The sequence below is a fragment of the Mustela lutreola genome, chromosome 10 (assembly GCF_030435805.1).
Source record: "Mustela lutreola isolate mMusLut2 chromosome 10, mMusLut2.pri, whole genome shotgun sequence".
In the NCBI taxonomy this organism is placed as follows: Eukaryota; Metazoa; Chordata; class Mammalia; order Carnivora; family Mustelidae; genus Mustela; species Mustela lutreola.
This window is the reverse complement of record NC_081299.1, coordinates 53,546,751-54,548,391: the sequence shown is the minus strand read 5'-3', so window position 1 is coordinate 54,548,391 and position 1,001,641 is coordinate 53,546,751. Positions and strand designations below refer to the sequence as shown.

The following is a 1,001,641-nucleotide window of genomic DNA, read 5'->3' as shown; positions in this document are numbered from 1 at the left end:
CTCTAATGCTATTATTAATCTGTCATGTTATAGTTATATCCACAAACTTTTAATATTGCTTAGCCCATGACATAGTCTAATTCTTTCTACGAGGTATTGCTGGCTAAAAACTAGGAAAGAAAATACAACTCAAAAAGCTGACTGAAGATGGGACCAGGGAGGGAGACAAACCTGAAGAGACTCTTAATCTCAGGAAACAAACTGAGGGCTGCTGGGGGTTGAGGGGGAATAGGGCCGTTGGGTGATGGACATCCGGGAGGGTATGTGCTATGGTGAGTGCTGTGAACTGTGTAAGCCTGATGAATCACAGACCTGTATCCCTGAAGCAAATAATACATTATATGTTAGTTTAAAAAATAATAATAAATTAAAAAAAAAAAAAAAGCTGACTGAAGAGCCTACTAACAGTTACACAAACAAAACCCCCAAAACTCAGTTCCTTAGCAACTTACAAGTTTTGAAAAACTCTTATTCTCCCTGAGGACACGTATTTCAGTGGCCTCGAAATTTCACAATGACACTCTCCAGGGAGGTACAAATGCTTGTGCCTTTTTCCTTATATCTATGAGGCAGCTGAATTTTAAAAGAGAATAGAATTTCAAAGTAAAACCTGTGTTGAGTACAACTTACACTGTTCTGAAACCTGCAGAAACGATTTTCATGAGTGTGTGTGTGTGTGTGTTTAGCCAAATTTTCTATAGTGGTTAAAAACATGAATAACTATTGGCATCAAACAGACTGAGTTCAATTCTATCCCTGCCACTTAATGAACTCTGTGGTCCTGGACAAGTTATGTAATTCTCTGTGCCTCACAATTTCCTTATCTGTAAAGTGGAGATAAAAATAGTACCAAGTTCATAGGGCTATAAAAAGTAGCAATAACAAAACTTTATTAATAACTTACTATATGCCAGGCAGTATTCTAAATGCTTGGCCAGTAAATTACTTAGCATTAGACCAAGGGTTACAACCCAAGGTGGAACAAGTTGGAGCGTTCTGAGGCTCCAAGGGACAGGTGAGTAGAAGAGAGATTTGAAACAAAGGGGAGTAGTCACTTTCAGAGATGGAATTTTAGAGTTAAAAAAAAAAAGGAATGGACTTGGAGTGGTTATTCTAAATCAAATAGAGAATTTGAAAAAGAAAAATGGCTCAGATAAAACCTGGAGGTAAGTGCAAACATGGAGATGTGGAGATGAGAATTTTTGTCAAAGATGTAAGGGGGCAAGAGAACCAGAGAAATCCAAACTGCCTGTCTTCCCACACTCAGTGTACATTTAACAGTGTATTAGGGAAAATTTTCAGAGAGACTTAGTGTGGACACAGATTTGTTTTAAACATGCAGCAAGCCAGCTAGTTAGAAATTAAGATAGTTCAAAGATTTTTTTTCCATCAGTGGGATGTTTATAGGAAAATGAAGTGTCTGGATATGATTGTCAGAGGACCGAGAAAGGGATGTGTCATTAAAGGTGGTAAGGCTAGTCAGAAGACTCATTAAACTTTGTGAAACTTGATTACCAACTGTAATTACCAATTGCTAATTGCCAACTGTAAGAACACCTGAAGAGCAAAGTTCTGCTTCAGATAAAAAATTGCTCAAGTGTGTTATCAGAACAGATTAAGCATCGTAATTTTATCTTCTCGTAGGTTTTTGAGAACAAAAAAGAGAAGTTTTTCTCAAGAACAAAGATAATGCATTATTATATGGCTCAAATTTCATTATTTCCTAGTACAATTTTTGCTTACCATCAAGTGAAAAGGGGGAACTTTTAGCTGCTAAAATAATGGAATTTTTTTTTTTTTTTGCAAATTTTAAATGGAAGTCAAAGAAAAAGATTGTTTAAATTACTATCTTGCATCAAAGTGCAAAGACTGCATAGGGATTTAGTCCAGGATGGTGAGCATGTATCCAGATCATATCAGGCTCTCAGTGCCTGAAACTAGTCCAAGACCAAAAACTCAATTGCTGACATCACTACATATGGAATTTGTTTTTTCTGAAATAACATTTGTATGGTAGTGATACCCTGTTACACATGTTTCTTGGAATCAAATCCCATTGTATTCTTACTATAAAATGTTGAACTTCTTCACAATTTCCCGATTTTAGTGTGAGGAAAAATCTGTTCATAGTTCACAAAGAGAAAGAAATTCATGAGAACTGAGGCAGTTCTCAAGGAAGGGAAGAAAATTAAAATAGAGGCAATGTTTAATAAATGTATTTACAGGGATATAGATAGACATATAGATAAACAAATATATTTCCAAGATAGTGATCTTAGCATGGCATTTGATTCTGTCCCTCTTGCTGTCCCTGATGAGAAAATATTGTCCAATCCCTGGAAATCAGCAAGGTCAGACTCAAAGAGTTAGATTTCCTTGGGATGAAATAGGTGAAATAATATATATTATTTGGTTTGGATATATATGTGTGTGTGTGTATCATAGTTAGATAGATAGATAGATAGATAGATAGATAGATAACTCTATGAGCTACCCAAATAAAAACCCCTTTGACTATGTCAGTTAGAATAAAGAATGCCAGCTGGAACCAACATGGCCAAAGGGGGTTTTATTTGGATGGCTCACAGAGTTATATGAAGGACTTCATTGAAAGCAAGAACTAGAACACTCCAGGAAATTTTGTTACCAAAATCAAGTACTCACAACTCTGTTTCTCTCAGCATGTCTGCTGGTTTTCTCTTACTGATTTTTCTCCTTGTGATCTGAGAGCTGGCCATTTAAATCCTTTAAGCTCACATTTCAGAGCCTGACTATTCAAGGTCTACTTCAAAAAACTTCTGGAGAAGGGCTCTGATTGAACTGGCTTGGCTCATTGTTCATCCTTTGGACCAATCAATGGGACCAGGTTGACAAGGTATCATAATAGGACTTAATTTAAACCAAAACTCACATTTAACTTAGTCACATGCCTACCACTGTGACTATATATGGGAAGGAGAGAGACAAATTTCTGTGACAAACAACCCTTAATACTGTGAATCCCCTATATTACTGGAGGAGTAGAAAAGGCATTGTCAAAAGAAAGAAGGAGCCCTATTACCAGAGTAAATGTGGGGAGAGAAACTGTGAAACAAAAGCTGTTTGCCATGGACATTACTCATTTCACCTAAGATAAAACTTACACAAGGATTCATGATCCAGAGGGACAGAAAATGCTGCTCTAATCCTATCAAGCGTACTTGAGAGGTTATTCGTATGTTCTCACTTACCACATCCTGAGAAAAAGTGCAGACGCCATAGTCATCTTCCTCCTCACTGTGGGAGGGGTGGGGTAGGAGGAAGCTGACCGTACTTCTTGGCTCACCTATCCCAAATACAAGGCATGCCCTGGTATGCTCCCCACCCATTGCTATATCCCTGCCCAGACCTACTTGAATATTGAGGAATGTGTATCAGCTAGGAGTCCTGCTTAATCTAGATGTACATGGATAAAGCTAAGCAATAAAGACTGAGTATATGAGAAAAGTCAGCAGCTTCAACAGAGGAAGAAAATAAACAATTACTGCTCACTAAAGCAGAGGAAACACTCTCATTGAAAGCAGAGGAAATGTAGAAAACAGGAAAGGCATTTAAAACATCTATTTCTTGGGGCACCTGGGTGGCTCAGTGAGTTAAGGCCTCTGCCTTTGGCTCATGTCGTGATCCCAGGGTCCTGGGATCGAGCCCCACATGGGGATCTTTGCTCAACAGGGAGCCTGCTTCCTCCTCTCTCTCTGCCTGCCTCTCTGCCTGCCTCTCTGCCTGCCTCTCTGCCTGCTTGTGATCTCTCTGTCAAATAAATAAACAAAATCTAAAAAAAAAAAAAATCTATTTCTTACTTTTGATATAATCTTAGGGTTATAGCAACAATAAATAAGATCAGAGTGCTATGACAAAAGAGTAGGGGGCCCCCAGGTGGCTTAGTCAGTTAAGTGTCCAACTCTTGATTTAGGGTCAGGTCATGATCTCAGGGTCGTGAGATTGAGCCCCATGTGGGGCTCTGTGCTAAGGGTGGAGCCTGTTCAAGAATCTCTCTCTCCTTCTCCCTCTGCCTCTCCTCACCCCCACCCCTCCCCTCCTGCCCGGTCTCTTAAACAAAACAAAACAAACAGACTAAGGACCAGAAGGAGTGTATGAAAGTGGTAAAAGCATTCTTTTTTTTTTTTTTTTTAAGATTTTATTTATTTATTTGACAAACAGAGATCACAAGTAGGCAGAGAGGTAGGCGAGCGGGGGGTGGGGAGCAGGCTCCCCCCTGAGTGGAGAGCCCGATGTGGGGCTTGATCCCAGGACCCTGAGATCACAATCTGAGCTGAAGGCAGAGGCTTTAACCCACTGAGCCACGCAGGTGCCCCTGATAAGAGCATTCATATTGAAATGTTGATATGGTAAGGGCACCTGGGTGGTTCAGTCAGTTAAGCATCAGGTTCTTGGTTTTGACTCAGGTTATGATCTCATGGGTAGTGGGATCCAGCCCTGCATTGGGCTCTGTGCTCAGTAAGGAGTGTGCTTGAAAGATTCTCTCCCTCTGCCCTCCCCTCACTTTCTCTCTCTCTCTCCCTCAATTGTATAAATCTTTAAAACATGTTTAAACGTTATAGGTGCAATCAATGATGTAGTGAATATGCCAAGAAGAAACGTGGATAGGCCCAGCGTAAAATGCTGAAAGCACAGACCCAAAGCACCAGTAACTGTGCCAGGCCCAGTGGAATTCTTTGTCTCTTTGAGGAATAAGTCAACACGGATGCAACTTTAATAGTTCAAGAAACTAGACAAAGAGAAAAAGTTCCAAAATTCATTTTATGAATTACAAACCCTGGTAAAAATCATTTTGAAAAAAGAGACTATAGTTAAATCTCATTCCTGAATATCATGCAAAAATTTTAAACAAAATAACAGCAAACAAAATCCAGCTTTTCAAAAATATTACACATATACATGTATATGCATATCATGTTAGACTATTCCAGGAGTAAGAAAAAGTAGTTCAACACTAAAAAAAATCTATAAATAAAATTCACAACATTAAGCCACTAAAAAGAAAATTCTATCATCTACACCGCTGCTGAAAATATATCTGATAAATTTCAACTTATATCCCTCATTAAATAAAACACTTATTAACAAAAAAGAGATAAAAACTTCCTAAGGATGATAAAATACACAAATCTCTTCCCCAAATCCATCCTCTGTTAAATGGAGACAACAATTTAAAAAAAAAAACACCTTATTAAAATTTGGAGTTAAGACTTAAGTGTTTTTTATCATCATTGTTACATAGTATTTAATACTGCTCTATGGATGCTGGCCAAAAAATTAGGGAGAAAAAAAGATATAAAATTGTATCAGAAACAGTGATATGTGTTTCTCACTCTATTTCTCTATTGGGATACGCAAGAAGACTGTATTTGTTGGCCTTTCTTGCATCCTGGTGAAGTTATATGAAGTAAATTAAATTACTGAAGTAAATTAAAGCAATGGAATTTTCCATCTCAGGCCTTTGCAAACATCCTACACGAACTTTTTGCCTCTGTATCCTTCTCAAATGGTAGACAGCTATCTGATCTACATTAGACTTGGAATGTGCAAGAAATAAACCTTCAGTATATTAATCGCTATATAATTTATACATTTTAATTTTTTATATATTATATATCTATTTTATGTATTTTATATATAATTTATATATAGTGTGCAATATTTACATATGTTTACGCACTATATGTGTATATAGTCTTTTATTGATGATATACAAAATACATATTTTTTAGAAGATTTAGAAGAAGAGTCAATAGAGGAAAGTGTAGAGGCCATCAAAAGAGAAAGAACTAGGTATGTTCTAGAATCTAGACCTGCACCTTCTAGTCACTAACTGCATTACTATACTAGCTACATACTAGCTAGTCACTAGCTACAAGTGGCTACTTTGGGATGAAATAGGTGGATTTGGCTTGGATATATATATGTGTGTGTGTGTGTGTGTGTGTGTGTGTGTGTGTGTGTGCCTAGTCTGGTTTGAGATGTGACTAAGCTTCAAAATGCACACCAGCCTTGGACAAGGGTACAAAACAAAAAGAATCTAAATATCTCATTAACAATTTTTAGTTGATCATATGTTGAAATGGTAGTATTTTATATATTTGATTAAAATGTTTAATTTTAATGTGGTACATGCAGTAGGAGTTAAGATAATGAAAGTAGGAGTTGGCAAGTTTAAATTATACATGTGGTTTATATTTGGGGCTCACATATTTCTACTGGATGATGCTGTTCTAGAGACTGACAGAAAACTAACCCAATAAACACTGTGGACAAGGGGGAAGGGTTACATTACAGGATTATGTGCTAATGGTGTATATCACCACCACATTCACATTCATTAATTTCTTCATCCAACAAAGATAGGTTAAGAATTATCTATGTTCAGGAACTTTCAGGCTTTGGGACACCAAGATGAAAAAGTCATAAACCTTTTGAAAAGCTTATTGCACAAGTGGGGGAGGCAGATGAGCAAACCGAGAATTAAACACAGACTTATAAGTGTTCTGAGCTAAAAGCAACACTGAGGAGGAGCAGTTGTAGTAAAGAGGAGGCCAAGGAAGCCTGTGTATATACAATGAACTGGAGGCCATCTCCCTTTCCCATGTCCCATCCTCAACCCCAACTCACTAGATGAAGAGCAGTGGTTGGTATTTTCTTAGTTCTTCATTTCAGCCTCTGTGTCAATCATTTGCTGCCATCACCAAAATATCTCCCAGGATCCATCCTGCTTACTTTCTCTCCTTTTAGTTGTTTCTCTTTTTACCAACCCCAGACCAACTTCAGGTTAAACTTTTCTCTATGACTTCAGCAACTGTATCATAGTCCTCTTTATCTTACCACCTGTCCTCATTATTCATGACTTCAGCCTCCCTTCCATGATCTGACATACCTATCTCACAGTCACTTGACTTTCTCAATTACAATGACCTTCATTTCCACTGAGTCTTAGGCACTAAAAGTATAGCCACATTTTGGACCTCATCTTTCTTTATCTCCAATATTTCACACTGTAGATTTCCTTGTACTCTCAACTATTTATCTGCCCTTTATCACCCTCCACATACCATATGTATGCCTTAACATATCGTGAATCTACATTTGCTTTTTACTGTGATTACTGAGGGTGCTGATCTTCCCTGTTTACTTCTCAGAGCCTCGAGAGGAAAATCTGTGTTTATGTGTGGTAAGGTGGGAGGGGGAAATCCTTGAGAACAATCCCTCCTTCAAAACCCAACAATACTTGCTCCATTCTGCTCTAGCCATTTTTTTATTGCACTTACCTAACCTGAGATGCCTACTTTTATCTTTACAAATGTCATGCTTTTTTCAAGGTCAACCTCAAATCCTCTCAAGAAAACTGAGCACATGGATCTTTCATTATCTTAACTCCTACTGCATGTACCACATCTGCTTCTGATTATACAGCTTGTAGTCTCCTAATTATTTTGTGTAGAAGAGTTAGAAGAAGAGTCAAAGTGTAGAGGCCATCAAAAGAGAAAGAACTAGATATGTTCTAGAATCTAGACCTGCACCTTCTAGTCACTAACTGCATTACTTATTACCCCAACAGAAGTCTAGAAGAAAGGGACCATACCTTTCATTTCTTTGACATTTCCTATGATAGATAACACAATGCGGGAGGCATATTTGGAGTTCAAGAATTATTTGATAAACAAATATATCATTTTTTTATGAGACAGATCTACAAAGATCCCACTAGGACTATAAACCCAGAAAATCATCTTTTAGACGGGATCCAAAAGCCAAATCTGGTTAGTGAGGTTGTTATTAGAGCAACCCAAAACAAAACCCAAAGGGCATTGTGATAATATCTGAGTTTATTAAGCACTTCATAGCATTCTTTATTTTATTAAGCATCCTATAGGTAGTCTGTTAAGTAATTTATGACCATTATTTCAAGTATTCCCTCAACCCAGGATTTAGGTATTCTAGTCCAGTTTTACGGATGAGAAATAGAGACTCCGAAGTAGTAAATAACTTGTCCAAGAAAACAGAAAGTATCAGAGGTGGGATTTGAACTCACATGGCCTGATTCTAAAGGCCATGACTTTACCTTGAAATTACAGGATTATAAATTTGTCTTGAGAATATTAATTGTTATCTTGGGGGTTCAATATTCCTCCTTTGCTCTGGTAACACCATTCCCCTTTTGGGGAGGAGAAATTCCTTTCTTCTTCCCACTACACTCCATCATGAAGAAGAAATGGTTTCTTTCATCTCCCAACATGGCTATACCTCCTTATCCACAATCCTTTCAAGGGAGAGATACCTTGCTCAAGATGAACGAATAATTCCTTATTTCCCATGTTATAAATCAAGCCAGCCCAATTAGAATTCTTTCCTGAAGTTCAAGAAACTAAACCTATGAGTGAGGGACCTTTTTCTATGAGGTACTCAAGCTGTAAGAATGTAGGCCTGAAGCCATGACAACCATGTCAGCCATTTTCTTCCCCTGGGAAAAGCCTGTGTGTAAGGAATGGACCTGACCAGGAGAGAGAGGAAGAGAGAGCCAGATCCATTGGTCTGTGAGCACCTCCACCTCTATTTTCTCCTATTACTTCTCATCTTCCTACAGTTAGAAGAACGAATACTTTCTCATTTTGCTCAAACAAATTCAAGTTGGTTATTTGTCACCTGCAAGAGAGTCCTAAATGAAGCTCGTTTCTTTTTAAAGTTCATTAGTCAAAATAAGAATCAGTAGGTCAATTTAGTTCAAAGACATGGATGAATAAGACCAATATATTTCTTAAGAATCAAGCCTAACTGGGGCCGCCTGGATGGCTCAGTGGGTTAGCCCTCTGCCTTTGGCTCAGGTCATGATCTCAGGGTCCTGGGATTGAGTCCTGCATCAGGCTCTCTTCTCAGCAGGGAGCCTGCTCCCCCCTCCTTCTCTTCCTGCCTCTCTTTCTATCTCCCTGCCTACTTGCGATCTCTCTCTCTCTCTGTCAAATAAATAAATCGTAAAAAAAAAAAAAAAAAAAAAAAAAAAAATCAAGACCAAATGAAGCCACCTCCATCTTAAAATGGTGTTTCTCACTGGTGTTCACAACCTCCTTTTTAATGACCACTACAAACTAAAAAAAAATCATGTGCCAGACCTAAGGAAGGAAATAAGGACATTTGGGTATGTTTTATGTCATATTAACCAAGAAACTAAAGTGATAGAGAATTTATTCACAGAAGACAAATAGCCTTGGCTCTTGGTAGACTTAATTTCACCAGGATGATGTGTTGAGGTTTAGGTTAGGCTGGAATCAATCTTTGGCAGTAAATCAGAGAGGCATACTCACCACTAATTATTTGACTATGAAAAAGAAGCTTTCTCATTCTGTATTTTCCTTTTGAAAATATAATTGCATGATCTTAATTTCCTAACTGGGTTTAACTGGGAATCCATGTCAAGCAGGAAGCTCTCAAATGTAAATAATTCATTGGTTTACCTTGTGATTTCCATAGCTACCAAGGACTTTAGAACCCTGACCTCTGGGAGAGAGGGGTGAAGGCTTGAACTGAAGCTTTATTTAGCAAATCCTTTTCACTCAAAACCCATAAGCTCCTTGTCCCTGTCAGCAAGTGTTTAGAAGGTGCCTTGTCAACAGGCCCCATCTGAGGGGAGCATGGCTGGCCGCTGACAAACGTGGGGGGAGCCTTGGTGGCTTCGGCTGCAATTAGGCTTGTCACTTGCAGTAAATTGAAAACTGCTCTGATTTTCTAGCTGGAAGTAAATAACACGTGTCTGACCCGCATATGCACATATGGGTGTGTGGTATGTGTGGTATGTACATGTGCATGCACACATGTAAGTGTGTTTATCAACTGAAATCGGGCAGTGTTTCCACGCAGTCCATAGTCCAGTAAAAAGTGTTGCATCTCAAGTTGCTTCTTGTGGGTTCTGTAATTACGGTCCAGTCCAGCTCATGGCAGAATCTACCATCAGTACAGTCAAGGATATGATCAAAAATGTTTGAAGTCTGCTCATTTGGATCAATGTGTGCCCAAGCTATAATATTAACCACTCATTTTTCTCTGAAAGCTTTAAAGTTTGGGAGTGGCTTAGAATATACACACAAAAAAATCAGTGTTGCTTATGCAATTTTTTTTTCCTTTGAGAAAAAAACTGTCCCCTCTTTAGTCACTTCACTGGAACTAGGCCATGGTATAATGTTTCTATGTAAAAAGGACAAATTAAATTCTCTAAATCTTATCACTTTTAAAGGTGACAATTTAACCAAATTATTATAATCCATGAAATGGAATAAGAAAAGGGGCTTGCCAAATAAATCATTTCAGTTTTGGGGTTATTTGATAAATAGTAATAGGAATATAAATTCTAGTAAATGAGATAGAAAACTATGCACTCTAAATTAAATACATGAGTGGACCTGAAAAATGGATTTGAGATGAGAAATATATTTGTTTTGTCAAAAATAAGTAATGTAGTTGCTGTTAATTTCATTAAGGTATTAGCTGATAATAATTCAGCATGTTAACTAATATTGTGCATGATAAGCTTTGCCCTAGTTTTAGTTCTGATCTATAATGACCCTGGTTGTATTTGTAGCCCCACTTTCAGACCATGCCTTTTTCAGTCCCATTGAAAGAGCATCTTTGATATCTTTCATCTGCGGTTTCAACTGCACTTCTTGTGAATCTTCTCTGACAAATGCTGGAAAGAATGTTAGTAATTGCACTCATTCCTACCAGCAGGTGAAGCTTATAATTATTTATGTTTACAGTGTGGTATCAGTGTGCTTTGGGTGATCTCTGAATGCCTGAATGCTCTCCACCATTTTATTTTGGTCCATATACCTCATCTTTCCCTAGTTTTCCTGCTTGCTTTTCATAGGACCTGCTTGTCGGGGATTCTGGCACTTTTTCTAGTCTTACCAAACAGAACTGATAACCATTTTCCACTTGCAGTCTTACATCACTGAACATCACTGTCACAGAGGCCACGAGCTGAATAAAAACAGCGAGAGATGATCTCTCCCTGCCTCAGTCTGAGTTTTTTCAAGATAGGTGAAATGCTACAAGGGCATAATTGGGTTTAATAACAAAGATGGGGCTTATTGCACAAATGTGGAAAGAGCTGGGGGACTATCAGTCTTGATGACCAAGGTTGGAGAATTAAGAAACAGTCACACATGTCAGACGGAAGCAAAGGAGCAGGGAAGAGAAGTTTTCAAACTTCTGTAATTGCTAGCTGAGGAAGACATCTGGGAGCTGGCCATGTGGGGTTGCAGTGACTTTCCAAAAATTCATTTGCTTCACGTCTACTTCTAAATCTCAAGAAAGTCATTCTCTTCGGAAAATTCTAATCCAGAACCATACAGGGAAGGAGATTTGGGGAAACATATTTTCCGGGTTTACAAGGTAGGACTGACAATGATCTAGCAGCCTCTACTCCTTTGGAAATTTGACATCTCTGCCCATTTCTTTTTACCACATTTAACTCCCCAATACGGAATAAAACAACATCATGCTCTTAATTGGCACAGTGCAACCATCTTTTAATAACCAAAGACCAACAAGCAATCTTCCCGAAAAGGAGATTCAAGTCCCAAATATCATGTTGATGCTCCCTAGATTATATCTAATCCTTTCAAGCTGAGTTACATTTACCTCTTCGAAATCCTATAATTTAATATTGAAATAAACAAATAACCATTACTAAAGTAACAAATATTAGTATAAGAAAGAAGAAACAAATATTTTATTAATTTATAGAAGTATAAATAAAGGCAATAAAGAAAATGTGTATAATTGCTACAATTATTGTTTCTACAAGTAATAATTCATTCATAATTGGTACTAAACTTCCCTTAGCCTCTTTTTCTTCAGGAAGTAGCTCAGCTGGTTGTGATTCTTTGCCTACTGGAGTTACCAAAATCATCCTGGAAGATGTCTATCATTAGCAGACCTGTCTATATTGGGTTTCTATAGATTCCCATTATCTTTTGCCACAGAACACATGAGTACTAAGAAATCCTCTAGAATATTCTGGGTTCTAGTCATACCCAATTTACTCCCATTTTATACTGGCAACTTACTCCCCCCTTTATAATTGGAACAAATTACCCCAACCATGATAACAATGGCCTACTTTGTTGTTGATTCCATGGCATGAGGTGCCTCCATAATGGCCAGATGGCAGTTACAGTTTCTAGTTCATAATAATTATCATGTGTTCCCTGATTCCAGGAATTCAGATCTTAAAAGCAGCAAGCCCAAGTGGTAATAATGAAAATGGAAAATTTTGCTACTAGATCATTAGAGGTAATAATGAGAGGAGCCATTTCTTCTGTGTGGTTCTTAAATCCACACATTCTGGCTATGGGTGAAATAACATTATACATTGGTTGCTGATTCAGAGCATATAACTATCCTGAGGACATTTCCCTAGACTTACAAAGTTTGCCAAGCACTTATAGGATTACATCTTCAAATGGCAATGCCACTGTTTTATTAGGTCAGCTGCTTCAGCGTGATGGGGGACATGACAAGACAGTGAATTCTGGATTCTGAGGACATGAACTTAGAGTTACATAGCATTTACTGTAGAGTCACTTCCTTGGCTAAGAGCAATACCTGTGTAGAATAACCCCAACAGTGAATAAGGCATTCTATAACTCTACAGGTAGTAGGCTTAGCAGAAGCATTGCAGACAGAGAAAGCAAATCTCTATCCAGAATAAATGTTTGTTTCAGTAGGGACATCCTGCCACAATGCAGCTGGCTGGCTCTCCCAAGGAATGGCTACATACAGAGGGAATCAGTATTGATCTTTGTTTTGGCGGCTTGGGTACTCTACAGAGGCCATAGCCACTACCCTTGATGAGTGCAAGTCTTCATCTCATTTTGATCATAAACACACTGGTCAACTGAAGATGTGGCTGGAGAGAGACTGACATTTGCACATGGAATTATATTGTCCCTCTGCTACTGAAAGTCCCCTCTATTGTGGTAGTCCTCTGGTGAGCATTTATATGGGGCACATAAATCCTTATATACTATGCCAATTTGGAGATTCCATTCACTTATCTCTTCTCCAGACCACCTTGTAAACAATTTTGCAATTCAATTCTATGACCATCTAACTAAACTGTTAGCCACTGCCCATAAAACAGTAAAGATGCATATCTCTGCCCATAGTTCTGTCCAAGAAAAAGGAATAATAAAGCACATTGCTCAACGTTCTTTGTACTGGGAAGATTTCCCTTCACCAGCGTTCTTTAGGGTCACTCCTGAGTGATGCTGTGTTGTTGCAGCTGCCCGATTATACCCACTAGGATATAATGGAGATCATCTGTGAACAAGCTTTGGTTTTGTCAATGAACTGTTAATAGGGGACTCACCCTTAAGCTAGAGGTGCTGACTGAAAAGAGGTCTGCCAATAGGAGGAACTGTAAGAGCCTTAGTAATTTCCTGTGCAAATGGCTTGTGCTTTCAAGACCTGCTTCAGCCTTGGAGGGAGGAGCAAGATGGCAGGGGAGTAGGAGACCTGTATTTTATGTGGTCCTGGGAATTCAGCTAGATAGTTATCAAACCATTCTGAACAGCTACAAACCCAACAGGAGATCAAAGAGAAGAAGAACAACAATTCTAGGAACAAAAGAGAGACCACCTTCCAGAAGGTAAGACATGTGGAGTAGTGAATCTGAGGCAACAAATGGGAAGATAGAGTGCGAGGGAGGGGCCAGATCCCAGCAAGCGGTGGAGCAACAGACCACAAATTCAGAACTTTTAGAAGTGTGCTCCACTGAGGGACATTGCTCTAGAGGCTAAGCAGGGGATTGGGGGGAGCACTCATGGGGACAGTGTGGTCTCAGGACCTGTGAGATCACAAAAAGACCAGGGGTGTCTGAGTGTGGCAGAGCTCGAAGGTATCAGAGCAGGGAAGCTGGCTGCAGAGACAGAGCTGAGGAGACTCTCAGCTTGGAGTTACCTTAAACCATGATCCAAGTCACAGTCAGACCACTCCTCTTCAAGCAGGGACCCCACAAATGGCAGATCAGGGGAGACTCTCCCCTTCCTTTACAGGGAGGAGTGGTGTGGGAGTGTGCTGCAGGAATCTGCTGGGTTTGGAGACTCCAAATGGGACCACGTGCCAGAGATAGAAATGCTCGGTTACAGGCTGGGTGAGCATGGAGTGCGGCCAGAGACCAGGGAGACAGGAGGGATTGACGGCTTTTCTCTGAGGGTGCACTGAGGAGTGGGGCTCCAAGTTTTCAGCTCCTCTGAGAGATTGAGGCCGCCATTTTCATTCCAGTTCTCCAAAACTCTGTGGAAAGCAATCAGGAAACAAAAGCAACTGAGAGCAAAACTGAGCAGATTACTTAGCCTGGCCTCTGGCAAGAGCAGTGCAATTCTGCCTCGGGCAAAGACATTTGAGAATCACTGCAACAGGCCCTTCCCCAAGATTAGCAATCATGAGCTAATCATGATTGCTAATCATGTTCAGCAATCAATGAGAAGAACTGCAGAACTCCAGAGACTCCAGAGCTAGGGAAAAGCAACACATGGAATTCATGGATTTTTTTCCATTATTTTTTAGTCTTTCAAAGTTAAATTTTTTAAATTTTATTTTTTTAATTCTTTTTTTAGTTTTCCTCTTTCCTATTTTAACCTATTTTAATTATTTTATTTCTATCAATACCTTTTTAAAAAACGTTTTCAATATCCATTGTTATATTCTATCCCTTCATTGTATTTAAACTTATTTTTTGTATACATGCAAGTTTTTCTTTATTTAAAATTTTTGGATACAGTTTATTCTAACCAAAATATTCCCTAAATCTAGCATATGGCTTTATTCTAGTGTCCACCATGATCACATATTCTCCTTTTTTTTTTTCCTTTTTCAACTACCTTCTTATCAATTCCTTTTAAAAAATCTTTAATATTCATCTTTACAGCTATATTCCATCCCTTCATCATGTTTACCCTTATTTTTGTATGAACATAAATTTTTCTTTCTTTAAAATTTGGGAGGCAGTTTCTTCTAACAGAACAAAGTACACCCAAAATCAAGTAATCAAGTGTGGCTCTGTTCTATTCACCAGTCTATACATATATATACATATATATGTATAGACTGGTGAATAGGGAGGGGGGGGAAATATATATGTATATATTCCCCCCCCCCCTTTCCTTCTCCTGGTTTCAGGTCTTTTCTGATTTGGTTAGTGTATCTTTTTCTGGGGTCATTGTTACTCTTTTAGCATTTTGCACTCTCATTCATCTATTCTTCTCTGGATAAAATGACAAGGCAAAAAAACTACCTGAAAAAAAAAAAAGAACAAGAGGCAGTACTGACTGCTGGGGACCTAATCAGTACAGACATTAATAAGATGTTCAGAGACCAGGGAAACAGGAGGGATTGACGGCTTTTCAGAGTGACGATTATAAAGATGCTAACTGCTAACTGCTAACTGCTAACTGCTAACTGGGCTTGAAAAAAAGCATAGAAGATACCAGAGAATCCCTTTCTGGAGAAATAAAAGAACTAAAATCTAACCAAGTTGAAAAAAAATTAATGAGGTGCAATAAAAAATGTAGGCTCTTACTGCTAGGAAAATTGAAGCAGAAGAGAGAATTAGTGATATAGAAGACCAAATGATGGAGAATAAAGAAGCTGAGAAAAAGAGAGATAAACAACTACTGGACCACGAAGGGAGAATTCAAGAGATAAGTGATACCATAAGATGAAACAATAGTAGAATAATTGGGATGCCAGCAAAAGAAGAAAGAGAGAGGCAGAAGGTATATTGGAGCAAATTATAGCAGGTAACTTTCCTAATTTGGGGAAGGATACAAGCATCAAAATCCAGGAGGCACAGAATCCCCTCAAAATCAATAAAAATGGGTCAATACCCCATCATCAAATAGTAAAACTTTCAAATCTCAGAGACAAAGAGAAAATCCTGAAAGCAGCTCAGGACAAAGGTATGTAACATACAATAGTAGAAATATTAGATTGGGAGCAGACCTATCCACAGAGACCTGGCAGGCCAGAAAAGACAGGCATGATATATTCAGAGCACTAAATGAGAAATATATGCAGCCAACAATACTGTATCCAGCTAGGCTGTCATTGAAAATAGAAGGAGAAATATAAAGCTTCCAGGACAAAGAAAAAATAAAAGAATTTGCAAACACCAAACCAGCCCTACAGGAAATATTGAAAGGGGTCCTCTAAGCAAAAAGACAGCCTAAAAGTAGCAGACCAGAAAGGAACAAAGACAATATACAGTAACAGCCACCTTACAGGCAATACAATGGCACTAAATGTATATCTTTCAATAGTTACCCTGAATGTAAATGGGTTAAATATCCCAATCAAAAGACACAGTGTATCAGAATGGGGGGGGGGGACCCATTGATATGCTATCTGCAAGAAAGTGATTTTAACTCGACACCTCCAGGTTTAAACTGAGGGGGTGATAAACTATTTACCATGCTAGTGGACATCAAAAGAAAGCTGGGGTGGCAATCCTTATATCAGATCAATTAGATTTTAAGCCAAAGACTATAATAAGAGATGAGGAAGGACACTATATCATACTCAAAGGGTCTGTCCAACAAGAAGATCTAACAATTTTAAATATCTATGCCCCTAACATGGGAGCAGCCAATTATATAAACCAATTAATAACAAAATCAAAGAAACACATTGACAATAATAGTAGGGGACTTTAACACCCCCCTAACTGAAATGGACAGATCATCTAAGCAAAAGATCAACAAGGAAATAAAGGCCTTAAATGACGCACTGGACCAGATGGACATCACAGTTATATTCAAAACATTCTATCCCCAAGCAACAGAATACCCATTATTCTCTAGTGTGCATGGAACATTCTCCAGAATAGATCACATCCAGAGTAAACACTCACATGAAAAAGTGCTCAACATGACTCATCATGAGGGAAATACAAATCAAAACCACAAAGAGATACTACCTCACACCAGTCAGAATGGCTGAAATTAACCAGTCAGGAAACCACACATGTTGGCAAGGATGCAGAGAAAGGGGAATGCTCCTACACTGTTGGTGGGAATGAAAACTGGTGCATCTATTCTGGAAAAGAATATGGAGGTTCCTCAAAAAGTTGAAAATATAACTACCCTACAACCCAGCAATTGCACTACTGGGTATTTATCCTAAAGATACAAATGTAGTGATCCGAAGGGGCACATGCTCCCAGACGTTTATAGCAGCAATGTCCACAATAGCCAAACTATGGAAAGAGCCTATATGCCCTTCAACAGATGAATGGATAAAGAAGATGTGATATATATATATATATATATATATATATATATATATATATATATATACAATGGAATACTATGCAGCCATCAAAAGAAATGAAAGCTTGCCACTTGCAATGATGTGGATGGAACTAGAAGGTATTATGTTGAGAGGAAATAAGTCAACCAGAGAAAGACAATTATCATATGATCTCACTGATATGAGGAATTTGAGAAACAAGACAGAGGATCATAGGGGAAGGGTTGGAAAAATGAAACAAGAGGAACCAGGGAGGGATACAAACCATAAGGGACTCTTAATATCAGGAAACAAACTGAGGGTTGTTGGAGGAGAGGAGGTGGGAGGAATGGGAAGACTAGGGGATGGACACTGGGGAAGTATGTGCTATGGCGAGTGCTGTGAATTGTGTGAGACTGATGAATCACAGACCTGCACCAGGGAAAATAATACATTATTTTAAAAAAAGACATGCTTCAGCCTTATCTTGTATATACAGCTTCTACCTGATGATGAAGCAATGCTGAACTTACCTAAATTTATAACTTGGTGAGCCAGACAACACACATTTTGTGAGAAAAACTCATTTTATGAGAAGGTGCATGTATCTTGTTGGGTGACACATCTCTGCCCCCATCTTTGCTAACTGGATGAAATGCACAAATATCTGAATAAAGCAACAGGCTGTACCTTATTAAGAAAGGACCTGCAATTGTCTATTACATAGATGCTATTGATCGTTGTTTTGTGTGAGTTCCCCTCACATAAAGGCCTGTCCTTTCTGGCCTGGCCCAGGTCCATCTGGAGGAGGCAGGTGTGAGTGCCAAATACACTTTCCTCACTCACCAACATCCACAGAGCTGCATCCTACCCTCAGACTTCTCAGACAGCTGCTTCTGAAAGGTGGGGTTCTATAGGGCTGAGAATCTGTAGACTCTGAACCCAGAGCCAGTGGGTCCAGTCCAGTTTTCTAGGTGCGAAAAGTCTGTTCCAGGACCTAGGAGCAAGCCAAAAGTTATTTCTCAAAAGGAGAATAGTGATCTTCAGAAGACAGCATAAATTTACTCCAAAATTCAGAAGTTCTGCATTGTTATTTATCTACAAGGACCTACTGAAGACTCTGTATTGCCTTTGTATCTATTACAGACACTCCACCACCCTTGACTATGCAGGGTTATATGGCTTATGTGGCGTAGCAGCTTGGACAGGAAGAACCCTAGAACTGTCCCATAGCTTTCCATTGCTCTGTTTCCTACTGAAGACTGTCAGCATTAAGAGATTAATATTCAGTAAAAGGATGAATCAAAGCATAATTCCTAAACAATGTATAGATTGCCTCAAAATCCAAAAAGGCATCCTAGGCATTACACCTTTTTCTTAGTGGTTGGACCCCCTTGTTCTTCATTTTGTAGGTATCATATCAATATAACCCAGACAACAAAAAATTCCTAGAAATTTCAATGAGTTTGCAGTCTCTGAATTGTATGGACCTCCCTCCTGGCACATATAGGTCTTATTAAGGTATTCAAAGATATTAGCTACTTCCTGCTTAGCAGTTCCAGTGAGCCTGACATCACCAAAGCAGTAGACCAGAATAATGTTCTCTGGAGTAGCTAGACAATCAAGGTCCTTGACAACTGAAGTATTATACAGGTGTGAGGTGAGGTAACCTAGTGAAGGTGTATTGCTCCTCCCTTCATGTAAAAGAAGACTTTATTCTGGTTGCATTTACTAACAAGTATAGAAAAAAAAAATACTTCCATTAGATTCTTAGATGTATACCAGATTATCAAGAGCTATGTCAATTTGCTCCAGCAAAATTGCACATGAGATCAGTAGCTTCAACTCAAGTTACCATCTGATTAAGTTTATGGTAATCCACTGTCATTTCCAAGATTTATCTTTTCTCTACACTGGTCAAGTAGGTAGGTCGAATGGGTAAAGTGGTAGAAACCAATGTCCCTTTGTATTTCAAGTTTTGGATATAGCATTATTTTTTACTTACTATTTTAGGAGACAGAGGCCTTTCTTACCATAATCTGTTACTCCTCAGATAAAGGTACTAATATAAGAGGTCTGAATATGTCTATCTGAGCTATGTATTCAGAACTAGGTAAACAGTTAGAGGCATGGAGATCTAATGGCCTTATAGATAGGTATGAGCTGAAACTTCATTAACCAACCACCTGACCTCCTTAAGTCCTTACTTTGACTACTGGACACCATGGCACCTGGGTCTATAGGAATGAACATCAGTTCAGAATTAGTTTCTTTTAATCCCTGGAAAGTGTGGCTATTTCCATTTCTTCAGTGTGTAGCCATCCTGGTAAATGGACCCATGTCCCTTTGGGAAAGGTTGGGAGACAGATTTACAGACAAATTTTATAAGTATACAGACCCTTTACTTAAAGTGACCTAGTGTGTTATTAATTTCTTATGGCTGCTATAGTAAATTACCATAAATGTAATGAGTTAAAACAATACAATATAAATTTATTTACTTGCAGTTTGGGAGGTTAGAAGTTCAAAAGTGGGTCCCATTGGCCTAAAATTAAGTTTTTTTGGAAGGTTATATTCCTTTCTAGAAGCTCTAGGGGACAATCTACTTTCTTGCCTTTTCCTGATTTTACTTGTCTTTTGCAGAAGCTACTTGCATTGGCTCATGACCCCCTTATATCTTCAAAACCAGCAGTGATCAGTAGACTTTCTCCCAATGTCACCTCTTTAGTTCTGACTCTTCTTCTTCCATCTGTCATCTTTTAAGGACCTTGTGATTACACTGGTTTCACTCAGCTAATCTAGGATAATCTCTTTATTTTAAGGTCAGGTAATTAGAAACCTTAATTCTATCTACAACCTTGGTTTCTCTTTTGCTACATAATATGACATATCCAAATGTTCTAGATATTATGATATGTCATCTTTGGGGAGACCTTACTCTCCTTAGCTAATCTGTGATTTGGAATTTGGTGGAGAAACATGTCCAACTATTGTATTGATTCATGTCAGGTCTCTGTCATCCAATCAAGTTTGGGTTTTCTTTCTTTTGCTTAAATGAATGAAGTAGGTAGTTCATTGTTGTCCTAGGGTCCCCATGATAAATTAGCCACTACCAAAGATTTTTACAGGCCAAATCATTCCGATTACTTCTTGGATCCTATAACTCAGGGATTTCATCACCCATTGAATTCAGAGCCTATGTCCACAGTAGCATCTCTTTACTTTATTTGCAGACAACTGCCACCACAGAATCTTTCAAGGATACTGATAATGCCTTAACCAATTTATTTCTCAAAGCCTTGTTGAAGGGCCTCACCTTCCCAGGTGACATAACTAGCAGGTTGTTAAGCAGGCCATTCATAATAAATACACTCCAGCATTTATAGTTCCATAAGCATCTGGATACCTTCCTCCATAGCACTGATTCTCAACTGGAGCCAATTTCAATCTCTCAGGGTACATTTGACAATATCTAGAGACATTTTTCATTGACTTCAACTGGGGGAGATACTACTGGCATCAAACTGGTAATAGTTAGAAATACTGCTAAACATTCTACAATCTGCGCCCAAACCCCAACAAAGAATTATTTAACTCCAAATGTGAACAATGCTAAAATTGAAAAAACCTGCTCTATAGTATACCAAGGAAGTTTTGATATCTTAATTTAATTACTTATAGACCACTACGGGGTCTAGATTTGGACCAACCCATCTAGAAACTCTTAGAGGCATTCTCAGCTGGTTGAGCTAGTACACTGAATTCAGAATCTTTAGTTGATGCATTTATTTTAATAAATTCAATCTGATTCAATATTATATTTCTCCCATCCTGGTCTAATGCCCTTCAAATCCATTCTTAAAAAATAATTATTTGTATCCTTTTACCAAGTTCTCCCTATTTCCCCCACATTCTAGTCCTTGGAAACTGCTTTCGTATTCTGTGATTCTAGAGGTTTGACTTTTAAAAAAAAGATTCCACATATAAGTGATACAATTTGGTTATTTGTCTTTCTCTGTCTTTTTTCACTTAGCATAATGCTCTCAAGATACATCCATGTTGTAGCAAATGGTAGAATTTTTTATTTTCTCATGGCTTAATAATATTCCATTGTACATATATACCACATCTTCTTTATCCATTCACCTGTTGGTGGACACTTAAGATGTACTCATGTCTTGGCTATTGTGAATAATGTTGCAGTAACATGTGTGCAAAGATATCCTATTGATCTCCTATTTTCATTTCTTTTGGATATATACCCAGAAGTGAGAATCTTGGATCAAATAGTAGTTCTATTTTTAATTTTGGAGGGGAAACTACATACTGTTTTCCATAGTTGCTGCACCAATTTACATTCTCACCAATAGTGCACAAGGGTTTTCTTTTCTCCACATCCTCAACAACACTTTCTATTTCTTGTCTTTTTAATAATAGCTATTCTAACAGGTGTGAGGTGATATCTCATTGTGACTTTGCATTACTATTATGACTAACTACATGTGACTTTGCATGTAGTTCTGATGATTAGTGATACTGAACACCTTTTCACATACCTGTAGGCCATTATTTGTATGCCTTTTTGGAAAAGGTATCTATTGATATCTTTTGCTCATTTTTAAGTTGTATTTGTTTTTGTTTTTATTTTTTGTCCTTGAGTTATATGATTCTTTATATTTCTGGATATTAACTGTTTATCAGATGTATGATTTGAGAATATTTTCTCCCACTTCATAGGTTACATTTTCGTTTTGTTGATAATTTCCTTTGCTATGTAGAAATTTTTTAGTTTGTTGTGTTCCCATTTATTATTTTTTTGCTTTTGTTGCCTTTCTTAAGGTCTCTTCTCATCTGTATTTCTCAAGTCTCTGCTGATAGAATCTGTAAAACCTTACACACAATGCCTGTTAATCTGGATTATATGAGTACTAAGTTGTATTACAGGTCTAACATCAATAGAGGTGATGGAGGTTGGTCTTAAGGATCAGTATTTATCTAAAAGGAAACTCTCTCTGGAGTGGCCATTACAGGTTCTGTGGGCAAGAACAGCCTAACCCTTTTACTCAGGAATGAAAGCCTGTTTCTACTGACAAGACAGACCCAGGAGAATTTGGAACTTCCAGGTCCTCCACTTAATTAAAATCTGACAGATATTCTCAGCCCAATTTTTAGGGTCCTGCTCTTTCCCAATCAGTATCCTAAATTTAACATGAGGGGAAAAAAAAAACCTTTGGATTTGGTTGTCAGAAACTTTAACTTTGAGACTTTAGATAGGGTTCCTTTCAGGGCAGTCCTGGAAGTCACCTGATTATTTACATAGCCTTAAGCAGGAATTTTAGAGCCTTAAGTATCTTAAATTCCCCCATTACTTTAGAAGCAACCAACCCATCCAACAGTTACTATGCACTTGTTTCCATTATAATGTTCTACTGCAGAAGCTTCCAGCCTTGATTTCTATAGGTACTTGACGCCAGGTAACTACAGTGATAATTTAAGTGACTTCTTTCCTTACCACCAGCTGTAAACTACCATTGATTCACTACCACTAAAAATGAAAGTTATTAATCCTTGTAAATCTAATCAGGTCAGAGAAGCAATGCAACCTTCCCATCCACAAGTTTCTGTGTCCCTGAGACTACTTTTAACCCAAAATTTGCATTAGTTTTGGTTTAGTCAGAAAAACAGAGCTATGACAAGTATAATGAAAATTATTACTTTAATATAGAAATTAGAGCTTACAAATTAGAAGGATCTGGGGGATCTAGGATATCTGCTATTCTGAGGCTAGCTGATGGAAGAAAAATTCACTGTGACATCAGCAAAAGCTATAGAACAGAGAAGAAAAACTGTCACTTCGGAGAAAAAGTAGGAACTTTGGAAGAAGTTTGGAAACCTGCCACGTGTGACTGCCATGATATTACAAGCATAATAGTTTCCACTTCACTTCTGCTTTTCAAATCTCATGCAATTTCTTCCATCTGCGAATTCAAACCCAGAAACTTACAGATGAGAAATTCTGGGTAAGGTAGTTCTTCGCCTCAAAAGGGACTGATGGTAATACTATCAAGTTGACCACAAATGCAGCATTCTAGCCAATTTTACAACTACTCATGAATTTCCATTGTCCAGCTTTGCCACCTATAATAACCCTGGTGTTTCAATTCTTGTTTGTTTGACTTCAGTCTGCTTTTGAATACCCTCCCTGCATGTTCCAGGAGGACAGAGACCATGACTGTCTTGTTTACCACTACACCCTTTTCTTTACCATTATATCGCAGTGTCTGATACATAATAGGTGCTCACTTAATATTTGATGAATGTATCATTTGATAGCACCATGCCCTCCCTTGCAAAGGGGACAATAGACCATCAAAAGAATTCTGTTCTAGTTCTTTCTCACTTGCTACCTTGTCAGGTGACCTTGGGCAGGTGACTTAAGCTTCCTGAGTTTTAGTTTATTCATCTGAGGAGTGAAGCAGTTGAACTGGAGGAGAGGTCCACTTCACTTCTGAGTCTATAACTTATTTGGATGACTGAACCTCTTACATAGACTTTTCTTAAAATAAGAAGTACTATTAAACACCTACATTGAATATGGGGGATGTGGAAGATGAGGGATACAGCCATGACTCCCAAATTTTTAGCTTGGGTGACTGGTATTATTTACATAAATACTATGAATCACTGTCCATAGCATGAGGCAAGAATCTTTTTTTGCAATCAAGAGTAATGATATCTTCCTTATTTTTACTCATTTTCATTAATTTTCGTCATTCTCATTGGACTGCACTCACACTACCACTTTTACTGGAAGGTAGCAATATGGTTTAAGTGGCAAATGCATGGGCCTGGGAATCACATAAACCTAGTTTTTAATCCTCATTCATTTGCTGATCATCTGATTTTGATGAACAGTTCTCAGTATCTAAAAGGACATTGAGCACTTTGGTTTCTATTCCTTTAATCTTTAAGGTTAATTTTGGAACTGCACTGAGCATGATGAACAGCATATTTCCACTATTAGACTCTCAAAAGTTAATTTCAAAGTACAACACAATTTTTTAATTAACCAAAATGCTAAGAGAAGAGCAGAATTTTAGTTAACTGCAAAAGAAGGCCAAAACACGATTCTTCCATCCATGTACTTGAATGCCTTTCAAGGACAAGTTTTAAAAATTTCTAGCCATAATCTATAAAATATGTACATTCTTGGGAATTTTTTTGTTGTGTTAGAATCTAATGTTACCTGTGCAATCAATTATCAATGATTCATTTTTCTAAGTGCTCACTTTAACAGATACTAGGAATACAAAGACAAAGGATATCATTTCTTTCCTCAAGATTCTTAGTCTAATGTTATGAAAAGACCTGCAAGAAATGACAAAACATAACTCAAAAGTGAATGTTTTTGCCATCACTGAAGTTACTTAATTTTAAAATCTTTCCTTTTAAAAATATAAAGCAGGTTAGGCTTCAAAGGCTATTTCTGAATCCATTTGTTTATAACTTTAAAGTGTTGGAAGGACGTTTCATGTGTATTTCCTTGATGCACTTCTAACGAAATTGAAGTGTGATTTGTTCCTTCACAGGTTTAAAGCCAAGGTCGAATTTTCCCAGGTTTGAATTGGTGAATGTTGTCTCAGAGAACTTTTTCCAAAAAAGATCAGTTTCATTAACATTAAAAATTAGCACTGGTAGTTAAGCACCTGCCCATCCCCCAGCACACACACACAGGAACACACACACACACACACACTGATGCTCTTCAGGGCTGCCACAGAACATCCCAGTGCTTCTGTGCCTCCTCATCACTGCTTTGATGTTCACAGAGTCCAATAAACATTGAACCATGCATTGAACAAAGCATGTTCAAGAGCTGCACTAGAACTTTTTTACAGCATTTTCACCTTGCTTGTCTTTAGACCTTCAACAAATCCTGAACCTCTTCTTGAATGAATATCAGACTAGTGCACTTCCAGCATGGATGCTAATTCCCTAGCCATGCACTTAGAAGGTTATCCATTTTGCTTATAACCTTTTTTCATATCTTTCTACATGGCCCGCAACAAGTAGAGAAAGATAGGAGGACAATGGTCTAGCAGCATTAAGGACCTACTGGAGGTTCTTGGTGTGCAATTTAAGGTGACTTCTGGCAGCAGAACTGAATGTTTTCCCCATTGCTTCTTGGCCTTTTGGCTAAGATCAAGTGAATAGTTTTTCCTGAGGCACCTCCAGCTGAGATGCACTGTGAAATACTGGATTGCCAGGATTGTGGTTTTGCCTGCAGGTAAGATAAAGTGAGCAATGGGCAAGGGATTTGGTATGTGCAAGCAAGTGACTATAAATACTGACTTGGGAATTTTAAGCCAGATAGAAAGGAAAAGAGGATATTGACATATGAGGAACTGTGAAAAGGTAGAATGATCAACTGATTAGTGGTGCCTTGAAGAGTCAAAATATCATTGGAACCAGCAGTCAGGTAGAATAATGCGGAAAGATGAAAGGTGCTGATCAGAGTGGAATATGGTGTGGTTGCAGATGACAATCTTGACAAGGTCTATAGTTTGACTTGGGGAGTAAGGAGGCTAAGGTAGAGTGAGTGCAAGAACAGTGAGAGAAAAACGGTAAGCAGACAAGCAGCCAGGCCAGGAAAGCACTGTATATACATATACGGAAATCACTGAGAGTTAAATTTAAGTGGGTGGAGAGTACATGAGCCAGGAGCTGAGATCACCAAAAGAAATGTAAAGGTGGGGTGATAACCAGAAGGCAGTAGATTATGGTCACAATTCTCCTGGCACAAAAGTAATATTACTAAAAACCTTAAAACTGAGCGTAAAGACCAATAAACACAATTTAGCTCAGAAGTCTTAGGCCAACAAAGCACTAGAACCATAAATTAAATCAAGCCCTTTGATATTTTTACCTAGCAAACAATACACTTTAAAAAAAAAAAAAAAAAGATTTGGATTAGTTGACAAAAAATAAAAACCAGAATTAATCTCATAAAAGTCCAGATTTCCATCTTCTCCTAATAAATAAAAAGCTTTGTCAATATTGGGCTCACTGGCACACAGGATTAATAAACTAGAGGGGCCTGGTGACTGTCCAATTAGACAAAACACACGCTCCAATTTGTCACAGTCCCCACCACTCCCTTGTGTCCTACAGACATCTTTTATCCAGTTATCTATGTCTCACCCAAAGGCATTTGAATTTTTAAATCTGTGTTTACAGGTGAATATTTTGACCAAGTTACTGTGTAAATTTCAAAAACTATTTTTAAGGGGGGTGGGAGGTTGGGGTACCAGGTGGTGGGTATTATAGAGGGCAGAGATTGCGTGGAGCACTGGGTGTGGTGCAAAAATAATGAATACTGTTATGCTGAAAATAAATAAATTTAATTTAAAAAAAACTATTTTTAAAAGTGAAGATCAGAGAAGAAAAATATCCAGGTATCTGAGAGATCTTTTCAATTGGATGTTAAGATTTTTTATCACATTGCCCCATCAGTTCACAATCAATTAAACTAATTGAATCCACATTCCTAAATTATAACTCATTTCAAATTATATTCTATGTGTATTTTTGTTTCATAGAAGCAAAAATTAATGGCCCCCAAATTACCTTAAATATTATACATTCAACCTTCTTAATTCATAAGAAGAGGATGGAAACACAGGGAGTTAAAGTAACATGTTCAAGGTTATCCAACCATACCGTATGAAATTTAAATTATTGTCTTAACTCCCCAAAATTAAATTTAAGGATTATAATCTCTTTGGTTAGGTTCTTTGGAAATACTTGTATTGTAAAATGTAGCAAACCCAGAAGTTCAGAGAGTTTAATATATTAGTATATGTGTACTTACTACCCAGCTTCACTGAAATTTAAGTGTCTTTATATTTGGCAATGAAATATAGAATTGAAGCACTTCCCCCACATTCTCTAAAATCTCATCACTTCTTTCCTTCCTCAGAGATAATCATTATGTCAAACTTGGTATTTTTCATTAGGACAACCTCCAAATATAATTACATTTATGGAGAATTTTTATTCCTATTAATATGTGTGAACATACAATGCTAAGAGGAGAATACGAATAGGGTTGATTTATACATCAAAATCACTGTATGAAGGGAAACTCGTGTCCCAAGTAGGCCTCCAAGAGAAGTCCCAAGTTGAAACTCAAGATCATACATAAGAAATTCATTGGTTTCAATAATAAAAAACAAATCCTGTTTCCCCAAGAGTAAAAGCAGAGAGATGCTTCTAGGCAGGGCCAGCTCCCTGGACAGGCAACCTGTGCAATCTCACAGAGCCCCCTAGCTCAACGGGTCCAGGCTTGATTTAATGCTCTACTATTGCTTTCTTGAAGTTCTGGTTAATTTTAAACAAGAGGCCCCACTTTTCCATTCTGTCCTAAGCCCTGACAATTAAGTAGCTGATTCTAGTCCCAAAGCAAGAGGCAGCTGAACTGAACCTTCCATCCCCAGCTTTCAGCCTGAGAATGTAGCGGTCTTCAAGGGACTGGAGCGGACCAGGACTGCCAAATTCACTTTGACCTCAGGGTGGCGCTGTTCCACCTTTAATACTCAGTCCTAGTCTTAGATGTTGACTTCTTGCCTTCATTCCCCAATGCACAGCTAAATATAAAACCAGGAATGTTCAAGTAGGATTTTAAATGATAAGTTTCTTCAAAAGTGATATGGACATGGAAATACAAAGATGAGAATTACAGCCATTTGTTGAGCTCACCATGTGCCAAATGCTATGCTAAGCACAGGAGATGCAGTATTTCTTTTATCTGCCCGTTATGATATGTTATTATCTCCACTTCATAGGTAACAAAATTGAAGACCAGAGAGTTACTTTCCCAAGGGCAAATAGCTAGTAAGAAAAAGAATTAGAACCTGAACCCCATTCTGCCTGCCTCCAGACACCATGAATGGAGGCTCTTGTTTATTTTAATCCAGGAGTAAAAAATTCCGGGGTGGGGCAGGGCAGGGGGAACCCTAGTAACATAGCTGTTTTTAAAGGATTTTTAAGTGGGCTGACTATGTTTTTAGATCATGCCATTCTAATAACACAAGAAGGATTTTCCATAGAGCATCATGTACTCTCTGAGCTCATCCTACTAACCAGATGCAAAGCTCTGCATTATTGTTCAGTTCTAATAATTACATATCTCAAATTTTACAGAATGCTGTCATCAGAACGTTTGTGCCTCCCCCCATTCATATGTCAAAATATAATCCCCAAATTGATGGTATTAGGAGATGGGATCTATGGGAGATCCCATTCCACCCTACTGAATGAAGCTAGTGAGTGCCTTTATAAAGCTGTTCTGGAAAGCTCTCTTGCATTTTCTGTTATGGGAGGACACTGAGAAGTTGGCTTTGAGGAGGAGGTAGGCTCACCCAACATGGAATCAACCAGTGCTTTGATATTGGCCATCCCAGCCTCCAGAACTGTGAGAAATAAGTTTGCTGACAAGAAGTCATCTAGTTTCAGGTATTTCTCAGAGCAGCCTGAAAAGCCTAAGATGTGGAAGAGTATGGATTTCACATATGCTGTTCCATTTTCTTCTGAAGTTTTCTTTTTTTCTTTAATTTAATTTAATTTAACTTAATTTTTTTCAGTGATCCATAATGCATTGTTTATGATTTTTCCCAGGCAATGAGTTTTGATTTGGGCTCTGAAAACATAATCATAAAATTGAGACATAACTGGTACCTTTTAACTAAACAAAATCATTAACAACTCACTTTATAAAGAGAACTTAGGGGTATTTCAAGCCATATATTCTTCTGAGCTACTTATAAATAACCTGACTGTAGGGTAGGAAAGTTAACTATTCATGGTAATTAAAAAATGCAGCTCACCACAGGGAAGGAGTAAAGATGACGAAAGAGTAACAGGCTGAGATGACATCGGGTTCCAGGAGTTCAGCTAGATAGTTATCAAACCATTTTGAACACCTACAAACCCAATAGGAGATCGAAGAGAAAAAGAACAGACAATTCTAGAAACAGAAAATTGACCACTTTCTGAAAGGTAGGACATGTGGAGAAGTAAATCTAAGGTGACTGGAAGATAGACCACAGGTGGGTGGGGGGCAGCTCCTGGAAAGCAGTGGAGCAATGGAGCACAAAATTTGAACTTTTTTTTTTTAAGATTTTATTTATTTGATAGACAGAGATCACAATTAGGCAGAGAGGCAGGCAGAGAGAGGAGGGGAAGCAGGCTCTCTGATGAGCAGAGAGCCCATTTCGTGGCTCGATCCCAGGACCCTGGGATCATGACCTGAGCCAAAGGCAGAGGCTTTAACCCACTGAGCCACCGAGGTGCCCCCCAAATTCGAACTTTTTAAAGTCTGTTCCACTGAAGGACATGGCACAAAGGCTAAGCGGGGGTAGGGCCCTTGCAAGGACAGTGTGGTCTCAGGTCCTGCGGGGTCACAGAAGGATTGGCAGATCTGGGGAGACCTGCCAGAAGAGCAGAGCAGCAGGAATATGCTGGGTTTGGAGACTCCAAATGGGGCTATGTGGCAGTGACAGAAACACTCGGTCACAGGCCAGGTGAGCTGGGAGCACAGATAGAGACCAGAGAGACAGAAGTGATTGACTGCTTTTCTCCAAGGGCACACTGAGGAGTGGGGCCCCGTGCTCTTCACTCCTCCAGGCTGGAGATTGGGAGGCTACCATTTTCATTCCCATCTTCCAGAGCTCCACAGAAAGTATTCAGGGAACAAAAGCTCCCAAGAGCAATCCTGAGCAGATTACTTAGCCTGGCCCCTGGAAAGGGTGGTGCAATTCTGCCTCAAGCAAACACATTTGAGAATCACTACAACAGGCCCCACCTCCAGAAGATCAGAAAAAACATCCAGCCAAGACCAAGCTCATTGATTAAGGAGAACAGCGGAATTCCATAGGAGGGGAAAGCAAAGCATGGAATTCATGACTTTCTCCCCATGATTCTTTAGTCTTGCAAAGTTAATTAATTTTTTTAAATTTTGTTTTTTCTTATTCTAGTTTTTTAACTTTTTCTCTTTCCTCTTTTAACACTTTTTAAAAAGTTTATCTTAACAATACCTTTCTTTAAAAAAATCTATTTACCTTCATTATTATAGTCATATTTTATTCTTTATTGTATCTAACTTTATTTTTTGCATACCTATAGGGTTTTTTCTTCTAAAATATTTTGGGATATGATTTCTTCTAATAGATCAAAATATACCCTAAATCTAGCACAGGGCTTTGTTCTAGTCTCCAGCCTGAGCAAATTCTCTCCACTTTCTTTTTGTCTTTTTCCAACCAACTTATCTTATCAATTCCTTTTTTCAAAATTTTGTAAAAATTTTTCATTTTTACAGTCATATCCCATCCCTTTATCATGTTAACCCTTATTTTCATATATATATATATTTCTTTCTTTAAAATTTTGGGAGATAGTTTCTTCTAAGAGACCAAAATACACCCAAAATCAAGGGGGTAGCTCTGTGCTATTCACCAGTCTAATATATACATGTATATATATTTTTTAACTTTTAAAAATTTTTTAAAACTTTTTTTTACCTCTTTTCTTCACCCCCAATTTGGGGTCTCCTCTGATTTGGTTGGCGTACATTTTTCTGAGGTCTCTGCCACTCTTTTAGTATTTTATTCTTTCATTCATATATTCTTATCTGGATAAAATGACAAGATGGAAAAACTCACTACAAAAAAAAGACCAAGAGGCAGTACCAAAGGCTAGGAACCTAATCAATATGGAGGTTAGTAATATGTCAGATCTAGAGTTCAGAATGATGATGCTCAAGGTGCTATCTGGGTTTGAATAAGCCATGGAAGATATTAGAAAAACCTTGTCTGGAGAAATAAAAGCCCTTTCTGTAGAAATAAAAGAACCAAAATCTAACCAAACTGAAATCAAAAAAGCTATTAATGAGGTGTAATAAGAGAAAAATGGAGGCTCTTACTGCTAGAATAAATGAGGCAGAAGAGAGAATTCGTGATATAGAAAACCAAATGATGGAGAATAAAGAAGCTGAGCAAAAGAGAGTCAAACAACTACTGGACCACGAGGGGAGAATTCAAGAGATAAGTGATATCATAAGATGAAACAATATTAGAATAATTGGGATTCCAGAAGAAGAAAGAAGGGGGCAGAAGGTATATTGGAGTGAATTATTAGTAGAGAATTTACCTAATATGGCAGGGAACAAACATTAAAATCCAGGAGGTACAGAGAACCCCCTCAAAATCAATAAAAATAGGTCCACACCCCATCATCTAATAGTAAAACTTAAAAGTCTTAGTGACAAAGAGAAAATCCTGAAAGCAGCCTGGGACAAGAAGTCTGTAACACACAATGGTAAAAATATTAGATTGGCAGCAGACTTATCCACAGAGACCTGGCAGGCCAGAAAGAACTGACATGATATATTCAGAGCACTAAATGAGAAAAACATGCAGCCAAAAATACTATATCCACCTAGGCTGTCATTGAAAATAGAAGGAGAAATAAAAAGCTTCCAGGATAAACAAAAGCTAAAAGGATTTGTAAACACCAAATCAGCCCTACAGGAAATATAGAAAGGGGTCCTCTAAGAAAAGAGAGAGCCTAAAAATAGTAGACCAGAAAGGAACAGAGACAATATACAGTAACAGCCACCTTACAGGCAATACAATAGCACTAAATGCGTATCTTTCAATAGTTTTCCTGAATGTAAGTGGGCTAAATGCCCCAATCAAAGACACAGGGTATCAGAATGGATAAAAAACACAAAATCCATCAATACGCTGTCTACAAGAAACTGATTTTAGACCCAAAGACACCTCCAGATTTAAACTGAGGGTGTGGAAAACTATTTACCATGCTAATGGACATCAAAAGAAAGCTGGGGTGGTGATCCTTATATCAGATCACTTAGATTTTAAGCCAAAGACTGTAATAAGAGATGAGGAAGGACACTATAACAAACTCAAAGAGTCTGCCCAATAAGAAGATCTAACAATTTCAAATATCTATGCCCTAACATGGGAGCAACAAACTATATAAACAAATTAATAACAAAATCAAAGAAACACATTGACAATAATACAATAATAGTAGGGGACTTTAACACTCCCCTCACTGAAATGAACACATCATCCAAGTAAATGATCAAAAAGGAAATAAAGGCCTTAAATGACACACTGGACCAGATGGACATCAAAGATATTCAGAACATTCTATCCCTAAGCAACAGAATACACATTATTCTCTAGTGTGCATTGAACATTCTCCAGAATAGATCACATTCTGGGTCACAAGTCAGGTTTCAACCAGTACCAAAAGATTGGGATCACTCCCTGCATATTTTCAGACCACAATGCTCTGAAGCTAGAACTCAATCACATGAGGAAAGTTGGAAAGAATCATAATACATGGTGGGTAAAGAGCATCCTAAGAATGAATGGGTTAACCAGGAAATTAAAGAAGAATTGAAAAAATAACCATGGATACAAATGATAATGAAAACACAACTGTTCAAAATCTGTGGGACAGAGCAAAGGCAGTCTGGAGAGGAAAGTATATAGTGATACAAGCCTTTCTCAAGAAACAAGAAAGGACTCAAATACACAACCTAACCCTACACCTAAAGAAATCCTCAACCCAGCAGGAGAAGAGAAATAATAAAGATCAGAGGAGAAATCAATAAAATAGAAACCAAAAAAAACCCAGTAGAACAAATCAACAAAACCAGGAGCTGGTTCTTTGAAAGAATTAATAAGATTGATAAAACCCTGTCCAGACTTATCAAGAAGAAAAGAGAAAGGACCCAAATAAATAAAATCATGAATGAAAAAGAGATCACAACCAATACCAAAGAAATACAAACAATTATAAGAACATATCATGAGCAACTATATGCCAGCAAACTTGACAGTCTGGAAGAAATGGATGCATTTCTAGAGGCATATAATTTACCAAAACTGAACCAGGAAGGAATACAAAATCTGAACAGACCCATAACCAGTAAAGAAATTGAAGCAGTCATCAAAAATCTCCCAACAAACAAGAGCCCAGGGCCAGATGGATTCCCAGGGGAATTCTACCAAGCATTCAAAGAAGAATTAATACCTATTCTCCCAAAATTGTTCCAAAAACTAGAAATGGAAGGAAAACTTCCAAACTCATTTTATGAGGCCAGCATCACCTTGATCCCAAAACCAGACAAAGACCCCATCAAAAAGGAGAATTACAGACCAATATCCTTGATGAACACAGATGCAAAAATTCTCACCAAAATACTAGCCAATAGGATTCAACAGTACATTAAAAGAATTATACACCACGACCAAGTGGGATTTATTCCAGGGTGCAAGTTTGGTTCAGCATCCACAAATCAATCAATGTGATATAATACATTAATAAAAGAAAGAACAAAAACCATATGATACTCTCAATAGACACTGAAAAAGCATCTGACAAAGTACAGCATCCATTCTTGATCAAAACTCTTCAAAGTGTAGGGATAGAGGGTACATACTTCAATATCATCAAAGCCATTTATGAAAAACCCACAGCGAATATCATTCTCAACAGAGAAAACTGAGAACTTTTCCACTAAGGTCAGGAACAAGGTCAGGGATGTCCATTATCACCACTGCTATTCAACATAGTACTAGAAGTACTAGCCTCAGAAATCAGACAACAAAAAGAAATCAAAGACCTCTGAATTGGCAAAGAAGGGTCAAACCTCTCACTCTTTGCAGATGGTATGATACTTTATGTGGAAAATGCAAAAGACTCCATTCCAAAACTACTAGAACTCATACAGGAATCAGGAAAGTGTCAGGATATAAAATCAATGCACAGAAATCAGTTGCATTTCTATACACCAACAACAAGATGGAAGAAAGAGAAATTAAGGAGTCAGTCCCATTTTTCAATTGCACCCAAAGCCATAAGATACCTAGGAATAAACCTAACCAAAGAGGCAAAGAATCTGTATTCAGAAAACTATAAAGTACTCATGAAAGAAATTGAGGAAGACACAAAGAAATGGAAAAATGTTCCATTCTCATGGATTGGAAGAACAATTATTGGGAAAATGTCTATGCTATCTAAAGCAATCTACACGTTTAATGCAAACCCTATCAAAATACCATCTTTTTTTTTTTTTTTTTTTTCAAAAAAGTGGAACAAATAATCCTAAAATTTATATGGAACCAGAAAAACCTCGAATAGCCAAAGGAATGTTGAAAAAGAAAGCCGAAGTTGGTGGCATCACAATTCCAGACTTCAAGCTCTATTACAAAGCTGTAATCATCAAGACAATATAGTACTAACATAAAAACAGATACATGGACCAATGGAAGAGAATAGAGAGCCCAGAAATAGACGCTCAATTCCATGGTCAACTAATCTTTGACAAAGCAGGAAAAAATGCCCAATGGAAAAAAGACAGTCTCTTCAACAAATGGTGTTGGGAAAATTGGACAGCCACACGCAGAGGAATGAAACTGGACCATTTCCTTACCACACACAAAAATAGACTCAAAATGGATGAAAGACCTCAATGTGAGAAAGAAATCCATCAAAATCCTTGAGGAGAACACAGGTGGTAACCTCTTCAACCTTAGCTGCAGAAATTTCTTCCTGGGAACATCGCCAAAGGCAAGGGAAGCAAGGGCAAAAATGAACTATTGGGACTTCATCAAGATCAAAAGCTTTTGCACAGCAAAGGAAATGGTCAACAAAACTAAAAGTCAACTGACAGAATGGGAGAAGATATTTGCAACCAACATATCAGATAAAGGGCTAGTATCCAAAGTCTATAAAGAATTTATCGAACTCAACACCCAAAAAACATTAATCCAATCAAAAAATGGGCAGAGGATATGAACAGATATTTCTACAAAGAAGACATCCATAAGGCCAACAGACACATGAAAAGTGCTCCACAGATCAAAACCACAGTGAGATACCACCTCACACCAGTCAGAATAGCTCAAATTAACAAGTCAGGAAACGAAAGATGCTGGCAAGGATGTGGAGAAAGGGGAACCCTCCTACAATGTTGGTGAGAATACAAGCTGGTGCAACCACTCTGGAAAATAGCATGGAGATTCCTCAAAAAATTGAAAATAGAGCTATCCTATGACATAGCAATCGCACTACCAGGTATTTATCCTAAAGATGCAAATGTAGTGATCCGAAGGGGCATATGCACCCTATGCAGCAATGTCCACAATAGCCAAACTATGGAAAGAACCTAGATTTCTATCAACAGATGAATGGATAAAGAAGATATATATATATATATAGATATATAGATATATATCTATATATATATATCGGATTACTATGCAGCCATCAAAAGAAATGAATTCTTGCCATTTGTAATGACGTGGATGGAACTAGAGAGTATTATGCTGAGCAAAATAAGTCAATCAGAGAAAGATAATTATCATATAATCTCCCTGATATGAAGAATTTGAGAGGCAAAGTGGGGGGGTTGGGGAATAGGGAATGAAAAAATGAAACAAGATGGGATTGGGAGGGAGATAAACCATAAGAGACTCTTAATCCCACAAAATAAACTGAGGGTTGCTGGGGGGAGGCAGATAGGGATAGGGTGCTTGAGTTATGGACATTGGGGAGGGTATGTGCTATGGTGAGAGCTGTGAAGTATGTAAGCCTGATGATTCACAGACCTGCACCCTTGGGGCTAATAATACATTAGATGTTAATTAAAATTTTAAAAAATGCATCTCAATAAACCTAACAACTGTGCAGAAGACACATATACATTTCCTAGTAGGGATTTATGTTTTTATAATATAAGGGGGCCCTTACTATAAAATGTAGCAATTACAGGTGCCACATTAAAATGATATTTTCTCATAAAGTTTAAAGAGATAATGTATATGAGATGAAGGAAATTTACTTTTGCTAGTTTACAAAGAATCATTGTTATGAATGGGTGTTGAATTTTATTGAATATACTTCCCATGTCTATGGAGATTTACGCACCTTTTTTCCTTCTTTTATAAAGAGCATAATGTGTCCAATTATATTAATTGGTTTTCTAACATTTCAAACTCTGAATAGCTGAGATAAATTCAACATAGATATTACATATTCATTTGGTTATTTATTATTGGATGTGGTTCGTTGAATCTCTCTATTGTGTTCCTGTTATTTATTTATCCATTTCTGCTCTTACTTTATAAGCTCTTTCATTCTATTTTCCTTGGGCTTATTCTCTTCAATTAAATTCTAATTTCTTAGGTACAATGCTTACTTGGCATATCTTAAGATTTCCTTCTTTTTCTTTTCCCCTTTTTTTTTTTTCTTTTTAGAGAGAGCACATGCAAGAGCATGTGAGCAGGTGTGGGGTGGGTAGAGGAAGAGGGAGAGAGAGACAGAGAGAATCCTAACTAGTGCTTAGACTCAGTGCCTGAGCCTAATGCAGGGCTTCATCTCATGACCCTGAGATCATGATCTGAGCCAAAATCAAGAGTCCAACACTTAAATAAGTCACCCAGGAGTCCCATTTACAGTATAAAATTCCTTTAAATATTTAAATACCATTAAATACCTTTAAATTTATATTTTAAATATAAAATTCCTTTAAATATGATATAACATTCCTCTAAAAACTGTAGAATGTTACAAGTTTTGATATGTTTAATTTGTTACATTCAGTTTTTTTAAAAGATTTTATTTATTTAACAGAGAGAGATCATAAGTAGACAGAGAGGCAGGCAGAGAGAGAGAGAGAGAGAGAGAGAGAAGCAGGCTCCCTGCTGAGCAGAGAGCCCGATGCAGGACTCAATCCCAGGACCCTGAAATCATGACCTGAGCGGAAGGCAGAGGCTTAACCCACTGAACCACCCAGGTACCCCGTGTTACATTCAGTTTTAAATAGTTCCCATTTTCCATGATAAGTTTTCCTTCAATCCCTAAATTATTTACAAGTGAATCTTCAAAATCAATAGCAAAAAGATGACTAAAAGTGAAATAATCTTCTATTATGCAATCTATGAAATTTCATTAGTTTCTAACTATCTTTAGCTCTGTCTTAATCTTCTGTTCAGTGTATCCATTGAGTTCTCACTTCAATTACTCTATTTTTCTCTTCTAAAAGTTCTTCCTGGTCCTACTCTGATACTCTTATTGGTTCTTTAAGTGTATTAAACATGCTTTTAAAATATCTGTTTGTTGGGGCACCTGGGTGGTTCAGTCGCTTAAGCATCTGCCTTTGGCTCAGGTCATGATTGAGCCCCGCATTGAGCCCAGCATCCATCGAAGCGAGCATCAGACTCCCTGCTCAGTGGGGAGCCTGCTTCTCCCTCTCCTACTCTCCCTATTGTGTGTGCTCTCTCTCGGTCTAATAAATAAATAAAATCATAAAAAATATATCTATTTGTTAATTTTTATATATGAAAATACTTATTGGGTCTAATTCTACTGCTTGTTTCTGTTGCATTTTGCTTCATACATTTTTGGTTTCTGGCTGGGAGCTCATGTGACTGAAAACTTAATCTATAACTTTTTTGTCTTAATACTGAATTTAATGTGATTTCCCCTAAAAAAGGATCTACTTGTGCTCTGTCAGGCACCTGTCCGACACTACCAATATAGGATTACTCTCAACTAAATTTTTTATTTCAAGTTCTCTCAGATCACAAAGAAGCATGAATTTTTGCCCAAGTTTATGTGTCTGTGAGCTTCGGTTGAGATTTCTCAGGGGAGAGTTTTGTTTTTGTTTTGTTTTGGTAACATTTTCACTCACAGTTAATGCTGAGAAGGCAAGTATGTTCACAGTTTCCCTCTGCAGGTTAATCCACCCTCCTCACCTAAACAGCCCTGGAGGACATCTCCCAGGTGCCCACGTGAAAAACTGGTTCTTGACCCCTTCGCACTTACTCAGGTGCCAGGAATGGTCTCTGGTGTCCCAGTTGAAGCATTAATGCCCAAACTCTTGGCCACCAAAATCAGACACTTTCAAGTCACTACTTCTCCAGAGCTACCTGACCTTGCTGGTTTCCCTCTTCCTTCTCTTTTCTGGCTGGTATTTTTAGATCTTACTTTGCTCTATCTCAATAGTACCTTTTAAATCCTTTTAAATGTTTTTAATCCAGCACTTTTTCATATTATATACCAAAAACTTCTTTCCAGACTACTTAACAATTTGTCAGAAATGGAAATCTAGGCATCAGCTTTAATAAAGAGGAAGCTATGACATGGGCACAACCACTTCATTTATTCAGGTACTTTTGTGTGTTAATAAAGAGACTTCAGTTTAAGGGCACCTGGGTGGCTCAGTAGGTTAAGCATCTGCCTTCAGCTCAGGTCACAATCCCAGGGTCCTGGGATCAAGCCCTGCTTCAGGCTCCCTGCTCAGCAGGGAGTCTACTTCTCCCTCCCCTTGCTCTTCTACTCTGTCTCTCTTTCTCTCTCCCTCTCAAATACATTTTTAAAAAAAATCTTAAAAAGAAACCTCGGTTTAATAACTGGTGAAGGAAACAAAGAGCATTGGTCAGTGAAATGCTCAACTGGGAATAGATTGGCCAGGACAGTCCCTCTTCATACTTCATCTTTTAGGTTAATTATTTCTCCATTTATTTTAATTTAGTATTTCTTTATGTCACTGTCAAAAGTGTTCCCGTTTGGTTGATGAATTCTGGTCATTCTTACTAAGGAAAATTTCTTTGGTCTCTCATGTGAGAGATTTATCTGTAGCATTTTCTTGTCATTCAATGTAGAGTTAAGAACAGACATTCGGTCAAATTTTTCTACAACACAGTCAACCTTTACCCATTTAAAATGTAAGCATCTATATTTTTATGGAAGTCAGCCTTCTGAGACAGAATAAAAAAAGGAGGTAATTATTGCTAATAAAGTTATCAATAATTTGTAACAGAGCTTACAATGAAATCACTGTTTTTATATAATGTGTTATAAAATATTTAAGATACATAGAAAGTATAAATTCAAGATATATAGAAGGTATAAATCTAGTATGGAAAGTTTAATTTTATTTCTTTTTTGTTTATTATTACCCAAAGTGTTGGTACTTCTGCGTTATCTCTCCCCCAGGCCATACCATTACTCATTCAGAAATACTATTCCAAATTTATCTTGATAATTGTGATTTCTTTTTCAAAAATATTTTTTTACTTCACATGTATATTCCCATTAACAATAGCTTTCATTTTAATTTGATATTAGTAGCATCTCTTTATATATATATATATATATTTTGTAACCTAATTTTTAAATCCAGTTATTATGACTGTGAAAAGTATCATTTTTATTTGTGATGCTCTTTAACATTTACTTTCATTGGTAAATAGAATCCACTGTGGTTATGTCATCATTTTTCTGGAGGTGAATATTTTAGCTTTATTCAATTATCTATCATTACAAAAAGCACTTCTCTGAGCGTTCTTGTGCATGTGTTTGTGTGCCCATTAAAATGTGTTCAAGGATCCCGCAGCTGCCAGAATGGTTTGGGGCACCTGGGTGGCTCAGTCAGCTAAGTGTCTGCCTGTCTGCAACTCAGCTCATGATCCCAGCGTTCTGGAATCAAGCCTCCCTAATGGAGTCCCCCACATGGAGCCCCTTTGCATTGAGCAACCTCTCTCAACCCCTCCCATTGCATCAAGCATTGCATCCAGCCCCCTAATGGGCTTGATGCTCTGCGGGGAGGGGAACCTGCTTCTCCTTCTGCTCCTTCCCTTGCTCCAGCTTTCTTTCTCTCAAATAAATAAATAAATAAAATCCTTTTAAAAAAATGTGCTGGGGAGAGGGGGTTTGGGAGAAGGGGGTGGGATTATGGACATTGGGGAGGGTATGTGCTTTGGTGAGTGCTGTGAAGTGTGTAAACCTGGTGATTCACAGACCTGTACCCCTGGGGATAAAAATATATGTTTATAAAAAATAAAAAATTAATAATTAAAAAAAATGTGTTCAAATGAACACATTCAAACGTCAAGAGTTGGAATACTGGATTATACGGTATGCTTATTTTCAATTTTCCCTAATAACCTCAATTTTAACTTAATTACTTCTTTAAAATCCCTGTCTCCAAACACCATTACAATCTGAGGTACTCAGTTTAGGACTTCAATATATGAAGTTTGGAGAGACATGAGCCCATATCATCAAATTACATGGAAAACCTTTTAAGATTTTATATTTTATTTCTTTAAATTTACAGAATAATGGGGGAGAATTGGACTCTTACAAGTTTTCCAATTCATGAGCATTTATTTCAGTCTTTAGAGTTTTTCAATAAAATTTTATCATTCTATCCATGAAAATCTTACACATATTTGTTAGACTCACTTCTTGTGTTCTCATATTTTTAGTGGCTATTACTAAATGTACCTTTCAAAAACCTATATTTCCTGTATCTTCTGATTTAAACATTTTGTGTGTCTGTATTTTTAAATTCTTTCCCCACCTAGATCCAAACTCCCTTCTCCTGTGAAATTGTACAAATCTCACAGTGATTTCTGGCATTTGGAAGAGCAGCTCCACTGGTTATCTTCCATCTCCTGTGGTTTAAATGTCTCGGCCAGTTTGTGAACCAAAAGCATGGCTTTCTGGATTACTGTACCAGGCAACCTTGTTTGCATACAAGCTATCGAACCACAGATCCATGAATAAAACATTTCCTGTTTGTACTTCAAAAATACCTGAAGTAAAAACAACAGGAGATTATGAGGCATGTGATGTGTGATGAGGTAGCCTCTCTCAGTCAACAGCTTTCTAAGCGTAGCAAATCATTCCTTAGGCCTTCATTCAAAGGAATGCTCCAGGATAATTTCCTCAGTTCGCTATTAAGAGGACTTGAGGCAGCTCACAAATGATCTAAATCATGAATAATTTGTGAGTGCTCAGACATTATGTTAATAGTAAGTGCTGACATTTGATGAGTGTTTGATATATTCTAGATATTGTTTTATGTATTTGAACACGTTATATTTTAAAGATTTATTTATTTATTTTAGAAAGAGAGAGAGAGCAAGAGCAGGAGGGGCAGAAGGGGAGGGAGATAATCCCAAGAGGACTCTGCCCTGAATGCAAAGCTGAAACAGGGCTCCATCTCATTACTCTGAGATCATGATCTGAGCAGAAACCAACAGTTGGAGGCTGAACCAACTTCACCACAAAGCCACCCCTGCATACATTATTTCTAATCCCCACAAACAGTCCTATACAGAGATACAATTACTATTGTCCCCATTTTTAAGATGAAGAAACTGAGGCCTACAAAGATTTTACATAATTGTCTCAGGAAAAAGAGTGAAGGTTGTGTTAATAAGTTAATTTACTCTGACATGCCTACTCTTTCCTCTACTCTCACTTTACCCTATATATAATGGGTGTGGTTGTATAAGAAGGAACTAAAATTTGAAAATTGGGTCATGGTGTGCTGTGAGTAGGATGTTTTTTAAGACCTGATTAAAGGAATATTCTTAAATATGCTTGAGCTGCTGCATTGCCAGTCTCTTGTTGGCTTTTTGGTGATCAACCAGATTAGTCTTCCCCTTATTTTAAGCCAATCTAAGATCTTAATGTGTTATGACCTCTGAAAGAGGAAGGGGCTTATGAATGCTAATAATGACATACCACGCAGAGAGCAACGTGTGTTTGCTCCTGGTAGAGCTCATAGGTACAAACCTGAATTCAGGCTCTCTTTTCAGGGTTCATTCTTGCTCAGTTCCAGGCCTGCTTCCTGTTGGCAAGAGGAGACTCTCCTCTGAAAATTTCATTGCTGATGGGAATACTCTAATTATCCTCAACATTTACATGGCTCAGAGTACACACAGTTACCAGCCAAACGGATAACATCTCCATCAATAAGAGAACGATGTTTTTCAAACAATTCAAAAGGCCACCATTTAAACCCTCCTAGAACTGACATCTTTCTAAGAAGGCTAACCCCAGGGAATAAATATTCCATTTGTGTGAAACTCTATTCCTATACAGAATAAACTTAAACTCTATTTATTCTTATGTGGTCTTGTCCAGAATTTTTTTTCCTTTTATTTGAGAGAGAGGAAGATAGTGACAGAGAGCAAGAGCAGGGAGGTGAGGGAGAAGCAGGGTCCCCGCCGAGCAGGGAACCTAACACAGGGCTCAATCCCAGCACCCTGGGATCATGACCTGAGCCAAAGGCAGATGCACAACTGACTGAGCCACCCAGGTGCCTCTCTGTTCAGAATTTTATCTGAATGACTTTTACTCATGAAAACATTTCACTGATCACTTCATAGTTCCCTAAAAGAAAAATATTTTAACACTTAAAATTTTTTCTGGAATTATAAATCTTTATTACATTTTTCTTGATTGAACTATCATTATAATTATTAGCTTAAGAGCAGTATCTTAATCCCTTACACCAAATGTTGAAAGTCAAAAGTTAATTTGAAACTTTACAAAACGAAAACATTTTTCTAAATTAGCAAAAAATATATTTGGCTAGTAAAATTGTCCAAACTTGATTTAGTACATGTATAGTCTGTCAAACATCAAAAATGTATTATACATTTTGATAAATGTTAAGAAAACATTAGGACTCCATTGGCACTGAATTTAATGGAAAGGATAGTGCTGTTTTAAAAAGTTAGTTTAAGGGGCGCCTGGGTGGCTCAGTGGGTTAAGCCGCTGCCTTCGGCTCAGGTCATGATCTCAGAGTACTGAGATTGAGTCCCACGTTGGGCTCTCTGCTCAGTGGGGAGCCTGCTTCCCTCTCTCTCTCTCTCTGCCTGCCTCTCTGCCTACTTGTGATCTCTCTGTCAAGTAAATAAATAAAACCTTAAAAAAAAGTTAGTTTAAATATCCATTATTAAATATTAATGTTTGCTCTAATGAGCCAAGGGAAGCATCAACTCTATTGTTTTGTTGTTGTTTTTTAAACATTTAGGTTCTGAGAAGTCTTTCATATAAACTAGTAGAAGAATGTGGAAGAAGTTTTGTTACAGAAATGTTACCAGGTTCTTAGAACTTTTATATGCCTAAAAAGTATATAATGATTTATTATCAAACTATGTTTAATTGCCAGCTTACAATTTAAATTCTCTTTCAATTTCTTTTTCTATCTTTGCAAAAATGGAATATGGAACTCACCAAACTTACAATAGTTTTTCTACCCACTCATGAAGGATAGTCACATTCTTTATAGCTACACTAATATTTCAAATTGTTCCCTTTTATGGTACCTTGAAGTTGTTTACAACCTAAGAAATTTCCTATCGCAATTTAGAATAAGTGTGAACTTTGGCTGTTTTTTGGAAAGTAGAGAAAGGGATTCTCTAGCCACAGGCCTTTTAAGGCATATCAACTGTAGGAAAGAATATGAATGGAGGTTAGGTATCTGGAAATCAGCTCTTTAAAAACTATACTTGACTTATGATTATCCACAGGAGTACATAAACCCTGTAGAACATTACTACAAGCAATGAGGAACCACTGACTATACTAATCAAGGTAGTGTTATGTGCAGATTTGAGTTTTAGAAAGATCACTCTGGCTTCGGAGAAGAGAGATTAATAGGCAGAGTAGCAAGCAGAGATCGGCACCAGTGGCCAAAGGAGTAAAACTTAGGCAACTGAGACCGTGAAGACCACAGAAGGAAATGGGAGTTTGGGATGGGGCTCTAAAATTCTGCAAGTAGTGGCTCAGAATTACTAACTGGTACTATTGACTCATGATTTCCTTGATGTGTTATATTTTCTTACACCCTGGAAATGATGTAGGAAGAACCCCAGGGAACAATGGAATAAACTTCGTGTATATATATCAAGTTACCTTGAGAGTTTGATCTTTCTGGAGTAGAGTTTTCAGTAATCTAAATTCAAAAACAAAATACCAAGAAATGATGAATCATTTCCTGGAGTTGTGTATGTTTTAGAAACTAATAAACTCAATCAACTTCTACTCCCATAAAGAAATTATTTTAGGTAAACTGGCCTGGCACTATGCTGTGAACTCACTCTACTTAAATGCTATGAATCTTTTAAAGATAATCTCATATCTGATCAGATTTCTGAAAACTCAAATGGAGCCAAAGATTGGCAAAAGTCAAAGACGGATTTAGCAACCCCCATTTTGTACTAAATTAGTTAAAATTAATTTCCATTACCCTGTATTTGTCTGTGTTTTTTTCCCCCAATTTTACCTTGAGATTTCTTTTAGGGGGTTTAATAGATTGCTACTAATTATAGACATTTGGTATTCAGTTTTACTAAGTGTGTATCTTGTACAACCTGTGAGACTGTAAGTTAGAAGTATCATGAGTTTCTGGAGATGGGACCTGAGTGTAAAGCTTCTCTGAGGCTTGCAGAGTGTCCAGTGTAGTGTCACACAGAGAAGATTCAATAAAGATTTGTGAACATGGGGCACCTGGGTGACTTAGTGGGTTAAGCCACTGACTTCGGCTCAGGTCATGATCTTGAGGTCCTGGGATCGAGTCCTGCACCAGGCTCTCTGCTCAGCAGGGAGCCTGCTTCCTCCCTCTCTCTCTCTGCCTGCCTCTCTGTCTACTTGTGATCTCTCTCTGTCAAGTAAATAAATAAAATCTTAAAAAAAAAAGTAAAAAAACAAAAATTTGTCAACAGATGAAATTACACCTCTTAGATGGCATCCTTATCCTTGTGACTTTTTTGAGAGGCGATAGCCTCTTTCTTCAAGTTGTTAAAAAAAAATTAGTTTTCATGTTTCATTAAAATAGTTGAATGATCAAGTAAACAAGAAGAGAAATGAAGGTGAGAGCCAGCTCTTCTTTACTATAAGGCTCATTTTTTAGGCACTTCCCTTCCATGCCATTAAAAACAGAGTTTCTGCACCACCCCAAACTTAACTCTTTGGTTTTAAGACTTGTCTGGAACCTAAATATCCAGGGATAAAAAAAAAAATACAGGAAAAGAACATTTATTGAACTCCTACAATGCAAGAGATGACTTACGTGTGCTGTCCTATCACATCAGTAATCTTTTGGGGAAGATCAGAGTGATAAAACACTAAGCATTAAATGTCTGTTCTCAGCAATCCTTGAGGACTCTTCCTAATCATTGGGACCTTTTAAGTTCCAGATATTGTCAAGAAACCCAGGCCATGGACACTCATCTAAGCTTTCATATGGAAACATTTTATGAAAACCTCCAGAATCAGATCCAGGTAGTTGACTACTTGCCCTACTTCCCCATAGATCAAAGTACTAAATTCTTTCCAGGAGCAGAAAGAAAGAAACAAGAATAGGAGCTCTGAAAACATCCAGCGGATGTCTTCTGTGTAGTTGAGATCTCAGGCCTGCTTCATAGAACAAAACCATACTAGCTTCCCAGTCTCTGGGGCCAGGGAAAATGGCTTTCCATATAGGTAGAATCTAGTAATTAATTGCAAAGTAAGTGTGGGACTGTATCTAGAGAAAGGTTGTACAAGTTTGAGACAACCTAGTTTTGGGCACTGATCATCTCTCTGTGTCAACTTGAGTCTTGGCTTTTTGAAATATAGCTGAGGGTACTCTTAGACCAAGATCTATACTGGTAGAGAAGCATGGGAAACATGGGGAGAGGGTAAGAATACTACTAAACATTTTTAGAAAGGTCAAATTTGAATCTTGATTTTGTGACATCGACTGTGAGTCAGGCACTTAAGCCCTCTGAATCTAACCATCCTTTTCTGCAGAAAAAGGAATAATGATCCCCATCCTGCTTGTACCAGAGAACCGTCATGAGGATCAAATTTACTGCAGCAATTTTAAGCAAATATTTACTACATATTCCCTATGAGTCAGGCACTCTGCTACATGCTGAGGGTAAACTGGTGAGCACAGATGTGTTTCTTGGCCTTATGTAGCTTTAATCTAACACAAGGCTCCTCAACCTCAACACTATTGATCTTTTGTATTGACTACTGCCTGGTTGTGGGGGTCTACCCTGTACGTACCTGCAGAAGCATCTTTACCCACTAAATGCTAGTAATGCCTCTGCTCCCTGCCATGACAACCAAAAATGTCTCCAGACATTGCCAAATTTCCCTGGGGAGGTATAATTATCCTCAGTTGAGAACCACTGGTCTGATGGAAAACAGGTGGCTTCCGAGAAGGGAAAGCAGTTCATTTTTTTTTCCTTTCTCCTACTGGATGTTAATTGGGAAGCATCTCCTGGTGACAGCTATCTTATGACCAAAAAGATGCTATAGGTGGCAGAATAGAAAGATAGAAATACCTTGGCACCCTGGTAATATAGTAGAGACTCAATTCCTGGAGTTGGCCCTCCCTCTGACCCTCTGGATTGGCTGTTAAGTGAGACAGTGCATTTCCATATCATTTTAGCAATTTTTTCTGCTGCTTGCAGCTGAAAGAATCCTAGCTCTAATGACCTGACCTCATCTCTTCTTGTTTATCATCTATAAAATAAGTATCATAATCCATTCTTTGTTTTGTAATAAGGATAAAGTGTTTGTAGAACATCTTGCCTATTGCTGGGCATATTGTGTGTATTGAGTGTAGTGAAGTAACCAGTATTATAATAATGCCTGTCACTGGCCTTTTACAAACCTCACCACCATTTATGTTATGTTTCTGGTTCAAGATGGTCCTTAATATGTGCTTCAGACACTAGTTTTGATTTATTTTTATTTATTTTTAAAGATTTTATTTATTTATTTGACACAGAAAGAGAGAGATCACAAGTAGGCAGAGAGGCAGGCAGAGAGAGAAAGGGGGAAGCAGGCGCCCCACTGAGCAGAGAGCCCGATGTGGGGCTCGATCCCAGGACCCTGAGACCATGACCCAAGTTGAAGGCAGAAGTTTAACCTGCTGAGCCACCCAGGTGCCCCTGACACTAATTTTTATCAGAGATTTCCTTGGAGAATATTCTTTTAGACATACTTTGCAACTTCCTGGTCACTGTTATTTGTTAACCTAATAAGCATATGTCCATCTATTTGAACCTATAGCATTCTTGGTGACCTCACTGTTCTCACCTCCCTCCATGTCTCACCTCTCTTCAAATTGCTTATATCTACTAAAAGTGAAAGGGTGTCTTATTTCACTCTTCTCCCTTGGATGTAAAGAGTTACTTCCTCAGGGAGGCATGAGATTAATGCTGGATCTCCAGTTAGGCAGGAACAGAAGTGTTCTGGCCCTCCCAGGAATGCAACTTAAACGTCCTTATCTACACAACAGTAGCGAGTCAGGGGGTTTGTGGTCTCCACACAAGCTGACTCATGCCCACATCACCTAGCTTTCCTTTCCTTCCTGAGCACAAAGGAACATGCCCTGGGCCCTTAGAGTCAGAGGAATCCATGTGACCAATTCTGGACAGTAGTCTGAGCAAAAGTGATGTGGGTCCTTCCTGCACAGCAACATTTGAGAGTGGGCATAAGCTCTGCAGGTTCTCTCTTTTGTAACTTTGAACGCGGCATTTTTCCAGATGGTGTAGCCACAAAATGGAGTGCCTTAGAGCTGATACTAAGATAAGGCAAACAAGTCCCATCATAACATCTTGATACATGAAACTTAACTTTTTAAAATGGGAAGGTTCAGGGAAGAGTCAAGATGGTGGAGAAGTAGCAGGCTGAGACGACTTCAGGTAGCAGGAGATCAGCTAGATAGCTTATCTAAAGATTGCAAACACCTACAAATCCAATGGGAAATTGAAGAGAAGAAGAACAGCAATTCTAGAAACAGAAAATCAACCACCTTCTGAAAGGTGGGACTGGCGGAGAAGTGAATCCAAAGCTTCAGGAAGATAGATTGCAGGGGGAGGGGCCAGCTCCCAGGAAGCAGCAGAGCAATGGAGCACAAAATCAGGACTTTAAAAAAAGTCTGTTCCGCTGAATGACATCGCTCCAGTGGCTGAACCGGGGTGAAGCCCATATGGGGTCAGCATGACCTCAGGTCCCGCAGGGTCACAGAAGGATCGGGGGGTTGCTGAGTGTCGCAGAGCTTGCAGGTATTAGAACGGGGAAGCCGGCTACAGAAACAGAGCCAAAGAGTGAGCTCACAGCTCGGGGTTACCTTGAACCGGTCCTAGGCTCAGTGAGCTTGGAGCGCGGCTGGAGGCCAGGCAGATGGGAGTAAATGGGGGCTGTTCTCTGAGGGCGCACTGAGGAGTGGGGCCCTGAGCTCTCGGCTCCTCTAGGCCAGAGACTGGGAGGCTGCCATTTTCATTCTCATCCTCCCGAACTCTATGGAAAGCGCTCAGGGAACAAAAGCTCCTGAAAGCAAACACAGCAGATTACTCAGCATGGGCCCTGGTATGGGCAGTGCAATTCCTCCTGGGGCAAAGACACTTGAGAATCACTACACAAGCCCCTCCCCCAGAAGATCAACAAGAAATCCAGGCAGGACCAAGTTCACCTACCAAGGAATGCAGTTTCAATACCAAGGAGAGCGGCAGAATTCCAGAGGAGGAGAAGCAAAGCAGGGAACTCATGGCTTTCTCCCCATGATTCTTTAGTCTTGCAGTTAATTTAATTTTTTTTTCAATTTTTTTCTCTCTTCTGCTAAATTTTTTTTAACTTTTACCTTTTTCTTCTTTTTAACGTTTTTTAACTGGTTTATCTAATATAATTATAATATATAACTTATATATAATATATAATATACTTATAATATATAATATACTTATAATATATAATATACTTATAATATATAACTATATTAGATAAACTAGTTAAAAAACTAGTTAAAATATAAATATATCTAATATTTTCTTTTTTATATTTTTTCTTTATTCATTTTCTTTTTTTAATTGTTTCTTTCCTTTCTTTTTTTTTTTTTTTCTGAACCTCTTTTTATCTCCTTTCTCCCCCCTCACGATTTGGGATCTCTTCTGATTTGGTTAAAGCATATTTTCCTGCTTGCCTTGCCACCTTTTTAGTATTTTACTTGCTTCTTCATATACTCTTATCTGGACAAAATGAAAAGACAGAAAAATCCACCACAAAAAAAGAACAAGAGGCAGTACCAAAGGCTAGGGACCTAATCAATACAGACATTGGTAATATGTCAGATCTAGAGTTTAGATTGACGATTCTCAAGGTTCTAGCCGGACTCGAAAAAGACATGGAAGATATTAGAGAAACCGTCTCGGGAGATATAAAAGCCCTTTCTGGAGAAATAAAAGAACTAAAATCTAACCAAACTGAAATTTTAAAAAAAGCTGTTAATGAGGTGCAATAAAAAATGGAGGCTCCGACTGCTAGGATAAATGAAGCAGAAGAAAGAATTAGCAATATAGAAGACCAAATGACAGAGAATAAAGAAGCTGAGGAAAAGAGGGACAAAGAGCTACTGGATCATGAGGGCAGAATTCGAGAGATAAGTGACACCATAAAACAAAACAACATTAGAATAATTGGGATTCCAGAAAAAGAAGAAAGAGAGAGGGGAGCAGAAGGTATATTGGAGAGAATTATTGGAGAGAATTTCCCCAATATGGCAAAGGAAATAAGCATCAAAATCCAGGAGGTGCAGAGAACCCCCCTCAAAATCAATAAGAATAGGTCCACACCCCATCACCTAATAGTAAAATTTACAAGTCTAAGTAACAAAGAGAAAGTCCTGAAAGCAGCCCAGGAAAAGAAGTCTGTAACATACAATGGTAAAAATATTAGATTGGCGGCAGACTTATCCACAGAGAACTGGCAGGCCAGAAAGAGCTGGTATGATATATTCAGAGCACTAAACAAGAAAGACATACAGCCAAGAATACTATATCCAGCTAGGCTATCATTGAAAATAGGATGAGAGATTAAAAGCTTCCAGGACAAACAAAAACTGAAAGAATTAGCAAACACCAAACCAGCTCTACAGGAAATATTGAAAGGGGTCCTCTAAGCAAAGAGAGAGCTTAAAAGTAGTAGATCAGAAAGGAACAGAGACAATATACAGTAACAGTCACCTTATAGGCAATACAATGACACTAAATTCATATCTCTCAATAGTTACCCTGAATGTCAATGGGCTAAATGCTCCAATCAAAAGACACAGGTTATCAGAATGGATAAAAAACAAAACCCATCCATATGTTGCCTACAAGAAACTCATTTTAAACCTGAAGACACATCCAGATTTAAAGTGAGGGGGTGGAAAACTATTTACCATGCTAATGGACATCAGAAGAAAGCAGGAGTGGCAATCCTTATATCAGATCAATTAGATTTTAAACCAAAGACTATAATAAGAGATGAGGAAGGACACTATATCATACTCAAAGGATCTGTCCAATAAGAAGATCTAACAATTTTAAATATCTATGTCCCTAATGTGGGAGCAGTCAACTATATAAACCAATTAATAACAAAATCAAAGAAACACATCAACAATAATACAATAATAGTAGGGGACTTTAACACTCCCCTCCCTGAAATGGACAGAACATCCAAGCAAAAGATCAACAAGGAAATAAAGACCTTAAATGACACACTGGACCAGATGGACATCACAGATATATTCAGAACATTTTATCCCAAAGCAACAGAATACACATTCTTCTCTAGTGCACAAGGAACATTCTCCAGAATAGATCGCATCCTCAGTCCTAAATCAGGTCTCAACCAGTATCAAAAGATTGGGACCATTCCCTGCATATTTTCAGACAACAATGCTCTGAAGCTAGAAATCAATCACAAGAGGAAATTTGGAAAGAACCCTAATACATGGAGACTAAACAGCATCCTTCTAAAGAATGAATGGGTCAAACAGGAAATTAAAGAAGAATTGTAAAAATTCATGGAAACAAACAATAATGGAAACACAATGGTTCAAAAATCTGTGGGACACAACAAAGGCAGTCCTGAGAGGAAAATATATAGCGGTACAAGCCTTTCTCAAGAAACAAGAAAGGTCTCAGGTACACAACCTAACCCTACACCTAAAGGAGCAGGAGAAAGAACAAGAAAGAAACCCTAAACCCAGCAGGAGAAGAGACATCATAAAGATCAGAGCAGAAATCAATGAAATAGAAACCAAAAAAACAATAGAACAAATCAACGAAACTAGGAGCTGGTTCTTTGAAAGAATTAATAAGATTGATAAACCCCTGGCCAGACTTATCAAAAAGAAAAGAGAAAGGACCCAAATAAATAAAATCATGAATGAAAGAGGAGAGATCACAACTAACACCAAAGAAATACAGACAATTATAAGAACATACTCTGTTCTTATAACTCTACACCAACAAATTTGAGAATTTGGAAGAAATGGATGCATTTCTAGAGACATATAAACTACCACAACTGAACCAGGAAGAAATAGAAAACCTGAACAGACCCATAACCAGTAAGGAGATTGAAACAGTCATCAAAAATCTCCAAACAAACAAAATCCCAGGGCCAGATGGCTTCCCAGGGGAATTCTACCAAACATTTAAAGAAGAACTCATTCCTATTCTCCTGAAACTGTTCCAAAAAATAGAAATGGAAGGGAAACTTCCAAACTCATTTTATGAGGCCAGCATCACCTTGATCCCAAAACCAGACAAGGATCCCATCCAAAAAGAGAATTACAGACCAATATCCTTGATGAATACAGATGCGAAAATTCTCACCAAAATACTAGCCAATAGGATCCAACAGTACACTAAAAGGATTATTCACCACGACCAAGTGGGATTTATTCCAGGGTTGCAAGGTTGGCTCAACATCCACAAGTCAATCAATGTGATACAACACATTAATAAAAGAAAGAACAAGAACCATATGATACTCTCAATAGATGCTGAAAAAGCATTTGATGAAGTACAGCATCCCTTCCTGATCAAAACTCTTCAAAGTGTAGGGATAGAGGGCACACACCCCAACATTATCAAAGCCATCTATGAAAAACCCACCACAAATATCATTCTCAATGGAGAAAAACTGAAAGCTTTTCTGCTAAGGTCAGGAACAGGGCAAGGATGTCCATTATCACCACTGCTATTCAACATAGTACTAGAAGGCCTAGCCTCAGCAATCAGACAACAAAAAGAAATTAAAGGCATCCAAATCGGCAAAGAAGTAGTCAAACTATCACTCTTCGCAGATGATATGATACTATATGTAGAAAACCCAAAAGACTCCACTCCAAAACTGCTAAAACTTGTACAGGAATTCAGTAAAGTGTTAGGATATAAAATCAATGCACAGAAATCAGTTGCATTTCTCTACACCAACAACAAGACAGAAGAAAGAGAAATTAAGGAGTCAATCCCATTTACAATTGCTCCCCAAACCATAAGATACCTAGGAATAAACCTAAGCAAAGAGGCTAAGAATCTATACTCAGAAAACTATAAAGTACTCATGAAAGAAATTGAGGAAGACACAAAGAAATGGAAAAATGTTTCGCGCTCCTGGATTGGAAGAATAAATATTGTGAAAATGTCTATGCTACCTAAAGCAATCTACACATTTAATGCAATTCCTATCAAGATACCATCCTTTTTTTTTTTTTTTCAAAGAAATGGAACAAATAATCCTAAAATTTATATGGAACCAGAAAAGCCCTCGAATAGCCAAAGGAATATTGAAAAAGAAAGCCAACGTTGGTGGCATCACAATTCCGGACTTCAAGCTCTATGACAAAGCTGTCATCATCAAGACAGTATGGTATTGGCACAAAAACAGACACAAAGATCAATGGAACAGAAAAGAGAGCCCAGAAATAGACCCTCCGCTCTATGGTCAACTAATCTTTGACAAAGCAGGATAGAATGTCCAATGGAAAAAAGACAGCCTCTTCAATAAATGGTGTTGGGAAAATTGGACAGCCACATGCAGAAAAATTAAATTGGACCATTTCCTTACACCACACATGAAAATAGACTCAAAATGGATGAAGGACCTCAATGTGAGAAAGGAATCCATCAAAATCCTTGAGGAGAACACAGGCAGCAACCTCTTCGACCTCAGTTGCAGCAACATCTTCCTAGGAATATCGCCAAAGGCCAGGGAAGCAAGGGCAAAAATGAACTATTGGGACTTCATCAAGATCAAAAGCTTTTGCACAGCAGAGGAAACAGTTAACAAAACCAAAAGACAACTGACAGAATGGGAGAAGATATTTGCAAACGACATATCAGATAAAGGGCTAGTGTCCAAAATCTATAAAGAACTTAGCAAACTCAACACCAAAGAACAAATAATCCAATCAAGAAATGGACAGAAGACATGAGCAGACATTTCTGCAAAGAAGACATCCAGATGGCCAACAGACACATGAAAAAGTGCTCCATATCACTCGGCATCAGGGAAATACAAATCAAAACCACAATGAGATATCACCTCACACCAATCAGAATGGCTTAAATTAACAAGTCAGGAAATGACAGATGCTGGCGAGGATGCAGAGAAAGGGGAACCCTCCTACACTGCTGGTGGGAATGCAAGCTGGTGCAACCACTCTGGAAAAGAGCAGGGAGGTTCCTCAAAATGTTGAAAATAGAACTGCCCTATAACCTAGCAATTGCACTACTGGGTATTTACCCTAAAGATACAAATGTAGTGATCCAAAGGGGCACATGCACCTGAATGTTTATAGCAGCAATGTCTACAATAGCCAAACTATGGAAAGAACCTAGATGTCCATCAACAGATGAATGGATAAAGAAGATGTGGTATATATACACAATGGAATACTATGCAGCCATCAAAAGAAATGAAATCTTGCCATTTGCGATGACCTGAATGGAACTAGAAGGTACCATGCTTAGCAAAATAAGTCAATCAGAGAAAGACAACTATCATATGATCTCCCTGATATGAGGAAGTGGCGATGCAACATGGGGGGTTAAAGGGGTAGGAGAAGAATAAATGAAACAAGATGGTATTGGGAGGGAGACAAACCATAAGTGACTTAATCTCACAAAGAAACTGAGGGCTGCTGGGGGGAGGGGGTTTGGGAGAAGGGAGGTGGGGTTATGGACATTGGGGAGGGTATGTGCTATGGTGAGTGCTGCGAAGTGTGCAAACCTGGCGATTCACAGACCTGTACCCCTGGGGATAAAAATATATGGTCATAAAAAATAAAATAAAATGGGAATGTTCCTTTTTATTTTAATAATTTTTCAATGACATATATTTTAACTGTGTTACATATTTTGCCTGTAAGTTTAAATTATTTCTGGGTAATTGAAGAGTTTTGTTATGCATAATTAGTTGTTATTTTCATGCCTAAAAAATTAATGCCTTTGGGGAATACAGATATGTGAAAAATGTACTTATTTCTATAACAAATGGGTCCAAAATGACTAGGCTTTAATAGTAATGTCACATGAAGAAACTAAAGAAATTGGAGGAATTTGATTGAAGAAAATAACATATATGAGAAACCTAAAATCATTCTTTAGGCATTTAAAGGGTTATCTTGTGGAAGAGGGATTAGAATTATTTTATATTGTCTTGGGGGCAGAATTAGAACCAATCTACATGGAATTTCAGCTCAACATGAGAATGAACTTTCTAATGAATAAAACTATGGCATTGAGTGGCTAGTCATTTACAAGAACCTATTTCTCGTTGTCCTGGGCACAAAATTAGACCCATTTCCCAGCCTTGTTTGCAGTTAGATATGGCCATGTGATCGAGTTCTGACCAATGGAATGTGACATTTGTTGCTTTCAGGCCTGCTCCAGAAATAACTCCTTTGCACAATCCTTCATGCACTTTCTCCTTCCACTGGCCTCAAGTTAGTGATTCTAGAAGCTTTGAAAGATACATGCCAGAGATGAAAAGAGATCAGGCCCTGAATGAGTGTCTGGAGGGGAGCCTGCTACCCATTAGGTAACCCATTTTGGACTCGACTTGACTAGATTTTTTTGACTAGATTATCTGTTACAGATAGGAGCCCTGCCCTAACTAGCATAAAAACCATTCTGGAAATGGAAAGGGCTCCATTGGGAAGTATTAAATTCTTTGTCCCTAAGGTATTCATTCTACAAAGATGCCTTAGAAGGAGTTAAACATTTGCACAAGGGTTGAATTGCATGTTCTCTGGGTTCCTCTCTAATCCTGAGCTTTTTATGATTTTATTCACTCAAAGATTTTTCTAACTTACTACACTCTCAGACATTCATCCGTGAGTTGAGAGTAAATTTTCCTGTAACGGTCCCTAAATCTCTCTTCTAATTTGCTGCTTCTAAAATGCTATGAATATCTTAGACAACTAAACTTGTTAGTGCTGGGCCTAAAATAACGATCAGTATGAAAAATTCAGGGTATGAATTACACGTAGAGAATGATTTTCATTTCTCAACCTATTTATATTCATATGCAAAGAAAAACAAGATTAGAATGAAATATACAAAATAGCAAAAGTGATTATTTTTGTGTACTGGCATTACTGTGGGTGTTTAGTTTTTGTCTTTAAACTTTTCTGTATTCTTTTTTAAGCCAAAAAAAAAAAAAAAAGAAAAAAAAGAAAAGGAAGGATAAAAAAAAAACACGCAATTTTCCCTTGAATAATCTTTTTAAAACCCCAAATAACTATTAAGTTTACTTTAAAAATTAAAAATAAATACATTGTAAGCTAGGACCTGGGAGGTTGATGTATGACATAGGGATGTGACTTTGACTTGTAGATTTTGTCAAATCCATTATTTTCAGACAATCAGACTCTATTATCAACAGCTCAGGTAACCAACCACATGCTCTCCAGCTAAGTGATGCTGCTTTACTGGGCACACATTTCAATTTCATTTATACCCATCACCCAGCCCCCATTCCTCATTGCTGTATGCAAAGGAAAACAAGAGAGAAATTAATATTAAAGGTGTTTATCTCATTCGTTATGGCTCATTTCATTAACTGATTGTTTATATATTTATATACCACCATTGTGACTCCATGGAAAACTTTAATTGGAATAATTATTTAAAACTGCAGGACTTAAATGAATGCCTTTTGTGATAGAGAACTTGATGAGTATTATTTCATATTCCTCAAAGAATTATAATAGGATAACTTTCATTATCGCTGTCCTTTATTTTATTATTCCTTGAGTCCCAATTTACCTTTCAATTACTTTTGAATTTGTTTTCCCCCTAAAATCTGAGCTATCATCTCACATAGTTGGTAAGAGAAGCAGCTTTCCCTGATGTACTTTGTTTCTGTACTTAGAATGACTCCCAAACTACCTTGCTTTCTTATACCTGGAATTGACCGCCATGAGATTATAGAAAATATATTTATTGGTCTCTGCCCCCAGTTCCTGCACAGGGCTCCTAAAACCCTTATAAATTCATAAATGATACCACTGAGAGCATCTTTCATTCTAATGAGGCAGCTCTGGGTGGGCTATTGGATGGCCCCTGGGTGGGTACTGATTCCCAGAAAGACCAAGCCAGGATTAGAAGCTTAGAATTTTCAGCCTCACCTCTCAGAGAGGGGAGAGGGGCTTCGGATGGAATTGATAATTGATTATGCCTTGGTAATGAAGCCTCCATAAAATCCCCATAGTACGGGGTTTGGAGAGCTTCTAGGCTGGTGAACACATCCACACTGGGAGGGTGATGCCCCAAATTCCACGTGGACAGAGGCTCCTGTGTTCAGGACACTCCCAGGCCTCACAATACATATGTCTTCATGTGGCTGTTCATGTGTGTCCTTTGTCATGTCATTTCATCAGTTGTTTAAAGGTAAGTAAGTGTTTGCCAGAGTTCTGTAAGCCACTCTAGCAAATTAATTAAAATTGAGAAGGGGGTTGAGGGCACTGATTCATAGCCAGTGGGTGATCATGTGGGTTTCGAACTGGCACCCAAAGTATATGTGGGAATGGGGCAATCTTAGCCTTATGGGACTGAACCCTTAACCCGTGTGATCTGACATTTTCTACAGAAGATAAATTGTAGACCACCCAGATGGTGTCACAGAGAATTGCTTGTTGTGGGGAAAAGCCTCTACACATTTTCTGTCAGAAGGGAAGTGTCCTGGGTGAGAAGTGAAAGCGACACAGGGATAGAGACCCATAGAAGGAAAGAACTGGGGTTTTTCCCTATACAGGAGGAAGAAAACTGAGGATTTTCCCTTTTCAACCTCTATTTGATCTAAGTGGAGATTATATGTGACTTGATTGTATGAATCAGATCTCCCAAGCTGCTTTGAGAAGTAGTTTTGAAAAATGGACCTTATGTGACAGGAAAGACAGAATGGTACAGTCGGAACCAAAAGGGGTAGGCTAGAAGGGGGCGGAGTCAAACTGCGAAGCTGGTTTTGAAGGGTTGATGTAGAAATAAAGCGACAGAGAAGCATGGCAGAAAGAAAGGGGGTTTAAAAATATATTCTGCTCTCGTGGGGCACTTGGGTGGCTTAGTGGGTTAAAGCCTCTGCCTTCGGCTCAGGTTGTGATCTCAGGGTCCTGGGATCTAGCCCCATGTCCAGCTCCCTGCTGAGCGGGGAGCCTGCTTCCTCCTATCTCTCTCTCTCTCTCTCTGCCTGCCTCTCTGCCTACTTGTGATCCATCAGTCAAATAAATAAATAAAAAGTCTTTAAAAATATATATATATATATATATATTGCTCTTGAAATATAAACTTGCATTTAATTGTCTTTTACTAGAAATTATTTTATTACTATTTGGGTTTGAATGTCAATATTTAAACACTACCACCAATTTTAGATTCTGTCATAGGAAATAACTGATTAATGCTTGGAAAAGTTTTCAAACTTTCATTTCAGACATTAATATTAGCCACTTCTATTTATCTCTTATCAGAAGCCACTTATGAAATGCTCTCATTATCTTTGTCTCCTTCAATTTGTTTATTGTTTTCTGTCTGTCTTCCTACTCTATACCCTCTTGAGTAAATAACTTTAAAATAACAGGTGTTTCCACTTTAAAATATTTAATTGTTATGTAATTTTTACCTTCTCTTATTTATATTTTTAAAAATTACAAATATTTTTTATTTGGTTATTATCTATTTTCTACCAAATGTAATAGTTACTACCATTCTCATCACAAAAATGAAAAGACTGAGGCTCAGAGAAGTTGAGTAACTTGATCATGGTCACATAGCTAACAGGTGGCAGACTAGGGCTAAGACAATGTCTGCGGGACTGCAGAACCTATTTTCCATTCTACCACCGTTCTCATTGAAAGGGGGATCCCAGAAAAGACAGGGTTCAGGGAAAGATATTCATGCAAGAAATATAATTTTTTCTCATTCTTTTTAAAAATTTTATAAATGCCAAACTTGGAATGGAGAGAGAAAAGGTGGTGGAATGTAATCATGAATCAGCCCTAGCTTCAGCCCTCAAGGGACTACCCATAGTCTAGTTGAAAGACCATCTATTTAATAGCTGTATTTTATGAGAAGGGAGAAAGTAAGAATGCCCGTCTTCTCAGAGGAAGTGATATCTAATCTCTGTCTTGAAAAATGAGTAGAAGTGGTAATGTAGCAGTTGCGGAGAGGAAGTTACCATCTCCAGAAGCCCGGAGTCCTGAGAAGGCTGGAGCCAATAGAGGAAGAACCATCCAGGGAGAGAAACTGGGCTTGTGAAGGCCACGAATCAGTCAGTGTATGAAGTGTATAAAGAATCCTGGATAGAAGGGGCAGGGACTTTGGGTTTTACCCTGGGGACAATTAGAAGTCCTTGGATGTTCTAAAGTTGCTGCCTTTGAGTGACTAGCTGAGCTACTGTGCATCTAGGAAAGGCACAGCAGGACTGGAATTAACAAACTTTGTTAAGAAACAGATATAATTGTTGTATCTCTACTCATGCTTTTTCTGTTTGTTTGTTAATTCTCTTCTGGTTAGTCAACTTATTCATACAGTTATCAATCCTCACAGGGGCTTTCAAGTTGAGGCATCCATCTTACAGCTGCAGTTTCCCCCCAGAGTAGCTAACTTTTCTGAGTTCTGGGTCCTTCTCAGGACTTAGAAATTTGGGCATCCTGATCTTTGACCTTGAGACCTTCTGAGTCTGCTGGCTTCTAAACATGGCAGGGGAATTGGAAAGAGAAGCCGAGCAACAAGTTCACAAATGTCACCTGAACAAAAACAGGCCAGTGAGTGAATCCTGGCCTCAGCTCTATTCATGTGGTCATCTGGGTGTCCCTGTTTGAAAACCAGAAAGGACATGAGAAGTGAGTTTTTTTTATTGCGAATGTTACTTCGTTTAGTCTTCATATTGATGTAGTTTTTTGGAATATTGTTTAGGTCCGGAGCCACCAGCCAAGAAAGAATTCTTGAGACATCTTTGGTGCAAAAGGTGATTTTATTAAAGCACAGGGACAGGACCCCATGGGCAGAATGTACTGCCACGCTAGGGTTGTGAGGAATGGCAGATTGGGAGTTGGGGGAGGTAAGGGAAAAGGGAGGTGTCCAAAAGGATTCTGAGATGCTAAAGAAGACTCTCAGGATACTGAAGGCTATTGCTATTGTCAAGCTAAGGTTATTTTTCCCTCTAGTAAAGCCTTAACATTAAGACAGTTGGGAGTTTGCTTGAGGAATGTTATACTCTTCCCAGTAAAAATCCTTGTCAATGGGCTGCAGGTCACAAAGAAATTTAATTTTGTTTACACTCCCTTCTGCCTCTGTTTCCCACTTCACTCATAGAGGGGAGGGTAATATTAGGGCTCCAGGATATTGAGTTATGGGCCTCTGGAGGTTAGGCTATTGATAAGAATGCTTTTTCCTTGTAAATCGCTAAGACATTTGAAAACTGATGGAGATTCCTGTCCTGTAGGACTGTGATCTCTATTAGTTAACCCTTTGTTTTTCCCTTCCCTTAGCTTAAGGCAGCTAGGAGTGCCTGAGGAATGTCACACAGATCACACATGCACATGGAGGTTTGGGGAAGGCACTGCAGGGGATATCAGCTTCTGTTTTGTCCTCACCTTGCCTTCTGCTCCCTCATCAATATTATCTATGAAATATAATTATTATCATTCTCACAATAAAAATGAGAAAACTGAGATTCAGTGAAAGCCCCTGGTCACCAGCTCATAAACAGCAAACTGGGCTCTGTTCACTTTTTTTTGCCAGCTCCAAATTCTTGAGAATCCCAAAGAACAAACATAATCTGAACTACATTTCACAGATTTGGTCTTTCTCTTCCTCTTCTCATTATGGTACAGTAGTTAATGGGATTCAGACCAAAAGGAAGTGAGAGAAAAAGGAAGGAGTCACAATGGAATCCATGCTTAAGCATTAACTCCAGTATTTTGAGAGAAGAGCAGGTACGTCGGAAATCTTAGACTAAAAGTCTGATTCTTTTGGGAACTTTAATGTCTCCAAAAATATTACTGATCCATCACTGAAATGTTACACAAAAGAACAGAAATACCCTTTGTGACTACCAAGTTTGAAATGCACTCATCTCTACTTGCCCAAGGTCAAGTATTTCATAAGCATATTATCAGTCAAACAGCGCAATTTTATTCCTTCACTTTGAAGAGGAAAAAAAATCAGAAACTTGAAAAGGCTGCAAATTTGGGTCAAGTTCATATTAGAGCAAGGCAGGCATAATTTAGTTAAGTTTCAGTTCACCTGGGCAAATACCCAAGGTCATAGCTTTCCCCTGTTCTACTTTCTCCTCCCACCCATCCTTCCTAACTCCCTATAGCATAAAACTCTGTAAACTTCTCAGTCTAAGAATAAATAATGTGCAATTCAGCCATGTTTTGCCCCTAATATAACTTTTCAACTGTAACTAAATACTCACTTTTATTCCACTCTGATGTAGTCAAATTGATTATTTTCTGAGCCTTGTACACCATGTGCATTTTTAGGTCTCCACATCTTTCCAAACCATGTTCCTTCCCCCTTGAAGCCCTTTCCAGGCCCTTCTCCAGTTTCTCCAGGCCCTTTGCTTCACAACTCAACTCAATGACCAGACATTTGAGAAGCTTTTCCAACCTGTAGCAAGTTGTTTTGTTTTGTTGCTTTGTTGTTGTTGTTTTCCTGTTTTAGGTCCCATGGTGGGCGCTATCTCTTATTATGTCTGTCCAGGATCCCTATCCTGAGACCTGGCTGCAACCACTTCTTGGTTTCTTCTCTAGCACCAATTCTGGTTTTTTTTTCAGTGGCAATTCCTATGTTCCTCATTATAGCTTGCTGGTCTAGATGGAGCTCCTATTTCCAGCTGGAAGTTTAGCTAGAGTCTTTCTTAAGACTTTTAAAACCAGACTTGAGAGAAAGGAGAACTAAGCTCCCTCCCTAAGTGACCAGTTATAAGGCACCAGTATTGGTGGCCTATAGCCCATGTTCCTGAAGAACAGGACTGCCCAAATCAATGAGCAGTGACAAGCACAAGTTAGAGAACAGAGAAGGAGTCTAGGCACTATGTAGGTCCTCTTTCCTCTGGTTTCTGAGTTAAACTTTCTTTGCATTCCATAGGTCAATTTACTACTTGTTTACCTGTTGTCTCTCAGCTCCCTCTTGCCTTTCTGTTTTCTGCAAACAGCATTTCCCAGAGCCCTCTGCCATCTGACTTGTTTTTGGCTTACAGGAGGGCACTGGAGGGAGAGAAGTAGACCCAAAGAGAAGAACAGGGATTTTCTTTCTGTTTTCTGACTGTTATCGTCAGCGTCTTCGCAGTGGTGGCAGTTGGCTTTCAGTTACTCACTTATCACAGGCCCTCAGAGAAACCAATAGTAGCTGGGGTAGAAGCTTTCCCTTTCTCAAAAGTCTGAGCAGTAGGTCTACAGAGCCACTTCTCTGAGCTCCATGGTTCTGGAAGCTTCCCCTTCTGTTCTGTGCCCCAGCTGGGGGAGGGAGCTTCTTTCTGCAGCTCCCATCTCTATGTTAGCACAGGGTTCCGTTTTGTCCTCTCAGCCTCCAACACCCATGAAACCACTTTGTATGTATGTTCCTCTCTGATTTTTTCGATTTCTGTTTTTTTCCAATCTACAAGAAAAACTCCCCTTTTGTTTAAGGTAGTTCGAAGTAGAGTTCTGTTTCTTGCTCTCAGATGACTCCTGACCAATGCAGGCATACCTCATTGTTATTGATTAGAAGAGCAGCCACCATGTACTGAATGCTTACTATATGCAAGGCCCTGTGTTGCTACTTTATGATCAGACCTTATTTAATATGCTCATCATCATAAAATAAACATATTGACAAAAGAAGTCCCTTTCAGCATTCATCTCTTACCCTCAGCTACTCCCTGCACACAGGCACACACGCTCAAACACTGTGTTCCCACAGGCCCCCACAGACCTGAAAGTCTTTTCTCTTCCTCTATCAGCACCAGGGAGACAAACTTCATGCTGGTTATCAAGGAACTGGTACATTCTTGCTATCAAAGGGAAAGGGGCCTCTACATGCCACCAGAATGAAATGCATCTGATACCTGAGTGATATTGCTGAAAATGCAGGACCAACCATGCAAGTACTCTCTGTGGTCCCTCCACCAGCCTGGGACTGTGCAAGGCAGACTTAGCACAAGGGGCACTAGGCTTTGAATTGATTGAGATCTTTGCTTTCCAGCAATTTATTTTTAAAACGAAGCCTTGCAAAAGAACTCGAGTCAGGGACAGAGGTCTTGATCTCTTCTAACCTGCAAAAGGCCCAACTCTTCCATCTGGATAACTTCTTAAGACAGGAGGTAACTAGAGCCCAAGAGTGACAACAAAATAGGTCCAGTATGGGGCCATTCTTCTGGGCACCAGATTCCTCATTCTCATAAAGTGAACTCACTTTTCTTTCTTTATTGTTCAATCCAGTGAAACTTACTTGGAGGAGGAGTGTGATTTATCCATAGTGTTTGGAGAAAATCTCCTGGGAGAGAGCACCAATAATGTGATGAAGGACCAAATCAATAGGTTTCATTGCACATCTGAAGAAACAGAAGCATAGTAAAGTTGGTTAACGTAAGACCACACGGCTAAGAACTGAGCTTTGAGATTATTTGACTAAAACCTCATTCGTTTAACCATTATATCTCACTATCTTATCTCCTTAGGAGTATGATCAATACATGATTTCTTTTTATCTCTTTTCTACTCTTCACTCTTGTCCTCAATTTATTGGGCAGTGTATTGTATTGACCAGAAACTCAAAGAAAGAATGTTGAATATCTTAAACACACACACACACACACACACACACACAATACCCTTGCCACCATCCGTGAATTTCATCTTTCTATTTCTTCCAAGGAGACTTGCTCCTAGCGCTATGAGGAAGGTCTAAGAACTTGTGAGCAGTCTCATCTTTGAGACCTCCAGCCCTCCTCATCCAAAATGGTTATTTTTTTTCTGTTTTATATGACATAATCTATTTTACAATCTAGTGGCTGAGAAAAGCGTTTCTGCTATCAAAACAACTTTGAAAAATTCCTGATATAAAAGACTTTCCAAGCTACCTAAATTAGTTCTTGCATATGTTTTTATTTCCTTTTACCCAGACTCATAAACAGTACTTAAAAACCTGAGCTAGTAAATCCATAGGGACAGGCCATTAGTATTAAAATAATGTTGGCTGTAGTAAGTGATGAAAATTGGTCATGACAAAGGTGGTAGAGTACATGTTGTGTTCTTGCTGCATCTTTGGAGGAAACAGGAGTCATATCCCCGGGTCTCAAAATGGCATTACTATTGAGAAAGGAGCCTCTGTGACTAGGGGGATAAGGGCTGATGGTATGTCACAGAGGACCCTGCCAGGCCTGCCCTCTGCTAGATTCACTGCCTCTTTTCATTCTGGTCTCTGTTGATCTGTCCCTTCCATAGAGAGTCCACCCCTGACATGCTGTCTCTAAAAGCATCTTCTCCCATTTATCTCCCAGCCCTTATTCTGCTACATTTTTTCCTAATTCCTTTTATCTCTACTTGAATTACAGTATATTTGCATATTTGTTGTTTGTCTCCTTGCACTAGAATGTAAGCTCCTTGAGAGCAGCCCCTTTATCTTTTGTACTCACTTCGGTCTCCCAGTGCTGTAGACACTCAATTCAATTTTTTTGTTGAATATATAGATAGAAATAATTTCATATCTTGAATTTCTCTTGGGCAAAGGTAAAGGTCTACAACTCTATACATTTCAAAAAGGATTTGGAACAGACCCCTGGTCTCAAGGTTTCTTTCTTTCTTTATTAAATTAAGCTAAAAATGACTTTTCTTATCAGGATTATTACATTTACACTGTACTTTCATGTTCACAACTGATGAGGAGATAGGAATCCTTAGTAACTGTGAAGTTAACTTTGACTTATATTTGTAAATCTCTTGGGAACCCCCCTGATATTCTCAGACACAGTAAAGTCTCATTTATTCAGATCCCACAGATTTGTGATGGTATGGGCAGAAATTGCACTGAACTATATTTTCTCCCTTATCTGGAGTAAGGTTTTGCCATGTCAGTTGATCGTCTGAACAGAACTACAGGGGAACTTCTTAACTACTTAACAAAATGAATTCTTATCCAAGTGTTTTTAGAGTAGTCTGCAGTACGAGTATACTCATATGTTCTAATGGTTTAAATGCCTTGTCTATAATACTCAGTAAAGCCTTCAATTGAAATGTTAACTCTGGGCTTTGTTGGATTCTTAAAACAATAAAACTTTGCCCAGACTGGGACATGAAAATTTCTGTACTCAATTTTTGGCAACAAAATAAGAAGGAATTAACTAAATAGATTCCTATCAAAGGTGGCCCCTTTGATGGCTTCTCCCTCTAAATTCCTCAGTTTCCTTGGCTTGCTCATCTAGAGCTCATGCCACCCCTGTCAGGCAAGCTCACCTAGTTCCTGCCCATCCTGGCTAGGGCCACCGGCAGATTAGCAACTTTTGCTCTCATCAGTAAAAAATAATTAAAATAATATATCGATCATTTGCTGAACACTGACATGAACATCCTGAACTACGAACTTAAATAGTATTTCCTTTACTCTTGTTGATAAGGCCCATGAGTTAGGCATTATCTTATACAAATGGGAAGGTGAGGTTCAAATATCTTAATTAATCTATGCCCCAAGACCTCATAGTTGGTAAACTGCAAAGCCAGGATTCAGAATCAATATTTTTAATCTCCAAGTCACTGTTCTTATTTAGCGCACCAAATGTAGATGGCCCTTGGTGCCATAGACTCAGCCTTGGTACACTGAATAAACCCTGAATGCCCTGGTATATCCCCCAAGTATTTCCCTTCAACACTCCTGTGGCTGTCCCAGTCTGTAGAACTCCAAGATGTTTTGTCTTCGTTCTCTGCCTAGTACTCTAGTTATGTCTAGTAACAGCCTACTGGCTAGGTCCAATATATTGGATCTGATATATATCAGATTTTGGGTCTTCCCCTTTCCTATGATAACTCCCAGGGACATACTCCACTCCACTGATAAGAAACCTTTGATTCTCATGTTTGTCAAAATCACATCCAAACTTGCTCAGTCCTTTAACATTGCACACTCTAGCCTTCTCCAGGCTCTGCAGATGACTTAGTTTTCCCTCCTCCTATCCTAATGACCATGCCTGGTTTCATCATATGGTGTGGTCTAATCCCCTTAAGAAATGATAACATCTTTCCATTGTTTAGCCCAAATGCTGCTTTGACAGAAGTTTTCTTGCACACATCATTATTTTCATTTCTCTCTTCTAGTGTTATGATTGAACTTGCTTATTAGTAATTGTTCTTCCAGGAACTTAGCAAAACAGTCATTGCTGATTGCAGTGCACCTGGAGATTCAGACTGGTGGTGCAATTCCAGTTCCAGGTGGACAATCTAATAAAGGTGAACTGGCTACCTGAAAGGATTGATAAGCTTCTAGGCAGACAGTCTAGGTAAATTAACTACTTCACTTTTTTTTTTTGTCTCCATCTTTTCTGCCCATTCTCCTTGCTCCTCCCTGGCAAATTTATTCAACATTTCCTTTGTGTCATCATCTTAATCCATCCTTGAACACCTCTTCCATCACACTGTTGGCCCAGAACAATTTAGTCCATTCATTTCTTATGTGATCATCTCCTGAATGTGATTGTCTCCTAAATTACCCACAGAACTCCATCTGACAAATTGAAAGAGAAGTAGCAATGATCTCTGAACTCTTTTTCTAAACAAACAATTAACCTCTTGCCTCCTGTCTACCTTACAAATAATTTGTCAGTTAACAGCAACAGTCAAGATTTTTTTAATGCACTGGGTTATGTCCCCAGTTACAAAATAATAGGAAGTTATAAAGATAAAGCATATTTTAATAAAAATATCACAAGTAGAATTAATTTGATTTATAATCAGTTTTAGATTTCAGTGATTAGAGCCCATGGAGACCTTAAGAGTTTGGCAGTTGGTAATTAACATTTTCTTGGGTGACCAAAGATCAGAACTGGATATAGAGAGGACTGAATTTCAATTTTATCTCTTTTACTAGTTCTGTATTATGGTGGACAATTCTTTTAATATTTTTGGATTCCCTGAAAATACAGAAAATTGGACCACATGGTATTCTAGGTTCTGGAATGTTTCATGGTTATATCATTTATAAGCTCAATTTAATATTTTAGTAAGAAACAGATGTTAACTTACTTAGGTTTCTTTTATCTCATTGTAATCTACCAGATAATTTATTTCTTTACCACTCAAAATTTCACAAAAAAAAAAAAAAGCTCTTTAAACTGGACTTATGAAGCTCCTACAACTCTGTGTTTATTTCCCCCTTTATTATCCACGAGTCTGTAATTAAGTTTTATTTGGATAGTCAAGTTCTGCCTCATCTGGAATAAGAGATATTAAGAGAGAGGTCCAGTGTCCCTGCTTGGACAAGAGTATGAAGAGGGTGTAGGCCACATGGAGATATCAGAGACAATGAGTGATAGACCCTGAAGGGAAAGATCAGACATAGGCTGATTCACCAGCCTTCCCTCACCCTTGAAAATTCTCCTCCTGGTTCCAACCTGGAAGACTGTGGGATTTTTACTGAGAAAGGAAGCTTTTCGTTTATGTATTTAACCTTCATTTGTTTAAATAGAGAAGTTACTACAGGCTGGTCATCAAGCTAGAAATAGGAGATGCACGAGGGAGCAGGGCAAAGGACCTCAGTGTGTAGAAAAAGCATTAGCTCAATAATCAAATAACAAATACAATTACACAATGTAAATGCTATCATAGCTCTGGTGTAACAGGTTCCCTCACACACACCACCCCCCTCCTTTCTTTCCTGTAATGCTCCTTACTCTGCTATGTGGTAGAGGGCGTGTGTGTGTGTGTGTGTGTGTGTGTGTGTGTGTATGAAGATCTACACTTGAAAACAAGGCCCCAGTTCTTTACCTTAGCTAATATCTTTGCCTGGACATGAAAGGACTTTCTTAGCCCAGGTTTTGATATCTTACAAATGGTAAGGTATGATGTCTCATTCTCTGAGTGAGAAAGACCGTGCATTCTCTGCTTTCACATTATTCTCTATATCAAAAAGATCTGATTACATCACAAATTACCTAAGAGGAAGCACTCTTCACTGAAATAAATATTATTTTCTTCTAAGATAATTTATATCTCTTACAAATTACAAGGATAACACATTTGTCCTATTACTGTAACTTTTTATCTTATTTCTTACAAAATAATAATCCTGTCAGGATACTGTTAAAAACATCTGACCTCTTCCTAAACCTATTCATAACATAAGGCCTATTTTATTAACTTGGAAAGTCTGTGTCTGGACCAGATGGAAAATAATCTTTTTGATCATATCATCTCTCCCAAGATAGAAGAATAAAACCACATGTGTGGAGGACCTAAGGTCATTCATTTATCCAACTAAATTATGAAAGAACATAAAATTGAGGAATCAGACTTTGTCTTAGGGCGCTGGCTATCGGCATTACTAATCAACAATGACATCAAAAATCTAAAGGCCAGCTCACTGAAGGAGGCCATAAAGACCTCACCAGGAAAACACTCAAACCTAATGATTCAAGCCAATGTCAACCATTTGTATTGATTCATTCAGTTATTCATGCAAATGTGTACGGCATTATCTGCCATGTCTGCAACATGATGCTAAAGACAGAAATGCTCTTACGCTGTTTACAATCTAGCTGAGCCTTTTATCTATTTTGCAAGCATACTGTTAACAGTATTGGTTAGCTGTGACATCCAAAAGATGTATTTTTCTTCATATAACACATCGCTTCTGCACTAACTGTATAAAAGATGTGTGACACTAGTGTAAATTGAAAATTTCTTTGACTATCCTGTTTCTTTCTTGATTATCGAGGACAGAGAAAAATGATTTTTCTAGGTTGCTGCTGACTCTCTCTTGTGTTGGAGAGAAGGGTCCAACAGGTGACCTGGGAACCCATTAAGGTAAAAAGCAGTCTTAAAATGTGCAGTCAGAAAAAGAAACTACATTTCTTAACATATGGTGACCCAGTCTGGAATTTGTGGTTCTATTATTCATATGGCCTGGTTTCAGTAACTGGGGTGTTCATAGAAATGACATCAGATGAAGGCCAATGCACATCTCAACACAGATGCTGGCAAAAGTTCTACCAAGTATAACTCCGCTCCATGATTAATTGAACAAAAGTAATGCAGGGCTGAGTAGCTTGTAATTTCCTGTAAAAGTCTTTAATGTTGGGACTTGAGATCCAATTCAGCTGCATATGACTGCATGTTAAGAGTGTTTCCTTTTAATGGGATGCATCTTAAGTGTTTTTGGCTTAGTTTTGGAGAGTTCCTTGAGTGTCCTCAAGCCTTGTAAAGGGTGCTCAGAAAATCTGTCCTTAGTGTGCTGGGATCCTGATGAAAAGCTAATAAACTTTGACTGCATTCATTGAAAGGTAATACCCCTGTAACAAGTTGAAAACAGACTACAAGTGGGGTATTGTGTCCTGTTCTGGGAGTTGTGCTTCAACAGTGACACTGGCAGTTATAAAATACAAGGTGCAAGAAGCACCACCTGGGAAGTAGCTCATGAGGAAGGTTTTACAGAGAATAGTTAAGAGAGTACTGGATATTTTCTCTAAAGAAATGAAGGCTCAGGGTTGGGGAAAATAACAGGAGTTGGGGAAAAGTAGAGTTACAAAGAATTAGCTCGTTTAGGTTTTCTTTAAAAAGCTGCAGAAAGACTCAGTGGAAGTTTCTGGTAAGCAAATCTGGGGGTCAAAAATTACAAAGAAAACTCAAAGCTAGTCAAATAGAGAAGAGGTGCCTCTCAGAACAGAATCCACTCCAGACTATGTTGTTCTGGATGAAGATAGGGACATAACTCCCTATAATATGTACAAGAGAATCCTGTAATTGGAGGAAATAAATCTGATTTAGATATAAAAGTTTAAAGTCTTAGAGCTGGGCACACTTGTGTTTGTAGATCAGCTCTCTAGCTTCTTGACCTTAAATTTGAGTAACGAATTTACCTGATCTCAACCCAAGTTCCGCCATCTTAAAAACAGAGGTTTTTAAGAAAAAACAGAGATTTTTTTCAACATTATTTATTTTGTAATGAATAAATAAGACTTTGTATGTCGATGGCCTGTGGAAATGCTTGACACATAGAAGGCACTTCTCCGAGTAGCTTGTAGGGTCCCTTCCAGTTTTAAGAATCCCAAATTCTAAGGATGGTGCAGGGAATATATAACATTTTTTGCTAGTTACCTTGTCCTGTGTTAACCTTATCTTTTCTGACATGCGTGATCCTGCCTAAACATGTCATGTATTGGCTTGGAGTATCCTGAGCTCAAAGCTATGACCAGAGGTTCTGAAGTCAATGTGAGATTACTCAGCTGTTGCTTAGTAATTTTGTCATAGAATTATGAGTGGGTTCAATTTAAGATGGTGTGTTTCATTTTGCCAATAGTACTGGGTGGGGGGGAGGGAATACCTACCACACCTTACTGTCTATTGGGATACCAGGCTCGTGTTTTGGCTTTACTATAAAGCAGTTCTGTAAATCTGAAGAAGTAATTTCACCTCTGGTGACCTCAGATTCCTAATCACTGAAACAAGCATGTTGATTAGATAATCTTTAAACAACCCTCCTATCTATAAAAGTAACAGGATTTCATTATACAGGCAGCTCTTGTCAACATTTTTTTAGAGTAGAAGGTGTGGATAACACCTTGGAGAATGCAGTTTGAATTCCAAATAACTTTATTACAACAGAGCAGTAGGAAGTAAGCAGTGGGAACATGTTCACTGCAAATAAATACAGAGGAAAGTAAATGGTACTAATTTAAGGTAAGAAAAATACCAAATTTAGATTACACAAGAGGTCCCGAGTATACATGAGTCAGGAAGTAAATAAAGATTAATGGAAAGAGATGCACAGGGTATCCAGGAAGACTCAAATCTTGTAAGAGACCGTCAAGAAAGCTTTGAAAAATCTCTTCTTAATAGCAGAGTAGGAGTTTTCCAGACGGACCAGGAGAGAAGGCCTTAGGGCTCAGGCCCAGGTGAGTGTGAGAGGACACAGAGTACGTCAGGAGCAGCAAGTGGGTCCAGGACACCAAGCGTTCTACGTGTATATGAAGGAGTATCAGGACTTGAAGTGAAAGACATAGGAAAGGGGTCAGAGCCTGAAAATGAGTGTTTCTAAGCTATAGTGTCGTAAAGAAGAGTAATAGGAGCTTGGGCATATCATCTTGATCATCCTCCTTTTCCTCAAAAACTGTGTGTGTGTGTGTGTGTGTGTGTGTGTGTGTGTGTGATTATGCAGGAGGCATGGTACTGCCCCAAGAGAACTCACCAACTCACGTTTTCCTTTCCTGCTCTCCTTCTGAAAACATTCACTATTTCATCTGCATTCGGGCAGCCCCGTGCGACATGCAGAAGTTCACGTCCTCACTCCGGACAGCAGGACATCTCTTGTCTACACAGCTCCATGATTTGGGAAACCCGGCCTTTGTTCCACTTACCCATTCCCCCAGGCCTCCCCAAAGGTACTCCATCCTGCTTGGGCTCCCTGATTCAGCAGACAACCCAGGTTAAGCCCACAAACCTTTCTTGGTGCTATGCACAGGGATCTCAGGTATCCACAGGGCAGACAGCTTCACTCTGGCCCCCTTCTCAGCCCCGCGGTGTTGTAGTTAGTTCTCGACTCCTCTGTTCATGCTGATAAAGGGACAGATTAATAAACCACCAGCCATGCAGATTTATAATTGGGGAATAAATTCAGGTCTCCCCTCATGGCAGGCACCCCCAGTCTTTATGAACTAGTCTACCAGAGGCCCCTGAGCTCTGAAGCAACTGGCTACCCCTCCACCAATGGTGAAAGTGAGGAAAGAAACAGCCACTCTTTTCAAACTATGTACCTTCCAAAAGGTTCACTCAGTACCTTCTCCTCTTCTTGGCTCTTTTTATAACAACTAGAGTTCGGGCAGTTTGGGTGTCTCCCCTGAGTCCTTCAGGTAAGCTTCCAAAGTTTCATTGTTCTTAAAATGTATCATACATTGTCATGTCTTTTGTCCTGAACTTTGGGCCTTAACTGCCCACTTGACTTCTTATATTGTTTTAAAAACGACATGATGCCCGGACCTGTGGCTTATCTTTTAGACATTGAAGTTTAGAAAATTAGGACAATTTAAAGGACATGTCTCCAAACCCTTAATTGTTCAATGGAAGAACTAAGTCCCAAAGACAGAAAAGGGTGGACCCAAGATCATATAATTGTTACTAAATACGAAAACTGTATGAATTCAGATGTTCCTGTTTAGGGGTGCCTGGGTGGCACAGTTGGTTAACTGTCTGTCCAACTCTTGATTTAGGCTCAGGTCATGATTTTAGGGTTGTGAGAATAAGCCCTGCATTAGGCTTACATACTGGGTCTGGAGCCTGCTTAAGATTCTCTCTCCCTCTGCTCTCTCACTTCCTCTCCTCGCCTCTCAAAAAAAAAAAAAAAAAAAAAAAAATCCTCCTGGTTATAAAAAACCTTGACTCTAAATTCTAAGATGTGTTAAACAACCATAAGATGAAAAAACAAAAAACAAAAAACAAAAAACTGTAGGATGCATTACATTAAGTAATAAAAAGCCCAGCAGTGGGACAGTCTACAAGCAAGACACAGTCAAGGGCTCTGACTCTATTACTATGTTCTTCTCTCTGTTCTGCTCTTCTCCAAGGTGTCAGTTTTGGGTTGGGCTTGCATCAAACCTGTTTGTTCACCATAATTGTGGCAAAAAGAATTCTTGTTCTTGTCTAATTCTAAAAATTTCTTTAAAAATCTAAAAAATTCTAAAAGAATTCTAAAAAAGAATTCTCGTTCTTATCTGGTTCTTGTCTAACCAGTGAAAGAGCTTCTTTCCTCCAAACCTGGAATGAAAATTCTTCTTTGTAATCTGACTGAGCCAAATTGATCATATGCTTAATTCTGTACCAGTACAGTCTCAGGGAAATGCCTGTGCACTCATTCGCTTAAACCTGGGTCCCTGAATAAAATCAATTGCTATGGGGTAGAATTACCATACTTGGTTTAGTTATTGGGAACCATTTCTGGAGTACAGATAAGTTAAGCTATTCTAAAGTCACAAATCTGACTTTCAGGGAGTGGAGAGTGGAGAGGAGTGATTACATAAACAAGATTAAGAAGGAGGAAGGAAGGAATGGATGCTTTGTAATTAACAAACAGGATCAACTGCAGAAACCCTAGATTCCAGGGCCACCCTATATTCCAGTCCTGCTTTGACTGACTGACATGAAGGAAGCGAGATGATGGACCCTAGAACAATCTACTACTTAAAAGAATACCACATTCGAAATAGACATTGCGTGATCCCTCCTATGAATAATGATGCTGACACAGTCCAGAAAAAATAGCTAAAATTGTTAAGGAGAGAACAACCATCTCATTCTGCTGCCAAGACAAGGCCGTCTGGTATGACATCACAGGTAGATACAACAGCACATTTTGTCTTGTGAAGTTGCCAAGGCAACATAGTCTGACCCTGACAGTAGGTTAAGGTGGCAGCACAGAAAATGGTATTTTAAACACACATTTATTTTTTATTGTGAAAAACAATTCAGATGAAAACACAACTTATTGTTAGTGAACATTTGAGATTCTCAGAGGTGGGTTAGCCAGAGAAAAGGCAATTAATTACTGTAGATCAATATTTTTTGGAAATTCTTTCATGACTTAAAATGGTCAATAAATTCCTGTGGTTGGAATCTTAGAAGATTCACAGATGTTGGGTCTCAGTTGCTTTGTTTAACTTGTTCTTTGTCTATTTCTTTTCTAATTTTTAAAAAATTTTATCAATAAGGCACATGTGTGTGCAGATCTGGGTTTTTTTTTTTCCTCTTGATTTACTTCTCTATCAACTTCCATCCAGTTCTGCTGTAGCTATTTGATTGAAACTGCTTCCGATACTTTTTTTCACCTGCATTCTACAGTGGCTAGTATAAAGTTAAACAAATAGAAGGTTTCTAATTATACTTCTTATTGAATTACCCTTTCCTCATGCTTCCTTTAAAATTTTTATTGCACCACTTATTTTCTAAGCTGATTTCCCTTATTTGCTTCTTTTTTGTTGTAATTTGCCCCAAACAAATAATGGGTTGAAAATGAAGTTTATAAGATGGGCCTGGGTGGCTCAGTGGGTTAAAGCCTCTGCCTTCGGCTCAGGTCATGATCTCAGGGTGCTGAGATCAAGTTCCGAATTGGGCTCCCTGCTCAGCCAGGGAGCCTGCTCCCCACCCCCTCTCTCTGCCTGCCTCTTTGCCTACTTGTGATCTCTGTCTGTCGAATAAATAAATAAAATCTTTTTATAAATAAATAAATAAAATCTTAAAAAAAAAAAAGAAGATGAAGCTTATAAAGCAGCATGAATCTCAGTTAAAGAAAAACAACTACACTGTTTACCAGCCTGAGATATAATTTGTAATTTTAATTTTATCTTTTTAATTAATGACTAAAACGCTCATATAATCTTACAAACAGCAGAAAGTCCAGTGTCTCCCTGAAGCTTCAAAATTAATTGTATAAGAAACACAGGACTTTCTCAGTCATTAATTTATTCATAGAAAAAAATATGGAGTGACCATTATGTTCCAGGCACTGTTCCAGGCGCTAGAAATACAACAGAGAAACTGTTTTACTTTCAGATACATTTAGTTAGAACTAGGAAATGTATGTCCTCGAGCACTGGTACTTTGATCATTTCCATATGGTTCACTACTGAACACTCATTCCATACCATTAGATTGAAACATGTCCATCATGAGGTGGTACTTTTTTTTTTTTATAAAGATTTTTATTTATTTATTTGACAGAGAGAGATCACAAGTAGGCAGAGAGGCAGGCAGAGAGAGGGGAAGGGAAGCAGGCTCCCTGCTCAGCAGAGAGCCCGATGTGGGGCTCGATCCCAGGACTCTGGGACCATGACCTGAGCCGAAGGCAGAGGCTTAACCCACTGAGCCACCCAGGCACCCAGGTGGTACGTTTTTATGTCCAGATTCTTACCCAGTGTTGCATTAGCACCTTACCCTGAGGTCCAGGGTTATTATACTTTAATTCCAATTTATAGCCATTTTCTCCAAAGCTTATAATTGAGCCAAGAAAATGAATCTTGAGGGCGTTGTATTTGTGTGGAATTATTTCTAATGAACTTACTTTTTTTTTAAATGGCTGAAACTGGGGTGCCTGGGTGACTCAGTTGGTTAGGCAACTGTCTTCAGCTCAGATCATGATCTCAGGGTCCTAGGATCAAAACCCCATGTCGGGCTCCTTGCTTGGCGGGGAGCCTGCTTCTCCCTCTCCCTCTGTCTGCTGCTCCACCTGCTTGTGCTCTCTCTCACTCTCTGTCAAATAAATAAATAAAATTTAAAATAAAATAAAATGGCTGAAACTTTTAGTATTGATCATGTGTCAAATTTGTAAGCAAAGAAACAAAAGAACAATAAAAAATGATATATCTGGAGACATACTGGTTTCCATCTGGGATGTAGATAAGCTGAAAATAGTGTTGTTCTTACCTTACAACAGAAGATTCCAAAAAATCCAACAAAACCCTAAGTTTTCTTGAGAGCCTGGATAGGGGAGAAGACACTGCTATGGAAAAAGCAAAAAATCCTGTCCAGATCCTGTCTTCCAAGTAATGAATATTTAAACTGTCAATGGAAGGGCAGCAAACCCTCTCGCCATGGCATGTAGGTGAAGATCCATTTCAGCTGGGGGAAGGGAAAAAGAAAAAACTCTGTGACTAGAGGATGGTTAGAAAACTGTTTTAGGCCCAAACAATCTAGGTTACCTACTTTGGGGGAAAGGCAAGACTGCCAAGAAAGCTCCAACTCTGAGACCCTTTAATGTAGGACCTGCCTAATAATGAGGCAGAAACAGGGCAACGTGGGGTGCCTGGGTGGCTCAGTGGGCTGAGCCTCTGCCTTCAGTTCAGGTCATGGTCGCAGGGTCCTGGGATCGAGCCCTGCATCGGGCTCTCTGCTCAGCAGGGAGCCTGCTTCCCCCTCTGTCTCTGCCTGCCTCTCTGCCTACTTGTGACCTCTCTCTCTCTCTCTCTGTCAAATAAATAAATAAAATCTTAAAAAAAAAAAAGAAAGAAAGAAAGAAAGGAAAAGGGCAACAAAGAGTATCCCCCACACCCCTCCACCACTACTATCCCAGAAACCATCAAATAACAAGCAGTCACCGTTTACTGCTGAGTGAAAGGCAAGAGTTTTGGAGAGACAACTTCCCTGGTATGTAGGTACAAAAGGAAGGCTGAGAGCTGAGGGTAGAGCAGTAACATTGATAAAGATCATCTGGCAAACCAGCCTCCACCTTAAGCACAAGGTATTATCAGAATTAAACTGGTGAGGTCCAGAAGTAAGAACAAAATTGAAACCAGCTGAATATCTGAACATATTGACTCAAACACCAGCAAAAGATGAGGTATTGCTATTTGCAGGTCTAAATAATACTGGCCTCACTCTCTAGTGTTCTACATACTACATCCTGCATGCAAAAAAATACAAATGCCAAGGGAGAAGGCAATTAAAAGAACCAGACCCAGAGATTCCCCGGGTATTGAAATTATCTGGCATCAGTTTAAATTAGCAATGATTAATACATTAAAGACTCTGGGAGAAAAGATGGCCAACATACATGAGTAGATGGGGATTGTCATCAACCCCGAGAATTGAAACTGAAAAGAGATGCCAAATAGAAATGCTTGAAAAAAAGATGGGTGATAAAGATGAAAAACAAATTTAATGGAAGCATTGAGAGAATCAATACAGCTGAAGAAAGAATTAGTAAACAAAAACAAAGATAATTCTATTTAGCAGACTTGTACTATAAGAAATGCTAAAGACAACTCTTCAGGTAAAAGGCAGTTGCCATCAGAGAGAAACTTTGAGGTACACAAGAATGAACATCTTTGGGAATGGTGAAACTAAAAATAAATATAAAAGTTTCCTTTTATATTTAATCACTCTAAAAAAATAATTGGCTGTCCAAAGTGAAATTAATAGTGATGCATCATGGCACACATAAAAGGAAAATGAATGACAGCAACAGGATCAAATATGGGAGAGAGGAATTGGGAGCATGTGCTATGAGGTTCTTAAATAATACTCAAAGTAGTAGAATATTATTTTAGGGAAACATGCTTTCTTAATGATAAATATTGTAAACCTTGGGACAAGCATTAAAAATAAAATTGTTTAAAAAGATTTGTGAATGGGGACGCCTGGGTGGCTCAGTTGGTTGGGCGGCTGCCTTTGGCTGAGGTCATGATCCTGGAGTCCTGGGATCAAGTCCCACATCAGGTCCCTTACTCGGCGGGGAGCCTGCTTCTCCCTCTGCCTCTGCCTGCCATTCTGTCTGCCTGTGCTTGTTCTCTCTCTTTCTCTGACAAATAAATAAATAAAATCTTAAAAAAAAAAAAAAAGATTTGTGAATAATAGACCCAAAGTGAAGATAATATTGAAAGTGAAAATACATTCAATCCAACACAAGTGGGATAAAAGAGGAGCAAACAATGCATAGAACAAGTTAGAAAACAACAAACAAAATGGTAGGTTTTACTTAAACATATCATAATCATTATGTTAGACATAAGTAGTCTAAACATATCCACTAAAAGAGTTTGTCAGATTAGATAAGTGAGCAGTTCAACTTTATGTTATCTATAAAAAACTAATTTTAAACACAGGTTAAAAATTAAAAAATAAAAAATAGATTTATTATAAGAATATTAATCCAGAGAAAGATGGAGAATATCAGACAAAGTAGAATCAGGCAAAGTAGACTTGAGAACAAGAAATATTACCAGAGATAGTGACAGATGTTATTACACAATGATAAAGAGGTCAATTTATCAAGAAGACATAACAAACCTAAATGTATATGAACCTAAGAACGGGACTTTTGAGGTACCAGAAGCAAAAATTGATCAAAAAAGAATATATTGATGAGTCCACAATTATAGTTGGTAACTTCCTTACTTCTGTTTCAGTAATTGATAAAAACAAACAGATTTTAAATACCAGCAAGAATAGAGAAGATACAAATAGCACGACACTATCAATAAACCTGACCTGACTGACATTAACAGAACACTCCTTCTAACAAGAGTAGGATACACATTATTTTCAAGTGCAGGAGGAAGAGGATCATAATAGATCATAATATTTTCTATAAAATTGTGTATCCATAAAACAAACTTGAATTTTATTTTACTTTTTTAAAGATTGTTGAAATTTATTGAGAGAGAGGGGCAGAAGGAGAGGGAGAGGCAGACACCCCACTGAGCAGGAAGCCTGGCAGGGGGCTCGGGGCTCCTTCCATCATGACCTGAGCTGAAGGTAGACTCTTAACCTGAGCCACTCAGGTGCCCACAGACTTGAATTTTAATGACTTTAAAAATATTTGAAATCACACAAAACATTGAAAGTGTTTTTTTTCTTAAATTATTAAAAATAATCGAAATCACACAAAACAACTAGAAATTGAACTATTAATGAACAGAAAAATACCTAGAAGAGCCTGAAAATTTTGGAAGTTAAACAACACAGTTCTAAGTAACCCATGCCTCAAAGGGCAAGACTCAGTGGAAAATAGAAGATATTTTTAGATGAATGAAAATAAAACACAACGTGTAAAATGTGTGTAACATAGCTAGAACAGCACTTGATATTGCTAGAAATTAATGTTTAGTAGACAAGAAGAATCTCTAATCAAGAAACTAAGCTTCCATCTTAAATTAGAAAAAGAAAGTATTAAACCAACAAGGAAAGAAGGAAGGAATCAAGATCTGTACAAAAACTAATGAAATATAAAATAGAATAACAGGAGAGAAAATCAATAAAATCACAAGCTGATTGTTTTAGATCAGTAAAACTGGTGCATCTCCAGTACATCTGATGAGAAAGGGAGGTCACAAATTACCGGTACTGGGAATGGGAACAGTGACATCTCTACACATTCTACAGATATTAAGAGATACAAAGGGACTATATGAATAATTTCATGTCCGTAAAGTAGTTGCCATGAGCTGAATGTTTAGGGAAGAGTGTGGCTGGTGTTCTAAGGACCTGACTCTGAAGTGACAGAATAAAGAAATTCTTGGGGCTGCTGGAGCTGTTCTATACCTTGGTTGCTATGGTTGCACAATTCGATGTGTTTCCCCCAGGACTGCCTGATAAGAGTTGAATTTTATTCAGCGTAAAGGCATTAGTGTCTTCAATTTGAGATACTTCATCATTTTTTTTCTCATTCTCGACATATATAATAACCATATCTAACTTCTGGGCTTTTGATCCTTTTGTTTTTAATTTATATAGATTAGAAAACTTACATCAAAAATTTCAGGGGCACATGGGTGGCTCAGTTGGTTTAGCATCTGTCTTCAGCTCAGGTCATGATCCTGCTGTCCTGGGATCGAGCTCCACGTCAGGCTTCCTGCTCAGTGGGCGGTCGGCTTCTCCCTCTCCCTTTGCCTCTCCCCCCTGCTTGTGCTCTCTCTCTCTTTCTCTCCTGTTCTTTCTCTCTCAAATAAGTAAATAAAATATTTAGAAGATTTTTCAGTTATTTAAAATTCTTGTCACGGAGATTGGAGAGGACTACGTAGACATGACTACATGTAATGTATGATCTTGTATTGGATCTGGGAAAGAAAAGGGCATTATTGGGAAAACTGGTGAAAACTATAAAATAGAAAAAGAGTCTCAAACACAGGATTTTCAATTTAAATATATTTCTTAAACTAACAAATGCATGTAATCAAAATGAGAACAAGATTAAAAATTTAAAAAAAAAAAGAAGACTTCTTTGTGTTGGTGCAGCTGAAGAAAGTCCCAGCAACACTCACCATTGGCCATCTCCCAAGTGGAGTTGTTTACTGAGCCAAAGGACCTAAGACAGGAATGATGTGCTGCTCGTGAATGCTTGCAGCTGCCCTTGTCTCTCCTAGCTCTTGATTCTGGGATATGTGAAATTTGCTTTTCATTAAGAAGGGAACTACTCCAGGCAATGAAGAAGATGAGAAGTCCACGCCTCAGCTAAGCCTTGTCACAGACATCTTAATGAAGCGTGTGTGCCAATCACAAAAAATCCAAAATTAAGAAATCCATGATTTGGGGGAGGAGTCAAGATGGCGGAGAAGTAGCAAGCTGAGACTGCTTCAGCTAGCCGGAGATCAGCTAGATAGCTTATCTAAAGATTGCAAACACCTGAAAATCCATCGGCAGATCGAAGAGAAGAAGAACAGCAATTCTGGAAACAGAAAAACAACCACTTTCTGAAAGGTAGGACCGGCGGAGAAGTGAATCCAAAGCGACGGGAAGATAGACCCCGGGGGGAGGGGCCGGCTCCCGGCAAGCGGCGGAGCAACCGCGCACAAAATCAGGACTTTTAAAAGTCTGTTCCGCGGAGGGACATCGCTCCAGAGGCTAAACCGGAGCGAAGCCCACGCGGGGTCAGCGTGGCCTCAGGTCCCGCAGGGTCACAGAAGGATCGGGGGTGTCTGAGTGTCGCAGAGCTTGCGGGTATTGGAACGGGAAAGCCGGCTACAGAGACAGAGCCGACAGTAAGCTCGCAGCTCCGTGTTACCTTGAACCGGTCGCAGGCTCGGTGAGCTCGGAGCGCGGCCGGAGGTCAGGCAGACGGGAGTAACTGGGCGCTGTTCTCTGAGGGCGCACTGAGGAGTGGGGCCCTGGGCTCTCGGCTCCTCCGGGCCGGAGACCAGGAGGCCGCCATTTGTATTCCCGTCCTCTGGAACTCTACGGAAAGCGCTCAGGGAACAAAAGCTCCTGAAAGCAAACCCGAGCGGATTACTCACCCCGGCCCCGGGTAAGGGCGGTGTAATTCCGCCTGGGGCAAAGACACTTGAAAATCACTACAACAGGCCCCTCCCCCAGAAGATCAACAAGAAATCCAGCCTAGACCAAGCTCACCTACCAAGGAGTGCGGTTTCAATACCAAGGAGAGCAGCAGAATTCCAGAGGAGGAGAAAGCCAAGCACGGAACTCATGGCTTCTTTCCTGTGATTTTTTTTAGTCTTGCAGTTAATTTAATTTTTTCTTTTTCATTTTTTTTTTTTTTTTCTCGCCTTCGGGTAAAATTTTTTTTTTTTTTTAACTGTTACCTTTTTCTTTTTTAACGATTTTTTACTAGTTTATCTAATATATATATATATTTTTTTACATTTTTCTTAGGTGTTTTCTTTTTTAAAAAAAAAATTCTTTTCTTTTTTTTTTTTTTTTTTTTTTTTTTTCTTTTTTCTTTCTTCCTTTTTGAACCTCTTTTTATCCCCTTTCTCCCCACTCACGATTTTGGATCTCTTCTAATTTGGCTAAAGCATATTTTCCTGGGGTTGTTGCCACCCTTTTAGTATTTTACTTGCCCCTTCATTTACTCTTATCTGGACAAAATGACAAGACGTAAAAATTCACCACAAAAAAAAGAACAAGAGGCAGTACCGAAGGCTAGGGACCTAATCAATACAGACATCGGTAATATGTCAGATCTAGAGTTCAGAATGACAATTCTCAAGGTTCTAGCCGGGCTCGAAAAAGGCATGGAAGATATTAGAGAAACCCTCTCGAGAGATATAAAAGCCCTTTCTGGAGAAATAAAAGAACTAAAATCTAACCAAGTTGAAATCAAAAAAGCTATTAATGAGGTGCAATCAAAAATGGAGGCTCTCACTGCTAGGATAAATGAGGCAGAAGAAAGAATTAGTGATATAGAAGACCAAATGACAGAGAATAAAGAAGCTGATCAAAAGAGGGACAAACAGCTACTGGACCACGAGGGGAGAATTCGAGAAATAAGTGACACCATAAGACGAAACAACATTAGAATAATTGGGATTCCAGAAGAAGAAGAAAGTGAGAGGGGAGCAGAAGGTATACTGGAGAGAATTATTGGGGAGAATTTCCCCAATATGGCAAAGGGAACAAGCATCAAAATTCAGGAGGTTCAGAGAATGCCCCTCAAAATAAATAAGAATAGGCCCACACCCCGTCACATAATAGTAAAATTTACAAGTCTCAATGACAAAGAGAAAATCCTGAAAGCAGCCCGGGAAAAGAAGTCTGTAACATACAATGGTAAAAATATTAGATTGGCAGCTGACTTATCCACAGAGACCTGGCAGGCCAGAAAGAGCTGGCATGATATTTTCAGAGCACTAAACGAGAAAAACATGCAGCCAAGAATACTATATCCAGCTAGGCTATCATTGAAAATAGAAGGAGAGATTAAAAGCTTCCAGGACAAACAACAACTGAAAGAATTTGCAAATACCAAACCAGCTCTACAGGAAATATTGAAAGGGGTCCTCTAAGCAAAGAGAGAGCCTACAAGTGGTAGATCAGAAAGGAACAGAGACCATATACAGTAACAGTCACCTTACAGGCAATACAATGGCACTAAATTCATATCTCTCAATAGTTACCCTGAATGTGAATGGGCTAAATGCCCCTGTCAAAAGACACAGGGTATCAGAATGGATAAAAAAACAAAACCCATCTATATGTTGCCTCCAAGAAACACATTTTAAGCCCGAAGACACCTCCAGATTTAAAGTGAGGGGGTGGAAAAGAATTTACCATGCTAATGGACATCAGAAGAAAGCAGGAGTGGCAATCCTTATATCAGATCAATTAGATGTTAAGCCAAAGACTGTAATAAGAGATGAGGAAGGACACTATATCATACTCAAAGGGTCTGTCCAACAAGAAGATTTAACAATTTTAAATATCTATGCCCCCAACGTGGGAGCAGCCAACTATATAAACCAATTAATAACAAAATCAAAGAAACACATAAACAACAATACAATAATAGTAGGGGACTTTAATATTCCCCTCACTGAAATGGACAGGTCATCCAAGCAAAAGATCAGCAAGGAAATAAAGGCCTTAAATGACACACTGGACCAGATGGACATCACAGATATATTCAGAATATTTCATCCCAAAGCAACAGAATACACATTCTTCTCTAGTGCACATGGTACATTCTCCAGAATAGATCACATCCTCGGTCCTAAATCAGGACTCAACCGGTATCAAAAGATTGGGATCATTCCCTGCATATTTTCAGACCACAATGCTCTAAAGCTAGAACTCAACCACAAAAGGAAGTTTGGAAAGAACCCAAATACATGGAGACTAAAGAGTATCCTTCTAAAGAATGAATGGGTCAACCGGGAAATTAAAGAAGAATTGAAAAAAATCATGGAAACAAATGATAATGAAAATACAACGGTTCAAAATCTGTGGGACACAACAAAGGCAGTCCTGAGAGGAAAATATATAGCGGTACCAGCCTTTCTCAAGAAACAAGAAAGGTCTCAGGTACACAACCTAACCCTACACCTAAAGGAGCTGGAGAAGGAACAAGAAAGAAACCCTAAGCCCAGCAGGAGAAGAGAAATCATAAAGATCAGAGCAGAAATCAATGAAATAGAAACCAAAAAAACAATAGAACAAATCAACGAAACTAGGAGCTGGTTCTTTGAAAGAATTAATAAAATTGATAAACCCCTGGCCCGACTTATCAAAAAGAAAAGAGAAAGGACCCAAATAAATAAAATCATGAATGAAAGAGGAGAGATCACAACTAACACCAAGGAAATACAAACTATTATAAGAACATACTATGAGCAACTCTACGGCAATAAATTTGACAATCTGGAAGAAATGGATGCATTCCTAGAAACATATAAACTACCACAACTGAACCATGAAGAAATAGAAAGCCTGAACAGACCCATAACCAGTAAGGAGATTGAAACAGTCATTAAAAATCTCCAAACAAACAAAAGCCCAGGGCCAGACGGCTTCCCGGGGGAATTCTACCAAACATTTAAAGAAGAACTAATTCCTATTCTCCTGAAACTGTTCCAAAAAATAGAAATGGAAGGAAAACTTCCAAACTCATTTTATGAGGCCAGCATCACCTTGATCCCAAAACCAGACAAGGATCCCACCAAAAAAGAGAGCTATAGACCGATATCCTTGATGAACACAGATGCGAAAATACTCAACAAAATACTAGCCAATCGGATTCAACAGTACATTAAAAAGATTATTCACCACGACCAAGTGGGATTTATTCCAGGGCTGCAAGGTTGGTTCAACATCCGCAAATCAGTCAATGTGATACAACACATCAATAAAAGTAAGAACAAGAACCATATGATACTCTCAATAGATGCTGAAAAAGCATTTGACAAAGTACAACATCCCTTCCTGATCAAAACTCTTCAAAGTGTAGGGATAGAGGGCACATACCTCAATATCATCAAAGCCATCTATGAAAAACCCACCGCAAATATCATTCTCAATGGAGAAAAACTGAAAGCTTTTCCGCTAAGGTCAGGAACACGGCAGGGATGTCCATTATCACCACTGCTATTCAACATCGTACTAGAGGTCCTAGCCTCAGCAATCAGACAACAAAAGGAAATTAAAGGCATCCAAATCGGCAAAGAAGAAGTCAAATTATCACTCTTCGCAGATGATATGATACTATATGTGGAAAACCCAAAAGACTCCACTCCAAAACTGCTAGAACTTATACAGGAATTCAGTAAAGTGTCAGGATATAAAATCAATGCACAGAAATCAGTTGCATTTCTCTACACCAACAGCAAGACAGAAGAAAGAGATATTAAGGAGTCAATCCCATTTACAATTGCATCCAAAACCATAAGATACCTAGGAATAAACCTAACCAAAGAGACACAGAATCTATACTCAGAAAACTATAAAGTACTCATGAAAGAAATTGAGGAAGACACAAAGAAATGGAAAAATGTTCCATGCTCCTGGATTGGAAGAATAAATATTGTGAAAATGTCTATGCTACCTAAAGCAATCTACACATTTAATGCAATTCCTATCAAAGTACCATCCATCTTTTTCAAAGAAATGGAACAAATAATTCTAAAATTTATATGGAACCAGAAAAGACCTCGAATAGCCAAAGGGATATTGAAAAAGAAAGCCAACATTGGTGGCATCACAATTCCGGACTTCAAGCTCTATTACAAAGCTGTCATCATCAAGACAGCATGGTACTGGCACAAAAACAGACACATAGATCAATGGAACAGAATAGAGAGCCCAGAAATAGACCCTCAACTCTATGGTCAACTAATCTTCGACAAAGCAGGAAAGAATGTCCAATGGAAAAAAGACAGCCTTTTCAATAAATGGTGCTGGGAAAATTGGACAGCCACATGCAGAAAAATTAAATTGGACCATTTCCTTACACCACACACAAAAATAGACTCAAAATGGATGAAGGACCTCAATGTACGAAAGGAATCCATCAAAATCCTTGAGGAGAACACGGGCAGCAACCTCTTCGACCTCTGCCGCAGCAACATCTTCCTAGGAACAACGCAAAAGGCAAGGGAAGCAAGGGAAAAAATGAACTACTGGGATTTCATCAAGATCAAAAGCTTTTGCACAGCAAAGGAAACAGTTAACAAAATCAAAAGACAACTGACAGAATGGGAGAAGATATTTGCAAACGACATATCAGATAAAGGACTAGTGTCCAGAATCTATAAAGAACTTAGCAAACTCAACACCCAAAGAACAAATAATCCAATCAAGAAATGGGCAGAAGACATGAACAGACATTTCTGCAAAGAAGACATCCAGATGGCCAACAGACACATGAAAAAGTGCTCCATATCACTTGGCATCAGGGAAATACAAATCAAAACCACAATGAGATATCACCTCACACCAGTCAGAATGGCTAAAATCAACAAGTCAGGAAATGACAGATGCTGGCGAGGATGCGGAGAAAGGGGAACCCTCCTACACTGTTGGTGGGAATGCAAGCTGGTGCAGCCACTCTGGAAAACAGCATGGAGGTTCCTCAAAATGTTGAAAATAGAACTGCCCTATGACCCAGCAATTGCACTATTGGGTATTTACCCTAAAGATACAAATGTAGTGATCCAAAGGGACACATGCACCCGAATGTTTATAGCAGCAATGTCCACAATAGCCAAACTATGGAAAGAACCTAGATGTCCATCAACAGATGAATGGATCAAGAAGATGTGGTATATATACACAATGGAATACTATGCAGCCATCAAAAGAAATGAAATCTTGCCATTTGCAACAACATGGATGGAACTAGAGCGTATCATGCTTAGCGAAATAAGTCAAGCAGAGAAAGACAACTATCATATGATCTCCCTGATATGAGGAAGTGGTGATGCAACATGGAGGCTTAAGTGGGTAGAAGAATAAATGAAACAAGATGGGATTGGGAGGGAGACAAACCATAAGTGACTCTTAATCTCACAAAACAAACTGAGGGTTGCCGGGGGGAGGGGGTTGGGGAGAAGGGGGTGGGATTATGGACATTGGGGAGGGTATGTGATTTGGTGAGTGCTGTGAAGTGTGTAAACCTGGTGATTCACAGACCTGGGGATAAAAATATATGTATATAAAAAATATATGTTTATAAAAAATAAAAAATAAAAAAAAAATAAAAAAAAAAAAAAAAAAAAAGAAATCCATGATTTATAAAATTTTTCTTTTAAGTTTTGCTTACGATAACTCTTTATTGTGAAGGAAATGTTTTTCATGACATAACCATCCGTGACTTCCTGGGCAGCTCCAAACTTGCTCATGAATTTCAAGGATTAACTCCCACGCTCTATTTGCAATCCTCTTGTGTTCCTCACACAATTCGGCATCATCTCCTTTCTTTACATACAATATTTGAGCTTTTCTTTCTGAAGATTATCCCACAAAATTTTCTCTCATCTATTTATCTCTATGTCCTTGGAGCCCCTCAATCTTCTGCTGGAATTTCTATATAGTTGGATACAGTTCATACTTTTTTTTTTTTTTTTTTTAAGGAAAACAAGTTTCCCTGAGTATTTCTTTAGTATGTCAATGAATCCATGGTAGAACAGAGTGGCTGGCATCCCCCAGGCTCCAAATGAACACAATAAAAAGTATGTGCCTCACTGAATTGCAGAAATTTATCCTAGAATCTTTCCTTTGGAAGTAAGGTAAGCATTCAAAAGAACCTAATACTGTTTTTTAATGATTTTGATAAACCCTTGTCTATATTCCTCTACAAAAGTTAGTTCAAAATAAAGAAAATTCCTTGGTAGTTGAACAAATTTTTCTTCACATTATGGATTTAGGGGACACTATCCTCCTTCATAATTCCTCCAAATTAATGGCTTTCTTAAAGACATATGCATATGCAGGCAAGTATTCCCAAGCCATATCCCTAGAACTATCTTTCTTCCTCTTAGAACTGAACATGGATTCTTCCTTAAGCCCTTACTCCATCAAGAAATTTTGCTTATGACAAAAGCTCCCCTGCTTTCTCGGACAAATAAATAAATAAAATCTTAAAAAAGAAGAAGAAGAAGAAGATGATGATGATGATGATATAAAGGTGCCTGGGTGGCTCAGTCTGTTAAGTGTCTGCTTTTGGCTCAGGTTGTAATGCCGGGGTCCTGGGATCCAGTCCTGCCTCAGGCTCCCTGCTCCACGGGAGCCTGTTTCCCCTATGTCTCTGCCTTTCTCTTTGTTTCTCATGAATAAGTAAATAAAATTAAAAAAAAAAAAAGAAAACAAGTGAAATAACTTACTTAATGCATTTCTAAAACGTATTTACATTTGGAGACTGTCTATTCTCAGTAATTTTTGAGAGTGCTTTGCTTGAGTTTCCAGTTCCAAGCCACTGACTCCTATTCTCCAGTTTTGATACCAGAGTTTCTTGGAATCTTACTGTAAGGTGAGATTATAATCTATAATCTACTGTCATAGAATGTTTTCCAACAATCAGGGTTCAAGTTGCTTCCCAAAGTGGTCTTTAATAGCTTGTGGCCTGAAACATGGAGCAATTGCAAGTATCTTGTCACGGCACCTGGAAGAGCAACAGTCTTAACCGATGACCAAGCAATGACCTTCTCAGGAGTCCTGCATGGACATCAGTAGGGGTAAACCCCATTCATTGTAAGAACATCTTGATTCTGAGATCTTAAAACAGGAAAGACAACAAGGTCTTAGAATTGGTGATATACAGGTAAACTATTTAGTCCTCACAACACTCTGAAGCAACTATTGTTAGTATCTCTGTTTCACAGAGAAAGGAACTTGTCTCGGTCATTTCAGAATGCTATGACAAATTACCAAAGACTGGTAGTTTCTAAAGAAGAAATTGATTTCTCACAGTTCTAGAAGCTAGAAATCTGATATTGGAGGCCAGCATGGTCAGGTGCTGGTGAGAGCCTTCCTCCATGTTGCAGGCTGCCAACATGTCCTTGTGTTGTCACATGGTAGGAAGAGCTAGAAAACTGCTTGTGGTCTCCTTTATATGAACACTAATCCCATGTACAAGGCCTTCACACTCATAACCTAATTACCGCCCAAAAGTCTCACCTCCTAATAGCAGCCCTTTGAGAGTAAGGATTCCAACATGTGAATTTGGAATGGACACAAACATTGAGTCCATAAGAAAACCCAAGATACAGAAAATTCCAGAAACTTTCACAAGGTCACACAGAATCAAGCAGTCTGGCTCTGGATCTCCTCACTAAATGGTTCACTCCCTTACTTCCTCATGTCTGTGCTCAAGGGTGTCCTCCCCAGAGAGTTCTTTCCTAACCACCTGAACTAAAGTAGCCTTCACATCATTTTGTGTCCTCTCACTCCACTTTGTCCACAGTCCAAACCATAACCAGATATTATAGTAGGTGGTCACCAGTTTGTTTATTATCAAGATTGTAAATTCTTCCTTTCTAGGTTGTAAATTCCATCCAAGCAGGAAACCTCACTGTTGTACCCCAATTATCTATAGCAGTGCCTGGCACATAGTAGACATTCAGTAATTATGTGTTGAGTAAACGGAAAAAAAATTTTTTAATTTAAAAGAGATCTCAACCACACATCTTTCTTTTCTACAAGATACAGTGCGTTTTTAAAATGGTGGACTATGTGTCATGGTAAACAGGAATAAGTTCGGTGTTCGGTGGTGTTCTCTCTGATTAGGGATCATGTAGAGGTAGTACAATGTAGTGGTGAAGACCACAGATTAAAACAGTTTGCCCAGACTTGAATTCTGGCTCTAGTGATTACTAGCTATGTGATCCTGGGCAAGTTATTGAATGTCTTTATACTTCAATTTCATAACCTTTAAATTGTCAATAATAAGAGTATTTACCTCATAGGGTTGTATAAGGATTAGGCGAGTTAACAGATTTAAAATGCTTTTGACAAAAAAATTTTTTTTAATTAAAAAATAAAATGTTTTTTGGTATCTAGCACATTTAAATGTGATACAGATGTCATTTATTATTACTATCACCACTTTCTTGGGCCCACTGTGCTCTTGTTAGAGAAAACTGGAATAAGTTTTGGATGTTCTTTTAAAATATTTTAATGTTGGTAATTATTTATTAACATATTTACTTTATGAGTGATATGACCCCTAAGAGCCAGAGTACTACTTTGTCTATTTCTACAGATTTTGGAGGAAGGACAGGACTGGTAAGAGTGCCCAGGGCATATATAGGCATATATGGACTCAAGTGACCTGAACAGGGATTTACCTTTATTTGTTATGATCATTATGTTAATTATTCAGTTTGCAAAACAAAAAGAAAAACAATATAAAGCCATTCTAGGGAATCAGGCCATTCAAAATGCACTAATCACATAATGAATTTGGGAAGGATTTCTTGGATGTGACCCCAAAAGCTCAGGAAAAAAAAAATAGATAAATTGCACTTCATCAAAATGAAAAATTATTGTGTGTCAAAAGATGCTATTAATAGTACAAGCAACATAGAGAATGTGGGAAAACACTTGTAAGTCAAATATTTGATAAAGGGTTAACACCCAGATATTGTAAGGAACTCCTACAGTGCAACAACAAAAAAAACAGCCTAATTCAAAAGTGGGCAAAAGACTTGAATAGACATTTCTCCAAAGAAGATACGCAAAAAGTCAATAGACACATGAAAAAATGCCTGGGGAAAGGCAAATCATAACTGCACTTCATACCCATTATGAATAACCAAGGTTTGAAAAAACGTGGAGAAATTGAATTGGAACCCTCATGCATTGCTGCGGGGAATGTAAAATGGTACAGCTGCTAAAGAAGACAGTATGATATTTCCTCAAAAAGTTAAACCTAGTGTCATGGTATGACCACTTCTAGGTGTATCTTCAAAAGGACAGAAAGCAGGGACTCGAGTAAATACTTGCACACCAATATTCAGAGCAGCATTATTCACAATAGCCAAAAGGTAGAAGCAACCTTTAGAAGAAAAGTCTATTTTTCTTTATTTTCCAAAACTTCTGACACCAGATAGTGGTGGTGGTGTTGGGCAGGGGGTGGTGCAGATTTTCCCACATCAAGGACTTCTCCAGTACTCAGAAGACACTGACTAGGTGTTCTACAAATGTAACTTAGTTCTGACACCATATACCTGAAGACAGCACTGGATCCCACAGTTCAAGGGCTCAGTCTCATAAGACTCCCCTTACTTCAGACATTAATCAAAAGCTGAGGTTGCCAGCTGTATGTCTGACTTACCAGCTCTAAACTGAGGTTCCCACAACCTCCCCCTTGGGTTCAATAATTTGGTAGAATGACTCACAGAACTTATGGAAACATTCATTTATGTTTACAGATTTTCTATAAGGGCATACAACTCAGGAACAGCCAGATGGAAGAGATGCACAGGACAAGAACAGAAGGAGGGGTGCAGAACTTCTGTGCTCTCTCTGAACTCATGCCCCACCCCCCCACCCAACACCTTGATGTGTTCACTAACCTAGCAGTCCTTCAAATATCATTGTCCAAGAGTTATTGTAGGGCTATAATGTCCATGCCGCTTTACCAGTGATGAATGGGTGGGGCTGAAAGTTTCAAACTTCTGATCATCTGTTTTTCTGGTCACCAGGCCCATCCTGATGCTGTCTAGGGTCCCCAGCTGAAATCATCATATTAACATAAACCTAGGTGTGCTCGAAAGGGGCTCTTTTTTTTTCTTTTCTTTTCAGCATAACAGTATTCATTGTTTTTGCACCACACCCAGTGCTCCATGCAATCCGTGTGCTCCCCAATACCCACCATCTGGTTCCCCCAACCTCCCACCCCCCCCCTCAAAACCCTCAGGTTGTTTTTCAGAGTCCATAGTCTCTCATGGTTCACCTCCCCTTCCAATTTCCCTCAACTCCCTTCTCCTCTCCATCTCCCCATGTCCTCCATGTTATTTGTTGTGCTCCACAAATAAGTGAAAGGGGCTCTTTATGAATAACAAAGACAGCCCACTCACTCAGGAAATCCCAAGGGATTTAGGAGCCCTATGCCCAGGAATACCACAAACCCAAATGTCCATTGATAGGTGAATGAATAAGAAAAATCCAATACACACATGCAATAGAATTTATTCCTCCTTACAAAGGAATGAAATTCTTATATATACTATAAACTGGATGAACCTTAAACATTTATGTTAGGTAAGCCAGGCACAAAAGGGCCTATGATATGATTCCACTTACTTGAGGTACCCAGAATTTGACTAACTTTATAGAGACCAAGAGTAGAACAGTGGTTATCAGGGACTGGGAGTAGGGAGGGAAGAATGGAGAAGTTTTGTTTAATGATTACAAAGTTCCAGTTTGGAATGATGAAAAATTTCTGGAGACGATGGTGGTAATGGTGTACAACAGTGCTAACGTACTTAATGCCACTGAATTGTACATTTAAAAGTAACCAAAATGGTAAATTTTATGTTATTCTTATTTTATCCCAATTTAAAAAAAAAATACATGTATACACACACCCCCGACACACACACAAATGCACTGATACCTATGTCTCCCGAATGGCTGATCCTCTCCTTAAATCTTAAATCTGTCATTCTTTTTTGAGGGGCCCTTATGTCCAGTCTCCCAAGGAGAATAAAGTAGATGTTTGGATAAGCTTCATCTTGTGATCAGACCCAATCAGTTCTGTACAGTTCAGTTTATTCACTTTAGATGCACAGCACAGTCCACTGCAGGCTGAATTCTGTCCTTTGGTTCAATATATGAACCAAAATTTATATATAGAAATCCTAACTGCCATGTTAGGCTTTTAGGCTATTCTGTTCTTTATCTGAATGTGACTGAATTTGGAGACAAGGTGTTTACAGAGCTAATTAAGTTAAATGAGATCATTAGGGTAGATCCTAATCCAGTATGTCTGGTGTCCCTTTGAGGAGGCTGAGACACTTCGTAAACAGAGGGATGGCTGAGTACAGACAGAGAAGATAGCCATCTACAGGTGTCTGAGGCCATGGAGAGAGGTCTCAGAAAAAAACCAACCCCACTGATATCCTGATCCTGTTCTTTTAGCTTCCAGAATCATGAGAAAATGAATTTCTGGTGTTTAAGCCACTCTGGCGTTTGTTACAACAGCCCTAAAAACTTACTACACAATCTTTGAGGGAAGCCTTTATTTGCTAACAGACTGAAGCAAAACAACTTCTTGGATAAAAACTGTTATTTGACTAAACATTTCTCCCCGAAGAAAAAGCTAGCTTTTGCCCATATAATTTGTATTCCAAATAAAAACATAACACATTGTATGCTCTATTTTTTTCTTTTTATTTTGATAGAAGTAAAAGACACTGTGAGTTCCTACTCATGGAAATGTATCTTGTCTCTTAGCCTATTCCGTTCTTTATACCAGATGCTGCCATTTTTTTACACGTGGCTATAATGTATAACTTCCATTTCTAGACATCAGTTTGTTATTTTTAAATTTTTATATAGTCTTTCACTTGTTATAGATTGAGCAGGAAATGATTAGCGTGATCTTGGTCATGAGTTCAAAGGAAGCCTTCCTGTAGTGGTGACCCATTCTTCCAAAGGAAAACTTAAAATAAGGATCTGAAGAACAAATAGAGTTACCACATCTTCATGTCTTTAGCTGAAAAAAAATTGAATCATTGGGCAGGATTTTTTAAAAACATTTTGTGTTGTACATTGTACATGTAATAATTAGTTCAAGACTTACAACACGATAGGGACTTTTCTTATCCCTACTTAACAGTCATGATGAGCTTATCTTACTCATCCCACATCATGAAGCTGGGAAAGGGAAGAGTTGGATTTTGGGTTCAGGAAGTGAGGGCCACGGCCCACCCTCTTAATCGGTACCCTTCAATGCCGCCTCCCATTCAGGCACCAATTTTTACTTCCATACTTCAGGGAGTTGTGTTAGGCTTTGCTTTCCTTGATCTATATGTCTCTGGATCTTCTATTCATGTTATCATCTCTTTCTCTCTCTGGATCTCATTATAAGTAATTCCTTCAAATCACATTTCCCAAATCATTGTCTCATCAGGTCTCTTCCACTCAGACCCTGGGATATGTGTGTGTACTTGAAATTTACAAGTCGTATTTAGCTCTTTCTAAAACCTCACCTATCATTTTTTTTTAAATCCTAGTTTTCCTTTACTGTTTTTATTTCTCCTTTTATTTCCTTTAACGTTTTACTGGGATTATCACACATTTTCATCAGCTCACACCAATACCCTAGGACTTTGGGGAGGAGGTCTAAGTCTTCCGTTTATTGTTGCTATTGTCTCTAACTTATTCCTTGTGCCTTTTGTGGGCTTTTTAAAATTGTGGACTATATTCACTGAGTGAAATCTGGGAGAATCCCAAGAGTCTAAAAGGAACATGTTGACTGCAATGATGTGAACATTGACTTCCAGGCAACCCATCCTATAGCTTCTCCTCCGCTCACTTACTTCCTACTCCCTGCTCAGGCTTTAGTTCACTGTTACTGTTTGTTTAATTCTTAGACCCTCAGGAAATTCCCTTCATTCTGGTAAGCCCAACAATGCACTGAATTTTGTTTACTGTGTTTGCCTGATCCAAAGGCAAATCTTACGAAAGGCCCTTTAGAGTAACAAGTTGGCCAAACTGGTAGAAATTAAAATCCAAGTCTTTTTTTTTGTTAAGTTAAATTTTCAGGTCAGGCTCAGAGTTTGGATTTTGTCTGAAGCTCTAAAGTAATTTTCATACGTTCTCCAGGAAGATAACATACCTTCCAATTATCCATGTCCAATCATTCCAGACTTTATTTTTCTAACAAAATAAATGAAGGTAAGAGGGATCAAATGACTTGTCTAAGTTAGTTCTGCAACTGAAAAACAAACCAAAAAAAAAAAAAAGAATCGATACCGATCCCTGGAAACCAAAAAACATTTCAGGCTTATCCAATGGTCTGTGGATTAGACTCAGAAAAAAATGAAAAGAAAATGATGAAGTAAGAGCTCAGTTAGCAACAGAACATTTGACCTATACAAGTCACCCTGGATGCCCAGCAAAGACACCTCCCCTCATGTGGCGCACAAAGCCTAGCTCTTTCCAACTCAAGTCTGATCCGCACTCACAAGGTGGAGTCATGAGAAGCTAGAAGGAAGAAAAATTTGCCAATTGATCAGATACTTTTTGAGTCCCGGACACATAGATTGCCTCTTTTCAATCCATGGGAATGAACCGAATCTAAATGTCTTACACTTTGGGGCACATGGGTGGTTCAGTTGGTTAAGCAGCTGCCTTCAGCTCAGGTCTTGATCCTGGAGTCTCAGGATAGAGTCCCTCATCAGGCTCCCTGCTTGGCAGGGAGTCTGCTTCTCCTTCTGACTTCTCCCCTCTCATTCTCGCATTCTCTCTAACGAAAAAAAAATCTTAAAAAAAAAAAAAGTCTCACGCTCTAAAACTCAAGAAAGTGTATACATCTGTATTCCCAGACTAATAACTGGGTGGTAGTATTCTAGGGGAGATTTCATTTATTTATTTGACCGAGAGAGACACAGTGAGAGAGGAAACAGAAGCAGGGGGAGTGAGAGAGGGAGAGGCAGGCTTCCTGCCAAGGAGGGAGCCTGATATAGGGCTCGATTCCAGGACCCCGGGATCATGACCGGAGCCGAAGGCAGACGCTTAATGACTGAGCCACACAGGGGAGATTTTGCAAAAATCTTGCTTCCTCAGAAATGGCTACATCAGGAGCTTGGGGTTTAAAAGGTCTGTATTTTCTAGGCTCTGAGCAGACTGATGGCACTTTGGACCATAGATGAAAGAGTGAGAAAGATCTGTCATAGACACCTGTCTTAGAGGCATGGACTCACATTTTTAGTAGTGAAGATAGCAAATTAGCGATGACTGGAAGAGCAATATCTACAGATCTTACTGAAATCATTGTACAGATTTTTATAACAACACTTGCTATGTTCCCAGCTTGATATATCATAGACTTTCAAATTAAAACTTGGGAATTGATTTAAAAAAAAAAAAAAAAAAAAAGACTGTGAACCTTGTTTTTGAGTTTAGTGGCAGTACTGCTTTGTGCCACTGGATGGTGCTATTAAACCACTCTCACATGAACATACTCAACAAATTGAGCTAGAAAGCTAGATGCTTTCTAGAGTTTCAAGCAGAGGGTACCTCTCTCACTTCTCAGCTTTCCAAGCCATCTCAATCTGGACATCATGCAGCCTTTTCTTTTTTTCCCTGAAAAAAAAAAAAAAAACCTGGAAACATTTCTGAATCATTCTTTTTTTTTCCTGAGAGACTGTATTTTTTAGAGCAGTTTTAGTTTTAGAGCAAAATTAGGAGGAAGATAGAGATTTCCCATATACTCTTTGCTCCCACACAAGCATTCCCCCACACCCCATTATCAATGCCACCCACCAGAGTGGTCCATTTGTTATAATGGGTGAATCCGCATGTCCTTATTGCCCCAAGTCCATAGTTTATGGTAGGATTCATTCTTGGTGTTATACATTCTACAGATTTGGTTAAATGTACAGTAATATGTATTCATTTTTAGAGATTGTACAGAATATTTTCACTGCCCGAAAAACCCTCTGTGTTCTGTCTATTCATCTCTGCATCTGATTCATTCTTGAAAACAGTGATTATTCCAGTAACGCTTCTACTAAAAGTGGATCCTATGGCTCGGACATGCAGAAGGCAGACATATTGTGGAATATTTTGTTGGTTTTGTCAGGCATGGCAGTGTCGGTTAGTTAGTAGAGAGAAAGGAAACCCAGGACGCTCTTGCTCCTCAGTGACTACAAGATTCTTCAGAGATGCCTCCAGCTGCAAAGGGTCTGTGTGTGTGTATGTGTTTGTGTACACATCTGGTTGCTGCAGTGTGTGCAAAAGAGGAATGAGAACTGGACTGTCTCTTCCAACCTCATCAACCACAACAGCTCCATGTTGGGGGATAGGAAATACATGTTTTCATTTTGTTTTTTGTTGTTTTGTGTTTTTACAAAATACAAAATTTGAACAAATTACAAGGCTCAATTATCTCAGTGGCCCTTCTAGTCCTAACATGCTACGTTTTAAGTTCTTCAGTTTTCTTGGTTGACTATTTCATCTTGGTCTACCCGCATGAAGACCAAGAGGATGTGGGGCTCCGGACTGGCCTGAAATAGAAGATCTGAAGTCACCCCCAGAGTCTCCTGTCACTGCTCTCTCCTTACTGTCACCCCGAGCTCTGGCTGCCTGGTTCAAACAAGTCACCACTCTGGAGGAGGTATTTGGAAAAGGCTGAGAGAGGCACAGTACTCTTAAAAACTTCTTTTTTTTTTTAAATTTTATTTATTTATTTGAGAGAGAGAGACAGAGTGAGAGAGCATGAGAGGGGAGGTCAGAGGGAGAAGCAGACTCCCCATGGAGCTGGGAGCCTGATGTGGGACTCGATCCCAGGACTCCAGGATCATGACCTGAGCTGAAGGCAGTTGCCTAACCAACTGAGCCACCCAGGCGCCCTCTTAACAACTTCTTAGAGTGAGCTCGACAGAATACATAGGTAGAAATTGAATGCCAGGCTCTCGAACAAGAATGCATCAACCCAGGGCAGACTGTACAAGAGGTGGGAACAGCTCAGAGATGGGCCGGTGATAAGACAATGTAAACCAGTTCAGCAAGGGTGTTTTGAGCTTCTGCACTGGGCCAGGTTCTAAGGATACAGAAATGAAGGGAAGGAGGTATTCAGAGGTTGGAAGCTGATACATAAATGTAGAACTATTGGGCCATATTTAAGTGTCTTGAGAGTGAATGGAACCGGGTGCTAGGCCAGTTCAGAGAAAGGCACTAAACCAGAGGAGGTGATGCCCAAACGGACTCTCCATTGGTGCCCAGGGCACCATCTTTAAAATTATTCTTGATTAAAGGGTTTTTATTCCGTTTGTTGTTGTTGTTACTGTTTTTAAATCACTTCCATGTATCTTTGATGGTTGCCGTCATGTAATTATATAGTATCAATAGCTATTCTTCGTTAAGTTCAAAGCATAGTGCTAAGCATTTTACATATAATTCCACATCTAATCCTCACAAGAATCCTGGGAGATAGGCAGGCATTCGGACCCTTATGTTGAAAACATTTTGTGGAAACTTTCAAGCCCACAGAAAAGTTTTGTTTTGGTTTTAGGTACAATTAGCTGTACTGTACCCATCATCCAGCATGAACAGTTATCAACTTGTGGCCAACGGTGTTTCATCTATACCCCCACACGTTTCCTGACGTCAGGAGTGCACTGAAGGAAATTTCAGATATCATGTCATTTCTGAACGTAGCTCAGTACGTTAATCTAAAAGATAAGGAGACTTCAAAAAACTGTCACCGCAAGCTTGCTTCTAGCTAAGATGAAGTAACAGAGACTAGATTTACCTTCTTGCCTGACTTAACAGAAATGAAAGAAAGAGAGAAGGAGAAAGGAAGAAAAAGGGAGAGAGGGAGGAAGAGAGGAAAGAAGGAAGAAATGGAAAGAGAAGGGAAAGGAAAGGAAGGAGGAAGGGCGGAGGGAGAGAGGAAGAAAAACCATGTGTGAAATGATGTTTTCCAAGACACTGGATATTAGGCGTGAAGGGCAGTGAAAATCAGTTGAGTCGCCCCCTCTCCTGACTTATTCCCTTGAGAGGGTTCAGCGTAGCACAGGGAGGAGGAACACACAGAAGCCAGATGGACAGCCTGAGCAGGCTTTATGTAGAAGTGACAGTTTAGTCGTGAAGTTCAAGTGGAAATGCAAATGATCTAGAACGCCAAAACAACTTTGAAAAAGAACGAGGATGAAGGAGTAGTACCATGTGATTTTAATACCTACGGCAAAGTTACAGTAATGCAAACAGTGTCACTGGCATCGAGATAGGCAAACAGGATCAGAATAGAGGTCCAGAAAGAGATTTTATACACACGCACACACACACACACACACACACGAGCGTGTGTGTGTGTGGGTGTGTATACATGATGACTGATTTTTGACAAAGGTACAATTGGAATCAGTAGAGGACAATCTTTTCAGCAAACAGCACAGGAACAATTGAATATCTGTATAAAAAATGAAGTTTGATACGTACCTTGCACAATATATTAAAAAAAACCTCAAAAATGGATCATAGATCTAAATTTAAAATCTAAAACTTCATTATGTCTAAACCCCTAAAATACAGGGGACTTTTAGTGACCTTGAGTTAGGCAAAAGTTTCTAGACATGACATAAAAAGCAAAATCCACTAAATTAAAAATTGACAATTTGGACTTGAACAAATTTTGAAACATGAACTCTTTTCTACAAATTCTGTCAAGAGAGTGAAAAGACAAGCTACAGCCTAACAGAAGATGTTTGCAGGTCATGTCTGATAAAGGACGTGATTTTTTTTATATACAATTGATTGATTTTATATGAATATACATATATATTCAAGCTTTTGATTTTGTGTATATATATATGGAAAATAAGAACCATTAGGGAAATGTAAATTAAAACCAAGTGTGATACCATTTCCAATCTATTATACTGGTTAAAAATAGAAAGGCTGGACAAACCAAATTTTGGCAAGGATATAGAGCTTTAACCAGTATGGAACCTGGAGGCAGTTCTCTAAACACTTTTGCAATTGCTTTGCTTTGCCAACACTATCTGAGCATTTGGCTATACATCTACATACCTAATTAGGGAAACAAAGTCTGGGATGAATGCAGTAAAATGAGGCCTGGGAATGTCTTCCAAGTTGGGAACACTGAACACTTGGGGACCCTAGAAGACTTGAGAGCCTTGGGGGTTGTCATGCGCCCTGAGGTTCAATGGACTCCAAACATGGACCAGGAATTAGGGGTTTACTAATTCAACCACCCTGAGGCCTCCTTATGAAAGAGGGTAGGAAGGGAGGCCGCTAATCTGGAAGGTGCATCCGCAGGACACGTTTTCTTTGCTGGCCTGTCAGCCTCCTCAGTTCTAATACCCACCACGACCTGAAGTTTGATGTTGCAACTCAGCTATCCGCTAGGAATCAGAAGGAAATTAAAGCAGGGGTGGTGGTTATCGCATTGTGGCGAAATAGGTCGACCATCTGGCGAGTGACCTAGCAGTGTGAGGGGAAAACTCTAGAAGTGTTTCTAAACAAGCAGGACAGTAAGGGAAGTCTCACCAACAAATAACATTAACTTATGCTCTTGCTTTTGGCCTATAATGTGACACCTCGCATGAAGGCGGTAAACAATGACTATTCGACTTCAGTGGTCGCAGTTTTGGTCATAGAAGCAAACCTTCAGGATTTAAATTATGGAACTGAGAATGGGGACTTTTTAAGCATTTTGGACATAGCCTCTCCTGCCCTGCTGCCCTTCCCCTTCCTCCTGTGGGGGCTGTCTCGAATGTTCCGTTTAGCCATCGGGTCCTTAATTTTCTCATCTGCAAAACAGAGATAAATATTATGGTACTCAGAGAAAGAGCATAAAGGGAGACCTACTATGGATCCCTTAAGAGAATGAAAGGATTGGTTTCTCCAACACCTAAGTGCTATGATGGGTAGCATCAGCGACCATAGCCTTCCAGGGACTGGAACCCTAACAGAGGACGTAAGCGATTTCCTGACTCCAACTGTAAAAACCAACTTCCTCATTTCAGTAGAAATGACACCATGAGCAGTGAGTCAATACCATAAAGCGTGTATGTCCTAATACTGATATATTTGTCAAATTTTCAGTGCTTTTTCTTTTGTTTGACGTTGGAAAGAATTTAAGCAGCCTTCCAGCTGCTACTACCCTTTTGCAGAGATGACAAGTAGAGCCCCCAGTCACTGACCGGTTTGCTTGCATTTACCTGGCACAGACCCTGGGCCTATTGATCTTTCCTCCATCCAAGAGCAAGTATTGGTAGAATTATCCACTTTCAGTTAAATTCCAGGATAAATGAAAGAATCTAATGCCCCATTGAACCTGTTCTCGGTACTAGGTGGCAGATGTGAATGGGTTGTAAAAACTGACTGACGGCATGGTGATCGAGGAGTGTGGCTGTCCCGATAGGTGCAATCCTTTCTCACTTGAATCATTGCTAAAGCAGTGAAGACTACACAGGGAGGGGGCAACAAAGAGGGAAGATGTGGAGGTTTGTGTAGTCCTGGAGGTAGGGCATTCATGCCAAAACACAGGAGGCCTTCGACTCCCAAAGAAATCGCAGAAATCGCAGGTGGGAGCAGAAGGGATTGGGGTGGCCTGAAAAACTGTTCAGTGCAAATCTCTGTCTTTCAGAGATGCATCTCAGCCACGCTAGTCCCAGTGAGGCCTGGAGTATGGAGGGGAGAGCTGCTGACAAGTAAGATAGGCCATAGTCCAATGGAATAAAAAAGCTAATTCCAGAATACGGACCTTGAAAACGAGTGATGGGGGAGGAAGGGAAGATGCTCATCTAGGGGTGCTGAGGTTGTGTCTGTGGAAGTCACACATCTGCTGCTTGGAAATGCCTACCATTTCAAGCAAATACCTACAGCTTCATTCCAGCAAGCGTACAGGAAGCCCAGCCCCGTGTTTTACCCGCCAGCTGGGTCCACTGTTATAAATGCACTTAGGAGGTTAGAACTGGCCCTTCCTAGCCACCCATTATTACCAGTCACATTATCAGCTCAATAAGAACAATCATAATTCAGAATCATAGAACTTTAGAGTGAGAGGGACCCTAGAACAGGGTTTCTGTCTTTGGCACTATTGTCATTTTGGGTCCAATAACTCTGTCTGTGGGGGACCATGCTGTGTACTGTAGGACGTTAAGCAACATCGCTGCCATTTCACTGGATGGCAGTAAGTAGCTCCACTGCGGTGACAAGCAAAAATGTCTCCAGACATTGTCAGAAACTATGATGAAAAATTACCCCCAGTTGAAAACTACTACCCTAGACAACTCTACCCAACCTTTCTCACCTCTTACACCCATAGAGAGGGAAAATATTTGAATAGAACAAGGAGTAAATGAGATGGAATCTGAAATAGCTATCCAAAGCTTGGTTAAAAAATGTATGATGCCTTATTTATTTATAGGAAATATAAAATACAAAATCTTTAGGAAAATAATGCCTATTAAATTTATATAAAAATTCTAAATAAAATTAATTTAAAAACTTAAATGAGACATCTGAACTTCCTTTCACTGATATATCTTTTTACCAATAGATTATGTTCAAAAGGCTACATGCAACTCTGATCAAAACCTTTTAATGATGATCACTCCAAGCCCTTAGCGATGTCTATCAATAAGAGACTTCATTTGTATGAGTAGATGATAAAAATTTTAAAACCATTGTCCACAGTCACTTGAGGCTTTGCAACTTTTAAAATTTAAAAATCCTACTAGTTTATTCTTTTCTTATACTGACATACCACTGTATAAATGTCTTATGATAAAACAAAAGTATTTCAAATTCAAACTTCTACATATCTTGTATTTCAAAATAACAATGAAAGGCTAATTAAATACATTGCAAAGGCATTATACAAACAGTTATCCTGCAGCTAGCATGGAAATCCTCATGTGGGTTTCTTGTCCATCAGCTGCACGAGATCAGAAGAAAGATTCTGGGCCACTGTTTATTGCTGGGTAGACCAGAAAGCCCCACCATATCTCCCCAGTGATCCGTCCCCAAGTGTCTGCATCTCGGGCTGAGCTCCAATCCCTGGGCACCTGGAAACTTACTCTGTACTGGTCCTCAGACTTTATCTAGGATGGATCGTGGTGTGCCCTGAAGCTGGCAACTGAGACACCCAGGCTATGAAGCAACTTATGGCTGCACTCAGGGCATCAGAAAGATCTATGTAAGGTAAATACAGCTCATTGTGTCTTCCCTGGGAACTATGAGGGTGGCCCTTGGACTTCTGCCCTGCTCAGATCACTCCCTCAAGAAACTATGATGACACTTCTCTTGGTTAGAGATACCCAGCCCCAGGCCTCGGCCACTCCACATCCCACAGGACGTTCTGAATGTTAAGAGACTCACTAATTCAAAGCATGCTTAGACTCCATTTGTGGTACACGGTTGTGATATGGCCCATGGGTTGGGAAGCTCTGCCTTGGAGAATCCTGCCTGGTCCTGGTGGAGTACTCTGTAGCCCAGAGAAGAGGTGTGACTCATCCCAGGTCCCCCACTAAGTTAATGACAGAGCAGGGACCGGACGGAACTTTACTCTACAGGCTCCTGGCACCACAACTAGGCAGATCCTTCATTTCTTGTCCTTATTTTTCTCCCCTTTTCTTCCTTCCTCCCACTGACTCATTCACCACAAATTCCTCATGTGCCTAGCCTGCTAGTCATAAACATGGGCTTGTACCACAGGGAGGGCAGTGTTTCTTAGGCTTTGGTGTGCATAAGAATAAAACTTTAAGAATGGGTATATTTTGCTGCTATATCTTTGTGAAGAAAGTTGAAACAAGAAGAGAGAAGGGTGAAGATTCGCAGTAGGAAGCATGAGGCAGTATTTCCATTATATTCCATATAAGTTCTTTGGTTGAGTCTTGTGCTAAACACTAGATCGTGGTGACCTAGTAGTGATCCAAAGGCTACTACCAATAGGTAAGAGTTAGAAATAACAAATTAGTTTACTTGCAGAAAGTCCAAATATCTGCTAAGGCTTCCCTTGTTTTGGACAACCTGATTTGACCCACTTGTGCTAGACCTCTATTCTCTGTCCTCAGAAGAGGTCAGGTGGTCGGACATAGCGTGCTCATGGCTGCCTTCTGAACGTAGGGTGCAGAGGGGTTGGAGCATTTCTCACCAGTTACAGTAGAAGTGTTGGCCTAGGAAACCACATGATAGCATCCATAAGGTCACCCCATAAGATCGTTACGGCGTCATAAACACGTTTTCACCCTGAGATAACCCTTTATCCTTTTCTTCTCAAAGATCTTTTACATGAGTCTTATGTGTGTCTGTGTGTGTGTCATATTATAACATGTGTTATAGTGAGTGTGTGTGTGTGTGTGCGCACGTGTGTGAATGATTGCTACCAATTTACAATGTGCAGTCAAATGCTCTACCCCTGAGCTATACCCCCCCAATTTACAATGTGGAAAGAAAAAATTAAGAGTGCCTGGCATTCACATCAAATACTGTGAGGTATTTTTATATTTGATCCTCATAAAAGCTTAATGAGCAATGTAGTGTTGATTTTTTAAAAATATTTGTCTATTTATTTTTATTTGAGTATAGTTGAGACACAACATTACATTAGTTTTAGGTGTACAACTTTGTGGTTTAACAAGTTCATACATTATGCTATTTTCATCACAAGTGTAACTACCTGCTATCTTGATACATCACTATTAAAATCATTGACTACTTTCTCTATGCTGTACCTTTTATTCCCATGACTTATTCATTCTATAACTGGAAGCCTGTATCTCCCACTGCCTGTCAGCCATTTTGCTCATCCCCCCCAACTTCCCTTCTGGAAACTATTAGTTTGTTCTCTGTATTTATAGATCTACTTCTATTTTTTTTTAATTTATTCATTTTTAAGGATTCCACTTAGGAATGTGTTTGTGTTTCTCAATTTAACTTATTTCACTTAGCATAATATCCTTTAGGTCCATCCATGTTGTTTCAAATAGCAGGAATTCACCTTCTTATTACTGCATAATATTCCTGTGTGTGTGTGTGTGTGTGTGTGTGTGTACACACGTGTATACTACATCTTCCATATTCATCATCTATTGATAGACATTTTAAGAAAATGCAGATTAAGAGAATGAATTTATTGTGTAACTTTGAACAAATTATTTTTTTCTCCTGAGCTTCTGAGTTTTTTTTTTTTTAAACCTATAAAATAGGGGGATTGGCCTTTTCAGTCTCATAGTAACAATATGTCATAATTGGCCCAAATTACACAGCTGGGAAAGGACTTTAACCCAGATCTTCTTTCTCCAAATTCAATACAAGTGTTCCAAATAACATGGCTTATCAAAGAGGATGACACTCAGAGCAGGTAACCGAAGTCCTATAAATCTTGCTACATCTGGGGAAATAAGTCAAGAAATATTCCTACACTACTCTCCCTCTGAGAGCCAGGATTGGCTGTGTGGACCCATCTCCCCCAGATGATCATGTGTTAGAACCACTCTGAGGAGGTCCTCAGGACCTGGGTAGTCCCTTGAGCCCATGTGGCTCAGAGTTTGAGAGTCAAGCCACGGTGAGAGCATGGCCAACAGCAACAGCCTCCGTGGGGGATGGTCCTGTGGGCCATAGCAGGTCAACATGAGCTTGCTGGAATTTCAAACCAACCACATCTGCATCCACTAGATTTTAGTTCCAGTTTTTCTGCCTCACTACTTTGAAAGTGAGCAAACAGTGCCTTCCTTGCAACACCCAACCATCAGATATCAATCTCACAGGGCATGGCAGAACAAGTCAAGCCTGTGAGTTAGAGGCCCTCATCCTAGTTCCAGATAGCTGTGTGACCTTGCGAAAGTTATGTGACCTCTTTGAACCCTTGTTTCCCATCTTGAAAACAAATGCAGTTGGTCAAATAATCTCTAAGGCAGGTAGTCTCAAACTTGTAACAGGCATTAAGAATTGCTTGGGGGAGCTTATTAAAATGCATGTTTGTAAGGCTCCTGGTCCCCATGATTCTTATGTAGTAGGTTGAAATAAGACACAGGAATTTTTAACAAGCAGCCTAAGTGATTCTGCTAGAGGTTGTCTATCGACAACACTTTCAGAAATACTATAGGGCTGAGGGTCCCTCAAGCTCGTGCTGTGTGGATCCTTCATCCCCCCATTGTAGCTAGCTAATCACTAAGTGCTGGTGATTATTCAGGCCAAATGCCTGCTTCATTCACCTTTTCCTTTCAATCCCACAGCAACGCCAATTTTAGGTCAGGATGCTGGCAGTGACTTCTGATTTGAGTTTCTGCCTCTGGTATTCTATCCTTTGCGCTCTCCTGTAACAGTCTGCTTACATTCCTAAACTCTTCTCATCAAAACCATGCAATGGCTGTTAGTTGTCTGTAGGGTGAACTCCAAACTCCTTGATCTAGCAATTGTCCCCAAATCCTTCTCTTCTCTAAATCCCTCCTAAGAACTTTCTGCAGCAGAGAAAGCAGAGAAAACAGCAGAGTCTGGCCTTTTGAGGCCTCCTGCATGAGCATGTGTCTTTACCACTACGCCCTTTGTTGCTAGCTTGTCTGCTTTCTGATCCTCCTCCCTTGACCCTTCCATACCCACTGTCTAAATTCTATACATTTTTGAAGCCCAGCTTTAAAATTTACCTCCTTTATGATGTCTTCTTGGACCAGCCCTCTGGACTGTGAGCTCTTCTTTATTCCTGTAACTCTAGCTCAATACCACAAAATGACCACTCTAAGTTTTCTGCCTACACTGTGTGTTTCTTTATTTCAGTAGCTTCACCTCGAGCACCGCGGTGTCTGTTAGTGGTTGCGCGTTTCTGGGGTTTCTGAAAGCCTTCGCCCAGAGTGGGTACCCAATCAGATTTACTGCCCAGTCTTCCCTCGCAGAAAGCCTTCGCTCCTTAAGCAATGCAACGAATACACACTTGAAGGAGTTAATTAACTTCTGACATTTTTCTCTGCTTGCAAAATAGAAGAACCAAAACAGGATACTCCTCATCCCAGGATGTTATAAGAAACCATTTTTTAAAATGAAGAATTGTTGACTAAGAAACAGCCTGAATAGGTGCACCTGCCTGCTCCGATTAAGAATGCTTCCTTTAAGTAATAAGCCTGTTTCCCTCTGTGAAGGATTTCCTGACATCCTCAGACATGCTTGTTATTGTTTGTAATAATGGCATGTATTAAACCTTTCAAAGAATCAGACAATCTTTGGGACTGCACAGATGAGTTTTATGTGATTTTCACATCCACCCTATTAGTAATGATGAACTTTATTTTATGGGTGAGGACATTGAAGCATCAGAGATGAAATACTTTCTCAAAAGTCACCAGTGAGTGTCAGAACAGGAATTTGCACCTAGGTCAGTCTGATCCCAAAGCTGAGGCACGCAGCCATTGCATTCTCCTGTTAACCTAACATCCTGCTGACCTAACATCCCAGAGCCTCTCAGTTGTTGCTTGCAGGCTCATCATCTGGAGAGACTGCAAATTCTTTGGAAGTGAGCCGTGTCCTTAGTGTCGGACGCATTATAGGCACTCGGTGAAAGCTGAATGAATGCAGACTGGAAGGGAAGATAAGAATGAGACACAGACTGTAATATGTCCCAGGCCAGGTGATGATGACAAGGGTTAATAAGCAGCATCAACCATGTGGGAGGCCGGGGAGGGAGGGAGCCCCTCCAGCTGCCATCGGGAAAGGCTGTGTGGAGATGTGGCCTTTGAGGTAGTAATGATCCCTTACCCTAGGGTCCCTTCCTTGATACTTTTGACCTGAATAAGCCCTTGATCAACAATCAATATGATAGGCACAGCACTTAATTCAGATGATCTATAGGTCACTTGGGTTCTTAGTGGCAAACACAGAACTCACCCTAACTAATTTAAGCAGAAAAGGAATTTATTAAGGATCTTAAGGAACTCACAGAATCTGCAAGGAGAGCCAGGGAATCTGGGTTAGAGGCTATTCAACTAGAAACAACATCCCAGACCCTTTGTGGATGAGGTATTCCCACCGCTGCCACTACTGGAAACAAATACCTTGGCTCACATCGATGATGCCAGCCTGAGAATGTCTGACTCTCAGCCAATACTGTCCCTCAAAGTGGGACACTCCGGACACCCTTTTCATTAAAAGATGATGTTAATGGGGTGCCTGCACCAACACCTTGCTCTGTCTCTAATCAGAGAGCTTGAAATTGCGGTTGGGAAACACAACTTTAAGTTCTTACCTCCAGGCTTCACAAAAGGCTAGGAAAGAGACTTTGCCCTTCTAACTCGGCACAGCAGAATTCAAAGTGTAAACCATCCTCCCAAATGTAGGAAGGTAGTTCAAAAGATGTTGAGGGGTTCCATGAAGAACAGTTGTTACTATAACAGCAATAATAGCTGAAACCTAACTGAGCATTTACTATGTGCCAGGCATTTTACATGCATCCCCTTTCTTCCTTGCAAAAAACACACAATCGATAATACTAAATCTGAAAATACCTTTGCACATGGACAGACTCTAGGCCCTGGAGAGGTTAGCTTTTAAGGCCATGCATCGAAGGTCTTAAATTCTATAGCAGATTGTATTAGAGGTCTCTGTTACTTCCCTGAACTTTCTCTATCATAACACTCTTCTTATTTTATTGTTCTTAAATATAATGACTGCCTTTTTGGCTAAAAGCCATGAACATACAGACCTGCCAGTCTTATGCCCTGTTGTGTTGCCAGCACCTGTTATGTTAATTCATTCAGTTAATAGACACTCCAGGTCCACTATGTGTCTGGCACATTCGAGCTTTCAGTCAACAACAGTGCTTTGAATTTGTCTAAGGTGCCAAGCACCATCTCTAGGTGCCCAGGGTACCGTGGGAACAAGGCAGGCAAGACGGCCTCCGGCAATTCACAGTCTGCCTAAGGAATCAGACATTCAACAAATAAACAAGCATATAAAGTAACTCCATACAGTAAGAGCTGTGCAGAAAAAGAAAGCAAAGGAGGGGATAGAGAGTAATGGGGCAGGGTGACGAGGAAGACCTCTTTGAAGGGATGGTATTTGACACACCAAAATGAAGGAGAGGATGACCCTTAAGAAGATCTGGGGGACCACGCACAGGTGGTGGGAATAGCCAGTGCAAAGTCCCTCCATGGGAATCAGCTTGGCCTGTTCTGGGAGCAATAAGGCCAGTAAGGCTAGAGCACAATGTCTAAGGGGAAAGTGCTTAATGATGAGTTCAGAGAAAGTCAAGGCCAGTTCGACCATGAACCCACTCCCTCATAGGAAATTTAGGTTTTATTCAAGACAGGGCAGCATTGGAGAGTTTTGAGCAAGAAAGTGCCAGGATCTGATTTAGTTGTAACTAAATTACTGCAGAGGCTGTGTGGAGATCAGCCTGTGAGCAGGGCTAGATTCAAAACAGGGAAATTGTGTAGGGTTTTTTAGCAGTAGAACAGAGGAGAGAGAACTGCCCTGGGCTGATGGTATGGGGATGGAAAAAGTGGCTGGGTTTGGGGGGCTGCCTCCAAGCTAGAGCAGAAAATTTTCATAATGTCTTCAGTTGGAGCAGGAAAAGAAAACTGACTTGAGTAGCTGGGTAAATGGAGATCCATTTCCTGCAATGCAGGAGATTGGGGCAGAAGAAGTTTTGGAAGAAAAACCTAGACTTCATGGAACTTTGGACATGGACGCTTTGAGAGGTTTATCAGACATTTGAGTGGGGATGGATGTTTGGAGACATTGGATACACAAGTTGGGATGCCAGGAGAGAGGTCAGGATCAGATATGTGAGCTTGAGAGACGTGGGTATACAGGTGATGTTTCAAGTCTTGTTTTTGTTTTGGGTTTTTTTTTTTTTTAAGATTTTATTTATTTATTTAATTGACAGAGAGAGAGCGAGATAGGGAACACAAGGAGGGGGAGGGGGAGTGAGACAGAGAGAAGCAGGCTTCCCACTGAGCAGGGAGCCCACTGCGGGGCTCAATCCCAGGACTCTGGGATCATGACCTGAGCAGAAGTCAGACGCTTAACGACTGAGCCACCCAGGTGCCCCTAAAGTCTTGAGACAAGATTGGATCACCTAAGATAGAGTTCAAGAAACACTTGCTAAATATTGAATAGATGTTTGGGGATAGAGATGAGGCTGAAACAGAGGTCTGGTTCAAAGTCCTTGGACAATGTTTTTTCTGAGCTTTAGGACAGGAAGAGGAAACAACTTGACTGAAGGGGAGAGAGAGGGGCTGACAGAGGGATAGAGCCGCGAGAAAAAAGGAGTAGAAAGAGGAGTGCCAGAGCAAAACACAGGAAAGGGAAAGGCCAGCAGGGGAGTGAGGAAACCGTTCTGGCGGGGACTCCTTTCATTCCCCATTTCTGTACTTAGAATCACCCTCTGCCCGTTGGATGCTTTCTTGGGTTTTGTGGACTGCATTTTCTAAAATTATTCATGGAACTCATTTTATCCATCCACTTGGGAGCAATTTATTTTTATTTGGTATCAAAAATAGCTATCTTTTCTTGAGAAACTTAAAATGAATCCTGAGAAATCTAGGAATCCCATAACTGATCAGGCTTCTTTTTATGTGTCTTTACTGGGAAGCGTAGAGCCTCGTGAGTGGTATTTTTGTATGACCCTCATTCCAAGTCTATTTTATGCCTCAGTCATGTTTGTCTTTTTTATTTATATGTGCTTCTTGTTTAAGTTTCTTTGCTGTTTTTAAATATCCCTGACAGCCATATTAACTGCTATACGGAGTAAGGCAGGAAATAACAAACAAATTCAGCATCTTAATAAATGTTCATTTCAAATCATCTGTTCTATTACCCTTATAAACTCACTTGTCAGACATGCGTCTCAACTTCTGGTAGAGAAATTATGTCACTTAGATCCATCAAGGGACTGTGCCCCATGTTTCTACTTTTTCTTCCTTTTCCCAGAGGAGGGAGAAAATGAGCTCAATTCTCCTCCTTCCGGGCATCTGATGAATGAGGAGTAGAATTAGTTTAACTATACCAGAAATAAAAGCAAACCAAATGTTGCCAGCATACTTATCATCACCAGATCATCAAATCTGGACAAATTCCACTTTATCTGGAAAAAAGGCCAATGCAGTTGCTTGCTTTAGCTTTGTAGCAGAGATCCCATCTTGATAGTTTCAGTTGTACTTATCCTAGGATACAGTTCCAAACACATATGGAAAGCAGGTGGTTTGGCCTCAAAATGGCATATCCACATGAATTAATACCACCAGAGCCAAAGTCAGCTTGCATCTGGAATGGAGAGGTCACCAGGCTCCAGCAGGGAAGTCATGTCACGGAGTCTTGTTGGCATTGGCCATGACAGAAGACATCACTGCTACAAGGCTTAATGAGAAAAGAGGACAATGGTAGCCAAGAGTGCTGCTGAAGGTGGCCACTTCTAGGGACTCCCAAAATGAGCAAAGAGGCATTGGAGGTGGCCAGAATTATTGCCGTGGCAGGTGGGAGAAGAGCCCAAGAAATGCTGGGGTTGTTTTGTTTTGGGGTTTTTTTTTTTTTTTTTTTGAAGATTTTATCTATTTATTTGACAGAGAGAGAGAGAGAGACCGTGAGAGAGGGAACATGAGCACAGGGAGTAAGAGAGGGAGAAGCAGGCTTCCCTCAGATCAGGGAGCCCAATGAGGGGCTCAATCCCAGGATCCTGGGATCATGATCTGAGCCAAAGGCAGACACTTAATGACTGAGCCACCCAGGCACCCCGAAATGCTTTTCTGATACAGAGTTGTTGAGACCCAAGCTGATTTAGCCTGGAGAAATTCGAGTTAAAGGTTATTTTTAGGGTGGAACTATTAATGGCTTAAAGAATGTTTATCTAAATCTACTTCTGTTGGCTTCCGTGAATACTAGAGTAAATTTCCTTCTAATGCAAAAGAAGCCCTTATGAACTCACTGTTGGGAATGATTAAGTGTATACAGGAGAAGGGAGATGTTATTTCCAGTCATTGATCAGTCATTTGTGAACATTTATTAAGAACTGATTACAACTTCCACTATGCTTGGGGCAGATCTGCTTACTGAGAAAAAGGTGGTTGTCATGGAAACTGCAGATAGCTACAGTCCTCTTTGGACCCAAATGAAGAGCTAAAGTCCTCTGACCAAATTATTGTCCCTATCCAAAAAGCCTAGAGACTTCAAGACTATTCTAATACTAGACTTCTGGTTTTATGCATAAATCTCCCACTCTAGTTCTGAAATGTGCTGTGAAGTCAGGCCCTTCTGATAAAGAGAAAGATCATGACTGAAACAGGTGACGCAGCCTTTAAGGTCTGTGAGGCCTTTTTGGAGCATGCAAATCTACTCTTGTCTTTGCATTTGCCTTAGCCCAGCATCTACAACAGAGAAAGCAAGGACATAAGGGTAGAAACATCTGATACATCAGATGGACTAGGGTGAATTGATCATGTAATACCTCTTTTTTGGTTTGCACTAGTCATTTAACCAGGTCTCAAAGACAGATGGCACAGACTAAGGAAAATAGGCTTATGTTCCCTAAAGTTCCTGCCCTCTCAAATTTCAGAGCTACCACTAGGTGATTCTTTGACATTAAGCAAATCCCTCAAGCCTGCAGAGCCTCAGATGGCCTCCTATGTTAAATGGGAATATCAGTTATTTGATCACAGAGTTATCTGAAGAACAAACGAGAAACTGCATGTGAAAAGTTTTTTTTTTTTTTCCCCCCTTTGGAATATTAGGAATTAATGCTACCTTTATTTAGTTTCATGGAAAGAGATTAGTTCGGGGCTGTGTTGCATGTTCAGAGTTTCATGTGTTCTGATTCTGACATAGTGCCTGGTTTACTGGAGAGATTTAGCAAATGTTTGTTGTTGAAGTAATGAGAAAAGATTGCAGTTGCTTTGCCTGCAATCTCTTTGATATTTAATTCCAAGAATTGGAAGCGAAGGTTTGAGGTCATCTTGTTCATGCTTCTGCCTCAGGCCATACAGGAGAGGCAGTTTGGTATAGAATGAAATCTGTTCCGAGAATACAGGTGTCTGCTCTACAGGGCTGGGGGTAGATGCTCTAACAGGACACAAAACAGAGCAGACTTGGCCCATCTGTAGACAAAGCAGGCTGTTTTAAATTGCATAGACACTATCATGTCCGTTCCCTGTGAAGTTAATTCCACTATTCTTATTGTTGGTTTGTGGGACAATGTCTCTAAAAGACTTCTACTAAAAATATAAATATACTTTCAAAGAAAGGTAGCTTACAAAGTCATTGATAAATTCTTAAACGGACAGGCAGTAGGGCTATGGAACAGTAGGCTCTCAGGGGCAGGAGGTAGAGGGATTGAGGGTGGAGATTTGGTGTTATTTCTCTAGGAGCATGAATAAGTTGGTGAGTCCCAGACAAACTGGGGACAACACAAAAGCACTGGGGAGAGGAGGACTCCGAAAGTTTGGGACGGGGTATGAGAAAAATAGATAAAAGAGACTAAGAGATCCACATTTCCAGTTATACAATGAGTAAGTCATGGACATGAAAAGCAGAACATGGGAAATATAGTCAATAATATTGTAATAACGTTGTGGTGACATATGTTGACCACACTTACCATGGTGAGCTGCATAACACACAGAATTGTTGAACCAATATGTTGTAAACCTGAAATAAATATCATATTGTATATCAATACAAATGTCATATGTATGTCACTTAAAAAAAAGAGAACCAATGAATGTGATAGGCATCTAAGGCACATATGGCAAATATTGCCATGTTAACTGATCTTTAAGGTAATTAAAAATTTTAAAGCATGGATACCTTAATCTTTTCATGTAACTCTCATGACAGTTGAGGTCGTCAAAGAGGATCGTGGTCATCATGTCGCAGTTTCAGGTGAAGAAAACAAGGCCCAGAGCAGTCAACTGGTATCTTGAACAGATCTTACGTACCAAGCGTGGTGCTGGAGTTTACTTTTTTTGACTCCTAATTGGGTACTCTATTTATTAGATTCTGCTGCCTCTTAGACTTGGACAACCTGCCAAACAACACAATGACAATAAAATAAAGATCATGCCGGCAGTCTTCTTGTATGGTGCCCTCGCCATGCAGTAAGAGCATTGTTACTGAATGACACTGTGGCATTGTGCTAAATAACAGAAACATTTTGTCCCTTATTATCACTTGTAGTCTACAGATGTGGGCAAGGGGTGGTTGAGGGGGTAGATTATCCTCCCGTACTCCTGCACACATGCAGCATGGACTCCAGTCCCGATTTGTCTGCTATCAGTCTGGGCGTGCTCAGAACTCTTTCACTAAAGATTCTCTGGGTTGGAAGGATCTTAAAAGTAGTTTGGCATACCCATCCATTTAATCCTTCTCCCATGTGCCCCTAAATGGCTCTCTATCTGTTTGGTTTACAAAAAGAAATCAATCACCCTATTTCCAAGGGCAGCCTGCTCCATTTTAGGGCAGTTGTCATGGTTATATCACCAAAGGGAGAGATTTTTATTCTTTCAGCAATAGATACAAGAACATTTGCACAGGAAAGCACGTTGATAGCCTCACTTGAGGCCAATCTAAGCCTCTCGAGTTCTGGGAGTTGTCTGGGGCCACTTTGGTGAAGAGGACCAGGAGATTGCGTAAGAGGAGATGAGAGTTTCAAAAAGGGGGAAAGGAGGGAGGGAGGATAAGTCAAATGGTGGCATGCTGTGTGCTTCATCACACATTCTCTCCTTATCCACACCTTCCCACCTTCCCCTTCCCCAACACTCTGCAAAGTCTATTAAACCCTAAAACACGTGTTTGGATTTTTATGGAAACCTTTGAAATGTTGGCCGGGGGTACTGACTCCCAAAGGAATAGAGACAGTTTTTACACTCAGGGGAACTGGCAAATGACTGGGAGTAAGGCTCTCCTAGATGGTCAAGTGAGAGGCTATGCGATCTCTACCTAGATCTCAAAATCCAGGGAGGCCTCCGCTAATGCTTGTGTCACAGTTAGAAGACTTCTCCAGATCATTGCACTCATGACTTTTCTTTCAGCTGGATTGTTCCAAGTAGAGATGAGGCAAGTTGGTCTCCTGACATGCAAGGGAGATACTTTCTGAGACTTTCTCAAGTCCTCATCTTCATGACTATTACCATAGCTCATGATCTCTTATATAATGATCTCTAAGGTGAGTATAATGCTATCTCCTCAACAGGGCTTTTTGTGAGGATTATGTGAAATTATGTATTAAAACTCCACAGAGAACCTGATAACTTGCTTTTCATAGTGTTATCCAAATTTGTGCCTCAATGAAATTTTAAAATGGTGGCATAACTTGGTCTTTGGAGGGTAGCTTGAAAATAACTGAAATGTCACATATGAACGTTTCTAGGGCCAAGATTCACCTGTGTCAAGCAACTTATTCCAAGTATCTTCCATAGTCCCTGGGTTTTAAACCCTCAGGTCTTGGCATGTCAGCCATCAGCTTCACATTTAAAAAGATGAACGATCCAGGATAATGGTGCCATTTTTTTTCCTGCCAGCTTTTTCTTCCAGCTAATAATGATGTCATCTCTGGAGCCAAATTCCCCCTCTTACTCATTACTATTCAGGAGCAGGTGGTAACCATGAGTACGTCCCCACTCCTTGAGTTTGTTGTCATCTGCAGAGCTAAAAAGGGATGTCTAAGGGCACCTGGGTGGGCCAGTTATTAAGCATCTGCCTTTGGCTCAGGTGATGATCCCAGGGTCCTGGGTTCAAGCCCTTCATCTGGCTCCCTGCTCAGTGGGAAGCCTGCTTTTCCACTCCCTCTGTCTGTATTTCCTCTCTCGCTGTGCCTCTCTGTCAAATAAGTAAATAAAATCTTTTAAAAAATTAAATAAAAATTAAAATAAAAAGGGATGGCTAACTGTTGCTGCAATCGTGTTGAGGACCATAGGAAGAGCTTGGGATAAGAGATCATATCTTGGCTTGATGCCAGGTTTGTGAACAACGATCATCTTGTTTTTGCCTCCGGGGGTATTTGTCAGAGGTAAGAACTTCTCTTATTCGATCAGAGAACAAGAATCTTAACAGTAGAGAGAATAAGTGAGATTAGGATCACAAATAATTTGGGGGAACGACAAGGTGGTCACAATCACATTGTAAGCATCCAAGGGTGAGCCGGAACTTTGAGTCTGCCCGTTTATACCATCTACGTGAGCCCCTGACCTCCCAGACTCTCCTTGGAAAGTGACCAGCTCAAGTCCCCTAGCTCTCTGAAGATAAGACAGGGGAAGTGATGACAAGAGGGGAGAGGCTGAGAAATTGCATTCCCAGGATGATCAGAGAGGATTAGACGAATGGCTTGGGAATGTTATTTCTTGCAGGAAAGATGTGGCATTATCTCAGAACCATCTGGTGGCAGCAGGAACGAGAAGGGGGAAGAAGGCTCTGAGCAGTCGTCACGTAGCCATGTCTTACTACTTACAGACGCCCACAATCAGGCTATTTCCTGACAGAAGTTGGTCAGCTAATAGCCTTGGCTCAGGAAAGAATGGAGCTTCAAAGTATAAGAGAGAGCGGCTCTGCAGAGCCTGTAGGATTCCTCTAGCAAGAAAACTTAGAGACACTCCTCGAAGCTTCCTGGAGCATGGGCCAGGGCTCCAGACCTGGAGAGAGTGTAATGTGCTCTTGACCTTGCAGTGTGAGACTGATCTGGACTCAGGTGGGCGGACTGTCTGGGAACCTCAGTGTAAGATGGCATTCGTGGTAAGCCAGGTTTCAATCTGGCCTGCATAGGCCTTTTGTTTGCCCCACAGTAATGATTACAGAATGTTTGGATTAGTTCCCAAGTCTCAAATAGCAAGGTATTTCATATAAGATGCAGATTGCTGGCTGCTCTTGGAGAATGGGAAATCTGGCAGCTCTGGGTCCACGTTTTCACCTAGCAATATTTGGCTGGAGTTGTGTAGCCACTGGCCGCAGAAACCTGGGAGTCCCCCTCCACTCCCACATAGTCTCCAAGTATTCACTTACTCCAAGCCCCTGCTAGACATTTCTATTTTTCATTCCTGCTCTAGAATGTAACGCCAGTGAAGACAAGGAATGGGAGCATTCGTCCCTTTTAGAACTCTGCACAGTGCTGGGCAATGCACAGGGATTTGATACATATTTATTTACTAACAGTGAAGAGTAAAGCCGTGTGGAAACCAAGCAGATCTGCATTTAAATCCAGGCTGTGTTGTCTTGGGTGAGTGATTGAAATTTCTGAGTCTGTGTTTTTCTCATTTATGAATTACAGATAAAAACACTGACCTCATTGGGCAGTTTGAAAGAAAATCTGAAAGGCTTAGCGTGATGCCAGCACATGGTGAGCACCCACCAAATATTTGCTAAATGGCTGAAACGATGTTTAGTCACAGGGTTTGACCCATGGGCCTCCTTTGTTGGGTAACATAGAAATTCATTTCATTAAGCATGCATGGGAATTGCGATGGGCAAGAATCTCAAATGATGACCAAAATAGCAGTTCCAGTGGGGTGAGGGATTGCTGTGCAGGAAAGATAACTTGTTCCTCAGTTTCTTTGTTAGAGGCAATGTGATTTGCAGCCCTACAGAGGATGCTACTGGCTGAATTATAGGGATGGAGGTGGGGGTTGAGAGTATAGGCTTTGAAGACTGACAACCGTGTCACACATGCCAGGCGCTTGGCTAGGCTACTACGTATGTTTAAGACCTCGGTTTCCTCCATTAGAAAATGAAGGTAGTAATACCCCCAGTACGGGGTTTGATCTCAATTGTTAGTGTAAGATTCCATATAACATGCGTAACATATTGGCTGGCACAAGAAAGATGGTCAGCAAATGATAATATTTATTGGTATGAAAGAGAAAACACTTTGAGGCTGGTAGTGCCAAGTACTGTATTTATTCCGTCACCTTCCTGTGTGACCCAGGGCCACCTACCTTCCTTCCCTAGGACTCTGTTTCAAGCAGTATGAGAAGCTAGTCTGTGTAGCAGATGCCGTGGAGTACCACCCAAAGACCCCCTCAGAAGAAAGGCTCTCAGTACCCGCCTCCAGTGGCTTCGAGTGATAGCCACACACGGACAGCCCATGACTGACTCCGTCTTGGAGAACTGCTCTCAATCAGAGGTAACCGCCTCATCCGAACTCATACCTCACCCTTCTGGGGAGCAGGGCCGTGCAGAGAGGCTAATTTAGGACCTCTCTGGAAGGCCAGCCCAGCTTCAGCACTCTCACGTGGGCTCCGCCGGACCCTCTGTTTCTCTGTAATTCAACCTCTCCCCGTGCGTGGTTCCATTTCCCTCATTCCCTCACGGACATTGATCTGAGAGTACTCTCCAAGAAACATCTGGGTACAAATCTACCTCATGGAGGCTGTTTTCAGGTGACCTGAACAATGGCAGTTTGGCTGATCTCAGTCCATTTCTCTGAGCTCAGCACTTTCTTGGCTTGCCGTATTTGGGTTCGGTGAGAAGAAACAAGGAATTATTTTATAGAAGGAGATCAAGGTTATCATGAAATCTTCCATATAGACTCTAGAGAATTCTCTGTGAGGATCTTACAGATAATGTGGAGTATGGCAAATACTTTCTAGAAGGACATGAGGATTCAAGCAAGTGGCCGACATCCTCTCTTGCAGCTGATGTGAGATTTGGGAACTTCGGGCACCCATGGTAGGTATGTCTCTATCAGATACGCCTCTCAAGGGCCTACATAGAGACAAGGAAGAAAATTCCTGCCTCAAGCCTAGAGGATTGAGTAAGCGTTCTTCCCCCAAAATGCTCTGTGTTGGTTCTGCTAAGACTGTACCATCTTGCCGGCAGGAGGTACAGGCTTTGGCGGGTGCTGCCTCCATTCCAGAGAGAGAAGATGGTGAGAATCATCTGGATGGGAGAGCCAGCCCAGTCCAGCTTCACTACTCCTTGCTGTCAGCTTTCTCCCTAATGTCAGGCACTTTACACCGGCAGTGGTGGGGGAAGCCCATTTCTTTCTGCAGAGGAATAGGCATCTTGACCTATGCAGGATGACCCCCAGATGTCATTTAGTACCCCAAAGGGGAGCGTGTGCTCAGCCCCTCTGAGAACAGTGTATGCAAAAGGAGCCACAGATGTGTCTGGTATTTACGCATACTGTCCCTAGGGACCCCGTGCTCAGAGTCATGAGTCCTTTCTGCGCTGCCAAAACCCAGGTGCGGAACCAGGAAGCTGAATTCATCCTTCACAAAGACTCCCAGGAGAGGAAAAATACCCTGACTCAAGTTCTGGGCAGCCAGGGGATGGGGGTGGTTTTCGAGTCAGAGCAAATGAACGGAGGAGGAGGCCCTTCCGGCAGGACTGGGTACAGGGTGTCTGCCATAGATTCCCGAGGTGATCGAAGGAGTTAAGGATGGGTCTTGGAATCAGAAAACTGACTCTTCCTTGGGCATGCTCTTTAACTCCTTGGAAGGTTTCTTTCCCTTTCTGTGAGATTGGGACAATAGTAAGAGTTTTGGCCTCACAGGTTGCTGGGCAGCCTAAGCGTGGTCATATCTCTAGAGGATTTAGCTGAGGCCCTGACCCTAAGCCTGCACCCTCTACGCAACTGCGATCTTTAGCACCATTCTCCCAGCTGGCTGGAGCTGAGAGGGGCAGGTGGAGGAGTCTGGGCTCTCAGGGCTTTCAGGTCAAGCGTCCTCCAGGAGTCAGCTGAGGACCCCTGTGACATGCAGCAACTTGCCCCCGGGATGGCTCTGGCATCCCGACTGGCTCATCCTCCTGCATTTATAGTCTAAATTACCATCATCGATGGAAAAGAACTATATTTCGCTTTCAATATTCCAAACTAGACTCTATGGTCCCTCTTGATTCCTGTGGGCATCTGGGTTACATAGGCAAAAGAAATCAGCAGAGTTGCTTTTCTCCAATGTTGATGCTAATATTACAATACTTTTATTTGTTGGGAGCTTGCTGTGTATCATCTCATTGTTTTGTGTCTTTTTTTAAGTCAGTTCTGTGCTCAGCGTAGGGCTTGAATCAGGACCCTGAGATCTAGAGTTGCACAATCTCCCAAGATAGCCAACCAGGCATCCCTGTTTCATTTTTTTAAACATAAAATACAAATACAAAATGCAAACCATGATAAATATTAGAAAATCCTTCTGAATGATATCTTTTTCAAAGATCTGTGTTTTATTATAAAACACCTTCTATTCCTTCTCCATGTCTCTGGTCCAGGATTTCCCCTGCCAATGAAAACAAACTTCAACTCCTGCCACTTACACGCTCCTTGATGTGGGAGCTCACCTCTTTAACTGAACCTTCTAGTCTCAGTACAGGGCTGTGAAGAAACAGAATCTGCCCCTTAGGGCGGTCTCAGGATGACAGCAAAAAACCCAGCATTGCCTATGAATCCAGAAGGACTTCTTTGTGAGCATTTCTCAGACAATTCCTTGGGGCTTTCAGGAGCCAGAACTCCCTACTAATGCTTTCATCTCTGTGGGTAAGTCAGGACCTTCTCGGATTTCTCTTGCTCTGGAGAGGGCCCTAAATATAGGAATTATCTGTTTGTCTGCCTTTCTTCATTTCCTTTTTCCCTTTTGCCCCTTTTCCCCTCCCCCTCTTGTCTTCCTCTTCCCCCTCCTCCTCCTTCTCCTTCTTCTCCTAACACGCTTACCTCTAAGTCCTGGCTTTATCCCTCCCGACGTACCCTTGGGCAGATTAACCTCTCTGAACCTTAGAAAGTTTCCCTTTCTAAAAAATTTGTGGAGTGATTTCTAGCACCCCTTTAAAGGCCTAAAATCAAATTTAACCCTAATAAGTGCCTGAGCATTGGAGTTAGTAGCCCTGGGTTTGAATCTCATTTGCCTCTGACTTCATGACTTTGGGCTGAAAAAATGTGCTTTCTTTGGGCCTTGGTCTTTCCAGCATGGAGACAGTATTGACCTTATAGGTAGGAGGATTGGATGTGATAGCTTTCCTGAGCATACCAACCATGTGTCCGATTCTGCTGTAAGCACTTTACATGTGTTAACTGCGAATCCACACAGTATCTCTGTAACAAGACATTTTATTTTCTTGGTGTCTTCGCTCATTTTTCTAACTTACTAAAGGTTTTCATTTGCCTATTTTAAACTAAATTCTGTTATTTCCGATTTCTGACTTACCGACAGCTGCGACACAGGTGGCTTCTCTGTCTTCATTCAATATATTCCTTAAAAGTATATTGTAAAGGCTATGGCCAAAAATAGAACACCAACAGTGCTGAATCTTCATACATTAGAACACGAGGGAGACTTTGAAATATACAAATGACAGATGTCCACTCCAGAGAAATGAAATCGGAATCTCTGAGGGTAGAGCCAGATTCTGATGTGTTTTAAACATTCCCCTGTTTATTCTAACAGTTGCCCAGGACTGAGAACCACAGCCCTACGTCATGAGTCTAGTGATACTTGTCTAGACTAATAAGCCCTGAATGACAGTGAGTAAGGTGGTTATCAGCTATGACCCTGTCTTATCATTGTACCCACCCTCCTGCAATTAACTCAGATGTCAAATCTCCCTCTAAGTTCGGTAAACATTATTTTTAACATGTTTCTGATCAAGCTACTTCAATAACCCTATCAGACAAGTTCTGGTTGCCAGTGAGGACTGTTTTCATGCCAGAATGTTTAGAAATAGGCTCTAGGGCTTTGCTCATATTAATGGCAATGGTTTATCATTTTTGAAATTCAGCTTATGAAAATGAGAAATGTTTCCTCTTTTTCAGTTTTCTAGACCCCTAGTCCTTTCTTGTTAGGGATTATTTTTAAAAATAAAATACTCATGGGGCGCCTGGGTGGCTCAGTGGGTTAAAGCCTCTGCCTTTGGCTCAGGTCGTGATCCCACGCTTCTGGGATCGAGCCCCACATCGGGCTCTCTGCTCAGCAGGGGGCCTGCTTACTCCTCACTCTGCCTACTCGTGATCTTTGTCTGTCAAATAAATAAATAAAATCTTTTAAATAAATAAAATAAAATACTCAGTGCACCTGGGTGGCTCAGTGGGTTAAGTCTCTGCCTTCAGCTCAGGTCATGATCTCACAGTCCTGGGATAGAGCCCTACATCGGGCTCTCTGCTCAGCAGGGAGCCTGCTCCCCCCCACACACATCTCTGCCTGCCTCTCTGCCTACTTGTGATCTCTGTCTGTCAAATGAGTAAACAAAATCTTTAAAAAAAAAAAAAATACTCCCTCAACATACCTGTGATCCTTCCCAACCCTGTGGGTTATAATTAATATGTATTTGGGGGCTCAAGATTCATTAAAGAATCTTTATGCTCCTTTCCTATTCCATGTCTTTTCCAGGTTATATTCGTGTGTCCTAAGTTATCCGTTCTATACATTCTTTTTCTTTTTTTTAAAGATTTTATTTATTTGGCAGAGAAAGAGATAGTGAGAGAGGGAATGCAAAAGGGGGGAGTGGGAGAGGGAGAATCAGAGTTCCTGCTGAGCAGAGAGCCCGATTCAGGACTCGATCCCAGGACCCTGGAATCATGACCTAAGCCAAAGACAGACGCTTAACCACTGAGCCACCCAGGTGCCCTGTTCTCTGCCTCTTCTATAAATTCTTATTGAATATAAGTTCTGGGCCTGGCCCGGCCAGTAATGCCATAGCCTACACTAACCTCAGGGGTCGCTGGCGCAGAAAGCCCACTCAGCTCTCTCTGAAGAAATCCTCCCTTCCTCTTCAACATGGCAACCCCCTTACCCTCTCGGTGCGTTTGAGTCGTCCCCCATCAGTTCCTGATTACTGCCCTTTTGCAGGCCTCCTGGGTGGACACTGCGGGGTCTAATGTCTGTCATTTCAGTCTTGCCTCAGTTTACATCTCGCCCTACTGAGGTGAACGGGAGGCTAGCCCGTATATCAAACATGGTAAATGAATGCAGAACACACACCAGCCCCCTCGGGCACTTCCATAAAAGGCTACTGCACGGTATTCATTCCCAAAGCCAACTTGTCTTCTCCAAAACACTGTTCTGTGCCCTGGAAGTGTGATTCAACAGAGCCTACGTGTGAGCTGTCAGCTCCCCACGCTGCATTTGAAAAGGACACAGAAAACAGGTCACAAATCTGTCATGAAAAGGTGAAATTGGCCTTTCTATTGTTTCCTTTTTATTTACTTTAAGGTAAATTTCAATTTTTGTCATTCCACAAGTATGCTTCCAAATTTCCTTCCAAATAGGCTAAGGAAGTTTATTATTTTGGAGTTATTTATTATTTGGGTTGTTTACCTTTGTAATTCCTAGAATCCTCACAAACCCCTTTAGGAAGATACCGTTATGTCTATTTAACAGCTTCAGAAGCTGAGATTCTGAGTTATTAAATAAACTGCCGAAGTTCTGAGAGAAAGAAAGTTGGGATCCAAACCCGGGTGAGTCTGTGCTCTCTGTGGCCTCCGCTGGAACAGCTCACTCTGGCCCATCCTAGGCCTACGTCACTAATGGATAATGATACTTATTCCCCCTGGATCTAGATACACCCACAAAGTCCTCAGCACCTTATTCCCATGGCCACTAATTACCCTTCAGAGTTGGCAGGCGCGTTGACTATGTGTCATCTCTTCGTGATATGATGGATCCTGTTGTAGTAACCACATCCTAAACAGAATTCTTACAGCATCTATCAAAACTCTCAATTCTGAAAACTAAATCCCTTTCCATTCTCTTAGAACAAAGACAGATGCGATGCACTCATGGTGTTTAATATATGCTGGTTTCTTCCTTTCTTTACAACTTCAGTGTGAGTCATTTTCTCCCTCTTTTTCTGTCCTCTAGACACACTGGGAACCTTTTTGTTCCTTAAATTGTCAATTTTCCCTTCTCCCTCAGGGCCTTTGCACAGGCTGTTCCTTCTCTCTGCAATATTTATCCCCTTCTTCCTTACCTGGTTAACTTCCCTTCTTCCTATAGACCTCCGCATGCTGTCTCTTAAGCCCCAGTTAGGTCAGGTCAGACCCTCATCTATCCCTTTTGGCATTATAGAACTTTCTTTCATGGAGCTTATCATGGTTTGGGAATATGCATTCATTGTGTCAATACTTAATCAATTCTATCACATCTCCACTTACTTCCATAGCCCCCGAGTGTGGCACAATGTGGGCAGACAAATAAATAACCAAATAAGTACAGATCGATGTCTTGAAGTTTCAAATCAGTACAGGAATGGCCTGAAAGCTTCCCTTCGTGCTTTGTGTGTTTAAAATATAAAATTTAAAATAGTAACCATAAGAAACGTGCAGAGGCCCTGTCAGGAAATAATGCCTTTGTGAAATGAGGCAACACTAGTCAGACAGCATCTCCCCCTCCCTGACTTGCCCCATATCACATGCGTGCATACACATGCTCTCTTGCTGGGCTGCTCCATTTCCACTCAAAGGTGGTGGGCGGAGTGATAAAGGAGGAGGTGAAGCGCTGGAGCCAGTCTGGGGCTTGAATCGCAGCCCCAGTAGTCTGTTGCTGTGCAACGTTTGTCATGTGGCTTAACTTCTCTGTTCCTCAGTGTCCTCTTCTGTAAAATCCCTCACTCATAGCATTGCTGTGGGGATACAGGAGGATACATGAATCTGAGGTACCTGCCTAGCACAGAAACCAACTCGTTGTATAGGAATTCTTCCTTCCCCCCAGAGTACAGTACATACTTGGTAAAAAATAACTGTATTTCTTCAATCAAGTGATATGATTAAAATAGCTGACATTATGTCATGACACATGGTTCTAAACATTCCTCCCATACGAACCCATTTAAACTCGCAAGAGCCCTATAAAGCAAGTTCTAGGACTGTCAGCCTCATTTTACTTACAAGGAAACAGAGTTTCAGAGAGATCAAGTAACTTCCCGCAAGGAACACAGCTCATCCTTCCTGGGCCAGGGCTTAAACCCAAACAGTTGCTTTAAGCATTTAGACCATACATGATACCATCTCTTGGGCAGAGAATTAGCAAGAAATCATAGGCAGTGAAAAGATCTTGGGCTTTGAAGAGGAAAAGAGTCTCCCAGTTTCACTCTTTGCTGGGTGACGTTGGCCAATTCAGTTCTTCCTTGTCTGAAATGGGGATAACCCCCCTCCCCCGCCTCCGGGGTGAGAGCCAAGACAGATTAAAAAAAAACCTGCACACACTGAGCGTAATCAATGTTGGCTCTTTCCTTTCATGACAATCAGGCTGGGCAATTTCTCTTTCTTTTATAAAAGTGAAACCTTTGAGTTTTCTCGTCAGCAACCTGGGCACCGTAAAGAGGACTTTGGCGCTTGAGCTCTCTTGAGTTTCTCGGACAAAACTTGTTGACATTGAACCCACACAAAGCTGGAAACTCCCAGAGGGATAACTGCATAGGCTCTGACCTGGCACAGATTTCCCCTGAATTCTACAGAGTTTCAACACAGCTGAGGCTCTTAGAGAGCAAAGCTCAGCTCCCGGAAAGACAGAGCCCTGCGCAGGGGAGGGGAGCTCTGTTCCTTGAATGGGAGGGAGTCTTAGTGATTGAGCTGAAAGACTATAGAGCTCCAGCCACACTGCCCCTGCCCTTCAGAACCATCATTAATGTCTCTTTGGGAACCTCCTCATACAGCACCTTCCAAGTGATGGCTTCCACAAGGAGAATAAATTCTGACATTGGCCGTTTGATGGTCAGAGTCTGCTCGCTCCGGAAGGAGAAGGATCGGCCCAGGGTGGCCTCAGCACAGAGGCTAAGTCCTCCGAGCCCTAACAGATGGGGTTTGGGTCTGCAGAGTGCATCCGTCTCATCCGTGAGAAAAAAGGAAGACCGGCTGCCATCTCCTGGGATGGTTCTGAGGGTGCAGTGGGATGGTGACTGTTTAGCGCTTAGGACAGGGCCCTGTCCTTTGTCAGCACTCAGTCAGTGTGAGCTGAGCTGGGTTAGTCCACCAGCTACAGCCATCTGCCAGATCTACACCACCAGATCTAAGCCATTTGCCTTAGATCACTTAGCAACTGAAATGGGAACTAAGATCTCAGAGCATCGCAAGCCCAGCTCTTTCTCTTGTATCTGGCATGTGTGAGCCTCGCTTTCCTACTCTGTAGAGTAAAAAGGTGGCGCCATATCAGAGTGTGGTAGGAGGTGTTGGGCGAAGTAGCCTCCCCCGGATTCCACCCCAGCATTCACTCCACCCACGTGATTTGACCTCATTAAAATCGTCCCCAGCCCCTCATCCTTCTGGGTTCTTTGTACCCTGACAGTCTTCCTCAAGCCCCAGAAAATCCTGACGTGACAGACTCACACATGGACTTTTTGGATCAGCGTTTTCCCCTGAGTGGTCATGTCTTGCTGGGCGGGGACTCCAGGCGTTAGGATCTGCCTAAAAGGTGCCCATGACCCACAGCAATCCTGAGCGCAGGGACAGCACATCTGGCTGTGGCCTGGCCTAGGTCACCATGGCCAGTAAAACAAGGGCCATGTTCTGGGTCTGCACTGACAGGGGGTGGGTGGGGAGCCCTGTTTCCATGGCGGCATGTGTGTAGGGGAGGGAAACACTGAGCTTCTAGAGATGGGAGCCAGGGAAGGGAGCACAGGCTGGAGGGAGAGACAGGAATTTTGGAGGCGAACAGAATTCTTTTTCGGTCTCAAGTTAGTTTAGCATCTCACACAACTGACTTAACGTCTCTGAGTTACAGTATTGCCCTCCTGGGGGACCTGGGGAAAAGTAGGAGGGTAATTAGTGCAAAGCATGAAGCGGAGACCCACTAAGCAGCCTTTACTTACCCTTTTCCTCACTCTTTTCTTATAAATGCAAATAATGGATGTGGGTCCCAGGTAGATGAAAAGAGAAGGAAGAATTTATAATAATTCATAAATATTTGTGCTCTTTGCAATATATCCTTTTATCTTCTCCATAACCCCATGAGGTAGGCATGGGTCATCCCCATTTTACATGTGAGAAAACAGAGTCTTGGCGAGGATAAGGAACTTTCCTGTGACCACCAGGAGGTGGTGGAGTGGGATGTGGACCCAAGCCTGGTCTCCTAAGCTCTCCAACACCAAGGCGGGGTCTGTCATCCATGAACTGAGCTGGGAGCCCTCAGCCCAGCAGCTGTGGACCAGGCCTCCTTCAGCATTTCTGGAAAACTTCTCACAGCCGAAGTCTCATCTCAATAAGGTTCTGCTACTTCCTCTCTAGAGTTAGCTTCAGCTCAGCCTCAGCCTCACACTTTTCATTTGAAACCACAGACCTGTCCACTTTCAGTCACGTGACAGGAAATGTACAGCCAGGACAAGAATATGGTCCCAGCAATCCAGACACTCCCACTGAGGACGTCCAGGCAGGCCTGGGCCTGGGGCTGGAGGCAGTGGAGGAATCTGGCTGTGGTCCCTTCCAAGGCATGCTTCGAATTCTCTGAGGGGCCAGTTTTCCCCACTCTTGGTTATTACTCATCCTCTGTCAGAGGCTAGGCCCTGCTCCACTTGGTTCCTACTCCTTCCTTCCCACTGCCCACTCCACTCTCAACATCCCACAGCCCTCCTCTGCACTGTCCAGCCCCGCTGGATGCCATCTCACCCACCCCCAGGCATCCCATGCTGCCGGACTTCTCATAGTGCACGTCAGAACTCCAGGCCTTTCCACGAACTTCCCTGTTTGTCAAGCCTTCCCATTTCTGCCCTCTTTAAATGGCACACTCCACATAGACCAAGACCACAGCCACCACACGGCACAACTCCGCTGTCCCCGTGGTAGTCTACAGAAATGACACCATCACTTCCACCCACAACACATACTTTTGGATAAAAGGGACCTGGCTATCAGGGCAGAAGTGGAGAGCCATGGTATATTTGGATGTGAGATGGGTAGAATTTCTAGGTTCCCTCAGTTCCTTCAATTCTCAAATATATAGGGAGCCTTCCAGGTCCTGGGCAGAGGAATTCAGAATCTGCTTAAGGGTCTGGGTCGGGGAGGGTTGTTGTCTGAGCCGCATAACCTCAGCGCTCTAGTGTTGAGCAGAAATGGCCAGAACTTAAAATGAGTCGGAGAACTACCACTGGCCTTCCAAGTCCCCAACAGCACCACAGGCTAGTGGCTCCTCCTTTTTCATGATTGCAAAGGGATCCTCTGAGATAGTCTGGGGTTTGGAGACACATCTACAGGGCTTACAAATAACACATGACCACTCCAAAGGCGAGGCTTCTGGGGTTTTGGGTTTTTTTAATAGGAATTGGGTCAGGTTCCCACTTCAAGCTCTTTCGAGTGCTGACATCCTATAAGCTGGGGATGAAGTCTCTTAAGCATATTTTTTATTCGTTTTTCTTTTCTGATAATAAAATAATGTATTCAATAGGCGGAGTATGTAGGAAAGTGCGAAACACAAGCCAGTCAAAACTTAAGCCTCAGAAAATCCTAGTAATAATGTGTTGGTGTTAATTATTCTTTTTCTTGTGGTATGCATTTTTGTGTTTATGTGCTTGCTTGTTTTACATATTTATTAGAGTTTCCAATAAATATACCAAAATATACCAGCATATATAACTAAATATTATTCAAAAAGCTATTTTATTTATTTATTTATTTATTTTTATTTTTCAAGATTTTTATTTATTCATTTGACAGAGAGAAATCACAAGTAGATGGAGAGGCAGGCAGAGAGAGAGAGGGAAGCAGGCTCCCTGCTGAGCAGAGAGCCCGATGCGGGACTCGATCCCAGGACCCTGAGATCATGACCTGAGCCGAAGGCAGCGGCTTAACCCACTGAGCCACCCAGGCGCCCTCAAAAAGCTATTTTAATGGCATCATAAAATCCTACCGTTTGCCTTTTTGTTGGACATTGAGATTGTTTTAAGCTTTTATGCCAATATAAGTTATACTATAGTGACTATCTTCTCTATAAACCTACTACATGTATACTTAAATTATTTCCTTCTTCAATTTCAATTAAAATAGAATTACTAAATTAAAGAATTAGAATTATTTTTAGGCTTTTGCTTTCAGAAGAGTTGTATTGGTTGATACCTCTCCCAGAAATGAGTATGTGAGAATGTGAATGGGAATTTCAAGGGAGTATTACGTTTGATCTTTTAAAATAATTTTGTCCACCTGAGAAATGGTTTCTTGCTGTTACTTTAACTTGCATTTCTTTTGTTAGGCTAATATTTTTCACATAATAATTGGTCACTTAATTTTTTTTTAAATGAATTCTCTACATATGAGCTTCACTCATTTTTTTGACTACCCATCTTTTCTCTTTCTTATTGATTTTTGAGAACTTTTGTTAATTTTGAGAAGCCTATCATAGAAGGTCTTTTATTCCTGACTTTTCATATATGTGGCTCATATTTTCTACATTTACTGTTTCTTTTACCTTTATGGTTTATGGTGAGTTTTAACACACATATTTTAATATTTATGGAGAAAAACTGATCTATCTTTTCTTTGAAGTTTCTTTCTTTGTTTTTATGCTTAGAAAACCCATCTTTACCTAGAGATATGGTACTCTCATATAACTTCATATAACCAATTTAAATTTAATTCATATATAATATCAAATGACAACCTATTTTTCTCTAATAAAAAATACCTCTAGGTTTGAACAATATTAATCAAGACATCTTTTTTAATAATGACTTGGGGGCGCCTGGGTGGCTCAGGGGGTTAAAGCCTTTGCCTTCAGTTCGGGTCATGGTCCTGGGGTCCTGGGATCAAGCCCTGCATTGGGCTCTCTGCTCGGCAGGGAGCCTGCTTCCTCCTCTCTCTCTCTCTCTCTCTGCCTGCCTCTCTGCCTACTTGTGATCTCTGTCTGACCAATAAATAAATAAATAAATAAATAAATAAATAAATCTTTTAGATAAATGAATAAATATGATTTGATATGGTATATATGACACCACATATTAAAGACCCATATATAGGTAGTTCAGTTTCTAGGCTTTCTGTCTGTTAAATCTGTCCATCTTTTTATCCTATAACACTGTCCTGTGCCTTACTTACTATATTTTACAACTAATTTTAATTACCTGGAAGTTCATGTTATCCGTAATTTGTTCTTTCAAAAGATCTTCAACTGTTCTCACTTCTTTCTTTCTTTCTTTCTTTCTTTCTTTCTTTCTTCCTTCCTTTCTTTCTTTCTTTATCTTTTTTTTTAAAAGATTTATTTATTCTTTTAGAGATGCTATTTATTCATTTGAGAGGGAGAGAGAGAGAGAGCCAGAGTGAGGAGCAGAGGGAGAGGGACAAGCAGATTCTGCACTGAGCGTCAAGTCTGAAGTGGGCTTCAAACCCAGGACCCTAAGATCGTGACCTGAACTGAAACCAAGAGTCGGTCACTCAATTGCCTGAGCCACCCAGGTGGCCCTGCTTTGATCTTTTAGATGAATTTAAAAATCAGTTTGTTAAGCTCCCCACCAAAACAACCATTGATTCTTTTTTGAAATTACATTAAGTTCCTATGCAAATTTGAGGTTCATTTATATCATTAGGCTATTGAGCCCAGAGTATAGTGCCACTTGGGAAATTCTATCTTTATGCTGTTAAGCCTCTGTTTTTCTTGTAGTTCCTGCCTGTTTTGTCTTGTCTGCTTCCATGCTTTAAAAAAAATTTTTTGCTATATATTTTAAAATATTTTGCAATGTGATTGTATTTTTTAATATATTATTTATTTATTTGACAGATTTCAAGTAGGCAGAGAGGCAGACAGAGTGGGGAGGGAAGCAGGCTCCTCGCTGAACAGAGAGCCCAATGCGGGGCTCGATCCCAGGACCCTGGGATCATGACCTGAGCTGGAGGCAAAGGCCTAACCCATTAAGCCACCCAGGTGCCCCGTGATTGTATTTTTTATTACACTTTCTCACTGGTTATTATTTCATACTAATTACTTAGCATTAAACAATTAGTCAATGGTATTGATTCAGTGCTTGGGGATAGCAGACAAATCAAGGGTATATAGCATTTCTTTTTTAGTGGTGCTAGGAAGCAAGAAATACGCTTTTATTTTTGTTCCTAGACCACATCCACTCAGCATGCAACACCACTCGTTCCTATACTTACTGAATACCTCCTGTTTGCTCCACGCTGTGCTTGGCCGTAGGGCTCAGGAACTTTCACCTCACACTCACCTTTCAGAGTTTGTCCTTCAGAGTCCTCTGACCCCCTTCCGCCACAGTGAGAGGTTGGTTGTGTGTATTAATAACACTTTCTGGCAGCCTCATGATGCTTACTTGGAGGCTTCCCAGAACTGGCAGCATGGGCTTCCATTTTAATTAGCTTCTCAGGAGGTGTTTGCATAATTCCTAAGACAAATAAGCCTGCTTTGGAAGCATGAAGCCTCCCTCTCCTGAGTGAAGCTCCCTAGAGCAATGTTTCTGGGAAGGGTGATTGAAATTGTGACTGGGGAAATGGTGGATTTGGCTCAGCTCATCCCTACTGTGGCTCTGAGGCGTGGGCTATGGCTGGAAAGGACTGACATGCTAAGCCATATTAGAAACCTAAAAGGAAAAAAATCGATACCCCTGATTCTATTTTATTTGAAATTTCCTATTTTTAAAGCGTTTACTTTCTGCATTAATTTTCACTTTTTGAAATATTTGATTAAAATATTTATTTTTATTATGTATTTAGTATTATGAATTTGCTATTTATTTATAGTACTAGGGATTTTTCAGCACTCCCTTCAACTTTGCCTCTGAGTCCGCCTCACTCTCCTCACCTTATTCCTGATCCTGCTGGAGATGTCTCTGTCGCGAATTGAACTCTGGCCCACCAGAAGATAGGCCCACCTTCTTGTACTCAGAATCAGTGGGTGTGCCTTTACTTGGAAAAAGTAAAGAATCTTTAGAGATATCATTAAGGATCTCAAGATGAGGGTCTATCGGGGAGGACCCTAAATCTACTGGCAGATATTCTTAGACAGAGAGGAGATGGCACAGATGCACAGAAGAGACAGTCTCGTGAAGACCGAAGGAGAGAAGAAGTTAGGCAGCAACAAGCCAAGTACTGACTGGAAGCTGGAAGAAGCAAGAAGGATCCTTCCTTAGAGCCTTTGGAAGGAACACAGCCCTGCCGACTGCTTGACTTTAGAAGCCTGGCATCCATGCTGTGAAAGAATATGTTTCTGTTGTTATAGGGATCTTAACCTTGCAATCTCTTGTTCTGGTAGCCTTTGGAAACTGTTAGAGCCCCCAAGGCACATGTGTTGGTGGAAAGATTGTAAGCCAGACTTAGGAGAAACCTCCACCCTCGAGTCCCACCTGGAGACGCTGCAGGTGTTCCAAAGTGTGGAGAGAGAAATACAGGCACAAAATAAAAAGTCAAAGGCAGTCCCTGGTGGGTTAAATGTGTGTGTGTGTGTGTGTCTCTGTGTGTGTGTGTGTGTTTGTGTGTGTACGTGTTTGTGTAAATTTTTGTTGATTTATCGAGTATTTGAGTACTCTCCATTGGCCAACCCCTTGTGTTAGGCAGTGTGGGGCTAGCATGGGCAAGCATGGGCCAAGCACAGACGTGATGATTTAAATCAAATATTAGAAGACAGAACTAAATTGTGACGCAACCGCAGAATTCTAATCACCTTTTCCCAGAATTCTCACCATATTTCTCCCATCAAAGAAACCTAGCAGAAGCTCTCTGTGATTTCATAATACCTTCCGTTTTCTGCCAGCATGGTACTTTCCCCACTGGGTGGTAACGACACATTCTTTTTTTTTTTTTTTTTTTTTTTTAAGATTTATTTATTTATTTTAGAGAGGGAGAGCATGGGGGTGGGGTAATGGCAGAGGGAAAGGGACAGAAAGTCTGAAGCAGACTCTGGACTGAGTGCAGAGCCCGACACAGGGCTCAATCTCATGGTCCTGAAATCCAGACCGGAGCGGAAGCCAAGAATTGAATGCTTAACTGACTGAGCCACCCAGTGCCCTGCTCATTACATTCTTACCTGCCTCTTCCCCCCCATTAACTGTGGACTCTGTAAAGTCAAAGATTGTATTTACAAATCTCTATTTCTCCAGGACTTTCTCTTCCAATCTCTCTCTTAGTCTCTCTCTCTCCCTTCCTCTCCCTCTCTATGTCTCTATCTCTATATAGCTGTTTGTTAGAACAGACCCCAAATGATTTTTTGAGGAAAACAATCAAGGCACCCATTCTTGGATATGCCCAGTGAAGCCACAAAAATTTTAACTTAGAAGATTTTAAGAAGCAGAAATTCTCAGAAAACAGAAATAAAACCAAGTAAACAAAAAGGTCAGTGTGTACAGTCACGAAGCTTGCAGATTCTCAATGTTCTTTTGTTAAAAGGCCTGAACTCCTGGGTTTGTGTCCTGTCTCTATTTTGTGTTAGCTTGTCCCCTAGCTCTTTCTTCTATAAAATCAGGCTCATAGAAGACCTGCTTCAATGGACTGTGGTAGGTCTTGGATGGGTTATTAGGTGGGTTACTATATGTAAAGCTTCAATACATTTTAGTTATTATTATTATTTATTGACTATAAAGCTTTGAGCAATGTAGTATCCTCATGCCTTCTCCAAAATATATTGGTAACAAAATGTACTTCCGGGAAAAGGTGTTGAAATGATATAAATGATAAAAGTCGTTAGCTTTAAGCTGGATAAATATTAAAGGTTTGCCACCCAAAATGATGACATTGGTTTTATATGAATTGATCTGAAGATTTTTTTATACACACATATAACAAAAAGTCATATAAAAATACATTTCCATTTCCTCACCTTCAACATTTGTACTATAGTTACCATTCATTTTGCTTTTACAATATTTTATAAGCTCCATGCTAGATTATTTTCCGTTTTGCTTAAAAAGAGTATATTATCTTTTAAAAAGATTTTTTTAATAAGAAAAAAAGCATATGTTTAATGGTATAATTACCATTCCTTGTGTTCCTCATTTCTTGCTCTAGATCCAAGTTTCCATCTGGTTTCTTTTCTCTTTTGCTGGAGGGCTTCCTTTAACATTTCTTATAGTGAGAGTCCATTGGCCATACATTCTGTCGCCTTTTGTACGTCTGTAAAGCTTTGGTTTCCCCTCCATTTTTGGAATGTATTTTTACTTGGTACAGAAATCTTGGTTAACAGTTTTTTTCCTTTCAGTACTTTAACAATGTTGTTCCACTGCCTTCTTCCATTATTTCTGACAATAAATCTGTTGCCATGTTTCATCTTTGTTCTGTACATAACAAGATTCCCTGCCCTGTCCATCACTCCCTTGGCTGCTTTTAAGATTTGTTTTTTTTTAATCACTGGCTTTAAGCAATTTGATTGTGATGCCATTTGATGTAGTTTTCTTCAAGTTTCTTTTTCTTGAGCTTCATCGAGTTGCTTAAAATCGGGTTTTTTTGTGGGTTTATAGTTTTGATCAAGCTTGGAAATTTTCCAGCATTTATTTTTAAAAAGGTTTTAATAAATACCCCTCCCCCTCCCTCAGGGACACTCACTACACGTAATTGGCTCCCTTGAGTTTGTCTCAAAGGACAATGATGACTCGTTCATTTCTTCTTCTTCTTTTTTATTCTTCTCTCTTTGTGTTTCATTTTGAATACTTTCCATCAATATATCTTTAAGTTGACTAATCTTTTATTTTATAATGTGTAATTTGTTATCAATCCTACTTCCTATATTTTTATATCTTCCTTATTTTTCTTTCCAGTTCTAACATTTGGAATATAGCTGCAACAGTATTCCTGTCTCCTAATTCTAACATTTCTGTCAGGTCGGAGTCAATTTTACTTGACTGATTTTTCTTCTAATTATGGGTCATATTCTCTTAATTATTTCCATGTCTGGTAAATTAGATGCCATACATTTTGAATTTTACCTTGTTTGGTGCTGGATAATTTGTATTCCTAGAAATATATCCAAGCTTTATTCTGTGATGCAGTTAACTTAGTCGGAAACAGTTTGACCCTTTTGGTCTTGCTTTCAAGATTTATTAGATAAGACTGTAGCAATGCTCACTCGGTCTGGGCTAATTATTCCTTACCTGAGGCACTGCTTCCTGAATATTCTAATACGCCATGAATCATAAGGTTTTCTAGTCTGTATGGCAGGTCTAGGCACACTTTCTAGCTCTATGTGCGCACAAGACACTATCATCTCATCCATTCTAGTACTTATTACCCTTGCCTTGGATTGTTTTCTCATAGGTATATGCTGATCAATACTCTGCCACATACTTGATGGGGGCTTTTGTGGACCTCTGGAGTTTTCTCTTTGTGCTGCTTCCTCCTTTCTGGTGCTCTGTCCTGAGAACTCTAGTTACCTTGTTCTCCTCTGACTCTCAGCTCTTTCTCTTCAACACAGGGAGTCAGCTGGGCTCTGCTTGGGTTACTATTCTCTATGCCATAGCTTAGAAATTCTCTCAGGGAAGTTTTTTGGGTTCACCTCACTTGTTTCCTGTTTCTCAGAAATCACTTTCCTTGGTTGACTAATGTCTAGGGTCTTGGAAACCATTGTATCCTAATTGGTCAGATTTTATTATTTTTTTTTTCTTTTGGTTCTTTTAGGCAGGATGGTAAACCCAGTTCCTATTTTTTCATATTAACTGGAAGTCTGAGACTGCATTTTCAATTTTCATATATCCCAGCCCCTGCTAAAATCTGATTCAGAATCTGTATTTTGGAAAAGCACGAAGTTCTGATGTATACCTGTAAACCAGAAGACTACATCTTTGCTATTCACAGTGTAGCCCGTGTATTAGCAGCATGAACACCATCTGGGAGCTTGCTAAAATCGTAGAATTTCAGATCTCATTCAAGACCTAGTAATTCAGAAGCTACCTCTTATTAAAATGTTTGATAAGATCCCTAGTTGATTTGTACGTAAAAGTTTGAGAAGTGTCAGACTGACTAATTTCAAAGTTCCTTTCTCACTCTAAAGTCCTATGTGCCTTTGAAATGTGTTAGATGGTTTCTAAGAGAGCAAGGTATATCGTGGAAAAGTTGTAGTATGTTAAAGACGTAGGGTAGGTTTGTCATATTAACTACAAGAAATCTAATAAAGGAAGAAACAAAAGTCTTAACAAAGGGCAAAAAAAGGACAAATACTGAACTTACATTTATTTTTACAATTATTTGATTAATTTCTCTTTAAATGGTTTATATATTTCTTTTTTACTAACCTATACTAAGAGCCTAGACAGTGCTTGGCATATGTCAAGCATTCCATAGTTTTTGACTGACTGACTGACCAGCAGACTGAGAGGTTAGATGCACTGTCAAAGTGGGTATTTATATGCCTCTGAGGACAATTTAGACACAGAGAGCTCAAAAGGGGAAGAATAATTTGACTCAGATGAGATGGCTCAGACTACCTAAGAAACATTAGAATTCATGCGAATTTGGAAAAGGAGGGTCTCAGAAAGTTCAGTTGGTAATTCATTAACTTTCTTTATAATTGGGGAAGCAGCTAAAGGAACTGCAATTCCACATAATTACAACCAAAGAGGAAGAGCATGTTGAGGAAATAACAGGTGATTTTGGAGAAAGTGAGTATGCCAACTCCAAATTTACAATAGCTGAGGATTGGAGTCTTGGTGAAGCAGCTTTACATATAAAAAGAGCCTAAATGTTAGGATTGTGCAGATCTCAATTGAAGCCTCCGCTTTTAGACTGTGCAGTGGAATGACTTGAGGCATTTTCCTAGTCTTCTCTGGACCTCTATCTTTAAAACAGGGTTGGAGATGATTACGATGGTGATTATGGGTGGTGATGTTGCTGTTGGAGCTGGTGGACACAGAACTGGCATCTCAATGAGTATTCGTGAAAATCAAATGCCGTGATGACTACAAATGGATGCTATAGCATCCAAACAGTGTTACACAAGTGACCATTACTCCTGGATCTTAGGAAGGAAATGAGAAAAACTCATGGGACTGCACAGTGATGTTCTCTGAAAAGCTCAGGTAATAAAATAATAGGTGTAAAAATGGTAGGCAGAGGAATGACTTCCCAGAGTGAATACAAAATTTTGAGACCATTAAAAAAAAGAGGCAGGAAGGCCACTTGATGAATGTGAGTATATGCTTAGTAAGAAAACAATAAAAATAAGGTAGGTGAAAAACTGCTGAGGACAATAGAGGGGGTAATTGAAGCTCTGATGGAAATCAAGTCAAAACCAGGTGGTGGGTATAGGAGAGGGCACGGATTGCATGGAGCACTGAGTGTGGTGCAAAAACAATGAATACCGTTATGCTGAAAGGAAATAAAAAATTAAACACACGCGCGCGCGTGCGCAGACACACACAAGCACAAAAAAGAAAATATCAAGGAGGGACAGGAAAGTCTTACAGCCAATACTTTAGAGCCAATAGTGTAACAATAGAAGTAACAATTCACAGGAAAACTCTACCCATAATTCTCACTTCCTATCATCTCTTTCTTTCCTATCTTTCCATCTTCCTATATTTTCAGGGAGAATAAAGTTCAAGATGAAGAGAAGGAAAACAAAGGAGAGAAAAATAGTCATCTAGAACTCCCAACATCCAGCCTCCCATCTTATGCTTGAATCTCCCCCTTTATAGCTGCCCAACAAGCCAAAGTTTTAAACAAATTCTAGTTTCTGAGGATTCACCACATCTTTAATCAGATCGTTTCATTTTGCATAGCAAGAATAGTTAGAAAATCTAGTCTGTGTAAATGCTGAGTCCAAACAAGTCTTCCCACACCTTCCATCAGCCTGGGTCCCACCTTAGTGTAATTAGGAACAAATTAACTTCCTCTTTATGTAAAAATTACTTCCATATTCAAAGATTGCTACCATTTCCTTCTCCAAGTAGAGCTCTCACTTCTTCAGGCTTAGCTCTCTTCTTTTCCTGTAACAGCTGGATCGTTGAATTTCTTTAGCATCCTCTGAAAATGTTTTCACTTGATTTTAACCAAATGTTCTTCCTAGTTAAAAGAAATGGTGAGTGACAAAGGGCAATTGTTCTTTCGTTAAAAGAGAATTAAGTGTCAGAAGGAATTCTTTGAAATTCCCTCTACTGAATCCACTTGAACCTGTTCCCCACCTTTTCTAGTATCTTGAGAAAGTGATCTCCTAAGAAGAGTTCCTCTACCAAGACTCTGCACCGCACCACATCTGCCCCCCTAGGCAGACATTGTCAGAGATCCCTCAGTCTTCCTTCTCCCAATCTCTCTCAACTCTCCTGTTCATAGCTGAGCTTCTCCTCTGTTCTTACTGCCTCCATTTTTTCACCTCCCCTTACTCTTTATTCTCTGAAAACTGGCTCTTAGGCCATCATTTTACTGGAAATGATCTAAGTTCACCAGGAATATCCATATTTCTAACTAAAGTAAGTATTTTTTTCATTCTAATTTTACTTCATCTCTCAGCAGAATTCAATATTATAGAACACTTCTTTCTTAAAATATGTTCTTTCTTTAGCCTTTTTAGACACCAGATTCTCTTAGTACACTCCTAGTTCCTTCACTTTGTCTTTCTTTCTTTTTTTTTTTTAAGATTTTTTATTTATTTTTTTGACACAGAGAGAGAGAGAGATCACAAGTAGGCAGAGATGCAGGCAGAGGGGGAGGGGGAAGCAGGCTCCATGCTGAGCAGAGAGCCTGATGTGGGGCTTGATCTCAGGACCCCGATATTATGACCTGAGCCGAAGGCAGAAGTTTAACCCACTGAGTCCCCCCCCAGATGCCCCCACTTCGTCTTTCTTAATCTTCATAAGCCCAACCTTTTTATATTTCCTCATTAAATAACAGAGATCCCCAAGGGTTAGTCCTATACCTAACCCTCTTTTCTCACTATATAGTTAGACATGCCTTGCATTAAGTACCATGTGTATGATCTACGGATACCTCCCAGACCAGGCTTCTTTGCTTTCCAGACTATCATACTCAGTTGTCTCTTTCACATCTGCTTGAATGTCACAAAACACCTAAAAATCAGCATACTCCAAATTGGAATCATTCCCCTGCCCCTTCACCAACTAGTAGCTCCCTGGTATTCCTTCCCCCGCCCCCCTCCAGGAACTTACTTCACCACTTCCCACTTGTGTGAGCCAAAAACTTGGAATTTATTCTTTAGTCTTGTCTTCCTTTTTTCTTCTTTTAATCATCCATCCCCAGAATCTGTAAGTGTAACACCTACGTAATTCCGCATCCATGCATTTCTCTCCGTCTTCACGGTCCCACCTCAGTTCGTATCGTTTTGGCTGGACTATTTCAATCATGCACTAACTTGTCTTTCACAGTTTTTATCATTCTCTCAGGATCTGTCCTCCACACCATAATTAGAAAGATCTCTCTAAAATTCAAGTCTGATCTTATCACTTCCCTGTTAAAATGTTTGGGGGATTCTCATTGTGTCAGTAAGAGCAGAATTCTTTAAATTTCCTGGGAGAGATAGCCTTTGCCTGCCTCACCAGGTTCGTTTCTTATTATTCCATCATCTCTAGTCAAACTGGCCCTCTCTCTGTCCCTCCTAGGTGCTTTGCTCCTTCCCGCTATAGGACTTTGGCAAATGTTGTTTTTATAGTCACAAAGTGCTTCCTTCTCTCTTTCCTCATAAATTGTCTGAGGTGATTTGTTCTAATTATTCTCATGGAACTATAATTTCCATCCTTTAGAGAAGTTCTATCAGTACTGAATAACACATTCACTTTTTAAAAGTTTAACATCTGTCTCTAACTGCAACTTTATTCAGTGACAGTAGAGCTTTTCTGTTTGCACACCTCCATATCCCCGAGTCTAGTAGGATCCCTGGCCCACAGTATGTACCAGTAAATACTTGTGGAATACATGAGTATATGGATGGGCCTCAACATTACCCTTTCACAGCTGCCGTATTCTTTTCACGTGTTCTTCTTTCCTCCTGGAATACAGCCCTTCCTGCCCTTCCTCTCCTCATGCACTTGGTCTGTGGACTGCTCTTTTATCATTGAAGACTCACCCTTGAATATTCAACCTTGTCTTTCTAAGAGAAGTGAGTCTGTTTTTCCCCTCCAAGAAAAGAGCGAGGTGCTCCAGGCTTTGTGTTCTTGATGTGCATCTCTACTTTAGCCCTTCTTACAGTGCTTGAGTATTTTATGTGCTTATCTGTTTTCCTATATCCTCCAGTACATAAGGAGCAAGAACTATGTCTTAGGACGTTGTTTGCGGGGCACCTGGATGATTCAGGGGATTAACCCTCTGCCTTTAGCTCGGGTCATGATCTCAGGGTTCTAGGATCAAGCCCGGCAATCAGGCTTTCTGCTCAGCAGGGAGCCTGCTTTTCCCCCTTCCCTCCTGCCTGTTTCTTTGCCTACTTGTGATCTCTCTTTCTCTGTCAAATAAATAACTAAAATCTTAAAAAAAAAAAAAAAAAAAAAAAAGAATGGTGTCTGCAAAATATTAGGGACTCATTACAAGTTTATTGAATTAAGCAATGGTGGTGCTAAAGAATCATTATTTGAAATAGTAGATTGGCCCCCTCTCCTCCTTCACTGCTCTATTGACGTACTTTCTGAAATTGTGTGTTTATGTGAAAAAGGGCAGTTTTCTTTAGCTAGAAAGAGATAAGCCCTTAACCAAGAGTACACAAGTACCATGCTGTTCTTCTAGACTTGCCAAATAAAGCAAAGAAGTGTTAGGAGAGCATCTCTGTTCTTTAAGTCATTTCATGTTTCTAGGTGCATTATTTGCCAGTGTATTGGAAAGACTTACCCATGTGGTTTTGACTCATAATTGCTGATCTTTGAGAAATCAGAGAGAACACAAACTATGTCATAAATCTGGGTGTGTGTGATAGGCAAATATGACCCCAATCATTAGAAAGAAAGATGGAATCTAGTACAGATTGTCAATTATGACATCAATTGTCTGAGAAATTCTAAAACAGATTATTAAGATATGGTTTGTAGGTCGTTTGGCAGAGGAGTTCTCTAAGATCGAGTCATGCTATAATGGTTTCTTTTCTCAGTCAGAGTTAATAGATTGTACCAAGGAGGCAAGTGCTTTAGACATGATATGTCTCAATTTCACGAAAGCTTTTGATCACATTTTTCCTGATATATTGGTGCACACTAGTGAATTTATAGTGGACTCACCGTCATTGCCCATGGAACACTGACTAATGGACTGATGCTGATCTAGAAGGCTGCTGATGACTTAATACATCTCCATTCCTTGTCTTGTCCCAGTTAACATTTTACTAGCAGTGTAAATGAAAATATAGAATTCATATAATCAAAGGTTTAGGTAACAGATCCTGGGGGGTGGTGGGGGTCAAAGCTAATGAATTATTGGAATCATAATTTAAAATTATTTTTAAACTAAACACAATGTATGTTTTAGAATTAAAATGAAAAATATAAAGATTTTTCCCATATGTGTATTGTCTCACTTAATCATTATATATAGGAGGACAGCCTTTACTAGCCTTTTTTTGCATGCTTGAATGTGCTAGACCCTTTGCATAAATTGTGTCACTTAGTCTTTCTAAATAATCATTTAATATAGGTATCATTCCTCCATTTTACAGAAAAGAAAACTGAAAATCAAACCAGTTAAGCGCTTTCTCCAAAAGTCTCAAAAGTGGGGTTACAGCTGGTATGTACACACAGGTCAGTCTGACACCCTAGCTAGAAATGCTCTTTCCTATACTCCATTGGGTTTCAAATGAAATGTATCAGTAAAGTGTAAATGCTACACTTAGTTGAAGAAACCCAATGCTGTGAGTGCAGAACGGAGGAGATGTGGTTTCACAGTGGTTCGTGCGAAAAGGTGTGAGGGTTTGTTTGCCTGTAAGCACCTTATGAATCATCAGAGTGAGTCACTGACTTCTCCCCAAATGAATAAAATCTTGGGCTATGGACCAGTGCTCAGAACAAAGAAGGGTAAGAATCATACTGTGCTCTACCATGACTGAAATACGGTGCTTGCTTCTGGGACACTCATCCTAAGAAAGCACTGTTAGTGTGAGCAAGTCCAGAATGATTTGACCAGAATGATACATTTAAGCCCCATGAAATATGGCTGAAGGAACAACAGTGCAGCAAGCATGCTACCTCTAGCTCTGTAGAGCTAACATTTGCTAATGGGTACTTTGGGCAAACACCAATCTAGAAGCTTTCAGCCATAATTCATTTAATCCTCACAATAATTTTTGGCATAGGCTTTGTTGTTATCACTTCTGTTTTACAGATAAAGAAACTGAGGCACAGAGTGGTTGTGAGTGGTTGTCTCACACTTCCCGGGGTCACAGCGTCGCAAACTCTGAAAGTGTGACTCCTATCTTTAACTGGAACAAGAAATTAGAAGAATTATATACAGTATTTGGCTACAGAAGAAAAAAGGTAAACCAGAAAGAATGCTCTAGAGGACCACAATTAGAATCTGTCTCAAAAAGAATATTGCTTTATAATATCTCAAGAGAATGTTGCTGAGTTTTCTGTCAGTACAAGCTTTCAGTCAGGCATATTTTTGAGGGATTTGCTGCATTGGAGCAGTATAGGCTGATATGACCTACGTGTTTCCTTCTGTTTCCTTGAGCTCAGTGTCAGCATGACCCCATATTGGTGGAGTGGAATGGGAGCACTTATCCCCTTGGAATCTTACGGTCTGTGTAGAAAAATCTAGATTAACTGAAGCTAAATTTACAGAACCCTAAATTAATCAAAATATACTCTGCATTATGCTTTTCAAAGACAGAGGTGATTTTTAAAAAAGATTTTATTTATTTATTTGACAGAGAGAGACAACAAACAGGGGGAGGGGCAGGCATAGGCAGAGGGAGAAACAGACTCCTTGCTGAGCAGGGAGCCTGATGTGGGAGTCGATCCCAGGCCCCTGAGATCATGACCTGAGTCGAAGGCAGACGTTTAACCAACTGAGCCACCCAGGTGCCCTGACAGAGGTGATGTTTTTTAAAAATATTTTCATATTCATTTATCCTTTCATCTGTAAGAACATACATCCAGACTGTAGAGTCCCTCCCATATGTGACACTATATCTGATCCCATCTTTAGTTGTCTACTGCTCATTCCATTTAATTATAAGAAAATTTAGGCTCAGAAAATTTAAGTGATGCCCAAATTCCCACAACTAGGAAGGGGCAGAACAAGGCCTGTAACATGGATTTATCAAACCTTGCTTCCTCCAGCATACTCTATTCCTTCCTTAAGAAAATCGAGTAGGTGGATATAGTTCACAAATAACTTCAAGAACAAGGCTTTTTTCTTCCTTGTTTCTTTAGTCATTCCCTCAACAAACATCACTGGCCACTCCTTTCACTTAGGGCCAACATAGTGTCGTTGGTGGAGAGGAACACAAAGATTAAAAAAGAAACAAAATGAAAAACATCATCCTAGCTTGGAGGGGCTCAGTGTTGAGAGACAGATCTGGAAACAGTTCTCAGCGATCCAGTGAGAGAAACGAAGAGTTAGCTTGCCTGGAATGTACATTCATCTCATCTTCCTATTAACTGGGGCCTTCCTGTAATCAACATCCAGGTTTATTCAACAAATGTGTAAGCTTAACTCTGTTCCAGCCATGGTGCTAGGCATCCTGGAAACAGAGAAAAAAGCACCGGACCTCACAGAGGTTATAGCTGCTTGGTTTCGGGCATTCTGGCCAGGCTCTTGAGATTCCCATGTAAGAAGTTAGAGAACATGAAGATCCATGTTACTTGAAAGTTAGGTTAGAAATCAATAAAAAAGACAAAAATGGAATACAAACAAAATTACTATTGAAAATAGCTATACTGGACATAGCATACCATATCTCCAAACATCCCCAATGGCACCTTTTGTTCTTTCCACCTGTGTTGCAACAAACCAATTTTTATTTATTTTTATTTGTGTGTCTCCACTCACGCTCACTCCAGAGCCTACACTCAGGACACTGAGCTACAGAGAGATGTGAGAGCTGCATAGAGTAAAGCTGGAGATACAAAGGGCATTCTCAAGCAACAAAAGGGCTAGGTAGAATTGTTCTATCAAAGACATGGAGAGCAGTTCATGCCCTTGAAGTGATAGAGTGAAGTTTGAGGGGAAGGCCAAAAGAACAGAAGATAAGATCATTACCTGAGAGCCCAAGCCCTAACCAATGAGCAGAGCCAGGGGGCAGTGCTCAAACACCAGGGCAATTCTGGCAAAGAGCATGGGCAGTGTGGGACCATGAGGTAGGGAAGGCTTGTGAGCCATAAGGAAACCCTTGGTCTTTGCCTGTCCTCACTTACCTCTCAGAAAGTTTGTGAGTTCAACCTCCCATTTTTATTGGGGGCAAGATAGAATAAGATGGAGAAAGATTCTTCTATCTCTTTTGGATTCTTATATCCCTCTCTTGGGAGAGCAATGTTTATAATTGCACAAAGAACATATTAAGGAGTTCTGTGGTTTTGAAAGGAGATTTCTCCAAATCATACCCCATCAACAAAAGATGAATGTTAAATGTGGTGCAAAAGCTAGGAAAAATAACTGGTTTTGCTCCTGAGAGGATGGTTCAGTTGGTCCAAGGACAGAATGAAGGGAAAAGAAGGAAGGAGGCAGCCGTGCCGTCCAGAGAGCTGCATCGTGTTGAAAGCAACCTTCCCAGACCCAATGGCTGCTTCCATAAAATTCTATAAAATCACAAAATGCTTGGTGTGGGCAGATCTCTTGAGGAACTTCCTGAAGAGGCCACATTTTGGGTCAGGGATGATTTGGGGTAAAAGAGAGTCCACATGGACGAGTAGATAGGGAGCCTACTTGCTGATAAGTTTAGGATTTTTGTGACCTCTACCTGACCTTCAGACTCATACACCTCACTGCCTCCACAACATCTCCACTTGGATGACCAAAAAGCACCCCCATCCCCACCAAAATCTGTTCCCCTCCAAATGCTCCCCATCAGAGGAAACATTCCTACCATCCAGTGGGCTGCCCAGGCCACACTCTTGGGATCTTTCTCACTCCTTTTCCTGTGCTTCGATTTTCAAACACATCAGCAAGTCCTCTCGGCCCCACCTTGAAAATAGACCTCAAATCTTCCAATTCTCAACCTCTTCTCCCACTGCTAATCTTACCAAGTTCTTGTCACTTCAGAGGATGACAGCGGCAGTCTCCTAACTGGTTTCACCAAGTCTGTGTTTGCCTCAGTATAGTTGATTCTCTTCACAGCGTAATCTTCTAGAAATGCAGGTCTGATCACGTCAATCCTGGGCTCGAACCCATCTAATGACTTGCAAAGTCCTTACAAAAGCCTAACAGCTCTCTGTGATCTGGCCGCCAGCTTCATTTCCTCCTCCTCTCCCTTACCTGGCCTTCCTCCAGCTCTTTGGAGTTGATGGGCACACCTTGTGTTGCTGCAGCCGGTCTGCACCATTAGCAGGGTGTGAGTCTGGGATTCCAACCTGGGCTGGGGGACTCCAGAGCCATTGCTCTTAAACCACTGTCGCTTGCCAACCCCGTAGCACCTATCACACTACCCAATAATGTAGTATTTATCTTCTTGTTTCCTTGGGGCCTGTCTCCCCCACTATGAAATATAAATTTCATAAGTGCAAGGACTTTGTGTGTTTTGCTTATCACACAGTGCCTGGCACAGGGCATTTTATAAATATTCGTGGAAGAAGTGAAGCCTTAGCTGATTTCCATATATAATGGCTGACATTGAGGCACGTTTTATGCATTGTTCACTAGTCCTTACAGCAACTTCATTACTGGGTTACTATTCATAGGGTTACTATTATGTTCCTCATTTTAATGAGGAGGGAACTGTGGCTTGAGGAGGTTAACTCTATGCCCCCCGTTACACAGCTAAGAAGTAGAAAAGCAGGGATTTGAACTGGGATCTGTTCACCTTCGGAACCTAAGCTGTTGACCCCTGGGCTGTGTTTTTCCTACTACCCTAAGGTTCTTTATTCTCTTCTCCATGTGGCACCAACCTACACCAAGGAAATAATAATTAAATAACTAATATGTTTGAAGAGCTCAGAAAGAAATTAAGAAAATAAAAATGTCTTAGTGGAAAGCATTAAACTTTTTATAACTGGGTAGTACTTGTTCAGACATATAGTCTCTTCCTCTATTTTAGAGAGAACTTTGAGGTACAGAGAGGTTGAACGAGTGTCTAAGGCCCCGAAACTCCATGATGTTGAGAAAGGACACCAGAGTAGGGAACTGGAAACTCTTTTGGTAACTGTGCATTATGGGTTGAATTATATCCTGCCAGATTTATACATTGAAGTCCTAACCTCCAGTATCTCAGAATGTGACTTTATTTGGAAATAGACATAATTAGCTAATTTGATGTAATTAGTTAAAATGAGGTCATACTGGAGTAGGGTGGGCCCTTAACCTAATATGACTGGTGTCTTTATAAAACGGGGAAGTTTGGAGGCATACAAACACAGAGAACGCCACACAAATATGAAGGCAGAGATTAGGGTGTTGCATCTACATGCCAAGAATGTCAAAGATTGACTCAAATTATCAGAAGTTAGGGGAGAGTCATGAACAGATTCTTATGGACCTCAGAGGGAACTGTCCCTGACACCACCATGACCTTTGGACTTCTAGCCCCCAGACTGTGAGATAGTAAATTTCCACTGTGTAACCCAACAAACCCCTACCCCTCTCACCCCTCTGGTTTGCAGTACGTTTTTATGGCGGTTCTACAATGCTAATACACTGTATGATCTCAAACGGGTCACTGACCATCTCTGAGCCTTAGTTCCTTTATTTATAAAAATAAAGGGGTAGACCAGATGATCTCTGTGGCATGTTTGGTTCTAAAATTACATTCCTCATTCCAGGACTCAGAGATCAATACCTTTTTTAAAAAACTTATTTATTTATTAATTTATTTATTTGAGAGAGAGGAAATTTCAGACTGGGCACATAGCCTGATTCAGGGCTCAATCTCATGATCTTGAGATCGTGACCTGAGCCAAAATCAAGAGTCAGACTCTCAACTAACTGAGCCACCCAGGGTACCCCTGCCAACATTATTTATTTTTTTTTTGTTTTTGTTTGAAAAACTTTAGACATGGGTTTCCATTTTACTCTAGTATAAAACCACTGGATTCAGTTCAGTTTGACAAATGTATATATGTTCCAGATATTGGATTGGGCATTGGAAATTCAGCAGGCAATAAGATCCAAGTTCTGGCTTCAATGAATTATAGTCTTTTGGAAAAGACAGAAACGCAACTTCAACATATAGCACATGTTAGTAATTATAATATTTTACAGAACCTTATGTATATCAATTCATGTAATTCTTGCATAACCTGCTATAATCTAGGTATTATTATAATTATCTTTATTCTACAGATGATAGAGCTGAGGCACAGGAGAGTTAAGTCACTTGCCCAAGGTTACACAGCTAATTACATAGGTAAAGCTCAGCATATTCTAGGAGCTTTAAGGAAGAGTCCTTATCCCAACCTTGGGAATCAGGGAAATTTCCTATAGAAGGACACCTGACCGAATCTTGAGGAATGTGAGAGAGAACCAGCTTGGAGAATTCTTCACAAGAGTTACAGGACCCATAAAGTGTGGGTTTATAAAGGGAATTTGCCAGCTTTCCTGCCTCACCTGGGTTCCACAGGTTTTAAATCTCATGATCACTGATTTAATCAAGCTCTAAGACACAGACTCCAAAAAATGGCAATGGAATGGTAGAAAAGGCCTGGGATTATTACCTCCCCCTAACAAATTAATAATCCCCATGTGGCTATAGCCCAGAGAGTAGGTGACTTGCCTAAAGTTGTCACCTGACAAATTAATCCCCATGTTGCTACAGCCCAGAGAGCAGATGACTCATCTAAAGCTATATGGTTAGTAAATAGAGGAGACAGGATCGAAATCCAGGCCACTTGACTCTAGAAACCATGCAATAAACCCCCCTCCTTCACTTGAACTCCATTAGGCTTTGTTCAGTGGACAAGAACTTCCATGACTTCCAACTCCTGTCAAAATAAGCCTGTGGGAAAAGGTCAAGGGAAGGCCATCCTGTGGATTTCTGACAGTTCCTGACTCTGTAAGTCAGCCTTAGTCTCCCACACATTGTGTTAAGTACTAAGCTATCACCCTTGGCCTTGGCAAAGACGCCATAGTCATTTCTGCTTCCGCAGTAGCTCCCTGCCATTACGAACGCTGAAATGCCATCAGAGATAAGGGAATGGGTACACTTATGGCCTCTGCTCTAGAACCAGATGATTAACTTTCTTTTAGATTTATCTTCCTTGTGGTTTTCCTGAGAACACAATTATGATTTTGTGGTCTGCAGGGTAGATGGTGAGCAGCTCGGCAGACTGCAAGCTCCCGGCCTCTAGAGCTCCATCTCACTCGTGTTTGGGCCCGGTCCCATTTCTGTACCCAAACCAGCACCTGTCCATGGTGGGCGCACAATATCTGAAGACGGTCGTTGCACAAGAAAGCTGCTATGGCCTGAATGTTTGTGCAACCCCCGCTTCTGAAATTTATCTGTTGAAATTCCAACTCCCAAAGATGGTATTAGGAAGTGAGGCCTTTGGGAGCTGCTTAAGTCGTGAGGGTGGGGGCTTCATAAATGGGATTAGTGTCTTCCCATAAAGGGGTCCAGAGAGATCTCTAGCCTTTTCCACCGAGCAAGGAGCCTATTTCCGGCAGCTATGATCTGGGAAGTGGGCCCTCACCAGAACTCCAGTAGGCTGGTAACTTAATTTTGGACTTCGCAGCCTCTGGAACTCTGAAAAATAAACTGTTGTTTTTAAGCTGCCTAGTCTGTGGTACTTTATTATATAATATAATTTATAATATTATAAATTTATTATAATAATATAATATTATATTATAATATATAATGTGGTACTTTATTATATAATAGCCTGAATGGACTGACAAAAGCCTTCGCTCCAAGCACAACTCTGCAGGAGCAGGAGCTCTCCACTCAGATCGCATGCAGAATTACCTGGGGAAGATTTTAAAAATCTGGTCACCAGGGCTCTTGGGAATTCAGAAAGAATCTAGGAGTGTGGGTGGAACCCAAACCTTAATATTAAAATATATATATATATATATATATATATTTAGGGGCGCCTGGGTGGCTCAGTGGTTAAGCATCTGCCTTCGACTCGGGTCATGATCCCAGGGTCCTTGGATCCAGCCCCATATCGGGCTCCCTGCTCTCCAGGAAGCCTGCTTCCCCCTCTCCCACTTCTGCTTGTGTTCCCTCTCTCGCTATGTCTCTCTCTGTCAGATAAATAAATAAAATCTTTAAAAAAAATTATTCTTCAGGTGACTCTAATTTGCAGCAAGGATTAAAAACCATTTCTCTATTGGAAACATACTTGCACATGTTTATAAATATTTACAGCTGGAGACATTATAAAAGTCACACCTGTGACAACGCTGACCAACTCACTTTTGTCAGTCTGTAAGAGCTCAGAGATGGTAGGTGTGGAATCAGAAGTCAAGGATGGTAGCTAAGTGCTGTAAACATTAGCTCTGGAACCCGCAGGCTGACTGGATGTGTGGTATTGGTTCATCTCACCTTTGTAAAGAAATTCAGTTAATTTTAGTTTATTGAGTGGAATTCTAGAGCAGACCCACTAACTAGTTCACAAACAGTTCCCTGTGGCTAAAGTAGTACATGTTATCCATTGACTCATTTGCAGCCTTCCTCACCACACACACACACACACACACACACGCGCACATATGTACTTCTTAGCCTAACATTTTTTAAAGCTGATTTTAAAATTTCAACAAAGCATTGAAGTATTCTGTCTATGAAATTTACAAAGCTCTTTCCAGAAAGTAAAGCATAACTATATGATCAATAGGAGACTCTGTGAATCATGGAAAAGACCACGAGAGTCAACCAATGGTCTGTGAATGGTGCTTGAAGAGGTCTCTTCGGACCTCAGCATCTTCGTGTGTCAAATGGATCAGTGGGACCGTCTGACTACATGAAGCTAATGTTCTGCGATTCTGTGATTCCTTTTTCTGGAGGACCCAGCCAAGTGGGAGAGTCCCTGAGTTTATCTAGTGATTTAAGCTTTTTCAGATTCCTTAAAGCCGTTCTGTTTGCTTCTCTGTAACCACCTCCTGCATCACTGAGCTGTGCGGCTCTTTGCTAAGAACATGTGAAACGTTCTAAGCTCAGGGACTCTTTGGACACGGATTCTGAAACTTCAGTTGACAGGCTGGCCAGGCAAAGTGGTTGGTTTTCTTTGTGGGGCATGGTAGGAGAGAAGAGAAAGATCTGCTTTTGATAGATCAGAACTAACCACCAAATAATGGGGCCTACAGTCTAATCTAATCATGCTTTTGTTTATTCACTTCATATAAAAGTCTCTTACGAATGCATCTGAGCACAATATATAATAATAATACTATAACATACATTGTGAGAAACTTTTGAAAACAATAAGATGTCCACCTGAAACAATGCAGTGTTCATAGACATACAGCCCATTGGTCATGCACATTTGTGCCATTTCTTTAACTAGTGAGTTACAATGCTGAACTGAACGCGTGGGATATATTTTACAGATGGAGACTGAAGCCAATAAGAGGCCTAACAAGTGTTATCAGAAGCTTCACATTTGCATAATTTACTACATCAGTTCACATTTTATTATAAAATTCACATTGTTTTATTGTTGTTGGGTTTTTTGTTTTTTGTAATTAATTGGAACATGACATTCCTGCTTTAAGGGCAGGCAGGAGGCTTTAGCTTTAAAGTCAGTAGTTTGGGAACACTCAGAAGAACCATCTGTGAGCGAATGTAGTGTTGCTGTTTAAACCAAAGCCACGACGGTAGGAGAACCCAGTTAGGACCCAACTCATGTGGACACGGATTTGGATAGAACGTGGGTGAAAACGACATCCCCTTGCCCCCTACCCCTATCAAACTATACAAAAGTAAAAGCTTAGTATAAACCATTTTAGTATCGAATGTGAGAATCCTATTTCCAAAACCGGTTCGCAAAGGGGTTGTGCAGTATGAGCAACTCAGGGAAAAGAGCCGACCATCTGAATAAAAGCCCACAGATGTCCTCACCAGGGAGGGGGGTCGTATGTCTCTCTTAAGCGATGTTCAGGTTATATAATACACAATACAAAACGTTACAAGAAAGGTCGCAACTCTTAGGCAGAGTTTTCTACACAAATGTAACACCACCATTGGCAGGCAATGTTAGATATATAAATTAATAACTTACAAAACATTACATTATATACATGGAGTAATAAATATACTGTTATAAACAGAAATGGAGGTGTTAGCGCAGAAGGCAGTGCAAGAGAAAGACGGCAGCGTCAAATTGGAAACGGTGTGTCACTGGGTAGAGAGCAATGGAGGGGAGGGGACAGGATGGGGGGCGCCGTTCAGAGCCCAGTGGCTCAGGGCTTCGGGACACAACATGGCGCACGGCCTCACTGAGGGGAATTTTACACAGACTGTTATTGGGAATGACATGACAAACCCTTCCTACCTCTTAGTTTGTTCACTTTTATTCTGTTTGCAGCACAAAAAGTGAAATTCTAAGAGGAGAAAAATATACTGCTCTAAGCGGGCAGACAGAAGTTACACGAACAACTGTGAAGCTGGATGGGACCAGTGGGGAAGGAAATAGAATGTGGTTAGAAGTATATCCTTTCTATTTGCAAAAGTAACTGTAGTAAAGTGAAAGATATTGCCCAAGAAAGAAGGAAGACCGTTTTCTTTCCTTTTTTCCCCCCCAGAAAGAGTCAAAAAAGTTTATGTCAACTTTGAACGCTTCTCTGTGTAGAAGTTGATACTAAACTCTAGGTATTCAACAGGCATTTTAAAGACGTGAAAATGTTTTACAAAAAAGGCACACAGGTTGGCAGACAAGGGGACAGGTGAGCAGATTTATAAATGAAGTTATTAATCAGTCAGTTCAGTCACTAGAGGGACAGACTCCCAAAACGTAGTGCAGAAAAATCTCTCAGTTTTGTGTCTTCCATTTTCAAGCCATTTACTCAGGATCTGATCTTGGCCTTTAGTACCAGATAAAGCTTCAGTTCTCCACTAAGCTTGCATATAAGGCAAGTCAACCGTGGCATTTTCTGAACTGCTGTTTGCTTCATGGTCTCGCATTCTGGCTCCAAACTCAAGTAACTGGAAAGGCCACGTGGCCCTTGTCCCGTGCAGGCCTACGCCCCCACGATGGGCTGGCCCTACCATCCAGCTGGCATGCTTGTCAAAGGTGGAATGTTCATCTCCACATGGAGAAGGTGATTATGTGTCGATCGGGGACTTGTCTTCTGCCCCAGTGTCTCCATCAGTCTCTCCTAGCGAATCCCTATGGTCAGGGTCGATCACACAAAGTGTCTTTGTGCTGCTGAAATAATTATGACCTTCTCCCTCTTTGTCAGGGCCTTCGGAATCCTCCTCTTCAAGGGTCAGTTCAAACTGAAACTTCTCCATCAGACCCTGGCAGTCTCTGTTCTGCTCATCCAGTGGTGGGGAGGGACTCTGGGGTATCATGCTCTGATACCAGTTCCTGTTATCTTCTAAAGTATCCAGAATGTCCTGGGCGTCAGGCTGCACTAGATCTGCCCAGGTCTCCCACAGTGGGTGTACGATGTAGTCGATGAAACCGACCTGGAAAAAAGGAAGGTTACGCATCGATTATTACGACAGACTCCTGAAAACCAAACAAGCTCTCCTGGTTTCTAAGCAAAGAAAGAGGCACAAAAATTCAAGAGAGATCAAGAATGATAGATTCTTCTATTTGAGCATATACTATACAGTACACCCTATATATTGGGTGTACTATATACACTATTGCTATATAGTACACCCTATATATTGGATGTACTATATACACTATGGCTTTTACGTCCGCAAAGTATTGTTACCCACACTTTACAAAGGAGGAAACTGGGACCCACTGAGATGAAGTATCTTGTCAAAGATCACAGAGCCAGTAACTGGTAGAGCTGGGACTTGGACCCAGCTCCGTCTGGTTCCAAAGCTTCTGTTTGCCTCACTCTAACTGACTACTTTTCCTCTTCTGTCTGCCAGAGAAGAAGTCTGGATGTAACCCTGGCCGGGAATGACTTTGTCACTGCTTGGATTCTGTGAGTCATTCTCCAAAGAAGGAAGCTCCAGGTCTAATGAGTTCTGACTCAAGATTCTTTCCCTGATAAATTTAAAATATGCCGCCACTCCAAAATGAAAAGAAGACAGCCCCTGACGACTCTGAAATTTCTCGAGTTCCGTGGAATGTTTTTGTTTGCAGATGACTTTGGTAAAACATCTGAAGATACTTCCAGCGCCTACACAAACAAACATCCCCTCTGTGGACACGTCTGCAATTGTCTTAGATCCACAGGGTATGGTCACTTCCATCAGGAGAAAGGAGGGAAAATAAAAACAATCAAGCAGTTCCTTTGCTAGTGTTCCTGGGAATAAATACAAGGCTTATGGCTCTGTGACGGTTTACACAGGGGGCGTGCATCCTGCATGAGCTCCTCTGTGGCCTCATGCTGACCTCCCCATTGTCGGACAAACAGGAAACATGGGGGGTGGGGGCAGGTTGTGAAAAAGAACAGGCACTAGTTGAGTGAGGGACTGGAATTCCCCTGTCCTGGTCTGGGGGCTGGAGAGATGCTGGGTCTGGATTCGGAGGTAAATGAGCAAAAGCAATGTATATGCTTCCATGGGACGTGATCCTGCTCTCTTTCCACACTATGGGGAAGCTTTTCTCTTTTTTTTTTTTTTTTTTTTTTAAGGTTTTATTTATTTATCTGACTGAGAGACAGAGTTCACAAGTGGGCAGAGAGGCAGGCAGAGAGAGGGGTTCCGGAAGCAGGCTCCCCACCGAGCAGAGAGCCCGATGGCAGGGCTCGATCCCAGAACCCGGATATCATGATCTTAGCTGAAGGCAGAGGCTTTAACCCACTGAGCCACCCAAGTGCCCCGGGAAACCTTTCCTTTAACAACATTCTCGTTTTTGCCAAGTCATGTGATATATCAAAATTCAGATGTGACTCTTTTATATCTCTATCTACCCACATCTGTATATTTGTATGTATTATCTATTTATCATCCATCTATCTATCTATCTCTCATTACCTTTCACCTATCGACCTTTCTATCATCTCTCTTCTCCCTCCTGCTGCTTCCCTAGTCTTAACGTAACTCACACCAAAGTCAGGGACAACTCTGATCTGCATATCAGAGACCTGCAGTGAATCTGACTGCAGATATTCTAATATTTCTCTTGCTTCCACCCACTCCCTTTTCCTTCTTCATGTGTATTTAATGGATTTTTGAGACTATTTTCAAGGTGTTTTCCAGGGACCTGAAAAAACAAGCTCAAGGCATTGGAGAAAATGGAATTGGCTGAACGCTGTGCAGTCACTTCCTTTCTTCATTTATTTTGCTTCTGCTAAATGCTCAGCACTTTTTTGAATGGTTGCCTTTAGTTGCTTATTTGCTGGGCCCCGGGAGGAGAGAGCTCTACACATCCTAAGAGCACCTAGTCAAGGGCTTTATTGCCAGACAACTCAGACAATGCTTGCTGGAGCCCATCTGCGGAAAACACCAGAGTGTACCATGATGTCATGGCAACAGGGAGACCTGCCTACAGTGATGGGAGAGTGAAGAGCTCTGGGCAGAGGGCAGCTGGGTCGATCAGGAGCTGGTAAAACAAACCAGCCTCTCCACCTGATGCACTGGGAAAGCAGCTCCTGTGTCCATCTCACAAAGCTGTGTGGGGGTTCAAATAGGACGAGGTCTGCAAAAGTGTGTGGAAAAACCACACAGAACACCATATAAATATAAACCATCACAGTCGATAATAAATGGGAATTATTCTAGTTAATGAATTAACTAACTAATTGTTTGAATTAAGGCCTTGGGGGATTTGAATGGGCCCTGACAAGTGAATGTGAGGATGCATTTTTATAGCATATTAGAATTTTAGAGGACTTTCACAGATTGTAAACTCATTTCCCTGGGACTCTTTTAAAAAAAGCAATAAAATAATAACTGCAAGGGAACTTTGCATCGATATCACAAGTATATGTAAGTTTGGGGGTAGCAGGTAATGGGAAAAGAGGGTAAAACTAACAAAAGCACTCCTCATGCTTTTGTGCTAAAGACTTGGGCATAGTCTGTAGACCCATTCTTAATCAGGACTATCCAGCTCAGGCCATTTGTTGCCCTGAAAAAAATAACATTTCAGCATGCCCTGAAGCCTTTGTAAGGATACTGATACTTTCTAGTATCAGCCAGAGGTATCTGAGGCATTTCTGCATCCCCCTGCCTTCGGGGACTCTTTTGTCCCCAGTCCTTGGCGCACAGGGGATTTGTAGCTTTGGACACAATCCAAAGATGTCAGCGTGTTCTCAGAGGTAGAGAAGCAACCTTGGAAGGGGACACAGGACGGGGCATTGACTGTGAGGTAGAAGAGGTACAGGAATGGGATTCACTCTTGGCAGTGCACTTGATTATGGAGAGACAACAGGCACAGGGCAAAGAAAGCAAGGATGAAGAGTTAAGTACCTGGATAAGGACAGGGATAAGAGAAATCTGGAGGGATGGGGAGGAGGAAACAGCTCTGAGTTCAGGCAGCTGGATTTGCTAAGGTCACAGATAGCTCTCTAAACTGCTAGAAAATACACAAACCAAACTTTGATGAGTTTCCGAGGGCGGCTTTCCCTCCACCCTATGAAACTGAGTGTAATGGAGAAGGCAAATGAGTTACAAATAGAATGGAACTAAATGGGTTGTTGCTTCCGTCTAACCTCAGGAGTTAGATCGAACCCTCCAGTTCGACAATCAGCAGAGCTCACAGAAACTTTGAAAATTTCGTATTACATACCTGGGATTTTTCCACGGAAGCCGTATGCTTGTCGCACATGGGGCTAATCTCCATTCCCCTCTCCCTCTCTTTGTCTCCCTGCTGGAAAAATTCCTCCATGATGCGGTCTGTCCATTGCCGATACAATTCCAAGGACTTGGTGGGGTTGCTCAGGTCTGCACAGTGTACCATGTTGCGAAGGACCTGGAATCATCAAGTTTTGAAAAATCCCATAAAATACAGTGCAAATACTACCAGAACATCTCATGTCTCTTGTACTAGTACATTTGGTACCAAACCCGAGAACGTTTTAGTTGCATTATAATCGTGGTGTGTGGACCAAAAAATCCTATTACAGTGACGCTGGCCAGACTTGGTTATTTACCATTATAGGAGTCCTGAAAAGGAAAACGTGTGTCTTCTCAGATTGACAGTCATTGAATGTAAAAATTGGAAGGGACATTAGAGGTCAAATGCTGCCATCACTTCCCCAGTTTGGAAAAAATGCAAAGAATTACTCAAAGTAGATGTCTTCATATTTTCCACTTGTGGAAAGAGACCAGCTGATGGCAGTTTGTATAATCAAAACAGACCTAACAATCTTCAAGTCGATGGGATTTATATCCAAAAGCGAGCTTTTGGGACCCACAGTCACGTAACCACTATTACAAGTGAATTTTGCCATTTATCTTTAGAACTTAGCCCAATTCAATAAATAGGGTTATGTTTTTCTTCATAAATTTGAGGATAAACTTGAATGTCCATTTTCCTTAGCTTGTTCTGAAAATAAGGCCAAGTTGTAATAATAACCAGATACGCGGCTAACTGAACCAATGTTTGTTTTCATTTTCCAACTGTTGTTTGGTTTAGTTTTGCAGTAAATCAAAGGTTCTCATCAAATACCTGTATACGATCCGTGTAGTTGTCCAGGAGAAGAACCCCAGAACTTGTAACTTTCTTTGTTTCTACCATTGTCTTCAGGTCTGCCAGCAGGCTCATATGTTTGGACATATCAGTTGCTAACACCTAGGGTAAAAGGAAAATGAAACTCTCAGGAGACTTATCAGAGAGAACAGTGTTTCTCCTCCTGGGAAGGGAAAGGTAAGTGAAGGATGTAGAAAGGAAGTCTTACCATGTCGATTACCATTTTCCTGAGCGTCTGGCGCTGCTTCTTGGTGAGATTCTGGAAGATGTCACAGTGCTCTTCCTGCAGCAGTTTGAAACCCACAGCAAGGTGATGGTTTTCCAACACAGATTCATCATTATACATCAAAGCGAGTTCTGAATCTAATAAACAAGGGAAAATGATGACTTAATAAGAAAGGGATACAATTCTAACGCTGGCATAACTTCAGTGTGAAATCAGATCCAGTTCTCTCCAAATGATGTCAGGAACCAAGACCCACATGTCATTTCTCATCAGAGAAAGTTTCCCTTTTCAAGGGGAAGTAGTCCTTTCCCAAGCCAAACATGCTTATCGTAGATATTGGTGCATAAGCTTTCTCTTTGACTAAAATTCATGGTATTTTAAAATCCTTTTTCTCCTTCTTCATTTCATTTGAAGAATTTAACATTAAGTAAGTGTACCTCCGAGCAACTAAACCCTATTTTTATCTCAGTTTGTAATTTCCTTTATGTCTTCACACATTTTGTGCTTTAGAAAGGAATAAACTAAAAATGCCACTAAACTTTATTATATGTATTGGGATTTTCAAACCATTTCACTTTTTTATAGATTCCGCAGTCCTGTCCCTTTTGACTTTTTGATTTTTCAAAGATGATAATAGTGTCAGTGTGAAATTTTTGTTTTGTCCAAATAATTTAGCTCTTTGGAGTTTTCTACAAATATGGTGACAAAACACTAATAATTTTTTAGAATAATCTTTTTTTTTTTTTTTAAGATTTTATTTATTTATTTGACAGACAGAGATCACAAGTAGGCAGAGAGGCAGGCAGAGAGAGAGGAAGGGAAGCAGGCTCCCTGCTGAGCGGAGAGCCTGATGCGGGGCTCGATCTCAGGACCCTGAGATCATGACCTGAGCCGAAGGCAGAGGCCTTAACCCTCTGAGCCACCCAGGTGCCCCTAGAATAATCTTGACATCAGAGTTTCTGTCCTCTGACCCTGTATGTCAGAAATAGCAACATCTGGAAACCTAAACGACAGCTTCCAGCCTGCCATTCACACGGAAGAAGCACAGACATCTTTTGTTAGGCAGAGCCATGGTCTGCACTGGACAATACGGTCAACAAATTCTGGAGGGAACATTTTTCTCTTAAGAAAGAATAATAGCCAAGTGATGGTGACAGGTTACTCATTGCAAATGTTGTCACTCATACCATTGCTTTAACTGTGTTCTTCGTGTTACATCCTCAGAATACGTGGTAGGATATATGAAGACACTTCAGCACTCCTGCCCCGTTCACCCTGTGATCAGTCCCAGATCTGCAAACTAGATTTCTGAGTTCTAGTGCTGTCGGTGGCTGCAGCAGAAAGACCATTTTCTCTGTGTGAAGCTACTGGCCGTTATATGGATCGATTTGTGACATACAATATGCCCACTGATATAATCCAATAGCCAAGTAGTTGTCCGAAGTTTATACTCTTTCAGTAGAAGAACAAGGTTAAAAATGAATCTACCCCACATCTAGATTATGCAGATATTTTGATGTAGGATAGGGACTCTTTTATAGTAAGGAGCTCAAACATTTCTATAAAACCATCAGCACTTGAAATTAATGATGACCACAACTGGATAGCCAATATTCTCAGAAGAAAAACGTACTGAGATTTTTAGCCTTTAGAAATAGTGCACTAACTGAGAAAATTCATGGACTTTCATTAGCATGGATACTAAACATTTTCAGCATGACAAAATCACTGAGTATAGCTTGGGATCCTAAGGCTGGACCAGCACTCAGGTCATCTTCCGTAGTATAGACCAAGCATTCCAGTGCTTTCTTTGGAATCTTACTTCTCTGGAGATTCCATGCTCATTTGGGCCTGTTTCCTTAGTAGAGAGGGACACCAGTGGGTCACCAGTGGGTCACACAAACCATGTTCTGTGTGAGAGTCCTGCCTAACACTGAAAATCATTATTGCGTTACCCCCAACCTTTCCTTGTCCTCACTGAATAATTCCACATTGGTTACTCTTTCCTCATGTATTGTATTTTCCAACTGTTGAATACTTTTTATGGCTCCCCTCTGACCCTTTCCAAGTTCTCCATGCCGCTAGCTCAAAAATAATGTTGCCAGACTGGACACATTATCCAGGAAAGGTCTGACCAGCCTGAGTGCAATGGAAGGATTACCTCATTATTATCCTTATTATCATCCATAATGAAAACATCAGGGGGGGGAAAAGTGAAACAATGAATCATACAATTATCTAGTAGTGAACTCACTCGTGTTGATGAGAAATTGGTTGGAGACTCCAGGGTGATCAACGTCATGGATAGCAGCTGCAAAAATGGCGGCCAGAATTTCCAAATCGGTGAAGACAGCCTGTCGAGCAAAACAAGCTCATTTAACTCCATGTCCCATTGGCCTATCCCGTGTGTTCAGCTTCACATTAAAGTATCCCATTTCAGGGGCGCCTAGGTGGCTCAGTGGGTTAAAGCCTCTGCCTTCGGCTCAGGTCGTGATCCCAGGGTCCTGGGATTGAGCCCTGCATCAGGCTCTCTGCTTAGCAGAGAGCCCGCTTCCTCCTCTCTCTCTGCCTGCCTCTCTGCCTACTTGTGATCTCTGTCTGTCAAATAAATAAATAAAATCTTAAAAAAAAAAAAAAGTATCCCATTTCATTCTTGTGGGGAGAAGGACTGTTTGCTGATGTACATAATGTTTCAATGCACTGACTGAATGGAGATTCTATCCATCATCATAAGGTCTAACGTGAAAGGGATGATGGCGGAAGCCCATGCGCACATCAGGCTTATGGGAAGGCATTCGCACCGTGCTTGCAATGAGTGGCCAGGTGGAGCCTGATGTTTGTTTCTTGGGTAAGTGGTGTGGCAGAACGGTGCTTATGTAACACAAGCACATACAAGTCAAAAAAGCAAGTTAGACTGGCTCTTCCCTGAGATATAACAACATTCATGTTTCCAGGCTGAGTAACTTAGAGAAGAAAGGCTAAATTCCAAACTCGTAAGACTGGCAATAAATTATTTTCCAAGGCTTTTAGCTTCAGAAATAATTTATTATGCAGGGTGGACAGAAGCTTTCAGGCATTCATTCATTCATTCATTCATCCATTCCTCCAATTCCTACCCACTGAATGTTTACTATGGGCAAGATCTGAGAACATCCCTAAGAAGTGGAACTTGTGCCCCACTGCTCCAACTCCCTCATGCCATGCCGTGAAGCTCTTCTGCACCCCCTTGTCTACCAACACTTAAACCTAGTATTTGTGTAGGTATATATTCCTTCTGACTAAAAGGTCTTTCTCTGACTTGAATGGCTTTCTTCATCCTCTGTGATTACTTAAATCTTCTGATCCTTCAAGTGCCAGGTTAGTGTCCCCTCTCCCGTGAAGGGTAACTGCTCAAGGACACGTTAAGCTCTCCCTCCTCTAAACACGTGTGGCCCCCGGTGGTCCATTTCTGGCTCCACGATAGGTATTCAATCAGTAACAGCAGGTAGTTGATGAACAGTGTTGGCCCACTCTATAATCCTTAGAACATACAAATAACACTGTTTCTCTCCTTCAGGGGATAAAACAGCCTCAGCTCCATCTCACTTTCCCATCTTCTTGGATTTCTTTTTTCAGGAAATATGGAGCCCAGACAACAGTGCTCTGGCCAGTTTAATCTTTCTTCACCTTACCAATCTGGTGGGGCTGGATAGGGGTTGACAAGCCCCCTTCTAAAGTAAGCGTACACATTTTGGAAGGACCTGACTCCTGCTACTGTATGTCAAAGATACGGCTACTAATATCGGTGCATGAAAATGCATTAATCTACTCAGGAAGGAGTCACAGCCACCTTCTAGCAAGATGTCTAGCAAAACGGAACATGGTTTCCCTCTGCTTCAGCATTATTAATTCTAGATATTCAGTTACTTTTTCAACCCACAGAATCAGTTTTATGAATTCTTAGGAGAATAAGCCTATGAATGTTTATTCTCAATAGGAACCATACAGGAGATCTTATATTTCTCTGCTATGCAACACAGTGTTTGGGATGGTGTAGGCAATTCAGATCAGTATATCATACTGAAAATAAACTACATACTACATGCTGAACTCGACACTTAATAGATACTGGAGACACAATGAAAAATAAAGCACCCTGGGGGCACCTGGGTGGCTTATTTGGTTAAGTGTCTGACTCTTGATTTCGGCTCAGATCATGATCTCAGGATCCCAAGACTGAGCCCTGGGTCAGGCTCTGCACTCAACAGGCAGTCTGCTTGAGATTTTCTCTCTCCCTCCCCCTCTGTCCCTTCCCCCACTTGTACACACACACAAACTCTCTCTCTCTCAAATAAATAAATCTTAAAAAAAAAAGCACCCTGTTAATTGCTTGATAATGAAACACTTTCGAATGTTAAGAGACATATAATGTAAGAGAGAGTTGCTCTGATATTCAAAAGCAGCCTAAGTAAAAATGTCGGTCATTTTTATTAGCAACCCAATGGATGGATGCCACGCATCATGAAGAACTGGTTCAAGCACGAGCCATTATTTCTGTAAATACAGTACATGTGGTACATAGCACTTTTCAGAAGAGGATGGGCAGGTATGCAAAACAGATCATAACTACTCACATCTAATGCTGGCGTAGAAAGGAGAACATGGGTTGACTGGGCTACATCAGCAGCATGTAGGCTGTTATGATATGCCACATCAGAATGGTAATGGTCTTCTAAAGTCATCATGTAGGTTACAAATGTATCAGATGAGATTTTGAATGTCTTGAGGAGATCTCTTTCCTATGCAGCAAAATGGATTAGAAAACAAATAAGTGGATGTCCAAAAATGAGGAAAAAGCCAAATCAGGAAAATAAACTGGGATGGGGAAAAATAAATCAAAAGAGCCATCAAATTCAATAGGCAGTCTCTCTCCTTTTTACTCACCTGAAATATGGCATACATGATGCAGGTGAGGGGCCTGTTGTGGGAATAGCCAGCCACATTGAAGATGTTAAGGCCCCATTTGTTCAGGTCTTCCAGCTCCTGTCACCAAAATTAGAGGAATTTAGGAACAAGGCCAGTTTTGTTAGCATGCCTCCTTATTTTTATTGAGTTTTTGGAGAATGGTTATCTAAGTCATTGGAGTGTCTATATAGAGTGTTCTAGTTGCATGAAAATTTGAAAATGGAATGGCCTAGGAGGTTGGGGGTCCTCTTCATTTTAGTTGTAAGTTTCTGTATATTTTGTCAGAAAAGGGAGAGTGTATGTCTAATACATAGATCTACTTGCTGACCTTTTTATTCTACACATCAGTCTTCAACCAAGTTGCTTTCCAAGATAGCTCAAGTGGCTGCGGGTCCCTCCAGCTTCATTTCCCTGACTCTCCTCTTCCCTGATCACTGGTCCATTAGTAACAGCTAGAAAACCATCTTGGGAGAACTCCTTTGCCCTTTGGTTATGATCACAAAGGGCCAGGTCGGGGAGACTCAGTTGCTAGAATGTGTGGAAGTCAACCTTAATTTAATGTAAAAGGCCATGAAGAATACCAGCCGTGGATTATTCTATCTTAGAGCTCTTGGGCCACAGACAGACCTGGGAGAAACATTATCCAGTCCTGTGTTCTAGGATTATTCCAGGATTATCTGATTAAAGGAATAATTTATTCCATTCTGAATTCTTGCCCGGAACAAAGGCAAGAATTCTTGCCCCTTGTTCTAATGGCATCTCTCAGAAAGCCTCACTGAATGTCCAAAGTTTGCTCACAGCGAGCTCATTTCCTATTGACACAAGGCTGCAAGGACCTCAGTGGTCACCTTAGGCGGACCCCTAGGGGACGTGTGAATTTTTTCTGTGCCTCCCTCCACTGGTGGGGTTTGGGCTGTGAGTCAGTGCTGTCAACCTCTCTCCTTTCTTCTCTAGCTCGGCCAGTCAGTGCAGATTTTCCAACTAGTCCTTGGCATCTAGTCCCGGATCTGTTCTCTATGACAATTCATTCCTGTCTCCTGGACGTCCTGTGACTTTTCCCAGTGGGCCTTCGGTAGGAATCTCATTCTCGAGGAACTCCCATTTACAAATCCAAATCCGAATAAAAAAATACAGGTCTTTTGTTGTAGGAAAAGGGTTCGAATTTGGTGCCCAGCAAATGGACAAAGGGACCACACCAGCCCTTCTCACCATATACTCTAATCGTAAAGCTACAGTGATTGCTGCTATTTTCTAGCAGATAGTTTCAGGCAGCCGCTTGCCATAGAGCAGAGAGCTGCGTGCACACGCACCACCCCCCCCTCCCCGCTCAGACATACCTTGGCCAGATGATCTTCGTTTTCCGTGTTGACGCCAAAGCGTGAGATGCTTGTATTGTTCAAGCTCGAACTATGCATCAGTTTTTTCACGCCGCTTATCTGGGTCATGAGCTGTTGCTTTTTCTTTTTCTCTCGGTCCTTCTGGGTAGGAGATGGAATCTCCACATCATTCTGCTTGTCTGCAACAAGCGGAAACATTTTTCAGCCCCCACATGCCAATGAGAACCCACTGCAGTGTCCAAAACAACATCTAATGTCCTGTAATGGATTTTACATCTGATAAAGGACTGTCCTACATTGTCTCACTTGACCTCCAGGATTATCCCGTGAGGTTGATGGGAGAAATGGGACAATTTTTTTCACTTCACTTTACAGCTAAACAACCTGAGGCCCAAAGGAGTGAAATAAGTTGTCCAAGCAGGACAGGTAGGACTCAAACCTCCACATTCTATCTGTTGTGTAATTTAGAATTATGCTTCTATATTTTCCACGTAGGGCAACGATATGTATATGTAGATTTTTTTACTTGAATAACTTATATGTCTGTGTAATAGAAAAGGTTTGTGCAGCCAGGCCCAGGTTAATAAAAAAAGGCTTTATGTTCTGCTTTTTTTAAAAAATATATATTTTTATATTTGTATTTTTTTAATTAAAAAAAATCCCAACAACTTTAACTGGTTATAACTTGTCATTTACATGACAAGTTTAGATGCGCAGTCTGTACATTAGAGAAATAAATGGTTTACAATCTTCAAATAATAACGTTAAGCCTTGGCTTATTACCACCACTTGAGGTTCAGAGGAAAAGTATATCAGTTTTACTTCATGCCTTATTTTTATTCATTCTACTAATTAATAATAAATAGTGCCTTTTGTTTGTCACAGGCATTAAATTTATTAAAATATTTATGCTTATTAAATATGTATGCTTATGTCATTTCATCATTAAAAAAATTCTGCTACAGGGGTGCCTGGGTGGCTCAGTCGGTTAAGCGGCTGCCTTTGGCTCAGGTCAGATCCCAGGGTTCTGGGATCGAGCCCCACATCAGGCTCCCTGCTCAGCGGCAAACAGCCTGCTTCTCCCTCTCATCTGCCTGCCACTCTGCCTACTTGTGCTCTCTCTCTCTCTCTCTGACAAATAAATAAAATCTTTAAAAAAAAAAAAAAAACCTCTGCTACAACAAGGTAACAGCAGAACTACGATTAGCGACGAAAACCTCTATCTTCTCATAGAAGCTCTTCCCTCTGTATCAGGCTATTAAAAGTATCAGTAGCCAAATATCCCATTTCATTTCACAGGGGCCTTTATCATGAGCCCCTGCACTGAAAAGTGCATTCACTTTTTCCAGCCACAGGGATGCCTCTGAGTTCCCAGAGGCAATCACTTACTAAACTGCTTTAACAGCTACTTCACTGAACTAAATCACACCCTGTGGCTGAAAGAGTTAATGCAGTTCCCGGAAGTTCTACGCATATCTCTGCTTGTTAGAGTAAAAATTAGGACAAAGACAACTTCTCCATTAGAAAATGACATGTTTCCGGATGGCATGCTGGGACCTGGACTATTTGCTTTCTACTCTTGCAAGATGATGGCACAGGTCTCATGTTTTCCACAGGGTCTGCTCCTAGGACCCTGTGGACAAAGCATCAAAGCCAAACAAACACAGAGAGACCGGAGCAGGGGCCTGGACACCTCAGCACCTGGAGCAAGGCTAGTCTCTATCCCTAGCATCCCTGTGTTCTCTGTAGGTATCCACAAGCTCCGAGCCTCATCAGTTTATGACTTTTGCCTAGGGAGGAATTTTAGTGGTCATTTCCATTGGTTTAGGGGTTTCCAACCTGCTTCAGCATCAGAAGCACCCAGGGAACTTTAGAAGAAGACAGATTGATGAGCCCTACCCAGTCCTACTGAATCAGTACATTTCGGAAAGCTTCCTAAATGTCTCTGATGATCAAAGCCAGGTTTGGGAACCAATAATAATTCCACACTCTCACTTTTTGGATGAAGTCAGCAATTTGTTCAAGCTCAAAGGGCAATTTATTCAACAGATATTTATTTTGCAATTACTCAGCTCCAGACACAGTGACTTAATAGCAGAGAAACCAAGCCTTAAGCTTCCTGTTAAAAATTTCTTTCTGGTCTCACAATCTCTGTCAAAAAACACTATGTATTTTATTGTTTCTAACATTACTTTTCCCTCTGTTGCTTCACTTGTAATAATTGTAATTTTCTGCTAAAACGAAAGGTCATAGTATCCCTTGTCTTTCCCAACCCTGTTCTTTACCATTCCTCACCTCTGGTTATCTAAGAGGCTGTCAGATTCCCCTAGGCCACTGTAGATAGAGAAACCGCTAGTGGGCCTACCAGCTTTCCTCCGTGTTAACTAACGATTCTTTGCAACAGCCGGTAATTGAGCTGAACCACTACCGTGTCTGGAACATTACAGTAAAGAAGAAAGCCATTATTCACAGACAGCACCAATTTGACATTAATGGGTGTTTCCCTATACACGCAGGTGCTGGAACCACTGATGGGTTTCCTTATTCTGAATTTCCTGTTAAAAGCGTACCAGTGCATTGCGGAAATAACCTGAAACACGTACTCAAAGAATCACCATGAACACTTAGCGAATTGACATTCCCAGGATGGTTAGAATACAGTGGGGAAACAGTGAGATGGCGTAAGGCAAAGAAACAAACAAACAAAAAACAAATGCAAAATATGGTCATGTCAAAACTCTGTTAATGGCCTAATTTGAAGTGTTTTTCTTACTAGGGCTCAGCGTTTAATCCTGCAAAATTTCTAAATTCTTTTCCTTGAATCTTTGAAATTCTGTGTTTTAGCTTTTGAGATGTAGTCGGGGATTTACAAGAATGAGTCTTCTCTGTTTGTGAAAATACTTACTAAATTATAATATCGTATCTAAAAATCTTGCTTCGGCTGTGCTCCCTGCCTGCAGATCCTGCTTTACTTCCTCCTGGGCTAGCAACCTGGAGCTCATTATCATGTAAGAGCATCAGTAAGTACCTACTTTGGTAAATGGACTCCTGCCTGCCTTTCAACTTGTCCATCTAGACACCATTCTCTTAGATGGAAATAGCAAAAGTTTCCCAGATCTTTGGAGTAAGGGATTCCCCTCCTTCCCAGATGACACATTTTAACATTCAATGACTCTTAGTGCAAAAATGCTCTTTAATTTTAACTTAAACACTGAGGTTTTTCCCATTTTTTGCTCACTGAGATGGCTGCCATGACAAAACTCTGACAAAATTCTTTTATATTACTGGGAAAGGCTAAAAACATATTTTATGTTTAGGTTCAACAATCATGGTTCCTTAAAGATATCGCTTCAGAAGACTATAGCTATTACTTAAATGCCCTTTAATGTGATTCTTTTATATGGTCTGAGTTCCTAACAACCTTCTTTTCTAATTAAGGAAGTGACAGAGTGTTTAGGTCTCGGAATTCAGAGAGCAAAGCCTTACTTCTGGCTCAGGGACAGGGTAGTTAAGTAATCTTGATTAGGTTACTTTGCCCTTCTGGGCCTGTTTTCTCTCCCATAAAATGAGGAAATTGGACTACAAGGTCATTAAGGTCCCTTGCAGATTGGATAGTTTATAAAGAAGGCTTCATTCATGCTTCTCCAGGACTATTCCTCCAGGAATATTCACCCCACAAGATAGGATTAAGAGTTCCATGTCCCACATTTGTAGTTTGGAAGCAAGGTTGGTTGGTTGGCTGGTTTGCTTTTCAGGATTATCCAACTGCAACCCTACAGTCCGTTACAGGGAATTCGTACCGCCAGGTATGTTTTAGCAAAACTGATCAACTCAGTCATATCAGAGTCAGAGAATATTGGAGCTGGAAGTGATCCGAGACGCCACAGATTCCAATTGCCTCATTGTACAGATGAGGCAACCGATGTTATCTTTTGTTGGTATGAGGGATTATTTTTCCTCCCTGCATTTCCCAAGAATATTTAAAATTTTATTCTGTCTAGTCTGTTTGGTCAGAACTACCTTGCGCACGCACGCCCACACAAACACACACACACTCCTAAGGCTGAGTCTCTAAGGATTGAGATTCTAACACCTTCCCCAACAACCTATTTTTGATCAAGTAATTTTGGGAATAACAAGAAGCCAAAAGACTGGTTTTCCTCAAGAGATGTGCCAAATGGCAAATGAAACATTCAAGAGAGCGTTGATGTTTGCCTGTTCCACACAGTGTGGACCCTGAGAGCTCATCCTTACTCTCTTATCAGCTTTCTCATTTAATAGCTTATGATGATAAGAGAGAGATCAGTCTGCTAAACTATTCTTGCCGTCCTTGGTGAGCAGCTGGTGAAACCTGCTCCAAGTGCACAGAGCTGTGTCCGTGAAGTCTTAGACGACAGAGGGCTCCTGCAGCCTTCTTCCAGTCCCGAGAGTGTCTCCTGAGACGACAGACAAGCCCTGGCATTTTAAAACGCAATGTTTGTGAGAACAAAAATAAATTCTTACACTACTCGATTTCTTCTTCTCCCCCCTAGTCATTAACCTGGAAAATGTTAGACTTCCAGTTCATGAAAAATTCCTGGGTGTTGCACAGAGCAGAGTACATCTAAAAGGGACAGTGGAAAGGGTGCCCGGGTGGCTCAGTCATGACGTGTCTGCCTTCAGCTCAGGTCTTGATTTCAGGATCGTAGGACCGAGCCCTGCAACAGGCTCCCTGCTCAGCAGGAAGCCTGCTTCTCTCTCTCTCCCACTCCCCCTGCTTGTGTTCCCTCTCTCTGTGTGTATCTCTTTGTCAAATAAATAAATAAAATCTTTAAAAAATAAAAAAAAAAGGGGGACAGTGGAAGATGCTTGTGTTCAAAGGAACGAAGTGGGGGGGTGGACTGATGGGAGAAGAAAAGGATTGGTCTGTGACACCTGCTGTTCAATTAGATTCCAGCTGCCTCTCAGAACTAAGCTATAGGAAAATTCTTCTCCTTTGTTCCTTGACAAAGGTGTTGTAACTGCCACTGGAGCAAACCAGGTGCGGAAGGCACCACAGAGAAAACAGCTGGAAAGGCACTTGTTAATCGCGCCCAGCCCACCTGCTGCCGGTTGGGGCTCTGCACTAGGCTGATCAAAGATTGATCTGCTGATAGCAGAAACGGCTTTGGAATTAGATAAACAGGATTGATTTTTAAAAATAAAACCAGAAGAGGTGTGTGTTGCCCTAAGGCCCCAAGGCACATGGTCATGGACTTGAAGATGTGTCTCGATGCCAAAAACAAAGGGAGGTGTGATGTTCAGCTGTAAGAACGGGTTGGTTCCCTGAGTAGTGGAGTTCTGTGTACGGGCATAATTCAGCGATATTTGAAAGTCAACAGAATCAGCATCTAAATGTTACCTATTTATTTTAAAGTACCCTTATTAAAGAAAAATACCATCCAAATAGCTTCACGATACAGTAGAATGGCTTTAAACACATGAGCTCAGAGATCCCAACTAATCAGACAAGATGCCTGACAGGGGTTGAGGATCTCCGATGCAAACCTGTTCTGACAGCATCATGTGTTAAATACCAGCAATGTGACAACACAGCACAACAGATAAAAAGCATCAGATTGGGAAGATAATGATGCAGCCTGCAGAAAGCCCAATCTTTCAGAGACAGAAGATTCTTCTCTTCCCATTGATCTTTAAGAAATAACTTAGCAAGGCAATAGTCAAATTACTTCCAAAGCTTGTTCCCATGGGCCAAATCATCACACTGTTATTCTCCAACCATATCTCTTACAAACCACCTAAGAGGAAATATTCTGCTCCAGGTCCAGTTATTGGGAGGATGTAAAGAATACCATGTCAGAAGAGCCAATAGTCTGGTCCTTCAGGTTTGGATGACTGGACCCCCAACCCCAGCCCCTTCAGAGGTCTCGGCCAAGATGAAAGTGGGTAGGTGGATAAGGGTGACCTGAGGTACACAGAAATACAATCAGCCTATAATAATCTTCTCTCCCTGATGGCATTCTTTTTTCTTGAAAACATCTTTCTGCTTATTTTTTTTTTTTAACCTTAAATGTTCTCCTTAGTTCTTATTCGAAATGGCTTTTTCTGTGACTTAACCCCATTCCAAGCTGATGGGTTGCAGAGATTCATATGGAAAAATCTCAATTATGGAACAGGTTTCCCAGTTAATATCTTACCTAAGAAGGTATTTGAAATATATTCAGAAACCTGGTTCCCTGATCGGCTCATCTCTGAGAGGTGTGTCAGCTCCCGGTTCAGCATTCTTTTGAACTGTGTATGAAGAAGAAAAATATATTATTCACCTAAAAATTAGCAAATGATCACTTAAGATGTTTTCAACTTTACTGAGAACCAAGAGATTGGAGGAGCAGATACAATTAAATAAATGATACTGCGTCTACAAAACACCCCCTTAATGCAAAATCATTCCAATGTCACCCTAGGGAGAAATAGAGGTTTTCTTAAGATTTCTTAGAATTAACATTTGATTTCTTCTGAAGATGCGAACATAGAAAAAAGAATTTCAATAGAGGTCAAGACAATTTCACTTGAAAAATGTAACAACTTTTAAAACCCATTTATTAGAAATCATCTCGAAAATATTACTTGAGAGATTATATGTGAAAAGTTGAAGAGAACACTAAAGGGAAAAAGAAGCATCCTTTAAAAATCAAGCTGCAGAGAAAGAATCGGGTTAAAATACAACACAGTCTACTCGAATACGATGTAATATAACATCCCCTTATTATACAATAAGCAGCCTCTGCGAGCTAAGGGACAACACAAATTAAATCGTTACAGATGTTTTTCTACTTCACAGAAAGCATACAGATGTAAATGTTTCACATTCTATCAAAGACACATAACAGAATCAAATGAACCCACCTTGATGTAACCCCAAGATACAGATAACAAATAGTTTGCCTCAGGCATTTTGGAATGCTCTCCTTGCCACAATCCACAAATCCCTTTGAAAGAATTCACTGTTCTGAGAGAACAACCCCGAAAAGGACTGGGAAAGCCGGGAAAGCCGAGCAGATTCAGTGGTAAAATCATCAAAACTTATAAAAGACAGAGTCTCCAAAATTTAGGGCATTTCCTAATCCAAACAAAGCCCATCTTCGCACTCCATTCTTACAAGAAGCTTATGCTCCCTGCTTCTTTCCTGGCAGAGAGAGTCATGCAATCAGGAATTGCACGAAGGAACGAGAGTCTGTCTAAATGTATTCAGCTGGCTGGTTTGCAGCACTTATGAATTATGAATAGTCCTGGTGGCCGAAGGGGTTTCCACTCTAGATTAGTCCTGCTCAGCTGAACTCTGCAAGGAAGGAGCGATTCTTCTTTCCTGAGGGGTTGCCAGACTGGGAAACACAGCCATCTTTTAAAAAGGAGAAGATTAAAATGGAGGAAGCCCCATGAATATTTAAGTAAATCTGAAGTCAGTACCCTCCCCCATTTCAACTAGGTGTTCTTAACCCTCTCTCCACTGCACAGACCGTCCTCCACACAGTCACGCTAATGGTTTCAGAGGGATGGTGCATTTGAGTCATTTACTTTCTCAACGTTTAAAAAAAAAAAAACTGAGAACAGGTAAGAACTGTGCCTGTCTTCACACTAGGCTTTCAGAATACAAAGATTTTTTTTTTTTTAAAGCTAGCTTTTGGGAGGAGTTTTTGCACACTGATGGTGTGTGACAGTGCCTTCAGCCACCCTTTCCAATGAAACAAGTGGGAACAGAATGAACTTATTTCACTTAAAAACTACTTCATTTGTGGGGTGCCTGGGTGGCTCAGTCGTTAAGCATCTGCCTTGGGCTCCGGTCATGATCCCGGGGTCCTGGGATCAAGCCCTCTATAGGGCTCCCTGCTCTGGGGGAAGCCTGTTTCTCCCTCTCCCACTCCCCCTGCTCTCGCTGTCTCTCTGTCAAATAAATAAATAAAATCTTTTTTTTTTAAAAGCACTTCATTTGCAGAATGCCGTCTTCTCCATTCCATCAGCTCATTAATATGCATACTAGATTGCATTCGACAAATGAATCAAACCCCTTAGACCTTTACATCCAGGATCCAGAACGTGCTGGGAAACATAAGCTATCCTTTGCTGCATGAAGGGTGAATTACTTGGGTTATGAAGGACTACACTTTTGGTATTTGAGTATTAAACATCTTTTAATTCTTGTTAGAAATATTTAGGAGTTACACTAAATTTTATTTCATTTTAGCAATCTAGGGCATGTTGAGAAAGTCATTCCCTTCCTGTAGACGCGAGCTCGCTCTCCCTCCCTCCTGCTCTCCTCCCTCCACCCCCCCTTTCCTCGTCAGCCTTAGACAGCAGGGGCTGGAGGAAAGGCAAAGAGGAGAGTCCCACTGCAGTGAGCTTCCCAAGCCCATCCCACTCCCCTCCTTCTCCCTCCTCTCCGTTACCCCACCCTTGGACTCTCCGAAGTTCAAGTACAGCATGCTAAAGCAAGAGCGAAGCACCATGGCAACAGCCCCTACATGCAATTGGCTCTCTTTCCTGTGAGGCTTTCTCCTTTCAAATGAGCATCCTGCACCAACAATGACTTCACTTCAAGCATCCAAGCCCCCGTCATACCACTGCCTGTGCCCAGGAGACCAGGGCCTTTCTAGCTGAAGGCAACGCAAATTAGTATTGTTGCCTGCTGGCTCACTGCACTATGCATTGTTCTCCAAGAGGTTCTGGGGGAACCCTGCTTGCGTATGTGTGTTTTCCCGTGATACAATATGTAGTTAGCAGTCGCCAGGGATGTCCGGATCAATTGTCTCGGCTGTTGTGTTTTACTGATGGAACCTCTAGGCAGCTTTGAACTCCAGGTGAATCGTGTAAGTTCCAAATTATTTATTTTTCAAGACAACTTGCTTGGTCATAGTGGCCTCTCATTTTTACTTCTCAAAAGTCAGGCCCCTATGCTCAAGACTTGGAAGCCAGAAAAGACAGGTTTGTATGCTCTGACTGATCAGCTAAATTTTGGAAAAGAGGGAAACTATACTTGGAGCACTGCTAAAATGTCTTGGAAAAAAGCCGAGACAGATAATTTCTTAAACTATGTCTCTGCATAAGACTTAACCGCAGGTAACATTCAAACACTCCATCCTCATTTGGTTTCTTCGGTTGCTAAAATATTTAGGAAGATTTTGGAGTCAATCAGGTTAGTACTAGTTCTAATAAAACCATTTTATCATGTATTTGATAAATACATTTTGAATATCTAAAATATGCCAGGAAAAGCATTAAAGATAGAGAAGTGAAAAACAAACAAAAAAACCCAAGAAAACAAATAAAAACAAAAAACAAAACTAAACTAAAAAACACCCTTTTAATCAGCTTTCACCCTAGTAGGAATAGTCAGATACATTGGGGCATGTTGACCCCAACAGTTAACCATCTGGAGAGAGTGGGGCCAGTTCTTAACTAGCTCTGTATAGAAGCAGGGAGAAATTCAATAATAAAAGGCAAGGAAAGGAAAGACTTTTCTCCTTCCTTTCTTTCTATGACCTCCCATGGCTACAAAAACCCTTGAGATACACTGTTATTCTGTCCCAACATGGGAGCCGGGGAAATGGCTCTCAGCTACAGGGCAGAGAAGGAGCCAAACTCCTCACTTTTCCTGCATTGATTATAGAAAGAATAAGCTGTGTAACTAATGACAGATGAATACTATCTCTTCCTTCCCTATCACAGCTAAATTGCTCTCCCATGAGTCTTTTGCTACGGGCATGGCAATGCCACCAAAATTCAAGTCATCCTAAGGTAATCCTAAAGCACATAACGTGATGAAATACACCTATGGAGGTCATTCAGGGTTAGAAACTGACCCAATCCTAAAATGCTGCTTAGCAACAACCATTGGTTTCCCTCCTCCGTGAGGGAGGGCCCAACCACACTGGCTAAGGCCATCAAGGCTCTCATCAAAAAGGATTCATGAAGGGCCCACTTGTGTTGGGCTCTGTATAAACCACGGAAGGTAGCAGACGGGAGCATGTTTTCCATTCTAGCAAACGTAGAGGACAATCAGGCTGGTTAGCACTGACCGTGCGATGTAACAGACTAAGGGGTGGAACAGACGGGAACTGTGTTTGAGGTTAAGGCTGAGGAGACAGTTGGACAATCTGGCTTGGCTTAGTTGGGTTTTCAGGGTCAGACCCCCATATGAGAGTGTTTCTGTTGAGCCAGAGATAGCCACAACGCAGTAGACAAATCCTGACTGTCACTGTCAGCTCTGACCAACAGTCCTGTGAAGTCACTTCACCTCTCATATTGAAATGAAAATGATGCATGGTTTTCGGTTCTAGGCCTTCCAACCTGAGACTGTCATGATGCTAGGACAAGTTCCATTGCATCTCCTATAGACTGGACACAACACTAACAAGCGACGATATTTCCCAGAAAGCAAAGTTCTCTCAAAACTACTGAGAAAAATAACCCAAATTGGAAATGCTTCAGTAGGCAAGAATAAGTCCCCAACGATGGGGGAAACAAAAAAGCATTTCTAATGCCTTCAGAGTTTGATATTCTAAGACTCATGCAGTCTCCCTGTCTACTTATCAGGTTGGGTGTCCAGTCTGGATAGGAAGGTAGAAGAGTTCCTGAGCAAAACTGTGTCACAAGCACTTACAGGGTTGAAAGGGAATGGGCGTTATTTATTTTATCAAATGCAGCAGAGAAATCCACAAACAGGAGCACACTATTTCAAAGATAAATGCGTCTTTACTACCTAACGTACACAGATCCGATTTTTCTGTTAAGAATCTGCCTTCACAAGAAAACCCTGTTAGAGCCTACCTAGAAATAATGTCCCTAGAGGAAATGGCCAAAGCCCCTTTTGAGCACAGACAGCAAAGTTTGTGAATGGACCCTTAGTAACACAAATTCCTCCAATGCTTCCTTAAGCTTACGCCTGCCACTGGATACGCGAACACTGTTAGAAATTGTCGTTCTTTTTTGAAAATGGAAAAAGATATCATTCTCTATAAATGCTTTAATCTTGCTTGCCTCGAATATATTTGCTCTATCAAATCACACGGGAATGTTTTGGGATAGGCTACCTTTAATAGTGGGAAGTTATTTAAAATATATAGTAGCAAATCTGAAAATCAATTATGATATGAACGTTTTGTTTTATGGCCTCAATTTTTCTTTACCTTCAATGCTACATACAGAGATTACTTTCTTCCTAGCCAGTTTGTGTGTATGTGTGTGTGAAACGATGAAACCACTCTATCGTTTTTCTAGATTTCTCATGAGAGGACCGGTTTGAGCTTTGTGCAAAGACCCACAAGCAACCTAGGAGCTCTCTTGGTAAGGAGGTCTTAGCTACACTAACTGCACAGGAGGCGAGGAGCAGAAGGATCTCAGAGATTCGTCCCAGTTCTAAAACTTGGGGGTTTTACATTTCTAAGAATAAAACAATTTAGAAGAGTAATCATACGAGGGGCTAGTATCAAGCACATAGAAGAGCTACTTTTAAGACTCATTTTGGATTGTGAGGGGGTGACCTGGATGTCACCAAGGAGAGAACCTTTAGTGACCCACTCTATCTTCAGCCGATCAAAAACTAGACAAACAGGCACCTTCCTCGCATTGGTAACCTCACGCTGAAGTCAGTAGGTAAAAACTGTGTGGAGAAAAAAAAAAAAAAAAGAAAGGAAAAAAAAAAAAAAAGAGCCAACGAGAGGAAGACCGCTCCAGCAGTTACCCCTGTGGGTGGCCGTCTACGCAGGAGCCCATCTGTGAGACAGGCGCCTTATTGTGTGGGACCTTCCTGTTTTTGCAGTATGAAACCACTGCCCAAGTCATTAAAGTCACAATGACTTTATTAGGGACTGCATTTTGACTCATATTTTACACTTTGTTAGTCACAACTTAATCAGAATTCCTGGGCATCGGGAAAGCAAAGGGGCTGAAAATTCCTCCTCAGAATGCTAGCGGTGGTAGCGGGAGTCACAACAGCTCAGGGCAACCCACACGTCAGGAGGGCTGGTCTCTGTCTCAGTTCTGGCACAAACTCCCTGTGTGATCTTGGGTTAAGACAAACTGACTTCTGGGGGTTCGGGTTGTTTTTAGCGATGGGCATGGCTTCTTTTGTTATAAAATGGCTAATTTCAAATGTTCTTTCTGATTCCGAAGCACTGCTTCTTCATACCCTTTTTTTCCCATGGAAAGAAGACACAAAGAAGTGAAGAACTCTAATTACTAAGTACCTACCCTTTTTTTTTTTTTTGCAAAATCTGATGTAAACAAAAAAACAGGGGTTTACTGTATTTTCTCTAGAACCCTTTATCAAACTCACGATTTCCACAATTCTTAACATTTGAGATCATCTGGCAGCGAGTGTTCCGTCTCTTGTCTCCTTTTGCTCTTTCCCTATCATCTGTTTGAAACTCGATGTCACTGTTTAGCATATTTGAGAGGGAAATTAAGTTGAATTGAGTGAGTTGGTAACAGGATTTGGGATGGAAGAATATGCCACTAGTTGTCCACTAACATCTCTCCACTAGAAACCATAGTCCCATGATGGGCCATACCAGAAAACAAGCCCTGGTGTGTGAGTATCTGGAGCACACTGCTGGTACACGAGGGAATAAAGTGAGGTCATTTTAACTGTCCATGTGCCACATCAGAACGAAATTCATCTAAGCACACCAGAATTGAGTGATTCTCTTCTTAACTGTCCAGAGATGTAGTAATCCACAACAAATAAAGATTGAAAAAGAAGCACAAACATCTCTGGCATATTCTGCGACAAAACATTGGCATTTATGATGAAGCTAAAATTGAATAAACTCCATTTGCTGCTTAAAGGACAAGATCTGCTCGGGTGACATTTTAAAAGTCCAAAGAGGGACAGACCCATTAGTATTTTCTACACAGAACTGAAAAACAAAAAGCAAAGCAAAGCAAAACAAAACAAAAGACCCTCAAAAGAATTTAAATACAACACTCCACAACTTGACAGTAGGTCTTAAACAGCCCTCAAAATTAGTAGGTGTTTCTTCCTACCTATTTATTTATCCTCTTTGCTGCTGTCCATTTTTCTTAGAATTTCTGAAACTTTTCAAGAGGAGATATGGCACAGAGTATTGGGACACTCAGAAATGGACCTCTCCTACACCCAAACTAATTCCCTTAGAAATGTTCAGAGAAACTTCCCATGACTTAACATTCCCTTAATTCCAAAAGTTGTTGCAATGATATAATTAAATAGACAAAAGACACTTTATTTATACCCAAAGACGTGTTGAAATTTTAGGTAAACAGTAATTTTTTCTTAGTATTAAGTGTGTTCTAGATAGTTCATGTCCCAAATATCCCATAAAGAGACTGGATTTAAAAATCATACACTCATATCTTGTTAGGTTTAGAGGTATTGTGTATTTTAAAATAATTGAAAATTTTCAAACTTGTTCTTTTTGACAGAGGTCTTTCCTTCTGGTGAGAAACACACCACCACTGTCTCTGTTACTAGAGCTTCACAGTTTCATTTTATGTAGTTGAGACACTTCTTTTATCTGGCTGTTAATAGAAATAGCATCCCCTCCCCTAAAAAATGAGAGATAATTTGGCAAATCTGGGGTGCTGGCCTGACAAAGATAGCAAAGGCCTTTCTACAGCAGATATCATAAATCATTGCAGCCAGTGACAAAAAGCAAGGGATCAAGGTACACTATTTAGTTACCCTTTTGTTTCTGCATTTAAGCCATCTATCCTTTTTCTGTGCATAATGGCTAATATTTAACCTCAAGCTTCTAAAGCCAGTTCTAAGGCCATGGGTATTAATGTGATTCCAAAGCAGATGACTAAGGTTTCTGTCGAACCATTTCATGGCCAGAAGTCCTACAACTTACTTTTTTTTTTTTTAGAATTTTTAATTTTTTTACTAACATATAATGTATTATTAGCCCCAGGGGTACAGGTCTGTGAATCGCCATCTTACTATATTTTTAAAATTAGAAATCTTACCATGGACTAGACCCATACCCATCCAGTAGCGTCCTCTACTGACCAGCAGAAAACAAGATCTATGCCTCAAGACCTTCACATCTGACTTGAAAGTCATTGATGCAGAACCCCCAATCAGGTTGAGTCCCCAAACAGGTGCTTTCTTTTCATAACCCCATAACTATTAGTCTTGACTCTCTTTACGAACTGATTTCCAATTTTAGTTTATAATGTCTCCTGGTTTGTTTAAAATTCTGCACTAAGTATTACCTTAATAGAATCCTCAATATTTTTGCAGCCACAAATACCTACCATAGCTTGTTTTTGAGAATATTCTACCCTTTTAAATACATCATGTGACATGTATTGTGTTTAATATTAATTATATTGATTTCTATTAACTATGTTATGTTCATATCCCCTTTGAGATAAGAGACAATGTGATGCTTCAAAGCCTGCCAGGGGAATCATTACTTCTGTTTTCACAGTTTCCCAGCACTGGAAATTTGTAAGATCAACTCTAGGGACCATCTAATGAATAAAGGAAACCTATGGGCTACGTAGACTTAGCATTTTATTCCCTGAAAACATGTAAGTGATCTGCTCTGGCATTTTGGTAATCCCTACACTGGACTATGCACTTGCAAATTGAGAAGAATCTGCCACTTGGTGGAGGGTAGAATGTATTTTTAAACTATAAAGGATGAAAACAATGGTCTCATCTAATTTTATTCTATAAAAAATTCTATTGTGCATTTCATTTTCTTTTTTTTAAGATTTTATTTATTTTTTGAGAGAGAAATAGAGCATGAGCATGAGCAGAGGGAGGAAGACAGAGGGAGAAGCAGACTACCCACTGAGCAGAGAACCCAATGCAGGACTCGATCCCAGCACCCTGGGATCAGGACCTGAGCCGAAGGCAGACGCTTAACTGACTGAGCCATCCAGGTGCTCTGCATTTCACTTTCTTATTAGCTACCATAATTTAAAATAGATGGATGAATGCTCTGCACAACACTGAACCCCAAGATGTATAGTTTGTTGGTTCATGGAAGGCTAATAAAGGTAGTATCAGAGCTGGAAGTATAGGTCACACATGAAGTAGAGGGGGTTCTGGTTATAGTTGGCCTTCCCAGACAGTTCCAACAGCATAAAGGGGACTCTAACAGCAAACTCAACATCATACTAACATGCCATCGGGTCAGGTGAGCATCCAGCTGAGTCTGCCAATAAAATTCAAGTCTGAGAAACTTGGCAAGTCACTGAGTCTCTCAGAGACTAAGTTTTTCCAACTTTAAGACTTTAAAATGGGTTAGAAATAATATATGTATGACTGGCAAAGTGTAGCACTTGTCCTTTATCTCACAGGATTTATACTTGAAGCTGATGCTTTATTTCTCAGTTTTGTCTCTGAATTTAATTTGATTTAATTTAAGAGGCGGGGAGGAGAAGAGGGAGAGAGAGAGAATCTCAAGCAGGTTCCATGCTCAGTGTGGAGTCGTCGCAGGGCTCGATCTCATGACCCTGAGATTATGACCTTGAGATTATGACCCTGAGATTATGACCTGAGCCGAAATCAAGGGTCAGATGCTCAACCAACTGAGCCACCCAGGAGTCCCAGTTTTGTCTCTGAATGTTGAAAGAATTTGAGCTTATCGTAGGGTCTTCACGTGGGCTTGCTTTTGGGTGGAGCTTTCAGCTGGCTCAATGATATCCAAACTCATCTTGTTGACACTAGCTGGTAGAATTCTAACTACAGAATTCCCACAATATGCTACCGTAGGTGTGACGCAACACTATATCATTTTGATTACATGACACACGAGTTACTCATAGAAGTTCTGGCTCTCTGGTTGACATTTAGATTATTCACCAGTCTAAGGAGTGTAAACCAGAATGGCCAGAAACGTAAATGAAGCCCATCCAATGAAACCATAACTCAAAATGGCCTGGGGTTAGAACTGTATCATTAAAAAAAAAAAAAAAAAAAAAGCCTATTCTGAGACGTCTCGCTGTTGCTAACTCTGTCCATTCATGATTCCATGACTTAGCCAAATTCCTCAAATAAAGAGACTTTAGAACTCTTTGTGTATGAACAAAAGCCACGAATGGCCACCAGTTGCCTGAAATAAGGATAAGTGCACCCAATATTCATCTTGCTTAGACTGCCAAAGTTGAGGTCAGTCCAGTAACACATCCAAATTAATTGAATATGTGCCTGGGAGAGCAGTGAGAGGAGTATCAGCAACATGTCAGGAACAAAAAATACAGCCAGACAATGACAGAATGACTAAATGGCTACACTCCAGACACAACAGATATGTAGAGTGGCTGGGTTTCAGACACAACACGTGTTCATAAACATGTTCCCAGCTGAGTGTGCATCGCCAGGCTCCAAAGGGCTCAGATCCTTGGTCACAGGATGCAGACTTTCCAAGAGAAAGGTTAACCAAATGCTCCAATGCTGAACCAAACAACAGCCCCAATGTGCTTCACATTGCTATTCACAAGAAAAGAGCATTTGATCCTGATGATTTTGTTCTCTATTACCAGACCCTGAATTTGGGAGAAGGTTCAGGAGCAAGCTTTTGCACTTTCTGAGGGTAGTTTGAAGAGTCATTGTACACCAGATGGGAGTTTCTCACTCAACTGAACAATGAGAAAAACAAATTGGGCGTGGCAAGCACCTGCACAGGGCACCGGTGTAGTAGTACAACAGAAACAGGATTCCTGGGTTCTAATGGATTTGCTGTTAACAACGTCGTTGCTTCTGGACAAATTAGATTCCATTTCTGAGACTCATGCAAGGGATATTTATCTGAATGTCTACCATGTGTCTAGAGTTATTTGAAATTCTGGGACTACTCTAGCAAAAGAGTTCATGTTCCCAATAACCTCATAGTCTAAACGGAAGAGATGAGTAAAAACCAAGTTTCATGACAGAAAAATCAAGATCATAAATTTGTGACAGCCAATTGTAAAAACCCACAAGGTACTGGGTTAGGATAATTAGAGAAGTTCTCTCCAAAGAGGTAAAATCAGAACTGAGGCCTGAAAAATAAGAAGGGACCTGGACTGAGCTCTAGTTTTCAAAGTCTATGATTACATGTTTTGTTACCAAGTTGTATAAGAATATAACAAATTACCTTGTGGATTTCCCTTTAACTTTTATTTTTAAATCATTTGACTTTGGGGCAAAAAAGAACAAGATTTCATTCTAGGGCATCAGCAGTGAGTAGCTGAAAGGCTTGGACAAATCAGTGATGTCTCTTGCATCCTGTTTCACACGGAAAAGGGGGATACAGTAATGCCTTCCTCCTCGTAAGCATCAGAATGAGATCACACAGGGAGAGCTCTGTGTAAGCAGGAAAGCCCTCTTCAGGTATGTTTCCTTACCTTGCTACCTTGGATCCGGCAACACAAAAATAACAAACAGCAGCGCATTTAGAGAAAGTGGCCCTTTATTTAATGCTCTATCCCAGGACCATAGGGAACTTCGAGAGCAAATAAGCTTTAAAGTGAAGAAAGGGGCCTTAAAAATCCCCACATCGCTCTACAACTAATATTCCCTTGGGCAGAATCAGAGTTCTCTGGGAAATACAGTCCTGGATCACAGGGCTAGATTTGAAAAGCAGAGCTCAAGACAGAAAAATCTTTCCTGAATTCTTCCTCACTAATATTTGCTCCTCTTTTCTTACCTTTATGAAAAACGGCTCATATTTTACTTGTTTTAACCCAACATATTCTCTTGCTTCAAAGAAAGACCATTCCTGTCCAGAGATTCATGTTTTTATTTATTTTTTTGCAAAACTCTCTTATTTTAGGATTTACTAAGGGCCCTTAAGGTTGTTTCTTGAAAAGCAAAGTATGGCCTTTCTTAGTTTGAAAATGCTCTATGCCCCATCTACAATGCGGCATTAGACAATGACCTTATCCTGTGAACATAAAGGAGGAGAGTATTAACAAAAGAGTATTTTTAATTAGTGTAATCAACATTAGATAATTTTTTTGAGATTAAATTATACTGATTTAAAAATATTTTAAAAATCATACTGGTAAAACCTGATGAGATTTCAGGGAACCTTCTGTGCAATGGGTAAGAAAGATGCAAATAAATTTCATGCAACTAGATCCTGAGTGTGTTAAAATACAGCAGGGAAAAATTCAGTGACCGCTCACCCTGTCCCCAACATAAATGAGTTACTGGACTTGGTCAAGTAAATGCAGATATATTTAAATCATTCTGACTTGGTTACAGAATGGAACTGGCAATAGCAATCAAACAGATAAGGGGCTGAGGCAGGGAGAACACTGTGCCCTCTCAGCTGGGTAGATGGGTAGCATCCGGCTGGCTACATATGTGTCTGAGCAATGAGCAGGACATCTAGAGCATGTGTTGGGAGACCTTTCATTAGTGATCTGTCAGAGTCCCTAGCTTCTCACAGTCAAATGGGTGTGCAAGAGCATACCAAAAATTCATATTACCACTGGATAGTCTAAGCATGTTCCATGAAATTTTTGAAAATACTAAAAAATATTTCCATCTTTAATATCATGCTGTGCCCAGCAGCAAGGTCATTACCTGACCTAGAATCCATCCAAAGCCCTCAGGTCAACACATTTCTTAAATCACCCAATCAAGAAGAATTTCAGAGAAATTTTTTTAATAAGATAAAGCCCAAATCAACCACCACCAACTGACAAAAGCCTTCATCTGTTTTTCGCTTTTCTCTTGACTCTTACACAGAAATAAAGCTATGACTCTTTGAGACTTTTTAGTCCTACCACTGAGCTTACACGGAGTCTCAAAAAAGTCAAGACACCATTGCAGGCCTCAAGAGCTTACAATCTGGAATAGACTTACATAAAACCTCAGAGAACTAAAATACTAGTTATGATACTAACCAGTAAGCTAGGTAAGAGAATGGTTTATGGAAATCTGGTCAAAGTCAGAGTACCTAAGTCAAGGTTTCAAAAAAAGAAAGCCAAGAAACCTGGCACTAGGAGTAGGTTCATAGTATGGGCTCGATGGTGCATTTGAGTCAAAGGGAAGTCTTTAAGGCAATGGAATGCCAAGAGAGAAGTAAAGGTCTATATTTCTTCATTCTCAAGTTATCATAAAACTCTTACTTATATTCTTAAGCCAGGTTTTCTTACTTTCTTTCTTTCTTTTTTTTTTTAAAGCCAGGTTTCAATAGATTTTCTGACATCAAGGAAAGAGAAGAAGTTGGAAGTCCATGGTTTGGCCAGTAGGAGCTACTAAAACTTAGTATCATTTCGATTACGTGAAGATAAAAATGTTAATCCTGGCTGCCTTTGCAAAATGAGATTTTCTTTTCTGATAGTATGCATACATAGTATATTTTGATGATATATACATATATTTTAATTCAGAAATTAAAACAGCAAAATGTGAAGAAAAAAAAAAACCAGCAATGCCAAAGGCATTTAAAGTAACTCATTCCAACTATTTCCTTCCAGATTTTGAGCACACAGTTTTCAGGAATACTAAATTAGTTCTCTTTACTTGAAGTCATTAGGACGTGGATAGCTTTTACTCAAGAAAGGTAATGAGGACAATGAGAAGGTTAAAATCAATGCAACTGATAGTGGGACCATCCCATGTCTTTAAGTATAATCAGCCTTTTGCTGAAGATGAACAGCAAAGTGGATTTGTAATCGGACCAGTATTTCACTACCTTAATCTTCTGCTAATTAACCTTGTGACTCTGCAGAAGTCATATCATAATGAAATTATATTTTATTTAGATTGTGTTTTATATTTTACAATGATCTTCAGAGTACATTAGATATTTAATCCTCAGTTTCTATCATCCTCATCTATAAAATACAAGGACTTCAAATCAATGATATCTAAGGTTCCCTATTGGGTTTGAAGTTCTAGGATTTTGTTTAAGGCAGCCATGGGAGACTATAACTGGAAAAAATATATTTTGATCTTTTTCTGGCTTGGTTTATCACCTTTCACCATCCGTACTGACCAAAGACATTACATAGTCGCCAAATGACCATTTCACTTTGCCCTGTCTGATTAGCTTTAGCTCATAGCCTATATGGTTGAGTTGGAAAGGTATTTTTATTTAATAACAACTTCTCTTTTTACTGTTTTCTTTTCCAAAGTGCGTAACTAAAATTTACCTTTTCAGATAGCAAATGACAAAAACTCTTGTCATATATCTACACCTTCTAAAATTGGTTTAATCATTTTTATGACCGATATCTGTACTCAAATTTCAGTTGCACAATTGCTGAAGGTTATAACCTCGTACACTATGCTGCTAACAGTAAAAGGAACTTGGCCATTTAAAGTTTTTAAGAACAATTTTAAGACTGCCATACTTTGAACAGCTAAAAAATATAAGTGAAACTGAGCTGCGAAGATGAAACTTATTTTCAATAAATTCGCTGAACTTCAATTTCTGAAGGCTTTAGGTTTCAAAGGTGGTACATTTCTAAACTGCAACTAATTATCAGAAAGAAACACGGGACTGATGAGCAGAAATCCATGATTTATAGCCTTTAAAACGCAGCTCCATAAAAAGAAAAAGACCATCAGGAACTTCTTAAAGAGAAGAAGATTATCAGGCACTTCCCAAAACAGAAACAAAAGAAACAGAAGTTTACTGTCTTCTTCATTTCTAAATAACTTAACAGCCCTTTCTTTGTGGAAACACTTGGCTACTTTAAAGTAAATCAAACAAAGGAAGTTACAGTAAAATATCCAGGAGACTAAACAGTTTGGCACCAGTGGAGGGAAACATCACGTACAATTGGGCAAGACAGAGAGGGCTGGCAGGTCCCTGAAAAATGCTAAAGTGGAGGATGTGCTGGGACGCACATCCACTGTTGGCACAGAGCCTTCCAGAGTGTGAAATCTATTGACTGTGGCACAAGTCTGCCCTCGCAGCTTCGGTTTGGTGAGTCCTGGCTTCCAGAAAGCTGATGTCTCTCCACTTGCTGAGCATACTTTTACGCAGAAGGCAAACTGTGGGAAGATCAGCCCAAGACTAGGGTTCATCCTTGGCTCTTCTTTCATAGAGAACAATGGTACCAATTTGGGAAGACTTTTAGATGAGGACGCATTCGAAAAAAAAAATTAAAGACAAGAAAGAAGTAGGAAAAAAATGTGAAACAGACGTTTATTCCATTAAATCACTGTAATTCCATTTTTTACAACTAGCATTCTGGATTTATATTTGATACTCCAAACATAGTTGTCTGATTTTCCCCCCCATAGGGACAGAAAGGCTCCCCTTAAAATGACTTATTTATCAGATTTTGATAATGTAATCTTGTCTTACCAGCTAACCAGGGGTGCAGCAATCAAAGGTAAAGTGGCCTGACTTCACTTCTATTTCATTTGTAGAGATTTAATCAGTTTTTTTGCTAGTTTTCAAGTGAAACTAGCAAAAAGATGTGTGTGGGGGGTGGCTGGTAAATGGATTAGACCTCAATGAAGGAAACAGTTCTGTAAATATCAATGAAGAAGTATTTAAATTAACCAAAGGAGATTGAAAATCAAAGTTACTAAAAAGCACTAAACTTTCAAAATCTTTGATTTGTTAAATTTTCAAAGAGCAGAACTTAGAACACTGGATTACACAAGAGCCCTGTACTGGGCTCCGTGCTTGGCTGGAAGCCTGCTTCTCCCTCTCCTGCTCCCCCTGCTTGTGTTCCCTCTCTCTTTCTGTGTCTCTCTCTGTCAAATAAATAAATAAAATCTTTACACTCGCAATAATACAACTTATTTTGTCATAGAAAGTAACTGAGATAATGCCAGATAAAAAAACAGCTTACTCTTCTCTTTCTTCTTTGTTGGAAGACAAAATGTAATGCAGACAGTCTATATCTTACCTCTAGGAAACCTCCCTGTATTAATTATTGCTACTGAAGCACTGCTCCTCTGTTTCATGGTCTTGGGACATGTGTTAGAAAGGATGTAATATATGATGAAATTGCCCCAACTTTTTGGATGATAATTTTCAAAAAAAAGAATAGCCTCTCCCCATTTTTTTTAAATGTTGGGGAAGGGGTATAAAAAGGGGATTTGGGGGTTGGTTGTCTTTTAAACAAAACTTCATTGTTTTCTCTTAGACCATGTTAGAGAAATGGGGAGAACAAATAGATACTGAATTGAGCAAACCTGTCCACAAGCGGCAGCAGATTCGTTTAACACTGTTATTTACCTTTTTGATGAGTGCTTTACAGCCATCTTCTGTAACTATGGTTATTCTCCTCCTTATTATCTGTTAACAGACACTGCTTCCCAGCCAGGGAGACTGAATTTAAGGTTATTAATGGCTGGTGTGGAGGCCCAGAATATGGTCATTGCAGACCAGGATTCTGAACCAGACCTAAACAAGCAATGATGGCCAGAGTTCCAAGAATAAGACCTCCCAGAAATGACAAAATTTCCTTGTAAGCGTTACTAAATACCTTTCTGTTTCGATATTTATCTGTCCCACCGGGATCAGTGACGGTGAGTCAGGTGGCCCTGGGTGTGAATCCCGCTCTCTTCTTCACCTTAGGCAATGTAATTCAACTCTTTAAACCTCACTTTACTATAAAATGGAGACAAGAATAAATAGTATATATTTCCGAGGGTTGCTGAGAGTATTACTGACAATGTAGGTAAAGGGACTCAGCACCACGTCTGCACAGATAACAGAAAGCTGTAAAATTAGTTTGGCTGTCGACACTGACTGTCCCAACCATAAATGCAAGAGCTGCAAGACTCCATGGAAACAGTCTTCTCCAACTATTTCGTTTTGTAGATAAAGAAAAGCAAAGATTCCTAATGAATTAACTGTTTACGGGAATATTCCTAAATGGAGGCAAAGCTAGACTTCAAACTCATGGCTTCAACCTAGGTTCCTTTCCCTTTGATGCCTCCAGTTCTATAGAAGTCTGAGAGAAAAGAGAGAAAACTTGGATCGAAAATGTTCAAGTGTCCCAGCTGGCTGTCAGAACTGATTTTCCTTCTATTCTTCCCTCGAATCGAGGTCATTTCTAACATGTGCAGGGCCACATAAATAGGTCTGAATAAAGACAGAAATCAAGCTACCTCCAATGCTCTTCCTACCTCAACAGACATCCCTTCCTAGCAGCTGGGAAGGTCAACTTGAAGTACACATTCTTGAATTTCCTGGTTATGGCCGTGCAGGGGGACCTAGCTCCAGGACCGTGCCCTGTCCCATTTCTTCCCCCAAAGAACACACCTTCCCACACCCTTCTGGCACCACCTGCCCGTACAAGCTCCTCCCACACACTTCTTTCAAGCTCAACTGCTGCTTCTTGGCTACTCTTTGGGCCCAAGTGAGTTCCTGCAGCATCTCTAGGAAAGAGACCTGCACAGGCCCTGGAACAGGTTTCAGAACCATTGGGCAGAGAATGCAGGGGCCCAGTGGATGCAACGTGGTCCTGGGCAGACACCACAGCTGCCCCTGGGCCCTGCCGGCTTCTCACCTCCTGCAGCAAAGCGCAGCCAGTGGACAAGCCCAGGCTCTCCTAGAGCAAAGGATCCAGGAAAAGGACCCCTCGTGCCCTAAGGGTGGGAATGCTCTGTTTGTATCTTTTAACTTTGGGCAAAAGTAGAAGTAATCCCCTCCAGTGATTGGTCACCTGCCTATTATCTTCCTGACATAGCTCTGAGAGGAACCTGTTGACCAAGAAGATCTATTCCCTTCTTGGTTCTGCTGGATCTGACATTTCCCATACTTATTGATTATTCAGTTAGAAAGAAAATGACTCGCCCAAGTGTGGGGCAAACAGACTATCAGAGTCACATTCCAGTATCCTGTGGCTTGAGTCCCGAGGGGCTCTAGGCTGATAGAACTATATGAGTTTATTCCTTTCCACCCAAGAGCACAGGCAATTATCTGTCTTTACTTTCAATACTCTCTCGTGCAGACACACCTGAAGAACCGGAAAAATAAACCTGCGTGGCCAGAAGGACTCACTTCCCCTTTGATGGTATCTGCCGCTGACTTCAGGATACCTTCAAAGGAAAAGGACCTTCTATCTCCCTGTCTTATCTTACAGATTTCCTTAGCAAACCTGGACTGAAGGGCTAGGTCCTGAGGCTTCATTCTGAAGACTCTACTGATAATATGCAGGACTGCTCTTCTCAACAATGAAACTTGCATTTTCACCGAGAGAGGGACCAAAACCTTTGTCCTACACATAAAAACAGCCCCAGGACAAAGCTGGTCAAGAAAGAACAGGAGAACCGGAGAGTGTTTTTGGGGAAGTCAGGCTAGTGACAAGCTGCTTGAACAGAGCTCCTCGCTGAATACCACAGCATGTTCATCTTTTGAAAAACCTTCAACATGCTGGGTATAAATGACCCCTTTGATACTTTCCCCTGAAAAGTTGAGGCGACAGACTCTGCTCCTGAGTAAAACTCCCTGTCCTTGCCAGTCCCAACTACGCCTCACTGGGATTGTTTTGTGCTGGGCCTTCCTCAGCCACTGTTGTTGCAACTCTGTACTTTTCTGACGGAGTCTGTCAGGAAGGAGACAGGAAATTCTAGTCACCCGCACAGCAGCTGCGCCATTCCTCCTATCCTCCTCCAATGACGTCGGTTGGCTTTGGTGACACGAGGTCAGGAACTGAGCCACAGCGAAGGTCAGGAAGATAGGTCAGTGTTTATGCCGTTGTTGGGCTGGGGATCCTGCTGGGGCTATTTGCTTTCTTCCTTGCTATACTGTTTCTCTTTCCGTTCCTCTTTTTATAATGCAGAGCCAAAGCATCCTGTTTTGAAAACATCTGACTGTTTTGTCACCGAGGAACTCATGCTCTGATGCGCTTAGGCTGAAGTGTAAGACAATTCTTCTAATTCAGGAGGCGATAAAAGTTGAAACAAAAATTAATGAACAAGTCTAAGAAGCCAAATTGTCGTTACAGAAAACAGTTAAAACAGTTCTAACACGTCTAACTGAACTTGGGCTGCTGGCAGAAGGTTCACTTGACATCCTTTTCATCTTGCAAAACAATGTCATTGCCTCATAAAACTGCTGAATTTATTTCATCTTTGGGGAAAAACAACCTATAATATTAACCCGGCTGGCTGCATCTTTCTCTATAATCCTGTAATTCCATCTGGCCTGTGGCCAGCATTAGGAGAAATGAAGGAAATTGGGGTCTAGAGGGAGACTATGTTTCTAGAGGTCACAGAAACAGTTCCTTACCTCTCAGACTCTGAAATGCACTTGGGAAAACCAGTTATCAACTTTGAGTCACAATTTTCTTCAAAATATAAAAGGGCTGAGAAAAACAATAAACACACAACCCTACCCAGACGGGGTAAATATGAAAGACTGCTTGTTTTTCCTGCACTGGGCATGGTCAACTCTCTACCATTTGCACATTCCCAAACATCCCCCATGCAAAGAACTGGCTTTCCCATCACCTCTGCTGAGTAGGTAAAAACTCAGTAACTCACTTAGCTGATCAAAACTAAGGGCATATAATTTTTGCAAAGATGTAGTGGCTGCTATTAAGAAGTCTTCATTTATTGAATTTTTACTACCCAGCAGGTGCCTTGCGAGTGTTTCAGATGCATTATCTCATATAATCTTCACGGTGACTCAGTAAGGTAGGTACCACTTTTATCCCTGTCTTACAGATGAAAAAAATTAAGACTCAGAACAGTTAGGTAAGTTAGCCAAGGTCAAGTAGCTAATAAATAATAGACATAGGATTTGAACCATGATCTTTTGACTCCAAAGGCCATGCTTCTCACATACTTCCTGTACAGAATATCTTCACACTCCCTTCCACATCTATAACTCAGAGATTTGCCATGGCTCCTTCGTTCAGTGAGGGGAAGCAAAAGATGATCAGATACAATTACATAGTGATGATGATGATGATGATGATATTTTTAAACAGTGACTTGGATGGAATGTTCAAATAATTTCAACCACATTCAAAATTAAATGTGGGACTTTATTTTTACCACAAGTAATTAAGTCCCCCCCACCTTGCCCAAAACTGATATAGATCAATTTCTTTTTGGTGGCCACAAAAATATTCTTATTATATTATGTTATACGTGCCATAGATTAAACTTTACCTGAAACAATTATATGGATAATCAGGATTTGTTGGGGTGGGGGGGAGATGGTTGCTAAGTAACAAGAGAAAGAGATCTTTTTCAAATAAAAATGACAGCTGTCAGTTGAACCTATTCCTCCTCTGTATAATTGCTTTGCCCTGCAACCTTTCCACTGTAGCTGCAGAAAGTAGGTGTGCACGCCTTCTCCTTAAGCTAACTGTGTCTGCATGAAGGGTTAGCTCTCTCTTTAGGGTTAGCTCTATTCAACTTTCATTGCTTCCTGCATAGGACACCATAAAGGAGGAGCGGAAGCCTTGAGTGATTGGAATTCTCACCAGGACTTACACAGTCCTTGGTCTCGGAGCCTTATTGACCACTACACTGAATATGGGAAGTTTTTAAAACAAATTTGCAAAACAGATGATGTTTAATTTCAGCACTCCAGACAGAAACCGGATCAGAATCTACAAGGCATTAACACTCAAAATGAAAAATAATGACAATCTGCAGCTTCTCAATGAGAATTCTTTTTCTCTCCTGGAGTTAGTTGGCTACTTTATCTTAGCAACTCAAGAAGAAAGTTCAGCATGTCTTTTATAGCAAAACCTGCTGAAAAACTACCCTTAAATATTGAATCTACATCTCAAATGTGTATCAATGCTCACAACATGCAGTAGAGAATCTGTTCATGTTCCAAAGTAGGCTAAAGCATGTGTAAAAATCTTTTCACTTGGAATCTAGCGTGGTTTGGAGAAGTTACGCAGTTAAGCCCTCCTCATGGGGAAGCAGTTGGTTGAGATTTACAACAGTCTGGAAAATCCCAGAATTTTGTTTTCCACTTGAGAGCTTCAGAAAAAAGTCAGCAAATAGTTAAATTTCAAAACTTTTCTTATTTTTTCCAACTTGAACCTAAACTAAAATTTGAGAGACTTATTTCATTTTCTGTCCTTTTGTTAACGAAGAAACAAGAGTAAAAGGAGTCCGTTCCTCCACCCATAGCCCCCTTCAAGATCTCCTAAGGACGCAAAGCTCCCTCTGCTCAGATCCTGTGAGCAAGAACCAATAAGCCTTGATAGGAAGGTGATACTTTTTTTTTTTTTTTAAAGATTTTATTTATTTATTTGACAGAGAGAGATCACAAGTAGGCAGAGACACAGGCAGAGAGAGAGAGAGGAGGAAGCAGGCTCCCTGCTGAGCAGAGAGCCCGATGCGGGACTCGATCCCAGGACCCTGAGATCATGACCTGAGCCGAAGGCAGCGGCTTAACCCACTGAGCCACCCAGGCGCCCCAGGAAGGTGATACTTTTAATCCCAGGAAAAAGAGAAGAGGGACACACATTCCCTAGTAAACCTCGGGGCTGGAAAGGGCATGTTGGCAGGTGTGGAGCAAAAGCTCTTCCCGGCCCCAGAACCATAGGACAGTAAGACAATACCTCAGGCTATGATGATTGGGGATTCTTAAAATGTGTACTTATAAGGGTAGAGAGTTAAGGTTTTCCATTAAAAACAAAGCAGTCAGTATATACATAAATGCACACACATCATATATATTTATAAAATTAACATTCTCGGTGGGGGGGGCACAAACAAAAGTAGCAACTCTAACTGCATAAATTAGCACTCTAAACCCAGGCGTTAATTAAACAAATGATATAATGATAGATAATTAGAACTCTTCTACACTAAGTTTTGTCTGGGGATTGTAAACAAAACTATTTCTTTGCAGTACGGGTGGAACTTAATTTCAAATAATTCTACTTTGAAAAGCAGCAAACTTTTAGGAAATAACTTTCTTTTTTGGAGATAAAGTATATTGTTTCCTTTCTTCTTCTTCTTCTTCTTCTTTTTTTTTTTTTTTTATCTTAGGTTATGCCAGCATCACAAAAGAAATGTCAGAAAATCCCAGAATGTCCTTCTGAGAATAATTTTGGAATTTATAAAACTTCAGGGCGAACCATTTCTCCACTGATATACGGAGGTCACATTATTTTCTTGTCCAAAAAACATGTCTAACACCTGATTGCAATGTCAAGTGTTATCCAGTTTACCATACAAATTCACTCCGATGTTACATTCCTGACCATTGTTTTTTTAAAAAAGGGGGGTTTCATTTGTTCACGAGTAAGCTTTATAAGCACCCTCTCCCCTTAAACATACACCCAACTACATCAATAACAAAGAAGTATGGTTTCTGGGAATTCAAGCACACGGAGGACTTTTTAACTTTTGCCGTAGCATGCAGACACTCGCCAAGGGTGGCACTTGGGGACAGAATCTTCCGAGGCAGCTCAGCAAACTCATTCTGACCGCCGGTGTCCTCGGATGCACCGCGGCCGCAGGCAGAGGCCAGGGGAGCCCAGGGGAGCGAGTGGGGGAGCTTTCAGGAACACGCTGTCATCTCTTACCTTGTTCGAAGCCATCTCACTGACAGAGCGGTAGGTCTGGATGGTCTCCAGCTGGTCTAAGCACCAGTCCAATTCCTCCAGCGTCTCCATCGCTAGTTTTTGATAAGATTCTTCTGCAAACAAACACACAGGCATGTAGTCAGGCTGCAGCGGCTGCAGGCTGTCCATAGCCGAGTCCCCGCCGCCGCCGCCGATCCCGGAGCTACTGAAGGTGGCCCCGTGCTCCTTCATTATTTGCGCGCCGACTCCTTCCTTCCAGCTCTCTCCACCGGGAGAACAAATCACCGCGGTGCTCTGCCCGGGACGGCTGGTGCCAAGTTTTCACCACCGCCCCCCGCCGCCCCCCGCCCCGCGCCTCCCCCCCCCGCCCCCCCGCGGGGATGAGGTGTCCGCGATCTACCAAGAAACTTCCTCTGAGGCAGGAGGCGGGGAACCATCTCTTAGCTGCTCATCTGCATACATGCGTCCTAAAACTAAAGGCAGAAGCAGTGAGTTTTCTCAGGCTCTCGCTGCCTTAGTCATCCTGGGGCTCTTTAGGGTGCGTGATGTCATTTCTGAGTGTTTGCAGTCTGGAGGAGAAATGAGGAAAGCCTTTTCTCATTCTGCTTTTCTTCTAAACGAAACACACACCGTCGACCACATGGGAGAGGCGGGGGGACCCAGAGTTGCGTTGGAAGGCTACAGAGTCATTCATTCCCGGGCATGTGTACATGTTGGAGGAACTTTTAACTCGGCAAGCACTGACCCACGCAAGCGAGAGGTGTAGGCTCTTCCTCCCCAATTCTGAATCCCTCCTTTAAGGAAAGGCAAGATGAGGTTTCCCTGATAGGAGAGGGTCTGAGAGAAACTGGAGTTTTACAGGAATTTACTGGAGTTTACTGGCCCCAGTAGGCAGCTCTTGTTATACTAAACAAAGCTTAAAACTTCTCTTCTGCAACTGCCAGGGTCACAGGGAAATTCTGAACCGGACTTTCAGGTGGAGCCTGATGTGAACACTGCAGATTTTCACTTGGATCAAAGTCCCCGGGGCGGGGGGGGGGGGGGGGTGCTCTGATTTGTGGTTGTGGGACTCAGGACTTTCTGGAAATACTTCTTGGTGGTCCATTCAAAGAATATTATTTTTAAGATCAAATGTGTTACTGGATAATAAAGCTCTTTCTGAATGGTCACAACATGTCACTCCATACCCAAACGTTTGTGAGTCTAAACTAAATACTCAAAAGACTATTGACTTAAGAACTCTATGTTAATAAACACTGAATTAACTTTATGAATGCTGGATGAATGAACGAGGAGGCTACAGACAGTGATAAAAGTCAGTCAGACTCTCCTGCATCCGTGCCTGATTTTGAGGGGAACAACAGTTACTCATTCCATCAAGCTTTCTGCCATGCAAACACACAGTAGGCACTAATAAAATTAAAAATCTTGTATGGCATTCTATTACAGAGATGATGGCATACATTCCTGTCAAATTTAGAATACATATTTCCTATGTTCACACAGAAATCTAAGGGAGACCACATACCCTTTTATTATTATTTGACATTTTCTGTGTGTGACGCTCACATTTCAAGCAGAACAGAGAATTAGCACAAGAGAGACCCCAGGGGACTGGGATTGCTTGTCCACAGATGCACACTTCTGAGAACAGATGTTTTATTTATCCCTCAAATATGCATACACCTCAGGATAATGTGGGGTTAATATTCAATATCCTGTATGTCATACTTAAAAAGCCACAAAACCACTGGAGGTGACTTCCTCCATTTTTTTTCACACTCCTCAAAAATGTGCAGACGAGAATTGAAGTGTTTTCAGTAAAACTCATCTGAAGCCAGACTTACACATAACCTTCTTCTCCTTCCCTCCTCAGTCTTGCTGGGCTGCTTCAACGTGCAGAATCTCATGGCTTACTCTGTAGTGCGTTCCAACTGCCCCGCCCCCAGTTCCTTCCAGAGAGCACTTCTTCCCAGGAAGCTTTTCCTCAACTACCAGAACTCTCTCATCCCATCCCCAGCCTCTCATCAAAGGAAAAGTCCAAGTACTTCTCAATTACTTGGGCTTTACTACCTTGGTGTCTTCTGCATCACAATCCCCGATTTTTAGTACCTAAGATGCTCTGAGACTTTTGAATGGACTTTTGAATGGACAATGACCTTTTGAACGCAAAAGGACTGTAAGATGATCTACCCCATTTCCCTTCATGGAGAAGGAAAAAAGGGATCCAATTTCCACTCAGGGTTGACAATGGAATTATAATAATTATAGCAGCAGAAGCACTAGGAAGGAGGAGGACATTTCAAAGATCCACCAATGCACAGCTCACCCACTGTCTGTGACCCAGCACAAGCACAGGTGAGCTCCCAGAACTGGTACAGTAGTGACATGCCCGTGACCAGCCAATGCATGTGACAGGCCCTTACCCTACTGCCCTTTCTTATTGTGGTCAGCTACAGTATTTTTTTTTTTACATTTTTTTTTAACCTTTGATTTTTTTTAATCTTTATTTTTTTATTTTTTATTTTTTTATGAACATATAATGTATTTTTATCCCCGGGGTACAGGTCTCTGAATCGTCAGGTTTACATACTTCACAGCACTCCCCATAGCACATACCCACCCCAATATCTATAACCCCCACCTCCTGATCCCCTGGCCCCCAGCAACCCTCAGTTCGTTTTGTAGCTACAGTATTTTTTAAGGGAAAGTTTTTTGAAGTTAGTGTGGAAGTTATTGAGGATTTGCTCCTTTTTAGATTCTTTTATTTTTTTCTTAAAGATTTTATTTATGAATGACAGAGAGAGACCACAAGAGAGGGAACACAAGCAGGGGGAGGAGAGGGAGAAGCAGACTACCCCACCCCCACCCCCACCCCCACCCCCAAGCAGGGAGCCCAAAATGGGGGTCGATCCTAGGACCCTGGGATCATGACCTGAGCTGAAGGCAGATATTTAGTGACTGAGCCCCCCAGATGCCCCTCCTTTTTAGATTCTTAATATATAGTCAAGACTCTGTGTCCCATTTTAGACCCTACCGCCTACCAGATACTCGGTAAATATTCAGAGGAACAGAGACCAAAGTGCCTGCCTGAGCAGCCTGCAAATACTTGGCTACCCAGAGACTGAATGGGGAATCTGTAGACTGTGGAGAGAGCACCAGCTTTGGAGTGAGACTCATGTATTTTGAGTTTCTCTTCTACCGTTGACAGTGCGATCCTGGAGCTCAGTTTCCTACATCTTAAAATAAAGATAAGAATACTTATTTCATGAAGTTATAAAGGGATTAGAGACAGAGTATATAAAGCTTCTGGTAACGGTAGCCAGCTCTCAGTAGATGAGCAATACATAGGAGTGTAACTATTAGTGCTAATCCAGTAACCCAGAGGCCTGGCATTTGGGAGTGGGGAGGAACAGGAAGGGAGAGAGAGGACTTGTGCACCCCAAGAAGGGGTTTACAGGCCCAATCAGCTATGTAATTTGCAGGGTCCAGTGCACAATGAAAATGGGGAGAGCTCCTTGTTCAAACAGCAAGAAAAGTGCTGCTGAATGTCGGAAAGTATGAAGCTCTTTTTCTTTCTTCTGGAGTCTCTCTCTCACCTTGTCATGGTGGTCTTTTGTTTGTGTGTTTTTGTTTAAATAAACTTTTTATTTTAGAATAACTCTAGATTTGCAGAAAAGTTGCAAAGCAAATACAGAGAGTTCACAGATAACCCACCCTGAGGTTTCCCTATTGTTGACATCTTACATTATTATGGCACATTCAGCACAATTAATGCGTGGTCTGCTGTCTTTTATTTTCTCTCTGATACTGTGTTCCCTCGGGCATAAGGATACCATGAGAAGAGTGCAGAACTTCACAGGACCCCGGGCCCTGTATCTGGTGACTAGGGCAACAGACAGTTCACAAGTTATGGAGGTACCCCTAACCACCAGCTGCCAGACTGATGCTCTGGGGAAGTCGGACATTTCTCTTGCCCACAGTACTGACGCCTCACTCCACAGCAGCTAGTCAGTTCCTAAGGATGCTACAAGCTCTGCATTGAGGCATACTAGATACCTAGGTCAGGGTAGGACAAGAGGCTCCCTCCCACCAAGACATAGCCCATCTCCTCTGGTACAGATGCCAGCCCAGTCCAGGATGGCTGCTACCATGCCCCATCTGAGACTTGGCAAGTCACACATGCCCAACTCAGACCCTCTCTGCACCTGCACCCAGGGCCCCTCTGTGAGCGGATGGCAAGGATAAGGGACGCTGGATGAATTTAGGGGTGCCAGGGAATCCGGGAAACAGGTAGCTGAGAACATGTCCAGGGGAGGCAGGCAAGTGGCTGAAAAAGGGTACGAGAGCATATGAGCCAAGGCTCCAAGCCACTGGGTATACTCTATTTTCCCCTCAGACTTCACTTCCAAACCCAAGATTAAAGACCAAATTATTATAAAATTCAAGACAGCAGCGAATGGCCCGGCTGGATGTGGGGCTCTCTGCACCTTGCACAGACTGCCTGCCCGTGAAACTGGTCATTTCCTGTCTTGCAAAGATGGCTCTGAGAAGGAACAATGCTTAATGCCACAGAAGCAAGTCTCAAGGGGCTAAGAGCAGGTGATGGGACCACGTAGAGTCATGGGGTTGACTCTACATGGTCCTATCACCTGCTCTCAATGCAGAGCTTGTGGCCCTATTTGTCACAAATTTCCAAAGGCACAAGGAGAACCAACCTCCTATGTGTCCTTCCCTCTAAGAAAGTGGAAAAGGAACATTTACTTCCTCTTGTAAGTCTGGTAGGTATTGCATTTGACCCTGAGAAACAGGAAGAGAAGATGGGTAAATAATTATAGTTAATATTAATCTGGTAATAATATGTGGCATTCATAAAGCCCTCTTCCCAAAGGAGCGCCAAGCACACTACTCATTTATCCTTGCAACATCTCTGTGATAGCCACCAAAGAGGTATGATTATCTCGAATTTACCTTAAGGCACAAGCCAAGAAGTCAGAGGTTGAATTATTTAGAGCAAGATTCCTGGCAAGACCGTATCTTGGTCTATGAACTAAAGGATTCAGCTCTGCACTAAAAATGCACAAATCTCTGAAAATGCTGATTTAAAGTGGTGTCTTACCCTTGGGTATTTTCTATTTAAAACTGTGTAACTGCTTTCTTAAATGTTGTCACCTTCTTGAGTCTCCTCTTCCGTTTTCTGCTGTATCTAACGCAGTCAGTAGCACAGGAAGGCTGTGCAGTATTTACTCTGAAGACCTGGTGTGGTTCTGGTCCTTCATCTTGCTTCAGTGGCTGACCTAAGGCAAGTTACCTAAGTGTGCTAGGACTAAATTTCGTTATCTTGAAAATGAGGGTTAAGAAGAAGACTTACCTTATTATCACACGGAAGGTACAATAGGAGAATGCACACAAAACTGTTGACATTTAAGTATTGTGCATGTTATGTCAATAGCACAGTTATTATTACAGATGGGATATAGGTACCTTAGAGAGAATTAGAGAGAAGCAAAAATTTGAAATGATAAAAATGTAAAAAGTCACATATTTACTAAGATCTCCATTATTAAGGAGCATGTCTGTTCATATATGCACATGGAGATCATATGATACAAACTGTTGAGTTCTATTCTTTTCCTCGGTCAATGAGAGCCCCTTTTCTGTTTTAATACTTTTCCAATTCAGCTAATAGTTACCCCACATTCCAATTTCCCCAGTTTTTTCCCCCACACAAAGCCAGTAGAAGAGTGTGTGTGTGTGTGTGTGTGTGTGTGTAGAGAGAGAGAGAGAGAGTTGTTGGAAAGGACATACCCAGAGATGGGATGGGAAAGGGTAATGAGAAACCTCAGCCTGGTTACAAAGAGCTAACTCCTCATAGCCGGAAAACATGGAAATAGATTTTAGCAGTAATGAAGTTAGTGGCCCAGCTAATATCAGACCTCAAGTGCCCTAAGAGTTGGCCCCTCACTCAGGGTAGGTAAGTGCAATTTTCCCACTGATCTCTGGGAAAAGTGGAGACAGAGGCCCCTTCCACACCTGTATCATTTAAACTTTGAAACCCTAAGTGTCATAATTCTAATGCAGATGAGAATTCAGCAAGTGCGAGCATCACATTATAGCCCAAATACAATTTTTTTACACAATAACTCAATGCATTTTTTATTGCATATGATTGACATACAAAAGAGTGGTGCATGTTTAATATGTATATCTTGATGAGTCTGAAGATAAGCATACACCTGTGAAGCTGTCATCATAAACAATGACATAAACTTAACCAACACCTCTAAAAACTTTCTCCCTCCCTCTGTGTGTGTGCATGTGTTATGAGAATAGTTAACATAGGATCTACCCTCTTAACCAATTTTTAAGTATATGATGCATTATTGTTAACTATATGCACCACACTATACAGTAATCTTTAGGACTTAACTCACTTCCATATCTGAAACTATGGACCTTTTGATCAACACCTTCCCAAGCCCCTTTCCCCCAAACCTTGGCAACTACCGTTCTACTCTCAGTTTTCATCTGTTTTATTATTTTAGATTCCTGATACTAGGGATCATTCTAAATGCAATTTTAAGATAGCTCTGTATATATCAAAAACCTATCAATCTAGTCATTCCACTTTCTACCCAAAGATAGCACACAACAAAGAAATGTAAATAACCTCTTATTTAGCTGCCTCACATAACCCAACTAACTCTTCCCAGTAGCAAAGCTGGTAGTTATTTGCAAGGTTGTGTAGTAGTTAAATTAGTCAGAACAACTCCACATGCAAAAAAGGATGACTCTAATAAATATAAATATCAAGCAAGAGAAACCAGATATTGCAAAGTGCATAAAAATGGGATTCGACATACGAAGTTCAAAAGAGGCAAAAATGAATCTACAATATCAGAAGTCAAGATACTAGTGACTGTGGAGGGCTAGTAACTGGAAGGGACTTAGCAGGGGTGGGAGGGCTTCTACAGGGACTGGTAATGGTCCATTTCTTCCTCTGATGACTAGTTACATGAATGTGTTCATTTTATGAAAACTCAATGCCTCCTAACACTTGTGATTTGCGCACTGTTCTCCATCTTTCTGATTTTCCAAGCATGCTTTCAACAGATAGTCCCATCTAGGGAAGCCCACTTGAAAAAACAAAGAACAGGATTTCTTTAAAAAAACACCCATTTCCTTTCCTTTTGTTGAACTATAGCAATGGATATCAACAGAATTCGAATAAATCCAGCACAGCTGAGAAACACCTCCTCCAAATGTTAGTTTATATTGCATAGACCAGCATACTCCTATGAACTCAAAATTCACATGGCAGTCTGACCCAGACGTTCATAAATCCTGAGGGTGCCATTCCTTTATGAGCAGTGTAACCTCAGACAAGGTATCCTGGCTACGCCCCTTTCTTTACCTGTAAAACAGGAAGACGGCATAAACAGCTATGAGAATGAAGGGAAGCAACCCATGCCAGTGTTTGATACAGTGCTAGCATGTGTCAGGAAATTTTTGTTGCCCTGACCCCCTCTCCCCTATCCCCAGCCCTCTCCCTGTTTCTGGTTACTTTCCTGCAGATAGATTGCCACATATCTGATAGCTGAGTTGGGTGGAGTTTTGGCCTGGTCCTAGGGAGAGGAGCATGTGTAAGTGGCCATGAAATCCTGAAGTGTCCCTCCCACTGTCTGACCTCAGACAGACCTGCCTCTTGGTAGGGTTAGAGTTTGTTGGTGTTCACTTCTAAAATATAGATCTGGCCTGATATATCATTCTGCTTTCACTGAATCCTGACTGATAACACCAGACCAGTCAGTGGACCTTCAGCTGTAGAGAACTGTACAAGAGAGCTGATTATTTATTCACTCCACAAAATACACTGAGTATTTAGTATATGCCAAGGCTGATGTTAGGGGCTGGGTGTTACAGCGACGAACAAAACATGGTCCATTGCATTGAGTGATTATATAAGAAATGCCTTTCCCATTCTCCAGAATGGTCCATCTGTTGAAACTGGGTGCCTTAGCAGCTTCCTCCCCACCCCTGCCCCTGTCCCAAATGCATACATTGCCTTGGTGAAAATTAGAAAAATGTGCCCTCTCTTGGCAGACACAGCATTTGGGCAGAAAGCTTGGGAAGTGACGCATGGGCTGAATTTCAACTCTCCCCATCACCTGGCTGAGTACCTTTGATCAGTATCCAAACTACACCATGACCTTACGCAATGGCCCAAAGACACATGGGTTGGGGTCAAAGCAGCATGGAGCTTTCCCCCACATGACCGGGAGTGCTCTGTGAAGGCGGAACACGGAACACAGAGTTACAGAAAATCCACACTTTTAAACCCCAAAATAAAGGAAACCCTTGACATTGAAAGGAAAAGTATCCCAAGATCTTCCCTAGCTCTTAATTTTGAATACCATAATAACTGAAATAGCATTAAATAGGCTCTAGAAAATAGCTTAAAATTTGAATTTGATAGACTAATTATTACCCTTAAATAGTTTTTGTTTTTGTAGACAAAACTTCTAAAGCAAGGATTCCACAGCAGGGAAAAAAATATTAAAGAAGACCTTTATCAGGGAAACTAAGAAACCACTCTTCTGATCCTTGGAAGTGAGAAGCGTGTATTAATTGGATTCTCTGTATTCAGCTTATGACTCTAGCTTTAGCCACAAGCTTCTAACCCTATAAATGTCTTCTCTAGGTTCTTTGTGCCTTGAAGTTAGCAGGCTTATTTCATTCCTCCGTTGCTCCTCACAGCGCAATATTTGTTAAAATGCAAAACAGTTTCATACATATGGAAATCAGCCTCTTTATTTCAAGGTGTTAAGTTGTGGCTATTGGCCTATTTATTTAGTGGTCTTGGATAAGACCTTTTCCCTTTTACTAGCAATACTTTTCTTTTCATTTTAAGTTCTTATGTCCAAAGGTATTTCTTTTCTTCTGATGAATATGTGATAAATGAAATCCACCTGGGTTGGAGTGCAACATTTCGAGAAAGCATGTTGCATAAACCTTGAGTAAACTATTCTTAGAACAAATCACAGAAACTGGAAGACATTTATACATTCTGTAACACAGTTCTTCCAAAGGCAGCTTGTAAGCCCTATGCGGCCTTTCTCTAGGCAGGACTTTGTCAATGTGTCTTTATAAATATGGAACTTTGCAATTGCATATGACAGGGATTTCACTGTGGGTGGATTCGTAGAAGAGGAGGTTCACAGCCCTCAAGAGAAATAACAGTGAAAAGTAGGTCATTTTGATGCCAGTTTCTTTAGCAAACTCCTCTAAGACTACAAGTTCAAAAAAAACCCTCCAGTCACAACTAGCTTTTGCACATATAACTTGACAGTTTACCAAGTACTTTCACAGGCAAATCTTAGTTTTTCCTTGAAAAATAAATCCCATGAGATAGAAATTATTTTTTGTCATAATTAGAAATTTAATATATGCACAAGTGATATATTTCCATTCCTTCCCCAATCAAAAATATCAATGATCATTCATCAGAAGATACTTTTAAGGGACTGAAAAGAAGAGATAGAAATTTTTATTATGCATTATTAAAATCTTCCATTGTGCATGTGAGGAAGTTGAGGCTTGTTGGTGTTTAATGATTTGCTCAATCATCCAATGAGAGAGAGAGATGATTTGAGAAATAGAGAGGAAGGATGGAGGGAGGAAGGGAACCTAACTTCTCTGATTTTAATTAAATTCCATGGTAATTTTTACTAAGCCATGGGGCCTGTTATAAACAAATGGTCCAACTTTTTCTTTCACCCAGGTGGGCTTAGGGCAAAATTGTTGTTTGGATGCACCAGCCTCAACCTCTGTTGCCTTCTGCCCTACCTCCCCCTCTTCCAATGTCCTTCCCCTTATGGATGCCTGCTCTTCAGAAGGACTCTGACTTTGGCATTTGCTTACTAATGGGAATCTGTACTCATCTAGGCAATAACATGCATCATCAATGGGAAAAAGTGCTCAAGGAACTTCACTGTCTGCCTATGTTAGTGTTAAAGACCAGCGACACAAGAAATTGATCAAAGTTGAAGGTAAGTTGCTATCCAAATATTTTTCTAATACATTAAATATATGCAAGAGATATTTAGGAAGAATATATAATAGTGGTTAAAAGCTTGATCTCTGGAACCAGACTGCCAGGGCTCATATTCCAATATCACCACTTAATGTTACCTAACAGTAAAGAAGTTACTTAACTTCTCTATGCCTTAGTTTCCTCCCCCCTGTGATGAGAATAAAAACAGTAACTCTATAATAGATTGTAGTATTTAATTAGTAAATAAATGTAAAATGCTTAGGACAGCATGTACTGGATAAATATTGACTATTTCTTGTTTGTTGGACATGACATAATAAAAAAAAATGTTTTGAGTAGATTTGACACACAATTAGTTTTAGGTGCACAACACAGTGATTCAACTTCTCTAAAGCTTATGCTATGCTCACCACAAATGCAACTATCATCTGTCAGCATAAACACAATTACAGTATCATCCGTCACATTCCTTATGCTGTGCCTTTTGTTCCTGTGATTTACTCATTCCATAACTGGAAGCCTGTGTCTCCTATTCCCCTTCACCCATTTTGCCCCTCCTCCTAACTGCCATCTCCTGAAACCATTTTATTCCCTATTATTTACAGGTTTGATTCTGGGTTTTGTTTGTTTATTAATTTGTTCTTTTAGATCCCGATATTTGTCTTTCTAAATCTGACTTATTTCACTTAGCATAATACACTCTAGGAACATCGATGTCATTGCAAATGGTAACGCATCTTTTTTTATGGCTGTGTAATGTATATGTCTATATATTATGTAATATATATGTATATGTCTGTATATACACACATATACACACATACACAATATATGCTATATACGCTATTATAAATGTCCACCTATATACATATATATATATACACACAAACATATATGCACATACCAACATATATACACACCATATTAATGAATAGATTTTTTGAGTGCCTATTATATCTTAGGCTCAGCAGGAAACTCTGAGGATATAGCGGTAAATTTTACAGACATTGTTTTTGCTTATTTTAAACCTATATTCTAGCAGAAATAGACAATTACACAAGAACTTACTTAATTAAAATTGAGAAAGGAGCTAGTAAGAAGTGTAGATTGTCCTAAGAATTTGCCACAGGGATAACAGGGGACCCAAAAATCTGAGGAGCGGGGATGTGACAGAGGGAGTTCAGGGTAGTTGTGCCTTGGAAGGTTATGAGATTCAAAGGAGTAAGAATTGGGTACAGGGGCATCTGGGTGGCTCAGTCGGTTGCACGTCCGACTCTTGGGTTTCAGCTCAGGTTGTGATCTTGGGGTCTCGGGATTGAGTGCTCTGTAGGTGAGGAGTCTGCTTCAGATTCTCTCCCTCTGTCCTTCCCCCAGCTCTGTCTCTCTCTCTCTCTCATTCAGTCATAAATAAATAAATATCTTAAAACAAAACAAAACAAAACCCCCTTGGGTACAAATAGGAAAGAACATTCTAGACAGGGATAACAGCAGGGTAAGCTTACTGAACTGAGAGCAGTACCTGGCAGGAACACAGAGAGAAAAAGAATAGTATGGGAAGTTTAGATCAGGTTGTACACAGCCAAGGAAGGCCATGGAGAGGACTTTGGACTTCATTCTGAAATCAATGGGAAACCTTTTTGGAGCTTTATCAAAGGAGTGGCCTAGCCAAATTTGCATTTTAAAAAGATCCGTCCACTTGCAATTTGAAGAATAAACTTGAAGGCAGGAAAGGAGGCCAGCTAAATTGTACTTAAAAACCCAGGGTCTGGAGGAAGACAAATAGGAGTTTGATTTCTGGCCCTGCCATTTGTTTTATTAGCAGTGTGAACCTGGACAAGTTACTTCATTTCTTTAAGCCTTAATTTCCTCATCCTTCCCACAGCTTTGTATATCTTTCCCACCAAGTTGTATGTGGAGTAAATGAAATATCCACATCAAAACACGTAGCATAGTACCCAGCACCTAGTAAAGTATTCATGCCAGTTGCTAGTAGCATTATTATTTATTTTATTGCAGAAACCTATGCAGGAGCTGCTGTGCCTAGAGTTACAGAGCCATGGAGAAGGAGTCAGGTAAATAGGCTTGAGATGCTCACAAGCCGAAACCAGACAGCCTCTAGGAGGATGGTATTTGGCTGGTGACCAAAACTCCCAGTCACTTCGGCTTTACAGGTCCTGAATGTGATTTTTGTCAGTGTGATTTGACTTTGTTCTGTTTATATTAGTCCAATTCACAAGAAATTGAGAAGAGACCAAACAATTTAGAGAGAGTAATAATTTGGGGGAGTTTTTCATGTCATCTAGTCATTCCACATTCCTTGACATGGGAGACCAATGTCTATTCATAAGATTGCTTGGTAAGCACAAAATCAGTGCGGGGAGGTGGGGGGATGTGAATTGGATGATTATGTCACTTTCCTCAAGTCTGAAGTATTCAACTCTACTACTGAGGTAGACTGCAGTTTTTTCTACTCTCTCTGAAGTGCCCTTCCCAGCTTTATTCACCTGGCTAATTTTTACTTCTCTTTTAGGATTCAGTCCAGAGATATCGCTTACAAGTTTTTCTAAATATTTTGAGGTTGGATTAAGTTCCCTTCCCTTTATTTCCAACTGACCATATTTCATTTAAATTATTTCTCTTGGTTTATCACACCCACTCGATAACCTTCTTGAGAGAAGGGAACATATCTTTTTGCCTGATCTTTTATGCAGGACAGCATCTATCATCTAGTAAAAGCTCAAAAAATATTGTTTGCCCTGTTGACTTGCCCAACATACCAATAGATGAAATATCGATTAACCCAAAGGAATGGGGCCTCTGTTATTGAACAGTGTCAGAGAAACAATGTCAGGAATTGTTGTTCTTGGTATACTTTCTTTTTTATTAGTCATCAAACGAACCACCCTTTTTACTGATTTATTCCAAGTTACCACAATTAATGGGCTCTACATTTCTTTTGCATTCATATCTTGATTAGATGTCTAGGTTGGTTAAGTTTTTGTTTTTTGTTTTTTTAAAGTAGGCTCCAAGCCCAACATGGTGCTTGAACTCATGACTCTGAGATTAAGAGTCACATGTTCTACCAACTGAACCAGCTAGGTGTCCCTTGGCTGGCTAGTTTTAATATGGGGGACATCTAAGGAGACTTCTGCAAAATCACATGAAGAACTTGTTATTTGACTCTCACTGCAGAGCTGTGAGAGCTCCTTACTGAAGGTCTCTGCATCAAGCGATACTAGAATTCCAAATATTTTGACAACTGTCATAAGAAAGATACAAGTAAGTTTAGAGGCAGCACAGAAAGATCTTAAAGACATAGGAGAAAGGGAGATCAAGAGAGATTTGGCTGGGTAAAAAAAGAATGAATGGAATTTTGAGAGAGGAAAAAATGAGGTAAAGCAATGAACAATATGAATAAAGGTTTAAAATTAGAAATGCACTACACCATTTTGTTCTGTATGGGGAGATAAAATACAACAGTCCTATTTGGTTAGAACATTGGGTTTTTAGTAAGGGAGCAGAGTGGAATACATTTGTAAAAGTAGGGTGGTCAAGGCAATCTTGAAGAACTTTTTATGCTAGACTAAGGTATCTGACTTTACTTGTCAGGGAATGAAGAGTTATTGAAAATTGTTCAACAGAAGAATGGCACACACAAAGTAGTTTATAAATATCTTAATACTGTTTTACAGTTGTGCAATGCTGTGCAGTTATAGATTCCTTTCATATGTATACTCTCTTTCAATCTTCACCACAGCTTATGAGAGATGCATTATTCTCTCTATTTTATAGAGGAAGAGACTGATGTCTAGGGAGATTTAGTGTCTCACTCCAAATCCAGAATGCAGAACCTAGAGACTTGAATCTAGGCTTTCTGACTCTAAGTTCAGTGTTCTTGCTATTACAAGGATGCCTATATGAAAATGAATTATTGATCTGATAGCAGTAAATTGTAAGGGCTATAGGATAGAATAAAGAATAAGCACTTGATAAATTATTAATATCAGGAAAAGTTAGGACTTAAGAAGAAATGGGGTCCCAAACTAGGGTGTTATCAGAGGGAGTGGAAGGGTTATTTATACCTTAACCCTGTTTTTGGCTGGAGTATGAAGGTTGTCAAAGGAATTTCAAGAATAGGGAGTAGAAGAGTAGAAGCAAAGGTTTTTGCCATTAGGAGTAAATATGGTAGGTGGAGAATGAAAGAGGGCTAGAAATTTTCCTGGCTCTCAGGACGTTATTAGCCAAATTTCTTCCAGCTATCTATAGGAAAGCTCCATTCACCTGGTGCTCTCCTGGGTGATTTCTCACCCAGGACTTGGGGAACTTCACCGAGTGAGGATGCATTGCATTTGACAGTCAAGTGTTGTAGAGAGCAGAAAGACTCCATATAGTCTTTCTAGTTGACAAAGCACTTTCAATTTTGCTCATTTTTTTCCACAAACAAAGCCATGAAAGTCATCTCCATATTTACAAATGAAATCATTGAGGCTCATCAAGGCAAAGGGACTTGCTTTAGAATCTGGAATTTCTGTCTTGTCCAACATGGAAGTTACTAGCCATGTGGGGCTGCTGAGCACTAACACTTGGCTCGTCCGATGTGATATGATGTAACTAGTCAGTGTGCATGGGTAATATACACACTGGATTACACGGACTTCGGGTGAAAAAAAATTGATGCAAAATAGCTCAGTAAATTTTCATATTTGGTTATATGTAGAAATTACAATATTGTAGATCTTATTAAGTAAAGAACATTATTAAAGCTAATTGCATCTGTTTCTTTTTATGCATTCAGTAGAAAATTTAAACCTATCTATGTGACTGGCGCTATATTTCTGTTGGACAGCACTGTTACAGATCACAGCCTATAGCTAGGACTTGAACACACCATTCATAACCCCACAGATGCTTGTCTTAAGAGAGGTAGTAATAATGTTATAGTTAACATTCATTGAGTACCAGCTGCATTTTCTAAGCACTTTACATTCATGAACTGATTTTATCTTCATCAAAATTTCATGACCTGAGTCTTATTTTATATGTAATAGATCATTTTATTTTACAGATAAAAACACACTACACACTACACTACAGCAATTCAGTAACTTTCCCAGGGTCACAGATTTAGTAGAGTCCAAATTCAAACTTAGGCAGTCTACCTCCAGTGCCATTAGGAATGCCTCCGTGACTGCCTCTGTTTGCTAAATTCCTGGGAGACATTGGGATGGGCTTCATTTTATTTTAATCTGAGAGACTTTGTATATTATCTCATTTAATTTTTGCAATAACCCCATTAAGTAGTTATTATTCCCATTTTATAGGTGAGCAAACTGAGGCCTTAGGGTTTACACAGTCTGCCCAAAGTTATACTGGATCCATGATGGAACTCAGTTTCTAATCCAGCCTCAATCTAACGTTGCTACTTGACCATGATTCGGGTCTCCTGGGGGTGATCCCCAGGCTAAACCTTGAAGTACTGACACAGTCTCTCTCCAGGGTAGCCATTGGCAGTTTATACCGTTTAGAATTGGTCCAGATGACCCCCATTCTCAGCCAAGTTTGGTAATAACCACCCTATCTGAGTCTCATTTGCAGTAATTTTTTTTTCCCTATAAGTTCTTCCACCTCAAACTCTCCTGGGATCTGATGAGAAACATTTTTTTTTAAAAAGTGGAGGAAGGAAGGGAGGGAGGGAGGGGGAAAGAAAGCAAAGAAAAGCAAAGAAAGAGAAAGAGACCAAACAAAACCAAAGGAAACTAAACGAAACACATAAAAACAGTATTCCCCTCAGGCAGTCACCAGTAGAGGTGACTGTTGATTTCAGCAGGGTTCCTGCTTCTTCCAAATCTCATCATCATCTACCCCCAGATGCGGGCCCAGTGATTTAATTAAACAGAGATAATCACAGATTTCAGAGATAAAACAGCTGGTCCTCTTGATGACACTCTTAGAAGCATCTAAGCAGCCCAGGGCTGTGTCTGAAATGAGACAGGTGGGAATGTGGAGAGTGCAGGTGTGGTGGGGGTGGGAGGAAGAAACAGAGACCGAGTCTTGCAGGCTCTCCAGGTGATTTATGGAGTTCTGGATGTGAAGGAAGACACAGAATGAATAAACTCAAGCAGTTCCATTGAGGATGGGGTCTGTGCATGGTGTGTGTGGGAAGAAAGATGAATAGCATGATTTTCGCAGCCTTGTTTGCAGGTAGACGAGCTGTTGTTTTCTGTGACAGGTTCAGAACTTCCAACTAGCATGCCTCAAAATACAAAATCAGGTCGCAGGTTTCATGGCAACCCAACTTGACACAGCAGCAAACAAAAACGGAGAATATAGAAGAAGTCAACCCCGTATGGCACAGGCAGCTCGGCTTCCTTTGGCTGGTTTCTCCTGATTTAGCAGTACTTCCGCTCTTGCCCTAATTTCCCCTGGTTTGTGAACTACGTCACTTCACTGAACTCAACTCCAGACTGCAGAAAAACAAAATTTTGTATTTCAGCAATGGTTTTCTTGGCATCTCTACCGAAGAGTCTCACTTAATTCTAACGTTCCCTTTCTATCTTTGAAGGATAGTAGCTATAAGCTGGGCTGACTCTCTCTGCTTCTCCCTTTCCAACGCAGTGTCTAGTACAGTATAATGCAGTGTCTGTTAAACCGTGATTAAAGATTTCAGTGTTTGGTTTAAACCAATATTTACCAGTGAAATCCCGCCAACATAAATGTGCAGGCGAGGTAAAAAATATTGGCTTAAATCAATCTCCCCCCTGAACACACACATACAGACAAGGACTGTAAATGTTTTATGTGTCACTTCTGACATTCTGGTCTCTTTTCTCTAGCTTCACACATGTATCCATTTAACGCAGATTCAGAGCAGCATAACCTAGATAATAGGTTCCGATAGTGATTTTTTTTTTTTTTAAGATTTTATTTATTTATTTGACAGAGAGAAATTACAAGTAGATGGAGAGGCAGGCAGAGAGAGAGGGAAGCAGGCTCTCTGCTGAGCAGAGAGCCCGATGCGGGACTCGATCCCAGGACTCTGAGATCATGACCTGAGCTGAAGGCAGCGGCTTAACCCACTGAGCCACCCAGGCGCCCAGCCGATAGTGATTTTTTTTTAAAGTTGCTTTTCTAGCCAAGGTTTGTTGTTGTTTAATTTGTTTTGTTTTGTTTTGTTTTTGGTATGGTGGTTCTTCTGGCACTTACCACCCATCACTGTGTCATCTCGTTTAAAAAGTTTCCTTGAATTATGAGACTTCGTATTATTCGAAATAAGAGCAAACGAGGGAATGATGATCTTTTCCAACGTAGCTTACACTACCCAAGCTTACTGTGGAACCATACAACAGGCATTTTGAGATTAAGTCAGTCTAGTTGAGGGATTACTTTAATTTAGCTAACATTTACTGGATCAAACTTACTGACTGATTGAATTTACTGAATGAATGAATGACTGCTACACTTTGAATGAATTTCAAATCGTTGTAGCTTGGATTAGAAGTTATTTTTCTGAAACTGAATAACCCAGGCAGCCAGCAGACAGAAGGCCCCAGCTGGCACCTGGTGGCCTCAGGAGAACTGGGGAGGGTGGAGTGCAAGGGAGTTTTACATGGCCAAGGCTCAGGACCAAGCCCTCAGTGAAAACTTTGAATTGCAGTTCCCATACCACACTTCCTCTTAGGGAGGGAGGGCCGGGTCTGAGATGAGGAAGGCGGAATGACTCATCTACAAAAAAGGCCACTGAAATTTACTAATGGCAAACCCTGAACAGTACCTGGCACACAACAGGCACTTAATAAATACTAGCCTTATATATAGGCAAAATCAAATGCAATAACCACCATCACATGGGTGCAGTTGAGGGTGGAATGTTCCAGTCAGGATATAGGGGCAAGAGCAATCCTATGTCTAGTAGTGATAAAAATCCCTTTGGTTTTTAACTCCAGATGCTCACGAGCCTGCACGCCAAAAACCAAAGGACCATGGGAAGGACAGATAAGACAGATGTTGTTAATGATAGCAGTAATCAATTGAGAATCGGCCTGAAGAGAATATTCTAATCTTCCAAAGAACATTATGAAGTAGATTGCATTATCATTAATGTATAGAAGACAGAACAGGCCAGAACGGAGATGGGAAATGAGGCTGGAAAGGTGGCCTGGGCATATGGACTTAATGGCGGGCCCCAGTGGGGAATACACAGAAGTACAAGACATAGTCATTGCCATCCTCAGGGTATGTGTGGGAGGGGAGCAGGGAGACACAGACACAGAAGGAAAACATCAAGGGCACACCATGGGCTGGGGATTGGACCAGTGGAGAAGAACTGGGAGCGGCAAAGGTGGGCTGTACTATGAACAGAACAGTGGTTAATAAATATTGGTGGCAGTGCACTGAACTTCATTAAGAGCCAGGTAAAGGTCATCATAGAAGGAAATACATGGGGTCCATGCTGAAATGCAAAGCAATGGGGAGACATGTCTTACCGAGAAGGCGGGTGTTGAAGAAAAATGGCTCGAGAGTCAGAGTGGGTCTAATTATGAAGCAAAGCCGAGGAGTCTGGACTCCTGAAGATTCTTGAGCAGAGGAAACGCATGAGGAAAGTGGGGATTTAGGACAATTAGGCCAACAATTAGGCCAACCAATCAGATGGTTCTCAATGGGACGAAGCTCAAGTTAGGGACCCCAGGAAGACCCTAGGACAGGGATTTAAGTTTAAAACAATGCAAGCTAGAATAGAAGGTGACAACAGGAGGGAAGAAAAGAGTTAAATTCTAAGTAATGCCTGGAAGAAAACAGATGTATCTTCATAAGAGATGGTATATAGGAGACTAGGGAGAAGAAGGTGTCCAAAATGGTCACCAAGGTTTCTCATCTTATAATGAGACATTAAGAACAGAACCATGAACAAATGTGAGGGATCTGGAGGAGGGGGAGGGAGAAACATTAAGACCACTCTGAGTTTGGTGTGATTCCCATATGGCTACCAGGATTTGGGATGGGTCTCTAGTGAATGGTCAGAGCTTCAGGTATGGATTACGACAAGGATTACAGGTTAGGGACTGTGAGAACATACTACCTGGACATGGCTCTTGAGGGCATGTGTCTATCTTCTAATTGGTTCCTGGAGAAAGGTTAATATCAAATTCATAATTCCCCCAGATTATCTCACCAACTCCTTATTTTCCTCCACTCCCTCCTACCCATTTCCTTAGTACCCAGTTGCCACACAGTCAAAGCAATGCCACGTGTGATACACGTCTTGGGTGATTTCCAGCTCTGCAGGACACAAACTTAAGGCAGGGGATTTCTTTATCCCTAGCATCAGCAAGGAACTAGGCCAAATTTTCCATAGTGGAGAGAACCCTTATAGCTGGAAGGATCTTAGAGACCCAGCTCCATGGTTATAGGCAAAGAGACAAAGGCTAGGAGAAGAGAACTGACATCTCCAAGATCATCCAGTCTCCATGTAACATTGGAGACCAATTCTGAATTTTTATAGAATGTGTTGTTATTGCCACTATATTGTGCCTCACCTCTGACTAGCAATATTTAAAGTACTATTCAATTAGACCAATATTTATTGGATACATAATACATCAGCCTCTATGCTAGGCACAGGGACTACCAAGAAGGATAAATAGAGCAGTCATTGCCACCAAGGCACTAATAATCTCCAAACACTATTTTGAGAATAGGTATAATTACTTCTCCTTGGGTAGGGGTATTGAGGAAGGCTTCTTGGAGGTAATTATGCCTTGAGAGGGTTTTAAAGGATGAATAGGAGCTTGCCTGGCAGGAGATAGAAAAAGAAGGTAAATGCATTCTAAGCAAAGGGATCAGTATGTATCAAAGCCAAGAGACAACACAGAATAGTGCTTGGAATTACCCTAAGGGTTCAGTAGTTTTGTGGCATTGAGGGGAAGAAGAACAGGAGAGGCAGGCTAGGGGAGGTAGGTACACGAGTGGAAAACAGGAAGAAGATATCCAGAAGTTCCCTGAGTGATGTTCTATAGAGGTATAGTCAAATCAGAGATAGATGCGATGCTACAGAGAAAAGTCAGTAAACTTTTAAAAAGGCCAGAGAGCAATCCTTTTAGGTCCCTAGGCCATCTGGTCTCCATGGCAAATATTCAAGCTGCCCTTTAAGCATGAAAGCAGCCACAGACAATGCATAAATAAATGCACGTGGCTGGGTTCCAATGAATGGATAAAGAAGATGTGGTATATTTACACAATGGAATACTATGCAGCCATCAAAAGAAATGAAATCTTGCCATTTGCGACAACATGGATGGAACTAGAGCATATCATGCTTAGTGAAATAAGTCAAGCAGAGAAAGACAACTATCATATGATCTCCCTGATATGAGGAAGTGGTGATGCAACATGGGGGCTTAAGTGTGTAGGAGAAGAATCAATGAAACAAGATGGGATTGGGAGGGAGACAAACCATAAGTGACTCTTAATCTTACAAAACAAACTGAGGGTTGCTGGGGGGAGGGGGATTGAGAGAAGGGGGGTGGGGTTATGGACATTGGGGAGGGTATGTGCTTTGGTGAGTGCTGTGAAGTGTGTAAACCTGGCGATTCACAGACCTGTACCTCTGGGGATATAAATACATGTTTATAAAAAATAAAAAATTAAAAAAAAAAACAACTTTATTTACAAAAACAAGTGGCTGGCCATGGGCCATATTTGCCAAACACTGCTACACAGACGTCCTGAGATCTTGACGTCACTCTCAATACTTGTGGTAGACAGAACAATGGCCTCTCAAAGACGGGTTCCTGATAACCCTTGCAACCTGTGAATATGTTATCTCCCGTGGCAAAGGAGAATTAAGGTAGCAGAGAATTAAGGTTGCTTATGAGCTAATATCAAAATAAGGAGATTGCTCTGGATTATCCCCAAAGACCCAGTGTATAAAGGTCTTTGTGGAAGAGGGAAGCAGGTGTGTCAGTGTCAGAGTGATGGAATGTGAGAAAGTCAACCAGCCATTGTTGGCTTTGAATATGGAATAGGGCCAAGAGCCAAGGAATGTAGGCAGCCTCTGGAAGCTGGAAGAAGGCAAGAAAATGGATTTTCCTCTAGAACCTCCAGAAAGGAACGGCCTTGCCAAAACCTTGATTTGTATTGTTTTAAGCCACGAAGTTTGTGCAATTAGTTAAAACAGCAATAGAAGACATTCTGACTGAAAAAAAAAAAAAAAAAAAAAAACAGCAATAGAAGACTAATACAATACCCACGTGAGCTAAACCTTCTAAACACTGTGGAGAAAGCCGAGCCTCCAGAGTTAAGAATGCAGGCTTAACATCCATTTAAGCGCTTCATTTAGATGAAAAAGGTAAGTTAAAAAAGTCTGCATTTGGATGTGGGGAAATTAGGCAATGCTTTCAGGGAGTGTCTATAATAAGGAGCTGCTTTCACATGAAAAAGGCTTTATGGCTCCCTGATGGAGTATAAAAGGCACTGAAACAAAATTTCTCTTTATTTGTGTTTCTCCAGAGACTCTCAGACCTACACACTTGGGGATTTATACCTAAGGAAAGAGATGGTCTGGGCATGGGAGGGGGGAGATGAAAGTCCCAGAGCAGGTCCCCATCTGCGGCGCTCAGAGTGGGGAAGTGAGCTGTCAGAAATCAGCCCCCTGACTTTCTATTCTGCTGGCATCAGGCCACCCTCTGCCCGGCTGCTGTGCCACTGTACCATTTACGTCACGGGGAATACAGCTTGCTGCTTTAAAATGTGTGTTATGAGGGAAATGAGAACATGACGCTGGTGACATTTCACAAAGGAGGCAGCATTCCAAAGACGAGCTCGGGCAAGCCGGGCATGCATGTGCTGTTAGGGGTCACCTCAGAAACCACAGCCGCTGGGCACTCACTGAGGTAGGTCGATCGAGGTCAAGGGCCCCTGCCCAAAAGATCTCTTGGACTACCTTTCATGGCGGGGGGCGGAAGTCATGGGTCCTGACCTCCCTTCCATGCTGTAAACATCTTGAAGGCGGAGACCTCCTTGCAGCCCCGCTGACACAGTGCCTTCTACTCCATATTCCGGCATCACCGCACAGTGGCTAACTAATTATTAGGTAAAATCAACAGGACAGAGAAGGCAGATCTTGTCATAACAATGTGATACTCGTAACAAATTCAGAAAGTCCATTTCAATTTATAAAACATTCCCACGTGTAGTCTCAAATTACCCTCCTAAGGATGCTGTGAAGCGAATATTAGGAGACCCGTTTCTCTGATAAAGAGAATGAGTTTCACACACCTTGAGTGGCTAGTTCAACACTCCACTGCTAGCAACTGGGAAGTAGGGCCTGAAGCCAGGTCTTTGGTTTCTTGGGTTGGAGCTCAGCCGCATCCCACAAGGGTTCCTGGTTCCTCCCTCCCTCCTCCCTTCCCTTTTCTTTCCTCCTCCCTTCTGGAAACACTGAGTATCCATCATGTACCAAACAACACTTTCCAGGGCCCCACAGAAACAAAACCAACCAAGACAAGGTTCTGGACCTGAAGAAGGTCATAATTAAGCAAGGGAGGCAGACACATGACTGTGTGAATGGAGATACAATGAAGGAACTGACAGAGCTCTACGCGCCAGGCCCTGTTCTAAGGGCTTCACACCCTGCCAACGTGAACACCTTATGAGGCACGCATCATCTTTCCCGTTTTATGGATAAGGAAACGTAGATTTACAGTCACTGAGCATCTTGTAAGTTGCAGACATGATCTTTATTCTCTGCTGATTCCAGATCTCACGCTCAGCCTCTCTTCTGTGCTATGTCAACAGAAGCCCTGGCACAGGGCTCTGCACTGGGGCAGTGGGAGAGCCGGAGAAACATGGACGGGCTGCCCGGCAGAATTAGAGAAGGAAGCTTTCCATCAGAAGTGTGCATTCGCGTCTACTGAAGCGTAGAGAAATGAACCAGGTCATTTAAAGATGATCTCTAAGCTGATCCCCAGTTCCAAAAACTGAAAAAGAGAATTAAGCATCCTAGAATTTGTATTCCACTTAAAAATGTTTTTCAGGGTTGTCCAGCATTGGACAACCAAAGCATTGTCCAGGGAATTCTGTGCAGATTCAAGGCCGGCTCTTAAGGAGATAATCCCGCATTTGCACTGAGACAGTCAGGGTGAAACTATCTCCCAAGAGCAAAGATTCTGAACCGAAAGTGGAAGATTTGGGTTCTCGTTCCAGGTTTATCATCCGTTCACCCTAGACAAGCCCCTCAGCCTCTCTAAGCTCCATTTCTTCAGATGTGAAAAGCATGTGTTGGAAGAGATGATGTCTTAGGGTCTCTTTTAGCTCTGATGTTCTATTATTCTAAGACTCATCAACAAAGTACAGGGAAAGGCTTACCTAGGACAGTGGCATGGGAAGGGAAAGAATAGCTCACCTCCTCAGAAGCCCTCTTAACTGAGATGCCTTTGGCACCTGAGTCTCACACGTGCCCAGCGGCCAGTGACTCGAGCTGCCAGGCTCCCAGGTCCGCTCTCTGTTCTCAGCCTGGCAAGAGTTCCCCTAAATAATGAAACCATAAAACAGGTACTCAAGAGGCCCATGTTTTCCAAATGCCTTGCACATCAGCAGTACTAAGTGGCTGCTGGATGCTTTGATACAATTACTGTTGTTATTAGAGAATTCCAGTAACAAACACCATTCACAGGGAGCCTTCTATGGACAAGGTGCCACGAGGAGTGCTTTCTTACAATCATCTCTTTCTCTTGGCAAATGTACTGACTGTTCTTATCTCTACTCTACAGATGAATCTGTGGCTCAAGAAGGTTAAATACCTTGTCCGAAGCCATAAAGCCCCAGTATGTTCTACCCTCCCCGTCTGATTTCAAAGACACAGTTGTTCATCCTCCTGCTACACTTTGTACACCTGTGAGGCTTCCAATCTAGGTCATCATCATTCACTTTCACCTGCAATGAGCAACTGAAAAGGACATACGTCCACTAAGCACTGTATCATATTTACCTTACAACTTGCAAAATGCCTTCTCATATGTCCCATCATCAGATTCTCATAGATGCTGGAGAGCTAGAAGGAGCATTGTCTTTATTGTATAGAAGAAGAAGAAGAAACTAAGTCTCAAGGGAGGTTGAGTAATTTGGAGGTTTCTTAAACCCACTCGCCATACCAATTGCATACTTGTCTACATTTCTAACCACTCTGCTACACCGTTTTTCAGAACATTATGTCTTGGGTCTTAAAGTGCCTCCTTCCCAGAGAAATATTACCAAATGACAGTTGGTTCTACCAGGCCTAAGTGTATATCATTGCCAAATAACTAAGAATAGTTCAGTGACTCCAAAAGTTTCAAACCCTCATAATGATAAATTTTCTTCTTCCAAACTACCGGTACATTCATCAAACCTCATTCTCTTTACTGAATTGACAGTGTCTATGTAAGCTACACAGAGTATTTGAAACCTCTTTTCTACACATAAGAGTGTATGTTGTGCTATAAGGTCATGAAGAACTTCCTTAGCAAACCTTCTACAAACTGTACCTAAATGCAACTTTAACAGAGTTTCATATATACCAGAAACGTATCGGTCAAGTATCCCCCGCTTTCTACCCAAGGAAAGCATATAGAAATGTATATAAGCTTTTGTTTATCTACCTCACATAATCAGACTTTCTTCCCACTAGAGAAAGGGCGTAGCTATGCATTTGCAAGGTTGTGTGGTGGTTAAATCAATCAAAACAATTGCCATGGACAACAGGGACGAATCTCAGAAATGTAAACGTGACTTTTGCCCTTAATTCCTCCCCACATTTCCTGGTCTGCTTGGTCCTTTATCCACCATGAATCCCATCAACAGTGATATTAAAACAGCGACACTCACCACTGCCTGGGAACTCCTGGGAAACCCCCATGGGCCCTATTTCCTCTTCTGCTGCCACAGCTGAAAGCATCAAGGCTAAGTTCCTTACATCCACCCCACATGCCCAACATTAACCCCAGCCAGGCCCTAAGTGCAGTTTTATCATCTCGATACAGATTCCCAACAGGTGTTATACTAAAACATCCTCTCTTCTGTCTTCTCACTTTTACTCTAGATGCAATTTCCTGCCTCACTGACAAGATAAAGGCCAAGTTGAACTTCATCACCTGCACCCCTTCATGCCTGCTGAGGCCCCTTTCTGTCCCCCTTTACCCATCTATTTTACTTCACTCCTCATTTTATGCTCCTGCATTGCCTCTAGTACTCTGATTTTGGAAACTGGCTCCTCTACTAATGTGCTGAGTGACCGTAGGCAAGTCACTTGCTCTCACCAGATTTTCTTCTACACGAAGCAAAGGGACTGGGCGTAATCATGGCTTTTATAGCTATAAAATTCCAAAATGCTGCATTTAAAAAGATAAAGCCATTATCTTCTTCTGACCTATAATTCGCCCTTTTCCCAGACCTCCATATTTTTATGAATGGTACCACCATTCTCCTAGTCATCTAAACTTCAAATCTCAGCTTTCTCTTCATGCCTCTATCTTTTCTCAATTCTACAACCCCCCAGTTAGCAGGCTCAGTGGGTCCTATGTCAGAAATCTCCCTTGCATCCAGTCCCTCTTTTTCTCACTGTCCATTAGAGTACAGCCCTCACTTAACTAGCCAGGACATTCACAGTCACTTTCTCCTGGGTCTCCATGTTCTGCCCCACCAAAAGACTGATTTGCTTCACATGTGGCTCTTCTTGCTTTGAGTGCCAACTCAAAAACTTCCTTACTGACTCCCATGACGTCTGAAGACTGTGATTTGGTGTTCACCGTTCTACATAAACCAGGTTCAAAGTCACACGTTCTTCTCCTCGACTTCTCTGCTACGACCACAGAGATGGATTTTCTCCCCAGACAAGTCTTGTTATGTTCACCACCTGCTCCTAGTATGTGCTGTTTTCTCTGCCTAGACAATGATGCCTATCCTCTTCATTGAAATCCTTCCCATCAGTCAAAACTGTGTCAGAGGTTAACTTTCACTCGACGGCTTCCTCAGTTACCACCTGGAGGCCACCTCTCCCTTTGAGAAATACCAATGCCACCGCATTCTGCTGCAGTGACCCACTGTCACGTTCTAAGTTGACTTCAAATGACTTAGGGATGTCATTTTCCCTATTATCTGGATGGCAGAGGCCATGTCCTCAGAATAGTACTTCTATTGCAGGCTTGCAATAAAAAGGGGATACAAGAATGAGTTAAATATTAATATATTTAGTGTATGACAAAATAAAATAAATAAATAAGGCTCACAGAAAACATGCCTTTGAGGATTACTACCCACTGAGCCAATTAGAAAGCAATATAGGATTTTCTAAAATATCAACACCAAATTGAACGGCTTCTGTTTTAGATTCAGATTTTATTCTAGCTCAGCACCTAGTAGCTGGATGATGTTAGACACAAACTGCCCTGGGTCACTTTTTCCTATGGGTAAAATGTAGAGTTGTCAGATTTGGCAAGAAACAAAGATTCCAATTAAATTTAAATTTCAGATACATAATATGCATATATTTAGTTCTTATAATTAGTTCCTGCACTAGAAAAAGTTGTTATGTATCTGAAATTCATATTTGAATGAACATCCCATATTTTATCTGGCAATCCTAAATGAGGGAATTGCTCTTAATCATCTCCTAGGCTTTCTACTACAACATTGTATGTTCAGTGGCATTTTCAGAGAAAACAATGATAAATGTGCTATTCCCTTGGCTCATAATTATTTTCCCCTGGACCTCTGCACTCAGGTTTTAGCTCAATGATAGAGTCCCTAAGCCCTTCCTGATTCTCCTAAACAAAGAAGCACCTTTTTATCCTTCCATCTTCCCTCTCCAGTCACTCCTTATCCCACTAGCTTGTTTTGTTTTCATTATCTGAAATGATCTTTTTCACTCTCATGGGCATGTGTTTAGTGTCTGTCTCTCTTGTAACTAGAATGTCATCTGCAGAGGGAAGGCCCTTTGCTGTCCTGTTCATTGCTGTCTCCCCAGCACCTAGAGCAATGCCAGGGCACATGAAACACTTAAATAACAAAAAAAAAAAAAATCATAGGTGCTAAAAATGAATTTTTTTGACCAATGAGGGGTTAAGGGAGTCCAAAGAAAGAGAATGGAGTATGGGAAGGCTTCTCAGAGGAAGTGGGATTTTAGTAGTTCTATAAAGCAGTGGTTTGAGGGGAAAATGGGAGTTGACTGAATAAGCTTAGCAACGTTTTCAAGACATACCTGTCCCTAGCCCCACCTCCACCCTCCCCCATTATCAGAATTTAGGGTGGGAGATGAGCACTGTTAATGCCAAAGGCTTCCCAGATGACTCTGATATGACCCCTCTATCCCCATTTGGGAATATCTACCATAAAGAATGGGTGGAATTTGGTTAAGCAGAAAGCATGAAGAATGTTATCAATGGTACAGAACAATGTGAGTTGAGCACAGAGAAGAAAAAGTATCAGGAGGTATGATAGCACTGGCCAGATCAGAGCAGAATTGAGGACATGATGCTTCAGTCTGCAGGCAACAGAGAACAAAAGAGGGATTTTTCAGGAGGAAACGAAATCGTAAAAATGAGACTGAATAGTTACAATTTACACCTGTGTCAGAAAACTATGGTGTACCATACACAGCCTGCTGCCCATTTTGGTAAATAATGCTTTACTGGAATGCAGCCATGCCCATCTGTTTGCTGTTGCCTATGACTGCTTTTGCTAGAAGTACAGTGCCTGTAGAGTCCCTTGCCAAGCTCTGCATGTTCTTTAAGATTCTGCCACTGCAGGAATGGCTTCACTGCCAAGGTTTGACTAATTCATTTCTTATGATGATTACATTCATACATTCATGAATTCCTAAATACTTCAAAGGATTTTGTGTACGTAGGTACTAGTTTAAGTGCTGGGTTTCATAGTTAGAGGACTTGTGAGTCCTAAGCCTCCCTTTTTATCTACCATTATTTATCATATTCTATCTACATGTGGTTCTGATCACACATCAGTGGTATTGTGGGGTCTTCGAACCTGGCACAAACTAGGAAGATAAAGTTATAAATAACCACATAGCAAGTTCAAGTCCTTTTCTGGAAGCTGGTATCTGACAAGAAGACTGGCATGAAGCTTGGTTCCCAGCAATAGCACCAAACACATGAGCAGTCTGGGTGTCATGGCTAAGTTTTCCAGGAACTCCAAAAATATCTGCTCTTACCTCTTTCCCCATATAGCTACACAAACACTAACTTCCATACTTATCACACTTCTCATCCTCTTTCAACTCTAAGGCTTCTGGGAATGACCTAACATTTCAAGCAAAAGGCTGGAGTTTCATTTCCTAAGAGCTTCCTTCTGGAAACAGTACTGTTGTAGATGGTTTTTTTTGTTTTGTTTTTGTTTTTAAGATTTTACTTATTTATTTATTTGACAGACAGAGATCACAAGTAGGCAGAGAGGCAGGCAGAGAGAGAGGAAGGGAAGCAGGCTCCCCGCTGAGCAGAGAGCCTGATGCAGGGCTCAATCCCAGGACCCTGGGATCATGACCTGAGCCAAAGGCAGAGTTTTTAACCCACTGAGCCGCCCAGGCGTCCCTATTGTTGTAGGTGGTTTTAAAAGGGCTTTCGATCTCCTCTGACTAGTGCGGATAGTAATATGGAAGCAAGATTCCCAATTGGCTATAGTAGATCATGCAATGTTCATTTGGGAAATATTTATCCAGACAGTTTATCGTGCTAGATGTTGGGTCACGATGGTGAAGCAGTTATTCACAAGTCAATAACTAACCTTAGTGACAAGGTAGCATTCTATTTCAATTTGGCAATTCAATTACAGTGGTAAGAACAGAGAAGTGATAATCACTGGGAGTCAAGAGAACCTACAGGATGGTCACCTAACAAAGTCTTGGGGACTTCTTGAAGGATGCGGTGTCTGAGTGATAAAATGAAGGAATTTCTAGATGAAGAGGAGGTTGGGGGGCGTCTGGGTGGCTCAGTGGGTTAAAGCCTCTGCCTTGGGCTCAGGTCGTGATCCCAGCGTCTTGGGATTGAGCCCCATATGGCATCATGCTCTCTGCTCAGCAGGGAGCCTGCTTCCCTTCCTCTCTCCCTGCCTGCCTCTCTGCCTACTTGGGATCTCTTTCTGTCAAATAAATAAATAAAATCTTAAAAAAAAAATAGTTGTAAAAAGAGAGAGAGAGAGAGAGAGAGAGGAGGAGGAGGAGGAGGTTGGGGGAGGGGAGGCGAAGGCAAAGTTCTAAAGGCCCAGAAGGAGAATGACATCGGAGTCCCGTGTTAACAGTATGCTATAATCAGTTGCTGATTATCTGAGTATAGCTAAAATGCTTTATGGTAGATTCTAATCACTCTCTGGTGTGTTGCAAAAGGAAGCAGGGGCTTGGCTTTTATTCTACTTTTTATATTACCATTAGCATTTTTGGTGAATTCTGGCCATTACTTCACCTTTTAGCATATCAATTTTCTGATTTGTCCAATGGGGCAAAAAAACACCACCTGCCCTCTCAGGACTTTGCAGGGATCCAATGGCACAATGTGTGGGAAAGTGCTTTGCATTCTCTAAAATGCAAAGGGATTATTATTCTAACTCCTGCCGCCACCCAGGCCACTCCCTGTTTCCACCTTCCACTGCCCATCCAGATTTGCTCAGCAAGTGCAAGCCCATTTCAATGTCATCTGCTGACAATAAATCAAATAAGATGATCAAGAGCCAAAAAACAGTTTTTAGATTCTCCCACACTACACAACACAAGAGCGCATGTTGTGGTCACAGATAACAGTAGGATGGACCATCAGGGAAACTTAGCCAACTGAGTAATCTGGAATTCTTTTTGTTTTTCTTGCTCATTTGACAAATGTGGAAACTGGTGCAGGGGACGGTCTCATGGATGTCACCCAGCTAGGGAGTGGTGCTAAACAGGGTCTGGTTCGTTTCTATCACCTCCTTTCTCCAAAGCCCCTTGGTCCCTTCTTTTCTGGTCCTTCTCAAAAGCTCTAGAAACCAGTATAGAAACAGGGCAGTACTATGAGCAAGCAGGGTAGTTTCCCCATTTTCACTCGGTGAAGCTGTGTTCTAATCCCTCTCTGCTTCTAGGCTCACTGTAACTGACTAGTGCAAACCTCTGTGGTTTAGGAGGCTAATGGCCACCTTCCAGCAAAGTTGATCAGCTGGAAGAACAGCAGGCTCCAGGCTTCAGCGGAAGTTTTCTCTACAGTTGTAAAAGTCTAGTGGACCTGTTACTTGTATTTCTCCCCTCACAGGTCATTCCTTAGAAGTTCAGCAGGAATCCTTGAGAGGAAAAGGTCCTTGTAATGCACATGGATGGAAAAACCAAACCTGTCATTTGAGAAACAAGCTCCCAATGATGCCCCAGGGGAAAGGAGGAATTACCGAAGAGATTCGCGACCTAGTTGCAGGTAGTATTTAAAATGAACTTTAACATTTTTATTTCATACTTGTATCATGAGGTCACACGAGTTTGCAAACATTTCTCTAATCTCTGCTTTGTTTTTAAAAAATAAGGGCAGGCAATCTGGTATAGATAAAAACAAAACAAAATAAGACACAAACCAAAAAGAGCACTGTCCTAGTGGCAAGAAGAATGGGGATCCAGTCCCGGTTTTATTAGTCACTAGTGTTGAGGGTCTTGGCATGTCACTAAACCTCTCTGGGACTCAGCTTCCTTCCCCGTGACATAGAGATAATATTATGAGTTCTTTTACTTTGGGATCAACTGGAGCAAAGAATGACAGCCCCAAGAAGAATGTAAAAGTGGCTTGAGGATCATGATCTCTGACTCAGTCTCCCATAGCCCAAAGGTCTTACGGGACTGGGAACGCAGCAAGCCCTCAGGAAATACTCATCTGCCAAATGGAGAAGTTCTATGATGGGTTCTTAAAATAAAGGAAGAGAGTGTTCTTAAATTCTTAAAATTACCAATTGACAAAAATTCTGCTTATTCAGTCAATATTGGTAGACTGATGAGTGTTGCAGCCAAGTGAGGTCAAGAATATATTCGGAGTTTCTACTATGGTTCATTCATGAACAAACAAACGCTTTTCTTCTGTTTCAAAGAACCACACCCCATGCACACGTATGCACACATACACACTCGAGCATATATGCATCTGGACTGACTCTCTTTTACTAGGGAGGAAATGGAGTCTATTGGTAGTATTACTAGCTTGACCTTAAGAGTTCATCCATTTAAATACTATTTATGAGTATTTATTAGTACTATTTATCAGTATTTATCAATACTGTCATGTTTGGTTGAGGCACCCGATCAGAAAGTTAGAAGATCAAAGAATATACCACTTATGAAAAAGATATTTGGATACTAGAAACGAAGCTGTACGTGACCGACTGTGATAGTCTAATCCATCCAAGGTAGAGAGATTGCCCTGGCATTGAGTCTTTTTCTGAATAGAATTCAGACCCTCAGGGAAGTCAAAGACACAAAGCAGGGTAAAGGCCTTGAGCGCAGGGTCTGGGTCATAATTCACCTTTGAAGTCCCAGCTACTCACAAGCTGTCAGCATCCAATAAATGTTTGATGCATGTATTAATAAGTGAGTGACTGGGCAATGGAAGGAGTTCTGGACTCAAATCAGGGGATGTGGATTCTAACCCACACTCTATCATCAGCACTGTGAGCATAAGGAAGTCATTCCAAGTCTACCCCTCACCTGTGAAATGAGGGGGGGGGAATAAATAACAGCTCACAATCAATAAAGTGCAGTGAATTAGCTGATCTCTTAGCTGGGGGATGGTGTTACAGTCTCCTCTCCACCACAATGTCATTTTCAGGCTGCTGGTGGGCAAGGAGAAGTGAGGTTCCAGGCTGCAGCCAGCAGGGCAGTCTGAGTGCTGACCAGGCTCCCAGAACTACACTGATAATATTCCCTTCTACAGTCAGTATCTCAGGAAGTCTCACGACGAGGGGAACTAAAATCACCAGAAAATAAACTTATTCAAGAAAAATACTGGCTTTGACCAGCCACTCTGCTAACTGTAGGATAAGCCTGTCAACTCTGAGAATGAAACAGGACCCTTGAAAGTCTTCTCACATGGAGATAGAACCAAAAACCCTATAGAGAAATATCTGTCTGGATGCCCGTGTTTGTGCAATGGAGCAAATGGCCCTAATATGTATTTAGTAGGATTTTAATATTCATGCATTTATGAGTTTATATCATAGTATGTTATTTTCCTCGTAACATTTTCACTCTGCAATCAAATTTATTATTATTAAAAATGTACTACAGGAATGGCTACCATGAACACAGTGCTTTCTGCTTCACTAAATGTTTTCAGATCCATATAAGGCAAGCAACCATAGTGGCTCAAAATTGGGATCATTTAACACTGCTACTTACAATATTCTGCAGCAAATATTATCAAGTGGATTTTGACTAAATGCATGAAGAAGTGAAGGCTAGGGAGTACGTGCTTATGAGAATTCTTCTCTTTCTCTCTGTCTGGATGGATTGTAAAAATGAAGTGCATCGTTTTATTTGTCCTGGTTTGTGGAAGAGTTTGAGAATTGCTTTTTTAAAGTTTGTTTTTTTGTTTTGCTTCCTGGTAGGAATGAGAGATGTCTGTAACCTGATGACATTCGGAAATCCTTAAAACAATACCTTTACTACGTGGCACAAGAAGTGACTTATAAAAGTACTGAAAATGGGAAAGGCCTAAAATGAGTCCTTGGAATACAAATATCCATTCATGAAATGGGAAACAGTGAAGGACATAAGGTAATAATGGATTTTCCATCCTTATGGATCTCACACAAAATCTGTGCAGAGGAAGGGAGGGAAACAAGTCTAGGAACACTGAGACAAGCAGTCATTTCCCCCAAGACCCTGAATCAGAATCTGCGTGAGTCTAACTAACATATAGTGAATGATGACATGGCTCACAGATGTATAAGTAGAAGAGAGAGACAAGGAATGAAGCAAGAATCAAACACCCATATATGTGGCAACTTAAAAACAGAATCGACGAACTTGCACAAAATCAACTTTGAAATGGCTAACTTATTCTAGCTTAAAAACATGAAATAGGACATTCTTCAGGAAGACCAATGTTTCTACATGCATCTTGAGTCCCTGAACGTCAGGGTTTTGGAAGTATCACCTCATGGGTAGGAGCCTAACTTCTGATTAAAGAATTTATAAGAAATTATTATGCACATCATGTATCTTCTAAGAAATCCTGTATAGAACTTGATGAGAAATTCACATGAATCAGAGCTGCTAGAAAGTACTGAGGGCCTATGAGGAGCAAAATATTCACTGATACAACAAGTATGTGCTAGGCAGTCTTCTAAATCCATGACAATGAACCAGAGTGACAAATATTGCTACCTTCATGGGGCTTACATCCCGTTATTTAACATCTACACAATTCTAAGAACAGCCATAGATGTTATTATTCCTATTCTGCAGATGGGAAAACAGAGAGTTTAAAGAACTGAGTAACATACCTACAGTCACAGAGCTAGTAACTTGTGCCAGAATTCACATGCAGCTCTGTGCGGCTTCAAAGCCCAAGTTTTTACCTACTTTACTACACTATCTTCTATTAGCAACAGAAAATGGATTCTACTGAGCACCCAAACACCTATTGCAACTCAAATGAGTATTCTCAATAAAAAAATTAATTCTTATTTTTAAAAAGATTTTATTTATTTGAAAGAGGGAGCATGAGCAGGGAGAGGAGCAGAGGCAGAGGGAGAAGCAGACTCCCTGCTGAGCAGAGAGCCTGATGTGGGGCTTGATCCCAGGACCCTGAGATCATGACCTGAGCTGAAGGCAGTTGCTTAACCAACTGAGCCACCCAGGCAACCACCACCCCCCCCCCCCCGCCACAAACTTAATTCCTATTTGCAGTAAACAGACTACAACTTACAAGGAGGCAGCTACTCGGTACCAAGTGCCCACTGTTGGCAGGCTCTCATTCAACCAAAATGTATTAATCGGGTATGGTATCAAATCTTAGGCCACTTCTTAGGGATAAAAATAAGGCAAGTCTAGAGGGGAAGAACAAATAAATTGAGCATCATAACACAGCATGATATGGTTGAGATAAAGAAAAGCCCAGAATCCTGAGCAGAGTATGAAAACAGGTCACTATAGACTGAAGGGAAGGAGTGTTGACCTCTGCATGGAGTCTCAGCCAGCAGGAGTGAGCTTGATGAAGAAAGGGGAGGTAGAGTGAGAAAATGCTAAAGTGCTTTGAGTAGAGAGGGAGAATGACATGAGCAGTGATGTGAAAGACAGCAAAGTGTTCAAGAAAATGCAAGCATTTCAGCATAAGGGTGAGGTGAGAGAGATGTTCCTGAAAACTGGATGTAGTATATTTTAGCAATGTGTGTGTTTGGCAAAGGACGCAGATAGGATAGAAACTGGGGGGCACACACCTAGAAATCTAATAGTGAGTTACGGAATCTACTTCATGGATCTTGGCCAGTATTTTCTTAAAACAACAGAGGAATAGAATAGAATAAAAAATATCAAGTGTAACATATGTATTAAGTTTTATTTCATAAAACATACACTATGTTGGGACTGAGTCTTGATATTTAATATATGTCTTACTGTCATGATCCAAAAAGCTTGAAAAGCATTGATCTAGTCTGTACCTTCCAACAGGCAGACTGTCCCCTTTGAACTTACTCAACAGGGCTCCCCTGGGGGGACCGACTATCTATCTATTCCTGTCAGGAGAAAAGAGAGGTCGCTTGGAACAAACCTGTCCCAGTTTCTTAAAGACTCTCCATATTCCAAAGTCCATGATCTAATTCTAAATCTCACGTGGCTATACAGATAAACTCCAATGACCAGGGCTATTTCTGAAAAGCAATTAATATTTCCATTTTGCAGAAGAGAGACAAAACAGACACACAAAATGAAGCTTTGAATGACTCTAAGAAAGTGTGAGGCCAGTAGAAAGTTCTCTGTTCCAGCTATGTTCTCCACCAAATGAATCACCCAGGTATGGAGCCAATGCATATGAATCATGAAACACACCCTATGTCGTATCTCTCTCTTCTTTTCCTTTACACTGGAATCTTCCCTAAAAATTCTTTTAAGATTTTATTCCTCACTTTCTTTTTTTCTAAGTCCGGTCAATTTCTTGCCAGTTCCTTTGCTCTTTGATGTTTTCCTTTTTTGTGGTGTTTAAATTGTTTCTCTTCTCTTTTTGTCTGACCATCCTGAATTCACAAAAAAGTTCATGTACAAGAAAATCCATATAAATCACGGCTTTAAAAGGAAAAGACTTAAGAGATTGTTGTTTCCTTTAAATTTAATACTTAAACTGGTGACAAAGCACAAGAGTCAAAGAGAAAGTTTAACAGAAGTGGTTTAATAAATACCTCTTAACTAAATTATCTAGCTAATGTAGGCCATTAAGATAGCGGAATTGGCCTACATTGGCTAATGTAGGCCAATTGATAGCGGAATTCAAAAATTGAATTTGGGCCTAAATTAATTAGACTATTGGTCAATATCAGAATCACACATTTGAACCAACAATCAGAAGTCAGCATAGGAAATGACAGATCACCTTTCACGCCCTAATTATTTACACTTCTCTAAGACTCTATCTCTTCTCTGAGCTGTAAAAGCACCAATTTTTATTGGGAGGAGCTTTTGTAGGATCACAGACTTCTTGAACTTGAAAACAATCTTAGGAGATTATCTGGTCCAGAGTTTCTCAATCAATTTTATGAGGTTGAGAACATAAAAAATATCACATGCCTGGTCTTCATGCAGATTCAAATGGCCCTTTGGTTGGGAGTCTATGCTTTTTATACCGGCTAAGAAGTGTTTGTCAATCTCTATTTCTTGTGGTTCCTGAAAATATTTTTCCTATGTTTCTTAAATGAAAATGTAGTGTTGAATTTGCTTTATTAAACTATGTATAAAACTCAGGGCTTACTGATGCAGTCCAGTTCTCCATTTTACAGACCCGGAGAAGGCATCCCAAAGACGGTAAATAATTTTACACCATTCTCCATTCTCCACAGACCTGGTGCAGTATGTACAAAGCACATGGCAAGGCCTGATAAATATTCTATTCAACCATTTTTAAAATGGCCATACAGGAGAAGAGTGAGCAAGGAAATGAATGATAAGAAATAATTCACTGCTTTACAATCTCGTGGCGAACATTTCCTGGGGAGTGTGATTTTCCAGCAGACTGCAGAATTTGTCCTTAATTTCGGTCACATTTTAGTCACTCTGCCAAGAGCCCCACAGCAAATAGCTGCTGCACGTGAGGGGACACATGTCTAAGCAAGTGGTGTGAAAACAAATGTTGCTTTGTTTAGAGCAACTCAGTGTCTTCCCTGCCTCCCTGCTGAACCTCAAGGACCTTGGAAAAGGTCATTTTATGAAGTTCTGGTGTGTATATGAGTAAACTTGAATCATCATATGTCATAATCGGAACCACGAAGCCAAATGCCATGAACCAGATTACCATGTCATCCCCAAATAGGTTATTATGGCAGGGCTGCTGGGTCACCAGGATCCTCTGGCTGGTCTTGTTTTTCATCTTACCTCCAGGGAGCTCTGGACCATTGCTAACATCTACAGCTAAAGCCATTGGAAAAATATCTTGAATTCATCAGAAAGGACAAAAGGACAAAAGAAATACTTATTTCACTTTTTAAATTCCATAAAATTAAGGTATCTGGGAGAGTCTCAGGCAAACATGCCCTCTAAGAAATTAGAAGGAAGGCGGATGCAGAGTTGATTAGTTGAGTAATTTAGGTACTTAATAAGGAGAGAAGAGTGTATTACATATGGGGCAGATATTTGAATTATAAATGTTCACTGATTACAGGGATCAAAATATGGGATACTTGTTAAGTTTCCAGCTCATTCCATTTACTAACCATAGCTACTATTTAATGAGTATCCGAATCCTGGCAGGCATACACCATACACTTGGTGCTTTATGTGCATTTTTCTCTCGTTCCTGCAAGAACCATGCAAGACCATTTACTTCATCTTTCAAACTGGTAAGTAGTAAAGCTATAATTCATATCCATGGTTATCTGCCTCCAGATGATGGCTTGGGTTTAAAAGACTCTAGTATCCTTCTAAAATCCTCATTTTGCCTTTTAGTAGTTATGTGATGTTGGGCTAGTTACTTAATTCGTTTCATCTCATTTTCTTTATCTTCAAAATAGTGTTGTTAATGATAGTGTCTGCCTAAGAGTTCGTTATATGTGAAAAAGGCACATGAAGCACTTAGTTGGCATAGATTAAGCATTTAACCAGCTTCTGGCTTTTTTCATCATTGTAATGATAGCTTATTATCAGTAGATCCACAAATAACCTGGACAGTTGAGATGCCCAGATACCGAGACTAAACTTTTCTTACTGACCTCAATTATCTGGGAATTTGTGGTAAAGATCAAATCTCAATTCATAATTACATGGTGGGAAAAGATCAGGTCATCAGTGCTTACGGTCCAAGGAGCTCAGCTTATGCTGTGTCACATGTGTCAACACGTTTGACTGCAGGAAAACTATCTTAACGTAGGTCAATAGGCTTGCAAGAACCAACAACTATAAACCCTTCTTGTCAACAGGCTGGTCACTCTGAAGAGAAGAAATCTGAAGAAAATCCCCAAGTTCTGTAGTCACTCCCAGTAAATTAGTCCTTTATTTTGAGAACATGGGGGAGTAGAAACCAGTCTCAATCTAGTTGAAAACAAAGCTTGTGTGTTTTCTGAGGAAAATTTATAGAATGACAGCAACATTGATAACATATTGATACACACATTAGTTTTATCTGGCCTGGTTGCTCACTGATTCGTTACTGTAATGTACTTGTTAAAAGAGTCTGGATTCTGGAGTTAGACTTCTGGAATCAACTCTTGGCTTCTCAGCTTGTTAACTTCCAGGTCTTAGTAAAACTACTTAATCTCCCTAAAGTTCAGTTTTCTTATGTGAAATATAAACTTTATAACAATATCTACCTCACTGTGTTGTTTAAAGAATTAGGGGAGATATTGCATAAAAAAGGCACTTAGCCCAGAGCCTGATCAAAGAATAAGAGCTTAATAAAATGTTAGCTATTGCTATTTGTTGTCAATCTAAAGCTTTCGGGTCAAGTAAAGGTTTTGAAACCCTTGTCCATTCATGAGATCTTGGCAATGGGAAAAGCTAATGGTGATTTCTTTGACAGAAACCTGGCAAGCTGTGAGGTACAGCAAGACAGAGAATTGAGCTTGGACCTCTGATACTTATAACGCTCAAACTTGGCCAATTTCTCTCATGATTCTGATGGGCTACTGTAGTTCACTCTATATAACATTCTTTTGCGGAGTCTATATTTTCTCCCTCTGCACTAGGGTTTGGGAGATAGCAGGTAAGAGGAGCACTCCTTGTGGTCACAATTCCAAAGAAGCTTCAGAAACATTCATCAAGGGCTGGGTTGCTAGTAGGGGATATTGGTTTGTTTTATCACTCCTGGCATCAGAAATTACTCCTGCTTCCAAGTTAAGAATCAAGGCAGGCTACTCAAGTAGGATTGGCTGAATGCTGTAGAAAACCCATTTGGATTTTGTGTTAGAGTCGCTTTTTATTCATGATTTCAAATCTCAAATAAAGTCTCGACACAGCCTGGAAGTCCCACTGAGAACTTTCTGTGACACTACGTACTACCTGCTCCCTTTTCAAATACCCCTCTCCTACCACAACTTAAATCATCGGATGAGAAAGAACTCTCTCAGTTCTGATCATGTGTACAAACCCATCTCATAAGGCTGTTGTAAGGATTAAATGAGTTAATACATGAAAATTATGTAGAGCATTACTTGTCACAGAGCTTACTCTGGAAATACTACCAGAGTATTAAGTAAGTATATACTTACTCAGGAAATGCTACCTATAACAATGACTATTATTACTTGTGCCTAAATCCATCTGTTCCTTCTTCCACCTGAAAAGGTGTCCCTGCTCCTGACAAATGCCAAGCCCTCACCTTGCTTTCTGGGACCCACTGTCCTTTACATCCTCTAGAATTTTCCTTTGATTATTTCCCCTCTTTCTTCATCAGTAATTTCTCCTTCTCTCTAGATTTTTTCCATCAACATAAAAACATGCTTTACTATACTCAACTATTCAACCCGCTCTGAATCTGGCTTCTCTCCTTTAAGTCCTACAAATCTGCTCTTCTCAAGATCATCAGGGAATTCTGTTGTCGAAACTGGTAGTCACTTTCTATCCTCAACTTACTCCAACACAGCTGATGGCTATGTTTCTCCACCCAGTGCCCTGTCTCAGGTTCCACACTTTGGGGTTTCCTCTTAACTCTCTAATCATTCTATCTCAATCTTTTTCCCAATCTTGTCCTTCTCTACTGAGTATCTAAATGCTGTCACTTTCCATGAACATGGGCCTAGACTTGTACTCTCCCTCTACATCCCCTCTCATGCCCATAGATTTATCCAAAACATGTGTGCTCAAAACTCCAAGTTCATATCTCTAGCCTAAGCTGTTTTATACCTACATCGTATCTCCTCTAGGATTCAAAACAACACTCAAAATTAATAGCTCAGACCAAACTCTTGGTTTCTTTCTCACTCCACCAGCCAAAATTTCTTCTAATCTTACCCATCTTAGTCAGGGGCACCTGGATCCAGGCAGTGGCTTAAGCCAGAAGCCTGGATTTCATTCTTGATTCTTGCTTTTCTGAATGTTTCTACCCTTACCCCTTACCATTTACTCCATTAGCAAGTTTCAGCTATTGCATAGCCAACATATGTACCTGATGTCCACTTCTCTCTATGCCTGCTTCTCTACCATTGTAAACTAAACAAGCATCATCCCTTACCTAGTCTGCTTCAATGTTCCCCTCACTTCCACTTTTCTAATCCAATTTATTATCCACATTGATGTCTGAGTGAGCTTTAAGAAGTTATATAACATTTTATTCATTTTGGGGGGGCTTTCTAATTTGCTTAAATATCATCTTAACTCTTTCCTAAAGCCTACAGGGCCCTATAAGATCCAGCCCCTGACCCTTTCTCGCTCCATTTGGTACTGTTCTCCCCCACTCCTGCCCTGAAGTTCACCTCACTTTAGCTACCCTGGCCTTCCTCACACACACCAACTTCAATACATTCTGTTTTAAGCATTCCGCTTCTCTACCTGGAATAGCCCTCTTTTTCCTTCTCAGCTTTCTGTCTACAGGTGAAATGTCACCTCCCTGGGGAGACATTTTCTTTTTCCCAAGTCAACAATTTCCTTTCCCTCCCATTATTTTCTATCACTGTGCCTTCTAAATATCCTTCAAAGAACTTACCCAAATTTGTTTATCTTCTTGTTTACAGTTGGTATCTCCCTCCTGATCCAAAAGAGAAAAGGTCCATTTCTATTTTACTCACCACAACTTAAGAAAATGCTTGATACAAAGTGGAATCTACATAATACTTGCTCAATAAATGAGTGAATAAACAAGCTATCATTCAAATATTCATCTAAGCAGTTGCGACCATAGAACTGAAACAGAGCTTTGGCCAACTCACTTAAAGAGCTGGACCATGTCAAATTACTCCCCCAGAGAGCGGTGCCAAGTCCTGTTGATAATGGAGCATCTGATGACTGTGACTGGATCTTTCCTTCCTCAAGCTTATGCAAATTATATGCCTCCTCTGTGAACTCCTGACCCCTATTTAATTACTAACCAAGATCCAAATTGAACTCTCTGTCCTTGATGAACCCCCTCCCCCTATGTCTAGTCTTCACGATCCTCAGAAAAAACTACACTACAAACTTTATATTTATTTTATATTTTTATTATAAAAATATTTTGTGCATTTTTTATGAGCCAAAGCACTGGCTCAGGAAATGAGGATCAAACATTTCTATGAGGATCGAACAGTGTTCATTGTTCTATGAACTAACATTTATTCAGCATCTTTTGTCATGCTAAGTATTTTATATGAGTTAGCACTCATTATAATTACCTAATTATAATATCATTAGTACTCATTGTTCTCACTACAAACCCATTTTCAATTTATTTTTATTGAGCAAATATTTTCATAACACATACTACGTACCAGGTCTTAGTTTAAGAACGTTACAAATATTCATCCACTTAATCTTCATAGCAAACCTAAAGGATAGGTAGTATTAGGATACTTTGGGAAACTGAGGCAAAGACAAGTTATTTACCCAGAGCCATAGAACTAATAAATGGCAGGCCAGAATTTGGGCCCAGGCATGGAGCTCCAGAATCTCCATTCTCAACCATCATTCTATGCCACCTTGCAACTCCTATCAGGTAAGTATGATTACTCTTCTTTCTAGGAAGTACTCGAGACCCTCAGGTTAGCCTTGCTAGGGTTACACAGTTAATTCATGTATTCAACACCAAATACTCACAGAGTGCCCTCTAAATGTTAGGCACTATGCAAAATTCACATATGTGTATCAAAGATATATGATAGCTGGGGTGCCTGGCCTGGATAGCTCAGTGGGTTAAAGCCTCTGCCTTTGGCTCAGGTCATGATCCCAGAGTCCTAGGATTGAGCCCGGAATCCAGTTCTTTGCTCAGCAGGGAGCCTGCTTCCTCTTTCTCTCTGCCTGCCTCTCTGCCTACTTGTGATCTTTGTCAAATGAATAAATAAAATCTTAAAAAAAAAAAGATACATGATATCTGAAGAGACTTGTCCTCAGGAGTTTATAATACAGCTGATATGTGGACAGTGTGGGATTTAGATTTAAGGGTTAAGAAGGCTTCTTAGAATCCTTAGAACACTTCTAAGAAACCCTTCTCAACCCTTAAAGCCAAGACTTGTGACCTTTCCATGACTCTATCCTTATAGAATTCGGTGAAATTGTTGGGTCTGGGGCACCCGGGTGGCTCAGTGGGTTAAGCCTCTGCCTTCGGCTCAGGTCATGATCTCAGGGTCCTGGGATCAAGCCCCACATCAGACTCTCTGCTCAGCGGGAGCTTGCTTCCCTCTCCCCCCACCGCCTGCCTGCCTGCCTCTCTGCCTACTTGTGATCTCTCCCTCTGTCAAATAAATAAATAAAATATTTTTTAAAAAATTGTTGGGTCCGAAGAGGACCCCTCAAAGAACAGGTCGTGGAGCTGGGACAGCTCTGAAAAGCTTCCCTGAGGAGGAGGGCAACGCTCATCACTTAGTGTTATTTAAATGCTTAAATGTTTCATATTTGTCCTCACTGCAGTCGCCTTGAGGACGAGGACTCTAACCTAATATTGCTCCCAGTGTCTGGAACTGTGCTGCACACACACCGTCCAATAAAGGCATCTTGAATGAGTTGTGACTGGCTGAGTCCTTACAACAGGGAACAAAGCTGGCAGTCTTCGGTTTTGCTATGTGTAAGATTTCTTCAAGCTTCTTCAAACTTAGACACTTAATTACTATGGCAGACATACACTAGGTTTTCCTGGCTCTCTGGGGACTGTCACTCGAAGAGTGAATGCAATAAAACCTGGAGGTGTTCTGAATTTTCTCTTCACCACATGGCCTAGGTCCTCTGCACTTCCAGATTCAATACTGTTCTCCCTAAAGAGGGAGGGGAACCTCACAGCCCCCGTCCACTGCCACCAAGGCCTCTGGAACCAGGAGTCCTGCCTCTGTGACCACAAATGCTCTTGTGTTTACGTTGCCAAAATAGGCAAACTGAATTCCCACATTTTTTTCCCTAGTGCAATGGGAAGCACCAGGGCCTTGGTCCTAGGAAAGGATGAAAACCCCACCCAGATGTATACAGAGCAAACACTGCTGTTTGCCATACTGCCTTGTTTGTTTTGGAGAAAAGTAGATTTATTAATAATAAAGTTTCACCATGGGGCAGGCACTTCTGAGTTACAAAGTATCAGTCATAGAAAGTAACTCCGGAAAAACCCCATTAAGTCACCTAGTCCTGCATGTGCCAAGGCTGTAGGCTATGTTTCTGCCTTATGAGCTTTACTGGCATTTCAGAATAAACGATGAGACGTTAAGAGCGATGGCTCACCTGTGATTCCAAATTACCATTAACGAGAGAACTCACGATGGGCAAACGGAAAAGAAAACACACACACAAAATCTCAACTCCTCAAAGTTTCAATTCATAACCCTGCGTAGGCTGCTGCCCCAAAATGACACAGAGAGAAAACTGAGGAGTAGACGTCAAGTCACAGAAGCACGTGGCATCTTCTGTGGAGACTCATGGGCAGGGGAGAAAACAAAACAAAACAAAACAAAACAAAAACCCTACATTTATTTATTTAACACTTATTTATTTAACCTCCTGGCTGGGTTGGGTTGTTGGATTTGGTTTTACATCCTGAATTACAAAATTTATCATGGGAACGTGTGTCAGCTCTTCGCTGAGGGAAAGAAAGACTTCTGTTCCTTGTCTTCTCTCATAATAGAGCCAAGTGTCCCACATGGTTGTTTGGAGAAGTTCAAATGTGAAGACTGAGAGCATAACCCTAGCAGGGCTTCCTTCTCTACCTCTTCTGTTCTCTCTTCCTGACAGTGTGCTGCCTGTGCACGATCCTGGTGCCTCCTGCCTGGACTGCTGTTTAGCTTTTACTCTGACTCAAACCATCTGGCCAACAGCTGCCAAAATCAGTATCAGCTAAGATTTACTGAGAGTCAATCACATGCCCACTCTGTGCATACTGTGATCATATATATATATCCTTTACTTAATTTATTTGTCACAACCACTTCGTTTTTGTTGTTGTTGTTGTTTGTTTTGACTTTTTTTTTAGATTTTATTTATTTGGCAGAGAGAGAAATCAAGAACAGGAACACAAGCACGGGGAGTGGGAGAGGGAGAAGCAAGCTTTCCACTGAGCATGGATCCTGATTCGGGGCTCCGTCCCAGACCGTGAGATCATGACCTAAACTGAAGGCAGATGCTTAATGACTGAGCCACCCAGGCGCCCTTTGTCACAACCACTTTGTAACATAAGGAAGGGGACAGTGTGGACAGTAGCCAAGGCCATGGGCTCAAAATCAGGCAGGAAGAATTTTCAATCCTAGCTCTACTATTACCCCCCCCCCCCCCACTGAGCTTTACTGAGCTATAATTGACCTATAACCATGTCTAAGTTAAAGGTATACAATGTGATGATTTGATACATGGATATATTGTGAAATGATTACCACAGTAAGCTTAGTTAACATACCCATTGCTCCACTTTTTTTTTTTTTTGAGAAAGAGAGAAGGGAGGGACAGCATGTGTGGTGGAGAGAGGGGCACAAGGAGAGGGAGAGAGGGAGAATCTGCTCCATGCCTAGCACAGAGCCCGACAGCATCTCACAACCCTGAGATCATGATCTGAGCTGCAATAAGAGTGAGATGCTGAACCAACTGAACCACCCAGGGGCCCCTCCACTACTTTTTAATGGAGGTTTTGGAAAAGTCAGTATCTTCATCTATAAAGTGTGAATAAGAACAGAACCCATGTCACAGAGTTATTTTTGTCTTAAAAATAACTTTATTGAGGCTTCTTTTACATAAATACACCTTGTTTTCTCAAGTGAAGAATTCAATATTTTTAGTAGATTTACTAAGTCGTGCAACCTTCATCACAAATCAGCTTTAGAACATTTATATCACTCCTCATGCACCTTTACGATCAATCCTGCCTCCTGCTCCTTCCCCACTTTTTGTCTTTATCTCTTTGCTTTTTCTGGATAGTATTTCATGTAAATAAAACACAATTGATGGCATCATAACATATACGGCATCTCATATCTGGCTTCTTTCCCTGAGAAGAATATCAGCCATATCATATATAGCAGGTCTCCTCAGTCTGTTCCTTTTCACTGCTGAATAGTATTTCATTCTCTGAATATAGTTTCTTTTGTCTATCCGTTTACTGGGCAATAGACCTAATCAGGTTGTTTCCACTCCTTGGTTATTATAGATAATGTTGCTAACAAGACTTGCATTTAGGCTGGGGGGAGGGGGTTTGGGAGAAAGGGGTGGGATTATGGACATTGGGGAGGGTATGGGCTTTGGTGAGAGCTGTGAAGTGTGTAAACCTGGTGATTCACAGACCTGTACCCCGGGGGGATAAAAATATATGTTTATAAAAAATAAAAAATTAATTAAAAATTAAAAAAAAAAAAAGACTTGCATTTAGGACTTTGTGTTGGATGTATGTCTTTGGTTTTCTTGTGTAGACACCAAGGAGTGGAAGTGGTGGGCCATACAGTACACTTATATTTGACATGTTAACTCACGGAATTGTCCGACGCTTAAACATTACATAGAAATGGCCTCACCCAAAACCACGGGGAATACTGATCAATGAAAGTTGCTCTTGTGGTTGTTGCTGCTACTTTTTGGAGGGATGTTTCCACTGTGTAGATTAGGAGGTTAAAATAAAGCTCAGAGAGGGTTACCAACTTACTCAAGACCACACAGCTAATCGATGGACAAACTGGAATTCTCTTTCCTGTTTTCTGACTCCAAGCCTGGCATCGTCTTCTGCCATCACAGCCAATACCACACTAAGCATCCTGGGGAACACAGCTCTGCTAATAAAGTTCCCTGCTGAACAAATACCGCGGGCGCCTCACTGCACAAGAAATAAAATCTCGATTTGTGTGCTAGGCATACAAAGCCTCCTCCCATTTTCGCACTGATCTTTCCTGCCTACTTTCCCACTGCACACTCTACCCTATCCTCCTTTCACGAATCCCCCAGGATGACTTTCATTCCCAAAACTCAGCCAAAACTCTTTGGGCCACACCACAATATCCTTGTTGGAGCATGATCTGAGCTCTGGAATAAGATTTCTCACTTTTACCTTATGAAGTCTTACCCAACTTTTAAGGCAGAGTTCAAGTCATACCTCCTATACTTTCTTACTTCCTCATCCTGGTGACTCTGATTAAAATTAACTTGTATTTTCCTAATGCACTTAGTTATATAACAGATACTCATGAACACACTGACTTGAGCTGAAATGACTGGGGGGGGGGGGGAAGAAAAAATAAATACTCAGCTGTGTAATGAATGACCTAGCTATGAGAAGTAGTAATTTTTAAGAATGCAACAAAAATCATTTGTAAAATTTCCAGGTATAGCAACACAGTGTTACTCGTTACAGAGTACCTAGGGTTGAATCCTGTTCCTCACTACCCATCTTCCTCTGTGTATCTAGAGCACTTTATTTGTGCTTTAGGCAACTTCTTCGCACACTGTATTGTATATCCATTTAAATTTGTCTGTCCCTCAAGACTTTGAGCTCCTCCAGAGAAGAAACTGTGTCTTATTCATTTCTGTGTAACTACTGCCCAGCACAACACCCTGTTCACGTAATAAGTAATGGTGAATATTCACTCAATGCTGAATATATGAATGAGAGGGTTAGTAAATGACAGAAAGAGCTGCTCTCTCTGTCTGACACAGATCACTCACTAAAGTAGGTAGAACTCTCTTGCCTGACATCAGAGTTCTACAAGAGGTTTTTTCCTTTAAAAAAAGATTCTAATCTTCCCATTGGCTTATTGTTAATTCCACTTCCTCTAAATCTGAGTACATCAGTAAGTATATATGTAGAATATTTTCTTCCCAGTTCCTTCCTTTAACTCTTTCTAAACAAGGGCCACAAAAAAAAAAAAAAAAAAAAAAAAAAAAAAGGAATAATTAAAGAGAACAATTCTGCAAAATTTTGTAAGCTCTAAAACACAGTGACTTTTCCTTTTTCCTAAGTAGGTTGTCAGATTCTAAGAAGGATCCAGCAGAGGCTTTGCACATAGTACCGGCATTGTAAATAGCTGCTAAATAATTGGATCCAATGAACATTTATTAAATGCAATGAACAAGACCCTGTTGCAACATTCTAAGACTCCTAGCACAAGGGAGCGAACCAACATATATAGTTGTAACAGAATCAACAACTATGTATTCATTCAGTCAGTCATTGTTCTACGACTGGCACCATTTCAAGTGTTTTATATGAAATAACTCATTTAATTTCCATAACTCTAAGAGGAAAGTATTAAAGATGAGAAGAGGAGGATGAAGAATCTGAGGTTTACAGAAGTTTTCAGAAGTAATTAGTGTAATAAGCGGTGGAACTGGGACCCAGGCAGTCTGGCTCCAGAAACTCCCCATGAGAATGCTTCTAAGCTTAGGTGAGAGGCCACGTTCTCTCCATTTCTGTTTCCCCAGCACTTATAACCACTCAATGACCATTTGCTATTAAACTGTGCCAACCACAAGGCTGACAGGGATTAGGAAAAGAATACAGATACACTGTGTTACGCAACAATAATATGGTCTAATGTCAGGGTTGCAAGGAGTGGAAGAAGCCCAGGTTTGGGAGCCAGACCAGAGACCTGGGCTTGAACTCCAGATTCACCAGTAACTAGCTTCAGGGCTATTTATTCTCTGGAAAAAAATAAAATAAAATAAAATAAAAAATTATCCACCTCAACACCCACACACTACCATTTCTGGTCCAAAAGCCATTTTGGAAATTTGAAGGCTCTGTAAGATTGGACTCTACCCTCAAAGACTCAAAACTAATTGAAAATAAAGATGACTAAGTCTGAGGTTAAAAGATTTACCTCAGGTCACACACCTGGTTGGTACTGGTACTAAAATTTAGTTTCCTGAGTTCCAGCTCAGTGCTCTTTCATTTAAGTCACAGAGTTTCACTTGAGGTAAAGAATTTGAACAAAACACCACCAGAAGCAAATTATTCAAAATGGGACTTTCCAGAGCCAGTCTGGAATTGGACAGCTGCCTCCTTGTGTTCAAGAGAGGCACACCCCAGTTTCACTACAGATCTGAAATCTCTCTTTCCTTGTGATGTCAGAGGCTGGGGACATCTTCTAAGTAGTGAGTAATGCTCTGGAGTTAAGTCTCCCCCTGCTCTGCTATATCCTAAAAAGACTCCCTTGCCTTCTTCCCCTGTTGGGATGTCCTACTCAATACCAAAAATACCTTTCAGTGAAGGGGACTTACTCCTGGAAGAGAGAAAGACACTATCACCTCCCTGCCAGCTCAGTTCTTTCCTTGAAGGGCATGAAGTACATTTTCTTTTTAAATTCTATCTGGAGAAAAGAGCAGGTTAAATGTAGCACAGGAAAAGGAGGGTACTGTCCAGAGAACACTGAGTATGAGTGGAGCAACAGGAGTAAACATCCCCTCAAGGGTGGATATACCTTGAAGAGAGATACCTGTGTGGGCATCGCCCACAGCACTTTACATACCTAACAACACAGAGGACTAGTGCCAAGTACCTTTGGAGCCAAAGAGCCAGGGCTCAAGTCTTAGCTCTTTCACTTACTAGCTGAGTGTCTTCATATTAGAAGCTGCCCTCACAGGAGCACAGTTTTAATGGCTAAAGAAAGTGAGATAATAATGACTTCATAAAGGGTGGATGATGAGGAAAAGATCTCATTGTAGTTCCTAATAGCAAATCTTACACTTAGCAGGGGTTTAATACTATGGTAACACTTCTCACCGTGTTTTGTAGCTGAACCAAATGTTTTAGAGTGGATTCTTTGGAAGGCAGCTATGCTCACCACTATACCACCAATGCCCGCTAGAGTGGATTCTTTGGAAACAAAGAAAACACTCTGTGGCTAGTATAGCACTGAAAAATTTTGTCTAACTGCTGTTCCATCACATCAGTTCATAATGCAGGGAAAATCTTGGAATTGGCTGAGTCTGCCCTTCTTCTGAATAAGAGAATCTCATGTTAAACTTTCTGCATCTATCTAGATGTGCTCTTCCAGCGGGGCACACAAAATGAACCACCTCCCAGGGAAACACATTCTGTTTTCTGCCAAATCTCTAGTGGGCTAAAGGGTTCACTGAGCCAAAAATTGTCTCTGCTACAAATTCTACCCAGCATAACCTGCCTTTGTGCTTCACCCTGGTGACACAAATGGTGAAAATGGAATGTTTCCCCAACACTGTCCCCTGCTAAAAATCAGAGTGATTCTCCTGCACAGAAACCAGAGGAGTAGGAGGTAGTAAGTAATGCCACCAAGAAAATCAGAAAATGAAGTAGAAGGAGCACATTCCATTGATGCAGAAAAAGAGGAGGTAAAGATAAGTGTTTCTACAACTTGAGTAAAACCACTGACTCAAGACCAGGAGAAAAGTCAGGACTTGGGGAAAAGGAACCAGCAGAGATGTCAATTGCTTGAACACCAGAAAGCAGCCATAGTAGGTTCAGTTTAGTAATTTGTCAAGAGCTGCTCTTTTTTCAAAATGTAAATGAGGTGAGGAGGAAACTGCACCCTGAAGGCAGGATCCTAGGTCTGAGGTGTTCCAGATAGAGGTGGTTATGGGAGCCACCTGGCTCACGGTTAAAGTACTCAGAGAGCCCCCCCCCCCCCGAGATGCAGACAGCTGAGGTGAGGGCAGAAGCTGGGCGCTGTGGTGAACATGAGGCTATGTGCTCTGGAAAGGGGCTAGAGGCGTCACCTAGGATGTGTGCATTCTTAGTGGCAGCAACACAAGATGCAGAGGGAGCAATGGTGTGAGGAGGTTTTGGAGTCCATGCTTGAGAAAGAAAGGGTCTCATGGATGACCTAGAGAATGGGGCTGACATCAAATTTTCTCAAGAGGATATGAATGTTCCAGACCCCCTTCTGGGTAAACAAGTACTGTATGTAAAGAGGACGCTTGCCACACTCCAAGATATTTCTGGCCAAATTAACCTCTTTTTGAGGTATTTTCCCCCACTGAGTTTGCAGTGATAAGTTGTGGTCTTCAGACAAAGGGCCCAGAATGACTGGCATTCTTGTAGAGCTGAAGTCCAAGATTCTCTTTTCTCTCACAGCTGCTCAGTAGAGAGAATGGTGAGAATTTGGGGCCTCTGTGGTGTCACGAACATTTAGTAGGTGTGTCGCCACTGCTAGGGACGGTTGGGGTGTTCAAAATACAAACACGTTTCCCTTGTGGTCTTTCAAACCATCACATGCTTTTCAAAACAATTCTGTGAGCTGGGGAGAATGGCTATTTGACCATGTTTTGGAGTAAAGTTTCCATTAGTCAGAAGGCATATAAAGATTTTTATTCTCCTGGGTCTTATATATGTGTTTTTTTATTTGTGTAGAGCTGTGTATAATTCTTGTCTGATACCCAGGACAGGCTTATTTATTTGTTGGCTGGTCCTTTCGAAGATATATGTGTCAACTTGGCTAGGTAATAGTACCTGGCTATTTAATCACTATCGATCTAGGTGTTGTGACGATATTTTGTAGATAATCAATGGATCTTAAGTAAAAGAGATTACTTTAGATATTATTGGTGGGCCTCACCCATCAGTTGAAGGTCTAGGAGCAAAAATAAGTTTCTTGGAAGGGAACAGATTCTGCCTCAACGCTGCAGCATTAACTCCTACCTGAGTTTCCAGAAATTCAAACTTGCCAGTCCCCACAATCCCATGAGCCAAATCCTTAAAGTAAATCATAAATATATGTATATATGTATTCTCACACTGGTTGTTTCTTTGGAGAATCCTGACTGATACGGTCTACATCTTCAGGAAGCTTTTACTCTACACTTTTATTTCAGATGATGCAAACTCGAGATCAGTTTCTGAGTCTTATTCAAGTTAGCACTTCCCTTCCCCCCTCCATGGTAGCAGGCCATCATAAACATCTCTTGTTTACGGAACACACAAAAACCAAAATGGATGAACAATGCCAATGGCATAAAGAACAATTATGTTTAAAAAAAAAAAAATCAAGGGAGGACATGTATACTCTAAGACCATATATAAAGAGTGGGCCATAAGCAAGACTAATCGTAGGAGGCTTTCCATAGGTAAGTCTTTGAGTCAGATTAAGAGGCCTGGAGGAAAGGTGGTTTGGCAGTGTGCAAGGCATGGAGAAAACAGCAAATCAGAGGGCAGCCTAGAAATGATCTGCAGGTAAAGAGAGACAGACTGGTTAAATGTGCAATGAGAGGGGAAGAAATAATAGGAAAACAGGTCAGTGAGGACAGAGGTCTATTGTGTTGACTAAAAAAACTTTTTGAAGAGCCCTTATTTTCCCCTGGGATTAAAAAAAAAAAAAAAAAAAGGAAAAAGGTAACCAGCCAGCATGCATGCCTAACATGGCACAGAGCTGGCACAGGCAAGAGCTGAGGGACTCATTGTCAGGGCAGGTCCTCTGCACGGAGAGGAAGAACAGTTAGTCGCCACTGACCTCCCAAGACTCCTACTACACAAAGCCAGGCTTACGCATCACACTGAAGGAGTGGGTTTACTTCACAGAACTGAGCCTCTGCGGGCAATGTGGCGTTGAACAGGAAGTCACAGGGCTCTGCTCTTCGGAGGTAGGACTGTCCTACAAACTCAGAGAATGGAGAGCTCTGGAGGTTTCACCTTCGCCTTCCAGACAGTCAGGTAGCCCCAGGGCATGCAGCAATTCTTGAAGGAGCCCAATTTTCTTTTTGTGCAGATGGCAATCCAGATTGGCGACATAGATCTTGAGACATATTTTTGTCTCATGGACATTGTTTCAAGTTCCCCAAAGCTGGAGCAACCAGGCAGCTGCAAAGTCATTCAGTTTCTCTGTCCCCCAAAACCAATTTCCCCTCATCAGAATCTACCCCTGACTTAAGGATGTCCATTTTTCCATGAGTAGGTCAGCAATCTTTTTCTCCTTTTATCTACAATCCATTTCACTACTTGTCTTTCACTGTTCGTTCTTTTAGATGATTTTTTTTTTTAAGATTTTATTTATTTGAGATAGAGAGACAGAATACAAGTGGGAAAGGGACAGAGGGAAAGAGATAAGCAGATTCCCCACTGACCAGGGAGCCCAACGATGACGTGGGGCTCTATCTGGGGACCCTGGGATGATGACCTGAACCCAAGGCAGACGCTTAACTGACTGAGGCACCCAGGCACCCCTCAGTGAGGTTTTTCAATAAATATTTTTTGAGCATCTGCCCTGTGCTAGGCACACAGTCTAGAGGTATAAGGAATTGAGAAAACAGGCAGTTATAATACATTAAAATTATTAACATTGATTTAGCGCTTTCTTTGTGTGTCATGGTGCTAAACCCTTTGCACACATTAAGCTAGTTCTCACAAGGATTCTCTGCGGAAGGTCCTACTGTTATCCTCGTTCTACAAAGGAGGAAATGAAAGTCCAGAGGCATGGAATTACTTGCCTTTAGTCCTACAGAAAGAAAGATACAACCAGGACTAAACTCAGCCAGTGTGGATCCAGAGCTTGTCTGCTTAGCCACAAAGGTGGAAGGAAAGGCAGGCGCTGAGGTTGCATGAGAGAAAGCACAAGTCCCTGTCCCTGACCCCAGGAGCCCAAAGGCGGGTCCAGCAGCTCAACTGAAGGCTCAGGGAGAAGTAGAAATTCAAATCAGATCACGTCAATCTTCTCAAAATACCTCAGTGGCTTCCCATGTTCTTTAACCCCCAAAGACTAAAATTTGCACATTTCACCCATGGCCTACAAATGCCCTGGCTTTTCTCAGCCTCCTTGGTCTTGTGCTTCACTGCCACCCTATTGATCCTGATCTCAGGCTGGAGCACCTGGAAGGTGTTACTTAACATCTCTACCCACCCAGCTCCTACTCAGTGTTTAGGTCGCAAACTCAAGGTCATTTACAAAGGCCTTTCCTGTCCCCTAATCTACATTAATCTCAATAATAACTAAAGATAATAATAATTAGAGCAAATGCTAAATAATACTGGATGGCAGGCACTATCCTAAATGCTTTATGTCTAACAGCTTACTTAAATATTACAACAATCCTAAGAGTAAGTACTAGCATTATTCTCATTTTTACAGGTGAGTCAATGTTATAGTATTCTGTACTTTTCTTCATTATAATGATCAAATGTGTAATCATGTATTTATTTTCTTAATATTTCCTGAGCTATAAGGTCCACGAGGTCAGGCTCTAAATTCTTTCTCTTCACTAGTATACCTCCACCTCCACTGTCTAACAGTGTCTCATATACAGTAAGCATCTAATAAACATTGATGGACATGGACGTGTAATAGCCATTTCTTTTAAGATTTACACATTTTTATCACTCGCAATAAAATGGCTAGATAACAAAGGAATTAACCGGAAATTATACAGTAATTACTAAGGCTGTAGGTAATTCAGTATGTTTGTTTGTTCTCCTGTTGTGAAATGTTCACCATCCCCCTTTCTGTCAGTTAAAACTTCCGAGGTTTACGATGGGGGTGGGGCAGGGACAGTGTGGTCTAGACTAGAGGAAAGAGCATGTGTTTTCAAGAAATGCAGACCTAGGTTTCAGTTCTGACTTTGTCACTGACTATGTGGTCTTGAGTAGACCCCATGTGTTCCCTGAGCCTCTTTTTCAAAATCTGTGAAATCAGGACAACAACCTGCGGGACAGATCAGCGTTGAGAACTATGTGAGATAACGCACGCAGAGGGCCTAGCCCAGTGCCTGACATATATCAGGAGTTGAGTAACTGCTAGGTCCTCTCCTCACCTGCACCCAGAGGCAGGCAGGTGGACTTTCAAAATCCTATGCTTTGCTAGGCAAGCAGCACTAGCCAGACTATATCCCCAAAATGTGAAGTCAAAGTACAAGTGAGGGGCAGGGGGCACAGACTGCGTTACTGCCTCCACGGATCAAACCGGCTGGATCATTGCCGTGGCCCCACCTCACACCATGGACACAGCCACAGAGCGGGTAGGAAAGTATACAAAACTCTGAGGCATGACGTTGGGTACTTGTCAACAGCTCTGGCTGGGAGTAAGTCAAGACAATAAATGAAGAAAAAGATCCAGTGAGTCCTGTTGCCTGTTCTCTATTTCAAGGGGACAGTCCCTGCTTTGTTTCTCTTCTCTCGGGTGAAAAACTGTTCCCTGAAATGCTCCTGGCTTCCGAGAACAGCTCGAAAGGCAACTCCAGGGAGTGCTGGCCAGGAGCTGATCAGAAGCAAGCAAGCAGAATTCACCCTGCCCCCCCAGGATCATGTGGTTTTGGGGATGCAGGCAGGAGAAAACAGGGAACTTCGAAGGTTCTCTTCCTTCCTCCTCCATTTCCCAACATCCATGTTCGTTCTTCTCTAGGCCGACCCTGACCTTCTTTTCTCCCTCCCTCTCAGCGAGTAAAGGGAAGAGAAAGAGGCAGATGGGTTAAAGGGGGTCTCTTCCCATTCTCAGAAGTAATGGAGAGACAGCAAAAGACGTCAAAGCCCTCCCCTAAGCTGGACTCTGCTGGTGGGCTTTGTTTTCTCTCCAAAGGGAAGCTCTGTATCAGCTCCCACTGTTCATCTCTGCTGAGCTCCCCGAGTTGAAAAGCCCATGTCTGTGCAGGTATGTACCAAGCCCCGAACACTGTATTTAATCACAACTGTATTGAGTGGCAGAGCTGCAATTACTCTATCCTATTAAGTGAAGTCCTCTCACGCGTAGGCAAGAGAAAGCTCTCAGTTAACTACGATCCAGTTTATCAGAGTCTACCCTGAGCATTTTCTGCAATCTGTCTTTAAGAGAAAGAGCCACGCTTGTATGGTGTCAGTACCTTCCCCTCCACATAATCAGATTTGTACGGTTTCAGGGGAAACAAATCTTAAACTTCAAAGACACCTTGTCTTCTAGATTGTATTCTTACAGAAGGGAAGTAGATCAGAACATTGTAGACAGATCCGAACAGGACTTTCTGTTTTGATTCCCAACTTCTGCCAGCAGGCCTGGGCTCTTAGCTTTCACACACTGACCACCTGCTATGTGCTGGGAGCTATGGGAAACATTTTGCATAGGATGATTAATAACATGATACTAATACTGACATTTTTCTAAGTGTCAGGAACTATTCTAAGTGCTTTTTGTATGTTTACACAGTTAATCCTTACAACCAATATATGAGGTATGTAAAATGTCCACCCCAATTTTGGAGATGAGGAGATTGGGACATGAGAGGTTAAGCAATTTGTCCCAAGGTCACATACTAATGGAGCTGGGATTTGAAACGGGCAGTCTGGCTCCAGAGTCTTTACTTTTAACAACTATATGCATAGATAGCTTTTCTTATTCAACCCTCCCAGCAATCTTACACCATAGAATATCAAAACACCTACTTTCTAGACAAAACAAAGCTGAGTTTCTGAGAAGTAACTTGTCTAAGGTATTGGCCCAGGGATTCCCAGCCCAATTTAATCCAATATACTACTTTGTTCAGGCACTGTACTAGGCACTTAGCGATAATACAGAGTAATAAGTTAGTCACATTTAGTAATTTTTTTTACTGTATCTATTTTAACACTGTCACTTTTATGGTATTTATTTTAATACCACCTGAAGTAATGGATGATAAAGAGCTTACTTCAAGTGAAAAAAAGTTACGTGTAGCCAAGATCAGCCAGGTATGTCAGCACTGTATACACGACTGAGAGCTAGAAGATATTTAGACCAGCCAACTATAAACTCTCTAATCTTTTCTGATTCAGGCATGGGTATACACTCATTTGTATTTGTTCAGTCCATAAACATTTATTGAGCATCTACTATATTCCAGGTCATGATTTATAAATTGGGGATGTTAAAAAAAAATTAGTATTTGAATTTGAGGCAGTCTTAGTTTAAAAGGGAATAGAATTAAATAAATAAGTACAGCATAATATGGCAAGTGCAATAATTGAGATTTGGAGATAATTAACAATTGAGAGTAATTTTGGATGAGTTGCAAGGAGCACATACAGAAGATGGCACATATGCTTAGTCTTAAAGGATAAGAAATGTACTTTTAAAATGAGGATGAGTAAAGGAATTAGCATTTATGAAGCAGGTGCTGTGTATCAGGCTCTGGACTGAGGCTGTGTATTTAGCTGAATCCTGACTCAGAATCTAAGAATCAGTGAGTGGAAAGAGCTGGTTCACTTGACAATGTAAGAACATCCCTGAGCTGAATATGGGAGTGATATTCATGAGAAAAGGCAGCCCAGACAGAGGGAACCTCATATACAAAGGCAGAAAAGCAAGAAGAGCCTGGCATATTGAAGGGACAGTATGTTCAGGGCATCTCAGCCATCAGCTGTGCATGGGGCTTAGAGTGAAAGATGAGAACAAAGAAGGAATTAGAAGCAGAATTCTGAAGGGATTTGTAAAAAGTGTTGGAGGTAGATGATAGCCAACTAAGGAAATAACTACAACTGGGTTTTAGAAGAATAATTCTAGTACCACAATGGAGGTGGGGGGGCGGTTCCAATGGGGAAGGATTGAGGACAACACACCCAGTGGCAGGACCAACATAATGGTTTGGGCATGGGAGGATGAATCACTGAACTAAGAAAGAAGGGGTGAGGAAGAAAAGGAAAGGGGTTGATTAGAGAAAAGGCTACAAGGATTGGCTGTTGGAGGTGAAGAGAGAGATAAAGGACCGACTCTGAAGCCACTACTCAAAGCCAGGAATATAGGGGAAGGAGCAATGGTGGATGAACCCAAAGGGGTCAGCAACAGTGGTCAGATGTCTGGTATTTAAGTGCATACTAACTAAAAAAAGAAAAACAAACATATACATAAAATGTGTACACACACACACACACACACACACACACACACACACTAACTAATAAGCAAATGGGGCAGTGCAGGAGTAGGGCAGCGCAGTTTAGAAAGGGAGCTGAGAGCAGAAACCAACATGGCGGGTTCAGATGACCAGATCTGAAGAAAGCTGTCTGCTCAAGATGGCTCTCTACCTCTGAGCCTGGAAGGGGGGGCGGGGGAGAGGAGTCCAGGTGTGAGATGAATCTTTGGCTCTGACTCCTGGGGCTGCCCAGGTAAATAGAGCTTCAGAAATACCCAGAAGGAGCCAGCTGTTTCCTGCAGGGCTCTCTCCCACATGCCTGGGAGCTGCATGACCAGGCTTGAGGTAGGCAGCAGCTAGGCTTTGGGAGGACACAGGCACGTGGGCAGCCTCCTGCCTCCTGCGGCAGTGCCGCAGATGAGGCGGCTGAGAGAAGTGCATCTTTCTTTCTAGCCTCCTCCTTCATCTTTTGCCTCAGAGCTCCGGTGCCGCAGCACCCTGCAAGCCTCTTTCACAGATGAAGGGCTGCGGCCACGAGCGGACAGAAATGGCAGAAAGGACAGAGCTGCGCGTGTTTGTTCAGAAGAAACTGTTTATCTGGGGAACTATATGTCAAACACAGCCTTACTGGCCGACCATAGTGGTTTGCCCAGATAATTTATGCCACCAAATAAACATCAATCTGGGCTGTGTAGAGCTAGAGGTGAGACGTGTTTTCAGAAGTGGGGAGCCACCCCTCACGGTCTCAATGACAGGAGATGCTTTCGCACACAAAACACTCAGGCAACAATATCTGGGCATCGCCTGAGCCTACTGTAACCAAAGAGAAAGAAAGGCCGGAACTAGAATGCAAAAGAAAAAAATAAACTGTGTTTGGAGATAGGTCTGCTACAATATAAACTTTTCCCTTTCTCTGGCTTACTGCTATAGCAAAACCTGATGGTTGTCTTTGTAAAAAACGTGTCTGTATCTAGGTCCCTGGCAGTGATTTGCCTCTGGGAGGGCCAGCAATCTATTTAATGACTCCATTGACGTCAATAGCATAACTGAAATACTTACTAACATGCATGATTCCAACTTTGGGGTGGGGGGTGGGTGGATGGTGTTTCTCAGCAGCGCAAAAACGTGGAGTGGAGCCAACCCGGAACGGACTCAAGTCTTTCGGCAGCAAGTGAGAAATTAGATGCTGAAGGTTTCACTGGGGTCCACTGAACAGGAAGCAGCATTCACACTAAATTTAGAAATTAATTTTGAACTGGTGGAATAGCCATTAATGAGCAGGGCTTTATTTCTGGCAGTGTTTGCTCCAGGGTAACGTTTTAACTGTTCACACTTTAGTTGACTTGTCAATGTTTTTGCAACTATCCACACTTAATTTTAGACATATATGAAATAATTGCAGATCAGTATAAATAGCTTGATGTTGATGCTCTGGGGTAAACTTTCAGAAGAAGGCTATTTTAGACAAAAGCAGTTCTTATAAAACAACCATTTGGGGACTTATTCCCAGAATTACTGGGACTTTCCTCGTGCATTTGCCCTATCATTTTGTATGCAGCCTGCTAAAACACTTGAGGAGAATCATTAGGACAATTAGCCCAATAATTCAGGTCACAGAACCATCACAACACTAATGAAAAACTTCTCGGAGATTTCTAGTGTTTTCTCTTGTTCCTTTCCGTTCTTTCTTCTTCTCCTGCCACCACCCCACCCTTCTTTTTTTGGTTATCCCTCCCTCCCCCAGTCTCTCCTTTGCCGTGCATGGCCATGGCCTTTGGCAACAGGATTGATTTTATTCGTATTTGTCCATAAGTGTTGTAATCCCACCTCAGAGCTCTTGCTTAATGTAGAAACCAAGCAAACGTCGTGCTTATGCCAGGCTTCGTTTCCAGTCATCTGACACAGGCCACTGATGTGGTTCTCAGAGAGCCCTTTACTAGTGAACACATACAGTCCATCTCTCATCCCAGGCCCTGGCAGCTCTGGCAAGGAATGAGAACTCGGTCAGTGTCATGACTTCCTGAAATTCTTAGAATCCAAGACAACTCTCTGAGACCCTTGTCGGCTCCTCGAACAGTCCTTGTATCTGGCACACCCCCATGAGCTTTCAAAGGGATATTCATAATCAAGTAAAGATATGGGAGGAACTCATACTGAGAAATAGGCTTCTTAGCAGAAAGCCCCTTCTTCTGTTTTATCAACTAGTAAAAGCATCATTTCCTCCCCACAGAATGGCCTGGACACATAATAGAAGGGATTCCCATGAGCACTGATTATTTGAGTCTGCTTCTCACTTAGGCCAGTGTATTTCAGACACACTGGAAAGTCCTCTGTTATCACATTTTATTTCTCCATATACAGGCTTTTCTTGAAAAATGTCGAATGGACTGGTGTTGAAAATCACCAAGGCTTTGGAGACCCAGGCTGGGAGAGACTCTGGGTCTGCGGCAGTCCAGCCCGAAGTCCTCAGGCAATTCTCCAATCATCTTCGTGGCATGGTTTTGCTGTCATTTCCAGTGACCCATAGACTTGGGAGTTGTTCTTTATGTCATCTGACATGTTATATTGGTGATGTTCTTGCTCAATATGTTTATTGTTAAATTTTAGAATGGGAAGATTAATATAGACTCTCCCAGCTTAGACAACAATTCGACTGCCGAAACACTGTATATACAATATATATTATCAATCAAGTCATATTTATGGGAATCAGAGGTGTTGGCCATTAAAAGGAATACTTCTCTCACCCTTTTGTAAAGCAAAGAGTCATTTTATAAAGGCTGTGAACCCTTGATGATTTATCTTTTTAGGAAATTCTTGCTTACCATGACATATCTGTACTCTCTATTGAAATGCATACAAAGGCAAGGGATAGAATGGGTGGGAAAGCGAGGCAATTACCCTACACACACGTATATATACACACACAGTCACCCACCCACTTGTGTGTACACACACACACACACACACACATACATTGATTTTCCTCAATAGTCTGTTTTCTTTTTTTTCTGTTGAAAATAGTTTGAGGCCTGAAATCCTAAAAATGACTTTTAGTTTCCATGTTGAATGTGTACAGATGATAGAAGCCTGCCTTGTTTTTGGAGTGTTCTTTCTTCTATTTTGTTCCCTTTTTGACGCAGCATGTAGAAAAGGCCTGGAATTCCTGCTTGTGAAAAGGCAAAATGTGATAAAAATCGAGATGTTCCCCACACTCCACATCATTAGCATTTCAATACTCCCAGGAGGATTTAGTGTATCTTTCTCCTTAAAGCAGGAACATATCATTTCCATGCTGTTATACTTTCTGCATTTTAAATACTCAATTACTTTACTCTGGCTTTGCTATTCAAAGTGCAAAAATGCCAACTTTTTGCATTTAACTCTTTTTGTCCAAAACCCACAGGACCGCACAATTATATATCTATATATGCTATTAACAGAGTGTGTTTCAAACCTCTTTTCATTTCAATGCAGTAAATTATTTTTTTTCATAGCAAAAAAGCCACAGTTGAATTTTTTTCATACCTACAGAGATAAAAATATTGACTCATTATTAAAATTTAATTTATGAACATTTTTCTTCAGATAAACTCTGCAAACATTATGCAGTTCTGATCAAATCAAGATTTACTGTTTTCCTACTCCGTGAAAATAGCTCTGCCAATGAATTTTGAATGATAAAGAGATGAATAAGGTACAGCTCCTGTTGTCAAGGTGCTGCAAAGCAGGAGACACATTAGCCATGAATTACAATATAACCTAGAATGGGATTGTTGCCATAGCACACAAAATGGAGCAATTACACTGATTCAAAAAAAAAAAATATTGGGATTCTTTGCAGAGGAGGGAAACTCATGCTGTACCTCCAGAGCTGAAAAGAGCAGTAACCTTGGTTAAAACGGTGACAATAAAGGTACTGAAGACTAAGCAATTTGCTTTTATTTCCCCCATGAATTACTTCAGTTAGTGATCCACTTGTAGGAGCAAATGTACCAATTTAACCAGGGGTTCTGACAAGTAGCTCTTAAAATGAATTGCCTTCTCTTCATTTAGATGAATGGGGAAAAAAGCATTTAAAAAATATTTGGCTTTTCCCTTTCTCTCTCTGTCTCTCTTATACTTGTTTTTTATCCAAGAAGAGTTACAGCCGAAGTCAGTCAGGCTTTCCTACCAAACTGGATTGTTGCTAAATGTGTTTAAATGATCATGGAATTCTTGTATCTTCTATCTTGGATTTCAACTGAAATGCATGGGTTCAACTTAGTGATAATAGATGAAAAACTGATCTTATTATCATGAAAAATCATCTTTTAAAAGCAGCACCCCAGCATTCAATTCTGTTTGCTCTGAGCTACTTTTCATTCCCTTTTAAAGTTTCTATTTAAACACACCTCTTTGTCACATGCTGATAAATATTAAAATACCAGGAAAAATCTGCCTGACTTATTTAAGCTGATAATAAGAACAAAACACAGGATGTGTGTGTCCTCCTTCCTTTTCTGGCTGTGGTTAAGCGTTAAGGAGATTTTGAAACCTATAATTACGTAATAATTGGTATCGCTACATTCTCTTCCCGATGAAAAGCCAGAAATTTTGTAGTTTGCCACAAAGACAGACGAAAACAAATTGCCTAAGTGGTATTGTCATTTCTTTGCTCCATTGTTTTAAAAGAATTTAGCAAAAGAATCCCTAGTTGCCAAGCGGTAGTTACTGTGCCAATAATCACAAAATGATCTTTCCAACAACATCTCCGGCTAATGAGCTAATTTATAGAGCCGTAAATATCACATATTCTCCCAATGTTTGTCAGTATTTATTAGAAGAAAAAGAAAACAGTTTAAATATTCAAATTGATGTCAAAATCTTCTTAGCACATTTGCCTAACAGAAATGTGAGCGATGATGTCTCACTGGTGAGCTAAGATGATGAAATGATAGGAGTTTCAAAACCAACTCCTTTGATCTTCAACTATGTAACACCAGTTATATGTTCAAACAGTCTATTTTGTTTCCTTTTATCAAACTTCTAAAGGAAATAGGACATCAGCACACCAGGTTTTTGAAGCCTGGGGACGGAGTACTATTTTCTTCTCTCTGTTTCATATCATTGGGCTCTAGAGGCAAACTTACCTTTACTTAGTATCTTCCTTTCACCTTGAGTCTCGTTCTCAATCTTTTTTCTAACAAAAATATTTTTAAAAGTGTGTACCATAAATACTTCTGAAGCCAATGAGCCAATGGAACCTAAGTTTTTGTTCCTTTGTTTTTAGGAGTTGGGCTTTTATATTATTTCCGTTATCCTCATGGCTGTGATGCCAGGGGGAGAACACAACTTGCAAGAAAGGAAGATCGTTAAGGATAAAGCAAGGGGAAATAGCATAGCCGGAAAGAGAGAAGTGTTCGAGGCAGTGCTATTTGGTGTTAGGCCATCTCAACAGAGCTCATCTGACTTGTTTCTCCTGTGGTTTTACTCAGGCCCACCATCACACTACTGGGGACAGAGTCAAGGTGGGAAATGCCATTTTGGACTTGTAACTGGTTGCATCTTATGTCACGTAGAATTGCTGTCTACGAGGGGTTCCTTCTGCATAGCCCAACTCTCCACTCTGCATGGAAAGCATATGCACAGCACTGAAAGATGAGACGTTGGGTTTCTTAAAACATACACACACACACACACACACACACACACACACACTTGAGGAACAAAGTTGGATGACCTCCAAGGGAAATGATCTGTGACCTGGAAGAGACTTTGGTTTCACACCTGGAAAGGATGTGGATTCAAGTGGGACCTAGAGCTGACGCTTGGAGGAAAACCACTAGCACACCCTGTGGGATGCTCAGGCCAACCTGGGGGCCCCTCAGGGCCTTTGAAGTCAGCTGTTTTGGAGTTTATGGGGGCCCAGCAAGCTGAGGTGAAGTTGCACTATCAGTACATCTCCACCTCCTGCCTCCCTTCTGGGAAGCCCCATTACCACACATCCATCACAGCCTGAAAGCCCAGGTGCACGTATGACCGGAAAATTATTCAATACTGTTTTTCATTGGGTTTTATGTGGAATGAAGGAAAGCTCCACTATGCCTTTGAGAATAGTCACCAAGAGATTTTATTTTAGAGGGCCATGATATGCAAACAAGTGCAATGATCCTTAAAAAGTTTCCACACAAATGACACATGGATTATTTTGACACACAGTGTGATGCGGCTTACCTTGCGGGTTGACTCTGGAGACAGGTGGCTGACTAGCAGCAGCTGGGGACCTCCTGTGGAGATCGAGAGGAAAGAAGGCCTGAGTCTTTGTGTGAATATCACCTTCACGTCTCCCTACCTCTGTCCCCCACCCCGAGATCACTGAAGAGTTTTCCAGGTCATAATGAGTTATCAGATGACATAATGCTATCTCCGGAAGGCCGTCTCCCATAACACTGGTAGATGACTGCAATCCCCTCACAGCCAGATGGCCTGGAATTTCCCTAGGCTCCAACTCTTCAGGAAGGAAGTCATTTACTCCAGGTCCCTAACCAGCCCCTCTGTTTCAGGTTTCACTGTTCCAGGGGGGCCCTCAGACAATACGCTTGCTCAGGAATAACACCGAATGTCAGAGTGGATCCCGATTCCTTTGGCAGCGCTGCAGAAAGTCATGCCAGAGGAGTCCTAAGAGACCAATCAGTCTGGGCCTCCCTTTTGCACCTCAGGAAACTGAGACCCAGAGAGATGAAGTCAGCTGCCAAAAGTCACACAGGAACAGGAATCTGGCTTCCTTAACCTCTGGAGTGGTCTCTTCGCAGAGGAACTGGGCATTATTCTACATTGCAATGAGCCTGCTGATGTCAAGAGACCAATGAAGCAAGCAAACAAACGCAAGCTCCGCAAATACTGGGCTCCACCTTTTGGTTTCTGTTTTTCTTTTTTTCTTCATTTCCCAATCCCGCCCCTCTCGCCCCCACCCCCTCCCCTTTTGCTGCTCTCACCAACCTTTTCATGCTTTGTAGAACTTCTGCCCAGTGCATTACAGGGGAGCCTCCCCGAAATAGTCTAGAGCAGTGGCCTCAAACTCTGGGATCATCAGAATCACCTAGAAGGCTTTGCTAACACGCACTGCTAGACACAGTTCCCAGGGCGTTTGACAGAACAGGCATGGGGCGGGGGGGTGGGGGGTGGGGAAGGGAGCCTAAGAAGATGTATTTCTAAAAGTGCCCGGTGGTACTAATACTGCTGGTCTGGGAGCCCATTTTCAGAGCCACTGGAACAGAGGGCTGTCTGCCCCAGTACAAAGCAATAGGATATTAGCAACAAGTGAGAGAGGGAGATGCGAGGCCAGTCTGTGGTTCTCAAGTATGGATGAGTGTCTTACTCACTTGGCGAACCATTAAAACTATGATTCCCTTCCCCATCCCCGGAGAGGCTATTGCAGTATCTGGGAATCTGTATTTTTCACATAGATCTGTGAATTCTGATACACTACCACGTTTTAGGAAGGAAGCCATGTTCTAAATGACAGAGAATGGCCTACAAGGATATTGTGGAGAAAGGGTCTCGCTACAGGGATGGCCACAAATTCTTTTCCCAGATCCATCAGGGGCCATCTAGCTTCTAGGTAGCACACCTGATAGCTGCAGGCTCTGACGGACAGGGACCACACGTACAGAACATTTCCTAGCTAGGTCATCCTAGGCAAAGTGCCTTTAAACCCTCCGTGGCCTGACACGATCTTGTGTAGCAGGGGAAGAACAATCGCCCTCCAACGATTACTTTTCTTTTCTGCTAAACATCATGCTAGGTCCTTCTTAGCTTCCACTGGAATATAATCATTTCATTTTAAGAAGAAGGAAACCGAAGCACAGGTGAAGAGGTTAAGAAACACGCTGAGGCACACGTGGCTTGTAACTGGCGTGGCTGAGATTCAAAGCTGAGTCTTCCTGAACCCAAAGTGCATTCTCTTTCCACTATTCCATCTGCTGATAACACCTGCAGTCATACCGAGGGCTGTTTTTCAGGAAAAGTTAAGAGATTAAATTCCAAACTCCTTAGCTTAGCATTCAAAGTCCTCCGCTCTTTGGCCCCAACATACTTTTTCCAGCTTATCGGTTGGAATTCCTGACATTTCATCTCAAACCATTGACTGGCTGTTTGATCTCAAGTATCTTGTGCTTCTTCATAATAGCACTTTACAATTGTGATTAAAATGGGCCTTAAGTAGTGTTCAATATAGAACTCCGTAGTTTAAATATAAAATTTATGCAGACAGGAACGACTTGGTTACTACTGGATCCCTGGGACCCAGGATGGTCCTTCATATGCCAAGAACTCAGTGAATGCTTAATGAATGACATGAATGGGAGGAAGGAAGAAAGGAAAGAAGGAAGGACGGACGGACTAACTCATATTTGCGTAGGCCAAACTTGATCACTTATGTTTCTGTGAACATGTGCTATCCCTCTCCTGATACCACTCAGGCTATTCCTCTGGAAGGGCAGCTCTCCCCCTGCAAATCCACACATGTCAGTATCACCTGCCTTTCTGTGATGTTGTGATTTAGAAGAAGAAATGTATATTTGATCTCTGTCTTCATCCCTACCACAGAGGTCCTCAAACTCTTGGAAAGTTGAAGAGAGTTATAAAAAGTGTCCTTTGCTATGTTAATGAGATTTATGGAAAGCCTCTAGGTAATCTAAAGATGGGGGCTGACTGCCAGGGGAACCAGCCACCTGACTAGAGGACTGGCATTTTCAGCCCCACCTCAGGCCTCTGGAGAGACAACAGGAGCTGGAGATTGAGTTCGGTCATCAGTGGCCAATGATTTGATCAATCACGACTATGGAACAAAGCCTCCATAAAACCCCAAAAGGACTGGGTTTGGAGTGTCTCCAGGACAGTGAATGCCAGGAGAATGCGTCTCTTTCATTTGGCTGTTACTGAATTAATTATATCCTTTTATAATAAACCAGTATTCTAGTTAGTAAAATATTTCTGAGTTCTGTGAGCCACTCTAGGAAATTAATAAAACCTAGGACGGGTGGGGTGGGGTGGGGCGTGGGTCATGGGAGCCTCTGATCTACAGTCAGTGGGTCACAAGCACTGGTAACAAACTGGACTTGCACCTGGTGGCTGAAGTGGGGAGAGTTTTGCAGGACTGAGCCCTTAATCTGTGGGATCTGATGCTATCTCCAGGTGGACAGTGTCAGACCTAAGTTGAATGGTAGGGTACTCAGCTGGCAGTAAGGGAAAATTGCTTGGATGTGTAGGGAAAAAATCCACACACTGTAATTGGTGTCAGAATGGTACCTTCAAAATGAAATGCCACCTTTTGCAAAAGATGTCATCATGTTAGCTAAAATGGACCCCTCTTCTAATATCCCATGGTGCTTTGTATCTTTGTGGATTATTTCCTCCTGTTATAACTCGTATGTGTGCACATTACCCCCACCACTAGTCTGTGACCCCACTGATGGGAGGGGGATCCAGTGCTAACTCCTTTCCATATATCCTCTGTAGGATAACCTGCCCCACAAATAGTGGGCACTCCATAGATGTTGGTGAACTGTTGGTTGAATGAACCCTTGATGTGACAATCATTTGAGGAGCCAAATACCACATGAATGTTTTATCTGGTTTCCTTTTCCTCTACAGTCTCAGTTCTACATACCACTCACTATTCCCACAAACCCAGCATGTGCTCACGTTACTGGGCCTTTGCATATGTTTCACTTTGCTCACTCTTTTCCCCCTTTGTAAGGGGCAGACTCCTTCCCTGTACAAGGATTCCCCTCAGCCATCACTTCTTCAGCTGTGTCTTCCCCACTGTGAGTAGTCCCCCTCGGTGCTACTTGTGGCTGGCTGCCTTTGCCCGGTCCTAGCACTGCTCAGACTGTCTTGCAGTTCCTATAGTTCCTATTTTCTTGTCTGTCTCCTCAATTCACCTGCGAGAAATTTAAGCAAAGACTGGACTTCGTTCATCTCAGTAACCTTGGAATTGACCTTTATATATTTGCTACGATAGAGGTATTCAATATGTATTCATTGGATTAATAACATGTCATGAATAATTTTACTTTCCCTGTCTTCCTGAGGTCCAAAGAGGCTTTTGTGCAGGAGACATGGAACAAGGGGACCTTAAAATGTTTGGGCATCTCGACTTTCTTCATCTACTCGCAGCACCCGTTTCTCGCAATGACTTCTTGAAAATGACACAAATTACATAAATCCCTTTGTCCCAGGAGTTAATTTGGAAAATCTAGCTCTTATTTCAAGTTGTTAATTCAGATAAGCATCGGTGTGGGTAAGCTTTGCAAAGGCAAGAACCACTTATTCCCAAGACCTGGTGCAAAGAGGCTCAACACACCTTAAATGAATGAATGACTTCTGGAAGCTGCATTATTGCTTACAGGGCATGAAGAGTGCCAGTGAGAAAGTGTCATGAGTGCCAGAAGAAAATGGCATTGGTTGCCCAGTGGTCCCTAACTTATACAAGAATCATAAGAAGTTATATGCCCGGATTAAAGATGGTGATATTAAAATGAAGGATAATTTGGCCATAGCAGTTAATTTTTTACAGCCTTGAAAAGCACAGTGGAGAAAGAACTGGACTATGAATAAGAAGACAGGAATCCTAATCCTGGCTCTGGCACGTTCCAACTGCATAGCCCGCGGCAACTCACTGAACCTTTCGGTTTCTTCCTCACTTGGGGAAAGCAGGCGGCAACTAACATTTACTGCTAATTTACAATGTGCCAGCTCCTGTGTGAGCACTTGTACATATATTTCCTCACTTACTCTGAGGAAATTTGGCTGTGTTCTTTCCCCTCTGAGTGCTCAAGATTTTATTATTCTCAGCTAATTTAAATCCCATGCCAAAGGACATAAAGCAATGAAAGATATACATTGAAAACAAAATTAAGTGGTTATTAATTCTTTCTCAAAGATTATATGCATGTTGATTAAATTATGCCTCGGAAGAATGTTGATACAGAGATGTTACATGACTTTCTGATAGCCACTGGTAATTTCTGTGATGTTAGAGGCACAGTTGAATGATGGGGGACACCTCTTTGCTCCCAGCTGCTCTATTCCCTGCTGATCAGACTGAAGAATGGTGGGTGTTCTTACTTGTAAGTGATTTCTCCATCAGCTGAAGCCAGTAAATGCTTTAGGGATGCTTATCTGAATTAACAGCTCTAAATGAAAGCCGTATTTTCAAAATTAACTTCTGGGACTAAAGAAATAATAGGTTTTAATTTGAAGCCAAGAAATACAGGCCCAATCAAGCATCTCTCAATGGAACATTTCATGGAAGTGCAAGGAAATCACCTCAACAGAAACTGAGATTTTTCACCCTTTGGGTGGTAAAGCTCAGGCAGACAATGAACTATTTTTGTGCAGAGCAAAGAGCCAAAAGATAAAGGAAATCTTGACTTATGAGAAGTATAGTTCTATGTGGGAGTCCTTTTCATAAAATAAACCACACTATCCAGATGTCTCAAGAAAACCATTCCAAGGACAGAATTATGGCTTAAATGTTACATTTAGGGCAAGGAGTGGCACCCCTGGAACCCAAGTCAAATACCCCAGAAAGCAACTTGTGAGCTCCACGAATCTTACAGTTTCAGTTGTTAAGACAAATGAATACGTGGGGGAAATGCTCTCAGTATGGTGGACCCATTTTTCTTGTCCTCGGTTTTTTTCTTTCTCTCTCTGAGGATACTGACTAGGAATAGGATGGAATGCATTAAATGAACACTCAGTTTTCCAATTTGCCCCTGCTAGGCTGCTTCACTTGTAACTGAAGCCCATCATTCAGTTCTCAGCCTGAGTTAGACAGGCAAGCTCAACACCAGGTGAACTCTAGTAGTACATGTGCCCTGACTTGAACTTGGGTTAGGTGGTGTTGGTTTCAAGAACTTGGAATCAATAAGAGGATCAACTCTGTAGAAATATGGGGTTGGATTGGAGAAAGATCACCAGATACAATAACCCTACTGCTGGAGATCTAGTCTGTTTGGTGAGTATGGTTTGGTGTAGACTAAAGGCAATGTAAAGGGCCATGATTTGGAGAGTGGTCCTCAGCCACAGTGTGAAAATGGACTCAGAGTCAGCTCTGTATGTGACAACTGTGGTCTTAGGGTACTCTAGCTCCTGAGGGTTTATGTGACTCAAAACCCTCAAAGCTGTGGAAAGACCTGATTCTCGAGAAAGTAGCTTGAACTGACATAGCCTATTATTCAACATGGTTAGGCTGAATGCCCCCATAGTTACAGAAAAAGAATATTCAAGTTCTTGCAACACAAAGTAACTGAAAACATCCCCTATCCTTGCCTTGGGGCTGTGCAGTACAATGACCTTGAGTTCTGCTAGACCAAAGGAGCCTTTGAAATGTATCTTTATTAATCTTTCCTCCCTAGTTCCCACCTCCATCATCTCTTGGTCCAGGGCTTTGCTCCAAATATTTTAACATTTAAAAAAAATTAGTTATTTATTTATTTTGAGAGAAAGAGTGGGGGGAGACACAGAGGCAAAGAGAGAGAAAGAGAGAGTCTCAAGCAGGCTCCACGTTCGGTGAGGAGCCTGAAGCAGGGCTCTATTCCAGGACCCTGAGATCATGACCTGAGCCGAAATCAAGCGTGAGGTGCTTAACTAACTGAGCCACACAAGTGCCCCATTCACTCCTAATACTTAAATTCCTGAAAACACTCTCCTAGCCTATGTCTCTGCCTTTGGGTTCTCTAACCTTCATCTATTCCATAAGTTCTTCCTAAACAACTCTGTTAAAAAAACCTTTGGAGCTTTCTTCCCATAACCAAAAAGATGTAATGGGTATAAGAAATGCAAAGATGTGAGGTAACAGAAATAGAATATATTGGTCTCTGCCCCCAATTCCTGGCACTGAGCTCCTAAAACTCTTGTAACTTCCTAAGTGGTAAGAGCACTGGGAGCATCTTTTGTTCTAATGAGGCAACTCTGGGTAGGCTTCAGGGAGGGGCTGGTCAGCCCTACCTCTCATCCTCCAGAGAGGGGAGAGGGGCTAAAAACAAGAGTTAATAATCGATCGCGTCTATGTGATGAAGCCTCCATAAAATCCCAATAGTATGGGGTTCTGAGAGCTTCGAGGCTGGTGTACAAACATACCTATTCTAGGAGGGTGGTCCCCCCCACCCCGTTCCATGCAGACAGAAGCTCCCGTGTTCAGGACCCTCCCAGCTTCATTCTAGGTAGCTCTTCGTCTGGCTGTGCATGTGTGTCTTTATCATGTCCTTTAGTCCCCTGGTAAAGATAAATGTTTCTCTGAGTTCTGTGAGCCACTCTGGCACATTAATTGAACCTGAGGAGGGGTCTGCGGCAGCTGCGATATGTATGCCATAGGTGAGTAGCACAGGTGATAACCTGAGGGGTGACTGACATCTGAGTGAGACGCAGTCCTGTGGGATGGAGCCTTTAATCTAGGATCTGATGGCATCTCCAGGTAGACAGTGTCAGAACCAAGTTAAATTGTAGGACACCTAGCTGGTGTCCGAGACTTGCTTGTTATTGCAAGAATAGGGGACCTCCACACATTTGGTGACCAGAGTGTCAGAAGTGAAGTGTTTTCTGTTACTCAGGGAGACTCCCAGGGAAGAAAAACACAGGAAGAACTGGGTTTTCCCCTACACAGGAAGAAAACAACCATTTTTCTTTACAAAGTACACTGCAGTGAGAGTCAGGATATCAGGCTTCAGGTCTGATTCTGCCCGTCATCAGCAGTGGTGTGTTCCTGTGGGAGTCATTTAATCTCCCTAGGCTTTGTCTCTTCATCCACAGAGTGGGGGCAACAGCATTTGCCATTTATGGTGATTCTAACTGAGATAATGGATGTGAAAACTCCAAAGTGTCACACTGTCCAGACTCAGGAAGACTGATTAACTATCAGTTACAATAGCTCACACTTATGGAGCACCTACAATGGGCTAGATGCTGCTATAAGTGCTCTACAAATATCAACTCAGTTCAACCTTACAGCAACCCATTTTACGGATTAGGAAGCTGAGACGTAGAGAAGTTGTACCCAAGTCACTAACTGTCAAGTGGTTGGACTGGTTTATGCAATCAATAGGTAGGGCCCCAGAGGCCTTAGTTTGTAAAGAAAAAAAGGAATCTCTTCTGAAAAAATAATTTTCCCAGTCACTGGGGGTCTTTCTCCAACAATTATTTGTTCAAAAATTTCTATGTGTGATGCATATTCATGCGGCATATGCTACGCTTCAGGCATTTTGCTACATCTTGGAAATTCGAGGAGGGTAAATGTAATTCTAAAGGGGCCTCTCAAAGGACGTGAGGTCTACTGGTGGGCAGAAAGCCATAAACGGTGTGATGAGGTTGGGAGAGTGCTCTGGGGCCATGGAGGGGCACTCAGCCAGGCTCGGTGGGGTCCGGGGAAGCATACCAGTGAAGGTGATACCGGAGATGAGCTGTAAGAGACCAGCTGTAAGATACCAGAGATGAGCAGTAAGAGACCAGCTGTAAGATACCAGAGATGAGCAGTAAGAGACCAGCAGGATTTAGCCAGACCATCACAGGCAGGTGGAGAGAGACAGTTTAGGAAGAGAGAACAGTGTCCACAATTAGGATGGGAAATAGAACATGCAAGAAAAAATCAGACCATAGTTGTTAGAATGTGATCCCATGTGGCCAGAGACCTGGGCTGATCATTCACCACCATATGCTCTGGAACTTCCTACTTGAATGCAAGCTTTGAAAGGGCAGAAAACTTGTCTGTTTCAGTCACTATTACATTACCAGTTTCCGGTAAAAGGCAGTGCTGAACAAATATTTGTCAAAAACATACATGAATGTATGGATGACAAGTATATACTAAATAAATACTTGGGCGAATCATTTAATAAATGAACAAACAGGGCGCATCACTATCAAAGAGGCTGGGCAAGTCTCTAGCTTTGTGTCTCCAGCATCAGATATAAACCCAATCAACCATCCATCGCACTAACTTGAGTTGGATCATGAGGTGCCTTGGGTGCCATTCTGAGGTCATTGATACGAGGACCTTCTGAGTCCTGTGATGACCTTTTAAAATGCTGGATAATGAACTGCACAGCACTTAGACTCACAGATGGAAATGATTTTGGAAGAGAAAGTTGTGCGGGAATATCGAGTTCAAACTTTTCATTATAAAGATGAGGAGACCAAGGTTCAGCAATATTCATTGAAATGACCAAGGTTATATGGTTATTTGGGGGCAGAGAAGAAGATAACTTCACTCTTATTCACCAAATTATATGAACCTGTTTATATAGTATCAAAAAAAGGCAACTTGGACTTGAACTTTTTGCTACCTTTAATCTTGCATTTGAATCTCTGAGTTCATTAACAGCTATTCCAAAAGGATTTTAGTAGAATTTATGGCTGTTACTGCTAAGTATTCATATTTTCCAAAGTAGTAAATGTCAATGTCAACAAAAATCCTCGGCTCATTCTTCCATTCGTTGAACTCTTTACTGTCTACTAAGTGTTAAGGATGCAAAGATTCACAAGATTCAGACTAATTTCTAACGTCTTACCAGTTCTAAAATACTACGGTGCTCTATCCTATTTTCAAATTTCATCTCGTGTCCTAACTCAGTTTGCAGGACAAATTTTCATGCGATAGTTTTCGTTGTTGTTGTTGTTGTTCTTTTTAATGTGGCTCAATGTTGTTGCCTTTATGGAAGGGATTCGTTACTCCACAAAACGTCCATACTTACTTGCTGGATGTTCCATGAAGGTTTGTCAGTACAGTAAAGTTGTTTCTCACACTTCGCAAGCTGGCGAGGACCTGGAAGGACAAGGATCCGGATGATTAGGAACAAAGGGAGATGAAGGGCAGGTTCAGAGGCCACACTTAGAAACTGCGCCCAGGGCAGAGGGAGAGAGAGCAAGCCAGGGTCAGCCGAATACATACCTGGGCAAAAGGTGTTACAATCAAGTCATCGCCATGTCTGGTGAAAAGAAAGAAAAGAAACACATAAAAATGAATTTGAATTATAACCAGGAGATATAAGCTGTAATACTAAACCGTATCAGTGTCATCAACACAAATGTTCCACAAGTTCTTCTACCTGGATATAGGGCAGGACTGATCTGGGCATAAACGGGAACCTTAGGAATTTGAAAGAACAAAATACCAGGTTCATGGCTCCTGGGCTTACAGTGACACAGAAAAGCACTTGCAAGTAAGCCTATAACCTCAGGGTACAATCCCATTAAACAGCAGACCTGGTATACTGTAATTCAAAGCGACTTGGTTGCCAGAGCCAGGAAATTCAAAGGGAAAGCTACTCACAAGCACACAGAGTTGGAAAAAATGGCCTAACAGTCTGGATAAAGGTTAACTTTGGATTTCCTGGCTTTTGTTGATTTGAACCACAGCCTTAATGCCATTTAAACACAGATCTCTGTCTGGGAATCCCATTACTTTTTGTTTTTAATATAACTTTTTTTTCTTAAAGTACCCGAGGAAAAGCTTTCAATGGGAGTGTACAGACTGAGCCTACTATTACCATCTCTCTCTTGCTCATTTTGTCCCAAAGATCTGATTAAGCCGTACGTAGTGTTATGCAAATCTGTACTTAGGAATAGTCAAAAGGATGCTTTCAGAAATGCACTCTTTCTCAGGCACATTCTTCAATAAATCTACCTAAGCCCACGTTCAGCAAGCTGTCCATAAAGTCCTTAGAAGACACAGTGTCCTTAGCCGCAGTCACAAAATCAGGCCAACTTACTATCTGTGAGTCAAGACCGCTGCACAGAAGTTGGTTGACAATGAGCTTCCTTCACTGTCTGATCTTCTCTGTCCTCACGATCACCATACATAAATGGTGTCTTATTGGTTAATAATGTGAGCACAACAAATGATTATTAGGCACCTGCCCTGTATCATCATATGGGATGCAGAGATGCAGTGCTGAACAATACTTCTGTCCATGTAGGCCTCTTCCCTAACACAGGCTTTTACTTTGGGGTCTTATTTAATGTAATACTTTGCCTTCTATCTTGGTCTTTAGCTAGAAGTTCCCCTCTAATGCACTCTAGTCAAGTTCTTGTGCAACTACATTGTACAGTGACTACAAAAAGAACACTGATGAACATTCTTTGGATGATGACCCTATGTCAGGCCCCATACTAGCACTTTATGCATATTATCTCATTTAATTCTTGTAACAAGGCTTAAGGCAAGTACCTTTACTATTACCATTTTAAAGATGACATCAAGGCTTGGAGAAGTTAAGCCACTACTTAACTAGCACATGATAAGTAGAAGAGCTAAGATTGTTTGAGTCCAAAAATCCGTGTTTTTAACCACTATATTACCTATTTTATGATGACCCTGCATAGGTGGCAGATTGAATTATACAGAACCCATGACCCACCTCTTCACTGCCCCCCCCAACTGCAGCATTCTAGGGGAGACAGAAAAAATATTCAAAACACTGCAACAGATACAGAATGAGAAATACAAACACTTAATGGGGAAATTTAATGGGGTATAAAGGAGAGGTAATAATTACAAATTAGAGGAAGTAGGGCAAGCTTGACTGAATGACTGGTTTTGAGATGAAACTTGAAGGGCAGGCTCTAAAAAACAGGGATGCGAGATGCCACCAATGAGAGAGAAACAGCAAGAACAAAGGCACTGAAATGGGAAAATATGGAATATGCTCCCTGAGATGCTTGGTGGCTCTTTGGGAAGAGCTGAACCCATTAACTGGAGATGTTTCTAGAGGATAAGATTGGAAGGTCCCCCCCCCACGGGTAAAATTGGAAGGTCCCCCACACTCATCTTAAGGGTGGTATGGACCACGGTCGTGGAAGTGGTGCTTCCACACTCCTTAACTCACACACTTCCTTAACTCACCTGGAAGAAAGGAACTAGTGAAGGTTTTGAGTGAGACAGGCAAGCAGAAAAGTGCTTTAGAAAGTAAAATGCCATGGACACCAAGAGACTGGAGAGAGAACAGAACGAAGAAGAATGGTTAGGGGGAGAAAGCCGTCATTCAGATGAGAAGAAATCGGTGAGGCACAGGAAGAAACAGGAAAAGACAATGTGAAGAGACCTTAAAGGGTCTTGCCAAGGACTCAGCATTTAATTGGCTCAGAGATCATAGAGAAATACTACTTCAGTTTAAAAAAAGGGGTGTGTGGGAAAAGAGTGAAGTCATGAGCAAAAACAAGAAAGTAAGGAGAACATGGGGGAGGAGATGTGTCTCTTTCCCACAAGCTGAATTTTAAAATCTTCTCTCATATCCCAGTGGAGACATCAAGCAGGAAGACTGAAATATGGGAACTGGAGTTATACATTTCAGAGCTACCTACAACAGTGGGGGAAAGTTAAAGCAATGGCAGGGAGTGGCTTCTGGAGGTGGGGGAATATAGAGAAAGGGAGCCCAAGAAAGAGCCTCAGGGTTCCTGGAGAAAAGCCAAAGGAGAGACAGAAGAAGGTGCTGAGAGGAGCAGTTGTGATAAATGCAGGGTGTGAACTGTACGGTCAGCTGCTCCTTCCCAAGCCATTTTCTTGAGATGGACTTTACATGGCTGAACAGCTTGCTATTTGTTCAGATTTTGCCTATGAAGTTCACACTGTTCATAAGACATTGCGGTGAGGTGGGGACATAAGGTAATAGAATTAAGAGTTAACAGGTCATCTAAAGCTCCTGGATGTTGGGAGTCTAAATAGCCAATAAAAGCTCAAAACATAAACAGGTCTTATGTATTTGTAGTAGCTGAAGCTGATGAACTGTTGCATGAACGGGGAGTTACTAAAATGGTACAAAGTAATGATTAAAGGGAAGTAAACACTAAGAGGGTACCATCTCAGCACGACTTCATCATCATGGAAATTCCAGAGTGTAGGAAAGCAGAATATTCAGAAGCAAGAGATGGACTTGTGGGTCCCCAACGTTGGTTCCCTTAAAGGATCTGAATGGCAAAAGCTCATGCTGTACATCAGGTAGTAGCTGCTAGAGGAAAGGCTCTGACTATTTATAGGTAATTTATACCCAGTAGAGGAAAGAAACAAAACAAAATTCCTATCTGAGTGCAGCCAGATTATTTATGAAACTATTTAAAAAATTTTAATCATAATTTGATATATTGATGATTAGAGTAACATAACATGGAAATAACAAAATTAATTATGATTAATTGTGAAAACTGATGTCCTTTATTTCCCAGACCACTAGAGAGGGCAACGCGGGATGTTCAGAACCAGGGCACGTGCGACATCTAGTGACAGAACCAGCACATTACAAGAACTTCAAGTGAGGGTAGGTCTGCACTGAACAGTGAAATGGTTTTCTGGAAAGCAAAAAGGCTACTTCCTTCAGCTCTACCCTCTGGGTTCCATTAATTTGGTCTTTCCTTGTGTCATACCTACACACGGAATTTTCCTTAGACATTGGTTTTAGTCTCTCTTACAGAGAGACATACACTCCTGTAAACAAGAACAGAGATTTTGGAGTCCAGAGAACATTAGTTTGTTCCTATTGCACAATTACTAGCTATGGGACATTAGGCAACCTCTCTAGGCCTCAATTTCTTTATCTGTAAACTGGGGTGTTGTAAGAATTAAATGAGTTATTATATATGTACAACTCCTACAACAATGCTTGGCACATAAAGGCATTTACTCATTTGTTATAGTTATTCTTATTAGTAGTAGGTATCGTTATTATGATAATTAAAGAATTGCATGTCTATCTTCCCCACTGGTGAGAATTTTTAGGGGAGAGTCATATCTGCCCCTTATTGCAGTCAAGAGAATGAATAATGTACCTTATAGTTTACAAAGCATTTTCACATTCATTATTTCATGGGATAAGAGAATGTTCTTTTTTTTTTTTTTTTAAAGATTTTATTTATTTACTTGACAGACAGAGATCACAAGTAGGCAGAGAGGCAGGCAGAGAGGAAGGGAAGCAGGCTCCCCACTGAGCAGAGAGCCCGATTCCAGGACTCTGGGATTATGACCTGAGCCGAAAGCAGAGGCTTTAAACCACTGAGACACCCAGGCGCCCCAAGAGAATGTTCCTGACCCTAAAATGTGGCACAACCAGTTATTTTGTTGGTCAAGCCTGAAACCTCCCCCCACAGTCAGCCACCAGACCCTGCTTATGCTAACTTGCAAATATTTATTAATTTTTAATAATCTCACTGGATCTGCTCTAATATAGTTCCCTACCCTCTATTATTTGGATTACCAAAGCAGTCTTCCACTTGGCTCTTGGGCACCAGTCTTAAGGCTTGTCCACTGTACAAGCCACTCTTCACTGTAATTAGAACTATCTTCCAGAAACATTTACCAGATTATGTATTTTCCTGCTTAAAAACCTTTAGTAGTTTCCCACTGATTTCCTTCAGCAGAAAGACCAACTCCTTTGGAGAGGCGCTTCCTGACGAGGTGCCTGCTCACTCCTTCAGCCTTGCCTACCACCACCTCATCATCCACTCACGTTCTCTGCCTCAGCTGCACTGAGCTGAGCTTTCCCACAACTAGAAAGTAGTGAGCACATGGCCCTTCTGCCTGCATAAGCCTCCGCCTGGCTAGCTCTTCCAGCTTAGCTCTAACTGTTCAAAGTGGTCTATCGCTTGCCTGGCCAGACCTTTCAAAGTCCTCTGCAACCCTTCTGTGACTGCCCTTCTTCAAAGATATCAAAATTGCCTATAGAAAAAAAAATGCCTATGGAGACTAATCTTTTAGCTCCCCTGTAGACACAGGAAAAGTTTTATTTGTTAGCACGTCCTTAAATTTAAATTTGAAAGTCTTTGTTAAAAGAAAGAATGAATATGATCCTCATAACAGCTGCAAAGGTAGGTAGAACAGAGATTAGTATCATTATTTTTATTTTTCATCTTCATTTTGAGTCTGTATTTATACTAAATATCCATATGATTTAATCATCCACACTCCCTGGATTGAAGCCTTGGTTACCCATTTATTAGGCATGTTACTTAACTTCTGTAAGCATCAATGTCTTTGTTTTTAAGACACGAAAATTATAGTACCAACTAAAGTAACATTATGAGAATTAAATGAGTTAACAGATGTAAAGTACTTTAAATAGTACCTAGCACAGAGGAAATGCACTTTTATTTTATGTGCACTTTTATTTACAGATAATTTAGACACTGTAAAAGACATTCAATGCCACTGTCATGACATTAGTAAGTGTGATGGCTGTAGGTATAACTCAAGTCTTAAACACCACATTGTACTTTTTTGGTACCCCATTAATAAACTGGTCTTAAATTTAAATAAGCAGTTATTAATGCTTTTCTTCTTCATCCTTAGGTCTTATCTCCCTTGGGTGCTCTCTCTGGAGACGACTTAGTTCTCACACAAATGGTGGCTTTAAACAGCTCTCTGTCTATACAGGGCTTTGCAAATGGGGTGACCAAACGAAGGAAATACGGCTCTTCCTTCCACGTGGATTTGCAGATGGATTGTCAAAACTCCACAGTTTTAAGTAACATAACTGGTCTCACCAGTTTCCAGTACTTTATGTTCCCATTGGGAAATCTGTACCTCAGTGTACAAAGGCATTACGTTAGAGATGACTACAACACAGGAACAAAAAAGAAATCAGCAGAGTATTGCCACATCTAGGAAAGCGTCCGAAATTTCCTCAGGGGACCCAATGATGATCTTGTTTTCATTACTAGAAAGCCTTATTTCAATATCTCTCTTGTCGTTAAAAATTAAAGCCAATTTTCTATTCACATTTTTACTCCTAATATCTTCTCACTCATTCTCCCTGCCTATGTTTCCTCTTACTCTTCTGAAAGTGTTCAGATGAGAAATGTGGAAAAGCCAGTGTTGTCCCTACCACTGGGGTTTACTACAGACAGAGGAATTAGGCAAGCTTTCCTGCATAAATCCGTGAGGGCGCCATGTTGAACATGAGGAGCTCCTGGGCAGGGAGCATCTCGTAGCCCCCACCCAATGGCCTTCATGTCAAGACTCGACCTATCATTGTCCTTCTTTTCCTTGGCTCCATAGGTAGAAGGCAGGAAAAGCAGGGAGAGGCTTGGGGGTTGCTGTTCTTCTATTCATTTCAATTCACTCTGAAGAGTAATAATCAGGTGAAATATTTTAGACAGCATTACTTCAGTTAAGTTCAAGCTACTTTTATGAAACTGGACTTTCCAACATGGTCCCGATAAAATGAAATACCGGAAAAATCTGGATATTATTCAAACTCCTCTTCTTGTTGTATTGAGAAATATAAATTTCTAAACTGACAAATATGTAAAAGTTTTACGTAATGCTGAAACATTTGCAAAATAAAAAATCATGCCATTTTTATTCCCTCAAAGATTTTGATAGATTCTATGATCAGTATCTTTAATAGGGTGATTTTACATCACCCACTGTGTTTTTTGGGAAGGGCTGTCCTTTAATTAATTTAAATGATACTAGATAACTTACACATACAATCCTTACTTGCCTAAATTTAAAGTTGGCAACACTACGTAGGTTCTAAGTTAGAGGGAAATTTTTGCTGGTTGGTTAAACTGAAAAAAGGATAAACGGTGACTGCTAGGGACCCTACCTGCAGAGTCATTTAGAATTAGATCTCTCTTTTTAGACCTATAGAATAAGCTGGACTGTCATCTCTAAGGTCTCTTCAGGTTCAAAATTCGTCATAACTTTTGGTTCTTTAAAAAAAAAATCTTCAGAGTTTAATCTGAAATTCAGTTGGAATCTTCTGGAAAGCCTCAGAATGCCTCCGAGACTCATTATGCTGTTTGGCAAGAGTCCAGGGGAACTGTGAGCTGCCTTCCAAAGCCAGTCTTTGAGCTGTCAGACGCTATGTGAACGGAGCTCTAATGACCGTCAGCTCATCCCACCTTCATGCTCTCCACCTATGACGTCTAAAGAGGTGCTTCTGGGCAAAAGAGGAAATTCCAGGTAGACTCCACCAAGACCCCATGCCAACCTTGGTCAGAAACATCCTCGGTTCTCCGGGATCTGCAGCAAAGTGGTTACCTCTCCTCCCACCTCAGACACTTTGACTCTGAACTCATCTGTTTTCTACCAGCTGGTAGAGATTCTACTTCATGGTTTGAAGAACACAGGCAAATCAAATCGAAAAGGTTCACCTATGGTCTGACTCTGCTACATCAAGGGATACAGCATATGGCACAGAGTCATGGGATGGGGGCAGTTTTGTCAGTCTCTCAGAGGCTCTCTTTCATGACCTGTATAGTGGAGATAATGGTGGGACCCACCTGACAGGACTGTTGTGAAGATGAAAAGAAATAACACACATGTCAGGGCCACCGGCCCTGGGGTAAGCGCTCATTCAGTGTTTCCTTCCACTCTGTAGTAGAGTTACATGGGTGTTCCTCTTATATTTCTTATTAACTGTAACATCCCTGAGAGCATGCAACCTTTCTGAGAATATCTGTTTTTAACTCCTCTGCGATCTTTCTACTGTTTTGTTAGTCTTTCATCCCCAGAGTGTGGCACATAGGAAAGATTCAGGAAGTATTTGCCAAATGAAGGAAGAACACATGAATTTTGGCCCACCCGATGATTGAGGTATTTTAGTCCAGGGGTACATCTGTTAGAATTTATTGGTAGAAATGCCCTGGGGAACCTTTCTCACTGGTAGCTTTAAAATGTCCCCTGCTCCTTTCATAATAGGGTGACCCTGTTTAGCTTCTTTTCCAACAGCACAAGGGAGCCCAGTGGAAATTTCCAGGCCGGAGACTTTAGGGAGCTACCAATATTTTTATAACATACAATGTTAAAAACAATTGTACGTCTGCCCAGAAACCTTTTAAGGCATGCATTCCAGGATCCAACTTTATTTGGTTTCAGAAATTTGATAAATGAGTAATACAACCCCATCATTGTTCTTTTAAAAATGAGAGATCTATAATTAATAGCAGCAAAACAAAACCATCAGCTGTGTTTCACAGGGCATGGAGTGTGTTGTGTCTCACCAAGGAGCCGGCAACAAGTGGGCATTGAGTTAAGGTTCCAGAGAAGGGATGCAGACACATGGCTGGATGACAGCTTATTAAATGTATAATGTGTCTCACCAAGCAAAGACCCCTGAGAAAGGGGGCCTGTCCCCAGCTACTGTTTTTCTTTCTCACCATAGCCTCATGCAAACGGCACATACTGTGGAAAATTCAAGTAGGATTTGCAAAAGGTGTTAAGGTTCTCAACCCATAAATGATTCAACAGGTCAGGAAATGAGGCTGAATGACAATTAAAAAAAATATATATTGGTAACAGATGAAAAAGTGTACACTGTGCCTGAGACTTGTATGCCCTTGGGGACCCCAGCTACATATTTCTCCTGCTGTCGAGCACTAATTTCTTGAAGGATCATCAGTGTCTTCTCTGCTCAAGTTAATTTGTCTCCTCCTGCCTTCCCACGGGTGAGAGGGGAACAGCTGTTGCTGCCGCTGGGACGGGTTAAAGATGAGGTAAGCGTGAGACAGGAGGCCACCCAGGGCTCATACTTACTGCTCACTTGGAAGTGAAGAGTTTCTTGACATCGCCTTTGGTGACAAGTCATAATCGCTGTCTGATCTGTAGAGAAACGACTCTCTGCGCTGGCTGTGCCCGGGAAAGGTGGCATGGAGCACCAACCCAGAGGAAGAGCTGGCCTGGGGGTCCAGAGGGCTCCGTCCTGGGGAAGGGCCATTTTCCACATCAAAGCTTAAGAGAAACCAAAAAAATGCTGGTCACATAACCATGGAGGAGGACATCTGACACACATACCTGGAGAACCAACGTGTGCCGGGCATCTTACATAAAACTTTCATACTCGACGCAACATTGTAACCTTCCAGACAGCTGTGAGTTGTAGTCATTATTATTTACATTTTGTACCAAGGAAACAGTCCCACAGAAGTCCAGTCATTAGTGAACAGTGGAGGCAGGATTTGAACCCTGGAGCAAAGCCCCATGGCCTTTCAGGGGCAGGAGCAACTTGGACTTACTCAGAATACGAGCCAAACTTAAAATCATTTGGTGCTAATAAGCAACTTTGGAGACAGCATCCAACACAGCTCTAGGTGTCAGACGCTGAGCTATCACTTAAATGAGTCTTGGTAGCTGGGAGGGCTCTTCCTGCCATAAATAAACATCACGATCTCATTAAAGATACAATATGCATATTTCTCAATGTTTCAGGAACAAAGTGCTATCCGGAACACATTCACTGGCTGATTAGATGCGAGGCCCAGTCCGAGACTTGATATTCATACACAAGTTTAACCACAGAAAATGACTTAATTAATTTGATGATGTCAAATTACCCTGCAGGTATAGAGAGCTTTATCTCTGGAGGAGGGTATAGCTACTGGCTCTAGCACAGGGGAGCCATTAGGATTTCTAGTCGGTCTGTTCACCCTAGGAAGGCACCTTCAAGCCCAGGTTAGTTGAACACACTCCAATCAATGAACACAATGATGGGAGCATTGGAGATCGCATCTCTTTTCTTCTCTCCCTATCCTGGTTTCACATTTAGGCACTGTGTCCCTCCCATGCTCTCCATCATCTCCTATGCATTTTCCTCCTGTGCACCTTTGCTTTAAACTGCCAGGAACCCTCTTGCCTAACATCTCTCTAAACCATTCAGTGGTTTCCAGCTACAGCTCAGCAGAGAGGTCCTGAAGAAGGTATGAACTTGGGAATGTTCTCTCCTCCAAGCTAGACCACAACAGTGGGCTTCCCTCATACTCCTCCAGCGGCCATCATTCATTTCTGCACTCACGGTCTTTTCTTTCACTAGTTTTTACAACCTGCTCTTTTGGGGGTAAATTTTGCTTATAATTTTCCTAGTATACAAATTGCTTTCTGATCTATGATTCCACTTACCCCTCATAACAATGCTATAAATTGTACAGTATGACCACACTCTACATTTGAGGAAGATTAGAGAGATTTTAGATCACTTGTTCGAGGTTACATGCTTGTCCCTTGTCGGTTGAGTACTGGAAGACCCAAGTCTTCCAACTCATTGCTCTACAACCCCAGACTTCTCTAATCACAACATATCAGAATGGCTTGCTGGCTACCTGAGCGCAGTTTTTCTTCTGAGTTCAAAAGCAATTTGTGTTTGGTAACGTAGAGAATCAGTAAGATTATGAGCAACCTTGACTGTTATCTTGAATGAAGACAGGAGAAGCAGCAGATTACCCTGAAGCTATAGGCTTCTTTGAAACGGGAAATAAGAAATAACAGAATGTAGGGTTATAATGCTTCCCCGGAGACCATTTTGAGAAGCTGCTTTTCAGCCAACCTACAAACACCAGGTGTCTAATAAGAAGCAGCGGGTGAGACTCTCTGGTTAAAAGGACCGGGAAGAGCCACAACAATCCAATACGTATTTGGGCTTTCAGGGCCCCCGTGCATGGATTTTCACAGCAGGCTGATGGTCTGGGATGGCGCTGCCTTTCAAAGACGGCAGGCAAGCAGGCAGGTGGGCAATCACTCACACGCACCAGCTTGTATCTCTGCTTGCCTGGAGGTAGAGCTACGCTGTAAGCCAACTACATTGCGGCGAGTGAAAATATCACAAAAGCTGACTTGCAAACTTTCCTTGGGGGAGATCTCTACTAGTTGTTGAGCGAAATAAAGAGCTCCTTTGTGAATAAGGGCTCCTTTGTGCCACCCAGATCTTATAGAACTGGTAGGTCCTGACGCTGGTTCTGAACTCTTCTTAAGGACAAAGAGGAAAGTTCTTAAAAGGGGAACATGGCCCTATATAAAGCTTAAGAGTGGGCATGAGCTTTGAAGTTTCATGTGCACTCAAGTTTTCACATTTGGGATGGATCTGTTTGGCCTTGATGGATATTACAACACTGAAATACTTTTGTAACCCTTGGCAGCCAGCCGTTGCTCCAGGCCCTCCAAAATTTGCTGGTCTCCCCCGTGAGGTCTAAAGGGTTCGTGCCTGGAACAGCAGGGGCCTCTAGATTTAGTTGTATGGCCTGAGTTCATTTAATTGGTCTGTGCCCATGCAGTAGCGGTCATTAAACATTATGAATGTGTGTTCCTGTGCTAAAACATTAGCAGGGACCAAGTGGGTATGCCGAACAAAGTCTCAGAACTTTTTCCACTGAGAGTTTCCACCAGGCCTCACTCTGCCCCATGTTCTTCTAGAGTCATTCCTAGTGGGCAGAAAGTTTAAATCCACAAGGCATTCCCCTTAAAGTGGATGTCCTAAAGGATTCTGTCCCCAGGGTTGGTATATAAGAAGCTTGTCCTACCGGGTAGGCAGGGACTAGACCCAGACACCAAAACTCTCTCCCTGCTGTTCTCCTTTGTTTTTGTTTTTGTTTTGTTTTTCTTTATTCTTTGCCGTGCCTAAACTCTAAACCCCTAAAGAGCTTGCTGGAATTCAGAAGAAGCCAGTGAAGAATTCGGGTGCAAAGACGCCGTCTCCGTGAGACAAACGGCCTTTCATATTCCCTGGGGCACTGTTTCAAAGCAACCAACACAGATGTACAACTTAGGAACAAACATGAATCACCAACCAGACACCAGCCCCAGTCCCAGCAAAATTAGCGGGCAGACATCACAATACATCCCGCAGATCCAGGGTGGGAGGAGGGGCGTGGGCAAGGGGAAGACGGAGGACAGACTTAACAAGCAAAATGAATAGACCACACAAACTGAAACACAATTAGGGAGAAAATGGAATCTGAAATATCAGAAACAAACACATAAATGGCGATAATTCATTTAGGATGAATTCTGTAGGGTGAGTTTTTTGCGCCTGCCTTGATCAGGACACACATTTCACCTTTTGGCGTTTTTGTATTAAAAATTCATTATAACGGTTTTCTATATTATATAAAACACAGACAATAGGGAAAAAAATACTACTTTTATTAGTTTAGTATGTTGTTTCCTTCTGGATATTTTCCCTCTAGGCTTGGATTATGATATTTTTTGTACAAGTATTTTCACGTACCGCGGTTTCCGAAATTATCATTTTCCATGCCCTGGCATCTAATGGTTCACCCGGATGCTGTATTGTACTTTCTTTTTTTTTTTTTTTTAACTTTCATTTATTTTTTGAAATTTCTTTTCAGCATGCCATACTTTCTTAAGCATTTTCCTTACTGTTGGCATCACACTTAGGATCTTAAAGAACACTGTAGTTGAGATCTTTGAGCCTATAGTTACTGTTATAATTAGAAGAGGTCACTCAGAAGTTTCAGATAGACCAAGAGAGGATGTCACTTGTGAGTTTCTGAATATCTCACTGTACTTTTCTGGAAGGGTTTGTCCATATCTAGCAGGTGGACAGAAACAGTACTGCCTTTCTTCTAGGTTCAGAGAAAGTCCCAGAATGGCTGTCTCCTGTCCAGGATTCCTCACACACCCCCCTCCCCCAACAATGATTCCACCTGCCTCTCCCTGTGTTGGCCCAACAACCTGGGCTGAATCAGTTGCTCCTTGTCTAAGACTGAATATTTCTCCTGCTTTGTATACAGAGTCTCACTTCTCAAGGCAGTGGTGGTAGCAGGTGACACGAAGAGTAAGAAGCAGTGCTCCTGGAAACACGAATGCCCTTCTCGTCAGTCTCCACTAAGTCACTATCTTCTAACTTCTGCTCGGGGCCCCTCCTCCAGGAGGTTTTCTCTGACAGTGCAGCCCGAATTTGATGTAGACAGATGTTCCTCCTCTGGGCTCCCCTCCGCTCCTTGACTGCAATACCGACCACAGCATGTGCCTCTCTCTACTTAATTCTCTATTTGACTTATCCCCACTGGACTCTTACATCCCAGAAAGAAGGGACCCGATATTGACTCACTTTTGTATCCCAGGCATCTGGGTCAGAGCTTTGTAAATAACAACAACAACAACAACAACAACAAAAATTCAGCCACACCGATTAAAGAATACTGTGATTTACCGTGAATTTTTTCTCCTTTCCCTTCCTTCTTCCTGTCTGCTTACTCTCATCTCTGTTTCCACTACCATGGGTTGCTGCTGTTTCTTTTAAATGAGTCTATAGAGATATGGCAGTAACTTATTTGATCAGCCTTATAAGGTGATGGTGTAAGAACACAAGGAAAATGAAACAGAACAAAACCAAAGAAAGTAAACTAAAACACACAGCTGTGTTCTCCCTGAATGAAATTGATCTTGCGTAGAAAAATCACTGCCTTAGATATTCATTTGAGCGGTGACATCTTTACACAAACCCCATCACGAGAAAAGCCCTTGTATGCCACCGTGGTAGCCCTCTTCAAATCTCCTTCTTTTTTAAATAAAAGCAAGAACCTTCTCTGCCCCACACTTTCTCTGCTTGTGGTTTCCATTCTCTAAGAATCCATGCAAAGGCAGCTGTGAAGAGGGAGCCAGCAGATGGCAGAAGACAGCTACCGCTTCCTCCCGAGGCACCTCCCAGCCTCCCGTCGGAGCAGGTGGGGCTGCGTGCCAGTCTCAGAGGGAGAAATGTGACTGAGGCCTTATTCATAAGCCTAGGAGGAAAAATCAGGGATAAAGAACAGAACCGCAAGGTATACATGAAACCTTTTATTAAACTAAGAGAAGCTCTACTTCCAAGAATTCAAGCTAAGCCAGGTGATTGCAGAATTGCCTGCAATTGTTCCCAGGGCGGCTGTTTCCTGACCCCCAATTACCCGCACACACCCCAATTTCTGCAACAAAAACACACAAGGCAACCTCCTAGGGATAATTCGTTTCTGAATCAGAGGAGACTTTTCTGTTTCAACTCAGCCCTTCTCGAGGTGAGTCTCTGGTTTATTCTGAGGGATAGCAGCACCATAAAAATTGTGAACTCTCCAGAAGAGGTTTAAACTCACAGGCCTGCGTTGTGGCTCACCACCGTTCGGGGAAGGGGCCCTGCTGTCTCAACTTTGCTTCTCTTTCCTAAAAATTTATTCACTCGAGTATCGCCTACATCCCTCCATTTTTACAACTCAGGATGGCTAATTCTCTTCAAAGTTCCCACTTCGAAGAGGAAAAAACAGGGTCTCCAAAATGTGACACTTCATTTGAAAAATTCTGAAGTGTGATCTCCTTTAATGACACCATGCAGTCTGGGCCCAGGGAGCTCTCCTCCACGTCCCCCGACCCTTCTTGACCCAGAGTCTGCCACGCCGGACTGTACTCCTCTGTTTACTCATCTTTCACTCCACTAAACTTGGACCTTGAAGCAGGGACTGAGCCTAATCTATTTTGTATTCCTGGGGCCTAGATCTGAGTCTCACACCAGAAGGCTTAGACCCAGTATTTGTTAAACGAATGAGAGGCAATGAGAGGCGCTCACAGTTTACATTTCTCATCTGGCAAAAAGCTTCTTCTATTTAGATTCAAACCTCTGGCAGGTGAAGGCTTCTGAGAAGTCCCTCGGTGGAGGTGATAGGATCCTCTTCCCTCATTCTTTCCCACCTCCCTGCAGTTCCTGGCGACAGCATCCTGGGAGTTCCGGCTTCCGAGAACTTCTGGGTCTCTGTCTAGAATGGGCGTACGTGGATGGCGGTGGTACATTTGTGAGAAAATGCCATGTTTCTTTAAAGTTCTGTGGGGAAGTATTTCCCTCAATTGGATTCAGAGACTAACATCTTCAAAGGCTTGCTTACGGTTTTGATCAAAATACTTAGATTGGTCATCAACTCAGTGTGCTATCTGGTCCCTGCAGATGGGGAAGCTGCACAGGGGTGACCCACCTTTATATAATTAATGGCGGCAGGCTGCTGCCAATCCTAATTTTTAATGAAGGACTCAGCTGTGCAAAATCACAGCCAGCTTGATGTGGAGCCCATGTCCTCGCGGCAGGTAGGCAGCTTTCCTCTGACCATAGTTACAGCCGAATATTGCAGGTCTGCCCTAAGAATTCAGTTCCAAAGTCTGCGACTTCCCTCCCAGAGACGAAGAAGGAGAACGATGATGTTGGGCTCATCTGAATTCTAGAAGCGGCTTCCCACTGTTTTCTTTTCTTCCTAGGGGCTTTGAAAATTACATTCCTGGCAATAATCCAAAATTGCTTTCCTCATAGAGAGGTTTAACCAGAGGTAGCCGAGTAATGCTAAAGAGTTCTGGGATTCTGAAAATCTGGCTTCTAGTTCCCGCTCTGTGAGGAAATAGCTGGCATGGAACAGAAGACTCCCCGTTCCCTGACTCACACACCTTAGTCTCCCCCACCCCGAAATAAATGAAGAAAAGAAAGAGTGGAAGATCTCTGAGGCAACTGAGATTAGACATCTGACAGACATTTTGGAGATGGAAGGACTGGTTCTTAGGTGCGGCCTGCTGTGATTTGATATTGTGAATGATCATTCACTCAACTCATTCATTAAGTGCCCACTGTAAAATAAGGCATTGTTTTAGGCCTGAGAACACGGCAATGTGAAAGACAGACAAGGTCTTTTTGGGGAGGGATGGACAATCGATCGATCAAATAAAGTAATATCACATAGTGATAACTACTTTGAGGAAAATAAAACCTAACAGTGTGCGAAAGACAGGTATGGAGAAGAAAGTTTCTTTAGTTTGGGTGGTCAGCAGACCCACTCTATAAACCCCAGGGTGGTCTCCTGGTCTACACCAGGACACCATCTCCCCCATAATCTTTCCCAGATGATGTACTGGGATTAGGATCTGATAGAGGTAATGGAAAGTCTGTCCCTGGATTCTTTCTGATTTCCATTTCTGCTCCCTTTGTAACCAAAGAATTTGGTGAGATGATACTTGTGTGTGAACTCAGTGCCATCTATTAAGTTAGCTACTTAATTTTCCTCATCCCTGCTCCCTTTCTGGGCTGAGTCAGTTGCTCCACTGTCTCACACAGCTATACATGTACTGATATCTATGCATATGTACCACAGCACTTGTCCAGCATGATTGGTAGTGTCCCAGTCTGCCCCCCAAACTGCTGTGTTCCTCAAGGACACAGACCATCTTTTTTCACATTATTTTTACCTCACTACTAATGGCCATGTCTGTCAGAATATGGGTACTTAATAAGTGTCTGATGGATATACCGATGAAAGCAATGAATGATTTGGAACCAAGGAATTTTACCAGCTCCCCTTGATACGCATCATAGCACAGATGTACTTCTCCAACAAGAAGGAATGTGAATGGTGTGGAGACACCAAGCTATCTTCTGCCCTCTTCTCTAACTGATCTCTAAAAGCTAGCACCATAAAGAAGAACCTGGGGTTTGCTATCAAATATCACCATGGAGAGGGCTGGAATACCATCCATAGGGTGCCCAAGGAGAAGGCAAATGGTCCTCCTTGGTAGCAGTCATTCTCATCCCTTGGATGGAAGTACCACGAATGTTCCTCTTAATGTTCCTTTGGTAGAACATTTCAATATTGCTGAAGAATTTATGTTGTAACTTCTTTCTTTTACTTGTTGTTTGAGATCCTTTCTTGGGTTGTAAACATTTCACGAAAGAAAAGCATCAACAAAAATGTAATACCAATACTTCGTTTTTCTAATGAGATAATATGACTGTCATTTTTAAAAAGCGTTTCTCTTCAAGTGCTAAGGAGGTTATTTTAATGTGATCCTTTAATAACTTCACACTATGGGGCGCCTGGGTGGCTCAGTGGGTTAAGCCGCTGCCTTCGGCTCAGGTCATGATCTCAGGGTCCTGGGATCGAGTCCCACATCGGGCTCTCTGCTCAGCAGGGGGCCTGCTTCCCTTCCTCTCTCTCTGCCTGCCTCTCTGCCTACTTGTGATCTCTGTCAAATAAATAAATAAAATCTTTAAAAAAAAATAACTTCACACTATGTTGTATGATTTGATACACAATGAAAACAGGACCAAATGCAAACAATCCTACCTCGTAATGATAAGAACATTATTTCTAACAAGTTTACAGAGTGCTCTGTCAGTCTATTTCCAGGTAAAAAATGATTTTCAGAAATATGAATGTTATAAGGTAAGTATACGTTTCTTTATGTGTTCTAATTCTCAAACCTACTTTCAGACTTTGATCCACTTAACCCTCGTAAGGGTTAGGATGACTCTTAACAGTAATGGTCACTTTCTGTAGCTCCTTGAGTCTCAGGAAAGGTAGGGGACCCCCAGATGATAATAATTTTGGGTGGAATGTGTGGACTTTGTAAAGCATGGGGGAGGGACGAGAACCAAGATCGAGAACTTACTACTCTGTGGTGCTGTGGCTCTAAGCTGTACTGTGGGTATACAAATTCCCTATTAGCTCAATAGTTTCCAGCCTACATTTTCCATCTTTTCTAAAGATTGTCATAGAAGTTATTCAAACAGTCTCTTAACAGGATATAAGTATTCCCATTTATATGTTTGTAGTCCTGCCAAAAAGAAAACTTATTAATTAAATAAAATATTTATTTAAAAATGTTGTGTCAGCTTCCAGTAGCTTGAAGGCAAGTGAAATTCCCTTCAAGAGAAATGATCCTGATCTGGGAAAACCAGTTCTTACTCAACCAGTGATGGCTTCCAGGAATTGTTGCTTTCTTTTGTAAGTCTTCAGATACCATCTAGAAATCAGTTCTAGAAATTCTGCTTGATCCATAGTTAAAATATTAACGATAGGTGGTCACTTAGCTTGTTGGTATATGCTCCAGGGATGGAGAACACTTTAATCCCATGAGATAGAAATTTCACTTTCAGATTGATTTCATTGTTTATGACTTAGGCCAGCAAACTTGAATTAACTTTAGTCTTTAGTCCAAACCTCCCCCACCTTCATCCACTTACTCAACCAGTCTCCCTCACTGTGGTAAATGGTGCTGCAGTGGCTCATTTGAATCATCCATGATTGACCCCCTTCCTCAAATTCCCTTCCTCTTCTTCAGTTGGCCAAGAAGTTCTAATTGTCCTGCATCATAATTATACATCTCATTTTTGCAGCCACCGTGATTTCAGTGCATTAAAACCTAACTTGAACTAGAATAGCCACTCTACGAATTTCCCTGCTGCCACTTTCCCTCATCCTCCATACTCTTCTCCATTTAGCAGCAAGAACAGTATCTCAACATAAAAATCAAATCATGTCATAGCATTTTGAATAAAATCCAACCTCCTCACCATGGATTACAAATCTTTATATAATGCAGTCCCTGTTACCACCCCTCTAACCTCATTTATACCACACACCCCCTCTGCTCAGCCTCAGGGGCTTCCTTTCTGTTCCAGGAACTTGCCAAATCCTTTCCAACCTCAGCAGTTTGCATGTGTGTGTTTTGTTCGCTAGTATATTTTATTTGCTCTGAACACTCCCTGGCTCACAGAAAGTACTAAATATATATTTGTTAAATTAATAAATAAATGCTGGTTTCTCTGCTTGTTCTCTCCTCTACTCTTAGCATGGCTGCCTTCTCATTCTTTAAGCCTTGGATTAAGTTAGCTACTTAAAAAAAAAAAATTCTTTTCCCAATCCATTATTTGTGGAGGACCCTTTATCTTCATAGCACCTATTTCTATGTTGTGCTATATCTACTTGTAAGTTCATTATTTTTTAATCATCTTCATCTCTCCTAAAACTCTAAGTGCCATGAGGCTCATCTATTGTACGTACCAGGGCATTGACTAGTGCCTAGTACTGGGGCTGGGACATACTCTTAGTTCTGAACTAATGTCTGTTCAGTAGATTAAACTGAGTATATAAGTGTATTAAACACTAACAATCACCTCAGTGATTCCTAGCAGATCCATTTTATTGCTATTTGAAAATATATATTTCTTTATTAGGAGAAGAGCTCTTTTACTGACTTCCTGTCATTGAGACAGCACCCAAACTAATCCTAAGGAAACTGAGATTTAAAATATCAGTTTGATTTAAAGGCCTGCTATAGCATTTTTTGGTGATGATTACTTGGGCTCATTTCAGATGAGACTAGTTTTCAGATCAAATTTCACAAGCCATTGACCTTTCAGAGAGAGCTGCACGGAGGTGTTGAGGTCTACGTGGAGGTTGCATCCCCAGTTCTAGGTGTGTGCAATGCCATTACATAATATTTCAGGAACTTCATATTTTTACAAATTTTTAAAAAAATATTTTATTTATTTATTTGACAGAGAGAGGTCACAAGCAGGCAGAGAGGCAGGCAGAGGGCAGAGGGGGAAGCATGCTCCCCACTGAGCAGAGAACCCAATGTGGGGCTTAATCCCAGGACCCCGAGATCATGACCCGAGCCAAAGGCAGAGGCCCAACCCACTGAGCCACCCAGGTACCCCAAGAACTTCATATTTTTTAAAAACAATTTATATTCTCTTGAGAATGAATAGGCTACATATCTTTTTGGTGGAGGTAGGGGGCTGGGAGGAGTGGCAGACTGGTTTGCTATAAATTCAAATAATAATCATAAAATTGGAAATCATTGCCTCAGCCTCCGGTCTACTGAGCACTTAATAGTGTTTACATCAGTTAACATCTGGCCTCCAAATGTTACCAGTCTTAAAGACTGCACCTGCAGACAGCCTGGCATTTGAGCTTTAAATGTGTTCTTTTGGGAAGGAAGGAGGGGGGAGAAAGGGGGATATGAGAAAGAACAGGTGGAGAAATGAGATCCCAGAATCTTTTCTCCTTGACTCAGGCAGTAAAGCTAAGAAAAGTTACACATTTTTTTTTTCCTCACAAGTGCAGAGCACTTACAATGTGCCAGGCCATGTATTCAGTGTTTGGTATATATTCAGCATTTCGTTTCATTGCTATAGTCACTCTGTGGGGCAGTTGTTCATTTGATTCTATGGATTAAACCCAAGTTCAAAGGGTTTAAATAATTGCTGGAGATCACTCAGCTTTTAAATGGTGGATCTTCGATTCAAGCCTGGAAACCCAGTTTGATTGTATCTATTAACAGATCAATCAACTCACCCACATCAGTAAACATCTGCTCAGTCTTCTCTCTTGTGACTTTTGATAAATTTTCATGATTGTGTCTGAAGCCAGGTCTTCTGTTCCGAATCCTGCCCTTTCTCCCCTCCCCCCGCATTCTCTCCTACTGCACCATCCTTTTCCATTTTGCACATCAGCAAATAATCTAACTGTAAAAATTTATATCTAAAACAAACCAACACACAAACAAAAAATAACCACCCAAAAGACTTCCACTAGACATAGGAAAGTTGAAAGAATTCATCACCAGCAGACCTGAAGTTTCAGAAATGTTAAAGGAAATCCTTCAGGCAGAAGGAAAACGATGCCAGATAGAAATCAGTATCTACACAAAGGAATGAAGTTTTTGAATCCTTTTAAAAATCTCTTCAAAATACAACTGATTGACAAGAAGAAACAGAAATAATAACTATGTATTGTAAGATTTGTAATGTATACAGAAGTAAATTAGATGACAGACAATAAGAACACAATGGCAAAGAAGGGTGAAATGGATGTGGGAAGGTCATTACACTATATTTGAAGTGGTATAATAGTGCCTGAAGGTAGACTGGGATAAGATAAAGAGTTACCTGAAAACAAAAACACCAAAGTAACCATTAAAATTTAAAGAATGAAGAGCTTTACCTACGGAGATAAAAAAGGAAGCATAAAACACTTAATTATCCAAAACAGTAGAAAAAGAGGAAAAAGCATATAATGGATAGATAGGGTAAATAGAAAACAAATAGCAATATGGTAAATATAAACCTGACCCTATTAATAATCCCTTTAAATGTAAACAGCCCAAACAACACAATTAAAAGGCAGACATTTTCAAGATGGATAAAAGAGTATGAGTCAACATTATGCTGCCTGTAACAAGCCACTTTAAGTATAAAAATGCAAGTTAAAGGAAAAAGAGTAGAAATATATATATATATATATATATATATATATATATATATATATAATACTCATCAAAAGAAATCCAGAATGACTATATTAAAATAAGAACAAAAAAATTTTAAAACAGAGAGTATTATTAGGAACAGAAGGTCATTTCATAATGGTAAAGAAGACCATCTGTAAAGAGGATAACAATTCTGACAATTCATGCACCAATTTATGAAACAGTTTCAAAGTACATGAAAACAAGAAAAGCAAAAAAGGACTAATAGAAAAATCAAGAAATATAGTCTCAGTAATTGATAGAACTAATAGAAACCCAATAAGGATATAGAATACTTGAACAATGTTATCAATTTCACCTGGCATTGCTAGAACACTATACCTAATCGCAGCTGAAGATACATTCTTTTCAAGTGTACATGGTTCCATGTACACGCACCGAAACAGGCAATATTCTAGGCCATAAAATAAGTCTCAATAAGTTTAAAAAAAATCCAAGCCATACAGAGTATGTTCTCTGATCAGAGTGGGATTAAATCAGGAGTCAATAAGAGAAATATTTCTAGTAAAGCTCCAAGTATTTGGAATTGAACATTCTAAATAACTCGTGGGTCAAAGACAAAATCAAAAGAGAAATTTGAAAGCATCTTGACTGACTAAAAATGAAAACATTCCATGTCAAAATCTGTGGGATGCAGCTAAAGCTGAACTTATAGGTAAATCTATGGCACTAAGTGCCTTTATTAGAAAAGAATAAAATAAATGACCTCAGTTTCTAGCTCAAATTTGAGAAATAATAGCAAATATACTTACTAAAGTAAGCATGAGGGGGGAAAAAAGGTAACAACGGAAATAAAATAGAGGGGGAGAGAGAGAGAGAGAGACCGAGAAAGAGAATCAATGAAGACAAAACAGTTTCTTCACGTAAACACCCAAACTGACAAACTTCTAGTCAGATTTACCAGGAAAAAAAGAGAAGATGCAAATTAAGGATATCAGGAATGAAAGAGTAGACATCAGTACAGATTCTAAAGATATAAGAAAGACAATAAGGAACCATTACGAGCAACTTTATGACAATAAATCCTACAACTTAAATGAATTGTCTAAATTCCTTGAAAAACACAAACTACCAAAGCTCACCGAAGAAGAAAGAGATAACATGCATAGGCCTATATACCTATTATAGAGATTGCATTTTTAAAAAATTCACATCGTTCTCACAAAGAAAACTGCAAACCCAGATGACTTTTCTGGTGAATACTGCCAAAATTTTAAAGAAGAAATAATACTAATTCTACACAAACCTTCAGAAAGTTGAAAAGGAGGGAATACTTCCCAACTAATTATTTAAAGTCAGCATTTCTCTGAAAAGAAAACGTACAGATCATTTTCCCCATAAACATACCTGAAAAAATTTTTTAAATTATAGTAAATCTAACCCAATAATATATAAAAAGGTTGACACATTATGATCAAGTGGGGTTTATCCAAGGAATATAAGGTTGTATAGCACTCAAAAAACCATCAATGCAATTCACCATATCAGTATTTTAAAAACTATGATCATCTTAGTAGATGTAGAGAAAAACATCTGACAAAATTCAATATCCATTTCTGGCAAAAACTTCCAGAAAACTCGAAATAGAAGGGAAATTTCTCAGCCAGGTAAAGAGCATCTATGAAAAAGCTACATCTAACATCATACTTCAGAGTGAAACACTGAGTTATTGCCCCCTGAAATTAGGAAGAGTAAGTATGTCTGTTCTCACCACTTCTACTGAAGATTTTACTAGAAACTGTAATCAGTGTAGCAAGGGAAAAAATAGATAGAATCTACCTTAGAAATGAAAAAGTAAAACTTTCTCTATTCATAGATGATATGCTTGTGTATACAGAATATTCATTGCAGCTTTGTTATAGTAAAAAACTGAAAATAACCCAAATGTTAACAGGTGAATACATAAACAAATTGTAGTGTTTTCATATAATGGAATACCACTTAGTGATAAAAAGGAGCAAACTATCAGTTCCTGCAACGATATGGACTAAACTCAAACTAATTTTTCTTGCGTAAAAGAAGGTAGATCAAAAGAGTACATCCTGTATGTTTCCATTTATCTAAAATACTAGAAAATTAAACTACAGGGACAGCACATTAGTGACTTTTGGGAGGTAGAGAGGCGGTAACAAGGAGGGTGGGAGGAATTGCAAAGGGAAATTTTGGGGTTTGATGGACATGAATTGCCTTGGATGTAGCAATGATTTCATGAGTATACATTTCCAAACCGCACACTTTAAAAAGTAAACTTCGACATGTCATTTGTTCCTAGATAAAGATTTTCTTTCTTTCTTTTTTTTTTTTAAAGATTTGTGATTACTCCATGCTATCCTCAACTATTGTCTCATTTCTTTCTTTCTTTTCTTTTTTTTTTTAATTTCTTTGCACTCTTTTAAAAGCAAAATTCTTCAAGAAGTTGTCTTTACTTGTGGTCTTCCCCAACATCTCTGTTCTTCTCAGCACTCTATACTCAGGGTTTGGTCCACAGCACTTTAGGAAATCCATCTTGTTTTATAATATCAGGGCCCTATGTCTTGCCCAAACTAACAGTCGATTCTCAGTCACCATCTTCTTAAAGTGTCAGGAGCATCTGACACATTTATCCTTCTCTTATTTTGATTTTCAAGATATTACCTTCTGCTGTTTATCTCCCTATTACATTGGCCTTCCTAGGGCTTTCAACTCCCCCAGATTCTACATGTTGGAGCATCGGGACTTAGCCCTGTTTTCTTTATCTATACTCATTTCCTAGGTGACTGTATCATTGCATTTATCATGGTGTAAAATATTCTCTGTTCACCAATGACTCCCTAATGTGTTTAAAACGATGACAACTACAGAAAGAATATGATGAATGGTCCACAGGCTCGGAATGGGACTAGACAGAGCTGGAAATATCAAGAACAGTTAAGGCAATTTAAAGGGTAAAGGCCTGAAAATGTGGGATGGATGCCAGGTACTGGTGCAGAGGCTCCTAGTCTGTGCTTTCCAGGGCATTCAAAACACTGTCTGCACAGCCTTTGTGCATCACTGTCCTCAGCTCTGGTGGTAATTTTATGTAAAATTCATCCTATTTCTATAAAACTACTTAGCATTGATTTTGCATCTGAAGAGTTTCAGAAACGTCAACATTCCAAAAATAAATGGTATCATGATTCTATTAGAGCTCAAGCAAAGTCTCTAGGCTTCACTGTTCTTTGCCATTATTTTTAGAAATTAAATCTTCCTGTAATCTAAGTCGAATGCCTCTGAGCTGATCACAGCTGGCCCTTCATCAGGGTAGGCAGCCCTCCTTTTCATTCCCTAAAGGTAGGACTGGTCAATCTTGGGGGATGACCTCACCATTACAGGACCTTTGGGGAACTATGAGGATCCTTGACCTCACACTTGGCCTTCATGGAGTATGAAAGCCGTAAATCACCATGGCAGACTTCAGCTTCTCTATCCACAGCAGCCCTTTCAGAAGAGGTACATAGCATCAGTGCTTTGAATTGAACAGGGAAGTCCTTTGTAACCAATCTGAATTCATTTTCTTCTTCAGATATCAATTCCCATTCATGATTTGTGATTTTGGAAAGAGCATTGTTCCTTAACAAATCCATCTTTTCAATAACAGAAACAATGATTGCCTCGAAATATAACTAGTTGAGGAAACCCCCTTGCAAAGTACTCTTTTCCTTTCTGCTGCTTTTCCTATAATCTTGTCTTTGAACCGACTCACTCACAGTTAAACCAGTTACTTGAAGGGCTGATTTATCTGCGAGAGATGTCCCCTGAAGAGTTCGTCTGAGCTCTGTCCATAATGCCATTTCCTCATTTTATCCTTTCACAACTAATTCTCTCAACATGGATTCCCTCTTTATTACTCAATTACATTAACTTACTGGTAAATTACCCAGTCTAACCAAAACATCAGTTTCAATAACCTAAAGGACAGAGAGGGCTCTTCACAAGGTGTTTCTGAATCACATATTTCTGACTCATGGATGGATGTACTATGTTCTGTGGCACCTCAGTAATGTGGCATTACTTGGACAAATAAAAAACACTACCTTATGCAGCTAGCGGTTTCTTACATGCTTTCTTCACAATTTTATAAATGAGTCACTTCTTCCAATAGTTTTCAAATGATTTTTTTAAAAATTCTACTCAGATGTGTGACCATTCTACTCTAAACAAGGAAGCCATAAAACTCATTCCATTTTCCACACGGGTTTTATAATTTTTCAAATTTGTAATTTTGTAATTTTATAATTTTTCAAATTTGCAATTTCCATGCAGGTTTAACTAATTTAACATAGAATTAAGAGATGCTTAAGGTCATTCCTTACTGAATATTTTGTAATTTTTCAATTTTGTAATTTTTCAAATTTGCAATTTCCATGCAGGTTTAACTAATTTAACATAGAATTAAGAGATGCTTAAGGTCATTCCTTACTGAATATAAACTGCTGTTTATATTCTATTGGGAAACTTGAGTTTGGGAATAGTTGATTTTTTTCTTTTGCCTATTTCCAGATGAACATTTCTCATGTATCAACTTACCAACCTCACTGCTATTTTGGGGGAAAAAAAAACAACATAAATGGATACAAAACTCTCAAATCTCCCTTAATAATTCCTGCACTAGTAGTATCATGTCTGCTTAGTACTCAAGGAACTTTTCAAACTTCTCTCTCCCTCTCTCTTTTTTTAAAATTTGCAACACAAAACACAAAGTATAATCTGACTCTCCTGTGGCAAAACCTCTAATGCATCAATACTGCAGAAAGAAAAAAAAAAAAAAATGACAGACTGACTCTGTCTGATAGTCAAGGTCCTAACGGTGTGATGTGAACTTGACCTTCTAAGCATATGTGCTAGGATCTCTGATATATACTCTAACCAAGCTAAAATACACTCTTTCCCAGAGTTATACTTACTTCACTTTTGTTTATGCTTGTCCTATTTCCTCTAGAATATCCTTTCTGACATTTCCACAAGTCTAAATCCATGTGTGAGCAAGGGACAAGGTGGGGGGGTGGAAAACACTAGAATTAGGGAAAACTCAGGAGCTCTAATGGGGGAGCAACTGCCTAGACACTGTTAAGCTGCCCTATGGGGTCAGCCTCATTAAGAAATACTGAGAGTGACTCAAAGGCTCCTACACAGAGAAGGAAATGATTGCCCTGGGAAAGATCTGCTTTTGAAGGAGTTTAATCATCAGGTCAGGCAAAAGCTCTGGAATGAGGCATATCAGAAGCTCCACCATTTGCCAACTAAAGGGCTTTGGATTTAACTTCCCTGAGCCTTAGTTTCCGCATGTGTAAAACACTGATAGAAAAGAAAGCTAAACACTTGCTATGAGGAGGAAATTAAACACTGTGTGAAGATGTAGATGTTCGGCTCTCCAATTCACTAGTCCTGCCAGTGCAGGACAAACACAATGGAACAGAAATGGCAGTATGGTTTATTTCAACAGAGAGCCAGAGATTTTTACCTGCCCCTATTCTGGAAATGGAATTTCCCAAAATCTGTAGATATCACAGAGCAGACCCCAAAGTTCTTGTGTGGCCTGGGAAGCCGCTGAAGTGTGGAGTAGGAATTCCTCTAGGTGTGCGCGGGAGAGCGGGTTCCCCTGTAACAGAGGCTCTCGGGAGGACACTCCAAAGCCAGGAGGCTGAATTGAGTCTTGAAGATAAACAACTCAGGAAGAGCCGAATCATATAGGGAAGGCACTGAGCTGGCTGTCCCAGAGGCCCCCACAATCTTTGCCTCTGACTGTTCTGAAGATAAGAGTGTCCAATTGACACCGTTTGGGCCAATGACATGTCAGCGGAAGTCTCTGGGGAAGGTGTTCCTTCCCAAACCTTAGGTCAGACACATGAACTTTACATTTTTGTAGGTTAAAAATAGTCGGAAGTCAGATATTTCAACCCAGAGAACACAAGACTCATTTCCTAAGAGAAGTTTATCCTTTGCTCCTTCACCATTCCTCTTTATTTTTCTGCGTGGAGCAGGAGACTCAATAACAATGGGTATCAATCTAATGCCTTTGCAGATAAGTACCACGGCGGCAGAAAAAGAAGATAGAAGGATCCTGAATCTCAGGATAGCAGTGAGTGACATGGGGCCCTGGACTCCCAACCCCTGCAATTCTTGCTGTACAAGACAAACACTGCCCTGACTGCTTGGCCCCTGTGGTAGGGTGTCTCATGTGCATCTGGAAACAATGTTAATTGATGCCACCGTACTGAGGTAGCAAGCAGAGGATGGCTGGACCTTCCCAGAGTGGAAGAACAGACTCCAGGGTTCAGGCAGTAGAGCTTCTCTGGGGATGACCAGCATATCTGGAGTAGAAGAAACCTTATGTTGCCTTAGAGGCAACATAGTAGGAAGCCTTTCCTGGAAAAGTCAAGAAGGGAAAAAGCAAGGAAGGGGAAGACAGGGAAGGGAGAGAAAGTTAAAGGGGAGAAGGAACATAGTACTAGGGAAGCTGCAATTTTAAACAGATGGTCAGGTTAGCAGGGTAGGTATCTGAGGGAATTTCTGGGGTATTTGACTGTCAAGGAAACAGGAAATGAAAAGGTCCTAAAGGCAAGAACATGCTTGTGTATTTGAATATTAGCAAATAGGTTAGCATGGTTGGAGCCCCATGAGTGAGGGAGAGAGAAGGAGAGGATATGAGGTCAGGGGACCATTGCTTAGAACGCTTTCATAAAGCCTGTGTGAGAAAGACAGGGACCAATGAGGACAGCAAGACTTTATACTTCAGCAATTAGAATGTGTGAGATGCCATCATCAGTGATGAGGAAGTCAACAGAAAGATCAGATTCTGGGCCTGGGGGTAAAGATTAAATCATGTTGGGTGAGATGACAGAGATCAAAGAGATGTCACAGAGCAGCTGAATATACAAATCTAGATGTAAGAATCTGGCAAGAGACACATTTCAGGTTCATATGCATGTTTCCTTGATTGATAAGTCAGGGGTGGTCTGTGCAGATGTGCACATTTTTCAAAACTTGAAAAGCAAATCTGTGTTTTCATCTGTCTGTTCTCAGTCTCCATCCTGTATACTGATATTTAACCAGTATGGTTGATGTGAGGTGTTAGGGGAGGAACAGGTGAAATAATGTATACAAAGGGCATATCTCAGTATAGATATTCAATAAATAATACCTAATATATATTGTGTACTTATATTTTTCCAGAGATTTTCCAGAGTACTATGCATAAATCAACTTATTTAATCTTTACAATCAACTGATAAAGTATGTAATATTTTAAACTCATTTTATAAAGGATGATACCATGGTTCAGACAACTTTAAGAACCCTGTTCCAGGTCACAGAGCTGGTAAGCAGAAAAACCTGGATTCATACAAAGATCTTTTTACTCCTAAACCCCTGTTCTTAACCTACATGCACTATAATAGAGTTACAAACTCAGAAGACCTCAGGGGTGATATATAGTTATGCGGTGACTCCTCTATCCAATGCCTACTCATAATTTATACAGGAGTGTCTAATAAGCATCTTAGACTCTACATGGCCAAAACAGAATCCTTTATTTTTCCAAGTAAATATGTTCCTCCTTCAGTCCTTCAGTTTCCCATATCAGTTAATGACATTGTTCATCTGCTAGTTGCTTAAGCCAAAAACCTAGGAACTGGCCTTGATATCTCTCTCTCTCTCTCTCTCTCTCATCTGATACATCCAACTCATCAGCAAGGCCTGATGGCTCTATTTGTAATATTTATCCCATATTTGTATACTTTTTTTCATATTCATAGTTCCAAATGTCATTTCAAACTACCATTATCTATTGTCTGGACTTTTTCAGTAGTCACTGGTTTTCTTATTTCCAATCTTGGCTCCTAGAACTTATATTACCCACAGAAACCAGAATAAACTTAAAAAAAAAAAAAAAACCAACAAAACAGACTATGCTTTAAAATCTATGGCTGTTCATCACATTTACATAAAATCCAACATCCTTACTAGAGCCCTAAGATTCTCCCTAATCTGCTCTCTGCTACCTCATTTTAAACTAGTCTCCCTCTTACTCATTATATTTTTAAAGGCTTTATTTATTTATTTATGAGAGAGAGAGTGAGAGAACAGGGGGAGGGACTGAGGGACAGAATCTCAACCAGACTCCACACTGAGTGCAGAGCCCGACACAGGGCTTGGTCTCACAAACCTGAGATCATGACCCGAGCTGAAATCAAGAGTTGGACGCTTAACTGATGGAGCCACCCAGGTATCCCTCCTTTATTTTGGTTGCGCTGACCTTCCTTTTCCTTGAACAAAGCAAACTCTTCCTGTCATGGGGCTTGTACTTGCCGTTGGTTTTGCTTACCATCCTCTGTCCCTGGTTCATCATATCACTGAGGCCTCAGAGCAAATATCATCTCAGGAAGGCCTTCCTGGTCCACTCAAGCTATAATAGTACCCCTCCTGCAAACACTACACACCACATCATCTTATTCTGTTTTCTTATTTACTTGTCGTTATTTGAAATTTCTTTATTAATTTGTTTGCTCATTTTGTAAAGAAAGACTTTTTTCCCCCTAAATTCAATTAGCCAACATTTAACAGATCATTAGTTTCAGATGTAGTGTTTAATGGTTCATCAGTTGAGTCGTATAACACTCAGTGCCTATCAGTCTTTCTCCCCTAGAATGTAGGCCTCATGAGATCTGAGATCTTGCCATCTCTTTTTCTCCGCTGCATCTCCAGGGCCCAGAATGGTGCCTAATACACAGAAGAGCACCAATGAGGATTTGTTAAATAAAATTGGTTGAATAGAAGATAATGGGGAGTAACTGTTGAGGTCTTCGTGAACTGGAGGCATCGTGTGCTTAAAGAAATTTAAATCTAAATTTCTTTAGAATACTTTGTTGGCCAAATCAAAAGGTCTGTTAGAATTTATAATCCCTGCACTTCACCACTCTACCCCCTGACCTACCCTCACTAATTCCGTAAGGTTGAAGACCTGAAAATTCACAAACAGAATGACACTGAATTTCAGTATGCAAATGAGCAACTTCTTCTCAGCAAAATATTTTTTTCCCCTAGATCTGCAGTGGTTTCCCCAAGAGAAGAAATCATTCAGCCACCTAGTTTTTCTTTAAACATGACACATACAGTGAATGAATTACTTCTCCTTCGTGGGAAATTTATTGATGGGAAATGTTACAAATCTATGAAAAATAAATTTTTTCAAATGAGAATAAGAGCCTAAAACCTCCAATCACCAGGAAAATGGGGTGAAACTGGAGACTCAAAAACAGTAAGAATTTATGTAAGTTAAACAGAGGGTGATTTTTAAAAGATTTCATAGCTAGGTCAAGCATCAAATAGACCTTTTTTTCTGGTCGCCAGGCCCAAATACTCAGCTTATAGTTTTTTAAAACCCAGCTTATAGTTTTTTAAAACCCAAGTCTAGATGAATCCTGGCTGGAGCTGTACAAGTCTTGCTCCAAAGCCCATCAGAAGTGATGCCATGCCCAAGGAGAGACAGGCCTTCTTCACTTAATTCACTTCAAATCCACTTGATGACTGTAAAGGAACTCATTTCACTCAGGGTTTCCCATTAAAAAAATGTGAGAGTGGAAAGATAAAGCTATAAAGATAAAGCTAACATTAAGAAAGCAGTAGTTCTTAGAAAACTTATGTACTGAGTAGAGTAAGATGAGGGTTGATAATGTACTATAAGTTTGGAAAAAGGGAGAATACAGATGATGTGCTTTCTATTTGAGAGTAGTTTGCTAAAGCCTGCTTGAAGTGGTCTGAGGTGAGAATCGGAGTTGAGAAAATAAAGACAAAGTTTTAAAGAGTTCTGTTGTAAAGGGGAGGGAAGATGTGAAACAGCCATCAGCAGGGGCCTATGGAGTCCACTTGGCTTCTTTACTGTCATGTTCAAGTGTTTGAGAGATGGAAGAAATGATGATCAAGGTAAGGGAGGAGAAAGACAGGGCAAAGTCCTGGAGGATGGGCTCCAGGGTGCAGGGGAGAGGCTAGAGTTTGGAAAGGTCTATGAATCAGCTCTCCTGTGATTTCTTCTATTGTCTCAATGAGAGTGAGACAGATGACCTTGGTTTGTTAGGTTTTAGGACAGGTGACCTGGCATGAAATAGTTTTTTTAAGAGAACAGGAGAGTGAAATGACCTGAAACACACAGTAAACTTGCTGAGTAATACTGACAACTCATCTGAGATTTTCAGTCATTAAATGCAGAATGAGCTCAAGGAGCATGGTTGAGTATTTTTCTCCAATCATGTCCAGCTACTCTTGTACTGAGGCTGAGTCAGTTAAGAGTCGGTCTAACTGGTTCTGAAATGCGGCAGGTGAGTAGGGCAGGCACCTAAGGGTATTTATCATGGAGTGGTTTTCATGTAAGCCCTGAAATCTAAACTAGATAAGGAAAGACATAGGGGAATAATTGTAAGAGTTGAGGGGAGGAAGGGACAGTGAGAAGATGATGGTAGGGTCAGTGAATTGGAAGACATCACAGGGTACAAATCTAAGCAGTGAGAAACAGAAAGAAAAGCTGGAAGGATGGATAGTAAGAGTCTCACAGTTAAGATGCTTAACATCAAGATTTCGGAGATAGTTCAGTCATAGCTAACGAAAAGATCCAGGATAAACATGGGAGAGAAGACGGTTAGTTGGCATAGAACAAAAGATTATTCAAAGTGATACCAAATAACCACAAAGTATTGAATAGATCGTCTATATGGATGTGGAAGTGATCCCAAATGATGACATAGTTTCTTAGTAGAGAGAAAGAGTGAGTCAGATATTGCAGTATTCAGTGAATTAGAAAAAGTGACCCAGAGGTGGATGGATGAATGACTACACCCAGGAGGGAGAGTGGGAGGTATAGTCCGATGGCATGTACGTTAAAGGAGATGGGCTTTTGTAAAAGAAGGGTAAAAAAATGGTCCCTAAGCAACAAAGAAAAGTAAGGACAACACTTCCACTACCTTAGGTCCTACAGTGCATAGAATATGGGAGAAAGAAAGGGTAGCTATCTCTTGAGAACAATGCAAGTGTACCTCTGTGGCCAAGGGAGAACCAAGTGTCAGTTATAGCAAAGAGAGCTGAACAATCAGCTGAGAGACAGAGAATGCAGGAAATCTCGATTCCCAAACCATCTCGATTCCAGCATCATGGAAAGGAGATTAGTTTATAGTAGGGGATGTGTTGGGCCATTTGGAGCTAAATGTCAGAGTGGTTATGGGAGGTTTGGGCTACTAATGGTAACTGAAGGAAACAGGAATGTAAGAAAGGAGCAAAATGGGAGGGTCATAGGGAGGAAAGTAGACAAGATTTTGAACCATAAATTCCTCAAGGATCTTATCAGTTTTGACTATCAAATCGCAGAATAGGAGAGATAAGGAGGAAAGAACATAACATATATAATCAGCAGACAGTACTACATATGATTCTTTCACTTAACTGCTAGATGACTTGAGAGAATTTATATAATACATTTAATTCTAAATTACTTAATCTATAAAATAGTTATCATACTGCTTATCAGGGTGCTGAGGCAAAGATTAACTGGATAATATGTTTTACATTTTTTATAAGAAAAATAAAATGCAATGGATTTATTTATTTGTTTGCCAAGTAGGCAGTTCTCATTTTTAACAATATCTTAGTGTGCCATTAAAGCAATTTTGTCTTCCCCATTAGAAAAAGTCAGGTGACATAACAAGCAATCAGAGACCCTACCTAAACCAAACAAGGATCCAGAGTATAATCCTGGCTGTGCTATACAAGATGCCCCATCCTTAGACTTTAAATTCCCCCTACAGGGAGAAAGAAGTTAAAAATGGCCGGAGTTCCTTTACTTCCTAGTGGGGTGGTCTTTATCAGATGGTTCTGGTTGGGGGGCCTTTCTGGAGGATCCTGCTCCTTTTTTCCAGAGCTGCCTTCATTTTTGCCTATTTCTGGGGCTGGATCCCCAGGCTTCCACAAGTTTAGGAGCTCCTGACATCTTTTCAATAAATTCCCATTTGTTTTAGTCAAAATCAATATCTTTTGTAAGAAACCATTATATAATGCATATTATATAAATATTGTCACCGCTACTGCTAATACTTAGAGCAATGAAAACAATGTACCTGTTTACCACTTCAGACAGAAATAGCCAAGGCTTAACTGGAAAAATATATGAAGATACCAACTTCGTGCCATTCCCTGGAGCCCTGGAAATATATCCAACCTATTCTCCTTCAAGGGACTATCAATTCCAATTGATGTTATTACCCATCCCCAGAAAGCTCACGGCAACAATTTTAAGGCACCTTTCTACAGCTCTAAATTTGCCAAACCAGGCACAGTAAATCCAAATCTATCCCATTAAATAATTGTAACACCGGGAAAGGCAGTTTAAGACTGTGAGTGGGGAAGGATAAATCACAGATAAAAAGATAAATTAGCTACTCGAAAGACCGATGACTCAAGAAAGGAGCACGCATTCGAATTTATAATGCAAAAGGCTCCACTGTCATCATCCATCTCGGCCTGCACACAGCCCACAAGGCTACTTTGCAATTTCAGTAATCAGTTTCGATAACTAATATCCACATTAAAAGCCCCTCAACTTCATACTGCGTTAAGAGGATGCTAATGTGTCAGGCTCCTGAATGTCTCCCACTTTATCCTCTGGAATTCATGAAGAGACAATTTGGAAACTTTAAATGCTTTTTCTCCCTAATGGAAGGGAGATGAGGCTAAGAGAAAAGTACCTGAACAAAGAAGTACTGAATATTAATCTAGAGCTCATGCTTTGAAGTTAGAAGGGGATCAAAGAACATTCTTGTTATCAGCTACTCTGTGCTTTTATTCCTGCGGTAAGTAAAACATCCAATCTTGTGAGTTTTTAAGCTGCTTAGCCCCAGACTACCTCCAAGACTCCAGACATTCCTGATCACCTACTTCCTTCCTTTTACTTAGTTTGTCCGGTGGTCATTAAGTAAATTTTGCCATACCTTGGAATTTTTCTTCTTGAGTCTGGCTTGGAATATATAGCTTTCTCAGCCCTGTGTTAATTGGGAAGATAAGTAGGCAGGCCTTTCTAGTTTTAAAAGTTTCTTTCTTTTTTTTTTTTTAAGATTTTATTTATTTATTTGACAGAGAGTGATCGCAAGTAGGCAGAGAGGCAGGTAGAGGGAGAGAGAAAAACCGGCTCCCTGCTGAGCAGAGAGCCCAATGCCAAGCTCGATCCCAGGACCCTGAGATCATGACCTGAGCCAAGGCAGAGGCCCATCTAGTTTTAAGAGTTTTGATGCTACTCACTACAGAGAAACTGTCAAAGAATCCAAAAATAACAAATGAGAGAAATAATAAAGGTTTCTAAAATTATATGAAGTCTGTAGTCTCTGGTCTTTCATTTGTACTTCCCCTGCAGACATGGTAACTGGAAGTCCCTCTGTGTTCCTGCTCTCTGATTTTGTCATTAAGGATGAGGCTCATCTCCATCCCCATCCTTTCCCTGATCCTGTCTCTCCGCAAAGTTATGAGGAGTACTTCTGCAATAATAATCTTGTCAGTGCTTGACCTACAGATGCCAACTGTAATTTTTGAGAGTGTAATTTTTACCTAATGGAAATGAGATCATTGAGGAGTTTGATTTGGATAATTTGATCTCTATATTGCAACGCCAGATGAAGTAACACCTCTTCAAATGTCATTGCCCAGCCCAGAAATCATTAAAACACCTTTCCGCATAAAAATGGGGTACAGAAACCAAAGGTAAACCAGGGACAAAGGAAGGTTTAATACTGTGCTTTGTGTTTCTCTGGATTTCAATTTTCCCCAAAGACTTGGTCGTCACCGTCACAGGATGAATAGAAATAGGACATTTTGTGCCCACAACTGAAACCACAGCTTGGGAAAACAATGTTACATGTGAAATGGTTTATGTCAACTATAAAATCTCTATGACAGTTTGCTAATCAGTTTTGACCTCTGTGAAACTTCTTTGGCACCAGGGCAAAGCAATGGATTCTCAGTAGCAGCCAAGAGAGCTGGGTGAGAAACATGTCACTTATAATATGATATATTATGTGTCTGCCGGTACCAACTACCGGTGGTTGCCATTATGCTGCCATTGCCTCTGGGCCAAATTCCAAGGGAAACAACATTAGAGGAAGAATCTTCTAGTGACTTATCTTTCATACACTTATATTTAAGAGAGGTCAGACATGACTAACTTCGGTGCTTGTGAGAATTGGGGTCCTACCTACTGGCATCCCCTGACTGAGAGGTAATTTGACTTTATTTACTCAATCTGAGGAGACAGAAATACTGATGCTGTTAAATGCTGTTCCCAGAAATTATGAGCATTAGTAAAAGTAATGAGAGCATGACTTTTCTATAAGAAAAATACAACTGAACCCCATACTTAAACCCCCCCCCAAACAGATTTTTTAAAAGATGCCTACTAATAGTCTTGTAATTCCAGGTAATTAATCAACCAAAATTTCTCCAATTCTATCAAATGCCAGGACTTATGCTAGGTGTTAAGAGTGCTGCTAACATGAATAAATAGCACCCCTGTTTTTAAGAACGTTGTAGTCTAGTGGTGGAATAACCTATACATAAGGATCTGACAGAAGATTTCCTCCAAGATCCCAACATTTCTAGAGAGTAGGGAAGAGGTCCCACAGCAGTCATGGAAATACTAAAATTTGGTGCACTGGAGGTAGGGTGCTAAGAACTGACATTAAAAAGGACTGATTGCCTAGAAGTATCACAACTTTTGGCAAAGGGAAATATGACCATTAAAGAGAAGAAACAGCAGTAATCACTCAGCAAAAAGTTGGCTAATGAGTGTATCTCTTTGCCTTCCTCCTTTGCCCTTTCCAGACAGTTGAGAAAGAGATAAAGAGACTTTGGGTTTGTTCCACAATGGAAGGCCCAGGACCACTCCCAAATCCCACTCATGGGAGCCAGGAAATTCCTCTCTTGATGACTGTATCATTGGCTTTTGTCCATATTTTCTCTCTCATTGCATTTGAGAGCTCAGCTGACCTGACTGGGAGTATCCTAGTTTCCTCCTTGTCCTCCATCTGGTGGTTAGGAGCTACTATTTTGGAAGCACACGTACATTTCCCATGCACCAGATAGTATATCACTATCTAGTTGCACCCAATAGCCTTACAGAACGTTTGGCAGGTTGTTACTGAGCGATTGTGCTTCCTTCAGTGTTCTCCCTGTCCTTAATTTCTCCTCCATCAATGCATCTGATAAAATGCTGTCAGTTTAATCTTTCTCTAACCCATTTCTAACTTTGATGTCTTCCCATTGCCTATCAAAATCCTCACCAACCAATAAAAGTTCTCTATGATATAGCTTCAAACTACTTTTCCACCTATACTTTTTTCAGCAATGACATAGAACTTCTCTAGTCCCATGTGTACAATTCAGTATCCTGCCTCTGGATTTTGCCTGTGATTCCACTGCTTGAAAAGAAGTTTTTCTCTCTCACTCTTCAATACCAGCCATTATGCAAGGCTTTTTTTCAAATGCGGCCTCCAGAAAGTTATACTCATAATACCTCAAGTATATTCTATGATTTCATATGCCTAGTGACCTCTGAATTAGTTTAAGGATATTTCTAATTGTACTCAGCAAATAAGATTGCTCTTCCTACTTGATTTCGGGCACACACAAGCTGTATTTTTCAGAAGTTCAAATGCAATTTCCCCCTTAACTTTTTTTCTTATCTAGGTCACAGTAGATGCAATATAATCCATTTTCTGTCTGAAGTTGGAAAAACAGCTTCAATTTTATAGCCTCATCATTGGTTACATCTTGGGGAAAAAAATGTACCACTAAAGTATGAGGATAAGGGTATAATTTGGAAATAGAAGAGAAATAAAATAGAATCATACAGAATAGACTCTCATAAATTTAGGTTTAAGAAAGTCCAGTGATTTCACAAGTTAGTTGATAATCCATTAATCTAGAAGTTACCAAGATCATCTTTTCCTTATCTTCTAGAAATTATACTTAGTATGTTGCCATTAATTGCTACTGAAAATGTGGCCAGAACCTCTCACCCTGTTCTTGTGTGTACATTGTGTAGGGAGAACAATCACAGACTCAAACAATTTTAGAGAGTTGGACTGGATCTTAGAAGTCAGCAGTGACCCAGTTGTTGTCTACCTGCACTCCTTGGGGATCTCCGAGGGTGAACCTAGGTAGGGTTGGGATCTTGAAATATACTTAACAGGAGTCTGGGAGTCTTCTCTTCAGGCTTCATCCCGAGAATGGCAATTTCACTAATACTGTTTTAAGTTCCTAAGTAGAATCTTATTTTTTTAAGGTTACTATGGTTAAACCAGTAATTCTGAAACCACTAAACTAGCCCATTTCTTTTACTGTCCCATGAAAGTACCGAAGCTCAGATAGTTAATGGGTCTTGCTCAAGGTCACACAAAAGATGAGTCAGAAAAGTACTCAACAACTTAATGTCCATTCCCTCATTTTAAATACTCCCCAAACAATTTAATGTCTATTTCCTCATTTTAAAATACTCTCTAAAGAGAAAATTAATGGACAGAGAGGTGGTTGGATGCATGGATATAGGGAAAGATACATGAATGATTTGGATAAATGGATGCATGTTATGACCATTTGATCCAGATGCCTCCATACTGAATACATCTACAGTGCATGGTAAGGAAACAGATTGGTCATCAGAGGTCTTGGCTGCAAATCTAAGCTCTGCCATTTATTAGTTATGAGAACTTGGGAAAATTTACAAAATGGGGTTAAAATATATTTCCATTATGGTTATAGTAAGGAGTCAATGACATATTGTTCAGAAAATCCAAGGTACAGTTTCAGTACCAGAAATGTTAGTAGATCATAAGTAATAACTGCATGAGAAAACCCAGGGTCTTGAAAGAGAAGCAAAAATTTTTAACTAAATAGGATTTTAATAGGAAGTGCAAAACTAAAAAAAAAAAAAAATTTAAATCAAACCCGTTAAGTACCCCAAATAGCAAACAGATTATTCTACATTTCTTTCCTCTAGTCCATTCTCACCCTACTCTGATCTAGGGGGCTGACCCCTAGGATTCTTGCCCTCTAACTTTGATTGAATTCAGCCAATAGGAGACACTGGAAGAGGACAAAAAGGCAGGAGGACAAAGATGTCTGTGCATTTCTTTTCTTGGTCTTTCCTGCATGGTACTTCAGTTCTGGTGGTGACTGCATATTATATTTTACCAACCCAGCTTCCTCCTCTTGGACCTTTAGGGGTCTTAGGTTACCAGCACAAGCAACCATTTCCCACTGTTGTGAATGTTGGGGAACTCAACATTCTTTATGTTTGGTTTTCTTCACTTTGTCTATATTTCTGTAAATAAAACTTTATCAAATTTCATTTAGAGGGGCACCTGGGTGGCTCAGTGGGTTAAATCCTCTGCCTTCGGCTCAGGTCATGATCCCGGGGTCCGGGGATCGAGCCCCGCGTCGGGCTCTCTTCTCAGCAGGGAGCCTGCTTCCTTTCCTCTCTCTCTGCCTCTCTGCCTCCCTGTGACTTCTATCTGTCAAAATAAATAAAATCTTTAAAAAAAAAAAAAGAAAAAAAATTTCATTTAGAAAAATTTTCATTCAGAGTTCCAGCTGGATAGGCCTTATAGTCCCTGCCAAGACCCACTGTTGGGGTAAACATCTGATGATGAAATTAAATAGCCTCACAAGGCCTTCAAAAATGAGTAAAGTTGAACTGATCCAGCGGATTAAATGTAGGTGCCAATGGCACACACGGGCAAGAATCTGGAGAGGGTAAATGGAGACCTTTGCAAACCACTGTATTCCTCCTCTTCAACTTAATGACCTGCCTTATTTTTCATGTTGAAAGAATAAACCTGAAGCAAATGAAGCAGGTGGGATTGCATTGGAAAAAAAAAAAAGTAATTTGAGTTCAAAGCTTTACTCAATCTCAAGTGTGAAGGAATTTGTAAGCTGCGGCTGGATCTGGGGCCATGACTTGTCCTCAATTCATCTTGCCATGCAGAGGTAATGAAGCTGAGGTTAAGGACATGTTATGCAGAGTCACAGTCAAGTCTGAAAAGAACTGGGCAAATTAACGACTATGCTATCTTCAAGACCAGCTTCTGCTCCACACAGCCTCCTCTTTCCTATGGCTAAAATGAGTTGTTTTAGTATCCCTTTTCCTTTCTTCCTGTGAACATCATAAACTAACTAGTAGGGAAATGAACATGTCACATTCTGTCCCTGGTTAACCGCTGACGATGCTTTCAGACATTTTTCATGGATGTCTTAAGAAAGCAAGCTTATAGTTAAGCTGCATTGCCTTCTTTAATAATCTAGAACATGCTCTTGTTAAAAGTAATATATTGCATTCAAGACTAATGTATATATATTACATTCAAAGTACATTCGCTAGATGTACTATAACTAAATCCATGAAATAATGTTCGAGATTCAGCCACTTAGCTGAATATTCGCAGATGAATACCATGGTACCTATAGCACTAGTGTAACCAATGTCAACTCCACTGTGGATAAACCAAGAATTTTTTTTTCTAATTAGTTTCTTCCAATACACTCTTTTGAATTTCCCTTTGCTATGATACTTTAATAACATTCTGGATAAACCTAACGGCTTTGCAGTTTTAAGAGTACCATCCATGCTGGTTTAAAACTCCACTCTCATATCCTCTGTCATCCTTTCTACTCGCTCATCACTGGCTTAGGCCTTTAGCCTCTGCTCTTTCACCCCTCCTCCCAGTTCACACCTTATAAGCTGGGATATAGTATCTGGTTCTATGTCAACTCTTCACCTTTCTTTTAAAGACCTACTTCCTCTGGGGTCAGGGGCAATGATAGAAAAAATAGCAGAGGCAGAAATATTCTTAGGTAACTGGTCACTTATTGGTTCAGGGGCGCTCTCGCTGGTCTCTTTCTGGCTCATGCTGCTGAGTTGGTCCACATGTGGTTGGGCTCTATGTTTTTCCTGGGATACATTCAGCTTCAATCCAATCTCCTGTCTGGATTAAAGCCATTAGAAATAAATATAAATATATAAATATATATAGTAAGTATATAATATATATACTCTATATATAAAATATATAGTAAGTAATGTATACTATATATAAATAAATATAAATAAAAGCCATTATATTGCTCTCTGGCTCCAAAAAGAACCTATGCGGCTTTAGGTAGAATAATCTGTCACTTGTCCAACAGCAACCCGGCTAGCTTACTGCTCCTGCCACTTTTTATGCTCCTTCTTCACGTGGCAACATAGAGCTCCTGGGGTGCTCTTCTTTCTCTTTCTAGTAGAGCTGGGCTAGAAACTAGAACTAACACTCAGCCCAAAGTTCTTTACGTGTCACTGCTAGTTCTCTCATCTCCTTAGCATCTCCCAGCCCCAGGATTTTGTCCCATGTACTATCCTAGAAAAACCAGGTTCTTCAGTGATTGTCAGGACTATTTCCTCTAGAGTGAACTATACCCTTCCCATGGACATGGTTCCCATGACCTGAAATATGTTGAGAGAGATCTCTGAGGCCTTTTGTCTGCATCTTTATATACTGCCTGTGCTGAGCTTTCTCCCTCCTGAGCTCTGTCTACCTGTCAAAATATCCCATCATCTCTTACTAAACTTCCCTCACCCTCCCACAGCAGGTTTCTGTTGCCTATCACCAGAGTCTAGACTTTCTGCTTTCATTCTTATCTACTGCTGCTCTCATTTTTTAACCTCTACCCCGTGACAGTACCTGTTCTATTCTGGGAGGTGTGCCTATTTCCTCCTCCTGACCTTCCCATTCACTCCTTGATCTGAAAGAGGATCACTTTCAGCTTCATTTAGTTTGCACTGAACTGCCCCAGCCAGTTGACTAGGATCCTGAATTTGTCATAATGAATCATAGGTATTTATCATAATTTAAAGTAATATCTTCTAATTTGTTAACAGGTTTTGGAACTATTCCAGACGTGAGCTAGAATTCTGGTTCTACTTGTGACTTGGAGTGAATAATATCTCTAATTATAGATTCTGGATCTTCAAAACATAATGAAAGTGATGCTCTGATTAAGCAAGCATATTTCATGGGTTCTAAGATACTGTTAAAAAGTTGAAGGCATATTTTGGACTATTAAAATTTAAGAGAAATGCACAAACTAGAATTGATGCAGTAACATATGTTCAATGCCTCAGCCCAATACCTGCACGAGAGTAAGTGCCCAGAAGATGGGTGTTCACTTTCCCTCCCTTGTCTTTGTGACTTTCCCTCAATCTACTGTCTCTGTCCTCTTCAAAAATCAAAGTTACAAAACAAAACCAGAAAGGAAAGTAGGGGATGAATAAAAAGATTTCTTTTTGCCTAAACAGAGGCTTTTTGTCACTTAAAGTCTAAACATAGTAGTGATCCCAGAAATATCATTTTCTGGAGAAAATGGTTGTTCTGCTTTTAGAGCTAGGGAACATTTCATGGGCCAAGAATAAAAGAAAGTTTTTCACTTAAGAAATAAGGGATGCTGCTTAACTTTCATCATATTATGTCCAAGATCATAATATATCTCTTGCCACACCTATGTTTAGGGTGACATTTCATTTTTTTAAATGCAGAAATAATATTTTTGCATAAGTAGGCACCTATATGGCTGGCTGAAAGGTCTGTAAAGATAATCTGGACCAGATTACAGGGAAACTTTTGATCAACTTTTCCCTTGGAAGTGATGGGGGGCATGGAACAATTTTATGTAGAGATGAATAATGAGATCATCATATTTGCATTTCCAAAGAAATTGTTCAGGCCAATGTGATGACGAACTGAATGAATGATAACAGATATACTCGAAATCTACACGGGAGCTCAAACCACAAAGGGTCTTGGATTTCCAAGTCACAGGAAGTGCATGGCGGAGGAGCAACAGAGCAAAAGCAAACAAACACAGGGAAGCCCAGTGCACGTGTATTCCCCACCAAGCAGGAAGATGAAAAAAAAAAACAAAAACTGACTTTGTTTTATATAGTTCTTATTGCTTAAAAATTCAGGTTTCAAAGAAAAGATCCAACAGGACAAAAAGCATTAACTACATTAGGTCAGATTGAGATACTCAATGAAACATATGATTTTGCAATAATAATGTTTACAGTGCTTAAAGTTGCTATAAAAACAGAAACTCCACAGGTACTTATAGCAAGGATCTAGGGACTAAGATTGCCCAAGGAACACCTGGATATCAAGCCCATGTACCAAGAGTCTTATTTGCAGACTTACAAGGTACTTTAGAGGAAATATCAAAAGCAATTTTAGGACAAATGATTTCTATCTGGAAGAACAGACCTGGGAAGGTACTTCCTGGAAGGGAATTATCTAAATCACTCCAAATAGGAAGAAAGTCGGGGTATTTTGGCCCTCTCTTGGGTCACTTATTTATGTTTGGTGGACAAGATTGTGCCATTGAATGTCATCTAGTTCAATATCAAGGAACTTTCTACAGCTATCTTGGAAAGATTTCCTTTAGAGAGTTTGTGATGTACACTGAGAGAGTGTCCATGAAATACAGACTAATTAGTTATAGAGTCTCTAGGGCTAAAATAAATCATCAGAACAAATTAAGAACCTTTCTGATTTGATTTTTAAAAAATCCACGTCTGGAAACTAAAGCTTGATTGCCATATCTTCAGGGTCCTCCATTGGCTTTGGAAGCAATATAAACCATATTATTGTGTTTGGTCTAGAGTCATTGAAAGCTTCTAGCTTTAACCAGGGTCCGGAGCAAGAGAAGGCCTTTCTGCAGTGCTATGCCATAGTATATACTGCTCTGCCAGTTTCTCCTTATTGAACTTATCCAGTGATGCTCTAAGTGTTGGTGTAGGTTAGGAAGCTATATGGAATCTACAGCATGACTTAGAAAGCATAGCATGACGAAGGTCTCCAGGATTTGGATCAACTCAACAAATACTAGGAACCTAATATGGGCGAGGAACTGTTCTAGGTGCTTGCAATATGTCAGGGAACATCAAAGAGATAACATCAAAGAGTTTACATTCCATTGGAGAGAGAAGATAATAAAAAATAAAAACAATAAATAACTAAATTTTATAGTACATTAGAAAGTGGTAAGTGCTATAGAAAAGAGTAAATAAAGTAGAACAAGATGATGAGGATAGGAGGTGGGGTGGGGGGTAGCTGAGAATGTGAGATGGAAGCAAAGACTTGAGGAAGGTGAGGCAGTTAGCTATGTGGATAAAGAGATGGGGAGATTTCAGACAAAGGTAGCAGTAGAAGAGGTTTTGAGGCAGGAGTATACATATATGCTGTTTGAAGAATAAGACAAAAACCCATTTGGCTAAAAAAAAAAAAAAAAAAAAAAAAAAGAGGGAGAAGGAAAGTAGAAATTAGAGAAGAAGTAGAGTTCAGAGAATGTAATAGAGAGCCAGATCAAATAGGGCTTTTACTTGGATTATGAGAGAAAGGATTCTGTGGTGGCTCCCTAGAACCATCTTCAAGCAGATCCTGACATGAATTTTGAGGGAATCCAGGAAATTTTCTGCAGTACTTTCTGATACCCATGTCCAGTGGTAGATGGCAAGAAAAGTTTCTGTCATATTCAGGACCTCAAGGATTAGATCCATTAAGAATGAAGGTTTGAGGGGCGCCTGGGTGGCTCAGTGGGTTAAGCCTCTGCCTTCGGCTCAGGTCATGATCTCAGGGTCCTGGGATCAAGCCCCACACTGGGCTCTCCGCTCAGTGGGGAGCCTGCTTCCCCCCACCTCTCTCTCTCTGCCTGCTTGTGATCTCTGTCTGTCAAATAAATAAATAAAATCTTAGAAAAAAAAAGAAGAATGAAGGCTTGAGTTCCCCCTTGGGGTAAAAATATCAATGATCTGAGATACAGGATTAAGGATTATCAGGTAATTTGGTACAACCTGTTGAAAAAGACTACTATCTTCTGCCATGCACTAAGGAACATCACAAAATTATGATGATATCTTCTGAAGCTGTCTTAAAGTTAAGCTCCTATATACCAATGGTGGAATCTTGAACATGTTACTTAGCTCCCCGAAGCTGTGGATTTCTTTTTTTAATAAATCAAGGTTAATTAAAGTACCTACTTGAAAAGGTTGATGAGAGTATTAAATGAGATGATGCATGGCATAAGACTTAGTGGAATCTGATTTTATTATTAATAAACCAATATCATTTATTCCAAGAGACAGCATTACTTTTTCATTGGTCTCAGACAGAAGCATGGATAATTCATCTACAGGCAGGAGGATAGAGTATTTGAGTGCAGATGCTAGTAACAGGGAATCTGTGAGGCTTTTCTCATTGCTTCCATTTACTCAGTGAATTGAAAGGCTCATCAGCTGAGAGTGGGAATGGGTGAAGCTAAGAGTGGGGAGGGTTTGAGGAGAGGTGAATGTGTGAAATACTCATCTGCAATTTTAGGAGAGGGAATGGACTGGAATGTACAGTGTGACTGCCTGGAGAAAAGTCATGTCTTTTATACAAGTAAAAAGTTGCATCTGACTAGTGTCTGAATCTGAGAAGAAACTGAATCTATAGAGCATGTAATGTCATATTTACACCACATGGGATTCGGGTGATGAAGAGGCCCAGGATGTCTATCGAGAATGGTGTATCTAATCTTCCTAGTTTAACATCAGACATGCCCTGCCCTGCTGTGCTCTGTTATGAGTAGAAACTGATCAAGCAAGTCTTGATGTCTCAATTGGAAGGCAGGGGCTTTGGGTCCACACCTCTAGGGTGCCTGCTACTGCCCTCCACTCCTCCACAACCCATATCAATGGCCTCATTCAGAGTTTCTTAGGGCAAGCCTTCTGAAAGCAACCAGGAAATGGAATAACTAATTATGGTTTTATATCAGGAGTGGAAATGGAGAGTCTAGTGTCAGCAGCTGTGACAGCAGTGTCACCAACAGACTGTGATCTTAATTGTGGTCCTGGCAACTGCCTAGCTTTCCTTGGTCTGCCTGTTTGCCAAACCTTGTTTTGTAGATTCCTGGTGATTACATGAACTAGCTTATATCCTTTCCATAAATTCGTCCACTTTTTATGAGAGCTTACTTGCATGAAGTGAAAAGATCACCAACCTTAAAAGCAACTTAATCAATCAGAAAGACATACTGCAATGCAAATGGAAGTTAGTGTAGATGCATCATTAAATACCTCAGAGAAAAACACTTACAATGAGCACGGGTTTCAGAAATTGGCTGGAGTACACATTATGTTCCATGAGATCAGGCTTGTGTGAAGAACAATTAGAGCCTCCTTCAAGACAAATGTAGAGTTCAAGAAATGAAGGCCATGAGCTAATAAACCTGGGATGTGAGTGTTCTTAGCAGCTTGATTCATAATAGCCTCAAACTAGAAACAACCACATATCCATCAGCAGACAAATGGAAAAACAAATACAATATAACAATATAATAGAATACTATTCAGTAACACAAAAGAATAAACTACTGATATTGGCAACCTCGTGTGAATCTCAGAAAACATATCAACTGAAAAAAGCAGACTCAAAAGAGCGTATACTGTATAATTCCTTTTATATGACATTCTAGAACTGGTAAAACTAATTGGTACTGATAGCAATCACATCCATGGTAACTTGAGGCAAAAGTGGTGGTGGAAGACTGAAGAAGGGCATAAAGCAATTTACTAGATGGGTATGTTGCATAGCTTGAGATTAACGGTGGTCACCTCAAGTATCATTAAAAACATTACACTTATGGGGTGCCTGGGTGGCTCAGTGGATTAGTTAGTCTGACTCTGGATTTCAGCTCAGGTCATGATCTCAGGGTTGTGAGACTGAGCCCCATGTTGGGCTCTGCACTGGGCAAGGAGTCTGCTTGAGATTATCAGTCTCCCTGTCCCTGTCCTGCTGCCGGCGCCCCCCACCCCGTGCGCACTCTCTCTCTTTTTTCCTCTCTAAAAAAAGAAAAAAAACATCACACTTAAGAATGTGCATTTCATTGTATGTAAATTATATCTCCACAAAGTTGGTTTAAAAAAATTACATGTGACTAGGTATAAACGTATGGTAACATGAGCTCTGACTTAACAATTGGCATAATCTGGTATACACTTGGAAATCAAACAGTGAGTCTGAATCCAAGACAACCAATTCATCTATTACCTATGTAATCTTGAATAATTTACTACAGATTTTAGAAAACTGATATCCTTATGTATTTTTACAGTGAGGATTATAGGAGAAACAGCCTAACATGTAGTAGAAACTCAAGAGGTAATGGTCTCAATAAACAACTGAATTGAATTCATGGTGCTTTGAGTAACCCTACACACAAACTTCTGAGCAGAACAGATGTTAGCAACTCCTTTCTTGGAGAAAAGAAAAGTTCTTTCTTTCTTTTTTTAAAGAGATTTTTTATATATTTATTTGACAGAGAGAAAGAGATTACAAGTAGGCAGAGAGGCATGCAGAGAGAGAGAGAGAGGGAAACAGGCTCCCCACTGAGCAGAGAGCCTGATGCAGGGCTCGATCCCAGAACCCTGAGACCATAACCCGAGCCAAAAGCAGAGGCTTAACTCACTGAGCCATCCAGGTGCCCCCAAGAAAAGTTCTTTCTTGGCTATGGGACAAGAAATCATCATGAGATGGAATTTCCACTACCTATAAAACACACATGGAAAGAAGTCGAAAGCTTATGAGGTGGTCTGACACGAGGCTAAGGATTCATATCAGACATACCTATTAAGCACAACATAAACCTGGTGGAAGATTCCAAAATGGAAATGCATGGTTGGAGCATTTCCTTTGGACTCAAGACAGTCCTGGTCTGCTGCTATTTATTAGTTAAGAACTTTGGGCATGCAAGTTCCTTTCCTGAGCTTCAGATTTTCATCTATAAATGGGAGTATATAAAATAACTCAAAGGGTTGCTATGAGAATTAAATGAGATAATACAAGGCATTTATGCAGTATTATTTTGTAATTACTAGGTCAGTATCTTGTCCACACTTATTTAACTGACTTTCCATTATGGTACAGTTATTATTTCTAGTAGGTTTCCTCTAAACAACATATAGAGAAAGTCTTGCTTTCTAATATTTTAATGATTTTGGAGGAGCAAGAAAGTATGTTGTAGGAAATTAATAGTTTTATTGTATGGCTCCAGTCATAAAAATAAGCTTAGGAAGTTAAAGCATATTTTAGGCTACAACTACAAAGAAATGGGAATCTTCTGAAGAGGAAGATGATCAGAGCTTCTACTGACAATTATCTTGGGAATCAGCCCAGAAGAATCTTCAAGGTGCTAAGCACTTACTAACAACTTGCATTTCTACCTCTGTCTCTGGAACTGGCAGGTGCTGGCTATAACAGCTTGCCAGAAGTGGATGTAACCTAGACCATAAATTCTTTCAGGTTTAATTCATCTCTCTCTCCCTAGACCTGACACACAGTATATACTCAACAGTTGTTAGTTGGGCTGGATGGGGCAGGGAGAGGAAAAACAAACGGCACTAACAAGAGCTTATATGAGAGAAGTTGTGCTTGTCCTCAAGGCCCCTTTCAGAGAAAATTATGGGAATGATTAGTAACCATTTACGAAATGGTTAGGGACCAAAATGACAGGAAATATTGAAAGGAGCACACCTAGAGAGCATGAACATCAGCACCATAGGCTACTTAATTTATACAGGAAACAGTTATAATTAGTGGGAAAATATGCTGGGTGATTGTGAAAATAAAAGTCTTCCCCTAGGATTTCTATAAAATTGGTCTAGGTAACTGAACCATGCGAAAGGTAAAGAGATCACATTTTAACACTTAAGAAGCTACACTATTAATTGGTAAAATCGAATATGAAGAGGATAAATAAGCTGAGACCAGACCTATTGTTCTTTTTGTAATTCTGAAGACTTAATTTCAGGATACAAAAGTACTAAAAGAGTATTTTGTAATTACAAACCAATAAGAAAATCCATCCAGGAGGAATAATTATATAATTTCTGCATGGCTTCATTGTGTGAGGCTTAGAGAACGGGAATAAATAGATTCCTCTATCATTATGACTGCTGTAGGCAATGACTCACCATTACAAGTGGGACCACATCCTAGAATAGTTTCTTGTCCCTCTGTGTATTGTATAAGAAATTAAGCAGACTGTATTTCCCAATTACTTAAAAAATTTTTAGAAACCCCAAAACCTAATTCAGTTTTGGGGATTTTTGCCAGCAACAACATCAGCAATAGAGTGAAGCTATTATTAAAAATTCAAGAACTTTTTGTTTTTAAATGTTTTTTGTCTGCCTTAAATTGTTGGTTCTCACTGGTGGGCAATTAATTTATATCTTTAGTGACCTGTAGTTTCATAAATATTTATAGTAGCAAAATGCCATCTGTGTGAATAATTGGGGTTTAGTTTCTAAATTTTTGAGACCAACACTATAAATCGCATTAAGAAACATTTCACTTGCTCTACTCCTGCTGAGTTTTAATCAATGAATATTATAACGACCTCATTATAATCTGCATATTAATAAATGATGGCACTGAGAGACCACAAATTTAACAGATAACAAAGAAGCAACATGATTATAAACAAGTTACTCTAAAAACAAAAATAAGAACCCTTAATCTTTTAACTCTCAATCTATCTCCATATGAATTGAATCTGTAAATCTCTGCATGACAAATTATGTTTATTTAGGCAGTTCCATTAATATTTCTAGCAAAGCTTGAGGCTGGAGGAAAAAAGAAAAGGTAGGGTTTCCTTTTAGTAGAGCCTTGGTAATTTTTCACCAAAGAGCAGGCTCAGCCTTCAGTGTTTTGCCTGAGGAAGACAAATAAGAGAACAGAAAAGGGCAGCAGTAGAGGGGTGAGTGGCAATATAATCAGGCTGTCTCGTTAAGCCAGGCTGCAATGCAGAATCTTGCTCATGTTTACCCAACAACCCACCTTCAGTTTCACGCACATGCTCTAAATTCACACGCTAGGAATTCCAAGACAAATGGAACCAGGCCCTGGGGTGGAGGACCACACAGTCTCTGAAATTCCACACATGATTATCTGAGGTTGGGAATCTGCCATATGGGAAAATGGCGACCCATGAAGATGCTACGTATACTTGGACTACCTGGTCAGATCCCAGTTCTGACTCTTTGCCTGTGACAGATTCCTAACAAGTGTATTCCTAACAATAAGCCAGATCCTGGCAACATGAGTGAAGGTCATTATAACGGGTGATCTACATCTCAGGTTATCATTTATTATTATCCCAACCTAAAGGATTTTTGTTAAGAGGAAGGGATTATAGAATCCTTGGTATACCTAGAATGCCTATCTTCTACTTCTTGCTGCTTCCTCCATCTTCCTTTCCAGGGTTACTAGAACGCCTCCATTTCTTTCATTACCAGCTATACCTGGAAGGAGATGCTGGAGGGTAGGGCTGGGCTGCCTCATCCCCTAGAGTTTTTGTTTGTGCTCCAGACCAAGATGCCTCCTGATGTTGGCCATTCAGGCCAACAGAAATAGAAGTCCTCTGAAAGATCAGTGGAACCCACCCCATACCTGGATTTCATTCCTACAGTGCATATTACAAATTTCCCTGAAGGAAACTGGGTTGGAAGGAGAAACAAAATGAGGCTCCTGACAGAAAATACCCATGTATGAGGATGCCTGACAGTGTGAGCCATAGTGAGGAGTAGCAGAGGTTCTGGGGGAAAAACAATTATGCCTAACTATTTGGAAGCCATACAACTGCTCCCAACTTCACCAGTGTTCCTGGATGAGTTTACAAACTCCTGACGCCTGGCATGCTGCTTCCACTCTCTTCCTCATCTTTTCCCTTTACCCCTATAATCACTTAAGTGTCTAGAGACACCCACCAGGAGGACAGATACTATTGTGTAAAGGACCACCTTGAAGAACAACTCAACAGAATCAGTCTATCTGTGCAGAGAAATACCAGAAAAGGCAGTAGGGCATGGACACAAGGGAATATGATTTGAGATCTGAGACAAAGGACCACTTACTAGGTGTATGATTTTCTGTTCCCTTTTTTTATATGTAAAGTAGGAAAATTAATAATGATACCATGCTTCACAACAGCTGTGATGATCAAATGGAATATCTATGAAAGTATATTATAACCAGTGGCACATTGTAAACACATTAATAAATATTATTTCACAGTGAGAGTAAGATTATATAAAGATCTTAACAATAATATAGCAGTAGATACACGCTATCTACTATGGCTGTTATTTTGTGGTTACTATTAATAAAAACAAACCATGAATGAGTACTAATGATGAAATATTAATTGGAAAAACTAAGATTAAAAATCTAACAGAAAGATTTTAATAACATTAAAACAGTACATAAGCTTAGGGGGAAGCCAGAAGAAAATCTACCAAAATGTTATCAGTAATTATCTCTAGGTGGAGGAATTGTAGTTTAAAAGGGAGATTTACTGCAATGTTTGCTCAGAATCTTTTTTTTTTTTTTTTTTTTTTTTAAGGAAATCTGCCCCCATACCCTGGTCTATTTAGGTGCAGTAGAAGCAACCATGTTCTGTCCTCATACTCCCTCATCCCATTGGGCCATACACGATTGGGCCAAGGATGGGCTACGGAAGTTGAGTCTGTGAGTCTCTTTCTAAAGAGACTCCATTTCTAGGTATGGAAAGGAGAGAGAGTTGATAAGTAAGCTCTCTGTATAACTAAGGCATAAATTCTAAAATTTGGGAGCTTTGTGCCCATGCTTTCTGCTAAGAGGGCTGAAAAAAGACTGGATTACCAAAGACTGCTAAAAACACAGCAGGAGTGCAGAGAGAGGCCACATTAAGTCATAATGGTCTTTGAAACTTTGAAAACACCTGCATTCCTCTCAGTTTCTCCAAGCTATCTCATTATCTCTAATACACGTGCCTTTTGGCTTTATCTAGCTTGACTATGGTTTCTGAATGTTTTCCCAAATACAAAGAGATTTTTAAAAAATACTTTTTGTTAAGTATTTTTTTAAAAATACTTTTTGTTATTTTTATACATTTCCCATATTGGGCATAAACTCCCTTTATAACCAGAAAAGCCATATTTCAAAAATAGCTGTGTTCATGATAAATGCATGTAAAGACAAAGATGCTTTAATGCCAACAAAGAACGCCAACTATTTTGCAATCATTCAGGAGAGTGCATTTTAAAATCAGGCTTCATAAATGACCTCCACATCCAGGACTTGATAGGAAGGGGACCTGGGGCTCACTGGAGAATGTTAGTCACTTGGTTTGCTCCTAAGTCTCCAGATCCAAATTAACATTAGTAACATTACTAGTGTATTAATACAAAGCTTCAGCCTACTTGATCTCCACTTAAATTCTTCTTGCAACTGAGTACTTACTTGTAGCGGTCGTGATCTTGGTCCAAAAAAGCTCTTTGCAAAGAAAGTACTAAAAGCAGTATGATTTCTTTGGCTTGCTCTCTTTATTCCATTCAAGCACACTAACTTGCCAACTCAACAGAAATCTGTTTCTTCCTATTGCACTGAAACAGCAGTAAATTTTGAACAGAAATATACAGCAGTAGGGTCTTCCTTTTCTGTCTTACATTATATACTAATGCACTTCAAATGCCCTGAGAATAAATCCCAGGTTGTTAGGGACTCTAAGTTTTATCATATATTTCTTGTTTGTTTTTGCCCTACATTTTAAATTAGATTATTTTTTATTTTGATCTGTTGAGAGAAAAAATGAATTTATACAAAATATGGATTCAAGTCCCAGACAGGGGATTCTGAAGAAACCAATGCTCTTTGGGTTTCATATTCTCCCCTAACAGCACATAGGAAAATATTAAAGGAGGCTCTTTCTTGTTGTTTCAATGGCATATCCCTAGACTATCTCAATTTAGTTCCGTGTGAAATGCCATTCCTGAATATTCTACTTAATAAAACAATACATATGATGTGTGTTTCTGGGTGATATTTTTACTCTAATAACTGGAAAGACTGCTGCTAGCTATAAGATATTAACATCTAAAAGTTATTTTGTTTCTTAGTTTGGAGAAGTGAGTTGATTTATCATCTGTTATGGCCAAGATTATGGCTCTAGGCCAAGCATACAAATAGACATAGTCCCTTTCTAAGTGCAGAAAATATGGAGAAAAAAATAAAAATACAAGTTCTTCAAATATATTTTTTATTCCAAATAAAGAGATCTAATTTGGGCCATAAGTGGAAGAATCACAATTATCTAAACTTGCCAGCTCCATGATAATTAGATTACTAAGAGTGATATTCTTATTTGGTAAATTCAACAGAAACAGCAGTTCCACAAACAGATCCAGATGCCAATCTCTGAAATCTGATTTAGCAAAATAAATCACTTGTATGATTTCAGATTTCTATGGTTTTTATTCCCGTTTTGTTGTTTTCTTTATCTTGAACATCTGCATAGTGTTCTTTTGTTATTGCTATTCTTTTCACTTTTCCATTTAGGTGACAAACGTTCTCACCAATCAGGACAGCATGATCTTCATCTTTTAGGGGGCAAAGTGCCTCTAGAATCTTCTTGTGTGCATTATGAGGCAGTTGATATTTTCCCTACAGAGATATACTGTCCTGAGGTCTATATCACCATGCAGAAGTCCTTCAAGGCTGAAGTTTTGTTTTGTTTTGTTTTGTTTTTAAAGATTTTATTTATTTATTTGACAGACAGAGATCACAAGTTGGCAGAAAGGCAGGCATTGAAAGAGGAAGGGAAGCAGGCTCCCCACTGAGCAGAGAGTCCTATGCAGCCCTGGATCCCAGGACCCTAGGATCATGACCTGAGCTGAAGGCAGAGGCTTTAACCCATTGAGCCAAACAGGTGCCCCCAAGGCTGAAGTTTCGATGGCAAAACAAGACAGGGGCCTCAACTCTTCAGGATTCCAGGTAGTATCTCTTTGAGGGAACAGCACTGTCTGAATCTCAGTGTTGTAGACTGTAAATACAGGAAGGCTTTGGATATTCCCTCATTTTAAAGATGAAGCAGTTAAGGGGCAGAAAAGAAAAGTAACTTGCCTGAGGTTATCTAATTTGTAAAAGAGCTAGCTCCAAACCTAGGACTCCTGATTCTTAGTCCAGATTTTTTCTCATGTTATTTGGCTTTAGCAAACTGTCATCAGTTTTCAATTTTTAAAGATACAGTTTTTTAAAACATAGTTCCCCAAAAAGAAATACATTCTCAGAGGTTTATAGCTTTGTGTCACTATCAAGTGATCAATATCACTCTTGGAAAGAAATTCAACAAAATTTTATCAGAGTTTCAGCCACTTCTTGCAGGGGTCTCTTAAGACCATTGCACACACTAATTTTGTAAATCATATTATTAGCCATTTCTTACTAATGAGATGGGCAAAGGAGAACTGAAAGTGGAGGAGGTAATAAAATTACCAAGGGCCCAATAGTTCCAGGAGTCTTAGGAGCTATGTAACATATTCCCGTTTTACAGAAAAGAAAACTAAGGATAGAGGGGCTGAGTAACTCTCCAAAGGATCTACTTGTATGACGGACCTAAGATCTCTGAATCACTTTGATTCCAAAGCTCATGTTCCTTGAGCCAAATATTTGTAAATCAATTACAAAGACAGGGAAAACTGTTCTTTAGAAAGATCAACATATTACTTACAGATACTCTTTTTTATATCCTTGACATAAAAATATTCCCTATATTAGTCCTCTGGCCCTTTGGCAATGTTCCCCAAGGAAGAAGGTCAAGTACTTAAAAAGACTCCTTTTAGTCATGTTGTTAATAAATAAAGCAATGTTATTTGAACCTCTGTGTGCTTTTGTCAGTCAAAGATATCACTAGTTTTCTCTCCCACATAGGGAAATGTACACAAGGTCATGGAAGTCTTGGAAAAATATAAATTTTCCAGAGTAGCGCTGCTCTCCTGGTGCCAGGGTGACTTTTGATGGTCTCTGAAAGGTCACCTTAGTCACATTTAAGTTAATTTGTCATTCTCAGCTTGCTCATCAGAAAAAACAAGGAATTAAGCTCCAAGCATTAAGTTTTATACCACTGATTATTCATTTTAGGAACCTAAAACTTTCAGAAAAAAAAAATTTTTTTTTACAAGATATGCAACAAATGGGTAACAGAAATGTTCCTGGGAAGATGAGTGCAAATCAAAATTCAGTTTAATTTTTTTTTAATCCAGTATTAATATTGACTCTTTACAAATTTTTTTTTTTTTTTTTTTTTAAAGATTTTATTTATTCATTTGTCAGAGACAGAGGGAGAGAGAGCAAGCGAGCACAGGCAGACAAAGAGGCAGGCAGAGGCAGAGGGAGAAGCAGGCTCCCTGCCGAGCAAGGAGCCCGATGTGGGACTCGATCCCAGGACCCTGGGATCATGACCTGAGCCGAAGGCAGCTGCTTAACCAACTGAGCCACCCAGGCGTCCCGACTCTTTACAAATTAATAGTAATGACTCACAGTTATATAGAATTCGATCATTGACTAAACATTTTCAGATATATACTCTCGTTCAATTCTTACAAGCAACCATAAAATTCAAACATTAAGTGAGTGTAATCTATGTTATGAGTTGGGCTAGGCTCTGGAGGTCCCAAAATAAATAAGAATGGTTCTTTCTTATCTTCAAGCAATTTGTCATTTTTATTATCATCCCTATGTAAAAAGTAAATCTCATAAAGAAGATAGTTGCCCACTGAGTCCAGTTACAGCCAGGACTGCCGCTGAAATTGTTCCAATACAAAAACTTATTCTAGTCTTACTACATCAAGCTTCTGCTCAGAGTTAGAGTAGAAATTTAGAGGCAAGTAACCAGTTTTTTTTTTTTTTCTTTAAATCATCTCCCTTAATTTATTAGTTTTTAGTTACTGACTTTTGTAAATTCAGGATTTTTGAAACAATGTGCCCTCTTATAGTCACTCATTTGGCTAACAAAATGCTTCCCATTCATATTGTTAAAAAGAAAAGTTTTCACCATATGTTTGCTTAAAGAGAAACAGAGTCTAAGTTGTCATGTTCATGCAATTCACTGGGTACAATAGCTAACTAAGTATGTATGCTATATTTATTACCCTGGGAATCACGAGCTGAGAAGATGAAAACTTGAGGAAAGTTCAGGTGTGCAAAAGGAAGGTGATTAAAGGGTTGGGCAAAAAGAAATTACAAAGAAAGATTTAAAGAATTTGGCTTTAGGATGTGAGCTGAGTAACATCTTGATAAGAATCTTCATGTACAAGAGGAGTTATTATGCCAGCTGTTTTTTACCTCTGAGGATAGAAGAAAATAAATTCAAACTGCAGCCCTAGGGGTTTGACGTTAGCTATGAAAAATGATTTGCTGACAGGTAAGATTGTGGGTTACTAGCATAAGATACCACAGGAAACTGTGGAATCTCCCTTAAAAAACAACAACAACAGCAAATTTCTAATCTCTATAGTTCAAACAAGATATGGCTCCAGGCAGAAAGGTGGACTAGGTAACTTCCCAGGGTTCCTTTCAGTTCAAAGACTCTATCACTCTGATGATCTCAGCCACCAAAATTATCTTGCCATGGTGAAAGCCAGCTTGATGCTAAAATTCATAGTACCTAAAGTTTCCTTTTTACTTTGCTAACAGTTTCGTATAATAATTTAGAAATAACAAAGTTAATTTACGGTTTCTCTCCAAATATCAGCGAGAATCAATTTAAAGGTGACTTGATCAATGTTCCTAAAGGTTAAAAGGCCAAATGTAGGACATTGTTAACATTTCAAGAACTGTTACCCTTCTCACTTTTTAACTTTCATTTTAATCCCAAACCATGTAGAACCCAGTAAAATTATCACTATAAAGCTCTGAGATGATAATATCCCTCTACAAGTACCCCCAAAAGCTTTCTCTCACCAGATTAAGTTGATTTGAGATTTCAGAGGTTGCTCAGAAGCAAATCAAACATAGCAGAAGGATAAGAATAATGCTGAACCTCAGATATCATTCCATCTAGCTTATTTACTTGACAACCAAGAAATAGGTTTATGATATTTAAGGAATTATGCAGGATCATACAAATTAGTAAAATACAAAATTGAGAACAAAATTCAAGTGTTTTGGATCCCTATACAGTAGTGACAGTTCTATAAAACAATCTTTCATGTCAAAAAAAAAACCCTAAAAAACAATTAAAAAAATAATTTTCAAAATATATCCAAATGCTTAAAAGACTGGAAAAACAACCTGAAGTTCCTTTTTTGTGGAAACATCTGACTCTTCTCTCCACACTATAATGAAATCAAACATCTTCCTCCACTGACAGGCATGTATAAGAGTCATTCCACTACTATGTGGCTACCACATTCTACTAACATACACAAATGCATATCTTCTCTAATGGGTTATATACTAATGCTATATACTAATCGCCAATTTCCCATAACTGTAAAAAATAGGTGTTGGAGGCACACAAATGAGTTAACTTGATTTTACCAACTCTTTAATATCTAGGTGACTTTGGGAAAGTTACTTAACCTTTTTATTTCCCCATCTGCAAAGTGAAGGTAATATTATTTACTTAGATTGACTGAGATATGACTTTATGTTTAATACTTAGCACAGGACTGGCATACATAAATGCTCAGTAAACTATAAGTGCTGCTTCTGTATACTTATTATTATTATTATTATTATTATTACTCCCATAAAGTTATCCTTACCAGTGATGGGGATAAAGCATTTCTATTAGGCATAAAGGATAAAAAAAGCTCTTTCTTAGGAAAATACTACTTTCCCTCCAAAGCCATATTTACATTGTCAAAAGAAAATTCAGTTGAAGTGACACTTTCTGCATTTCCTGAGGAAATAAATAAATATAACAAATAAATATAATATGACATGATACAGAAAGCAGTAAAGACAGTATAGTGAGAGGATGGAGGAGAATGGGGAGGGCTCTAAGTGGAATTTGGAAATGCTTATCAGAAAATCTGATCAGGGGCTCCTGAGTGGCTCAGTGGGTTAAGCCTCTGCCTTCAGCTCAGGTCCTGATCTCAGGGCTCTGGTATTGAGCCCTGCATCGGGCTCTCTGCTCAGTGGGGGAACTGCTTCCCCTGTCTCGCCACTTACCTCTCTGCCTACTTGTAATCTCTCTCTCTGTGTCAAATAAATAAATAAAATCTTAAAAAAAAAAAAAAGAAAATCTGATAAGGTAAATGGAAGGGGGTTTAAGACAGCATTGTAGGAAGACTTTGATCAGGTAAATGGAAGGGGGTTTAAAAAAGCATTGTAGGTTTCTCTACACCAACAGCAAGACAGAAGAAAGAGATATTAAGGAGTCAATCCCATTTACAATTGCATCCAAAACCATAAGATACCTAGGAATAAACCTAACCAAAGAGACACAGAATCTATACTCAGAAAACTATAAAGTACTCATGAAAGAAATTGAGGAAGACACAAAGAAATGGAAAAATGTTCCATGCTCCTGGATTGGAAGAATAAATATTGTGAAAATGTCTATGCTACCTAAAGCAATCTACACATTTAATGCAATTCCTATCAAAGTACCATCCATCTTTTTCAAAGAAATGGAACAAATAATGCTAAAATTTATATGGAACCAGAAAAGACCTCGAATAGCCAAAGGGATATTGAAAAAGAAAGCCAACGTTGGTGGCATCAGAATTCCGGACTTCAGGCTCTATTACAAAGCTGTCATCATCAAGACAGCATGGTACTGGCACAAAAACAGACACATAGATCAATGGAACAGAATAGAGAGCCCAGAAATAGACCCTCAAATCTATGGTCAACTAATCTTCGACAAAGCAGGAAAGAATGTCCAATGGAAAAAAGACAGCCTTTTCAATAAATGGTGCTGGGAAAATTGGACAGCCACATGCAGAAAAATGAAATTGGACCATTCCCTTACACCACACACAAAAATAGACTCAAAATGGATGAAGGACCTCAATGTACGAAAGGAATCCATCAAAATCCTTGAGGAGAACACGGGCAGCAACCTCTTCGACCTCTGCCGCAGCAACATCTTCCTAGGAACAACGCAAAAGGCAAGGGAAGCAAGGGAAAAAATGAACTACTGGGATTTCATCAAGATCAAAAGCTTTTGCACAGCAAAGGAAACAGTTAACAAAATCAAAAGACAACTGACAGAATGGGAGAAGATATTTGCAAACGACATATCAGATAAAGGACTAGTGTCCAGAATCTATAAAGAACTTAGCAAACTCAACACCCAAAGAACAAATAATCCAATCAAGAAATGGGCAGAGGACATGAACAGACATTTCTGCAAAGAAGACATCCAGATGGCCAACAGACACATGAAAAAGTGCTCCATATCACTCGGCATCAGGGAAATACAAATCAAAACCACAATGCGATATCACCTCACACCAGTCAGAATGGCTAAAATCAACAAGTCAGGAAATGACAGATGCTGGCGAGGATGTGGAGAAAGGGGAACCCTCCTACACTGTTGGTGGGAATGCAAGCTGGTGCAGCCACTCTGGAAAACAGCATGGAGGTTCCTCAAAATGTTGAAAATAGAACTGCCCTATGACCCAGCAATTGCACTATTGGGTATTTACCCTAAAGATACAAATGTAGTGATCCAAAGGGGCACATGCACCCGAATGTTTATAGCAGCAATGTCCACAATAGCCAAACTATGGAAAGAACCTAGATGTCCATCAACAGATGAATGGATCAAGAAGATGTGGTATATATACACAATGGAATACTATGCAGCCATCAAAAGAAATGAAATCTTGCCATTTGCAACAACATGGATGGAACTAGAGCGTATCATGCTTAGCGAAATAAGTCAAGCAGAGAAAGACAACTATCATATGATCTCCCTGATATGAGGAAGTGGTGATGCAACATGGAGGCTTAAGTGGGTAGAAGAAGAATAAATGAAACAAGATGGGATTGGGAGGGAGACAAACCATAAGTGACTCTTAATCTCACAAAACAAACTGAGGGTTGCCGGGGGGGAGGGGGTTTGGGAGAAGGGGTTGGGATTATGGACATTGGGGAGGGCATGTGATTTGGTGAGTGCTGTGAAGTGTGTAAACCTGGTGATTCACAGACCTGTACCCCTGGGGATAAAAATATATGTTTATAAAAAATAAAAAAATTAAAAAAAAAAAAGAAAAAAAAAACAAGCATTGTAGGAAGACTATCAGCTCACCTTCTTCCATGAATACATAATTTACAGTTAATATGGAACGATTTTCCTCTAAAAAGGAGTCAATAACTATGCAAATAGTACAACAAAAGACAAAAGAAATGAGTTGAGAAGGGACAGGAGAGGCAGAGATGTAGTCTTGCTTTGAATCCCACCTCAAATGCAATGATTCCACAATTGGGAGAAATCTCCCAAATATGGAACTCTCCCTCAGGGAGTGAAGGCATTGTGCTCCACATCAGGCAACCCTGGGGGTTGGCACTGGAAAGATGTGCCAACCAAATGTCTCATTTTGAAAATCAATGGTAATTAAGAGAAGAACAATCATCGAACTACCAGGAAAGAAGACCATTACTTAAAATCTCATGGGTAAACCCATCACCTGAGATTCAATACAGAAGGAAGAGCTTGAAAGCATTTAGACCTTAAGTGAGGGACACACCAATTTTAAAGCAGCTATCAGACAGACAGGAACCTGCAGGGACTTTATCTGACAATAGAAGTGCTGGTAGACACCATCTTTGCAATCTCATTCTAACTTACTGGTGATGAAACTGATGGATGATATTTTCATGCCCTCCCTCTATCCTGCCAACACCAAAGTTTGCTCTGCCTACACTCCCTACTGACCACCCTCACCCAGACTAGGCTAGGCATGTGCCCCATACCCCAGCCACCCCACACAATACCCAAGCTACAACTGGGCCAGATGAGTGCCCTGAGCCTTGCCCAACATATGCAAAGATTGAACTGCAATGGGCCACACAAGTTCCTTGAACCCGACCCACAGCACTCAGAGACAAAGATGCAACTTGGAGGGACAAGCAGCTTGAACACTGCTCTGCCTTTGCAGTGGCCAAACTGCCACCAGCCAGAGGAGTGTCCCAAGCTCCACCTCTCCAGCAGCAGGCTTAGTCCTATCACACCCTGCAGCCACATCAACCCACATAAGGGATGCCCATAGAGTGCCTGGCTTTGATGGCCAGGTGAGATTGTGCTTCTGGGTCACACAAAACAGTTCCTACACAAGACCATTCTTCCAAGACTGAGGGAAGTAGTTGTTCTGCCTATTACAATAGACAAACACAGAGAGACAGGCAAAATGAGAAGACACAGGAACATGTTCTAAACCAAGGCAAATCCCCAGGAAAAAAGCCTTAATGAAATGGAGCTAACTCTGATAAGAATTATAAGTACTGGTCATAAAGATACTCACCAATCTTGGGAAAAGAATGGATGAACACAGCAAGAATTTCAACAAAGAGATAGGAAATATAAGAAAGAAAGTACCAAACAGAAGTTATAATTGAAGTGAAAAATACATTAGAGGAGTTCAACAACAGAATGGATGAAACAGAAGTATAAATAAATGAGCTGGAAGACAAAGCAATGGGAAACACCCAGACATTAACAGCAAAATAAAAAAAGAATTAAGCAGTGAGGATACCTTAAGTGACCTCTGTCTGAGACAATGTCAGTGGAATAACCCTTTCATTATAGGAGTCCCAAAAAGATGAGAGAGAGAAAAAGGGCCAGAAAAAATTTTTTGAAAAAATTAATGGTTGACAACTTCACTAATCTGGAAAAGGAAACAGGTATCCAAGCCCAGGAAGGACAGAGAGTTCCAATAAGATGAATTCAGAGAGAAATACACCTAGACACATTATAATAATTATAATTAAAATGGTAAATGTTATGGATACAGAAATAATCCTAAAAGTAGAATGAGAAGAATAGCATATTATGTATAAGTATGTATGTATTACATACATAATATGTAAGCATATTATGTGTACCCTATAAGGCTATCAGATTTTTTGGCAGACAGACCAGAAGGAAGTGGCATGACATATACAATATGTTAAAGGGAAAAACTGCCAACCAAGAATTCTCTACCTAGCAAGGTTAACATACAGCATTGAAAGACAGATTAAGAATTTTCCAAATAAATAAAAGCTAAATGAATTTGTCATCACTAAACCATCATTAAAAGAAATATTAAAGGGATGTCTCTAAGCTAAAAAGAAGAGGTACAAATTAATAATAAGAAAACATACATGTGAAAATATCACCAGAAAAGGTAAAAAAAAAAAAAAAATATAGGTAGTGGATTAACCACTTACAAAGTAAGCATAAAGAGTAAAAGACAAAAGGAGTAAAATTAATTTAAAATACTATAATTAGTTAAGGGGTACATAAAATAAAAAGATGTAAAATGTGTCATTGGAAATATAAAATATGTGTGGTGGATTAAAAATAAAGCTTTGGAATGTGTTCAAAATTAAGCTGCTATCAAGTTAAGGAAGCTATTATATATCTATAAAGGGTTATATAGGAACCTGACAATAACAAAGTAAAAACTTAAATACACAAAAGAAGAAGAGAAAGGAATCTAAATACAAGGAAGAAATCAATCACAGGGGAAGAGCAAAACAAAAGAAGAAAAAAGCAGAGAGGAACTATGAAAACAGCCAGAAAAGAATGAAACAGATAGTAATAAGTACATTCCTATAAAAAATTACTTCTAAATGTAAACAGATAAATGCTCTAGTCAAAGGACATAGGGAGGCTGAATGGATTAAAAAACAACACAAAAAAACCAACCAACCAAACAAACAAACAAAAACCAAGACCTTTCTATATGCTGCCTATAAGAGACTCACCTTAAACCTAAATATACTCACAGACTGAAAGTGAAAGGATTGAAAAAAAATATACCATAAAAGTGGAAACGAATAGAAACTGGGGTGGCAATACTTAAATCAGACAAAATAGACTTTAAAACAAAGATTCTAATAAAAGACAAAGAAAGCCATTACATAATAATAAAGGGGCTAATCCAACAAATGTCACAAATAACATTTGTAAACATCTACACATCCAGCATAGGAGCACCTAATATATAAAACAAATATTAACAGAAACAAAGGGAAAAAATAGACAGTTATATAACACTAGTAGGGGACTTTAATACCCCACTTACACGAATAGGTCAATCATCCAGACAGGAAATCAATAAGGAAATATTGGCCTTAACTCACACATCAGATCAGAAGGATTTAATAGATATACAAAACACTGAATTCCAAGGCAGCAGAAGAAACAGTCTTTTCAAATACACATAGAACATTCTTCAGGATAGATCATGTATTAGGTCACAAAACAAGTCTCAATACATTTAAGAAAATTGAAAATTATTTCAAGCATCTTTCTGACCACATGGTATGAAACTAGAAATCAATCCAAAAAAATATATAAAAAACACAAACACATGAAGACTAAACAGCATGTAACTAAACAACTAATGAGTCAATAAAAAAATCAAAGAGGAAATAAAAAAATACCTTGAGACAAATGAAAATGCAAAGAAAATAAACTAAAATCTTTGCAATGCAGCAAAAGCAATTCTAAGAGGGAAGCTCATAGCTATAATGGTCTACCTCAAGAAACAAGAAAAATGTAAATACACAATCTAACTTTACAGTTAAAGGAACTAGGAAAGAAGAACAAAGCCCAAAGTTAGTAAAAGGAAGGAAAAAATAGAGACTAGAGAGGATATAAATGAAATAAAAACAAAACAAAAAAAAAGATTGATGAAACTAAAACCTGGTTCTTTAAAAATCTAAACAAAATTGACAAAATCTTTAACTAGACTAAGAAAAAGAGAGACCAAATAAATAAAATTAGCAATGAAAGAGGAGAAATTACAACTGATACCGCAGAAATACAAAAGGATTGTAGAATAGTATGAGCAATTATATGCTACAAAATTAGATAACTTAGAACTAAAAAAAAAAAAAAAAAGGATAAATTCCTAAAACATGATCTTTCAGGATTGACTAAGGAAGACACAGAAAATTGGAACAGACTGATTACTAATAATGAAACTGAATTAATAAAAAACACAAACAAACAAACATATGAATATCTCAACAAATAGAAGTCCAGGTCCAGATGGCTTCACAGGTGAATTCTACCAAACATTTAAAAATAGTTAATATTTATCCTTCTCAAATTATTCCAAAAAAATTGGAGGAGCAAGGAATGATTTCCAAACTCATTTTGTGAGGCCAGCATTATTCTGATCCCAAAACTAGATAAAGACACTATGAAACAAAAAAGAAAGAAAGGAAATTACATGCCAATATCCTTGATGAACATGGATGCAAAAATCCTCAAAAAAATAAATTCAACAATATATTAATAGTATTATGCACCATAACCAATTCTAATTCATTCCAGGGATGCAGGGATGTTTTAACATCTACAAATCAATGTGATATGCCACATTAACAAAATGAAGAATAAAAATCACATGATGATCTCAATAGAAGCAGAAAAAGCATTTGACAAAATTCAACATCCACTGATAAAACTCTCAACAAAAATGGTATGAAGGAAACATACTTCAATATAATAAAAGCCATATATGATAAAGCCATAACTAACATTATACTCATTGGTAAAAAGATGAAAGCTTTTCCTCTAGGATCAGGAACAAAACAAGGATGCCCACTCTCACTACCTTTAATTCAACATAGTACTGGAAGTACTAGACACAGCAATTAGGCAAGAAAGAAGTAAAGATACCCAAATTAGAAAGGAAGGAGTAAAACTGTCACTATTTGCAGATGACATAATACTATATATAGAAAATCCTAAAGACTTCACCAAAAGACTATTAGACTAACAAATTCGGTAAAGTTGCAGGATACAAAATTAATATACAGAAATCTCTTGCATTTCTGCCTAGCAATAATGAAATATTAGAAAAATAAATTAAGAAAGCAATCTCACTGACCATCACATGAAAAAGTTTAATATACCTAGGAATAAATTTAACCAAGAAGATGAAAGACCTGTACTCAGAAAACTGTAAGACATTTATGAAAGAAATTGAAGAATACACAATTAAATGAGAAGATATAAAGTGCTCATGGATTGGAAGAATTAATATTATTAAAATGCCCATACTACCCAAAGCAATCTATACACTGAATGCAACCTCTATCAAAATACCAATGGCATTTTCACATAAATAGAATAATCCTAAAATTTGTATGGAAGGCAAAAGACCCTGCATAGCCAAAGCAATTTTAAGAAAGAACAGAGCTTAAGCTCCCTGATTTAAAACTACACCGCAAAGCTAGTAATTAAAACAGCATGGAACTGGCATAAAGATGGACATGGAGATCAATGGAACACAATGAGAGCCCCAAAATAAATTCTATATGTGTATGGTCAATCAATCTAGGACAAGGAAAGCAAGAACATAGATGGAGACTTAAAGACAGTCTCTTCAATAAAATGGTGCTGGGTACCATTGGCTACATGCAGAAGAATGAAACTGGACTACTTTCTTTCACCATACACAAAAATAAACTCAAAAAGGGAATTAAATTTCAGACCTGAAACCATAAAATTCCTAGAAAAAAACAGGCAGTAAGCTCTTTAATATCAGTCTTAGCATATTTTTTTGATATGTCTTCTCAGGCAAGGGCAACAAAAGCAAAATATACAAAGGAAGTGACATAGAACTAAAAAGCTTTTGTACCATGAAGGAAACTATCAGCAAAACAAAAAGGCAACCCACTGAATGGAAAAAGACACTTGCAAATGATATATCCAATAAGGGGTCGATATCCAAAATATATAAAGAAAATACCCATACAACTCAATAACGAATAAAACAAAAAAACTTTAAAAAAATAAACAACCTGCATAAAAAGCAGGCAGAAAACCTGAATAAACATTTTTCCAAAAAAGACAACCAGATTGGCAACAGACAGATAAAAAGATGCTCAATGCTATTCATCATCAGGGAAATGCAAATCAAAATCACAATGAGATACCGCTTTACATCTGTCAGAATGACTTATTCAAAAAGATGAGAAATAACAAGTTTGGTGAGGACGTGGAGGAAAGGGAATCCTCATGCACTGTTGTTGCGAATGTAAATCGTATCCACCGTGGAAAACAATATGGAGGTTCCTCAAAAAATTCAAAATAGAACTACTATATGATTCAGCAATTCCATTTCCAATTCCACAAAAACACTAATTTAAAAAGATGTATGTACCACTATGTTCATTGAAGTATTATTTATAATAGCCAGGATATAGAAACAACCTTAGTGTCCATCAATAGATGAATGGATAAAGAAGATGTGGGGGGGACATGTGTGGGTATAAAATGGAATATTACTCAGCCATAAGACGAATAAAATTTTGACTTTTGTGACGTCGATGGACCTAGAAGCTGTTAGATTAAGTGAAATAAATCAGAAAGAGAAAGACAAATAGTGCATGATTTCATTTATATGTAGAATCTAAAAAATCAAACAAATGATCAAACAAAACAAAACAGAAACAGATTCATGGTTTCAGAGAATAAACCAGTTGTTTTGAGAAGGGAGGAGGTTAGTGGGATAGGGAAAATACGTGAAGGGGATTAAGAAGTACAAACTCCCAGTCATAAAATAAATAAGTCACAGGGATATAATGTATAGCATAGGGAATATAGTCAATAATATTGTAGTAACTTTGATGACAGATAGTAAATAGACCTATTGTGGTGATCATTTTTTATAATGTATAAAAATGTTAATCACTGTTATATACCTAAAATAAATACAATATTATAAGTCAATTATAAGCCAATAAAAATAATAAAAATTTTAAAAGATAAAATACTTCATAAACTCAGGGAAAAAAAGAAAATTTGATTATTTCAGCTCAGTCTAAATTCTAAACAATTAGATGATAAACCTTTTTTTATTTGGTAAACCATTTTTTTAACTGAAATTTTATTGTTAAAAAGAGGTCACTGATCAAAATAGTCACTTATCTATCTCATTCTCATTCATCTGGGCAGGAAGGATGACAAAATAAGAGTTTTCAATAAAGAGAAAGAGAGAACCATTTTAGGCACCACCCAGGGCACTGGCACATACAGAGCAGTAGCTATTTGCTGAATAAGCCTTTTCAGTAAATCTGCATTTTACTGGGTGTAATTACCCATGTAAGAAGGTAACTTCATTATCATCTTATTTTTATTAACACACTCTTCCAAGATAATTATCCAGGTGATGTTCTCAGTTCTCCATTTCAGCTTTCCTACAGATTCTCATTCTTAACTTAACAAAAGGCAGAACCATTAAAGGGGTCATTATCAATATCCTCAGGGTTTCTATTGACTTGGTAATAATCTAATTATGTGGCTAACATTTGGATGTGTCACAAGATTCTTAATGTCTGCTAATTTTTAAATACACATGGTAACTTATTTATAATGCTGATTAGGGGACACATAGGAAATTCTGAGACTTATGGATACATAGGAAAACCCACCTATACTCTGAGTAATAAATCACATAAAAATAACCTCAGGGACAATGACTAGATGCTTAAACTGAAATGCCAATTGAATATTACCCCCACCTTAAAAGACCACCAGAGACGTGAGTCAAAGCCAATCAGCAAGGGTCGTTTATTGAAGGTTCGAACCTGGACCTCTGCGGCGCTCGTTGCCGATAACACCAAGAGGTCCAGAGCTGGGTTGGTGCAGGGTTTTTATAGACAGGTACAAACAAGTTTCGGGTGGGGCTGAGCTGATTGATTGACAGTTTGAACAGGCATACTTGGCGTCAGTGAATTGGGTCAGGGGACCCCGCGTGAAAGCAGTCAAAGCAATCTTACAGAAGCAGAACTGGCCGGTTAGCCCACGCATGCGGAAAAAAGCACTACCAGGATATTGAAGGCCTGGTTACTATCAAGTAAAGACAATTGGGAGTCTCCTGGTGGAATGTTACTACATTCCTGCTATCAAGCATCCTTGTTAATGAGATTTAGGTTTAAAAGAAATTTAACTTTATTTACTTTTCCTTCTACCTCCGCCTCCTTCCGTTTTTCATGGAGGGGAGGGTGACATTAGGGCTTGAGGAACTGAGTTCTGTGTCCCTGGAAATTGGGCTATTGATAAGGTAACTTCTTTGTTTGTAAATCTCAAGGACACTTGCAAACCAAGGGAGACTCCTGTCTTGCAGGATTGTGATCTCAGCAAGTTAACCATTTATCGTTTTATGGCAGTCAGGGGTGCCTGAGGAACGCCACACATATGGAGGGGAGCGGGTGAAGGGGGGGTGCAAGGTGCCAGCCTTTGCTTTGTCCTCAGCCAGCCTCCTGCTCCTTCAAAACTGTAAAATGCTTAAGATGACACAGCTCCCCAAACATTATCAATACACAAGCCCGGAACAAACCCTTCCCTGTGAGGAAACGTCATCCTAGACATTAGTTTCAGCAGATCCCTACATAATACCTAATATCATTTTTCATAATGTAACCACATTAGAATAGAAGCAGAAATCACAGAAACAGCAAGATCAAAAGAGGATGTGGCAAGATAAATTCCAAACAACATGGCTTCAAAATCACTTTCCTGAGATTATTTGAAAACACATAATGAATATAAGCATATTTAACTCTGCTTTAAAATGAGAAGTAAAATGGGAAACAATGCACCAGATTAAGCCCTCTGCAATAGCCATACTTTGTTAGAATAAAAATACACGAAAAATGCCACTCATGTTTCCGTACCTCATCAGATCTGAGCTAGATGGCATCCATGTGAAGTGTTATCACAGTGCCAGGAGAAGGCTAGCTTTGCAGAGCAGTGCACTTTTAGCTCACAGTCTTTGGAGCATGTTCTGTCAAGCACAGAAATTTCCAAGTCAGTACCAGCTCTTCTTCCATTCAGCATGACCTGTTACTAAATGCGATTAGTTCGAGCTCCACAGTACTTGGTGAATTTCTCCCCCTTTTCCATTTCCTCCTTTAGACAACGAAAGAACAATGAAGTGGGGAGTTTATCAATCTGCTACTGGTATATTCTCACACCCAGAACAGTGTCTGACAGGTAGAAATGCTCAACAAAAAATGTAAACAAATGAATTCCCATAGCCCCACATTATCCTATTTCCTCACAACTCCCCCCACCCCGACTTCTGTGGAACCTGCTAACTGGTATTATGAACAAGATTTTCTATTCTCCCATATACCTTACACATGGCTGCTTAACTGATTACACTAAGGCACAGATTTAATAGTGACACTCCTTAGAGTAAAGCATTTATGTTTCTTTTTATTATTACAAACTCCTCATCCTGGCACTTAAAAGTCTTCCACGATGGCCCTGACCTTTCAACAGATCCCAGCCTTCAGTTTCACCTGATCTTCGCCAAAAGGCCAAGAAGTGACCCCAGCCTTTAGTTTCAAAATAAGATCCTTTGTATTATTCCTGTCGCCCCTTGGACCATCTTGCTTATTTGGCTCTGTTCATGCAGGTTCCTTGGCCCACAATGGCTATAGCCACCATAATGACCTATTGAAACACCAAGAGTCCTTCAGTATTTATATGAAATGCTACTTCATTCAAGATGTACGAATCAGATGCCATCACTTTGTCTCATGCAACTCTCTTGTTCTTTTTTATAATAGTTACAGGTAGATCCATGTCTTTTCTTCAGTATTCTAAGTTCCCAAAGGTCAACAACTATGTCTTACACAGCTTTGACTATTAAGTACCTACCACATGTAGTAAATGGTAAACACAAATTTGCTAAGTTGAAGTGATTCTAAAAGGTAAGTTACAGGATCAAAAAATATCCACCTCCTTGAACCTATGGTGAAGAAGGTAGAGGATGGAAATTTGGGGTTGGAATCTGAGCTCTGCCTTTTACACGATTTTTATTTTTCCCCTTAGCCTGCCTGAAGCTCAGTTTCCTCATCTATAAAGTGATGGTATTTAAATGATGATCACTTTTAAACAAAGGTATAAAATGAAGCTCAGTTTCCTCATCTATAGAATGATGATACTTGTATTATCTACTGTACAGGGTTGTTGGTCAGACTGAAATGGAAAAAAAACTGAAGTGATGATGCTTTGTAAACTTTGAAGTGTTAAATTCAGTTTTGTTTTGTTGTTGTTGTTGTTGTTTCAAATTTTACACCATGGAGCTTGTTGGCTGAATAAGAAACGAAAGCTACTGTGAGTCTTTTCCTGCCATACCTGGTAAAGAGTGAGGAAGGGGTAGGACTAAAAAGAAGGGAGAAGGAGAACATTCTTCTGCCAGCAGTCCGATCACCCAGCATGAGGAAAATCAGCTTTTGAACATCATTTAACATTAATACTCAGCAAAGTCACTAAATTGCTATGTGATAGCATTTAGAAAAAAAAAATTCCATATGATAAATTATTTTGAAGTTTATAGTTTATCATACATGTAATGTAGTAAGCTGACAAAGCAGCTTTAAAAACATCATGAAGGGGGCGCCTGGGTGCTCAGTGGGTTAAGCCTCTGCCTTCGACTCAGGTCATGATCTCAGGGTTCTGGGATAGAGCCCCGCATTGGGCTTTCTGCTTGGTGGGGAGCCTGCTTCCTCCTCTCTCTCTCTCTCTGCCTGCCTTTCTGCCTATTTGTGATCTCTGTCTGTCAAATAAATAAATACAATCTTTTTTAAAAAAAAATCACGAAGGTTTTGCTTTCCTCCTCTGCTTCCTCCTGTGTATTTTCTCTTTATAAATTCATTTTTTAAAAAATGAGGGAAATACTTCCTTGGAAAATACTGTAATTCTACTCTGTAATCATATCCTTGTCTATGAATGCCCCTCATCTGAAATGCAACACAAAAGGCTGTGTGTGAAGAAAGAAGAGGAGGAAATGGTGCCAGGAGCTGGCCTGGGTGATTAGAATAGTCCTGCACTGCCCCCCCCCACCCACCCACCGCAACACACCCCAGGGAGAGCTGTTCCCCAGGCCATTTTCTGCTTCAGAGTGCCAGGATCTTAGAGACAAGCTGGATGCAGGTTATGCTATCTGAGAACCCTGGACAAATGTGGTTCATTGTGATGTAATCTGATTTTAGAAAGGCTTACGCAATTCACATTCCTTGTTAGAGGCTTTCCCACATTTCTGGATAGCTGATTCCATTTTAATAATTTTTTTTTTTTTTAAGTGCAGGAAAGGAGAAAACAGCCCATTATCTGAGAAAATATAACAGCTACCTCTTTGGAGTGAGGGCTGGGTTATGAATCAGTGTTTTTCTGTTTCTTCATTTCATTTATGTGCAGGTTTACTAGACACTCCGGACTGGTTTGAAACCTACCAATGACGTCAATGGGGCAGAGAAACTGGAGCAGCGGAGACAGCTGCAATGCACCAAGTCTACTGAGGTTTTATTCTTTTCTCCCAGGGTGACATCTGAGACAGATATTATCAATCAAGCCCTCTTGGCTCAGCATCAAATCAAAAGCACTTTATCATTCAAAGCAGTAAAAGCTGCAATTAGATGATCTGCTCAGTTTTTTCCCCAGGAATATCTTGTTCATGACAATTAATAATGCAAATAAAACTTAGATAAAAGAATGCTTACTAAAATATTTAATTTAAATATGGACATTATTTCCTTTACTGTTTAATTGTCACATTATTAAATATCACTCTCTACATATAGTTTGTATTAAAAAATCCAGAACAATATTGCTGCCTCTTTTGAAACACTAATAAGAAGCAAATGATAACTTCAACCAGTTTCCAAGAAATGTCCAAATACCCAGGAAAATAGATATACCTATATCTACAGCAAAGCTTTACTGTCATTTAGAAAACAACAAACAACAAAAACCCAGTCCAGTTTCTTCTTAACAGTTCTTCTTAACAACACCCAAAGCCGAAAAGAAGAAAGCAGAGCCTACTGCTTTTTTGTTTGTTAAGCACAATGTATTATTTACTGACTTTTCAAGCATCTCTTCTGAGGAATAGTCTTACCTGCCTGAGTATATAATAGCACATTGAAATCCAAAAACAAAACAAAACAAAACAAAACAAAAAACAAAACAGCCCTTAATCAAATTAAACAGTTTTAAAGAAAGGTCTCTGCTCTGTCTCTTCTCTTCCCTTCTCTTCTTTTTCTTTCCCTCTTTCTTTTCTTTTTTTAAAGGGGGAGACTTTAGATTTCTAAAAATCCCTATGACTAGTCATAACAAATCTAGTGAGTAAACACCCTTAAAATGCATTTTTGTTTTCAAACTTACCCAGGAGACCTAGGCATAGAACACTCTCACCAGAATAAAGAATATGTAGAATACTTTCTTACCTCTCCCTGCCTTCTAGAGTGTTTGTTGGCAAACAGTGCTGGTGATAAAATAAACATAAACTGGAAGAGAGAGAAATCTGCGGGTAAAAATGAAGGAGAAAATACCAACGTCAATCTCAAGGCTATGTGGCCAAACTGAATAGGAGCCAAAGCCATTTAGTCTAGAAAATCAAACTGGCCAAGAACAGGGAACAGAGAAAGCAATACTCTATAGCATTTGTCTATTATCCACAAAGCATCATCATCTACTCCATGTTATTACATCTTGTTGTAACTTAACAACATATTCCTAAAATAGGAAAAACAATGATGCAGGAGACTTACTTTTTCCATGAGAAAAAAATGAGAGAACTAAAGGTTTAAGTTAGCTAGAGTAACAGACATTTGACAAGCAGCCATGTTTACCCAAGGTAGGGTATCAAACATGCTCTTTATTATTTGGATTTAAACATTGAGTTTCTTTTATCTACCCTCTTTCATTCATTTAGCTGTGAAATAGACAATAAATCATAACTAAAGCTACAAATATCTAGTGCGTTCTTTTTTAAAAAGATTTTATTTATTTGAGAAAGAGAAAGTGAGAGTGAGCAAGAGCATGAGAGGGGAGAAGGTCAGAGGGAGAATCACACCCTCTGAGGAGCTGGGAGCCCGATATGGGACTCGATCCTGGGACTCCAGGATCATGACTTGAGCCAAAGGCAGTTGCTGAACCAACTGAACCACCCAGGAATCCTATCTTGTACTTTCTTTACAAAGCTGAACTTCCTAACTGATCCAATCCTAAAGTTTCTCCAACCACTGGATTCATCCTCTTTTTATCCATTCCCTTTGTTCCGTATAATAGTAATAATATGTTGTATCCCAGCTCCCAGAAAAAAATGGGTACATGTCTTTGCATGACTCTGAATCTGCAAAATGGTAATGAAATGAAATAACACATGAACAAACACCTCGAGGATGCTCTAAATATGATAGATTATATTTTAGATGTTTGCTTAAAAATGTGTATCATTGTGCTTTAGTGCAAAGTACTATGCTGCGCAGTGGTTAAACACACACCACACACACACACACACACACACACACACACACACACAGAGTAAACCATATGAAATCCACAGAGTAAACCAAGCCAGCAACTTGAGAATCATTCTTCCCCCCATGTCTAATCATCAAAGCAAAGTAAGGCACTTTTACAGCTGGAGGAAATCTATCTTATCAGTCAATGGTCAGTGGCCTGCCTAACCTTCCCATACTGGTCATAAAGTAACAGCTCTGGTAGTTACCCAGTCCAGAGGATTCTACCTCTTCTACCTTTCTTGAATTGGTTTCCTCATCATCTGGCCAGAGATGACCTAGTTTATGTCATCTTTGTCTCTTTCCTAGATTACTCCAACAGCCTCCTAACCAGTTCCCTTGCCTTGAGCTTAATCTGTTAAGATCACACTTTTTTTTCCCCCCCAACATATTTATTTGAGAGAGAGAGAGTTACTTCATGATAGGGAGAGCAGGGGAGGAGGAAGCAGACTCCCCACTGAACAGGGAGCCCTACAAGGGGCTCAGTCTCAGGACCCTGAGATCATGACCTGAGCCAAAACCAATAGTTGGATGCTTACCCGACTGAGCCACCCAGGCACACCAAGATTACACTTTTAAAGGATAAATCTGGCCATGCCATTCCCTACTTAAAAGTCTTCATGACTTTTCCAAGCTTTTATGAAACAAATCTCTTCTTCAGCATGTTGCAACAGATCCTGTATGGCACACAGTTTGACTTCCCATCTTCTTGATGCGCCCGCCAGTACCCACTCACGTTGCTCAGTTTCCCAAACTCACTGTACTATTCCACATTTTCATATATTTTCTGCTCTTCAGCTCCACCCAACACCCACTAACACAGGCTTTCACTGTGATGGACACAGAATCCTAGCTTATGTATCTATCATACACAGATCTGCTTCCTCCCTACTTGCGTGTGAGCTCCCAAAGAAGAATACTGACTACGTAGGGTTCATGTCTGTTTCCCTCGGCCAAGTCCACAATGGCATTCCATTTTTTTGAAAAATGACAAAAGAATCAATGAACATTACCACCTATGATTTCAGTTGATCTAACTTACCAAAGAGATTTTAGCATCTTTTTTGTGAAACAGGGATGGATCTTCGGAGGACCTCTTGGGCAGGTAGGCCCCATTTCCTTCTCCTCCTCCCCTAGATTTATTTAAACTGGGAATCAGGCCTGCATCCTCAAGTCATCAGAGAGGATACTAAAAGTTCAAGAATTAGGATGAGAAAGAGGCATTTAATATCCACATTTTGAGAGGGTTCCAAGTTCTTCTAAGGAGTGCACAGCTATCCATTTCAATCCAAAAACTGTGGTGAAGCCAGAGATAAGAGCCTGTATCAACTCATGTAGGAAGTCAATTAATCATTTATTGACAACTACACTTGTCCAAATGTCCTGAGCATCCTAAATTGTTTATTCATTCATTCAACAAATATTGATTGACAACTGTGTCATCCTAGACATTGCAAATTTAATGGTGAGCAAACAGGTTAGCTTGTACTTAGCTTTTTTTTTCCCCCCTCCTCTAATACACTTTTGGTACGTGAGCAGCCCATGGAGAAGGGCCCCTTTTGTCAAAAGGTAGAATTTCCTTCTCCATGCCATACTACATGGTCTTCTCCATATAATTCCTGTTTCTGTATGCAGTCTCTATCTATCATTAGTTATATTCTGTGTTCCAAATCTCCTCATATGGTCCCACTATCCACTGCAAGACAGACGGGGGAAAAATCACTTCTCTCTAAGCATGCACAGGCACCTAGATAGTCTAGCATTGGCTACTCACAATTTGATGGTGCTTTGATATTAACAAAGAAATATATGAGTGAGTTGCCCTGGTAAGGTTGGCAAACATGAATGATTTGTGGCTCTAAATTAATCAAAGCAGTGAAACGTGAAGGTGGATTTTCTTCTGACAGATGACTGACATGCAGAGACTAGATATTAAGCATATATGCTTCATTATTCAAATGTAATTTTAAAGCCCTTGAGGGTCTTTCCCTTCTTTACATAAGTTTCAGCACACACTGTAACTTATACAGTGCCTTCTTGCCCACAATATGTGTGCCATAAAAATTTGTGGACTGTTGGGGCGCCTGGGTGGCTCAGTGGGTTAAGGCTCTGCCTTCAGCTCAGGTCATGGTCTCAGGGTCCTGGGATCAAGCCCCACATCGGGCTCTCTGCTCAGCGGGGAGCCTGCTTCCCTTCTTCTCTCTCTCCACCTGCTTCTCTGCCTACTTGTGATCTCTGTCAAATAAATAAATAAAATCTTAAAAAAAAAATTGTGGATTGTTGCTTTTTTAAATGTGAACTATAATTCTGATTCCAGGACTTGTCCTTTGTATCTTAGAAAATGATTTTTGACTACGTGATTGAAATGCTTCTGTTTTACAGCAACATAATATCTACCCAAGCCTGTGATAGGTCTTCCAAATCTGTTTACTGAGCCATGATGGCACTCTACCTTTAAGAATGTCCACAGGGTGGGGCGCCTGGGTGGCTCAGCGGGTTAAGGCCTCTGCCTTCTGCTCAGGTCATGATCTCAGGGTCCTGGGATCGAGCCCCACATCGGGCTCTCTGCTCCGCAGGGAGCCTGCTTTCTCCTCTCTCTCTGCCTGCCTCTCTGCCTACTTGTGATCTCTGTCAAATAAATAAATAAAATATTAAAAAAAAAAAAAAGAATGTCCACAGGGTATTCTTCTTGCTTACTTGAAATCAACATGGAGGGTCTATACAAAATATTTTTGAATGGGGTTTCCTAAAATGTCACAGCCAAAATACTTACTATCTGGTTTCAACATGCAATGAACACCAGCCTAACTTTGGTTTATTCCTGCCTGCAGCTTGTGACACTTAGGCAAATTCTTGATAGCAAAATGTCTTTCAAGGTTTTTAAATCTTTGCTACTGTCAGAATAAAAGCTACATAGTGATCCTTAGTTTTAAATACCTGACCTTTAGGTCAGGTATTCTTAACAGGGCAAGAAGACCAAAGATCAAAGCTTGTCCAGTTCTCCCAAATCACTTGCATTCGTGGAGCAACCAAGTGCCAAGTCACATAACACACACATGCAGGGAAGTGCACATGCGCACACACACACAATGCATTCTTTTAAGCAGTATTTATTGGGCTTACTGTGTGCCAGACACTCTTAAAAGCATTTAGAATATAGCCATTGATGGAACAGACTAAATTTCCTGCCCTCATGGAGTTCACATTCCAGTCTTGGGGCAGGAAATAATTTGAAAGGAATGAGTTCAGAAAATAAACAATACACATAAGCCATAGTATAGAATTTCTCTCTCCCTGGACCAGCCATGACCAGTTCCGTTTCCATTCCTTTGCATTTAGTTTGTCTCTATCTGTAAGTCCTCCTTATTATCTTCATAGACTAAGGCAAATCTTCTTCTGTGCAGCCTGTACTAGCTCTTGGGATGTGAAGGAGCTTCTCCATTTCTCAAATTGTCTTCCAGTTGACATGCATCTGTCTCTTTCCCCAGAGGACTAGTACCTCCCAGGCAGGACCATAGCAAGGACTAATACTTAGTGATTATTGTATCACCAGGGCCATCCAATACAGAGCAGACTAGAGTAGTACCCTCAATGAATATTCAGTTAATTCTCAGTCCATCCATGTAGTCTCAAATGGCATAATATCACCGTTTTTATGTCTGTATTAATATTCTATTGTATTGATTTGTCACATCTTCTTTACCCATTCATCTACTGAGAGACACTTAAGTTGCTTTTAATATCTTGGCTATCTTAAATAATGCTGCAATAAAGATGGGGGTCTATGTATCTTTTCATACTAGTGTTTTTGTTTCCTTTGAGTAAACATCCAATAGTGGAATTATTGATTCATATGGCATTTCTACTTTTAATTTTCTTGAGGAAACTCAATACTGTTTTCCACCAATTTATATTCCCACCAACAGTGCATCAGGGTTCCTTTTTCTCCATATTCCCACCAATACTTAAAATTTCCTGTCCTTTTGATTTTAGGCATTCTAACAGGTGTAAGGTGATACCTCGTTGTGGGTTTGTTTTTGTCTCTTAAAAAAAATATATATATTTATTTATTTTTGAGGAGGGGGTTGGGGAGGGGCAGAGGGGACAGAATCTCCAGCAGATTCCCTGCTAAATGCGGAGCCTGACACAGGGCTCAGTCTTATGACTCCGAGATCACACCTGAGCCAAAACCAAGAGCTGGACGCTTAACTAACTGAGCCACCTCGGCGCCCCTCTTGTTCTGGTTTTGATTTGCATTTCCTTGATGATGAGGGATGTTGAGCATCTTTTCATGTATCTGTTGTCAATCTGTATGTCTTCTTTGGAAAAATGTCTATTGGGGTGTCAACTACACTCAAAAAAAAAAAAAGAATGCAGTTTTATTTTATCATAAGGAAAAAAAGATTAATTGTGAGGTTAGCTATGATTAGGATGTTTCTTTTTATACACCCACACCCAAGTTTGGATAATATACAAATTCAAGAAAAATTTTGCTAGACATAGAACTATTATGTGTGAAATACAATAGCATTGTTTTATTAAAAGTTAATTCAGTAGGCCTGGTAACTCAAAAGCTAGCTTTTAATTAGCTGATATAAATAGTCTTGATAGGATATTAATTTTATGACTTATCTTTTAAAATGCTTAATTTCATCTGTGTTAGAGTCATTTGGATAATTTGAGAAGTATAGTTATTTATTTTCTTCAATCTTCCAATTAACAGAAGAAGATTAAATTACCATGTTGCTATTAGAAGGAAGTCTTAGCCATCAGACTAACTTACTGTGAGTGGCACAACAGATCTTAATTTGGGGAGCTGCAATTTTGAGGTAATATTCCAAGAATGGAAGTTCCAGCAGCTTTTAGACAGTGTCTACACCCCACTGCAGGATGACATCTGTGGTTCTGGGTGTGGGGCCCTATCAGGTCATTACCCATCAGATTAGCTGTTGCTTCTTTGTCAGTGACCTCCAATCTTCAAATTTTTCTTCTGTCTGTCTTCAGTTTGGAAAACTTTGCCTTTGTTTCATTCAACTATGCAACAAAAGAAGAAGCTGCCTTTTTACAGAGAGGAAAGTCTTAGGAGCATGCTAACATCCCTTTTGCAATCAACTTGCAGGGTAATTAATTTCCGATCTTCTACAGATCTGATAGCCTGTACCATCTGTGCTTAACAAGCCTATATGACTACATACTATGTAGCTTCTAATACTGATTAAGGACATGTGTTCCTTCTTGGTCTTTTCTATCCTGGAAACAAACAAACAAACAAAATCTGCCTGACTTTTCAAGGAAACAATTTCAGGAGTAAAGGTTTATTCTTCTCTAAATTTGGGGCAAGCGCATTTACCCTTTTTTGCACACCTCTGACACCTAGTTTCCTTCTGAGCACAGCAAGTATGTGATGACTGATAGATTCCTCTGACTTAGAAGTGTGGGGCTGTGCAAGAGCAAGCTGTGTGCACTTCCTTCCAATAGCATAGGAAGGAAGATGTAATGCAATTCTTCAAATATTATATACCATTTTCTTCACCAAAGCATACGCAAGGGAGTCACTCATTCTGCTTCTTCTGTGGCTAAAATCTCAAGGGAAAGATACCTTCTACAGCACAGAAAAAACACAAATGCACTTTTGAAAGTTTGAGAGTTTTTATTCCAGCTAAATAAAATAGTCAATTGAAATGAGTTTTTTGTTTGTTTTGCTGTCTGTACCTATCACTGACAATCAGGAAAAGATAATGTAATTGAATTTTTGTGATATTCTAATTTTGCTTGTTTTTATCTTCATCACAGGGACCTGATCTCAGGCACATTTTTTTCTCATGTTGGCTTTGGTAATTTTAGTATGTGTGCTGCTAACGCAAGCACTGTTGGCTTTGGTAATTAATGCAAAGGGCCTTCTTGGAGTTAAAAGAAAGTATCCTTTACAACAGAATTACAGATAGGATTAGAACTTAATGGCTGGCAAAATTAGCTCTTCAACAGTTTGAAAATTAGCATGTACGAAGTGTTTAACAGTGGCAAATACACTCTATCAGGCTCTATACATTTTTTTACTAGTCTATAACTTAGCTTCTAGTATGACTGCCATGGAAGTCAACACAACTTCAGGTTAAGCCCATAATCCTACCTACCAAACATATTAAATGTAGGTATGCCCCACTTTAGGGAATCATGTAGTGTCATATATATAACACAAATAAATTGTGAAGTAATTTTACAATAAGAATAGTTCTTCTCATGGCTAAGATATCCACCAGGATTCCATAAATGTTTAGTGTTTCTACTGCACTTAAGTGATTGTTTACATATAATTAATTGACATCAGTGTAATTGAAAATGTGGAGAGCAATTTTATTTTCTCACCTGAATTTACTGTTAGCTATAAGAAAAATAAGCAAATAAGTATTTTTCAGTAAGAAAAATAGGTGTAGATAAATTAACATAAAAAATATGTAAGTCAGTGGGGTCAATTGGAAAAAAAGGTAATTTTGCACTTAACTCTTAAGGAGTTATATAAAAAAAGATAAATATCACATAGAAGGCTTACAAGGATACTCTAGGCAGGTTTCCAAGCTTTTAGCTGTTGAACCTTAAAACCATTTTACCGCTTAAAATTCAACAGTCGAATTGTGAAGTTCCATTTTAATCACTGCAAATTCCCATCTAAGAGTTGACTGAGCTGGGTTACCTCAAAAATTACAGATAAACGCAAATGGACTCTTCTGGGCTTAGTGGCACTTGTCTGAAATTTTTTCCTCCAAAAATAGAATATAACTCTACCTCTGTGGGAGTCCCCAATCTCTGCCTCCCTGGACTGGCCCCATCCAATGGCTTCTATCCTTCCGGCTTCAAGACTTTTAATGGTTGGTTTCTCACAGCTTTCAGGATAAATTTATAGCTACTATGAGGACTTATGCAGCCAGACTTGTTTGTCTTCAGTGCTTGTCTCAAGCAATCATCTCCCTTCTAAAGAATTTGAAACACCCACAGTTTTTTCCCAAAATGAGTCATGCTAAGCTATGTTATGCCTGGAAAGTCTTTCTTCTTATTCTCTGTCTCGTTATGGCCTACTAATCCATCCAAATTGTAGTTATGGGTCTCCTTCTTTATGACCCAATCTGATATAAATGTATCCAAAGCAGGCTGTGCCCAATATATTATTGCTTTAACATACTGATCTCTAATCCTTGATTTATTTCTGGTTTTACTCTGATGGATCCCAGAAGCCTCGCACAGTACCTAGCATGATAGTAAGTGCTGAATAAATATATTTTCAATTTTAAGAGGTAAGTGCCATTTTTCAAAAAGTTGATTTAAACAGCATGTCATTACCAAAAATCCCCTGGATTTTTAATGAAATGCTAACCAACTTATAAATAACCTTAAGGTGATGAGATGAGGAGTTAAAGAGGCTAATTTTATTGAGTTAATTATTTGGACCAGGCATTGTGTGAAGTACTTTTACATCTCATTTAAATATCACCATCAGACAAATAATGTCTATATAAGTTTTCATATTTCATGTTTAAAATAAACTAAGTATTTACTGAGTTTATTCGTATGTGCCAGGAACTTTGTTGGGTGATTCACATCACATCACTTAATTTTCACATTTCAAGAGAAGCATTACGATTTCATTTACAAACAAGAAAATTAACACTCAGACCTGACAAGGTCAGACAGCTGGTAAACAATGAAGCTGGGAATTTCACTCACAATGATCTTGTTCTCTAGGCAGTGTTTGCTTCATGGAAACAGCACATCACTCAAACTGTTTTCCAGAGATCCACAAAGATATTAATAGGTATTTTGCTCCCCCAGAGGGTTTATAGTTAGGTAAGTTTAAATTACTTTTTCCTTTTTAAAACATGTCCTCTTTTAGAAATGCACAATGACATTAGCAGTGTATCATAGCTCTGAAACCATCAGGAAATGTGTTTAACTGTCTAACCAAATGTTTCTCCAGTTTTAAGAAATCATCTCCTTTGTATTCTTTTACAAACCACTGAAGTTCTACTCCAGGACTGCCTCCAATTAAAGTTATATCAAAATGCAATAAAAGGGGTTCTTTTTTGACCCAATTCTCTCTTGAATTCCATTTTATTTACTAATTTATCTGACATACAGAGAGAGAGAGAGATGGCACAAGCAGGGAGAGCAGCAGGCAGAGTGAGAGGGTGAGGAAGAAGCAGGCTCCTGGATGACTGGGGAGCCCAACATTTGGCTAAATCCCAGGGCCCTGGGATCATGATCTGAGCTGAAGGCAGACACTTAACCAACTGAGCCACCCAGGCACTCTTTGAACTCCATTTTTATGGGACAGTAAAAATTCTAACTTCCTTTTCCCTCCATGTCCTTCCTATTATCAACTGATCCTAGAAAAAAAATGTAATCAGGAAAAATTGTGGTCTGATTCTTGAGAACTAATTATACTCAAAATTAAGAGGAAGAGTACTTTGCTTTTCTGATTTACTCATCAACACCCAAAGTATTTGTTGAATGAACTGTCAGAAGACTGTGCTATGCACTGTGCAAAAAAAAAAAAAAAAAAATTATGCCAGCCATAATTTCTGTCCTTTTGAAGCACAAGCATTCAGAGCAATTAGAAAGTTAAATAAACCTCAGACAAGCAATGTCTATGTTTAAGATGTATACTCATATTCCTGTTCTGATGCATATGTAAACCTGGGACTATGAGATGACACAAGGGTAAATCAGTGCAAAACCACACAAATTGTCGTTTGGTTCTAGTTTATGTTACCCGTTGTCACCCACCTACCCATAATTCTGTGTTCCTCAGTGTCTTAACTCTCAAAATGAAGACACAGTTCACAAGAGAAATACTGAAACAATGCAAAGTATTTCCATCTCTCACATAGCTCTAAAAAATAAGATTAAAAAAATATTCAACTCTTCACTAAGCACATAAAAACAGATATTCGAGAGTGGTTAAAAAACCTTTACAATTTATAGCAACTGCTCATTAGCTTAAATTCTTTTTGTAAGAGTCTGATATAGAAAAGCTTTTTAAAAATAGCCTTAATGCAAGCTAAGGAAAACTTCGAGTCAAGAAAAATAAGTATTATTCACAAATTTTACCCTTGCCTGAGGAATCAACTGATTCTTAAAGAAAAACTCCACTCAATTCATGATCTACTTCTAGAATTTGAAAAAAAGACAATTGAAAGAATTTTTAATATATGAATATATTCAAGTACTTTCCATTAAAAAAATCATATAATTTTACAAAGCAGAACATAGTCTTTTCACACATCTTGAATTTCTTACGATTCAGTGCTTTTGAATATGGAACCATGTCCCAGCCCTGTCCTTGAACTGACAGGTAAAGTTTGTTTTTTCAGAGCATTAACAACACCTACCATATCCACGAATGTCGCAGGGGAAGAAGTAAATCACTAACATGCAACATCCCGAAGAGCTGGTCTCTATCTCTATCCCATCACTCGGGAACTTCATTTATTTTCATTAATTTCCCTGTGTTAATGCTGCCACATAGTTGCTGCTTAGCTCTTTGTCCTTTTATTTTTCCTTCCGAAGGCATGCCACTTTCCACCGCAGAGTAGGTATCATTTTCAGGACGAATACAAATGACTTAGCAATCAACATGTAAGCATTCAACTGGAACATCATCAGTAGTTTCCTTTAGATACCAAATGAGAAAATCGATTTGCAGTCAAATCTGAGTGATAGCTTCCATGGTGTGTGTAGCATTTCTTCCAATTTACCTCAGAGAAGGAAAGAATTTGAGTCTCCAAAAGGGTTGGAAAATCTCCCTTTAAAAGTATTCTGTTTTCTCTCTCATTTTGCATTTTCTCCACCATGCCTGTTGATATGACAACATGTTTTCGGGTTTTCTTTGAACTGAAATAGTGATCAGATTAATCAAATAAAAGTCTGTCTCCTTCTACCTTCTGCATCCTGTCTGGAGCTATCAAACATCTTGTCTGACTCGTTCTGCATTGTTTAGTCCATTCAGAGCACGATGAAAGAACACCTAACACATGGGGTCAGGTTTCCTGAATGACATATGTTAGACCACAACAAAGGAGAAAACCCTGGAGAGATTATAAGCCCTTTTCATCACAGGAGATTACAGAGTACAGAAAATGGCTACGTTACACAAAGAAATAACAGTGGACTGGAATAATGAATTCAACTTCACCCAGCTTTGGGACCAATACCCCTGACTGCTCTGAGCATGCCAGTATGTGTTTAAACTTCCACCTCTGGCCCATGAAGACCAGCCTCTAAGCAGATACAATAGCCCCTGAAGGCCATTGAGATCATCATTAACACAGCACAGCAGTAACAGGTTCAAAGATCCTGAGATCCCTGAAGAACTAAAGGCATCTCCCAGCATGATAAATTATACCCCAGAGACATTCAACAGAGAGGACAAGGGTCTCAGCATTCTGAATCTCTGAGCAGAATGTAATCATTGCTCTGGCTCTCACTAACAAACACCAGCTTGTATCGAATGAGGACACATGTCTGAATGGCTTCCCCTTTGTCCCTTGTTTTAGGACTTCGTCTTATTTATCACCCTTCTGGATCCTGATCATCATGTATTTTAATTGGATCCATGCTCCTAAAGGGATACCTGGTTTCTGTATTTCAGATCTGCCTTCACATTTTGACCTTCAAAACCTCACAGTGTCTCAGAGAAGCCGACCCATTTTACACAATGGTAGTGACAGGTATTAAAAAAATTTTAAAAAGTATATAAACACACATACACACACACACACACACACACACACAGAGAGAGAGAGAGAGAAATCAAAACTTAGATATGAAAGCCAGCTTTTTAATTGGGCTTCTTCTTGTGTCATTGCCCCACTGCAGTCTATTTTCAAAATAGCAACCAGGGTAATTCTTTAAAAACCTAACTCGAGTCACATCATTCATTGGCTGAACACCTAATTGGTCCCCATTGCATTCATCGCAAGAGCCAAAGTCCTTAACAATAGTCTATGAGGCCCTAGACAGAATCTTCATCATCTCCCTGACCCCACAGCTCATTAGGTGCCCTTCCTCACTCTGTTTAAGCTGCAGTGGCCCTTTGCTGTTTCTAGAACATGCCCGGCGTGCTTCTGACTTTGGAATTTTTCAGTGGATATTCTCTCAACTTAAAATGCTCTTCCCCAGTTTGCTCTATGACTTTTTCCCACACTTAAGTCATGCTAAAATGTCCCCTTGAAATTGAGGGCTCCCTGATCACCCCTACACTACCCCAACATTCTCAAAAGAGCGCTCTGTTAGTCCTTGTTGCTGGCTTTGTTATTTTTGTACACAGCATTTATCACCTTTTAACATATACCATTTATGTATGGTGTGTATGAACTATACCCTCCCACTAGCCTATGACTCCATGAGAAAAACGATTCCTGCATTTTTTCCACTGTTTTACCATCAGTGCCTACTTTCATGCTGAGCGTAAAGTAGGTACTCAATAAATATTTATTGAAAAGTTAATTCATTGATCAATAAAAACAAACATCAGTCAGTCCACATGCTTACAGCTATAAGAAAGAAGATAGGTGTCCTATACTTTATAATTCAATAAGAGTACTTTTCATGAGAATATTGTAAGTCGGTGAATGTGTACGTACCTCTCCCATAAGGAAAGGCTTTATCTTCCCTTGCGGTTTAGAGAACAATACAAATGTTGAGAAGCACTAAACAGAAAAAAGGGGGGCATTAGTGGATTTGGTCCATTTAATCCAAGCAGGCAATATCATGCCTTTCGGGAAAGCTAATAAAGGATTGTTTTTAGATTATGAAGGAAATATAAAATTAGCAAAGGCTATCTGGGGAGACTTGATAAGAAGAATGGTTAAAGATGGCATGTGGCTAACTTACCACCACAACCACAGCAAGAAACTACGCATTTACTCTTAGAAAGAAAAAAGGAGGCACATTATGTTATTTTTCAATTCCATAGGATTATAGTAAGTTTCTTCTCTTTTCAGTAACAGCTTTATTGAGCTATAACTCATATGCTGTAAAATTCAACTTTATAAGTCAACCAATTCAATAATTTTTACTATACAGGCACTTGTGCAACTATCACTGCTACCCAATTTTCAAACATTTCCATAACCCCCAAAAGAAATTGCATCTTCAATCAATAACCTTCCCCTAGCCCATGGAAACCACTAATCTGCCCTCTGTTTCTATGGATTTGCCCAGTCTGATCATTTCATAGACACGAAATCATATGATACGGGGCTTCTTTCACCTGACATCAAGTTTTCAAGTTTCATCCATGTTACAGCATGGATCGGTGTTTCATTCCTTTCTATGCCAAGTAACATTCTCTTTCATGGATCTATCACATTTTGTTTTAGTTGATTGTCATCTGAGTGGCTTCCACTTTTTGGCTATTATACGATCAATGTCCCTATACAAATGTTTGTGTGAATGTGTTTTCATTTTTCCTGGATATATACATAGGAGTGAAATTGCTGGGTGATGTGGCAGCCCCATATTTTACATTTTGAGGAACTGCCAAACTGTTTCTAAAGTGGCTTCACCGTTTTGCGTCATCCGCAATGTGTGAGAGTTCCAATTTCTCTACATCATATCAAACATTTGTTACTGTCTGCCTTTTACATTATAGTCACCTTAGTAGGTATGAAGTGGTGTCTCATTGTAGTTTTGATTTTCATTTCCCAAATGGCTAATGGTGTTGAGCATATTTTCAGGTGGTTATTGGCCATTTGTATGTTTTCTTTGGAGAAATGTCTATTCAAGTTCTTTGCCCATTTTTTGACTGGATTATTTGGCTTTTTATTGTTAAATTGTAAGAGTTCTCAATATATTCTGAGAATAAAGTCCCTTACAAATGTTTTCTTTCATTCTAATGGCTGTCTTTTCACTTTTTACTGGTATCCATGGAAGCACAAAAGTTTTTGATCTTAATTAAACCCCAAAACACAGTCAATAAGATATAGTGGTAGAGCATGGATTCAAATTATAAGTTAAAGAAACTAAGTCTGAAAGATACAGCTTGCTTAATGTCACTCATCTAAAGATTCTAGAATAAGAGCCCAAACCTAAGTCTTCTGACTCTTTTATTTCATGTGTAGATTGTCCTACTGTCTATAACAAATATTGATGGTCTTTTCACAAGAGCCGAACTACTTATAGTAGAAATTCCTCCAGATGGGGAAAAAAGATTATACATATGGCATACATTACTCTAGGATAATGTCTAAAAAATGGACCTTTTTGGACTTCTATTAAAGCCTGTGTGGCTGATGGAGTGAATCCCAGCTTTCAACTGAGAAGGCTGGGCAACATCAGGAAATAAATGGAAGAAAAACAATGGCAGAGACTTACATACTTATAGGCACACATCTCAGGATTTGTGACTAAAGCTCATGAAGTGGAAAAGCAACAGGGAATAATTATTATCTCAGAGCACAAAGATACATAGGCTGTCAATCAACAGCTAACAGCATGAAAGACACCAAACAACTTCACCTGAGCAGTCTGTTTCATTGAGTGTTAAGTCACACACCAGTGCTGAGTAGAGACCTTCCACAGGCTGGCGCTGACTATCTGAAGTGTGATGGGCAGCTAGATAGCCTTGAAGTACTTAAACAGGGCAGCCCTTATTTTATTTCACTAATTTTTTTTAAAGATTTTATTTATTTATTTGACAGACAGAGATCACAAGTAGGCAGAGAGGCAGGCAGAGAGAGAGAGAAAGGGAAGCAGGCTCCCTGCGGAGCAGAGAGCCCGATGCGGGGCTTGATCCCAGGACGCTGAGATCATGACCTGAGCCGAAGGCAGCGGCCTAACCCACTGAGCCACCCAGGCGCCCCGTATTTCACTAATTTTTTTTTCTTCTTTTCTTCCAGTTTATTTTTAATATTTTTATTGAAGTTCAGTAATTTTTAAACTCACTAGATTTAAATGACATTAAGAAAGTTATTTTCCTCAAAACACTAACTCCAAAAGATAAATGCACCTCTCTGTTAACTGCAGCATATTTACAATCGCCAACTTATGGAAGCAGCCCAAGTGTCCATGAACAGATAAATGGATAAAGAAGATGAGATATAGATATATATATATATATATAGATAGATATATATCTATAGATATAGATATATATATGTATATAGATATCTACAGATATAAGAGTATCTAAGTTACATATTCATTCTAATAGACTATTATTCAGCCATAAAAAAGAATGAAATCTTGCCATTTGCAACAACACAGATGGAACTAAGCAAAGTAAGTCAGAGAAAGACAAATACTTTATGATTTCACTCATATGTGGAATTTAAGAAATGAAACAAAGGAATAAAAAAGACAAACCAAGAAGTAGATTCTTAACAATAGAGAACAAACTGATTACCAGAGAAAAGAGGGGTGGGGAGATGGGTGAAATAGGTAATGGGACTCAACAGTGCACTTAGGATGAACACTGGTAACGTACAGAATTGTGGAAACACTATATGGTACATTTAAAACTAATGTAACATTGTATGTTAACTATACTGGAACTGAAAAACAATACAAACAAAAGAAAGTAGAAACTATTTTGCTCAGGAACAATTTTACATGCTAACATGTGAACTTAGTGGTTAAAGTATAATAAATATGTCTCTGAATAAAATCTTCTGAGATGAAGAATTTGAACAGTTATTTCCAAGCCATTTCCTTACATAAGTATTTCTTAAATATAAAAAATCAGAATCTATACTTTTGACTTAGAAATAATAAAAACAGTAAAAATGATTAGTAAAAAGACATTACTCTTATTACCATTATTAATAATAGTTATAGTAGTAGCAATATATCAAAATAACAGTAATAGGAGATTAACAATAGCACTAATAATTTATTTTATATAGTACTTTGGAATTTCCAAAGTGCTTTCACATGTATCATTGCATTTAATCCCCATCACAATCTTCTGGCAAGAGTATCCTTATCTCCATTTTATAGATAAAGGAATTAAAGTCCAGATTCAGTCTCAACAATCATCAGTATATCAGATCCTATGCCAGATATTGCTTCCCATACAGTATTAGCTACCCCTCACAACACTTGTCAAGGAAAATACGGTTAATTCCATGATGCAGATCAGTCTCTGGGAGAATTACAAATTGCCCAATCCTATAGCTAGTAAGAAGCAGTAAATGATTTTGAGCATAGTTCTTTGCAGTCCAAGATAGTGCTCTTCTAATAAGAAACCATAGTTCCTGAGATAATGTTTATAAATGAAACTTTTGACAAAAAGTTTTCATGGTAGTTATATGGATAGGAAGTTGTATTTTGCTTCTGAGCTTCAATAAGGAAAACAACAATGATGAAAGAAATAGTTCACATTCACTGAATACTTACTATATCTCAAGCATTGAGTTAAGTAAGCACTTTGAACTTACTGTCATTTAATCCTATGCACAACCCTATATTATTATCTCAATGTAGAATATTGAAAACTAAAACTAAGAAAAGTTCAGTAAATTATCCATAACCATACTATGGCTGATTGAATTCAAATCACATTGAATTGGGTCTTCTCTTCTTTACAGAAACACAATAGATAATCCATCAATCCATTATCCTAATGAATCCTAATCCTTAACTCATTTTTCAGTTTATCTAAGGTCTGATACCACCTCATCCATACACAGTAACCAGAAACCAGCAGAGATTAGGCAACAAGGTAAGTCCATAGCCATGGAACAGAGAGAAGCTAGCTGGTTTATCCAAGATCTCATGCATACTTAAACCAAATTTACCAGCTCTTTTAGATGTGGAAAGAGCCAAGGTGCCCTTCAACAGATGAATGGATGAAGAAGATATGGTCCATATATACAATGGAGTATTATGCCTCCAGCAGAAAGGTTGAATACCCAACTTTTGTATCAACATGGACAGGACAGGAGGAGATTATGCTGAATGAAATAAGTTAAGCAGAGAGAGTCAATTATCATATGGCTTCACTTACTTGTGGAGCAAAAGGAATAACACAGAGAACGCTGGGAAGAGAGAAGCGAGTTGGGAGAAATCGGAGGGGGAGATAAACCATGAGAGACTGTGAACACTGAGAAACAAATTGAAGGTTTTGGAGGCGAGGGGAGTGGGGGGTTGGGTGAACCTGGTGGTGGGTATTAACGAGGGCACGTATTACATGGAGCACTGGGTGTGGCGCATAAACAATGAATCTTGGAACACTGAAAAAAATACAAAAAAAATTAAATAAATACAATAAATAAACAAACAAACAAAAGATACTAGTCCCAGATAACATGTCAGTAGACTATGAAACAGCCTCTCTCCCTTCCCTGGAAGCCATAGACTACTAGATTCTATGTGTTTGTGGGTCATGAGATTGGCAGAGCAAAGTTAGCAAGCCCATGAACCTTGTGAAGAACCAAAGTACCACCAAAGAACCTTGTGAAGGCATAGCTTATCCTGTGTATTAGTTTTCAGTTACAGTGAGAAGGCAGAAAATCCCTGGAGACAAAAGACACCTCAGCACTGACCACTTTGTACTACAAAAGTTTGGAACTTCTAAAGACCCCCATACATAAACACTGGACTGGACAGACCACTACTACTACTACTACTACTACTACTACTACTACTACTACTTCTTCTTCTTCTTCTTCTTCTTCTTCTTCTTCTTCTTCTTCTTCTTCTTCAATAGTCAAAGTCTTTTGGATTAAAACTAGAGCTATTTCTGCATGACAGCCATGCTATAGCCAGCTAGGTGAGCACTCTACCTGCCCCTATCCTGTGCTGTAATAGCAGCCGTGCCACAGCTGACAGGCCCATGCAACCCACACACGGGACCTACTTAAATGCCTGGTCATCTGATGGTCAGGGGGAATTCCACTTTTGGGCCCCATAGGTCATCTCCTACACAAAGCCACGCCTTTAAGACTGAAAAAGGTAGTAGTTTCACTTATTACATAAAAACAAACATAGAGAATCAGGAAAAGTGAGGAGAAGAGGAATATGTTCTAAACAAAAGAACAAGATAAAACCTCAGGAAAAAACCTTAATGAAACAGTCTGTCTGACCAAGAGTTCAAAGTAATGGGTCATTGAGTAATGCCCAACAGTAGTATGTTACTAAACTTATTCATCTTATCAAACTTGGGAGGAGAATGGAAAAACACAGTGAAAACTTCAACAAAGAGATAGAAATTATAATAAAGCACCAAACAGAAGTCACAGAGGTTAAGAATATAATAACTAAACCAAAAAATACACTGGAGGGCTTCAACAGTGAGATGGAAAAGGCAGAAAAATGGATCAGTAAACTGGAAGACAAAGCAATGGAACTCACTTAGATAAGCCAACAAAAAGAAAAAAAGTATTTTAAAAAGTAAATATACCTTAAGGGACACATAGGACAATATCAAGTGGAATAACACCCATATTATAGAAATCCCAGGAGAAGATAGAGTCCAGTAAATCCAGAAAGTTCTAAAACAGATGAATGCAAAGAAATCCACAGCAAGAAATACTACAATTAAAATGTCAAAAGTTAAAGAAAAAAGAGAGAATCTGAAAACAGCAAAAGAAAAACAATGTGCTGCCTATAGGGGAAATGCCGTAAGGCCATCAAATTTTAAAGGAGAAATGTTGGCAGGCCAGAAGAAAGTGTCATGACATAGTCAAAGTCACACTGAAGGCAAAAATTTCTAGTGAAGAATGCTGTACCTGGCCATGTTAGCATCCAGACTGGAAGGAGAGAAAGTTTTTCCAGACAAGCAAAAATTAAGAAGCTCATCATTACTAAACCAATCTTATAACAAATATTAAAGGGAATTCTTTAAGCTGAAGAGAAATGGCAGTAATTAAAAACAAACAAAACATATAAATTAAAATCTCACTGGAAAAGATGATACAAAGTCAGAGCTGTGGATTAATTGCTTTATGAAGGTAACAAAGACTAAAAGACCAAGGTAGGAAACTCAATTAAAATATAATAATTATTTAAGGGATAAATAAATTTAAAAAATGTAAAATGTGGCACCAAAACTTAAAACATAGGTGGAAGATAAAGATTAAGATTTTGGGAATGGGTTCAAACTAAAGTTGGTACCAAGTTAAAACAGACTGCTATATACATAGGACTATATATGAACAGCACAGTAATTGCAAAGTAGAAGCTTATAGCAAATACGCATAAGAAAATGAGAAAGAAATCTAAACATATCACTACAGAAAGTTATTAAACCAGAATGAAAGAGAAAAAAGAAGAAAGAAACAGAATAACCACAAAACAGCCAGAAAGCAATAAGAAAAATGGCAATACATACATACCTATCAATAATTACTTTAAATGTAAATGGACTAAATACTAATTAAAAGACACAGAATGGAGGTAAGAATTTAAAAACAACAACAAGACTCATCTATATTTTGCCTACAAGAGATTCACTTCAAAGAAGTAAGGACACAATGACTGAAAGTAAGGGGACAGAAAAAAATATTCCATGCAAATGGAAACAAAAAGAGACCTGATGTAGCTATACTCATATTAGACAAAATAGACTTTAAAATGTTGACTGTAATAAAAGATGAAGAAGGGCATTATACAATGATAAAATGATCAAGTCAGGAAAAAGATTTAACATTATAAACATACATGCACCTAACAAACAAGTACTAAAGTACATAACAGAAATATTCAGAGACCTAAAGGGAGACACTGACAGCAAAACAATAGTAGGAGACTTTAATACCCCTACTTACCTCAATGGATAGATCATCCAGACAGAAAATCAATAAGGGAAACTTGGCCTTAAATGACACAATACACCAGAGGGATTTCATAGATATATACAGAACCATCCATCCAAAAGTAGCATAATATACATTCCTCTCAAGTGCACCTAGAACATTCTCCAGGATAAATCACACAATAGGGCTTAATTCAAGAAGAGTGAAATAATATTAAGTATTTTTTCCAACCACAATGGTATAAAACTAGAAATCAATTATGAGAAAACTGAAAAAAAAAAAACAACTATAAAAATGTGGAGATTAGGGCGCCTGGGTGGCTCAGTGGGTTAAGCCGCTGCCTTCGGCTCAGGTCATGATCTCAGGGTCCTGGGATCGAGTCCCATATCGGGCTCCCTGCTCAGCAGGGAGCCTGCTTCCCTCTCTCTCTCTCTGCCTGCCTCTCCATCTACTTGTGATTTCCCTCTGTCAAATAAATAAATAAAATCTTTAAAAAAAAATGTGGAGATTAAACAACATGTTACTGAATAGTGAATAGCCATCAAATAATAAATGAGAAATCAAATCAGAAATCAAAACATACCCAGAGACAAATGAAAACAGGAACATGACATAACAAGTTCTATGGGATGCAGTAAAAGCAGTTTTAAGAGTATAGTAGAGAGCAATATAGGCATACCCCAAGAAACAAGAAAAATCTCAAACAACCTAACATTATATCTAGACAAGCCAGGAAAAAGAATAAGCAAAAGCCAAAGTTAGTAGAAGGAAGACAATAAAAAAAGATCAGAGCAGAAATAAATGAAATAGAGACTAAAAAGACAATAAAAAAGATCAATGAACCTAAAAGCTGGTTCCTTAAAAAGATAAACGATAATTACAAACTGTTAGCTAGACTTATCAAGAAAAAGAGGACTCAAGTAAAAATCAGAAACAAAAGAGAAGCTACAACTGACACCATAGAAATATAAAGGGCCATAAGAGAATGCTATGAACAATATACATGAAAAAATTAGATGACCTAAAGTAAATGGATAAATTCCAAGAAACATACAATCCTCCAAGACAGAATTATGAAAAAATAGAAAACCTCAATAGATCAATTACTACTAAGAAGATTAAGTCAGTAATCAAATACCACCCAACAAACAAAATTCCAGGACTAGACAGATTCACTGGTGAATTCTACCAAACTTTCAAAGATTTAATACTTATCCTTTTAAAACTCTTCCAAAAAATTGAAGAGGAGGGAATGCTTTCAAACTCATTTTACAAGGCCAGCATTACCATGATACCAAAACCAGACAAGGATACAACACACACAAAAAGAGAAAATTAAAACTAGAGCCATTTGATGAATACCTACTTGACACTGATAAGTACCCACACTGGAAGTGATGATTGTCAAGGGTTTTATATGGCTTTTTATTTAATACTCCTAAGAAGCTTGTAATTTTGAAACCCTTAACTCCATTGTAAAGATAATGGAACTAAATATCCAAGAGATTAAGTTACCTGCTCAAGGTCACAAAACTAGTGGGTGAACTTGGATTCCAGCCCAGATATGCTTGGCTCTGAAGTCCTTGTTCTTTGCACTATCCAAAACCTGAATAGACTATCAGTCCCACCACTAATTAGTCATGTGTCCCAGGATAAATCATTTATACCATGAAGCTCAGTATCTTCATCTTTAAAGGCAAACTGTAATAGAGCTGCAATAATAATAAAAGACAAATAGGTAAAATATAAATAGTAAAACTATTGACCTTATAGGTTGGTATGGTAACATAACTCAAATAGGTTATTTGCATAAAAACACCTGGTAAACAATAAAATACTACTTAAATATAAATTTAAAAATAATTAAAACTTCTGTAGAAAAGAGATTCCAAAAAGATGAACTAAAAAATAAAAAGATGAATTGATTATGTTATTCAAAGACTCAAGTGTTACAACAGAAATACATTCAGAGTAAGATTATCCTGGTCCTTTAGACTTGGGCAAGTGTCAAAAGGCTTCCATAGGGAGCAATTTCCCTGCACCCAGTCTAAGAACACGTTCCAAAAAAAACAAAGGCCAGTCTGTGTGTATGTGTGTGTGTTTCTGTTCGGGTTTGCATGCCTGTGCCTGTTTGTGCATGTCGGTGCTGAAAAGAGCTTCACTGTACGGATTTTATCTCTTAGTGTGATCATCTATAGAGCTCCAGATGTTCTGTAGGAGTTGTTGAGCACCTCATTTGAATGCCAAAAGAAAGGTGCTTGTAGCATATTTCCAAAATAATGTGTTTCCGTGATTTGGGAGTGTACACTATAATTTTCAAGGAAAAAAAAATAAGAACTGCCTTTTCATCTTTCAGAAGATGGTTGTTTCTGGGTATTTTTAAAATTCCTTCATGACAGTGCACACATGTCCTGCAGGATAGAACTCTGATCTGTAAATAATAACAGATTGATGTTCTGACAGTGCCGCTCTGGAGTTACTGTTACAGGGTTGGAAGCCAACTTGGAGGCTGATCATGAAATCTGACAGAGGTGCCTCCTCTTGATGGCTCTTTGTTTTTGTATTTGAATAAATCTTAGAGGCACCATCATATAATTAGATCTTTAGAGGCACTAAGTATCAATTCAACTTTAGAAAATTTTCCATGAAAACAAAAGGATCTTAGAGGTCACTGAGTCCAACTCGGTCATTTTATAAATACTTAAGCAGATGCTCCTGTGGGGTCGCTTGACTAGCTAGAATTTTTTTTTCTGTAAGTACATTAAATACTTGTCTCCATTAAAACACAAACAAATACAACAAGAACAAAAACAAAAGCCTAAGCAGATTTTGTCATGTTTAACTGCTTGCTGAGCGCTAACTTTTTTAGAGGGGTAGAAAAGAATGAGATAGAACAGTGGTGGTAGTTAGAAGCCACAGACCTGAAAATTCAAGTTTCACTGCCACTTAACAGGTAACAAGTAATTTAACTTCTCTCTACCTTGGAGTTTGTATGTATAAAATGGAGATAATATACTGTACTATTTAAGGCTCCTGTAATTCCAAGTCCCAAATATCCAATTAAAAGAGACATAAGTAAAAAAAGAGTAAAGTATTGGCTCATATAATGAAGCCACTGGAACAAGTAAAAGATTAGGAATAGTGCCAACTTCAAGGAAGACTAAATAGAAAGACTCAAATGCCTGTCTCTGTTGTGACTCTATTCTTTCTCTGTCAAGTAAATTCTCTAAATCCAGCTCCTCCTAGTGAGATGTGGTCATAAGCCATGACACATACAGCCTTACGATTAGAAGGAAAAACAACTTTCCTCTTTAGCACTCACTGTAAAACTCCTGCGTAAGAGTAATTGGGTCTCTTGTTTTTTGGGAGGTTTTTGATCACTGCTGCAATCTCGTTACTAGGTATCGGTCTATTCAGGTTGTCGATTTCTTCCTGGTTCAATTTTGGGAGTTTATAGTTTTCCAGGAATGCATCCATTTCATCAAGGTTGCTAAGCTTATTGGCATATAACTGTTGATAATAACTTCTGATGATTGTTTCTACTTCCTTGGTACCAGTTGTGATCTCTCCCTTTTCATTCATAATGTTATGAATTTGGGCTTTCTCTCTTTTCTTTTGGATTAGTGTGGCCAGTGGCTTATCGATCTTATTGATTCTTTCAAAAAATCAACTTCTAGTTTCATTGATACATTCTACTGTAAAAAAAAAAAAAAAAAAAAAAAGAATAATTGGGTCTTCCTTGGCCACACGATAACATCTCTGGCTAGCAGGTGGGAACTCTACGCAAAGATATTATTAAAACATCCAGTGTTTGATGAGAAGAGGTATTTTCCAGAAGAAGGAGTCTATTCAGGACAGACAGAATTATAAATGTCTGCTAAAAATGCCTGCCTTAGGAATGCAAAGATCACATAAGATAACAGACTTAAAATATTGGACACATAATGATTGCACAACAAATGGCACCTGCTCCATCCTGTTGTAAATCTTCTGGAACTAATTTTCCATGTCTTCTAGGCAAGGATGGGGAAAACAATGAACTCTTGGGTAACAATGGCATTTGGAAAAGTAAACCTTTTTAAAGTAATTCTGTAGAAGAAAAGAGAACACAACCCTAGTGTGCCAGGCCTGGGACAATCAGGCAGAACTTTCAAGATTACTTAAGTCTGTGTCTAAAATCCTATTACTCACGACACTTTATATAGAGATTACCCAAAGTGGTTTTAAAAAACTTGTTTTTCTTCTGCTCTTTGGTTTCACTGGGTCAAAACTTAAAAATCTATAAGTTCCTATTTTTTAGGGCAGTGTTCTTTTGCTACTCTTGGCTCTGTACCTAAATCTACACAATGGAGCATTAGTGTGAGAGAACTCTGAGCCAATGCAATGGTGTCCATGTCCCCATCATAAACCTGCACTGCAATTACCCAACTCAGACTGCAATTACCTAGTTGCTCTAATATGATACATATCTATTTATCTAGAAGAATCTGAAATTGAGATTCTCAAAATGCTTCTTCAGAATATTCTGGAGATCTAAAAAATATGGAAAGATGATCACTTTTAACTTTGCCTTCAGATCATGGAAAAGACCATTCAACCTCTAGTCAAAAAACTTATATTCACAATTCATCCTTTCATTCAACAAATATTTGTTGGACAATAATAATACAACACTCTTGAGCTTATATTCCAGTGAGGAAAAGGGGGACCATAAACAATGAAGCAAGTATATGATATACTGACAGGCAAGTAAATAAAGAAAAATAAAGTGGGTTAAGGTACAAAAAGATATAGGATGGTGGGAGAGGTTCCCTTTGAGTAGAATCAGAGGGAACTGAGGGAGTGAATCATGGGAAACATTGTAGAAGAATACTGGAGACAGGGCCAGTAAATGCAAATACCCTGTGGTAGAAATAAATTTGAACAGAAAGGTGAGATCTAGATCTCAAAGACCTTACAGGTTCCAGAAGAGACTTTACATTTTAATTAGAATAAGAAAAGAATCCCACTGGATAGTTTTACATTTAAAAGAACTACTTTGGTTGCTCCAAGGAAGCCAACTACAAAAGGGGAAAGAAAGGAAGCAGAGCCCAGACAGAAAGGTATTCCAGAAATTGAGGCTGGTGAGAATGTTGACTTTGCCTAGATTGGTAGAGGTAAAGATAGTAGTAAGTAGTCATATTCTATGTATATTTGGAAGGGAGAGTCAACAGGACTTACTGACTGATGAAATGCTGAGCCTGAAGAAAGAGTCATTAAGGATGGCATCTAGGTTTTTGGTGAGGTCACCTGGTTGAGTTTAGCACAGCTTTCCAGAAAGAATTAGAGCAGGATTTTCCAGAATTCTGATTTAGGAATTAAGCCTGAGATGCCTACCTAGAGAAAGTTAAGAGACACCTGGAGGGGCATCTGGGTGGCTCAGTGGGTTAAAGCCTCTGCCCCTTTGGCTCGGGTCATGATTCCAGGGTCCTGGGATCCAGCCCCACATCGGCTCTCTGCTCAGCAGGGAGCCTGTTTCCCCCTCTCTCTGTTTCTGCCTGCCTCTCTGCCTATTTGCAATCTCTGTCAAATAAGTAAACAAAATCTTTAAAAGAAAAAAAGATTTAAAAAAAATCTTCCTGATGAAATTATTCTTTAAAAAAAAAAAGAAGAAGAAGTCTCCTGGATATACAAGTTTGGAGCTTTAGGAAGAGAACTGGGTTGAAGATACAAATGTGGGAATCATCAATTTGCAGAAAGTATTGAAAAGCAGGGTCTGGCACCTTGGCAGTGAGTACACAAAGACAAGATAAGAGAAAAGAACTGAGCAGTGGGACACTTAGAAGTCTGGAGGAGGAGGAGCCAGACTGAAATAAGATAGTTGGAAAATTAGTGGAATATATCATGTCTGAAGCCAAATGGGGAAAAATGGCTGAAGGAGGGAGTTCCTAAGTACTTTTGATAAAATCAATTTCAGTGGAGTCGTGAGGATGAAAACCAGATCTGAGTTAGCTGAAGAAAGAACATCTGATGAAAAAGTAGAGATAGTGAACACAGGTTTGGGGTTTTGCTGTAAAAGAGAAGACACATAGGGTTTGTTCCTGATGGGGAACTGATGTCCTCAGAGGAAATCTTAAGGATGGAGAATTATAGTGTTTGCACATTGAAGATAATGGTCCAATGGAGACTGAGAATTAAAGTTTAAATAGGATAATCAGTGTGAATTTATTTTATAAATTAGAAAATGCTATACAAATTTCAAGTGTTTAATAATTTGATCTAAATGAACATTCACAATCTAACCTTTCATAACTAACATCTCACAGAAACATTGTACCATGTCCCTTTTATAAATATTTATGATGACATCATAAACACTCTCCTATTTCTTGTTTGTGTTCAACTCATAAGAGATGCTTTGTCAGTCAAAATAATAGCTACTGAGTTTGAAAAAAGATGAAATTGTTCATTTACCAATGAACTCACTCTTTAAATTTCCTTTCACTCACTCATTCCTACTGGATCTAAAACCAGATAAAACACAAAAATCATGTTTTAATCCATTCTAATAAGAACATATCGAATGCTTACTACATAGAGGTAATCATGGGTTTTCTAAAGTTTACACATTAGTAGATTTATGTAATTTAGATATTAAATCTTCTCAACCTGTCTCTTAAATTCATCTTCACTTCATCTCGTTCTTTGCATTTCTACTGATTCTGCTAGGTGAAAAGGCAAGGAAATTGAATAGAGCATAATGTATTTCATGAATTACATTGGTTTTATAGAAGCAAGAAGTACAAGAAACTGAGCAGGAATAGGAAATAAAGCTAAAGTAGGCTACAAATATCCTCATTCTAATTTGAAGAATAAGTGCTATTAATAATTTTAAGCAGGAAGTATCATGGCTTGATTTGTGTTTCAGAAAGATTTTTTTTTTTTTTTTGAAGATGAATTAGAAGAGGGTGAGTAAGAAGAAGATATCAGGAGCTTTATTTAACCATTCATTCACTATTTTGAGCATCTATAGGATGCCAGGAATTGTGCTGGATTCTGGGGATACCATCCAGGGAAGACATAAATAACGCTGCTCTAGTGGTAATAACTACATTACATATACATTATAAGTGTGTAAATGTAATATGTTATGACATAAATGTATATTATAATATAAATAAATAATCTACTGTTAAAAACTTATAGACAGGTACCTACAATATATGACCAACTCTTGGTTATATTAGGAAAAATTATCCAATCTGTGGATCAACCTGTGGATCCTGCTTAAAATTAAGTTGAAAAGTATATTTGTAGAAAAACTAAAATTAGTATGAACCAGAGGGTTTATATTTGAAGGCATATATTTTTGAATCTGAACAGTTATGCAGTATTGGGGGTCTAGGGTAGTCAAGGCAGGTCATGTGAAATTGTGAGAGTAGAAACTACAGGTAAGCAGAAGACATGAGAATAGAGAAGAGAGCTCTAGGGCAGGAAAACCAAGAGGAAAATGCAGCAACTCTACAGAAAGAGGAGACATCTCCAGAAAGGGAGTGCTAATGAGAAAAAAACAGGTAATAGTGGACTGAGAGGGCATCTTGGTTTCAGAGTTGATTTCAGCTTCATCTAGATGCATCTGGAAAACTCTAGCTCTATTACTTGAGAAAATTTGTCTAGGTCTGTATTCCTGCAGCCACAAGGACTTGGGAAAAACACTTTGCTGGCGGTCTCTACTAGCTTATTCTTTGAGCAAAGGCAAGGGATAGTGGATGAGAGAGATATAAGAGGTTTGTGCTTTCAGTTCTTGCAGAAATAAAAGATAGTGTGAAAGCATTTGTGCTTTTCTAAATGAATCATGTGTACTCACCTTTCTAGCACAAATGCTTCCAGAAAAACTCCTGGCAGCTGACAGTGCTTTAGGTTATGTACTATAGAACAAAAGAAAAGAGTGTTTAATTCACAAGGTATTTTATCCATGAATGAAACCAGAAAGTGGAAAAGAGCAAAGAGCAGGATCAAGGATGGCTCCAGGGACAAACTGGTTTCCCGAAGGCCCCTTTTCTGCCACTTCTCAAGCCTCTTCCCTTCAATTCCCTTTCATTAAGCCTGTCCCCTAGATGTGTATTCTACCAAAGGAACATCTAGTCATTCCAGGAGTCCTTAGGGGATATTCCACTATGACTCTGATATTGTGCTAGATGTTGGGGTCACAGATACTAAATAATAATAATAATAATAATAATAATAATAACCACACTTCATTCCCTTAAAAGCCCAGTCTACTAAGGACTTGGGTAAATAAAACAGACAAGTAAACGACAGAGAACAAAGTAATTATGTTGTAACAGGGAGACAGTGCAGTGGAGACCCACAGGAAATAACTCTAATTTCTCTATGTGATGGGAGTCTTACAAGGAGAGCAATTTAGCTGTCTTGAGGAGGAGATGGTACAGAAGTAAAGAAGGAAGGGAAAGGAATTTGAAAAAGATATCAGCATGTGTTTTTAAGTAATTCCTCCCAGGTACATTTGCAGATAAGATAATTCTTGAGTGGATTCCCAATAGTGGCATATCATATCAAACATTACAGCATCTTAGTAACAGAGATATTTTTGGATCAGCTGAACTCTCTGATGCCCTTCAGAATACACCACATACACTACTCCTTTACAGGTTTTATGAAGACAGAGCTTTCCAGCCCACTACAAGCTGACTACCCAATGTTTATATATAGTGGCATTAAGATGAGGAGGTACAGAAAGGAAAGTTCTACTTTTTTTTTTTTTAAGATTTTATTTATTTATTTGACAGACAGAGATCACAAGTAGGCAGAGAGGCAGGCAGAGAGAGAGGAGGAAGCAGGCTCCCCGACAAGCAGAAAGCCTGACGCAGGGCTCGATCCCAGGACCCCGAGATCATGACCCAAGCCTAAAGCAGAGGCTTTAACCCACTGAGCCACCCAGGCGCCCCAGGAAAGTTCTACTTTTAAGGCAGAAATAATTTAGTTTAACAAATCCTTATGGGCATCAAAATTTTACTTACTTGCCTCCCTCACTAGATTATTAACTCTCAGAGCACTAAACTTGTCTGATTAATCTTGACATTCCTCAGCAGCTAGCCTAAGGCCTGGCACCGAGTAAATATAAAGACTGGTGCATGAATGAAATCTTTATACTCTGTAGGGAACATAGAAATTAAAAACAAAACAAAACCAAACCCCAAAAAGCATGAAGTTCTTAACTTCCTCAAGCCACAGAGGAGGAGAGATGGTCACCATGAATACATTTTAGAATAATGGTGAAACTCAAGGGGACTATACTGCCAGGAAATCTGCTGGGGGGTCAAGAGAGGGAGGGATGATATCTAACTGGGAAAGCAGTCAAGATTTGGGAAGGCAAATGGCATTTGCTTAGGACCTATGGGAGAAGACAAGGAATTTGATGGCTGGGAAAGGAAGGAGAGAGACTCTACAGAGTGGGAATAGGGGAACTGGCAGAGGCACCCAATGGGAGGCATGTACAGAGCTCTTCAGAACATGATCAGCAGTCTAGTGTGGAGCAGGAGTAGGTAGGCAAGTTAAGAACTTATAGAGAGGGGCAGGTACTATGTGACAAAGGACCTTGTGATTATTAGTTTTATGTATCAAGTTGATTAGGCTACAGTACTTGATATTTAATCGAGTGCTAATCTGTGTGTCTCTCCAAAGGTGTTCTCTTAACTGAAGTCAACAATCAGTTGACTTTATAAATAAAGATTTCCTCAATAATGTGGGTGGGGCCTCATCCATTCAGTTGAAGGCCTTAAAAAACAGGTTTCCCAGAGAAATTGAAATTCTGCCTCAAGACTAACACCTGCTTAGGTTTTCAGCCTGCTATTTTAGACTCAAGGCTGTAATATCAGCTCCAGCCTGAGTTTCTAGCCTGTCAGCCTTCCCTACAAATTTTAGATTTGCTGGCCCCCTCAATCATGTGAGCAATTCCTTAAAATAAATCGTGTGTGTGTGTGTGTGTGTGTGTGTGTGTGGCGTTGTTTCTATGGAGAACTCTGACTGATGGAGACCTTGAATGTCTACATTAAAAAGCACAGGCCTTCCCTGGGTAGACTACCGTTACAGACAATGCTGTCACTCCACCTGCTCACCTTTGTCATGTGACAGCACAATATAAAAAACACGAAATGTGCTCCTCCCTTTGAGGGCCCCACAGTGCTACTGATTTTCCCATATTCCAAGGCATTTAAGTAAATGGCTCAGGGGATTGCTTCCAGATACAAAAAACAAAGCTTGTCATTGAAAAGCTTCTAAAATGGATTTCCCCTCCCTTGTATCAAACAGTGTTGTTATGATCACCAGAATCCCCAAACAGCTCTGTTACACCAGAAATCTTCAAGTGTAATTATGTTTCAAAACACAACAGAATTGTTTTGTATCTTCAAAAAGAAATGTCATCCAAACATATTTTTATCTCTATTTTTTTTACATCTACTTTGAGGCTTTTACGGTGCCTTTTTACTGAAGGGTTCAAAATGTGCGGCTGATATTATAATATTAATTTGTCATTCAGCTGAGTTAACTTCAATGAACATTTATCAATGTCACACCAGGTTCTGTGAGAAGCACAGAGAAGTATAATAACATCTCAGCAATACAGAATGCTGGGGGAAACTCATTCAGGCTATCTGGGCTTCGCTATTAATTCAACAAATATTATTGAGTGTCTACTGTGTGACAGGCACTTTGCTAGATTTGGCATAAAGAAATAAAAAATAGTTTCTGCCATCAAGGGATTTATAGTCCCCAAAAGAAGCAAATTAAGAAAAAATACCCATATTTGTTAGATTTTCTTCATTGATATTGTATTTCAGGACATAAAAAAAGTCTTTATTGTGAAAGAGACACTTAAATTTTTAACAATGAGTAGATGTTTATCAACTGCACAAAATTGAGGCAGTGAGGGAGAAGGGCTAAATAAAGGCGTAGTTTATTCTGGGGCGTGGAAGCTTCATGAACAAAGTTATAAAGTGAGAGGAATTTTATTTCTGGGAAACTGAACATAGTGGCTATTTGAGATTATGATATACACTTAACATGGGGCCTGGAAGAGAATAACTATTATCATTACTTCATCATAGATAATGCTTATAGTGTGACAGAAGCTATGGCTGGAGAGGTAAATCAAGTTCTACACTAGGAGGAATCAAAAACTAAACTAAGATTGATTGATTTATATTTGAGAAGAGCTGACATAATGATTATTGACACATTAGTTTCAGGTGTACAACATGGTGATTAGACAAGGTTATACATTATATCTATGCTCACCACAGGTTTAGCTACCATCTGTCCCCATACATCACTCTTAGAGTGTCAATGACTATATTTCCTATGCTACCTTTTATTCTATTGACTTATTCTATTCATTACATAACTGGAAACCTAAATCTTCCACTCCCACTCACCCATTTTTGCCCATTCCCCTGCCAACCTCCCCTCTAGCAGCCATCATTTTGTATTGTGTATTTATAGGTCTGATTCTGCTCTTTGGTTTTTGTTTTTTGTTGTTGTTGTTGTTGTTGTTTTGCTTTGTTTACTTGTTTGTTTTTTTAGATTCCACATATGAGTGAAAGTATATGGTATTTGTATTTCTCAGTCTGATTTATTTCACTTAGCAGAGTTCCCTCTTGGTCCATCCATGTTAGCTCAAATGGCACAATCTCATCCTTTATATGGCTATGCATGTGGGTACCATATCTTTCTTATCTTATCTATTGATGGATATTTAGGCTGCTTCCATATCCTGGCTATTGTAAATACTGCTTCAATAAACATAGGGGTGCATATATCTTTTTGAATTGGTATTACTTTTTTTCTTTGGGTAAATATCCAGTCATGGAATTATTGGATCATATGATATTTCTACTTTTAATTTTTTTGAGGAAACTTCATACTGTTTTCCATAGCGGCTGTACCAATTACATTCCCACCAATAGTGTATTATTATGGTTCCTTTTTCTCCATATCCTCAACAACACTTGTTATTTCTTATCATTTTGAGTTTAGCCATTCTTACAGGTGTAAGGAGACTATCTCCTTGTAGTTTTGATTTGCATTTCCCTGATGAGTGATGTTGGGCATCTTTTCATGTGTCTGTTGGTCATCTGAATGTCTTCTTTGGAAAAAAGTCTATTTAGGTCCTCTGCCCATTTTTAAATTGGATAATTTGTGGTGGGTTTTTTGGTGTTAAGTTCTTTATATATTTTGGATATTAACCCTATATCAGGTATATAATTTGTGAATATCTTCTTCCATTCAGTAAGTTGCCTTTTTTTGGTCAATGTTTTCATTTGCTTTGTGAATGCTTTTAGTTTTGATGTAGTGCCAACAGTTTACGTTTGCTTTTGTTTCCCTTGTCTTAGAAGATGTATGTAGAAAAATGTTATTAGGGCCAATGTCAGAAATTACTGCCTGTGTTCTCTTCTAGGACTTTTATGGTTTCAGGTCTCACATTTTAGTCTTCATTCCATTTGGAGTTTATTTTTATATGTGGTATTAAAAAGTGGTCCAGTTTTGTTCTAATACATGTAGACATCCAGCTTTTCTAGCACTTCTTTTTTTTTTTTTTTGAGATTAAATTTTAACATACAGACAATGGAGAGTCACTTCAGCTCCCGCTAGCTTGGCTTTCTAACTGTTTTTGAAAAACCAGTCAAATCCCATTACATTTTACAGTTTTCTCTGCCTATAAATCCCTTGACCCACAAAACATCCAATAAAGAAAAGTCCAGGACCTGTTGGCTTCATTAATAAATTCTACCAGACATTTAAAAAATTAACAAAAATCATTGCCAAACCTTTCCAGAGGAAGAAGCAGAAGGAGGAGGTATTGGAGGAGGAAGAAAATGAAGAAAAAACAGTTTCCAACTCATTCTAGGAAGTCAGTACTACCCTAATTCTAAAACCAACCAAACACTTCACAAGAAAAGAAAAATAAAAGCTAACATCCCTTACGGATAGACATGCAAAATTCCTCAACAAAATACTAGAAAATTGAATCTGGCAACATAGAAAAAGCACTAGACATCATGACCAAATGGAATTTAATCCAGGAATCCAAGGTAGGTTTAACATTAAAAAAATCAACTAGTATAATACATGATACTCAAAATGAAGGCTAAAACCCAAGTGATCACCTCAACAGAGACAGTAAAAGCATATGACAAATTCCAACACCCCTACATGATATAAGTACTCAACAAACTAGGTCTAGAAGGAAGAAGGAATATAGAAGGAAGTTCCCTCAATCTTTGAAAAACACACAGCTATTATGGTCATATTTAACAGTGAAAGGCCAAATGCTTTCCCCTTTATAATCAGAAAAAGATAAGAATGTGGGCTCTTACCAATTCTCTTCAAGATTATACTGAAAGCTCTAGCCAGTACACTTATGAACGAAAAAGAAATAAAAGGCATTATGATTGGAAAGAAGAATTATTTCTACCTAGTGATTACATAATCTTGTAAATAGAAGATCTTAAGGAGTCCTCTAGGAAACTATAGGAGCTAAAAAAGGAATTCAAAAAGGTTGCATGATATAAGACCAATACACAAAAATAATTGTATTTCTATGCCTTAGCAATAAACAACCTGAAAATTAAATTAAGAAAACAATTTCGTTTATAATGGCATCAAAAAGAACAATATATTTAAGAATAAATTTGACCATGTCCTGTGGCCTGAATGTCTGTGTACTCCGAAAATTCCTATGTTGAAATTCTAACCCGTAAAGGTAGTATCTTTCAGTAAATAAGTGTTTGGGGAGATGCTTAAGTCATGAGAGTAGAGCCCTCATGAATGAAGTTAGTGCCTTATTCAAGAAGCTGCTGAGAAACCTCTAGATTTTCCACCATGTGAGGACATGTTGAGAAGGTACATGCTATGAACCAGAAAGTGGGTCTTCACCAGAAGGTGACGATGCTGGTACCTTGAATTTGGACTTCCAAGCTGCCAGAACTATGAGCAACAAATTCCTCTTGTTAATAAACAGCTGGTGGGATTTTGTTATAGCAACCCAAATGGACAAAGTCACCAAGGAAACATAAGACTTCTACGCTAAAAACTACATTCCTGAAATGAAAAATAAAGAATTAAATAAATGGAGAGATATCCCATGTTTATTGATTGGAAGAGTTAATATTTTTTTTTTAAGATTTTATTTATTTATTTGACAGATCACAAGTAGGCTGAGAGGCAGGCAGAGAGAGAGGGGGAAACAGGCTCCCTGCTGAGCAGAGAATCTGATGCGGGGCTCAATGCTGGGCTTGATGCGGGGCTCGATTCCAGGACCCTGGGATCATGAATCGAGCCGAAGGCAGAGGCTTTAACCCACTGAGCCACCCAGGTGCCCCAAGAGTTAATATTGTTAAGATGATGATACTCCCGAAATGCTCTATAGATTCAATGCCATCCCTATCAAAACACCAATTACCTTCCTCTCCCCGCTTTGAACAGAAAAGAAGAGCTCATCCTTCAATTCATACAGGAGTCCAAGGGATTCCATGGGGAGGGTGGTGCAAATTCGTTTATGTGTGAATGTGTTCATTTAATGATATAGGGTATGATAGCCATCACCAAAAGATGAGAAAACATAGTTATTCTCATTTCCATTGTCTTTCTGCAAGACTTGGTAGGGTTATTTTGGTACACTACAAATAATTATAGCCTCACATGACAGAGTAATACCAAATCATCGGACACTTGTTCAGCAGAAGTCCTACTACAAGTCACGCTTTCTTCATTCTCGTTTCTCTTCCTGAATGATGTAAAGCATTTCCACATAGAACTCCAAGAAACAGAACAAAGTAGGTAAGAAATGCCCTCCTGGAAGCCCTCTATTACTGCCATCTAAAATTTGCTCATTCATCCTAAAGTATGAGTAAATCCAAGCTGACAGGAAGATTTACCGGATTTAGAAAATAGCTTTTACTCTGACCACGGCATTTGAACCAGAAAAGGCAATGTGTTATGTGTGGACTGTTTTGTCCCTTCCTTGAAACAGTTTGGTTATTGAGAGGAAAGTGTCAAGTGTGGGCATGTGGAAGCTATCTTTGTCACGGATGGTACTAAAGTTCCGTCTCCAAATTCTGTTATGAACTAACAATGTTATCTCAGGCAAGTCAATACTCAACCTCAATTCCACCCTCTGCAAAATGGCAGTATTCCCCAACTTAGAATTGGGAGGGTCAAATATGATAAATATGGTTGATTAACAAGAAATATTTACTGAGGATCTACTTTGGACTATGGCAATGAGATCATGAAGAATTTAAAGATGTCTTTGATTCAAAGAGGCTCACAGTCAAATTTGAGTGCACTTTCTAAAATATGAGGGACGCATGGGTGGCTCAGTGGGTTGGGCCTTTGCCTTTGGCTCAGGTCACGGTCTCAGGATCCTGGGATCGAGCCCCGCATCGAGCTCTCTGTTCCACAGGGAGCCTGCTTTCCCCTCCCTCTGACTGCCTCTCTGCCTACATGTGATCTCTGTCTGTAAAATAAATAAATAAAATCTTTTTAAAAAATGGCTGTCACAAGAATTGGAGGGTGCTCTCTTTATGTCTGCTAATATTTGCTTTGTGTATTCAAGTGTGTCTGTGTTAGGTTCATAGATATTTACAACTGTTATAATCTCTTGTTGGACTCAGCCTTTTATCATGGTCTCTGTCTTGACATCTATTTTATCTAATATAAGTATTGTTAGTCTAGGTTTGTTTTTTGTTTTGGGGGGGTTTAGTTTGTTTTCATTTTTGTGGGTTTTTTTTGCTTTCATTCACATGGGACATCTTTTTCCATTCCTTCACTTTCTCTCTGCATGTCTCCTTAGGTTTGAAGTGAGTCTCTATAGGCAGCAGATAGATAGGTCTTATTTATTTTTTTAGCCTTTTAGTGACCCCATGTCTTTTGATTTGAGCAGTTGCTTCATTTACATTTTTAAATTTTTAATATGTTTTATTTGGGTTTACCTGAAACACACTGTTTTATCAGTTTCAGGTGTACAACACAGTAATTCAACAGTTTATACATTATGCTGTGCTCACTACCAACAAAGCTACCATCTTTCACCATACAATGATATTACAATATCACTGAATACATTCCTCTTCTTTTCTTTAAGTTTTTATTTAAATTTTAGTTAAACATAGAGTGCAATATTAGTTTCAGGAGTATAATTCAGTAATTTGTCATTTACATACAACATCTAGTATTCATCACAACTGCCCTCCTTAATACACATCACTTGTCTAGCACACCAGCCACCTCCCTGCATCAAACCACAGTTCATTCTCTATCTCTGAGTCTCTTGTGATTTATTTCCCTCTCTCTCTCTTTCCCCCTACCATTTGTTCATTTTTTTTGTTCCTTAAATTCCACATGAGTGAAATACAGTATTTGTCTTTCTCTGGCTTATTTTGCTTAGCATAACACAATCTACCTCTATCCACATCATTATGAATGGCAAGATTCTATTCTTTTGATGGCTGAGTCCATTGTGTATAACCTTTTCTTTACCCATTCATTAATTGATGGACATTTGGGTTCTTTCTACAGTTTGGTTATTGTTCATAATACTGCCATGAACATCAGGCATGTACACCTTTAAATCAGTATTTTTGTATCCTTTGGGTAAATACCTAGTAGTACAATTGCTGGATTATAGGGTAGTTCTATCTTTAATATCTTGAGGAACATCCATACTGTTCTCCAGAGTACCTGCACCAGTTTGCATTCCCACCAGCAGTGCAAGAGGATTCCCTCTTTTCCACATCATTGTCAACACCTGTTGTTTCTTTTGTTAATTTTAACCATTCTAACAGGTGTGAGTGGTATCTCATTGTGGTTTTTATTTGTATTTCCCTGATGATGAGTGATGTTGAGCATCTTTTTCATGTGTCTGTTGCAATCTGGATGTCTCCTTTGTAGAAGTGTCTATTCATGTCTTCTGTGCATTTCTTAACTGGATTATAAACTGGATAAACTGAGCTTGATAAGTTCTTATAGACTTTGGATACTAACACTTTATTAGATATGTCATTTGCCAATATCTTCTCCCATTCCATAGATTGCCATTTCTGTTGATTGTCTCCTTCACTATGCAGAAGTCTTTATCTTGATGAAATCCCAACTGTTTTGCTTTTGTTTCCCTTGCCTTTAATGACATGTCTAGTAAGAAGTTGCTATGGCTGATGTTGAAGAGGTTACTGCCTGTGTTCTCCTCTTGGATTTTGATAGTTTCCTGTCTCACATGTAGGTCTTTCATTCATCTCAAATTTATTTTTGTGTATGGCATAAGAAAGTGGTCCAGTTTCATTCTGCATGTTGCTATCCAGTTTTCCCAACACCATTTGTTGAAGAGACTGCCTTTTTTTCCACTGGGTATTCTTGCTTGCTTTGTCAAAGATTAGTTCACCATATAGTTGTGGGTCCATTTCTGGGTTTTCTATTCTGTTCCACTGTTCTATGTGTCTGTTTTTGTACCAGTACTACACTGTCTTGATGACGACAGCTTTGTAATAGTACCTGAAGTTTGGAACTGTGATGACTTCAGCCTTGCTTTTCCTTTTCAGGATTACTTTGGTTATTTAGGGTCTTTTGTGGTTCAATACAAATTTTAGGATTGTTTATTCTAGCTCTGTGGAACATGATGGTAGTATTTTGAGAGGAACTGGATTAAATGTATAGCTTGCTTATAGACACTTCAACAATGTTTGTTTTTCCAATCCATAAGCATGTAATGTTTTCCAATTTCTTTGTGTCCTCTTCAATTTCCTTCACAAGTGTTCTATAGTTGACAGAATATAGGCATTTTACCTCTTCAGTTAGGTTTATTCCTAGGTATCTTACGGTTTGGGATGCAACTGTAAATGGGATCCCTGCCTCAATTTCTCTTTCTGCTGCTTCATTTTTGTTGCACAGAAATGTCAAAACTGCTGAATTCATGTACCAGTTCGAACAATGTTTTGGTGGAGTCTTCTGGGTTTTCCACATAGAGTATCATGTAGTCTGCAAATAGTCAAAGTTTGACTTTTTTGCCAATTTGAATGCCTTTTTATTTCTTTCTGTTGTCTGATTGCTGAGGCTAAAAAGATTTCTGGTGCTATGTTAAATAGTAATGGTGACAGTGGACATCCTCATCTTGTTCCTGACGGGAAAGGCTTTCAGTTTTTTCCCATTGAGGATGATATCAGCTGTGGGTCTTTCATATATGGCTTTCATGGTTTTGAGGTGTTTCCATCTAGCCCTACTTGTCAAGGGTTTTTATAAAGAAAGGATGCTGCATTTTGTCAAATGCTTTTTCTGCATCAATAGATTATATGGTTCTTATCCTTTCTTTTATAAATATGGTTTATCACATTGATTGATTTGTGAATACACTCCTGCAGCCCAGGAATAAATCTCACTTGATTGTGGTAAATAATTCTTTTAATGTACTGTGAATTCAACTTGCTAGTATCTTGTTGAGAATTTCAGCCTCCATATTCATCAGATATTTACCTGTAATTCTCCTTTTTAGTGGGATCTTTTCTAATTCTCCTTTTAGTGGGGTCTTTGTCTGGTTTTGGGATCAAGGTATTGCCAGTCTCAAGTTTTCCTTCCATTTCTATTTTTTGGAACAGTTTCAGAAGGATCCATACTAATTTTTTTTTTTTAAGCGTCTGGTAGAATTCCTCTGGGAAGACATTTGGCCCTAGATTTTTCACTTTTTGGGAAATTTTTGATTACTGATTCAATTTCTTTACTGGTCATGGGTCTGTTCATATTTTCTATTTCTTCCTGTTTCAATTTTGGTGGTTTATATGTTTCTAGGAATTTGTCCATTTCTTCCAGATTGCCAGTTTGTTGGAATATAATTGTTCATAATATTTTATTCTGTTATGATTACTTGTAATTCTGTGGTGTTCGTTGTGATCTCTCCTCTTTCATTTGTGATTTGATTCACTTGGGACCTTTCTCTTTTATTTTTGGTAAGTCTAGCTGTGGGTTTTTGTTTCATACTGCTTATTTCTACTCTAACCATCATTTCCCTTTCTGCTGGGTACAGGCTTTATTTGCTGTTCTTTTCTAGTTCCTTTAGGGTCTGTATTCCAATATGCTTCCCCCTTAGAAAGGCTTTTGCTTCATCACAAAGTTTTTGGACTGTCATGTTTTCATTTTCACTTGCTTCCAGACAATTTTTTACTTCTTTAATTTCCTGGTTAACCCATTCATTTATTAGTAGGATGTCCTTTAACCTCCACATATTTGTGGTCTTTTCAAATTTTTTCTTGTGTTTGATTCCAGGTTTCACAGCATTGTGGTCTGAAAATAAGCATAGTATGATATTGATCACTTTATACTTTTGGGGGGTTATTTTTGTGACCCAATATGTAATTTGTTCTGGAGAATGTTTCATGTACACTTGAAAAGAATGTATAATCTGCTGCTTTAGGATGAAACATCCTGAATATATCTGGTAAGTGCATCTGGTCCAGTATGTCGTTCAAAGTCATTATTTCCTTTTTGATTTTCTGCTTAGATGATTTGTCCATTGCTGTAAATGGTGTGTTAAAGTCTCTATTATTATTGTATTATTATCTATGAGGTTCTTTATGTTTATTATTAATGGATTTATATAGTTGGCTGCTACCAAGTTGCAGGCATAAATATTTATAATTGTAAGATCTTCCTGATGGATAGAATGCTTAATTATGATATAATGCCCTTCTTCATCTCTTATTACAGTTTTTGTTTTAAAATCCAGTTTGTCTTATGTAAGTATGACTACTCTTTCTTTTGACATCCATTAGCATGAAAGATGGTTCTCCATTCCCTCACCTTCAATCTGCAGGTGTCTTTAGGTCTAAAATGGGTCTCTTATTGGCAGCATATAGATGAGTCTTGTTGTTGGTTTTTTGTTTTTTTTTAATCCATTCTGATACCCTATGTCTTTGATTGGAGTATTTAGTCCATTTATATTTAGAGTGATTACTGAAAGATATGAATTTAGTGCCATTATGCTGCCTGTAGAATTGGTATTTCTGGTGATATACTCTGTTGCCTTCTGGTCTTTGTTGTTTTTGGGTCCCCCCTCCCCACTCCCACCCACTCAAAGAGTCTTGCGGGGCTGATTTAGTGATCATGAACTTGTTTACTTTTTTCTGGGCAACTGTGTATTTTTCCTTGTATTCTGAATGACAGCCTTGCTGTATAAAGTGTTCTTCACTGCATGTTTTTCCCATTCAGCACACTGAATATATCCTGCCAAATCTTCTGTGGACAGATTTGCTGTGAACCTCATCTGTCTTTGTAGGTTAAGAACTTCTTTTCCCTTGCTGCTTTCAGGATTCTTTACTTGTCTGTGTATTTTGTAAATTTGACTATTATATTCTTGGTGATGGCCAGTTTCTGCTGAATTTAATGTGAGTTCACTGTGCTTCTTGGATTTGGTATGTATCCTTCCCGATATTGGGCAGTTTTCAGCTATAATTTGCTCAAATAAACATTCTTCCCCTTTTCTTTCTCTACGTCTTCTGGGATTCCTATGATACAACATCCTTGAATGCACTAAGTCTACCTTTCTGATTTATTACCTTTCTCTCCTCTTTTCAGCTTCCTTATTTTTCATAATTTTATCTTCTGTATCACTGATTCATTCTTCTGCTTCATCCATCCTTGTTATGTATCCATTTGGGTTTGTGTCTCAGTTACAGCATTTTAAATTTTGGCCTGGCTAGATTTTAGTTCTTTTATCTCTGCAGTAAGGGATTCACCAGTGTCTTCTATGCTTTTTTTTTTCCACCCCAGCTAGTATCCTTATAATTGTTGTTTTAAATTCTAGTTTAGATATCTTATTTATATCTGTATTGATTAAAGCCCTAGCTATTGCTTCTCTTTTCTGTTCTTTCTTTTGGAGTGTATTCCTCTAACTTGTCATTTGTCCAGAAAAAAAAAACAAAAACAAAAACAAAAAAAAAAAACTAGGCCCTGGGTGTCTTTTGGTGTGCTTGCTAAAAGAAGCTAGATCAAAAAATTTTAAAATAAAATAAAATTAAAATTAAAAACATACATAAATAAAATCTTTTAAATAACAAAAAATTAAAAAGGAATTTTAAAAATTAAAATACTTAATGTCCATCAACAGATGAATGGATCAAGAAGATGTGGTATATATACACAATGGAATACTATGCAGGCATCAAAAGAAATGAAATCTTGCCATTTGCGACAACATGGATGGAACTAGAGCGTATCATGCTTAGCGAAATAAGTCAAGCAGAGAAAGACAACTATCATATGATCTCCCTGATATGAGGAAGTGGTGATGCAACATGGGGGCTTAAGTGGGTAGAAGAAGAATAAATGAAACAAGATGGGATTGGGAGGGAGACAAACCATAAGTGACTCTTAATCTCACAAAACAAACTGAGGGTTGGTGGGGGGAGGGGGTTTGGGAGAAGGGGGTGGGATTATGGACATTGGGGAGGGTATGTGCTTTGGTGAGTGCTGTGAAGTGTGTAAACCTGGTGATTCACACACCTGTACCCCTGGGGATAAAAATATATGTTTATAAAAAATAAAAAATTAATTAAAAAAAATTAAAATACTTAATAAAAAGGAAGCTAGGTACTATTTCCCCTAGAGCTGAAGCTTTGCAGCACTCTACAATCAGTAGACTTGGTGCATGTGAGGTGTTTTTTACTGGTTTTCTGGGGGAATGGGCCTGCTATGCCAGTTCTCAGGTGGCCTTGCCCTAGGGGAGGGGGCAGGGGGCAGGGGGGTCAGGGCTTGGTGTAAGGAGCTCTGGCCTCCACTAGGTGGCGTGGGGTTTTTTTTGTTTGTTTGTTTGTTTGTTGTTGCTGCTTTTGCCCCCCCCCCCACCCCAAGACTTTTAGCATAGATGGATAGGGTGAAAATGGCATCACCCTGTTCTCTAGCTTTGGAGCTGAGAGTTAGTGCCTGCCACTCTTCAGGAAGTCCTCACAGAAGAGCAAACAATCATTTCTCTGTGTCCCTGGCTTCAAACAGATACTTGACTTCACCCTCACAGCATCACAGCTGTTTTATCTCAGGCGCCCGACTGGGTTTCAAAACTCCAAATTTTAGGGACTCCCATGGTGCAGACCTGCACTTTTGTCTTTTGCTGGCCAGTTCCAGGAAAGCAGTGGTACAAGCACATAGCAGTTCAGAGTAAGGCAAAGCAGAGAGCTGGCACCCAGGCTCTCTACCCTCAGCTGGAGTCTCCAGTCCTATGCCTTGAAACAGTGCAAGCATATTGGTGCCACCCATTCGTTTTGTGCCCCAGGGGGGATCCTCAGACCACACTGTCCACTCCTGGGTCTCTGAGCACCTGAGCACCTTTAAGCCAGGCACAACCCTGGTGGTGGTGGACTTCCTAAAACTTCTGATCTTGTGCTCCACTGCTTATAATACCTTGCAGTTGTCTCCATAAGCAGGACTCCCTCCCCTCAGCAGCACCCACAGTTCTTATCTCCCCCCCAAATCTCCCCTCCACACCTCCTACCAGAAGGTGGTCACTTTTCTACTTATAGACTTGCTTTTTTGCTCTCTCAGTCCTCAGACTGATTTCTAGGGTGATCAGAATTTAATAATTATCTAGCTGTGTTTGAGGGATAAGGCAAGCTTAGGGTCCCCCACTCCCTCACCATCTAAATTCCTCCCCCATCAAGTCTCATTGGCTACATTTCTTATGCTGTACCCTTTTCTCCCATAAAGTATTCATTCTGTAAGTGTAAACACATTATCTCCCATTCCCCTTCACCCCTTTTGCCCATCCCCCTGGCAATCATCAATTTGTTCTCTGCATTTACAGGTTTGATCCTGCCCTTTGTTTATTTTTTGTTTCTATTTTTTAGTTTTTTAGATTCCACATAGGAAATGAATGCATATGGTACTTGTCTTTCTCCATCTGACTTACTTCACTTATCATAACACCCTCTAGGTCAACCTATGTTGTCGCAAATGACATTCATCTCATTCAGAATCAGCAATTTTAATATATTCATGTTATTTTGTTGTGAGTAAAAAAGAAGGATAAGAATATCTGACAGCAAATGTTAGAAGTTACTTCTAGAAATGGGAGGAACACTGATTGACCTGTCAAATGTTTTTCTACTCTTTCACTGGTGGTGGGAATGCAAGCTGGTGAAGCCATTCTGGAAAACAGTATGGAGGTTCCTCAAAAAGTTGAAAATAGAGCTACCCTAAGACCAGCAATTGCACTACTGGGTATTTACCCCAAAGATACAAATGTAGTGATCCAAAGGGGTACATGCACCCCAATGTTTATAGCAGCAATGTCCATAATAGCCAAACAATGGAAAGGGCCTAGATGTCCATTTACAGATGAATGGATAAAGAAGATGTGATATATATACATACAAAGGAAAATTATGCAGCCATCCAAAAAAATGAAATCTTGCCATTTACAACAACGTGGATGGGAGTAGCAGGTATTATGCTAAGCAAAATAAGTCAATCAGAGAAAGATAATTATCATATGATCTCACTGATATGAGAAATTCGAGAAACAAGACAGAGGATCATAGGGGAAAGAAAAATGAAACAAGATGAAACCAGAGAGGGAGACAAACCATTAAAGACTCTTAATCTCAGGAAACAAACTGGGGGTTGCTGGAGTGTAGTGGGTGGGAGGGATGGGGTGGCTGGGGGATGGACACTGGGGAGGGTATGTGCTACGGTGAGCGCTGTGAGCTGTGTAAGATTGATGAGTCACAGACCTACACCCCTGAAACAAATAATACATTATATGTTAATTTAAAAAATTTTAAAAATGTTTTTCTATCCTTGATGACTTTTGTGAAACAAAACAAACATTGCAATCATCCAGCAGTCACACAATTTCAAAACACACACACACAAAATCTTAACAATAGCGGGGATCATTACTCAACGTCACAGAACTAATGCTATCACTCTGCGGAAATAATTAGGAGAAAAACAATTTTCTGTATCTGTTTAGAAAAGCACAACAATCCACTGTGGGAAGCAAATTAGCAATGAAATGGCTGGAAAGGCACTGTCTACATCTTATCTCATCCCACATTTCTTAAAGGGCAAGCAACAATAAGGCATAAAAGCTTTTGTGGAAATCAACTGCCATCATCTGAAGACCACAGGACTACTACTTAAATGAAAGACTTGGAAACAACTTCCACAGGTCCCTAAGATTAAAGACTTCAAAAGACACTGCATTCATCACACAGAGGTGATAATGAGATGCCTTTCTTCCCATGAAAGTCTCAACTTTTGTCATACATGAGAACTAACACCACCTCAGGGTATGGTTATTCACCTGGGCTCTCTTATCCTATTTGTAGTAAGGTCCAAACACCAGGGCAGAGAAATAACAGCCTTCCTCATTGTACTGCTTGAATTATACTATACAAGATTCTCTTGGACTCTGATACCATTAAAACTGTTTGACTTCCTACTAATAAACCCTTCATGCCTTTCTGAAGCTCTTGCATGTATTTGCTCTGGAAACTGCTACCTGTCTGTTCCCTTTCCTATGAACGGGTTCCCGGAGCTTAAGGGCAACATGCTACTCTACTTTGTTTTCTCATCACCAATTGGTGTCAGGCACACAGTAGGTGATCAAAAATGTTTGCTGGATATCTGCAAAGGAACATATCAATGCTCAAATTAAGTGTTTATTTTAGGATCTAGCATTCAAGTTTGTAGATTGCTTTTTGTGGTCATCAGAACACTATCAGAGTATAAAGAGGTTATATTTCTTATATCAGTCCATTCTACTACCTTAGAAGTTAGATATTTGTTGGGCTACCATGGTTTTGAAAAGTAGAGATGGAAGCCTCTGGAAATTCACCAAAGCAGAGTAGCCATCCATGATAACTATTCTGGAATAACTGAAGACATTTATATATCTCCCAAGATGGCCTATCTTCAGCTATCTAATTTGTTTTCCTTTAAAAAGGCAATGACTGTGTATTACTTTAACTCAAAATCACCAGTGACAAAGTACCATGGCGTCTTTTCTTCTGTGTCACTTATACATTAGTGCCCAATTCAAATTCCAAATTGTTGGGGCAGCTGAAAAACAATAATTTATTCTATATTTGAATTTCAGAAATTTTTTAAAATCACATTTTTTCAAATTTGACCTATTTATGATGAACTCTGACACCCTCATTTTCATTCTATCATGTGCTTCCTAAGAGGCCACATCATATATATTTTTGTATCCCTGGAAACAACACAATGCCTGACACATAGCAGATGAACAACAAATATTTATTTGATTGAGTTATGGATGGATGTTCTAAGAAAGTACAATAATTCAATCAGTTAAAAAAGAGAGAGAGAGAGAGACAGCAAGAGAGAACCAGAACCCTTTGCAAAGTACTGACTTGAAAATATCAGGAAAGTTTCCTTTTTTCCATCATCACAATTCTTAGGACTTATAACTCCCAGTCAGAATCACTCTTGCTTATTTGGTCAACTATTTTTGCTTTTACTCACAAGCCATCTTTACCAATTAAGATTGAATTTAACTGCCTTAGTAGAAGGCTGGCCATAGTGTCTTAAGCAATTAAGTTTATTTTTTTCTCCTATAACAAAGAGCCTGGTGTAGGCAGGCCAGAGCTATTGCTTGAGAATTCGTCTCTTCTTCCTGCTCTGTCATTTTCAGTTTAAGACTTTGGTCATCCCGGTGATGAGATGGTTTTGCATCAAAGGGAGTTGAGTAGAAAGAAGGGCATGCAGCAATATGAAAAAGACAAATTTCAGCTGTGTCTGTCCCATTTTAAAGAGCCTTCTACAATGCCATCTGAGTGCTTCTGCTTGTATCTCAATGGCCCAAACTAAGTTACATCGCTATTCCTGGCTACAAAGGCATTCTGAGAAGGTTGTGATTTTATGTAGGTATTTTGCCTTCCAAATTAGAATTACGGCCCTGCTCATAAGGAGAATAGGAAGCATGGGTACCAGTTGGACACCTAGTAGGATCTGCTACTCTACCACCCATCCTTGAAGCATCCTGGCTAGCAGTCTTCTGATTGCACTGCCCCACTCCACTGTACCCCTCCTGTTAGTCTCACCTCCCTTCCTCACTCCTCAATGCTTTGATCATAGTAAGACTATTGTCCTGGATTCCAGTCTAACTACCTGATGTTGCCCTACTATTCCCATTTCCCCCTTCTCTGCCTGTTGATACCCTCCCTATTTGTTGAGCCTCCACTCAAAAGATATCTACTTGGTGAAACTTCCCTAATTCTCTTGATCAAACTCAATCAGTATTTTGGTGTACTAATGGCTTAAGAAATATTAGGATACAATTAATTATGGGTAGATCTGTTGTCCTCACTGGAAGGCAAACTCTTGAGCATAAAGGCTATGTCTTTTATTGTATCTCACTGTCTGGCAAAAAAGATAGGTCCTCAGTAAGTATCTTTTATACCAAGACATGCTCTTCTTGATTCTTCAAGCATCCTCTGTGGTTCTTATACTAATCCACTGTCCAGTTCTTGTATTGATATTCTCACACTGCTTACACTGCCTTTTATCAGTGCCTATGATAACACCAACTAAAAACACCGACATGAACTGAACTGTTCTCTCTGCTCAAGCTTATTCTCTATCTAATCCACCCATGCTGGGAGTAGACTTTCTTTAGAGATCTTTCCTGGTGTCGAGTGTGAGTACTGAAGGCAACCCTCAAATGTTCTTTCCTTCTAGCCCCTCTCCAAACTGAAGGCTATGTACACACAAAAATTACCAAATGCGGACAGATGTCAACAAAAGAGTGAAATACAGATGTTACAATATCATTAAATCAGAATATGATCCCAGAACTTCAAATGGAATATAAAGGTTGGCCTGCAATGCAAATGCTCTGTGTATAAATCTAACAGTAACTTCAGTGTATTTCTTTTTTGTTTATGAACTTTTCCACATACACACATACAAAAATTGGTCCAGAAATTTTTCCTTCTAAGAGTGGGAATAACTGCTTTATTTTTAAAGCAGGTGTTCTTGTCTATGAACTCTATTGTATTTGCTTTCTAATGCTGTTTCTTGTTTAAAAAAAAAGTTTGTACACACACAGACACACACACTGTCAGTGTGTTGGCATACTGCAACAAAATTCAAGTTCCTCCTATGGTTTTCTTTATTAGACAATATTTGCATACTGAACTCCTGGCAAAGGATTGCAGTTTTTCTAATTTTGAAGAGAGCCCAGGAAGACAACATGTGCACTGGCAGAGGCACCACACTTTACTGACCTTCTTAGAGGTTACTTACAAGATTTTTCCACTCTCCTGCTGTTTTCATGATGCCTCAGGTACATAATACAGTGTGATGCTTTCCTAGTTTAAGCAACAACTGACCTGGGGGTGGGGGAAGTCCACCAGCCACATGTAGCACCACCCAAGATGGGCTGGAAAATGTCGCCCTAAACATTACTGCTAGAGGAGTCCTTCAAGTCCTGCTTCTCACAGACCAGAAAGCCCAAGTGACTTCCCCTAGATGCAAGGAGATGATCCCCACTCCCTGCTCCTTAGAGATCCAGAGCTGGAAAAATCTGTTTTTCCAGAAAAATCTGGAAAAATTCTGTTTCTGGAAAACAGAAACCAGTAATGAAAGTTATATCCCAGGGCAGATCACAGACACAGCCTGAGATGCCTCCTCAATCTCTCTTCTTTTGTTTTCTAACTCATTTGCCTTTTTTTTTTTTTTATATCCCATCCTCCACTAAACTGGGGAATTCATCCAGTCTGAAAATATACCCCAAATACCAGAAACCTCAATAAACAAATTACTTCTAAAGACTCGTTCGCTAAAATAAAGTCCTCTCCAGGAATCCTTGCTCAATTCTTTCTGCCCTAGTTTAGAGTTTCTTTCCCATGTATTCCCAGAGCTCTTCACATGCATTAACCGGCTGCTAACACAGCATTTACCACAATATACTGTTCTGAGCTTTCCTCAACCAGAATTCTGAGAGCTCTTGAGACAAGATCCTGTGTCTTAATACCCTTAGCATTCTCAGTGTTCAGATCACTACAGGAAGCACAGGTGGAGCTCAATAAACATATAATATATAATAAATAAATGAAGGTACATTTCCTAAGCTATCCATAAATATACGCACCTAAAAGCGTAAGTACCTACATACTTACATACACACATACATATATATGTATTTAGCTATGATTAGATTGATATATTAGACGAAACACTAGTACAATTCTGGATCTGCCAAAGTACAGCATATGTGAAACCACTGTATCCAGACAGAGACCTAAAACGTTAATATGATGTTTTTAAATATATCTCACAAGCTTCAAAACAGAGCTCTAAAATGTAAGTGGGTGGCAGAAGTGGGGAAACCAACTGCCACAAAGCTAATTTTCAAGAGAGCAAAATGTATGTGAAGTTATATTTGAAGTAGTAGAGCACGAGCAGTCTGCGAGACACCTACTCCTCCCAATGAAAATGCCTCTTTCATACACATAAGACTTAACCACAACTTTAACAAGCACACATATCACATTTAAGCACTGTCATAAGATAAAAACCCTCTTGTACTCAAATATATCCACAGTCCCATAAGACAGATATTTTTAAAGTCGGACAAAATAAACATAAGGATTCCTATAAACACACCAAAAACATGACTGATTGCTGCATTTCTGCATTATAAAACAATGCTATTTTCCTTTTTTTTTTTTTGTATAGTACAAATTGAGATGTGAAAACAATTTTGCAATTTTTTTCTTACATGATTGAAGAAGCTTCAGGGCTTTTGACATTTAAATTATATTTCATGCTGCTTATGTAATGATGTGTCATTCTTTGCATTTAATTTGTAGTTGTAAAAGTTGCATTGCGTCCTTTGTTTCTTGGTGCTCTATTTTTAAATCTGAAAATCTTTGCTGACCTTTTTCTCAGTCCCTGGCCCTCTCTGAGGCAATTTCATCAAGTGGCTGGCCCTTCTGTGTTTGCAAGATTGGCACTGCATAGGGGGTGTGCCAGTTGGGGCAAATTGCATGTTAACAAACTGCTTTTCACCTTTCACATCATTTTTATCTGATTGAGGACTTTAAAATGAACATTAAGAACAGCCATCAAAAGGACCAGTTTCAAGGTGTTTATCCTTCCAGCTGTTCAATATATTTATCAATATACCTGTCATTTTTCCTAGGCAGAGCTATGTTTTATTTGCTTGGAACCTGCTTCAATTATTAGCATGGTGTCTTATGTTATATGTAGTAAGAGCGCTGTTGTGGTCACTATTCACAACAGCTGTACTTTACAAAGCACCCCACACGGGCCAAGACTGGTCCGATGCCTACTATATATACAGTGGAACCCCTGATGAAAAATTTTTTCTACAGATCATCTCCTACTCTTCTCTAACTGGAACTGGAGAGACAGCAGGAAGATATCTGTCCCTGAAGCAGATGTGTATACTTAGAGTCACTTCAGTTGCCCTAGCCCCATTGTCCTAGGAGGGAGAAAGTAGTAAGCACAAGGACCTCCCAAGATGTCCACATCCTAATCCTCCAAAATCTGTAAATGTGTTACATTAAATGGCAAAAGGGATTTTCTAGATATAATTAAGATTTTAGGTCTTAAGATAGGAAGATGATCTTGGATTATGCTGGCGGGTCCCATCTAATCCTGAGTCCTTAAATGTACAGAACATTTCTTCTGTTGGAGGCAGAAGAGAGATGAAGCATAAGGGGAAGTCAGAAGATCTGCAGTGTGTGAAAGATGAGGCTTTGCTCGTTTAAGGATGGAGGGGACGATGAAGCATTCGGGCAGCATTAAGGGGTGGAGAAGGGCTCCTGGCTGACTTTCAGAAAAATGAAACAAAACAAGGACCATGGTCCCCCAGCCACAAACTGAATTCTGTTAAGAATTTGAATGAACTTGGACGGAATTTCATTCCCAGAGCTTTCAGGAAGGGACAGCCATGCTCACACACAAAGTTTGACTTGTGAAACTCGGAGCGGCAGACCCACTTGAGCCATGATGCCCTCAGACTTCTGATTTATCAAACTCTGAGGTAATAAATAGGGGCTGTTCTAAGCCATTTAGCTTGCAGTAATTTGTTATGCCAGCAATCAAAAGCTAAGCCAGAGGTCATACCCAGACCTTTGGGTTCCATTATAAGCTATCCCTCCCAATACACCCTTGATAGGTGGATAAATGAGGGATAAAGCCAGTACATTTTTAATGTGTGCTAAAGAGCTTCCTTAGTAGTAAAAGGAATCAAGACCCTTACTCACTTACTTTTTAGCAGCTCCATGTTACTATAATTTATCACAATTTGTTGAGAAGGTTCTAACTTAGATTTGTTAGCAATAAAGTTCCCCAGGGGGAATACACCTGAAAGAAGGGAGTCTAGCCTGGTAATGTGGGTTATATATGCACATTAAAAAAAAAGGTCTACTTGAACTAAGGGACTGTTCTCTTTGATCAACCAAATTAAACAAACACCTCTTCATCCTAAATATTAGTAAAATGTGTGCCAATGTAGACACAGAGGTGAGTAAGGCATGGTCTGTAATTCTGGGAACTCTAGGATGAGATATATTGAGTGAAGAGGCAATGAGTATTTGCTAGATGGGGGGGTGGATGGATGGTTGGATGTGAATCCTCTGCTTTGTCTAAAACCTAGCTCTTGCTTTCTTCATTTCTTTTTATAAGTTTTTTTTTTTTTTAAGATTTTATTTATTTATTTGACCGAGATCCCAAGTAGGGAGAGAGGAAGGCAGAGGAGAGGGGGAAGCAGGCTCCCCACTGAGCAGAGAGCCTGATGCGGGGCCCGATCCCAAGACCCTGGGATCATGACCTGAACCGAAAGCAGAGGCTTAAACCAGAGCCACCCAGGCGCCCCTTTTCATTTCTTTTTAAATAAAATGTAGTACGGATATAATTTTGATGGATCCTCAGAGTGTTGCTGCTGATTTTCAAGCTCTGTCTTTTTGTACCTCTCTCGGATTTGTGAGTCAAACCATTCTAACCCCACCTGCCAGGCAACGGAGTCCATATGCTGAGCTCTTAGATCTCTAATTGCCTGGACCAGTCATTTTGCAATTCATCACGTCCTATTATTATTGCTTTTCTTGTACCATATATCTTCTTGCCATTGATCCCTTTGTTAAAGCCAACCTTGTTTTCCTTCTGCTTTCCCCCAAAACACAAGCCCCTCAAGAGCAGGAACTATGTACACTGTAATGGATAAAATTGGGTGCTGGAGCTATACTAGCCTAGCTTTGTCGTTTAATACATGAGTGATCCAGTGGAAGTTAGTTAACCCCACTAGACTTTGGTTTCCTCGGTGACAACATGGAAATAGTAATAGTTCTCCACTTTCATTGGGTTGTTGCGAGGATTATAGTCATTTATATGTATAAAGTACTTAGAATAGTTACTGGAACATAGTAAGTACTATTAAATATTAGCTGCATATTTGGTTTCCCAGCATAGCACCTATCATAAGATATGATAGAGGATAAAAGATACTCATTAAACAATGGTTCACGTGCAGCTATGAAGAGGAGAGAGGAAAGGTGGTAAGAGATTATTTTTTTCATTTCTATTTTTATGCCTTATCTTTTATGTTTACTTTGGTAAACACAAAACATACAAATCTTTTAAAGACTCTCAAGTGTCAACAGCCTAACAATCTGGAGACTCCTGATACAGTCCAGACTCTGACGCTGGCCACCTGGGTGACCTCAAGACAAGTCACTGAAGTATTCTGAGTCACTAGTTCCGCATCTCTGTGTTCGGCATAATAATACCCTCCACTCAGCTGAATTTTTCTAATTTCTAAATGAGTGGATTCGAATGAGTGACTCAGATCCTGATTCATCACATTCAGCAAAATAGTCTTACCCCCTACCATCAGTGAGAAAACGAAAGCCATCGTACGTAATCCCCTTCGACTTTCTGCCGCTATGAACAAACAATATCCAAAAGCATGCAGAGGTAGCTCCCCTCCTTTCTCAGAGAATGAGATATCATCCCTCCTTCATATTGGTACTAACCTCTTAGCTGTGCTCTTGAGTTCTTTCTTTCCCTATACCCCATGAGGTCACAAAAATGTCTATAGGAGGAATAATCAGCTTTAAACATCTGCCATCAGTCACCTTGTTTCCTGCATTATCTTTCCTTTTTTTTAAAAAAATATTTTATTTATTTACTTGACAGAGAAAGATCACAAGTAGGCAAAGAGAGACAGAGAGAGAGAGAGAGAAGCAGGCTCCCCTCTGAGCAAAGAGCCTGATGCGGGGCTTGATCCCTGGACCCTGAGATCATGACCTGAGCTGAAGGCAGCAACTTAACCCACTGAGCCACCCAGCGCCCCCGTCTCCTATATTTTCAAGTCATCCCTCACTAATGCCTGCTTTCTCTCCACCTGTGAACATGTGTCTGTTTTTCCCATCCCAAAATCTCCACCTGGACCCTCTATCTAACATCTGTACTCTCCTCTTTCATCCAGGCTCCTCAAAAGCCATCCTTGTTCCCCTTTCTTTAACTGGATCTGCTTGAGGAAATGACTGGTCTCCTAACTGCTAAATCTGATATTTCCTTATGCTAGCCTTTCTCTAACTACATACACTCAATACAGTGTTATGCCCTCCTTACAACTCTCTACTCCGTAATTTCAGTGACTCCTCACTCTTGCGGTTCTCCTTCTTCTTCTCTGCCTCGCTTCATTTTCTGCATGATGTTTTCCCCCAGAAATCTGTCCCTCTTCCACTTATCTTCCCTTGAGAGCATTCTTGAATGGGTGGACGGGGTATCATCATTTCCAATAAAACTTCTAATGAAATGATTCATATATCTTTGAAATAGGACCTTAAAAATGGGATTCATTCTACCTTGGTTTTGGTTGAGGCTCCAAGATAAAGGATGTCAAGTGGTCCATGCTCCAAATAAGGTGCTATAGCACCTGAGCAGAGCTTGAAGTGAGGAGCATATGTTAGATTAGAGTCAAACTAAAGCATTTTTACAAAGAGGTACTGGAGAGGTGAGGCTGAGGAGAGGCTAGAAGCTACTAGCCAAAGGAGACACACTACTGGCATGGAGGGATCTGTAGTCAGTACAGCTCAATATAGAATTCTTCAATGAGCCCACAAAAATGCCCATGAGAGAAAGAAACTACCTTGAAACATTTAAAACAACCAGAACAACTCAAAACCCTATTATATTGGTACCAGTCAAGAAAGATCTTTCCTAATCCTTGTACGCCCAAAGGGTGGGAGGGCAGAAACTTTAACTTAAAATGGCAATTTGGAATTTCAGCTACTACATGGGATGGAATATTTTAATTACTAAAATGAGACTATTTGGGTAACTAAAAGTGACCAAAAGGCTCTACAATCACTGTCTCTCAAGCTGCATCTATTAAGTATAATGAATACATCTATATTACTGGGACAAACTCTTCTCTGAGTTTCATATTCATATTCATCCAACCATACATCTTCGTCTGGAAGCCTTAAAATATATCTGGTCCAAACAAAACTCAAGGTTGCCTAAACTTCTTTCTACCTCTCTCTCTATATATTTTTTAATCATTGGCATCAACCATCATTGATTCCCATACTTAAGTCCCCATACATAATTAAGGGGATACTTAAGTCCCATACTTTATATATCCCAAGAGCCAAACCAGTCTCCAAGTACTGCTCTTTTCTTTACACTCTTCTTCATGCCATTGTGCTGATTCAGGTCTTTGTCTTTGCCATTTCTCCCCCTGGGACTACTGGTCTAACCTGTCACTCTGACTGTGGTCTTGAAATCTCAAATCTACTATTGAACCAGTGAAAACCCTTCACTGAGTTTATTTAAAATTAAAATCTAATGGTAAGAGATCCTTTAGTGATGTTGCACCACCCAAAGGATTAAGTCTGAACTCCTTTTCAGAGTAATCTGAACTTTAACTACCTCCTTATTTTCTTCTCTAGCTACATGTTGCTTTAAGTTGTATTAGTAAGGGGCACTGGGGTGGATTAGTCGGTTAAGCACCTGCCTTCCATTCAGGTCATGATTCCAGGGTCCAGGGATCGAGCCCCATGTTAGGCTCCCTACTCAGTGGGAAGCCTGCTCTCTCTCTTTCTCTGTCCCTCCCCCTTCTTGTGCTCTTCCTCTCTCTCAAATAAATAAGTAAATAAATAAAGTATTCAAAAGCATATAAATAAATTGTATTAATAATAGTAATTGTATTAATACTGCTCTAGCAGTATAGATTCTTTACTTCCACTAACACATACCAACACCTGGGTGTTTGCTACTTCACTGTCTTTTACAACGCTATTACTGATAGCTTGGAATGTCTTTCTCGCCTATCCTCCTCATACACCAAATTCTTCTTCATCCTTTAGGACTCAATGTAGGTATCAACTCATTCAGGAAACAATTCTAGCACCACCCTCCTATGTACAGACTATGCGGCTACCTCTCTTACGCACGATATGACATAGTTCTCTCTCTACAGATAGAGTTTTGCACTGTGCTTTTCTATTTATCTACCTTCTTGACTAGACTATACTGCTCAAAGGAAGTGGTTGTATTTTACTTATTTATATAGCTCCAAAGCAAAGTTTCTGGCGCATGTCAAACATGTAACAGACATTTTTGGGGAAAAAAGCTAGTAATTTACAAACCTGCTTCCATCATAGTATTTCATTTGAACCTCAGAAGAAAATTATGAAGTAGCTATTTTTATTTCTATTTTACAAATAGGGAAACTGAAACATAGAGAGCATAAGCAACACGCCAACCACCACCAAGTGAATTAAGTACAGCAAGGGATACGCATTTATGTCCTCTAGGACCAGGATCCATGTTTAGCTCACTGAAGCACACTGGTCACTTTGAATGCTGACCTAAATGTACCTGTGAAATAAGGCATGAGGTGTCCAGTAACATAACAGGAGCTTCCTCCAGCCCTGAAACCTCAAGAAAAAAAGAATCAAACGACAGGAAAAATAAAACAAAGGGCCAGAGCTGTTTGAGTGTGTACAGAAGAGGTAAAGAACCGTGTACCTTTGAGAGCTATGCTGTTTTATATACCACTTACATCTCAGTGCATCCCATCACTAAATAGAGAAGTTTTCTTTTTTTCTTTTTTTATAACTATATAATAAACTTTTTAAAATTTTTTTTATTTTTTATTATTTTTTTTATTTAAATTTTTTATTTTTTATAAACATATATTTTTATCCCCAGGGGTACAGGTCCATGAATCGCCAGGTCCACACACCCTACAGCACTCACCAAATAAATGTTGAAAATATAACTATATAATATACTTTTATCCCCAGGGGTACAGGTCTGTGAATCGCCAGGTTTACAGACTTCATAGCACTTACCGTAGCACATACCCTCCCCAATGTCCATAACCCCACCCCCCTTCTCCTAACCCCCCTCCCCCCAGCAACCCTCAGTTTGTTTTGTGAGATTAAGAGTCACTTATGGTTTGTCTCCCTCCCAATCCCATCATAGAGAAGTTTTCTAGAATACCGCATAACTGCATTGCTTATCCAGACTACCTCCACAGGGCCAACTCTGTAAGTCTCTGCCTAAGACATAGTGTTTCTCAGGGTGAATCAGATTATATTTTCTCAGGAAGCCAGCAGAGTTCTGGCATGACAAGAAAACTGTTCTTTTGGTTTCAACATACTCATTTGTATCTATACCTCAATTTTGAAAAGATTTCCACTCTTCAGCAGCAGATTTAGGAGTCTTTCCCCACCAAATTTTGTCTATATATTTGAGAAAACCTATGCTTTTCTCTCCCTGCCTTTTCCCTGTTCTCCTATCGCCCATTAAAGTAAAGAGGTAGGCTTTGAGTTCATTGCCCCAGTGGAGGAAGTGGGGAAAAGCAGAAAGCTTTTAGTGTGGCAGATAATGGGAACACAAAGAGGCCACAACATCATCTACCAACTCTCCTCAAGACTTCCTCCCCTGAGTTAGTTTCCTGAGAATAGATGTGTCCTGGGCTCTGCTCACCAATAATACCATCAGGAAGGTGGAAAGGCCCCAGAAGGGAGAAGGCTTCTTAGGGCTTCTAGGCAGATAGGATCAGAGGAAACCTTCGTTAAGATTACTGAGCCCCAAGCATGGCAAGGAAGCAACAGAAGGCTGCCAGACTTAAGTAAGCTATAAGAATAGGGATAGCAGGCTCCTTCTCCTTCTCATGGTCAAGTTAGCCTTAGGTCCTTCTAATGATCAGAGACAAGGCTGTCCTATGGTCATGCTGGGCAGTAAGACCAGGAGCTGTGAGTCACCGTTGAGGTTAAGAACTCAGGAAGACCTGAGCTTGAGTTTTCCACCAGTAAATAGAGTAACTGGTTGAGTTTTCAACCAGTAAATAGAGTCGATCTCAGAGACAGAAGTTAGGATGTGTTCGTAAAAGTGAAGGAAGTAGTATTTCTTGCATTTCCAAGCTTATGAACTGAGATTCATAATAAACAATAATAATAATACACAGTGGATGTCTCCAGATACTGAGAGTGATATCTAAGTTGACTCTACCATACAGGAGGTTGGTAGGATCACTTGGCCTTAGAATGTTGTGGGGCATAACACTGCAAAGGAAATGTGAACAGTCCCACAGAACAGAGGGACCCTCCCCACCTCTGTGTCAGAGTCCTTACTGCCAAGTTTCCTCCTGCTTCTACCAAGTTCTTCCTATTCACTTTAAAACAAAATCACAAGACTGCAACATCAGAAGAGCTTGCTAGGACCCTTTGCCTTTAAGGCCAACGTTCTAAGCAAGTAGCCTAGAGGTTAGTTGTGTCAATTCCTGTATCCAGCTGCTGCCCCAGAGGAATAGATTTTCCAAGCATATTTTCCACCATATGCTACTGTTGCCTCTGAGCTGTATCTGAAACTACCTAGTCCTAAAAAGCCTGTTAAAGGAGTTGGATGACCTTAGTCTTCTCCCCTGCTTTATTCTTGAATCACTGCTAAAGCAAAGAGTATAAAATACAAATGCATACACTCCATAAATGTACTGGATCATCCCAGACTGCTATCTAAGGTTGCCCTATGTAATCTGAAGACAACACAAACAGTCGGCCTGGGATATGGGATTTCAAGGCATCAAGAAAATAGGGGGAGAAATAAGAAACATTCCAATCTTACAGGTGCAGCAGCTTTTCACTTCCAACTCCTTTAAAGCTAAAGAGCCAATAAAACAATTCTTTTTCTCTTTAAGAAAGGTTGGAGTTTATTTCTAGGCCTTTCTAGCACCAATGAAAGTAAGAACAGAGAAAAACCAGCATATTGCATGGCTATCCATTCAGTCCAATCCTCTACATTTGTCTCTATCACAAATATGGAGCCCCGCCCCATGTCGGGCACTGCATGTGAGCCATCCAATCCTGGAGACAGTCCTGCAAACTAAGTCTTTTTACAAATAAGGTGCCTGGGACTCCGAGGATAGAAAAGAACAGCTGGAATTTGAACTGAGATCTGTCTGAAACATGGCCCCTTAGCACCTGACACTAACTGATGCTGGAGTGGCTACTGAATATACCATTTTTCAGGGCCACTTGGAGTCAGAACAATCTTATAAAAAATACAAATAAGGTCATGTCATTCCATTGCTTAAGAGATGCTAATGAATTCTCATCATATTCAGAACAGTATGGAAATTCTCAATAACGACCTGGCCTTCGACTAACTTTAAAGCCACTTCTACCCTCTCCCCATCCACTCCAACCATCCTGTCCTTTTTCTTGTTTTTCAAAGTTCCCTTCCTTTTTCTAGAGGGTTCTGTGTTGGTCTGTTGCCTGAAGGTTCTTTCCACAGATTCTTAATTGGATGATGCTTCACTCTTCAGCTGTCAGCTCAAAGAGTGGTGTTTTTGACATCTTTGTTAATTTACTTGTTGACTGCGTAGCCCCAATATAAGGTAAGGTAATGCGGGAGGGACCACATAGCTATCATTCACTATTCTAGCCCCATTACTTAGAACAATGTCTGGTATACACAGTAGTAGCTGTGTATATTTTTATTAAAAGATTTAAATCTGTCATTCCTAGAAAAAATAGCAATGTTAAATGACCATCCTTTCACTGCTTAATATATAATTGGCATTCACAAAATATAGATGGATAACATTGGCATGAAATCTGATTTTGTCATTTTGATAGGCAACATAAAAGGCGTTTAATATAAACACAAACCTTCTCTCACATTCCCGGCTCTTCTAGACTCAAAATCTGTTTTCTGTTTCTAATAGGTGTTTTTTTTTTTTTTTTAACACGATTTCCCATAAATATTTTAGGTTCTTTATAGTTCTTTATTTTGATTGTCAATTTTTTTAGTTACTTATTGAAAAGAATGAGATTAGGGGTGCCTGGATGGCTCAGTGGGTTAAGCCTCTGCCTTTGGCTCAGGTCATGATCTCAGGGTCCTGGAATCGAGCCCCATATGGGGCTCTGTGCTCATCGGGGAGCCTGCTTCCCCCTCCCTCTCTGCCTGCCTCTCTGCCTAGTGCTCTCTCTCTCTCTGTGTCAAATAAATAAAATCTTTAAAAAAAAGAAAAAAAGAAAAAAAGAATGAGGATAAAAAATATCTGCTAAGTGGAATTGACTTCTTAACAAGATCCCAATAAAACAAATGATGTACATGTCCTCTGCCCATTTCTTGATTGGATTATTTGTTCTTTGGGTGTTGACTTTGCTAAGTTCTTTATAGATTCTGGACACTAGTCCTTTATCTGATATGTCGTTTGCAAATATCTTCTCCCATTCTGTCAGTTGTCTTTTGGTTTTGTTAACTGTTTCCTTTGCTGTGCAAAAGCTTTTGATCTTGGGGGCGCCTGGGTGGCTCAGTGGGTTAAGCCGCTGCCTTCGGCTCAGGTCATGATCTCAGGGTCCTGGGATCGAGTCCCACATCGGGCTCTCTGCTTGGCGGGGAGCCTGCTTCCCTTCCTCTCTCTCTGCCTGCCTCTCTGTCTACTTGTGATCTATCTCTGTCAAATAAATAAATCTTTAAAAAAAAAAAAAAAAAAAAAAAAAAGCTTTTGATCTTGATGAAATCCCAATAGTTCATTTTTGCCCTTGCTTCCCTTGCCTTTGGCGTTGTTCCTAGGAAGATGTTGCTGCAGCTGAGGTCGAAGAGGTTGCTGCCTGTGTTCTCCTCAAGGATTTTGATGGATTCCTTTCGCACATTGAGGTCCTTCATCCATTTTGAGTCTATTTTTGTGTGTGGTGTAAGGAAATGGTCCAATTTCATTTTTCTGCATGTGGCTGTCCAATTTTCCCAGCACCATTTATTGAAGAGGCTGTCTTTTTTCCATTGGACATTCTTTCCTGCTTTGTCGAAGATTAGTTGACCATAGAGTTGAGGGTCTATTTCTGGGCTCTCTATTCTGTTCCATTGATCTATGTGTCTGTTTTTGTGCCAGTACCATGCTGTCTTGATGATGACAGCTTTGTAATAGAGCTTGAAGTCCGGAATTGTGATGCCACCAACGTTGGCTTTCTTTTTCAATATCCCTTTGGCTATTCGAGGTCTTTTCTGGTTCCATATAAATTTTAGCATTATTTGTTCCATTTCTTTGAAAAAGATGGATGGTACTTTGATAGGAATTGCATTAAATGTGTAGATTGCTTTAGGTAGCATAGACATTTTCACAATATTTATTCTTCCAATCCAGGAGCATGGAACATTTTTCCATTTCTTTGTGTCTTCCTCAATTTCTTTCATGAGTACTTTATAGTTTTCTGAGTATAGATTCTGTGTCTCTTTGGTTAGGTTTATTCCTAGGTATCTTATGGTTTTGGATGCAATTGTAAATGGGATTGACTCCTTAATATCTCTTTCTTCTGTCTTGCTGTTGGTGTAGAGAAATGCAACTGATTTCTAGACATTTCTGCAAAGAAGACATCCAGATGGCCAACAGACACATGAAAAAGTGCTCCATATCACTCGGCATCAGGGAAATACAAATCAAAACCACAATGAGATATCACCTCACACCAGTCAGAATGGCTAAAATCAACAAGTCAGGAAATGACAGATGCTAGCGAGGATGCAGAGAAAGGGGAACCCTCCTACACTGTTGGTGGGAATGCAAGCTGGTGCAGCCACTCTGGAAAACAGCATGGAGGTTCCTCAAAATGTTGAAAATAGAACTGCCCTATGACCCAGCAATTGCACTATTGGGTATTTACCCTAAAGATACAAACGTAGTGATCCAAAGGGGCACGTGCACCCGAATGTTTATAGCAGCAATGTCCACAATAGCCAAACTATGGAAAGAACCTAGATGTCCATCAACAGATGAATGGATCAAGAAGATGTGGTATATATACACAATGCAATACTATGCAGCCATCAAAAGAAATGAAATCTTGCCATTTGCGACAACATGGATGGAACTAGAGCGTATCATGCTTAGCGAAATAAGTCAAGCAGAGAAAGACAACTATCATATGATCTCCCTGATATGAGGAAGTGGTGATGCAACATGGAGGCTTAAGTGGGTAGGAGAAGAATAAATGAAACAAGATGGGATTGGGAGGGAGACAAACCATAAGTGACTCTTAATCTCACAAAACAAACTGAGGGTTGGTGGGGGGAGGGGATTTGGGAGAAGGGGGTGGGATTATGGACATTGGGGAGGGTATGTGCTTTGGTGAGTGCTGTGAAGTGTGTAAACCTGGTGATTCACACACCTGTACCCCTGGGGATAAAAATATATGTTTATAAAAAATAAAAAATTAATTAAAAAAATAAAATAAAATAACAACATAAAAAAAATGATGTAAATGTATGTTTCCTCTTGGTAACACTTTAAGTTTCATCCGTTCACTAGCTCCCACTCACTTCTTGTTAATGGTGACATTTTGACATATCTATCGTGCCCTTCGAATTAGCTCTGCACAACCCTTTTGACCAATTCTGAGAGCATCAGACCACCAGTCTGGGGCTGAGAAATTAAAGTGACCTTGCAGAGGCTTATTTCTGACCTTAAACCTATTTCTAATTGCTGGATTTTACAGTATCATGACATTTGGACATGAGATCTTGACTCCACCACATATGGTCATGTTGGCTTGTGTGACATTAAAAAAAAAAACAAAACCCTCCTTTAACCTCAGATTCCTCATTCATAAAATAGATCTTCAGGAAATAGACTCTGAGTCTTCAAGATTTGTGTGCAGGAGGTTTAGTCAGCCAGTGCTTTTGCAAACATCACCTCTCTGAGGGGTAAAGGGAACAGGATTGGACAGAGCAGGTGAACTGTGATACTCCTCCAACAGGGGCCTCAGCCAAACCTACTTATGCTCTGGAGCTGTGGTGGCCCTTCAGTGATGTCCCCAGTGGAGATGAGCTGTTGAGCTTTTATAACCCATGTCATCAGTCCCTAGATGCAAGAAGGTGTAGGACACTGAGCAAGGCGGCTCTCTTTGGTTGAGAGCAATTTTTGATAGGGAGTCGCGCAAGAGCCTTCCACTGCCAACATCTGGGGGCAGCTGAGAGTGAGTGCTTACTTATTAAGAGGGGTCTGAGTAGCACCCCTTAGCAGCCATTACATGGAGTTAATCATATTTCTTTCCCAAATGTCACGTGTTATCAAATGAGAGCATGTGTGTTGAAAGCATCTAGCCTAGGCCCTGGCATTTAGATGGCCCACCATAAAAATCTTCCTCACATGAATGAATGAAAAAAAAAATGAGTAAATGTTTCATTGATGCCACATCTTGTTGTCAGTATCTGCTATTTCCTGTGTGCCACTGTCTGTCATGTGAGTTTCTTTCACAAAGTATGTGACTATACGGACTAAAATTTTAGAGTGACTCTGCTGGGTCCACTGGGTCTCCATTTCACAGATCAATTTTCCCATCTTCTTTGGTTGGCTGACTATACTTTTGAGTTATGGAAAAGACCAGACTAAGTGGGTTGCCTTAGAAAGTACATATTGGATCTTTGGAGACAAAATTTGGGGGATTTGCAGTATCAGGGTTAGGGGGACTGGAGTCTAATCTATCAGAGAATTAAAAAAAAAATCACTTCTATCTTTTAGAGTCTAAGACTAGCCCAGCAAAGTGATATTTTTTAATTATTTCATATTAGCTGGCTTATATTGGAGATTTGCAGTAGATCAAGGCAAATGTAATGACTCTTAAATCAGAGAAAGACATATCATGTGGTTACTGCTTTTACAAAATTTTTACAAATTTTTACAAATTCTTTTACAAAGAATTCATAATCCTGTTTATGGAATATGTTCATATTTTAAAGAAATTCTTTCAATAAATATACTGTTTACACATATTAATTAACAACCTTATGAGATAGAAAGATTTCTTTCCCCATTTATAGAGAGGTTTAAGTGAGCTGCTGAGCTGCAGAATATAAGGGACAGAGTCATAGCTTCTAATTTTGACTATTATACCATCTCTCCTCCCTCCCACCCCCAGAATACCACAACGATTTTGTTTTCCACTTCAAAAATGTGTATTCTTACTATATAATTATTCCATTCCATCATCAAAGATTTTGTACTTATTATATCCCAGGTCCAGGCTGCAAGATGAATAAAACGGTGTCTCTAAATGCAAGCTTGCAGAAGGGGAAGATCAACTATTACAGGAGATATATCCAACAAGAGATATATCAGAACGAACAAAGCCTCAGACTTTTGTGAGCTGAATCTACTTCCTGCAGTTTCCTTATTTGTTATTCAGTTTCAATCACTAGAATATGTAAAGCCAGGCTATTTATATGGTTTTCAAATTTCTTAAAAAGAAGCAGTCACTTCCAACTTCAAATAAATGCCAATAAAGAGTGAAGTTCTTTTTCAGCCCCCAGGGTGACAAATACCGTCCTTGGAACAAGCTGTTTCTTCTCAAGTGAACATCCTGAATACATGTTATTTAGACTCCAATATAAACATGACTTAATGGTCAGAGGAAAATCACGTTCTCCTGGAATTGTACATTTTATAACCTTACTAAGGTGATGACAACGGTTCTGTTGTTAATTTTTTTGAAATCCAATACAATCACAATTACACTAATGCAGGATGATTTTAGAGGGAACAAAAAGAAAATAAAGTGTTCCTTTGGAAAAATCTCCAATGAGAGCTATCTTATGACACGGTATCTCCCTGGAGACTGGTTATGGAATTTTCTTGCAGAAAACATTTTATGTGATGAAAATGGAGTGCATTTGTTTCCTTGGAAACAAACCCTTTCACCTTTATTGCACAGAATTTTGAGCAAAGAAAATTTAGTAATTAGACCTAGAATCTACCCATTTTAAACTGGTGGAATTTTCAAACACATGATATTATTAGAAATAACGTGCAATAAAACCCACTTAGCTCACTTATGGTCAAACAAATAAACCTTTACATGACTTACAAGTGTAGACATCTGGCATTCTAAACACAGAAACAGGATTACCTATAAACTTTGACACTTCAATAGCTTAGAAAATCCCTGAACTAAAATCATCAGCTGACTAAAATAATCCCAGTCACAAAAAAAGCAAAGAAAATCCTAAATTGAGTAATAAAAATATTAGTTATTAGAAAGCTGCATAATGTGAAAGTCAATCCTGTGCCTCCTGGCCAGTAGTTTCAAGCTAATAACATCTTCTGGGATAGAAAATATTTTCTATAGGGAAACAGATTCTGTTTTTTTTTTGTTTGTTTGTTTTGTTTTGTTTTGTTTTGTTTTTGCTACAGAGGTATCTCACAGCCCTCTGCTTTTTGACATCCCAGAATCAACCTCTTGGACAGACTTGAGAAGTCACATGCTTTCTTCTTTGGTATTACACATGGTAGCCCCCCTTATCCCTGGTTTCTCTTTCCACAAGCAGCTTCATTTACCCAAGGTCAACTCTTCTCCAGAAGTGACGCCAGAAGGCCAACAGTAGCCTTGAATAGCTAGGTAACCATGCCTACATTATCACCTCACCTCATCTCATCCTTTAGGCATCTTATCATCTCACATCATTATAAGAAAAAGGGTCAGGACAGTACAAGATATTTTGAGAGGAGAGACGGTGAATACATAGTTTTTACTGCAGTGTAATTGTTATAATTGTCCTATTTTATTATTATTTATTCTTGTTAATCTCTTACTGTGCCTAATTTATAAACTCAATTTTATCATAGATGTGTATGTAGAGGAAAAAATAGTATATATAGATTTTGGTATTATCTGTGGTTTCAGACATCCACAGGGTGGCTTGGCACTATCTCTTGGAGATAAGATGGGGCTAATCTACTCTGCAGCATAAAGATCAAAACATTGGTGGGGCAGGTTAAGACAGGTTGACTACTTCTGACATTTTACAGGATCAAAGTTACTTTGATAAAAGCAATCATATACTTCAATTAAATTCCATACTTTAACTTCTATACTTCATTTAAACGCTAGAAGAAAGATGTTACAGAAATGCATCCAATTTTTCCTGTATCAAAATTTTCTTTAATGAATAATTTGGATAAGCTTTGAACATTTTACCCTGTCTTTGAAGTTGAAATCACTTCTAAGTGTCCCTAATATATCAAGAGAATTATCTTTAAAATTTTTTTTTACCTTGAAATAATTTTAAACTTATAGGAAAGTGGAAGAAAGAGTAGAGTATTGTTGTATACTTTTTACTCTTCACTCAGTTTCCCTAAAGTTAACATATTGTGTAACTATAGTGCATTTACCAAAACTAAGACATTAACATGGTATTATTAACTATTAACTAAACTGTAGTCCCGATTCATATTTTATTAGTTTTTCCACTTCTGCCCAGTTTTATATTCCATGATCTAATCCAGTATCTCACATTACATTTAGCTTTAAAATTTCCCTATGCATCTTCAACCTACAATGGTTCCTCCCTCTTTATCTTCCATGACCTTGATACATTGAAAGAGTACCCATCAATTATGTTGTAAAATATCCCTCAGAAGTGATGAGCTCTTTGAGTGTATCCTATAAAAGGATACATGGTTTTGATATATCTTATTACCAATCATATTAAACTTGATCATTGGTTGGGGCGCCTGGGTGGCTCAGTGGGTTAAAGCCTTTGCCATTGGCTCAGGTCATGATCCCAGAGTTCTGGGATCAAGCCCCACATCAGGCTCTCTGCTCAGTGGGGAGCCTGCTTCCTCCTCTCTCTCTCTCTCTCTCTCTCTCTGCCTGCCTCTCTGCCTACTTGTGATCTCTGTCTATCAAATAAAAAAATTTTAAAAAAATCTTTAAACTTGATCATTGGTTGTTACTGAATTTGCTGGGTTTCTCCACTATAAAATTACTATCTTTGTCTCTGTAATAAGGATGTTACAGGGGGTAGATACTTTGAGACTATAGAAATACATGTTCTCACACCCAGTAGTTTTAGTGCCCATGGGTGGATCTTGCCTGCAAGTCTTACTGCTATATTCTAACGGTGACTTTCTGTTTCTATCATTCCTTCTACATTTATTTTTTTAAAGACTTATTATTTGAGAGAGAGAGCATGAACAGTGGAGGGGCAGAGGGAGAGGGAGAGAAAGAATCTCAAGTAGATTCTGCACCAAGGACAGAGCCTGACACGGGGCTCCCACATGACCTGAGCTGAAACCAAGAGTCAGATGCTTAACTGACTGAGCCACCCAGGTCCCTCTTTCTGCACTTATTAACTGGAATTCTTCTGTAAGGAGGAGTTATAAGGACAGTTTTTTTGTTTTGTTTCTTCAGTTTGAAAATAATGATCACTTTACTGCTTTGTCCTATGTCTTTTAAAACATTTCTAAGCTTTAGAAGAGCAAACCTGTTATATTAATTAGGTAGGGCAGAGATAAAGGAATGTCCTCATGTGCCAAGGAAGTTAAAGTGAAAGAAGGAAAGGAAGAGAAAGGAAGGGAGGAAGGAAGGAGGGAGGAGGAACGGAGGATAAGAAGAAAGGAGGGAGGGAAGGAAGGAAGAAAAGGAGGAAGGAGGAAGGAAGTGAGTACCATAAAGCAAATACCACAGGGAAAAATTCTACCGCTGAAACTATTTGTATTTGATATTAGTAACAAGAGTTATATTAGAATGTTACCAAGTCTTGATTATTCAGTTATATATGAATTCCTGACATTTTGCTAGGTGAGGAAGTGACCTTTATTCATGATTCAACTCAAACACCTCTTGTCAAAACACTTCTTTGACTTACTCTGCAAAGTAATTATTCGCCCCTTTTACTGTCTGCAAGTAGGTACCTCTGATATCTGCTACATTTTTAAATTACAGATGTTTTCTCTTTCTCTTTCCCCTCCCCTCTAACACTCTGTGACATCAGCCACCGCATCCCATTCACTCTTATATCTCCATCACTTAACACAGTGTTAATACATATGAATCTTTAAATCAATGTTTAATAAATTCTTGACACATTCATGGATGGATGGATGGATGGATGGATAGATGGATGGATAAGTCAAAGTACCCGCCTTCAGGGAGCATAGTTTAGTGAGGATTTGTCTTTTTGTTTTAAAGATTTTATTTATTAGAGAGAGAGAGAGAGAGGGGAGGTAGGAGGATTAAAGGAAGAAGCAGACTCTCAGCTAAGCAGCAAACCTGAATATGGGACTCTACGTGGGACCCCAGGATCATGACCTGAGCTGAAGGCAGTCACTTAACCAACTGAGTCACCCAGGCACCACTTTAGTGAAGATTTGAATTATTATAGTCAAAATATGAGGAGCAATATATAGAAAGACTCTGGCTCAGCTATTATAAAAATCATGTGGCAAAATCATTTTGCCCTTCTGGGTTTCAGTTTCCCCATCAAAATAACAGATTAGTTGATTCCTGAAGTTGTTTTCAACAATACTATAGTCCATCATTCTAACACCTACTTGCATATTGCTGAAATATGAGCACCCCTTTCTAAGGGTCCAATTGAATAAAATTTATAAGCAAGTACATGTATTCTAACACCTGAACTCCTATGTTTTATCTAAATTGCATCAGTGCAAAATTAGATCCTTTTTCACATTACTGTCAATCTGCTAGCTCTTTAGAATTAACCAAAGAGAATGATCATCTTCCATTTTAAGCTATGGCAAAGCAAGCACATTTTCTGGTGCCTACCCAGCTCCCCTAGAACTACATTTATGCATTATGCTAGTCCTGCTTCACACAGCCTGATGCTGTTAAGAACATCACTTCTCATGGGATGAATCCATAATTTGAAAAATAAAATTAAACTCTTAATGGCACCACACAGACTTCAGTTTTCTTTAAACTTGCTACTGAAAACAGTACCTTGTATTTGCTTTGCATTTTATATTCTGAAGCGCTTTCATACACCTCACCTTATATAAGGAAATATTTTGTAAACTTTCATGCACTGAATAGAAGTTAAAGGTTATTATCATTACTGTGATTTCACTATTTGCATATATTAATGCGTGAATAACACTCAAGAACCCCATCAGATGAGGTAGACAGGAAGGGCAAGAATCATTATCCAAGTGTACAAGTTAACAATGTTACAGACAGGACAAAGGATCTCCCATGATCACAAGCACTGTGACTTCTGGGTACTTTAAAAGGATATTTTGCTCTTGCCCTAAAGGTATTCACTATCTAATAGACTGTATATAAAGACAACTAATTTGTTTTCGTTTGATAAATTAACAGTGAGAGGAGGACACAAGTGTATGATGATTATTTAATTGCAACATTCATCAATTTAAAAGAATCAGGATGATATTAAAGGCTTTGAAAAAAAGAAAAAGAAGGGATAATGGCGGGAAGGAAGGAGTGGGAGGGAAGAAGAGAGGGTCCCCTCCCACTTAATATTCCACCTCTTCACTTGAAAACTCAAGTTGAAATCATAATTCAAATATCTCAAAATGCTGGTGAACATAAATGTCTTAGGAAGCAAGTTACATAGGTAGACTAAGGTACTATGGAGGAAGAGCTTTCAAAATGGTGCTGAGAAAGATACGTTTGTACACTTTCTTGTCAAACCTGTTAGGATCTCAGTTACCATACCTGTTGGAATCGTAGTTATCAGAACAGATTTAAATTCTGCTATTTTCTCTTGTTAAAGCCACCATCCTAACAAAAAGGTACCAGGAATTCTTTGACCTATTTCAAAGAGAATATGCTTACTTATGTGTGGAAATATACTGACCTTTTCAAAGGTATGGCACACTGGATGTTCCCAATAAAGGAAAAAAGAAAAGAAAATTAGATAACTGGTCAAAACATGAAAAAATTCCTTGATTTTTAAAAATCCTTTAAAAATCAAGACCCCCTCAGCTCTTACATATAAAGTATGTCATATCCCAGATAAGTTTCTCTATTTCAAAAAGAGAATATAACAAGTATCTTTAATATGGAGAGATTTTTCTAAAAGTAAAAGAGATTTTCTAAAACTAAAGGGTTATATTTTTAAAATATAACCACTTACCATTTGCCACCCAAATGCCCAGTTTTCTTCAATGTTTGACCAAGTCCTACGTTTCTCTATGTTTTCTACTAAAATGCCTTCCCCAAGTGGTGGTGGTGGTCCCACTCAGAAGTGTTCTTTCCTTCCTCTGAATTCTTATCTAACTACAAAAATTCAATGTCTTCATTACATGGAGCTAGGCTGTAAGTTCTACATGTTATTTCATAATAATATTTGTTTTCAATATCAAGTAAATCTCTAAGCTCTAACATGAAACAGAATGATTTATTTCTCTCCATATTTGCAAAAAAGCCCATCCTCAATGAGGACGGTAATAGTTAAAATAACAGCTAATATTTACTGAGTACTTAACATGGGCCAACCACTGATCTAGGTGTTCTGCATGTATTAATGCCTGAATATGCTAAAGAACCCTATCAAGTGAGTATTATTATCCCATTTTGTAAATGAGAACACTCAGGATCAAAGAAAGTAGGTGATTATCTCAGGGTTTCACAACCAATCATTAGTAGCACCAAGATTACAACACAGGACATGGGACTCCAAAGCCATCGCTCTTCACCTCTATGTTAACTTACACAGGTAAGGAAGGGAGCAGGGAGGGAGAAAGGAGGAAGAGAGGATGGGAAGACAAAGGGTGGGGAAAAAAGGGGTTGGGATCAGAAAAGCGAGACAGAAAAGGAATGTGAAAGGAAAGAATTACTTAACTTTTGTTTCAAAATGGCAGATTACTTTTCTCTATGGCCCGCTATGATGCTCAGCTCATATGACTTGAGACTACTTTTGTGAAAGTAAAGCATGCAAACTCACTCACATTAGATAATTGGGGGAAGGGAAGCAGTAGCAGAGATAAGAGATGCTGTATTGCTTCTTTAGAACTGCCTACCAAGAACTGGCTTGACCCACTTTCCCTGAAAACTCCTACTAATTAGGGAACATAAATGGGAATTTTTCCACCATGAAACTTAACCAGATGCAAACATTAAGTGGCCATTTTTCCCTTTTGAGAATAGAGGCTAAGGCACAGCTTCCTTGTCTAATTCTTAGTTAAAACCAAAGCATAAAGGTAGCTCCTTTTAAAAAACTCATAACTCGCTGCTGCCTAATCTCTTTAAGCCTGACTTTCATGTTCATGTTACATTAGATGGTTCAAAATGACCCTCTCTAACTTATTCCACAAACTGAATTACTTGCTATTTCTCAAAGGACCAGATGTTTGCCACCCAAATGCCCAGTTTTCTTCATGTTTGACCAAATCCTATGTTTTTCTAAGTCCCCACTAAAATGCCTCCCTCGAGTAAAAAATTTCCCCCTGGTGGTCCCAGTCAGAAGTACTCTTTCCTTCCTCTGAATTCTTCCCTAATTCTGCATTTGTCTTGAGACTTGCCATTTTATTCTTGAATCTCTTACATGCATGATTCAGTATCTTACTTCCTCAAGGTAGACTGTAACTCTCTTGATGCAGCACCATTTTCTGGTCTATCTCTGTGACCTCATGGTACTTAAAAGATTGATTTATAGACAATGGACAAAGAGATTTTTTTAAAAGATTTTATTTATTTATCTACTTATTTATTTATTTTAGAAAGAGAGTGAGAGAGAGCACGGGTGGTGGGGGAGCAAAAGGTGAGGGGCAGGGAAAGAATCTCAAGCAGACTTGACTGGGCAGGGGGACCGAGGCAGGGCTCAATCTCACAACGCCAAGACCATGACCAAGAGTGTGACGCTCAACCGACCGAGCCATCCAGGTGTCCCTGGGCAAAGGGATTTTTAAGTGAATATTTATTTAATTTCTGCAATATACTTTGCACTATTGGAGCATACATAAAATCATTACAAGACGTATACACGTGTAGATATATAACATGTAGCATATGAGGCATCTATAATGACTTAATCTAAATTCCATACTTCCAGAAAAAATAACAACAAAAAAAAGAGTTCTCATAATACCATCCATGGATGCCCCAAACTCAAATGCCTGTAGGGATCATGGAGATAGCATTCATGAGAGAAGCCAGAAGAGGACCTAGTGTAGGAATAAGAGAGAAGATAGAGAAAGCGGTGTGTGGAAAATGTGTACCCCTTCCCTTTCATTGAAAGTGAGGTGGAAATAACTCATTACTGTGTGGGGATGCCTACTGTGCCAGAAATTCAGATTTGGGTGTGAAATCTTAAAATGTTTATATCCTTGTAACAAACCCTTATGATTATGTTGTGGTTTTTAAAAAAGATTTTATTTATTTACTTTAGAGAGAGAGGGAGAGAGAGTGTGCATGAGGGCGGGGAAGGGCTGAGGGAAGACAGAGAGAATTTCAAGCAGACTATGTGCTGAGCGCAGAGTCTGACCTGGACTTGATCTCACAAACCTGAGATCACGACCTGAGCAGATATCAAGAGTCAGATGCTTAACTGGCTGAGCCACCCAAGGGACCCTTTGTGTTTTTAATTTTAATAAATCATTGTATAGGCAATAAAACCCATTTATGTGCTGAATCCAGGGTTAGGATATCAGACCTGAACTTTTCAGATAGGTGTGATAGAAAGAATGAAGGCCAGAGATCTATGACTTTTATATGAGACACACTTTTCTCTAATTCTTGCCATCACTCCTAAGGTAAGGGGAAGAAGTATTTAAAGTTAATTTCTCCAGAACAGTGAAGAAGGGTGAGATGCCCCCAACCATGGCATTCTGGGTGGTTTAAATGCAGAAATTTATGTCTCAATTATAGAGATCAGAAATTCAAAATCAAGGTGTTAGCTTCTGAGGACTATGTAGGAGAATCTGTTCTATGTCTCTCTCCTAGCTTCTGATAGCCTCAGATGTTTCCTGGCTTATAGACAGCATCCTCACTAGGTGTTCCTGTTTTTCTGCTTCTGTGCATCTGTCTCTGTGCCCAAATTTCCCCTTTTCATAGGATACAGTCATCCACAATTAGAAGCCACTCTAATGACCTCATCTTAACTGAATCATCTGCAAAGATCCTATTTCCAAATTGAAAATGTACTGGGAATCAAAACTTCAACATCTTCTAGCAGAACACAGTTCAACCCATAACTAGGTTGTCCACAACCCAGTGCTTCTTGCGTAGCTCTCTCTGATCCTTGGAAATGCCAGCAGAAAATTACAGTAAGAATTGTGGCAGTAACATCAGTTTAAGGGCAGCGACCTGCAACACGGAACTGCTTTTCTACTCTGGTTGATGGAGAATGACAGAAGCAGTATTATTTACCTGAGAAATAAGTAAATATAATTCCTGCCCCTCTATAATCTAAGGATACAGTTAGCTCACCTCACATGTTGTTAAATGCACAAGCAGCTGTTCTCTGTGTCCCACTCTAGACTAGAGGCATTACAGCGTCAGGTCCTACTTGATTTTACAAGAATAAATGTACCAGTTTCCTTTGCACAGAGTGACACACTAGCCAAAGTCACAGTAGAAAACATACTACTGAGCTTCTGCAAATACATGAACTACATGGTAAGGAGGTCTTCTAAATGTTAAGGAGCATCTTCTACAATGAACTCCTGATCTCTCTGCCCCCCTATTTTCTTCTCAAACACCTTTGGAATTCAACCACAATAGTAATTATTCAGAACTCAGCTAGGCTACCCGGCCAGTCACAGAGAGATGACATGTAGCTTGAATGAGACTCCTCTGTCTCTCTGAGGCCCTTAGTGACGTGAAACCTTGAAAACCCCAATTCATCTCTCTGGGTGAACTATGCTACTTATAAAAAGAAGTTGAAGAAGGTGGCATATATAAAGATGAAGATGGTGATGTGTATCACATAGAGGAAATAACATAATGCTGTAACCGTGAGACTTTAGGAAGGCTTTACAAAAACGTGACATTTGAACAGGTTCTGAAAAAATTGGTAAGGAATCCACCAAGAAACAGGGAATGGACATCCCAGGCAAAGAAAAAAGCATGTGCAAAAGGAAAGAGGCAAGAAAAGTACAGCACACTAGAAACAAGTGAGGAATGTATCTATTCAAATCTTCAATGCCACCAACTCTAATAGAATTACCAATGTAACAGATTTAACAATAGTGTTGTTGTATTTTTGTTAGAAAGAGCACTAACACATATCAATTTTCATATACATCCTCTTTTCAACAATGATTATATGTGAAGAAGAAAAATGTCCCAGAATCAAGGAAAAACCAGATGATCTGAAAATTCTTTCCAGCTTTCCTATTTTATAAGCTGGTGGGCTGCCAGGGTCTCAGAAACTAACTCAGTTCATCAGCTGAAAACTGAGCACATATTCCCAATGGATAAAACTCTATAGTGAGTGCTATGGGGGAAATACAGAAATAATTTAGAAATAGCTGCTGCCTTGGAAACCTTTTAAAAGAAAACTTAAAAAATTCCACAAGTGTTAATATCACCTATCTTCCAGTATGTATACTTAATCTGCTAATTTTTCTGCACTGAAGTACAATCATGTATCTACCAGTATTAAATGTTACCTTGCCAGATATTTCATAATAATAGATTGTGAAGATACTCTACGCTTCTGGGTTTTCTACTGAAATTGTTTTAAGTCAGGATTCTAACACAGTAGTTATTCACAAACAGTTGTCAAGAGGCTCAAAAGGAATTTCTCATTATCACTCAAGTATCAGGATCCATGAATTTAAGAAGTTCAGGAAATCTTTTACTATCATCAGTTTTTTGTTTGTTTTTAATTAGTGAGAGCTTTCCTGAGCAGACAAAGAGATGGAATGCAGCTATGTATATAATCCACATTTAATTATCTATGCGGCAGCCCATATTCAACAATTTTTCTGAATGTCTGCTTTACTTTATCCATAACTGTTTATCTTCTTTTCCTCCTTACATATATATTTAAAATAATAATGGACTGAAAAAAATTCTGATTAAGTACACAAAGATGGAGAGAAAGGGGAAGGGGTATGTCCTTGGCACTTCAGAAGACCAAAGCTGGGTTGAAAAGGAGTAAATGATGACACAGGGCAGAGACGGACAGACTCAGGCTAGTAATATCCTGGAGGCTTCAGCTAAAAAGGAAGTCAGAATAAGCCCTGAGCTAGAAAACTGGAAAAACAGTCTGAAGTCTTTATATAGACTTCAAGAGATTTATGCCCCCATCCCAGTCCTCAGGCAAAAAATTGGAAAAGCTCCTAAAGAATTTACCAAACAATATGGTGAAACTTCCAAGATGTATGAGTGGGTTGTGGGGCCAGGGGGGTGACTCAGAAGGAGTTCAGCATAAAATGTCCTGTCCACTTACTATGCCTGAGTACCCTAAAGCTGGACCTATCCTTACAAACAGAACTCCAAACAAATTTTTTTGTTGATTCATCCCTGAATCTGAATGGACAATCAAGTATCACCAGACATTTGAGGAAAGCTACAATATGAAAAAAAGACCCAAATAAAGAAAAAGAAAACAGAGATGATTTGACAGTTTTCAAAATCTGGGTATGCCCACGCAAGTGAGCATCAACCTTCATGAATGTCTCAGTGGAACACTAGATAAAAAGCAACTAACTGTTCTTCTAATGTTTGTTCCATCTCTCCAAATTTCCTATCTTCTACACATTGATGAGCATTCTACAGGCTATGCTTCAAGGGCCCTAGAATCCTTGACTAAAGCAATCAAGGAAATATAATAGAAACAGAATGATGCCAATGCTAAAAACTGTAAGATAAAGTATTATATCTGAAGAAAGGAGAGTCGAAAATAAAATCCAGGAGTCAAAGAAACAGGTTTGGCAAATGTAATTAAAGATACCCACTTTTAATTTTCAATAAAGTGCTAAAATACAACCCTGAATTTATAAGATACCACAATTTGAACAAAAGAGTGTTGTCAGTAATTGACGAAACTGGGACATTTTATCAGGATTCCCTACACCTTAAGAAAATACGCCAACACTCAACTCTGCTCAGATCAGCCTTCCAGAGTAATGATTTGATGATTAGTTCTGCCCAGCTAATCAAAAAGGAGGAAGAGATTTTCAGATGGTGGATGTGCCCAGTGGATAATCCCCAAAGTTCCAGGATTCTACACTGTATATCAGAAAATTTTATGTTTGACCAACATGTTATCAATTTCCTAGTGTCTGATTAACTCTTACGGCAGGATTAAAATCAAATTTTGGACCTTAATGAATCCATCAACTTTTTATGGATTCTTAAAAACAGTGTCATCAATTCTAGATAAATTCGTAAAAACAATGCCATTCTGGATTATTCTGGCTGGGTAGATAGGCTGTTCCTTGCCTGGTGATAACCCTCTGTATTTCATATGCATAGCATTTTTTCTAAACCAGTGCCTTTTTTTTTTCTAACTTAAATTCAATTAGCCAACATATAGTACATCATTAGTTTCAGGTGTAGTGTTCAATAATTAATCAGCTGTGTGTAACACCCAGGGCTCATACATCACATGTCCTCCTTATTGCCCATCACCCGGTTACCCCATTCCTCTACCCACCTCCCCTCCAACAACCCTCAGTTTGTTTCCTATAATTAAGAGTCTTTCATGGTTTTTCTCTCTCTTTGATGATTTCCCATTCAGTTTTTCCTCCCTTCCCCTATGAGCCTCCGCACTGTTTTTTATATTCCACATATGAGAGAAACCATATGATAATTGTCTTTCTCTGATCAACTTATTTTGCTCAGCATAATACCCTCTGGTTCCATCCACATCGATGTAAATGGTTAAGTATTTATCCTTTCTGATGGCTGAGTAATATTCCACTATGTATATATACATATACCACATCTTCTTCATCCATTCATCTGCTCTTTCGACAGTCTGGCTATTGTAGGCATGACTGCTATGAATCTTGGGGTGCAGGTGCTCCCTCAGATCACTGCATTTGATTCCTAATAGTGCAACTGCTGACCTGTAGGGTAGCTCTATTTTAACTTCTTAAGGAAGTTCTATACTGTTTTCCAGAGTAGTTGTACCACCTTGCATTCTTACCAACAGTGTAGCAGGGTTCCCCTTTCTCCACATCCTTCCCAACATTTCTTGTCTTCTGTCTTGTTAATTTTAGCCATTTTGACTGGTGTGTGGTGGTATCTCACTGTTTGATTTGCATTTCCCTGATGGCAAGTGATGTGGAACATTTTTTTCATGTGGAGAAGTATCAGCTCATGTCTACTGCCCATTTCTTGATTGGATTATTTGATTTGGGGGTGTTAAGTTTGATAAGTTCCTTATAGATTTTGGATTCTAGCCTTTTACCTGATATGTCATTTGGAAGTATCTTCTCCCATCCCATATCAAAGCTTGCCTTTTAGTCTTGTTGAGTTTCCTTTGATGTACATAAGCCTTTTATCTTGATGAAGCCCCAATAGTTCATTTTTGCTTGTTTCCCTTGCCTTTAGAGACAGGTTTAGCAAGAGGTTGCTGTGGCCAGGGTTAAAGAGCTTGCTGCCTATATTCTCCTCTAGTATTGTGATATTTTCCTGTCTCACATGTAGGTCTTTCATCCATTTTGAGTTTATCTTTGAGTGTAAGAAAATGGTCCAGTTTCATTCTCCGACATTTGGCTGTCCAATTTTCCAAACACCGTTTATTGATGAGACACTCCTTTTTCCATTGCATATTCTTTCCTGCTTTGTCAAAGATTAGTTGGCAATAGAGTTGAGGGTCCATATCTGGGTTCTCTCCTCCATTCCATCGATCTATGTGTCTGTTTTTATGCCAGTGCCATACTGTCTTGATCATAACAGCTTTATAATATAGCTCAAAGTCTGGCTTTGAGCTATATTATAAGAAAACCACCTTGGTTTTCTTTTAAAACATTCCTCTGGCTATTCAGAGTCTTTTCTGGTTCCATTACAAACTTTAGGATTATTTGTTCCAGCTCTGTGAAAAATGTTGATGATATTTTGATAAGGATTGTACTGAATGGGTAGATTGCTCTGGGTAGCATACACATTTTAACAATATTCTTCCAATCCATGAGCATGAAAACTTTTTCCACTTCATTGTGTCTTCAATTTCTTTCATAGTGTTCTGTAGCTTTTAGAGACAGATCCTTTACCTCTTTGGTTAGCTTTATTCTTGGGTATCTTATGTAAACCAGTGCTTTTCAATTTTGACTCCACATCAAGATTATCTGGGGAACTGTTAAAAAAAATTGTAATGTCTGACCCAACTCCAAATGTTCAGATTCATTTTATCTGTAGTGGGATCTGGGGATTCATATGTTTTAACCATTACCCAGGTGATCCAAAGTAGGCAAGAGAAGGGAACCATTGCTCTGAGATAAATCACTGTTGGTCAGGAGTTCAAAATAATACTGGGTTCCAACAACTCAGTATGAATTTCATCATCCATTTTGAGTATCAAACCTATCTTATTGTTTAGTATACCCATTTTTGCTCCATGATTCAGACAATTTCAACAGGGGGGAATTATGGGAGAAAGACTGTTACTTAATAGATAAAATATTTTCTTTATGCCTGAAACTTCTCAAGAATAAATTAAACCACATACTCCTTAACACTGAAAGGCTTTTAGATTAAAGAAGATTTAATATTTTCTGTGGGCTACTGTATGCAAGGACATTAAAAAATGAGTTAGTCATAGTCTCTATTTGCGGGCATTTTTTTTTTTAAGATTTTACTTATTTATTTGAGAGAGAGAGAAGTCAGAGGGAGAAGCAGACTCCCTGCTGAGCAGGGAGCCCGATGTGGGACTCAATCCCAGGACTCCAGAATCATGACCTGAGCTGAAGGCAGATGCTTAACAACTGAGTCACCCAGGCACCCCTTGCACGGCATCTTTAATCTAAGGTTCTTTCTCATTCTAAGCTTGTATAATTTTACATATCGAATATTTTATTTGTATCAGACTAATAATAAAACTCAGAACCAGATATTAGTAGTTCTGCCCTTTCCTGGTTTTCACTTTTATTTAAAAACCTATCAGGGCACCTGGATGGCTCAGTGGGTTAAGTCTCTGCCTTCAGCTCGGGTCATGATCTCAGGGTCCTGGGATCGAGCCCCCCATCCAGCTCTCTGCTCAGCAGGGAGCCTGCTCACCCCACCACCGCCTGCGCCTCTGCCTACTTGTGATCTCTGTCAAATAAATAAATAAAATATTTTAAAAAAAAAACCAAAAAGAAAAACCCTATCTTATTATTTTATGCTATACCTACATTTTACCTTAGGCAACTTAAATACTATAAACCTCAGTTTCCTCATCTCTAGAAAGAGTTCCTAGGAGTGGAAGTGATTACCCTCAAAGGATTCTTGCAAGCATTAAATAAATATAATGTACTTAGCATAGTACCTAATACAAAGTGTTTAATAAATGTTTATTATTATCTATCAAATCTCAAAACAATATATTCAATGCATAATTTATTCTTTTTTCCTACTATTACCAGAGTTTAAAGAAACTGAGATATTTTTAAGAATTCTTCTAATGCCCTGACAAGAATTCTATTGACTGTGCATGTACTGAATACATTTTTTTGTAATTTTTTAAAGAGATATGAAGAGGAAGAAACACTCAACAAATGGTATTAGACTCACTGTTAATTTAGTTACAAGTGCTGCCTAGACAGACATCCAATGTACATTTTACAATCAACTGTTTCATTTTCTTCTTCACATTTGGGCACTTTATTTTCTTAGAGCAGCTCTATAATTCAATCATTAGAATTATCTTATTATGGAGTAGAACAGTGAATATAAAACACATATATGAAAATAACAGGATCTTGTATTAGGAAATGATTACAACACAGAGCAGCAATAGCAATTTTGTACTCACTTGTCCTGACGAAACCCATTTTTGTTTTATAAACCATTAGATATTTTCCAACTCTGCAAAATAATGTAAATTGATGTTTTCCCCCACAAAGTGCTAGTTAAAGTAAAATTTTGATGGTAATTATAATTGTAAATTGATCACAAGCTTTGAAATATCAAATGCAAATAAAGCAGCTCAAAGCATAGGACATCTGGAGCAACACAGCAATGCAACTGCAAGGTTTTTTCTCCAGTGCAAAATGTTCTAGTTGGGTAAACAGATTAACCTTTTTGCATGCTATTCGCACATCTGACTCAAATCCATGGGGGAAAGCACCTTTCAGTGCTTGAGAATTCTAAATGAGAATCCCAATTTTGTTTAAAAAACTTAACACCAAGGGAGAAGAGAAACAAAAAAGAAACCTGGCCATTTCAGACCCTGTCACCAATCACTTGAGACAAACCACAAAACAAACCCATTGCTTCGGGCAGCAATAGATTTGGAAGACCCAGTTTTCAGTTCTGTTCTGCTGTGTACTTGTTGTGTTATGGTGGGAAGGTCACCACATTTCTCTGTTTCTGAATCTTTTGCAAAGTGGGGAGGACACTACCTCCCTTGCAGAGGTACTATAGAAATTTGCTGATTTGTGGACAGCAAGCCCTGAGTAAATTAAGAAAACACTTCAAAATGATTAAATATGATAAATTGTGGGTGCACTGATGCTTGACACATGGGAGGAAAATACAACATAGAGACTAGAGGAGATAAACTGTATAATAATCAAGCAGCACACATGGCAGAGGCATGATATACTTAGGTGTTCTCCTCTCCACTTCGTTCACGATTGTCATCTTGGCTATGGTGATTATGAGATATGCATGAGATCGTATGTAAACCATCTGGCTCAGATGGTAAGTCTTGGCTTATCCACATCAAAGTACTAACCTATTGCTTATTTTTGCAATCTCTGTATATGTGGTTACTTACTTATTTCAACAGACATTCACCAGTGCCCCATTTTAGGGAAAAAAGGTGTAATTCTGTCCTCATTAAGGTCTGGAGTGAGACACAGAGACTCAATAAATAATTTCTCTAAACAGATCATCATTAATTGTAATAAATGCTCTGAATAAAAAACTAAAAGGAAGCAACACAAGAACATCCAACTTGAAAGAGTTTGGGATGATTTCTACCTCTTTATTACTCCTTTGATTTTTCAAGTAGGTCTCCCTTTTCTCTCAAATTAAACATAAACTCCTAAGTATGTGTATGTATATATTGAGTAAGTACACACATACTAAGTATGGCTCCCAATGAATACATGACTTGCTGATCCACAACTGGTCAGAAAGCTGACATCAAGTAGGGGACAGTGCCCTTCATCCCTAAGCCTCACTCTACATGCAATCATAGCTGCAAACATTTCCGTGACATACACAAGGCCCCAGACTATAATGAGTGTGACTAGTCAACATCTGTTAGACAGCAACAGTTATACTCACTTGGGACTAAAAAGGCAAAGAAACATGATTTAAGATCACGTTTTGAACCTTAGTGGCAATGAAAAAAAAAAAATTAGCTATGATTTAAAAAAAAAAAAAAAAAAAAAAAAGCACCTCACTATGATAGATGTTCCTGCAGATGCTTCTTATGTTTGCCAGGTCCAGTGAGCTGGATAGCCTCTACTTGTCCCCTCTATATGCACTCCCCACTATTCCCTGCTCTCCTTCATGCTACAAAAGGCTGCTCTTATGAAGGGAGTCACTTGGCTCTCTTGCCCCAACTTCTCTTTGTGTCCAGCCAATGGAGAGTAGAAGCAGGCTGCCAGGGGAAAGGATTCTCCAGAACTCTACCCTGAGAGGTCATCACAGACTAACCGGCAGGCTCATCTCCTTAGACCTCTCACATGTAACAGGCTCCCTCCCCTCTCTCTTGAGGCTTTAGGGACAGTGCAAGCACCACTGTTTCCAACCTGGGTAACCGAACTGACCTTGGTGGCAGCCTTTATATCCCTTTGTAAATAAATCTTTTTATAAAGCCCTCAAATGGAGAGTGCCACATCTCTCCTACATTCCTGTATTCCTATGAATAGATATCTATCCATGGAATTTTTGATTAGAGAATAATTCACACACATTAGTATACCACTTTAGTTTTTAGGTGAAGAGGGAAAGTGGCTTGCCCAGAGTGAAAAACCAAAGGGCAAAACCAGTACCTGAGGGATTTTATGAACTACGATAGTGCTGCAAGGCAGTAGTTCTCAGAGTGTCCTCCGTATGCCAGTTGCTACAGCAGGCAAAGCTTGAGAAGGGCAAACTCGCGGCCCCTAGTCTAGACCTACTGAATCAGAAACTTGGGGGTAGGGTATAGCAATTTGCATTTAATAATCTCTCTAGGTAGGTGATGCGGATGCATATTAAAGTTTGATAGTCACTGTTTTAAGGTACGATTTTAACATCCAACATATGAGATAAGAGAAAGTGCACTAATTCAGATTACTATGGGAGGATGTTCATTTTAATGCAAAGCCTAAGCTTTAGACAAGAGTCTTTAAAAAGAAACAGATACACCAGTGTACATGACAGCAGCATTATTTACAATATCCAAAAGGTAGAAACGACTGGAAAGTCCATCAACAGGTGGATAGACAAATCATATTTGATATACACATACAACAAAATAGTATGAATCCTTAAAAAAGAGTAAGATTCTGACACATACCACAATGTAGATGAAACTTGAAGACATGATGCTAAGTGAATTCAACCAGACTACAACTGGATAAATATTACACGGTTCCATTTGTAAGATAAACCTAGAAGAGTCAAATTCATAGAGACAGAAAGTAGAATGGGGACTGCTGGGAGAAGGAGGGAGGGGGGAATGGGTGCAGAGTTTCAGTTTGTGAAGATGAAAATGTTCTAGAGAATGATGGTGATACTTGAACAACAATGTAAATGTCCTCAATGCCACTGAACTGTTCACTTCAAAATGATTTAAATAGTAGTTTTTATGTTATGTATATTTTGCCACAATTAAAAAAAAAAAAAAAAGCAGGTGTCAATTCCTTGAAAACAATATAACTGCCGGAAAACTGTTTCAAAGTTTATACTACATGAGGCTTTTCTTAGTGAATTTTGGTGCTCAGGTCTTTTCATGTTGGTAAGAATTTGGCATGCCTTTAACTTTTTTTTTTTTAAGATTTTATTTATTTGGCAGTGAGAGAGACAGTGACAGAAGGAAAACAAGCAGGGGGAGAAGCAGATTGGGGCTCAATCCCAAGACTCTGGGATCATGACCCAAGCTGAAGGCAGATGCTTAACAACTGAGCCACCCAGGTGCCCTGGCATGCCTTACATATTGAGCAAGAGACTATGACATCCTCATTTATAAAGAGTTTACTAAAGTTGATAAAAGTACTATATCAGATAGATTAATCCTCTTGATAACCTGTTTTTTCTCTTGCCCCACAGGTGTTACAAATTAAGTTTCAGCCCTGCTCCAGGAGGCCATACTAACTAGCTCATGACTCACCTAATTCTGCTTATCCTAAACCTCCATATTTCCCAACTAATTCCTAACAAGATAGTCAGGAGAACAGCAGTTGCTGTGGTCCTGGTGATGTTAGTGGTAATTATCATCACAATTGCGATTTTCGTAAAAGTCCCTGATACTTAAACTGAGCAGTACCTACACACTAGAACAGGGTTTTGATTGCTTTGTATGTATTGGCATTTATTTTTCGGACAACTATATAAGGTAGATCTATTAATACCTTGTAAGCCTCCAAGAGGTTAACTAACATTCTCAAGTTTACCCTGCTGGTTATCACAGAAGCAAGATGAAAATACAGATGGTTTGACTTCAGAATCTATGCTTTTAGCTGTTAAGCATTACTACCTGCTCCCCCCACCCCTTAGTACCATCTACCATGGATTTGGCACTCATTATGTGCCAGGAAGAATGCTGCGTGCTTAATCATATCTTATCTCTGAAAATCATGCTCAAGAGTTGGAGACACAATTTGCAGAATGGTGTTCAAGCACTGACCTCGATCACTTTCTCTCAGGTTTATACAATGGAACTCTCCTAGACTAGTTAAAGCTTCTTAAGTTAAAGACAGTGAGGCACCCCAAGGTCCTCCAACCACCTTCATTTGCACTTCCATACTCAGAAATGCTACAGAAGTGTGTCCACTGGTTATCATTATCTCAAACTCACATCACTTACTGCTCTTTATTGAAAATCTAGGTTTAAGTCATGATTTGAAAATCAGGATCCTCTTCAACAACACTGATATGCATTTATGAACACTTTCAAACTTCTACCTAGAACAGTCAGGTTTTTATGTGACCTAGACCCAGCAGAAGTGCTGGAAATTTAAAGTAAGGCTAACTTTTCAACTGAAAAGTGCTGACATTGAATGACTTGATCTTTCTACAATCAGACAAATCAGAAGATCTCTTGTCTAGGAGCCCACAATCCATAATAATTAACTCCACATGAGTCACCTGTGTATCCTTTTGGAAAGAGTCCCACAGATTTGATCCTTGATATACTAACAAAAATACCTATCACAAAAATCCTAGCAATATTAATATGGCCATCTAACCTCCCCTACAGAACTGTTGTTATGCCTGAAGAATTATATCATCACCAATTACCTGTGTATTCTCACATATAATTGGCAAAGAAACTATGAAACAAAAAGAATTACAAGAAGTTTCCCAAGACATCTCTTAGTCTATTTTAAATCTATCTCCACCACGATCATCTAAAATAGAGATTCACTAGCTCTATGTCCTACTCACAATGCATTAATAGCCTTACCCTTTAATAATCCGGTACTATGACTAGCAAGAGATACTAAAATAATTTGATTATTTTAGTCACAGATTTCATTTCTCCAACCACCCTCTACACCACAGACAAAACAATGAGCCAAAAAATAGTTGAGGAGATTAATGGATGGAATCAATAGTGCAGGAATAGAGACTTTCTATATGACCAATGGTTTGATTCAAATTCAGTCAAATTCAAACAAGTTTTGTTCATTGGAAGAGGATATGAAATCATTCATTTGACTTGATCTATAAATTGAATCAAATAATTTAAAATGACCCTGTGAGTAGAACGGAATATTTTGGATACTATGCTCAATAAATACAAATACATATTAACATCACAGTATCATCGATAAAAGACATTAAAATGAATGTGTAGCTTTTTAAAAGAAATTTTCAGATGAAATGTCTAAACTCTAGTTTCACCCTAAGTGTCGAGATTTGTTGCTGCTGTTGTTGTTTTACTGACATTTATTTCATAGCAACAAGAGCTGCAAATAGCTTTTACTGTCTTAGGTGTCTTAGGTTGACACGTTTACAACTGAGATTGATTATATTCACCTAGAAGCCTGGAATGGTTTTTGTGTTCTACACTATCCAATTTGTCTTCAGAAAGATCTGCTTTACCTATCTCATTAAATGTTTAGAATCAAGAAAGCTCCTAAAGGGAAAAACACTAGCAAATAATTTGGTGTTCTGCCTAGAAATGAATACATCTGCATGACAGTATACCATCTTTTGAGACAAAACTCTACCAAATAAAAAGTCTCTCTGGTGCATGCTGGTCTTAACCATTAAAAGGCCTCATGGGAAGACAGGGATTTTTTTGCTGTTTTCTAAACAAGCCAGAGAGCTGAAAACTTTTTTTTTTTTAAGTGCAAATACGAAAACAGTTTCTTAAGATCACTATAAACCATCATCTCAAAAAAATAAAGGGAAATGGATGTTAATAACCCAAGTTCATTACTGTGATGTTCTCATTTCAACTGTACATTGGAAATAACAAATGATGGCTAGAGATCTTAATTTAATTTGTATGTAATGTGTTGGTGCATATTTATGAATTCACAGTGGAATAGGACTTCCCATTTCCTGGAAAGTAATAGAGCATATGCTTTAGCATAAGTAGATTGGTAATGAAAAGTGAATTTCACTCAGAGGCCACATGGAAGCCTAAAATGTTCTCACAGATTGCACAGGAGAAAAATATCTATATAGTTGATTCATTGTGTTTAATGGCTATCATACCAACTTAATGTTATGGAATTATACTACATTGTCTATTTATGTGTGTTTATAGGCTTGTTTTTCTCTGTGATTTTAATACCATACTAAAAATACAAGTATAGATTACCATGATCTTCACTGGAAAAGCCAAGGCTCCTTCTAGAGCTTATTTGGTGTAAATTGACGTCTGTCCTCTATCACTGTCAACATCTATGGAAAAATACTTCACCAAAAGAGGAACTTTAAGGACTTTTTCCAACAGAGACAGGCTGGCCCCATTTCAGAACTTAAAGACACAAAATAGGAAGCAGGGCAAGACCAGGAAATCTAACGAAAGAAAAAAATATTTTAAAGTTCTAGCCTTTTGGAGAAACACACTCAACATCAGCCCTGTCTCAGATCCTTCAGCTTCCTAAAGATCTCAAGAAGGAGAAAGGGACACCAAGGAGCTTCCACAAGGCAGAATTTCTCCTATTTCATGATGCTGAGTGGTATCAACAACTCACTGCTACCTTTCCATGAAGAGTCACAGTGATTCTTCAGCAGCAGATGCCAATTTTTAACAAAATCAACAGTTACGAATGTTTACAATGCATCCTACAACTGAACTAAATAATCTGAGGAAGGCAAAGTGATTTTACTCCATTGCTAATACCAAACCTTTATGCACCATTTTCAGAAAATGCTATTTTCACAGAAAGCCATTAAGATCCTTCCTTTTCTATGATTAATTTCTTGTAAAGGTAGACTGTGGTTTATTTTCTGGCAAATATACCTCTATGAGCAAAATTTTACTATTGAAGCAATATTTAAGGCATGATGTCTAAAGAATTTAGAGCCAAAGAAGTTTGATGTATTAGTAAACTGGACAGGAGGTTTCTGATGTGCAGTCCTGACCACCACTAACTCTGTGTCTTGCAGAAAGTCATGTTCTGACTCAGGAGAGTAAACTGAAGAAGTGGATCTAAATATAATTACAGGAACACCTGGGTGTCTCAGTGGGTTAAGCCTCTGCCTTTGGCTCAGGTCATGATCTCAGGGTCCTGGGATCGAGCCCTGCATCAGGCTCTCTGCTCAGCAGGGAGCCTGCTTCTCCCTCTCTCTGCCTGCCTGCTTGTGATCTTTCACTTTCTCTCTGTCAAAAAAAAAAAAAAAAAAGATAAATGTAATTACAGATCCCTTCTGGGTTTTTGCTTGTTTGTTTCTGATTATAAAACATCTGTTTGCTTTATTTTATTGAACCATATTAAACAAATATGTAAGAGAAATCAAACCATAGAAAAGAGATCTACTTTGCAGAATTTTAGTGGAAGTCCTCTATAAGGATATAACAATAAACCCAGCTATTTTTCTCATAAGTTGAAAGTGTATGGTTAAAAGTCTGTGATGGTGAGCTCCTAAAACATCAAAGACTCTGAGTACAACAATATTGCTCACTTCACCAGCAATACTCACAGCAAAATTAATCCCATAATTTCCCATGTGTGGCTAGAATGATAATTTCTAATACACAGAGTTTAGTCTCTCTGGGAATAGTAACATATTCATAAAAATTGAAAATAAGTAACAAACCATTTATTCTTCCTGAAAGTATGATGCAATTCCATATTCAAAACAGAGTAATAGCACAATGCAGAAAATTTCCTCAAAAAATAAACCAAAAATCTTTAAAGATCTTAGTATGTAACACCACTGGGGTCTATTTGACTTAACTTTTGGAATTGAAGTATTAGTATCTCAAAATCAGGGCACCTGGGTGGCTCAGTTGGTTAAGTGTCTGCCTTGAGCTCAGGTCATGATCTCCAGGTCCTGGGATCAAGCCCCGTATGGAACTCCCTGTTCAGCAGAGAGTCTGCTTCTCCCTCTCCCTCTGCCCTTCTCCCTCTTCTGCTCCCCCCACCACACACCTGCTCATGCTTTCTTGAGCACTTGCTCTCTCTCAAACAAAAATCTTTAAAAATCAATCAATCAATCAATCTCAAAGCTTAGATTTTAGCCACAGATAGATGATAGCAAAGGTTTTTGGCATCGTATTTCAGCCTTAATGCCTTTTGGGGATGTACAATTAACTTTACATCTACAATACCCTTTATACAAACAATAGGAAGTTTAGAAATTGTATTCTCAATCAGTTCTAATACAGCTAGCCAGCAGCGGGAGATTCTAGCTATGAATAGTTCAGGCTAAATATAAAAGAGCTATAATCAGATCAACAAAGAATTCATTTTTTATTCATTTATTGGTTGATCAAGCAAATATTTATTGAACATTTACTTGTATGAGGTACATTTCAGGACCTATGAATACTGTGATAAACACACCAAAGTTCTTTCTTTCATACAACTTACTTCAAAGTGAGGAAGAGATGGAAATAAACATATAATACAGACCGTCCGGTGATAACAAGAGCAATGAAGCATCACAAAGGCAGAGTAAGAAAACAAAGTGTAAAGAGGGAGTTCCATTTTAGGAACTATGACCTGCAAAGACGTCTTTGATGAAGTGACATTTAAGGAAGGACTTAAATGAAGCAAAGAGCAAGACAGGAGATTATCTGGGTGACGTGTATTGCAAGAAGAAGGAACATTCCAGAGAGACTGCTCTGTTCTAATAACATCAGTAAAGAAGATAATTCTGGAGTGATTGTGCCATCAAAAGAGAGAACATATCCCTCAATTTATTTCCCAGCATCCCCCACATTTTGTGCATTGTAGTGCCAATATGTGCTTGGCACTGAGATAAATTGACTTTAATAAATCTCTGCCTGCTCACTTACCTATTCAAGAAAGGAAGAAAAAAACATGTTAACTATCTTTAGTCTACCAGCAAATGGACTTCTGTTTTATCAGGGTTTGCTGAATTCTGTGTCTAGCACTGTAAATATAGAAAAATATTTTATTTTTTCATTATTTAAAAATGTATATTTTGCTATTAAAATCATAATAACATAAAGGAACAACAAAGTTGAAATTAGTTAAAACTACAGAAGTATGTTAAATGACCTCTATTAATTTATTCTTTCATATTGTCCAAGATTTTCACCAAGCCAAAAATAAAAGACTGAAAATTAGATTTAATTCAGAGCTTTTTGGCAACCAAGGGAGTAAAAAAGTAATGCAAGGTTCAGTACAGTAATTTAAGTTTCACTCTGTGGTTGTAGCGAATGTTTCAACTGACGGTACAATATGCTTTTATATCACCTTAATGAAAGCTGTAAGCACAACATCAAAATATAGCTGAGTGAAACCATTTATGGGAGAGTTCAAGGAAAAGTACTCCAGTTAAAATGTATTTTAATGCTCTAACTTGATGTAAAAATAGAACTTTAAAATTTAGAAACAAGCATGTTTATTATAATCTGTAGACTGCCTTTTCTTGAATGTTAGTATGTTAATATTCTTAGCTGTGTTTCCTTGGAACCTAGAGGGCAAAAATTGAACTAGCCTCTTGAAGACTCACCAGGAGGGCTGACATTTTGAACTGGTGATGGGAGGAAGAACTCGGGGTGCACAAGCAGTGTGTGCAGGTTTAAAAGATATTTGATCTCAAACCTGAAAGTATTTGGACTTCTGCTTTTAGCCAGGACAGAATAATGAATGAACATTTCTGCATCAAACAACTAGAAAACAGGACAAAATATGAAACAATGAACTGTGATTCCTCAGAGAAGGTAAAATAAATCCAATGAATGTGCAAGGTATAGCCTGGGGGTAGCTGTCAGGCCGCAGTGCAGAGGGGAATCCAGATGGAGACCCGGATTCCCAATGAGCTGAGAAGAAAGAGAGCAGAGTTTAGGGAGGGCAATGGGGGGTAAAAACTGCAAGAGTACCCGAGTACCAGAGATGAGCAAGCTCTGCAGAGACAGTGCTCCCAAGTCTGTTAAGGGGTCCCCTTGACTCTGAAAATACCAATATGCAATTGTATTAGAAGAAACTACCCAAGCCTGGGGGAAAAATACAAAACAACAATAACAACAACAAAAGCAAAACAAAACAAAACAACAACAAAAAAAACCCCACAACCCACCTCAATCTGAACAATTCTCAGAACTCAGGAAGAGATAACCACACACAGTGCCTATTTCCACCAGCCAGGGTGATCACATGGAATATCAGTAAGAAGCATCACACAGTCATCACCACAGCAGTGAAAGTGAATTATCCTGAGGCGTAAGGCTACTCTGAACCCACTTTAACAAAATTTAAAAGCAAGCTTCAAAAGAATCAAGCTGATTCCACGTAGCCTGTACCAGAACAAAGTGTATCATTATTAAACTGTATATAAAAACCCAGCAATAAACGACATAAAATCCAAAATGTCCAGCATCAATGAAAAAAGAAAAAAAAAGAAAATAACATCAATAAATGGGAAAAAAGATCAATCAATAAAAACAGACCCCAAAATAATAGGGATAATGGAATTCACAGAGAAGAATCCTTTTTAAAAAATACTACAAAAATGCTCCATTTGTTTAAGAATGTAAGGAAAATTGGAATATGAGGAAGAAAATATGTAAGTTTTAACAAAAATAACAAAGAGCTGATTAGAAATATAGAGATGAAAACTGTAGTATTTGAATGAAAGAAATATAATGCATTATATTGTCAACAGGTTAAACACCGCAAAAGAAAAATATAAATGAGCTTTAAGACATAAAAATAGGCACTACCATATCCAATGTATTTAAAGGACTCTTTACCCTCTCAACCCAACTGAAGGACAAAAAACTTTAAAAACTGGGCAAAACACTCAACTGATACATCTCATCGAAGAAGAAATATGAATGGTAAATAAGCAGTTGAGAAAAGATCCTCAACATCATTAGTCTTAAGGAAAATATAAACTAAAACCACAATGAGATATGATAGACATTCCTGTGAATGGCTAACATTTGAACTGACAATATCAAGTTGATGAAAATACGAAGATCTAGAGCTACACACTACTATCAAGAACGTAAAGTGTTAGAGCAATTTCGGAAAAGAGCTTAGTAGTTTCTTCTGCTAAGAAGAGTAAGTCCAATGTATACTTATCCTGTACTATGCAGTAATCCCATCCTATTTTTACCCAATAGAAACAAAACATGTGTATACGTAAAGACTTGTACGCATATATGCATAGCAAACTTACTACAATAGTAAGAACATGGAAACAACCCAAATATCATTCAGATGAGAAGTAGATAAAAAACTGAAATAACCATTCATAAATACCGCCCAACAATTAAGGAACAAACCACTGATTCATGACAACAGGGATAAATCTCTAAAAGCATTATGATAAACCAAAGAAACCAGAAACCACTACATGATTTCACTTATTTGATGTTCTAGAAAAGGCAAAACTACAGTAACAGAATATTAGTGATTGTTAAGGGCTAAGATGGGGGAAGAAGATTAACTGCAAAGTCTCAAGAGGAAAGATTTTAGGGCTGATGGCAATGTTCTGTATAAGCATTATCCAAAAGAAGTATAGTGCCAGGTACGGGTGTGATTTAAATATTTTACTAGCCAAATTCAAAAAGCAAACGGAATGGAGAAAATTAATTTTAATAATACATTCTATTTAATATATCTAAATATTTCTCAATATATACTTAAAAGAGATACTCAAATTTTTTCATAATAAACCTTTGAAATACAGTGTGTAGTTCACACTTAAGTCCCAACTTAGTTAGACTAGTCAGATTTCAAGTGATCAATCACCACAGGTGGCTAGTGGCTACCATTTTGGATGGAGCAGTTCCATATCAGATCGTGGTGGTGGCTACACAACTCTATACACTGGTCAAAACTCATTGAATCATATGCTTAAAATTGATACAATTTACTGTATGTAGAATAGACCTCAACAAAGCTGATTTTTTTTTTTAAGTAGTTAATTTGTGGGTTTGTTCACATCAAAGACCTTTCTTCCACATTGGAAGGTAAATTTCAAAAACAGAGAAATAAAAAAACACATGACCAAGAAACAGATCCCTCAGTGAGAATTTTATAATCTAACTGGGAGAGGAAGAGTAATATATATTATATTACACAGAATTCTTTGACATTATATGTAATGTAGAAGTAGTATGGTTCAAACTTCAGTAAACTCGCTTGAGGAAGTAAAACCATAGATTCTGAACTGGAATAACAGGAGACATACAGATAAATTGGCAGGATACTTTTTTATGAATCTTATCACTACTTCATCCTTTGTATAGTTCAGTGCTAGAAATAGAGTCATCAAGAAACCAAATTTGCACCCTGGATATTCCACTACTAGCTTTGTGATGTAATTTCTCTGACTTTAGTTGCCTCTTTGGAATAATAATACTTACTCCATTTTCTTTTAAAGATTTTATTTATTTATTTGACAGAGAGAGATCACAAGTAGGCAGAGAGGCAGGCAGAGAGAGGGAGAGGAGGAAGCAGGCTCCCTGCTGAGCAGAGAGCCTGATATGGGACTTGATCCCAGGACCCTGAGATCATGACCTGAGCTGAAGGCAGCGGCTTAACCCACTGAGCCATCCAGGTGCCCTACTTGCTCCATTTTTAATTACTTCATATATACTCGGTACCGTATCAGGCACTTTACATCATTCCTTTCTCTGTACAACATAATTTAGCAAGTATGATTATCCATATTTTATAGATAAGCGAACTAAGACTTAGGTCAATTACCTTGCTGGAGAGTGCAAGATAACAAGTACAAAAGTGGATTTAAATAAAGGTTCTTCTAGCTAAAAATGCCCCTATGCATTCTCCTAGAGTTCTTGCCCAGTGTGGAGTTTGAATGGAGATAACCATGAGATATTCTTCAAGAATGAATGATGCTTCGTAGCAGAATAATGATTAAGACTCACATTCTAGGGCCATATATGGTAAGGCTGAAATTCTGTGTGGGTGCGATCCTGGAAAACTCATTGAACCATCAGTCTCTGTTTCTTCATACTATCTATAAGTAATGGTTAAATGCAGTTTCTGGAGTCAGACTGCCCAGGTTGAATGCTTATTAGCTGTATAATCTCGGTGAGATCCCTGAACCCTTGTGTTCTTCCATTTCCCCCATCTTAAAACAGAGATGATAATAATAATTTTAGCAAAGGTTGTGAGGACAAAATATGTGAACTTAATTTAAGCATACAGAGGTGTGACTTTGGAGATCACTTTCAATCCTAAAATTCTAGAGTTTTCATAATTTATAAAATACTGTGTACCAACAGAGAGCTGTTTTCCCTCTGAGTCCATTTGTGTCATTGCCTTAATAATTATAAAATGATTTTCTAAGTCTGTAAGCTGAAAGTGATTTTTAGTTTTTAGGAGATTAAATCCTAATAATGAAAAGAGACTGCTTTCAATACAATTCTCAAAACTAAAAGAAGCCAGATTTGAATTTAGATGATTTCTGGGCAGAGACTCAATTGTCATTAAACAAGTGATAGATCTTTGAAAGTCTCTTCTATTAACCAAGAAGTATAAACTCAGTTTCCTAGCTTAAATGGTCATTAACCATAATTAACCATTAAGTTTTATAAAATCTTAAGTGCAGCCCTTCTTCCAACCTGCCAAGAATGCTACTTCTTTCAGTGTCTTTGTCAAAGCTTTCTGTTCCCTTTGCCTTGAATTTACTTCTTCCATATGGCACTCCTTAGATTCCCTTAGATTTCTTTTTTTTTTTTAAATTTAAATTCAATTAGCCAACATTAGTTTCAGAGGTGGTGTTCAATAATCATCAGTTACTTATAACACCCAGTGCTCATCACATCACTTGCCCTTCTTAATGCCCTTCACCCAGTTACCCCAACCCTCCATCCACCTCGCCTCCAGCAACCCTCAGTTTGTTTCCTAGAGTTCAGAGTCTCTCATGGTATGGCCCCCTCTCTGATGACTTCCCATTCAGTTGTTCCTTCCTTCCCTTATGATCCTCTGTGTTGTTTCTTATATTTCACATATGAGTGAAACCATATGGTAATTATCTTTCTCTGATTGACTTATTTTGCTCAGCATAATACCCTCCAGTTCCAACCACATCGATGTAAACATAAGTATTCATCCTTTCTCATGGCTGAATGAGAGCCATGAATATTCCATTGTGTGTATGTATACGTACGGGTGTGTATGTGTAAGTGTTCTTCTTTATCCATTCATCTGTCCATGGACATCTCAGCTCTTTCCACCGTTTGGGTATTGTGGGCATTACTCCAGGTGCCCCTTAGGATCACGACACTTGTATTGTTAAGGTAAATACCTAATAGTGCGATTGTTGGTTTGTAAGGTAGCTCTATTTTTAACTTCTTGAGGAACCTCTGTACTGTTTTCCAGAGTGGCTATACAAGTTGTATTCTCATCATCAATGTAAGACGGTTTGCCTTTTCCACATCCTTGCAAGCATTTGTTTCCTGACTTGTTAATTTTAGCCATTCTGACTGGTGTGAGGTGGTATCTCATTGCGCTTTTGATGTGTATTTCACTGATGCCCAATGATGTTGAGCATTTTTTTTTCATGTGTCTGTTGGCCATCTGTATGTCTTCTTTAGAGAAATGTCTTATCAGAAGTCACTTCCTTCAGATAGTCCTTCCTTGACCAACTTTTATTGTTTCCATCCATTTTACTTCATATAATTTCCTACTCCCTGATTTTGAATTATAATTCATTAGATTAATTGTGTCCTATGGTGTCAAGGACTTGTTCAGTGGAGTATTCACAACACCTAGACAACTGTACCTAGCATAGAGTAGAAATTCAATTTAAAAAAAAAATTCACTGAATGTATCAATGAACTTCAGGGGCTCAAATGACCGCTTTGTCCTTCCAGTTCTAAATGTTTGACTCTATGATATGAGGACCATAAAGGTAAATGGTTTTGTTACTCTTCCTCTTGATACCAAATTAAATACAACAAATTACAAATACATCAATTTCAAAATGATTGCTAAGCATGCAGCTTTAAGGATAATTCAATATATTTGTTTGAAAAATAAATATAAAAACAAATAGTTACACTGAAAAATAGTAAAGAAGAAAATTAGTGCCGCTAAATTGGGCTTAGTGTTACCTACTTTCTAGAAGCCTCAGTTAAGCAAGATTAGGATATGTCTTTGCCTCTCTCACTGCTGTCAGATACCATACATAAAGGTTATGTTGATGTCAAGACACTATGACCCAAACTATAGCACAGAAGAGTAGAAAAATGAATTTTTATACTGAAAAAAAGCACAGCTTTTATTTATTTTGTAAAATATTTTTTAAAGATTTTATTTATTTATTTGACAGAAAGAGATCACAAGTAGGCAGAGAGGCAAGCAGAGAGAGGGGGGGAAGCAGGCTCCTCGCCGAGCAGACAGCCCGATGCAGGGCTCAATCCCAGGACCGTGAGACCATGACCCGAGCCAAAGGCAGCCACCCAACCCACTGAGCTGCCCAGGTGCACCAACCACAGCTTTTAGAACCTGAGAAAATTCTAGATTCTAATATCAGTCTCACTGCTATCATGTTATCCAGGATATATTATTTGCAGTCCCTATTCCTTGATTTCTTAATAATATTTTTAAAAATGGAAAAAAACACCCATTTTGTTATGCAGTTGTTAGAACTAAATGAAATGATGTATATAAAGCATCTGCCATAAAAATCATTTTCAATAAAGTCTATTGTCTACCCTCTCCTACATTGCTGTATTCTTTGATTCTGAGCCTCTGGTCGCTAGCCTTCCTGCCTGGATTATTAAAGCTGCTGTCTGGCTTTCAATTTTTTCTAAATTAGACCCCTTGTCCATTAGCAAAGTCTGTGCCAATGCCACTCTTCACACCACTAGCCATATCCTGTAGCTAACTCAATTTTTTTATAACCTAAAAATTCAGTTTTTACTTTCAAATTAATGTCTTAAGTGACTTTTTTTTAAAGGTTTTATTTATTTATTTGACAGACAGAGATTACAAGTAGGCAGAGAGCCAGGCAGAGACGCAGGCAGAGAGGAAGAGGGGGAAGCAGGCTACTGAGCAGGGAGCCCGAAGCGGGGCTCGATCCCAGCACCCTGAGATCATGGCCTGAGCTGAAGGCAGAGGCTTTAACCCACTGAGCCATCCAGGTGCCCCTTAAGTGACTTTTAAGATACACTTATTATTGTAAATGGTAAAGTGCAACTACGTGCAATATTTTCAAACTTCTAAATTGATGTTCCTAAATGCTGAACATGGCCTATAATGCCAGTCGAGGGACCCTTCTGAACCCTCTGAAACTTCCTCTCATTCAGTGCTCATTCCACCTCCTCAAATTTTGTTTCACTGGACTCCCTTCAGCTCCTCTTAAGTGTCACAGGTCCTTTGTACATGCTCGTCTCTCCACGTTATTACCTACCTACACTTTTCTTTTGTCATACCTACTCCATCTTTCATCTCTCAGCTTAAATGTTACTTCCTCTGAGAAACTGTCCCTGGCCATCCACCCCCAAATTAGAACAGGTTTCCTTGTTAAACTCATGGTCTTATGCAGCCCTGTTTGTACAGTATTTATTAAGTAATTTTACTTTTGTTTGGGCTATTATTTAATTAATTTGTAATTCCCAATAATTTCATTTTCCTAGTTCTTAGAGGCAGGAATCATTTGATATTTTTTTTAATTTTATCTATTTATTAGAGGAAAGACAGCAAGAGAGTGGGCGAGGGGTGGGGAGGGTGAAAAGGCAGAGGGAGAGGGAGAAGCAGATTCTCTGCTGGGTAGGGCTCAATCCCAGGACCTGAGATCATGACCTGAGCCAAAGGCAAATGCTTAACCGGTGAGCCACCCAGGCGCCCCAGGAATCATTTCATTTTATCCACCATTTTACTCTGAACATTTAGCACAAAGCCTGGGATATAGTGGGTCCATAATAAATATCTGAAGGTATAAATGAAGAGCATGAAAAGAAATATACTCTGACTCACAATTTAAAATTCTTATGCATAGAATTCATTATATTTTTCTCCTCCAAATTTCCTTACTTTAGCCTGTTGATCCACACACAAAATCTTGATTTCTACCAGAAAACCTGAAGGAGCTGCTGACCCTGGTCATTCATTAATTCAGGCTTTCATCTTCACCACAAGCTGTGCTCTAAGATAGGCATTGAAGATGCAAAGATAAATAGTCTATGTGGCACAAATTCTACTTCTAACCATGTAAGCTTCTAGTTGGTTCTCCTGTTGATGTATTCTGGATTTTAGATATATCATCAGAGAATACAGTTACTCAAAGTAGTTGTTTTGTGGAAATGAATATAAAAGGAAAAAACAATTCAGTAGGTAGAAGTTGTTAATGTTAGTCATACTGTAATAGAAATTTACTCATCAGTGTAAGTTTACAGTTAGTTAATGGATTCCCACCAACCAGCCATCTAAGCCTCTACTACACACTTAATCAGTAAAAACAATATGGTATTATTGGGTCCTACTGTTGAGCAACCACAACACTGCTGTCTTCATAAATGACCCCTTGTGCAATTATAAAAAGGTGATTAAATTTCATCCGGTGGGTATGTCTATGGACAACAGTCAATCAGAAGAGACAGGAAAAGTATCCCAATTTCAGGGAAAAAATTAGGATCAGGCATATTACAGAAACAATGAAAAAGAATGCATAACCTAACATGTGATTTTACTTTGCCATCTCCACATAATTATCAGAGTTATTAATGCCCGTGGAGAAGAGTTCTTCATTAGAACCAGAGACACTCAGCAAGCAGTAACCTGAATTTTTTGGAACCTCATTCTTTAGAAGGAGGGTTTTCTTCTGTGCTTTTGAAGTTGCCCACAAGAGTTATGTCGTTGCTTATAACCAAGGAAACCACAGGAAACTTGGTTGCTAGGAAACCACTGAATTGTCTCCATGAAGATCACCACAGTAGGCTTGGCTTGAATAGAACAGATGCTAGGAAAATAAAATTAGGAAGTTACAGTTACTTTTTTTTAAGCCTGGGATGCCTCTTTAATTGCCAGTTAAATCTTTCCACCTAAGAGAAACTATTTGTCATTTCTGAAAGGCCATTACACAGGTAGAACGGGGGAGGGCCACGACAGGGTGCTGCTTGGGGCGGCAGGAGAGGGGCACCACAGTGTGTGTAAGCCTGAGCTCCAATGTGCACATTCTTTTTTTCCCAATTAACTTGGCTACCTAGGGAAGGGGTATGATGACAGCTACTGAGGGATAGATTATTTTTAAAAACACACACTTGTAATTAACTATTTTCAAACCTGTGACTTCTAACATTCTCTAGTGTACTTTATGCAGAATAGAAGTCTATCCCTCCTTCCTGAATTTTAAAATTTTTAAAAAACTATTAATTTCATAATGTCAATACATACACACACACACACAAATATATATGGAAATGATTTTGTCATCCAAGGCATTGATGAACTTGTGGCAATGTGTTCCTTTGGGTAACTGGACTGTGAGAATACCTAACGTAAGAACAAAGAAATGGATAATCTTGGTCCAGCTTCTAAATCATCCACAGTAATCTCCCTCTTATAAAATAGGGTGATTCAAAGTTCCCTTCAAATACCATATTTTCTCATGACCTGTCCTGCACTCTATGGGACATGACGTATTTCTACATCTATCTGAACCTATTTAGACTCTAAGCGTATTTCCAGCCTATACCATCTTTGGTAGAAAGAGGATTCATAGTCTAACCACGCCATCACAGAAAGTGACATTTCCTTTTATAGGTCTCAAGCCTAATTCTCAAGGCAATTCTTCTTTTATTCTGGAACTACATTTACCTAATTTACTTCTTGTCCTTCTCTAGTTCTGCTATGCCAGTTTGTCAAGGTCACTTCGTCCCAAAGTTCTCATCTCTTCCACAATATCTATTTTTTGTTTTTCAAGATGAAGTTACGTGAGTAATTCTTATTATTCTTTCTTCTATTTTCTAATGGTTAAAATTTATCGGCCACATAAATCAAGGGTGTATTATATGCTTCTCCACACATAGATTTAGGTTTCTCAATTGATACTCAAATGGATAAAAGCCTCTATACACTTTGTCATGTGAGCAAGTCTTGTGGGACCAATGGAGAGTTTTAAATAAAGGGTATGGCATAAGCCGATAATCAGATTATAATAGATGGCTCTATGATGGCAGAATGATGTAAGTTTTGGTATAGGATTACACGAAAGTAAATAAAATACTTAAGAAACTATTTGTGTATTTCAGAACACACGCAATAGGCTTGTCCTAGTGGGGGGGAGGGGGGAATCCAGAATATTACTAAACAAATAGTTTACAGATATTCAAGAAACCCAAGGGATTATCTCAGATACAGTCTTAGCAAGGTGACTGGCTTAGTGCAACCCTTTTCATATTGAACTTCTGAGAAGAGTTCTATATCTTCATGGACCAGATGAAAAATCTGGGGCTATTCCAAGGAGAATTGCTGGTACAACACAATCTAAAGACACTCCATGAATAAATGACATACCTGTGAGAACATCTATGTTGGCATGACCACCCAGCTATGTCCTTGGCCTTATCCTATTCCCCTTTAGCAGCAACTGCTCAGATAAACATATAGATAATAAGTTCAATAAACCTGAGTACAACACAAATCTGAAAGGGTATTACAAAATCAATATACTAAAAATGAGTAACTGTTTATAAATACAATAATAGCTGCAAATTCATGAATGGCTATGACTATTATAAGGTACTCCGTACCCTTCGTCTCTAATCCTCACATGGCACTGGCAAACTCAGTATCGTTATTCCCGTTCCAAAAATGAAGAAACTGGTGCTCAGAGAAGTTGTGCAACTTGCTCAGAATTAGTTAATTCGTGACAGAGCCCGAGCTGGAGCCCACGTCTGGTTAGCTCTTTGCCAGTCAGACGGGCTGGTTTATGCTCTGAGAATAACAAGCTCAGTGGTTTACTGCAGGAAATTTTATTACTCACTCACACTCCCTAAGTGGGTCATATGGGGAACTCTGCTTATTACAGTCACTCAGGAAATCTGATGAGCGGTGCTCCTGTCTCCCGTCGGCAGAGGCAGAAAAGGGGGGGTGTGGTGATTCGCAAACTCACTCTTAAAGCTTCTGCACAGGGATGATATGGTCTGTCTACTCACATTTTCAGAGTTAAAAACTAGTGACCTCGCTAAATCTCCAGGGGCCCAAGGGACACAATCTTACTGCACCAGGGAGAAGAGGGGACCTGGAGCGTCTGTGAAAAGCCTCAAGTGATTACCAGGTTCCCTCAGTTCAGTGTCTCCCCACTTCACCTTACTGAATATTCAATAGGATGACATTGAAGAGAGAGAAATGGATGGACCTCTACTCCACTTGGGGCAAAAGGATACCAGAAGTACAGATCTCACACAGCAAAACAAGACGTAAAAATACTCCAAGTCATCTCTAGAGGAGATATCTATGTGATAAAGCTACCTGAATAGGTTTATTAATATCACTAAAAGTCATGATGTGGATGCACCAATAACAAGTCCCCAGCTTTCAAATCCATGCCTCCTGTCAAAACTTCCTTCCTGGGCTCCAGGCCTCTTCCTCTAACTCAATACTAGACATCTCCATTCGGATATCCAGAGGTACTCAGAATCCCTCATTCCAAAACTGAACTTGTCCTTAAAACATAGCTCAAGAACTTTCTTTTCACACACCTCCATTAACTGACACAGCACCAGCTAACACCTCAAATTAGAAACCACAGACTTGTGTTCTCTCCCTCTTATCTTCTCTGCTTCAAACAGCTGTCTACCAAATTCATTTGATCTTTGCCCAGCAAAGTCTCTCCCTCCTAAGGGCCCCAGCCCAAGTTGGGGTTCCTTTTGGATATATTCAGAACTGTTGCCACAGCCTCTTAACTGATCTCCCTGCTTCTAGTCTAGCCCACTCTAAACCCTTCTGCCTCCTTCAGTCGGAGTAATCTTTCTAAGATGCTGCCTTAAATACACTCTCCCTACTGAAAAGCCATCGACTGCCCTTCCAGTACTTTTAAGGTAAAATTCAAGCCAAGTTGTATGGAACTTAAGACCCTCTGCACTTGGGATTCTACATGCCTGGCTTTATCTTCTGCCCTCCAACTCCCCCTTTGTGGGCACAGAATGACCAGCTACTCTCTAAACATACCAAACATAAAATGAGTTTGGAAGTTTTCCTTCCATTTCTATTTTTTGGAACAGTTTCAGGAGAATAGGAATTAGTTCTTCTTTAAATGTTTGGTAGAATTCCCCCGGGAAGCCGTCTGGCCCTGGGCTTTTGTTTGTTTGGAGATTTTTAATGACTGTTTCAATCTCCTTACTGGTTATGGGTCTGTTCAGGCTTTCTATTTCTTCCTGGTTCAGTTGTGGTAGTTTATATGTTTCTAGGAATGCATCCATTTCTTCCAGATTGTCAAATTTATTGCCGTAGAGTTGCTCATAGTATGTTCTTATAATAGTTTGTATTTCTTTGGTGTTAGTTGTGATCTCTCCTCTTTCATTCATGATTTTATTTATTTGGGTCCTTTCTCTTTTCTTTTTGATAAGTCGGGCCAGGGGTTTATCAATTTTATTAATTCTTTCAAAGAACCAGCTCCTAGTTTCGTTGATTTGTTCTATTGTTTTTTTGGTTTCTATTTCATTGATTTCTGCTCTGATCTTTATGATTTCTCTTCTCCTGCTGGGCTTAGGGTTTCTTTCTTGTTCTTTCTCCAGCTCCTTTAGGTGTAGGGTTAGGTTGTGTACCTGAGACCTTTCTTGTTTCTTGAGAAAGGCTTGTACCGCTATATATTTTCCTCTCAGGACTGCCTTTGTTGTGTCCCACAGATTTTGAACCGTTGTATTTTCATTATCATTTGTTTCCATGATTTTTTTCAATTCTTCTTTAATTTCCCGGTTGACCCATTCATTCTTTAGAAGGATACTGTTTAGTCTCCATGTATTTGGGTTCTTTCCAAACTTCCTTTTGTGGTTGAGTTCTAGCTTTAGAGCATTGTGGTCTGAAAATATGCAGGGAATGATCCCAATCTTTTGATACCGGTTGAGTCCTGATTTAGGACCGAGGATGTGATCTATTCTGGAGAATGTTCCATGTGCACTAGAGAAGAATGTGTATTCTGTTGCTTTGGGATGAAATGCTCTGAATATATCTGTGATGTCCATCTGGTCCAGTGTGTCGTTTAAGGCCTTTATTTCCTTGCTGATCTTTTGCTTGGATGACCTGTCTATTTCAGTGAGGGGAGTGTTAAAGTCCCCTACTATTATTGTATTATTGTTGATGTGTTTCTTTGATTTTGTTATTAATTGGTTTATATAGTTGGCTGCTCCCACATTAGGGGCATAGATATTTAAAATTGTTAAATCTTCTTGTTGGACAGACCCTTTGAGTATGATATAGTGTCCTTCCTCATCTCTTATTATAGTCTTTGGCTTAAAATCTAATTGATCTGATATAAGGATTGCCACTCCTGCTTTCTTCTGATGTCCATTAGCATGGTAAATTCTTTTCCACCCCCTCACTTTAAATCTGGAGGTGTCTTCGGGCTTAAAATGTGTTTCTTGGAGGCAACATATAGATGGGTTTTGTTTTTTTATCCATTCTGATACCCTGTGTCTTTTGACAGGGGCATTTAGCCCATTCACATTCAGGGTAAGTATTGAGAGATATGAATTTAGTGCCATTGTATTGCCTGTAAGGTGACTGTTACTGTATATGGTCTCTGTTCCTTTCTGATCTACCACTTGTAGGCTCTCTCTTTGCTTAGAGGACCCCTTTCAATATTTCCTGTAGAGCTGGTTTGGTATTTGCAAATTCTTTCAGTTGTTGTTTGTCCTGGAAGATACAAATGTAGTGATCCAAAGGGGCACGTGCACCCGAATGTTTATAGCAGCAATGTCCACAATAGCCAAACTATGGAAAGAACCTAGATGTCCATCAACAGATGAATGGATCAAGAAGATGTGGTATATATACACAATGGAATACTATGCAGCCATCAAAAGAAATGAAATCTTGCCATTTGCAACAACATGGATGGAACTAGAGCGTATCATGCTTAGCGAAATAAGTCAAGCAGAGAAAGACAACTATCATATGATCTCCCTGATATGAGGAAGTGGTGATACAACATGGAGGCTTAAGTGGGTAGAAGAAGAATAAATGAAACAAGATGGGATTGGGAGGGAGACAAACCATAAGTGACTCTTAATCTCACAAAACAAACTGAGGGTTGCCGGGGGGAGGGGGTTTGGGAGAAGGGGTTGGGATTATGGACATTGGGGAGGGTATGTGATTTGGTGAGTGCTGTGAAGTGTGTAAACCTGGTGATTCACAGACCTGTACCCCTGGGGATAAAAATATATGTTTATAAAAAATTTAAAAAAAATAAAAATAAAAATAAAAAATTAAACATACCAAACATTCTGCTCTTCCACAACAGTGTGTGCCCCTGGACTTGTGTGTCTCTCTCTGACATGAGCACCTTTCTCTTCACAGTCTGGTGAATTTCCATTCAATTTTTATGATCCAACTCAAATATCACTTTTCTCAATTACACCTCTCTCTTCAAACACCTCTATTATTATCCTGATCACACTGTGTTGAATTTATTTTTTTACAAGTCTATCTCCTCTACAGACTACATACTGCCATAGGAATTAATTGTCCTAGAACTTAGCATAGGCCCTAAAGTTTTGGAAGAATTAGGATGGAGATAAGCTAGAGAATAAAATGCTAATTGGATGGAACTAATGGTAAAGTGTGCAAAAAGCAAACTTGAGTTACAATGTTCAGAAACTAAGAAAATTGGGGAAATTCAGCGACAAAATAACTTAAGACACAAAAACCAAAGTGTGATTATTAGCAGTATTAGTAGGTAAGATATTATTGGCCTGCTCACTCATTAGAATTCCCTCACGATTGATGACATAAGAAAATAAACTTGAGAGCTTGGGATACCAGGAAGGATAAGTATCGTTCTGAAAGCAGATCATAGTGAACTGCTGGCCTTGGTTAGGTGATTCTAAAATTCTGTGGCTCGCTCTTACTGTGTTGCACCTACCAACTCCTTTATGAAAACTCAGATAGCAGAGAGACAAAATATTAACATCACACCTGACTGCATGCTCTTTGAAGAATTTTAAATGAGCACAAAGGCTAATGTTTCCCCTGAGAGCTATTCTGGCAGTTTTTTTTGTTTGTTTGTTTGTTTGTTTGTTTTTTAAACCTACTCATTGCCCCTGGTACATGAGGCCAAAGCAAGATGCTTTTTATAAAACACTCCATAAATGAGGGAGGGGTGTGTTTCATTATCCTGGTGATAATTCTGCATCCCCCTACCCCCGCCCCCATCTGAGAAGAGAGGCACTGAACCCCACTGAGCTGATAAAATAGGCTCAATGAATCCCTACAGTGAGAACAGCACTAGCTGTGGGATTGAACAGATTTCTTATTGCCAAAGCCTGGGTAGCATTTCATTACTGAAGTTGCCTGATTGCTTTGGTTCAAGGCTTTTCCCCAATTCTTTTCTTTCTTTATTTAAAATCACTACAACAAACAAATGAAACAATAACTCAACAAGCAGCAGTGTGGGTTGAGCTCCTCATTACCAGTGACAGCTGCACAAACTTGTAGCCAAAACACCTACTTTTTAAAGCTCACACAAAGCTTGTCATGAATCCCCATAACCTGTCACGACCAAGGGGAAAGTGCACTGCCTGCCCTGGATAGGTGCATGCCATCCAGAATCCAGCAGAAGTTTCCGGAATCAGAGTGCCCAGCCATTCTGCTAATTATGGCAACCTATCGTTCTGATTTCATCTGCTGCCAAGTTATTATTTCCCTAGAGCCACTCTAGATTTCCCTTCTCCCAAAATAAAACTTCTTAGATGCTCTTAGAGCTGCTTCACAGGAGGGTAAATGGCAGAATGTGCTGCTAGCTCATATTAAAATTTCCCCATTCATTAAATTTGTACCTTCTCCCATTATTAAGAGGGCTTCTATATTTCCCTGTCTGTACTTCTCTCATAAAAGTCCCTTTATAAATTCAGTGACTTGTTCCAAGCCACTTAATCATTCTATGTTTCATAAAAAATTTAATAGTATCTAATCCTCTAAGTCCTACTAAAACGGTTCTGTCTAATGTCAGCTGCAAATCAGCCTAAGAGCAAAAATTCATACTTGAAACTCACAGTGCACCACTTTGCCCCTAATTCAGTGGTCCCCAAATCTTAGTCTTCAGGACAATCACGGGAGAGTTTCTAAACCATCTGCCCAAGACCTGTGCCAAAGAAATGAGTCAGTAGGTCCTGGATGGATGTGGATGGTTCACAGGAGTGTGAACATGGACAAGCACCTGCGGGTGATCCTGTTCCAAAACAGAGAACCAGTGAAGAGACCATCAGAACTGGTCCTGGAATAGGTCCCTCGTCATCATCATCCTCATCCTCACATTTGGTGTATCCAACCTAAACAAATCACCACCTTTTAACCTATCAAGATAATCCCATATCCTCCACCATTTCTGCCCTAACTCCATGCATGTGCTGGCGTTAGCACTGGTTTCTTTCTTTCTTAATTTCTTTTTCTTTTTTTTTTTAAGATTGATTGATTGATTGATTGATTGATTTGACAGACAGAGATCACAAGTAGGCAGAGAAGCAGGCAGAGAGAGAGGAGGAAGCAGGCTCTCTGCTGAGCAGAGAGCCCAATGTGGGACTTGATTCTAGGACCTGAGCCAAAGGCAGAGGCTTTAACCCACTGAGCCACCCAGGCACCCCTTAATTTTTTTCTTTTCAGTGTAACAGTATTGTTTTTGCATCACACCCAGTGCTTCATGCAATCCGTGCCCTCCATAATACCCACCACCTGGTTCCCCCAACCTCCCACCCCCTACCCCTTCGAAACCCTCAGATTGTTTTTCAGAGTTCATAGTCTCTCATGGTTCACTTCCCCTTCCAATTTCCCTCAGCTCCCTTCTCCTCTCCATCTCCCTTTGTCCTCCATGCTATTTGTTATGTTCCACAAATAAGTGAAACCATATGATAATTGATTCTCTCTGCTTGACTTATTTCACTCACTCTTCCAGTCCCGTCCATGTTGCTACAAAAGTTGGATATTCATCCTTTCTGATAGAGGCATAATACTCCATAGTGTATATGGACCACATCTTCTTTATCACTTTGTCCGATGAAGGGCATCTTGGTTCTTTCCACAGTTTGGCGACCATGGCCGTTGCTGCTATAAACATTGGGGTACAGATGGCCCTTCTTTTCACTCCATCTGTATCTTTGGGGTATATACTCAGTAGTAGCACTGATTTCTTGATCTATATATGTGTTTTCAGCCAAAAACTGGAGAAAAAAATTCCCTATAATTGCAGCCTAATTTGCTGGTTCTTTGACACTCCAGCTAGTTCCGACTAGGGAGAATCCCCTCCACTCAGTCCCAATGACAGCCTGAACTTCTACCAAAACCCAGATAGAGCCTCCCAGAAGAACAAAGAGATCTATCTAAAAAAGACTGAAGGGGCACCTGGATGGTTCCGTAGGTTAAGCTTCTGCCTTCAGTTCAGGTCACAACCCCAGGATCTTGGGATTGAGTTCCACATCAGCCTCGATGGGGGGGCCTGGTTCTACTTCTCCCTCTCCTCCCAACTGCAGCTCTCTCTCGCTATCTCTGTCTCTCTCTCAAGTAAATAAATAAAATCTTTTTAAAAATTTAAAATTTTTAAATTAAATTAAAATTAAATTTTTAAATTTTTAAAGTTTAAAATTTAATTTAATAAAATTAAATTTAAAAATTTAAAAGATTTTTAAAAGAAGACTAAAAACAGATGAAATCCACCATCTCTGATCCCCTGGCTACATGTTATCCCCCACTTCTATACCTGAGCCTTCAGACATCTGAAGTACTCATCTGGACCAGTACTTCATCTGAGAGATTAAGGCCCTTAGCTCTTCTACTAGATGAGTTTGTGAGGTCAAAACCACAACACTTGCTCTGCTCCCCATGTGAGAAATTGTTCTTACTATATCTCACTTTGTTGCTATGATGTCATTGGTTAGACTCAGGGTCATTACAAGAAAGATTCCTATGAAACTCTATTGTAACTATTATAATGATGTCGGCAAGGATATGGTTCACTAATTTAACTGATGTCCTCCTTTTTTTAAAAAAAAAAAAAAGGATTTTTATTATTTGTTTGACAGAGAGAGAGAGCAAGAGAGAGAGAGCAAGCGCACAAGCAGGCAGAGCAGCAGGCAGAGGGAGAGAGAGAAGCAGGCTCCCCATTGAGCAAGGAGCCTGATGCAGGACTCCATCCCTTGACCCTGTGATCAAGACCTGAGCTGAAGGCAGCCACTTCACTGACTGAGCCACCCAGGCACCCCTACCCGATTTCCTCTTAGTAAGAGCCTTTGGGGAGAAATTCTTGTCAGGTCTTGATACCAAAAATAGACTTATTACTCATGAGCAATTGATTTGTTTGTTTGTTAACTCATGGAAACTGAATCTTATAACAGGATAACTTCTGTTCTTGCTTTTGACTGCTAGTAAGCAGAGCCTGCTTCTAGTATTATGATACATGTTTTAAGTCATATTTCCAGCAACAATGTCCCCAGTGTTTATTTTTCTATTTTCTTTCATCCCCAATACTCTCATTATAGTTCTATCTCTCATAGACTCTTCTAATTTTCTGAAGAACTGAGGCATATTCCTGACTGCATCCCATCTTGCTCCTCTGAACCCAAGATATCATGGTAACTCAAAGGCTAAGGATGGCAACCTGTCCACAAGCATGTCTTACACATCCACTGTTGCTCAGAAAAACTGCAGCTCCTCTGAGGAAGTAGTGAGGGACTATGACGTAATACAGAGTGCCTGCTCTTGAGGTATCTACAGTGTAGCTGAGGAAAGAAGACTGGCACATATACTACAAGGGTGAAGGTTAAAACCAAGGTGGTAGAGATGATTAATGCTGCAGGAGTTCAAAGATGAAGGAAGTCAAGGAAGGCAAGAACAATTAGATGTTTCCTGAAAGAGAGAGGACTGGAACTTGCACATAGATCATGGACAGAATTTAAAGTTTCAGGTTTACAGATGAGAAGAAAGAGAGCCTGGACCAGATCATTTACAGAGTATGGTCTGCAGCGTGTCCAGTGTAGTGTAGTACACAGTACAGCATGGTGCAGAGGGGCAGTGAAAAGAGAAGAAAGTTGAGGTGAGACAGGAATGAGTTCGAATCCTGACCTGACATGGGCAAATTCCATAAGGGGATTCTTTAGCCTCTCAGAATCCATTCCCTCCTTTGTAAATTGGGATAATGATGTCTATCAAGTCTCACTTGTATAAACATCAGAGATAAACTGTGTAGAAGAGCTATGCAACTCCAAGCACACCTTCAGCACTCAGAAGTTAGCCATCCCTATGACAAGGGTGACAAGCCTAGAGACGAGGTTTAGTGTCTCCAGCATGAGGATTCCATCGTCCTACGGCAGCTGCTAACCCTGAGAAGCAGAGACATGATTACAGAGTTGGGGACAGAGGGTGGGTGGCCCTGTAAGTTAGCAGATAACTTTGGACTTGATAGAGGAGGAAAGAATGAGCTATTTAGAGTTACCGAACAGGGCAGTGACACGATGAAAGCAGTGTTTAAGGAAGATTAATGTGGTCATGGAGGAAGAGAAAGAGCGAGAAAATCCTACAGGCGTGGACGCTAACTAGAAGGCTGTTGTAGTGATGGGCACAAAGTGACAAAATCCAGGATGTGGAGGACTGCAAAAGGGAGCCTTGGAGACACTTTAAAGAAAATGTTTGTTCCTTTTTTGGGGGATGATTTTGTGATTGACTATGTAGGGGAGATGAATGAGTCAAAGGTCAAGTCTAATCACAGTAATTCTCCTACTAATTGCCTGCTGTTTGTCTATATCTCCCACTAGATTCTGAACTCTAGAAGAGAAAAGGACATCGCTATCTCATTCACCAGAGCCTAGCATAGTATTTTAAGCATAGAAGATATTCGTAATATTTTTAAATGTTTTCCATTAATGAATAATGAATCATGAGTGAATTTTATTCATGGAAAATAAATGAAATGAATAAATAAATAAATAACACTAATGACTGCCATCAATAAAAACAGAGTGAAGATTCACTGAACACTTTTACTGAACATTTTGTAAGGTTTTAGGTAACTTATTTTATTTCAATCCTAACAAAATCCCTATATAGTAGATACTGCTGTTGTCTTCATTTAAAATGAGGCACACTGGGCGCCTGGGTGGCTCAGTGGGTTAAAGCCTCTACCTTCGGCTCAGGTCATGATCTCAGGGTCCTGGTCTGCTCAGCAGGGAGCCTGCTTCCTCCTCTCTCTCTCTGCCTGCCTCTCTGCCTACTTGTGATCTGTCTCTGTCAAAGAAATAAATAAAGTTCAAAAAAATTTAAAAAAATAAATAAAATGAGGCAGAGCAAGTTTAGGCAATGTACCCAAGGTCACTCAATGAGAAAATGACAGAGCCAGGATTCAAACTTATGCCTTCTGAAGCCAAAGCCTGTGGACTTTCTCGAGAAAGCGGGACTGGGCCTTGGTAAAAGAGAAAGTCCTGTCAAAAGAAAAACAGAAATCATGAGAACCAGTTAACTTTTTATACCTTGCACTTAATAAACCTCTACTCTTCATATCAATTCCATGGGTAGATATTTCCTTAGGTTTACATTGACCACCTACTGTGAATAAGCAAGTTCTCTAAAAAGAAAAAAGGAGGCTCTTGGTTCTCAAAGACAGGAATCTTGTGCTGGAGAAAGTAGTTGTGACAAGTAAAGTAAGCCAAAAGATAACAAACAGTAAAAGACACACGGCAAACCTGCCCTTAAATATTTAGCAAGGAGGATGCAGATGAAGAAATGTTAGGACTTGGGGAACAGGGATGAATGCTATCATGTTCCTTTGCCCCCATGCTTCTCTAATTCTATTTTCTCACTTCTTTCCCCATCTACACTCCTCCTTATAAGACTGCACAAAACACATTAAACCATTTCAAGAGGTTTTTTGTTTGTTTGTTGTTTTTACAAAAATCCTCCTTTCCAGGCATTTGATGACACTTTTGAATAAGTGACTTAGGAAGTGAGTACGTGGCATATCAGCCGGTAAATCCAGGGTACTTGCAGCTATACACACACTGCCTGCTTCGCGCCCATGTACGGTGATTCTGTAGTAAACAGTTTCAACTGAATTAAGAATTTCTCAGCTTCTACATTAGAACTAGTTCTATGAAGTATTTTAGGTATCTCTATACTACAAGAGCCATCACAGACCAAATGTACACAGAGGAAACATTTATAGAGATGAATCTAAGGCAATGAACATTATCCAGTTTCTCAGAAAGCTAAAAATACCCCAAATAAAGACATTTACATACAATGGGAATACTTAAATATAGGTACTATATCTTTTGTCACCTTAATAAGAGGATGCAAAATATGTAACTTATCTTTAGATTACAGATTTAGTCGCACCTTAGAATCAACTGGAGAGCTTTTAAAAATACCAATTCCTTGAGCCCCACCCCACATGAATTAAATTAGAATCACTGAGGGTTGGGCCAGAACATCAGACTCTTTGTTAAATGAGTCAGATGATTATAATGTAAAACCGGGATTGAGAACCACTACTTTAGATTATGACTCAGAGACATCTTTATGAATATCAGTTATTTCTGTAGTCACTGCCCATGGCTGTAGGAAGGGATGGAGAATTGTTGGCATTCTAGACTGATGATTTAGCTTGCCCAAACTGTTGATCTCTGAGAGGGCAGAGGTCTTCCTCCCAGTATTAGTGAGTCCTGACTCTGTGCAGGTACATTTCCTCAGTGTATACTTCTCCACACTTGGTTTCTGCTGAAAGAACCATCTTCTTATCTATCCCCAAGCACCCAGGGAAAACTTTCACAACACCAACCAACCAGTGGTAGTATATCCAACTCTCATGTCTTTGGTTCACCATCTTGTATTCATTCTGATTACTCAGGAGCTGGCTCCTCATCTTTAAAGCAGGGAAGGTTATGGCTCACACTGTTTACAGGGACCAATCCAGCATAGAAACAGAAAAGCTGCAAAAGCTGGTCTCTGGATAATGCCAGAGATGATCATTTCTGAAATATTTGCTAACTGCCAGGCACTAGATTAAGTGCTTTTCACAACATTATCTCATTTGATACTCACAGGAACCCTGGGAGTGAGTATTTTGTTCAGGGTCCTGTCATTAAAACCAAAAACCAGGCTAGAAATTTCAAACCAAGGAGGTTTACTTACAGGGAATTTGTTACACAGATATTAGAGGATTAAAAGAGAAATAAGGATGCTGAGGTAATCCAGGTCTTAGTTACTGCAAGAAATAGCTAACAGTCTTCAGGCTGGAAGAAAAGAGGAGATGTGAGGCTTGACAGAACTTATAAATACAGAGGAAGAGTCCTCAAACGGTTAGTGCTCAGAAAGCTGAAAGGGCATGACTGGTATGAGGAGTATAAAAGAAACAGAAATCTGGAGACTGCCCTGGGATGTGCTGTTGAAAAGATGCTGACAGGATCCAAAAATAGGAAGGTAGTCTTGTCTTCCAAACTCCCACCTCTCCATCTCCCACCAGTGTTTCGCACTGGCAAAGCTAACTGGGAGCCAGCGAAAAAATGAGTTTGAGAAATGTGGTCCACAGAGTTCCCTCTCAGCATCTCAGCTATAGAACGGTATAAAAAGGGAAGGATTTAGAGATGAGAAACAGTAGGTAAATAATTGGCACTGGAACATATTACCATTTTCCCTAATTTATGGACGCATGGGAAAAAAAAAAACTAAGTAACTTGCCCAAGGTTACACAGGCAACGAATAAAGGAGAGCAAATCCCAATCTGTTACCACATCTATACTTCTAACTTCTGGGCAGCTTCCATGTGGTACAGCCTTAATGATTTTTTTTATTCTTTTTTTTTTTAAGATTTTATTTATTTATTTGACAGACAGAGATCACAAATAGGCAGAGAGGCAGGCAGAGAGAGAGAGGAGGAAGCAGGCTCCCCGTGGAGCAGAGAGCCCGATGTGGGGCTCGATCCCAGGACCCTGGGATCATGACCTGAGCCGAAGGCAGAGGCTTTAACTCACTGAGGCCACCCAGGCACCCCAGCCTTAATGATTTTTAAACCATGAAATAATCACATTCCTTCATGAGAGTTAACATTCATTGAAAATCTTCCATGTGTCTCCAGCTTTGGACTAAACCCTTTACACAGATTACTTTATTTAATTCTCACAGCAATACGATGAGGTGGGTACTACACTATTATTATCATCGTTGGCGGCAATATAACAGTGACCAATATCATGGGTCATGAGCTCTGAACTTTCAAGCACCTGGATTCAAATTCCATTATTACTAGTTATTAGCTGAATCTGCCATGGATAGTTATTTAACTTCTTTTAATGCTTCAGTTCTCTCACATATAAAATGGGTTTATCAACAATACTTAGCTAAGCAGTTGTAGGGAGGCATCAGGTGGCATAGTCGGTTAAGCGTCTGCCCCTAAAGTCATGTTTTAAAAGAAAATTTCATTGAATTATATATTCTAAAGATCATCTATATGTACTGATTTTTAAAGCAGAATAAAGGATATATAGTAAATAATTTAGGAATAAAGAAAATTCTATTTATGGAACTAGCAGCTCTGTATCATCGATGACTCGAAAGGAAACATCACTTTTTGAAAGAGGACTTGATAGCAACATGAACTAGGGGAATGTGTCAGGCTGGGATGGTAGCCTTGCAAAGATCTGTTGCATTTCTGCTCACTGGCCACTTAATCTTAAATTGGTTACCTCTTAGAGCATCAGTTGACAGACGGGGGTTAATGAAACGTGTGTTTCTGTAGAGTATCAGAAGTTTAGTCCTGCCATTTACCATCTATACATCCTCCAGTAAATTACTTAACCTGGTGCTTAGTGTCCTAGTCCATAAACTGGCAATAACAATATGCCCACCTTGCGGCGTTGTGAGGATCAAAGGAGCTAAGACATGTAAAGTGCTTCAGTAATGTCTGGCACAAACTAAATGTTATGGAAGTGTTTGTTATTGCAGCATTGTGTAAGGATTAGGTTAACTTTTATCACCTATAAAATGGGGTTAACAACTGTAGCTTGTGCTTACTGAATGCTTAGTCAGTATTTTAATATAATATCTCATTTAATATAATTATTTCCTTTATAATTATTTACAACTGTTATATTATTATATTATGTTATATAATTATATAGCATTATTTACAATGTTATAATCATTCACAACTGTTTTATTTTTTTTTAATATTTTATTTATTCAAGAGAGGAGAGAGAGAGAGAGAAAGAAAGCAGGAATGGTGGGTGAGGGGAGGGGCAGAGGGAGAGGGAGAAGCAAGCTCTCCACTAAACAAGGACACAGGGGAAGGGGAAAAAGGCGGGGGGGGGGGGTGGGGGGAAGCAAACCATAAGAGACTCTTAACCATAGAGAACAAACTGCGGGTTGAGGGAGGGAGGTGGGGGGTGGGGGATGGACTCGATGAGCATCAAGGAGGACCTTGTTGTGATGAGCACCGGGTGTTATGCGTAAGTGATGAATCACTGAATTCTACTCCTGAAACCATAGATGTTAACTAACTGGAATTTAAATTTTAAAAAAATGAAATAATAAAAAATAAATAAATTTTTAAAAACTAAACGTAAAAAACAAAACACACACACACACACACACACACACTCATGGCTGTGGTTTGGAGGACTTGGTTAGTAGCACTCTGACATGATTTTCCTGCATGAGCTGGAATAACTTTCTCACTTGGGAAAGGAAAACACAGCAGCACAGGAACACGAAATGTCCTAGGCTGGGCAAGAGCTCCCATTCCTCTCCCAGAGGTGCCAATGACAAAAATTCTAAAGAACAATTTGTTTAATATTGACTGGCTAGCCCGGGCCTAGGATTCTGCAAGACCATACATTGTAGGAACATCTGGGGACAGAATGGGCCTTTGCTGGAATAAAATAAAAGGACTGCTCAAATTAGAAATTAATAAATGCAAAAAAAGAGCAGATCATTTAAACTGTTCAACAGTAATAAAATTGTTTTCTTTAAAAACTTGTTAGACCATTTTTATGCTTATTCTTCTTTCTTCAAAAAAAGAAGGGCTTCAACTTTACAATTGAAAAGACGACTTCATAATAGCACCAATTTTATTTCTAATAGCGTTTCACACATACTAGACATTCTCAATTCTGTCTCACTGCCCTTAACAGCTCTTCATTAGATTATACAAAATATTGTTTCCTCCTTACCATTTAGCATCTTCAAATAATATCAAAGAAACATTAACTCTCCCTTTAGTTTCTGCTCAGTCAAGCTGTGTGTAATTAGCTCCTTTAATCTTTTCTCTAAATAACTCTCTCCGCTCTCTTAAACAGTCTGTGGTGCATTCTCGGAAGTTTCTTGAATTTGCTGCATTTGATGAGCTGCGTTACCTTTGGCTTTACAGGTAATACCACAAAAACTATGGGCAATACAGTTGATTGCCTACCCTGCAGAATATCCACGGGGAAGTGAGGACACCGCAGGTCTACAAGACATATGTCACATGTAACGTGCAGGCTCCCAGGTATATAAAGCAACAGAGATAAAAGGCCAGAATCCCCAAGCTCCCTCAAGTTACCAGCAAGGGCCCCCGTGCAATTGTGACTCAATCAGCAGGAGCCTTTAACCAAAAACAGTTACATTTTAACCATGCCCCAGAGTCCACTAAGAAAGCTTTAAATGGGATTGAGAGAGACCAAAGGAAAAGGAAGGAGACAGGCAGGGAGATACAGACAGCTCTGAGACAGTACAGGAGAATGCTCGAGGAACACTCTTTAATTGTTTAATTCTCTTTCAAGCAAATCAATTTGCACTATATGAGAAAGACGTGTAGGCTATCTAATTGTAAAATTCATCATATTTTTTTAATCACCAGATCCACCTGATCTGTATGTATCTGAAGTCAAGCCCCTAAGAGACAGGAATGGTAAGTACCTAGTAGAGGCTCTAACACCAAAACATTTCTGGAACAAAACAGGGGGATTTGTGGGTTGGTGGTTAGGTTCTTTTTCCTTCCCTTACTGCCCACTCCCCTCTCCAAAGCTATAATGGACCCACACTTGGAGAGAACAGAAATGGTTTTTGATTAAAGTTACAAAATGATTTAATAACGGAGAGAACCTCCCCCCCCTTGCCTTATGTGGTATTTTTTTCATAAGAGCTCCTGTGCCAGGCTGTGGTACAGAAAATAAGAGCTAAAATCTATGACAAAAACTAAAATACACTTTAACATAATGATGGGGGGGAAAATGTCACCATTTTGTACAAAATGAATTGCTCAATAAACAACAAAGTAGGTTCGAGAAGGAAGAAAGAACCAATTTTGACTGTATTCTAGGGACTATGGAGATGATGTCTCAGTAGAAAGATGGGGAAGAGGAAGGAACATACGGGGGGAGGGGGTGGGTAAGAAAAGAACTTTTGGGCCAAATCCCAAATCTGTTGTTTGCTGGCCATATAAGCTTGGACAGTTCCCTAATCTACTATTCAACTTCACCTTTGTAAAAATGGGTGTAAGAATAACAGTCAACTGTGCTGGCCACGCAGAATATCAACACTTTACCTGAATTTACTCATTTAATCCTCACAAAATCCAGGAGCTAGATATCACTATGAGAGGTAATTCGCGTAAGTTGCTTAGAACAGTACTGAGCACATGATGAACGTGAGACCAGTCAGTCTTGACTAGCATTCTGTCACTACCACCATTTTGAAGACAAGTTAAAATTAGGCACATGGAGCTATGTCATTTGACCACCGTCATGCAAATCATAACTGGCAAAGGCAGGATTTGAATCAGAAAGTCTATTCCGAGAGAACAAGTGACTAACTTCTCCGTAGTGTGAAGAAGTATGGCCTCTATTAATAAAATAATAGCTAGGGCATGTGCCTGATTAGAGGAGATTTACATACCCCGGCACTGGACTCAGTCCAGGGGTCATACATGTAAACAAAACATGGTGCTGGCCAACTTGCTTATAATATAGAGAGGAAGTCAAATTCATAAATAAGTCACTGAAGTACTCTGAGAAGTGCCATGTGGGAATGAGGGTAAGGAAATGGTCCCTACCTTATTGAATTGTCAGCACAATCAACTGATGTATGTCAAATGCTTCAGCTAGCATCTGGAACATAGTAATTAGTATAAATACACTAGCTGTTGGCATTATCGCTATTACAGTGTTCTGAGTGAGGGTATACACATTAAAAAAAAAAAAAAAAAAAGAGAAGAAGTAGTAAATTGATAGCCTGTGAGCCAAATCCAACTTCCAGTCTTGTCTTTCTTGGCCCACACAGTGTGTATTTTTGTTTGTTGTTTTTTGTTGCCTTTTCTTTAACGGGAATGAATTGGCAACATTTCCAAATTAGAAATACATATAAAAATCCAGATTTCCAGTGTCTCTTAAAAAAATCAAAATCTGGAAACACATTTCTGCCTGGCAAACATTAGCAAAAGCCAGGCATTAACAGCTCCAAAGGCCTGGGTGTCCCCATCTCATTGTATGGTGTAGAGACCAACTTGGAAGCAGGAGGCCCAGGGTTCCAGTTGCACAACATCTTGTGAAAAGGGAATGATGCAGGACTCTTGGCCAGAAAACATGCAGAAATTCCCCTCTGATCTATATCTTTCCTAATAAGTTTTTTACGGGATTTTCGTCACCATTATGAATGGGGCTTTTTTTCTCTCATTTTTATATCTAAGTGGATATTGCTAAATTTCTAAAGAGATGAGAATAAGGGCACTGACAATGTTCCTAATTTCATAAACTCTAAGCAAACCAGAGAATATAAAACCTGGTCTCACTTAAAAAGAAGACAAGGATTCCCAAGTAAGTTAAAGAATTATCATTTGACCCAGAAATTCCACTCCTAGATAGATACGAATAATTGAAAACAGCTTTCTAAACAAAAACTTTTATAAAACTGTTCATAGCATAATCATTCACAATAACCAAAAGGTAGGCACAACCCCAATGTCCATCAACTGATGGACAGACAAAAATGTGGTATATCCATATAACACAATATTCAGCCATAAAAAAAATATTGATACCTGCTACAACATAGATGAACCTTCAAAACATTATGCTGAGTGAAAGAAGCCAGACATAAAAGGCTACTTCCATTTATATGAAAAACCCTGAAATAGGCAAATTCATAGAGACGGGAATAGAAAGCAGGTGAGTGGTAGCCAGGGGCTGGGGGAGGGCGACATAAGGAGTGACTATTTTAATAGATACAGAGTTTCGTTTTGGGGGATGAAAAGGTTCTGTAACTGGATAACCTGACAGGAAAAACTGTAAATGTACTAAATGCCACCGCATTTTACACTTTAAAATGGTAAATATTACATGTATTTTACCACAATTTTTAACAAAAGGACTGTTCACAGGACTTAGGTTCTCAAAGTGCAGGGGATAGGTTCTCTTTTGCCAAAGTATCTTTGTTCAGTAAGCTTCTCTTAAATAAGTGATTGGCTTAATTACAACCATATGAATATCAGATAATTAGCAAGTGAAAGAAAGCATGTCCTAACTGCTCCTCACTAAAGGCAGGGGTCATTGATACTAACAATATTTTCTGACCAAAAAAACATCTGGATATGTTTGCCATTATAAATGTACAAATTAATTCATTAAACCAAAGGACTTCCAACTCCTCTTCTAAGAACATAAAAATGAACAATCACACCTCCAGAATCTCTTCTGACACAGACAGTGAATCCAATATGGGCAGTTACACTGAAAAAGCAGGTACTATTGGTCTATGCTCTACTTACAAGGCCCACCACATAAACAAAATGTCTGAGGGACTCAGTTCCCAGCCTTGATGTTTCCAAAGTCCACACCACTCATAAAGCCCTCCCTATATTTAAAGGTAGCTCTTCTATACCTACCCTATTTCTACTTTTTCCCTTATTGAACATCTCCAAGTCATTCAATTCCTCCCTTCTATCCTATAATTTCCATACTATTAAGCAACCTACACTCTCTTCCTGGGATGCTCTCTAGTTTTTTCAATGCCCTTAAGGACAGCATCAGAAACAAGGCTCAATGTTCCAAATGTGATCCACAAGTGCCAGAGAAGGATTTCCAGAGTTCTAAAATCTTCATGTCTATTGATGCAGTTTAACTTAATAGTTAGGGGTGCCTGGGAGGCTCAGTTGGTTGACATCTGCCTCCGACTCAGGTCCTGATCTTGGGGTCCTGGGATTAAGCCCTGCAACTGGCTCCCTGCTCAGCACAGAGTCCGTTTCTCCCTCTCCCTCTGCCCCTCCCCCATTTGTGCATTCTCTCTCTCTCTCTCTCTCTCAAATAAAATCTTTAAAATTAATTAATATTTGGGACGCCTGGGTGGCTCAGTGGGTTAAGCCGCTGCTTTCGGCTCAGGTCATGATCTCAGGGTACTGGGATCGAGTCCCACATCGGGCTCTCTGCTCAGCAGGGAGCCTGCTTCCTCCTCTCTCTCTCTGCCTGCCTCTCTGCCTACTTGTAATCTCTCTCTGTCAAATAAATAAATAAAATATTAAAAAAAAATTAATTAATATTTAATTTGGGAAGATATGAGGCATGTTATTTGGTCTCCTATTGGGTTTGTTGCCAACTAAAATTTGAGGGTGGCTATATTTTTTTTCCAAGCAATGTAAGAGGGAGACAGAGTCACAACTTCATATACCAAAGAAAGGACAGAAGGTAAGAATGGGGAGAGTGGGTCTGGAGAGGCTGGAAAAGGAGAGTGTTATGAGCTGGTTATCTGGACCAGGGTTGCTAGGACTCCTACCACTGGGCTTTCTGTCTCCTCAATAGTTGCGCATGTCATCTTGAAGCACTGGATCTAGTATTGAGGCTTTGCTCTCCAGACGCAATTCTAAAACCTTAGCCAGCACTGCCTCATCCAACTCTCACCATAAAGCCATGAAACAGGTTTAGAGAAATGAAGTCACTGCCCAAGATAGTACAGACAGTTTGTGGCAACGTCTTGGTTCACACACAGGTCTTCCTGACCTCATAGACTTTGCTCTATAAGGTGATGTTGTAAAGGAAGATACACAGAGATGTCATAGAGGAGTTCAACTCACTGGGCACAAAATCTTCCCGCCAGAACTGGTCCTGCCATACCCAACAAGCAGAGTACAATGGTGTCCCAGGGACTCACGAGATCTGGAGGACCACCCATCAAACCAAAGCAGGGCTACCCTTGAATCGTTATATAACAGCAAATATTATCTTGTAAGGAAATGGCTCTGTTGTCTGAAAAAGATGAAGCAGTAGGAATAATCTGTGTCAAGAGAAGCAGGATTTTCTTTGTTTGTTTGGCGATTCATTTAATTTCCCCTTCACCTCCATGAGTCCTACCCCGACTCTACAATACACATGAGACATCCTGACTCTGTGCTCCAACTCTATCATACCAGTTTATTACATTCCATTCTCTTGTCTTTCTCCTCCACTAAAATTGCAGAACTTCAAGTATGGGGACCATATATGACTTGTCTTGGTTTTCCTAGAACTTATCAGGGTACCTAAAATAGAACAGGTATTCAGGAAATAAATATTCTGCATAGTTTTTCTTTCAGAGCGGAAGAGGAAAACATTGTAGCGAGGTGGCCATTTGGGAGCCATTTTGCAAGGCAACATTACAGAGGCAGAACATCCTCAAAACGACACATTCACTCTCTAAGAGGAAAAGTGTCCCTATAGACTGGAGAGCTACCTGGCTGTTCTCTCCAAAGAAATCTTAAATATACAAACTAAAATCAGTGAAACCATTTTAGGATTAAATTTTTTCTTAAAGAAATCCCTCCCCAAAATGTCCATGCAGTGAAGTTAACAAGTGTGAGCGCTGAGAAGAGGTAAGAAAAATCTTAATAAAGCAATTATAGAAGAAGCCAGGTCTGTCTCCTTCGTGTGGTTCTGGGTATATAACTTTCCAGAGGAAGGTGAATCTTATTTAGATATACATATGCCACTCTTCACTGCTTTCTCATTATTTCTGAAGCATTCCCCACAATATTCATCAACCTCTAGAATTTTTATTAGAGAAGAAGCCCCCAGTGAAGGATCTGTCTTCCCCATTCATTTATATGAGCAGTCTGATTGTGTGTATTTATTTGTGGTGGCTCTGGGGTAGGCTTACAGAGGTGAGAGCATAGGCTAAGGTATACCCAAGCCATGACGTGGAGATATACAGGTGCTGTGGAGGGGACACTGGCTAACAAATAGGAAAATCAGTCTTAAATACATCACCTTATTTCTTCGTCCCCCAGTGTTTTCCCCTTTAAAATGGAAGATGGCTAAGTTCACCTCTAGGTCTCTCCTACTTTTAAAGTTGTACGATCTTAAGAATAGGAGAGGGCTTTTAGCTACTCACAATGTCTGAAAAATCAATATGCTATCTTCTCCTAAAGTTATAGATAACACATAGTCCTTTAGCATCTAAGGATGCTTTCCTTCTATTTTTCTGAGATACAAAAGATCAGTAACAATCAGGGGCCATCCAAAGAGGACTACCTGTTCTCCTTTTGGAATACCAAACTCTGAATGCCAAAAAGGATGACAAGAGGTGGCAGTCAGGAAACAGAAATTCTCAAAAAGCCAATTCAGTCCAAGTGTGACATTTTAGGTATATCAGTATCTGTTAGGAAATCACGTATTCTCTGTAAGTTCTTTACATTTCAGTTTTACAGGGCTGAAAAAGCAAGGAATTGCTTCAGAATATATTATCTTAAGTATTCAGCAAAGGGAACCTTGAAATTGAATCCTATAACCATACAGGTAACAGTAAAGTTTAATGTCCTGCTTTATCAATCCAAATCTCTACCTGTTGCACTTCTATAAACATGCACATTTTTAACATCTAATTTCTCTATATTCTTCCACCACAAATATATTGACCAAAATAGTAACTTACACATGTTTCTATCATAAGTTGATAGTTAAATAACCAACATAAACTTCTACACTGAGAAAGGATATCAAAATTCAAGCTGTAAAAACTTGTTTAGAGAAAAAGTAAGCCTGTTTTAATTGTATCTCAATACTTGAAGTAGTCTTCTCTTAATATCTGCAGAGTATTTTATGCTACCATTCAATGCAAATCAAAGCAATAATGTACATTTTCTTAAGTAAACTGCCATTATTAACATCACTTTATATAAAGAAAAGAGTAAATTCAAAAGATTCATTGTTCATGAAATGTTTCCATAGCTTAAATAGCAAATATGTCATTTTTTTAAAAGGATGTCATAATTGTTTAAGAAATTGTCTTATAGAATTGAAATGAAAGAATATTCCCTAAACTTCTGTAAATATAACTTCCTAAGATAGAAAAAATGTTCTTCAATCTTAAGGAATATTAAAAATAAATTACAAACCAAGATGTAGCAATTTTAGACTAGATATTTAGCTAAAAGAAATAAGGAATCACTTCAACTGCATTTCTCTGAATGGTTATGTTTCCATGGCAACTATCTCTTTCCTTCCCCGCTTCCTAATATCCTCATCAATCAATATTTTCTGATAATTGTTTCCATGGAAATTTGAACTTGTTTATTTTTCCCTAGCCTACATCGCCACCTTCCCAAAAGATGAGCCAAAAATTTTGGCTCATGATTTTTCAGTAAAATTCAATTTAGAATAGCCAGCACTTTGGGGACAAATTATTTTTAAATGGTTTATTGTCATTTTGTGTTTCTCTTTACCACCTTTCACTGCCCCCAGCTTCCCACTCCATCTACTTCTCTCCACCACCTTCCCATATACTGACACATTCCTTTCTTCCAGCTTGCAAATCTGTCCTTTCCGCCCTCAAGCTACAGACTATTTATAGTAACAAGAACACTCATATATTCCAACTACAAACTGCAACAAACCTCTTTCTCCTAAAAAAAAAAAAGTGTATAGAAACACATTAATCAATCTAATTTAACACATTTATTGAGTGCTTGCCCTGTTATGTTATAGGCATTGAACAGTTCAATGCACTTGTCCCAAAAGTTCACAATCTTGTAAAGTATATGGACATGAAATAGATAACGTTCAGAGTAGCAAGAGCACAAAAAACACTGTATAACCTAATCAAGATTTCATAGTCTAGACACACAAACACATACACAGACACACACATACACACACACATTCACACACACACACACACACAAGCATAAAGAGGGATGGAATAAATATTATAACAAAGATTTGAACCAAGAATTAAAAAGAAAGTCAATCTAATTTTTAATAATTATAAATATACAAAGAGAATTCTACCCAAAATGGTTTAAATGAGGGAATAGAATGAAGAGGTCATTTACAAAGTAATATTTAACTTCCTACTAGAAGTTGTTTCTGGTCTAGACCTGCATTATCCCCTAAAATGAATTAACTTAGGAGTCGTTCTTTGTAATCCATGACACTCTGTTATATATCTATGATGGTATTTATCATATTCAGTGTTAGAGGGCTTTCTTCTATGTCCTTACGAGACTTGTGATCTGGGAAAACAGGGAGTATGGCCATTTCTTCTCCATACTGCTAGTATCCAAAGGTAGCATGTGTTCCACAGATGTGCGTCCTCTACTGAAGAAACAGAATCATAAATTATTAGGGATATAATCTCTAGGTTATTAGTATAATGCAGAGCTAATTGTAGCAAACGCTAAAAACAGATTCAAAAATGTTATGGGAGAGCTGAGAGTAGGAATTAATCCTATGATAATCCAGAAAATTATCTTAGTGGATGATGACAATTGGAAGTTTGGTTAGGATTTCATCATACAGAGATAAGCAGGGGGGTATTTCAGGATGGAGGGACCATAATGAATGGCAGCATGTTAGCAGGAAAGAAACAGTGCATGCGCAGAAAGGGATCCCCTTTGACTAGATATCAAAGACCCAATAACAGGAGTAAGGTTGGAAAAGTTAATTGGAACTATGGGTCAGAGCTTGACTGTGGATGAACTTCAATGCCCAAACTGAAATAGACAAAAGACGACCATGTAAGGACAGAACAGAGAGTTAATCTGGCCACCAAATAGAAAGAAAGAGCCCTTATCCAGAAGTCATTCTTAGAAGGCCTTCTATATGCCCCACCCACTCTTTGTCAAATGATTACTTCATTTGTCAGTTAGGTATCCACATGGTCCTGGCACCAATCCACACAACTACAAGTTTTATTAGTGAATAAAAGAGTGGAATTCTTTTAATTCAAGACTTTATGAAGATAACATAAAATTTAATTCAGAGTGATTTAGTCACACTGTGAGATGAAATCTATCTACAGTGAACCAAACAGTGCATAGGACAGGTACCAACTGCCAGAAATCATAAATAATGTACTTGTATCCTGGTATTTAAAAACTGGTCAGGGGCACCTGGGTGGCTCAGTTGATGAAGCAACCAACTCCTGATTTTGGCTCAGGTCATGATCTCAGGGGTCATGAGATCACAAGCCCTACATCAGGTTCTGTGCTGAGTGAGTATGAAGCCTGCTAAGGATTCTCTCTCTCTCCCTTCCCCTTCACCCTTCCCTCCATTCTCTCTCTCTCTAAAAAAAGAAAAAAAAAAAAGATCAAACAATGGGAAATATCTATGGCCTGATGCCATTCCAGGTTTTCCTTTTCTCTGATTCTATACTGGTCTTCTTGAGGGTCTGTCTCCTTATATTCTACATCCTATTTCAGTCTGTATATAATCATTTTATATGAAAGTACAGGTTGTATTGGGGATTATGTTTAAATAAGAATTTTTCCATATTTCCCTCCGCAATTTTATCAATGTAGTAATTAAACAGCAAAGCGCGTATTATCTTATTACTTCAATCCTGAGATGTGAGCTATTATAAGACAGAATTAATTTAATAGCCTCTCGTGCCTGGGGTTCTGGGGGTGGGGGTGGGGAATGGGACATTAAACTCAATTGTAAGGTCACCTCCAAATTCTGAAATGTTAAAATATAAATTTTGAAAGGGTGAGTTGAGTGTGCTTTGAATTTTAAAAATAGAATAAGTCATTACTTTTAAAACTTATCTTCACCAATTCTGCTTTTTTGGTTCTGGCTGTTAATTCTAATATGTGCTACACAAATCTTCAAAGAGGTCTCCTTCTTTTTAAATGCTTACTCTGCAAAATGCTTGCTGACTCTTATTCTGTTTCCCTGGGAATAGCTTCTCTGGTTTTGAGTTGTATTTCTGTTCTATGTTATCCTTTTAGTGAGAGTTCTCTAAGCTGTGTTGTACTCCTGACTTTTTAGAGGCACAAAAACAATTATAGCTTTCTCAGGGAACTAACATTTGGTTGTTGAATCTTATATGTTCCCTAGCTTTAGCAATTTAAGTTTTTGTATAAATATTACAAAATAAAAACAGCAGAATTATAGATAGATAGATACATAGATAGATAACATTATACATGGAACCCAAATATACATATATATTCATTTCTTGCTAAATTTTTATAATAATTTTGTAAAGTTCTACTATATTCTATAAGAGAACAGAGTCTTCGATCAAGTAACATGCCTAAAACCATACATCTAGTTAAGACTCTGAACTAAAATTTATATTCAAGCATTTGGAACTCCAAAACCAACACTGGGCTTCAAATGTTGTACGTTCAGAAGATTAGTTGACTTGGGAGGGTGAAAAAGAGATGTAAGATATAAGGCACTGAAAAGCAGAAATGGACACAAAGCTATAACTTTGCAGACAGAATGAAGAAACCCAAATGGTATTTAAGGAATATATATGTATCCACCTGGAGCTTTCAAATTTTATATACATTTTTCGGAATGTTGACACATCACATCGACATTAACATTTCACCAAAGTTAGTGCCAAAGTGTGGTAGTTAGAGTCAAAGGCAAAATCAGTGTTGTTTACTCAACAGAAATACAACCTACCAATCATTTCCTACTTAATCTGGAAATAATTTATCTTTGAACACCTGGGAACTTTGCATTAAAAATACTACTCACCACCTGGTGATTCACAGACCTGTACCCCTGGGGATAAAAATATATGTTTATAAAAAATAAAAAATTAATAAAAAAAAATACTACTCACCAACCTGTAAGGCTTCAAGGTAAACTTTTTCTTTTCATGTAATCAATGATATAAAAGTAAATGTAGATGATATATACTTGAAAACAAAAGATTAAAAGCATGTTAAACCAGAATAGTGTCTACGACAAAATAAAGTTTAATTCAGTATGTTCAGTTTACAAGTTTTTCTACTTTCCCCTATATCTATATGATTCCAAAATGGATAGTTAACTTGGGACATTAGGGAGGAGCAATCTCATTGCTAAGTACAAAAAAATTAATTAAGAATATGGGAACTACCATCACAGAAATTGAAAATTAAGTGTTTGATAGAGATTAAATGAATACATGACCAAATTAAACTTATGCATATTTTATTTTTATACAAGTTACATATACATGTTTTATACAAGTTATTTACACATGTTTATTTCTTTCCCTTTCGTTTTTGTTGCTAGAAGAACAACAAGGGCCCCAAAAGAAGACAGGATGAGCCATTCAGTATAACAATAACAAGATGAAATTTTCCTAAAGTAAAAGCTATTATTAACATAGATACACACACAACTGATAGTGACACAAAGGTGTCACTGAACATTTTTGTACTAAAGTTAAATGACAGTAAAACTCTAACACCCAAATAGAGTATTAACATTGGGGTTAGTTCTCATTGACCCCCACAACTAATTAATTATGAACCTGACGAACACATCCTAGACACATTTGTTATCATTCACTGAGTATGTACCCCTTAAAAACTACACTGTATAACAGGCAAAACCCTGGACCAGGAATTCAGGAATTGGATTTTAGTTTCCACTCTGCTACTGACTAGCTAAGTGATCGGGGCAAGTTCACACTTCTGATTCCCTCTTCTGTACAGGGGGGAGGCCAGACTACATCACTCAATAACTTCTAAAGTCTCCTCTATCACAAACATTCTGTGATATATTGTAGAATCACACTACAGAAAAGGTCAAAGACATAACACAGCTCCTACACTAAAAGCACAAAATAGACTTACTAAAAAAAGAAGAGCCACATATAAAAATGAAACCCAGTACCCAGATAATGTTTTTTGTTCAGTTTTATTTTGCTTTCCTTTGATTATAAATCCTAGATCATAAGCTATTTCTCAACCCAAGTTATTCTAAATTAAAATATACCCATCGCATAGATTCAGCAATTCTAAAGCACACATTTTTTCACACTTTAATACTTCTGAAATCAGGTTTTTAAAAATTGATGACAGCTTATATTCAATGATCTATACGACACACAATAAATATTCTGCTCAACAAATGAGTGAATGAGTGAATGAAATAATAAAAGGTTTATGTAAACTGAGAACATGTTGATTTTGGTCTTTAATTTCAAGAAATCATTAAGACATAAGGCAACTATAGATTTCCATACAGGTAGCAGGAAATAAATAGACTTCAGAATCAAAACAAAACAAAACAAAACAAAAACAAAAACACAACAGATCATGAGAACAAGAATCAATGAGATCATTATTGGTCAGTGGTCTAGAGAGGAAGCTCTACTTGACTTCCTTTTGGATTTAACCAATGGTAAACACCCACAGGAAACTGGAGGTCAAAAGAGAGACAGGCCATAATATTTCTTCTGGGTAGTCTTCTTGCTGTAGGCTGATCTCTTTTCTTTTCTTCCTCTTCTTTTTTACTCTTGTATTTTATCCTCTCTCCCTCTCTTTTTCATGACCTTCCATTCCCACAGCTCCACTGAGCATCCATTTCCTTTAGCTTCAGCTCATGGCCCCGTTAACACTATTTTTATTTCTTGCCTCTTCAGACCTAGGCTGCCCAATACTGTTAATCTCTTGGTGTCTCATTACCCCTTGCATTGTCCCCTACCTTTATCACAACTCTGTAAGCAGCTTCTTTATGAACATCTCGTTACAACAACTACAACAAAGTCCATTTTGGCTGGGTCTCTGATTGACAAAGGCCGATAGAAACTCAACCAAAACCTGAAATATGAACCTTGAGGAGTATGAAAATCTAATCCCGTTTGATGATACCTCAGTGTTTTTCATAAGTTCCCTCATCACTCTCAGGAGAAAAGCACCAACAACTTTGGGTAACTATGGTTACTGCTGTTAATCCTGACGTTTCCCAAATCTCACTATACTGGTTGGTATTCAGAGTCCTAACTAGATAGGGAAGCATCTGCACATTTCAGAGGACCCCCAGTACTAAACTTACAGAATAGTCTTTGTGGATTACTTCCTGCAAGAACATCTATAAAACTGTCTGCTTCTGATTTTGATTTTGATACTTCAGTTATTCTAAAATACTCAGAGACTTTCTACTTCAGAATTTAAGAAATAAATATATCACAAGGGGGGAAAAGCACTCCTCTCCTCAGGATTATTATTTTCTTTAATAATTGCCCTATTTTGGATGTCAGCCAGCTTTTATGGGATTTGGAAGAATATCAATTAAATACCAATTAACTCATTTATCCATTATAGTATATTAGAGAGTTTCTGAGACCTCTGCGGCAGCATATCTGACAGACTGGTGATATCTGAGGGAAAGGAGGCTGGAACAGAAAAGCAAAGGAATGACAAATGTCACATGAGGTCTACCTGAGAAGTGCCCAGACACACTAAGGAGCACCTGCGTGATAATCACTCAACCTCCTTAGGTTGTAGGCATAGCAGTTGATTGAATCTATTACCAAGGTAGTGAGTTTTTCTTAGGACTCAAGGTTTACAGAGCTGGGAAAGCAACCACAAGAATAAGGAGCATGAAGACAGCCTGGATCCTCAGGGAGTGCGAGATCATAGCCAATGGAGAGCAAACAGGCTCCAGAGAATCCTAGACTCATCTACTAGGAAATCAGCTGCATGGTTGTAAGTCAGATGCTCCTGGCTCCCAGATATTTATAACTCAACATACATCCGCAGGACACCTCGCAAAATAAAGCATTTTTCTCCCAATCATCAAAACGCCATCTTATGCAAAACTGCTAGAAAATAGGTTGGCATTATCGATTCCTGAAGATCCACCACTTTGCTTTCTTGTGGTCATCATTATGAGGGCCCAAGATATTAGATATTTGTCTTCCACATCAAAGCGAGATTCTTGTGACATTCTTTCCACACTTAACACTTACACTTGAAGTGTGTTTAATTTGTTGCAACTTCTATGTAAGAATAAGAGTCTTTTCATCTTCATTCCCACTTACTCATTCAGGCAACTATCCGATTGTTTCTTTTACTTGAATAAAAATTTCTCAAGGGGTGCCTGGGTAGCTCAGTGGGTTAAGCCTCTGTCTTCGGCTCAGGTGATGATCTCAGGGTCCTGGGCTCTCGGCTCAGCAGGGAGCCTGCTTCCCTCTGTCTCTGCCTGCCTCTGCCTGCTTGTGATCTCTCTCTGTGTCAAATAAATAAATAAAATCTTAAAAAAAAAAAATTCTCAAGTGCGCAAAACACGCCAAAACCATACTAGAAGGTACACCAGTAGATTAGGCCCGGGTTGCGTGCCTACCTTTAAAGAATTCAGAACTTTGTGTCAAGGTACATAAATTGTATAACTGAGAATATGTTCTATAGGAGAGATATGAACTGGGTATGAAGATGATGGGAGTAGCTAGTACGACCTAGAAGATATTAAGGAAGACTTCAGGAAGTTCGGTTAGATTTAAAACATGAATAGGCCTTCTCTGGCCTAAAGCAGAGAAAAGCATGTCAATCTGTTGGCGTAGCAGATGCAAAGGCCTGAAGGCAGAAAAGAACATCTTTTCTTGTGTCTTCAGTCTCTTACTCCTTCTTTCAAGACAATATTCATCACCTCTGACAATCGTGTTCGTTCAGAGAGATGGGTGCAGCGTTCTCTAGGGAAGACAGTTTCCCTTTCTCTACTAAAGACACAACTGAAGATTCTCTATACAAACGAATATCAGCTCGGTGTCCCAACGGTTAGAATAAAGAATCTCTCCTCATTATTTCCAAGTTGGATTGAATTTAATTTTATAAAATAAAATAAAGTTGTTCATTAACTTCTAAACAGGGCTGAAATGGGTAAGTGGTGAGCTAGGATCAGTGTTGAGATGAATCCAATAAAGGAAGGTACAGAAGGTTGAAACATAGATACCTGCTTTAATTTAAACTTTGAGGATACCCCTTTAATACTCTTCTCACTTACATGCATTCTTAAATTCTTTCATGACTGGAAGAAACAAAAGTGGACAGAAAACTACTGGATTGAGAACACTACCCAGAGAACTATGCCATCCATTATGTGGTCTCCATAGAAAAGCTTAAAACTGCTGATTCACCTTTTATTCTCTGCCCTTCCTTACAGTTGTTGGAGAATTTTGGCATACTGTCTAAGGACATTTTAGCAGGTCTATATTCTTATAAATAATTCTAAGCACACTGGGAGAAACGGATTTCTTCTATTTGAAAACTTAGAAAGGAAGAACGGAACATTCAAGGGACTTGGTCTTGGGAAAATAAAATGTGTATTTTTAAAATCATCGTAAGCACCATAATTCATAACTCAGTAGAAGTTCAGGCTGGCTTTTTTTTTTTTTTTAAACTGTCCCTATCAAAAATGCTAGAAGCCACTTATATAAATGCAGCTATTAATGAATTTTATATCACCCCTGATTCCAAGACCATTTATAAAAATCCTTAACCATTCATGTAGCTTCAAGGGTTGAACTGTATCAATAACCAAATCTTACTGACCTAATCATTTCCAAGATTTACAAGGGGCTCCTTCAACTCATTATATTTGTCAGATTACAGATAAAAATCCTTTGCACACAAACTTTTTATAGATATTTCGCTTAATTTTGATCCATATATGAAACTGTATTTTGTTACAACTACCTAGCAATTTTTTTTTTTTAAGATTTTGTTATTTGACAGACAGAGAACGCAAGTAGGAGGAGCATCAGACAGAGGGAAGAGGAGAAGTGGGCTCCCCTCACTGAGCAGGGAGCCCAACTCAGGGCTTGGGATCCTGACCTGAGCCCAAGGCAGACACTTAACCATCTGAGCCATCCAGGTGCCCCATAACTGCACAGCAAATTTTTTAGCAAAATGTTTAATAACTTCCATCAGGAATGATCTTCCCTTTCACTCCTTGGTTAAATTTTGCTCATCCTCCTCATGAACAGAGAAGCCCTGCCCAGACTTCTCTGATTTGGTCAGTTCCCTGTTACTACCTGTTCTCACTGAGTGGTAAATTTTCTTGGTACCTGTCATTGACACCATGTTACATTAGTTGACATTATTGTTCAATTCGTGTCTAGAAGCTCCAGGAAGACAAAGACTGGTTTTGCTCACCCTCATCTCCAGTGATAGGATGAGTAAGTCTGCTAGATGAAAACGCTGAGCCGGGCAGGTCAGGGACTTGGGTCTCGAGGAGGATGCAGGTTTTTGCAACTAGGAGTTAGTAAGAAGCCGGCAACAATAACAAAAAGAAAAAAAAATCACAAATTTGGAGAACCTGCCAGAATTCTGACTGTGCATACATAAGAGAGCATTTTGTTCACAAAGTTGATCAGGACACTGTAACTGGGGAAGGTTCTGCAGACACTGTTCGCCATCATCCTACAGTGAACACTGAGCGTGGTTTTCAGGCTTATGCCTGAGAGTGGTTTTCAGGCTTCTCCATATCCCAATGGTGCTGCCCAAACTTAGAGCTTTTGAGAGCATGCTACACACATTTTTAAAAAGACTTGAGAACTATTTCTCTACGTCCTAATGTCCCTCCTAAGAAAAAAGGATGATGTTAGAAAAAGGAAGACCAGTGCTTCCCAATCTTGGCTACACATTGGAATTACCTAGGAAATTGTCAAAAGAGAACCAGAGCCCAGGAACCACTTTAGTCTAATTTTAAAAATCCCTGAGTATTAAGCAACAACAACAACTCAGATTCTTAACCAGGGTTAAGAACAGCTGAAATACATAATTTTCACCTTCTCCAACTGCTCTCCCATTTATTCTTTCCAGCTTAACACAAAACGAAACAAAACACACATTCCTCTCTTCACCATTGTGTGAGGGTTTTAAGTTTGTTTTCAGATCCTCACTGTGCAAAACTACCAGGGTGCAAAATGAATGCTATCTACAACGAGACGGCCGTGTGCAAATACGCTTCAGGAGGTCTTAGCTGATCAATGTTTTAATAAGGTCAGAGCATAGACTGGCTGCGCATACAGAACTACCGTCCACCAGGCTATGCTACGTGTGGGATGGCTGCAAAAACACCTACACTCTTCCATCACCTTTTAGCAAAAGGGTTCTTGCCTGCAATATGAAAATCCATACTAATAAACATATTCTTCATTGCACTGAAGTGGGTAATACAAACTGTCAACAGCTTTAAGTACATAAGTGAATTTCATTTGGCTTTCAAGGATTAATGCAGTCCGGATACTGAATGCTTTCTTTTTAGAAATCTGTTAACACAAGCCAATAATTGCTTTTCATAGAATCTTAACATTGAAAGGTCTCTGAAGGTTAGCTTGTCTAATATTCTACCTAATTCCTAGCTAAGGTTGAAATCCCATTCTAGCATACCTCAAAGACAGTTTTCTGTCCTCTGCTTAAATGTGTCCTCATGGGTGAACCTGACCTCCAAGTGCCACCACTCTGACTATTATCTCTATTCATCAGGAAGTTTCTTAACACTTAAAAGAAATCTCCCTCATCTTTAATGTCATATGTTCTTCCTAATTCACCTGAAGTCACACAGAATAAGTCTAATTTCCTATAGTGTCTGAAACCATTTTAAATTCTTGGAAGAGAGCTATACAGAATGTCTAAGTTGTCTCCCCCAGTGTGTCTCTCAAAGCCACCTTCTGTAAACTCCCCAGGATACTAATACATGGAATGCCATCGTTATTTAGGTGCTATAGTTACAACAGTTCTCATGATTAGCTCCCAGCAGCTTATCTGTACAGTAGAAAATTGCATTTTGTAAAGAAACCCAGAGCACTTTATCGTTACTTTTTATCGTTACCAAGATATTACAGTGCTTGGGTTTGCTTGCTTGGACAAAGTTATCACCTTTGCATGGCTCCAAAAATAGAACATTAGCAATTTGTAAATGCTAAAATGGCTAAAGTATTCAACATTTTGCCAACTACGTGAATAAGCAAACCCTCCTCCACCCCTACCACCTCTTCTCCTAAAAAAAAGCAAAGACCCATTTGGAGAACTAAGCGTGATCACTTTTAAATTGCTTCTGCATAAACATCACTATTACATCCCTTTCCCTGAAGATAATTAAGAACTTCTAAAACAGATGTTCATAAGCAGTAAGAGGATATTGAAAATCTCTCTCCATTTTGCTAACACAGAACTCATGGTTTCCTCCAGTGTAATAGCTTAAATAAAATAATAAGATTCAGCAGATTACATGGCAATAACGTTATCTTTTATCAATTCCACACAATAAGTATAGTTCATAGCAACAAAGCCTAGAAAAAAAAAACGTTAGAGTTGGATAAAGGCTTAGAGACTTAATGATTCAACCTCCTCTCTCTGCATGCATTTTATAGATGATTCTGCTATCTCCATCCTCTTCTAGATGAAACTAAGAAGTCTTTCCACTTAGTGGGAGAATAGTCTGAACTCAGGTCCAGGAGACATTAGGTATTTGGTTTCTTTGGAAAGCCTGAGCCCTTGGATAACCACTTTCTAAAGCTCTCATAACAAAATTGCAATAAAACGATGAATGCTATATTGCAAATCAATTTCAGTCACTGTCACGTCAAAAGAGTATGAAATCAGAGTATTTACTCCAGCCCACCCAGTTCTTCCACTCAAATTAGTTGAAAGTCTGTCACTCTTACATTCTCGTGTTCACATTTCTGGATAGGTGTTCACAACCCTATCTAATCTTTATCTGGTGAATCCCACTTCTCTCTCTCTCTCTCATTTTGTTCACCATTTTGATGGCATATCAATGATGTTCTAATCTTTCTCTGATGTTTTTTATACCTATTGATCTATCCCTTAATAACCTCAGAAAGAGGGGAAGGATCGAGAAGGAGCAGTCTCACCAAGCCAAGACACTGACCTCACACTTAATATTTAAGAATCCAAATGTGGCTTCCTGTATTTTCTTACAACTGGAATAATGGACTTAATCATCTAAAGCAGCATTGTCCAATATGACATAAAGGCACAAAACTGAAAAACAGATGCACTTACAAATTTTCTAGCAGCCACATTTAAACAAGTTAAAAAAAGGTAAAATTAACTTTTTTTTTTTTAAAGATTTTATTTATTTATTTGACAGAGAGAAATTACAAGTACACTGAGAGGCAGGCAGAGAGAGAGAGAAGGAAGCAGGCTCCCTGCTGAGCAGAGAGCCCAATGCGGGACTCGATCCCAGGACCCTGAGATCATGACCTGAGCCGAAGGCAGCGGCTTAACCCACTGAGCCACCCAGGCGCCCCGGTAAAATTAACTTTAATAATATATTTTATTCAGTCAAATACATTAAAAATATTATCATAAAAAGATAAAATATAAAAATATAAAATTTATTACATAAAAATATAAAATTTATTATGAATTTTTTACATTCTTTTTTCTATTATACTAAGTCTTCAAATTCCAGTGTGTATTTTATACTTGTATCCCATCTCAGTTGAGATGAACCGTGTTCTAATTACTCAGTATTCCAACATGTAGCTAGTGACAACCATACTGGAAAGCACAGAGACAGAGCCGCATCTCTTTCAATGTTCTTCAAGGGAAAAACAAGTTACTATATTATATATTTTAAATATAAGGAGAATTTGCATAGCAAGTAAAATTTTTTAGAATTTTTTTAGGTCCTAAGGATTTTTCTTCTAACTTTTTTGCATAACACCTAAAAACTTAGAAGTAGCCATCGAGCACACTGAAGAAAGTCTTAGGCCCAGTAGCCCTACAAAATGTAGTCCTGAAGCTTCAGAACACAGTGATAAATGAAGCCATATTGAGAGCCACAAAATATAATTTGCTGGCTGTAGTCTCTCCAGAATCAAAGGAGAACTGTTGGCATTTCACGAAGCATGTTATGCCATAGTAGTTAAAGAATTAATTTTGGCAGATGTCACTCATAATTTAGTTTTCACAGAATAACTTACTTAAAACCTCTTTCTGAAGTCAGAGTTGGATTACGAATGTGTGTCTAGACTTGGAATTCTATTTGGGCTTTTTCCTTGCTCATTGCCCATCTGGCAAAAAATTGTTTCAGATTCTCAGGGGTTCTATAACAATTGTTCTTGAAAACAATGTGATAAAACCAAGGAATATGACCTCTCTCCTAATTTCACATTATATGGAGAAACCTTAAAATAAATAAATATGGGGTGCCTGGGTGGCTCAGTGGGTTAAGCCTCTGCCTTAGGCTCAGGTCATGATCTCAGGATCCTGGGATCAAGCCCTGCATTCGGCTCTCTACTTGGTGGGGAGCCTGCTTCCCCCAACCCCCACCCCCCAATCCCCACCTCTCTGCCGACTTGTGATTTCTCTTTCTGTCAAATAAATAAATAAATAAATACATCTTTTAAAAAAATAGTGTATATGTATTAGCTTCCAAAAGGCTTCTGTCCTTTAAAAACTGTTTGTCATCATAATGGCAGAACAATAGTAAGTGGAAACAGAGAAGAGAGTCCTTATCCTCAAGAAAGGTGCAGTCTAAAAGGGGGACTATTTGGCAGGACCTGTCATGACAAATTTGACAATGCTGTGAATAAGGAATGAGGCTATTATCTTTTACAGCACTCCAGCACTTAGCAAAGTTTCTGGCATATACCACGTGCTCTGTAAATACTTGTTGAATGGCAGAAATATCCCTTCTATGTATATTCATGGTGCAGCAAAGTAAAGGCAACTATAAACAAATTTGCCTTGGGGACGCCTGGATGGTTCAGTGGGTTTAGCCTCTGCCTTCAGCTTGGGTCATGATCCCAGAGTCCTGGAATCGAGCCCCACATCGGGCTCTCTGCTCAGCGGGGACCCTGCTTCCCCTCCTCTCTCTCTGCCTACTTGTGATCTCTGTCTGTCAAATAAATACACAAAATCTTAAAAAAAAAAAATTTGCCTTGGGTGGGGGGTGGTAATTTAAGCAGGTATACTCAAAGATCATGGTAGAGGTGAATGTACATAAATTCAAAACCATAAAAATATATCTATTGCTTTCAATGTAATATGAAATGTGAACATGTTTGTGTTCATTTTTTATTGCTGCTGTAGCAAACTAACACAAATTTATGGGGTGCCTGGGTGACTCAGTTGGTTAAGCATTTGCCTTTGGCTCAAGTCATGATCCCAGAGTCCTGGGATTGAGCCCCATGTTGGGTTCCTGCTCAGTGGGGAGTCTGCTTCCTCCTCTCCCTCTTCCTCTCCCCCTCCCTGCTTGTGCTCCCTCTCTCACTCGCTCACCCTGTCTCTCTCAAATAAACTTTAAAAATCTTTAAAAAAAAAAAAAATCACAGGGACGCCTGGGTGGCTCAGTTGGTTGGGCAGATGTCTTCAGCTCAGGTCATGATCCCAGTGTCCTGGGATCGAGTCCCACATCGGGCTCCTTGCTCGGCAGGGAGCCTGCTTCTCCCTCTGCCTCTGCCTGCCATTCTGTCTGCTTGTGCTTGCTCTCTCCCCTCCTCTCTCTCTGATAAATTTAAAAAAAAAAAAAATCTAAAAAAAAAAAATCACAAATTTGCTACCTTAAAAAAACTCAAATTTATTATCTTAGATTTCTGGAGGTCAGAAGTCTGACACAGGTCTCACTGAGTTAAAATGTTTAAATCAAAGGTGTTGGCAGGGCTGTGTTCCTTTCTGGAGGCCCCAAGGTAGAAGCCAGTTCCTAATCTTTTCCATCTTCTAGATGCTGCCTGCATTCTTTGACTCATGATGACCTTTCTCCATCGTCAAAGCTAACAACATTGCTTCATTCTAACTTTTCATTTGTAGTCACATTTCTGACCACAACCAATAAAGGCAGGAAAGGGTCTCTGATTTTTAAGGTCCATGTGATTAGACGGGGTCTATTTGGATAATCCAGGATAAGCTCTCCATCTCAAGATCCATATCCTTAATCACAGCTACAAAGTCCCTCTTACCATGTCAAGTAACATATTCCGATTAGGGCGTAGACATCTGTGAACATCATTACTCTGCCTACCACAATGAGAAAGATGAACTGTAAAACTATATATATAGCCTGTTCCCCAGCTTTTCCTATGTCCAAACACTTCGTGCCTTCTTGGGCTTGTGGCCACCTTCCTCCAGCTTCAAAGCCATCAGCATGGCATTCCTCCGACCTTTGATCTATCATCACATGCCTTTCTGACCACAGCCTGTAAAGAGTAAATTAACACCCTCTCTTTCATTCATTCTATCTCTAATAGACCAAAGGTCTTAAAAAGAATAAAAAAGTAATTACACTCAAATAGCAACTTAAATTAAAGTGGAAAATTTTACTTAATTCCCCCAGCTATCTGTTTCTTACTTCCTTCCTGTGCTGAAACACATTATATTACAGAAGATCCAGGGGAAAAAAAAAAAAAAAAAACCTCAATAGCAGCTCAGAGATAAAGTATCATCTATATACCTGATTATAAGATATATCCACATATAAACTAGCATCCATCCTGGGGAAAATATAGTTAAAACCACTTTTGCCCTTATTACTGTATCCTAGAGGACATACAGCCAGAAAAAGATACATATATTTGTTCACAAAAAGCAGTAACTAATTCTGTTGCAATATAAATGAAATTATTTTGAAGAATGAAACATTTCTGATATTTACCTTCTTATGAACAAAATATTCAACCAGAAGCTCCCTACCCAATGTCAATAATCTAACATTTTTAAATGGAAAATTTTTTTAGGGTTTACTGTAGCAATGTCATTATGACTCAAAGTATCACTGACTGTCCATGTCTGGACTTCTAACTCATCATTTTATGTAAAAAAAAAAAAATGCTTTAAAAAATAAAAATACCTGGTTTTCTTACACATTTACTACTGAGGCATGGGGGAAAGTATTACATAGACCCCAAACTGACCAAAAAAAAAAAAAAGGCATATCTATAGAGGGAAAGAATGTGATCTGTTTAAAAATAGTTTCTTATTACTGACTTAACCATAACCATCCATTCCATCTACTTGTTTTCTCATCAGAGTATTAGAAGAAACATAAAATACGTTGTTTTTAATGTGCTTTTATCTATAAACAGGATGATAATTCTTTAACTGAAACTAGTAACAGCTGTTATGTGCCAGGTATCAAACTGGCTCTGTTATTAACAAATACTTCATCTATTTTTATCCTCACAACAGCTCTATGGTTATAGGTATTGCCAGCCCAAAGACAACTGAGGCCCAGAGAAGGTAAGCACCAGCCCAGTGTCACTCCTTGGTAAGTATTTACACGTGTGCTCTTTACAATGCTACATCAACCTCCAATAATATAATTAATCACTGTGAGCCTCCAGGCATTTATAAAACACTACCTTCAAATAAAGAGACTATAAAAATTGGTTAATTCAAACATTCAGTGGTTAGTTACTTATGGTTAAGATCACGCAATTGAAAAAAACTAATTTAAGGGGCGCCTGGGTGGCTCAGTGGGTTAAGCCTCTGCCTTCGGCTCGGGTCATGGTCCCAGGGTCCTGGGATCGAGCCCCATGTTGGGCTCTCTGCTCAGCAGGGAGCCTGCTTCCCCCTCTCTCTCTGTCTGCCTCTCTGCCTACTTGTGATCTCTCTCTGTCAAATAAATAAATAAAAATCTTTAAAAAAAACTAATTTAATATTCCTTAGTTTCTAGACAGTAACCCCCCTCAAAATCAAAATCATTCTAATCAAAGTCAAAAATCACGTCCACCTAAATTGCCTGCACTCAAAACCCAGCTCAATTAATATCTTTTCTTCAAAGGTGTCCATGACAACACTAGTTTAAATCAATTTCTCTCTTCTTTCAAATTCTACGGCAGTTTTATTGGCACTATGTTAGAGAGAGACGCCATGAAACTGACGAAGGAGGTGGAATCATGGAAGAGAGGGAATGGGGAAATAATAACACTTAGGGAAGGAGGAACCTAACGGGGAAGCATGACATTAAAGAAAGATTAGAGGCACCTGTGGATGTTGAACCTATACATTCCCCATTCCAGAACCCTGTGGGAAAGTGGAATAAAAGTCGGGTAACTATGAGAAAGATGTCATTCACGAGTGACCCATGAGAGGCAATTAACGCATTACTTTATGAGTCCTAGTGACTTATGGGAAATAAGGAAAAGGCTAGGGAGAAACCGAAGTATAAGAAAAACAGTGGGGGGGGGGGGGTACCTGGGTGGCTCAGTTAGTTAAGTGTCTGCCTTCAGCTCAGGTCATGATCCCAGAGTCCTGGGATGGAGTCCCACGTTGGGCTCCTTGCTCAGCAGGGATCCTGCTTCTCCCTCTCCCGCTTCCCTTGCCTGTGCTCTGTCTCTGTCTGTTTCTCTCTGTGTATCAAATAAATAAAAGAAATCTTCAAAAAAAAAAAAAAAGTAAAGTAAATTCCCTGCTGGCAAATGACATGAAGCCAATTAAGAATCAGAACATAAGATCTACCTTCTTAACTTTCTAAATTGTATAAAACAGTATTATTAACTATAGATACTATTTTGTACACCAGATCTCTAGTACTTATTAAAAAATGAAGACAAAGAAACTTTTGGAGGTGATGAATGTTTACTACTTAATTATATTGATGGTATCACAAGCATATGCTTATGTATAAACTCATCAAAATATATACATTAAATATGTGCTGCTTTTTGTCTATCAATTATATCTCAATAAAGCTGTTCAAATAAAAGATTAATAATATGATTACTTATCCAAACACATTAAACTTAGTAAAACATGATCACTTTTGTGATAGATTTTGTACCAAAACACAAACCACAGCCATATGATGGAAACATAGAAGGCAGGCTTTAGTGTCACACAGTGGAGGGTTCAAAAGCTGAATGCACCACGTTCTACCTAAAGGACAGAAGAGCTCTGGGCTTAAGAGTGTGGGTAATTGAGCAGATAGCTTGGATCTAGGGGGACCAATTGTTCTGGGTTGCCTGGAACTGCGGTCATTTCAACACTGGAGTCTCAAGTCCTGGGAAACCCCTCAGCCCTTGGCAAACCAGGGTGATTACTCACCCTAGGTAAGCTGAAGCCCACTCCCACCATTTACCCACCAGGAGACACTGGTCAGGTTGCCACATCTCTCTCTGTCTTACCTTTCTCACATATAAAATGCCAGTGACAACAACAGCACCTGCTTTAATGGAGTCATTCTGATAAATAAGTAATTAATATATATTTACATACGTAAAGCTCTTAGAGCATGTGTGGGACACAATAAAGAGCAAGTGCAAGTAATTATCTAACTTAAACTTGATGAGCCTTAGATTTCTTATCCAAAAATAAAGACCATAATATCTACTTCATGGTGTTACTGTGAGGTTTAAATTAAGTGAGATTATTATATAATGCCCTTCTCTAGTGTCTGAATATAATACTATGCATTGTATTATTTACATGACAAATATTTAACTATATAAGTGAAAGCATTCTATACAATGTTAGTTACGAAAATATTATTAAAGCATTAGAGGAAAGATATACTGACCTCAACTAGTTAGAGATAAATAGATATAAATACAGAATAAATCCAGGTCATACCCTCTGGAACATATTTAGCAGTAAGTACCTTGTCTTTCCACATTGCAAAGGCTAAAATAGTCTCTGAAATAGCACATTTTTTTCTCGATTGCAATACCCCTAATGGAATTTGCTGAATGTAATTCTCATGTTCATGGGAGGAAGGCACAAATGTGTAGTCCTGAATGGGAAATGGAGAAGCTGTCCCTCAGCCTGCCTCCTGCCTTCTCAGGAAGAAGGACTGGGTAACATTCATTTCATCTTGGAGAACTGCTTAGTGCCACGCAGTTCAGAAAGCGCCCACTAATTTGATCAATTTTAAGCACTTTCACAAGTTGACAGAATTACAAGAGCTATATGTGCCCTTTGTATACCTCCCTACACACACCACACTCCTCATCATTTCTCTAAAAGGATTTTACTGTTCTGGGAAACAGCTGCGGCTTAGGGATATGAAGAAAGAAACTGGGTTGAAGGAACAGAAAAGAAAGATTTAAAAATTGTCTCTGAACACGAGAAGCTAAGGAATTAGTAAACCTATCTTGGGTTCTTACCTCTAGTAGGACAACATGACCCTAAATAAGTCCTTTTACGTAATCCTGTGCTCCAGCTTCTCAAGTGTTTCAGTGGATTTAAAGGGATCTGAAAGTCTCCTGAAACCCAATAGATATAATAAGGCATTTCCTTAAAATTCTTAGATTCTGCATATAAAATGGAATTTTGCAAGCATTTCTTCTTTGTAAATTCTTAAAGACTATAAAATAGATAATTTCATGTCATGTATACATTTTTAATTTTATGCACATAAACATACCCATGTAAGAATTTGCATGCAATAGAAAGAAGTACACGGTGCTGGTTCGGTTCTCCAGAAATTAGACTCTGAAGTGGAGTTCAGCATGTACGTGTTTCATCAAGGACTGCTCTGGGACTCAACGCCTGTGGAGGGAGGGGGACGAAGGAGAGCTGACAGAAGGAGAATCTGAGCTACAGTGTAGAGCATCCCTACTGTTTTGGTCCAACAGGACATTAGAGTTACTCCGTATCGGGCCCAAATAGCTGGACCTTTATACCTCCAGCTTCCATCAGCCATGAAAGTGGGCTGCTCTGGTAATGGCATGATCTTGAATGAGGGGGTAGAAGCTGAGACAAGTATTTCTTTGGAGGGATATCTGGATGCCATATCCCCATGTCTACCATAGCACATAATTATATTAACCTAAAGGGAAACATTTCTAGAAAACATATCCAATTTTATAAAAATATCAACTTTGTATTCTATTCATGGCATGAAGAGATGATTAAAATAAAATTGTACCTTGACAATCTATCCAAGCTAGCAAATGAATATAACTATCAAACCTAATAAGATCTTTTTGAAGGTCAAAGGTAACATTTTAATAGCAATTTATTCATTTTCTTTGCAAATTATCATTCAGCTATATATTTTACATGTATATAATATTTCCTACCTCCATCCACAGACTTCAGACATGAACAAGTCATTGTCTTTTGTAAAGAGAGGCATGAGGGAAACAAAAGGTCTTTTCTCTTCATTCTCAAATGCTCAAATGAATGATTTATATCCCAAGTTGAATTTCCTAATCTTTTCCCTAATTAGAGATGTTTTACCCACAGACTGGGGTTTAAATTTGGTTCTTTCAGGTACTGTCCCAGTGATTGTGAAGTTGGTATTATTTTATACCCTGTTTGAAGGTAAGATCAAGGACCTTACCCCAAATTCCTATACTTCTCTATAAATCACTCCATGCATTTTCTTGCATTCCCATTGGATGGCACCTCTTCTACCCATTGCTTTCCTACTCTTCAATGTTCAGTTTGTCCCTTGTGTGCTCATGATGGGGAGGAGCATTTGTTTCTATTGTAAAAATGATGCACCCCTCATGGACCTCCGGATACCACAGACGAACACAGCCATACAGGACAACCTCTTTTTCATTATTTTTAGTTACAGAGGTCCAGAAAGGGAAATCTGAAGGGATCATTTCTAACAAAGGTAGACTTCAGAATAGAACCAATGTTGTACGTTTTCTCGGGCCTGTCAAGTCCATATGCTGCTTCATTTAAGGGTGTGGCTTTTCAAGTAGTAAGGTTCTGCAGTACATGAAAAATTCTATTCTCAGGGCCTACAGAATGTTGTGAATCTCATGCATTAGTAGGAAAATCTAAACAAAATATTTTATTATGTATATATGCATGCATATACATAAAATTGCTACGTATATGTAGAGAAATCAATACTGCCCATTATATTCCAGTAGTTTTCACAGAGTCAAGAAAAGAAGCCACTGCTTTGTTTCCTAAACTCTCCAAATTCTATTTTCACCAAATGATGTCACTAATGTCATGGTTACAACAATACTGCACAGAGCCTCACTCCTGCCACTGGCTACTGATACAATAGATTATTTGAGCAGCTGAGTCATTAGTAACAAACGATAAATTTTCCACTGATCTTAAATTAAATGTATATTTCCAATTAAGCATACGATTTATGGAAGCAAATTTTAAAGTTGCGCAGTGTTCTATTAAGTGACCATGAATATCCTGGGTTCTTTAATTTGTTAAGGACACATCTATACACAAGGCTGTATGATGAAGGAATAAAGAGAAAAAAATAACATCTTTTGTTGTCTGGTCTTCAAAACAACTTCTTTTTTAAGTTCTTCTAGGAGTATTTTAAAGTATATTGTTACTTATTTATATGTCTTTTCAATTGCTTTTCTATAATTCTCAGCATCAGAATGGGAACCTTAAATACGTTTTTCCATCCCTAAGGCAGAAAGTAACTCAGGGTTCAATTTGTATTTCTGCAAAAGAAGAATGAAAGGAATTTCACCACCTGTGAAATACAAAGGGCCAAGAAATGCTAACTCAAGTTCTCTGGCATCACTGGTTTCCACCCCCACCCCCAATGCCTTCCTTGTTTATACTTGCAGAAGACCCATACCACACTGCAAATAAGCATGAGTCAAGTCCTAGCACTCCAATTTCCTGCTTCGTTCTCTTGGAGGATTATTAAGAAAACCCATGCTTATGTGATTCAGTTTTTAAAAACATGCTAACACACTAATGTTAATACAAATCAGCTACATTTTAATTATATGTAATTTTTAATATGAAATGGAGGCTTCCTTGGAAAAACCACCAAAAATATCTCCGTGTTCTTACTTAGAAATTCTCTTCAGCATCTTCTCATTACTTAGTGAGGAACCCCGAGATGGTCTTTTTGCTACTCAAACATACTACTCCTATTTTAAAGCCTGTCAGCTGACAATACAAACACAGATGCTAAACTCCCACCCTTGTCCCTCTTCCAACAACCAGGCACTGGAAATGTATGAAACGCATAAGGGTAACTAACATGACAGTTGTAAATTCAAGGACTTGAAGCTTTTCCCATTCATACTAACTGAAAGGGATATCAGATGTCCTTTAGAGCAATGCCCTCATTTTACATGTAAGGAAACTGAGCCAAAGAGTGGTTAAGTGACTTGCTTATGATCAGACTTCAGGTTCACAGCAAAACTTAGAAGAGAACCTAATCTCCTTATCCTAAATTTATGACCTTTCCTCTCAAAATAATAAGCAACTGATTTTTAAAAAATTAATTTGAACAGGAGATAAAGAATCCAGTAAAACCTTCACAGTTCAGGAGGCAAATCAATGACTGTGGCAACTGTGGTAGACAGATTCAAGAAAGACCTAGAGCTAATTAGTTGGGACTCCCCCCCAAACATGGTAACTTAAAAAGAATGAGTCTACACTCATTCCATCACTTAGTTACTAATATGTGAAAACTGGACTTCCTGTGTGTCTTCTCACATACCAGTTGAAAAGGAAGCTACCTCGAAGAGCCTTCCAGCCAAAAACATTCAGACATTTTCAAATATGTTATCAAGTTATGAAATGTTAGAGAAAGAAGAGCACTGGGCTGTGAATCAGAAAACTATCTCAGTGTCACTGCAGCTCCTTGACTGTTTGTGGCCTTGAACAAGTTAACTCTACTTGGTTTCACCTTCCACAACTACAGGATAGAAGAGTCACCAAAGAATCATGTTGTTCCTTCTATCACTAAACATCCGTGGATTCCACGAGTTATTTCTCCATGACTATCTTCTTCATAGCATTAGTCATATTGAACATGATCGTTACACCTTCCAGATAATGATTGGAAAACATATTGGATACCATATTCATATTGTTGTACTCTCCCAAATTGGGTAATATCTGGTCAAGATTGTTCCTCACCATCCCCAAGTCATTAAGAGGGTACACTCATGGGAATCTCCTCATTACTGACTGCAGAAAAGATTGTTCACTGGCATGTGGGAGGATGGCAGAGCTGATTGCTCCTAAGCTGTCAGGAAACAGCTCATCTTAGAAAGAAGACTTGAAGTATGGGGGTGGCTCAAAAGGAAAAGTTTACTCATAAATACAAGTGATGCCTGGGTAAGGAATTTTAGTGATCAAAAGCCAAGGAAAGTCATAAGGACAGTCATCTAAACTTCACGTCCAGAAAATGGTGCAAGAGGAACCACAATAAGGAAACCATGAGTTTCCTACCTGGATTAAGGGACAAGTTGTTGGGACACAACGAATAAAAGAGGAAACTGGAAGCACATCTGAAAATGGCAATGGTCTGCTAAGGGTATTGCCAAGTCATGATCCAAAGAACAGAACTGATGTGCAGATCTTATGGAAATGACTCATCTGTTGCTTAGTTCCTTAGTCCTGTTCACACCCACAGGTGGCCATCACCAGTATCAACCAGATCTTTAATGCTAAATAAACAAGCAACACTTCCTTTCACAGGGCAGGAAACTGATGGTGGAGTGGAATTTATTTAATTTATTTAATTACAATCTATCTCTTCAAAGGACCGGAACTCATACTACCCAAAGTAAGTGAGGCCAAAGTCTTAGCCTTAGTCTTATTCAGTGGAAGTCCCCAGTAACAACAGCACTTCCCTGTTCTCAAACAGAAAAGTTACTGTTCAGGGTGCCTGGGTGACTCACTCAGTTAAGCAGCTGTCTTTGGCTCAGGTCATGACCCCAGGGTCCCTGCTCAGCGGGGAGTCTGCTTCTACCTCTGCCCCCAACTCATACTCCCATTTGTTCTCTCTCTCTCTTTCTCATAAAACAATTTTTTAAGAAAGAAAAGTTTTTGTTCAATCATCTTCAGAATCCATCCCTGGACCATTTGGAATCATGGGTTTAGGACATAAAAAGCTACTTCTACAATATTTCATTTCATTCAGCTCAACATTTATTGGGCACCACAAATTATCTCAAAACACCCACATGGAACAGTTTGGGAAAATGCTGGGCTGGATTTCAGCTTACCTGGCACAGTGGCTAGAAATAGAGTTTGGAAATCAAGCTACTCAGTTGTACAGGGACTTCTAGGCTATTCTATGGAAATCACGATTCCCTCTCTTTGGAGAACAAAAATAACAAATACCTATATATGCCTCTTTATTGTGTACCAGGCATTGCTTCTAAGATCTTTCCATCTATTGAATCTATAATCCACTCAACAGTAAAGTAGGTATTGTTATCCCCCGCTTTTTTTTTTTTTTAAAGATTTTATTTATTTACTTGACAGAGAGAGATCACAAGCAGACAGATAGGCAGGCAGAGAGAGAGGGGAAAGCAGGCTCCCTGCTGAGCAGAGAGCCCGATGTGGACTCCATCCCAGGAACCAGAAACCATGACCTGAGCCGAAGGCAGAGGCTCAACCCACCGAGCCACCCAGGTGCCCCTTGTTATCCCCTTTTAACAGATGATGAAACCAAGACACAAAGAGGTTGATTACCTCTTTGTAATCAGTGAAGCTGGGTGTCCAACTCATTCAGGTTTCGATATGTGGTTCTTAAAGACCATACCAGAGTCCACTATATATGAATACTGTAGGCCATTTTATTCAGCAAGGTACAAAAAGAACAAATACTGAAGAAGGATTGTATTTCTTTGTAAAGCAACATTACAAACTGTTTTCTTAAACATATATCCTTCCTTCACTCCTCACTATTAAAAATTATAATCATTATTAAATTGGGGTTTTTTAAAGATTTTATTTGTTTATTTATTAAGAGAGACAGTGTGTGAGCAGAATGAGAGGCAGAGAGAGAGGAAGAGAAGCTCAAGCAGACTCTAGACTGAGTGGGAAGCCTGACACGGAGCTCAGTCTCACAACCCTGAGATCATGACCTGACAGAAATCAAGAGTTGGACCCTTAACCAACTGAGCCACCTCAATCATCATTACATTCTTAAGGCCCCAAACATATAATTCCAAAACATATAATTCAGAATTCTGATTTAGAAATTGAAAATATTTTGTGCAGACGAAAAAAAAAAAAGGTTTATATCTATGTTGTTACTCACCAGTCATGACGGGTCAGTTTGCCACCAAGAAAGAAAGGTTCTGGGATGTATTCTACCTCTATTGATTCTCTTAATACTTGGTTTCATCTGTCGTATTCTTTGTTGGGGGGAGATATTTAAAATGGGCACAGATAGTTTTGGGATATGGCTAAAGGAAAGTTGAGATGGTGATACATTTAGTTTGTACTTAATGAGATACATTTCTCTGTAAATTTGGTGAGGTTTATGGGTTTTGTCATTTTATCAAAATGTGTAATTACATGCTTTCTTTTCTAATTTTAAGTAAATATTTACTTCCATACCTCATTTTGCTTTCATAATTTTGCATATGAATTTTCAAAAATTGTGTAAGTTTCAGGTCCCACAAAACCCAGATTTGTTCTTGCTGCTCCATGTAAACATTGAGAACCCTTCAGACTTAATCAAATCTTTCTCTAGGTTGTCTCCTTCCCCACTGCTATCACCAGAGACTTACTCTAAGTCTTCATCATACCTAGCTTTGATTATTTGTTGTTACTTCCTACTCAGTTTCCCTACCTCCAGTGTTGCTGATTTCAAATGTCTTTTCACACTACTGCTAGAGAATAAGTTAGCTAAAATTAAAACACAACAAAGCACCCCCATCGTATGCAAAACCAAGTCTGACTCCCCAACATTGCTCCCGGCTCCAGCCATGACCTGTTTTCACTCTATACCTGCCCACCTTTCACTCACCATCTCCCTCATCTATGCCCAGCATTATTTCACTGCATGGAGTTCCTTCAGCACAGCCTCAATCTTCATGTCTCTTGCCCCACCACCTGTTATGTGCATTCCTGTGTTCCTAGTCAGACTCCCATCCATTCACTTTTCAAGACTCATTGTGCAAGAACATCTTTTCTTTGATTGAATCTTTTATCTCCTCAGAAGAGTCCATACATGTTAGGTCTTTATGCCTCTGTCCTTCTCATAACATGAGCATCTTGGGTGTTAAGCATGTGTCTTAGCCTCCTTTGTGTGTGCAGCACCTAACAGGGTACTTACAACATCACAAAACCTTCGTCAATGCCTAACAAACTTCTGGCTACATACTTGAGTACAATTAGGAGGCACACATTAGGAAAATATTTTCACAGGAGAAATTTATGAAAGGAATCATTTCAGTAAGACATGCTAGGAGGAGTTATTTGAGGGATGTTAGGGATTTGATCACATCTCTAACTTTGAGTTAAGAATGCCTTCTTTTTGGGAATCAGCATGATCTCTGGGAAACTAGAAGAGTTAGATTAGGCTTCAAAACAGAAGCAGCAAAAATTTGGCAAACAAGTGCTATTTTGAAATTCTAAACTGAATGAACTCAGTTAAAGGAGATGAGAGATTGGTCTGCAAAGAGTCTTAAGTCCTAAGTGAAAAGTCTATCTCCAGACGTATGTCATACACTGAGCAGGAGCTTTACCCATACCATGTGGCTGGAAATTAGAATGTGGGTATGTCAAAGGCACAAATTGGTTGGTTAGTCCTGTGGTAGGGACTTAAAAACATATCATTATTACCTGGAAATGGAAAACTTACTGTTTTTGTTTTCTAAAGTGAAGACTAGGGTTAACCAAATTTATGTTTCATGAAAGTTGTATCAGCTGCAGTTACAGAACAATTCAATAGTTGATGCATATAATGATGGCTAAGACTCAAGGAAAGGAAAATAGTAAGGCAGAGTAATCTGGAATTTTCTTATAGAGATCTTTATTCAAAATGATAAAAGTAGGGCACCTGATTGGCTCAGTTGGTTAAGCATCTGCATTCAGCTCAGGTCATGAGCCCAGGATCCTGGAATCAAGCTCCATGCTGGGCCCCCTGCTCAGTGGGGAGTCTGCTTCTACCTCTCCCTCTCTCCTTCCCCACCACTCCTTTTCTCCCTCTCTCTCTTTCACTCTCTCTCTCAAATAAGTTAAATCTTTCTAAAAACCTAAAAATAATGTCTTTCCCTCACAGAATTAAAATTCAATTGTAGTTATATGGAATATCTGATTTACATCTCACAAAGCATAAAAGAAATGTAATGTTATTTTGCTGAACATGAGCATTGACTTCATGTAATACTATAAATTATAAAATATAGTGAGATATAATTGGTATAATATACCAATTTTTTTCCAATTCCTTCACTCACTGTGAGTCCAGATATTTTAATCTAATTAAAGGTATACCCAATCTTTCAGACATTTACTTACAAAACATTGAACATATCATTTCTCTGCTTAGGCAACCTAAACAAGCTGCACGATTCCTAAGCCAGAAGACAGAAATACTGCTGAGTCATCATATAGGTCATTACTGTTTTTCTTTTAAAACAAATCTTTCCATTTCACAGCAGATAGTCATCTATGTAAAAACTTGCTCAAACGAGTAACCACAAATTTTAGCCATGTAAAGGCTTTTAAAGTAATTTTTTAAAAACTTATTGTCAATATTCTCAAGAAGGAACAACTACTTTAACCATTTTTAAATCCATACAAATAAGACATAAATTATAAATTTCTCAAAAAGTTGGATGATGTGTTGGAAAGAGCTGGAACACACCTGAGAATCTACCCCGGATCCCTCCCTTCTCAGCTGTGAGACCTTTCAGAAGACACTAGATCTCTCAAGTCAGTTTCTTCAGAAGCTAAAATGAGGTTAAAACAATTCCTACCCCCACAGAGCTGGTGACAAAATTAGACGAGAAAACACATGTAAGAAGCTTAGCATAATGCTTAGCTGACCCTCCGTGATTCTGAATGCCTTCCCAGAACCAAGTGAAAGATAGCTTTTTTTTTTTTTTCAATTTCAAGACTACATCCTCAGTTCTTGCCTGTCATAATTCCTAAATGCCAGTAATTTACAGTACTCAACCAAATTCTCTCATTTGCCTCTAGACTCTTACAAAAGAAAACCAAAATTACTGCATGATCCATATTTTACTAGAGAACATGATTTTGTTGCCTGTTTGGTTTTGGTTCTGTTTGGCCCCTTTGCTGATTTTTCGGTGAACTAGTTCCAAGCGCTGCTGAACTTTAAAAGGAGATTAAACTGGATTTCCTCCTATAACTGCCATTAGAAACCAGTTTTTGTAAGTTTGATTGGTCCTGTTGGTCTTTAGGAAAGAGATCCAGTTACTCGGGGTGGGGGGTGGGGGAATAATCTTCAGGGTTCTGGGCCACTTCAGCAGAGACCCCTGATGCAGGAGCTGCTCTCAGGTGGTACAAGAAGACAGTTCAGTATCTATGTTTCCCTGAAGTTTCCATATGGAAGTTATATAAGTTGAAACCACTAAACCAGTTCAATGAAACCCAAACTGCTGAGTTTTGCACTGCTTTAAAAGAGGCCTTCTGTTTCCTAACCAGCATGAGCTTGGGAAATTTTCCATTTACTTGGAGGGCTGTCATGTAAGCCGTTCAACCAGTTTTGCTCAAAGATCAACACAGACTGACTGAAATAGTGGAATAGATCCAATTAGTTGTCTTCTCCATTTCACTTTATTTTATAACTGCTATCTACGGTCAGAATTCAAAGGAATTTTCTTTCATTTCCTTCCTTATTCTGAAAGTTCTAAAGAGCTATTGTTAAAGGCCATGGGCTCAGAATTATTTTTATTCTAAAAGCACTAACACATACAGATACTCAGTAGGCACTGAAACACACAGTAGGCGCACTGATCCATCTGCCCCCTTCTTCCCTTATGAGGCCTCTCAAAGCTCAACCCATAGCCCTAAACTCAAAAGTACATCAGACTTTTTATACTCCCGTGTTCATGAAAAGAACACAAGAATTTCACACAGTAAGAAAAAAGCTGAAATAAGGGATTACACTGTAAAGAACCACACCATTGGTAGAGCAGTTTCAGTTTGATCCACTATATACTGGACTCCTACTACGAATGCTGTTTGAAAATTTCATAGGCACTGATAGTCAAATATTTTTAAGTAATATGTCCAATTATTTTTAAGCTTAAGGTGTGCACTGTGTTGATCTGATACACTCACATATCACAGAATGATTATCACCATACTGCTAGTTAACACCTCCATCACCTCCCATAATTACCATTTTTTGTGTGGTGAGAACCTTTAAGATCTACTCTCTTAGGAACTTCCAAGTGTATAAGACACTATTATTTTTTATTTTAATTCCAGTGTAGTTAACCTATAGCATTGTATTAGATTCGGTGCACAATACAGTAATTCAACAATTCCATACATTACTCAGTTCTCATCAAGATAAGTACACTCTTAATCCCCCTCACCTATTTCACTCATCTCCCTACCCACATCCCCTCTGGTTAACTATTTGTTCTCTATACTTAAGAAGCTGTTTTTTGGTTTGTCTCTTTTTTTTTCTTTATTCATATTCGTTTGGTCTTTTAAATTCCACATACGAGTGAAATCATGGGGTAGTTGTCTTTCTCTGACTGGTTTATTTCACTTAGCATTATACTCTATAGATCTATCTGTGTTGTTACAAATGGCAAGATTTTATTCTTCTTTATGGCTGAATAATATTCTATTGTGCATATATATATACATATATATATACACACACACACGGATCTTTATCCATTAAAAACCTATCGATGGACACTTAGACTGCATCCATAATTTGTCTATTAAAAATAATGCTGCAATAAACATAGGAGTACATATATCCCTTCAAATTAGTGTTTTTGTCTTCTTTGGGTAAATACCCAGTAGTACTGAATCACAGGGTAGTTCTATTTTTAATCTTTCGCAGAGCCTCCATACTGTCTTCCACAGCAACTGCACCAGTTTGCATTCCCACGAACAGTACATCAGAGTTCTTTTTCCTCCACATCTCTGCCAACACTTTTTTGTCGAGTTTTGGGTTTCAGCCATTCTGACAGGTGTGAGGTGATAACTCATTGTTTTGATTTGCATTTTCCTGATGATGAGTGATGTTGAGTATCTTTTCATGTGTCTGTTGGCCATCTGGATGTCTTCCTTGGAGAAATCTCTATCCATATCTTTTGCCCATTTTTAATTGGATTATTTGTTTGTAAGACATAATTATTGACTATAGTCACCATCCAATATATTTTTATATTAACAATTATATATATTTTTGATAATACAAAATAACCACCCTTTCAATAAAAATTTTTTTCCTTTAACAGATCAAAAACTTTTCAATGCCAGTAAAGCGTCTTATTAAATACACACTGACCCAGAAACCACTACAACACACTGGTTGAACAATACTGAGGAGGTAAAGAAAAGAGAAATGGTACCTTACTGAGCACCTGCTGTGTGCTGAGACAGGGCTAATTGCTTTCCTTACATTACCTCTTTAAATCTATTAACAATTTGCACTACATAATATAACTAACCTGTTCCAAATGAGGAAAAGAGGGCTCAGGAAGATTAAGTAACTTATGAAGCTTTTAGAGCTATTAAATGAAGGACTTAGAATTGTAACTCAAGTTTGTTGTATTGTATAAATTAGTTTTTTTCAGCCCTGGCTATGCCTTGTACATCATTCAAAATTATTCTCATCCTCAAATTCAGTAAGGAAATCTCTCATTCAAAAATGTATCTGACATGTGAGAAGAATTGTTGCCATTATGTATGCAGTAATGAACCAGCATACTGAGGTATACTCAACATGTTTTCTTCAGATAAACAAACATTATTTTTTTAATCTATTAATGTTAAAATATATTAAAAATTAAGTGTCAGTGGTCTTTCTTTCTTTGAAAAACATGAAGAAAACTCACCTTATGGAAAATGTTAACATTAAAACACCTTTCTTTTCAGCTATTTCAATTTATAGTTATATAAATCAATTATGCAAATAATTTTAATATTTACTTGAGTTGAAGGTGTTCAGGGGAAAAATCACCTGAAGTTGGTTGAAAAGGAGTTAGCACATGATTAGTGGCCTCCTTGTATGACAGTGGCTAATCAAACCCTGTACATCTTTCTAAACCTTTGTACTAAAAATAAAATCGATGAGTTTATTTTCTTCAAGGAAAGTAACTCCTTTAAAAACATTTACTTAACATTAACATATCATATATCCATTATATAAAGCACTTGAAATTCATATATTCATTTATTCTTTCAACCTACTGGTTACCTACTGAGTCAGACACTATGTTGAGTCATATGTTAGGTGCTATATATATGCAAAAACATGATCTCGCTCCTCAAGTTACTCATGACCCAGGAGGAGGGGGCAGGAAAAAGACATGTTCTATGTTGTGAAAAATGCTATTATAAAGTACAGAAATCCAGGTGAAGCACATAAGAGAGATGGCTGATTGACATACCAGCCATTCTTCCTATAAGAAATCGAGCCCTGTCTTGAGGATTTAGTAGTATGAGGCAAGTGAAGAAGTAAGTGAAAATGTTCAAAATACTGGGTTCAGCACAGGTAATGACAACATATTGTAGTAGCTGCAAATAATTGTATATAGCTGGGTTTTAATTTGGGAGAAAAAGAAAGGAAAGAAGAGAGGTTGGTAAGGTCTAAAGACAAAAATATACCCCTATGTTTATTGCAACATTATTTACAATAGGCAAGACACAGAAGCAATCTTAAGTGTCCATCAATAAATGAATGGATAAGGAAATTGTATATATATACAATGGAATATTATACAACCACAAAAAAGGATGAGATCATGACATTTGAAGCAACATGGATGGACCTAGAGGGTATTATGCTGAGTGAAAGAAGTCAGATTGAGAAAGATTAATACCATATGACTATACTCATAAATGGAAACTAAAAAAATGAATACATAAACAAAAAGCAGAATCAGTACTATAAATACAGAGAACAAACCAATGGTTGCCAGAGGGAGGGGAGTAGAAGTTGGGCAAAATGAGTAAACAAGATAGAGTGATGCAGGCCTCCAGTTATGGAATGAGTAAGTCCTGGGAATAAAACCCAGAGCATTAGGAACACAGCCAATGATACTGTAATAAGGATGTAATGGGACAGGTGGTAGCTCTACTTGTGGTGAACATTAGCATAATGTACAAACTTCTCAAATCACCAACTTGTACACCTGAAATTAATATAATTTGCATGCCAACTATACTCAAATAAAAAGAAAAAAAGAAAAGAAAGGAAGACAAAATGTTTCAGGGGCTACACTAACAATTATTGGTTTTGCATGATAATGTGGAACAAACCAGTATCAAGGGGGTACTGTCAGTGCAAAGATGGTGCCCATTTGGTTACTAAGGACATGCTGGAATATTTTTGGACATCTGTAAGTACTTGGTGGTACAAATTTGAGAAGCCAACTACTAAAATTGAGTCATTTTAAACCATATTCACTAAATCAGAGGTTATCTTTGGAACACCATGCTAAGTTACTTTGCTTAGCATGTTTGCCCAAGAAATAAGTAGCTGCCACCACCCCCAGTCCTTATGTTTACAACACAATGTTAATATGGGTCTGTTTCAGGGAAGGGAAGGAATTATTCTATTCAACAAGAAATCATTTGAGGATACTCTCAGTTCTCACCCATTCCTATCTTACCAATTCCAGAAAAGATGGGCAGAAAGGATTCAAAGAAGATGGAGCTATTACAACAAGAAGATCAGGCACATCAAGATTTTAAACAAAATTATCCAGTAAGTGAGGATGGTTTTGTCTTTCCTACTTCCTTCCAGTCTTCTCCCACATTAATGCCTCCTTCCCAATACTCTCAGCAGGCGGCTGACTCCCAAATGGCTCCTACATGTAAGACCTGAGATTCTCCCTAAAAATGAGCCCAAACTGCTAATCCCTTCTTTATATTTTTATTCTGTCTCATCAAAACTTATATTTCTTGAATAAAAGTACCTCTTTAGAACTGTATCCGAACAAGTCTCTGACATTACAGGATTACATTTTTGTGTCCTATTAGAAAACGCACCTGCTCTTACTCACAGCTGTTCATCAAATCCCTTGTACACCCTTTATCTTCCAACACTCTGTACCTGAGCACATTCTTCTTATTAAAAAGAGAACCCAAAACAAAAAAAAAAAACTTTTTCCCTCTAGGTGCCTAGCTTATCAAGAAAAGTGTCACCTGTCATTTTAATCTCCTAATGCAGCCAAGAACTGTAATGTAACATCAGCCTACTCTCTCTACATAGTCTTTGTCTTTGGGAGTGGAAAGAAACAAGTCTTTGTGTCTCCAGCCCCCTTCATCCTGGTGGCTAAGGAGGCAGAGAGATTTAGGCATCACTCTAAGAGACTCCGAAGTTTCTCCACAAAGAACAAGCGTCTTGTTTCTCCATTGGATAACAGTGAGGGCCTAGGTATTTTGAGTGATCTCTGCTAAAAGGTTTAAGTCCTAGGAGTTGGGCATAGACAAAACCAATGCCAGGAAGCATTCTTCTTGCCAATACAAAAGTCATTGTCATTGAAAAGGCTTAAAGATGGACATAGAGTCCTTGGAACAGTCAGTGTTCAGATGCTGCAACTATCTTCCCTAACAGGAGGACCCATGCTATCCTACATGCTGAAGACTCCTTTGGATACTGACAGAAAGAGGGACATACAGAATCCCAGCTTCATCCTCCCAATCCCCACCCATTCTTAAAGGGGCAGCATCTAAAACCAGCCTTTCCTCTCCAAATGTTTACCAGAATTGACTAGAAAACATGAATTAAGTCATGAAAAAGCAAAAACTATTTATGCCTATTTAAAACCACAGAACAATAATACCATTAAAATGTATCAAAAAATAACCACCATGTAATACACGCCAATTACGAAATGCTTCATAGATATTAGTTCTAATCCTGCCATGAACTCTACAAGACAGGAGATATTATTCACAATTTTCAGGCTCAGTAATTAACTGGCTTTTTTGAGGTTATAGCTAAGTAAAGCCAACAAGATTAAAATCCATGTTTATGGCGCACCTGGTTGGCTCAGTGGATTAAGCATCTGCCTTCAGCTCAGGTCATGATCAGGGGCCTGGGGATCGAGCCCTGTGTCAGGCTCTCTGCTCAGCGGGGAGCCTGCTTCCCCCTCTCTCTCTCTGCCTGCCTCTCTGCCTACTTGTGATCTGTCTCTCTGTGTCAAATAAATAAATAAAATCTTTTAAAAAAATAAAATAAAATCAATGTTTATATGGGAATAGATAAATCACTAAATTCTATTGCTGAAACTATTAAGACACTATCTGTTAACTACGTTTAAATAGAGAAATTTTTTTAAAAAAACTTGCTTATCTGGGTTCCAGAGTACATTTTGTGGTGATAGATAGAAAGATAGATAGATAGATAGAGGGAGAGGGGGAAGGGGAAGGAGTTGGAGGAGGAGAGAGAGACAGAGAAAAAGAGAAAGATGGAGACAGATAGGAAAGAATGAATAATGTCCTTGGGGACCTCTGAGACCAGCCACTAAAAATGGAAAAACAAAACATGTTGTGATATATGTCACACTAAAAACTAAATATCCTGTTAGATAAATCAATTACTATTCACCCTTCGTGAGTTGAAGAGGAACAAATCTTTCCGCTTTGGACATGAAACTGATTTCAACAAGGAAAGTACAGTCCTTTCAAAATTGCAGTCTTTTATTTAAAGATACACTAAGAAGCTAGACAATAAGACAGGCTACATGTGGAAAACAGAGAAAATGTACCTGTTGACTTTATTCATTTAGTCCCTCAGTTCATCAGTAACAATATCCACCATAAGTCCACTGTGTTCCAAACTCTGCCACAGCTGTCCACGTAAAATAAGGAACAACCCCCTCCCCCCAGTCATGAGAAGTTAACAGTTTTATTCAGGGAACAAGAACATAAATAATTAATTGTTTCATAGAGTATATGCTAACAGAGGTAGAAATAGAATTCTGTGGGATTCTGGGGGAGTAGCCATAACTCTTCCTGAGGGAAGAGGGAGAGATTTCACTGAACATATGATTTGAGATACACATGCTCAATTTCATTTTTTTAAAATAAAGACAGGAGCAGAATAAATAAATAAATAAAATATTTTAAAAATAGGTGTGAAAAGATGTCACAAAACTGAAAACACACACAGGATTCTTGTCACATGGACATTAAGCTGGCTTGACTCATGAAGTTATGACCCCATGCCTGCTTATATGCAGTTACCGACCATCTGACCTTCACTGCAGTCTTTTCCTACTCCAGTCATTCAAGAATCCATCACTGCCAGATGGTTAGAGCAATGCCTTCACCAATCTACCTCCTGCTCAGAAGTTGCTAAACAACTCAACTATTTTCTACCTTACAACATATGAGACCAAATAGGAGACCAAATATCTTACAAAATATGAGACCCCCTCCTGAAATTCTCTGACTTCTCTTCCTATATTCAGTTCCTATGACCACCTCGGATATCATGCCGACATCTGCCTTTCTTCTGTATTTTCTACCACTCTCCATGGACTGAGTTGCCGATATTAAAGCAAAATGAAACGAATGTTCTTTTCACCTCTTTAGATTTTAGGGTCAGCGTCACTTCATCATGGAAATGATATTAAGTGATGATGGACATATTAAGACCCCCAGCTATATCCTTTCACGGCTTCAAGTTCTTTCCCTGTAAACACATTTGACATGGCTCATGACTAATTACTTGTTTAATTGTTCAATTAATACCTATAAATGGATACACTTTATGTTGTATGTTTTTATTTCTGGCTGAAACTCTGAAGCTTTGTACAGTAACTGGCACAGGTAAGAGCAACTAGGTAACCCTTTGAATATACCACTGACCGAGTAAATGAATCCTGTCCACTGTACACGTCTTGCTCCAGGTGTGCACCATACCAACATGTACCAATTTCGTGCCACTAACTAATGTCCCCTCACTGCTGCAGTTCTGAGCTCCTGGAAGACTCTCCCCAATTTTTCTCTAGCCAAATTGTGTAAATCCTTCAAAGTTCTGGCAAAGTTGTAGAAAGCCTCTTACTTCATTACCCTTTTCTTTCTGATCTGCCATACAACTTGCATTGAAGATGAATAATGATAAAAGAGGAGCTTCTTCTGTTTCATTTTCTTTTCAGTAACAGTTTTCCAATTCATAATCTTTTACCTAGTGATGATAACAGCCTCCATAAACAATGTTTACTACAACCAAAATTTAAAAATATTTTTATTGTTAAACAATCTTTTTTTTTTTGTTTTTTTTTTTTTTTTAAGATTTTGTTACAGAACCTGGACTGGATTGCCCTACAGAAGAATCAAGCAGCCCTTGGAGAGCTCGGAGGATAGGAAGTTTATCTAACAGCAGCAGACTCAGAGAAAAATGATCTCCAAAGGTCTGAGCCCTGAGCACAATCGAGGGGGGTAACATACACTTATACTTCCACATACTTGGCACTTTTGGGGCAGCAGGAAGCAGGGCAAGGAGAAGAACCCAGAAGAGTCCTGGGACAGAGACTGGGACACTCCTGCTGGCTTGGTCAGTCATTTTAGTGCACAGATTTTTCCTCTTCGATTTTATTTATTTGACAGAGAGAGTGAGCACAAGTTAGGGGAAGGGCAGAGGAAGAGGGAGAAACAGACTCCCAGTTAAGTCGGAAGCCTGATGCAGGGATCAATGCCAGGACCCCAAGATCATGACCTGAGCCAAAGGCAGATGTTTAACCAACTAAGCCACCCCTGTGGCCCAAACAATCTTCAATTAAATTAAAATTTCAATTTTGAGTTAGCACATTTTTGCAATTGATACAGGAAATGATCCAAACTACACAAAATAAGAGCACAATACAAGGAAGTACTAGAAGAGAGCCCTAAAGGTCACTGATAGGCTGATAACCTCCTCTCTAGCAAAGACAAAACATCAAAGAGGGGGATGCCTGGGTGGCTCAGTTGGTTGGATGACTGCCTTCGGCTCAGGTCATGATCCCGGAGTCCCAGGATCGAATCCCACATCAGGCTCCCAGCTCCATGGGGAGTCTGCTTCTCCCTCTGACCTTCTCCTCGCTCATGCTCTCTCTCACTGTCTCTCTCTCTCAAATAAAAAATAAATAAAATCTTAAAAAAAAAAATATCAAAGAGGAAGAGGGGGAAAGAACAGTGACCTGAAAGTATAAAGGTTTAAGTAATATCCCCCTCCTTAATTCTATAAAGTAGAGAGAGAAAGGATGCCTTAGCAGACAGAAATGACAATGCAGGTCCAGTTGAAGGGTTTCCTGAGAGACAGTGAATGGTAACATCAAAACTTTAGGACTAGAGAGGAAAAGCTAGAGTAGATGATGTTGAACAGAGGTAGAAATAAAAAGGAAATACGGTCACTTCCAAGATTCAGAACTTGCAGCATGAATTCCTAGAAAGGCTAAGGGTCTAGACAGAAAAGCAAAGGTCGTCCAAAGCATAGAAGGAGAAAGAAGAAAGTTGTGAGTTCAACTGAGGTTTGTACAGAATTGTTCAGTTGTCCAATTGTCCAGACACAGAATTGTGTGTTTGCTGCCCTTTTCATGTTTGATATATATTTCAGAGAATCTTTTTTATAGTTAAGCCAATTCATAAAATTCTGTGGCATTAAGCTAGAGGAATAGGCAACCCAGCAATAATCCCATGACATCATGTATAAACTAAATTATTGCCTAGTAACATCAAAAGAACAGTTTAAGTTAGAGGTGATGATTCTTGGTCTACTGAAACACTTTGACCTAGAATCCAAAGAAGGAGTTGATTGTATTGCAAAACAAATAAACAAAAAAAACCCACTTTTTCTCTCATTTGAATGTGAAATTTCAAGTTTTCAACTTGCTACTTAAGGGAAAACTAGAGGCTGTAAATCTTTATGAAGTAATGACAGTTAATATATTAAACATACAATTCAACATCCATGGCATGTATAGAACAGAAGGAAAGGTATGCAAAATACTTAGAGAAAAGGAGAAGAGAAAAAGTTAACTCATTAAAGGAGAGAAAGAAATATAGAAACACAAAAAGAAATAGAGGGAAAGACTAGGAAACCAGAGGATTCAGTGGAACAGGCAAAAGAAACTCATAAAATGGGATGACAGGGAAGCACAAAAGATGAAGATCAGGGGAGACAATTCTGAGGAGTGGAGAGCAGGGTGCGGTGGCTGTGGGACCTGTATCACTGGGGTAGTCAAGCTGACGTTCATCGAGTGGGTGATTCACAGAATCATCACCCATTGTCTCTTTCTTTGAAATGTTAATGAGCCAAAAGTCTAATACAAACAGCTAGTCCAAAAAGCACAGGACGATTTGAATGGGTAGCTTAAGGCAAAATAACGGAAAAAAAAAAAAAATTCCGCTCAGCCTCCTTTCTTGTTCCTCTAATTTTTTCAGCTTTGGAACTTCTGTCTTCTCTCGTTCGGCACACCTCCCTGCTCTCTGGCATCTTTCCTGAAGATAGTCTTGCTTTTGACTGGCGACTAACATATTCTGGCTAAGGTTCGAACTAAACATCAAAGTATACTCTCAAATACACTACTTTGCAGAGGTCTGGGTATTTTTAAGAAGAGACCCCAAACACACCCAGTAAGTTGATTAACAGGATGCAGTGGGCCTGGGAGTTAGTCATGAACAGACACTAACTACCCTTTTGAAGCCCATGGCAGTTCTATAGAAGACAGAAAGTAGCGTGGCAGGACGAACAAGGAGAGCCTGGGTCAGATACCAGGTGTGAGGGCCCCTGGGAAGCAAGACGTTTTGGTGAACAGAGCAAGAGTGGGAGTAACATGTTTGCTGATGCACATGGACCATAGTGCTTTACAGGATGCCTTCTCCAGACAGTTCTCACGTGATGCTTCTGCTGAGAAGTTTAGTTACATAGGAGTGAGATTAAAGTGACATCTGGGGTCAGAAGGCATGGTACCGGGGCGCCTCAGTGGCTCAGCGGGTTAAGGCCTCCTCCTTTGGCTCAGGACATGAACCCAGGGTCCTGGGATCGAGCCGCACATCTGGCTCTCTGCTCAGCAGGGAGCCTGCTTCCTCCTCTCTGCCTGCCTCTCTGCCTACTTGTGATCTCTCACTCTGTGTGAAATAAGTGAATAAATAAAATCTTAAAAAAAAAAAAAAAAGGTGGCATGGTACCTTCAGGATAGCCACCATCTCTTGGGTTGTGACACCACTGTATTTGTTATTTCCTAGCAAAAACAGCGTTTGGCACAGAGCAGAAGTAAAAGAAGGAGAGAAGGAAGGGAGAGAGGGAAGGCAGGAAAATAGACTGCTTATTCAGAACTGAATAAATGAGATCATGGCATATAAACCTCCACACAAATGGGATAGTCTGTTTGCACACAGAAAGATTAAGTATGCCATTATGCCCTCGTGAAATTACATTAACTTTGTATATACCATCAAAGAAAATTGGGCAGTATCCTAAAAATTTTTATCAGTTCAGGATCTTAAAGGATACTTCAGAATTTATTATTCCAGGAGGCATATATGGCTTTACACAAATCCTAGAGCTGGAAAAAAACCATAAAACTATAGTGTCTCAGGATAATAATGTGAAGCAGCATTCAGGCCTCTCATCAAGAAAGCCGTAATTACTGTGAGTAGCATTTTTCTCTACCACTTCATTATACTGCCAACATAGTATCATTGCCTTAGAAGAGATTATTAAATATTGACATCAATAATATATGCTGAACACTTTCTAGGTATTGCTTCAATGCTCAGAACATTTCGACAAGGTAGACCCCATTTTATCTCCATTGTTACTGAGGAAAAGTCACTTAGAGAAACTGTACTACTTGCTCAAGGTAACAAGGCTACTAGTTGCTGTGATCATAGTGATATGATCATGGTTTAAACCCAGATCTAGTTTGTCTCAGCTCTGGGCCAGAGCTACATTTTAACCAAGCATTTTATCATCTATGCCAATTTTCAAATTCTGTTCAGTAAAATCCCCAGGCTTTTAAGGAGCTACCTCCAGGGCCAACACACAGGGATAAAAAGTTGAAGGGGACCATGGCATAATAGTCCTTCCTCGATGCAAACCAAGAAGCTCTGCTTAAATGTACTTTAAATAAGTTTAAGTCCACATTATAATGTAACTTGAAGAAATAGCTCTACTGATAATAGGAAGGGGAAAAAAACAACTTTGAAAACCACTGGTCTAGATTTTCAAAACCTGACTTTTTTCCATGATACATTTGAATTATTAAACAGCTGTGAGCACCAGAACCATATGAGGTTCATCAAGAACTAAAGAGGAAGGAAAAACACCATTCCACCTCCGCATTAATAGAAAATGAACCTTACAGGCAGCTGATCAATAATTAAAAATGAAAACAACTGCTCTCTAACTTACTTGTAGGCCACAGCCCAATTCTGAAATAACACACACACACACACACACACACACACACACACACACACACACACCAAATAAACTCATGGGTCACTGAAATATTTCATTCTTATTCAGTATCATCAATTCCAAAAATTTGTCAATTTAGAAAATATGAATTTGATTGTATATTTTGGGTGAACTCCACCAAATTTGTACCAATGGAAAACAGCTTTCCTACTGGCTAAACCATGTTTATTGACTATGAATTGATTTCCATCCTTGACTATGTCTCCTTGCCCTTCCTGCTTTCATTCCCCTTTTCCGTAAAAGAACGTCAGAGAAGAGTAAAGAAGAAGGGATATGGATTCCTATTTCTTTAATCTCTGGCAAAAAAGTGCTATACCCTCACCTACAATTCCCTAATCAACTATGTTCACTCTAAATAACTACAAATCCAGTATTTGACAGCAGGAGCCCAGAATGAAACACCAATTTTGTCACTACACTTGTCTACGTCATTTAATCCCTCTGAGTCTCTGAAATTAGGATTAATAATTTTTTAGTGAGCAACAAAAGGGATGAAAGTGCTTTTGTATATCAAGCAAATATCATTCATCCTTGTGATCATAGATAAGAAATTAGAAACTAATTATTTCAGGTGCCTGGGTGGCTTAGATGGTTAAGCATCTGCCTTTGGCTCAGGTCATGATCCCAGAGTCCTGGGATCGAGCCCTGCATCAGCTCCCTGCTCCTTGGGGAGCCTGCTTCTTCCTCTACCACTCCCCCTGCTTGTGCTCTTCACTCTCTCTCTCTCTCTCTCAAATAAATAAATAAATTCTTAAAAAAAAGAAAGAAAGAAACTAGTTATTTCATAGTTAGAGTTATAAATATAATCAAAAAATCCTAAATTTAAAACTTAAGATATTTCGTGATTTTATGTCTAGGTGTTGGGGAACAGATCTCATTATGTTATGATGATTACAAGTAAGAAATTTTGTCTCTACTGATGATTATAGTAACATGACTTATAATTAATATTATAAAAAGCAAAAGTATCATTCATAATATTGTATATGAATCAATACTGGGGCTGTCTCAGCTTAAGAACAAAAAGTCAATAGAGTCATCTTTTATCTTCTACTCTAAAACATTTTTAGCAGTGGTAAATTGGAAAAATGTCTGCTCTAAAATATTTGTAATATAAATAATATTTATCTCAAAATGTTTCTATTCAACTTTATTATATTAAATTACATTCTATAAGCCCAGAGCAATCTTCTTATCTAATCATATATTTTTGAATTTTACTGGACTGTAACACTAAACAGGAAAGTGCGTAAAGCTAAGAGGTAAAATAAATGCCACAAATTTTAATACAAATTTTCACAGCATCACAGGGGCACAGAACGGATAGTATCACTCAAAGTAAATCCTGATTTGCATCTGTGAAAAGGAAAAAGCAAGTTTACTCAGCCATATATTGAATAATAGTCCTTCACAGGCATATGATATGATATTGCAAGGTGAAATGTACCCCCATCTTCAGAAGGTCGTTGCCCAGACCACTTTGTGGTTTTCTTTGTTGAAGAGAAGAACATGGATTTGCATTAAGAGGATATACTTTCATCTGTTTTTCTTTGTGGCCAAAGTCTGAAAGAGTGCTTATGGAAATCAGAATGGAGTTTCTGGCAATAAAAGTAACAGCTAATACTTTACTGAGTTCATACTATATGCCAGGCACTATGCTGAGTGCTTTATATATGGATATCAGTAATAGCAAACAAATAATTGTTATCAAGTGCTGGTCAGTGTCCCAAGCACTTTTTATATGATAACTCATGAAATTCTCACAACCTTTTGAATTAAATTTTAGAGATCAAAAAACAAAGCCTTTTTCCTGGTATCATAGCTACTGGAAACAGATGTGTACTTAAACTGCCTGACACCAAAGCCTGAGAACTTAATCTCAAAGGCTATGCTGCCATCCTATGGACCCTTCCTAAGTAGGGCTACACTGGGATAACAGAGGACGTGAGACATAGCGTTAGCTAAAGTTAGAAAGGAACCATTAACAGTATCAAGCCCAGGCTCTATTCTGCATGAGACTGATATTTACCCAAGGTCTAAAGCCAGACTGGGTCAAGGCCGAAGGTGTAGCCATGAGTCTTAATCATAACCATGGCCCCTTCTACTGTGTATATTAAACTCTTGAGAAAAAATTATCATTGATATCTCAAGCACATTTTTTAGGTTTACTAAAAAACCAATTTATTTATACTTTCATCTCTAAAGCAATATGGACCGAATGTTATTGATATTTAAAATTCTTTTTCAGAGTTGTAACCCTAAGGATGGTGAAAACATTTCATTGATCAGAAAAAATATATATCATTAAATGTATATATTCAACAAGTTTCTTCAAAATTGAAGCTAAAAATGAAATTACTAAAATCCATTTACCATCCTAAGCTTGACATGTAACACTATAAAAATTTCCAGGGTACATGGTGAAATTAAAAGCATTAAACTGGGGCGCCTGGGTGGCTCAGTGGGTTAAGCCGCTGCCTTCGGCTCAGGTCATGATCTCAGGGTCCTGGGATCGAGTCCCACATCGGGCTCTCTGCTCAGCAGGGAGCCTGCTTCCTCCTCTCTCTCTGCCTGCCTCTCTGCCTACTTGTGATCTCTGTCTGTCAAATAAATAAATAAAATCTTAAAAAAAAAAAAAAAGCATTAAACTGCTATGGTTAGTGGAAGACCTAAGTGTTTTACTGTACCTAAGCAGATAGGACATTTTGCTTGGTAGATACTGCAAACAGAGAATCAAAAGAATATGACAGCCAATTACTTATGAAATGGGGAAGAGGGGTTAAGGTTAAAGTTTGCATCCCAGGAAACTTAGAGGATACAGACACAATGGGAATTAGGAACCTCATGGAAGTGTTGATCTGGGAAGAAACGCATACAGCTTCAAGCCTCTTAAATTTGTACTGTGGTAATCTAAATTGGTATAGCAGATTGTAGGAAAAAAGAATAGAAAGTATTATTTTCTTTCTTCTCCATTTTACTTCTTAAATCTGTCTCTGTACCACTTTGTTCTTTGAAAATACCTATCCTTGATAAAATCCCAACTTCCACTATGTGTGGTACTCCAAATGTGTCAGTAGCCCTCCAAAGAGATCAGATTTTAGCTTATTTGGCAGTGTCAACTATCTATTCCTTTTTATGCACTACTATAGTGTTTTCCCCACCTATAGTACTTTTTATATGAAAAGTACAGCTTTCTAATAAGTTATTTATTTTGCAGACATTACTTCTATCATAATATTCCTTAAAGTACCACTGTCTTAATATTATCTCAAAGCCTATTTTTTTTTTAACTTAGTGAGTTCTAATACATTCTTGAGCCAAATCCTAAATGTTACCATATTGCAATCACTTGAGTCCAATTAGAAAGAACAAGGATGCAATAGACAATCAAAATGCTGTTTTCTCAAGAAGACTATTTGAATAGGCAAAAACCTATAAATCCTTTACCCTCTATCACAGTCTTCAAAGTGGGGTGTATAAGGCACTTTTTTGAGATATAAATATAAACCATGTATGTTTCATAAAATATTTTAAAATATGCCTATTTAGTATATATACATAATATTTTAGTTTAATATTTCATATTTAAATTTTAATATGTATTTAAAATAAATGCATACATGTTATTTTTTTTTAATAATTTTTTTATTTTTTATAAATATATATTTTTATCCCCAGGGGTACAGGTCTGTGATTCACCAGGTTTACACACTTCACAGCACTCACCAAAACACATACCCTCCCCAATGTCCATAATCCCAACCCCTTCTCCCAAACCCCCTCCCCCCGGCAACCCTCAGTTTGTTTTGTGAGATTAAGAGTCACTTATGGTTTGTCTCCCTCCCAATCCCATCTTGTTTCATTTATTCTTCTTCTACCCACTTAAGCTTCCATGTTGCATCACCACTTCCTCATATCAGGGAGATCATATGATAGTTGTCTTTCTCTGCTTGACTTATTTCGCTAAGCATGATACGCTCTAGTTCCATCCATGTTGTTGCAAATGGCAAGATTTCATTTCTTTTGATGGCTGCATAGTATTCCATTGTGTATATATACCACATCTTCTTGATCCATTCATCTGTTGATGGACATCTAGGTTCTTTCCATAGTTTGGCTATTGTGGACATTGCTGCTATAAACATTCGGGTGCATGTGCCCCTTTGGATCACTACATTTGTATCTTTAGGGTAAATACCCAATAGTGCAATTGCTGGGTCATAGGGCAGTTCTAATTTCAACATTTTGAGGAACCTCCATGCTGTTTTCCAGAGTGGCTGCACCAGCTTGCATTCCCACCAACAGTGTAGGAGGGTTCCCCTTTCTCCGCATCCTCGCCAGCATCTGTCATTTCCTGACTTGTTGATTTTAGCCATTCTGACTGGTGTGAGGTGATATCTCATTGTGGTTTTGATTTGTATTTCCCTGATGCCGAGTGATATGGAGCACTTTTTCATATGTCTGTTGGCCATCTGGATGTCTTCTTTGCAGAAATGTCTGTTCATGTCCTCTGCCCATTTCTTGATTGGATTATTTGTTCTTTGGGTGTTGAGTTTGCTAAGTTCTTTATAGATTCTGGACACTAGTCCTTTATCTGATATGTCGTTTGCAAATATCTTCTCCCATTCTGTCAGTTGTCTTTTGATTTTGTTAACTGTTTCCTTTGCTGTGCAAAAGCTTTTGATCTTGATGAAATCCCAGTAGTTCATTTTTTCCCTTGCTTCCCTTGCCTTTTGCGTTGTTCCTAGGAAGATGTTGCTGCGGCAGAGGTCGAAGAGGTTGCTGCCCGTGTTCTCCTCAAGGATTTTGATGGATTCCTTTCGTACATTGAGGTCCTTCATCCATTTTGAGTCTATTTTTGTGTGTGGTGTAAGGAAATGATCCAATTTCATTTTTCTGCATGTGGCTGTCCAATTTTCCCAGCACCATTTATTGAAAAGGCTGTCTTTTTTCCATTGGACATTCTTTCCTGCTTTGTCGAAGATTAGTTGACCATAGAGTTGAGGGTCTATTTCTGGGCTCTCTATTCTGTTCCATTGATCTATGTGTCTGTTTTTGTGCCAGTACCATGCTGTCTTGATGATGACAGCTTTGTAATAGAGCTTGAAGTCCGGAATTGTGATGCCACCAACGTTGGCTTTCTTTTTCAATATCCCTTTGGCTATTCGAGGTCTTTTCTGGTTCCATATAAATTTTAGCATTATTTGTTCCATTTCTTTGAAAAAGATGGATGGTACTTTGATAGGAATTGCATTAAATGTGTAGATTGCTTTAGGTAGCATAGACATTTTCACAATATTTATTCTTCCAATCCAGGAGCATGGCACATTTTTCCATTTCTTTGTGTCTTCCTCAATTTCTTTCATGAGTACTTTATAGTTTTCTGAGTATAGATTCTGTGTCTCTTTGGTTAGGTTTATTCCTAGGTATCTTATGGTTTTGGATGCAATTGTAAATGGGATTGACTCCTTAATATCTCTTTCTTCTGTCTTGCTGTTGGTGTAGAGAAATGCAACTGATTTCTGTGCATTGATTTTATATCCTGACACTTTACTGAATTCCTGTATAAGTTCTAGCAGTTTTGGAGTGGAGTCTTTTGGGTTTTCCACATATAGTATCATATCATCTGCGAAGAGTGATAATTTGACTTCTTCTTTGCCGATTTGGATGCCTTTAATTTCCTTTTGTTGTCTGATTGCTGAGGCTAGGACCTCTAGTACGATGTTGAATAGCAGTGGTGATAATGGACATCCCTGCCGTGTTCCTGACCTTAGCGGAAAAGCTTTCAGTTTTTCTCCATTGAGAATGATATTTGCGGTGGGTTTTTCATAGATGGCTTTGATTATATTGAGGTATGTGCCCTCTATCCCTACACTTTGAAGAGTTTTGATCAGGAAGGGATGTTGTACTTTGTCAAATGCTTTTTCAGCATCTATTGAGAGAATCATATGGTTCTTGTTCTTTCTTTTATTGATGTGTTGTATCACATTGACTGATTTGCGGATGTTGAACCAACCTTGCAGCCCTGGAATAAATCCCACTTGGTCGTGGTGAATAATCTTTTTAATGTACTGTTGAATCCTATTGGCTAGTATTTTGTTGAGTATTTTCGCATCTGTGTTCATCAAGGATATCGGTCTATAGCTCTCTTTTTTGGTGGGATCCTTGTCTGGTTTTGGGATCAAGGTGATGCTGGCCTCATAAAATGAGTTTGGAAGTTTTCCTTCCATTTCTATTTTTTGGAACAGTTTCAGGAGAATAGGAATTAGTTCTTCTTTAAATGTTTGGTAGAATTCCCCCGGGAAGCCGTCTGGCCCTGGGCTTTTGTTTGTTTGGAGATTTTTAATGACTGTTTCAATCTCCTTACTGGTTATGGGTCTGTTCAGGCTTTCTATTTCTTCCTGGTTCAGTTGTGGTAGTTTATATGTTTCTAGGAATGCATCCATTTCTTCCAGATTGTCAAATTTATTGCCGTAGAGTTGCTCATAGTATGTTCTTATAATAGTTTGTATTTCTTTGGTGTTAGTTGTGATCTCTCCTCTTTCATTCATGATTTTATTTATTTGGGTCCTTTCTCTTTTCTTTTTGATAAGTCGGGCCAGGGGTTTATCAATTTTATTAATTCTTTCAAAGAACCAGCTCCTAGTTTCGTTGATTTGTTCTATTGTTTTTTTGGTTTCTATTTCATTGATTTCTGCTCTGATCTTTATGATTTCTCTTCTCCTGCTGGGCTTAGGGTTTCTTTCTTGTTCTTTCTCCAGCTCCTTTAGGTGTAGGGTTAGGTTGTGTACCTGAGACCTTTCTTGTTTCTTGAGAAAGGCTTGTACCGCTATATATTTTCCTCTCAGGACTGCCTTTGTTGTGTCCCACAGATTTTGAACCGTTGTATTTTCATTATCATTTGTTTCCATGATTTTTTTCAATTCTTCTTTAATTTCCCGGTTGACCCATTCATTCTTTAGAAGGATACTGTTTAGTCTCCATGTATTTGGGTTCTTTCCAAACTTCCTTTTGTCGTTGAGTTCTAGCTTTAGAGCATTGTGGTCTGAAAATATGCAGGGAATGATCCCAATCTTTTGATACCGGTTGAGTCCTGATTTAGGACCGAGGATGTGATCTATTCTGGAGAATGTTCCATGTGCACTAGAGAAGAATGTGTATTCTGTTGCTTTGGGATGAAATGTTCTGAATATATCTGTGATGTCCATCTGGTCCAGTGTGTCGTTTAAGGCCTTTATTTCCTTGCTGATCTTTTGCTTGGATGACCTGTCCATTTCAGTGAGGGGAGTGTTAAAGTCCCCTACTATTATTGTATTATTGTTGATGTGTTTCTTTGATTTTGTTATTAATTGGTTTATATAGTTGGCTGCTCCCACATTGGGGGCATAGATATTTAAAATTGTTAAATCTTCTTGTTGGACAGACCCTTTGAGTATGATATAGTGTCCTTCCTCATCTCTTATTATAGTCTTTGGCTTAAAATCTAATTGATCTGATATAAGGATTGCCATTCCTGCTTTCTTCTGATGTCCATTAGCATGGTAAATTCTTTTCCACCCCCTCACTTTAAATCTGGAGGTGTCTTCGGGCTTAAAATGTGTTTCTTGGAGGCAACATATAGATGGGTTTTGTTTTTTTATCCATTCTGATACCCTGTGTCTTTTGACAGGGGCATTTAGCCCATTCACATTCAGGGTAACTATTGAGAGATATGAATTTAGTGCCATTGTATTGCCTGTAAGGTGACTGTTACTGTATATTCTCTCTGTTCCTTTCTGATCTACCACTTGTAGGCTCTCTCTTTGCTTAGAGGACCCCTTTCAATATTTCCTGTAGAGCTGGTTTGGTATTTGCAAATTCTTTCAGTTGTTGTTTGTCCTGGAAGCTTTTAATCTCTCCTTCTATTTTCAATGATATCCTAGCTGGATATAGTATTCTTGGCTGCATGTTTTTCTCGTTTAGTGCTCTGAAAATATCATGCCAGCTCTTTCTGGCCTGCCAGGTCTCTGTGGATAAGTCAGCTGCCAATCTAATATTTTTACCATTGTATGTTACAGACTTCTTTTCCCGGGCTGCTTTCAGGATTTTCTCTTTGTCATTGAGACTTGTAAATTTTACTATTAGGTGACGGGGTGTGGGCCTATTCTTATTGATTTTGAGGGGCGTTCTCTGAACCTCCTGAATTTTGATGCTCGTTCCCTTTGCCATATTGGGGAAATTCTCCCCAATAATTCTCTCCAGTATACCTTCTGCTCCCCTCTCACTTTCTTCTTCTTCTGGAATCCCAATTATTCTAATGTTGTTTCGTCTTATGGTGTCACTTATCTCTCGAATTCTCCCCTCGTGGTCCAGTAGCTGTTTCTCCCTCTTTTGCTCAGCTTCTTTATTCTCTGTCATTTGGTCTTCTATATCACTAATTCTTTCTTCTGCCTCATTTATCCTAGCAGTGAGAGCCTCCATTTTTGATTGCACCTCATTAATAGCTTTTTTGATTTCACCTTGGTTAGATTTTAGTTCTTTTATTTCTCCAGAAAGGGCTTTTATATCTCTCGAGAGGGTTTCTCTAATATCTTCCATGCCTTTTTTGAGCCTGGCTAGAACCTTGAGAATTGTCATTCTGAACTCTAGATCTGACATATTACCGATGTCTGTATTGATTAGGTCCCTAGCCTTCGGTACTGCCTCTTGTTCTTTTTTTTGTGTTGAATTTTTATGTCTTGTCATTTTGTCCAGATAAGAGTAAATGAAGGGGCAAGTAAAATACTAAAAGGGTGGCAACAACCCCAGGAAAATATGCTTTAACCATATTAGAAGAGATCCAAAATCGTGAGTGGGGAGAAAGGGGATAAAAAGAGGTTCAAAAAGGAAGAAAGAAAAAAAAAACAAAAAGAAAAGAAAAAAAAAAAAGAAAAGAAAAGAAAAGAATTTTTAAAAAAAGAAAACACCTAAGAAAAATGTAAAAAAGAAAAAATATATATATTAGATAAACTAGTAAAAAATCGTTAAAAAAGAAAAAGGTAACAGTTAAAAAAAAATTTTACCCGAAGGCGAGAAAAAAAAAAAATGAAAAAGAAAAAATTAAATTAACTGCAAGACTAAAAAAAATCACAGGAAAAAAACCATGAGTTCCGTGTTTGGCTTTCTCCTCCTCTGGAATTCTGCTGCTCTCCTTGGTATTGAAACCACACTCCTTGGTAGGTGAACTTGGTCTCGGCTGGATTTCTTGTTGATATTCTGGGGGAGGGGCCTGGTGTAGTGATTCTCAAGTGTGTTTGCCCCAGGCGGAATTACACCGCCCTTACACGGGGCCAGGGTGAGTAATCCGCTCGGGTTTGCTTTCAGGAGCTTTTGTTACCTGAGCGCTTTCCGTAGAGTTCCGGAGGACGGGAATACAAATGGCGGCCTCCTGGTCTCCGGCCCGGAGGAGCTGAGAGCCCAGGACCCCACTCCTCAGTGCGCCCTCAGAGAACAGCGCCCAGTTACTCCCGTCTGCCTGACCTCCGGCCGCGCTCCGAGCTCACCGAGCCTGCGACCGGTTCAAGGTAACATGGAGCTGCGAGCTTACGGTCAGCTCTGTCTCTGTAGCCGGCTTTCCCGTTCCAATACCCGCAAGCTCTGGGACACTCAGACACCCCCGATCCTTCTGTGACCCTGCGGGACCTGAGGCCACGCTGACCCCGCGTGGGCTACGCCCCGGTTTAGCCTCTGGAGCGATGTCCCTCAGCGGAACAGACTTTTAAAAGTCCTGATTTTGTGCACGGTTGCTCCGCTGCTTGCCGGGAGCCGGCCCCTCCCCCCGGGGTCTATCTTCCCGTCGCTTTGGATTCACTTATCCGCCGGTCCTACCTTTCAGAAAGTGGTTGTTTTTCTGTTTCCAGAATTGCTGTTCTTCTTCTCTTCGATCTGCCGATGGATTTTCAGGTGTTTGCAATCTTTAGATAAGCTATCTAGCTGATCTCCGGCTAGCTGAAGCAGTCTCAGCTTGCTACTTCTCCGCCATCTTGACTCCTCCCCCCATACATGTTATTTTTGTATATACATGTCAGGTTTGCTTGAATTTTTTACACTAATAAGGTATGCAATAAAAAAATTACATTACCACTCCGGAGGACATTAGGATAGCAATATGCTCCAGCTGACATTCTTCTTTTATGAAGGAATACACCAAATTCACTTACACAGTTAACATTTGAAAAACACAGGTTTGAACTATGCCATCCCACTTATCAGTACAGTACTGTAGATGTATCTTCTTTTCCTTATAATTTTCTTAATATTTTCTTTTTTTCTATATTACTCTATTGTAAGCATACAGTACATAATGCATATAACATGCAAAATATGTGTTAATGCACTGCTTATGGTTTCGGTAAGGATTCCGCTCAACAGAAGGTTATTAGTAATTGAGTTTTGGGAGCAAAAGTTATATGTGAATTTTCAACTGCATCAAGTGTTGGCACTCCTGAACTCCATATTGTTCCATGATCAACTATACATCAAGAGTTCATCCATTATTTAATAGTGAAAAAGAGAAAACATAAGAATTTATTCATCCATATATCCATCTACTGATATAGTTGCTCAGTTGGTTAAGTGTATGACTCTTGATTTCAGCTCAGGTCATGATCTCAGGTTCATGAGATCAAGCCTTGCATCAGGCTCCATGATCAGTGGGGAGTCTGCTTGAGATTCTTTCTACTTCCTCTGCTCCCCCCATTTGTACACTCTATCTCTCCCTCTCTAAATAAAGTCTTTAAAAAAAATCTATCTTCTTACTAAGGGAAAACACAGCATCTTTATTGATAACTTTATCATTTGTAGGTCAAAAAAATACCTAGCACAAATGTGCCTGATAAATTTTGTTGAATAAATATACGAATTGATCTCATTGGTATAGCTTCCTTAGAAAAAAATTGGAACAATAGATTTAAAGCCAGATACCAAGATGCTGGCTTAATGCAAGACCTTTTTAAGTGTTAAAGTTAGTCAACAGTGGAGTGAACAACTGCTTTGGGAAGGGAGTTTCCATCTTTGAAACTGTTCACATAGAACCTGAAGGCCAGTTGTCAGAGATGTGATAAAGGGGAATGGCTACTGGGTTGGGTTAGGAGTAAATGAGGCAGCATCTGAAGTATTTCCAATACCAAGATATTGTGATACTAGATTTGTATTTTTAGAGACATTCTGAAATGCCCTAGTGAAAGACCTGATTGAATACTACTCAATGACACTACTTATGTGGCCATTATTGATTATTTTTCAATCATCTAAAACTCTGCAAATACAAGCAACTCTACTCCACATTAATGGAGAATACTTGTATGGAGAATCTCTCAGAGTAGAGAATCCAAAAGTCAAGAGGCTGGCAGAAGTATGAGCAGTAGTGAGTAGGCAGCACAAAAGCAAAAAAAAAAAACAAAACAAAAAAAAAAAAAAACAAAATAAACTCAGGCTGAAATAACCTACAGAAGTACTGATCAAAATATGTCTGACTGAGATATTTCAGCATACAGTTTTTTCCTTAATCTATAGGTATCTATAGGTAATCTATAGGTATTCCTCCTGAGGCCCATTCGCCAGTCAATACACTTAGGAAGCACAAACAGAAGAGACAGAAAATACTAACTCAGATCAGGAGACAAATCTCTACAATATTGCCCTAATTAGCCCTACCAGCACTGATCCTTCATTCCTAAGACTTTATCTCCAAAGCATCATTATTAAGTTTATACTTTCCCTCTTTGTTCTTTTACTACATATCTGGTTATTATTCTAATATTGGTTCATGCTTGCAATGTTTCTTTTCTCCCTCAGGTGGACTATAGGCTATTTAAGGAGAAAGACTTTGTCTTGTAATTAAATTCCCCCCAAATCAATGGAATGTTGAAAATGGTTAACATTTTTTCCACCTGAAATTCCCTCTCCCTTCTCCCAGATTGTCTGAACCCTTTCATTATACGGGGCCAACTATTGTGTGGAGTCTCTCATTCTATAGCCCTCATTAACAACTTCTTCTCTGAACTCTTAACAGTGTTTGTTGTCTCTATCACCACTTGGAGCTAAACACACATCACCTTGTTCTTGGCAACACCTCTCCTATTTGAGCCAAAAAGATGATCCTTCTACTGGAGAGAAAGCAGGAAAACACTGTGAAACCCTGACAAGCTTATTTGTCTTCCTCAGTAGGTAAGTAACTTTGAGAAGCCAAAAAGTATTGTCCATGATCTAGTGTGAGGGACAAAAGGTTTCAGTAGGATGAAGATGACATCCTGACACGACCGCTCAGTCTAATCATATCAAATTAGAGTAAAGCTGCATTAGCTATCTTTGTAGTTCTACCACAGTGACAGAATTAATCAGGTAGGCATTAAGCTAGGAAAACCAAAAACCTCAGTAAAATCTTACACAAAATCAAAGGCAGAGGTTACTGAGAACTCTCCAAGGTACCAAAGGATTATAACCATTTGGTCTACCCACCAATGGCAAGAGTCCTGTTTCTCAGTGTTCTTCAAGAGACACAATTTATTTGCTTTATTTATGTATGACTTCCACAATTATGAAGTCAGGTGTCTGCTTTAATCTGAATACTACTACATGTAGCAAACTGCTACAGTGCACCTATTTTCCTAACCTAATAATGATGGGTTCTTGCAACTAGCCAAGCTAGCTACACTGTGGACCAGCAACAAAATTTCCAGGCCAAATTTCAAATAGGCATTTAAAAAAAAAAAAAAGCTGAATCTCCCCAACATTAATGAAAGCTCTTGAAAGAGAGAAACTGTGCCACTGAGTATCAATAAATGCTTATTGATAATGACTACTTAATTTTTCTTTGAATTCTATGTACACAGTCTAGTGCAGGCCTTGTCATGAGTGACCATTCAAAGAAATCTTGTTGGCTGACTGACTTAAAGTGAAGAATACAAACCTGGAGCTTGAAAGATGCCTGCAAATGAACCAAAAAAGCACATTTAGTGCCTGTATGTCTCTGAGTATATCGTCCATTTAACGAGCCTTCCAAACCATATCTGGACAGTCTTCCAGCTTAGATTTTGGTTAGTGCTATCCAGTAGAAAATAAAGAGTATGGTTACATGTGTAAATATCTAATTGTCCGTGTTTCTGTATGCAAAAGAACCCCCATAGGAAACTGGTTTGCAAAGGACTACACATAGGATGTGATACACTAAAAATAATTTTCTAAAAAGTATTTGCTGAACTATCTCATAAATTTGCAAGAGACATGTAAATAACTCTATGCAAACTGTAAACTTATTCTAAAAATTTATTTTAAATAAATTAGGTATCAGTTCTTTAATTAATGATTTCTAGGCCAGAAAAAGCACTAATACACTTAGCTATCAATGCAATAATATCAAAATAAAATAGGCAGCAGACTACTAGCCCTAGGCAATTTTCATCAGTATTAACCAGGTCATCAAAACTGTCTGTCATTGTATCAGGAAGCATCTGAATGTGAAAATAGTAAGTACTCCTTCCATTAATTTAAGAATGTAATTACACTAAAAAGCAGCAAAAACCTTAAAAATGGCATTTTCAATCTTATATTTTCATTATAAAATATAGCATTATCTAATTGTAACATCCTATAGCATTTTATTTTTTACAATTTATTTTTTATTTTTAGATCAGTCTACATCACAAACTCTTTTCATTATTATTGTACACATTTGTATCCTCCTTAGCACACAGTGGGCCCTCAACTGACACTGGAGAAAGAGAGAGAGGGAGAGAGAGAGAGATGGCATTCTCCACAGATTTAAAATTATGTTCCATTGACACATTTATAATACAGTATCATTTGAATCTGATAATGCTACTTCTTTCCAAAACATATCCTTAAGTTGAATTATTTGGAAGACCATCTAGGATGCTGACTGTCACCATAAAACAGTTTCTAGGTGCCCAGATATTTTTGAGAAGGATATTATTAGAATAAGAACCTCATATTGGAAATGACTTGTGAGACTTCTGTTTGTGTCTGCGAAAGCAAAGTAAAGCACAACCTGAAACACTGAATTGTAAAACCTATCTAGTCAGAAAAAACTGTATTATAAAAGTCAAAACCACATACTCCTTAGGCAAAAGTCTTCGTCTTACTTCTCTAAAACAGCTAAATAGGTCACATTGCAAGAGTAACAGTAAACTAAGAAGCAACTTTCACCTCAAAGAGTCTATGATATGTGGAGAGCTATGTAAAAAATAGCCAGCTCCCCAGGTGCCAGTGTGTAAGTGGTTTTAAAATACAACTGGAATAAATCAGTTAACTCTGATTTCCACATGCAAGTTTTTATATACTTGGTGAAATGTAAATGGCTCTTAGAAAGCACTCTTGGATAGAAATTTTCTTAAATCTTACTGATAGTGGGTTATCTCCATTAAGCATTTCTACACTTCACAAGCAGTAAGAGGGAATAATCAATAGTTGCTCTCACCTGAGCTTCTAAACCCCCCAAAAATGGGTTCTTTAGAGATTTTTACCAGAAAAGGATGACTTGTTTCATTTTATAATGGCCTAGAGAGGTCTCTGATTCCATCATAAATGAAGTTTTAAAAACAAGAAAATCTATAGAAGCACCAGAAACATTTTTCTATTTCTACATTACTAACTATCTTGAACAGAGTAAATCAAGTTAGCGAGACAGTATGATTCCATATGCAATTTTTGGCCACAAAGAATCAGTTGTTTACTACTGACATTGAATATATGTAGAATAAATTCAGACAGTATAATAGAAATGCTAAATTACTATCCTATGGTAACCACATATTTTTATTAAGTAGCTTTTATTTTTAGACACAATTGTAGGCTAAGTCTAGTGGATATGATCCCTTTTTCCAGATTTATTTTAATACTCCATTAATTGATATAGAAATGGATAAATTAATTCAGCATATATATATGTGTGTGTGTATATATGTGTGTGCATATATATACATATATATGTATATATATAAACATATATATATGGGCTTTTATATACTTAACACAATGAAAGATGTTGCTTATCCAAGTATAATAAATTTCCTGCTCTCAAATCTTTGTTCTCATAGTCAACAGTCTGACAGAAGATGCCAAGTCTGTAAACCCCCAAAGAGCAAAGAAGTGTTTGTATGGGCATAATCTAAATTCATGAAAACCATCCTCCAGCCTTCTTGCTTGAAGCTGGTGCTCCCTACGCTAGCTAGTCCTACTCCCCATCCCACCCCCACTCCATTTGCATCTTTTCTCTACAAGAACACTCAACAGAGCCTACACTCCTCTCCTTCAATAGCTGCCCTGTGTATTCTGCCTCTTGGAATATCTCAATACCTCCTTCCACTCACATCTGACTTGGGATTGAAAGCGAGCTGCATTGTTATGCTCCTTATCCATTTATTTCTGATCCGAAATCAATCAGTGAAGTCCTTGTGAAAGAACTGGAAATATAGGAAGCTCAGGGAATCTACAAATTTATTGATTATTCCATTACTTCTTAAGATATCCTATATTGCTTATTTCTCTTGTATGGTATCTCTTGGCTAAGACAATTCATCCTGTTTCTTTTTAGATGCTCTTTGTCTTTTCCCTCTCACTGACTGGACTGCACTTGGTACTGTCATTCACAATTATGCCTAAAAAATCATCTGTGCAATTTATATCTCTAATACCTGTACTCTTCCTTCCCCTAGAGGCAGTTGCACTGGAAAGGCATTACAATGTGAATATACGTAACACTACTGAACTGTATACTTAGAAATACCTAAGATGGTAAATTTTATGTCATGAGTATTTCACCACAATTAAAAAAAAAAAAAAACTGCATTGGTAAAGAGCAATGAGTGAAATGAAGACAACTCTCTCATCAGATTTGAAAATTCAAAATCCAAAGCATCATCTTAGGAATCGAAGAAGGTCATCCTTAAGTACTAGGACCCACTGGCATTTCTGAATGAAGAGAAGCCTCTCCACAGGCTACCATTGCGATTGGCCTTTGGTTTTACCTATTTCAAGTACATCAAACTAAGTCATTATTGTAAAAACACTTAGGTAAACAAACATTCATTGAGTGTCAACTCTAAGTCAAGCATATTGCTGGGGGAGTTGTGCAGAGTGTGCAGTTCAATTTTGGGAAAGTAGTAATAGATTTTTGGAAATTGGTGGCTGAACACACTCAATCATAGCACAGTTCAGTAGTTAAGAACACAGACTGGGGCCTGACCACCAAAGTTTGAATTCTGGTTCTGCTACTTGCTAGGTATGACCTTTCTGTCTTTTTGCCTGGCATTCCTCATCCTTAAAATGAGGATACTAAAACTACTTTATGCATAAAGTGGCCAGGAGGATTAAATGATTTAATATTTATGAAGCTGTCAGAGCATTCCCTGGCATATAGTAAGGGTTCCCGAAGTGTCCACTAACGAAATTCACAGATATATACACTGAGCACCTAACTAAATGGAAAAGTCCCTGCTGGAAGTGATGATGAACATTTGTTTGAACTGTGCCCTAGAACCTCCCATTTAACATGGCTTGTTTGGCTCTTTCAAGAAAATATTCAAGTCCTTGAAAATATCCCCTCCATCTGTGATGACTGAGAACAGATTGTTTAATGAAGAGAAGAATGATGACGGCTAAGTCTCCTTGTACCAGACTCCCAGGGTGGTCACTTTTCCTACCCTAGAGCTTCAAACCGTGCAGAAGGGGGAGAAGAGCAAACTGGTTGTTGGGGGAGGCATGCTGTGATTGTTTTCAGAGAGAAATACACCATTACAATTAAGTGTTATTCTTAGGTTTAAAAGAAGAAAACAAAAGCGAACACCAAAATCCAAGTTAAAAAAGTATCTGCTCTATCAAGCCAGGGTCCTGGATGGAATTATAATGATGCTTTCTGAGCAGGAGCCTGAGCTGCATGACAAATGTGAGATCTTTTATGAGGACCAGATGGAGACATTAAATGTCTAAAGAATTTGAGAACATGTTAAAAATGAAAATCCCAATCCAAACACAATAACTGTGTCTGATGTGTGCTACTGCAAAACCAGAAAATATTTAGGACATAAACTCCTTAGAAGATTGTCTTTCACTGAAAACTAAACAACACTTAAGAGATCCCAACTGGTGAAAAGTTGGATAAAATATCTTGCACTGAAGTTCAAAAAAACAGCACTTGGACCAGAGCAAAAAGTGATGATGTAAATGCTGATATTTGTCATTATTACAATATGAAAAAGAAAACAATTATAAAACCTAGATCTCAACTAACAATGAGTTTCTTAACTGAATCCCTAGAAGGAAGAGGCTGCAATTATTATAACCTAGAAAACCAGATGTAAGTTCTGTGTTTACAGCAAAAACCAAAAATGTAGATTGTCTCTCATTTTGCTAACTTGTATAGCACATCTGTTCACATTTTAGAAATATCCTAATTGTTCTGACAAATGGTATGTGAGCAGGTTTGCTCATTCACAGTAATGCAACGTAATTACACTATTGTATCCAACAGTTGTATACAATATTGTATACACTTAATCATCCTCAGTCTATGACCCGATGGTAAATAGGGACAAAAATAAGTTTGTTTCACGTGCAGTAAAAATACAGACACCTTAGGGGGAAAAAATATTAAGAAAGTCAGTTCAACAGCACTTACTAGTTACCCAAAAATATAAGATTACATTTATTGCAGTGATCATTTCACTGTAAACACATATATCAAATCATTATGTTGTATAACTTATACAATGCTACATGTCAATTATATAACAAAACTGGAAGTAAAATAAAAGAGTTTGCCAAAAAAGAAAGAAATAGCACCTGGAATCAAAGAAATTAGTCTAATATGATGACTCCAAATACTTTTTCTTCCACATAATGCATTTACAATTGTAATACTCTCTCCTGAAAATACTCACATTACTGTCGCTGTTTTAATAGCCTGGTTATAGCTGGGTTAGGGGTGGTGGGGGGGGAATACAGTCATGGTTTATACTATGTGCACTTCCCAGTGCCCTTACTCTATGAACACCATATCCACGTCCATTTCTGATATTAGTGACATAAGAACAACTGTTCCAGTGAGAGTCAAAGAAACTTACTTCCAATTGAAAAATATTCACTTATTACTAATGCTGAAGATGGATCCACATTTCTGCCTTTAGAAATATAGCTAAAGCACTAACCAGTTTATACACACACACACACACACACACATATCATATGAACATACATATTTATATATATAAAATATTTGAGGGATGATGAAGCTGATTATAGCATTACATGATGCCAAAAAGTCTTATAGGAAGAAAATGGAAGAAAGTCAATGAGGTGGAAATTTAGGAAGTCATTGAGAAATGATGGAGTGTTAAGACACATTATAGAAGACTAACCTGGGAGCATAAAGTGAAGTACTGGATATGAAAGGAAAGAAAAATAATTTCTACTTAATGTTTACTAGATATCATATTATCTGACTTAACCTCCACAAAAATAAAATAAATTTGATGGCATAGTGGGTACAATGGGAGTAACAAAACGGATTATGTGTTCTTTTCCTAAGATCATACAACTAGTGAATAATTCAATTGGAGTGTGAACTAAGGTTTTTACATTAATCTATTGTTAAATTTTAATATTTTTAAAATTTATTTTTGCGTAGAGATTAAAATATTTACTTTTATTATTTTTATCTATCACGTTGTATTTTAAATTATCTGTTCACGTTTCTCTTTTCCATTTAACTTGGAGTCTTCAGTGCTTAAAACTGGGATTCTTAGGGGCACCGGGGTGGCTCAGTGGGTGAGGCCTCTGCCTTCAGCTCAGATCATGGTCTCAGGGACCTGGGATCGAGCCCCGCATGCGATTCTCTGCTGAGCAGGGAGCCTGCTTCCTCCCTCTCTCTGCCTGCCTCTCTGCCTACTTGTAATCTGTCTGTCAAATAAATAAATAAAGTCTTCTTAAAAAATTGGGATACTAAACCAGTCAGTTCCATTCATTCATTCATTCATTCAACAAATATGCATTAACTGCTTACCATGGGCTCATTTGTTTTATAGGCTTAGGATATTCAGCAAAATAGATACATAGATACACAGATAGAAAGCTATGATATGGGCATGAATATACATGTAGATATAGATGTAGATGTACATATCAGGTATGGATAAGAACTATACAGAAATTCCAGCAGGGTTAAGAATAGTAGGAAGGCCAAAATAGAGAGTATTATTTTATATAAATGGTCAGTGAAGTCGCCTCCAATTAATTACATGAATTGAAGCAATGACCTGAAAGAATAAAGTGGGCCATGCAGATGTCCAGGAGAAATTCTTTTTAACAACAAAAAAGGGCACAGATCCTGATGGGATGCAGCATATTACTGTTTGAGGCCCAGCAAAGAGACCAATATGACTGGAATGGTGTGAGGGGAAGGAACGGAGTTTGAGAAACAACAGGTCGGAAACAATAGGGCCTCCCAGGTATAGTCCAAACAAGTTATTCCACAGTCTGTGTAACAAAGTAGCCCATCTTTGAAAGATTCTGAATAGACAACTGGTACAACTGCTCTCACGTATAAAGAATCACCATGGCAACTGCATGGGGACTACGTTGTAAGGATGAAATCATGAAGATCAGTTAAGAGGTTAATTTAACAAACCCAGTACGAGATAATCAGAAGGGTGGCAGAAGTGGTAAAGAGAAGGAGTCAAATTCTGGATACATCGTGAAAGCAGAGCTGATGGGATTTGCTGAAGCAGTGGAATGTGACATGACTAAGAAAAGCAGGAGTCATGGAAGACTTCAAGGTTCCTGGCCTAAGCAATGAGAAAAATGGAACTGCATTTTAGTGAGATCGGGAACGGATGGCAACATGAGTCAAGATGGGGTGAAAATCGTGATGTCAGTTTTAGATTTCGAGGATTTAGCAGTAAAGTTGGCCTTTGGATAGGGATCTAGTTCTGGACTTCAGAGAAGTCTGGTTAGAGATATAAATTTGGAAATCATCAGCATACAGATATCATGAATAGAGCTATGGCTCATTTGCAGAATGACAGATATAATCTAATAGGACAGCAGATCGATGATGCAGGACAGAACAGAGGTCGTGCAACAGCAAACCCTTTGAGGGTGAAGGAGAAAAAATGTAGGACATGGTGGAAGGGTTGGCTTCAATGAGGTACAGAGAATGGATCCACAGAAATAGGAAGGCAGGCAGGAAACATGGGCATGAACAGGTGGGCAGTATATTTAAATAAATGAAAGGTTTGCTAATACAACTGCAGGCCAGGGACATTTAGCCCATCATCTGGGTCCGTGCCTCGAGGGGACTGAAATGCAGGTCCATCCCCCAAAATACTTCCCTTTGCCTCTGCTCCCCATGCACAAAATTCTACAAGCAGAAATTAATTGTCTTAATGTTTATTTTCATAAAATGGAATAACACAGGAAACCCCCAGAGTCACTTATGCTTAAGTGTGAATGAATCTGTCAGGTTGTCCCTGTGAGAAAGCTTTCAATAAGGAGACATGAGAGTCTGAGAAGCCTGAGGATTTTCCCATAGGTGTTTGGAGTTGGAGGCTGAGAAGGAGGTGGAGTGGAAGAGTGCCACTGACTCTATGGAGCACGTCCATATAAATATTGTATAACCCTAAATCAGGACATACGGGGGCACTTCTTGGCTTACTCCTTTGTAGCTGGGTTGGCTAGCATCAGGCAGTGGATCCTTCTGAATCTCAGTTTCCTCATTGGTAAATGGAGATAAGGATAAGGATTACGTGATATAATATGCATGCAGTATAGTTTTTAGTGTAAAAAATTCTAAACACCGCTATCTTGTATCTTTCTCTCTTGGAGCACCCTTCCTGCTTGTTCACACCCACAGACTACTTCCTGGTACACCAGTTCCCAGTTCCTCACTAGTGATTAATTGCTCAAAAAACTCAGTCATCCTAACAGGGCAGATTCAAGGATCATAGACATTTGGAAAGAGGAACTGCACCACTGCTCTGTAAACCTTCTAGTTTCATAATCAGGTTGGCACCACTTAATAGTAGTGAGAGAACTCTGTATTGTATACTTGTATTCTTTGATCACATATCTATCAAAAAAAGTTATTGCACATGCCAAATAACTGTATACTCTCCTTGGCTAGATTAAAGCTCCTTGATGGCGAAATGTTAAGATGTTTGCCTTGTATGTGTATTGCCAACAATAAACATTTGTTGTTTGGAATCCATACAAAAATGAAAATGCCAGGCACACATCAGAAATAATTCAGTCAGTGATGTCTATCTGGTTTTTAGCCATTGAAAAAGTACTGACACATACAACAGTGTTTTAAGAAACTCTAAACATAAACATCTAAACTATCAGAGTACCTAGTACTTGGCAAATGCATTTTTAGCATTCACATAAAATATAAAATTCATTAATGCATCTTAAAGGGAAGTCACATTTTTAAAAATCTTTTATGCCTAGAACTTCTTAGAAGCCTTTTTTTTCCTTCTGAATGTCTCTGCCAAGTTACTTTGCAAAAAACCAAAGCACTCTACAGCCACTTGAATTCAATATGCATACCATAATGCATGAGGTTTGGGTGGAAGAACAGGTAATCATTAATTCCACTTAACAAAAAAAGCTACCAGCAGCAAATATACAACATATGTACTCACAGGTCTTTTGGGATGCAGCTGGCATTAAAACTGAAATCCTCTGAATCCCAGGCAAGTACTGTGTTTATAAAGATAGCTCCCTCATATTAGACTCCACAAATCTTTATTCAGATGAGGTAGTTGCTTAATTTAATCTACAACTACCAGATAGGGTCCCAAAAATCTTATTTTATTCGTTTAGACAGAACCAGAAGCTTGGCATGATCCCTGTGAAGCCCCAAATCATTTTACTTTATTTTACATTGTTGCAAAGCTTTGAATTTATCTGGATAGCCGACTTTCCAAGGATGTACAAATTCGCTTGAATAGAAACACCTGTCTTAAAGATACCTTTCACTGCCTTTCAATTGCTAGGAGACAGAATCAACCTGATCAATGATAATGTGAGAAGGAAGTCTGTGTCAAAAGAAAAGCAATAACTTTTATTTCTGTTTTGATGCCTAAATATTCTTGGAAATGACCAAGAAATCCAGAGCAATTTGATTTAAATGCTAGAAAGTCTTCTGGATAAATATTAAACACAACTTTCGCTGCCCTGAATACTGGTTATATGAGCTTTCTATTATCTTTCTGCAGGAAGCACGAAAGTGATGTCAAGCCCCATGGGGGCAAATAAGATCCAAAGTTACCATTTAGTCCAGCCCCGTCTCCATTACAGTCTCTCACAAAAGTGGTCCCACTGAGCAGAAACTCGTCTCTTTGGTATGAAATAAAACATCTGTGGAACAATGTGTGTGGTATTTAATAATGTTTACTAACAGGATGTTCTTTACATACAACCCCGATACACCTGCACCTTCGAAGCCAGTCACTTTATTTTGTAATCCTTAGCAATGGTTTATCATTATTTTGTCCCATAATTTTATCTTTGCTCTTCTTCCAGCAAAGCAGTTCCAATTTTTTATGTTTTTCAATAATTCTAATTTTATAAATGTTATTTATGAATAGGGAAAAGGCTGTTTTATTTCGACTTTACTGATGAGGAACTTGAGCTTCCAAAAGCTTAAAGGACTACCTCTGCCCCATTCAGAAACAAAACAAAACAACAGTTTGTAAGTAGTGGCGCCAGGATGTATGTCTAGATTCTTTTGACTCTAGATTCTAAGCTCTTTTACCATTGCTTCTCATGAATAAACTCTCTCATATAAACAAATAACTAGGAGGTTAGAGTCTACTGACTAGGGAAAACAAATTCACTGACATTCTGATCTTTGGAAAAGAACTTTTTTAAAAAAATTCAATAAAAAGATATTTAAACGAACTTAAAGAAATAGTGTTTCACTGGCATCCAGTTTCACAATGAGATACAAGTATCCAATTCAAGAAGGTTACTGAAATCTTAAAGAATACAGATCATTTTACGGACAAAGTTGTTTGCAGTTGTCTTTGTAAAGAATGAAAGTCCTTAAACCCCATTACATGGTGACTTCTCTTTCATTTTAAATTTTATCTTAGTGGCAAGAATAGCTCATATGGGCTTTAAGATAAGGTACGATCCTAGGAAACTAAGTATCCTATGAAACAAAATGATATAAAAAGAATGAACATGTCCAATAGTCACTTAGCAAAAACTTAATTAAGCCATGTCATGTGAAATATTTAATTAATTTATATTATGATATATATGCTATGTATTTTTGTATGGAACCCTAAACTATGGATACTTTAGTGACTTAATGTCTGCTGAATACCTGTCACTGGCTAGGATTGTGCTAAGGACTAGACACACATTCATTTAATCTCCATAGGGACCTAATGAGATACAAAGTAGCATTTTGTCAATTTAATTTTATGTAAATTCAATTAATTAATATATAGTGTATTATTAGTTTCAGAGGTAGAGTTCAGTAATTCACCAGTTGCATCCACCACCCAGTGCTCATTACGCTGTGCCCTCCTTAATGCCCACTACCCGGTTATCCCATGCCTCCACCCACCTCCCTTCCAACAACCCTTGGTTTCTTTCCTATAGTTAAGAGTCTCTCACAGTGGGTGCCTGGGTGGCTCGGTTGGTTAAGCGACTGCCTCTGGCTCAGGTCATGATCCTGGAGTCCTGGGATCAAGTCCCGCACCAGACTCCCTGCTTGGCAGGGAGTCTGCTTCTCCTGCAGACCTCTCTCCTCTCATGCTCTCTCTCTCTCTCTCTTTCTGTCAAATAAGTCAAATATTTAAAAATTAAAAAATAAAGAGTCTCTCATGGTTTGTCTCCCTCTCTGATTTCATCTTATTTTATTTTTCCCTCCCTTCCCCTACAGTCCTGTTATAATTTCTTAAATTTCACATGAGTGAAATCACATGATATTTGTCTTTCTCTGATTGACTTATTTTGCTTAGCATAATACCCTCTAGTTCCATCAACGTCATTTCAAATGGTAAGAATTCATTTTTGATGGTTTAGTACTGTGTGTGTGTGTGTGTGTGTGTGTGTGTGTGTACACAATGGGACACAAGTATCAAATTCAAGAAGGTTACTGAAATCTTAAAGAACACAGATCATTTTATGGTCAAAATTGTTTGCAGTTGTCTTTGTAAAGAACGAAAGTCCTTAAACACCATACACATGAAGATTTTATATATATATAACATCTTTATTAACACATCTGTCAAAGGACATCTGGGCTCTTTCCATAGCTTGGTTATTGTGGACATGGCTGCTATGAATATAGGGGTGGAGGTGCTCCTTTTGGATCACTATGTTTGTATCCTTTGGATAAATACCTAGTAGGGCAATTACTGGGTTGTAGGGTAGTTCTATTTTTAACTTTTGAGAAACCTCCATACTGTTCTTCAGAATGGCTGTACCAGCTTGCTCTCCCATCAACAGTGTAAGAGGGTTTCCCCATTTTCCACATCCTCACCAACATTTCTTGTTTCCTGATGTGTTAATGTTAGCCATTCTGACTGGTGTGAGGTGGTATCTCATTACAGCTTTGATCTGTATTTCCAGGATGCCAAATGATACTGAGCATCTTTCATGTGTCTGTTGACCATCTGAGATACAAGGTGTATTTTTCTAATTTTTCAGGTTCAGAAAGAGGAAATAAGCCAGGTTAAATGGTTTGCCTAAAACCTAGTGTCTAGTAAAAGGTGGAGTTAGGATTCAAATGCTATGCTCTGCACTAGACCACCCAGCTTCCCACAGTCCCTGTGTTGTTTTGGTAAACAAGAGCATGTTAGAGACACAACTTTGGTTCCTGACTGAACACAGACCTGGCAGAGAAAGTTGATAGGTGAAGAGAAAGGGCATAGTTAACCTCCAGAAGGTAAAATATGCATTTGGATTTCAGTGGTAGAATCTTGGGAAGAAGGAGTGGGCAGCTAAGATACTAGCAAGAGAGAGCTGGATCCCTGAGTTTGGTGACCTTTCATCGGAGACAAATAGTCCTGATGGTGAAAGAGGTTTCCTGTATAAAATGCTGAGATAATGGTGGCCCAAGTAAGCCACAGAAGCACTCTCAGACCTTCTGCACTGTAATAAACAGTCTGAGCTTATTAATTTGTGGAGAAAAAGAAAGTGTAATAAGGAGACATTTTGAGATAAGTTTTTGATGACACTGGAATTTTTCCAAAGCATTTGTTCACTTAATCCTATATTGGCTTTTTATATGTGGGATCTTGAAATAAACAAGGCATCGTCTTATGCCTTTTTTTTTTTTTTTTTTTTGCATTTGCTTTCAAGCTGATTAGTGCAAATGGGTGGAATTACTTCAGTGTGGTTCTCTTTCTATCTCTTTCACACAGTGGACAATAACAAATGACTTTTCAAAATATCTTGGTGATACCAGCCAAAAAAGGTCATTAAGTTTCTTAAGAGGACATAAGCTATTCACACTGGGTCTTCTAATATGCATATCCGTATAATTACACACGGTTCATTAGAATGTGATTATCACATGATAACAAATAAGTGATATTTTGTTTCTTCAGTATATGGAATGGTCACACTGTGGTATTATAAAATTATTTCTTTGCAAATTCACATGCAGTTTCACTCTCAAATTGGCACAGTCCATAAATAGTGATGCTTTTCAAACAACAAAAAAATAATTTCTGCTTTAGCAACCAAGGCTGACAATAACGTGAATATCTGTGTATGTTTAGATATTTAGAAAGTTATTTAATTAAACAGTAGCATCTATTATGTGATTTATAGAGCATGGAGTACTGTGTTAAGTACTTGAATATACTATCTTAGAAGATAAATAGCTAATAGACCAGATAGATAGCTATGTTCTTTAAATTAACACTTGAAAATATTTAAACATAAGGCTATTTTCTCTGTTTTGCAAATGAAGGAACTGAGGTACTGTACAATTAACTAATCTAAACTCTTAACAGCAAAGTCAAGAGAAAATAATGAAACCAACTGGCTTTCTTGGCTCCAGATAATATAACATAAAATGAAGATTAATAGTAATAAAATTCCAAATAACATCAAAATTATACAATCATAGAACCTCATGTGTAGTATATGAAGACATTATATAAGGTTCCATTCTAATGATACAAGTTTCATAGTTTTAAAAAAACAAATAATATGTCCTCTTGGGGAAAGAAAATTTATGTGCTATAGACATCCATCCTCTTAGAAACTGCTTCAAGCACCTAAAACCAACAATTTATCACTAGGAAAAGTCAAAAACTATTAGAGATGCCTCTAACCCTCCATTGTAACTGTTCCAATAGTTGACTTTAAAAATGGGGACCCATGGGACGCCTGGGTGGCTCAGTTGGTTAAGCGGCTGCCTTCGGCTCAGGTCGTGATCCCAGCGTCCTGGGATCGAGTCCCACATCGGGCTCCTTGCTCAGCAGGGAGCCTGCTTCTCCCTCTGCCTCTGCCTGCCATTCTGTCTGCCTATGCTCGCTCTCTCCCCCTCTCTCTCTCTGATAAATAAATAAAATCTTTAAAAAAAAAATGGGAACCCAGCTTATTTATAACTTGTCAGTGTGCTAGTATACCATTAAGAATTAAATTCAAATCATGATATGAGAACATGCTGATAGAATGGAAATATAATTCCATACTTTAAAAATAAATATGGAGAATGCCTGGGTGGCTCAGTGGGTTAAAGCCTCTGCCTTCGGCTCAGGTCATGATCCCAGGGTTCTGGGATCGAGCCCTGTGTCAGGCTCTCTGCTCAGCAGGGAACCTGCTTCCCTCTCTCTCTCTCTGCCTGCCTCTCTGCCTACTTGTGATCTCTCTCTCTCTATCAAATAAATAAAACTTTTAAATAAATAAATAAATATGAGTCTCTTTTTTTGTTTTTATAAATTTTATTTTTTAATTTAATTTTTTTTCAGTGTTCCAAAATTCATTTTTGTGCACCACATCCAGTGCTCCATGAGTCTCTTTTTGATCACCAAACCACTGCTCTCCATCTAAATGTGCTCTCTTCAAAATAAAGAAAACGGACACACTGTTTTAGATGTGGAGAGAGAAACAGAGAATAAATGTAGAAAAATATTACTAATTAGTAAATCTAGGTAAAGGGTGTTCATCGTGCCACCCTTTCAACTTTCTGAAATTTTAAATCTTCACTCCTGGGTGGCTCAGTCAGTTAAGCATCTGGCTCTTGACTTCAGCTCAGGTCATGATCTCAGGGTCCTAGGATCAAGCCCCGTGCCAGGCTCCGTGTTCAATGGGGAGTCTGCTTGGGATTCTTTCCCACTCCCTCTCTCTTCCCTTTGTCCCTCCCCTGCTCGCTCGCTCTCTCTCTCTCAAATAAAGAAATAAACAAAATATCTTTTTTTAAAAATCTTTACTCCTAGTGACCTCTCCTCAACCCAGACATTTCCACCTTATGCATTTGGCTTGCTGCCATTCCCGGACTTTTTTTTTTTTTTTAAGATTTTATTTATTTGACAAAGACAAGAGAGCTAGGGACACAAGCAGGGGGAGTGGGAGAGGGGGAATCAGGCTTCCCACCAAGCAGAAAGCCTGATGTGGGCCTCCATCCCAGGACCCTGGGATCATGACCTGAGCCAGAGGCAGACACTTAACGAATGAGCCACCCAGGCGCCCTCCTGGACATTTTAGATGCATATAATTTTAATGGTAGAAATTGTCTGCAAATCTCTATGACTTTACCAAGCACAGACACACAAATTTTTCCTGTCTCCATTCATTAATCTCTTAAACTGGCAGTTTTCAAGTACTTGGATATAATGGAATCTCTGTGAGACTCTTCCCAAGTTTTCCAAGGCTCCAGTCATCCATGTTGCTTATTTCGCCTGGGACCAGAATAAAGATCGTGAGCACCCTATTTTTCAAGGAATACCCAAAATGGTTTCCAGCACACAGATATTCTAGAAAATGCCATTTGAAAGAAGTCGTTTTCAAAAAAAAAAAAAAGTCATTGTCTTGAAGCCATACCACCCCTCCCCCCTTTATTTTCTATCTGTGTAATTCACAGTAAGCCTGAGTCGTGAGGGGTATAGGTAAGAGAGGATAAGTGGGTCTGTGGGAGGAGCATGCCACGTGACAGCTGTTCTCGCCCACAAAAGGTCTAGAGAAGCAGTCATTCGTATTCTCCCTCAAAGAGAAAATGCCTCAGTTCTAGCAAGAAGTAATCTGAGACGGTCAACAAATTACATTTTTTCCCCCTTTTAACTTAAAGTACACAATGAGACTGAAACGCATCTGTGTCAGACAAATTACTGGGAGTGACAGAGGTCTCACCCTCCAAGTACAGAAAAAATGAGGCAGTGCCAAGTGAAAAATTTCACTCCTGCTGTCTTTTCTAAAGGACAAGGGTTATTAATTCACAATTTCCTCACTCTGCAAGTCATGGGCTCTTACTTCCAAATTCCCCGTGGGGAAATCCTACAAAAAACTCAAACAGCCACAGCTCTTGCTACTGTTAATATTTTAGGTGTTGCATCAGTGGGAAAACATAGATAACTAAACATTTTGATATGTAATATGCAAACGTTTTAAAGGCCGAATAGCAAATAGATTCCTTTGTACAACACTTCCACCCAGTTAATAAGAGATATGTAGAGCCTTCCTGAGCTGAAGCACCAACTGTGCTATTTGATTCATGAAGAATAACCAAATAAATCACTGTAAAGTGCTCCAGACAAATATTTACTTTATAGCATTATAGGCTAGGTGGTAGGATTTGTACAAAGTGACTTAATTAAACAGGCTACCATGTAAAACACTCAGCCTCCAGCGAGATATTGTAATTAGCCCCATATCTGTAATACCCTAGGCCACAAAATACTTAGCAAGCTGGAGTGGACCTACTGGCAGAAAGGGAACACAGCCGGTAAGAGATGGATGGAGTATTTGTAGAATGAGTATTAACTAAGCTTCCTTTTCTCTTCCCTCGTATCAGGCCAAAGGAAAGACCTTTGAAGAACAATCAGAGCCATTCCTTCTTTTATCTTTTTTACAAATATTTATGAAGCGCCAGCCTTGCTTGTAGGTGGGTAGGATGTGGTAAAGAAGACAAAATCCCCGCCCTCATCTAATTTAGAAAGGTTGACAGATAACAGAGGAAGAAAAATATATATATATAACAAATGAGCATGTCTTTTCAGGTGAGTATTTTCAGGTGGTGGTAAGTGCCAATAAGAAAAATAAAGCAGAGTAAGGGACTGGGAGGTAAAAGAGTGCCTTTTTTCTTTTTTTCAGATGAAGGGTCAGAGAAGCTTTCTGTAGCAAGTGACTTTTTTTTTTTTTTTTTAAGATTTTATTTATTATCTGGCACACAGAGATCACAAGTAGGCGGAGAGGCAGGCAGAGAGAGAGGAGGAAGCAGACTCCCCGGCAAGCAGAGAGCCCGATGCGGGGCTCGATCCTAGGACCCTGGGATCATGACCTGAGCCGAAGGCAGAGGCTTTAACCCACTCAGGCGCCCCAGCAAGTGACATTTTAAGGGAAGCCTGAATAGAAGTTAGAGAGTGGGCCATGTCCCCATCTAAGGGACTAGCCTTCCAGGCAGAAGGAACACCAAGTGCAAAGGCCCAGGAGCGGAAACATGTGAGGTTTGTTGAAGAACAGAAAGGAGGCTACTCTAGCAGGAAAGTAGCAGATGCGGACACAGGTGGCCTGAAGCTGGATAATGCTGGGGCTGGTAAACCCTGGTAAGCATTTGGGATTCTTTCCTGAGAGTCCTTTAAATGACTCAAGCATAATATTGCTGGTGTCTTTACAGTGATGTTAGAGAAGAGGGCATCTATAAACATTCAAGGAGAAGAACTGGGAGACCATAGAAGAGGGAAGAATGAGAAAGGAAAGCAAATGGGATTTCACGAGGGGGGATAAACTCTAGCAGCTGGTCAGTGGGCATGCTTCCCAGACCACCTTCCAGCATGTATCTTGGGAGTTGTCATCGTTACTCTAGGAAGCCCCTTTTACAGTAAGTATTTTAAAAATTCAATATATTGAAGACTTGTGGACACTAAAAGACAAGGAAAACACCATTTATACACTTGCATTACTGAGAAAATGCTTGCTCTGATTAAAGCAACAGACCGGGCTAGAAGGCATAGATTTCTACTGGCATTCAGTTCAGTCCATAAATGAAGATAATTTCTGTAAACACATATACAACTCTCCAGGACAGATGCGAAACACAACACGAGCACCTCCAGCAAATTAGGACTGAGCAATAGGGTTTTCCCAGACGCACCATCCTCCCAAGCACCTCTGCTGATTGTCTGATGCATTTGGGGACCCTGTGCATCAGCTAGCACCCTGCATGGCATCATGCAATGCAGGGGATGATAAATGTAAGGGGATACCAAATTTACATAGTTGCCTCCCGTTTTCCATAAACAGTAATTTGTTAAGTCACAAAGAATGTCATCGGCACAGTTTTCAATGTTATGGGATAGACACGCTACTTGGAAGCCATTACCCTCAAATATACATTCTTTTTCCCCTTGCCTTCTAATCTCCTCACCCACCAATCCATTCTCCACAAAGCCTGCCAAGTCTCTTACCAAAGTCAAAGCTACTTATGGCAATCCCCTTCTCACGACCTTGCGGTGGTTTCCCACTGATGATGGAATAAAGCCCCACGTCCTGTTCCTAACAGTGAAATCTCTAAAGTATCGCTCCAGTCTACAGGCAATTCCTATCTTGGCCACCTTGCACCTCATGCTGGTGACTCCAGCGAACTTTGCTCACTCTCCCCCATGCTCTGAGCCAAATCCCAGCTCAGCCCCTTATTTGCTGTGTAACCCTGGGTCCTCCCTGTGCATCACTTCTCTTCCTATAAAATGGAAGTACTCACACTATATACTCATAACTCATGGGCTTTTCATGGGCCTAAGTAAATATACTTAGAATAATGTCACATACACGGCAAGTACTAAATAAACATGAGCTCTTATTATTGTTATGAATTAATGGAATTTCCTTGTTATTATTTCTCTGACCAAAAAAAATGGCCTTCCTGCCCACTCTTCTCCCAGAAAACTCCTACTTATTTTTCAAGACCCCACAAAAACATCACCTCTTCTCTAAATCTTTCCTAACACATTGACTCACTTTCTAGTGGTCTTTAATTCTTCTGTACTCTCATGATACACTGGGGCATCACTCTTCAAAAGCATTATTTGCACAACATTGATTAATTATTAACACATAAGTTTGCTTGCCAGGCAGTATATGAGTCCTTTGAAGTTCTTTGAAGGCAAGTCTATGTCTTCCTCATTTTGTATCTCCTAAACCCAGAGTAGGGCCTGGAGCACAGAGTCTTCCAACAAATGCTTTGTTCAATCAACTATTCAATCAGTAAATATGTAAGGACACACATATTTCTCAAAAATTTTCCAATGTTGCTTGGAAATATTGCGAGGAAACTGAAGAATACAAGGCACAGATTTATCAGGTTTAGCTAAGAAACTCGGCCCAAACTGCATATGTTTCTTGCCTAAATTGTGCCTAAAACTTGGCAAAAGCCTGGCATTATTTACTGGTTTGTTTTTACTCTTCCTCTAGCCATTCTAGTATTGACTCGTCAGGCAGGAGCTCCTTAGAGTATGAATGACGTCCTTTAATACAATTGCAATCAATCATTAGACACAAGAGTACACATTTCATGAACCTTTGTTAAGATGAGGGAAGAGTCCCAAGATATAGGTAGAATTCAATGGGGGGAAAGGGAGAAAAATACAAGTCTTTCTAATACTAACTCCAAGCCAAGGAATATTGCTCCTTGGACAGGGACATTCCCATGGGCAAGCACGGATAGATGGACAGAATGCATTTACTCTTCAGGAGGGGAGTGCTAGGGGAGGTGGGTAGTGAGCCAAGAAAGTAGGGAAGGCCATCATCAGTAACTTTCTTCACAGCATCACTGTTGATGGTGGAGGAGAACCACTGACTGTAGTGAGAACATCAGCAAAGGAAAGAAGGTTGAAGAAGCTGGACACTGTGGCAAGTGCCAGTCAGGAGAAAGCAAGCCACAGGAGTCAGGCAGAATAAGATTATGCCTCAGAAACTGTCACCCTTTGAGGTTAGGGAAAAATAATTTGCTGACCTAAGGACTTAATTTTCTAACTCCCTAACATTTCACTGACACTTTGCAATGTAAGATGTGTTTTTTATCGATATATATTTTTAAAGATTTTATTTATTTATTTGACAGAAAGAGATCACAAGTAGGCAGAGAGGCAGGCAGAGAGAGGAAGGGAAGCAGGCTCCCTGCTGAGCAGAGAGATGGATGCATGCGGGGCTCCATCCCAGGACCCTGAGATCATGACCTGAGCCGAAGTCAGAGGCTTTAGCCCACTGAGCCACCCAGGCGCCCCTCGATATTTTTTTTTTATCATCTAACAATGAGTGTGGCATCTACTACTGGGGTTCAAAACTGCAAGGAGAATTTGGAAATTTGGTATGGTGATTCAGAGTCAAATTAATGGGTCACAAAGTAGATGTGCATGGAAGAAGCTAAAGCAATTGAGAATATTTTTAAAATATCTACAACATCTAATCTTGCAAAGAACATGAATTTAGAGTACTCTTATACTCCAAATGAATCTTAAATGAGATAATACACAAGAGTATTCTAGCAACTAATTTAAAATACAGTAAGTGTTGGAAAGCATATAGGTAGAATCAGAATTTCTTCTTGCTCATAGCAATGCTCAATTCTGTATGTTGAGGATATAAAAAAAATAGTTCCTATGGGACCAGTTAACCCTGATCTTTGGATTCATGCAAGTCTTTTTTTTCTTAAAGATTTTATTTATTTATTTGACATGGAGAGAGAAAGAGAGCACAAACAGGGGGAGCAGCAGGCAGAGGGAGAAGGAGAAGCAGCCTCCCCGCTGAGCAGACAGGGCTCGATCCCAGGACACTGGTATCATGACTTGAGCCAAAGGCAGGCACTTAACCAACTGAGCCACCCAGGCACCCCTTATGCAGGTTCTTATAAGCTTTTCTTAGTATTTTACAGAGGAGCAAAAATCAGATTTTAAATATTGTTATATACAGACTGATGACCATCCAGAAGCATTTTCTAATACCTGGACTATGAAGTAGTGAGACTGTGTACCAAAAGAGATTATAGAACTATTTTCTCCAGAGTCATAATAAATAGGGCAGATTTTCATATGTCAAAGATGGAGTAATTGTGGTCTGCCCAAGGGTAAAAGGAAGCAATGAGATAATCACCCAAATTCCTTCCAGATTCAGGATTGTTTAAATAGTCTGATTAGTGACAACCCACTGGATATCTACTTCTGTTTTCAGATATTTTAAAAATAATCCCAGAGTCAATATTTCACAAGTCCTTCTTCAATCTTCTTCCATTAGCCCACACTTCATAACTTGGGTTTTCAAAACCAGAACGACACGTTCTTCTGACCAAAATATGAAATCTACAAATAACTAAAGATAAAAAAAAAATTGTTCAGTGGGTTTGGACATAAACTGCATCTTCTGCTTGCTTAGTTTCATCATGAAAATTACTTTAATTTCAATGCTGGAATCAAAACAATCCAGTCTTCTTAAAAGAAGCCTACTGTCTACTGTAAAGTAATAACATGTTTTTAGAGACTTCTAAGTGCATATCTTGGAATTTCTAACTTAAATGCATGGTTTGGAAAATACCAATCATTGATCGTGAAAGGATGGTTATATTTCATCATGACAAAGAAGCAAAAATAACGTACTTACACTCCTATTTACTCATGTAACTATTACATATGATGCTAAAAAAAAAACAATGTTTTAGATAAGAAAAAAGTCATTCAAATACGTAAGATATGTGTATATTTTCTAAAAAGAAATTTTCATGAAGTGTTTCACAAAAATAAATTTGAAAAATACTAAACATATAGCGAAATAAAACAACAGAAATAAATGTGACTATGAACTTAATCAGGACTTGGAAACAAACTGATACAGCTTTACTAAGCATGATGAGAAGGGGAGTATATGAGTTGAGAGGGGGGGAAAAAGTGAAAATGAATCATGGCCATAACTAATTTTATTAGTTTGATGACTAATGGATTCTTTAAACCTATATTATGGTACATTATAACCAAGTCATGTGTTTTAAAAGGGGGGGTAGTTTCTGACAATTTGCAGTAATTTTTGTTTTAACTCGGCTAGAGGATCATTCCAATAGCATAAATTAACTTAGATGTCATTTAATTGTTCTTTTTGTAACTTGCTGCAAGAAAATTTATATAATACATGAGTGAAACTGGCTCTTTCATCACTTTAAAATTTGGGTTCTTTTGAAAAGAAAAAAATCCAGTATTTATAGCTCATGTTCTTAGCACATCAAAAATCTATTCTCAGTAAAAGAAAGGTTACATTATTATATTCAGAAACTCTATAATAAGGAAAATATTACCAAAATTTTAGGAAGATTTACCATTATCTGAAAATTAGCTTATTAAAATTAAATGTCCTTCTGGTCAAAATAATGGTTGATATTAATACAAGCAATAAAACATGTAAGTCTGTTAGTTAATTGTACATTTTCCATCTTTGTTCTTTTTATGAGAATGAATTATACCCACATCCCTTCTCCTATTCAGTTATACTACTTAGCAAACTATATGAAAATACTCACATTAGGGGTGGAGTAAACCACAAGAGAAAGGAGTTCTTCAGTACATACTTATATATAAATCTCTATATACCTATGCTGCCATTGGTAGGCTTTAAAAAACTAATCATGTGCATTCTATGTATGAGACTAGAATTAAGATTTAATTCATTAAAAAGATGACCAAAAAAATTCTCCAATGAAGCAACTGTATGAGCAGTAGTCCATTTTCAGAAAACAAAAATAACTGTATCATTTTTAGCTAGGTAAAGTATGCTTTAAGCTAAACACGTGGTACCCATCAAAGGCAAGCTATATATTACTAGGAGTAAGTTGAATTTGCCAAAGCACTGTGCAATGTATGAGACAAACATTTTGGAGGAGTGGAAAGCAGAATGCAAGTAAATATTAATCTGCAAACCCAGACATCCTCGGTTTATAATGCTGGCTGGCCACCTAACATGCAGTGATAAAAATCACTGTTAGAATTGTCTGTCAGAAAAAAAAAAAATTATCTGTCAGAAGTACCTACCTGCTCCCTTTATTGCAATGGTCCTTATTAAATAAAAACTATACAGATACCCAGTTTTGAAGGGTATCTTTATCTGAAAGAAAATATATCCTTCAGAGAAATCTGAAATGCCCTAGCACTGATGATGAAAGTTTATTTACTTTCTAGTGGGCTTTTTCTTACACTTCATTATCATACTGATTTAAGGAAGCTCCCCCCTTGTATGTAACATACATGTTAAAGGTGGCAGATTCAGTGCAATTTTTATAGAAAGTTCTTGAATGTATTTACTTGCTATTCCTAAGTAAATGGGGGAATTTATTTATTATTGCCAATCAATCTGAAGTTCTTTTTTTTTTTTTTTCACAAGAGGCTCTTAAAGAAAATAGCAATTTGAAACCAAATTAGACTAAATAACCATGCCATTTCAGAAGTGGGAACTTTGTTCTCCCTTTCCCTAAGTAAAGTCAATAGATCAAAAACCCACTAGTCTCTACACTACAAACATGGCAATGCAACAATGAAGTTTGACTTTAAACATAATCTTAATAAATAAACTAGAACTAAGCTTAAAATACTAATTCTCATACCAAAAATACACTACTGAAAAATGTCAACAACAGCCACCAAACAAAGCCCCCAAAAAAGTCAGCTCTCACCTCAACAAAGATTCAACAAAAACCTGAATGTTTATAACTCCTTCGGTATTTAATTTACCTGGAATCAGCTAGGTATTTTTTATAAGCAGTAATCTTAAAGACTCCCCACAGTTAAAGGCTTATTTTATCTGGAAACAGCTTGGCAGCACAATGATAACTGAATACACAGTACACTGTGTCTTCTCCAGCGGACTCATTCTCCATTCATTTCACACTCGTGGTATGCATTAGGAACGAAATTCAAATGTTCTGTTTTCTACATTTCTAAACCACAGCCACTAATGAAAAGCACTGCAGACACCTCCAAGTCCCATCTTACCATGTATGAGCCACAGTGAAGCGCCGACGTTGCCGGATGCTTTTATTCACCAGCAACTTTCTGAAAAAGCATGGTGAGTTCCTCGGTGAACTGCGTGGAGAAATTTTAGGAGATGTAGGTCTGTTTCCCGGTAGTCTCGGAAGCTCGAGTTCTAAGTGCATTTGCTCCTTGAAAGTCTTGATGTAAACCTCAGATTCAGAAGCAGTAAGTTCTTTTGAAGACTCTTTGGCTGTCATGTCTTATACAGAGCGCTGGCTTTCACCACCCAAAACAAAAACCTCAAACATAGCAGAGACACAGCTGCAGGTTAGGAGGCTGATGAGTCTGCAAACTGTTTTCCAGTTTAATTTCAGAAGCCGCGGCTCCCGTGCGTGAGCTGCTTAGAGCAAGAGCAGCATACTAGAAGAATGGCAAGTCAGGCTGTCACAAGGAGCTTTATCAGCCTGGCTTTGCCTCTGAAAATGCGCCAAAGTGCTTCCTATGTCAGTAGCCTCCTTGTGGATGAGGTTCGTCTGCAAGCTACACACTGACACTCACTGAATTCATTCAGCTGAATATACCAACTCATGAAATATTCATAAGGGCTTCTGATAAATCCTTTGCATGTATTTTTTTAAAATCTTATCAAGCAAGCTGCATTCACTAATGGATAGTCACCAAAACCTAGGCACCTAGTCACCTGTTTTGTTCACACAAAAAGCAGAACTAGAGCCCTTCCAGCATGTGTGATGTTTAAAGTCTTCATTCAGAATTATCTTGCCCTGTAATGCACACAACAGTGACTCCACCTACCAAATGCTTATTGGCCTAGGATTATTTAAATAATTGCACTCTGGTTTCCCCTCAACAACACTCTTCATTGCTCAGATTTTCACAAAATTTGTAAAGCTACTGTGCTCTTCACAGTGAAAACATTACATCAGGGACTATCAAAAAGCCTAGCTAAAACAACCCCCCATATTCCATTTTCTGAATGAAAAAGCTGATTTGCTGAAGTTTTTCTTTTCCCTCCCCTCTCCAGAAGATCCAAAACAGCATCAACATTTACAAAAAAAAAATAAAAAAAGTCAGCTAACAGGAAAACACTGGATTTGGTTCATTTCCCTGAGGAATTTAAAAGCTAATCTTTATTCCAATAAACATTACCCTCATTCTTCAGTTTAAGCTCATTGTTAAAGGGTTGCCCACAGCAGCCACTCTGTTAGTTAGATGCAAAGTCACTTCTGAAACCCAAAGCTCCGCAGAACAGAAATGGAGGTAACAACCAGGAAAAACGCTGCCCAGGAAAAACACTGCCCGGGAAAGTGCAGAGTCCAAAGGCAAGCGCTGTGCGCACACATGTGTGTAAGTGTGCACATGCGTGCACGGACAAAGCCACATGCCTGCTCACGTACTCGGGTAGGTGTGCAAGACAGTTTACATCTGTGAGTTTGTGTGTGTACTTTGTTCACAAGGGCTTGCAAATGAGACGTATAGGCAGGGGAATCAAAAAAATGTCTCATGTTCCAAAGCAAATCATTATAACCTGAAATTTCATTTAGAAATAGACTGGAGTCCAGCTCCTATACTACAAAAGGCACGTGGAAGGGAAAGGAATATGGTGCTGCTCAAAGTGTACGGATGTAGAAAGCCTGCTCCAGCAATGATTGCCACCAGGGCCAGCCTGATCTCACAAAAATTTGACAAAGCACAATTCCGGCTAGTCCGCGAGAGGCAGTTAAGAAATGATTCACAGGAAAACTTCAGGGAATAGGAAGACATTAATTCTCCTCTAAGGTGTGAGGACTTCCACCTTTATAAAAGTCATTCCCATATGTCATGTACTCTGGCTGAATATCTGAAGGACCAAATAAGAGCAGACGATGACCTGGAAAAAGAGAAACCCCACACCAGCCTTTGGGGGAATTTGGTCAATGCTAACAGAAGGGATATAAACTCCTAGCGTACAGGTACTATCTTGGAAAGATACCAATACTGCAATCATACACTCGGAATATTTCGTGACAGAAGTCAAGTCAGGAAATTTCACAGTTGTAACAAATCCCAGTAATCACCTTATACAGCTCCTCATTTCAAAGACAGATAGTCCTAGAGAACTTGAGTAATGTGTCCCATGTCATATTTGTAGTTGATGTTAGAGCTAGAGTTAAAGATAAAGAAGATAAAGTCCACAGGCTTTCTAATTCCCAAGAGAGCACTCTTTCATTATATGAAACTGAGAAGCCAAAAAAGTCAGTTTGTCCAGCTAGGCCCTGGCACATCTTCCGTATATATTTAAATATATTTTAACTGCCCTACTTGAGAATGGATTGTTAGTAATATCATGGCAGGACATATTGCTGGTACCTATTATTTACTGCATGACAAAAACAAAGCTAGGACTTTCCTCTGATAATCATGTGATTTAAAACTGAGACATGAGAATATATGATCCTACCAATATTCAGTGACTCATTTACTTAAAAAAAAAAAAAAAGACAATTTGAAGTTACCAAGGTCTTTCTCAGATTCACTTTTTAAGGCTGCCAAAATATAGGAAGCATTTCAGGGATTGTTTTTCTCCCAAATGATGGCAAATTTCATAACCTAGATTTAGCCGTACGTAAACCAGGGTTCAGATAAGGAAATACTGCCAGAGCATTCACTTACCTGAAGCAGCATAATGATGTAATTATAATTACTTCTGATTCTTTTGGGCAATTTATGTGACATTATGTGACATTTCACATTACTCTTTTCATTTGCCCACTATGACAAGCCAGTGTCCCAGTTAAAGAAATTTTGAGAGACATCTTAAGAAATAAAATTCTCAAAAATAAAATCTTGTTAACTCTACCTAGTTTTGATAATATTAAGGAATACCAAAGACAGTTAATTGAGATGCAAAACTTAAAAGATAATCAGACTATTTTAAAGCCTGAATTAGTTACCTCTGAAGAAAGGAAATGCATGTCCACAGGTAAATGCATTAAAGTTTGTTTCCAGAGCCAAAATGCCAAATAGAAACTCAATACCCTGTTAAACACTGAAGTCAAAAAGGAATCCAGAAAGTAGGAAACAAGAGATGGTATCTAAGAAAAAGTACACAAAAGCAAAGTAAAGGCAGATAATACCCTGTTATATTTCAGCAAAGAATACACTGTTCGGAGAGAGAAAGCCAGGAGAACTGAAGAAAAAGCCCAGAAGAAAGCAAACAGAGTTTACGTGCCCTTCTGAGAGCGTAGGAAGGAGCCAAAGTAAAAACCTTCCTATCTGGGGCGCCTGGGTGGCTCAGTGGGTTAAGCCGCTGCCTTCGGCTCAGGTCATGATCTCAGGGTCCTGGGATCGAGTCCCGCATCGGGCTCTCTGCTCAGCAGGGAGCCTGCTTCCTCCTCTCTCTCTCTCTGCCTGCCTCTCTACCTACCTGTGATCTCTCTCTGTCAAATGAATAAATAAAATCTTTAAAAAAAAAAAAAAAAAAAAAAAAAAGATTTAAAAAACCTTCCTATCTATACGCCATGCTTAGTCCTTGGCACCTCAAAAGGAGAGATGAGTAATTCTGAGTCAATTTATTAGTGCGCAGATAGTTGCCCTTGGGAATTACTTGAGAATTCCAATTATAGCTGTGTCTCAATTTTAAATAATGAAATTCCTGGTATCCACATCCTGTGAAAGCAATAAGGATCAAGAATTTTTCATAACAAAATATCATTAAAGGATGTGAATAGAGTTATATGGTTAAAAACAATCAATAATGTATTATTTATTAATATGAGAGACAACTTAAAAACATTCTGACTTTTCATTAAACTGAAATGGAAAGTAAATTAATTACAACCAAACAAAATGATAAACTTAGAGTGCAAGTATTAGAACATTGTTTAAATGCATTTTAAGGCTTATGGTTTTGTAATCAAATTATTTTAAATGAAATCAATTACACTCTTTCCATATTCATTATCTTTCAGACTTTATAAGTTTACCTGGAATAAATTTTCTCTGAACTGAGTGACCAATTTTTAACTAACTGCCATTATAAAACTGAAGTATTTTAAAGGCATAAAACCACAGATTCTATGCAATATTATGCATAACAGTGTTGAACATGAAATAGCATGGCTCACATTTACTAAAAATACAAATATGGATATTTGAGAAGACAGAATTTACTCAGAATCTTCTTTCTGAAGAGGAATAGATTTAAGACTATCAATATTAACCGAGTTAAACCATTGTAGATTATATCTTTATGTCACTGACCCGTGCTCTTTTTCTAAAACAACATACCATCTGAGCACAGCCATTAGGCTCTACTCAATTAAATACAGACAAGCTCTTCTTTCAGTCAGACAAGGTAAGAAGTGAATATACAGAACACCAGGAAACACTGGTAGCTTCTTTTAACAGAATGCCCCACTCACCACAGATGGCAACTTCTCCCAATTTCTCTATTTCAGAAATTTCTTTATTTGAAGAAATAGAGCTGGAGTTATTCTAACATGACTTTGGAAGAGATAACATTCAGCTGAATGGAAATAGTTGTCTAGACATCTTGGAGCAGAACCTTAACTGACCACTCTTTTTAGAATTAAGGATTACAAAAGAGGAGCTTTTATTGATTACATATCCACTGGGTGCTCAACTTTGTTGTAAGCATTTCAACAAGTTATTTCCGTTTATACTCATTATAAACTATCTGACAAGTGGTATTGAAATCTTTGTTGGACTTCCCGATAGTATCAACCTCTGAGGGTTCTTGAGGGCTGGGCTGAGTCTTGTTTATTTCTAGAATATGGAACCGAGTCTGGCACAGAGTCGATACTCAATAAATATTTGTAGAATGAATGCCCATTATTTGGTCATTTTCAGATGAGATCATCAAGATACAAAATTGTATCTTTTTAAGGAGTTGACCCTACACTACAGTTTTTGTAACAAAGGAACCTAATGGGACAAAAGAGGGAATGCATGCTCCCAGGGTGGTCTGGTCATGTCACCAAAAGTATATTTTCTCAAGTACTATATGTCCTTGACTCTGAAGTCATCTAGCATGTTATCTTTATAAAATAATATGAATGCTTCACTTTCATCCATATGACACTACTTAATTACTCACTATTACAAAATTCGTGCTCCAGAAGGATCAGTTTTAACTCGTACCATCTCCAAAGTCCGCTGAATCCCAGGGAGGGAAGCTATATTGCTTGAGAGCAAGAACTTTGTTTTGTTCACCAGTATAATCCCAATACCCAGGACAGTATTGACCACACAGTAGATATTCAAATAAATATTTTTTGGATGAATAAATGAATGATCTCCTCAGTACAGAATATGATTGGTGGGGGGTAGGTTGGCCAAAATGGGATACATGACCTCTCTCAAAGGACAGCAAGAGTGATAGTGGCATTAACCCATAACCCTTCCACAATTCTGCACATTATTTTATGTAGTTTCACTGCCTAAACATGTTACTTCTCTACTTTCTTTGCCAAGAATACCGTCTTATCCATTAAGGCTAAACCCAAAGAACCGGATTCATCTGCAGAATGTTTCGGAGGATATCACACTACGTATTTTTGTTTGTCTCCCAGAGTAACATATAAGCTCTCCAAAGACATAAACTATTTCACTCATGTCTTTATCTCCACAGCCTGACATTGCTCTGATTGATTAATATTTGTGGATTGAAAACAGGAATAGAAAATGAATACAGTGCCCAAATCATGCCACATATTGTTCTCACTGTCTTGATAGCCAGTCCAGCCAATATCCTAACTTCTTGTACTTGAGCTTACAAATGTTTCCAAAATAAGCTTCTTAAATCCTAGAGGTTTGGTTATGTTTCCCATTTTAACTAGCATATCCTCATTCTTAAAAATAAATAAACAAATAAAAATTACTATGATTACTATTATTATCATTCACATTCCTACTGCAGGGCTAAAGCGGAATGTCCATGTATCACGATCTCCCTTCATTAGGTGGTATACAGATAGGACAGACTGGTGAGGCGCTCTCCTCATGGTATTTTCTGGTTTTGGCAGAGTAATTAGGTGCTTCTCTCTCAAAGCATATCCTCTGAAGGCAGACTGCATAGGCAAAAATACTAAGGAAGCTCCTCTCTTTGTTTCCTAGGTCATTGTTAACATCAAAATATATTAGCAAAGATGAGTCAGATACCTAAATGCAAGGAGAGAAACTGTTCCCAGGGTAGGTGTTTTTAAATCTGCATTTCAAGAAGATATTCCAGTTCCCAAAGATAATACTAACCTGTCAGCAAATTTCTTAAAAGGATGATTTCAAATGAATAGGATATTAGGAACATATATGTTAAAAACAAAGGCACATTGGGAAAACCTCTTTCTCTAAATGAGCTTGTATCTCTCTATTATTTCTACTCTGTCAGTGGTCTTCTGTGAAATATGTAAAGAAAAATGGTATGGTATTAAACTATAGTTCAAATTTTTAAATGTAAACAATTATCTGTATAAGACCAATTAACTATGATACTACAGAGATCATAAAAAGAATATAGCACACATGAAAACTAAGTCAAATTCACTCCGCTGCTCTTAAAAAAGAGACTAATACTCAGGGATCCATTTGTGTTTGAGTATGTATTTGCAAGTATTTTACAGAAACAATATTTTCCTAAATTAGTTTGAGTCTTCCTAAATTAAATGAGTCTACAAATGGTACAGAACACACATGAATATGGAAAATGTTTCCCAAAATGGTGGATTTGATCATGATTGGCTCACGGAATTTCAGCATTTGTGTATTTACAACACATTCTGTTAAAGTCTATTCGCATTAAAAGTTTTTTTAAATTCAGTAACATTAATGATGATGGCTTTTTGATTTGTAATAAAGAAAGCAAAATTTTACCTATTAAGACTATGTATGAAATTCTACTATTAAGAAGTAACTTAAATTTGGGGTGTCTGAGTGGTTCAGCTTTTAAGCATCTGCCTTCAGCTCAGGTCATGATCCCAGGATCCCAGCATCCAGGGATCAAGCCCCACCTCAACCTCCCTGCTCAGTGGGGAGCCTGCTTGCTCCCTCTCCAAGTCCCCGGTGCTTATATTCTCTCTCTTGCTATCTCTATCATAAATAAATAAAATCTTAAAAAAAAAAAAGAAGTAACTTAAATTTAATTTCATATAAGTATTTTATACCAATTAAACACTGCAATATTAGCATATGTAAAATCCAAGAGTGGGGATATTTTATATGTAAGCATGCTAAACTTTGTAGCAAAGACATTTAAATAGAATGTATATTTTTATAAAGCTCCCTTGGTTACTTTTCATCTTTCTTGTTTTATTTTTAAATTTATCATACAATAAGATTGACCTTTTTTGGTTCACTGTTCCATGAAATTTAACACATCTGGATTCATATAACCTTTATTATAATCAGGATATCAAACAGTTCTGTTAACCCCAAAATTCTCTTGACCTATACCTTTATAGTTATACCTTCTTTACACTCCTGATTTCTGGGAATCCCTAATCTATTCTCCACCACTGTAATTTAATGTTTTCAGTAATGTCATAAATAGGGGATCACATGGTACTTAACCTTTCAAGACCAACTTCTTTCACTCAGTACAATGTCTAACATTTAGACAATGTTACATTTATTAATAGCTCATTCTTTTACCGCCACATAGTTTTCTGTTGTATAGATGAACCCAGGTTTTTTTTTTTTTTTTTTTAATCCATTCACCACTGAAGGGACATTTGGGCTATTTCTAGTATGGGGCAATTTTGAATAGAGCTGTGATAAATACCATGTGCACATTTTTGTGTAAATATATGTTGTCATTCCTCTATGGCAAATGCCAAGTAGTGGGATTTCTGGGTCACAGGCTAAGTGTATATTCTTCTTTATAACAAAAAATCAAGTTGTTTTCCAGAACGGAGGCATCATTTTGCATTTCCATCAGCAACTCGAAGGTTCCCAGCAGCCCCGTGGACTTGCTAGCACTTTGTCTTTTCGGTATTTTAGCCATTCTAATAAATGCGTAGTATATACCTCATACTGATTGTAGTTTACAGTTCCCTAGTGGCTAATGTTGACCATGTTTCCATATGCTGATTTGCCATTAGGACAGCCTCTTTGTAAAGTGTCTGTTTAAGATTCTTGCCCATTTTCAATTTAGACTGTTTCTTTTCTAACCATGGAGACTTCTTCCCCAATCTTCCCACTAACATTTACTTTCCAGAATTCTCAAATAGCTAATCCATGCATTCTGTCAAGCACCTCAAGCTGTATTTAGGCATAGAAAGAGAATGGAGCATGATTATTCCCATCTTACCTTGAAACAAACCATTAATATGATAATATCAGCTACAAAACCTGGAAGTTTCAAATTGACTTTATAGTTTATAACACTTTTACATTAGCAACATTATTCCTGAAGACTTTAATGTTTACATTATTGACTTGGCCATTCCTTTACCCCTGGGGGGCTTGCATTTGGACTATTAGAGTGACCTCTAACATTCACCCTTGCTATAATTAGTCCTCAGTGTGGCTTCTAAGGGCTGGGGCTCCATCACCAAAGAATACCAGAATGTCTGATGCATTTTGTGGCTAGTTAGAAAGAGGCCCCTCTAGAAATGGATTCTAGGTGACTCCCAATTTCTCTTACCCTGACCACTTTTCAAAGCAATAGTTTTCTTTTTCCACTGTGGCATCATAAATACTTCTGAAAGAAACCCAACCTTTTCACTCCTTCTCCTTACTTATTTCTATGTTTCTCCTAATTTACACATGCTTCAAAGATATTCTTACCAGGTGGGTACTATATGCCAAGAATAGGACATCCTATTATCTTTGGTAAGTCTACACTATTGCTTGAAATTTTCATATTTGATACTCCACATAAAATCACAATTCTAAAGAGCTTTCTTTTTATTTTAGTGAATCTTTATTCTCTACATACATAATAAGTCTTCATTGGCAATGATGGTATACCATCTGAGAAAGCTTCAGCATCAGTCTTATAACTGCTTCCTTATATGTATGTGATTTACAAAAAAACTCTATGGTCTTAGAGAGTAAAAACCATAATATGTTCCTTTTTTTTTGAGTGGCTAACATTTTTATTTCAAAAATCAGGATATTGTATATAACACTTTCTGAAAAATAAGTAAGACGTAATTAAATGAACTCTGTGGATTTTTTTTTATTAAAGCATATTCATTTGACACTAAATATTAAGTGAAGTCACAACTATAATACTCATCAATATTCAAATTCTTTATGTGTCAACCTGCAAAATTCTTGCACACATATAAAAAATGCTTTGTGCATAATAAATGAATGTTTAAAAACCCAGGAATATGAATTAATAGTATGTACATAATCACTGGTATTAAGTTAACTCATAGCTAAATGTTAATATGAGTCAGGCACTGAGCTAGCTCAAGGAAAACTACAGTGAGTAAACTAGACCATGTCCATCCTCATGGTACTTACAGTCTAATGGCACAATATCATAGTTCAATTCTAATCATAATTCTAAACTAATCTGCCTCATTATTCATCTGCTCTCCTTTTAAAGGAGGTCAAAACTAGGTTCTCTTCTATATCCCACAGTTCTTGGGTTCCTCTCTATTTCACAGTAGATTATCCTCATTCAGAATGTCCTACAAGATAAATAAGGAAGCATTCTTGATCAAGAGGGTTTTTTCCCCCTAAGCATACCCTGCCAGTCCTTATTCCTTACTCCTAGCTCAGCAGATAATTTTTTTTTAATACTGAAGGAATGTTCATGCCCACCCAGTACACACACCAACTGATGCAAACAAACAAACGAACAAATAGAACCTCTTGTTTCATCTCTCTCTGAATTCTAACTGGGGCATAGGTAATTTCCATCCAGTTTTTAAAGTAAATAGCAAGTAGTTTCTCTTCCTCTTAAACTAAAGTATGACTCCCAGTGGTTTTAGTTCTGTGACTTGGAATTACAATGCCTAAGTCACATGAACAACTTTCAAAGATCTATCCTCTAACACTTGACTTTATACGCTAAATAACTACAGCTCTTCCAACTATTCCTTATCAAACACAGATCAGATACTTTTTTAACACCTAGGCTGAACCTTTGACATATGTAATAGTAATGGGAGAGGGTGTTTTGGTTTGCTGGGTCTGCCATTACAAATACCACAGATCAAGTGGATTAAACAACAGATATATATTATCTCCAGTACTGGATGTCAAAAGTCCAAGAGCAAGCTGTCAGCAGGACTGCCTCCTTCTGAGGGCTGTCTTCCCTCATGCATGATGCTGTGTTCACATTTCCCCTTTTGTAAGAACACCAGTACTACAGGATTAGGGTCCATTTTAATGACCTCATTTTACCTTGATTACATCTATAAAGATCCTGTCTCCAAATAAGGTCACACTGTAAGGTAATGGAGGTTAGAACTTCAACATATTAATATGGGAGGGACATAAGTCAACTCGTAACTTTCTACCTTCTGACTCCTCAAAATTCATGTCCTTTTCACATGCAAAATATATTGATCCCATTAAATGTTGCCAAAATTCTTATCATTCTAGCATCAACTCTGAGTCCAAAAGCTCATTTAAATCATCCAAATCAATTATGGGTAAAATCTTGGGCAAGATTCATTGTGGGACAAAATTTCCTCTTCATCGTGGGGTGCCTGGGTGGCTCAGTGGGTTAAAGCCTCTGCCTTCAGCTCAGGTCAAGATCCCAGGTTCCTGGAATCGAGCCCCGCATAGGGCTCTCTGCTCCACGGGGAGCCTGCTTTCTTCTCTCTCTCTCTCTCTCTGCCTGCCTCTCTGCCTACTTGTGGTATCTGTCTGTCAAATAAATAAATAAAATCTTTAAAAAAAAATTTCCTCTTCATCTGTGAACCTATGATACCAGACAGAAACAAGAGGTAGGACAGGCACAGGATAGGTATTTCCATTCCAAAAGGGATACACTTAAAAGAGGAAAGGGCCATGGGTCCCAAGCAAGTCTGAAACCTATTAGAACAATTTCCATTAGAATCTGAAACTTGAAAATAATCTTTTTTTGCTCAGTGCTTGGTCCTCTGGGCCCTCAGCCCTGAGCAGTGGGGGCCCTGCCATCCAGAACCAAGGAAATGGATCGTCCTCTAAATCTAAGGAAGAGGCTCCTTTCTGGAATCAAGGAGGAAATGGCCCCACCTTCCTGGGCTTGTGCCTTCTGGGCTTGTAGTGTCAGTAGCAGCCACTGGCCTCTGAATCACCTTCAAGGTTGTTCTTCACTTTTCTTGTAGGATTACACATGCTTGAAAGTTTGGATAGATCTACCAGCCTGTTTCTTACCTGTGCAATCTCAGAAGTCTAACAGCCTTCCTTCCTTTCATTCTGACTCTGTCTCCCTTCGATCCAAACTGACAGTGTTTCTGTTGATACACATTTTTTAAAAAACCTGGGTGTCTCCCATGCAATTCACAGGGTCCAAGCCATCAGACAAGAGAGTCCATTACAGATCTTTTCTGGGTAACCACAGCTCTATTCCTGACTTCTGCCGAGATGACTGGATCCATGGGTTGCATGACTGTCCAGCTATACCCTTGATGTTCCCTCTAGAACATATTCTCTCTCTCTCTCTCTCTCTTTTTTTTACAAGAGGAAAAAGCCAAGAATTTCCCAAGTCTTCAACCCCTGGTTTCTTTTTACCTAACAATTTCTTCTTCAATGTATCTCTCTCCTCTTCTATTTTACTTAAGCAGAAAGGAGAAACCAAGTCATGTCATCAACACTCTGCCTAGAAATCTTGGCTGACAATCCAAGTTTGTCACTTAAAATTTCTTCTTTCCACCCACAAAAAAACTAGAACATAATTCAGCCAAGTTCTTTGCCACTTTAAACAAGGATGACCTGTCCTCCAGCGTTCAACTGCATGTTCTTCACTCCCACCTAAGACCTCAGCAGAAGCACCTTAACATTCATATTTCTTCCAAGTCCCCTCAAGGCAATCTAGCTGCTACCCACAACTCTTTCCGTCCCTACTCATACCTCAATTCCAAAGCCACGTCCACATTTTTAAGCATCTGTTACAGTAGTACCCAACTTCCTGGTACCAAAATCCCCAAACCAGTATTAATGGGACAGGGCTGCTTAGCCCTAGGTGTTTAAACAACATAAATTTATTGCCTCACGGTTTTGGAAGCTAGAAGTACAAAATCAAGGTGTTGGCAGACTTGGTTCCTTCTGAGGGTTGTGAGGGGAGGATATTTTCTAGGCTTCTCTTCAGGGAGTGAAAGGCAGAAGGAGAAAGAGAGCAAGTTGGGGGACAAGATATAATAACTAGTATTTATTGAGAGCTTACTATGTACTAGGTGCTTTTGCATACATTATCATCATATATCTTGCAATAGCCCTTTGAAGTATGAACAAATGAACAAACCGAATTAGAGGAAAGTAAGCTGAATTACCCAATATCATCCAGTTAGTAAGGATTTGAATCTAAAGTCACTGAACTTCAAAACTTATACTCTCATCTGCTATACTGCATTGCAAAGGAAAAACAAGAAGAAAACATAAGGATATGCCCTAAATATAAAGAAAATTTCACTGTATAAAAACTTTTTAACTTTAATTGTTATATCCAGAAACTAGAATTGCTTCTTTATAAATGCCATAACAGAAAATAATTTGAAGATGCAATAAAAATTACTGATTTCACCTCAGCAGCAACTAACTTCACTACTGAGTTATTTTCTAAATAATTTTGTCTGGGAGAGCCTGGGTGGCTCAGTGAGTTAAGTGTCTGCCTTCTGCTCTAGTCATGATCCCAGAGTCCCTGGAGCCCAGCAGCAGGCTCCCTGCTCAGTGGGGAGTCTGCTTCTCCCTCTGCCCTTTACCCCACTCGTGCTCACTCTTTCTCTCTCTCTCTCACTCTCTCTCAAATAAATAAATAAAATCTTTACAACAGCAATAATAATAATTTTGTCTGAATGTGCTCTTATTAGTTGTAAGTCAACTTTGCGAGGGAGAACAATGGCCAATGGGTATTAGCACATTCATTCATTGCAACTCAATATTACAATTTATTTAACCTTCCTATGTTGTTAAAAACCATGAATTTTTCCTATAAATCTCCTTTTGTTTCTGATCTTAAATATTAAAGATAAGAAATATCCTCCTATGATTCTATTTCTAGCCTGTTTCAGCTTCTAAACAGAGACTCATGAAATATTTTTTGACTCCCAGGTTAAAAATTTCATTCTCTTGGTTATCATTACTAGGAACAGTATTTTCCTATGAAATCCATACGGACTGGGCACCTGGGTGGCTCAGTCATTAAGCATCTGCCTCCAGCTCAGGTCTGGATTCCAGGGTCCTGAGATTGAGCCCCACATCAGGCTCCCTGTTCGGTGGGAAGCCTGCTTCTCCCTCTTCCACTTCCCCCTGCTTGGGTTCCCTCTCTCGCTGGGTCTCTCCCTGTTAAAAAATTTAATAAAATCTTTTAAAAAAAGAAAAAAAGAAAAGAAAAGAAATCCAAGTTCAAGTTCTGGGCTTGGATGTTAAACTGTTTTATTTGTGCTACCTTAGCCATAACCAATATTTTTATTTTATTTTTGGCAATTTACAAATTGTAGAAGTGAGAGACCAACTTTTTTTTTTTTTTTAAGATTTTATTTATTTATCTGACAGAGAGAAACCACAAGTACACTGAGAGGCAGGCAGAGAGAGAGAGAAGGAAGCAGGCTCCCTGCTGAGCAGAGAGCCCGATGCGGGACTCGATCCCAGGACCCTGAGATCATGACCTGAGCCGAAGGCAGCGGCTTAACCCACTGAGCCACCCAGGCGCCCAGAGACCAACTTTTTAATGACACCACTTTTGTGTCATCTCTACATTTTTATCTTCTTTGGAACGCGGGTCCACATTTAGCAGATACACTAAGGTGCCACCTCATACCAACCCCCAAAGGAAAATGTAGGGGCTCTTTAATTCCAATTCTCAATCTGTGTTAGCACCAGTTCTTGGTTCAGTTTTTCTGGATTTCCAGACACGTTTTGGGATTCAATCTGGGTTACAGTACCCAGTAAAATTCATGCCCACCACTTGCCATACCCAGAAGCCAAAGAAAATTTCATCTTCAGAAAAATATACATGCAAAGTAAAGCATATTGAGAACATAAATGAGACTCAAATAAAAAAGAAAAGGAACACCCTTCCCCCTACATAGCAGGTGACTTACACTCTAAAATCACAGCCTATGATTATGCCTGTAGATTCCATCAGATTATTTTTTACTGCTAAGGAAATGTGCCTCTTAAGGCAGAGATCCAAATTTCTGAATCGTGACAGCAACAGCTGAAGACTAAAGATAGACAGTCAAAATAGCATTTTCTGTACATTTTCAGTTGTTAAAAAAGCAGTTACAGTACATAATGTATGAAGTATATTGTTTTAATCCTGTGATGGCTCCACAGGGGAAAGACTTATGGCAGAAAGTATTATTTCCTGCTTTCATCGTACACACATCTTTAAAATGGTGATGGCTTCTTTTCTTAATAGAGTATCTCTCAATGTATTTTATATAGGTATGTATAAGCTTTATGAACAAAACGTTCCTGTTTTAAATAAATGTTGAATTTACATGTGGCCTATCACACGGCCAAGTACACTCACCTCGGGGGCTATTTGCTTTTTACCTCTGCCTGGAAAACTCCTTCTCTAGATCTTCCTATGGTTTCCTCAGACTCTGTTCATGTATCTTCTCCTCAGAGAGGGTCTACCTACATATTCTATGTAACAGAGTGCCCCCAGCCTCCCTCTCACCTTACTCAGCTCTATCCCTCTCGGACAGTGGTTGCTGCTTGGCCCTCCCACTGGAACAAAAGTCCCATGAGGCCAGAGACTTTCAGTTTTCTTTACCATGCTGACTCCAACACCGAAAACCATGTCCGGTATTTAGGAGGTGTTTAATAAATGTCTGCTTACCACATAAAGGTCACCTAGTTAAACTGTAAGAGCCCTTATCAATGTCCTCGTTAAGTACCATCTGTCCCTTGTCAGTCACCCCAACCAAGCCTTAAGCAAATTCATTCTTACAGTCCTGAAAAGAGATGCTGAAAGACACGTTCGAGGGCAAGGCTAAGACTTGTCTTGATTTCTCCTCCGCTAATGGCCTTTCAGCCACCACGGACGGGCTACCATTGAAAGTGTAACCTTCCATATGCTGCGAATATCCCAACTATCTATGGCTTAGTAGGAACGCTTCTCGCTAGACAGAAGGCAAGCAGACATGAACTTGTGACCTTCCCCGATGGAGTTGCCACACCACCACCCAGCGGGATTCCCTCTTTCAGACAAAACACAATGGTAACACTGTGTACAGAGGAATGATTCACAGGAGACACAGGAGCTCCGCCAAAGGCAGGAAGGCAATCTGTACAGAAAACTGTATGCTGAGAGGGCTTTCTTTTCATTTCAAAATGAGAAGCACGCACTTTGGGGGATGGTAACTTTCCATGCAGCCTTATATGTCCCTGAGGTGGGAAGACCCAGGATGTGGGAATCATCTCTCCTTTTCTGGAGCAAGGTTCCGATAAGGAGCTTCGCTCTGATGAACGAATCAAAATGTTTCTGGAACTTGATTTCCTGTTTCTCATAGCTCAATAAATACTGGAGGAAGGCGATGAAGATGATGATGATGATGATAAAAAGTAGCAAAATGTTTCAAATACAACGGAGTTAGATGGCCAAAAAATATTTATTAAACTGATGATGGTTAATGGGATATTGAAGAATACCTCTTAAGAATCCAGATATATATAAAAGAATGAGATGCCAAGATAAGAGACCCTTAAATCTGTCTAAAATTCAAAATGATTCAGTATTCAAAACATTGAGCTTTTTTTTCAAGGAGATTTGTGGCAAGCATAGTAATTCTCCTTTCAATTCTAAGCTATCATTTATATTGTCCAGAAATGCTGCATTATAATTAAGAACTATTTTGCCATAGATAACATTACATTTCCTAAACAGTACTCTTGGTGTTTTTTATTAAGATTACTAAGCACAAAAATCCAGCAATCTATAAAAATCTGTATGTGAGAATACTTATGTGGAAACAAATTAAACTGCTGGTAAATGGAAGCGCAATCAAGCAGGAGAATGACCTAAGAGAATGAATTATTTATCAGAAGTCTGGCCTTGAGATCTAACTTAAGCCAGCTTCTTCATCATCATAGGGTAATTCGTTCAAGCTCTCTGTTTCTCAGTTCCTTGCCTGTAAGATGCAAACGTTCATACCTAGCGTTTTGCAGGGTAATTCACGTAAATTAACAAACTCCAATTTAAAATTTAAATAGCATTGCATTTGCAATGCAATCTGGTAGGTACATACATTCGGATAGTATACTCCCTTGTAGGATCTAAAAAATGTTATTACAGACATTATCACATTCATTTTTAAGTATTCCCTGTAAAGAGGGAAATTCCGGGCTCACTGTGGCTCCTCAGCTTTTGTGCACCGTTCCCTGCTAGGCTACCTTTGTTCTCCTTCCCCAATGTAAACAAAGTAAAACTTTCTCCTCAAGACGTAAGGCAAGATTTTCAAAGCAGAGAGCATATATAGCAAGAATACCATGGAGTTGGTTTCTGATGATTAGTACATGTAACATTTCTTGGAAGAAAGAGCACGAACAATACATCACTGTCTCCATTTCCCTATAGTGACCAGAATAATGCTAGATCTGGTTGGCTGGTTGTTTTTTTCTGTTACAACGTGCAAAAAAAATTCAAAAGGGAATAAACATTTGTGGAGGGATCATTTGTACTAAATGCTTAAGTATTATCTCATGTAATGCTTAAAATAATCCCATGATGCAGGTTTTCTTATAGAGAAAACTTCATAGAGAAAATAATTTAAGAAATTTACTCAAAGTCAAAGCACTAATAACGATGCACCAGACACTTTTTGTCTATTATTCGTTGCTCCTTTCATTATAGCAGCGCTTTTGCGAGTGTCTGTTTCCATCGCTGGCACCACCAGCATCACATTAAGTTTTATTTCCCAAAGCACACTCTGGACCTGTTTTTAAAGCTGCCTACACCTGAATCAGAAACCCCGAGGGCAGAACCCAGCAAGGTGCTTTGACACATTTGTGTCAAAATGATTGTGATTGTGATGCACACCAAACTTTGTAAACTATGGCATTCCACCACATTTTCAGAGTTGAGACCATGGAATTCTAGCATATAATGAAACCAAACCAAAAAAAAAAAAAAAAAAAAAAAAAAAGAGAGAGAGAGAGAGCAGAATTATACAGTTAGTTGGTCAAGTTTCCTAAATATAGGTTTCCTGGCTTAGATAAATCTGCCTTCAGTTCAGAAAGTCAGTATGGAATTCTCAAATTCAGAAATGCTTAGGACAGAATGACAAACAGGTGTCATTGCAGGTGTCAAGTCAAATCAGTTTGGTTGTGACTGCCTGGAACACCAAGATGAGATAAGGAGGTTTGTGAGGCAGCATTCAGTGGGAAAGAACAGAGTGAGCAATGCCTGCCTTGGGTCAGGAAAGAGGGAGTGGCAGCATTCAGGAAGTATAGACTGATCAGCTGAGAGGACCTCTAATTATGCTAATGACTGAATAGAGTACTTCCTGTAGAGAGAGCCAACTTAAAGATACAATTTGAGAGACTGAGGGCCTCCCGGAAATAATAGTGAGAGTTTAATATAGAATTGAATCGAAACAACTCAGAATAATTACAAGCACATAATGTAGTTGGACACATTAGTCACCCATAAGGGTTCTCAAGAACAACTTTGAGAGGATTAAAAGTATTCTATAGGAACCTGAAATGATTATTACTAAATGAAAGAAGCCAACCCGAGAAAGCTACATACTGCATCATTCTAACCATATAATATTCTAGAAAAGGCAAAACTATGGCGAAAATAAAAAAAAAATCAGTGGGTTGAGAGATGAGCAGGCAGAAGACAGAAGGTATTTAGGGCAGTGAAAATACCCCAATAGTATAAGGATGGCTAGATATCATAATACATTTGTGCAAACCCATAAAATGTACCAAAAGTAAAACCTGAGGTAAACTGTAGACTTCTGGAGGGTAATTATGATACATCAATGCAGGTTTATCGTTGGTAATAACGTGCTCCTCTGGCAAGTAATGTTAATGATGGGGAAGGCTATGCATGTGTGGGGGCAGTGGGTATATGGAAAATCTCTCTGCTTCCTTCTCAATTTTGTTGTAAACCTAAAAGTACTCTTAAAAAATTAGCAAGACAGGAAACAACATGTGTTGGAGAGGATGTGAAGAAAAGGGAACCCTCTTACACTGTTGGTGGGAATGCAAGTTGGTGCAGCCTCTTTGGAGAACAGTGTGGAGATTCCTTAAGAAATTAAAAATAGAACTTCCCTATGACCCTGCCATTGCACTCCTTGGTATTTACCCCAAAGATGCAGATGTAGTGAAAAGAAAGACCATCTGTACCCCAATGTTTATAGCAGCAATGGCCACAGTCGCCAAACTGTGGAAAGAACCAAGATACCCTTCAACGGATGAATGGATAAGGAAGATGTGGTCCATATACACTATGGAGTATTATGCCTCCATCAGAAAGGACGAATATCCAACTTTTGTAGCAACATGGACGGGACTGGAAGAGATTATGCTGAGTGAAATAAGTCAAGCAGAGAGAGTCAATTATCATATGGTTTCACTTATTTGTGGAGCATAACAAAAAGCATGGAGGACATGGGGAGTTAGAGAGAAGGGGGTTGGGGTAAATTGAAAGGGGAGGTGAATTATGAGAGACTATGGACTCTGAAAAACAATCTGAGGGGTTTGAAGGGGCGGGGGGTGGGAGATCGGGGTACCAGGTGGTGGGTATTATAGAGGGCACGGATTGCATGGAGCACTGGGTGTGGTGAAAAAATGATACTGTTATGCTGAAAATAAATAAATGAACCCCCCCCCCCAAAAAAATTAAGCCTTTAAACAACAAGAAAGTATTCTCTTACATCTAGATCTAAGTAGAGATGGGGAGGGAGGGCAATGATGATATAGAATTTCAACCTTCAGGACATAAAAATCATTCCAGCTCTACATTTCTGTACCAGCCGGGTTTTGCATTGTTCTGTGCGTTGTATGGATTGCCTCAGATTTGTCTGATGTGTGAATGTGTCCGTCTCCCCATCTAAAGTACAGCAAGCTACTTCAGACAGAGATCTTATTTTGTTTCTTTGTGTCCCTCCCACATTATCTTCCTGCAATCTTTTGCTCATAATAGAACTTCAATATTCATTACAAAATAAGCAACAAAAAAAGAAAGAAAATAGCTGCTAATTCCTAAGTGTCTACTGTGTTCTAGTAGCTTTGCAGATATTACAGTACTTTTACAATATGTATTTTTATCTCCTGTTGTACAGCAAAAGAAACTCATGTTCTGAGAGGTAAGGTACTCAAAGCTGAAAACTAGTCATTTCTGAAGGCTTTATTCAGACCCAGCTGTCTCTCTTTCTTTCTCCCACTAGAATGTCTTCACTAAAATTCAATTACTCTATAAAACAGAGCATGTGTTTATTATTTTATACATAAAAATACATATATAAATATAAAAATAGTCACTGCATTTGAATACCTACTTTAGGAAACATGTATTCATTCATAATTATCTATGAATTAATGAATTTCTCTGGTACCCACCCACTTACACTTAAGTTCTGTAGAAATGGGCTATATTAGAGAATAATTCTGTGTGGCTTTCTAATTAAGGAGAAAAGGGGCTTTGTGCTGGAGCTGACATTTTTCCCCCCAATATTGTCATTAGCTAATGCTCAAAGCTAGCTAGCTCTGGGTTTTCCCGACAGAAACAGGAGGGGCAAATTTTTCAGCCACAGAACACTTTGCTTCTAGAACTTTACCTAAAGGCAATCAAAAGAATGTATTCGCTAGACTAGAAATTATCTAAGGCAATAATTTGTCACATTCAACTTTATGCATGATGCAATGTGGACATTCAATGTAAGTTTTGTCCTAAAGAAGTTAAAAACAATAGAGTGGAGTGCCTGGGTGGCTCAGTGGGTTGAGCCGCTGCCTTCGGCTCAGGTCATAATCCCAGGATCCTGGAATCAAGTCCCGCATCGGGCTCTCTGCTCAGCAGGGAGCCTGCTTCCTCCTCTCTCTCTGCCTGCCTCTCTGCCTGCTTGTCATCTCTCTCTACCAAATCAATAAATAAAATCTTTAAAAAAAAAAAAAAACAAGAGTGTACTATTTTCTCCTCTCTTTATGGTAAAAGTAAGAAGACTAGTAAGTTATAGTATAATTCATACAAATAAGGGAAAAAATGGAAAATACTGTCCAGAAAGAGCCATGCAAAAACAGTCAGTTAATCAGAGTATACTAGATAGGGTATGATCCCTATCCCTTTTCCTTTACCTGCACTACTCTGGTAAATAGAAGACCTTCAGGTGACTCTACGTCATCCAATTCCACAGACACTAGTCAAAGAATATAATCGTTCTCTGGCCAATGTTAGTTTTAATCCCAGAGAGATTGATCCAGAAAATGACAAACTGTCCCTTCTTTAGGGAAATATTTAGGTTTATCACACCTCTTCTCAAATACTTTTAAATCAATAAAACATTGCAGGATTAAAAAAAAAAAAAAGCCCTAAATTTCAAAGGGTAAAGATACATGGATTTCCTGAGAACTTAAGATCTATAATAAATGCATAATCACAAAGACCTTTTAGAAAACCCTGTGAATGTTCTATAGAAAATCCACGGAAAATCCAACAAATGAATACTAATAACATTTTAACAAAGTTTCTTTTTGTTTTTTGTTTTGTCTCATTTTGTTTTTGTACCACAGTCTCCACCTAGCCTGGCTAGAAAGAATAGTGTGATTTCCTAAGAGAGAGAAGCAAGAGTGGTGGCTATTTTTTGGTAACATAGATAATGGCTTTTATATTCACAAGTTATAAGACAAGGCATTTAATTTTAGAAGTCCAAAGGAAGAGGGATGATCACCTCCTTTGTTTTGTTATACATCGAGATGCTCATTTCCCAAATCTCTCAAATTATGTATTGTTATGGCTACAGGAATTCAGCAAAACACCTCCTCAGACATTTCAGGAGATGATTATTTAGAGTTAGTAAATTTTGGCACTAATCACTCCCCCTCATTTTTCTCTTGGTTTGTCAAAAACAGCTAACAGCATCCTCTCTGAACACTGTCAAGGCCTATCACACTCTCCTTCTAAAATAATTGGAATAAACGTCATTGTCAGCACTTTCATATCACTTCCCCTACATACCATTTTCCCAACTCTGCCGGTGGCTACATGTGTGCCACCAACTCTTGCCTTTATTCACTGATGGGTTCTTGCATGTAAGTCTGCATGAAATGATTCCCTCAGAAATCTCCCCAGGATACCTACTGCTATCTATTAATAGAAATGCCTAAATAAGTACCCAGCACCACATAGATTTTCGTAGCTGAGGCAGGCAATGGTGCTATTAACATGTCTGCTGCTTTCTAACAAATGCTCTGGTCCTTGAAAGAAAATTTAATGGAGATATTTTATGTAGAAAAAGCAATCAAATTATTAAAGGACCAGCTGTCATTTCCTATGCACACAGTCATACTATTATAAATTAAAGTACAAGAATTAGTCACCTATCTCAACTGCCAAGACTCTAGTCACTGGAGATTAAAGCAGATGAAGCCAAGATTTAAGTCCTGTGTGCACCAGGTCTCACTGTCTCATTTCTCCCCCTCTGTCTCCCTCCACCATACCTTATTCCCTGAACAGATTAACCTGGCCGTGTCACGCTCTTGCTTTGATCAGTTGCAAGATCCCAGGCACAGAGAAGATAAATTCCAGTCTCTTGAGTGAATGCTTCTTCTTTTCTGATCCTAAAAAAGTAATATATTCTTCTGTGGCAAACCCAAGCCAAGACCCTGTTCTGCCTGGCCCCGGGCTTTCGTTCAGCCTCCTCTCCTGCCAACGCTCCCCAAACACTCCTCGTGCCCATGTACTCAGCCCTCCAGCTGCACGTTTTCACACTTCCATGCATTTAATCACTCAGGCTGCTTGTTATGCTTGCAGTGTCCTTCTCCCTCCTCTCCGGCAAGAAAATTCCACTCAGAACCCCAGTAAATGTCATCTGATTACCCGACTCTTGGAAGATTTCACAGACACCTCCAGGTTGATTTTCCACAACCTCTTGGTATTCCCATTGTCCTCGGTAGGTAACCTTACCATAACACTGATTACATTATATACTTGTTAATAATACAGTAACATATCTATTTTTCCCAGTTGGCTGTGAATTCCATGAGAACATGGTTTGTGTCTTAATGATCTTTATATTTTAAATTTCTACCAAAGTGTAAGGCCCACATTCGACAGATAGCCACTTTCTTGGCTGGTTAAGGGAATAAAGAATGGATCCTGGAATATTTAACAGCAACAAAGCGTACCAGTACTGCTAGTTAATAATCCTCCAAATGTATATATCACTCTCCTGCAAAGCCTCACAGGAAAAAACTAGACTTATCCCTGCCACTGGACATACTCCAAAGTGCATGTTCTACTGTCAGGTTTGTGTTCCCAGCTTCATATGAAAGAAGGGTCGTTTATGACCCTTAAAGCATCACTAACTTCCTTAGAAAGTCATTTGTAACTCCTCATACATTTTTAGTAATATCCATATAGTTAGATCAGTTTGAGAGCCTGTTACAGTTAGGAGTACAATGAAGATTTGCTGAATGAGCAAATGTATAAATGAATAAAATTATTAATGTATATAAAAATGATGCCTTAGGGACATCTGAGTGGCTCAGTTAGTTAAACGCCTGACTCTTGGTTTTGGCTCAGGTCATGATCTCAGGTTCCTGAGCACAAGCCTGGGGTCCAGGCTCTCCATTCAGTGGGGAGTCAGCTTCTCTCCCTCACCCTCCGCCCCTCTCCCCACTTCTGTGTGTCACACTCTTTCTAAAATAAATGAATAAATCTTTCAAGATAAATTAAAAATAAATAATAAAAATGATGCTTCAGTATGAAAATGTAAAGGCATTCATACATTGTTTGCTACTTTACCTAAGAAAGTCGAATAATGAAATGAAACTTGGAAATTAATCATTAAAAATCTTGTGAGTCTAAAGCAGTTTTCTGACCAAGTCCTATCTGCTTCAGCTCAGAAGTGCCTTAGAATGAAAAATTAGTATGCACACGAGTAGAGTACTGTCATAGAACAACACTGAAATACCAATGCAAAGCAAAACTGTGAAAGAGTCTGGTGAAAACACAGGGGAAAAGAAGAATTAAAGGGGGAAAAAAAAAAAAACCTCTACTATAACCTAAACTTACTTCTTTTTTTTCAAAGGCTTTGAGACTCACAGTAATAAAGTTGATTAAAACCCCTGGGCAAGAGTGTAGAAATATAATCCCCACAAAGGTTGTCATAAATCTAAATTTTGAGTATACTGATCAAATTTCAGCAATAAATAACACAACGCTGTATATCTTTTCAAGAAAGATGGTGCTTTGATATTTTTTTTTTAAATGGTTTCTCGGGGCCCCTGGGTGGCTCAGTGGGTTAAGACCTCTGCCTTTGGCTGAGGTCATGATCCCGGGGACCTGGGATCGAGCCCCACATCAGGCTCTCTCTGGCCAGGGAGTCTGCTTCCCCCTCTCTCTCTGCCTGCCTCTGTCTGCCTACCTGTGATCTGTCTGTCAAATAAATAAATAAAAATCTTTAAAAAAAAAAATGGTTTCTCAAATAAACAAGTGGCTGGGATAACCAAGAGTTAATTGATTCCCTAGCAAATTAAGAGAGCTAATGCTTGAAAATAAGCCTTTCATGCTGTGTATGGCAGCAATTACTGTTACTCATCAAGTATCCCAGGTGTCTTCCTCTTAGGCAGATGGTAGGACAGCAGTTCCCTGCCCCCTTGTGAGAATATGTAGCATGTGCCTAATTCTGACCAATGGACTGGTAAGGATATAACTCAATTCACCGCCACAGCAAGACCTTCCTCAGCTCTCTTTGTCCTCTTGCGTTTTTCATGAAGTTGCTGGAGATGGTGGCTGCTATCAGCCTGAGTCCCAGAAGGATTATAATCCAGTTACATCTAGCTCAATATCCAAGATGCGTGCGTAGTATGAGAAAAAAAATAAATAAATCTGTGTTTTAGCCTCTGCGAGTTTGGAGATTTTTGTTATGACAGCATAACCAGCCTATCCTGACTTACCCTGAGAAAGCGAGATGTTTCCTAGGTAAAACTAGATGGAGTATCTTAGTATATCCACAATTAGATCAAAGTAATAAAAAGATCTCTGCTGTGCCAAAATATGACTACGATCATTATAATCTAATTGCTCCCATTTTATTCAAGTACAGAGATGATCTGCATTAAGAAAAATTTTATAGTAAAAGAAAAATGTAGGTTGGGTCATAATTACATGATATACCTTCACTGTACATCACTGAAACATTCCTTCTCATCATTCGTTTACTCTGGTATGTTGAAAATATGATTTTTTTATGAAATATAGTTTATAGCCTGCATTTTGAACATATATCTCCATTGTAATGTGAAGTATACCCACTATGCCACTAAAAAGCTAGAAACCCTAAATTTGTCATTGTTCTGGTCTATTTGCAGAGTTAACAAGGAAATACAAATTGTGAGTTTAATCTTTCTGAATTCATCTGTCTCATCAAAGAGAGCCCTCTGATGACAATTTCCCATAAGAAGAGCCTCCCATAACTACAAGATCAGATTTTAAACAATGAGAAAGTTTTTTTAAAAAGTAGTCAAGTAGGAAGGCACACAATTCCCTCATTGGAAGAAGGGACCCCAAGACCAGGGACTATGCGTGCCTTGTTTGACACAGCACAATGCCTGACACACAGAGAAGACATTCAATGAGCATCTGTGGAAAACATTAAAACATTAATAAATACATGAGCTTTGGCAATGGGGAGCGGAAGGGAAATGAAAAAAAAACCCTGAGAGATCCCGTTGAAGAGCAGATACTTAAATATGAAAGAAATTCCCCTACAAGTTGATCTAGTCCAATTCCCTTTTTAACAAACAGGTAAATGGAACACAAAGAGAAGTCACATTGAGATAATAAAAGGGCTGGGATTAGAACCAAGTCATTCAAGTCACCCGTCTCTGACCTTTGTGCTTTCGTTCATGCCTTTTTATGCAAGGGCAAGCACAGATCGGAAACTTCAGGTAAGCACATTTTCAAGCTTTATCAAGTATGCATACTTTTGGGGAGCGCCTATTCTGTGTCAGGCGGTATGCCAAGAACTCGAGTAAGATGTGATGTCCGCTTTAATGAAATTTATGCACGGTTACTCTGACCCATTAATTGGGAACCATCATGGTTGACAGTATTTATATTGCAGTTCAATTCCCCCTCCCCCAGATAAACTGTTAAAAAAAAATGTTGTCTTAGATTTATGGGAAATACATTCATTTTTAAGTAAAAAAAAAAAAGCCAACAAGATTCCTAGAAATGATCATCACTGTTTAACATTTAAACCATTAAAGAGGTTTGTTCCATTTAAAGTATATTTAATTTTTGTTTCAAGCATGCCATCTTTCCATGCTGGATTTACTTTGACAACAATATGTGCTTTGTAACCCTTAGAGAATAGGATCCTGCACCAATTTCACTGAAGTTTGTAACCACAGACTATGCAAAGCTGAATTCTAATTAATAGTACAGTAAAAGCTTTGTTCTCCTTGTGCCATGAGGGAATGAGATGCCTTAACTCTTTAAGCAGGCATCAATTCCTGTTATCTAGGTGTTCTCATTCTTCTAGGTTACTTCTGCTCACCTTTCTAAAACCTATCCTTAAATAAAAGGGCAGGAGCTTAATGAATTATTCAGATGTCCCTGTTCCATAAATTTAGTATATATGTATGCCTGCATTTTATAGTTCATTACCTCTGACCATCCTCATCAAAATCCAGAAAACTCACTGAGAGTAACTTCTCCTTTAATGAAAATAGTCACGTTATGCTCAAGGCAGTATAAGAGAACACAATGAACCATGTAAGTAGGAAATGAAGCAATATGACTTGAATCATTCAACCCAGGTACAACCACTGCCAACAGATCACGTTAGTATATGTATTTTTCTAGTCGTACACACACACACACACACACACACACACACACACGACACACATATATGTAAAAAATGTTACAAAGTTTTGTATCTAGTTTTCACTACTTAGCAATATATTCTGAATCCCTTCCACAGGGGCAAATATTTTCTACAGCATGGTTTTAAGGGGTCTGATAGCAATCCATTATCTGTCTGAAATTAAACCAAGCTCATCTATTAGATATAAAGAATTTTTACTCTTTTTTCAGAATTTTAGGCAATGCTTTCACAAACATCTTTATATATACTATTCTGTGAACATCTATTTAGACCCATGTCATTGAACATTAGCAAGGACATTAATGAACACATTGTAAGCACACAGAATTTTGTGGTGAACTGACTGCCACATGAGGGTTTCATAAAAATTCATTTCTCTTATCACAACCCAAAGTACCAAGAAGGGTAAATCTTGATCTTGACTCTAATGCATGTCTACTGAAAGCTGGCACTTAGTGTCTTTAGTCACAAGTATGATTTTGTACCTTGATTTTTTACAGTACTTTGGAATAATGTCCCTTGAAAAATTTTTTGCTATTTAACCATTTTATTGGTCAACGCATAAACTGGGAAGACTTTTGTAAACAAACAGCTATGTGAGCAATTCAGTTAAAAAGGAAAGTGGTTGTACAAGGTAATACAAGGCATTTCAGCTTGATTCATTTCAGCCGGGAAAGACTGTGTGTGTGTGTGTGTGTGTGTGTGTGTGTGTGTTCATGCGTGTGTGTGTTCGTGAGCACATGTGTCTGATTTGAAATACATTCCTGTCCCATTAAAGGTGCAGTAACAGTCACTCAACAATAACACATCTAGCATTTTCAGAAGAAATGTCTTCTAGTCGTACCTCTTCTCAAAAACAAGGAAATCTGCTTTTAGAAACTGTTAGAAACTGAATTCTGCTATTTCATCCATCTCCAAGAATGTATACAGATCTTTACATATAAGCAAAAATAGGGCTAACAAGGTAGAGAAAAGAAAAGAAAAATCTAGATTGCCGGCAAGAACACATTCTGCACCATCTAGGCTTAACTAAGAATTTCAGGTGATCACCTTAATTCTACGACAGGTTGGAAGATTCCAGTTTGAGGAAGGGAAAGGTGGTGTCCTTTGAAAAATGAAGAACCAGTCTGGCAACACTTGCCTCCGGGCACTGTGAACAAACTAGTCAGACAGTACCCATGTGGCCATAGGGTAAGACTGTCCCGTAACTGAAGTAATAAACTTCATTCTCTGCTTGTGGTCGGCTATGGTTTGACAGGGGTTAGTGTGTTCACAACAATTGGATTTCTGTGAGAATGTCAGAGCCCCAGGCTCCAGATGGCCTGAGAAGCTGTGTTTGCTGTCACAAAGGTGACTTCCCACCACCGGCAAGGAACACAGTGGCTGTTTACTGAGTACTGTGTGCTCCTTACCTCGCTGGGCACATGCGAAAGGGAAAAGAACACTTCAGACAAGGACCTGGAAGGGAGGTTGTAGGCAAACTTCCCACCGCCTCCAGTCACAAGATCAAATGCACTACTTTTCTAGTCTGCACTTTTGGAGTTGCAAGGATCCAGTCCACTCAAAAGCCTATGTACAAATACAAAGGAGGGGGCCTGGGGGAAAGGGTGTTTTAGGGACAGCAGCCGGCATCCAGGGTGTAGTGGGTGCAGCTGGCTGGTCATAGGTTGAGAAAGTTGACGGTTGAATTTTCAGGATTTTTTCAAACCGGTTGAGGCCGCGTTGGGAGCTTAGAATCAACCATGGTAGGACTATCTACACCACGGAGTCTGGAAAGCCTTATAAATTCAAATTTGGTCTGTCGTCGTGGTTGTCATTGTCATTTCCTGGAGTGCACATTGTTGAACACGTCCCCACCACTGCATACATCCTAGTTTATGCCTGTGATCTTCCATCTTATGCCTGCAATTATTTACAGTGCCCTTCTCTGCCTCTGTAAACTGCCATTTGGGATCATAAATCATAGGATCCCCCTAGTTTTAGAATACAGAGATCTCTGGCACCCAGGACAGGAAGCAGACCTGCCTCAGAAGGCCTGAAGCGCTGAGAATGGGGATGGGTGCGGCAGAAACCAAAGGGCCACAGTCCCCAGGTCTTCAGAGACCTTGGGATGCTCCACCTTCCCTCATCCCTGCGCTTGCTTTATCGTCCTCCTCCTAAAGACAGCTTCATAAGCAGTTCTGACATGGCCTCAAGTAACTTCCTGGGCACCCCAGTTTGGAGAGCCTCCTTCTTCCAGGATCATCTATGGAGGAGGAATAGTCTTGGCATCCTTGCTTTAAAGCCTTGAAAGAGACAATCAGATTCACCCAACCCATCTGTTTGGGCCAAGCCACACAACTCATGTGTCCCTAGTAAGACACATTCTGTTACAGCTGAGTTAGGGCTCCATCTCTCCCCAACCAGCCATGGCTGGGAGGTGTCCCCTGTCACAGGAGCCAATCCTCCTTGGCACTTGTGGGCAGAACATACCTATTAACCTTAGTGTTATAGATTCTACAGCCACATGTAACTGCTTGCTATTTCCTGCACAAACCATGCTCTTCCGAGCTTCCCCGCCTTTCTTTCTGCCAGGAGATTCTCCACTCCCACCCTGTTCTCCTGCCTGCCTAAGGAACCCATCCTCACCACCCCCCCCATGGCACGAAGTCACATGCCATCCCCTCTTGGTAGCTTTCCATAAGCCCGTCACATCATTATGTATGTTTCACTCACTTGTCTTCCCAGTGAGTCACCCCACAGCTTGCACTTCTAAACAAGACCAAGCGCTATCTCCCCAACTTCCTAGATGGGTTACCTTAGGAAGGTTATGTAGATTCTCTGAATAACAGGAGATAATTGTATTTCTTTGTTAGGGTTGTAGGGACTATCCTAGCACACAGCAAATAGTAAGAAATAATCATTGCCATTATTATGGACATCTTTAAGAGAGATGACTTTTCATTAAAAGTCATAATGTTACAATAATAGATATTAACTCTTAGAGAGACAAGAAATTATGGAGGAAACCCATGGGTTTTGCATGGTTTTCCCGGTCTTCCAGCTTGTTTCTCAAACATAGTAAACACACTTTCACCTTTCAAAGCATTTCACTTTCTGTTCCCTCTGCTGAGAACTGACTTTCCCAGATAGATATGTGGCTCAGTCCTTTATTTAATTCATGTTTCTGCTCAGTTTTCACCCTCTCAAAGAAGCCTTCAAGCTAATTCCATCTAAAATAGCAGCCACCATCATTCTGTAACCTTTCACCAAGCTTTCTTCTTCTTCTTCTTCTTCTTCTTCTTCTTCTTCTTCTTTTTATTCTCTTCTTTACTGTTATGAGCAAACATTCCACATGTGTGTGTCTTTACCATCAATCTTACCAATAAAAACTCCAGGGGCAAAGGATTAGTTCACTTTGTTCACTGCTGAATACCCAGTGCCTAGCACAGTGCACATTTCAGAATGAATGAATGTTTCCCTGGCATGCATTTGGTTCTCAAGAAAGGCTTATTGACTTGAACTAATCAGCTAAGTACAAAGGCAAGAGCATGGATCAAGTGGACGCTGGGTTCAGAGAAGGGAGCCATTAAGATGGTGTATTTTTACAAGGCTTCAGGGTTTAGACACAGCCATGTTTTTCATTAAACTTCAAGCCTTCTAGAGACACCTAGTGGCCTCAATAGGCACTGCTTAGAATTGCAGAGGACTGTGTGTCAGAGGCTGGTCCCCTTGCCACCAAGCAGTGTAAATTTTTTAAAATATGGCCATTACTTTTTGAATGGGGGTGTGTCTGTGTGTGTGTGTGTGTGTGTGTGTGTGTGCGCGCGCAAAAGAAGGAGGAGAAGGGGAAGAAGAGGAAGGAGAAAGAAATACAGATTTCTAATTGTGTAATCTCAGTCTGAGCCCAAACGCCTGATTTACCAGGGGGTTTACTAATAAAATTTGAAGTCCAAGTCGAAAGACCCCAGAACCAGGAGTAGGGATATCCAAGGGCAGCGGGAGATGTCACAGCTCAGAGAAGCCATCCACCCTTCTTCAGGCTTTTGTTCTCTTCAGGCCTTCAAAAGACTGAATAATGCCCACCTCCACTGGTGTGAGCGATCTTCTTGACTCAGTCTATTGAATCAAATGCTAATCTCTCCCAGAAAAACTTACAGACTCGCCAAATGATAATGTTTTACCACTATCTGAGCATTCCTTGGCCCAATCAAACTGACACGTAAAATTAACCACAACAGTAGACTAGACCAAATCCTGCATACGAACTGGATGGGGTAGGGAATGAGTAAGTTTTAAGATCAAATCAGTTTTGTTTTGTTTTGTTTTTTGGTCAAATCACTGAATTCCATCTCTCACTGTTGGTGGGGAGGCAATGTGAAGTAGTGGGAAAAGCTGTCAGTGCTGCCAGTTAGCTTTGTGCACGGAGCAATAAAGCCCTTACCCTGGTGAAGCCTTGTTATAAATATGAAAGTAAAAATATGCACTCTACACGAGTATTAAGAATAAAATGCTAAGCAAATAAAGGATCTAAAATACAGCAAGCAACTAAAAACACAGTACTTTTTCTTACTAGTATTACTAGTACTACTGTGACTACTATTATCCTTGCCCTCCTACTCCCCATCCCCAAGAGCACTCACGTGTGTGAACTTGCCAGAAAACTTGGCAGTGATCCTCCTCTCTTGCAGACATGTTATGTCATATCTGACAGGAAGTTTACCTGCTCTTTGTGTCCAACAGGCCTATTACCTGGTACTTGATCCACTTTCTAGAAGTAGGACTGAAAATTCCACTTAAGTGGATTCAGATTTGAAGAAAATTACCACACGTCAATGCTTCAAAAGACAATACTACCCAGTCTTCTTTTCGGAAGTGTTACAGCATCAGAAACGATAAAGCAAATATAAAATGTCTAAAATTTGTGTGAAGGCCCATCAAAGGGTACTGGTGTCAAAACTAGCATTAAAAAGAATTTCATGTGACTGATAAATAGCCTGGGTCTACCTTTGCGCAATGCTCAACTGATTCTCTATTTCAAAGACGTGCCCTGTGTGTTTAAGGAAGAGCCCAGCAAGGCCTATGGAAATGAACAGCGCAGCAATGCTGCCCCCTTGTGCTGGAAAATAAAACAAATGAATATTTATTCCTGCTTATCTGAGGACCGAACAAACTCATGAAATGATTATTTAAATATAATCCATTATCCTTTTCTCATACATAATTATAAAATAAAGTATTTCAATAAAAACTTTTAGAAGAGCACGCTTGCAACTGAGGGTGGGTGTCAATAAATCAAAGGCATCTGGAATATAAATTGCTATAAACAGTGTCCCTTCTAGCTTATGCATCATCTCCCGCTGCACCTGAGACAAACATACTGTGGCCTTTGATCAATCACACGCTGGGCAAGAAATAGGCTGAAATCACCTCCTATCCACCATCAAATATACATGTATGTTTTGTTCATTGCGGTTAGTTGGGTTCTTAATAAGACAAAGAATGTGTGGGGCCTGGGGGACCACGCGGCCCCGTGGCATGGATCCCACCCCCACCGCAGCTCTTTCCTCCAGGTGACCTTTTGTTCCACAAAATCCAATGTCTAGGACTTCATGGGTCCTCACGCCTGTGTATGTTATTCATTTGCTTTGAAGGTAATTCTGCTGCTGACAATCACAGAGAAGAGGCTGAAAACAGGAATGAAAAGCAGTTTGAACAAGAGAAGCCACGTGTCTCGTTTCCTAGGGCTACTACTACGAAGTGCCCCACACCAGGTAACTTAAAACAGGAATGTACTCTCCACAGTTCCGGAAGCTAGCAGTCTGAAATTAAGATGTCATCCAGGCCCTGCTCCCTCTGAGATGCTGGATGAAATACTTCTTTGCCTCTTTCTAGGTTCTGATGGTGGCCACATGTCCTTGGCATTCCTTGGCTTGCACCTGGGTCATGCCAATATCTGCCTGTCCTGTCATAAGGCATTCCCCCACTTGTCTGTGCCTTCACGTGGCATTTTCCTTTTCTTTTAGAAGGTTGTAAGTCACATTGAATTAGGTGCCCCACCCTTCTCCAGGATGACAGTATCTTGATTACATCTGCAAAGCCCCTATTTCCAAATAGGGTCACATTGATAAATACAAGGAGTTAGGATTTCAACATAATCTTTCAGGACACACAGTTCAACCCACAGCAGCAAGGAAAATACTCTCCTGATACTCTTAGGGGAGGATCCACTCAGTTTCTTCCTGAACCTTTCTAACCAACTGAGCCACCCAGGTGCTCCTTTCCTGAAACTTTCTAGTAATTAACTAATCAATTAGTGCTCAGAGAGCATCAATCTAAATAAGGAAAGGGAAATAAAAACACATGAGGGAAGAAAATTGTCAGAAAGGGCTCACTTAGTTAGCTCAGGCTGCTATTAACAAAATATCACAGACTAGGGGCGCCAGGGTAGCTCAGTCATTTGGCTCAGGTCATGATCTCCGGATCGAGGCCTGCATCAGATTCTCTGCTCAGCAGGAAGCCTGCTTCTCCCTCTCCCACCCCACCACCCCACTTGTGTTCCCTTTCTGTCTCTCTCCGCGTCAAATAAATAAATAAAATATTTAAAAAAGAAAAATACCACAGACTATGCAGTTTAAACACAATTTTTTCTCACAGTACTAGAGGCTGGAAGTCTGAGATGGGAGTGCCAGCTTGGCTGGGTTCTGGCGAGGGTTCTTTTCTTAGCTTATGTAAGGTCACCTTCTTGCTGTGTCCTCACACGGCTTTACCTCAGTTTGGCCTATGCAGAGAGGAATCTATCTCTTCCTCTTCTTACAAGGCCACTAACACCATCACGAGGGCCCCATCCTTACAATCTAATCTAACCCTAATTATCTCCCAAAGGCCTTCCTACAAATACCACCAGAGTGGGGATTAAGACTTCAACATGTGGATTTTAAGGGACTACAGCTCAGTCCACAGCTGGGATACAGTAATCTAGAGGAAGGACAAGTCTGCTTTTGAATAAAACAAAACAAAAGGGTCTCACTTTCCTTCAGTTTGGTTATTCACAGCACTATACCTTGGGACCATCCTGAAAAATTCTGGAAGAATTTGGACTTCCCTCTTGGAGCTTATCCTGGCCCCTTCCTCACTTTGGCGTGACAAATGAGGTAAATCATAACTGAAAGAGCCAAACGCATCCCGGGGAAGCTGTGCTCAAGGGTTTTCTTTTTTTCTTTCTTTCTTTTTTTTTTTTTTTTTTTTAGATTTTTAAAAATTTATTTATTTGACAGACAGAGATCACAAGTAGGCAGAGAGGCAGGCGGTGGGGGGCGGGGAGCAGGCTCCCCGCTGAGCAGAGAGCCTGATGCGGGGCTCCTTCCCAGGACCCTGAGATCATGACTTGAGCCGAAGGCAGAGGCTTTAACCCACTGAGCCACCCAGGCACCCCCTGGGTTTTCTAATATGAAAGTACAAGAATGTAAAACAGCACCCCAGAATTATCTACACAGAACATACTGACGACAGATATCCCTTCTCCTCAAGGGCACACTGACCGACCCAGAGGGGAGTGCTAAGCGGAATTTACATTGACAAGGCCACATGTTTGGGTCTGTAGCTTATAGCTTTCATGTCTTTCACTGTGATGTTGTTCTTATGTCTTCCCAACCTTTTCCCTACAAAAGATCCTTTTGATTATTTTCTACAGCACACATGTTTTATAAAAGAGTTTGGGAAACAGTTAATATTTGAATGAATACTATATACCAAGTCTCAGGCTGAGAAGTTACAATTCACTCTTTTGACATTAACAGCACTCCTACGATTGGTCACAAAGAAGGGTCCCAAACAGTGTTTAAGGAACTTATCCAAGGCATCACCAAATTATAAATTATAAATTACAGAGCTCAGATAAGAACCTAGCAAATCTGATTCCAGAACCCACTAGCTTACTGTCACTAATTCTACTTTTTCACATGGTAGCAACTGCAGTGATATTTGTTAATTATTTTTTAAAGCAAATTTCCAATATATATAAGCTCTGTCATCAATATATTCTCAATAAAGAAATAAGTCCAGAGGGTTTAAGAATCCTGCCTAAGGCCATACAACATGGGGAACCAAGGCTGGATTCCATTCCTCATCTTACAGATTTATAAGAGCCATACTCCTCTTTCTCTACCAAACTATGTACCCAAGACCAGCTACATTATTTGTGAGTTCAATTGAAAATGAAAATATGGGGCTCCTAGTTCAAAAACGATTATGAATTTCAAGGCACAAACAAAGCATTAAAGCAAGACCTGGGACCCTCCAAATGTGGGACTCCATGCCAATCACCCGCTCATGAAGCTGGCCTGCATCTAACTCCACATCCACTGGCTGGGACTGTGTCACTGAAAACAAACAAGCAGAATAGTAAATAGTAAATTTCTTTGTTATAATGCCTTTGGCTATTTTCTCTATACTCTTCATTTGATGGTCACAGCTCTGAACTATCTGGAGAAACTTCTGGAAGTATTCAAACAAAGAACAATAAATACAGCAAAGAGGCAAAGAGGGGACAAAGCACTACAGGCTGGTAAGTGCCTTGGTCTCAAGGGTGCAGGAACCACAGATCTCTGCAGTAACAGAACTTACAGAAGCATTAGAGGTCAGAGCTCAATGCCCTTCTGATGGAGGTGAGAAGAGACTACAAAGTGAGCAGGTGACCTTTGGTGAGTTATTCCAACTCTAGGATCTCGATTTTTCATCATAGAATGGCATCAAGTTAGATTATTTCTACATGGCTCCCAGGACGAATTCCTGACATGTGTAGATATTTTAAATACGTGCTCTAAGAGGGGAATGGAGCCATGCTAATTCTAAAAATTTTTGTAAATAAGGCTGTTTTGGATCAAGTTCCCCCCCTCCAAGAAAGCATGTAACAAATGATGCTGATACAACTAAATGTCTATTAAAAAAAAAAAATGAATGTTAGACTTCACACCCTCCACAAAAATTAACTCAAAATGGAGCAAAGACGTAAAATGTAAAACTATAAAACTCCTAGAAGTTAACACAGGAGAGAATGTAGGTGACTTTGAGTTTCATGATGGCTTGCTAGATAGAACACCAAAGACAAAATCCATGAAAAACAGTAATTGATGAGCTGAACCTATATTTTTTTAAAGACTTTATTTATTTATTTGACAGAGATTACAAGTAGGCAGAGAGGCAGTCAGAGAGAGAAAGGAAGGGAAGCAGGCTCCCTGCTGAGTGGAGAGCCCAATGAGGGACTCAATCCCAGGACCCCCGAGATCATGACCCGAGCCGAAAGCAGAGGCTTTAACCCATTGAGCCACCCAGGTGCCCGATGAGCTGGACTTTAAAACTAAAATTAAAACTCCCTGCTCTGCAAAAGACAGTGTCAAGAGAACTAGACGAAAAGCCGCAGACTGGTAGAAAATATATGCAACAGATACCCGATAAAGGACTATTATCCAAAATATAAAAGGAACCAGTACTCAGTAAGAAAATAATGCAATTTTAAAATGGATTAAAGGGGTGTCTGGGTGGCTCAGACAGTTAGGCATCTGACTTGATTTCTGCTCGGGTCACAATCTCAAGTTCCTGGACCAAACCCTACCCCAGGCTCCACTCTCAGTGCAGTCTCCTTCAGTCTTCCTCCTTTCCCCTCGCCCCTCCTCACTGATGGTTGTGCACACACACGTGCTCACTCTCTCTCTCTCTCAAATAACATCTTTAAAAAAAAAAAAAAAAAAAAAAAAAAAAAATATATATATATATATATATATATATATATATTAGCCACCTCACCAAAGAAGAGATGCAGATGGAAAATAAGCATATGAAAAAACCACTAGGAAAATGCAAATTAAAACAATAAAAAAATTATTATGGCCAAAATCCAGAGCACTGAAAACATCAAATGCTAGTACGGATGTGGAGTACCAGGAACTCTCATTCATTGCTGCTGGGAAGGCAGAATGGCATCGTCACTGTGGAAGACATTCTGGCAGTTTCTTACAAAACTAAACATGCTCTTCTCATACGATCCAGCAATCGTGTTCCTTGGTATCTACCCAAAGGATATGCAAACTTCTGTTCACTCAAAAACCTGCACACAATATTTACAGCAGCTTTATTCATAATTGTCAAAACTTGGAAGCAACCAAGATGCCCTTAAGCAGATAAATGAATAAATAAACTGAGGATATCCAGACCATGGAATATTAATCAATGTGAAAAAGAAATGAGCTATCAAGCCTTAAAATAAAAAAAAAAGAAGGAACTTTAAATGCATATAATTAAATGAAAGAAGATAATCTGAAAAGGCTATACACTATATGATTCTAACTACATGACCTTCTGGAAAATGCAAATCAATGGCAACAATAAAAAGATCAATGGCTTTGGCTGCAGGGTTGCGGGATAAACAAGCAGAGCACGGAGAATTTTTAGGGCAAATACTCTATGTGATATCATGATGATGGATATATGTCATTGTACATTTGTCCAAACCCATAAATGTACAACAGCAAAAGTAAGCCCTAAGGGAAACTATGGACTTTGAATAATTATGATGTGTCAGAGTAGGTTCACCCATGGTTAAAAAAAAAAAAAAGGAACCATTCTGATGAGTGATGCTGATGGGGCAGGCTCTGCATGTGGGGGGCAGAGGAAACATGAGAAATCTCTGTACCTCTATCTCAATTCTGCTGTAAATGTAATACTGCTCTAAAAATAGTCTTACATGGCAAATTTCAAAAATTCTGAAAAATCGCTCAACTTCATTAGTAATTATATACACACAAATTAAACCAACAATGTGATACCATTACATACCAACTAGATTGGGAAAGATGAAGAAGTCTTGACATTATCAAGGGTCAGTATATCAATTAATAGGAGCTTTTTTTTTTTTTTTTTTAAGATTTTATTTATTTATTTGACAGAGAGAAATCACAAGTAGATGGATAGGCAGGCAGAGAGAGAGAGAGAGAGAGGGAAGCAGGCTCCCTGCCCCGCTGAGCAGAGAGCCCGATGTGGGACTCGATCCCAGGACCCTGAGATCATGACCTGAGCCGAAGGCAGCGGCTCAACCCACTGAGCCACCCAGGCGCCCAATAGGAGCTTTTATACACTGCTGTAAGACCTTTTCTGCACTTTGAAAAATTATTTGGTGTTTCCTCGTTAAAGTCTGAGGTGTACATACCCTTGAAACCATCACCAATGGACACCTCTCAGAGAAAATCTTGCACAAGTGTACCAGGGAGACATGTACCATAACATTCACAACAGAATCAAAAGTAGCAAGTTTATGTCAAGCTCCACCTCATTTTTATCTCATTAATTATTCATATACTTCACAAACATTTATTGGGAGTCTCTATGTCACTGGACAGTCACCAGAGAATCACACAGGAGGAAATTCATCAGAAATCCAAGGAACTACAATCTGTATCTCTTTCTACACCTGCATATAAAACAGCATTTCTTGGGCACCTGGGTGGCTCAGACAGTTAAGCATCTGCCTTTGGCTCAGGTCATGATCTTGGGGTCCTGGGAACGAGTCCCATGTCAGGCTCTCTGCTCAGCAGGAATCCTGTACCTCCCTCTCCCTCTGCCTGCCATTCTGCCTGCTTGTGCTCTCTCTCTCTCTCCCTTACTTGTCAAATAAAGAAAATCTTTAAAAAACATATTAAATTAAACATTTTAATTAAAAAATTTTTAAATAAAATAACATTTCGATGTGATGTGACACTCTGTGTATCTGTGAGCACCTGCAGACATACATGTGTGTGTTTTCAATGAAATGGCTTTGAGAACATGGAGGAGGAAGGAGTGAACACCTCTGCTTGAAAAGGAGAATGGTTGGTGGAAAATCTTTAGAGAGGAAACAGTAAGGGTCTATCACTGCCAGTTAAACCAACACCTTTTATTTCTGAACTAAAACGGGACCGTTTGCCCAAGAAACTAAAAATACTGCTCTTTAAAATGTGCTGAGTTTAATATTCTCAAACCTTAAAATATACCCCAGGAGTCAGAACGAAACTTTGGCAATTATGGCCGTGCTCTCAGAGCCACTGCATATCGTTTAAAAGAACTCCTTCAGGTGAAATATCAGGAAGAAACTGCTGACAGCATGGAACAGCCCATATCTGAATCAACTACTGAAGAAAAGTGGGGAATTGTCTCAGGATTCCTCCTAAAATATCCCAGCAGCTACTCAGTCTGGAACCTGAAGACATTGAGTGACTTCTGAACGTCATCCCCATAATTTAAGATTATTCTACATTTCCTGAATTCCTGTGGTGGTAGATTTCTTTTTTAAGATCACGGGCTTTCTTATTGTCCCATTTAACTTAGTTAAAAATTAGTTGTTCAGCTCCTAATAGACTCCAGACCCTCTGTTAGGTCTCAGAAATGCAGAAATGAAAACAGTCCTCCTTGTCCTCAAAAATCAGAAGAAGACTAGCATGTAATCCTGAGGACAACTAAATCGTGTGCTATCTGTGACATCAGAATTATGTTTACAAAGTTCAAAGGGGATCAAGAGGCCTTCCTCATAGAAGCAAAATACAAACTGGTTTTGAGTGACAAAGGTATGGCTAAGGTGCTAGACAATTAAATGAGAGAAAGAAGTAGATCAGGAGGGAGACAAACCATAAGAGACTCCTAATCTCAGGAAACAAACTGAGGGTAGCTTGGTGAGGGGGGCGGGGATAAGGCAGCTGGGTTATAGACATTGGGGAGGGTATGTGCAATGGTGAGTGCTGTGAAATGTGTAAGCCTGATGATTCACAGACCTGTACTCCTGGGGCAAATAATACATTATATGTTAATAAAAATAACTAAAAGAAAATTTTAAAAAGAAAAAGAAATTTGGAAAAAAGAAAAAGAATGTTGGGGGAAAAAAAAAAGAAGAAGAAGTAGATACAATACTCTTAAGGGCTGGAGGACCAGAACCAGCTTTGTGTGAAGCCAACCTGGGCTTGAATCCCAAGTTTCCCTGTTATTAACACAAGCTTGAGCAATTTAAATTCTTCAGTGCATGGGTGCATGCGTGTGCCCGTGTGTGTGTGTGTGTTAGCCTACATAGAAGGGCCACGTGGCTATTATATTATTCTGCAGTAATGGATTATGCCTTTGTTGCCACCATCAATTTCTGCAGGCAATGTGGGGGGAAGACACAGTTTGGTGGGTCGAGAACAGAATATCCCCTCAAAGGGTGGGTGCTGCCCCACTGAGTGCCTAGAGGGCAGTTCATAAACTCCTTGCCCCAGAGAAGCACTTCTCTATAGTTCTTGTCCTAGTGCTCAAAATAAAAGTTCATTATGTCTTAATACTTAAAGGTTTACAGCCTGTGACTGACACTGAGACAGATATAGCTTCAGAGTAGGGGGAAGGATTTCAGTGAAAGAAAAGATAAAGTACTTAAATATATCCTCTCATACAGAATGAGTGCCTAGCGTCTCTTATACTATATCATTTTCCAGCCATGCAAACCATCCATTTTCTCACTTCTCTCTGTTCTTGCTCATGGTGTTCAAGGTACTCACAAACTGGACCGGTATTTTCAACAGCTGCACGTGGAAACTATGGAACATTCTGCAAATTTAAACAGTCTGCATTAACAATAAATTCGTATATATGGAAACCTGGATGTAAAATGCACAACGCATGATACAGATTTCTTTTTTTTTTACATTGGCAACCAGATAGACACAGAACCCTAGAATTTTTTAATAGGTATCATTTCCTGGACTATTTAATAAAATTAATAAAATTCTCAAAAATATCAAAGATATTTTTATTTTATTTTAATAATTTGAAATATTATTGAGGATAGGCCTACAAAACTGGCACTAAACAGCTGGCAAAAGAAAAGTTTTTTCAAGATAGATTTTGGTCAAAATTCCAGAAGCATTCTTTGCACCAGGTAGAGCCAGTGCACGGTTTGAATTTATTACAAGAAGATACGGTCACAACTGGGCTGTTAATGATGACTCTGTATGAACAATTTAAATAGTACATACAATATTGTACAGGTCTCCCCAAACTAAAACATCTAATTAAGATACATATCAAATTTACCATCAAAACCACTCTTGGCACATGATGGGAATGCCAACGAAATGCTATTTATAATTTTATTTAAACATGATAAAGGATGCCTAAAAAGAAATAAGCAAAATGACTATCCTCAAGAGGGACAAATCAAGATGCTTGGTGAAAATGTAATTAATTTTAAATTTGGGATGATTCATCATTATTTAATATGAATTGTTGCTTGCTATCAGTTATTTAGCAAAAGCTTTACAAGAATGCCTACACAGAAATGGGTTTGGCTACTTCATTTTTAAAAGAATAAAAAGCATTTTTAACTTTCTTGAAAAAAATTTTCCAAATTAAAATAAAGTTGCATATGAAATATGTACCAAAGTGACCTGCCAATAAAATACTAAAAAAATTAGAAAAGGAAGGAAGGTAAAAATATTTGTGTAACAATGAAGGAGAAGCTTTGAGTACAAATAAGCCTGAAACTATATTCTGGCTGCTCCGGGTCATCCTATAACATCAAGTGAAGTGAAAGTTTTGAACAAATTAAGCATCATACTTCTATTTTCTACATTTTCTTTTAACATCCCAGGAATTGGAAAAAAAAAATTAGAAAAAAAAAAGAATTTAAACAGAACTCCATGAATCTAGAAATTATTTTATGAATGTTAGAAAACACATCTATATTGGACAGTAATCTATTTCCTTAAATTAAATATTTGGGGTTTTTTTCCCCCAGACCATAATAGTTTATCATATGTAATCCCCTTAAAATATGTAAACAAGATATATAAATTGATAGTTTATTTCTAAATCTAAGTATTCTTTAGAGAATTAAAATTTAGAGTTTAAATGATAATTGAGTTGCCACTTCCCTGGTAGAGCCAAATTTCTCCAAATTAAAGGCAACTTACAATAACTCAAGGAAGATGGTCTAATTTAGCAAGCCTGTCTATTAAAAACAAGTTCTCTGAACAACAGACTGCATAATGATGAAATAAAGGCAAGAACAACAAATGAAATGAAATAAAAAATAATTAAGGCATTCATTTTACTATTCATTTAAACATCAGTGGGTCATTCACAGACCATTCACTACACAAAATAATCATTAAATTCAATCATCACTGAGACCCTACCACTACGCAGTCTTATAAAAGCATTCGTCCACATTTTTTATATTTCATGGTTATGAAAGCAGGAGGGTTATGGATTCCCTCATGTTGCTATAAACATTATCACCAACTTAGTAGCTTAAAACAACACAGACCTATTACCCAAACAATTCTGAAGCTCAGAAGTCCAAAATGGGTCACCAGGGCTGCATTCTACCTGAAGGTTCCAGAAGAGAATCAATTTCCTTGCTTTTCGGTCGTCTACTAGCTGCCTGCATTCCTCGCTCTTGGCACGGTACACCACTCCAACTTCTGCTCCTTGTCACATTTTCTCAGACTCTACTTCCTCCCTCCTACAAGGACCCTAGAACCCTGGTGATTGCATGGGACTGGATTATCCAGGATAATCTCCCTATCTCAGGTCTTTAACTTAATCACTCTACAAAGTCCCTTTACCATGTAAAGTAACATAGTCACAGGTTCCGGGGACTGTGGGGGCAGTCCTCCTGCCTATACAGAGGATAAAACATTTTTTAGCTTGCTCTGTAAATTACGACTATAAATACATGCTGTGTGGGCCTTTAATTTGTACTCTTGCTCCCAGCCCTGTAAATGGTGGGGATGGGCCTGATGTTTTCCCAAAACAATAGCTTGGATAATAGGAGGGTATTGAGACCATGACCTGGAATTTGGACTGTGAGAGTCAGATTTGGGAGAGAGAATCTCTGAATTTCTTTTGGCCTTGACTCCAAGGACCCTAGACATGCTTGGGGAGTTTCTGAATTCCAACAATGAAAACGTTCCATGGCCCATGAGGTGGCCTGAGAACTCATCGCTGAGATCCACTGCATAACGGGGCTAGGTCCTGAGGATGACTAAGCAAAACCCAATTTGTTGCCATTTACTGAACACGTTGTAGGAGTCAGGAGCTCTCCTAATTGCTTTACCTTCTTCATCTCCCTTAATTTTTGCAGCAGCTCTAAAAGGCAGATTATTACTATTATCATCCTATAACAGATGCCTTAATATCAAGGTGATTAAGTAACAAGCTGGATTCAAAGTTTATAGTTTGTCTGACTATAAAACTGGTGCTTTTAAACCACTCCAGCACATTTCCATATTTTATGAATCATCGTGTCTAATTACATTTTACTCTAGAAATTCATTTTCCTTTCATTATGGACAAACCATTAGGAAAGTTGGTTGAACTGTTTCAACAGTGCCATGGCAACGAAGGGGTTTTTTTTGTCTAGCGTGGTAAATGAGGAAGCACACTCCCTGAGACCAGAAAAATGGTATCAAAGGTGATCAGTAAGAGTCCCCAGAGAGTGATTCTCCAACTTTAGCAACGTCTCAGAATTACCCGGAATGTTTATTAGCACACAGATGGTGAGCCCCCTAGGCAGAGTCTCCAGTTTAATTGGACTGGGTTTGCACCCATTCCCTTCATTTTAATAAGTTTGTTAGTGACGCTAATACTCTGGCTTGGCAACCACACTTTGAGGACACCATCCCAAGAAAAGGAGTTCCCCTCAGGCAGGAGAGTCTCAGTAGACAAGAGTGAGGTCCACAGGTTTCTGGCACAGTTTTCCCCACCTGAGACGCAGCCTCTGATGTCAAACTTTGGAGTATCAGAATCTGCTTCCTACAGCAGGGATTCAGACCGGAATTAGGGGTGAAATTTTGATATCTCGGGAGGAGAAAAGAAAAGGGATTGCTGCAAGTGGGAGGAAGAATCCCAGGCTGGAACAAGGGATTTATGTATGGGGTGAAAAGGGATATAACATGAATAGAACTTTAAGGGCAGACTTTGGAGAGGTTAATGTAAAGCAGCCATAATGTCTTCCTTTTATGTGAATTTTCAGGTTTCGAAGCACATCAGTGTGCACCGCCATTTTTCTGGTGTTCATAGAGCACAGGCTTCTTATTCCACAGTGTTCTCAGAGCTTTGGGGAATAAAGTACAGGATGGTTCTAATCACATACTACTTTCTGTCAACTGGAGAGGCAATGACTTATTTACAAACCCTTCAGAACACTGAAGCCCTGAGCGGAAGCTATCTACTTTCTTTTCCTGGCCAAAAAAAAAAAAACACAAATTCCCAAACTCATGCTAAAATAATAGGAAATAAAAAATCTCATTCTCAACCATTGGTACCTTACTTTTGGATCCTCCTTTTCATCTCTCCTCTTTTATTCTTTGCCCCCTGTCAGAAATAATGTATACTAGTATAGAGACATTTTCACTTGCACAAGGAAAGCAAAAAAATCCATTCCAAATGGGACAATGTATCTGAAAGAACTTGTTCTCGTAATCTCTCACTCCAATGATGATATAGTAAAAGCAAAGTTAAAAAGGGGAAAGAAAAAAATTGATGAAATAAATCCAGGTCACAGTGGGAAATGTAACATTCCCAATGCGGGGACCCTAACTGTTGACAGCAGACTGGGAGGGAACATCTCATGGGTGTGAGGGTCCTTAGTCAAAGATAGCAAAAAGAATATTTGGGTTTTATAATCAATGGGATTGAGTGTAATCCCACTAAAAGGAAGGAAAGATAAATATAACCTTCCTAGTGAAGCCTACAGTAGATTTCTAAACAGTATAAAGAAATACATTGTTTTTACCTTACATACAGAATAAATAAAAAAATACCACGCTGAATGCTATTGGTGACTGCCCACATCCCTCCTCTGGCTGGTGCATGGCTGTCCCATTCACTGTGATTGTTGGAAATAAAAATACAGAGGATTGCCCTGGACCGAGTGAGGGGGGGGCGACTTGCTTGAGAAACTACACCTCTCCCCACCCCAATCAAGGCTGACTCAGCCAATGACTTGCTGGCATGGAATACAAAAGGTCAGCCCACTTGTCCCCATGAGACTCACTTTGTCCTGTCATTTGTCCTCTGGAGTATCTTGTGGGATCAGACTGAACCTAATCTCTACTGATAACACATCCATGTTTGCCATTTTTCCTGCCCTGTTCTGTTTCCTTCACCTCCCTTTTAATGAGAGCATATTCCCAATAAGCACTTAAGCAAGAATCCTTATCTCAGGTTGGTTCTAAGGAACCCAACCTAAGACAGTTGATACCATAGGTGTTCCCGGGAAGCATACTCTAAATACGGGAATTCTGGTATTGGGTCATTTCCCAGCTGGATGGAGAATCCCATCACCGGAAATAAGTAAAACATAGGTTGTCCTTGGAATGCTAGAGCATTCTTTTGGCTCCCACCTATGACAACCTGTGACAGGATACACATGGAAGAGGTCGTAATGACTGCAACAAAACCCTGGGTGTTTTAGAGGTATGAAAACATAATAACTGGGAACTGTGGAATTGGCTATTGTTGCTAGGTACCATGATTGAAGAGAGAAAATGGTAAGCTCAGGCCTATGAATGAACAATTTAAATCAAAGTGGGACAGTAAGAGAGTCCATGGCAGCTTATAGAGTACAGTTCTGCTCCTTCAGTGGGACAGCAGTCACAGAACAGGGACAGGACTGAATTGTTAGCAGAGACTCAGGAAAGGCTGAATCCCAGCCCAGGCCACTCTCTAACACACATTCAGGGCTCTAGAGGGAAGAACTGGGAAGCTGACACTTGAAGGGATTATCTGTGGAGACACAGTCACAAATCTCAAATCCTGAGGCACCTGGATGACTCGGTTGGCTCAGGTCATGATTTCATAGTCGTGAGATCGAGCCCAGCATCGGGCTCCATGCTGGGGTATGAAGCCTGTTTGAGATTCTCGCTCCTTCTCCCTCTGCCCCATTCTGCTTTCTCTCTCTCGAAAGAAAGAGAGAGAGGGAGGGAGGAAAGAAATCTCAAATCCTTAGTCCTCAAATTCTGAATCCTATAGCCTCAAGAAACGGTTGGTTCCCCCTTATTAGAAGATAGAGCTAGTCACACACACATACCTGAAATGCTACAAAGGCCTCAAATGAGGACAAGGCTCTTAGAAGATAGTTCTTGCCCTTTCCATGATTTGCCTCACCTCCTCTCTTGGCTCATAATTAAAGTCAAATTGCAGTATAAACTGATTTAGGAAGTGCTGAGCCAGCTAAAGCAAAAGAGAAAGTATATGCCTAAAAAGATGCTACCTCAGGGCACCTTGGTGGCTCAGTGGGTTAAAGCCTCTGCCTTCGGCTCAGGTCATGATTCCAGGGTCCTGGGATTGAGCCCTGCATCGGGCTCTCTGCTCAGCAGGAAGCCTGCTGTCTTCTCTCTCTCTGCCTGCTTCTCCGCCTACTTGTAATCTCTGTCTATCAAATAAATAAATAAATAAATCTTAAAAAAAAAAAAAAAAGATGCTACCTTGAGGAAATAGGAATGGTTTACGGTGGGGCTAGGTGAAGAGGAACAGACAATAAAGCTGAATTAGAGTGAGTTGTCGGTATGGTGGTACTTTCCAGTGATACAGGATTTAGTAGCCCAGAAAAGGCCCTGATGCCAGTTGTAATAGCCTTTTGGAATGAACGACCCCAGGACACCTGAAAAAGGCAAAAGCCTTTATTAAACAACATAGAGATGCCACAACTCCTATATCAATGTATGGTGAAAGAGTTTGAAAGCTCAGAGAAGCATGCATAAGGTCCACTCTATTAGACAAAATCCCTGTGGCAGTCCATGTTCCTTAGGAAGCCACAGAAGACACTCCCTCTATCAAGGCACAGAGGTTAGAAAGACATCACAGCACTCAATAAGCTAGGAATAATGACAGAAGATATTATGTGCATTCCCTAATAGCAATGGGGATGAGAGAACCCAAGAATAGCAGACATCAGTGGCAGCATACACCCCTTAGAAGGTAGACAGAATTACTATAAACTGTGACAAATCCAGAGTGAGTCAGAAAGGCCTGACCCACAGAAATTTATGGAAATGGCTTATAAATCATTTCATCCTTAGGAGCAAGACAGATACACAGCCAAAATAAGTACATACAGGGGCACTTGGGTGGCTCAGTCATTGGGTGTCTGCCTTCGGGTCAGGTCATGATCCCAGCATCCTGGGATCGAGCCCTGCATCAGGCTCCCTGCTCTGCCAGAAGCCTGCTTTCCCTCTCCTAGTCCCCCTGCTTGTGTTCCCTCTCTCACTGTGTCTCTGTCAAATAAATAAATAAAATCTTTAAAAAGAAAAAAAAAGTACATACATACATGTGTATATACATGTATCCACACCCACAGGCAATGGGGACCAAGGACACATGAGCAAAAGTTTGAGGTCAGCCACCCCCAACGAAGAGTTGTGTTCATATACCCAGTTCTCTGACCCAGAACACATCAACTAAAGAAAAGGAAAGATCTTGCAATTACTCAGATTTTTCAAAACTACTGCATACAGATTGAACTGCTAGCCAAAGATCCTAACCACCATCACGAGTTTCAATTAAGGGGAGAGGTATAGGGAAGTCAGCTAAGAAACTGAGTTCCAACTGTGTTTGTCTTATAGAGAGTCCTGATGGTCATTGTCATGGTCATTTCCCTGGTTTCCAAATGTGTAACTGGAATGAACATACTTTGCAACTGGCAGATGTGAACACTTGCCATTAAGTCCTCCATAGTTTCCTGGGTGTGCTATAGGAAAGTACCACAAACTGGGTGGCTTTAAAAGAGAAATTTAGGGGTGCCTGCATGGCTCAGTTGTTAAGCGTCTGCCTTCGGCTCAAGTCATGATCTCAGGGTCCTGGGACTGAGCCCCACATGGGGCTCCCTTCTCAGTGGGGAGCCTGCTTCTCTCTCTACCTCTCTGACAACTTGTGCTCTCTCTCTTTATCTCTGTGTCAAAAAATAAATAAGTAAATAAATAAATATAAAATAAATAAGGCCTTAAAAAAGAGAGAGAGAGAAATTTATTCTCTCACAGTTCCGAAGGCTAAAAGTCTGAAACTAAGCTTTCAGCAGGACCATACTCTGTTCAGAGTCTCTATGGGAGGATCCCTCTTTGCCTCTTCCAGCTCTGGCAGCCCTCAGGCTTTCCTCAGCTCGGGGCAGCGTAACTCCTCCAGTCTCTGCCGCAGTCTGTTTTCCCTCTATTTATCTTCCCTGAATATCTGTATCTGTGTCTAAATTTCCGTCTTCTTCTAAGGACACCTGTCACATTAAATTCAGGGCCCACCCTCCTCCAGTATGACCCCATCTTACCCAATTACATCTGTAATGACGTTCTTTCAAAATAAAGTCACATCCACAGGTACAAGGGGTTAGGACTTCGAAACATCTTCTGGGGAATGCAGTTCAACCCACAATAACATCTCAAAGAGAGAGCAAAAATCAGTAACACTCTCAAAATCTTAAAGGATGTAGGAATGGTGGTTCCAAGTAAGACTCTATTAATATACCAGTCTTGTCCCTGTGGTAATTAAAAAATCTACAAGAGACTATATAATTGACCACCACAAGCTAACCAAGTATTCACCTCAATTACAGCTGATTTACGAAATATACCAGGTACATTTACCAGAGCAGATTAATAGTCTTGACTACTTGGCAGGTCACCATTGAACCCACAAATGTTTTCTTTTTCATTCTTATCAAGGAAGAAGAATCAGAAGCAGCTCACAGTCACGTGGACAGACAACAGTGCATGCCACAGTCTTGCCCCGGAGCTACATCAGTTCTCCTGTGCACTGTCATTATATTGTCAGAAGAGCCTTCCGTCCAGATGAATGTTCTAGAGATAACCACATTGGCCCACTATATTGATGAGGTCATGTTACTTGTAATTGGTGAGTAAGAAGTAGCAAGTGCTCTGGACACCTCAGAAAGACATGCATATTCCAGAAGGAGACAAAACCCAGAAAGATTTAGGAGCCTGCCACACAGGCAAAGTTTCTAGGGGTCCAGTGTTCTGGGCATCATGGAATATTCAAAAGTGAAGGATAAGTTATTACTTTGCAACGCCTAGCACTAAAAAAGAACCAGAATGCTTAACAGGCTTTTTTAGGTCTGAGAAGCAGCTTGAAAATAAATGCTTGGAAATACTGCCATGACCCATCTGTCAGATGATGTCGAAAGCTGTTAGTCTTGAGTGGAGCCCAAGGCAAGGAAACCTTCTGCATAAGGTCTAGGATTGTTGCTTGATCCACTTCACTCATAGAACTAGAATTATCTGTGGTAGCAAAATATATTATATAAGTACTCGTTGCTAGGGTTCTAGAGAAAGTGATGACATCTGTGGCAGGAAAGTAAAAACTATTGACAAACCACTCCTAGCAGGAAACTGGGCCCCAGGAAAAACTGACCATCAAACTGTGATGCCCCAAGCGACATCAAGTGGCCAAAACTTCTATTATCAGCTGAATATCATGATATGCTAGAGATGAGTTTCTACCAGCACATCTCCCTGTGACCTTACTTTGGCAGCTTGAAATCAGCCATGGTAGGAATATTTATACCACAAAACTCAGCAAATGCTACAAATTAGGGTGGTATTTTTCATAGATAATTATTAAATATTTACCAGCATACCTGTGACACTAACAGACCCAACCAATCATAAGGTCAGGTGACCCCAGCAGCCACGTATCTGAACAGGGATGAGACACAGCTGGGATCAAATCTGAGTGGTCCAGAGAGTAAAAGAGAATGGCACAAATATGTCACTAATTCCCATGTCATCTCTCTCTCCTACAGCAATGCTTCTCTCCTGTTTCACACCTATGTACACATGGAGGCTTCTCTGGGACCAGCTGATGAAGGAGGGAAAAGTTCAAGATCGGTACATGAATGGGGGCCAGTACTGGGGTACAAGCTGAAAATAAATTGCTCTTACACTACAGAATAGCCCCGAAAAATATCAATTAGGGAAAGAAAAAGAGAAGTGGCCTATAATACACATATATATGTGTGTGTATATATATATATAGTCTAATGACTGGGCTGAGTTTCAGGGTCCTGAAACAAGTAAGATTTGAATACTAGGTATAAGAAGATCTAGGTAGGAAGCATGTGGGTGGGCCTATGGGAGTGGGTGCCAAGTGTGGATACTGTCCTATGGCATGTTCATGCCAACCAGAGAGAATCCACTGCAGAGAAAACCTTAAAAACAAAGATGACTTGGCCAGTAAATGTCAGCTAGTCTCTGCACTTGGGCACCATGTAGAATCATCCATGGTCTTATGAACAGAGTTGCCAAAGTAGTAGAGATGGAGAATATGAATGGCTCTAACAGCATAATGGACTCTTCCTCTTGAAAGCTTATCTGGTGACTACTGCTGCTCACTATTGGGTCTGCCAGCAACAGAGAACAATGCAGAAATCATCCCTCAAGGAGACTAACAGACTACTTGGGAGAAAACTGATTACACAGGACACCCTTCACTCAAGAAATAGCAGTGTTTAATCTAGTCAGGACAAACATACATGCTTGGTCTGGGTTTGCCTTTCTCACCCAGAGTATCTCAGCCAGCCCACTATCCCAGGATTAAAGTATATGATGACCAGATTGGAACCCCACATAATACTAACTTGGACCAAGGGATCATTTTACATCAGAGGCAAAATGGTAGAAAGGAAATGACTGAGGCCCTGTACCCTGATCCTACTATCACCACACCATCCAGAAGTTCCATTAGAAAGGAAAGTAATGGACTCAAAGTTGTGACTGAGGTGCTAGAGTGGGGTTGACACCATTGTAGGATGGGGCATTACCCTCTAGAATGAGGTCCACACTTTAAACTAGTCACCATTATATGGTTATAAAGCCTAGGGCAGGAGAATGTATGTGTCAAGGAAGGAAGGTATAGAAGCAGAAGTGGCCTTGCTCACATTACTCTGTGACCTGTTTGGGATATTTGTGCTTCCTATCTCCATTAGTCAGCAGTAGTCTTATATTCTCTTGATGATTAGAGTCCACTAACCCTGTCAATATGGCAACTTCTTTTTTGCTCACTGGTTTACTGACAAAAGGAAACCAAAGTGACCAGATAGCAGCTATGGCTTTAAGTTCAGCAGTACTACATAATGTAGGAGTATCCCCCATCTAGGAACCTTGACCACTAGATTCATAGAGCTAAAAAGGGGAGTAATGGAAAGGCATTAAAATTTGGTCTCCTAATTGCCAGACTCGATTCACATTCCCTGCCCTTATTTCAGCTGACTTATCTGTAGCATGAAAACCTTAAGCGCTCCATCTTTCCTAACACCGGTCTCCTTATTCCTGTACCATCAGAGATGCTCATGCTCCACTGTCTTCACTCTCCTTTGTCTTCCTCCTCCTTTCAAATGTTGTCCTTTTCTCATTCTAGAAATTCCTTTGAGGATTTTCTATTTCTCTAGCTATAAAAAATTCATTTTATCTCTCAAGACTTAACAAATCAGCATCTCTACATCTAATCTTGCTCCTGAGTTAAGACTAGTATTTCCCATTGCCTGACAATGCCCCAGGCCACCATTTTCTTTTTCACAGATGCTCCCCCTATACTCTCAATTGGAAAATAATATGGCGATAAATACTTGAGGAATGAGTGATCCACTGAGTAACTGTCATAACATCAATACGAGTAGTAAAGGAATTATCTGAGAAGAGTAATTCTTTACATTTCAAAAATATGACAACGTATTTGACTTCTGCCTAAAAATGCACATACTCAAACAGAATATATGTGGAGATTACTAGGACCTATATGGGGAAGTCAACATTTTTGGTTCTAAAATATATATTCAATCTGTAGTTAAGTAATACTCATTCTATGGTAATAACATGTCTGTTCAAGGAACTATATTGGCCAAAATGCTCTAAATGAATAATGGGAAATTGGCACAGATCTCAAAGTTATAGGACAAGCCATATTTGACCCTAATACAAAGAGTCATACTAAAATAAAAGGTGTGTTGGCTTCTACTTGTTGCTTAAAAGGAATGCTGTTTTAGGAATAAGGAAAAAAACATCAAGTGGCCTGGCAGATAACGCAGCTTTATAAAAATGGATAAAAATTTAACAGATGGGGTCCCTGGGTGGCTCAGTGGGTTAAGCCTCTGCCTTCGGCTTAGGTCATGATCTCAGGGTCCTGAGATCAAACCCCTGCATCAGTCTCTCTGCTCAGCGGGGAGCCTGCTCCCCGCCCCCCCTCCATCCTGCCTGCCTCTCTGCCTACTTGTGATCTCTGTCAAATATATAAATAAAATCTTAAAAAAAAAATGTAACAGATAGTTAACCTACTAGAGTACAAGTATGGGAAGCAGATGCGTGCTAACCAAAGAGGGACTGTTAAGTATGTTCCTTCACATGGAAGCAGAGTATCTAAAGGACTATCATCCAGGCCATTGGTAGTAAAAGTACAAGGAATAAAATTCTTAAACGGAGAACATAATTTGTTTAGGTGTTCACTTACTGCCAAGTCCCTACACATAACAAAAATCAAACATATCCAAATAGTACAGTTACTCAAAATTGGAAACACAGAACAATTAACTAGAATTTTACAGATGGGGGAAGATAGGTATCACTTAAAACACAAGGTCCTTTGAGAACCTTTATCAGCACAATCTTATAGTATGAAATGGGGGGCATATGATTATGCTGATAAACAACTTAAAATCAGAACTTACTGAGATCTGGCCCTTAAATTTATCCTCCAATCTGTGACAACTTGTTACATAGGCTAGGGCTATTCTTGCTGGGAAGATAGTTCTATCTGACATTCTGTAATGATCTTAGCCTAATTCATAATGTAACTACTATTTGATGTAATAATTAAGTAATTAGTAAAAATAATTTGATTTTCTTTAAAAAAATCATAACACTGATATCAATGATCAGGTGTATGGGAAATTAAAACCCCCACATGCTATTCTTCCAATGGAAGCTGACTGGCCCCAGGAGGAACTAGATTTACCTGACAATCAGTCTCTATATTAAATGAATCTCTTGACACCTTAGATGAAATTCACATTTTGGTTATGAAAGGAAATAAAAGGGCTGATGAATATGTACATGATTACAAACATATCCATGCTGGATATTTGGAAAAATCAAATATTTCTTTAAAGCAATACCAATACTCTACTGGATGAAACAAATAATTTGTATTTTAGTATTTGTATGTTTGCTTTTCTGTTATTGTTGTCCCATAAATGGTAGAAAAGAATGATAATGAGCAATGTATAATTATAAAGCCTTGACCAAGAGTCAGGTGGGTAGAAGGTGTAACATAGAGTTATATTACAGCTGAACCGCCAGAGTTCCTTTCTCATCCTCAGGGACAACTGGAAGTCAGGTACTGATTCTTGGCCAAGATAACAATGAGTAGACTAATGATGTATAATGTGCTGTTAGAGTTTAACACTTCCCTGATGGCACCCAGGGCCAGCCTCTTTGATGGCTTACAACTGCTGTAAACAATATAAGAGCCTTGGCTTGGCTATGGAACCAATGGAGCCTACGAGATCCATTGGAAACTTTTGCCAAAGTTCTCCAGAAATAAAACAGGTTTTTTGGTTTACCCCCCTACACCCAGCCAAATCTTTTGCCAGGTGTTTCCAACTTCAACAAATGGCACCACTACTAATCCAGCTGCTCGGGCAAAAACCATAGCATTGGATCTTGATTTCTCCCTTTCCCAGACCTCTACATGCATTCTGCAGCAAGCCCTGTCTATGAGGCTCCTTCTAAACAACACGAATTCTTTCACTTCTTTCCGTCTACTCTGGCATCACCCTGTTTCAGATCACCTTCCTACAGTAAACTCTGCTTCCTCTCTGCCCCTACACATTGTACCCATATCCAACACACTACTTTTTGAAACTCAGATCATGTCCCATTTTTGTCTACAAACCTTGTAATGGCTTCTCATTGCTCTTAAGATACAACAAAACTCCTTACTCTAGCCGGTAAGTGTCCAGGTGATCTAGCTGCTCCCTGCCTCTCTAATCCCAGCCATAGTCTTCCTCTCCCCCTTGCCTTCTGCGCTCTAGCCACACTGGCCTCCTTTCTCTTATTCAAACATCCTGGCTCCCTCCCACCTCAGGACGTTTATATTTCTATTCCCTCTGCCTATCAAGCACCCCACACACAAACTTCTTGCTGATTAACTGGTTTCTATCATTTGGGTTACCAGTCAAATATCTTCTCTTCTTGGAAGACTTCCATAGCCATCTTACCTACAGTATCCTTCCTTTCCTCAGCTCACACTCTATCCCATCACCTGTGCTTCTCTCCTCGCATTGTTTCAGCCTAGTCTTCTGTTTATTATTGTAATCACTATTCTAATCAGCTTGTAGGTCAGTAAACAGACTCGTGCTTTTATCTATGAACTAAAACCAATTTACTTGAGATAGGATTCATAAATACAACTAATAATAAGATGACATCATGAAGTACATAAGATGAGAAGACATAATGAAGAGATACTGAGCTCCCAGTCTCCCCTTTCATCACACTGGCTGGCACCCCCAAGTGTAAATTCTTTGCACCAGTAGGTCTCTCTTGTCTGAGGAGCAAGTGACTGGCTAGCCTGGGTCTTTAGGAAACCTCCTCCTTGCATGCCAGGTACAATTAGTACTTATTTTGGATAATATGTTAAGCCTAACCAATTGGGCTGTATACGACAACACATACATAATTTATTCATACTTTTAGATGATTGCTTTGTGGGATTCTTGATCTGGGCATCCCCTTCATGTAAACCGCCATTATAATCGTTTATATCTCCCAGTATTATTTATGATACAGGTTCGGCGGCTATAGCAGACAGAAACCCACAGCAACAATAGAACTGTATTTACTTCACATTCAATCCAGTCTGGTGTGGCTGCCTCCATGAAGTTGTCACATGCTCTTTGGTTTTGGAGCTTGATCAGCCCAGTGGTTTCACCTGGGTCACAAGGTGCCTTCAGAAGTCCCACCCCGGCATGGCCAACGCAGCTACTAGAAAAGGGGAGAGTAGAAGAAAAAGGATGCCTCTTCATTTCAAGGCATGCTCTGGCCAGAGCCTAGATTCCTAGGCTCTCAGACTAAGAGGGACCTGCAAGAAAGGCTGAAAGGTGGCCTATCTCCTGGGTAACCATGTGCTCAGTTACAACTCCACATTTTCTTACTGTTGGAGAGAAGCAAAGAATGGATATTAGAGAGTTCTCTCTCATGCACCAATCAGAATGCCATCTTCATAAAAACCAATAATTTCTCTGTCTTCTTCCACCATTCCATACCCCACCTCCTAGAACAGTACCTCGCATGTTCGTCTTCCTCTGACCATTTCCCTTGCCTTTGTCCTGAACTCAGCCATCAACACTGATGTGGTTTTTGGATGTAATGAGGTTTGGCAGGGTGAGATCGGGAACCACCAAGAAGTTTTCTTGAGATGTCTTTGGTGCAAGATGGTGGTTTTCTTAAAGCATAGGGTCAGGACTCACAGGGGAAAAGACCAGGTGCACCCGGGTTGTTAAGGAGTGACGGATTTTATACTTTGGGTTGGGCGGGAGGTAAAGATAAGGGAAGTTCCAAAAGGATTTTCATATGCTAAAGAAGACCTACCGGAAACCTGCGGCCTTCCTATTGTCAAGCTAAAGCTGTTTTTCTTAATGTTTAGCAAAGCATTAACACAGTTAGGACCTTCCTGGAGGAATGTTACCCTCTTCCTGCTTCAAGTATTTGTCAGTGGGCTGCAGGTTATTATGATGTCTAATTTTATCTGTTATGTCCTTCTGGAAATTAGATTATTGATAAGAATGTTTTTTTCTTGTAAATCACTAAGACCTTTGTAAACTGAGGGAGACACAGGTCTTGCAGGACTGTGATCTCTAAAAGTTAACCATTTGTTTTTCCTTCCCTTAGCTTTAGGGCCGCCCTGAGTGCCTGAGGAATGTCCCAGAGATCCCACCTGGGGCGGGAGGGTGGGGGGTCCATTTGTGTTTTGTCCTCAGTTGCCTTCTGCTCCCTCATCAATCACCACTTGGACATAAGCTATGTCCTTCTAAATTACTTTTCTGTCTCCGTGCCAATCTATCTCCCACACTGCCATCAAAGCTAACTGTTTAAAATAGGAACAGTCTTCTTTTATTTCTTTTCCTGAAGTGCTTCAATAGCTCACCAATATCCTCAGGATAATTTACCAGCAGAGCCTTCAAGGGCCTCGCCAACCATATCGTACCTCACTCACCCCATTCTCCAGCCAAATAAAGCTGAAAATGATTCTTTGAACGTTCCATTTTTTTCATGCTTTTACATCTCTGCATGCGTACTATGCAAACGGTGAGGAATATCCATTCACTCTTCTGCATCCCCACAGTATCTTGTACATACTACCAATGACATTATTTTGTGATTTTTTAAATTTAACGTCTTCCTCTTCTATGGGCTGTTACTACTGAAGGGAAGAACAGGGACCATGTCTTGTTCATCTTTCAGTTCTTAGCCAGGAGTTAAGCACAAAACTTTCTTGTTGCTGTCTGCAATGACCACATGGTTGAAGGAAGAAAGTACCATTACCTTATCCAGAACTCTCCTGGCACCTAGCATCCCGTGCTGGACGGTGGGCTGCTCCTGCCCAGGAATTTATGGGTGTCAGGATGAATGACACGTGAGGAATAACAACTATGAAATAACCTTTACTATTCACAGAGCAGAGAGCAAAAGGATTCCCCAAGGAGAAGAGCTCAGATTCTATCTAAAAGTGAAACAAAGTTGAGAGGGAGGTGGAAATTGGCTTAGGGAATTATTATGATTAAGGGGGTGGGTACATATTTTTTTTTTCCTCTCTCTTTCCTATGTGTGAGGCAAAGGGGAGGGGTGGGGAACTGAAAGCTATCAGCCATCAAACATCAAAAATAAATTATTTCTGTGGAGCATAACAAATAGCTTGGAGGACATGGGGAAATAGCGAGGAGAAGGGAGTTTGGGGAAATTGGAAGGGGAGGTGAACCATGAGAGACTCTGGACTCTGAAAAACAATCTGAGGGGTTTGAAGTGGCAGGGGGGGTGGGAGGTCGGGGTACCAGGTGGTGGGTATTAGAGAGGGCACGGATTGCATGGAGCACTGGGTGTGGTGCAAAAATAATGAATACTGTTATGCTGAAAATAAATAAAAAATAAATTTTAAAAAAATAAATAAATAATTTCTGTAGTATGAAACTCTTTCTTCCAATGATTGTACTTTATTTGAAGTCACTATTTGTTTTTGTTTTACCTTCAGAAATAAACCCCACCTCACAGGGTTGTTGTGCAATTAAATCTAAATAAAATAGATGGAAAGGATCTTTTATACTCTAATGTATGATAGTGAGAATATTATCTATACTCTGAAGTATTACAGCAATTATCATACTCATACAGGCTAGATCCTATCATCCCAATACTTTCTACATAAAACCCACACCTCCTATATTCCAGTAGAATTTTGATCTGATAACAGGATATATAAGCAATGATGACTGGCAGGGATAACACTGGATTTTAAATATCATCGCCCATTATCTCACATACCTGAGATGGGGACCCTGGGATAGGGGGTGTTTGTGAATTGCTGACTCATAGATAGCAGTGCTCAAGGCACAAGTCACAAACAGGGTGTCCGTAGCCAAAAAATGTCAGTGGGTGGTGAAGCGTGGTGGGAGCTACACAGATGTGTGTGTCATCAATTTCCCATCCTCTCGCCAGCTTTTGTTGAATCTATGGCATTTGCTCATAGCATCTGTGGGTATTTTGATCTCTAAAACAGGGCTTTAGGATCTGTAGCTGAGAGGCAGCTCAAAAGTGTAAAATATTTTTATTGAAAACCTCATCAGACTGTAAACTTATGACACATTGTAGGAGCAATAAAGCACATCCCCTGTTTCTGAGTCACCACCCCCTCGCCGACTGACCAGTTCCCCCTCTATAATAGTGAGAACAGTTGAAATTGCTTCTAGCCCTCCACCTAACAACAAGGAAACAGTCACTGCTCTCCCCAAAGGAGGTAAAAGTTGGGACAGTGAACATGGAGGACATCACATCTCATTTAAAGACACTCCAATAGAATCATCCTGTTCACAGCTGAAACATTTCGAGAAGCAAAGCACAGCCTTCAGGCAAGCGGAGAAGGGAGACATGCAAACTGATACTTACAAACTTCTTTGAACTAGTAACACGGGAGAAGCCAGACTGTTTCTTAAGAAAAAGTTTACCATGAGGAAATCCCTAAAACAAGGTTCCCTGCCTTTTTTTTTTTTTTTTAATCTCTGAGCTTCTTCCTACCGAACTGAAAATGCACCTGATACCTGACAATATTTCTACTGCATCATTAAGATGTAAGCATTCTAAGAGCAATACTGTTAGCTAATAACTGGGAGTTGAATTCCACCACAGGTCAGTTGGCTTGGCACAGAAAAAAGAAATGCCCCCAGATAAAAACTCATGCTCGGTGATCTGCAGCAATGTATACCTTTGGCTGAAAGGAAAGTGGAAAGTCCACTTCCTCTTATTCTCAGCAGATGAACTAACTTCCTACTACACTGAGAAATTTGAATTCTCAAAATGTGGTCCTCAAGTTGGTTCCATAAATTTCATCTGGGAGCATGTTAGAACTACATAGTCTCTGCCCTCACCCAGACCTTTCAGTTCTAGGGTGGGGCCCAGCAATCTGGTTTTCAATAAGCCTTTCCAGGAATTCTGATGCACTCTAATATCTGACAACCAGTGACGGTGACAACTTTGGAAATGAGTTTTTCTACTTCTCTCCTTGTCACTTCCAATATATTCATTCTTCTCTAACTTGGATTTACACATCTCAAAAGAAGAGATTTCTAATATTATCTGAAGTTTATCTCCTTTGGGGGGGGGGGTGCCGTATTCCCCCAAGCATATTTTGTATCAGCCATTGCCCATCTCTCTTATCTTTGATGTCTTCTCTTCTGGTTCCTTCCATTCAGCATAGGTAAGTCTCCACATTATAGTCTTCTCCTTCATCAAGTCTACTCCAATCAGCTTTCATTCTTACTCTTTCGTTTCACTAATGAAAACTTGAGAGTAATATCTCATTGCTATCCTTTCATCCTCAGTTCTAATTTGTGTTTTAAAGTTGTAATTTGTCCCCTAGTATCACTTTCAACTTAACATCCAATATACAAAGGAACCTATGTACCTACCCAGCAGAACCACATTACCACTGCATTGCTGTATATGCCTCTCTGCCCCTTGCCTCCCAGTTCATCCTTAAATCCACTGTATTCTGACTTGAACTCCACTGCTCTCATTAGTGTTGCCCGTACCCATTGAGTTGAAGTATCAGATGGACTTTGCTCAGTACTCATCTGACTCATACTCTGTGCAATTTCTGTCTTTGATAATCGAAAACTTCCCAATGGCTAAGTTCTGTGTCTTTGTGTCTTTGACAACCATTCTCTATTCTAGTTCTCTTCTTATTTCTCTGGTTATTCATTTTCTGCCTGCTCCCTGGATCTTCCTTCCTTCCTTCACCCTTATTTCCTTGGGGCTATATCATGATGATGATGATGATGATGATGATGATGATGCCTTGAGGCTAAATATTCCCATTTGAAGGTGGAATTGATGTTAATTAATCTCTTCATACTTGGTCTGGGCAATCTCATTCATTCCATCACTTCATTACCACTTGTACATTCATGATCTCCAAACTATAGGACAGACACACATCTTGAACGGTTCCCAGACAATGTCCACTTAGTACATGTCTAGAGTACTTTACACTCACTCCATTCAAAACTAAACCCACATCCTTCACTTCATTATCCTCCCCATCCAAACTTTTTTGTCCTTGTTCATGGCATTAGCATTCACCCAGCTGAACAAGCTAGAAACTGCTGTGTGTCCACAGCCTCTCTTCCTTGTCCCCAATCCATATTCAACTCATCACCGATTCCCACCATCCTACCCCAAAGTTGCATACCTGGAATAAATCCCAGTTGGCTTTGATATATAATTCTTTTTATATGTTGCTGAATTTTATTTGCTAATTTCTTTGAGGATTTCCATATCTATGTTCATGGGAGATACTGATCTGTAATTTTTCTTTCTTGTAATGTTTTTGGTTTAGTTATTAGGGTAAAACTGGCCTCATGGAATGACTTAAGATGTGTTCTATCTACTTCAGTTTTCTGGCATAGATTGTAAAGATTTGGTACCATTTCTTCCTTCAGTGTCTGTTAAAATTCATCAATGAAACCATCGAGGCCCAGAGCTCTCTTTTTTAGTAGGTTATGAATTTTCTAATCAATGTCTTTAATGAATATAGGCCTATTCATGTTACCTATTTTCCCCCCAGTGAGTTTTTGTACTTTGTGCCTTTCAAGAAATTAATCCATTTTATCTAAATTTTCAAGATGTGGGAATAGACTTGTTCACGGTGTTCCTTTATTATTCTTTCAATCTCTATGGGATCAACAGTAATGATTTCTCTATCATTTCTGAAAGTGGTCATATGTGTGTTTTCTTGTTTTACTTGGTTAGCCTGAAGAAAGGTTTATCAATTTACTGATCTTTTCAAAGAACCATTTTTTGGTCCTTCTAATGTCCTCCATTGTTTCCCGGTTTTCAGTTGCATTGCTTTCTGCTCTAATTTTTATTATTAATTTTCTTCTGCTTGCTTTAGTCTTAAATTGCTCCTTTTCTGTCTGGTTTCCTGAGACAGAAGCCTCACTGATTTTACCTCTTTGTTTTTGTCAAGTATATACATAACACTATAAATTTCCCTCCAAGCACTGTTTTTACTACATCCCACAAAATAGGATAAATTATATTTTTACTTTCACTTAGTTCAAAATATCATTAATTTTCTCTTGAGATTTCTCTTTGATCTGAGATTTAGAATTGTGTTTCTAATTTCCAAATTTTGGGTTTTTTTTTTCAACTATCTGTTACTGATTTCTTGTTTCATTCTATTACGGTCTGAGAACATTTTTTGTATGACTTTTATTCTTTTAAATTTGTTAAGGTATGTGTCATAGTTCTGAATAGATGTATCTTGATGACTATTCAACATGAGATTGTGAAGAATGTGCATTCTGTTGTTGGATGCAGTATTCCACAAAATTTCAATTAAATCAAGCTGATTGATAGTGCTGTTTACATCAAATACATCTGTAAGGATTTCTCTGCCAGTTCTATCATTTACTGAAAGGGTGATACTGATATTTATAGCTGTTTTGTTTTGTTTTGTTTTTTATTCATTGCTTTTATTTGCCATCCTCTCCTTTTTCTGCCCTCTCTGGTTCTAATGGACCATTTTATATGATTCCTTGTTTCTCCTCTGTCAGCATATCAATTATACTTTTTTTATTTTTAATGCAGTAGTTTCTCTAGAGTTATCAATATACATTTTTGAGAAATCTAAACCAGCCTTGCTCTGCAGGGTTGGTAATTTGAAACAAAATAGCCCCAATTACTCCTTCCTGCCCTTGATGACATTGGTATCATTTGTTTCACTTATCCATATAGTATCATTCCCCAACACATTCTTACTACTGGCTTTAAACAAACAGTTAGGTTTTATATAGTTGAGATTAGTATAAAAAATTAATGTTGGGGCCCTTGGGTGGCTCAGTCAGTTAAGCATCTGACTTCGGCTCAGGTCGTGGTCTCAGGGTCCTGGGATTGGGCCCTGCCTCTGGCTCCACACTCAGCAAGGAGTCTGCTTCTCCCTGTCCCTCTGCCCATACCCCAGCTAGTGCTCACACAATCTCTCTCTCAATCTCTCTCTCTCTCTAATAAATATATAAAATATTTTTAAAAATATTATTTTAGGGGTGCCTGGGTGGCTCTGTGGGTTAAAGCCTCTGCCTTCGGCTCAGGTCATGATCCCGGGGTCCTGGGTTCGAGCCCCACATCAGGCTCTCTGCTCAGTAGGGAGCCTGCTTCCTCCTCTCTCTGCCTGCTTTTCTGCCTACTTGTGATCTCTGTCAAATAAACAAATAAAATCTTTTTTTTACATGTTATTTTACCCTCATTTACTTCTTCTCTTACATTCTTCCTTCCTTTATGGAGATCCAAGTTTATGCCATATATAATTTTCCTTCTCACCAAAGAACTTTTTTTTTTTTTTTTGACAGAGAGAGAGAGAGAGAGAGAGAGCACAAGCAGACAAAGAAGCAGGCAGAGAGAGGGGGGGATGCAAGCAGAAAGCCTGATGCGTGGCTCGATCCCAGGACCCCAAGACCATGACCTGAGCCAAAGGCAAAGGCTTAGCCCACTGAGACACCCAGGCACCCCAAAGAACTTCTATTATCATTTCTTTTGGGGCAGGAGTATTGACAATAAATTCCCTTAGGCTTTGTTTGTACAAAGAAGTCTTTATTTCTTCTTCACTTTTGAAGGATAATTTTGCTGGTTATAGAATTCTAGGTTAGTGGAGGCTTTCTTTCAAAATCTTACACTCTTCTTGTTTTCATAATTTCTAACAAAGTTTTCTTTTTGCTTATCTTTCTCTATATACATTTTTTATTCATTGGCTTCTTTCAAGATTTTATCTTTGGGGTTTTCTGTAGTTTGAATATGATATGCCCAGGTATAGATTTTTGAGTATTTATCTTTATTGACTTTCTCTAACTTCTTATATCTATGACTGAGTATCTGCCATCAATTTTAGAAAATTCTAGGCCATTACTTACATATTTACTTCTCTTCTGTTAGTTCTTCATTTCTCATATTCCAAATATGCTTATGTGATACCTTTGAAAATTCTCTCTGATTTTTGGATGTTCTGTTGTTTGTATGGTTTTGGTAGGGGTATTTATTGTTTTTGTTTTTCTCTTTACATTTCAGCTTGCAAAGTTTTTATTTTCAAGTTCAGTGATCCTTTCTTCAGCTTTATCCAGTCTACTAATGAGCTCATTTAAGAAATTCTTCATTTCTGTTGTAGAGATTATTATTTCTGGCATTTCCTTTTGATTTTGTCTTAGAGTTTCCATTTCTCTGCTTTATATTAGTCACCTCTTGATTGTTGTTTACTTTTCCCATTAGAGACCTTATTATATCCAACAGTCACTTTATTTATTTATTTGGCAGGGGGAGCACAGGGAGAGGGAGACGCTTAAGAGGGTTCCATGCCCAGGTCAGAACCTGACACTTGGCTCAATCTCACAACCCTGAAATCATGACCTGAGCCAAAATCGAGAGTTGGATTCTTAACCAGCTGAGCTACCCAGGTGCCCCTCCAACAGTCACTTTAAATCTCCTTTCTGATAATTCTAATATCTGTGTCATATCTGGGCTTCATTCTGATTCTTAAATTGTCCCTTCAAACTATTTTTTCATGCTTTTAGTGTATCTTATAATTTTGTTGTTGTCGTCATTAAAAGCCCAACATGACATATCAGTGAACAGAAACTGAAACATGCAGGTCTTCAATGTAAAGGCCTTGTATTAATCTGAGCAGAGTTTAGACTATGTTCAATGTGTGTTGCAACCATAAATGTTAGAGACTTCCAATTTCTCTAGTGTCTTTCTTTTGGTCTTCCTTACTTTCCTATGAGCTCCTATAAGAACTCCTCCTTAGCCAAGTCCTGTTACTTGCAGCTTTTTAAGCCGTAATCTACTCTTACTATCTTGAAGGAATGTTGGTGTGGTGGTAAGTGGTTGCAGAGAGGAAGCCCTCCATAATTGTTTGATTAAACATCACTCTTGCAGTGGACCTATGTCATAAGTATTTCTTAGCTTTTCCCCATACATAAGATAGACAGGCTAAAGGACATGGGGTGGGAGAAATGTCCTCCTTGTAGGCAGGATATGGCTCCAGTAAAGTAATTTCCCTTAAAGAGCAGGATGTTCTGGAAACACTTTAGGCGTATTTCACAATGGTTACTTTTCCTCTCCCTGTGCCAGAGCCAAAGGGAGTCCTATCTTAGCTCTTTAACATAGGAAATTGTTGGGGTTATAGGACGTAAAGCCCCCTAACAGTGTAACCTCCATGTGTTTCTCATTCTCTTGCCAGTCCACACCTAGCTTTAAGCATTCCCTTACAATTGCCATTTAAGTTTCCCCACCAGTGTATGACTCCAGGGGCTTCTGCTCCCTGGGGACAGATCTCAGCTGTGACTCTCTGGATTTACCTATATCTCTCTAGAATTTGAAATGGTGGTTGGTTTTGTGACCTCAATTCTCTGTTGGATCTAACAAAATTGTTGATTCTCAGTTTGTTCAGAGTTTTTCTTATTGTAGAGATGTGAATGATGACTTCTAAGCTTTTTATATAGCCGAGCTGAAACTAGAAGCTACCTTATTCCTTTTTAGATTCTAATCTCAAACAGAATTCAGGACATAGCAACTCGACAGACCTGAGGAAAGTCTCTTGTGTTGTTTTCTTTTGTTTTGTTTTGTCACAAGAGTTAGGGCTGCAACTGTTAAGTTTTTTGTTGTTTGTTTGTTTGTTTGTTTTTTAAGATTTTATTTATTTATTTGACAGAGAGAAAGTGAAAGATCACAAGCAGGCAGGCAGAGAGAGGGGGAAGCAGGCTCCCAGCTGAGCAGAGAGCCCGATGTAGGGCTCGATCCCAGGACCCTGAGATCATGACCTGAGCAGAAGGTAGAGGCTTAACCCACTGAGCCACCCAGGTGCCCCTGCAATTGTTAAGTCTTAAGAAAATGAAGTCCAAGCAAACACATGAAGACTGTGAAGGCCTTGGTCAGATGCTGGTCAGCAAAGATGTAAACCTTTGGTAGAGGCTGGTCCTACTTCATCCTGACTCTAACAGTGTTTTGTAAACAGATATAAACTGAGGCAAAGGTTTGGCCAAAGGGGAAAAAAGCATTTGCCTGCCATTTGCTAGCATTCAGTATTTTTGCAATATTCACAATGCAGGTGAGCTCTTCACATTTACATAGCTCTTGTAAAGTTCTACTGCTGATACCAAGCCTATGCATGCAGCATTAGACTGAATTTCTGAATTCATTCTACATTAAGGACTAAGAAGAAAACTGTGTAGAGAGAAATCTTGAATTCATGTAGATTCACCAAAGACCATAAATTTGAAAAATATTAAAATAATTACTAGGTGGGCTTTCAGATGATACAATTAATTGCAGACAGACCTTCAGATTTTTCCTGTGCCCTGAAAGATAATAACCCCCATTTCCCCCCCCCCTGCATAATTATGGAACTTAGACTTGGAAGAAAAGCAGAGCAAAGATGACGCATATTATAAAAGAGTCCAATTGTACAGTAATATAGTCCAGACCTGGATGGGGAAAAAAAAATCTCCTGGGTAGAATCAAACAGTCTGAAAGGCATAGACAGATAAAAATTTATTTCTACAATGGAAGCCTTTATCAAATCCAGAACTCATGATTCAGAGCTATGTTAAATAACAAATAACAAAGAGAAAATTCAAAAAGTAATCCCAGTATATATGCACTAAAGGAAAGAAGATACTAAGATAAGAATCAGATTAGACAATTATAAACTCAGATGGTCTTTTATGAAAGGGACATGAAACAGTAGAAGCATTAATGTCTCTTATAGAAAATAAGAAACATTATTACTCAAAGTCAAGAACATTCAGATACTAAGGTGTGATGGCTAATTTTATGTGTCCACTTGGCTGGACTAAGGGATTCTCAGAAAGCTGGTAAAACATATTTCTGAATGTGTTTGTGAAAGTGTTTCTGGAAATGATTACCATTTGAATTCGTAGACTGAATAAAGAAGGTCACTCTCACCATTGCAGGTGAGCCCTGTCCAATCATTTGAGGGACTGATAGAACAAAAATTTGAAGGAAGGAAAATTTGTTCTTTGCTTGGGACATCCATTTCCTCCTGCCCTTGGACATCAGTGCTCTTCATTCTTAGGTCTTTAGACTGGAACTAGGACTAGTTCACCCCCATTCTTGAGCCTTTAGACTTGTACTAGAACTTAAAACAACAGCTCTCCTTTCCTCAGAACTTTGGACTTGGACTGAATTACACTACTGGCTTTCTAGTTCTCCAACTTGCAGATGACAGATTATGGAACCTTTTGGTCTCCATGATTACATGAACCAATTCCTATAATATATCTCTTTGGATATCCTATTGCTTGTATTTCCCTCAAGAATACTAATATGTAAGCTGCTGCCTTCGGCTTGGGTCATGATCTCAGGGTCCTGAAATGATCATGATCTCGAGCCCTGCATTGGGCTCTCTGCTCGGCCGGGAGCGTGCTCCCCGACCCCGTCCTGCCTGCCTCTCTGCCTACTTGTGATCTTTCTCTCTTTGTCAAATAAATAAATAAAATTTAAAAAAAATACTAATAACCTGAGAAAAGACTGTCTTAGGAGCCTAAGTCAAAGAAATGGGGCCTCATTAGCCCCTGGAGCACAGCCTTAAGAAATATGAAAAAAAGCTTCCATTCAAGATTACACTGACGGAAATCTCAGAGATGAAACAAATGTGGGATGAAGGAGGCTAATCCATAGCATGAAGCTATGAAGGGTTTCTGCTAATAGTGAACTAAATCATTTCAACTAACCCTTTGCTTTAAAACAAAAGTACCTATTTACCTCCTTAATATCATCAAAGTGACCAGTTAGTAAGGAAATAGCAAGCCAAAATCTAAAGGGAAGTATCTCACCAGAGCTACGTGATAATGAGCCTGGAGGATCATGAGGCACTTCAGTCAAAGCTCAGACAGGCCTATGGTGGGGAGTCCAAAAGGAGAGTCTTCCCCAGTTAAACTGGAACTTCACAGAGGTATTTGCTCAGAGTCAATGTAAAGCAGAAAAAAACAAAAATAAAAACAAAAAACAGCAAAGCGGAGGGGAAATGTCCTTAATAGGTTATGACCATCAGCGTAAATGATTGAAAGAAACAAACAAACCAACAAACTCAAATCACTGTAGAAATGCCCCAGTGACTCTGTAGACCTGGTAGAATCAAATATATTCTCTATAGTTGAGCACACCTTCCTTTTCTGTTTTAAACCTACCTACAAATAATGTTTCAATGACAATGAGAAGCACACAATAAAGAAAAAAATCAAGCACATTTTGTAAACCTAACATTGAGGGAAAGAAACCAGACCCAAATGAGTATATATTGTGCTGTGTCATTTATATAAAGAACAAAACATTACTAACCAATGTTGTTAGAAGTAAGGAGAAGTTAGTGACTAGAAAGAAGCCAGCTTCTGCAGTGCTAGTAAAATTCAACTTCTTGATTTGGATGCTAGTTATGTGTTTGTGTTGAGTATTAGATAGATAGATAGATAGATAGATAGATATAGATATACAAATATAGATATAGATAGATAGATAAGGGTATAGCCTGATGAAGAGGGTGTTTTGGTGTTTGTTTGTTTTTTTAAGTATGAAAAAGAACCATCAGAAAACACAGATAATAGAAAACAGACCTATGGAAACTTCAGATATCTAAATGAGCAAAGGAGCAAAATAATTATTCTTACTATACTTGAAGAAATTTCTAAAAGTTTGAAAATTTCTGCAATGGAGTAGGCAGCCTTTAAATTGATCCCCAATTTGTGCTCCTCCTTGTGTTCATGCCCTTGTACAATCCCTCCTTTTGTGTGTGGGCTAGACCTAATGAACATAATACGTAAAAGTGATGGGATATCACTTACAAGATTAAGTTGTAAAAAGATTTTGACTTCTATCTTGCTCACCTCCTATTGGTCTATCACTCTCTCTCAAAGTCCTTGCTCTGGAAGAAGCAAATTATCATGTTATAAGTAAGCCTATGGAGAGGTGCATGTGGCAAGAAACTGATATTTTCAGTCAATAGGCAATAAGGACCTGAACCTATCAATAACTGAGCATGGAAGCAGATCCCATCCACCCAGTCAAGCCTCAAAATGATTACAACATTGGCCAGTAACTTGATTCCAGCCTTGTGAGAGGTTGAATCAGAGGCACTCAGCTAAGCAAGAAGTAGATTCCTGATCCACAGGAAATGTGAGATAATAAATATTTGTTACTTTAATTTACTAAGTTTTGGAGGTTATTGATTATGCAGCAATAGATAACTAATACATATACAGAATAGAAAACTACATAAAATTATCTAACCTATTTAAAAAGTAAATCAATATAGGGGTGCCTGGGTGGCTCAGTGGGTTAAACCTCTGCCTTCAGCTTGGGTCATGGTCTCAGGGTCCTGGGATCAAGCCCTGTATCAGGCTCCCTACTCAGCAAGGAGCCTGCTTCCCCCTCTTTCTGTCTGCCTCTCTGCCTACTTGTGATCTCTCTCTCTGTCAAATAAATAAATAAAGTCTCTTTAAAAAAAAAAGTGAATCAATATAAATACAAACTCTGAAAATAAAAAAATATAGTAACCAAAATTGAAAAAAATATAACAGGCTTAACAGCAAATTAGACATAGTTGAAAAGTGAATTAGCAAACTGGAGGGCAAATTAAAAAATATAGTCCAGAAAAACAAAATAATTTTTTAAGAAATCGAAGAGATTGCCAAAAATGGAAAATAAAGAAGTAGGTGTAAAGTAGATTTAATCAGAAATCCAAAAGCAGAGGAGACAGAGGTTCGCACAGGAAATATTTGAAAAGATAATGAAAAAGTATATTCCAGATATCATGAGAGTGACATCAATTTACATGTTCAACAAGTCCATAAATCCCATATAAGATAAATAAAACAAAACCCACCCATAGACACATCAAAGTTGGACTTCAGAAATTCAGAAACAAACAAAAGGCAGATTATTTATATGAACAACAATTAGATTTACAGCCAATTTCCCAAGAATAGCAATAAAGCCAAAAGACAAGGGAAAATAGTTACAAAGTGCTGAAATAAAGTAACTGCATACAATGAAAAGCAAAAAGGATGCTTTCAAGAATGAGAGCAAAATAGACATTTTCAGGCAAATAAAAATGAGCATGAATCCTAGAGGACTGACTCAAACAAAAAAGCAAGTGATCCCAGGGGGTCCAAGATACAAAAAGGAACTAAAAACAGAGATACTGCTAAACATCTAAATCTAAATCAAAGGCTAAATACAAAAATAATGCGGGTGTACTGTGGGGTTAAAAAAATAGAGATAATTAAAATATATGAAAACAAACTGTAAACAGGGAAGGCTGGCTAGGAGGCAAAGTATTCTAAGATCCCCATGGAGGAAGATTAAAATTAAAAAGTTAACTCTTGACTTGCAAGACTGAATATTGGCTTATTTCCTAAATCTGGCTGTAGTGACATCACTTTGATAAATGTGGCAATTAATAAAGTCCTTTAACTATTTAAAACGTGATGACACTAGAGATATGGCACTGGACTAATTCAACTTATATGGGACCAAGGAAAACTACAGCCTTTACACTGGAACATGACTTAGGCTGATGCTGGTTAGAAGACATCACCCTACAAAAAGCTGAAGAACACCTAATAAAGTGAGAACATTTAAAAGGTGAGGTGAATAAATCTGAGGCCTTAACTTCCTTGAGCTTTAATTTACAAGGGCAAGAAGCTTCAGTTTCAGATTCATCTTTACATGCGCAAGCAGCAATTGATATTGGAGAAACAAGCTCACAAAGATGGCAGTCACACCGTCCTAATGATCTTCTCCTGCTCTGTCCCTCTAAAGAACAGTCACATCCCTGATGTGACCCCAGAATTAAGAGGAAGAGGAATACAACTGGGCAAATGGCAAAGAAGAGTATGTTTTTCCCATTCTTTGAGGTGCCTTCCAAGTGTTAGGAATGCCACCAGTTTAACAGTCCCAGCTTCCTTTTAGCTCAGTCTTCCTCAGGGGGAGGGCATACTTCACTCTGTGTTGGTGTTCCCAGAAGGAAAACATGGGCAAGCACAACTCAGTCCTTCCCCTTTACTTCCTCACATGAGCACGATTTCTACAGATCTTCCCTGCTACAAGTTTTACAGGGTGAGGTTCTCCCTCTGAAGGTGAGGCTGCTCAGGTCCAGCATCTCCTGTTACTGGGTGGTAAGTCTGTGTAATTCTGGTGTTCAGAAGAACACTTGCCCACACACACATAGATTATATATTCTGACATCAACTTTATTAGTAATTAACATAGCACCTTGTTTACATATCTGACTTCTTTTATCATCCTATTTCCAAATTGTTTCCAATAACTCAGGTGGCGAAGTTTCCCCAGAATTCCCAACAGTAGAAAATGAATGATTCTGGCAGCTCAGTCTACATATAACAATAACATCAACAATAATAATGGAACAACATCAAAATAATCACCAAGCGCTGGTTACTACGTTCTACGCATTGCACACATTATCTTTAATTGTCTTCACAATTCTTAAAAAAGTAGATACTATCTCTCCACTGTTTATTCATTTGGGTTTCTGTGGAAGAATGAAACTTACCCAATAAGTAAAAGGAAGGATGTCTACCCAGCTAGACACAGGTCCTTTCTAACTCATTCTTTCTCTGTGGTAATTTAAATCACTCTTCTTATATTCTATGCAATGATGGCCAGCTCCTGTCATTAACGGACTCTCCCCAAACAAGGCTAAATTTATAGTAGTGGTTTTCTGTTTATCCTTCTATACACTGGGCACCACCTTTCAATTGCACTCACTCAAAGTCCTTCCCTAGCTTTAAAAAATCTCATCTCTAGCACACAGCCCTATACCTATGGCTCATTTACCACACCAACCAGGAACTCAAGATCAGTTTCACCCAGTTGTCACTGTCAAAGCAATTATCAGAGCAGGAGTCATGTCCCCGAGAGATTTTTCAGTCTAGATCAGGAGTTGCCAAACTGACTGGCCCCCCAAATCTAGCCCAGTACCTATATATGTAAATAAAGTGTTACTGGGACACAGCTACATTTATTTATTATGCATTATCTACAGCGACTTTCACATTACCACAGCACAGTTGAATATTCAGGACAGAGACTGCAAAGCCCACAAAGCCGAACATATTTACTCTTTGGCCTTTCACAGAAAGTTTGCTCACCCCCTGGGTTAGACAAGGAGGTTGATTCTATATTCTCAGTACTCTTAAGTGGTTAGTATAATTCTTTCTCACATATGGTCATAGGCTGTATCTTTTACATCTGTTTTCTTGCATCAAGTTGATGGCAATAATGACAGTCGGAGCTCTACTTCCCCACTTCTAATCAAATGTCTTTCAGTCAGATTCCTCAGCCAGCAATTCTATCAGTCTATAGCTATCAATACTCCAGAGACAGCATTTTTAAAATATATAGAAATGCTTTTAGTTACCTATATTTAAAAATAAATGTAGAATCAATGACTGATACTCTTTCATATATTAAGAAGAATCCAGGTAATTAAAGTGAAAAACATGTTATGAATGAATTACTAACGTGTAGTATTACCAATGGCACAACATAAATTCTCTGGATAATGGCTAAACCCTCCATTTCAATCTGACCTATGGACACCCAGCATGAGGCCACTGATACTTGAGACATGGTTTCTAGTTTTCGAAAGGCTTTACCAGATAATGTTCAAGAGAAGAGAAACTATTTGTTGATAACTTGACATGTGCTTCTTAGTAGGTACCTTATAGAGATTACTATATTTAACCTTCACAATACCCGTGAGCTGAGTGCCATTACTGTCTCTGCACACAATAATATCCCCAGCTGAGAAAGATAGATAAGCAGGTCCCAAAAGTCAGTCGGGATCTGATACTTCTATAGGAAGGACAATTGCCACAGCTCTCAAGGTGTCCTTGAGTTAAATAAACTCAAAATTTGCAAGGTACATTTTATCCAGATTGTTATTCTAAAGAGCATATTATCAACACCGGCCAAAACCAGAACACACACCCCCCCCCAAACCCCATACCAGTCATCACTTCTTTAGTTGCTGGATTGTGAGCAATTTACTTCTGGGAAAGAGTCTGGGATGGTACAAGGGGCAATCAGAGAACTCAGGAAAGCATACATTCACCAACTGGTATGAAAGCATTTCAATATTGTAACAACTGGTACAACTGTACCAGTGCCAACTTGCTGAAAAATAAATCTGTGGAATTCTTTACAACTCCAAATCTGCAATTCTGCAGAAGCATAACCAAGACTAATTACAGAAGCTATGCAATTGAGTAAGCGATCTGGGAGTGATATGCCCATTTTAGTTCCCCGTGATTGGCTATGACTATTCTAATGTTAATTCAGCTCAAGAGAAGTCAGGGCTTCTCGGGTTTTTAACCCATTCTCCCTACAATGTGTTACCACACTTCTCTATCACATCCAGACTGTCTGATGAACCATTTCATGCCAATAATTAGAATAGTTAGAGTCTCAGTGATCTAATGCTGAGTGTATTTGAAAACCACCAACTAAAAAATGCCCTGCATTATTCAGTGGGTATATATTGGGCTACTCATGAGCACTGCAGAGCTCAGCAGGTAGCACATCATAAAAATCAGATTTTAATGAGTGAATACATTTAGTCCTTCTCCTTAATAAATGATTTAAACAAAAAAGGTACCATATTTTTACAATTTAAAATTGTATAAAATACAGAGAAAATATTTTCATTTTAATGATAAAACTCCATGTTGGGTAAGCAGGCCATTTGTGGAAGATATTTGAAAATTACGTGGAGAAAAAAAAAGAAAAAGAAAACGTTGATTATTAAATATATGATAAAACACACATTTGAAGTAGCATCACAGTGCAATTTTAACTACAGTTATGAGATTGTATGTACTTGATTAACTTCTCAACCCTAGATTAAAATAGCCTCTTTTTACAAGTATAGACTCGGCAAAAACAGTCCATGCGTCTCTCACAGTATAATTTCCATTCCTCTTTTGATTTATAATAAAGTGTTTTATTTCATACATAATCACAAACTGAGATTAGTAAAGTGGTATTGTAGTAAGAAGAAGCTAGGAATAATTATATGCGGAGCAGAGCAGTAAGAATATCTTCTGTCATATATACACATATAATTCCTTTAGGTACTTTCCTAAGATTGTGCTTTTCTAAATGCAAACATATTGATGCACACTAATGGTTACTTTAAAAAAAAAAAAAAAAGATCATAGGCAGTCATTTTGTTTTCCCTTGACCTTAATAAAAATGTATCTCATTCCCCCCACAATGGGCTCCTTCCCAATCTTAATCAGGCTGAATATATCTCCACTGTACCAAAAGGAAAATAAATTCTCAAAATGTTAACAGCCTTAGTTAGTCCACAAATAACAAACATTTTAGTAACAGAAAATTATGTTGGAATAATCAGAAAGTAAAACTTAGAATTGACACTTAATTATAAAACTACTCACCACTCCTGGCTTACAGTTGTAATAGCAATGCTTGGAAGTGTTGTCAAAGGCAGCGTGGTCGGTCTGGAAATGCTATCTCCCTCGGGAGTCCGCGCTCTCTCACTCTGTCTTTGGGACAGTGGTGGTAACTGTAAGTTTCCTGAGCAACACCTTCTCCCTCTCCAGAGGTCAATCCCAAGTGTGTTACTCGAAGAACTGTAGGATTTACTCAAGCTACATTCCAAATAATCTTTAACATTCTGGAGGAACCACAGCGCGGGGGCGGGAGGGGGGAGAAAAGAAAAAGAGAATGAAATTCAAATGTTTCAGATGATGTGAAATAAAAATCCAAATAATCAAGTCATCCATCATAAAGTCCAGATTCATGATCTTACAACCAGAATCTAATATTGACGTCAAAACCTTGAGAAAAGACAAGAAGTGGGCGGGGTGGTTAATTCTGAGATTTCAGAATTCTTGGTGATTTTCAGGGTCCCCATTACCGGTTACCAGTTACAGCATGTGGGTTAGAGGGCTTTCTAGCTTCTTTCTCTTTTTTCAACTTGTTTTTCTTTCTTTTTTTCCCCTTCTTTCTCTCTCTCTTTTTTTTTTAACTTGCTAAAATGAAAGCTTATAATTGAACATATATTTGGGAAATCAATGTTTTCATTCTGAAACATGGGGGAAAACTATATTACCTAAGGTATATACTTTCTTGCTGAGTGTTTTAAGGTGAAAATATTTTTATCTTAGGACAGAAAGATGTTGATAATAATGGATAATTGAATATCCCTGTTTCCATGAAAGATCTTCTCAGAGTTGAAGTTTCTTTTTCTTCCTTTGCTTTTTTTTTTTTTTTTTGGTAAAATTATGTAAGAGCTCAGAAAAAGAAGAGCACACTTTATCCAGCCCTGAACTGAGCTACATGTGTTCAGTACATCCCTAATGCTGACAAAAACGAAATACTTGTGAGAAGATAAAGACATTGTAGTATAACCACTGGTAAGAGTTATTCATTTCTCCTAAATCTCCTAATGACTGTGGTTCTTGGTAGTGCTGGGAGTGAGAGGCCCAAATGAGACATGGCCTGGGTACCATTTCTATAAGTTCAAAGATAGAAAATGTCATAGCACAGCAAATACCCATGGAGAGCAACATGGAGTTCAAAAGATGTAACTGTCACTCTCTACTCTTATCTAACCCCGAATAATGGAAGTCCTATCCCCAGGCCACTGTGTCTCACCTGAAATTCATTCTGTGGCCCTAAAAATACTGGTCCTTCCTGCTAGTCTCAGAAAAGACTTAGGAGAACCTGGGACTAGACCTCCGAAGGTTTAAACAAACTAAAGTTCTCTGTCTCCCACTCCATCCATCCCTACCCTAGTTCATGCAAGAACAATCAACTTAAGTTTCAGGCTCTAGCTGGCTCTGTGCAACAAATCTATGATAGTTTTGCTCTGTGCTACTTAAGGATACAACAGCAAAAGGAAGCCCAGTATCTATTCACACAGAAACCTATATTCTAGTGATTTATGCTTATCTGATTCACACAAGACCACATTTTGATGAAGGAAATATGGGCATGAATAGGCCTGACAATTTTCAGGGGCCCCACTCTTCCTACCTGAAATGGGATATCGTCACATTACCTTGGGCTTGACAAGAATACCATTCATCTGAAATTTAGTAGGATGACAATTCAATAACAAGACAAAACAATCTGTAATTTCCAGAGTTAGGTTAAAACATTCTGGAATGTGTCCAGTGTTTCACTATTTACTAACTGGTTATCATTTTAAATCTGCTGTAGGCCTAGCACTTAGAGCGTGTGTGTGTGTGTGTGTGTGTGTGTGTGTGTGTGTGTGTTTTACAAATAAGAAGCTGAGGGGAAAGTTTAATATATGTAAGTCTTTTGAGAAAAAAGACGTAAAGACAAGTTAATCAAACAGAATATACAAAGTCTTCCGGAAGAAATTCAAAAACAAACTGAAAGCCAGAACTCATGATTATAAGTCAGACTACTTCCAAATATTCATGTAAAGAAAGTACTGATTATCTGGAAAGCAAATCCTAAGTATAAAGTTCACCTGCTATGCAACAGACTTGATACCAGAGAATAGAAATAAGGATATCATTTAGCAAAACCACTAACCACTATAGTCTCCTTAATAAAGTTTTTGGATATTTTTCTCTTTTAGAAAAAAGAAGTATTATCAAAAAGGTTTAACTGTAGTAGAGGAACTAAATGGGTACTTATTTGGTATTTGCTATTTGAAAAGTAACAAAATCACACCTACCACAAACCATCTCCCACACTGACTTGCCAAGAGGCTTGAATTAAGAAATTTGAAGTCGAGAGAGGAGTCAAGATGGCGGAGAAGTAGCAAGCTGAGACTGCTTCAGCTAGCCGGAGATCAGCTAGATAGCTTATCTAAAGATTGCAAACACCTGAAAATCCATCGGCAGATCGAAGAGAAGAAGAACAGCAATTCTGGAAACAGAAAAACAACCACTTTCTGAAAGGTAGGACCGGCGGAGAAGTGAATCCAAAGCGACGGGAAGATAGACCCCGGGGGGAGGGGCCGGCTCCCGGCAAGCGGCGGAGCAACCGCGCACAAAATCAGGACTTTTAAAAGTCTGTTCCGCGGAGGGACATCGCTCCAGAGGCTAAACCGGAGCGAAGCCCACGCGGGGTCAGCGTGGCCTCAGGTCCCGCAGGGTCACAGAAGGATCGGGGGTGTCTGAGTGTCGCAGAGCTTGCGGGTATTGGAACGGGAAAGCCGGCTACAGAGACAGAGCCGACAGTAAGCTCGCAGCTCCGTGTTACCTTGAACCGGTCGCAGGCTCGGTGAGCTCGGAGCGCAGCCGGAGGTCAGGCAGACGGGAGTAACTGGGCGCTGTTCTCTGAGGGCGCACTGAGGAGTGGGGCCCTGGGCTCTCGGCTCCTCCGGGCCGGAGACCAGGAGGCCGCCATTTGTATTCCCGTCCTCTGGAACTCTACGGAAAGCGCTCAGGGAACAAAAGCTCCTGAAAGCAAACCCGAGCGGATTACTCACCCCGGCCCCGGGTAAGGGCGGTGTAATTCCGCCTGGGGCAAAGACACTTGAAAATCACTACAACAGGCCCCTCCCCCAGAAGATCAACAAGAAATCCAGCCGAGACCAAGCTCACCTACCAAGGAGTGCGGTTTCAATACCAAGGAGAGCAGCAGAATTCCAGAGGAGGAGAAAGCCAAGCACGGAACTCATGGCTTTTTTCCTGTGATTTTTTTTAGTCTTGCAGTTAATTTAATTTTTTCTTTTTCATTTTTTTTTTTTTTTTCTCGCCTTCGGGTAAAATTTTTTTTTTTTTTAACTGTTACCTTTTTCTTTTTTAACGATTTTTTACTAGTTTATCTAATATATATATATATTTTTTTACATTTTTCTTAGGTGTTTTCTTTTTTAAAAAAAAATTCTTTTCTTTTTTTTTTTTTTTTTTTTTTTTTTTTTCTTTTTTCTTTCTTCCTTTTTGAACCTCTTTTTATCCCCTTTCTCCCCACTCACGATTTTGGATCTCTTCTAATTTGGCTAAAGCATATTTTCCTGGGGTTGTTGCCACCCTTTTAGTATTTTACTTGCCCCTTCATTTACTCTTATCTGGACAAAATGACAAGACGTAAAAATTCACCACAAAAAAAAGAACAAGAGGCAGTACCGAAGGCTAGGGACCTAATCAATACAGACATCGGTAATATGTCAGATCTAGAGTTCAGAATGACAATTCTCAAGGTTCTAGCCGGGCTCGAAAAAGGCATGGAAGATATTAGAGAAACCTTCTCGAGAGATATAAAAGCCCTTTCTGGAGAAATAAAAGAACTAAAATCTAACCAAGTTGAAATCAAAAAAGCTATTAATGAGGTGCAATCAAAAATGGAGGCTCTCACTGCTAGGATAAATGAGGCAGAAGAAAGAATTAGTGATATAGAAGACCAAATGACAGAGAATAAAGAAGCTGATCAAAAGAGGGACAAACAGCTACTGGACCACGAGGGGAGAATTCGAGAAATAAGTGACACCATAAGACGAAACAACATTAGAATAATTGGGATTCCAGAAGAAGAAGAAAGTGAGAGGGGAGCAGAAGGTATACTGGAGAGAATTATTGGGGAGAATTTCCCCAATATGGCAAAGGGAACAAGCATCAAAATTCAGGAGGTTCAGAGAATGCCCCTCAAAATAAATAAGAATAGGCCCACACCCCGTCACATAATAGTAAAATTTACAAGTCTCAATGACAAAGAGAAAATTCTGAAAGCAGCCCGGGAAAAGAAGTCTGTAACATACAATGGTAAAAATATTAGATTGGCAGCTGACTTATCCACAGAGACCTGGCAGGCCAGAAAGAGCTGGCATGATATTTTCAGAGCACTAAACGAGAAAAACATGCAGCCAAGAATACTATATCCAGCTAGGCTATCATTGAAAATAGAAGGAGAGATTAAAATCTTCCAGGACAAACAACAACTGAAAGAATTTGCAAATACCAAACCAGCTCTACAGGAAATATTGAAAGGGGTCCTCTAAGCAAAGAGAGAGCCTACAAGTGGTAGATCAGAAAGGAACAGAGACCATATACAGTAACAGTCACCTTACAGGCAATACAATGGCACTAAATTCATATCTCTCAATAGTTACCCTGAATGTGAATGGGCTAAATGCCCCTGTCAAAAGACACAGGGTATCAGAATGGATAAAAAAACAAAACCCATCTATATGTTGCCTCCAAGAAACACATTTTAAGCCCGAAGACACCTCCAGATTTAAAGTGAGGGGGTGGAAAAGAATTTACCATGCTAATGGACATCAGAAGAAAGCAGGAGTGGCAATCCTTATATCAGATCAATTAGATTTTAAGCCAAAGACTGTAATAAGAGATGAGGAAGGACACTATATCATACTCAAAGGGTCTGTCCAACAAGAAGATTTAACAATTTTAAATATCTATGCCCCCAACGTGGGAGCAGCCAACTATATAAACCAATTAATAACAAAATCAAAGAAACACATAAACAACAATACAATAATAGTAGGGGACTTTAATATTCCCCTCACTGAAATGGACAGGTCATCCAAGCAAAAGATCAGCAAGGAAATAAAGGCCTTAAATGACACACTGGACCAGATGGACATCACAGATATATTCAGAATATTTCATCCCAAAGCAACAGAATACACATTCTTCTCTAGTGCACATGGTACATTCTCCAGAATAGATCACATCCTCGGTCCTAAATCAGGACTCAACCGGTATCAAAAGATTGGGATCATTCCCTGCATATTTTCAGACCACAATGCTCTAAAGCTAGAACTCAACCACAAAAGGAAGTTTGGAAAGAACCCAAATACATGGAGACTAAACAGTATCCTTCTAAAGAATGAATGGGTCAACCGGGAAATTAAAGAAGAATTGAAAAAAATCATGGAAACAAATGATAATGAAAATACAACGGTTCAAAATCTGTGGGACACAACAAAGGCAGTCCTGAGAGGAAAATATATAGCGGTACAAGCCTTTCTCAAGAAACAAGAAAGGTCTCAGGTACACAACCTAACCCTACACCTAAAGGAGCTGGAGAAGGAACAAGAAAGAAACCCTAAGCCCAGCAGGAGAAGAGAAATCATAAAGATCAGAGCAGAAATCAATGAAATAGAAACCAAAAAAACAATAGAACAAATCAACGAAACTAGGAGCTGGTTCTTTGAAAGAATTAATAAAATTGATAAACCCCTGGCCCGACTTATCAAAAAGAAAAGAGAAAGGACCCAAATAAATAAAATCATGAATGAAAGAGGAGAGATCACAACTAACACCAAGGAAATACAAACTATTATAAGAACATACTATGAGCAACTCTACGGCAATAAATTTGACAATCTGGAAGAAATGGATGCATTCCTAGAAACATATAAACTACCACAACTGAACCATGAAGAAATAGAAAGCCTGAACAGACCCATAACCAGTAAGGAGATTGAAACAGTCATTAAAAATCTCCAAACAAACAAAAGCCCAGGGCCAGACGGCTTCCCGGGGGAATTCTACCAAACATTTAAAGAAGAACTAATTCCTATTCTCCTGAAACTGTTCCAAAAAATAGAAATGGAAGGAAAACTTCCAAACTCATTTTATGAGGCCAGCATCACCTTGATCCCAAAACCAGACAAGGATCCCACCAAAAAAGAGAGCTATAGACCGATATCCTTGATGAACACAGATGCGAAAATACTCAACAAAATACTAGCCAATCGGATTCAACAGTACATTAAAAAGATTATTCACCACGACCAAGTGGGATTTATTCCAGGGCTGCAAGGTTGGTTCAACATCCGCAAATCAGTCAATGTGATACAACACATCAATAAAAGTAAGAACAAGAACCATATGATACTCTCAATAGATGCTGAAAAAGCATTTGACAAAGTACAACATCCCTTCCTGATCAAAACTCTTCAAAGTGTAGGGATAGAGGGCACATACCTCAATATCATCAAAGCCATCTATGAAAAACCCACCGCAAATATCATTCTCAATGGAGAAAAACTGAAAGCTTTTCCGCTAAGGTCAGGAACACGGCAGGGATGTCCATTATCACCACTGCTATTCAACATCGTACTAGAGGTCCTAGCCTCAGCAATCAGACAACAAAAGGAAATTAAAGGCATCCAAATCGGCAAAGAAGAAGTCAAATTATCACTCTTCGCAGATGATATGATACTATATGTGGAAAACCCAAAAGACTCCACTCCAAAACTGCTAGAACTTATACAGGAATTCAGTAAAGTGTCAGGATATAAAATCAATGCACAGAAATCAGTTGCATTTCTCTACACCAACAGCAAGACAGAAGAAAGAGATATTAAGGAGTCAATCCCATTTACAATTGCATCCAAAACCATAAGATACCTAGGAATAAACCTAACCAAAGAGACACAGAATCTATACTCAGAAAACTATAAAGTACTCATGAAAGAAATTGAGGAAGACACAAAGAAATGGAAAAATGTGCCATGCTCCTGGATTGGAAGAATAAATATTGTGAAAATGTCTATGCTACCTAAAGCAATCTACACATTTAATGCAATTCCTATCAAAGTACCATCCATCTTTTTCAAAGAAATGGAACAAATAATTCTAAAATTTATATGGAACCAGAAAAGACCTCGAATAGCCAAAGGGATATTGAAAAAGAAAGCCAACGTTGGTGGCATCACAATTCCGGACTTCAAGCTCTATTACAAAGCTGTCATCATCAAGACAGCATGGTACTGGCACAAAAACAGACACATAGATCAATGGAACAGAATAGAGAGCCCAGAAATAGACCCTCAACTCTATGGTCAACTAATCTTCGACAAAGCAGGAAAGAATGTCCAATGGAAAAAAGACAGCCTTTTCAATAAATGGTGCTGGGAAAATTGGACAGCCACATGCAGAAAAATGAAATTGGACCATTTCCTTACACCACACACAAAAATAGACTCAAAATGGATGAAGGACCTCAATGTACGAAAGGAATCCATCAAAATCCTTGAGGAGAACACGGGCAGCAACCTCTTCGACCTCTGCCGCTGCAACATCTTCCTAGGAACAACGCAAAAGGCAAGGGAAGCAAGGGAAAAAATGAACTACTGGGATTTCATCAAGATCAAAAGCTTTTGCACAGCAAAGGAAACAGTTAACAAAATCAAAAGACAACTGACAGAATGGGAGAAGATATTTGCAAACGACATATCAGATAAAGGACTAGTGTCCAGAATCTATAAAGAACTTAGCAAACTCAACACCCAAAGAACAAATAATCCAATCAAGAAATGGGCAGAAGACATGAACAGACATTTCTGCAAAGAAGACATCCAGATGGCCAACAGACACATGAAAAAGTGCTCCATATCACTTGGCATCAGGGAAATACAAATCAAAACCACAATGAGATATCACCTCACACCAGTCAGAATGGCTAAAATCAACAAGTCAGGAAATGACAGATGCTGGCGAGGATGCGGAGAAAGGGGAACCCTCCTACACTGTTGGTGGGAATGCAAGCTGGTGCAGCCACTCTGGAAAACAGCATGGAGGTTCCTCAAAATGTTGAAAATAGAACTGCCCTATGACCCAGCAATTGCACTATTGGGTATTTACCCTAAAGATACAAATGTAGTGATCCAAAGGGACACATGCACCCGAATGTTTATAGCAGCAATGTCCACAATAGCCAAACTATGGAAAGAACCTAGATGTCCATCAACAGATGAATGGATCAAGAAGATGTGGTATATATACACAATGGAATACTATGCAGCCATCAAAAGAAATCAAATCTTGCCATTTGCAACAACATGGATGGAACTAGAGCGTATCATGCTTAGCGAAATAAGTCAAGCAGAGAAAGACAACTATCATATGATCTCCCTGATATGAGGAAGTGGTGATGCAACATGGAGGCTTAAGTGGGTAGAAGAATAAATGAAACAAGATGGGATTGGGAGGGAGACAAACCATAAGTGACTCTTAATCTCACAAAACAAACTGAGGGTTGCCGGGGGGAGGGGGTTGGGGAGAAGGGGGTGGGATTATGGACATTGGGGAGGGTATGTGATTTGGTGAGTGCTGTGAAGTGTGTAAACCTGGTGATTCACAGACCTGGGGATAAAAATATATGTATATAAAAAATATATGTTTATAAAAAAAAAAAAAAAAAAAAAAGAAATTTGAAGTCATTCTTTGAATTGAAAGAATTCGTTTTAAAAGACACCGTGAAAGTGCATTGCCACAAAAGAACATAATGGAGTGGCTTTCTAGAAATTAAGTTAAACACTGGGAACATTAATATTGTTTTACAAATACTCATTAACCCATGTAGAGTTATTCATAATTACCTCAGGCTCTCTCAGTCATACTCATAATCTATATAGCTCTCCCCCCAAAATTGCTAACATTCTCAAGGGACCAACCTAATTCACTCAGTTCTCAATTACTGAATTTGAGAGCTTAGACTTATATTCCTATTTTAACTAGCATGATCCTGGCTGACTACACTGCTCACCAGATCAAAGATCTGGAGAAAAGGAACATTAATTTGAATGCTACTTCTAGAAATCACAAATTTTAAAATATATATCCTGCCACCCCAAATTCACTCTATATCTCTATAATCCTGAGGGATACAACCCAGTTTGGGATTGTCCTCATGCTCCTGGAAAGCTGTTTGTTTAAAAATTGTTATGTTTGCCAATATAATTCCAGAAGTTTATCACAAAGGAGAAGCTAGTGTGAAACCCTCCATCTAAGTGGAAAGAGTCTAAAGGGAGGAAGGTCAGGGGATACCAGAGGGACTCAGTCCTAGCCCCATATCAAAACTGACTCAGTTAGGACCACTGAAATGCACAGCTGAGGTATAAGAGTACCTAAGTAGTTTCAGATTTGTGGCTGTTGCTTTATTTTGCCTTTGTTAAGTCTCTCCCAGTGATTTTTGGAGTTGGCTCCGACTCTTCTGATTAAACTCCTAGTGGGGAAATGGGATTGGGTATTTCCAAGGACTTCTAGTGTGTCTATTGGGTACAACTCAATCTGGACCACAGGCTCTTCAAACCTTATAAAACTGGAGATGGAAATTATGGAAAGCATCAAGTGACACTCAGCGACTCTATAAAGATTAAATGTCACAATGTTCGATGAGACAATAACAAAAGTAATGTTGTCTTTGGAAAACTCAGTTTTATCACAGGCAATCACCTTCAGTTATGAGTAGTTGCCCAGAGGTAAATAATGTATTTTATATATAAAATCAGCCCCTCTCTCTTTCTGTGTGTGTATGTCACCCACACACATATTTCCTGGTCCTTCTTTCCTACTCTCTTTAGCCATTTTCTCCTTCTCAATTCCTCCCCAACCCAGCAAGTCCCACCTCTTTAAGTTATTCTGTAATCCCTACATAGTCATAATTAATTGCTTGTGTTCAGTACCTGAATAGTGCTGAATTTGCCCCTCAATTCTGGGACTTAGTTCCCTAAGGCAAAGTACTTAATGCATACTGTGCCTATGTCATTCATCACATTAAGTCTCCTATTGAAGGTATTTGTGTACTGCAAATAACTGTATGCAAACACAGTGGTCACAGTTAGCCATTTGCTTATTCTGACAAAGCTAAACATAGTGTCTTTGCATATGTCATTCCCTTTGCCAGAATGCTCTTCTCTGAAAGAAAGAAGGAAGGAAGGAAGGAAGAAGGAAGGAAGGAATGAGGCCTCTTCAGAGGCCTCACTCCCTCACTACGCATATGTCCTCTCTGTCTGTATGCCACCTCCTCACGTTATCCCTCCCTAAACACTCTATTCTCACTATCAAACCATTCTTTACCTGCTGACCAACTTCATTTTTCTGTACGGACCTTATCATACTTGGGATCATTTTATAATCTAGCTATGTGTTCTTTCCCCTCCCCTCTGGAATCTAAGCTTCAAAGAGACACGAACACTATCTATTGAATCTCTAGAACCTAACCAGTGTTTGGAAGATAACAGGTGCTAAATTAATATTAAGTGAATATTTAAATCACTAAATAAATGTGTGCTGCATTAAAATAAATGGAAATATGATAAAATCCTCCTGACTTAAGGGTGAAAACTTACTTCGAGAGTGTGGTATATAAACTGTAAAATCTGCTAAGTTGTTCTTGTTGTGAGGGAGGAGATAGTGTGTCTAACAGTAAGTATAAGTTTCCACACTGCACTTGATAAGTCAAGGTGCACTGGGAAAAGTTCTGGGTCATCACTCTCTACTAGAAATAAAGTGCAAGCCACAAATGGGAGCCAAAGGTACTAAATGAAATTTCATATTTTCTCATAGCCACATTAAAAAAGTAAAGAAGGGTCAGGTGAAATCACTTTTTAAAAAATACGAGTATAGTTGACATGTTACATTATTTAAAGGTACAGACAAGTAAAATTACTTTTAATAGTATATTTTACTTACACTAGCATATCCAAAATATTATTATTTCAAAATGTAATCTATATCAAAAATTTTTAATAATATACTTTACATTTTCTCTTTGTACTACTATATATTCACAATCCAAGATCTATTTTTACACTTAGAACACATCTCCATTCAGATGGGTGCTTAAGAGTCACAGGAGCCTAATGGTTATCATGTTGGACAGGGCAAATCTAGGTAACAATTATCCACTCTGGTAGTTTTAATAGTCTTCAAATGGGGTTTTCTTTTTTCACATTCTTTCTTATATGCAATGATCCCTATCTCTTGTTCCTTGATTGTGATAACAAATTGTCTTATGGGAAGATCAGGATTATTATGATAAGGATCCAATGAAAAAGAAAGAATCAGTGTCCATCTTTTATAGATAGAATGTGTTGCTTATTCTTCCAAAAAAAAAAAAAAATAGAATCTATGGCACACACTATATAGATAGTATTAAGAAACAATCTCAAGGGTTTTTTTTTTCCTTTTTTTAAAGAAAAATGATTTCTAAATTACAGAAATTTCCCTTTAGATGTCCAGAGCAGAACATGGAAACATGAACATCTCTTTTTACCATGGGTACTGAGAACTCAAGAGTGTGAGTTAAGGGAAGTTTCCTTGTGGTCAGGGAGTAGAGAAGGGGAAAAGAAAGAAAGGAAATGTCACAGGTGATAAGACTAGAAAACTAATCAAGAGTAGAAATGGTGATGGCAAAGGGATGTGTTTTGCAGGTCAAGAGCCTCATAGCATAGCTGAGTCTCTCTCTGGACTTGTGACTCCAAGAAGTTCCCACAAGCACCTACAGGGACACAGAAAGAACCTGAGATTTAGCCTCAGCTTTCCTGCTAAGAGATCTGTTTCAGCATGAGGCAAAGGGACCAGAAATCCTTGCAGTGAGCAGACCAAAGGTAAGGACTAGACAGAAAGCAAAGCTTTTAAGCAACCAGAATCCCCCACTGAAAGGTCAGGTGAAGAGTCCAGGCAGTGGGAGAGAAGGTCAAACTCACAGCACAGTCAGAAGGTGCACTGCTCACAGTGACAGCAGGCAGACCCGGTACTGTGACATGCCGAAGCAGCACTAGAACAAGGACAGAGACTAGACAACCAAAGATCTGGGGAAATGAGCTGTTCTTCCACTGAACAACAGGAGATGCTAGTGGAAAGGGGACAATACAAGATAAGGACAATACCACACATCTATTACAATAATGTTAATTAATGTTAAGTCCTTTCAACTAATGCCATGTAACTAGAGGGAAGGAGTAAGAACTGGGAGAAATCCTGAAAGACAGAGCATTTACCCAAAAGGCAGAATTTTACATTAATTGGCAAGTTCAAGTTCCTCCCAGCTTCTCCCCATCTGCGGAACCAGGAGCTTAACAACAAGATGAGTTATCACAGAAAGCAAGGAAAATTACTTCTTTTTCCTCCCTCCCTCCCTCCCGCACATCAGATTGGTGGCATAGGATTTTTAGTTCAATTACAAACAGAAACTGAGTAAAAACTGGACAATTAAAGACACACTAATGGGGGACTGGTCAACTGAAAGCAAAGGAGATAATTAATCTCAGCTGTGCAAGATACAAAGCTAGGAGATGGTGAGTTTACAGACTTCTTCAAATGACCTGGCTCAGAGTTTCTAAAAGAATGCATGTATCAAGCCACCCTGGGCTCTTGTTATAATGCAGTCTGATTTGTAGGATTAAGATGTAGCCTAAGATTCTGCATTTCTAATAAACACCGAGGCGAAGCTAATGCTGGCGCCCTAAGGATCACCCTTGAGTAGCCAAGACCTACAGGACGTGTATATCACAAGCTTTGTATGAGCAGTTGTCAAAGATCCCACTATATGAGGTGACTCTCGAGGATTAGCTGTCCCTGGGTGAAGACAGGGAAGAAAGTCACTGGGGAACTGATAAGGCAGGCAGTATAGAAAGAGAAGTTTCTAAGAGCTAGAATGTGAGCATCCACTGGAGAGAGATTGGGGGGTTGGGGAATGAGACCATGAACTTCAACCTGAGCCCTCTCCCAGGGCAGAGAAGACAGTGTTCCTGCAGTCTACCATGCAGAAATATGGGGCCAGGTGCTGGCAATGCCTGGGTCACTAAAACAACTAGTGACAACGTGGTGGTGTTCAACAACCCTGCCCACCCTTTGGATAAAATTATGAAGCAACTCCTCCATGGAGCAGACAGAAAGTGGGTAGAATCGAGCAACTCTGATTTTTGGAACTTACATCATCAGCCGTCACTGCCATGACACTCCTGCTTTTCTTCATTATAGAGGTGAAAGATATCCCCTCTTAGGATGTCTGTTGCTCAGCACAGTTCTGCTGCTGATTTTTAAGATCTATGGGGGGGGGGGGGAAAGAGACACATACACAAAAAAGAGCTCAGTATCCTTAGCTGAATATAAATACATGGTTTCTTTGTATTCTCCAGACTAACATTTGAATGTACACAGTGTACACATATAAGTAAATACCACAATTTCCCAAGACAGTTCAATCTGATATGTGAGAAAAGAGGTTTGCACGATACAAAAAACTCAAAGAAATTAGTGCAAAGCTACTCAGGAGGAGAGAAAAGAATAAGAGGGTGACACTTTGGCTCCCAAATAATCCGTAATCATTAAAAATATAGAAGTAATACATATTTCTGAAGGGCTTTATATTTTTTTTATACAGAATTTCATCTACATAGTAGTCTGTGAGATTATTTCCATTTTTTTCCTAATGTGGGAATAAATGATCAGAAAAATAATTGGACCAAGGTAGAACATTTAAAATATGGCAGATTTAAATTTAAGGAACACAGGGCTTTGATATTATGGTCCAAAAAAAAAAAAAAAAAAAACAATACAGAAGATATACATCACCAAAAAACCCTTAATTTCAAATTTACCATCACTTTAAATCTCTTATCTGTATAAGCACATAGTTAAATACTTATTAAAGATAATTTTAATTAAAAAGAGCTAGAATTCCCTGGTCTAAATCACACAAACCTCCCCATTTTGAAGAAGAAATACTGCAATTCATGACATTTTTGTGTGGATCATTGGAAGCTCAATACTACCATCAAAATTTAAGGGTACATCTTGGTTGTGCAACTCCACAGAGAAAAACTCATCTCTTGTTTTGAAAACCCAAGCTTTTTAAAAAGGTACAAATTCATAGTTTAGGCATCCAATAGTCTACGAGAGAACATAAAATATTCTGCTTGCAGAAGCAAACTGGAAAAGATATACTATAGAAATCCCTGAATCCAAAACGTGTTAGTCCATATGGTCGTTTCTCAAAATCTTGGTAAAAAAATGTCCTGCATCATTGCTGAGCTCAAGAAGGTCCTATGTTTTCTCACTCTATACGTTTAAACTCTTAATACATGCCTGATTCAAAAAGTCTGCTTCTCGAACATGAAGATATATATAGATTAAGAGCGTGATGGAATTGTAGCTATGTGACTAGGAATACTAAGTAGTGGTATTGTACCATCACCCAGGAAACCAGGGTTGAATTTCTAACACATAATTTGACTATATTATGCAGGAGTTGGCAGCAGAACTGATAGAGTGGGTAAGAGAGTGGGGGAGGGAGGAACTTTGCCTCTGTGTGTTCTAGGGAGAGAATCCCATAGGTTTTTCAGGAGTTTGATTCAATATGCCAAGGAAAAGCATTTTCTCAGCATACACCAAGGAATGATTGAACTTTTCTAATGCTGACCAAATAGGAGTAGCCAAACTTCCAGAGCTTTTACTCAAAGGTCCCTTTGACACCTAACAAAAGTAGACAAATAACATTTTATCACATAGGGATCTTCAATATTGAGAGCTTCTGTAAGGTAGAATCTGGAAAAAAAAAAAGGGGGGGCATGCTCCTAAGTTTTTTGTTTTGTTTTGTTTTGTTTTTAAAAAGCAAGATTCAAAATTAAAGTTTTACATTCAGGATACAGAATTAGATATACCCAATGATTTTAATTCTGTAAAAATAAAAGCATGGAAAAATACTAAAGAAGCTGTGTAAATAAAAGCATGGAAAAATACTAAAGAAGCTATGTAAATGATGATAGTGGACATCATGTAAGGGTTCTATAAGAGGTTTTTCTCTCTCTTCCATATTTTCCAGATTTTTTGTGATATATTATTTTATAACCCAAAAACTGATTTCATATATATTTTATATATTTCATTACATATTATATTATTATATATTACATATAACATATTAGCATGTATTGTTAATATATATTATTAATACATGTTATTAATTATATATAATATGTATTAATTTATATAAAATAAGGACCCACAAAATACATAAGAATTTAACTTATTTTTTAAGTTATTATATTGCTATAAAACTTAATGCATCATATATATGGTGGGCCATCTTTTTGTGAGGTAAATGATAACTGTTTATCCTGGGTGAAGAAACTAAGGAACAGTGACAGCCTAGCACTTAAGTCTTAGGCCGTAGCTAGACGATAAACTATGTGGTCTCTTAAATATCTATTAGGAAAGCACCAAATGAATTTGCACAGTTAATAAAATACATGCAGCATTATATCACATCATGTAACTGGTAAATTTAGCATCAGTACTATCAAGATGTGGGGCACCTGGATGGCTCAGTTAAGTGTCCAACTGTTGATTTTGAATCAGGTCACAGTCTCAGGGTCATGAAATAAAGTCCTATGTCAGGTTCCATGCTGAGCGTGGAGCCTGCTTGAGATTCTCTCACTCTCCCTCTGCCACCACTCATACTCTTTCTTTCTATCTCTCTCAGGAAGGAAGGAAGGAAGGGAGGGAGGAAGGACTATCACAACGCGAATGTTATTTACAGTCAATTTCAAAAAATCATAATTAATAGAATGTGGGTCAGGAAAAAAAAAAAGAACACCAAAGCGATCTCTAATAAATGGCTTCACATACTAAATTAGTAAGAAAACTCTACGAAGCAATATCTACTTTTTATCTTACATCAATTTTGCTTGGTAGGAATTGCGCGCACGCACACACACACACACACACACACACAGACACAAAACCAGAATAAAACACAGAAACTGAAATAGAAATCTCTAAGCTATCTTCAGCAGGGAGGGACAATGATCAAGTTTCCCTAATAGAAATAAAGATTTTAAATATACCTTCTTAGACTTACACCAAGTATGATAAGAGCCAAATGAAGCTCAATGCATACTTAGGTTGCTTCGTGTCTTGGCTACTGTAACTAATGCTGCAATAAACATGGAGTCCACCCATAGACAAATGGGTAAGGAAGATGTGGTATACATAGATGATGGAATATTATGCTGCCATTAAAAAAGGAGTGAGCTCTTTCCATTTGTGACAACATGGGTGGACATGGGAAGGTATGATGCTAAGTAGAATAAGTCAGACTGAGAAAGTCAAATGCTATATGATTTCACTCATATGTGGTATCTAAAAAAAAAAAAGACAAATGAATAAATAAACAAAAAGCAAAATCAGATCTATAGACACAGAGGGAAAAAAACCAATATTGCTAGAGGGAAGGAGGGTGCAGGAGTGGGGAAAATGGGTGAAGGGAAGTGGAGATATAGGATTTCGTTATGGAATGAATAAATTATGGGACTAAAAGGCACAGCATTGAGAATATAGTCAATGATATTATAATAGCATTAATGGTAACAAATGGTAGCTATACTTACAATGAGAGAGCATAACATAAACAGAAGTTGAATCACTATGCTGTACACCTGAAAATAATATCACATTGTGTCAACTATACTCAAACATAAATAAAAATATATTTTTAAAAATTAAGCTCAAGGCAAATATGGCCCTTGAGAATTTTGGAAGGAAAAACTTACAAATACTAACTATGTACTTGGTAGATAGTAACTGCTCAAAAATATTTGTAAAATTAGTAAATCAAAGAATATAATTAAATGCTAAAATCTTATGTATAGATAAAACTTTTCTTTGAAATAAAGAACTAGTTGGTGCTGGGTGTCAGGGAAGCTTAAGAAGGAAATGAGGTTTCTTTTTAGCCTTAAATAATTGGGGTTTGTTTAGTGGAAATAATGATGAACAACGTGGTATGCAAAAATATGGAATGGAACTTAATACACTAAGGGTATGATACAGGCAGAAAGATGCTATGCTTAGGAAATTTAGGCAGAAAGACAAAATGTTCCAGCTAACATCAGTAGATCTTCTGGCAAGCAAGAATACTTTTAAGAGGTCTGAGCCATGGAAATAAACTTCTATCTTATGACACTTTGAGTGTGAGAGCTTATGGGATAAATTTATGTGCCTTTAACTAAGATCATGTCCTGGCTAGGCAAAAGCAGGATCTCAAGTTACAAGGCAGTTTTCCAAGTGTTATATATTAAAAATATTTTTACTTTATATTCATAAATAAAACACAACATCTGTTATATAACACAGGAAAAAAATAGAGGCGAGATATTTTCTGGATATCCCTCATTTTCCAAAGAGATCCTCCCCTCTACCTTTTCCATCCTGGACATAGTCCACAGGTTTTCTAGCCCTCTGGCTCCTGGGTGTGTTCAGCCAATGGGAAACAGAGGCAGTAGACCAGAGGGCAAGAGGAAAGAGAGGTCCTTCTCTTTTGGCCATGGTGTAGCAATGGCTAAAGTTTTCTACTCTAGGTCACAGCTCTGCAAGCACCTGTCTTTGCACATCCCTAGGTTCCATTAACTAGTGTCTCCACTGACCCTTCAGACGTAGGACCGTGGCTAGCCTTGTGGTACCTCTTCATGCCTTTCTGCTTATCTTCAATCCTGACCAAATCTCTTGTAAATAGTACCTTCACTAAATAGTACCTCTCTTTCACCCCTTTGAGAGTACAACCTACTCCCTGCTCTATTAACGAACAGGGATTGAACAAACCATTTTATTGCTGATTGTTAATGTCAGCTGCCTTTCATTTAGGCTAACATAGATTGAGAAGTTATGCCAGTTTAAGCACTATACATAAATGATTTCCAATACCAAACAGCCAACCAAAGGAGGTGGGCACGATAATAATGACAGATGAGGAAATCAAGTCTTAGAACAGTAATGAAAAATGCCCAATGTCACACTCTTCGCTGGTTCAGACCAGAACATTCTGATTCTAAAGCCAAGCCTCTTAACCCATCACTGTGCAGCTGATTGAGTCTTATTCACATCTTTTCAAGGCAGTAGTGAATGAAGTGATTTTTACTTCATTTTCTGATTTTGGAAATACAAGTTAAGTTGATTAGTTTTCTGGAACCTTCCTCCCTAATCAGGTGAGGACAAAAAGAAACACTTTTTAAAAGATACTGAAGTCTTTAAGTGCCTCAAATTTAAAGAAAATGGAGACAAGAGAAGAGATCAAGTTCTCTTAATCTGAGATTATCCTTCCATTAGCAAAATTTGCCTCTCAATAGATAGAACATGGTATGTTTCATTAAAGCAAAATATTCCTAAGAATTTCTAAGGTGATGAGTGAGTATGAGGACTATAAATTCCATTTCTGGCATATTTTAATCATTTTCCTATGGTTCTATATTTCACCACCTAAAAGATGCTTTTAAGCTTACATTACTCTTTCATAACATTCTCTTGTGTTCAAAGACTACAGTATTCTTCATTAATTTCACCTTCCCTTCTTTCTCTTTCCTCCACAGAGATTTTAAAACTAAAATGAGGGAAAGGACTCTGGCTGCTATAGCACCAGTATGAGTTTCTCTTTTGACAGGTTATAGCTATCAATACTAGTAATCCTGGGCTGATAGAAATTTCGATGACTAATAATAAACATTCTAAAATCCTGCATCATGGATACCTCCTAGATCAAGCCATGAAGAACTGAGAAAAACAAGAGTAATATTTTTGAGTTTTTAAGAAAGCTTTTTTTTTCCCAGCTTAAAGATTACCCTTTATTCTGAGATGATTTCCAAAAAGTTTGATTTTGACTTCTGTGTAATTGATTTACTGAAGAATCTGAACTCAGTAGGGCACAGATATGTAATAGTTTAAATTTTTTTCCAGTAACTGGTTTCCATCTGCAACATCAAGTCCATTTTCTCTTCTTTAACAACAGTTCAAGGCTGAGTCCTTTACTGCAACTTATAATTGCTTTAAATCACATCTCCTTCTCTTTTCCTAGCTCAATGGCCAGGCTCTGTGGGACCACTCAGTGGCCAGTGTCTAGGACTTCGAATGGAAAGAGGGACTGGTCTACTCTTTTAGTCCTCTTCCTTCCTTCCTCTTCAGGTTCTAGTTCTTCCCACATTACAGCAGAGAAGAAGAATTAATGAAAAGGAGAAAAGCCTTTTTACTCAACTGGACATTTAATTGTGGCTCTACTGAGTGCCACTGTTTTTCCAACAAAAGGCATTATATATTGATGCCCTCTCTAAGGGGTGTCCAAATGCTCATTTTATTCTTAGGGGTAAGTAGGAGATTCCCCATTGGGAAAATAAATGTTCTAGACTCCTCAGCTCCCATCCCCATTAATTTCTGTTGAAACTCTTGTTGGTATTACCTTCTTGGGCAATAGTTCACTCTCTTTTTTTTTTTTTTTTTTAATTTTTTATTTTTTATAAACATATATTTTTATCCCCAGGGGTACAGGTCTGTGAATCACCAGGTTTACACACTTCACAGCACTCACCAAATCACATACCCTCCCCAATGTCCATAATCCCACCCCCTTCTCCCAAACCCCCTCCCCCCGGCAACCCTCAGTTTGTTTCGTGAGATTAAGAGTCACTTATGGTTTGTCTCCCTCCCAATCCCATCTTATACAGGAATTCAGTAAAGTGTCAGGATATAAAATCAATGCACAGAAATCAGTTGCATTTCTCTACACCAACAGCAAGACAGAAGAAAGAGATATTAAGGAGTCAATCCCATTCACAATTGCATCCAAAACCATAAGATACCTAGGAATAAGCCTAACCAAAGAGACACAGAATCTATACTCAGAAAACTATAAAGTTCTCATGAAAGAAATTGAGGAAGACACAAACAAATGGAAAAATGTTCCATGCTCCTGGATTGGAAGAATAAATATTGTGAAAATGTCTATGCTACCTAAAGCAATCTACACATTTAATGCAATTCCTATCAAAGTACCATCCATCTTTTTCAAAGAAATGGAACAAATAATGCTAAAATTTATATGGAACCAGAAAAGACCTCGAATAGCCAAAGGGATATTGAAAAAGAAAGCCAACGTTGGTGGCATCACAATTCCGGACTTCAAGCTCTATTACAAAGCTGTCATCATCAAGACAGCATGGTACTGGCACAAAAACAGACACATAGATCAATGGAACAGAATAGAGAGCCCAGAAATAGACCCTCAACTCTATGGTCAACTAATCTTCGACAAAGCAGGAAAGAATGTCCAATGGAAAAAAGACAGCCTTTTCAATAAATGGTGTTGGGAAAATTGGACAGCCACATGCAGAAAAATGAAATTGGACCATTTCCTTACACCACACACAAAAATAGACTCAAAATGGATGAAGGATCTCAATGTACGAAAGGAATCCATCAAAATCCTTGAGGAGAACACGGGCAGCAACCTCTTCGACCTCTGCCGCAGCAACATCTTCCTAGGAACTACGCAAAAGGCAAGGGAAGCAAGGGAATAGTTCACTCTCTTGATTGAAGTACTGATAAAATGGCTCAGGCCACAATGCACTTGATCCAGAATAAGCTCCAGCATCCTTGTCACACCGAATAGTGAGAGTATAGGGTGTTTTGCCATTATCTCTTTCCTCTGTCCTGCTATCTCCCTCTCCATTACTCTTTCTCCCTTGCTCAAGAAGTCACAAAGAGCAGATCAGAAAGTATTCTGCATAAGTGATCAATGGAGAAATGCGATACTATGTCAGTAACTTATTAATATCTTTCAGCCCCAAGCCAATCATTCTACTGATCTGTGGTGCTGGGGCAGAGACATTGCAAACTACATTTAAAGGTTCTCTTCCTAACTAGCTTCTTTTAGGTGCTGACAGTGGGAATCACTAGTAGGAAGCTGGAAGAGAGTTAGAGAAAAGGGACTCTCTTCCTGCATCCAAGAGTATGGACAACTTTGGCACTCCCTTCTAGCAGATTCAGAACCACCCATACAATACCCCATCAAACATCTGCTACTAGCTTCAGAGCAGCCCCTTGGTGGTCCCAGCTCCTATGGTAGGAAACCCTCTTGTGTATACCTAGATCTCATAACACCATCTCCTCTACTTCCCTAGGAATGGAAGCCACTTTACCATTCTTTGGATTACGTGGCTGACCTCTTTTCACTTTCATCATTCAATACTTGCATAAGCAATTTCTTGCATTAAATCACTTTTGCTTTCCTAATTAGAATCTACGAGATACAGAAGCTAGCCCTCCTTTTGTGAAAGATACCCCTGATCTCTACAAGTAGTTTTTCATCTCCAGTAGGCCAATAACTCGCTCCTCCCAAACCTCTCCACATCCATCCTCTCCCCATCCAGAGTGATTATATGGGCACTGGGAAGTTGCTGGAGTAATGGTAGGTATCAGAACCCACCTGCTACTTCCACAAGGAGTTGCCTGACCACTTTTGTATATAGCTCGCTATAGAAAATGTTGGATATTTTGATGGCTTTAGTCCTCTGTTTTGTATTATGGTTGCCATTACTAGCATAACAGTAAAAGCCCTAGCCATCATTCTTTCGGATGTTAAAATTTCCTTCCATGAAATGATGATAATGTAATGGGGCATGAGCATTTCTTTTGTTTCTCAATGGCCTCAACAGAGAAAATGAAACATTGGCAACATTTGTCAGTCCTTTGATTCTTTAAAAATCTTACTGACTCGTAAAGTACAAATTTCTAAGATCCTCTGCAGCACACCAGTTAATGTCTTACCTTTTTAAAATAACGAGCATAAGATCTAGTTCAAGAAAGGGAAGGTTTTCTAATGTAGCATGCATTTGGGGAAGAAATACTGGACAAAGAGGAGTCTGAACTGGTATATCTTTTCAGAGATCCATAACCACCACACTATAGTTATCCCCTATGAAAACTGATAAAAGAAACCTCACTAAAATGGATTTGAGGGGTCAGAAAGAGGAACACAGAAAGGGAAACCATATGACTCAAATGTCAAATAATAAGATTGTCAATTACAGACTCCAGCAGAATTATCACCAGGAAAGAATCATTAACTACAGGTCTCAATAGGGCATTGTGTCTCCTATGAGGAATTGATCACCCCTGCAAGCCAGTCAATGAGAAACTATCATCAGCTTGAATGCTTAATTTTCTCCAATGGACTTCTATTCAAAACCACCCCTTCCAACTTCCTCCTTCTCCATAAAATAACATTCCTTTCCTCTGTTTGACTTGCCTGTGGTTTGCTATAGCTTGCATGTACTCAATTGCAATTCTTTGCTACTCCCAAATTTTTGCTGATAAAGAAAGTTCTAATTTTAAGGTTAACACTGCCTAGCTCTGGAACTTTTGACATTCTCAGTTGTCAAGGGGTTTGTTTAGGGGTTGCATTATAATTATCAACAAGCTTTATAAATCTAATGAAATTCTAGTAAACTAGTGGAAGAAAACAAACAGTATAAAAATCAACTCTCCAGAATCAGAAAATATATAAAAATGCCCAGAATTCAATACATAAAATATAAAACTCCTCTCTTGAGTTTGCATCTACTGGTCTTAACACACTTTGAGAAACTTAGGACTACTGTACTCAACTGTAACTCATTTGGGTTTGACTATAGGGAAGATACATAGAGGAGACAAATGTGCTTCCCAAAAACTGCTCTAGTGGAATGCAAATAATGGAGAGCAAACAAATTTGAGGGAAAAATGTGTATGTAATAAGACATTTTCTGTGTAAAACTCCTTAAGACTATAAGCACCTGACACTTAGATATAAGCATTTCTGGGAGAGAAAATCAGTTTGTTTAATTAGGCAATAAGCATCAAGGACTTTTGAGATAAAAATTTAAAAGTATTAAGAATTAATATGAATTTAAACCATTAGCTTAGCCTGAGAGAATAATAAGTAACAAAGAGATAATGGAATTCTTTTAATAGTCATCAGACTGCAAAGTAACTAGGCTAAATGCTGCTCTGAGTAAAATGTTTCTCCTGAACAACCATTCAAAATCAATTTCTACTATGAAATGTGTTCCCTGTAAATTACTAATAGGATACAAACTTGAAATCAGTACACATGTTGACAGAAAAGAAAAAATTCTTAGTATATAATAGGTTTGAATGAATGTTCATTTCTAACAACAACAGAATGGAAAGTGACAAACTATTCCCATAATATAAATATGTATACTTATATATATAAACTTATATAAATATATCATTATATATTATATATTATTATATATAATATAAATATATATTTATACAGTATTTATAAATAATAAATAAATAAAACTAAATAAATTTATAATAATATATAATATATTATATTTAAATATATAAATATATTATATTTATATAGATATATAATATGATATCTATATAAGTATATAAATATATAAACATATAAATAATGCCTTAATGGTCTTCCACAAAATGGTGGCCTAGGAAGATCTTGAACTCCTCCTCCCACAGACACATCAAATCAACAGCTACATATGGATTAGTCACTTCTGAAAAATATCTAAAAACTAGATGAACTGTCTCTCCACAACAAAGGATAAAAAGACCATCCTCCCCTGCCTAAATGTCTAGCTTCCAATCAGCCTGAAACTAGGCGCTTAATGACTTTCTTGATTTTATTTTTTTAATTTATTTTATTTAAATTCAATTAATTAACATACAGTGTAGTATTAGTTTCAGAGGTAGCAGTCAGTGATTCATCAGTTGTAGATAACACCCAGTGTCATCATATCCTGTGCCCTCACTGATGCCCATTACCCAGTTATTCCATTCCCCGACGCCCCTCCTCTCCAGCAACCCTCGGTTTGTTTCCTAGAATTAAGTCTCTTACGTTTTGTCTCCTTGACTTTAAAGTGCCTACAGTCTTGTCTTCAGAGGAATGAATAAATGATTATTCATTCGACAATACCTCATGTGTCCTTGGAATGTGTCAGGATCACAGCACAGCGTCATAAGTGCTATGACAGGAATAGACAACGGGCTCCTTCAGTGAACAAATGAGTGAAGGTCAATTCTACAGGCAAAAATTATAAGGAAAGCTTCGTAGAGGAGGTTAGAGTTCTTTTACAGGTACTGTAGCTAAGGAACAAAGAAAGGAGCCGTTCTACCCTCCTTCTATCTATTCTCCAAAGTGTTTTTTTTAATGCAGAATTCCCTCTATTACTTCCCTGCATTACATTCTTCATGGCTTCCTGTTACATTCAGGATAATCCAAAACCCTATTATGCCATACAAGTCCCTACCCATCTGGTCTCTCCTTGCCTTTGCGGCCTCATCTTCTTATGTTGGTTTCCACCTGCTTCCCCACCTAATCCCACATCAGTGTCCACTTCATCTCATCTATCTTTAGCCAAATTGCATTTGGGATTTACCCACCACGTCTTCCATGCCTCAGGACTTTCCCTGCACTGTAATACTTCCTCGGTTTTGCCTGGCTCACTCATTCCTCAGCCTTCAGTTTAAATATCTTTCCTTCAGAAAAATCTTTATTGAATTACCTGCCTGTCACAAGGTCTTACCACATCATTACTTTTTTCTTAGTCACAGTATTTATCATAATTATAGATTTATTTGTAGGAAGACGTAGCCTTATACCTCTCAGAAGCTCATAGGGAATCTTGCTAGTCACTCTATCCCTGTGCCAAGCAATAAATATTTACTAAAAAATATTTAAATGAATAAAATATATATGATCTGTGCTTCTCCCTGAAATACTAAACGTGTGATAACCCAAAAGCAGCAGATAGAGGAGGGGGAAGGAGACTGAACCAGAAGGCCTCATGAACTACAAATACGACCTCACAAATAACTGATATAGACAGAATGTATGTTCTTACTCCTGTGACAGGAATACTAATAGTCTCGTGGTAAGCACGATTTTATAGTCCCTAAATATATTATCTCATATAATTCTCACAACTACTGGTGTCTCTATTGCACAGGTAAGAATTCTGAAGCATTAAAAGGGTAAATGAGGGGGGTGCCCGGGTGCCTCAGTCGTTGAGTCTGCCTTTGGCTAGGGTCATGATCCTGGGGTCTGGAAATCGAGCCCCTGATAGGGCTCCCTGTTGGCGGGAAGCCTGCTTCTCCGTCTCCCCCTCCCCCTGCTTGTGTTCCTTCTCTTGCTGTGTCTCTCTCTGTCAAATAAATAAATAAAATCTTTTTAAAAGGGGGGGGGGCAGTAAATGAGGTAAATGACTTGTCCAAGCTAACACATCTAGCAAAGAACAGAGACAGGATTCACACCCAGTCATTGTGCCTCCAGAATTCATGCAATTAACTACTATCCTCCACTGCTTCTTGGAAGAGGCAAACAAGCATTATTATCAGAGACCAATGACAAATGAAGATGGGTTACAGCCATGATACAGAAGATAATTGGGAACAAATGTGGAATTTCAGGACAAGATAGGACACACATAATTCTTAAAATAATGAAACAAAAAAAGAGTCTATTGTTTTCAGAACATATGGAGCCTATAAAAAGCGGCTCTTTTATATAATCTCAAACAGATTTACATTAAGTTGGAAAACTTAGACTATGTGTATAAAACATAACTAAAAAGGCATACTAATTTGCCTCTGTTTCTCTTAGACTTGAGCAAGAATTCACAAGTATTTTCTTTTTCTGTCTTTGCTTCAATATCTAAAATTATTTTAAGTTAATACAGAAGACTCTTGATATTCATTCACAAGGACTACATCTGAAGGTAGCTTTTAAAAACTATCCACCAGTATAATGCTTTTCAAATATGTTTCATGGGACATGTGAGAGAGAGATAGGATTTTGATCAAAAAGTCTTTTTAGGCTCAAAGACCCCAGGCACTCACCATAAATGTTTTTTCTTAAGAAGACTGAAATCAGAGGTACGTGGGTGGCTCAGTGGGTTAAGTCTCTGCCTTTGGCTCAGGTCATGATCTCAGGGTCCCAGGATCAAACCCCGCATCAGGCTCTCTGCTCAGCAGGGAGCCTGCTTCCCCCTCTCTCTCTCTGCCTGCCTCTCTGCCTACTTGTGATCTCTGTCAAATGAATAAATAAAATCTTTAAAAAAAAAAAAAAAGAAGAAGAAGACTGAAATCACAAAGTATAGTGAGACAGTGAAACATCATAGTGAGACCTTGCCTATTCAGTGATTATTGCCTATTCAGAAGCAGACATCCAATTTAGGGCCAGTCTGTCCCAGGCCTCCTAAAAGATCAGGGACCCAGATCTAGGGGGACATAGGAAAGGAAAAAAACCTCACAAGCAGAAGGCTGAAACTAATCTGGTGACACCAGAATTCTGGGTAATATTGTTTTGATATGGCATAAAAGAACATAAGAAAACATTTGCTATCGGTCTTTAAGTATCTTTATAGTCAGAAACTGTAATTCCCTTGCTTGTTTTTAAAGATGCAAAATTAGGCCTCACCGTGAGAATGGACTCACTCATGAATTTAGCAAAGACTTGATACAACTTACATGTAAGAGGGGAGAGAACAGAAGGAGCAGGTATTAGAGAACAATGAGGCTTGGCCGCCACAAAATCTCAATTTTTATATATTTCACATTCTGAGTCTCTTTGTAAGATTTTATTTGACAAGAGGTTCTAACCCTTAAAAATAAAAGTTGGAAAACCGCTATAGTCCTCCCTATTCTACCCCCATAAAATGCCTTAGAACAGTGTTTTCCAAACTTTATTCAAGTACCATCTTTGTAACTTTCACCATCCACAATTCCCTCATCTTCCAGATGCAAGAGAGAGCCCCTCAAAGCTGACTTGGCATTCACCTAATGAGTGCCGTAACTTGGACTAAACACCCAGTAATCTGGATTTGGTCCACAGTTTGTCCCACTACAGTGCCTTCATGTGCCCCTAAATTAAAGGATTTTGTTTTGTGTTTGTATTGCTTTTGGCAAAGTCTTATTTATGCATCAGAGAGCATGCTAACACACACACACACACACACACACACACACACGGCTTCAAGGCCAAGCAATTTATTTATGAATTCATTCATTCAAGTACTCAGGCATTCATGTGTGCATTCATGTATACAGCAGTCACTCGTGAGCACTGCTGAGAGCCCTGGGCTTTCTAGGCACTGAGAACACACAGAGGAAAAGGCAGGACGTCTGTCCTCAAGGACTGCAGAGCCTAAGTGGAGTAGAGTGGAAATGGACAGTTCACATAACTAATTAAATTACAGAGATACTTAGAAGGTGCAGCAGCCCCATACAGGAGGGTTACAGAAGTCTGCCTTGGAAGACCAGAAAGGACTTCCCAGGGGAGGCAGGTCGAAGCCATGCTCTAGTAAGACAAGTAAGATTTTACCATAAAGGTGAAGGAAAGTATGATTCCCAACAAAACAAGAGGTCCTCTTGCTTATCTTTAGCCACCAGTAAGAGCCCAATTAGTGACTATGAGATCTTTAATAAGTCATTTGATCCTTCTAATCTTGTGCTTCTATGGATGAAAAATCATTATTTGCTATATCTATTCCTGATATGGCTGCTTTCATATACGATCAATATTTTCAAATGTTAAAATGTTGCATGCCTTTGAATGATGGAAGCAGATGTGATAGGCATCTGTGGTTCTCCAGTAGAAACTGTATCGAGTGCAACCAATTGTTGTAGAACGGAAAACCCTCCCAAAGTGAATTCAAAAAACTCTAGGCTGAGATTCTAACTCTGTGGCACATTTAGCAGTTTACTTGACCTCTCTGAGACTTTGTTCTTATTTATAAAAGCAGGCACAATGCCTCCCACTTCACAGGGCTATCGTAAGGACTATATGTAAGAGTGAATGGCACCTGGAAGGGTCTTGTACATAGTGGGGCCTCATTAAATGATTTGCTGAATCACAATATTTCCATGAAGTCTTATCTTTTCACCTTATCACAAAGATGCCCACTTTTAACCTCCTTCCTTTTGGAAAACATAACTGAAATAACAAGACCTTATATAACTCTGCTTTAGAGCTATTTATGTCTGAATTTTCTTTTTACCAAGAGAACATAACAACTGCGTCACTGGGGAAAGTCTCCAGAGATCTGAGCATGGGGTCAAGATAAATCTGAGATGAACATTACAACCCTCACAAAAGGACAATCGTCAGATGAGAAAATAATATAAGCCTGAAATGACATTAATCCCAATTCCTCTATCGTCCATTTATGTATGATTCTAAGAAGTAACAAATACTTCCCCTTGGTAATTCATGAAAAAAAGCAATATCTATTTTTCTCTTTCATCATAAAGCTAAGTAAGATCTGGGTCACAAAAAGTCTTTTGGCCTTAGCTATACCTTACAGATTGTCACTATAAATGGGTCCTTGTCCTAACAACAGCCAATCCAGATTAAAAGCTTTAATAGTTGTTCTACTGGCTGTGTTGTAGAAATTAAACATATACAAAATACACATACACATAATGAGAATCTAGATCACATTTTTGCAAAAATCTGAACAGACTCCAATCACAGAGGGCAAAGTTTACACAGATCTTCCTATTTACTTCTTGGAGAAATATTACTGATGATATGAAGCAGTGTCATTACATTTTATCTTTGCCTGGAGGACAAGAAAACAACAATCATTATCATTTGTTACGCATGTATTAAGTCTAAAACTATACTAAGTTAGACTGACTAGAGAGAAAGCTCTCTCTTGATCCATAACTTCTGTCTGTGAGTTCTCCTGTTCATTAACATCTAGTCAGGTTTTTTAGTGCCTGACAGGAAATGAGGTGATTGTCTCAAGCCTAAATCTTATGAGAAATCAATCATTTATTTTAAAAAGGAAAAGAGGGGCACCTGGGTGGCTCAATCATTAAGCCTCTGCCTTTAGCTCATGCAGGTCATGATCCTGGAGGATCGAGCCCCTCATCAGGTTCCTGCTCAGCTGGAGTCTGCTTCTCCCTCTCCCACTCCCCCTGCTTGTGCTCCCTCTCTCACTGTGTCTCTCTCTGTCAAATAAATAAATAAAATCCTAAATATATATATATATATATATATATATATATATATATACTTATGTATATATTAAAATTTGTTTATCCTTTTTCCTACTGATAGATAATTGAGTTGTAAACATTTGGAAGCATTATAGATAGATATCATTGCTAGAAGCATCTCATACAAGCTTTCATGTGTTTCTATATGTTTATTTCTCTTAGAAATTATTTCAGAGTGAAATTTCTGAATATAATCACAGAGTATATCTGAAAAAAAAATTTTTATTTATTTGACAGACACAAGTAGGCAGAGAGGCAGGCAGAGGGAGAAGGGGAAGTAGGCTCGCCACTGAGCAGAGAGCCCGATGCGGGGCTGGATCCCAGGACCCTGGGATCACAATCTGAGCTGAAGGAAGAGGTTTAACCCACTGAGGCAACGAGGCACCCCCACAGAGTATATTTAAATTTAAAAGAAACTGCCAAGCATTTCCCAGTGATTTTACTGTATTATATGCCAACCAGCAATATATAAGAATTCTAACAGTTGAAAATTCTCACCAGCATTTGGTATTGTCAAGTTTGTTTGTTTTTTAACTTTTGACATTTTACAAAGTATGAAATGGTATCAAATTGTGGTTTCAATTTACATTTCCCTGATAATAGCACCATTGGGAATTTTGTCATGCCTTTTTTTGCCTGTGGCAAATCATCTTTTATGAAGTATCTGATCGAGTAAATTGGACATTTTTAATCAAGTTGTTTGTGTTTTCATTATTAATTTTTATTGGCATTCCTGAATACTGATATAAGTTCTTCACTAGATATCATTCCTCCAGTCTGTGACTTGCCTATTCAGTTTATTAAAAGTGTTTTTTATGAGAAGCTTTTAATATTGGTGAAATCGAATTATCAATTTTTTATTTACATTTATTTTATATTCTGAGACCTCTGACTGCCTAAAAAGTGCAAAGAGCTTTTCCTATTCTATTGTCCTACTTTCCTGTTCTTCTAGAAGTTTTATTATCTTATCCTTTATGTTAAATACTATGTCTATATGAAATTAATGCTTGTATTCAAGTGCCACTGTAAAAATCAGCATACCTTAAGTAAAAATAATATTTAAGTCACAAACTTTAAGTTGACCAGAGTACAGTTCTACAACATCACCACAATCGAGATACAGAGTATTTCCATCACGCCTGAGAGTTCTCTCTTGCCCATTCGCAATGAATCATTTCTTCCACAACTAGTTCCTGGCCACCAGTGATCTGTTTCCTGTCACTCTAATTTTGCCTTTTCTAAAATTTAATATGAATAGAAGAATATAGCAGTCAGACCCTCCCATATGGAGTCTTTCATTCAGCATAATGCTTTTGCGATTAACCCATGTGACCATACGTATGAACAGTTTTATTGTTATTCCCAAGTGTGTGTTCCATGGAATGAATATACCACAATTTATCCATTAACCAGCTGATAAACCTTTGGGTTGTTAGGGGTTAAGTGACTGTGATCAAAAACTGAAGGGAACATCCAAGTATAATACAGTATTTATAAGAATACCTTGTTTTCCAATCCCTATCACTGGGATTGCTGAGTCATTTGGTAAGTGTGTAACTTCATAAGAAATTACCAAGTTGTTTACCAAAATGGCTGAACTATTTTACATTCTCCATAGCAGTGTATGGTTCCAGATGCTCTGCGTCTTTGCCAAAACTTGCTATTGTCGGGATTTGGGTTTTTTGTTTTCTTATTTTAGCCATTCTAGTGGGAATGTAAGGTATCTTATTACAGTTTTGAGTTACATTTCCCTAATAACTAATAATGTTGAGCATTTTTATGTGTTTATTTTCCATTCATATAACTTCTTTTGTGATTCGTTCAAATCTTTTGTCTATAACTTTATCTGGTTGCTTTTCTCCTTACTGATTTGTAGGAGTTATTTATATATTCTAAACACAAATTATATACAAGATATATGCTTTGCAAATATTTCCTCTGAAGCTGAGGCATGTAGTTATATTTTCTGAGTAGCATCTTTTAAAGAGCAAAGCTGAAAAGTTTGATGATTTCCAATTTATTTATTTATTTTATGTTGTGGGGATTTTTTTTGTGTTCTAAGAAATCTTTGCTTAGCCCATGGTCACACAGATTATTCCTTTATGTTTTCTCTCTAAAAATTGTATATATTTTACCATGCATGTTAACTAACTAGAATTTAAATAAAAATTGAATTAAAAACAAAAAATAGTGTATATACTATGTCTAAGTTCCAATTTGAGGTTTTTCTTAATATGTGACTTGAGTTACGGTCCGGATTATTTTTCTTCACATGTATATTAAAATATCCAGCACTAATTGTTAAAAGTTCTGTATTTTCCCTCATTGAGTTGTATGTAGTTTAAAAGTTACTTGATCATGTATTGCATGGGCTATTCCTGGATTACTACGTTCCATTGGTCTTTAGTGTTTATCCCTATACCACACTGTCTTGAAATCAGTTAGTATACGTTCTCTATTTTTCTCAGTCAAATTTCTTCAGCTATTCAAAAACCTTTGTCATTATAAATTTCAATATAAATCAGGAAATATCTAAAAGGTATTACAGTTTTATTTTTTTTAAAGATTTTATTTATTCATTTGACAGAGAGAAATTACAAGTACACTGAGAGGCAGGCAGAGAGAGAAAGAGAGAAGGAAGCAGGCTCCCTGCTGAGCAGAGAGCCCGATGCGGGACTCGATCCCAGGACCCTGAGATCATGACCTGAGCCGAAGGCAGCGGCTCAACCCACTGAGCCACCCAGGCACCCTACAGTTTTATTTTTAAATGCAGTTTGAGTGAAAGATAGCCATGAATTCCAAAAAGGCCCAAAGACTGATGAAAAAAAAAAAAAATGGTACAGAAAGAATACTCCTTCCAAAGAATGATTCCCACACACTCTCCTTCCACAACCACTGTCCATCATTAATGTCATCACTTCATCCTTGAGCAAGTACAATAAATTTTCATTATGTTGCCTTCTGATTACAAACCATCTTTATCATGCTATTATTTATTACTTATAAGCTTGTTTTCTATGGATACTTTCTTAATTTATGAAAATTATTGAGTATCCTGGGATAGGATAAAACCAATCATATTTTCTCCACGAAAATAAGTATTTTTTAAAGATTTTATTTATTTACTTGACAGAGATCACAAGTAGGCAGAGAGGCAGGCAGGGAGAGAGAGAAGGAAACAAGAAGGTTATTTATTTATTTATTATTTGACAGACAGAGATCACAAGTAGGCAGAGAGAGGAAGGGAAGTAGGCTCCCTGCTGAGCAGAGAGCCCAATGCGGGGCTCCATCCCAGGACCCTGAGATCATGACCTGAGCCAAAGGCAGAGGCTTTAACCCACAGAGCCACCCAGGCGCCCCTCCATGAAAATATTTTTTCATTAAGGCCTTTTCACTAATCAGCAGAATTTTAAAGAACAAATTAATTAAGCAAGGTACTGGTATCTCTGTACCTTGTCATAATGATACTAAGTAGCTTATTTACAAGAGGGCTTCCCTGTAAGAGTCTGTTTTAAACACAAAACAAACTGAGGGTTGCTGGGGGGGAAGGGGGTTGGGAGAAGGGGGGTGGGGTTATGGACATTGGGGAGGGTATGTGCTCTGGTGAGTGCTGTGAAGTGTGTAAACCTGGCAATTCACAGACCTGTACCCCTGGGGATAAAAATATATGTTTATAAAAAAAATTATTAAAATAAATAAAATATTTAATTATGTGTGATAGTTAACTCCTAATCTATGTTACTAATTTTATTTGTTTATTAGGGGGTGTTATTTTTATTCATTGTTATTTATTACAATAAATAGTTAACTTTTCAACACTATATTATTTATTCCACTAACTACAATTTCACTCCTCCCTACAGAGTGAGGGATGCGTCTGAATTACTGACATGGAGGTAGCATCTGTAGGCAATTTCTTCATGGAATTTAGTTATATAGAAAAAGAGCCAAGAGAATCATATCTAGAGAAGATAAAGCAACAGAAGATGAATAAAAGATTTCTATTGTTGTTTCGGGTAGGAGTGGACCTGAATAAGCCTGTTTGTGAAGAGGGACGAGCTGATACAAAGAGAGAGGCTGAAGGCAAAAGGATAATGATGAAGTAGAAGGGGACTGAGATCTACAGCACACAGACAATCAGCCGCAGACAGGAGCATGGGCTAGGATTAGGATGGGTGCAGATGCAGACGCTTTCCTAACTGATGACCTAGGTTAGGTGGAGAGGGTTTATATCTAATATTGAAAATTTTCTTTTAAAAATTACTGCATAAGGGCACCTGGCTGGCTCAGTAGGTTAAAGCCTCTGCCTTCGGCTCAGGTCATGATCTTGGGGTCCTGGCATCGAGTCCCACATCTGGCTCTCTGCTCAGCAGGGAGCCTGCTTCCCCCTCTCTCTGCCTGACTCTCTGGCTATTTGTGATCTCCCTCTCTTTCAAATGAATAAATAAAATCTTTTAAAAAAAAATAAATAAAAAATAAAAATAAAATAAGAATTACTACCCAATATTAGGAAGCTGAAGGCATCATAACTTGCCAGACTTAATATTTGAGTTAAAGGCATAAAGAGACTTTGAAGTATGTTTTGTTTGGTTATTCCCTTTAATAGTAAAATAAGATCCTGACCTATTTAAATAAGGTCACTCAGTCTTAAATAATCACCCATTTGTGGTGGCTCCTGTAAAGATGTTTAAGTCAAATGCTCTTAAATTACACGCATACTATCAATATTATGAGCACCTCTGATTTGCGAAGGTTGATGCAGAAGACCTGAGTTTTAGTCTGTTTAAATTACTATAAAATTTAAGCAAGTAAGATATTTTCACAGGCCTTGGTTTCCTCAAAACAAAATAAAAGGATTCTGGAAGACAATTGCTACACTTCCATCTCCAGAATTCTATGATTCTATGGCTTTGCTAGGTTTTAAAAGGGAAATATGTTATAAGAGTTTCCTTTACATCAAAGCACAGGGAGATGAATGGATATTAAACATAAGACACCTGCAGACAAGATTTAACAATGTGCCTTTACTTCCAAAAAGGACAGTTTATAAAGAAGATAATTAGATCACGGATGACATCATGGGCCATCTGAGACTGTATCCAATCTGTTAATGACTCCAAGAACAATTGTTTGGCCTCCAAAATACAGTTATTATCTACAGTGAGAAGTAAAAATAATATGTTCTTCTTAATATTTATCATGCAATCCCTCAAACCAATTTGCACAGATGCCAACTATTAGTACATTCGACCCTGGAAATTCTGCCATGACCTTCACTAAATGAAAAAGCACTTCAGTCTTAAATCCATAAAATACTGCAATATTAAACAAACGAAATAACTAAGATTAATTGCAGGGATGTACTGTATTTGACATTTCTTATGTCTTTTGTTACTGAAACAAAAAAGGCATGTTTTGGGCACCTGGGTGACTCAGGGGGTTAAGCCTCTGCCTTCAGCTCAGGTCATGATCCCAGGATCCTAGGATTGAGCCCCACAAGGGGCTCCCTGCTTGGCAGGGAGCCTGTTTCTTCCCAGCCTGCCATTCCCTCTGTTTGTGCTTGCTCTCTGTCTCTCTCTCTCCCTTGCTCTCTCATGTCAAATAAATAAATAAAATCTTTTTTTAAAAATGCACTCAAACACATTTATTCACCCATACAATCATATATGAGCAGACCTAGAAATGGTATTTCAGAGCACATGCAAAAAGCAACATAAGACAAATGAATTACCTTCAATTTTTTTAGTGTAAGTAGGGTAACTGAACCGAAATTTGAAAAATAAGTAAAAGTGATACTGGATTTTGCCAGTCAGGGGGAAGATAAATTCACAAAGATTTAAATTACTGAATTTCCCCAAGTCATTATAAGATTTAGAATTCCAGCAATTCTAAATTCCTCATATAGTTCATGGTACAAATAGGATTTTCTTTTTTTTTTTTTTTTTTTTTTTTAATTTATGGATTAGCTGTTTAAAGGCAGAGAAAGCTGAACTTCAAAACTCTTGAGTTTGCCAAATTAATAACTATTCAGCCTTGGCATTATTCAGTTTAGGGGTGAGTCTGAATTTTGGTAGGATTATAAGTCCCGTGGCAGCTCTGCAGTAGGAAGGAATATGCACTACACCTTTAAACTTCAGAGCTATAGCTATGCACTCTGCAGCACAGAATTGTAATTTTTTCATGAAGAGGTCTACTAAACACAATGACTCCAAATGAAATGGAACTTCTGAGTAAAGGCACATTGTAGCCCATATGTTAATGCAATGTGTCTGTTCGCAAGTGCCCCCACCAAATCAGCAGCCACCCAGTAGGAGGTTGCTGGAGTGTTCTAGGAAGACTGTCCCTGTCTCTCCCCCAGCCAATTCTCAGTCAGATGCTGAGTTATCTGGCACATCATTAAAAGGACAAATATTTTCCAGCAGCAGCATGTGCCTTCCTTGGCTTCAATTCTAAACATACTTGGTATTATGGAGCATTTTATTTTAAAAAAAAAAAAAAATTATTTCATATTTTTAGCACCTGGCTTTAAGTTACCCACTGTGTAGATACCTTTTTTTAAAAAAAAGATTTTATTTATGTATGTATGTATTTTTTTATTTATTTATTTGACAGATGGGGATCACAAATAGGCAGAGAGGCAGGCAGCTAAAGAGAGAGGGAAAAGCAGGCTTCCCCCTGAGCAGTGAGCCCAACATGGGGCTTGATCTCAGGACCCTGGGATCATGACCTGAGTTGAAAGCAGATGCTTAACAAACTCAGCCATCCAGGCATCCCACACCCAGTGTAGATACTTAATTGTGAAAAGAAGGGAGTTAATAATAGAGTTTACGTAACATTTTACAGTTTACAAAGCATTTTCACCTAGGAGTCTCAGCTAATTCTCTTAACCCCGTAAAATAGATAATTTTTAGTCCCATTTTATAGATGAGCAAATGAGGCTGAGAAAGGGCAAATGGTTTGTCCAAGGTCAGAAAACTAAACAATTTGATAAAAAATAAGGGCTCCAATTAAGGCCTTTATTCCAAGTTCAATGTTCTTTCCACTCTTGTGGTCTAAATTAGTTCTTTTGTATCTTAGAGGCATTTTGATCTTCAGTGTTCTCTTTTAAAATTCAAACACTCCTATAAACTGTTGCATTATTAGATTACACCTCTTGTACAACCTTTTTGAAAAGGTTGTATGTATGTGTGTATATACCATACGGGCCTATATAAACATTAAAAATTCGTTGTTCATCCGTGAGCTGATCCTTTCATACATACATCACTTTTTCCCCAAGTAGTTACCAACCAACAAGAAAATACTATTTAAAATCCCTTGTTTAATCTCCCCTTACATTATAAACCCTTCACTATGTGGCTCTTCAATATTAATAGCAGTTATTGACAGTATAACATTTCATTATATCTTCCTTATTAGACATGGAGATCATATCCAGATTTCTGTTACAGACTGTGCTATTGAGAATAAAAAATTCCTACACTTCTAGGAAGAGACTGATTATTCAGTAGCCATGGTAATAAGTAGTTACCCAGCCAAGTTTATACTTATTTAATTGGTCAATGACAGCTCACCTCAATAACCAAGTTTCTGAAAGTCAGCCAATTAAAGACACGTCGGAATTCTGAAAGTCAGCCAAATGAAAGCAGCTTCGCTTCAGTGATCACACTTTTGAAAGTCAGCCCATCAGTGACTGACTGGTAACCAGGCTACTACAACCAAGGGCCAACCCATCATTAAACAGTTCCACGTTATTTTAGGCACCCAAATGCTTAAACTCCATGCTCCCCCAAATCTTACAAAATCAGATTCATGCTTTGCTCAGAAAGGCCTGTGCCTAAAACGCAAGAGTCTCCCTTCCTTAAAGAAGTCAGAAATTTAGTATTTTGTTCCAGATGGCGAGCGATAGTCTCCTCTGTCAACAAAGATGATAATTTGTGCATATAGCTTTGTTCTTCCTTTTAATTGTGTAAGAATACATTCTCGGGAAAATGATTGTTAGGCCAAGTAGCATAATACTGTATAATGCCAAGCTATTTTTCTCAAGAGTTATTTTTATTAACAATGCCGTCAGCAGAGTATAAATATATCTGTGCCACAATAACTTCAACAATGCTGGATGATATTATATTTTTAAATGTTTGCTGACTTGACCTAGGTAGGCAAAAATTGGTAGTTTGGGTATCTTTTATTAGTATTTTTAGCTCATTTTTCTCCAAGAGTACACACTGACCTAAAGGTATGAGAAGACCATAAGGGACCCCAAGAAAATGAACTGGGAAGGTACAAAAACAAAGCTATGTCCATTGTGGGTTCTGTTGGTAACTACAGGCGAGAGAAGTCAATTAATCTTTAACAAGAGTTGGTAGCTCACATGCTGTTTAAGAATGAGTGCTGTAGGGGCTCCTGGGTGGCTCAGTGGGTTAAAGCCTCTGCCTTCGGCTTGGGTCATGATCTCAGGGTCCTGGGATGGAGCCCCACGAGCCCCACGTTGGGCTCTGTCAGCAGGGAGCCTGCTTCCTCCTCTCTCCCTGCCTGCCTCTCTGCCTACTTGTGATCTCTGTCAAATAAATAAATAAAATCTTTAAAAAAAAAAAAAAAAAAAAGAATGAGTGCTGTAAATTGGGATCTCTGTGAAGTGGGTGCTGAGGCGGAGATCAGCATTCCATGTAATTATCAGCGAGCCCTCTCGGCATCTATATTTGTGCAAGTGAGGGCAAAGAAACAGGTCTGGCAGGGGGAGAAACTCAGCTTCAGTGCAGTCCCAGGAGAGGCGTCAAATGATCCTATGACTGTCCCCTGCTGGGTCCAAAGGACCAAACCCTTCATTTCCTGCACATCGATCAGTTACAGGATGCAGGCTGCTCCAGGAAGGAGATGGGACCTTCATGTGGGCCACTGACTAAAGGCAATTCCTAAGAGAGCAAAAAGCTGGGGCACCTGGGTGGCTCAATGGGTTAAAGCCTCTGCCTTCAGCTCAGGTCATGATCCCAGAGTCCTGGGATCCAGCTTTGCATTGGGCTCTCTGCTCAGCAGGGAGCCTGCTTCCCTTCCTTTCTCTCTGCCCGCCTCTCTGTCTACTTGTGATCTTTGTCTGTCAAATAAATAAATAAAATCTTAAAAAAGAAAGAAAGAAAGCAAAAAGCATTTCCTCCATCCTCAAGGAAGAACTGCAGCATGTAGCCCAGCATCCAGAACACAAATGGAGAACATACTCCCAGGGTTCATTTAAGAGCATTTAATGAAGGGACGTGTTACAAGCTACAGACAGGGTTAAGAAAACAGGTAAGGAATGGTGAAGCATGCAAGGATGAGCAACAGTGGCCCTTGTCACACCTCTAGGCCCAGTGAGGCACAGCAAGGGTATGGTGCTACCGAAACCTAAAAAGAACTGGAGGAAAGATTGAGTCAAAGGAACACAACCTCAGCCAAAACTACAGTCTGGGAGGAGGGAGGAGGGGTGACAAATACCTCAACCCCTGCCACTTTCTTCACCTTCCTTCTCCTCTTCTACTACTACCTCCCACAGGCCAAAATCAACAGGAACCCAAAGAGCAAGGGAACATCAATAATGGAGTCTTAGAGGTCAGCCTCCGAGAGCGCAGAGATGAGCAGAGGTTAGATCTGGAGGAACAGAGAAGAACCAGAACAGGCAGAGAAAGATTTTGCTACTTGAAAGATTTATGTCATATTGATGGCTATCTAGGCAGGCCTGGCCTGATTCACTTTGGTCTAAATTCTGAGTCCTCACTTCTCAAAAGTCAGCAGAGGTATTCACAGAAGCTGACATCACTGGAGTCTCCTGTCCAGGAACTGGCTACGCTGGAGCAGCATAGCTCGAGCGATTGTCCAAATCATTTCTTCCCTGGCCAGACCTAAAATCCAGCTAGTGAAGAGGGGAAGAGTAGAGAGCCAGACCAAGAGTAAAGAGTCTGCATCACCTTCTCCTGTCTTGTGGGGATCATGATGCATATGAATATCTGGGGAAACAGCAAATACTAATGCTTTGGGAAAGCATGCCAACTGCCTTTTTCTTTTTCCTTCTGTAATTTCATTTCAAAATCCTTGTATCAGGCAAGGGAGACACTCAGAGCACAGGCAGCATTAACCTTAGGCTGGAGTGTGCACCAATGAGAAGGGAAAGAAGATGGATACAATCTTATCTTCAATAACCTAGGGAGTAAACAGTCCTCAATTCTGTTTAGGAATTGATGCTCTTCAAATACATAAATGACCCTGGGCTAAAGTGCAACTGACCATTCTCTTTGCCTTTTCTTTCATATCCCTTATACTCCAGCTTTCAGGGCTGAGTCAATGTACCTGATAAACAACTCCCTTTAAATCTTTCAGGGCATTCCTGCTTTCCCTGTGCCTGAAGCCTAACTAACTGGGTTCCAGAAAATCTCCTTCTTTCGAAACCCAGCTCAAATCACATTCTTTGTAGCTTTTCACACTTCTGATTCCTCTGGTCCCAATTAAAGCTTTTCTCATCTGTTCTTCTGTAATACTCTTTATACATACTTAATTTATATTATTTATGTTTTACATACGTTATTTATTTATGAATTTGTCTCTTCCTCTACTAAGCTGTTGATTTTACATATCACTGAATCCCATTCATCTAGCAGGTACTTAACATGTGTTAAATAGGTGATGACCAAGTAAATTTCATATGATACTTTGGAAACAACAAGGGGGAAAAAAGCAGTATACAACTGTGCCTGCTACACAATAGGCACATGTTAGTTCTGAGCCTGTCTGTCCTGGGTTCCCCTCCTTGCCCTTCTCCTGGTTTGGTCTGTTTCAGGGGTACTGAACTTTGAATACTGCATTTCCCAGGAACTCCTGATCAATGACTTCCAGCTTGGGTCAGCTGATGGAAACACTGATGGGAGACTGGTGAGCAAAGTGAAGGAGGAGAACTGAGCATCATTTTAGCCAGTCTCAGTTTTTTCATTCTAAAATGGGGATTAGAATACCTGATAGAGTATACACAAACATAGGTGTATGAAGAGTTCAGATAATACCTGGCACATGATAACCCCTCAATAATTAGTTTTTCTCATTATTTAAGTATTTTCTAAATTTTTTCATATTGACTTTATATTTTTTTAAACTCTGCTAATCACATTCATTTGAAAACGTCACATAGAAACATACTTACAGACTATCATTCCCAACCATGAAAATATTTCAAATTATATGAATACAGGTAACAGTGATCAATAACTATATATGTACACTGTGTCATAAAAATTTATTACTGAACAGCTTTAAGATCATATATTTTGGGAATTCTGATAACTAATAATCGAAATTATTGACTTGGAGAACCCTGATGAATCTAGCCTGTGCATTGACACTAATATAAAAAGATAGCCATTATTTTCTAATTTAATAAGTCTCAACCTAACAATAAAATTTTGTATATATATATATATGTGTGTGTGTGTGTATGTTTATATAATGTATATGTACCATTGATACTTATTTCAATCATTTGACAAAATACTAAGTATTTTTCCATTGTGTACTATGATTTCATAAGAAACTTTATAACCCAAAGCAATGGATCCTAACAACTTCTTAGAGACTATATTTTAGTTAACTAAATTTTTGTAAGGATTGATGGCATTAATTATATGAAGAAATGTTTATGGTTAAAAAAACTTGTACTGTGTATATACTTGTTAATAGTGGGGAAATCTAGAAAAAAAATGAAGTAAATATTAAGTGATTTAAAGGTGGAGATTTAGGATATATAACAAAATTTTTCATCTTCATTGTTCTTTAAATCCTAAGACATCCATCCTGCCTGTCCACTATAGATCAATTTTGGAACTACTTTCACTGTATATGAAAATAAATAGACTGCAATAGGATAAAGACCAAAAATAAAATATAAAGAAAAATCAATTTACATAGATATCCTTGAATAAAATATGGAGAAGCAAAGAATCAGAATTTGACAAAATCTCTAGCTCTATTTATGAAGTATCATGTCAGGCCCAACACAGATTTATAGAACTCAATACTTCTAAAAAATACAGGTCTTGAACATTAATCTGAAAAAAAAAATCCTGATACCAAAAGAAAATTATTAATTTTTACATATTCAATTAGGAGTTCTTTTATATTAAGTTCCTAATTAATTCCCAAAATATTTTTTAATGTCTTTTATATTTTTTCAAAGAACGATTTAGGAAAATTTTGTGATCACTCTTCTACTAATTTCTATAAAGGCTTCATATAACATACTTCATTTTGGAAGAGAAATGTTTTAAACTGATCATTAAGAAACTGGTTTCTTCTCATCTCTCATCTCACACCTTATAATACACACATCACACTCTATCATATTAATCTTTTTTTTTCCTTAAGATCATCCTAATGCTTAAATATCCTCAAAATCCCTCACCTCATAAAGTTCAAACTTTGTGCCTGGTTTTCTGGGACTTAATTCCTAACCCTTCTCTCCAGGCATCTTTGCTGCCTCTAGCCAACTGATCTCCCTATCTTACAGTCCTGGGTTCTATCTTGATGCCCCTGTCTTCTCCCCTTATCTTTGAAGGAGAGCACCTGTACCCCAACCTCTGTGCCGCCCCTCCACCACAATACACAACTTCAAAACCCAGCAGAAATCCCTGTCTTCTAAAGCTGCCAGGGTGAAAAGGGCTTCCCTCTGAATTTTCAGTGCGTTTTCCCTTGCATCTACACCATCTATCCAGAGCCCAGTAATTTTTTTCTTTTCTTTTTTTTTTCAAAGATTTTATTTATATATTTGACAGACTGATTGAAAGAAAGCCTGAGAGCACAAGGTAGGGGATTGCAGGGGTTGTTGGGAATGGCAGATGAAAAGGAAGAAACAGGCTTTCCACTGAGCAGGCAACCCTAAGTAAGACTCTATCCCAGACCTGGGATCATGACCTAAGCTGAAGGCAGATGCTTAATCAACTGAGCCACCTCGGCTCCTAGGGCCCAGTATTTTCTACTTAGAATTATTATTTTCCCATCTCCCCTTCTGAAATGTGAGTTCCAGGAAAGCAGGGGTTGTTATCACAGCACTAGTACTTGGGCACATAGTAGGTCCTCAATAAACATTTTTGAATGGATGCACATTTATATACGAAGATGAGAATCCACATGCCAGGCCTGCAGATAATTGAGCAAATCATTTAATTTCAAAAGCCCTCAAGATGTCTTCAGTGGAAAAAATAGCAACCTCTGTATTCCTTCCTCACAGGGATGGTGATCACATGAGATGCCACATGTGAAAGATTTTCTTTGCTTGAAAAGTGACATAAATGCTTATATGGTACATTCTTACATCCCGCCACAATGCTTGATATACAGCACTTTGCCCGCAGTGCTTTGCATACAGTAAGTATTCAATGCAGCTTGTTGATTGATTGAAGCTGGAGAAAAATTCCACATCTACTAACACTGCTATTCTGTCCTCCTTTGACAACTATGATGGCTAAATAGCTCTTTTTTCTCTTCTCTAGACACTAAGCGAACTGAGATTTACTTCGGCAATCTAGTCATTGAGTGCAGAGGATTACAAAGCTGCTACAGTTCGTAATTGTTAATAACTCTTTGATCTAAGTACTAAGGGTATGCTTAGACCACCGCTGTTCTTTCTTTCCTTCCCAGACTTGCGGTGAACCCAGCATCAGCCAAAACACCGAACTTAACCGGGAGGTAGCGGCTCACGGCTGCATTTTTAGGACTATACATTATTTGAAGCCAGAATTTCTTTACTGTGTTTCATTATTTGTCATTAATTATTAACAATTATTCAATAAATTGCACATGCAACTTCATTACTCATAAATATAACCATTCATTATTTCATTACTCAGAAACATAACCATTTTTCTGAAAGTAATTTCAGACAAAGTCCTAAGTAATTTGGCATGTAGGCAGCAATTTTTTTTTTTAATTTACACTTGCTGAAATGTGGCCAAATTTGGCACTTAATAAATTGAAAAAAATGAGTTTGATAAGCAGTAACAGAGGAACTGGATAAAAACTTAAAATTACATATGTAGATTTTTCCCATAAAATTAATAATGAAACCAAAACAGTACAGTTTCTAACTTCATCTAGACTGTTTTGGGTTTTTTTTTTTTTAATTTTATTTATTTGACAGAGAGAGATCACAAGTAGTCAGAGAGGCAGGCAGAGAGAGAGGAGGAAGCAGGCTCCCTGCTGAGCAGAGAGCCTGATGTGAGGCTTGATCCCAGGACCCTGGGATCATGACCTGAGCTGAAGGCAAAGGCTTTAACCTACTGAGCGACCCAGGCGTCCCACATCTAGTCTGTTCTTAAAAGCATATTTGCATCTTACGCTTACTACAATTCTCAGGTATGCACAAGAGAATTATCTACAGGGGTGCCTAGGTGGCTCAGTCCATTAGGTGACCAGCTCTTGATTTCAGCTCCAGTCATGATTTCAGGGTTGAGATGGAGCCTGAGGACTCACTCAGTAATAAGCATAGAGCCTGCTTAAGATCCACTCCCCCTCAGGGCACCTGGGTGGCTCGGTGGGTTAATCCTTTAATAAAAATTTTTAAAAAAGATCCACTCCCCGTCTCTCTCTGCCCCCCCAACTTGTGCTTGTGCACCAGCTCATGCTCTCTTGCTCTCTCTAAAAAGAAAAAGAATTACACACACACACATACACACACACACACAACTCTCCATATTAAATTGTATTCAAGAATGGAATGTCATATTCAGAGTTTAGGCAAAATTGATTACTATATTAAACAGATCTCTGGAGATAGGATTTCAGATGTTCTATTTCTTGGTAAGTATTATCACAGGGTTTTTACTGATACTTCTTATGGAACTGTCTCGCAGTTCTGCCAGGCTGACAGGCACAATGAGAAAGGCAAAAGGTCACCTACAGAGTGTCTGGTCAGATGACAGAAGATTGCCTGTCAGCTGGAGCCTGAGAATCAACACTTCAGGCAAACTTAAAGTCCTCATTTTATACCTGGTAATTACTTATAATTAAAAATAAAGTACAAATTCTAATGACTTAGGTGCCAGGAATTATGCCTACTACTTTATATCAATCCTAATGAGGCTGTGAAATAATTTTCTTATTTCCATTATATAGGTTAAATAACCTGACCTGGATCCCAAAAGCTATTAAAAGGATCTAACACTAGAACTACTAGGGCACCTGGGTGGCTCAGTTGGCTAAATGACTGCCTTCAGCTCAAGTCATGATCCCCAAGTCCTGGGAACAAGTTCCGCATCAGTCTCCCTGCTGCATGGGGTGTCTGCTTCTCCCTCTGACCCTCTCCCCTCTCATGCTCTCTCTCCCTCTCTCTCTCTAATGAATAAAATCTTAAATACTAGAACTGCTATGTTTAACCACTATGCTGTATGTTAGTTAGCTCTCTCTCTCTCTCTCTCAAATAAATAAATAAAATCTTTTTTAAAAAAACAAAGAAAGGGGCGCCTGGGTGGCTCAGTGGGTTAAAGCCTCTGCCTTCGGCTCAGGTAATGATCTCAGGGTCCTGGAATCGAGCCCCGCATCGGCCTCTCTGCTCAGCGGGAAGCCTGCTTCTACCTCTCTCTCTGCCTGCCTCTCTGCCTACTTGTGATCTCTACCTGTCAAATGAATAAATAAAATCTTTAAAAAAAAATAAAAAATAAATAAAAGACAAAGAAAAAGCTTTATATCTTAATTCTCACCTGCTGGCTGTGGTCCTGCCTCCCTAGACGGAGACCGAGTTCTGACCTTACTTATGGGGAGATTTAAAGCATATAGCCTATCACATGAAGGATACTGACTCTAGGTCTACCCAAATTGCCAAGCTTCTATCTTCTCCTTCACAGTAAATCTTGGCCTGGAGCCCCAGTTCTGGTAGCTAGGTTCCCTGCTATTGCCCCCTGTTCCTAGGTCTAAATATTCTGTTCCTAGATCTCAATGTTGAGCACATCCCGGGGCGGCAGGGTTGCCTTTGCCCATCATGCTCCTAGCAGGGTCCTTCCTCTAATCCAGGATCTCCTGACCCACATATTCTGTTTCTTACCTACCTGGCTTTTAGACCATTCAAATTGCCTACACCTGGACCCACCCAGGTCACCACATATTGCTACCTATCACTATGCTCTCTGATAATCTTTCATGGCTCTAAATTAAGCAAGGATAGGCTTAGCCACGCTTGTACGGTGACAATAAGACACTCAATAAGACACTGATAATTGGCTTTAAATAGTCTCATCTACATGGGAAAATGAAAACGAAGACCCTTTCCTCACTGAAGACTAATCAATAAATTAGTTACTGATGATTTGAGAGATGAATTAGGATACCGTAACTTTTTTACTGATTTTCTTTTTTAGTCTCAAAAGATTCTTACAGAGGGATGCCATCAACACACCCAGATGGAAATTTATTGATTTTTTTTTTCTAACTAAACACAAATATCCTCTGCATCAGTTTGCTGTGTTCTAGCTAGAAAGTAATTTTTTCACTTGTCTATTCTTTAAATTTTTAGCCTTTTTTTTTTTTTTTTTTTTAACTAATGGTAGGGGAGGTAAAGGGCTTAGTAAAGGACTATTAAGAAATGATACCCTTTGACATAATAACTGTGTGCTCAATACAGAATAGAATATGCTATTATGGGTATTCCAGGACATGATCTGAGGATAAAAGAACATCCAAGAGCATGAGTATTTCCGTTCTGGAGACATGGCTAGGATATGTAAACAATATCTCTGGACCTACCTCTGAAATTTATTCAGCTGGGAAAAGAATATTAATGCATAATGAATCAATCCTCCTGGGAAACAATTCTATCTCTATGGTCAAACATTTCTTGGATATTTTAAATCTTAGCACAATACTGTATAAATGGAAAAAGTGAGCACTGAATGAAAAAAAAAGTCTAGTCTAAAATTAATCTTATGACATATGTGAGCTGTCTTAGTTCTCAAATCCTTCCCACAACCAGACTCATATTTTTACCATCTCTAATGAAACCAGTCAAAGTTACAGAGATAAGGCCTAAAGGCTCTCATTGCCTTTAAGGGACAATTTCTCTGAGATGATGAAAAAAGTCACTTGTTCTAAGGAAGTTAAAGTAAACTGGAATTCTTGCCTTTCCTACAAAAAAAACACAGAAATTCACATTTTAAAAAATGCAATAAAGGCAGATAATTGGTAGGGCTCTATTCCAGCATTCTAGTGACTAAAACTTAAGACAAATAAATTAATACAAATATCATCTCAGAAATTGTCAGGAGTGAATTTCAGTCAGCTGCTGACCAGTGTGCAGAAATCCTACAGCCTCCCTCTCAGAAGAAAAAGGAGTGGAATCCCAGCATTCCCACATGTACTTCCTGTTATTGGAAACTGACAATTTGCTACTATCAGTGTTTCACCAATTAATTCTATGACATTCTGTAAGCTCCTGAACTACTCATACTCACAATGTGCACACACACACGTGCCCATACACACACGCATGCATACGCACAAATCTTGCTGTTTCATCCTTCCAGAAATGCCACAACTAACATTAGTTCAAAATCCCAAACTTTAGCCAGTTACATTTATTGAGCACCCTCCCTGTGGCAAAAGTTCTTGAGTTACATAAGTTATATTTAACAGTCCCAGGAATCTGGGGGCATCTGGGTGGCTCAGTGGGTTAAGCCTCTGCCTTCGCCTCAGGTCATGGTCCCGGGGTCCTGGGATCAAGCCCCACATCGCATCGGGCTCTCTGCTCAGCAGGGAGCCTGCTTCCCCCTCTGTCTCTGCCTGCCTCTCTGCCTACTTGTGATCTCTGTCTGGCAAATAAATAAAATCTTAAAAAAAAAAATAGTTCCAGAAATCTGTAGGGTAGCTACCTTTATCTTCATTTTACAAATATGAAAACAAAGGCACAGAAAGGATAGTTTTGCACAAATAAGACATCTGGGATGCAAACCCATGTAAATGGCACATAGTGTACCTAAAATGTAAAATGATTTAACTTGCATTAGCTACCTATACTTCCAAGCTATCTAATTATAGCCCAGAGTTAGGCTGGGTTTCCCATTCCCCCGTTTGGACTTGATCTGTGAATGTCTGATCCTGTTCCACTCCCCATCTCTGACCCAGAGCATCTGTATTCACCACATTGTCTCTCTTGGACTGGTGAGGTACCTGTTCATCTGCTAAATCCCTGTCACATAGTATGTGCTTAATAAATATTTGTTCAATGAATGAATAAATAAATGAGTGTTTTATTGCTAACTCCAGCTACCTGCAGAAGGGAAGGTCAGTGGAAGGAAAATGTTAACCCAACCATGTGCATTATCCTTTGACACTCAGCCTAATGTTCACATTCTGTGAAGCCCTCTCTTTCAGTGTTGTCCCAAACTCACTCTGTTCCTGAGCATTCTTGTTACTAACACAATGTTTAACATTCTCCCACTGGGCAGCAAGATTCCCAGAACCTGGAACACAGAAGGATGGTCAACTATTGGTAAATTAACGGGAGATGAAAATGTTAAAAATGCCTGTTTTTCCTCACAATCAAGAGCAATTGGTGAATTATATGAAGAGCTGGAATAAGCTGGGGCCGGAGGGAGTCTAAGGAACCATCTGGAACCTTACTAATTATGAAGTTTCCATAAAGCAGAGGTCATAGAGGTCAAATTTAGTACTGAGAACAAGCAGATTGAATACTAAAAAAAGAACAGGGGAGTAGGAACCATATTTCACAGATTCGCCTCTGTACCTCCAGGACCCAGCCCTGAGTCAGACATTCGTTAGCCACTCATTAAATTTTTATTAAATGACCACTGAGAGAGTTCACTGGTGACTTCTGTAATATCAGTATCAGTGGAATTTGTAACATAAGGGTGAGTCTCATAATAAAGGGATTTTTTATAAAGAACAGATGGTGAGGCAAAGTACATATTCTCCTATCCCCCATGCCTAGGAAATCAATAAGTATGTGTTGGTTGACAGACTGGCATCTGCTCCTTTCTGAAGTGTGTACCCCTATTTGAAAAAGACACTGACCACTCAGATATCATGGTTTAGTTTAGTGCTTTTCAAGAATCTTTAGGGTATGACACACATAAGAAATTATAACATCTGTATAGTATATTAAGGTAAAAAGACAAGGCTGCTTACAACTAAAGCTGAAAGTCCTAGGGGTGCCAGGGGGGCTCAGTCAGTTAATCAGCTGCCTTCTGCTCAGGTCATGATCCCAGAGTCCTAGCATTGAGTCCGTATCGGGCGCCCTGCTCAGTGGAGAGTCTGCTTCTCCCTCTCCCTCTTTTTTTACCTCTCTCTCCCTTTTTCTGCTGCTCCACCTGCTTGTGCTCTCCCTGTCAAATAAATAAATAAATAATAAAGCTGGGGGTGCCTGGGTGGCTCAGTGGGTTAAAGCCTCTGCCTTTGGCTCAGGTCATGATCTCAGGATCCTGGGATCAAGTCCCGCATCGGGCTCTCTGCTCAGCAGGGAGCCTGCTTCCCTTTCTCTCTCTCTTCCTGCCTCTCTGCCTGCTTGTGATCTGTCAAATAAATAAATAAAATCTTTTTTAAAAAATTTAAAAATTTTTAAAAAGCTGAACGTCTTGGTCAAGGAGATTAGATGGCCCAGGCACTCCAAAAGCTAAAGCAAACCTGTAATCCATTCTCATCTCCCATGCTGGGAAGCTCCAGTTTTGTAAAATGTCAAGAGAGTTGCCAATCTGTCAGACAGACTTTTTAAAGTGCAAGACACAAATATATTACAAAGTTAAAAAGAAAGGATTTTGAAATTAACTGCTAATTGTAGATTGCTAGGGAGCCACAATAATTGAACAGACCTAGAAGGATTTTTACTTGATATCCAAGATTTTAAAATCCATTTTGGCCTTCCTTCCCTTCCTCTAGAGTTTATAGCCCATCCTCTGGTCCTTACAGTCTCATTTAAGCATCTTTTTGTTCTCTTGGTGGATTTTTAAAAAAATGATGATTACAGAAATTTTAGTATTCCACAGTAGAGAGAATATTATAAGGAACCTCCATCATCCAGCTTCAAAAATTATTAACTCATGACCAATCTTATTCTATCTATACCTCATTTAATTTCCTCATCCCATACATCATATTATTTTATCTGTAAATATTCCATTATGCAACTCCAAAAGTTAGGGATTCTTTTTAAAATGACCACAATACACTTATCACATTTAAAAATTGGAAAATAGTAATTCCCTAATATAACCAGTTATGTTCATATTTTCAAAATTTTATTTTTTTATCATTTGCTTGAATGAAGATCCTAATATAATCCATATATTATAATCAACTAAAATGTTCTCTTGTCTCTTAAATCTCTGTATTCCTTTTGATTCTGTTTCTTGTTAAAGGTATCATTTCTTCAGTAGAATTTCTTCCCACAGTCCAGAATATGATGATTGTATTCCGTAGTGGGGTTTATTTATTTTTTTTTTTAGATTTTATTTACTTATTTGACAGAGATTACAAGTAGGCAGAAAGGCAGGCAGAGAGCCCAATGTGGGGCTTGATCCCAGGACCCTGAGATCATGACCTGAGCCAAAGGCAGTGGCTTAACCCACCGAGCCACCCAGGTGTCCCTGTAGTGGGGTTTAAATGTCCCTATACCATACTGACAGGAAATGGGTAGTCATACCTAGAGGCTGTAATGATATGGGTCTTACTACTATTGACTGTATTTAGGGATTCAGATCTTATCAGCTACTTTTTGTTACTGTTAATGTCTATAGGCTTGAGACCCATTATCCCGCTTGCTTTTTTTAATGAAGATCCTAATATAATCCATATATTATAATCAACTAAAATGTTCTCTTGTCTCTGAAATCTCTGTATTCCTTTTGATTCTGTTACTTGAATTCAGGAAAATTTTAAAACTATCTATCATCATTATCATGTACTAAAAATACTTCTTCAAATTGACTTTATTTTTTAGTTAAAATTTCAGAATTGTGTTAGTCTTTATTTTTAAGTTTAAGAATGCTAAGATGATTCTTTTATCTCGGATTTTCTGTAACTTATGTGATACATGAATGTATATTATAGGAAGAGCATGCTCAGGGATTCTTGGTGTTGGCTTAACTCATTTTCATTGTAATTTTCCTTATATTTGAGTAACATTAAAAAGGAATGAAATCCTTCATAAATTGTCCCCATGTAACCATAAAAATAAAGCAAATTTACAAAATAAGTGAATGAAAAAAAAAAAAAAAAACAATTGTTGGGGTTTGACAGGCGCAATAGTGATTAATTCCTCTCCCTCCCAAGATGGGAACTAATCAAGAAAAAAGAAGGACAGAGATCAAAATGTCATCTTTCATACTGATAAGGCCATTAAAGAACTTGGCTTAGTATTAGGATAAGCTTTCCCTGACCCAACCCTTCAAGTCCAATGCTTGTCCAGCTTTTCCAACTGATTCATAGAAAGTCTGGCTCTACAGAGCAGCCACAGTCTACAACAAACCAATTGTTATCATCCTCCCCAATGGACAAGATTGAGGGCTGCAGCAAGATGTCAGGAGTGCTTCTCTAATGGGTTATGTATCTACACAGAAATAAGAAGAGTGGAGAAATTTCCTCTGACCAAAATTACAAAACAATTACCAATCAATTTAGCTACATTAATTTAAAGTGATGTATAATGTTTTTCCAAAACTGAGTTGTCAACATTGAATAAACTAATGAAAAGCTGTATTTACCTGGAGTATTTATATGTTTTATGTCAGTTACTACTGATTTGATTATTATTGTTTTGAGCATATTTTGACCACTGATTAATTTTTATTATTTTCCCTTTTTTTTTTTTTAAGATTTTATTTATTTATTTGAGAGAGAGGAGGTGAGAGAGAGCATGAGCGAGGAGAAGGTCAGAGGGAGAAGCAGACTCCCCATGAAGCTGGGAGCCTGATGGGGGACTCGATGCCGGGACTCCAGGATCATGACCTGAGCCAAAAGCAGCCGTCCAACCAACTGAGCCACTGAGGCATCCCTTATTTTCCCTTTTTAATAGCAAACTCATCTTTGACAATCAGTTGTTCATTTTGTGTGACAAACATATTAGTACCCCAAAATGCATTGCAATGTTGTTAAAATATTGGTTATGAACATAACTTCATTTAAATGTAAAACAAAAAAATAAATATGGTAATTTTTACGAAGATAGAATCTAGCCAATAGCCCAGTCCATTCATATACAAGATAAACATGGTATGGTACATACTCTTGGTATTTGAGATCCCTATATCTGCAATTTCTGATGATTAAATCCTCCCAACTCTTTTCTCAATTCAAATTAAGGCAAAACTTTTGCATTAATTATCGTGATGTCAATTGACTCACTTTGTTCCAATGTAAATGTAAACTCAACAGAAAAAGGGCATCAGGGCGCCTGGGTGGCTCAGCTGGTTAAGCGTTAAACCCTTGGTTTAGGCTCAGGTCATGATCTCAGGGTTCTGGGAACAAGCCTTGCATTTTGGGCCTTACACTCAGTGCAAGGCTGCTTGTCCCTCTCCCATCCCTCTGCTCCTCCCCCTGCTCCTGTGTGTGTGCTCACACTCTCCCTTTCTCTCTCTCTCAAATAAATAAAATTTTTAAGGAAGGAAAGAAAGAAGGAAGGGAAAGGAAAGGAAGAAAATGGGCACCCAGATAATCTAGAATTTTTTATGTCAATTCCCTTATCTCATCCAATGGAAAATCTACACATTTTCCTTGTACTCGTGAATAGCCAAAAATAAGTTCTCAAAGATTTAGGTATCTATAGATGCCAGTTTGAGAAACATTGGACACAGAAAGGCAATACACAGATATCTGAGGTAGAATACATGGATGCGAAAATGTGGCAGCATAGTAAATAACAAAATTCAAACAGCATCAGCGGAAACAAAGAATTCACACACTATCACAGGCAAATACCTCTAAAATAGGAGCAAAAGTCTCCCTCTCCCCATCTCTCTCAGGGATGGTGGACTATAGAACATGGATTGTTAAATTATGGGAGGGAGGCTGAAGAGAACGAAGACAGAGACAAGTACAAAATCCTTTGTAAAGTTACTGACTCCCTGCCATGCCCCGGGACATCGCATAGTCTAATCACATATTGTTTATGGCCACCATGAGATCCAGAAGTGTGTTCACTTTTTCTAGAGAATGACCTGGTCTCTTTTTCCTAGAGGTCACTTAGTGACTCTAAAGGACCACAGTGGGCGCCTGGGTGGCTCAGTGGGTTAAAGCCTCTGCCTTCAGCTCAGGTCATGATCCCCGGGGCTCTCTGCTCGACGGGGAGCCTGCTTCCTCCTCTCTCTCTGCCTGCCTCTCTGCCTGCTTGTGATCTCTCTCTGTCAAATAAATAAATAAAATCTTTAAAGAACCACAGTTACAACATCACGATAAGAAGAACATTAATAGTCTTTGCAAATGTTCCAGACCAGAATTCAGAGCTTAACTGCACCACCTGTCTTTCATATACCCTGCTAGGAAATTGCTTGGCAAACAAAATCAGGGCCACAAGAACAGCCCTTTGCCATTGTGTGATACATTCTCTGTCCTGTTAACAAAACTCCTAAGCTCTTAAATGTTAAAACGGCCAACCCTAGTATCTAATTTGCTAACCAGGGGATGTGGGCACAAAAGAAGAGAATGCTGGGGGAAAAAAGGAAGAATGAAAAAACTATGAAATGAAGCCTAAACGTCATAACTAAATGTTTTTAAATTTCTAATTTCTGTATATAACATCCACTCAACATTGATTATCACATTTTATCCAATATAATGAAATGTTTCTAAGTAAACGCAATCCCCAGCATGTCATCAAGCTATTTTCAAAAATGTCTGCAAATCAGTTATTTGGAACTTGCAGCCAGATAGCCTCATAGCTGCTTTGAACTTGGATATACTTTCTCATAGAAAAAAGACTAAATTTTGTAGGTATAATGATACTACTAGAATGATTGTTCAGCTTCATGTGAATTAAATAGGCTTTTGTGGGTTGGCCTGTACATCTAACCAACATTTATTACAAGGAGGTGGCAAGGAATAAACACTGATTATACGAATTCAAATGCTCACAGCTGAACTGAACTCGTTCTTAACACTTCCAAAGAGGTTATCCGTGACTACAGTGAGTTGCCCTGGAATTTAAATTGGTGTTGCCAGCTGAGAACGAAACCTTTGGAAAGAAATCACAAACAACAAAATTAGTTCCCAATAAAAGCAACCCCGTGCAAAAGATATACAGTGGGGTCTATCTGGGGACCTCTAAGTCCAAGCAAAATAACGGGTGCGCTAAACCAGAAAATATGTCTGAACACAAAAGAAAACTCTATGCTAGTCTTGGGTTATTATGTAACCTGCCTGCAAAAAAAGAATGTGGCAATAGGGTGGTCTGTGTGAAGCCTTTAAAAAAGGGGTGAGGGTCATAGACTGAGAGCCTGCAAGTTTTTGTACAGAACTGTCAAAGGCAAAGAAATACCGAGTCTGGAAGACACAAGTGTTGGGTAACCAAGATAACTGACATCAAATATTCATTTATTTCACAGATATCTCTTCAGGATATACAATGTTCTCCATGATATTTAGGCAACAGAGATATTCTAATGATCAAAACAGAAACTACACTCTAGACAGGAAGAAAACAAAATAAATTGGTAACATATTCATGCTGTATGATAACCAATCATACTGAAAAAATAGAATAAAAACAAAGAGAATTATGAGGAGGGAATGGGGTGTAATTTTTTTTTTTTTTTAGATTTTATGTATTTATTTGAGACAGAGAGGGAGAGAGAGCATGAGCAGAAGAGACAGAGGGAGAGGGGGAAGTGGGCTCCCCACCAAGCAGGGAGCCCAATGCGGGGCTCGATCCCAAGACCCTGAGATCGAGACCCAAGCCAAAGGCAGACACCTAACCAACTGAGCCACCCAGGTGCCACACAAAATGTGACATAGATTGATCAGAGAAGACCTCACAGAGAAGGTGAGAGAACAGTTGATGCGAAAAATCAAAACCCAAAGAGAACACAAAGGTTAAGGCCCTGAGGAGGAAACACACCCGGAGTGTTTGAAAAACAGCAAAGGCACCTCAACTTCTGGAATACATTGCAGGTTGGGAAAAGAGAAGCAAGTGAAGCTAGTCTATGTAGGGCCTTGCAGACTACTCTAAGGAAATTGGCTTTTACTCTGGGTAGATGGGAAATCATTCCCTTAGGTACTATGTCTGTCAACTGGGGGGAGGGGTGTGTGCAGGCTGTAATGGACAGGGCACAACAAACAAGAGGGAGCTACAATATTCCAGGCAAGAAATAACAGTAACAAGCATCCTTTGGTGACAAATACGGCAGCAGTGAAAATGGTTGCCAACATGTTGGACTATTCTGACAGTAAGGCTGAAAGGATTTCCTGAAGGACTGAGTGGTGTGTAAGAAAAGATGAGATGTCCAGAAGGACCCCAAGATGTGTGGCATGACTCATGATAAGCTGGGTAGATTTTAACTGAGGCAGGGCAACAAAGGAGGGGTATACCTGTGATACTAACGGTGTTTCCAAGACTTTTCTGTGGCTGACGCAAACCCTTAAGAAATCTCCAGGCTCACCAGGACAGCTCTCAATTGTTAATGCAATCTACCTAATGGTGTTAGGGATAGAGTACCCAGGATAACAGATAGGAGTATCTTAGTCATAAGAAGGTTTATCTTCTGTTACTTCTATTACTTTAAAGTCTTGTTTTCGGGGTGCATAGGTGGCTCAGTGGGTTAAGCCTCTACCTTCAGCTCAGATCATGATCTCAGGATCCTGGGATCCAGCCCTGCATGGGCGGGGGGGGGGGGGGGGGGGGGTCTCTGCTCAGCAGGGGGCCTGCTTTCCCCTCCCGTATGCCTGTTTCTCTGCCTACTTGTGATCTCTCCCTCTCTCTCTCTCTCTCTCTCTGTCTGTCTGTCAAATAAATAAATAAAATCTTTGGGGAAAAAAAAAAAAAGGTCTTGTTTTCCTGTCTGCTCTTAAGTATTTATCCTCATCACTAGCCTTTGGCAATTTAATTATGATATGGGTGATTATTCCTGTGTTTATCCTTGTGTATATCCTTTCACTAAACTGCACTCATTATTAAAATCTTAACAACAAAAATTCCAAACCCAGATAGCTTCATCAAGGAATTCAATCAAATATTTAAGTAAAAATACTATACCAATGCTACATAAACTCCTTTAGACATCTGGAAATGAAGGAACTCTTCCCAATATATTTTATGAGGTCAGCATAACCCTCATAATTTAGCCAGACAAAGTAAAGACAAGAAAACTATAGATCACTATCCTTCATGACTATAGGTACCAAAAAAAAACAAAAACAAAAACAAAAAACAAACTCAGCAACTCAACAGATTTTTGGGAGTATAATCCAGCATTATTCAAAAAGGGGTACCATACCAAAACTATGAAGATTTATCTCAGACATGTAAGGTTGGTTTCACATTAAAAAATCCATCAATGTAATTCACCACATTGACATAATAAAATACATATTATCTTCTCAATAGATGCCAAAAAAATTTCCTAATATAAAAAGTTCTGAAACTCTCAGAGAACTAGAAAAAGAAGACTTTCAAAAATTCCTTCTAACATCATAACGATGAAAGAATGAATGTTTTCCTCCTAATATTGGGAAAAAAGTTGAGGATTCCAATCTCACCAGTGATATTCAATGCAATAGTGCCCAATACAGCAAGGCAAGAAAAGGAAATTAAAGGCAAATGGACAAGAAAGAAAGAAAGAAATTCCTAAGTAATTTAGAAAAACAGCTTCTAGAACAAATAAGTTACTTTAGCAAGGCTTCAGGATTTAATATCAACACAAAAAAGTCTAGTTTATTTCTATACATTACCAAGAAATAGCTCCTGGAAAATGAATTTTTAAATACCACTTAAAATAACATCTAAGACCATTAATTATGTATGGATAAATTAACCAAATTATGTATAGACTTGTACATTCAAAACTACAAAGAATTGTGGGTATAAAATAAGGACCTAAATATATGGAGAAAAATGCTATTTTAATGGGTCATAAGACCAAAATTGTTCAGATATAAGTTCTTCCCAAATTGGTCTGTTAATTCAACCTAATCCCAATTGAAATCTCAGCAAATCCCTTTGTAGACTCTGACAGTATAATTCTAAAACATGTACAGGAATGCAAAAATAAAGGGAAAAAATCTAGAATAGCAAGAACAATTTTTTTTAAAACATGCAAAAGGCTTATACTGTTGGATTACAAATTTTAACATAAAGCTACTGTAATCAAGACCCAAAAGAAAAAAATACATATTAATGGGACAGATCAGACAGTCTAGGAAAAAACAGACCAGACATATGTGATCTATTGATTTCTGACAAAGTGCCCAAGGTAATTCAATAGAAGAAAGTCTTTTCAACTAATGGTGCTAGAGGAACTGAGTGTTCATATAAATTCACATTCTTATCCATATTAACCTCAATCCTTATCTTATCCCACACAGAAAAATTAATGTGAAATAGATCATAGAATTAAATGTAAAAACTAACTCTCTAAATGGTACAACCACCCTGGAAAACAGCTGTTTCTTACATAGTTAAACATACAATAGTAAACATCATTCACTAATTCCACACATGTATTTACCGAGTGTGCCAGTTATCAGGTTATTAACTCTAGTTCCATATCTACCTTTCCTTGCCTGCTATGTGATAATGGAGATGAATACTAGAAATATTCCTCCTTTGGCAGCTGGTGTAATGGTAAACTTCATAGTAGAGGGTTCTGGAAACAATGAAGAAAGAAAGGTTTTTTTCTTCCCAGCTCAGGTATACTTCTTACATCGGGCTCTTCTGGTGCACACAGTTGGTTTTTTTTGTTTGTTGGGGTTTTTTTGTTTTGTTTTGTTTTTTGTTTGTTCTTTTATTTGTTTGTTTTGCATTGCCCAGTAGCCAAAGCATATGTATGGCACTTCCCATGGAGGGCTTCACTTGGCGTTCCATCTGGAGGTTTTGTAATAGAAAGCCACTGTGAATAGCTTTCCCCAAGACCCATAGAGCAACTTCCCCACCAAGGTCCCCCACTAAGCACCTTCTCTTGAACAGCTTTCCCTGGCACCCGCAGAAAGGTATCACTGGCAAAGCAACTGGACTGGACTGGCTTCCCTCACCAACCTCCCATAGGATGCTTCCGAATTGTATGTCACTGCATGCTGCCTCTGAATAAACAATTTCTTCCCTTGGTACACCAGACAGTGACTTCCCAGTGCATGGGCCAGCGAGGCGCCAGCCCTTGGACAATCTCCTGGCCCCATTCCCGATATCTTCACAGTGAGTTCCTGAGCATAGCACCTCCCTGTGGACACTTCTCTCCCTCTCCAGCACTCCTGAAGGCAGATAAGCAACTAAGTATGGTTGGTTAGGCACCTCACTGAAATTCTCCACCACGCATTGAGCCAGGGTCATAACCTTTCAACTGAGCCCTGACCCTCAGCTCAGCAAAGGGAGTGGCCTCCTTCTTGGGTATTCTGTCTCAGTGCCAGGGCCAGTGGCTGCATCATATTCTGCCAATCCTGTATTCTTTCGAATTCTCTCTACCTCTTAATAGCCCATTCCCCATTACTCCATTAATCCTCTAATAATAGTCTCCTATTAGCAATTACCTGCTTTTTAATTATTTTATTAAATTTTTCAATTAAAGTTGTTCTGTTCAAATTACTGTGCATGGTTTCTTTCTCTTGACTGAGCCCTGAGTAATATACCAAAAGAAATGAAAATTTACATCCACAAAAAGACTTGTACATAAATACTCAGTGTAATTCTATTCACAATAGCAAAAAGCTGGAAACAACTCAAATATTCATCAACAGGTAAGTTCTTGAACAACAGAATAAAACGAAATAAAATCTTGTCAACAATAAAAATGAACAAACTACTGATACGTAAAATAACATAATCAATCTCAGTAACATTTTGTTGAACAAGAGAAGCCACCTACAAAAGGTTCCATTTGTATGAAGCTTTGAAAGAAAATGTAATCTATAGTAAGAGAGAGCATACCAGTGGTTGTCTGAGGCTTAAAGTAAGGCAAGAGAAGTGCCTACAATTTGGCACAAGGGACTTTTAGGGAGAATGAAAAGCTCTGCATGTTAATTGTGGTTGATGTTTGACAGCTGTATACATTTTTTAAAATTCATCACACCATACACTTTAAATGAGTCCATTTTACTGTTTAAGAGCTAGATCTCATAGCTGATTTAAAAATTAATGAGTTCACAAAATTGATTAATGCATTAGTCCCCATTCATTAAATTCTGGTGAAGTTGACCCCTGAACTGACAAAACTGAGTTTCTGGGTGTTCAAAGCCAAGGACTTGATACTGAATGATGATACTATATGGAAGAGGTTCCACCTTTCAGATTTGCCCTTGATACTACCTCTTTCTCAGCATGCTACAATTACATGAAGACAAGAATGACAATAAAGAAGGGACAGTGAATGAAGTTGTGCCACTCACACACAGGCTACTCAGAAATGCAAAAAAACACAGCAACGCACCACATCCCCACACTTTCGAGATGCCCTTTCTGCTATAGTGAGAGTGATTGAGAGACATTCAGGAGGAGGGAGGCTAAGAGAAAGACTCATGGTTGACCAAATACAAGTTTTTAAACAAAATCATAAGTTTAGTTCTCTCCTGGTTAAAGAACATTCAATGGCATCATACCCTTTCCGAAAATAATTACCTTGGATCTCTTCAACCTAGTATTCAAGGCCCTCCACAAATGTCCCGAATTTTTCTTCTTTCTGTAGGGTGGTCTTGCCGCCCCATTCCACAACCAAATTGGACTCTCTCTTTGTGTCAAACATGTCCTTTTCATCTCTGTGTTTATTTCAGCCCTCTAAAATCCCACAATCTTTCCCTCTGTTGAAATGTAACCTGTCAAATATTTAAATGTTCAACAAAGTCTACCAAAGCCTGCCACCTGTTCCTACAAGCTTTGGGAAGTGCAGAGTTTGTGGAAAGAATCCACTCCTTCCTCTCCCTGTGCTTTTCTCTTGCTAGAACTATATGAGCGAGGCTCCTAGAGACTCATTTATGGATTAGGAAGTCCTGATATCCATCCTGGCTGGATACCTCCTAGGAAGAAAGAACTGGCAGGTCTACCCTAGTTCTCTCATGGAGTTGAGCAACATGAGGGAGAATAAAACCCCTAAAGTTACAGGCATAGGTGCCAGAAAGCCTGAGATCCTTTTCTAGAAAACAGAATCCTGAAGATGGAAAGACTACTGAAGTGGCCAGACCAGCAAGGTTTAAAGAGACTATGGTACAGCACACTTTGTAGAATGAGATGGGAAGCCTCTTTCTTATTCTCTAAGCCCCTGGAAAGGGAATGAACAGGACAAGTCTTTATGGGTCCAGTGGTGGGGGCACCCAACCAAAGAAGGGAAATACAGAACTCAAGAAAGATCTGACTTCCCCAATCTGACAGGGTGCTTGGGCATAAAGGGAGCAGAAGTAAAATTGAACACAATTGCCCCCCCCCAACAAAAAACACACACAGCACCTATGTGGATAGCCCTTCACAGTAACTAATAGAGGCCACCAAGATCAGCCAGAGCCAAGATGGACTCCAAACACAGCAGGGGCACTTTCCAGCTTTACTACTATAAAACCAGTTATACTATAAGATCTCTCTTTCCTTATTCCTTCATTCTGCCCACCCTTCTCCAAACCCAAAGAGCTTAGCCTCAAAGAATAAAGTGGAAATGGTGTCTCTGAGGCAGCCCATGCCTTACCCCTATAATAAAGTCAGAGCTATAGCTCTAGCCCATACTATGGGGAGAGGAAGCTTTGAATCACATATGAGAGTGAAGCTTTAAACTAGACTAAACCGGGATGCCTGGGTGGCTCAGCTGGTTAAGCGGCTGCCTTTGGCTCAGGTCATGATCCCAGTGTCCTGGGATCAAGTCCCACATCGGGCTCCTTGCTCAGCCGGGAGCCTGCTTCTCCCTCTGCCTCTGCTTACCACTCTGTCTGCTTGTGCTCACTCTTGCTCCTCTCTCTCTGACAAATAAATAAATAAAATCTTAAAAAAAAATAAACTAGACTAAACCTAGTTTTAATAACTGAAAATGACTGGAAAGCTATAGAATCTATGTAAGGTGTTGCTAAGAAATACTAACAGAGGATTCACATGGCAGGGTTAAAAATCTAGACTTGAAAAAATAAAAGTACTTCATATTTATGCTGCAATGAATGTTTATTCCTCAATAAATCATTGTAACAAGCTATCTTTAGAATGTGGAAGTAAGTATGGCATATTCGCTCACTTCAAAAAACCGCCAAAGATGTTTTGTTGAATGTTTATGCTGGATGCTGGGATATTACGCAGAGATGGAGAAATTATCTGAAACACCAATTAAAAATGATCTGTCGTGTCACAGAAAACCAGAGCACAGAAATGCTAGCTAGAGAGGTGCCTTAGACAGATGGGGGTGGGCGGACTGTCCAGGCAGCTCCTAACGCAACAGCTGGGGACAGTCTAGGCTTATCATCATCACTTATGTGTCAAACTACAGCCCACCGAAGCAATACAACCCTCAAAAAAGTTACTCCTTAAGGGAGCTGCTTTACAAATCACTGTCACCTCAGAATTCCTTAATCATTCTATAAAAAAAAAAAAAAAAAAAAAAAAACAAAAAAAAAAACCAGTCCGTTCATTTCTGGAAAGCTGCCCAACTAGTCATATCTTACCCTTGAGAAAAAAAGCAGGATAGAATTCCGGTCTTCCTCTGCTTCTTTATACCTCCCTCTACTAGCTGCAGTTCTTTCAACTAATTTGGTTGGAGGGGAAAATAAACTACATAGTAAAGGAAGCAGCCTTTTGATTTTGGTTACTAAACAGTCTTGGAACAAGACCCTTTTCATAAGAGATTGCAAGAGACCCAAATTAATTTTTTGTTTTGTTTTGTTTCAATTTTTGGTGGGTTTTTTTGAACTTTTTTTTTTTTTTAAGATTTTATTTATTTATTTGACAAAGAGAGACACATCAAGAAAGGGAACACAAGCAGGGGGCCAGTGGGAGAGGGAGAAGCAGGCTTCCCACTGAGCAAGGAGCCCAATGCAGGGCTCGATCCCAGAACTCTGGGATCATGACCTGAGCCAAAGGCAGACGCTTAATGACTGAGCCACCCAGACCCCCCCCCCAATTTTTGTTTTGAATTTCAAATCCACCACAAAATAAGCTCATAAACCATTTTAGGCCCCCAAGTTAACAGTAATCAGAAAACTAGTTTAACCGGAAGACTTTCATTTGTCTAAGAGGACACAACGGTCTCTAAGATTCCAGCTCTGAGGACATATTTCTTCTGTAATGTTAGACTGATCATCAAAGCAACGCCAAACACTCCCATGTGTACCGCCTTCATTCTCCTTCAAAAAGGTATTTGTATTTGGCCCATTTGGCTAAGTTGTAGGCTACCTGAAAACAGAGAAAATATTTTCTTCCTCAATTTAGTTCTCCCCTACAGCACCAGCACCCTCATTGGTATGCAATAAATGCTCTCATACTATTGACTGCTTTTGCTGTTTTGCCCACAGGCCCAAGTCCACACATAGAAAGCAATTTATGTATGCCAGATGTCAGGCCCTGCAGATGAACCAAGTATTATGATAACACACTGAAGACCTGTGGATAAGAATAAATACAGTTAGATGGTACTTTGAGATAAATGCAGTTAGATAGCACTTTGTTTCCCTCAAGATAAAGCAGAAAATATAAAGCAGGAAAAAATAAAACCAGCTACCTGAAACTTAAAAAGAGAATCTAAGCCAGCCACTCATATAAGCCTTATATGGCAACTTTGTTACCAGAATTATCTATAATTGTCCTATTCCCACTTATGTCACATCCTAGAAACAGGCAAGTCATATTCAATTTCACCAAGCAAGCATATGTAGAGATATGCCATTTTTAGGATAATTATATTTAACTGAAAGAAAATTTTAAGTTACATCTTCAAAAATATGTATCTTTATCCTTAAAAAAAAAATTGCCAGAATGATATGTTTGGGTACAAAAGTTCTTAATTTGCAAATGTAAGAGAAAAAGCAGACTTTGAAAAAATATATCCTGTCTTTCAACATCTATGGACTTCAAAATAAATCCAACACAGTGATTAAATGCATGGATTTTCTTATGAAATTTTTACCTTTACTTTCAGAAGAAGAAACTCAGGTTTAGACATACTAATGAACATGCCCCTAGTCAGGTAGTTAGGAAGTAGAAAAGCTGAAACTCCAAAACATATCTCATGTTTCTTAAGGTTTAACATGGGCGGGGCACCTGGGTGACTAGGTGGGTTAAGCATGTGCCTTCGGCTCAGGTCATGATCTCAGGGTCCTGGGATTGAGCCCCGCATGGGGATCTCTGCTCACCCCGCCCCCACGCTGCCTGCCTCTCTGCCTCCTTGTGATCTCTGTCAAATAAGTAAATAAAATCTTTTTTAAAAAGGGGGAGGAGGCTAACACAGGGTATCTCTCATGGCCACAAGTAGCTTTAGTAGGGGGAAATTTTCACAGGTTCTTAATAGCTGTGCCTTGTAGAAGGAAAGGACAAATTTTCCCATGTAAGAATTAGAGTAACTAGCTGGTAACTGTGCCTAAAATCTAACTCTGATGTCACCTCTTTTCTTCATAATCTCTCGGCATATTCCAGGGATTCCAGAATAAATACACAGCTCTTAAGCATGATGGATAAGGTCCTTTATAAAATGGCCTCCACCTAAAACTCCAGTCTCCTCTTCCCTTCACCCTTATTCACACGCAGCCTAGGGATCTAATATTTTCCCCACGATCATGCACTTTCCAATATCCATGCCTATGCACATATAATGCCCTCTGTCTGGAACCCCTCTGTCTGGAACCCCATTTCTTTATCTGTCTACCACAACTACCATGAATATACATACCTTTTGACCATGAATTCTTTGGGGGCACATATTTATTCTTCTTTGCTTCTATTCTCAATATTGATCACAATACTTGGCATGGAGTAGGTATTCATTTATTTTTTCAGCACATACTCATTGAGCACATACCAAGTGCTAGGGACCATGCTAGAATGACAAGTCAGATAAACTTGACCCCTGACTTTAAGGAATTTATAATCCAGTAAAACTCCATATTTGCAGAAATAAATAATATTTTTCACTATGGTTTGTTTAAATAGTTCCACTTAAAAGCCTCCACACATGGTGGTCCTTGTGCCTGGATGTCCAACCCCCTCGTCCACATTTACCCAAATTGAGTCTGTCCTTCAAAACCCAGCCCATATTCCACGCTCCTGAGCTTTACATGACTGGTCCCACCTACACTGACCTCAATAAGAATTAAACTCACTCTACCATCTTCCCTTCCTCAACAATTCACCCTTCTTTCTTATCACTGCCAACAGCAATAGCCTCCTCCCACTGACCCTCCCAATGACCCAGTGCAAAAAAGCTGGCTCATTTCTGCCTTCACTCATTCGCACACCTCATCAGCTGTCAAATCCAGCCTCTTTTGCCTCTGCAGTGCCCCCGAAATCTGTTCCCTCCTTTTTGTTCCCAATGCATCTACCCCTGTCTAGCCTCCTGTTACTTCTCATCAGTATATTGCTACAGCAGGTGTGTTTCTCTGGTCCTCTCCACATTTCAGTTCATCCTTGGTTAACCCGCAGAGAGTATAATTCTATATATTTTCCCCTTGTTCACCAATCCGTAATACTTCTTCTCTCCCTCAAGGATAAGTTTACTCCTCCCTTGACCCTGGTTTACATTCCAACTTTAGTTCTTGCTGCTGCTTGATATAGACGCTGTGTTCCAGGTCAACTCAAAGATGTGCTGTATTACAAATATGCCCTTAACCAATGTCTCTGCTCCTCCCACTCCCTCTCTGCTCATCTCCTCTATATTAACTTGACCACAATCAGGTTTCCACAAAGCCTTTTTTCTATTTTTCCCCATTCAACCCTCCTTATAGACAACAGAGAATTCTCCTTCCTCAGAAGCTTCCTTCATAGCAAATTATGATGCACTATATTTCATCCTGTATTTTAGCTATTTATTTATCATGCCACTCAATTAGACTTGAGACCACTGACAGTAGCCTTATGGGTTCGTATGATTCTTCTGTTTTCCCATGCACCTTTTTCATATCTGAATTAAAACACTGGATCACAGCACCATAACTATCTGTTTCCATGTCTATTTCCTACACTACAACAGTCCTTAATGTTGAAAGACCATATATTTTTTATTAGTGTATTTTTCGAGTGGGCATTTAGTCAGTGTTCAGTAAATGTGCCTTGCATAAATGGATTAACACAACACCTTGAAAATATCTCCTTAATATCTCAGTTAGAATTAATAATCTATTTTCCTTATAGCCAGGATAATCTTAAATATAGCTTCCCTGTAATTTTCCCTGGTGTAAGATTCATCTCCATGACTACTCTGAAATGAAAGAATATGTTGATTTAGTCTTCCTAATTAGATAATGGGTTCTTTGAAGAAAGATATTGGTATACCCTTCACTATTCCCTTTTGTTACAACAGTTCACAATATATAATGGTTATTTATAAATGTTCATTAGCTGCTTGATGGGGTAATGATTTGGTGAGGGTAGGAACCAAGAAAAACCCCAAATGGGATTTCTTTTGTATAAAAACAAGCTGAAAGGTTTATCTCCTAACTTCAATCTACTGAATAAAATTTTTACATGTTACACTAGGCACTCTTTTTAAAAGTAAAGCAATCTCTAGAGATAATTCAGGCCAGAAATTAAACTCAGGGTGTAAAGGGAATATAGACTCCTGAGAATCTGTTGAGGTTTGGATCTTCACGAAGTATATTATATTCTCAAACATCTGCATATCATTTTGCATACCATTCATTGTTATTCAAGTCTTCCGTTAAGGCTATTTGTGGCTTCAGGTTAAAAATCTTTCTTTGGGGGTGCCTGGGTGGCTCAGTCAGTTAAGTTTCTGCCTTCAGCTCAGGTCAGGATCCTGGGATTGAGCCCCTTATAGGGCTCCCCTGCTCAGCTGAGAGTCTGCTTCTCCCTCTGCCTGCCATTCTCCTTGCTTGTGGGTGCTCTCTCTCTCTCTCCCTCTCTCTCCCCCCTTCTCTCTGATAAGTAAATAAATAAAACCTAAAACAAAACAAAACAGAAACATTTTTCTTTGGTCTTCATGTTACAGATGAAAAATCTAAGGTTCAAAGATGGTAAGCTACTTGCCAAGATCACATAGCTACCCTACCTGCAGACTTCTGTTCTTTGCACTCTATTGAGCGTTAAAATAAATACGAATGTTTAACACCATAAACCCAAAGTGCAATGTTATTATTTGAATACTTGACCCCTGACTTTAAGGAATTTATAATCCAGTAAAACTCCATATTTGCAGAAATTTACTAGAAATTTCAAGAGATCCTACATCTGTATTTTCTTCCATTAACAAAATTTTGAGAAGTGCAAGTATACGTCACTTTAATGACTCCAAGATACTCAGTTTTTTCTCTCTTGCCACAAATATTCAACTTAATGCAGCAAGGAGATATAGACTGGTTTTTATGTGTGGAACTTTGTGCTAGGTCTAAAAGTACACAGATGAATAACACACATACAAGGAACAAAGCCAGCACTTCAACTGTCCCTAGAGACAGAAGTTTAATCTAATTCATTCAGTGCCCAGCACTGGAATTGGTAACGAATGACTATTCCTAAGGTATTTGTATAAAACAATATAAGAAGTAGTGCATACCCTTAAATCGCTCATATTTCCTGGAAATGATATTTTACTATTTCTATTTTCCTAGACTGAATCATTAATCTGCTGCTTTATTTAGTTTTTTTTTAACATTGTTAATGCTTACCATAATACTTAAATATGCTAAAAACAAAACAAGCAAACTTTTAAGAGATTATATAACTATTCATTAAAAATTAGGATAATGTTTAAATGGCCTAAGAAAATAATTTTTTTATCCAATAAATTGTGATTCTTTGCATCATGTTTAAAAAGTCTAACTACATGTTTTTCCTTTTAAATTTTCATTCTTCTAAATCAAGTATTTTAAAGTACATGCTACAATGAATATAGCTTCTTGGTCTAATCTATGTTTATTCTAAGGAATTTACATTTATTTACTTGTACTACAACCTTTCCATTCTTCCCATAGTTATATATATATATATATATATATATATATATATATATATATATTTTTTTTTTTTTTAAACCAGAATCCTTACCATATTTGCTGAGGAATAATATAACCAACAGAATTCTTTTTTACTGTAAAAAATGGTTGTTTTCTTTTCCAGATAATTCATTGTTAGTATATAGAAACTTTACTGTAAATTTCATATCCTGAAGCTTCACTAAATGCATTGATTAGATCTAATCAGTTTTTTAATAGAGTCTTTAGGATTTTCTATACGTGAAATCATGTCACCTGCAAATAGAGACAATTTTACTGCTGTCTTTTAAATTCTCATGCCTTTGATTTCTTTCCTTTTCCTGATTCTTAAACTACTTATTAACTGGATTTTAAGGACATGGATAGACCACACAGTTTAGCTTTCTATTAATGTCAGTAATCATCTCTCAGGATTGCAAAGTGCATACCTTCATTTTGCTTATCTATTTTTTACATGTAAAATCACAGAAAGTGCATCTGACAAGGGAACTCAGAGCTAATCTTGGAACAGTGAAAGTAAAAAGGAGAGGGATTTTAATGTAGGAATTTTAACTACAGCTCTTACACTTATTTCCAAATCCTAGAGGATAGAAAAAATTCTATATCTTCCATATGCCTACTGCACAAGCCACTAGTTACAACTAATTTTCAGAAATAAATCATTGTCACCAGTACAACCTTTCTAAGTTCTTCAACCAACACAATGAAATTATACAAAGCATATATTAGCTTCAAGGTCTTTTGGGGTTCCACAAAAACCTTTGCTTGCACTTGCCATTTTTAAGCAAAAGAAAACCAAGAGCTTGTAAATCAGTAAGAGTGATTAACATTAGAGGAGCTTTTCTAAACATGCAAGAAAAATGGGATTTTTTTTTTTCTGCCTTCCTTATTAAAGGAAAAGGAAGGAAAAGAAAAACAATTAGAGTAACCTCTTTGTATTGTCAAGTATTTTCAAGTCATCTCCCAGGGCTAGATCAATCACTAGCACACTCTGCCCCTGCAACAAAGAAACACAAAGGGAAAAAATTTGCACTCATCTAGAGGAAGAAGAAAGAATCGGTGGGACCAAAATGTAAATTGTACAAGCAAAATTATATCTAAATTAGACACCTTATTAAATCTCGGAAGTGTGTTTCTGCCATAGCTCGTATTTCCACATCATCTCTAATGTGATCCTCCACAACCAGGAGACAATACAACTTCTTGTCCTTATGCACATGTTGCACACAAAATGCAAAAATATCAGTGAAATGCCTTACCTGTTTCGAAAAACAATGTCAGTTCTTAGGTACTTGAAATACAAATCACATACAGAGGCTTCACTGGCTAGATACATTTCTATTTTGAGCAGAAAATTCAAGAGGAGAAAAACTCAACTCACTAGACATATCTCATGGAGCTATGAAAAAAAGGTATTTTATTTTTATGATAATATTTTACATCCAAGAGGGGAAAAAGACAGCACAAAAATATACTACATTAGATGTGCTTTAAACAAAATCATATCCCAACAAGACTGCCCATCAGCTTGTACCTTACACTCTGGTCCTCAAGCTATGGCCACAGCTGGCCCAACAGAGACAGACAGCGTCTTTATCCTTGTGAACCACGTTGGAGAACTACTATTTCAGAAGCTGCCCATTTGGATGTGATAAGCACTTTGTCCTTTATGTAAATAAGTATTTCATGTAGTCTGCAAAGAAAGATGCTAAATGTTTTGTTCTTTATATATGCATGTCTAGGATACCTCTCACCACGGCTGCTTAATAGCAAAGATCTGGTACTGGCTAATCTATTCATCTTAGAAAATTATACAGGGACACTTTCAGCAATTGGTCTCTTGAATATTATGATCAAATTTTACCAGGATAATATGGTGGAAAAAGAAAAGAAGTATTTTCCCTGAGTTCCAGAATTCTCTTTTATTTGTTGTTGTTTGTTTTTGTTTCTGTTTTTTTAAGATTTTATTTATTTGTCAGAAAGAGAGCATAAACAGGGGGAGCTGCAGGCAGAGGGAGAAGCAGGTTGCCCTCTGAGTAAGGAGCCTGACATGGGACTTGATCCCAGGATCTTGGAATCATGACCTGAGCCAAAGGAAGATGCTTAACCGACTAAGCCACCCAGGCTCCACCCAGAATCCTCTTTTAAAATCAGCATTTTGGGGGCACCTGGGTGGTTCAGTCAGTTAAGTGTCTGCCTTTGGATCAGGTCATAATCCCAGGGCCCTGGGATCGAGCCCTGCCTCAGGCTCTCTACTCAGCGAGGAGTCTGCTTCTCCCTCTCTCTGCCTGCCGCTCTGCCTGCTTGTGCTCTCTCTTTCTGTCAAATAAACAAATAAAATCTTTTTTTTTTTTTTTTTTTTTTTTTTTTTTTTTTTTTTTTTTTTTAAAGATTTTATTTATTTATTTGACAGAGAGAGATCACAGGAGACAGAGAGGCAGGCAGAGAGAGAGAGAGGGAAGCAGGCAGGCTCCCCGCTGAGCAGAGAGCCTGATGCGGGACTCGATCCCAGGACCCTGAGACCATGACCTGAGCCGAAGGCAGCGGCTTAACCCACTGAGCCACCCAGGCGCCCAACAAATAAAATCTTTAAAAAAAAATTGGCATTTTTAAAAAATTGCTTTGAGCCCCACAAAGATTCTAAACCAAGTAAATGCTCTCTCTTACAAGAAGAGAGAACAGAGAAGCAACAAACACCCACTTTCACTTCACCCAAGGCCCACAATCTTTCTACCACAGATAACCCTTTAGTGGTTTAGACCCTTTAATGGTCTAAAATACACAGGAAGAGAATAATAATCTTGGAATAATGCTGGAGATGGAGAAAGAGACATAAAGAGTAGAGATAGAAATATAAACGAGAAGGAAACAAAAACCAGAAGAGAAGAGTGGAAGAGTATTTCCATCACTCAGTGGAAGCACAGAAGGCTAAAGCAGTAAGAACCATTTCTCTTACACCGAAGGAAAATGAGACCCCAGAAGGTTAACTGTCTAGTGGAAAGATTACTGGCTACCAAACAACAGAATATAGACCCTGTTAGCTACCCAGCTGCCAAATGTTACCAATATTATATGGGGGAAATGACCATTCAGCAGTATCAAAGGAAAATAAGAATGAGGCAAATAACCCAACAGAGCAGAGCGGAGTACAAGACATCAGGACTAGGTGGGGATGATAGTGAACAAGAGAGTGTATGACTCCCCTAACGAGGTTAGGATTATTTAACTCAAGGGGAATCTTTGCCTTATGGTATTACAGGTCGGGTGTTACTGGAAATACTGAATTTTCCAAAGAAGTCAAAAATCCTGATTTTTAGTGGAAATCCCTTGATACTGTTGGAACCTATTTCAAGTTTTTTAACTCCTACACAGTCCTGACATATCTGCAGCCCAGACACTGCCTACAACTGTTAGCCTATAAACCCTGGTCTACAGCAGTCCAACTGTCCTCAAAAAACACTTTTTTAATGTAGTCAAACTGGTCCAAAAGTGGTGCCTTTAGTGACTTCGATTGGATCACCAATAGATTCCGGCCTACAGAACTTTTCACCCACACCTCTTTAAGATGGCTGGTGCGATTGGCCTCTTCCTCTTGCTCAGGAGGGCTTCCCTGAGGGCTACCTGACTGGGCAGGCTTCTCTGGACTGACAGACACACCACTTCACAGTCTTATCTCCTTTGGGTTTGCTGAGATTGAGTTTTGGGGATGAAGGTTTTTCTGAGTTATGATCTTATCTCTTTCCCTGTCACTCAGCACTCCTGCTTGCAAATGCACTTGCATTAAACACATCAAGAGAAGAAGAGGTATCAGATTTTCTTCAGGAATTTGTGAATGGCACAGGGATTGCTTCTGGAAGCTCTCTTCTAATTCCTGTTTGCAAACTGAATGCTCTTAAATGCTATCTTCTGTGTAAAACAGCCAAAGCAGCAGGTACAGGAAACACAGCCACACACAGAAAGCAATTTCAACCTCATTTAAATCTTCTCACTCCTGGTCTCCGGTTTCTCTGATGTTGCTTCTGTTACAATTCCTGTGGGGCCTGATGTTAGTCAGTCGTTAATTAATCCAATAAGTGAATATTGATTGAGCACTGACTGACAATAGTGAGCATAACAATGTGTGTATCCTCATGGAGCTTAAATTCTAGAGGCAGAAAGAGATAGATGCCCACAGTGGTATGCTGGTAAAAGTTTAACAAGCAGCTCGCCAGAGAAAAGAGTCTGATTTATAGTGTTTAATGATTTCTGTGGTATAAATAGTCCCATCATGGATAATTTCAAACTTCCAACACGACATCACTGAATATAAAGCTGACGGAGACAGTCATTAGCACGTCATTGTATGTTTCCACAATATCTATGTGATAGACAGAAATAACTTGAAGAGCGTAAGCAATAGAAAAGTGTAGCAAAGTAATTGGGAAAAGATGAATTTTTAATAGTTGGTCCTCATCTTTTAACAGAATGTATTTCATTGTAAGTTTACATAATTTAATATTTAATAACGTCTGTTTAACAACTGTTTCCAAAAATTCCTGAAATTTCAAAATTTGGTTCTCTTCACCTAGTACAAGCTGATGCCAGCACGCTACTGGATAGAGATGGACAGACAGAGAATTTTGATATCATGTAAACAAGTGATAAACTAAAGAAAAACAAGGGAGAGAAAGCGATAAAGAATAACAGAGGAGGCTATCCAAGGAAGAAATCTAAGAATCTAAAGCCCAGAGGCTAGAAATGGTTAGCCAGTGACAGAATGGCTTCTCTCACGTAGCTGCCTAGTATAATCAATCAACACTTTAACCCTTCCCAAGAAGGGAACTCTCTACTTATCATCGCATTCTACCTTTAGATACGTCTGAAAGAAAGTACTTCCTTTTATGGAACTAAAATCTACCTTCCTGTAGTTGTGGTTTTTAAATTGAGTTTTATGAAGATTTAGGAGTTCTACAAATGGGCCCCAAGGATGCCAAAATCCTCACAGTCTGATGAAAGGTAAGAGGGGAAAGGGGCGAGTGGGGGCCATTTCAGCTTCTGCTTCTAATAAGGTCGTTGTGCAATTCATCTCTTTCTATACTGGGAATCTCTGTATGTTCATATTTGAGAAAATATGTTTTATCATTAAAATCTGGTTGAAACACACTTCTATATGTATAGATACTTATTACTTCCATATTACTTATTATATACTTATATGTTATATACTTCCATCAATTTATGAATGTTCACAATAATGTAAATGTTGGTATCAGTAAGGACAGGCTAGATCATGCAACAGTAACAACTAATCCCCAAAGTCTAAGTGGCTTATGACAAAAGTTTATTTCTCACTTATGCAAATGTACTCCAAGTCTAGATGATGTTGCTCATTTTTGCTCACTTTCATTGATCATGGAAAGTCATGAGGTTACATGTAACTTCAAGGAAAAATCAGAAAAGAGTATACCGCCTACACTCAGAAGGAGCAGAACTGAAAAATCATACTGAGTAGCACTGATATCTACTACAATTTTCTACTCATTTGGCTACCGACTATTTATAACCACCTAATAACTTCAACCAACTGGTTCTTTAAAAGTGCTTTATGAAATTCTGATACTTATCACTACCTTCGTTTTTTATTCCTTACTGAAAACCACTAATTGAAGAAGAAGATATACCTTTCCACCACTTCTTTTTTTTTTTATAGGATTTTTAAAATTTTATTTATTTGACAGACAGAGATCACAAATAGGTAGAGAGGCAGGCAGAGAGAGAGAGAGGAGGAAGCAGGCTCCCTGCCGAGCAGAGAGCCCGATGTGGGACTCGAGCCCAGGACCCTGAGATCATAACCTGAGCTGAAGGCAGAGGCTTAACCCACTGAGCCACCCAGGTGCCCCCTTTCCACCACTTCTAATTCTGACTTTTAACACTTACAAAGAGGTTATCAACAATTACAATGAGTAGAAGTTAATGTTGCCATCTGAGAATGAAACTTACAGAAAGAAAACCACAAATGGCCAAATTAGACCTCAGTGGAAATAATTCACTCCAAAATATATAAACTTGAGTCTCTTGGGGACTTCCAAAGTCCCAAAATAGTCCCAAAATATTCCAAGCAAAATAACTAGTGTGCAAAGCCAAGAAAATATATCTGAATACAAGAGAAAGATAAAAGCATTAATGTGTGGCTTTTCAGCTTTATTCTTGTTATAAGGGCAGAAGTGATACTCCTTCCAGCTCTGTACATTTTCAAGCTGAAAGCAAAAGTTACCTTCACACTACATACAGACAAATGCTAGAATGCTAGAATATTTCCTTCTCTTTCTTTCTCTCTTCCCCTTGACATTTACATTAAGTTCTCTCAGCTGTTTACCTCTATTTTGGGGGTGGTAGAAGCTTCTTAACCTTAATGTTCCAGAATAACCCTTTAGAACAAAGGTTGACAAACTGCAGCCCATGGACAGAATCCGACCTACAATTTGTTTTTATATGACCCATGAGCTAAGAATGGCTTTTACTCTTTAAAGGGGTTATGAAAACAAAAACAAAGAAAAATATGCAACAGTGACCACGTGTGGCCTGCCTGTGAAACCTAAATTACTTACTTTCTGGACCTTTACAGAAAAAGCCTACCCTCACCTGCTCTAGAATTAAAAGCCTCATACTCACTGAATTTCTATGTTTCAAGTGCAATGATTCCATTAAATTCCATCACAAAGTTAGAAAGTATGAACAAAAAAACAACTTCTACTACTAAGGTTATTTTGCAAGGAAGCATCACAACAATTTATGGGTACACTTAGCTCCAACAAAGCAAAGTAAGAATTCTCATGAATTTCTAGGATGTGTGGAGGGGGAAGAAAAGTTGTCCTGAGAGTGAAGAATTTGTTAAAACCCCCTAAAGGGGCAAAATTCCTCTGTAAACCAGGCATTCCTCCACACAGATGAGAACAGAGTATTTTATGGCAGTCCAGATGTAAAATATGATGAAATTTTAGTATGAGTCAGATTTCCATGAAGATAATAATATCATCACCATAAAAGTATTCACAATCAGTGCCAAAAAGATGTAATATATAGAGAATGAGTAAGGAGTAGTTATCTCAGGAAAAGGAAACTAAAGGAGAGTCTCTCGAAGCTCATTTCAGGACAGACACCAGAAAACTCACCAATAGGTTCTCAAATTATAGACAGAAAGATGAGGGAGGGAGTACTTTCAAGATTATGGAGATGGGGCGCCCGGGTGGCTCAGTCAGTGAGGTGTCTGCCTTCAGCTCAGGTCATGATCTCAGGGTCCTGGGATCGAGTCCAGCATCTGGCTCCCTGTTCAGCAGGTGGTCTTCTTCTCCCTCTACCCCTCCCCCTGCTTGTGATCTCTCTCTCTCTCTCTCCTTCTCATGCTCTCTCTGCTCAGTAGGGAGCCTACTTCCCTTCCTCTCTCTCTGCCTGCCTCTCTGCCTACTTGTGATCTCTGTCTGTCAAGTAAATAAATAAAATCTTAAAAAAAAAAAAAAGTTAGACTATAAAATGAAAAAATTGGGGGCACCTGGATGCCTCAGTTGTTAGAGCATGTGACTCTTAATTTCAGGGTTGGAAGTTCAAGCCCCATGGTACGTGCAGAGATTACTTTAAAAAAAATTTAAAGGGGCGCCTGGGTGGCTTGTTCAGTTAAGTGTCTGCTTTCAACACAGGTCATGATCCTAAGGTCCTTACATTGAGTCCCTTATCAGACTCCCTGCTCAGCAGGGAGTCAAATTCTCCCTCTCCCCAGCTCATGAGCTCTCTCTTTCAAATAAATAAAATCTTTAAAAAGATAATTTTTTTAATTAAAAAAATTTTAGATGACAAGAATGGTTTTAAATAAGAGAATTTAATGGTGTATGAAATGAATATATATGCAATATTCTTGGAGATATATATATTTCAGTGATGATGTCATCTCTAAAAATATTTTTGGAACATTCATGTGAAAATGACTTTAGGAACAATTTATAAGTCACATAAGAAATTCAGTCTTTCACATAAGAAATTCAGTCTTTCACAGAAGAAATTCAGTCTTGCACATCAGTCTTATTTCTTTATATTTCTATATAATTAACCCTTCAATAATTTTTTCATATAGAGCCCTATCAATATCTTTTATAAGTAATACAACCCAGTTGCTTAAAAAGTTTAGTCACCAGATTTAGTTCCTAATAAAATTTAACTGTTTTCTTTAAGTAAACTTACATTAAAGCATTTACTATTTCTCATCACTAAGTTTTTTTTGAAGCACCTTTAGTCTTATAGGTACAGTTTATTGTTTGACTTTAAATATGTCTGCTTAGACAATATCAACAATTGAGCCCATGGTCTTCTTTCATCTTCACACCAAGCATGTGAAAGACACTCTTGTAAGAGTTGCACACATGAGTCAGAAGACTGCTCATAGACATGAGGAGTTGACTAATTTAACAAAAAGAGAAAAGAAGTCTAAATTATGAGATGTGGGCTCTATTTCTCTTCCATGGTTTCATTCATTCACAAAATATTGTGAATACCCTTCATATATAAAAGACACCAAGATGGAGGTAGAGAAATGAAGGATTGTACCTTCATGGTTTCATTGCTTGGCAAAGAGAAGTATAATACAAGGGAGGAAAGGACAAGAGGAATAAGGGAAATACAGTTACGAGAGGTTACAACAGTAGAGTGCATAAAGTCATCGGGCTTGGAAGGAAGAAACTGTGATGCTTGTATTAAGATAAATAAGATATCAGGGTAGACAGAAGTAAAAGTGTGTGATAAAACCAGAGGGACTCAACTTCAGAGATGTAGGAAGGTATTAATCAAAATGGTACAATAAGTTCAGACTTTGTTTGCAGACAATGGGAAGTCAGCCACATTTTTTCCAAGGCAGTTAGATTATCAGTCAGAATGGGTTCCAGGAACAGAACCTGGTCAAATGAATGGACTGTGGGGAGGCTAGAGGCTCAGAGGCCAGTAAAAAGAGTACTACAAGTAGGCGAGATATGCCAAAGTGATGGGAGCCTGACCGAGTTCAGACACAGTAGGAACAATGAGGAAGAGTCAAAAGGGTGAGACATAAAGGCAGTTACTCTCTCACCCCTGGCTGTTTGCAGAGTTACCTGTGGAATTTTAAAAATTCCAGGAAAAGAGAGTAATGAATTCTGCAGAAGAGAAAGCAAGAATGGTAAATACACATAAGAAAAGATCCTTCACCTCATTAGTTATCAGGAAAATGCAAATTAAAATCACTGTGAGATACCATTTTACATCTTCCACTATAAAAATGAAACACAAAAACAGAAACTTGGACATTAATGAGTGAAGACAGAGATATGGAATAACACGAATTCTCAAGTACAACAGGGAATAAATAGCTACAACCACACAATCACTATGGGAAAAAAATATGGCATTATTTTGGAAAGTTGGAAATATAAATGTGAATATACAATCCAGCAATTCCACTCCTAGGAAATGCCCTAAAGATGTTTCATGTGGAGACCTGCCCTCCCCCTACCAAAAAAAGGAAGGAAGGAGAAGAGAAAAGAAAAACAATGTAAATATCCATCCAAAGAAGAGTGGATGAATAAACTGGGTCATGTTCATAAGTGTGGTACTACACTAAGTAAATGAGCCACAGCAGTAGATCACCGGGCACCATCTTGGATGAGTCTCACAATCATAGTGGAGAATAAAAAAGGCTAGTCACAGAGTATGTACAGTGTAACATTGTTTATATAGAGTTCAAACAAAATTTGACCATTTGTTTAGAAAAGCAAATATCTGTAATAAAACTATAATGAGGGGCGCCTAGGTGGCTCAGTGAGTTAAAGCCTCTGCCTTTGGCCCAGGTCATGATCCCAAGGTCCTGGGGTCAAGCCCCGCATCGGGCTCTCTGCTCTGCAGGGAGCCTGTTTCCTCCCCCCTCTCTCTCTGCTTGCTTCTCTGCCTACTTGTGATTTCTCTCTCTCTGTCAAATAAATAAAATCTTTTTTAAAAAAAACTATAATGAAATCTAAGGGAAAGATAAATATAATATCAGAATAGAAACCACCCTTGAAGGGAGGGAGAAGGTAATGAAAGACCAGGAGTGCACAAGAGACCTCAGCTCTACTGGTAGTGTTTTGTTTTATTTTTAAAATGAGTGGTAGATAACAAAAATCATTTTATTGTATCTATATCTTGTTTTTATATTTTATATTGTAGTTACTCTTTGAAGTCTACAAAATTTCCACAGCATAGAATACAGATACCAGTAGCCCAACATATCTGAAAGTGGTTTTCAGGAATGGTACTTTTAAAAGGTCCACAGGTGACTCTCACACATGCATCCAGGAATGAGAACCACTGTATCTAGATGACAAAACTAGTAGAAGATCAACAATTCGGGTTGTGAGGTAGGACTATAAAATCACACTCAATTTTGAGCTTCTGTTCCTAGAAAGAGAAAAAGGTACCATTAATTAAAACAGAGAATTCAGAAGGAGAGCTGGATTAGGGAGAACAGTGGACAAGTACATTTAAGGTGCAGGTAGGACCAAGACCTCTTGTTGAAGGTAACTGGATAAAGCAGTTAATTTTTCAGTTAGTTTTCATTACACTGGAGAACTTCTATCTGTTTGAAGAGCAGGACCAGAGAAAGTAGATTTCTTGAAGAGGTAACTTCCAGCCCCCAAGGATTATTATTCCGAATCTATGCTACTTTCCAGGAAAATGTGGCAAAAGAACTTGCTAAATTGCTTTAAAATTAAAGAATTTGTTAATAAATTATAACGGGATTAGGACCTGCCCTACCTCCAATCTTTCTACCAGGGGGTATCCTTGTGCTTATCTGCATGGAAAGAGATAGCTGTTGCTATGGCAATTACTCTCCTGCTTCCTTAAGAACAAAAAAGGTGGTGTTTATAAATGACACAGCACTTTACTCTTTTCAGGGCAGAATGAGCCATGTTTCCTGTGCCCGACCAACCTGTGGTCCAGTTGGAGTCATCGTTAGAGAGAGAGAGCCCTATTTCGGTCTCTACACTCGTCTCTCCTCAATTTCACACAAGGTGTGGGATTTGTCAATTATGGTCAGGGTATCTAAAATTCTGTATTCAGCTTCCAAGTAGCTAAATGGATTGTGAAGCTACGGGGCAAGAACTTTCTCCTATGAGGACCTCCATGCATCATAACCCTGACTTACCTACCTTACAGGGATATCAGGAAATTTCCAAAAGTAAATCAGTGCTGATCAAATTGCCTTTCTAACCTCACTTACGTTGCTCTTTCCTAAGAGCTAAAAGTGGGTTACTAAGTAATCATCACTGTAATTATTTCAATTAGCACATCATTGGAGTTACCATTGATTGCCAATATTGCACACAAATTATTACTTATTATGATAAAATGCCAAGGTAAATATTTTTATCCCCACTTTATAGATGAAGGAAGTAGAAATCAAAAAAATGAGTTTTCCCATGGTCTTACTGCTATCAAGTAGAGACTGAATTAAAATCTAAATCCAAGGAGTTAAACAAGTTTTTAAAACAACCTCAATTTATCTTACTTAAAACCTATGCTCTTCCTCTGCATCAAGATCTCCTCTTGAGCGAACTCTCTCATTGCCCACACTGAATGTCTTGTTCTAATACACGTTTCTGGGACCAAACACTATCTAATCTCATAAGTGAGAAAGCAATGATTTGATAAACTTTTATGATTTCCTATTCCACTGCAACCATAAAAGAATATTACTAAAATTTCAAAAACTACCTATCTAACTTACATTTGGAGTTCCACTTTTTTTGTATTGGATTATTGAGATTGTTTTTGATCATTCAAGGAGAGCAACATGGTTGGTCAGGACTAGAATCCATTCTTCATTCTTAAAGATATATGTATCTGATAAATGGAGAACCAGACAACTTGAATGTACTGCAGAGAGAAAAACTCTCTGTACCTCAAATATGGGATCTTGAAAGTACTCCACCCTTGATCTCAGTCTCCGAATGCCCTGAAAAATAAATATTGTCAACTGTCCATTCTGCCTTTGAAAGTCTAACCAAATCTGAAAATATTCATTTGTTTGCTCCCTTGGCTCCACTGAAGTATTCGATGGCAAAACTTTTTCTAACCAAATCTTAGTCTTTTTCCTTAATCAGTTTCTTGCTGTGTTCAATGCTGCTCTTACTCTTTTTCTTCTGAGGGTTTTTTGTTTTTTTTTTCTTGACCTGATTTCTCAGAAACTATACGTTCCTGGTCTCATTCTATGTCTGACGTCATTTTCTCTCTAACTTCTGTCATGGCAAATATGCTATTTACAAAATCATGAAAAACAAAGCCAATACAAGACAGAGTGAGCAGAGAGGTATTAGAGAAAAGGATATTAGTAAGCACCTGAGACTACATAATGCAAATAGAAAAGTCAATCAGAGTGGGCTCTGAAGTTAGACTAATCAGATCACAGCTCTAGTGTACCTACTAGCTTTGTGACATTCAATCCTTCAGTCACCACATACTGAGCTCTGTAATGGACCACGCACAGTAATGGGGGTTGAGTAGACAGTGGTAAACAAAACATCTAAGTTCCCTGTGGTAGATTATGTTAACATTTGCCAAATGTCTCTCTTTCCTGTCTGAGGAGCCATCCTCATAGGAGGATTATGTATACCCATCCTGCTTCACTTAGGAGTGGTCATGTGACTGGCTTTGGCCAATGAAACATGGGCAAAAGTTCAAAAGACATCATGTGGTTCCCGTCCCTGTTCCTCCAGTTGTGACAACTGGCAATGTTCTAGATAAAGGCTGTTCTGTCAGAAAATAACAATACAATAAATATTCCTCTCTAAGCTTCAATTTCTTTGCCTGTACAATAACATCTGCCTCATACATGTGCCATGAGGATTTTAAAGGCGGTGTAGGTAAAGTTCCTAGCTTTATACATGTAAATATTAAATGTGTGTTATATAACAAGCCCTTAGCTAGCTGAGGAGAACATTGTTCTGGCCTTTGTGTATTTCCCAATATCTACAGGGAAGACACTCAAATAGCCAAAAAATTACGGTTCTGTACATGTGGTGCTGGGAACACAGAAAAAACAGATTCCTCTGCCAGGTAAAACTGAGCTCATTAAAGGAAAAATAGACGTCCTCTCCAAAGAAAGGGACAGTTGCAAGAATGAAGGAGGGGAGAGGGAAAAAGCAAGAGAAACAAAGCAAAAGCATGAAAGAAATGATCACAGCACCCCAGGAAAATTACAAGTAACTTAATAAAGCTAAAGGATAGGAGGCAAATAAGGAAAGAAGCAAGACCCCAGGCAGGGAAGGCATTTAGGCAGAGTCCTGAGGGGGAAGAGCCTCGTGTGCCAGGCCTGGAGCTCAGCTTTATGACACAGGAAGAATTTTAAACAGGGAAATAATTACAGCCAGATCTGCATTCCAGAAACATCCCTCAGAAGCAGTGTGGGGGGTGGAAGAGGCTAGAACAGAGAATAGTTAGAAGGCTGCCGAGGGTTCTAAATGAGATATGATGAGAACAAAATCAATGGCAGTAACAGTTAAGCAATGAATTTAGCTTTGACTACTGGTAAATAAAGCAGAAGAGGCCCTATATTTTTATTTGACAAAAGAAATCTTACAAGTTTATCTGGAGAAACATTTTCCTGAGGTGTTCATCTTTACGAATGGCAGTGGTATGTGGATCCTTATAAAATGTAAATCAAGTGACACAATGAACACCATTTTCAATTATGATTTTGCAAAAGCCACAGTTTTATAATCTATATTATGCAAGATAATAAATTATACTTGTGAAAATACAGGGAAGACTAAATATGTCACTACCTTGCATCAATAATCCCACTACCAAAAAGTAACTATCATCAATTTTTAGTGTATATTCTTCTAGCCCTTTCTGTGCATTCATATATGTACAATATAAAACCACATTTTTTTTTTTAAAGCACAGGTTTATATAGAATCTGTCTATCATGTCAGTAAGAGTCGCAGTAATGAGGTGGGAAGGGGGGGCTTGAGTTTAACACAGCACAACTGGAAAACAATAAAACCAATTCGTGTGTACACTCCAGTGAGCTAATAAACCTTAATAAACCAAACACCCACTGATACACACACATAAGCCTTCAATTATTAGAACAGTCTCCCTTTGATATCTAAGTCTCAGTCCTCTCATTTTAAACCTTCTACCTGAAACTGAATTCAAAGCTCTTCTATTCCCCTGTCACCAGTGAAAGCTAGACTTCTGTTGCCGACTCTTGAAAACTGTGGTAATGAGGTGAGGCATCCTGACTACTAAGCCCTTCGTCTCAAAAGCTAACTCCTCTGTAAGGGGCGGGGGAGGAGGGACACGGAGAGAATAGCAGTAAATCTCTCCTAATTTAACTGGGAGAGATTGGCATCCTCCCTCCTTTCCCTGCACCCCCCACCCCCGGTCTTCCAGTTATTGCTTCTCTGATAAATAGTGACACCGGGCTATAGATGCCATCCATGTGGCAGGAATCACCACTATACCCCTTTCACTGGACGTCTCTTCCCAGCGCTGCACTCACCCAAGAGACAACCCTCTTTGTGGGGTATGTAGTAACTTTTGTTCTCAGCCTTGGACCTCAGCTGCAAGTCCAGAAAATAAGAATGGTCTCAGCTACTACACTTTTTAATGGATATGTTTGTAAATATGTTTCTTGTTTTGTTACAAAATTATTTCTCAAATTATAATTTATAAAGATCTTACACAAAAATTTTTTCATAAAGAGGCTGCTTACATCGCCAGCATCATACACTTAATACTATACCTTGCTTTAATCTAATTTACACTACATCATACGCATCTTTCAATTTGCCACTCTTCAAAATGTGCTTCTTATAGCTTTACTCATAAGTAGTACAATGGTCTTATATTAGACAATTAGGTTGCCTCATTTTCGCCCCTTATAAATAATGCTGTGATTAACATTCTTGCTTATAAATCATTGTGAAAATCTTCACTAGTACTTTAGATTTTATCCTAACTGTGAAATTGAGTATGGATCTTTATGGCTATTGATACAACTTGATGATTTGGCTGTACCAATTTATATTCCTGTCCACAGATTAAAAGATTCTTACACTACAAATTTTTCAGTAGTAGCTGTCTTTGCTTCTGAAGCTTTTTCTGAATTATCAACTTAGTAACAGAAAAAATGGTTCCCTCTTACTTTAACTTGCATTGGTTTGATTACTATGGAAAATTAATATATTTCCAAGTTTTTATTAACTGTCAGGGTTTTGGATAACTAATCACACTCTCCACCCCCATCCATACACACACACTCACACACCACACACACCCTCTTTGTGTCTCTCTTCCATATATACACAGAGTATACTAATAATATATTAATATAATTAATTATATTAACTATAATTATATGTTAATTATAATTAATATAATTATATGTTCACTAAAAATTGAAGCAAGAATCACACTAATGAAAAAAATAACTTTCTTAATGTTTAGGCTGATAAGAATACTTAATTTCTGCTAACAATTGGGTGTCCCAAAATGCTTCTAAAATTGAAACCTAAGCAACAGAGTTGCATCTGTAGAAAAAAGAAGGCACAGAAAAAGCCTAGCCATGCCTGTGTGATATTTTTTCTCCCAAATTATTAAAATCAAATAAGTCAATCCTCCCTCATTTAGGATAGAGTGAGAAATGGAGAAATTAGCCAAGTTCATTCTCCAGCTGAAGTTCCCCTAGGTAGAAACATGAGGCAGTAGAATAGAGTCTGTTCCTTACATAAGCCAGATGTACAAACTATTTATTGATTGTCTTTATGTTGACTCATTTCTCTTCTGGGGAATGTGTATTTTTATTATTGACTTATAAATACATCTTATTTAATACGGACATGTCTTTGTCATATATATATCAAATGTTTTTCTCACTTTAATGTTACTTTTAGCTTATAATGTTATTAAACAGAAACTCTTAATTATACACTTGATATCTCAGTGAACTTTTTAAAAACACAAAACTTTTTATTTTCACATAGGTTTAGATTCATAGAAAATCTCCAAAGATTATGTGGGGTTCCCATATACACTCCACTCATTTTTTACTAATGCCCTTTTACTGTTTCAGGATCCAATCCAGGATACCATATTGCATTTAATCTCAGTTTGACTTGTAATTTTGGTTGTGCTTTTTTTAAAATTTAATTTATGGAGCCAAGACTGTTCAATTTCTGCTCCCGAATTGACCAAACATTTGATAAATAATCACTGTGTTCTCCAGTGACTTCGAACACCAGCTTGATCTTATAAATGACTTCCAAATTGATACTTCTTAAATTAAATTCCTATAAAAGCAGAGAAGCAATATTTAATTTTGGCTTTCCAAGCATGAAATGTGTTTGCTCAAGAATGTGTGTTGAGTGAAGAATGAATGAATACATATATTCTGGGAAACGTGACAATTTTAGCATAGCCATAGACTTTCTGATAATGTAGAACAGCCAACCTATTCCAGAACTAGGTATTTACCCCTGACATAGGAAAACATATGTTCACACAAAGACTTCTTTAAAAATGTTTGTTGCTGGTGTATTTGTAATAGCCCATTGCTAGGAACAATCCAAATGGATAAATAAATTGTGGTATGTCCATACAGCAGTAAAAAGAAAAGACATTAAGTTGAGTGGGTGTAAAAAAAAAAAAAGAGAGAGAGAGAGACAAAAGAGAAAATATTGTATGATTCCATTTATATAAGGTTCTATACCTACGAACTAAGCTAGAGTGAAGAAAGGAGATGGGTGGTTGCCATGGGCTGGGGTGGAAGAAGGAACGACTTGCAAAGCCCCATAAGGAAACTTTTGAAGATAATAAAAATATCTTGATTGTTGTGGTAGTTTCACAGGTGAATATATTTGTCAAAATCACCAAGTTGTAGACTTTAAATGAGTGTAACTTATTGTACATGAGTAACATCTCAATTAAGTTGTTTGAAAAATGCAAAAGGTATACAAAATAATCCACCAGTTATAGGGGCATATATTCCAGCTCATTTTTTATCAATTTATTAGATCTCTATACATTTCTGTTTTCATGAATTCTCTGGATTATATACACACATACATATATATTTACACACACACAACCATACATACATAAGATATAATAAGGTGCTTTAAATAAATTTAGTTGTACAGATAAGGGAGATTTAAAGACTACCAATCTAGCAAACTAGGGAAAAAGAGTGATTTGTCTCTTGAGCCGTTTCTGTCAACCAGCAGCTGTCTCAAGCAAGGTTTTGGCAAGCAATGTACTTTAGCCAATTCACAACTGAATTTTCTGTTAAGTGCCCAGAGTGCCCTAGTCCTTCTGTTCACCTGGCTCTCTACTCTGGGTATTGCCCAAAGCTCAAAACTTGGCCTTCTGCATCATTCTGTCTTTACTCTAAACCTTCGTTTGGAGCTCAGATTCACCCAGGCTTCTAGTCTGTACTCCAATCTCTCATCTGTTTCCCTTCGCCACAACCCCTGCCACTTGTCGGACATGCTATTTTTTAAAGTTTTATCTCAACTCAAATTCAATATTTCTAATCACATATTTTCCTAAATTGATTCCCATTCATGGTCTTGTACTGCCAAGTTAAAAAAAAAAAATACTGTAAAGTTATCTTTAATTCACTTTCCTCTTTTACTTTAAAATAACCATTCCTGCCAATTTGCTTTTTAAGTCTTAATTTATTATCTGTGGCAGTGATTCCTTATAACTATGGAGGTCCCTCTCTTCAAAAAGACCACATTGGTACACAAATTTCTTCAGACAGTTTTGCATATGATTTCCAGGGATCATATGGCGGGACTACCCCCACCAATCAAAAATGTATGGATCTCTACACTGTTCATTTCTAAAATCTGATTTCTCTGATGAGACTCTTGAGAGTTTTAGAACCACTTTCCAAGTACTGTCCACATAGCTGTTATTTGATGTTACACAAATATCTCAAACTCTGAATATTCAAAAACCCAATGTGCTATCTCCCCACCCCAAATGGCAACTTTTTCTTGCTCCTTTTGTTAATGATTGGTAACTCCATCCCCCAATTAATTAAAACAGTAACGTCAATATTATTGATTTCTTTCTTCTCAAACCCCACACATCTGCAGGGTAATTATGGTGGCCTGACATCACTGGTTAAGGGATTTAAACATAGTTTTATTTGCCAAACTGATAAATGTATTTCTAAAAGCTGGCCCACCATACACACTCAAGTATTTCTGTATGAATATAACACAAGGGACTCATTCCTTTTCAGTTTGGTAACCAATGCTCCAAATTATCAGTACCTCATTGTTGGTTTCCCTCAGTAACCTCAGAGCTCTCACCTCATTCTCAGTCCCTTTCCAGTTCTAATATCTCCCACCACCTTGTCTTGAAATGGATTCGACTCTGCCCTCACCAGCCCCCTACAGAAACTCCAGTGGTCTTATCCTCATTCTTAAGTCTTCCTACTCCGAGGGCAGCTCTTCCAGGGTCAGCTGGGCCTTTAGAAAACATGTGATAGCCAAATAGAAAATGAAAAGGCTGAAGAATACTGTTTAAGATTTTACACTCTCCCACCCCCAGTCCTGTTATAATTCGCTTCTCAACCTGTATGCCACTAGGTATAATTTTTTAAGAAGGTCGAGCAACTCACCCCTCTCTCCCCGCACCATGGCCATGCAGGTCCTAGAGGAAGCACAGTGGTATCTATGTTTCTCAGCGTTCCCTACCAATGTTAACATTCCCAAAGTATGCCAAAAGATGAAGAAAACATTTGAAAGCCACTGCAAACACAAAAAGGCCCTCAAGAGTCTAAAAGAATGAATTTGCATCATGACATTTTACTGTCTGGGGAATTCAACACCAACCACCAACCTATAGTTAAAACCTGAATGATTATGGCCAATTACTTTTGGAAGGGAAGTTTGGCTTAGGGCCAGAGGGAGCAGCAGAGGGTAAGAAATGCTACCTCTGAGCGGTAGAAGGGCGCAGAGGGTAGTCACCTCAGGAAGGAGTCCAATGGGGGAAAAAATCAAGTCAGTAATGAAGCTGAAAGAAGATCCCAGGCACCAAGGAAAGGAAACCTCCGAGCAGACGCTGAAAGCCAGGAGCAGAACCCAAAAATGAGTCAGAGGAAATGCGGCAAAAGGTCAGACCTTAGGAAGGAAGCAGAAGATGCCAAACCAGCAGACGGCTGAGGGCTGAGATCAGGGATGAGTCAATTCAGCTGTTGTTGAGGCCAAAAGAAGGCTCTCCTTTGAGCAACAAAGAGGGTTAACAATTCTTTACTAAAATGAAATGGGCTACACTTAATTCTTCACTAAAACCTAAATAATTAGGTATATTATTTTAGTCTGTGCAATAGTCCTGTTTTTTTGCTTGCTTAGCCTTATGTTTCCCCCCTACTTTCCTTATTTCTTTTCTGAATCTGTTTTAATTTTATGTCATTTTTTTAACTTAATGTAACACAACAGCAGCTTTCAAGGTGTCCCAGGTAGACAAAATATTTTTTTCTAACTTAATTGAGATGTAAATACACGTAATAATTGCATATTACAAATGGAAAATCAAAACCATTTTATTGGGGCGCCTGGGTGGCTCAGTGGGTTAAGCTGCTGCCTTCGGCTCAGGTCATGATCTCAGGGTCCTGGGATCGAGTCCCGCATCGGACTCTCTGCTCAGCAGGGAGCCTGCTTCCCTCTCTCTCTCTCTCTGCCTGCCTCTCTGCCCACTTGTGATCTCTCTGTGTCAAATAAATAAATAAAATCTTTAAAAAAAAAAAAAAGCATTTTATTATCGTAAATACTATGATTCTTTGTATTACTAGTAGCTACCCTTTGCCAAAATTTTTTTAACATTATGTCATGTCTTCTGGTGGGTGACAGTTATTCCTCACAATATCCACAAGAGGAATTATTAGTACCAAACAATGAGGAAATGGAAGCTAAAAGAGGTTAAAATTTTTACCAGGATCCTAGAACTAATAAATGGCAAGGTTGAGATTTAAACCTGCCATGTGTCTGATTCCAAACTCTGTGCTGTTAATTACTATACTAAGCTAAATTTTATTTAAAAGATCCTTATTTAAATAGGACTCACATAAAATGGGTCATTTGTCTAATGAACATCTGTCAAAGCACTGTGTTAGTAAGTATTCTTCTAGGTGCCCCGGGGGCAAAAGAAAAAGAACAGTATGACAGAGCCCAAGCCTTCCAGAAATCTATCTGAAGTTAGGGCTGAGGACACAGTCCATGAACTAAAACTGAAATTGTCCAAAGATATATGTAGGCCTTGAGTTTGTGTCCTTGAGATATCACTGCCCAGCAATGGGACTCCAAGCCAGTTAGGTCTCCTGTGTGAAATGGAGGTCGTGAGGGTGTGAGCTTTACACGGGGCTCTGAAGATAAGATGAGACAACACAGACCAGCGTTTCTCAGCCTAAGGTGATTTCCTCCCCCTTCCTCACCCCAGAGGATATTTGGCAATGTCTAGAAGCATTTTTGGTTGTTCCAACTGGAGATAGGTGGGGAAGAGTGCCATTGGAAGAGGCCAGGATGCTGTTAAACATCCTGTAATGGACAGGACAATCCCCCTTCCCAAAAACAGTTGTCTGGTTCGAAATGTCAACAAGATTGAGGTCAAGAAATCCTAATGTAGTAACGACATATAATAGGCCTTCAGTATTAACTCTTATTCTATATACATGAAAAGGTGGTACTGTATGTACTTCAGTTGCAAAAAAAAAAAAATTTTGATTACAAAAAAAAGGAAGAATTTGGAAACATAACCCTTAAAGACAAAGACTTACAAGGCCATGTAATAGGAAATAGAAGAGGCTGTTGGAGTCAGGTGGCTCTAGTTTGATCCCAGCCCTGTGTGAGGTTGAGTAAATGACTCAATGTATGAATCTCTCTGTTTCCTCATCTTTAAAATAAAATGTACCTACTTCTCTTTTTCCTTTTTCAAGAAGATTGAATGAGGTCACTTATGCACCTGGAATATAATAAAACTCTCAATAATTATTTTTAAAATTTTAGCATAGTGAATCTTATGCAGGGCCTAGAAAAATACAGACTCCGGACTGGTGAAAAGAAAACAAAAATCACCTCTTGTTATACAAAACTAAGTCAATTACTTAATTTGGCCAAGACTTACTGCTTTATAATAATGCCTCTATCACAAGGGTATAGTAAAAATGAAATGAAAACATTTTAAAGCACTGAGTAAGGTGTTTGACCCATGGGGAGTACTCAATAAACAGTAGTTGCCTTTGCTCACAGAGACAAAAAAACAAGGTGTGGGGGGCACCTGGGTGGCTCAGTCATTAAGCATCTGCCTCTTGTTCAGGTCATGATCCCAGGATCCTGCAATCCAGCCCCTGTGGCGGGTTTCCTGCTCAGTGGGAAGCCCACTTGTTCTTCTCCCTCTAACCCTCTCCCCTCCTCTACTTGCGCTGTCTCTCTCTCTCAAATAAGTAGAATTAAGAAAGAAAGAAAGAAAGAAAGAAAGAAAGAAAGAAAGAAAGAAAGAAAGAAAAGAAAAGAAAAGAAAAGAAAAAATAAGGTTTTTATAAAGGTACTAGGGTTGAAAGAAATAATAAAATTGCCTTTGCTAGAGCAGAAAATCTAGACATTGGAGGATAGGACTACCCCGTCATTTATAAACACTCCACCTTGGAGGAGCCCTCTAACTGCATCTGAAAGGAAAGTTACATATGCATCTCTCTCACCTCCCACCTGCTTTGGACAAGCATCCTTCTTTGGGCCTAGGAATGTCACTATGACTTATTGAGGCCGAAAGAGAGTGCAGCTCTTGGCTGCAGTTACTGGAAGAATAAAAATTGAATTCTTCAACTACAAATTTAACTGCATTTTATGAGCACCAAAATGATCCACAGCGGTAACTATTCATAAATGAGCTAAGGGCAAGGCATGATAGAAGACAGTTGCTATTCTGTCTCTAAAAAATGATCATTGATGAGGTTTATGACTGTCTCTGAAAATCACTGTCAGGGAGTAATACCTAAGATGAAATTACTTATTCAGTTATTGACCACCAAGCTGAGGCAAATTACCTAAAAGTATAATAAATGCTATTTCAGAAAATACAGTTGAAATTTCAATGAAAATAAGAAATTATCATAAACCATCCAACTCCAAGGTATCAATGTTAAGGCTTTTTAAAAATATCCTGTACTATAGGCTTAAGATAATTTTGCAACCAAATGAAGGCAGTGTTTAGGTATCATTACTCTAATATTTAAAGTATGAATGATATGTCCATATATAAATGAAACACGAATATTACACATACAACTTTGCTCATCTAAATGGCTTAATGACTGCATTTTCCATTTGAAATGACACATTTGCTGCCATTTGGCCAAGTTGATTATCTTATGGCAAGTCTATAGGGTGTCTTTGATGCAGTTTCTGAATTCATTTTCCATTTTTATATGCCAAATATCTACCCACATACCACACAACATGTTCAAAAACAATTTTCCTTTCTGTTATAAGCCGTACATATTCTAAAGGCCTGACCTATCAAGAAATGAGCTACTTCCTCCTTCCCTTTATGGGAAAAGAGAATAACAACAGAATACTGGAAGCCTTCACCTGGCTATGTATCCCTCCAAACATAAATTAGCCACAACTAAAGAGGTTCTAGCTTACAAGACACATATAGAAACCAGAAACACAACCTTTTGTATTTTGCCTACATACATTTCCAATGTCATTCAATGCTATTTATTCACTTTCCTAAAATATGACATTTGCAAGTCTCACCATACCAGGACCCCAAAAATGTCAGAGGTCTTCCACTGCTCTTAAGATAAAGAACATTCTCCTTTCCAGCAATCACACTGCTGGGTATTTACCCTAAAGATACACATGGAGTGATCCGAAGGGGAACGTTTATAGCAGCAATGTCCACAATAACCAAACTATGGAAAGAACCTAGATGTCCATTAACAGATGAATGGATAAAGAAGATGTGGTATATATATACAATGGTACTATGCAGCTATCAAAAGAAATGAAATCTTGCCATTTGCGACGATGTGGATGGAACTAGAGGGAATTATGCTGAGTGAAATCAGTCAATTGACTCTGACTGAAGTCAATCAGAGAAAGACAATTATCATATGATCTCTCTGATATGAGGAATTTGAGAGGCAAAGTGGGAGGTTGAGGGGGTAGGGAAGGAAAAAATGAAACAAGATGGGATCGGGAGGGAGACAAACCTTAAGAGACTCTTAATCTCACAAAACAAACAGAGGGTTGCCAGAGGGAGGGGGGTACAGAGAGGGTGGTTGGGTTATGGACATTGGGGAGGGTATGTGCTATGGTGAGTGCTGTGAAGTGTGTAAGCCTGATGATTCACAGACCTGTACCCCTGGGGCAAATAATACATTATATGTTTATTAAAAATTAAAAATATAAATAAATAAATAGATAGATAGAACATGCTCCTTACACTCCCATTTAAGACCCACTCAAAATTCACAGCCTGTCCTCCACTCACCTTGCAAACACGTCCTCCCCTCTCTCTCTACTATGTGGACAATGTTCTCAACCATTGCCTTACTCTACCGTATGCTGTTTGCCGTCAAACCTTTGTGTTCTTGGACCTGCTTGGTGAACCCTCCCTTTGCTCTCCACTAAGAGCCCAAAGCCCACACTTATAGTTCCCCTATTTATTGCCCCAAGGCCACCCAGTCTATAGGACTACATAAGGATCATACAGTTTGAGTTCCCAAGGCCCCATGATCAAAGTACCCAAACTGTGCTACCTGCAAAGCATCCAGCCACTTAGGGAAAGAAATGACTAGGATCTCTGGGAAGGTGAAAGGGTTTAAGACAGAGTTCACAAGACCTCCCAAGGCTCCAGGGCAGTAACTACTCATTCCCTGACAAATACCTTCTCCTAATATCCATTAAAAAGCTTCTCCAGCCTCCCTGTTCATAGCCATCCTACTTGGGCAGCCTCTTTCTCTCTCACAGGAAACCACAGCACATTATAAAGTTCTTCAGGGAAAAAAAAAATTAATTAATTAAATAAAATTTTAAAAAAATTATAAAGTTCTTCAGGGTCCCTAGTAATCAAAGAGAACAAATCAAAACCAACAAAGAAATCATTTTCCTCCTCACATCCATGAAAGACCTACAAAACCCAGAATCAGAGGGATGTGAGGAAATGATCATTGTGATGAATGGTTGGTAGAAGTTAAAATTGGGTATAACCTTTATGAAAGGCAATTTGATGGCAGAAAATCTTTATAATGTCTATTTTCCCTAACTCAACGAATTACAGACATTTATGTAAAGATGTTTATTAAAGCATTGTTTAAATGTAAAAACTAAAATGGAAGCAATTTAACATTCATCGTTGGAGAAAAGATTTATTAATAGAATACTACGCAGTCATTCATAAAAATACTAGAAATCTGGGGCGCCTGTGGCTCAGTGGGTTAAAGCCTCTGCCTTTGGCTCAGAGCATGGTCTCAGGGTCCTGGGATCAAGCCCCATGTCGGGCTCTCTGCTCAGTGGGGAGCCTGCTTCCTCCTCTCTCTCTCTGCCTGCCTCTCTGCCTACTTGTGATCTCTGTCAAATAAATAAAATCTTTTAAAAAAATATTAGAAATCTATACATTTCACTCAAATTTGACCAAATATATCCAGTTACAGAATAGCACTTACACTATGAATGGGAATCTATATAGGTGGACAAATGGGAAAATACTTTCCACTGCTTTTAGGCATGGCTCGCTGATGCACCTGCAAAAGATTGCCTGAACATAAACATGGTACTTCTTATGTTTTGACCACCTCCAAGTTCAGGTAAGTCTTCTGGCACATGTGCTACTATTAAAGGCAAAAGATCCCCAGGGATTCTTACCATTCTGTCTTGAGAAAATTTAAGTTCTTCCTTACTTTATAAATAGGGACACAGTAGAAGAGTCAGAGACTATATCTCTTTATTGATACTAACAGAAATTGTAAAACAATATGTCACGATGTGAAAACTGGGTTTAAAAAGATGAGAAACTTTTACAGGGTTCACCCAGATGGCTCAACATATAACTATCATGTACATTTTCCACAGTTTTATAGATGAAATCTGATGCCTCTTAAAATTGATAGTATCCTACCATTGTTCTCAGTGAGGCAGTGGTTGTCACGACCAGCACATTCATGAAAACTTGCAGAATGAGTGTTAGTTTGGTGGGAAGAAAACCCAAGAAATGATAATGAACACTCCCAACATCTAGAAATCCTATGCTTGTGAGGAAGGGATAGAAGCAGTGGAGAACCAAGAATTTTTAACATTCCTGGAGCAGAAATCACAAAGCAGGCTCACTTGACAGGATCGCTAAGCATCTTTTCAGGGCCAGCACTATTGGATTCAGAAGATGGGGCACATGGGTGGCTCAGTTGGTTAAGTGTTCAGTGGCTCTTTGTTTTGGCTCAGGTCATGATGTCATGGGTCATGATCTCATGGATCAAGAGTTCAAGGCCCATGTTCAGCTCCACAATCAGTGGGGCATCTACTTGAAGATTCCCTCCCTCTGCTCCTTCCGGCACTCATGCTCACTCTCTCTCCCTCTCGCTCTCTCCCTCTAAAATAAAAAAATAAGTCTTTTAAAAAAGGGATTCAGAAGAGATAAGTTCTAAATATGAATAAGTTCTCAAAATAACTTATTCAATTTATTTTAGTAGGTTTTCTTTTTTGTGCATTCACAAAAATACATGATATCTTTTAATTAAATCTAAACATATTCTTTCCATCAGAATAAAATCAATATTCTAAGAGATAATAAAACATTTTTCATAATTTTATTGTAAGTATATTTTTCTTAGTGATACATAAAATAATGGTATATCTTATAACAGAAAGCATATTAGATTAGATGAAATATGATAACTGAAGTTCCAGAAAGAGAAAACCAAGAAAACCAAGTGAAAGAAGAATTCACAATATTTCATCCAAAACTCTTTGATCCTGGCTCTATATTTTTATTCATATACACAAGTGTCAACAGAATGTTTTTTTACATAGCCAAGTCATGACTATCCCTAGCCAATGGCTATTATAAGATAATATGAATTTAATATGCATCCTGGTTTGAAATGTTAAATTATTATGGGAAAGTGACTTTTTATAAAAAATTTTTATTCAAGTGCAATCAACACAGAGTGTTATATTAGATTTGGGTATACAATGTAATGCTTCAACAATGCTATACATTACTCAGTGCGCAATATAAGTGTACTCTTATTCCCATTCACCTGTTTCACCCATCTCCCCACCTACACTTCTCCGGTAACCACCAATTTGTTCTCTGTACTTAAAGGTGTGTTTTTTTATTTGTCTTTTTTTTCTTTGTTCATTTGTTTTGTTTCTTAAATTCCCCATAAGTGAAATCATATGGCATTCATCTTTCTCTGGCTGACTTATTTCACTTAGCATTATACCCTCTAGATCCATCCATGATTTTGCACATGGCAAGACCTCGTTCATTTTTATGGCTGAATAATATTCTATTGTAAAAAATGTATTCCACATCTTCTTTATCCATTCATCTATGGAGGGACACTTGGGATGCTTCCACATCTTGGCTATTGTAAATAATGCTGCAGTAAACATAGGGGTGCGTATATAATTCTTATTTAGTGTTTTTTCATATTCTTTGGGTAAATACCCAGTAATAGAATTACTGGATCATATGGTAATTCTATTTTTAATTTTTTGAGGGACCTCCATACTGCTTTCCATAGTGGTTGGGCCAATATACATTCTCACCAACAGTGTACCAGGGTTCATTTTTCCCCACATCCTGAACAACACTTGTTATTTCTTGTGGTTTTGATTTTAGCCATTCTGAAAAGTATGAAGTGATAACTCATTGTGATTTTAATTGATATTTCCCTGATGATTAGTGGTTTTGAGTGTCTTTTCAAGTGTCTGTTGGCCATCTGTGTGTCTTCTTTGGAAAAATGTCTATTCAGGTCCTCTCCCCACTTTTAATTGGATTATTTGGGGGTTGTCTGATGTTGAGTTACATAAGTTCTTTATATGTTTTGAACAGTAACCCCTTAGCAGATATTTCATTTGCGAATATCTTCTCCCATTCAGTAGGTTGCCTTTTTGTTTTGGTGATAGTTTTCTTTGCTGTGCAAAAGCTTTTTATTTTGGCACAGTTCCAACAGTTTGATTGGAAATTGACTTTAAAACTGATAAAATTCATCATAGAAGAATAATTCCTAGAACTGAAGGACAAGTGTCCAGAAAGAAAAGACCCATTGAGTTCCTACACACAATTAATTAGAGATAACCTACACCATAACACATCATCTTGAAATTTCAAAATTCCAAGTGTAATAAGATGTTGCCAAAAGCTTCAGATTGGGGGGCAGGAAGCACATTTGAATGATCAAGATCAGGATAGCAGCAGACTTCTCAATAGCTAACACTACAGCAAGACAATGAAACATGCCATTAAAATGCTGAGAGCTAATGACGTCCAACAAGAATTCTACATCCAGGAAAATTATCCACCAGGTGTAAAACAAAATAAAAACATTCTCAGGTATAAAACATCTCATAATTTTTAACTTCAACACACTCTTTCTTAGGAAGATACTGGAGGACATGCTCCACCCATCAAAACAAGAGACTAAATCAAGAAAGGGCAAAAAGCTATAGAAATCAGGAAACAAGGGATCCAATATAGGAAGAGGTTTAAAAAAATTAAAAAATTTTAAAAATCTGCAGAATGATTGTACTGCAGACACAATTAGCTGCCCGCCAAAGCTCATTTCTTTTCTCTGGACACTCAGCAAAGACATTATCTCGGTCTCTCCTGCAGCTTGGTTTGGACACAAGACTGTGTTCTCAACAAAGATATGTAGGTGGGAGGGGTGTCAGCCATGCCCAGCACCACCTCCATGCTCTGACTGAAAGCAGTGGACAACTTTGGAACTCATCTACTGAAAACAGTACTGCCTCTAACCAGGGCCCGTGAGTGACTTCAGGAAGCAGAGCAGTACCCCGCCCCACCCCCCCTGAATAATGGGTCACCCTCCCAGCTCACGTGAAACAGTTCAGTAGAGTGACATGAAAGGGAAATAGATTTCTGCGGCATTTGAAAGATTATAGATGTGAGGGCTACTTGTTACCTCAGCCCACAGTGACCCTAGTTTGCATGGGAAAGCATGATTCCAAAATGACAACAGTGAGCAAATGTATGCACAGCTTGAGGATGCATGTGGCTAGTAAAAAGATGAAATGTATAGACTGTCTGATGAAACTAAATATACTGAGAAAGTATTTACAGTTGAGATGCAGCATTTGTGGATGAAATAGGAAGAGGGGCTTTAAAAGCTCTGAAAAATAAAATAATTAAAGCACCTAGGACATAAGAAGGAAATAAAAATACTTACAAGGAAATGGAATCATAGTATACCAAAGGATTCAGCTGTGAGGGAGAATTCCAGTCTTAGCACTTTGAAAATTAAATTGAGGAAGCAAAGTAAGTGAGCATGTTTGTGTGTGTGTGTGTGTGTGTGTGCAAATATGTGTTAGAATCCATAGCAGGAAACAGGTAAAGAAGAAAACTAAAAAGCAAGAGTTAGCAGCCTACACATCTTGTTTGCACAACTTGGAGGTGAACATGAAGGAACAGTAAACTCTTTGAAAGAAATGCCTCTAGAAAGTAGGAATCCGAGATGAAGAAGGAGGCAACAGAGGACTGCTGCTCTTAGATGACATATCAAACTGTAAATCTGCAGTCTGATAAATTTGCAAACATTTGTTGCTTTCTTGAATGAACATGAATATCAGATTTGTTCACTTTTGGCTGAATTGTAACTTCTCAGAATGATAACACTAGTTATCTCACATTTAGTTGGAAGCTCTAATTGGCTGCCTTCTCTGCTTCTGGTTACTTTAAAAAGATATAATTATATAGTTTGGTGGACAAAATCTTTCAAAATAAAGGATCCAGAAGGAAGAAAATATAAATGGCTGTGAAACTATGACTTGGTCCAATCCTCTCATTTTCCAGATGAGGAAGCTGCAAGCCTTCTGGGAAACTGCCATCTTCTTCAACCAAAGTAAACACCAAGCTTTCAAGGTGTGCAGTGGAGGAAGAGTCTGCATTTTGAAAATGGCAGCTGGACATCTAGCAGTATTTGGCAGCCACAGCTCCCCAGTCCCCACCATAATCTCCAAAATGTCTCTCGAGAATTTCCTACTCTCCAGTGATTACTCCTATTGCTACTACCACACTGGTTTGGGCTAGAGGGAGGGAAGTCTTCCCTCTACAACTCTTGCTGAAATTTGACCACCTTTTTTGTTTTCAAAAGACAGCTAAAACTATTAAACAAGACTTCCCAAAGATTTGAGGAGAGAGAGAGAAAAATCTGGATAATCAGATTTACACACTGTCCTTAACAGGCCACGTAGTTCCACCTTAGCTACTATCTCCTTAGCATAAACCACCAATGAGTTCACACCTAAGCACTATCTTCAACAAGTCACCCAAGAGCTCCTTGTGCTCACTTCCAGTGTTCATGGCTAGTTTCCTGGTTGATGACCCATCACCTAAGACTGACTTGAAGGACGAGCAGGACTCTGCCCTCAGAGATGTGATTTTGCCCTATGACCTCAACTGGTCAGCTAAGCCCCTTAAGTCTAGAACGCACAAAGAGGAGAAAGAGATAGATGGCTTCAAGGAGGTTGCTCTGCACAAAGAAACTAAATAACTTTCCCAGTCACATGGATAAATTAGCGGCAAACCTAAGACAGGAACCTTGCCCCCTGGCTCAAAGTCAAAGGCTCTTAATACCATATAATGTGATTCACTTTTACTAGTGACTAGCAAATAGAAGGCACGGCAGTGATGTTAGAAATAAGGAACAGCTGCCTATCCCAAATTATCTTTCAAGGAATATCCTTCTGGGACCAAGAGGATAACAAAAACCTTTACTGAAGATACTACAAAAATCTCTTTGGAAGATTTTTATTTTGAAGATTTCTATGAGTTGAGCAGAACCTCATTATTTTCAAGATGTAGCCACTGGAAGTTCAATTCTAAGTTTTAATCAGAGTTCACATTTTAATCAGAGCTTTCCCATTTCCCTAACCACTTAAGAGACCCAAAGGACTTCTTGGATTTGTGTAAAATCTATTACTACATTGCAGTACTCAACAAATCACCTCTCTTTGAAATTCTTTCTATACATTCTCTTCCCCCTCACATTGAGCTCTACCTTTGATATTTTGATGCAAGAACGGAAGAATGTTTTGCTATCTTGCTCTCCTTTGGGAAAAACTGACATTGAGGATCATGGTAAAAATCCCTAGTGAGGATACTCTCTTTTTGAAATGCTCACCCATCATCTTATTTACACATTAATAATACTATTTATAGAATTTATATAACACCTTTCAGAGCAAAAAAAAAAAAAAAATGCACTTCACATCCATTATTTCATTTACCTTTGTACCATCCTTCTGAAGTGTGGTGAGAACAGTTGCCTCACCCTATTTTAATGGAAAAAAATTAACAGAGAAGATCCATTATCCTTCTTGATGTGGATAAACAGCTTCTAAGTAGAGTGCCTATATCAATTGGAGAATAAACCTTCAATTACAGGATATTTCTGTCAATATCCTGAATGAGAACAGCAAAGCAGAAATGCTGGAATTCAGCCAATTTTATTCTTTTTAAAATAAATATCTGCTCTTGGGTATTTTTCATATATACCATTAAAATTTTTAGGACAAAAAATGGCCAAAATATGTAAATGTAAATTAAAACAAAAAATAAACCATAGTATTTCATGAATGGCTGCACTAGTATGTAATGCTGTCACTGTCACGATTTCTTAGAATTTCACACTTGTGTATGTCATTATTCATTACAAAAAAATATGATGACTTTTTGCCCATGATTAGTTTAATACCAATGACCATCAAGATATACTTTAAGTTTTATGTATCAGTCAGCTATCTTGACACAAAGTGGCAACTGAAATAAAAATTTTAAATGACTGTAACTTAAGAGGTATTTAAGGTAATAATAATTAGTAACTGTCTTTAAACTGTTAAAATTTAAGAGATCTCCAGAGTATGCATTTATGATATGACACTACAAATAGAACTTTTTTTTTTAGATTTTTTATTTATTTATTTGACACAGAGAGATCACAGGTAGGCAGAGAGGCAGGCAGAGGAAGAGGGGGAAGCTGGCTCCCTGCTGAGCAAAGAGCCTGATATGGGGCTCCATTCCAGGACCCTGAGATCATGACCTGAGCTGAAGACAGAGGCTTAACCCTCTGAGCCACCCAGGTGCCCTACAAATAGGATTTTTAAAGCTGGGAAATATGCTTCATACAATGACAGTGATGGTTGGCTACCCAGTATCTATTCTCCCCTTCTTTCTTAATAGAACAGAATCCTGATGTTTGGAGAAGTACCAACTTTCCCTTATTTTTTTAAAACAGGATTAAATGTACTTTTATTCTTAACACATGGAACATATAAAGATTTTATACTGAATACATGATATTCGTTTAACGAGAGGAAAAGGAGGAATTTACATGAAGTTTTTTTCTTCTTTTTAAACTGCATTATTTTGAAATACAAATGTGGATTTTTGACACTGAAAAATCTTTGAACTTGTGTTTCTTCTTTTTCATTGTGTTTTCTTTCTTTTTTCTCTATACTGGTAACTAATTTCTAAATCAATCCATATACAACCATTTCCATACCTTGATACATGAAGCAAACTTGTGACCTCCCAAAATAGAGCATGGTTTTATATGTACAGGAATGTGTACATCACCCTTCTTTTTTGGTCTTTGTGGGTTTTTTTGTTTGTATTTTTTTCTTTTTTTATAAAAAAAAAAAACCTCTATTTCTTAGACTTCCCTGTAGTTAGGGAGACCAATTGACATAGTTCTGGTCAATAAGATATCGGTAGAAGTAACCAGATGCATCTTCCTGGGAGCTTTCACTTTCCTTATAAAAAAGAGTTGATGGCTGGTTTGTGCCTTGCCTTTTGTCCAGCCCCTTCTTCCCGCCTGCGGTCCAGCTGCCATTCCTGGATGCTCACTAACTGTCTTTCCACCAAGAAAAGGAGAACCATGCACCAATGACAATGGAGTCAAAAGCAAGAAGGAGCCTAAATCCTTGATAACCCCCTTGTGCAGTGGCCCCAGCCTCAGGCAGTCTCCTTCCAGATACTGCATGTAAAACAACCAAGCACACACACAAACCACCCCCCTTACTTCCAGTACTGCATGTCAAATTTTCAGTTACTCTCACATGGATGCATGTCTAACTGAAAAAATCAACACAAATACATCCTAATTGAATTTTTTCTCTCATTATATGACTTATATGCAAAAAATTAATTCCCTGCCTTTAAACCAAATGGAGAGTGTGCAAATGCTATGTCACACACAAAAAAATTATCACCCATCTTCTATATCCACATACCACTAAACAGCCATCCTTCTTTAATCTTTAAAGTCCTTCTTTTAAAGTATTTCAGTCATATGAAAGTGTGAGGTCAGAAGAAATCTGCTGGAAACAAACTTAGACTAAACAGTAAAGTGGGCAACCCACTCCACTATACATTTTTGTCTATAAATCAAATGAGGAAAACATTTTTTCAAGGCTCATTGGTACTCTTCAGCTCTATCCCCATCTTACCAAAGATTACAGTAAAGTGGGAGGTGTGACTCACAGAAATAGTTTTCCTCATATAAATTTCACCCATTGAATGAAATTTGAAATATTCTTTAAGCAATATAAGACAGAGACAGTTTTCTGCGATTCTTCATGCTATGAACAATAAAATAAAAATGTTACAAATTATCCAAAATTTTCACACCCAAGCTTCCTCAGAATGAGAATATTTGTACAAACTAGCCTAAATTTTGTGCCCAATATCAGTAATTACAAAAGTCTATAAACACTAATTTTATCCTTCAAAAATGCAAAATGCAAAGTCTTAATAATTACCTTACATATTCAGTTGGGAATGTGTTTGGCTCAGAGTAACAGAAAACCTAATAAATACTGGAAGAAACAGGGGTTTTATTTTTTCTCATGGAATAATAAGGCTGGAGGTAAGCAGTACAGGGCTGTAGATTTACTCTAAGAGATCATCAAGGATCCAAGCTACATCTATTTTTCTGCTTCATCATCCTAAGTGTCTGGTTTTATTTCTCATGCTTGAAAGATGGTGCTCACCTCAAAACAGGGCATCCACGCTCTAACGAGAAAGAAGGGATAAGGGCCGAGGAGAAGTACCTTCTCTTTAAGAAGCTTTCCCTTTTGTTAGAGAAGGAAAGCATTCCCCAGGAATCTCCATCTAATCTTTGGGCCACTCTTAGTTTTAAGGGAGACTGAAAGGTGAATGATTTGCCTTCCAACCTGCATAGCACAGGAAGAATAAAAAGAAAAGGGGAAAAGGAGGATGAATGAACAACCTACAGTATCATTGCACCTCCAGACCAATTAAATCTAGTGCCAAAAACATTGGTGTCATCACCACGGCCATGGTCACCATCAGCACTAAAGTGCTTATTCCCCAATTGTGTTGTATTGTACCCACATAGTTAGGGAGTCCTAACCCAACCATGACCTCCCTGATTAATGCAGATTTCTGACCATATCAAGGTCTTATAATAATTTCAAACTTAAAAATTAGTTCCCTGGAGAACTTTCTTATGACTAATCCTTAATTATAGGGATCTATCAAAAAATTCCCCTAATGTGTCACATAACAACTACTAAAATTTCATTAAATCATAATGCTGGAAAGATTACCATGCTTCAGCATCTTAATTTATACCTTAAGGCTGACACAGGGGATGTCACCTACCCACTTAGTGGCACAACAAAAACGACCTTTAGGTCTTGTGATTCCCAGCACCCAATTATTCAATTACTAAGGAGCAACCCTGAAAACAATAGTCCTTTCAATATTTTAAAATACATAAAAGCACTAAAAAATAAAAACTGTTACTGTATTATTTCTTTGTGTACAACCTTCCTGGCTTTCTGCACTGAGGTTTCACTCTAGTATACAACAGGGCACTTCAAATCATTTCCGAATCTTATTTCCTTTCCGGGGCCCCGTACAAGTCACAGAGAATTATATAGGAGCTTCCTTTAAGTAGACACAAAAACAGGTTCCTTAAAACTAATTTAAGTTCAACAATTTTGCAAATGCTAGCCTCACTCACTCGTTGAATGCAGAGTTGTTTATCATTCTACGCTCTCAGATTATTTTGATCCATTCTGTAAGAAACACATGGATGTGGTTTTCTTCTCCCCCTCAAACAGTACCCAGTAAATACATCAAATGGCACTAAAATGCTTTCTTCTTTGAACCCCTAACATCTCATGTGGGTGAAATTTGGTTTAAATGACTACCAGAACAGCCTTCCTAGAGCAAAGGAGGATTATCTCCAAAGGGCAACGTTTCCCCACACAGTAAGGGGTGACAGCAGACGGGAGCAGATGAAGGATCTTTCCAAGGAATCTTGAGGTGTGTGTGTATGTGTGTGTAGGAGGAGAAAGCAAGTGCTGTGGGCTCAGTTGCCTGTTTGTATTTCCCACAGTCTGCTTTAACACCTGCTGGTCGTATTGTGTCCTTCTCACCTACTGGCTCTCTAGAACTTCCAGAAAAACAAATTCCCCCAGCATACCAGTGTGCTGTACCCAGGACAACCGCCAGATCCACGAGCTCTGAAGGCTAAGTCTGCCTGTAAAATGAGGCATTATCCTTATGTCTTCTCCCCAGCAAAGACCAGCCACAGATATCAGATGGTACAAGACAAAAAAACACAGTATCTAGCAGACTTACCTAGGAGTTCACAAACCCTCAATACCAGATGCAAATTTTTGAGTTTGTGTTCAATTTTCTGGATATTCATTCCATATGATTATCAGATTTTCAAACATGCCTATTTTTTTAAAGAGTACCATGATGCCATCCCAACTTATTTCATATTTTTTCTCCTCATTAGAAAAAGGAATGAGAAATCGTGCATCAGTATATAATTTCACTTTTCTCCTTTTCACAATTAAGTATCTACACCAGGGGTGAGGTGCCTGGGTGGCTCAGTCTTAAGTGTCTGCCTTTGGCTCAGATCCTGATCCCAGAGTTCTGGGATCCAGCCCTGTGTCAGGCTCCTTGCTCAGCATGAAGCCTGCTTCTACCCCTCCCACTCCCCTTGCTTGTGTTCCCTCTCTCGCTCTCTCGCTCTCTCTCTCTCTCTCTCAAATAAATAATAAATTTTTAAAAAAAAGAAAACAAAACAAAATTAGGAAATATTACGAATTCAAAATAAATAAGCCCTGCCGTTATGGAACTGAAGGAACTTAGGTTCCCTTACTTGCAAGGTATCGGGTTTCCTTAACTATAAAACAATACAGCTGAAATAGGTTATCTCTAAATTCACTTTCAGTTCTGAAAATGCCAGTATTCTATGAGTCAGCACTGTGGTGTAAACCAGGACAGCCAAAGACAGAATCCTGGTATCTTTTCCTTAATCCATTCTAAATATCACCAAGTTGCTTGTGCAAATAATGTCATTTGTTTTCTCTACGGTTTAAAGTATCCATTTGATAAAGGATTTTTTTTTAGTATTGCCCAGAGATAGCAAATGAAAAAAGGCACTCATATTTTTCAAAGGCGATAAAACAACTTGGAGAAAATATGTTCATAGAGACTATATCACATACATAGATTTTTGTCTTAGATCCCACTGACAACACTGACTTAATGTTTAATTATCCAAGTACAGTTAATATTAATTAACCTAATTTGAATTTAACTTAACTTAAGCAAATTTAAGGGGAGGCTTGGTCTATGTCTCCCTCATAGATGCATTACAGGAAAACACAGTCAAATGAGTATTTTCAACTATATCAGTGGATAACATGGCTAATGAGTCAACCTGGTATTTTTAAAAGACATATACTTGTGGTCCACACAAGATGGCAGACACTCACCTCTCCCAGCCTCTCTCCACTTAGCACAACTAGAAACACTGGAAATAACACAGGAGGCAATCAAAGGAGGACTCCAAACACTAAAAAGAGGAGGTGGGTTGGTTAGTCACCCCAGATCAGAGGGACAACAGAGCAGTGGGATGCCTTAGGAACTCCTGATCCCACTGAAGGTTATCCAGGCCCAGAGTCTCCCAACTGCAACTTGGCAGTGGTTAATGTAGGTGGATTTATTCCTCCCCTGCATCTAACTGGGGGTCCAGCCAACAACAGCAGATGGCCTCACAGCACTGGCAGGGGGAATCCCACCACAACAAGCTCTGGGCTGGGGAGAGTTTTTATCCCTGCAAGCCAAAAAAAAATCCCTTCCCGCACTCAGACCACTGGCAGGCACGGCCTGGGGAGGCTCCTTCCACCCCCCTCCGGTGGGATCAGCAGGGTTCAGTGGGAGCCCAGAAGCACCTGATAAACCAAACAGACTAATAAAACAGCCAGCAAAGCCCCTGGAAATCAAATTGTCACTGAAACCACAGCCCACAAATGTAATCCAGGACCTCTGTGCTAAACCTAAACAGAGTGACTGTCTGCTAAAACACAAGATGCAAACAAGACTTGAGCCTAACATGCCGGCCGGCACATCCAGGATATATCGGGATATATCACAGGATGTATCAGGTTATATCACAATGTGAATGAGGAAAGTCAATCAACTGACACCAGTGCTAAAATGAATCAGATATTATAGGTATTTGGTAAGAATTTTAAACCATCCTTATAAAAAGGCTTCAACAAGCAAATTCAGATTCTCTGAAAATAAATGAAAAAAATATATAGAAAATCTCGGGGGCATCTGGGTGGTTCAGTGGGTTAAAGCCTCTTCCTTCGGCTCAGGTCATGATCTCAGGGTCCTGGAATCGAGCCCCGCATCGGGGTCTCTGCTCAGCGGGGAGCCTGCTTCCTCCTCTCTCTCTGCCTGCCTCTCTGTCTACTTGTGATCTCTGTCTGTCAAATAAATAAATAAAATCTTAAAAAAAAGAAAATCTCAACAAAGATGTATAAGTTCTTTAAAAAAAAAATAGCAATGGCAATTGCAGAACAAAAAATAAAACATTCAATGGCTGTTATAGTAGAGGTGACAGAGGATAGAATCAGTGAACTTGAGAAAAGCACAATAGAATTTATCAAATCTGAAGAACAGAAAGAAAGTAAACAAACAAACAAAAAAACATATATAGAACCTCAGAGTCCTGTGGGACAGTAAGAAAAAAGCCAATCTTCACATCATTAGAGAACCAGAAGGAGAGACTCCTGAGTGGCTCAGTTGCCATTCAGATGCCAAGGCTCTGCCTTGGGCTCAGGTCATGATCCCAGGGTCCTGGGATCAAGTCCCACATCAGGTTCCTTGCTCAGTGGGGAGCCTGCTTCTCCCTCTGCCTGCCCCCCCCCCCCGTCAACAAATAAATAAATAAATAAAATTAGGGGAAAAAAGGAAAATCAGAAGGAAATGAGAAAGACAATAGAGCTGAAAGGGTATTTGAAAAAAAAATTCCAGAAAACTTCCCAAATTTGGTGGAAAGACAAAAGCATATTGATTTAAGAAGCTAATCAAACCCAAAGAAAACAAACCCAAAGAAATCCATGCTAAGACACACCATTACTAAACTTCCAAAAACTGAAGATTAAAGAAAAAAAAATCATAAAACCAACCCGAGAGAGGGAAAAAGCTCATTGCCTTTAGTGGGACATCAATTCAAATGACAATGATTTTCTCATCAGATACCATTGAAGCCTGAAGGAAGGGCACATTTTCCAAGTGCTAAAAGAAAAGAACTGTCAACCACAAATTCCTTCTCAGTATCAGTTGCCTAAATCATTTCATATCCAATGATTGAAACAAACAAACAAAAATAGTGTCTTATATTCAAAACAACAGCATATACAATGAAGCAAATATAAAGAGATATAAATATATATAGCAAGAACCAACACAACCACTGAGAAAATTCTACAAAGAGATATACTCTAAAACACTATAAATGAATCAAAAATAGAATCCTATAAAACATTCAAGTAACTCAGAGGTAGGCAAGAAAAGAGAAATAAAGGAAAAAGAACAAACAGAAACAGTAAAGTGGCAGACAAACTCTAACGTAACACAGAAAACCGAATCATTCATACATTGCTGGTAGGAATGTAAAATGGTACACCCACTCTGGAAAATAGTTTGGCAATTTCTTATCCAACTACACATGCCATTATCATAGGACTCAACCATCACACCATTGGGCATTTATCCCAGAGAAATGAAAACTCACATTCACACGAAACCCATACACAAATGTGCAGAGCAACCTTAGTCATAACAGCCCCAAACTGGAAAAAGTGCAAATGTCCTTCCACGATGAAGGGAATACTGCACAGCAATAAAAAGGAACAATGACTGATAACACACAACTTGGATGAATCTCTGGAAAATTACATTGCGTGAGAAGAGAAACAATCTTTAAGGCCATATTGTCTATGATTCCATGTATTTTTTATTATCATTTTTGAAATGACAAAACTATAGAGGTGGAGAACAGATTAGTGGTGGTTAGGGGTTAGAAATGGGGCCAGGGAGTGAGAGGGAGGCAGCGGTAGTTCTAAAGGGGACAGCATAAGGGATCCTTGTGGTGACAGGAAAGTTCTGCACCCTGACTGTGGTTATATAGGAACCTACCCATGAGATAAATCTGCAGGGAACTAAATGAAACAAGATGGGATCAGGAGGAAGACAAACCATAAGAGATTCTTAATCTCAGGAAACAAACTGAGGGTTGCTGGGGTAGTGGGTGCGGTTAGATAGGATGGCTGGGTTATGGACATTGGGGAGGGTATGTGCTGTTGCGAGTGCCGTGAATTGTGTAAGACTGATGATTCACAGACCTGTACCCCTGAGGCAAATGATACATTAAGAAGATACTGAATTCCAAGTTCCTAAGGGCAAGGACCACATTCTTTGAAATTCCCATGGCTTATAGCACATTAGCTTTGAAACTGAAGGTATAATTATTTGTTGGGTAAATGAATAAATAATATTGATAAACTTTGGTCACCTGGGTGGCTCAGTCATCAAACATCTGCCTTCAGCTCAGGTCCGGATCCCAGGATCCTAGGATTGAGCCCCGCATCAGGCTCCCTACTCAGTGGGAAGCCTGCTTCTTCCTCTCCCACTCCCCCTGCTTGTATTCTTTCTCTCGTCTCTGTCTCTGTCAAATAAATAAATAAAATCTTTTAAAATTTTAAAAAATATTAATAAACTGTATTTGCATAGAAAAAATAAACTGCACGAAACTAAACACACACATTCAAAGGAGTGCAACACAGGGGAAATCTGAGTAAGATCTATAGATTCTGGGGCACCTGGGTGGCTCAGTGCATTGAGTCTCTGACTTCGGCTCAGGTCATGATCTCAGGGTCCTAGGATAGAGCCCCATGTTGGGCTCTCTGCTCAGTGGGGAGCCTGCTTCCCCTCTCTCTCTGCCTGTCTCTCAGCCTACTTGGGATCTCTCATTCTGTCAAATAAATAGATAAAATATTTTTTTAAAAAAAGATCTATAGATTCTGTTGATGTCAATGTCCTAGTTCTGCGATTGTATCACGGTTTTTCAAAATGTTACTCTTGGGAAAAATGGAGTGATGGGTACACAGGATCTCTCTGCATATCTCCTACAACTGCATATTAATCCATAACCAGCTCAAAAGTTTAGAATCAATTTTTAATATTGGGGTGAAAGTTGTGGGGAAGCAGGTTTTTTACATAGTCTCAAAGTTAGAAAGACAAAATGGGAAAGTTGGTAGGTATTCCCCTTTCAGGTGGTCTCAATCAGTAAAGGGACAAACAGACATTCCTGCTGTGACGTAACAGGAAGTACACGTCACCCAAGTAGGAGTGTTCATGCCAAAAATGGTTAACCTGAACCGCACCAAGTGAGTAAGCCACTAGACAAACCCAGACTGCGAGACACTCTGTAAGACATCTTTCTTGGACTCAACACAAATGTTAATGTTATAGGAAAGAAAGAGAGGAAAAGAGAGAGGAAGGGGGAGGGAGGGTAAGGAGAGAGAAAGGCTAGTATAATTAAATTTTTCTTTAAATAATGTGAAAAAATGAATAAAAATAAAAATAGGGTGAAAAGATTGTTGGGGGGGCGGCTGAGAAAATGATTAAAAAGAGTCGGTACTCAAAGTGGATACAGTCACAGATGGAGGTCGTATTCCACTAGCATGGCCAGCTGAGCGAATGTGGACCCAACTCCCTCTTGCTACAAACACACAGATACTAAGATTTTTTAAAGACCAGGATAATTGAATACATTAAATAAACTTGAAGAGAAAAAAAAAAAGATAAATTGCAGCTATCAGAACAGAAAGGAAAAAAATATCAGAATAGCAGGCACATACATTGGCCCCACAGCTATCCTAAAAGACACAGAGCTTAGACAAGGACATTAATGCTGTGAGGGTGGAGATTTCACGTGTGTGTAGGGACAAGCCACTTGGTTTGGGGTCTGTGAACGGAAGGTAACTAGAGCCAAGACCTTTGCATAAAGGAGAACTCTGAAGATGTAGACCCCTTAGTTTAAGGACTAGAAGCCTGGTTGAGGAAGTAGAAAGAAAATTTGTCTCTTCCTGGGGCTCTAGATGGAAAGCAAAAAAGAATTTTTTGGATTAAATCCCTAACCAACCCCCTCCCCCCACCACACACACAGCTAGAATGTAGATCACCTGCACCGTGCAGGAATCTCACGCCAGGAAATGAATGTAAAAGCTGATCCTCTCCATGCTCACTAGACAACATGGTGATCATTTTGCAATACATACAAATATTGAATCATTATGTTGTACACCTGAATATATAATGTTACATGTCAATTACACTTCAACAAAAAAATTTTTTTTAAGGCTGACCCCTGACCAGTAAAACTCCTGAGCTATTCCGCAAAGACAAACACAGAATCACTCTAAGGGGAACATTCAAAAACGGGGAAAAAAACTACTACAGGAAAAAGAAAAACAAACAAAAGTAAAAACCTGGCTGAAGACGAGCTCATAATCCCAGTAACAAACCACATGAGGAAAAGATCCATTTATAGTGGATATGTAGCTTTGGAAGAATCAGCAGAATTTCAAGAAAGAGAATGATCTGAGACTGTAACATAGTACAGGTATGATTATTAAAAAGATGGGGCACCTGGGTGGCTCAGTGGGCTACGCCTCTGCCTTTCAGCTCAAGTCATGGTCTCAGGGTCCTGGGATCAAGCCCCCACTGGGCTCTCTGCTCAGCAGGTAGCCTGCTTCCCACTCTCCCTCTGCCTGCCTCTCTGCCTACTTGTGACCTCTCTCTCTCTGTCATATAAATAAATAAAATCTTTAAAAAAAGATAAAATAAGGACAAAATTCATAACAAAATGATAGAAAACCTAAGGGAAAAAAAAAAACAAGTAGATATGAAAAGGTATCAATTAGCACTCTAGAAAAGAAACAATAAATCATAGCTTAATAGAACTATAACTTAAATAAAAGATAAGGTATGAGTGAAGAAGAATTGGTTAGCTGGAAAACAGTCCTGAAGAATTACCCCAATGACTCTTAAAAGTATTTTCTAACTGGAAAAAAATATATAAATATATATACACACACACACACACAGGTAATAGACATGAGGGATGAAACAAGAAGGTCCAACATATATCTAGTAAGAATTACAGAGGAAAGAATAGAGGCAAGATAATATATGATGAGACATGTCACAAATTTGTAATAATTCAAGAAATACAAGGGTTACCTGATTAGATCATGAGAAGACCCAAGAAGAAAAGGTAGAAACAAACCCACATCTGGGCATACAATAATAAAACTGCAGAACACCAAAGACAAAGAGGAATATTAAAAGCAACCAAGAAACAATCTTATTTGATTATTAACAGAGGCTGGAAGACAATATACTCAAAGTGGTAAGAAAAATAATTGTCAATAGAATTCTGCTCCCAGATAATCTATTATTCAAGTATTAGGTTAAAATACAGTTTCAAACAAACAAAATAGATGAAGAGATCTTTATCATTTGCATATGCTTGCCAAAAAAAACTACCTCCCTAAGAAGGAATTTGCATCCAGATAGAAGGAAAGAGACGCAAGAAGATCCAGTGAGCACAGAAAACATGGGTAAGTTTAAATAAACATTGACTATGAAAACAACCCAACAACAACAACAAAATTCATTTCCATAAAATGACAGTGCATGTGAAAAATGTGGTGGAACTATTATACCACAAAATATTATGAAATACAGATTATGATCAGAATTATAACTTAATAAGACCCTTATATTATGCAAGAAGAAAGTAGATTTTTTATATTTCTATTTTTATTAACATATAATGTATTATTTGCTCCAGGGGTGCAGGTCTGTGAATCATCAGGCTTACACACTTCACAGCACTCACCATATCACATACCCTCCCCAATGAAGAAAGTAGATATTTTGATTCATTTCATCTGTTAAGACAAAAATCTGAATGTTAAAAACAAAACATGCCTATTGAAAGAACAGAAATGGGATATTTAATTTTGAAATCACTAGACAGAAAAGAGACTAAAAACACTGCAGATCCAATAAAAGGGAAGAATGAGAAAACAAGGAGGAACAGAAGGGCAGCAGAGATATAGAAATGCCTTCCAATGAGAAGTGGCACTATATTTTAAAAGATAAAAGATTAAAACTGGCAAAATGAATGTGCATGGAGATGATGTTATAGGCTGGCCTCTCCAAGAAAGCCCACTCTGAGATGAAGTTGGGTATGCAATTTTATCAAGGACCACCTTGCTATCAACATCTGAGAATGAAGAAGGAAGGAGAAAGAGGAAATGTCAAGCTGCAGTGCAAGTCCCGTAGGGAGTTCCAGAGCTAGATGATCCTACAGAGTTTTCTGGAGTTGGGCTGAGATGACCAGGTCTTTATACTCCCACATGGGTCAGCCACTGGGTGTGAACTGCCTGGGAAAAAGACATGATCTTGGACAAAGATGCTTTCTACAACTCAAGCAATCCCCTTCAAGGACCTTTGCAGGTTCTCTGTTGACAGCGCTCCAAAGAAGCTGGAGCAACAAGCTCTTCCTTGAAGAGGGACTCAGCACATCAATGTCTGCCATATTACCATGAGGTGAAGCCAAACAACCAGTGCCCAAAGAAACCCAAATGTCAGGTAACCAACTACATCCTCACACCTTCTACAAACTCTGCTCCTCAGATTTTTCTGGAAAGTGCAATGGATTTTTATGCCATAATAATGAAAGGTAAATCCAAATTACTAACTCCTAAATCTTTCTCACTCAAGCCTACATCATGTACCTCTTACTCCCTAACCAAAGTAAGTCAAATAAGATACTAAGAGCAACATGAGATTCTTTATTCCTTCATAATTTTAGATCTTCAGTTTATAAACCAAAATGAAAATATCGTTTCTGTGTCTAATATTTTTATGAAACATGAATCCTTACTTATGGATACCATCATTATTAAATACCTATCTCCAGACAGGGAAAGGACACCAAGATTAGAAAACCATGTATGATTGATTTCTTAATCCTCAAACCGAAACCAATACTATTCAAAAGAAATTAGCAGGCTCAAGTACCCTTTAGAGAAATTTAAGATAATTCATCTTTGCAAAATATGTCAAATCAGAAATTAGAGCGGATTGGCTGAGGAAAAAAAACAAACTACGTAAGTAGACAAAATGCAAGACTGTTTAGCTCACAATCATAATGAGGAATATAGAGAGAAGATACATATGCACATAGCCTCAATGTGTCAATCATGCCATCTCAACAATTCTAGTCTATTTAACAATTTTACTTATTTTTTTGTAGTTGGCATGTTGTTGTTTAAAAAGAGAAAGAACAGAAACAGCCAGCAAACATGTTACTCGCCAAGTCCTTGCAAGCATTGATTGGAAGAGTTGGTCAAACCACTGTGATGCTTAAGACACATGTTGGTAGTAAGGGGGTTTCTCTATTGGGATACCAGAAGCCAAAAGAGGTGTCCTCAGAAGCAAGTGCGACTGAATTTTCTTTTACCTGAACTGAAATCATTTGCCTTATCTACCTTCTTGTCAATTCGGGTACAGATATATTCCAGACCCCTGTCTATACCTCAGGCCTAGGTAAAAACACTTTGAAGCTCCCTAATTGTTTTTGTTTTTATGAAAATTATTGGCATAACAACAAGCTTTTAGCAAAAGGAAAGAACTGTACATGGATAATGCATCAGTACTTTTTCTTTTAATGTAATGTGACTTTTATTCCTACAGTGCAGCCCTAGGCTTTCAAATAGCTGGAAATCTCTGAATTTAAAAGATGGATGTGATTCAAAGAACACATATAGATCATACAGATCTAAGACACAGAATGCATAGATTTACCATTTCTGTTTAACAGCACCATGTACATGTGATGTAAACGTAATGTAAATGCAATATAATTTTAGGTGAGAATCTCAAAGTATTTCTTAAAAATTACCCCAGGCCTGTGTGTATATAATATATATGTATATTATACTATATGTAATACATTATATGTTATTTACATACAAATATTTTCATCTTTAAAATGAACCACAATGTAATTAAGAGCTATTCCTCTGTGCGCTCTTCTTTTTACTTGCTTTAAATTTATTGACTACAGGGGGTCTGTATTTTAAGTACTGCACATGGTGGGCTGATCTATGGGAAAAGGGCAGGAAGGAAGCAAAAGAGAGATATGGAAGAGGAGGGAGAGCAGGAAGGATAAGGAGAATAACTCCCCCCACCCCCATCCACACACACACTTGTAGCTCAGAAATGGCCAGGCCTTGAATACATCCCAGCACCCCTTCCCAAACATGAGACAGGGCTTCCCAAAAGTTCCTGGCAGAGCCTGCCTTAGGCTATGGTTTAGCTGCTCCGCACCCAGACATCGAGACGCACAGGACCATCCTGGGGACGCAGCCCCAGCAAACTCTTGGTACTTCAGCCCCCCCCCCCCACCTCGCCCGCCGCCCGCAGTCAATCACTGAGCAATGCGCGCCAGTCCACCCACTCCTGGGCGAATTCTTCTGCCCTTCTCCATCCTCCCTTAGCTCGCTCTCTCTGGCTCAGGGGTTACCAGGAGGTTCAAGGGCGGAGGCAGAGGCAGAGAAGGAGGGAGCGAAGAAGAAGGGCCGGTTGGCGGATTTCCTCCAAGGGACACCAACGACGCCCTCAAGGCGACCACCCTGGCGCGGCCCCAAACCCTCTTTGCCCCCCATCGGCCCACAGCACCCCACACTCTCCATTTCAGCTTCGCTGTTTGATGAAGTAAGGGAAGGAGGAAAACAAGCCCGCAGCCTCCGGGGCAGCCCTTACCTCCGGCTGCCCTCGCGGAAGCCGCCTTCCTCCTGTCCGAGCGCTTCTGGTGCACCGCCGCGGCTCCGCCCGCCTGGGCTCGTCTGTGCCCTGCGCTCCCTGGGGCACGAGAGCCGGCGGGGGACGTCCGCGCGCCTCTCCCGTGCAGCCCAGCCGGCGACAAGCAGCCCGCAGCCGCGGAGGCGGGGCCGGGAGCCCCGGAAAGGGGCGCACGAGCCGGGGGCGGCCGCTGAGCGCGCGCGCGGACGGGCCGGCCACCGGGCGTGGAAGACCCCGGCCAGGGCGGTGCAGACGGCAGCGAAGCACCCAAGCTCGCGCCGTCTCCGCTGGCCTCCCCCAAACCCCCTCTCTGTACCCCCACTAGTCCACCCTCCCCCCGGGAGACCGCTCGCCGGTGGCACTTGTTCTGCCGCGCTGCGCTCTTCCGCCCGGTGCGGGGAATAACAATGTGATCATATTGCTCGGACTAGATGCTAGTAGTAGGTTGTAACTGCTGAGGCCACCACCTGTCAATTCTAGGAGCAAGGCGCACGGTCCCCAGCGGGCTGGCCTTTCCCCGATACCCTACCCGTTTCTTTTCCTCCCCCACCTACCTCGCCGACCTCCCGCAGTACTCTGCTGCACGATACTAAGGGAGTTTTGCAAAATAACCCTCACTACCAGCCAGGAGCTCACCGCATCTCCCTTCCCACTAGAGCTGAAGGATTACGCACAGCCCTGCGTGCCTATCCAAAGCCGGATGCCGAAGATCCCGGTTTGAACCCCACACTCGCCGTCCCCCCCCCCCCGCCCCCATTCATAATCCCAGCGGCCGTCTGCCACTACATACCCTCCCCCTGCCGCCCGCGCTCGCTGCGATTCGCTGTCCCTGGAACGTGTCAGTCACTCTCTCTTCATCTGCCATGAATACAGTACTAGAAGCTCCGCAGCCACGGGTTGCACAAAAAGGGATGGCGAGGGGAGCACTCCGAGCTGGCGGGCTGGGGTCGGGAAGGAAGGCAAGGGAGCAAGGGGGGGGGGGGGGTGCAAATTACGTGGAAGGAGCCGGTATGAGGGTAAGAACCCGCAGCTCTCCTGTTGCACAAAGGAGCCCCAGAGTGGATAAACACAGTGCTACGGAAACAGTGGGTCAGCTCACCTCCAAGGAGGCACTCCGCCAAGGCACCCTAGGAGTGGGTTTCACAACTTGGGCATTTGCAATGATCTAGCAACAGGCTCCTGGGAGCCTGACTGCCCCAGTTTGACAGAGCACACTGGGTGGGGGCCTGCCCCTTGGAGGGGAGGGATTGGGGGGGGGGCGGGGGGGGGAGGAGGCGGGAGATGAGGGAATACACAGGTTTCCGTTTCTCCAGTGGTCCAGCTCTTTCAGTCAGAGAAAAAGAGAAGCAAGCTGGGAAGGAGAAGAGACAGAGATACAGTAACTTTGCATATGGAACTACACAAGTATCTAAAAACCAGAAAGACTTAAATGTTTTAATGGATAAAATTGGCCTATTTCTCAATTTATTCCAATAAACATTATGGCACACCCATTTTGCACTGAGCACAATGCACTGTGCCAGGTGCTGGCGTACAGACATGATTAGGACCACAGTCCCTGCACCCAGGAAGCTCATTGCCTAGCAGGAGAAGCTACTATGAAAGCCCCAAAATGGACAATACAATATTACACACAGAAGCACGTACCAACTACACTAGGGGAGACAATTTTCTCTAGTTGGAATGGAAATGGATCAGGGAATTTGATCCCTTTTGAACCGTATATTAAAAGGCAAATAGAAGCTTGCCAAAGAAGTGACAGTAAACTTCTGTTATTCGCCCATTAACCCAACCAGCCTCAAGTACCCACACAATGAAAGTCACACCTGAAAACTTATCAGTGGAGGGACTTCATGAACTCCCGCCCTGCACTGTTTCTCCTTGGTGGTTTGGTGGTTTGGGAGGAAACATTTCCAAATACCAGCACTTGGAGTGTGGAACGCCTAGCTCTCCAAAGCTGAAATGTGTCTTTTTTGGACCTGTTGCTTTACGTTCTATACTGTCTATTTATCTATTAGCTTGACATTGAGCCCAAAGCCAAAATTAATAATAGTGAGGCAATAGGCCTCTGGAGGGAAGCCCATAAATCCTGCAATGCAGTCATGGTTCTGTCACAGTCTTTGTTTCAAAAATGATGACAATATAATCTCTTTTTCCTGAGCTACAGTGAGGATTAATTAGTCAGACTTATTAAATAGAAAGAGACCATTGCCCGAACAGAGTGTGGGATGGCAACCTAAATTGTGATTCAACCTAGGAAAGAAAGAATCAGATTGAGTGGCATGCTCCCCCTGTGAATATGAGAATTTTGAAAGGTCTTAGTGATTACTAAAGCACCGAAAGTTACTACATCACCTTTGGAAAAACATGTCTAAGGTTCTGGTTGCAAATAAGGATTAAATGGACTCCTGTATGAACATGATGTCATCTATTAAAACATCCTTCCCCTTCTCCCTAGAAAATATATAAACTAACAAAGAGAATGGAAAAAATGTTACGCACCATTTTCAGCAAACTTATAATACAGATTTGACTGACAAACTCCAAACTCCTTGTAAAGGTTGCTAAAAGCAGCTGCATTTGGTCATATGGAAAAGGCCCAGGAAGAGTCAAAGAGAAGCAGCCGTAAGGACTTCAGAAAGTACCAGCAAAATTATGTTTCCTGAAAGTAAAGGGCTTACCTTAAACTGTGAAAGCAGTTACGTCTCTCACAGAAGTGGAGCAAGAGCAGGACAAGTAAGGCAGAAGAGGCACAGAGATGGGGAGAAGAGACACAGAGAGTTTCCAGGACACCCACTAGCATCAGATCAGAGGGATAGCAAAACTATGATCCTTGAGGACAAGGTGATCACTGTGAAATGTAGAAGACCTATTCCTGGTCTTTAAGAACTGGGGAGGACAGCACTGCTGGCAGATGATCTCCTGAGCCAAATTTACCTCAGAGACTTAGAAGGAGTGAGTCTACAGAAAAGCCATAATTACAGGAAGCAGACTGTTTGGGAGGCAGCAATAAAAGTGAATCTATAATCTATTGCCGCATGACAACCCCACCCCCAAAACAATGGCTTAGGAGCTACCAATTAGTTGCCTACAGTTGAATGAAGTAACAAATTAGGATGGGCTCACCTGGGTTGGCTTATTTCTGCTTCATGTGTTGTCCCACTCAGCAGGTCTCACTCATGTATTTGGGCCTTGGAAGGGAGGCCTGGGGCATCTTTCCAGGCAGCAAGCTCAGGCTTTTTCATGTGGATTTGGAAGAGTTCATAGCAGCAAGAGAGAGTGTAGGCTCCAATATTCATGCTCCTTTGAAGCTTCTGCCCATGCCATGTTTGCTATTGTTCCATTAGCTAAAGTAAGTCATATAGCTAAATCTAAAGTCAATGTAAGGGGAAGGGGGCTACGTAAGGACATGGTTTTGGGGAAGTGTCAAATGTTGGGGGTCATTAATATAACAATTTGCCACAGAAAGTAAGCTTTTGGATTGAGAGAACAGGAAAGTTACCTCGAATCCTCCATTTCAGGAGCTTTCTACAAAGAAATGTAATTCATTCAAGGAGTGAGTATTGATAAAGTAGAAACCGGCGCAGAAAGAATACAAAGATACTATAAGAAAGATTCTGGGGCTGCCTGGGTGGCTCAGTGGTTTAAGCCTCTGCCTTCAGCTCAGGTCATGATCTCAGGGTCCTAGGATCGAGTCCCGCATCGGGCTCTCTGCTACGCAGGGAGCCTGCTTCCTCCTCCCTCTCTCTCTCTCTCTCTACTTGCCTCTCTGGCTACTTGTGATCTCTCTCTGTCAAATTTAAAAAAAAAAAATCTTAAAAAAAAAAAAAGAAAAAAGAAAGATTCTGAAAAGGAGCATCAAAGTTACCAGAAGATATGGGGGGAGGAAAAGTTGCCACAGAGCCAGTGAAAATTGTGACTATACGTAGTATTTCTCCAGCATCTGTGCTCTTTTTCATTAAGCTATATTGACTCCCTAAATGAAATATATTTCCCATTATGTTAATGAAGCAATATAATATATTGTCTGGTGTGGTGAAGCACAAATGCAGAAACTCAAGAAAGAGATGAGGATGAAGTGAGCTGATATAAATCAGTATGAGGAGGAAAAAAGGACCAAACTGTCACAGAAATGGAGACAATATTGGAAGAAACACAGAAGGGAATAAGCACTGAGGATGAGTAAGAGAAAGAGACAGCAAAGGCATATATAAGAAGAATGGTCAAAATTAAGTGAAAATAAAGAGAAATATATTTTTAAGCATTGTGTGAAAATGGTAACAATAAATAAAATACAATACAGAGCCAACATACCTATAATTGGAATCTCTGCAGAAGAAAACCTTAGCAGGTTTCTTTCAAAGACCTTCAGAGGCAGAGCAAATACTTTCAAACAAAATTATAAAAGAACTTTCCCGAATTAGAACAGAAGTCTCAAATCTCCATATTGAAAGCAAACACCGTGTACTAAAGAAAGTTGATTCACAATGGTTAAGCAAAGACATATGCCAACAAATTATTGAAATTTAATTTTATTTTAATTTAAATTCAATTAATTGACACATAATGTATTATTAGTTTCAGAGATAGAGGTCAGTGACTCATCAGTCTTATATAATACCCAGTACTCATTACATCATCCGCCCTCCTTAACATCCCTCACCCCAACCCCCAACCCCTCCCCTCCATCAACCCTCAGTTTGTTGCTTATGGTTAAGAGTCTCTTATAGTTTGTCTCCCTCCTGGATTTCATGTTGTTTTATTTTTCCTCTCTAGTGAAAGAATCTTTGAAGCAGAAAAGCAAAAAGATCAAGCCTTGTATAAGGAAAAATAAGTCAACTTCCCTTCAGTCTTCTCCGAAGGAAAGTCAATGGAAAAAAACATGAGCTTCTCAAGGCAAGAAAACATGATCTCAGTATTTTATATCTAGCCAAGTTGTTCATCAAGTATAAAGACCATATGTTTAAAACATTAAAAATCAAAGACTATTCTGAGGAATCTTAAATGTGAGGAAGCTTTCTTAAAAAGACTCACGGTAAACAATGAATATACTTGTATTCTAAAATTTAGACTATTAAAAATGCATAAATGTTATAGACTTTGAAAGTATAGGGATGACACAAATCAAATATTCAGAAGGAAAAGGAAAAAGATGGTGGTAATTGGAGCACATTCACTGACTGATTTATCTATAACTGTTGAGGTTGAAAGGTCATTTAAAGTTGACATACAAGTAGTACATTAAATGTGCATAACAGTGCAAAGATAAACACTAGGAAATTTAATGTTTTTTTTTTTAAGATTTTATTTATTTGAGAGAGAGAGAATGAGAGGAGATAGGTCAGCTGGAAAAGCAGACTCCCTGCCGAGCAGGGAGCTGGATGTGGGACTCGATTCTGGGACTCCAGGATCATGACCTGAGCTGAACGCAGTTGCTTAACCAACTGAGCCACCCAGGCATCCTAGGAAATTTAATGTTTTAAAGAAAATATAATAGGGTAGAGTCAGGAAAAAAGGAAAATGTATACTAACTTATCATTGTTCATAACTAATAATATCTAAAATAATAGAGGACTATGAACATAATATGAAAAATTAATATAAACATATCCACTAGAAAGAAAATATGTACCTTAAAGCACACCTTCATAGATAGAGGAACTATATAGATATATGTACACACACACACACATATACACACACACTCAAATGCATCCAATAATTGACACAAATACTTTTAAATCAATACATATTTCAAGTTATTCTTTAAAAGGCTCTTCAGGGGCACCTGAGTGGCTCAGTGGGTTAAGTCTCTACCTTTGGCTCAGGTCATGGTCTCAGGGTCCTGGGATCAAGGCCTGCGTCGGGCTCTCTGCTCAACGGGGAGGCTGCTTCCTCCGCACCCTCTGCCTGCCTCTCTGCCTACTTGTGATCTCTCTCTCTGTGTCAAATAAATGAATAAATAATCTTAAAAAAAAAGACTCTTCAAATTGCATTAAAAGCAAACTTTATAGTGTAGACAGATAAGTTAGAAATAAAGATTCAGAATGGTTGATAAGGAAAGGAAATCAAAGTTTTACCTGAACAATGCTCCATCCACACACAAACATAAAGAAATAATAATTAAAGAGCAAAAGTTTGACCTTAATTTCAGACAAGTTGGATTTAGAACAAATAAGTATTGTATGATACAAGAATGATACTTTATAACACAAGAAGCAAATTCACAATGAAGATGTGAAAGTTATGAGTATCTATGATATAAATGCATCATAGCAACAACTTATATGACAATTTTACACTACAGGAGACAGAAAGAGATATAGAAAGGAGATCAAAAATAAAGTAATTTTAGGGGCGCCTGGGTGGCTCAGTGGGTTAAGCCTCTGCTTTTGGCTCAGGTCCTGATCTCAGGATCCTAGGATCCAGCCCCATGTCAGGCTCTCTGCTCTGCAGGGAGCCTGCTTCCCCCTCCCCCTCTGCCTGCCTCTCTGCCTACTTGTGATGTCTCTCTCTCTCTGTCAAATAAATTAAATAAATAAATAAATAAATAAAGTAATTTTACTCATCCCCCCGATCTTAGATATATCAGGGGCTGTGTCTCAAAAGTAAAGATTGTATGCTTTTTTAAAGATTAATATCATATTCATAAAATATAAGTATATATCAAGCCAGGGAGAAAATGTTAATAAAATTTGAAAATAAGGAGTCATGAACAATATTCCATAATCACAATATAATACAATTAGAAATTAAGAGGAAAATCAGAAAAACAAAAATCTCCATACCTAGAAATAAACAAAAAACTCACTTTAGTACTCTTATAAACAAAATTATAGACTTTCTAGAAAAGATAAATGAAAACATTACTCATCAGAATTCTGTGACACAGTGTTAGCTAAATTAATTAAATAAGCACCAACTGAAAAAAAAAAGAAAAACACTATTTAAAAAACAGAAGGAAAACAGGAGAAAAAAAGTAGTTTAGAAGAACAAATAATGAGCATATAAAAGAAAGAACAGTGATTAGAATTAATACATAACCCCAAAAGCTGTTTTTTTTGTAATTATGAAAATATTTGAAATGATCATTAATCAAGAAAAAAATATACAAATATAAAAAAATTAGAAAGGTTAAAGGGTTTAAAAAACAGAAACAGAAAATGTTAAAATAATCTTAAAATATTTGAACATACTACATGTGTCTCCAACATTTTTTCATTTTTCTTCCTCCTAAGAGAAAAGTTAAGTTTCTCCCCATGAGAGAAATTAAACTTTAAAAAATTTGTTGAGAGTGTGGAGATTTAGTGGTTACAAACTATTGTAATATGAAAGATATACTGCTCCATTATAAATGCATACTGTAGATAGAAAAATACATTTGAAAACCTGGGTAAAATGAATACTTTTAGTGGAAAATATAATTAACCCAAACTGTTCCTAGAGGACATAGAAAATCTAAAGAGAAGAAATCGTAAAAATTGTCAATCCTCCATCCTCCTCCAATGAATTACCAAGCCAATATGATCTTCAAAGTGGAATTTTACCAAATTATTTAAAGAGCTGATAACCACAATGAGGTATAACCATTTACTAGTCAGAATGGCTAGCATCCAAAAAGACAAGAAATAACAAAAAAAGAAAGAAAGAAAGAATCCACATTGGCAAGGATGTGGCAAAAAGTGAACCCTGGTGCACTGTTGGTAGAACGTGAATGTATAGCCACTATGGAAAACAGTATACAAGCTCATCAGAAAATTAAAAATGGAAATACCATACTACAAAGTACTTACCCTTCTGGGTATTTCCCAGAAGAAAATAAAAACACTAATTTGAAAAGATATATGGACCCCTCTATTTATGGCCACACTATTTACAATAGCCAAGATATGGAAACAACCTAAGTGTCTGAAGATGTGATATACATATGTACACATAAAATATTACTCAACTAAAAGAAGAATAAAATCTTGCCATTTACAACAACATGGATAGACCTAGAGGATATTATACCAAGTGAAATAAATCAGACAGAAAAAGACAAACACCATATGATTTCATTTATATGTAGAATCTAAAACACAAAACAAATAACAACAACAACAAAAACCAGAAATGGACGTCATAAATACAGAGAACAAACTGGTGGTTGCCAGAGGGAAGGTAGGCTGGGAATGGACGAAACAGAGGAGACTAAGAGCCAGGAACCTCCACTTATAAAATAAATAAGTCACAGGAATAAAAAGTACAGCATAAGGGATACAGTCAATTTAAGAAGTGGATAATTGTTATGATGCCTAAGTTCTTAAGAAGCATAAAAAGAATAAATATTTTCAATTAAATGTTATAAAGTAAGTGACACTGAAATTAAAATCTATAAAGCAAACTTACAGATCACTCTTACCATAAATTCAGAATCTAAGAATGTAAGAATAATTCATTACATTAGTAAATTCATTCAGATAAATAATCATATGGAAAGATCTAAGGAGCAAAAAACATAGTTATTTCTAGAGACATTGAAAAGGTATTTGAAAAATTCAACACTCCTTTCTTGATTTTTTTTTTAAACTCTCAATTATCTAGGAACATATGAATACTTTCTTAACAAGACAATGTGCTTGTCTCAGTCTAAAAGCCATGTTTAAAGATAAGACATTAAAGGAAATTCTACTAAAGTAAGGGAAAGGACCATGATGCGTTACAACTATTTTTAAACATTATTCTGGGGTTTTAAGTCAATGCGACAAGGAAGAAATTAAAGACATAAACATCAAAATTTAAGTAAAAACTTTAAGATTTAGGGGTTCCCGGGTGGCTCAGTCATTAATCATCTGTCTTCAGCTCAGGTCATGATCCCAGGGTCCTGGGATTGAGCCCCATTTGCGTGGGCTCCCTGCTCAGCGGGGAGTCTGCTTCTCCCTCTCTCACTTTCCCTCCCTGCGTTCCCTCTCTCACTGTGTCTCTCTCTGTCAAATAAATAAATAATCTTTAAAAAAAAAAAAAACTTTAAGATTTTAAAAGACTAAATAGAAAACCTTGGGATGCCAAAAAAAATAGAGATAAAAACATTGGAGGACAAGGGGAGATGGAGAGGAGATGGGAGTTGAGGGAAATTGGAAGGGGAGGTGAACCATGAGAGACTATGGGCTCTGAAAAACAATCTGAGGGTTTTGAAGGGGTCGGGGTGGGAGGTTGGGGGAGCCAGGTGGTGGGTATTAGAGAGGGCATGGATTGCATGGAGCACTGTGTGTGGTGCAAAAACAATGAATACTGTCACGCTGAAAAGAAAGAAAGAAAGAAAGAACCTGGCGACCAATCACACACACACACACAAAAATATTGGAATTAAAGCTGTAAAACTGTTACTATTTGGAGAAATTCTGAAAGTATATCTGGGAATACTATATACATTTATTTTTTGCAACCTTGTCTGGAATAATGAAAGATTAGAAACAACTCCAGTGTTTTTTAACAGAGATACAGTCTTAAAATGGGATACTACTATGCAGATACAAAAAATAAAAGAAAGTATACTACCATGAAAAATTTCCATGACCTGTTTCTAAGTTAAAAAAAAAAAAAAGAAGAAGAAGAAGAAGAAGGTTACGTTTAAGTAACAACAGAATAAAAGTAAGAATATATATTTGTCTTAATTGACTATGCATTTTAAAAATCTCTGAAAGGATACCCAACAAATAAAAGTGGTCACCTCTGGGAATTGGATGGGGATCCAGGACATGGGTAACCTTGGCTTTTCAATGAACTTTTATAAAATTTGATTTGAAAATCATGATAATTATTAGCTATCTACGGATTAAATAAAATAAATTTAAAAGTCATTAGGCGTAATGTGAATTATGTGTTTTTATCTGTCATCCTCTCTTTAACATTGGGGTGGAAAAACGTGCGGTGCCACAGAACAATAATAGTACTACACGTACTTTCTTTTTATGAAAAGGTCAAACTAATTTCCACATGCAGGGTATAATCATGTTAGCAGGCATGATTCATGTGGTTATTTCAGGTGCATAGTCTTCCTTTTTTATTAATTAATCATATATTCAAGTGTCAAAAGGAATGACAACTTCTTGGGCACCTGGGTGGCTCAGTGGGTTAAAGCCTCTGCCTTTGGCTCAGGTCATGATCTCGGGGTCCTGGAATCGAGTCCCACATCTGGCTCTCTGCTTGGCAGGGAGCCTGCTTCCCCCTCTCTCTCTGCCTGCCTTTCTGCCTACTTGTGATCTCTGTCTGTCAAATAAATAAATAAAATATTAAAAAAAAAAAAAAGGAATGACGACTTCTAAGTAAATGATGTATTTACCCATAGCCCTATTTAAATGCTCTTTTATATTAGACTAAGCCAAGATGGGCTGACTTTGAAAGCCTGAAGTTAAGCCTAGCCACTTAATGAACTGGCAGCATCTTCAAGTTCAATGCTTCAAGTTCAATGCTCTCGGTCCAAAATCGAGAGTCATTCCCTGGTCATGCCAGGCTCAGAAAGACATCCAGCTCATCTCACAGACAGCCACCTGGCAAAAATTTAAAGTCAGGGTCATAGTGAATACTGGAAGAACAGGGTCATGTGTGGTCTGGGAAATTGCAGACTTGTTCTGGTTTCACCTCTGTGACCCATTCTTTGAGAGAGTGAGTCTAAACAGACAGTGACCTATTTTGAAGTAAAAACACAACTTGAAGGCAATTCAGATCTTCATGTTTTCCTCTACAACCTACCTCATAAATAAACTTCAGTTATTCCTGGTAATCTAAGCACTCACACAGATTGCGACATACAAAGCTGGAAAGTCCACTAATTTTATCGGCAAGACCCAGAAGAGTAGCAGTGTTACTAAAGTTGACAGTCTTGGCTATATTGGGATATACAGTAGTCTCCCGGCAGTAGAAGTTGCCAGGATTTTATATAGTCTTGAATATGTGGTTATTCATGATATGTATAATAATATGTACTCCAGAGAATTGTTGGAAGATTGAGTGAGAAAATACGCGTAAAGCGCTTGGCATAAATTTGAGTCATTCACTTATTTCCAGACTAGTGAACAGAATCAGTTTGCTTGGCCATAATGAAACCAACCCAATCCTCCCATCTTTTATATCGCAATTAAGCCATTATTTAAGAATTTGGAGAACTCTTAATATGGTTTCAAACCACAGTTTTACAATGAGTTAAAATTTTACCATTTCCAGGAGAATTTCTAGTGATGAATGTTTGCCAAATGATTTTGGGTAGTAACTTCTAGTCTGGATACAAGCACTATTAATCCTACAAACAACAAACAGTATTGTGACAAATACCAATTTGAAAGTAGCATATGTATCTCTAATGAGCTCATTTACACATCATCATGTGAACTCTGCAGGCAGGGAAGGGCAGAGAACATCCTCATTTCTAATGGCAGCACTGTAAAGTAAGCCTTAAAAAAACAGAAAAAAGAAAAGCTTATTTAATGATTAATATTACAAAAGAAGACTTTGCTCCATGTTCCTTCATTCAGTCAACATTCATCAAACATAAAACATATCGAACAGTCCCGTGTTCCATGAACAATGCTGAGTACCTAGAATACAGTGTTGAGCAGGAGGAGCACCAAGACTGCCAACGACTATCCAGTATCACACTTGGCTTCTGACCAGTCCAACACAGAATTTGCCAAGGGACTTTCAGCTGAGCTTCTGGCTTTTTCTGACTCTTCTAGAGAAAGCACAGCTATAATGTGGCTACAGTGGCTTAGAGTTAAGGTACAGATGTTCAAGTTCAACCGTGAATTAAGACATGGCAGAAACTAGTCCATGTTATAGTTACTGGACCCTGGTTTTCTGGAGCTACATGAGAATTGTCTTAGTTTGCTTCAGCTGCCATAACAATATAGTATAGATTGAATAACATAAATAACAGGTATTTGTTTCTCAGAGTTCTGGAGATGTGGAAGTCCAAGATCAAGGTGCCAGCAGGGTTGGTATCTAGTGAGAGCTCTCTCCTTCCACTGCAGGTGGCTACCTTCTCTGTGTGTCCTCGCATGACCTTTCCTCAGTGCATGACAGGACTGGAGAAAGAGAGAGAGAGAGAGAGAGAGAGAGAAGCAAGCCCTCTAGCCTCTTCTTATCAGGGCATTAATCCCATCATGAGGACCCCACCCTCGTGATTCCATCTAAACCTAACTAGTGCTCAAAGCCCTCATCTCAAATACCATCACACTGGGGGCTATGGCTTCAACACAGGAATTTGGGGTGGAGGATGTCACAATTCAGTCTTGAGCAGTGACCCGAGACCAGAAGCAGTGGAGTAGCTAGCTTTCACCCAGCAGAAAGATTAGACCCATGACACTCCAAAAGATATTAACCCATATTCTCAACACGCTGAACACTGCTTTATAAATATGCAACTCACCAATTTATAGCTGGCATATAAAACCATAATTCTAGATAAGTTCACCTGTGCAATGAATTCAGATAGCAAAGAGAAGAGGTTTAAGAACTATGCCTTAGAGGACACCAACATCTAAAATTCATAGAGATAACCAGCAAAAGAGTCTGAAAATCAGTGTCCAGAGAGCTAGAAAGAGAACAAAGAGGAAGTGGCAGTCCTAGAGCACTTGAGTAAAGCGTTTAAAGAAGGGGAGAACAATAGTCAGGCCAAATGCTGGTTTTGTTCAAATAATATAAGGACTGGCAACTGAACAGTTTTTGTCCATGTGGAGATCACTGATGGCTTTGACAATAGTCAGAGTTGGGGAGAGAAACTTCAATAGAGTAGATTCAAAAAAAGGATGGAAGGGAGCAGATAAGAAGTGGATACAATGAGTTTAGGCAGGTCTTCTGAGGACATTTTGTACGCAGGAATGAGGCAGTAGCTGGAGAGGTCATTTTATTAGAACATTTTAGTGTGTTCTCTGGTTATAACCCAGTAGCCTGCAAAGAGTGATGAAGCAAGAGGGGAACACATGCAGGAGTGATATCATAGGGAAGAAAAGAAGGAATGAGATACTTTGTACAAATGGAGAGAGTCCTTAGCTGGGAGCAAGGACTCCATTCAATGAGGAGTGAAGTTGTGGCCTCTGGATAGGGTTACAAGTAGCTAAGATGTAATGGCAGCATTATGTGGAAGTATTATAAATATGCCTGTTTTCTTAATAAAAACAGGGGATGCAGGTTCATCAGCACAGGGTAAAGAGAAGGCCTAAGGTATTGGAGGTCTGGGGCAAGAGAGGGAAAGAAATAGTAATCTGAAAAACTAGAGAGTGAATTAACTAGGAATAAAAATATAACGGATTTGTCTCCACAAGAGCTGCCTTGACATTAATGGTCATAAACATACCATGAGAACAGTCAGCATCATTGTACATTTTTCTTCAGGCACATTCAGCTGCCCAGATGCAGGCACAGAGGAGATGATGTTGGATGAAATCAAAATTCAGTCTTACCAAATCAACAGAAAAAGTCAATAGTGTAAATCAGGGAGTAAGTCTAACAATTAACAATAATATCCAAGCTGACAAAGAGGGAATGAAACGGAACAAAAAGGATAGCAAAATAGGTGAGAAATTTTAAAAAAATGTATTGGAGATGAAATGTTTCAAAAAAAAGGAGAAACTGAACCCTAGCAAGGAGACGTAACTTGCCAAAAATCAACCTGAAACAAAAAAGCAGGCATTATGTACAGTTGACCTCGGAACAACATGGGTTTGAACTGTAAAGGTCCACTTATATGTGGATATTTTTTCAAAAAGTATTGCCGACATTTTTGCACGTTTAAAAAACTTTTCCTTTCAGTTTGGTCAGCGCCTTAAAGATAGGAATTGTGTTTATTGGAGGCTGATTAGCATAGTAGAAGACCACCGAAGAGGAAAATACTAGCTTTAAAGTAAGACAGATTTGGGATTAAAACTGTTTTGCCACTTACTAGCTGTATGAATTCAGAGATTCAATTTCCTTATCTGTGAAAGAAGGAAAATACTGCCCACATAGACTGCGGTGAGAATAATAGTTAATGTAAGCAAAGTCTTTAGACTATTAAATAGCACACAATCATTATTCTTTGAACAATTGTTACTATTATTGCTATTCTTGATAGTTGTATCCTTAAAACAATTAGCCAATTGCCTTAAAGAACCATAGTAAGGGCCCATTTTTCTTAGCGGTACGACCTATTACAATACCAAATACCTATCCATAATAACATATTGCTATAGCAAATTACCTATCTATAACTTCAATTAACATTATCAGTATTAAAGTATAGTTTTCCAAAGGTTAGAAAAATTTATATTCTTATACAAATATAAAGTATGTGTCAGACATTTTAATTCAATTCATAAGGGAACTAATCAAAAACCTATAAATTAATCTCTGTTCCCACACAAATTGTGAAATAGTCTGGTCAGGAGAAGGTCAAGCCCAACACTATACTGAAAGTACACCAAGTAATCTCTCTTGCCTACTTCCAAATTTGGGGTAATTTTTCTAATAGTCTTCCCTTTGGGATTATAAATAATCTCCAAATAACATCCATGATCACAAAATAGCTGGGCTCATTAACTGTGGTCTGATTGTTTATATAAATGCAAACAGAATGTCAATACCATGTGGCCTCCTTGAGTTTACTCTGCCAATGTAAAGCTGCACAGTATTGAACAACTGTTAATACAAGATAATTGACTTCTGTCTGGGGGTTTTCATAAGGAATCTTGGACTGAATTCTTAAAAGTCTCTGTTATTTGCCCTTCTATCCTGAGACTAGAAGTCAAGATCAAGATAATCTCTCTCTCTCTCTCTATTTTATCTACAGTACCTACAGTTTTGGGAGAATACTTTTTTTTTGGAGATCTTCAAAATTCGCTAAGGAGTGGCCTGCCACAGAGTATTGTGTTTGTTTGTTTTTAAATCACCTATCAGACTAGAATCCTCTGGTCCACATACAAGCCCAGTTTGGATGCCTAATAGTTTAGACTATTAAATAGCACACAATCATTATTCTTTGAACAATTGTTACTATTATTGCTATTCTTGATAGTTGTATCCTTAAAACAATTAGCCAATTGCCTTAAAGAACCATAGTAAGGGCCCATTTTTCTTAGCCTATGGGATGCCTATGAACACATGGGATTCTCACATAAGATTGATCCTTGTTCCTTATTAGTGAGCTTATGGTACCTGATAAAATGAGATTTGTTACTACAGACATGGCCTTCGTTACATAATTGATTTGCTCAATCTTATGCTGATAGAAAAGAACAAAGGTTATTGTTGAATATATAAATAATACATATTATCATTGAAAAGTTAGAAGATGGGTTACCTGTGTGGCTCGGTCCATCAAGTATCCAATCCTTGATTTCAGCCCAGGTCATGAGCTCAGGGTCTTGAGATCAAACCCTTTGTGAGGCGCCATACCCCTCCACCTGTATAAATAAATACATACATATTTTTTAAAAGGAGGAGAAAACAGAAAAGTAAGAAGGCTCAGTAAAAGATGTTTCTGAATTCTTAAGGATTAATATCAAGTACTATTTTAAAGAGTTTCATTGAAGTTTATAAAAGCATAGTCTCCCAAATGGGTTAGAAATAGCTTACAGGGAGATAAAAAGGACTTCCTCACATATACATTTTAAAAGAGAATATTAAAGTTACTATGAACAATAATCCAAACAAAAACCAATTCAATTTCCCTCCTCAGCCCTAAGGTGTTGATCTGGATTTTGTATCAGCAGTCAGCTTTTGGATGTACATCGACTTCCAGACTGGAAAAAAGTCTTAAAGATGTTGACTCAGTCGGAAAATTATCTAACTGAAATAAGCCTGGAGGCCTGTACCCAACAGTTTATGTTTTTACACACCAATTATTCAAAATGACTGATATAGTCCTTTCTGCGAGGCTGAGTCTGTCCCTATAGGTGGAAGACACATGTAATAGCCTGAAGCTTGTGTAGTGGGATCTTCAAGCAAGTAGCAAAGGAAAGCAAAAACCTATTTGAAAATGAGACTGAGTGATTGTGGTTATTTTAATCTAATGACCAATAATATCAGAATGGAGAAGAGTAAAATTATCTATTATGTGCAGTACATTACTATCTTCTAAGAGGCTGGTCAATGTTTCCTTTACAGTTAAGAGCATATTACAGATCACAAAAGCAATAAAAAAAAAATCTCTAGGGCTTCCCATAAAAGTGCACAATGTGTGAAATATCTCTATGGATATCCAGTTTCCTATACAACCTTAACCCAAGAAAGAATGAGCATATTTTCTGGTTTGACAATTCTTCCCAGGCAACTCTTACAATAGCTTTCAACCAATTAAGAAATAGGGAGCATATCAAACAAGCCTAATTATTTTCAACACTCTTATTTTTATAAGATACAATAAGAAACTTTTGAAAATTTCCAGGGGCTTTATGAGAAAGCCCAAAACCAATTTTAGGTATAAAAAAAATCCAAAATTTTCTTCTTTTTGTTTTTTTTTCCCTTAATTTAGAACTCAGTCTTGAAAAAGAAAAAGAAAAAAACAAAGCAAAACAAAACAAAAACCTGTAGTTAATTAAGATTGAATCATAGGTGGCCAAAATGAGTGAAGGTGGCCAAAAGGTACAAACTTCCAGTTATAAAATAAATAAGTTCCTCTGAGTTATTATGACTACATTTTACTATGCTTTTTCATGTTCTAAAACAGGGTGAGCTTTTACTTTAGGACAAAAGTACTCTCGTTATTCCTGAAAAAACAAAATCATGTACCTAGCTGTATTTCTCTTCAGATAGCCTCAACCACCTATACTAAGTGTAACTTTTAATTAAAGAGGCAACTTCGGTTTTACAGAGAAAACTAAAAGGTAGGAATTAATAACAGTCTATGATTCACAAGTCTCTTGGTTGACAAGCCAATCTAATGAATATACATAGTTCAATAAATTATAGACACACACATCGCCTTTTGGATCATCCCTTTCGTGTTTTCTTAAAGAAGCTGAAATGATCAAGTTCATTAATATAACCCCAAGATATATCCACTCTGTGAAGTATGTAAAAATAAGAAGCAAAAGCTAATAAACTTAAAATCATGTTTAGTAATCAATATTTCAGAATTCTATCTTAATCATAAATTATCCAGCTAGTCAAAGATTATTCAAAAATAATTCAATTTGACATTAATATTAATGTTTAAGTTACCTAAAGAGCTGAGTAAGCTAATACACTATAGAACATGATTACTGTTATAAAAATGTTTATTGCAATTATGATTCAATTCAGCTGAACACAAATTTGCATTATGCACAATATCAAACAATAATGTTAATTTATTTGATCAGAATACCAATATATGAACTTTTGAAATTTTATCTTAACTAGTCTTTTTCATGAGAAAACCTACCCAAACCTTCTTTTTTTTTTTAACTATACTTGCTTCTGGGTTGCCTGGGTAGTGGGTTTGAGCCTCTGCCTTCAGCTCAGGTCATGATCTCAGGGTCCGGGGATTGAGCCCTGCATCAGGCTCTCTGCTCAGCAGGGAGCCTGCTTTCTTTCCTTTCTCTCTGCCTGCCTCTCTACCTACTTGTGATCTCTGTCTGTCAGATGAATAATTTTTTTAAAAAATCTTTTAAAAAAATAAATAAAATTATGCTTACTTCATACTCCACAAGATTCATTCAAGGAAAAGACAAAAAGTTATTTTGGTTTAGTTTGTCCAAATATTCTTCATAACTATGTAAACTAAGGTTCTTATCCAAAAATTATTCTAGGCTAGCAGCTTATGTAAGGATTTTTTTTTTTCTTTACGAGTCTAGCACATTTACAATAAGTCTGGATTCTTCATATTTGTGAATTTGGTAACTTCTGTTTTATAAGCACTTATTTATCTCATCATATGGTCAGAACAGAGTTCCTATAATTGAAGAGAACACTTTTCCACAGTTGGGAAAACACTTTCCAGTTCACAGGCACACAGAAACATGGAGTTTTTAGTTTATTTTACAACTTTGTCATAGGTCAGATGAAAACACAAAAAATACAAAAATTCACTCATCTAGCTCTCACGCAACTATTTTTTTTTTCCCTAGTGACCATGAAATTCTTACTCGATTTGAGCTCACGAAAAGACACAAGAAAAAAAAGACGAACAAACTAGATTCTGGTTTCTCTTACCCACCAGAGAACAGATCTGCTTCAGCTTCTTCCAGCAATCACTAAAGCCAAACACATAAAAACCCTGTCATAAAGCCAAAAACACCATTTTAAGACCATAAGCCAAACACAAAGTTTTGAGTGATACCCAGAGGAAGTAATTTACCAGCTGGACAGAACTGGGGTGGATGTGGGAGGAGAATGGAAAATGAAACTAGAGAAAAAAACAAAACAACAACAACAAAAACCCTAGAGAATAAGAAAATTTAAAGTTCTCTTATCACTTGGAATTCACTCAGAGGAGCCAAGGGAAAAATGTATCTGGGCTTAGTAGCCCATGAGGTATACACCTCTGGCCACACAGCTTACTTCTTTCTGTCAGGTGAATTTCACTGGACACCTTGGTCAATGAACTGCCAAGTTGTTAAAGTCTAATTCTCAAAAGATTAAATAAAAATCATGACATCAACCATATACAGAACAAACATGTGTCAAAGATTTTATTTAATATGTTAAATAATGAGAAGGATCTTGACGTTATTATATAGGCCCAATAACATTTTAGGAGAAAGAGGTATATAGGGAATTTAATCAAAGAAAGTCAGGAGAAGAGAGCTGGCTTACATACCAAGTGTTTAATGTCTTGAGGAGCAATAAGTTATAAGCTTTGTGCTGTTTTACTGGACGAAAATCTACTACTTAGCTTCTGCTCCTGCTGAGGTGTCCAGTACCCTAATCATTCAAAAACTCTACCAGTACCAACCCTGATGGGGCACACAGTCATTTCTTTTGCCTATTTCCAAGTTTAAGGTCATTTTTATAATCCATTTTCCATTATGATAGCTACTCCTTTTCCTTTGCATAAAATTAGCAAAAGATCTAGATCTCTTGATCTAGACTCAGCTTTGGGTTTTATGATTTTCCATCTTGGCTCTCTCTCCAGGAACTGGGTTTCCATCCCCATATCCCTGGCCCATCCCCTTCATCTGAGGTCAGAGGGTTGAGCCAGGCTGTGGATGAGATCTTTCAGGCCCCTTGTTCCCCTCTTGGTCTTAGCTCTAACCAGGGACAGCAAGAGCAATGAATGGAAACTTAAGTAAGGAGTTAGAAGTGGGGCAGTTCTAATGTCTAATATGTACACTAGTATTACATTAAGAAGAGATTCTATTGTATGTAGGAGGAAGGCGGCAGAGAGGACATGACTTTTCAACTATTTACAATTTCAGGACTTAGGAAAACTCATAAGAGTCAAGGGTATCTAACAAATGCACAAGGTCTTCCTGCCTCTTCCTCACTATTCTCTCGTATCTGGAACCTGCCTCCTTAACTTTTCCTCTGGCCCACACACCAACACACAGCCTTACTTCTGGGAAACATCTAATATACTTCTTCTGCTTCTGCTTCTTCTTTTTTTTAACCCAGTTAATTTTTATGTAAGATGATTGATTAAGCTCAATTCTCCAGGCGTAGGTATTCAAAGCTTAATGATGAACACCCTAGAGTATGTCAGGTAGGCATCTGCCCATCTTTTAGTTATTCTGCAAAGTGATGATGTCTTGGAAGAATGAACTGGAACAATTCTGTAAGATGAAAATCTTATTCTAATAAGCCATTGGGAGCATGAATGTACAGAGGTAATACATTTTCAAATTCCTTGTAACTATTGTCAGAAACACTTTAGAGATTATTAACATGGAAAAGTATTAAAAATACAATTTGTTTCTCCTATTTTATTGCCCCAGTTTATGTTCTGTGTTTTGCTAAGCTTGGGTGATTTGTGACATTTGTCTTCAGTCAGTAAAATCCTTTGCTTTCTTGGCTATTATACAGTCAAAAAAACTTAGCGTGCCCGTGTTTCCATGAATTTGTTTCCAAAACCTTCATAAGGAACGATTCAGAAATGGTCTTGAAGGGAAGGGTCAGAACATGATGGGGAAGAGAAAGAAAAGAGGGGGTGTGTTTTGAAATATTTCCTAGGTGATTCCGATGTTCTTATATAGTTTCCTGTTGAGAATGGCCTCTGGTAAGTGTTTGAAATGATGGCTTTGGAACAGATAACCTGGGTGTAGAATTTAAGAAGCAGATCTACAAAAACCAATTTAAAAGAAGCAACTCTGGAAGCACAGATAGCCAACAGGCCAATAAAAGAGAGTTAAAATGATTGGTGGGTTCAGAAATCAAGGCTCGTGGTCTTGCCTCTGCTCTCAAGAGAAGATATTGGTAAGGTTTTGGGGGTTTTTTTGGTTTTTTTTTGTTGTTGTTGTTTTTACCTTTATGATGTATCCAGCTTTTCAGTGGGTAAAGCAAGATAATTATATGGTGCCTTTCAGAATTTATTTGCAAGAATTCCCATTTTAAAAGGAAGTCAAAGTTTCTGATTCCATGTACTCAGTTCTTACAAAGAAGTACATTGCTAACTAATGCTTTTGTAACAGAGGAATTCACACAGTAAGATCCCAGTCTTCAGATAATGCATCGCTGCTAAGACACCTTTTAATTTTTCATCCGTTGTTTATTGAACATTCTTGTTTATTTGAAAGCAATTAATTCCTGATGAATGCCTAGATGATTTGTATGTATGCTATCCAACCTTTTTCAGAGTTTCTAAATAGTAATATATTAATGTCTCAATTTTTTAAAAAGGAGTGAGCTCTCACATCAGGAAGGCAAGATAATTCTGAGCATGCAGCACTGAATGTTATTGTCTGAAATGAAAAAGAAAAAAGTAGCTGAGTACAAAATGAATGAGACAGAAAGCTACACAGAATGTGGTTCATATCACACATAGCACACCGGCAGATCACAGCCTCTGAGTATAAATAAAGAGCAAATCAAAAGGGGAAACACTTCTCCAATTCATCAAGGTTTCTTCGCATTTTTTGAGGTTGTATAGCATCTATTGTCCCCTATAATAATAAATCCTTTTCTGTAGGATGACTTGATTCTGGCATTCAGAGTTGGTTTCCCACATAGGGGAAAAAAAAATAAAACCCAGCTGAGGCCTGGGCAGTGGTATCTGAAAGGCAGTGTGGTATAGTGGAGAGAGTTTGGGGTCAAGACCTAGGTACCGTTTCGACGGAGTCTCTTCGGCCCAAATGTGTAATTTCTCTGCAGCTTTGTTTCCTTTTCTATCTGAGGAACAAAATAATTTCTTGTCTATTTCACATCATTTTTTAAGGCTCATGAGAGAAACCCCACGTGATAACACAAGTAAACTGTAAAGCACCACATTTTAATGTGCCATAAATACAAGGGTTATAAGGAATTGCAAGTACGAAGAGATCAGAAGATTTCCTGATCAAAACACATCTCTCAAAGAGCTCAGTGATAACCCCTCAGGGCTATTTTCTTTCCTGAGTTGCTCTGAAACTTTGGAACATAACCTATTAGCTTCCTGGATTATCAGTAGTTTTTCCAGTGCCTTGTTAAGTGCATCTGTTAGTTGCCTATTTGGAAACCACGCTCAGCTCAAGATTTGTGTTGTCTCCTCTCTGCTTTAAGGGGCTGGAGCACATCAGAGTCAAGTGTCACTCTGGCCAGTCTCCATGGACCGATCCAGCTGCTCAAGAAGAGCAAGGTCATGCTCTGGGTATATTACACTTCTTGCAGTGTTCCCAACTGGACAGTGAAATAAGATAATCATTTTCTTGCCCAGATTTAACTGTTCCTTTTAAAATGGCCACAGTGGAAATAAAATAAAATAGACACAGCGATTCACTCATGTCTTATTATGCAATCTGCCCTATGTTCAAGTCCCAGCCTCTTCAACTGTGTCACCATGTTTACCTTTGTCGACAAAATGGGGTAATAGTCAGGTCACCTTAAAAAGACCTGACTGAAGAAAGACAGCAAGTAGGATCAATGTGTTTCATAGGCAGAGCTCAGGAGTAACACACATCACTTCTTACCAAGACTTCCGTCACTGCCTCCTGCACTAAGCCACCATCATTTTCCACCTGAACTCTTACGATAGCCTCCTACATGATCTTGCTACCAATTATTCGTTTAAGAACCCAGTCATTGAAGACTTTATAATCTTTAATGGTTGTTCCAGGTGGCTCAAACACTCCAGTGGCTTCCTCCCTCATTCAGAATTAACTCCAATCCCTTACCTTAGTTCTCAAGGCTCTACCTTACCCCTCCTGGTTATCCCACCCCTTCAAGGAAAATTACCACCTAACTTCTAGCCTCAAAAATTCACCCTATTTATTTGTTGTTGTTGTTGATTTTTAATTGAATTGCTGATGTGTATAAATCAGGAAATCTGTATTTGCCCAATCTTTGAGAAATCAGATTCGGCAACCCTAGTGTTTGCTCAAGGCAGTGACTTGGTGACAGTGACAGCTGTCCCTTAGGGAGAACTTCCCCTGGCTCACCTTATTTGGTCATCTGCCTGGTCCACTTGTATAAGAGCTTGCAACACATGCCTTTTTCCATCTTTTGATCTCAACTTCAAGTCTTTGTACTTTGTACTTTTGACGACCCCAAGCCTTTTGCATGATGAGGTGGTATTAGATAAACAAAGAAAAAAGAAGGGTTGGAAAAGTATACAAAGTAGTATAAAAAAGGTAGTACATATATGCTTGGATAACAAGTAATTCAATGCAGACATGTAACAATGCTAACTGTAAGATGCACAATCTGAAAATTAATAGGAACAATTTTTTGAGGATTTCAAACAGATATGACTCTCAGATATGACTCTCAGATATAACTGCACCTAAGATAAAGGATTTCAACACAACTCATCAGAGCCGCTACTTGTCATAAATGTTTGAGTTTATTGTTGGGACTACATAAATAAATAAAGCCATGATAACCTGTTAGAAATCCCTTAAACATGCTTGCAGTTGTGGTTCAACAACCAGAGCTGAAGAAAAATGTCACTGATTCTTTTAAAACAGAAATAAAATGAAATTTTAACTGGAAGGTCAGTGCAAGCACTTGTCTATTTACACAGAAAGGAATTTACTAAGATTGAGAATCATATCTGTTGATGTCCAAGTCTTCAATATAAACACAAAAGTTTATAAAAGCCCTAAAGTTTATAAAAGCAAAGTGACCATAATATGTGTGTAATGGGATAAACAGGGCTTGCTTATGTATTTCCCAAACATTTTCATGTATATTATCTTATAACGAGTAAGTAAATCGCAATAATCAACATGTTTCTACCTTAGTTGATTTGGAAGATAGAGACCCTATTAAAGACCAAGAATTAACAAGTCAGGAATAAATGCTTGAATTCCAGAAAAATGAGCAGGGTAGGAAGAATTCCCATTTCCATTCCTCAGGCTTTTACTGTCCTTTTAGGCCAGCCTTTGTTTAAGTAGAGTTTGATCAAAAGACAAAAGCTACACAGTAATTTAAAGAGGGAAATCTTGGGACGCCTGGGTGGCTCAGTTGGTTAAGCAGCTGCCTTCGGCTCAGGTCATGATCCTGGCGTCCTGGGATCGAATCCCACATCGGGCTCCTTGCTCCACGGGGAGCCTGCTTCTCCCTCTGACTCTGCCTGCCACTCTGTCTGCCTGTGCTCGCTCTCTCTCTCTGACTAAATAAATTAAAAAAAAAAAAAATTTAAAAATTAAAAAAAAAAAGAGGGAAATCTTAACATGAAGAATTATTATGCTATCCCATGAGTGTAATTACAAAGTTAGAACAGAACTCTGAAGATATTAGATCAGAGGGAGAATACTCAAGGAAGGATAACCTTGGAAGTGTGGCTAGAGAAAATGATGGATGATGGAGAAGTTCACTGGGTTGCACGGTTTGCTCTCGAGGAAAACAGCCTAGGATGGGAGGTAGGCAAGCTGAGGTGGGAGGCGGGTACACAGGGGGAATGAGATCACAGAGGGAAACAGGTGCATACTGCACATGTGAGGCCTGAAGCACGTGATGTCTGCAGCAGAAAGCCGTGGAGAACAGACCTCTAGTAGTACAGTCAATCCAAGGCTGATAGACAGGCATGCAGAGAAGTAAGGTGCCACTGTGGATGCTTCTGGAATGGGGAGCTGGGAAGGCCTATTGCTTCAGGGGCCTAGTGCCCTTCTGTACCTGGTTGGGGCTACAGCAGCTCTAGGCTGCTGCACAGAACCACAGTCAGGGATGGCCAGCTAGATGGGGCCTTTGGTGTTTGTGCACATGAGGTTGAGAAGATGCAGGGAGCAATGATCTGGGGTGTGTGGGCTCCTGGCCTTGCTGCTGCGGCTCATTCAGTGCTGTGAGAACATAAGAAACAGTTAACCTTGAGGAGACTCTATTTCCCCATTCGTCAAATTAGCATAAATGCTGTCCACCTCATCAGATTATGGTGAAGATAAAATTAAGCAGTTTATCACATGTAGAAGGCTTAGTATGTTAATAACACATAATCATTGATCATTATATATTTCCCATCTCTACCCTCGATTTACTGTCAGTATGATATTGAGAAATGACTCATTCCGTCAATACTACTGCTGACTGTGTTTTCTGAGGACTGCTTGGTGTTGAATCCTCCCCCTAGAGACTTCCTTCTTCAAACCCCCCATTACCATCCATAAAAGTGACGTGACAATAAAATAACAATTTCCATTTCAAAGGGTTTTTCTGACAATATAAATGAATTAATGGATGTGAAGTATCTTTATTCCTGTGTTACTCATGAAGCCACAATCACAAACCAGGATTAGCTTTAGAACATGAGACTGGTGAAGCCTTTACTTTAGTTCCCATTTTCAACAAAAGAGGATTAAAAGTTGGCAGTGAAAACATTCTAATATGGAATTCTATGCCTTTTAAACTTTTCTGAAGTGAACTTGATTCTATTTGTATAGAACAATTGCATGTTTTTTACTGTAAAGAACAATAAGATTCAGATCATTTTATTACAGAGAAAATGGTTTTACATCATTATCTAGGAGTGGCTTTTACATCAACTACTTGTGGTATCTGATAGCAAGAGAGTTTATAGCTATAGATTAGCAATTTTCAAACTGGAAATTAATTTTTTTTATTTTTTGGCCTCTGTTTTCTAAAGTTCTATTGAGCAGACTCCCCTACACATTCAACAAATACACACATTTTATAAAGCTTTGTCCTGAAGGATATAAGGATGTATGATTCTGCAGACTCCAAAATACTGGGATTTAAAAGAAAAAAACAAAATAGAACTCATTATTTCTAAAATTCTGACGTATATAAAGAAACAAAGGTAAAAGGAGACCATTGTCCCATATCGAATGGTTGTATTCATCTCATTTCATTCATTAAATTAACATCGCCTGAATGCTTACTACGTGTCAGGCATTATGTGGGACTCTGGATTCGTCCCAGCTCTCAGGGAGGTTACAGTCTTGCTTAAACCAATAATTAATGACTTGCTCTTCTGTGAACTGTGAGAAAAGAGAAGTGTGAGTACTGCACATATGCATAATGGGGAGATCTGAAACAGTCTTGGGGGTCAAAGAAATACTTTAAATATCAGTGGAGTCTTGACGATCAGTGGAAGTTGGTTAAACATTTTTAAAATATTTGGGCTACTTTATTTCTTCATTTCTAGATTGCCCACTTTCTTTGCACACTTTCAATAGAAATTGCATCTGCTTTTAAGTGGGTACATATTAGTTTTAATTTTTTTTTTTAAGATTTTATTTATTTATTTGAGAGATCAAGAGAGAGCACAGTGTGGTGAGGGGCAGAGGGAGAAGAAACAGGCTCCCCACCGAGCAAGGAGCCCAAGGACTCAGGGCTCAATCCCAGGACTCTGGGATCATGACCCAAGCAAAGGCAGATTGACTGTGCTACCAAGGCGCCCATAAACAGATATGTATTAATTTTAGATTTTTTTTTCTCATGGCATGTCTTCAAAACTAGTGAAGTGTTCTCTTTGCAATGGTAATTTTCACATAGCCCTGTACCCTTTTCCTCTACTCCTTACCTCATATTCTGGTCACAGACCCTCCCTCCCTGGCCCCAGGGGTGGGCATATGACCATGAGTGAGCTAAATTGTACCCAACCACCTGGTCCAAAGGTAGGCACATCCTCTAGCACATCCTCTTGCAAGTAACTGAAGCTGTTTGGGAAAAGTTTGCTTTCTACTCCAGAAGTAAATCTATAAAACTTATTGGTCAGAGATCCCTATGGCTGTAGTTGTAAGCTTGTGGGAAGAAGTGGCTTGGGAGCACAAAGTTAATGTGCAGGAAGAAATAGAGGAGATATTAACATGGAACTGGAGAGAGGGATGTGAGAGTGAGAGCAAGGGAGAGACAAGGGAGTCAAGTCCTTGTGTATAGTTACCCTGGGCTGAGGCCAGGCCAAAGATATAGCCAGCCTGCCCTTCTATTGTATAGGGGATCCAAGGGGGTCCTGACAAATCAATCTTAGGCAGATTTGAATGCCCATTAGCACCGGGCAGAGTGCCTTGTTGACTATATTAACAACATTTTCTTATTTAGTACCTGACACATAGTAGGAACGTAATAACTATTTGTTGAATGAATGATTCAAGGAACAAAATGGTTCAAATCGTACACTGAACACACAGAGTCTCATGGCTGATGTTGTGTTTCCGTTTGGTTTGGGTTTTGCAACACTGATACATCCTGATCTGGTGTCTGGAGAGCATCAGGAGACCTCCACAAGGACCAGCTCAGAACGAGCAAGTGCTTCAAAGCTGGGGTTTAATTTGATTTTCAGAGATGAGATATGTTTGAACTTACATTTATTTAATAAATGTCCTATCATAATATTTCTTCTGGAAACCTTCTTCCTGGAGGTTTCTTTTTCTTTTTTTTTTTCCAGTCCATGTATTGAATATTAGTAAATTCCATTTCCCTTCTTCCTGTCAGATGAGCCAGCTACTAAGGGCTCCATGAGGGGGTGAAAAAGAGAAACGAAAAGGGTCAACATTTCCCCAATCCTAGGAGGGTATTTTGGCTGTTCTTTGGGATCAGTGATCATTAGAAATGAAGAATAGCCATATCCACGTAAAAGAGGAGGAAGACAAATAACAGTGTGTCCTCTACTGCGTGGTTAAAAAAAAAAAAAAATGGGGCGCCTGGGTGGCTCAGTGGGTTGGAGCCTCTGCCTTCGGCTCAGGTCATGATCCCAGGACCCTGGGATCGAGCCCCGCATCGGGCTCTCTGCTCAGCAGGGAACCTGCTTCCTCCTCTCTCTCTCTCTCTGCCTACTTGTGATCTCTGTCAAATTAAAAAAAAAAAAAAAAATGTATAAGGAGTAAATGGAGCCAGAAATGAGCAAGCAGAAATAAAATTTTCTTTATCTGTTTTAAATAAGCAAGGAGTCATTTTTCATCTGTATTTCTTTTTAGTGTTCAACCCCCTCAAATTCTATTAGGACATGAAACATATAGGAAAATATACTTTTTTACATTATAATAGGAACTTGTACATGGCCTTACTTTAATATTAAAGATAGTAATAATAAACCAGAGGGGGGGAAAATGTGAGGTAATTCTAAGTGCTGCTGTCTACATTGCCACTATAGAACTGACAGTGCCTAAGCAGTCACTTGTGAAAAACATTTTCCTGACCTACCCACTCTCTCTCAACAAGTAGAGTGATGGGAAAGTCATAACACCTGGAATCAGAAAGTGATCTGTGCATTCGGACAAGTCACTCAACTTCAAGGATGTTTCTTCTGTAAAATGAGGGGAGGGATGCCCACCCACTGGCCATGTTAAGAAAATGAAAGACAATGGGCTTAGCTGATTTGCCCAAAGGAATACCAAACGACTGGCAGAAGCATAAGCTGGAACTCAGGTCTTTCGGTCTTCTTCAGGATTCCTTGAAGGATATTGGAAAAACACTGCTACTGTCCAGGGCACCTGGGTGATTCAGCCGGTTGAGTGGCTGCCTTTGGCTCAGGTCACAATCTCAGGGTCCTGGGACTGAGCTCCCTGTTCAGTGGGGAGTCTGCTTCTCCTTCTTCCTCTACTCCTCTCACCCACTCATACTCTCTCTCAAATAAATAGATAAAATCTTTTTATAAGAAATTGCTACTGCTATGTATATGTATAAAAACAATTTTGGGAAATTACATGTTCTGTAGAATATTTTTAAGAAAAAAGAATTAATTTTGTCATGCATAATATAAACTGATTATAAATAATACAGGTAATTTTTTAAAAGATTTTTAAATTAATTAATTAATTTATGAGAGAGAGAGAATGCAGTGGGGAGAAGGACAGTAGGGGAAGAGGGAAACTCAAGCAGATTCTGTGCTCATCATGGAGCTAGACAGGGGGCTCAATCTCCCAACCCTGAGATCATGACCTGAATCCAAACCAACAGTTGGTCAGTTAACCAACTGAGCCACCCCAATATAGGCAATTTTTTAAGGTGCATCATAAACTATCCAGGCCACATTGACCTTCCCATTGAGATGAACATAATTGCCACCATCTCTGGTGTATGTGTGCAGGAACAGATTAAAGAGCAGAATGTTTGTTTCTGTCTTTCAGCATTTCCACCAAAGGCCCAAAGCTGAAAACAATAGTGAGTGCTCCTATATTCTGTAGAGTCAGGGAAATGCTGCCAGATACTCTTGCTAAGAGTCTGTAGCTTCAATATCCTTGAGGGATCTTTTAAAACAGTCAGGGTCATGCATTCTAGAGTGATTTCCCTCATTGATCAATCTTCAGATGTAGTTCTTCTACTTCAGAATTCTTTCCTGCCTCTAAGAATTTCTACTTCAAAATCACCAAGTAGACTTATGATTTATCATCTTGTTTTTTAACCTATAATTATCTCTAAAATTGCTTTATACTCATCATCATTTTTCTCTTCATTTAGTGTGATCATTTCAACCCTTTCCTCCACGTCAGTGATTTGAATATGAGTCATAGATATTCTGTTCTTGGTAGTTCCCATTTATTCATTACATGATGATGTTATTTTGGTGGTAAATTTTTATCTCATCCCCACATTTTCCTGTGTCGTCTTACTTTATTGACTTATCAGAACTCTCATTTTACCAAATTTGTGCTTGTATTAATCCTTCTTTAGCAAGAAATGATCACAGTCATTCGCCTTCTGACCCTTGAGTGATATTTTTTGCATTGTCCAAAATCTATTTATCTTTTCCACACTATGCTTCACTTTCATGCTTTTATAGATTGTTTGCATAGTTGTCATGCAGTTTTTTCACATACATCCAATGTTAATGTTGTCCACTTTGAATATCTATTTTTATTTCCTCTGATATTCTGTTGAGAAATTCCCTAAAATTCCCTTCCCACCTTTTTCAGGCTGTGGTTTGAGAATGGGGAATGGGTTTGGAGAGATACCAACTTGGGTTTAGTGCAGCTTTTATGAAAGGGCCTTTGCTATGTTTTCTTTCTCTTTCTTTGCTTTGTTAACTCTCTCTTATCATTATTTACTTGACCTGGAAGGGGTATATTTTTATTCAATGGGAATATCTTCAGGCCTTTCACTGTTACCACCATTTAACATGGAGCACCTATCAGACAGAGCCTGGACTAAACTTTGTCCATTTACTTCTCTCCTCAAAGCCACTTCTATTCCACAGGAAAAAAAAAAAAAAAAAAAAAAGGAAAAAAATATACCAGAATTGGATTGACCCATTTTCCCCCCTAAAGCTGATGTTATGGAGTTGGACCCAGATTAGGAGCCAACAAAACAAGTCTCATATCTTCTTTCTTCCATGACTATAGATAGTTCAAGATTTTGTCAAAAAATATTGCCCCCTTTTTCCTGTTAGATTTCTTATGATTATTTTTTGCTCGTTTTTCTTTTACTACTTTTTTTCCTCATTCAGTTGGGTACTAGAGAGGGAAATTATGTGATTCATCCTCACTCCATCATTTTTACCAAGATGTTATTAGTGAACAATAAAACTATCCTGTACTCATATTTTTATATGTCATTCATTCAATATGCAGTATCTATTTATGCAAAAGCTACTTTGTGCTGAGCATTGTGGCTATCCTCCAACAACCCAGAGGAGAAAAAGGTTTCCATGATGCAAAAGTTGCTTGATCTCTTACTCTAACCTCTCCAAGCTATTTGGCTACTCATGAACTTTTCAAGCTCCCTAGTTAATTCTACTTACCCCCAATTCTGCCTATGCCACCAGCCATGAACGCTACTCTATCTCCCTCTCTCTCATGTCCTCCAAAATCTCTGACAAAAGCAGAAAGATCTCTGTACCAGAAAGCAAGGCTGTTGCTACTCGAAGAATTATATGACTGAGACCATAAATAACCATAAATTGGTATAGACCTCAGAGATACAGACTGATATCCATGTGTGAGTTCTAAGAAAACAAGAGAAACAAAAAAAAACTCTACTTTACTAACTTAGCAGGTGTAGTGGGGCAAAATTTGCCACTCCAAAATATGTCTTTTTGGCATGTGGATTATTTTAGACTGACTTTTTTTAAGAAACAGAAGGTTCAGGAAGAACTTTTGACCTTCTCCCTAACTGCCTAAAGAAATTAGATAGAGGACCTACTCTGGAAAGGTAGCTATCACCAAAGATAACTGCAGTATTATATGCATGAGGTATGGTAGACAGTGAGGAACTTAGAAATGTCTGTGGTGTTTTGTTTTGTTTTGTTTGTTTTGTTTTGTTTTTGTTTTTTTAACTCCTATGTCCCATTGTTTCCCTATGGCACAGCAAAAGTTTGTTTACCAAACATGTACTTTTTTTCATCTTCCTGTGAATTGTCTTCCTTCCCTTTAAAGTCTCAGACCCCCTACCTCTTTCTTTAGTTCTCGATGGCATATAAGCTTCAGTTGCCTATCTGTGGCTCTCATATTCTTATACAGTGCCTGTACATACATAGATTTTATTTTCTTTTCTTATTCTGTCTCATGTCAACTTAATTCTTAGACCAGCCAAAAGAATCTTGAAGAGTAGAGGAAAATTTTTCCTCCCTAACACAGGTATCTGAATTGTATTTGTCCCTAGGATCTTCAACTTTCAGAGCAGTCTCATCAGCTTCTGCAAAGATCCCAGGATAGAAACCAGGAGCGGCTGAGATCATGGACCTTGCTATCCCCTAGAGCCTAATCTACCCTGAGTATTTAGTGAGATGGGATAATAAGATCATTAATTTTGTTTCCTGCCTCTGCAAAGGGGATTGTCAAGACTGAGTGTGACCAGCAATTTGTTCAATTCTTACTGAGCAGATCTGGGGATGTTACCAGAAATACACATTTCTGCACAATAATCACCACTATTAGTAAAGTATTCCCTTACAGTAAGGTTAGCCTGTTATAGTCTGATGCCTAACTTACATGTGGATATGAGCCCCCACACCCCACTTCAAAAGATTGTTTTATAGGTTAAACTTCAGATAGCTTTATATATGTGTGTTACAGTTTAAATATATGGTAAACTTCTTGCTTTGACACTTTTAATTGTGTCTTACATTTTATGGGATTATTCCAACTAAGCAAGTGTGGAAATTGATGTAGTTACATATCTTATAATGAGCTATAGCAGAGACTCTCCTAGATGCTATAACCTAGGAATAGGTTAATATTAGTTTATCTCAAATAATGTGACCCAGCTTTTTTATTTTTTAAGTGTAAGTCAGTCAACTATAATATCTTTCTTAGATACGTAATTAAAATAACGAAGAGGAAAGGTAGTTTTCCAAGATATATTATTTTAAGGATCTAGGGTTTCTCAGACTCTATAATCTGAAATTTTTTCAAGATTCAACAACTTAATTACAGGTTGGAAATACAAACACTTCAGGCTGGAAATATAAACATTTTGGACACATTAAATTACTTAAACTTCTATGTATATGATTATGGTAGTTATCTATAGTTGCCCAGCATCTATGCTTTCTTCTCCTGGTAATATATCTTGATTTTCCAAAGGGGGAAAAAAAATCTCTCCCTTTTTCTGCCCAAGCTCATGGGTCAAACACGAGCTGATTCCTAAATTAAATACATCCTAAATACAATCTGCATAACACATCAGCTGGACACATTCAGTCCTTGGTTCTTGAAAGGCAAAGAGATATTCCCAACTGGGACATTTATACCAGCTATCTGATCCTTCTTCTAGAAGGAACACTGCAGTGGTTTACAGTTTAATTAATTGTTCAATGGGAATATCTTCAGGCCTTTCACTGTTACCACAATTTAACATGGAGCACCTATCAGACATAGCCTGGACTAAACTTAGTCCATTTACTTCTTCTGGGAAGACGTTCTGGGAAAAGTTTGGGAGAAACTAAAATGCTGCTACTTGTAATGTTGAGGCCCTGTTTGTGCAGAGCACTCTCAAATACTACAGCTTCAAACTCAGCCAGGACCAAAACAGAATGGGCAACTTCTCTCACCAAAACCAAGGCAATATCCTCAGAATCACAGCTTTGCTGAATTTCCTTTCTATTAAATTATATTTTTAATGACCAGAGGCACAAAGGATGTCAGCTAGTCAGCTACTTAAGAGCCACTCCTTCTCTTCAGAACACAGCTGCAAGGGACTGTAATTGCCACCGGCACCTGAACAGGTATCCCAGCAACAGCCCCTCCCACTGCCTAATTACAGGCCAGTAGGGCTTCTCGACCCTTTATTTCTTTGCTTCTCATCTGTCACTTTATTTCTTCTCTCTCTTTAGATACTCCTCCAACTGGGCCCTCATTATCTTTCTAAATCTTGAATTTTCTGGGTCTTTATTCTTCTTCAGAGGGCCTTCTCATATCCTTTTATATCAAAGTTCACACCTTCTTATACTTCTGTTATGCCAATTGTTGTACAGTGAGCTCCATTCTTGTTCTATCCTTTGGAATAATCCAACTTTTCTCTTATTCTTTTATATTTTTTTCAGTTTAATTGAAACTATTGAAATAATTAACATATATCAGTGTATAAATTTTTAAAGGACAGCACCGTTGTCTGGTTTATATATAAGTATATATATATATAAATCATTTCACTATATATACATATATATATACACACATGATTTTTGCAAACCATGTATCTGATCACAGGTTAATATCCAAAATAAATAAAAAATATATATACCTATATATGTTTATATATTATGTGTGTATATATATATATATGTGCATACACAAATATATATATATAATCATTTCACTATATACACACACACATATATATAGTGAAATGATTACCACAATAAGTTCAGCTAACATCCATCTTCTCTTATAGATAAAATAAAGAGATTAAAAAAATTTTAAAAAGTAAAAAATTCTCCTTATGATGAGAAGTCTTAGGATTAACTCCCTTAATCATGTTCCTATGTATCATACAACAGTACTAGCTATAGTCATCATGTTGTATATTATACCCTAGTGCTTAATTATCTTTTAACTGGAATTTGTGTCTTTTGATCACCTTCCTCTAATTTCTCTTCCACCCACCCTCTACCTCTAGTACCCACAAATCTGATCTCTTTCTATGAGTTTAGTAGGGGGCTGGGATTTTTTTTTTTTTAAGAATCTATATATAAGTGAGATCATACAGTATTTGTTTTTCTGTCTGACTTATTTCACTTAGCAAAATGCCTTCAAGTTCTATCCATGTTGTCTTACAGCTTAATAACATTCCATGGTATATATAAACCACAGTGTTTTGGTTTTTTTTTTTTTTAAGATTTTATTTATCTGTTTGACAGACAGAGATCACAAGCAGGCAGAGGCAGGCAGAGAGAGAGGGGAAAGCAGGCTCCCCGCCGAGTAGAGAGCCCAATGCGGGGCTCCATCCCAGGACCCTGAGATCATGACCCCCAAGGAAGGCAGAGGCCCAACTTACTGAGCCACCCAGGTGCCCCATACCACAATGTTTTTATCCATTCATCCATCAACAGACACTTAGATTGTTTCCATGTCTTGGCTATTGCAAGTAATGCTGCTATGAACATGGGAGTGAAGGTATTTACCAAGTTAGTTTTTTCATTTCCTTTGGATATTCCCAGAGGTGGAATTACCGGATCATATGGTAGTTCTATTTTTAATTTTTTGAGGATCCTCCATCCTGCTCTCCATAGTAGGTATACCAATTTACAATCCAACCAACAGTGCACAAGGGTTTCCTTTTCTCAACAATCACACCAGCATTTTCTGTCTCTTATTTTTTTGATGATAGCCATTCTAATAAGCATGAGGGGATATCTCATTTTGCTTTTAATTTGTATTTCCCTAATGACTAGCGATGTTGAGCATCATTTCATGTACCTATTGCTGTTTTGTGTATTTTCTTTGGAGAAAAGATTCTTTATTCTTTACTCAGTTCCTTTGCCCAATTTTTAATTGGGTTTTTTTTTTTTAGGCTATTAACTTTATGAGGCTTTTTAAATATATTTTGGATATTAATCCATGATCAGATATACGGTTTGCAAATATTTTTTTCTGCTCCATTGGATATCTTTTTACTTTGTTGATGCTTTATTTTGTTATGCACAAGCTTTTTTGTTTAATGTGATCCTACTTGTTTATTTCTTAATTTTATTTGCTTTAATTGTCATATCCAAAAAATCATTACCAAGATCCATATAAGGAGCCTTATTCCTATGATTTCTTCTAGGATATTCATTGTTTATGTCTTACATTTAAGTTTTTAATCCACTTCAATGTAATTTTTGTGAATGGTGTAAGATACAAGTCCAGTTTCATTCTTTTACATTTGAATACCCACTTACTTCAGCACCATTTTTTTGAAGAGACTGTCTTTTTTCCATTGAGTATTCTTGGCTTCCTTGTCAAATATTAGTTGACCAAATATGCCTAGGTTTATTTCTGGGCTCTTGATTTTGTTCCATTGGTCTAGTTGTCTGTTTTTAAGCCAGTACTATACTGTTTAGATAACTATAAGTTTATAATGTAGTTTGAAATCAGGAAGTGTAATGCATACTCCTGTTTCTCTTTCTCAAGATTCCTTTGGCTATTCTCAATATTATTTGGCTTAGGATCTTTGGTGGTTCCATTTAAATTTTCAGAGTGCTTTTTCTATTTCTGTAAAACATGTCGTTGGAATCTTTATAGGGATTGCGCTGAATCCATGGCTTTTGATAGTACTGAAATTTTAACAATATTAATTCTTCCAACCCATGAACACAGGGTACCTTTTTATTTATCTGAGTCTTCTTCAATTTCCTTCATCAAAGTCAGTCACTTGAAGAGCTATGAGAAAAACATTATAAACAAAGAATAGCAAGTGCAAAGACCACAAAGGCAGGAGTATTGGGTTCCTGAAGAAAAAGAAAGGAGGTCAGTGTGGCTGGAGCTCAGTGATCAAATCGGAGAGTGGGAGATGAGATCATATCAGAAGACTCCCTGGGAACTCTCAGGGCAAGATAAGAAATCAAAAGGACCTTGCTTTCATATTCTTTTCCATTTTCCGATCCTGTCTGGTTTCCAGACCCTGGAATACCATGGTATTAAATTAAATATAGAGTCAGGGTGTGATAGCAGAAGGCCCACATAAGAAAGCCAACATTTTTTTTTAAAGTCAAATAAGCATTTTAAGAAAAAAGAACTTCCACCATTCACTACTATTATCATCTTATTTTTTTAAAAAGAACATTTTAGGGGCACCTGGGTAACTCAATTGGTTAAGCATCTGATTCTTGGTTTTGGCTCAGGCCAGAATCTCAGGGTCCACCAGGAGTAATTTCCTGGAGATTATCTCCCTCTCCCTCTTCCTCTGCACCTTCTACTGCTCACAGACCCTCTCTCTCTAAAATAGACACAGGCACTCTCTTTCTAAAATAAATAAAATCTCTTTTTTTAAAAAAAAAACACTTTATTACTAATGAAGTAAAAAGTAGGGAAAACATCATGTCAGAATTTCTTATCAGATGTTTTAAATGCATATGGTTTAAAAACTCACTGGATTTTCCTTTATCTTATTTTTTAGACCAGTAAATAAGTCTTTGGGCCAGAGTTTTAGAAATACTTCTGTTGATGTTTCTATTTCATTTTCTCCTATAATTATTTTCCATTTTGAACTCTGAACTATCTTCATTTTTTTCTTTTAAGTCCATTTTTTCAATGTAGTCATTAAAGAATTGTCTCCCACTTAAATTCCAAGCTTAAGAAAATGATCTTAAAATGAAAGAATTGCATACTTCCTAGATTATTGGGTGAATGTTTCTTTTTTTTTTTTTTTAAGATTTTATTTATTTATTTATTTGACAGAGAGACACAGTGAGAGAGGCAACACAAACAGGAGCAGAGGGAGAGGGAGAAGGAGGCTTCCCGTTGAGCAGGGAGCCCAATGCCGGGCTTGATCAGGACCCTGGAATCATGACTTGAGCCAAAGACAGAAGCTTAATGACTGAGCCACCCAGGTGTCCAGGATGAAAGCTTCTAATTTAGACACCGTGTCTTTGGGAAGGGATCGTGGCTCCTTATACATTACATCTTCTCATAATGTTTTTTTAGTCAGTATTATCCCAAGGAACAAAACCCATACAATATTAAGACTTATTATAAGATGTTTGCATGATTATGTAGTGGCAGAGGGGTTCCACTATCTGCCATCTGTAAGCTTGAAACAGGACAACTAGTGGTATGGTTTAAAGGTCTGAGAGCCAAAGAGCCAATGGAGTAGGTCCTGTGTGAGACCTGAGAATCAGGAGTATCAAGGGCAGAAAAGGATTAAAGTGCCAGTTCAACAAGCAGAGAAGGAATTTAACCTTCTTTTGCCTTTTTCTTCTATTTAGGCCTTCAGAGGATAGGATACATATATCTATCTATCTGTAAGTCATTAACCAGAAAATATTTCTTAAAACTTTTATTTTATAAAATGCATGTGTGTTGGGCAAAATGCTTAGACTTTTAACAAACGGGTTTTTAGTCTCAAAATTTTCTCATTATCTCCTCCAAAAACAATAATTTAAATCCCTGATTAGCAATTGACAAATAATCTCATTATTTTTAATGAGAAAAAATGCATAAAATTAAAATATCTTAAAGAATATTTTGGAGGGGACACCTGGGTGGCTCAGTGGGTTAAGGTGCTGCCTTCGGCTCAGGTCATGATCTCAGGGTTCTGGGATGGAGTCCCGCATCAGGCTCTCTGCGCAGCAGGGAGCCTGCTTCCCTCTCTCTCTCTCTGCCTGCCTCTCTGTCTCCTTGTGATCTCTGTCTGTCAAATAAACAAATAAAATCTTTAAAAAAAAAAAAAGAAGAAGAAGAATATTTTGGAGGTTGGGGCACCTGGGTGGCTCAGTGGGTTAAAGTCTCTGCCTTCAGCTCAGGTCATGATCCCAGAGTCCTGGGATGGAGCCCTGCATTGGGCTCTCTGCTCAGTGGGGCGCCTGCTCCCCTTCCACCCCACCCCCGCCTGCCTCTCTGCCTACTTGTTATTTCTGTCAAATAAACAAATAAAATCTTAAAAAAAAAAAAAAAAAAGAATATTTTGGAGGCACTTGGGTGGCTCAATCAGTTAGGTCATGATCCTGATCCCAGGGTGCTGGGATCAAGCCCTGCTTCAGGCTCCCTGCTCAGCAGGGAATCAGTCTGCTTCTCCCTATCCCTGCCCCGCCCCCCCATGCTCCCCACCCCTTCTTGTGCTCTCTCACTATCTCTCAAATAAAAAAATAAAATCATTATGGGGTGCCTGGGTGGCTCAGTGGGTTAAGCCGCTGCCTTCGGCTCAGGTCATGATCTCAGGGTCCTGGGATCAAGTCCTGCATCGGGCTCTCTGCTCGGCAGGGAGCCCGCTTCCCTCTCTCTCTCTCTCTGCCTGCCTCTCCATCTACTTGTGATTTCTCTCTGTCAAATAAATAAATAAGTAAAATCTTTAAATAAATAAATAAATAAAATCTTTAAAAAATAAAAAAGAAAGAATATTTTGAAAAATAATATACCAGCTTTATTTCCTAATCAAAAGCACTAGTACTCAGTTAAGTGTCATAAACTTCATATTTCTTCATTAAAGCTTCAGATTCCAAACTAAAATACTGAATATTTAATATGAAATGAAAAACTCATGGCTATTGAAATTGTTGTGATGTCATTCTTGATTGCAAGTCATTGTGTACTGTGTCATGCTCTATAAACATTGATTTAAAAACCAAATAGCAATAGAATTTCTAGCTTGATGATTCAAACAAAACATGGGCACTAAGAAAATAAATCTAAATATTCCACATACTCCTTTACTAAAATACTTGAGAATACTATTTTAAGAAAGTTTTAACAAAATTAATCTTTGAAAAAAGAATGTAGTCATTTAAAATGGTTTCAGACATAATATAGCACAGGTAATAATTATTACCTAGTACTTGCACAGGCATAATAATTATTACCTAGTTATTTTGCACACCCAGAAAACTGGATTTATATCCTGGTTCTACCACTTCATTTTGTGTGAATTTAGACAAGTTACTTAAATTCTCAAAGCCTCTTTGTAAAGAAATGATACTATCCAAACTTCTTCTTGATGTTGTTGTAAGGACCCAATGAGATACTTTATAATGCCTTTGGCAAACTTAACTAAATATTAGTTGTTTTGTCTTGGAACACTGAAAAAATAAAATAGAATTTTAAATAAATAAATAAATATTAGCTGTTTTAATTATTTATGAATAAATTATTCTTATCTCTTTTATACATCTATAATACAGACTTTCTTTCTTCCTTTTTCCTCGACATGAGATTTAATATTGAGCAAAGCCATCCCATTCTCCTTGATGGGTATTTAAACTGGGATGGCATTTCTCTGAGAGTACAGGGACACTCCAAACGTACATGGTTATTGATAGTCCCAAATGAATCAACTTCCAGGTCCTCTATTTCTGTATGTACCCTACCCTAGCAATATATAGGTTCTTATTTCCTCTACTTACCTTTTCATGGTTGCCTTTCTCTTACTTCAAAAAAAAAAAAAAAAACCTACATCAATGTCCTTCATCTGTCTAGAGTCTTCCCATGAAAGACTGCATCAAAATGTAAAAACTTGAGGGAATTAAATAAAGGAATATTCTAAAGTATCACTTTAGGGGAAGATTTCTTTAATACTTAATCAAGGCACCAGAGGTTTATAAGATGAGATGACCTATCTAGATTGTCTAGCTTTGGAAGACATTTTTTTATAATTTGGCTCATTATAATGCTAATTTTTTAAAATTCATGTTTTTTTTAAAGATTTCATTTATTTATTTGAGAGAGAGACAGTGAGAGAGAGCCAGAGAGGAGAGAAAGTCAGAGGGAGAAGCAGACTCTCCAAGGAGCAAGGAGCCTAATGTGGGACTCGATCCCAGGACTCTGGGATCATGACCTGAACTGAAGGCACCCAGGTGCCCCTAAAATTCATGTTTTAAAACCCTCTTAACTTAATGGAAACATTGAATAAATGCTTTAAAAAAAGTGAGGATTTGGTGAGTAACCATACTTAACCACTTGAAAATAAATACTTTATATATTACTTATAATACAATTACTATTTCTTGAGAGCATATTTTGCCTCAGGCTCAGTGATTTTTATAATGATCTTTCATCCCCCACAGTTCTGCAAGTTATGTATTATAATCGCTTGAATTTTGGAAGACATTAGTTCATACAAATAACAAAAGCAGATTAACCCAGTTCTTTTTGGCCCATGCACATTCCTTAATTTTAATTTTACACACACACACACACACACACACACACACACACATATATATATATATATATATATATTTTTTTTTTTTTTTTTTTTTTAAAGAGCGGGGAAGAGAGTCAGGAGCGGGGCAGAGGGAGAGGGAAAGAGAGAATCCCAAGCAGGCTCCACACCCAGAATGGAGCTGATGTTATGACCCTGAGATCAAGATAGAGCTGAAATCAAGAGTCAGTCAATTAACTGACTGAAACACCCAGGCACCCCTTTAATTAGAGTTTTTTCTTTCTTTTTTTTTTTTTTTAAGATTTTTATTTATTTGACAGAGAGAACACAGCAGAGGAGGGCAGGAGAAGGAGAAGCAGGTTCTCTGCTGAGCTAGAATCATGACCTGAGTCGAAGGCAGACACTTAAACTACTGAACTACCCAGACACTCCTTTTCTTTCTTACATTTAAAAACTCTTTTAAACATGAACATAATTATTTTTTAAAGATTTTATTTGTTTCTTCCTGAGAGACAGAAAGAGAGAGAGAAAGAAGCAGAGAGAGAGAAGCAGGCTCCCCACGGAGCAGGGAACCCAATGTGGGGCTTGATCCCAGGACCCTGATGACATCATGACTTGAGCAGAAGGCAGACACTTAATTGAGCCACCCAGGCACCCCAAACATGAACATAATTATAAACTAACAATTATTCTATGAAAAGAAAAGGTTTTTTGCTTTTGTTTTTGTTTTTAATTTTATTTATTTATTTGACAGAGAAAGATCACAAGTAGGCTGAGAGGCAGGCAGAGAGAAAGGAAGGGAAGCAGGCTCCCTGCTGAGCAGAGAGCCCGATGTGGGGCTCGATCCCAGGACCCCGGGATCATGACCTGAGCCAAAGGTGGCAGCTTAACCCAATGTGCCACCCAGGCGCCCCTAAAAGAAAAGTTTTTTACAAATATAAATTTGAGTTATTAATCACATCTACTGTCTATTTTAATAATATTTTTCTAGTCATCTTAATAATACATAATATAAAAAACTTGGGAAATCAAGAGCAAAAAAGGAACAATAGCTCTAGTAACCCAAAAGTAACTACTGTCAATATTCTGATACTGTTCTACCAATATTTTTTTACTCAAGTTTATAAGATTCATAAATGCATTACTGAGGCGGTATCATATTGCATATACTATTCTGTAGCACGTTTAAAATTTTATCAATGTATAGTGAACAATTTATCATGCCACTAATACTCATCCACATGATTTTTAATATCTTTGTATCCTATACAAATACATTTTTCTTAATTATTTTACATAGTCAGATACTTGTTTTTTCCAATTTTTGCTATCATAAATAGGGCTATGCTAGACATTCATATACACATATTTTGTCTATTCCTCTGATTGTTTTCTTAGCATGAGTGCTCAGAGAAGTGCACCAGCAAAGGGCAAAGCCTTGGTAGCACACTGTGGTAGTGCTCTCCAGAAACATGATTATCTTTATACTGTCCCTAGTAGTATGTGTGAGTTCTCCTCTCCCTTTACCCTTGCTCCTGGGATTTTGGGGAGACACAAGATTCAGACAAGTGAAGATGAAAACATCAGTTTTGTTACTGATAAAAAATGAATTTGAAGACAATGCTTTAGATTTGCAATCAAACTGGCTTGTTAATATCTGACCTCTAAGCTAGTCAGATTTATGGACTCCATCCCTGGCCCAGGAACCCTCCACAGGCTGCCCACTGGGGTCCTGACTGGTAAACTGACCACATGGAAAATTATAGGAAGGCAGATTATGGTAGGCAGGCATTTCCAGAATTAGAACTAAGAAAGAATTTATTTTTTTTTAAAGATTTTATTTATTTATTTGACAAAGAGAGATCACAAGTAGACGGAGAGGCAGGCAGAGAGAGAGAGAGATAGAGGGAAGCAGGCTCCCCGCTGAGCAGAGAGCCCGACGCAGGACTTGATCCCAGGACCCTGAGATCATGACCTGAGCCGAAGGCAGTGGCTTAACCCACTGAGCCACCCAGGCACCCTGAGAAAGGATTTAGATAAGCATGTTTCGTTTCTTCTGCAAAGCTCACCAGATCACTCGGTCTCCTATAAGAAGCAATGGAGGGCGAGAGGGGGCTGAGAAGGGAAAAGCCAGAGGTATTCATCTAGTTGCAATCCCTCTATGTATAAACATGAGTCAAAACAAATGGAGGTTCTGCCCAAACGTTTGCCAGTACTCTGCAATGAATTGTTCAGCCTTAAAAAATAATTTTCTACTTTGATAGAGAAAAACAAGAGTCTCATTTTAATGCATAACTTTGATGACTAGAGGCTTGGATGTGTTTATTCTTTTGTGATTTCCTCTTCATGACTTTTGACTATGACTATATTGGAGAGTCTTCTGATGTTGATTTCTAATACGTGATATGGAAGGATAATGATTTGCTTTATCCATTACCAAAAAATTCAATTTGCCATCTGCCTCTTGTTTTTTATTAAAGAGGGTTTTATTAATATATACAAGGAACTATTTTTTCAATTAGAAAATAACTAAAAGTAGAAGAAAAAATAGGAAATCTCTAGTAACTTCCTAACTTGGAGAAAACAACTGGCAAGATTTTATTTTATATCCTTCCAGGTTAGATAGGTGGATAGATAGATAGATAGATGGCTGGATAGAAATGTGTATATAGAAAAGAGCACACACATCTCATTTCATTAAAGTGGGATCACATTTGCCATTTTGTAACCTGCAACATGTACATTACTATTCTTCCAAATTCAATTATTCCTTAGGACATATTTATAAGAGTAGCTTTTAACCCTCTGGGTCAATACCAAGAAGCAAGACTGCTGGATTTTATGGTATGAGTATGTTTAGTTTTGTAACAAAATGCCAAACTCTCTTCCAAAGTGGCTGTACCATTTTGCATTCCCACTAGCAATGAATGAGACTTCCTGTTGCTCGACATCTTCCCCAGCATTTGGTGTTATCAGTGTTCCAGATTTTGACCAGTTCTGATAGATATGTAGTGGTATCACATTGTTTTAATTTGCATTTTCCTGATGACATATGATATGGAGAATCTTTTCAGATACTTATTTGTCAACTGTATACCTTCCTTAGTGAGTTGTCTATTAAAAGTCTTTGGCCCATTTCTTAATCGAGTTGCTTTCTCAGGTGTTGCTTTCTCTTTAGGTGTTCTTTGTATACTTCAGGTAACAGTCTTTTATCAGATATGTTGCTTGCTAATATTTTTCTCCCAGTCTGTGCCTTGGAACCTTTTCATTCTCTTGACATCATCTTTTTTAGGACAAATTTTTTTTATTTTAATGAAGTCCATCTCATCAGTGATTTCCTTTGTGGATCTTGTTTTTGGTATAAAAAGCCTCACCATATTCAAGGTCATATAGGTTTTCTCCTATGGTCTTTTAGGAGTTTTAGAGTTTTGTGTTTTACATTTAGGTCTGTGATTCATTTTAAGTTAATTTGTGTGAAGGATGTAAAGTGTGTGTCTAGATTCATTTTTTTGCACATGGTTGTCCAGTTTTTCCAGCACTGGCTCTTGAAGAGACTATCTTTGCTCCATTGTATTACCTTGACTCCTTTGTCAAAGATCACTTGACTGTTTTTTATGGGGATCTATTTCTGGGCTCTCTACTCTCTTCTATTGATCTAGCTGTCTCTTCTTTTGCCAATACTGCATGGTTTTGAATATTCTAGCTTTATAATAAGTCTTGAAGTAGGATACTGCCAATCTTCCAACTTTGCTCTTCTGCTACAATATTATATCGGCTATTCGAACATTTTACATACAGAATTTAGTTACTAATAAGTGCTCTCTCTACAGGCTGAGGATTCAGATCAACTGGATAGAAAAAGCAAAGATAATGAGAGTGTTGAGGGAGGAGGGTGACAGATTTGATAAACATTCTGAGAAGCCAGTTTGGCCTTAATGCATTAGCTCTCTCCTTGCTCTCTTAACAGACCCGTTAATGATTTTCCACTTATCCCCACAAACACTTTCTCCCTCTCATGGTTTATAGCTAAGAGATAATGTGAGCACATTTCTCTCTTTGGCATGCAGAACACAGGGCATCCCTTATTACTAGTCTCCATCCTGAAGAGCACTGACCAACACATTTCATGGAGCCTGAGAGAATCACATTAGTTACTAATGTAATATCATTTTCTCCTTTAGATATAAGATGGTATGTTTGGTGCTTTTCCATTTCCATAAAATTTCCTTGGAAACATGTGCCTTACAGAAAGAAGACATTTTCATTGCAGATGAAAGAGTCCGGTAGCAGGGTCATTTTGGAGAGTTTGGGCTGAACTCAAATAAAATGAGACTACCATGCACCCCGTGTTAATTACACATAACCGTTATTTTCTACTGTGGGAGGGAAACACGCAACAACCGTTATTTTCTACTGTGGGAGGGAAACACGCAACAACGAATGACCAAGCTTCCATAATACAGTTAAAAGAAAGTAAGATAGAATTCAAAAATCTATTGATATTAGTAGATGAATTATTGGGGACAGACATTTATTCACAGTCCAGGAAATTTAATGAACTGTTTCACCAAAATATATATTCTATGTCCTTTGACCTAACCCTCTTTCCTTAGGTATTTTAGGGATTCTTTGCTGCACACACAGAACTGTACAATTAATAGGTAATCAATATTCATTGAAAAGGAGATTCCAGTTTTCTTTTTCCATTAGCACTAAGCTATATTTTTCTCTTTTACCCATCTGTATTGAATACTGGGTGGATGCATTTTCTTCTTCTTTTGATATATTTCTTGCTTCTGAATCATATAAAAACTCTTCTAATGACTGTCTTCTTCCTAAATGTTCATATTTGTTATGGAAAAAATAGAATATATATATGTGAAAAGGGGACGAATCATTTAAAATTCCCCTGCTCAGGGATAAACACTCTTAAAATAGTGGATCTTTCTGACCTATATATCTTATACATAAATATATAAAATGTAAAGCAAACATGGGATTTGATTCTACATATACTTTCTATCTACTTTTCTTTGAACATTTTCTGTATTGCTAAATACAAACTTGCATCCTAATTTTAAAGGATTCCATAAAAATTCATATATATATGTATGATAATTTAGTACAAGCTTTATTGCTAAACATTAAGATTGCTTCACTTATAAAAATGTCTTTGAAAAAATATTCTTGTATGTTTTTTCTTTTACTAGGTGAGAGTCTAGAAAAAAGTTACTGGATTTAAGTGTATGTAATTTTTAAGGCTGTTAATGCATTTTGTCAACTTTTTCTACAAAAAGCTTGTAACAATTACATTTCCACCTGAATTATGTTAAAGTGCCTACTTTACTATACCCCATCAATACCAAGTATTTACATACTTTTGCTCATTTCCTTTTAAAGGGCATCTTTTTATTTTGGAATGTTTCGTACAGGTTAGAAAAAAGGCTAAGGAAAGATCAATATCACTTCTGAGAATGCTTAAAGGATTATTGGTTGCTCCCCATTTTCTAAACCATCATGGAGCCCCACCTCAAATCTATACCTCTTATTAATATAAATCTATGTTCCTAATTATTCTTGTAGTTAAATGTATTACAAATTGCTTGTTTTCAGCAAAGCCACTATTAAACCACAGAATGTAATTCTTTCAAACCATGCCGCTATCAATCGAAAAAGCTTTTAAACAAGTCCCTAAGGCTGAATATTGGCATCTTTTCCCAGTGGCTTAATAAAATACGTAACAGAGAAAATAGGCTTAAATTGAGCTGCCAATTTAAGACTTGGGACTTCTGCCATCTTCTGACTGAGATTTGACCCAGCTCTCTCTCTTTCTCTCTCTCTCTTTTTTTTTTTTTACTTCTAATTGCTTCTACATATCGAAGTGATTCTTCAAAATGAAAAGATTGCCAGACATTTTTCATCAGCTGAATCCCCAGCTCCTTGATATGATAGAAGAAAGAGAGGAATAAAATTCTCTGGGCTTTTGAAAGTTCCCAGTTGTGACTAAAAATAATAATAATAATAACAGGAAAATGAGATCCTTTTTGTCTATTTTGACTAAAGTAGTATAGAGCATATATCAAACTGTAAGTACAGCCTATAACAGGGTTGAAAGAGGGCATATAGAGATGGAATGATTTGTAAAGAAATTTCTTTGGAAATGGCTTTGTTGTGATACCCCAGTCTGCCTTCTCAAAGAAAGAGGATTTACTCAGTAACCTTTAGCTTATGGAGGAGGCATCCACTGTCTTCTCTGAGAGCTTTAAATTGTTCTCTAAAGCTGGACAACATAAAGGAATATTACTGTGACCCTCGTGAGAGAAAGAGAAAGTGGGCTGCAGATAAAGGTTAAAAGTTGCTGCGTTGCAATGTACCAGCATTTCTAGATTGTCAGAACAAGGGACGAGTACGTGTTCCTTGTGGTCTCAATACGAGCCAGTCAAGAAAGCAGGCCAACCCTGAGCCATGTTAAGTCCTGTCTAGAAGAGCATCTGGGAAGGTGAAGAACTCCAATAAGGAGAATCTGCTGGAGAGAAGGCTGGAAAGCTAGGGGCTGGGGTGGCATGATAGGGAAAGCATGGCCTTCATCAGGGTTGCTACACTAAGAGACCATAGAAGCCCCCACGAAAGTGAGTCCTTTTGGTATACCAAGCCCTTGAGACCATCTGGTCAAGGTCAGAAATAGCAGCTAGCTCAGCGGGGAGGAAATGAACAGAGAGAAGCTTCCCCGGGTGCTGGTGCCTCACCAACAAGGGGAAGTCCAAGGTTTCAATCAATATACAAAGGGTAATTGGTATTTTGGGACTAGACATTTTAAACTTACAAATCCAGATTGATTTGAAACAAAGAGTCCGAATTGTCTATTGTGGCCTAACAAAGACAGTTTTATCCAGCATAAGAACAATATTTCCTCCCTGAAAAAATATTTAAGGGAAGAGCAGCAGACAATGGTAGCTAGCTAACAGATACATAGGACTTCCTACAATGCCAGGCACTATTCTAAACACTTTACCACTATTCGCTCTTGTGATCCCCACCATGACCCCAGGGATCAGCCATTATCTTCTTTCTTATTTTACATTTGAGGAGTCTGGAGCACCCAGAGTTTAATTTGATAAAGTTACACAGTTAGTAAGGAGCAGAGCCAGGATGAGGTATTTAACAATCTGGTTTCAGAGTCCATTGAGCTTCAAAGTTGGACGTATCCATCAAAAATTTAGAGCACAAATATCTGAAACTCTTCATGGACGGATGTGGTAGGGGGAAAAAACCTCTGGGGTGCTTGAGGAATAATGACCAATCTATCCTCCTCTCTAGCACATAGCATAAGAAATATTGCCAGTTGCCTGGGGGCTCTTACCTTCTGGTGATAATTTGGGTGGCAAAGATCACCTTTCTGAAACAAAATTGAAGTTTTTCAAGGATAGAGAAAATGTAGTGATCTTTTTTTTTCCCATAAATGCTACATATGTTGGACCATAATAAGCATCTGTGAATAATGACACATGAATTTAAAGGAAATTAAGGGAAAAAGACAATCCTATTTAAATTATTCTGGATATATACCAGGAGTTGATTTGCTAGATCACATGGTAGTTCTGTTTTTAATTTATTGAGGAAAGTCCATACGGTTTTGTACAGCAACAGCACTATTTTACATTCCCCCCAATGGTGTACAAAGGTTTTAATTCTTCAGAGCCTTGCCAACACTTACCTTAAAAAAAAAAAAAAAAAAAGCCATCCTAACAGGTGTGAGATGATACCTCTTTGTGGCTTTGATTTGCATTCCTTTGTTAGTGATGGTGAGTACCTTTTCATATGCTTATTGGCCATCTGCAAGTCTTCTTTGATATCTGCACTCCCATATTCACTGCATTATTCACAATAGTCAAGATACGGAAAAAGCTTAAAGTCCATCAATGGATAAATGGATAAAGAAAATGTTGTATACATATAGATATATGGATATCTTATCCATACATCCAAAGATATGGATAAATATAGATATATCTTGTTCCACCTTTAAAAAAAAAAAAAGGAAATTCCGCCATATGCAATATCTTGTTCATATTATGAACATATTATGAACAGGATATTGCATATGAACATGAAGGATATTATGCTAAGTAAAATAAGCCGGTCACAGAAGGGCAAAAACTGCATGACTTCACTTATGTGGGGTATCTCTAAGAGTTAAACTCCTAGAAACAAAGAGTAAAATGGTGGTTGTCAGGGAGCCAGAAGCATGGAGAAATGGGGAGTTGTTGTTCAATGGGTATAAAGTTTCAGTTACATTAGATGAGTAAGTTCTAGAGATCTGCTATACAACATCGTGCCTGTAGTACTGGTGCCTATCTACTATATTGTACATTTAACAATTTTATTAAGAGGGTCAATCTTACATGTTAAGTGTACTTACCACAGAAAAAGAAGGGGGAAGAAGGTTGCAAGAGGAATGTTTTGAAAGAGATGGATTGTTTATTACCTTAACGGTGGTGATGATTTCACAGGTACAGGCATATGTTGAAACTATCCAATTATATACATTAAAAATGTGCAGGGTTTTTTTTTGTATACAAATTAGAGCTCAGGGAAGCTTTTAAAATAATTAAAGATAATAAAAATTAAAAATTAAGAAAACAAAAATAAAAAAGACTGTCCTTTTTCTGCCATTGATTCAAGCTTGTTTCAAGATAGGTTTCCAATGAAGTACGAACATAGACTAGAGCTAATGCTACTGAAACGTGCCTTACTTTTTCCATATTTTCCATTGGTACTTGGGAGTTATGGCTGGGGTAATGAGAGGGAGTCAACAATTATGGAGTATCTATTCTATACCAGATGACTTCATTATAGCTTATCTTATGGAATTCTCATGAGAAAGACAGTTAAGAGGTAGATGTCATTACCTGCATTTGGCAACTTTTAAGAATAATTAGCATTTGTTGAGCACCTCCACATGCTAGGCACTATTTTAACTTTTAAATTAATTCAGTGATTCCTGCAATAACTTTATGGATTATTATTTATCTCATTTTACCAATGGGGAAACTGGAACAGTGAGAAGTTAGGGAAAAAAAAAAAAACTTGCATCCAAATTTTGCCACTACAACATGGCAGAGTGAATATTTGAACCCAGGCAGTCTATAGCAAAACCTTTTCACTATACTTCCTAAGAGAGAAGTGAACTGGGAGTCTGGGTGTCATGGACTGAATGTTTATACCACCCCCCATTCATTTGTTGAAACCTAACGTCCAAAGTGGTAGGTGGAGGGGCTTCTGGGAGGTGCCTGGGTCATGAGAGCGGAGCCCTCCTGAATGGGATTAGTGCTATTATAAGAGACCCCGAAGAGCTCCTCAGCCCTGTTGGTCATGTGAGGACACAGTGAAAACACAGCCTTCTAGGAAGGCTGGGGTCCCACCAGACACCAAACCTGCTGGCTCCTTGATCTCAGACTTCCTAGCCTCCAGAACTGTGAGAAATAAATTTCTGTTCTTTATAAGCTACCCAATTTATGGTGTTTTGCTATAGTGCCCTAACAGACTAAGACAGTGGGTGTTAAATAAACATATCTAAACATCCCAATAAAGGACAAAGACTAGATTCAAAACCCAGGCGCTTGGACTTACATGCTTTCCTGCCCGCTCTCTCTTCCTGATCTAAGGGAGTCACCCTACTCTCCCCTCCCCCAAAAGAACATACGGTGTCCTGTTAGGGACGTCTACTTCATTCTCTTGGGTATCACAAGAACTCATCTGGCTATCTTTTCCCCATACATGTATGAGTCACAGATACTAGTAGAACTTAATAAAAAAAAAAAATCTCTACTGTCCTCAGTTTTAAATATAAGAAAGAGCTTGTTAGTGTTCTGGCAAAGGATATGCAGGACCAAAATTTCACTTCTAGTTTTAATCAGCTTCTGCCTAGCAGATGGTTAGAGCTTGAATTTGACCCCTTCTGATTAGCAGTTGTTTCTGCTGATTACCATTTTAGATTGACTTGGTTGTTGGACACACAGGGTTTCTAATCTCTCTTCACTGTACTATTGGCCCAACTTTTCTTCAAGGCGCAGTTCAAGTTCTGCCTCCTTTGTGAGCAATCTCAACAATTTCGCTTTCTCTGAACCTCTATATGGCTTTGTCTATACCTCTTAGCTGGTGTCTTGTGTATAAGCTACCTTGAATCAGACCTATTATTTTATACTTAAGGCTTGCCTTAACAGTATCCTCTTCACTACAGTGAGTGCTGTGAAGTGTAAACCTGGTGATTCACAGACCTGTACCGCGGGGCTAATAATACATTATATGTTTATTAAAAAAAAAAAAAACAGTATCCTCTTCATACTTCCTGTAGCAATGTGCCCCTTGTGGTGGGACTAGTCCAGAAGGAACAGAATCTAGCACTGGGTGGAGTGGCATCAAGGAACTCAGCTCCATAGCAGGTGCCAAGACACGGCCAGGACTCTCCCTCACAATTTCCAAAGGGAAGAGCTGATATTCACAATATTTACTAATCAGAAGAGACTTCCAACCAAGCAGAATGGTAACCAACTGCTAAAGCTCATCAGCATATGATGACTGAATAATCCCCTTGCCTACAGGGATACTAGTTATGGCACAGTATTTAGGGATATGAGCTCCAAAATGAGATGAACGGAGTTGAACCATGCTGCTGTTTAATTTTAGGAAAAATTTCTTTGTCTATTTGTGCTCCATCTCCCTATCTTTAAAGAAGACTATAAAAGTACCTTCATCATAGGGTTGTTATGAAGATTAAATACGCTAGAACAGGCAATATATTTAGAATTATGCCAAGCACATAAAAGCCCAGTAAGTATGGATTAATATTGCTAATTTCTCCAAGGTACAAGGTCCATGTAGTCTATGCAGAAGGCATCAGGCAGAGGTGAAACTTTCAATCAGACTGTCTACCCAGCACTACCCAATGGTTGACCACTGTTGAAGCAAAACCCCTACTGGCCAGTAAAAGAGGAGCATGCTCCCAGGAACAAGAATGAGGCTGGGAGGTTTCAGCATAAAAGCATCTCATTCTGAGGTTTCATCCAAATACAGCAGATGCCGGGGTTACAGCAACAAGATTTATTGTGGAATCCACCCACTGTGAGGATGCGACACGTGGCAAATCCTTCTGACGCGAGCTCAGGGACCGGGTAGGGTGCTGATCAACAGGCAGCACTGGTGTCAAGAGTTAAGCAGAGCTAAAGAAACAAGAACTTTCCTGAAATTCCCTCCAGAACTGGGGTGCTCGAGAGGGTAGTGTTCATGATAATAATGATGTTGAAAAAACCATTTAGCTACTCATTCCGTTGGAACATTTTTTGAAGACTGACTAAAACTGAGGTACTATGCTCTACAATGGGAATTCAACAGCAAACAAGTCAGACATGGTCTAGCGGATGAATTCCCAGATGAATTCTGTGCTATATTCCAGATTTATCAACCTTAACAACTTGTACTGACAACCTAGAAAGGTAAACGTTCTTTACTTTGATAGGGAGCTTCTAGCTTCCACATATTTGTGTGCCTGCTATCCTAGAAATCAGGGTGAGACACATTTCATTATAAACTCCACAGTCCAACCCCAAAGCTCTCAGTACCTAATATTTGAACATTTCTAAATTCAAATAGTAAGAGAAGCTTAAAAAAAAAAGAAAAGAAAATGAAAACAAAACAAAACAAAACTCTGTCTCCTTGAGAATGCTAGTAATGTAGGGCAGATGTGATGTGCAAAGTTTGAATAGAAATACCCATCTTAGCACATTTCATTTTTTTTCTCTTGGAAAGATAACTGCATACTGAATCTTTTCTTTTCTCTGGGGTGAATGCTTTTAGGAAATCAACATGCTATGCTCTTGGAGAGAAAAGCTTTGTCCTTTTCTTGGGCATTTCTGTCCTTTTTGGCGAGAAATCATACTTTTTAATAATGTGGTCGAGGAGGAAGCATTCAGTCTGCTTGTCTAGATTCTAGTTTTACAAAGGGAGCCAGAGGGCTCAGAGACCAAGCGGATGGAGGACCCCAGAGCTCCGGGCCTGTAGTAATTTCAAGAGCTGGCACGATACCCACCATTTCCATTTCATGAAATTGAATTTGCCCACAGTGATAGATGCTTTGGAAATAGAGAACCCCAGATCCACACTGCTCAACACGTGCACGTGCACATGTGCACGCACACGCACATACACACACACACACACAAACACACACACTTTTGCTCTTAACCCCTTGACTGGTCAGTGGCTAAAAGACTCACACCTAATTGAAAACATTGGACTCCTATGAGTTGATCATCTTTCTCCCTCGAACAAGTAACTGTCATCATTTTCTTAGTATTTGGTAGAAACCAACTTCCCAGCAGGTATGCGGGAACTCAGCTTAAAACACAGCTGGTGTTACATTCAAGAAGATGAAACTGAGAAAAAGGGTTTCATCTCCACCTTTAATCAGTGGCCCTCTGCAGCACCCAGGTCAGCAGGCAGGCTGCGTTCTGAACTGGGCTTTTCTCCCACTTGAAGGAAAACGGAGGGTGGTAATGAGAAGAGGAGGAGGCCAGCCTGCAGGTGGTCAGGGACCCAGCCGTTCTGGGACCTACTTTTCCCTTTATTACCTGCCTAGCACAATGTGCTCTGCTTTTTCTAATCCGAACCCTGTGGGCTTCCCTAGAGTTGAGCCCTAGCAACAGACGTGCTGAAAGTTTAAAAATCCATTCCAAACAGCCAAGTGCCCTGAGCAAAAGAGTTGCTCCAGAAATATTAGATGATGATTATAAGGATAAAGAATGAGAACACGAGAAAACCCAAACTCACAACATCCCAGCTCTAATTATATTTGAATATTAAATATCTATTGAGTGACTACCATAGGACCAAACTGAAGGTCTTCACAAAAGTGAGTGGAAATGGGGCACCTGGGTGGCTCAAGTCATTAAGCGTCTGCCTTTGGCTCAGGTCATGATCCTGGGGTCCTGGGATTGAGCCCCACACTGGGCTTCCTGCTCAGCGGGAAGCCCGCTTCTCCCTCTCCCACTCCTCCTGCTGTGTTCCCTCTCTTTCTGTGCCTCTGTCAAATAAATAAATACAATCTTTTTTTTAAAAACTGAGTGAAAATGGTCAGAGCCTCTGCCCTATGGAGCTTACGTATGAATGGGTGAAACAGAAAATAAATCAAAGAAATGTAATCTTGCAGCTGTGATCAGTGCTAATAAGCAGAAGTTCAAGGTGCCATCAAAAGGGAACTTTGGAAGAATCTGATCAAAACTGAGGGATTGAAGGATCGCTTCTAAGTAAGAACAACTGACCAGAGATCTAAGGGATAAAGAGGCATTACTGGGGGTGGAGGATGGAGGGAAGAAGAAAGTGCATTTCCAACAGAATGGAGCAGATTCCTGTGGCGGGAACCAGCCTAGTCAGAGTGGCTGGACTGCTGGGGGCCATGGGGGACATGGTGGGAGATAAGGTTGGAAGGGCTTTTGTATCCCATGTTAAGGGTTTGGGCCTCCATCCTAGAAGCACTAGAAAAAGATGGAAGATTGTGTTATGAGGATAAAGGGGGACACATTTTGCATTTCGGAGTGCTCTCTCTGGTTGCTGCTGTGAAAAGAGATTAGAAAGGGCAAAGTTTTGAAGGAGGCCAGGCAAAATGGATGGTGGCTGGAGCAACTGCTGGCAGTAGGGATGGAGAAAACTAGATAGTGCTTGGGGTGCCTGGGTGGCTCAGTCGGTTAAGTGTCTGCCTTTGGCTCAGGTCATGATCCCGCAGTCCAGGGATCCAGGCCAACAACGGACTCCCTGCTCAGCAGGGAGTCGAGTCTGCTTCTAGCTCTGCCCCTCACCTTACTTGTGATCCCTCTCTCTCACGCTCTCTCAAATAAATAAAATCTTAAAAAACAAAACAAAGCAAAAAAAACCTAAGTAGGGCTTACACCTATTTAAGAATTAGTGTATCATTTTGGCTATTCACAACTCAAATCAGATTGTCCTTTTTTACTCATTAAATCATTAAACAAACATGTCGTAAATGCGTGCTATGTGCTAGACTGTGGAAGTTTAATGAATAAAGATACCGTTCTAACTGGAAAACATGGCGAGGGTTGATTTAGCAGAGCAGTTAAGAGGGTGGGCTTGGGGTCAGATGGACCAGTTTGAATTCTCACCATGCTTCTAAGCAGCTGTGTCACCTTGGGCAAGTCAAAGATTCTGAGTCTTTTTTTTTTTTTTTTTTCCTGAGCCACTTTTATAAAAATGGCACCTACCTCATAGGGTCATCTTGAGACTAAAAGGAGATGATGCATGTCAAACTAGTAAGATGATTGAATTTCGAAAGTTTTTAGTAAATGGCAGCTATTTTCCTGATTCACTGAACAATGGAAATATCAAAGATACATCAAAGTTGGTTTATTTGCAAATGCAACACTTATTTAAAGGAAACATGGTTATACGGTGGGTATGTGGAGAGTCCTTTCTACTTACCAACATGACTTTACCACAAGGTCATGGTCGGTGGTAGAAATTATAGTCTACTTCACACATTCTGTCTTGGATGTGGAAACTAGTATAAGAGACATTTACAAGACAACCTACCTTACAGAAATATCTCCTTCTAGTTCTCTATAAGACCCAACCATATCTGTTATGACTAAAAATAATATGACTTGTTCACTCAAACATAGCTCTAGGTGAATACACAGGCTTAAGTCAGTATATTAATTTGACCTGAAAAATCTTGCTATTATAACCCTCCTTAACCTCATAGTCACGATCAGCATTTTTATGCATGATTACTAATGACTCTGAGCAACTCTATCATGGAGCCTGCTGCAGCAATAAGTAGATTAACATTAATCACCAGCTGGCTGAAGTCAGATTTGCTTTGTGTTTTGAAGAGGAATCATTGGAGAAGATAAAGCTACCTTGGAAAATTACCCCCACCAACTTTCTTCCACTCACAGATTTTCAGAGGCACTCATAAATATTAAATTATTAAGTTTCAGAATAAATAATACTAATTTTAAAAGCAGTTTGAAAATCCTGGGAGCAGTGCAACTGCCTACATTTGCTGTAGGAATATTTATCAGGAAAGAAGGCCTTTGAAGTCTAAAGTTAAAAAAAACTCTTTAGCCAGAAACAAAAACAAAAATAAATTATTGGGACTATACCAAAATTTTAAAAAGCTTTTGCACAGTGAAGAGAACCACCAACAAAACCAGAAAGGCAACCTACTGATGGGAAAAAATATTTGCAAATGATATATCTGATAAGTGATTCATATCCAAAGTCTATAAAGAATTTCTACAACTCAACATCAAAAATAATAATGATGATGATGATGATAATCTGATTTTAAAATGGGCAGAGGCCCTGAAAAACAAAGACATACAGAGGGCCAACAGACTCATGAAAAGATGTTCAACATCACTCCTCATCATGGAAATGCAAATCAAAACCACAATGAAATATCACCTTACACATATCAGAATGGCTAAAATCAAACCACATAAGAAATAACAAGTGTTGGTGAAAATATGGGGGAAAAAATGAACCCGTGTGCACTATTGATGGGAATGCAAATTGGTGCAGCCACCATTGAAAACAGTATGGAGTTCCTCAAAAAGTTAAAAATAGAATTACCATATTATTCAGTAATTCCACTACTGGGTATCAACCCAAAGAAAACAAAGACACTACTTTGAAAAGATATATGTACCTTAATGTTTACTGCAGCATTATTTACAATAGCCAAGATATGGAAGCAAGCCAAGTGTCCACCCATAGGTGAGTGGGTAAAGAAGATGCGGGATATATGCAAAGGAATATTACTCACCCATAAAAATGAATGAGATCTTGCCATTTGCAACAACATGGTTGGATTGAGATGGTATAGTGCGAAATGAAAGAAATCAGAGAAAGCAAATACTGTATGATTTCACCCACACGTGGAATTTAAGAAACAAATAAAGAAAAAGAGACAAACTGAAAAACAGACTCTTAAATACAGAGAGAACTAGTAGGTGGCTGACAGAGGGGAGGCGGGTCATAGAACAGGTGAAATCGATAAAGAGGATTAAGCGTACACTTATGACAGCCCTGAGTGACATACAGAATCACAGTATCATTCTTTGAAACAAAACAAAAAGAAAACCTTTTCAGCCAGTAAGACCCACGTAGAAAAAAAAGGCTTCTGAAGGGAACATTTATTATATAAGTTCCATACTATGTAACTGTTTCATTTTCTTTTCCCTGATTGTAATGACTGATTTTGGAATTAGTGTGGTATGAAATGGTTTCTCAGACACAGATTGCAAATGTTAGCATTGGTCCTGTTGGAGATAAGGGCTCTCGACTCACAAAGGCATACGTACCTGCAACCACCATCCAGAAACGAATGAAGTCAGTGGCTTTCAAACAGTTCTCAGATCCTAACATTTCTTCAGCGGTGTCTCAGGGCTGTAGCAGGGCTGGGGTAGGCCAGGAGTTCCCTGGAGGGATACAGCAGGCTCCACGGCCATGCCCAGCTGCATCTTTTTTATATGTTAACCTTCAGTACAAAATTTCACTAGTTTAAAAAAAAAAAAAATTGGGGGGGGGGGCCTGTGTGGCTCAGTGGGTTAAGCCTCTGCCTTCGGCTCAGGTCATGATCCCAGGGTCCTGGGATCGAGCCCCACATCGGGCTCTCTGCGCTGCAGGGAGCCTGCTTCCTCCTCTCTCTCTGCCTGCCACTCTGCCTACTTGTGATCTCTGTCAGATAAATAAAGAAAAAATCTTTAAAAAAAAAAAAATTTTTTTTTTTTTAAAAAGCCTACTGAATTTTTTAAAAGTTTAAAAATCCCTGAACTAGGATTTCTGCCAAACAGAGAGTGGGCTGTCAGTTGTATGGCCCTGGAGCCTTGACAGGTTTCGTTTTTTCCCCCCCTCTCTATAACCATTCCTTATTCTTCCTATTATTATTCGTCTTTGTTTCTGCCACGTTCTCTTTCCTTTCTCCTACTTTCCCTCCCGTTCCTTTGCCCTTTTCTCTATCACAATAGAACATTTGGTTCGGTACTTAATAGCCCTGGTAAGCCTCATTGGTGACTTTATACATTCCATAAATATTTATTTACCTCTGAAGATTTTCGGTGCCAGGGATGTCGTTGCCGGGATCCTTAAGAAGCTCTGCGTGCAGGAGAGCGTGGACCACGGCCAGCAAACCAGAAATGCCATAGGTTGTGGTAAGCGACGGCTGCCAGCCGAGGGCGCAGGTTCTAGGGTCAGACTGCTTGGGTTCTTCACGTTCTTACTCGACTGTTTGCTAGCTGTGTGATCTTGGCAAGTTGCCTGATCTCGGAGCTTCAGTTAGGTTTAAGAAAAAGAGAAAGGAAGGAAGGAGGAGAGGAAGAAAGAAAGGAGAGAACAGGCCTCAAGTGGAGTCACTTGCACCAAGCCCAAATCACCAAACTAAGACGTTATACCTGCCTTAATTACACTTTCAACCTCTCCCAGGAGTGGGATCTTACACCAGCCAGTCTTGAATTACCTGGTCTGCACGAGTGAGGTCATCTGCTTGATAGACCCCTGCTGTGCTCCAAGGGAAGGTGACCTGTCTGAAGTGCGGCTGGCACCTTCTTGGCCCCACCCTCTTCTGCCTATAAAGGTCTTCCATTTTGTATGGCTCTTCACCACCTTTACACCTGCTACAAGGGATCATTGAATAACGCCAGTAAGATCTTCAAAATTTACGCAGCTGAATTTTATTTTTTCGCAGTTAACATTATCCCAAACTTAGAGGTATTATCCTCTACTTCACTTGGCTGCAGTGAAAAATTAAATGAGTCAATACACACGAAAAGCTTAAAATAATGCTTATTAGCCTGTGGTAAATGCTAAATGAGTGTGTTTTAAGTACAAGATATTTTAAAAGTAGAGGGGCCTGGGCAAAATAAAGAATTTGGGAATCAGTGATATTAGCCTGAGTTTTCTTTCTTTTTTTTTTTTTCAAACAGTGGGGAAGAGAATTTTTTTTTAAAGATTTTATTTATTTACTTGACAGAAAGAGATCACAAGTAGGCATAGAGGCAGGCAGAGAGAGAGGAGGAAGCAGGCTCCCTGCTGAGCAGAGTGCCCAATGAGGGACTTGATCCCAGGACCCTGAGATCATGACCTGAGCCTAAGGCAGCGGCTTAACCCACTGAGCCACCCAGGCGCCCACCTGAGTTTTAAATAATTGGGAAACATTTCAAAATGGAGCAAGCAAGCTGAGCTAAGAGGATCTCTTTTAAAATACAGCTGGGAAGCCATTAAGACAGGAGCAATTTATGGACTTTGAGCCAGCTGCAAGCCCTCAGCCCAGACTCAACTGACTTGTCACCAGGACACCTGAATCACTCCCATTCTTCACTTTAAACGGAGCCAAAAGGCAGACGGTAGCCACACTTGTGGTGAGCACAGCATATAATGTATAGGCTTCCTAATAATCTCTGTGTTGTATACCTGAAACTAATGAAACATTGTGTCAACTGTAGTTTGTTTTTTTTTTAATGGAGCCAACTCTATTTGACAAGTTTCAGTCCCTCATTTGCTTCTTAACCCAGCAAATCCCAGTTATCTTGGTCTTAGTCCCTAAGAGAGAACCGCTCTCTAGACCGTTTACCTTCATAACACTGCTCCCTCTTTGTCTTCCTTGGAAGACAATCCAGGTTTCCACCTGAATCTGTGTCTTGCAAACTGACGTGCTAATTGCCCAAATAAATGCCTGTTGCTTGAATTTTTAGTGATTCCTTCTTGGTCAGCATAATGTCCACAAAATGTCTTCAGTAGACCAAGAGGAGGAAAGTGATACTCTGAGAAGCTGGAACAGCATTCCGGGTCCCTAAATGGAAAGATGGCGTCATCCACTTTGTGCTGGTAGGAACGGCTCATCCTAAGACTTATAAAAGACAGACAAGTACAAAGACATAAAACGAGTATTTTTCTTGTAATTCCTTCATCCAGAAATAATCACTACCTAAGTTGCCTGTTTTCCTTTTAGACTCTATAAAGACCAGTTCATAAAAAGCAAAATGCAAGGGGCCTGGGTGGCTCAGGTCGTTAAGCATCTGCCTTTGGCTCAGGTCATGATCCCAGAATCCTGGGATTGATTCCCCCATCCAGCTCCCCACTCAGTGAGGAATCCGCTTCTCTGCCCCTCCCCTGGCTCCTGCGCTTTCTCTCTCCCACTCTTGCTCACTCTCTAAGTAAATAAATAAAATCTTAAAAAAAAAAAAAAAAAAGGAAAATGCCTTACCGGTTTTCCTGATTAGAAATTCATTATGAACATCCATGTCATTATTCTTCTGTAACTCATTTTTAAGAGCTACATAACATTCCATTTCAAATTATAAATAGCTGGCTTGTTCATCCATTTTTAGCACATTTTAATTATTTCCTTTGAATAATTCCCCAGAATCGGAATTGCCAAGTTAAGGAGTATGCCCATCTTAAGGCATTTGATATGTATGTATGGTGAAGATACCGCTTGGAAGATTAAGTTATAAATAGGGGACTTGCTGAGTGTCCTTTTTTGGTTATGACAACGCAGGCTTTTGCTGGAGGTGACGCATCTATCCCAAAGTAAGGAAAAATTTATGGATGAGGTCTGAATACGTACCTCACTGGGGACACAGCAATGAATCCCATGTCCAGAGGAAAAGATAAGACAAAAGCCAGGAGGCAAAGAAAATGACACACATGTGGCATTCCGGCTCATAGATTTTTTTAAATAAAAAGATATTCCTTTAATTTAGTAAATTAATCCCTCCAGCCCATTCCCATTCATAAGTGCAATACTGTCTGCCTTATTTCTCTCCATTTCTCGTTCCATTGGGACTGTGCATATGAGAATGCATTTCCTCCCTCACTGTCAGGAGGGTGTTGGAACTACATCAGTTTAGCTTTTCAATGAAGAACTTTGGCAGCACAAGGTGAATGTTCAGCGAAGACCATATGAAGGGTGGAGGAAGCCGGGAAGATTTTATTTTGTTAGGAACCTACTATGGGCCTGCAATTTGCCTACATACATCAGCTAACTCCTCCAGTTACTGTCTAGTTGTTATCATTATAATCATCACCATTTTAAAAAAAAGATCAAGTGACTTACGTGATCTTGCTGCAAATGACAGAGCAGAACTGCACCTGCACTGGGCTAGATTCCAAGGCCCATCCTGTCCATCACCCCCCCTTCACCCCACTTGCCTCTAAGACATGGAAATACCCTAAATGTGAATTCTGCACAAGCTTCTTCTAGCACATTCTTCAGGGAAAGGAAATACCCTAAATGTGAATTCTGCACAAGCTTCTTCTAGCACATTCTTCAGGGAAATTCAGCTTTTTTCCATTGTTCCTCGGGATAACTAGGCAGCCTGAATGGATGTGTAAATGCTTGGATTAAAAAAACAAAGCTCGAGGCGGCGCATGGGTGGCTCAGTGGGTTAAAGCCTCTGCCTTCAGCTCGGGTCATGATCCCAGGGTCCTGGGATCCCCACATCGGGCTCTCTGCTCCGTGGAGAGCCTGCTTCCTTCTCTCTCTCTCTCTGCCTGCCTCTCCGCCTACTTGTGATATCTCTCTCTGTCAAATAAATAAATAAAATCTTTTAAAAAAACAAAGCTCTGAAGAAGGGGAGATCTGGTGCCTTGAGAAAGAAATCCAGAGGATGAGAGCAACAAGGAGCCTGGATGTCTGGGGACTATTTGTTAAATGAGACAGTGAAAGGTAAGGCTGGGGGCACCTGAGTGGCTCAGGCTGTAAAAAAATCCCACTGCTCAGGTCATGATCTCTGTGTGGTGAGATGGAGTCTGGGGGTCTGGCTCCCTGCTCAGTGGGGTGCCTGCTTGAGATGCTCTCTTCTTCTTCCTTTGCCCCTCCCCCCAATTGTGCACGTGTGTGCTCGCACTCTCTCTCTCTCTCAAATAAATAAATCTTTAAAAAAAATATATAGGTACAGGCTGTTTCAGATACTACTTTACTCTTTTCTTTCTCCAGGCTTCCACCAGGTAGGCACTCACTGGGATGACAAATGATATCACTCTGGGACAGAATTGCGGTTCTTGTTTCCAGGCTCCTGGCTAGAGTCCTATGCAGAACTTCAGATCTGTCTTAGCCAACACAACTGACTTGCATTAGACCCAGAGCTGAATGGACTTCTGTGAGGGGGCGGTAGGGAGTGGGGTGGGTGTGAACGAGAGGAGGTGGGAGAGGATTTGGTTCATAACTCTACTTTCCGGTTGGAGGGGAGAGCCTCCCACTCGCCTCCATTGGCCGCGGAGCTGTGTGGAACTCACCAGTCTTGACAAGTGCACACTGTGAAGGCCCACACACACGAGTTGTGTCTTTTCACACTGTCAGCTTTATTCAGTCAGAAAGCAAGTTTCACACCATTGCAAAGCGGCTTCTTCAGGATTCCAAACTCAATTTCATTATGCACTTCACTTGGCTTCATACACGTCACACAAAGAAAGCACGAGACAAAATCACACAACCTACGAGATACCACGAAGCGTTAACAAACCAAATGCAAAGTCAGTCACTGTGTTCAAGCAGTGGAGGATCTCCGTATGTTCAGGGCTCCATCGGGCAGAACCTTCGGCAGCCATTGCTCTTTTGATGACCAATGTGAAAAGGTCTATGTCTGGGACTCTGACAGGTCCTTCCTTTTCAAAGGAGTTTAACCAACCTGGGCCTCCTCTGGCTCTGCTGGTTATCAATTTGGGTGTCGTCAACCTGTGCTGGTTTCAGCGATATCCAGTCTTAGCGACAATGCCCTTGGCTGCTTCCATCCTTGCTTGACGCGAGTAACTCCATTTTGCTCCCTATTGTTCTTCAGGTCTTGGGCATTTTGCTAACCGCTGGGCAAGCTGGTCCTAGAGCTTTTGACTTAGGGCTGTTCTAAAACATTTGGTGCCTTTTTATAAATTGGATGAAGGCAACCCACCCCCTTTAGACAAATAAATTCCAAGATGTTCACCCTTCCTGTGTTAAATTCAGGACCTTTGTACTTCCAGCCAGGACTAAGCCAGGATTAAGCAGATGGTAGGAGGCAGGTGGAGACACTCCAGAGCTCAGGAGCTGCCTTCCTAAGCCCAAGAAAGGCTGTGGTTTCGGCTGAGGTCCTGAGCAGGCTGAGGTTGATGGTCAAGGTGAGGAGATCTGGGGTCCTCCTCAGGAGGGCCCGCCCCTCCCGTCCAGCAGGCAGTCCCTGAGAAGGATATTCAGGGAGCGAAACTCCTCAGCCCAACCCCACTTCCTAATTAATAATCTTTATTCATTGTCTTTTCTGGCTTTCAAAAAAGGTTGAGGTTAGAATTTCTAAAGCTAAATTTACCACAGTCTATGTCCTTGAAAAACCCATGGACCTTGTTTCAAAGGCAAGTCATTTATTCTTTTCATCACATGTATCAGAGCTTTGGAGCCAATAAAATTCACTAAAAAGATGGGAGAGGAAAGCTAAAGATGAAGATTCTCCCTCACCTAAAAATGACATGTTTTTTATTAACATATAATGTATCATTTGTTTCAGGGGTACAGGTCTGTGATCCATCAATCTTACACAATTCACAATGTTCACAAAAATGACATATTTTAGAAAGAAACAGAACTTGAGAGTGCATGCAAGCTAGGCAGTCAACAGATGGTTCCTGGGTATCAAAGGTAGTGTTCCAGGTAGTTCTAAGCTCAGATGGTATAAGAGATCAGGCCCATAACATTAATGCTGGGAGTGGCCATTGGATGTGTGGTGTATGTGGCAGATGGAGTCTATGTGTTCAGTATTTAAATGGAAAAAAAGAAAATGAGTTAACATTTCCCCCCTAAGTTTTTCACTGAGAGAACCAGGGAAAACAAAGGGTATTGTCTCTTATGTACTCTTGTACATATTCAGCAGACATATTTTAGCTTAGTAAAAATATTAAAGAATGCCTGGTGGAAAACCCAACTTGTGAGAGAAATTATTTACCCAAAAGTTTGGATCAGAAGCAGAACTACCACAGGGGAACCTGAGAAGTTCTGTACTTATAGAATTGGGCATCCAACATGTTTTTTCATCTAGTGGGTACTCAAATAATAAATGAGTTGGCATGGCAATGCCATCACTATTTTTGTTCAATTAAAATTATTTTTTGCTATGGTTTCAAGTCTTCACTATGGAATTTTTCAAACAAAAGCAGAGAGGACAGTATAATGAAACCTCATGTATCTAACAGCTTCAACTAACACCAACATACTATTGTTAGTATTTTATCAATACCCACCCCAGCAAAACACACACAATATTTTTTTCTTTTGCTCATGAAAGCAAATCCTAGATATCACACCCTTTCATGTTAAATACTTCACTATATATGGCTGACAGATGAGGCATTCTCTTTACTCCAACCACATGCCATTATCACACCCAATACATTTTTTTTTTCAAATCCTTAACATCATGTAACTCCCAACCTATGTTTGATTTTTTCCCAGATGATCTAAAATAAATTTTTTTAAAGATGTATTTATTTATTTACTTATTTTAGAGAGAGAGTGACCGTGAGCAGGGAGAAGGGTAGAGGGAGAGGGAGAATTGCAAGCAGACTCTTCAGTCTGGAGCTCAGTGTGGAGCTCAATGCAGGGCGGGATCCCACAACCCCAAGACCATGACCTGAGCCAAAACCAAGAGCTAGATGCCTAAGGAGCTGAGCCACCCAGGTGCCTCATGGATTTTATTAATATGCTTCTTAACATGTAAGCAGCCATTCTTCTTCTTCTTTCTTTGTTTTCATACCCATTTCATATCCAACAAATCATTTGTTTTATAGAACTGCCCACATTCTGGACTCAGCTGATGGCACCTTTTTGGTATGATTTGACATCTTCCTCTGTGCTCTGTAATTCTTGGTTGCTTGAGGTTAAATCTAGAGCAGAAGTCAGCAAAATGTAGCCTTTGAGCCAGCTGCCTGTTTTTGTAAATAACCGTTTTGGGGAATACAACCACACTCATTCATTTACGTATTATCTATGACTGCTACAACGGTAGAGTTGAGTAATTATGACAAAGACCGTATCGCCTGTAAAGCTGAAAATATTTACTACCTGGCCCTTCAAAAAAAATTTATCAACTCCGGATCTGGAGGCTTGAACAAATTCAATGACTTCTCTGAGTTTCCAAACATACTCCTTCCTGCTACCCATTGTGCAGCCATGAAGCCCCTCACAGGAATCAGGATCCAATATATCAAACAATAAAGTAACTCCTTTATTTGCTGGGTAGGTTAACGTACGAGGAGCCCCAGATGGCCAGGTGGCAGCTTCCAATCCAGAAAACAAAGCAGAAGGTTGCCCTGGAAGAGGCATTCTCACTCCAATGGGAATCAGCACCCCTAGCATAGCAGAACTTCAGGTTATAAGAACAGAGAGTATAAACACCCCACCTAAGTCACGGGAAGTGATGAAGTCAAACCTACTTCTGTCTATTGCTTTCTGGATCCACCTAGTCTAGCTACTGAGGACAAAGCACCATATGAGCCATTGATTTGTTTAGCACAGCCTGAGTGACTGTGCACCACTAATGAATGGTGCCATCCCAGGGCTGGTGTGTTGCTAAGTCTTCAAATCCCATTCTAGTGCCACCAGGACACCTACTTCTTAGTGCTACAGCAACAGTATGAATGATGTGGTCCTGTGCCCCCTGCTGCATCTTCTTTTCAGTAATTGGGTTCCTTAGTCAGAAGCAATACTGTATCGAATATTATATCCAGATATCATATCAATAGGTCATAAGCCCTAAGATCGTGGTGCCAACAGAGATAGCACAGGGGACATGGACAAATCCATGCTTGGAGCAGGCATCAATTCTTGTAAGAACCAATAGCTCTACACTCTATGTTAGAAGGTGTCCAATGTAAACACTTGACTGAGGAGATGCCTGCTAAAAGCCAGTGCAGCCGCACAGAGCTCCATGCTCAGAAGAACCCACGCTTGATTTGATATTCCAGTGTCTTGAAATTCTCAATAATTTGAATTGAACACTGAGTCCTACATTCCCATTTGCACTGGGCCTCATAAATTATGTAGCTATTTCTATGGCTAGTCCTGGAGAGAAGTCCATGCGCTTGGCTTCACGAATATCATCTATCCCTGCAAAAATGGTCCAAGTGTTCATGGTCTCATTGCATAAGCACAGATGTGGTTGAAGATAAAAGCTGGCCTGACATCCACGAGATCAGTCCTTCCATCCTCCTGCTAATCCCAGACCTCCCTGGGTAGGAATATGCTTCCATAGGAGGCCCTCTAGCACTCAAACTCACTTTTCTCCCTTGGTGAGCTTTGCTGCCAGGTGATATCAGCTGAGACTGTATCCATTCATCAAAGAGTTTCTAATAAATTTGAAATTCAACAGAGAAGAGGTCAAGTTCTTTCCCTTTGTTTCTAGGAAACTCAGGAACTTCTATTGACTTCCTCCCTGGAGACCAGTCACATGCCTTCTGAGAGGCAGCCATTGTCAAGTTTCAAAACTGCCATTATGCCTTCCTCAAGACAATAGGCACAAGCTTACCTATATTTACATTAGTAAGAGAGACTACCCAACCCGCCCAAGTGACTATCCCCAATACTCCTCATGATGCCTTCCATGTCCACTCCCAGACATATTAGAACAGGAAGCCTTCCAATGGCAACTCTTCTTTCTTTAAACAAACGAAACAAACGAATGGGAACAAAAACAAGAAGGAGCCCTCACCTGGAGGCATTCCACTTTACCATCTTTACAAGAACATAAAGAGTGTGATAAGCCATGTTAGGCAATGTGTACTTCATTCCAAAGGCAGAATTGGAACTTGAGAATATGAGTTAAAAGGAAGACTCTGCTTACATTTTTACTTGGGGAAAAATTACTCTAACTGCTGTGTGGACATTTGGATTTTAAAGTAGCATAATTGGAAGCCGAGATATCTGTAAGAAGGTTGTTGGGAATTATGGTAGGTCGGACCCATGAATGTGGAGAGACCAAGATAATAGAAATAAGTGATCTGAGTGAAGAGATTGACTCTACAGGACTTATTTGTCTAGGGGACATGAAGGAAAAGCAGGGATAGAATAGAAATAGACATCCAGGTTTTTTACTCAGCTGGACAAACTCAAGTTAGCCACTCACACTAGGAATGGGGTGAGGGAACGGTGTTGATAAGAGAAATGGGTAATGATCCGTTTGGTTGGGATGCTTGGGTTTGGGTGAAGCAGGAGGGCTTCCTAGCCATGCTTTGGGTCGAAACCAGGACCCCACCATTGTATTACAGGTTGTCTATCGCTAACGGAAGGAACGTCCATGCAGACATTCCAGTTGAATAAACAGGTCTGGAACAAAACAATGATGTCTGTGCTGAAAACATGAATCTATACATTATAGGAAAACAGATATTGACTGAGGTCATGGGAAATGAAGGAGCTATTCCAGGGAAAATTGATAGATTGAAGAAATAAAATAGCCACTGTCAGGGCCCTAAGAAACATGAGATCAAGGAGAAAACGTCTTCATTAAAAACTGAAAAAGCGGCAGGGAGCCTGCTTCCCCCCCTCTCTCTGCCTGCCTCTCCACCTGCTTGTGATCTCTCTCTGTCACAAAATAAATAAATAAATAAAATCTTAAAAGAAAAACAAAACTGAGAAAGAATGGCTAGAAAGGTAGGAAGTATCCACGAGGGCATAACATTGCAGAAGACAGGATGGTACAATGTTTAAAAGGAGAAGCTGTCAGCAGTCAAATGTCACCAAACAATGACATCAAGTCCGATCTGCAGCCAGGAGTCCGTTTCCTACCTAAGCGCCTTCAGAATCACCGTTCCCAACAGAGAAATAGTGATAAGCATGATGTAACAGCCGGTAACTGCTCAGGGAAACAGAGGGCACCTTACGTGTTTTAAAGAGGGCATTTCTGCTAGGGATTGGTTATGGTTATTATTGGTGATTCCTGGTTATGGCAGTGCCGGAAGGCTGCAGAGGCAAGGAGGGAATACGACCACCTCTGGGGAACAAACACTGCAGAGCGCAAACCTCTTTCCTAGGAACGAGGAACCCAGAAGAAAAAGTGTTTCCAGAACTGAAGAGCTGGAGATTCAGCCTTCCTGGAGGAAGCGCTGGGAAGCTGGCACGCAGGCCACCGTGAGAGAAGAATCCAGCAGCGCTCTGATCATCAAGGGCTTTTCAGGCCCGTCTGGTAAAGGACCAGAGGAGGCTGGGTCCCTGATTGCCAGTGGACTTGCTCCCCAGCGGCTGCTGGCGTCCCGGCGGCACGCGAACGGCGGGGCCAACTCAGAGAGACGTGAACGCCCAAAGCGAAGGGGGAGGAAATCGCCCGCTCCAGCCTCTCCAGCCTCTTTCTAGCGCCTCCCAGTGGCCAAACCTCATAGAAAAGCAGCTGGCAAAGGGGGGCTGGAGGGGGATACAATTTGCAAAGTCCCTGGCCCAGCACCACAGATCATGGATAAAAGGCTAGACTCGTTGTTGAGAGATAACAGGTTTTTTTAAAACCCAGCCCTCGTGGCATGTAAGAGCCTGTGTAATCCGCATCCGCGAAATGATGTCGCTTGCGCTGGAAAAGGCAGCTTTACCATTGACCAGCTCTGCTGACCAAGGGCGAGTTTCATGCATCGAAGCTCCTCTTTTCTACAAAATGGGCATTCAATCGTTCGTATCTCCAATTGCACTCCATAGATGATCCTGAAAAATCTCCTGTTCTGCCAAAATCACACACTAAGGACAAAAGGACTGAAGGGAGACACAAATTGGGCAGGTCTCTCCAAAGCTGTGAAACATGGTAACCAGAGCATGAGGGAAAACAGTAGGTAAGTCAGATGCAGGAGGCAGGTCATTCAGTGTATGTGAGGGCTGCTTTGGGGGATATTTTTAAAACATAAAATTATAGAGCGGAGATGCTATCCTGTAACAACAAAGCAACTGCAGACAGAAGCAGAGCTCTGAGCTGGGGGAGAGCAGTGAGGGCAGACAGAGAGGGACTGGCCCCTACTGGCACCTGTCAGGAGTGAGGAGCCTGTGTGAGCCAGGAGCTCCCTGGAAAGGGAGCCCTGGGGTAGGCTCTCATGTTTAATTTTCTTAAAGTAGAGCAGTAGGGGTCCCAGCTGAAGCCATAGTTGAGCCAAAGGCATTCTCATTTCCTGGTGAAAGTTCTAATTTTACTCCAGCTCTTCCAATCCCCCTTCCCCAGGGGGGAAAGAAAATTGCTTTTCAACCAACCCAGCTTCATTGTCCTGAAATCATTCCCTTATTTTTTTCAATCAGGTGTGAGTTCGGGGTTATCATAACACATATTATAGCAAAACAGACTCTTCCCATAATCAGGAGTTTGTGAAAAGTAAATAGGAAAGCCTAGGAGAAATGCCAGGCAGAATACAGGGCCCTGAAGATGCTGTTGGCATTAGTGTCCTCGTTCTTAGGCGCCCAGCGTCTCCTTCAGCTGCTCTGTCTCGGGCAGCCTAAGCTCTAGCCGACCTAGACTACTTGTAGCAGCACCTGTCCTGGACTCTTGCAGTTCCACACATCGGCCTGGCTGTTGCCTGTCCGCCAACTCCCCACCCCCCATCTCACCCCAGGCAGGCTGGCTAACTCCCATTCCCCCAAAGCTCTCCAGCCTAGGCTCCTAAAGACCTCTGGGCATTTCTCTCTTGAGCACTTACTACACTCCTGGATGCCTCTCCAACCAGATTTGGAGCACTGGAGAGCTAGTATTGTGTCTAACACGTCTCTATAGGCCCAGGGACACATGAGGCAAATTTGGCCGCTGACTAGGTTACCAGGAGGGGAGTAGTAGACAATAAGTAGATGAGACTGTGGAGGGCCTTACCTGCCCACCTTCTGGAATTCAGATTTTATTTTTGTTTTATTTATTATTCAGATTTATTTTATTATTTGATGCCAAATGACGTGTGAATGTTTTTGGCAGGAACAGTCAAAACTGGCCCTCAGATGGATGAAAGCAGCATCTCTGAGTCAGATGGGCGGGGAAACGGGAGACTGGGACCTCCAAACAGCTGAGGAGGCTTCGGGCTGAGCAAGGGCAACAGGATGGATCAGGGAAGCCACAGGGTGAAGGAGCACAGGGTGAGTGTCCCAAAGACAGAATCTTTGGGATGGGACACTTGTTCAGATGGGAGAAGAATCAAAAGCAACTCCCAGATTTTATGCTTAGGTTTCTAGAAGGATAATGGCCCTGTTTTCAGCAAGGGGGAATGGGGTAGAGAAGAGTTCACTGGGAGTGGGGAGAAGCTGGGTTTGATTTCACTCAGGTGGTGTTTCATTTGCTAATGGGGAGAGCCTAGATTTTAGCTCCTCTCAGCCTGAGTTAAGCTATACAGGTTAATAATTCTTAAATTTTGACATCCAGGGGTGCCTAGGTGGCTCAGTGGGTTAAGCCACTGCCTTCAGCTCAGGTCATGATCTCAGGGTCCTGGGATCAAGTCCCGCATTGGGCTCTCTGCTCAGCAAGGAGCCTGCTTCCCTCTCTCTCTCTCTGCCTGCCTCTCCATCTACTTGTGACTTCTCTCTGTCAAATAAATAAATAAAATCTTTAAAAAAAAAACAAAAAATTTTGACATCCACCAGACTCTCCAGTAGCCAGCAATTAAAAAAATAATAAAAGTCCTTGTGGCTCCCTCCCCCTCTCCCTTGATTTTATAATGAATGGACACAGGTTTTCCCCACTATCTGAAAGTCGAGAGTTCCTTGAAAACCTTTTAAAACGGAAAGCAGCATAAAGCAAAGAAGCATTTGCCATGAACTTTTATGAAAGCATTTTTGAGCTTTCCCAGACCCCAAAAAGCCTCTATTAGGTTGTTCTAATAAGATGTGCGCATAAGGTGCTAACAGGTGCCTAGAATAAATGGAGATAAAGCACCGATGCTCACAGACACAGTTCCAAAACTATGGTGGCTGGCTGTTGAGATTTCTGAGTGTAGTTCCAAGGGAAAGCGCTTGGTGGCGCCACTCTCCGTGCTCAGGGTGCTCACCGCCTCTGTTTAGGTTGGCTTCCGGTTTTTGTCATTTTATTTTATTTTACTTTATTTCATTCTATTTTATTTTTTAAATTTTTTTTTAATTTTTTATTGTAAAAATGAAAATCGTCTTCGGATTTCCTTCGGCTTTAAAAACAGATACTAACACTGGTCTTTCATAAAAGTGAGGCGGCCTAACGCAGACTCCCGAAAAGCGGGGGGTACCTGCGATGTCTGTTTCTAGCCGGGTGCTTGGGATCCTCTCTCGAGGCGAAGGGAAAAGAGGTTGGGGTGAGGGTGGGACCGCTGCGCTGAGCGAGAAGGGCTGGCGACAGAAGTCTTGGCGGGAGGTGATGGGTGAGGCAGGAACGACGACGGGTAGGGAGGGACACGAGGACAGGGCCAGGTCTCTGGACTGCAGAGCCAGCAGCCCGCCATCCCAGCCCAGGCTGCGAGGGTGGCATCGGAGGGGCAGAGAGCTCCGCCGGTGTCTTCACCGGTCTCCGCCGGTGTCTTCAGACTGCGGATGTGAGCGAGCCGCAATGACGACGCAGGAAAAAGGAACCGGGAGAGGGAGAGAGAAATAACAATGAAGCAGAGCTGCTCCTTTCTGCCTTCCCCTCTTCTGCCTGGGAGACCCACATCCACCCTACCGGCAGCAAAAAAGCCCCCAGGAACATAGGTCTCTGCTTTAGATGCATTTTTAAAATTAAATATATATATATATTACACCAGTCATAAATGTTTGCTATAGAGAAATATTCTCATCGCCCCCAGAGAAATGCTGTTTGGTATTTGGTCTTTTATCAGAAATGTGATATTCTTTGTACATGTACATGTATATATATACGTATTCTCCAGATTTTGGGTGGAAAAATAATGGGCCGTCTTCTGAAGTTGTTAAGGGTTTCCATGCACCATTTCCAGAACTGTTCCATGAACAATTTGCAGTCTGAGTCTGAGAAGCCTGCTGATTTGACAGCCCACGGAGCAGAGGCCCTGGCATAACCAGGTCAGCTGCTTGCAGACACACCCCAAACGAGGGAGCTTTCTCTGGAGTCAGTCCGTTGTAGCCAGTGAGGTCAGAGCCAAGTCAACGGTCTAAAACAAACTTCTTCCGAAGAACTGCAGGTGGCGCTGTAGTCACTGCAGGCCTGAGCCGGCAGGGGCCTAGCACGCACTGCTTGTGAAGCTCTGTCCGCCTTCCCATAGATGACCAGCAGATGGCAGCAGAGCACAACGCAAAAATCACGACTAGCCGGGGCCTGTTTCCTAACTCTTTGAGGGGTTTGAAATCCAGGATCTTCTGTGCTCACCCACTGCCATCAGTTAGCAGAGCCTTCCTATGAGAAGCACACTCTTTGATAAGCTGCTTTCCATGATTATACGCCGTAAGACCCGATTCCATTCCTTACTCAGCCGATTACTAGTTCTGACTTGTTGGAAAATGTACTAAACCCCCGTTTTCGTGCTGGGGTTATGAACCATTCTGAGGATTAAAATGAGAAGATGAAGTTAAACCGCCAGCACATTGGCCACATGGAAAGTTCTCAGTAAACGCCAGTGATCTTGCTCCATCCAAGACAATATAAAGTGAGGTGAATAAAGAGATCATCCGTCATAGGGAGGGGTGTCCTTTCAAGTTTGAAAGACAAAGAGAAAATTATTCTCAAATCAGAATTTTCTTTGTTAATTTATTTTTAACTTTCCTGTGCAATGCAAGCAATGTCAACGCTTCTTTGTCCTGAACATTTCCCTCAAAATTTGATTTTGTTCAATGTCACATGTAAAAATTTACCAAAGACCTATGAGGACCCAGGTGCTATCACAGAGACTAGGGGTACATGTAGGGGACAAATATAAGTAAAACGTTTGATATGTTAACATTTTCTTGAAGATTTTGTGCCTATATTTATGTCTGTAGTGTTCTTTCGTGTAATATCTGTGTCTGGTTTTGGTATTGGGGCATTTTCAGCCTCTTATGATGAGTTAGGAAGTATTTTCTCCTTTTTTTTTTTTTTTTTTCTTTTTTAATTCTAGAAGAGATGATGCAGAACTGGTATTATCTCTTCCTCTAAACTTTTCTGGAACTCACGAATGAAACCATCTGGGCCTAGAGTTTTGGGGGGGGGGAAGATTTTTAAGAACATATTGAATTTCTTTAATAGATATAGAACTAGTCAGATTAACTCTTTTTTTCTGACTAAACTTTAGTAGTTGTTTGTGTCTTTCAAGGAATTGGCTAAACGGAAGTAAGTCTCCAAATTTTGATTGTGTTGTGCCACTCTGAGCTCTTGAACACAGAGCACAGAGGACAGGAAATGACACCTAGAAAAAGGCGCCTTTGAAATGCATCTGGCTTAAGAGGTGGCCAGGAGCTCTATGATTCTGAGACTAGGCTTCTGGGAATTCAGTATGGGATTATTATTATCGATATTATTTGGGGAAAAAAATGATGGGTTTGCTTTGTTTCAAGCACTGTCCTGGGTATTAAGGATATAGAATTGAAAAAACAGTGCCGTGCCTTCCTAAAGCATATAGGCTTATATGAAAGTGAAATGTACAAACAAAAAAAGTAAGCAAAATAAATATTCATATGATTCTATTTAGAGAAGAGTTTGTTTGTTTTAAGGGAGAAAAAGTCACAACTTTTAGTAGTTTGGTCTTGGATGGTCTCCCTGGGTGAGGAAATCAGTTTGAGGGGAGACATGCCTGGGGTGAGTCTGAGGCAGGCAGACTTGGGGGAATGGGGGAGGGGCAGGGGACAGTCTGTGCAGTTAACAGGTATGAAGTGAGAACCAGGCTCTCGTGTTCTGATAGTCGGACTCTACGAAGTCTTCATCCAGCTCAGTGAATTGCCCTCAGGACAAGGATTTGGGTGTGTCCTTCTTTGTATGGGGGCTTCTTTAGATTCCTTACATTTTTAGGATAAGTGAGAAAATCCTAGTGCCACTCATTTTTTACATCTCTACATTTCTGCCAACATGGCAGAAATTTTTATTTCTACAAAAACACTAAGCTTACCTAGGAATCTCCACTTCTTTCCAGCTGAGGGGCAACAATACACTCTGCCTTCCCCTGTCTGCTCTTTCCCTCTTCCTCACACTTCTCTTGGCCTCAGAAAGCTAACCCGTACGGACTCTATCAATAGGCCTCCATATGCCTTCTTTCTCTGCCTGGGTTTGAGTAGCTGAACCTCTGGAAGGAAACTAGAGGGAAGTGAGGAGAGTGATGTTGAGGTAGTTACTCCTTTGACTCTCTCCCTGTCTGGAGACAAAGGTCAGTGCCCCTCAACTGAAGCCCACTGCTCCTTTCAAAGTGGTTCTTTCTTCTACTATGTTCTCTGGAGGGAGCTCAGTCCACTCATCTTTCTGGGCTTAGGGCTGGTAACCATTTGGCTGTTACTTTCCTGACATTCTTATGAAAGAAAAAAAAAAAAAGAGTCCAAAGTCTTCGAGAAACAGATAAGTTGGAACAGATCTAATACACGCAACGTGCTCAACCATCTTTGTCATAACCTCCTCAGAGGACCAGAGGATGGACCCTTCGCCAGTGAAAAAAATGGCCTCATGAAGGGGCACCTGCATCGCTGAAGACCTCTGTGGTAACTGTCCTCTGAGGCCGAGGCTGGAGATGACCGTACAGCATGATGCAATGGAACTGGGTTCCGGCTCCGATGGGGAGAAGAGGATACTGGCATGGTAGCGGCTGGGTGCTGGCACATAACAGTCAGCGATAAAGTGGCACAAATACCAAAGGAAGGAAGGAAAGACAGGACATTAATCAGAGTGCTTTAAAGTGGCCTTAAACTAGCAATAGAAAGCAGATACTCTGGATTATAAACAAAGAACAAAAGAATGAAGATGAAAGCATGGCAATCTGTGTCTTTTTTTCATTGAATTTGGGGGGAAGCTATCTATATTTCATGGTTGGAAGGTTGTGGGTGGGAACTATTCCCTTCTGGGAGACAATCAGTTTCTAGAGAAGAACCCTCAGCTTGAGGTCTGGTAGGAGCACCCATGGCAACTCCCAGGTCTTCGATGGTGACGTTTATCTCTGCTTTTGTCCCTAGGGGTGGAGCAGTTCCAAGGGCTTCCACTTGGCCTTTCCCACAATAATGGTTCCCCTCCCGGGCCAGAAAACAAATATGGCAGATTCCGACAGTTACAAAGAAAGTCTATTCCCACTGTAAAATCTGGGACTGGAAAAAAAACACAAGACAGGGGCGGGTGGGTCAGTGGGTTAAAGCCTCTGTTTTCGGCTCAGGTCATGATCTCAGGGTCCTGGGATCGAGCCCCACATCGGGCTCTCTGCTCAGTGGGGAGCCTGCTTCCCCCTCTCTCTCTGCCTACTTGTGATCTCTGTCTGTCAAATAAATAAAAAGAAAGAGAGAAAGAAAAAAAAAAAGAAACTCAAGAAAAATCTGAGGCTTGGGCCAAGACTCCCTCTCACTGAGCTCCGTAAACTCTCATCTGTCAGAACATGGGAGTGTTTGTGATCTCTGGGAATCAGTGCAAATTCAGAGCCATGGAAGGACAGTATTTCCCTGTTCCAGGTGCACCATTAGTTTAGTCAATGGCTGCAGTTGCTCTCACTTGAGGATCTTCAGTTCTGCAAACTGACTTAGTTCTAGGAACTCAGTAAGAAGCTATGAATCTCTGCAATACATCTTCATGTCTTCTCAGCAAACCCCCATTTTTCCTTTCTATATATGTCAAGCCACACCTTATGAGGCTCTCATCTATTTCTAGAGACCCCGTGACCAATTAGCCACCACTACAGAACCCCGTGGTTAGAACAACCCGGCAGTTCTGTATCCCCTATCAAGTTAACAGGTAGGATAGCACAGAGGAGGGAAGAATATTTTTGGCTAACGATCTAAGGATGTGCTTAGGGTTAATCTGGAACATGAGAAATCCCTGAGGATTATTAGAGGTACCCACTATTTGGGTTTGTTGATTTTGAGGGTGAGGTGGTGAATTCGTGGTAAGGATTAAGCTTTACCTGGTAGTATCTACATCAATGAAAAATGTTCAAGGTTATCCTTGAATAGAGAAATTTCTCCTTGCAGTGCCTGGGTGGCTCAGCATATTCTTTCAGCTCAGGTCATGGTCCCAGGGTCCTGGAATCAAGCCCCACATCGGGCTCCCTGCTCAGTGAGGAGCCTGCTTCTCCCTCTCCCTCTCCTCTACTTGTGTTCCCTCTCTCACTGTGTCTCTCTGTCAAATAAATAAATTAATTAATTAAGAATCTTTTAAAAAAAGGAATTTCTTCTTGTGAGTTAAGTCGACATTTTTTGTTATTGTTTGATATAGTCAGTTTATCCACATGCTTACCAATTTATCTGCTGAAGAATACAAATTGTATCTCACTCTGCCCTGGGTTCCATTTCTTCTGGGTATGACACATGGTTCCTCCAGGGTACGTCCACGCATGGCAAATTCAAGATACACTATTATTTTCTCTCATGTCATTAATTCACAATTTGGGCCTGGGATTCCTGGATCTTAAACTTCATGCTTTTTATTCCCCAGCATGATGCATGAGCCCCTGCCTTAGCCAAATCCTGGAGAAGCCACACCGTGGTTCAGGTGAGCTCATCTAGACAGCTAATGCATAAACCTACCTGTCATGAAGCAGACAACACAAACCTACAGAAACCCCATCATGGCCTAACTCAAACCAAGTCATCCAAAGTTAAATTTCAGCTTCTGCTAACATCTTGCCATTACTACAAACATTTTTCAATTTGTACGTTCCTTGGTATATGCCTCCCAAAAGCTGCTACTCCTTAAGTGCCTAACATTTCAAAAAGTAATGATCATAATTTGTTAGCTGTTTTAAGAAGGATGAACATATTTGCAAGGGATACATATTTGCAAGGGATTTTTATTTTAGAAAACGAATTGTCCCACGTGTACTGTTGTTTTAGAATAACATTCTTCTGGCTTTGGGTGGATAGACTTCTGATGAAGTTACGGGTGATATAGATCACCTGTCTCTTTTACACCCCCACATACTCTCTGGCATGAGTCCCTTCCTTCTGAGCCTGAAAATTTCTCTAAAAATTTTCTCTGGAGGGGGGGGGGGGGAGCAAAATGGCAGAGGAGTAGGAGACCTAAATATCATCGTGTCCCAGAAGTTCAGCTAGATGGTTCTCAAACCATTCTGAACACCTACAAACTCAACAGCAGATCAAAGAGAAAAAGAGCAGCGATTCTAGGAACAGGAAATTGACCACTGGAAGCTAGGACAAGCAGAGAAGTGAATCCGAGGCAATATATGGAAGAGAGACTGGGGTGGGAGGGGCCAGCACCTGGAAAGTGGTAGAGCAGCAGAGCACAAAATCAGAACTTTTAAAAGTCTGTTCTACTGAGGGACATCATTCCAGAGGGTAGGCGGGAGGTGGAGCCCTTGCAAGACAGTGTGCTCTCAGGACCAGTGGGGTCACAGAAAGACCAGGGGTGCCTGAGTGTGGCAGAGATCCCAGGTATTGGAGCAGGGAGGCTGCAGAGACAGAGCTGAAGGGTGAGCTCTCACCTCAGGTTTACCTTAAACTGTGATCTGAGTCACAGTCTCACTGTCTCACAGTCTCTTCGAGCAGAGACCACATAAGTGGCAGATCTGGAGAGACCCCCTCCTTCCTCCTCTGGGAGGGGTGGTGCAGGAGCATACTGCACAAAACTTCTGAGATTGGAAACTCTGAATGGGGCTGGGTGCCAGAAATAGAAATGCTCGTTCACAAGCCAGGTGAGATCAGACTACTGCCGGAGACCAAGGAGATGTGAGGGATTGACTGCTTATCTCTGAGGGTGCAATGAAGAGTGGGACCCTGAGCTCTTGGCTCCTATAGGGCTGGAGATTGGGAGAACACCATCTTCATTCCCAACCTCTGAAGCTGTATGGTAAGAGTTCTCGGGGACAGAAGCTCCCAAGAGCAAACCCAAGCAGATTACTTAGCCTGGCCCCTGGCAAGCATGGTGCAATTCCACCTTGGGCAAAGACATTTGAGAATCACTGCAACAGGAAGATCACCAAGAACATCCAGCCAAGAACAAGTTTACCAATCAGTGAGAACTGCAGAACTCCAGAGCTAGGGGAAAGCACCACATAGAATTCATGGCTTTTCCCCCATGATCCTTTAGTCTTTCAAAGTTAAATTTTTTAATTTTATTTTTTTCTTATTCTATTTCTTAAAACTTCCTCTTTCCTATTTTAACGTTTTTTAACTACTTTATTTTATCAATACCTTTTTTTTAAAAAAAAGATTTTATTTATTTATTTGACAGACAGAGATAACAAGTAGGCAGGGAGGCAGGCAGAGAGAGAGGGAGAGAAAGGGAAGCAGGCTCCCTGCTGAGTGGAGAGCCCAATGTGGGGCTTGATCCTAGGACCCTGGGATCACAACCTGAGCCAAAGGCAGAGGCTTTAACCCACTGAGCCACCCAGGTGCCCCTTTATCAATACCTTTTAAAAAATCTTTTTAAATATTCATTGTTATTGTCATATTCTATCCCTTCATTGTCTTTAACCTTATTTTTTTTGTGTGTGTATATATATATATATAGGTTTTCCTTTCTTTAAAATTTTGGGATACAGTTTCTTCTAATAGATCAAAATATACCCTAAATCTAACACATGGCTTTTTTCTAGTCTCCAGCCTGATCACATTCTTTCTTCTTTTTTTTTTTTTCCTTTTTCAACCAACTTCTTATCTTATCAATTCCTTTTTTATAATCTTTTTAAATTTTCATCCTTACAGTCATATTCCATCCCTTCATCGTGTTTACCCTTATTTTTATTTATATATAAGTTTTTCATTTGTTAAAATTTGGGGAGGTACTTTCTTCTAAGAGACCAAAATACACCCAAAATCAAGTGTGTGGTCCTGTTCTACTCACCAGTCTACTAATATATATATATGGGTTTTTTTCCCTTCCTTTCTTCTCCCCCCCAGTTTCAAGTCTCTTCTGATTTCATTAGTGTATATTTTTCTGGGGTTGTTGCTATCCTTTTAGTAAAATTCACCACAAAAAAAAGAAGAAGAAGAAGAAGAAAGAACAAGAAGCAGTACTGATGGCTGACAGCTAGGGACTTAATCAATGTGGACATTAGTAATATGTCAGAACTAGAGTTCAGAATGGCAATAATCAAGGGGCTGACTTGGCTCAAAAAAAGCATGGAAGATACTAGAGAATCCCTTTCTGAAGAAATAAAATCCCTTTCTGGAGAAATAAAAGAACTAAAATCTAACCAAGTTGAAATTTTTAAAAAGCTATTAATAAAGTGCAATAAAAAATGGGTGTTCATATTGCTAGGATAAATGAGGCATTAGAGAGAATTTGTGATATAGAAGACCAAATGATGGAGAATAAATAAGCTGAGAAAAAGAGAAATAAGCAAGCACTGGACCACAAGGGGAGAATTCGAGAGACAAGTGATATCATAAGATAAACAATATTAGAATAATTGGGATCCCAGAAGAAGAAGAAAAAGAGAGATCAGGCAAAAGATATATTTGAGGGAACCATAGCAGAGTATTTCCCTAATTTGGCAAAGGGAACAAGTAAAAAATCCAGGATGTGCAAAGAACCCCCCTCAAAATCAATAAAAATAGGTCAACACCCCCATCATCTAAGAGTAAAACTTACAAGTCTCAGTGACAAAGAAAAAATCCTGAAAGCAGCTCAGGACAAGAGGTCTGTAACATACAATGGTAGAAATATTAGATTGGCAGCAGACCTATCCACGGAGACCTGGCAGGCCAGAAAGGACTGGCATGATATAGTCAGAGCACTAAATGAGAACAATATGCAGCCAAGAATACTATATCCAGCTATGCTATCATTGAAAATATAAGGAGAAATAAAAACTTCCAGGACAAACAAAAACTAAAAGAATTTGCAAACACCAAACCAGCCCTACAGGAAATATTGAAAAGGGTCCTCTAAGCAAAGAGAGGGCCTAAAAGTAACAGAGCAGAAAGGAACAGAGAAAATACACAGTAACAGTCACCTTATAGGCAATACAATGGCACTAAATTCATATCTTTCAATAGTTACCCTGAATGTAAATGTGTTAAATGCCCCCAATCAAAAGACACAGGGTATCAGAATGAAAACAATACCCACTGATATACTGTCTGCAAGAAACACATTTTACCCAAAGACACCTCCATATTTAAAGTGATGGGGTGGAAAACAACTTATCACGCTAATGGATATCAAAAGAAAGCTGAGGTGGCAATCCTTTTATCAGATAAATTAGATTTAAGCCAAAGAATATAATAAGAGTTGAGGAAGGACACTATATCATACTTAAAGGGTCTGTCCAACAAGAAGATCTAAAATTTTTAAATATCTATGCCCCTAACATGGGAGCAGACAATTATATAAACCAATTAATAACAAAATCAAATAAACACATTGACAATAAAATAGTAGGGGACTTTAACACCCCTTCACTGAAATGGAGAGATCATACAAGCAAAAGATCAATAAGGAAATAATGGCCTTAAAAGACACACTGGACCAGATGGACATCACAAATATATACAGAACATTCCATCCCAAAACAACAGAATACACATTCTTCGCTAGTGTGCATGGAACATTCTCCAGAATAGATCACACCCTGGGTAACAAATCAGGTCTCAACCAGTACCAAAAGACTGGGATCATTTCCCTGCATATTTTCAGACCACAATGATCTGAAACTAGAACACAACCACAAGAGGAAAGTTGGAAAGAACTCAAATACATGGAGGCTAAAGAGCATCCTGCTAAAGAATAAGTGGGTCAACCAGAAAATTAAAGAAAAATTGAAAAAATTAATGGAATTAAATGATAATGAAAACACAACTGTTCAAAATCTGTATTTCACAGCAAAGGCAGGCCTGAGAAGAAAGTATATAGCAATACCAATCTTTCTCAAGAAACAAGAAAGGTCTCAAGTACATAACCTACCCCTACCCCTAAAGGAACTGGAGAAAGAACAGCAAAAAAAATTCTAAATCCTGCAGGAGAAGAGTAATAATAAAGATCAGAGCAGAAATCTATGAAATAAAAACCAAAAGAACAGTAGAACAAATCAACAAAACTAGGAGATGGCTTTTTGAAAGAATTAATAAGACTGATAAACTTTTGGCCAGGCTTACCAAAAAGAAAAGAGAAAGGACCCAAATAAATAAAATCACTAATGAAAGGGAGATATCACAACGAACACCAAAGAAATACAAACAATTATAAGAACATGTTATGAACAACTATATGCTGGCAAATTTGACAATCTGGAAGAAATAGATGCATTCCTAGAGATGTATAGACTACCAAAACTGAACCAGGAAGAAATAGAAAACCTGAACAAACCCATACCAGTACAGAGATTGAAGCAGTCATCAAAAATCTCTCAACAAACAAGAGCCCAGAGCCAGATGGCTTTCCAGGGGAATTCTATCAGACATTTAAAGAAGAATTAGGGGCACCTGGGTGGCTCAGTGAGTTAAAGACTCTGCCTTTGGCTCAGATCATGGTCCCAGGGCCCGGGGATCGAGTCCCACATCAGGCATTCTGCTCAGCACGGAGCCTGCTTCCCTTCCTCTCTCTCTGCCTGCCTCTCTGCCTACTTGTGATCTCTGTCTGTCAAATAAATAAATAAAATCTTTAAAAAAAATAAAGAAGAATTAATACCTATTCTCCTGAAACAGTTTCAAAAAATAGAAGTGGAAAGAAAACTTACAAACTCATCTTATGAGGCCAGCATTACCTTGATCCCAAAACCATACAAAGACCCCATCAAAAAGGAGAATTACAGACCAATATCCTTGAAGAACATGGATGCAAAAATTCTCACCAAAATACTAGCCAGTAAGATTCAACATTACGTTAAAATAATTATTCACCACAACCAAGTGGGATTTATTCCTTGGCTGCAAGGTTGGTTCAACATCCACAAATCAATCAATGTGATACAATACATTAATAAAAGAAAGAACAAAAACCATATGATACTATCAATAGATGCTGAAAAAGCATTTGACAAAGTACAGCATCCTTTCTTGATTAAAACTCTTCACAGTGTAGGGATAGAGGGTACATACCTCAATATCATAAAAGCCATCTATGAAAAGCCACAGTGAATATCATTTTCTGTGGGTCAGGAACACAGCAGAACTGTCCACTATCACCACTGTTATTCAACATAGTACTAGAAGTCCTAGCCTCAGCAATCAAATAACGAAAAGAAATAAAAGGCATCTAAATGGGCAAAGAAGAAGTCAAACTCTCACTCTATGCAGATGACATGATACTTTATGTGGAAAACCCAAAAGACTTCACTCCAAAACTGCTAGAACTCATATAGGAATTCAGTAAAGTGTCAGGATATATAATCAATACATAGAAATGAGTTGCATTTCTATACACCAATAGCAAGACAGAAGAAAGAGAAATTAAGGAGTTGATCCCATTTAAAATTGTGCCCCAAACCATAAGATACCTAGGAATAAACCTAACAAAAGAGGCAAAGAATCTGTACTCAGAAAACCATAAAGTACTCATGAAAGAAATTGAGAAAACACAAAGAAATGGAAAAACATTCCATGTTCATGGATTGGAAGAACAAATATTGTGAAAATGTCTATGCTACCTAAAGCAATCTACACATTTAACGCAATCCCTATTAAAATGCCATCAACTTTTTTCAAAGAAGTGGAACAAACAACCCTAAAATTTATATGGAACCAGAAAAGACCCCGAATAGCCAGAGGAATGTTGAAAAAAAAAAAAAAAAAAAACCAAAGTTGGCAGCATCACAGTTCCAGATTTCAAGCTCTATTACAAACCTGTGATCATCAAGACAGTATGCTACTAGCACAAAAACAGACGCATAGGTCAATGGAACAGAATAGAGAACTCAAATGGGCCCTCTACTCTGTGGTCAATGAATCTTCAACAAAGCAAGAAAAAATGTCCAATGGAAAAAAGACAATCTATTCAACAAATGGTGTGGGGAAAATTGGACAGCCACATGCAGAAGAATGAAACTGGACCATTTCCTTACATTACACCCAAAAATAGATTCAAACAAAATGGATGAAAACCTCAGTGTGAGACAGGAATCCATCAAATCCTTGAGAAGAACACAGGCAGCAACCTCTTTGACCTCAGCTGCACCAGCATCTTCCTAGAAACATCACCAAAGGCAAAGGAAACAAAGGCAAAAATGAACTACTGGGACTTCATCAAGATCAAAAGCTTTTGCATAGCAAAGGAAACAGTCAACAAAACCAAAAGACAACTGACAGAATGGGAGAAGATATTTGCAAATGACATATCAGATAAAGGGCTAGTATCCAAAACTATAAAAAACTTATCAAACTCAACACCCAAAGATCAAATAATCCAATCAAAAAATGGGCAGAAGAAGGGCGCCTGGGTGGCTCAGTGGGTTAAAGCCTCTGCCTTCAGCTCAGGTCATGATCCCAGAGTCCTGGGATAGAGCCCCATATCGGGCTCTCTACACAGTGGGGAACCTGCTTCCTCTCTCTCTCTCTCTCTCTCTCTGTCTGCCTGCCTCTCTGCCCAATTGTGATCTCTGTCAAATAAATAAATAAAATCTTTAAAAAACAAAAAAAAAAAAGAGAGAGAGAGAGAAATGGGCAGAAGACACAAACAGACATTTCTGCGAAGAAGACATTCAAATGTCCAAAAGACACATGAAAAAGTGTTCAACATCACTTGGCATCAGGGAAATACAAATCAAAACCACAGTGAGATACCACCTAACAGTGTCAGAATGGCTAAAATTAACAAGTCAGGAAACGACAATGTTGGCAAGGCTGTGGAGAAAGGGGAACCCTCCTACACTGTTCGTGGGAATGCAAGCTGGTGCAACCGCTCTGGAGAACAGTATGGAGGTTCCTCAAAAAGTTCAAACTAGAGCTACTCTGCGACCCAGCAGTCACACTACTGGGTATTTAACCTAAAGATACAAATGTAGTGATCCAAAGGGGCATGTGCATCCAAATTTTTATAGCAGCAATGTCCACAATAGCTAAACTAAGGAAAGAACCTAGATGTTCATCAACAGATGAATGGATAAAGAAGGTGTGATGTATATATACAGTGGAATAGTATGCAACCATTGAAAAAAATGAAATCTTGACATTTGCAATGGATGGAACTAGAGGGTATTATGCTTAGGGAAATAAATCAATCAGAGAAAGATAATTATCATATGGTCTCTCTGATATGAGGAATTTGAGAGGCGGGGGGGGGGGGGTCATGGGTGTAGGGAGGGAAAAAATGAGACAAGATGAAACCAGAGAGGGAGACAAACCATAAAAGACTCCTAATCTCAGGAAACAAACTGAGGGTTGCTGGGGGGGAGAGGATAGGGAGGCATAGAGTGGCTCGGTTATGGACACTGGGGACGGTACATGCTATGGTGAGTGCTGTGAATTGTGTAAGACTGATGATTCACAGGCATGTACCCCCGAAGCAAATAATACATTATATGCTAACAAATAAATAAATAAATAAATAAATAAAATATAAAATATAAAAGGCTCACACTCCCCCCCCAAATTTTTTCCCTCTCTTCTATGATGCTATACTCCCCACAGCCATTGCACCTCTATTAATCTTATTCTCCAGCACTCTTGGCCTAAACATCTGGCTGAGCTATTGGAACTGCTGGAAACTCAGAGCAATTTCTATGCCCAGTTTTTATGACCAGAGTCTGCAGGACACAGTCTTGTCCAAGGCAATGCTGAGCACATATTGCTGAAGTTGCTGCAAGGAAAATCTAGGGAATCAGAAGCCATCTATTTGCTACAAGGACTCTAATGGGTCAGTTGCCTTGGAGAAAATAATTAACAGTTCTTCCTTCAAGTGCCCTTGACTACAGATCAAACACACCCCAGCTCAGAAGGAATAACCATCTCCTGTGTAGCTCTCATCTACTTCACCAAGATTTTATTTCCTTACAGTCATTTTTTACTTAGATGGCCTCACTTATTAGATATAAATCATCTCTTCCTCCGATGTTTGGACAACACTGTGAAATTAACAAGATGTACCAGTGTGGTATGTCATTGATATGCTGGTGGTATAGGGAGCTTTCAGCACACGGCACTCACGATGACCTCCCACCTCAAGTTCCCGCCACCCCCCAGGACAGGGGTCATAGCGATTGACAGTGACGAAGGCGACAGGCATCCAAGCTTAAAGGACTGTGTCTTAGTCATGCTGGGAATTACTGAAACCAATAAACCCTCTTCTCCTGTTACCTAGACTGGGGAATACAGAGCAGACCTTGAATCCACACGTATTCAGAACTCAAGATGCCACAAGAGCCAGGCTTGGGGGGGTAAGGCAGGGGTTGGGACAGAAATCATGAACTTGTCATCCCCTAGACCTGCCACAGGTCTGACAGCCGATTCCGGTTACAGCTCCAGCCTAGATGGGAAATAGTTGGCCAGGTAGGTGGGTGTTCACGGATCATCGCTGGCGAAGGAAGAGGGGCAGATGTGCAGCCCAGCCCTCCTGTTCTAAGGCAATTAAGAAGGTAATTTTTGAAAATAAATCTGAAGTAGTGTCATTCATTCTGTGAAATAACGTGGGTTCTGCAAAGGTGGAAGATTTCACACTCAGTTGGAAGGAACTAAAAGTAGTAAGTAGGGGAGATTTTAGCATATAAAACTTTCTTAAGTTGGGAGATGTGTATTAGATTTGAAACAGGCTGATAAAGTGACTCTGTTGCAACTTCATTATTCCCAGATTATAGGGCAGCATACCACAGAAGATCTAGCTGGCTAAGGTTATTTTCTGGAAATAAACACTTCTTTCTTTAAATTGACATAAATATCCTCTGAAATCAGAAGAGTTTATCTCACTCAGAAAAATGCAACATCTTAAAGTAGAAGATGGGGTTGAAGACAGAATAAAGTACAACCCAAAGCTATCTATATACCTTAAGAATAATATGGGTAGACTAGATATTCTCAAAAAGACAGACATCCAACTGCAAAACATCTACCACTTAATGAAAAGTTAATGAAATATTCAAGGTCAAAAATCTTGAACAGGAATGGAAACCAGAAAGATATGAAAACCGAAGTTCAGATAATAAATTCAGAAAATAAAACTATAGAACACCCAGTTAATATTCACTTGAGTTTCAAGTGAAAAATGTGTATTTCCCAGGACATATTTGTAATAAGAAAGTTATTCATTGTTTATCTGAAAGTCAAATATAACTAGGTAGTGTGTATTTCATCTGACAAGCCTATCCCTGAGCCAAATGGTTGATGCTTACACGTAACTGGGAAATGGGGCTTTGTCACTACAAATGGTGGGAGCTTCAGGCAAAGCTCCAACCCTCTTTCTGTCCAGAGAAACGAATGTAAAAATTTGTCCTATATCTCCTACATTTCTGGGTAAAGGAAAAAACATATGTAGCTCTAATAACTCTTCCCATGAGAACATGGAACTGGGATTCGAATTTGTATTTACAATATGGTGGGTGAAACTACAAGCTGAGAAATTGAAGTTCTAGAAGATTGGTTGGACCTCTGGTGCTAGAGAGAAGAATATGCAAATCCACTCTAAAGAAAGCACCCTTAACTCGGATCTTTTAAATTTTCCAAAAATGAAGTTCAGCCAACTGATTCCATAATCTAAAAACCCATAATTTAAAAAATATATATAAGAATAAAGAAGTCACTATGAGTTAGAGCTAGCAGAAATAATCAGGAGACCTGAGACTTCAAATATTGGTATTATCTGGTACAGAATATAAGATGATTACTAAAAAGTTACATTAGAAATAGATGTTGAGGGGGATATTTTCTGTTCAGGATATGATCTCAGGGTCCTGGGATCAAGACTCTTGTTGGGCTCCCTGCTCAGCGGGGAGTCTGCTTCTCCCTCTGCCCCTCCCCCTCCCTCTGCAAGTGCGCATGCTCCTTCTTGCTCTCTCTTAAATAAATACAGTCTTTATTTTTTTAATTTCTTTTCAGTGTAACAGTATTCATTGTTTTTGCACCACACCCAGTGCTCCATGCAATCCGTGCCCTCCCTAATACCCACCACCTGGTACCCCATAGTATTAGAAGTCCTAGCAACAGCAATCAGACAACAAAGAGAAATAAAAGGTATCCAAATTGGCAATGAAGTCAAACTCTCTCTCTTGGTAGATGACATGATTCTTTATATGGAAAACCAAAAGACTCCACCCCCAAACTACTAGAACTCATACAGCAATTCAGCAACATGGCAGGATACAAAGTCAATGTACAGAAAACAGTGGCTTTCTTATATACTAATAATAAAAATACAGAAAGGGAAATTAGAGAATCGATTCCATTTACTATAGCACCAAGAACCAAAAGATACCTGGGAATAAACCTAACCAAAGAGGTAAAGGAACTGTACTCGAGGAACTATAGAACACTCATGAAAGAAATTGAAGAAGATACAAAAAGACGGAAGACCATCCATACTCTTGGATCAGAAGAATAAAGATTGTTAAAATGTTTATACTGCCTAGAGCAATCTATACTTTTAATGCCATTCCAATCAAAATTCCACTGGTATTTTTCAAAGAGCTGGAGCAAATAATCCAAAAATTTGTATGGAATCAGAAGAGACCCCGAATCACTAAGGAAATGTTGAAAAACAAAAATAATACTGGAGGCATCACGTTACCTGATTTCAAGCTTTACTACCAAGCTGTGATCACCAAGACAGCATGGTACTGGCATAAAAACAGACACATAGACCAGTGAAACAGAGAAGAGAGCCCAGATATGGACCCTCAACTCTATGGTCAAATAATCTTCAACAAAGCAGGAAAAAATATACAGTGGAAAAAAGACAGTCTCTTCAATAAATGGTGCTGGGAAAACTGGGCAGCTATATGTAGAAGAATGAAACTCGACCATTCTCTTACACCGTACACAAAGATAAACTCAAAATGGATAAAAGACCTCAACGTGAGACAGGAATCCATCAGAATCCTAGAGGAGAACATAGGCAGTAACCTCTTTGATATCAGCCACAGCAACTTCTTTAAATACAGTCTTTAAAAAAAAATAGATATTGAAATTTCAAAAAAAATAAACATTGAACAGATATAATGAAAATGACCAGCACATATGAAAAAGATTTCCTCAAATTAAAAAATGTTATTGAAATTTTAAAATTCAGTAACTATTTGGTAAAGCTAGGCTGCTCTAACAAAAACAGCCAATGATAACTCGATGTCTTAAAGGAGACAAGTGTATCTTCTTCTCATATAAGTCTGGGAAAAGTTCAAGGGACACACTCAACTCACTTCATTTGACCATTCAGGATTTAATGTGCTGCTCCATTATCCTCTAGGCCCTTACTTCTTCCTAAATTTTAGGGAGTTGGTTATCCTGGATTCCCCTAGTCAGATGGGAGAAGAGAAAACAGAGGAGGTGTGGCTAGGCCTTACATCTCCTTTCCGGGAGTGGTATCATCTCCCTCCTGCAAGTGGTATCCCCGCCCTCCTGCAAGTAGTATACATCTCCCTCCTGGAGGTGGTATCATCTCCCTCCTGGACTGGTATCATCTCCCTCCAGGGGTGGTATACATCTTCTCCACGTTTATATGGGTAAGAAAACTTAGACTTAAGTGTGCTCCTCAGCAATCCCTCCTTTTACCCCTGCCGAACCCAGGCAACCTGCAACCCACTTTCTAGAACCACAAGTTACTTTGAATTTCCTAGAATTTTATTTTATTTTATTTTTTTAAGATTTTATTTATTTATTTGACAGAGAGAGAGATCACAGGTAGGCAAAGAGGCAGGCAGAGAGAGGGGGAAGCAGGCTTCCCGCTGAGCAGGAAGCCTGATGCGGGGCTCAATCCCAGGACCCTGAGATCATGACCCAGGCTGAAGGCAGAGGCTTTAACCCACTGAGCCACCCAGGAGCCCCAAATTTCCCAGAATTTTAAATAAATAAAATCATTTGGCACATATTCTTTTTCTTTTCTTTCTCTCTCTCTCTCTTTCGGTCTGGTTGGTTTCACTCAGCACAATTGTGCTGAGATTCACCCACATTATTGTGTATATTACAGACTAAGTACCTTAACTGCATTTCGCAAATTTTGATATGCTGCTCAATATTGTCTTTAAGGACCAAACTTTTCCATTTTCCTCCTCCACCTTCCTCAGAATATTGGCTTGGTTTTCCAGGCTCTGTGGTTCTGATACTACTGTCATCTGTTGTTCCTGCTGACTCTCACTAATGGCATCTGTGTCCTTGTGTAAGTGACTTTCTCAATAACCATACGTTCCTTGGAACTCTGAGGTCTTCTGGGTCTAGGCTGAAGGTGGATTCCCCCAGAGACCATTTGTATCTGCTTCTGGGGTGGACCTTAAAGGCTCAGCCAATCTGGGGCTCCTGAAAGTGAATATTCTGCTCGTGTTTTTCTGCATCACACAAGTGGTATAAATTCGGGCCCCGAATCCATATGAATGAAAATCTGAGGAGAGAAATCTGAGTGGATACAAACCTGAGAGTAGGTGGCTTTTTCTGCCCCCCACCTTTTTTCAATTCAGTCCAGAGCAGTGGCTGAGATAGGAACATAATCTCCAACATCTTCCTCTGCTGGGCATGATTTTCTTGTTCACTTCTGAGGTCCTCATTGTGAGGTCTCCCCACTCTTTTTCTTCCATCATATTTCCCTTTCAAAACTAGGCTATTGGTCATGGAGATCAGGTGATTCCAAAGCTATTTGGAATTTCCTTCTTTTTCCTTCAATGTAGCCATAGATTAAGATGATTTTTTTAACCTACCAATTTTTAGATATGCTATACTGAGAGAGATTTCTCAGAACATCTAGTATACCTTATTGCTGGATAGAGAAAGCTTTTATGTTACTTTTGAGAAAGAGACATGTATATACAAATAATGCTATTTGCTACTAGATAGTTGTTTTCAGGTGTTACAATGGGAGAATTAAAGCAGTACTTTCATGGTCTTTAAAATTCACCATGATTTCCAAACACCCTATACTTGAACAAATTTGATAACCACTGGTACGTTAAAGAGATAAAAGCAACAATCATTGTCAGAGGGCTAGTCTTTTATAAGATAACCATGTATTTTGTTTGTCAAAACTAGGGCACTTACAAGAATGAAAGGGATCATTATATATACCTAAAGAAAGATTTGGACAGGCACAGTGGGATGGATAATCATGCTACTTATAACCCCACATTGAAAGCATGAAGTTTAGAGCACCTACCACACTTCTATTCCATAGGGTCAAAGGTGGATTCTGGGAAGAATTTAATATTGCAGATATGATATGAATTATTTGTCTCATTTAGGAAGACACAAGTAACAGTTCCTTCCCCAAATTTTTAAATTTATAGGCAACATTGGGCAACAAAATACTGTTTTGATAACATTTTTCAGTACTTTTATCTTTGCTACAATACTTTCATATTAACTACAATTGAAATACTAACAGAATTATTGTTTATAAAACTTAATGATACTAAAATTGTTCTGGAAAGAATAGCAATGAAGCATAATGAGCAGGGCTGAGGAATCCAGCCCTCCAGATATTAAAACATATCGGGTAGATGGTGGTAATTAATAAACTTAGTACTAGATGAAAACAGACTGAGCAATTAATGCAAAAGAATAGAGAGCCCAGAAATAAACACAAATATACTTGGGAATTAATTAATGATAAACGTGACATTTTATGTGGCTGAGAAAAAGGATTGTTCTCCCAGAATCAAATTGTGTTGGGACAACAAATTAGACCCTTGGAAAAAATAAAAGCTAGATCATTATATCACTCTTTACAGCAAAATTAATTCCAAATAAGTTAAAAATATGAACCCCCAAATGACAGCACAAAATATCAGAAAAAAAATAGTTATTAAGGAAGTCATGGTTGATCTGCAGGACAAGAGATTTCTTTAGGATGAAGGGAAATTATCCCAGATAGAAGCACACACAGATGCAGGAAGGAACAGACTACACTACAAAGGGCAAATTTTAAAGACTATTTACTGCTTAAGGAAACAATATAACAATACTTTAGATGTTTATGAAATACATAGAAATAAGATCTATGACAAAACAGCAAAAATGGCAGGAGAAGAATTAAATGTGACTCAAAATCATTACATGTTACAGAGGTGCAAACTGAAACCACAAAAACCATTCCACCACCATAAGAATGGCTAAAATTCAGAAAGCTGACAATATCAGTGTTGAAGCAGCAGAACTCTTCTGCATTACTGATTGCAGTGTAAATCAGTTCAACCATTATTTGGCAGTATCTATTAAAGCTAAATTAGAACCTAGCCTGCATTCAGCAATTTTACTCCTGGATAAACACTCAGGGGGAAATGTGTAAAAATTCATTAAGCTATACACTCAAGGCTTGTGTATTTTTACAGCATATAAGTTACATCTCAATTAAGAAAAACCAAGATCACGTATGTAAAAAAAGAATTATAAGAAATTATTAAAATTATAACCCAAGAGAATTCAGCACATATGAAAGCACAGAAAAACAAACGGCTTACAGACATGAAAATAGGTTCAACTTCATTCATCAAGATGAAATTAGAATATCGAAAAGATACTTCAATTTGAGTTGATTTCTTACACTTGTAACCAAGATTCCTGACAAGTAGATTTGCAAAATATGCCAAGACAATTATGTACAAGAATGTTCACTTCAGTATTGCCTGTTATAGTAAAAGATTGGAAACAACTTAAATGTTCACCAACTGTAAACTGTTAAAATAAATCATTGTACTTTGATACAATGGGACACTGTGAAACCATTACAAAAAAAGAAATAGGTATATATGGGTTTATATGGAAATATGATTTATTAAGGGAAAAGGATATTTTTATGACAGCAGGTGGAATACAATCCCAACAATACAAATTTCTTAAAAGTTATGTGATATCATACTAACAGGTTATTCTGGGAAATAGGAACTGGGGGCTGGGTAGGGAAAGATATTTAGACCTTTTATCTTATATTTCTCTGTACTGTTGGAAATTTTTCCTGTATTTGTTCATTTACATTTTAAAATTAGAAAGCAAGAGAGTGAAAGTGTCTGAATACTAGCCCAAAAAGGGGTTAAAAACTCAAATTGCTGGAAACCTAAATGATGAAACAAATGTTCACAGATCACTAAATCAAGATTTCTTAAGGAAGTAAAGAACCAAACTAAAGAGCTCCTGATGTTTAAAATGAGTAATTTTTCATCACAAGTGGCTATAATGCCAGAAAAATTTGGTATGAAGTGATGCATTGAGTAGATGCCCAAGACAGTAACAGTAAAGGGAGATACTTGCATCTAAAATGCTTTCAAACCCCTTTCAAAGGAAAGGCATTATATAAGTATTTTGAAGATATAAAGGCTATCAATGTATAAAAATTTTATATTAACTAAACTACAGCGATTACTTCTTTGTATTTTCAAAACTTTGCTGAAAGTAATCATATAATAATAAGACAATTCTAAAATAACTTAAACTCATAATAACTATTTGAACATTTGATATCTCAAAATTCTGACATTACTCATGATCTGTGATGATAAAAATGAAAATATTCAGTCATAATTTACTTTCCTTCTTCGTGACTTTAGGGACATAAAGGAGAATTAGAATAATTACATTTTATAAAATAATTGGTGATCATATCTCACTAAACACTTGTGTTTATAACATTTATTAATGTACCAATTGTGACCAAAGAGAAAATGTTCACTGAATGTCAAATACTTAATGACAAGTTTTAAAAGTACAGTATCTGTAATCTAGGTATTTCACTACAAAATTAGATAATTTCCCAAATTCTTCTCAGTTCTAAGGGTTTTGAATGAACACTATTTAAAATATCCTGTCAAAGATCCTCACAAAATTGAATTCAATTTCAAACATCTTAAGTAAAATTTTGAAAAATAGATATCTTCAGCAGCTTTCCAAAATAAACACTGAGTGACAGACTTTGTATAAAAATAATGTGTTCAGTATAAGAGCCCATGAAAACCATTTCTTGATGCTCATACAAATACATGGGAAAACATCTCAATTCTAATCCAGACCTTTGTATTCTCAGCTGCTCCCCTGTGATTCAGTGCGGGAATGCTTCCCCATTTTAAATTAGTTGTTCAAGAAAAAATAAAACTAGTGACTTCTCTAGTTTCCTTTTGTAAATGTTTCTTCAAATTTTTGGGGTAACCTTCAAATGCAGCTTCTATTCATCCTAGTAGAGTAGACTCTTTTCATCTTGTGTTTTAAATTTGAGAACGTGTTCTTTCAATAAAAAATAGTTTGGCAAAATCTGTAACTATCAAGATGACCCTTAAAAGTGGAGCAAATGTCTTTTAGAAACTACAGGAAAGAATTTGGAAGGGGGTCTCTTTCATCGCGTCTAGGTGACATATGGCTGCAGCATGGCCTGATCCATTCAGCATATTGTCCAACCGCATGTGAGCCCCGTGGGCACAGCTCTCAATGGCCTAGCTTGGATCCTGTGCCAACCAAAGTGGCTTTGGAATCTGGTATCAATCTGTGGAGGAAGTTTATCTTCTCTCGGCTTTTGAGGCATCAAGATGAATAATCCTAAGGGAATGTGACCATATGTTTGGTGTTTGGAAAGAGGGAGTTGGCTTTATTGGAAAGGGATGAGAGAAGGTAGCAGCTCATGGCTCTGCGTCATCAAGCCTTATTGTAGGTCCAGGATCACCCACTGGTCTTCTTACTACTTGAGACTAGTTAAAAAATAGAAGGGGGCGCCTGGGTGGATCAGTGGGTTAAGCCTCTGCCTTCAGCTCAGGTCATGATCCCAGGGTCCTGGGATCAAGCCCCACATCGGGCTCTCTGCTCAGCGGGGAGCCTGCTTCCTCCTCTCTCTCTGCCTGCCTCTCTGCCTACTGTGATCTCTCTCTGTCAAATAAATAAATAAAATCTTTTTTAAAAAAAAATAGAAGACTATCTGTTCCCATTTCTCTTATTCAAATGTAGTTCATCTCCAAATGGGAACCCGGGTCTCCAAGAGGAGGCTCGGCTGTTACTGCTGGTAAGTGCACCTTGATTTGATTTCTTCCTCTTTGTTCTTGGGGGTTTAACCTAGGAGACATATCATCTCATTAACCCTGACAAATGATTTACCTTCAGACAATCTGTTGAAACTTGTAGCCCTAGCTCGAATTAGTAACTTCTGAGTTTCTTTTCATTAAGTTCAGGTTTAGAGAGACTGACTAGTAACTTGTCTTTCGGTTCAAGGCCTTTAGTGAAATACTCAAAATTCCAGAAATTTTCCAAATGTTGAAGTCCAAACCCATATTTCAGCTCTTCTCTCCCCTAACATTTTTTTAAAGGAATCTTTGGGAAGAAATGTAGAATACCTGGACCTCCTGTAGTATAAAAATTCTAAATTTTGATGAAAACCCGCTATTTAATAACAGATAACTTTCACAAAGACCCCAAAATATATATTAATACATAGAGTGAAACAAACTTTCAAAAGTGAAAATCAGAGCCCTAACACATTGACTATGGAAAAGAACTAAATCTATACATACCAGTAGGCCAAACTGTACGCTTTAGCTTTCTCCATGAAAGAAACTCCCTTGGCATATTGATATTTGAGATGTTTTCACTTGTTTTTAGGAAATCAAGCTATGCCAGGATGCTGGTCATGCTCTCAACTTAATGTATTGTTACTTAATTCTTTTCACACAGACCTATAGCACAATAGTGGTCCTGGGACTTCTGAATTCACTACAGCGTACGTATAGCATGGTGAAATCTTGGGCTGATCGGAACCTCTATCAGTTTCTCTTCCTCACAGTTACAGGTCCCAGACCACAAGAAAATGTTGTGTCTCAGTGGACATGCCCAGTGTTTAATCTCTAACCACGTGCAGACTGGAGCAAAATGTAATTTTTCTGTCTTTCCTATATGGTACCCTCAATTAAATGTCTATATTCTATAAGCAGCATTCGAAATAATGGCCAATTTTACCAGCGCTTCCATACATGCAATAATTTCCTCTGTTTCTGGACTACTTAAAACATCAGTGAAGAAAAATATTCTTTCAATTTATCTTTGTACGGAACTGAGGCTTTCATTCCATACTAATTATTCAGTGAGTTGATAGGAGCCTTCTACCTTTCTCTGGTGAGAATCATTACCGAAGTATGAGATCCCAAGCTAGCTCAATGATGCCTAAGATAGGAAACAGCTTTATTGGTTTCTAACTGGCAAATGATCATGAAGTGTGAAAAAACACCTGTTGGTTGGGGTCTGAGAACTTTGTCATTGTCTAGAACTGTTCAATTCATAGGGCCTCAACTAGCATAGCAATAGAGAGCAGGATTTTCTTTTGGGTAACAGTAAAATCAGCAGGATCCTCTCTCAGGCTAAGTATGAAACTGGGGATGTTTAACAACCAAGAGGCATATTTGCAAGGACTGAAGTATTTGTTTTGATCATACCGATCATCTTGACATTCTTAATTATTGCCATTCAACATCGATCTCTGCAGGTTTCTTAATTTAGTTTGTTGCTCAATATGCTTTGAGTTTTGTTGCCATACTAGAAACTGAAACCAACAATAAATATTAAAGTCTTTAAGGGCAAAAACAACATCTGTGTAATTCTCACTTGCTTTTCATCCCACGTTCTATTTCCATTTAATAAATTTTACTTGATTACAACCCATTTTTTTAATGAATGGCAAAGTAAGGTGTAGGTTTCAAACACAGTCCCTAGCATTAAAAGATCTGGATTTAAATCTGAATCCTGGTTCCATCACCCACTAACTCTGTGACCTTGGGGAAATTACTTAATCTTCTAATCTTTAAAATGGGTGTTATAGGGGAACATGTCCCATATGATTACTTTAATAATTAGCTGAGTTAAAGTACAGAAAGATTTAATACAGTGGTTGATTATATGAGAGAGACTGCTCTGTAAGTTAGAAAAAAAAATAGCACACAAGCAAATGGGAATGAGGGAAGACAGTGATTCTGGAGTGAGATACAGTAACATGTGGCAATCAAACTGAATCCGAAAGTGACCATTGCGACATCTTTTATAGAGAAGAGTTGAGACAGACATTATGTCTTCAAAAGTGCTTTTGTTGTCATCAAAATATTAATTGTGGGTATTGCCATTCTAATAGATAGTTTCATTCAATGGTACATATCTTAGTTTTGACACATAAAGATTGGCTTACTTGTCAGTCTTCAGAAGTATATCCCCTAGGCCAGAGCTAAATCTTCTATTTATCTGCAACATTTAATGGAGTACCTATCACAGAGTAAGTTCTCAGGACAAGTTTGTTAAACTGCAAAATCTTAAAATCACACAGTCAAGTAGCACAAAATACAAAAACATCATGTACTTTAAAAATGTATGAGGATGCCTCTTAGGTACAAATGAGTGTGCACACGAATCAGTAGAAAGCAAAGACAACTCAAGGTAAAAAGGTAAAACAACGACACCCTTGAAGCAAGTTACATCTCACAACTATCAGTTTTGAAGTCTTCTTTCAAACTTAGGTATAACTGAGAAGATTAGCTCTTTCTACACAGGTCTCCTGTTCCCAAATGTGCTATCTGTTGGGCTTGGAAACCTTTGGAAACCTTCCCAGTGTAGCTTGTTAATGGAATTAGAAGAGTCAGTCTACATTGCCAGGCTCTTGAAGGGTGTCTCACACTTTTTGTCTACCTTACTGAATGAGGACAAATACCACTGATCTGGGGACAATCATTTCCAATTTTGACGGTTTTCTTTCCTCTCCCATAGCCACAACCACAGCGAAATATATTACACTTCACATGATTCATTCTAACATAAATCTGAGATGCTTCTTGAATGAAATTAGACAGTTAGGTCACACATTTTGTTTTCCATTATTTTCTGAGTCTGAGTGGAACAAATCTGAAACTGAGGCATGTAAGATACAAAAGTCTTCTGACCAGAAGTTTCTAAATTGAAGCTATTTTCTACAAGGTGTGAACAACTGTCCTGGAGGATTCTGATGTCAGTGAATAAACAGTGGGCTGGGAATGGACACAACACTTGGGACTGGTCAGTCAAAAACACACCAGTCTCCCTTTTTTTGATTGAGGTGACCCCTAAATAATAGACAGACCTTTCACCATTATTTTCTTCAGGGAAATTTCCCTCGAGTTTCAAAAGTTCGTCCAATCCTTCTGAGAATGGAAGGTGTGGTGAAATTATATTGGGATGCTGATCTGATAATATAAAAAATGCCTGGGTTTCTATCTCCCATGAGCTGTTGGAAAAAGAACCCTTTGGTTGGGAACCTTTGCTAGAGAAGCATTTGCTGACTGAGCTGTTTATAAGCCCTTGCTCTTCATCAATTTCACTTGATTTAGAGCTGCCGAGGAGGGTGGCATATCTAACAGAGGGCTGCCTCCTGCTTTCGTCCTCACGGGCTATCACGGTGCTCTCCAGCTCAGAGAAGTTAGCACTGCTGTGCTGGTCACGGATACAAACAGAACCCTTTTCAAGATCCGGAGTTGTCAAAAGTACAGAGACCATAGTGGTTGGTACCATCTCATCTTTATTCTTCCATGATGTGTCAACACTGATATCTTCTGAAATGGTTTCAGGCTCCAAAAGAAGAGGACCAAATATCACTGATTCTGTATGCTTGATAAAAAGATGCTCAAATGTTTCTGGCTAAAAGAAAAGACACATTTTAATGCTCAATTGTATTAAATTTCTTTTTGCTTCATTATGACATCATTGCAGATATGAAAGTGTGAGAGGTTACTACTAAAGGACATAAGTCAACCACAAATCAACTGGGTTTTGTTTTCTTTTTGGACTGAAAATGAATATGTCAAAAAATCACAGAGAGTCAGCAGAAGATGGTTTAAAAGTAGGATGAGACAGACTTTGGTCTGAGCCCTTCTATGACCATGGACAAGTACATTAACCTCTTTGCCTTTTAGTCTCTTCATCTGTAAAAATACTTTCAGTATTTACTTCCTGGCATTGTGGTGAGGAATAAATTATAGAGTGTCTGAAAGTGCTTAGCTCTCAACAAAGATTGGTTATTGTAATTAAAAAGGGCTGCATTCTGAAGAATTCCTAATATTTTACAGCAAATTAGATTTCCACAAACTGAAAATTTAAACCTCCAATAAAAAAAAAGGAATTGAAATAAAGTCGAATGAGCAAACCAACTGGTCCAAAGACAGTTAAAATAACTACTCCATGACATAAGATATGGTATGAGGTAAACTCTTTGTGACTGTTAGGACTTATCTGCCTTACATCATACTGAAAATCTGTTTAAGACTTCCAGAAAAGAAGAACTAATACCAATTTGTTGAAAACAGTGATGGTGAAAGATATGATCACAGACTCTTAAATTACTATTCCTTTTAAATTAAAGCTTCAAATGAAAACACGTACTATGGGACATGTGGAATGAAGACAAAGACGCAAAACAAATGCACATCGTATCTTTTATAAGAATGCTGGTTACATCACAACAAAAATTCCCGCTATGCAGCCACAAATAAAGAATCTGTGTATAAGAAGCTCAACTCATACAATGTAAACATATTGAAAAAAATAAATGCAAAATAAGGAATACCATGGACACATCAGACTGAAAAATTAATGCAACTAAATGAAGAGCTACTGAAAATGTGATTCAATTCATAAGACATGTACATATGGTTGAACTTCTGAATTTTACAATTTTTAAACCACTAGAATGAATTCAAATTTATTGCCTGAAATAACAATTTCCCCAACTGTTCTTCATAATGGCAAATATACTCCATATAAAAGCATAATTCATTAGCATAGTTTTAAACTCTTAAAGGAAACATATTGGTGATTATAACTATAAAAGAATAAATATACCAAACACTAAATATAATAAAAATGGAATCGACTTATATAGATATTAAAATACTGCATAATGACAGATACCATATTAACACAACCTCTTCTGTTATTCTATGAACATAATGTATGAAAACTCCCTATGCCTTTCCTCTTTCTGATATAAATCTATCATTAGATTTATGATTTCCTTCAAACATTTACTTGCTCATTTTGTTTTTTCCTAAACTTACTACTATATATGTCTTGAATTACTTAAAATTCAAATGAACCTAGAAATTAAGATCACCAAATAAAGGCACTACATGCTGTCAATATGAAAAGAAAAAATACACACCAATAGCTAATAGCACACAAACTCACATATGCTCCTCGGATGATGTCTTTGGGATACTACATGCTCTCTAAAACTTTATAATCAGTATCTAACTACTGATACTGAATAATGTCCGTGTCTTCAAATGCGTTCTGATGGAAGATTTCACTAATAATTAATAAGAAGTCACATACTCATATATTATTGATGTATATTTTATCAATGGGTCATAAACCTATATTAAAAGTATGTTCATTAAAAAATTATTTCAATCACTATATGCATCTAATTTTTCAAGAGTTTAGAATGGTCTGGGAACATATTAAATATGTAGTCAGCTGGTAGGAATGAAAGAATATCCTTTCATAATCTCACACTTAGATTTTACATTCCAGAGATATCAATTAAAAGTCAATGAAGGGGGAAAAAGGACCCATTCTTCCATATTTTTAGTGTTGTTTTCAAAGCCAAATAAAACTATGAATGAAATCTAAATGTAAGGGATCAATATATTTCCTAAATTTGAATATTATTTAGGTTTATCAAACAGAAGGTTTGGCTCATTTTGAATGTGAGCAACATAACACACTTAGTATGCTGATATCGTAGAAATAACAAGGGCATTTTTTCAGGAAGAAGATCCCTGTCTTTGCCATGAACTATTTGTAAAAGCTCCCTTTTTGCATCACTGTGTACCTCTCTGCCTGCCAGAAGCTTTGGGTAGTTCGGTATAAATAAATTGAATGTAGGCAAGAATTTCACGAAGAGGCTGAATTGGAGACTGATGTGTTTTCTCATCTGGTCAGTCTGACCAGGATATGTCAGGTCATCCTGATATGAACTGTAACTTCCACTGGCCTCTGACCAGCACACACCCTAACTTCTGGCTTTCCCTGAACTGAAATCAAAGTTAGTGCCTAAGTCATTTGCAAGACTACTGAAGATGGGAATTTCCAGATTGACCCAAATTAGACAGACATAAAAACTACAAGACAGTTGAAAGAACACACACATGGGCTGTTTATAAGCTCAGGTGTCTATAAAATATAAAATGGAAAATTTGGGACATAAAAATATAAACTAGATAGTTTCACTTTATCTTGTAATTAGATTCACTGTGTTTGCAAAGTTATGTGTCAGAAGCTACAGTTTTCTCCTAGTTAGGCATTGCCTACTACCTGCCTGATATTGAATAGATATGTGGTTAGAACAGTCATAGCTTTTAATGTTTTATGACCACACAAATGATAAATCAAAAGTCAGATACCATGAATATTACTTTTTAAACTTTAAGTGACCCAAAAAGTAATCATACATTCAAATTGAATTGGACTCAGTCCTATTTCTTGACCCCAAATTTACCCTTCTATTTAAAGTTCTATATCAACACCATCCACCATACTTTAGTTCAGAATAGTTCAACCAAATATTTTTTAGATTTGTCTCCCCTTCTTCAAAATGTAAAAATCTTCTAATACTCTACAGAATGTTGGGAAGGTGGTACATTGGATTCATCTGTAGTGATCATGATTAGACTTCAAAGAATGTCCGTTCTCTGTTTAGATAAAATAAAACAAAATAAGAAAGCAAAATAAAAAAATCACTCACAAAGCAAAAGATGAAAGATTTCAAAAACATTTTCTGTCAGGCATGGCTTCTGGACTATGAATTCTTCTGTTACACTCGACTAATACATCTTTTTAGAGAAGAGTAAACTTTTGAATTGAGGTTGTCTCTTCTATTTTTGTAAAGCACGCCTTAACATCATGCTCTAGGAATAGTCTTGGTGACCCCAGACAAGGAAAAACTATAGAAGAATAACAGAATAAGGAGAAAAAAACCCAAAGAGCTAGAAAAATAAAAAGGAGGATATTGGGAGCAACAGAAGTATTGGAGAGAAGTATTGAAATGTGAAAGAGTAAAAGAGTAGAACAGTAAAAGCAAACATTTAAAAATTAAGAGAGAGAAGAGCTCAAACAGTGAAGAAGACAATGACAGATCGTTACTATGATTTTTCTAATCTAGAAAAAAAAATCTAAGAAACCATCTGGTCCATGTGCTTCCGTGTTTTAAAAACAAAGCAAGTAGGGCTTAGGGTTGCAGAGCTAATTAGAGCAGAGTGAGGACCTGGAGACTCAGTTCTTTAACTTTTTCCAGCCCAACCATCTTTCTATAAAACCATGGAAGGATGAAAAGACATCCTAAATGCAAACTGGTAGGAAAACATGTTCTTGGTTTTGCTTTTAGTACTGCTGTGTAGATTTCAGCTGACTAATACTCTCTTCTGTTTCTTAAGAACCCACAGGCATATCATAAATATTAAGAATACAAAAATAAGCAAAACGGAAGTCCTAATTTAGGGGAGTGAGATACACACTGGAAAGCCCAATAATGTACTTCTTCTTTTCTTTTTTTTTTTGATTCTATTTATTTATTTGACGGGCAGAGATCACAAGTAGGCTGAGGAGGCAGGCAGAGAGAGAGGAGGAAGCAGGCTCCCTGCTGAGCAGAAAGTCTGATGCGGGGCTCAATCCCAGGACTCCGGGGACTCCGGGATCATGACCTGAGCTGAAGGCAGAGGCTTTAACCCACTGAGCCACCCAGGCGCCCCCAATAATGCACTTCTAAAGAACTTCCCACTCAAAACTGCACCAATTCTACCCACTTCTGCAAGACCATTCAAGCATTTTCAGGGGTGTTCTGCCCCAGATCTGTGAGACAGGTGTTCTTGGAACCTGCAGGTTGCTGAGCTGCTTTGGAGGCATAGAGAAGACTGTGGAATCATGGACAGTCTTTAAATCACATGGCAAAAATCCATTTGGTTTTAGCTTTCACACTCCTAAGGTAGGTTATTAACTGGAGTGTGCTCTTGTGAAAGTGGACATCGACACAGAAAACAAAGAAGCAGTGTTAGACCACCCCCCCATCCAAAAAAATTACAGATGATTTAGACTTAGAGGAAGAAAATAACAGATTAAGCAAAAAATACTAAAGAAAAAAGTAAAAAATCAAATTGGTGGCAGGGTTTTAAACACCGTGAAATTTGAATTAGAAGAAAAAGAAGTCTATTGCATCATTACATTTTCCTACAAGAATTCAGCCCTTTTAAAAAAAAAAATTCTGATTTCTGTATTTATTTTTCTTTTCTTTTTTTTTTTTTTTTTTTAATGATTCTGAGTTTTAAAGTATCAAGAGGAAGGGTGTAGAGGGGTATTCTGGTTCAAGATGGCAGGTTGAACATGTTGTTCTCTCATCTCTGAAGAGACTCTATTAGAATGAAAGTACACAAGTAACAAATGTGCATCCACAACACAGAAGATGACCTGAGAAGACAAGAGGGAATAAGATTCTGAATGCTGGGGTGGCTCAGTCCTTAGGCATCTGCCTTCAGCTCAGGTCATGATCCCAGGGTCCTCAGATCAAGTCCCCCATCAGACATCCTGCTCTGCGGGAAGCCTGCTTTTCCCTCTCCTACTCCCCCTGCTTGTGTTCCTATTCTCACTGTCTCTCTCTCTGTCAAATAAATACATAAAATCTTTAAAAAAAAAAAAGAAAAGAAAAAAGATTCTGAATGCATGTCTAGGAGATGGAAAACAACTGGAAGAATGTAAACCAAAGAGGATTAGCAAAGGAAGCTACGAACCAAAGTACTTCTAGAGTGGGCTGTGGCTGAAGAGAAAGCCTGTTTGCACAGCTGAATACAGCAGACATGGTGAGGGAAGAAATGGCAAGTGAGAACACAGGAAGATATGAGACCTGAGACTGAAAACCAGAAATGGAGCTCTTCCATTACTCTGCTATACACAGAAAATCCTTCATATTAGAACTACCTTCCACACCCAAATTGAGGTTTTGTTTTCAAAATCAACTAAGGACCTATCCTGGGAGATACCAAGCAGCTATGAAGTTATTAGTGCCTGTGAGTACATTTTTCCTCATCTAGCCAGAGCCCTATCTATACAACCAAGCAATAATTCCTGCCTATAGGCACTGGGCTCCCAGTCAGCTCACCTACTGTTTTATTCTAAAACATTAAAGGAAAACAAAGAATTACTAGATATTTGGGGAAAGTCGGAGATAAAAAAAAAAGCCAAGATAAACAAAAAGAAAACATAATTCTAGTACAAAGAAAACTCAGAGAATAAGAAAAAAGAGAATTTTTTAAATTATGATCCTTTAATTCGTATTTCTGGTAAGATTTAAGAAAATGTTGTATGCATAAAGCCAGAACGAAATATTCTGGGGAAAAAAAAAACCTTGCAAATTTACAAATATATCAGTAAATTAAAGTGTAACAGAAGCATTAAAATAGGATATGGCAAAGTCTCAAATATAAAACAAAAAACAAAAAAGAACACAGAGATAAGACATACAGAAGACCATGCTGAAGATTTAACATCTAACCAACACAAATTCTAGAAATAGAGAACAAAAGAAACAGGAGGAGAGGAAATCAGAAGAGAAATAACATAACTTCTTGGATATGATCAGAGTCATGGAATTGAAATTGTCTTCAAATGGTGACCGAGTTAAATGAAAAAGAACATCCCTAGACCCACCACTGAAATTTTAGAACACTGAAAATGGGGAGAATATTTGGTGGATGCCTGGGTGGCTCAGTTGGTTAAGTGTCTGCCTTCAGCTCAGGTCATGACCTGGGGTCCTGGGATCAGTCTGACACTGGGCTCCTTGCTCAGCGGGAAGTCTGCTTCTCTCTTCTCCCACTGTCCCTCCCCGCTGCTCATGCGCGCTCTCTCTCTCTCTCACTCAAATAAATAAATAAATAAATACTTCTTTAAAATGGAGAGAATATCTTAAATGCAAGAAAATTGTAAGCAACCAGTAAGGAACAAAAATCAGAATGGCATCTGGCTTCTTGGAAGCAAAACTGGTGCTAGGTGATGAGGCAGAAATCGTTTCAAAGTTCAACTGGAAAGACTTGTCCAACCTAGAAACTGACATTCCACCAAACCAGCAATCAATGAAGGCACCATAAGAAGAATTTCAGGCATGCAGAGACTCTGACCTCACACAAAAGCTTTCTGAGGAGGTTATGTAAGGATGTAGTTCATCAAGAAAGAAGAGGAAAAAAAATTTAGGAAGCAGTAGTCACTAGAAACTGGTTAAGGAAAATCCGGAGTGATGGCTTATAGAAATTTTTAAAAAGGCCCCCATCCGGAAGGTTTCCTGGGCAGAGCACGCTGGGAGAAGGTATCCAGTGAAGAAGCTTATGTAATAGCAGCACAAAAGACTTTTAAAGAAGCAATTAGAAACTCTAGAAAAAGCAACAACGACAACCCATAAGAACTAAAAATTAAGCCAACTAAAATTTGGCTCAATTTTGATCAAGAGGTGAAATATTTCTAATATCTTTTAAAAAAAATAGATTCTCCTGTGACATTCAAACTCCCAAGAGCTTCACCACTCTATTACTTGTTCTGCAACTAATACATATTCATAGCAGTGTAAATGCAGTTTGTTGACTTTCTGTTTTTAAACAAATATAGCACAAACATGCTATCAATCCTGACTTAACACACAGAGGTATATTTACAGATTGGAAAGTGGAGGGGGAAATGGAGGGAAAGGCAAGAGCACTAATGTCTTTATTTTATTTTTAAAAAGCGGGAGGGAAGGGAGCTCCAAGAAGTAGTCTATTGGATGGAAATAAATGCAATCTAAGAAGATTTTTCTGAGGTTGCAGAGTAATTACTGAAAAAATTGACAAAAGTGACAAAACAGTATGTGGCAGGACTGTGGGGAAAGGAGAAGAGCAGGAAAAGTTAAGTGTACGAGTAAATCTTCATTATTGCCAGAAATCAATATATGATGACTACATTTCATAGTGGCATAAACATATTATTTTTAGAAATATAAAGATGACCTCCCAGAGAAATTAAAAGCAAACCAGTTTAAAGTAGTGGCATTTGCAGAGCAAGACTAAGGGTAGCTAAGGGTAGAGGAGGACACTATATTTCGCAATAAATCTTCCATACTATTTCACCAGTGAACCATGCACACTGGTCATCTGGTAATGCAAAAACTTACTTTTTAAAATAATGGGACCAATATAGCTCCAGAGAACACAGAGACATATACGATCCTGATTCCTGCAGCATTATTTGTGATAAATAGAAAAAAGCTTTTAAACAGCTTAAATATCTATCAGTAGGGGGATAGACATATTAATTGTGATATATTTATAGGATGGACTACCATAGGCCAGTCCACATGGGCAAACTATGTTAACTGTATCCACATGGAGAGATCTCAGAAAACAATGCTGAGAACAAAAATAACTTTTGAATAATGATGGAAGTCAGGTTCACATTCATTATAACGTGTTTTTGTTTTTGTTCACAGGTCATAGCTGCACATATGCAGGTGTAGGGAATATAAAAGCACACACTGGAAAAATACACACTATATTCTTGAAAGCGGGTGCCCCTGAAAAGGGAAGGAGGCACTGAAACTACTGAGGGGAACAAGCAGGATGAACTTGAACTGAAATTTTATTTTAAAACTATGAGGTAGATATGCATTTAGAATCATTATAAACCAAAGAGAAAGAGAATGAGAATGACAGCTCAAAAAGTGGAAGAGATTAATTTTAGGGACCATTTAAGAAATCAGTTGGATGTCAAAGGAATTACAAGTATAGGGTTATTTTCACAAAAACCAAAGTTCGAAATAATCTGAATTTGGAGGATAATTAAGGGAAATGCTTTATGTAAAAAATTATCTCCTTTAAAAATACTGAAAATATATTTTTAAAATATTTTATTTATTTGACAGAGAGATAGAGAGAGAGCATAAGCAAGCAGAGTGGCAGGCAGAGGGAGAGACAAGCAGGCTCCCTGCTGAGTAGAGAGCCCAGTGAGGGGCTTGATCCCAGGACCCTGGGATCATGACCTGAGCTGAAGTCAGAGGCTTAACCCACCAAGACACCCTGCACCCGCACTGTAAATATTTTTAACAGTGATGGGCTGTCATGGTCCATTTGCTTTGCAATACACTATGGGTTATTTTGTTTGTTTGCTATTCCCTTTTGTTTTAGAATTGGATATATCACCCTTTCCTCACCTATTCATCATTTGATGGACATTTGGCTTGTTTCCACATCTTGGCTACTATGAACAAAGCTGCTATGAACACTCATGTATAAATCGCCACATAATATGTGATTTCATTTCTATTGGATATATACCCAGCAGTGGAATTGTTGGGTCATATGGTAATTCTATATTGAACTACTGAAGAACTGTAAGGCCATATTTCTAAAGGGCTGCCTCATTTTACGTTCCCACTGGCAGCGTCTGAGTTCTAATTTCTCCACGTTCTCACCAACACTTATTATCTGTCTTTTTGATTATAGCCATCCTCACCAGTGTAAAGTGGTATCTTGTGTTTTGGGGTTTATTTCCCTAATAGCTGATGATGTTGAGCATATATTCATTAGTGCTTATTGGCTATTTATATAGCTTCCTTGCAGAAACGTCTATCCAGATTTCTTACTCATTTGATAAATTTTGTTAAAGTATACATAACAAAATTTAATCTTTCAACTGTTTTTAAGTATATGATTTCATAGCATAAGCTACATAAAGAAATATATCACTAAGATAGGACTGATAGCAAGGGTGGCAGTTTGAGTCTGATGGACCTGGGTTTAACCGAAGTTTTTACAAGGACAGGATAGATGATCAAGACAAGCCACTGAACCACTCTGAGACTCAGTTTGGTCATCAGAAAATAGAAGACTATGATAAAGAAAATAAATGAATATAAAAGCAAAGAGTCAATAGTAAATTTGCCTTACCTGGTTTAGAAATACAGCATGAATTACACAACACTACTTTTCTCTTAAAAAGTATATTTTTAGTTATTTAGGAGATTAAAGTAGAAGATGAGATCTTTTTAAGTTATTGCATTTTAGACGGTTTGATTTTTATCATTAGTAAAAATCTTTGAAATTATATTCTTATATTATTTCTCTTCTTATATTCTTCTTCACTTTTCAAATATTCCTATTATATTCCCCAAACTGATTTATTTCTAGACTATGTCACCTGTGTACCTGTTAAGCTCTAGAAATATACTAGACATCTTGAGGACTGGTTATGCTCAAAACATTATCCTGTAAGACTATGAAGTCAAATATTGGCAGGGGGGTAAGAAATAAAGATAAGGATATCCACACCCACTGCAAGGATCTTAAAAATTCTTCACACTTCTTCACTTTACTAGAACATGGGAAAATTGAGTGAGATTTCAGTCTCCTTGTGTTTAACGTCTGTCACATGATCTGCTGCAACACTATGCTCATCTTCAGCGCATGCGTGTGAGACAGCCGGAGAGCACCGTCTACCACAAACGCTCACTGATCCAACCTCTATCCACCAAGTGGTTCCTTTGAGCTGGCCATCTTCTGGAAAGTGGAGAGACCATTTAGTGCAGGCTCAGACTTCCTTTGCGGAGGTGGGCCTGATCATTTCCCTGCCCCAGTAAATATTTAGAAACCACTTTCATGGTGGTGCAAAGGGGAGATTTGAAGAGCTTCACATGTTGAAGAGTATTTTAGCTTCTCTTAAAGAGGCAAGAAGATGGTTATTTCCAGCACTTATGTATACTTGGATGGTGAAGCTTTAAATTTTTTGTTTACATAGATACCTAGTTTTTGTGGCCAAAAAAAATGCTCATTTTAAAATAAAGAGCTCCTCATATATAAGAAAAATCTCCTCCTTACCCTGTCTTTTAATCTTCCTATTTTCAGTTTATGAATGTGCTGTGGTCCTTCCTACCTCAGGTCTTTGTGTTTGAAGGCGGCTTTGCCTGGGCTCTCCCCACTCCACCACAAAACCTAGCTAATGACTAATCATCTTCTAGAGCTTAGCTCAGTTGTTGCTTTCCTATCTTCACCGCTCATCCCCACCCATCCCACACACTAAGCTCAGCACACTGGATCTTTTTTTTTTTTTTCCACAACATGTAGCTTATAATTATTAGTTGGTTACATATGCCATATGCATATTGTTATTTCCATTATCATTGATTAGTGCTTATTTCCCTGCTTGACCGTCCGCTCCAGGAGTTTGTTTTTCTGATCAGTACAACCTGAAGGTACAGCACAGTAACTAGCACAGGACAGTATTCAATAAATAGGCTGTGAATGAATGGGTGAAACAAATAAACGAATTTTAAAATGAATATTTTAGAGATGGTAAAGAAGACAATTCTTTCTATTCCACTTTCTACTCAAGCCACTCCTCTATAACCTTACTGTCTTATTTCCCAGATAGTAAGGAAAATCTCTGAAAAATTTGTTTCCCAAGATCCTAGTCACATCCTAGACTTACATGTAAATACTTACTATGTGCTATTGAATGAATGAATGAACGACAGATAAATATATATGGCTGAAATATCATTATAGCTACAATAAATGTTACTGTGTGAATTCATAATGGAAGAGAGAAGAGAGGAATAAATATTTTACTAATTGAAAAAAATCATGAGCTCTGTCTAATGGAAGGAGACTCCGTGGCATACAGCGCCTGATGCCATAGCTGAGAGCTGTGTGGTGTGGGGCTGGTTGGACTCAAAACAAAGCGAAGTTTCTATAAAGAGAATGATCATCTTGGCTGTCTCATCTGAAGATAAGACTGTGTCGTTTCTGCTGAAAGATCACAATTTAACCGCTTGCACTGTTATAGCTACAATATCATATATTCACTCATTTGTTTACTGATAAACTGGAGAGCAGTGTTTTTCTTGCTGCAAGTCACAGGCCAGTAGTAAGTGAAATCAATGTAGTGGGTTGCAACCAGTAATTTTTAAAAGAAAATCGAATTTTGAAAATAAAGAGCACTACATATACTGAAATCCTTTCAGTTTTGCATATCTATATCTATGCATGTACTAGGCTACAAGGTAAAATGTATTGTGGGTCATGGTCAAATTAAAAAAAATTGAAAGCCACTACTTTAGAGAAGAATGAGTAATGGAACGAACAGGCTCCACAGTCAGACAAATTGGCAAGCCACGCCTGGTTCTAAAACAAGATACCTAACCACTATAAGCCTCAGGTTTTTTCCTTCTATAAAATGAAAATAATGATAATTATCTCAGAGTGTCATTGAAAGAATAATAATTTGAAACATCTAAAAATGTAAAATAATGACAATAAATAGTTATTGAGGCTTTACTACGCTACAAGTACCATCTTCTTTAATCCCCAAAACAAACCTTATGATGCAAGTTCCATTAAACCTCATTTTATAGGAAAGGAAGCTGAGATACTGAGGACTGAAGCAAAAATCTTAAAGTATCTCAGTGATTTGCACATATATGAATGGACATGATCATGAATTACCAGCACGGCTTTAATTAATTCTGACTTTAATACTTCCCATGCAGTAGAAGTTCAACAAATATTTGTGAGGAGTAAGACCTACCCTGGGAACTCAGAAAGCTCTTCACAATACATTGAAAAGTAAAATGCTCTGGGAACTTAGAGGGAGAGAAATCTTCTGAACTACTTTAGTTAAAGGAAAATTTGTAGAAAAGGGACTAGAGTGAAGTCTTCACCAATGTGGTAGGCTCTGTAGAAGTAAAGGGAAGAGCAAAGGCATGATCAAGGCCCAGGGACAGAAGAAATAGGATGCACAGGTTGGTAACAGATTACAGAGAGAGGTCACTGAGTACTAGCTTAAAGGGACTGAACTTTATCTCGCAGCTAAAAGGAAACCACTGAAAACTTTTAACAGTGACTAATGATAAAGATGAAATTGTTAAGACTGCTTAAAACTTCCATATGATTACTGTTTAAAACATTGTGTAGATATTTTGACATGAAAATTGAATTCTATTTTCTCAATTTTCTGGGTGGAAACCCAACCTTGCTTCAGGGGAAATTATAAGAATTAACAAAACATTAGTTAAACTCTACAGTTTTCTGGGGAATTCTATTATAAGATATATGTACAAATTATTTTATTATAGCTAATTTATAAAGTACTTCAGCTTGAAAAAAAACCATGTGCTTAAATGTAAGCTTTAGTAGGACACAACTGCTCTTTTTTCAGATTGCAGTGTTTAAGGACAGGATTATTTATATAGTTTTTAATTGATTTAAATAATTATGAATATAATTACAGGGATTAAAAATATTGTATTGATTCCAGCCTTTACCTAAAGACAATCAATTTACACCAAAAAAGTATATCTAAATATCTGTTCTCCATCAGATTTAACCCTTAATATTCTAATATTTATTGTATTATATACTAAAAATCAGAAGATATATATTATATATATATATGTATATATATACCTATGTATTTAATTTTCATATGATGAACTACCTACAAAATTTTGTTTTCATCCTAATTTCACATCTCTGCATCCTGCTATTCTTGAAAACACATAATGGATTAAACAGAACTCATATTTAAATGAATTGAATAAAATAAGATTTAAACCTTATCCTTAAACTATTTTAAACTTTAAAAATGTTGGATGCTATATAAGGCATACAGCATCTAAAGCACAATCTTACATATTTTGGGTTAAAAAAATTGAAAAAGGGACCTTCTGAAAATTAAGTCCTTGTGCCCAGGAACAGTTCTTGGGGTTTGGAACATCTTCCCAAAGCAGCTTTTTCATTCTATAAAGGAGAAACAAAAAACATTCATATCAAAAATGTTCACAGTTAATGAATGCACAAATTAGAAATTAATCTACCAGATCAGCTACTTCTCAGTAGAATCTGATTCATTTTCACACACTACCCCATGAAGATTTCCACCAATGTTCTATCTAGATTAAAGTTAATAATCACTAGAATAATAAAAATAACCAACACTTACTGAAAGCTCTTTGCCAGGCACTGTGCTAAACACTTGGAGTGGATTTTTCTTGGAGAAACAATATATGAAAAGTGGCCATCGGGGTGCCTGGATGGCTCAGTTAGCTAAGCATCCAACTCCTGATTTTGGATCAAGTCACAATCTCAGGACCATGAAATTGAGCCAAACATCGAGCTCCACGCTGGGCATGGAGCCTACTTAAGATTCCTTCCTTCTCCCTCTGCCCCTCCCTGCCCTTCTCAAAAAGGAAAAGTAGGGGCCATCAGTTGAGTTTCAGAAACAATTCCACTTGCTATGGCCCCATGGGCTCACCTGACTGAAAGATACATTCAGATTCTAAAATCTCCCATCCCTCTTTTTTGCTATAAGACAAAAGTTTCTGTAGAGATTTGACATGTGGGAAATAATTTCATAGGTCTGGGCCTCTCAGCACACAGTGATATGGCACCCTAGAACCACCAGAAATTCAAGGCCATTTGCAAACTAGACAGACTGGAAAGCCACACAGTGCTGATTTTTAAAAACTGGAGTGCTTCCTAATCATAAATGAACTGGCCACTCCAGGTAAATCTTCACCACTAAAAGTCCTCAACCCAAATTATACAGCTCTAAAAGCCATGGTTGCCCTCTCTGAGGACATACTGCCTCAGATTTCCTGTTATAAGCTTGTTATTTTCTGAATGTATTTACATTTAAAACATGAATCTCGTCCATGATGTTTGTGTTGTACTAGCAAAACAAAATGTGGTTTCCTGAAAACAGTCCTTTTCTTTTTAGGCCATCTTAACTGTATACTGAATACCACATAAACATATTTAGGATACTATAGTGTTTCTGATTTGGGTTTTAAATCAAGGTTTAGATATGTTCAAGAGCTTTGGCCATAACGATTCGTAAGCCCACGTACAATACCTTTGGTGTGATATTAACAGTGTTCCAAGCAGTAAGATTGAAGAGGAAATAATTATTGGCACAATTACATATAGACCTGCATCATGCTGGTGTTTTTCAATATCATCTGAAAAGAAATAGAATTCACATGATTCAGAAGGTTGAGGAAGTAAAAACATCTTTCTGTACCAAAAATTACAGCATACTTTTTTCTGATTTCATCATAAATATGTACTACCGTTAAAGATATAAACATAAAAAAGAAGCTAAAAGTATAGTTATGACCACATTAATGAAATATTTTTTGTACAGAATTATGTTTTTAGTGAGTTAACAAAACACCTTTTCAAAATTATTTTCTGCCAATTCCATGTGATCACTTTAGGTTATATGAGTCAAAGTGCCAATTAAAGTTGTTCTTATGACTCTCTGTCTCAGTATCTGCTTCTAGAGAATTCAACATTCATTACCTGCCAATCTCTACTTTGTTCAGTCCACACACATTTACCTTGCTCTTCTTGAGTCACCAAGCATGCTCAGTCTTCAGAACTTTTGCACTTGCTATTCCTTTGTCTAAAATGCTCTTCTCTTTTGTACTTGCATGGCTTGAACTAAAAAGACCAATTCTGACCATCCTAACAAAAGCACCACATTTTAACTCTATCATTTCATCTTACATTTATTTTGCTTCATGGCACTTTTTAAAAGCTATTATTAAATTAGTCCTTTTATTAATTATTAACAAGTGTCACTCTTACATTATGTTTTATTGATTTGGGATTTTTTTTGAGTGCAAGTAATTTTTTAAAGTTTTTATTTAAATTCTAGTTCATTAACATATAGTGTAATATTGGTTTCAGGAGTAGAATTTAGTGATTTATCACTTAAATATAACACCCAGTGCTCATCACAACAAGAATGGCACTTATTTATATCTGTCATTATATTATACATGATTTGTTTACTTTCACTTCCATTAGAGCATGAGGGTTAAGCTCCTTAAGGACGGAGACAGATGTTTATTGCTGTATCCCCAGTTCTTGTTCCCAGCACGTACGAATCAAATAATAAATAAATTGGTTCTTATAATCATCTTAATGCTAAAACTAGGAAATATATTTCTCTCTTGAAACTTCATTATTAGGTTGCTTGGACTTGAAGACAATTTGAGCCATAATAGCAAAATCAAAATGTTGATACTCCAAGTATGGTAAAGTGAATTAGAAATTTAAATAAATTCAAATTTAAATTTATTTCTATAACTACTTTTCCAGTTTTATTTTTAGAGGAAAAGTGTTTCCTTTAAAAGATTAATTAAAATTTAAAGGCCTGGGTACCTGGGTGGCTCAGTTGGTTAAGGGTCTGCCTTCAGCTCAGGTTGTGATCCTAGGGTCCTGGGTCTCTCTACTAAGCAGAAAGACTGCTTCTCCCTCTCCCTCTGTCTGCTACTCTGTCTACCTGTGCTCTGTCTCTCTCTCTCTCTGTCAAATAAATAAAATAAAAATCTTTAAAAAAATTTAAAGGTTCATAAGTATATACCCCCAAACATATTGTTTAGGGTAAATGCATTTATATAAATTGTATAGAAAATTAATATTTTTCTAATTAGTCTTTCTGATTATATATTTTATTGCACTGATGCATATTTTCCTTTATTTTGTTTCCATTAACTTTTTATCCAGTTTGAGATGGAAAATGTTAATTTCTAATTCAAGAATACCATGCTTGATTATTCTTCTTAAACCACCAAGGGTCCATGTACCCCTCCTGCAATCACTCCCTGACACATCTATGTAAGATTCTAGACTCTTCCATGACCCATTAGAAAGAAAATAATCAGATGCTAACTGAGTAGGAAAACACACATTGTATAAAAAGAAACCAAAGGAAAATTCTTACCTTGGGGGAAACTATTAATTATCTTCGGTTTCCCTACTCCTTCCATAAATACTGGGTAAAGACTAAATTGATATTTCTCAATGGGGATAAAATGATCTGAGGAGAAAAATATATTAAAGGTCATTCTTACTGAATTAACACTAACAAGTGAAACCTATATAAAAAAATTTTAGGTGACTCTCTTATTTTTCCAAACATAGAAATAAATTGTTATTTATGGATTGAAACTGATGATTAAGGGAGTTTCAAAAACCACCTAAGCATTCCAAATTCTCCTAGTAATAACAATTTTCAAATGCTTTTTGAAAATATTACCCAAAGACACAAGACTATAATTTTCAAGGGCATGTTCTAATGATAGCCAGTTTGTTCAAGCTCATGGTGTATGAACTTATACTTTCCCTTTCCAGGACAATATGTCTTACCGCCTCTCCCACATCCCCAAAGCCAGGAATATTCCCCTTTCATGGGCACTTAACTTCCTTATTTTCCCCATTCAAGGCAGCTGTGACACTAAAAAGTCTTATGAAATGCAAAGCAGTGGGGGTGGGGACCAGGAGTCCCCTTGCTTATCCAAGGATCCCCCTGTCAGGGGGACAACCATCTGTATAGCAAAGTTCAAAATGAATCGATCAGTGATGTATCATTTTTATAAATGTTAATAACATACAAGTATTCCACAAGGGATAAGTCTTGTTGAGGCCTAGATTATATATTTACATGGTTTTAAGAAAAGCACAGAGAATAACCATCTGGACAATAATGGTAATGAACTGAATTAGTTCTCTATCAATCATTTCTATTTGCCCTGATGCTAAATTCTAGGGTCTTTGGAATGAAACAGAAGTACAAGTCTCTGGAGTGATATTGTATAATAATAGGGTCATGGCAATTGTTAGCTTCCCTACTAAAACCTTACTCAGACTTGGAGATATTGTACTGTACACGATTACTTTGTACTTTAATCACATCCTGGGGAAACTGGTCTACTTTGGGAGTTTATACTGCCTACATCACTTAGTCCTACATTTGTAGACCTTCAGCCTGGCATTCCCACTCACTGCTAGTAGCATTATATGTTGGTACACAGATTAGGGAAAACAATTTGGTGGCAGATATCAAAGGCCATTAAAAAACAGTCCTAGGGAAAAAAAAATGCAAAGCTGGAAGCAACAAAAAGTGTTCTCAAATAAATAAATGGTTTAAGTAGACTTGGGAATAAAATGCTATATGATCACTAAAAATCATGGTTAAAAGGACTGGGGAGAAAACAGAAATGTGCTTGTGATATATCAAAGGAACAAACCAGAAGAAAAGCAATAGGTGACATGATTATGACTGTAAAATATTTAGAAAGGATCAAATGAAACAGAACTGAATGTTTGTGATAAAATGATAGGATTATATGTGGTAAGATGGTAGTATCATTTACATTTTTTTGAAGTTTTCATTAACTGGCTATCTTATTTAAATTAATAATCACTCTCATGCTAATCTGTAAGAAAAACTTATTAAAGCACACCAAACTTACCGTGGATATAATACTTTTTAACTGATGGAGGGATCCTAAGCCATTTAACTTCACTGTCTTCATTAAGAATTTTCCACTCAGTAACAAAATACATCAGAGAGTAGTCACTAGGTAATAGCGTCCAGGAGAGAAGCACACAACTGCTGTTTAAAGGATAAGCACTGAGCGACTGAACAGAATTTACTGAGGGGAAAAGAAGGAAATTTGTTTTTAAATTCAAAACTAATAAAAAAATTCCCCTAACACTTTCAGGGCCATATGACCTATTGGAGAAAGGGAGATATTAGAGAAGGCTCACATTTATATAGATAAATATAATACAATTTTTTTATTTTATTCATTTTTTTAACATATAATGTATTATTTGCCTCAGGGGTACAGGTCTGTGAATCACCAGGTTTACACACTTCACAGCACTCACCATAGCACATACCCTCCCCAATGTCCATAACCCAGCTACACTATCCCTATCCCCCACCCCCAGCAACCCTCAATTTGTTTGCTGAGATTAAAAGTCTCTTATGACCTGTACCCCTGAGGCTAATAACATATGTTAATAACAATAAAAAATTAAGAGTCTCTTATGGTTTGTCTCCCTCCCAATCCCAACCTAGTTCATCTTTTCCCTCCTTAACCCCCACAACCCCTGCCCTGCCTCTCAAATTCCTCATATCAGAGAGATCATATGATAATTGTCTTTCTCTGATTGACTTATTTCACTAGCATAATAATACCCTCTAGTTCCATTCACATCATTGCAAATGGCAAGATTTCATTTCTTTTGATGGCTGCATAGTATTCCATTGTATATGTGTGTGTGTGTGTGTGTGTGTGTGTGTGTGTGTGTATACACACACATATGTATATATATATATATATATACACACATGCACACCATATCTTCTTTATCCATTCATCTGTTGATGGACATCTAGGTTCTTTCCATAGTTTGGCTATTGTGGACATTACTGCTATAAACATTCGGGTGCACGTGCCCCTTCAGATCACTACGTTTGTATCTTTAGGGTAAATACCCAGTAGTGCAATTGCTGGGTCATAGGGAAATTCTATTTTCAACATTTTGAGGAACCTCCATGCTGTTTTCCAGAGTGGCTGCACCAGCTTGCATTCCCACCAACAGTGTAGGAGGGTTCCCCTTTCTCCGCATCCTCGCCAGCATCTGTCATTTCCTGACTTGTTAATTTTAGCCATTCTGACTGGTGTGAGGTCGTATCTCATCGTGGTTTTGATTTAATACAATTATTCTTGTACCACAGAGTCATATATGCAGAAAGATGTGGAAACGTATGCCATTGAGGAGAAACCAAAATGGGGTTTTGGGATAGAGTCAAAAAAGTTGCTCTCCACTGGAACACCACACAAGCCTATTCATCATCCTCGGCTTCCCTGAAAATTCCTCTCCTACTGACAGAGTTGTGCTTTCAAAGGACAAGTCTGATTACTTAACATCCTCCTCACAGAGCCCCACTTAAAAGCCTCCACTGGATTTCCACATGTGAGGAGGAACCGCCTAGCATGTCTGTGAGGCACAGAGCCAAGCCTCAGTCAGCCTCCCAGCCTTTCAGGATTTTCTGCACCAGAGCCACCCTGGTCTTCTTCCCTCAGGTCCTCTCCTGTGCCATGAGGACTTTCAATCAGACTATTCCTGTCTCAGGAGCCCATGCTTTTTCCCCATATTTTTGGGAAAATTTAATTCCTATACTGCTTCTTAAGAAAGCTTCTCTAACCCTCAGTGCCAAGTCAGGTTCTATTTTCTTTTCTTTTATGAAATTACATTCCTTTCCTGGGAACACTGATTTCAGCTTGTAAATAGGCATGAACTTGGATGATTATTTGATCAATGTCTGTGTTATCTACTGGACTCTTGTGATTGCTGAGACCATTCTCATGGTCTGCATGGTTTCTGAATGGTTTCCAAATGCTGAGACCATTATAGTTTCTCTCTCGTTGGAATTCCCAACACCTAACACAGCACAGCATTCAGTAAATATCTCTAGAACATACTGGTTCAAAATATTTTTAAATAAAATTTTTGAAAAAAAAAACGAAAATATTTTTAGTGTAAAACATTGTGCAGATGCTATGGAACTTACTAGAAGCTTACCCCATATGTACAAAAGTAATCATAATACAAGGAAGACATAAAAAACCTTAAGAAAGGTAGAAAGCACCTTGATTTAGGACATATCTAATTAAAGCAATAAGCAAAGACTTCATGGAAGAGATAAGTAGAGGTAAGGTAGATTTGAAATTTTCCATTAAAAAGTTATACTCTGAATATGTAATCCAGATTAGGAACTCCTATTAAAGATAGTTCTTGAATCTCTAATTAATCAAATATATCAAAATTAAGGAAAGAAGGTTCATCACTCATAAGAAATGAAGTACAGGTTAATTTGCAAGTCCGATCAATTACTTGCATCCATATAGTATATAATACTGTTACATATGTGTAATAAACATAACACACATATACATGTATTTATTTTTACACACACACACACACACACAGACAAGGAGAGAGATTGATTTATGTACAACTTCCATTGATCCAAGAGATTTATGTATTAGATTTACTAGAATATTCTCATTGATCATAACACTATTTCAACATGGTTCTATTATACGAAAACCCAAGGATCATATTACATAATCAGGATGCAATCTGTTTTGCTATTTTTTGGAAGAGGCGAAATAAAGGAAGAGAGCTCTCCAGGTTCAGAGTATTGCAGGCTTCTTGGAAGATCCTTTGGAATGGGTGGAGTATGTAAAGATTAAATACTAAAAAGGGGTACAGGTTTACTACTGTGTACCCTTTCTTACCTTTGCTCATAAGCCATGAGAAGGTTAAATTAAAATTCACAAAAGAAGCACCAATTGAGTTGACAGCCAGAACTGTAACAGAATGTGCTTGTTCTGTCCACAGGAAAGTGAATTTAGTGTGATTTCCCACATCTTCTGACCATGTTCCATTGCGGGAAGTATGATGTTTTACCACATATTTTCTCACACTGCACAATGAGTCATTCTTCATCAGAGGCTGTAGTAAACACAAAAATTGATTAGTTCAAGGGCTCCAGTGCTTTTTATACCAACCAAGCCCATGAACTTTTCTTACACGTTCCCCATTGGGACGCAAGGTCAGAACAGGGCAAACCCCATTTAGTTCAAGGCTGAGGTATAGGGAGGTGAGGGGAGATAGGGCCCATCTCTGACCACATACAGTGAAGGTGTCTGGGTGGGTATGGAATGTAGGAAATTTCTTTTCTTCCTTTTGGTTTTTTTTTTTTTTTCCCCTTAAGACTCGGAGAACAAATCATTCAAATATAACTAAATATGGATACAATTAGGACACTTTCCTACCAATAAATTTCACAGTACTTTTAGAGAAAAGAGGGACCAGCAGGGAATCAAGAGTTTCCTTATCGAAACAGCAAACAAGGAATAATAACCCCCTAGTTCTGTAAAGCAACAACAAAAAAGCTGGAAAGATGTTAATTATCATTTATGTTAATCCCAATAAGATTAATCATTTGTTTCTTCTGATCTGTTGCTAATTCAAGTAACAGAGGCTATCAGAACCATGTATATGGCACCCCAGAATTTCTGCTCATAGTTTAAAAAAAATCACACCAGATCACTGATGATTCCAGTATAAAGTCCAGTCCAATTCCACTCTTTCACTTTACAGAGTACTAACAATATACTCCACCTGCCCCATTACTGCTACCTGTTTCAAATAAGATAAGCCAGGGGCACCTGGGCGGCTCAGGTTATGAATTGGGGGTCCTGGGATCCAGCCCCGTGTGGGGCTCCCTGCTCAGTGGGGAGACTGCTTCTCCCTCTGCCCCCACACACTCACCTCTCCCCCTCCCCCTGTTCACGCTTTCTCTGAAATGAATAAATAATCTTCAAATAAGATAAACCAATCCCTTATAAACTTAATAGATAACAACTCTCTACAATAGACTGGAACAGTGCTTCTCAATGTATTTTTTTGTCATTGAGATTCCTCTAAGTGAGAAATAATGGGAAAATAAAATACAAATGCATACCCATGTGTCCCTGCAAGGTGTGGAACCATCCGGGCAGGTGGGAGTAAGATCTGAGCAGGCATCCACCAGTCCAGCCTTACATTTATACAGATCAGGAAACTGAGGCTGAAGAGTCTTAAGTGACTTCGCCAAATTAATGCTCAGCTGAGAACAGAATGAACTCCCTCACCCAGTGCCAGGCCCCCCTGCATAGCTCTCTGCAATCCCATCTTGGAATGGAAACCAAGTCAACCTTTCATGAGCGTGAAAATAAAATTTAAGACTAATGTAAAAAGCAGGGAATACCTTCCAGAGTAAAGTAACATTCCTCTCCTTTTTAGTGGTGTCTTCATTTATGATTCTCCAAAATTCAGGTCCTCTGGTAGGAACTGCAGAACGACAAGAAGCCCAAGTTGTACACGTGTTCTCAGGAGGAACATGCTGGAGTCATATTTGAAAGCGTCTGCATTGCATTCTTAAGACGCATTTACAAAATCTCCACAAACCTTTTATATCCATGACAACGGTGTAGGCGGGACTGCTCCAGTTACTCCAGTAGCCCAGCCCGTCCAGCCTCCGGCAGCGCACCTGAACTGCGTAGACAGCACAAAGGTCTGGCACCAGGACACTGGCCGACTTTGATTTTGCCTCGTACACCTCGTACATCTGAAAATAAGGCCAAGTGGTAGAAGAATCATTACGAACCCCTCCACAGCTGGCGGGCCCCAAACTGCATTTTAAAACCTTAATGATTCCAAAATTAAGAGAGAACTGACTTCGTGTTTTCTGGCTTGAGAAATACTTGCATGAGACTTGGATCCTGAGCTCCCTCAAGTTAAGGATTGTCTTAATCATCTTGTTGTTTCCTCCTCAGAACAAGATTTGGACTGGCCTACTCGAATCTTGCTCCCCGGTCACTCTTCACTCTGGTCCTAATCTTTGTCCACTAATTCCCTATCCAAAAAACTCTCAGTAATTTTAACCTGGTGGTTACATAGTCATGTCTCTGTTACTCAGTCTCCTCAATAAGCTAGTAAACGGTCACATTCCTTTCAGGTAAAATCATCAGGATCTAATGTCCTATTTAGGGTTCCTGATGTTTCTGGGTCTTTGCAGACCGCCATCTGAAAACTGACATGGCTAGCCATCATAGGCACACTCGCCACTCTGGGTGTGATTTTGGTTGTTTGATAAAAGCAGCCTCTTCCAAAATATGTCCTAATGAACATACACGTACTAGAGACTATTATTAGATGTTAAAGGAAAAAGGGTTCCTTGGTAAAATAAGTTTGAGAAACATAGGATGAAATAAAGGTCACAAATAAAATCACAAATGTTTTTTAATGCAGGACCTCTCTGAACCATTAGTATGTACCAGAGAGCAATTCTATACCAGGAACACACAGTGATGTAGGCTTTTCTACGTTGATTCAGCCATGCAATCTATTTTCAAGGACTATTTTATGAGATCAATGTTCTGTCACGCTCATTTTAGGAAATGATGGCTTGCAGGAAATGTCATTTCTTAAAAGGGTTAGACCTATAGCAACCTACTGAACAAAAATAGCTATAGAATACACGAAGAGGTACTTTTATGCCAATAAAATAAAGCCTAATCAATACACTTATTAAAACAGCTGTAAGAAACAACACTTAATGAGGCAAGCTGGAGACATTTCTAGGTAAAATGTACCTTCCACTGTACTTCTTTTCCATTTAAGCCGTAGCGAATCTGGAACTTAAGATTATTCTCTGGAAAGACTGGCTTTTCCCAAGATATTTTCAATAACCCAATTTCTACAGTAATTTCTGCTTTCACACTGGATGGAGGCAGTGGTTTCACTAGAAATTTTAAAAACAGTATACTATAACAGCAACTTAAACAGTGATAACAGTTTTAAAACATGATTATGATAAGTTTTATACTCAATATTTATAAAACAGCATCTCCTTTTCAAAGCTTTCTCATTCATTATCTCACTTGATTCCCCTACAATTTTATGTGAGTGTAAGAAAGGGATTATCTCTAGTTTGCAAATAGTCTGATTGAAAAAAAAATCAATACATTGACCATGTCACCTGCAAGTAATAATAAGATCTGATTAGAAATTGAGCCATTAGTTCAGCATGCAAAAGATCTCATACTGAACACGTAAGTGTCCATAGCATATCTGTTCTATGCAGAGCTTTAATAAAAGGAAAAATAAAATACACACTGCATTCTTTTCCACATGTGTGAGTTTCACACTGTCCTACTATTATTAAGTATTTCTAGGTCAAGGTCAGAGATAGTCTTACAGAGTAAAGACCTGGTTCTCTATCATCTGAGGAAAACAGGCTTTTGGAGGTCAGAAATAGAGGCAAAGATGATCAGAATGGCAAGGACTCTTGAAAAAAAAAAAAAAAGTAAAAGACAATATGCAAACTCAATGTATTTTGGAACTAAACGTCCTAAAGCCCAGGACACTAGTGTGAACTCTGCAGCTGCAGACTTCATCAACAATACCTTAGACTGTTGATGACCAAACCCCTGAACTTTTTCACTACTATACGGTTTCTCATACTTATTCAACTCTTCATATATGAAGAAGACATTCTTTACCAACCAGTAAGAGGACATGCATTTCATCTCCTGAAAAGATAATTCCTCCTCAGAAAAGGAAGTACGTACGTTTGAGAGATGTTAAGATTGTCCTTGACTGAATCATATGGCTGTCATATGGATATATTCCATGAATATCTAGTTTACAGAAAGGATGCTTAATGGATAAGAGTTTTGAATGATCCACAACACACACCCTGGGGCATTAAGAGGAGCTTTCCACATTTTATAAGTGATAAAATAGTCACAGAACACTTACATGTTTAGCTTTGTTTACAAAGCTAATAACAGGTGGAGCTAGCATTTGGATCCTAAAATTGAATCTCCACATTGTTTCCTAGGACTAAGTAGTTAATAGAAGCCCAACTTAAACTCCTTATTTTAGTACTGAAAAGAATAATATTGAGGGTTGTCTGGACAGCATATAGAACTAAATCCATGTTACATTTGTCTTTTAGTACATGTGAGGTTATATCTGTGCATGTCTGTGGGGTGGAGAGAGGTAGGAGAGTTCTTTGCCATCCCAAGATATTTAGTACCAGAGAAGTACTGCTTACAGTAAAATCACTTTAAATGGAACTAAACTAAATAGCATGGGGTAGGGGGGCCCAGGGGGAGTCAATTAATTGGGACTCTATGGTATTTAAAAAACTAAAAATTAGGGATGCCTGGGTGGCTCAGTTGGTTAAGCAGCTGCCTTCGGCTCAGGTCATGATCCCAGCCTCCTGGGATCGAGTCCCACATTGGGCTCCCTGCTCAGCAGGGAGCCTGCTTCTCCCTCTGCCTCTGCCTGCCTCTCTATCTGCCTGTGCTCACTCTCTCTGTCAAATAAATAAATAAATAATCTTTTTAAAAAAACACTAAAAATTATGACTTTATGCTATATTTAACAAAATATAGGTTTTACTTCATATGTGTACTAACTATTTGAAAATGTAATGAATCAAATTTTTTTTTTGCATAATTCCCAAAACAAAATATAGCACCAAAAGATATTCCTTTACCTCTGTTGTATAATTATAAATGGGTCATTTCCCAAAGATTTCACATTAATATTGGAGGGATATATTATATATGTCAAGAACTCCCTTAACTTCAAAATCAATATATCTTTTTTTAAAAGTGTATTTAAAATTCATGATGGATATCATCATGCTTGATCTATTTGTCTCTTCTTCAATTTAGTTATTTTGAATCCTGCTGTATCCTACGCAGCCTCACAAATTAAACTCTTGGGTTATGACTACTAGATTGCAAAATCCATCACAATACCTAAGTTAAATTTTTAAATTAAAAACACCAAATGTTTTCATAAGTATATTGGGAGAAAAACAAAGCAATGCATTATTTAGAATACTCTTACTGCTGAATTTTATTCCCAATGACCAATATAACTTGTCAGATTATATGTTGAAAATATTCTTATTGCAAAAATACTGTGTTACAAGTAATTTAAAAGAAGATAAAAAATAGCAAGACTCTCTAAGGTTGATTGTCTTCCCAATTGCGCTGTAAACATGAAAAAAAATTTTGTTTAAATATAGTGTGATCAGGAAATGGTAAAACACAGCAGTCTCCGTGAATCAATCTCTATCCAAATCTGCTCATAAAAATGAAGACACACCACAGAGTTTGACATACCCACGGAATCAGGAACAACACACGTTGGTGGAGAGTCAAGTGAACCCAAAGAGTGATTGATTTTAATCCACATTGTATAGCCGGATAAGAGAAAAATTGGCTGAAATATGCATTCATAAAAACCATCTCTCTGCAAATGGCAATCTTTGGGTTGAGACATGGGATGAATAGATGGAACATCAGAACAGTAAAGGCTGCTCCTTAAAAGATACGAGAACAGTCAGTTAATGTGCAACAGTGATGAAAGCAATAAAATATTTGAGCAATAAGATATTTGATTTCTGTTCCATCTAAAACAAATGTTCTTATTGGAAAGACATTTTTGAATTCCCAGCTAAATCACAATTTTATGTCTTTCCATAAAAGTAAACAATAAACCATCCTAAATATTTTATTAGGTAATAAGTGGAAATGCAAGTAAAATAAGTGGAATTGCTCTAAGAAGGAGATAAGGATCCAATTAGAGATAAAACCTACAACACCTTGAAAGTCAAGCTAATGTTATACATAAGTGATACCATTTTAGAAGTATAGATTACAATTGGTATTGGGACACTCCCGAAATGGGAAGGAAGATAAATCTCTTACGCTTTAGAAACAGATTAAATTCCACCATAAATTGAAGATACAAATGATAGTAAATTATAGCCTAATTGACAATGTTCTAATATTATCCAGTTCAAAGAAATATAATGATAATAATACCAATTCTTGATTCATACCTGAGTCATATGATTAAATATGTAACACATTTAACACATTTCCTCAGGGAAGAAATTTAAGAAAGTAATTTTTATAACTGTGTCCTGATCCACACTCTGCCTCAGAACTTACACAGCACTGGTCCTTTCCCTTGAAATAGCCCTGATGCCACTATTTGCTCTGAATACATCATTTAAGTGGTTAAAGTAGCAGTTACCATTTCCATAAAAATGGAGCTAGGAGGTTACAAGAAAATGAAAAATCTTTATTTTTCTGTTTCTCATTTTCTATTTTTTGTGACTTTTCCTGCTTACCCCCTCCAACATTACAATCATTGGGGTGTGTATATAAATGAGTGCTGGCGTGGTGCGGGGGCAGAGATGAGAACCAGGCATGAGGCTTCCTCTGCGGGTAAGGAGAACTGTGACCATGTACCAAAGCACAGCTATACGCCACTTGGAATGCAGACATTAGTGTCTTTGTCATCATGACAGCAAGAGCCATTTACTGAATATTTACTAGGAGAAATTCTATCACTTAATTACAATTAAATGGAATATATCATCAATTCTCATGGAAACCTTGTAAGTCCTATCATTCTCTCCAGTTTACAGACAAGGAAATCGAGGTTTAGAGAGGTTAAAAAAACCCTGCCCAAGTACATGCAGGGACTTTTGCTGTTCTTCATAAATGTTAGCAAGACAAAAGAGACACAGAGCTTTTGTGATGGTCAGCCACCAATACATTTTTTTAATGTGAAAAATGCCATGGAAAGAAAATAAAGACAGATTATAAAAGTAAAACGGCAACCATAAATATTCTATTGATTTCAAAATACTCTTACCAGGTAAAATGAAGCCAACTATTATTCATATGTAAGAAATGGCAAGAAATTGTCCTATTTCTTTTTCTAATACTACATTACAATAAACTGGTCACTTTAAGTATAGAGTTCAGATTGCAATATTTCAGGAGGGGGTTTTGTTTTTCAGTAGAAAATTTAGATATTAAGAATAAATGAGGACAAGTGAAACAAACTGGAAGACCCCAATACAAAACACAAATTGGCACAGGGTGTTTGAGAGCAGTACACATAACTGAAAACTAATATGAGAGATTATAAAAATAAAAATGTATCTACCTTCTCCTAAACAAGTGCTATTATTTCACATGATACTAAAGGAAGATGAAGCCTTGAATTCTTTTCAAGACAGGGAAGGATAAAAATAAACAAGCACAAATTACTCTTTAGTGATAAACACTTCACTCCTTATTAAGTGTTTCTTTCTTAATCTTTCCTACTTCTAAAAGTATTCATATTGTATCTTACAATCTTTGTGTTACTACCCCTTATTTTTTTCCAAAATATTAATCTTCAGCAGATAATATTGGACTTCTATAATCGCTGATAGTCTCCTCCAGTCAATTCCCTAAGTCAAATTAAAATGTACAGAAACCAGTTTTCTTGGATTTCATTCCGTAGTTAAAATGCAATTATGGAAAATTAATTGATTATCAGAGAAAATAATTTGAGGTGAAAACAAAATACATTTTTACCTCAATGTGAGTTTTTTATTTGATCCCTCAAAAATTTCCTAATCAAGTAGATTCTACCTTCCTCTTTCAGGAAGAACGTCTCCTAGAGAACTGTTATGATATCTCTACCAGAAGTCTTATCTCACCATATCCACAGAACAATAAAACAGCAAGAACAACACATACCTGTGATACCTCAACTGCAAAGTACTTCCCATGAGTAATTGGATTGCATTGGCTGACCATCTGCAAGTCATTTTAGTTAAGTACCCATCAGTTTCACATGATATATTGATATTGATATCTATTTAAAACACATTAAAATATTAATACAAAGCAAAAACACCAAAGCAATTTTTATTGAAAACAACATGTCCTTACATTATCAATGGGACTCTAACACAGGGTCGGTAATAAACATCTGCTTGTGGAAGGAAGCGGAGAGAAGGGCGGTATTCTTACCGATCACGTAGAGTTCCGCATAGCGATGGTGGCATTCCTGCTGGTTGCAGCAGTACACGGCGTCGTAGGTGAACTTCCCGCGAGGCTTGGTTGCATTCAAATGTGCAAACGTGACTTTGCTAACGCGGTCACCCACCACGGCATACTGCCTCGGAGGAATTTTCTCCGCCAAATTCAGCCACCAAACAATCTTTTTTGAGGAAACAATCTCGTTTTCACTTTTATAAATGCAGTGAAAAGAAACGTTAGACCCGACACTTGTCAGAACTTTAGGCGGAAAGTATAGGACATCTGCAGTAAGAGAAGGGGAGGATATGGGATGAAGACCAAAAACATCCTGTGAGGAACTGAGGCTATGTAGAAAGGCTTCACAATGCATTCAGTTTCACACTGCCAAAAATAAATGAGTGCACTAAGAGACTGTGCAACTGTACCTGCCTGTTTATGGTCAGTTACATAGTATCTCAGGCACTCTCATTCCCAAATGACTTGAACTTTCAAAAATGTCCAGTATTTTCTAAACATAGAAACTTACTACAAAAATTTTTGTGCATAATTGTCACTTGCTGATTGATAGGCAGAAAATTAATTCAGGTGAAATATAATCTAATTCCACAACGGCATGTTTTCCGTCAGACTCCGCTTTAAAAATCAGTGAAATGTAGGGCGAGTTCTTGAATCAAATCACCCTAAGGCAAAAACCCCAAGACTAAACGGTGGTTGCTACTGATTCATTTCGATATACGAAAATTTCAAATAAGTAGGAAAGTAGAAAAGTAAACTTTAAATAAGAAAACTAGTTAGGATATGTAAAATCAATGATGTGTCAAGGCACCAAAACAGGAAAAACTGTAAATACTGATCTGTAATATTTCAAGTTATTTAATGCCAGTATGGTGTAGTTACAGACAAAGGGAACCAATATTTTCTAAAATATTATTTTTAAGGCCTCCACACTATTCTATACTATTTTTTTGGTCTCCTATTGTTGGAAACATAGTTTATTTATATTTTTAATTAGAAAGAAAATAAAAGTAAATGACTCTTTACATAGGAAGAAATTATTTCTGCCACAATGCATTACAAAAACTGTATTTCAGTTGTGCAATTTAAGGTAGGCCATTCTCTGCTGAAAGAATGTATTTGTTCTCATACATATCATCCTGATTACCCCAAAACAAAAACAAAAAACTTCATTGATTTTTTTTTTTAAGATTTTTTATTTACTTGACAGAGAGAGCACAAGCAAGGGGAGCATCAGGCAGAGGGAAAAGCAGACCTCCTGCTGTGCAAGGAGCCTGATGGGGGCTCAGTCCCAGGATCCTGGGATCCTGACCTGAGCCAAAGGCAGACACTTAACCGACTGAGCCACCAACGCACCCCAAAACTTCATTGATTTTTATTATTTAAGTTTTTCTTTTTTTGTAATACCTAGCTCAACTCCCCTTGTCCTTATATTTACAATCCTTAAAAAACATTTTCCTTGGTATTTCTACAGTCAAGCATAAACAGGAAAAGTTTTAGTAGCATGAAATCACTGACAGAAGTCAGTCCGTCAGATTCATAATCCTAGCCTAGGGTGGTGCTCAAGCATCATTGGAACATTACTTACCACACACAAGTATGTAGCACAGACCTGAAAGATCATTAATCTATTTTCAATATGCTCCACATCTCATTACTGAACTGCTTCGGAAGTCTAAGAGTAATTTATTTTTATAAAGAGTACAAATAAGATTTCAAAAGTTAAACTGAATCTTTTGAAGATAATAAAAATCTCAAAGCACTTCATTTCAAAATTGAATGACTAAGTAAGGCTAAATTGAGAAATACAGTTAAAGACATAGTATTTTGGCATGATTAAATATTAAAATATTAGCTTAAAAAGAATAAAAACAAGTTATTAAATACCTGATTTTGTAAAATGTACACTGAATATATAGAAATTGACATGAAGTAAATGTTAAATACTTAATTTTCAAAATAACATACATATATATTTTATTCTCATGTGAGATACACAACATTTAATCTGTAAAATAAAAAAATAATTTTCTTCTCGTGACTAAGTACCAATACTTTTGCAGAATCTATACTAATGAATTTCATTAAAAGAAATTCTATTGATAAATATTAGTGAATTATTTCAATGAACATAAATTATAAAACATCTTAGTTTAAAAAAAAACACCTTAAAGTTATATTAAAATATGTTTACTATATGACCAGAAAATAAATTTTTAAATTTTCAAAGCAGATTTTCTAATTTTATCTAATGGGAAAATATTTTCTCTAATACATTACAAGTACTGTCGAGTATGAAATGTAGAAATTATCTGTTTTTCCTCTGACAGGACAAGAGTGCAATTAAGAAAGGTATTACTAGAAGTCAGCACTTCTGAACTTATTTTTAGTATGTAGCATAACTTAATTGCAATATTCTTGGACTTCTTCAGTTCTGGCAAGGTCCTGGGTTTTCTTCTAAAAGAATCCAACACCTCCCAATAGCTAAAGAAAGAACCTAGCCAATTCATTTTTTAAAAATCTATAAGAATTCCTTGATTAAAATGTCAATGCTTCATTAACTGTACACTTGGTAGGTAGTTTTAACAAATCAACAAACAAAAAGTAGTAGCTATAAAGGGACTGATAATTAACATCTATTTGTCCTGGCACCAATACATCAGACAGCCTCTGTTCAGAAAAAAAAAAAAAAAAAAAATCAATAAAATCCAAAGTGTTTGGAAGTGATAAAGTAGATGTGCTAATTTACTGTAAATAAGTTAATGCCTCAGTCTTACAGAATGTTTCTGTTTGGTGGATGCCATTGTAGCACCTAGCAGTGAACAGCATGGGATAATCTAATAATAGCAAATACCCAGGTTTAAGGGAGAAGGATCCAAATCCTTTACACAAGAGCAGGAAGCTCCAAGGTTGGAGAAACAGACTTTGCTGGTGCACAGGGTTCAAGAACAAGCCTCCAGCGCGGTAAGCACTGGGGGATGCGGGAACTGTGGTGAAGGAAACTCAGCAAACCTGAGACCTGAAAAACCCAAGCAACGCTGAAGCCTCATTTACCAGGAATCACGAAGGAAATGAGGTGTTCTACGGAAGTGCTCTATGTAATTAAGCTTATCGCTTATTAGTTCCCAGGATCAATTTTTAGTGACACCAGAAATCTTGTATAAACATACATTAGGCACTTAATCACAGTATTAGTGTGTATGAACATGAACGCTAGAATTAGACTGCCAGTCTAGATTGGGCCCACGTTTACAGTTTCCTTAACCTCTCTAAATCTCGATTTCTCTGTCTATAAAAGGGGACTATCAATACCTGTCTCACAGGGGATCGAAAAGATAAAATGATAGTACATATAAAGCACTTAGAGCAGTGCTTGAAACACAAGAAGCACTCCATAAATGTCTTATTATTGTTGTTGCTATTATTACTATTATCCAGTAGGGAAGTATGAAGCTAGGTACACCTGTGATTTGTGATTCAGTACCCATCATTACACCATTACTGCAGACGATCCTATCACAGAGAAATGTGCTTGGGAGCTACTGAAGTGTAAAGGCTTTTTTCTCCCCGCTCTTGGGTGTCCCTGGTCTACTTCCTATTTGGCAAGTTTCTGTCTTTCCCTTAATAATCACCTGGTACCACTCAGTGGCATCTAAGCCATCCAAGCCTGTTAAAATAGTAAGCTTACCTTTACACTCATTGCTAAATCAACAAATTCTGCCCTTTGGGGACTATTTACTTACTCGCTGTACGGATTTATTTCTCACTTACTAACAGATATTTCTGTTTGGAATGTCTAACGTCACTAAAGGGACACATCTTAGGCAAATAAGTAAAAGGCCAGGTGTTAATTGCAATATTTAGACACTGTACAAGCAAGTAAATTGGCAAAGTTTCTTTTCAATGAAGCATATCCTTATTACTGTCACATACATAAAACACTAAATATTTGCATAGGGAAGAACATATATATACGTATGTATGTGCTTTATAATGTATATTTAAAAATCTGATTTATATTATGTATAAAAGCATATAAACATGGTCCAACAAATTGAGGAACCTGAGCAAATTTAATCCTACAGATATTGATGTGCCCTAAGAAAGGTTACTTTCTAGTAGTCTAAAAGAGTTTTATACAAAGTTAAACAGAACTAAAACTATGTCCATCCAAAGGTCTAAAAACCTACGCTGAACAATCCAAAATAAAATCTTACATGAAATGTAACACAAATAACTATTATATTATGCTGGATCAAAATGTTCATCTTAACCCCACTAAATACAGAATTGATAAGAATCATTATTCTAGAAAGGTATAATCTACAATTTGAATATTAGCAAACTTTAAAAATAACAATGATTCTTTTAGAATTTCCCTCTTCTTTGGGGAGGAGGTGGGTTTTCAGATCTAATTAAGAAGTAAAATCACAAAGAAGAAAGCCACCTTCTTGTGAAAGAGAACTATTTCACTGGACAGTAAGTGAAGGTAGCAAGTCAGAGGCCTCTCAGAGTGGGGGTCAGGGTCACTTGCCTCCTCTGCACCCCATCCCACTCTCTTAAAAACCTCCATGGGACATTCTTTAAAAGTTGGTGTTGTAATCTATTCCCCTCTACATAATTCACTGCTGGTGATTAAGACCTATTTATCAACAATAAATAATTGACGGTAGAAAGGTGACCTTCCTCCAAAAAATTCCAGAAGCTGAGTCCTCAGCACACACATTGTGATGCTGAATAATCATCTGAGAAATCCATGTCTTCTAAATCTGTTCACAGAAGGTCCCTGGCTTTCCTGGGTAGAACCAATCCTTCCTGCTGCCTAGAACTTTGTTAGCTCTTCTGACAACCTTGCTCATGCTATTAGCTATGTATCATGTCAACCTGTCACCTTCATTAGATGCTGAGGTTTTGAATATTGAGACTGTGGATTTGGAAACTGTGATTGCATCTACTGTTCACTGGGTGCTTACTAAGGCTCAGACACTATAGTGAGCACAGTAGGTGTACTGTTTCATTCTATCCAAATAAGAATGTCCCTATTTTGCAGATGGGCCAATTGAAGCACAGAAGGGCAAAGAAACTTTCCAAATAAGTGGTGAGGCCAGAACTTTTATAAAACATTGTCAACTCCAAAGTCAGTGCTCTTAAACCACTAATGTTACTGGCTTTTTGACTAACTGATGCTTTTTAAATAGGAAGTAATCAGTAAATGGACTTAATTCATTAAATGTGTTGACTATCTGCTTAATGACTTACATGGCACTTGCTGTCTCTACAGATCCATATTCACCCTGCATGAGTTTCAGTAGGAATAATTTTGCTCTTTGGACGGATCAGACAACTAGGCAAAAGACCTGGAGTGTCTTCCGAGTCCCAAGTTAGCATATGACAGGGCTGGACCATTCCAAGATGTCTGCGCCCTTTGTAAAACACCACCTCAACTTCATGAGGAAGTTTAGAATAAACCACAGGTTTTCTGATGTTGAAGATTAAAAACATGAAAATTGACAGTGAAAACTCTTAAAAGCCATCATCTGGAGTGAAAAGAATTATTCCATTATGTTATTATTTATTATATTATTTAAATATAATAAATGAAATTTGAATATTTGGAATTTATGTCAAATAAATATATCTGATTTTAAATGTAAATTAAGGAAACACTGATACCAGTAACGTTCTGAATTTGTGACTCTGGAACCTTTCTATTAAGTCTATCTTTTGAGGGCGCCTGGTTGGCTCAGTGGGTTAAAGCCTCTGCCTTTGGCTCAGGTCATGATCCCAGGGTTCTGGGATCGAGCCCCAAGTCAGGCTCTCTGCTCTGCAGGGAGCCTGCTTCCTCCCTTCTCTCTCTCTGCCTGCCTCTCTGCCTACTTGTGATCTCTCTCTCTCTCTCTGTCAAATAAATAAAATCTTAAAAAAAAAAAAAAGAAGTCTATCTTTTGAATAGGTAAGAGTAATTCAGCAAGACACTCAATACAGATGCACATAAACTTGGGAGCTCTTGCACAAGTTTTTTTTTTTTTTTTTTTTTTTTACAAGTTTTCATTCACAAATTTACCTGCCAACACTCAAATAAAATGTTAATATTGTGTCCCTCCTTTTGGCTTATTGCCACAAAATTTAAGACGCTTACAATAGGCCAAAAGAAAAATCGGGAAGCATATTCTCTTGATAGGAGCTACTATTACAAAGCCTACCTTGTGTGGTAAAGATCAGAGGGGTGCTCCAGTCACCCCAGATTCCTGGGCCATCCAGTCTCTTGCTCCTCACTTGAACCTCGTATGAAGACCCAGGGAGCACACTGTCTATCAGCAGAGATGTAGTTGAGACAATCTCATCAGCCTGTTAAATATTGTTTGAAAACATCGGAGCATGAAGTTGACATGGAACCTTCATCAAAATTGAGAACAAGCAGTCCCAACAAGTTTCAAAGAATGAAAATCTTAACAGAATAGTTGGCCGGACCACGGTAGCATTAAACAGAGAACAGTGAGAAAATAACAAATGTTTGCACCTTTGTCGATAAAATTTTAAATAACCCACGACTCCAAGAAGAAAAACACAGTGATGATCAGCAGACATTTTTTACTGAATGATAACAAATATTGACCTTGGGAAATTTGAGAGGTATAGCCAGTCAGCAGGGAGTTTCAAGCTACCACTGACATCTGTAATACACACGTGGTAGAAAATCATGGGCAGGAGCAGACACAGAATTATTAACATTCCTAGAGGAAAGTGTCACAGAGGAGGGCATGAATAATTTTAAGAACCTGAACCCTGACCCTGAGAAGCTGTACTGAATCAAAATACAGTTTACAAACTAGAGGGCAAATATCTGCAAGACCTAATTCTGCATAAAACAATCACTAATAAGAATTGCTTAGCAAATACACTGTTTTCCAATGATGTACTCCAAAGCGATTGAACTCCCTGGCCTCTTAAACCGTGAGGTACCAGAGACCAAAAGGTGAGAATCACCACAAATGTATTATACAATAGCAGGCCACCTAGATTTCGAATCTTCTTGTCTCCATTTTACAGATGAGAAAACTGAAGCCCAGAAAAGCCTTAACTCTGCTTTTCCACACAGGATACCATGGATTCCTTTTCTGTTCTTTATGAAAATAAAGTCTTTTTTAAAAATTGGCCCAGAGCTACAAAGACAAGTTTTTACTTATAAATTATGTAACAGTTTGTTTCACAAAGGAAAATGCCAAAGTCCATGCATGGCCCATTCTCTTTATGATTCCCTCCTCTTCCTCTCGTTCTTCTCTTTGATTCCACCACTGCCTCCCCCAACCTCCAGCTTCTCCCCTGGCTTAGGGCCTCTGAATTACTGTTTTCTCTCTTTGGAAACTAATCCCCCTAGATACCTACTTCACCAATCTCCTTCAGATCCTTGCTCAAGTGTCACCTTCTCCATGAGGCCTCCCCCACCTCCACTGACTATTACAACCTACTAGCTACACCAGCACCCGTTAGCTCTACCACTCAGGACATCCTGATGCACGTAGAACGGCTCCTAGTACCTAGTACGTGCCCAATAAATACGGAAAGAATGCAAAAAGAATTTGACAGACTTTATACAGCAAATGCACACGGTGCAAGTAAACAAATATGCTGACCAATAAAACAGTTGGAATTGTAAAATCAGAATCAGAGGTCTGTAGGTGAGAAAATTATAATTATGAATTCGAGTTTCTGTAACTGGTCTTCCTGTTGCCATTCAGCTGTGTGTGTGTGTGTGTGTGTGTGTAAGGAAGAGGGAGAGGGAGGGAGAGAGACAGAGAAACCTACTAATCAAACATAAACTCTTTTTTGGAAGAAGACCTTGGGACTTCCTCTGGCACTAAAGTCTGGGAAGAATTTGTCACACTCCTCAATATGTAACAGGGATCCATACATGAGAGATATTGTGCAACATCAAACAATTTCTCTAAAAGTATTTACCGCAGATGAGGATATGCTGTTCATGTGATCATTTCCTATGCTGATCTTAAATGAAAGCCAGTTATATAATATTAAATTAGAGCTGATTCTCGTCTAGAAGGACCTGCCTGTTTGGCATGCAAAGGGCATTTTCTTCAGGACGTGGTAGGGGCCTCCTCTTTACTTTAGTTGCTTCTCAACTATTCATTTAATTTATTGAAATATACTTACTTTCCTCATGTTTGTTGAAGAATTCTCTGAATATTTCACTTGGTATTGAAGTTGAAATGGCACCAATGTTGGGCTGGACCAAGAAATCTTCAAATGGCCAGCATCTGTGATTTCCATATGTAAATGTAATGGGGGATCAGGCTTCACTTAAGGAAAAAAGAGAACATTTTTAAGTCAAGCAGTTTTCAAGATAATCACAAAGCAAAGTCAAAATGAATTTTTAGCATATCCCGTTCTTTCAACAACTCAAAAGGTGGTCTTCTTCAAAGGTTAATTACAGACCAAAATATTAGGTCTACTCCTTGTACCCTTCCGTAGCAATCCACATATATTCATTTTCTCTACACACATGGCAAAAACTGTAAATCGGTAATGAGGTTGTCTTGATAAATGTGAATTCCTGCTGTAAAAAAAAACCTGCTAACTTTATTTAACCTAGCACTCCCCAAACATTTTTGAATCCTCCCCCACCACACTCAGCCGCTGGTTTAGCAGGTGACAAGGAAAAACAGCATTTTGCAGAACACTATTCTGAAAATGCATATGGAGTTTGCATGCCAAAATTCAGGTAAATATGCATATAAAATTCAGCAAATCTATTAATCTTGAAATACAATAATCTAGACACACCTACTCAAAACCCACAGCACACATGTTTTACGTGAAATAAAACACGCAGGCCCTAGCTTGCTACCAGAAATGGAGATAGAGTTTCTTAGCTTAACAATGCATTTAACTTAGTAAATCATTTGAGTTCATGTGTATATGCATGTGTTCATGTATGAATATGTATTTGTGTATAGGTTGTGTGTGTGTGTGTGGTTCTGAACACAAGTAACCTTGAAATTATTCATAGAAACAGTACAAACATCTTATGATAAAGGATTGATTAAATAAATAATGGTTCATCCCCATAGGGAAATCTATACAGTCATTAAAAGTCATATCAGAGAAGAATATTGAAAATGCTAATATTGTTAGTTTTAAAAGTTTATTATTAATCATCTATACTTGAGTTGTTAATTTGTTGAAATTAACAAAAGAATATTTATAAATATGTATTAAAATAGAAAAAAAAAGCCAGAATGATAGAAAACAGATGACGCAATTTTCTTCTCAGGGCATCTCTATGTTTTCAAGATTTTAACTAGCAGGAATTATGCACAATGAAATAATCATTACATTGAAATTTTTACTGATTTGAATTTTATTTTCAGGAACTAAAATGGCATATTACTATAATTAACATACTATATGTTTTAAGAATTTAGACGTAGTTTTTCTCCTTTCCTTGAGTCAAAGTTAATGAAGCTTTTACTTTATGTGACGTATTACAAATTTTAGTTACTTTAAAGCAGAGACAGATAAACACTAAAGTCTAGAAACAGTAGGTGAAATTCACTGAGTTCTCATGACCAAAAAGAAAACAAAACAAAAACACCAAACAGAAATCATGAAATTATAAACTATTGTACATTTTCTGCTGGCATACATAGATACCTTGATATTAGAAATCCAAAAATTAATCTTTCTCTGGACAACCCATATCTTAGATATACCTCATCTACCTGCTTCTTTCAGAGCACTATTCCTTGGCAGAATTGGCACTACTCACTCTCCCCACTTCATATTCCATTTTCTTAACCAACCTACTCTGATCAGGTAAGTCTTCTGCTCTTCCAGTCCACTCAACCCACTTTATTAAGGTCATCATCCTTTGCCAAACCCAATGTTAGTTATCTGATGCATTTTTCTTTACTGTTCTGCGGTATTCCACATAGCTGCTCATTTGGATTCCACTTGACTTCAAGGCCACCACACTCTTTTCACTCCTCTTTTCTATGATTGCCTCAGTCTTTCTCTCACTGAACTCCAAACGGATGATCTCAGGCAATCCCATAAACATCTATACACCAGATAGTCCCATATATATCTCGCATGAACTCTAGGATCATATGTGCAACTGCCTGCTCAGCATCTCTTGGGTATCTATAAGCATCTCAAAATAATATGTCACACATCTGATCCTCCCCAAATATCTGGTACAGCTATTCACTGGCATGCTCAGGGCCGAGTCTGTTATCTTTGGTTCTTCTCTGTCCATACTCCATAACCAATCCACTAGAAATTTCAGTTAGCACCACCTCCCAAATGAATCCCAGCTATGATCATCTCTTTACTTCTCCAGTGCTACATCTCTAAACCAACTAGATCATTCCAATAGCCTCCTATCTGAGCCTTCTGATTCTACTCTTATAACTATTCTTCCTCATTTCCCCATCAATTTCCTTCTCCACATGCAGAGTAAATTTTAAACATGCATACATACATACACCCACGACCATATCACTCTCCTGGTTCAAAAGCTTCCACTGTAATTAGAATAAAACCCAAACTCTATAACCCTGGCCTACCATATGACCCGAATCCAATACCTCCGACCACATCTCCAAATATTCCCCTACCTCATTAACTCCAAGCTCCTTGTCTTGGGCCCTCCCACTTTCAAGCTCATTCCATCTCAGAGGTTTTATGGGTGCTATTTTCCTGGCTGGAGCACCTTTTGCTCTGGATTTTTGCATGGCTATCTCCTTTTCATTCAGCTCAAATGCTATCTCCAAAAACGGGTCTTCTTTGACCTCCACAGCTGAAATAATAGTCCTTAAACCTACCTAACACTCTCCTCATCTTATTTATTTTGTGGAACTTAACATTTTTAGGACATTATCATATATACCGAAGTATAAGGAAAGATTTTTTTTTCCTCAAAAAATTACCCCTGAAAAAAAGACAAAATTCTTTTTAGGTTTCTTATAAAGTCTCTCATAAACACCTTCTAACTACCTTATTTTTGTAAATATTTCATTTAACTCTGGTTCTAAATGCTTCTAAAAATCGCCTGACAGAATTAGTTTTGAAAAGAGAACAAAATGATATTTTATAAATTTTATGTATGTTTTTCCCTGTGCTATAACTTCATCACAGAATTGCTTGGATGTCATAGAGACCACAAATATATCCCTAAAGGACAAATTATTTGAAGGTCCTCATGTTGAAATATGATGTCATATTCATATACAGATTCAAAAAGTGGTATATCCCCAGTAACTTATAGAGAAGTGAAGGTGAAGTTGTTTGGAAAATTGTGTGTGAAATACTTGGAAAAGTGGTTCGAGTGATGTCAAAAACAATGTCAAGATGCACGTAAATAGTTGGTATATAATGGTTTCAAGAAATATAAGTGGAAAATAGTAACACTGTTAAATTATATATTATATATAAAATACATACACGAAACTGAGTTAATCAATTTTAAGTGAACAATGCCTATATTATTATTCACATCTGTAATCATATATTCAGGTTGATCAAAAGAAACTGGGAATCTTTGCACTAAAAATATGGGGTACTACCTATTATTTGAGTTTTTCTAATAATCAGATTTGTATGGAAAATGATTTAGGTGTTTACTTTTTTGTTTTTCTCTGCTCACTCTTGTTTGTCTCCAGTTTATGAGGGAGGAACTTTGTCTCACTCACCATTGTTTCCCCAGCTTTGAGATCAGTGGCTGACACACATGAGCTTCTAAGAAATATTTATTGAAGGAATAAGTAAAAGTACAAAATAAATAAATAAACAAGGGTAAAAACCGGCTCCTAATTATTTCTGGAAATTGTTATATGAGAAGTGTAAAAGTAACACCCCAATGATATATATCCATTGGACAGATCCAGGATTGAAAGAAAAACTGTTTTTAAGAATGAATTTAAGGGGCACCTGGGTGACTCCATCGGTTAAGCATCTGACTGTTGGTTTTGGCTCAGGTTGTGATCTCATGGGTCATGGGATCAAACCCCTCATCAGGCTCTGTGCTCAGCAGGGAGTCTGCTTGAAGAGTCTCTCTGCCCCTCCCCCCACTCATGCTTGCACTCACTCACTCTCTCTCTTTCTCTCTCTCTCTCTAAAATAAATGGGTAAGTCTTTATAAAAAAGAAAGAATTCAGGGGCGCCTGGGTGGCTCAGTGGGTTAAGCCACTGCCTTCGGCTCAGGTCATGATCTCAGGGTCCTGGGATCGAGCCCCGCATGGGACTCTCTGCTCAGCAGGGAGCCTGCTTCCTCCTCTCCCTGCCTACCTCTCTGCCTGCTTGTGATCTCTCTCTGTCAAATAAATAAATAAAATCTTTAAAAAAAAAAAAAAAAAAAAAGAAAGAAAGAATTCAAGTCACAACTGCAGAGATAATGTATACTACTGTTAAAACATTCTAGAGGCTGCTTTTAATACTCCCTGGTTCTGCATTTGCTGTCCTGCCCGCATGGGTCAAAGCAAGATAAGCTACTGAAAACTTCTGTAAGCAATGTTTAACCTATTTGTGAGGCTGATGTTTAGATATAATACCTTTTTTTATGTGTGACTTACCAACATTTATGGGCTGAACTGACATTAGAGGTGATTGGAAGTTTATTCCACCAGACGTGATTTTCAGATACAGAAGGAGAGTGTGGTTGAGTTTGGCTGTTGGCACAGGCACGTGGCATTCACAGCTGTCGTGAACACTGCAGTTGCACTGGACAATCTGAAAACTGCTTTTCTGGGGGACCAGAGGTGACTCTTCTAACACTTCAGGCCTACGTGCCAAAGGAAGAGTTAAATATTAGCATAGATGTGACAGGATTGGATTTATCTAAAATATATGATAAAAATCCAAACCGAGGTGAACTGTTCCAAACATCCAGCTTAAATGGCATCTAGAAAAAACAGGATACATTATATTAGAGATGCAAAAATAAGGGTTCAAGCAGGTTAGCCTTACAAATAATACGCACACGAAGAGAATGAAGCAACAGTCAAGTACTGAAAGGAAAGAAACACTGTGATCCCAAAACTCTACACCCAGAGAAAATACCTTTCAAAATAAACATGAAATAAAGGTTTTTCTCAGGCATACCAAAACTGAAAGAATCTGTCATCATCAGATCTGTGTTACAAAAATTGCCAAAGAAAGTCCATCAGACAAAAAGAAAATGACAACAGATGGAAATCTGATTTCACACAAGAAATAAAAAAACTGGGGCACCTGGGTGGCTCAATTGGGTAAGCGTTTGCCTTTGGCTCAGATCATGATCTCAGGGTCCTAGGATGGAGCCCCATTTATCGGGCTCCCTGCTCAGTGGAGAGCCTGCTTCTCCCTCTCTTCCCCACTCGTGCTCTCTCTTGCTAACTTTGTCTCTGTCTCTCTCTCAAATAAATAAATAAGATCTTAAAAAAATAAAGAATTTTAGAAGGGTAAACATTTACCAACTGCTTAAAACAAAAATAATACCATGTAGTGTAGGGTTTATAACACAGGGAGAAGTATAATGTGTGACACTGGCTCCCAGCTTGGGGGAGAGAGCCGTGACCTAAGTATGCAGTTTTAATGTTCTCATACCATCCATGAAATGGTACGATATTAGTTAGAGGTACATCTGTTAGATTGTAGTAAGTTAAAAACCTATATTATAAATCCTAAAGCAACGACTAAAATAATAAAATAAGGAGTTATAGCTAATGAACCACAATAATCAAGCCAACAGAGTACTAGCATAAGTACTGAAAAATAGATTAATGGAACAGAATAGAGACCAACACATATATGGACAACCAGCTTTCTACAGAGTTACAAAAGCAGTTCTGTGGAGAAAGGGCAATCTTTTCATTAAGCCGCATGGAACAATGGAGTATCTACACACAAAACAAAACAAAACAAATTTCAATCCATAGCCACACCAGATTAAAAAATTAATTCAAAATGGATCATTTACATTCAAATGTAAATCCTAAAGCTATAAAATTTCTAGAAGAGAACACAAGGACAAAAATTTGTTACCTTGAGTAAGGTAACATTTCCTTAGATGCAACACCAGAAGTAGGATCCATAAAAGAACAAATTGATAAGCTGGATTCCTATCAAGATTGAAACTTGTTGTTGAAAGAAAGACACTACGGAACAACAAGAGGACAAGCCACAGACTGAGAGAATATATTTCCCAATTATCTATTTGATAAAGGACTTGTCTCCAGAAGATATAAAGAACATTGCTCAGTGATAATAAAACAAACAATACGATTAAAAACAGGCAAAGATTTCACCACGCACTTAGCCAGAGAAGATAAATCAATGAAAATAAACATGTGAAAAGAAGCCCAAGGTCATTTGTTATTCAGGAAATGCAAATGAAAACCACAATGATAACACTATCCACATATTAGAATGGCTAAAGTTTTTAAAATTAATTATAAGGATGTGAAGAAATTGGAGCTTTAATCCACCTTTGGTGGGAATGTAAAATGATACAACTTCGGAAAACAGTTTAGTAATTTTTAAGTTGTTAAAATTACACCTCTCATATGATTTACACATTTCTCTTAGTCATCCAAGAGAAATGAAAGTATATGTCCTCTCAGAGACTCATACATAAACAGAGAGGCTTGTGGCCGCTTTATTTGTAATAGCCAAAAGCTATAAATAACTCTAGTGTCCATTCACAGGTGAATGGATAAACAAAATGTGGTATATCCATATAATAGAATGCTACTTCCCAGTGGAAAGGAATGAACTTCTAGTAGATGCACACAACATTAATAAGTCTCAAAATTATCATGCTGTATGACAGCATGACAAAGTACTGTATGACTGCATTTATATAAAATTCTAGAAAAATACAAAGTAACCTGCTGTAACAGGAAGCAAGTCATTCATTGTGTGGGGACAGTAGAGGGTGATGAGGACGGTAGGATCCACAGACAGGGGCAGCAGGTGGAGTTACAAAGGGTCAGGAAGCAATTTCATAATTGGCAATATATTTGTTTTCTTTATTAGGGTGATGATTTCATGAGTGATTTCATATGGCAAAACTTACAAAAAACTTACAAATTTATACTTTGAATATATAATAAACTGTGTAAATATGTACAGTTTATTGTCTATTTTAAATCTTATGTCAATAAAGCTGTTTACCCAAAAAAAGAAAATTTAGGGAAAACTTTTTAAGCAATACTGTGCCTATCACTATAAACCTACAAATGAATGAGCTAACCTTAAAAAGTAATTGCAGGGGCGCCTGGGTGGCTCAGTCGGTCAAGTGTCTCCTTTGACTCAGGTGATGATCTTAGGGTCTTGGGATCAAGCCCTGCATCAGCTCCCCGTTCAGCAGGAAGCCTGCTTCTTCCTCTCTCATGCTCCCAACATGCCCCCACCCTGCTTGGGCTCTCTCTCGCTATCTCTCAAATAAATAAATAAAATCTTTTTAAAAAATAAAAGTAATTGTAGTTTTTCCTTCAGTTATTGGGTTACCTCCTGATAAACTCATCATAAATTAGAGGTAGCCTAGGTTGAAATGTATTTAATACGCCTAACCTATCAAATGCCATAGCTTAGCTTAGCCTACTTTAAACATGCTCAGAACACTTACACTGGCCTACAGGTGGGCAAAATCATCTAACACAAAGCCTATTTTATAATAAAATATTGAACAACTCATGGAATTTACTGAATATCATACCCAGAGTTTAAAAAATAAAAGAGAGAGAGAGAGTATGGTCGAAGTTTATCAGCTGTTCACCCCCATGGTCACATGGCCAACAGGGAATTGTCACTGCACAGCATCACGAGGGAGTATTCATCCTACCATATATCACTAGTCTGGGAAACGATCAAAATTCAAAACTGTACTGAATGAGTATTGCTTTCACACCGTTAAATCATAAATCAAACCATTTTAAGTGGGTGACGGCCTGTAACTAGCTGGGTTGAGTTGCGTAACTCAAGGCACAGAGACTAGTAGTATGTAACCAAGACACAGAGTTGTTATTTCCGATTTATTAGTTTTGTGTTTTTTCGTCTGTCTGGTTGCCTGGAGAGTCTAAGTCCAGCTGCAAATAAGAAGACTTACTGCGTTGGGGGCAGTTATGGGTGGGACAGTGGTAACTAACATGTCCCTGTCTTGCTTGAGCCACCCCATTAGTCCATAAACACCTGCTGCCTTCTACCTAAACCACTCTGGTTTTTGTTTTTGTTTTTGTTTTTGTTTTAAAGAACTTAGGGAGAGGAAGAGTATTAATATGTAGATAGGATCACTGCCTTCAGAATTCTCGCAGTCCTTTTGTAGGGAAAAAACTGTAAGTGTTAAATATACTAAGGAGAATGCACTGTTCTAGAAACTCTGCTAACTAGCATATCCCCAAGAATTCACATATGAATGGACCCGAATCTTTCATACATCTACCACAGGTACTAAGTGTGAATTCTGATAGATTTTCGAGTCTCCTGAGAGACTTCAGCCTTACTTTAGTCCCAAAAGAAATCAATCAAGAAACAACAGTTACAGGCCTTTTAGCATGCAAAGCAGTCTACAGGACGCTGTGTCAGGGATAATATTATTGTAGGAAGCACCCTAAATTAACACCAAGACCTAAAATCAAGTCCTTCCATTGGCTTCTGAGCCATAAGACTATAGATGGGTATATTCTTCTTTATGAGACTCAGTTTCCATAATCAGTAAAACAGAGAAAATGCCTGTACCACCTCCCTTTACAAAGCTGTTGTAATCAAAGATGATTACATAAAAGTGTTTTTGAAAACTTTAAAGTGCTATACACCCATAAAATACCATTTTGAATTAGAATTAGAATGACTTAGCACTTTCAATTTTATCTAAACCTTTAAACAAAGCCAATGAAATGTCATTTTAAAAAAAAATATCATACTATGCCTTTTAGGTATTTTTCAAATATTAAAATAAAAGCTTTTATGAAAAGGATATGGAACAAATTGAATAAATTGTGGTATTATGTCAGAAATATGCTTGCATGGTATTATGCTTTAAAGAACTCCCAAATTTTACAGCAAAAATAGAAGTAAACAGAAAATAAGGCATACATTCTTCACTAATGCTTTTTAAAGGACAGAAAATTCTAGTGATATTTTTCTTTTTTAAACAAAAATAAAAAAGTTAGAATTACACTGTCTTACTGTAGATAGTCTTTCCAATACCATAGAGTGGATAGTTATAGAATTGGGCTGATTACCAATTAAATTAACTATCTGGTTTCTCTATCACTTCACTGTTTTGTGTTCTATTTAATCAATTTCATCATTAATTTCTTTATAATATCAATATACATAAAATATATTACTATATATTTATAATAATGACTATATATAATATATATCTTTATTTTAATAATTCATTAGTTATGATTTTTTTAAGGCATCTCCATTCACAAAATTTCCCATATCACTCCAACAGACAATCCCATTAAGAAACTCATTTCCAAACGTTCTACACAGGAGTGAGGAAACTATAGCCCACAGGCCAAATACACCTGTTTTTCTATAGCCTGTGAGCTAAGAATGGTTTCCTACATTTTCAAATGGTTAAAAAAAAAAGAGAGAGAGGAAGAATAACCCATGATACATGAAAATTGCATAAAATTCAAATTTCTGTGTCCATAAATATAGTCATGCTTATTCATTTATACATATTAACTATGACTACAAGTTTGGAAGAAAGACTGTATGGCCTGCAAAGTCTGAAATATTTGCTATTTGGCCCAAGTTATTTGCTATTCTGGCTATTGGCCAGAAACATTTTGTACTCCCTACTGGTGGGAATTTGAAGGACAAAGGACACAAAAATAGAAAATCCACGTTAAATATAACATCACATTTCCTCGTATAGCATATTTACAATTTACACAAACACCTTGTGAATCACTAATTTAATGTTCAAACTACCTTATGAGGGAACTAATATCACCTACTTTATAAGTAAGAGAGGCTCAGAGACAATGCGGACCTGAAACTTGTCTGAAGTCTTGTGCTTCAGTGTTCCTTGCTCATTTCATTACATCCAAGATGACTCTCTCTTTTTCTTTCAAGACTTCATTTATTTATTTGACAGAGAGAACCCAGGAAGGGGGAGTGGTAGGGAGAGGGGAGAAGCAAGCTCCCCATGGAGGAAGGAGCCTGATATGGGGCTCAATCCCAGGACCTTGGGATCATAACCTGAGTCGAAGGTAGACGCTTAACAGACTGAGCCACCCAGATGTGCCACCTAAGATGTCTTATTATCACAAGATAAATTTTCCTGTTACTGAAGCCACTTTATTATTTTATTTAGGGGATTAACACACCAGAGCTCACAACTGAAAAATAATTATAATCTGAACCATCTTAACATTTCCATACATTAGAACTTTAAAGAATTAGAGGATTATATAATTATGTAATAATTACATAATTATTATTATTTCAAGGATTATTGCTTGAGGAAAAGATGAGATATTGCTCATATTTATGAGAGCATAAACTTTGCAAAGTTTGTGTGAAATTGGAATACAGGGACCTTGTAACTTGTCAAAGTCAGGATCAGACCTTCTTTTATCTTCTAAAAGAAGTCTGAAGTATTTGTGAACATCAAACAGCACTCTAAATTTTGATCATTTTAAAGTGTAAGGATTAAAATGATAATCAAATTTTTAAAATAAGAAAGGAGATACATTGGTTTAAAATAACCAAAAGGTTCTTTCCATAGTTTGGCTATTGTGGACATTGCTGCTATAAACATTCGGGTGCACGTGCCCCTTTGCATCACTACGTTTGTATCTTTAGGGTAAATACCCAATAGTGCAATTGCTGGGTCATAGGGCAGTTCTATTTTCAACATTTTGAGGAACCTCCATGCTGTTTTCCAGAGTGGTTGCACCAGCTTGCATTCCCACCAACAGTGTAGGAGGTTCCATCAACAGATGAATGGATCAAGAAGATGTGGTATATATACACAATGGAATACTATGCAGCCATCAAAAGAAATGAAATCTTGCCATTTGCGACAACATGGATGGAACTAGAGCGTATCATGCTTAGCGAAATAAGTCAAGCAGAGAAAGACAACTATCATATGATCTCCCTGATATGAGGAAGTGGTGATGCAACATGGAGGCTTAAGTGGGTAGGAGAAGAATAAATGAAACAAGATGGGATTGGGAGGGAGACAAACCATAAGTGACTCTTGATCTCACAGAACAAACTGAGGGTTGGTGGGGGGAGGGGATTTGGGAGAAGGGGGTGGGATTATGGACATTGGGGAGGGTATGTGCTTTGGTGAGTGCTGTGAAGTGTGTAAACCTGGTGATTCACACACCTGTACCCCTGGGGATAAAAATATATGTTTATAAAAAATAAAAAAATAATTTAAAAAATAAATAAATAAAATAAAATAACCAAAAGGTAAAAATTTCTGAAATCCTTCACAAACTTTTATGCAGCCAAGTATCTTATGCCTTGCCAACACACACACACACACACACACACACACACACATTCAGTACCACTATTTAATCGCTCTAAAAGTGAGCAAACTTTACTTAAAAGTGAAAATAGTTACACAAAACAAAACAAAACATTTCTCAACTTTTAAATTTGGCTTCCTTGAAAATTTTACCATTTGGGCAATTTTTCTACTGAGAAGTTAGACATATTAATATTTAGTACTGAAATTTCATTTTGATAGACACAGTGATTTATAGAGAGAGCACAGTCTATCCTCTGATCTTTGGTCATATTGTTTGTTCTCAGGATTACTTTTCTATTAATATATTCAAACTTCTCTAAGCAAAGATCTATGCCAAGCTATTAGAGGAATAACATCAAATGGGTACCACCCAATTCCTAACTGTGACATAAACTGAGAGCAAACCATGGTGGACAAATGAATAGGTGGGAATTGTTGAAAACAGTATTAGTTTTGTATATCACTTAATCAAGTCACTTATTTTAATCTCAGACTGGTAATCTATATGGATGTTACCCAAAAAATCCACTTTGGGAATCCCCCTAAATTTCAAAGCCCAAATTAGTATCCCAAACTAGTCTCATCAGAATCACCTGGAACCTTGTTAAAAATAGATTCCTAGACTTTCCATGAAGAATTCAGTAGGTCTGGGGCTAAGGAATCTGTTTTCAGTAAGAGCCATAGATTGGTTCTCAAAGAGTTATCCCCACACCAGTAGCACCAGCATCCTCGGGAACTTGATAAAAATGCAAATTACTGGGGTGCCTGTAAAAATGCAAATTACTGGGGTGCCTGGGTGGCTTAGTCGGTTAAGCAGCTGCCTTCGGCTCAGGTCATGATTCCAGGGTCCTGGGATCAAGCCCAGCATCAGGCTCCTTGCTCAGCGGGGAGCCTGCTTCCCCCTCTGCCAGCTGCTCCCCTCCTGTTTGTTCTCTCTCTCTGACAAATAAATAAATAAAATCTTTTTAATATGCAAATTACTGGCTCCACAAGATCTCATGAATCAGGCTCAAATAAGAAGTAATGGCCTAGATAAATGTCATCAAGGAGACAAGTTTAAGAAGCATTTTGTAAAACGCAAAGTACTCTTCAGATGTAAGATATTACCAAACAAATGGAAAATCAACAAGGATGAAACGGAGAAAGGAAAAAAAAAAAGACTGCAAATAAAAACAAATGGACCTTAATGCATATCAAGTTAACAGTTTAACCACATTGGAGGAGAAATCCTTATTACCTTTGGAACATAGTATTTGGACCATGAAACCTTTAGCCTTAGCAAAGGTAAAATGAGTGGAAACAAATATTGTACTCTAGTTAGTATGCTTGTTTTTCATAGTGGTATAGGTTAGCAATTCCAAAATTACTTTACATATGTTCTAGGACAAAGCAAATGGGTTTGATATTGTGGGAAAGGGAAGGCAGTTTTTTATTGCTGGAGAAAAAAGAAAGAGGGACGCGTGGGAGGATGGGAAAGAGGGAGGGAAGGGAAGTAGAGGGAGAGGAAAAGGAGAGGAGAGGGGAGGGGGAGGGAAAGAAGGAAGAAAGGAAAAGGAAGGCTAGAATGGATCCTATGGTTTGGGACTACAATGGAAGATACTATGGGTGCCTGCGTGGCTCAGTTGGTTAAGCATCAGACTTTTGGTTTTGACTCAGATCATGATGTCAAAGTCCTGGGATCAGGTCCTGGGTTAGGATCCATACTCAGCAAGGAGTCTGCTTGAGATTTTCTCTCTCCCTCTCCTTCTGCCCACCCCCTAACTTGCTCACTCTCTCTCTAAATATATAAATCTTTTAAAAAATGGGCAATGTTAGTACGAATACATGCTTTTAATGAATGTGTATACAGAGATAGAGAAATGCAAATTTGTGCCTATTATATATACACGTTGTGTGTGTATTGTGGATACACATACATGTGACTAGCTCTGGAGCTGAGAGGGCCCAGAAACAATGCCCCCCAAGTACCATGAGAATGTAGCTCCCAGATACTGCTTTGTAAATACCATTCTCCAACAAAAAGGAATCTGGGCTCTTTGAAGAAATGGATGATTCCAGTTTTAAAGCAAGAAAAGTATAAAACTAACTTGAAATGTCTTATAATACTAGAGAGGAAGGAAGTCCTCAAAAAAGAAAAAATAATATGGGACACATCAAAAGGAGACAGAAACCAATCTGAATAAGTTCCCAATGGCCAAATATGGGGCAATTTGAGCAATAAAATAAGAAAATGATAGTAACTGATTATAGCCCATAAAATAGAAGAAGAATCCATGAGTTCATCTTGACAGGAAGGAAGGAAGGAAGGAAGGAAGGAAGGGAATGGGAAGTGTACTTCTCACAGAGCCCAGCACTGTGGCCTACACACACCAAATGTTTCTTTTCTTTTTTTTTTTTTTAAGATTTAATTTATTTGACAGACAGAGATCACAAGCAGGCAGAGAGGTGGGCAGAGAGATGGGGAAAGCAGACTCCCTGCTGAGCAGAGAGCCTGATGCAGGGCTTGATCCCAAGACCCTGGGATCATGACCTGAGCCGAAGGCAGAGGCTTTAACCCACTGAGCCACCCAGGTGCCCCACACCAAATGTTTCTTGAGTGAATAACACTAGCCCTAAAATGTCCCAGTTAGTATGGAGCACTTTTATTTACTTTATAAAAAATGCATTTGTCTTCTCTAAAAATTGCAGTTGGTTCTTCTCTATATTGCCAATTTCTCTCATTATATTCATGTTTTCTTTTATATCCTTGAGCATGTGGAACATTGTAATAGTCATCCTTGTCTGCTACTTTTATTATTTAATTTCTGGATCTGTTTCTATTGACTGACTTTTCTTTTCCTCTTAGCTAGGAGTTACATTTTTCTGTTCCTCATATGTGTAGTATTTTTCTACTAGATGCCAGACATTATGAATACTACATTAAGTGTTGGATTGTATTGTTTTGCTTTAAACAAGGTTGGAATTTGTTCTGGCAGTCAGTTAAGTTATTTAGGCACCAGTTTGAACCTTTTTTCTTTCAAGTTATTTTGGGGAGAGAATAACCTTGACTCTAGGGTTAATTTGGCCCCACTTTTAGAATGTAGCTATTATGGGGTTTCTAATGTCATCGATACTCACTAATCTGCTTGGTAGAAAACTTCAATTATTCTTGGTCCTATATAACTTTTGAGAATTGTTTAGATTATAGTTCCTGGTGATTGTTCTCTTCCTAGTATTTCTTACCCAACTCAGTTTCTTACCAAACATCATGGGCAGACTGGTCATCAGTCAAGGGGACCCCAGTACTAATTCTGTGTACCCCCCTGCACCAAATACTCTACCTCACAAATTCAAGCTTCCTTATGCTCTCTGAACTCTCCTTGATCCTGTCTCCTTGATCCAGAAAAATCACTGGGCTCTACCTGAGTGTCCCAGCCCTGTGCCAAGTTCTGAAAATTGCCTTTAGTCCAGAGAGCCTGAATAATTCAGGATTCACTTTGTTTCCTTTTCTCAGGAATCACAGGGGCACCTGTTTGCCTTTGGCTCAGGTCATGATCTCAGGGCCCTGGGATTGAGCCCCACACTGGGCTCTTTGCTCAGTGGGGAGCCTGCTTCTCCCTTTCCCTCAGTGCTCTCTCATTCTCTCTCTCTCATAAATAAATAAAATCTTTAAAAAGAAAAAGAAATCACAGTTCTGTTCTGCTTTTGCCACATATCTGGAAGTAGATGTTTCCTACATTTTTATCCAGTTTTCTAATTGTTTATGACAGAAGAGTAATCCCAGACTGAATTACTCCCTCAATGGCCAGAAGGAACTTACGAAAATATAATATATTCAAATACTTTAAAACTTGATTTTCTTTAAAGGAAGCAGTGAAATGGGTGGTGACTCAATGGAATGTGTGATCTATGTCTTAAATGGGAGTTATTACAGTGTGTTATCAGCTGAGAAGAAAGCTTGATAATGCAAGGAAGAGAGGGGATAACTATAAGAGCAAAGTCCTTGAGTAAGCTACAGGGGATGGGACTCAAAACACATGAGAAAGGGTTCACTTGAGATTGGAACACAGAGAACTCATCCATAATTAGAGAAGAGAAGGATGCTGTGTGAGCACTGATAGGAGCAGGCTGGTAGGTTTTGGTGAGAAAAGCAATGGTAAGAGAACCTCCCCCCAGCTCCAGTTTTCCCACTGAAAATCTAAAGTAAGGTCATCAAGGAGTGTCTCTGGCTCTCTCTCAGGGAAGCCAGCTGCCATGTTGTAGCATAACCAATGGAGAAATCTACATGACAAGGAACGGAAGGAAACCTCCAGCCTCAGCCCGGGAGGAAATAAGGCCCTCTGTCCAATAGCCCATGAGGAACCAGGAAGCCCAGGAAACAGATCCTCCTGAACTTAAGCCTTGAAATAACTGCAGTTCTAGCTGACATCTTCACTGCAACCTTGTGAAAGACTTTGAGGCATGAGTCCCCAGCTAAGCAGCGCCTGGATTCCTGAACCAAAGGGTCTATGAAATGATAAATGATTGTTGTGTTAAGCCACTAAACTTGGGGTAGCTTATTCTATAGCACAATAACCAAGACAGGTATTGGAACATGGCAATGGGATGATGCCATACAGTAACACCTAAAAATGTGGGAATGGCTTTAGAACCAGGTGACAGACAGAGGCTGGAACAATTTGGAGACACAGGCTAAAGAAATCCTAAATTTCCTTGAATAGAATGTGAGTGGAAATGTGGAGTTTGAGGACACTGCTAGTGAGGGTACAAGAGGAATTGAAGAACATGGACTGGAAACTGGAGGAAAGAGAATCTTATGTAGGGGCAGAAAGCAAGATGTAGACAGCGTGTGCCTCCTGAACTGGGTGATCTGCTGCAGGAAATTGCCAAGGAGGTGTCTGAAGGTGACTCCTGGCTTCTTCTTGCCACAAGAGGAGAGATAGATATTGAGCAAAGGGCTGTTAAACAAAAGAAACCAAGACAAGAGCTGCGAGATACCTAGTCTCTCGAGATGGCACAGATGTCGCTGCTAGGACATGGCTTCCAAGCAAAGATCAAAGAGAAGGCAGAGGAGGGCTTATCTCTAAGAGACCTGTGGGCTTTTACCCAATGGGGTGAATCACAGTGAGAGTCACAGGAGGCTGTGTGGCTCCTATGAGAGAACAGGTAGCAGAAACACTACTAGCTCAAACTGAAAGGGTACAAAATTAAACAAAGCCACTGGATTCCCAATATTGTTCTGAGAAAATTCCCCCACTGCAGAGAGGTACAGAAGAAACGGAAGAAAAAGAAATTCAGAAGGCAGAGCCAAGAAATATGGAGAATTATTCCAGACATTGAGGCAACAGAGGGAAGAAGCCTAAGGTGAGGAGGAGGAGATGGTCAGAGAGTGAGGTGCTTGACTCTGAAATACAAACAGAGCACGGTTACCAGTAATGGCAAGGTCTGGAACAAGTCCACAAGAATGGATGAACCAGATGGGGTGGAGAAGAAAGAATAGGGGAAGTAAAGCCTTCAAGAAGTTGAAGGTCATCCATATGAACATGGAAATCACCAGGAATGCTGATAGGGAATAGTAAAGAGACAGAGTAAATGAGGTGTTAGCAGTTACAGAAGCTCTATGTGTTTTCACAAGTCCCTGCGTTTATTTCACCAGTGTTTTCAAACTTTGTTATGTTCCTCATCTTCACTGTTAGCTCCAGGAGGGCAAGGGCTGTGTCTGAGCTGTTCAGCATGGTTGCCCACACTCAGCTCAGTGGCTGGTGCACACAGTAAACATCTCATGAAGGAAGAAAAGGATTTCTCTTCCATGTCAAAGATAAAATGTCCTAAAGCAGTTGAAAATAGCACATTTCTATGGTATCTCTCCTTTGGATTCTCTACAAACATTAATATCTGAGCTCAAACAATGCTTTCCCTTAAGGGACATATTTATAGGGCTTTAAACCCCTTATAAACATTAGGTTTTAGTTCCTTTAAGAAACACACTTATTTATACATAGAAGCATTTGAAAGATTTCTTCCAAGGATTCTCTAATGTCTGGAGAAGGGGATTTTGATTTACAATCTCTTCTTCCAGAAACTACCCTTATGGATTTGCCTTCCCATGGAGGTCTGGTTCATTATACTGACTCTCTTCCTTCTAATCTGAAAAGTCTTATTTAAATTATTTGGAGATATAGTGCCCAAAGATGCCCACAACAGAATTCAAGACAGAAACAGCATGCAACAATGGGTAAAATGGACATATTAACCAAATTGTATAAAGGAGAGAACAATTAATGTGGGAGGGGGAATGCCACAACCCCACAATATTTCTCAAACTGCATGCAATTATGATAAGTTTTCCTGTACTGATATTTTTAGAAGCCTGAGTTCAAAATAAAAGCAGTTCAGGATGCCTGGGTGTCTCAGGACCCGACTCTTGATTTCAGTTCAGGTCATGATCTCAGGGCTGTGAGAGGGAGCCCTGAGTCAGGCTCTGTGCTGGGTAGGGAGCCTGTTTAAGATTCTCTCTCTCCCTCTGCCCCTCCTCCAACTTCTCTCTCTCCAACTCTAATAATAATAATAATAATAGCAGGTAAAAAACAATCTTCTAAATTCATCATATGAGCAAGTTAATTTATCATAATTTTCTCATTTTCCTGGATCTGACAATTTATATGAATAGACCAGTGACTACTTGGCTGAGTGAAGTGAAACAAAAATTCATAGCTATAGCCAAAGTACTATGCAACTTTGTAAATTCTGATATATTCAGATATCTTTTTCTGAAAATGCAGACCTCTAGATGTAAATATAATCTATACATAATAAAATTTAAACCCTTACAGATAGTCACAGAGCTTTAACACCAAGCACACTGCCCTACCCTGCTGATAATGTTTGAAATTCTCTTGAGTAAGCGCCCAGGGAGTTTCTGATTACCATCCAAAATATTTAGGTCATTGTAGGAATGTGCTACATTGCAAAGGAATTCTTTTCTCTGAACCAAAATCTATTTTGCTCAAAAAAGTAGGGAATTTTCTGCTCTAAACTTCAAATATATCTCCAACCAAAAGAGGGTTTCCTTTCTTTCCTCATTACTCAAAGCTGAAGTGAGCCTCCTTCATTTTAAGACCAACCTTCCATCTGTGCTCTCTTCCTGGAACTTACTTATTTAAATACTCACTCTTTGTCATAGATCTTCAATGGATTCTCTTCCACCATATCTTCAACCTTTCTCCCCTGCTGGGTCATAATCTACAGACTAGAAACAAGCTCATTCTTTCCTGTCCTTTTAATGTCCACCCTTGGCTGTCCATCACCAATTACTATTCCAACCTTTCCCACTTTACAACCCGTTACTTTGTTCGCCCCTAGAGATCCATAGCGCAGTCATTTCTGTTGTGAACATGTATCTAGGTTTCCTGGCTGCCCAGCATTTGTCTGGAAAATCTAACATTTTGTAAAGCTCAGACACTGGCAGCTGGGGGCACCTTCTCACCAATCGGGCAGTCCCATTCAGAAGGCTGTCCTTAATGAGAACTACCCAAAGAAACAGGGGCTAGCAGGCTTCCAGAGTCACCTAGAATTCAGCTGCACTAGCCATCCCCACCTAAGGCTTCCGCAACAATCTTGTGCTCCCATGGGTTCACGTACATTCCTAAACAACATACAAGAGTAACTACTCCAACTGAAGCCATGTGCAAATCTGCCCCAACAATAGTCTGTGATGCCTCTGAGACAGATGTCATAACCCTTCTATTTTTTTTAACATCTTTAAATTTCTCTTTTAATTATTTTAATTTATAAGGGTATACTACATGTTGGCGAACTGAATTTAAATTAAAAAAATAAATTATTTTAACTTAAAATTATTTTTGAATATATAATTAATATAATTATTTTATTTAAAATATACATAACATAAAATTTTCCATTCTGAGTGTACAGTTCAGTGACAGTAGTACTTCACATTGTCTGATAATCATCACCACCATCCAGCTTCAGAACTCTTCACACCTTCCCAAACTGAAATTTTGTACATTAAACGGGAACTTGCACCCCTAGTCCCTGGTTACTACTATTCCACTTCCTCTCTTGACTCATGTTTATATGGACAGTTTCTAGCACATTGCCTCTCAACAGTATGTCCTCAAAACTGTAGAACTGAAAGGAATTAGTATCCTTCTCCTTAAGCGTCACAGAAAAGAACAAATTAGGAAAAAAGAGCTAAAATTCATCTAGAAATGATAAGTATCGTCACTGGAGTTATTAGGAAACTTGAATGATGTCTTCGCTGGAATCATAAGTGTATGGCTATTTAAAACCACCATCTTGACTCTCTACTCTGCACAAATAAATATTGAACACTTACATTTCTAAGCTAATAAAATGATCGAAGAGGACAAAAGAATCTGCTTGAAAAAGAAATGTATAACAAGTTTTCCCCCTGCACTCAAATATCTAAGAGCCCTGAACTGAGCTCATCCTTCTTGCAGAATATACGCCCATCCATAATTGCTATGTCTTGCTACCTTAATCAACAGGAGGAGCAAAGAGGAAACCTAACAGAGATTAATATTGCATGAAAAATACATAAAACTGCCCTCTAGAAATGGACATACATACAAAAGGAAATGTAGGGAGAGGAGAGTTTTCATAATCCATTTCTGTATATGGAAGCTCTCGCATTAAAAAAAATTGTATCGTAGAAATTTCCAAATTAATTTATTTGGCACTTACAGAACATATAAAAGATGGACCTTAAGGTCATAAGTCTTGAAAGGATTCTTAAATAATGACTCCATATAACAGATGAATAATTTCAAGTCCTCTTTCATCCAGCACTGTATGTTCCAGTTTGCACCTGAATTAAAAATAAACTACATTAAATCTGAAAAACATTCGGAACAACTCAGTGAAAGAGAAGAACTAAATTAAATTTACCAGTGTTCTGATACAACTTCCATTACCTATTCTGAGAGAAAAGGAACCGGCTCTAACCAGTGGTATGTATCTACCTAAGTCACTTAGCTCCCGAGGTCCCCAGTTTCCTTTTAGGTAAGTAACAGAGTTAAATTCTCAAACTCTCCCCCCCGCCCCAAATCTTCAACTGCTTAAGCAGGACAAAAGACCTCACCTAGCTCAGTTCACGCTCACTTTCGAAGAGGAAAAAAAATATATTCAACATCAAGGGATAAGCAAATGGGAGCAGTATTTCTGAGTCTGCTTTAGCACTAAACGCACAGTGATTCACATGTGAACCATGATTCATGTCTTGAATTCTTATTATTGTAATATCACAGGCCCCAAATACAACTGATGCAAATATACTTCACTGTGCCCTGGAAAACTTACCTGGTAATAAATTACTGGTGATTTGTAATTTAAAAAGCAAGAATAGCAACAACTACAAATAATGGCTAACCCAAGACAACACTAACATATTTCCCCAAACCTGAAGGATTGGTAGCTGGTCGGGATTTTACAACTGTTGAGCCCTTACAAAGTAAACAGTATGCCTGACAGAACCACCTGTTGAAATCCTCAGCAATCGCTGCTTAACCTACCAATTTTACTTAAACTCACTAAGAAGCGACTGGTTATGGAAACATTATTTATGTGTAAAATTTAAATCTACAGCATCATAATCATTCCTCTTGAAAACTGAAGAAAGTACTAACACTTTTTGATCAAAGCTCATCACAAAGACCCTGCCTTATTAAGTTCACTCTTGGTATATTTAATAATTGCCAAATAGCTAAGTTCCCCTATGAATTAAAAAAATATATATGCCTCATTTAAAATTAAATGAATTTTATTAATTAATGGCCATCGACTCATTTGGAGACACTAAGAGCTATTACTACTAACTTGTTTTAAAACTCTGAATTTATTGTATATTTATGCTTTGTTCTTACTCCTGCACTGATTTCAATGAACTGGAGTGTTTCTAACCATCTAATCAGTGATGCTCAACCAGGGACAATTTGGCCCTCAGGGGCATCTGGCAGTATTTGGAGATATGTTTGGGGGAAGGAGCTACTTGTATCTAATAGGCAGAAGCCAGGGATGTTACTAAACATCCTATAATGCACAGAACAGCCCCCCCATAACCATGAATTGTCTGGCCCAAAATGTTAATAATGTTGACATTGAGAAATTCTGATTAACCCTTTATAGGAGTATTATACTTATGTGTGCCTCTATTTTTGTACTATAGGTCTCTGCATACTGATTTGACTGACGCTGCTCTGTTAGCTTTTCCAGAAGGCTTGGAAATAACTTTGTGGTTTTGATTTTCAGATGCAGAATTATTACGCTAGCTACATTCAGTATGCATTATACTTAAACAACAAAACCCCCTTGATTTAAAATATGTAATTGGCTACTGAAAGATTCCTTGCTTGAACAAATATTATTCATAAATGTTTTAAAATTTAACTAATTCAACAGTTGAATATTTTTAAAAGATTTTATTTATTTATTAGAGATAGAGAGAGAGAGAACACAAACCAGGGGTTGGGGAAAGGCAGAGGGAGTGGAGAAGCAGACTCCCCACTAAGCAAGGAGCCCAATGCAGAGCTCAATTCCAGGATCCTGAGATCATGACCTGAGCTGAAGGTGGACGCTTAACCAAGTGAGCCATCCAGGTGCCAACAATTGAATATTTTGAATATTTTATCTTTTCAACAAAATAAGGTGTGCTTTTTCTATTTTAAAGCAAATTTAGAAGATTGCAAGTGATAGATTTATAGGAAAAAAGAGTCCCCTCATTGTATTTTTATAAAATATAAAATAATTTGGGGTTCATTAGTTTGGTCACATGATGAATCATAATATTATTACTAAGACAAAATGATATGTATAAGAATCCCATCTATATTACATTTCTTCATACAGGTTTCAGAGAAGGAAAACATTTTGTTTAAAACAGTTACTAGGGGAACATCTGGGTGGCTTGGTTAAGCAACTGCCTTCGGCTCCAGTCATGATCCCAGGGTCCTGGGATCGAGCCCCACATCGGGCTCCAGCCCTACATGGGGCCCTCTGCTCTTCCAGGAGCCTGTTTATTCCTCTCCCTTTGCCAGCCACTCTGCCTGCTTATGCTCTCTCTCTGTCAAATAAATAAATAAAATCTTAAAACACACACACACAGTTAATAGGTAATGCTTGGAACATTAATATACTTACCTATTTGTTGAAAAACTAAAGAATTTACTGTTGAAACAAAGTCCTTCCCATCAATGTTGTCTGCATGTACAGAACAGTTTTTATCTTCCTTGCTCCAAAAGCAACAGTAGAAAGTTGTTTTGGAAGATAAGTTAGAAAAGTAGGTAGTACTCAAATTCAATTTAGCTTTGACAACTGCCTCATAATGTTCATTCAGATTGGAAGTGTTTTTGGAGATTCCAGTTGGCAAGTCGTAGGTTGTATTTGGTGGCATGCAAGACAGCTTAAATCTCCAGGGAGTAATTGGATATGCCAAGTTAAGTGCAGTTGTCAAATAAATAAATTCTGTTAGGATATTAAAGACACACAGAAAAACAATTTGTCATTTTGATTAAGACATAAATAGGAAATACCTGAAATTAAACCATGTAGTGCTCAGTCTGTGCCTAATGCAGAGCTCTGGGCTTCCATTATACAATGTGTGATACTTGGAAGGGTCTATTGATTTACTGAGATAACTTCACCCTTTAGCACCTCTTCTTGGAAATCTGAAAATTGAATTCAAATGCTTCGAATGAAGCATTTTCAAATGCTGATTAATCTAGCCTTCTATATTTACATTTTAATGAAAAAAATTATAGCTAAATATTTCAATCACTTTTTCTTTAAAAATTATTCTTTTTTATATTAACATATAATTTATTATTTGGTTCAGGGGTACAGGTCTTGATTCATCAGTCTTACACAATTCATAGTGCTCACCATAGCACATACCTTCCCCAGTGTCTGTCCCCAGCCACCCCATCCTTCCCACTCTCCTCCACTCCACAAACCCTCAGTTTGTTTCTTGAGATGAAGAGTCTCTTATGGTTTGTCTCCTTCTCTGGTTTTCTGTTGTTTCATTTTCCCCTCCTTTACCTTCTGATCATCTGTCTTGTTTCTCAAATTCCTCATATCAGTGAGATCATAGGATAATTTTCTTTCTCTGTTTGACTTAATTCGTTTAGCATAATACTCTCTAATTCCATCCATGTCATTGAAAATGGCAAGATTTTGTATTTTTTGATGGCTGATATTCCACTGTATGTATAAACCACATCTTCTTTATCCATTCATCTACTGATGGACATCTAGGCTCTTTCCATAGTTTGGCTACTGTGGACATTGCTGCTATAAACATTCGGGTGCATGTGCCCCTTCGGATCACTACATTTGTATCTTTGGGGTAAATACTCAGTAGCGCAATTGCTGGGTCTAGGGTAGCTCTATTTTTAACTTTTTAAGGAAACTCCATACTGCTTTCCAGAATGGCTGCACCAGCTTGCATTCCCACTAACAATGTAAGAGGGTTCCCCCTTTCTCCACATCCTGGCCAACACCTGTTGCTTCCTGACTTTAGCTATCCTGATTGGTATGAGGTGGTATCTCCCTGCAGTTTTGATTTGTGTTTCCCTGATGCCAAGTGATGTTGAGCACTTAAAAAAAAAACTTTCTAATGAGCTTCCAGTATAAGTGGGAAATATCTCAATGTGCAATCATATAAACAAATATTAAAGTATTGTTTTAATATTTCTTAAGGAAATATTACCAAAATGTTAGTACTATGAGTGTTTTTAGAAGAGTTTGTCTTCAGCATCAGAACAGCTGGATGATCTCTTGAATCTACCTTAGACAATGTCAGATATCTGAAGATATCTGAAGATATCTGACATTGTCTAAGACATGTCTTTAATGCACTCTCCAAGAATCAATGCACAAAGACAGGAAAATTCCATTGCTGGTTAAAGAAAATTCTCACTTTTTAGACATAAAAATTAAGAATAATTATATAATCTCATAACCAAAAAATTCTGAAGAGTGGTACTTGGTTTTTTAATCAGTAATTATTTGAAAATGAAATAATTCTCAATAATTCTTTCTTTTTCAAGTTACTCATATAATTCAACAGCTGGGTTGCTTCACATATAAACCAATGCAGAATGAGAATTCTGAGAATTTTGCATGGATTTGCATGGAATGAGAATTTTGAAGAATTAGGGTAAATGTAAAAATGTGAGAAAATTACAATTTTTTTAAAAACCAGTTCACCAAAAAAGCTTTAAATTATTATAGTAATATATGTAAAAATACCTAAATAATATATAGGTAATGACTTTTAAAGTTTGATTTCTAAACTTTTCCATAAAAGTGAACTAACATAAAAAGGTATCAGATGCAAAAATTAAAGCAAACATGACCAACATGACTAACATTTTGCCCACACTGATAACAATTAGGTATCATAACATCACCAAAAGTGACTCCTCATTACAACTGTGTTTCTTTGGACTTCATCTTTCTAACATGTTTCTGAAATTAGCACATGTCAATAAAAACAGGTTATTTCTTTGGTTTTACAAAACTATGAATATTTGTTGGTATTAACTAAAAGCACATTTTCTAGCTGCACATGGAATATTCAGTTGGCTGAACTGAGTCTAAAATCCTCAAAGAAGTATTTGAAATTTAAAATGTAATAATAAACATCATAGACATAGCAACTAGTGAATCAGTTTAATTAAAAAATGGTTCTATTTTACACGCTTCTTTTGCAAATAATATTTCTTTCCCTCCAGATGAGCCCTAAATAGCCAGGAATCCAGAATTTGCATCTGAAGGCACATGTTATCATGGTAACAACATCCCAAGAACTCTCCTGATTCAAAAAACTTCACCAAACAACAAACCTTTTGGAAAGCCTATGTGAAACACATTGAACGGAGCCTAATAAAAATTAGTAAATTCTCTCATTGGGGAGAGAATGAGTATGTTGTTACTTTTTGATAGTCCCTTGTAGTATAGATTTTCTGAAATCTGTTAACAGTGGAATTATTTTGGGTATTTTCTATAAATCTATAAATGGCTATAAGAAGAAAAAACAGTACGCATAAAGAAAACTTCGAGAGAAGCTTAGAAGAGCACCTTCAGATTGGATTAGCCAAGGAGATGCTTAGAACACACAGGTGGACAGCTGGACAAGCTCCCAATATGGTTGCCAGCTAAAATAGGTTTTGTTTTAAAAAAAAGCTTGACTTTAATTTTTTAAAAGATTTTATTTATTTACTTGACAGAGAAAGAGCACAAGCATGAGAAGCAGTAGACGGAGAGAGAGAAGCAGGTTCCTTGCTCAGCAAAGAGTCTGATGCAAGGTTTGATCCCATGACTCTGGGATCATGACTTGAGCTGAAGGCAGATGCTTAAATGACTGAGGCACCCAGGTGCCCCAACCTGAATTTAGTTTTAAAAAACTTGGAACGCAGCCTAAATTAGATGATTTGAGTTTTCTGGGTTTTCTTTTTTTAATCAAAATATCTCTAGAATGCAGTAAGAAACAAGTCAGAGAATACTATGTTCAAAAATCATTGGTGGGGCAGACGCCTGGGTGGCCCATTTGCTTAATGCCTGCTTTCTGCTCAAGTCATGATCCAGCTTCTGGGACGGACTTCAGGCCTTGGGCTTGGTGCTCAGCGGAGAGTCTGCTTCTCCCACTCATCTTCTTTCTCAATCTCTCTCAAATAAATAAATAAAATTTTTTAAAAAGTCATTGGCAATGGGTGACTAATTTCAAACAGAAGCTTACTATGATTTATAATAGTTAAAATCATGACATTAAAAAATTATCTGTGAGCTTTCACTTGAGGATACTCCTGCAGTGGATAGAAGGAAGACTAGTATACATTTAAGTCTTCTTCTGGTGATATTCAAGACGGAAATGTTCAACATAAACATCATCACTTGACAATATCCCCTTATAACATTACACTTGCATTGTCTACTGGAGTTATAACGTAAAATAGCATTTAAAATGGCATCTTCCTTCCACTTAAGAATAAATCTATTATTTTGTGTCATAGCGATATATTTTACATATTATCAGCAAGTAAATTGCTCCTTGGTACAGAGAATTAGTTTTCACTAACATCTGATATTATACATTTATAACCTAATAATGCTACATTTACTAAATTAAAACATTCAAGTGTCACCATATCATGTTTCTATACATGTATAAGGATGTTAGTGTGCATAAATAAATTTTCTGTATTATAAAAGAAAACAAAGTAGCAAACAGTGGGCAGGAAGAAAAAAAACATAATAAATGGTTAAGGGCTTGTGATGATTAAGGTAATGTGTCAACTTGTCTAGGGCTACCGGGTGCTCAGTCATTTGGTCAAAAATTTTGGGAGTGTCTGTGAGGATGTTGTGGATGAACTGAACATTTGAATCAGTAAAATGAGAAAAGCAGATTGCCCTCCCTACCATGGAAACATGGATGGGCCTTATGGATCAGTTGGAAACTTGAATAAAACAAAAAGGCTGAAGTAGAGGGAAATCTAGCTGCCTGACTGACTTCAGTCTTTTCCTTCCTTTGGACTCAAACTGATCATCAGCTCTTCTTGGATTTCAAGCCTGCCAGTATCCAGAGTGGAACATATCCCATCAGTACCCCTGGCTCTCCAGCTGACCAACCAATGGTCATGGGACTTTCCAAGCTCCACCATCTTGTGAGCCAGGCCTTTATAATAAATCTCTTTATCTTGTTCTATAAATCCTCCTGGTTCTCTTTCTCTGGAGAACACTAACTAATACAGTGCTGAATATCAGTGGTATTTTAGAAATTCTGAAAATGTATGAAGATAAAATCCAGCAACAAAAATGGCCAAAGTACATGGTTTAGAAACTTGCATAAGAAATATAAATGGCCTATAAACAGTTCTCAACCTCACAAATAATTGAGTAAATAAAACTGAAATGAGATGTCATGTTTTCCGTATTTGATAGGGCAAAAAGGTAGAAGAACGATAATATACATCTGTGACAAAAATACCATGGGATAGGATTCACGTATTTGTGTTGGCACTGCAAATGGTTCAAGGATTTGCGGAGAAGATTTCACAGTACCTACCAAACTTTTAAATGTGCATACTATTTAACATAGAAATTCCTCTTTAATAATTAATCAACAGGAATATTCTCCCAAATATACAAAGATATATGCATGGATTTCAATGCAGCATTATTTATAATAGATAAAGAAATGTCTATCAATGGGGAATTGGTCTAGTAAATTAATAATTTAAGGTATAGTCATAGGTTCATTGCTATGCAACCATTAAATTAATAAGCATATCAGTAAGTACTCAGTAAAAAAAAAAAAAGTTGTCATGATAAACTGAAAAACTATTAAACAGAAAAAGAATAACAGAACAATAGATAGAGACCAATTCTATTTTCACAACCATAGATACAAATTGTGTGTATTTGTGTGTTACAGTTCTGAAAAGTTACACGTCAGGTTGTGCCCAGGAGATTGGTAAGGATTTTTTCATTTTCACCCTTACACTTTGGTTTGGTTTGTTTTTTTTTTTTTTTTTTAAAGATTTTATTTATTTATTTGTCAGAGAGAGAGAGTGAGAGCGAGCACAGGCAGACAGAGTGGAAGGCAGAGGCAGAGGGAGAAGCAGGCTCCCTGCGGAGCAAGGAGCCCGATGTGGGACTCGATCCCAGGACACTGGGATCATGACCTGAGCCGAAGGCAGCTGCTTAACCAACTGAGCCACCCAGGCGTCCCTGGTTTGTATTTTTAATCATGAGCATGAGAATTTCTAACTCAGACAGGGGACATTGTGCTAGCCAAAAAAAGGAAAGAGCATCTCTAAGGGCAAAATCTCTTATATGTGGAGATTTAAAAAGCAGATTACTTACCCCAATGTAACAAAGCCACACAGAATTTTTGACAAGTCATCTTACTTCAGAGAAGTAAACCTGAAAAACAGTACATCTAAAACAAATAACATACAACACACAAAAACACCCAACATCGATCTCTACAAGTTGTCTGGGGAAATATAAAACGAAAAGGATTATGAATAAGTCTTTAACTTTTAATCCCCTATAATACTGTGCATCAACATTAGAGAAGTGTCTCACATTAAAGTAGAGCTAGACATTATAGATTCATTCCCGTGCACATGCTTAAAATATAATATTAGCTACATATCACATATAGTTTATTCAAAATATTTTTAATGTTCCTTTATGCCATGACAAACCAGGCATCATAGGGTAAGACCAAATTTTTAACTAAACAAAAGTGTTCATAAGGTTGATTCAATACGTACACCATCAAACATTAATTTTTTTCATACTCAACTCTTAAATTTCTCTTATTTTCTAAAGCCATTACATTCACTATAATACTACAAAGCCAAACAGTTATTGCATAGGTAATGACTGTATATTTATTTCCAATGAAGAGGAGAAAATTACCCTGTAAACTTGTGGAAACCCTTAGTGTTTTTTTGCAGATGCAGTAATACTCACATTGGAGAGTTATCAGAGTAATCTAAGGAAAGGTTGAGGGCTTAATATATCCAAATCATAGGCTGAATTCAAGGGATAAGCTTTCCCATGAAGTCTACTCAATTTGAAATACATCATGAATAAGATTATTTGTACTAGGACATCATGAATTAGATTGGCAGCATAATTTTAATATATTGGGCTTTGATTCGTAATGAAAGCCTAAATGTTTTTGTTGTTCCAGTGTTTTTTGTTACCTCAAACTGGGGATTCAGCTCACTACAGAAAGTTAATCTGAGGTAAAAAGCTCTGAATTAGGTGTCAGGAGTCTTGAATGTTAATCTAGACTCTCCAACTAATCAGCTGTAGGACTTGGGACTTCGACACTCTAGACCTCAGGTTCCTTATATACAAATCCCCCTGATGGGTGAGCTCTATAATCCCTTTCAGAGCTTCCCATGATTCTGAGAGATTTTATTTTAAAATGGAACTCACAGCTTTACCACAAAGAATATTATAAAATATAAAGTGAGAAACATGTCTCATAAGTCACATCTGCAAATTGGCACCATGTGATGAATAAACAGGAAAACACGTTTGTTTAGTTCATGACTTAATGACGCTCAGGAAGAGAAGGGATGAGCATAAACATTTTGCTGTCTGATAAATTTGTTTTTCAGCCTCTCAGTTTTCATCAGAAGTTTGATTCCTTATACACGGATATCACAATGTGTCTTTAGGACTAAACATCCTTTCGATTGGTCTTTGGACTCCTCATTATCTAATCATATGAATTTTTTTAAAGATTTTATTTATTTATTTGACAGACAGAGATCACAAGTAGGCAGAGAGGCAGCAGGGGGGGGGAGGGAAGCAGGCTCCCTGCTGAGCAAAGAGCCCAATGTGGGGCTCAATCCCAGGACCCCGAGATCATGACCTGAGCCGAAGGCAGCGGCTTAATCCACTGAGCCACCCAGGCGCCCCTCATATGAATTTTTTGATACCTGTTTGTGATACAAAATTTTCTCCTAAGGGGAGGTTGCTGGGGGGATGGATGAAATAACTGATGGGGATTAAGGAGGGCACTTGCTGCGATGAGCACGGGCTGCGGTATGGAAGTATTGTACCACTACATTCTATACCCGAAACTAATTATTACACTGTTTGTTAACTAACTGGAATTTAAATTCAAACTTTTAAAAAATATCTCTTAAAATAAACCTAAAAGCAATTTCATAATCAGGATGTGTCATAGATACAACATATCATTAGACTAAGTGTTTTGAATGAACCAACTGGTGGCAGATAATTCAGGCCAACAATTGATTTGACTCACTTTTAACTCAACTGATCTTTCGAGTCAAATGACCAAACAGCTCAGTTGTTCTTGCTTATATAAGACAAGCATTCTTTTATTTAATGTTCCATGCAAAACACAAATTATTCTTATGGTTTGAATTCTTGCAGGCAGGTTTCACTCTTACATAACAGAGAAACAAGCACAACAATGAAAAGGGAATAGATGCAACCTTGAAGAGAGTGTGAAATATGTCCCCTTTTATAGACTCAATGAGACAAATATTTATACGACCCTACATTGTACCAGAAAGGAATATATAAAGAGGTTTACGGAAACACAAATAATACTGAAAAAAAAAAAAAAAAAGGCAGAAGTTTTTAAGCTGCGAGGAAAAAAAAAATCAAGCAAAGCGAAACCTAATGGTAAGATGACCAAAGTAAGTGTAATATACAAAATGCCATTAAGTTGAATTCACTTTTTAAAGATGAACTATTAATTTCCTTTATGCTTTCTTCTGATCAAATTGTTCAATCATATATTCAGAGTGCTTTTACACTAAAATGAAACCAACAGCTCAGGGGAAATGTTCAAATAATCCTAACACTAACAACAGAAAGAAATTTTTTTTTAAGTTTTTATTTAAATTCCAGTTACTTGACATACAGTATAATATTAGTTTCAGGAATAGAATTTAGTGATTCATCACTTACAACGCCCAATGTTCACCACAAGTGTCCTCCTTAATACCACCACCCAGTTAACCCATCCCCCACCCAACTCTCTTGAGTAACCATCAGTTTGTTTTCTCTAGTTAAGAGTCTATTTATTGGTTTACTTCTCTTATTTCCCCCATATTCATTTGTTTTGTTTCTTAAATTCCACATATGAGTAAAATCATATACTACTTTTCTTTATCTGACTAATGTATGCTGCTTATTTTAATGCTCTCTAGCTACAACCATGTCATTACAAATGGCAAAGATTTTATTTTTTTATGACTGGGTAATATCAGAAAGAAATTTTTGCCTGAATAACTTCAAAACAGGTAACATCCTCATGAGCATCCTAACCGTACCAAAGTTTCATGGGAACTTCCCAATTCAACAGTTCCTCAGCCCCTACACTGCCGACATCCTATTCTAAGCCACCACCCTCTCTTCCCCGACAGTCAGAAGCACCTCCGACCTTGTCTCCCTTCTGCTGCCCTTATGCCTCAGTTCAGTCTATCTCAAGGCAGTAGCCAGAGTGGTCTAGATCATGTCTGTCTTGCCCCAAATACTACAGTACTTGCCTTTTCATTCTGAGTACAAGTCTCAGTCCTACATAGAACTACAAGGTCCTGGATTTCGAATGTCCCTCTGATCTCATCAACTACTGCTCTTCCTTTGTTCAAGTCACCTTCTCAAAGCCTTCCCTGCTAGCCCAACTAATAGTTCAACACCCTCCCCACCCAAACATGCCATACCTGCTGATCTGCTGAATTTTCTCCTGATTTCTTCACACTATCTAATGTGAATATGACTTCTTGTTTTTCTTGCTTATTGTCTAACTCTCCCCACTAGAATGTAGACTCCCCTAAACCAAGACTTTTTTTTTTACTGTTTCCTTTTCATCATTATATCCTTCACCCATAGAAGGCTGCCTCTCACCTACTAGGTGCTTGCTATATATTAACTGAATGAATGAGTGAATGAAGGAATGGCATGATATGACTCTTTCTTGAATATTCCTTAAAATAGCCTGGTGGCATCATACCAAGAAAATAACAACAATCTTCAAAAGACGTATTATGTGGATAACAAAGATGTGATACACACACACATAGAGAGAGAGAGAGAGAGAGAATTATACAGCCATAAAAAAGGATGAGATCTTGACAAAATGGATGGACAACATAGATATTAGGTGTAATAAGTCAAACTGAGAAAGACAAATACCATGTGATTTCACCTATATGTGGAACCTAAAAATACCCAAAACAAATGAATAAACAAACAGAAAGCAGAATCAGACTTTCAAATATAGAGAACAAACTGATTGTCAGAGAACAAACTGATTGTTGCCAAGCACTCCCTTAACTATTTTTTTTTTTAAAGATTTTATTTATTTATTTGACAGAGAGAAATCACAAGTAGATGGAGAGGCAGGCAGAGAGAGAGAGAGAGGGAAGCAGGCTCCCTGCCGAGCAGAGAGCCCGATGCGGGACTCGATCTCAGGACCCCGAGATCATGACCTGAGCCAAAGGCAGCGGCTCAACCCACTGAGCCACCCAGGTGCCCCTCCCTTAACTATTTTTAAATATGGATCTTGTTGGGACATCTGGGTGGCTCAGTTGGTTAAGCGTCAGACTCTTGATTTCAGCTCAGATCATGATCTCAGGGTTGTGAGATCAAGCCCCACATAGAGCTTCACAGCAGAGTCGGCTTGGGATTCTCTCGTCTCCTTTTGCCCCTTCCCCTCACTCTCTCTCTCAAACAAATAAATAAAACCTTTTAAAAAAATAAATAGATACGTATATTGTTGAGAATTTGGTAAGAGCAAGGTACCAACTGCCAGGAGGAGATACATACATCCAAAATTAGACCTATAATTTCAGGGGGCTAACAAACCCTGAAATTCCTCTAAATTCATCTAAAGCCTCCCAATTTAGAGTTTATTTAGATAAATAAATTGCAGTCCTCTGTAAGTATAGCTCCTATAAATTGAGCCACTGATAGACATCAAGCTATGAGGAGTTAGAGATAATACTGCCTAGCGTTCCCTCTAGAATATAGTCATTCTATGTTGACAGTTAAGATAAATAATGTGTTTTATTTGAAATTTTCATAAAACATATAAAGATGCATTCATAGATTGATCTAAATGACCCACCCATAACATCTAAATCTGTGGTCAGTAATTCAATTTTCATAAAACACCAGAGTAATCATATTATACATGTCACTGACTCTGGAGCTATTATTATAAACTTCAAACAAAAGGAGAAATAAAAAACTATATTCTCCTGAATTACAATATTATGGCTTTTCAGAAGAAAATCAGACTTCAACTTCTATCATAGAAGATTTTTTGTGTATCTTTATGTATCAAATTCTACTTAAATATAAAGGAGAATGGTCTCAATTAGTGTTTGAGTGGAAGAAAGGAAATTATTTACAACTTGCTCCAATGATCTCACAAAGTCTCTAGGTTTGTAGAAAAGTTTATGAGTAGGAAAAGCAATTCTGACAATTCCGTTGCCTTGATGAGTAAACTTAATGAGCGCCATCTGCCACTAATTCTTGCTTTTACTTTCTGCTAGACAGGCGCCCATTTTTCACTTAACACCATTTAAGTATTTTATCTAAATATAAATGAAAAACCCTATTTCTTCAAATGTCAAAATAAATATAGCCTGATTTATTTCTACTAACCCTGTCATTTTCAGTATGTTTACTTTTATTTCTTCATTTAGGGCAGAAATTGGTGATGCTATTCCTTCCCATCAAGTAGCTGTTAAAGACTTATATTATTTTAAAAGTTAAAAAAAAAACCTTTCATCATTTTGGTATAAGCATTTGTTGCTTTGAAAACTTAATTTTAAGTGTTTTAATTCCTGATGTGGCTCTAATTGTGTGATCTTGTTGCAAATTAATTCCTTGAAAATACAGAGGGATAAACTGTGATTCAGAGACGTAGGTACCATAAACTCAACAAAGTTGAGTCAGAATAGGCATCTTACCTATAAAGTAATTTAAAAATCTATATGTAAGTTAACTCATTTAATTATTAGCTAAATATTTGGTAAAATATAAGTTACCAGATGAAGAACTAGAAATATAAAAATCAATAATAAATTGCTAATTTTAACTTGTTATTTTTAATAAGTAACATTATTTTCTGACTTTTTTATGTATCAAAGTTCCATAATACCAATATGAGTAAAGTACCATGGGACTTCACATTCAAGATAACAAACTAAACAAATAAACTGAACTTCTCTTACTCCTGAGATGTCTCTAGTATTACAGTAAAATAAATCATTATTAACCAATAGAACACAGAATGAGAAGGGAACAGCAGCAAAAGAGAGATTTAAACAAATTTCTGGAAGATGAAGCAAAGATCAATGAAGGAAGTGACCACACAGGATATTTGAGGAAGGAACTGTCATCAATGAAGAAACAAATTTACTTAGCAAAACCCTGGAGATGCTCCAAATGGTAAAGGGCAGAGTGATATGGGGCCAAAAGGAGAGAGAGTTTTAGTCTGTATATGTGATATCTGACTTTCTTTATCCCCTCATGAACAATTCACAGCAGCCAAATCTAACTCCCTCTGTCAGAGGAGTGATTTACATCAAGAGAAACAACTCTGGCTAGTTTAAATAGGAAAATAAATAGTAAAATTATTGGGTACCTCACAGAACCTCAGTGAGAGCCAGAGACCTTGACTAATAAAGCACACAGTCAAGAATCTCACCCAAAATCCCATGTAAATTTCTCTAGAAAAGATAACCCTGCTACCATGCTAAGACATTACATGTTATGACTGAAACCTCAAAGACTACTTCCTCTGAGTTCCTCTGAGCTCATCTGTTCTTCCATAACCCACACTTCTGATATAAGATTTGGCATGAATGTCTCTCACCGATGCAGCCTAGTTCACAGACTACATTTAGGCAGCCAGGAAACTTGAAAAAATAGGGATTTATAAGGTGGGGAAATCTCCAAACATAGATAAAATATCCAAAGATGTCAAATAGCCAAAAAGAATTAAAAAATTGTTGCATACACTCCTATATATTAAAGGCATTAAAAAGTACAAGTTACTTGAAGAGAACTTGGGCTTTCAGTATAGACTTGACATGAACATGGTAAAGAACTTACATGTTCTGATAAAAGGCAACTCCCCACTCAAGTTCCTAGAATAAAGCCTACCAGTTGACAAATACTGCCCATATGCTCACAATTCACATTCTTCATATTTTTCCCCTTAACAGCCATGTTGAATGAAGACATGAACTAAGACATGAAGACTTCAGCATAATGAAAAAATTTTGTAAAAAGAGGGGGAAAAAAAAAAAGAAAACCTCCCACAGGAGACATAGATAACTCAGAGTAGAAAAAATAGCTTTCATAAATGTTCATGAGTATCTTCAAGGACATTTTCAGAAGACACTGCACCCATAAATTCAAAGATTGCTCTGACAAAGGAATCATCATTAAAGAAAGAGCTTTAGAAAATCGTATGCACAGTTGCAAAAACATTTTTCAACAGAAATGTTAGAAAACACTTTTGCATAATTAATTCCTCCCCAAAAGGAAAAAAGAAAAAAGAAATACTTAAAGAAAAAGGCCAAATGATCTATATCCAAACAGCAGTAGTTCCAGAAAAAGAGAATAAAGAGAAAATGATCAATGAAATAAAATGAAAAACTTTTCCAGAGGTGATAAGAGACACAAGTTTTCAAACTGAAGGAAAAAAAAAAAAAAAAGAAAAGTGTACCAAGTCCAAGGAGTAAGAACGGAAAAAATATCCACTGCTAAACATATCCCTAAGAAATTACAGAAGAGCAAAGAAAGGAAGACAGGAAACATTTCCAGAGAAGAAAAAAAATCTCTAAAGGAATGAGAAAGAGAATGGAAGCAAAGGTTTTATACCAAAACAAAGAATTCTAGAAGATAATCCAGTGATGACTGATGGAAAATTATTTACAGTGGAAAATTCTATTAGCCAGTCAAGCAAGTATCAGAGCAAAGCAAATATATTTTCAATAACACAATGACTTAGAAAATTTATATTCTATAAATCTCTTTCTCAGAAGGAATTTTACAAGGTATTCCAGCCAAATGAGAAGTAAACCAAGAAAGAGGGATTCAGGGATTCAGGATTCAGGAAAGCAAAACTACAACCCAGCTGATGGCTCCACAGGCTTGAGAATGACCAGTCCAGATAGCAGCTGACCCCTGAAAGGAAATAACCAGAAGGGAGGCAGGAATGGACGTAACTCAATGGGTAATATGATTCTGAAGCTGCAAAAATGTGACAAAAGCAAAAACCCAAAACAAAAACAGAACCCACAGAATAGCACAAGGGAAAAAAGGAAGTCATATTTCAAAATTGAAGCCACTAGACCAAATAAGAATATGAGTTCACAGTCGACAAAAAGAAGAATGAAATTGATCCCCAAAAAATAAAGAAGACTGGATAAAAACCCCCAAAATTAAAGATACAATGGAGAAGGCCCACCTACCTTCTCTCAACAGGAAAAAATAAAGTTAATTTTAAAAAGCTTTATGAAGAGTCCTGATCTAAATATGAACCAAAATAAAATATGGCATACTTTTTTTTAAGTAGGCTCTATACCCAACATGGGGTTGAAGTCAAGACCCCAAACTCAAAGGTCCCATGCTCTATGGACTGAGCCAGCCAGGTGCCGCATATATGGCACAATTTTGACCAAGTGCAGAATTAAGGAATCCATTTGAAAGACAGGAGAATTCCTTAACCTTGATTCCGAGAATATTCTCTTTTGGGTGGCTAAGGAGTCATACATATTAAATGAAATGACACTTCTTGATTCTGCAGTGAATGATATTTATGGTCATAATAACATTAATGCTATTTATAGATTTTTCAACTTTTTGGTTCAACCAATAGACAAAAATGAAAGATTCAATTAATTATAATACTAAATGTGGAATATTAACAATAGTCTCACTACACACTTCTCAAAACTTGGGCGATATGATTGTATAAGAAGAGAGAATGGGAAGGCAAAGAATGAAATATCCCAACCTGATGATGGAAGGAGTCGAGAAGAACTACCTGTAGTGAATGGGACAGAAATAGTGGAGGGAATTACAAATGTAACCAATTAAGAAGCTCAGGAAATTGGTATAATTATATGCAGGAATAGAGAAAGAAAGAAGGCAAAACTAGTAAGCTAAATTCTCTTCTATGACGCTGTTTATGGTTGATAAATGAAAAGAAGTCAGTATAAGCACATTACCCAGCCCTTCAGAGGAAGCCACATGTCTAGGAACCAAAACCAGAAATGGTTCAAGTTAGTTGTTCCCAAGGTCAGCACGGAGAAGGTATGGGGCAGGGGGTGAGATTTTTTTGATTGCAGTAGATTTTTGTAACCATGTGCATGGATTATTTTCATGTAAAATTATTACTGAGTCCTTTTAACTAAAGAGAGGGCTATGAGATTTCAGAGAAAATAGCTACTAACATAGTCCTAGGGGCCAATGAAAGGTTCACAGAAGTGATATTTTAGTTGAACTCCAAGAAACACAAAAGAAGAGAGTACTGCTGTATTTCTTCCATTTTAAGGTTCACAAAATGTTAACATCTCTGACATCAAGATCTTTGTTAAAATCGATGTTATCTCACAATTACCAATAGCCCAGTAGCAGCTGTGATTGAATTGTCATTGATTGCATACAGACAAACTGGGGCGCTTTCCTCATGACAGACTGGGCAATTTTAACCCATCAATAATTTGGGCAACAAACTATTTAAAGATCATTTGAGGAAGAAAAAGGAGCCCTGAGCAATGTCTAAAAATCTTATGTTGATGTCTTATGGGAAGAACATATAAAGAGCCAGCATAAAGTTTGCAAAATGGACCATGCTGGTAGAAAATCTAAGGAACAATAGTGAAGCATTCTTTTATGAAGTGCCATATCACAAGTATTCTTGATAACCCAGGACATGCTAGTGTTTGGAAAAATACTGACATCAACAGTGCTGAGATGAAAAGTAATTTAAAAAAAAAAAACAAGATTCTGAATGTGAAAAATAACTCCTTAACCAATTTCTTTGATTTATACCTTCCTTACGAGAGTGATACGATTTAAACAAAATCTTTATTTACTAATTCTAAAAGACCTCTTCCAGTATATATAAGACAAAAATTCTAAAGGTTGAAAAAGCATTGTAAAATAGCTATACAGGCAGAGTCTTTTCTTTCTTGGAGGTACAAAAATGATAGTATATCTTAAAAAAAAAAAAAATGATAGTATATCTTAAAAATTCATGATATCTAGATTTACAGAATTACAATTACCTAGAAAGATGGTAATTAGGAGAAATCAGAGAGATTACTTGTAGTTTGGGGAAATCGTAACAGATACCATGGAAGGCATAGGAAGCGTATTTCAGTATTACAAAGGAGATTCACACAGAACCTATGGTCAGTAAAAACAAACATCAGCCAAAGAATATCAATAAAAGACAGTAAGAACTCCAGCGTGCAAACTGATTAGCAGATTTCGAATCAAAGACCAAGAAACCATTTGCCCAGATGACTGCTTTTTATAGAAAGAACGTTTTTTACATCCTGTTTGTTCTGTGTAAAAACCTTCTCTACCTCAAATCAAAACTATGACTAGCAGTGTTGCCAAAAGAACCCAGATAACTAGAGAAATAACCAGCTACCTGCTGGGTAGGTCTAATATGGTATGTCATAATTCTAAGAGATAACATCTTGATAACATGACAGCAGCTATGATTATTGGGTGTTTTTTATGCATGTGTCATTATGTTTTCTCTCTCTGTTGATAGAGTGTGTGTTTATCTATGTCTGTTTATAATTTATTTTCTCTTTAGCTCCTAAACACCAACCAGTTTGGTTCAGAAATTTTGTTGGTGCATACAGATATCTAATTGTTTGATTATCTCATGTTCATTGTTTCTCAATTTTCATAGGTTTAGATACCCAAAGAACAGCTGCGGGATAAAATAAAATGAGAAAACCTGATTCTCAGGAAAACTAAGTTGTCCTATGCCTTCACAAAACAAATATTTGATAGCAGCTGTTCTTAAACATGAGGTCACACTCTTAAAGCCCATTATAATACCATTATAAAAGCTCCTGAGAATCTCTGTTTGTTTCAAATCTTTAGCTATACTCTAGTACAAACAGATAAAACATATACATGTTCCCACAAACCTTACAGAAACTACTGGCCCAGGCGTAAAACATTTCTCTCTGCCCCCAACTTCTTTTCCTCTCTTTCTCATTCACTATCTTACCCATATTGTATACACATTTGCAAGTCTATATTGTTTTCGGATTTCCCCCCACTAACTGGGAATTTAATGGAGCTTGTGTTGAGATTGTTAATATCACAATGCCCCTTAAGAGAATCTCTAGTTAAGTAATTTTCTTTTGATAGTTCACAATACTCTCACGTGGTTCAAATACATGACTCTCTTCTTGGAGATCATTCACCCGTCCCGCCCCCCCCCCCCCCCCCCCCGCAGCAGCTCCCTACAGTTCTGGGCTCTCCTCAGGAGTTCTCCATGCTGTACTTGCCAGGACCATAGCTCTCGCCCAGCTAAGCAGATCCCTGAAAGACTGCACTGGCCAGGCAAACACTCTCCTGCACTGGACTATATTCACTTTGGGGGAGACTTTATGGGCTCCCAAAAAATTGTGTAAGTGGGAAGAGCCTAACCTACTAATTTTATTGAATACATGACTTGCTGACTTTCCTTCAGTGAGAATCAATATTCACAAAAGTTTCTCACGGTCCACCTTAAACATATTGAGTGTTCACAATTCTGAAAAAGATTTTAAACTCCCAAGTATGAAGAACTTGAATTGAACAGTAATTTTCACTACATATCCAGCATTGCTGTGTCTAATACTTCCTATAAATACTTACTAAAATTTACTTGAAAATTATATACTTGCATGAATCACATCTTTTTAAGCTTGGCATGTTGGCAATGTAGGTTTAAGGTTCACATTGCTGGGGGGATGTAAAATGATGAAAGCTGTTCTGGAATGTAGTTTGACAGATTTGTAATGTTAAACACTGAGTTGCCATGTGACTCAGCAATTCCACTCATAGGTATATACCCAAAAAAGATAGAAACATATATTCACATAAAAACTTCTACACAAATGTTAGTAGCAGCATTATACATAACAGCCAAGAAGTGGAAACTTATCCAAATGTCCATCAACTGATGAATGAATAACCAAAAAGGAGTATACCCATAGAATGGAATATTGTTTAGCTATACAAAAAGAATGAGGTACAGATCCATGCTATAGCACAGATTAACCTTGAAAACTTGTTAAGAGGAAAAATTTGGTTGCTAACGACCCCATGGTTTTATTTATATGAAATATCCAGAACAGGCAAATCCATAAACACAGAAAGTAAAGCAGTGGTTTTGAACACAGGAGGAGGAGGATTGGGGAATGAATGCTAATGGGTACAGAGTTTCTTTGAGGAGTAATAAAACTGTTCTCAAACTACATAGTGGTGATGGCTGCATAAATTTCATAAATTTGCTAATGTACTAAAAACCAGTGAGTTTTATACCATAAAAAGATGAATGTTATGTGAATTACAATCAAATAAAGCTATTATTTTGAAAATATGTTCAAATGTCAGGTGTATTTCTATATGGTATCAACAGAGGATGAATTTTTCAAAAGATACTATTTAAAATAAATGTTAAAACATGCAATTCCTGTGATAAATCTTATAAGAAGCTGTCCAAGAACTCCTAAGGAAAATATTAAACAACACTTATGTTTCTTATACCTAAGAAGACCTAATATATTGGGAATTGGTCATGGAGTCTAGGACCAAATATTTAAAGGTATTAATTTCCTTTTAGTTATTTATAGACCCAAAACAATCTCAACACAAGCTCCATTAAATTCCTAACAAATTTTATAGAACTTGACACACTGATTCAAAAACATGTATATAGAAAGGCAAAGGGCCAAGGAATATGCTATTACACTCTTGAAAAAAATTGCATAAAGTGAGAGGATTTGCTGCCACACTTACCAGATAGCAAAATTTAATTTAAATCTTCAGTAATTACAACAATGTGATATGGGCAAAAAAAAAAAAAAAGAGAGACCAAAAGAACAAACACTGGGCCCAGAAACACACCTATGATATATTAACTCCTGATATTTGAAATAATAAATATTTGCTGTTTTAAGTCACTAAACTGGGGGGTAATTTGTTATACAGCAATAGATTAAAAAAAAAAAAAAAAGTGCCGTTCACCAGTATTCCCAGATTTATTTTCCTTTTAGCTTCAAAGAAGATTAACCCTCCCCATCTCCTCTAAGTTAAACATACCACATGACTTCTTTTGCTTCTAAAATATGAATAGTAACAATTCATGTCACTTCCAGACAAAGGTATTTAAAATTAGCTCATGATTATCCATGCTTTTCTTCCCAAACCATACTAACTGGGAAAGGCCTATGTTACAGATTGTACAGCTACAGAATGGTGGACAGTCTCTGAATTTAGACCTCTGAGTTACTAAGGACAGTTGCCCTGGAAAGTTGCTTTCATCCACAGGAAACTTTGCATGAATGAGAAATTAAGTTTTATGGCATTGATGAGATTTGGAGATCATTCGTTACTACAGTGTAACTTACAGATACCAAGCTCAATCTTACTAGTAATTTAGTTCTTTAGAAATAAAAAATAATGAGATAACAACACATACCCACCAGATGGACAAATATTAAATGGTTTTCTTTTTGTTGTTTTTTTTTTTAAGATTTTATTTATTTATTTGACAGACAGAGATCACAAGTAGGCAGAGAGGCAGGCAGAGAGAGAGGAGGAAGCAGGCTCCCTGCTGAGCAGAGAGCCCGATGCAGGGCTCTATCCCAGGACCCTGGGATCATGACCTTAGCCGAAGGCAGAGGCTTTAACCCACTGAGCCACTCAGGTGTCCCTAAATATTAAATGTTTTGAGAATACTTAATTTTGGCAAAAATATAGAGCAATGAAAGCAGGAATGCAAATTGGTAGTGCATAGTGAAAAATGTGGCATTATCTCACAAAGCTACTATTTGCAATCCCTGTGATCTAGTAATTTGACAAACAGTTTTATATTCTGCATCTACGCATCATGACACTTGTAGAAGAAGAATCATAGTTGGTTTATTTATGGTAGAGAAATAAAAAAAGAAAGGAAGGGAAGGGAAGAGAAGGGAAAGGAAGAGTGGAAGGAAGGAATGAAGGAAGGGGGAGAGAGAGAAAGGGGGGGGGACAGAAGGAGGTAGGAAGGAAAGAAGAGAAGAGAAGGAGGAAGGTAGGGAGGAATGGAAATGGCCCGATTATCATAATCAGAATCAGTAAACAATAAGATACTATATATGAATATAGTGAAATATATCCAGCAATGAAAATAAACAACAGCCACAGTCAGCAACAACCTCCGATCAACAAAAAAAATTACTGAGCAGCTCTTTTGTGCTAGGCCCTATTTCAAGTACTGGGGATACAGTAGTGAACTAAACAGAAAAAAAGTCCATTCTCATAGACCTTATATTCTAATCAAAATAAGAAAGGAAAAAAATAATAAGTGAGAAGTCATATAGTATGTTAATGGGTGATAAGCACTATGCGGAAAAGCAAAGGAAAGGGAAAGAAGTGTATTGCAAGGTTAGAGGATGTGTGATTTTAAATGTGATAATCAGAGTAGGCTTCATTGAAAAAGAAGTGTTTGAACATTTCAAGTGTATTCCAGGCACACAAAGGTCGTCTCTGATACAGTCAAGGAATCGCAAGATCAGTGAGAAGAACAGTAGGCAATGAGATCAGATAGGTAAAGTGCATAGGAGAAAAGATCAGGTAGGGTCTTGTAGGTGATCCTAAGAACTTTGGTTTTTAGTCCATATGAACTAGAAAGCTTTTGGAGTTTTTGAAGCAGAAAGGTGACATGATTTGACATATGCAGTAAAAGGAGAGCTCAGATTGCAGGTGTGAGAATAGATTATAGAAGACAAAGGATAAAGGCAGGGAGACCGGTTACAGGGTCCTTGCAATAATTCATGTGGGATAAAATGGCAGCTCAGACCAGGGTGGCAGCCATGGAAGTGATGAGAAGTAATTATATTCTGGGTCGATAAGAGAAAACAAAGAGGATTTCCTGACATGGTACACCTCAGGTATGAGGGAATGGGAGAAACTAAGATGACGCCAAGGTTTGGGGCCAGAGCAACTGAAAGGTGGCTGGAGGTGAAGAAGACAGCAGATAGAGTAGACTTGGGCAAGATGAAGATTCTGTTGGGGTATGTACTCACCAAATGAAAATGGTGAATAGGCAGCTGATACAGAGGCCTGAGGTCAGGGAGAGAAGTTCAGGCATGAGCTCTATCATTTGTGAGTCATCAGTATACAATGGTAAAGATCAAAGAGAAAAAATAAAGAGACTGTATGAAATCATCAGAGTATACAGAGAAAAGAGCTCCTGAGGACTACATCTTAAGGCACTGGAAGAGTAAAACCTCTCAGAGAAGCTCCTGATTGGCAAAGGAGACAGGAGCGGCCAGCAAAGAAAGAGGGAAACCAAGCATCCTTGGTGTCCTGGAGGTCAGTAAGGAAGGCGTACCCTGAGCAGACAGTAATAACGGCGACGATGCTACCAACAGGTGAAGTAAGATCAACACTGACGACTAACTACTGGAATTGGAAAGGTGATGTCACTGGTGACCAGGACAGGGGTAGTTTTGGCAGAGTACTGAAATGGGCTTAAGAGATAATGTAGGGGCGCCTGGGTGGCTCAGTTGTTTAAGAGCCTGCCTTTGGCTCAGGTCCTGATCCCAGGGTCCTGGATCAAGTCCCACGTCGGGCTCCCTGCTCAACGTGGAGCCTGCTTCTCAATCTGCCCCTCTCCCTCACCTCATTCATGCTCTCGCTTTCTCTCAAATAAATAAAATCTTAAAAACAAACAAACAAGAAAATAATGTGAAGAGATATACTGTAGAAGTGAATACAGACAACTCTTCAAAAGATTTTGCTTTAAAGCAGAGTGAAGAAATGGCTTCAGCTCACAAACACGAATGCAACAAAATCTGAAAGAATGCCTTTTAATTTCAAATAACATTTTTTAAGGTAAAACCAAACTTGTGATCAAGAAGGAATAAGCAAGGGACGCCTGGGTGGCTCAGTTGGTTAAGCAGCTGCCTTCGGCTCAGGTCGTGATCCCAGCGTCCTGGGATCGAGTCCCACATCGGGTTCCTTGCTCGGCGGGGAGCCTGCTTCTCCCTCTGCCTCTGCCTGCCATTCTGTCTGCCTGTGCTTGCTCTCTCCCCCTCTCTCTCTCTGATAAATAAATAAAATCTTAAAAAAAAAAAAAAAAAAGAAGGAATAAGCAAGAGGTCTCTAGTTACTGGCATGTTCTCTTACTGGTGTGGTGAATAATAGGGTATTTACCTTATATTTGTCTGTTATAATCCTTTGCTATTATTATTTGTCAACCAGCATATTTATTTTATGTACCTCTCCTCTCTCTATATGTCATATATGTATATATATATATATATATATATGTTCAAAGGGTTATAAAAATTCAAGATTAATAAGATCAAGTTCATGAAAAGACGGCAGATAATATCACTATCGCATCACAAAAAGTTTTAATAAAAAGTATGTGAGAAGGAATATTCCAGATTATAAACAGACCAAATTTGAATTGAAATTCCAAAAGGTTACATGTACTAAGTCTGGCCAGTACGTGAACATTTGCGCCTTTCTGTTTTAATTAAAAGTGGAATTCGTAAATCACATAAAATCTCAAGAATGAGAGGAGACCGTAAGCCCTTTTCTTCATTTTTAACTCCACGGGATATGTTTTTTTAGTATGTGTGCTTGGTTCTCAGTATGAAAACGCAGTACAGTATCTGCCAAGACAATTTTTTTTCTGGATATTTTAAGTTTTATTTCCCAGGTCCACACAGATATTGCACTTCACAAATAAAAACCATTTGATGATATAATAGTGATCTAAGTATGAAGACATGACTGTTTTTTGGGCTTGGGGTTTTTTTTTTCTTTTCTTTAGGTAAATTCATTACAAAAGAGAAGCAGAGTTTTGGCCAGCCATGGTGATGCTCCCAAGCCATGAATGAATCAGGGGTAGACCCTGAGCAATCAGATTCATCTATTGTTTTCCAAAAACCCCTAGAAGGCAGGGTATTTGAGTTTTTCTACTCTCTGTGATTCACCAACTAATTTACTTAACTCCTTGAGCATCAGTTTCAAAGGAGCTGATCACCTGCTTCACCAGAGAATATGAGGCAAGATAATGCCTCAGTGAGTAAGGACACTTGCAGCCCAAAGCGGAAAAGGCCATGGAAATGAGGGAATGTGTTCACAAAAGAGTACTGTACTTGAAATCCACTCCACTCTCCCAAACTACACACACAGCACAGGCTAGGTGGGAACGCATTATTTTATTTTATATCAAAGCCACCAAGAAGATCCAGAAATACTTCTAAAACCTATATCCTAACTACTGATGACTGTGACTCAAATAATTTTAAGTTGTAAGTAACAACAAAAGCCATTCTAACATCCTCTGTCTGCCAACAAACCAACAGTTGTTTGTTTTTTATCAAAAATAAACAAAAGGTAAAAAAAATAAAATAAACAAAAGGTTCACTGACCCTTTGGGGCACACACTTCTTGTACAAATTTTTGCGGGGGTCAATTCCTTATTTCTGGTTTATCTGCTTCACCTCTGCTATTTTCTGGGCTTCATTCCAAGACCGCTAAAATGCATTACTAAAATGGGCATCTCTGGTTTTGAGCTTAATTTCAGAGGCTTTGAAATGGTCTGAAACCATTTTTTAAAATATTTTGCACACAACTATGCTAAAAAGTAACACATGTTGGTCAAGATCAGTAATTGATAGGAAAGGTACAATTTCTGTTTTCCTCCAAAACAATTTTTATTTCCTCCAAATACACAGTACTGAGAGAGAATTAAGTGCTGTGCTAAAGCCATGTGTTTGTGTTGTAGTGTTGCAAATATTGGCTGAAAGTTGAACATAATTCCTTAAGGCAAAGTAAGATATGATCTAAATATTCACATATAAACTACACATTTCTGAACTCTATTATAAGCATTTTTCTCTTTAATTTCTGGTTGGAAAACCCTAAAGACACAAGTCATAAAGGCATACAAAACAAAATGCTGAGATCAAAATAGATTTTTAAAGTGTCATGAAATCATGAACCTAGCAATGTTTGCAACATGTTAAAGAGTTATAGAATTATACATTTTTAAGTTGGGAAGCATCTTAAATATTATTAAGAGGCCCCCAGGATCCAACCCTCCAATCGGACAAATGAGGAAAATGAGACCCAGAGAGGTTAAGCTAACCCCAGCTGTCATGGATAATAAATGGCAAAATCATGCCAAAATCCAGATATTCCGACTGCAAATCCAGAGCTCTGAAAGAGCATTTCTTTCAATATACTTTAATACTTACGGAAATACATGTTAACACAGGGCACTCCGGGCAGACCCTCAATAGAAGGAACTCTTACAGCTCATCTGTTTGCAAACACAAGTCCTCGAAATAGCACTGGCAACAACTAGTTTCTTAGGGGGCTTAACCATACCTGGGGTTTCCACTGACTCCTCGGTTAGGTCTAGTTTTCTCACCTCTACGAATCCCTTTAACCAATGCTTTGGATTCGTTCTTTTGTTTTTCACATTTCTTTGGGGTAGAACGGGAGAGGGTGAAAAAGAGAAGCTGAGATTTTAACCACCCCTGCAGCGCGAGTTTGTTCTCGCCTCAGCCAAACCAACAAGTGCTTCCCCGAGCCCCAGGGCTTACTGGTTTACGTCGCAGTCCCTTCAGTTTCCAAAGTAGGAAGGAGACCTGAAAAAGAAGTTGGCTGCGGGGCGCGTCGCTTCGGGGGCACAGGCAGGTGCGCGCCCGGGTGCGGCCGGCTGCGGTCAGACGCGCGCCCCTATCCTCCTCGTCCCGGGAGCCTCCCGACCCCCGGGCCGGGAGACCGAGAGGCCCCGCCGCCCCTCCCGCCACCCCCGAGCGCTGACCCCTCCGGTGGACCCGCGGGGTCGTCCCCGGACTCCCGGTCCCCCCGTGGCCCGCGGGCTCCGCGCCTGCCGAGCGCGCTCCAGCGCCCCGCTCCTCCAGCTGCCGAGAGCGGGAAAGGGGGCAGTAAGGGATGGAGGAGAGAGAAGCGGGTCCCACCTCGTTGCCGCGGTTCAACCCACAGGGAAGACAAGAGATGGCGGCGGCGCGGGGGCTCCGACACCTGCGTCGCTCGCGCGGGGCGGGCCGAGGGCTCTATGGGCCGTGGGCTCTGCGGTGGGGCGGCTCCGAACTCCTCGCGGGAGGTGCTGGCAACTCTCCGGAGAGCCGAGCGCGGCGCAGTGTGGGGAGGAGGGGCAGGGGGAGCGCGTGGGGTGGGGAGAAGGGAGGGAAGAGCCCGTAGCCGCACGCGCGCGCCCCCCCGCCCTCGGCGACCGCTCCTGGCCGCAGCAGAGGACCCCAGCGCCCAGGGCGACCGCACAGGTGACCGTGGGGAACGCTGCTGCGCGTGGCCGCGGGCCTGGCGGGAGAAGAGAAATGCTGGCGAAGGAGGACGGACCCCTTGCCGGCGGGGAGGCCGAGAGCCCAGAGGATCCCAGCAGGAAGGCGGCGTCGCTGCTTCAGACAGCTGTCAGCTACAGCGCACCCACCTCGCCGCCGGTGGTTCTCAGACCCTGGGCTAGGCACTGGGGTTCCCTCTCCTCCCACTCCCAGACTTCCAGGCCTCTGCTGCATCACGGGCGCAAAATGCTACTATAAAGATTGCAATAATTGACAGGTGTGGAAAAGGAAAGCAAATTGGCAAAGACTCTGTCACCAAGTCACCAACTCACCAAGGATGTTTCAGCCAAGCGTGTGGGTCATGTTTGTCAGGAAGGCTGAAGATGCACTCATGTATCTAAAAGACCATTTACTTCTCTTTCAGTCCTAACACCACTGAATTTCAGGACGACACAAACAAAATCTGTCCTTGAACAGATTCCAACCCCTGATAGACACCCAAAGTGTTCACTCACTAATCTGTGTATTAATATACTCTTTATTGAGGACCTACTGTGTGTCAGACAAATGCGAGGTACAATTACCATGTTCCTTGAACTTGGAGTAAGAACAGACAAGCCAGTGTTCATAAAATTACCAATTATGACAGGTGACATGGAGGAAACCAAGGGGGAAAAGAAAAATAAAGGGGAGTGGACATACTCCAGATTGGGTGATGGTTAATTTTCAAAGGTCTCTAGAAATGAACTTGCCTAATGCCCTCATAATGTGCATCACAGGAAGAGGCAAAGAGAGAAAGTAGCCCAGAGATGTGCATAGGGCCAGAAGCAATGTGTCTTCGCTCCCTGGCCCAACCACTTTGTCAATTTGTGGAACTTTGTAAATGGAACTTTTCACCCATAGGCATTTCCTCTCAGAACCAATGGTACTTTTACAAAGAGCATTTAGATCTCCAGACCACTTGTTGAGACCAATTCATTCAGAAATTTCATATTTGTGCCCTGAGTGGACTTTCTGGGGCATCTGTGGCTAGAAGCACTAACCTTTGAGTTTCATCAAACCTCAGAAAACAAATGTCTCCATTGGATAGAATTGGAGTAGAGATACGGACTTTCCAAAAATTGTTATAAAACAGCACAACAGAATCCTTAATTAGTCTGTATGAACGAGCTTATTGGTTTCCTACAGCTGCCTTAACAAATGCTTAAAAAAAATTTTTTTCTGTCCCTGTTCTGAAGGCAGAAGTCTAAATTAAGTGTCATCAGGCCTGCACTCCTTCCTCAAGATTATGAGGGAACCCTCCCCTGCCTGGAGCAGCTTCTGGAGGCTCCAGGAATCTGTTGGGTTATGGCTGCATCGCTCCACTCTCTGCCTGTGTCTTCCTATGGCCTTCTCCTCCATGTGTCATCTTCTCTGTCTCCTACAAGGACACTTGTTATCAGATTTAGACACCACCCAAATAATCCAAAATGATCTCAGCCCAAGATCCTTAGTTGCATCTGCAAAGACCCTTTTTCCAAAAAGGTCACATTAACAGGCTCTGGGATTTAGAATGTGGGAAGCCACCATCCAACACACTAAAGCTAGCATACCAATAGGGACCAAAATCGTCGTCTATTGGGGTATCAGGGTACCGCTTCAGCACTGTTATACAAACCATATTGACACTAAGTATAAGTTATCATTTCATTGTGGGCTACTAAAAACAGGTATCATTAAACCTGAGCATTATGAGGAATAACTGCCATAAGGAAAAAAAGTGCAGAACCCCAAGCTGGAAGTTCATGTTTGAGTCCCAGGTGATACTTGAAGGCCAACCATGGATCTTCAGCAGCCACCATCATTAAACGAATACAGAAACATACCTCACATGCATAGTTATGGGTTTCTGATAATGTGATCCAACACCAAATGTCTGCTAGGCACCAGGCTCTGAGTCTGGGGCTCCTAGGGAGCTTTCATTCTAGGTTAGGGAACAACTTTGAATCTCACTCTCTGCACAATGCCTGCTGCATATCTGAGGTCTGATAAAGAGCTGTTAAATGAGTAGATGGGTATAAATAAATCATCACCAATCAGCTAGGCAATTACTACCCCATTGAAAAATATCTCTATAATAAGAAGATAGGATTTATCAGAGCAAAACAGATTAACACGCTGACTCATTCAGTATTTTCTTGAGTGAAGGAAAAGTCTCCAAAAGGAAAACTTTGATTTGAAAAAGAAAATAATGAGATACCTACCTTTTTCTTCTTCTCCCTTTTTTTTTTCTGAATCAATAATTGCCTATTTACACAGATACAGGTCCTGCTGGGAACAATCAATCATGACTGAAATTATAGTTACTTGAAGTGAATAAAATATTTTGTTTAAGTATTTGGTTGATACATTCAAAAGCATAAACATTATTCAATTGGTAATTTCATGATACTGAAGCGTCATTTCTTGAAACTCTTGCAATGATTTCAATGACTCCACTTTCTCCTGGTTCACTTCTTCCCTCTTTGACGTTCCTTCTTACTTTTCCATTCTTACAATTTTAGACGATCAACCAATATATTAAAAATTACCAAACTGATTTTCATTCTTGGGCTTACTTGAGTCATAGGCCCATCCCTGAACCAGTCATGGTGTCCAGTGAGTTGGAATATGATGACCGTCCAGGTATGAGTCACTGGTGTGCTCCTGGAAAATATGATTGAGAGGAGAGTTGATCTCACCCTAACCAAATAACTTAGAGTGGGGAAAGTGGGATCCCAAAAGAGTACTAGGGTGCTCTTACTTAAAAAAAGTAGGCAAGAAAGCATAGATATCCACTGCAATAGACACTTAAAAAGGTTTGTTGTTAATTGAATGTGGTTTTGGTTTTTTTTAAGATTTTACTTATTTTTTTTTCACAGACAGAGATCACAAGTAGGCAGGGGAGTGGGGGGGTGGGAAGCAGGCCCGCTGAGCAGAAAGCCTGATGCAGGGCTCGATGCGGGGCTCTATGCGGCGCTCAATCCCACGACCGACCGCAGGATCACAACCTGAGCCCCACAGGATCACGACCTGAGCTGAAGGCAGAGGCTTTAACCCACCAAGCCACCCAGGTGCCCTCTGAATGTAGTTTTAATTAAAATATCACTTCGTCCTTTCTATGGTGTTCTAAGTGTTTTCCATAAAGTTTTTAGAAATGAATTGATAATTATAACTATTGATTACATGTCTAATTACCACACAAATCTTTAGAATTTACTTTTATAAAAGACTGAAAAATGTTTTCGTATGCATCCAAAGTTATATAGCAAGCATGTGGATTCTGGAATCAGACTGCCTTAGTTGTCTGTTTGTTTGTTTGTTCCTTTTTAGCACATTAATTATGAGAACAGTTTCTCTATCCTCTGTCTCAGCATCCTTTACTGCAAAATGGAGTTCTTAATAATTACCCCTCTGAAATGCCATGCAATGTAATGAGATAATAACTATGCCTTAATAATAGGACTTCTTCCCTAGAACTCTCTGACATTTATTTATCATTCATCTCAGTTAGCTTTCACAGCATCTCTAGAAACTGATCATTTATTCTTCTCTTAATAAATAGTCAGTATCTATTATGTATCAGGTACAACTACCATAATAAACAGCATGGGTCCTTTATGCCCTGGAGGAGTCAAGTGAGGATTCCCATAGTTCAACCAGGTTGGGGTAGGGCACTCTATACAGGGGAACCAAGGATGGAAGGAAAAGCACAGAGGAGAGAAGCCTTAGTAGCTTTGGGGACTGCCAGTATCAGAGCCCTGCGTGATGTTGAGATAAGAATACCTAAAAAGTACACAGCAGTCTAATAGAAGAACTCTGAAGGTCATGTGGATTTTGAAGGCCATTTGGACTTTCACCTCTATGCACAAAGAAACATTGAACACTTTTAGACTCAAGAATTGTCTTCAGGGCACCTGGGTGGCTCAGTCGGTTGAGTGTATGCTTTTGGCTTGGGTCATGGTCCCAGGGTCCTAAGATCATGCCCCACATCAGGCTCCCTGCTCAGGGGGGAGTCTGCTTCTCCCTCTACTGCTCCCCCTGCTTGTGCTCTCTCTCTCTCTCAAATAAACAAATAAAATCTTCAAAAAGAATTGTTTTCAAATTCGTAGGAAACCACATCCTGGGTGTGTGAAGAGATAGATGTAGAGCCAGGGATAACAGTTAAGAAAGTAGGCAAACCATAATGTGCAACTAAATTGAATGCGGGTTGTTTAGAGCATCAATTCTGATTCCGGAGTGCTGGGGTGGACCCTGGACTCTGCATGTCTAATAAGCTCCCAGGTGATGGCAATGCTGCTGGTCCCCAGCAACGCAACAGACTACCTAACTACTGTCAGTGCTGTCTCCCAACAAAAAGACATTTAAATCTAGTGCACATCCAACTTTCGAATCCCCATGGAGAAATAATTTGCAGCTCATACAGCTGTTATGACTAACTGAAGAACTCTTGTGTATAACAAGCCAGTATGATAGAAATATTTTATCTTGATTCTTCAGGTATCTCTGAGAACAAGGCCCTTTAAAGCGTGAATATCCAAAGGAAAATTATTAGGTTATCTAATAATGAGGTGGTTACGAGTTGTGGCGAGTGGAGGAAGTGTAATACAGGGTACTATGATGGTCTTTCTGATGTTGTCAACTTGACTCAGCTATCATCCCCAGTTACACGAACAAACACTAATCGAAGCGTTGCTATGAAGATATTCTGTAGATGTGATTAAAATCTATAATCAATTGATTTTGAGTAAGAGAGATTATCCCAAATAGCCAGGGAGAGCCTGGTTCAGTCTGCTGAAAGCCAAAAAAGCAGTTGAGTCTTCCCTGAAGAAGGAGGAAACCCCACCTGTGGACAGAAGCCTCAGCCCATGGCCAAGTGCTCCAGTCTGCCTCCCCTGACAGTTTGCTTTATGGATTTTAATACTCTTTTTTTTTTAAGATTTTATTTATTCATTTGAGAGAGAGAGAAAGCATAAGCAGAAAGAGGAGGGGCAGAGAGGAAGAGGGACAAGCCCCGACATGGGGCTCGATCCCAGGACCCTGAGACCATGACCTGAGCCAAAGGCAGATGCCCAACCAACTGAGCCACACAGGGACCCCTGCTTTATGGATTTTAGCTAGGCACATCTAAAAGTTACATAGGCAGTCCTAGGCAGTCCCTAGGTTACATAGGTCTTGCAATAAATATCTTACTATATATCTCCTACTGGTTCTCCTCCTCCAGTTGGACCCCAAAAGATTTTGGCAACAAAAGCCAGGGTGCTACTATAACAAAGACCCAAAAATGTGGTAATGGTGTTAGACATGGGCAACTGGCAGAAACTGGAAGAATTTTGAGTAACACAATGGAAAACGCCTATCCTGTCTTAAATAGACGATTAGTAGAAATATGGTGGTTAACAACTCTGCTAGCGAGGACACGGAAGGAAGTGAGGAGCACGATTTCAGGAATTCGAAGAAGGGAGAGCTTTGTTACATAGTGGAGGAAAGCTTACCAGAATTGTGCCAGGCAGTCATGTAGAAAGCATAAGCTGTATACAAGTAAACTGGACACATACCTGAGGAGATTTCCAAGTGTTGAAGAGGTATTCTGGCTACTTCCTGCCGCCGACAGTAAAATGTAAGAAGAAATAAATTGAAGAAAGAATTCTCAAACAAAAAGCAACCAGGGCTTGATGATTGGGAAATTCTTGGCTCATCAAGTCTCTGAAGGGTATAAACATGGACGGCTTTACTACCAAGAAAGCATGCTGTCGAGAAAAAGCCAAGAATATGGCTGGTCAACCTTTCACTAATACTTAAGAAAGATTTTAAAAATCAGAGTATTCAGTCACACAAAGGCTCTTTGAAGAAATCAAGTATCTGACTCATAAATTCCCTCATACCTCCCAAATAGAAATGGAATTATTTAGGGAGAATCAATGGATAAGCCCCTTTTCTTCTGGACTGAATTCCTTTTAACATACACAGGACATCTATAGGGTTTTCAAAAACTCGATACTGGTAGAAATACTGCCATTTGGGATTTAAAGGGATAGAGTACAGAACAAAGAAAGCTTTTGGACCCCCAAATTCTACATACAGAAAATAGGCTGATAAAACCACACAGCTTGTACTCTAAAACAGACAAAGTCTTGGGGCCCATCATAGACCTAATGAATAAAAGCCTCTGGAGGTGGGGAAACAACTCTGTGTTTTAATAGGCATGCCTAGGGAACTGGGAAATCATTAGCTTTTGGAGAAAGGCAAGAATGATAGTTTACTTCAAACACTGGGAAGACAATCAAGAAGAAGATGTGGTAGATTTTTCTATACAGCCCCTGTAAACCCAGCTAATGAATGGAAAGCACAGGCAGCCAGATTTAAGCCCAATCAAAGGAATCCCTTGCTAGCTGCCATAGTCATTAGAAGTGGAATGGGCTACCAGGTGAGACAATGAGTTCTTCATCAGGTGATTTTTTTTAAATTTAGACTAAAGGACTGGCCAACAGGAATATTGCAGGACAACACTGGGTAGGAAAGAGATTAGATCAGAATGATGGTAATTAGGGCTGCACCATATCAAACCATCTATGGTTTGGAGGTGCAACTTCAGAGCATTTCCATGAAGAGGGTTTGGGCTGTAAATTACAAGTTCCGTAATAAAAACGTTACCTATTATCCACAGAGAGCTGACTGACCATTCACAGAGCGTGAGCAATGTTTTTCCTCCAGAAGTGAGGATTGCCTTTATTTATTTTGCCTGCATCTATTTTCTATTGTAATAAATAAATAAGTACATAGAACGTGTATGTCTGTGGGTCTTATTTTCAAGACAGTTGGGATGAAACAGTAAATGTGAAACCGGAAAATTAATTGATGTGGATTCTTATTTAAACATACATACGCAGGGGCACCTGGGTGGCTCAGTGAGTTAAAGCCTGTGCCTTCGGCTCAGGTCCTGATCCCAGGGTCCTGGGATTGAGCCCAGCATCAGGCTCTCTGCTCAGAAGGGAACCTGCTCCCCACCCCCCTCTGCCTGTCTCTCTGCCTATTTGTGATCTCTGTCAAATAAATGAATAAAATCTTTAAAAAATAAATAAATCAAACTTTAAAAAAGTAAACATACATATGCAGCTTTGATTTTAATTAGTTCAGTTAAGCAGCCAAAGAACTACTAGGTAATTTGATCGTTTGCACCACATAGGCTCTGCTGTGATTTTCAGATTAACTGCATATGAATCCTTTAAGTCTAGGGTCCCAGTCCTCTGCAGGAGCCATTAGTGCCTCTGGGTATAGGAGTATTTAGCAAAGTTGTCTTGATGTTGACAGACGTTATATTCCACACCCCATTAGTAATGCCAAAGAGGTAGGGAATACACTGAGAGGTGAAAGGACATTATTATGATCGTCTAAGAACTACAGGAGATTACTCAAATGTTAAAATTTCATGAGAGTAATTTGAGATGATTTGGTTAGCATAGTCCTAAAAAGCACCATTTTGCTTGGTTTTTTTATTTTGTGATCTCCCTGTTGCTACAATTGCTCTGATTTTCATGGTTTTGGAAGGGAAACTAATGAAGTCACAAAAACAGAATCTCAGTATATGTGATGAGGCTTCGTGAAATGGATACAGAGGCATTTGGATCTAACAATAAGAGAGCTCTATTTGCAAACCGAAAAGGTGCTATAGGAAAAAACAGTTCATTGATACAATCATCAATATTTGATTATAATAAATTGTATTAGTCATATAAACAATATAACTGCTTCATTAAATAACGGTTTCTGAGACCGAAGTAAACTTTAGAAGAGAAGACCTTTTACATGAGGGTGTTGGGGGTCACTTGACATGCCATTTACAGATAATAAGTAGGCCAACTTATTTGGGTAAATGGTAGCCAGTACCTCTGCCTACACCAGAAATACATTAAACAATGGGAAGTTTAGAGCAGATAATGTAAAAGCTGATTTAATGAAAGCCTAAATTGAAATTTTTCTACATTAAATACAAATGGTACACTTAAAATATGATTTTCTACAGGTTTTAGCAATTCAAAGTTAAATGAAATAGGAAAAAGCAATGGGAAAAAAAAAAAAAAACACTTTAAAAATGTAGAAAGGAGGGGCACCTGAGTGATTCAGTTGGTCAAACGTGTGACTTCTAATTTTGGCTCAGGTCATACATATCTCAGGGCGGCAAGATCAGCCCTGTGTTGGCTCCACGCTGGGGGTGGAGTCTGCTTGAGATCCTCTCCCTCTGCCCCTCCGCCCCATCACTCATGCACTCTTGTTCTCTCCCTCTTTAAATAAAAAAAAAAAATTTAGGAAGGAAACTAAAGAACAAATAAAGAAAACCTGAGTTTCCAAATATTTAATAAACAAGATAATTAGTATCAACTAATGAAGTATGACCATCATAAATGCTAGCAAGTTCATCCTTAAGTGTGTGATAGTCAAAATTCCTCTTATTCAAATGCTATCTCCAGGCCCAGAGTTTAATCCAAAATTTCCAGAAGACATAGTTTCTTTTTCCTTTCTTTCTTTTTTCTTTGTGTGTGTGTGTGTTCCAATAAAACTTTATTTACAAAACTAAGCAAGGGAGGGCTAGATTTCATCCATGTGCCATAGTTTGCTGACCCCTGGAAGAGACAATGCACTTTTTTTTTTTTAATTTTATTTATTTATTTGACACGGAGAGAGAGAGACAATGAGAGAAGAATACAAGCAAAGGGAGTAGGAGAGGGAGAAGCAGGCTTCCTGCTGAGCAGGGAGCCCCTTGCGGAGCTGGAGCCCAATATGGGGCTCAATTCCAGGACCCTGGGATCATGACCTGAGCTAAAGGCAGACACTTAACTGACTGAGCCACCAAGTGCCCCCAGAAGACATAGTTTCTATAATCCCCATTATATAATATTCTCAATGAAGTTGCTGCATACATAATTTTTGAGTGAATAAAGAAATCTTATGAAAGACAAAGGGAACAAATATATACAGAAAAAGTGAACATTATGTCGTCAAGTTACAAATGAAAAAAAAATACTACTAATAAGGAAGTGTAGGAAATCCTTATGCTCTTCTAAAAAGTTCTAAAAAGGTATTCTTGGGATGCGGAGAGAAAAACAAAAGCATATCTACAATTTACATTTTTTAAAAAAGGATGCTTCGAAAACAATTACATGAACACCTACCCACACACACAAATGGCCATATATCACTCCTTGTTGGGTTTTAGGTTTCACATAATATTCTTAAGATATAGACTTCATCATTTTATGGGCTGCTCAGAAATATCTGTGGTTCTCCACTGCCTACGGATTAAAGTTTAAAATCACTCTGGCATTCAAATTCATTCCCAGTGTACTGTCTGAGATTTAATTGACCAATGTTTCTTCCCACCATGAAGGACAACTCCTAGCTACCTAAACTTATCTTTGCCTTTTTTTTTTTTTTTTTCCACTTCTTGCATTTATACATGCTGTTCCATCCTGAATGTTTTTCCTCCATTCTACAACACCTCTCCCTCAACCATCACCCATCACCATCCTCTATCTGCTGGTCACAATCTTAGCCAATAATGCCAAGATCCAACTAAATGGACTCCTCTTTGTAAGCTCCCCAGTTGGAGCTATGCTATCTATGGACTATGATAATTTAGAAATTCATGTTGTGTCCATATTATGAAGACATAGTTAGTTGTGCTTGTATCTACATAAATGCCCTGAGGGCGGGGTGCCTGGGTGGCTCAGTGGGTTAAAGCCTCTGCCTTCAGCTCAGGTCATGATCCCAGGGTCCTGGGATCGAGCCCCACGTTGGGCTCTCTGCTCCCCAGGTAGCCTGTTTCCTCCCCTCTCTCTCTCTGCCTGCCTCTCTGCCTACTTGTGATTTCTCTCTGTCAAATAAATAAAATTTTTATAAATAAATAAATAAATAAATAAATGCCCCAAGGGCGAATGTTATGTTATTAATGTTTGGTTTTCTAGTCCCTAAAAGTATATCACCATATCTTGGATTGCTCAATTAATATGCATTGGACTAAAATAGAAAAAGCAAATTATCTAATTTTCCATCTTTATTATTAAAAAGAACAAAAGCGAAAACTTATTTTATGAGTAATTACTTCACAATGATTATTTACCTACAGTACTGTTGAAATTTGTGTGCGAGAAAGAGATTTTTATTCTAAATTTCTGTAGAATTGTTTATAGGGATTATATATCTAATATAACTATTTGAAAATATCTGTGTAAGATCACATGTTCTTTGGAAATAACTCCTGGGGGCTAGACCCATTGAAATATACCTTAAGGCTGGGGCAGCCCAGTTACTGTTGGCTGTTGCTCACTGGCCAGCTGCCCTGATTTGTAACTCATTTAGGCCCCTAATCTGCCGGAACACTTTTCCCTGCCCTTAGGATGCTACGGGTGTACATGTGGATGAAATGTATTTTCCTGCCTGCCTCAAAAGCTACATAACATGATGAAATTCACAGTAGCTAAATCAGCTGTGATGAAAAAACTGTTAAGAGTTGAAAGGCAAGTTAATTGGATTGTTTGCTTACAATTTAGGACCAAGGATAAGTATGCTTTAACTCCAAGGTTAAAATTAGTACCAGACCATGGACTAAAATAGAATTTGTCTTCAAGGGATTTCTTTTCTACATTTTGTCAGTTCTTCTTGCTCTATTCTTGTATCTATTATCTATTTACCTCTTTATCAGAAATGGGTACCGCAGTGTAAAAGAGATTACAAAATTCTCCAGGTTTTCTACTTAAGCCAAAGTAATTATTATTTCCTCGCATTTGAAAGAATATAAGAAAAAAGAAGTAAAGTTAAGAAAATAAATGTAGAGCAATTACTCCATGCCTCTGGCCTGAAAAGGCTGCTATGAATAAACAGTGGGCTAGAATCATTTCAGAATTATGCAGCCAAATGAAGTTTTCATAGAAATGCATTTCAGATTTAAGTCTCTATGAACCTTAAAGGAGAGTGGCCAGTATTTCCAATAATCCTGAGGATTGGTACACACATACTATAAACTAATTTTCACAGAGCATAAAACACTTTTTTCTTTGCAGGCACATAATGAGATTTGAGAGGAAAAAGCACCTATTAGCCAAATCTTCTAGCTGAGCTGCAATAGAATTTACACATATACAATGAAAAGGTTGTGTTTTTATTGTCATTGGGGTTTTGTTTTGTTTTGTTTTGTTTTGTTTTGTTTTGTTTTGTTTTCAGAGCCCAGTTTCTAGTTCTGAACTGATGGGTCATAAAAGACACAGTCAGTATCTTGTTAATTATTTTCCTTGCCTTTATCATATCAACGTGACACTAGAAACATTTATTAGGGTGGTCCCACCAGACAGCTACCCGAGACAGACAGACCGTGGAGGAGACTCACTATTTTACCAGCCAGCTCCCCCCCTTCCTCATCTTCTGGTCAGAGTATTTCCTCTGGTGGAGGAACTACTGCTCCACGGACTCCAAACTTGGATGTGTTCCAACATCTTGGCTCTGGGGGCCACCTAGTACGTGGCCAAGCTAGATTGATCATAGAAACTTAAAGTTCTGGCTCTGTAATTGGTCAGTGGGGTAGGAGCATGATGAGAAGGAGAGTGAAGATGGATCTCTTGAGACTTTTCCAGTGGAAGCTGGGAGGAGAGGACCAAAGGGTGGGCGTCAAAGGGGCCAAGAGCCTTTTCCCCTCGAGGATGAATCCATGAGATTGCAAACTGCAGCTACTAGCAGCCAGTTCTCTGCCACAGGGAAGAACACAGCCTGTAGGAGAAGCCAGAATTTGAATTTCAGGCCACGAAAGCAGGTGTTCAGAAAGTGTGGCCATTTTTCTTGTATGCAACTCTACTTGATTTCTTCTGTGCTATCCTGTTATACGAACTGATAGAAATGTCAATGAATTCAGTTCCCCTTTCCTTTCCCTAACTTCTCTTCTATCTTCTAAGCAGTAGACAGTGGGAGAGAAAGGTAGGCTGATCCTTGGTTCCGATCGTTGGTCATCTGTTGAATTTCACATCTGACTCCTCATCTTGTCTGTTTTTCAGATGTTGATCTACAGGGATCCATGCCAGGGGTCACTTCAAGATCAATGACTCTCCCGACTTGACCCTGGTGCCTTTCCGAAGTGAACTGAGTATTCTCCAAATACTGCCCTGGGCTGTGGCCACATTGATGAGGCTTTCCAACCCAAAACCACATCTATTTTACCCTTGGGAATTATGCTGCTGCTCCCACCCCTCAATGAGTCAAGTTGGAACTCTTCAAAGCTACTTCAGATGTGACTACCTTCATCACACAGACATTCCTACCTGCTGCCTCAGGCTATCCCAAGGTGCTGAGCTCCAACGGTCTTCTCTCCATCCCTACCTTCTGTCCAGGATAGGGGCAACTACTCTTTCTACTCTGATCCTCTACGTTCTTAGATTTCCTCCAAACTCATTGGGAGTGTCTGCTGCTGTTCCCCTATCCGGTTCAGTCCTCAGATATAAACTTCATAAGGCACTTCTAAACATTTTTCAACTATAGGTTGGTAACTGAAACTATGAAACACATTCAGTTTAAAACACCAGTAAACGACGCCCAGTGTTGCTTAGTGATGGAATCAACTACAAGGGACGGGGCCTCTTTCTCATTGGTGCCTCAACTTAGCTCTCTTTGTTTCCCTCTGGGCTTTCTTCTTTTCTCCTAATTTACGACACCTCTGTTAGTTTTCAGAGCCTGAATTGAGCCTGCATCTGAGACTTGGAACACAGTCTGTTATCACATCTCCTATGACAAGGGACACAAAAATGCCCACGAATGGAAGAGTTGTTAGAGTATAAATAAATGAAAAGTACTGGGGAAAACACAGCAAGTAATATATAAAAATATTCCTCCACAGAGGGCATGATGCCCAGGCAGAGAAGGTTCAGGGGTCACATGAGGGAAAACTGAGTCCTAATGGTACCCACCTCCTGGCCCACTCCGAGTCCCTCCTAAAGAGTCTGCTCCTACCTTCATGAAGATTAATTGATCAGCTCTCCCTTTTGTACTGTCAGCTGCCTCAGGATCTTTCCTTAATTCCCTCTTTGTACTTAAGCTAACTCAAGCTATGTATGGCTGATATAATAGTTTAGCAAAAAATGGGTATTTTTATTTCATGAAATCAGGAAGATTTGAGCAACTAAATAACGAAAGGAACCCTAAAACCCTAAAACCCTAAAACCACCATTAACCTTCTCCATCTCTTATCTCTGCTTCTAAGTATGAGTGGGTCTCATTCCTTCTTACTACACCTTTCCACATGGTAGGAAACATGGCGACTGACCATTCCCAGGTTTTCCATCCCGGGGTTCCACCATCAGATAAAGGAAAACATAAGTCAGGGTTTAATGTTTCCATTAATTTCTTTCAGTAGTGGAAATGTAAAGAGAAAGAAAATTACTGAGTTCACAGGTTCTTCTTCCATGCAGTAAGGACAATAGGTTTTGTTTGCATTATAACTGTAAAAAAATGTTTCTCCCTATGACTAAGCTATTTGACCCTTCTAAATTCCTTTTTTAAAGTGTATAAAGGAAAGAATTAATTTTAAAAGATGGTTATGTGTCTTTTCTCAAGCTAACCACAGAAAAAGAAAATAATGAGAACATTAACAAGCATATATTTTTAAATAGATGAAAGATTAAAAAAAAATCATGCCTTAGTGTCTTTGCAGTCAAAATTAAATGTGATATGATACAACATAGGAGGATATTACATTCCTAACAAAGAAAAATTTTAAAGTCAAGGAGACCTAACTATGATAAATAGTACCCTGTGTTCTTCTACCCTGCCCCAGTACAGGGTACTTCAAAAATTTTGTTTCAATTATAAATTGACTGTACTTGACATTATAAAACAGAGTGAATTTAAAACACCAACAAACACAAATGTACAATGCGTGTTGCTTAGCGATGGAGCTCATCTATAAATGAACTTCTGCAATTATTTATAACAAAAAGGACGTGGATTAGTGCAAATACAAACGTTCCTGGATCTGAGAACAGGAGCGTTCTTAGTCACTCTCACTCAAACTTCATGGTGGAATCCTGTAAACTTTTCGCTTAAACTTCCAGATGCATTCTTAACCTCTTCCTCTCTCTCTTCCCCCCAGCAGATCTGCAGGGAAATGCAATAGTGAACAATGCAGAAAATAACCATTTCATTTTTATAGTTCCTTCGATTTTCCCCTGATATTATTTCCCTCTTTACCAGGAGAGAGACCCTGTTATGTAAACAATGAAGCCCAGTAAGTTGAGTGCCTGCCATGACAGCGTTCACGTTGGCCGCTTTCCCCAGATTTGTAAGATTCTTGTGGTAAGAAGAATTACAGCTGAATTCCCTTAATGTTTCAAAGTCAAATACTCACTGAGATCAATGGTTCCCAGACTCTGGATTTCAAAAATGAAATTTCAAAAATGTGTGGTGAACCAGCACAGGTCTGCCAACTTTTTCTTTTGCCAAGAAAGGATTTGGGGAAAATAGTGCTCTCCACCATCAGCATCATTTTACAAAACAAAGGGGGTTTTTTTGTTTTGTTTTTTGTTTGTTTGTTTTTCGTTTTTTAAAACATATACTGTATTTTTATCCCCAGGGGTACAGGTCTGTGAATTGCCAGGTTTACACACTTCACAAAGGAGGTTTTTAAGGCCAAGGAAGTAAGCCGTACATTATGACAAGTTAAAAAAAAAAAAAAGGTGGCTGAAGAGGTGGTGGCTGGTCATCGCTCTCAAGAAGAGAGAGGGTTGGCCACTATACACTGAATCTATCAGTCAGAACTCTTGACAAGAAGCAGACGGCACCCTCAAAAGGGTTAAATCAAAAATATTTCCACAAAAAAAAAAAAAAAAAAAAAAAAAAGATTTCAGTGAAGTGACTATTTACAGAGGTGTGGGCAGAATTTTTAAAACTCCAACAGGGGATATGAGTTACCCAGAAATAGCCACAGCAGGAAGCAATTACTTCTCTGGGGGCTGAAGGGGTGAGGAAAGGGAACAGTTTCCAGAGCCAAGCGAGAACAGGAGACAACAGGAGCTGGATCTGGGACAAAGGCAGCCACGGCCCGCCACAATGAGCAACGGAGAGAGTGGAGCTAAAAGGACATCTATCTCCTCCGTGCTGCCTGAACTCAACGGAAAAGAAGGGCAAGAGGGCCCAGGCGTTGCAGTCCACAGACAGCCTTCGGGGCACAGAACGGGTCAAAAAGGGTAAAAGATGGATTGGGCTGTGGGTCCAGTAGAGCATAGCGACATACTCTGGTGAGGGGGCCAGGGCCGAGAGAGGGGAAAGGGTGTACATGTGAGTGTCATTTTTCACTTCAATTGCGGGAAAATTACAAGGGAAATTTTATTTTAAGATATGATAGAGCTTGTGATTACATGCTTGATACATTGGTCATTTAGTGCCTCAGTATCTAATAGTGTAACATCAAGTGGTGTTCCAATGGGCAACTCGTTCCAGTACTTTATTTTTATCACACTCATTATTAAAAATTCAACTTCACATAGGTATAAAATGGAAGCAACACTCAACATTTTTATTTAGTTCAGAACATTTTGAGTGAACTAAGGCCAAAATATAACAGCCTCCAGCCTCAGAGACTTCTCCAACGCCAGAGGCCCTCAGACTTCTGCTGTATATTGATATCATCTGGGATCTCTAGGAAAAAAACCATGATATGCCTGGCTTATACCCCAGAAATACTGATTTCATTGGTAGAGGTGCAACTTGGCAAAGGAATTTTCTAATAACTTTTTATTTTAGAAGTTTTAGATTTAAAGAAAAGCCATAAAGATAATAGAGTTCTCATATATCTTCTGGATCTCTCCTATTATTAACATCTTACTTTAGTATGGTGCATTGGTCACCACCAATGAACCAATCTTGAAATACTGCTACATAATTTTAAACTAAAGTCTATGCTTTATTCAGATTTCATTAGTCTTTAACTTCTGTCCCTTTTCTATTCCTGAGTCCCAACCAGGATACCATATTACATTTCAGTCAGAATGGCTTCTCTTAGCTGCAATAATTTCTCAGAATCTTCTTGTTTTGGATGGCCTTGGTGGTAATGAAGAATAGTGGTCAGGTATCTCATACAGCATCTCTCAATTTAGATCTGTCAAATATTTTTCTTTTTTTCTTTTTTTAAAGATTTTTTATTTATTTATTTGACAGAGAGAAATCACAAGTAGATGGAGAGGCAGGCAGAGAGAGAGGAAGGGAAGCAGGCTCCCTGCTGAGCAGAGAGCCCGACGCGGGACTCGATCCCAGGACCCTGAGATCATGACCCGAGCCGAAGACAGCGGCTCAACCCACTGAGCCACCCAGGCGCCCCAAGATCTGTCAAATATTTTTCTAATGATGAAACTCTGGTTCTACGTTCTGTGGGGAGGAGGACCACGGAAGGAAAGTGCTACTCTCATCACACCATGTCAAGAGTATATACTATCAATAGATTCATCACTGTTAGTATTGACCTTGATCACCAGGAAGACACAGTGTTTACCAGGTTTCTTCACTGTAAGGTTGCTTTTTTTTCCCCCCCTTTCCACTCTGTACTCTGGGAGGAAGTCACATATGCAGGCCTCACTTAAGGAAGGTGTGCTCCTCCTCCTTGAAGACAAAGGATCTACAAAAATTATTTGGAGTTCTGCATGGGAAATTTGTTTCTCCCACAATTATTTATTAATTCAATCATTTATTTATATCAATGGGGATTCATAGAGATTTATATTCTGGGCTATGATCCAATGCTACTTCATTTTGTTGTTCACATTGCTCCGTCATTACAAAGTGTTCCTTGTTTGTTTTTGGCACCATATTCTTTGGCACTATAAAATGCTCCAGGCACATCTTTTATATTTCCTATACAGTCAGCTATTTCTTGAAGGATTCCTGATTCCTTTTATTGGACAATAGTATTAGAAACAAATAAATGGGTGTTTGCATGTATCCTTCTTTCTAGGTCCTTTGGGTTGCCAGAGGGGGGGGGGGAAGTGTGCATATAGCTAATCCCTGAATAGACCCATACCTATAAATATTTCTACAGGTAAAGATCTATATAATAGGGTTCATAATAATATCTCTCTTATCCATCACCACAGGGATCATTCCTGCCTCTGCACTTGCTTACCCGTAGGCTCCTAAAAGCCATTTACTTAATTATTAATTCTGGTATACATGTATACTTATTTCAGAACAGTTAACCCATGCCCCCATAGGAAACTTTATAGAATAGAGTGCTTATGTACAATCCCTTTTTCCTTTGTTCTTCTAGTCACGGCTCATTAGGTCAGCCAACTTTTCCCCTAGTTCTGGCAGTGAGGTTTTTTCATACATTTGTAACATAGTTAGATTGTTTTGTTGTATTCTGTATTCCATCCTGGGAACCCTTGACCTCCTAAATGATCTCTTTTAATTTGCATAAATTATGGCCCACTCTTCATGTTGTAGAGTTCTGTGGGTTTTGACGAATGCATTGTTACAACATTACAGAATCATACTGAAGTTTTCACCACCATTATGCTCTTGTTACTTCATTTATTCAACTTTCTGCCCCTGAAACTTCGATAATGACTAATTTATTTATTGTCTTTATAGTTTTGTCTTTCGAGAGTGTCCTATAAAGGCATATAGGAGATAACCTTCCTTTTTTTTTTTTTTAAGATTTTTATTTATTTATTTGAAGAGATCACGAGTAGACAGAGAGGCAGGCAGAGAGAGAGGGAGGAAAGCAGGCTCCCTGCTGAGCAGAGAGCCGATGTGGGGCTCGATCCCAGGATCCTGGGATCATGACCTGAGCCGCAGGCAGCAGCTTAACTCACTGAGCCACTCAGGCGCCCCAGGAGATAGCCTTTCAGACTGGCTACTTCCACCTAGAAATATCAATTACCATTCATCTGTATCTTGTTTGATACCTCATTCTTTTTTACTGCTAAATAGCATTTCACTCTATGTATGTAACCATGATTTGTTTATCCATTCATCTATTGGAGGACATATGGTTGTTTCCAGATTTTGCTGATTATGAGGAAAGCTGCTATAAATTTTCACATGGAGGGTTTTGGGTGGACATAAGTTTTCAAATCAACTAGGAATTTCTGGATCATACAATAGATTATATTTAGCTTTATAAGAAACCACCAAACTGTCTTGCAAAGTGGGTGTATGACTTAGGGATTTTTTAAGAGCTTCCCAGATGATTCCAATGTACAATAAAGTTTAGGGACTTGATGCTCTACTCTGAATGATTTGAGGAGAGTCAGTTAGGGATAAGATGAATGTCTATCATGAGGGCTGCAAAAAGAGACTTCAGTGTGTTCTCCATCTCAAGACTACTCATAGTTCAAGACACTGATCATATAAAGAGCAGTCGGGAATTCTTGTGGATAAATAAATCACAGATAAATCTGATGACAAATCTTGGAACTTCACTATTTCCCCTACTTACCTTTGTGAGAGGTCAGATACATGTTCATACTGTTAAAGATGTTCTCTGAAATGGCACCTAAATGGGAGATATAAACAAAAAAACCCAAAGTGGGTAAGAAGGATGGGTTAGTCAGATGCTTTGCTGCAAGTTAACAGAATTCCAAATCAGCTTAAGGGAAAAAAGGGTAGGAGCAGGAAAGGAGGGGTGGTATTTACTGGCTTATGTAGTTGAAGTGTGCAAGGGTAGTTGAGTCTCAGCTGCACAAATGATATCAACAAATTGTCTTTCTTCCCTCTGCTCCTCCAATCTTTTTCTTCTCCTCTCTCTCCCCCTCCTTCTCCTCTTTATCCAACCCCATCTCCATCTCTCCAATCTTCTCTGTATTCACTTCATGCTGGGTGGTGCCTCTGTATGTATAAAGATTTCTTCTTATAAGGACACCAGTTAGATTAGTTTAGGGCCCACCTGGATGGTTTCATTTTAACTTGATCACCTCTTTGAAGGCAATATCCAAACATAATCACGTTCTGCGGTACTGGGAGTTAGGTCTTCAACATACCAATGTTGGAGGGGACAAAATTCAGTCCACATCAATTATGCTTCCAGTGGGCAATCATTTCTTGTTTTATATATGAAGGAGAAAAAGACGAGGAACACTGCATATCTATCTCATAGAACTTCCACATTTTTAATGTTGCCTTATTAAAATCTCTTCTTTTTAAAAAAAATAACATCCAGGGGCGCCTGGGTGGCTCAGTGGGTTAAGCCGCTGCCTTCGGCTCAGGTCATGGTCTCAGGGTCCTGGGATTGAGCCCCGCATAGGGCTCTCTGCTCGGCAGGGAGCCTGCTTCCTCCCTCTCTATCTGCCTGCCTCTCTGCCTACTTGTGATCTCTGTCAAATAAATAAATAAAATCTTAAAAAAAATTTTTTTTAAATAATAAAATAAAAATAAAAAATAACATCCATTGAATTTTTTTAAAGACTACATCTCAGTTCTGATTCAGAAGGAAAATCTAAGTCTAGGAAAGCTATAGTCTAGGAAAATATGTCCGAAGACTATAGCTCGAGCATCCTACTTGGATTCTTGTATTTTGTGAGTCATCATATTCATTACTACCAACTTCTTTCATTTTGGACATTATTTAAGTGACTTCTGAGAGAAGAAAACCTGGGAAATCACTCTGAAGAAACGTAATATTTAAAAAAGAGGCAAAAGGTGGGAGCTCCAGTGTTATGGGTTAAATAGTTTTCCCTAGAAAGCTGTTTCCTAAAACCTGATACCTGTAACCTTATTTGAAAATAGGGTCTTTGCAGATAAAATCAAATAAATATGTGGTCATTGTCAATTAGGATGGGGCTTAATCCAACATGATTGGGGTCATTTTAAGAAGAGAAAGCAGAGACACCAGGAAGAGAGTATCACAGACAGAGAAGATGTCCATGTGAAGTCTGAGGCCAACATTGGAGTTATGTTGCCATAGGCCAAGGAATGCCTGAGGCTACCAGAAGCTGGGCGAAGCAGGAAAGGACCCTTCCCTAGAAGCTGCAAATGGAGCACAGACCTGCCAACATCTTGATTTTGACTTCTAGCTTCCAGAACTGGGAAATAATAAATTTAAGTTGTTTTAAGTCATCCATTGCCTGGTACATTTTCCAGGCAACTCTAGGAAACTAATACATCCACCGAGGAGACTAAGAAGGCAAAGTCAGAGAGGAAGTAAGAAATTCACCCTTTCAACATCAAAGGAAGGCAATGGATGGAAAGTTGTTAGTATTGTCAGCGACTCTAGACAGGTTAGATAATATCCAGATTGTAAGTATCCACTGAGTTCAGCATTACACAGGTGCATAGGCATTTATTGTTAATGTTATAAGGAATTGTTAAGCAGTGTCAGTAGAGATCACTTCTGTCTAAAGGATTAAGGAACAGTTCATGAGGACATGGCATTGATGGTGAAATTTAAAGCCCAAATAGGGTTTTTAATATGCAGAAATGGAAGGTATCACAGTTAAAGGGGGAGAAGTGAGTGAAATTATGGAGAGAAAAAGATTGAGGACACGTAGAGGACATGGCCAAGAGAACACAAGGTCTTTATAGAGGAGATGCTATCTGGAGTCCCATCACAAATGTCCTTGAATGCTATGATAAGAAGTTTGAGCTTTTCTCTAGGAAGTGGGATATGGCACAACATTAAGTATAAGTTAAGAAGGTTGTGTGGAAAATGTTATATAAATACTAGTGAGTAAGCAAAATGCAAAAACGGGAAGACGATAGACAAGGAAAACTGGAAGCTACTAGAATGCCCAGAGGAGACATTCTGAAGATCTGAACTAAAATGACAACAAGAATGGAAATACAGCTCCTATTTTTGAAGCCCTGTCATGTACCAGGTCCTCTGGTGGCTGCATTATATAGGTCAATTGCATGAATTCTGACAATTCCTCTCTCTGGTAAAACTTACAGTTCTAATTGTATACCTGTGGAAACTCTGACTCAGAGACACTAGGTATCTCACCCCAAGTCACACAAAGCTAATAAATGGTGGGGCTGATATTTGTATTCAGAAATTTGGTATATTTTAGGTTCTTATCTCTCTTGTCTCATTAACTTATCTATCCTACAGCTCATGTTGTAAATTCCAGACATTATTTGGAAAATGTATGAAATGAGACCGCGCTCTTTGCAATTTTGCACAACCTCCTCCAAAAAGGGAAGAATATTGTGAAAACACAGCAATGCTCTTTGGGAAATCCACTGTACGGACTGCAGTTCATTAGCCATCTATTTTCCCATCTTTTCTGGTCCCTAAAACACACTATTTCACTATCATAAGCATTTGATAGCTTTTCTTTTCCCCCTGGTACCTGAGGACATCAGGTGCATTTTGACATAGGGAAGAAAAGTAGCTTTTTGAACTACCTTTGAAGCACTGCTACTCAGTGCACATTGATTTTCCTTTTAAACTAGAATCACTTAGTGTTTCTCTGTCAGACACTCACTGACGACCACTTATCCTTGAGACACACATGAATGAATCAGACAATTTTCTAATGATACTGAATTGGAAAGAAAATGGTACCTTGATTCCCGTTTGTAAGTTTATTGTATCAAAATACATACAAACTTTTTAAAAGGGCATTCTTCTAGGCTTGATGAAATAGAACACAAGCTTAGAAAGAAATCTTTGATTTACTTTTAATAATAAAATATTGGGAAGTCAAGTGTATTCCCGCACATCTCAGGCATTTAAGGAAATGCTCAACATCATAACTGGCTGCCATCTTTTGAGAATCTGAACTAGAAACAGGAGAACTGGAGGATTAGGAAAGAAAAGCACAGGGACCGAATAATTGCCTTTCCTCCCTCTGTTTATATAATAAATGCACTCATTGTTGCCATGGCAAAGGAGCCAGCCTGTTTTTCTCATTCCTCTGTTTCTACCCATTATTATTATATCCAACACCAGAAAATGTCATATTTCACTACCATCTTTCTTGGATCATTATGCTTATCCATCTACTCTGCATTAAATACTCCAGCCACAGTCTTTTTCATAGTGAAGCTCAGACAAAAAGTGATTTCAGGCGAGGAAAGTGGCTTCAGATGCAGCTAGAGGCCTCAGGAAGCAAAGAATGATGCAAGGGAGGGATGAGGAAAGACCACAGTTCTTTAGCCATAAGGGCCTCCCTGACCTTGGAAAGCCCCTCAGATCCAAAAGGAAAAAAAACTCTAAAAATGTCATTTAAAGCAAATTCCACCTTGCTGATCAACTGAATTGACTTTGACTTTCCAAAACTCCCAAACAACCATCATGCTGGGGGGTCGTTGGTCTCTTTTGTCGTGATCAGGCTGAGTTCATCTAAGCACAAAGTCTAAATTAGGGAAATTAATCCTACCACTGCTCTACAATAGTCATATGACACATGGAATATTCTGTCCAATCCATGATGTCACATTTTGTCCGAGACAGTGACACACTAATAAATTTTCAAAAGATGACAACCAAGATCTTACAACCATATCCCCCATTAAATCATTTGTGTATTCAAAAATTACTTATTAAAAGCATATTATGCACTAAGCACTAACCTAACCTGACATTAAAAACAAAATATTCTAGTAAGACTTCATCCCCTTCTCTCAAAACGTTTACATTCCAATCCAACCATGCAAGAGGCAGTTGAACGAAGAGGGTATTTTTAGTTTAGAAAAGAGAAGACTGAGTTTAAAGAACTATCCCTGAGAAGATAGCAAATTTAGGAGAATGCCACAATCTGTGGGAAACAATCAATAAAGGGGAGATAAGTGGTTGCATCCTGTTTATATGCCCTAAGGCTTGAGTGTATAAACAATCAGCTCAAATGTTCTATCTTGTTCATTTCCATTCCACAGGCAAAAGGACAAGGCAGCCTGCCTTTCCTTTCATAAATCCCTCAGTTGGCAGACCCTGATATTCTTATTAAAACAATCCTACGGAGAGACACCTGGATGGCACAGTAGGTTAAGGGCCCAACTCTCGAGTTAGGTTCAGGGTCTTGATCTCTGGGTTGTGAGACTGAGCCCCATGTCTGGCTCCTCGTTTAGCTACAGGTTCTTTCTCCCTCTCCTTCTGCCTCTCCCACTCATGCGCGCGCTCTCTCTCTCTCTTTCTCTCTCTCTCTCTAATAAATAAATAAATCTTTAAAAATAAAAAACAAAAAACAATCCAACAGAACAAAGGGACCACGGGAAAGCTCAGGACAGGAAAGTTTCCAGCCTCAAACAGTTCGGAAAGAGTCCAGCCAACAAACCTGGATTCTGCCTTCAAAGATTTGAACAGTTCTCATGTGCAGTAAGTAAGATCCCAGACTTCTATAAAATTGCAAGAAACTAAATGGAGACTAATGAGTGGCTACTATAAAAGTAAGCTTTCAGATCAATACTATAAGAATAATAATTTTTTTAAAAGAGGTATAGAACCATACTTCTCAAATTGTAATATGCATGTGAATTACTGGGAGAGCCTGTTAAAGGTAGATTCTGATTCAGGCTTGGCATAGGGCCAGAGATTTTTCATTTCTTTTGTGGGGGGTGTGGGTGGGGGTTAGTTTTACTTTTATTTTTTTCCCATTTTTTATTATTTTTTTCATTTCTTTTCAGTGTTCCAGAATTCATTGTTTATGCACCACACCCAGTGCTCCATGCAATATGTGCCCTCCATAATACCCACGACCAGGCTCACCCAACCTCCCACCCCCCTTCCCTCCAAAACCCTCAGTTTGTTTTTCAGAGTCCACAGTCTCTCATGGTTCGTCTCCCCCTCCAATTTCCCCCAGCTCACTTCTCTTCTCCATCTCGCCATGTCCTCTGTGTTATTCCTTATGCTCCACAAATAAGTGAAACCATATGATAATTGACTCTCTCTGCTTGACTTATTTCACTCAGCATAATCTCTTCCAGTCCCATCCATGTTGCTACAAAAGTTGGGTATTCATCCTTTCTGATGGAGGCATAATACTCCATAGTGTATATGGACCACATCTTCCTTATCCATTCGTCCATTGAAGGGCATCTTGGTTCTTTCCACAGTTTGGCGACTGACCCCATTGCTGCGATGAACATTGGGGTACAGATAGCCCTTCTTTTCTAACAAGAGCCCAGTTCAGCCTAGTGCGAGTGGTCCTAGGATTAACGCTCACGTATTATTGCTCTAGAGTCATATGACAACAAGGCTGTCTAGGATGTACTGGGTTGTCAGCGCTCAGACTATTAAAGGGGAAGCCAAATAACTCTTTGTCAGGCAGGCCACAGAAAGGATATCTCCACTGCATGAGAGAGTGGGCTAGATGTTCCCTTCCAAACCTAAATCGTTTGATTCAGGGCTTTATTTATAAAGCAGTTAGTTTTACATGTGATGGCTTCCTTTAAGTATTAAACACTTGAACATAGATAATGAAGAAAGTAAACTAAGAGATGTTTCTTACCACTTCAACAGACATAGAAACAAAAGATCTTAGACATTAAGTGATTTGTTCAAAATTCACTCTGAATACAATGAACCCAAGAAAGTATGATATTAGCAAGGGTTAAGTCATCCTAACTTGTACAAACAAAACAGAAACTAAAAATCCCATCTACTTACTTCCCCACCAGCTGCCTTTCCTCCCTACACCTACCTTTGTAGTATGGACCCAAAATCCTCCCACCAAGATAATCCAGAATCCTTCACACTGCAAAAATAGGCAGACTCGCAGGAAATAAAAACCCACCGAGACCCTGCAGGCTGATTAGCAACTGTGCATTCAGTTTTAGTGTGAAGTTAACCTAGGAATTTCCTTCTTCCACAAGCTGGTCCATAGAGCGGCTCACTGTTACTCTCTTCCAGTCCCCTCAATAATTTCCTGGATGACCTCCATCTTTCTCTCTTTATAAGGCTCAGAGTACTGCTTGGCCCATTATGGATTATGTCCGCTGACCTGTGTTTTGCTCTTACTACAAGGTTCCAAACCTCTCATCTTTTCCCTATGCTATCTCTAGTTTCTTTTCTTCAACGTACCATTCCTGCCATTTGATTTAAACTCATGCGTCAGAGAGAAGACTGAGATAAGCCAAAGTACATTTATGTAGCCTCAGGTCTCTTCATTCTGTGTCAAAGGTTGGGCTTCCCAGGAAACAGATTTCCAGATGGAGATCTGCATCCCAATGGCTTATTTGGAAGTGCTCCACAGAACACCAACTCCAAGGGAGTGAAAGAAGCAGGACAGGACAACGGGGAGGGAAGAAAGGCAATACAGGTGCCCAAGGTGCCTAAGACAATTTCACAAGGAACTCTGAAGCTGGGTTGACCCTTTTGAGATATCCCTAACTGAGGCAAGGGGAGAGGGCTTTGTATCACCTACATTGATTGGTCATGGGATGTAGGTCTCTTCCATGGTAGAAGTGTAGTCAGGTGAGTTGGTTTTCTTTCTCCAATAGCTGGTCCTAGGGTTGGACTCAGATGGAAGAGGTTGGTGCTCCTGGTTCTCAAGGAACAGTCTGGAGAGGAAAACAGCAGCCACTACAATCCATCTCTTGTGCTGCTGGAATACATTTGCTTCATATAATAAATTTACCTTATGTGGGAAGAACTCTTGCAGAATTCTAGTCAGCCTTTTCCCTACAAGCTGAAGAAGGATGGTGGGACAAACTATAGCTTCTGGCACTGCAGCTGATCCCTGAAAAATAGTTGATTCTTATCACCTTCCTTTACTTCCTATTTATTTATATTTCAATTCCAGGGCAGTTAACATAGTATTATACTAGTTTCAGGTATACAATGTAGTGATTCAGCAATTCTGTACATTACTTGGTGCTCATCAAGGTAAGTGTTCTCTTGGGGCACCTGAGTGGCTCAGTCAGTTAAGCATCTGCCTCTGGCTCAGGTCATGATCCCAAGGTCCTAAGATCGAGTTTGCATTGGGCTCCCTGCTCAGTGGAGGGCCTGCCTCTCCCTCGGCCTGCCACTCCCCCTGCTTGTGCTCGCTTGCACTCTCTTTCTCTCTGGCAAATAAATAAATAAAATCTTAAAAAAAAAAAAAAAAAGTAAGTGTGCTCTTAATATGTTCACCTAGTTCACTCATCCCCCAATCCACGTCCCCTTTTGTAACCATCTGCTTATTCCCTATAGTTAAGAGTCTGTTCTTTGGTTAGTCTCTTTTTTTCTTTGTTCATTTGTTTTGTTTCTTAAATTCCATATATGAGTGAGATGGTATGGTATTTATCTTTTTCTGATTTATTTTGCTTACCATTATACTTTCTAGGTCCATGCTGTTGCAAATGGCAATATTTCATTCTTTTTTGTGGCTGAGTAATATTCCAATATACATCTATATACACACATCTTTGTTATCCATTCATCTATTGATGGACACTTAGGCTGCTTCCATATCTCAACTACTGTAAATAATGCTGCTATGAACATAGGGATGCATGCATCCTTTTGAATTAGTGTTCTTGTATTCTTTGGGTAAATACCCAGTAGTGGAAAAAATAGGTCCTATGGTAATTGTATTTTTTACTTTTTGAGGAACTTCCATATGTTTTCCACAGTGGTTGCACCAGTTTGCATTCCAACAAATAGTACACATTCTTGCCAACACTTGTTTCTTGTGGGTTTTTTGGTTTTGTTTTTGTTTTTTTAATTTTAGCCATTCTGACAGGTGTGAGGTGATATTTCATTGTGGTTGTGATTTGCATTTCACGATGTCGAGTAATGATGAACATCTTTTTCATGCACCTGTTGGCCATCTGTATGTTAACTTTTGAGAAATGTCTGTTCATGGTTCCTGTCCATTTTTTAATTAGATTATTTATTTGGGCGTGTTGAGTTGTATAAGTTCTGTATATATTTTGGATACGAACCTTTATCAAATATGTCATTTGCAAATATCTTCCCCCATTCAATGGGTTGTCTTCAGTTTGTTGTCTCCTTTGCTGTGCAGAAGCTTTTTATTTTGATATAGTTCTAATAGTTTATTTTTGTTTCTGTTTCCCTTGCCTTAGGAGACATAGCTAGAAAAATGCTCCTTTGGTCAATGTCAGAGAAATTATTGCCTGTGCTCTCTTCTAGGTTTTTTATGGTTTTAAGTCTCACATTAGGTCCTTAATCCATTTTGAGTTTATTTTTTTGCATAGTGCTAGAAGGTGGCCCAGTTTCATTCTTTTGCATATAGCTGTCAAGTTTTCCCAACACCATTTGGTGAAGAGACAGTCTTTTTCCCACTGCATATTCTCACCTCCTTTGTCAAAGATTAGTTGACCATATGATCATGCATTTATTTCTGAGCTCTCTATTCTGGTCCATTGACCTATGCCTCTACTTTTGTGCCAGTGCCATACTATTTTGATTACTACAGCCTTGTAGTATAACTTTGTGACACCTCCCTTTTTTTTTTCTTTTTTTTTTTCTTTTTCCAGATTGCTTTGGCTTTCGGGGGTCTTTTGCGGTTCCATATAAATTTTAGGATTATTTGTTCTAGTTCTGTGAAAAAATCTACTTCCTATTCTTAATCCCCTTTACTCAGCTAGTATCTCTGCTAGTCTGGGTAGCTTAGCTGGTGGGTGACCCAGATTCACATTCTTGAAAGGTAGAAGCTCCTGATTACCATGCTGTTCTCCTCAGCCTGTGGCTTAACTTCACTTGTATATTTACTAGTGATAAATAGTGATCAAAGTCAACATTAACACTGATAAGTCATGTTGATAAAAATCACACTTATAAAAAACACATAAATCTACTCTAATGATGAGAAAAACATCAGATTAATCTCAACTGAGGGACATGCTACAAAATACTTAACCAGTCAAGATCATCAAAAACTAAGAAAGTCTTAGAAATGTTCACAGCTATGAAGAGTCTAAGGAGACATAACAAATACAATGTGGTATCCTGAATGGCATCCTGGCATTTTAAAAAAAGACATTAGGAAACTATTAAGGAAATGTGAATAAAATACAGACTTGAGTTAATAATCATGTATCAATATTGGTTATAGATTGTGACAAATTAACTACTGATGTAAGATATTAATGATAAGGAAAACTGGGTGCAAGGTACATGGAAACTTTCTGTACTATTTTTGCAATTTTTCTTTAGATCTAAAACTGTTCTAAAATTAGAGGTTTTTTGGTTTTTTTTTTAAAGAAAAAACTAAATCACTTTTATGGAGATAATTATCTTTATAGTAAAATTATCTTTATAGTAAAAACAAAGAAAAAATGTTTGTCATGTCCAAGGCATGACAGAAATTTGGGCAAGAAAATTAGTGGACAAAATTTGGACAAATTGTGATATTTCAAGAACTGACTAACAGAAGGAGATTAGGGTCCCAGAGCCAAACAGTAAAGGAAATGGGACAAAATCAGTGACCTAGCAGGAGACCACAGAGACTGAAGAATGAAGTCAGTTCCCAAATATTTCCAAGGGTAGGAATGGCCAATGAAATTTAAGAACAGTGTGCCTCATATCTCATTTACATCTTTCTGCATCATTCTGATGTAAGTAACCTCCATCTTCGTGCTACCTCCTGTTTCCACTTAAATATTTCTTCTGGACAACACACGTGGTATTTTTGCAAAATCCAGGCAAACAGAATGCTTCAGGGTATATGTAGGCTAGAGGAGAGAGAACAGCCACAAGAAACAAAATGCAGGCAACGAAGAAGAATTCCAGAAGCAGAAAACCAGAAGGAGAGGTGACTCTAAGAGACATAAGCCTTCTGAGAGTCTTTTGAGGTATGAAAGAAATAGGGAGACACTGGGTCTCCCCTCAGTCTGAAGACACGAGGAGCACGTATGGGACAATTCTGCGAGGCAATTATGTAAAAAAACACATTCCTAGAAGAGTGTAAATTTATAGGACTTTTTAAATAATAGGAACCATGAAAGTATTTGCCACTTGGCAATTTCATGAGTGTAAAATGTTCACCTCAGTTCACATCCACCACTTCAAACAAAAGGAAGTCCCAATTTATTTGTTACCATCTTAGAATAATAATATGCCAGCACAGAAACTTCCTTTCAATTATGTGTTCCTGGCTTCCTGCCTTTTTAAAATAAATAAAACCACTGTATTCCCACCTCTCAGAACAAAAACAACAGCACCAAGTGGCAGTTAAAGCAAAACCTCCAAAGCACATCAACCTTTTAGGCCAACTTCTGACTCTGTGGACGCTTACCTCCCTTGCTCATGTAAGTGATATATTTGCAAACAGTCTGTTTCATCTCTAGGAGGATCCAGGTCTGTGAGCAGAGGAGGGTTCCTGCGGAAAGCAGGTTAGATGAACAGAGAGGGGAAATCAGTCAATTCAACTTCATGAAGTAATTACAAATTGACTATACCAGTCAGTCTTATAAGGGATAGAAAAATCAGGAACATGGCCTTGTCCTCAAGAAACTTCCAGTCTAATAGGCAAGGTAAATAAAGCAAGCAAACAAATGGCTATCTAAAAATATAAAGAAAGATTTCAAGATGAAAAGAGTCCTGAAGATTGGTTGCGTAACAATGTGAATAAACTCAGCACTACTTAATTATATACTTAAAAATGGTTAATATGGGGGGCATCTGGGTGGCTCAGTGGGTTACGGCCCTCTCTCTCTGCCTGCCTCTCTGCCTACTTGTGATCTCTCGCTCTCTGTCAAATAAATGAATAAAATCTTTTTTAAAAAATGGTTAAGATGGTAAATTTTATGTTATGTATAGGTCTTCCTGCAATTGAAAATTGTTTTCATTTGAAAAAGGAAAAAAAAGTGTAAATAAAGATAGTTGATTGACCACCTCCCCCTGGTTTGGCACCAGGCAACATCGGATTCTGCCCAAGAAAATCCACTTTGGGGGGGAGGGGTAGGCACACAATTCAGTTCAAAATCCATGATAGAGAATCAATCATCAAAAACTAAGGAAGAAGCAGAAATACCAAGGAGCCAGAATTGATGTGGAGATGCACAGAAAAGAGGACAGAGATAGGCAAAGAACCCACAGGGTCCTTGGGACACCTGGGTGGCTCAGTTGGTTAAGAATCTGCCTTGGAGTCAGGCCATGATCCCAGGGTTCCAGAATGGAGTCCTGCATCACACTCCTTGCTCAGTGGGAGCCTGCTTTTCCCTCTGCCTGCTGCTCCCCCTGCTTGTGCACATTCTCTCTGACAAATAAATACAGAAAAATCTTAACAAAAGAAAAAAGAACTCACAGGGTCCAGGAACAGGTACCAGAGTGTGCCAGAAAAAAAGAAAAGGCTGGCACAATTGCTGGTGGCTGCTACGGGCATCGCTGGCTCCCTTTCTAAGTTGTTAGGCAAGCAATTTGGAATGTGTAGGGGCAGAGCCCAGATAGCTCGATAGTAAGGGCTAATGAATGCTGGAGAACAAAACAAGTTCCAAGAATCTGCCAAACAGGAAGGAGGAGGGAGATCAGGAAAAGCTTCCTGAAGAAAATGACCATTCGAGTGAGCTTTTTAAGATGGATTTGATTTTGTCATATGGGATGATGGGGGAAAAGCACTTCCATAAGAAAAGAACAACAAAACCACTGAAACTAGGGAAGGCCAGGGACTGTGGTCACATATCTAGTAGATAAATGTATCTAAAATGTAGAGAACTAAGAGAATTAAAAGAGAGGGGCGGGCATTGGCTGCCTGTCTGTCAGTGAAGCGTATGATTCTGGATCTTGAGGTTGTGAGGTTGAGCCCCACATTGGAGGTAGAGTTTACAGGAAGGAAGGAAGGAAGGAAATTAAGAGAATAATGTGAGATTGATGAAGTCCCAGAACCTAAGTCAGGTTCGGTGGGATGAGGTTTGGAGCTGACAACTGAAAGACTCGCGGATCCCCTTACCCAAGAATCCAACACTGCCACTGGATGCAATCAGCAAGAGGTTTATTGTTGCGCAGGTACCGGCGGGTGTTCGGCAGCTCCAGCTAACCGAGCACACCGACCGGAGTGAAGCGGGGTCTTTTATAGGAAGGTACAAACAAGTTTTGGGTGGGGCGCAACTGATTGGTTGACAGTTAGAACTTTTGAAAAAGGCATACGTGGAGTTTGCTGATTGGCTTTGGGGACCCGCGCGCGGGAAGAGAGAGGCGGGAAGGGGGAACAAGCTGATTGGTTCTGAGGGCCCGCGCGCGGGAGGAGAGAGGCAGGGAGGGGGAACAAGAAGGGGGAAGGTAGGAATGCCATCATGGCGTCTTCTATTATTTCTATAAGCCAAGCGGTTACAGAAGGGCAAAAGAGCAATTAATAACCTAATTTACGCCTAAAAGCCAGCGGTTCACAGAAAAGGAAACAAGCGGTTAGTTATCCTATCTATCTTCTAGGGGAGGGATCTTTCATTCCCCCCTTTTTCTTTATCATGGATAGAATCTTATATCCATTCGTCCTGTTCTTGCACTAAGTGGGGTGCAAGGGGCCAGCTTTTGCTTTCTCCTCAGCCAGCCTCCTGCTCCTTTATTTCCCCCTGAACAATCTTGACCCTGAAATCTTTAAGGGGGTTGAAGGTGGAAGGTCTCATCTTCTATAACTTCTTCGTGCTGAATAGGGGCGTAGAGCTGTCCCTACCTACTGGGGTCAATATTGATCAGTGGAGGAATGTATAGGGGAGTTATGATAGGCGGAGGCAGCCGAATCCAGCGCTGACAGTGAAGAGGCGTCCTCTCACGCGACAAGGATCGTCTGTCATGGTGAAGTCATTGTAGCAATGGAGTCTCGGCACCAAGTAGAGAAACATTGAACAAAGCAACATATTAAGGTTAATGAGGTGATAAAAATGAGAAGCCCGAGAAGGAGATTTGGCCATAGTCCTCCTTCAAACCAGGAACTTAACCAATCACTAAAAGAGAGAGAGGGATCTTGTAGGGCCTTAATCTGGGTGTTCATATCCTTTATTATTCCTGTGACATTTTTGCGATAGTCTGGGATGTACACGCAACATTCTGTTTTGATGATTGCACATGTGCCACCCTGGGCTGCTGTCAGGACATCTAAAGCCATCCTATTTTGTAGGACTTCCTTGCGTATTTGTGAGACTTTGGTATTAAGGAGGGAGATGCCATTTAGTGGATCATTGAGTGCCTTTGTAGTATATTTATTAAGGGCTTCTACATGCCACATGACATCCTCTAGTCCCGCAGATGTCATTCATATTTTAACAGGGGCATCTTAAATCTGGCCAGATAGAGTAAGCAAGATCAAATAAAATAAAAAGAACACTTTTGCTCTATAGAGAAAGAAGTACAGTGGTCAGGTTCAGGCATACAGGTAACTAGGTTTAAAGTTTGGCAAATTTTAAGTATTATTTCTGGCATATCTATAAGTATAGTCCAATATTTAATTAGTTGGCCTACATCATCCATTGGTGGCCTTTGGCTTCTAAGACAAATCTGGACCTGATGTGACATCATTACAGTCAGGGACTGTCTTATAGTGATCTTTGAGGCTCTTTTTATGAGGAGGGCTGTTCTAGGTTTTGCTAAAGCATCTATTTGCAATTGCACCTCAACAGAGGTGGCTTCTAGGATAAATATGACAAAGGGGTGAAACCAATAAGAAGACCTTTGAGTGGTCCAGCCTTAACAATATCCTGATTACAGAGGATCACTGGCAAGTGAGAAAACTTGTCAAGAGATAAGGGGAGTCCCCCATGGATCATCCAATCCACTCATAAAGAAAGTGGGGTCATCCATTATCTCCACAAGTCCATAGTTAATCCTATGGAGTGCGATAGGTTGGCTTTTAGGCAATTTCATTATTCCAGTTGTTTAATCATGTGCTGTGGGGTCTGCTAATATCCCCACAAAACAGTAAGTTCGACTAAAGAAGCTATTGTGCAACTTCTCTGAAGTTTACCTCAAATTGTTTAGCTTAGGTAAACAAACATTTAAAGACAATCAAATCTAGAATTTAACATCCATAAAGGTGTGTTACTAAAACAATTTTTCTCTCTAAAATAACCCTCATTTACAGAGATAGCCAAATCAGGACTAATTCACTTGTTAAACAAGTCCAGTTTTAACAAACTTGGCCCATTATTTACATAAGCTCAGCAAGAACAGTGAGTGTGATCAATAGATCTTTTAGAATCTGCTTTGCTGGAACTTCTTATAAGGAATCTCTAGGTTGAACTTTTAGTAGCCTCTCCGGGCCAGAAGCCAAGCCCTGTACTTGCCATGAGGCATGCCTGCAATACCTTTGGGCGAATTTCTCTTCCCGAGACTGCACCTACCAAGGAGTGACATTCTTTACTCACCTGGTGGGGCTGCTGGGAACTCTGTAAGCAAGGTATCAGGCCAACAGTCCCAAGGGGCTTTATGGCTCCAGGTTTCATAAAGTCAACCTTAGTTCCTTAAAGCTGTCTGGTCATATCTGAGTCTTTTCAAATATGACATCCCAGTCAAAGCCTTGGTAAAATAACCCGTGTTTCCAATTCTTTCCTGTTACAAGGAGAACAGATTCTTTTTTTTTTTTTTTTTCCCCCCCGCCCACCCCCAGGAGAACAGATTCTTATTGAACTTATGCAAATGACTGATTGCCATGGAAGAAAGAATACTTACTAAGACCTTTTGGTTTCAGAGGGTTCAGATAAAGAGAAAAGGTGAATGCTTTGAGCACTTTTACAAATGAGCACTTTTACATCTCTATAAGTTACAGATAACTAGGAGGGAGTATCCCTAGTCTGGAAGAGCAAACATTAAAGAGAACCAACAAAGTTTAAAGTTAAGATAAAGCATTAAGAGACACAACACTATAATCTTTTAGTTCATTTAGTCCCGTGTTACTAATTCTGGTGAATGCAGCTTTAGTCAGTTCTGGAAATTCTTACCCATTTCAGTTTTAGGATTTTCAAGTATATCAAATATCTATTTGTCCTGAAAGTCCTTTATAGGAATATCCTTGAAGATAAAACTCATTTTACCAGAGAATTAAAACAATTATAAATGACAAAAACTCAGAATGGATATGGTTAGAGCTAAAGAGACACGGGAGTTTACAATTTAGCTGCAAGGAAATCGGGTTATTTCTGTGATACATAACACTTCCATAATTACAGTATCAAGCGGTGATCTCTCAAAACGTTAAAACTTTAGGAAGTGTGTAGAATCTCTAGAATAGTTATAGTATTTTCCCAAATGTAATCCAAGGTTTATCATTGGTTCAGTAGTACTTCATGAGCAACTTCACATACCAAGGAAAAGCTTGAGTTAAAGAGATTTACAATTTAAATCTTGTGAACATTTGCTAGAATCTTATGAAGTTTTAAAGCACATGCCTAAATATAATTAGGGATGTTAAACACCTGATAAACAAAACATAGAAACTGGTTTTTCTGGGCAGGCAAAGAGAAAACCATTTACATTTTCTTAACAGATCAATTGATCTAAGAAAACATTGTCCTTTTGAACAGAGAATTTCAGTCTTGTACCAATGTACCTTTAAAACCCATTCATTTCAATCTTAATCCATTCTTGACCATAGCTAAAATTCCTTTTCTGAAGATTTCCCTTCACAAACCTTCTACAACTTTCCTTTGCATTCAGGTTTTGTCCCAAGCCATTTCCTTCTAAACAACCATCTCATTTAGGACAAAATTACCTTCCTTTACCTTCAACAAAATGTATTCCCATTCCTTAAATCTTTCTTACATATCTCCTACTTTCCTACATACAGAGTTTCCCTTTATTTCCATCAGTCTTAGTTACACTAAGCAGAACTTTGTATTCTTAGAAACACCTTTAGTTATTAACCAATTGTGAACTGTTACAACAGAATTCTTCAGGTGGCAATTTATGAATCAGTTAAGTGGCAAACAAGTTTACCAGCAGTTTTAAATACTCTTAGTTTCTTTGCAGTAAGAAGTCAAAAGCACAAACCTACATCCAGTAATTAACGACTTAGCATTTTATCCTGTTTGGTTAGGACCTAGATGTCCACAATTTAATTCCACTTGTCATCCAAGCAAAACTTTAAAACTTTCAGGTTACCAAAGACTTTGAAAGCTACTTCAGCAATTACCCATTAGAACTTTGAGACAGACAATTAACCATCAGTTTAGTCATTCCTTTGCTAACAAATTTTAATAAATAACATGAGCTTATTTGACCTTTAGTAAACTTCGATAGAATAAAGCTTCACATTTACTGCTGTTAACTTCAAAGATGCATCTATCTTAATTAAACCAACAGACTTAACTTAGTTCCAACACTGATTTACGTTCCACCTGGGCCCACTCCGCTTTGAATGTTTACCTGAGACATGTGTGGGAAGATCTGGAGTGGGTGTTAGGTCCAGGGGGTTCTCTTCTTGCTCCTTGACAGTGAAGAGAGAAGGAGCTGTGGTGCATGATCTAGAGGCTAGTCATGCAGGTTGCACGCGCGTTGGTACAGAAACAGAAGGGGAAAACAGAGGAAACAAAGTGCTGCCAGGAGGCAGAGAAAAGATTCCCGGTTTTGGAGCTCCTAAGCCCCAACAGAGGAGCAGACACCATGCTTTCCCACCAGCAAGGGGGGAGGGGTTAAGCAGTCTAAGTCAGGCCAGAGAACACAAGGAAACTTCCCCGAAACAAAGAGAGTTTCGGCAGCTGCTTGGGAATATTCCTTATAGTCTCTGTCTCGAGTTAGACCAACCCCAGTTGGCTCCAGTAATAGCCATTTACATGGGAAGTGAGTGAGAGAGAAGCTCCCACATCTATTAGGAGAAACAGAGAGAAATAAAGCCAGAGTCCCCTTTGCTAGGGATGGCCCAGCAACCTGGGTTTACTAGAAGGTGGCTCATTTACGTAATTATCATCCGATAAGTCTGGAGGAAATTTACTAGCTGACTCATTGAATCTGGTTTTAGCTCTTAATACCTATCTTAATATTCCCTCCCGATATGTACGATGTCGCAGACAAAGGGAGGGGGTTCTTTCAGGTGCTGTCCTGCTCGCGTCCCTCGCGGGAACTTAGGAGCGTCTTAGCTAAGGTCTATCCGTATAAACCCCGGACCAGGCTGCTCCATGGAGTAGATGACCGTTATGCCGTATGACGCTCCGCGAGAATCAGGGTGCAGCCCACTCAGACTCCGTAGCCGAAGCGGTGGAGCCACATAAACATTCATACAGTCAGGCATTCCTCAGATTCAAACGGGTTAGACACCCTCCCTTTGAACAGAATGTAACCTTCATAACCAGTACAAGGAACATATATCCACATTTAAAGACATAACATAAGGACAACGAGTAGGACACACAAAACAATTAACAAAAAGGTCGCTGCGCGGTTTCGGTATACTACCGAAAGCAAGGTTTCCACCAGCCCAGGGAGCCTCGAGGTCTCCCTGCGGTGGACAGACTCCGTCCAGAGCTGAGGCACCTCTGGAACGGACAGACGGATATAACCCTCGGACAGATGAGGGGCCCCAAAAAATTGGGCCCCTCGACACCCTGGAGCGTCCCCCAGGGTTGGCAGGGGAGAAGTCCGAGCTCGTCAGCTCCTTCTCAAGCTGCCTACAGAATACAGACCAACAACGTACGCTGTTGTACAGTCCTATGCTACCGAAGCATAGGCAAAACAGAGGCCTACAAACGAGAACACGAGACTGGATACAAACAAGAACATGAGACAGGAGACAAGAATGCTGGCCAGCTTACCTCCCGGTGGGAGTCAGTTGGATCCGTGGGCAGGAGTCCGATGATCTCGGTGGGACCTCCAAATGAAAGACCCGCGGATTCCCTTACCCAAGAATCCAACACTGCCACTGGATGCAATCAGCAAGAGGTTCTTTATTGTTACGCAGGCGCTGACCACCCGCAGGCGCCTGCGTAACAATAAAGAACCTCTTGCTGATTGCATCCAGTGGCAGTGTTGGATTCTTGGGTAAGGGAATCCGCGGGTCTTTCAACAACTAAAGAAAGAATTCTTAAGACATCTTTGGTGCAAAATGGTGGTTTATTAAAGCACGGGGACAGGACCCGTGGGCAGGAAGAGCTGCTGCTGCCCCGGGTTGTGAGGAGTGGTTGGTTATATACACAGGAGTTGGGTAGGTGAGGACAAAGGGGTGTTCAGAAGGGCTATTGGGGCAAAGAATACTATCAGGATATAGAAGGCCTGGTTACTATCAAGTAAAGACAATTGGGAGTCTCCTGGTGGAATGTTACATTCCTGCTATCAAGCATCCTTGCTAATGAGATTTAGGTTTAGAAGAAATTTAACTTTATTTACTTTTCCTTCTACCTCCACCTCCTTTGGTTTTTTATGGAGGGGAGGGTGACATTAGGCTTGAGGAACTGAGTTCTGTGTCTTTGGAAATTGGGCTATTGATAAGGTAACTTCTCTGTTGTAATCTCAAGGACATTTGCAAACCAAGGGAGACTCCTGTCTTGCAGGATTGTGATCTCAGCAAGTTAACTATTTATCATTTTATGGCAGTCGGGGTGCCTGAGGAATGCTACACATATGGAGGGGAGTGGGTGAAGGGGGGGTGCAAGGCGCCAGCTTTTGCTTTGTCCTCAGCCAGCCTCCTGCTCCCTCATCAAGATAACCTTGGAAAAAAGACAGGCCCACACTATTAGGGTCTTGCAGACCAGAATGAAGCAATAAATGAAATTAAACTGGCAATAGCGTTTTTAATATAATGCAGGGAGAGAGAATATATAAAAGACCTATTTAAGGCTTTGGCAGTGACTCAGGTAAGAAGATTGTACCCAACATGAGGGTTCATCTTAATTATGGCTGGTATTCCCAGCAGTGAACCTTTAGTACACAGTAGGTGAATAGTAAACATATGCTGAATAAATCCATTATGCATAATAAAGAAACATTTAAGTGGGGCACCTGGGTGGCTAAGTTGTTTAAGTGTCTGTCTCCTGCTTTGGGCTCAGGTCATGATCTCAGGGTCCTCGGATCCAGCCCGGAGATGGGCTCTACACTCAGCACAGAGCCTGCTTGAGGTTCTTTCCTCTGCTCTTCCCACAGCTCCTGTACTCACGCCTGTACTCTCTCCCTCTCTAAACAACTCCCTCTATAAACAAAATCTTAGAAAGAAAGAAAGAAGGAAAGGAAGGAAGGAAGGAGGAAAGGAACATTTAAGGGATGAAATCAGAGGGCCTGAGCTAAGATAATGACAACGGTAATGGAAAATGGGGAAAAAAATTATGATAAAATCAATACAGTTTAATATTAGATTAGAAGTAGGAAAAGAATATATGATCTTGAAGTTTGGAGCTTAGGTGCTTTGGGAGTGGAGGAAGAAGATAAGGAGTCTTCTACTCCCACCTATGCATAGAAAAGATACTATAATGCAAATCTTTCTCATTAGAAGTATGAACCATGGGGCGCCTGGGTGTCTCAGTGGATTAAAGCCTCTGCCTGCTCAGGTCATGACCCCGGGATCCTGGGATCGAGCCTCGAAGGGAGCCTGCTTCCTCCTCTCTCTCTGCCTGCCTCTCTGCCTACTTGTAATCTGTCTGTCAAATAAATAAATAAAATCTTAAAAAAAAAAAAAAAAGTATGAACCATGGTTGACCTTGGTAAACACAGTACAGAAAGGAGCACAATAAATAGATTACAATTGACATGAAACTGAGTTTACAAATTATCTAGCTATACTTTTTGAAACAGCCATAAAAAGTATTCTTAGCTAAGCTAAAAAGGATTGTAAGCAAACTGTATGCTTCAGTGAATGAATAGCTTAGGTCCTACTCCGTATTTCTCAACAGAAAACACAAAAAGAAAAAATCTAATTAAATAGAAATGCTGCCCTATAGCTCATCTCACAATTTTAGAAACAATCCATTTACCTTAACTACTCCTAACAGGTATCTTCTAAAAGGCAAGGATACAGGTTAAACGAAACTCAATGTTCCCGGCTCACGATGTTTCCATCTCTGCCCAGATGGATGGTGAAATAAGCAAGATGATCTACATACTTCCTACCATAATATCCAACTATTCGCTAAAAAGGATGTTTGCTTTTTACACTAGAGATATCCTGAGGTTCCCCTGGGCAGTCAGTCCCAGGAGAAAGTGGTTCTCTCCTCAGAGATGATGTCAGAGAGTGAATCACATTGATAAACCTGACCACATTTCTTTTTGCAATTTTAAACTAGAGCATAGGTAAAGATAATGTTTGGTTACTTAATAGTCAGTTACTTAGTGGGATAGTCACTAAGAAATTTCATTTCTCACTTCAGAGTAACATGAACTTTTGAGATTTTTCTTTAGTTTTACAATCAATGAACAATTAGACACAAACCTGTTAGCTAGAAACAGAGCCTCTTCTTAAGACTTCTTTGACTCACGTGACATAGTCTGAATACCTAGGAAAATAATTGCCTGTACTGTTCACCATAAAGAGGTTTTAAGTATATCACAAACATCAGCCACGTCACATCTGATTAGCAGCAGCAAATTTCCAAGGCCAGGCTAATCTGCCAGCAACAAGCACTTATTTAGCTAAGGATGTGGAAGCACGTTATACAACCATGTGTACAATTTTAAGTTGCTCAGCCAATACTTTCCATCTTAGAGTCGTAACTTTGCTATCGCCTAGACTATCTAACCCAACCCCCTCCTTAATAGTGTTCTACCTATTATTAAATAATAAATATATTATATAAATATAAAATAAATAATAAATGGGCATAGTGTTCTACCTATTATTAAAGTGTTCTACCTATTATTAAATAGTATTCTCCCTATTATTAAAAATCAACAGGCACTGGATGCCTCAGCACCCCCTGCGAGCTTGGCCCAGCATTCCGTGAACTTGATCAGTTATTTACACTTTTGGAATCAACTCTCCGCTGGCAGTCCTTTCTATTTCTTTAGTTTAAGTCTGAGGAAACTCACTCAGGAAGGAGGTTGGAACGTTCTTCTACAAGTCAGCCAAGAGGGCTGAGATCGAAATACAAACACTTGGGCCGGTAAAGGCACGGCAGTTGGCTAGTAAGAACTTGTTCTTAGATTTAAGCATTAAACATACACAGGACAGGCTATTTTCCACAAAATGTCTAAGAAGTACTGAAAAATTATTCTGGGGTCTTGAAACAGTGTTCACTGGGAAGAACTGCCATTTCTCATGTCTCCTTCCTCGAAACCATTCTTGCCACATCCCAGATTGAAATTCCTACGACTCAAAGTTGAGAAAACCCGTGGTGCATTAGGGAAAACAGAAACTCTCCACCAAGAAAACAGAAATTTAAGAAGCACAAGGGAGTTCATTCTCACAGAAAAAGAAATCTGAGATAGTACTCACGGGAATATTCATATTATGCCCAGGACAGGGGATATTTACAGAAGTAAATTGTGTTACCACTGACAGATTTTTAAGATTTTTCAAGCTAACATCTGAATTCTCAGAAAATATATTATGCTCTTAAGAAATATTTCTCTCACTCCTCTGCCTTGCACGTTGTTTTTTCTCTCTCTCTCTCTGTGGCCACGGACAGCAGAGTCTCACGGTCACACAAACAACAGTAAAAGCCACCAGCTGTCGAACACTTAACCACGTGCCAGGCACTATGCTAAGTATTTGACAGACATTTGAGAACTTTAACCCTCATAGCGATTCCTACAAGTTGGTAGTATTAACCTCGTTTTAGAAATTAACAAACTGAGGTACGAAGAAATTAAGAGAACTGCAAAAAATTTATATGGCTGAGAGTCAGCGAAGGCAGGATTCAAATCCCTTAGTTTTGTGCCATTTATTTTTATTTTTAATTTTTTATTGCTTTTTTTGTTTTTATTGCTAATTATTTTATTGCTAAAAATGGAGAATAGGGGTGCCTGGGTGGCTCAGCCCATTAAGTGTATGCCTTCAGCTCAGGTCATGATCTTGGGGTCCTGGGATTGAGCCCCATGCTGAGCTCCTTGTTCATTAGGGAGTCTGCTTTTCCCTCTCCCTCTGTCTCTTCCTGACCCCTTGTGCGTGCTCTCACTCTCAGATAAATAAAAATCTTTAAAAATTTAAAAAAAAAAAAAAGGAAGAAAATGGAGGATGGACCAGGTATAAATTTAGCTACTGCATGGGCATTTGGACTATAGAAAAAAAAAAAATGTCTTCTTCCTCATGTCCCTTCCTTTTTTTTTCTTTTAAAGATTTTATTTATTTATTTATTTATTTCACAGACAGAGATCACAAGTAGGCAGAGAGGCAGGCAGAGAGAGAGGAGGAAGCAGGCTCCCTGCTGAGCAGAGAGCCTGAAGTGGAGCTCAATCCCAGGACCCTGGGATCATGACCTGAGCCGAAGGCAGAGGCTTTAACCCACCGAGCCACCCAGGCGCCCCCCTCATGTTCCTTCTCACCCCTAAAACTGAACCCATAAGTGAGGAGGGCTGGTGTAAGGCATACAAATTGGAACTGCAGAAAATCAGCTTTGGGGGCACTTGGGTGGCTCAGTGGGTTAAATAAATAAAGCCTCTGCCTTCAGCTCAGTTCATGATCCCGGGGTCCTGGGATCGAGCCCCACATCAGGCTCTCTACTTGGCAGGGAGCCTGCTTCCTCCTCTCTCTCTGCCTGCCTCTCTGCCTTCTTGTGATCTTTGTCTGTCAAATAAAGAAATAAAAAATCTTTTTTTAAAAAAAAAAAGAAAATCAGCTTAGCAATGGGTGTTTAAAGGTTGGTTAATTTGACTGAAGTAAGAGTGGAATGGAAGAGATGAATTAAGAGCACACTGAATGGCCAAGTCTAATCTCTGGTTTTATTCAGGATGCATAATTACAGAGAAAAAGTCCCTAGTGCATCTGCTGGTCTATAAATGTAACCAATTTCCTTTATTTAAATGTCACTGAATCTTCTTCACTGTTAGATTCTGGTAGAAACTTTATTCAGTTTTTCCCTGGCTATGTATATCTATTTGGACAGCAACTTATGTGAACTATGTATGAACACACATCACACCCCAGTTACCCAGTATTTGTTTACTACACCTTCCACAATGCAGAATCTAAGAGGAAAACAGAAAGTAGGCAAAATGTTCTCTTTGCAGGCAGCACAGAGTAAACACCACGTGCTTTCATCCCTGCACATGCCCACACAAGGGGTGTAAGAACTTTCATTCTGCTGTTACTGCTCACAGTTTGGTATTTGGTAACGTGCTCGCTTTTCATTCCACCCCCGATCAGAGGTAGAGAGGGAGGATTATTAGAGGCAGCAGAAAGTAACAACTGACAGGCAAATAACTGAAGGATAGAAAGTATATTCACATGCAGTTGTTGCTTAATGTGTTCCTGTAGAATGAATGGGTGAATGAATGAACCTTCCCAAGAACCTAAATTATGCAATCAGTTTGACAGCAGTTCACAGAAGAAGACCTGGGCATTCTAGCAATCTGAGTACAGAATGTGAGTCAAGAATTAGTGTTCTACTCGGCTGAATAAACTGTTCCATGCAATGTGTATGCGCGTTGTGAGTGTCTGTCCATCTCTCAGAGTGGGACAGGGATGATCAAAAGGATTCTGAGGCCTCACAAAATGAAGGCAGCTGACCCTAGTGGAAACTGAAGCCAGGTGCTGGGAAGTCATGTGGTTCACTGGCCGTCATGGACTGTCACTCCTCTGTGGACTTGCACTATTTCGCTTCCTTCCACTCCACAAAGCTGTGACTAGTCACGTCTCTACCTTCAGCGTCAATGCTGTGCATTCCAGCTCCTCTTTCTGGGGACAAGGCTTCCACATTCCCAAGAAAGGTATCTAATTGGCCCAATTATAATCCAATATTTACTTTTATTCCAACCAGTTGTGGCCAAGTATGGCGGGGTCAAATGTAACATCATAACCATCTAGAGCCCCCTTTAAACATTTATTCATTCGTGCTATGAAGTGTGTAAACCTGGTGATTCACAGACCTGTACCCCTGGGGATAAAAATATATGTTTACAAAAAATAAAAAATTAAAAAAAAAAACATTTATTCATTCAACCACTCATTTACCTGTTTACATTACAATATACAGTTCCAGACCACATGGAGCTCACATTTGAGAAGTTAATGGTCACATTTCATGTTTCACATTGAAAGAAATAGAATAGTTTGTAACAGTCATTTTATGAAAGATATTAAGGAACTAGACCATGTTCATGGATGGATCGCTAAGTCTATGAGAAATTCGTTAGCCGTGTCTCATGAAGAATTGTTCAAGACTCTGAAGTTGCTAGTGTAGAAAAGAGAAAAGTCATTTAGTCATCATCAGGACATGTCATAACTACCTACTTTATTTCCCACACTGTTCTAGATGCTGTGGTTGTCGTAGAGCACAAAATGAGACCCAATTTTCTCACATAGGAAACCTGCCACACAAAAGAACCCTGATTGCGATCGTTGAAATTTAACAACTTGTCATGTATAAAATATACACTTATTCTATGCTGTTCCAAAGGCAGAACTCATCAGAGAATGAAGGTTACAGAACTGGAGATAAAACATGCTATCTAACCAATGGTGGGGTCTAGAAATAAAAACTCCCAGGGAATTACATCTCCCTCCCTATCAGGAATATTGCCAGTGATTCTGGCAGAGGAGAAAGGGTGGAACTGAGGTATTGGCTAAAGTCCCTTCTATGTCTAAGACTCCAAAATGGAGCTGCAGAGAACAGAGTTCAGAAACATAAAACTACATCTGGACCTCCAGCTTAGCTTGGAGAGAGGGCTTCCCAAAAGGCTTCTATTAAGTTATTCTCTACCCTCATTCTTCTCAGATGCACACTCTGTACAAAAACGGCATTGCAGAAATGTTCAGAGACCCATAGCGGCTCCAAAAGAACATTTTTATAAGTAATGTTGCAGGCTGATTGTACAAATTGATAATAGGAGCACTATAGGAGCTATTGTTACGAATCTGTTTTTAGAACGATACTGAAAAATGACACAAGTTCTAACCAGAAAGGGAAAGAAATAGACTAGCCTCTGTGTGTGTCTACATGTGATGGCAATAAAGGATTTACATGAGTGACCTTGAAGATTATCTGTATCTGCCTAACATAGGCTTTCTGTGGTTACAGTGGGAGACAATGAAGCTGAATTTTACATGCAGACTTCAGAGCCCACAAGATGTGGGTTTGAGCCCCAACTCCCTTATCTGTACTCATGCTTGTTTCCTCATCTGTAAGACAGGTATAATCACAATGCATATGATGAAAAGAGATCACTGTCCACACGATGGACTTAGCCCAGTGCAGTGTCTGGCCCACAGTGAGCATTCAACATACACTGGCTAGAATATTTACAGAACAATGAACATGCGGCGAGTATCCTTTCATGTACCAGGCAATGAGCTGCTGGCTTTACTTACACGTGTTTTCTTACTACTCTCCGTGTTGAAGAAAATGAAGACTTAGAGGGGTTAAGCAAATTGTTCAAAGTTAAACAGGGGGTGACAGGGCTGGAAATTCAGCCCAAGTAGTTTTAAATCAAGAGTATAAACCCAAGTATTTCTAACTATTGACTATAGCTCTACTTCTAGTATGTTCTCTCTGCCAGCAACTTTAATACCGGGCTTCTGTCTGAAATTGTGTCTCATTGTGTTTTTAATTTGCATTTCTAAGACTGTTATTGAGTCGGAGTGTATTTTCATGGTTTTGTCTTTCTCTTACAGATTTGTACAAATGCTGTATTTTCTGAATACTAATTATGTAATTATTTGCCAGATACACACACACACACAATTTATATATATATATAACCTTCTCCACATCTTATCCTTCCCGCTGTCTCTATGGTATCTTCTCATGAACGAAAGTTCTTTATTAATGCAATTACATTCATCAATCTTTGTGGTTTGTGCTCTTTAGATTTTGTTCAAATAATATTTTCCTACCCCAAGTCACAGATTTTTTTCTTATACTTTCTTCTAAAGGTTTTGTCTACCTTTGCTTTCCACGTTTACATTTTTACTAGATATGGAATCAATATTATATTCACTGTGAAGTACAGTTCCAATTCCATTTTTTCCAATAATTTCAACCCATTAGTTGACCATTCCATTTTCCACAAGTTTCGGATATATCATATTTTTATCTTCCATTGATCCCTTGGTCCCATAGTTCCTTTTTTTTTTTAAGATTTTATTTATTTATTTGACAGAGATCACAAGTAGGCACAGAGGCAGGCAAAGACAGATAGGGGGAAGCAGACTCCCTGCTGAGCAGAGAGCCTGATGCGGGGCTTGATCCCAGGACCCTGAGACCATGACCTGAGCCGAAGGCAGAGGCTTAACCCCCTGAGCCACCCAGGCACGTCGATCCCTTAGTTCTTGTACCAATCACCCACTTCTTATTAAATATACCATTATAATAAGATTTGTTTCTTCTTTTTCGGGACTATTCTGGCCATTCTCAGGCCTTCAGTGATGCATATAAATTTTAAAACCAGCTTTGAAGCTTTTTTGTGTCAAGCTTTTCAAAGACAGCACAAATCATTTTAAGATTTTTTTTTTTTTTTTTTTTTTTTTTTTTTTTTTTTTTTTTTTTTAAAGATTTATTTTATTTATTTATTTGACAGACAAAGATCACAAGTCAGCGAGAGGCAGGCAGAGAGTGAGAGGAGGAAGCAGGCTCCCCGCAGAGCAGAGAGCCCGATGCGGGGCCCGATCCCAGGATCCTGGGATCATGACCCGAGCCGAAGGCAGCGGCTCAATCCACTGAGCCACCCAGGCGCCCCTAAGATTTTTGTTTTAATACCGCCAAATATGTTGTTCCATTTCAGTCGACATTCAAGATAGTCTACTTATTATCTACTACTAATTATGGTATTTGTAATATAATAAATTTTGTAACTTTCTTCATAAAGTTTTTTAAGATTATTCCAGGTGTTTATGTATGTGTGCATGTATGTGCATAAACCCAACTTTTGCAGCAACATGGACAGGACTGGAAGAGATTATGCTGAGTGAAATAAGTCAAGCAGAGGAGTCAATTATCATATGGTTTCACTTATTTGTGGAGCATAACAAATAGCATGGAGAACATGGGGAGTTAGAGAGGAGAAGGGAATTGGGGGAAATTGGAAGCAGAGGTGAACCATGAGAGACTATGGACTCTGAAAAACAATCTGAGGGGTTTGAAGTGGCGGTGGGGTGGGAGGTTGGGAGGTGATGGGATTTATAGAGGGCACGGATTGCATGGAGCACTAGGTGTGGTAAAAAAATAATGAATACTGTTATGCTGAAAATTAAAAAAAAATTTCTACTATAAATAGAATTGTGCCTTTTTATTTCAACTACTAAAAAAAAAAAAAAAAAGATTTTATTTATTTATTTATTTATTTGAGAGCAAGAGAAAGCAGGAGTAGGGGGAGGTAGAGGGACAAACTAACTCCATGCAGGGCCCTAAGATCATGACCCCTGCTAAAACCAAGAATCAGACACTGAACTGACTGAGCCACCCAGGGGCCCCTATTTCAACTATTTTCTGAGTTTTTGTTGCTATTGCATAGAAATACAATAGGTTTTTTACATTAAATTTTATAAACAATATATCTAAACCTTTTTCGTCTATTTTAGTAATATATGTAGGTATCCTACATAAATAATCATATAAATTCCACGTAACTCTAAGGTCCTCTCTGTAATTTTTACACCATTCTTCTTCTTCTTCTTCTTCTTCTTCTTTTTTTTTAAAAGATTTTATTTATTTATTTGTCAGAGTAAGCACAGGCAGACAGAGTGGCAGGCCGAGGCAGACGGAGAAGCAGGCTCCCGCTGAGCAAGGAGCCCGATGTGGGACTCAATCCCAGGACGCTGGGATCACGACCTGAGCCGAAGGCAGCCGCTTAACCAACAGAGCCACCCAGGCGTCCCCACCATTCTTCTTCTTGTTAGTTTTGTTTTGTTTGTGGCATTAACAAATACCTGAACGATCAAGGTGTACCATTAAGCATGGTTTGCTGTAAGGTTTAGGGAGATACCTTGGCTCAGGTTATAGAAATTCCCTTTATTCCTAGTTTCATATAAGGTTTTTCTCCTCAATGGACAGACACTGAGGGGGGCCCTGGCTGGCTTGTCTAGAGAGCATGTGACTCTTGATCTTAGGATCACGAGTTGGAGCCCCACATTGAGCACAGATACTACTTTAAAAAATAAAAATAAAACAGCATATGAATAGAAACTGAATTTTATCAAATGCTTTTGCTACACACACTGAGATGGTAAAATCTTTTTTCTTTGCTAATCTTTTGCTGTGAATTTTATTAACAGACTTTTCCAAAGTTAAAGCATGTTTATATTCTGAAATAGATTGAACTTGATCAAGATGTATTAATGTCCTCTTTACATTGCTGGATTTTGTTTTTTTTTTTTTTAAGTATACCTTTTGGGTTTTTTGAACCTATGTTTTAAACATGAAGCCTATTATTTTTAATACTTATTCTACCTACTTTCTGAATGAAAGAAGTTGGTCAACTGTTTCTTATCTTTTTCTCTCTGGAAAAAACTATAGAATATGGAGATTTTCTGTTTCTTTGAAATGTGTTTGAGTTCACCTGTAAAATCAACAGGGCTTCAATTCATTGACGAGTTGGGGAGTAAAAGAGGAAGGTTGATAACCATGCTGTTATTGATGTATTTAATTTTCTATTTTGCCTTAGGCTGGTAGTTCTCCCCACCACCACTCTGCCCTATGCCACCAAAATCCACTTTTCTAGGCTATTATGGGCTGATGTTGATTTTCTAACACCCAGTACCTCAGAATGGGACTCTTTTGGGAGAAAGGGCCTTCAAAGAAGGGATTAAGTTAAAAGGAGGCCTTGGGGGGCCCTAATCCAATCTGACTAATGTCGTTATATAAAGAAGTTTGGCCCCACAGAGAAATTTGACAGCACACAGAGAAAACGTGATGTGAGGGCACAGCGAGAAGGTGGCCATCTGCAAGCCAAGGACAGAGGCCAGGAGAAGCCAAACTAGCAAAGACCTTGATTTGAGACTTTGCTTATTCGGAAATTAATTTCTGTCCTTTTAAGTCTCGCAGTCTGTGGTATTTTGTTATAGCAGCCCTAGCAAACAAATACAAAGATTTACACATTTTTTGTAGTATAAGCTAGTTGTTTAAAAAAATTTTTTTCTCTCTCTTTCTTTATTGTGTATTTTGCCTGCTCACCTCTTCATTTCTTATCAGCCTCCCTAGAGGTTCTTCTGTCTCGTGAAGGGGAAATCAGGCCCCCCAGTTATGGCTTTGCCATTAACTAGTTGTAGAACCTTTGATAAGCAACTTCACTTCTTGTAGCTTCATTTTCCACTTTTGTAAAATGGAGATAATTATAATACCCTCACCGTAGGGCTGTTACAGGGATTAGATGAGCTAACATTAATAAATCACTTAAAGCAGTGCCAGTCAGTGCTAAATATTAACTCCCTTTGTTAATATTGTTATGGTTATTAATCTAAGTATCCTATTTGGGTATTATTAATTTTCTCTTTGTTTTTCTATTTTGTATTCTCTCTATATTATATTCTTTCTTGGTTTTCGTTGGTTGGTGGCTTTTTTTCTTCTTTCAGTTCACTCTTCTTTTTCCAGGCGAAGTTAAAATCTTTGCTAATTTGTTTTTCAGTATTGCTATTCTCTGTTCAGAAAATCTACTCAAACTGATAAATTTCCTCTGCTTTGGCTACTTCCAGCAAATCTTGATACAAAATGCTTTCGTCATTCACCTAGAGGTATTTTGTCATTTCCTTTTAAAAACCATTTATTACAAGGCTAACTTGTTACCCAATATTATTTTTTAGTTTGTTTCCAGAAATGTAGCCTTTTGTCCGACTTCCATTATATTTTCACCACACTGCACTTCCTGTGTAACACCTCTGTCTCCACCCGGCTCCCTGGACTGAGGGCCTTCTTGCACCATATCTTCCTGTGCTTTTCTGAAGATGACAAACTATTTCTTAAATACTCTTCTGGATCCCAGGGTTGCTCGTTTTGAGATGTGTACCCTTCCCCAGGTCTTCTCGATACTGTTTCTTTTCTTGCTGCACAGTATTTTTTCCACCCAAGGGACTACTTCAATTCACTTTTTCTTCTTTACTTCTTCTTGAATAAGGCAAGACCTATTCAAGCTCCAGGTTCCGGTAGGTAGGGTGCATGGATTTCCCCCTCGGCCTGCCTGTTGTCCCTTGGTATGGATGTTAATTACTTTTCTCCCGTTTGCAACTAACAGTCAGATTCACTGACACTGCTCTCATTCTAAAATCTAGCTCCTAATCAGCTTCCCTCTGTCTGGCCTGTCTCCACTCTACCTGGTTAACGTAGTCCACTCACAATTCCACTCACCTGAGCTATTTGTTGTTTTTTACCCATCTGAACTGATTAAGTACCCATTAAGACCAAGTTTCTTCCTTTCAACTCAAACCTTCAGGATTGTATTTTTGGGAATTACCTGTTTGGAATGCAGTGAATGCTGCTAATTGTCTTCCACTTTCCCCCCAGTTATTTCGGGGGATTTGTAGTTTAGTGTCTATCTGGCATGAAAAAGATGATGGTTGTATTGGGTGGTGGCCCACAGCGAAGATGGAGAAATGTGTCCTTTAAACCAATTTTCTGTTTGTCTGAGTGAACGGAGAGCTAGGCAGCATTGCCCCACTTTTGTCAGCTGAATGTTTCTGTAACAAGACTTGGTATATGCCAGATCTTGCTTTGAAATTTACTTTATGATGTGTCCTGTCTCTGTTTCTTCCTTGGAGATAATCCTAGAGGCCAAGTTTATTAGCTCCACTGTGTTCCAGCCTCCTCCCACACAAGGAGGAAACCCACCTCACTGGGTTATTTTGACACATAAAAGAATCCACATAAAGTACTAAGAACTATGCCCGGCTACAGTAAATGTTTCACCAATGGTAGGCATTATTATTATCATCACTATTATTATTTAATAATGCAATTGTTGTGAAGTATGTGTGTCCTGTTCTGCCAGCTACGAGATGTAGGTCCATTTCCATCTCTCCTGGCTGAAGAATTTTGAGCTTTCTTTTCCTCTCTGTGCCTTAATTTTCTCATTTGTCAAATTGTACCATTGAGATACATAATCTTCCAAATCCTGCCTGGTCTGACAGACTGAGATTCTGTGGAAACTAGAGCAAAGCTGTTTCCTACATCCTCTGGAAACAAAGGTCCTCTATCAGAAGTCTATATTAAACAAACATAGGTCTTTAAATAACACAAAGTAGAACTGGGCTTGGGACAAGGACCTTAATACAAAGTTCTATACGTCCTCAGTGGCTCTGACCAAATATGTGTTTGCAATGCATCCTTCTTTTTTCCTCTTTTTTGCTTCCTCTCTCTGGGGTTCTTTCCCTCTCTCTTGGCTCAAGGTGCTGAAACAAAATACCACAGCCTGGGTGGCTCATGAACAACAGGTATTTATTTCTTACGGTTCTGGAGGCTGGAGGTTTGAGATCGGGTGCCAGCGTGGGTCCTGGTGAGGCCCCTCTTCTGGGCTACAAACTGCCCACTTGTGTCCTCACATGGCCGAGAGCAGAGAGAGAAAGCAGGCTGTCTTGTGACTCTTGTAAGGAAACAATCCCATTCATGAGCCTCCCACCCTGGTGACCCCATCCAGTCCTCATTACTTCTGGAAGGTCCCACCTCCCAATACCATCACATGGGGGGGGGGGCACAGATTTTCAACATATAAATTTAGAGAGGGGCACATAAACATCCAGTCCCTAACACCCTCCTTTCAAATCACTAGGTCTTTTCCCTTACCAGCATGCTATTCCCCTTCTCCAAATCAAGCTGGACCCTCCATCAATTGATTCATTGACTCACACTTCACTGCATAATACAATGCTTCATTATTAAATCATTATTTTCTCACTCACTATATAAAGTCTTTGTTCCCCTGGTACCAGAAATCAAGGCATCATTAAATAGGTGTGAAAGATATCAGGGAATGAAGGGAGGTTAAAATAATCTTACAAATCACACATTTATAATTTCTTCTACCAGGATGAGCTTTATCGTCTACATTACTTTAGTCAGGACCATGATGGCAGAGTACTTTTTTTTTTTTACCAGGTTTGGGCAGAAACTATCATGAGAACTCTCAGCCGGACTCTACCAGACACTTAAAATAGTTTCAGAACCAAAAGTCAGTGGGGAGTCTTCTTGTCCTTCTCCCTCTTCTTCTCCTTCTGCTCATTCCTGCCCCCCATGCTGTCTCTCTTTCTCTCAAATAAAGAAATAAACTCTTAAAAAAAAGAGAGAGAAAGAAAAAGAAAAAGAAAAAAGCCCTTCATGCTTTTATGTGTATTTAGTTCCAAATTTCTATTTTCAGATATACTTTCTGATTTGGAAATTCTGTAATTAAAAAATAACTCCAAAACAATCTCCAGTTGAATAATATGAGTGTGGGCTGCATGTTTTGAACATCAATAATACCAAGAAGCCTTCCATTTATTTAGTTGCACAAAAATCATCATCCAATGTCCTCTATTCAAAATGGCCCAAGTAACTTTAAAAGCTACTCTAAAGGATAGAGAGCCGTGGGAAATGACTAAATCACACTGAAAGCAGTACTCTGCTCATAAAAAGTTCAAAAATTAGGCAATCTGGGTGGTAGAAAGATGTGAACCAAAGGAACCAGGACACAGTCCTGAATAAGCCCCCAAATTTATAATGTGGACAAGGTATGTGCTCAAGTCCTGAAACCGACAGCTGCACATTTTTAAAAAAAATATTCCTGTTGAGGGCACCTGGGTGGCTCAGTGGGTTAAAGCCTCTGCCTTTGCCTTCAGCTCGGGTCATGATCTCGGGGTCCTGGGGTCGAGCCTCACATCGAGCTCTCTGCTCTGCGGGGAGCCTGCTTCTCCCCCCCTCTCTCTGCCTGCTTCTCTGCCTACCTGTGATCTCTGTCTGTCAAATAAATAAATAAAATCTTTTAAAAAATATATATTCCTGTTGAAACTGTTTGAAGGCAGGTGGTATCTTCAGCATGGCATCTCCCTTGTGTATGACATCTGCTGTGGGCCTAGTGATCCCACGCACCATGCTTTGTTTTAGTGTCTCAAGGCCTTTTTTTTTTTTTTTTTAACTTTATTTATCTGAGAGAGAGAGAGAGCATGAGCAGGAGGAAGGGCCAGAGGGAGAGGGAGAAGCAGACTCCCCGCTGAGCAAGGAGCTCAATGTGGGACTCAATCCCAGGACCCTGAGATCATGACCTGAGCTGAAGGCAGAGGCCTGACCAACTGAGCCACCCAGGTGCCTGCAAGGCTCTGGACTCCCAGGGTCCTCCACAGAGATCCTAGGAACCATTTAACTAGTGCCTCAAAGTCCTACCGATCAAAAATATTTCTCTGACACAAACGATGCCTTCCTTCTGTAGGACTGGAAACAGTACAGCATTTCTGAAGGGCACTTTGTCAATTTCATTCACCCATCTTCCACATACTCTCTGTGCCAAGCACTCTTCTAGGGCTGTAGATACTGTAGTGAACAAAGCAGATAGAACCTTCTGCCTTTTTGAAGCTGACATTCCTGGGGGGTGGGAGGCAGGGGAAGATAGGGGTTACTCTGGGGGAGAAAAATAAATGAATTAAAATGTCATTAATAAGTAGAAGGTCAAAAATTCTACAGAGAAAACTTAAGCATAATAGGGGAGGGAATGGATGCAGGTAATAGTCTTAAATAAGGTGGTCCAGGAAATTCTCAATGATAAGGCCATGGTTAACCCCATATAATGTTTAAAATTTTAGAGGTACAAAACAGAAAGACCAAATGGAAACACACAAAAGGTGTATTTGTAATTATTCAATTGAAGTGAGTATTTGTGATTATCTTAAGAAGGTAGTATTGGGAGTCATTCTTTGTGCTGTGTTCTATATGTGTGTACTTGTGCATTTTTAATTAACTGGAATTTTTGAGAATGAAGTACTTAGGCATCGCTATTTAAAAAAAAAAAAAAACTATCTCAGGCAATTCTGATGTACAACAGATATAAAACTGTTTCTTTCCCACCTTATATTCTAGATTCTATGGTAAAAAGAGACTGACAATCTGAGCATATTAAATTCAATATTTCAAGTTATATATATAGATATAGATATCTATATATATATATGTGTGTGTGTGTATATAGATATCTCTCTCTATATATATTTATATATATGTGTGTATATATATATATAAATCTTCCTGAAATCCCATCAATTAGATTACTAGGGAGTCATACATAAATACCTCACAGTGCACTGTGCAAAATACATAATGTAGTCCAAGTGAAGAGGTTAGCACAATAAATGCTTAGCTACCGTCACTGTTATTATTGTGAGAGGCTTAACGGGGAGCAAGGTATTTGATCTGGAACTTGAAAAAGGAATGGGATACACAGGAAAAGATAGGTAAAGGATGTGGATAATGGTCAGGTGTTAGATTTTCTAGCAGGAGAAATACACAGCCAGAATCACGAGCAATGAGCTTATCTCAAGCAAAGGCCACTGTTCCTTTCATTCTATACACATTCACTGGTCTACTGGACCATCATCTCCAAGACCCCTGGGTCTGAGTCCTCCTTGCTCATTGCTTTCTCCCAGAACATAGCTGTAGATATTTGCTGACTGTTCAAAGTATTTGGACCACAACTGAAAGTTTTCCATTTTGAATGGAACCTCAGGCCATTTTTATGAACGTCAGTGATCATTTTAATGAGGCACTAATCAGAGCCATGCTGAGACAGTTAAGTAAGACACACGCAAGCGTAAAACCACAATGCAATCATTCTTAGGTTTGTACACAAATCACAACTATTTATCTGGTGTAGTTAGGAAACTAGGAAGTTCTTTAGAATGGAAATGGCCATTTACTGTTGAAGTTTTCAACGTGTATTTGAACGAAGTTGGATGGAAATATTTTGAATATTTATTACAAATATTGGTGCCTTTTAAACACTGCACATGGATCAAAATTGAGCCTTTCCTTTAATGAATCTATGCTCGTTCCAGATAACACACTGTGAGCAGCCTTAAAGCTTCTTTGACTAACTTAAGCTAAGTGGGTTTTTTTGTTTTGGTTTGCTTTGGGGTTCTTTTTTGAAAGACAGAGAGAGTGAGTGTGCCCTCGCTTAAGCGGAGTTGGGGAGAGGGAGAGAGAGAATCTTAAGCAGGCCCCACACTCAGGGTACAGCCTGATACGCTGGGTTGGGGGCAGGGTGGCTGGCGGGGAGGGGAATGGTGGTGATGGTGATCGATCTCATGACCCTGAGATCATGACCTGAGCCAAAATCAAGAGTCAGATACTTAAGTGACTGAGCCACCCAGATGCCCTACGCCAAGTATTTTATTGGAATGTTTCAGAGTAGTCCCCAAATTAAAGGAAAATTCGCTAATCAATCTTGAAAGGTCAGGGACCATCAGTTCCAAGGGTCTGTATGGAAGGGAAGAATCAAGTATGTATTCGGGATCCCAGGACAAAGCAGCCCCAACAGCTGTGAGTCACTCTGCTCGACATTCAAATTTCTTCCCCAAAGCAACTGATCTACTCAGACAGATGCTCAGCCTTGCCCAGAGAGGACAGGAGAGGGCCCCGTGAGCCATGGCTCCTCTGAAACAGAGTACAACCTGGGAAAGGTCGTTTTCCAAAGGACAATCACAGTGCTGCTTCCAAAAGAAAGGGAGGTGGGACACATGAAAACACAGAGGTCCCCACAGAAATTAGTGATCATTTCGAATATCAATGACCATACTAGATTATAATCCAGTGAGGTTCTTGGAACCTATTCAGCTGTTCAAGGATGCTTTTCCCCTGCACATATGGTCTCAGATCTCTGTGCTTTTCAACTTTCTAATTTGTAAAGTTCTTTTATCTCTCTTTTTCTTTTATTTTTTAAAAGATTTTATTTATTTCCTACACTGTTGGTGGGAATGCAAGCTGGTGCAACCACTCTGGAAAACAGCAGGGAGATTCCTCAAGAAGCTGAAAATAGAGCTACACTATAACCCAGCAATTGCACTACTGGGTGTCGGGGTCGCGCCCCTAAGATGGCGCCGGTTGCGCCCCTAAGATGGCGCTGGCTACGCCCCTAAGATGGCGCTGGCTACATAGCCCGAGCAGCACGGACAGCCTGAAAAACATCCGCCCTGGCCACACGTGACCTCGTGCTTGTCACATGAACACCGCATGACACCACTGCCTACGAGCCCCAGATACCTCCTGTTCACGTGAACACCTCTGTGATTGGCTGTTATGCCCTATATAAGGCAAGGGAACTTCCCCGCAGGGGGAGGAGAAAGATTGACCAGGGAATAAATAAGAGCTTGTGCATGGACCTGTGTGTGTGTTGGTGTTGCATCATTTCTGCAGGCAGGAAGAGCGCAACAACTGGGTATTTACCCTAAAGATACAAATGTAGTGATCCGAAGGGGCACGTGCATCTGAATGTTTATAGCAGCAATGTCCACAATAGCCAAACTATGGAAAGAACCTAGATGTCCATCAACAGATGAATAGATAAAGAAGATGTGGAATATATATACAATGGAATACTATGCAGCCATCAAAAGAAATGAAATCTTGCCATTTGCGACCACGTGGATGGAACTAGAGGGTATCAGGCTTAGTGAAATAAGTCAATTGGAGAAAGACAACTATCATATGATCTCCCTGATATGAGGAAGTGGAGATGCAACGTGGGGGGTTTGGGGGATAGGAAAAGAATAAATGAAACAAGATGGGATCGGGAGGGAAACAAACCATAAGTGACTCTTAATCTCACAAAACAAACTGAGGGTTGCTGGGGGAAGGGGGTTTGGGAGGGGGGGGGGTTATGGATATTAGGGGGGGTATGTGCTATGGTGAGTGCTGTGAAATGTGTAAACCTGGTGATTCACAGACCTGTACCCTTGGGGATAAAAATACATTATATGTTTATAAAAAATTTTAAAAATTAATTAAAAAATCAGTGAATAGTAAAAACAATAAAATAAAAACATGTATTTTCTATGACAATGTTTCCAAATTACCGATAGCACCCATTTTAAAGTTAAATGGCTACCAAATATATGCATTTGATTAAAAATTATACAAAAGTTACTGGGGGAAAAAAAAAAGATTTTATTTATTTATTTGAGAGAGGAGGAGACCCAGAGGGAGAAAGAGAGAGAAAGCCAAGGGGAGGAGGGGCAGAGGGAGAGAGAGAAGCAGACTCCCTGCAGAGCAGGGAGCCCGACGTAAGGCTCCATCCCATGGCCCTGGGATCAAGACCTGAGCTGAAGGTAGAGGCTTCAACCCACTGAGCCACCCAGGAGCCCCTCATTTTTCTTTTAAAATGATTATCTGTTTCTTGCTACCTTCAATTACCTGCTTTGGTACTTTTAATTTACTCACCTAGCAATTTTCAATTTGCCTACTTCTACTTGTCTAGGGACTCTAGGGACTAGGAAATGAAGGAGCTGAGCCTCTCAGATGTAGGTGTGTCACGAAGCCTTAAGTGAGTCTGGGTCTCTGAGTAAAACGCGGATGACAAACAGATAGGCTCGCCGTCATCCACACTACCTTGCTGCTCAGGGACTACTCTTGCTAACGCTTAGTTGTTTAGCTATTTTGATAGTGACTGGATGAGGAATTTATCTATAAATGGTATGCTGCCATTTTTTGAAGAACGCAATGTTCTTTTACAATTATTTATTTCATCTTCACCATAGCACTGAAAGGAAGGAAAGAGCAAATATTTGCTCAGGCTTACAAGTATAAAAACAGAGCCACAGAAAGCTTAAAGTGCATGGATGGAAAGGGTAGTGCAAACCCCAGGTGTCTGGTTTCCACTCTCAAAGTTAGTTAATAGATTCAGCTATGTCAATATCAGGAGATCTACAGAACCATAGGTCAGAGGCAGCTTAAAACTCAAGGGATATAACAAACGTATGATATAAAAGCACGGGGGACTCCTCCACGTCACTATTGAACATGTACTAAATCCGGAGAACAGTGGAAGCAAGTAAATGGGAGCAAACAGAACAGCATAAGTTAACTAAATGGGAACATAAACTTCACCACGCAGTCACTTCTAGCAACAACTAGGATGAGATGCTGAAAATATGTTTACCAATTTTCAGGCAACGCAAAAGCGGAAAGCATCACTAATTTATCAAATGACTGGAACCAATGGAACTAATGGCCAGAATTTAACCTGATGAAATTCAATATAAATTTTTTTTTAAGATTTTATTTATTTGGAAGAGAGAGATCACAAGTAGGCAGAGAGGCAGGCAGAGAGAGGGGGGAAAGCAGACTCCCCACTGAGCAGAGAGTCCGATGTGAAGTTAGATCCCAGGACCCTGAGATCATGACCTGAGCCAAAGGCAGAGGCTTTAACCCACTGAGCCACCCAGGTGCCCCTCAATATAGATTTTTTAAAAATTTTTCATATTTTTATCTGAGATTCACATTTACAAACATGGTATAGGAGAGGCCTGGCTTGACAACAGTAATAGGGATGTTGGTTTACTGTAAGTCAAGAAGTAATATTTACTGTTTATTGACCCTAGTGCTGGGCATCATGCTAAGATTTTTACATGTATTATGCCAATCCTCATAACAATTCTAAAAAGTAGGCATTGTCATCACCATCATCATCCCCTTGTTATAAGTGAGATAACTAATAACCTGAGTAGTAAAATGCCCAGAGTCTAACAACTTGTCAGTGCTAAAACCAGGGGTTAATCTTACCTAAATCCGTGCATTAGCTAATATGCTACTGTTACTGTTTAAAAATAAGTGCCATTAATAAAAGACTCAAGGAACTCCCTGCAATACTCAGGTCTCAGCCTCTTCAATAAATGGTGTTGGGAAAATTGGACAGCCACATGCAGAAAAATGAAATTGGACCATTTCCTTACACCACACACAAAAATAGACTCAAAATGGATGAAGGACCTCAATGTGAGAAAGGAATCCATCAAAATCCTTGAGGAGAACACAGGCAGCAACCTCTTCGACCTCAGCCGCAGCAACATCTTCCTAGGAACATCGCCAAAGGCAAGGGAAGCAAGGGCAAAAATGAACTATTGGGATTTCATCAAGATCAAAAGCTTTTGCACAGCAAAGGAAACAGTTAACAAAATCAAAAGACAACTGACAGAATGGGAGAAGATATTTGCAAATGACATGTCAGATAAAGGACTAGTGTTCAAAATCTATAAAGAATTTAGCAAACTCAACACCCAAAGAACAAATAATCCAATCAAGAAATGGGCAGAGGACATGAACAGACATTTCTGCAAAGAAGACATCCAGATGGTCAACAGACACATGAAAAAGTGCTCCATATCACTCGGCATCAGGGAAATACAAATCAAAACCACAATGAGATATCACCTCACACCAGTCAGAATGGCTAAAATCAACAAGTCAGGAAATGACAGATGCTGGCAAGGATGCAGAGAAAGGGGAACCCTCCTACACTGCTGGTGGGAATGCAAGCTGGTGCAATCACTCTGGAAAACAGCATGGCAGTTCCTCAAAATGTTGAAAATAGAACTGCCCTATGACCCAGCAATTGCACTATTGGGTATTTACCCTAAAGATACAAACGTGGTGATCCAAAGGGGCACGTGCACCCGAATGTTTATAGCAGCAATGTCCACAATAGCCAAACTATGGAAAGAACCTAGATGTCCATCAACAGATGAATGGATAAAGAAGATGTGGTATATATACGCAATGGAATACTATGCAGCCATCCAAAGAAATGAAATCTTGCCATTTGCGACAACATGGATGGAACTAGAGCGTATCATGCTTAGCGAAATAAGTCAAGTGGAGAAAGACAACTATCATATGATCTCCCTGATATGAGGAAGTGGTGATGCAACATGGGGGCTTAAGTGGGTAGGAGAAGAATCAATGAAACAATGGGATTGGGAGGGAGACAAACCATAAGTGACTCTTAATCTCAAAGAACAAACTGAGGGTTCCTGGGGGGAGAGGGGTTGGGAGAAGGGGGGTGGGGTTATGGACATTGGGGAGGGTATGTGCTTTGGTGAGTGCTGTGAAGTGTGTAAACCTGGCGATTCACAGACCTGTACCCCTGGGGATAAAAATATATGTTTATAAAAAATAAAATATTAAAAAAAAATACTCAGGTCTCAACTGGCGAACTCTGCAGTTTTCTGGGAATGCATAACTTTCCCATTCATCTATATACACCTTTTATAAAGATACAGTCACAGTGTGTCCTGAGAGCAATGGAAAGCAGCATAGGAGAAATGAATGAGGGAACGGAGAAGAATTTAAGAGAGATCTTCAAATACACATACTTGAAACAAGAAATTATGCATGGTGTTCAGGAAGGGGCCTAGAGGTTGGATTTAGCCAGACTGGATCCACGTCTCCCCTGTGTGACCAGTTTCCCCATCTGTAAAGTGCCCAGGGTGATCCTTCCCACTACCGGTACCGGAAGTCTGAGAAACAAGGCATGGGAAGCCTCTTGGCACAGCGCTGGTACGGAGCCGTGACCAAGAGATAGTATTCCTACTGCTCCTCATGGAAGTGAAGGACAATGGACTTTACCTTGACATGAAAAAGAAACCTTAAAATGGCCGCTGTCAGAAAGAGAACTAGCTACCCTGGGAAAGAGTGAACTGAGGGCACGTCATCAATTTATACATGTACTTTAAGGAAATACTGCACTACGTTAGGTAAGTTTTTAGATTAAAAATTCTCTGAGGTCCCTTTAAAGGTTGAGATTCTGATTCTTATTATGTGCTTTCTTCCTTCTACAAAATGTGCTGACCAACCTGTCGTGGGACCCTTGACCTTCGGCAGTGTGTGACCTTAGCACCTTCCCCATTCCCTGGGGGGCTCAAGAACATACTCTTTCCAAAAGTCTATCAAAGTAAAGGACTATTTGAAATCCCAATTGGCAAGCACCCTTCATATTGTTAAATACACACACAACACACATTTATAGCCATAGCTAAAAGATCCTGAAGAACACAGTTGAACAAGAGACAACAGAATAGGAAAGAATGTACGACTGCATGTTAACCTCTTTGGCCACTGCACCCTTCACCCCTTCTCCCAAATGACAGCCCTGTTAATGAATTACAAAATCTGGTCTGAGTTTCTTCCTTTTACTACCTCACACTACCATGCCATTGGTGAATTGATTTTACTCTTTTTTTTAAATGAAGGTTTCGTAGTCTCTCAAATTTACCTGACGTTTTGAAGACCTGAGCTGCTCTTTGTGTCACCTTTTGAACCAATTTCACTGTAGCATATTTATTTACAAAGGCAGGTCAAAAAGCTTTACTATGTTACTAAAGTCTGGAAATTTGTCTGGGATGATGAAAAAGAGTAATTATAAACTGACCTCAAACATGGGGAAAGTGTTTTGGGGCATTCTGCTTACAAGCCAGAAAAATGAAATCCTCCTCTTTGAAGTTTTCTTCCTGACATATTTCTGCCCAGTCTAGAGCAGAGTGATGAGATTTTCTAATATCACGGGATCCTGAATTTCTATTTTGAACCTTGGAAATTTTTCACAATATGAAATTTATTAAAGTTACAATGTATTCTGTTCCTCATGCTCCTCCTGCTTGGAAATCTCTTCCCCTCACTCGATCAGATCATTTTCTACTCATCCAACATCTCTGCTTAAAGATATCTCCTCCTCGACAGCCTTCCTTGGCTACCCTGCATTAAGTCTCTGTGTTCTCTTCCATTTCTCTTCTGAATCTCCTCAAAATTTGTAGTTGTCTATTAAACTGTAAGATACCAATTTTATTCTTGTTTTCTATTGTGTCTCAACATTGAGGACAGTGTTTGGCATGCAAGAGGTGCTCAATAAGTATTTGTTGAATGAATGAGTATATTCTAATTTTTTTAATGACATCAAATCAAAGAAAAAGACCTTGGTGTCAAATTCTTACTATGGTAAGTCTCTGAAAGTTAAAAGTTTAACTCAGTCCCTCACTACTGCTTTTTTTTCCCCCTCAACTTTGATCCACATTTCTTACTTAAAAATTATGCCACTATAGAATTTTGTTTGTAGGTAGATCCTTTCTGAAAACCTGATTTTCTGTTTGTTCATCAAAGATTTGGTCAAAGGTCTTCTGGAAAAACAGGTTGACCAGATCATTTTTGACTGGCCACGTGGACAAAAGCATTCATGCACAAAGGTCACAAGCAATGCAAACATTATAAAGGCACAAGACCTACCACAGTTTAATGACTGCATGCCCTAATACTTCCTAGGACTATAATGTTGTCAGGATAATGTTTTGGAGGAAAAGTAAAAATTTAACTCAAAATGTGGGCATATTTAACCAATAGCAGTGGTTTCCTATTGATTTGCCTCAAAGATTTCCTTTTTGTTTTTCCATTCCCTGATCTTAAACCTCATTCTTACCACTGATCCATAGAGCAGGTACCAAACCCACAGTGTTGTTCATCTTACCCTTAGTGCCTGGAATAAAAAAGGTGCTTTTCATTGAACAAATGAATGCATCCTACCTTCCCTATGAAAGTCTTTGCACAGAGGCAAAACAATAAATAAACAAACTTTTATATGAGCAAAGGAAGTTTGATTATAAAATAAGTAACTCTTAATCCAGGATTACTTGATTACCGGTCATCATAAGTGTTGTCTTTATTGCCACTTAAAAGAATACCTTTGGAGTTCTGGGTGAACTGACTTCCCAAATCATTTCTGAACTTCATTAATGAAGGCTGTCCCTATTATTTGTGCCCTGTTTACCACCACCCAAAAGATTATCAGGTGTCTCAAACATTCACTTTATTCACTGTGCTTGACTTCAAATAGTCCTTGATAAATGTTGAGAATTACTTAATGATTACAAAAAAATTTTGGACAAATTTCAAAGAAGGTAAGACTTTCCCCATACTATTGCTTGGATACCCACCCATTTGGATATCAAGAATATTCATTATTTAAGTTTTCACATAAAGTTTCATTCTTTTCATATACACAAAAAGTTTTCATTATAAATCTTAATGGCAAAGTCATAAGCAACTTTCCCCCTGTTTGAAGGAAGAGAAATTTCCCTCTGTTTGCTTTCTTGGCAAGGGAGCAGAGACTGGGCAGGACCCCACTAGCGACTTACACTATTTAACAACTTTTTCAAGATTGCTCATAGTTTCTGTTATTAATGAATGCTCTTTCATACAACGGAAATGAGATTAGAACTCTTCTGATTTACCTCACTGGACAGAACTAGAACCAATGGATGGAAGTGGAAGTAACAAAAACACCGATTAATTCATTGTTAGAAAGGACCAGCCAAACGTTAGCAATATCTGACTTAAAATATGTAACTGCCAGCTTCTTCGCCTCTGGGTCCTACTTTCGCCATAAGGGGCTTATAATAAATCCCAGAAATGATATTTGATCTCCTTGGTGATGGCGGTAAGGTGGGATAGTTGTTCCAGCCTCTTGTGGACTATTAAAATGCCAGGATTCGAGCAGTAAGACTTTGATATACAATGCCATTGTTGAGGGTGGAATGTGCTCCTCTGGTGGCCTAGTGGAATGCAAAGAGTTTCAAACAGAAATTATGGACTTGATTTTGGGGGGGAAGGATGCCCAAAGGAGAATGAAAAAGGAGGGTGAGAAAGGACAGCCCGGCAGAGAGGGAAAAACTTCCTCCCAGATAAGCCTTTTTCATTTTGTTGGCTGTGTGCTGTACCCTAGGAAGGCTTCCTAGCTGACTCTGACCTAATCTCACATCAAATATCACTGCTGTGTGCTGTGTGCTCAGGTCAGGCATAGGTTTCTTTCTCCATTTCCACAGCTCTGGATCAGGGTAATCATCCCTGAGGGTTTGGGGTGGGGTGAAGGTCAAGAGACACTAAGAGAAGAAAGAGAATGAGGATGAATCTAATCTCCCTTATCGGTATAAAGCCGGGGGGGGGGGGGGGGCGCTATGGGAGCTGTTCTTAAGGACCCAGACAGGCCAGTCTAGGCCCGTTACAAAGGTTATACATGTATCACACAAGGGTATATGAATAAACACTCTTTGACTGGTTGTTATTAATGGTCTCCTTCACCTGAATCCAATTTTTCTAACTACACACAGTACATTTATTTACTCTGCCTTGCCCTTCCAGGCTGGGAAATCCAGGTGTTAATGTCCAATTTCTCATTACAGCTCCTGATTTCTGCCTTACGCTTTTTCCAGAGAAGCTGGAGATCAGTCATGTGTTGCCAACAGCATAAAGTCCAAATGCCCGGGACCGCCAAAATCTAGCTCCAACCCAACTTTCAAGCCCAGTAACTTCCCCTCTTCTTCCTCTCCACTCGAATTATCCAGTCCTCTAAACACACCCAGTGATGTTCTAACTCTGGCTTTTGCTCATGCCATTTGCCAGAAATGTCATCCCGCTGTTCTCCACATTGTCTGGAACTTTCAAGGAGGAGATCAGGCATTTACTCCTCTAGAATGACCTTGGGAGTTACAGACTTTACACAGACAAAGCTCTGGCTCCCCTGGATTGCTCAACCTGGCTCATCAGAGCTCAGGTTTGTAGAGAGTAGTTGCAACCTGGCAGTGGGAGCACCACATCCACAGGAGAATTTCATGTCCTTCAGCACAGTTTGGGAATGCCTGATATTTAATAAAAAACTTTCTAAAATAGTCACCAGTGTTTAAAAGAGTGGACTACTCCCAAAAAAGTAGAGTATTCCATATAATTTTTTTAAATCTGGATTTCCAGCTTCTTTTGAAATATCAGAAAAGAAGGCATCTGAGCTCACCTTCCTGCAGAGCAAAGATCAGCCAGCAGGAAGTGGTAGCAACTGCTCTCCCGTGTAAGGCTTGTCTCTCCTATTCCTTACAGTTCCCAGCCCTCCCACGGTACTTCTGCTCAACTTGATTTAGTGATTTGGCTAACTGAATGCTATGGGCATCTGAGTTTGCACACCACCGTCCCCTACACCAAGGAATCGTCAAGTCTCACCCTCTAGCACACATGGCTCCGTGGAACTATTGCTCTTCCCAGGAGGGGCCATGAGTCCGCAAAACAGAAACAAGCTGGACACCCCAGTTTGGCTCAGCCCTTCGCCCAACCAAATGTCATCTCCTTCCTCCCACCACAGAGAGAAATGTAGGTCCTAGTCCTCTGTGAATTTGCTCCAACTCTCCTTTTTCCCAGGTTGCAAGACAAAATGATTACTCCTCCCATGCCATCCACTATTTTGGTAAGGTTTTTTTAATTTTAAAATAGTTTTAGATTCGCAGAAAGGATCATTGACCACTACATCAAAAACTAATGATGTATTATTCAGTGGCTAACCAGACAAAGATTCACAGAAAGGTTGGTAAGATAATACAGATTGTTCTGTTATTAACATCTTACATTACTACAGCTCATTTGTGACAACTATAAACCAATATTAATACATGATAATTAACCAAAGTCCATGTTATTTTTTTTTAATTTAAAAAAAAATTTTTTTAGACAAATGATATATTTTTATCCCCAGGGGTACAGGTCTGTGAATCACCAGGTTTACACACTTCACAGCACTCACCAAAGCACATACCCTCCCCAATGTCCATAACCCCACCCCCCTTCTCCCAACCTCCCTCCCCCCAGCAACCCTCAGTTTGTTTTGTGAGATTAAGAGTCACTTATGGTTTGTCTCCCTCCCAATCCCATCTTGTTTCATTGATTCTTCTCCTGACCCCTTAACCCCCCACGTTGCATCTCCACTTCCTCATATCAGGGAGATCATATGATAGTTGTCTTTCTCTAATAGACTTATTTCGCCCAACTATGGAAAGAACCTAGATGTCCATCAACAGATGAACGGACAAAGTCCATGTTATTCATATTTCTTTATTTCTTACTTAAGTCCCTTTTTCTGTTCTCAAGACAGTAACCAGAATACCATGTTAAATTTAGTCATCATGTCTTCCTAACCTCTTCTTGGCAATGAGGTCAAAGATCCAGGGAGCTCAAAGAATAACCAAGCATGATAAATACCCAAAAATCTAAACATAGGCATATCATAACCAAACTGCAGAAAATCAAAGACAAGGAAAAAATCTTGGAAGAAGATAGAAGGGGAAAAACATTTTACCTTTAGAAGAACAAGGATAAGAATTACATTGACTTCTCTTCAAAAACCACATTAAACAAAGATGAAGAGTGGAGTGGCATATTTAAAGTGTTGAAAGAAAAAAAAATTAAAAACCTAGAATTCTGTGTCAAGCAAAACAGATACACTTTTAGCCTTCAAAAGTGAAGGAGACATAAAGACTTTATCTGATCAATAAAACTGAGGGATTTTGTCAGCAAAAGATCTGCTTTGAAAGAAATATCACATTCTTCAGAGAGAAGTAAAATAATAGTATAGGCCAGAAATTTGGATCTATATACAGAAAGGAAGAACATTCAAGAAGGAATAAATGAAAAAAAAAAAAAAAGAAGGAATAAATGAACGTACAGCTGACCCTTGAACAGCACAGTTTTGAACTACACAGGTCTACTTATACACAGATTATTTTTTATTAATACAGTACAGTACTATAAACGTTTTTTCTCTGCTTTATGATTTCCTTAATAATGTTTTCCTTTCTCTAGCTTACTGCTAAAAAGCAAACCACAGGCCCAAGTTGATGCCACTTAAATTAAGACTTTAAGTCAGTAAACCAAGACTAACTTGGTCCCTACCCTCCCTGCAGTTTCAACCTTTAACCAGTTAAGATGGGAATTTCCTGATGAGCCCTAGGAAATTTACTGATATTCCATTCCTCTTAGGAGGGCAACCTTGCCAAAAAAACAGTGGATTGTTACTAATAAATTCCTTGTTTCCACTCTTCAGCTTTTAAAAACCTCTTTTCTATAGCCCTTTGGAGCACCCCCTCTACTTCCTAGAGGGGATAATGCCCAATTCATGAATTGATTAATAAAGCTAACTACATCTTTAAAATTTAGTCAGTTGAATTTTTGTTACCTAGTATCACCTTATTATAAAAATACAGTATATGTTACATTTAACATTAAAAATATGTGTTCATTGACTCTCTTTGTTACCAGCAAGCTTCTGGTCAACAGCAGGCTACTTTACTAAATTAATTGTTAAGTGTTTGAGGAGTCAACAGTTAAAAGCAGAGCCTCAGATCTGTGCTTTCTTTCTTTACCCATTATCTTCCTGTTTGGCCTTCAGGTGTGCTGTGTACCCTCCACGACTTGCGGGTATTAAATCTTCTTCCTGAAAGCTCCCTGAAGGTTTTTGTTGATGTGTGTCTTGCGATCATAAGAACCACAAGGGTTGATCCAGCCATGGCATTGGTCCCATTGGGGGAAATGTCTGTGGGGCTCACTGGGAGTAACACAAGCCCAGGTGAGTGCCTCAGGCCTTCCTAGCCTACAGCATCACCATCAACATGTTAGAATTGATGCAGCCTTGGGTTAGCCTATAATATACGAATACCTGTAGAGTTTGGGCCTATAAAACTTGTATGACAAACAAATTGAAATGTGACAACAGTATGAGGCTGCTTACCTGCAGAGGGCCAGGAATTACTGCAAACATAGGTCCCCACGGTGATCTCTCTGATCCATGAGATCAGAACTGTGGCATGAATAATATTCTTTCATCTAAGCAAGCACACTGCTGAGAACAGTTTTGACAACTACACATAAACCTCAAATCTCAAATTTAGATGAAAAAAATTTAAGAGCTTAGTTCACACTGAGGGATAAACTGGGGTGATACTGGAGGGAAAGTCTTTCTGTGGGAGCTCCTGGAGGCTGCTTTAGCTCTCTCACCCTCTGGGGTCACCAGAGCAGTAGAGTTGACCCTCAGACACATTGGCCACGACGTGGTTCTGCCTTTAGAGTCTGAGGGTAGAATGTCCAGTGTGTCATGGGTTCATTGGCTAATTCAAAGCATAAGAGCAGTAATTAGGATGCTGAACAGGAGCCTCACACAGTTCATTATCTAGGTTAGCCAGGGTGAGCTGGAAGAGGGAACTTCATGGGTATGGGAGGTGGGGGGGACCTACTTCCTTGCCCGATTGTTTTGCTGGTAGCTATCTCATTCAGCTGACAATATGTTTATTCAAGATAGGGGTCTTCCAAGGGTGAGGGGCTTCTGCCACACCATGTGGTCTGGGATAACAATGTGATTTATGATGGGGGCCTTGAGCCACATGGAATCAGCCCCACCTTTGCAAAAGCTGGAGACTGACCTTAGTCCTACAAGTGGTAACCCCACAGGTGTCTTCCTGGCCAATCCTCGGTAAAAACTCCAGATGCCAGGCTTGGGTGAGCTTCCCTGACTGGCAATAACCTGCATATTGTAATATACTGTGGCTGGAAAAAAATCAGTGCTGTCCACACAACTCCACTGGGAGGGGACAACTTGAAGCTCTGTGTATGTCATCTCTCCTGATCCCTACCCTAAGAAACTTGTTCCATGGCTAAAATTAATCTATGTCCTTTTGCTGTAATAAACCATAACTGTGACAACAGTGCTAAATTCTGTGAGTCCTAGTGAATTATTAGATCTCAGTGTGGTCTTGGAGATATCCCAAAACTCATAAAAGTCAGATTTTTTAAAAATTCTATTCCCATATATTAGCAATGAATAATTAGAAACTGAAATTTTAAAAAATTAAAAGCACACAAAAACAAAACCCACAAAATACTTGGGGATAAATATAAATATAATACATACTAGTTTTATATGCTGAAAACAAAATACTAGTCAAAGAGATCAAAGAGGACCTAAGTAAATGGAGAGACAAACCATGTTCATAGATCAGAAGGCCAATATTGTTAAGATGTCAATTCTACCCAAACTAATCTACAGGTTCAGTGCAATTCCAATCAAAATGCCAGAATGACCTTTTTTTTTTAAGTGACACCTAACACGCTATCTATTTTCAGGCTTATTATACATAGAGTTACATTAGTTAAGACAGTGTGGTATTGGAGAAATGGTAGTCATAAAAAAAAAAAGAAAATCAATGGAACAGATTGTAGAGTCCAGAAAAAGATTCACACATATGTTGATTTATTTTTTTATAATTATGCACAAGGCAATTCAAGGAGAAAGATAGCCTTTTCAACAGATGGTGCTAGAACAATTGGATATCCATGAGCAAAAAAAAAAAAAAAAAAGAATCTCAATTCATAACTCATTTCCTACACAAAAAATTAATTCACATGGACCACAGGCCCAAATCTAAAACTTAAAAGTATAAAACTTCTAGAAGAAAACATAGGAGATATATCTCATAGCTTTAGGTTAGGCAAAGACTTGTAAGATGATACCAAAAGCATGATCCACCAAAAAAATTAATTATACTTCATCAAAATTTAAAATTTCTGTTCTTCCTTAAAAAAAAAAAAAAAGATTTTATTTATTCATTTATTTGTCAGAGAGAGAGGGGGAGAGAGAGAGAGAGAGTACACAGGTAGGGGGAGTGGCAAGCAGAGGGAAAAGCTGGTTCCCCACTGAGCAAGGAGCCAGATATGGGACTCTTGACCCCAGACCCTGGGATCATGACCTGAGCCAAAGGCAGACACGTGACGGACTGGGCCACCCAGGCAACCCAAAATTTCTGTTCTTGCAAAGATGCTCTTCAGAAAATGAAAAGACAGGCCCAGGACAAAATAATTTTCAAAATTTAATACTCGTAAGTCAAATAACCCAACAAAGAAATGAACCAAAGATTTGTATGGACACTTACCTAAAGACACAGATATAATAAGTTCACAAAAATACTCTCAACATCATTGTTTATTACGGTGAATGCATATTAAAACCACAATGAGATATCACTACACACCTATTAGAATGGCTAGATTTTAAAACTAACAATTCCTTATACTATTGAGTATGCTGAAGTGGGACTGTCATTATATTGCTGGTAGGAATAACAAAATGGTATAGCCACTTCGGAAAACAAAATGCCAGTTTATTAGAAAGTTAAATGTACATTTATCACTCAACCCAGAAAATCTGCTTCTAAGTACTTAACCAAGTAAAAAGATTCATTGGGATCCCCAACAAGAAAGAATACAGTCAGCCCCTCTGCTAATGTCTCTGGTCATTATGTAGTCTCATTTGGCTAAAGTCTCCCCCAGTGACTTGAGAAGACATAATTTTTTTCTTAGTTGGAAAACAACTTTATCCTCAGAAAGATTTAAAATTAAGTATAGAAATGTTGAAGAGAGTCAACCACAAAATATTAATGTTTCTGTATTAAATCTGCATATTTGATGCTTTATGCACTTTGAGTATTAAGAGAGTTTTCACCTGTTTGAGATCTAGCAGATTAATTTAAAACATATAATTGAGAAATTGACTTAGCTTTCTACTTTAAGTTGAAATTTTCTTGTTTATTTGCAGAAATGGAACATGTTTTTTAAAAAAAACACTAAGATCAATGTCTTTCCAAGTCAGTGACTTAAAATTGCTAAGACATACTATACATGCTAAAAATATTATGCATTGAAAGATTTGCAGTTAAAGAAAACCCTCTATTCAGCTAATGTAATCACCAAAAGCTTCACAGGAAAACAAGTATGACTGTTCCTAGTAATGAGTTTACTCACAGATCCACTCACTATCTTCACATTATAAAAGACTTCAAGCAGGAAGATGAAAGTACAGCCAGCTCCCAACACTACCTTACTCACACTGTGTTGGACCCACGAACAAGAAATGCCATTCGGGGTTAGGAGGACAAAAGCAAGAAGGACCCTCACTTTGCCCCACATGCAGGCAGCAAATCAACCTCTCTATGCAAGTGACCTTCCTCTTACAAAAAGCAAACTTCAATTCTTAGGTGTTCTTTAGTAAGTTATTGATTATTGGCTTTGATCAAAAACTCATTAAACACAGCCAGGGGGAGTGTGTACAGTCTCCATAGCTTGGTAAAGGTCTTCGGACATGTGCTGCCCATGAAAAGGATTAGCTCCTACTCTGTTTTCATTCACAGTCAGGGTGACTGTATCTCACATGCACCTGGCACAGCCCAATTTACACCTGTTGTGCCAGCATAATGAGTGGTACCTACTTCCACTCTCAAAAACGTCCCTTTATGATGGCAATCCATAACCCACTCATTGGTGACGTTGGCACTTGTAGAGTACTAAGTCACTCCCCTTGAAGTCAGAAAACTTGGGTCCTAGTAACAGCCAGGTTATTTTTGATGTAAGGCTTGGAGAACATTCAGATTTCCCAGTGACAATGCTGTATTTTTCACAGTGCTATGTGGACTACATGAAAGCATGAAATGAACCAGCTTTGTAAGCAAGAGGGGACTGTACAAACACACATTATCACAATAAAGCAAGTAGATGTTAGCAAACCACAAATTGTAAGAGGATACAAAGAATTCAGAATGTTTAATGATTTTTTTGACCCAGTGCCAGTCCTCCCACGTAAAGTTATTCATCCTTTCTTCCTCTCCCTCCTTCTTTTGTTTTCAACCTTTCAGTATGTGAGTCCCTACAGTGTGCCAGGTACTGTTCTGGTGCTACGTGAATTAAAGATACCAAGCAAAGTACTAAGATATGGCCCTTTCCAGCATTATTTCACTTAATCACATATCAATATTTATTAACTGCTTACTATTTAATCCCTTAATAGTTAAACAAAGTATATCTTTTTTATTCATTTAATGGTTATATGTGCTGCAATAAAATTTCAAAGTTTTTCCCTAAGAAGACATTGCACATTTCTTGGTAAGAGCTATTATCCTAGGTACTATACATTAGAAAAGTGTATTTCTGGGATGCCTGGTTGGATCAGTCCATTAGGCATCCCACTTTGAGGGTTGTGAGATGGGGCCACATCAGGCTCTGTGGCTCACAGGGGGTCTTCTGGAGATTCTCTCTCTCTCTCTCTCTCTCCCTCCACTCCTCCCCCACTCACATGCTCACGCATGGGCGTGTACTCTCTCTTTAAAATGAATAAATTTGGGCGCATGGGTGGCTCAGTGGGTTAAGCTTCTGCCTTCAGCTCAGGTCATGATCTCAGGGTCCTGGGATTGAGGCCCACGTCAGGCTCTCTGCTGAGCAGGGAGCCTGCTTCCCCCTCTCCCTCTGCCTGCCTCTCCCAACTTGTGATTTCTCTCTCTGTCAAATAAATAAATAAAATCTTAAAAACAAATAAATAAAAATAAAATTAATAAATCTTTAAAAAAAAGAAAAATGTATTTCTAATTAATTTTTACTGGTATATAGGAAAGCAATTGCTTTTTATATTGATCTGTACCTATTAAGCTTGATAAACATTATTTCTAATAATCTATAGATTTTCTAAGTACATCATAATAGTCTGCAAATAATGACTTGGTTTTTTCCCCATTTTCAGTCTTTCCAGCACTTATATCTGTAGTAAAATTTTGAGCAAGGAAGAGAAGTTAGCATAATGAGCCAAGTTACCAGAATTGGACTATTGCTATCATGTTAGCATGCCCCTGGCACCCTGACTTGATCTCTGCATTCCTAAGGTGTTTGTTTGTTTGCTATTTGGTTTTTTTGTTTGTTTATTTTTTATTGAGGTATAACACTCTGTGAGATAAAAGGAAAAAAATACCTATATTGGCATGGTTCCTGGCACAGAGTTCCTAAACCCTTGTAATAGCTCCTAAGTAGTAAGAGCACTACGAGCATCTCTTGTTCTGAATTTCCTCTTTGACACTGCTTCCGGCCAGGAGCTCCTAAATCCCTTGGAATTTCCTGGGTGAGAGCAGTGTCTTTTGTTCTAATGAGGTGACTTTTGGTGGACTCCTGGATGGCTCCTAGGTGGGGGTGGGTCACCAGAAAGACTAAGGTATGAGTAGAAAAGCTTGGCATTTCAGTCTCACCCTCGCATTCTCCAGAGAGGGAAGAACCTAGGAGTGGCATTAATGATCCCTCATGGCTGTGAGATGAAGCCTTCATAAAAATTTCAAAAGTATGGGGTTTGGAGAGTTTCCAAGTTGGACAGCACACGGAGGTGCTGGGAGAGTGGCCCTTAGAGAGGCCACAGGGGCTCCACACCTCTTTCCACACACCTTGCCCTACATATCTCTTCCATCTGGACGCTCACCTATATCCTTTATCATATCCTCTTACAATAAGCTGACAGTAAACTGTTTTCCCGAGTTCTGTGACCTGCTCTAGCATCAACAAAACCCAAAGAAGGGGTCATGGCAACACCTGATTTTTAGGCAATCTGTCAGAAGCAGAGGTAACAACCTGGACTTGAGACTGACAACTGAAGGGGGGCGGGGCAGCCTTAGGGGATTGAGCCCTGAACCTATGGGATCTGATGTTATCGCAGGTAGACAGCATCTGAATTGACTAAAATCCGAGGACACCCAGCTGGTGTCACAGAACTGGTTGGTGTGGGAAGTGTTGAGAGTATGGTAGTCCTGTGAGAGTTAAGGAGAAACAAAGTTTCCTTTACACATACAGGTAGAAAAGTGTACATGTTGTAAGTGTACAACTTAGTAACCTTTCACAAACTTAAAACTGCTCTGTATCCAACACTTATCAGGAAACAGAACATTCCAGTATTCCCAGAGCTCCCCACCCCCCCTTACCCCCCCCACCCCACCCCCCGGTCTCCTGCTGTTACCGTAGGCCGCAGGGTAAATAAACTTGGGTTAGTTTGCCTATTTTTCTGCAGTCTATAAATGAAATCATTCAATATGTACCCATTTGGATCTGGTTTCTTTCCCTCCACATTCTGTTTGTGAGATTCATTCAGAGCTTCCCATGTGGCTATGGACCATTCACTCCTACTGTTGTGTAGCATTCTGTCACATAAACATTCCACAATGTATTTATCTACAGTTGATGGCCATTTGGATTGGTTCCAGGCATGAGCTCTTACAAATCATGGTGCTAAGAATTTCACCACATTTTAATATATTTTTCATATAACAATTTCTTTCAAGTCACAGTCCCAAATCCTTGCAGGTAGCAAAGTGCTAGCTAATAATACACCCATATAACCGTATCACCGTATCACTTCAGTGTCCCAAAGTCGACCAACATTTGGGGAATTCTCTTTCTATGTTATAATTCTAACAACAAAACAAGACAAAACGGGCTTGATTCTCAACCCACACATGGGAGGGTCTTCCCCCAACAAACATTACTGAGGCATTTGGGGTGGCTTATATTTCTCTCACTCATCTCTTTGTCATTTTTTTTCTGAATTCTTCATCTTTATTCTGTGACTTACACAGCTGCCTCCTGTCCTCCTCTCTTAGCTCACATTAGCCTCAACAAACAATCTTTCCCCTGTTCTCAAATCTTCCCTTTTCTCTATAGACCAGAACCCCAGGGCCCATAATAGTGTGCATCACAGGCTGGAGAGTCTGGGCCAGGGAGGGAGTGGCAGAGGGGAAGCTGGGAGGGCATCAACCCCGCCCAGCCATAAATTGAAAGCTTTTTATTGAGACTGTGTTCTCAAAAGTCCTTGGGATGTCATCCTCAAAGGAACATCTCCTGGGCACTGTTTGGGTCTCAGGTCCTGGCCATTGCAGCCAGGATTTCTTGGTCCTTCCTTCTTGGACTCCTCCTCCAGAGTATTTCCTCCCTCCCCAAAGTCACCAGCACTTCCTCATTCTGATGCAAAGCCCAAACCCCTCTTCCTTTATTGTACAAAGCATTTCAACCCCTTTACCGGTCTGGGGCCCCAGCTCTGGACTCAACTGGCTCCTGAGAGCTTAAATAAACAAAACCAGTCTTCTCCTCGGAAGAATCGTGCTGCTAGCCAATAAAATAGCAACTTTCCCCCTGTTCATTTAATTAATTAAGTGAATGCAGTCCGAGGGCTAGGACTTAGAAGTCATTTTCCTTTTTTTAATGGTTTAAACTTAAACAAATGTTGAGTCCTGACAGCAAATGATGAAATTACACCAAAGTCAATGCCTGGAACTGCCACGAGAGGGCGGTAGCACCGAAGCCTCGGAATGTTTCAGGGCTTTTCAACCTTGTCCCTCCTCACCAACCCAGCCCCTCTGGCCACAGAAAATGTTAACATCCTCAGTCTTGGTGACTCAGAGACAGACAACCAAGTGGTCACTGCTGGGGGTGTGGCTCACCAAGCGCAACACTATTAAGACATAGTTTGGGTTATTTTGGTTTTACACAGCATTTTTTGCCAACCTCATTGGAAACATGTTTTCACCGAAACTCATTTAGTTCCACCTACTGCCAGCTAAATTTATCTCCAGAGTTTAACAATGTGGAATGAGTAATTAGGGATGGAACCATTTCCTGAGTACTTTGGACATAACTGATTCTATGACTCTGTGATTCACCGTCATTGCTTTAGCCGTCTATCCCTGAACAAAATGAATTTATGTTTTCTGTGGTTTATTGGTCTCTTTCCCTCTTCTTTCAAAGACAAACACAGTTACTTTGTAAAAGCAAGTTGGGTTTTGTTTGTTTTTTTTCTTCTCTGCTTCTTTATAAAATATTTTTAATTGAAACACAGGAATCCCATCAAGAGCTAAGTTATATCATGCGACTTCTGTTCAAATCCTTCGATTGGCTTTTCATCTCTAAGCAAGTCAATGACCTGCAGGATCTAACCCCTATGCATCCTCCATTCTTCCCCTGAATGTTCCTTGGTAGCCAAGTGTGTTCCACTCCAGGGCCTTTGCATTTGCTTGTTCCTCTTCTTGGGTCATCTTCCTCCACTGCCACCCCGATAGCCACGTCTTCTTCACTTTCTTCAAATGTTACTTTCTAAGTAAGCCTTTCCTGGCCATTGTATCTTAAATGAGCATCACTGTGGCCACACCCACAAGCACACTCACATACACCACATTGATCCCTTCCTTTATATTTTTGCTCTAGCATTTAACATACATTTTACTTATTTGTACAGTTTATTTTCTTGCTTCCCTATCAGAAACACTAAGCTGCATGGAGGTGGAGGTTTTGTCTATTTTGCTCACTACTATATCCCCACCACACAGACTATCTGGCACATAGTATAGGTACTTAGCAAAAAATTATTAAAAGGATGAGTGAACAACAAAACCAGAATTATACAATTGTGTATTCTAAAAATAGGTCATATCACGTTTATTCCTTCTTATTTACACCTTCACTCAATGATCCGCTCCACCTAGCCTATTTAAGTAGCCCATCCTGCAAGTCATTCTCTATACCTTTATCCCAACTTATTTCTTCATTATTCACAATTAAATGCTATTATTCAAATATTTGTTAACTTTAAAAATTTAGTTATTTGTCTTATCCATTTGAAGGTAAGCTCAATGAGGGCAAAGAATTTGTCCTATTCACTGCTGTGTCTCCTTAGCTTAGAATTTTTTTAATCTAAAATCATTTTGACCATCTATGTGTGGGTCTATTTCTGAATCCTTGATGCTATTCCATTGATCCACATGAATGCCCTTTCTCCAAATCACATTGTCCTAACTAACTTTATAATAAGTCTAGCAATCAGGGTGTATATTAATTTCTCCTAAAAATCTTGTTGGGATTTTGATTAGGACTGTACTAAATCTATAGATCAGTGTGGGGAGAACTGACATCTTAACAATAGTGAAGTCAGTCCCTCAGCAAGCAGGACCCATGCCCGAATCCCTAGCAGTACTCTGTGATGGTACAAAGACCAGAAAGGGAAAGGAGCTTTCTGGTTAAAAGCCTCATTATAGATGCCCTTGCACCAATGGTGGACCTAAAGTTACAGAAAGCCTGGTCCTAAAGAAGATCATGTAACTGGAGGCGATGAGTATCTACAGTGACTCATGGTGGATAAGGGTCAATGGCTGGAGAGGTAGAGACTTGCCCTGCACCTTAAGATCTGGGTTCGCTATGCTGCCCTAAGTTTCAATTTCGAAAAAACTGGAGTTGAGTTTGCCATCAGTCCAATGAAATGGGAGGCAAAGAATTGAAGTTGATATAAAAAATAGCAAGAAAATTAGATTGGGATGCCTAAGTGGCTCAGTTGGTTAAGAATCAGCCTTCAGGGGGTGCCTGTGTGGCTCAGGGTCCTGAGATCGAGCCCCGCATCAGGCTCTCTGCTCAGTGGGGAGCCTGCTTCCTCCTCTCTCTATGCCTACCTCTCTGCTTACTTGTGATCTCTCTCTGTCAAATAAATAAATAAAATCTTTTTTAAAAAAAGAAATCTGCCTTCAGCTCAGGTCATGATCCCAGAATCCTGGGATAAGTTTCTCAGGGGGCTCCTTGATCAGCAAGGAGCATGCTTCTCCCTCTGCCCACCACTCCTCTGGCTTGTGTGCTCTCTCGCTCTCTCTGACAAATAAATAAAATCTTAAAAAAAAAAAAAAAAAAGAAAAGAAAATTACATTAATCTGGGTTTTCCAGAGAACAGAACCAACAGATCTCTGTATCTATCTATCTATCCATTGATCCATCCATCTATCCATCCATCCATATACTGAGAATGGGGTGAGGGAGGGGTGATTTATTACGAGGAATTGGCTCACATGAACATGGAAGCTGAGAAGTCCCAAAATTTGTGGTCAACAAACTGGAGATGCAGGAGAATTGAAATTCCAAGAACCAAGAGAGTTAATGGTATAAGTTCTAGCCCAAGCCCAAGTTTCAAGACAGGAGAAAATCAATGTCCTCACTTGAAGACAGAGAGAATGAATGCTCTTACTCAGCCTTTTTTGTACTAGTCACATTCTGCCTGATTGGATAAGGCCCACTCACGCTGGAGAGGGAATACTGATTCTAATGTTAATCTCATCCAAAAACACCCCCACAGACACACTCAGAAAAACCAAATGCCTGAGAACCCCATGGCCAGTCAAGGCGATATATAAACTTAACCATCACAGGAGGTAACTGTTGCACCCAAATTTCTAAGATTCATACTTTTGACACTAGAATCACTTTCTGACTCATTGTTCAGGAAGACACAGATCCACAGACTAATGTGAAAAGAAAAGTAGAGAGGGCAAAATAGAAATTGTAGGAGAAGTTTTCACAGTTCATTAGGAATGACCCCTAGCAGTCTGTTTTTAAAACAGTGCTAAAGGTAAGGGAGCATGTATTTTTAAATATCACCAGGACAGCACAAGAAATCAGATCCCTATCTTACACCACTCACAAAAAAAAAAATAACTCGAAATGGATCAAAACCTTAAATGTAAGGTCTAAAATTATAAAACTCCTAGAAGAAAGCATACAGAAAAAAGATCTTTAACATGGGCCTTGGCAATGGTTTCCTGGATCAGACACCAAAAGCCCAAGCAACAAACACTAAGATAAAAAAGTGGATACATTAAAGAGCTTCTGCACAGCAAAGGAAGCAATAAATTGAAAAAGTAACTTACAAAATGGGAGAAAATATTTGCAAACCATATGTCTGATAAAGGGTTAACATCCAAAATATATCAAGAATTATACAATATGGGGCGCCTGGGTGGCTCAGTTGGTTGAGCAGCTGCCTTCGGCTCAGGTCATGATCCCGGCGTCCTGGGATCGAGTCCCACGTCGGGCTCCTTGCCCTCCGCAGGGAGCCTGCTTCTCCCTCTGACTCTGCCTTCCACTCTGTCTGCCTGTGCTCGCTCTCGCTCGCTCTCTCTCTGACAAATAAATAAATAAAATCTTTAAAAAAAAAAAAAAAAAAAAAAAAAAAAAAAAAAAGAATTATACAATATATTAGCAAAAAGTAAATAATCCAATTTAAAAGTAGATATTTTGCCAAAGAAGACATACAAATGGCTCATAGATATATGAAAAGATGCTCAACGTCATTCATCATCAGGGAAAAACAAATCAAAACCACAAGGGGTTATTACCTCATACCTATTAGGATGGCTATTTATCAAAAAGACAAGAGATAACAAATGTTGGCAGGAATGTGTAGAAAAGAGAATGTTTATAACACTGTTGGGGATTATGTAAAATGGTACAGCAATTACAGAAAACAGTATGGAATTTCCTCAAAAAAATTAAAAATTCAACTGCCATAAAATCCAGTAACCCCACTCCTGGGTATTTATCCAAACGATTTGAAATCAGTATCCCAAAGGGATATTTGCACACCACATTCATCACAGCATTGTTCAGAATAGCCAAGATATGGAAACAACATAAGCGTTCATCAATGCATGAATGGTTAAAGAAGATGTGGTATCCACTTACCTACCATGGACCATTATTCAGCTATGAAGGAAATTCTGCCATTTGCCACAACATGGATGGACTTTGAAAGCATCATGCTGAGATAAGTCAGACGCAGAAATACAAATACTGTTTTGATATTACTTATATGTAGAATCTAAAAAAGCTAAGCTCATAAAAACTGAGAGTTGATGGTGGTTACTAGGGGCTTGGGGTGGGGGAATTAGAGAAATGTTTAAGGTCACAACCTTGCAACTAGTGGATAAATATTTCTAGATAGCTAATGCACAACATAATGATAACAGTCAACAATACTGTAGATTAAACTCCAACATTGCTAAAAGACTAGATCTTAATTGTTCTCACCACAAGAAAGAATTATATGAGGTGTGAGAGAGTTGCTAGCTAATACTACAGTGGTAATTATATTGCAATACATAAGTGAATCAAACTAATACATTGTACACCTTAAACCTTAAACTAACATGATGTTCTATTTTAATGATATATCAATTTTGAAGAAACCAAAAAGAGAACTACCGGATAATCCGGCCATCCCACTTTTGGGTATATACACAAAAGAAACAAAATCAGTATCTCAAAGAGACATCTACACTCCCATGTTCATTGAAGCCTTATTCAGAGTACCCAACATATGGAAACAACCTAAATGTCCATCTGTAGATGAGTGGATCAAGAAGATACAGTGCAATGGAATATTATACAGCCACAAGAAAGGAAGAAATCTTGCCATTTGCAACAACACGACTGAACCTGAACCTGGAGGATGTTACATAAGTAAAATAAGCTAGACAGAGAAAGACAAATACCATATGGTTATCTCTTACATGTGGAATCTAAAAAAAAAACTGTTTTTGAAGTCAGACTCATCGTAACAAAGTAGAATGGTGATTCTCAGGGGCTAGGAGTGGCAGCATAGGGGAAAGAAATGGAGAGAGGCTGCTCAAAGGGTATAAGGCTTCTGTTATAAGATGAATACGGTTAGGAGACCTAATGTATGGCTTGGTGACTATAGATCATAATCATGTATTGTATACTTGAAATTCACAGATGGGATAAATCCCAAGTGTGCTCACCACATACATGCAAAAATATTGTAACTATGGGAGATGGCAGATGTTTTAACTAATTTGAATGTGGTAATCATTTCGCAATGTGTATGTCTATCAAAACATCATGCTGTTCACCTTAAATATTTGACAATTATTTGTAAAAAATAAATGACTAAAAAATATTTATTTATTTATTTGTTTGACAGAGATCACAAGCTGGCAGAGAGAGAAGAGGAAGCAGGCTCCCTGATGAGCAGAGCCCGATGCGGGGCTCGATCCCAGGACCCTGGGATCATGACCTGAGCCGAAGGCAGAGGCTTTAACCCACTGAGCCACCCAGGCACCCCTAAAAAATGTTTTTAAAAAGTAAAATGCCAACTATATTTTGATAATAAAATAGAATAAAAAGAAAATATGCTAAGTGTAAGCAGCCAGTCACAGAAGACCCTATATGATTCCATTTCTTTTTTTTTTTTAAGATTTTATTTATTTATTTATTTATCAGAGAGAGAGAGAGAGAGAGAGAGACAGCAATCACAAGTAGGGGGAGCTGCAGGCAGAGAGAAAAGCAGTCTCCCCAAGTAGCAAGGAGCCCAATGTGGGGCTGGGATCAAGACCTGAGCTAAAGATAGCTACTTAACCAACTGAGCCACCCAGGCATCCTTATGATTCCATCTATATGGGAAGTCCCCAGTAGGCAAATCCATAGAGACAGAAAGTGGCAGATTAGCGGGTTTTGTTTTTTTTTAGAACCGAGACAGTTAGGAGGGGGAAATGAGTGAATGCTGTTGAACACAGATTTCATCTGGAGTGATGAAAATGTTTTAAAGTTGATTGTGTTGTCCATCGCACAACTCTGCGTACATACTAAAAACTATTGTGCTGCACACTTCAAATGGGTGTATTGTGTGGTATGTGAATTAGGTCTACCTGTGAGGTAATTTAACTCCGTTATCAGCTTGGACACTATTCCCATGTTTTTAAGGGTCATGTCAAACCAAAACAAACTGAAAAGGAAGAACTTAAGAATTTCCCCCTGGTTTGAAAGAGACAGACTTGAAAATCAACAAAAGACACTTTTTTTTTTTTTTTAAGATTTTATTTATTTATTTGACAGAGAGAGATCACAAGTAGGCAGAGAGGCAGGCAGAGAGAGAGGAGGAAGCAAGGCTCCCCACTGAGCAGAGAGCCCAATGTGGGGCTCCATCCTAGGACCCTTGGATCATGACCTGTGCCGAAGGCAGAGGCTTTAACCCACTGAGCCACCCAGATGCCCCCAAAAGACACCTTTAATAAGACATCATGTAGGAGCACCTGGGTGGCTCACTGGGTTAAAGCCTCTGCCTTCAGCTCTGGTCAAGATCTCAGGGTCCTGGGATCGAGCCCCGCAAAGGAGCCTGCTTCCCTTCCTCTCTTTCTGTGGCTCTCTCTGCCTACTTGTGATCTCTGTCTGTCAAATAAATAAATAAAATCTTAAAAAAAAAAAAAAAAGAAAGAAAAAAAAAAAAAAAAAGACATCATGTAGTCCCAAATTGCCAAGGAATGAAAAAGCAGGTCATAAGCTAATCTCTTAAAATAAACCTACTTTTTAGCTAAAGCTATTTAATCTTACTACACTATCCCTTCTCTAAGAAACTCCTTATCGATTACATTGCCATTTCATGTTTAGAGTTCTTATATGTGCTAGCTGTATTTGTCTTGATTAAAATATTCAGACTCCAGACTCCAAACCAAAATCAATTTCAGCTGATAAAACAGGTGAACTTAAGCTCCTCTAATTGCTACTGTTGCCCAGAAATAACAGGAGACTCGGCAGGTCCCTAAAAGTTGTTGAGCGCCTGGAGATTCACCTGGGTTATCTAGGTTACAATGGGGTTTGTCTTCGTTTGGACTGATTTGATTTAGAATAAAAAAGCACACAAGAATTCACTGTTTTCAGCAGTTTCCAACCTGTATCCAGATAATTTCCGATAATGAAAAAATGTATTAAGAGCAGAAAAACAGAACACAGAAAAGTCTTCCTGACGTTGCTTTCATTAGACTTCAAAAATAATGGTCACTTCAATTCAGGTACCAGCGGCTACTTCCTCAGCCATCTACAAGGGACACTTGACTTATTCTCTTCCTTATCAACGACCATGACCTCGTCAGGGTGTCAACTAACATACAGCTTCATTTCCTAGATCAAGAGCTATTTTATATATTCTTTATTTCTCAAGCTATAAATGATGAAAGTACTTGGAATTATGTTTTAAGGAAAATCACTGCAGTTATTCTACCAAATTTAAAAGCATATTTAAAAGCATATTATAAAACCATACATTTTTTTAAATGTGGAACCAGTTCAGTTTGGGAACAAATATACATCAAAAAAAGGACAGGAGAGAAGAATCTAGAAATAAAATAGGTGAATATAAATTTCAATTATATGTTAAAGGTGATATTTGAAATTAAATGAATTATTTAGCCAACTTACTAAGCAGCTAAGATACATGGTAAAGATATCCAGAGAGAGATTATTGCATCCTATCATTCACCAAAGTAAATTCCAGATGAATTAAAGATAAATGCATTTTTAATGAACCCATGAATGCTTTAGGTAAATATGTTTCTCTTCTCTTGAAGCCAAGAAGAACTTTCTAAGAATACATACAAATTCAGATTTTTAGGGAAAAAAATTAATCTATTTGGCTACCCAAAACTCAAAAATTTCTGTAGGTAGGAAAATTACATAAAGTTTAAAAATCACAGGACTACCTCTTCCTAGATAATTTTAAAAATATTAAAATATGATTTTAATATTTAAAAATGATTTTTAAAATACATTGTGGGGGCTCCTGGGTGGCTCAGTGGGTTAAGGCCTCTGCCTTCAGCTCAGGTCATGATCCCGGGGTCCTCGGATAGAGCCTCATGTTGGGCTTTCTGCTCAGCAGGGGGGCCTGCTTCCTCCTCTCTCTCTGCCTGCCTCTCTGACTACTTGTGATCTCTGTCAAATAAATAAATAAAATCTAAAAAAATTTGCATAATATATAAAATACTTCAATTCTTAATTTGTACAAAATTCTTATGTACCAATAAAAAAGAGAAATGCCCTAAAAGAAATGTAAGTAATTCACAAAAGAGAGAGGAAAAAAGTATGAAAAAAGGATTCAATATCACCAGTTTTTAAATATATGTTCCACTTAAAAGAACACTGAGGTTTTTTTTTTTTTTCCTTGAATGAATTAGTAATACTTTTTAAAACATAAAAACACATATTTTGGTTGAGGGGGACAGTATTCTCAAGAACTGTTAATTAAGGAGATTTGGTTTCACAAAAAAATGCATATAATCTTCAATCCACCTTTGCTCTTCTGGAAAAACACCAGACAGAACTATTTATAAGGATGTGTACGGAGATTGACCTGTCCTCTGAAATCTACATTGCTCTCCTTCTCACCTGTTTGAGCCTGTACTCAAATGGCTTCTGTAAGAGGAAGCCTATCAGACATGCTACCCTATCTAAAGTCACAAGGCCCCACATACTTAACCCCCTGCCCTACTTTATTTTCCCCACCATGGCACCTGTAGGTTCATGACCCTCTCAGATTTCCTGGTGTAATCTGAAACAAGCCCCGCTATGCAGAGGACTGGGGAAGACCAAAGAGGGTCAGGCCACTCCAGTTTGGTAGGTGGCAATTTTAATAATAGCCAAGGGAACTTACACGCAGGCTTGTCTCAGGCAGCAGCCAGAAAAATGGATTCCCGCACCCGCCCTCCAAATCTTAAAAGCTTATAAAGAGGCCCTAATCGGGCTCAGTCATGTATATCATGCAGGTGTTTTCTACATCACATCACCATTTCAAGGCTCTGTCCTTGGAGCAGCTTCTCAGAGTAGGAAAAGCAAGTGGAACCCACATCCCAAAGACAGAGGAGGAAGTAAGGAGCCTCTGAGAACCCAGATTCAGCTCATGGGTCAACTGCAGTCATGTCTTTTTTGATCAAGTTCCCCAAAAGCACTTACCATATACTTATTTATATGTTTATTTTTTTTTCTTCTTCCACTAAAATAAAAGCTTTGGATGATAAGTAATTTTTGTCTGTGTGGACCAGGCACAGTCCAAAGATTTGTGGGGTCTGAGATTTATACAATTTTGGGTCCTCCTCAAAAAAGTGTTTTTAAAATAAATTTTTTCAATTTCAAAGTTAAAAAAACTGAAAAGACAAATCTACAAAATCTAGGGGTACCTGGATGGCTCAGTCAGTTAAGCATCTGACTCTTGATTTCTGCTCAGGTCATAATCTCAGGGTCCTGGGATAGAGCCCTGCATTGGGCTCCAAGCTCAGTAAGAAGTCTACTTGGGATTCTCTCCCTTTCCCTCTGCCCCTCCCCCTGCTTGTGCTCTCTACTCTCTCTTAAATAAATAAAATCTTTCTTTTTAATCTACAAAATCTAGAAAAATGACAAGTTTAAATTAAACCCCCCTTCATAAATTGAATTATTTTGGTATTGGCTGGATTCCTGAAGATTTTTCCCCCACAAAGCCAGAGAATAACTGATACACGTTTTTTGTAGTTCAGAGAGTTCATTCATTCATTATATTTTGCAAATGTACAGTGATATAATTCACATACCATAAAATCCACCCATTTAAAGCACACAATTCAATGGACTTTAGTTCCAGAGTTTTGCAAACATCACCACAATCAACTTAGAACCACTTCATCACCCATGCCACATTTGTACCACACTTATCAGCTGATGAGAAATTTAGGTTGTTCCTACATTTTTTTTAAGATTTTATTTATTTGATAGACAGAGATCACAAGTAGGCAGAGAGGCAGGCAGAGAGAGAGGGGGAAGCAGGCTCTCTGCTGAGCAGAGAGCCCGATGTGGGGCTCCATCCCAGGACCCTGGGATCATGACCTGAGCCAAAGGCAGAGGCTTTAACCCACTGAGCCACCCAGGCACCCTGTTCCTACATATTTTTTGTTTGACTTTGGTTTTTTGATGATTTTTTTTTATTGAGATGGAATTCACAAACTATACAATTCACCCTTTTAAAATCTGTAGTCCAACAGCTTTCAATATCTTCAAAGTATCTTCAAAATCTCTGTGCCCATTACAGTCATTCCTCATTTCCCCTTCCCTCGGCCACTGGCGACCACATACCTACACTTTGTTTCTATGGATTTGTTAACTCTGGACATTTCAGATAAATGGAATTATCCAGTATGTGGGTTTTTGTGATTGGCCTTTTTTTTCACTTAACACAATGTTTTGTTTTCAAGGTTCATCCATCTGTGTATCAGTATTTCACCTATTTTTATGGCCACAAAATATTCCGTTGTATGGATACACCACTTTATCCATTCCTCAGTTGATGGACATTGGATTGTTTCCACTTTTTTGGCTATTATGAATAGTACTGCTATGAACATTTGTGTACAACTTTTTCTGTGATGTACGCTTTCATCTCTTGGCTATAAACCTAGGAAAATGGAATTGCTGTCATATGGTAACTCAATATTTAACATTTTGAAGAACTGCTACCTCTTCTACAGTGCTGTTTTACATTCCCATCAACGATTTATGCAGGCTCCAATTTTTCCCTCTCTTTGCTAATACTTGTTATCATGTGTCTTCTTATTTCAGCCATCCTAGGGAAACGTGACATGGTATCTTCTCTCATAGTGGTTTTGATTTGCATTTCTGAAGTCTCATGATGTCGAGCAATTTTTTCGTGCATCCATTAGCCACTGGCCTATCTTTGGAGAAATGCCTATTCAGATCCTTTGGTCACTTTTTAAAACTGGATTGTGTCTTTGTATTATTAAAGTGACATGAGAAGCCAGTGGGGCAGAGGAGTGACAGGATCTGATTTAACATTTCCCAGGCTCACCCTGACGGCTGTGCTGAGAGTCATCTGTGGGAGAAAACAGGCAGGAAAACAAGCAGTGAAGAGGTGAGTCCAAGAATCCAGGCAAGACAGGCTAGTGTCCTGGAACCACAGTGCCAGCAGCGGCAGTAGGAGAAAGGCTTTGATGCTGGACACATTTTGAGGCCCAAAGTGACAAGATTTCCTGATGGATTGCATGGGGGTGGGGGGCGTGCAATAATAAATTCTGAAACACTTCCAAGTCCTTTGTTCTGAGAAATGGGAACCGGAGCGTCAGTAGCTTGATCGGGGACGTGCTGAGTTTGAGATGCCTATTAGGCATCCGAGTGGAGAGATTATGTTGGCAGTTGGATATACAACTCCGGGATTTAGAGATGTCTGGGCTGTTGATAAAAACATGTGTCAGCTGCCTACAAAAGGTATTTAAAGCCACAACATAGCATGAGATCACCAAGTCAGTGAGTTCAGACACAGAGGATAGGTTTTTGCTGAGTAAATGAAGTTTACTCCTTAACATATGATACATAGATATTTTTTCTATTAACTAAACTTCAAATTAAATTTGTGAGAAGTGTATTAATCCTGCAGCTTCTCCTGCCACTAATTAGTCCTCAAAAATGCTTTATGGGACTGACACCTTGCATTCATCTCTCACTGATGTGTCTTACAATCCCATCTTCAGACAGCCTGTGTATCTGCCCCACAACCTTCACCTTCCCCTTACCGCTAAGCTATAGAAAATGAGGAGATAAATGCTGATACTGAATATGGTGATAAACTGTGTTTCTCAATTGCAGAGACATAGGTGCGTTAATGCTTTGAATTATTAAGTAAAATAATTATCCAGCTAAGGTTGAACTGATGGTTTAGAGTTATACTGAGGATAAAAAAAAAAAAATAAAGGCACAACTTTTGATTTAATAATCTCTACTAATTAATTTGAAAGTGTGTGAAACAGCTATGGTTATCCAGTTGTGATTACAAGATCATCAACAATAAACAGATACCTTGCAGACTTCAAGTCTGTTCTCCAAAATGTGCGATCTCAAGATTAGGACCACTTTGTCTATATGCCCCATACTGAACATGAATAATTGTTTCAAAATGGTCATCTAGTAATCCTGCCCCAGTAATTCTGCCCTATGCCTGGTGACTAGGGGGAAGTTAAACAGAATTGGAATTCATTTTCTACAAAGTTAGACTTTTTTAAAAATGTAGGGAAAGTCCTGAAATATAAATTCTTCAGAAAGTTTAGTTCTTAAAAAAACAAACAGTAACAACAACAACAAAAAAAAAACCCCAGACATTTGTTTACTACTACTTTCTGCAAAAACAAGAAATGGGTAACTTTAGCCGAAATTTGTAAGAACCGCTTGAGGAAGCACAAAGGAGGAAATAACTTCCCAGTTATGATGAGTGGACAAGACTTTTTTATTCACATTTAGCTAACAAAAAACATAGGAAAGTTTGTTGTTGTTATCGATGTTTTAAATCTCAAAACAGGAGATGCTCTTTAAATATCAGGTGTATGATCTCTCCAGGTACACCCATTCTCAGCCCCAGGGGGGAATCTCAATGCACCCAGTGTGCTTTCTACAGGAAAATGCCTATGTATAAACCCTTGGACCAGAGAAGTTTCCTTGGGAACTGTTTTTTCTTTTGGGCATTTTATGATTATGTTGATATTACTAAATTTCTACTAAAACTTTAACTTTACACTTAGCTGGATAATACAAAGAAATAGTTAGCTTAGTTTCTTTGTAATTCCGCTGCCTAAATCCACCCGTAAGACAGCAGATCTTCCCCAAATGTTTCATGCATGAGGGGGGCACATTACTTGTTAAGTAGTATTTTATATCAGTTTGTTCTCTTCTGTAGTGCACAGAAAGACTACTGAAAACAGAGCTACCCTACAACCAGCAATTGCACTGCTGGGTATTTACCCTAAAGATACAAACATAGTGATCCAAATGTTTATAGCAGCAATGTACACAATAGCCAAACTATGCAAAGAGCCTAGATGCCCAACAACAGATGAATGGGTAAAAAAGATGTGGTATATACATACAATGGAATATTATACATCCATCAAAAAAATCCCAAAATCTTGCCATTTGCAACAACGTGGATGGAACTAGAGGGTATTATGCTAAGTGAAATAAGTCAATTGGAGAAAGACAATTCTCATATGATCTCACTGATATGGAGAATTTGAGAAACAAGGCAGACGATCATAGGGGAAGATAGGAGAAAAATGAAACAAGATAAAACCAGAGAGGGAGACAAACCGTAAGAGACTCTTAAGTTTCTCATGAAACAAACTGAGGGTTGCTAGAGGGGAGGTGGCTGGGTGATGGACACTGGAGAGGGTATATGCTATGTTGAGCACTGTGAATTGTGTAAGACTAATGAATCACAGACCTGGACCTCTGAAACAAATACATTATACGCTAATTTTTAAAAAAGACTTTTTAGAGTATATACAGCAGTTTTTTAAACCGTTGAGTTTTCTCCCTTTTCCAATACAGCCATCATTGATGAACCATGGCCCGATACCACTCTCAACCCTCAGGAGTGTTAAATTAGGAACTGGATTCATTCCAGTCTGGCCATATCCCTGGACTGCTTCTCTTCAACCACAGTAAGTACAGGATCAAAACTGGTCACAGTCACATTAAGATTATCCAAACAAAAACACTGGGGAAATAAATCTGCTTAAACTGAAAGTTTTAGTTTAATAACATACATAAAAGTCTTTGTTAAAGTATAAATGACATGTTTTATTTCAAAAGTAATCATCCTCATCATACATATATAATTCCTTCTAAAGCAGTCTTGGAGATCTTTCACATCATGTTCAGGTTTCGCTGGCTCTATTCCAGAAGCACGGCCACCACAAAGCAGGTTGTAATTCTTGAGCTATTACACACTGGGATTTTTGCAAATAAGGTACTTCATACGGCAGCATGGGGAAAAAACACTTAAAACACACAACTTATATCCATTTACAGAAATAACAGTTCCCAGTTGTGAACTAATTACTATACTTGGAAAATGCTAGCATCCTCATAAAAATCTGGTTAAGTTATGGTGCAAAATCTGAATTTTTTGCCAGCTTGGAGAAGGACACATTTTTGTGACATCTCCTAAGCATTTCCCTGAGAGCATTAGGAATGTTATTAACTTAATGAAATGTTTCAGCCTCTAGAACGGTCTTCATCAAGGGAATACCTCAGAGGCAAAGACTTCTTGAGGACTCTAAGAAAAATCTGTGGGTCCCTAAGTAGAGGAAAAGAAACAACCATGAAAAGTACAACCACCTGAGAACTCACCCAGAGGAAGGGATGAGAGATGAGAGGGTTGCCCCTAACCCAAATATTATGCTCCTTCTATAAACTGCTGGAATGCATTTTCCACTTTACTTTGAAACTCTGCCATTTTCTGTGAATGAGCCTTTGGGTTCCAAGGCACTCCCTTGTAAAAACGCAGCTGCAGCACAGCTTGGAAAGTACAGGCTGCTGGGGGTGCTGCGGGGACTGGAAAGAGTTCCAGGGGAGGGGGGAGATGAGCACAAGTCATCCTTTTCTTCTGGGAAGGAGTCTGACCAGCACCACACACTATCAGCCACACGAAGACAACTGACAGGGGAGGAGCAGAGAGGTGGGTGATCTGGACACTGGAGGAGGCCAGCATGTAGGTCAGGCTGGGAGGAAGGCCCCACATCAGGAGAGGAGGCCAGAAAACTCAGAGGAAAGTACCTGGACCCCAAGGGTATTAGAGGATGGGAAGTGCTGCAAAAATGGAAGAAAGACCTTTGTTCTTAGGAAAAGAGGTGGAAATTGAAACTTTCCTTTATCCACCCTGTTCAAGCTACCCTGTTTCCGAGCCCCAAAATTCAGGCAGGTACCCTGAGCATTAGAAGTCAACAATACAAGGAGTTAGCCTGCCTCGGAAGGCCTGGCCTGGGGACTCAATCACCCATCTCCCACTTCCCGTGGCAAAGTGTTCCAAAGTCCTGCTGTAAGCCAGTTGTCGGGAACACGATAGAGAATCCCTTCACAAGATTACTTACTTGTGAGCAATTTTTATGTGTATTCTCAGTTTTAGAATGTCATCAATGTGCTCTGAATCTCCAAAATATTTTCTAAGGTGTACAGAAAAAAAAATAATAAACCTTTTCTAAGGAAAAAAAAATGCCCAACATCTGCGTCATCAAAAGGAAACTTGTACATTTATACACAGCAATACTTCCTATCAGCATTTATTACTTAATTGACACTTAAGCACTAAGAATAAATGTTCATTTTCAGACACAGAGCAAATTTAACAGTCTATCACTTCAATGAGCCCATTCTACTATTAGGGAATACTTACAAACATTCTCTACCCAAGTACTTTACATCAATCTGGAAATACAATCAAGAGGCAATGCTTTAAGGCTACATATTAAGGCTACCTTGGGAAATATGTATAGGTAATAAAGACGCTTTTGCAAAAGGAGAGTATAAATTAAACACTATTTCCACTACTGGAAAAGAAATACTATTACAAGCCAACAAGACATTCAAAATGGTATCTTAAAATGTATTGCTATTACTATACGGCAGATAGATTATTGCTCAAACTGCCCATTTCCGAACATGAAGAGATTCTCACTTTTCTATCTTTTAAGCAAGGCTACATCAGAATAAAGACTTGTAATTAAACTTCCTTTTGTGTTAAAAGAGATTTATTATAATAAAGTAAGTGCAATAAGTGTTATTAAAAATGCTGGTTAAAATTATAAAGTGTCTGTATCATTCTTCTAGTATAAATGTTGGAAGTAACATCATAATTCTGCATGTACATAGAACTTGGAAAACATAAAATCATGCACGAGCCCAGACTATAACTGCACGCTGTCCTTTTAGGTATCACCACTCTCTTCTCCTGGTCCCAGATCACTCCAGAATCTGAAAATATATACTAATTCCTCCGATTCCAAACTTCAAAATTTCAGTGTTTTAAACTTATGTCAGTTATCACACATTAACAATGCTTTGAAGTCATTATATTCTCACCAAGTGCTTCTAGTTCCTGTATTTCCCTTTCTCAATAGACCTTGGACAAAAAGTTGAGCAAGAAAAACTGATTAGAGGAGCCAGCATGACACGTATTCCCAATGATTCATTCAAAGTGGCATAAGGTGTTTTAGGTATGTATTATATAAATAAAAAGACCTCTAAGGTGTGAAAGACAGTTAAGTACATCAACATGTAAAGAAAAGAAGCAGCTCACCCTCTGCCTGCTTACTTGGCTCCATGGAGAGGAAGAGGCAGAGCCGGGAGGAGGTCAGGGCAAGTCAGAACCACTGAGTGTGTGTGTTTGGTGGGGGGGAGGCAGAGCGCACCACAGAGCAGCGGGGGAGAGGCGTGTGGTTATTAAGGGAAATGCAACAGTATTACCTATCTGCTTTTGCCCACCCTGCTGAAGCAGGGACAGGTTCCAACCTGGCCTCCCTCGGGGCATCCCAGTGTGGCTCTGGGGTGATTCTGTTCCCCCAGCACCGGGCAAACAGCCACTGCACTTCAGATGGTGTGAAGACACCAGCGCTCCCGGCTGCGAACAATTTCGCAAAAGTGAGGAACGACAGTATCAGTTTGGACGTTTCACAAATAGCCACAGACTCTGGGCTAGGCCTCAACATGAAGGCAGGTGAAACAGTTTTTACAAATGAGCTGCTAACACCTAGAGAGGTTAAGTGGTTCAGCCAAAGTAAAGACAAGGGCACCAGATGTGGTAATTATCCCTCTGTGATGGCACTGATCCCACTTGCATGTGCATGTAATTCACTTGGGATCTCATCCAAAACGCGCTGGGTCCCTGGTGGGGCATCTGATTCTGTACATGCTGGCTCCTAGGAGAGGCAGGTGCTGTACGGACCCAACCGACGGCACTTTGAGAAGCAAGGATCTACAACACCAAGAGGGAGCTCCCTCCGTCTCTGTCTTTCTGGGCCACAAGTACATCTTGGGAATCCTGGGCAGAAGGAGACTCGCACTCCAGTCTCCTGGAGTCTCCAGTTTTCTGCCCACCACGCACATCCCTGGGTAAAAGGTGCCTTGCACGAGTGAGCAGCCATCTACAAGACTGTGTTCATGTATTTTCTGAGAGCACCATGACTATATGAACAGCCAAACAAATAACCTAATTCAACTTGAGTAAATGAAGAGCGCTGCTGGCTGGAAATAAAACGAATCTTTTTCTCATGTAGTCCTTCTTACAGTGAAAATGATATAAAGGCATAAAAAAATCAGCATATGAAATTTCATAGTAAAAGGCCATATGTGCAACAAATACATATAGTATGACTTCTAAGAAATAAAATGCATTTTATCAGAATAAAGTGCTACCACTGTTCCCAGCTAAAATCATCTCCTCTTCCAAATACAAGGAAAAAACCTTGAATTGTAAGGAAAATGACTGCATTGCCTGCCAGCACAAGGCCACAGGCTCCCCATTTGATCTGAAACACAAGAAAAGAGGATTAAATCTTTACTTTCTTCATATTGCACTCTTTGAAAGTCTCTCTTATTTTCTGCATTAGAATTATCCAATGAAATATCACATAAAACCGCTAAAAGGCTTAATAATGGAACAGGCAGGAGACAATGAACTATTCAGTAATTAGCCTAATTACTTCACGAGGCTTGATAATTAAGTCTGTATCGTCCTTATCATTTTCCCCATTAGACATATTTCTCAACTTGTCTTCAGTAGATGATGATTACCTTAAGTAAAATACAAGCAGCCGGAACACAAAGGGTCCAATTATAATACAGGGTACTAGAAGTTCTATACCCATTGCCTTCTTTCAGGAAAATAGGAACTGGAGAGTTATGGATTGGTCTGTTTCTTTTTTAAGCTTTAAATAATAATCTGCATACAAATGAAAACAGCTTTCCAGTGTGGCAGATGGTACTGCGGAGGCACAGGAGGGGATGAGAGTACCCTCTAGTGGGCATTCTTTGTTTTAATTTAACCGGTAGAAAGAAAACGTCAATGAAAGGGGTTCTTCATAAAACATGATGCATAAAACAGAAATCCTTATAGCCAAACAAAAGAAGCACTGGTCTAAGGTACACAAAGAATAAAGTCGTGATGATTTTGCACTCGAAAACCTTCAAAGCTTCGCTATTATCTAGATAGAGTGCAAACTGGCATGGCACTCAAGAGCCTGCCCAACTGGGCTTCACCAGCCTTTGTGGCCTTGATCTCAACCACGTCCTTTGGCTCCATTATACTGAACTGTTCGTTATACCACATATTGCCTTTTCACACTTGGGGGCCATTCCATATAACAGCCTTCCCTACTCTAATCAAAACCTTATTTATCCTCAGAGGCCTACATCAAATGCCAGTTGGAATTTCTTCCCGGTGCTCCTATTGTGTTGTGATCATGTTTCAATTATCATACATAATACATTTATAGTGTACTTACCCATCAGGCTAGTTTCTGTGCTTTCTGGAACAGAGACAGTATCTGGCTCTTATTCCTGGTATCTTACAAATAGCAGATGTTCCAAAGATTCAATGCCCCAAGTAAGATATCTAATGCCCCAAATAAGAGTTTCATGAAATTGAAACAGTATGTAGCGAGTGGGAATAAACGCAAGTAGGATGAAAGGCACTGAACGTCCAAGTGAATAAATTATACCCACAGTGTGTGTTTTGGAGACAAAAAGAAAAATTTTGTATTAGATGTGAAGATGTCATCTTATCACTATATCTTCTAGAGGCCACAGTGGACCTCAAAATATGCCAACTGTATTGGGTTGAAAATTGTGTCCATGATCATATTTACTGGAGAAGAATCTGAGATGACATTCACTTTGGAACCAAAGAGCATTGCTATCCTAGTCTCAGTGGATCGCCCTAAGCAGCAAGGACTTAAGCACAATTCTGGAAAATAGCTTCAAGTCAAAAAGGCAAGAAAATCACATGGTCTGGCTACAAGTTGTGAGAGAAACAAAGCATTCTGAAAACAAGGCCAAGACACTGATAGGGAGATCTAAAATGGAAGAGCACAACTAAACACACGTATGGATTTGAATCTTAAGCCTCAGCCCTGGAAATGAAATTGATGTTCTGGACACACGTATTTGATGTAAACTCAGCAACATCCAGGCAAAACAATAGGAGACAAAACTTACCACAGACACACGGGCAAGAATAACAGGAAATCCAAAGGCAGAGACAACAATTCCAGTAGTAAAAAAATATGCCAGTTCCCGGCAGGCACTACTTGTGGCGTCGGAGTCATAAGTTGCTCTTTTGGCAATGAAATGGGGGATGGGAGAGATGACGTGAAATATCAGGACAAACAAGGGCCAGTAAACGCTGTCAGGTGGACCCAGAAGAAACGCAAAAAGAAAAGTCACGGTTACATTTTAAAGACACTCTGCCATTTCAAAGTCAGAATTAGCTTCAATGTCTGGGTCAAACAATCATTCATTTAATTGTCAGTACTCGTACAGGAGATAATTTATACCAGGAACAAATAAGATATAATGATTAAAAATTATTAGTCCTTTAATAAGTAGTTTACATGATGTTAAAAAAAAACAACTATACAACGTGTAACCTAGAATCTTTATTAGTAGTTTTCTGTTATTACTGAGCTTCCTGAACTGTAATTTTTTAAAAAGATTTTATTCATTTATTTGACATAGAGCACAAGCATGGGGAGAGGCAGGCAGAGGGAGAAGCAGGTAGCTGTGCCCCAAGCACCTGACCCCAGGACTGAGCTACCCAGGCACCCTCTGAGCTGTTATTTCTTTCTTTCTTTCTTTTTTAAAGATTTTATTTATTTATTTGACAGAGAGAAAAATCACAAGTCGGAAGAGAGGCAGGCAGAGAGAGGGGGAAGCAGGCTCCCTGCTGAGCAGAGAGCCTGATGCGGGGCTCTATCCCAGGACCCTGAGATCATGACCTGAACCAAAGGCAGAGGTTTAACCCACTGAGCCCTGGGCTGTAATTTCTTAAAGACAGTCTTCACTTAGTGCAGATGACTTCACCCAGTCATCTTTGCTTTCCCTAGAGAACACAGCACAGTGCCTTCAATGTGCTAATTCAATAGAGATCTTCTGAGTATATGCATGTTGGAAACCCTTCAATGGCTTAAGAAAACCCAGATTCCTTGCCCTGGCCTACAAAGCTTTATATGATCCCTTCATTTTGTGCCATCTTCTCTTCACTCACTCAGCAGCCACACTAGCCTTTTTTCTGTTCCTTAAACACTCTGAGCTCATCCCTGTATTAAGGTTTCTGTAATAACCATGTCCTCTGCTTAGAATGCTCACCTCCCCCTCTTCTCATTGGCTGGTTCCTTCTTATGTAATCTAAACTGAGAGGCCTTCTTCTAAAGGTGGCTCTCCCTGACCATTTCAACTTACTTAGAAATGGTCTCCCTGACCATTTCAACTTACTTTCTTTCATTTTTTTATTGAGGTATCGTTGACACACAATGTTACATTAGTTTTCGGGTATACAACACAGTGATTCAACAAGTCTATACACCACGCTATGTTCACAAGTGTAGCTACTACCTGTCTCCATACATTGCTATTACGATACCACTGACTATATTCCCTATGCTGTGCCTTTTAACCCGATGACTTATTCATTCCATAACTGGATGCCTGCATCTACCATTGCCCTTCACCCATTCTGCCCATCCCTCCACCTCCCAGCCCAACTGTCAATTTGTTCTCTTCAATAAATGGTGAAACAGCTAATGCAAATGAATGAAACGGGACCAATTCCTTATATCATATATAAAAATAAACTCAAAATGGATTAAAGACCTAAAAGTGAGACCTGAAACCATAAAACTCCTAGAAGAACACATAGGCAATAATCTCTGACATCAGCCTTAGCAACACTTTCCTAGGGAAGTCTCCACAGGCAAGGGGAAAAAAGCTACTGGAACTACATTAAAATAAAAAGCTTTTGCACAGTGAAGAAAACCATTAATAAAATGAAAAGGTAACCTACTGAATGGGAGAAGATATCTGCAAATGATACATCTGGTAAGATGTTAATATACTAAACATATGGGGCGCCTGGGTGGCTCAGTGGGTTAAGCCGCTGCCTTCGGCTCAGGTCATGATCTCAGGGTCCTAGGATCGAGTCCCGCATCGGGCTCTCTGCTCAGCAGGGAGCCTGCTTCCTTCTCTCTCTCTCTCTGCCTGCCTCTCAGTGTACTTGTAATTTCTCTCTGTCAAATAAATAAATAAAATATTTAAAAAAAAAAAAAATATACTAAACATATAAAGAACTTATGCAACTCAACACCAAAAAAACCCCAAGCGATCCAATTTAAAAAGGGCAGAGGACCTGAACAGATATTTTTCCCAAAGAAGAAATACAGATGGCCAACAGACACATGAAAAGATGCTTAACATCTCTCAACATCAGAAAAATGCAAATCAAAACCACAATGAGATATTATCTTATACCTGTCAGAATGGCTAGTATCAAAAAGACAAGATGTAACAAGAAGTGCCAAGTATGTAGAGAAAAGGGAACCCTTGTGCACTGTTGATAGGAATGCAAATGGATGCAACCACTGTGGAAAATAGTATGGAGGTTCCTCAAAAAAAAAAAAAAAAAAACTAGAGTTACCATATGACCCAGTAATTACTTGGGTATTTACTCCAAGAAAAGAAAAAAATACTGATTTGAAAAAGATACATGCATATCTATATTCACTGCAGCATTATTTACAATAGCCAGGATATAGAAATAACCAAAAGTCCATCAGTAGATGAAAGGATCAGGAAGATATGGGACGGACGGACGGACACACACACACACACACACACACACAGGAATATTACTCAGCCATAAAAAAAGAATGAGATCTTGCATTTGTGATGATATGGGTGGACACAGAGGACATTATGCTACACGAAATAAAATGGACCATCCATTTTAAATACTTCAAGTTATACTTAAGCACATTGCCTCCTTAACTTTTTGCACAGCACTTATCCCTATTTGATATGTTCCTTGTTATGAGAACAAGATTCTAATTTGTCTTAATCAATCACCATATATCTCTATGACCTAGAATGAGGCATTCTGTTAATACTTACTGAATAAACAAAATGAATTTTAAGTATGAAAGTTATAAAAATAGATATGCTTACTTGCAAAAATTTTAGACAACCTTTACTATAAGAGGTAACAATAATAATATAGTGTTTTACATTATTTAAAAATTGCCATCTGCTTTTCCATTACATTTTCTCTATAACTACTTCAAAAATATGTTTCTCCATCAGGTAGATGTTTATTACACTTCATTCCTTAACAGAAAAAAGCAGTCTCTATTCACATTTATATATCTACATCACAGAAATACATAGCACAATACAGATCCACCCTGATAGCCAGCACCTATAAGCAGAAGTTGTGACAAAGCTACACTGTGATGAAAGCTTATTTCGGCCACAGATTTAGGAGTGCAGGATGGTAACCAGAAAGCAAGGGAAATGGCCATTTATCAATAGAACTCAGGATGGAAGCACTGAGTTCTAAATCCTAATTTCATATTATAGGGATTTTTGTATGTTTCAAGAATCATCAAATAATATTGGTGAAGGGGCCTTTAGAGATTCTCTAGTTCAAAGTCCTTGTTTTACCAGTGAGGAAATGGAGATACAGAGAGAATAGGTCTGGATTAGACCCTGCTATGACCTGACATGCCCACAGCCACAAGCTCTTAATTCTTCCTAGAATACAGTGAGAGTTTTCTATAAAGCAATGCAGGAGACCACATTCCTGTTCACAGTAAGCCATCAATATTCAACTACAAGAACTGTAATATAGAAGCAACCTTGTTTATACACGAAATTTAAATATTAAATGTTAACTATTCAGAAAACATGTAGGCCAGAGACTGGCAAACATTTTCCAGAAAGACCAAAGAGTAAACATTTTAGACTCTGCAAGTTGTATTCTCTCTCTCTCAAATACTCTGTCCCTGTAGTATAAAAGTAATCAAACATAGTACACAAATAAGTGTCACTGAGTTCCGATAAAATATCAATTACAAAAATAGCCATTAGGAATTGTTTGGCCTGTGCGCCAGTTTGCTGACTTGTAATGCAGACAATAATACTGGGTTACCGTCGTTAAGATGTAAGACTAATTTCATCATTGTAGCAGTAACAGCTCATTTTTTATTTAACCTTATAGAGATCACAGAGAATTAGAACACCTGGATTTAGAGTTGGTTACAGAAAAATGGTCAAAAGATTCAGGACATGAGTCACTTAAGGCTGTGCGATTTGGTTAAGTCTTTAGCCACTCTGGGCTTTGGTTCCCCAGCTAGAAATGAGGATAACTTATATCCTTAAAGCTAGACTCAGGTAATAGTTATACACACTCTTGACAAATGTTAATTATTGCTTACAACTGGCTCCCTCTCATGTACACACAATTTTTGTGATAGCTGGCCAGGACTGGGAGGAGAGGTTTTTTTTTTGGTTTTTTTTTTTTAAAGACTGTATTTTTTTTTATTAGAGAGCAAGTGAGAAAGAGAGCATGAGTCAGTGGAGGAGCAGAGGGAGTGGGAGAAGCAGGTGCCCCAATGAGCAGGAAACCCGATGTGGGGCTCCATCCCAGGATCCTGGGATCCTGACCTAAGTCGAAGGCAGACACTCAACCAACTGAGCCACTTAGGTGCCCCGGAGGTTGGGGGCAGGAGGGAGATTTGAACTCATCAATGTCCTGCAGACTTGCTCCAGATGATTTAAGTTAGTTCCATCACCTCCTGTGCAGTTAGTTGCCCAGGCCAATCACCTGGGAGGGCATCCCCAAACCCTTTCCCCTTGCTGAACCCTGACATCAGTTAACAAAACCTGTTAGTTCTGACAACCTGGATCTATCTCTCTTTCCCTTCTTTCTATTGCTACTGCCATGGCCCTACATTTGGCTTGACTGATGAGAGCAGTGCCCTGCTCACAGTGCCCTGCTACTCGCCCTGACTGCACTTTCAGGACCTTGCTACCCAATGTCACATTTGGGCCAGACTGCCCTTCTTAAAACGTAAACCCCCTCACCCTCTAAATCTATTCTCAAGGTATTTTTCCAGCTCCTACTGCCTGAAGGACAAAATCTCACCTCCTTTACATGGCATACAGTGTCTTACAGATTGACTGATTCTACATCCTTGACCAACCCTTCCTTCTACCCATCCCAGCTGTATTCCATGCTCTACCATAACGAACCACATGTGGGTTCCTCAACAGTCTATATGCTCTATGTCTGTGAGCCTTGCCATAGAATTTTCCTGCTGCCCAAAGTCCTCTTTCCCCAGTTATCTGCATGGCCTACTTCCTTATTTCCTTTACATTTCTGCTCACACGGCACCCTCTCTGAGAGGCCTGCCTGACCACTCTCCCCAGGGCATTTGTGCCCTTTATCCTTTATTTTTCATAACATTTCTGCCACTGATAGAATGGACATTTTTCAATCTGTTTATTGTCTGTCTCCCCCACTGAAATACACACTCTAAGAGAGCAGGGCCTTGGTTCTCTTATTCCTTAACCCTCCGGTCCTGTAATAGCGGCTGGTACATGGTAAGCACTTGACCAACAGCTGCTGAATAAAGAAATTTTTGTTGAATGTTCCCTCTGCCTAGAATGCCCTCCCCTAACTCATCAGCCCCACAAAGTCTTATTCAGGCACCACGTCTCGGCTTAAAGAGCACTGCTTCTCTGCAGCTCTCCCTAACTCTACCAAGAAGACTCAAATATGCCTTCTCAAAGTGCTCAGGGTCCTTTGCGCTCAACTCCACTACCGATCAACTGGACCATCACCTGCCTGCCTCTCAGGCACACCTAGAACTGTGAGCTCCGTGAGGAAAGGACTGCATCTCTTCATTCTTGCATCCCCATCTGGTCCAGAACAGGTGCTCAGTCCATGCTTACTGAATGAATACATCAAGTTTAAAAAGAGCTTTTCTCTCTGTACAAACACAACTGACCCAAGAAGGGACCTGGACTTCACTGACTCATTGGTGAGAGCTTGGTGCCACACGGACCAAACTTACTAATGCTCATACTAAGGGTGACAAAGGCACAAAAACAAGAATGGTTCTTTTTGAGATGATAACTTACCCATAATCCTCTAAGGCACATCCCAGCATGAGAAAAGTCAGCCCAATGGCCCCACTGAAGGACAGTGCCACGAGAGCTGTGAAGAATAAAACCAAGAGTTAAAGATCCCAGATCAGGGGTTGTCAGGACTTTAGGGGAGGAGAGGAGGAATAGAGAGTGCTTACTAATGGGGATGGAGTTTCTTCTGTGGGTGATAAAATATTCTGGAATTAACTAGTACAATGGGTATGGAGTTTCTTCTGCGGGTGATGAAATGGTCTGGAATTAACTAGTAGTGATGACTGCACAACCTTGTGAATATACTAAAAACCACAGAATTTTACACCTTTTTTAAAAAATTTTATCTATTTATTTGACAGAGAGAGAGAAAGCACAAGTAGGGGGAGTGACAGGTAGAGAGAGAGAGAGAGCTCTGCTCTCCCAGTTGAGCAGAGAGCCCAGTATGGCCTAAGCACAAAGGCAGATGCTTAACCAACCAACCAAAATTAGGTGCCCTCAATTTTACACTTTAAAAGGGCTAATTTTATGGTATGTGATTTAGATCTCAGTAAAAACATTCAATTAAAGAAAGAATTAAAAGGTCCCCAATTGGGGCGCCTGGGTGGCTCAGTTGGTTGAGCAACTGCCTTCAGCTCAGGTCATGATCCCAGACTTCCAGGATCGAGTCCCGCATCAGGCTCCCAGCTCCTTGGGGAGTCTGCTTCTCCCTCTGACCTTCTCCTCTCTCATGTTCCCTCTCACTCATTCTCTCTCAAATAAATAAATAAAATCTTAAAAAAAAAAAAAAAAAGGAAGTACAACTGTTACTTCACATATTTTAAAAAAAAAGGTCCCCGAATTAAGCAAAGATAGTGATTTACCTATTTCATTAGTTATTATCACATTTGACTGGCAAATGACTACCTATGCCCACCATGTTAAAATCATTAGGTGAGAAAGGTCTCAAGCACTTCCCAACCCCTATCTAATATATAAATCCCCTCTATTCATCACAAGGGGCTAGCTAGCCAGCCAGTCTGCACAACTCCAGTTGGAACTCACTGCCGCCAGGGGCAGATGATCTCCTTCTGACAATATCCAAATGCTGAAAATCCTTTCTTTAAATTATATCCAAAAATGCCTCACTGTAATATACATATCCTTTGATCATTTTGCCTCCCCCAATCACAGTACTTCCAAGTATTTGAAGACTGCTTTCATGTCTTCATAGAAAATGATTCCCAACTAGTATCCACTGAATAAAATATTTATTCCCTGCGTCTGTTCAACACTAATCTCTGAGGGGGTAGGAACGAATTTGTCCTTGTCACGCTGCAGAGTGGGAGAAAGAGTATCAGGGCTGTTAAAAAATCTTGAGCTCTGAATCACCAACAAGGGTTCAACTCTTAACACTGCCACCAACTGGTTGTGTGACCTTGGAGAGAAACTGAAGCTTTCAATCTGATTTCTCACCTGTGAAATGGGAATAATGGTGCCACCTTATCACAGAGCTGATGGGAAGTAAAGGAGATAATCTATGTGAAGTGTTTGGCAAAAGGAGGTGCTCCATGAATAAATGTTGCCTGACAAAGATTTCTGCTCATCTTAGCAACATTCTTTGCTAAAGGTATAAACCCAAAGCACAAGACACATGTGTAAAACTTAAACATCCCACCCTCTCCTTTCAAACACACTTCTTCCCTTTAAATTCTACCTTTTTAAAGATTTTATTAATTTATTTGACAGAGAAAGAGCACAAGCAGGGGGAGCAACAGGCAGAGGAAAAGGGAGAAGCCGGCTCCCCAATGAGCAGGGAGTCCAATGTGGGGCTGCATCCCAAGACCCTGGGATCATGACCTGAGCCAAAGGCAGACACTTAACTAATTGAGCCACCCAGGTGCCCCTTTAAGTTCTATCCTGAAAAACCAACCAACACCATCATCACACTCTTAGAGAAAAATCAGCAATTCAAGGTGACTCAATCTCCCAGATGTCATTCAAACCTACTGCTACAAACCAATTGAGTGTGTCCTCTCTCCAAATTCAAGTTAAACCCTAGTGCCAACGTGATGGTATTTAAAGCTTCTAGGAGGTGATTAGGTCATTCAGGAAGGGCCCTCATAGATGGGATTCGTGCCCTCACAAATGGGACTCCAGAGATCCCTTGCCCTCTCTGCCATGTGAGGACAGTAAGAAGACAGCTGCCTGTAAATGAGAAAGCAGGCATTCATCAGACCCTGAATCTGCTGGCACCCTGATCTTGGACTTCTCAGGATCCAGGACTGAGAAATATATGTTTGCTGTTGAAGCCATCCAGTTTTCTGGCATTTTTGTTAGAGCAGCCCTAAAGGACCGAGATGTCCACCCTCTTCTCCCAAACCTTTTGCTATTGCGCTAGTGCAGACCCTCACCATCTAACACCTGCCTGTGACTGTGACTCTTCCAATCCAGCCTCCACGTAGCAGACAGTGGTCTCGCAAATAGAGATGGTGTAACCCATTCACAGCTGCTCTCACGGCCTCCAAGTTGTTTGGGACATGTTCTCTCCACTTGGAAAAAACTCTGTCCTTGCTCCATCCTTAGTAATAAGCCTTTCCCTTACTGACTTTTTTAGATTCAGTGCAAAATTGGCTCTTTTGTGAGAGCTGCCTCCTTCTCCCAGGAGCAGGGTTAAGTAATCCCATTTGTGTTAGTTTCCTGGGGCTGCTATTAACAATGTACTACAAAGTAGACCCTTTAGAATCACAGAAGTTTAGGGGTGCCTGGGTAGCTCAGTGGGTTAAAGCCTCTGCCTTCAACTTGGGTCATGATCTCAGGGTCCTGGGACCAAGCCCCACATTGGGCTCTCTGCTCAGCAGGGAGCCTGCTTCCTCCTCTCTCTCTGCCTACTTGTGATCTCTTGTCTGTCAAATAAATAAATAAAATATTTTTTTTAAAAAAAGAACCACAGAAGTTTATTTTCTCACAGTTCTGGAAGCTTGACATCTCTAATCCAGGTGTTGGCAGGGCCATGCTTTCTCCAAAGGTTCTAAGGCAAGACTCTTTCCTTGCTTTTTCCTAATTCCTCTTTGGTGCTTCTTGGCGTCTACCTGCATCATTCCAGTTTTTGCCTCTGTTTCCCTGTGGTGACCTCCCTATGTCTCTATATGCAAATTTCCTTTTTTATAAGGACACCACTCATCAGATTAGGGCACACTCTAATCCAATTTCATCTTAACTTGATAATATCTGACAAGACCCTATTTCCAAATAAGCTCACATTCACAGGTACTGGGGAGTTAGAACTTGATCATTTCTTTTGAGGGATACAATTCAATTCGTAACACCATCTCTAGCTCCTCCTGTTATCTAAGCACACCTTGGACATTTCAACAGTAATGTAATTATTTCCAGTTCTGTCACCCCAAAATTACTTTTATCCCAAGTCATAGGCATAGAGCAGTCTCTCAATAAAAGGTATCTCTAAAATCCTTCTTTCCCCTAGATCTTTTCCATTTTATAGTCTATCTTCTTTTTCACTACAACACAATTTCTAACAAATTCACACATAACCATTTTTATTATTGGATAATCTGGGGGTATGACTAAACAGCACAGTGCAGTACTGAGATACTACTTGTCACCTGTTTTCTGCACTGACTACAAACGGATATGTCACACACTGGACACCGTCCAAGTAAACCATATTTACTTAACTAATAAAAAAAAAGTCAGCCAGAAATAATGATAACATGTGTCTGCCGCTAAGAGGTCACATACTCACCTAAATTTCAGAGTGCACACACATGCATGCAAATATACTCTACACATGTTTATAGCAGATGCTGATTAACTGGGAAGATCCTTGGGTACAAATTCTAAAGAGGACAGTAATTCCAATATAGAAACAAGTTCCACTACTCTATTCAAATATTAGAAATCCGAATGGTTTCCCACCAAAAGGAAGCCTTCCAGTAGCCTCTCCCACCGCTGCCACCCCTTTTGAACTGCCCCATTAAAAGAAACAACAACAACAACACTGTGCGAACACTACTTTGTTGTCCGTCCATTGAGAGACACTAAAGAAAGAACGCTAACATTCCACTAATCTCTTCTCCACAACTACGAAAAATGCGGAATTTCTGGGGGCCTTCCGTTGCCTGCAGTCAACTCTGCTCAACTGGAAAAATCATCAGTACGAGAGGATTAGGAGCCCCGGTGCCCAGAAGACTAGAGACAATGGCTGCTCTGGAGGAAACGCGAAACTGCGGAGCTGCAGGAAGAGGGAGCAGAGGCGTTAGGGTGGACATGTCAGGAAGTGGAAATCCTGTTTAAAACTCGGCAGAGGTGGGGGCGGGGGACCGCTCGAGGAGCTGAGGAGTCGGGAGGGGATGCTCTGGGGTAACCCGGGTGTCCCAGGAACGCACTGCTCCTGGCTCCGGCCGGAGACCCAAGCGGGAGCGTGAAGACCAGCGAGATGCCACCCGCACCCCGCGGGGCGAAGGGAGGGGGCGAACTTCCCCCACCCCCCGGAGAGGCGGGGAGCGCGGCGGGCCTAGGGGATGCCGGTCCCCGCCCACGCGCTGAAGGCGCAGCTCCAGGCTTAGCCCGGGACGGAAGCGACACCCCACCGCAGGACCAGGGAGCGAGCTGGGGGGCCACGGTTGTACCTTTAACGCCCGCCATGTCTCCCGAGCTGGGGCCGCGGCTGCTTCCGGCTTCCTGCCACCGCCCGGCTGCCGCCCAGACCCGGCCCCGCAAGGCACCGCAGGTCACCGGCCCGCCCCTTCACGCGGAGCCCCGCCCCTGCCGGCCAAAGACCCGCAGCAGAGCCCCGCCCCGCCACCCGGAGCCCCGCCCCTGCTTCTCCAAGAATCCTCGCAGAGCCCCGCCCTTGAAGAGCCTCCCCGCCCAGCCACCCGGAGCCCCGCCCCTGCCGGCCAAAGACCCGCAGCAGAGCCCCGCCCCGCCACCCGGAGCCCCGCCCGTGCTTCTCCAAGAATCCTCGCAGAGCCCCGCCCTTGCCGATCCTCCCCGCCCAGCCACCCGGAGCCCCGCCCCTGCCTCTCCAAGAATCCTCGCAAAGCCCCGCCCTTGAAGAGCCTCCCCGCCCAGCCACCCGGAGCCCCGCCCCTGCTTCTCCAAGCTCCGCCAAGCCGATCCCCTATCAGTCAGCCATATGCTGGAAGCCTGTCTTTTTTAGCTCCTTTACCATAGTGCGAAGCTGCTCTCATAAGAAAGTTCAGGCTTTCCATCCACCCCCACCCCAGCTGATAAGGATTTTCTGTGGGATCAAATCTCTCCATTTCCCTTTCTATTCCCAGGCATCCATTAAGTGTCTGAAAGGCCATATATAAAGATTTGCTGGAGACTTCCAAGTCAGTCTGAGGCCAGTCCCACAGAAGGGAACTGATTTTGGGGAAAAGTGACATTATCTAAGAGTGCAGCTTGGTTTGAGTGCTTTAGACTTAGCAGTAAGAAACTGAAAGATGGTGGGAAGAAAAAAGATGAGGTGTTTGCTCAGGGGTAATGTCTGGAATCAGAAAAATACAGAGATCGTATTTGTCCCTAAATTAGGTTCCTGGACCTAATTTCCAAGTGTGTGTGTGTGGGGGGGGGGGTGGTGGTAGAGAAAGTGAGGTAGAAACTCTTCCCATACAGCACCAAGCAATTCTTGGACACCAACAGGGTGTCCTACAATTCAGATCAATTTTGACACTATGTACCTGGAAATAGCATCTAATTCCACAGGCTAAGGGTTTAGTTCTACGAGACTCCACACCTTTCACCTTCTGATGCCAGTCACAGCCAGGTTCTTACCTATGCTTCTGACCTACCTTGGACTTGAGACACCAGTTGTTAAGTCCGGGTTGTTACCTGTATTTCTGATGACTGGCTATAACTCAGCGGTCCCCAGGACCTCCTCCTGTTTGATTAATTGCTACAGTAGCTCACAGAACTCAAACATTTTGATTCCTAGATTACTGGGTTATTATAAAAAAGCAATCACTCAGGAACAGCCAGTGGTAGAGATGGGTAGGGCAAAGTGTGGGGAAAGAATGCTGAGCATCCATGCCCTCTTCAGGTGTACCCCTCTGTCCACATCTCCAAGTGTTCACCAACCGGAAGCTCTCTGAACCCTGTCCTTCTGGGTTATTATGGAGGCTTCATTACATAGGCATAATCAATTAAATCATTGGCCACCGGCATCTGATTCATCCTCCAGCCCCTCTTGTCTCCTGGGAGGTCATGGGGTAGGACTGAAAGGGCCAACCCTCTTAAAAATGTGGTTGGCTACATTGGCAACCAGCCCAGATCTTTCTTTCCAAAAGTCACCTTATTAGCAAAAGACATCTTTATCCCTCTCTACACTTAAGGAAATTCTAAGGGTTTTGGGAACTGTGGGCCAGGAACTGTGGATGAAGTCCAAATATATGTAAGAAATATATGTTGCTCATCTAAATGATCAGATATATACTTCTTATAAGTCATAATATTACAATTCCCAACAAGGTTCCTGGCCACACCATCTGTCCTTTCCAGTTTACTAAACAGTCTAAAAGAGAAAGCCTCTTTCTAAAGGCTTTAACTATCCCCTGAGAATATCTGATTTTCTTTTGCCAGCTGGTGCACTAAAAAATTGTTCTTCCACTTCACCATTCCATGTTTCCTCAAGAATAAAAGAGTCACCAAAAAAGAAAGTAAAACCTTAGAAGCTGAATCCTACCCCACGACTTGAAGGTAGGAAGATCCATGTCCTCTGTCATGCTGCCCAGGACTTCAGTGAACCCCTTTAGATAAATTTTCATATTCTCTCCTGGCATTCAATCCCCTCACACTATGAACTAGGTTATATTATCTCCATCTTGCAGATGGGAAAACTGAGGCTCAAATAGTAACTAGTGCATAAAGAAGCTGCTATAAAACCCCAAACCATCCCAACTCTACAGGCAGATAATCAGCACTCGTACTACTCCCTCTAAATCTGCTGTAGCAATTAGAAGAACAGCAACCTCCTATGTTTTACAGGGCAGTCAAACCCATTTATTCATTTTCATTTTCCCTTACATATCTATTAGCAACTGGCATTCAGTTTACACAAAATATTGGTTGAATGAACAAAAATTAGTAAGTTCACCATCCACAGTACATCTCTCCCTATCCTACAGAAAAGATCTAACTTCAGACCCCAGATCTGGGTAAATGTCTCCATGATGTGAATTTTACAAAACTGCCCCTCAGAACTTTTTGAGAATTAAATGAGAAACGTGTGTCATAGCACCTAGGGCCATGCATGCAAGACAGATCCCATCTGCTCTGGGGTAGGCTCTTGAATCAGTGCTTAAGTTAAATCCAGGGGTGATGCAACCACTGAAATCAGCAACGTCAGTTTCCCTCCCTAACTCTCAACCACTACTTCCTTCCACACAGTCATTCCCTTTACAGAACCTACAATTCAAATCTCTGCCATTTTGGAATGACAGAGATGGCAGATCTCTGTCATTCCAAAGATATAGAAATAAGGGCCAAAGGCACAAGTTTCTCTCGAAGCTTTTTTCTATTTGTGTTATTCACTCCCCACAACCCAAGGCTTCACTGTAATTCCAGCACCAATAGTGACCTGCAGTGATCTACTTTGTCCTACAGACTCTCAGTAACAATGACAACAGCTCTTATTTTGAGTACTCACTTGAGAGCAGTTTATATATGGTCCCTAATTCCTCCATTACCTCTATTG

General features: G+C 39.1%; 3 protein-coding genes across 19 annotated transcripts; all 3 read right to left on the bottom strand.

The window, feature by feature from the left end:
• Positions 1 to 148,736: 148,736 nt before the first annotated feature.
• PDE4B (phosphodiesterase 4B) lies at positions 148,737 to 714,756 on the bottom strand. 7 transcript variants are annotated; one of them, XM_059135175.1, is made up of 18 exons: positions 714,643 to 714,756; positions 707,721 to 707,873; positions 615,384 to 615,496; positions 602,147 to 602,385; positions 271,217 to 271,411; positions 262,640 to 262,676; positions 262,443 to 262,513; positions 252,925 to 252,977; positions 190,142 to 190,254; positions 167,875 to 167,968; positions 161,699 to 161,877; positions 160,341 to 160,439; positions 160,031 to 160,195; positions 157,672 to 157,771; positions 155,400 to 155,554; positions 155,171 to 155,293; positions 154,289 to 154,471; positions 148,737 to 151,059 (listed from the first exon to the last, which is right to left on the bottom strand). In XM_059135175.1, exons 3-18 carry the CDS (start codon positions 615,423 to 615,425, stop codon positions 150,694 to 150,696), a joined length of 2,214 nt encoding a protein of 737 aa, XP_058991158.1. In that variant the 5' UTR covers positions 615,426 to 615,496; positions 707,721 to 707,873; positions 714,643 to 714,756; the 3' UTR covers positions 148,737 to 150,693. The 7 variants fall into 7 exon arrangements, with proteins under 7 accessions (XP_058991158.1, XP_058991156.1, XP_058991159.1 ...); XM_059135173.1 differs by lacking the exon at positions 714,643 to 714,756 and adding an exon at positions 714,050 to 714,219; XM_059135176.1 differs by lacking the exon at positions 707,721 to 707,873.
• An 89,067-nt stretch (positions 714,757 to 803,823) lies between these two features.
• Positions 803,824 to 920,314, bottom strand: LEPR (leptin receptor). Of its 11 annotated transcripts, none has more exons than XM_059137532.1 (21): positions 920,196 to 920,314; positions 913,334 to 913,390; positions 897,450 to 897,537; positions 875,615 to 875,674; positions 869,891 to 870,214; positions 867,440 to 867,563; positions 851,817 to 852,025; positions 847,399 to 847,544; positions 845,433 to 845,577; positions 839,206 to 839,496; positions 838,930 to 839,047; positions 836,506 to 836,705; positions 833,956 to 834,104; positions 832,769 to 832,928; positions 832,569 to 832,651; positions 831,052 to 831,268; positions 828,208 to 828,390; positions 826,677 to 826,772; positions 824,799 to 824,904; positions 823,609 to 823,684; positions 803,824 to 810,521 (listed from the first exon to the last, which is right to left on the bottom strand). In XM_059137532.1, the coding sequence occupies exons 4-21, from the start codon at positions 875,652 to 875,654 to the stop codon at positions 809,694 to 809,696; spliced, it is 3,495 nt and encodes a 1,164-aa protein (XP_058993515.1). In that variant the 5' UTR covers positions 875,655 to 875,674; positions 897,450 to 897,537; positions 913,334 to 913,390; positions 920,196 to 920,314; the 3' UTR covers positions 803,824 to 809,693. The 11 variants fall into 11 exon arrangements, with proteins under 11 accessions (XP_058993515.1, XP_058993512.1, XP_058993513.1 ...); XM_059137529.1 differs by lacking the exons at positions 913,334 to 913,390; positions 920,196 to 920,314 and adding exons at positions 897,096 to 897,159; positions 900,429 to 900,599; XM_059137530.1 differs by lacking the exons at positions 913,334 to 913,390; positions 920,196 to 920,314 and adding an exon at positions 900,429 to 900,599.
• A 65,681-nt stretch (positions 920,315 to 985,995) lies between these two features.
• On the bottom strand, positions 985,996 to 998,702 carry LEPROT (leptin receptor overlapping transcript). Its single transcript, XM_059137535.1, has 4 exons — positions 998,574 to 998,702; positions 993,946 to 994,021; positions 987,970 to 988,156; positions 985,996 to 986,282 (listed from the first exon to the last, which is right to left on the bottom strand). Exons 1-4 carry the CDS (start codon positions 998,587 to 998,589, stop codon positions 986,166 to 986,168), a joined length of 396 nt encoding a protein of 131 aa, XP_058993518.1. The 5' UTR covers positions 998,590 to 998,702; the 3' UTR covers positions 985,996 to 986,165.
• Between the last annotated feature and the right edge of the window lie 2,939 nt (positions 998,703 to 1,001,641).

Coding starts and splice junctions, on each gene's coding strand:
- PDE4B (XM_059135175.1), bottom strand. CDS start 615,425: ATGAAGAAAAGCAGGAGTGTCATGGCAGTGACGGCTGATGAT. Junction 190,255..252,924: donor CTCCAGAGTCAACCCGCAAG/GTAAGCCGCATC, acceptor GTTTGTTTGCAG/AAGAATCTTATCAAAAACTA. Junction 154,472..155,170: donor ACTACACGGATCGTATACAG/GTATTTGATGAG, acceptor TGATGATTCCAG/GTCCTTCGCAACATGGTACA.
- LEPR (XM_059137532.1), bottom strand. CDS start 875,654: ATGACTTGTCAAAAATTCTGTGTGGCTTTGTTACATTGGG. Junction 870,215..875,614: donor TGTGGCTTTGTTACATTGGG/GTAAGTAATCTG, acceptor ATATCCTAACAG/AATTTATTTATTTGACAACT. Junction 867,564..869,890: donor TTTAGTTTTTCAACAAATAG/GTAAGTATATTA, acceptor TTTTTAATTCAG/GTGCAAACTGGAACATACAG.
- LEPROT (XM_059137535.1), bottom strand. Junction 988,157..993,945: donor TGTGCCTTAGAGGATTATGG/GTAAGTTATCAT, acceptor TCCACCTGACAG/CGTTTACTGGCCCTTGTTTG. Junction 986,283..987,969: donor TTCTTGCCCGTGTGTCTGTG/GTAAGTTTTGTC, acceptor CTTGTGTTTCAG/ATCAAATGGGGAGCCTGTGG.